This window comes from Sciurus vulgaris, assembly GCF_902686455.1.
Source record: "Sciurus vulgaris genome assembly, chromosome: 10".
Classification (NCBI taxonomy): domain Eukaryota; kingdom Metazoa; phylum Chordata; class Mammalia; order Rodentia; family Sciuridae; genus Sciurus; species Sciurus vulgaris.
This window is the reverse complement of record NC_136470.1, coordinates 84,580,576-85,705,196: the sequence shown is the minus strand read 5'-3', so window position 1 is coordinate 85,705,196 and position 1,124,621 is coordinate 84,580,576. Positions and strand designations below refer to the sequence as shown.

The 1,124,621-nt window shown below is 39.6% G+C and overlaps 1 protein-coding gene and 3 long non-coding RNA genes across 23 annotated transcripts; 3 read left to right on the top strand and 1 right to left on the bottom strand.

The window, feature by feature from the left end:
• Positions 1-347,658: 347,658 nt before the first annotated feature.
• LPP (LIM domain containing preferred translocation partner in lipoma) lies at positions 347,659-1,002,768 on the top strand. 20 transcript variants are annotated; one of them, XM_079155229.1, is made up of 14 exons: positions 347,659-347,824; positions 411,518-411,631; positions 512,479-512,542; positions 525,080-525,113; positions 567,667-567,868; positions 632,451-632,563; positions 660,041-660,166; positions 704,519-704,575; positions 753,418-754,101; positions 836,325-836,451; positions 887,497-887,666; positions 990,134-990,312; positions 995,553-995,673; positions 998,513-1,002,768. In XM_079155229.1, exons 4-14 carry the CDS (start codon positions 525,111-525,113, stop codon positions 998,639-998,641), a joined length of 1,911 nt encoding a protein of 636 aa, XP_079011355.1. In that variant the 5' UTR covers positions 347,659-347,824; positions 411,518-411,631; positions 512,479-512,542; positions 525,080-525,110; the 3' UTR covers positions 998,642-1,002,768. The 20 variants fall into 20 exon arrangements, with proteins under 20 accessions (XP_079011355.1, XP_079011344.1, XP_079011343.1 ...); XM_079155218.1 differs by lacking the exon at positions 525,080-525,113 and adding an exon at positions 505,999-506,129 and having other exon boundaries at positions 347,660-347,824; XM_079155231.1 differs by lacking the exon at positions 347,659-347,824 and adding an exon at positions 347,889-348,024.
• Positions 842,640-854,850, top strand: LOC306670549. The gene is made up of 2 exons (XR_013766450.1): positions 842,640-852,377; positions 854,537-854,850. It is a non-coding gene; the product is annotated as an uncharacterized lncRNA (long non-coding RNA).
• On the top strand, positions 938,593-962,186 carry LOC306638228. The gene is made up of 3 exons (XR_013757439.1): positions 938,593-942,678; positions 942,709-946,776; positions 946,809-962,186. It is a non-coding gene; the product is annotated as an uncharacterized lncRNA (long non-coding RNA).
• Positions 1,002,769-1,028,326: 25,558 nt separating the features above from the next.
• Positions 1,028,327-1,059,523, bottom strand: LOC306637859. Its single transcript, XR_013757297.1, has 6 exons — positions 1,059,437-1,059,523; positions 1,054,223-1,054,277; positions 1,035,049-1,035,209; positions 1,031,940-1,032,023; positions 1,030,916-1,031,114; positions 1,028,327-1,028,539 (listed from the first exon to the last, which is right to left on the bottom strand). It is a non-coding gene; the product is annotated as an uncharacterized lncRNA (long non-coding RNA).
• Positions 1,059,524-1,124,621: the final 65,098 nt, after the last annotated feature.

Sequence of the window (1,124,621 nt, the reverse complement as noted above, 5' to 3'; positions counted from 1 at the left end):
GGAAAGAACACAGGATCTTGAGATGAAGATTGTCCTTTGACTCTGATGCCATATACCAGTGTGACTGTGGACAAGTTACCCTCTCTCAACCTGGTTCTTCTTATCATTAAAGAAGGGAAAATAGCTATCTAACTTGTAAATATAAAAGGAAAAGAAATAATCTCCAAAACCTGGTGCACAAGAAATAAACAGCACATCTTTCTGACTGTAGCCATGTCCCCCGTAAGGTACATCTTCCAGTCCCTCCTCCTATGACACTCCCATATTCAGACACTAGACATAGGGTTTCTTAATTAGTCACTGATGTGGGACTCCTTTACCTCCTTCCCTTACCTTGGAAGTAGATACATGAGTCTGAATAATTATTTCATCCATATACTCGTGCAATGTACTAATCTCCACTACAGTCATCCCACTCTTGGAAAGTGAAGCACTTTCCATTTGTTACCTCACTGGATCCTCACAGCAGCCCCATGAGAATCATAAGCCAGTGCCCTTATCCTTCCTTGATAGATAAGCAAGCGAGGGTTAGAGAGGTTAAGTGGCTTCTTCAGGTCACAATTATACATTCAGGTGTATGACTCTGAGTTCCAACCCTCAGCTTCCTATTCTATCAACAACCTTGGGGTTTTTGTCAAATACTGGATAACAGACAATGGTTTTCTGGTAGAAATAAAATTAGGAAGGTGAATTCTGATGGAGAATGGGTCAATGCGTCCAGCCCTACCATCTCCACTGGGCCCCATCTTGGCCTGTAGGTCAGTGATCCACTCTCTTGAGCACTCCCTTTTTAGTCTCTAAGTTTGTCAGATCCTCTCTGTGGCTTACAGTATAACTTCCCCATGAAACCTCTGGTCAAATACTCATCCGTTTCTGCAATCAATAATTACTAAATGACTGATATTGTGCTCCATTGCTCTTGTGGAGTTGTCCTCCACAAGAAAGAGAGAAATAGGAATAAAATCCATAGTAAATATGCATGATATTCTTATTGGTAATAAATGCTGAAAAAGAAATAAAAAAAAAAACAAGAAAGAGGGATGAGGCATATGTGAGGGAAAAAGTAATTCAAGATAGAATGGTTAAGAAAGTCCTCACTGAGCAGATGACATTTGATTAAGACTGAAAAGAGATGGAGAAGAGAATTATTTGGACATCTGTAGTAAGAGCTTCAGGCAGAGGGAACTACAAGTGCCCAGGCCCTGAGCCAGAGCATGCCTGGCGTGTTTGAGGAGGAGGAAAGAGGCTGCCATGGTTGAACCAGTGAGGAGAGCAAAGTAGTGGGAGGTGAGGACAGAGAGGACCTCATTATATATACTCCGTAGGGCACTGGAAGAGCTTTCTATTATTTTGCATGAGATAGAAAGTCACTGAGGGTTGGTCCAGTATCTAAATTTTGTTTTAGCAGAATCCTTTTGGCTGTTGCATTGAGATGAGCAAGAGGTCATTGAGGAAGCTATTATAATAATTCTGGAAAGAGATGATGAGGGCTTGGAGTAGGAAATGATGAAGGTTACTCAATTTCTGTATAGATTTACAAGGAGGAGCTAAAATTATTACTGGTAGTTTGGACACAGGTTGTAGAGAAGTAGGAGCCAAGTATAGCTCCAAGTTCTTGAACCTGAGCAAATAGTAACAAATGCAAGTACTATTTACTAAGAAAGGAAAGACTGCAAGTAAGGTGGATTTGAAATTTAGGAGTTGGGCATAAGACTTTATTAAAACTGTGACACTAAGTAAGATCCCCAAGGGAGTGAGTACAGAACAAGAAAAGTCCCAATGACTGAGCCCTAGATTCCCTTGCTAGAGGTTTGGGAGAGGAGGAAGCACCAGTCAGAAGGAATGAGGAGTGGCCATGGAGATAGGAGAAACCCTCCATTATGCTGTCTGGGAAATCCTGTGGAAACTTGCAACCCTCTTCAATATTGTTTTACATTTCTGTGACAGAAGCAGACTAGAGGGAGGTCTCTATGGAGTGGGAATCATGCCCCTTCTCTGCTCTCCACAGTGCTCAGTTTCTGGGAGTCCTTCATTCAAGCCCAGTTAACTTGTCATCTACGGCTGAATCATAAAATGATAGAGGGTAAGGGACTCAAGAAATCATCCGGGTTTGTCATGTTCCCACTGTGTTCTTTGGAGTGAAGCAAAGGAGTTGTTTTCTGTATCATTGGGAAATCCATGAAGCTGTGACCCCTCCTTTCCTTGAAGGGTTAACAAAAGCAACAGTATCCTGGGAGGCAAAGACGCAACCTCACCCCTTCCAAGAAATATTTGTGACTTTTGTCAGACCTCAAATACTTCAGAAAGTTCCAAGTTCTTGGCTCTTGTCAAGCTCTCCACAAGGTAGAGGGTCCAAGGGAGAAACACACTATTTTCTGAAGACTCAGCCTTCTTTCAGATGAATCTGAGAAGAAAGATACCATCTGCCATGTTTCTTCCTCTTAAGGCCAATTGAAGACCTAGAATTCTAGAGAGGCTAGCAGAGATTATCTAATTCAGTCACCTCCTGGAAAAGATGAGGGCCTGGGCCTCCAAAGGCCAAAGTAGCTTATTTACAATCACATAATGTGTGTCTTTCATCCAAGGCTAAAAACAAGATCTCAACTTGGAAATTTTTTCTGATTAGATTCGGAATCAAGTAATCTATGAGAGAGCATTTGCCACATGCCTGGAAATGTGCCAAATGCTTCCACTGATACCATTCCCACTCCTTACCACAGTCCTTATCAGTACGGCTCATAGGATTATTCCCCCCATCTTTCAGATGAAAGCTTTGGTGCTCAGACAAGAAAGTGACATGTCCAGGGTCACATGGCTAGCATGGGAGCCCAGGCCTGTTTGACTTTAAAACTTGTGCACACCTCCTGCCTCCCTAGGGGAACTCATAAGCTTACATACTTCCACAGTGCAAGCGACCACCCCAAGACCCTTCCCTCTAACCAACAGCATAGGCCTCTTCAGCCTGGTAGGTTAGTGAGCAACTTAATGTTGAATCCAGTATGAACTCTGGAACCAAACTACCTGTGTTTGAATCATGATTTTGCCATTTATTAGATAGTGACTTTGGCTCAAGTAACTTCCCTAAACCCCAGGTTCCTCATCTGCAGTGGGAGCAAGGATATACTTCTTACCCTGAGGAAGTTAGGATTAAATAATATTAAACATGTAAATCACTTAGCATGATGTCTGACATGTATAGTACATGTTCAATAAATATTAAATATTGTAGTAAAGGGATGAAGTTTTTTAAAACTCTGGAATTGTTTTGGAACACACTGTCTGATGTTTCAAAACCCTTTCCTGGAGGAAAAGTGAAGAAGCCAATATCAAAACTCAGGCCTAGCCTGATAGGTCTAGATATTCAGCAATACTCTGTACCAGGATTTCAATTAGGAAAGCAGGACCACAAGTGATATGTAATTAGGGACTTAGAGGAATTAGATCTCACACAACTGATATAAAATCAAATGTATATAGTAAGTCCTTTAAGAAACCAACAAAAACAATTAATAAACATAATATACATATGTATGTGTGTGTATATATGTGTGTGTGTGCTTATATATGTGTACAAACACACATATACACATACATATATAATATCAGAATGAAACTCACCAAAATGTTCTTAATGGACATCTCAGAATGATAAGATAGTAAGAGGTTTTATTTTGACTTTCATTTTTCAAAATTGTTTTCTAATTTTGTACATTAAACAGGTATTTAAACCAGAAATTATTTGTTAATATTTATTGTTCCCTTATTTCATACTTTATTCCTAGTACTTCTTTACTCTAAAAAACTCAAGATAATGTATTAAAGGCATTACAATTATAAAGTTAATTATGGGAAAGAGATAAGTTAAATGAAATTGAAGAAAATCAGACCCGGAAATGTCAAAGGCTCTGTAGTTCAACTCATTTGATAAGTGGGGATTTGAATGCTCACGAACGCAGGTCACCTACCAAGACCACACAGAAACTGGACAGAATCTGGGACTTGGCACTCCCACTGGAGAAAGCCCCACCACACCTTCTTTCTCTAAGGTCACACTGATGGTTGATTTTAAGATTCAAATAATGATTAAGAAAGGAGAGAAGTGGCCATTTATCTCAGTTTTATTCAGTAGGAACTGGGAAACGTCTCTCACAGGCAGGTTCTCTAAACTGATTTGTTTTCTTTAAGACCCTGGAGTGCCCACAGCAGCATTCTGATCACCAACCATCATTTCTCTTCCCAGGACTCCAGAGGTGATCCAGGTCTACTCTTTTAATAGTCTAACATTCAAACTGTAGACAGTGTCAGTCAGTTGGGCAGTCTCGGGCTATCTCTTGTCACTCTCACTGGTAACAGAGATATGCCTGCCTAAAGTTGCTCCCTGGATCTCAACAGAAACCTCAGAATTGGTCATTACTTCCAGAAAACTTTGTAACCAGTCAAGCTTACACATCACTGGCCACTCAGTTAAGACAAGTAATGAGCCAAGAAATATCAAAAAGTGCATGGTTTTGATATACAGAATTTTACTATGGGCATTAGTCCAATTATTATGGGCCAGTAAATTTTCAAAGCAGTCTACAGGAGGATGAAAATATGACCTTTTCAACACACTATTTTTCATAGGCTTTGTAGTTACTCCATGGTCCCAAATCTAGAAGCTTTTAAGACAACTAAAGATTATTGCATTGGAAGAGGCAACAAGATATAGATAAAAACAAGTTGAGTCAGGAAAGGTAAGACTATATTTTGATGCTTTCGTTGGTCAGTTATAAGACCCTGTACAAGACATTCTGCTTTCTGGCTCCAGTTTCCTCCACAAAAAACTGGGGTAATATTCATTCTCGTTCTCAAATCCCACCGTATTATTTGGAGGTCACTAGAGTGAATACAAAAACATCCTAATATCACTGTTTTAGTGACTATAATTCTAATATTAGTTCTCAATGACATTAGGCTTCTCCCCAAAATAAAATTGGTCTCTAGGTATCCAATGCTTATATTTCTGAATGGCCTGGGTAATAAAGGCAGGAGAGGGGGAAAATAAATAAATAAAAAAGCCATTCTTTTCCTGGAAAGCTCCATTATTGAATCCTCCTTTTGGAATAGAAAGTCCCAGCCACACTGTAGGGAACAGAGTGCAGGATTGTCTTTGATGTCATCACTCAACCAATAGTTGGTATCACTTCTCTTTTTTCACCAACTGATCCAAAGGAAGTATGTTTGGGTTTCTCTGGTAACCATTCAAGTCCTCTGCTTGAACATGTATCACAGCCTAAGCAACCAAAAGAAAGGAACAGGAGAGCGGAACAGGAAAGAGGGAAGAAAGAGAGAGAGGGAGAGAGAGAGAAAGTTGTAGTCTTTGGAAGGATGATGGCTAATAAGACTTTCTTTAGTTTACAGTCAAATAGTTTCTTTAAACAAAGAAAGTCACAGCAACTTTGGACAGGAGCAGGCAGGAGCAGAAACATGAGCCCTGCTCCCTGACTATTCATGTTACCACCCATTCGTGGTTCCTGAGAGAACACTAGAGCACCCTGCCCTGTGTTAACAAGCATAGACCTGGCCTTTCAGGTACAGTCCTTCTAGGGATGGGCCTCTCTTCCCCATCTTGGGTTTAGCCTGAAGCCAGGGTGAGTATTGTAAAAATTCTGAACCCTTCTGGATATGTACGAATTCATCTGCATGCCTACCAGAATTGGACAGTGCTACTCCTTCATCTGACCAGCAAAACAACACAAATCCAGCCTGAGTGGTAGGAATCAGGAAAACCAGCGGGGCATAGGGTTAGAGCAGGAAAACTCTTTAGTAGCTCCTTTACCATACCATTCTTTAACCCCTGAGTCATTCTCCACACCCACAATTCAATCGAGAACCAACAGCCTTACCAGATACAGAAAGATGCTGCAAACACTGCCTTTTGTTCCCCTAAGGCAATTTGACACAATCTTCTCCTTGTTGCCTCTTATGTACACCTGCGCATCTCCTTTTCAAGTCATTCATTCCCAGCTGTACCAAAGAAAGACCATTCTTGTATAATACAAAAACAGAGATCATTACCCAGCGTTGAATCTTGAGCAGTGCAGGAATAATTATACTAATCCGCTGATTGATGCAGGTTCTGTTGGGAAATACTGCATTTTAAGGAAGTGCAACCTTTAAACTTCTGAATTGGGCCAGGCAACATGCCAAGAGGACTTGATTACACTATAGAACAATCCAGTAGGCTGCAGCCATTGTGCTGGGCACAAACCAAGGAGGATGCAGGGATTCGCAGAGGATCCAGAGAGAAGTGAGTATGAAGATAATTGTCAGGTACCACAGAAAATACCAGTAAGGTGATCCTGCCCTCTCCTGTATGCCAAGCCCAGGTTTGGGCATGTCAGTTGCCTCTACTAAACTTTTTGTTCCACAATGTTGCCATCTCTATGTCATCAAATTGCATTATCTAGAACCTCATGGCTCAGAATCCTGAAATATTTGTGTCATTAGTATTAGAAGACTCAGTTAGCCCTTATTCAGAGTTGTTTCAATCTCTTCCCCAACAGGGTTGGACAACTTGATTTTTAAGTTCTAAATATAAAACTTAAACACTGAAAATGTAAGTATAAGACACTCCTCATGTTGGCCTGGGAAGAAGAGTGAATGGCACCAGAGAACCATAAACTTGTTGGGTTCAGAAGGAAGTAGAGTTTATTCCATATTTGAATCTCCAACATAACACCCCTACCAAAGTATTCATTCAGTTTCTCAGATATTGCTTAAGCAGAGAAATTTCTACCTTCCAATGTGGCCTATTCCATGGTTGGCCATATTTTTAAATTGGACAGTTTAAATTTGGACTTTTTTGCTGGATCAATAATAGGAAGGGATTCATCACAAGATGGTATTTACCAACCGTACTTGGGGCTATGTGGGGTTGGTAACTTCAGTGGATGCAAATAGGACCCATAACTACAGTCCCAACCCATATGCAAATCTTTGGTCAAGACTGGAGAAATAGTTACAAATGTCAGATCTAGGTATTGATGATAAAGGCTGGTGTGAAAAGCCTTCCTTGGTCATAGAGAAAGGAGATAGATCTGACTTGCTTTGATTTTAGTCTTTAAAGGATCATGTGAAAATCAGGCCAATATCACATCTTGTTGGACATTAAATGGGGAGCCAGCATCTCCCAGAACTTCAATAATTTGTAGAGGGTTTCTTCTCTGTTGTCATGAACCTGAGTGTAAGTCAGAAAATTATAGAATAAAGTTTCTAGCATAGTTTTGAAACAGGGAGTTTCTCAGAAGAAGTGGTATCTGATTTCCTCATCTTAAAACTAGGAAACTGAGGTTCAGAAAAGGAAGGTAGTTGATTCAAGGTCACAGACCCCTTTAGAGATGAAGCCAGAACTAAAACTTGTCTCCCAACTTCTGCAGTGCTCTCATGTTAATTATCAAGGATAAGATGTTGACAGTGTGCAGGGTGTGATGGTCTTGCTAATGTGCTTTAGAGCAGAAACCACAGCAAGTTTTATAGAATAGACAAATGAGCCAGTTCCTCGACTAGCCAGGTGACAACCTTATGAAGTATGGATTGCTAAATGGCTTTTAAAACATCGATACACAACAAATAATACACAAACATTGCCTAATTGTGTCTCTATACAAGTATATCAAAATTATTTCCATTATTAGAACTGCTAGTTACTGAACATTTACTTTGTTCCAGACACTTCCCATATATTATTAGCTCTCATCTTTCTAATGATTCTGTAAGGTTGTGGAGTCGTTATGATTGTTTTCCAGGTGAATGCGCTCGGGCTCAGAAGACAAACAGCCAATGTGGCAGACCTAAGATTTGGAGCTCACTCTTTCTGGCTCCAAAACCTGTGCTGTTTTTACCACTACAAACTTCTCACTTCACCATCACCCCCCCCACACACACACTCCCCAGTACCAGAGACGGAACCTAGGGCATGTGAGGCAAGCCTTCTGCCATTAAGCTACATCATCACCTCCTCTATACCATCTCAACCCACTCTATACCCTATTCACCAACAATCTCCAAACATTTTATATGGCTGTTGCTGGCAAGGAATAAACTTGAGACTTTAAAAGCATTTCTTGATGATTCATTTGTTATTTCATCAATTTAGGAAGTAACTCTTATATTTATTGGTGTATTCTTCATATTTAATGAATCTTATAGAAAATAAGGCAAACTAAGACCCTAGATCTGGTGGTAAGATAGAATGTATGATATGAAACCATAAATAAATAAATAGAAATAATATTATGAAAATATTTATTCACCAGTCACAAGTTTGAAAATTGTTTGTGCTAAAACATGTTTATATTAGAAGACTACCTGCAGAATTTAAAATCAGAACTTTTTTTTTTTTTTTTTGGTGGTAGAGCTAGATCCAGCATTTACCTATGAAGTCTTCACATACAAATTATTTTTCTTTAATGCATACACTTTAAATAAACATCCTTTGATGTTTTAAATCTGTTTTGAACATGGATTAAATCAGTATTTGCCTTGACAAAAGAAATATATGCTTTTGAGGTCAGAGAAATGTTTTATATGTTGAAAATAGATCATGGGTTCTGATCATTCCAAAGATGTCTAGTTAAGTTAAAGAAAATGTGAGTGTGTGATTTAGCAGAATAAGTCTATTGCTGTCCTCACAGTCTGGGGTGAAAGTTCATAAATATAGAACATAATGGTCCACACTGGTGTTCTGCTGCAGAGGACAATTATATATGACAGTTCAGAGAAGCCAGTCTCTGGCTGATGGAGAACTGTCATCTTGTCAATAAAGTTGTTATAAGACACATGATTTATACCTTTATTTCATACTCACTTTAGCATCCTCTTCAGAATTTGTCTTTCTTCTAAAATTCACTGGGGATACTTTGGTTCAGATATACATAGAAGCACGATAAAGGTAGCTAATTTTAATGAGTGTTTACTATGAACCAGGCACCTTCTATGCACTTTACAGGTATTGAGTCCTTGGTTTTCATAATAACCAAGTGAAAGAGGAACTGGTGTTGTCTCTGCTTTTAGGAATGCCTAAGTTTGTACAGCTGCTACATAAGGAAGCCTTTGTGCAGAGGGAGGCAGAGACTCCAGGACTTGGGGAATCCTAACACAATGTTCCACTGCCTCTCTTCAGTCCTGGCCAGGAGACAGGTCCCCCTTCTACAGACAGCAGCTCTAAAGCAAGAGTGACGTCCACTATGTGGTAAGTATTTGAGCAGGATCTTTGTGGTTTCTGCCACCTCACTGCCACCATCTTCTTTACCAGACAGAGCTTCCTATTTTGATGGGTGAATCATCTAGCTATTCTTCATGATCTTCAGCATCATTTCCTCTCTAAGGGGAAGCTTATTCATGCTCAGAATCTGGCTTACCTTACTGCAACCTCTGATTGTTCTGTTGGTAGTTCCCTGAGCTTGAATAATCTTTACTCTGCCAACAACAACTATTCCTTCCTAGACTTGAAAAACATTGGTTAAGTCTCAGCTTACCAAAAATGTAGTCCCCAAAGAACAGGATTCATATCTGATTTATTTTTTTATTCCTATACCATCTGTCCGGTACGTAGCAACCTCTTAATAAATGTTGCAAGAGTGAGTGAATGACTCCCTTTGGAGGGCTGTCTGGACTCAGCAGTTTCCCAGACATCTGTGATAGTACCAGTCTCTTCAGTCATTAACTCAGCAAATATTCACTGAGTGGCCACTACCTGGAAGGGGACATGAGGTTCTATGAATAGAGCATGAACATTGATACTTGAAGACTCACACTTTCTTCACTCATCCATTTGTTCATTCATTCAGTTAATAAATATTTATTGAGCACTACCTACATTGAACACATGCAGTAAATGGAGGCATGGATTTTAAGAGTCAAGGATTTAGACTGGAAATCCCTGGTTCCCAATTTGACTTTATCACTTAATAGCTACAAACTTTGGCAACTTTCTTGACTTCTCTGAGTCCGTGTTTCAGCTGCTAAGTGAGGAAAATACCAGCATCCATATCCTGAGTTTGCTGTGAGGATTCAAGGAGATCACACATGTAAAGGGCTCACTAAATGTCAACCTTTAGTTGGTAAGTATTATCCATTGCTTGGTGAATGAAACAAAGAGAAATCAGATATAATCTTGCTCTTTACTAATAAATTATTAGTAAATAATTTACTAATCAATTATTAGAAATTATTAGAAAATGAGGTATAGGAGCTAGGAATGTAGCTCAGTGAGGGAGCATTTGCCTAACATGGGTGGGGCCCTGGGTTTGATCCCAGCACCAGAAAAAAAACGTAGAATATGAGATACAAATAAAAATGCCAGGAGGCTCCAATTAAGAAAGAGCTGACCTGCAACAGGGGAAATCAGGGAAGCCTCTCTTTCTGGGGAGGCTGTATATGAGCAGGTTTGAACATATAGACACTCAGGGGAGAGGCATTCTAGGAAGTGGAAATAGCTCAACAAATAAATGGAGGTATTAAAGAGAAAGTCCATATTCTAGACTCCTGAATCACCGGAAAATTAATGTGACAGATATACAAGACACTTAAAGGGGATAGAGTGAGACAATCCTAGAGAAAGGGGTTGACTATATCTTGGGTAATACTTCGAAATCCAGGCAGGGAGTTTCGGTTCCATTCTATGTGGAACAGGGGTGCTTCTGTAGATTTATGTGCTTCACTCACTAGCTTCATTTTTATTTTCAAATGTGGAAGACTGGGAACATCTGAATTAGCACTGAACTTTTCAATTTTAAGTAACCTATTCTTTCATGCTTGGGAAACTTGATCACTTCCCAGTGTGCACTGACACCTATCACTTGAGTGACTAAGTAGAAGATGATCTGCTGGAAATGAAGTCCATTTTACCAATGAAGAAAATCACATGGCAAGGTTGAATGACTTGTCTGTGGTCACTGCTATTACTTGAATGGGTTGAGATGTGAATTTCATGGTTTCTGATTCCAAGAGTCTTTCTGTTTTCTGGGGTTCAGGGGATGCAAGCATTCTGCAAGAGGGATGTTGAAGCCATGTAGCCTGAGTGCCAGAGAAGAGACTTTTCAAAAAGGGCCCTTCAGCTTGGGGTTGCTTCTACTGCCACTGGCCACTCTCCTTTGCAGCAGTTAAGTGCTATGCAAAATGAAATCAGCTGTAGATATTTTCTTACTCTCCTGGCTTGGCCTACTGGGTACCTTTCTTCTGGCTTTATCCCAGGTTTTTAAACAGCTTCAAAAGAAATTGTTATTGACTAAACTCTGGGGTTATTTATAATGGAAATCCAGTCTCTTATTCCTCTTGTCCTCCACAGAAGAGTTGGGCTCTTAATCTGAACCTTGGGGAATCAGAGACCCAGTTTGCTTTATTTAGCTTTTAGGACATTGGATTTTTTTGTGAAGAGCTCAAAGGTCCTCTGAAGATAAAAGTATCCTATGTCCCAAAGTTCTGATCACTTTAAGTAACTCATCTTCTGCTCCAAACCCTATTCTCATATTTCCCCAAATTGCATGTTTTTTATTCCTTTCCTTAAGTAGTTACACAAAAGGGCAGTTGGGATAAGAAAAAACTTTTGAGCACACCCCAGGGACAATTTACTTCAGTGTAAATTATTTACACAAAATAATTTAAGTATATTTGTCTAACAATTTATCCAGCTTGTGAGGTTCAAGAGGGAGGCTCTGCAACTATGTGTTCTATATGGCCTCAATCTGGAACATTTGTCTTTGCACACAATAAGTGATCAGTCATTTTTGTAAAATAATTCAATTAGTTATTATTTTAGTCAGCTTTTTTTGCCGTGTGATCTGACCAGCACAACTGTAGAAGAGGAAGAGCTTATTTGAGAGGTCATGGTTTCAGAAGTCTTAGTCCATAGAAGGCTGGTTCCATTCCTTAGGGCTCGGGGTGAGGCAGAACATCATGGCAGAAGAGTGTGGCTGTGGGAAGTAGAGAGATACTCTACTCTCCAGGTACAAAATAAATACCCAAAAGCCATGCCCCAATTCCCACCTTCTCCAGCCACACCCTACCAACTTCAATTAATCCCACTAGGGATTAATTCACTGATTGGGTTAAGACTCTCACAGCCCAATCATTTCTCCTCTGAACCTTCCTGCACTGTCTCACATGTGAGCTTTTGGGGGACACCTCACATCCAAACCATAACAGTAATCATGCAAGTATGTCTTTATGAAGGGCAGAGCTCCCTTCCGTCATCCATTCCAGGGGTGTTCTTTACCTTAGATTTGCTTATGTATTCCTACTTGTGCTCCAGTCTCTTCCTCTTACACACACACACACACACACACACACACACGCACGCACACACAAGTTCAAGCTCATTGTTCAAGTTTTAACATTTTGCCTGGGTTCTTTTGTGCTGGATATGAGGTGCCCCCCGCAACTCCTCCTGTGTTAATGCAGGAATGTTCAGAGGTAAAGTAATTGGACTGTGAGAGCTGTAACTTCATTAGTTCATCCTCGTTTGAATGGACTGACTGGATGGTAAGGGTAGAAAGATGGGGTGTGACCAGAGGAGGGGCTCACTGGGAACATGCCTTGGAAGGGTGCATCTTCCCTGAGACTCCTCCTGTCCCTCTTTCTCTCACTCTCTCCCCTTCCTGACCCTGCCATGAGGGGAACAGCTTTCCTCCACTGGCCTTGTCCCCTAAGATGCTCTCATCTTGGGCCCAGAACAATGGAGTTGGCTTTCTATGGACTGAAATTTTTGAAATCATGAACCCCAAATAAACCTTCTGTCCTCCAATTTGTATTTTAGTAACAGCAACATAATGTCTAACTAAAAACAATTGAATATCTTGATTGCAAGTCCCTCAAGAAATTTTGCAAGTTTTATTTTGACAGAGATGGTATAAGGCAATATCAAATACATCATATATATACTTCTAAAAACTGGTGTTTTCACTTAACAATCAAATGGTTGTAGTGAAGGTACTCAGACACTGTGGGCTTGAGTTTCTTCATCTATCAAATAAATACCCAGCAATAGAACACTCATCCCAGTCCCTCATGTGCTCAATAAATGTTTGTTAAGATGGTAACAGTGATTTTTTTCTAGGTTAAAGGAATGGTGTGATGACATTGTAAGCTGGAAATCAACTTTCTTTTGGTAAGAGGTCAGATATACAAATTCAATAAAATATTTTATTAGTCATGCATTTATTATATATAGACTACACATTTAGCCAAAGAACAGTGTGTGCAACAAAATAATGTAAACTATCATAATTAACATTTGGATTAAGGAAAGCACCAGTCGTTTCTTGAAACCTGATATTTACACACTCCTTCATGGACAACCTGGCTCATGCTCAAACTTATCTGTCCTAATCTTTAATTTTCACAACTCTGTTAGGAAGGCTTTACCACTTATCTTATCTGAGGGGGAGTAGAGTGACTTGCCCTAGTTCTCACCCTATAGAAGGTGGTTAAGGTTACAGAAATGTTCAGGAGTCTAGGATCACTGTGCCATCTCCCCCAGAAGAAGAGCCAGAGTTATTTACTCCTTGGAATTAATTTAAACCACCAGGTTCCTTTCCCAAGGTCAGGGCTATCTCTATGCTGAAGGGGCAATAAGGCAATGACCTGTTCTGATACTAGACTGATCTGGTTTAGATCTTAGCCTTACTGCTTTCTAACTGTGTGACCTGGGGCAAGTAACACAGTCCTCTGAGCTTAAGATGACCAGTGTTTAAGATAAAACAGTGACACCTCATTGATTTTTGTGAAGATTAAAAGAGACAGACCTTCCAGTGGGGGCAGGGATAGAGAGCACTGGGCACTTGGGTATGCTGGCTCTACACAAGTCTGGCTTTGGCTTTGAAGATCTTGAGGCTGGAGAACTTGGCTGACAGCAACTGTGATTCAGAAAGGTGGTGTGTGTGTTTGGGGAGGGTGGATGCCCAAAGGGGGAAAAACCAAGATAAAGAGAAAGGAGAGCTTGTAGAAATAATGAGTCTGTGGCTATCTGGCCCATTGGACCTGGAGACTAGCCTGTGGAGTGTGGAAAAGAATGATATAAGGATCAGGAGATCTGAGTTCTTGATTTATTGTTTGTTATTGTTCACATGACATGATGTCATGTCCCTCTCCTCTCTGAGCCTCAGTTTATCATCTGAAAAGAAGTGACATCAGGGAATCTGATCTCTAGTTTCCTTTCAGTCTTGATAGTGCACTGCAAGTTCCAGGGAACCAAGCTTTGCCGAGGAACATGGACTTGTGAGTGTGTCTATTTTGGTTATAAATGATAATTAATTTGAAATACTTGGTACTTTATATACTGTATCTAAACAATATATAAACAATGTAATTTTCCTCAGTTATATTCATAACTTAGGAAATAAATGTCATTCCCCCAAATCCATCCTACATCCTTTGTAGCACAACAAACTGGATTAAAATGTCATCTAAATCAGGCAAGAGTTGGCTCTACCAGTAACTCTTGATCATTCTATAATACAATAAGAAAATGTGTTGAATCACAAGATTTCCAATTATGCTCTCACTTTAATGGTGAAAATATTTCAGTGATAGCAGAACTCCCATCAAAGCAGAGAGAAAATAGAGAAAAAGCATGAGGGGATAAAAGAGAAGGAGGCAGAAGAAGAGAAGATGCAGGGAAGAAATGGAAGAAGGAACTCACTGTTATGACAATTCACAGTTTACAAAATCCCTGATTGAAGTAGCATCCTGTCTTGACTCAGGCCAGAGACCTGAAGGGACTGTCAGAGGCCATGTGAATGGATCACATTCTAGACTCTTGCCCTTTCTTTCTCCCATCCCCCTCTCTGTTTGTTAGGTTCAGTGTGTGGTGGTGGTGAGTCTTTCCCACTCTTCTATGGGCACTTTGAGAACAAGACCTGACTAACATTCAGGGTTATTCTCCTCCTCAAAATCTAAGATTCAATATTCTGACCATAGTAAGTCCTCAGCTGATGTGTGGTTGGATTAGTGAACAAATCCCCAAGAATACCTTCTAAAATTGGATGTCATAAGACTGGATTTCTCCCTTCTTTGGTTTCATTCTCTTGGCAATGGGAAGACTCAGGTGACACTGTCTGCCAGACAAGACCACTAATCCTTTCAGGAATCAGTCTAAGGACCTGGATAATGGCTTTTAGTTACATATTGAGCAATTTGCATGGGGTCTTCTATGCTTTGAGACTCTCACACTGCTTATTTTATGCCACGAGGTGGTTAAGCAGGAATTGTTTGTGACTCATATTTTGCAGAAGAGAAGACTGTGGTCTGGGGAAGTTAAGTGGCTTGCTTAACCTCACCAGTGCAGAGTGATTGAGCATGGATTTGAAATCTACTGAGGCTTTGGGCCCAGTTCCCAGAGCTTTACTTTGTATATATCTGACACCTCCTGATGTCTCAGCCAGCTAAACAGGAATGCTACCTGCCTGAGCCCAAGCCATCTGATAATGCAACACTCATAAAATTAAGATAATATGGTATGATGGCTTTGCAATCTAAAGAAAAATCTTCACATGAATATAGTCACCATTTTGGATGACATGGTTACATTACACCTCTGCCTGTGAAATTGTGTAACTTACTCAGCAGGAGAATTTGGTCATTTGGGCTCTACATCTTGTTAGATATAACCCCATGAGGGGAATGACAAATCAGGACTTCTGGGCCCCCAGGTCTCTTAGACACTGTCCAGTTGACCATTCTGCTGACCCTTCAGGAATGCTTTGAAATTTGCCATGCTTGGTGATGATTTCAGAGGGTATGTTGACTTTTTTTTTTTAATGGTCATTGATTTTACATTGGAGAAAAAAATATTTTTATCCTAATTAGAATTATCCCATCAGAGAGCATATACAGACCCTAACAAAGGTACAATAATCATATTTAAAATTTTATCAGTTAACTTTTTTAATTGAACAAAAAATAGACCTCCATAGAAATCAGCTTTTGAAAAAAGTAGCTCACTGCGAATATTCCTTCAGTAAGTATTCGAGTGCTTATTTTCTGCCACGTACACTTTTAAGCACTAGAGGTGGAAGAGTTGAGTGAAGAAAAGAGATTAAATCTCACAGCTTATGGAAGTTATATTTTAGTGGAAGGAAACAAAGGAAAAACACTATTGGAGAACATAACATGGGGTGTATGTTTTATGCATAAGAATACATTAGGGGAAGGCAGACGGAGAGCTACAGGGACTGAGGGTGTGCTCCTTGGTAGAGGTGATATTTGAACAGAGATGTGAAGATGGAGTGCACCTGTGGCCATCTGGGAGAAGAATGTTCCAGACAGAGAGAACATCATTTGGAGAAAGACTTGCCATTGGAGTATGCTTGTCCTGAAGAACAGCAAGGAGACCAGGGTGGCTGGAACAGGGTGTGAAATGAGGCTCAAAATATCAGCAGGGGAACCTGTTGGGCCAGGCAGGGCCTGGATGGCACTGTGGCTGTGAGTGTGAGTGAGCTGACTAGTCACTGAAGGGTGAGGAGCAGAGGTGTCACATGATCTACACATTTTTAAAGAATGACTGTGGCTGCGAAGGGGAGAATAGACTCGGAGGGGAAATGGGGTGTGGTGGGGGGATGGGAGCCGGTTTCACAGGCTTTTCAGAGTTGAAGACTGAAACTGTGTCTGAACCCTAACAGTCTATATGGTTGGGTTCAAATAAACTGGGCGGTTTAGGGATAACTTTTAAAGCCCTGAACTCTGAGAGAGTAAGTTCAAGAAAATTCATACTCTAAACTTACGTGATCATTCCTACCTCTCTAGAGTAGTACAAATACATACCACCTTTGACAAACATCTAGGCAATGTTTTCTTTCAACTGTGGAAAATAAAGTAACGTTCTATATCACTACTCTTAGTTATTATGTGATCTGAATCATGTATGAGCTGAATGATTTATCCAATTCCTAAATGCTGAAGAAACAAGAACAGGAGAGGAACCAACCCCCAGGGCTCTATGGAAAAGACTGGTAGAATACATCACAATCAGAAAGGTTGACATTCTCTCAGAAACCTAAATATTACCATCTTAACATTAGATAGAAGCACAGGTTTCTAGGCTTGGAAGAGATTCCACTTTGTAGATAGAGAAACTGAGGCCCAGAAGGGAGGTATGTGTCCAATTTCCATGAAAATTACTGAGTTCGGGGCCAGAACTTGATTCTCAGTTCATCATTTTGCTTCCTTTGTCAAAAAGTTTTCTCACAAATGAACTTCATTTCATATACACTAGAGAGTTGAAGTCTACCATTTAGAGCTGCTGGCATTAAGAACCCCAGTCTTCTCCACCCAGTTAGCACTTAACGAGAATGGACCCCCATCCATGCCCACCTGGGCCCCTGTTTTGCTTCCTTCCTTTCCCTCTCTGTCCCGCCTCCAGCCCCACACAGTCCATGGGAACTGTAATTCTGCTCTGACTGCTCTTCCACTGGGACTCTGGACTTAGTACCTCCTGGCTCCCGAAAGAGGGAGAAGCTAAGTAGACCCGGATGTTCTGATGGCTCAGGAGAACCTCCAGACTTTAATGCCTTTGTTCCTTCATAAAAAGGATTTGTATTCTCAGGTCTTGGAATTTCAAAAGGGTGGCTTTGTTCCCATTACTTTATATTTTGTCATGCATTTCGTTTTTGAGGCAGGAGCACAGTAGGAATTTGAATGTCAAAAGAGGCATAGGATTCATTCATATTTATAACCTGACTCTAAGAAAAATGAAAACAAGGATTGGCTCACTTGGAAAGGCATGGAGAATGAGAGCCAGCTCTAGAACACAGGGAGGGGCCTTGTCACCATCACCAAGGCCATTTTCCTTCAAGCCTTCACTTCTCACCTATGAAATGAAGGGATGAGGAGGTTGGGGCTCTCTTGCCGGGATCTGATGGGGAACCTCAAAGGTTCATTCACAACCTTCCCTGACTGTTCTCCACAGGCTCAGGCACCTTCATGCAGGCACATCCTGTCCCCCAATCCCAGCCTCATCCCCCACAGTCTCAAAGTCTGTGATTCTGTGGTTTAGACAGAAGGGATGGCTTCTAATGTTCCATAGCACAGTAGAGTAACTATGGCTGACATTTTTGTATTTGAAAATAGCTAGAAGAGAGGATGGTTTTTAATATTCCCAAACCCAAGAAATGGCAAATGTTGGAGGTGATAGATATGCCAGTTACCCTGGTCAGATCATTAAACATTGTATATATGCATTGGAATGTCACATCATACCCCATATGTATGTACAATTAAAAATCTTCTATTCTTGTTCAAACCAATATATACTTACTGAGCATCTGCCATGCTCACTGTCTGCTCTGCTGGGCACTGGGCACTGGGTACTGTGAAGCAAGCAAGCAAGAAACACAAGACACCATTTCTTAACTTACAGAAAACTAATTGGAAGAGAGACCTGTTTGCATTAGTGCAAAGATTGCATTAGAGATGTATTTTTAAAGAATGCAGTTTTGGTGTCCATGCACTTTTTGGAATTCCAAATAAACCCACAAAGCACTGCTTAGGGAAGTACTGAGAGGAATGCTTTAATTAATCCACCAAAATGCTTTGAAATGAACAAATCAAGGGCCTCTTTGTAAATGGGGGGATCAGTGACTTGAAAACAATTGATTCTCTTAAATATTTGAAACATTTTTGTCCTAGTTTCATAATATTAATTTGTCCTATTATACAAGAAGGAAAATGGCCTAAGACTTTCCAAAGGATCACATTTTCAGAATGAATGGAATCTAAAATCTAAATGAAAAGCAGAATTCCCTCTGCCTGAAATGCTTTGTTACTCATTTCATGTCAAAATTTTAGCCACCTTTGAAGGTTGAGTTCAAATATGACCTCACTCATAATAACCATTCCCTCCTTTAAGTCTATGTCTTTAGAGCCCTCGGAACCTCTTTCCTTGCATCATAGATTTGTATACTTGTCATCTTTTGCCCTGGTCTGGGCTCCCTGAGGTCAAGATCATGTCGAATTCACTTGCTCGCTGTGCCCTGTAAGTATCAGAGTTCTGCATGATGTTAAATCAGTGGTCTGATTGCCATTGTGTGATGATGACTCTATCCGTTAGCATACAGGTTCAGTTTTTCTAATAGAGACCCCAAATCATAATGCCCAAAACAAGTTAGAGATTTCTTTCTTGCATGCATTTTTAAAAATACTATCCAGAGACCAAGGTTAGTAGAGTAGCTCTAAAATGTTGGGCTCCTCCTGTCTCAGCTAATGCCAGTATCCTCCACCAGACTGTTAGAGCAGCCACTGTATTGTCTTACTCACCATTGTCTGTCACATCTGTCACACAACTGGACGGAGGATGGATGCTGTGAGCTATCAAACAAGAGTCCTTGTAAACTGCTCCCAGTAATTATTATTTAAAAATAAGATGTGGATATAAAACAGAACAGAAAGCAGGTGAAGGAAGTGGCAGTAAATCCTACCAGTCATCTAGGGGGAACTGAATTTGATTCTAAGCTTCTTGGAAACCAAGCAGAAAAAGAGAACAGTTTGGGTTACTGAAATTCTTTTTCTAAAAAGACAAAACTTATGAAGTCCTTTGCAGAAGCCAACTTTCTTGGGAATTTATTAAAAGAAAATTGTTGTTTGCTCCCAGTTAGTGTTTAAGCATAATCAGATCTCTTGTAACTTGAAAGAGGGAAAAAGAAAGGAGAGAAAAATGCAACCTCTACCTGCCTCTGGCAAGTATCCTAGGAGCCTACCCTATTTCCTTCATAGACCACCTGCCCCTCCTTCCACTTCCTCTCCTCCCATGCATGCTTTGGTTCTCTGGATTCTGGTAACTCCCAGTTTTAGATCTTTCAACAAGATTACTTACCTGAGTTTTAAATCCACATAGTTAAGCTCCACCCTGAATTCTCCATGCCCTCAATATTTTCCCCTCTCCTTATCCTTTTATTCCTGTGTTCCTGGTGTCAGTGAAGGACCCTAACTTCCACCCAGTTTCTCAAGGATGGAACCTTGTCATTTTTAACCCTCCTTTACTCTGTCATCTATCCCGTGAGGCTTGATCACTGAGTCCTATTAACTCCATTTTCTAGATATCTCTAAAATCAATCTACTCCTCCCTATTCTCAATTCTACTACCTGAGTGTGGGCTCCTAGATTTCTGTCACAATTCTTAGCCAAGCCTCCTGCCCCAGGCTGACCTTTCTTTATGATGATTTTTCCACCAAGCAGCCCAAGTGGTTGGTCAGTTGATCTACCTACCTATCTATCCATCTTTCTTCCTCTCTCTCTTTCTCCTTTCCCTTTCCTTCTCTTTCGGTGGTACTGGGCATTGAACCCAGTGCCTTGTGTATACTAGGCAATTGCTCTATCACTGAGCTTTACCCCTAACCCTTTTAATATTGGTCTCCTAAGTTGCCCAAACTGGCCTTAAGCTTGCCATCCTCCTGCCTCAGCCTCCCCAGGAGCTGAGATTACAGGCGTGAGCCTCTGTGCCAGTCCAAGTGGTATTTATGAAGCAACGTTCTGAACTTGTATTTGTCCTACTTAAAATTTAACAGTGTCTCTCTGTAGTCTTCAGAATAAAGTCCTGACTCCATAACGAGACTTAGTGACACTGTCTGACCTAACTCCCTATTTATCTTCCAGCCTTATCTCCTTCATCCTCCTAAACCCTGCTCCTAAACCCTTATACCCTCCCATGAGCTGCTTCTGCTTGGTGGCACTGGCTCTCTCCTACCTCAGCATCATTGCAAGTGCTGTCCTCATCCATCCACACTTCTCCTGGATTACTCTAATGACCTTTTCACTCTCACTTGAGAAATACTACAAATATGTAATTCAACAAATATGTACAGAGAACCTATTCCTCACAGATATTTGTGACACAACAGCAAGCAAAAAATACATGATCTACCCCCATGGACCTAGTCAAAGGGGCCTTCCTTTCATTCTTCCTTTTCAAGAATGGTTGTCTTCTCATGGAACTCCATCCATATCCCACAGGGCACCAGTGTCTCCAGTTTTGTTCGGTGACTTTTAAATCAGGGCCTAAATTGAGGTCAACAGACTTTTTCCATAGAGACAGATGACAGTAAATATTTTGGCTTTCAAAGATATGCAGTCTCTGTCAGAACTACTCAAGTCTGCAGTTGTAGAGAGAAAGCAGACATAGATGATCATCAATGAATGTCATGGCTGTGTGCCAATAAAACTTTATTTACAATAACACCTGGTGAACAAGATTTGGCCTACTGGTCACAGTTTGCTGACCTGAGTCTAAGCAACTACCCTAGGACATTTTTACTTTTGTATTGACAGGACAAGCATTGCATTTGATCTTGAAGCTTGTCAATAAGGATTTGTTGGATAAATAAGTGAATGGTAAAGAAACAAATTAGAATGGAGCGGTCTATTCTTCTCCCTCTGTGGTCCTTTGTCACTGTGTGCTACACATTCATTCTGTGTGGGCATTGACTGCTCCTCCCACCTGGTAGGATGGTTTTCACCTGTTGTCTTGATTTAAGCTTCTGTATCGAGCAAATACTATATCACAAATCTGGGTTCGTTTGGTGGTAGTGGTTGAGTTTTAAATACTTTGTCATTGTCCCCAACCATTCCCTACAGCACAATGTTTGTTCTCTTCCTAAGTAGGACTGCTAAGCTTTTTATTATCTGGATATGCTTCATGTGCTTATTACAAACTTTAGTTATCCATTTGTGTGTGTATAGATGTACAGTAATACCACAGAGATATTGCAGGTTGGGTTCCAGACCAATACAATAAAATAAATATTGTAATAAAGCAAGTCACATGAATTTTTTTGGTTTCCCAGAACATAAAAATTCATTTACACTGTACTATAGTCTATTAAGCGTGCAATAGCATTATGTCTAAAAATGTGCATGCCTTAGTTAAAAATACTTTACTACTAAAAAATGCTAATGATCATCTGCGCCCTTGTAAGTAATAACTGTTTTGGTGGGGAAAGGTCTTGCCCTGATGCTGATGGCCGCTCACCGAGCAACATCAAGGTTGAAGTGACTGGCAATTTCTTAAAATAAGACAAAATCAAGGGACTCCTTCTCTCACAAATGATTTCCCTGCAGCATGCGATGTTGTTTGATAACATTTTACCCACAGTAGAACTTGCTTGAAAATTAGTTCTCTGAAACTCTACCACTGCATTTCAACTAAATTTATATAATATCTTAGTTACTGTTGTATTTCAATAATGTTCACATCATCTTCACCATTTTCTCTGCTCATCCATAAGAAGCAAATCCTTGCCTGTTAAAATGTTTTTATTATTATTATGAGGTCACAGTAATTCAGTCACACCTTCAAGCTCCTCTTCTAGTTCTAATTCTCCTGCTATTTCCACCATACTTGCAGTTGGTTCCTTCACAAAGTCTTAAATTCCTCAAATTCATCCACACAGATAGGAACTGACTTCTTCCAGACTCCAGTTAATGTTTATTTTTTTTAACCTCCTCCTATGAATCACAAGTGTTCTTAATGGAACCAAGAACAGTGAATCCTTTCTAGAAATTTTTCTATTTATTTACCCAGAGGCAACAGAGGTGCATATAGCTTTGGTAGCTATGTAGTCTTATGAAATGCATTTCTTAAATAATAAGACTTGAAAGTCAAAATTACTCCTTGGGCTACAGAATGGATGTTGTTTTAGCAGGCATGAAAACAATATTAATCTCCTTGTACATCACCAACAGAACTCTTGAGTAACCAGGTGAATTATCAATGAGTAGTCATATTTTGAAAGGATTCCCTTTTATTATTATTTTTTTTTGTTTCTGAGCAATTGTTCTCAACAGCAGGTTTCACAAAGTCAGTAAACCATATTGTGAACAAAGGTCCTGTCATCCAGTCTTTATTGTTCTATCTATAGAGCACAGGCAGAGGAGCTTTACTCTAATTCTTAAGGGCTCTAGGTTTTTCAAAATGGTGTAAGAGCCTTGGCTTTAATGTCACATCCCCAGCTGCTCTAGCCCCTAATAAAGGAGTTAGCCTTTGAAGTTTCAAAGCCCGTCATTGACTTTTCTTCTCTAGCTATGGAAGACCAGCCTAAGGCTGGGCTTTAGCAGTCCCCTCCCTCAGTTCTCTCAGCTCAACTTCCGGGTCACGTGCCGTGGCTTCCCCATTGGCACTTGCTGTTTGCCCTTCGCCTTTATGCTGTGGAGTCCATTCCTTTCCTTAAACCTCATGAACCAACCTCTGTTGCTACCTACTTTCTTCCACAGCTTTTCACTTCTGTCAGCCTTCATAGAATTGAGGAGAGTGAGGGCCTTGCTCGGGATTAGGCTTTGGTTTAAGGGAATGTAGTAGCTGTTGTTTTTCTGTGTACACCATGAAAACTTTCTTCAAATCGGCAATCAGGCTGTTTCACATTATCGTCATTCATGAGTTCCCTGGAGTGGCACTTTTCATTTCCTTCAAAAACTTTCCTTTGCCTTTACAACTTGCCTAACTGGCATAAGAAGCCCAGCTTTCAGTCCATCTTGGCTTTAACAGGTCTTCCTCCTAAACATAATCATTTGTAGTTTTTTATTTAAAGTGAGACCTATGCAACTCTTCCCTTTCACTTCAACACTTAGGGGCCATTTTAAGGCTATTAACTGGCCCAATTTATTGTTGTGTTTTAGGGAAAAGGGAGGCCCAAGAAAGGGAGAGAGGTTGGGGTACAGCCAGTGGTTGTGGTTAGAACACACACATTTATCAATTAAGTTTGCACTTTTATGGATGCAGTTTATTGCACTGCAAACATTTACAATAGAATCATCAGAGACGGCTGGTCACAGGTCACCATAACATATATAAAAATAATGAATGAGTTTGAAATATGAAGAGAATAACCAAAATGTGACAGAGGCACAAAGTGAGCAGATACTGTTGGACACAGGGTGCTGATAGACACTTTCAGTGCAGGGTGCCACAGATCTCTAATCTGTAAACAACGCAATATCTGAGGAGCACAATAAAGCGAAGTGTAATAAAACAAGGTATGCCTGCAGTAATTCCTTTATTCCGTAAATATTTATTCAAACTTAACCTTAAAATCTTTCTGAAGCATGTGGGATATTAGAGAAAATCCTCAATTAAATCAATATATAAAGCACTTACCATGCACACGGCACTGGGAGAGGTGCAGTAAGGACAAAGATAACTCAGATAAGGTATTGTCACTAAGGGGCTCAAGGTGTAGAAAAGTGATAACGTGAATAAGTGATTATAATACATTGACGAAAGTTGTAATTTCTTTGGGGAAAGGAATCAGCAAAATGTTCTGGAACTTTCATGGGAAGTAAAATTACCTTCAGCCAAAGAGATCAAAGAAGTCTCTGAGGGAAAAGAATTTGACCTAGAAACTGAAAGGTAGGTATTTGGAATATGGGTAGGACACTAAATGGCCTTGGAGACAGAAAAATGTATAGGCACACCACAAGTTACTAGAAAGCAAGTTTTAATGAAGCTACACCCAGGGACTGGCTGATAAAAGTGAAGCCAAATTCCTTCAAGAAGGTGCCAAGTCCATTCTGGTCTGGAATGCATTGATAATTGGGACATTATGCTCAGAGACTGCAAATTGACATTCTGTCGTCATCCCCCTTGGAATAGAAACTCCAATCCTTTAAAGTAATTAGCACCAATTTGGAGCATGTGTGCAAAAATAAATCACCAGTGTCCAAAAACAGATGCATTAAGTTCAACGGTTACAAAGCAAAAGTTCTTTTTTAGCCCCACCTACGTAAACAAAATCGGAAGTAATTAGCGCTTAAAAATAGAAGAGAGATAAAGAGAGTTCAAGTCTCACTGGGAAACTATTACTTATATAAAAGTTCATAATTATGAGTGTCCACTCACCGCTCCTGGTCTTAGTCATGTAATTTCAATGACTAAAGGAGGAGCTTTCTTTCCTGAAGGTTAAGAGGGAGAACTGTGATTTTGTGCATGTCTAGTGTCCTGGTTGAAATCGAAAGGTGTGTGTCCTCTGCCAAACAAGCAGGCATCTTTGCTCCCTCTCCTCCTCCCTCCCCCATCACTGTGTCTCATTCCTTCCTCTTCGTGGGTCAGAAGATAATTTGCTGCATCTAGGGTTGTCAACAGAAGCTGCCCCTCTAGCCTCTGTGTGAGGTCGTGTTGGTATTTAATAACAAGACACCTCCTGTTGGAAAGTCTCAGCAGCACACACTGAAGAAGGGCGGTGTTGCCATGGTTTGGATGTGGCTTACCCCTAAATGGTTGCTTGTTCTGGAGGTGAGGTCTTCAGTGTGGCAGTGTCCAGGGGTTGGAACCTGCAAGTGGAAGGTTCTTAGTTCACTGGAAGCACTGCCCTTGGAAGGGATTGAGGTTGTTCTCTTGGGATCCTGAGTTAGTTCTTGTGAGAGTGACCTATTATAAAAGCCTGAGTCTGATCCCCAAATCTCTCTGGCTTCCTGTCTGGCCATGAGATCTCTCCTTCTCACATGAGGCTTTCACCAGAGCTGAGCTGATGCTGGCACTCTGCCCTTGAGTCTCCAGGACTATGAGCTAAATAAACTTCTTTTGTTTATAAAGTAACCCGGACTTAGGCATTTTATTATAGTAACAGAATACAGACAAATATAGTCATTTCATGAGCTTGCAGTGCACACTTTGAAGTGGCCCTTGACACCTTTCTAGAACATGTTATATCTCAATCAAGGATTAAGTTCACTGTTGGCGTAAGATGTTAGAATGGGAAGACAAACTACTGTGGAAATGTAGGTGAACATGTGAGAAAGCCTAGTGTCATGAAAAGAGCACTGCCTGATGACTTTACAGGACTGGGTGCCAGCTGTGTCAGTAATTTGCTGTGTAGACTTGGCTAAGCTGCTTGCTCTTTCTGGATCTTAGTTCTCCCATCCTTAAAGTTAGGGATTGAATTGGGTCATATTACTGCTCAAGGATCCCATGTAGCCTTTTTTTTTTTTTTTTTTTTTTTTTTTTAACCATTTTGAAGACATAACACAAGTCTTTGATTTGCTCTTTCCATTCACTGACTTGGAAAAATGGGGTGAGGGAATGTTGGGGGAGAAGCATAGTATAGAACGGAACATTTTTCTATTCCTCATTTATAAAATATGTGAAAAATATACTCCATCCTTTCCCAAAATTTCATGACTTTTAGAAACACAGGATGGACATGGAGAACTCAGAAGGTCTTGATTGCAGTGACATGACAGAACCTACCAGACCACAGCCATTCTGAGAAACACACACGGTGAGAGCTGATGTGATCTTGGAATACAACTGAGGGCTAAACGGGAAGGGATTTGCTCAAAGTGGCATGTTAAAGGCAGAACTATGATTCAAACCTCTTGATTCTAAATCCTCTTTCCACTGTGTCTTTCTTCCCCTGCCTTTAGAATGTCTAATTTTGAATTGGGGCTTTGGGATTCATTAAAATACGTCCACTTTACATAAAGTAATTGGTGGAGTTTTGCAGCAGTGTAGTGGGTTAAGTCCCTGACCATTAGTTTTTGTTAGAACGTCACTCACCTTTCATACTTTTCCCCTAAATTATTTGTTATTGTTGCTGCTTTTCCTAATAATGGATATCAGTTCCTCTAACAGCTACACACACACACACACACACACTCACTCTGTTGGGGTGTGTGTTTGTACAGAATCTTAAGACTCAGCATGATTATCTCCTTCTCTGGGTATCTTCTCACTGGCCACAGTCAGCATATATTCCTGACACTTCATTCATTCTTTCCTTCACAATTACCCCAAGACTTTTTAATTTTCCTACCTATAGATCCATCTCCTCTATTAAGACGTAAACTCATCAGGAACTGGGAACATTTTTTTTCTTAGTACTAGGGATTGAATCAGGGGCACTCGACCACTGAGCCACATTCACAGCCCTATTTTGTATTTTGTTTAGAGACAGGGTCTCAGTGAGTTGCCGAGCACCCGGCTTTTTGCTGAACCTGATTTTGAACTCTCCATCCTTCTGCCTCAGACGCTCGAGGTGCTGGGATTACAGGCATGGGCCACCTCACCCAGCTGGGAACATCTTTATATCCTTGTTATTAAGGCCTTAATGCTGCTCAGGTGTGTTTACTGGATAAATGAATAGATGAAAAATCTCCATCTGTATCCAGTCGTGCCCTCATAGCCCTGAGAGCCATGATAAGCTTAACAGTGACTTCCATTTCATTCTTTATGAAGCAGCAAGATGGGCAAAGAATGGGCCAGGGCTAGAGGTGTAGCTCTGTGGCAGAGCATTTGCCTTGCATGTGCAAGGCCCTAGGTTCAGTCCCCAGTACCCTCTTCCCCCTAAAAGAAGGGCAGATCTGTCTTTGCCCTGTCTGACCTGTCTTCATGGCTATGAATTCATAGCACTATTCGTGACCACTCATGCATGGCCTCAGTACAGACAGTGACCCTGCCCAGGCTTAGGAGATGGGGAAAAGGGCAAGAAGACTACTCATAAACTTTGGGAGCCAGTCTCAGCACGAGGGCATACCTGAGCCGAACCCCCACTGGCTTTGGCCAGGGTCCTAGATCTGTTCTCTGTGCATCAGCATGGGTAACTTGGCCTCTGGGAGGGAAAAGTGGCAAGGGTCAGGCACCAGGGGTGGTTCCTGAGTCAGTTTTGACAAGAATGGGAAACTGTAGCCTCTTTGCTCAGACACTTGGAGGAGGATAGAAGTGGGAGTATGTACAAAGAACCATCAAACTTCTGTCCAATATTGCAGGCAGGAAAGCAAAGGAAAGGGCTCTTAAATGTTGGTAAAAAGAGAAGTTGGCAAGGGGATGGGGAGTGACAGAAAACCCTTGTGGACAGGAAGGGGAGGAAGGTGTGGAATGAGGGCATAGGAATAAGAGAGGCAGAGACAGAAAGATTGAGAACAAATAGCTATGGGAGTGCAGAGGAAGAGGGACAGAAAGGAGAGAGGTTGATTAAAATGAGAAAAGAGCAAAACACAGACATCCAGAGAAAGCATAGCTTAGGGTGGGGGCGAGAGAAAAATCTGGAGAGGAAAGAGAAGCAGTGAGAGAGAGACACAGGGCCACTCAGAGCAGGCCTGGCCTGCTCAGCTCGGGAAACTTTCTTTTGTAAGCCTGGCACAAGGAAGATCTGTGCACAGGGGAAAATGTGCTGACTCCTGCCCAGGGCCCGTCAAAGGACAGAAACAGATCAATTAACCTGGGTGGGGCTCTTGCCTGTGTGCAGTGCCCAGCCAGGCCAGGCCAGGCCAAGCCAAGGACTCTCACATGGTCATTAAGCTATTAAAGGGCCATCAGCTGCAGGTCAGGATCAGCCTCTTACCTTGAGAAAAATCCATTTCCTGTCCCTACATCACCTCCACTGGCCTGGCCACTACCTCTCTTCCAGGCCTGGCTCAGGACCAATTTAGGTATCTCCCCTTGGCCTGGGAAAACAGGCCATTGGAAACTAAACAGGCTGAGGACCCTCTAGAAGCCAGCACAGCCCAGTACACCTAATTGGTGGGATGATCCTGGGCCATACTTGTGGGTGGAGCAGCAGTCTTTTGGAGAAGCATCTTAGACTAGATGCATTTGATAGGGACAAAGGTGTCAGCACTAAGAAGGCCTTTGAAACCAAAACTAGGCAAAAGCTGGCTTTAGAATTCACACATTCAGTATTTTCTTAACATTTTTTGAGCATCTACCATGTGTGGGGCACTGTGCTGAAGGCTGAGGATACAGAAAGAAGTGAACACATTCAGTACCCTCTGGCAACAGCCAGGACAACGCAGCCTCCTCTCCCCAACTTAACAGAAGCACTTCGAGAGCTCAGAAGCCACAGTGACTGATTCTGTTTTGAGGTTAGCAACATATCTGGGAAGGGGACATTCGAACACGGCCTGAGTAGGATCCACCAGGGCAAGCAGAGAGAGCCCAGGCAAAGAGAGGCACAGGTCAAAGCCAACAGGTGTGAAAGTGCACAGTTAGGCTCACCTGAAAGATGAACTGCAGCAGACAGGACAGGGCAGGCCCTGCAAGGCACGTGGGTAAAATGGAAATAGGGACCAGATAAGGACAGGCACATGTAGACCGAGATACCCAAGGTTTTGGTTAGAAGGGAACTTGGGGATGACCTTGACAACTTTGATATTTAGAGAAAAAATAAACATTTGTGTGTAATTGGATGTGTGTGAAGTAGAATTTCCTGCACGTGCCTGGGGCTGCGTGCAGCGGAAGGGGACATTATAATAAGGTTGACATCTCAAACTAATCATATCATTCCTTTTCTCCATAAGAACCTGAATAGGAATGTTTCCCCCGACTGGTCTGCCTTGTGTAGACCCTCCTGCCTCCCCGCTTCTCAGTCCTTTTACTCTGACTTCTCTCCTATCTTCAGTCCTTGCCCACATCCCTCTCAGACTTCCCAGTCCTGACAGAATCTCTGTGCTGCATCTCCTCAGCCCTGACCTTCAGTCTCACGTGGGTAGTGGTAGGTCCTTGAAGGACTAACACCTCCTGTGCAGCCAGATCCATCGTCCTGAGAAGGCGGATGTTAGCTCATTTGCTGTTGAAAAGTTCTAAAGCACTAAGAAGTAAAAATCACCCTTATCCAGTTCTTTTTACAAATTAGATGAAGTGAGAAGTGAAAGTTTTCTCCTCCAGTCTGTTAGCATTTATCAAATCAAGAGACTTTTCTAAGTTAAATCAAATTTATCAATGTATATGTGCATTAGAATCACACACCTATTTATAGTAAATTATGACATACATATTAAACTTTTTTATTTTAAAATGTATTGTGGAAAAATTTTCCAATTCTGTACCTCATTTGCAGTCTAGTATTCCACAGATGAGATATCTTGTCAACTACTTTCCTGTTGACAGACATTTATGATGATTGGACTTGTTTGCTTTTACAAATGATGCTGTCATAAACATCTTAACACACTCTTTCCATTATCTCTATAGAGGTTAAGTTGTTAAATGCACATTTTAAATCTTACTTGAAATCACATCATTCTTTTTTAAAAAAGATTCCACTGGTTTATACTCTAATCAGCAGTTGCATGAGGTTCCTCTTCCACACTCACCCTCCAGCCCTGGTACTGCCTCATCACATGACAGGTGAGAAAATGGCAAAGAGAGAATTCATTAGTTGTCTAATAGCACACACCTACATATTGGCAATACTGGGATCAAGATTCCAGGTCTGCTGTCACTACCCAATCAATAAGGCAATGCACGAATATTAGCACCAAGCAAGTGCTCAATAAATGTTCATCATTGCGACTAAGAAAGTACACTGTTCAAATTGAGGCCTGTTACCAATTTTAGGAACTGGATTAGTGTGGATGATGAATTGGAGAGGAGAGAGAGCAGAGGCAAGGAGGCTTCAGGTAGCTTCTCTCCACTTGAGTAAGGTCCCTTCTTTTTGTTCTCCTGCCACTCTCCCTGACTCCTTGCAACCTCAAATTTCATGCTGATTCATTGTCCACTGCAAGACTTTCTCTGGAGGATGAAAAAGTGAGAGTGTGCTCTTTGTCATCAGAAATTGGTGACTGCAGGCTAAGGAGCTGCAGAAACCCTCAGAAGCCAAATGGGAATTTAAAACGATAAACTTGTGAGGCTGCAGATCACTCACGTTGTTTTATGCCTGAATGATCCCAAGGAAAAAAAAAAGTTAGTTATTTCCCATTAATTATATTGTGATTTTTAAAATGTGATTCTCCTCAATTAGGGTAGAAACTCTTTAAAGGAGGGCCTCTAACTTAATTTTTTTTTATCATCCCCTCCAACATGAACTAGTGTGTTGAGGCACACACAGTAGGAATTCAATATGCACAAAGTAGGACTGGTTTTTGGTGTAATTTGAGGAAATCACTCCCTTTAGAGTTGTGCCTTCTAGAAATTGATTGATTACCACGTGGTGACTTAAGTCAGTTCCACCTTTGCAAAGTGATGAGCTATCCTCAGAGCTGTCGCTTGGCCAGAATAATGCTGGCCTCTGCTGCACAACTTGCCAGAGCATCCCCAAAGTCTTCAGCTGCAAGTTGTGGATCTGGGTAGGCCAGAGAGAAGTGTCTGGGGAAATGGAATTCTAGAAGGTAAGAGCCACTGGAAAAACTTGGCCCCAAAGCCGAGGACTTCTCAATCTATATGCATGACTTTCAGAATTCCTATTTTAATCAGTGAAACGGAAATGAAATTCCCAATGTAGCTTTTAGATTAAAAAAAATAAATTACAAGTGGTATATGATATTCATGCATACCATTTCCTCTGAAATTCTTTTTAAGAATTGAAGAAAATAACCATATAACATACTGGAAAGAACACTAGCCTAGGAGTCCAGAGATTTAGTTTCATGCCCTAAATTTATCACCTGCTAGCTATGTGATCAAAAGCAGTCAGTTTCCTGGTCCTACCTCTCATTTCACTTATATATAAATGAGAGAATTGATGATATGTAAGCTCCTCTCAACCCCAATAAAAGTGAGTGGATAATTCCCTGGTTAGTGTTGAAGCCTCCTGCATTTATCCATCCATCCTCTCCACAAATATTTAGTCAGTTCCTACTTGAACAGTATGCAAGTGATGTGAGCCCTCTTGCTCTGAACTGATAGAGTGACTGTTCATCCTCCTCAATTGTCCCCTCCTTTCTGCTACTAGAATCTCACTCATGACTTCCTTATGAACTTCCCTCTTCACCTGTTTCTCTTTGTGACCAGACTGAGCAACTAGATGGCAGGGATCTGATAAAGTCAAGCCATCCTTACATGTCAGAAGCCTCGAGGGGCTGCCTAGTGCCCTCAGGGGAAAGTTCAAACCTTTGTACTGGGCTTGATGCTATCTTTCCAATAAACTCTGCTAATAAACCCATCTTCAATCTCACCCTCTTCCTCTCAGGCCTACTTATATCTAAAATTCCATCCTTCAGCCACACCACAGTGACCTCACCCAGGGCCTTTGAGGGTCAGCTATTCCTTCTGGGAATGCCAATGCACCGCTTGCCCCTCCTCCCCTGCTTTCAGGGTTTACCTGAAGGGCTTTTCAAGCTCTAGTTTGAATTCTATCCTTCCTAAGAACCTTTGTAGAGAATCAGATCCACCCATTCGGAATTAATTGTCACCTGCTTCCCAGATCCTCCCTATGGTGAAGTTTTAACACATGCTGGGTCTCTAGTGCAGGGGTTTTGTAAGACTTTCTGTCTATTTGCTATCCTATGAGCTTTGGAGAGAACTATCTATGTCACCTGGATTTTTGACTCTCTGCAACCCAGCTATTTTTGTGCTTAACACTAAGGTCATGCTGCACCAACCACTTGCCATAATGCCAGTGACAGAATGGGCTTTATGATACTCCACACTCACTCAGACAATGAAATGCAGACAAGTTAAAACACCCAAGGCAACTTCAGTAATAGGACAAAGGTTTGAACCTCTTAAAACTAGTCTACACTGCTTCCCTACAAGGAGCCACCATATGTGCTGAGTAGTTTGGTAGTTACTTGGAAAAGAGGTTGAAGATGTACTTAACAAAATATTCCTAATTACCTAGGAAGTTTGGAAGGAGTTGGCATCTGATCTCATCCCAGAAGACTAAGTGGGAATTTGACAAAGAAAATAAGGTCAGGATATTCTAGTAAGAGAAATAAATGTGAACTAAGTCCCCCTAATTTCCACCCTACCCCACCCACCCCCTGGCAAGTGAAGAAAGGATATCTCTGAGGAGAAGATGACCATCACTTTTCCAACCAGACTATGAGTAGATGAGGGAAGGAGACATCTTGGTCCTGCTTAGGGCTGTGTATCTCCATTACCCATTGCCATGAAGCATATGTTGGTTAAATATATTGTAGGAATTAATGGACTCAATAAATGCTACCAAAGCGTGTGTGTGTGTGTGTGTGTGTGTGTGTGTGTGTGATTTGAAACTCACTCTTGGCCTAGAATGTTGAATACCCAGCCTTTATGAAGGCTTGAAAGGCCCAAACCAAAACTTTTAAAGCCTGAAAGTGAAACCTCCAGTCCCTAGAAAGTTTCACTGACCAACTCAGTTTCACTGACTGGCTGACTAAAAAAAATAAACCAACAGAACAAGCTAAGAAAAATCAAATAAGAAAAAAACACATCTTTCAGTTCCAAGAAACTTAGTTATTTTCAGTAATGTGCCTCCTGTGAGGAAACTTGAGGGCTCTGGTGAGGTCAGTTTCATTTCCAGTCGAGAGCTTTTACCTTCTATCTCCTTCCAGAGAGAGGAAAGCTCCCTTTGCCCGGAAGCAGTGCCACAGGCGTGGGGCTGAAGACATAAGGGGAACAGGGCCAACAAGGGTCTTCTCATGCCATACTGGGTTGCCCCACGTTTTGTATGAGAATAAGCTATGAGGAGGTCTATGCCACTGAGCATATTCAGATCACAAGGTTTGTTGAACCAGTGAGTCAGAAAACGACTTAAGGCAGAGCTGGACAGTTAAGTATGATGAAGTAGAAAATGGGTTCAGCTTGGGGCAGGAGGATGGGCCTTCTCCTTCTCTACTATGTAGTAGCTGGGTGACCCTGAGCCTCAATCTCTCTTTCCAACTTTGATATATTTGGCAGATTCTGATAGAAGGAGAAAAGAGCTTGCAAAATACTGATAGATATTTTTTTAAAATAGATGCTGTGAAAGGCTTTCTGGAAATGGAATTTTTCTTTACTCCAACCCAGGTTTCCCAACTTTGGCACTCCGGATATTTTGGGCTTTGTTATGGGGACTGTCCATTTCATTGACGGATGCTTTGCAACATCTCTGACAATTACCCACTACTACAAGTGTCTCCAGACATTGCCAGATATTCCCTGGGGACAAAATTGCCCCCAGATGAGAACTGCAGCTCCTCAGTTGCATTCCCACCCGAAACTGATAGATTCCTTAGAAAAGGGAGCCGAGGGTTGTAGCAGGAAGGGATGGAAAGCAGGCACAGAAGCTCCCTCCACTTGTGTGACCTAAGGATGGGGTTCTCAGAGACGTTAGAAGTGCTTGAGGCCTGGAGGCAGGAAACCAGCATCTGAGTCTCTGCATTATCATTAACTGGCTGTGTGAGCTTCATTATCCCACTTAACCTCTCTGATCTTCAGGGTCCTCATGAAGCTAAAAGATGTCATACCTCTCCTCCATGAACTTCCTTCCTTCCATCCTCCCCCGGGTTCACATGCACTCTACCACAAGGTTGTTAGGAGGACTGAAAGAAATGCATGTGAATGATGCTATAAACTAAAAGTGTAGGGCAAATGTATCTATTAGTTATCACTCTGAAGATATTTTGCCCGTGGGACAGCAAAGAAAAGGAACTTCCTTTCCTGGGTATTTTCTTTTTTCTGTCAGCAGTGGTAATGGTGACCTCACAGGTACCACCACAGCTGTAATGAAAACAAGCTGTGGCCACCCTCTGGGAGTACTGCACAGTGCCAGCTGCCAGACGGAATTCTACTGGGCTAGAATTAGTTTGCGTTTCTCTAGTACATGGAGAAGCCCCCTCAAATAAGCTACCACAGTGTTGGGCAAAGGTAGGAATGTCCCATCTTGCTCTTCACACATCTGGAAGAACTTGGGTGCTGCCTCTCTTCCCCAAGGCCACAACCTGGAAGATGTCTCTGTGACTCATGTCTCCAGCAGGGACCTCTGAGACTAAGGGAGGCTGCTGAAGGCCTGGCGGTTTCCTCAGAGTGGGTGTTGTCAGCTCTGGTCACATTCAGGCCAAGGGAGGGTGTCCCTCCAAAGCCCTAGGCCAGGCCCACATCAGGCTGGGTCCTCTGGTGTGAACCTCACTATGGAATCCTGGGGATATTCACACCTACCTAACATCCTAGCAAACAGAAGAGAAACCAGGTCAGCAGCTTGGTGACTGTCCAGGAAGCTCAGTCAGTCCAGAATCAACTGGAATTTTCTTGAAAATTCTAGAACCAGAGGTCAGATTCAGGTTAGAAGACATAACATACCTGACCCTTGTAAATGCTTTCAGTTATGGACCATTTCTTTATCCTTCGAGGACAGTGTCAAATAGTAGTCAAGGGCACTCCTTCTGAACCCTGGGTATGTCCTCTGGTCCTGCTCCTCACTGGCTCCATGTCTGTGGGCAGCCAGTAGGTGCTGTGTAAATGTCAGTGGCTCCGCTCTGTATGCCACTTGGTCCTCACAGCAAGTCCTGAGGTTGGGGGAGGGTCACCCTCACATTATAGGTGTAGAATCTGAAGTTCCTACAAGAGCATCCCCATACAGCACACCCACGTCACTTTGCTCTACCAGTCCTTTTAGGTCACTCTTGCTTCTCTCTCTGTTATCTTAATGCCATCTGTCCCTTGAAGTCTGTTCAAATGCTACCTCCTCAATGAATTCTGCCTCCAGACTAGAATTAATCTCAGCTTCCTCTAAGCCCCATAGCATTTCGTTGGTGTCTCTATTACACATTGGCACTCACTTGGGCCACAGTAGGCAAGAAAAGGTCCAAGATAAAGACATAATACACATCAGAGTGGGATCAAGGCTGAGAGAGAAGCCAGGTACAGTTCAAAGGAAGGAAAGCTTGCTCCCTGTTTCTCCTGACAGTCATAACTTGTCTGAGTACCTTTGAAAGCCCTCACCGCTTCTGGCTCAAATCAAAGCTAACTCCATACACGCTGGCTCCCTTCCGTCACGGAGCATCAGGGGGAAGGTGTTCACCTCCACATCCCCCACAGTACATGGCTCAATAAGGGGCCAGAGGTTGCAAGTGTTTAGAATATGCGTCTGACACTGAGCTGAGAAGAGCTTGCTGCCAGCGGGCCATGGTGATGGATGACGAGGAAGATGATGTTGATAACAAGGAGGTTATCTGAACCGAAACCCAGCCGTCACGAAGGCAATGTGCTCACCACGTTTCACTATGACTGAATGAACGGCAAGAGCGCCGCGAATCAGACCTAGAAATGAAGCCCACTCACTGCAAACTGAAAAGAAACTGGGAAATGGAAAAGGCCTATGGGCGGAGATCACCTCGTCAGCTTGAACCTGATCTGAGATTAACGTGGCAGAGGCACAGAGAAACACTGTCTTCCCCTGACCTTTTAAAGATGTAAGGTATGGTGGCAAACATCAGTAATTCCAGCTACTTGAGAGAATGAGGCAGGAGGATCACAAGTTAGAGGCCAGCCTTGGCAATGGACCTGATCCTGTTTTGAAATTTAAAAATAATTAAATTAAAAGGGCTGGGGATATAGCTCATTGATAGAACACTTTCCTAGCCTGTGTGAAGCTCTGGGTTCAATTCCTAGTACTGAAAAAAAAAAAAAAAAATTGGGACTGGGGTGGGGTGCAAACATGAGGCACTGGGCTTGATTCCCAGTACTGCCCCTCTCCACCTATTAATTTTTAAAATTATTGATCAAGCTCTATTATTATTCTCCATTGATGATGATATAGAAAATATCCAAAAACATAGATGAGAGAGAAGATCTTATTACGGAGAGTTGAATACTATCTGAATTCACTGCATTGTCCTTGTTCTACCTGTCTAATTTTACGTAGCTGAGATTATGCTTCTATATATTGAAAACATTCATTTACTTTTTGTATAGACAACACATGTGTAGGGAGCAACAGCGAATAGGTGCAAAACGACAGGCAGCGAGAACTCAGTCTTCCTCCCACCCCTGACACCCCGACCCAGCTTTCCCCAAGTCTTGAGTAAATCCTTCCAAACGAGTCTTAGGTCTGCCATTGTACATTTCTGGAGAGAGTTAATAGTCCTAATCCTTCAAGGTTCTCATGAAACAAAAATTGCCTACAAGAAGAAAACATCGCTAATGCAATATAGTTGTGCTGATAAAAAGATATGATTATATTGCCTCTATACCGGTTACATAACCACAATTATATAGTGCAACTCTTAATGTTCCCAACAGACAGCAATAGTTGGAGGTACCCAACCAAGACATACTCTCCTGAAAAGCCTCTTGTCTCAAAGATCACTTGGAGAGATCACTAACAGTGGTTCAGAAAGCACCAACACAGAGGTTAGTCTGCAGATCTGCGTTGAAGTCACCTGTGCATCCCCAGCCCAGTCCCCTAAGGCAGGGCTCCCCTTCTCCCAAGAGCAAACCTGGCAACAAGGACTTCTCACCTTGTTCTGCCCTAGTGTGTGTGGGAAGGGTGGGCGGGGGAATTCCAGTTCAAAGGAGGCAGTTTAAAGAAAGTCATTTCCATAAAATCTTGCTTAAAATAGAGAAAGCCATTCTATACATACCCAAACTCTGACCTCTGCAAACTTATCCCCTCCCCCGGCCCCACACACAAGCACAGGCACACACATCGAAGTGGGGAGTGCGACCCAGGCTGCTCCTTGAGATGATCCTGTGCTGCCCATGGACTTAACATTGCCACAGATCCCCCAGCCCACTACCTCAGTGTGGTCTCCTCCCCAGCAGGCAGTTTCAAGAGGTTTTCAGGAATTGCTACAGTTTGGAAGTTTATTTACCAGGGAAGTGAGTTTCCCCCTCGGCTCCCCCTCTCCTCCCAGTATCCATCTGATAACATTACAGAAGGCATCTTGGATTCACAACAACCCCCACCAGCCCCCCACTGAATAACACATCGTCTGGCAACAGGAGGCGTTTGCTTACATTTGGAAGGCATGCCTGCATCAACTCCAGTTGTCCCTGAACTGCAACTGATGGGTCTCACGTGCTGCAGCCAACAGTTTGCCTTCACCCACTCCCCTCTCTGAAAGGAACCTTTCTCTGGGAAAACAAGAAACCTACGTGCCATCCTGAGTGAGAGACTAACAGGAGCCATGTCCCTGGAATCCCATCCCAGGCGTGGCAGGCAAGAGCACACGCTGGGAGATTTTAAACAGCAAATTAAGCTTCAAGCATCTCTGGAGAGAACTTTTCAGCCAAAAGACCCAAGTGTTCAGATCTGAGTATTGTCCCCTCTCTTTGTTTAAGCTCACAGGCGTTGAGTTCTCAATATGTGCCGTAGAAGGCATCGTGCCGCTGTAAACTTCAGCAAACTTCGTAACTCCCCCTCATTCTGACTTATTTACTCAGCACTATTCTGTGGGCAGAATTATGGTTCCTCAAAGATATCTATGTCCTAATCCCCAGAACCTGTGAACTTGTCATTTTGCATGGCAATTAAAGTTGCAGATGGAATTGAGCTTCCTTGCAGTTGATTTTAAGATAGGGAAGTCTGTGGATTATCTACGTGTCCCAGTGTAATTACAAAGGTCCGTAAATAGGGAAGGGAAGAGTCAAAACCAGAGTGGTGGCCTTTGGAGAAAGACTCCACCTGCCATTATTGGCTTTGAAGATGAGGGAAGGGGCCCATAAGCCAAGGAATGCAGGCAGCCTTTACAGTCTGGAAAAGATAAGAACATGAATGGTCCCCCACAACTTCCTGGATTTTAGCAGTGGGAGACCCAGGTCAGACTTCCGACCTCCAGAACTGTAGGATGATAAAGTCATGTTGTTACAGCAGCAGTAGGAAACCCATACATCTACTGTGGATCTGCTCTGTGCCGGACCTCATTCCTAGAGCTGAGGGAGCATCCCCACAGCATATACTTTGTAATTTGCATTCATCCTCAGGGAAACTGAAGCCACTTCAACTGTCTAAACAGTTAGATGCAGGTCATAGGCTACACAGGTGTTTGAAGAGGTTGAGAAGCCAACTTGGACATTAGCAAGAACAGAAGCTGCTACTCCAGTCACTAGACTAGGCGAGATGGACAAACAGAGGAGGTCATGCTATTGGAGTCCAGAGGCCAGGGTCACCTAATGGAAATTGGACCATGGTAGGTCTCTTCAGCAGGAGTTGGATACATAGAGAGAACAGAGCCTGCCTGAAGTACCCTGTTGAGGAAAAAGGAGAAAAAAATACATCTGACTTGATTCCTCCTACCTCCAGAGCCCTACCAGTACTTCCACTAACTGCCCAGCTGGAAGTCAGCTGATGTGGAAGCCAGGGTGTGCAGGGATCACCTCTCTCCAAGGCCCAGCAGAACTTAGGAAGACAGTGAGTAGACTAATGGATCTGAAGATGAAGGCACATGTCTCTTTTTCTGCACTGATCCCCCCACAAATCTTGAAACACAATGGAATGTTTAAAATCCGATCTTTGCCTGGAGTTCTAGAACCCTCCATGGTCTGGCCCTTCCCTGACTCTTCTGCCTTCATCCTATGTTCTTTCCTCATTCACAGCACTACCATGCTGACCTTTTCCTCTGACATCAACACACCAGGCAAGTCCCTTCTCAGGGCCCTGTACCTGTCTTAGCTTCTGCAGAATTCCTCTTTCCCTGCTTCTGCCTTAACTGAAAACTGTTCCTTACTTCCCTCCCAGAACAACTATTACTTGGTCAGATGACCCTTTTCTCCATCTAGACTAGGTCTCCCTCACCAACAGTCAATATCAGCCCCCTTTGTCTTTTCTTCATCGTCTCTGAAATAAGGGTTATGTGCTTACCTATTTAGTTTAATCTTCCCTGGCCATAAGGGATACTGTTTTGTTACTTGCCCGGTCCTTATAAACAGCATCCAATAAATGTTTACCAAAACCTGTTTCTTTTTGAAAACAAAACAGGGCTCATTTCAGATGCTTTTGTAGTTAAGTGTGACTGAGTTCTAGCTAATGGAACATGAGTAGAAATACATGGTGCAGAGGCCAGGTCTGACAGTGGAAACCATCCAAGCACACTCCTGCAAGTTTTCCCCTCCTGCCAGATAATGTCAAAGCCCCAGGGAATGGTGGAGGCACAAGATGAAAGAAACTGGGCTCTAGAATGACTAAGTGCAAGAGAGTTGTCCCAGCAACCTACATACCCGTCCAGGACTGTTATGTGCACAAGAAGGAAGTTCTGGGTTGACTCATTACACTAGCCTACCCTAGCAAAAACAATTCCCAATGCCAAGAATAGTACCGGGTCAGTAATTAGCCCTAAATGAGTAGTGAGTGAACAATTGGATATTAGACACTTAATAATGAGGTGCTCGGTGATGGAGTCTTTTCCCACCCTCAATCCTCATCTCCTAACATCCTAAGGACAGGGAAGAATTCACCTTTATACACTCGATGCCTCCATAGTACCTAAACCTTGGTCGTTGCCCTATGGACATGTACTGCTGGGTTTCTAGGGAAATCGTGACCGACAAAGCAGGGTCTAAAGCCACGTGTCTAAGTTGTTCTTAAGAAGGCCTTCTACACTGTTGAAACTATGCATGTTTGTGCAGCTCTTTAGAGTTTACATAGGGCTCTTTACTTGATTCTGCTTCGTGACAATTCTGAAAGGTAATTATTATTAGGAGTTAGACAATGAATCTGAGCTCAAAGGGGTTAAGTATCTTGCTCAAGAGCTTATTTTTTAAATGATGAACCTGGAATTAATTCATGATTCCAAAATATTTATTGAGTGCCTCCAATGGCCAAGCCCCCTGGCTGAAACTTCTGCACCTAGTGAGGGCTCTGGAAATTTGAGAAGCCCGAGTTGTGGGGGAACTGGAATTGCCTCTCATGCTCCAGTGGAGGAAAGGTGTTGAGCTGGGACCCTGCCGCTGGGGCTGTGTGCCTTAGTGCACAGTTCTGGGTGGTCTGCCAGACGCGCCTGCGGTCAACGGAATCACTGTAACCCCCTAGAAGCTCTCCCACTTGCCCAGGCTAACGGCCGGGTGCTCTAAGCCTGCCCTTTTCCATACATTCTTTTCTCCTCCCCGTGCCAAGATTTCAGTAGACAATTTAGAATGGGTTCCAGGCCATTTAGCTCAGTCAGAGATTTGGGTGAAAGTTTCCTCCCACTCACCCCAGGCCTCAGATAACCCATCAGGGTGTGCCCAGCCTGCTTGAAGGAGGGGCGGGGGGTGCGGGGGGAGTTCGCAGAAACTTTTAGGCATAGGATTGAAACAAAAGTTTCGCAGCTGTTAAAGTTACCCACACTAACCCGACCAGACAAAGTATGTCGGTAATAGGTTGGTTGGAAAACTTAGGACTAAAGCCAGGGGGACGTAACTTGTCTAAACAGATTATGCAAAGGCCCCTGGAGGGTCGCTGGCAGGCTGGACTATTTGTCAGGGCAAAGAGGGCAAGTGCTGGTGTCTGAAGGGGTGGATGGATGAAGAGAAAGGGAAGATGAGATGACCAGGTCTGTGCAGGGACTCAGTCTGTCCCAGCCCAGGGACTCACCTCTACCTGGTGCTTCTCTCTGTAAATAAATCCTGGCTGCTCTCACCGGGCAGGACTTCCCACATTCGGTGCATCTGAGGTGGGGTGAAATACAAATATGCCTTTTCATAATAGCTTTACACCTGGAGCAGCAGAGGACCGGTTTATTACCTTGGTAAACAAAAGTTAGAATTCAAGCAAAGTACAAACTTTGCCCTAGGCACTTCTGACAGTGCACCTTGTGTTTGTGAAGTGAACTTGATATATATATGATGTGAAGCAATGGAAGGCTGGGCCTTTTCTCTCTTTTCCCTTCTCTTTTCTTTTCTCTTCCTTTTTCTTCCCTTGTCTAATTTTCAAAGTTTAAAAGTTCATGGGGGATGGGGAAAGTAGAGAGAGAGAAGGGAGAAAAGGGGGGGAGAGATTGGGGGAATTTACTTTGGCTCTGGCTTTTTCCAACATTTTGAAATCACACCATTTAGTGTGAAAAAAATATATATGTGAGTCGATATATATTCTTTTCCAGCAATAATATACTCCTTGCTGCTCTCAGTGACAATTAGGGTTTGTGAGTGGGAGACAGGGTAAACCAGTTTGGGGAACACACAGAGGAAACAGGGTTTGCATTAAATCTAACTTCAACATTTAAAAAATGATAAATATTTATTCAGTGTCAGCTTTGTGCCAAGCACAGAACTGTGACCTTTTCATAATTATTATTCCATATAGTCTCACAACCACATGAAGCAGAGATTATTGATCCAAATGTCCATTTTGCAAGTAAGGAAACTGAGGCTGTGGCTCCTGAAGAGAATCAGGCCCCAGTTTTCTAATTCCAAATTCAGGCTTTTCTGCACTGACCGCTAACCTCTACTTGGACTCATGGACTTTGTGGGTGTCCGATCACTTTGCTTCACTTTCTTGCAACTCCCACCCAATTTTCTACCTTGCTATTTGCCTGGACTTGAAAAAACAATCCACCTTCTTTGGTACATGTCTGCTCAAAGGATTTCCCTGCTCTTCACAGTCACCTGGCATCTGGGCCACCCTCTCACCAGCCGGCAGCCCTGTGCAAAGGAGTGAAGCACGTGAAACAGATTTCCCTTCAAAACACACGTCATCTTGAAAGCAAAGGCAGCGATAAGGAAGCAAAGGCACATCTCATGTTCGGTTGGCTCAACAAATACCTCTGCGTTCTCCCATCCCCAGCTCCAATAAATCAGATAAACTTTAGCAAAAGCATCTGAACGTTTGGGATTCTTTTCCAAAACAAGCCTTTGAACCTGAAGAACTTTGTCCATTTCTACGTGTTCACTCCTTAAACGTTCAGCTGGGGCTTGCCGGGCTGAATGGCTCAGGTTGGTGAAATTTTAACTCTTTCATCCACAGATGAATTCCCAAGCCTTCTAAAATGAGAGACAGCTCATTAGGCTTATATTTTAAAAGAAATCTTAATGAATGTGTCAGCTTGCGCCTGTCTCCACAGTTGAAGGATTCCTTGAGGGAACATATTAAACTGAGGTTGGACAGCGGTGATGTCATTAAGGCATTGTCAACTCAGCAGTTTCAGAGCACTAGAACTGTGGGTACTTGTGCTTTGCAGGATTTCAAGAGAAAACCCAGTCTCCTTCCTCCAACTCCCCTGCCAACTCCATCCCCTACCTCTTGATGCATCTTTAATGCAGTCCTTGAGGATTGCCTTTGACTTTATTTATTGCAAGCTTTAAAAAATTATTGGAACATTAATACTATTGCAATGGGAAAGATTTCAGTTATAAATGGATTAAACACAATTCTTGTGCCAGAGCTCTGGAGGAAAAAGGCATGGGGATCTCTGAACTGTGAGACCAAGCTTGCTCAGGGATGCTTGCTTTGGAGACTCAGCTCTCAAAACCTGGGAGATCCTATTATGGAATGCTAGTCCTTCAATTAACTGTAACACCTAACTCAACCCTTTTCTTTTACAGAAAAGGAAACGGAGGCTCAGAGTAGAACAAGCAAGACCAAGGCGTGTTCAGCCAGCTAGCAACAGGTCTTTAAAACTCCCTGGCCAGGGCTCATAGCTCTCCCCACGCAGCCTATCAGACCGGGAAACAGCAATTTTAGGTTAAGAAAAAAAAACCAGCCCTCCATTTTGGCCTGAATCCACTTATCCTGACTTTTCATCACCACTTGTTAATAAATCTCCATAGGTTGGTAAACATGAAAAGATGTTTACCCCAAGGAAAAAAGAGGAGAAACCGGGAACACTTCCAGAACATTGACTGGAAAACATATTCAAGGTTCAGAGATCTTAGTATCTTCACATGGTTATGATTCTAGACCAGATAACAATGCTCTAAAGGAAATCCATATTCCTTTCCTACTTTGAATTGTACTCTTATCAACTTCTTAAATTTCCTTGCTGGTGACTCTAAGGTACTATGAATCCCTGTCATTGAGAAGTGCAGTTAGCTCATGACTGAGTTCTACCCTGAAGTAACGGGGAGGAGCCTGGGATACTTATTAGGGCTAGAAGGAAGCTTAGTGAGGCTCTGGATCATACCCCTCAGATTTCAAATGAGCAGGGTAGGGCTGAGAAAAGTTAAGTTGCTCATCTCATTAATGGACTACAAACCATGAATCTGGCCAGTCTTACAGAAGGGTCCTTCAATTCAACAATTATCAAGAATCTCCCTTTGTAGTAAGTACTCCAACAATTTTTACAAGGAATTAATGGATTGTGCCCAACTCCAAGAGCTGAATGTTACTGCTGCCTGGGCCTACTTAATCCACAGGTATTTACATGAGGGATGGATTATGAGTTATCCTCACCATCTTTTGTTTTACGGAAAGACTAGTATATAGAAGTCAGAGGAATTTTCCAAGATTACATGATGAATCAGCAAAGGCTCTGAGGCAACACGCTGCTACTGGATGAGGAATTAGAAGACATAAATTCCAGTCCTTATCCTCTCTAACCATGTGGGAGGTCTTAGGCAAGCCACCTAACCTCTGAGTCTCAGTTTCCCCACCCAGAGAAGAGCTTTACTTGATGACTTCTAAGAATGCTTCAGTTCTAATGGCCTCTAGGTCTAGAGCACAAGGCTCCAGCCTGTTCATGTCTAAAATGTGATTGTGTGAAGCCAGAAGCCAGAAATCAACTGCCACAAGGTTCACCCCTAGAATTCTCAGACCACAAAGGATAAGTGAGTTCTGCTCCCTAAACACAAAGATACAAAATAATAATAATGATAATAAATTTGGTTTTAATTTTTTCCATAGTTCTCAGCCTCTCTATGTCTGCCATCCTATATCTGCATACAGGGGCAAGCATAAAACATAATAAATAAATTAATAACAGACAATAAAAACCTCAGAAATAGGATACCTTCATCATTTTTTACTTTTTGAGATAAAGTAAAAACAATATTTACTGAGCACTTACCACATACCAAGCCGTTTCTATACCCTCACTATCTCAGTTAAGATCTGTAAACAACCAGTGTTGTCATGTCCTTTTAAAAGAAAAAGAAACTGAAGCTCAGAGATGAAATGATTTGCCCAGAACATATGAGACTGTTAAGCACCAAATTCTAGGTTTGAAATCAGCTTTTTCTGACTCCCAAACCCGTTCTTCCTACAATTCCAAATTATATACATAAAACACAGCTATATTTCTGGTTAGGAAAATGGCCTTTTCACATGAGAAAAAAATGAAATATATTGACATTTTATTGGGTACCACAAGAAATAACACCATGGCTTTCCCGGGCTGCAGCATCTGAACATCTTTGATAATAGGTCAAATAATATAAGGCACTAGTATGGCTTTCCCCAATAATTTAGAAAGGATAGAATTTCTTATCTGGAATTTTCCAATCAGAAATATTAACTGTGTCCATAGAATCAAAGATCAGGTAGCTGTTACTTTGTTTGGAATTCATGTTTACTTCACACATATACCAAGTTTGTATCTTGACTCCTCCCTAGTCATTCAATCCTGCAATTTTCCCAGGAATATAGGCCAATATTAGAGTGGACTCCAAGAACCAGTTTCTGTTTAGAGTTATCTCTAGGAAGGGAGTATATTCTGACCCCTCTAAGTTGCCGCTATACCAGTCTCTAAGCCATGGACCAACATGGATTAGATTCCACAAGTTTATTCATCCATTTCTTGACAGATTCAGATGCTTTCAGCACAATGCAAGGCTAGTGCCACCAAGCTGAAGGAGATTTAGCCTTGACGTTGAGCACCTAAGGCAATCCAGGCTTAGACACTAGGAAAAATCCTGAGTCTTCATTGCCCTGTACCAGCATCCAGGGTCTAGGGATGTAACTCAAAGGATTTTCTGTTTTGGTTTCCACCAGTGAAAGTTAGTGAGCCCATCTGTGGCAGAATGTTAGAAAATCATAGAATATCAAAGTTTGAAATGTCTCTGGAGATTTAGGTATGATTTCAATTCTCCCCTTTTAAAAATGAGGCTACTGAGGTTCAGGGAGTGGAAGGCTGTCTAAGGTCACAACAGAGCCTAAGGCCAGGCTAGACTAAAACCCAGGTGTCCCGGTTCCAGACGTAAAACTCCTTTCACAGCTGTTGTCTCATTGCCTGTGTAATGGAAAAGTCATCAGCCTCAAAGGAAAAGAAGTCAGTCTTTGTTAATGGATTCCCAAAGGATAGGTAGATCCTATCCTGATAGGTAGATCAGCACTTCCTTAAACTACAGTGGCTCAGGATTACGTTGGGCTGATACTGTGGTCCAAAGACAAAACACGTACACAATAGCCACTATGGGCATCTTTCTATTCCAAGCCTCTTCATGCTCTGCTCCTTAGCTTCCCTGGGTCTGGAACAGCTTCTCATTTCTCCTCAGGACAAATTATTACTACACTCCCAGACCCAACTCCATTGCTTCCTCTGAGGAGGTACGGTGGACTTCTACTGGGTCAACAGAGGCAAGCTGTGGCTACATTTCCCAGACTCCCCTTCCCTGCATCATTCTGTGTTAGCTTTGTAGGACACTGGGAATACAGAAGCAAAGCTGCCATGCTTTCATATAGAGGAAGCTGACGCATGGCACCGGGTGCTCCGCGTCATACAAATGTTGTCCCTGGTCTGCTGGTTCACCCAGTTGGGGTGGGGCAGCACTTGATCCCTCAGTTCCTCCAGTTCCCATCAGCTCTTCTCTATCAGCTCCCTGAATCACAGACCATCATGGATAGCTCAATGGGGGAAGGGCACCAGATTGTTCTCCAGGTCACCAAAATTATTTCTGGAGTCAGTGAGAGACAAATGGGCTCCAGTTGACCCTTGCAGAGTCCCATTATTGCTTTCTCCCATTCCATTTCCTTTTCCCAGCTGCCTGCCCTTCTGACTTTAAGTCCAGGACCAAACTCAGAGGCAACAACCTTACATAGGCTGATTAGCCAGCACCTACAATTGCGTGGATTAAGCCCCAATGATAAATCTTTGTCGCTTGCAGTAGTTGTGTTTCCCTGATCCCTAACTGTTCAGGAGTCTCTGGTGATCCCACAAAATTAAATTCTTCCCTGCCACATACCTCTGTTAAAGCATGTGACACAACAGGCTGTACCTCCATGAGTGACAAGTCTCTCTTCCACTGTTGAGGCTGGCTGATGACCTTGCACCATGTGATTGCTTTGTTCCTGCTACTTCTCTGAGCTCCATTTAGTCCTCACAACCCAAAGAAGAAAGAGTTGTCATCATTCCCATTTTATAGACCCAGCAACTGAGGCTCTGTAAAGATAAATGATTTGCTCATGCTTCCCCAATGAGGAAAGAAGCTGAGATTCAAAATCAGGCTGCCTGGCTCCAGAGGCAGCACTCTTCCTTCCTTGAGGTAGGCTATTCAAGGAACAAATTTCATCCACAAATGAATGAATGACCTATCTCCTTAACTTGAAAAACAAAATGATTTTTCTGTGAAGTCAAGTTGATGAAAATAGAAGCTTTGGGGCCTAGGATCCAATTGTACCTTGAACGCCATCCTTCCCAGACTGGTAGTTGACACTGTAAATGGTCCATAATCAAGATCTTGTTAGTGAGCAAGAGACCTGCCAGGTATGTATCACCTGAAAGCCATCAGCAAGCTCTCTGGCAGCAGTAAACACTAGCAATGCAACACACCCCTTGACGAGCCTGCTTTTCTCCCCAACCCAGGCAGATGCGCCACCCTGGGTGGAGCTCTCTCTGTTTTGTGGGTCTCCTTGAGTGGAGGGCTGAGCCGCGCTGGAGACAAGGGTTCCCATGCAATTGTTTCCCACTTCACTTTTTATGTGAATGGTGAAATCTGACTTTAAAACTATACTTTTGTATGTAGTAAACATGGACTGGCACGCGTTTCCTTTTCAATGTGGTTGTCAGCTTCTAGAATCAAACTAGAATAAGCTTTCAAATTTGGATTTCAAATCAGTGTCTTGGGCTATTGTTCAATATGCAACTGGACTTGGCCTATTCACAGAAGAAAAAGGGCTACAAGAAATATAAGGGCTCAATCTTATTTGTAACACACCAAAATAAACCACACAAAGGATAAAGAAATAAAAATGGAAAAAATTAAAATATGTGGAAGAAAAAAATGTTAAGAAATAAATGTAGTGCTACATCAGCAAGGTCAAAAGCCTATATTGCTCTTCTAGTACAGAGAAGGGAGACTGAGTCAGGAAGATTTGTACCACTCAAAGTCTTCTACTTACACAATAAGAAAAAGCCCAAAGTGCATTTAATGCATGATTAGTGTTCAGCATTGATGTTACACAGATATTTCATATAACCCCAGCCATGAGAAGGATTCAAATTTAAATTCATGGTTTTTATTTTTGTCCCAACTTGGAATAGACTTCTGAATTGATCTCATCCAGCCTTTCATTTCACAGATGAGAAAACCAAAGCTCTGTGAAGGCAGATCCTCCAGCTGCTAACTGATTATAGCTGACTGGAGAAGAGGCCTAAGGAAGGTTCCCCAGTCAGGAAGCGGCAGGATCAGGCTGGGACTCAGACTCCTGCCCCACACAGACCCACCCTCCTCAACATGGGTTCCTCATCTCAGGGGTTCACCTGATGCCCGGGGCCCATGGCATCCCCACAGCTTCTGTGTCAGATGCTAAAGCAAGAGACTGAGGGACGCCGACCCTGTGAGGCTCTACTAAGCAATGAAATCCTGTCGCCCTCCATGCTGCCTGCTCTGACCTTCCTGAGGCTGTTGCCCAAGCTCTTTCCATTCTTCCCACACTGGCTTTCTCCATCAGCCCCTGCCACATCCTCAAGTCCCCTAGAAGGGAACCTCATAAGAATTCCTTTCTTGTGGCCTATTCAAAGGGGAAAAGGGATCCAGAGATGAGGAAAGAGTAGCCAGGGAGGTGGATTTCCATTCCCTTTCAAATCTTCCTTTTCAGGAATGTTCTCTTTCACTCATTTATTGGATGACACTGAGGCCCAGAGAAATGGGGTGTTTCCCTAAGGACACACAGAGTGGCAGACTGGGGCCAAAGCACCTACTTTTGAGATGTTTGTATACCATGGTTTTGTGAACCATGCTTTCTTTTTGAGTATCTGAGTTGTTTTCAATTTGTTTGAAATTAACAGGTTAGAGAGTATGAAGACATTCATTGTTCCTACTATATGTTAGTGTCACATTTTTGTGCTTCATGTATTGTTGGAAACCAAGACACCACTCATTACCGCTTCCCGAAGACCATTTTTGCGATTTTATTTTAATCTTATAGCAATCGCTTTTTTTTCCCCCCTCAAACCTCAAAATTTGTATTGTTGTCCTTTACTGGGCTAGTCCAAAAGGAAATGAAAAACTGAGGGGGTATTAAAAATATAGTTACATATTTGTGTATACACTTTAAACTTTTTAACTATGAAAATAATATGCATTTTATGTAGAAAGTCACAGAATAGAAATAAAAAAGAAGAAAATTAAAATAACTGGTAGTCACATTGTGTAAAGATAATGTTGTTTATGCAACATTGTTGATGTCTTACCTTGTTTTCCCCCTATGGAAAAATATTTACATTGTCCCCAAAGCTTTTGTAACCCACCAGGATAGATTATAAACATAGGTGATACCATGCTGAAGTGTCAATGGGTACATGTAAATAGCTCAGTGTGTCCCAGGCAGAGTGAGATGCAAGTATAAGCAAAATATGGCCTGGTCCCCAAGGAACTTATAGGTCAAACTAAAGAGGGAAAGAACACAGGCTTCCCCAGCTTTGGTTGAGGGTCCTTCCTGCTGGTTTATTTTTGTTTTGAGGTGTCGCTTGACTCCCTAGGTTTATTTTTTATAGTCCAACAAGTTTAAATCACAGTTTTCTTAAACTTGTCTTTAGGACACAGTGTCCTCCGCATTTGCTTGGAGTCTTAGTCACAGTGCCTTTTCGCAGTCAGTGAGCCCCACATGGCCTGGCAGAGCCCAGTCCTCAGAGGCTGTGAAAGCAAACTTTCCAACAGCATATGCTGCCAATGGCACTACAAGTAGAAGTGGGTCTCGGCTTGGGGATGGAGGTCTTCCTTGGACTGCAATGTCCCTGAAGCAAGAGGGGGACTCTCTCAGTTTACCGAGAGCTTTCTGTTGCTGAACACCTGCCATGGCCTAACCCATGCAGACTCCTGGGGAGCAGATTGAGCTCTACATAAAGAGAAGCCGAGTCAGGCACAGTGATGCACACTTGTAATCCCAGCCACTGGGAAGGCTGAGGCAGGAGGATTGCAAGTTCCAGGCCAGCCTCAGGAATTCAGTGAGGTCCTAAGCCACTTAGCGAGAATCTCTCTTAAAATAAAAAGGGCTGGGGATGTGGCTCAGTTGTAAAGTACCCTGGGTTCAATCCCTAGTACCAAAAAATAAAAAGGAGAGAGAGAGAGAGAGAGAGGGGAGCTGAGACTCAGAGAAGTCAGGTCATGTGACTAGGGGCAGCCAAGCAGAAGCAGAGCCGAGTGGAAGGTAGAAGCCGCATGTGGTGATCCCAGCCCAGCGTTCTCTCTACTTTTCCTTAGGTCCACTGAAGCATGGCTAACTCAACTGAAGAGCCTGAATGAGTCAAAGATTGATCAGTGTAGCTCACTCTCCATACACCACATTGGAAACACACATAGAGAACCCTTATCTAAAAACAGGCAATCTAACACATCTCCCAGGTATCCTAGAAGTGCTCCCACCCTGGAGAATTTGCCTCATCTTGTGGTCCTCGCACCATTGCTGAAGCCTGATTTATTCTTAAAAATCGTTTGGTGTCCGGACCACCCACAGCAGGACACCATCCCCAGACAAGCCAGGATCCTCTCACTGGGACTCTCCAATCCTGTGTCACACAAACCAGGGGCATGCCCTCTCCATAGGTAGGTTCAAGAGGCTCAGTGTGTTGAATTCCAGGCAGCAGATACCCCATGAGCACTAGTGAAGAGTAAGATACTGGGCTGGGCTATGAATGGAATCAGTGAGTTCAGATGATATAGCACTTATATTGTAGAAAACACTTCACAGACATTAGAATAATAGTGTAACACCACATACATATTATGTCTTATGATCTATAGGCATTATTTCACTTGACTCTGGCCACATTTATATAACCCTTATATAATCACATTTATCAGATGAAGATGCTGAGTTTCAGAGAATCTCACTGATGGGGCCCAGATTATACAGTGAACAACACAGCTTAGACCTAAAATCTAGTTCTTCTGACTCTAAAATGAATGTCCCCATCTTTCCAAACATCAACCTCAATATGCTACCTAGTTACATTCCCATTATGACTGCTGAGGGGAGTAATAGACTCCAAGGGGCGAAGAGAGCCAAGGTCACCAGCAGTCTTTCTGGGTCCAAAGCGTGGTAGTCCTCCTTCCTCACCTGGTCCCTGCTGTGGGAAAGCTCCTCAGAGATTGTGAAGAGACCAAGAATAACAACAGGTTCAAAGCAGATTGAGCATGGCAAAAGGGCTTCAGACAAATACTCTGGGTACCTCTATTGAGAAACATTTTTGGGGAGCCCCAAGCCTGGCTCAGCATGAGGGTGTGATGAGTGTTTTGAGGTCATGTCAACCTCCTCTTAGATGTTATTGCCTATGACATCCTTTCTAGTTGAGGCCAGGATACCACATTCTAGTGACCAGGCATGATATCCTACTTTAGAATGTCCAACTTTTTTTTTTTTAACAATGTGATTTCTTTGAAGAAGAATGTGCAAAGAGCAAGATGGTAAAGGAGGCCAGAAATGAACAGCACCTTGACATTGTTTGATATTTGTTCTTGAAAGCTTGTAGAGCATTTACACCAATCCTGGCCTGCTCCTTTTGCCACATACAGAGCAGAGCCTAACGCTACAGTTCTTGCTTTAGAGGCACTGACGGGAAAATGAAAGAAGGAGACCAGCTAGAAACCTACTGCAGAAACCCTGTGAGGTAGAGTGGGGACTTAAAAGTGGCACTTGGGCTGGGCCCTGTGGCACACACCTGTAATCCCAGCAGCTAGGGAGGTTGAGACAGGAGGATCATGAGTTCAAAGCCAGCCTCAGCAACGGTGAGGTGCTAAGCAATTCAGTGAGACTCTGTCTCTAAATAAAATACAAAATAGGGCCGAGAATATGGCTCAGTGGTTAAGTGCCCCTGAGTTCAATCCCCAGTACTGCACCCCACCAAAAGAAAGTGGCACTTGGGGTCAGGAAGTAGACACATACTGAAGAAGTGCTTCAGAGGAAGAATGACTGTCTTAGGGATTAAATGGTAATGAGAAGGAAAGTGAAGGACAGACATTAGGCTGAGTCCTGGGTTACTGACCAAGAAATGGAGGGGGGTGAGCATGCCATGCAGAGATAAGGACCACAGAAAAGAGAGTGCAGAGAGACTAGGATGAGCTTAATTTCTAATATGCTAAAGGAGCATGCCTGAAGGACATTCTCATGAAAGTAATGAGAAGGAAAGGCTCTCAGGAGGGAGATTCTACCCTAAGAACTTGTAGATGTTGGTGTAATCGCCATTGGCCCTACAGGCTGACTCAGGAAGCAGGGAATGGGGAGGAGCAGGCTGTGCTCATGGGACTCATGAGAATAAAAGAAGGATTCCGAGCAGGAGCCAGTAGGCTTCCCTGATTCCCTGAAGCCCATTATTTTCATGGATTGTTGGGTAGACCATGTCACATTGGAAGTGTCACAGTGGAATGACTTGGGAATCTTGAGTTAATTGGCCTGAATTTGATGCAATAAATTATTAACTAGAAATATGGGGAAAGAAGATCCCTCATCTCTTTCTCTCTCTAGAAAATGGTTCTTGAGAAAATGCTGTATAAATTACAACAGGTTATTCACGAGTAAATGATCAACTTCATATGTCATACCAATAAGCAACTAATTTTGTAAATGAAATTAAATACTTACCAATTTGAGACGCTAAAGCTTTAAGGAGGAGGAAGTGCTAACAGATTGGAAAAACCCAGCGAATTCCTTTTCAGACCAAATTATAGGAAACCCTCAGAGCTCCAGCTTCCTGTGGAGATATCTTTAGGGAAAGGGAGAAGCAAGGGTAGAATCAGGGGATGTCCCGCCAGCTCACCCCACCCCAGCCCCCAGAAGCAGTGAGCTCCACTCCCCTGTGGGTGCTGCTGCTGCTATGGCAGGAAAGCTATAGGCAGCACATCGTGGATCTCACAGAGGGCTAAGTTTGTCATCTACCTGGGCATCAGCTTCTTAGGCTCCCTCACAAAACAAGTTCTTTAGCATTAACTTTTGGGGACACCAAAGTGTATAGGTTATGGACTTTAATTCAGTAGCAAATAGCATTTCAGTTCCTTGGACTTTCCAGGTCCCACACTGCAAGGGGGATATAATACTGAAGCAACAGGCAAGGGCTGGACCCTCACGGAGCTTTTATTCTACCGAGCTTTTATTCTACCAAGTCGCACAGCTGGAGGAGATCTTAGAGACTGTCTAGGTGCAGATGATGGGAGGAGAAACATGGAATGGCAAATACAGCCCAGAACTGGGAGCGATGACTCAGAGTCTGTCGTTTACAACCTACACTATCTTAGACAAGTTTATATCACTGCAAAATGGAAACGATAAAAATAATAACCACCTTCCTCAAAGTAAACTCTGTAGGAAGAAAGGGGATGTGCACCATGATTGGCAAGCACTGAACAAATGCAAGTTATTCTCAGTGAGTTATTTAATTTAGTTTTTTGAGACAGGTTTTCATTATGTCTTCCAGTCTGGCCTTGAGCTACTGTGTTCAAACACTCCTCCTGACTCAGTTACTGGGTCTACAGATGTGCACCACCATGCTGGGCAAGATAATTTTTTTTTTTTTTTAAAGGAAAGGGGAGAAAGTACTTATGTGCATATCTTGAAGAAATACCAAATGCCTACAAATTCTTTCCTGATTTGTCTATCTCTCCTTTTCTCTATTCACATTGGTATCTGGTTGCCAGACAATAAATCAGTCAAGATGGTAATATTAATTAGTGCCATATAGACCAACATTGCTTTGAGTTGGGAGGGGATATATTCATGCTGGTGCATATACTATCAAAAAACCCACACACACAAAATAAAAACACATGCATTGGAGCTCATTGCTCTCATTCTTTTTTTTATTAACAGGGTGTCTGAGTAAGTTCTCTACTGTGTGTGTGCTTCATATGGCCTCTGCAAAACCGTCTCCAGTTGAGCGGAGAATTCTGCTGTGAGGAACCTGGAATGATCAAAGTGTGAAGGTGTGTGGAGATAATTAGAGATTACAGAACAAACACTAACATTTGTGTTCACTCAAAATCTGAAGTCAGATGGTAGTAAAATCCTTGTGCAGTCAAGGAGAAGTCATTTCACACAAAAGGAAAAGTCTGTAGACACAAATATATTTATAATAATTTTCTTCCACATATCTGAAAAATGAGATGTCTTTCCAATGAATAAGTATATCTTAGTGACACTATCATAAAAGGAAAAAAAGGTTTTCAATAATCTTAGAACTTTATTACTAAAGTGAATTTTTCCACATAATGCTGATGTCTCTGATCAGGGAAATGAGAAAATAAAATTTATAGGCATGTTATTAAAAGAAAAAGGCAAATGGCATTTACAGAGTGCCTTCTGTGCCTGGCACTATGTGACTTACATCTCATTGTCTCATTAATACCCACCTCCATGCTTTCTTCCATTTAGATCTTTGAACATATAACCCTCAATGCCCAGCATATTTTCACAGTCCCTTTGCCCACCTAACAACACTTGCTCCTTCCCAGTCCACTCCTCACCTGAATGTCCCATTCCGTTCAGAATTCTACCTGGGCCTAAGTTTGCCAAGGTTTTCCTGTTCTGTTTCCCAAGAAGCCAGCATTTCTCTACCAAGCGTTGTCACAGAGGTCTGACTTCCTCATTGAAGGTCCTAGGGCATTGATCATCTCACTTTTTGTGCTATTACAAACCCAGTGCACAGGCAGTTCCTAGCACATTGAATGTCCCCCTCAGTGTTGGCTGAATGAACAAATGAATGAGTTATTCTGTAAGCTAAGTATTCTTAGTAATCAATTTTCAGGTAAGAGTATGAGTGTCAGAATTAGTAAGTGGCCACATTGCTAGTAGATGTTAGATCCCGTACGTCTCAGAGTTGAGACAAATCAATCAATTGTTCTCTTAGTTACTATCAACCAGAGTGATGAGCATCCTGGAGTCCTGAAACGGATCCTATTACTCCTTTGTTGGTATATAGTCAGAGAGTATGACTGAAAAACAAATGCCTCAAAAGAATCTATGGTACAGGCCCAACAATTAATATGGAACTCGCAGCACCCAAAGCTTCTGCTGGAGACAGATCATCGAAGTAGATGCAATCCATGCTGGACTTTCCGAACGTCATCGGCATGGTCTCACCCAGGATGCAAGCTCAAGGGAGTTTGGAGACCAGCACCAGACACATCCTGGCCCTCTGGCTGCTGACAGACTCTTCTAGGGTGTTGAGGTAGCACACAAATAGGAGAAACAGTCCCACAAACCAGAGGAGGCAAGTAAGTGGAACAGGCCCCTGGTCTGGGAATCAGAAGGACCACCTCTGCCTTCCTCTATCCTACCTCTTCTTTGAAGAGCCACTTGCTTCCCTCCTAAAGTTTAAGTTTTCACACGTGCAAAGTTAGGCAAATGGACTAGAATCAGGGCAGTGAGCCAGCCAGAACTGACATTCAGTTTTGTTTTTGTCTTGCCCATATGTTATGCATAGAATGGTGTCCCATCGAAAGTCGCATGTTGAAGTCCTAACCCCTTGTAGATCAGAAAATGACCTTAACTACAGGTCTATAGAGAGCTACTCAAGTTCAAATGAGGTCATGGGGGTGGTTTAATCCAATATGACTGGTGTCCTTATTAAAGGGGTAATTTGGACACAGGGACAGATGTACCTACAGGGAGAATACCACAGAATCTGAAGAAGGAAGATGAAAATCCAGAAGCCAGGAAATGCGACCTGCAGCACATCCTTCCCTCATAGCCCCCAGAAGGAACCAAGGCTGCTAGCACCTAGATTTTGGATCTCTAGCCCCCAGTCCCATGAGACAACAACTTCTGTTGTTCAAATCACTCCCTCTATGATACTTGATGGCAGCCCTAGCAAACTAATACACCAGGACCTTCCACCACTTTTCTAATATTCTCTGGTTTCTTCTGCTCAGCTTCTTGTCCTATTAATCTTTTCAAGCTGGCTTTCCAGGCGTTAAAGTCTGTCATTCCTGTTGAGACCATCCCAAAGGGATATTGTGTGTGTGTGTGTGTGGTACTGGGGATTGAACCCAGGGCCTTGTGCTTGCAAGGCAAGCACTCTACCAAATGAGCTATATCCCAGCCCCCAAAGGGATTTTTGAGCAATTCCTCATAACTATTCCCTGAATGTTGGTTTTTCTTTTTCTTTTCTTTTTTTAATCCTGGGGATTGGATTGAACCCAGGGTCTCATGATGCCAGGCATCCACTCTACTATTGAGTTACATCTCCAGCCCCCTAGTTCCTGAAAGTCTTTGAAATTTAAGAAGCAAAAATCCAATTCCACAGGAGGTTCTACTTCAGATCCTGGTGGACTGGACTGAAGACAGTGTTAAATCAGTAAATGTTTAATCCTTAGCTCTCAAGGGGCTGGAGCGGGAACCCCTGTTTTGTAGTATTTGTCAATTTCCCATTATGGCAGATTTCAAAGCTACTGACATGTCTCAATTCTGTAAACCGCCTGCCCTGAGCATCAGGAAACTAGGGTCCTAATCCAGTCTCTGCTTTGGATTCACGGAGAGAGCTGTGATAAGACTCTGGGTCCCAAGGTGCATCATATGCAAAATGAAAAGGTTTGAACAGGTCAGGGGATTACAGGGTTGATGGCTTGGCCTCCAAACCACTGAGGGTGGTAGGAAAACAAGTAAACTAGAAATTTTCTCACCAAACATACTTAAAATATTGAAGATAAAGCTCAGGTTTATTTCAGGAGGCAGATTGAAGGTTCTATTGCTTATAAAAAAGGAGCGACTTCTGTGATCCCTTCAGCTGAAATGTATTGGATTCTTCCATGATTTCAGACTGGATTCTCAGCCCCACTCATAGATTTTAAAAGGTGGCACAGCAGGGGGCGGGAAGGAGAGCCAGCTGGGTGACCAGTTATCACAATGGAGGAGCACAGGCAGGACCATTGGATGGACCTGAGTGACACTGCACATTTCCTGTACATGTTTCTTTGAAAAATGTCCTCCCACAATTTATGTGAAGGAAGGAATATTTTTACCTACCCTTGGCAAGCATCCAGGTCTGGGGTGGCAGGTGGCAGCTGTTTAACAGCCGACGGTGACGCTGCACAACAATTAGGGCAGGAAGTGTCGAAGGCTGCGTTGCACGGATATGGCTGAGGTGGAATTGAGGTCAAAAGATCGCAGCTCCCCCTAACTGCATCCAGCCCCTGCCCCAGCTAGAGCTCTCCTCCAGGGACAGTGGGACTTGGGAGACCAGGGGCTGGTTTTCTAAAGAAGAGTGAGGCAGATCCTTGTGGCCCAGGACAGGGCTTCATTTCTCCTCTCTGCTCTTCTCTTCCTTTCATTTCTTTGGGTATTGGGGATTGAACCCAGGAAATTATACCACTGAGCTATATCCCCTGTCCCTTTTATTTTTATTTTAAGACTGGGTATTTCTAGACTGCCCAGGCCGACTTTGAACTTGCAACCCTCCTCCTCAGCCTCTCAAGTAGCTGGGATTATAAATGTGTGTCCCGTCCTTGGCTAAGGCATTACTTGAGAGTGCCAGAACAGAGAACACTATTTTCCTGTTCATGGGAACCCTGTGTCTGGTGGCAATGTACAGGGTAGGTAGAAATGGAATTTTAGAGTCCAGGAGACCAGGTAGCAGATAATAGTATCTGAGTGACAGATCATATACCTATAGATCAGGACGACTGACAAGGGTATAGTTTGTTCACGGGGCTCAGGCACTTGCTCTTGCTAGTATAGCTGCTTCCTCACTCTCCTTTTGTTGATAATTCTGCCCTTCCATGGTCCCCAAGCTTGCCAGTTTTCCTGATTAAGGGTAAGACAGCCTTTCCTTGCATGCTATATTTATACTTGGGCACAAAATAGGATCAAGTCATCATCATCCCAGAAACCTTGGGCCACAGAACAGGAGTTACAACTTCCAAGTGGGCTTGATATCCCTGTAGAGAAAAAAGAGATTCAAGAGAATCTGGATCTAAGAATACAGAAGTAGCACAGTGCTTCTCTTGCTCTTTCTACACTTGGGCAGAGAGATTTGAGGAGACAATGATGAGATTCTAGTGCATGCAAAGAATTTTAGGTCTGGAAATAGCCTTGGGATGAACTGTAGGTCAAAGAAATTGTGTTGGTTTCCCTTTAATATATCCAGAATCCAATGGCCTTTCACTACCTTCAGCTGTCCTGATCCAAACTGCCAGCGGCTCTCCCTGGAATGTTACTATTGCCCCTACCTGTTCTCCCTGCTTTACCCTATGTCCCTTAGACTCCGAGCAGTAGTAAAAATAAACCTCTTACAATGTGCATTGAATGTTGCCACTCTTTTGCTCTAATCCTTGCCCTGGTACCCCATTCACTTGGAGTGAAACCCCAAGTCCTCAAAATAGCCTCCAAAACCCTACAGGATAGGCTCCATATTGCCTCTCTGAACTCATTTCCCACCACTCTCCCTGGCCCCTCAATCCTGTAATTGCGCTGCGGCAGATATGCTGGCCTCCTCTTTTTACAAGCTCCTGACCTTTCCTCCACCCCCCATCACACATGTGCTTCCCATAGATATCTGCTGGGTAACTCCCTTCTCTCCCGCAGATTCCCAGAGATCTCACCTTCACCCTGAGGCTTGCCTGGACCACGCTATTTCTAATCAGCTTGTGTGTCCCTCTGCTCCCACTCTGCTCCCCTTAAGCTGCTTTTCTTTTCCTTTCCTTAGGACTTAACACCTCTTAGCACAACAGATATTTATCATGTTTATTGTGCAGATGAGTCTTTGTCTCTGCCTGCTAGGATGAAGCTCTACAAGGGCAGAGATCATCCTCTCTTCTTGCCTGAAGAACTCCTGCCTCATGGTGAAACTGATTGAAGGGAAGATAATGTAATTAAAGAGAATGTAACTTTAAAAAAAAATTATGAAGTAATTTTAAACTCATAGCATGCTTGCAAAAACCCTATGAAGAATTCGAATACACTCCTCGTGGAGCTACAACATTTTGGCACCATTTTTCCTTTGAGAATATTCATTGATATTAATATTAACATTGGTAAGCATAACAGTAATGACATGTATGGAATCTTTAAGGTTGCAAACGTGTTTTTTTTTTTTTTTTTTCCTCATGCATTAACCCACTGGTCACTACTCACACTTCTAAGATAGGAAGGGTGAGGATTAATAAACCCATGAACAGATGAGAAGAGTGAGGCTCATTGGAATCAGTGACATCCTGCCCAAGATCACACAGGTAGGAGCAAGCACAGAGCTAGGGTGGAGCTGGGGCGGAGCTGGGGCTCACTAACCCCTGGTTGGGCTGCTTCTGTGCAGTGCCACAGTTTTACAGCACAGCTCCTGGGTTAAGAGTGTCCCTCTGACGCCTTGAAGATGGCAGCTGCCTCATGTAGCTGGGATGCCCCCTGAACAGCTGCAACCCAGACCACAATGGGCGTGAGTCAGCCTCATTCCTGTCCTCTCTGCAGCACATGTTCCCTTCACTCAGTCCCTCTGTGCCCAGTGCCCACAGTGCCAGCAAGGGAGGCGATGCTGCCAGCAGGGCTGACCGCAAGGTCCTCAGGCGCCCTCCAGCCTGGTGACTGAGATGCCATCCAGCACTCACCACAGCTGCACGGCCTCCATTCTGGCCCCATGAGGCAGGAGCATGGGAGTATGGTGTCAGCAGAGGAAGGACCTGCCACCTCTGGGGGAAACACCATCAGCTCCTAGATGGACCAGTTCCTGATAGTCTCCAGGCTTTGTCTTCCTCAATTGTAAAATCGGGAGAACAAATAGGTCTAAACTGGGTCATGATTCCTTGATCCTGAGTTTTTCAGCCCATGATCCTATGTATTTGAGGACATCTCAGGCCCTGATCCCAAGCAGGAAAAGTACTAGTCATGGGGACCCATCAACAGAGACAAAGACAGGCAAGAAGGGGAATGGGGATGGCGAGATCTGATGTAGAAGCTATTGTGAGGACCAAATGAGGTCAAGTGCATGGTCAGTGGTCAGATAGTGTTCTCAGTAACAGTTGAGAAGCTCATCTGTCTTGATTCTCCTCCCAGGCTTGCCAACCAGTCCCAACCCAGGCCCTTGCTTCTCACTTTCAAATTCTGCAGTAGCCTCCACTGTGGCCTTCTGGCCACCAATGCCCTTTTCCATCCAATGTGCCCACTGTTATCAGAGGAATTTTCCTGAAACACAGCTGTGCCTTATGTCCTTTTTCTGTTTGAAATCCTCCCCTGGCTCCCCAGCAGCTCCAGAGTTAGATTCCAACAATCCACCCTTCAGACTTGAGCCTCTGGACAAACACAGCCCCATACTCTCTGTCTCACTCCTCGCCTCTCCGGTGCTCCAGTAAACCCATCTCCACTGCCCTCCAGACAGGTACTAGCTGTCCATTCCTGGTTAAGAACAATACAATGGAATAAAAGGTCAGAATCATGTTCTGGAGTCAGAAAACTTGAGTTGGAGTAGCTGTGTGGCCTTGAGCAAGTTGTATGCTTTCTCTGTAAACAAGGTTTTGATAATGGCACTGCCTGCAGGGATGCTTGCGAGGAGAACAGAAGGGTGCAAAGCCACTGGTGTATAGTTATCTGTGTCTTCAATAGTGCTTCTCATTATTGAATCACCCATTCCTCATGCTGATAGCCCCGCATGCCCCTACTCTGTGGACAACTTGCTGCCCTCCGAAGGAGACTTCCCTTCCTTGTCCTCACACACCTAAGGCCCTCCTTCTTTTACCTGTACCATGGAGTTCCTTGACAAGGCTCATTTTTCCTGCCCAGATATGAAGTCCCAGAAGGTTGAGAGAAGCCTGTCTCTCACAGGTCTCTGTGTCTTTCCCAGGATCCAAGACAGTACCCAGCATCTAGAAGGCCTCATTTGGAATGTGCTGGATCAGAGAATAAAGGAGTAAGATTGGGGAAGACTCAATACGAAATGAAGGTGTAGAGAAGTGAAGTTGCGGATGCATACTAAAAACCTACAGATAGGATGCCACTTTCCAAAATGGCAGACACAGGCTAGCCATCCATTCATGGGCTCTGAGTTAGAAATAGTCCCTTTATCACAGAATGAGGTCAGCAGAGAGCCCAGGTTGCAGCAGCTTTCTCTGCCCAGGGTCCTGTTGCACTGCAGCAGGCAGGAGGTGACAAGCAAGTCAGGGACAAAATGGGGGGAAGGGGTAGGGCTGTCAGAAAGTGGTGTTTTCTTCTAGTTTACCTCTGGCTTGCTGAGGTACCTTAGAGAAGTCACGTGTTCTGGCCTCTGAAAGGGAAAGTTCAGGCTAGACCAGTGATTCTTAAAGTGGATCTCCAGAAGAGCAACACTGGAGGACCATGATGGCTCCTTAGGACATATTGACTCAGCGGCTCTAGGGAGAGGTCTGCCATCTGTGTCGTATCTGGCCCTCCATGCTATTCTGAGTTGTGTTAGTTTGAGAATCAAGGGACTTCATCCCTGGGGTTTATGAAGTTGTCTCCTTTTTTGTTTGTAATTGCAGTGGGCTTTGATTCTTTTCCTTTTCCTTTTTCCCAGTGAAATCTTAGGCAGATGCCCAGCAGAGAAAGTCGATCCCAGCAAAGCTCCTCTGTTAGCAGAGGGACAAGGGTCCACCCACTGTGACAGTCTCCTTGAGCACAGTCTGCTTAACATGAAGTTTTGGACTCTAAAACCTCAAGGTGGCCAAAGAGCTTGGAGTTGGGCCTTGCCTAGGCCCATGCTGCAGGGGCTGAGCCCCCCAAGAAGGCACCTTGTGTTGGCATTATGCTGGGGATCCCAGCAGACACTGCCGTGTACCTATCCAGGGGCCTGAGGCAGAGTAGGGCCCAGAGGCCTCAGAGGGGGCGATGCTGAGGCCCAGGGGAGCCCTGGCAAGGAGGATGACTGAAGCCCCAGGGTGCAGACAGCGTGGGCCTCCTTACCCCAGACAAGTTGGCCCGTGCCACGTTTGCGGGTGCGAGGCGGGAGCGGCCCTGTGTTTTGGGAAGGCAGCAGTCACACTTCATTTTCACTCTGGCTGCTTTTGGAGACAATATGGCACCACTCAGATTTTTATATCCTCCCTTTCATGAAGCTCAGCAGATCGTGTGAAGCAGTCAAGAGGCCTGCGGAAATATTCATCTGGACCCACACACTCACTCTGTCTGCCTCTCCCGCCTTGCCTGTGCGGACCGGTGAGTCACTTGACTGCCTTTCTCATTTCGTTTTGTGAGGAGAAGATGAGAGTGGGGGGAGCCAGTGGGGAAGGGATGGGAATGTTGGGGAAACCCGTGGTTAGAGAACCTCACATCAGAGGCCACACTGTTGGAGAAGCAGAAGTTAGAATGATTTGGAGACTGTCATATGTGACAGATGATGGCTAAGGGATTCTGTAAGGGTAGAGAACAAGAGAGAGGTCAGATATTCCTTCCCTGGTCTGAGGCAGCATCCAGGGATATACCCTTGCCCCAAAACAGATACCGTATCAACAGCAGAGGATGGATGGGCACTAGAGATGTAAGGGATGCGGCCCTCAAGTCAATGTGAAAGTGCCCATCTTCCTAATTCCAACAGCAGGGCAGAAGGAATCTCCATAGTCTGGGGCACCCCACCCAAGACAGTTCTATAATGGTGTCATTCTCCAAAGGAGAGGAAGTGCCATGCAGGCACTTGTATTTCTCCTTTTGGTTCAGGTACTGTGGAATAGGAATAGGTCTCTTCACATCTGCAAGTAGGAAATAATAATCTTAGCCCTTTCCTCTTGCCCAGGAACATTGAAAAGGTGCAAAAGACAGGGTTGATCATATTAGAAACTCTCTTTTGTCTAATCTTGCCAATTACAATTGCTTTCATCCATGATCTCATCTGATCCCCCAATCAAGCCTGGCCACAGATTGTTATCCTTGGGAGGAAATTGAGATTGAAAGAGGTCAGACTCTCCCAAGGTCAAACAGGAACTCTGTGGCCCACGTTTCTTGATTCTCAGTTCACTGATTTCTCCTAGATCCAACCCCACTCCCCACCCACCTTCTCATCTGTGAAGTGCAAAGTCCTTTCAAGAAAAAGATCAGTCCCAGGGTGTCGTGGTTTCTTATCACTCCACATGTTTGCAACCTCAACAAACAATATATTTTCCCCACTCCTGGAACTCAACCCTTTTTCTCCATAAAGACTCTGTTTCCTCCGGACATGCTGGCAAAAGACTTGGCTGTGCCTTTTGCTCTATTTATCCCTGAGCCCAGACAGAATTCCTTAGGATTCCATGTGGCTTATTCCATTTGCTAGATCTCAGTTGGAGTCAGTGGGAAGCATTGCTTTCCTGTGGATTCCAGAGAGCTTGACTCTGTGAACTTTCAGACTGTTTAAACACTGAGACTGTGTGACTTTATAACCTAGAAGAAAAAAATCCTAAGGCATTCCAGGGGCAGGGGACTTCCCAGGAGAATGGGACTGTGGCATGTGGCTGGAAGTTGCTGAGTTGAGATCCAGTGGAGAAGCGTGTGGGCTCAGGTACAGGGAAACTCTGGAGCCAGGGACCTTTTCCCACCTGCTCACATGGTGGCAGTCCCTCACCTGTCTCTAAATTCCCTTTCCACCACACTTCTGAAATAGGGGTGGTAACAGCTGTCTGTAAAATGCATTGTGACCAGGCAGCCGGCATTGTACGGAGGCCAAGTATTACGGAACAGATGAGCTTTGCCTAAACGCATCCCTCAAGGCAGTCAAGTGTGGAATATTTAGAGAAACAAAATGCTTATGCTACAAGGGGTTTTACTCTCTTAATAAAATGTCCTCTATGCCACTCTGAACAAGGAGTGACCGGCTTGAATCCTTCTAATAACGGCAAGCTCACTCTTCCAGAAGGTGGCTCTTTTCTTTGTTGTACATCTCTGTCAAGAAGCACTGCCCTACCATGAATGGGAAATTAGTTACTTTTAAGTTTCACTGCTCTTCACTAGTCCTATCCTTTAAGGGGCTCCTCAGAGTAAATCCACATTTCTATCAGTAGATTCAAGGTGGCCTTACCATCCTTCATTTTAAGGGAGCTTATAGTTGTTGTACGACCAGGTGTGGCTGCCATGTCTGGTGAAGGTGAGAAAAAATGGCCTGACTTTGTCTCTTCCAGCCCTTAAGAAAGAGGAATGAGGCCTTCTACATCCCCATGTCCGTTTTCAGTGTGTACTCACCAGCCTCTTTCACTATCCAGCTTATCATCAGAGTGTTATTTATTATGCTTCTGTAAAAAACACAATCAAACATTAACAAGAAAAAAAATTTAAAGGGAAGGAAAGATTATCTGAACAGAGGACGGAATGCTTCTATGATGGTTTCAGCACTGAGGCGGAAAAGAAAGATGCTTGCTCTGTTGTGCACACCTGTGGCCCTTGGAAGGGATATTTGTCACAGATGGACTGGGCTTCTGTTTAGTCCTCTAGGGATTATGAGCCCGCCAGTCTCTCCCTTGCCATAAGCAATGCTCAAGGCTACAGATTTAAACAGAACAGCATTTGAAAAACACCAAAAGGGGGCTATTATGCTATGACTGTGGTAAAATTTTTGATAGCTCAAATATCTGACATTCTGGGATACATTTTATGTTTGAGCAACAGAAGAAGGGGAAAGATCAAGGGATTTCAGTCTAAAACCTATGTTTGGATATGGACTCTCATTTCTTGGCTTTGTGATTATTGGCCAATTCACTTTACCCCTGTAAGTCTTCAGATTTTGAATCAGTAAAATAGATGAAGAAAAAAATCCTAAACTGTGGGGTGTCTGTATGTGTTATTTTCAATATCAAATGAGCCAAAGTTTCTTCTGTTGATTGCATTAATTATTGTCAACATCAGAATGGCCTGCCCCAAAATACTCATGGAATCCAAGGCATCAAGTGCTAATTTGTAATGAAGCAGGGAAATAACTTTGGGTACATTCAGTATCTGGGGATGTTAGATTACATAAATACAAGTCTGAGTCTCTATCAACTAGTCATTACAGATTAAAGAGGGGACACAATCCTTAAGTGCTTTTATAAGTTTTGGGAGGTAAAACTCCCACCTTCCATTTTGGTTTGAAATCTTGTAATCTATTATAGATATACACCTACTTGCCTTTGTAGTGAGCACCTCAGGTCACCAGGAAAACATCGAGTTACATTCTAAAGAAATCGTACCCAACCTAGACCTTTGTTTTTCCCCATCCATCCATTCTTCCATCTATTCATTCATTCATTCATTCATTCATTCATTCATTCACCACATTTGCTAGGTTTCTGCTATATGCTGTAAGGGCTCCAATGTGGATTTTTTTTTTTCTTTTTTGTCTGAAAGATTCCCCTCTGTATCGTTGAAAATATGAGACATGTGCCCAAAAAAGAGCAATATATGACAGAGTGAAGTAAATACTACATAATATTTACATACAAGTAGATGTGGGAACTCAAGGGACCAGCAACTAATTCCATCTCCCCACTAGTAAGGAAAACAAGAGGGTGTAATGAGGTGTTACCTATTCAAATAAGTAAAATTAAAGCACAGTCACAGTGACAGAGTGTGGGAATGTGTACTCCTGTTAGGTTTGGTTTCTGACTTTCCACTTCCTAATTGTGTGGCTCCAGACATTTCTCTCCCAACTTTCTCAGAATCCTCCCTATCTCTTAGGATTGTCAAGAGATAATGAGATGATACATGTCCACAGTGTAGTAAGCAATCAGTGCATGTTGGTTGGGACTGCTATAATTCCATGCAGGGGGTGATAACACAAGTGAAACCTCAATGGATGAGTATAAAATTGAGAAAGCAGCAATGAAGAGCCAGGGTGTTCCAAACAGAGGAGCAATCTAAGCAAAGTCCCAGGGGAAGAAAGTTCCAAGAAAGATGACTAGCCCTGTGTGTTTGTGTAGTAGCATGTGTGGGTGATCGCAGGAATGGGGTGGGGCTGGAGTCAGTTGAAGGTATGCTTAAAGAAGCAGGTCGCTGGTCTTAGAAGACTAAAGATAATGATCCTGGTAGATCAGTGTTTCCAAAGAACAATGCATGCTTCTGGATGGGTATGCAAGTCATACTGAAATTTTCATTTATACTTACTTTTATTTTGAAAAAAAAGAAAAAATTGAAAATTACTATTATTTCTTATAGCACTGACTAAGGAATCCTCTTTGGATCCCTATGTCCAATGGTTTCTTGTCACATCTCTAACTAAGGCTGTTCTGAGAGGCCATGCCCTGGAGGGCCCAGGGGTGCCCACACTGGGTGTTCTCATGTATCTAGTTCATGGATTTATGGATTCTTTATCTAGATTTAACCAAATGAACCATCTCAAAATGTTTTTAAGATATTTCTGCAAAAAACCTGTGGATGGAGAATAGTATAATAAACACCAGGGAATAACAAATACATGGTAGAGTCTACTTTCCTCTAAACTGACTTTCTTTAAGATACATTTTGGGGGTTAGAACCAGTCTCATGATATAATCAGATAGAGCAAACAGTGGGCCAAAAATATAAATAGATAAAAAATATCAGGAGAAATGCTTGAAATATAAGTTTTCATGTGCAATTATTAAGGATGAATCCTGCCTACAGTATTGATTTTATCTTTAGATGGTAGAGAGTATAACGTCATTCAGATAAGCATCCATTTCAAAGTATTTTTTCTCATATTAATCTCTTCTTTTATAATTTCTAGTTTTGACTTACATTTTATAACGTGTGAAACAATATTGGTGTGGTTTTATACCTGTGCTTATGCACATACCATAAACCTACTGGATTGTGCAGGTAGTGGGGTTACACAGAGAAAAGGGCAGAGACTGCCCCGCGAGGTCATGGGAAATGGAGGGGTAGGCTTAGAGCTACTGGTTGGGGTGACAGACTTCATATATTCTCTAGGAAAACAAAAATCATTGCACAAGGAATTCAGAAAGATGGAGTCTGGAAGAGATTGTTTAAAAGCTTGGCTCTTCCCATCACCAAGGTTCTCTCTTCCCCACCAAGGTCAACTTTTGACTTCCTCAAGCCACCAGCAAGAACTGCTGCATGTACACATTCACTGCCTGCGTGCTGAGCAAACCTTTCGCAGCTATTTTCCTCTCCTCCAGGTCTCTCTCTCTATGAGAAGCCAATTCTAAGAACAGCCCCTGGCTTTGACTCGTGATTTGAGGCCATTAGGTTTGTCTTGTGATGTGGGAATTCCAGGCTTACCTGTTTGAAGGAGGTAAAATTCCAGAATGGTCTCAGGTATGGGCTCTGGAGTTAGCCTGTTTGACTCAGCTCTCAAAGTCCAGCAAACTACTGTGTAAGCTGTGAGCTACTTACTTTCATCTGTAAAGTAGGGCTAATCAACATATCTATGTGGCAGTATAAAAACTGTAGACTATATCCTGGCATACAGTAAATTCCCAGAGGAATGTGAGTTCATCTCATTACGAAGGAATGTATGGGGCATGAGTTAAGAGCCTGGGGCACAACCAGGAAGGAGGCTTCCAGATGCGGATCCTTTAAACCCTTTAAAGCAATATCCAGACAGAAGTGACCACCTCTGTGGATACTAAGCTCAGAGGTGCCAGTTAAGGGGCAGCAGTGGTCGCTCCTGAGTTACCCTCTCTCCTTGGTTCATCTGGCACCTTGGTCATCTCTGGCTATTGCCATAGTTTCTTGTAAGAAATGACGAAATCCATGTTCTGTGCAGTAACACATAGGTGAACCCTGGCTTTGCCGCCGTGCCCTTTCAACATCCTTATGGATAGTGGATGCTACATGTTTTAATTTCCTGAAAGAGAAAAATGAGCTAATAATCAAACTCAGGAGGACTTAGGAATGTAAAAGAAAGAAGATGTGGTGGTTGGTAGGGTAAGTCCTGCTCATTTGTAGCCATCTGCCTTTGTGGTGTGAGCAGAGCCTGAATCGCGGGGGCAGGTAATTCTGGAAAGATCAAGCCATCAAGCCAACAACAGCTCTTCTATGCTAGGCCGGAGGGCTTTCAGAATGCTTTCATATGCGACAAGAACAATACAACTCTTTTACTTGGTCCTTTATCACCTTCATTCTCTATTGGTCTCCCAAAAGTTGGTGAATTGTTATGATCCCCACTTTACCTATGATATAACTGAGGCCCAGAGACTTGGAGGAACTGGCTCACAATCACACAGCCAGTCAGGTCTTAAGGTGGAGGGGTCCTATTCCCTCCATAGCTGCATCCTCACATTTTGGTTGTGTGATCATCATAAAATACTCCAGCTCCTTCAAGGTCCAGAAAGAAGATTGCTTTTTTGTCCCACCTTTCATTCTTTCTGAACAAATCTAGGCACGGCATTAAGAGTGCTTTGGGAGTTCTTCTGTGATGGCACAAATTGCCCTGTATTGTGACCATCTCCTGCATGTCTCTCCCATGGAAATGTGATCTCCTGAAGACCTGGAAGCTATCCACCCATCTGTGGGTGCCAGGCACCCAGCCCAGGGCCTGGGGTGTGGTAGATGCTAATCGACTGCATGGCGAACACGTTCATGCTACAAACTCAATGTCCTTTGAATGTCTTTTTGTCTCTCCGATTCCTGTCTGTCCTACTATTCCCAGCTTCAGGCCTCTGATGATAACCTTCTCTTGTGAGCTTCTGTGTAATCATAAACTCTCAGCCATATTCCTAGAGCATGTATATATCTTATCTTTCAGCCTACAGAGTTCTTGAGAGGAGAGATTGCATCTGAGTTCCCAATGGGTTCCTCATGGGACCTAGGTCAGTTCCAGGCAGAGTGGGTGCATGGTTAAGTGCCTATGCCCACGCTCACATGGTTGCCTACACTATGGTAAGAGCCGGTGGGACAGGTTGGTGGCAGAGCCCAAGATGCTTGGCAGAGACCCAGCTGGTAAGAGAAAGAAGGAGCTAATAGCCAGAAGCCCAGCCCTCGCCTGGCCCATCAGTCACCTCTATCATGCCCACTGATGCTGCATCTCACGGAGGCTTTTGCAGATGGGGAATTCCTTAATGCCAGACTGAGGATCTCTGAAGTGATCAAGCTCGGGGCAAAAAGTTATCCCTGGAGCTTATTTGTGTAAAGAACTACAAACCAGAGGACCATTGCAAGGAAGGAGCAAAGACAAGAGCTCTGTGAACCAGCGGGATGTGAACAGGACGTCTGGGAACCTGGAACACCAAACTAGTTAATTAGCAAGTTAGTGAGTCACTAAGTTAGTTTGCTTAAACAGGGAAGAAGACTGTGATTAAAAATAAATTAATCAAAGGAGGTAACAATCAACCATTTCATCAACTTTTCAGCTCTTTTCACCTAGTAATTCTACTATTGGAGGTTTATTTTAAGGAAATAATTAAAGATTAGGGAAAGGGATGACAGAAAATAGGTATTATTGATAACAGAAGTGAATTAGAGGCAACTTAAATATCCCACAATTATTTTTGAATGCTGATATAAATTATATCCACTAAGGTAATATTTTGAAGTCATTCAAATATGTTATTATTGAGACATTGGTCTTATTCATTGTGTGATGCTTTATGAGAAAGATCAGAATGCAAACTCTTATTTGTGCTGCATGTTCAACACTGAAAAAAATATTCCTTTTGGGAAGACAGGAAAGAATGAAAATAGATGATTTGTAAAGATAGTAAGCTTGTGGGTGGCTTTTTATTTCCATAATCATGGTATTATGTTTTTGTATAATTTTTTAAAAAACTTATGTTAATCAGAAACTTAGAAGAATAACACCTTAACAAACGATGTATTGTACCCTGCAGTCCTTTCAAAGAAGCTGAACATTAGACAGGCTCCTTCTCATACACTCATTTTCCAACATGAACCCAGCATAGATTTCTGTCTCTGCTAATGAATTTGAAATTATGTATGCAAAAGTCAGGAACACTTTGACCAGATAGCTATAGATATGGATAGAGATATGGATAGTCATCCAGACTGAGGTATAATTTCCCTTGAAAGATGGACCTCTAATACATCAAATGCCTGATGTAAAATTATGCCCATAAATGAAGAGCGGGGAAGTTAATAAATATATGGATTTAAATGCCTTTCCAAATACAGGAGACCTTCCAAATCAAGGGGTCCATGTTTAAGAGACTCATATGGATCAAAATCCTGGTCTTGTTTTCAAATGTTTCTTCTCTAAGAAACATTTCAGACATCACCTGGCTCACCCAGGTCTCTGGATCTCTTGCTTCCATCCAGTTAGTCCTTTCATTTCAGCAACGAGAAAACCCGGACATCTTTCAGCTCGCATTAGATGAGCAGTCTGTGTTCTCTGTGAATACCAGAGTCAACAATGAGAAGGAAATCATCACAACAAAAAAGCCCAAATACTACTACATCTTAAAGACTTCAGTGTCTTTCCTTCAGGAGTCCTGTTTCTTTAGCTCAGAAATTCCAGGTGTTCCCTGGGGGCGGGGGGCGGGGGTCCAACATCAGTTTATCTCCTATATCCACCTACTTGAGAAAACAGCAACTGGAATTGTTAATAAAATTATTATAGCCATACTCATATTTTAAAAGTGAACCAGGAATTTTACATATCACTTTTGAATATTTTTATGGGAAACATAGGATAATATATCACTACCCCCCCAAATATTTATGCATATTTATTACTTATATCTTTACCATTTTCACAGGCTCCAGTGGTCAGTGTTAACGTTTTCCATGTTTTAAAAATGCTACTGTAATTACAAATAAACCAAAACTGAAAATGGCAGTGTGTTGTTCAATTTATTCAATTTTTTCTTTAATAGACACCATATCCTTATCTATAGTAGCTGAAAAATAAATTCTACAATTGAAGATTCTTTATACATGAAACTTCTCTCTTACAGTCACTCAAATATTTTATTTTCTTCTCATTTGCATGCCTTTTATTGGAATATCATTTATATTATATATTTGGCATAGACTTCTAATTCAGAAAAATTGTTAATTTTTTTAAAAACCTTCAAAAGTAAAAAAGGCAAACTTGGAAACTGTTGGTTAGAATAGTCTGCTAGTATATTAATAGCAAGCAGCAATTCACATCCATTCATAGGAATAGTGTAAATTCAAAATTAATTTTACTTTCTACCAAAAATCACAATCCAAAATTTCTTTGAGGATATTCTAGTTTTATTATTTCTTCCAGGGTACCTTGTATCTTATCAGTATTAAATCTAATGGCTTTAACAGCGTTCTCCATCATGGGCCCAACAATGCTTTTTAGGTTAGATACGATGTATGTTATTAAAAGCAGGTCTATCTTTGGGCAGATCTCCTAAACACTGAACATAATCTTTAAAGTGTCCCCAAAGTAGGTGATTTTAGTTACCACAATTGAGGCTCATCTTTCAGTAACAAATGGATTTTATGAACCATATATATCACAGAGTGTTTCTGAATTTTAGGCTAAATTCCAGTCTACATACCTGTTTCCTTATCATTTGCTTTAGTGCCAATTATAGGTTCTCCTTTGGCAATCTTTGAAATAAATGAACAAAACCCAAAAATGCTGTTTTAGTTTTTCATTTAAATGAAAATCTGTACTTTTTGCTTTTTAAAAGACATGTAAAATCAATACAATTAATTTTAAAATTCTTGTTTTCCTCTTTGGTATACTTCATTGATATGCACAAGGGTTGTTAGTTATTCATTGTGACTTTTGCCCCTGGAGTAATCTAGTTAAATTGGATAATGAAAATGTATTTTATTATTTCTTGTCTGTCTTACATATTTGGACCTTTCAATACTATATTCCACAGAAATTCTGGTAGACTCAACTATTTTCCTTTTTTAAATTTCCTGAGAAGATTAATTCATTAGTGCTACAAAAAGCATTATTGTGTTTGGTTAAACAATATCATATTTTTAAAACTTCATGCTAACATTCAAGTATTTGCTTTGTCTTTGGTATACAGACGACCCCCAACTTAGAATGGTTTGACTTACAATGGTTTGGCCTTACATGGTGTAAAAGCAATATGCATTCAGTTGAAATCTTACTTGGAATTTTGAACTTGATTTTTTTTCCCCAACTGGCACACAGATCCCATTTAGCCAGGTGATGTTGAGGGTAAACAGGGATACTCTACAGTGTTCAGTGTTGCTGATCTATAATGTTTGTTAAGTTAGGTATATTAAATGCATTTGCAACATACAATATTTTCAAGTTACAAAGAGTTTATTGGGATGTAACCCCATCATTGGTCAACTTGCTCATTTTCATTCTTTCCATTTTAAGGGATTAGGCAACCTATCTCTTTCTTTTTTTCTTCAAACTTCCTTCTCTTATAAAATCCTCTTGTGGTTTTCTATATCTTTCTTTTCCTTTTTTATTAAGAATAAAGACTTATTTGGGCTCATGCTTTTTTATTTTTATTATCATCTATCTATACTTGTTCTAGATTCAATGATCTAAAAATGTGTTTTCCAATATGATTACCAGTGGACTTTTAAATTGAAATTAAATAAGAGTAAAAGTCCTCAGATCACTAGCTACATTTCATATACTCAATAGATACATGTGTCTAGAGATTATGTGTTTTTTGATAAGAATATTTTTATTGTTCTTAAATACTGTCATTTTTAATCCCCTCACTGCTACTAATTTGTAAACACTACATGAATGATGATACATATTTTATATTCTATGGTTTGCCAGTATGATGTATTCACACATGCAGTTGGTACTGATGTCATGCTGTTTTCTTAAGAGATGCCTATTCATAGGCCTGGAGGGGTGGCATACTCCTATAATCCCAGCAGCTCAGGAGGCTAAGGCAGAAGGATCACAAGTTCAAAGCCAGTCACTACAACTTCATAAGGCTGTGAGCCACCTAGTGAGATCCTGTCTCGAAATAAAAAATAAAAGGGTTGGGGATATGGCTCAGTGGTTAAGTGCCTTTGAATCCAAACCCTGGTAGAGAAAAACAAAACAAAACAAAACAAAACAAAACAAAAACCAGATGCCCATTCAAAACAAAATGTGAGCCATTTATCTACTACAGGAGAATATTTCTGGAGGATGGAATGTCTACATACTTGCACCTGCAAGTCCAGGATTAACAATATTAGACAGACTTCTGTTCTCTTTTCTTTTTTAATAACACACATAATGTGAGCAACATATTTAGGTCAGAAAAGTTTTTTGCTCCTATCTATCACCACCTTTTAGTTACTTAAGAAAGAACACACACATGCCAGGATCTCTCAGCTAAAAAGAGGCCATAATCTCAAAATAGAAACAGCAATTTAACAGTGATACCACTTAAAAAGCAAAATATTAGAAAATCATTTGGAAGCTAAACAGAAATCAAAATTCAGCAATGACATCTAGAGATTGGACATGTCATGAAATCACCTACACAGTCAAGAAACAAGACATTGTCTTGGGAAGAAAAAGTTAATGCTAAAATTACTTCACATAGAATTTGAGATGCTAAATGATCATTCAAGTGTTTTATTTTTGTAACAATATACACGTGTTTATTAACAGATTTGTAAACTTTTGCTGTAACTTTACAAATGCTTAAACTTATTTTACATTTTTAAAAAATTAAACATTTATTGAGCCATAATGCTGCAGTGAAGCACAATAAATAAAGTGAGAGTATTTGTCTAATTATATTTTGGCTCAACATTAATCACGAAATTAAAGGTAAAACTACTTAGTCATAATTACCTAGGAAGATAAAGAGTATAGTATAAAACTCTACCTCCTCGAAGGATAGCAGCTTGGAGTGTAGCGAAAAAACAAATTAGATAAACAGGCCAAATCTAAAATATTAAGTTATGAATTATTTAAGTCCAATGTTTTCTCAAATAAATGTACAGGAAAAAGCACGTATGTTATGGCAGACATGAATTCCTAGAAGGATTAGCACTGTGTTTGTGCTAAGATGGTTACTGCTGATCACTGGCTGCTTGTTTCCTTAAGATTTATTGCCTGAGCCACAGGAACAAGGCAGCTTCATGGACATGCAGATTTTGCTAGTCCAGGAGACATTAAAGAGGCCAGGTCAGCCCCCTCTACCTTTACGGTGCCGGGAGCTTCACTGAGTAGAATCTCTGGTTGGAAAAATAGAATTGATATTTAATGATCAGCGTTAGGTGTAAAATGATGGTAGGGAGCTGGAATAAAGCTTGTGCTGTAAAATCTTCAAATGCGGTTGCTTCTGAATGGTTCTGGACAATATCAGCAAACATTGCAATTTGTATTGCATTTATAACTGTTACTTGAACCATAATGGATAGAACCTTTCCATTCACAATAACACCATTAAGAAGTGGACCAAAGAAGGGAACCTCTGTTTTTTTTTTTTTTTTTTCATTATCTAGATACTGAACATATGATTTTTCACTGGATATATTCCAATAAGGATATCACCAAATTCTGTAGGCATAATCCCTCTCCTGTAGTCTCTAGTACGCTCTGGCCAGACAATATGCACTTCATCATTTCCTAAACGTCTCAACTTGCTGAGAAGCAGTACACCTACTGCTTAAATCCCGAGCCATGGAGAAACTGGGGACACAACCTTCCTCTAATCCACCATCTTGAATCTCCCCGTGGTTATAGTTTTGACAGCACAGATGTAGTAATATTTCTAGGACAACAGAAAGTTCTATCAGACTTAGCTGATCTAAACGATAAGACAAATTGTCATGGCACTCAAAATGTTTAATATTTTAGTGTATTTTCATGAAAGTAAATGAAAACAATTACAAGTTAAATTACTTTCCCTATACATTTTCAAGAATGTTTCCTCAAAAATATTTTAAATATCAAAAATTATTAATTATAATTCAAAAGAAAACTATGAGGTACGATTAATAGAGATCAACATTTTCAGTGAAATTACTTGGATAAAGTCAATTTTTTAAATTTAAGTTTTTAAAATTTTAATTAAGTTTAGTTAATTATTTATTTTAAAATATCCAAGTACTTCCTGTCAGTTTTTATTGGCCAATTAGTTGAAAATACTGTGTATTCGTATCATATTTGTCATGCAGATTATGTCTCAACCCATGAATATACCAAATTAAGAGTAATATAAATTGTTAAATTTTGAAAAATTTCCCTCAGCTGCCTTGTGGAACAGTTGGAAATTCATGCTAATACTGACTACCTTCAGAGTCATGAATTAGAACATAAAGAGAAGTAAGAAAAGGGCGCTCAGGACTACTTTGTTATTGAAAATTGTTACATTTATGCTATCAAAGAGGAAGAATTTAACCAGTTAATTAATTGCTAAGTGCTTTAACTCTTCAAATCCTACCTGTTCTGCAAAGCATTATCCACCTTCAAATCGAGAAGCAGCACAGTCCCCGACCATACCCGGCATCCAAACATTGACAATTGTCTATTGTTCCCAGGACTTAAGATAAATAATCTGAAGATCTGGGGGCCTGAACCACAGAAACAGATGTTTTGGGATATGGATCTGGCCTTACCAGCTCAGAAGTGCCCCACGTCTTTAACTTTGTGTTGTCATGTTTGTGATTCGCAGTGGTGACTATCTTCAGAGGTAAATCAAGTGGCCCAGAGCAAGGGCCCTCTTGCCTGCATTCTAGAGCCACACTCTTAGCAGTCACATGACTGTGTTAAGTAATAGTTCTAGGAAAAGCCATTTGGGCGGGCCTTAAACACACAATTAATGAAGCGATTCCATGTGCTACAGATAGGTCGTGTGTGTGACTTGATTTACCTCACCCAAGAAAACCCAATGAAAAGGCATGCTTATCTCTGATTCTATTTTGGGAGGGGCAGACTGAGCCTTGGAGGAGCTAAGTAAGTTCCTCAAGATAACACAGCTGATAAAAGGCAGAGGCAAGTTTCGAAACCTAGATGCTCTGAAGCCAAGGCTCCTTGGGCAGCCACTGTACATCCTGCCCCATATAAATGGCTGTGCTTATGTAATTGTGAGTGAAACGGTCTCCAGATCCACAGAGAGGGTCAACTGAGGGGGTGCTCTTTCTGGGAAAAAGTCGACTCTGAAAGCTGTATTATTGTATGGCTGAAAGAAGCAGACTAAATGTGGCCCCCTCCACAAAGACCTAGTCACCCCTCTTCTTTGCTCCCAAATCTCCACTGGCACCCTGGTGCTGTCAGGGCAAGCCACATTCCTTGGTATCTTGTTAAGGACAAACTCAGTTTGGCCCAACCACCCATTCAGCCATATCTCTTCATTCCCACCGACCCCCAGTATAGCCCCAAGTTTAGTCTCAATAAAATCTACATTCTCAGAAAACAATCGGCTTTTACATCTCTCCTGCCATTAAATATGTTCTTCCACTACCTAGAAATCCCTCTTTCTTCCTGTCTGAAGAGAATACATAATTCAAATGTCACCCAGTCATCTGTTCTTGGACTCCCCAGGTAGTCAGTCACACCTTCCCCTGAGGCCTCCAAAACGGCCTTCATACCTCAGTTAGAGCCCCAGAACTTTGGAGCCACAAGTACACATTCTCACCGGACAGTGAGCTCCTTCAAGAAAACAGATTCCAACATGATCTCTAAAAATATAGCAGCCCTGCATAAGCGCTGAGCATTGAAAGAGTGAACAAAGAGCCAGGGAAGATGACCTTGAGGGCTGGGTTTCTGGGAGAGGACTTTGCTCTTAGCGCCCACAGCCCGCTTTGAGCAATATCCTATCCATGGCATTGAGCCACTATCTGGGGCCATTGCACCAACAGGAGCTTAGGGTGGGGCTAGTGTGAAAACAAACAGGGAAGACAAAAACAAGGGGTGTGTTGAAACCATGAAAACGTTCTATTCCCTGTGTTGGAGTCTGCCACGCCTTCCAAGTCAGGTGGCTTCTCAGTCCAATGCTCTGAGAGGACTGATCAATCATAGGCACTGGACTTTTGGAGCAGAGCCAAGGAGCACGGGAAAAACAAAAGAGATGTAAACTGATTTCTGTTTGTAGTGTGTGTGTGTGTGTGTGTGTGTGTGTGTGTGTGTGTGTGTGTGCGTGTGTGTGTGTGTTCATGTGTGTGTGTGTGTGTCTTTCTAGACCTAAGAAATGCTGACCTTCCTCTGCCGTAATTACCTAATTATTTTGACACCTTGGGCTATTGCATCACCACAACACTTTGTTTTGTCAAGGACACTGCATTGGGGTGTTTCTAGGCTTAAGGAGAAGCAACTGACAAGAGACAAGTTCTGACAGTCAGGAACTGTCTGGCTGAGGAAGAGATCTGGGGGAGGGAGGAGTGGGGTGGGGCAAGAAAGAAAGGAAAGGAAATGTTTGGTGTGCTGGGAAGGGAATATCTTGGAATAGGTGGCAGCAAGGTTAGCAAAACTGGGTTTGCGCTTGCCAGATTGGGCTTCAGGGAAGATTGTGCCCAAGTGGGAAAGCCTGGGTGTCACGGTCCATGAGAGGCACAAAGTACAAGAGCACAGGTTGTCATTCTAGGGACCACTTGGGGTTGAGGCGTTTTCTTTACTCTGAACCTCTTTAGAAACCAAATCAGACTAGAAGTTTTTCTCCCAAGCACAAAAATGCTATTTAAATACCTGTGAGACCAAAATGGAAGAAATAATCAAAACAATCATAAAACCCTTCATGAATTAGGCTGTTCGGTTAATATTGAGGATTCTGAAAATAAACAAGGGCAAATGAGTATTTGTCAAATTGTGAAATATAGCCCCCGTAGAACACAGAGGGGCCCTCCTGTTTTTACCGTCCAGGGTTGTGTACGGAAGAGCAACAGCAACAACAAAAGATAAATGTCACAGAGAAGCTGAAGGCTTGCAGGTCTTCACACCTAAGAACAAGGCACTGTGGTTCAGTGGTACAGCCTGGGGGGACCCCAGGGCCCTGGGTTTCAGACCAATTCAGTGTTTAATACTCTACATATGTGAGTCTAGATTTCTCATCTGTAGAACAGAAGGAGGAATCTCTGTGGGGTTCATGATCCTAAGAACTGGGGTTGGGTGGCTATCTAGCAGGGAAACTTCTGACTGTGCTTCTCCACTTCTTGCCTCCAACCAAATAGCAGGTATTTGTCTTCCTGTGTCCCGAAGCACATGCCAGTGAACAGAGTACAAGTGGTCTTAGGTCCCCTTCCACTAACTGCAACTTCTACTGTCATGTACACCTAAAATTAAGCAATTCTCGTTGTTGACAACAGGTAGATTTGCATATCTACCAGACAAGTAAGGAAAGGGAAATAACATCGAATATGCACCACTACCTGCCTTTTTGAAGTAATTTCACTCCATCTTCACATCTGCAAAGTCAGTACCGTTGTCCCAACTTGAAAACTCAGGAAGGCAAGCAGAGGCTCAGAGAGGGTTAGTGACTTGTCCACAGTCTCCCTACTAATAAATGAGGGAGATGAGATTTCATGCAGCCTTCATCTGGCTCCAAAGTCAATCTCATTCTGACACCACCCTCCAGAGGGGATGGGAGTGTTGCTGCTTTTTCCCTTGATATGCCTCTCTGTCTCTCAGTGTGGCAGCACAGTCTCAAACTCAGGGGCTAAAGATACACAGTATTAGAGAGAAAATGAACTTGACCCAATCCACAGAAACAGAGAATAGCAAAGCCGGACAGGATTGTAGGTTGTGCAATGCCTTTGTTTGTTTGCAGGGACGAAGCCCGGGGCTAGACTGTCAAGTGAGAATTTGTGGGAAAAGGCTCTGATGTTGACAAGACCTTATCTCAAGGTCCAGCACTGCCATGTACCTCTGAGACCCTGAAGTCTCTTAAACTTCCCAACTCTGCATTTTCCGTCTCTAAAAAATGAGAAGAAATGGTGAGATACTGCTGTGTGAAGAGGGCTGTTGTGAAACAAACATAAAATCATCTCTGCGAAGGATTTTTAAGCTCCAAAGTGCCCCCTACAGATGCTGGAGCTCACCTAAGATCTCCCAGCAGTATCCCACCTTGGCCTCCCTGACTCCCAGTTCAACTTCCTTCCCGCTGCCTCACAGTGCTTGAGACACCTTATTTTGCGACAGGGAAGCCATCATTATAATGCCATGCAGAAGACACACAATAGTTCAACAAGGCATGGAGGAGCACACACTTTCACAAACAGAGAAAATAGAGCACGTGGCCTATGGTCTACTGCTGCCCGACCACTTACCATGTTCTTTGGTAAGTGCTTGTAGTGAGCTGGGCACTGTACAAAGAGCAGCAAAGTCAAGGTCCCTGCCCTCCAGGAGCAAGTCCAGGCCAAGGGAGTTTCTCAGAGAAAGCAAATCACTCAGGGAAGGTCCCTTTGATGTGGCATGAGCCAGGGCTAAATCTATTTTGATTACTATAACGAATAGAGCTAGGAAGATCTCTCTTCTTACTCCTAGATGTGGAAGAAGACCAACTTTCCTTGAATTTCCTGGGATTTTCTCCATGTGGTTAACAATACTAGTTTTTACATGAGAGTTCTTTGAACAGGCCTTAGCCTTTGTCTGCACATGCAGAAATTCGTAGAAACCTGAACATGTTAGAGATCCTGGTCTCCTTTTTCTAATCCCTCTAAACGTGTTTCCCTTCACTTTCTTTTATTGATATTTTAGGTCAGACACCCTGCACGAAAGAAATTAAAGATTCTTTGAACCGAATGAGACCTTAGGGTTTTCCATCTTGGTTCTCTTCTCTCTTGACATATACATGCCCAAGCTCTGCCTAAACAATCCCAGGAGCAAGGGTCTTACTGACTTCCAAGACAACCAGTTCTGTCTGGGTAAGCTCTGATTATTAGAAAGTTTTTCAAAGGAGAGGTGACAACTTCCTTAATTAAAATAAACCCCAGGGCTGGAGGTACACTTTAGTGGTAAAGAACTTCCCTCGTGTGCACAAGACTTTGGGTATGATCCCCAGCACCTCAACAAACAAACAAAAACACTCCTCAGTGCTGTTGGTGGTCAGTTCACCATCTATTTTAGGATCTATTTCCTTCAGAACAGCTGGGATCTCCCCAGCAGTATTAGTTTTCCCAGAGGTCGTAGTGGTCTCTGTAATGTCTCAACAGGTATTCCCACCTCCAATCCTAAATGTTTGCCCTTAGATTTTAGGCCCAGTTTGATCATTCATAAATCCCAAAGTCACTTATTAATTGAAAAATAATGTTTGAGTTTGAGGGGTTTTTCTATTCTAATCAAAGGAATATTACTTAGCTGTTAATTCTATAAGCTGATTCCATACAACTGAACATGTTTAAGTCTCTTGATCCAAGTCCTGGTTTGGGCACACTGAGCAGTATAACCTAAGACAACTTACTTACCCTGAGTCTCAGTTTCCTATTCTTTAAAAATTAATAATATATACCTCATGGGCTATTGAAATAATTTAATAGTGCAAATGGATGGTTTGTCCTGGAAGAAGTAGGATTAACTAGTTTAAAAGACTTATTTTCCTCCCAGTTCATCATTATGCAGAGTCCAAATCCACCTCTTTGTAGCAGTGACCACCTCATTGGTCCCAGTTCTATCCTCTGGGACTATGCAAAATAGGCCTAAATCCCACTTTCACATGGCAACCTTTCAAATATTTCCATTTGACCACAAACCCCTAACATGGCAAAGGGCCTCACCAGAGAAACTGAGGTGGGAAAAAAGTTTATCCAGGGCCTCACCACAATCTTGAAGAAGAACCAAGAAATTCTGACTTCTGCCCCAGAGTGACCACTCCAACATCTGCCTCTAAGAACAGAGGGGTGAGCCAGGGCTCCTGGAAAACTCTCTACTGGCAGCACATGACACTGAAGTGTTGAAACATGCCACTTTGATGTGGCATTAGCTCATGATATTGCTTTATTTCCATAATTTAGAAGAAAAGCACAGCTGTTAAATTTTTTTAATAATAATAAGCATAGTGGTGCACTAAAAATTTTCAGGAATTTTTCCACAAAAGCATTGCACCCAATTGTGCAACTTTTAAAAATTTTTCTTGCAAATCAATTTTTTTCTATTATGCAAGGATCTTCTTTTAAATTGTTTTCTAGCCTTCAATCCCTATACTGTTGAATTCCTAGATAACCATTTTACCCTATCTAATTGAGACAATTTTTGAAACAAGACAAACAAACAAACAAATATATAGACTGAATTCCTCTATTTGTTGAATGGGGGTCCTAAGAAATCTATTGGCTCTCTTTCTACCTCCTGGGGATATGAATATTATTCCTTGTTTTGAAATTAAACCATGAGATAAATAGAAAATATTATTCTCTCCAGTTGGTCCCATAATTTGTTCCATAGGTCGTTTTTCTGTCTCTGGATGATTTTCAAACTTGGGCTGTTAGTGGGTGTGGGTGTCTTATTGGAGAAACTATAACAGGGATGCTTTCACTGGGAAGAAGGGTATTTCAGAAATCTCAAAGATACCTTCAGACCATGAGTTTCTATTATTCTAATCTATGTCCAATCAATTATTGAGACAACTTCTGTTGGGAGAAAGAGAAGAATGCTAACAAAATCTTGCTATTCAAAAAGAGGCATATCTGGCCATACAGATAGTTTTTAGTAAATCATTTCCTATGTAATACTGGAAATTTTTCTATACCATGGTAGACAGTCTAGTGAAAGTAGGAACAATCTGGGACATAATAGTTTTTCCTCCTTTTATTTTTTTTCCTTCTACCAATCTCAGTGCCCAATTCGGTGTATATTTATAATGTGGAATATAACTGTTAACTAATTTCATTAATCATCTTTATTCACCTTTACAATTTCTCATGTGGTGTTTGCCCAGTGAGTACTTAGGGGGCTCAGCTATTGACATTTAACTTTTTGGACCTTTAGCAGGACCTGGAGCAGCTAGGGTTCTGGGCCATTTGCCTCCAGTAGCAAGTAGCCTTGCTGCTTACCCAGAAGAACAAAAAATGCCATGACTTTATTTGCACATCATGTTATGGAAGGATTTGGGAAGCACTGAGCTTCACTGCAAATTGCAGATCTTTCAAAATGCATGTTATTATGACATTAGGGAGATAATTGAAACTGGCCACTTCTTCAGGTTTGTTTTAAAAATCATACTGATATGTAAACTTGCCTCTTCCATGTGAACTGGTGGCCATGGATTGGCCATCACTGTCTGCATTTTCATAATTTAGAAGAAAAGCACAGTTGGAGAAGAGTAGCTGTAACTTAGAAAACCTAATTAAAATCTCAAGGGTTCACATAAAATGAGCAAAAGGTTCTGACAATGCACTTTCCCCACTACCCCAAAATAGTTCCTACCTCAGATCCTATTCACTCAGCTCAGATACAATTTCCTCCTATAAGCCTCCTTTGACTTCACATTCCATCAGTCAAGCTGGAAATAATCTCTCCATTCTCTGAATCCCCACAGCTTTTGTTCTGTCCTTTGCATACAAAACTAAGTAGTTTTTGAATCCTGATCAGTCATATGATAACAGCTCTACTAGAATGTTAAATTTGGAGGGGCGGGGGATACTGTTCATGTGTTGTTTTCAATACCCCTTGAAACAATCCTGGCAAGGAAAGTCACCTACTAAATGAATGACAAATAACTCAGCACTTCTCTTTGCTCTGGCCACAAAGCACTTACATATGATTAATTTGGAAATTTGAGTTCCTTAGGGAATATTTTGGGGGACATTTTCTTGGGAGTTTTCAAAAAATTCTAAAAATTTATGGCAGGTTATTTTTTCAATTTTAACAACACAATCTAGGAAAAAGCAAAAACACGTGGAAAGTATTAAACTTTGCTGTTAAGCAGAGAAGTATTAATGAAAACAAATTTGAAACACATATTAAAGCAGAAAGAAAACTTTGAAGCAGACAGTGAATGTTTGAAAGACTTGTGATTGGCTAGTAGCATTTTGAATTAACACTTCTAATTCTTGAAAACAGTATACAAAAGTCATAAATATGCCTGGGCATATTTCTTCAGTCATCTCATTCAAAGGAATTCTGGAATTCATTCAAAAGTTATAATATAACAATGGTAAAAAGCAAAATGCATAAAGATATTCATGATGCTGTAGAACAGCACAAAAGCAAGTGAACAAAAAAAATTTGAAACTCAAAGTTCTCAAAATAGGAGAATGGTTTTATTAATTGTAAAACATCATCAAAATTATACTATCTAGTCATTACAATGCAAGCTTTAAAAGGAAAATGTTCATTATGTAATGGTAAGTGAAAAGAATTCAGCCACAAAATGAAATATGCATTATGCATGATGATGGAAAGACAAGAAATAGATAAGAATATGCAAAAATACAAATAGTTGGCCATGGTGTAGGATTCTGGCTTGTTTTCTGTCTTAAAGCCATTACATCATTTTTTCAATGACAAATGACATTTTAAGTAATTGAAAACAAAGTCTCATTAGCCTTGTCCTTGTCTAAATTCCCAGAGAACACATTACTCTTATTCATTCCTACCTCTGCTACTTGTCTTTGAACCTGTTCCATCCTCTTCTCCACCCCTTCATTTCCCTACTCGCCTGGACAAAGACCCCTATCAAACCAGGAAACAACAGGCAGCAAGTTTAGCAGGAGCTGTCAATCTAAACTGCAAAGATAGGAGGAGGACTGGCTCTGAGACTGCAACCCCAACATTGCAAAGGCAGACCCAGATTCTTCAATGACCACAAGTGGCCTTGGTTTAATAAGCCTTGCCAGTGAGGCACAATGTTCCCATCCTGTCCTCAGAAATAGACCCCGGCAGAGCTTCCAGGGGCCCATAAAAGTCTGCACTCTTGGAAGAATGTGACAACTCTGGCAACAAATACAGATTCGTCATTCTCTATATTAAGAGAATGTTCAGTTGCATCAGGCTTTTGAGGCAGGCCAACACTTAGTAAAATTTTGAGGTTGGCAAAGTGAATTTTTGTCTAACCCTTGGCTCCAGATGACCAGCAAAAACCTCCCATGCAAAAGTTTACAAAGTCCTTTTGTATCCAGTTTTTTACCTGAAGATTTTATCAGCCCAGTGAGGTCAGGGTTGTTAATCACTTGACTTTTTGAAAGAGTACACTGAGGCTCAAGGGAGTGACTTGCTTAAGTCCACCCAGCAAGTCAATGACATAGTGAGAACAGAAGCCCATCGTGACTTCTGACTGGTGATCCTTCCCCTCCCCATGCACAGAAGGTGGAAATGCTGGGCCAGTCTACCACTCTAGTACTCAGGGTGTTGACTGCCACAAGGGTACCTTGTTTTAAAGAAAGTCAGATTCGAGAAGACAGTGTGTAACCTGTAAGGAGGGAAGTCAAGTGGATTCCTCAGATGCTCCACTAGACTGACCAAGTGGCTCTGAGGAACCATAGAGAAAAAATATTAAGATGCAAAGAAAGCTGTGAGTACCCTAGGGAGACAAAGACTGTTTTAAGATGTCAGACTTGAGCATCTGGAATGATTCTAACCTAAAGCAAAAGGCATCTAGCAGCTCTGGCAGGATGAAAGGAGCCCTTGCTGCTTAGGGTCTTTATCTCCCCTCCATCTCCCCCATTGCCCTGGAACTTGGAGCTCGTGAGCAAGTCCTACTTAGGGGCAAAGCCAGCATAGTGCAGAAGGCTGTGCAGAAGTGGACTGAGGCAAACACCAGACTGTCACTGTCCCATCCTCTCCCTCCAAACCCGCAGGGCTGGTGGATTACAATCTCTTCTTCCTAAAGCAAAGAACTCAGCTGAGGAGCTGTAGGGTGGGATGAGGAGTGGTTAGCTCTGGTTTTGAGATGTCTGGAAGCCTCCATTCTAGGTTCATCCTCCAGTCCATCTCCCACCCTGAACTCCTCAGGGCCTGTGCAGTTGGTCTGTCTTCGGCCCATTGCTGGGCAGAGTAGCCCAATCTTACAGGAATGGAAGTTCATAGGTCAAAAAACAAGCACCAGTGTTTTCAAAGGAAAACATCAAACTAAATTACAGATTCTTAGGAAACCACAGGCATTGGAACTGATGGATCAAGAATATACATTCACAAAAATTTTTTTAAAAAGAATTTACATACACATACTTTTTTAAAAAGGGGTAACATTAGCAATATGAAAGAATAAAAAGGAACCACAAAAGAGTCGAGTTAAAAATGTAAAGTGTGAAAAATGTAATAATAGAGATAAAGATGAGGCCTCATACAGCAGATCCAGCTGAGGAATGAATTAGTGAGCTGGGAGATCAACTTAAGGGATTTTCCTTAGCAGAAAATTACTTTAAAATGAGAAATATAGAAGTCAATCCATAATAGCCAAAAGCATTCTAGCAAGAAAAAAAATTTAAATGGAAAAGAGGAAATATTTGCAGGAATAATGAAAATAATTTCCCCAGAATTAACAAAGGATAAAAGGCCTCAGATCAAAAGAACCCTTAGAGAGGAAAAATATTCATCTGTACATAAATTATACTCCAATTTAAGAATACTGAAGACAAGAGAAAATTGTAAACCTTTCCAGAAATAGAAACAAAGAAAGCAGTGGGGAAAGACATTGACCACAGCAGTTTGAAAAAAAAATATCAAGTACCCAGGGAAATACGAAAGGCACGTAAGACCTCTATGCTAAATGAGAAAAGTTTACTGGGTATAAGAGAAAATTTTTATGGTGTTCTTCATTCCTTTGAGTGAAGTTTTATGCTTTTGGTTGGAATCATTCTTCTTCAGTTTAAAGAATTGTCTTTAATGTTTTTTGAAATGCTATTTGTCTGCAACACATTCTCCCAAATTGTTTTTGTGAAAACATCATTATTTCATCTTCATTTTTTAAGAATATTTTTCTGGGAATTGGATTCTAATTTGTCATTTTTAAAACTTTTTCTGTATTTAAAAGGATGTCATTCTAATGCTTTTTGCGTCCATGGTTTCTGGTGTATGTGTTTGTGTGTGTGTGTGTGTGTGTGTATGTGTGTGTGTGTGTGTTGTTGTTGTTGTAGTTGTTTTCATCCTACTTGGATTTGGTAATCATTTTTTTTTTTTTTTTTTTTTTGGGTGCCGGGGATCGAATCCAGGGCCTTGTGCTTACAAGGCAAGCACTCTACCGACTGAGCTATCTCCCCAGCCCTGGTAATCATTTTTTGAAGCAAAATATTAAATTAGAATTTTTTTAAAATTATGCAGAACAGTGGATTTCATTGCGGCATATTTGTACATTCATATAACATAATTGATCAACTCTACTCCCCAACTGGTGAGCTTCTTGAATCTGTGAATAATATCTTTCATCAGTTTTAGAGTATTCTTGGTCATTGTGTCTTCAATTATGCTCCCATCCTATTCCCTCTTACCTCTTACTGGAATTCTAATCCCATGTACTTGGAACCTTTTGACTATATCTTTCATGATTTTTTTTTCCTGTTAGTCTATTCTTCATTTTCTCTGTGTTCTTTTTTTTCTCTCTCTCTTTTTTTCCTTCTCTATGTTCTTGTTTGAGTGTTTCTTATTGTCCTCCCTTAAGGTTCATTAATATTTTCTTCTAATATGTCATCTCGTGTTATATCCATCCAGTAGGTGTTTATATTCAGCTATTATAAGACACTAGGATGCCTATTTGATTTTTAAAATAGATTTGAATTACCTATAAAACGTTTTACTTAATTTTTTCATCTTATTCTCTATTTTGAACATAAGTCACATGTTGATAGGGTTTTAAGCTCTTATCTGTTAACTCCAGGATTTGATGAGCTTCTCAGTCTGTGATTATTGCCCATTTTTTTTCTTAGTTATGAGTTATTTGTTCATTATTTTTAGCACATCTTTTAAATTTTGGTAGAATGCTGAATATTGGGATGAAAGTTGCAGAAACTTTAGATGACCTATTTTCACCTAAAGAAAATGAAATTTCCTTCTCCCAGAGTACTAACGAATCACCTTGATCCTGCTGAAGTTTGGTTTTAGACTTTGTTAGCCATTGTCTCTTTCTGTTTCCCCTTACTCTTAGGATGAGCAAGGTCTTTAACTCCTTGAGTGTGGACTTCACTCCTAGCTAATGGTCTTTCTCGGATTAAACTGGACACCTGGGTTGTTACCAGCCCTCCACCATGCTAGGACTTGTACTCCTAGTTCTGTGCCTGACCACCTCATGCCTCTGACATCTAGCTCAGCTCTTCAGTCTCCCAGCCACTGTTGCCTGCATTGTAGAAGGTTTCCTCCTACATGTGTGTCTTAGGAACCTGTCACTGACTGAGAAGGAAGCCTCAGGCAGATTTCTGGTTCTTTCACTGTAGATTTTTTCCCTTCCAGTCACCACTGCCTAGTCACCCTGAACCCACACTCTGCTCCTCAGCCCAGGGAGGCTGGTTGTTGTTCTTGAGCTTTGTTCCCCTCCACTACCATTTGGAAAATCTTAGAAAGTAAAAAGCTAAATAGAGTCACCTTGTGAGCTGCTCATAACTCAAGGATCTCAATGCCTCAACTCCTGCCTGATTTGGTTTCTTTTGGGGCTTCCAAGCTCTTACTTCATATAGTTTGACCAGTGGTAGTGGTTGGTCTTCATGAAAGGGTTAGACATGGCTGAAACTAGAAGTTTATAAAACTACTAAGAAAAGCAGCTTGATATTATCTTGTAAAATGGAGTATTTATGGGCCTTGAAAATTCTACTCATATGACTACACTTCAAAGAAATCTTTGTGTGTATGTGTGTGTGTGTGTGTGTGTGTGTGTGTGTGTGTATCAGAAAATGTGGGTAAGAATGTTCATAGCAATTCTGTACATACCAACAAACTTAAAATATCCCATACAAGGTGAGTGTATGAATAAACTGTGATACAGTCACATAACAGTAAAAATTAAATCAACTACAATACGCAACAATACACATGAGTCTTCAAAGCATATTCTTAATTAAGAAGTAAAAATATCAAAGTTAATTTCACATGAGGCCCTTTTTATAATGTTAAGAATAATATTAATTACATATACTTTTAAAGGGATATGTACAGTTGGGCTAAAACTATGTAAAAAAGGGAATGATAAATACAAGATTCACACGGTGGTTACTTTGGGGAGGGAGGAGTAGAAGACCATGGGAAGATGTGGTCCAAGTCCTAGTTTTCACATAAAGAATGGTTCATGAATATTTATTATACTAAAGTACTAAAGTAAATAAGTAAGTAAATAATATAGGGCCATATGCAAACTAAGGATTATAATTAATCCAGTCTTAAATCCCTGATATCTAAAGGAAAGCCAATTTCAAACTGGAGACCTCAGGCGCAGAGTACTTGGGCCCTAGAGGGGAGATTTCTTTGAGTAGTAGAGCTGTCTGAGTCACACCCTCTTAGTGGCCACTTGCTCCATTACCCCTGGAGACCTGCCTAGTTCCTTAAATATCAGTGCCAAACCTGTTTGAAAGATCATGGGTAAAACCCTTAAATTTCCATGCCCAGACACCTTGACATTAACCAGTCAGGCATCTACTTCTCCTACAGCAATAGTGTCCTGACCAGTCTCCTTCCCTCAAGCTCCCTTCTTCACATTGTCTTCAGGAAATCACTGCTAAAATGCAAAGTTGACCAGCTTACAAATTTTCATGCTCTAGAATCAAGAATCAAGTCCCTGGTCATTGTAGGACCCTTGTGATCTGTCCTTGGCAATTATTCATAGCTCTGTACTATACCCCAATTCCTGAACCCATCCTGCACATTCATACCAGCATGCTTTTTGCTCATGCTGGTCAGTTTATCTGAAATTCTCTTACTTTTATCTGTTGACATATTATTCATTTTTAAGTCTCAAATCACCTGTCCATCATTTTTATGAAGATCTGGGGAGAAGAGGCTATGGGGAAAGAGGGTCTGACTATTCAGATGCTCATGAATATCTGCAGTTTCAACACAAAGTTTAGATATGGGGAGCTAAGCCAGTGACAGAGCCTGCAAATCACCTCCAGGTTGCAAACTCAGGCCTGGCTCTGGAGACACCCATGTAGATCAGTGGGGCCAACTTAAGTGAATCTGAAACATTAATCTCTTTCTCAACCTCCCAGAGGTAGTTTCTAGGCAGCAAGTCATATGTGGAAAGAAATTAGACCAATCTGGGTCCAATTTTAGATCCACCATTTGAAATGCATCGAATCTATGGAAATTTACGTATTAGCATTCTGGAAAATGAGAGAACAATTTAAATCATGCATGTAAGTCTGCCCATTATTTCATTAAGTTAACAGATGTAGTAGAGTGAGCACAAAATGATACACAAGATCTTGTTGCTTACACAAAACCACATATACTGCACTTCAGTGAAAAGGATTTCCAAGGTAATTTTGACTATGAACAATGTTTTCTTTACTCACTGACTTTGAAATCCTAATCCCTGCGTGAGACACTTCTCTACTCTGGCAACTACTGTGAATTTGAGGAAGTCTCTCAACCTCCCTAAGCTTTGATTTCCTCGTTCTTAAATACTTTTACCAGTGTGGGAGGCCGTGTTTTCCAAAGATAGTCAGGACATCTCCCATTGTCTTGTTCATTTTCTGATGGTATAACAGAATACCACGGACTGGGGAATTTATAAAGAAAATAAGTTTATTTATAAGTTTATTCTTGGTTCTAGAGACTGGGAATTCAAGGGGCAAGGTGCCTACATCTTGACAGGGGCCTTCATGTCATAATATAACATGGTAAAAGGTAAAAAGGCAAGTGAATCTGTAAAAAAAAAAAAAAGTGACTGTAACTCTTACATAACTCTTATGTAGAGCTTGCTGACTGTGGTGGGACTGGGGAGACTGAGGCAGGAAGATCATAAGTTTCAGATGCCGAACCCCTTAATGAGAACCTGTCTCAAAATACAAAATTAAAAATGCTGAAAATGTGGGGATATAGCTCATTGGTCAACTTCCCTGGGTTCAACCCTCAGTACTGAAAAAAAATATATAGTGAGCCAAGTTCATTTTTATTAGTCTTGAGAAAGTTCACTTGCTTCTGTTAATGGTATTAATCCATTCCTGAGGGCTCCACCCTCATGACCTAATCACCTCTTGAAGACCCTGTTTCATGAAACTGCCACACTGCAATTAAATTTTCACTATGTGAACTTTTAGGGGACACATTCAAACCATAACCCCTCCCTCCATGAGCTCTCTTTCCATCCAAGGGTGGAATTTATATTCCTTCCCCTGGGATATAGATGAAGTCATAACTTGGTTATTATTAATATGCACAGACAAAGGAATGATCTGACCTCAGATCTAGCTGTCTAAAGGCTAACTAGCTTCCATGTTTGTTTTTCAGTGAGGGGGCCACTGAGGACTGATACTCTGTGTAGGGAATATGATTATACTGAGGCTACCATGCTGTAAGGGAGCCCAGGTGATAGAGGAAGGTCACATATTGTTGTTCCAGTCTGAGCAAGCAGACAGCATGAACTTCCAGACATGTGAATGAAGATGCTTCTAGATGATCCTGACAACAGCTGTTGAGCCCCCAACCTTTGCATCTTCCAGCTGAGGCCCCAAACACCAGGAAAAAGAGACATGCTGTCCCTTCTATGATCTCTTTGAAATTCCTGACCCAGAGAATCCATGCTCATAATAAAGTTGTTTTATGCCACTAAGTTTTGTTATAGTTTTTAAAGCATCAAGAGAAACTGAATCAAGGGCTTTCTGAGGACTGAATAAAATAGCATATTTTATGTATCAGGTACAAAGCTTGTGCTCAGAACACAATGCCTGGGATGAACATTGTGTCTGGTGCCAGGCCTAGTAGCCTTAAATCAGCCACTTTATTTTTCTGGGCCTAATAGTTCTCTTCAGAAATATCTGCCTAAGTAACTCAAAGGTTTATTGTGAGGATCAAATAGGATGATGGATGTGAAAGTGCTCTGGAAACTGGAATGCTCTGTGCAAATCAAAGGGTTATTATATTTATATTACATCTGTCTACCAAGGGCTCGGGTAGGGAGGCACTTATCTAAAAATCCTTTAGCTGCTGTTTGTGTCTGAAATCCAAAGACCAAAGGAACTTGGTCTGAGGCCCTACATTTATTTCCTGTTTGAGATAATTAATTTTAGCCACTCATTTAATCAGTCTTTATCATCATGAAATGTTAAATTTGGGTGGTTTCTGAAAAAATTAGAATATTCAGTCCAGCCTTCCAAGCACATCCTGTTATGCTTGGAGAAATGGATCAATGCCGGGAGAATGGAGGCTTAACAGGGGCATGTTTCAGGAGCTACCTGAAAGGAAAGAGGAAGCAGAAAGACAACTGATGTGGTTCCACAACTACTGTGTCAGGTACTATGCCAAGTTCTTTACATAAATTGTCTCACTCAATCCTCGCAGATGCTACCAGATGACATTTATTAGTCACCTTGCAAATGAGGAAACACACTGGAGAGATTAAGCAACTTGCTCAAGGTCATAGCAGTAGTAAGTTCACATCCGAATCCAGGTCTGGAGATACGTTACCACGTTATACCCCTAAATATATTTTTCTGCCTCAAAGAATTATTTCTCCACCTAGACTACCAAAGCAAACAAACAAAAAAATCCCAGTTCAAATATTTGCCTGTGAGATAATAGCATTGCTCTTCAATTAATTTTCTGCTGAAATCTCATGTTAGAATAATTAATAATTCCCATTCATACAGAACTTCAGTGTTTACAAACCATCACATCTTTTTCTTCTTGGATCCTCCGATGATCCTGAGGGCAGGCATCATGTTATATCCAGGGTGGATCAGGTAGGAGGTGGGCGAAGGATTTCACTCTAGTTTGCTGTGACAATGTAAAAGGAATTGTTTCCTTAATGTAATGTACTTTGCCTCCTACTGAGACTCACATGACTTTAAATATCACTGAAAATTTTGTGAAGATATGTTCAGAATATCTTTTCTTTCTTTCCTTCCTTCCTTCCTTCCTTCCTTCCTTCCTTCCTTCCTTCCTTCCTTCCTTCCTTCCTTCCTTTCTTTCTTTCTTTCTTTCTTTCTTTCTTTCTTTCTTTCTTTCTTTCTCTTGGACCAAGTATTGATCCCAGGGATGCTTTTCCACTGAGTCATGTCCCAGCCCATTTTTATATTTTATTTAGAGACAGGGTCTTACTGCTTAGGGCCTTGCTCAGTTGCTGAGGTTGGCTTTGGATCCTTCTGCTTTAGCTTCCTGTGCCGCTGGGATTATAGGTATGGGCCACCATGCCCGGCATGTTCAGAATATCTTTAAATGATGGTTTCACCCCATCATTGACTGTATCTCATCACACAATGTATACTTTTGTGAAAAAAAAAAAAAAGGTAAAAAAAATCCACTTTCAAAATACCTTCTGGATTATTTCTGTTGTTTTCTTGGTTGCTTTCTGTTAATTCAAGTAAAATGGGTATTGCTTTTTCTTGTAATGTGGCTGGCATAGAAGGGGTTGCTCCGCCATTTCTCTGGTATCTGGATGGTCTTGTGGCATAGATACTATCTTCAATCCACTGATTGTAGAAATCTTTTAAGGGATAAATCATTTTAACTCACTGGAGTCCATTTGGAAAAGATTAGTTTAGTGGAAACTGGATAATATAATCCATAGATGCACTCAAAGGGTCTCATGTTAACTGACTAATATCACAGAACACTGAGAGCCTAAAAAAGAATAATTGTGGATGGCCACACTCTTCAATTCTTGTTCTCCCTCCAAGATGTCCCAGGTATGTTATTAAGCATGCAATTATCTTATATACATATGCATATCAATATGGGTAGCAGCACTCATCTGCTTGTTAAGCATTGGCAAAGTTTTCTTCATATTTTAGATTTAAAACATAAATTGAACTTCTTGGTGGACATGAATCTATATGTACAAAAAATTGCATAGAAACACACACACACACACTTGAGTGCATGTAAATACTTGGGAAATCTGAACAAATTCTGTGGTTTGTACCAATGTTGATTTCCTTGTTTTGCTATTTGACTATAGTTATGCAAGATGTTGGGAACAACTAGGTGAAGGATACAGGAAAATGTCTCTCTCTCTCTTTATTTTGTTCTTGTACCTTCTTGTGACTATATAATTATTTCAAAAATTATATAACCAGAATATCTAACATTCTCACATCCCAGCTGATTGCTTCTTAAAGCTCCAGGAGATCAATCCCTTATAGAGAACATGACTCTGGCTCACAGCAAGACCTGGGGAGAGTGGGTTCCTCTTGTTAGGCTCATTTCCCTCATCTGTAAAATGGGTGGTTTGGCCCAAAACCCCTTCAGCTCTAAAATTCTAGGATTATACATGCAGTTTTGGGTAGTGAGATGTAAATCTCTTCCAGGTTATGGTATTGAATGTGTTTAGCTCCTCTCTCCTGGAAAATGGATTTGGAACTGTTCACCTCTCTCCTCAGAATCCTTCAAAGCAAAACCCAGAAAGTTTGAAGATGTTTTTATCAAGCACCTTGAAGAAAGTATTATAGAAATTGAATAAAAGGAAAAGGTAACATTCCCTGCTGAAGATGATGGTATCTGAACTGAACCTTCAGAGTCTAGTTACTGCATGCTAGCTACTCTTTGCTTCCATGACCTGTTCAGATTGCCCAAAATACTAGCTGCACAGGAAAACACCCTTTCAGCCGTAGAGTTGAAACAGATGTGTGGAGATTGTAGTGAGACTCAGAACCTGTAGTCATTCCTAAATATTACCCTGATATTGAAAGGGGAAAGTTGATTGTTTTCCAAGGTATAGCAATTAAAAGCTCATCCCTGGAGAAAGTTGAGGGGTGGGGTTATGTGCCTTTTCACATCTGTCGATAATCCTTTAACCCTGGCAACTGCTCAACTGGGAGTATGCTTATCTAGGATATGGGAACCAAAGAACCGTTCTCACAATGATGATCAGTGTGGCCCGTGTCTTTAGAGAGTTATCAGCTGTGTGCCTTCCTTTGAACCCCCTCTATTTCTTAAGCTGTATCCGCAGAAATAACCACATGCTAAGGAAAAGATCGATATTAAATTTTGTTTACTGCAGTAGTGTTTGAACTTTGAAAAATCTGGAAATAATTTAAATGTTCATCAATAGGGAATTAGTTAAATTATGCCAGTGATTTTAAGCTTGGATAATGAATCAATAAAATTAGGAGAAATGATATAAAGATGACATCTTTTATTTTGTGTAATAAACATTGCCAAACACTAACACCCACTAATACTACTGTCCCACCAAAAAGAAAAGGGAGAAAAAGGCAATGGGGTATGAGAAGAGAACATTGAAAATCTGTCAACAAATGGGAGGTGTTCTTTAGTGGGTAAAATCTGATAAGGCCTGTAGATGAACATTAATATTGTATCAATATTAATTTCCTGACTTTGCTGATTATACTATGGTTAAGAGAATACTCTCATTTTCAGGAAATACACACTGAAGTATTTAGTGGTAAAGGGTGCTTATGTCTACAGTATACTCACAAACAGTTCAGGAAAAAAATATCTTTGCAACTCTTCTGTAAGCTTAAAGTTATTTCATGATACAAAGTTAAAAATGTGTGGATTCGATTTTTATTTACAATACAGAAACTTATGCTATGAAGTGTTGTGAGACGCTATGGTGGTATTTTTCTTGGAATACATTTGTTTTGCAGTACTGTGAAGTTTGGACCATCCAACTAGTTCTGGATTTTTTTTTTTTTTTTTTAATGTTTATACAATCGCTTTCAAAGTTGCATGTTGAAGAAATGGAAGCAATGTTTGAGACTACGTCACTCAAAGTGCAGATTTTAACATGATGTGCAAAACAAAGAGAGGCAGCCCCTGTGGCCAGTGACTGCTCTGCCTTCCTGAGAGGGCGGGGCAAGCCAGATAACTGTCCGAGAGTAGCAGGGGATTCGCTTCTTGGTGCTCTGAGTCCACTCATGTGGAGGGCTGAACCCCTATCTCTTAACAGGAAATAAGAAGTTACTCGAAATGGGGTCACCTGCTGCTTGACAATGAAGTGAAACAGGAGTAAAATGGAATCCTCTTTGACTGAAAGTGGATTGATGACTTGCAAGTTACCTCTGACAATATCTCTTTGCTCCCTTCTAAGTTGCACAAAATGTCCAAATTAATCTTTCTAAAACATTTCTTGGCCCTTACCTACGAAACTCAAGAAACAAAAACAGATTCCTAAACCCAACATCTAAGATCTTGCACAATCTGGACCCACCTCTCTTCCCAAATTATTTGTCTCTTTCTTTATTCCCTGATTGAAACTGCATTCATACAGGTTGCTCATGGTCTTCTGAATTTAGCATATATATATTTCTCTCTCCAGAGTATCACTTGTACTGTGTCCTGAACTTGGAATGTTCTTCCTGCTATCTTTTCCAACTAGAAAAATGCCTGCCAATTTTCATGTTCAGGCAAATTGCTATGGCTTGGATGTGGTTTGAATGTGTCCCCCCTGGGTTCATTTGTTGAAGTTTAATTCCCACTGTGGATATTAAGAGGGTGGAAACTTAGTCTGACTATAGTGTTTAGAGGCGGGGCCTTTGGGAGCTGATTAAGATAAGGTCATCAGAGTGGAGCCCCCATGATTAAATACCAGTGTTTTTGTAATGAAAGGGAGAGAGATCAAAAAGATACACATGTGTTCTGTCTCTCACCACATGATGTCCTATACTGCCTTGGAATTCTGCCAGTAAGAAGGACATCATCAGATGTGGGTCTTTCAACCTTGAGGACATTGAACTATGAGGTAAATAACCTTTTTGTCTCTACAAAGTAATCCTGTTTGGGATATTCTGCTATACTAATGAAAATCAGACTAATACAGTATATATTCAGGACATGTATTAAAACAAAAAAGAAACTAGATTCATATTTCAAACTTGAGGTTAAAACTGGGGCAGAGCTCAGTGGTAGAGAACTTGCCAAGCATGTGTAAGGCCCTGAGTTTAATACCCAGGACTACAAAATGAAGCAAAACAACGGTGACAACAATAAATTTGTGGTTTATAAATTTCGTTGTGCTTTAATAAAACATCAATAGACCCCCCTCCCCAAGAAAAGGAAAATGATGAAAAATAAACCCATTTGATTGGAATTTAGATATATTTTGGAGCAGAAAATAATTACTCCATAGCATCTGAGTACTTTTTGCCTGGTAATTTCATTAACATCAAAACTCCTCCACCCACCTCCGATACCACTTGTCTGTCAACAGTACCTTTGAAATGGAATGAAAAATCAGCCCTTCCTACCTGATAATCCAAATTGCCCAACCCAGAATTTCGAGACAGGTAAATTCAGTTCTCAGTTCTCAGTCTTTTGCCATTCATTTTTGGTTCATCTGCAGAGAGATAGCATGTTTGGACATGTACTCCAGACACTAAGTGAGAGTAAAGACATTATTTTGTTTATGGTGAAACACCTCCTAGAAAAGGGAAGTAACTGCTCAAAACCCCATGGTGACAGTGTTTGATCTGCAAGCTCCTGAAGGATTATGTTTGTCTTGCTTGATAAATATTGAATGAATAAATAGAGCCTACACTGGACCTAGAAGTTTTTCCTCCCCTCACCCTCATGCCTGTCCTGTTTTCCATCCTGTCTTGGTGGCTTCCGTCTCTGTTCCCTGCTTCACTGTACCTACTGGGAACAGGAGACATATTTTATTCATGTTTGTCTTTCTCCCAGTAGTTAATGAATATATGACTTTCAGAAGATTTTCAGGAAGATTGTAGTCAATAAATAAAAGCAAATAAATGCCTGTAATACAGTTAAAAGAGACTGGTTAGCTTTTTTTTCTTTTTTTGCAAGTATCATTGTTTCATTACAAAAACATTCACGACTGTGAAATTTTATGGATACCATATCTACGTAATAATATTTAAATAGGTTCAAATATTATTTCTGATGGTGTCCTTCGTGACTACCTCAGAAGGCATTAAAAGTTCCCTTTCTTAAAATCTCATAGCATCTTATCATCTTGTATGTTTTTCTATTACACATTGTACAAAATCATGTGTTTATACAACAGTGTTGCTCCACGAAGGGAACATCAACTTTTTGAGAACAAAAACTGCATCCCATTCAACTTTATATCCCCAGCATCTACTACTGAACCTAACACGTAGTGGGTACACTAATATTTTGAATTAATAACAAACATTTTTGAAGTGAAGTGTACTAGATGGAGAATATCTTGAAGTGTGTACATAGGAAGATTTTTTGCTAAGAAAGAAGAGCCAGGAAATACAATAGTAATTAGATTTTTATTTTGGTTGAAGTTACTGACCATTTGCTAAAGTGTCCAAATCGCTTGCTGTGTTATCAAAATGAAGTCAACTAATTTCCTTAGGTAATTTGCTTGCTTCTCATCCTGTATTTCAGAAGCCTTAATTTTCAATGGCTATTCTTTATACCAGGAATTAAGTTCCAGGTTCTTATTATCAACTTTTGTGTTCTTAGCGTAGGCCCCAGAGAACTAATATCTAATCCACCAACCTCCTTAAAGTCCGAGATTGTGCATTTTTGATAAAGGAAAATTAAGAAATCATCAGGAAAAAAAGCAATCAATGGGATCAGTTGACATGACTCACAGTTGCTCCCAATTTCAACTTGATATGCAAACTACCATACACTTGATTGCATTTATTTCCAGCAGTGGCTTCTGCTGCCTTAATTTTGTGGATAAAATAAGTCTTAATTCATACAAAGTAAAGGAACAGATAGAATTTAGCATGGACATGAGAAGACTCAAATATGTCATGAGTGATATCTCAAATGCCTGTGAGGTTGAATATGAATGTGGTCCCCTGAGCAGTTGTGTGAGGGTCCCTGAAACTAAAGTCAAGAACAGTGAGTGAAAATTATGGCTTGGCTCCCTATAAGGAAGAACTTTCTACCAGACAGAACAGCTCACCAATGGGATAGGCTGCCTGAGAAGCTAATGAATCATGGCCAGTGACAAGAAAATGACCACTGCTTTCCAAATGAATTGAAGCAATATTTGTTAGATACCTTCTATACCTTCCACCAACCAGATGCTGTTTAAAGCACTGGGAGTAAAAGGAAGGAAGAGTACAGAATTACTGATCTTAAGGGCACTTATAAAGCAATGGAGAAGGACAAGTAAATAAACAAATAATATATTGTGACAAATGATCCAGGAGAGGTGGACATACTATATGATGAAAATATAAAGAGAGGAATAATGTCTGTAATTCCAGCTACTTGGGAGGCAGAAGCAGGAGGCTTCCAAGTTTGAGGCCAGCCTGATTAACCTAGTGGGATCTTGTCACTACAAACGTTTAAAAAGGGCTGGTGATTTAGCCCAGTGGTAGACCATCTGCCTAGTATGTGTGGGGCCCCAGGTTCAATCCTCAGTTCTATAAAGAAAAAAAGAAAAAAGAAAAAAAGGATCTATGTTAGACAGCCCAGTCTTTTGTTGCTGTGACCTGAGGAAAACAACTTAAAGAAGGAAAGGCTCATGGTTTCAGAGGTTTCAGTCCATGATCAACTGGGTTCACTGGTGTTAGACCTGTAGTGAAACAGAAACATCATGGCAGAGGAAACCTGTATACTTTGTGGCACTCAGGAAGCAGAGATAGGAGAGAGAGAAAGAGAGAGAGAGAGAGAGAGAGAGAGAGAGAGAGAGAGAGAGAGAGAGAGAGAGAGAGAGAGAGAGAGAGAGAGAGAAAGGAGGGAGGAGGGGCAAAAGGCAAGAAATACCCTCCCAGTGACCTACTTCCTCCAACTAGGTCTCACCTCTTAAAGTGTCCAACACCTCCCCATAATGCTTTCAACTATGAACCAATAGATATATTAATCCATTGATGAGTTCAGAGCCCTCATAATCCAATCACTTCCCAAGAACCCCCACCTCTGAACACTACTACACTGAGGACCAAGCCTTCAACACATGAACCTTTAGTGGACACACCAGATCCAAACCATAACAGGATCTCATCAGAAAAGGAAATAACTTCAAAAAGTGATTAGGACATTGGAGGATATTAAAAATACTCAAACTTTTGAAAGGGTGGATAAGGAAGAACCACAGAATGGATTATATTGGAGAATAGGACTAGCTAGGCATTCAGTTTCCTTTATTCCAAATATTCTGTCTATTGGTTAAATATTTGTTTAAAAATATCATTTTCTCCCCGCTCCCCAAGAGGCCAGTAGTGTTGAGGAAGGAGATTTGGGGAGGGAGGAGGGAAAAAAGGGAAAGTCCTGGGAAATGAAACTCATCAAATTATGTCATGTGCATGTACAATTACGTCACATCAAATCCCACTATTATGTATAAATATAATGAACCAATGAAAACATATAAATACATTAATTAATTAATTAATTAATTAAAAATAAATAAATATTTGGTAGTATATGTCTTAGCTAGATCTACTCAACAATGGGTTTGTGACACTTGTAATCAGTATAAGAGTTGGCTGGAAAACTTCTTCTGAATGTAGTAAATGTTCCCAGCAAAGTGGTATCAGGGCAAATTTTACCCTGCTGGAATAATCATTTGATATTTGTGGGATTTAAGGCTCCAAATTTTCCTTGCAATATCTTTTGTTCCCCAACCCATAGACAAAGCCTCAACCACAGAGGAGGGCAAGTTTCCTCTGCACAGTTCTTATTACTGAATGACAATTCACTTAAGCCTCATTGAACAGACCCTCAGAACAAATAGTACTTGACCTCTTTGAAGATGCAAAAGGTTCTTAACTTTCAGGATTTTGTTGTTTTGTTTTGTTTTTCACATCAACCCTAATCTTCCTGCTGACCACAAAGAGGGTGGGTGGAGAAGACTGAAGATTTTCCCTGAATTTCTACAGTGCTTTTGTTTATTTGTTTGTTTTGAGTTCTGCCTATTAATTTCTCCTGCTGGTTTTCTGCCTCCTGCAGGGCGGCCCGGACACATAAGCTGGCAAGTTGATCTTAGTTGTTAACTTCATGTCCCTCATTAGCAAAATTGAATTTAAAATAATTGATTTCAGGAATCCCGATGAGACAATCATTAAATCACCCACTTGCAGGATGTAAAAAGGGCAGACGCTGTTCAAGCTGAGACTCTATTAAATTTGTTTTCTTGAACCTTTTTCACCACCTTTCATTTCAACACAATCACTTCTCTACATATGTTCACAAAAAAACCTTAAAATGTGTATAACAATTTTATTCTAATTGCCCCAAACTGGAAATGACTCAGATGTCTATTGATTGGTGAATGGTTCAGTGAACTAGAAAATCCATACAATGGACTTGTCTTCAGCAATAAAAAGAAACAACCTAGTGATATATGTAATAAACCAAATGGATCGCTAATGTTTTCTTAAGAAAAAAGAGATCATACTCAAAAAATTATCTTCTCTACGTTTCCGTTTATATGACGTTTTGGAAAAGGAAAAAAATATTGAGTCTGAGTATAGATCACTGGTTACCAAAGACTGGGGGTGGGAGCAGCATTGATCATAGAGGGAGAGAAGGCAAATTTTTTTAATGATGGAATTGTTCTAAATCTCGAGAGTGGTGTCAGTTACGAGACTACATGCATTTATCAAAACTCATTGAATTTGATGCTAAGAAGGAGTGAAATTTATTGTAGGTAAATTATACCTCAACAAATCTAATTTGAAACAGCAATGATAAAAACAAAACACGTTCTTCCCTTTAACTGGGACGGAGGCCTCCCTCCCTTCCCAATCCTTATCACACACACTCACATACTTTTGACCCATCCAACTTTCTAACTTTATCTTCCATTTTTTTTTTTTTACAAAAACTTTTTTTAAAATGTTTTAAGTTGTTGATGAGTCTTTATTTTTTATTTATTTATTTATATGTGGTGCTGAGAATCAAACCCAGTGTCTCACACATGCCAGGCAAGCTCTCTACCACTGAGCCACAACCCCAGCCCCTATCTTCTATTTTCTATGCCTGCGCTTCAGTCCACCTGTTCACTGCTCACAGTCTTGTCCAGCATCTGTGCACTCTGCTTAAAGTCTTATCACTCCTCAGCAAGCTCCAAGCATCGGCATCCTACCCATCCAATCCAAATGCCACCTCCCCACTGAGCAGGAACCTTCCCCACTTATTCTGACATGTGACAAGGAGTGGCTCTGAATCTTCTGAGTTTTTATGACCCTCAATTATCAGTCAAATCCTCACTTTACCCTGGTATCTCTTGTGTTCTCAGCTCCTGCACAAAGGAGCAAGGATGTCACATTCCTTTTCTAAAAAAATATTTGTTTATTATTTCATCTAAAATAACAATAATAAACTTATTACATTCTAAGATAAATAACTCACTTTTTGAAAAATAGCCATTTTCCAAACCAAAACAGATGCGATGAGAAGAATGATACTGTTTGACATTTTTGCAAAAATTCCCTAAATGTCTGGGCTCCTTGAGGACAACTGAGCTCTCCTAGCTACTGCTGTAGTTCATGTGCTGCAAAAATCACATGTCATGTAGCATCAGGAAACTCCACTGTATATCATGATAAAATAAGCATGAAAGAGACAAATAATGTGTTAGTTATATATTCTTATGGTGCTGAGAATTGAACCCAGGGCCTCCAAGTTATTCAAGCATTCTACCACTGAGCTACATTCCCAGTCTAATGTGGTAGCATTACTAAGACACTATTATTAAGAAATTAGTTAACCCCCGACAGGGTTCCAGAGACCCACAGGGTCCAAAACAATGCTCCAGGACAGATGTTCAAGACCATCTCTACTATTGAGATTACTCATTCTTTTGATTTTTTCCCCTTAAATTTATTTAGCACGCACTGCAGGCTCCATGCGTGTACAACCTCTCCTCCTCTTGAAGGCATGTACCACAGTGGAACAGTTATTGAAATCATGAACCTTACTAAGACATCACCATCACTCAACATTTATAGTTGCATTAGGGTTTGCTCTTAGTCTTGCATGTTCTGTGGGTTTTGACAAAGATACTCATCATTGTAGAGTCACTGCCCCAGAAATCTTCTATGCTTTGTCTCTTCATTCCCCTCCCGGCAAAGCACCGAAAACCGCTGCTCCTTTTTGCTGTTCCCATAGTTTTGCCTTTTCCAGAATGTCATATAATTGAAATCATACAATATGTAGACTTTTTAGAAGGGCTTATTTTACTTAGTGATACGCATTTAGGCTTCCTCCATGTCTTTTCCTGGTTCGACAACTTGTAACTTGTTTCTTCTCTCCTCCTCCTTCTCCTTTCCTCCTTCTTCTCCTTCCTCCTTCTTTTTTGTAGTATTAGGGATGGGACTCAGGAACTTGCACATGCTAGGCAAACACTCTACATCTGAGCTGCATCTTCAGTCCAACTTATTTCTTATTAACACCAAATAATATTCCGTTTTCTGGATGTACCACCATTTATGTATTCATTCCCTTACTGAAGGAAGTCTTGATTCCAAATTTTGGCAATTGTGGATAAAGCTGCTAGAAACATCTTTGTGCTGGGTTTGGTGTGAGCACATGTTTTCAATTTGTTTGGGTAAATACAAATTGTATGATAGAAGTATGCTTGGTTTTGCATGAAACTGCCAAACTAGCTCCTGAAATAGTTGTATCATTTTGCAATCTCACCAGCAATAAGTGAAAGTTTCTGTTGTTCTAGATTCTCTCCATTTTGGTTTCTTCAGTGTTTTGGATTTTGGCTTCTAACTGGCAAGTCATGGTATTTTGTTGTACTTAGTAATTCCCCAATGATATGCGATGTTGAACTTTTCTAATGCTTAATTGCCATCTTTATATATTCTTTAATGAGGTGGCTAGTTAAACCTTTTACCCATTTTTAAATCAGGTTGTTCATTTTCTTATTGAGTTTTAAGAGTTTTTTGTATGTTTGAATAACAGTCCTTTATTAGATGTGCCTTTTGCCAATATTTGCTCTCAATTTGTGATTTTCCTTCTCAATCTCTTTCTCAGAGAAGTTTTTAATTTTAATGAAGTCCCATCTATCAATTATTTCTTTTATGGATCATGCCTTTGGTGTTATATCTAAAAAGTCATCCCCATATCCAAGGGCATCTGCATTTTTCTCCCATTGTTGTCTTCAAGGAGTTTTATAGCTTTGCATTTTACTTTTAGGTCTATGATCCACATTAAGCTAATTTTTGCAAAGGGTGGAAATTCTGTGTCTCCATTCACTGTGTGTGCGCGTGCGTGTGTGGTTGTCCAGTTGTGCCAGCACTGTTTGTTGTAAAAAACTATCTTTGTTCACTGTATTACTTTTGCTTCTTTGTTAAAGATCAGTTGACTGTATTTGTGTGGGTCTATAAAGGGCTTTTCATTCTGTTCCACTGATTTACTTGTCTCCTCTTTTGCCAGTTGTACACTGTCTTGATCACTTCACAGTAAGTTTTGAAGTTTGATAGTGTCAATCCTCTAAGCTTCTTCTTTTAACATTGAGTTGATTATTCTGGGCATTTTTCTGTCTACATAACCTTTAGGATCGGTTTACGAATATCAAAAAAATAACTTGCTTAGACTTGGGTTTGAATTGTGTTGAATCTATAGATCAAGTTGGGAACAACTGTGCTATTCATAATATCAAGTTTTCCTATTATAAACATGGAATCTCTCTCCATTTATTTAGTTATTTATTGATATATTTCATCAGAGTTTTTCAGTATTCCATTTAGATTCCATACATATTTTGTTAAATTTATGCATAAGTATATTGTTTTGGAGGTACTAATGTAAATGTCAGAGTGTTTTTAATTTCAAGTTAGTTCATTGCTGATATATAGAAAAGCAATTGATTTTTATAACCTTATATTCTGCAACCCTGCTATCATTGCTTATTAGTCCCAGGAGATTTTTGGTGATTTTTTTAGATTTTCTACGTACAACATGATTATGTCATCTGTGATCAAAGATGATTTTATTTCTTCCTGTGCAACCTATATACCTTTTATTTACTTTTTCTTATCTTATTGCATTAGCCTTGATCTCCATTACAATGTTGAAAAGCAGTGATGAGAGGGTACATCCTTACCTTGTTCCTGATCTTAGAAGAAAAAAGTTTTGAGTTCTTTGCCATTAAATATAATGATAAGTGTGGGTTTTTTGTAGCTGTTTTTGTAGGTGTTGAGGAATTTCACCTCTATTCCTAGAGTGGGAAAGTATTTCTTTTTCAATCATGAATGGTATTGGGTTTTGTTATATGCTTTTTCTGCATTATTAATACACTTATATGGTTTTATTCTTTAGCCTGTTAATATCACACTAATTGATTTGTGAATCAGTTTGTGAATGTTGAACCAGCTTTTGCATAAATGGGATAAATTCCTCTTGGTCATTCTTTTTAAACATTGTTAGATTCAGTTTGCTAATATTTTACTGAGATTATGTTTATGAGAGATAATGGTCTGTAGAATTCTTTACTTCTTCATTTGTAATGTCTGTCTGATTTGTTATTAGGATAATGTTGGCCTCACAAAATGAGTTAGACAGTATTTCCTCTGCTTCTATCTTCTGGAAGAAATTGGTATAATTTTTCTTTCTTAAAAATTCACCAGTGGACCCATCTGGATCTTTTTTTTTTTTTAAGGAAAATTTTACTTAGATAATTGTAGATACACATGCAGTGTAAGCAATACAGAGAAACTCATGTGTCTTTTATCTAGTTTTCCCCAATAGTAACATTTTGCAATATTGTAGTACAATGCCACAACCATTGTATTTATACATTGATACAATTTATTTTACCTTCTTTGGACTTCCTTATTTTTAGTTGTACCCATTTGTACATGTATATTTGGTTCTATATAATTTTAGAACAAGTATTGGCTTGCTATCCTCCACCACAGTACAGATGCAGAAAAGTCCATATCCCTTTTTATGCTTTCTGTAGCATTCTGGATACACTGCTAAGTGACAGAATCTCAGTAAATATTTATCAACACATTTCCTTAGGGGATTTCATTTGTAGCAAAACAGGAATGATTCCCAGGATTTTCTTTGTTCTGTTGTCCCTAGAACTGGTTCCATAGACTATTACAGAGGATTAAAGCTGATGGTTTATTTTTGCATTAGAGTTGCTGAATTCTGCATCTTGTTCATGTCATATACATGTCACATTTTAACTGTTAGAAGCTGAAGAACATGACACAACTTTCTTCCCCAGGTGAGAAATAACCTATCTACCACTATAGAGCTGAGGGGTGGCATTTCACGCCTATGAGAGTCAACAGGAAAGTATCTTGTTCAACTGACTTCTAAGAGTCCAAGATATGGTTGAGTCTACAGAGTGCATTGATGGTTCTTGGTGGGGGAGAAGCACCTCATAATATAATTTATTTATTCATTAAACAAATTTCAAGAGATGATTATGAGTTATCTTTAGTAGGAAAAAATGAATTGAACAAATATTTGGACAATAAATCTTACACTAACCTGGGAAATATGACAGGTAAATATAATTAATCTTCTTCTCCACTCTTCTTCTTCATATCCCTGTTCCCAAGCCAGGAAAACTACCTGTCTAGTCACTAAGCCTGACCTGGTTTCCCTGCCCGTCTTGTTCATGGTATTTCTTTTGATGGATCTCCTTTACCTCTTAAGACCATTTCTTTTCCCAAAGTCAACCTTCTCTATGAAGATGTCTTAATACCTCCAAACACATCATCTTTCTTAATCATTTTTATTGACTTTAAATTCTCATACTTTGTATTCAGTTATTTATATATATATATATATATATATATATATATATGTCTGAACTTCTTAGCAGATAACTGCTTGGATGGCAGGATCTATGTCTGTGAAACTGAGGATCCAGTCATGCCCCCAGAATGATGAAGTGCAATGACATTCCGATGTGACCTGGTAAATTTCCATAATAAGCATTAAACCTACCTTCCCCATCTATCTCTCTACACATGAAAATTTAGATGCAGTTTTTGTGAACATTTGATATGGACCTTATGAGCCCAAAGTACAGGGCAATGAAATATTCTTCTAATATTTGTTTTATAGTCCAAAAGCCTACAAGCATTCCCAGATTTCCTGTGGTGAAGAACATCCTCCTAGTTTCTGAGTAAAATCCCCCAAGGAATAGAAAGATTGGGAAATATTCTGTAATGGAATGTTAGAGCTGGAAGGTGCCTTAGGGATCATCTAGTCCAACAAACTTGTTTTAAATATGAGGAAACTGAGGCTAGAAGGGGAATGAGGCTTTTTCAAGGTCACAAAGCTACTCTTGTCCCAAGATTTACCAGGAACACAGGTCTTTGGGTGATTACTGGCATGTGGTCAGAAGGCCAAATTGCCAAGTTACCCCGCTATCTTTGCACAATTCCCTCTCTCAAGGTTCTGCCTGAAGCAACTCTGGGTGTTCACAAGCATTACAGCAGGCTCTCCAGAAGCTTTGCTAAGTAGATCATTTGCCCAGGATTCCATGAAATTAATGATCTCTATGAGATAAGTAGCTGGACACAATGCGTCATCATGAGTCCCAAAGGAGTCTATGGTGACCAACACAGGTTCACAGACAGCAGCCAGGGCACTATATCTTTAGAGTAATAGATTCCTGGAGCTGAGGAAAATCTTGGGGATCATCTAGAAGAGAAAGCAGAACTTGAAAATGAGGAGAGGTCTTGTCTTCTAGAAATTATTGCCTGTCTCTGGTGCTCAGATTCCAAGTGTATGGAATAAATAGGTTGTGAGAGACGATACCAAAATATGCTTTTCTATTCTACAAAACATCCCATTTTCTAGTTTCATAGGCAAGAAAACGGAGGATTGATTTTCCTTCAGTGAATTGGTTGTTCTGGTGTAACCAGAGTCCAGGTCAGTATTTATCCACTGCCCCCAGGAGGCTGGAACCATCCTTCCATGTTGCTCTGCTGCCTTGTGGTGAATTGTGCAACCGCTGTCCCCAGGCTGTTGCACTGACCTCCTCTTTCCCCCAAGGGACTCCTGGAAGACTCAGAGGGTCTGAACAGCATTTGCCCCAAAAGTGGAGCATAGGTTAAAGAGCTTTCTTCCCTCTCCCTGTTAAAATGAAACCAAAACAAAATCCCGCATTTGCGGGGCAGAGAGGGTAGAAGGGTCCTGCCCCCCAGCCTCTGCTTAGGTAGGGCTTTGGCACCACTTGTCCTATTCCAGGGGGACGGATGGGTCTCTGCCTCACTTCTGCAGAATGAAGCCAGGTGACAAGTTAGGTCCTGAGCACAGTGACATGGCCTAGGAGAAGCACCTTCATCCAGCACACCTTGGAGACTGACTTTCTGTGGACTTTTGTCACTTCAGATCGCACCACAAAAGGAAAAAGAATCATACTTTAAACCAAATTTTACATTTAAGACTTGCAACCTCTTTGGGGGACAGATACAAAAAGAATTTTTCTCACTTTCCTCCTTTGTAGTACAGTGGGAAAGCTGTTTAAAAGGCAATTGAAATGAACCAGCCCCGAACTATTTTCCAATTATGACTAGACAATCTAGTAAAATCTCATGATGTTCTTTTCATAAAGTCACACACAACCTGGTCCTTCCATTTTCCCCTCAAGAGGAAGTCACATGGATTCCAAAACTTGTAAGCCAAGATAGCCCTACCTAATAATCGTGTTTTTAAGGTGACTTCGCCAGGGTGACACAGAAACAAAAAATTATATGCCAAAATGCCTGTCTCCCAGTTCCTGTTCCCTGTTGTTGGAGGCACATAATGAGAGCAGAAAGAAAGAGTTCTCCAGAGAGATATAATAGCAATGCCTAAGCCATTAAAAAAAATAAGCTTCAGATAATCAGAAGTTCGAGGTCAGGGGATAACTTAAGGCCATCAGAAGCTGGCCAGATTGCACTCAGGTTCTCTCGAGAATTCTGTCCTTTTGGCAGTCAAAAGCAATGATGAGCGCCAAGCCAGGCCTGTGATTTAGGCACAGCTCCAACCTCCAGCCCCTCTAAAGTCAGGCTCCGAGCTGCACGAGAAGCTCTTCAGCAAGCAAGGTCCAGGCCTGGACATACGCTTTTCATCAGAAACACTGGGACCAGGAGGGGACCTTAGGCATAATTTAATTCAGTCTTCTCACTTTGCAGATGTAGAAATTGAAGGCCAGCTTGAAAGACAGAATATGGAATGCTCATACAAGGTCACTTGGCAATTTAGGGAATGTGTGGGAGGGTGAAAAGGGTAACTCTGGTGTGGTAACTGGGCTCCAGATCCTGAATTTGTGACTTATTAGCTAAGACACTCTGGGTAAATCACTTATCCAATGGGAACCATAACTACATTTCCCAAATTACAGAGTTGTTATCATAATAAACAAGTCATTGTAATCAGGAAGTCACTCTTCATACTGTACTTAATACTGATTAATACTATATTTTACATTCACGTGGAGGTGCATGCCTATAGTCCCAGCTACTCGGGAGGCTGAGGCTGAAGGATCGCTTACTTGAACTTACTAGTTAAAACCAGCCTGGACAACATAGTGAGACCTATCTCAAATAATAATGCTAATAATAATAATAATAGTAGTAGTAGGAGTAGTATTAAGAGTAATAATAGCAATAAAACCCAATCTGATAACAATAGTACACTTTTCTGAATGCCTACCACATGCGAAATGCTAACTATATACTCATTTATTTTAATAGCTACGATAATTCAAGGAGAACACATCACTTAACTACTGAGCATTGGGGCAATCTGTGAGGCAGGGACTGGAACCTGTCCCTCCTCTGTCCTGCTACCATATCTGATTATAGCAGCACAGACATATGCCATGGTATCTCTCACGTCAGGGGAAACACTCATACTCCTAACTTCTGCTCTCTGTTAGTAATGCTCCCTGGTTCTATCACCTACTAGAAGAATGCCCTATCAAAGGTCATGACATCTCAGTCCTACTTTCCCTCATCTGCAAAAGAGGAACAAGAATTGCTGGCTAATGGGACAATCTGCAAGGGCTCTACAGATGATGATTATTACATTACACAATGTTTCACATTTTCTCAAGAATATTCACATGCCCTGTCTTGTAATCTTCACAATTTTGTGAGACAGCTGCACAGTTGAGGAAAATGACATACAGGGAGGTGGAATGACTTAGGTAATATGAGGAACACCAATCCAGCTGGAAACTGTGGAGTTTTGCTTTCTGTTGACTGGTTCTGGTCTACAGCATCTCTTGCGGGAGCAGAGTTCCTAGCCCGCTTTAGCTTCCTCTCCACTTCTCTCCCATCTTCCCTATGATCTACTCTAGCTTTGCCTTCTACTTCCAATCAATCTATTCATCTTGAGCTCTACCAATTTGGCAGGGACTCAGTCTATCAAAGTTTTATAGTGTCTTGTTGGATCATCCCTCTGAAGGGAACATAGGGTGCATTCTTTTGGGAAGGGATGTTGGATTGTTCTCAATTCTCTATGAATGAACGAAATCTTAGATGTCAAATACAAAACCAAACCCCATCTAGAATTTCCCTTCACCAACTTCATATATTTGACATTTCACACCCCCATCCTGGCTGGTTGACAATGCATAGCTAAGAAAGAACTAAGCCAGGTCCTAATCTCCAGAGTGGTAGCTTCAAGGACAACACTTGTCTTACTCTGCATTGGGCACAAGAAAGAGTTTGCAAAACTCTGCTCACTACTTCTAGTGGGTACAGGTTCATCATGAAGCAAAACCTGGCAAAGAATCAGGAAAGGACTTCAGTTTCTCATGAAGTCGTGGGCATCAACACACCCAGAACCCTTGGCAAAACTCCCTGGAAGTACCAAATCTGGGAGATAATGAAAGCAGGTTTAGACCCTGTTCAGTTCTTTTGGGTTTGCAAAGACTTTGAACACTTTCAGGGTCATTTCAAAAAAGAGCATCAAAGCAATCATTTAGTAAACCTAAATTTTAGAGATCAAAGGGCATCAAATAAGTGCATGTCCTCAGGACAATCAATCCCTCTCACATTTCTTATTTTGTGAAAGGATGAACTAGCAGTAATGTAGAAAGTCAGCTATACCACATTGGGCTGTGATCTTCTGACAATTACCCAATCTCTCTGACTCCATCTTCCTCACCTCCAAAATAAGGATTACTAGGCAGATAAAGGGGATCATTAGTGAGAAATGAATCAGATAGCATGTTTGGAAAAGGGTAACCTTGCATCTTGAACTAAGTAGTTGATAAACGTTTATCTTTTCCAACACCAGCCCCTTCGTTCTAATGTTTTTTGTTCCTCTGATCGAATTTACAAAATGATTGCTTGGATTTTTTTCTGATCCTAATCAAGTTACAGAAAGTGAGTGAGACTGCAATGTATAACCATTCTGAGGGTGGAGTGTGAATTTTAGGTAAATTCTGGTTTCCATGTTTGAGAAAGAGCCTATAATTAGCAAGGTCCATATTTCAATGACCAGATGCAGCATGGGTACATAGTGATACATGGCTCCTCTGCTCTTGGCTGTCTTGTGGCCAAAAGATATTTTTAAAACCTCTATTTTCATAGGACCTTGTTAACTGATTAACAACATGCCATTTCTACTTTTTGTTCCACAAAGAAAAAGACAAATGAAATTTGTCCCATCTTACCACTTCTAAATGGGTGTTGTTGCTAAGCAATTATGTCATGTCTTCACAGCATCAAGTTTTTATATTTTGGGGTCCATATTCCAAAAGACTTCAAGTTTGTGGACAATCCAGGTATCTAAATTCCAATGCTCCCTAGGATATTCTTCTTATAAAATGTTTCCCTTGTCCAGAATCAAAGTGTCTATCACTTATCAAAACATATTTGTTAGGTTGGGAAGAGATTATTAGAAAATAATAATCAAATAATCCTGATATGATGATAGGAGTTCACATCTGTACAGAATTTTATAAGCGACAAGGAGCTTTCAGCGCTATCGTTTCTCTGAAGTCTCCAGTCTATGAGGCAGGCATAGAAAGAAACTTTATCTTCAAATGACAGATGAGAAAATTGTTTAAATTACTTTCCTAGTGTCTCCAAAGTTGCATTTCCTGAGCTTGAATGCCCCAAGAAGCATTTCCGGTCAACTTGAGGTGTGGAATTGATGAGCTAGCTCCTTGGTTGTAAATTCTGATGATGCATGAGCTGTGCAGAACCAGAAGGTCCAGTTCCATCATGGTCCACCAAGGAAAGGAGCAAGTGGAGGGGACCTGGGCACAGTCCACCAGTCTAGTTAGATACAGGTTGAGAGGGAGAAAACAAGAGCCACAGTATTTGGAGACTGGAAACCTCAAGATAGAGGTGGTGAATGAGTTTCCAATTGTTGCTGTAATGAAGTAAACAAACTTTGTGGCTTAAAACAACATAAATCAATTGTTTCATTGTTTTGGAAGACAAAAGTGCAAAATTGGTTTCTCTGGGCTTTTAGGGTAAGTTGTCGGACTGGAGGGTTCCTGCTAGAGGTTTTAGAGGAGAATTTTTCCTCTGCATTTTTCAGTTTCCAGAGGCACAATATTCTTCCACGTGTGACCCCTTCCTCCTTCTTCGAAGTGCCTCACTCAATCTCTGCTTCCACTATATTATACAACTCTGACTCATTTTTTTATTTTAGTTGTCAAAGGACCTTTATTTTATTTATTTATATGTGGTGCTGAGAAGCAAACTCACATGCTAGGCAAGTGCTCTACCACTGAGCTACAACCCCAGCCCCAAATCTGACTCTTTTTTTTTTTTTTTTTTTTGTCCTACATCCCTCTTATAAAGACCCTGGTGATTACTTGGGTCCATCTGGATAATCCAGGATAATCCCCCACCTCAAGATCCTTAATTTAATCACATCTGCAAAGTCCCTTTATCATATCATATTCACAGATTCCAGGCATTAGGATATGGACAACTTTGGGGGCATCATTCAACCTATCACAGGTGACAAGGTGACAGTGAATGGTGGCAGCTGTTTTTTACTAGCAGATGCCTGTCTAAAAATCATACCCTTCACTGCCACCTGACATGCAGGGTCCAAAACAGAACCCTGTCTTCTGATTCCAAGTAAAGTGTTCTTTCAAGCACATCACACACACCATCTCATAACTAAATTTACATTCATTTTCGCAAATAGCCCATTCTTGTATAGATGGTAATTAATATTTGCATAATGCTTTAGAGTTTATAATGTCCTTTTTATTTACATGAAATCATTTAAACCCCTACAATAACCCTCTGAGACAGTTATTATTAACACAGTTTTACATATGAAGAAGCTAAAGCGCAGATCAGTGAAGTGGTTTGTTCAAGGTCACCCAGCTGGTAAGGGCAAGACCACAATGCAAATCCCAAAAGTTCCACTTTGTTCAGCTCTAAATAATGAATCCACACTTAAGTCTGCTTTACTAGAGGTGGTGGTTAATCTTTTAGGGATACTCCAAATATAACTGGGATCTCCAGTGTGCTATTGAAAGAAAATGAATTTATAAACGTGAAAGTGCTTTGTAGCATTATGACTCACTACTGAAGTAAGTTATTGATGGCAGCAACATCATATCATCATCATCATCACCGTCATTTGCCCTGGACCAAGAGGATTCAACAGTTCAACACTTCTGGATATGTCGTTTGTTGTTTTTTTTTTTTTTTTGCAGTCCTGGGGATGGAACCCAGGGCTTCATGCATGCTATACAAACACTCAATTACTGAGCTACACCCCGATCCCAACAGGTCAGCACCTTCAATTACTGTTTAGAACATTGACCCCTCCACCTTGAGGTCCCTGGGGACAATATCATAATAACATATCTCAGGGTCTGCGGTTTGCTGCCACCACACAGGTGTGACTGGTGGGAGCGGGCCCCTGAATGGATAAGCCAAGCTCTTGTGCCCTTGCAGATAAACAAAGCAGCCCTCTGCCTGGCGAAGCACTGAGTTCCCAGACGATGACTGGAAGCAAAGGCACTGACCCTTCCAGGTGCACCGGGATGTGTAGTCTTACTGTTTGCTCCCTACATCCAGCTTTTTATTTTTTTATTTTTTTCTGAGACCATGTTCTGTTCATTTCAAATATATCTAATTAGGTGGGGAAGAAGAGGTGGGTCTAACAGGATAGAGGAGAGCAAGTCACAGAGCACCACAGGTGGGTCCTGGCTGCTCTCTGGCAGGTGGAGCTCCACTTCATCACCCCTCCTTTTTTAAGAGCAGCACCCACTTCTGAAATTTGCAACTTCAAAACCAGAACAGAGGCCTCTGAGAGGAATAACCAAGCTGTCCTCCACATGTGGCTGAGCAGTCAGCCGGCCCCCACCTCATTTGAGTGAGACCGCCAAAAGCCTTCACGTGGGGCCTAAGCCACAGAAGCATAATTAGGAAGTGCTCCCTGCCCCTGGCAACGGCCACCCTCCTCAGGCAGGGGTGACAAAAGTAAGGCAGGTGCATTCAAATTGTCCTGGTTTGACCAACGGAAATGAGCACTAAAACTCAGTTCAGTCCCCAAATGAGTCAGGATGGGGGTGGGGATGGTACTCAGAGCTCTCTGGCCCTTTTTCTTGGGTACTAGACCTGTCCTGGTTGCCAGTCCTAGGAATCACAACGTTGGGCCTGGATCTCAGTTCTTGCCTCCATCGCTATGAGATAAAGGGCACTAAACTGTCAGAGGCCTCGCCAACAGTTGGTTTGACCTGTAAAAACAATTGCTTATCAAACAAGTTCTCTCCATCTGAAATGTGTCCTCATCCCTAACAAGCCCTACCTCCACCTGCTTAAAATTCTACCTGAGCTTCAGGTTCATATTCAACTTCTAGCAAGCATTCTCTTGTACTACTAGCTGAATCTAGGAAACTCCTAGTTGTCAGAACCATCTTTATCCTTTTGCTCAGTTATTTATGTATATCATTTTAAAATGGAAATAATTTCTCACCTATTAAGCTGGGCACCCTGCAAAGCACTTTCACACTTACAGTTTAATTTGCTGTTTAACTCCCTAATATTAGATGGAAACTCCTTGAAGACAGAGACTGACTCATCACTCCATTCCCTGCCAGGCACTATGATCTCAATAAATAGTTACTGGATTCATAATTTTAGAAAACTATCTAAAACAATTGTAAATTAGTAGAGAATTTGAAGTTAGCAAGGAATGACCTATTTGTTCAAGTATCACCCAAGGAAGTCAAGGTGACATGAGTAAGAACCTGCCCTGAGTGTATCCCTATTTGTAGAAGTGACCAGAAAAGGATGACCAGAGCAGTCTTCACTCAGGAAGGAGCTGGGCAGAAAATGGCAGTACAAGTAGAAAGGATGTAGGTATAAAAAGCAAGTGAGGATGGTGTGGAAAGAACCAGCTGAGATAAGCAGCTCAGAGCAAATGCCAGAAGAGATTCAAGGATCCTGAAGTTCTCATCCATGTGGTTCTTTGTGCAGAGTTCAGGACCGGATACTTAAAGCAGATTCTCAGCATATGCATTATATTTGAATCTATTAACAGGCCTAGAAGAAGTTCTGCAGGCTCTTCTTTCCAGGGCACTAGTGCCTGGTTGTGAGGAAGAAATTGTGTTAGGGATCAATGCTCAACTTCTCTTGTCTCAAGACCTACCTCAGGTCATGAGGATCTGAGAAGCAGCTGGGGAACTAAAAGAGCGCAGAAAGGTGAGTTTGAGACTTCATTCCCAGTCATAGCCCTCACACTAACCTGCATCACACACTGGAACAAGTAACTGCACTTCTCTGTGTCTCCGTTTTCCCATCTACACAATGATGGGATGCAACCAGAATGTCATTGTCTTCACTTGGAGTCCTGTAACAAAATACCAGGAAGCTTGTAAATAAAACGAATCTCTCATTCTGGAGGTTAGAAGTCTAAGATCAGGATGCCAGCATGGTTAGGTTCAGCTGAAGTCATTTTCTAGGTAGCAGATTGTCAACTTCATTCTTTATGCTCAAGAATGAAGTGCCCTAGAGGTCTGTAGGGTCTCCTTTATCAGGCACTGTTCCTATTCATTAGGGTCCCATCCTCCTGACCTAATTACTTCCTAATGATCTCACCTCCAAATACCATCACATTGGGGATTAAGTTTCAACATATGAATTTTGTGGGGACACAATCAGACCATAACAGTCATTAAGTTTTCTTTCAGCTTCTGCTCCTCTTCTAAACACACCACAAAGGCCCCCTTTTCCCTTCTTTCCTGGGTCAGAGTTTGAGGCTTCTCTTCTCAACATGTCTGGTGGACTAAGCTCTCTGTAGCCTTCTTCAAAAACTTGCTTTACACAGTTTACCTCCTTACCTCTTGGATCCTCAGTCTCTCCTGTTTCCTGAACTCCTTTCTTTCAACTTCCCAGTGCCCTTGAATCCCTCTAAATTATTCATAATTTTTATCCAGCAATTGGTAAATCTCTTTCCTCTTCACAGTTAAATTTATCGAGCATGCATCACTACCTCAATCTCGACTACTCCCAACACACTACGACCTGGCTTATAACACTCCGAATACATGTCCCTCACAGGACAGTGAAAATCCTCTTTCCCAGGTCCCTGGTGACTTCCTCGTTGCCAAACCAAATGATCTGATTGCAGCCTTCATTCTTCTCACACTCATAATGATATTTGCACTAAAAACTACTTTCCAGTCATAAAAATCTCTCCTGTTTTCCACTCTCCCTTCTCTGATGTTCACACTTCAATGTTGAGATTCATCAAGTTTCCATAATCTATTGCCCCAACCCCTGAACTCCCTGGGGACAATCATTTGGTTTTGGAACTTTAAGTACATTTAAGTACATTCTGATGTCTTTTGAATCTATGTCTCCAGCACCTACTTCTCTCCCAAATACCTCATTTTTCTTCCCAAATGCCTACTCACAACTCCAGTGGAGTGTTTTCTGCAGAAGCTTCAAACAACATGCTCAAAAGAGAATTCATTTGTCTACACCTCTCACTCTAGTGTTATGAAGTCTGCTGTGTCCTATGTGTTCGGCCCTGATTAATGCATTCACTCCAGCTATAAAACTAGAAGTCACCGTCTTCTGCAAACGCTTTTTTCCCCTTCCCTTCCCATGTCAGTCAACCCCTAGGAATTTAACTTCAGAAGTTAGTATCTTGGTCCTTCTGTGTTTCCAGCCACAATGCCTCAGCTCAAGCCCTCATTGGCTTTCAGCAGAACCACTGCAACATGGGTTGTGCTCCATGTCTCTTTGGGTTATTTCTTAGAAAGCAAATCTAACCAGGACGCACTCTTGCTTAGGAATCCTATTAATAATCTATTGCCTGTAGAACTGAGACAAAATGGCTGTAGATGGGGAATGTAACTCCCTTCCCAAGCTGATCTTGAGCTTCATCTCCAGACCTGCCACACCACGCAGTTACTCTGAACTTCTCACCTCAACGTATCAGTCTCTTCCACACTTTGGGGCTTTGCACATGCTGTTATCTTTTTCTGGGAGTGCTTTTACCCTTTTTTGATGGGCAAATTCAGTCACATTGCAGGACCACATGCACATTTCACCATCTCTGTGAGGTTGCTCCTTATTCCCTTCAGGCAGAACTATTAACTCTGCCCTCACTTCCCACAGCACTTGTTGATGTTTGCATGCCGACCCTTGCCCCATTGGGCCATACTTTTCATTTCCATGTGTCAGTCATTCCATTATACTTTGAGATCCAGGAGGCTAATAATCTGCACTTATTAATATTTTATATCCCTTGATCGACTCATAGTCAGCCCTCAGAAAAATAGATTCCAAATAAATCAGTGAATACATTCAAACATTCTCTGTGTTAAAGGAAGCTTTACACTGTTATTAATGGATAAAAGCAAGATGGATTTTGTAGTCAGAAGTACTAGGGTTCAAATCCCACCTCTCCAACTAATTAGCTGTGTGACTACATGCAAGCAACTCTCAGCTCTATACCTGAGTTTCCTTTTCTCTAACTTGGACAATACCTACTTCATAACATTGTCATGGTTCATATAAGATTTGGATATGTAAAGTGTGTAGCACAGAGTCTGGTGCCTAACAGCCATGATCATTACCATTAAGTAGCTGTATTGACCTGCACCAGCTACTTCCTCTCCTGGAAACCCCTCTCTCTGAAGTCCACAGGCTTCATTAGTATTCCTGAGTTTACCCCAAGCTCCATCATTATAAGATGTTACTACAGCACCACCCATTCAGCTCTGATCCTTACCCTGCCTGCAATTATTAAGTCTAATAGTTTTGTGGGCATAAACCTTATTCACTGTAACCAAAGTCAGATTCATCAATCACAGTGGAGCCCTCCAAGGGTGAGAACTACTCCCTCTGTCCTCCTGTCCTATCTGTCCCAGGGATGGACACAAAGACTGATGTGATCCTATAATACATATGATCAGAAAAATGAGAGATTACACTCCATTTATGTATGATCTATCAAAATGTATAAATGAATTCTACTATCATGCACAACTAATTAGAACAAAAAAAATTTAATTAAAAAAAAAAAAAAAGAAGGTAAAACTGGAAACAATGAGGCGTCCTCTAAGGGGTCAGCTGGGATGACAAGGACAGGGCAGTGTGGATTTCCAATCACAGCGTGTTCCTAATTTAAATGACTTTGTGAACTTATTTTGCAATCCCACATCTATCCCCAGCTCATTCTTATTAATGTCCTGTTAATAGGCTTATTTGAATTGTGTCCACTACTTTTCACACAAAGAGCACATATGAGTCTACTTAAGTTTCTTTGGATTCACTCAGAGAAGAGGTGTCTTTCTCCCACATTTGCACATTTAAAATTTCTTTTTGACATTTTTTAATATGATTATTTTTGTTCTTGTAAAGCAATGAAGCAAAACAGAAAAATAACTGGTTGGGTTTCTTCCCCCAACATTAAAAGCAGGGAAAATAGCCAATTCTTTGGAAGCCAATTTTTTTGGAGTCATATTTGAGGTCTTTCTGAGTAGAATAATTAGTCATTTCTGAAGAATAAAGAGCAGAGGATGGTGGGAAAACCATGCAGTCTGTCCATTCAGTGCACTTGGGCAGCTTTCCCATTCCAGGGCAACAAATATCTATAAAAAGTCACTCAGCATATGACAGAGCACTGGGGTCACTCAGACGTGGTGTCAACTTCGACCCTTTCAGGGCAACTTCTACACTTCTCTGACACTCAGTTTCCCCATTTTTAAAATAAAGAGAATAACAGAATATAACCTGTGGCGATGTTGGGAGAATTAAGAGAAATAATGTATGTAGGCCATCACGTGTATCCAACCAATACTAGTTCTATTCTATCGTGATAGCTCCGCTCAAGAAGAATAAAGCTACTTACATCTTTCTAACTTACCTTATTCCGCCAAGAATTCAAGACCATCTGTAATGATGCTGCTAAATTCCCAACATGACATTAATGCAAAAAAAAAAAAAAAGGAAAAAGATAATCGTGAAAGGAAAATTAGAGGTGATATGGTAAAATGAAGTAAACACAAAAGGTTGGTTTATAAACCCCACTGTCCTGTGGTCATGTCATAGGTGTGTGACAAGGTCTAGCAGTTGGAAGATAACATGCCACCCAAGAAAAGCCCAGCTCTTCCTGATTAAAAATCAAAACAAAATTCTTTTCAGATGGGAAATGATCCCTAGGAGACGAAAGACCTAAATTTCCTTCCCTCCTCAGCTTTTATTTCGGCATTGACCTTCTGTGAATCATGTCATCACTCTGGGCCCCACATCCTTGCCTGTACACATGGAAGATTAGATAAGCTGAACTCCAAAGCCCTTTTGGGCCCCTACATTTCATAACTTGATTCTTTTCTGCAAAATATCTACAGCTTCCTCCTCCAAGTATTTGCAATTCATGTGACATTCTCATTGAAATTCTTCAGTATAATCTAACAAAACTAGTTCTTCATTTGGAAATGTGAGTTTATTCCTTTCCATCCTGCCAGGGGCCTCCAGACAGAACTTGAGGCACTGACATTCTCAGTGTAATAGCCACTCCTTACTTAAACCTTGCAGTGGAACTATTAAAAGCAATTAACGTTGATTTTGGACAGATCTGGATTTATTCAGATAAAGGTATTTTATTCTCAGCATTATCTTCTTCATACTCAATGCCTTATTCTGTTGACCTTTCAATACACACTTGATATGCAACTCTCTCTCAATTTCCTTTGTTCTCACTGGGACCGTCTAAGGGCCTACGTAAGTTGGAGTGTTTGAAGAAGCAGCCGATGAGGCTCCCACCCTCTTCTAAGAGAAGCAGTTGTTCAGAACATGATGCTGATCTGGCTCCATAGCCATGGCTTTCTGATTTGTATTCTAGTTCATAGCAGGAAATCATTGACCTGCCTTTTGTCTGGGTGAGAGGGTTGGATGGAGAGGAGAGATTTTGGACATGTGGAATGTTTATCCTCTACTAGATCCACCTCATCTACCACTTCCTTTCTGTCTCCTCAGAACCTGCTCTTGCAATCCCTTTCACCTTCTCTTAGCAAGAAAACCTCTGTCTCTCTCCCCTTCCCTCGCTTCCCACTCTTTCCTTCATATGCCCTCCTTCTCTCTTCTAGACACTTCGCTCTTCCACATGATTGTTCCTCAGACAGGGCAAGTAACTCACTCAAGAGCACACAACCACGAAGACACAGAGCTGAGGTTCTAATTCCCATCTGTATAATCTCAAAGCCTACAACTTAACCCTCACCAGTAAACTGAATTTGCAGTAGAATTTTACACTAAACACTGCCACGAAAAGTTTTTCAATTTCTCTATTAAAATGTCTTGTTTCATGTTTGTGTTCCCAGTTCTTCTAGTATACCAGTAGTCCCCAAAGTGGTCTACACATTATAGTCATCTGGCAATCTTTTAAAGCTTTCAAAATTCAAGATACACCCCAGATGAACTAACTCAGAATCTCCAGGGATGAGATACAGCCATCAATATTTCCTTAAGTTCCCCCAAAGATTCAATGTGCAGACAAGTTCTGGAACTACTAGTTTATGCCATTATTATAGCTTGACATAACTATACCCTACATTATAATTACTAATATACTTCTGTTTAGAAATTGCAACTTGAGTAGAAATTTTACTTTATTTGAATTTGCATCCCCCAAAGTGCTAAGCAAAGTGAAGAAGCACAGTAAAGAGTGTTAAATTATCACATTTGTTCAATTTATATTCTATCCATTAAATTAACATGGACAAATTATATAATTCAACTGACAGGACTGGAGATGCAGAGTGTTTGAGTGTTGGGGCCTTGAAATGGAAAAGGTCAAAGAATTGTGATCGCTTAAGGTAAAAGCAGAATATGCTAATAAAATCCTTAACAATTTTCTCCAGGGGCTGGGGATGTGGCTTGGTGGTAGAATGTTTTCCTAGCACGACCAAAGCCCCAGGTTCAATCTCCAGCACTGCAAACAAAACAAAAAATTTCTCCAATCATAAGAAAAATAAACCAACAATGGTGAATTTTTGTTTTAATTCTGCTACAAATACGAATCTAGGCTGTCACCAAAGTTCAGTGGGTTAGACTTCAGGAATCAACTCCTGATGATGCAGAATGGAAAATCCTAGAATGGCAACTGAAGTAAGCCACAGAATCATCTTCTCAACAGAAGTTTAAGAAAGGAAAAGAATACATATTGCGTTTAGTTCTTAACTAAGAGGTTGGATAAAACTTCCACTAGGAACTACAAAGAGAATTTTATTTTTTCAAGCTGGCAATGTGGTGAGTTCCTGATTCTTTCTTGGGATTATGAAACAATCCATTGTATTGAGTCCAGGCTATAAATTCCGGCTTTCAGATTGCTCAGAAGATGGTTTGAGAAAGCAGAAGGCAGATTGTCCAATCTGGCTTCTCCATGTGCCAGGAGTTATTAATTATGTCTGTTCTAATAACAAGAGCTGGGAAGCAGCAAACTCAAAACATGCAGGGAAAACAAAACAAAATAAGACGGGGGTTTGTCTTAATGAGAGGAAGTAAGAGGCAGTGACTATAGCACCAGGCTCAGTAAGCTGAGTATGAATCCTGCCAGCAACAGATTTTAGCTGCAACAGGGCATAATCACTGTCGTAGCTACATGGACTCCCGGTAGACTCTCTAATGTCTGCCTAGCAGCCAGTGAGGTCACCCTTTTTTTTTTTTTTTTTTTTTTATCTTTTTTTGGGTGAGCGAGGGAGGATTTTGAGAAGTCAAGAGGGACTTATCAGGATTTCTACGGATCTTAAATTCTAAGAGCTGGATGGTCCAATCCCACCCACTTCTCTACAGGAATACACTGAGTTCTAGAGCAGTTGAGTGACGTAACACAGGTCAGCTAACAATAACAGAGTAGAACCTGAGTTTTTTCTGTTCTTCTCCTCTCAATATAAATACTAGGATCCCTTTCTTCTTATCTTAGACTCCCACCAGTTCCCTAAATAGCCAGAAGCCTCACCTCTGCAGATGTGTAGGAGTTTAAGTCTGCATTTTAGGCATGACCCTGGATTAACTATTCCATGGGTAGTTGCCACTCACCCTTCTTAGAACTCCTTCCCTGGCCTAAGAAAATTCAGTCCCTAGGATACTATGACATTTCTGTCCAATGGTATATGGTAGCTTCTGCTAGTTAGGACAGCCATCATTTCATCAAGCAAGCAAGCATTAGGAGTGTTGGTTAAACAAAGACAACCATCAGATTTACCTGAGAGTGTCTTCCCTCTGCACTACTGAATAGGCTACTGCCTAAGGAGTCTCTAAGGCTAAAACCTTGAAGGGCTATTCTTTTCTCTGACCCACTAGATATTGAGCTTATGGAGGGCAGTAACTGGATTTTACTTATCTTTTTATCCTGATTATCACTTGGATGATGTTCAGTAAATTTTCATAAATGAATGGGCCCAACACTTAAAGGGAGAAATGTATAAACTACAACTCACTCAAACAGAAGCAATCAGGATTGTGAGAAAATGGAAATTTGAATAAGATAAAGGATGACATAAGAAAATCCATCTTGAAGAAATTACTCCCCAGGGAAGTGATCCTCATCTTGCAGTAGCCAAGATAACTCTGGAGAGGAAGACTTTGGATGAACATAAGTAACTTTAGGAAAGAAAGCAAGTACCCCATCTCCAGTAAGGATCTTCCTAATAGAGATATGGAAGGGAGGAAAGTATTCTGAAGACAGAGAGCTTGGGCCAAGACTTCTAAGGCTAAGAGACATTGGCCACCTTAGGATGGAGGAGGATTGGAGGCTCTCTCATAGGGGGCAACATTAAAGGTAAAGGACATTTTGCACTAAACTGACCGGGTAGAAAACACACACACACACACACACACACACACACACACACACACACACAAGTTTAAGGGTGGGACAAGCGCATTTGTCTCTTCTACGTTCCCTCTTCATATAGTAACAATTCCTGAGTGCTTCTGTTTGCCAAGCACTGTATTATAACTTTAGCCTGACTGATGATAATCCCAATGCAGCCTCATTTTATACAAATTCAACTTGGAAAAATAAAGGAAATTGATTTTTTAAAACACGCTGGCAAGATTTCTGTGAAACTGGCATCCTCGTGCATGGAGCACAAATTGAATACAAATTGAAACAATACTTTTGGAGAATCATTTGGCAATACTTTTCAAGAGCCATAAAACTCATCTAGTAATCCCACTCCTAGGGATTTACCCTAAGGAAAATAACTAAAAAAGAAAAAGAAAAAAAAAAAAAAAAACCTGTATGTTCAAAGCTCTTTAAAATAGCAGAACCTGGAAAGAATCCAAATTCCAAACAATTTGGGGATGGTTAAATAATTTATGATATATTAACTCCATGGAAAATTATGTAGCCATTAAAATGATAAATGGGAAGACTTTGTGGCAACATGAAAGGCACATAAGAAATAATGCTCAAGGATAAGACTGGAACGCAGCACTAGACATATGCTCTGATTATGACTCTGTAAAAATACTTATGGCTAGAAATTGAAGCAGACAACAAAGAGATATAAAATAAATTATTTCACAAAGTTTTGCGTACGATCATTATACATCTTTTAAGAACTAAAAACAGAGAAAAACTCACTCAAGCTAGAAAAACATTGAGACTCATAGCATATGAGTAGAAACATCTTATAGGTCTTTGGCTAATACTCCTATTTTATGTTTAACAAACTAAGCCCCTGAAAAAAAATAGTTCATCCCACAACCCATCAATGGTAGAGTTGGACTAGAGCATAGAAGCACAAGGTGAAGGATCTGGCAGATTCCAGAGGCTGATAAGGTGTGGAAACTCATGGAGCACAACAAGAGGGGAACAGTGCTACCTGCCGCAGAATTCCCAGATGTGGATAGCAAACACAACTGGTTAAGAATGCAGCCTGATCCTCTCCTTACTGAAGACAGCCACCAGCCACACACCAGGCACAGAGTAAATCTGGAAAGAAAGGGTCTGGCATTCTGCTGTCACACCGTCTTCTCTCCAGTCCAGGTACCATCTGCCCAGCTGACACCTCATCGGTCATTCTCTAAACACTTGGGCACCACCCCCCAGCTACAACCAGGCACTGTGTTCAGCTGAAGATAATACCTTAATGGTGCTCTCACTTTATGGATGGAGACAGATGATGATCATGAGAACAAATGAATGACTTAATACAGTAATAAGTACTATCTAAAAAGCACACAAAATAAAACAGGATTTCTAACAAAGAGTACCTGGGGAGGGAACAGGAATATAGAGTATAGAAAGGACTTAAACAAGACGGTGGCATGATCTGATTGATGCGTTTGAAAGCTTACTCTGGCTGCCTCTATTTCTAGGACAATTTTAACAGTATTCCCAACCCCCACCCCAGCACGTTTCTGTCTCTTCTTGCTGTGACTGGAGAGGTCTTAACAAAAATGTGAATTTGATGTGACACTGCTCCTTGTAAGCACCAAGCTAAAGCTCAAGTCCTCAGCACAGCTGTGATCTACATAACACCTTTCCACACCACCTTCACCCTAGCCGGAATGCATGTCCCCACCCCACTCACGCCACAGCCCCATCCTCCCACAGCAGTCCCACCTGCTGCTCACTGCTCTTGTGCGATGCTGCATACTTCACGGAGGCTGGGCCTTTGAACAGGCTCTCCTCCTCTGGGATCGCCTTCCTCCCTTTCTGTTTCTGGAACTCTTCCTCTTCCTAGGTTTTGTTTGCATATTACCTCTTCTTACAAGCCTTTCTCATTCTTCCCTGAAGAGTAGGCTAGTCATCATCTTCATGTGCTCATACCATGCTTTGCTCATGCTTGAACTGAACACACCAGATTGAATCATAAGTATTTGTGTGTGTGTGTGTGTGTGTGTGTGTGTGTGTGTGTGTGTGTGTGTGTGTGTAATAAACTCTTGGAGAGTAGGGATCATGTCTTATTCACATTTTTCTATTTAGAGACAAGTATAGGCTGGGTGTTTTGGTTTGGATGTGAGATGTCTCCCAAAAGTTCATGTGTGAGACGATGCAAGAAGATTTAGAGGAGAAATGATTGGGTTATAAGACCTTTAAACCAATCTGTGAATTATCCCCTGGGGGGATTACCTGAGTGGTCACTGAAGGTGGGTAGGGTGTGGCTGGAGGAGACAGGTCATTGAGGGCATGCCTTTTGGGGTTTATATTTTGTATCTGGCAAATGGAGCTTCTTTCTTTGCTTTCTGATCATCATGTGAGCTGCTTCCCTTCACCACTCTTCCGCCATAATGTTGTGCCTCACCTGGAGCCCCCAGGATTGGAGCTGGCTGTCTTTGAATTGAGACCTCTGAAACCGTGAACCCTCAAATAAACTTTCCTCCTCTGAAGTTGTTCTTGTCAAGTCTTGTCGTCACAGCAGTGAAAAAGCTGACTAAAACACTAGGTGCCTAGCATTAATGGATATTTAATGAATGAATCTGTAGATAAGTCACAGGATTCAATTATGGGTAGGTGGATGAATTTATTACTAAATGAATGAAATACAGCCCTCCCCCCATTTTAAAACCAAGGCAACTATGATCTGATTCTTCATGTCTGAAAAGAAGATTCATGATGAGGTGATTTTTAAGGTTACTTTCAGATCTGTTATCTTAGGGTCTGAGAGTCAATAAATCACAATGGGTTATTTCCATTGGAATCTGAGAATCTTCTTGGTTTGACTGCCTGAGATAACTCAAAGGGTCCCCAGGTTCATGATTAAGGATCATAAACTGTGTGGAGCCTTGAACTTGCAGACCTACTGCTCTGGGATAAATAAAACTTGGGCACGGGCTCGGTGTCCTCCTGTTCCAGTTGGCATCATTCACAATACCCCAACATACCTGCTGAGGGAAGGAGCCTCCAGCCAAACAGGTTTTGAGCTGGCTTAGCAACAGCACAGCTATACATTCCTATAAATTTCCAGGTCCATGCGGTGGCCTGGACAAGTGTATATACACCACTATATCACACAGCTCCACTGGCCATCTCTGCCTGCCCCATTGTCCCATGGTGTGATGTTCAGGATAGACTTGTGTAAATTTAGAATGAATCCCTAACTCAGCTTTCAGTGGAGGAAGAAAGAGTAAAGTCTCACCGTTTCCTCTCTATCACACTACTGATGATCACCTGAGACTCAACTTGAGTCAAAAGACCTGGGTGCCAACTATACACTAAGCCCTGTGCTAGGCGTGACAGAGAATCCAAGGAGTAAAATGGTCCCTGTCCTCAGTGAGTCTACATGCTCGTGAGGAGATCAGCTATGTGCCTCAGGTAACATAGGTAAGTAATTCAGGGCACAGAGAAGAAAGTCCGTGTGGATAAAGGATGGAAACTTGAACAAGGAAAGAGAGAATACTTCATAAGAAGGAATGTATCCAATAAACAGGACTAAGAATTGACCATGTCAGTTAGGAAGAATGACTTACAAGTATATTGAGTGGTCAGAGAGCAGGGTAATGGAGGTGGTAAGCAGTGTTGGGCCATAGCAGAGGGTGGTAACAGAAGGGAAGAAGACTTTTCAGCATGTTAAAAATGTAAGACAGCAGGAATCAGTCACATCCAGAAAACTGACTCATTATTTAATTAAAAATATTATCCTATTCCAGTTTTTGCCAGGCCCTCTTTCTACTTCCGAGTGCCAATCTCCACAGTAAGAATGCATCCTGTGGGCAGTGGGGACACTGAAGAGTCTTCAGATGGGGAGGAAGAAGGGATGGAGAGACTTGCTCCTGATTGCTTCTCTTTCTTACCTGGATGGACCCTGACAGAAGTGGCTGGGCAGTGACTAAGCATCAGGCAGGGTTAAAGGCATGATCTCTATTGTTCCCTCCTAGGAGATTCAGTGTTTATTTGTAATCAACACAAGGCATTTGCAGAAAATAGAAAAACATGTGCACACATGCACACACGGATATCCCTGGGGGGGGGGGGGGGGGGGAAGTTTCCTGGAGCTAAAAGGATACAATGTAGAAGCCCAGATATCAAGTGCACTTTTCTGACAATAATTAAACCTGAGTTGGGTTCTTCTGACCCTGTAGGTTCATGCAAGATTTCTGCCTTCTCTCTGGAAGGTGCTGAAGATCTCTCATGCAAACAGTAGGTTTCCAGGACCAGCATCAAAGGAAGGAGTGAGAATTCAAAGAATATAAAAGGAAAAGAGACCTATCAGGATCTGAAGCTAAGAAAGAGAAACTCTTTTTAAAAAACTGAATCCTACCTTTCAAAAATGCACAGCATTCAAATCATTATTTTCCTTCTTCCCCTTCCTTCATAGGAGGAGTTTATAGTCAATTAGCTTGGAAGTTCAGTTAGTACAGAATTAATTTTAAAAGTACCCAAGAAGCAGAGATAGGAATGATTCAAGCTTTAGAACTTTGGTAAAGCAAAGAAAGAAGCTACAAATCTAAACCTGTCTGGGTGGCTTTTTAAAAAGTTTCTCTTGCAGATGTGGGGAGTTGTGTGACTCTTTGCTATTTTTGAAAGATTTTCATTTTGACTGAATCCTGGGGACTTTATTAGTCCTTTACCCTGTGAACTGTTTCAGGGCCAGGGCCAGACCCAGGGCCTTCATACAGAAGAGGACTTTGATGACCTTCAAACAGATTTGATATGGCAAGTTCCCAGAGTCCCTGAGCAAAGGGCCCACCTCCCTATCTCTATCTCTGGCTGTGCAGAAGCAGAAACTCTGTATATGAAGGGTCCCTTCTGCTAAACAACCCTAGGCAGAGCCCCAAAAGATGTAGGTTCTACTATCAACCTGTAACTCTTACCAGCCTTCAGAGTCACATTCATCCCTCTGTGCTCCAGTTTTCTCTTATATGAAATGACGAAATTAAGCATGTCATCTCTGTTGTCCCTGACAGAACAAACGTTCTGTGAATTCAACTACCAAGTGGGTAGTCAAATGAATTGAATTATTTTCTTTGTATTTTGTCTCCTGATGGTCCTGAGGGGGAAATGGTAAAACAACAACCTACTGTCCACCTGACACCATGTTAACACGTCTATGTTTATTATTTCACTTGCCAATGAACAGATAACAGAAACTGATAACAAGGATAAAATGGTTCAACTTCCCAGCAACTCCACAACTCCAATGGCCTGGATGGGGATCACCACAGAGGCAGTCCCATTTCCCACACCTGTATTTCCACCCCAAATCCAAGAAAAAGAGAAGTTATGATCTTAATGACAGCATTAAGTGCTAATAGATCCTGGAACACCTTATGAATCACCAAAGAAAGCCGAAATCACACTCAGTATCATTTTAATGTTTAGCAAAGTATGTTGTAATTTATCTATTTGGAAACCAAGAATCAGTAGATGATATGGACAGTAACCAGCTGAACCAGAATTTTCCATTCCCCAGAATACTCCATTCCCCAGTCATTTTATGTAAACAGGAATTTACTTTGGCATTAGAATAATAATAGCCTACAAGGACTAGGTTCTGATAGTCTCAGGCTTGCCAACTGTCCAGCAATGTGTCAACTGCAGAGATTGCTGTCCACTCCAGCCGGGCATTACAGGGACCCAATCAGACTCCATTTCAGAAATCATGGGCGGTGTTTCCATGGAGCTCTGCCCGAAAAGAGGTGATCTAAATCTTGCATGAGAGATGTACATCAACAGGGAGCTTTGCCTAGAACACTGTGACCTAAAAAATCATATTAAGAAGCTCAGAATGCAGAATCAGTTTCAGAGACACCAAGTGACCTTGTGCCAGGCACCTCGCACACTGCCTTGCTTGCCTGACGCCCCCTGAAGAATGGTGACTGCCTCTGTGCACACCAGCCGTAGCAACGCCCCAGCCCGGAGCAAGGCAAGCATTCTGATTTTTACTGCCCTAATTTTTCTTTCTTTTTTTTTTTTTTTTTTTTTTTTGCTAAGACAGTCAGCCTGCTCCTTCTATTAATCATCTTGCTGTTTGTTTAGCTCTGGGAAGGCACGCACTGATTCACGAAGGGAAATATTACCTAGTGGTTAGACTGGAACAATATCCTTGCTGCATTTCCTTTCAAAGATCCTATCCATTTACTTTTATTTATCAAATTTACTTTTTGATTTCCCTTGAATAAGGAAGCATGTGATACATTTGTGGTTTAGGGCCAGGAAGGATTTGGTTGACCCTGATCCATGACTATCCTCCCTTTACTAGGTGAAGACAGCTACATATTACCATTCATTTTCCTTTTTTAACTAAGCCATTGAGAAGCTCAAAAATCACACTATAACAAACAGAGAAACAACATGTATCCCATTTGTTTACAATTAAAAAAAAAAATCACACTATATGCTTCTTTAAAATTATTCTTACTCTGGGTTTTCCCCTCTAATTATCCTCTTTTTCCATGTTTTATCTGTGTTCTAATGATCCTGTTATATCTATGTTTAACTTTATAAGTTACTTCAAATCCTTTCTGAAAATAAGTGGCATGCAAATAATGTGTAACAATTTGTTTCATAAAAGCTTTCCTGATAGGAAAATTTAGAAGATGAATGATTATTTTATGATGAAGTCTTTAACTTCATTTCTAATACAGATTAATAATATTTAAGAATTTATATGCAATGGTAACCATGAATCTTTGCGTAGTTCTTACCATGTTTTAATACTTTCACATATATGATCTCATTTTGTCATTAGTGCTCACACTTTACAGATGAGGAACGTGAGACCTGGAGATCCTCGGTGGCTTGCCTGAGGTCTAGAATTGAGAAGCTCATCTTTTCAGGTGCTAAGTCAGTTCCCTATTGATTTTCTCCCCCAGCATTGCTTCTTCTCTCACTGACTTTTCATTTCAATGGTAACTCTTTTCATTATTCTTGTCAAGTTGTTTTTTTAAGTATGTTAATAAGAATTAAGCAAAGAGGTCATTTTAGTGTTTATTTCCTTTGCTGAGATGGTCTGCAGAAAGTTGGGAAATCACAGTTCTAAGGTCTAAAGGGTCAAACTTGACATAGTAGTCACTTTAGGAAGATCTGAAACTCCTGGTCATCCTGGGTTTCATACTTCATTTTAACAGGTAAAATTCAGCCTCCAACATGCTTTTGTCTTCTAAACAAATATAAGATACCTCTCCTACCTGAGCGGCACATAGGATACCAAATCAACAGGTTGTCAGGATAGTCAAGGAGAAGAATGGATCATTGCTTCTTAGGACTTGTTGGTGAGAAAACAGAGGATGCCCTTGACATTTAAAACCTCAGGGCCATGTTGTTCTACGAAGCAGGTCAGCTGGTCAACTTCCTTTAATGTGACCCTGAAAGGAAGGTGCTGGAAAGCATGGCATTTGTATTTCTGTTTTTTGCCATTTCAGGTCACCTAGCTATGACCAACTGCAAGTTGAAATGCTTTGAAGATAGTCCAGAAGATTCATTGCTTATAGAATCCTTTGGAAAACAAGCACCCTAAAAGAGATGTGAATCAATGATGTTCTGTCTCATTATCCTTCTCCAGGTTAGGCCAGACCCCATTCTGGTTTCCCACTAGGCCCCTGATCCTGCCCACAGTCTGGGGGCTGGAGAGGCTAATTTCAAATGGCCAGAAATGAGTCAGTTTCCACGCTCAGCATCAGGCGTGTGGCTTCCTGAAGCACAGACAAGGAAGTGCTGAATTTCAAAGAGCAAGGTTTTTTTTTTTTTTTTTCTTTGCATACCATATCCGGAACTGAAACCACCAATTCATTTCACTTAAGATCTCACTCTATACTCTGAGCATCAATAACATTCCAGAGATAAAATACCAAGGCCTCACCAACCCAGTCCTTCCGTCTCCCCACTTTTCTTTCAGTAACATTGCTGGATACTTCTTCTTTTTCAACCTCTTTATTTTTAGCCCTGGCAACAAAATTTGGAAGCCTTCATTTTATTATCAGTGTTTAAGTGTACTAGGAGCCCAATAGCTAGAAATCTGCAAAGGGTATGGCCAAGCTCACTACTTTCTGCTTTTCCTTGCCAGGCACTTTATCCGTGTGAGAAGGCATGGTCACAGATTCATTTCAGGAGGCAACTGGCTTTGCTGAGAGCTTCCACATTGAGGTAACGGATTACCTCACTAACCCGTGAAAGTGGTTAAAAGATGGAGTTTGTGGATCCACTCCTGCAAACTACCCTTATGATCAGAAAAGGGATAGAAAATAGACACATCTTCCTGATGCTGTCTGTAGCATTAGAGGAAGAAGAAGGATTCCTACTACTTACATAGCACAGTACAGTTCATCAGCCACGCTCACATCCTTTCTCTCTCTTGATTCTTACCAGAACTTGTGAGATCAGTCACACCAGCATTATCCTCCCCATTGTAGATATGAGGGAACCCTATGCTAATAAAGTAGAAAGAAAGGCCCTAGGCCCTAGCAGTGCTAGTAAAACTCAGAGACCCCAGATTAGACCCCATTCTTACTGCTTGCAAGCCCAGTATTCTTGCAACGTCTACTTAACTTCATATAGTATATAATATTACATCATAATCCATGACTTCACATTATAGTCATTTGTGCACATTTTTAAGTTTTGCATTCTTGTAGATCAGGGTTAATGTCTGTTGGTCATTACATTGGCAGAACCCTTCCAGGCTGCTGCTTTCTTTATTTAAATAAAATGAAGGAATGGCATTAAATTCAGTGTTGCTTTCAGTTCTAACATTCTGTGGGTCTGCGTGTCTGTTGAGTCAGTTCCCACAATGGCAGTAGCACTAGATAAAAATGGCTACCTGGTTATCATGGTCAAATAAATTAGTGAAAAGTAACTTTATTCACAAGGAAACAGATTGCTTTGCTGCCACCCTTCTCAGAACCTTTGTATACACATCTGCATAGGAGGGGGCTATGGCTATGTGACAGTCCTCCAACTTGGCCCTAGAACGTGGATCTCAGGGGTGAGCATTCCATGGTGCCCATTTTGGTAAATGATCCCATTGGTCTCTCAAAGCAGCAGCACAGATTCCAAGAAAATTTTCATAACTACCCCCAGCACCACAAACCCCCACTTCTTGCCCCCTGCCAAGGCAGCACGTGCTAGGCCATGCAGTGTGGTCCTCCAAGCTGGGTGCCACCTAACATTGAGCAATTCCAGCTGTTCAATCTGGATCCCATCACTTCAACCACAGAAGCCTTTGTGTTTTAAAAATCCCCACAATCCATCTGAAAGCAAGGACTTCCACATGTTGCCTGTATAGGGCTAGAGACAGTACCTTTTATTGCCTTGGAAATTTACTGCCCTCTTATTTTCCCCAGTGTGGAATCCCATCCTTCTCCTATTATGGGAGAGGAGAGGTGAGGCTGCCCAAGGATTTTTCTTCCTGCCTGTTGTCATTCTGTCTCCCCTGACTCTTCAAGCATCCTTCCTTTTTAGAGAAAGGAATTTGAGACTCAGGAGTGTGGCAAACCAAAGGGGCCTTTTCCCAAACTGCAGCCCCTCTTAGCTTATCCTTTTGTATGGTTTCCAATGCCTCTGTGATCAGAAGCTCACTGCTTCCACAGGCAGCCCAATTCCATGTTTTATCAGTTTAGATTATTCGAAAGTTCTTAACCAAACTGTCTCATGGGAACTTCCTCCTATGATTGGCTCCAAACAAGTCTGATCCTGCTACCACAAGCATGAAATACGTCTTCCCCAATCTGACAGGTGACTCTCCTTGTCTTAAATCTGTATCTGGACAATTCCATGAGCTACGTGGACTTTCATTCTCTAGCCTAACATTATCTTCTTTCTGAATTCCTCTTCAGCCATCTTTTCCAATCTCAGTTGCTCTGGAGAGCAAGACTGTGTGGTGTCCTAGGTACTGTTTACTTCTTTCATTGGGGATCCTCCACTTAAAGTTTAGACTTCCTGCCCTGGGTTTAGGTCAACAAATGCCACAGAAAAACTTTTAACCTCAGCCACAACTTGTGCTTGGTTGCAGATTCCTAGCTATATGATAGACCAAGACAAATTATCTTTAGTCCTAGAGTGACATGAAACTTCCTGGTACTGAATTATGCAAAGGAAACTTCAGGATGAAAAAAGGCATATAGCAAACAGACATTTAAAGTGGCCCTGGGAATTCATTTTATTTGCAAGAAGAAAATCATTCTCATTTTTTCCTTGACTTGAGTACATATTCTGCAGTCTTTACCAACTATTTTAATGCTTTAAGATTTTATATGGATATAAAATAAACTAGAGAATCCCTGAGAGCCCAGATCTTGGTCAACCCCGGGCAACTGCTTGTCATTATTCACCAAGCAGAGACAACACACCACCAATCCAGGAGGCCACTTTGTGCCACATTCACACTGTGCGAGAAACACCGTCTCATTATCTTTACATCCAAAAGAACAGCCCATGATCACTCATTACAATCAACACAGTGACAGTTACTTTTTAATGTAGAAACAAACCCTCCTTGGTTCAAGAAAAGAAATTTTTGAGAGAAAGTTCAGGTCCTGAAACTGCTAACATCTTCCTATGATGGTATGTGGGACATTGTGGGGGTGGGGAACAATAAGCCAGACAGTTCATATTAGGGGTAACCTCTCTGGTTTATGTAAAATATGTGACTCAAAGCAAATTTACTCTTGTAGGCTGCCTTGCCTGAAAGAGGACGCAGCCTCACTTAACAGAGTGAGCCTTGCGTACATTTAATCAGTCACATCTCTGTGTTGTGTTGCAATGTCTAATTTCCAGAGGAAAGATCATTTTCAAACCACAGATGTGATTATGCTTTTGGAAAAAAAAAAATAGCAATAAAAAGGAAAACCCACCTCTCCTAAAAGTAAAGATTTCAATAGGAGCTCGCCTATTGTTTGTATTTTACGCCCACATTCTTGATGCCTATTATCTCTGAAATCATTTCAGTTTCCAAAAATCATTTGAAATACTCCTACACCTGGGGCTTTTGATAAACAGTCCAGTGTCTACAAAGGGAAAGAAGTGTGCGTGTGTGTGTGTGTGTGTGTGTGTGTGTGTGAGAGAGAGAGAGAGAGAGAGAGAGAGAGAGAGAGAGAGAGACTAAGACACTACGAGACAGAGAAAGACAAATTGTGCAGGAGGTGGGAGACAGCACACACACTCCTGCCCCACACAGCAGATCCCACCATAATATACAAAGCAATTCCACGCACATGGGTCTCTTTTGAGATTACAAGAAGCTTCGGGTAATTTCACTCAGATGCTAAGAATAAAAATAATGATAAGTGTTTTTGAGCACTTACAATATCCCAGGAATTTTTCTAATTCATACATCACAAAGAATCTGTGAGGTTGACTCTACTTTCTCATTTACAGATGAAAAAACTGAATCCTAGAAAAGTAAACTGCCCAGTTTCTTGGTCGTTTACACTAAATTAAAATTCTACCTGACCATCACCAAGACTCATGATGTCACCCCTTTCAGGAAGCATTTTCAATGAGATGGAATCTCACTCTTCTGAATAGAAGAGCTATAGAAAGAAATCTACACGTGTCTAATTGTCTCTGGAGAATTCTAAGCTCTGCACGTTCGAGGTAGTATTATAGTTACCCCTGATTTCCCACAGCATAGTGAAGGACCAGGTACTGTGTAGGTACTTGGGGAACATCAGTTGAGAGAACAAATGAAGAGTCTTAAGTTTCAGGCCCAAATTCTTAGCTTGTTGAATTTTAAGACTATTATTTATGACATTTAAAATAAAATGTCCCACTTGCTTTTAGCCCCATGGGCTTTCCCCTGAATTTGTCTTTGCCCGTTGGGTGGTTATGTTAATTTCAGGCCTGTCCATCTGGCCTGAAAATGAGTTTTAAGTGGGATAGGGTAACAAAAGAGGAAGCTGTAGTCATGTCAAATACTGAAGTTGGTTGTACTCCCTATTGCTGATCCTTAAAGTTAACTTCACACAGGATAAATTGATATAATTCACCTTAACTTTCAAAGAGTTCTTAGTCTGTTTAGAAACAGCAGAAACCTCTGAGACCACTAGCAAACCTCATCCCCAAAGCACAGCAAGACCATATAGAAAAACAAAGATGTGGCAAATTGCCTCTGAAAAAGGTGTAATCTTATACAGAACCCATCAAACTAAATATTTTCCAAAGGTCATCTATTTTAACCCTCTTATTTGGCAGATGGGGATAATGTGGCTCAGAGGGAGGAAATTAATTGCAAAAAATGACAGACCAATTTAATAAAAGAAGCTGGAATAAACCCAGGGCAGGTAACTTCTAAATGAGACACTGTCCCCAATTGTATTTTGCTAGTCTACACGACTGGATTATAAATCAGTTATTCCTAAAATAAAGTCTATCTGGTTATATTTGGGCCGAAAATTTGATTGGGGCTTGAGTAAGTCGTCGAGCTTAGAGAAAACCCATCCCAAGGTGCTAGATGAGAGGGGGTCTCTATTTTTGATCACATACTAAACGTTTGTGCTTACCAAGCCGTGGCAGGATAAATTAGTTGGTTGGCGTCAGAGGAGCATGAGTCACTGTTCTCACCAGCAATAAATCCAATTGCTGGCACAGAGTAGATTAAATGCAAACTGACAGCTGAGATGGGAACTTGCTGGCGTCCCTCCATCCAGGGTTCTTTAGTCCATGCCCACACTGGTGAAAAGTGTTACATTGTCCTTACGATAATGGCCAAGTGTTTTAAAGTAGTTACAATCTCTTCATTTTGCTGCTGCCTGAGAGAGGGCAAAAGTGAACAGTGTTTGAACAGATGGCAATGACAAGCAGGTGAAGGCAGGAGATGTGTGTCCGAGTCTCAGCGTCCACCCTGACTCTCTGCATGACTTTGAACATGCCATACACCTCTGTGCATTCCATTTCCCGCTTCTGGACATGGAAAGGGCTGGGCTAGGAGATGTGAAGGGTCACTTCCACTTCTAGGATTCATTGAGTCTAATAATTTACCCATTTCTTCTTTCTCGGGTGTGCTTCTGCGGGTTCTCAGGTGAGCAGCAGCTCTGAAACTTTTCATGTCAACTATTGACATCATTAGGTAAAAGTCATCAGGGGCAGGCCAAGTACACCAAGCCCAGAGTCAAAAGAAAAAGGACAGTTCCAGTTTCAGCTCTGCATCTAGATAATTCTGAGCAAGATACTTCAATTCCCTGTCTGTATGTCCAATTCTTTTCTTTGAGACAAACAAGTAACAATACTCATTTCACATGGTCATCTTGTGGATGGAATGAGATTATAGATACCACATTATTTTCTATAATCTGGAAACTGTATGGAGCTGAGTAGATGAGAATGAGGATAAATATTAGATGAGGAGTTAAGGGCACTTTTTAAAATTTTTCCATAAAGATACAAATGAGTTCTAATTTTAAGGTCAACAGGTGAGTCAAGGGTAAGGAAGGAGATACTCTATCTGGGTTGTGATGCTCTGCCAACCACAAGAGCTACTCCACATTGATCCTTTCCTTAGTTACCACAATCACACGTCTGTCCTCTGCTCTAATAGGAAGTGCCACCTGTTCTGTCTCCTTTTCTGTCTTCCCTTTCCCTACCCCTATCACTGAAGACCCAGTTGGGTGTCAAGCTAAAAGCTCCATACAGATTTCACTCTCATTTCTTTCGTCTTCTAGATTGTCTAAAGGGAACAGTAGAGACACTTTTCCCATCCACATACTTTCCTTTGATTTGAGGACTGTAGCTGACTGGACTTGAGGCAGTAGAGCCCTTGGCCAGAAAAGTTGCTCCATTTCCACGTTCTTTCTTGACACCAGAGTTCTGGGTGCTCAGCAGGTTACCTGGTATTTTTCTGGCAGCAAAGCACAATGCTATCTGATAGGAATGACACATTAAGTAGTAAACACCTTTTCACATGGATACACAAGCTTATGGAGCTGTAAAAGACTTCAGGAACTATATCAAGCTCAATGCTCCATTGTTTATAAATGCAGGACCTGAGTTCGAAAGGAGAGGGGAAAAGTGTAGTGTCATTTATAAATAGAAACAGAAGCATATTTAAAGGACATCTAGGTCCAATTCCTCACTGGAAAGATGAGGAAACTGAGGCACAGCAATTCTAATTGAGTTTCTCTTGAGTTGATGAACTAGTACTGAGACCAATAACCTTTGATTCTAAGTTCAAATCTCACTTCATGGGACCACATATAATGTGTGCAGTGTGGAGACTTTGTATGTGAAATCCAGGTTCTGAGGACATTCGAATAAAATATTAGGTTATTACATTTATGTAAATTTGGAGAAATAAATTTATGGTCACATTTTGGAATTCACATTTTACTAAGAGTTGAATCATATATTCTTATATACAGGATATGATAAAGAACATAATTAAATTTGTGGTAGAAGTATAGATATATGGGTATAGACATAAATTAACTAGTAAAAATTACTTTCATTCCAACTTTGAAACCCAAAGGAGTCTTATAAAGGTCAATTTTCTATTATCAGGAAGCAGCTTATCTGTGATGGTCCAAAGTTAGTCCCTACTAATGGTAAAGGTCAAGCCTGGAAATGGATGAGTCTGTATGAGGCTTGGACCCAAAGCCTATTGCTTTCTGAAGTGTAACCTGACCTTGAGTCTGGACCAATGGTAGGCTTACAGATGTTTAACTGGTTCTGAGGTGGGAAGCCCTATTTATTGTGTCTGCCAATATGCTTGGTGCAAAGACTTTCAGCATGGTTAATTTTAAGCTACAAATGTAACATCAATGAATGTCAAATTTGGGAGAGATACACAGTAGTGCAGCATTATTTATTTCTAACATATAATGACAAGAGGTAGAAATAATCTTCAAGAGTATATTTAATAATAAAAACGTCATTAAATAAAAAGTATTTTAAGTATTTTTGAAGTTATTTTTCAAATACTTATGTCTATAAGGTTTAGTGTTTAATAATGCTTTCCAACCAGTTCACAAAATCTCAGAAACTTAACCATCAGCTCTTAAAAACTGGAGCAAACCAGCTCCCAGCATACCCTTGGGCCAGATAGGCCTGGGCTTGAATCCTGACCTATTGTTCTGCTAGCTATGTGACATTGGGTAAGGTTTTTGAACTTCATTGAGCTATAGTTCTTTTAGCTGTTGAAGGTGACAACAATGATAATAACCTCATGGGTTTATTGGTGACAATTAAATGAGTAATAAACACTCAACAAATCACTATTAGTACATTCCCAAGCCAAATTCATTTACTCAATAAACATTTTGCAAGAATGCATTTTATAGGTGCTTCCTATGTTACAAAGTGCCTCAGACTTTACTCTTGTTCTGTCCTCAAAGTTGGCGGCCTATCAGAGTGAAATAGAAGACATGGACACCAAAAGTATAATCCAGAACAAACCATTAAGCAAAGAACATGGAAAGGACAGGGGAGGGAGAGGAGGAAACATTCATGGAGAGGACTGCATTTGAGTCATACATTTCAGAATAGATTGGATGTGCAGAAAGGTCCAAAACAGAGTATCCCAAGAAAAGAGAGCAAGGGAGGCAAAGGCAAGGACAAAGGAATATGCAGGCACGGACAACAGGAGATCTGTGGAACAAAGAATATAAAAAGGTGTGCCGAGGAAGTTGCTGGAAAGTCAGCACCTTCCAGAGCACGCTTGCCTTGAATGATGGGGAATTGGGAAATTGGTTTATGTTCAGTTAGGTAACAGTGACCCTGGGGAAATGCTTGCCCCTGATGAGTGACACAAATAATAGTTCATTACTTTATCATATCACTTTAAATGCTTGACCATTGCATAAATTTTGATGGTAACTTCTTTATGCCTTATATAGGAATAGAATTAACTAAAAAGCAAAATACATTCTTAAACAAAGTAAAATTTCCCCGGGGGTTAGATCCTGTGTTTAGGGATAGAAGGTGGCATTAGAATTCTTGGCCGAAAACAAAGTCATTATTTAAAGATTTGGATGAATATTAGGAAGGTTCAAGCCAGTGGCAGCGTTTCATCAGTTTTGAATTTTCTGTTGCGTCCCTCCTGCACTGTGCTTCACACACAAAAAAGTCAGATGACCTACATCTTTATCTGCTCCAGTCTAAAGCTTCTATATATAGGCTTTGGTTATGAATGTTTTTTCCTATGAAAAGGTCAGACCCTGCACATGTACCATCAGCGCAAACCCTGCTTTATTAAAAAGCAGGCAGACGAGTGTGCAGAAGTCATTGAAACATTACTGATGTGTGAGGAAAATGGGAAAACCTCTGTCTTGTGATTATAGAGCACTTTCCTTCTGGCTAAAGCGGCCTGTAGCCGTCACGCACATTAACAGAAGCAGGCCAGCACGCCCACCCGCCAGCTCTCCCGTGCATGTGGGTGCCTGTACTTGCCCCTAACACAGAGTCACTAGGCTTCGCTAACTCCTCCTCCTCACCTCAAACCCCCGTGGAGCATCTGGAGGTGGAGCTGGGGAAGGTACCTTGGTCAGATAGATGCAAACCCAATTTGGGGTTTCCGGTTGTACACAGGGTGCAGCCGCCACCCTCAGCCAACACTGCTACACCAGCGAGAGTTGAACTCTTACTTTTAAGCCAAAAGTTCACAGGTTCAAATATTCTGATTGTCAGCTTCTTGAGTCCGAATGCCCTAAAAGACTGAGCTGCTTCAGGGAAGAGACCTGTGGATTCTGTTTGGGTTCTTTCTCAACAAGGCCAAGTTCTTTCCCAGAATTAAATTACTGAATAACTAGGTAGGTAGATGTATATTCCCTGTCTTTAACAAAGTAGTTTAAGGAAGTTCAAAGAAGTTCAAGTTCAAAGAAAAGTAACTTGCTCAAGTTCTCTTGACAGTTAGGGAGATGAGCAGGGTTCATGATAACGTCATCTCCCTCCAAAATCAGCCTCCTGCGAGTGTGGTGGCACACACCTGTAATCCCAGAGGCTGAGGCAGGAGGATCATGAGTTCAAAGTCAGCCCTGGCAACTTAACAGGGCCCTAAGCAACTCAGCAAGACCCTTTTATTTATGTTAAATAAAACAAAAAAGGACTGGGGATGCATTTCAATGCATTAAGTACCCCTGGGTTCAATCTAAACACACACACACAGAAACAACAACAACAACAAACAAAACAAACAAACAACAACAGAAAAACAGCCTCCTTTTGACTAGACTAGAGCATTTTTGACATGTGGTCAAGAAGCCAGCAAATGGGGTGGGCAATGTTAGCATATAAAACAGTAGATAACAGTGCAAGTAACCTCAGTGAGCTAATATCTACCTATTAAGACAAACTCTAAACAGGGAATGTTAAAAAATGGGCACCTCCAGGTAATAGTGAGTAAAGCATTAGGTTGAAGATCAGAAGAACATGGTTCTAGTTTTAGATCAGATACTATTTGTCACTTATTCACCCCTTCCCTCATTTACTCATTCAATAAATTTTTATTTAGAATGAGCCAGGCCTCAATCTAGGCTCTAGGGATGTAATGATGTGAACAAAACCAGATTTAGTCCTGATCTCAGAGAACTTAAATAAACTGGTGGCCTCCTATGTATACATCACAGATTACATATATATTATCATAATGCATAATAATTATACATAAACACATGTACACACTGGGAGAGATACTGTTGGCCCCTTTATCTGTCACCTTAGGGTAGGCCCCTCAGAGACAGGACTTGTGCCTAATTCACTTATGCATCTCACTGCCTGGCACCAAGAATGTGTTGGTTGCAGAAATGACTTGTTGCGTCTCCCAGTTATGCATTTAAAAAATTAAATAATGCTTAACAGGAGTTAGAGCTGATCTAGGTTACTTCTATTTCTTGACTAACGAAGTTATTATCAAAGCCTTGTTCTTGGGCTCAGTTGATGAAACCACATATCCAGCCTCTCCTTCATATCTTCCATCTCTCAACACCAGGTGTCACCCACTTGACTGGACTTTCTTCCCCTAATCTAGCTTAGTCTGCCCCCTGAGGGTGTTTGTCTCTCGTCCATGTTCTGAGCATCCCTGACCCAGCCCTTTCTGATCCTTGTTGACAGTTAGGAAAGATTTGGGGCCTGTGAGGGTTACCAAGATGGATTCTGAGATACATACCCCCATACTAGGATAAAAGAAAGACTGAGCACATGCAGTTAAATAAGACAGAAAGAAAATAAAAACCCTGTTCAACAGTAGGAGTTCTCCAAGGATAGTGAGCTGCTCCATGGGATTAAGAATATTACACTGCTAGAGAAGCTCCCCCAAAGTTAGGCCACAACCCAACAATGAAGCAAAGAAGTTAATCATGGGATGGGGAGGGGTCAGTACTCAGATTCCCCTTAACTCATTCATCTATGACTATCCTTCCATTCTTCATCATTTTGAGCATAAATAATGCACCAAATCCATGCAATTTCACATCCCTTTTTCCCGAATGAGAAAAAAACTGAAAAATTAACTTTTATCTACCTCCATCTTTACCAGTCCTCAGATTGTGGCAGTAGTGCTGATTCAAAATAAATGGATTTTTTTTCTAACTCTTAAAATTCTATTGATACACTGTTCACCTGTGTACCTTTCACCTTTCACAATTTTCTACCAACTCCAGGCTAAAGGCCTGGCACTCAAGTCCTTTCACCATCAGATTCCAACACATTACCTTTTCAATCTCACCTTGAACTACTCCTTTGTTTTGCTTTTATTAGTTATACATAATGTGGAGTTCATTGTGACATATTCACACATTCATGGAAGATAATTTCCTCCATTTCAGTCCCCAGTGCTTCCTCTTTCCTTTCCCTCTCCCTCCCCCTGTTCTCCTTCCCCTACTCTCCTGGTCTTCCTTCCATTTATCCACACCATTGTTCCCTAGTCTGTTAAGTACAGAGTCTCTGGAATACTCTTTGACTTTTCCATCTCCAATATCTTCTCTGCATTGTTCCAGTAACAATCTTATTTTTAGTATCTGTTTCCTTATTTCTTGGAGTGTTTCCTTATTTGCTTATGCTCCTTGAGAGTGGGAACTGTATCTTCATCATTATGTACCCTCTGCCCAGTCCAACACTCAAGTCGTGCTTACCGACTGGAATTTAATTGAATTAGCAAATTGTTTTTTCAACCGGTTTCAGTGGGGCATGCCTAGCATCCCAGTGACTCAGGAGGCTGAGGCAGGAACCTGACAACTTAGTGAGACCCTGTCTCAAAATAAAAACTAAAAAGGGCTGGGGATATAACTCAATGGTAGAACACCCCTAGTTTCAATCTCCAGTACCAAAAAAAAAAAAAATTATCCTTTTAGGGTGGCAGAAGAACATATTGGTTAAGAGTACAAATTCTACAGCTAGACTACCTTGGTGTGAGTCTCAGCTTTACCACTTACAAATGGGGTAACTTCAAATTATTTACATGCCCTTAGAACTCCATTTCCTTATCTGTGGAATGGGAGTAATCATGCTCTGAGGCTTCGAGTTGACTTTTTAAAATGCTTATTTCTGGACTGTGTGCACAGTTATGTGTCTATTCATTTTTCAAAGTAACCCTCTGATTTTTCCTCTTCCATGAATATTAATTCTATTTTCCATGTATAAAGCACTTTAGAGTTTAAAAAGACCTATCATATGAGTTTTCACATTTAATCATCACAGTGATATGTGGGGTAAGTGTTGCTATCCCCTGAGAGTTTTGGTGACACAGGTAAAGCATAGGGGCATGGACGGTGACTGGAGCACCAAGATTTCTCTCCAGAGAGTGTCAGTTGTAAATCTTTGTTCCTAGTCTGGAGCAGGGGGATGCAGGGGCCCTGTTCAGCATGTCTCCAGATAAACCTCATCTCTGCCTAAAGGGTGCCCTGTGGGTCTATCCAAACCCAAAGCCTGGCTGCCCTTCCTGTGGAGCATAAGCAAGCTATTTGCATTCTGAACGGGCTTCTTCTCAGCCATCTGGTGAGGAGGGGGACTCACTGGCTCACCCCTCCCCCGAGGCCTCGTGGTTTCATTTCACCTCTGCTGGCAATTTTTCTATGACCTTTGCTCCATCTCTGTTTGCAAACCTTCCTCACTGCAGGACACCCGGTAAAAACAAAACAGAACTCCCATTTTAGAAGGGATCTTGGAGATCACTCAGTTCAAATTCCAGAGAAAGAAATGACTTTTCCAAATACCCCACTAGTGTATGTGCTCCTTAGAGCAGGGTTATATCCAGGGACTGAATAAATAGGAGACACTTGCACACAGTCCAGGAAATTATGTCTGCCCTACTCATGTTATTATCTCAGTGCCCAACACACCTAGAAGGTACTAACAAATGCTTCTTGAATAGAAAAATGCATGAAAGAATGTCACCCAGCCCCACACCAGCCGAGCTGGTTAAAGCCTGAGTTCCAACGCAGATGACCATCTTGGATCCTACCTCCCCATTCAGACTCAAAGTAAGAGTGGAGAAACAGCTTACTTGCAGTGAGGCTGGAAAAATTATCTTTCTCATAGTAAGGTTTGACAGACAGCTAATAAACATGACCAAAAGGCATTAAGTATCCCATGTCTGTTGTGTCTGTGACTATCAAGTGGGTCTTATGGAAGAGCTTCTTCCCTGCCTCTCTCCTGAGGTGACAGAAGCTAAGTAAGAAGCAACACATTCCAAAAAAGGCCAGCACTGATAGATACAGATATAGATACTGTCTATTTAAACACCAGGGCTGTCTGAAATGTTCCTGGTCCTTGCTACACAAAAAGAGACCAGCACATTACGTATATTGACTGCTGATGGATTCATTTGTTTCCAATTTTTCTTGATTTTATCCCATTTCACAGAATGTTCAAGGTGGAAGATGCCCTGGAGATAATTGGTCTTATTAAGCCTTTTGTGGAATTTTTTTTTAAGAGATGAGAAGGGGTCATGGTCACATAGCATGTCAGTGGCTCAGACTGATGGAATCTAGGCTTCCATTCCAATTAAAGGATTTTTTCTGAGCTCCATATTGCTGGACTTCACATTAAGCCAGCGGACTAATCAAATCTAAGTTTCTTGAAAGTGCAGGCTGCACCTTTCTTTCTCACACTGCTAACTCAGTGTTCTTGTACTTCACAGAAATGCTTTCTATGTCTGACACTGGGGACTTTCAGAGGGCTTTCATGTTCACCATGAACCCAATGTTTACAGATCAGGGATCCCCAGGTGCTCAAAGGAGCAAAGGGCTCCTGGCCTCAGGAAAATGGTAGCAGAACTTGAACCCTGATCTTTTGACCCCTAGTGCATGTCCTTCCTTTGCACTGAGTAACCAACCCTGTAACTATGTGGTGAACTAGGGAGTGGATGAAGCTCCGAATGGATGAATAAACAAAAGACTGGAAAAACTCAACAAGCAACTGCTCACTCTTGGGAAATGAATTTTTTAAAATAAATAACTCCAGACACTCACCCCAGGAAAAGTCCTTACTGGGACCCATGAGAATCTGCTTCAGTCCCCTCATCTGTACTTTTTCTTCACTAGATATTCAGACTGTGTTTAGGGAAAAGGAAAAGTTGCAAACACCCAACCTCCATGTTCTTCATCAGTTTCTTTCTGACTATTCATATCCCATTTGGAGGATTAAAAAAAAAAAAAAAAAGGCATTAAAAAAGACATTTAAGTGACCCAAATACCACCATCCTGAGTTTACTAGTAGTTAACATTTTAGTGAACATTCATCCTTTTATAGTTTATTTTTTTTCAAAGCTTATATGTAATTTTTAATGGATGTATTCTAAACAAACTGCTTGGTAATCTGTTTTTGTCATGTAATAATAAGTCACAAATATCTAGTCAGATCATAAGTAGATCAAATGGGAAAATGAGCATCATGTTTTGACAACACTGAATCTGTTGAGCAACACATTTTATCTGTTGAGATTTCCAAGCTGCTTTCCACTGACTGCTTCAGGGGCCCAGTGGGGCCATTTTACTATTCTCTGCCTAATCTGTTCTGTTTCTAAGATGACCATGGTCGTAACATTGCTAAGATATGAGTAATTATTATAGCTGGGAACAACACATTACATTTTGCTAATCTTTCTTAGACACACACTATTACAAGGCAATCTCTGTGCTCAGTAGGTAGAGAAGGAACATCTCACACATTCCTTGCTTCTCCTGGAAGAGAAGCAGCACTCACGTCATTGCTTTAAAGAAGATATGCAGGATCGGGGAGATTGTGTGGCATGCCTGTTTTTATCTGCTTTTTTAAAAATAACATCCTCAGAAATCAAGTAAGTAAACAAAATGAACCAATGTTCGAAGAAGGGCTTCTTATGATGGTAGGTAGGTAGGTTTTATTCATTCATACAGAATGGAAACTGGAACACAGTTTTGGCTTTCATTTTAGACTACTCTTTATATCATGCCACCCCACCTTCCTGACGTAAAACGGGTTGGAAAGTTTGGGTGAGTTCGGCTCATTCCATGGGACAGAACGGCCATGAGCAGGCCAGGTTCTTTCCCTCCCCACTTCTGCAGCCTGAGTGCTGATAGTGCATTCTGTGGCCTCCACAGATGGGCTGACTGCCTGTCACGTCTGTGAACGAGGTTTAATTTGATTAACCTGGGCCACCAGTCAGGACAACCTCCCTACTCAGGGAGGCGAGGGCTGCTGGGCATGGCTGGCTGGAGGGCCAGAGAGAGGTTGTGATTCATTTCTGCCCCAGGCACCCACCTGGCCAGCCTGGTGCAAGTGCTATGGGACCAGGGGAAAGTGAGAGGCTGCAGGCGCCCTGCCTGTGAGCTGGGCCTCAGGAGTAATAGTGAGAAGAGGGGTGAGAGTCGCAGCTGCTAAGGTCGATATTTATATAATGACTCTCTGTGTTTGAGGCAGGAAGTGAAACTGAGGTTGCGCGGAGACACTTTCCTTCCCCCACCCGCTGCCCACGGCAGCTCCAAGGGGAGTCATGGGGACAGTCTCAGTGGCTTATGTGGCAGCCTGAGCAGACACGCCAGCTTCAGCCCCTTGAATAGGGCGTCAGAGCCAAGGCTCCCATTCCGAGAGGCTCCCCTCTCTCAGTGTCCTTGACCTTGAATTTCTCACCTAGTTCCCCTTCTGGTAGAGAGAGCCCCTACTGTTCCCTATAACTTTGCAGGAATGTCTGAAGGGCATATGGGACGATATCTATAAAATGCAGGGTCATCACATGTCCCTGCAGAAGCAGTGTGAAGCTCTCTATTACTTTTCTACAAGCACTTCCACCCCCATCCCCTATGGTTTCTATGGATGGTTCTTCCCTGACTTTCCCACCTACCTCAAGCACACTTTCTGCCTCACTTTCCCTTCTTTCCTTTCAAACATCCATACTTCAAGTCTTCTGCTACTCCTACTCACAGAAAACGTCCCCTTTGGTGCCCACTTCCCTCTTGCTTAAGACCAACTTTAGGAATTCTATTCTTGCCACTCTAAAACGAAAGGGTATTTTAATAAGAGGGTGCACATCAAGAGGTGACTCCCTGCCCTGCTCCCTACCTTAGCATGGTGTAGCTCACAGTTTAAAAGGACCTCTAAAAATAGCGGAGTCCCTGCTTCTCCATGAAGGGAGGACCAGCAACAGCAGTGCAGCAGTGAGGAGCTTGTACTAACTGTGGCATCAGAAACCTCCTGAGTCAGAAGCTGTGTCTTAACAAGACCTCCAATGCTTCCCGTGCTTCTTACACCCTGAGAAGCACTGCCTTACCCCAAGAGGCTCAATAACAGGTGAAGGAAATATAGGACCAAACAGGGAATCAGACACACACCCGCAAGAGGGAGCCACCAAGATGGAGCTGTGCTCCGTGTTGCCGTGCTCTGCCTGAGGCCTTTGTAAAGGTACAGTTCCAGTTCCGATGCTAGCATCATGAAATAAGTCAGTCTTTCTTCTCTTTTTATTTTTACTCTAAATTCCATTAATGGCTATTATTTTTTTCAATTTATTTTACTAATAGAAAATCAATCCCAATGATTTCCCATCATCTCCCTTGAGCTCTTCTCTGGGTTATGCTGCAATGCAACTTGCTGCATTCCAGTCAAGTGTGCTTCATCAGGGGTGCTTTCCCCACAGTTTATTTGAAGAGTCACTTAAGTGTTGACCCAAGAAGGGAGATATGTTATCAAGTGTTTCAGCTACCCCTTAGCCCAAACTTGCCAGGAAGAACTATGAATGATAGCATATTTAAGAATCACAAAATGACAAAATTGGGAGACATAGAACCTTTGTACCTCTCAGATAGAAGATATTAAGTCACCAAAGGAAATAACTTGCTCACACTTGTCCAAGTGAATAGCAAGTTTAGGGAGATAGTTCCAATTGCTGGTCTCTCCAGTCAGGGTTCCATGCTGTATACTCCACTAAATGCAAGAGACCAACTAGATACATCAATCACCTGCCCCAGGTAGAATTTCCATCAGAATTCTGGAGTAAGTCATGAGTAAAGTTGTGGAGCCCTCACCTGGAATGTATACCTGTAATTATAAATGGTCATTGAATCAAAGGGGATATCACACTGCCAGTGGAATTCCACCCATATGAAGGGCTACCTATAATCATAAGTGACTAAATCTCACTTCCATATCTGGAACTCAGAGAATGTAATCATAGAATATGATAAACATAACCTATAATGGGAAAAATGATAGAAGGATTTTAACAAGTGAATATTCTTTAAGAAACTAGGTCTAGGGTCTAAGAAGGGAACTACTGAAACTCAAAGATTTCAATGTTCAGAGATTCAAGTTATCTTTGATTGGATTTTTGAACCAAAGTGCAGCTTGGTTGAAGAATTTGTTCCATGGTACTTCTTTATCTTTTTAAAGGAACAATACAGTAATTGCTGTTGCAACCTCCTTGAATAGAGGTTGTGAACATAAAGGTCTCCAGAAATCAGAAATCCAGAGTCAGTAAGACATTGACATGGGTCTTGCTTCACCTTTTAATGAAAGGCCTGGAAGAAGAAGTACAAAGTTATGAAATACCCACTTTTGCAAATGTCACTGAATACTAGTCATCATAGTGCCTCATGTTCAGATGACATTAACGGTTTTACCACCAATGATGCTCGAGGAACCACCCCCCCCAACACACACCCCATGAGGTAAACAGGGAGATATCTGTCATCCTCAATTGACACAAAGGAACCCAATACGTAAGGAGCAGTGTCTTTCCAAAGTTTACAACACTCGAATCCAGCACTTGGTCCTAAGTCTCCTCTTTCCACTACACAATGTAGACATCCCTTTAGAAGTTATGAAGCATCTGCACAATTCCATGACATGGGAGGTACACAACCAATTGTTTTTGCTAATCCACTCTGTGAGTCCCAAAGAAGCTGTTAGATGCAGTACACAGTTATCAGTTATCCCATTGAATTATGGCAAGAGTCTCTCTCTCTCTCTCTCTCTCTCTCTCTCTCTCTCTCTCTCTCTCTCTCTCTCTCTCTCTCTCTCTCTCTCTCTTTCCTCCTTTCCTCTCTCTCTCTCTCCCTCTCTCTCTCTTTCTCCACATACAAGGAAATGAGAAAGGTCCAGCAATTTGTCTGTGTTCACAAAGCTAGAAATTGATGGAGCTAGGACTTGACTGCTGAGTGGATTTAGGTTCAAAGCCAATGTTCCAGGTCAAGTATTTCTCTTACCTCAATGCTGTAGTTGAGGAAATGGATTTAGAGATGTTAATGAACCAAGCTTGTGGAGGTAATAAATCATAGAGAAGGGGTTCAAACTGGAGTCACCTGATTTTAAATCTCAGGGACATAAAGATCTCACAAGGAATAGGGGGGAAAAAGTAACAAGTGAACTTCAGTTTGGGCAAATATAAAGCTGTTCTCTTAGGCAAAATAGACTCAAATCTCTATTTATAAAATGATCAACTCTAACATATCACAACTCAAGAAATGCATTGAAATTAATTCCCTTCCATAAACAGATACTACAGGCAGTCTCTACATGGGTCCCACATAAAACACAAGGATCATCTTTTTGGTCATTGTTGTTGCCTTTGTATCTTAATTTTTTAAAAGTATTCCTCTTTCCATTATACATGAGAAAATTAAATTAGTGGCTTATACAGCATCCCACAGCTAACAAAGGCAGGGCAGATTCTGAAATCAGTTCTGACAGATCTGGACTCCAGGAGCTGCTGAAGTTGCAGTGCTCACAGGAATGTGGAGTTGCATCAGAAGGAATATTTAAGTCAGATAGAAAAAGCATGATCCCCTATTCACATGAATGCGGTGTGTGGGCTCGGAGGGGTGGGGGAAACTGACAGTTCTATTCATGGACCTTCAAAAAAATTTATAGGAACTGGGGAGGTGGGAGAAGGACAGAGAAACGCTATTCAAATCACCAATATGATGGAAGCTTATTGGTATGAAGGCAAATTTAGCAAAATTAGATTTCCTCAATCAAAAAAGAACAGGGGCTAGGGTGTAGCTCAGTGGTGGAGCACTTGCCTAGCACATGTGAGGTACTGGGTTCGATCCTCAGCACCCCATAAAAATTGATAAATAAATAAAGGCATTGTGAAAAAGAAAAAAAAAAAAAAAAAAAGAACAGGCCGATATGGGATATGGCAATGCTTGGTGGGATGGAACTATGCACTTAATCAGCAAATTTCAGAAAAACAGAACTCTCCCAGCCTTCCCTTACTCCAAAGTTTGCAAAGTTAATTTTAGAGGAAACAAAAGGAAGTTCTACTTTGCATACCAGATAGCAAATTTAATAAGCATGAGAGGCAGTAACTGGTCAGTAGTGCAGATGCACATGAGTTTCATAAGGGATTATTTAAATCTGGGGATCTCATTAATTTCATATGGGTTTGTTAGATATGTGAGACCTTAAGGGTCACCTGTTCTAACTTACTACCTCATAAAGTATCTGGCATCCACTTGGTCACCTCCACTCAAGGGCACAGCATTCCCGTTTCGACAGCTCTACCTGTCAAAAAGTGCTTCCTTAGGTCTCACCAAAACCTACCTCCTTATTACATCCATCTGAATCAATTTCTATATTTGAGATTCCACTCAACAAATATGAAGACTCCATTTTTATAACCCTTTAGGTATTCAATTTAACCTTGTACTCTTATTTGTTGAAAGCAATGTCATGAACAGAAATCAGAATTACACAGTGGTGTTGAGGGGGACTTCCAAAAGAAGAGTATTATGTGGTCTTTCTAGCTTTGGGAGTCTAAAGGAAAAAGCATTGACTGGGATTCCAGAGACCTATGTTGTTCTGGGAGTTAAGGAAGTCCATGTAAGTATGTTGATCATTAATTAGCAAATGTATCTTATAGATCAAGGACTTCACATTCTGGACCACCATTCTGACAACTGTTAAATAAAAGGTTTGAACAAATCAGTCCATGATTTGTTCTGTCCATGATTCTTTGACTTGGACTTTGTTAGGCAGTAGTGGTGCTGAGACTCAGATCCACTTCTTCTGATACCCCCTTAAATATGTCCTCCATGGAGAGAAGTTGTACCAATCACTTTAGGTGAACCCACATCATCAGGGGAAATGTCCTTGACCATGATGGCTGGTCACTGACTTGCCCCCCACCATTTCCTATAAACACAGGTTTATCTAGAGATAGGACAGATTTCATCAGAATTTTTCATTGTTTTCAGCTAATCTGCTTGCTAATAGCCAGAGAAAGGTTAATAAGTAGAAACCAATCAATAAACGGAACAGTCAGAAATTTAGTTTTCGATCTTGTAACTGATCCATGGGACAACGACCATTCCCCAGGTGTGTTGAGGGCCAGTGGCCTTGGTCATATCTCTACATGAATGTGATTTACATGAGCAAAGATGTTTTCTGTCTAGGGAAACCCCATAAAGAATGATGAAGCATGGGAGGGGCCCCTGCCATTTGTGTAGAAGTAGGTGAACTAGCCAAAGTCTCCTGGCTGGTGAACACCCCCTCTGAGACTGGGTCGGCCTTCCAGGGTCCCAGTGCTGTGAGAAGTCTAAACTTCATAATTTATGAAGCAGCTATTACACACCAGGCTCTGTGCCAAACTCTTCTACACATGTGATTCCCTTTAATCTGTGTCAGAAGCTCTCTTAGGGGCAGGGGATTTCACTGTCTTGTTAATGATTTTATTATTAACATCCCCAGTTTTTCCACAGAGGGAGTGGATTTTGTCCTTTATTTTATTTTTTTTTTAATTTGTTAACATCCCCATTTTAAAGATGAAGAAATGGAGGCTCAGAGAAAAAATTGACTTGATCAAAGTAAAGAAAGGCTCAGAAATAGCAGAACTGGCCTTTGAGCCCCACTTTCCTGATATTAGGTTTGATGCTCTTCCCAATAGAGCATAGATGCCTAAGTTTGGCCATCTTACAAACCTAAACTAAAATTGAGATTAATCCTTTCAAAAACACAAAGTAAAATTTGAGGAACAATTTCATAATGCACACCTTTTTATCACTCAAAACCTTCAGAAAGAATTAGACTATGAGTCTCTGCTCACAAACGTAATACTGAAGAGTTTTACAGGATTCTACTAACCATTCAACAATGGCAAAGACAATTTGCAAATTTCATGGGAATCATGAAAGTTTTGCAGAAGACATGATATCCCCAAACTTCCTGTGACCCTGGAGAACAGTGAGTTTGAGTTTGAGAGGAGCGAAAGACAGAAACAAACCTGCAGAGAACAGTTGCTAAGAAGGAGCACCCGCCTGTCTGCTGCGGTGCCCAGGGCTCTTCGCCTCTAGTTCCTGGACCTCTACGTTTCTGTCCCTCTCGTCCTCCCCCTCCTTCATCCCAGCTTTGCAAAGACACAGAACACACCGTTAGCCCTCAAGTCAGGGGACATTGCTTCCAGTCAAAATCCTGACAGTCGCCAACTATAATCGGAGGAGCTCCGCTTGACTTTGATTTCCCTGTGTGTAAAATAGTGGGGATGGCACCTAGGACCCTTCCCCTTGGACACAGTCTCTTCTTCCCTTCCACTGCTATTCACTCCTCTCTTGCAGCCAGTCCCAGTGAGGATGCTGCGGCCCAGTGCTGCCTCGGGGACTCCCCGCCACTGCCATTGTGGCCCTTCCACCGCAGCTGCAAGGCCACAGCTGCCTCACCCTGCACTGCTGAACTCTCCCATTTACCTATGCAGATGAGGCGAAGCCCAAACAAGATTGGCCAAAAGAACAAAGGCCCTCGTTCCTCACGTTCTTTTTAGATTACACGGTTTCCTAACCCAAGGAGAAACCAGGACAGCGCTCCATTTCCAACCCCGTCTCCTCTTAGGAACTCACCCCCTGCATTTCACGTGCACAGCTAGGGCTGAGTTTGAGCGAAGGGTGATTGTTTTCCATTTTCAGTGTGGTTTTCTATTTAATCATTCTGCTTGGCCTTCCTATTAAACACACACACACTCACGTGTGTCATGCTAATAGACAAACACTGGTCACTTGATGCTCAGTGGTCTTGGGAAAGATGAGCTCACCTTGCTGCCTGCCTGGGCATTACAGTCCCCTTTTGACCTGGCCCATTCAGGCAACCTCCCCACTTTAACTTGTCCGTGACTTCTCACAGACCACCTCCCACAGAGACTGGTGGGAGTCAGGTCCACTGTTGAAGCTCTGTTTCTAAAACATGTTCTCCATGAGTGTTCCCTCATTTGTCCTTGATCCAGTACCCCATTTGAAATTCCTGTGGCCTCTTCCATATCACTCATGTTTTATACACCCAGAAGGCACAATTGACAGTGGGGCTTGGTCAGGATTGTTTGGAACAGAGTCATGCAGGTAGCCTGTGAACTTCAGAGGGCAAGAACTGTGCTGTGACCATGTTAACATGCTTCATTGGCCTGGCTCAAGGCAAATACTAAATATGAAAGAAGTCAGCAATTCCTAAGGCCCACCAGGGTGCCAGACACTTTTCTTTCCTCAGTTTCTACCTTGGAGAAGATGCACAAGCTGTTTAAGGGTTAAATTGAAGCTTTATGATTCATTTGGTCCCACCCCAAGAAGCTTCTTGCAGCTTCTGTTGACTTCTCCTGTTACCAAGTATAAAACAAACACCATCATTTCCCTCTTACCTACTTCTCGGTCCCCTGGGTTGCACTCCCTTGCTGGACTCTTTTCTTTCTGCTCCACCATTCTTTGAATGTATTTATTTGCATTTCCCTCAACTGTGCACCTCAGTCAGTTTAATTTGGGATTTATGGTTAACCTTATTTGAAGCTCAGATGCTGGAGCTCTCCTATTTTCTGTCTCAACAAGTATTCCTTTATTTATGTCTTTATTAATTTATCAGAAAACTAATTGGCAATTCAGACAGTGGGGAATACAAACTTGAGAGTGTTCCCTTTCCCAAATGCAAAGCGATCCTGGTGGAGCTAGGGAGGTAAGACGCACAGAGAAATCATTACGATACCAAAGCCCTAAAAGAGACCAAACAATCCCATATTACATATATTCAGTGGGTAGAGGTTATTGCCCTGGGGAGGACAGGGAAGGGAGGGTCAGGAAAGATGTCACAGGGCAGCTGTCATATGAAGTCGGCCTTAAAGAATGGAGTTGGATTTGTATTTGCTGGGCTAGAAGAATTGAACAGAGGAGAAAACATACAAGCAAAGACTGGAGATGGAAAAGTACAGGACCCAGAAGGGTGAGTACTTCACCCAGGCTGTAGCGCTACATGCTCAGACGGGAGCACAGAGGAAAACGGCTGGACAGGAAGGTTGGGCTCCAGGTAGGGCAGAATGGAGCAGGAGGAGACCCGGGAAGGGAGGCCAGTTGGGAGGTTATTTAATCACCTGGGGGAGATTCGAGAGGGGGATGGCAGTAAGAATGGAGAGAAGCAATGAGCGTGAGAACTATTTCAACAGAGAAGCCAAAATTCTTCCAAAACTCCTTCACAAATTCTCGTCAGTGTCTCACCCACCTGTTCTCATCGCAGGCCTCTACTGCCTTTACCTGCCCCCTCTTTGAAAGTTATCTTTATCTCCCAATTACTTTCTGCCCAATTACTTGTCTTCAACCCATTAAAGCAGGTCAACCGTGCAGCTCAGAAGTCTCACTGTGACACTTGGCCTAAGTTGGCCCTGGGCACTGTCTCTGTCCTCAGCTCTCTTCATCTGCATCCCCAGAGAATAATAGTTCTAAGTCTTTCAGGCTCTCACAAGCAGGTTTGCTCAGAAGGTGAAACCCGAACAAGGACTTTAGCACAGGATAGGGGAGGAAGTGGCAGAGGGCATGAAGCAGAGGCCTGGTCAGACTTCACCTAGTCCGTTCATCCTGGTCTCAGCTCCCCCACATCACATTCTTACAGGATGGCCAAGCAAGAAGGACAAAGATGACTGGAGCCTTGGCCAGGGAATGGAAGTCAGGAGGAAGAAGGGCCTCCACTTTGACACAGGGAACCCATCTAGCTTTATAACCACCACCAATCCTGGAAGTCATTGGCCAAAAAACAATCAGAGCAGAGACAGCAAAAAAGCATGCTGTCTCTAGTAAGCAAAAGAACCTTGGGTCTTTCGCCTCTTTGAGCTTTAGTTTTACTTTTTATAAAACAGGCATTATAAGGACATCTACTTTATCTACCTTGCTAAATAAGCTGTTTTTGCAACTAGAAAAAGGTAAGTGAATATGCAAGGCACTACATTACAGGCTTGTTCTCATTCACTTCCAGTCTCACTTACTAGGATAGGTAGCCATGGAGAGAAGCAAGAGAAATGGAGTTTCCTGGAGAGAAGAGGTTGTGCAGGCCCCCATTTTCCACAATAAAGTCTTTGTGAGGCATCTACTCTAGTACCCTCATTTGACAGATAAGGAAGCTGAGGCCCAATCCCCAAGAGGGGATAAATGATCACAAGGTAAGGCAGAATAAACTCAGGTTTTGAGGATCCCATGCCAGTCCTCTTTCCTCTCCCTGTCCTTGCCTTTCCTAACTGAAGTTGTCCAGGGTGGGGACCATGACCCATGGGCCAGACTCCCTTGGCTCCTGAATTATGGGTGAATAATTACATAATTGGAACTAAGCAAGAGTTGGCAGGGAAGTAGATCAGACACCATTTTTAAAAAATCATTGTGTTTAGAATCCTAGATAACCATTTCCAAAGATCCAGAGCATTCATATCCCAAAAAGAAAGTCCCAGTTCTAAATTTGGGCATTCCTATCACCCTTCTCCAATCCTTAGGTGTTATTTAGCTCCAGGACAGAAGAAAGGACGACTCCTCCTAGAAGTGGGTGGATGACACACAGGAAAGGCTTTTAGGTTTCACCTCTCCAGTAAACATGTAGTACGCACCTTCCCTTATTTTCATCTCCATAAAAATTCTAAGAGATTAATTATCTCAGTATTCTCATATTTACAGTTTTAAAAAACAACTAAGACTTGGAGAAAGCAAGTATGTTGAGTCAGAAACTAGTGCCAGGTTGTGCCTCTCAAGAACTCTCTAAATCATGGCAATAAACCAGCAGGACATCATTATTTTTCATGCGGAACTGAAGATTCTACTTCAAATCTTTTTAGAATGGGCCCCTCCACCCTCCAGAGGACCAAAACTGTTGAATGACATGACCCTTTCATCCAGGAGAGTCTATAAATGCAGAATCGCTCTACTTCTTCCACTAGCTCATGTTTAGGTCTTCTGTTGATTCATCATTGCCCAAGAATGTTCCAAGGACTGCACTGAGCTGGGATCTAAGAGGCTGAACTATACCCCGGTGGCAGGGGAGCATACTGTCAGATAATGCCAATCAAAGGAAGACAGTTGTGCCACAGGGGAAAAGGAAGATGTGTATGTGGAGGTGTAGAGGTAGGATAATAGAGAAGGGGACATATCCACACAAGGAGAGGGTTTGAAGTGTCCCAGGCAGGCAGGAGAGAATGATCTGGGTAGAGTAGGATGCAGGGTGAGAAGAAGCTGCAGTTCAGGTCAGAAAGAGTTTGGGGCCAGAGCCCTGAGGCTGTGTCAGGCACTTGATTCTTCCCAGAGCCTTCCAGTCTTGGTTCATCCCAGATGGAGGTGGTACATTTTTGCATAGCTTCTTAGAGCCTCAGTTCCCCCTTCTGTAGAATGGAAGCTATGAATGTTGCCTCTCAGGGAACTTGTGTGAGCTTTGCGCTTCTTCAGGTTAGGATGCAAAGGGAATGCAAATCACAGTTATTTATAATGGCAGAAAACTGAGGCTCTGAAAAGACACTGCTGCTGCCGCCAAGCACTCCCTCTGGAAATCCTGAAAACCTGCTGCCATGGGGCTGTGCCCAGATCCCAGCTGGAAGCAGGCTTATCTCTTCTCAGCTCCTGGCGCTCCTTCCGATCCTGCCAGGATGTTCCTCATACAACAAACACTAAGCTCCCTGCATAATTCCACCTACGGAGAAGGAAGCTCCGCACCCTTCTACCCTCCCCGTTCAGAGAATTGAGCTGAGTCCTGAACTCCCAGGTCGTGGCAGACTCCTTTCATATCGTCAGCATCTCACCAGGTAGCACTGCCAAGGCTGGACCTTCAGAGCTGGGAATGGCACAGTTTAGACACGAATCCAATGTTCCACTAATCTCCTAACATGGCCCTTCATTGATGGAGCAGCCCCTTCCTTGTACCAGGCTTGTGCGGTGCACGAAGGACACAGGACTCTGTCAAGGCAGAATTGGACAGGGCAGGGCAGTGTGACACCTGGCCCCAGAAGGACAGAGAGCATCCTATTGTCAGCAGAATTTCTTTCTGCTTTTAATCTTTTTTTTAAATGCAATAGGAGCCATTTTTTTCAAATGTAATCATTTATGAGACCTTGTATGTACAACTGGAACCCACCCATTGGTGATCCCCTTAGGGACTTCAGAGGGATCCTAAAACAATGCTTCTCAAACTTTAATGTTCACATGAATCCATAGTGGATTGAATTAAATGCAGGTTCCAACTTAGAGATCTAGGATGGGACTCGAAATCTTGCATTTCCACTAAGTTCCTAGTTGATGTCTATGCCACTGATCCATGGACCAAATTTTTGTAGCAAGGGTCTGGAGCTCTAAGTTTGCAAATCACTGGGCTTTATGATAGGAAGACAGTGAGCCTGCCTCTCCCCCATCCCCAGAGAGAGTAAACCCAAGCCCTTGGATTAGATTCTGCTTTCCTGGGCTAAAGTCAACCTGTACAATCAATTCCAAATCAAGATCATAGGATTATGTCCTTCTTACCTCCTTCTGACTCTAGGTGTCTATCATCTCCACAGGCAGGCAGGGAAAATTCCTAAGAGGCCTGGCCATGAGGAAGAGCTGTAAGGCATAGGCTTCACTCCAACAGAAAAGTACAAAAGGTTCAGGTCAGCCTCCTCCCGCCCCACCTGCCACTGCAACGCACAGAAGACAGAAAGTAATCAGCCACTGCTCTAACTGGCACTAGGAAAGGAGGCGCTGGCAGCAGCCACCTTCTCCCTGTCCTCTCCTAACCCCAGCTGATGGAGGTCACTCCCCTCACATACTCTCTGTACCCCAGGCCCACCCCCTTTGGGGACTGAGATGCTCCCACTGAGGTTAAAAGTATTTTTAGCTGTGCCATGTGGGTCCATGCTTAGCCAACCCTCCCTGGACATTAATCTTGGATTCCACAAATGCCAGTTCTCCTGATCCAGGAGGCACAGAGGTGACAGGGACATCTGAGTACATTGGAAAATGCAGTGCATGGCCTTTTGAGGATTTTGTCTGAACGCAAGTACGATAAAAAACAACAACAGTAACACTTAATGCTCAGAAAATGTTTCTGAGTACTTTATCTGGCATTGTCTCATTTGGTCTTCCCAAGAAGCACATTGGAAAGATAAACCATTAACTATTCTTAATTTTGTTTAGTAAAAGGACGAGGTAACTTAGCAAGATGACACTGACAGACAGAGGTCCACCTGAGTCTTCGACATCCAGGTCCAAGTTCAGTGCCCTTTATTATCATCCACTCCCACCCCTGCCATGCAGCTGCAACATTTTGCTTCTCTCTCTGGCTTGGTCTTATTCTTGGTTAAACATTGCAAGGAGAAGTCTCTACACCCTTCATATCCAAAGCACAGAGTCATAAATGTTCTTAAGAACTGGAAGACTGGAAACAAAAAAGAATGAAGCAGCTTATATCAATCTTGGTCCTGGCAAGAAGCAGAGGGCACACTCAATGGGAAGCAAGATTAACGAGATAATTTACAAAGGTGCAGACAGGGATAAGGAAACACAAGAGAAGGTAACACACCCTGAGGCTTACAAATGGGAGTTGTTACAGCCCTTGGCCTGAAAGCATGAAGGAAGTGGCCGTTGCCGGAATTTGAAAAGTGCTGGTAAGCTTAAGAGAGGGCTGCCTAATCGCAGCTATGGACTTTGGCAGAGGAAGCAGCCATTGCCAACCTGCAGCCAGCAGACAGGGTTTTAAGGGAAGAAATAAGCATACCTCTCCTCTCTCACACCTTCTCTCCACCTCCTCAGTGCTGGATTGACTCTACCCAGGAGTCAGAGGACAAGTGAATCTACTGATATCCAAGGTCAGCCTTCTGAATGAGAATAGATTTGGAGGGTCAAACAGAAAATAACCAGCACAGAGTGCTGCCTGTTAAGATAGTCAAGGAGGTGAAGGAGGGAGAGGAGTTCCAAGATCTAAGGACATTCGACCTGTGGGGGATGGGTAAGCCCTGCCCTCCCAGAAGGGAGTCACACCTAGCGCTCAGCTTCAACTCTCTGGGAGTCAATCTGGCCCTGGACCTCAAGGGAGCCCAAAAAAAATCAGACCAAGAACTCCTGAGAAACTCTATGAACCCCACAAGCAGGGCTGGCCATCCAGCATTAAGCGTAAATCCCAATTCCACCATTCTACACAATTACAGGGTATGTCCTTGTATAATTATTTAACCACTCAGAATTTCTTTGTCATTGTCTGTGAAAATAACAACTTCTCGCTGCCCCTCTCAGGACAGATGGACACTCTGCATATACAGCAGATACCTCTTAGGGAAACCACATATGAATGTCGTGGATTCCAAACAGTGTGAACCACCTAAGCCTCATCTGTTCTCTGTAGAATAAAGCCCATCACATGTAGATTTGCAGAAAGTTAAAGCCAGAGAAGCCCTAGAATGATCTGATCAACCTACTCTCATATGGAAAGAAGAAAGTGAGGAAGAGGTTCCACAGGTCTCTTTCCAAACCGCCTCATCAAGTGGTTAAAAGTCCCATTGTTAATGATGTCTTCAAGGACATGGTAAAATGTGACTATTTTACCAGGACAAAGCATATGAGTACCTGAGAGCACACCAGCAGGTGAAGTCATCAGAATAACTAATGGTAAATATCACTGGTTGAGAACAGGATCCTGGGAATATAGGACATGGGACAGGTGAGCTTTGGCAACAGGTGGCAGGAAAGACTGAAGCTTGACAGGCTCCCTGTAAAGGAAGGGAAGTTCTACTGGAGACATAACAGCTGTGGAGCTTAGTCCAAACCCCAACTGGATAGAGGAGGAAACTCCAACCCAGAGAAGTAATGGGCTTACTGAAGCTTCCCCAAATTGGTGATATTGGGCTCAGATCTCAAAGCTCTTCTACAGCAGTCAGACTTTGGAAGGCAACCTTCAGCAGACATTTTCAAATGGAGAGACCAAAATATGTCTTATTTGTTACAAGAAGATCATGTGCCATATATCAGAGTTTAAACTGAAAGCCAAAATTTGACTCTTAGTGAAATTCTTCAGCTTCCGGATTAGACCAGGGCACTGGTCACATTCCACTGAGCTCATTCTGTCTGGTTTCTCTATATTCCCCATCACTTCATTTTGCTCCTCTACTCTGCTGGGTTCAATCATTCTTCCATATGTTTACTCAACAAGTATCCACTGAGGACCTACTGTGCATATCACTAGGAAGACAATGATGGAGCCCTGCAGTCCCAGAGCTGACCATCAAGCGGGATTGATGAAAGCCACCATACCTCATTGAAAAAAGTGCATGATAAAACACTGACTCAATCCAGAGTCAGTGCTTAGCAAAGTTACTAGAACATCCAACTGATCATGGGGGTGGATAAACTCTCTGGAATAAATTCCAACTCCATTTTCATAAGTTACTTATCCTCTCTGAGCCCTATTTCTTTCCTTTGAGTTTCAGCAATGATTAAAGTGTCTATGAAACTTCTACAAAAATTAGATATGTCAAACCCTGAGAACAAAGCCTAGCATGGCAAGTACTCAATAAAAAGTCACTGTCATTACAGGCAAACAGAGACCAACAAGAGATGTGACTCACATTATGCCACTCACCTTGTTAGAAGCAAATCCAGGGTTAGAACCTGAATGCTCTAACACCAGACCAGTGTTCATTCCATTATATCTGCTGCCTTCCCACCAGGGAATCTGTAATGTAAATTTGGCCTTTTCCTATTGAATGATTAAGCAAAGTAGGAAATATGAGACTGTGTTATCATGCAGAGTCTTTTTCATTTGGGGCACTAGAAAAGTTATAGTTCTTCAATTCCAGTAACTCCATTGCTACCAACTAATATTCTGCCTTGCTCAGGAAACTGAAGGCCCTGGGCTTCTCCCATGGCCAGTTCTCAGGGCCAATCCTTTTCTCCCATTCTTATCTCACTGAATCATCACACCCTGAAGCCCAACTCTTCATGATTACTTCCCCATCTCACCTTTCTTTGCTTAGATTGAGCAGTGTTCTCACAATTTAATAAGAGTTTGCAAACTGGTGGAGATTCTGTGAGTCTCCCATGTGAAGGTCTGGGGCCCTGCAATGTGTCACAGACCCACCCGATTCACTGTCAGCATAGTGGAAACTAATACTAGAACTTGGTCTCACACCAAAGCATATTTAACAGCCCACTGAAAACTCACAGCCTACGTCCTAACCACTTACTGATTCCACTGAATTACACAGAGTTCGAGAATCTAAAGTGAGTGCAACTTTAGAAATGAATTGGTCAAATCTTTCTTTGTGTAAGGGTACCAGAGTCTTAGACTGGAAATCATAATAAAGAGTGACAGAGTATAGGAGTTCAAACCTGGGTCTCTGTAGTCAAACTTCTTGGGATCAAATCTGGATTCTCCTAATTATTGTGGGTCCTCGGCCAAATTGCTTCATATCTCTGTGTCTCAGATTCCTCATCTGCAAAAGGAGTTAAGGTACTTGCCTCATAGGATTGTTATGAGAACTGACTACATTATAAAGTGCTTCCAACATGCCTGGCACATGACAAGCACTGTACGTTTGTAAAGTTAATAAACTAAGATGACAGGAGCTGAATGTCAGTTACATGCCACCCTCCTCCCCACCCTGCCCTGGGCATTTGCAGGTTGGGTTATAGTCTCCCTTTCTTTCCCTATCCTGGCAAAGGTCTTCCTTGCTGAGAGAGTTAAGCCTGGAAATACCACTCTGTACTGCTCTCTGATCTCCAAGCAGCCCTCTGGAAATGCCAAGGAAGAATATGATCCTTGACTGAATCAAGAACCTTGGCAGATTTCAATTTGGCTTTGGCCGCCATCTTTGCAGGAAGATCCTCAGGATCTTGGAAATAGAGTTTGTCACAGAACCTCTAAGATTCTGTCACACATCCCTGCACTAAACAGTTTGCTGGACATTCTACCTTTTGCCCTCCCTCCCAGTCTCTCTGATCCACCTTGTGTGTGATCTCCTGAGGGTGGCTGATGACTCAGAGCAGCCTCTCTTTGATTCCACCCAGATATTCTCGTTGAGACTCTGATTCCATTAAAAGAACTCTATGATTCATTTGGTTCCACTTTTGGGGTGGGGGTTGGAGTGGGGAGACAAGAATGAATAAGAAAAGGTATAAATTGGATGGGTACAAAAGGATCTAATTCAGAGGGTGCACTGTATACTGAAAATAAAGCAACAGTGTCATTCACTTCATGACATGAGTCTTGAGTGACAGGAAAGCTCTCCAGACATCTGTGGAGCCTCAACAGAGTAGAGACTTTATTCTCTGCTTGCTATGCCGTTGGCACTAAAGTGGGAGATGAAAGAACAGGTGCTACTTTGACTCTTCCTCCCTCCTAGGCCCCCAGCTTCAGTTCTCATCCCGTATCACCCAGGTTAACACTCTAGTCTCTGAGCCCACGCCCTCATCTTCTGTACTGGCAGCTGAATGACCAGTCCAAGAGCCAGTTTTTGATTACATCACTGTCCTGTTCAAACACTCCCTGTCCCTCTGTACCTTCCAGGACAAAGTTGACCTATTCACTAGCCCTCAAGTTCCTCTGGCCTAATTCTCACCATGAATCAAAATTACACTGGGTTTTTTCACTCCAATCTGTCCTTCTTTATCCTTCAGTAAGAACATCTCTCCTCCAAACCTCTGTAGAAATTATGGGCTCTAACCAGGTACTCTGGGTGGCTTTGGGAAAGATGTTTGACCTCTCAGAGATTCACTTTCTTCATCTACAAAATTATGCTATCTAAGAGGGAAGAATTTCCTCGAAGAGGAACCAAGATTATATATGAAGGAATAGCACAGTGTCCTTCAACATTTTAAGAGCTAAATACAAGTAAGCTTTAATCTAACCATCAAAATAATAATGAAGTTGACAACTGGTCTACCCGTGGTCATCCCGTTCACACAGCCTTCTCTGACCTCCCATCTCAGCCCTGTTCCTCCTTCTTTTGAAATTTCCTTGTATTTGTGAATATGACTATCCCCATATTCTACACAGTATTACAGTGACTTGCCCACTTCTCTTTCTCCTTAGAAGTAAGGACTATGGCTGACCCACCTCTGAACCCGTTGCCTCATCTGAAAATGATGAGTAGTAGTTGCTCAGGAATGCTTTGTTCTGTTTAAATGTTCCTCTGGATCCTGCAGGGAGGGCCAGAGAAATTCAATGGTGATACTGGAGTGCTATGGAGAAATGGGGACTATCTTCAGAAATGGGATAGAGCAGCTCACTGTGGAACCGCTCTGCCGTCATGGACCCACAGCTTGGTCTGGGACAGCAGAGGGACCCACTGGTCAGTTTTGTGAACTTTACCCTCATTCCCCATCACCCTACTTCCCAAAACTGGACCAGTTATGTTCTTGTTCACCAGGAAGAACAAAGACAAGAGAGTCTAAGAGAGAAAGTGCATTTATCACCCCAAGAATCTGCTTGGGAGATGGGAGAAGGGAGGAGGGGGAAAGAAATCCTATTTTCTAAGACTAGAGGATAAAAAATGGTAGTGGAAGGGGAAAGATCTGTAGTTTATGCTCTTCTAGGCTCAAAGGGAAAACCTTGCTGGGGACATGATGTTGATTAGGGGAATTTTCCCACTGGTTGCACGGAGCCCTATAGTGGGTGAGCATGAATTCATAAGGTCCCAGCTTTCTGATTCATCTGATCCACAAGCCTCGGTCAACAGGCACGCAGTTGTCTCTGCCCCAAGATGACCTCATATGAAATTCCCCATGTTACCATCTGGGCCAGGGCTAAAGCCTGGCCACAGAACTCAGCTGCTCTGGGGTGTAGGTCAGTTCACTCACAGTAGCTCTCCTCTCTGCATTCCAGTCTGAAGACAGGCCGGCCTGCCCCACACCTCCCAGGGGTCCAGATCTGAAAGGAGCCCCGGGGGTCATCTAGTCTAGTCTAACCCTGGCCCAGAGAGGAGAGGTCACACCACCAGGCAGCGCTGGAGCCAGGTCTGCAAGGCAGCACTCTGGCTCCAAGTCCCCTGCACTTTCCACTACCCCAAGATACCCTCACTGGTCGTCCAATCCAAGGACATAACCCATGGAGAAAGAAAGTTGTGAAATGCTTCCACTTGAAGCCCAGTGCTGGCTGAAGGCCCAGATGTTTCTCTCCCAACTCTCCTAACCTAGTCTTAGTTCAGCCACTTCCATTCTGCTGGTTTGTGTTAACCCTTCTCCTCCACCCATCCAAGGCAGCTTTCCATTGAGTGGCCCTCACAACAACTGTGCTGGACACCTCCTCTGGCAGGATCTCTCCATTGAGCAATCTCCTTGTGCAAACCAACTCTTCCTTGCCCTTCACAAGTACTCAGCAACTCTGCAAAACAGTAACCCAGCTGTTTATTTTGATTTCAAGCTCAAGGTTGAAGAGATAGCTTTGTATTTTTTCCCCTTCCCTTGAGGAAGTTACTAACAATCCCAGGGATTTCTGGTTGTTGACTCTCGACTACTAGTTTGATAGACCCCTGTCTTCTAGTTTAGTTGGTGCCAGGTGACACTGGAAAGTACTGGGAAGGAAAGAGCTATCCCTCCAGAAAGTTGATGCTCCCCAAACTGAGACTTGGCATTCACTCTACCTTCCCTCCAAACACCCATCCCCAGGGCCACCAACCAATGCCACCATTACATCTTCCAGTTTGCACTGTCATCTTCCATGTTTGTTCTGCAGTTTTATAATTTTCAGGGCATTTTAACATTCCTTGTTGCATGTGACATGCAGGAACTCCCTGAAAGTTAGGCAGGACAGATGTGCACATTAGAGAGGCAATTACCACATATACTTATGCTTATATCTAGAACTACCTGACCAAACTTGACCATGGCCAGAAAGCAGTATTCTTGACCTCCTGACTCCAAGCTCAGTGCTCCTGAGATCTTTTTTCTTCCAGCTATTTCCTTTATTATCCACTTGCACATCAGCTAAAAGGAGCTTCCTAGAACACTGTTCTTCTCAGAGTACTCTCCCATTCAGGTACCTTCAACAACTCCTAAACGCCCACAGGATAAAATTCCAATGATTCAGCTTGTCACATAAGGCCTTCCACAGTGTGACTCCAAAGTGCCTCTCTAATCGTTTTCACTCTCTCAGGCTGGTGGGTCTGTTTGAACTTCCCACAATCTCTTATCCATTTTTAAAACATCAGGACCTTTATTCTACTGCTGTTCTGTGTCTCAACACAAGTTACCCTCAATGTGCTGCTTTATTAAGGACTACCTTCTGCTAGAACTCCCCTGGGTACCCCCAGATCACAATGAACTCAACCTTCAAAAATTTCACAACTTATATCAACCTTATTGCTCTCTGGACTTGGAACACAAACATGCATCAGGCAGGATAAAGTCTGCATTTACCTGCCATCTCCCACCTCAGCCCAAGATTAGACTTTGCATGTTAGAATGATGTTGGTTACACGGATCTATTGCTGGTGATCTATCAAATATCAGGTTCAAGAAGATTTTTGGTGTAGAACTTCCCTTCTCAAGATTAGATAAGAAGAAAAAATGTTGGCTCAAAAGCCTAAAAATTGTGTTCCATCACTAAAGTATTAAATACACTCTTCATCAAGTTCAGAGTAAAACAGCCTCATTTTCATTTCTGGTTCCTTGAGACTTTATAATGAACATACCAAGTGCTATAGGTTACCAGTGGTGACCTTGGCCATTTTGCCTGGGAGTCTTAGTTCTCTTGATTAGAAAATGTCGATTTGTCCCTGCTCAGCCCATCTCACTGGATAATAAGTATGAAAGTGCTTTGTAAGTATAAATGTTAGTCCTATATGAGAGATGATTAATTTCCAAAGCCCCTCTGCTACTACTGCCCATTTTACCCCATCATTTCTTGTTAAATGCCTGCACTCCTTGGGGTCTGTAGAGAGCAAATGCTCTTTTTTGTACCTGTGCTGTTGACTGATGGCCTTCTGATGCTGAAAATGTCCCATGATCCTTGGACTATTATTAGGATTGGTAAAATTGGCAGAGGGAGGCTAAAAACAGACAGCACAGCCATCACTAACCTTTTGGTTTCCCATTTCAGGAACCAGTTTCAAGATAAAACTTTTTCCCTTTAAAGAGAGTACATTTGTGCAGCTCTTCATGACAGACTTTCAGGAAAGGGAATTTCACATTGCAAGATTGGGCAGTTTGTCTTTCCTGAATTTACTCAGCCCCAACACTTAGCCCTGGAACATTTGTTCCAGACTGGAATTTGAGCCTTGAAGTTTAGCCAAGTTGGGTGGACTTCCTGGTGCCTCCACTGCTGGCCTGAGGCTCCATGCCCTGCCCTGGGACAAATGTTCATGACTTCAAATGGAATAGAGTCTTAGAGAACAGCAAGAGGGTTGGGAGGGAGAAGTCTGCACATGAGGGATTCCCAGGCTCTTGCTCCTGAGTCCATATCTGTCTCTGAGCTACGAGGGAGAATTGACACCACCCATATTGGTTTTATTTATTTATTATTTTTAAATTTAAAAATTAAATTTGTATAAATTTATTGACATGATATTATGATATATGCATACATTGTGGCATGATAGAACCAAGCTGATTAACACACACCTTGCTTTATCATTTTATTCATGACAAGAACAGTAAAAATCTACTCTCACAGCAATTTTCAAGAACAGGATATATCGTTATTAATATGGGATTCTTGGATTGTGCAATGGGATTCTTGAATTGATTCCTCCCAACTGAAGTTCTGTATCCTTTTACTAAAGTTTCTCCAACACCCGACAGCCTCTGATAATGACCATTCTACTCTGCTTCTATGAGTTCATCTCTTTGACATTCCACACATAAGTGCCACATTTTCACCTGAAGTACCCTTGGGTGGCAGATTTCCCATGGCTTGGCAGGCCACTGTGAATCATCTGCTCAACTTGTCCCCTCCCCTGACACATTTGCAACCTCGCTTCATTTGCTACCCTCACCTCCTCTAAAGCAGCCAAGATATTTTAAAACCTTTGTTTTGATCTTCTTTGCATATCAGTTACACTATTTCTGAGTGTGTTTATTTTTATTTTTTTTTTCCGGTGGTAAGCACACTGCTTTGAGCCCTGCTCATACGTTTCCACTTCCTCTCACTTTCCTGCATGCTTCTGTGGCCTCCAGGCATGTGGCTCAGAGCAGGCTGGATGGTTCTCATGGGTCAGTGGCATTTGATGAAGCCAGGTGAGGCAGGCTCCCCCACCTTTGTATCCCATTGCTCCTCACATCTGCAGAGGCAAGATGGAATTTCAATTATGCTTCCTTTGCCCCATTTGCCAAGGAAATATCTCCAATAACCACTCTAATGGTGGGAAAAGGGATTTAGTCCTAATACTGATAATGACCTTGCAAAAAACATCACCCTCTTTGGGTTAGATTTAAATTTTCCAAAACTCCAACAACTCTAACTTTTCAGGACATTAACCAATTTAAGAATGCTTCTATCAGTTAGCAAAATAATTTCTATATTAAGCATATGCTTAGGGCCAGGACCTGGGATCAACATGTTAGAGATACAAGGATGATTAATATACACTGCTTTCCTTTCTCTCAGCAAAGGAAAGTATCAGCAATGCAAAGAGAGAGTCTACAGAGTGGGGGAATATCTTTGCCACTCATACTTCAGATAGAGCACTAATTTCCAGAATATATAAAGAACTCAAAAAACTCTACACAAAGAATACAAATAACCCAATCAACAAATGGGCTAAGGATATGAACAGACGCTTCACAGAAGAAGATCTACAAACAATCAACAAACATATGAAAAAATGTTCACCATCTTTAGTAATAAGAGAAATGCAAATCAAAACTACACTAAGATTCCATCTCACCCCAATTAGAATGGTGATTATCAAGAATACAAGCAACAATAAGTGTTGGAGAGGATGTGGGGGAGAAAGGTACACTCATACATTGCTGGTGGTGTTGCAAATTAGTGCAGCCACTCTGGAAAGCAGTGTGGAGATTCCTTAGAGAACTTAGAATGGACCTACCATTTGACCCAGCTATCCCACTCCTTGGCCTATACCCAAAGGACTTAAAATCAGCATACTACAGAGATACAGCCACATCAATGTTCATAGCTGCTCAATTCACAATAGCCAGACTGTGGAACCAACCTAGATGCCCTTCAATTGATGAATGGATAAAGAAACTGTGATATATACACACACACACACACACACACATACACACACACACACTATGGAATATTACTCATCTATAAAGAATAATAAAATTATGGCATTTGCAGGCAAATGGATGAAATTGGAGAGTATCATGCTAAGTGAGATAAGCCAATCTCAAAAATCCAAAAGACGAATGATCTCACTGATAAGCGGATGATGACACATAATGGGGGGTGGGAGGGGGGCAAGAATGGAGGAAGGAGGGACTGTATAGAGGGAAAAGAGAGGTGGGAGGGGTGGGGGGAAGGAAAAAATAACGGAATGAATCAAACATCATTACCATTACCCTATGTAAATGTATGATTATGCAAATGGTATGCTGTTACTCCATGTACAAACAGAAATAACATGTATCCCATTTGTTTACAATAAAAATAAATTTTAAAAAAATTTTTAAAAATATACACTGCTTTCAAAAAGTGATGATTGAGATTTATGGAATAATTTATCCCTTTGTGAAAGGACCCTGTGAAATGTGTGCAATAGGATTTGTGAAAAGTCCAAGCTTACCCTGCTGGTGAATGGGGACCTACGTCTAAACCCATGTGCCTCCCAACATTTTTCATATCATGGTATATGTGGAAAGTGATATTATTTGTACAGCATACTTGCCAAATGAACAAAGTTGCTCTTGCCTGGTGGCAATCTGCCCACTAATTCTGGCTGTACCAAGCACTTCTTGGCCATTCCAAGGATTAAGACAACTTGGGTAACTTTGGTTAAAAGGATTAAGACAAGTCCTCACCTAAACAGAAAAACAACAATGTTCTAGAGAGGGAAGAACAGATAAGAAGGTGGATGTCAAAGTCAAATTATGGGATTGAAATAGAGACTCTGCCATTTACTAACTGTGTGTCTTCGAGAACCACTAAACCTTCACTTTTTCTGTCTTTGAAATGGAAATAAAACTATTCTTAACCTCCATAGGATTAAATAGAGTAGCGCACCTCAGCACATTCTAAGAACTCAATAAATGTTAGCTATTCTATGGCTAATATTAGACAGGAAATTAAAGGTCGTCTGGTCCAATCTGTTAATTTGAAAGAAAAGGAAACTTTGACTTGATCAACGTCACCCAGCTACTGAATAGCTGAGCTGGGACTAGAATTCAATTCTTCTGATTTCAGTGCTATGCTCATTCTATGCTAAAAAGCATTTAAATTCCAAGTGTTCAGGGTAGATTCTCCCTCCCTGAATATGTTTTAAAGATAGGGCTATTGCTATTTGTTTTTAAATTAGTTTACAGTGAACTGGACTTAAAACACAGGCTTAAGTAAGATGACAGCTCTATTTATCTCATACTTTAGCCTCCTAGGCTTCAGAAGGCAAGGCACTGGGAACAGCGGTTGCACATCTGGTATCCCAGATGCCGGAGGCACTGGCTCACCCATTCAGAAGTTCCATTTCATATAGGAGCAGTTCACTCAGAGCCACACACCATGTGCAACAGGAAAATGAACTTGAGTCTCAGACTCGATGTTGGTGCTCCTTACATAAAGTTTAAAAGATAGATAGGACTTAGGATTTATTGTTTGCCTACACTGAATACCCAAACTATAAACATGCTGATGCACCAGCAGTTAATCACTCATTTAAACATGCTTTCTTCCTCCCTTTTCTTTCTCCCTTCAGCCACAAAAGATTGAGGCAACTTATAGAAAATACAATAATGAACAATGAAAAATACATAAAAATGAACACCAATAGAACATTTTTAATATAGACTGTAGGATATCCAAGCTCATGCTGACCAATATGGTAGCCTCCAGGCAGTATCTACTTAAACATAAATTAGTTAAAATTAAATAGAATGGATTATTGAATTAAAATTTAGACACATTTCAAGTACTTAGTAGCCACATGTGACTAGTGTCTACTTATTAAACATTGACAATACTTGGCTTGATAAAAGTATTACCAGGCAATGCTGTCTAGACACACAATCAGGCCATACGATCTTACACATTCACAATAAGTCAGTTAAAAATTTTGGCTCTAAGCCTTGTGTTGGCAAAGCCAAAAATAAAAAATAAAAATAAAAATCAGTGTGTCATTATCAGTTCCTCAAGAGAAGCAAAGCTTTTCTGGCGGAAAAGAATTCCCCATATGGGGCTTCATAGTGAAGGTCACTTGGTGACACAGCAAAGAATGTCTTTAGAAACCACAAGAGACAATTGAGCAACAATTTCAGATTCAGTCTTTGTATTGACTTACTATCAAAGTTAAGGGTATTATTCACTAAAATTCAACTTACAGAAACCACTCCTCTGGTGAGAGAGTTGGATACTTACAGAGAGGGATACTTACTAAAATTGGTCGAGTGAACTTACTCTAAGGGAATGACATTTGTAATGAGGCCTGAATGACAAGATGAGGCAGCCACCATAGAGCTGGAAGACCATTCAAACAGAAGGAAAAGCAAGGGCAGAGGTCCTCAGACTGCAGAGCATCTGGCAAGTGTGAGGCAAAGAAAGGACAGTGAACATTGTGGATGAGTAGGGGGAGATGATGCTGGATGGGTCATCAGGGCTAGATCACATAGGGCTTTAATATCTCATGGTTAGAGGATTCAGGAGAGAGGTGACATAATTTGTGGGTTTATCAAAATCAGTCTGACCACTACTTGAAAAGCTGACTACGGGGGGCAAAATTGTGGACAGGAAGAACATGATGATAGATCGTGATATGACAGTGACCAGTGGCAATGGTGCACAAGTCTAAATTGACAAGTGTTGAAGACATAAAGTCTATGATTTGACAAACGATTAAACATGGGATTTGAGAGAAATCAAGAAAATTAGAATAGCTCTTAGTTATTTGCCCTGCAGAAACAGTTAGGAGGCTGGGTACCACTTACTTGGGAAGAAGGAATTAGGATTGAGGAAGGAGTCAGTCAGTAGTTTGGCTGGGTCGTGGTTTGTTTGAAATGCCTTTTACAATTACAAGTAGAGTTATCAAGTCTGGTGCTCTAGGGGGATGTCAGCTAAAGATAGAGATTTGGAGATATCTACAGATGGATGGCATTTTAAAACCATAAGACTCAGTGGGTTCATCTGGTAGAGTACAGATAGTCTAGAGACAAAACCCTACGGACATTCTAAAATTCAAGGTGGAGGAGGAAGAGCTGGAAAGGAGACTGAAAATCAAGGGCAAGTCATGTTAAGCATGGAATCACAGAAGCCTAGAGAAGAAAGTGTTTAAAGAAGTATGAAGGATCAACCACATTAAATTATGCTGAGTAGTCTGGTTAGTGGAGTACATTTTGACTATTTAATAGAGTGAGGTCTGAAAAAAATTGGAATGAGAATGGGAACTGAAGAAGGAAAAACGGGAACTGTAAAAGTTTTCTGTGAAGGCATCAAAGAAATCTAGAAGGACATGTAGGATTGAGAGAAAGCTGCTATTTTTTTTTTTTATATCCTTTACTATGTTTTTATTTTTTAAGGGTTGTTATAAAGGCATATTTGAATGCTGAGGGGACAGATGCAACATAACAAGAGAAATTGATGTTGCAGGAGAGAGATACAGAAAGGGAGTTAGGATTCAGAAGACAAATGCAAGGGCTGACTTAGGAGCCATGACACATCCTGCACTTTAATAAGAGGGGGCCAGTGTAAGTGCCTAGACAGATGCACCTGGGTTAATGAGTTGGTGGTGGAGAAATGAAATTCTTCTCTGATAATAAGAAAGAAATATCATCATCCTGAGGAAGGGAAAAGGTGCAGCCTGGTGGAAATTTAAGGAGGGTGCCAAAGGTGTACAAGACTTGATTGAGAGACTGAGATGAGAATTTTCTACAAGTTTTATAGGCCCCTCTGGCAGAGTTCATTAGAGGTTTGTGATTAGAAATTTAAAGTAAGCTGGTCAGCCTGGTCTGCAAAGTTCTTCACAACATTCTGCTGCTTAGGTGCAAGCAAAGGAGAAGTGAGAGCCATTACATGTGGCCAGGATTGGGATTTTGCCAGGTACCATAAAGAGGAAAGCTGCAGGGGAGCTTTGGACATTGGAGAGAGTGGTTATGATACAGAGCAGGGGGAGCTAGGGTTCGAGTGGGGGGTTAAACCTAGTCAAACACGCAACATCACTGGGCTGCACGTATATCCAAACTATCTGCCCAGACCCATCAGTGTGCCAAGCCTCTCCTTTCCACGAGGGAGCTCATTACTGATTCTGCCTGGTTCCTGCCACATCTAGAGACCCCCTTCAGAGTCATGTTGCCAATTAGAAACTGAGTATCAGGCACTAAACTGGGTGGATGAGTGGCTTCTGAACACATACCCTCTGTAGCCAAGTCTAACACATTACTTAGACCTAGGTGGCAGTGTGACTGGCAGGAAAGTTCCCCAGACATGCAGAGAGGAGGCCTGGGCTTTGGTCATTTTCTGTGGCACTTAGCAGATGGGAAGGTTCTCTCACACCGTGAGCCTCTGTTCCCTTTCATCGAAACTCTGGCTGGCCTAAATTACAGCTTGTTACACAGATCTGATGTGATGGTAAATGTAAAACCATTTTCAAATATAAGCCATTACAGAAATGTGAAAAATGACATTGTTATTAAGACTGTAAGGGAACACCAAATGTAAATGTAAGGCATTTACCCATCTGAGATTTTGATTTCAAATGTCAGCAAATATAGGTCACTATGGCTTGTAACCAATTTCCCTTAAAATCAGAAAATGATGAAATGCGTACAATGACAGACAATGTGTCAAAACAGTGGCAATAGGAAGCAAGGTTCCCTTGTTTGTGTAACATCACCTGAACCCATGGATCTTATAGGCCCAGTTGTCAGACCTGTACAGTACAGGGTAGTCTCTAATCACTGCAATTCCAAGTGAGTGCCTTTACTTTGAATGCCTCCATCATTGTCTCTGCAAAGTGGGACCAACTGTGTCACTTCCTACTCAATTTACAAGGATATCAGGAAGATTAGTTTTGTTTTGTTTTGTTTTGTTTTGTTTTGTTTTTTTTAAGAAAACAACTATAAAGTACACTTGGTTACTCTGAAGAGAAGTATAAAAGTGAAGTGTCACTATTATTATGCATGAGGCTATCCTTCCCACCCCCATCATGTCTCAGGGCTACTGTGTAAGCTGTGTGACAGGCTATTTTTAAATCCCCATCTCTGGAAGCATATGGTCCTGCACAGTGCCAAAGAGAGAAAAATGACCTGCTTCTGTTTGTTTGCTGGCTTGTTTTATCTCACGGAACATTGTCCTGGTAAAGACCATCTTTTTTATTCTAAACTTTAAGGTGAATGTTGAAGATCTTCTACATCGTCTGAAACAGACTATGGTGACACAGCTTGCTTTAGCAAGGATGCCTTCCATCATAGGGCAACAGTACATTTGAGACCATCTCCTGTTTCCTCTGTGTCAATTAAGGCATTTCAAATATAGTAGGATGATTCCATTTCTCATGATTCTTTCTCTGGTTCAGTGGTGAGTTGATTTGTTCAGTGGCAGCAGATCTAATAATTTTTTTCACAAATACTGGACATTTTACTTCAGGAAATAAAATAGGTTTCCTTGCTTTCCTATTACCTACAAAAAGAAGAGAAAAGTTGTCTTAGGGTTGGTTGGTTTTCCTGGTTGTTCGTTACAGTGATTTCTTTTTTTTTTTTTTTTTTTAATGCTTTATTAATATAAGCTACTATTAACTGAAGCCCTTTCCTGTTCCAAATATACCATACATCTAATACAATCCTCCTATAGGCTGCCTCTTTTAACTGACCTAACTTTACCCCTCACTTTGCTGCTTGGCAAGACAGTTCTGAATCTTGTCAACCTTCCCACTCCCTGGATTTGATTTCTGACACCAATTCCCTGGAAAGATATCCAGCTGATCAGCTGGAAAGGAAAAGAGATGAAAACACTTATTTCACAGGTTTCATGGGACTTGACTTTTGTACAAGAGCAATAAATTCCCCAGTTAAAGTACATGAAGATTTCACAACACTTTCTTTTTTCTTTTCACTGAACATGGGGAAGATTTTCCTCTAGCAGTAGTGAGCACCTTCACTAGATAGGTTCAAGGAGAGGGTGGATGAGTGCTGCTGTTGGAGATATTGGAGCATAAATTCTTAAATGATCCACACATATGACCAGGTGGCCTTGGTCATGTGACAGGTGACAGGTGACCAGGTGAACAGGACATGGTCCTGTCCAGCTCTGATAATCTCTGATTCTACAGATCACCCAGCAACTACACATCCTTTTTGATTAATAGACAAATGTGAGAACATTTTGAGTTTCCAAGTGTTTTCCACTGTCATATTAAAAAGCTCCCTACCTTATTGACTTTAGTTGCCCAATGTAATTCAAGTCCCAAAGTTTAGTCACCAAGCAGAGGAGAAAGAGTTATAACATAACTTTCCCCACAGTGAAATCATACACTTATTTGTGACTCTCCATTTCCATTGGACTGGTCCAGAACCTCATCATCCCCAGCCTGGATTCATACAGCACCCTGTTCACTCCCCTGTCTCTTCACCAGTCACTCCACCCAGACTATCATTTCTACATCACCCACCATTGGTTCTGACTCTCCCTTGCCTGTAACCCTTCAAAACTTCAAATACATAACTCCAGGCCAACTGGGAGCTCTAATTCCAAGTAGATTGGTGTATCCAAAGTCTACCCAGAAGACCCTGCTCCAGTTGACTCAGTTGTGCCACACCAAAAAGACCTTCTTCACCTTCCATCCACTTCATCACCTCCCCCAGGAGGCAGCCCCAACACCTCTACTCTATTGATGATCTCAGCTTCTATGCACTCATAGTGGCTCAGAGTCTTCAGTCACCATCTCATATTAACTATTTGAGATTATATATATTTATCTTGTTTGAATGTAACTTGGCTTCCTAACACTGGGTAGAAAATCCTGGAGGGCTCATCTCTTGATATTTCTTAACATGGTACTGAGCACAGAAGTGCCATGGCACTCCTTTGCACTCATGGACGTTTACAAAGTTCCACATGTCCTGCACCCAGTGTTCCCAACAGCTAGGTGACATCTGCAAGGCAGATAATGTATAGAATCTCTGGGTGAGAATCAGGTTTAAAGAGGATGTTATGGCTCCTAATGCAATAGCTTTCTAATCCAGTGCTCTCCTAACAACCATTAAATGAGTAAACAAAAGAACAAATCTTACAGTTCACTACTCTGCAGGTAACCCAAGGGCAGTGGCCATGTATTTGGGCAATTATGTGGCTGTAGGTAGGTCCATCTTTAATGTGGTCCATCCTTTTTTGTTGGCCCGTGTCCTTTTGATTCTGGTTACGTTCTGGTAATGCAAAGAGATTCCAGTGGGAACCAAGCATGCTTTAGGGTGCATGTGTATGGGAGCCTAGATGCAGAGCAGCAACCTCAGACATTTCTCTGGGAAGCCTCTTGCTCTCCAGGCTTCTGTGACCAAGGCAGACAGAGGGTATAGGAGTCTGGAGGTGGCTTTAGGCACCAATCAGTCCTCCGTGTTCTTCAATTCTTTAATTACTAAATCCACCCCTCACATTTAAATAGATTATAAAAGACTTTGAAAATATGTTTCCTTTCCTCTAGAAATTACCTCTGAATTTTCTAGTAAAAACGTCTGCCAGTTTTGTTCAGCCAAGTTCCTTTCTCCCCTCTTCTTTGACAATGAAAGCAGCTTTGGTGCCAACACTCAGATCTGGCAGGTGTTTGATGACACATGTTCTGTGATAAATGTTTATTATATAAGTTCATTCAAGCTAGCTATCACAGCTTTTGAGGTACCATTGACACATAACATAAAACCGTCCTTGAACACCAGAAGCCCAACATACTCCACGAAGATCAATTTTAACTAAGCCTTCGTCTGGGTCCCTGTGTTCTCTCAACTTCTGGTGTAATGGAGAGAAAGAAGTCAGAGTGAAATCTGCGTCCTGACTCTGCCACAAGTGGGCTGTGTGGCCCTAACTGTGACTGTGCGGCTCTGCCCTGATTCTTAGGTTGCTCATTTGTGAAATGAGCAGGTAAGAGCTGTGCTTTTACTAAGGTCTCTCTGAGTTCTACTGTGTCCTGATGAAAGGACAGATTGGTGATGGTGGGGGAAGCAATTTCAGTGAAGCAGAAACACATGCAAGCCTTTCCTCACCCGGGATGTGCTTTACATAACCGAATTTGCTTCCTTTCTAACTGGCTCATCCTCCAGTGGGGAGTGAGGGGTGCAGCAGAGCCTGCAGCAGCCTGGGGAGACTGGGGGTGCAGGATGCACATGGGGCGGGGCAGACTGACGAAGGCTAGGCAGCCGAACACCCGTTACCTTAACTTCAACCCACTTCCAATTTCTGTGATTATCTTATGTTAGGATGAAATGCCCTTCAAGATATTTAAAGTACAAAAACCAAAGAGGAAACCACTAAGAAACTTCTAGTCCCTTGATTGTTCTAGATAAGACATTTAGAAATTTTAAATCTGTAAATTAGATTATTTTTTAGGGAAAAAAGCTTGCATATGGAGAATCAAAACATGATCTCCTGGCTCTTCTCCCCCATTTGGGCCGCACTCTCCAGGCATTAAGGTTTGCACCCAAAACAGCTAACGCAATTCTATCGTTTAATCTCGGAAATAACCCTGCGAATGAAAGCACCATCGCCATCTTCTGTTCCAAGGTGAGGGACCTGAGATGTTAACAGATCAAGCCACTTGTCAGAAAAGTTGTACTGTAGATGGCAAAGCTGGGCATTAACCAGGATCTCTCGCCCTGGTCCAGAATTCTGTCTACTATTGAGCTGAAGGCATTTTTTTGCTGTTCCGCAGGGAGGTCTTCTTGGCCTGGCACAGAGAGCTGAGTCGTTAGCTACAAGCCTGGATCAGGGGTTACATCCTTGAGCTTCAAGAGCTAATGTAGAATCACAAACTATCAGAACAGCAACGTTCCTCCCTTTCACCTCCACTCTCTCTTCTGCTGAGAGCCTCTCTGACGCTCTGGGATAAGGCCGTGGCCAGATCAGTATTGAAATCCCTTAACTCCCACCTTATACTCTTCAAGAGACTTGGTACTAACATCCAGTGATTCAGCAAGTCAATCACTGCACAGAAGATGAGGAGTTACTTTTTCAAGCCACTTAATAGTCCTGCCAGGAAAGGTTGGGCAGTTAACTTTTACCTAAGTTTTTTCAGTGACTTCCATTAGCCAACTAAGCAATGAAATGTAGAGGGACTGAGGCAGAAAGAAATGTGACTGCCCATGAGTCATTCATTCTTGACCTTCGGCATGTTTTGAAAATGTGTTGTGAAATGCTTACCAATCAATACATCACTGGGCAGCAAGCAAGGTGGGGGGTTGAGCAAGAGGGGAAGCAGAGCATTAATGCTGGGTCATTCAGGAGGCTCCAAGTTCCTGCTGAGAACAGGACCCAAATACACAAGGTCCCCATAAAAGGTTTTAATGGAAGCAAAGAGAGGACCAAGGACAAAGGAGGAATGCTCCAGATCAGTAAAGTGGGGAAGGCAGCAAAATGGATATACCCCCAAGTTAGTGCATCTGTTCTTTGCTGTCAAGGGTGAAGACCATTGCCACCCTGGTTTGCTGTTGGGCCTCTCTTCTCTGCACTCTAGACACTAGACTGATCTAGGTGTTGTGAGTATCATGGGTGAAGGAGGTAACTAGTGCAAGGGGAAGGATCATAGCCTAAGGAGGCTGAAGACCTAGCTCAAGCCTGGTCTGTCACTTAAGGCCTATGCCCCTGGACATGGGTGTTTCACCTATCTGGTCTCTAGGCCCTTCCTTTCTGCCAAGCAGAAACAGCATCTGCCCAGAGATCCTACGGAGCTCAGAAATGATGAGGGATGTCAAAACGCTTTGCAAACTATACAAATGCAAAGGACTATTAGTGGAAACCCATCAATCTGATTTTGCAAGCTCAGATGGAGTCTCCCATTTAAGAAATGGCACTGGGGTATAACTTGTGGTTAGAGGCAAAATCAACACTGAAAATGGTGCCATGCAGATGTCAGAGAACTTTTGAGCTCCAGCTTGTGCCTGCCACAGTTTGCTACAAGCAGTGGTGTGCTGGTAAATGTTTAACAACTGGTTCGATGGTGGTGAAAGAGCCCTGAGTTAAGAGATTTGTTCATTTCTGCTGTGTAGATACCTGTACCCCAGAGGATTGATTTCAAGTTATCAATATGATGTCAATATCTGTGTAGGGAGGAAAAGATGCCCATAACTAGCTCACCCACATAGATGCAAGCCTGCTCCACTTCTAGCCCACCACTGGGCATTTTTCTGAAGGCATGGATTGGAAAAATGAATTTGGGGTGCCTTCTTGATGCCTGGGACTCAAGTTTTGACAAACAGGCACTGTGTCTACTCTAATAATTTAGATATGGGAATTCTTATTTTTATTTAAATCTGTGCTTGGTATTAAAATAGTAAATCACAACTGGTAATTTCTTTGTAAACATCATTAATCCCTAAAATATGTCTCATCATCCTAAAAAATGACCCTCAACTTCTAAATCTGGTAACTTAAGAGATCTGCAAGCAAGGTGAAATGGAACACAGAATGACAATGGAGTCAGAAAGCCTGGGATGAAGTGTTCACTCACCATTCCATCTATGTGATCTTGTACAAGTCACCTGCCTCCTTTTTTTTAAATTTTCTTTTTTTTATACCTTTATTTTAATTATTTATTTTTATATGGTGCTGAGGATCCAACCCAGTGTCTCACAAGTGGTAGAGCAAGCGCTCTACCACTGAGCCACAACCCTAGTCCATCACCTGCCTTCTTTAAGTCTGGGATTCTCCATCTACAAAATGGGAATAGCTTTCCCATTTGGTGAGGATTTGCCTGCCTCACAGGGCTGCTGTGAGATCAAAGGAAATCATGCAAGTACAAGCATTTTGTAAACAGCAAAATCCAATTTGCCTTTGAATTATTATTATAATTTACTTCAAACATTGATCACCAGACTTCATGATTCATAATAATCATCAACCTATACACAGCACTGGCCAAACCCTGCACAGGAACTTGCATCCTCTCTCCAGACTATGAGCCCCCAGGTGTCTCTGCTAAGTATAGCCATGCTCAAGTGGGGCTGTGTGACATGAAGTGAACAACCCTTGGGACCTGTGGGGTAGCTCTATTGTACAGGGCCTAGGGGCATTGGAAACTGCTTTTGCCCACAAACCTTCACACCAATGGTCCGTGGAGGTTAAAAACAAGATCAAGCCCAAGCTGTCGGTGTAGAGCTATAACATTATCACTGGGGAGTCAGTCAATGGAGTCTGCTGAAAAAAAACTCCCCAGTCATCTTCTTCTTCTTCTTCTTCTTCTTTTTTTTTTTTTTTTTAAAGGTACCAGGGATTGAACCCAGGGGTACTTAACAACTGAGTCACATCCCAAGCCCTTTTTATTTTTTATTTTGAGACAGGGTCTTGCCAAGTTTCTTAGGGCCTCGCTAAACTTCTGAGGCTGACCTTCAACTTTTGATCCTCCTACCTCAGCCTCCTGAGTTGCTAGTATTACAGATGTGCACCACCACACCCAGCCCCAGCCAACTTTGAGGCCACATTTGAGGCCAGGATCTGTTGACAGGGGTCACCTGGGGAATATGAGTTTTAAACACAGTCCCCAGTTCCAAGCAGAACTGGACTTAACACTCTGCATGAAACTTGATGGAATGAAATAAGGAAGGGATTCTCTATTGATTCCATGTCAGGTACCTGATAGAAAGCAAGACTTCTTGAGGGGAATTCTGACTGTCCATAAACACACCCTTATACCCCATTTCCTAGTCAGACCTCTTCCTTCCTTTAATGGAATATTACTGCCCCTAGTTCCCCATCCACACACAGGATTGTCAAAATATACAGTTTCAATTGGGTCAGGCATGCAGAACGCTAGTGACTGCGATTTCTGTGAACACCAAAACTACTCATTCTCTGTCACTCAGTCCCTACCAAAGGTCAACACAGACAGATGATTCCAGACAGATTTATCTAAAGTACTGTCTGTCCACTGGCTCTTCCAGATATCCTAAAATAAAGAAAGTTCCATTGATTAACACAACACCTATTGACCTCTAGTCAACATATCCTAAACTTGACTTAACTGTGCCATGTAAAACAGTCTCCTCTTTTATCCACCCATTTAGTCAACAAATACTATCAGGCTCTCACTATGTCGGGCATATGTATGCAGCTGAAATCCTGAATGAGTGAGATTCCATTTCTGTCTTTAAGCAGTTGCTGGTCTTGGAGGATTCAGAAACGAAGCAAACCATCTCACACCATGTGGTAAGTACACCTGAGACATACACAGGTGGAAGGAGAACCGAGTCATGACAGCTCTTCCAAAGGGACCAGAAAAGCTTCCCAGAACAGGACATCAGGCCTGGAAAGGAGGAAGCCTCTGAAGCCTGCTCCCTGATCAAAACACAGAGGGATGAGCACAGGTTCGGGCTGAGGATGCACGTTGCCTGTGTTACTGGATCAGAATTTGTAAGGGATGTGGCAGCAGAAAGGCTGGAACTAAGCTGGTCAAAGTCCTCATCTGCCAGGCCAAGAGTGTAGATTTCACCTTAAAAGCAATGGGCAGCCTTGGAAGATTCTCAGAAAGATTAGCTTTCCGTCTTTTATAATTGAGTTTCTAGAGAGGCAGTGTGGAAACAGGTAGAAATAACAAGAAGGCAAGTTAAGAAGCCATTGCCAGAGATAACAAGAAGGCAAGTTAAGAAACCATTGCCATAGTCGAAGCGAGAGATGACAAAACTCTGAATAAAAGCAGTGGCAATGGGGTTGAGGGCAGAGGGAGGATTTAAAAGAAATCGAGATGCCGGAGTCTCCAGGATGGACTGGAGGTGGGAGTAGAGCTCTCTAATTAACTCGAGATGTTTTTCTGGCAAGGGTACCTTACATATGCAATATGTCAACTGAAATCATGAACACGGGCCGGTGGATGGACCGACCAAAGAAGAACGAGAGCAACTGGAGTATGCTCAGTTTGAGATGATTCTGGAATAGCTAGATGAAGAAATTTAGTCAGAAGCTTACAGATCATTACAGAAAACTAGAGCCATTGACTCAAAAAGAGTAGCCAAAAGGTATGAGGAACAAAACCCCAAACAGATGAGTTCCAGTCCAGCCCTCTCCTGCTTCTCAGTCAAGGGGAACACTTCAGTCCCAAGATGAGGCAGTGCCATGACAAAAATAGTGTTGTAGAAGGGTTAGGTAAATTCCTCTCAGGTTATTTAGGGATACCCTCAGCCTTGGAGAAAAGAGAATGTGCCACAGTAATGGCGATTTTTACAATTTAGAAATGCTTTGCTTCTATTACCTACATTATCTTCTTCAGCATTCTGACAGGTGAGTTAGGATGGGATGGGGATTGCGGTTAGTTCCACGTGATAGGAATACATATTTTCACAAATCGTTTCTAGAGTCACTTTGAGGAGACTAGAGGGCCAGGCTCATTTCCCTCCGCTGAGATGGTAAGAAAAGAGGATGAAAAGAGTGCTACGATGCTCCCCAGTTTCCACACAGCATTGTCCCATTCTGAAGCACAGTCTCCTTTAGCAGTGTACGTGACCCTCATGACCATCCTCTGAGGTAAGCTGGGGAGGATTGATTTGATTGTACTCATTTTTGAGACACAAAAACTAAGTCTCAGAGAGTTGCCCTAGTAAGTGATCCTCCTGCTGCCTTTGGAGTTATGAGGGGGCACTCCCCTATGAGGGACCCCTTAGTGCCAGCCTCTCAGGTTTTCAGAAGGAGGCCCTACTTCAGGCTTCAACAACTCATTTACTGGCATAGTGAAATGCTAATGATAGAAACCACCAAATGCACAGTTTTAACTAATCTGACTTCCCCCTTCACTAATGAATGCAGCCCCTTTGTCCCACAAAATCACTTGTGGGTTAGAACCCCTTTTTCCTTCTAATAGAATTCATCTGCTCCTAACTTCATCAGACCAAAGGTCCAAGAACAGCCAGTTGATAAAGCAGCAGTCTCAATAATTTTTTAAAGAGTCAATAAAATTCAGGACAGAGAATCAAGAGATCTCCTTAGGACTGACTCAGAATGTCTTAGCCATGTGCCTCAGTCAAGTCACTTCAACTCTCTGAGTCTTGGTCCCATTTGCAATATGGGTGGATAATAGCTACTGTCCCACCTCACCTCATAGTCTGGTTATGAAGTTTTAAGATCATAGCTTGGTGCTGTTGGCATCTTGCAAACATGCAGGAGACTCTGTCCTCTCTCTGAAAGAGATTCTAAACCTGTCACTCAAAGAGCAGTGAGATAGCATAGGAAACAGTTCTCAGGAGACAAGCACACCTGGGCATGGCACATGCATCTCGGCCTACAGGGTGTCAAAAAGAGAGATGCTTAAATCAACCTGCACAGCTACACAGTGAGGTCCTTCTACACAGATCCAGGTTGGTGAAGTCATCAGAAAATACAGTCGGAATTTTATTTCTCAGGGAAGATAAGATTCATATGCTTTCCATAATCCATCAATCCCACAAAACTCTCAAAACTTTAGTCAGAGAATTTGTAATCTGTTCATATACACTTTTTTAAAAAGGTGACAGAATGGACATGGGAAGGAAGGTTGAGGCCCTTTAGGAATTTGTAAGTGAAGCATGATCTTGACCTGTACAGAGTTTTGATGAACTGGTTTCCATGAGAAGACAATAAGGCCAGAAAACCTCTCAGAGGCCATTTTTCCAATTTACCCCCACTCTGCCCATTTTACCGAAAGGGAAACGAAAGCACAGAGCCCCACCTTTCTTCCCACCTGGGAGAGTTGGATAATACCCGGAGTTATATCCCTCCCTGCCCTTCACTCAGCACACTTGCACCAAGTACAGGAAAGGCCACAGAATCCACCTTCTGGAATTCAGAGTCCATTCAGGGAGATAGAAACATATGCCCAGGCTTCTAGCACCAAGTGGTATATGCTCCATTAATGACACAACGCCATGGGAATACACGGAACTTAGGAACTGATTCTGCCCTAGGTCATCAGAGATGTCTCCACCCAGGACTAAGCATTCCCACACTGAGCAGACAGAGGGAAAGAATGTTCCATGCAAACGGAACAGAGAGAGCTAAAACCAGGGGATAGGGAAGAACATAGCATATACAGAGAACCCTGCGCAAATAGTTTGAAACAGCTGGAGGGTTTATAGAAAGTGCCGCAGAACAATCTCTGGGGATGTCAATAGGTCTCAGCTGCCATCCTCCACCCCATTTGGCACGCTTCCTGGGGCTATGGCCCGTGTCCACCTAATGGGCCAGTACAACACCTGGCCAAGTGCCGATGGCATGGAGGGGCCTAATGAATTCACTTTGAAGATGAGAGGATTGAGAGGGAGAAAAGAATTTGCCACTCGAGTGAGTCAACTGGAACGGAAGGTGTGCCCTGGCTCCTGAGGCCCAGCACTCTGGCTGGCCAACCAGACAGCTGGGGTCACCTCCCCTGGGGCCATAGAGTTCCACTTGGGAACATCAAGTCTTTTTCCAGCATGTCGTTCCTAAGCCATAACTCTTCTGGTTCATTCCTTGCCTTTGTAGTTTTACCCACATAATTGATCCCAGAGCTCAGTTTCTGCCATCCCCGTTGGTTTCCTAGGGAGTGATGGTACATTCAGGCCCCTTGGAGCACTATACAGCCCCAGGCCCCTGGGGCACAGCTTGGAGGGATGTGCAAGAGGAGACATGAATAGGACTGCCCTGTTGTAGTCATCCTTTCGGGCGCACTGAGCTTCCTGTCCTGAGCTAAGGTTTTCCTCTGGGGTTAGCTGGGGCACTGAGAGGTAAACAAAGCTATAAAGAAACCCTCCCCACTAGAAAGCTGGAAGTCTTTCCAAGTCGCTGCTTTTTCCTACCTTCTAATGAGCATGTTTAGGCTTCCCATCATGACACCTTGTAAAGACGGTGCAAGGTGTGTGTGGGAAGAGGAAGGACCACTTGTATCTGCAACCTCTCTCCGGTGTCTGCCCACATGTGCTAGTCTACAAAATGTCAGCCAGGCAAACAATGCCAGATTCACAGTGGCAGGGGGACCAGTCACCTCTGATATTCACCACTGAGCAGCCCAAACAACCCTCAGTGACTAAGGTTTTTTCCATTTACACCTGGTTCTTTTGCTTTCACTACACAATTGGATTAGCAAATGAGATCCCTGAGTAAGCAAAACAGGTCCTTCACAGGTTCTTTTGTAAGAACACCCTCCTTAACCTGCTACAGATGTTTAGAATTGGGGAACATTTATTCACCTAGGCTTCTGAAAACATATCTCCAAGTAATTGTCACCCTGTAGTTGCTCTGATCTGAAAAATCAACTGGGCGCAGAAGCAGGCAGATGATGGCTCACTAGTAAATAACAACAAAATTAAAAAGAAGTCACAGATGTAGAGATGCATTTACAATTTATGTAACTGACAGAGAACTAATACCCAGAACACAAGAGGGACAATAATCTACCCACCCATAAGAAGGAAAAATTAGAAATAAATCTGCAGGCTGTATCAGCAGGCAAAGCTCAGAAAAAGAAATGATCCTTAAGCAAGGGAAAGATATTCAACTTCACTAATAATCGAAGACATGCAAATTTGAGCATCAAGAGGTATCATTTCATACCCATCAGATTGGCCAAAACGTTAAAAGTTTGACAATGTGAAATGTTTGATGATATAAATCAACAGCAAAATACATACAAACTGATGATGGAACTATAAATGTATTCAATTGTTTTGGAGAGAAATTTGGCAATATCTACTAATTGTAAAGCTAAATGTGCCTTTTATTCCGGCAGCTCTGTCAGATATACAACCAAGAGAGATTCTTGTGTATATACACAAAAAAGCCTTGTACGAGGATGTTCACTGCATCATTATTTCTAAGAGGAAAAAGTAATTTAAAAGTTCATTAGCAGGGAAATGCTTAATAGATGTTGACATGCATACAAAGGGATATTTTACAGAAGCTAAAGTAAATGAACTCAAACTATTGACATACCTATAAAACAATGTTGAATGAAGAAAGAAATGTGCAGAATGAACCAGTATCATATAATTCCTGAAAATTTCAGAAACATGAAACAAAACTATATTCAGTCCTGGACACATGCTTCTGGAATGAATGTACCAAACGTGAGCAATACATGGTTATACCATGTTTGAGATGGTACTTGCTCTAGAGAGGAAGGGAAAGGGCTGAGAAGAAGTGAGCTGCAAAAGGACTCAGTTGTTTTGGAATTTTTTGTTTCTTTAAAAATCTGAAGCAGGTACAAAGTTAACATTCATAAAAAGGGTCTGAGAATATGAACATAAGGGTCAGGATAGGTTGGGTTTTGCTATAGTAACAAAACCCCTGAAACTTGGTGGCTTAAAATAATGAAGATTTCATTTTTGCTCAAATGTTTTATGCTGGCATGGAGGCCCTGCTGGTTGTCGTCACTAAGAGACCAACACTGACAGAGTTGCCACCACCTCCTTGGTGTGCCACTGGAAAAGGAAGAGTAATTACATGTCTGACCTTGGAGTGACACAAGTCACTTCCTTTCACAACTTGGTGGCCATAACTAGTGACATGACTTTATTTACTCTTCAAGAGGCAATTCATCCACATGCCCAGAAGGGAAAGAACTAGATATGTTTGTCAAACAAGAGGAACAAGTGACTGCAACGGGTGCTTGTTAGAGTGTTCAGCTTCCTTCTCTACAGATTTGAATTATGTTTTGTACTTTTAAAGTAGGGGAGAAAGTCCTGGTTTTAGAATTAGGAGGTTTGAGCTTCAGTCCGAGGAATGGAAGGTGACAGAGGCAGGAGTTGGAGGATGCAGGTGATAGGGTTGGGCAGAGGCCATCAGCCCCATAGGTCTCTATCCAGGCCCATCACCATGACTACCATACATACTTGGATGCTGCAATTACCCCTTTTCCAAAAATGAACCTCCATGGGAGCGGCCCCAAGCAGGTTGAGCTTCCTTGCTTTTCCTTATATCTGTGGAGGCTGGGTAGGCAATAGGGAAGCCTGATAAAAAGAGTTGTGTGAAATAGCATGAATGATTAAATCCAACAGTCTGACTAAGTCCCAGGTTACCATGACCTAGGACCTATTTTCCTCATGTGTAAAATGGGCATAACAATAACATCTCTGAGTGGTTGTGATAAACAAATGAAGTATGTAAAGCGCTTTATAATTGTAATGTGCTATATGGATGGTCACCATTATCAATGACCTGAATTTCACTGCAAAGGAAGCCTTAGGCCAGATTTACATTTCTGGCCGACAATGACTCATACAACTTCCCTCACCAGAGCACCTGGTTGACAAAATTGGCCTCGGCATCATCCTGTGGTCCAACCGCTTGAAGAATCTATTGATTTCCCCTAGTGAAAGTGAGTTGAGAGCAGGGATTAAGCATTATTGCAGATTCCTGACGGAAGAATGAAGGAAGAGGGAATGATTCTTAGGAGCAGGTCATGGTGGGAAGATGTTATCAGCCCAGATTGAAGCCCAGGTTCCTGAACCCCATTGACTGGGACTTGGGAGAACATAGACCAGAGGCAGATGCTCTTCCTCTCCTTTTCCAAATCAAGAAACTGAGGCCAGGAGAGGCCAAAGGATAGCCTCTCTCCAGAGGAGAGATCATCAAGAGACCTGGAATTTATCCTGGTGTCTTTAATTATTTCAAGGTGATCGGGAAAAGGCTCTTCCTGCCAAATGCCTCAGTTTCCTTCTGTGCAAAGTTAGAGAATTAAACCTGACCTTCATGGTTATTTCTAATGCTTGTTATCCTAAGGACACCCAGATCTATTAAATATGAAATGCAATAGAATTCCCTGCCAAACTGATCTTCCTGTTCCAGATATTACCTTTACAGTTTTAGATTTTCTGGGTTATCTTTGTCCCTCACCACATCTGGAATGCCATCTATTTGTATGCAATAGATGTTTTCTTTGTGTTTTGCTTATTTTCTGTTAGCCTGGAGCCCTAATTCTTGACTCTACCTCCACCTAGCAAATATTCTTACCTGCCTGTGTTACCTACTTTGGAGGTGTGATCACAGGAATACCTTCTGTGGGCAGCAGAGAACATAGGATATAATTCAGGAAAAGGATCAGGGCATCTGTGTCTAGCCCCCAAAGTCACTCCCAGGGGATGCTCTGCAGGGCAATATTGCTGCTGATAACATTTCCCCAGAGAGCACAGGAAGCTGTAAAACCAGATGCAAGCTTAAGTCTGACCTGCTGGTCACAGGTGCATCCTGCTCTGAGAGAGAAAGCAAATGCCACCGGATCTCTCGTGCCAGATTACCTGAGGCCTTACCCTGAGGTTGTCACATGCCCCAGCCCATAGTTATTAACTCATTCTGCTGGCAATTCCCAGAAGCAGAGAAAAGATTAACGTCACCATCCATTACATCTCAAGACACTTCTTAGTCTATAAAGCACGTTCACACCCATTAGCTCATTTGATTTTTTATGAAAAACTGAGGAGTAGCTGGGGAGAGGATTATTCTCTTGTGTTATAGATGGAAAAGTTCATTTCAGGCCCAGAGTGAGTGAAGGAGTTAAGGTTAGTTCTTCTGATTCTAATTCCAATTCTTTCCCCATGGTACAACTAAAGTATTATCTTATTATAAAATTATATTAGTAATCAATCTAGAGGGCCAGTATTTAAATCCCTCTTGAATGTATCGGAATTCAGCAGCTCACTTCTGACCTTCAATCAACCAGTTCAGGAAGAGAAACCATTGCTGAAACCCAAACATCATTTACGTAGTGGTTTGTTTGTGCTGTGTCTGGTTTCTGGAATCCAGGTCTTCAGTGTCTTTCCACCCCTTTCACCCCCTAACTGGATTATCATTTTGATCAAAACAAGTGGAGAAAGAAGGATGTAAAGCAAATGTTCGCAGAGAACTATTTGCTGTGCCAGGTGTTGCGTGTCCTCAGAAAGTTTCATTTAAGAGATGTGTCAGCTGAAGGGTAACTCTCTCCTACGGCGTAAAACTCTCATTGATTCCCTATTGTTTAGAGGAACAGCAGCGTGAGCTTCACCTGGGAGTTCATTAGAAATGCACAGTCTCGAGCAAACTGATCTCCAACCGCCAGTGGAGCACCAGCTGCCTGCTGTTGCCTGGAAGTTCTCTGTCACAGTACCTGCAGGTTTGATTACACGTGGCTGCTGCCATTTTGAGACAACAGCCAGGCCCTGTAGGAACCCTGGCTGGACTGACTGAGACCCTGTCTCCAGGAGCCCTCAGCCCAATCACTCCCTGCCTCTGGGACCCTCGCAACAACTGACTGCTCCTTGCCGCCAGGACCCCCAGACCAACTGACTGCGCCCTATCACTGAGACCCCAGACCAACTGCACCCAGCCTCCAGGATCCTGCAACCACACCAAACACACATGAACTCCAGGACCCCTGCCTGACCAACCGCACCCCACCTCCAGAACCTCCAGCTGACCACATCCACACCCTGAGCTGCAGCTCCCTGTTTGCCAACACATTTGGAAGCCAGAGTGGCCATCTTGGATAATCCTGGAAGCCAGAGCTCCGATCTTTGGGTGGGGCAAATCCCATCCTGAGACTCCTGCTGGAGACGTGGAGCTCAATGTCAGGTACTTCTCATGCATCAGGCTACTGAACACTGGGAGGTTTCATTACTAGATGACTGTTATACTATAGATTTTCTTTTTTCTCCTTATTGAACAATTTTAAGTTTTTATTTCTTTACTTTTCTTTCTCTCTTTTCCTTTTGTTTACCTGTTCCCTCAGAGTCTCTTTCTCCCTTTTTTGCATGCTAACAACCAATTTCTTTTGATTACACTCTCACCCTTTCTATTATCTAGAGCTTCTGTATATTCTTTTCTTATCCCATTAACAGCCACATTCTACATCCCTCTGCATCCTCTTTGTCCTCCATTAGAAACTACAGACCTTATTGCAAATCTGTTTGTTATACTGAAGATAATATTTGAACTCATTCTGTTTATTATGACAATTTTGTTATTGTCCTCATAGGGGCTATTTGGTCTAGGATTGCATACTGTCTGAATTGGGCACTGCTAATATTGATCTCCCCTTAAAGAAAAGGTTTTCAAAACCTATAGGGCCACTATAAGCCTATAGGGGGAAATCTGCAATACCCCAGATCTGCACTGCTAGAGAGGAAGATACATGAACAACATGAAAAAACAAGGGAAGAAAATGATCCAAACAAATCTAGATTCTATATTAATAGAATCCAATGATGGTATGTTAGAAGAAATGTCAGAAAAGGACTTCAGATTATACATGATTAAGATGATTCACGAAGCAAAATATGAGACAAGAGAGCAAATGCAGGCAATGAATGATAATACCAATAAGCTGAAAGAGCAACTGCAGGAAGCAAAAGATCACTTCAACAAAGAGATAGAGATTCTCCAAAAAAAGCCAAACGGAAATCCTTGAAATGAAGGAAACAATAAACCAAATAAGAAACTCAATGGAAAGCATCACCAAAAGACTAGACCACTTGGAAAACAGAACCTCAGACAATGAAGACAAAATATTTAATCTTGAAATAAAGTTGCCAAACAGAGAAGATGGTAAGAAATCATGAACAGAATCTCCAAGAACTATGGGACATCATGAAAAGGACAAATTTAAGAATTATTGGGATTGAGAAAGGCACAGAGATACAAACCAAAGGGATGAACAACCTATTCAATGAAATAATATCAGAAAATTTCCCAAATCTGAAGAATGAAATGGAAAATCAAATACAAGAGGCTTACAGAACACCAAATGCACAGAATCACAACAGATCCACACCAAGGCACATTATAATGAAAATGCCTAACATTCAAAATAAAGATAGGATTTTGAAGGCAGCGAGAGAAATACATCAGATTACATATAGGGGGAGACCAATATGGCTAGCAGCTGACTTCTCAACCCAGACTCTAAAAGCTAAAAGGGCCTGGAACTACATATTTCAAGCTCTGAAAGAACATGGTTGCCAACCAAGAATCCTATACCCAGCAAAACTAACCTTCAGATTTGAAGATGGAATAAAATCCTTCCATGATAAACAAAAGTTAAAAGAATTTACAAATAGAAAGCCTGCACTACAGAATGTTCTCAACAAAAAATTCCATGAGGAGGAAATGAAAAAAAACAATGGAAGTCAACAAAGGGAGGAACTACCTTAGAGAAAAACCAATCAAAGGAGAAACCAAGCCAACTTAAAAACCAAAAATAAGCCCAAATGACTAGGAATATGAATCATATCTCAATAGTAACCCTGAATGTTAATGGCCTAAACTCATCAATCAAAAGACATAGACTGGCAGAATGGATTAAAAAGAAAGACCCAACAATATGCTGCCTGCAAGAGACTCATCTCATAGAAAAAGACATCCACAGACTAAAGATGAAAGGATGGGAAAAAACCTACCATGCACATGGACTCAGTAAAAAAGCAGGGGTTTCCATCCTTATATCAGATAAAGTGGACTACAAGCCAAAGTTAGTCAGAAGGGATAAAGAAGGACATTCATACTGCTTCAGGGAACCATAAATCAGGAAGACATAATGATAGTAAATATTTATGCCCCAAACAATGGTGCATCCCTGTACATCAAACAAATCCTTCTCAATTTCAGAAATCACATAGACCGCAACACAATAATTCTGGGTGACTTTACCACACCGCTGTCACCACTAGATAGATCTTCCAAACAAAAACCAACCAAAGAAATCATAGAACTCAATAACACAATCAATAACCTAGACTTAATAGACATATATAGAATATTCCATCCATCAACGATCGGATTCACTTTCTTCTCAGCAGCACATGGAATCTTTTCGAAAATAGACCATATGTTATGCCACAAAGCAGCCCTTAGGAAATGCAAAAAAATAGAGATACTGCCTTATCTTCTATCAGATCATAAAGGACTGAGAGTAGAAGTCAATGACAAAATAAAAAAGGAAATTACGCCAACACCTGAAGACTAAATAATATGCTATTGAATGAAACATGGATAACAGAAAACATCAGAGAGTAGATAAAAAATTCTTAGAGGTCAATGAGGACGATGATACAACATATCAAAATCTCTGGAACACTATGAAAGTGGTACTAAGAGGAAAATTCATTGCATGGAGCGCATTCCAGAAAAGAATGAAAGTCAACAGCTAAATGACCTAACATTACAGCTCAAAGCCCTAGAAAAAGAAGAACAGAATAACAGCAAAAGTGGTAGAAGTCAGGAAACAATTAAAATCAGAGCTGAAATCAATGAAATTGAAACAAAAGAAACAATTCAAAAAATTGTCAAAACAAAAAGTTGGTTCTTTGAAAAAGTAAACAAAATAGACAAACCCTTAGCCACACTAACAAAGAGAAGGAGAGAGAAAACTCAAATTACATAAATTCGTGATGAAAAAGGAAATATCATGACAGACACCACTGAGATACATAACATAACGAGAAGCTACTCTGAAAATCTGTATTCCAACAAAATAGAAACTACCAAAGACATTGACAAATTTCTAGAGACATATGCTCCTCCCAAACTGAACCAGGAGGACATACACAATTTAAACAGATCAATATCAAGCAATGAAATAGAAGAAGCCATTAAAAACCTGCCATCCAAGAAAAGCCCAGGACCAGACAGATTCTCAGCCGAGTTCTACAAGACCTTCAAAGAACTCATTCCAATACTTCTCAAAGTATTCCAGGAAATAGAAAAGGAGGGTACCCTACCAAACTCATTCTATGAAGCTAATATCACCCTCATACCCAAACCAGGAAAAGACATATCAAGGAAAGAAAATTTTAGACCAATATCCTTGATGAATATAGATGCAAAGATCCTTAACAAAATATTGGCAAACCGTATCCAAAAACATATTAAGAAAATCATGCACCACGATCAAGTAGGGTTCATCCCTGGAATGCAAGGATGGTTTAACATCTATAAATCAATAAACGTAATCCATCATGTCAATAGACTTAAAGACAAGAATCATATGGTTATATCAATTGACACAGAAAAAGGGTTCAACAAAATACAACACCCTTCATGCTCAAAACACTAGAAAAAAATAGGGATAGTAGTAACATACGTGAACATTGTAAAGGCTATTTATGCTAAGCCCATGGCCAACATCATTCTTAATGGAGAAAAATTGAAACCATTCCCTTTAAAAACAGGAACAAGACAGGGATGTCCTTTTTCACCACTTCTATTCAACATTGTCCTCGAAACTCTAGCCAGAGCAAGTAGGCAGACTAAAGAAATTAAAGGGATTTGAATAGGAAAAGAGGAACTTAAGCTGTCACTATTTGATAATGACATGATTCTATATTTACAGGATCCAAAAACCTCCTCCAGAAAACTTCTAGACCTCATCAATGAGTTCAGCAAAATAGCAGGCTATAAAATCAACACGCATAAATCTAAAGCATTTTTATACGCAAGCAACAAAACATCTGAAAGGGAAATGAGGAAAACAACTCCATTTGCAATAGCCTCAAAAAAAAAAAAAAAAAAAAAAAAAAAAAAAAAAAAACAACTTGGGAATCAATCCAACCAAAGAGGTAAAAGATCCCTACAATGAAAACTACAAAACATTGAAGAAAGAAATTGAGGAAGACCTTAGAAGATGGAAAGATCTCCCATGTTCTTGGATAGGCAGAATTAATATTGTCAAAATGGCCATACTACCAAAAGTGCTATCCAGATTCGATGCAATTCCAATTAAAATCTCAATGATGTACCTTACAGAAACAGAGCAAGCAATCATGAAATTCATCTGGAAGAATAAGAAACTCAGAATAGCTAAAGCAATCCTTAACAGGAAGAATGAAACAGGGGGTATCGCAATACCAGAACTTTAACTATACTACAAAGCAATAGTCACAAAAACGGCATGGTATTGCCACCAAAATAGACAGGTAGATCAATGGTACAGAATAGAGGACAAGGACACAAACCCAAATAAATACAATTTTCTCATACTAGACAAAGGTGCCACAAATATGCAATGGAGAAAAGATAGCCTCTTCAACAAATGGTGCTGGGAAAACTGGAAATCCATATGCAACAGAATGAAACTAAACCCCTATCTCTCACCCTGCACAAAAATCAACTCACAATGGATCAAGGACCTGGAAATCAGACCAGAGACCCTGTATCTTATAGAAGACAAAGTAGGTCCAAATCTTTAACTTGTTGGCTTAGGATCAGACTTCCTTAACAGGACTCCCATAGCACAAGAAATAAAAGCAAGAATCAATAACTGGGACAGATTCAAACTAAATAGCTTTCAGCAAAGGAAACTATTGGTAATGCAAAAAGAGAGCCTATAGAGTGGGAGAATATCTTTGCCACTCATACTTCAGATAGAGCAGTAATTTCCAGAATATATAAAGAACTCAAAAAACTCTACAACCAAGAATACAAATAACCCAATCAACAAATGGGCTAAGGATATGAACAGACAATTCACAGAAGAAGATCTACAAATAATCAACAAACATATGAAAAAATGTTCACCATCTTTAGTAATAAGAGAAATGCAAATCAAAACTACACTAAGATTCCATCTCACCCCAATTAGAATGGCGATTATCAAGAATACAAGCAACAATAGGTGTTGGAGAGGATGTGGGGAAAAAGGTACATTCATACATTGCTGGTGGGGCTGCAAATTAGTGCAGCCACTCTGGAAAGCAGTGTGGAGATTCCTTAGAAAACTTGGAATGAACCTACCATTTGACCCAGCTATCCCACTCGTTGGCCTATACCCAAAGGACTTAAAATCAGCCTACTACAGAGATACAGCCACATCAATGTTCATAGCTGCTCAATTCACAATAGCCAGATTGTGGAACCAACCTAGATGTCCTTCAATTGATGAATGGATAAAGAAACTGTGATATATATATATATATATATATATATATATATATATATAAAATGGAATATTACTCATCTATAAAGAATAATAAAATTATGGCATTTGCAGGCAAATGGATGAAATCGGAGAATATCATGCTAAGTGAGATAAGCCACTCTCAAAAAACCAAAGGTTGAATGATCTTGCTGATAAGCGAATGATGACACATAATGGGGGGTGGGGGGACAAGAATGGAGGAAGGAGGGACTGTATAGAGGGAAAAGAGAGGTGGGAGGGGTAGGGGGGAGGAAAAAATAACAGAATGAATCAAACATCATTACCCTATGTAAATGTATGATTATGCAAATGGTATGCTGTTACTCTATGTACAAACAGAAAAAACATGTATCCCATTTGTTTACAATAAAAATAAATTAAAAATAATTTTTTTTAAAAAGCTAACTGTTTACTATGAAAATCATTGAATGCTCTCCTATTTACATATTCATACAATTTCTTTATGAAAACATGTATTATTCAGGCTTTTAGTGCATCGAACTTTCTTAGACTCCTACCACCTACTTTATGATAGTCACTTCTGTTCTCTTGAGCTAACTTTAGGGGTTTATGCTCCTAGATGCCTTGATGCCTTTTCTTAGTTAGATCTACTTCAACTCTAATTAATGGCTTTAATCATCTCATATTTCAAAGCTTGAGAAAATAATCTTTGTGGTTGACTTGCATGAAAAACTGAGCATTATAATACATATTTTCATCAAAATTAAGTTTGTAAATGTAATAATGAATAGACTATTTAATAAAAAATAAAAGAAAAAATATAACTACTGTGTAAAAAAATCATTGTCCATTCAATTGTGTTATATGGGTCTATATACTTTGAATGCTTATATTCTGTCACTCTTTTGAATAAAGATACTGTAGATATTTAAAAAAAATAAGAAAAATAAAGAAGCAAAGGTGATTAAACATAAAAAAAAGAAATGCACAGTCTCAGGACCCACACAATATACTCCATCAGAACCTATATTTTAATAAGATCCCCAGGGGTCTGAGGTAAAATCCTTTACTGACTGTCTGAAGGCAATATCTACCAGTTCCTCATCCTTACACTTCCTCTCTTGCCTTTGCTTCTGTGATTATTTCTCTTTTTTGTTTTTGTTTGTTTGTTTTGGTCCCTGGACTAAATCCTTACTGTTTTTTGAAGTATATTTCAAAATCCACCTTCTTCACAAGGCCAAGCCAGATTTTCCCAGCAGGAGGTGGTCTTTCCTTCCTCTAACTCCCAGGACCACAGGTCTTGAACTTTCCATCTTGGATTATGATTTTTATGGTCATGATTTATCTTTCTCTTTAAATTATGAGTTCTTCAAGGTTAAGGTCTAGATCTGATTCATTTCTATATTTCCCAAAGTCACACAATACTTTGCAATGTTTCCATCATAAGTTAGTACCTCAATACACTTGTCTAAAATATTTCTTTCTGTCTCTAATCAAGGTACTTGGTGTGATTAAGGAATTCACAATACTATTTTTATTATTTCCTACAATCATTTCCATATATGTTCATGGTCTAGACTTGGAAATATTAACTTAATATATTCAATTACTGTCATCAATCATATACACAGATATCCCCTGCCCCAAACACACACACACACACACACTTCATTTCATTTCATTTCATTTCATTTCATTTGTTCTTCATTGTTAGGAGAGCAATTGGTAAGAATTTATTGAGAGTATCCAAGAAATGATTACTATTTGCATTTTATAATCATACCAAGAGAGAAGAAATAACTTGATTCTATTATAGAATGGAACATAATGATACCCAGATCCCAAAGTCTCTACAGGATCTGCATTTGGGACAAGCAAAGGTCCCCTGGCCCTTGTTCAGTCACTTAATGGAGAAGACTCCAAAGACAGAATGCCACTGGTATTCTTCCAATTATAGAATCATCTGATTAGAATTACAGTAAATGCATAGCTCAGTTTGCATTGTCCTGAGGTGAACCGCGAACCAAGCTGCTCTTATTGGAGCATCTGAGTGTACTGAATTCTGAAGTCCACTGCCTCATCACAGTGAGGACCTCATGCCAGGACTGCCTTGGAAGGGTGGGCAGATGCACCCAGTTAGATACCTCATTTCTGGGGACCCTGGAGCTCTGGGGGCCAGAGCTAAATCAATCATTTAATTAGTGCTTGAGAGAAAAACACAAATAGCACACACTCTAGACATTAAACCCATCCAGACCTTTAGAAGGAAGATTTGTCTTTGGGATAATTTTAGAATTAATAGTTCTAGTTTATTTCTAGCCTGTCAGCATTAAGTCTTGAGAGGTGGTCTGTAGAGCACAAGTTTTTCCAATCATGGGGTAGGATTTGGGTACATGGCCAAATGAGTTTTCTTATTCTGTCCAGCTGTAAAACGAACAGGAATTCTTCAGAAGAATCCCAAACATATTCCTCCCCTTCTATCTATTCTACTTATAGCTTGAGGGTTGGGACCTGTCAGGGTGTTGGGACCAAACTTGACTACTGTGTTATCATTGTTTCTAATTTAACTAGCAGACTGTAACGCATTATTGCCTAAAACTCAGCCAGAGAGTGGGCACTACGCTTTGAAGCCACAGAGTCAAAAGTACTATTAGATGAGACTCTGCCCTACTAGACCATGAAATGGGTTTTCCAAAGGACTGAGAATGACAGAAATGTGAACTTTGAATAAAACTGCCTCACCAGAATGGCAACATTCATAAGGAAGCAAAAAGAAGTACTACCACATCATGGGCATTTGTCCACGTCATCCACAGGCCCAGGCCAAATCACAAACCAGAGGGCAACTTGGAGATTAGCTTGAGAGCTTCTGCCTCCTCATTTCTGAGATCGTATTATTACTGTGTATGATGAGAGAATTATGAAATTACACCTTACAATTTTTTTTTCAGGTAGCAATTGTCTTCTAGTGCTGGAACTTGCTGGCTGGGTTACTTTCTGATTCCTCTTCTGGTCCTATCTACCTCACAGGGTTATCATGGAAATGCTATCTCTTAGGATTGACTTGATTCAAATTGGGAAGGATGAATCTACTTTCTTCTTTTCTGAAAACCCTTAGTATAGAAGAGATCAGAAAGCTCCTCCACAAGTCTTTCTTGCAGATTAAAGCTTTTGCAACTTTCCTTCCCTGGTTTGCACCAACTGCAGTAATCATAAAAGTATCAGAGATTAGATAGACACATTGAAATCAGGGATGTACAGGAGTCAAATCATAGATATAAACTCTACACATACATTGGTATGAATATATAGAAAAGAAGAACTTACCAATTTTCACAAGCAAACTCTTCACTGTCCAGGACATTTATTATTAGAAACCTGAAAGGAGAGCCTTGGGTGGTGGCAATAAAAGGAAAAACTTTAATGATTATTGCTTGGACCAAACCAATCTGCCCATCCCTTCCCTGGCTACTGCTGATCTCGTTATCCATCACCTTTTGCTTGGCCTGCATTGACTGAACACTGTGCTGCCTGTATTATAAATCAAATTTCATTTGGCATCAGTTCAGACCCCACTGAGCCTTCATCAACAGAAAATCTTGAAAGTATGTAAAGATGCCCATGAAACACTAGTACTGAAAGTGTTGTGGAGAAAACCAATTTGCAGTTTAGCTTTAGGTGATAGTATATCAGCAAGAAATAGAAATGGTCCTTTCAGACAATGAACATAGGCAAATGGGTGATCTCAAGCCTGGTTGAATGCTTCCTAGGCGACTGCTGTGAGGGCTTCAAGTCCTAGAAACACAGCACATTAGGGCTGCCAAGATTCAGCAGTCACATACCTACTACCTTATTTTGGAGATGGGGAAACAGGGCCACAGATTGCAGAAGTGGCCGTGTCCAAGGTCATACAGATAATATATGGTAAAATGAAGGCCAAAACTCTGTGCTCCAACTTCAGGACTCTTGTTCCTCCAGCACACTGACTCTCCTAGAGCAGTCAGTCAAGCTCTCAGGGATGGTGACTAATTGAATAACATGGAAATGTTTTCTCATTTGTCTCTGAAGGTCGCAGAGTCTAAGCATTCTTAGGCTCTTATACAACAAAGGAGAAAACTCTGCCAGGGCTTTGGCTTTCAGAAAGTGTCAGTCCAGTGCTGTGGAAATCTGGATTCTTATTCCAGCTCAGACACTAATCCTGTGTGTGATGTGCTTTGGCTCCAAACTGAAGCCCCTTTGTGAGCCTAGGAAGGAAAAGGGTGCTAGAAATTAAGAAAAATGAAGGCAATTTTCTCTTTTCAGGAGTGTTCCAAGGAACACAGTAGAGTGTCAGTGCCCTGCAGCTATTCAAAGGCCACTTCTTCATTTAGAGAGATGTAGATATGGAAATGAAAACCCCCACCTGTCTCCTAGGAGCTGATGGCATTAAGTGTGTATGTATTACACATATGCTTAATAAAAGTTGCGAAACTCTCTTCTGACTTTAATCATCAATCCCACATCGTTAGTTTTTGAGTGAATTCTATAGATAACTTGTGTTTTGTCACTTCTTAGTATCAGTACGGTGAAAGGTACACAGGTTTGTTTTAGCCAACTCCACAGATGAAGACACTGAAGCTAATCTCAGGAGTGGAAGTCGCTAAGGACTCAAGACCAGGGCTCAGCAGCTATTACCTGGGAGGAGCTCTACAGCAGAACCTCCACAACTGAAAGCAGGCAAGGTGCAGCAGCTTCCAGACCACCCTGTCCTGTTATTTTACTAGAAATCTTGTTATATCATCTGATTCCTTTTTGTTCATGCCATTCTTCTGAATCAACGTTCCCTGCCCCGCTTCCCTATCCCTACACACAAATGCATTCACACATATGAAGCAATCACTCAATTCATTTTCAGATTCACCTTAAATGCTATTTCTTCAAAGTCTTTCCAACTTCTTTCCAAAAATAGTTCCCCTTATTCTCTGGTCTCTCCTACTATCTTCATTTTCTTTTTCTTTCCTTTTTTTTTTTTTTTTTTTTTTGTGGGGACCGGGGATTGAACTCAGGGGCACTCGAACACTGAGCCCCATCCCCAGCCCTATTTTGTATTTTATTTAGAGACAGGGTCTCACTGAGTTGCTTAGTGCCTCACTGTTGCTGAAGCTGGCTTTGAACTAGCGATCCTCCCGAGCTGCTGATTACAGGCATGTGCCACCGTGCCCAGCTTTAGTTATTTTTTTCTTGTTTGAGCTTTTTGGACACTTTCCTTGTTTTTCAAACCTTCTATTTGGTTTGTTGCTTCTATTATATTTTTACTTCCCCTGAATCTTCCTCATTCTCTACTACTTTTTAGAAGTGTGAATCCCCTTCTCTTTATTTCTGCTTATGTTTTTTTTTATTTTTATTGTAAACAAATGGGATACATGTTGTTTCTGTTGTACATGGAGTAACAGCATACCATTTGCGTAATCATACATTTACATAGGGCAATGTTGTTTGATTCATTCTGTTATTTTCTCCTTCCCCCCCACCCCTCCCACCCCTCTTTTCCCTCTATACAGTCCCTCCTTCTGCTTATGGTTTTGAAGAAATCACGGGAACGTTTGCTTTTAAGTTTCTTGAGACCCACCAATGCCTCCTTCTCCAGGTTCCCTCTTACTCTCTCACCATTGCACCTGGACTTCCATTCCTTTTTAATATTATCCAAGTTTGCAAATATTCCTCAAATCGTCACCCTCTGATGAGTTTCCTTGATGTTGGGGCCTGTCCCTGCTTTTTAGTATCCCTCAGACCCACAACACCTAGCACAATGCCTAGAACTGTGGAGGCAGGTAATAAATAGCTGATTGGTCAACAGAAGAACAAAGGAGTATTCAAAATTCAGCAGTTCATCTCTTGTTGATAGGACTTTAAAAACATGTTCCAACTACCTGATGACTGCCCATCATGTGTCAGCTCTCCCTGCTCTCCTTATTACCTAGTGTCCCTGTATTTTCCCCCACCAATGTGCTTACAGTTCCTGTACCACTTTCCAGCCTGATTCTTGGTCTGTCAAAAGCCTCCATCTTGAAAGTCTGTCTAAAAAACTGAGATATCGTCCTTGAATTCTCCAGAGACTCTTCAATGCCCCTTCCTCTGTATCCTTAGTGTTTCAGTGTGCCCAAGCTAAAACTCCAGGTCACTTACCTTCTTGTCCCCCATAGAGCTCTGCTCATAGGTGGTACCCAGATAATATTCAATGTGCATATCAAAGGATCAAGAGTCTTTATTAAAGGATGCTGAGCTTCTTGAGAGCATAGACCCTCTATTAACCACTGTTGCACAGTGTGTCATACACAGTAGGTACTCAAACATGAGTTGGCTCAAATGCCATCCTCCCCTAGAGATGAGGCAGGGAGGACAAGCAACGTGGTGGAAATAGGATGAGATTCAAAATCTTCAAATATCCCTCTGTGTGAACTTGAGAAACTGGCTTCACTTGATTGAGCTTCATATTCCCCATCTGAGGACAATACCACTGCCTAAAAGCACCGGGAAAGGGAGGAAATGTTGGTGAGTCTGGCATTTGCCTGGCACATGGGAAGTGCTCAGGCCCTGCCAGCTCCTCTTTCCTAAGAGTCACAAAGACTGGTCAGCTTTGCCCCTCCTTTTGCCTCCTGGGAACCAAATGGTGGTAAAGGGATGGAAACCCAGGGTCTAGGACCCTTTCCCTGGTTCCTATCTGGCCAGCAGATGGCAATGCCTATGCCCAGGGGCTCCTACCCAAACTCCTTCCACCGTGATGGAGGGAAAGGCAACAGGAATAGGCTCAAAGGATGACTCAGTTCCAATGACTAAGGCGAGGAGGTGGTGGTGGGAAGGGGGTGGGGGCTGAAGAGGAAATGAGTGAGCTCTTTATCTGATGAAGGATGGCTCCAAGATTAAGATGATTTGGCCCTGTTGGGTTCCTGGCTCTGTCATGATGCAGACAAACAGGGTCCCAAGTGCTTCCCCTTGTCTCCTTCAACCTCACCTCATGGTGACTTCCCTACGTGCCAGGGAGGCCCTTCAAAGCAAATGTTGAAATGGTGGGGAGCCTCTTTCCTCTGAAGACTTGCAACAAGGTACTGGGACATATGAACACCACTTTTGATGGACTGGCTTTTAAAAAATGCCCTGAATTATCTAAATCTCTGCACATGAGGTTCCTGATGGCTACTTGATTCCCAAACTTGGCCTCTCTCCTGTACTCTAAGTTATCTTCTCCAGCCTCAGCACCAGTTTGATATCCCCACACATCCCATAGGCAGCACAGGATTTTCACCCCACCCACCCCACTCACCTCCTGTCCTGGTTGACGGTACCAATGTCCACCCATCACCCAAACTAGACCTCAAGACATCCTGGGTCCATCCTCTACCTGCATCACTCCAGTATCCGAATGAATTACAGTCTTTGAATCTCTCACTTATGTTTTCTCCTCTTCCTCTCTATGGCAGCTGGCTCTGATCAGGACTTCATCATTCACGGAGACTAATTTCAGAATCTTCTAACTGGTCTCCTTGGCCCAGTCTCTCTCCTGCCCATTTTTCAGTCTGTGCATGGAACAATATATTCAAAACTTGTTTCTAATTTGGTTATGACTCTGTTTATCATCTTTCAAGGCTTCCAGTTTCCACAGGATGGTCCAGACTCTCCGGTCTAGTGTACTAAACCCTTTGTGATCCAGCACCTCCCCACCTTCTGGTTCTGCCTGCTGACCCCACCCCACAAACTCATACATACAGAGACACTCCCTAGATTCCAGCCAGCCCTCAGAGTCCTGTATCACATCACACTCTTCCCACCTCTAGTCTTTAACCTACCACTCCTTCTCCCAGGTATGCACTTCTCTGCCAAAACTGTATTATCTTCCCAGATTTGGCTCAAATGTTATCTCTGTTGTGGCTTCTCAGATGTGATTGACCATCCTATTGACATTGGGATTGCCTGTGCCAATCTCTCTCCCCTGGGACTTTAGATCCTTAAAGACAGGACCTTTTCCAGAATACCTACTCAGCAAATGTCAGTTGAACAAATGAAATATCAATGACAGGCATGAAGTAATAAAGCAGCTTTTTTCATCAGGTCCCCAGTGTTTCCATCTATAAAAGAGTTATCTGACCTAGGTTGTTTATATATATATACACACACACCTCCATTAGCCTCAGATTTTGTACAATATTATTCTTGAAATACACAGGTCATACTCCTGACCCACTAATTAGCAGGAGATATTGCTGAGTTATTTCTCCCAAGGAAGGAGTGGAACTGTGGGTCCACCCACACAGAGAAACAGCTGATCTCAGAAGTTAGAAAACTGTTCTAAACCAGTGCTCTTCATAGGAAGCCCCAAAATCAGGACACAGGCCACCTCTGGCCATGTCACCAGCAAAACTATGGGTACCCTTACCACATGGGTGCTGTTTTGTGGGCACTCATATAAACACTGTCACTGACCTCAGGCAGGCACAGAGGGTGACACATCTGTGCAAAGGAAGCCACCCACACAGTATCACCTCTTCTAGGTCACCTCTTCACGATCCCTTCACCTTCTAGCACCACCCACACACTCTCTGCTGTCACCCACACACTCACACACCCACAGGGTGTCAGGTTGTCTGTTTGCAAGTTCCAAGTTCTACACACCAGACCACAGCATCTTTCAGCAGGGAGGCAGATGCCCCTGTACTCCCAGGGTTCTCCTCCGCCAGCCTCCATCATCGGCATGGCCCCTCATAGCTTCTGCCAATGTGTTGAGTTCGCCCTCCAGCTTCCTCTGGGAAAATTGTTCAACTTTTCATCTATAAGATGGGACTAATGACCTTGCCCACTACCTTTCTTATGCAGGTATTGTCAAAGTGCATCAAACCAATGTTTATGAATGTGCCTCACAGACACAAATCTGCAGATTCATAGCATTAGTAATAGTGGTACACACTGGGTTCTATCTCTAAGGAAGAGCACACTTTTCAAATAAAAAGTAACAATTCTAAACCAAATCAGTCATTAAGAACATATGTGAAAGGGATTATCATCAACCATAACTGTAACTATTTTATAGCTGTGTTTGATAGCACTACTATAGTTTAGTATTTATGTCTGAAGTTAAATGTTTTATGTTTCAAAGTTTTAGTATATACATGTTATTGTGTTTTACATATATGCGAATAGAAACATTTGCATCTATGCAGGTGCAGTTGTGTGTGTGTGTGTGTAAGTATGAAAAAGAGAGAGACGGAGAAAAACACTTGCCTAGGAGTCAGGAATAAAATATAATGAAAAAGATGATTTTTAGAATAAAGCATGCATATCTAGACTCAAATCCTGACCATTACTTATTAGTTTTTTGACTTGGGACAGTGTGTGTTTGTTTGTGTGTTTGGAGATGAACCTAGGGCTTTGTGCGAACTAGGCAAGCATTCTACCTATGAGCTACAGCCCCATCCCTTTTTAAAATTTTATTTTGGGGACAAGGGCTGGCTAAGTTGCTCAGGCTGGCCTCAAATTTGAGATCCTCCTGACTCAGTCCCCTAGGGAGCTGGAATTTTAGGCATATGCCACTGCACCCAGCAACTTGCAACAATTTTTCAATTCACTGAAGTCTCAATTTCCCCATATTAAAAAGGGAAATAATGAAACCTATCTCATATGTCTGCTATGTAAACTGCACAAAACCATATGCACAAAATATTGAGCAGGGCCTAGGACAGAGAAGGCTCAATAAATATTTCCGTCTCCCATTTTATGTTCTCTGTCTCACTAACATGCTATGTGACCTGGGCCAAGTCACTCAACTCCTTGGAGCACGTTTTCTTATCCATAGAATGAGACGGATGGACTTGATGATTCCATGGATTCCTTCCAGCCCCAGGCTGACATAGTATCGTATATCAAATATCTACTTTATGCATGTACGTGGGTTTTAATAATGAACACAGCCAAGGGGAAGCCCCTTCAGCCTGGTGTTTGCTCCACTTCCAAAGCGTTTCCTTTCTCTGAATGTGCCAGTTGCTCGCTCTCATATTTTCAATACAGGGCCCATTGATGACCACAAAAAGGAATGTCCAGTGCAGCTGCGGGTCCACTTGAGCCCTCCAAGCAACACGTCAAGCCTGCTCTGTCTGCGAGCCCTGTGTTTCCAGAGCCTGTCGTTGCAGTGATGCCTGGAATCCTCAACACCTGCACGCCAGCTTCCTGGGCACTTCCATCGCCCTCCTTCCCCTCCCTCATCTCCCATTTGCATCTGAAATGCAGCTGCTCTGGGCCCAAGAGAGGGGAGCCAAATGGACAGGACATCTCCTTGTTTGGTCTTCCTCCCTGAGTCAAACCAAATCTGAAGCTCCTCTGTGCAGGGCCTTTTGTTGCCTTCTCATTATGTTTAAATGAGCCTCATCTGCAAGAGAATTTTTTTTTAATAAAATAAAATAAAACCACCACAAAAGACCAAAGCAGATGACATCTGTTCTTTCGATGAAAGCTTTTTTTTTGTCCTGAATTAGACTTAAAAAAAAAGAATGGGGCTAGGCCTCATTTGTACTGTTCCTCCCTCCAAAAGCAAAACAAGCAAGATAAGCATACACTTGTATGCTGGGGGCAAAGGGGTGTGAAGAAAAAGAAGAAAAAGAAGAGAGGAGAGGAAAAATAAAGGGAACTCTTCCCACTTTTTCGGCTCTGCATCATTCCTGGCCCAGAATACCCAGACACCATTATTTAAATGGTCCTTTGTTTCACAAGAATGTACAAATGTATATTCTCTATGTCCATTTCATAGATAAAATATTCAACCACTGGTAAGCCATTATTCCAGTCTTCCCTGGTAATCTGTTTATAGGACACCACAGGTGCATCAGATGCAGGTGGTACCTGGGAAAATAGTTTGAGAAACAATGATCTACACAATGAAAACCACCAAATTTTTATCTCCACACTGTACTCACCACCTGTCTGCTAACACATGCTTCTTCCCTGCGTTCCTTTCTCAATGAAAGCCACCCAGCACCTGTGCCAAATTCCTGGGTATCATCCCCGACAGCTCCTTCCTCCTCAATTACCCCACTTCCAACCCACTGCAAAGTCTTCTTAATCTTCCACCTAAACATCTCTTAATCCCTTCTCTTCTCTTCTCCTCCATCACTATAGGCTGAATCCAGGCCACTATCTTCTCTTGCTTGACAAGTGTCTAGACAGGCCTATCCAGCAGTCAGCATTGCCCATTATGAACAGCCCTTGATCAAAACACTTAATGGTTCTAGAAGTAAGGCCTGATCCTTACTTCTTCAACCTGTCTTCCCAGATGCTCATGAACTGTCTCCTGACTTCCTCTGACTAACCCCCACCCAGTACCCTCTCTTCCAGCCCAACCAAACTTTCTTCAATCTTCTACATGTCTTTGTGTTCTTTTTTTTTCTGGGGCCTTTGCCCATCCTGGTTTCTCTATCTAGAACGCTCCTCTGATTCTGTCTGGACTTCCTATAATTCAAATCTTACTTCACATGCTACTCCTCCAGAAGCCTTCCTTGACCCTAACTACCTCCTGAGTCTCCCCCCTGGTTTAGGCTCCCATATAAAGTGTTCTTTGGGCAGTATGTGCTACCTCTGTATTTGTTCAATTTATTGTTATTGTTTATTTAATATTCCATCTCCCCCACTTAAAAGTAATTAACAACAGATTGGTCACCTGTCATATTATCTCTAATATTGACATGACCCATTTCCTCAACCAATAAACCTCAATATCCTACTGCTTTACTAAAAAGACCATAGTCAACAAAAAGCAAAAAAAATAAACAATTTTAAAATGAAAAATTTCCCTAGACTTTAAGAAATATTTTCAAATAGCACATAGTCTAGAAAATTCTTCTACAGTTATAACTTCATATCCAATCAAACATTCATGAAAATTTCAAAGATGAAACTCCTTCATGTACAAAATTCCCCTGACAAGCTCCTTCCCTACCTCTTGAAGCCCTGAGCTCATTCCCACTAAAATTGTCTTCCCCTGTCTCTCAATGTCCCTGATATTTGGAAGGCTACTTTATCAGTAAAAACATGGTAGAGAATGGATGGTTACCCAAGGAAGGGAACCAAAGAGTATGGGTTGCTGACCATATCTTAGATCACTCTGGATATCTTAGATCATCTCTTCTAATAACTTTGTGATGCAGACATGATTTTTTTCTTCATTTACCAACGAGGAAACTGTGGAACAGGCCAGAGGAGCGATGGGCGTGCTCACACTCTGTAAACAGTGATGCTGGCACTTGAACTCAGATCCCATAACTTCAACTGGCCAACCCTTTTTTTTCTAGAATGACACACCTTTCAAGGAGCAGAAATCCCATGAGAGGGACCTAGCAGAAAGCTGGAAGTGCTCTCCAGCCTGAGAACTTCAGCAGAATTCTACACGTTCTAAACAAACAAAAAATAAAGACAGCAGCACCAAAATCCTAGTTTGAAAGAAGGCAGTGGAGAAAAAGCAGCTGGAAAACTAGGAGGTTCTCTCACCCCTTTCCAATGGACCCTCCTAGTCATGCCTCCCTGGCAGGCATTGTATTGTCCAAGGCAGATCCCTGATCTTCTGAGAGTGTCCTTCCAGATCTCCCATCCACACATATCCTTGAACATGACGAATACTACCATTGTTTTAAGGAAACTGACTTGAAAAACAACAATGCCAATTAAAAAAAAAAAAAAAATGCCTCTCTGGTTCAGAATCCAACCAGTTTTCTCTGGGTCCATATAAAAATGCTTACATTTCTATTTTGATGGTAAGATTTGCCAGCAGTTTTTCTCTTCTGATCAGCTCACATTCTTCTAAGGATTTGTTTCCTTGGGGAGTGGAGATGGGGCAGGTTTGAAAAAAATAGACTGTGGGGTGTTTCTAACAAAAAACTCTGTCCACTAGATTGCTAGTTTTGAATGCATAAGGGAGATTGCACTTGCTTTCAATTAAAACTTCTGGGCATATTGGCATTCTGAAAAGCATATGTACAGAGCTGAGGCGGAAAATTCAATGTGAGGTCAATCCTCTAACTGATTCAACTTCTAAACTCAACCGACGTCCTGACACCTTGGCAAACTGTCTATAATTAATTCTTTCCTCCCATCCCGGGCTGAATCACATGGATTCTGGAGTGGTCAAAGAGCAAGGGAAAATGACAGTGGTAGATTAAGAATATTTATCAATCTTTGAGTATTGGATATAGTAAGAATACTATTTTATATATAATTTAATTTATTCATAAATGCCCTGTGAGGCTGGTCCTTTAAACCCTCATTTTTATAGATAAATTGAAGTCCACATATAATCATCAGTTTTCCTGAAAACAAATAGCTCCTTTTGTCACTTTCAATTCTTCATTCTCCAACTTCTCTCAGATTTCTGCATCTAGCCTGGAAGAAATTCTTGGCGTAGAAACAAGTCACAGCCATAGGTTCTGAGAGAATACACCTAGAGAAGCTCTAGGCTCTGCATCTCAGGCCCAGGAGGGATGGAGTAAAAGGTAACGACAGAGACAGAAGGCCCAGGTTTTTCTTGAGCCTTTTGAGAAAGGATTGGGAGGACAGTGGCATTTTGCACTTAGTACCATCTCCAATAATTTCTGAACCTCTCTTTTAACCTCTCCATGGTTACTTGAACAAGAAGAAACTCTCAGAGAAGGGTATGGCATGGGGACTCCAACAGCTGACTTGAGTATTCTCTGTAACTTGCCTGGCTGGTTAAAGGCCAGACACTAACTAATGGGCCTAAAGAAGAGGAGAAACAGCCACAGTTTAGCTACTCTTGCCTGACCTAGTTTGAAAAACAGAGGCTGCATGTAATCCCCACTGCATGAGCCAATGAACTTTGAACAGAGGAGAAAAACAAAAAACTCTGTCTCACATCCTTCCATGTCCAGCTGATATCCCAACATCTCAAAGTTCAGTGTAAAGCAAACATCAAAATGAATTCCGTAGCTAGCCACAGAATAAAGCGTGACATGACCATTCTCATTTCATGGCTAAGGAATTTTAAGTGTTATGAAAGCCAATTTGTTGCCCATTTTTACATTCAATAAATATTAAGTTCCTACTATACACCCAGGACTAGATAAAGAAGCAAACAAAGCAGACATAAAGCTTATTGACTAGAGAAAATAACAGATATTAAATTAAAATTAAGCACAGAAACGTACATGAAATTATAAATAATGACAAGGGAGGATGTACAAGGTGGTGTGGGAAAATGCGGCAGAAGGAACGGAAGAGTTCACACTGGTGTGTCTGAGAGGTGCTGTCTGCGGGGAGACCCTGGTGCTCTGAGCCAAGAATGGAGAAGAGGGTTAGTGGGCCGCAGGGACAGCTTGCATGAGGCCTGCAAAGCAAGTGGCCTGTATGGGGGACCAGATTATATAGGCCCTTCTAAGCCATGGCAAAAACTTTGAATTTTATTCTAAGTGCGAAGAGCAGTAGGAAACCATTACAGGTTTTCAAACAGGGAAGCGATGTGATCTGATTAACTTTTTCTTTCCATTTACTACATAAATGACATAAAATAAATTGGATGAGTAGGGAAACAGTTGCCGAATTTCCCTCAAAAAATTAAATGAATAGAGCCCAGGGAAGCTTCAGTAGTTGCCCAGACTCAAACTCACAAGGGCCTGTTTATAAAAAAATTATTAACTCATGATGTATGATTTTTAAAAATGGAGGGTTGCTTCAGGGTGGTGCAATTTCTAGATAATATTTATGGCCAACTTTTCCTACTTCCCTGGTTTTCCCAGAACGGTGGTGGCGAGAAGTAGTCAAAATTGGGAAATAAATATGTAGGTTGTTTGCATCCAACTCTCCAGCATAGCTTCAACCTCATTACACAGCAGCAGCAACAAATGTCAGTGGCAGGAAGTGAACAAGAAGAATCAACCACAGTACATTTTTTGTTCACCCAGACTTACACATAGAATCACACACACGTACAGTTGGTTTGAGGTGGGTAAGGGGAGGTAGCTGGCCTGTTCACATTTTTAACCAATAGGATCTCATGGTCCTCATCAAAACAACAGACTTTCAACAGTTGACCTTTCACAATAGAGGGTTTTGAGGGGAGAAGAGAGAGAAAGGAAAGAGAGAAGAACTTGGGCTTTGTATCATTTGTCATTCTAATTTTTGAACGTGAAATCAGTCTTATGTTGTAGACACATTAATTTGATTAAGATACGATCCATGGGTCATTCAGGCATATAAAGTACTCTTGCTTAATTGCAGAACTAACAAAGGAACAGGATAAATCATTACAAAACTGGAGGTTATTCTGGGACTCACAGATTTTTTTTATTCCCTACTCAATTCATTCTCTCCATCTAAAGTTGTTTTTGACACTTCATTAAAAGGAAAAGTCTGGGCTAACAACAGCGCAGGCAGGCCAGCACCCAACTCTCCAGGCGTTAGTTTAGGGAGCTCACACTCACTCAGAACAGGAAATGCTGGTTGGCCCATCTGACAAACAGGTTCCAAGAGCCCCTGAGCCCCCAAAAGCATTCATGATGATCACATGATTCACGGTGTTCAGGAAACTTTCCATAGCCTCAAGAAATCTATTCTGAAATCTGAAGATTGAAAACCTAGTTTCCATTTTTATTATGTTACTCCCTTGCTTACCACCTTATTTCTTTTTAGGAGTAGCCTAACTTTCAGGTTCTGGGCTTCTTTTAGTCAAATATCTGTGGAAAGGGTACTGTGTGCCAGGCACTGTGTTAAATGATGAACATGTAAAAACAAAGATTTTACCATGCATCTCAACAAGCTTGCCTTCGAATTGGTCATTGGGTTCCCTCCTTCTATGGCCCACCCCCATGAGAAACACCTAGGTATTGGTTGGTACCACAGATGTGCTGTAGCAAAGGCATACCAAGCACTATGGAGACATATGGAAAAGAAATCAATCAGAGAGCAAATGTGATTTGAGTTGGCCTTCAACTGAAGGAGAAGCTGGCTATTTGGAAAAGCATTCCCACTAGAGGGAATTCAGACAGAGAAATACAGGTACGTACAGAGCATCTGGTCATTACTGTGGTGTGGCAAGCAGTAGCCAGGTGTTTTTCCTACCTTGAGAAGACATTATCAGTAACCAAATACATATACTTAAAATCTGGGAGAATTAAAAAATGTATGCAATAAAAAGGAAAGAATTTCTGGACTGAAATTGAGGTGACCTACTGTTCCTGTATCTAGCACACTATGTTTCCTCATGCCGGTCCTTTCATCTGCCTGTTCCTCAGATTCCGCCTCTGCGTAGTGGCAATAAAGATCCCTTTCCCATCTACTACACAGGTTCTTTTGAGGATCAAGTAGAATAAGATACTTGATAATTATCACTCAAATCATTCAGGAAATGTCCAGCTTCAATTCTTTTCTTGGTGAGTGTAAAGCCCTGGTATCAAATTGGAAAAGTTATTAATATTTAGTGGGAATTGGCATGATCTTTCTAGAGACTTGCAAACCATTCGGTGGTAGAAGTGTAGCTTGAATGTGTGTGACTCTTATATTTCATTCAATTTAAAACACAGGCCAACATTAAAACCATTATATAATTCATTTAAAAAAAAAAAAAAAAAAAAAAAAAAAAAGAAACTGGTTCACAAAGAATACTAAAGGTGAAAAGTAGACCTAAGTATCTAAACCACTTACTTTGTGCCCTTGCAAATGACTTTGATCATCACTGCACCAGCTATTGGCACCAGATCTGCTATTTCACTGCCATCAGTATTCCGCCCCGCCCCCTCCACACACACACCATTTTACAACCAGATCGGCAGCCTGCGAACATCCTAGCCAGCCATTGGTCCAGATTGTTATGGTGAACTTCCTAGTGAGCCAATTGTCCATTGTTATTAGCCAGCGAAATTCCACTACTTAAGAATAGCTCCACTGCCATTCTTTCTCTCTCTCCTCCTCTCTCTCTCTCTCTCTCTCTCTCTCTCTCTCTCTACAGACACTCTGCCTGTGCACTTAATAAAATCTCCTGTGTGAGTTCCTGCATCCGGAGTGGTTTTTCCGGGTGCTTCCACCAGCATGTACACCACTTGAGAATTTCTCTGGACCAGTGGTCAAATGAAAAGCAGGTAATGTTTGATTCAGAAAATAGGAGTTTGAAGTAGTCTTCACTATCCCTTTCAACCCTCATGTCTCTTAACCCTCCTGTGCAGGGTTCTGTGGTCAGACCCCAGAACATATAGCCATTTCTGGTTTCTGATATTCCAAGAGTCAAGTCAATCCTGCCCGTGACTAAAAGAGACTACTGTTTATGTCACGGCTGTGAATGTAGACTATACACTCCCTAGAAAGTTGTGAGATAAGACACAGCTGTTTCTAGAGGAGCTTTCCCCTCTACCCCCCAATAGTTTAGGAAGAAATGAGACAGGTAACTTGTCATTATTTTGAAGAGAAGATTTAACACTGACACCAAGATTGCAAGATGATGAAATTCAGAAAATACCAAAACATTTTGCTCTTTTCCTGCAACTTTCTTCTGCAAGGCTTAAGATGTGTCACAGAATAGATGTCCATTTTTATCACTGACAATTTATCTTCAGAAGTTCAAAGCTTCCCCTTCCCTCATTTTTTAGGGATGTTGGACAGACCAAATGAGAAGTCCTTTGAAAACTGCCATGTCTGTAGTAATCTTGCTTAGAGCCAGAGCCAGAGCAGGCCGTGACATTTGTTCCATGCATCCCAGATGGCAGTTTCATCTCTTTGTTCTCCTGTTGTTACATGGAGAGGAAAAAGCGGATCCACATGGAAGGAAAAGCCCAGAGGCCTGGGTGGGTGTGTCAGCTCCACTCTGTGTCCCTGAACAAATTAATTTACATTTCCAGCTTTGGATATCTTTTTACCATTATCCTCAAAAGACAGAAATGACCTCTAGTATCCCTTCCAGTTCTAAAGGTCAGCAAAATTTGGATTCCTCCTACTGCATTCCATTAACTTCACGAGGGCCCAGAGCCGAGAAGAGGATGATGGCTAGAGTTTCTACTTCCGCACCTGTAAAATCAGAATGCTAGCTACACTGCAGGGTCCTTAGAAGCACTGCATATATGCCAAGCTGCCAGCACAGTGCTCGGCACCACAGTGAGCCTTAGAAAGAATTTTCAGTCAAAAGTCAAGGATTTCAGTTTAAGCCTCTGCTGGCCTGATTTTTTGGTGTCACCAATTCTTGGCATCTTCATGACTTGAGCATCTGGCCCCTGACTTACCACTAACCACCGTAAACTCCAAGTTCAAACATTTTAATACGTTAGGATTTTTTTATGCCATCCAGAGACCACGTGGAAAGTCTGTGAAATTTTGTTTCTTTTGACCTGGAACCTTGTGGCCATGAGTTCCAGTGTACTCCAAGTATCTGTGAAGGAGCCCATGGGAACCCTTTCCTAAGAGCAACCACTTGCTCCACCCTCAGTGACTGCAGAAGAGAGTGCAGGATGGGGCATCTGAAGCGCGAGTGAACAGTGTGTGTCCTTCTGCACCGCAGTGCAACGTTGCCAGCCTCCCAGGGTGATACGCACTCAAGAAAGGCAATCTTCACTGGCAACCACAATGTCATTGCAGACTGTTCAGGCTGGGAGCTCTAGAAACATGTCTCACTCTCTTGAAGTCCCCATCCCCGGCAGAAACTGAAGGAAAAAAAAAAAAAAATTCAAAAAATTCCACTTGTTTTTTCCTATTTAATGAGGTCGAACATTCTTAAGGAATGAAAAGTACAGCTCCAGCCTAGCTTTTAATTAGCTTCAGGAGCCCTTGTTTCAAACTAGCCTTGTTCCCAAAGCTATTCTCTCTCTCTGCTCTGAATGGGATGGAAATTCAATGCATTTGCCTTGTCAAGTCACAATAAGATGCTCTCCCCACCCCCAAGGTCACATGGGGAAAGACAATCAGTAGCTAGACAAGCACTGTACTTTTTGACCCCAGCAGAAACCAGAACCTAAGAAGGGTCATTAAAAGAACTCTAATTTAAAACAACTTTGGTACTGGTTTTCCATCACCCCCACCCCCACTCCCTCTATAAGAACCCCCATTCCAGGTACTGGGGATTGAACCAGTGGTGCTCTACCACTAAGCTCAGATCTAATTTTTTTTTTTTTTTTTTTTTTTTTAATCTCGAGACAGGGTTTTGCTAAGTCAGACAGACTGGCCTTAAACTTACTATCCTCCTGCCTCAGCCTTCCAAGCAGACATGATTATAGCTGGTGCTATTTTTTTGATAACCCACTTTGTGAACCTGAGCCAATTTTTCCACATGGCAGGAGAAAAAATATGAACTTTAGAGTCAAACAGACCAGGAATTAAATCCTTCTGTCTCACCTGAGTGCATGTGTAAGTTAAGAAAGCACCCACAGCTCCTGTAATCTTTCTATTGTAATAGAAATATCCAGGTCTACCTTGAAGGGTGACTGGAGACCAGGTACACTATGAGTAAAGAATAAAGTTGATGTCCTGGATATCACACTAAACACTATTCTCCACTTTCCTCTCATTTGTAGGACAGAGCTAATCCCCCCCACTTTGCTTGTTTCACTGGGTTGAATTAATGATGCAAAAGGATAAAGTGATCCAAAGATTAGAGCCTTGGTTTTATAGTACGAGTCCAAGGCTCAAACCCCAGCGCTGCTCCCTTATGCTGTGTGAGCATGGGCAAGTTTCAGAACCTCTCCTTTCTTTGCATCAAAAATGGGAATAACGTGAGTAGCTCCTCCATAGGATTACTGTAAGCCTCAGTGAGACAGTACAAAAAGCCCTTGCCCAGAGCCTGGCACATGGTAAGTACACAATCAATTATTAGCTAATAACAGCAGCATGGCATCTGAGAGTGCGTTGTAAAATTTAAAACTCCTCTTCGATGTCCATCTTAAATCCTTTTTCAAAAGAATGGACCAATATTACCGGTGCTTATGTAAATGTAAGTGGTTATTATTTATGTAGGAGAACATTACAGAGTATTATGCAGGAAGACGGAGAGAACAATGTAGAGGAAGAAAAAAATTTATGATGGGCTTCAAAGGGGAAAGAGGAGAAAATAACTTCTCACCCAGCAGTACAGAAGCAGTCCCATATAAATAGGCTGTTCAGATTGCAGAAGAGTTCTATCAATATAGCCGTTTCTTAAAAAAAAAAAAAAAAAACCTTACTGTTTCTCTAAATTGATCCTAAGGTTGTATTTATCCAACAGACTCCTACTAAACACCCAGCCCATGGGAGCTGCAGGGACATGGCAAGCCCAGGACTGCCCTCAGGGAATTTGCAGTCTAACAAGTACATAAATAACTAATTAAAGGTAGAAAGTGAAGTGTCAGGAATCATTATCATCACCATTATTAGCAGTCATTTTTACGGAGTTCCCTTTCTTTATTATAGCACCCATGTTTTTCCAAAAAGTATTTTAGACAATTTATAATATAAATAAAATTAAATACTGAGTTTTAAAAAAACATAGAACTAGAAACTTATATTAAAGAAAAAAGAAATGTCAAAAGTTAGCATCATTGTTGGACAGAACATGGGATTCAACTCTGAGCCTCCTGGAAGTCGGGGGGGAAATGGAAACAGACTATTACAAGTTAATACTTCCAAAATGTTGATAATCTCTTAAGCAACATACAAAAACCTAGACAAGGCCAAACTTAGCAATCTTGCATTTTGTATTCCACTAAGAAATGCAGAAGGCATGCATAGCTGTGAAATTTTGAGACAGTCAGGTAGGCACTGATGATTGTCAAGATTTAAGACCATATTTTGCAAAACTCATCTGCATGAATTACTGAACTTTTGTTGTTATTGTTACTTTTCATTTCTGTTGGGACTGTTTCTTATGTGGCAGCTTTGCAGAACACAAGCTGTTTCATTTCTTGTGTTTATAAGAAAAAATATATAATTTAAAACTTGAACAATCTTCATATCATTATGCTAGATCTGCTACTTTTATTTTCAATGAGACTTCAGTGCTCCAGAGGGCTTTGATCTGTCACAGGGCTCTCTTGGGTTAATTGCTGCTATTCTCAACTCATCCCCACTTAGACAGGTAGGTGGGAGTGAGTAGAATTAGCCAATTGTACAGAAAATCAAAGATGCTTGCTTGCAAGGGTACCTGCTTCTGAGAATTACCATGAATTTTGCATGCCACTGACTAAGAAAGAAAGGAAGGAAGTGACATGGTTAAGATTCTGGGCTTGGGCAGGCTGTGGTGAAGAAGACCAGCTGTTATTATTCTCCTGGCTCATTTCTGGCCTATTGTGATGTTTTTTACAAATCTGAAAGAACTTCAATTTTAAAGCCCATTTTAAAGACTATTGATTTCGGTCTTTTTAAAATATAATCCTTAAAATGCTCATGATTTGGATTAATGAGGAAGCGTTACAAATAAATAAAAAATAAAGAGAAGCCACCAAAGTCAAGGAAGAGGTGCTGAACTGAAAGAAATAGAATTGCAAGCTAAGAAGGAGGGAGACTGTCAGGCCTTGGCATCTGACAGTGCCCCTGAAAGGGGGTTCCCGGCCTTTGGTCAGTTGAGAGAGAGAGCCCTCCTCTGGCAGGGGCTGCATAGGGAGCCTGAGAGCACGTGCCGGCCAGTATTGTGCACATCTGTTTGATTTGGCACTACTCACTGGCCAGCTGCTGGCATAGAACCAGAAGGGGCAGGTGGGAGTGTCGGGAACGGGGAAGGAAGGGGAGAGGGGATTATGCACAGTTGTTCCAAAAAGGAGAAAGAGGAGGAGGCCAGGAGGAATGAGGAGAGAGAGGCCCCAAGGGCAGGCAGGGCAGGAAGACCACAGGTCGCCAGCCTTGGTACAAGTGCCCTCTGCAGCAGGTGAAGGCCCTGAGTCAGTGCAGAGGCAGCAGGAGGTGGCTTCAGAGATATAGGCACTGAGCCAGGTTGGGCAAAGAGTCAGGGGGCTTCCTCTCCCTTTGGACCCCCGACCATCTCCTCACACAGAGCCTCTGAAGAATTACCAACTAGCCACGGTGTCGCTTCCCTCTTCTTTCTACAAGATTTACCATCTTATTTCCCACCTTAAGCAATGGTTTTTCTCTTTCTAAGCTCACAAAGATCTCTAAGCTATTCAGCTTCTCCCAACTTTCTAGAGAGAATACTGGAAAGAATACTCCTGCCCACCTCACAGAGGCCCTGGGGGGAATAAGCAATATTCCTAAAGTCACCTGGCTTGGCCAGTGGAAGAACAATTTGAGCAAGTGCTGACTCTTCCACCCAGCACCATTTGCTTTGCCAAAATTTGCTCTGGTCCAAAATTTCAATCACGGGTCAACACATTGTGAATATACTCACCAGGGAGAGCATGATTTTGATGTCTCCTGAGTCTGAAAACTTACGTGGCTCGTGGTCACCATTTACTCAACAGAAACCACGCTTGGTCTTCAGGTAGCCCACTATCTAGGTGGGTGGTCACTTTCTAGGTCTCTGTCCTGTTGTCTGTTCCCTGAGGGAATCTGCTTGCTTGACAGTCTCACAAGTTCATGGTCTTCTCAAAAAGCTCTTTTCCCACTGTTGGCATCACATGTGACAGAACAGGGAAGACTCCACCTTGAAGCCGAGATTGGTTCTAGTTCTGCCCATGTAACAGCAAGATCTGTTTACTTCTAGGACTCTCTCAATAACCATAGGGTCAATATGGAATGAGGATTCAATGGAATGATTGACATTTGATCTCCAAAATCTAAAAAAAAGACAATTACATACTGTGTGCCCTGATGATACAAGTTCAGGTTCTGAAGAGTGTCTGAGGTTTAAATCTTACCTCTGCATGTACCAGTAGGGTGATCTTCCACCTCTAAGTTGAGGATACTAACACCCACATTATAATGCTGCAGCAAATGAAATCCTCAGTTGATATATCGGCACCAATTTTGATGCCTAGCATCAAATAAAAAGGGAGATTTGTCTTTCTTAGACCAGGCATCTACAATCACCACATCTGGACTTTAATCTTCCTCTCATCTTTCTTTTAATAACATCCTAATTTTTCCCTTTGTGACAATGCAATTTGACACACAAAATATTAAAAATTAAGAAATATAATTAAATTCTTCTGATTAGGAAAAGAACTATAGAACATGAACTGTCTCCAGATAAGAAAAACCAGAGAGGTTAAACTTGATGTCCTAGCAACTTGTTACCATCCAGCTTCCCTCGGTAGCCAGCCTCACACTAAGTCCTGGAGGGGGAGGGTTTCCCATTTCTTCACAGCACTGGATCTGCTTGATCAACCACCACCTGGAAAGTAGTCTTCCTCTGATTTTCTTTAACATGATCTCCAGCCTTCCCTCTTCCCCTTCTTGTTCTCATTCTTTGGCTTTTAGCTCTCTCCAGTTTCTGAGCACTTTGGTGCATTACTCTTCCAGAACCTAAGGCAGCTTGGTCTTCTGCCCAACTCTACTTTCATTCAGCCCGCATACCTTACTGTGACTCCAGCTGCCACTAGCCTCAGTTCTGCCTCAGAATGATGTTCGGTTGTAAGCAATGTATTAATTAGTTACGCAGGTGCATTTTCAAAGTAGCTTTCATGGACCATGTGTTTTAAATTACTATGCACACAATATTGATATAAAGTACAGATAGCCAGGCTTGGTGGCACACACCTGTAATCCCAGCAGCTTAGGAGGTTTAGGCAGGAGGATCAAGAGTTCAAAGTCAGCCTCAGCAACTCAGTGAGGCCTTAGGCAATTCAGCAAAACCCTGTCTCTAAATAAAATACAAAAAAGGGCTAAGGATGTTTCTCAGTGGTTATGCACCCGTGGGCTTAATCCCCCCACAAAAATTAATTAATTAATTAAACACAGATAACCACAGTCATCCTACCTAGTTCCTTCCTGAGACGTCCCAACTGCCTCAACATAAGGTTAATCATTGATACCCCAACTGACTAACATCTAGGGAGATCCCAACTTCATGCTCCACTCTAGGCATAGTGGCTGTGACTTTGTCTTCAGTTGGAGGGCAAAGAGTCAGGGGAACCAGCATCAAATTCATCATTTTCTGACTTAAACTCTGCATCCAGTACCTTGTCTCATCCCTGGTCCAGAATCCCTGATTTCATAATCTATCCAATGACCTCATTCCTACAAAGCTGCTGGTCCTCCCAGGAATGAGAATTCGCTACCAGTCTGGCCCGTCTAGGAAGATGACTCACTCCAGCCTCCCACTGGCCTGACCGTAGAATGGATCAGACTCCAGGTCTGAATTCTCACTATGCAATTTCTTATATGATCAATTCCTTTTTCTTTCTGAGCCTTAATTTTGTCATCTGTAAAACTGGAATAAAAGTGCCTGTGTAGAGATGCTCTGAGAATCACTGGCGGACGCAGTGTTCAGTCACATCATGCTCAGTGAACAGTAGCTGTTTTTCTAAGGGTGACCATTAATTACAGCAAGCTTGATGCCAGTTTCCACCTGCCCTATCCTTGTGTGCTGTTGACACTTCTCACACCCACACGCACACCTACCTGACTCCTAATCTGAGTTCCAACTCCTTCTGCTCATCCAAGTGAGTGCCAGTGTGTCTGCCTGTTTTAACCGCTGGCTGGTGGTGTGCTGGGCTTGTGTCCTCGTGAGAACTGATCCTGGGCACCTTTTCCCAGTTCATTCAGTGCCATCAGGTTGGTAGCTTGCAAACAGCCACAGTGGGAGTATTTTCACCACGGAACTCAGCAAACACTAAGAATCGGGGTTCTCTGTCCAGTGAATGGTTTGCTAAGTACTTACAGGCACACCAGCAAGGACCCTTCATTTTTGTTCTGTATCTCTTCTGGGCCTGATCATCTGACCTGAATTCTCAGCAAAGCCCTTTCCAGGGGAGACCTCAGATTAGGTGCATACACTGGCCCTGCTTTTCAATGGGAATACAGCTAAATCCATGCCCAATCTACAGAGCAGCATTCAGTTTAAGAATGAGAAGAGGGGCCAGGGATGAAGCTCAGTAGAAAAGCAAATGCTTAACATTCATGAGTCCCTGTGTTCAAACTCCAGCAATGGGGGGGGGGGGGGGGGGGGGGGGGGGAAGGAAGGAAGGAAGGAAGGAAGAAAGAAAGAAAAAGAAAGAAAGAAAGAAAGAAAGAAAGAAAGAAAGAAAGAAAGAAAGAAAGAAAGAAAGAAAGAAAGAAAGAAAGAAAGAAAGAAAGAAAAGAAAGAAACGCCAGGAAACATAAAAGTCTCATGAATATACATTAACCTCAGGATTAACCTAGCACTAATCAGATCAGTTCAGCCAAGCCCGGGGTTCCCTCCCTGTGACTCCCTCCTGGTAATGTAATCTCCAAGGCCAAGTCCCTCACCTGAGTTTTGGATGAAAATCTCACAGGCAGTCAAGGACACATCCCCCTTCCACTCCCAGAATGCCTCTGCTCTGGCTTAGAAACATCCTAAAGCAGAAGGTATAGAAGAATGAAACCTTCACAGCAAGAAAAAGAAACCCTGGCTTTCCCTCTCTGTTGGGAAGACTCAGAACACAATGCCACACCTCTGCTGAGGTGTAAGTATTGTGAGAGTCTGCACCCTGTTTGTGACCCAGGGTGGCCTGCGTCAGTGCTTGCTATGCAGAGAACACATGGAGTGGGTAATGATTACTTAGTGCCGCCACGCTTGCCTTTCTAATCCCCTTGAAGAAAGACTTCAGTAAGCAAATAAATAGGTGTGCGTGGTGGGTGGAAGGAGGGATGTTCTTCCTCAGGAGGAAATTTATTCTCAGAGATTTTAGAGAGCAAACCATCATCTGCTGGGATAGAAAACTGTCTGCAGTATATGTCTCACATATCCTTTTACCACTATTTTGTTCCTGCTTATGCTTGAAAGGACTCCCCACAGCCCAGTCCAGGAATATACCCCATCTTTCTGCCCCTTAAGCCTTAAATCCTGCTCCCCACAAATTCTACTCATTTTCCTCTTTTCATAACTGCAGACCACCTCAGAATGCAAAACACTTCTCTCCATCCCAATCCTCCCACATGCCCACCCTTTGACAAGACTCCCCTAAAACTGGCACATGGGGAAAGTTTCCCCTCCAATTCCTTTTGTTGCTAATCTTCACAACAGAAGGTGATGGATGTGAGGAAGGGACAAAAGTTCCAGGCGTCTCCCCAGCTTTCTTTCTCCTTGCCCAGGTCTCTGGCTCACACTAAAATGTGAACCGCAAACCCCTCTTGCTAACAATTCTTCCTTGCCTCCCTTCTTGTTCTCTCCTCCTGTCATCAGGTTCGATTAGTGTGCTCCTAATAATAACGACAGAGGTAAAGCAAACTGGATTTAAGGAGGCACTTCACAGGTTACAAATCACCTTCCCGTCCATCACTTTGGTGACACTCAGACCCTCCCTGTGACTGGGTGTTGAGTGGCCACCATTCTGTAAACGAGATGAGGAGCAGGGGCTGGCAGAGTGCCTGGCTGAGGCCTGCTCACAGCCCACTCCTTTTTTTCTGAAATTGTGCTTTCACTCCAATTTAAGAGGAAAAACCACATATGCCTTCCAGCCTCCCCACCCCCACTTCAGACTGGCAACGGCTTCAGTTTGTGGCTGATGACCAGACCCCTCCTCCCACAGTGACAGTGTAAGGTGAAGGCCCCTCAGACTACCTGCAGATGACCCTGGCTGTGCCTTTAGGGTCTAGGATTGAGCTGGATCTGGGTAGAGATGAAAACCTGCCATTCTCCCAGGACAGGTTTTTTATTTCTTGCTTTGTCTTTCCAACCTCCCTTACTTTCCTCCTTCCCAAGCCATCGAATGCACAGTCTTTTCAAGATACAGAACTTCAGGCGCCCTTACTTTCTCTTCTTACCTTCTAGTAAAAATTAACTCCAGAGCATTTAGATTCGTGGACTCAGAATGCCTACCTTCTACTCCTTATTAGTATAAATAACATAGAAATTATTTTAGAATGTTTATCAATTTAAACTTTTTATGAACTCATACTGACCTTTGTAATGAGATGACTTTTCTCTCCATATAAATCTCCATATAAATCTCCATATAAATCAGATGTCTTCTTCAGCATGTGGATGTCAGAGACCAGCAAACTGCTCGGTGCCAAGCTGACGGAGTCCTCTTACTAACCAATTGGATAGAAGATTAATTTATTCATTCAACACCACTTTCTAACCATTTAACCTAATTCCTGGAGTACTTGACATCCAGCAGCACATTCTTGTTATGATTATATTATCTGCCCTTTCCCATTGGACTGGGAGGCCCTTCAGAAAAATCTGACCTCAGTTTGCCACTGTCCTGTGAAATTGGACTGCTGGCTGCACTTCTCTGAGTCTCAGTTTCCTCATTGTAGGAGGAGGATAGAGAGAGCACACTAAATCCACTGATTACATTCTTCCCGTTGAATTCAGCAAAAATGGCTTAAGCACGAACGAATGAGTTAGCAGAGGAGCTCAAAGGAGGGATCGAGGACTAATGAAGGATCATTGTAGAAGTTAGATGAGGATCCATGGAAGTTTATCAGATAATTTGGCCTACTTCTATAAATATTAGAAAATACCCCTACTGAAAAGAATATGAAGAAATAGAAGGAAGCTTAGCAGGTTTCACATAGCAAGTAGCAGCTGTGCAAAACTGAAGCACGGGTAGGATTTCAACGACCCGACACTGGGTCAGGGGCCAGGCCAGGCAGGGAACATCACCAGCCAAGGCACAGAGACTGGAAAATACAAGGTGTTCATCAAGAACTGGGAGTAGTCATGTGTGACTACAGAACAGGGGGCTAGAAGGGGACAAGGGAGAGACGCTGGAAAGGTACCTTGGGGTCAGAGCTGGGGCCTAGAGCCACACTATGAAGAGCTGAGCTTATTCAGTCCATCAGGGAAAGTGACCTCATTGGTTAAGCTTGAGCTGGCCCTACCCCTTCAGTCAGTCTGAGTGCAGGCCCAGAAGCAGGGCATGTGGCAGAACCTGGCAGAGGAGGATGCTGGCAGCACTGGCAGGCTTGTTTCTTCACCAGGAAACAAGGTTTCCTGTAACTCAGACCCATGAATCAGCATTTCCTCTGTCAATAATACACAGCAAGAAATGCACCAGCACAGAGCTTGGGCGAATGGAAGAAAGGAAGGAATATTCCATGACATAGCTGGCCTCTGCTCTCCTTTCCCCTCATGAAACACTCCTGATAAGCTCCAAATAGCACTCAGGTTTCATAAGATAAGTTTCTCAGAGAACCTCATAGTACCTCGCGGAGATTAAACCCTGCAGAATACTGGCCTCTCGTATACTGTGTATTTCTGTCACCATGAGGAAAGTAGGATCGCTTTCCCAATTTTTTCACCATGTGAGAATCAAACATTAATAACAGTGTTCCATCCTGGCAGAGATTTGAGTGATTCGCCTTTGAGTTTTCACACTTCCACGTCTAATGTTTTATTTAATTCTCATGATAATCCTGTGAGGAACACAGGGAACATTATATCCATTTCATAAACACACATTCCAAAACAAGAAGATGAAATGTTCTCCCCTCAGAGGTGTTTCGAAGAAGCCAGAACTGACCCCAGCTCTTCCAACTGCAGGCCAGGATTCTTTTTGAAGCTATGGACTTTGAAAGTTATAGACATTTAATATATTTATCTTCAAATATATTTAACAACATTAATTTAATCAATAGAACATTTAAGGTATTTAACTTATAGTACTCCAATATATATTATATGTGCATACAACTTATCTAACCCCAGAAAAATTTCATTCACTCTCCTAGTTCATTCATTCAACAAAAATGTATAAACTGCCTACTATGTGCCTGGCTTTGTTCTAGACACATGCAGTGGTGAATGAAACAGATTAAAAGCTCTGCCTTCATGAAGTTCATATTCTAGTTGAGGAGCTCAGATAATAAACAGCGGAAAAGAGTAAAACAGGGATTGTGTTAGAGAGTTGCACGTGCTTTGAAGAATAAAGTAGAGAAGAGGTTAAAAGTGTTAAAGGGGTGCTCAGGACAACCTGATTTAAAATGTGACATATAAGGTAAGATAGCAAGAGACAAACTCTGTGGCTATGTGGGGTAGGGGTAGTCTGCAGAAGAAACAGTGTGTGCAAAGGACTTGAGATGGAAACTTCTAGTGAGAAGTTGCTGGAAAGAGAAAGAAATGAAGTAGTCATATTCTCATATTCTCTCTCTCTCTCTCTCTCTCTCTCTCTCTCTCTCTCTTTCTCCTCTCTTATCCCTCCTCCCCATTTCTCCCTCTTTCTCTCATCTAATGATCCACAATTAAAACCCTCAATCCAACTGCCACAGCCACTGGTTGCAGAAGCTACACAGGTTAAAGTCAGGCAGAGGAGTGACTTGGTGCCTGGGCTTGAGCCGTGGCCCCAGACCTCCATCAAGTTCTTGTTTAGCTGGACTGCAAGAACACATCAAGCCTCCTCTTGCTCGGGCCACAGGCTGAAAGCAGAATGAACCCTTCTTGATTCCCCCTGTGCCAGGCCTTCCCATTGATGCTCATCTTCCAAGCCCACTCCTGAGCAGCGGGACAAGAAACCCCAGGAGGAGGAGTGAAAGGGTGACATCAAAGCTGTCATCTCTGTCCTGCAAAACCTCACTCCCCAAGTCAGGAGACCAAAATATCCTGTGTCAGACTCTGACTCACCTTTGAGGAGGGAATGTGGGTGTGGGTATAGACGTGGACACGAAGGAGAGAGAAAAGGAAAAGAGCCAACCTGCCTCCCTCTAGAAGCTGGCATTGCCTCCCTCGCTTCTTATTCCTTCTCTTTATTAATCCTATGGGCTTAACCGGAAAACTCATATTTAATTCATGCCTCCCCCCTACCTCCCTCCCATCTTGGAGAGTTTTTGAAAATTCTTTGTGTGGCTTCAACAAACTTCGACACTAGCCCCAATGAGAAGGCAGTTCAGTCCCTCAGAGTCTTTTATGAATGTCTCTTTGCTTTGCCTGCAGAGTCACTGAAATAGATCAGAACAGCAGAGTGCTCCAGGTTGACAGTACACACTAGTTGGAGAAGTCCCTCGCCATTCTTTTTATCAGGCAAATGAGCAAAGAAGAGATATGCTGTCATCCAGAGCATGTTAACAACTCCAGTCAGCCACAGTATCCTGACCCAGGTGGAGGAGTAAGAGCCACCCAAATAGCCCTTTTCCTTATTTGTCTCCTCTAAGCCTTTCTCCATCACTGCCTCCTCGGGAGCACTTGCCCAGACCTGCTGTCGCCATCCTAGTTTGAATCTCCTCTGAACTACTACTTAAAACTTTTTATTTTGAGGTCTTTGTAGATTTATATGTGGTTGCAAGAAATAATACAAAGAGATCCCTTGTAACCTTTACCAAATTTCCCCCAATGTTAACAGCTTGCAAAACTGCAGTACAAAACCGTAATTAATATATTGACAATAACATAGTCAGGATAAGAAGATCTCCATCACCAGGAGCCTCCAGTGTTGTCCCACATCCACTTATCTCCTGCCCCTACCCTCCTTTATCCTTTCAATCATGATTATGCACTTTCTATGATTTTATCAATTCAAAAATATAATATAAATGGAATCATACCTTTTGGAAATAACCTTTTGGAATTGGCTGTTCACTATCAGGATAAGCTTCATCCAGGATGTGTATCAACAGATGGTTCCTTTTTATTGCTGAGTACTATTCCATGAATGAATGTACCACAGTTTATTCACCTCTTGAAGACACTGAGTTGTTTCCAGTTTGGGGCTGTTGGGAATTTCCTGATACAGTATGCGGCTGCTATAAACATTCATGTTCTCTGGAATAAATGCTCAGGAGTACATGTTTGCATGTAAGGTAGGTGCGTGTTTCCTTCTTCTACTTTTTTTTTTAAGACACTGACAAACTGTGTTCTAGGGAAGCTGTACCACTTACATCTCATCAGCAATGTAAAACTGACCATTTTCTCTGTACCTGTAGCAGCTACTTTTTTTTTTATCCATTCTGATAGGCGTGTATAGATGTGATCTATCGCATTTTTTATTTACATTTCTCCAACCACTGATGATGTTGAACATTTCCATATGTGTTTATCTACCATCCATACATACTTTTGGTGGAATTTTTCTTCCATGTCTTTTGTTGATTTCAGATTGGATTGTTTGGTTTTTAACTGTTGAGTTTTGAAAGTTCTGTATATATGATAGATATGAGTTCTTTGTTAGATATGTAGGTTGTAAATGTTTTCTCCCCAGTCCATAGCTTGTCTTTTCAGCTTGACTTTCACAAAGAAAATATTTTTAAATTTTAAAATCGTGTTGAAGTTTGTATTTATCATTTTTCCCTGGATTATGCTTTTGGTGGCAAGTCTAAGGACTATTTGCTTAATCTTAGTTCTAGGAGATTTCTATATTTTTTCTAGAAGTTTTTTCTTTTTCTTTTATTTTACATTTAAACTCTTAGTCTATTTTGGTTAATTGTGTATAAGATATAAAACTTACATGGAGGTTGGTGTACTTATGTGTTTGGATTTTGCCTATGAATGTCCATTTGCCCCAGATCCAAAGGCTATCTTTATCTTGTTGAATTGTTTTTGCTATGTTGTAAAGAGTAGACAGGCATATGTGTTTGCGTTTATTTCTGTGCTCTTTGTTCCATTAATTTACATGTCTATCTCTCTACAAATACTATACAGTCTTGATTATTGTGGCCATATTATAAGCTTTGAAAAATCAGGTGGACGGATTCCTCCTACTTCGTTCTTCTTTTTCAAAATCATTCTAGCTATTCAAGTTCTTTTGTGTTTCCATACAAATTTTAGAATCATTTTGTTCAATACTTACCAAAAATAATTGCTTTGATCCTGAGAGAATTCATGAAAAATTTATATATCAATTTGGGGAAAATTGACATCTTTAATACAGTGGTGGGCAGAATAATGGCCCCTCGAAGGTTTTCACAGCCTTTTCCCTGGAACCAGGACTATGTTGATTTATATGGCAAAAGAGACAGTAGATGGGTAATTTTGTTCTTTTTCTCAGAGCAATCAGAAAAAAATCCTGACCTGCCAATACCTTGATTTTAGCCGTCATACTCAATACCACACTTAAAAAATCCCAGAACAGTAAACACGTGTTATTTTAAGCCACTAAATTTGTGGTAATTTATTACAGTGCCAATAGAAATAATCAATTAATAGAAATGTATGTTGCTCTATTTAGATTTTCTTTGATTTCCTTATTTAGAATTCTGTAGTTTTTAACATACAAGTCCTGTTTTTTGTTAGATTCATACCTGATTATTTTTGATCAATGGTCAGTGGCACTACATTTCTCATTTCAACATCCATAGGTCCATTACTTTTACATAGAAATTAAATTGATTTGTGTGTGATTATTGTGCATCCTGTAACCTTGCTGGACTCAATTATTAGTTTTAAGAGGTTATTTGATAGATTACTTGTAATTTTCTGTTGCAAGCATATTACCTACAATCAAGGCAATTTGATTTCTCTCTTTTGATCTTTTTGCCTTGTATTTTCCTTTTCTTCCCTAATTGCACTGGCTGGAACTCCTATGAACTTGCATGTCAACAAGAATGGTGGCGGTGAATATTCCTGCAGCATTCCTGATCTTAGGAAGAAAGGATTCAGTCTTTCACCACTAAACGTAATCTTAGCTGTAGGGTTTTTGGAGAATTGCTGTTTATCAACTTGAGAGTTCTATTAAAGCCCTAGGTTTCCTGAGTTTTTTAAATCATGAATGAGTGTTGAATTTTGTCCAATGCTTTTTCTACATTCACTGGTGTGTGTGTGTGTGTGTGTGTGTGTGTGTGTGTGTGTGTGTGTGTGTTATTATTCTTCCTTATACTGTTACTATAGTGGATTAGCACTGATTTTTTTAAAATCAGTACATGAATATTAAACTAGCCTTACATCCTTAAAATAAAATCTATTTGGTCATTGTGTAGAATTTCGTTTATAATTGCTGAATTCTATCTGATAATTTCTTCTATTTGGTTACATTCTATTTTTTAAAGGTTTTGCTTCTATCTCCATGAGGAATGTTTGTCTATAGTTTTCTTTATTTCTACTCTCTTTATCTGGTTTCAGAATCAGGTTAATATTCCTTTTGTAAAATGAACTGGGTATTGTTCCCACCTCTTCTACTTTCTAGGACATATACAGTTTTTTTTATATATATATTTTTTAGTTGTCGATGGACCTTTATTTTATTTATTTATATGTGGTGCTGAGAATTGAACCCAGTGCCTCACACATGCTAGGCAAGTACACTACCACTGAGCCACAACCCCAGCCTAGATACATAGTCTTTTTTTTTTTTTTTTTTTATTGTAAACAAATGGGATACATGTTGTTTCTCTGTTTGTACATGGCGTGAAAGCATACCATTTGTGTAATCATAAATTTACATAGAGTAATGTTGTTTGATTCATTCTGTTATTTTTTCCCTTCCCCCCACCCCTCCCACCCCTCTTTACCCTCTATACAGTACTTCCTTCCTCCATACTTGCCCCCCTCCCTAACCCTAACTCTAACCCTAACGCTAACCCTTCCCTCCCCCCCATTATGTGTCATCCTCCACTTATTAGCGATATCATTCGTCCTTTGGCTTTTTGAGATTGGCTTATCTCACTTAGCATGATATTCTCCAATTTCATCCATTTGCCTGCAAATGCCATAATTTTATCATTCTTTATGGCTAAGTAATATTCCATTGTATATATATATACCACAGTTTCTTTATCCACTCATCAATTGAAGGGCATCTAGGTTGGTTCCACAGTCTGGCTATTGTGAATTGAGCAGCTATGAACATTGATGTGGCTGTGTCTCTGTAGTATGCTGATTTTAAGTCCTTTGGGTATAGGCCAAGGAGTGGGATAGCTGGGTCAAATGGCGGGTCCATTCCAAGTTTTCTAAGGAATCTCCACACTGCTTTCCAGAGTGGCTGCACTAATTTGCAGCCCCACCAGCAATGTATGAGTGTACCTTTCTCCCCACATCCTCGCCAACACCTGTTGTTGCTCGTATTCTTGATAATCGCCATTCTAATTGGGGTGAGATGGAATCTTAGGGTGGTTTTGATTTGCATTTCTCTTATTACTAGAGATGTTGAACATTTTTCCATATGTTTGTTGATTGCTTGTAGATCTTCTTCTGTGAAGTGTCTATTCATTTCCTTAGCCCATTTGTCGACTGGATTATTTGAATTCTTGGAGTAAAGTTTTTTGAGTTCTTTATAGATTCTGGAGATTAGTGCTCTATCTGAAGTATGATTGGCAAAGATATTCTCCCATTCTGTAGGCTCTTTCTTCGCATTGCTGATAGTTTCCTTTGCTGAGAGAAAGCTTTTTAGTTTGAATCTATCCCAGTGGTTGATTCTAGCTTTTATTTCTTGTGCTATGGGAGTCCTGTTAAGGAAGTCTGATCCTAGACCAACAAGGTGAAGATTTGGACCTACTTTTTTTTCTATAATCTGCAGGGTCTCTGGTCTGATTCCGAGGTCCTTAATCCATTTTGAGTTTAGTTTCGTGCATGGTGAGAGATATGGGTTTAGTTTCATTCTGTTGCATATGGATTTCCAATTCTCCCAGCACCATTTGTTGAAGAGGCTATCTTTTCTCCATTGCATATTTTTGGCACCTTTGTCTAGTATGAGAAAATTGTATTTATTTGGGTTTGTGTCCGTGTCCTCTATTCTATACCATTGATCTACCTTTCTATTTTGGTACCAATACCATGCCGTTTTTGTTACTATTGCTTTGTAGTAGAGTTGAAGATCTGGTATTGCAATACCCCCTGTTTCACTCTTCCTGCTAAGTATTGCTTTAGTTATTCTGGGTTTCTTATTCTTCCAGATGAATTTCATAATTGCTTGCTCTATTTCTGTAAGGTACATCATTGGGATTTTAATTGGAATTGCATTGAATTTGTATAGCACTTTAGGTAGTATGGCCATTTTGACAATATTAATTCTTCCTATCCAAGAACATGGAAGATCTTCGAAAAAATAAACAAAATTGATAAACCTTTAGCCACACTAACAAAGAGAAGACGAGAGAAAACCCAAATCACTAAAATTCAGAATGAACAAGGAAATATCACAACAGACAGGATTGAAATACAAAACATAATTAGAAGCTATTTTGAAAATCTATACTCCAACAAAATAGAAAATTTTGAAGGCATCAACAGGTTTCTAGAGACATATGAATTGCCTAAACTGAACGAGGAGGACATAAACAATTTAAATAGACCAATTTCAAGTACTGAAATAGAAGAAGTCATCAAAAGCCTACCAACAAAGAAAAGTCCGGGACCAGATGGGTTCTCAGCCGAGTTCTACAAAACCTTTAAAGAAGAGCTCATTCCAATACTTCTCAAAGTATTCCATAAAATAGAAGAGGAGGGAACCCTCCCAAACTCATTCTATGAAGCCAATATCACCCTGATACCTAAACCAGACAGAGACTCATCAAGGAAAGAAAATTTCAGACCAATATCCTTAATGAACATCGATGCAAAAATTCTCAACAAAATTTTAGCAAATCGCATACAAAAACATATTAAAAAGATAGTGCACCATGATCAAGTTGGTTTCATCCCAGGGATGCAAGGTTGGTTCAACATCAGGAAATCAATAAACGTAATTCACCACATTAATAGACTTAAAGTCAAGAATCACATGATTATTTCAATAGATGCAGAAAAAGCATTTGATAAAATACAGCACCCCTTCATGCTCAAAACACTAGAAAAAATAGGGATAGTGGGAACATTCCTTAACATTGTAAAGGCCATTTATGCTAAGCCCATGGCTAATATCATTCTAAATGGTGAAAAACTGAAAGCATTCTCCCTAAAAACTGGAACAAGGCAGGGATGCCCTCTTTCACGAAACACTTCTATTCAACATTGTTCTGGAGACTCTGGCCAGAGCAATTAGACAAACCAAAGAAATTAAAGGGATACGAATTGGGAAAGAAGAACTCAAACTATCCCTGTTCGCTGATGACATGATTATATATTTAGAGGAACCTGGAAATTCCACCAGAAAACTCTTAGAACTCATAAGTGAATTCAGTAAAGTAGCAGGTTACAAGATCAATGCCCATAAATCCAACGCATTTTTATACATAAGTGATGAATCTTCAGAAAGAGAAATTAGGAAAACTACCCCATTCACAATAGCCTCGAAAAAAATAAAATACTTGGGAATCAATCTCACAAAAGAGGTGAAAGACCTCTACAATGAGAACTATACAACACTAAAGAAAGAAATTAAAGAACACCTTAGAAGATGGAAAGATACATAGTCTTGATGTTAATTCTTCTTTAAATGTTTGGTAGAATTCTTCAGTGAATTCTTTTGGGGGAGATTTTAAATTATGAATTCAATTTCCTTAATGATTATAGAGCTCTTCAAATTTCCTATTTTACATTGGGTCAGTTCCTGTATTATGTTTTTGAGGGATTGATTCATTTCATCCAACTTGTCAAATTTTTGTGTTTACAGTTATACAGAGTGTCCCTTTATTATCCTCTTAATAATGGAGGGTCTGTAGTGATATTGTTGGCTTCATTCTTGATATTTATAAGTTGTTTGTCCATCTCCTTTCACCATCTTGATGGAGATTTGTCAATTTTATTGATCTTTTTAAAGAAGCAGATTTTGTTTCATTGATTTTTTTTCTATTGTGCTTTTTTTGGTTTTCTTTGTAACTGCTTTCTGTTATCTTTATTATTTCTTTCTTTTAGCTTACTTTGTTTTATTTGCTATGGTTAGTTTTCTGAGGTAGGAACTTACAAGAGTAGCATGAGACTTTTTACTAATGTAAGCATTCAGTACTGTAACTACCCACCCCTGTCTTGCTATGTCCCACAAGATTGAAATGTTTACTCAATTTCATGCAGTTCACTGCATTTCACTCACTTCAATATATTTTTCATTAACTTTGGTTTGATCTCCCTTTAGACTTATTCCTTGACCCATGGGTTATTTAAATTATATTGTCTAGTTTCCTAGTGTTTAAAGATTTTCCTATTGTCCTTCTCTTATTAATTTCTAGTTTGATTTCATTGTGATCAGAGAATATAACCTATACAATTTCAACTTTTTAATTTTTTTTTTATACTAGGGAATGAACCAGGGCACATAACCACTGAACCACATCCCCAGCCCTTTTTACTCTTTATTTTGAGATAGGGTCTCACCAAGTTGCTTAGAGCCTCACCAAGCTGCTGAAGCTGACTTCCAACTTGCAATTTTCCTGCTTCAGCCTTCAAACTGCTAGGATTACCATGCGCCTCAGCCAACAATTTTATTTTGAGGCTAGTTTTATGGCCCAGGATATGATCAATTTTGACTTATATTCTGTGGTGCTTGAAGAGAATATTATGTAGTTTTCATTGGGTACAGTATTCTTTAAAAGTAAATTGAATCTGATTGATTAATGATGGTATTGTGTCCTTCTATACTTTGATTATTTTCTGTCTAGTTGTTCTATTGGGAATGGGCTCTTTAAATTGTTTGTAAAAAATATATTCATAAATATAAACATAGATTTTCTATTTCTTCTGTCACTTCTATCAGTTCTTATTCAACATAATTTGCATCATTGTTTTATGGTAAATTCACATTTTGAATTGCTTTATCTTCCTGATAGTCACCCCTTGTTATGGTTTTGATGTGAAATGTCACCCGAAAGTCATGTGTGAGACAATGCAAAAAGACTTAGAGGACAAATGATTGGGTTATGAGAGCCTTAACAAAATCAGTGAATTAATCCCCTGATGAGATTAATTCTTTTTCTATCTTTTTACTTTCAAATTCTTATATTTGAGATGAATTTCTTTCAGACAAATAGAGTCATATTTTTAATGAAGTCATATTTTAAATCTACTTTGTCAATCCCTTTTAATTGGTATATTTAGACTATTAATATTTAATGTAATTATTTATATGCTAGGATATGTCTGATATTTCTTTTTCTCCTGTTTCTTTTTGGTTTTTTGTTACTCTGGTTGTTTTTCTACCTTTCGAAAATACTACTTGAACATTTTGCAGAATTCCATTTAAATTTATCTATAGTGTTCTTGACTGTATCACTTTGAAAGCTTTTTAATTGGTCGTTTTAGGAATTTTATTACATATACCTATCACAACTGACTGGTATCATCAAACTACCAGTTTGTGGGAAAGACAGAAAATTTACCTACTTTTTCTTTCCTTTATCCTCCTCCATTTTATAATTTTATAATTGCCTTAAATGTTTTCTCTACATATGATCAGGATCATATTAGAAAGTGTTGTTCTTTGTTATAACCATCAAGCACAATCTAGAAGACTCAAAAGTAAAAGGAAAGTCATTTTTTTTTTTTTTTCGTATTTTGCTTCCTTTTGCTTTTCTCTTCCTTCACCATTGTGAATTTCTTCATATATCCTTCCTTTCTGTTTACAGAATACCTCTTGGACATTCTTCTAAGGGCAGACTGGCCTTCTAGTGACAATACCTCTTAGTTTCCTGCATCTGAGAATGTTCCAATCTCCCTTCACTCCTGAAGTATAGTTTCCTGGAAATAGGATTCTAGATTGATGATTAGTTCTTTGCTTAAAGAATCTGAAAAACATTGTGCCACTTTCTTCTGGCCTACATGGTTTCTGATGATAAATCTGCTGTCTTTTATATTGTTTTTCTTCTATAGGTAGGATATCATTTTCTTTCTGGTTGCTTTTGATCTATTTTGTCTCTGGTTGTCAGAAATTTGACTATTATGTATCATGGTATGAATTTCAAGAAATTTGGCCATTGGGTGTCATGGTAGGAATTTCTTTGAGTTTATCCTGTGTGAGGTTTACTCAAATTTGTGACTTGGTCTTTTACCAAATTTGGGAAGTTTTCAGCTGGAAGTTTTTGACATTGTTCTATTAGAGAAAAGAGTGAACCTCATTATTTCCAGATGGAAGTAGAAATCCAGGTTCTACATTCAGTTTTTGTTGACAGTTGAAGGTTGACTCCTCAGTATTGCTGGGCAGGAGTGGGAGTTCTTACTCCCCAGTAGGCCTACACAAATACCTCCTGGCTAGTAGGATGGGAAAGTCTCATTTCTCTTTCCCATTGATAATACAGAAAATATGGCCTTATTACCACCTAATGAGAAAATTCTGACACTCCTATGGGGATGGGTATAGGTGCCTTCTTACTACAAGGTACAAATGGAATTCCAAACTGTCCACATGGTCTCCACTTATATATCATGGAGGTAGGGGAATGTTCTTCACTATGACCATGCAGGAATAAAAATACCAGTGCCCTGCTCAACTTTCTCTGACACCACCCCAGTGAATGGAGAGGTTTGGGGGCACATAATGGTATCGTGCAGAGGCTAGAAATCTCAACTCTGTAGTTGACTTTTGCTGGCATGTGAAGAGAGAGAGTCATGTATTTTGTAGTGTTTAGCTGAGATAGAATGGTTATCACCTAAAGCTTTCTGTCTGGACTTACTACCTCTTTCCTAACTTTCTGGTAAGATTTTTTGTTGTTGTTGTTGTTATTGTTTTCTGTTTGTTTTGTGTTTGTTTGTCCGTCTGTACCCATAAGCATTTCCAGTTGTTCCCATTCTTCTCAGGGAGGGCTACTAAGAGGAAATTGAGAGAACTCTTAATTATGTTGTTAGTTGGGTCTTGAGGTGCCTAGCTGATCTTCCCCCTTCCCTCTATCTATCAAAATATCCTTATATTTGTCTTATACCTGATATGCAGGGGTTTTAGTTGTACTCAGCAAGAGGAATAGAGAAAATTGTGTATACTCTATCTTTATAGAAGCATAAGTTTCTACTGAACTTTTGAAATGGTATTATAACTAAACTTCTTACCCCACTGACCTCTGTTTGCAGATAAAGTGGTATTCCACTTTAAAATACTGAAAGACCACATAATTTTCTTTTCTGCAAGATTCTTGTGAAGTTCACTGACTCTGGAATAATATGAAATGTATCTGCCTGGTATTTAATGTCTCCACTATCAAACTATAACCCTCCTCTTCACTTTCTTTCTCCTCCTTTCCACAGACTCTGGAGTCTCAGTGAACTGGATTTGTTCCTTTCTAGGATCCTCTGGAAACTCTCTGGGTTTTCCTGCTGCCTCATTTTGTTTTTGTTATTTTCATACCTGGAACACCCCCAAAAGTTCAATTTTTTTTTCTTTCCATCCAAAAACCACTCAAAAACTGCAACCTATCTTTCCTACTTGTCCTTGAACTCTCATGACCTGTATTATCTGTGGTACTTCTGGGGTGTGGCCTGCATACTGTCTGTGTAGTAGTTATTTGTGAACATGAATTTATTTCCACCACTAGAGTGTGAGCTCCTTGAGGGATAAGGCCCTGGATGACTTTTCTCAGCCTCCTCAGTAGACCCTGGTGCAGGAAATGACACACAATATTTGCATAAAAATCATGCAAAGAATTAATTCATATGATTCCTACATGGTAGTCCATCCAAGAAGTCTCTTTGACTTCCCATCTTTAGGTATTTCAGGAGGTATTTTCCAGGACTTTCTTCAAATGGAATTTGACTTAGCATCTAAAGAGATCTGGATCCTTGAGTAGTTGAAGGGAGAATACTACTCTCAGCACTAAGCCAGATCTCAAGGGAAAGTCTTTCTTGGGCTTTCAAAGTCATGAAGACTGTCTGAGAAAACTACAGATTAATTATGCAGAGATGGGACACAGCCAGAGAAACAAAAATCTACTGATCTACAGAAATAACACCTTTTCTCACCATCTAAATTAGTAGTTCAGAGACTCCTAAATGGAGATATATTAAAGAAGCAGAAATGGAAAAGTGATCTCCATCTATTCCCAGCTCAGCAGGCATCCGTATCTAACAACATCATTAAGGTTGGCTTTGCAGAGACAGGCCCAGGCAGGGAATGACCACTCTCCAGGGATTCCTTTCACCATTATAGAACAGGACAAAGTGAAGTGGCTAGCAAAGGGGGCAGAGGTGGAGATGAGAAACAGCAGGGAGGAAGGGAAGGTTTTCTATTTTGTCAACAGCCACTTCTGGTGATTCCAATGTCCTCTCCCAAGCTGAGTCTCTTTTCTTCCCACCATAACTGCTTCCGTACCCTTTTATAAGATCTCCCAACCTGCTTACTACTCTGAATCAACTCATATTAAACACACACAGCAAATGATTTCTCTAAAACTCCATTGTGATTATACCATCTTCATTTTCAAATAAACTTCATTCATTTTGATCTCACAGCAGTAGTGTCCAAATCCTTTCACCAGGTGTTCAAGAACCTCAGGGTGTTATAACTTTACCTTACACCCACCCAGTTATACCCAAGCAGGTAAAAGCAGAGTAGAAAGAATGCAGATTATAAATCAGACCTGAAGTCAAATCTAGCTTACTCTCATAATAGCTTCATGATTTCAGGTAACATACTCAACCTTGCCTTAGCTCAGGTTCCTTTAAAAAAGGTTGAAAAATAATAATAACTCAAAGGATTGATGTGAGGAATAAATGATGTGGTAAGTAAATCATGTAGCACACTATAGGTGCTCGATAAATGGTAGCTATTTTTACTATGCTGGATCACATTGAACAATTTCTCTATTCCCAAAGCACCACTGAGCCTTTTCTCAGGCTCAGTGACCCTGGCAAGGTTGCAATGTGCCTTTGCAAAAGGAACAGATTATATCAAGGGGAGAGGGGACTACCTCAGGATGAAGGGTGGTGGTGAGGGAGCATGCACATAAGGATGAAGTGAACGGAGCTCTGAGAAACACGGGTGTGAGCAGAGTTCCACAATCTCGGAGTGGCCAGGCAGGATGTGGTAGTTTCAGTGTCAGATATTCTTTCCTGAGCCTCAGAGCAAGCCCAGGTCTGTCTCCACAACTGAGAAGATCATGTCTCCCATCTCTTCATGCAGATGAACTGTCTGCTTCTCTAGTAGAGAGATGTATTCAAATGCTGTAGCCTGCGTAGAGGAGAGGTTGACAGTGGTCAGCTCAGTCTTGGGTTTAAATCTGACGTGTAGTCACTATGGTTTGCACAGCTATCATACCTGGTGTGCATGTGTGTTATTAGAAGGGGCTCACAGAAATTGTGTCAGGAGACTCACTTCATAAGTACATTTATTATCATCTCCGCTGTTCAAACCACACAAAATAAATGTCTGGCATTTCCAGAAATTGCTATCGATTCAGCAGCAGATTTTACAAGGCCAATCAATAACAGTTTCCTCCTTCCTCTTCTCCCCAAGTGTATATTTATTTGTGATCAAGCTTTCTGTTCCTCCTGTGCTTTCTAGTGCTTATAATTGGTCCAAAATAAATGGATGATTTCATCTTTTTCCAGGAAAAAAGAGAGAGTAGACAACCTGCTATTAAAAATATCTCCCTCCCCCATGAAAAAGCAAAGCTTGTGTGTGTGTGTGTGTGTGTGTGTGTGTGTGTGTGTGTGTAAGAGAAAGAGACAGATGATGGTAGATGAGAGATAGATAGATAGATAGATAGATAGATAGATAGATAGATAGATAATAGAAAGAAGATGTACAGAGAGAGATTGAAGTCAAGCTGTCTTCCAGAGCCAGACCTCAGTTCATATAGGACCATAAGCTGTACCCTTGTTTCCCTGCACCAACATCATGCTGCAGTAGATTAGGGACCTGAAAAGTCACATAGATCAAACCACCTAACAGAGACTCAAACTAGAATAAAATTTCAAACTAGAATAACATTCACCAGCCCAGCCTCCTGAGAAACTCAAAAAGGAAACACAGGTCTAAACCCAGGTCTCTTGACTCCCTGTTCAAGACATTCCCTTGATGTCCCATACACCCACCAAGGTACCTGACTACACGTCTGTTGCCAGAGAGAACAGATCCTCATAAGAAATTGTCATGAGTAAATCCACAGTGGCAGGCAATGGGGATGTGGGACTTTTTCCCATGGCAACTCACCATACAAACAGCTAGTCCCTTGTTCCCTGGCCTTTGGAGTAAGAACAGGGGCCGGACTTCCTTGCCTCTTAGGGTCTATTGACTGCCTGCCTCACCAACTCTGCCCTCAGCTCACTGACTAGTCATGGCCCTGATCCACAATCAGAGCAGAATGTCACTGGCCAGCAAGTGGTGTGGCAGCATTTGGGAGTTATGCCCAGTCTGAGCTTCTGGTTGTTGTAGGTTGAATTGTGTTCGCCCAAAAAAAGATACTGAAATCTAACCCTCAGTGCCTCGGAATGTGGCTTTATTTGGGGATAGGGTCATTACTGAGTAATCAAGTTAATTAGTGTGGTCTCTCATCTGATATATGGTGTCCTTATAAAAAGGAAAAAATTCTAATACTGAGAGAGAAACTCACAGAAAAAAATTTCACATGAACATAAAGGTGGTGATTCTTTGAAGCCAAGAGACACAAAAGATTGTCATCAAACCATTACAAGCTAGAGAACAAGCCTGGGACAGATTATCCCCTTAGAGCTCTTTGAAGGAAGCAACCATGCTAACACCTCAATTTCAGAATTCTGGCCTCCAGAAATATGGGATGACACATGTATGGTACTTAGTAGCAACAGCCCTAGATAACCAATATTCAGGGGACCCAGGACTAAGGAATCTAGAGCTGAAAATCAGAAAAATGTTATAACTAAACTCAGGGCTTAGAAATCACCTTTATTAACCCTGCTCCCCTGCCCACAAAAAAAAAAAAATATATATATATATAATATATATATGATATATAATATATATATATGATATATAATATATATATATATGATATATAAATGATATATATATGATATATAATATATATATATGATATATAAATGATATATATATGATATATATATGATATATATATGATATATGATATATATCATATATATATCATCAAGAGGCAGAGTATAGAGGCACAAGGAAACACATGCCCTGACAAAGCGAACTTTTTGCAACTGTGGAGAAGTAAATTATGCCCCAAATTACATAAAATCAGTTGTCTTTGTGATAACACATAAATTATGGTACAATTTGTCCTATGATAGGGTAGAAAACCCATGAGCACCTGGGCAAAAATAATGCTCTGGGTTCATAAGACCTACTTCACCTTTCTCTTCCTGGGAAGACTAGTTCTAGCCAGTAGGCATAGATAGAAGTGGCACAAGTGGAAGAATAGAAAAGCAGATATGAATTTTCCAAATTCTGTCTTCTCTAGTCATGGAGATCCTACAAGTCCTATTGCAACAGTAAGGTGCAAATTAAAGTACACTGGATCCTTAAGTCACTGATCGAAAGGAAGCTGTCCTGGGGGAAATTTCTGGCTCCCAATGAAGTTTTTATAAGAAAAAAATAGATATCTATGAGATTTGGGGAGACCAATCTAACCTGACAGTTTATCCTAACTCAACCAATAAGGATCTCTCACTCCTGTGATCCATATTTGACAATTTTAACATTCAGAAGCAAATAAGCCATAACTTAGGATTTCCTATGGTTCTTGATTGCTTCACAGCCATTGGTGATGCATCCCATCACAACTCTGTCCATGTGATCACCTGTGAAATCAGACTCTGGACCCTGGAATAAAGGAAATGTCTCCTCAGCATTCCTGAGTCTCCAGGAATAGCTTGAATAAGTTTTCTACCTCAAAAGGCAGCCGTTCTTGACACAATTATGATTATTAGAAATGTATTCCTTTAAACCATCTAAAATCAGACTTCGTGCTACATCCACCCACTAACCTTCTCAATTCTACACTCCAGAGTTCTGGAACAACAAAAACAAGTGCATTCGTCTCCCAAACTTCTTTCCTCTTGGCTGCTCTTTTACTCAAAGGAGATTTCTTTCTGGTAGCCCTGTTAATCAAGCTATCACTAATAAGTCAAATCTCAACAGAATGTATGTCAAAGCATTATACCAATTATTTTGTTTGGTTAGGATTTTATAATTTTTTTTTTTTTTAAATTGTTTCTCCAAATAAATGTAAGTCCACCAGGGGCCTACCATTCTTTCAGTCACAGAAAGATTTGCATGATAGCAATATTTGTGTTATTGAGATTTAACCTCTCCATTGAGCTGCTAAGTGCCTGAGTATGAATGTGGGAAATAGCTTTCAATCACCATAACCTCAGAAAAAAATGTCAGAGAAATGCAGGCAAATAGATTATGATTGCATCGACAGCCCTTTTCATAAGCTAATGGGCTGCCTAACCTTTTCATGACTGCTGTCCCCCATAGGGTCTTGTAAGCAGATTGCCAAGGAGTTTGTTGAATTGAGCAAATTGATACACTGGGCTTGTTTGACTTTCCATCTTTATGAATGATTGTTAGGTACTTTAACAACACACGAATGTGCTTAGAACACCTAATAGGGCATTAGTTAAGGTAAATAAGTGATTCCATTGAGAATTGCAGTGTTCACACAGACAAAATCTATTCTCTTCCCTTTTAATAGTGGATTTCCTTCATGTTGTAAGTGGAAAATTGTAAACATATGCACACATGTGGGGCTTCTACACCCTCCAACTCATGTTTGAATCATGAAGAGTCCTGTAGGAGAGATAATATACAATTTTGCTTGAAGGACTAAAGGAATTAAACAAACACAAGAGCTAAAAAAAATCTGTAATATTTTATATTGAAATTAGAATATCTCATATTGGCATGACTGGGGAAACACTTGAATATAATTCTTTGTGGAAACAGAAATTGAGACAATCTCTCCGAAAGACAATTTGACAAATATTATCAAATCTTTACAGTCTACATATCCTTTGACACAGATCCAATGATTTGGCTTCTAGGAATTTATTCAAAGGAAATAATAATGGGTATTCATAGAGATTTATTTACAAAGATGCTTATAATAGCAGCATCGAGGAAAAAGAAAAACAGCCAACAAAAGGAAATCGAATTTTCAAAAAAAAGATACATGTTATATGCACCTTATGAAGTGTGTTATGAAGGATTAATGTTAAGTTTAAAAAGTAAGTTTCAAAACAGTATTTTCAGAATGTCAAATTTTGTAAATATCCATAAAACATAAATTAAAGACATCAAAATGTTACAGTATTTATCCCTGAAAGTTAAGATTATGAGTGATTTTATTTCTTTATCTCTTTGAAATTTTAAAAAATGTTTTACAGTGAACACAATATATTTGGTGTGCAAAAATATTATAAAGGAATTTCATCTTACATCTAAAAGATTCTAATTTCTCAAGGTGCTACTGTTGCTAGAAAATCAGCAACATCTTTCCCACTGGCTTAAATGACAATGCTACGTAAATCCAGCCTTTTTTTTTTTCTAACTACTACAGAACCATTTTTTAAGCAAGCTTAAAAACTATCAGACAATTCCATAATTAGTCAAGATAACCAATTCCTTTCCACTTGAAATAAAGACATAGATATAGTTTTTAAAGCTGAGAAGGAAATATTGGTATCACCAACTCAAGAGCTTTTGATATGGAGTCAGAACAGCTACTGCCAAGTTCTGACATTAACCAGCAGGTGTGTCAAGCAAGTCTCTTTGTTATTTCAGACTGGAATTACTTAGGTACATAGATCTCTTTAAAAATAAGTGATATGAAAAATCAATGCATAATTATCTACAATACTACCAAAGAAGTCACAAATATTGTATTGCATAGCTTTGAGTCACCTCTACCCTAGAATTGTAATGACTAATAACCAATACTAGTTGGAATAACATAAAGTAACTTAATTCCATTTTTTGGCTCTTTGTTTTGTGTATGAAATGAAACATGCACTCATATACAAAATTAACATAATGTACAGCTTATTGCAAATGAAACCCAGGTAAGCCCACTGACACTAAGAAACAGAACACAGCTAGACCCCAGAAGGCCTGCATGTGCCCTTTTCAAATGAGACCTCCTTTCTGTCTTACCATCTTTCTTGTTATCCAAGTAATATTGGTGCATTATAGCTGTACATAATATCGTGGGACGTGTTGTTACGTATTTGTGCACGCGCAAAATATGATAATAGAATTTGGTCAGCATCACCCCCCCGCATGCCCCATCCCTCCGCTCCTCCCGGTCCCTGTCCCTGTCCTCTAGGCGTCGTCATTCTCTTGACATCATTGTGATCACTTCCTTGACTTGCTTTACAGTTACGCATACCACCTAAGTATGCGTTTCTGAACAATACAGCTGACTTATATTTATGTTTGAGTCTCACATAAATGGAATCATACAGAAAAAAAATGGTCATTTTAATGGACGTTAGAGAAGATTTTGAGATTCTAAACAACACTATAATCTCAGTGACTTAGGAGACTGAGACAGGAGGATCACAAGTTTCAGACTAGTCTGGACAATTTAGCAAGATCCTGTATCAAAATAAAAAATAAATAAATAAATAAAAAAGCTCTGGGGATAGTGTTCAGTGTTAGTGTGTCCCAGTATTGCCATACCCACAAAACAAAACAAAATTCCATAAATTGTAAACACAAGTAAATATCATTTTTTATAGTAATCCTTTTATAGGGGGATGTAGAATTTCGGCCCTTCAAAGCAAGTAGCTGATTTCACAGTCTTGATGCTGAGTTAATTTCCACTCAGGTCTAGACCATCCCATGCTTCTAGGGGTCCTCTGGAGATCTGTGTTTGACACTTCTTGTGCCACCTGGATGGAAAAATACTTACCTGAGGCTGAGGGGGTCCAGAAATACCTGCTTTATTCAACTAGCAGGCTTCTCTCTGTTGAGTGAATTCCTTAGCTATTTAGAACCTTATCAAGGTTCTAAAGTCATGTCTGGTTAATCATTGGCTAGAAATCAATACACAGAGAGTGATGGCTTCTGATAAGAAATTATAATAAGCAAATTCAAGTTCAAAAGACTGGTTGTCATCTTGCTCATTTTTTCTGAAAAAAAAAAGGTGCTAACCCTCTCTTGTTGGAAAAAACAACCCCACTCATGCTAACTAAATCCACAATTACTTTTTTTTTTTTTTTTAAATAGGTCTCCTTTCCCCTCTCTGGTCAATTCACCATGTTCCTAGACTCTGCTTTTCAAATGCCACCTGGAACTTTTTTCAATTCTAAGAAAACGTATAAATTTTATTCTGGTTTCAAAAGGCCTTGAGGTTACAGATACCCTTTGTCCCAGTTCTGGAACAATTCTGCTAGTCTTTGATGTTAGCGGCTACCATGTGAACCTGTCCATGGGGCTCCTAGTGCCCAAGGCTCAGTGTCACTGTGGGTTTCCCAGCTGGCACTTGGCCAGTGCTTACCATTCCTCCAGTGCAACCAACCATGCTTATGCACATGAGCACATGCGTGTGTGAATGGTGGGTGTGTTCAAGCGTGTGTCAGCATACTCCCTGGCTCATTTGGGGACTGTAGCATAATAGGAAGAATGCCTTTCATGTGTAAATGTTGGGTAAATAAATGAACAAACGAGCAATGCTTCACCAAGTTCCATACCCTGACATTCCTCCTCTTCTCACAACTGTGCCATTTGGATTCCACCTTCAGTCTCAACATTGTGCCATTCCTAGGACCAATACCTGACTTAGTTAAGTAGAATTTCAGAGGTTTTTCATCTATATTCCCAAAAGAACCAGAACTCAGTGTACCTAGATCATCCCTCCAGGATGATGATGAGTCCAGATTGGATCACTGCCTTGTTCCTCTCCCATAGCACCCATGTGTATTCTGGTTTGAGTATCTGAAGTGCTTGCTCTCCATTATGAGGGTCTTGTTAACTATCTGTACTACCACTGAGACTGGACATATCCCTCTGTGTTAATCAGCTTTTCATTGCTATGACCAAAAGACCTAACCAGAACAACTTAGAGGAGGAAAAATTTATTTTGGGAAAAATTATTATGGAATTCATCTATAGTCAGTCAACTCCATCACTCTGGGTCCAAGGTGAGGCAGAACATCATGGTGGAAGAGCATGATTGAGGAATGCTGCTCACCTCATGATAGCCAGGAAGTAGAGAGATCAAGGTGCCAGGGATAAAATATAAAGCCCAAGGTATGCCTGCAGTGACCCAATTCCTCCAGCCATGCCCCATCTGCATATAGTTACAAAACAGTAATCCATGCAAATTATTAATTCTTCAAGTGGATTAATCCACCAATAGGTCACAGTTATCATAATCTAATTATTTTTACCTCCTCCTGCATTAACACAGGAGCTTTTAGGGAATAACTCATTCAAACCATAATGTTTAATCCTCATTGTTAGGACCCTGCTTATTGACTGTATGATACTCAGAACTTGCCTAAATCAACATGTGACATTATCTCATCAGTGAAAGATTTTCCACTGGAACTACTACCTTTCCCTGGTCCTCCCTGATACTGACCATCAGTCCTCACTGATTATTATACTCTCCACATGCACCATCTAGATTTCTTCACCCCGCTTGCATCTGAGTCTGCCCCTAGATCATCAAAATCTCCAGTTCCATTCTTCAACTCTACTCTTCCCACAACCATTGCCTACTTCAACTTTTAAAGGAAAGACAGCAAAATATTTTTAAAATAGGAAACATTCAAAATGAGAAAATAACAAAAAAAAATACATTTTGTTAAAATTAGTACAACTGGAGAGACATACCATATTCATAGATTAGAAGATGGCATAGTTAATGGCAATTCTTTACAAATTGACATGTAGAATTAATGAGATTCTAATCAAAATCCTCAAACAATATGAAGAAGCAGATTATAATGTTTACATGGAAAGACAAAGGGACTAGAATAACCAAAAAAATTTGTAGGAGAATAAAGGTTAAGTATTCACCCAGACTTGTCTCAAGATCTACTCTTAAATATGAAGACTGTAGTATTGGCAAACACCAAAATCACTGGAACTGAAGAGAGAACCCAAAAGTAGATTCACATATACAGGGCCAACTGATTTTTTTTTTTTTTTTTTTTTTTTTTTTTTTTAGAGATACAAAACCAATTCTTCATTTTCAAAGAAATGTGGTGGAACCATTGGATAACTATATGAAAATATATGAACCACTTCGACCTAAACCTCACACTAAAAAATTAACTTAAAATGGTTCATTGAGCCAGGTGCAGTGGTGCATACCTGTAATCTCAGCAGCTTGAGAGGCTGAGCCAGAGGCAGGAGGATTTCAAGCTCAAAGCCAACCTCAGCAACTTAGTGAGACCCTAAGCAATCTAGCAAGAAGACCCTGTCTCTCTCTCTCTCTCTCTCTCTCTCTCTCTCTCTCTCTCTCTCTATATATATATATATATATATATATATATATTTAAAGGACTGGGGATGTGGCTCAGTGGTTAATTGACCCTGGGTTCAATCATCCCCAAAAGAAAAAAAAAATGTGTCATTAATTTAAATTTAAAATGTCAAGTTTTAAAACTTTTGGATGAAGAAATAAGATAAATCTATATAACCTAGGTTTAGGCAAAAATTTTTTAGATATAATACATAAAAGACAAGCATAATAAATCAAATTTCATCAAAATTAAAAATCTTTTCTCTTTGAAAGATAATGTTAAGAGAATGAAAAAGATAAGTTAAAGATCAGGAGAATATAGTGGCAAATCAGACAAAATTCTTGCTAGAATATATAAAGAACTCTCAAAACTCAACAGTTTAGAAAAATACAATCTAATTTTTAAAAACATACAAAAACATGAATGAACACTTCATCATAGAAGATCTACAGATGGCAAAAATAACAGTGGATGTTAAACATCATTAATTTTAGGAAATGAAATTGAAAAGCAAAATGAGGTATCACTACATACATATTTGAATAGCTAAAATAAAATTAATTTTAAAAAATTAAAATGTTCACCTTCTCTAGAAATTAGAGAAATGCAAATCAAAACTAAGATTTCATCTCACTCCAATCAGAATGGCAATTATCAAGAATACAAGCAATAATAAGTGTTGGCAAGGATGTGGGGAAAAGGTACACTCACACATTGCTGGTGGGATTGCAGATTGATGCAGCCACTCAGAAAGCAGTGTGGAGATTCCTCAGAAAACTTGGAATGGAACCAATATTTGACCCAGCTATCCTGCTCCTCAGTTTTTACCCAAAGGACTTAAACTCACCATACTACAATGATGCAGCCACGTCAATGTTTATAGCAGCTCAATTCACAATAGCTAAACTATGGAACCAACCTAGATGCCCTTCAACAGATTAGTGGATAAAGAAAAGTAGAATGTTACTCAGCCTTAAAGAAGAATGAAAATATGGCATTTGTAGATAAATGGATGGAACTGGAGAATATCATACTAAGTGAAATAAGCCAATCCCAAAAAACTAAAGGCAGAATGTTTTCTCTGCTAAGCAGATGCTGATTCATAGTGGGCAGTGGATAAGAAAGAAAAAAGGAATTTTGGATTATGCAGAGGGGAGTGAGGGGAGGGATGGGATGGTGGGGATGGGAAGAAAAATGAGACAGACATTATTACCCTATATTACATGTATGAAAAAAATAAAAAATTAAGAAAGAAAGAAAAAAATGAACCTACCAAACTGTTTTGCAAAATACTTTTCCTTCTTGCTTTCCTGCTAGCAATGCAAGATAGAATGCCAGTTGGTCTGTATTCTTGTTCGCTTTTGCTATTGTCAATGTTTTAAAATATTTATTTTAGCCATTCAAATATATATGTAGTGGTATCTCACTGTACTTTTCAATTTCATTTCCTAAAGATTAATGATGTTTAACATCCATTGTTATACTTTTTGCCATCTGCAAATCCTCTATGATGAAGTGTTCAATCATTTCTTTGTACATTTTAATTTTTTTATTTTTAAATTTGTTCTAATTATTTACACATGGCAGTAGAATGCATTTTTGACCCATTGTACACAAATGGAGCACAACATTTTCCTCTGTCCGAACATGGTGTAGAGTCACACCAGTAGTGTAATCATACATGTATATAGGGTAATAGTGCCCATCTCATTCCATCATCCTTTCCATCACCACATTCCCTCCCCTCCCCTCCCCTCACTCCCCTCTGCACAATCCCAAGTTCCTTGTATGGATCCGAGGCATTCCCAGAAGACACTAAAAGTATCCATTTCATGCAAATTAAAACTACACTGAGATTTCACCTCATTTCAACCAGAATGGCAATTATCAAAAATACAAGTAACAATAAATGTTGGTAAGGATGAGGGGAAAGGGTACACTCATACATTGTTGAGAGGACTGCAAATTAGTACAATTACTCTGGAAAGCAGTATGGAGATTTCTCAAAAAATCTAGGAATGGAACCACCATTAGACCCAGTTATTCTACTCCTCAGTATATATCCAAAGGAGTTAAAATCAGCACACCACCACCATCAATGTTTATAGCAGCACAATTCAAAATAACTAAGCTATGGAACCAACCAAGATGCCCATCAACAGATGAATGGATAAAGAAATTGTGGTATGTATACACAATGGAATATTACTCAACCATAAAGAAGAATGACTTTATGACAGTCACCAGTAAATGGATGGATCTGAGGACTATCATGCTAACTGAAATAAGGCAATCCCAGAAAATCAAAGGTCAAAGGTTTTCTCTGATATGTGGATACTAACCCACAATAAGGTGGAGAGGCGTAGAATAGAAATTCAGTGGATTAGACAAAGGGGAATAAAGGGAAGGGAGGGGGAGAGAAGAATAGGAAACACAGTGGGAATGAATCTGAGATAACTTTCCTATATACATAAATGAAAACACCACCATGAATCTCACCATCAGGTTCCGTCACAAGACTGGGATCCTAATTAGAATAAGATATGTTCTATACTTGTATAAATATATCAAAATAGATTCTACTGTCATGTATAATTAAGAAGACAAATTTTTAAATTTGCATAATAAAAAAGAGTATCCATTTTACCATATGCTCCTGCTCAAATTCTGCATGTGATTGCATGGGGCTAAAACTTTTTGGGAGTCCTATATCAATACACATGGAATCATCTCTGACCAACAAAACAACCCAAGGCCTCACACGCTGCCTGGCACATAGAAGGTAATGTTTGGTATTTGTATTTGTTTGCTGCTAAATTTTTCTTAGGCAATTCATTTTCCTATTTAAAGTTAAACTCTTTAGAGCTACTTAGCTTTTTAAGCAATGATCTTTAATTCAACTCCAGAGCAGTGGTCCCCAAATATTTTCTTATCAAATCCCACCAATGAAAGAATTTTGAGCATTCATTTAGTACACTTATTTATATTTTTGTATTTCCTAAGTATAGGAATCACCTGTTAATCAATACTTTAAAGAATAGCAAAGTTTAATTTCTTTTATATTCTGGGTTAAAAGTAAGCATAAATTGAAGTTCTAATATTTTTTTCATATTCTCAAACTATTGTTCTTTCCATTCGTACATTTTGCAGATCACTGCCCTAAGTAACTAGACACCCAAGTTCCACGCTGGGCAGTGTGAAAAGAACCATAAAAGGTAGCATAGCCTCTGCCCTTGGGATTTCACAGGCCGCCTGGAGAAGACCATGAGCCATGAGAAGTCCAGATATTCGAGTTGTGACACCAAGGGAGGAAGTGATGGTTTCCAACCAGGGAAGAGAAGAGTCTTCAGGAAAGAGGGGACCCTGGAACAGGTCATGAAGTACAGAAGGAATTTTGAATTCTGTGCCCTGAGGAAACCCTGCACTCTGTGTTCTAGTCCAACTTCAGCAGTGTTACAGGAAGTGGGGCTGGGGAGGCCTTTCGAGTAGGCCAAGGCTATACACCTGCCATATGACTGTTGGTGGGTTTTACTTTGTGTTTTTTTCCCCGTTTGTTTAATGTATATATTTTTTCCTTCTGTTTCAGGACATGGAGACATACGTTTCAGTTTTAGCAAAGGATAGTGGCAGAAGGGTGTGGAGAAAAAGACCCCTCTGTAGAGATGGCTGAACTTTGGCAGGTTAGTGCCCAGTGTGGCTTCATAATTTCCTTATTTTTAAACATTAGAATCACATCTTCCATATAGGTGATCTCCTAAGGACAGTTCTCCACATGCAGGCACTAGGCACCTAGGACTCTTGAGTGTTCCTAAAATATGACTTGCACCCTGTCAGTACCCTGATTTATAGCTCCACAGAGTTTTTCCTGTCTACAGAATAAATCTCAAATTCCCCCTGGTGACATTTAAGACACTTCAAATTCTGGCCTCCACCTCAACACCTGTTATTTTCCTCTTATCTCCCCACCAGACATGCCAAACCATGTGCTCCTGCCTGCACAGTGACTCTACCCCCCCCATAACAGTTCAGCCAACTCCCTAACACCCTACCCCACTTTTTAAAGTCCTACTCACCTTCCTGCAGCAGTTAGAGGTCAAGATCTCTGTGAAGACTCCACACTCCCATTTGCTCCCTTCCCTGGCAGAATCAAACTCATCCCCTTGAATTTCCATTTCCCCTCCCTTCCCTCCCCTCTCCTTTTTCCTCCCTTCCCCTCCTCCCTTCTCCTCTCCTCTCCTCTCCTCTTTCTCTCTTTCATTGCATTTTTTTCAACCCACCTTGGAATATATTCAGCTGTGTCCAGTTTTATCGCTTGCTAAATAATAAAAGCTCTCTGAGGGTGAGGTAAAATGCTGAGTTATCATTTTCTACTACTCTGCATCTTATTTCAATGAAAAGACAGAACTACCAACCTTTCTTAATAAGTTGAGGCAATTGTCATCTCATATAGGAAGCCGTTTATATTTTTCTAAGTTTCAAATATTTGCATCAAGCTGGAGGAAGAACCAACTTGGCAGGATAAGGAACTTCAAAGTGTTGTTTTGACATCTTGTATTTGAGAAGCCTAAGGGATTTTCAAGTAGTCATGGCCAGGAAGTGGTTGGATATACCTAGCTGGATATGATGAAAGGTAACAAATTAGTACTCCTCAGCATGCAGGTGGTAGTAAAAACTGTGAGAGACCTTGGGCCCAAACCACATAGAATATGAGAAACACACCAAAGACAGAATCTTACAGGACACCAGTATTTGACAGTAAAGTAAAGAACATCCTTAAACAAGAACAGCAAACTATAACCAAAAGAATATAAAGAAAACTAGAGATTTGAACTGTTTCATAGAGGAAGGAAGTGGTAGACTAGCATGCTACAAAAGGCCAATAAAGAAAGAGCTAAAAACCGTCTATGGACTTTGGAGTTGGAAAGTCCTTGGGATATCAGCCAAAGTGGCTTCCACGTCTTAAGTGATTAATTGATATTAGGGTAAAAAGAGGGTAAACCTTTCCAAAGTTTAAATAAAAATGGAAGAAGAGAGAGAAATTGCTTGGTCCAAGTTGTTTCTCTGGCATTTGAGCATGTTTACAAGCTAAAAAAAAAAAAATTAATCAAGAAAGGGGGGATTCCAAAAACATACAGAAAAGATTATACATCAGGATCAAATGGAATTTGTTCCAGGGATGCAAGATGGTTTCAACATTTGAAAATCATATTAATAGAATAAAGGGAAAGTGATCATTTCCATATACACAGAAAAGATTTTTACAAAATTCAACTCTATTTCATGATTATAAAAATCCAAAAATGAAACCACTCAAAAAACTACGAATAGGGCTGGGGTTGTGGCCCAGTGGTACAGTGTTTGCCTAGCACACGTAAGGCCCCATGTTCAATGCTCAGCACCACATAAAAATAAGTGAATAAAATAAAGGCATTGTGTCCATCTACAACCAAAAAGAATTTTTTAAAAAAAGTTGTCAATAGAAGAGAACTTCCTTACTCTGATAAAAGGCATCTATGAAAAGGAACAGCTAACATCATTCTTAATGGTCAAGTCTTAAATCTTTTTCCCTAAAAGAAGGAGCAAATCAAGGAGCTCTTCTCACCACTTTTAGTCAATGTTTACTAGAACTTTCAGCTGGGATAATTAGGCAAAATAATAATAATAATAATGCACATTAAAATTGCAAAAGAAGAAATAAAAGTATATCTACTTACAGATGACATGATCTAATATATAGAAACTATCTTAAGTAATTCACTAAAGAAACTGTTAGAATTAATAATAAATTCAGCAAGTTTGCTAGATAAAAAAAATCAGCATAAAAATCAATTGTATTTCTATACACTAACAAAAAACAATCTGAAAATATAATTAAGGAAATAATTTTGTTTATGATGACATTGAAAAGAGTAAAATACTTAGGAATACATTTTTTAAAAAGAAGTACAAGACATACACAGAAAACGATAAACATTGTTAAATCAAAAAAATGGAAAGACATGCCTTGTGCATAGATTGAAAGACTAAGTATTAAAATGGCAATATTCCCCAAACTGATGTACAGATCCCATGCAATCTCCAAATCTCAGTCAACTTTTTCACAGAAATTGGCATTTAATCATCAAATTCATTCAAAGGGCCCAGAATAAGCAAAACTATCTTGAAAACCAAAGTTGGAAGACTCACAATGTGCTGACCTCAAAACTTGCTTCAAACTCACAATAATTGAGACACTATGTACTGGCATAAATAGACAAATAGATCAATGGAGTAAAATTGAAAATCCAGAAATAAATCTCTACCCTTATGGCCAGTGGACTTTTGACCAGGATGTCAGGACAACTCAACAGAAGAAAGAGTAGATTTTTCAACAGTTGACATTGGGACAACTTGATAACCACACATGAAGAAAACAAATTAATTTGGACTCCTCATTTATCATAGGCCTAAATTTAAGAGCAAAACTCTAGGAAGGAAACATAGAGTGATCTTCATGATCTCAGATTAGGCACTGGTTTTTATTGATAAGATCCCAAAAGCATAAGCGACAAGAAAATAAAAAAGTAAATTGAACTTTATCAAAACTGAAAAACCTCTGTGCTTTTAGAAGCACAAGAAAATTGAAATGAAAGTACAGTAAACTGAAATGATAATCATGAAAGTGAAAAAGACAGTCCATAGACTGGGAGAAAACATTTGCAAATTATAAATCTAGTAAGACACTAGAATCTGGAATATGTATTCTTTAAAATACAACTCAATAATAAAAAGACAAATGAACTAATTTTTAAATGGGCAAAGTACCTGAATAGATATTTCTCCTAAAAAAGACATACTGATAGCTAACAATCACACGAAAAGATGTTCAGCATCATTGGTCATTAGGAAAATGCAAATCAGAAACACAGTGGCATATCATCTCAAACCCGCCAGAATGGGTATAATAAAAAAGACAGGTAATAACAAATATTCATAAGAATGTAGAGAAATTGGAACCCTCATGGATTGCTGGTAGGTACACAAAATGATGAAAACCCTTGGGAAACAGTTTGATGGTGTTTCAAAATCACTAATATACTAAAAATCCTATTTTACATCTCAAGGGGTGAGTTTTATGTCTGTCACTGATATCTCAGCAGAACTACTATGAAAAGGGGGGATAACTGATAATGAAGAAGCAGAGGACATGAGAAGGGCTAACCTTCATGCCAACAAAGACTTAGGTTTGAATAAGATAATAAGAGCCAAGAGGGAAAGGGGGGTTATGGAAGCAGGTAGACAGGGAAGGAGTAGGAGTGGGGTGAGGCTGGACTGAGTGGATTTCTAAAGTACCTCAATTGTCGAGAAATTAAAAGCGATATTAACTGCTGGAAGCAAGAGGTTGGGAATTGGGTAGGGAATTTGAGGAAAAAGATGATAATTAATATAAGTAAGTGTAGCCCCTGAGGAAATGCAGAAGCAGCAGCCTAAGAATAAATAAAAGAAGGAAGCTGGTCTTTGCTAAGACTTTCTTTGCGTGGCATCTGGCCCTCAGGCACATCTTGTTCTCTTTTCTCTTTCAGCACCTCAGTAATCTCCACAAGAGGCCTAGAAGACAGTACTGCCGGTGAACTGTTCAAACAGGCCTGACAACAGGGGACCTCAGGGCCGCACGTGACTGTTTTCAACATCATTGGCCAAAGTGCAACAAGGTCAAGTACTGCAAATATTTGTGATTAGAAGGATTCTTTCCTCTAAAACTTGCCATGAGATAGTTCTGCAAAATATAAATACTGGATCAGGGTGATTGACGAGAGCAGAACAGCCTGGGATCCTCCGTGGCCCAGAAGTAGGGGAATCATGTCACCCCCTAAGACAACATCAGAGATATCCTCTCCCTACCTGGGGCTGGAGGTTGAGGCAAGATCAGTTCTGCTCATGTGCCCCTGTTAGCTCATGGCTGCCTAAGCAGAAAGTTGACTTCAGCTGTCTCGGCACACAGGCTGCTCCTCCGCTGCACCAGGGAGTAAGACAAATGATGTAACATCAAGGAACACTGTTAAGCATGCCGAAGGACACAATAATATCTCCAGGCAAAATGGCCCTTATTATAGTGTAGGAGGTTGTATAATAGTCACCCAAATATACCCAGTCCCAGTGCCTGGACTTTATATGTTACCTTTCTGGAGAAAAAGACTTGTGTAGCTGTCATTAAGCTATGCATCTTGATATGGGGAGGCCACCTTAGATTAAATGAGGAGGCCCTAATGCCATTACAAGTATCCCTATGGGAGAAAAGCAAGGAGAGATAATCCCCCCAGAGGAGGAGGCCATGCAAAATCTGCGCAGAGAGAGGTCAATCAAGGGTCACCCACAACCACTGAAAGCTGGGAAAGACAAGGAAGAGAGCCTCCCCTAGGGCCTCCAGGGGGATCATGGCCCCCACAACTTGATGTAAGACTTCTAACCCCCAGAACTGTGAGAAAGCACACTTCTGTTGTTTTAAGCTACCCTGTTTGCGGTGATTTGTTATAGCTGACCTCAGAAACCACGGCATACATCAGCCTTCCCTTTACTTTCGCCGAGTCTCAAAACACGTTTGATTATGTACGTATGGAAAGTGAATTAGGGAAAAGAGGGTTCCAGAAGAGTCAATGGCACTGACATCTCAATTCCTCTTCCTCTTTTCAGGAGATTTTTCAGTTTCCTTTCTAGTAATTACTGTGCACCACCCTTACCCCCAAGTGCTACCTTTACAGGGAGAGAGTTCATTAGTTCTTGCTATAACTCTCTATGGAAACATACATTTAAGTGTAAGGAAAATATACAATTTGGAGCAGAACACATGGACTGAGCCCTGATCTACCACTTAACTATGCAGCTTTTACCTTGGGTAGTTTATTTTTTCCTCAGGTTGAATTAATTAAAAAATGGCAGTAGTAATTCTTGCCTCCACCCCCCACCCCTGCCTACATACACACCTAGTAAAATGATATTTTGTGAATGTTTTGTAAAAGCCAATCAAATAAGTTAATGTCTCTGTCCTTACCTGGGTTATGTAGGGGAGATTTTTATGAAGAAAAGCTTCCATGCCAATGCTTTCTTTCTGGAGTCATAAGCCCAGGACAGCAGGAGTTAGGTTAAAGGAAAGAGAAGCAAAAAGGAAGAGAACAAATGCAGGAGGTGAATGTCATACTGTCCACAGCACCACTAGAACACATGACTGGTTGCAGAAGCCTGCTGGAGCCTCTGCTGTATAGAGCAGCCCATTATTGGGAACAGAATGGGCCAGAGAGAAAGTGAGCTAAAACATCACCTCCTGTCTCCCATTGTTCAGTCTACATCCCATGAAGAATTAACTTTCCTAAACTTCTCAGGGTGACTACTAGGAAAGTAAGATGTGAGTCATTACCTAGTGATAGGAGAAAAGCTGACATGTCCTACCAGTCAGTCATAGGCACTGAAGTGGGTATGGTGAAGGTCAATGCCACACCTTGCCCTTTTGTGTGTGTGTGTGTGGGGGGGGGTATCTAGTAGTAGTAGGAGATACCTAAAAGGCAGCAGCTGCCAGCACTTGGTTCTGAGCAAGCTGAAGGCCAAGAAAACAGGTGGGGCAAATGGAGCCACATGTACACAGGGTTCCACACTTTATGTGAAACAGATTGGGGAGATATCAACTACTTTCCAAAAATTACTTTAGCTATTTGTATTGCCTTCTTTTAATTTTTAACCTTTATTTTCTTGAGTAGTTTTGGTTTCGGTTTTGTTTCAATAGGGTCTATGTTGCCCTGAACTCCTGGTCTCAGGCAATCCTCCTGCCTCAGCCTCCTGAGTAGCAGGGACTAGAGGCACAAGTCACTGTGCACAACTATCTATCTTGAATAGTTTTAAGGGAATGATCCACCCTACTTTCAGAAGCACCAACAATCATTTCATTGAATATGGTTGGTCTCAACTTCAAGTAGAAGAAGCAAATCTGATAAAATGCTTTCATGAGATATTGACTCTCACTCAGGCGATGTGTCCATAGAGGCCACAACCAACTGGGGTTCAACATGTGTTATCTTAGGGCCTCCCGGGAAATAGACCCTGGGATGGTGCTTTGTGAACAGGGGGAAAGCTGACATGTCCTACAGTCAGTCCCAGGCACAAGAGCTATTCCAGTGCACCCCAATGCAGTGGGTATGGTGAAGGCCAATACCACACCTTGCCCTCTTGTGAGGGGGAAAAGGGTGTCTGAGAAAGCTAGCAGTAGTAGGAGACACATAAAAGGTAGCAGCTGCCAGCACTCTGTTCTGAGCAAGTTGAAGGCCAAGGAGACAGGTGGAGACCAGGAAATGAAGCCACATGGAAGCAGATAGGGGCAACACGAGAGGATGATGCATTGTAGGTGGTCTGGAGCTGGTTTCAGAATTGTTCTGGACAGAGGTAGAAGGATCAAGCCTTTGCACCCCCATCCTGTAATCATCTAATGTGAACTGTCCCCAGAGTGAGTGTGGCAGCCTAGGACAATTTCTGGGAAGAATCTAACTTAGTTATAAGTGGCAGGAATGAACTCCTTGGTTCTGAAGGAGGTCAGGAGGTGTATCACAGAATCCATGACATGTATCTCTGGAGAGAGGGAGAACTGGGCGTGCTGGCTCCTTCCATCACCTTAAATTTCTTTAGTGGACAGATATTTATAAAAGAAAAACCTATGTCTACCCCTCTTCATAGATCCATAAGTAAGAGGACTTTCAATTTCCATACAACTTCCCATTTTCAACTCTGGATTGAATACTCCCAGGATTTTCAATATCTTTTGATTTCATTTCATCCCCAAGGAGGAAAAGCAGGGACCAACCTGACTGGTGGCGACTGATGGTCTCCGGCCCTCATGCTCCCTTTGGGTGGGCTCTTTGGACTTCTGAGGCTATTTGTGGCCCCCATGCTGGATGAGTGGGTCCTTGGTCTCTGCTCTTCCCTCTCACCTCCTTGCTGTAAGTGGGCCCAATGTCTGTCTTCTGCAGGTAAGTCTTGCCTGTCATTTTATCTTGCTCAACTGTTGCTTTGGTGGATGGGTATGTAAGTCAGGAAACCCCTGTGTTGCAGGACCAGAGGCTAATAATTCAGGAGTGAAATTGAGGCTTCAGAGTAGTCTGGCCTCCAAGTTGCCTTCTCCAAAGCATATTAATATGCTTCTCGAAAGCATATTAAAAATTACCAAACAGCTGATAAAATTTTATTTTAATCCTTGTTTGACTAGTAACTTATGTGTCTTTAAAAAATTTTATTTTTTTATTTTAGTTTTATTCATTTAGATATATTTATGGAGGTTGGATTATGTGCCAGGCCCTGTGCTAAGCACTGGGTCAATGGAGGTAAATAGGATAGGTAAGATCCCTATTTTTAGGGAATTTATGTTTTACTAGGGGTAGAGGAACCATGGATAATGATGGATAAATCAATAAATAAACATTTATCAGATGTTAAATCTTATGAATTGCTTGAAGAGGCTAAAACAAGGATTGACTGCAGAGAGAAGGGTGGAGTGGGGATGAGACAGCTATTTAGACCAATTGGTTCCCTTAGGAGGAAACGTGTGAGACTCTAATGTCCAGAAAGTCAGATGTGAAGATTTGGGGGAAGTGTTCCTGGCAGAGGTGACAACCAGAGCAAAGTCCTTGAGGTAAGAATGAGATTGGCAGGTTTGAGAACCAAAAACAAAAAACAAAAAAAAACAAAAAAAAAAAAAAACAAAAAAAAAATCAATGATTAATGAACCTGGGGAATCATGTTCCAGGGTCAGAACAGGAGCTCAGAGTAAAGGTGGGGGCAGGAGTATACAGGGATTGCTTTACTTACTTAATCAGTATTTCCCCAAATATGCAGAGTACACCACCAGTGGTGACTTATAAATATTTGGGGTGGTAAGTATGCAAATATTTTTATTGAAATAGCTATATGTTTATTTTAGAGTACATTAGGAAAAACATAATTATCATATCAAAACCATGATTTCCCAGAAATTATTATTCAGGTAAAACTAAATTAAAAAGTGAATCAATTTAAAGAGAATATTATATCAATTACAGTCCAGGTGTTAGGCAGATCCAGCAAAGATCTCAAAAGTAGTGTTTTCAGAATTGAAGTTTAAGGAGACATTGCTCACCAACTAGAAATAAGATGGGAGGAAGGTGGTCATCTGCCCCTAAGACACTAGCCCAGTGGGCAGGGAGATACCCACCAAGCTGGGTCCTACTGAGGATCCTGGCTTCACAGGTCACAGGTCATGGGTCCTGAAGCCATTTCTTCCAGAAAGAGTATGATCAGATTATGTGTTAGCCCAGCAGACACAGGAGCCCCTAATTTATCCTTGAAAACCCAGCTTTAGTGTCCCCTTCCTTGACCTTCCTCCCTGACCCTTACTGTCCCTCCCTGGGGGTAATGGTTCTCCACTGAACTGACTACCCATTTTCCTACCTTATCCTTTCATTTCACTGCCTTGTAATACTACCTTTCGCTCCTGAGCTGCCTCTTCTAGTGGAAAGTGAATTCCTCTATTATATGTCTTCCTAAAGCTTAGCACAGTACCTGAGATCTAACAATATGAGAATGATGTAATAAATGAATGAATGAGCACACGTTGAACTCCTTTGAACATCGATTTAGGCGTGATGGGCTTCCAAGTCACAACCCGATTAAAAGCTGCAATGTTTAAAATGTTGCTTCAGGTCAAGTCATAGTGATCTGGCAGGAGCTTCTCTCCTCGCAGGGATACCACAGGAAGGTCCGGGTGGTATTGAAATGACTCACTGCCCCAAGAGCTTAACAGGATTACCAAGGGGCTTACTTTGCTCAATGAAGCATGGTGGGAGCCCCAGCGGTGCCAGCCAGGTCAGGAGCTGAAGCTGTTATCTGTGTGACTGTTTCCCTGGTGCCTGGGGACAGAAAATTAAGTCACTGTGACCGTTAGCTGAGAAGAAAAAGTTTTAAAAGAAGCAAAAAGAGTGCCTCCTTTCCCTCATTGGATTCATCCCTCTTTCTGCTCTCGAGATCACAAAAGGCTTCCTAAAAGGGACTTTGGACAAAATCGGGACAATCTCCTCTTCTCGCAGATCAGGAGGCTGAGTCCACAGAGAAGCATAAGTGGTCCAAGGTCACATAGCTAGCAGTGACAGAACAAAGAACACATGTTCATTCCCTGTCCAATGAGGGAGCATCATGACTTGTAGTCATGCAAGCCAGTATATAGCAGAGGGTAGCAAGAGTAAAGTCACACCTGTTTGTTTCTTTTCCTTTAAATTAAAATGAAATTCACATAATATATAGAGAGAGAGGAAGAAAGGGAGAGAGATATACAGAGGATTGAACTCAGGGTTGCTTTACCCCTAAGTTATATTCCCAGCCTTTTCTATTTTTTGAGACAGTGTCTTGTTGAGTTCCCCAGGCTGGCCTCAAACTTATAATCCTCCTGCCTCAGCCTCAGGAGTCTCTGGAATTACAGGTATGCACCATCACACACAGGGGAGGAAAGAGAAAGGGATAAAAATATGGAGTGAATTTAACAATAGCATATTATGCACGTATTTAAATGTACCAAAATTAATTTCATCTGTATGTATATCTAGAAAACACTAATCAAAAATAAATAGTTGGGCACAGTGGCACACGCGACTCAGGAGGCTGAGGAAGGAGGGTCACAAGTTTAAGACCAGCCTCAGCAATTTAGTTGAGGCATTAAGCAACTTAGCAAGACTCTGTCTCAAAATAAAAAATAAAAAAGGGTAAAAAGGGGCTGGGGACATGGAGCAGTGGTCAATCACCCCAGTAGGAAGAAGGAAGGAAGGAAGGGAGGGAGGAAGGAAGGAGGAAGGACTGAAAGGAAGATCAATAGAAGAGAGAATAGGGGGAGGGATAAGGTAAGGGAAAGGAGGATGGGGATTGAAATCAAATCCCTTGCATGAGTTATTACAAGTCAAAATGAGCCCAAATACATAATGCATAATTATAATGCTCTAATAAAAAATTACTAATTAAAAAAAGGAAAGGGAAATTCTTTTCAAGGGATGATCTGTATTTACCTGGGACAAATATCTAGATGGGCCCAGAAGAGGCCTGAGGAAGATGAGGAAAATCGGTTGCGTGTTGCTAAGGGAACAAGGTTGAGAGATGGAAGCGGGTGAAAAAACAGGAGAAGGCTGCCCGGTCTACAGTGAGACTCCTGCTTGTGCCCCCCGGTTTTCAGCAAAGTTACCAAATTCACAAAGGTCCACATATCTGGGGAATTTTTGTGAAGACCAGGAAAGCAATTGGGCTTTGTCCTTTGAATGGGTGTTGGACAGAAGAGTGAGACCGTGAGGACACGTGGTGTGGTGTTCATGGTATCTGTGCTGTGGATTCAAGGCTCTCGCAAGGCTTGGCACTGGGGTTTGGGTCAAGTTTAATCAGATCTCCAAGGGCCATGCTGACATCTGTGCTGCACATAATTAGACATCCGCACAAAGATTGTGCCCATGTGTGGTGTCACTGATGAAGGCCTCGGCACTCCACACCGAGAACACATGACTCACACCATTCCACCCCATGCAGTCTTCACCCCTGGTACAGTCACAGCACAAAAAATGGGACCTCAGCCTGGGTCTGCTTTTTGCTCCCAGTTTTCGGTTCAGAAGCCCTTATATGCAGTCACAAATGAAATAATCTCTGCAAACAGGGCAGATCCCTAGATGCCTCCTTGTCATTCTACTGTCACCAGCAGAGAACTTGTACAAGAACAGCTTCCCTCAGGACCTAGGAAACCTCTGCTTTTCTGCTCAGTTGCCAGGTGACATTCTAGTTACTGGCTTAGAGTCACCAAGCCAATAAGATCAGTACAAGGCTTGAGCTCTGCCCAATACAGTTGGCTTTATACCAGAGAAAATGTAGCTCCCCATAAAGAGGTCCATACCCTTGGGCCAAGGTGGTTCCCTCCTTGAATTTGATCCTAAAGAAATCAACAAATGCATGAAGTTAAATATCCTAAGATGTTCTTTACAAAATTATCCATAATGCTAAGCAGCTGGGAGACATAAAATTCCAGCAATAGGTAGAAAGCAAAAAAACTTATTGTGAATCACCACAATGGCATTTCTGCAGTTATAAAATAAAGATTGGAGCAATATGGCAAATACATATAATATTAAGTGAAAACACAGAACCCTAAATAATATTTGCATTATGATCACAGCTATGTAAAAATGTGCATTGTATGTGGACAAATGTGTATGGACAAGAAAATAGAAGGAACGATGGGAAATTTTTACAAATGTTAAAGATAAAAGATCCACAGATAACTTTCTCTTACTTTAATCTTTTTGGGTACTAAGGATTGAACTCAGAGTTGCTTTAACCCTGAGTTATATCCCCTGCCATTTTTATTTTTTGAGACAGAGTCTTGCTAAGTTGCTGAGGGTCTTGCTCAGTTGCCCAGGCTGACCTCAAATTTGCAATGCTCCTGCCTCAGGCTCCAGAGTTGCTGGGATTACAGGCGTGAGCCACCATGTCCAGCTACTATATAATCTTTTATATCATCCTTTCAGTATTTCGGTAAGTTTGAACCTGTATTCTTGTCCAACTGTTTATCTGTATTTTTCTTCCCCACCCAACTAAATTTCATACAATTGTCACTATTGAGATGTCTGTGGTTCTGTTTGTACTGAGTTATTCCTCTCTCACCATGTAGATTCTTCTGTAAGTGAAACCCACACAATACTAGGCAAGAGGAGATTAAACAATAATGTTCCAAGCTGCTGTTACTTGTGAGATATTTGATGATGATACCATGCTGGATCTGTCATGGTGCTCACAAATGGAAGATAGCTTTTCAGTTTGGATGCTAATCAGAAAGAGACTCTTCCCACCAAGGAAGTTTTCAAATACTTCTCAGCAACCAGCATGTGGAGACCAGAGCTGCCAGAACTGATAAATCCTGATACTCACTGAGAAAATGCAGCTTCTGCATGATCAGTGAGCAGAAGTCCATCAGTGAGCAAGGCAGAAGTCCAGCACTGTCAGTGAGGGAGGAGGGCATCGTGAGAAGTGGCTGCAGCATTCATGGGACTGCCCATCCCAGGATGAGCAAGCACAGACTGAATATCTCCCTGGTCAGTAAGTTAGATTCCAGAACAACAAAGGGACAGTACAGTCCAAATCAGCCCATAAGCAACCAAAGAAATCTGACTGGAAGGACAGGGTGCCAATACCTCTAGGAATCTCCCTCTAGCTAGATGCATACATTCCCCCCCCCCCCCCCCCCCCCCCACACACACACACACACAAAATCCTTCATAACTGTCACTGGAACTCACAGTACAGTCCCTGTTTGATTCTTTTTCTATGAGATTATGCAAGATGTACTATTCAAGTCTCATTCCAAAGAGTGAGCTCAGGCATCCTCAAGCAAACTTCAGAAAGGGTCAGGTTAAAGAGGCCACATACTGCTTTATGGACACCTGGACCAAGTGAGGTCTTTCTGACATCTAGAATCAGATTCAACAACTTGAGTAGGTAAACTGGGAGAACAACTGCCCCTAGACAATTCTGTTTTAACAGGTCTTCTTATTTCTGTATGAGCTCTTTCTGCTAAATGAGAAAAGTCCATGATAATTGTTTCCATAAAATCATCACAAAGAAGCATACACAAGGAAACACCAATGTGGGAGGACATCAAGCTGATTGGGGAAGGGGTAAGTGGAAGACATACTGTATTCTCTTTATACTTTTTGAGTTTTAAGTTACTCACTACCAAATTGAATAAATGGGAGAATAATAAATGAAAGGTGAAATTAATAAAATGAAAAACTGTAGAGGACATTTATCAATAACATTCCCTGAGTAGAAGACTACTTGACAGTCTAGATGGTAGTGATAAAAAATAAAGGGTACCACCAAGACATTCGCTCCACATAACAGTCATCATGTATGTTGGTTGTTTAAAATTTATTCTTAAGAGTTAAGATAATATCTCATTCTAAAATGCTCACATATTCCCTTAAAATAAATTCATTGTCATTAACACAAACTCAAATTAAACTATAATCATAACCTAGTAAACTGAAACTATCTCTGTGGCCCAAAAGTCCATATCTGCATTGTGAAGGAAGAAAAGATGAGTGGCAAGTAATATTTGCCACTAAGATTCACACCATCACCTTCTCAAGTGCAGCCCTCCGTGGCCATGAGGCAGGGGCCAGATGTGAGGATCAAGCTCAGGTTCTTCACAATCCTCCTGCTAAGCTGACCACTCTGGGAGGTGGGAGAGGTCCAGAACATTGAGGGCACCTCACTGCTGTACTCTGGAACATCTTAAATTTTCCTTGAGGGCAAGAAGTTAATCCTGCCTTCCTTTTGAAAGGGGTGAAAGCACTCTGCAAGGTCCCCATGACTTCTAGGCATACTGGTGCCATGACGGGGCAGGTATCCAAAAGGAAATGAAGGAAGTCACAGAGGGGAAAGGAGGGGAGCTGGCCACTGCTGTGTTATCAGTGGGTGTGAGACAGGTGCAGCCGTATGATCGGAAGACATCTTACAAAGCTCAGGCTCTCTGAGATGAGAAGACATCAAAGTGTCTTTTCCTTTTAGTCCTAGGTGCTTTTTGAGAACCTCCCATCAAAAAAGACAAAAATCAGTTTCTTAACCACTTTTGAACAAAATCACATGTTTAACAACAGCAACAACAACAACAAAAGCCTCAAAATAAAAAGAGAAATGAACCCAAGTGGTCAGTCCTTTCCTCTCCAGCAGTGCCTCTGGTGGTTCAATAGTACCTTAGAGACCCAGCAGTGCTTGACACCTGGGTTCTTGATGACCAGCTGGAGAGCCAGACCTCCAGACCTGGAGCAGAAAAGAAGAAGATATCATTCCTTACGATTCTTCCTGCTACCAGATCACACTGTCCCAGTCCCAACACTGGTCACACCTTTCTCATACTCAAAAGCTTTTAGTGGTTCCCAGCTATTGAATCTTCTCTCTCTTCAGGCGTTCAGCACCTCCAAAATATGGACTCACCCATTTTCCATCCCCGACTCCTTGGATTCCTCATCTTTTCTCCCAGTTGCACACACCTAACCATGCCCCCATCTCCCTGCAGGAACCAAGCAAGCCCCCATTTTTTTTCACCAGCACAACTTGCTCATTCTACTCCTTCCCTCTGGAAACCATCTCCCACTCTCTTTTTCTCTCAACTTTTCTTCACCCCAAAAGTCATTTCTTCTATGAAAACTCTGGACACCTAGTCAAGAAGACTTTCCCCCTCCTCTCAGCTCAGAGAATATTTCCTCTGTTTTTCTCAGGGCTCATAACCTTCTTTGCATTTTGATCACTGCATGCTTCTCATATCTTTGCTCTGAATGATGAACTACTTTGCCAACAGGAGTTTCCTTCTGTTCCCATGATGACCTCCTTTTTCGTACCCTCTATATGCTCCATAATGACTGGCACACTGGGGTGACCTGTTGATATGGGATGAACTGACTTAAGGAACTGAGATCACAGTCACTGGAGTTGCACAGGTTGGCTGAGGTTCTGCCAAGCTCATTGGAAGGAGATGTCAGCTTTAGGTGGAGAGCTACACAGGTTGTCCTGTTTCCTTGCAGCTCCAGGGTTTCATGTGTCTTGAGTCGATGAACAATCAAGCAAAAGTTCGCACTAAGTATCTTTTCTGCTTCTCTCCCTATCTCAAGTTCAGTCTCAAGTTCAGAGAGACCCCTTAGGTGTCAATGCTTGAAATGACCCCTCATTGTACACTGCAGAAAGGCAGTGTGCAATGAGGGGAGCTGACTAATGCTTTCTGTTCTTTCCCAACGAGCTCAGCTGCTTTCTGGGCAGGCGGTGTTTTTCCTCTGCATGCTCCTCAGTCTCACAGACCCTCTGGCCTGCCTGGCACAGGTGAGGAATCTGAGGAGAGTCACCCTTCTCCTGTGAGTGTTCCAATGTCTCCTGCTCTTCCCCTGGGAGGTGGAAAAGGCACGGGCACAAGGCCTCTCCTTTCTACTCCTGTCTCAGCATCCTGCCTTTGTACTCTAGACAGGACCAGGGGCTGAGAGTCCAGGAGGAGAGACAAGGGTACAGTATAGGGAAGAAGTCCAGAGGAATCCCCTTACTCATGCATCCTCCAGGGAAAAGAGAGAGAATTTGATTGAATCTGTTTTCTGGATAATTCAGCATTAGACAGCAATGAGGCCTGGGACCTGACCAAGTTTTGTTTTGTTTTCTTTTCTTTTCCTCCAATCACCCTAGGGCACTGGGGAGTGGGCAGGCATGGAGGGAGTAGGGGCTGCATGCACAGGGGCTGAGAGGGAATGCTGAGCCTGCAGAAGTGGCCCATTGAGAGCTCCTGCTCACAGCGGAGGGGCGGGTGGCACCCCCAAGCCTACCGCCACAAGGGCAGCTCTGTCCTGTGGGCACAGGGCTCCATCCCAGCCCCACTGGCTGGGAGAGAACAACATTTCCTTATAAGGCCCCGGATGACTTGCCAAGGCTGGAAGGCTCCAACAGACTGTAGCTTTCCATTCTCCTCGCCCGGCTCCAGTGCAGGCCTTGAATGTAGCCCTTGTTGTCAGGCCCCTCCTCCCCTCCACAGCCCCCACCCCACCCACTTCCACTCCCTGCCAGAGCCAGCCCCACTGGAGCAGGATAAACAGCCCAGAGGCCTTTCCCACACAGGGCCTGCTGCAGTTCAGGCCTGCTGGAGGCAGCACAGGGTAGCAAAAAGACACCCATCTCTGGGTTCTTGCTGGCCCTGTGGTTATCTTATTCCTGCGAGTGGCTTCCGCAAAGGTCTGGACTTCTGTGAGCCTGTTTCCTCATCTGGAAGATAGAGATCTAATTGCCTGAGGTCCAGATTCTTTTCACTGTATCCAAAGCCTTTCCCAGTTAGGCCATACCTCCTCCCCTCTCTCCCAAAATGTTCCAAGCCCACTTAGGCCTCCTATGGGTTCCTCCTCCTAGATAGTTCCCATTCTTGTGCAAGGAAACTCTTCCTGCAGGGCCCCACCCTAAGTACGCTTTCCTCCCCTCCTTGAAGGAAAATGAATCACCATTTCTTCCTGCTCTCCACATTTGTATGCTCCTCTCTTACAGCTTTCCTATTTTGCAATTTCAATGATTTGTTTACCTGCCTGCTTCCCCAGCAGATGATGAGCTCCTTGAGATGCACATGGTCTTCCCTTCCTCTCTATATCCCTGAGTTCTACCATAGTATAATCAGTGCTTCCTGAAAGATCCTTGCATAAATGCCTGAATGTACAATGTTGAGTGAGTTCAAAGGAGACAACTGTCCTGCAAATATTTTGTACACTGTAAACTAAACTTCTTAAACTGTAAAGCGCTATGTGCCTATGAAGGGTACAACTGCATCACGATGCCCTCTGCCCCCAAATTCCACTCTTTGTTATGCCATCAAAAGCCCTTTTCCCCATCTATCCAGTTCTACATCCTGAGTTCCAGGCTCTCTGCAACTCTCAGGTGGCTATCTATCACTAAGCCATGGCTGGTTCTTGAAATCCAGTGTTTGAGGCTAAGAGGAATTTACCCAATCCTTTCCTCACTGCAGAGCACATAGTGGCCCTATTGGCCACACAATGGATAAAGACAGGGACTGAGTCTCCAGACTCATTTCGTTTAGTGTGTATATGTGCTAGATTCCCATCGCATTCTCAGAAAGGAAAACAAGTCAACCACTTTAGAAGTTTAATGCAATTTGAACATTTGACAATTGAAAATGTCAAACCCCCTAAAAAGAAAAGTGGCTTTTCTATCATGACGGGAGCCAGTTACAGACTTGGGACCCCACCCAGGGTTCCCAGCCTCTTGACCATGAAGGCTTTGCCCTTCACAGTTGCACTGCTGAGGGCACACTGATGGTGGATGTAACTGTGTGTCCTGTTGAACTCAGTTCTTATGGGTCTGGGATGCCTCAAATTCCAAATAAAGAATTTCAATCTCTGACAGTGCAAATCTTTCAGAAATAGAGATTCTGCAAATGATCGGGCTGGCAATTTCTAAGTACAGCAGAGTCAAATACTATAGTGAAACTGTCCCTTGCTCCCCAGAACCTCAGCAACAATTTTAAAGGAAAAGCTCTTTATTTCCTGATGAGATATATACCCTATTCTCTATTCACATATTCATTCACTGAGGGATGATGTTTGTAGAACAAAGCCCACAGTTGATCATGAACTGTGTTCTAACCCTACTTGCCACAGAGCCAAATTCAGGATATAAGGTGGACCCACCTTGGAGTCCTTCCAAGAGGATTTAGTTACTTAAATACCAAAAATAGCTCATGATAATGAGGTTTCTGCCCTGAGGATGCCTAAGGGCAGATCCTGTAGGAAGCAAGAAGTCTAAGGAGTGCTGGGTAAGAAGCCCTCAGATGAATCTCTAGCCCCACCCTGGGCACTTGGTGAGAAGCCTAAAGCAAGCCAGCTGCCTGGACACCTCGGACTTCTCACCTCTGTAGTGGAAATGATGGGGCCTCCACAGTCATCTCCAAAAGCAGGAAGAGTTCATGACTGTGAAGACACTTTATGAACAGCAACAAAAAACTATGTCTCTAAATAAGGACTAGTTATTAATAGGCAGTGTTTCTCCCTCTGGGCTTGTTCTTCTGGGTACAGAAGAGAAAAATGCTTCCTTTTCTAGGTTCCTGTAATGCTTGCCATCCCCAGATCTCTCATGGTCACTGGCATCCACACGATTGCTGATCACTTTCCAGGAAATGCAGAGGGAGGTGGGTAGGGGGCTCCTTCAAGAAGCTGGAGAGCAAACAAAGGCAGCCATTTGCTGCCTCCTTAATTCCCTCCCCTTCCTTCCCAGGTACAAAGAGAGTTCGCCAGTCCAGACTCTGGGATGATTGAGAGGATTTGGAAAGTCATTTCTCTTCCCTGAGCCTTCAATCCCCAATATGTAAAATGAAAAGTTTGGACAGAATGATAATTAAGCTTAGAGTAGCAATATAATTTATTGCCAAACAGAGACACTTTAAAGAACAAAAGCATGTATTATTAACAATCACACAAGATGGCCATTGCAGATAGGGCTGTCCCAGGCAGACGAGTACCCATGAACCTCCGAGTAAGCCCCCTTTCAGCACGGGTTATTATGGGGAAAATAAAATAATCTTGCAAAAACGAAATTTCTGTTCCCTCAGTGTCATCTTAGTCTCTTTTGACAGATTCTATAGACTGTTTTGACAATGATCTTGGTCACTAAGGACAAACTCAATATTAAGTTACACATACAAAAGAGTTTGCATATCACAAAGCATTTCTATGCCTTTAGACTTCTGCAACAGCCCTAGGGGCAAACATGGGTAAGTGTTAATCTCATTTTAGGCGCATTTTTTAAAAGACTTGTGGAAAGGGAGATTTGCCCAATGTCATGGTACAAAAGGAAACATAAGAACATCTTGACTCTTAGGTCCATTCTCGTTCCCTTGGACCTCGTAAGTAAGGGGAGTACTTAATTTGCAAATGCATGTAGGCTTTAAGCAGGCCACCTTCTGTGTTCTTTCTCCTTACATGGCAATAATATTCTAAGTATAGATACTTTTTAAAGATCCCCCAGCCTTAGAAACCTAAGGCTGACCAAGTCCTTAAGTATCAACTAAATTTATAAATGAGGAGCTCAAAGTCCAGAGAGAATATTTTGTCTAAGATTATCCATCAAGACCCAGATCCAAGTAGAATCTAGATCACCAAATGCCTCCTTTAGCACTCATTTAGTGTTAACTAAATGTAAGTATACTCAGGAAAGTGAACATAATTTATATTTCCTCATCCTTTTTAAGGACTCATAAATTACCTTTTGATTTTCTAATGCGGAGCCACCTCAGGCTAATCCTCTTTTTAGCCTTGAGAAATGAGAGTTGCAGGGTACTTAAGTCTAAGGTATTACAACAGTCACATCTTGTTTCTCTGCCCTATGCTTCTAGCAAAGATTAAATTAAATGCAGTTTCCTAATGGGCAAAGCTTCCATGATTCAAAACTGTTACTAGAGTCCTAAAGGAAAAACCAATGGGAGCTTGCCACACAAGGATGAGAACTTGGAAAGTGAGCCATGGGTTTGGGGTCTGGTTCAGCACAAACTTAACCAAGTTCTTTGCCCTCTCTGGGTCTCAGTTTCTTATCTGCGGACTAAAAGAATGGATTAGGTAATGTCTAATAATTCTTTCATCTCTAACAACCTGTGAGTATCTAAACTGTAAATGTAGACACTTTTGAGTGGGGATGCTTTCCAGTCCTTTAATTACATAGGAATCACAGCTCAGGACAGGTCTCCACATTGCAACTTACTGGTGGATATTTCATGACCCTTTGCCTTCTGTTCCTTTTCCCTACTGCTGAATAGCATCTGTAACTTCTTGTGCCAGCTACAGGGACTGGGCACCCTCTCCTGTACAAGCCAGAGATGTTGAGTTCAATCAAAAGTATTAACCCACTTGTTTAATTGGTTGTTTCCTCATAAATTAACACATCTTGGGCAAACTTTTCTCAAATCCTACTCATTTTTTCTTTTACTTATTACGTGTGCTGCAATCACTACTGTAAAGATCTGTAATCATATGGGTAAAATAATGATTCCATGCCGTTCAGCAATGCCATTGCTGGAGTCCAGTGTCCCTGAAGGTGGAACAAAACTTTCCAAAAGGCATATGTAGACACGACTTGTTTGTACTACTGAGGACCAACAACCCAGCTTGTGAGTCTGAGCTCTAGATTCAGACCCTAGGCACTCATTCTGCCAGTCTTCCTTTCAAGTAAAAGATAAAGCTGGTTGGGATTGGCTTCCATTGTCCTGCCTCATCCCCTTTCTGTCATCCAGAAAGCTGCTCTTCTGTGGAAAGCCCATTCCTATGTTTTACACAAGACAGACCCTTCCCACATTCCCAAAGAGGCAAACAGATTGGCCCATGATTGTACTACTGGCCTTAAAGAAGAGCTCAGGGTGAATATGTTACCAGAGTTGGACCAATCCAATTAAGATGATTCTTTTTCCTCATCAAGTTTACTTGGTTGGTGGAATATGAGTCACATAGGCAACTGTGCTGCTGACACAGAAGGAAACCTGGTGATATTGTTTGAGCCTTTAAATATAGTCAAACCTAAAGCAAGACTCTTAGATTTTTCTTTTACTAAGCTACAAAATACGCTCTTTAGTACAGATTAGTTTGAGTTAGGTGGCTGTCATTTGCAAACAAAAGGAATCCTGAGGCAAGTTAGATTCTTAAGTGTTCTACAGAACATTGGAATATCAGAACAGAACACTTCCAAGATGTTCTAGCTCATTGTACATACGGAAAGCTTTCAAGGATCCGCTCGAGGGTATCCAAGGAAGTTATGGGATTAGAAGCTAGGTCTAGGGATTAATCTATAAGGTCCCTCAGATGTCACTTAATCTAACTCTCATGTAGATTATAATGTCGATTCTATGTTGTGAAACACAGAAAAAAATGCCTTAACTCAGAGCATCGTTCTTTTCAAGAGCCCTAGGAATGCCACACCCCTGAGCCCCCAAAAGTGTCCTGATAATATAACTATTTCCTCCTTTTATTTTTCAAAGCACTTACACTACTGTTATAATTTTAGAGTAAAATGCCTACAATTCAAATTCCATATATTATTTACAAACAAGTTGGATAAAGTTGGATAAGTGAGTTACATTATTGTACATGAGTTTCTTCATCTTTGAAATGGAGGTGATACAACCAGTATACACTTCTTAGAATTACTTAAAAGCATTAGTGACAAAATCCATGTAAAGCATTTAGCCTAATGCCTGACACACAGCACTCAATAATTTTGACTCTTGCTATAGTTTATGTTATCTGAAACTCCACCAAGAGACAAGATATTTATAGATAAGAAAACCAAGGACCAGAGTGAATAAGGCACATGCTTAAGGAAACACGGTAGTCAGCAGAAGAAACCTCTTTATGGGGTACAATGCAGTCATTTGATACATGTCTACAATATGTAATGATCAAATCAGGATAATAAGCACATCCATCTCCTAAAACATTAATCACTTTTATGTGTTGGGAACCTTCAAACTCTTCTAATTATTTTGGAATATATCATAGATTACCGTGACTAATAGTTAACCTATTGTTCTATGGAAACCAGAATTAATTCCTCCTATCTAACTGTGCTTTGTTGCCCCTTATGAGGCTTCTTTCTGTGCACTTGCCCTCCCATCCCAGTCTCCAGTGACCACTCTTCCATTCCATTCTTCTGTGGGATTGACTTTTTAGTTTCCACAAATGAGGGAGAACATGGCAGCTCATAGGAGTCTTACTTTAAAATGTACTCCATAAACCAAGTGGTCATTTCAGGTTGTGTTCACTTGTTTATACATTCATTGATTCTTCTACCAGTCTTTTATATACTTATTAATTCAGCAAATATTTCCTGAGCATCATAGATCTCTTCCAGCCCTCAGTTCCATCAGTTAAAGATCCCAGTTCTAGTCCTAATTCTGCACTGATTCCATGGAGCCCAAAGGTAAATGATTTCTCTTTCACCATCAGTTTCTCAAGAGACTGGACAAGATGTCTCTAAGGCTCCTTTCATACAAGGTTCTACTTGCTGTCCTCTTTACTACATGCCAGGACACTTAGATGCATAGAGATGGTCCCTGCCTTAGCAGAGCCCATAGTCAAGTGAGGAAAACAGAATAACTGGTGTGTATTACTCCCCAATGCTGGACTACATCATATGTCACCTAAAAAGTGTTTTATTTATCAAATAAATTTCATGTGACTCCCACGTGCCAGGATTGGCAGGAAAGTAGTTTTCCAGCACATTCTGTGGGCCTGACCCTCTCCCAAATGGACAATCACTCACAAGAACCTTTTAGTAGAGTTGGAAAACCGTGGCCCTTGGGCCCAATGAAGACTGTACAAGTGTTTTGTTTGGCCCATTATGTTTTTTCAATTTTTAAAGTCAACATTTAAGAGCTGGAAATTCTCTCATTAAAATTCAATTTTCTGGTTTCCCTTGACAAAGCATAAGACCTAGCAATACTGGGCTGTAATATGGACAATGGCAGCTGACATCTTAGAGTTCTGCTCTTCTAGAGGGGTGGGGATATACTTCCCTAATTAGATGTAAATGTTTGGCTTATCCTGAGGCAGACTATCTGAATTCAGGAGAAATCTCCCTCATGGCGTTCTTGCCCCCCAGGACTGGGGATTAAACCCAGGGACACTTTACCTCTGAACTACATCCCCAGTCCTTTTTATGTTTTTATTTTGAGACTGCATTCTCCAGGATGGCCTGCAACTTGCAATCCTCCTGCCTCAGCCTCCCAAGTACCTGGAATTACAGGTGTGCACCATTGTACCTGGCTCCATCGTCACTTTTCAATCAAAAAAACTTAAAAATTTGGTTGGGGGAACTGAAGATTTTGTAATATATCATATTACAAAGTATAGACTCTCTCTCTCTCTCTCTCTCTCTCTCTCTATATATATATATATATATATATATATGATATATATTGAGAAATTTAAAGTATCTGAAATGCAAATTTAGGTACTTTAACTTAGCTAGGACCTAGCATGCTTTGATATTTCTGGACCTGGGCAAATCACTTCTAAATGCTATTTTCATTTCCCCTAAAGGCATTTGAGTTAGTGACTCTAGGCCTTCCTCAAATATTCTGGTAACCTGGCTCTCTGAATAAAAAAAAAAAAAAAAAAAAAAACTCTGATTTTCATAGTTTGATAAATTCTACAGATAAGTATTTCAAATTCTAGGATGGTATAACAATCAGCTCACAGCCTTTCTGGAAGTTTAACCATTAGCTCTTGTGAGCCAGTACAGCACCCTCGACAGCCCAACCTAGGTAGTTCTGGAAGATGAGAATATAAGAAACTGTGTTACACGCCTCCCACCCAGAGCGATAGGAAGAAGACTAGATGTGTGAAACAAGCCCCACCTGCCCTCAGGAAAATTATGGGCTAATTGAGGAGACAAAGCTAACACCTTTGCAACCATCAGGGTGGTCTTTCAAGAAGAATCAGTGTCCTATCAAAATCTTCACCTGAAAACACACAAAAAATGATGAAACTACTACATCCAAGTTTCTTAGATCTCCTCCCAAATTGTGCTGTATTCCCCCAACCTTCCCCTCTTAATAAGTAACCTTCCACCCAGTTACTGAGCGGAAACATAAGGAACTGCCCTTGATTCCTTCCTCAATCTCAACCTCCTTGTCCAATCCATGAACAAGTGTTGTATGTCCCTTTTATAAAATTTATCATGAACTGCTTCCCTTTATTCCACTGCAACAACCCACCTGCCTTCCGGTCTAATTCAGGAGACAAAGCTAGCACCTTTACAACAAAACTGTGTAAAATAGTCACATTAACTCTTACCTAGAGCATTGTTTTGGTTTGGTTTGGTTTGGTTTTTTCTGCTTTCCTGCTTATTTGCTCATCTTCATTTTCCCCCCAAACAGCCAAAGGGTTTTTCTCGAAGATCACTTACTCCCGTTTCCTACCATTCAGTGGCTTCCCTCTGAGCTCAGAATGAAATTCCCATCCACATCAGGGGCCCACGGCCCCTCCTGACTTGTCCCTTGCCCTCCCTTCTGTCTTAACACCTGCACCTCCCCTCTCCCTTCCTGTCATCTTTAAAGTATCCCCGCTCTTCCACACCACTGTCTCCACCAGATATTTGTTCTTGTCACCCCTAAACACTTGCCATGACTAGCTCCTTCTCATTCTTCAGATACCACTTTATATGTCATCTCCTCACAGAAACCTTTTCAGTTCACCTTAGTTTTTCCTTCCTGACCAGCATTTCCCCATTCTGTCAGTCTAATAATCATCACATACTTCTGTATGTTCTGCCATGTAAAATGCAAATTCCATCAGGGCAGGAACATTTTATGCCTTGTTTTCCCTCTAGGTCTCTGTCCAGTGCAATGCTTAATGTGTCTCCTTAACTAAACAGTTATTAATGAATGGATGAATAATCAAATGAATGACAAAATTAAAGGTGACATGAAGAGCTTTGACATTTCAAAGTTCTCTTCTGAGCTTAACATTTTGCAAGTCTGTGGCCTTGACTGTATTTTAAACGTACTCTTATGGATCTGTCTCTGAAAGTTGGGCACAATTCAAAAGGGAGGGTGATGAACAAAGGTGCCAGCATCCAGCAGCAGTCAGGGGCGGCTTCCTGGAGAAAGGGGAATTTTGATGCTGAAATTTTTAAGCCCTCAAAAATTACTTAGCAAAAGGCTTTTGTCATCTTAGCAGAATCTAATCTTGATTACCATTACCAACTACTCTGGTGTGTTCAAAATGTCATTGTGTTTATGAAAACTTTGTGGACACACTTTTTATGAAACATCAAAGCCCGTAAATGGCCCTAGCCCTTAAATGATTCTGTGTGTGTGTGTGTGTGTGTGTGTGTGTGTGTGTGCGCGCGCGCGCGCGCGCGCGCATGCAAGTGTGTGTGTGTGCGCGCGCGCGCGCATGCAAATGTGTGTGCATGAGCATTTATTACCAGGTTTAATTGAGGGCGAGAATATTAGGGATTGAACCCAGGGGCACTTTACCACTGAGCCACATCCCCAGTCCTTTTCATTTTTTAATTTTGAGTCAGGGTCTCATGAAGTTGCTGAGGGCTTCATTAAGCACTGAGACCAACCTCGAACTTGCAATCCTCTTGCCTCAGCCTTCCAAGTGGCTGGACTCACAGTTGTGCACCACAGCACCTAGTTTACCGGGTTAATTTGACACAGATAAAAGAACACGAGGAATTTGCCCCGAGGCCCATGGACTTGACCCCTTTTGTTAGCTCCATATCTGAAGGAAGGATCTGTTCCACACCTCACAGAAGACACACTTAGGACAGGAAGTGAGTCATCTGCGTTCCACAGAGGACCTATCACAGGTTGGACTATACTAAATATGAAACAGATTAAACTGGAACAAAATCATGACATATATGTTCCCTCCCACACTATGGGACATTTCATAACCCCTTGATGCTATACCTGGAAACTTTCAGAGTGGAGAGGTCTACAGCAATCACCTGTCTTACCCTTTTGTTGTACAGAGGGAGAAACTGAGGCCCAGAGAAGGCAGATGTCTTGTTCAAGTCACACAACATGTGAACAATAGAGCCAGCACTAGATCCCTCTTCTGAACCTCATCAAATGTCCTAGATAATCATATATGTGCAATCAATCTGATTGTTTAAAATATATTGCATTCATTTATTTAATCTTTATAAGTAATTTGGAAAACTGTTGACCATTTATAAACAAAAAGTAAAGTTTTAGAAAATAACCTCTGATGATAATGCAGTCTTAGAACATTTTAAAGGAATCAACTTAAAATATTAAAAGAAGTTACCACATAATGAAATACGACAATATATACCACCTTATAATGAGATAAATGTTATCTGAACTATCAGTAAAGCACTGTCTTATTTTAAAAACAAGCAGAAGAACCGATTCTTCTCATTTTAATATCTGTAGTAGGGATCACTGTGGTTCTTAGCAACCTAAAGTTTATTTGAGATGGGAAAACCATGGAAGAAAGCTCACAATCTGTTGAACACTTAAATGAAGTTCTGGTGACTAGAGGAGAGCTATTTTAAAAGAGGGAAAGGACTTGATGGGAGCACTTTCAACTGTCCAGTGATCAGGGAATTGAGAGAGTAACGTTGTTTCAAGGCAGATAAATTCAAGCATCATGGTGCTTGACAGGCCAGCAAGAATCATTTGCCCAGTTCCTTTACATCCAGTCTCAAAAGAGGCAACAGGGCCCCCCAAATTGCAGGAAGAACTAAAAACAAAACCTTACTCCTTGTAGCTCCCCGACTCATTCTCCTGGATCTCCTGGAACATCACAAGTTCCCATAGTCCCTGGTGTCAGGGACAGTGCTGAGCCTATGGTCAGGGGCCCTTCTGCAGAGTTTATCGTGATGTAGCTTTGGAACCGTTGATCAGCCATCCTCAAACTTGGAGTATCTAGGAATCACCTGGGGGCATTTGCTAAAAGGCAGATTCCTGGGCCCACTTCCAGAATATCTAACTGCCCAAGTCTGGAGAGAATTTCGAGGAAAGAATAAGTGTTTTAAGAAGCTCTCCCAGCTCATCCTGACACAACTAGATGGTGGAGTAAAGGTAGCCAACCCTGCCCACTGCAGTCCTTTTGTGGCACCTCCCAACCTACTATCTGTCCCCAGGCAGGTATGTCTAGGGAGAGAATTACCTTGGCCTCTGGACCCCCGTTCTTATCTAGATCTAGAGCCCATCACACAGGATGTTGCTGCAGATTAATCAGAATGAACAGAAGAAACAAAACCTGAAAACATAGCAAACTCCTTAAAGGTTAGGGACTCAAAGCAAAGGAGCTGTTCATTTTTCCCTCCTTAAGCCTTTTTAGTGTTTACATAAAGTAGTTACAAAATTTCTCTTTAACATTTATAAATCCTCAAAATTGGAGAGCCAACTGTTGTAGCTCATCCTAAGATGGAGTTATTCCCAAACTGTTGTAGCTCATCCTAAGATGGAGTTATTCCCAAACTCTGGTTCTTCTCAGCAATGGACCTTCTGGATCCTTCCAAAGCCCTAAAACTATTAGTAGCCTTGACCAAGGCTTCTCCTACCTGTAATTACCCATCTACCCAGCTGGTTTATGTGTGCTCACCTAGAACTTTCTAAGGTCCATGACTTTCACAAATACTTCTACATCTTGACTTTGGCTCTTTCTTTGAAGGCACCTTTTTGTTTTAAGTTCAAAGAAGTTACTCAACTTTCTTGTTTATAATTCTATACCTTGTGTGAGGTACAGAGGGTAAAGTTGAAGGCCAGAACACAAAATATATAAAGAAAAAGAGGGCCCACAGATGGAGAAAAAAAAAAAAAAAAAGTTGCCAAATTCTCCAAGGTCAGTAGAGAGCTCATTGGCTGAGAGCCCCTTGCCGTGAGGACAGTAATGATCATTTGCTGACAGAGATATAGTCACATTTATTCAGCTTTCATTGGCTAGAACATACACTACTGCTCTCATCCCAGGGGGTCTATTTATGATATAATGATACAATAGATAATATAACATATGTTGCAAGAAAAATTTATAGAAATTAAAGATTGTAATGAATCAATATAGTTAAATAATGTGGGAAATTAATTTCCCTTTCCATGTTTTTAGGAGGCAAACAGCTCCTGGCCAGCTAGTCCGCATAATTTCAGACAAAAGAAAGGAACCTGGTATATTCATTAGCCTTCGGAGTTTCTGCATTGGTAAATGGGCTATTTCTGTTAAATGTTGTTGCTGTTGTTGTTGTTTTGTTTGATTTGGTTTGGTACTGGAAATTGAATTAAACCCCTGAGCCACATCCCCAGCCCCTTTTTATTTCGAGACAGGGTCTCACTAAGTTGCTGAGGCTGACTTTGAACTTGCAATCCTCCTGCCTCATCCTCCTGAATCACTGGGATTATAGTCCTATGCCACCCCTCCCAGCCTTCTGTTAAGCTTTTTGAAACACTAAATATTTTGCAGACATGTCCTCTTGGTTTTGCCATGAGTAAACTCCCCTTTCCCTGGTAAGTGTGCTCCCTTGTCTGGTAAGGAATGTCACCCCTTCCCTCCAGTCCCTTGACCTCACCCAGCTTTGGAAAAGAGCCTGAGGCCAAGGCCAATAGGAACAGACTTCCCTTTTGGCTATAAGGACTATTAACTAATAATAACCTTTCAGAGATAAGCCTAGCACTCTTTTGAAAAAGTTAGAGAAGATGTGATTTTTTTCACTTTCCCTGGGATTGTTGCTGCCACTGTAATGGGGTGGGGGGCAGCAAGGGACCCACTTAGAAGGAAACAGAAGTAAGAACTGGAGAGCAGAGACTGACAAGAACTCCAGACCCTAGACTGGCAATCCCCAAACCAAGTCTGCCCCAATAATACCCTCCTCTTGTTTCTTTTCTCCTATTTCAGTTGGGCTTTTGCCACTTATGACCAAAGTCATTGTGTCTAATCCCTCCTTCACCCATTACTACCTGAACAGATTCCTAATCTCCAGGGATCCCGGGTTAGGCATTGTTAATCAAGCATAAGGAGATCAAAGAAACGTATTTGTTAGATCTGTACAATCTAAATCCATATCTAGTTTAAATCTGAATCTCAAATTCCTCAGGTCACTGATTCATATTTATTGAGTGACTGCCATGGGAAAAACCTTTCCCAGGATCTGTGAGTAGCCAAAATTTTTGGCCTGCCCCACTCACCTCAAAGATGGATAAAGAACTGAAAAGACGATATGATGAATTGCAAGAGAGTGGGGCCATTAGAAAGTGACAGGAAAGTGCCAGGAGAGTCCAGGGGAAAATAGAATCTTCTGGAAGGGATTCTGAGATGAAGGCTTCATAAAAGAGGGTTCATTGGAGTTGGCATTGGAAGATCAGTGAATCATGCTGAGCTGCACAACAATGTTCTGCCTAAATCCAGCAGGGGCAGAAGCCCACACAGGGCAGGAGTAGGAGAGCCGTGTAGATTGACTGCTGTTGACTCCCCAGGCACTGTGAACGCCCTTAGGGAGCCCCTTGTGGAGACAAGGCTCAGGCCATCCCGTAATACACTAGGGGCGTCATGAGGCAAGGGCTACCTGCTTCTAAATGCACCTTAGAGCATTCAAGGGTCATAAAAACAGCAGGATACCATAGAATCCAAAAATATCAAAGCTGGAAGAGACCTTGGTAATCAACTGTCCTGCTCATTTGATGGACAAGTGCCTGAAAACCTGAAGAGGTCAATGACTTGTGGAAGGTCAGTCCTACAGAGTCATTCCAGGATTCCAGCTCCGGGGCCCTGACCCACAGCAGCTGAAATGAGACACCATCATCACTTCAGTTCCATCCCAAGCAGGAGTCAGAAGATTCTGCAGTTGTGTTTTGACAGTGTGGTCTTCTCTCTGAATAGTTTCCTGTAGTTACCTTGCTTTCATTCATCCTTGATTTAAAAATGGGAATGAACTTCTCCTGGGGCTGAGTCAAGCAGGCCTGGAGGAGGACTTTCATTGACTCTTTATCACTAGTCATCAAATCACCCCCAAGAAAGCCTGGGCTGGGGTGCATGTTTTCTTGGACTGCTCCTGGGCCCTAGTGAAATGTGGATGCTGCATGGTGATCACAGTTTGGGAAGCAGGTAGAATTGCCTCCCAGTCTCTCCTCCAGAGTCTCTGCAACATAGGCAGTATAGACTTATTCCTGGTACACAGGAAGGCAGGGCATACCAGGGTTGAAGCCCTTTCTCAAAGTACATGAAGGGGCCTGGGTAGGATAAAGAGGGAGCGTCCCTATTTCCTAACACTATTCTTCTCTTTTCTTTGGGCAGTTGTACCATTCACAACCATTTTCATTTAATTATCTCAACAACCTTGTGAAACATGTTAAGAGTTGTATTATGCCCATTTCCCAGAGGAAGTAACTGAGGCTCAGAGATGGGAAGTAACTGTAGAAATGGGGCATTCAGAACCTGTCTCACAGGTGGTCAGCACTCACTTCACCATATCAAAGGGGTCTTTCTTGGCCCACAGCCAGTCCTGATCCACCATGTGTGCAGAGGAAGGACATGGAGCCCATGGCCTTGTATGCGTGACAAAAGCGCTGAGGCAGAAGCTTCCTTTGTCCTGTTTCATGAGGCATGCCCCACACTCACAGCAAAGCTTATTCCTTTTTTAAACCTCTGAAATCAGCAGCAGGCCTGAGTAGAGTAGTGTTCTACAGCAAAAATGCACAGACACAGGGTGACAAATGAGGGAACGAATGAATTTACTTACAAATTAATGTACTTCACAAATATTGATTGTGTTTCAGCTGTGGTGAAGACGGATGGGAGACCACATCTAAGAACTCATCTCTGCCTAAGAGGTACGCATGCCAATAAGGGGGACAGTTTCACAGACAGATAAATGACCACCTGCCATGACAAGATGCAGGCCAGCGTACAGATAGGCACAATGTGCTGTGGAAGCCCAAAGGAGGAGGATGTGACTAAGCCTCCTTCCCTTGTGATCAAGCCTGCAGCCCTCTCAGCTATGAGCTTCCCAAGGGCAACAGGGACTGGCATGAGTCATCTTTCCCTCTATCAAACACAACACGAGGAACATCGAGATCACCAGCTAGTGCTTGCCAAATAAACTTTCCTGGAGGAGCCATGAAAGGTTCTGCAGTGCAGGTGACCTGGGCCATGTGACTGAATCTACAAAGCTCCCCAGGGTACCTGTCTTGGGACCAGGACCCCAGCCATCAAACCCTTTGCTTGCATCTGAGTTCAGGATCAGCTGGCCCTAGAGGCCTCTCTCACCAACCCTGGTTATCTTGAAGGGTGGAGTGAGATCAAGGCTCATGGAACATCACAGTCCCGGTAGCCCAGCTCATCCGTCAGGGCTCCAACAACTAACCTTGAACAAGGAAGATAAGAGAATAAAATAACGCCTGACACAGCCTTATCACCTGATAATAGGACTTCGGTTTTTCCATTAAAATAACTGAGAGCCATAGCCCTGTACTTTGGCTGATAAAGAGATCACAGGAAACAAAGCTATTAATTTTTATCTCTACTGTGCAATAGCACATTTGAGTGAATACAATATATCCAAGGGGGGAAAATACTTTTGCTAACAGTGAAAGTCAGATATAATTTTTTTCTCCTCACTTTCATTTCCCACACCTTGTTCATCACTAACCTCTAGGAATTTCTAACTGAAGATATATTAAACCCAGTGGATCCAACTACACCATCAAGTTGTAAATCTCACTCTTCTTATTCTAACCCCATCCTTGGAGGGTTTTGTAGAGATATTCAGAGTATAATTTAAGGGACTTGGACAAGTTAATTGCCTCCCTAGTCCTTGATATTTCCATCTTTAAAACAAGAAGTTGAATGGGTGGTCTCTATGACTATCTCCAGCTTCGATACTGCAGGATAGTCCATGGCAGAAGGGGACACAGGTCAGGACAGTTCTGATAACAAGGGCAGTCTTTCTAGGCACAAGTGTTACCAGATAAAAATAAAATCAGGCAACTATCTCCTTCCCTGCTCTAGAGCCTGTGCCTCAGGGAGCCTAGATCTGGCCTCTCCCTTCAGGTGAGACATCAGTGGGGCCACACGAACATGCACATCTGGAATCCACATCCCCCTTGCAAATTAAAATCTGCTTACCTGAGAAATTAAAATTCCCTGTGCACATAGCACAATACCTGCTTCTAGACCCGGCTGTTTCCCCCTGGTTCCTCATCCTCAGAGCAGATCACAGCCCCAGATTACACCCCTTAGCTCTGGGGGGTTGGTGCCAGGGTGGGAGAAGAAAAGATGCTTTTATGGTTTGGATCTCAAAAGTGCTTCAAAGGCCATGTGTTAGCGACTTGGTCCTTATGGTGGTTGTTAGGATTTGGATATGAGGTGTCCCAAGAGCTCATGTGGAGGATAATACAAGAATGCTCAGATTGAAATGATTAGATTATGAGATCTGTGACCTAATCAGGGGATTGGTCCACTGATGTGAATTAACTGGGTGGAAACTGAAGGTAGGTAGCATGTAGCTGGAGGAAGTAGATCACTGGGGGGACATACCTTTGGTGGTTATAGTTTGTGTCTTATGAACAGACCTCTCTCTCTCTCTCTCTCTCTCTCTCTCTCTCTCTCTCTCTCTCTCTCTCTCTCTCTCTCTCTCTCTCTCTCTCTCTCTCTCTCTCTCTCTCTCTCCCTCTCTCTCTCCTTCCTGGCTGTCACATCTTGAGCTGCTTTTCTCTACCATGCCCTTCTGCCATGATGTTCTGCTTCATCTCAGGCCCAGAACAATGGTTGACCATGGACTGAACCTCTGAAACCGTGACCCAAAATAAGCTTTTGGTCACAATAACACAAAGGTGACTAAGATATTGGTGCTATTGGGAGGTGATGAAATTTTTAGGAAATGAGATCTATTGGAAAGAAATTAGATCACTGGGGGTGTGCCCTTTAGGGGTGTATTGAAATTCCTACCCCTTCCTCCCTCGTTTTACTCACCCCCTACCAGCCAACATGAGGTGAGTGAGTGGTTTTATTTCACCATGCACTCTATACCATGATGTTCTGCCTCACCACAGGCCCAAAATGACAGGGTCAAGTGACCATAGATTTAAACCTCCATAACTGTAAGAAAAAAATAAATGTTTCCACCTTATAAGTTGATTAGCTCAGGTATTTTATCACAGCAGCAGAGAGCTGACTAATACAATGCTCTCTCTACCTCCAAATCCCATACTTTCCTGGCATCAGGAATATTTAAGTGAAAATATTTGACAAGTATTTGTCTTTGGAAAGTGCCCTATTCATCAGTGTTAGGTCACCAATTATGTATAGCAGAGGTGGTGATGGGAAGAGAGTGAGGATATGACCTACAGCCTCCATGTATATCCTTACCAGGTCTGCAAATGCCAAGATAGAGGTATGGATGCCACGGAACAATAGACTGGGAAAGATCTTTGTTGGGGGATGCAGTGGGAAGAACAGAGGAACCCTAAGTGGCTGTGATCTTCTTAAGCAGGAGATATTTAATATGTAGCTCAAAAGCCCAAAGCAAATCCAGGATCCTTTCCAAGCTCACCTCAGGCCTCACCTTAGTAGGAGCTTAAATTTTTATTTAATTTTATTTTTTGTTGATTCAATTTAAATTGTGGTGCTGGGGTTTGAACCCAGGGCCTCTCACGTAGTACCCACTGAGCTTCATACCAAGTCATTTTTATTTTATTTTGACACAGCGTCTTGCTAAATTGCCCAGGCTGGCTTCAGGCTTGCCTCCTTTGTTTCCTTATAAATGATATCTTATTTATTTCTAAAAATAAACAAACAAATCTGGAGAAGACTGATTGTAAAAGCACTAAAGTATTGAATATACAAATCTGTCATTGTATACATAAGGTCCAGATTTCAACAGTGGTTTTTCAGGTGGTGCGGTATTATCCTCCATATTTATTTATAGACACTCTATAATCTATAGATATGTTATCAAAAAAATTATGAAGTCATTGCTACAGGAATCTGAGCTAATACCATGTGAGTGACCAAAACTGATGCAAGAGTATAACTTAAAAAAAAAAAAAAATCAAAGTAATGGACTTTGTGTGTGTATGTTGTAGTGGAGAGGGGTTACTAGTGATTAAACCCAGGGGTGTTCTGTCACTGATCTACACCCTATTTTTTTTTTTTTTTTTTTTTTTTTTAAGACAGGATCTTTCCTAATTGACCAGACTAGCCTCAAACTTGGAATCCTCCTGCCTCAGCCTCATAAGTGGCTGAGATCCCAGGCATGCACCACCACCATGCCCCACAAGGAATGGACTATTAGACAAACACTTCTCACAGATTTCTACTTAGCACTTCCAATGGTATCTGAAGGTGGGGAAATGTGAAATTCTACCCTGTGAGATTTGGAAGCAGAGGATGAATCAAGCTCCCAACCCCTGGGGTAAGGTAAACCTTGTCTTTTAAAAGTTTTATCTTTAAAAATTATTCAATTTTAGCATAATAAATATAATGAATCTGTATTTATTTTAATATAAAGTTTATTTCTGCAAAATCTTTGCTAAAGTTGATCTCTCAGAAATACTATGGCTTTGGGTATGCCCTGGCTCTATCAAGAGTCCCAAATATTTGTAAACACATGGTATAAATAGTCTCTTATTTGTTCCACATAACTAACTGATGAGGCTGGAATTGCCCATTTTCATGAATGGGGAAAGTGAAAAAAGGAGATTAGGTAATTTTTCTAATAGCCCATGGGACCAGAATACGTAATGCTTGAATGAAACCCAGGTTTCCTAACTGCAAGTCCAGTCATCGTCCTGGCTTTCATGATGTTAATTTTTTCATTTAGGAAATAATCAAGGAGTGAATTGGATGGCCCAAGTGAAGTCTCAGATGTTGCATTAGTGAGGCACAATGCCCACTGAGCCCATGACGGACCAGATTAATTAAGGTCACTGCACTAGGCTTCCAGTGTCCCCAACACATTGCGCCCTGACATCCATAAATGTCCCTTGATTCATTGCCCGGATCCTCTATAGAATGAGTCATCTCAAGCTCAAAATTTTCTCCCTAATCAGTTCATACATCAGCAACTTCATGAGCCTGGGGTAGGAGACAGAGTCTCCTTTCCCAGAGCTCCCCAGCAAATGGTCTCCAGCCATTATACCAACAGTAAATCTTCTCATCCTCATGTGACAGATAATCGATCCTGAAAGCTGCATGAGGCAATGAGCAAGCTGGAAGGCCAGAAGTCTGGTGGCCTGGGTCCTGGTCCCGACTCTGCCACCAGATGGTTGTGGGAAAACCACTTAACCCATTGTTGTGGGGTGTGCCAGGGAATAATGAGAGCTGTCCTCAGCCACCCTCCACAGAAGATGGTGAGAAACAGTGAGATAATGTCTGGGAAGTCCTTTGAGCTCCTCAGAAGCAAGAGGCTACACAAGCACAAGGTGTTATTACTTCCAAGCCCACATCAGCCAAGGACATCATAGTCAAGGTTCCTACAAAAACCTCTTCATTCCCCCCACATGAAAGGACTGGCTGATCCCAGCTTCTCATCCACTTGAATTTCCCAAGCTTTGGTGGATTAGGGGGAGTAGCTCCTCTGGTTAGAGATGATGAGTGCTGTTGAAGCAAAGACTTAGATCTTAAAATCACAGACTCTTGGAAGCTAAAAAGCAATCTAATTTGTGTTCTTCATCTAGAGAAGGGGCAGCGGAGGCCAGGAAGTTTCATAAATAGTTCACATTCCCTGAAGACCTGCTAGATTTACATAGGACAGGGTGGAAGACAGCTAGGGTCTGGCCTCTGTCCACAGAACTCTGCCTACCAGGGGAAATAGGCATGTCCACAAAATGTGAACCATATGATATGGACCTTATTGCAAAGTGCTGCCACAACTAGACTGAGCCTACAATGTCTTGTGGCTGTTTGTCCTTGGGCAAATCACTTCAATATTGCAAGGCTCAGAAAAAGGGAAACGAGAACAATGACATCACCCTATCATTTTTATCATGTTTGATAGCTCCCTGGTAATTTTATAATCACTGCCAAATTTGATTCTTGTAAGAAAGCAGGAAAGGAAATATCAGGACTACCTCCCCACATAACAGAGACAAAACCTGGAGCACGAGAATGGAGTGCCAGGTACGAAGTCCTGATCTGACTCTCCGATGGATCACCTGGAAAAGAGTCAGGACAGTAACCGGACCCTGGTCCTCTATGGCCTGCTTCTCCATGGGTGGATGCTGATGACATCTAGATTCCCTTTGGCATTAAAGTTCTAAGGATCTATGAATTTATCAAAGTGTCAAAGGCTCCCTGGTACTGAGTGGGGTTTGTAGATATTTGTTAAGATCAGAAAATTCTGAAAGAAGTCAGAATTTTTCCCCCTAAACTCAGCTTCTAATAAAAAAAATCTTTATCTTATTTTGATAGCAGGGATTGAACCCAGGCAGGGAAAGGAGGCCTTAACCAATTAGCCACAACCCAGCCTTTCTTGTGTGTGTGTGTGTGTGTGTGTGTGTGTGTGTGTATTTTATTTAGAGACAAAGTCTTACAGAGATGCTTAGAGCCACACTAAGTTACTGAGGGTGGCTCTGAACTCAATCCTCCTGCTTCAGCCTCCTGAGCTGCTGGGATTACAGGCATGCACCACTGCTTCCAGACTTTTCTTTCTTTCTTTTTTTTTTTTTTTTTTTTGTACAGGGGATTGAACACAGGGGAGTGTAACCACTGAGCTACATCCCTGTTTTTTCTTTCTTTCTTTCTTTCTTTCTTTCTTTCTTTCTTTCTTTCTTTCTTTCTTTCTTTCTTTCTTTCTTTCACAGTGCTGGGGATTGAAACTAGGGCCTTGTGCTTGTGAGGCAAGCACTCTACCAACTGAGCAATATTCCCAGCCCTACATTCCTGTTTTAGTCAGCTTTTTTGCTGCTATGAATAAAAGACCCGACAAGAACGATTTTAGAGGAGGAAAAGTTTATTTGGAGGCTCACAGTTTCAGAGGTCTCAGGTCATGGACAGCCAGCTCCATTCCTCAGGACTTGAAGTGAGGCAGAACATCATGGTAGAAGAGTGTAGCAGAGCAAAGCAGCTCACATGATGGTCAGAAAACAGAGAGAGGCATTCCACTTGACAGATACAAAATATATACCCCCAATACCCACCTTCTCCAGTCATACCCTACTGGCCTTCTGTTACCACTCAGTTAATCCCAGCAAGGGATTAATTCACTGGTTGGATTAAGGCTCTCATAACCCAATCCTATCTCCTCTAAACCTTCTCACATTGTCTCACACATGAGCTTTTGTGGGACATCTCACATCTGACCTGTAACAGTTTCCAAGTCTTTTTATTTTTTGTTTTGAGGCAGGGTCTCACTAGGTTACTTAGGGCCTCCTTAAATTTCAGAGGCTGGCCTTGTACTTGAGTTCACCTGGAACATAGCCAACACATCCGGCTCCCATAAAAAATTCTTTATTGGTTTAAAATTATTTAAAATGTTTTAGGAAAAGCATTGTATCATTTTATATTCTAATATTTAAATTACATGAATGTGACATGAATACATTCTAATAAATTGAAATGTCTGAAAGCAAACATTTGTCAGGTGTGGTGGAGCACACCTGTAATCCCAGCAACTTGGGAAGCTGAAGCAGGATGATCTCAAGTTCAAGGTCAGTTTCAGCATGATCCTCAGCAAGTTGGTGAGACCCTGTCTCAAAACAAAAAACATAAAAAGGGCCAGGGATGTAGCATAGGGGTAAAGCACCACTGGGTTCAATCCCTAGTACCAAAGGGGTGGGGGGAGAAGCAAACATGCAAATATCCCCTTGACTGTCCCATTTTTTATCCTATTCCTTACTAACTCCTCCCAACTAACTCCCAACCCTCTCATTTTTCTCCCACTCACCTTCAGTATTATTAGTTTGAGGGTCATTATATACATTTACTCTACACAATTAACTCACATTCATACAGAAATATTGCAGTTTGGAGTTTGGAATATTATTTTGATCTATAAATGAATGACATTCTATCATTGCAGCAAAATGGATAGAACTAAAAGACATTGTTATTATTTTAATTGCTCTTCTGTCTGAGCTGCACTTTCCTGTCTGTGGAATGGTGATAGGCAATACTCTGCCTTCATCCAAATTGTAAAGTAGCTGCCATGAAAGTGCTCTAGAAATGGTTAGTTCTGTGCAAGTATTATAGATATTTTCTAATTTTTAGAAGATGACAAACAGGCTCATGGGAGTCACCTATTCCCAAGTACCAAGCAATCTCCCCATATCTCTACAGTACCTCCTGTCTTACATTAGAATGTGCTTAGTCAGATTTAGCAATCTGGAAGATTAGGCCACTGTGTTTTTTACTTGTTTATTCCAATTTAAAAAGAAATAGAAGCACATGCAGAACAAGGCCTGGGTCAGCTGAGTAGCAGTGGGGAGTCACGATCCCCAAACCCAGGATCTCTTTTCACTTCTCAGTGACTTCTCTGTGCCGGGTACTGTCACAGTTGCACTATTTACTAGAATGCAAAGCACTTCCTAATTTGAGGAGATGGAAGATGTGACACAAAGAAATTTCCTGTCAAATATAGAAGTCCTGGGAGAGTACAGAGGACATTTTTTAAGTTTTTGCCCAAAAAGCTCCATTTCCCTTACCTAGAAACACCCACATTCAGTCCACAGGGTCTGAAGGGCTCCAGCCCCAGGCCTGAGATGGAGCACATGGCCCAGGCCTACACCTATCAGCATGGTATCATCTCCAGCCTGTGATTGGCTCAAAGAGGGTACATGACACCATAACCCTAAGGAGAGTGGGCCTTGGGGTTTCCGCAGAGAAGGTTGAAACAAAGAGAACTTTCCTACTGCCCCACTGGACGTGATCCTGAAAGGGATGAGCCCTAGAAACTTCTGGAGGCCATTATGAGAGAGAAAAAAAAGTCTTACAATAGAGAAGATAATATTAAGAGGGACTAAAGAGACAGAAGGAGCAAAACCAAATTCCAAGAACACTGCCAAAGCCAAATGTCCTCCAGAGGACTCAGTTACACAGCTAGTGTTTCACACTCCCCACACACATTTACTTTTTTCTGGCTTAGTCTGATGTTCTATCACTTGTCAAAATGCACACTCGTGGAACCCCACACACACACGCACATGTTTGTGCTCAATGTCTCTTTCCATACACAAAAGGCAGGATGGTGTCAAGGCAGAAGCCCAGACCAGGAAGGCAGAAGATCTAGTTCTCTTGCTAGCTTTGTCTCTTGGAGACTCCGTTTCTGCAGCTTTAACATGAGGGAGTTGGACAAATAAGCTCCTGATGCCTTCCTGTTCTGGTACTCTCAGAATCTGTAAACCTGCCACTCTTGCGACCTATGAGATTGCTGAATGCTGACTCTTTGAAGCATTTCATTCATTATGACAAAGAAGCGTTTAAGTGGTCACCAATAGGGGGGACCTGAAGAACATAAAACAATTAGGTTCTCTGTATCTGCAGCAAAATTGGCTCCAGAAGAGGGTCAGGCTTTGCAAAGACACAGAATATTCTCCCCACTGAGCTCTTTGGGAAAAGGTCTCACCATTATGGAGGGTGTCTCTTGCTATTCATGGCTTGCCAGTGGGAACAGCCAAGAAGGAGATGAGGTCACATGGCCAGGCCTACTGCCGGCACAGAATGTTCTGTGCAACTGATGGTCAGGCAGGGATGAGAACTGCCCCATTCCCTACTCACACTTCCTATGAAAGGTGGACCAAAGCTTTCTGCAACAGTCCCTACAGAGGCCTCTATAACACAAGATTTGGATTCAGCATCAATTGGTGGCCTCTTCTAAATGAAGCATTTCGCTAAGCGCATTCCTCATGACAACTCTATTTCCCCCTAACATTACCTCCAGTCCACAGTTGTAGAAGCTGAAATTCAAAGAGGTGACGTTGCAGTAATCTGCCGAGGGTCATACAGCACCAAGTCACAGTTAATTTCACAAGGGAGGACCAGCTGAGGGTTTGCATGGCCGATTTTGCCTCACCTTCTCCCATTCCTCCTCTGGGCTGTGAACGTGAGCCACAGACATGGGAGTCAGAGCACGTACGTGCTGCAATCCCTTCTCACAGCTGCTCTGTAAACTCCCTGGGACAGAGTCTTCTGGCCATTTATGTACATGTCACTTCATTGACTGCACTGTGAGTTCTTGGACAGTAGGGCCCTGTAGGATCCAACCATGTGATTCCCACAGTTCCTTGCACAGAACACAGATTTTAAAAGCAGTCCCTATCTCTGGCCAGCTACTGACCCCAGGGGAGAACTGGACCCAACCCAAGATCAGAAACTGGATGCACTTAGGGACCAGGCAGGCAGTGGAAGCACAAGAAATTCCAAACCAGGTATGAGACAGTAGGGAGTGGTAGGAGACTGAGGGAACAAACTGTGCGGGAGCCGCCTAAGCCTTCAGGTCAAGACGTTTCAGAATAACCACACAGACAAAACAAAAAACAAGAACTGGCAGACTGGATTGGGCCCTGAGCCAACAGTTTATAGCCCCCACTGTGACTCCACCCCGGACCATTCAGTTTGGTGTGAAATAGATAAGCAGCCTTCCCACACTCAATGCCTGTCTTCCCGGATGGAGCCTATGGCTGAGGTTATTGAACACAATGTGTGGCACACCATAGACGTTGAATAAATGTTTGCTAAATCAACTTTTAAAATTAAATTAATGTTTACCCAAACTGCTATAAGCCTCACTAAGACAGACTCTGTAAATGAAGCCGCAGACTCCATTTCCAGAGTTGTGGAAGAGACTGAGGCTTCCAGAGTAGTGGAAACGGAATCCATGACTTCCTTTAGGGATAAGGGATAGTCAACCTATATTATTGTAAGGCCCCCCAAAAAGGAAACCCCAACTCTGTCCCATGGATGGACGGCAACCCCAATCAACCGCAGGAGGCGTCACTTGATGCAAACCGCAAGAGGTGTTTATTCCAGCGCGCTGGGACCCAACTCCAGGAGTCGAGTCCCTAGCAGAAAATCTTGTAGGTTTATAAAGGCAGAAACCACACATCGGGAGGGGTCACACATGAAAGGGGGAAAAGGGGGAACAAAGCTGCCAGGAAATTTCAAAGGGGGTCTGGGTTTGCTGACAAAATGTTTCACAATGTTTTACAACAGGCTGTAGATTCTGGTCAATAGTTTCTGGTAATCCTACTGTTTGAGCACTATCTGGCTATCAGGCTCAATTTACTCTTTTACTCTCTGTTTGGGAACAGAGAACAGCTTTAAGGGCTTTGTTCCCATTACTGGGAGGGAAACCTTAGGGAGTTGAGATAAAACAGACAGCTTAAAAAAATGTCCATTCTTTCAATTATGAAATATATAGATATTCGGTATGGGTGCATCCTCACCCGACAGTATTGTCTCACTCATACCAAGTAGAAAGGGGAATGAAACAGCATATGCAAAGGACCCATGGAAGAAATGCAGCAACGAAGATGTCTAAAGCCAGTGTGCGGAGCAGAGGAGAGAGCCGGCATATGACTTCAGAGACTGATAAAGGCAGAGCCTGCCAGGGTTGTAGGCACATGTGTAGAATTCTTGTCTTTATCCCAAGAGCAATGTGAGTTACTTCTTCTACAGAAGAATGGCTGGATGATGCTGTAGCTCTCCCTTTCTTTAGCCTGTGCTCTCTACAGGCTGTTACCTTGTGCACCTTCTGTCTGTGGCAGGTGAGGCATGGAGAAATTTAAAACCTTTTGGGCTGGGAAAAGTTATTTCCCTCTTAAAGTCTGATCTGGAAATGGCGTTTCTCCTTTCAGTGTTCCATGGCATTGCCACAATAACACCACTAGACGACTCCTGGCAATAGGAGCTCAGAACCCTACCACTAGTTACTCATGTCCAGCACCATGTGAGCTAGCTGGGTCTCATTTCTTGGGTTATATGAACTACAGTTTAACCCGAAAAATATCACAGACCTTCCACTTTCTACTATTCGTAATTCTAATGATCACTTACCTACATTAGTACCAAAAAAACCCCACAAAAAACCTTAACTATAAATCTAACAAAATGTATGCCCCCCGACCTCTATGAGGAAAACTGTAGAACTGATAAAAGAAGGCAAAGTATACCTAAATAAATGGAGAGATATTCTATGTACATAGATAGGAAGACTCAATATTGTCAAGATATCAGCTCTTCCAGCTCAATCTGTAGATTCTACAAAATCAAAATCAAAATCCCAGCAATTTACTTTGTGGGTATCAACAAACTGATTTTAAAAATTAAAAAGGAATAAAAATTAATAAAGGAAAATTTAAAAATTAATAAAGGAAACAAAACAAAGCCCAGAAACAGGACCACACTAGTGTAGGAAGAGAAGTGAAGGCAACTCATTGGAGAAAGAATTGTCTTTTAATAAATGGTGCCAAAAATGGGTATCTGTGTGAGAAAAAGTGAATCTAGGCACAGATCCTGCACCTACCACAAAAAATCAACCCAAAGTGGGCCACAGACCTAACACAAAACAGAAAACTAAAACTCCTACATGATAACATAGGAGAAAAATCTTGAAGACTTTAGATTTGATAGAAACAATTTCTTAGAAACAATGCCCAAAGCATAATCCATGAATTGATAAGTTGGACTTCATTAAAATGTGAAAGACACTGTTAAAAGAAATAAAAGGCAAACCTGCAGATTGAAAGAAAATGTTCACAAAACCTATGTTCGATAAAGAACTGGCATCAAATATATAAAGAACTCTTAATAAAAGTCAAAAACAAGAAAATAAAAACTCCCAATTTTTAAAGGAGGGAAAGATCTAAACAGACATCTCACAAAAGAAGATACATGGTTAGCAAGTAAGCACAGAAAAGAATGAAGGATAGCACGTCACCGGGGAATTGCAAATTAAAAGAACAATGAGCTATCACTACCCACCTGTTAGGAGAGAGAAAACTCAAAACACCAACAGCAGCAAATGCTGATGAAGATGTAAACCAACAGGAATTCTCATTGGTGGGAACACAAAGTGCAACAGACCTTTGGAAGGCAGTTTGGTAATTTCTTACAAACCAGAATAACTCTTACCATACTGTCCAACAAAGACACTCCGTGGTATTTACTCCCTTGAAAACTTGGATTCACATAAAACCTGCATATAGATGTTTATAGCAGCCTTATTCATACTTGCTAAAACTCAACGTAACCAAGATGTCCTTCAAGAGGAGAACGGATTTAAAAATCATGATACATCCATACTGTGCAACAATAAAAAGAAACGGAGGGCTGGGTTGTGGCCAAGTAGAAGAGCGCTTGCCTTGCGCACGTGAGGCACTGTGTTCGATCCTCAGCACCACATAAAATTAATTAATTAATTAATTAAAGGTATTTAAAAAAAAGAGAAAGAAATGGACTACTAATCCATGAAGGAACTCAAGGGTACATTAAATACATATTGCTAAATGGAAATTAAAAAGTCCAACCTGGAGATCCTACATGCTGCATTATTGCATGATTCTGATTATATGACATTGTGGAAAAGGCAAACTTTGGATATAGTAAAAAGATCAGTGATTCAGGAGAAAAGAGGGAGGAATGAATTAGTGGAGCACACATTTTTAGGGCAGTGAAAGTGGACAAAGTGGTGCACACCTGTAAACCCAGTGACTGCGGAGGCTGAGGCAGGAAGATCTCAAGCTTGAGGTCAGGCTCTGCGACTTAATAAGACCGTGTCTTCAAAAATAAAGGGCTGGAGCTGGAGCTCAGTGATAGAGAGCCCCTGGGTTCAATCCCTGGTACTGAAATAAATAAATAAATAGATAAATAAATAAATAAGACTGAAATTATTCTGAATGACACTGTAATACTGGATAGAAGTCATCCCACATTCATTAAAACACAAAGAGTAAACCCTAATGTAGACCCTAGAATAATCATGTGTTGGGGGCTGTGCCATGTTGGTGGCGCCAGGATGGCTCCTGATCACATCCGCAGCGAGGAGGTTAATAGACATAAGCACACTCAGGTGATTTTCTCGAATGTATGCGCATGTGTTCTCCAGCACTAATTGCCTGCTCAGAGCGTCTTGCCTAATCTTTGCGTAAGAGGCGTGGCCCTGCTCTCCACGTCCTGGAGGTGATATAAGCGTAGGCGGAGCAAGACAGAGACACAGCAGCCATTAGAAGAAAAGCAGGAGAAGGACACAGGCGTGATAGCAGCCATTACCAGAAAAGTAGTAGCAGAAGACACGCAGCACGGCAGTAGCCAGAGAAGACACACCACAGCAGCCATTAGCAAAAAAGCCAGAAGAAAGAACACAGCAGCGAGTAGGGGCAGCGGCCGAAGACAGATCGCGGAACGGAGAAAAGCCTGTCTTTCTTTCAAAGTTTCTCTTTTAAGCAAAGTTTCTTTCTCTCTGATAAGCGGGGTCTCTCTCTCTCTCCTCTCAAAGCAAGTAAACCTCATTTCCTCTATCCTCTATAAACAAGCAAGAAAGCAGTGCACTAAAGAGAAAGATAGAAGTGCCTCAGTTTCCACTCCACCACCCATAAGACCCGTGCAAGTTGTTGCTGCAGGCGGTGACAAATATCCATGGATTTTGGAACCGCAAAAAGCCAGCAACGATCATGTATCAATACGGACTCATCATCCATAACAAATATACCACATCAAAGCAAGAAGTTAACAATAGGGTCATCAAAAAGAGGAGGGCAAGAAGGTGCATGGAAACTCTGTACACTTCCTGCCCAACTTTTCTCTAAACCTAAAACTACTCAAAAAGTGAAGCACATAATTTAAAAAGTCTAATGATTAATAAAATATTTGGTGACAAAAAATCACCATGGTTTTAGAGCATGGTATTTAAAATTATATTGGATTAATCACAACAGCATTCACATACACTTGAGAAGTAAAAGTACACAGGAATAAAATGTACCTATTTTGTGCCATTCCCAGACACTCCTGAGCATACAGATTGATACAGAACTCTCCTGCAATAATCCCACAGATTCAGAGGAAGAAGTTTAGGGTTTATTGATGTGAGTTTCATAGACATTAATAAATCAAATGTGGCTCCATAGCCAGGCCCTGTAGCCCACACCTATAATCCCAGCAGACTGAGAAGCTGAGGCAGGAGGATTGCAAGTTCAAAGCCAGCCTCAGTAATTTAGTGAGACCCTAAGCAACTCAGCGAGACCCTGTCTCTAAATATAAAATATAAAAAAGAACTGGGAATGTGGCTCAGTGGTTAAGTGCCCCTGAGTTCAAGTCCCAGTACCAAAAAAAAAAAAAAAAAGTGAGTCCTTGGTAGATGAGGAGAACATTAATTGCAGATCAGTTTTATGGATGTCGAGTCTCTACCCCTCGACTCTGGGGAACTATCATACCTTTTCCACTGTGTAGAAGAGAAGAGGAGTAAGTGAGAGATTCTATGTGAAATCATCTAGTAAAGTGCCTGGCACATTGTAGCTGCCAAAGAAATATTAAGTAATCAGAATCTGGTGCTGAAATGATCCATTATCAGGTGCTGTGTTGGACTAGATGACGTCCCAAGTCTCTTCCACTTGATCTGTAACTCAGTCTCATTTTTTAGTTCTTTGGGACTTCATTTTTATTTCAAACCAAAAGTTTGTGACCAGGAGACTGGGTATGAGACAGCATTGCAAATAGCAGTGGGAGAGACCTTAGGTGACATACCATCTTACACACATTCCAATCTGCCCTCATAGGCCACTTTGTCATGTCCACTGAAAAAGGTAAAACTTCAGAGGAATTCAACTCATCTCAGGGTTGAAGAAGGCGCTAAAGTCTCTCCTGTTCCTCCAGAATAATATGGTAGCTGAAAAATTGTTAAAAGATGTCTTCAAAATTACAATGTACTGGAAGAACAAAAATATCTAATAGACATATACATATATGTCTATTTTAGGCAGCAAAGCTTTTGCTATACTTATTTGTTCACAATATTTATTTAACCTGTAGCTCCAACTGTGTGAAGGCACAGTTTGCGCTAGACTTTGGGCTGACTCATCTGTCTGATAAAAATGACCTTTCCATGCTGTGCTTTGTAACCTGAAGTACACAGGAGTACACAGGAATCCAGTCTTTGCTACTTGCTCTGCTGCTGGACCTGAAACCTTTGCTTCCCTGGTTTGTTAGTCAAATCACTGGTTCTACTTCTGGAATCATGAAAGATCTGGAAACAGAGGGCATGAGAACCTAGGAAAGACATGATCCTTGATTTCATAAATCCAAAGAAGCATTATAGGGAAAGTTTCATAGTTTTTTGATGTGGAGCCAGGGATAAGAATTGCAGACTAATTCTGGAAGCTACAGAGGGACTGATATTGTCTCAGCAATAGGAAGGATTTTTTTTTTTTTTTTTTAACAAAGAGAAGCTTCATAAGATGAAACCACCTGCATCAATGGCAGTGAGTTCCTCTCTGCTGCAGGTGTTCAGGGGCCAGACAATGGACAGACAAAAAGTTTGCAAATGAGATTCTTTCAGCAACCTTGGAAATGGGGGTGGGGGCTGATGTTATGATGCTACCTCTCATTCCAAATCCGTCTATGAGCATAGGCTAAATTCATTGATTTTTGCATCATGGATCAGATAATCTTCTACCTCACACCTGTGTCTATGTATCATTTAGAGTTTACGAAGTATTTTATTGACAATCTCATTAAATCCTCAGGAAAACTTTTTGAGAAAATTAATTCAAGGATTGCTATCCCTGTTTTATAGTCTGAGGAATCTAAAGAAAGAAAATGTCATGGAATCTTAATCAATGATAGAACCAAAGGAAACAATCAGACATAATGGTGTTCCCCACTTCCCACCAGAGAACCACAGACTAAAACCTTCTTTCTCACTTTCAGATTGAAGAACTGAAGAGTGTTGGATTCCAGGCAAGGCAGATATGTTTTCTAGGATGCTGAAAAGCTGCTGTCATCCAAGGTAACCATGACATTTCTTCCATAGTTCAAAGAGTAGGAGGCATTAGACTATGAAGTCAACAGACTTCTTACTGCTGGACCAGCTTCTTCTCTCTCACAAAATGCTCCAGGGTACAATCAGGTTGGACACTGACCAGGTGTGAAAAAAGACAAGTCCTTTTCCTTAAAAGTGGGAAAAAAGAAAAAGAAAAAAGGAGAGAGAAGAGGGTGTAGGGATGATGTTGAGTTGAGAAAGTTCAGGAGCTTGACCAGGAGAAAAAGAACCACTTGTTTCTTACTGTGAGAATGTTTTGCACCTGGAAATGCAGTCCAGTGACCCCCAAAGAGGGTACAGGTTGAACAAACAGAGTTTCCAAAGGCTGATGAAGGCCTTACCTTCTCTCTAATAATCATGTTGTGTTCTTCTCCAAGGTCTTTCATCTGTAGATCTCAGAAGGTTTTGCAAACATCAATTAAATGTTACAAAATTCCTTTGAAGTAAGTATTATTGCATCCATTTCCCAGATGAGAAAACAGAGTCTAAGGGGACTGCCTAGGGGCTACCCAGGAAGATTCTAGGAGGGCAACAGGCTCAAATATCCCCTCCAAGAGAGGAAGACAAAGGCCATCTGGCAGTGCTGTTCACAGGCCCTGGGAGGAAAGATTGCTGAAGAACTATTCTCTGCTCTAGCCCATAAGGTCTGGAAGATTGGGGAGGCCCGTTCCCTTATCAAAGGGACCAGATCCAAAAACCACAAGACCCAGAGATAGATAGATTTCAAGAGTCATTCCTCAGCCTCCTAGGCAGATGTCATCTCTCCTCTCAAGCGCTGTCAAAGACTACAGTTGTCACTGCTTTGTGGTTTGCCTTGGTTTATAATTATTTGTGTTGACACCTGATTTTTCCCATAAGACCAGACACTTCAGTGCCCTTTGTGCCTTGTATGTAGCATGAGGGAGGTCAGGAATTTAAAGTGGGCGAGGTGTGGAAAAGTTAGAGCAGTAGACAACTTCCAAAAGATGGAGAAACCAATGTTGATCACTCCCCCCTTTTCCCAGAGACAACAATAAAGCCTGCTTACAACTCATATTTTCATTTCAATGAAGGCACTTCTGATGTTCATGATTGCCCAAACCTATTTTTACCTGAGATATCAATAGTTTATTGGGATATTCAAGCTTGGCCAAAATTCAGTGAACAAGTCTCATGGAAAGTCAGGTATGCAATAGATACATGTAGTAATAACAGACCTTCTATATGAGCATCGTATGTTATAATTTTACAAAGCAGTTTTATAAGTGCTTTCAAATTTGATCTTATTAAGATACCATGAGATGGACAATAGAGATATCATCACCTTAAGCTGCATGAATTTCATCCAGGTTAATTGACCTTCCCTGGGTCCCACCACCATGTAGCAGAATTGAGGCAGAAACCTGAAAGAAGAGGATGACCACTTTCTCTACTCCATAAATTCCTTTCCCTTTCTGGCCTTCCCAAACTGTAATTTCCCTGTACCTTCTTGCTCACTCAGTTCTGCTGCTTGCAATCTATGTACTAGTGGTCACTTCAGAGGTAAACTTCTTTTAGTCTTGTTGAGCCCTCACCACCCTATGGATAGTACCTGTCCAGCTGGAAACCCAGAACTCACCTGAACCGAATTAGATTCTGAAGGAAGACTTGAGCAGCAGTGCAATTTTGCTGGTTTATACACCCCTTTTAAGAGAAAAAGAAAAGAAGATCCCTGTAAGAGCTATTATTTGAAAACCCATTTTTATACCTTGGGGGAATTGTTTAAGCCCAAGATGGAGAGAGAGGAGACTTTGATTTCAGCCCCAGAACCACCAACCCAGCACCTTTATTTTTAGTCCACAGGTATTTAGTAAGCACCTACTATATGATGAATACCACACTAGGTACCAGGAACACAGAAATGATTCAGATTTGCTTCTAGTTTAAGGAGCTAACAATGTATTAGACAAGACAGAGATATAAGGCAATGTAAATATCACAAAGGAATGCATGCTTTTATGGAGGCATAACACTGTTGCCAGGTTCCGTGATGACAGTATGGAGACTGAGACATTTTCCCAGAAGAGAAGAATAAACCAAGTGCAGGGCTCTGTCTGACTGCAGTCTGCTCACTCCTGAAACGGGTCCTGCCCGCAGACATCCATGTGTTGCACAGCTTCTTTTTGAAGGGAACAGGAACACGAGTAGGGGCAATAAAGTGGTGCAGAAATGGAGGTGCTCAGGCCTGTCGTTGAGCTGAAGACACCAGACAGGAGAAGCCATAGTTAAGAAAGAACCAGAGCAAGGATGGGAGAAGCTACTTTAGGAAGACGTACCAAGGACAGGACACACTGAGGCTCAGGGATGCCAGAGTGACTGGAGGAGAAGCAGTGGAGCTTCACATGAGGTTATGGCCAGAGGTCGTGGCATCTGTTTCCAGACAGCAGCAAATTTCCCTGATAGCCTGAGGTCCAATTGCATAGCAAAAAGAGGCTTTGCCTGCTCCCCATTTCTTCATTACACTCAGGCCCCCTATCTTGAGGTTAGCAGCATTTCTGTCTCTTACAAACTGATCAAAATCCAAATACATCAAGGTTTCTTACATATTTATAAAAACATTGCACTTTATGCCAGACTGGCTTTCAGCCCACGGATGCCAATAACAGCAAAACCAGAAAAATCAGTCCCACGAGTGGGTGAGGATGTGGGCATGGGCCACTCTTGATGGTGCTGTCTGCGTCTATAAGTGACCCCTCCCAAAACAATCATGCACCCTCAGACCTCTGCCTGCCTAACCCTCAAACATCACCTCTACTAAAACAGGGAGCAATGGCTACTTGAAAATGGTGAAGCAGTGACTCAGGGTCCAATCAACCCACCCTCTGTTATTGCATATACAGTGGGTTTTGCATGCTAAACCTTTGGGCCAATCAGCCTTATTTTCCTCAACTGATTAGCATGCCATCAACAATCACAGACCAACCATTAGCAGTCTCCCTTCCCCCCAAAACCCTAACATTCTAGCTGTCTATATAAATAAATAACCTTCTTAAAGAGAAGTACCCCAGGAAGCTTTCCCTGACCCTGCAGACAATCATCTTTGCTTAATCACTCTTTTCTTTATTCTGGGAGTATTAATGTTCAGGTTCAGTCAGCTTGGATAGGACAATGATGGCTGCTCCCTATGACACTCTCCCCAACCTCAAATCTCATATGATAGTCATTATTATCCCTGCATGATTTCAGGAAGTTGCTTTATTTTTGTGACTTGGCAGTCAATTCCAGAGACCTCCCAGGTGGCAGGCTGCTCATAAGCCTCTAAGGTAGATCAGATTTGTCTGACTAGTGTTGCGACGAGGAAAGAAGGTAAATGACCTGACCCCATGGTCTTAGAGAAGGTGGACACCCTCTCTTTATTCTAGAGTATGATCAACTCAGCCACACTTCAAAACAAACTACTAAATTACTTTGCTTACTAGTTTCCTCCAGGACACTTGCTGAGCACCCACCATGTACTGGTCCTCTGCTTTACATTGAGCTTCAGACCTGAGGAAGGAAGTCTCAGCCAGGGCCTGATTCAACCAACCATGTTGCTGAAGGTGATTCTTCTAGGAGATACCTAGCAGACACTAGTATCTGACTCTTAAGGACCTGCTTAAGTCCTGCTTCTCTAGGAGCATCCCTCCAGCCACCTTGAAATGGGAATTAAGCTCCCCAACAGAGAGTCTCTCTGCATTCTGCCTTTAATTAAAATTACTTGGGTGCTCTAAGAACCCTTCTTATCTAATTTCGTTTCCTATGTAACAGTGCATGGTGCAAAGTGGGTGCTTAATCAGTGCTTGTCTAATTAAATATATATAAGATAGGTGAGGTGCCTAATAGGGGCTGACTACAGTCAAATATAGGACAATAATGACAATGACTGAAATAATAACAGCAAAATTAACTTTTCCCACTAGCTCTTGGTTTCTATACTTCTGCCTGGACACAAAACAGTTGTACCCCTTATTCTCTTGGGTTCTTTGAAACAGTCATCTTCATATCTTCATGTTCGAAAAGTCTCATCTATTCCATCATCAAGCCTCTCTGCAAACCAGTAAGCCAGGCCCAGAAAGGATGCATATCCCAATTTTACCAAGGCCAAGGTCACTGTTCCAGATCCAAGAATGATTCAGGGGTAAAGCTGGATTCAAATTCTGCATTCCTAGTTTGTAGATCTTGACACTGAACACATCAACACACGGTTACAAAGCATAATAATTATAGAAAGGTTAAATTAACAGAACTACAATTAAAGATGGCCTTGTTTTTACCTTCAAAAAATTTTCATAACTCCCCAAATGTAGTTGATTTGTATAAGTCTAAACTGGGCTGTGTATTTGTTAATAGTCTTTTATAAACAGATGCAGTGGTACAGCATGCAAAGGACACAGGTGGGAAGGGTTTATTGAGTCTCATTTGCATTCAGTTATCAAAATAAAATATGAAAAGTACCTCACAGGAGAAATCAGAACTTTTGAACAGTGATATTTTACAGTTCAATGACTCTTAATAATTCTCTCTAGAATTAAGGCACCAATGCCTTTCCATATCCATAACCATTTTTCACACATGCTTATATTTAGTTGGAGAGGATGCTGATGGATAAATAAAAGAAAATTGCAACTGACACTCGATATCAGTTCATGTTTATGCTCTAACAACTTGAGGGCACTTTGTGGTCAAGTTTCTTATATTGATCATTTCAAGGCTGCAATCTATTTCAGTTTAGAGGAACTTTGTTGCTCCATTTTACAATATGCAAAAAAAAAAAAAAGAACTAGCCATGCAGAGATAAGTTATTATATTTTAAATGAAATTAATAAATAGGATTTATACTTTTTTATAACCTGAAACCAGATATATAACAGAGTGATTTTTTAATCAGAATTTGATCATTCCTTTCTCAGTAGAATATACTGAGACTGAGATGCATGCTTCACTAACTCTCATTTTCTAGCCACTTCAGAGAAATGTTATCCCAGGGGAACTGGGAAAACAATTGTGAGATAGAATCAATTTTCCTACCATATGTCTATGAGGAGGTGAGGACCTCTTCCTTACTCTCCTTTCTGACAATTCCTTCAGTGTAAGATATTACAAAGGTAAGATACCCCTGACTTCTCTGCATCCCTACCTGGTGCAGCAAACTGGCATGAGACCTTTAATGGGCCATTTGGAAGCGAGCCCATGGCCTGTGCACCTTCCAGTTTCCTTTCCTTTTCCTTCCTGAGCTAATATGCCCTCGAAGAATATGCATTCTCAATTGGTCCAGTGTAAAATTAGCAAGACCTGGAAAGAGGGTGGGGATGTAAGTCAGTGGTAGGGTATCTGTTTAGTACGGGTAGGACTCTGGGTCGGATCCCCAGACTAGGAAGAAAGGACAGAAGAAAGGAAGGGAAAAAAAAGGAGGAAGAGGCCTTGAACATGTGGGGGGCCTTTATGGTCCAGCACCACTGGTGATAGAGTAGGTAAGTCAACATAATCCCTGCTTCAGTGTTAGGAAACCCTTTTGCTGTGAGACACTGCACTTTCCAGAGAGGATAAACAAAACAAGCATGGGACACAGCAGGTTGACCTAAAGATAAGATTAGATCTAAAGATTCATGAGCACCTGGCCTGACATGTAGCAGACAGTGATTACACAGTCAACTGAAGCAAAAGTCAAGACAAGAACATAAGATGGCTCAACTTCTGGCCTCTTACACCGTGCTGCTGCTATGACTACCAAAAAACACCCATCTGTCAAATAGTTTCACATACCTTTGGCACACAAGACTTCTGATTCACCCTCTGATAGAGACCAAAATGGCTGGCCCCGGGGCCATCTTTCACACAAGCCTTTGTCCCCCTTGAGGGATCTTGCAGGAACCATAACCTTCCTCCTTCCCCTTTCTCTCACCACCTACCACTAAGTAACTCCCCTCCAGCAATTTCTCTTTTCCATGTACAAACACATCCTCTTTAGCTCTCCTCCTCCTCTCTGACCCAACTCTTTTCCATTCTCTGCAGGAAAATCTCTCATCTCCTCTCTTTCTCTCTCATCAATTCTGACATGAGCCCTCAACCACTCTCTCAGATTGACAACCCTAGGAGTGGTGCTAATGATACCTCAAGTGAAAAGCAAAGGAAGACTTCCATTTTCTAGTGAAATTAGACATTACAAAGAACTCGTTTCATCAGCCATGAAAAATCCTTGAAAATACTCATAAGTTACTATGAGAAATTCTACAAAGGTCTCTACCAATATCATCTTCTGTTTTCCTCAAGCACCAATGTGCCATCTAAACACTCAAACAAAAGTACCACCCTATATTTTAAATTATTAGAGTGTTTTGTTATTTTTAACACAAACGTACCATGCTGCAGTTATAGTATGGGGAAAAGAGCCTTTAGGGAAATGAACAGGGGCTCCAGTTGCCATTTAAAAAATTATCTAGCAAGTATGCCCTAAACCCCAGAGAACCCACTCAAAAACCCCTAGACCCAACATACAGGTAAGCTGTGTATGTCCTGTGATCCTTAGAGAAATCTTCAAGGATCTCAGTGGCTGGAAATGTGCAGATAAGTCGTTTTGAACAAATGTTCAAAAATGGTAATTTATTGAATTCTATCTGTTTCTTTAAGGGTGGAGTGCTAGTCCTAGAGTATGGTATGTTCTCATGGTAGGCACTGTTATACTGATTCTGGGAGTTCTTTGCCTTCCTGTTTGACCCTGGATCCAGGGTTCACCTGTCAACCTCTGCATGCCTGTTCTCCAATCTCAGTAGTAGGAAAGGAAGGAAGGAAGGAAGGGAGGGAGGGAGGGAGGGAGGGAGGAAGGAAAGATGATTTGGGGTGCAACTTCTACTTCTGGGAAAAGAGGCAGTCTGTGGTCCCGCAAGAGGCAATTGTCCTGGTGTCCTGACAACCAGGAATGACTTCCCGGAGACATTTTTAGGCAATCGTGCTTTGAACCAAAGTGAGACTCTGAAAGTAGCGGAAAGTGTGTCTGCAGATCATCCTAATTGTTTTCCAGGTCCCATATTGCCTCCTTTTCCAAAGTACCTTTGGAAGTCACTGCATTTATATCTCCGACTCTTATCTTCCTGGCCACTGCCCTCTCTCATTTACTTGTTATCTCTTGGCTGGCCTTTTTCTAACTGTTCTTTCTACCTCTAACTGTTCCTAAAGAAACCTATCTTTGCATACCAATGCAATCTTAACACCCCTAAAGTATAACCTTGACCTTGTTTCTTTAATCAGTCAGAATAGGTTAGGCTATGCGGCAATAACAGACAAATCCAATGTTACAGTACTTCTGTACTGTAACAGAGGCTTACTTCTAATTCACTACACAAGTTCTGTTTGGCAGTTGGGAATTCAACTTTATATCATTATTGCCATCAGTTTGAGATTTGGGCTGATGGACAATCCACAAGCTGAAACACTACTGAGGATGAGAAAAGAGAGCTCCAGAGGATTTTACAATGATAATGAAATGTTCACCTGGAAGTGGCAGATGTCACTTCTGCTCACAGTTCATTGGCCACGGGTGGCCAGGAAATGCACTTGTATCATGTGTCCGGGAGATGCAGACCCAGAATATTCTATGAATAGAATTAATGCCTATTCTGTAACACCTTTGTATTAAAAAGTACACAAGTTTACAAACAAGCAGATAACTTCCCATGTTTTCCAAGGTAAAGATTCAAGTGTCATTCCTCCCATGAAGATATCTATAATCCCCCAATCAGAAGCAACTTCTCTATTCCATATCTTTAGGGTGGAAAAAACACACAACTTATCTACTCAACACATTTGTCTTCTTTTTACTGAAGAATATTTATAATTTAGTCACAAGACTAAAATGTACTTAAGAGATCATCTAATTCTTAAATCTTCCATATATTCTGCCAAGTCTTTCGTCATCTGTTTAAAAATCCACAGTTTGGGGGAGCTCGCTACCTCCCAGGTAACACATTCTATCCTTCCAACCTTGAACAGCTCTCATTGTTTAAAAAGCATTACTAATAACACACTTAAAAAGTCGTCATCAGATGAAGTTAGTACCTCATGCCTTTTTTCCAAACAAGGAAACCAAGGCCCAATTTAGAGTGTAAGAAACTTTAGCAAGGAAATTAACGAAGAAGAGTTCTGGCTTAATTTATCTCCCTGTGTTGCTTGGAGGCTTCTCAGCTCTGGACTGTGATAATCTCCTAAGAGACTGAGAGGGATGGAAAGACACCAAGGCAACCATCCTGCCTTGTTTACCAGAGAACTCAAGGGTGCCTTTTGCACAGCTGTGCTGAGTGGAAGTGTTTAGACAGAAGGCTGTGTGGTCCCGGACAGATGTGGCTGTGCCGTGACTCATTGTCAGACTGTCAACCTGCACTGCTGTGAACACCATACAATATACGTGTTCTGGGTGGCCATTGAGCAGAGCAATGAAGTCTGCAGAAGACGCTCCCATGTTACAGCAAACAGAAGAAAAGCCTACTACTGCACATGCTGTGTGACTTGACCTACTGTCAAGGGCAAGTAGCACCACCTCTGGGCAGAAGCATCCTTGGCATTTGCTGGTGATTTCTTCAGTTGTCCTGAAGAAGAACAGCTTTTGCAAAGAATACAAACTTTAGAATCACTGCCAGTTACTCATTCTGCAACAGGTCACTTCAATTTTATGAGTCTCCCCTGTAAAATGGGGCAAGTAATACTTTCGCAGACTGTAATCAGGATTAGATGGTAAACAAACAGTGCCCTGAAATGACCTGGCACAGTAAACCACAGCTCTTTCTAGTTGCTTTTTTTTTTTTTTTTTTTCCAGACTAGAACAACTCAGGCCCTTGCACACTGGAGGCCCCACAGCCTTCTCCAGGTATTGCCTTCTCCATAGGGCAAGGAGTCCACTGGACCCAGGGGGAGCACATCCATGAAGAGCCAAGTTCAGCTTCAAGGTCACATCGCCCAGAATTCCAGAATGACCTGCCCACATGGTCCTGGATCCACTCCTAGGACCTTTCTTTCCCAAGTCTGTCCTGTAGAATACAAAACACAATGCCAGTGTGTGCACAAATGGGTCAAGGGGCAGCTATGTGCACGAAGCCGTGAGGACTGGGCTGTAGTTGGATCATGATCAGGAGGCTGGTGCCCACAGGTGTTTTTGTGAGGCCCTTATAAGGCAGGAGCAATCAGGAGTGGGAAGAATGGGTGAGCTCCAGGCCAAGGGACCTCATTTTATATACTTACCCTGGACTTCAACTGCATTAGGAACAGAACTTGTTCTTATTTCCAATCATCTAATTTAATACATGATTCTGAAGGAAAAGGACTTCTTTCATTTTTATGACTGAATAATTTTTTTTATTATATGTGCATACCACAATTTACCTATTCATTCATTGATGGACATTGGGTTTTTTTTTCCAACTTTTAACTTGTGAATACTGTTGCTATGAGTATTGGTATACAATTAGCTGTTTGATTCCTTGTTTTCAGTTCTTCGGGGTATCCATTCAGGGGTGGGGTTGCCAGGTCATACAGTGATTCTATGCTTAACCTTTTGAGTAACCACCAAACTCTTTTCTGCATGGCTTAATAATTTTACATTCCTACTACCAATGGATGAAGTTCCATTTTCTCCACATCCTTGCCAACACTTGGTATTTTCTGGTGTTTGTTTATTTGTTGTTTTTCATTATACTGATTCTAGTGAGTGGAATGTGGAATCACATTATGGTTTTGATTTGTATTTCCCTAGTGACTAGTAAGCATCTTTTCACATGCTTACTGGCCATTGGTGTATCTTCCGTGGGGCAATGTCAGGGATAACTCTAAATAAAGTAACCAACATGTTGAGAAAATGAAAAGGAAATAAAGCAAAAATAGCTTAAAACTATCACTAACCCTCAAAGTATTCCTAGGATCTCTAACAGAGTCCGTCCCTCATCTTTCTTTCAGCCTGCCTCCATGAAGCCACATTAGCAGGGTCACTCCAGCATCTCTCTGGCCTAAAGCTTAGGCCCATTATACACCACTTGCCACATACGACCCCTGCACACCCCTCCTCCCACACCCGCATAAATACCCATTCTCATTTTCAGCTCCAGGATTACATAGCAGCGGGAACTTGGATTTCTCTGTGGAAGAACCCCAACTCCTGGCATTTATTCTGGTCAAGAGTCCCAACAAAACTATCACTTAAAGGTGCACAAGTGCTCACTCCCAAAGCCTGAAGTACAGTGTTAAGGAAATGATGGCAACTGACTGCGATAGGCTGCTCCATGCTCAGCCATGCTCCTTTCAATCTTGTCACCCATCGTTTCCAGTACAGAGAAAGGAGCCGTAGCAATAAAATGACCTAGCACCCCTCCTCTATTTACCATGTGGGGAAACTGAGTCTTGGAGGATGAAACACTTACCCAAGGGTGCAGATCTAGAGCTTCTGTTCTCGACTTCCTAGGTCATGCTCCTGAAGCAAAATGTAATGCAAAAACTCTAAGGCCAGTACCACTACATCAGGACATGACTTGAGTCAAGATGAGTTTATTCTGTGCCTTGATTTTCTCATACCAAATGAGGCTGACAATAATGACTCTTTCCACCTAAGAGGACTAACGAAATTTTAAATATATATATATGCTTTGAGCTCACTGGAAGGCAGTAAGCTGTATAAATACCTGTGTATGTTTGTACTTACACTTTTTTTCATGACCTAGTTGAGGTGGAGAACTGTTTTGGGACTAGGTGAAAATGGCACGTACTAATTCCACTCATTTCTTTCTGCATGGTCTAGTCAAATGTTTCCACATAATATGAGTACCTTAACTCTAAAAAGCAAAGCTACTCTGTCCTTCCAGGTGTTTTACAGTTCCCCTGGCCCACGGCATGAGCCCATTGCTGTGTGTCTGTCTTTAGGACTTACATTGTAAAAGTGACATCTAAGAGAACCCAGTGGTTGCTGAGACCCCTGGACTGGCACCCAGAGTCCAATGTTCAAAAAGAGGTGGGCCACCCAAAAGCAGGGTAAGACCTTAAGGTACCTCCTTACTCTAAGTCTCTGTTTTTCCACCAATCAAATGAAAGGGCTGGACTGGACTACCAGATTTCAATTAAACTCATGCCAAGTTGGACACAGTGGTGCACACCTATACCCCCAGCAATTAGAAGACTGAGGCAGGCAGAAAGATCACAAGTTCAAGGTTAGGCTCAGCAACTTAGGGAAACCCTGTCTCAAAATAAAGAATAAAAAGGGCTGGGGATATAGCTCAGAAGTAAAGTCCCCCTGGGTTCAACCCTCAGTACAAAAACAAAAAAACAAAAACAAAGTAACAACAACAACAAAAAACCCATCAAATTAAACTCATGTCAATTCTTAGTGTACAGGAGCAGACAGGAATGAAGCCACTCTGACCAAAGGGCCCTCCCCTCTCCCCATCTGGAACTATTTGTTCAGAGTCCAGCTCAACAATATGAAACTCTTCTAATTAAAAAAAAAAAAAATATATATATATATATATACATACACACACACACACACATATATGGGTGTATGGGTGTGATGGGTGTGTGTGTATATGTATGTGTGTGTGTGTATTCATTCTGTGGTTCTATATCATGAGACTAACCAGTTATATCTATAAAAAAATAAGAGGTTAAGTAGGATAGCAGCTGACAGTGGCAGGAATGTGGCGGGGGGTGGAGTAGGAAAGTTGTCTGGACCCACAGAGATCCTACCTACATTGTCTTCCGCCACCAATTCCCAAAGAGGAAACCGAGGCCAGACTGTTAAGATCTAAACTTTGTAACTTTTTGACCCAGGAAGTTTTGAGAATCATAATAAGGAAATGATTATAGAGTGCTTTGAGCTCTTCAAAGACAAGCAGTATTTAAAATACAAGGCATTATTACCTCCATAGAGTTCTCTTTTGATTACCACTGTGCTTGAAAATGTGGGCAGACCACTTTTATTTTTCAAAACTCAGGTGTTTAAAAAAAATATTCACATGTACAATACCTACACTCAACCCTTATAAGCTAATTCTCAGCTTCCTTGTCACTGGATAAATTAAATGTTCAAAAAGATATTGTATTAGCTTTATCTGCTAACTTGGCAGAACTCCCATTAAAGACATCTATCCCCTCCAGCTCACTCTCTGCTCCTGTTATTTGAAGGACTGAAAGATTAACAGTGAAAACAATATTATATTTGGGGTTTTAAGTGCAAGTACCAAATATTATTCCATAGATGTACAAGGTAGGAACTCGTCTCTGAAAGACCCTGAATAAATCAGGGTAGCCCTGGGGCTAGTTGGTTCCTTGATTCAAGGTCTGCTGTTGAATCCCAGAAATCAATTTAGAAAAAAAAACAGCATGTTCTTTCACAACTCAGCTGCCTCGGCTCGCAGCTGATCCTGCAAGAGCACAGCACTGAAAGTCAGAAGACTCAGTTCAAGTCCATTTCTACTGTTCATGGACTGGTAGAACTTGGAGAATCATTGCAGTTCTCTGGTCCTCAGTTTTCTCATCTATAAACTGGAGTAGCCTCCCTGTCTGGTGTCCTTCACTGGGTCACTCTGAGGGTTATAATGCTGCAGAAAACGCTGTGTGACCTTGCATGAATGGAGGCTAAGAGCACAGATGCTCCAGGGAATCAGACAGACCTTGGTTCAAATCCCTGGGCTGCTACTTACTAGCTATGTGACATCAAAGAAGTTGCTTATCTGCTCTGAATCTTTATAGTTCCTCACCAGAGGTATAAAGTTATTAATAGTATTTTTCTTACAGGGTTGTTTTGAGAATTTAAAGCACAGGGGCTGGCCCATAGTAAAGGCCCATGGTGTTAGCATTTATTGAAGAGCTGTAACACTCCATGTGCCCAAGGGGTTACTGATGTTTCCTCCCAGTTCTGCTTTTAGTGCACAACAGAGCTAAAGATAACTGAATATCTATTGTCTCTGAAGCGCCTGGGTGCTCTTGCTAGAATGAAGGGAAAAAGGAAATACATTGTGCCCCAGAATGGGGCTCCAGAGAAATCCAAAATGAGCTGCGGTCTAAAAGTGACTTCTCTCCAAGCCTATTTTTAACTGGCTGTGAACTTCTCTAATACGCAAAGAGTGATGCTGGGCTCCCTGAATAGCTCCACTGACGAGCAACTGCCCGCGTCTGCTACTATGTGAATTTATGGAGCTCTAGTCTCACACTTCATTAAAGAAATATATGGTGGTGCTGAGACAGGGGGCCAGACACCTATAATTCTTGTCCTAGCCTCCCCGTTATAAATCTTAGTGCCTCATTCATTGAGTGAAGAGGAGTGAAGAAATTTTATCACCTGTTCCTTTGTAGTGAGTTTTTCTTTTTTAAGTTATTTGAAATGGACGACTTTATTAAGAGATCACCAAACAAAAGCCCTGGTCAAAAGCACACTTCCAAATTTGTTAGGCATTCTTTCAGTTGCAAGTAACAGAAAACTGCACCAGAGTAGCTTAATAAATGAAATTTTATTTTTTTCACATAAAATATTCAGAAGTGGATGATTGCTGATGCTAGTTCAGAGGCTCCATATAACCACTGGAAATCTATTGTCAAAATTATCTGTTTCTTTTTTTTTTCTTCACGGTTACATTCTGGCTGCTCCAGCTCCAGCCATCATATGCACAAATCTAGTGAAAAGGAAAATGGTGGCATCTATGTCAGAAAATCAAAATGTTTCTGAGGATCCCAGATTGGTCTTACCTTTTATCTTCTCAGATTTAGTTCAGATGACCACCCATGTTTCGAAAGCGAGTAGGAATAAAAGTGTTGGTATGAAAGTTGGATCAACCAAAAATGTTCACTGTAGTTCTTAGTAAAAATCTGCTATGTGAAGAAACAGCAGTGAGTGGTTAAATAATGGGTCGAGAAACAGATGCGTGGATATTTGGCATGAGAATTCTCTTTGACTCAGCCCACCTGTCAGTCTTTTCTAAGCCCCTCCCCAGGTGTGACTCCCTATTCCCTTGCTGGCCCAACTGCATAGTCCTGTGGTACACTTTACCTCCTACATTTGACTTTCTACTCAGGAATCTGTTTTCCTGGCTAATGTCACCCACTGGTGACAAACCATGCACCTTATTCATTGCTCTCTGAGCTACACAGTGCCTATAGCAGCCTGGTTAATACTAAAAAAAATTGTTGCTCTATTTGTTGAAGATACTCTCAAGAAAACTTGCAGGAAATATAAGTCACTTATTTCCCAGAACATACACGTATGTATGTGTAGTCTTTCAAATCTATCTTTTGAGTTGGTCTATCTAAAAAACTAGCACCAAAGTTGTTTAGATGACAAAACCTACCAAATACAAAAACATATTGATGTGGTTTCCTTCATGTAAATCAAAGAATTCACAGGAATTAGTCTGAAATATACAAATTAATTTCTAACATATTAAATCTGTTCTTAGTTCTGAAGTCTTTGACCTAAACAAAGAGTGAAAAACAAGACCAGGGAAGTGTGTTAAAAATTAAAAAATGAGGGGGAAGATTAGGGGCTGGGTGGGATCAGAAGCATGCTACTAGATAACAGGGAAGGGGATTCATGAAGTGGCTATTGACTGACGTCTCTATCTGCCTTGGGATGGCCCCAATTCCCTCTCTTGGATTTCCTATTGACTCTGCCTCCCAAGCTCCAGTTGAGCATGTTCATTGTGCTCTGCCTTGTAAGATGACCAAGGTTTTGATATGCACACCTGTGACAGGCAGGGCACGAGAGAAGTCCCGACATCAGAAATGCCTAGAACACTGGGACCAAGTGCGTGAGATTGCAGGAGTGTGCAGAAGGGTCTGATGCTGGGAAATCAGGTAGGGATTCCATCACAGCTAACAAGGCCTTAAACTTGAGGCTAAGCAGTTTTGAAGTCATTGCACAAGTGGTACAAGACCATTTTTGTGTGGAGAATCACAGACACCAAGCTGTTGTCTTACCAATTCCCTCTGGTAACAGCCACTAGGATGGAACAGAGAGAGGAAGGCACAGAACCAGAGCGTCTGTTAAGAGGCTACTGTCTATCCAGACACGAGATAGACCTGTGCGAAGGCGGCAGTAGCATGTGGTGGAGGCCACTGGTAAAGAGCACTTCTCGACACTGAAGTCAGATACTAGACTGAAGTCAGATACTAGAAATCAGTATCACTCAACAAGGACCAGCTCAGTAACCATTTTTAGACTGACTTTCCCTCCTTCGCTGCTTTGCTTACTCCAATTGCCTGAAATGGGATTCTCCAGAAAAATAAAATAATGCATTCCTGCACCTCCGCTCAGACCTCTGGGAAACTGAGGCTAAGCTAATGGACACCAGTAAAAGTACCATTCACATAGTCCATCGCAGGGACAGACAAGGATATTTGCTACAGGAGTAGTAGTAGTCAAAGATAAAAGGGAGGGAAAGGAGATCACTTAAATGACCAACAATTTAAATAACTTCACATCCGTGCAATGGAATATACCATTCAACTGTTAAGAACAACTAGATGTGTCTGTATGGGCAAGGTAGTTTGGCAAGAATGCAAAGGATCTAGCAGGTGATCTCATTTGTTTGAATAAAACAAGTACCTTGTACTTTAAACAAATATGGCCCTGGTTATGTATTTCTTGTGATTATGGTTGATTACACGATACATTTGGCCAGGAGAGTGAAAGCAGAAGTGTGTGCAACAGCTCCTGGTAACCCTGCTGAAAGATAATGCACGTTGCTGAGCACAGTGGCATGCACCTCTAATCCCAGGGATTCGGGAGGCTGATGCAGGAGGATCCCAACTTCGAGGCCAGCCTGGGCAATTTGGTGAAACTGTCTCAAAAGAAAAAAGAAAAAGAGCCAGAGATGTAGTTCAGTGGTAAAGCACCCCTGGGTTCAATCCCCAGTAGCAAGGGAAAAAAAAGAGATGAGTGTGCTCATTTGTCTCTTCTGTCACCGTCCTCTCTAGAATGCTAATGTGATGGTGAGAAGTTCTGTCACCATCTTGGACAAGAGGGTAAGGCCCACACAGCAGGGATAGCAGAGAAACAAGATTTACAGGAATCTGGTTCTTGAGCATTGTAGAATAGGATACCACAATAACTAAACTACTCCTCTGGATAATTTCAAAAAAACAGAAAAATGCTTCTATCTTTGTTCAAACATGCTTTATTTGGGGTCTCTGATCAGTAATCTAATACTAACTGACACAGTATTATGTACTTTTCAGAAAAGGAACTGGGGGAAAGAAATTCCTTTTTCTCTTTTTCCCTTTGTACACTGCTTTAATTTTTTTAAACTTGGCACAATTGTTACTTTTATTTATTTTTTGACATTTTTATTTTGCTTTTTCACATTGGGGATTGAACCCAGGGGAGATTTTGCCAATAAGATGCATTACCAGTCTGTCTGTTTGTTTTTGTTTTTGTTTTGAGTTAGGGTCTCTATCAGTTGCTGAGGCTGGCCTTGAACTTGTTACCCTCCTTCTGCAACCTCCAAAGTCGCTGGGATTTCAGGTGTGCACCACTATGCCCATCTATACTTTATTTAATAGGATTTTGCACTTGATTAAAATTAATAAAGATTGGGAAGGCAGAGGGAAAGCGTTTGAAGACTACATTGAGGTGAGGTGTGGCAAAGGCCAACAGAGTGGCAATCACAGAAACTGTATTCTGAGGACGAAAAGACTTGGAAGAAAGCAGAAGAACACGTTTATGATTAAGTTTTCCTGAGCTTCCCCTTCTGTGGTAGGCAAAACAATGGTGCTCATCGATGTCTGTTCCCATCTCCAAAATCTGTGCCTATGTTATCTTTAGCAAAAGAAGCTGCAGATGTAACTCAGCTAAGAATCTTGAGATGGGGAGGTCATCCTGAATTGGGCCCAGTGGAATCACAGTGTTCCTACAAAAAGAAGGGAAGCAGAAAGGTCAATGCCAGAAAAGTCGATGTGACTATAGCAGTAGAGATCTGACTAAGGTGGGGCCAGAAGCCAGGGAATGTGGACAGTTTTCAGAAGTTGTAGGCAAGCAGACACTTCCTTCCCACTTTCAGAAGAAACATAGCCCTGCCAACCCACTGTAGACTTCTGTACTATAATAAATAATTTTTTTGTTGTTTTAAGCCACCAACTTTGTGGTAATGTGTTACCACAGCAATGGGATACAGATATGCCTACCTGATGTAAGGAGACCAAGGATCTCCATTCAAATGGATCCTCGGGTTCTAGAAAAAAGGAGTACCTGTAGGTACAATTCAATTCTTTCTTGCAGAAAGGTCTGAGTGTCCCTTCCCTTTTTTCCCTTAAAGTCTAGGCATTTCGTGGAGTGGGTGCTGCGCAGACATAGTCCACAGAGCCTTCTCCAGACCACAGAATGATACCACCAGGGCTCCAGGTACTGCTTTAGACTTAATTGCACACAAAAAAGTCTTGGAAACAATTCAACTTCCTTTATGTTACCAAACCACTATTCTGATTTAAATAACAAAAAAAAAAAAAAAAAAAAAAATCCAGGTTATAAGTTTCAATGAGAGAAATCATGCCACTACTGACTTCTTGAAAATAAAATTACACTTTTAAATGATACAAGTATCCCCTGCGAGCAACACCCAATTAAGAGGTGGTATGTGCACTTTCTGTATGTGCATGAGTGTGTGTGCCCACCATTCAATGGTCTATAAAGACCAAATGAGGTTAGTTCCAAAATATTTTAAGTCCCTCAAAGGAAACCCTATGCCCACCAAGTTCTCCCCATGAGCCCACCCTGCAGCCCCTGGTAATCACCAATCTGTTATCCATCTCTGTGGATTTAACTTGGCTATTTCTTATGTATGGAATCATTCAATATGTGACCAGTATCTGGCTTCTTCACATAGATTTTTCAAGATTTTCTCATGTTCTAGTAAGTATCAGCACTTCATTCCCTTTTATAGCTGAAAAACATTCATCTGTACACAAGTACCACACTTTGTTTAGACAGTATCTATTGATGGACATTCAAGTTGTTTTCCACCTTTTAGCTACTGTGAAAAGTGTGAGTGTTAGTGTAGTTTCAAGGTGTGTTAAGGGGGAAAAAAAGGACCAGCAACTTTTATATCAGACTGACGATCAGAAATATCCAGCAAAGTTTAAAAAGCATATGGATTCTGGAGCCCACCACACACATCCTGACTCAAATCCCAACAGTGGCACCTGGTATTCAAGCTTCCTAGGCAGAGGTGCACACCAAAATCTGATGACAACACTTATAAAACCAATGAACAAAGGGATCATTCTTTTATGTGCTATTATCTAAGTAGGCAACTACATCCTATGGTGTGAGGCCCAAGTTAGCATATGAAGCCTAGTGATGAACACCCTAATCCCTTTAAAAAGAGTCTTTCACTCCAATTGAATGCTGAGTCTGAGTGGGTAAATTCTCTGAGAGAGGGTCAACAATGAAAATTTATATAGTTTTAAATAACTGATATCAGTTGGGAGTGGACTTAAAACAGAGGCTGAAACAGCAGATTTGAAGTGGGAAGGACATTTGCTCCTGATAAACATGGAGGGGAAATGGTTGCATGGTGCTCAGCTCCTTGTACCTGAAGCATGTCTGGCACCTGAATCTATCCCACTGGGTGAAGGTCAAGTGCTCAGAGAGCTGGCTCTTGTTCAGTGAAAGCAGCCTGCATCCCACTGTACCTCATGCAATTTACCTGTACAGGAGATGGCTCCAGGTACCACAGCTATGTGGAAAATAACTGAACACCATGAATGTTTACAGACCTGGGCTCACCAATAATCCTTTTCCAAGAATATGTCTTCTCTGCATCTTGAATGCAGTGTATTCTCTCTTCTAAAAAACAAAATGATTTTTTTAAAAAGTCTGTGTCCAGTTCTTTTCTCTTTTCCTCATCAACATGGATATCCATCATAGAGAATCTAGGTTCTTCTGAGAGTCGTTTGTTTCCTTTAGAGTTCCTGAGACTTCCTCTGCTGGAGGGGTGCTCTGTCTGGGTGGTACGTACATGTGTGATATGTATATATCTCCCTGGCCCAGCATCTGCTGTTAGAAGTCATTTCAGGGGTGGTGCAAGATTGTGGGGAGAGGGAATTATGGTTTATTGAGCCAGAAACATAGCAGAAAGATTAACCATTATGTTTTGTCCAAGTGAATGGGATAAATTCTCACTTGTCCATTTTGAGGAAAATCAGTAACAGTGTTTCTTCCCAAACCTCAAGTTGGCACTGCACCATGGCTTCCAGAAATGTTTCTCTACACCGGTTTGGGAAGATCTACTCTGGGTTGCACTTTTTACAGTTTTCCACCCTCTCTCTACCATCTCTCGGAGTGTAAAATGGTAGTTTAACTACAATGTGATTTCTACCTCTTTTCTGCACCCCCACAACACCAGCTTCAGACTGCCACTGCGAGCCAGAACCAGACTCTGATGCCAGAAGGCAAGGCTCAGAACTCTCTCTGTGATGCTAATTTGGGCAAAGCACTCCCCCACTCCCGCTGTAAGGCAGGTCACCTGCCGGCTCCTCCTCGGAGCAGCAGGAGGGAGAGAGGTCACGCCCTGCTCAGCTAGTCCTAACTAAAGAGATCAAAATGCCTTTGGAAGCTGAAGGGAGGGGGAAAAAAAGAGCAAGTTCTTTCTTTGGAAGGATCCTAATAGGAAATGAAGCTTGATGCTTGACATTGGAGCATAGAGTAGTAATAAAGAGATGAAAGGTGATACGGATCAGTCCAGTCTCCAACTACATTCATCTTTAGACACAGTTTCCCTCCAGTGGCAACCTAGCAGCTGTCTTTTTTTTTTTTTTTTCCCTCCCCCTCATTTCTCTTTCTTCTTTCCCTGAAACACATCTTAGAAAGAGAAAGACTTTCTAATGAGGCAAGACAAGCAAGACATTAGCCCCTAGCACCAATTTTAGCTAGGACACTTGAAAGCATCCTAGTTAGTCAGTGAATGCTACCTGCAGGGCCCATCTGCTTGCCTTTTGAAATGTTTGGCCCGTACTTTGAAACTTTTTTTTTTTTTAATCACTAAGCATTCTCTTTATCAAAAGAGCTTTTTTCTATTAGGCAAAGGGTGGGACTGCCTAAATATTCCAAAGCCAAGTTTGCTCTAAGCAAAGGAAGACAGAATGTTTCCTAAATTTATAATGTATAATTCTCCATAACATTTAGTTCATTTGTTGTTCACTTCCTGAATGCATGCTACGTCTAGGGTGGGGGTGTCGGGGTAGGGGTACAAGATGAATTAGATACAGTCCAGACCTTTAAGAGTTGAGTCTGTATGGACAGAGAAATACATGCCCACTAATAACTTTAATACAAGATAGAAAGTGAATGTTGTATCACTCACCAGGGACAGGGACAGAAGAGGTGGGATAAGAAGGCGTTACTATTGGAATCCCTTCGACAGATTTTTCAAAAAGTGGAGTCCCTCCCACATGAACTTCTTATACAGAATGACTTTGCTTATTTGTTGTTTGGTTATTTGTTGGGAGATAGGAGATGGGATATGAGGAGACTTGTTCTCATTTTCTTTCTCTCTCCATATGGTATATATTAATATTAGATAGATAGATATAAATATATTTCACTAGATGTATTTCTGGCTAGAGTTTGATACCCTGGGCATATCCTGCATTCAGGAAGTGAACAACAAGTGAACTAAATGTTATGGAGAATTACACATTATAAATTTAGGAAACACTTGTCTTCCTTTGACTACAGGAAACTTAGCTTTGGAATATTTAGATACCTCTGCTAGAGTGAGCTCTTTTGATATAGAGAATGCTCAGTTATTTAAGTTTTTTTTTTTTTTTAAAAACAACTAAAATATTTAATTATTACTGAAATAACGAAGCAACCAAAGAAAGTAACCAATTGATGGATTCATTAATTTATTCAGCAAATATTTACTAAATGCCTATAATGTGCCAGGTACTCTGTCCTGCTTACTCAATGGTGAACAAAAAGACAATATCTTTGTAGAACTTACACAAGAATTGGTGGCAGCAGATTTTACCCAGTGATTACGCAAACATTCCATTACAACATGAATAGTAAAATTCTAGGAGATCTGGGGGACAAGGGAGATTTGGTTCAGCTTAGATACATAGGGAAGGTTATCGAAGAAGGTTTGGTGGATAAGAACCACTGTGCTCAATACTAAAGGTTGTGGATGATTGAGGTCTTGCATGATGGGAGCTGCATTTAAAGGACAGCATGTACACAGGGGCAGTAGGCTGAAAGGAAAGGCCATGGGCTGTGTTTCCAAGTAGTGCAGGAGCCACTGAAGCTTGCTGGGTGGTGGGACATCAGCTGCCTTTTAGAGAGATGTGATAGGCAACATAATAGGAATAAGGAAGGAGGGACAGACAGAAGAAAGGTAGACCCTTGGACAGATATAAAAATAACAAACAGAGAAAAGCTATCACTGGCAGTGGGAATGGTAAGAATGAAATGGAATAAGAGGCATTACTGATCTATAAATCATAGGATTTGGCAATACCTAGATGGTGAGAGACCAAGTTTAAAAACTGGTGAAAGAGCCAGGCACGGTGGCACACGCCTGTAAGCCCAGCAGCTCAGGAGGCTGAGGCGGGAGAATCGTGAGTTTAAAAACCAGCCTCAGCAAAAGCAAGGTGCTAAGCAACTCAGTGAGACCCTGTCTCTAAACAAATTACAAAATAGAGCTGGGGATGTGGCTCAGTGGTCGAGTATCTGAGTTCAATCCCCAGTACTCCTTCCCCCACCAAAAAAAAAAAAAAATGGTGAGAGAAGGAAAAGTAAAAGACAGTTCTGACTTTTCTACCCTGGGACCATAGAAATGGAAAACTTGGTGATGGTATTGGATAGGAGAGAGGCTGGATTTAATGGAAAATTCCATTTGTAAATACCAACAAATTAACCCAGATACTGAGATGAAGATATTCTCCTTATAGGGAGCCTTATCCTTGTTTTCTCTCTCTTCTTCACCACCCCATCCTCTGTACTTAGCACTCTAGATTACAGATAGCAGATTATAAATCACCACAGTTTTTGGTAAGTTAGAAAACAAATCCCAGAATATAATAAGAAAATTCATTTTCCATCCAAAGGCCTGGTGATGGGCAAGGACTTAGTGAAATCGTGGAGCCAACACTCAGCCAAGCACCTTTTGCTATCTTGCCATTTACCATCTATGACCTTGGGCAAGTCATCTCACTTCCCTAAGCTCCATTTTCCTTATCTGAAGGAAACTAGGGATAATTATTACCTCTGACTACCTCAACAGAGCACCAAATGTCTCAGACAGAATCCAGACACGAGGGGATGAGCTTCTGCCTGAGGAAGACAACAAATAAAGGTGGAGAACATGAGCTCCAGAAGGCAGCTAAGTGGAGAGGGGGCCCAGAGTGTGTGTGAGGCCAGGAAGGATGGGCTGGCTGATGAGTACGTGACAAAGGGACTTTACTTACTTTTCACTGCATCAAGAGCACACTCTAAGGCTATAACTCAGATCCTTAAGAATCTGTTTGAGAGAAAGGAAAAGAGGAGTCTGTCCTCATTGTACCAGAGTGTGCGGGTTGCTATCCATTATCCAGTCTCCCGTCTTCTGAAACAGCCCTGGTTCAGGGCTGTGCACAAAATCAGTCAACAACACATGCACTTCCTGTCCTTCCCTGCAGCTTGATATGCCCATGTGAGTAAGTCGTGGCAGTCTGAAATCAGCAGGTATGTGTGTGTGGCTTTCAGAAACTCTCTTCAGAAGGAAATCTCCTTTTCCTTTCTTTGACTCACACTGCAGAGGTAATGACTGAAGCCCCAACAGCCGTCTTTGTCCTTGAGATGACCTTGTGAATGGAAACCACACCATAGATCCACAAAGGAGGAAAAGCCTGGGCCCCTGATCTGTGGGGCTACCTCAGACTGTCTGCCTGTCTCCGATGTCTTTCAAGTGTTTATATTAGTTTCTTGTTGCTGCTCTGACAAATTACCATGAACACAGAGGCTTCACACAACACAATGAGCTTTTAATCTTAACAGTTCTGTACAACACAAGTCTGACAGGGATCTCACTGGGCTAAGACCAACGTTTCAGCAGGGTGCATTCTTTTCTGGAGGATGATGGGGAAAATCTGTTTCCTTGTTTTCTCCCAGCTTCTAGAAGACGGCTGCCCACATTCCTGGAATCTTGGCCACCTTCTTCCATCATCAAAGCCAATAGTGTAAGCCAATCCTCCTTACACAATAGTGTAAGCTGCTACCACTTTAGTTCTCTTTTCTGATTCTGTTCCACTTTTAAGGACCCTTGGGATTATATTATGCCTACTCAATAATTTAGGATCATATCCCTATTTTTAAAGTCAGTTTATTAGCAATTTTAATTCCATCTTCCTCCTTAATTTCACTTTCCCATATATACTTACATATCATAGGTCTTGGGGTTTAAAACAAAGAGATCTTTTTGAGACCACAGTAATAGACAGAGAAACTTCTATCTTACCTAAGCTATTATTTTTAGATCTTTGTTGCTTACAGCTGAGCTTAATCTTAGCTGGTATAAGAATGCATTTCTGTAACAGACGTCTGCTGAATACCCGCTGCTGTGCTGTGGTAGTCCTGGTCATGGCCTAATTATTCTGAAGATACAAATACCTGCAGTCCTTCAGATGTTATGAGACTCACCTTGCACAGCATCTGCTCCTGTGTCCACATGTCCACAGTTGCCTGATGTCAGTCTCTGACACACAGCAGAAAGAGGCTGTCCACCATGAACCCAACTCAATCCCTTCTCCCCAACACCTGCAGACTTGCTTCAGCACAGAGGAGGAAACCTAGGCCCTGAGCCAGGAAGGCTTCTGCCCAAGATCCCATAGCAAGCTTGTGGTATTGCCAGAATTAGAACCTAAGTCTCTGAATACCACTACAGAATCACATTTTTCTTCTTCAAGTCATTCTAGATTTTTCAAGGAAGGATGTGATGGACATCCTGCTACAGCTCCATTATCCCAAGCACCCAGTTCATGAACCTTGACAGAGGCTACAGATCATGTTCATGTCTATCACAATTATTCAAATGATATCAAATGTTTAAAGCATCACCTGGACTTTCTATGTTCTTCTTCTAGCTCTGGAATATTCACAGTAAAATTCTCAAGTGTGTAGAATACTGTTTTCCCTGCCTCTCACACCCTCTTGCACACTCATTTCTCATATTTGTTAAGTGAAGATACTTTAGGACTGAATACTACTTACTTGGTAACATGGAAGAAAAAGATATAGTGCCATCTCTGACTTTGCTTTTATCTGTCTGGGTGTTAGCATTTCCATTTTAGAAATGGAGCAACAGCAAATACGCCTCAAAATAATTGCAAGGAGCAGTTAATAAAATGCATTCTACAGCATATTATCGTGTAAAGTGTCATCTAATTACTAATAATAAAACATTGAGCAACTAGGAATCTTGCTTGCCCATTTGGCTCTGAGTCACACTCCCTAGTAATATTGAGTGAAAGTGAGAGGAAGTAGAAGCAGGCCGGCATATGGAGCCCAGAAGTGTCTGATAACCCACCTAGCAGAGTGTGCTAGAGAGCCAGTGGGCTAGGAAGACCTTCACCAAGACATCTCCCAAGCACTTACTCTGTTCTTAAAGATCTGATTTCCCAAGCTCTCTTTAGCAACTGTTTACGGAATACACATTTCAGTTTATTGCAAAGAACTTCTTATGCATTTAAGGTTAGTTTGCTTTGGCTCTGCTTTCAGTGGAAGTGGTAAAAGGTTATTCACACACCCCCAAACACCCATGTACCTCCATACTCCCACTCATACCATAACATCCTTCCTTAGGCCTGACGGCCAGTTTTGAGAAGGATTGCCCATGGCATTTTCCAATGCACATTGCATTTCTTCATAAGTGTCGTGGGTTTGTTGTTGTTGCTTTGATGCAAGAGTGTTTTATGGAGGGGGCTTTACAGTAAAACCATGCAAAACTGACTAAAACACCAAAGTTACCACCCTCCTCTTAATTGCTCACCATCAAGATTTCCATGGCTTTTGATAATGTCCCTAGGCTTGAACTCACCTCTTCCTACCACAAATAAAGTCTCCTTAGAGAGAGAGAGAGTTTTATAGTGAAATAAAATAAAATGCTATAGATCCTACTGGGCACAGTGGTTCAATCTGTAATCCCAATTACTCAGGAGGCTGAGGCAGGAGGATTGCAAGTTCCAGACCAGCCTCAGCAACTTAGCAAGCCTGTCTCAAAATAGAATTAAAAAAAAAAAAAAAAAAGGCTGTTGCTATAGATCAGAACTATATAGCTGGATGGGATCTTTGAGATCACATCTTCCAAATTTCTGTATTTTGCACATGAGAACCTAGACTCCAATATATACAGTCTTGCTAATGTTACAGTTAGAGTGTAGAGACAGAGAACTGTAAACAAGGCCTGAGGAATTTTGATGAAAGTGTATCACTGAATACTATTGAATTGAAGGTAATTTCTAATTTTTGCATTCTCCACCTAATACTTTCTGATGTTTGTATGGTACTCTGATATTTATTTTGAGCATAAGTAGTCATCCCCTTCTTGTATAATAGTTATTTACTATTCTTCTGTCAGATAACTCATTTTTTCCTCAATTAAGCATAATCCCATGCATTCATGTCAACTTCTCTAGTTAAGGGGTCATGCTGAATTCTAATTCTGCTTCGCTTGGTTTTGTCTCACAGTTATGGAGCAGGCTCTGTGAGCCACGTACTAACACATCAGTATTTCATTTGACCCTCACAACAACCCTGTTAGGGGAATATTATTATTCTCTGTTAAGAAGTGAAGCAAAATGAGGTGCACAGAAGTTAAACAAAACTCAAAATGGTCCATCTGCTGAACTCAAAAAGTCTTATAATTTGTGCTCATGACTGCAAATGACCCCTCACATGATATCTGCCATCCTGCCTAATTGTCTTATAGCACTAAGTCAGGGAATAATGTTTCTTTTCCAATATCCCAATCATGGGTATAACTATAAAGTAGAATAATTAGCCAAGGCTGGAACATTGAGAATATCATAAATTCTCCAAATCAAAAGTGAGTGATAATTTTACTATTCCCCAAAATGTAAGTCAATGAGAAGAAAATGTGGTTTCCCTTTGATGTATGGGTACAGATACATAGGCAGGGCAGAAAATCCTGAGGGTGGAGAGTGGAAGCCAGAGTCTGAGCAAAGAAGGACTGATGATTTCTAAGTGGGATCAGGCAAAGTGTCTCGAGAAGGGACAAGTCTTCTAGGTTTCCATGAATGGTACATTCAAATAGAATAATGTCAGGAAAGAGGCGTTTTAGCTAGATGTTATAACCAGGGTCCCATGGGGGGAAGGATCAAGGAAAAGGATTGAACTGAGGAATGTCTGAAGAAACTGGAAACAATTATCTGAAAAAAGAGAGAATTCTGCATTTCTGTGTATCCGAAGGGTAAACAAATCAAAAGTAGATAAGACTTGCTCTGTGAAAGTAAGATTCCAAGAGGTCAGTTAATTGGACCCAAGATCATGGAAGGAGCCAGAAGCACAGGACTAGGACACAGCAGAGAAAAAGGCACATTGACAATGAGACCTTCTCAATAATTGCATAGGCTTTCCCTTGGAGAGCTGGCAAATCCATCAGAGACATATTCAGGGAGAGGATGGGAGACCCCTACACTGGATTGTGGGAGGTACTTCTGCACTCTCTGGGCTGGGCTCAGATTGAACGCCAAGGACTCTTCTATTCTGAATTTCTAAGATTCCAAAGCTAAGCAAAAAGAATGTGAGCAAACTTTCAAACTTGTTAGCTGCCACAAGGGAGATTAGATCTCCTAGGGGGACTGACTAGCCTGGCCAATGATATTCCCTGCTACAAGAAAGGGAAAATTTCAAGACATTTTTCAACCTGAGATTTTAGTGATTTGTGTTAAACTACACCTGGACAGGATGAAAAGTGTGGACCACGGTGCCCAACTTGTGTCTTACAATTTTTATTCTCCAAAAAATCCTTTGAGAATACATTCCATGTGTATGTTCAGTAAACATTGCACACAGTGCTAGTTTTTAAACAATGACACATAATCACATTTTTGTAGCCTTGTGAAAGCTGTATGACTTTGTTTACTTCTTGTGCAAGCCCGTGATGCAGATGGTCCTATCATGAGTTTAAGAATGAGGACGGCAGGCCTACAGGAAGACCACGGTCAGTCTGAGGTCTGCCTCACACTCCAACTGTGACACTTCCACCCCCAGTGACTCAGGGCACTGTAGCATTGCCACACTTTTCTGAGGAGGAAGCCTAGACATTAGAAGATCAGCAGATTGGTCCTAAGATCACAGAATCCTATTTGTAACAGGGTCTGATTAGCTTTGAATTAGTGGCCACAGAATTTTTTTGTTTTGTTTTTTGGTTTTTGTTTTTGCATTTTGGGCATTAAACCTAGGACTTTGTACTTGCTAGACAACTATTTTACACACTCACACACTGAAAATCACCTGTCAGCTGCACCAGATCACTCATTATGTAACCTTAACAGCATCAGATGACTTGTCTGAGTTTCTCACCATGCTCCTTGAGTCCCCAGTTGATTACCCTGGTGGCTACAATAGATTTCTTACAATTAATAAGCAAAAGAATGAAAATGAAGATCCATTTCTTGGCAGTATTATTATTCCCATTTGACCCTCCTGACCAGCAAATCATACCTTGCTGGATTATTAAATACTGGTATCATTTTCCCAAATATATTATTCATGGTTCTTTGTCCCTCAAATTAACATTGGGTTAAATTCTTTAGTAAGAATGATAAGGAAATTGAATTATTATTAAAATGCCTGAAGAACAAGCAAATCCTACCTTATGGTCACTTCTCTGAGATCTCCCATGTTCCTGTGTTTCAGTTACAAGGCTTACCTTTGTCCCCTAAAAATACACTGGCTTTCCCACTTACAATCCTTCATTCACCCCATTATCTTGGCCTGGAATGCCCCCTTTTCCCATTCTCCATCTGTCAAATCCTTACTCATCTTTTAAGGGCAGCTCACATCACCCTGTATGAAATCCTGCCTAATTTGCCCAGTTGGGATGAACCCGTCCTTTCTCCAGTTTTTATTTCATTAAGTCTTGCAAAGCAGGGTGTTTTTAAATCACATGCCTTTCTCCTACACTAGACTGTGACTTTTTGAGGGCCCAAATCAAGTGGGATTCACATGGGCCAGGTGCACAGAGTGTTTACAATATGCACTTGACATATATTTACTGAATGAATAAAATTAACTTCAAATGCCATTTCTCCTTTTTCCTTTTCTTATTAGACATTCAAAGATTTTCACCATCTTCCTGACAGATCATTCTGTCAGGGAGACAGGAAGATTGTGTCTTCCTGCTTACAATCTGTACCCCTTTTCTGCAAATATTCCATAAAGGGTAAGCAAGCTGCTTCTGCTAGAAAACATTTGCCAGGAATTACTAGAAATGGTGTGTATAGCTCACCAGTTCTATTAAATCATAAGGCTTCCCTTTCTCTCTTTCTCTCTATTTTAAATAAAAATTCAGCATAATTTTACTTTCCTGTTAAACACTAAGGAGAATACTCATGAACCAGAAATCACTGAATATTATAGCCAGAGGAGGAAATCTACCAATCTAACCCCACTCCTTTTGGTAAGCATTAGGGCAGATGAACTTTAAAGTGAGTAAGTTACATGCTCACAAAAAGAAGGTTGGGTTCCCCTATCTTTCAGTCTGATGCTCTTTCCAGTCCTGGTAATTTGTTATATGGTTTAATTTCTAAAACAATGTTGGATACCCCTCCACACTTCCAGCTGTGAATTCCATGTCTTCATTTGACAATTGAAAATCTCAACTATATGATGATCCCCAGCTAGCCTGATGTTCCTCAGGCCCTCAGTGAGCAGATCAGGCAAACCTTGGCCTCCTGCTGCCCTCTTGCTCTCTACCATAGCCATACCCAGATCAGATGTCCTGTCTTCTAATTGTCCCAACACCCACAACTCTGACCTTACTCCAGCCTCCAGACCTATGTTTCAACTCCTCTGTTACTAGGGAAGACATCCTACCATGCTTCAGATCCAGTAATTAATTTATTCTTTACAATCAATTTAAGGAGTATGTAGCAACATTCTCTCCCAATGTGAGGGCACTTGCCTGTAAATAGTAGGTCCCGGAGCCTTGTGCAGTAAGGACAGGAAATAGGAATGTCGGGCCTTTGGTCTCCAGGAGGACTCTGCTTTCACATTCATTCTTTTTTTTTCTAGGGAAGTGACATCACTAGTTTCCAAACTTTTTTTTTTTTCCTTGAGTACATTTGGAAAAATTGGTTTGTAACCCTAAAGAGTCACTTCCTAAGGCAATTAAATGTGGAAAGTTGAGTCTTCTGGTTTGGGAAATTTTTTTCCTGCTAAAAATGGCATGCAGAGTCATGATATATATATTTTTTTAAATCGATAAATGGGATATTTGTATTTCCTCACTAGAAAAATCCACCTTTGGGGTAGAGTACTCTGTGGAAAATTCCAGTGGAGAAAGGAAAATTTTTCAAAGAGTGATGAGCAATCACAAAGAAGAATTTTGAAACAGTCAGGACAGGTCTTTGGTAACCTCTGGTGTTTGTTACTGCAAACACTAGGCCTTGCAGAGATAATAACTCAGAACAAATGAGTGTTAGTCAGACTTAAGAAAGGTTTAGCACTGGCTTTGAGTGTTGACTTTCACAAAGAAACAGTGTCTGATGGCCCAGTTATGTTCTGAGATTGTCAAAGAGCTGAAAGGCAAGAAAGGAACATCCTTGAGTTAGAGCTATATATCTGAGTGCTTAAAGCAAGGACGTTTATTCTTCCGTTGATGAACACGGGCATTCTTGAGTTGGAAAATTCAAGAGAAAAGGAAAGAAGATAAGGAGGTAGGGAAGGAAGGATGGGGGAAGGAAAAGAGAAAGAAAGAGAGGAGAGAGAGAAGAAGAAAACCACCAAATACCATTCGTCTTCATGGCATTAAAATTTTTTTTTCCACTACTATATGGATAAATCTTATTCTACTCTATATTTTTCACCCATAAAACTAACTCTGGTCTCAAGCACACAATACATACATGAATATAACCCAGAGTGGGATTAACATGCAGAACCACCCCCCAAATAATCTTTATTGTGCTCACTTGAAAATTTCAGTGATTGTGAGCACCAGCTTATCAGACACCTACACCGTGCTGGAGCCCAGACCATTCTTTACACCAAGCCATGGCCCAGCTGCCTCCCTACTGAGACTCTGCTCCCAGAGAAGATGGCACTGAGTCTGACAGCTGGCCCTCTATGAGCTCCCAAAACAAAGGATACTTTCCCTAGGGGAAGAGACAGAGACAAACAGATCCTCAGTGGAAAACAGGAGGTGAAAGGTGTAATCCCTGGGACAGCACTCTGAGAGACCAGGGGCGGAGAACTCCCTCACTCTGTGATTTTAGCCAATCACTCATCAGGAAAATGTAGACACATGCCAGATGGACTAGGGCTTCAGATTCCCTCCAACTCCAATATTTAATGACATTTGTCATCAAAGTCACATAGTTCACTGTCTCTCAATCTGTAATGTAGCCAGGTGGACCAAATGGCCTTTAAGTGCCCTAAACTCTGGAAATCTGTGGTTCTACGATGAAATCAGGCTCACAAAATAAATGTAAAATGAGCGAGGCTGTGGTTCCCCAAAGCATAAAGGGCATCAGGTTGCTCCCAATGTTCTAGCTCGGGTAGGGTATGAGGTTCTCCCAGAACAGTCAGCCTGCCAAAGGGTGAGGCTCTTGCCTAGTTGGGTACAGAGATTGAGCTTCCCACACCTAAGACTTCCATGTTCCTCCACATTCCCTGCCTCCAGACCTGCAGTTTCAACAACACTGACCACTGGAATATGACAGGCCATGTTTCACAACTCAATCCCTTGTAGGACCTCTGAGGCAACCAACCCCAAATTTCTTTGTAATGCATTCCTGGTAAATAGTTTTCCAGACTCTGTCTGAAGGCAGCCTACTTTGTAGAGAACTTTGATTGTTAAGAAATATCTTGTTTCAAGGTGTAGGCCAAGGTCTGTTTCCCTGTGACTTTCACCATTGGTCATGTTCTGCCTTCTGAGGCCTCCCATAACAAGTCTGTCTTCTCTTACCACAGAAAAACCACCAGGCCTTTGGAGACAATAGGTAAGGTCTTATTAATTCTGCTCTAGGGTAAGTGACTAGTTCTTCTGATGACCCAGATTTCAAGTATCTTACTTTCCTAGCCTACAGATTCTCCAAACTACCAGACAGGACATGGGATGTGAAAGATAGAAGACCTACTTTTAAGTTGTGGTACCGGACAGTCTATATATATAGCTCATCAACACAGTTAAATTGAAGTTTTTATTTAGGGAAAATAAATGTTGAACATAAAGAACTTATAAATGATGAAGTGCTGCATAAAAAAATATTACTACTGCCGCAGGTACTAGCTATAACTACTAAAAATAATAATTGCTACTATTAAAGCAAAAACAAAAACCAGTTGTCTCCTGAGAGTACAGAGTAGGACAGGAAGTTCTTTCTTGCTCTGGAAATTGCACCCCTATGCATTCAACCTAATACCACTGTAGCTGTTTTGAGAAGCTGTGTCTGTCAAACTCATCATGAGTTTATAGTTAACTACATAACTGCAGTTTTATTACACATACTTCTGTCAGCCTAGGTTTTGCCAAATTCTTGAGGAATTTACATTTGTTTCTGGCCTTTTATCTTGTTTGTTTCACCCTTTTCAAACACTTTTGGACTATGATTCAGCCATCAAAAACAGTGCTTTCCAATCCTGGCTTCATGTCAGAATCATCTTGGAAAATTTTTGAACATTAGTATTTCTCCCCAAGCTCCAGTTTCAAGATTATGAATCATCTATTTCAGGGTGGGACTCAGAAAACAGTATCTAAAACAAGCAAGTTGGTCATTCTTATCAGTCAGTGCATCAGGTTCTATCAGCCTGCCTTTGACAGTCCAGTTATACAGCAACCTCCTCTGCTCAGCTCTATCTGCACACCTGATAAACATGATTTTTCCAGGGAACTGCCTGGAGGGTAAGTCTATATCTACATGCAAGGACAGGTAACGACTCACACCTTTTGCTTTCTGTTAATGCTGTTCTTTCACAATTTCTTTCTCCTTCATTTTATAAAACAATATAGAGACAGTGATCTATAGGTGAGTGGGGCACATGGATTTTCAGATGCTGAGAAACTTCAAAATGCCTGCTTTCTTTTCCACCAGGTAGAATCCTTCCTGTTCATACCTGAGGTATACAATCTGGCCAAAGAGAGCATCTACACATACAGCCCAGAAAAGTCAACCAAGTAGGTATGTGAATTGAAACCTAGTTAGCATCCCTATCCAGCCAATGCCCTTCCCTTCATCTTACAAGGAAGTCCTGAGAGATGAATTTATTTGCCAAGTTTACACAGCCTTGTCTAAAGTGACCTGCAAAAATTATTCCTGGACTAGAAGGGGCCCTATGTCTTCCTTATTCTGTTTCACGAGTCATTCATTCAGTCTGCACACACTGAAAATATTCTATGCTAGAGTTCTAGGTGAGTATTATGGGGTGTATGGGGAAAGGGGAATGAAACAGTCCTTTCCCTCATGCCTGAAGTCCAATAAAATAAGACGTACATACAAGTAACTACACAATGTGGGTAGAGATAGATACCAAAGAAGGTCAGGAAATGAGTCATGTAATCCTCATTCTAAGGAAAAAAATGTTCTTTTCATCTTTCAGATAAGAAAACAATAATGACAAAATTGAAAGAATTTATGCTTTATTAAATCTGTGCCTGCATCCATGTGATCCCTTCAAATGTCATCTCCTACAGGATAAGAACCAGTCTTTACCATTTTCATAATACTTAGTGTAATACCATAATACTTAGTGTATTACCATGCACACTATGAAATACGGCTCTATTCTCAGTCCAAATCTGGGCAACTAAGAGCACAATTGCGTTACTGAAGACCTTTTTAAAAAGTCTTATCTCTGTGACTACTGGATTTCTTCATATGCATCCATGTTGAAAAGATTTTCCCTACACATTCAAGGCTGTGGTCTAGTTCTTAGGTATACTTAGATGGGAGTCCTTTGTTACCTAACTTCAGAGATCACTTCTCTGGTCTTCTCCGACCCTCAGAGCCCTGCTCTCACTCCCTGATTTCATTGTTCTCAGAACTAGGCATTTTTGAAAATAAGATGTGATGCCTTCTTGTTTCTGGGGTCAGAACTCAAATCTTCATTGCTTCTGGTGGGATGATAGTTTGCTCGCTTTCTTCCATGTAAATACATAACATGCCCTAAAGTATGTGCTAATTAATACATCTGTTTGTCTTATGGAGCAACTGAAAAGCATCTATTTAAACTGTGATTCACATTTTCTCTTTCAGCCTGTCTGGAGATTTTTGTGCATGAATCAAATGAGGAGCCTGATTGCACTACTATTTTAAAGAGCCAATTAAAAAGTTCATTAAGTGATCCTGGTATGTTTTAGTGCAGGTTATAGAAGCATAAAACTATACGTGGCATTAATAGGCTGGAAGGTACAATTGGATTTGATGATAGAATTTGTTTGTGCACCTTTACATAACAGTCTTCTGGAGGATACTGATTTGTTCTGGAGGCAGAGAGTGGACACAGACTGAGCAAGGTACTATTATAGCATAAAACAGCAAGCCCCAGATTTGTATTCAGGGTGTTCATTGACGAAGTCTTTATGGTCATCCTTCTAGAAAAAGAAGGACTTGTACTGTGAGTTCTCTTAGTCTAGCGCTCACAGCCCACTGAGCTTGCCCATTCCCATCCTTGCTCCCAGGACTCTTTTTCGTAAACGAGGCATAGACCAAGAAAACATTTGCAGCTCAGAGCATGCGCCAGACTGTTGGTGACACATGACCTTAAACATGGATCTTGTATCTTGTCAAAACTCATTCTTTCAGTCTCCAAAGTAAGCTCCAATATCACTTTGATATAGTCTCCATTCATATGAAATAACCAGTCTGTTTTTGTTGCTGTGCCAGCAATCCTGAAAAGAGATGCTCTCTCCCTAAGAAAGTTTGACACAAGAAAGTGATCAAAAGACAGTCTTTGCTCAGTTATGGAGGACAACAATCATTCTAACTAATTGCTGTCCAAGAATTAGTTTGTTGCATCAAAGCAGTACATTTCCAGTTGCTGGGAAAGTTGAAACAAAGAGGAAGCAATCGTTTGTCAGGGATGATGTGGAAGGAATTCCTGGTCCTGGCAATGAGTTTAATAAAAATGCTTTCCAAGTACGGGAGACCAATAGTCTTTATCCGGCTTTCTCTCGGCTGACTGTGACTCACCAAAGTCTCGGGTTAGGAGTCTCAGGTTGCAACCAGTGGGAATTTTGAACCTAGCATTTCCTCAGCTCTCCTTGAGACTGAGTTCTGAAATCTATATCTATTTTAGATTGTTTGTGAGGAGTAGTGAATCCCATTCTCAGTGATGAGTGGATAATCTCTCCATAGTCCTTTTTTTCCCTAATTCAGATTTTTTTCCCCAATTCATTCTTTGAAAAGTCTCAAGAAATATACTTTTGCATAAAGAGCCAAATATGTCCCTTTTCTGGAGTTGCTCAACTAGATCATCTACAAGGTAGCTAATTCATTAGTGCATAGTCCCCAAAGTGGGCCAGACTAGTCCAAGATGATCTATGGGGTAGGAAAAGGTCCCAAAGGCATGTTTTCACACTCAACTTCACACCAAAGAGTGAATGCAGTTCTATGATTATGCACAGGCCAACTTATGAGATCCCTTAGCCATTTGTCAACTGAAGAGCGTTTTTCTAGAGTGGGGACACCAGTGGCTGGGGAGGACCATGTGTGCCTGCCATCACACCCTGAGCTGGGATTTGAGCTAGAAAGGCATCTCAGGATGCCTAACACTGTGCTTCTCCCAGCTGTCTCCCATCACCTTTCTGGTCACCTCTAGCCCCACCTTGCAGGCTGCTATCTTCTCAGCAAAGGTTGAGTGGGTCTCTACTTGCACCCTGGAGAGGTGTCTGTGACACTCATGTGTGAGGGAAGCTCTCACAGCAGTTCCTGCTTATGCCCAAAACACCCTAGGAATAAATAAAGGTCTGCATTCTGACACCTTATACTCCTACCAAGTATGCATGTGAAAAGAAAATAAAAACTTTAAGAATACAACTCACAGAGATAGGGATTCTCTGCTATTGAAAGAAATTCCTTAACACACATTACTCAGGTACTAATTTCTTTGATTCCATGGAAATTTTTTAGAGTGAGAAATGGAACCTGAGAAAGCAAGGAGTCCTAATCCCTTTATTGGCAAGTGGGCAGATAGGATCTTATCCAAACGGAGAAGTGCATTTGTCAGCCTGGTGAGTTTTGTGAATTAGACATCATCTTCCCTTCCTTGGGGACTTCCTGAGGGATGAGAGTTTGCATGGATGACACAGATTAAGTAGTTAAAGAACATTAAGTCATTATCCTGAGCTCTTTTTCCTCCAGTCTTCTGGGGAATCATACAAGAATATCAACATATAGGCCATTTTCACTTTAACCATTTCAGTTAATGGCGATGATGACAATAAGGGAGCAATCGTGTGTACAGTGAGGAATCTATCTATGGCCAAGCCTTAACAAAGTTACAAGTTTCCAAACATCCTTGGCAAGGAGGGAAGATCTGGAATCAGTAAGCCTGTGTGAGAGCTTTTCCAGACCAAGTGCTCTCCAGCAACTGAGCCCAGGTTCCTCATACATGAGAAATGGAGATTATAATGGAGCTGTAGAACCAGTTTTAAGTCTGGAGAACTAATTTTGTGTGGAGGGGATGGTGCATTAACTTATTTAAGTTTCTGTCTGTGTCATTTCACACATCTGTAGTCACTGAACAATTTCTTCAAATAAAATCTTAATTGGGTCTTCAGTATTTAAAAAGAGATAACGTGGAAGATTGAGGGTCATTTTTAATTCTATGATGCTGAGTTGGAAAACCTCAGAATTTATGACCCTGGTCAACTCTAACAATTTTTTATTCCAAACCATAAGAGATTTTATAGCTCAAAGTATTTGGTAAAGTAGAAATGGGCTCTAAATGTAAAGATTATAATGAATTATATTGAAAAGCAGATTCATTATGACTCTTGAATATATAGTTGCCTCTTCTCCACAAAAACTCAGTGTCTATTCAGAGAAAACTGTCTCTTAGACTCACCTGTTACATATTTTTTTTCTGAGTGAGCTTGTGCTCACAATCTTATGGTGACCACTTTCATTTCAAACCCCCTTTAAAACGGCCAGAAAGCTCGTTAATAGCTCAAATATCTTCACTAAACTAAAGGACTTTCAATGGCATATACTATTTGTATCGTTTAGCCTTGGCTATGTAACAAACTGGTCCAAAATTCAGTGACCAAAAAAAAATAACTTTTTAGCTCACGATTCTCTAGTTTAATAATTTGGTATACCCAAAGGACTTAAAATCAGCATACTACAGAGATACAGCCACATCAATGCTCATAGCTGCTCAATTCACAATAGCCAAATTGTGGAACCAACCTAGATGTCCTTCAATTGATGAATGGATAAAGAAACTGTGGTATATATATATATACAATGGAATATTACTCAGCCATAAAGAATGATAAAATTATGGCATTTGCAGGCAAATGGATGAAATTGGAGAATATCATGCTAAGTGAGATAAGCCAATCTCAAAAAACCAAAGGACAAATGATATCGCTAATAAGTGGATGATGACACATAATGGGGGGTGGGAGGGGTTAGTGTTAGGGTGAGAGTTAGGGTTAGGGAGGGGGGCAAGAATGGAGGAAGGAAGGACTGTATAGAGGGAAAAGAGGGGTGGGAGGGGTGGGGGAAGGGAAAAAATAACAGAATGAATCTAACAACATTACCCTATGTAAATTTATGATTACACAAATGGTATGCCTTTACGCCATGTACAAACAGAGAAACAACATGTATCCCATTTGTTTACAATAAAAAAATAAAAATAAATAAAAATAAAAAGATGCTAAACAGAAAAAAAATAATAATTTGGGCTGGGCTTCACTGGGTGGTCATTCTAATGAACTTAACTTGCTTTGGGGCATTCATAGACTGGTCAATTAGGAACTGATTGGTGATGTCATGTGTCTCCAGCAAAGAACAGGCTAGTTCAGGTTTTTTCCCATGGTAGTTGGATTATATACAAAGCAAGAGAGCTTAAGAGTAGAAGCTGCAAGCTGCAAGGTTTCTTAAAACCTACACTCAGAAGTGGAAAAATGTCAGTTTCACCATATTCTTTTGTTGTTCAAAGCAAGTCATAAGGATGACTCAGATTCAAAAGGTGGATATGCAGATTCTACATCTTTATGGAAAGAATAGCAAAATCATATTGCAAAAGTGTGTGCATGCAGGAATAGGTGAGATTATTGTGACCATTTTTCGAATGCACTATTGCCCTCACTAATGCCAGTTAATGTTTAAAGATAACATTTGCCTTTTTTATTCTCTGATATTTAAATAGGGTGTAGTATGTGAAAAATGCATTTTGGGACTCAAAATATATGCAAGCCATAAGGAAAGAGAAAATAAATCCAAGATCTCCACTCATCTTTGCCCCCATAAAGCCTAATCTCAGGCTCAGTACTTCCTCATATGTTGCCTATACACTTGAGTGGCCTCAGTCTCTGGGGATTCCAGTTGTCCATGTCACTGGAACCCATGACAGTTCTAGGGGATGTTGAACTCAGGTCATGACATAATTGGGACAATGAATTCTTTAGAAATGCACTGGCTTTGCTGGGCACAGTGGAATATGCCTGAAATCCCAATGACTGTGAAGACTGAGGCAGGAGTCCAAGACTCCTGGGCAATATAAGAAGACCTGGTCTCAAAAAACAAAGCAAACGAACAAAAAATACTTTGAAAAGCTTGTCACTAGGAAAGAAAGCGGCCAGGTTTTATAAATAAATAAAAATAGCATGATGCATGTACTAGTATGAAAGCTTTGTAAAGACCACAGAGGGCTTTGATTTACTAACTTAAATCCATTAGCTTCCCTAAACCCCCTTTCCATTTGTGATACAAGTATATGCTTATGGTTGTGTTTCATATCAATAGGGTTATGTGTACATGGTTTTACACATTCAGTTGAGCAGTTCCTGAGCACGAGGTGCCACAGGGAACAATAACAGATAATACACAGCACATACCAAGTGCGAGGCACTCCTAGCACTTATATAGGTTGTCTCATTTAAGCTCACAATAAGCCTACGAGGCAGGTTCTATTACATCCCCAGTTACACATTAAGTTCACAGTGGTAAGTGACTTGCCAAAGGTCTAATTTATGAGTGACAGAGCTAGGGTGTGACCAGAACCTAAACCTAACCACTGTGCTTTACTGTCTCTCAAGGGACTTGTAACTTAATCATATTGTTCTTTCATTTGCATAGATGCTTTCTATGCCCTGGTTTCACATATGAGGGACAAGTGTTTTTTTTATAATTCTAGTCTTCCCTTGATATCCACAGAGGATTGGTTTGAAAATTTCCCCTAGATATCAGAATTCATGGATGCTTAATCTCTCATTTAGATGTCATAAGCATATTACCTGCCTATACCTCCTATATACTGTAAATCCTCTCTAAGTTACTTATAAGGCTAATATGATGTAAATGCCATGTAAATAGCTCTTATTTACTGCATTGTTTAGGAACTAATGACAAGAAAAAGTTTGTACAAGTTCAGTATAGACACAATTTTTTTATTCAAATAACTTTAATTGATTGAATCTGGAGGTGCAGAGCACCAACTTCATGGATGCTCCTTAGATTCAGATTCAGTCTGCCCTGGGTTGAGATACATTCAATAGAAGAAGTAAAACATGAAAAGGATGAAAAAAATGTAATACAATTTTTAAAATAAAATAACATAATAAATTAGGTTTAGGAAAAGTGCTGTGGGCAGTTGGGGGAAAGACATTTTTAACTGAAGGGTTAGAGATCTAGAAAGGCATCACAAAGAAAAAATAAATTTGTACTTGGGCAATTGAGAAAACACATAAATATGCAAAGTAATTGCCTAAAGTTAAATGAAAAAAGTCGAATGACCATTCACTAGTGCTAGTGATTGGACTCACTGGTTGCTGTGGTTAGATCTGGAATGTTCCTCAAAGGTTCATGTGTCAAAGGTTTGGTCCCCAAGCAGCAGTGTTCAAAGGCAGGGCTTTTGGGAAGTGATTGGGTCATGAGAGCCAACCTCATCCGTGGATTAACCCACTGAAAGATCCATAATTTGATGGCATTATTATGAGGTGGTAGAAACTGTGGGAGGTGGGGCCTACTTAGAGGAAGCAGGTCACTGGGGGTGTGCCCTGGAAGAGTATATCTTGTCCCAGGTCCCTTCCTCCCTCTCTTACTCTCTGCTTTTCAGTTGTCGTGAGCTGAGCATCTTTTCTCCTCCACACCCTTCTGCTATAATATTCTGCCTCATCTCAGGCCCAAAACAATGGAGGTGGCAGACCTTGAACTGAAACCTGAAACCGTGAGCCCAAATAAATCTTTCCACCTCTAAATTGTTGTGCACAGAAATTTTGTCCCAGCAACTAAAAGCTGACTAACACAGTGGTATTGACCTCAACAAAATGTCAGGAGTAAGTCTCTTTTGATAGTTTTTAACTGTAACACATTAGAAAGTCAACTCAACAATCATTGATATGAATTATATATATATATATATATATATATATAAATCACCCATATACATATATATATATATATAAATCACCCATAAATTACAAAATTGGAAATAAATGTTAGTCATCTGTGCTATGGTAGTTATATGCTATGCATTATAAACAGTTTATAATACAATGTATCTAATAGATAACTGATAAAATTTCCACTGAATATATGTATTAAAAGTTGGTTGTTTAGCCAGTTGTGGTGCACACCCATAATCCCAGAGGCTCAGGAGACTAAGACGGGAGGAACACGAGTTCAAGGCCAGCCTCAGCAATTTAGCATGGCTGTAAGCAACACAGCAAGACCCTGTCTCTAAATAAAATATGAAAAAGGGCTGGAGATGTGGCTCAGTGGTTAAGTGCCCCTGGATTCAATCCCTCCACCAAAAGAGTTGTTTGTTTAATTGGAGCTGGAGATATTCATTATTAAGAAAGTTGTACCTGCCTAACTTAGAACTAGTGCATGAGAAAATTTAATTATTGATAGTCTGCCATGAGGATGGGCTTCTTCAGAAGCTCAGATTGCCAAATCATGAGGACCCAGGTACCAATAGCTAAGAGAAAGGTTAATTAGGGACAGTAGTGACTATAGAAAGCAGGCCTCAATTTGAGAAGGCAAACAGATCACAATGGAAGTCCTTGGCTTGAAGTTGTTCTAAGAATTAAAAATAACATGATAGGAGATGGAGGATATGAGAACCAAGAATCAGATTGAGCTCTCTGTAAATAATTAAGCTTTGACAATAATTATGGTTCTTTGACATAATATTTCAAACACAACAACTCAAGTCCCTGAAAGCCAAACTTGGCTTTATTGTCATTTTTCAATTAGAGAGGACTAGTTTTGGAAACCTTTAACATTCACTTAACAATTCCTTATTGATGCTTACTCTAACCTAGGCATTTGCAAAATGTCAAAAAGCCTTGAGGTGCTTGGGGTATAGTAAAGACATTAAAACAGTGAAGTATCACTGTTACTACTATTGCTAATGTGGCTACTATTAGTAATAGTATATTAAAGACTTGAAGAGACCTACAGGGAGTTGGACAGGGTTAGAAAAGCAGTGGTTCTAGCTTTCAGGGGAGTCCTCATGGAGAACATGTCACCTGAGCTGGATTTGCATCCACAGACCTTTCCAGTGGCCCAGGAGGTGGATATTCTTGTAAACAAAAACTCTGAGTGGGAAAGCCTGAGGTAGATTTCTCAGCACACAGGGTGCAGGAAGGGAGATGGTGAGGGATAATCCTGGAAGGAAGGCTTAGGAAACACAGCACAAGCAGGTTATGGTTTGCATGCTTGTTTAGGTATTCTCATCATGAGAGAAAACTTTTGTAAAATTTAAGTTTATCTTTATAATCTACAACAATCTGCTCATTCTAGAAAACTTGAAAAATGGATGTCAAAAGAAATAACTTTCTTCCTTTAATAATTTTTTAATTTCTTTGCAGTATTTTTCTCCACACAGATATCTTAATTTTCTAAAAAACATTCCAACCACACTTAATTGTGTTTTTTTTTTTTAACCCTATCTTAACCCTTATGTTTGAGACAGATCCTTCAGGAGAACTTTATGTCCAGTTATGGGATTATTCTCATAAGCAATAAAAAGAGACAATGGAAGAAATGAAGGGACACTTTTTCCAGCTGCTGCTGTGGGGCCCAGGTTCTTCTGTTCTTCCAGAAGCATCTCCTGCCTGTGTCCTCACTCTTGCCTAGTGAACATGTATTTTTATGGACCTCCTGACAGGCAGAGAGTCTTTGACAGTTCACAGAGCAATTTGCCAATCATCTATATCATCACTTCTGGGTTCCTGAGTTCTTAATTTTTATTCCAGTTTTGGTTCATAGAGCATGTCTTAAACCAGTAGCCCTCACACTGCAAGGTATACAGAAATCATATGGGATTCTGGCTAACAGGCAGTTCTGGTCTGGAGAACTAAGGTGGGATGGAGGTTTTGCCTAAGAAACTGAGGTGCTGATACTACTAATCCACAGACCACAATGAGGAGCAACACCTAAGGGTACTGTTTTTCATACCTAAATGATGCTTTTGTGACTTTCAAATGTGTAGAACAAATTAACTTATAAACAACCTTTCTCCCAAAAATCAATATAGATATTGCTTTATTTACTTTTGCTGCTTTTTCAGTGCTGAAAATACTGAGGCCATAGACACAGATATCTTGATTTGTTTTAGGGTCAACTAGTTTTACCACTGATGCTGGAAGGATTTGTTGCTGTTTTTGTTTTGCTTCACTCCTCTGCTTCATACATTTCAACCTGCAGTGTCTCAGAGTGAATCACTTGTCTTTGATTTTGCCTTGAATGCAGCAGAACTTTCTGCTTGTGCATTCAGGTAAACTCTGCAGCTCTGGAATGTTTTTCCATCATATCCTCAAACATCACATTTCTGAGCAATTGCTTTCTTCCCAATGTCCTTCAATAATTCTGAGGTTGAACCTCTGGCCCTGTCTTACATAAATCATTTTCCCTTTTTATTTAATCTCTTTGGACTTTACGATCTAGAAGAGATTCTCAATCTTCAACATTCTAGATAGAAGTTTTCTAGATCTTTTCTGCTTATGGTTCTTACTACCAAAGTGGATATTAAGTCTCCAATTGCACATTTAATTTCCTAAAATACTTGTCTATTTTATCCATTTCCTATTTAGTTATCCTATTGTCTTTTCATGATAGACTTTCTTTTTATTATTTATGTTCTTATTTCTAAAAGGTAGTGCCTTTAAGCTTTTTGAGAATACCCAAAACTCCTTTATCCAGAAAAATCCTTTAGATGGTTGCTCTCCCTTGGTATCTCTAGGATAATGTTCTCTTTTCCCTTGCTCTGTAGTGTAATGGGCACTTATCATTCTTTTTTATCTCAATGTCTGAATTCCCTGCCCCCACTCCATTACTGTGTTTGGAAAATGTCCCATTTTTCTGAGGCAAAGTTTACCTGACACATGTAGTCTGTGAATGTCAGAGATTCAATTTCTCAACCTTCCTTGCAATTAGGGCACATGGAGCAGTCACTGCCAGCCAGATGTACCTGCTCCAGGCATCCACAAAAAGAAGTTCAGGGAAGCAGAGCAGAACTGGCCACCTCCAGCTTCCAAAAGCATCATGGCAGCAGTTGTAGAGACAACACTCAGTGTCAGAGATGTTGGAAGAACAACACTGTCACCACGGGACCAGTTAAATAGCTTCATTCCTAGTAAACAGTTTCTGAACCTATTTTCAGTCTCCAAGTGGACTTTACTAGCTACTCAACATTGTTTTAATATATTTGTTTCTGGCTTAGCAAATTTGTTTTCTGTTTATATTGTCAGAGTCCAATTGACTTCTTAAAACTGAGAACCCTGCCTTATACATTAGACCTTATGGTGGTGATTTTCTTTGCTTACTTTTCCTCAAGTGAGTGATTATCTGCTACTCTGATGTGGGAGACCTTTGATTCCACCCTGTCCACTTGGGTCCTCATCAAATCCATTCCCTGAGGCAAGCTAGATGCCATATTCCATTTCTAGCTTAATTCGTGGTCTTTTTAGGCTTCCATCCTGTGTAAGTCTGTTGGCTGAAACTGGAATTTTCTAGTTCTGAGAAAGTGGAAATAGAAGTCAATGGGGAAAGAGATGATTACGCAGTACTCTGTTGGGCATAAGCCTTGTCCAGAGACCCAGAGTTTCTTCCATCAAATCAGATCAGAGAATCAGATTCAGTAGATTTCTAAAAGTTACAAACTATATATACATGCAGGTTGATCAGCAGGTGATGAGGCAGGTTAGGATGAACCAGTTGTGGAACCCAAATGCACTGCCAGTATCATTGCTTAGAACAAATATATCCTGAGAACAGCTCTGGGAAGCCCACCCTTGCTCAAGAGTCCTTCATGGACTTTGGATAAGGTCCTTGTCAGGACAGATTATCTGATACCTGCCACCCCCTAATGTTTTTCTTTGTTCCTTTCTCTAAATAATCTTCTCCTCACTACCTCGATTCAAATTTCGCCAGTTCTATTTCCTCCTCCCTCATGAGCTCATCTTATTTTCTACACATTCTGTGCTGAAGCCACAATGAACTATTTTTAATTTCCTGATCCTACCAGCACATCACAATTCTGTCTTTGCATGTGATGCAGCCTTTGCCTGGAGCACGCCTCATCGCCCTACATTTCCTTACCTAACACACACCTACTCTTCCTTTAGGTCTCATTTTACCTATTGCTTCTTTCAGCAAATCTTGTCTGCTCTCCCACTCCCTAAAACCTGAGTGCGCCTCCCATGGGCTCCCAGTATGCTCTGACTCATCCCTACCGTAACAGATAACGCTCTCTATAGTATTGAATATACATTTGTCTATATCCTCAACTAGTCTGTGGTAAAACCCTAGGCCATGTCTTAGTCCCTGAGGCATCTCTGGTCTTTAGTCAATTACCTGCTTTATGGTAGGTACTTGAAATATCTGAGAAAGAATAAAAGAACAATTAAATGCCAATGCTTCCCCACTCTAGACACTCATAGGACTTTCTAATACAATAACTTTATACTCTGTAAATTATATGTGGTTTAATGGGCCCTTCATTCTTTTAGAGTAGGATTCAGGATACTTTAAGTGCCCTGTTTGGGAGGCGCCTTCATTTATAGGAACACAAAAAGGGTCCACTTGAGGAGGTCCTGTGTCATTGGACTTCCTAAACAAAAAAGCTGACCACTTATACTGGGCCACTTTTGAGGGTGGAAGGCAATGCTATTCATAGTTAGCCTGAGGCAAAAGGCATAAGTTGAGATCTTCAAGACAATTTGAACGTATAGTTACCCTATTTAACTCATAAAAAGTCTATCACCAGATTATTAATAGTGACTTTAACTCTGAAGGTACTGGGCCTGGAAGGTTTTCTGACATCATACCCACTCTCTAGAAGGACAAACTGAGTTTGAAAGATTCTCACCTCATAGTCAACTAGGAAACCATACATTAGTGGCAACGACAAATTACTAACTGCCCAAGGGTCTTGATTCTCTTTATTATTTTCCCCAGTGAGTGTGGCTTGCCTTTTGATTAAGCAGGGAATGTAATGGGAGACATTGCAATCTAGATAATTTTTTGAACTGTAATAATTAGTCATCATAAAATAGAAAGAAACAAAATCAAATCTGTTTCTTCTTACATCTGCCACGGTGATCAAGTGGAATCCTTTAAATGTAATCAGAGACAGGAATGAAATGTCAAAGCCACGTGCTTTAAAGAATTTAATTGGGAATTCAGTCATCATCCCAAAGCAGCAACCACTTTTCTTTATTAAGGAAAAGCACTCAGGGCATTTAGACAGTTCGGCAATTTTTATTTTAAGAGCTTGATGCTGGAAATGGATCCACATTCTATTTGGGGAAATTGAGGCTTATAAATATTGAATTTGGGTCAGTTTGTGATTTAGTTGGTCCATTTTTTTTTTTTTTTTGGTACTGGGGGTTGTACCCCCCTGGGGCACTTTACCACTGAGCTACACCCCCAACTCCTTTTGTATTTTATTTCAAGACAAGTTCTCACTAGGTTGCTAAGGCTGGTCCTCTTGCCTCAGCCAACAGAGTCACTGGGATTACAGGTGTGCACAACCGTGACTGACAGTAGGTGCATTCTTATCAATAGATTGACAGATTAAAGGTCAAATAGACCAAGAGAGAATACTAGAGGTTGACTGTGAGATGAGTGGAAGGTTGAATAGAGATTATAGAATAGAAAAGCAGCATTGCAGTTGTGAACTTCAGTACCAACTGTTCCATGCATGTGCATAGTGTGACAGTTTTCAATACACTTTTATATACATCATTATCATCATCATAACCTCATCCACCATCAGCATCATCAAATTGCTATGCTATACTAGGGACTGAACCTGGAGCCTCATGCTTGTTAGGCAAGGACTCTACCACTGAGCTACATCCCCAATCCACCACTCATCATTTGATCCCATCCATGCTCTAAGGAGACAGAGGAAGGTGGGACAGGGATTAGGATCTCCGGGTAGAAGAACGAATGAATGAAAGGGTGACAGAGTAACAAATGCTCAGGAAGAAGAAATGACTTATCCAGGATCACACCTTTATCAGCAGAATCATGTTGTCCCCTGCCTCTTAGCCTGAGCACCCTGCCTGTGCCAGGCAGTACCACATCTCCATAAGAAACATAAAGAAAGGTGACCAGACCTGTTTGAAATGTATGAATACTACCATACTGCTTATATTTCTGTTTAGGAAATCCTGAAAGTTTCCTGTTCTTTCTCTGTTTTGTTGCTGCACTGCGTGTCATAGGCAAAGAAGCACTTAATAAACCATCTTGCTGAGGGGAAGCTAGATTTTGTGCCCAGCTCCTTCTTAGTCCTCATGTTATAGACTGCAGCCACTCTAGGGATCTGGGACTGGAGGGGATCTGAATGGAAAGGTAAGATAGTAAGGTGATGTAGTGCTCCATGACTCAACATGACAAGTGACGTAGTATACATGCCTGACTGGGACGTCACAGGCTTCAAGTGGAAGGTGAAAATACTAGCCCTTTCAGTTTACAAAACCGTTTTAAGGATGCAAACATGTGTTGCTGCCCTACTTTTAATAATATATAAATATTTTAATTCAAGTTTGTTTATTTTAGCTTTATGTATACATGAACCACATTTGAATTTCCCTGTTGAATATACAGTGCAGTGTGAGTGATTGAAATGAAAGCATACAATAGAAATTTGTGCTTGGAATTATCCTGGAAAAACACTTTGGAAGGTGTTATTTTGGAAGTTGTGGTTTGGATCTGGAATGTCCCCCGGCTCACTCATGTATTGAAGGCTTGGTCTCTTATGCAATAGTGTTCAGAGGTGGGGTTTTGGGGAAGTGATTGGATCATGAGGACTCTGATCTCATCAATGGATTAATCTGGGGTTTTTTTGGGGGAGGTTGTACCAGGGATTGAACTCAGGGACACGTGATCACTCAGTCACATCCCCAGTCCTATTTTGTATTTTATTTATACTGAGTTGCTTAATGCCTCACTTTTTGCTGAGGCTGGCTCTGAACTTGTGATCCTCCTGCTTCAGCCTCCGGAGTTGCTGGGATTACAGGTGTTCACCTCTGCGCCTGACTGGATTAATCTATTGATGGGTCCATTGCTGATGGCATTAGTGGAACATGGGGAAACTTTAGGAAGTGGGGCCTTATTGAAGGAAGCAGGTCACTAGGAGCAAGCTCTGGAAGGGTATATCTTGACTCTGCCACCTCACTCCCTGCTTCCTATTTGCCATGAGCTGAGCCTTGCCTCAGGTCAAAATTGACTATAGACTGAAACCTCTGAAACCATGAGCCAAAATGAATCTTTCCTCCTTTATATTAATTTTCTCAGGCATTTTGTCACAGAAATGAAAAACTGACTAACACAGAGATCAACATAACCCCATTTTCCTTCTGTTTGGGGACTAGTCAATGTTCACTGGATGAGCACTGGAAGCATCAGTTGGCTTTTAACTGGAAGCATGCCAAATAAAATATGGGAGTACCCTTAAACAATGACATCACTGTGTGAGAGGACATACTGCGAACAGAGACAAAGATTGTGAGAATTAAAGTAGCACTCTATTCTTAACAGCCTTGGTGGAAACTGGATGTAGTGGTACATACAGCAACTTGGAAGGTCAACATAGGAGGATTGCTAGTTCAATGTCAACCTGGGCAAATGAGCTTAGTGGTAGAGTGCTGCCGAGTTCAACCCGCGGTATTGCAAAAATAAAAAATAAAGATAAATAAACAAATAAATAAATGAACCTTAGTAGAGAGGACCACCTGATGCATTTAAATTGTAACCTCTCTTCTCTCTGCTCACAATTTAAATGTGAATATTAAACACAAAAATGCTGGGACTCTACTGTACTGAGAACCTACCCTCAAAGAAGCAGACAGAGGGGAGAGAGGCTTTTAGGGTAGCTTTTAGCTGCCAGCTTTGACGACTGATTGGAGAGAGGAGCTAGGAAGAGAGAGAAGTCAAAGAGTAGTCCCGTGGTGACTGCACAGACTGGTGTCCCATGAATAGAAACAGAGGTGTGGACAAAGAACTTCGGTGAGTTCAACTTTGAGCCACACTCTCACTGATGATTCTTAAATAAAGGCTTCTCTGCAGAAAAGAAAGAAATGAAAAATTTAAAAATTACCTGTAATCAGGAGCTTGCAAGTAAAATTAAGTGTATTCTGCAAAGTAAAAGAAAGTAGTATCATTCAATTTGAGGCCTTACTCCATCACTTCTGGGAACACATTAACACAAACCGTCTTAGCTAGCTCAGTGAATGCAGGGCCAGAGTTAGAAAAATGGGTAAAAATATCATTAAATACTTCAAGATAATATCCCACTCCAACCATCTATCATGGATTACCAAGAAAATTCAGGTAGCAAGTGAGAGATTATAACTTCCAAATATTTGGGGAATTTTTTTGTTTTAATTTATTGTCTTAGTCTTATTATAGATGTATAATAAACTTAAAAATGATGCATTTATTATAAAATTTTGAAACTTAGATTCACAAAAATAAATATGTAAATGCATTCTGCTGTCTTATACAACTAATTAGAACAAACAAAATAAAGAAAAAAAATCTTACCATTTAAAGGCAACTCCATTTAAATCTCCCAAATTCAGCTACAATTTTTTTTTTTTTTTTTTTTTTTTTTTTACCAGGGATTGAACCCAGGGGTGCTTAATCGCTGAGCCACTTCCCCAGCCCTTTTTATGTTTTATTTTGAGTCAGGGTCTCACTAAGTTGCTTAGGGCCTCAGTAAATTGCTGAAGCTGGATTTGAACTTGTGATCCTCCTCTGTCAACCTCCCAAGACTCTGGGATTGCAGGCATGAGCCACTGTACCCTGTTTCAGATTCACTTTTATACAGCTATTTTTTCTACTTTAAAATATCATATAATCAGAAAACAATATATGAATGTTCATAGCAATATCATTCATAATAATCCCCAAATGAAAATAATACAAATGTCCAGTAGTTGATGAATTCATGAACAGAATGGCATATTAACACACTGGAATATTATTTGATCATAAAAAGTAAAAAACAAAAAAAACAAAAAATCGCTTAATACGTCATGCTCCAACATAGATGAACCTTAAAAACCTGCTAAGTGAAAGAAAGCAGGCATGAAAATCCACACATTGAATGGTTTATTTATATGAAATGTCGAGGATTGACATATCTACGGAAACAAAGTAAATTTGTAGTTGTTTGACTTTGCAGTTGGGAATGGGAATGACTATAAATTGTTCTAAGTTTTCTTTTTCGGTTGAAGAACTGCACTAGTATTAGAATACAGTGATGATTACACAATTCCATAATCATACTAAATTTCCTAAAACCACGTATGTGCTTAAAATGAATGAATTTTATGTTACGTAAATTATATTTAACTAGGCTAGTAGCACACAGTTGTAATCCCAGCCATTTGGGAAGCAGAGGCCAGATGATTGTAAATTCAAGGCTAGCCTTAGACTTTCAGTAAGGATGTAAGCAACTCAGCAAGACCCAGCCTTGAAATAAAAAATGAAAAGGACTGGGGATGTGACTCAGGGGTAAAGCAACTCTAGGGTTTTTTTGATACCAAAAAAAAAAAAAAAAAACACCTAAAATAATTATACTTCAGTTAAACTGTATATGTGTGTGTAGTGTATCTATATGATGGGTAGAATAGATAATATATATTTACAGCTTAATTTTAATTTATATGTATATATGTATATATATATGTGTGTGTGTGTTAATAACGAGATCTATCTATCTATCTATCTATCTATCTATCTATCTATCTATCTATCTATCTATCACGAACCTCTTTTCATTCATCTAAAACTGCCCTTAGGTCTGCTGTGATGCCTACTGAGTAGGTGACACTGGATTACAGCCATGAATGAGGCAGAGTGCATCCTAAGCCTATTTACAGATCCCCAAGAACCAGCAGACCTTCTTCCGCAATAACACAGTTCTGTGCAGCTTCCTAAAGGGACCAGTGAGGCCAGGAAGTGAGGTCTTGGCTGCATCCATCAAATCCTTGGACATCATTCTTCTAATGTTGTGTGAAACAAAACTGTGAGCTCCAGGTTTGTGTTCTCCAATGGGCCTAGGGTGCATGTATCTCCCGGCTCATCACCATCAAAGAAGGCTTGTGGCCGAAGCAGTGGAATCAGTTCACACAACGGTCCATTGGTAAGTCTCAGCTAACTTACCTCAACAGACCCCACCCTCCCAAGCTGGTGTTCTGTTTTCTTGTGTTAAGCATGTAATGTGAGGACTACATCTATTTTTCTCAACACTATACACAAGCCTAATACAGTTCGTAGGTTCATGATAGATACTTGTTAGAACAAAAAGGTGATATAAACTGTCTGCTTTTACCATCATGATCCAAGAAAGATTAAAGTTCTTCTAGCATCCTTGCTACACAGACTGGACTCCACTGTCACCCTGCACTGTGTGACCTCTAAAAGTTAATTAGTTCCCAGGGACAGTTGTATTTCTTCTAGGTCCTCTCCTGACTTGAACTTACAAGTCAGCAGACTGGTAGCAGGGATGGAGTTGGAATGAGCCAGAATATTTGTGCGAATCTGATCCCACAAAATTTGCAAAATGCAAATACTGATATCTGAGTAGCCAGTCAGTGGAAACTTGGTAAAATTGTGCAAAACCCATGGGGCAGATAAAAGTAATCATTTGTGCACATTGGCCTAAATCTGCTACACCAATAACAACAGTAGGTTGTGATAATTTTTTTCCCTCCAGAAAAGATCTAGTGCCAATAAAGGAAGAAAACATTTACTTAGGAAGTCTGATGATGTATTCCGTTTTTACATTGAGATTATTGTACTGTGAGGTATGAAGAATAGAGAGTAAACAAAAATTTATAAACTTCATTATATTTAATGCTGCATTTACAAAAAGCCTACCACTGCTATGTATCATATCAAGTTTTTACCTCCTTTTGAAGGGCTGATGCTTATCCAGTTGGGCTAGAGTCAGCATCATCCATGTCTGTGGTGCTATTATCTTGGGAAGAGAACTACACTCAACTATATAACAGAATATATAAAATACTAAAATTGTCATGTGTGCTTAGTTCTTCCTGGAAAAAAAAAAATGACTGTACTGGTCATTCAACACTATAATAAAATACCTGAGTTAGGCTACTAGGTTCGGAAATTCAAACTTGGATGGAACCCACTAGTTCAGCTTCTGGTGTGGGTGGCAAATGCCGTCTGATTATGGACGAAGCACATGTGGGAGCAGTGGGTAAGCAAGGAACCAGGCTACCTGGGCTCAGGGTGGAATCTCGGCTCACTCAAGTATTAGCTTTGTATGAACAGCAAGTTACTTAGCCTCACTGTGCTTTAGTTTCCTGATGGATTTGACAGAGAAATAATGCCAATTTATGAAGGGTTTTGTGAGGGTTAAGTCCCTCACAAAAAAAAAAAAAAAAAATCCCTATAATACCCTGGCATATTGTAAGTACTCCAAAAGAAAAAAAAAAAAAAAAAAAAAAAAAAAAAAAAAAAAAAAAAAAAAAAAGGAACTGCATTATTAGGTAGGTTAGTTAGCCATGAACAGAGGGTAAAGAGAGGAAGGACAAAAAAGGGCAGACGACAGACATTAAACTTATGCACCAAGAAAAATCCAGGAGTTATAAAATTGAAACAGTAGGGAATCTTATCTAAAATGGGAAGCATTTGGGCATGAGAGCTAGAATGCCCAACCTTCCCCAAACTGTAGATAAATATAATCCTTTGAGGAGACAATTACTTAAAATCCTGGGGACCCCTAACTGAAACTGATGAGCATCAGAAAAGTGGAGTCTGGTATTTCAAGACCGCCCCCAGCTCAAGTTAGTGATAACCCTCAAGGGGCACAATTCTTTCCAGACCATGTCCTCATTATCTCTTGGAACCAAGTCACCAGAATCCTCCCTATCACCCAAACTGTGCCACAACCATCAAATCACTCTGACAACCAGAACATTGAGACCCTTAAAAAGGAAGTTTGCTGATGGGTATCTAAATGGTAAGAAACCAGTTAAGGGGACAGGAACATTGAGGCAAGAACAGGAAATTCAATTTCTTTAAAAACTTCAACTCTATGGCACCATACATCCTCTCTTCAGGAGGTCCTTGCACTTCCTATGCTGTATATTACTCTCACTTTTCACTCTATTACACTTTTTGCTGACTACTGTATTTCCCTCAAATTCTTTTGGGCGGATTCACAAGAACCAGCACCCAAAGCTACAGTGACTGCCCTGGCTCAGGCTGGCCAGCCTCCAGCCCCGTAACTGCATGAACTACTCAAAGATTGTTGTGTGTAGAAACTGTTAGTGGCAGCAATAGAATCGTGGGAATACAGCCCAGCCTGCCTAAAAATATTTTGTGCCATCAATGGACCAATGAAATTGCCACTTTTGGCCTTGAGAACACCAGTATTTCATCCTTAGACATGGGACCCCTGTTCCCCCTGAAATGATGCTTCTTCTATTTTCTGAATAGGTAAACTAGTATTCCTCTAGTACTGGCTTTGCAAATTTACAGTTTCCTTCTGGTCCAAACCCCTGCATACAGCAAGTGTTAATAGGATGTTGAAAAAAAGTGACAGTACAAAAGAAACCAGAATAGCAAACAAAAATGAGATGTTGGTTTGGGTTACTACTGCATGCGGTTCACCAAGCATCCAACTGATGATGTTGTCACTTATACTCCTGGTGAGGGCTTTATGAATGGAAATTATTTCTTGTGACTAACATTATGTAATATGCATGCTAACACCATGCCCACCTGAGCAATTCATAAATATTTCAGAAGGAGAAGCACAGTGATGTTTTCCACCACACCCATGCAACAGTTTCAACATAATTAGTAGCATTTCTGGGTCCAAAAGAGCACTCTTATAATGCACATGATGGAGGAAATGAATGAGTAATTATACCTTATTAAATTTTATTAATCTTCATTAGAACTCTATTATTCTTTATAAGTGGGAGAAAGAGGGGTGGGTGGTTGAGAAATGCCGGTCAAATCCCGTCATAGCTGATGAGAACTGAGTGAATCCATTCTCAATCTCGTGTGATACTGGGATTTTTTCATACTAAATAGTAATACTCAGGATGTGGGTTTTCTGAAATGTTTGATAGAATAAGTGAATTGTGTTGTGATAGGATTTGGTATTTTTAAAGTCTCAGAACAAAATCTCTTTAAGAGCTCATATTCCCCATTTTTTAAAACCAGGTTAGATGTAAGAATAGTTCATTATTATGTGGAATGGGTGGGTATCCCCGCCCCCCAATATAGACAGAATTTTATTTAGGAAAGTAGGTACATATTTAAGGAAACAATAGGGCAATCTCAAGAGAGATCCTCTGGGAGTAAAGCAGGGTATATGCATTCAAGAGAGCACATGGGTCATCTCAGGAGTGAGAGGCACTGATTCTCAGAGAATCTCAGCCAGATTCTCAGAGAATCTCTCTCTGCCTTCAGATTCACATAATGGATGTGTAGATGAGAAAATGGAGAGGAACAAAGACTTCACAAAGAAATGCTAAATAAATGAGTCCAATAGCATGTGTTTTTACATTTATTTCTTTAATTCCTGGTTAAAGGAATTCCATTAAAATCTAACCTCAAAAGAACCATGGATAGCAGTTTTCCTGCAGTCAACTCAAAGTGTATTCTCACCATGTATGATTGGAATTAGGACCTGTTGGAGGTAAAGGTCAGGTAGATGGCATGGAAAGAGCATGGAATCCATCAGGTGACCTGGAGCGGGATAAGTGAATTCAGGTCTTGCTCAGTTATTTTGTGTTTGGCAAATCCTACAGCTGAGTTATTGCCTTAAAGGTAGAAGATGGACTACAACTAATCCTATCCAACTAGCTTGATGATGTAATAAGACAGATGAAAAAGTGTTTTAATGATGTGCTGCAGGGAGGGATTTTTCTTTTAGATATGAACAGGATAGAAACACAAGGAAAGGAAGTCACCGGTTTGGAGTGCCTTCCAGGAAATAACCCCTGGATACAGTAAAAGGTAGTTCTCACCTTTGCTCACATTTCCTGAGGAAAAAAAAAAACTCCAACTAGAACCTTCCAAGAACAGGTCTATCTTTATTCAAACTAGTCCACCCAGTTCCCATACTTTTTTTGAAGCTATAAGTACAGAGCAAGCTGTAGACGTTTAACTCCTGGGGTTCACCTCTTTGAGCACTGGACAGAGGAAGTTAAATGAAGCAACTGATTGCCACTGTTCCTCGGGGCTCACTGTCAACTAGAACCTTTCAGGAATTGGTTCTGGGGTCAAGGAAGTATGAAATCACTTCACTGGGTGGTCGTCCTACTTAGTCCGGTATCTAACCCGGTTCACAGCTCAGGGGTTAGGAGGGAGTCGGGGCCTGTCTGCGGGCTGGAATCAGTCCGGAGAGGAGGCAGGGAACCTGGGTCCCGCTCCTGGATCTGTTGAGCTTATGCGTGCAAGTCATTTCTTTTCTGCAAGTTTCAGCGTTCTGACGGGTGAAGTGAATGGGTTGAAAGTTTGTCTCTGCCAGCTCTAACATCCTGTAAGTTTTGAGTCTTTCTGGGAATCCGGGGCGGGGCTCACGAGGAGGATCTTCGAAGGGGATTCTTTAGCCCAGGATCAGTCCCCTAATTTGGCGCCATAGTAGCAGACTCAAGTCCCCCATTTCTCTAGGAGCCCCTCAACTCGGGCGCTTCCTCCTACGTCTCCTTCCTCTTCCTCCAGTGAAGGCAAGCCTCCACACCTCCCTCTTTCCCTTCCTCCTTTGCAAGTTCCCTACATTCCCGCGTCTCCTCCTCTTCCTCCCAGGAAATGCAATGCCCTCTGTGCGCCCACCTTTTGGCAAAGTCACTGCCCGCTGCGGGCGCCCCCTCCCCCGCGAGGCGAGCGCTGCGCTGCGGCCCGCGGGCACACGCCTTCCCATACCTTACATGGACAAATGCGTGCAGGCAAAGTCAGGAATTCAGGCCCCTGACGTCAGCCTCCAGCGCTCAGGGCACCGCACGGGAGACCGAGGGGAGGGGGTGGGGACGGTGGGGAGGAAGGAGGGGGAAAGGCACCAACCAGCAGCCGCTCCAGCCTGCCGAAGTTTCACTTTTTGTCTGTGGGTTCGCTCCCGGGCCCCGCGCGAGCTTTCCCGGGATAAGTAGCTTAAGCGATCGGGGAGAGCCGAGCGCTGCAAGGTAAGGGCTGGCTGCGCGGCCCGGGACGCGGGGCGCTGGGCGCGGGCGGCGCGCTCGCCGGGACCCGTGCGGGGCGTGGGGCCGGGCCTGTCCGGGACTGGGGACAATGGGAGGGGGAGTGCCCGGGCACCTCCTCCTCCGCCTCTGCCTCCGCCTCCAGCCGCCGCCACTGCCGCTGCCCCGTCTGCCTCCTCCCTGAGGTATTGTTGCAAATCCTCCTTCCTTCCCCCCACCCTCCGCCCGCGGGCGCTTCAGGAACCCCCAGCCCGCCCCAGGCGCGATCACCTCTGGGGTGGCAGGAGCGCGGGGTGCAGAGCGCCCTGCCCCGGCCGCCAGGCCCGCGGTGCGGAAGTGCAGACCGCGGCCCAATCACCGGGTGCACGCCGTGGGGGAGGGGGACCCAGAGTTTTGGGGGAAGCGTCGATGCGGGGCTGGGCGGGGTTGGAGTCTTCGCGCGCCCCCTGCCCGGGCTTTCTGGGCGCCCAGGGGGCGGGGCCACGCCTAGCCGCTTCTAGCTTTCGCGGAATTTCAGTTGTCACAGTGGAAAGGGCCTAGAGATCCAGTCATTCAAGTCCTCCCATTTTAGAGTTAGGGCAACGGAGACCAAGAGAGGAGGGTCTTTCCCGAAGTCATTCATTGGAGGCCGAGCCATAAATAAAGGTGGCTCAGGACTCCTACTTCCTTTTCTGTAAGCATTTCTAGAATCCCCACTGTGTGTCAGGCACTGTGCTGGTGTGTTGGGCCCAGCTCTTACCCTCAGGGAGCGCTCAGCTGACCCAATAGGAAATACTAAGTGCTGGGGGGAAATGCAAGGATAGAATTTTTAAGGAAATGGACTTTGGAGGGGGCTGTGCTTGACTGTTGCTTTTGAAGGATGAGGAGTTTTCAGAAGCCAGCCAGCCAGGGAGGAAGAGCATCTCAGCGAGGCAAGCGCAGATCAGAGAAGACTGAATGAAGGGTGGGGAGTAGAGATGAACTGTAAATGGGGGCGTGAAGTTGGGGATAGGGAGGGGTATGACCTGAGGAGAGCTCATCCGTGGAATGGTACTTGGGTTCTTGGCCAGAGTCAAGTCTTTGGACCCAGGATCCCCCCAAAATTCTAGTTTCCTTTCCTTAGGAGGGTTCTGCTACTTTCCCTCCAATAGGAAAGGATTAGCAAGAACTCAGGGTTATTTCTGAGCTACTTTCCTTAACCAGACTCATTTAAAATTGTTTCCATCCCCTTACTCTTTTGATCCACCTACTCCCTTTTCTAGATGTCTTGCCTGTTCAATAAAATTAATTGTCACAAAGGTGTTAGTGATTTACTGCTTTTCCTCTCCCTGCTCGTGTGCATTTTAAGAAAATCTTTAGAGGAAGGAAGGGAAGTGGATAGGTGTGTCTCTAAAAGGAGCCAGCCTGAGCCCTCTTTCCCATTATCACTTTGCCTCACACTTACAGGTAGGAAAACATGTAGTGTTGACTGTCAGCTCTAGAGCTGAGTAAGGGTGGACCAAGGTGTGGGTATAGAATACCCAGTAAGGTTCTCTCCGTCCCATCAAGGGCCTCCTTGCAGAACTTATGCTGGCACCAGAGCCAGTTAAGAGGAGATTATGTGTCTTGCGTCTAATCCTTGCAAGGCAGTCCACAGCTTCAACGCCCAATCCTCCCTAGTCTAGAATGTGGAGTCTATAAGTGGGATTAGCTGTTTGAATGGTAGGGGTACAAATTTGGGGTCTGTGGATCAGACAATCCTCTAAGGTCGGACTCCTTGTAAATAGAATGGGCTTAGCGTTGACCTTGGGGGTAGATAGAGGAAGGAGAAGTGGAGCAGCTGAGCTGATTATTATGGTGGGAATGAGTAAAATTGTTCTTGGAGTCAGATTCAGGTTGAGAGGTGATCCCTCTGAGGGAGGGAGATGTTTCCAGGAAGTAACGGGTGGGAGAGAAGACTTGATTATGAAGGACTTTACAAATGCCAGGCTATTGAGTTTGGATATGACTGGAAGCCATCATTTGAGGGTTTTGAGCAGGCTGGAACATGATGTAGAGGGGATTTCTGGCATTGAGAAGCCTCCTGCTGCCCAGTTTCAGTGAGAAGTGATAATTTGGTTAAGAATATTATCATTTAATGTTTTTTCACTTAATTGACATGTTACTGAGTACCTATTATATGCCACTGACAAATATGAAAAATTTATAGCAGGATTCTATTTTCATTAAGGTAAATTATATTAAATTAATCCTGAGACATACTTTTTCACATTTTAATATCACTAAATCTGGTTGTCTTATAATCATGGATGTGTCATAGTTGAAGTTTGTTTTTTCATTTTAAGTTGATAATGACACATCTTACAGTCAATGATTTAAATTTGATAAAATGTGTTAGTCATGTCCTTTATGAATGTATAATACTTTACACACACTTTATGTAACACTTCAACATCATCTATTCCATTTGAATCGCCAGTATTCTCTGAGAATTAAGCCTGGTGACATAACCACCTCCATTTTAACTCTTATCCAAGGTTATCCAACTAATTAGGGATGTGCTGAAAATTGCAGTCTCTAACTTGAGATTCTTGGTGGTAACGTGGCTTTATCCTGCTGGGAAATTAACATGGGTTAATTGAGAATGGGGAAAGAATCTGATTTGGTTTGATTTCAGAGCTAGGACTCAGGGTGCTGGAATGTTGAGGGGGTTTTGACCAAGGGCGATGTATAACTCGTAAGGGTGGGGAACACCCCTTCACCCATAGATTTGCTGTTTTAAGTAGGAGGACAGTGAAATGGAAACTGGTAGGTAACATGGTAAAAACAAGGGCTGGACATGCAGATTTTACCCACAAAGAAGAATAGTGCACAAAGCACACACTTCTTGAGTCTGCTTCCTCTGTGCCAGAGCTGGGTAGGCCTTGGGTATACAGAGACGAGGAGGGCATGGTCCCTGTCCCTTGAGGAGCACAGGGGCAGGTGAATGTGGTGGAGTGGGGGTCGTGAGTGTATCAAGTGCTGTCAGTGTGCGTTCTGGCTGCTCTGTACCAAGGATGGCCAAACTCAGGGAAGCCTTCATAGAGGCGGAGCTGTCTGAATCAAATCTCTAGGACGGTGGTAGTCAGCTTTTTCACAGCTGTGACTGAAGGACCCGACCAGAACAACTATAGTAGAGGGAAATTTATTTGAGGGTTCACGGATTCAGAGGTCTTAGTCCATAGAAGGCAGGCTCCATTCCCCAGGACTTAAGGCAAAGCAGAACATCATGGTGGGAGAGTGTGGAGAAGGAAGCAGCTCATATTATGGTGGTCAGGAAGCAGAGAGAGCCCATATATGCTCAAAGCCACGCCCCCAGGTCCCACTTCCTCCAGCCATACCCTGCCACTTCAGTTACCACTCAGTTAATCCCTATCAGGGGATTAATTCATTGATTGATTTAAGACCCTTACAACCCAATCATTTCTCCTCTGAATCTTCCTGCATCGTCTCACACGTGAGGTTTTGGCGGACACCTCCCATCTAAACCATAACAAGGACTAAGTAGGAATTGTCAAAGGGTAAGAATGGAAGGTGAGAGACATGTGAGGCAGAGGGTAACATGGTTGATTTTCAAGGCTGTGTTTTAATGGCCAGCATGAAGAAGACTGTGGGAAATGGAGAAAGGGGAGGACTCTTAATTTTTGGTAGAAGAAATGTTTATATTTAGCTCATAGGCTATAGGAGCCATTAGCTGGTTTCTAAAGGTTTGTGATTCACAGAACAAGGCTAGTCAGGGGCTCTGAAACTATTGCTGTGGAATTAAGTATTTGATGGTAATGTGGGAGGCATAGTAACACTTACTGGTTCCAGTAACATAGATGGATGATTGAACGTGAGACTTTGACCCAGGATAGTAATTAGACTCTCAGTCAGGCATGTGCATTGGTGGGTGGGGACTTTTCCTGGAATATAGTTTTGGAATGCTACGCTTTGCTGGAAGAAACTTGCTACAAGGAACTTGCTAGAGGCGAGGAAGAGGGAGGAAATATGGTGCTGCTGCAAGCAGTAAGCTAGGACCTGGGTAGAAATCCATTGATATGCAGGTGCATACGAGGCAGAGAATGTGAGGGGATGGGAAGCGTGGAGGAAGGGACGTGTGTAGTGGGAGTTGCCCAGAGGACATGACTCTTGCATTACTAATGCGGGTCACTGAGATGAGATTGGAGGGTGGATGGGTGGTGGAGGCATTAATGTGTTGAAGCAGGTAAACTGTAAAATTGAAGCTGGAAAATGTTTATCTTTTTCTCATTTGTAATGATAGTATATAACTTTAGGCAGTTTGAGTGCTGCTGTATGATTATTAGCTACCATATTGATTCTTTGAAGTAGATTTTATGAGTGTTATACTTTGGATGGGGTTTGTTCTCCAAGGGTTCATGTGATAGAGGTGGGAACTTTAGGGGATGGACCTAGTGGGAGGTTCTGAGGTCATTAAGGATGTGCCTTGGGAGAGATTAAGGTGGTGCTTTGGAAGAGCCAGCCTGATTTGAATTGCTCTTTGGCTCCCTGTTTGGCAATGTGGTCTCTGTCCCCTGATATGCTCCCACTATTCTGGTACCATTTGCCATGAGACCTTCACCAGAGCTGACCTGATGCTGGTGCCATGCCCTTGAGTTTCCAAAACTGGGAGCTAAGTAAACCTGTTTTCTTTATCAACTCCCCAAGCTTCAGGTATTAAGTTATAGTAACAAAAAATGGACTTCTATGATTATTGGTATCATTTTGCTGGAAAGAAAATGAGTTTGGTGAGTTAAGGTTGAACAACTAAGTAACGTGACCAAGTTTCCAACTCTTGCTTGATTGCTAGCCTCTTCACCACTCCTTTCTGTGCCCACAGCAGAAACAATTCAAACTGATATTGTTCCTCAGTGTTCTCCTCTGGAATTTAATTCAGTACACACTCATTGGGGCTTGGTGGGATCACAGTTGAGGATTTCCCTGGAAGAGTGGCTTCTCAGTTACACATTAGTACCATCCTACCTCCTTCTTTCTTAAGCTGCCACCATGCCCTCTATCTTTGGGTGTCTTCTTTCTTCAAACCTAATTGGGAGGACTGAGCCTCTGCACCAAATGATCTGCTCCTCTCAATAATGCCTATTTCCCCAATCGATTGTAGGAAATCAGGATTTGATGTACCCACAGAGAAGCAGTTTGGGCTGTAAAAAAAGTGGTGGGGATTCTCCATCTCTGTAATTACCCTTGGTTTATGGCTCCTGGAACAACTCTGGAGTTGAACCAAATCCCTCCTGTTGGACCGTGCCCTTCTGTGGGTCATGTTGATCTTTTCCTTCAAGAAAACTTTCTGGTTCTGGACTCAAGGAATCAGCTCCAGTCCTTGCTATTACTTACCTGCCTCAGGTTGGTCATTTGCATTTTGATGATTCATTGATAAATGTATGAATGAGTTGCTTGTTCTCTGGGGAGAGGAGGTAGACCCCAGGAATGGCACCTGGTGATATGTATAAGACCTTGTCTTTCGTATGTTTGAATTCCTCTCATCTCTGATGCCCTGAATATGTTTAGTAGCTGTTTGTTAAGTGAATGAACGATGTCTGTTGATATTATATAAACACTTTGCCTTAAATATTTGCTTTTCTACCTCCCCTCTACTGTTAAATAAGTTTCTTGATACTTACAAAGATGTTACTTTATTAAGGGCTATATCCCAATGCCCAGAATAGTGCCTGTCACATGATAAGTGCTCTGGAAATATTTGCTACTCGAAGAGAGGGAATGGCATAATGGTTCATTGCCACCACAGGATAGCACTCGTGGCAAAGGGGACCGTGATTTTACTGCCTAGAACCTTGGGCCTACAGAGATCCTGGACTGGGTGGAGAATCACCTGTGCTGTAGCTGCCACAGATGGCACTGGGCAGTGCTTTCAGTAGTGTGAAGACTGGGGAACTGGGAATGTGGGGTTGAGAGTGCCAGATTAGCTAAGTGAGGGTGCAGCTGGCCTTTCACTTTTCCTTCCTACAGCCAGGCAGTTTTATTTGTCTGTTTTCTTAATCCAGGTGTTCCCTTCTGCTATTCTCCCTTCCTATATCTCCAGCCTCTTGTCTCCACCTGTTGTAAACCTATGCTCCTTTGATATCAAGATCAAAATCCACCCTGTGCCATGAAGCAATTTCCAGAGTCCTTGCCTCTTCTACTCCACCTATGTGTGATCACATGCAACTCCATTTCTTGTATTAAGTTCATTACATTTGTACTGAGTGACTACCATATGTCAGGCAGAGGTGCTGGATACTGGCTTAAAAGGGAAACAAAGACAGGCTATGTTTTTAAAGATCTTTATTCTAATGTAGAAGAGAGACTGAAATACACTGTGCTAAGGCCCTAACAAAGTAATGAGCAAAGGGCTAATGGGGACATTTAAGAAAGGAGTGACTCATCACCTAGAGGAACTGATGAAGACTTTTGAAAAATACTTAAGAGTTTTGAGGAGTGAGTAGGAGTTCTCATGGTAGACAGGGGTGGAAGAGCTTTCCAGGGAGAGGGACATTGATATACATGTACCTGAGAACTAGAATTGTTTAGGGATAAAAAACTGTATTTGGAGAACACTGTGAGGGTCTAGGAAGGTTAGATGATCAAGGGTTAGTAGGCTAAGGATCATGACAGAGGTGAGAAAGAGAGGAAATATTATTTTTTGAGCAAAGAAAGACATTGTTTGATCTGTGTTTCAGACAGCTCTGGTGACAGAGGGATAGTAGGTCAAGGGCAGAGGCAGTTTAGAGGTTACTGAAATGTTCAGGACAGGGAGATAGGCCCGTACCATATCGGCATAGTAGAGAGAAGGAATAACAGATTCTAGAAACTGTTTGCTATTAGAATAATATGAGGTAGTTTAGTTCTAGTATCCCCCCCCCCCCCCCCCCCCCCAGTTTATCAGACTTGGCTGCAAAAAAGTATTTTATGAACAACGAAGCTTGTAGTCAGTAGGAGAAGCCCCAAACAGGTGACCAGTTCCTGCTTTATAAGTATGGGCTGGGGCCTTGGTAGTCACAATGACCTAATCCCTTATTATACAGAGAAGGAAATTGAGACCTAAAGAAAGAAACAGACTTTGTTAGTCACATGTGATCCTCATTCCCAGACCAGCCCTCTTTCCAAGGTGTTTTTCATTCTCAGTTACTGCTGTACTTGACACCTCCCCTCCCCCCATCTCCCAAGAGCTTTGCTTTGGAGAATTTGGGGAGGGGATATAACTGGGAGATCATTGCATCTCAGTTTTGGATCTTTTGCTTTGCACTTTGAAAACAATGTGATTAATGTGGTTCTGGTTATTTGTGTTATTGTCTGGTTATTGTGTCATTGACATTGTGATGTCTGCCACTTGCTTGCAGGAACCAAGCTGCTGGATCTGTGCTAGTTTCAACATTTCTTATAGGTGACAGCTTCCTGCCCCCTTCCCACCATTCTCCCTTTATTTTTGCTGGCCTGAAAGTTTTTAGGCTGACAGTCTTAGAAGCATTACAAGGCAGATCCTCTTACCTTTTCCTTCCCTCTTAAACCTGCTCATCACAACCCATCTTGCAGAATCCATTAGTATTTCATAGCCTTCATAGCACTTTTTATGTGGCAAATGCATTTTACGATCATTTTTATTACTTAATTCTCAATTGCAACTCATTTGGTTGGCAAGATCAGTCTTGCTTCACAGAGAGTGGGCAAGTGTTCAGGGGTGAAGAAACTTTCCCACTGGGCCTTCCCTGGCAGAATGAGACGCAGACTCCTGTCTCTAAAACTCCTGTCCTGCTTCTTAACTTCTCCAAATGAACAGGAGATAATTGATATGCACATCTTGAGTAAGCCCTATGCACAGGTGTGACAAATGTGGGTCTTTTTTGTTTTTTGTTTTTGTTTTGTTTTATTTTGGTACTGGGGATTGAACCAAGGGGTGCTTTACCAGTGAGCTATATCGCTAGCCCTTTTTAGTTTTTATTTTGAGGCAGGGTCTCTTGGGTTTTATTTGTGTTTCTGAGGCTGGTTTTGAACTTGTGATTTTCCTGCCTCAGCCTCCTAAGTGACTGAGATCACAGGTGTGTGCCACCATACCCTTCAAGAAACAGTTATTGGGGCTGGGGATATAGCTCAGTTGGTAGAGTGCTTGCCTTACAAGCAACATAGGCCCTGGGTTCAAATCCCCAGCACCGCAAAAAAAAAAAAAAAAAAAGAAACAGTTATTATTTCATTAGCACTAATTAGTAGCACTGGCTGCCTGTGTCCAAGGCATTGGAGGGTGTTTTAGTCAGTTTTTTTTGCTACTGTGATTAAAAGATCTGACCAGAACAATTGTAGAGCAGGAAAAGTTTATTTTGGGTCTCACGGTTTCAGATGTCTCAGTTCATAATGGCTGGCTCTATTCCTTGAGGCTCAAGGTGAGGCTGAACATCATGGCAGAAGAGTGTAGCGGAGGGACGCAGATCACATGATGATTGGAAAGCAAAGAGGAAGGCTCCAATTTGCCAGATACAAAATATATGCCCCCAAGGCACACCTCCAATGACCCACCTCCTCCAGCCACACCCTACCTGCCTTCAGTCACCATTCAGTTAATCCTATCCGGGGGATTAATTCACTAAGATTATGAGAGCCTTAACTCAACCATTTGTCCTCTAAATCTTCTTGCCTGGTCTCACACATGAGCTTTTTGGGGACACCTAATATCTAAACCATAATGGAAGGCGAAACTAGAACCAGGTGTGTGACGCAGAATCTGAAGGTCTCGGTTTCACCTTTCTGTCATTTCAGCAGCACAAGATAGTTTTTGGTCCATGGAGAACAAAGTCCTGTGTTTGAGCCACTCATGAGCTCTGTGTTCTTAAGTTCTGGAACATCCCTAAGCCTCAGTTACCTTCAAAGAGGGATCATATGATGTATCACAATGCACTTGTAAAAACCAGAGAAATTCCCCATGATGGTGCTTTATAAATGGTAGTATAGTGTATACTTGGGCCCCTTCTGGGTGCCCTGAATAGCATCTGTCACACAGTGATGACTCCTTTTTCTACTGGTGGGGGTCATGGGATTTAAGTCTGGATAACTCCAAGTTCAAGTCTTAGCTGTGCAGTGTAGTAGAGGGGACACTATTTGGTTTTCTGACTTACTCCTTTTTTTTTTTTTATTGTAAACAAATGGGATACATGTTGTTTCTCTGTTTATACATGGAGTAAAGGCATACCATTTGTGTAATCATAAATTTACATAGGGTAATGTTGTTTGATTCATTCTGTTATTTTTTTTTCCTTTCCCCCCACCCTTCCCACCCCTCTTTTCCCTCTATACAGTCCTTCCTTCCTCCCTTCTTGCCCCCCTCCTTAACCCTAACCCTAAACTTAACCCTAACCCTAACACTAACCCCTCCCACCCCCCATTATATGTCATCATCTGCTTATCAGCGAGATCATTTGTCCTTTAGTTTTTTGAGATTGGCTTCTCTCACTTAGCATGATATTCTCCAATTTCATCCATTTGCCTGCAAATGCCATAATTTTACCATTCTTTATGGCGGAGTAATATTACATTGTATATACATATGCCACAGTTTCTTTATCCATATTCCTTTTAAGGCCTCATTAAAGAGTGCACCATCATTGAAAATAGTTTGCTCCAAAAAGTGGGATGAAAGCCACAGACATTCACAGGCATTTCCAGGCTGTGCAAGAGTTTATTTGTCCCTAGTGAGCAACAGTGCAGCGTCCTTCTTTCCACCATGACTATTCCATTCTCTCTTAAGTTTTGTTTGTGTTGTACTTGCATTTTTTAGTCCTACAGGATGTCCTTCTACTTTCTTCTGCTGTAGTAGTTGCTTGTTCAGTAGACTCACATCATGGTAGGGAAACCCCCAGTAGTTCAAATGTAAAGCTAGTGCTGAGGGCTGAGCCAGGTCTTCCACAGAAATGTGTGTGGAAACTTTTCATGGGGCAGGTAAGAAAGGGGATTGGGATCACTGACCTTACAGACCTCTGGCCTTTGGCTTCTACCACTCTCCGTGTGGACACTTCTGCTATAGCTGTTGTCAGTACTGCTGGGGATTGAAACCAGGGGCACTCTGCCACTGAAGTACATCTCCTGCCCCTTTTATTTTTTATTTTATTTTATTTTATTTATTTATTTATTTATTTTGCGGTGCTGGGGATCGAACCCAGGGCTTTGTGCTTGCAAGGCAAGCACTCTATCGACTGAGCTATCTCCCCAGCCCTATTTTTTATTTTGAGAGAGGGTGTTGCTGAGATGCTGAGGCTGTCCTTGAACTTGTGATCCTCTTATCTCAGCATCCTGAGTCAGGATTACAGGCCTATACCAGTATACATGTGGTTCCTTGACATTTTTAAGAGAACATATAGTATGTTAAAAGATTTTTTATCCTCAATTTCCTTACTAATAAAAATGTCTGAAGCAACAATACTTGCTTCCTGGGTGGAGTGGCCATACTTCCTGGTCGACCCAGTGTAGCCCTTGTTCATGCCTGTATTCTAGCTGATTCTACTAGTATCCATAGTGTCCTCTTCCCCTCTCAGAGGTGTTCTGATTGTTCTGATTTGGAGGATAAACTATATGGTTACCTATTTATTTGTGAATTTCTTTTCTTTTCTTTTTTTTGGATATTGGGGATGGAACTCAGGGCACTTTGCTGCTGAGCCACATCCCCAGCCCTATTTTGTATTTTATTTAGTTAGAGACAGGGTCTTGCTGAGTTGCTTAGCACCTCAGTTTTGCTGAGGCTGACTTTGAACTCGTGATCCTCCCGCCGTAGCCTCCCAAGCCGCTGGGGTTGCAGGCATTCGCCACCATGCCTGGCTATTTGTGAATGTTGAGTGAGACATTTTAAATAAGCCCAAGGCCAGACCTAAATTAAGAACTTCAAAAAAAAGTCTACTGTTCTAGGTGCTCAAGTAACGTCTATTGAATGAACTACATTATAATGTTTTAGGATGTTTGAAGGCAAGGCTAAGATTGTAGGCACTTATTAGGGGTGATAAAACATGTTAATATTTATCTAGAATGTAATGAAATACAGTGAGAGAGGTTCAGATGAAGCCCTGGTGGCCTGTGTATGCCTGCTAGATCATGTGCAGAGGCTCGCTGGAAGTGCTGGGTCTCAGCTGAGACATCGAAGGTCGGGAGGCTTAGACCAAGATGCCGTAGGGCATCTCTGTCTACTAACAGATAAGAAATGAGATTGAGTCTCTGTCCATGTGTGTATTGTAGCTGGGTTCCTGAATCTATTATTTTCCATGCACTGTTGCATCTTGATAACAACTTTTTAACAATAACTGTGGAAGTTCAATGCTATTCTACATTCGGTGCCAAGATGTCTCCAGAGTCACCTGCACTTATTCTTTCTAATGAATTTTCACTGAAGACGGGTTTTGTTTAGTTCCCAGGAAGAACAACTCAGTTGCCATCTGGAGCTTCTGTTTTGTTTGGTATGAAAACTAATCATTTTCAGGAACTGTAGTAAGGAGTTGCCACCCAGAGGGTGGGTGTTCCCTCACTCATGGGAAAGGTAAACTTTGCTGTGACCAGGCAGGTAAGTGGAACCTTTTCTTAGACTAAGGTGAAAGGTAGGTCAGCATTCCAGTAGCTGCTCATTTCTACCCTGGAAATCTTTCTCCTTGGCCATAGCTTAGCAGCCTCACTTGGAGAATTATTAGTATTGACAGTTGGACAGAACCCTAAGGATACATTTGCCCATCAGTGTGACACATTTTTGTATTCATTCATTGGAGAGCATATCCCTGGTATACCTGTGAATGAATGAGTAAAAACTCCAGTGTGGATTTTGGGAATGGAAACTTGGATGCAGTATGGCCCCTGGCTCTGGGAGATCACATAAGTCATCAAGCCAGTGTGTACAAGTATGTTGCAAAAATGTCTGATGGCTTTGAATGGATGGTGACTGACTCTAGGGACCTGGGGAAACTTCACAGATAAAGCAATTTTTACTTGATTGGGCACTGAAGGATGAGTGGGCATTTGATGAGCTAGGGGAGGAGAGTGTATTTAGGTGGGGGAGATAACTTGGACAGAGACTTGGAGGTGAGAAGTGCATGGTGCCTTGGAAAATTGGAGTTATGCGGTTGGATGGCAGAACAGAAAGGTTCTGGAGATGGGTGGAGAAAGGCCTTGATTGCTCCCCCAGTTTGAGGCTTCACACTCAAAGTAGCATCACTAGGGCAGTGAGAGGATTGAATCTGAGCTTTGGTTATCGTGTGCTGGGTGGATTGAACCCACCAATATAGTCTGGCATTTTTTTCCAGTCCCCTATTTTGAGGGACAGTAAAAAAAAAAAAAAAAAAAAAAAAAAAACCCAGGCCTCAGATAAAACAAAGCTGAATTAGGACTGAGACAATGGATCTGAGAGATAATGCATAGATAGAAGTCACTCATTATTCTCATTTTATATAAGAGGAACCCAGATCCTGAGAAGGTGACATATGCAGAGTCCACAGCCTAGTCCTGGCATAACCCTGAGGTGATCCCATTCTCTGCTCAGAGTCTTAGAGGGGTGACAGAAGGCGTGGCTGTTGAGAGAACTGATATCCACACTTTGGATCTTACACGGATTTCAGGAAACCTCTTATTCTGCATGGGATGGGTTCTTTTTGGAGATATGGAACCTCTAATCACTAGGGATAGTCAAACAGTGACTGATTGGAATGTTTCAGTGAAAATTTAGACTTTTGTTGAAGACTGATCTAGAAGGTCTGTGAGGCCTATTAACCCTGACCTTTTATTTCAAATTTGTTTTTAATTCCTGTGAAAATATATTAATAGCAGTCTTATTTGGGGCCACCTGTTCATTTGGCTTGTCAAGGTTATTTGAGCCAAACTGGACTAAAGACAAAGTGGATGTTGGGCTCTGGGATTGGTGGGCTGTGTCATGCAGTAGTGGGAGGGAGCAACTGTTTGGTGACAATGCATTAACACTCACCAGGGAGATCTCTGACCTAGAACAGCCTCCATGATCCTGATCAAAATGGAACCCACCATTATAATATGGTACTTTCTTCCAGTCACCATTTTTAATAGTTAACTTTGTGTTTTCCTAATTACAGGTACATCACCCCACTGGTGCTGTTCTACAGTAGTTACTATTATCAGCTAAGTATGACTGATCAGGACCTTGAGGCTGAGGGAGGGTGAAAGGCTTGATTGGGACCCAAGGTGGATGTTGAGCCAGGGCTTAAGTTTTCTGTTAGTGCAATGCCAGATTCTTCCTGTTCCTGGCCTGTGAAGGTCTCCAACTCTCTCTAGCTTTTTGTTCATATTCATACCTTCAGCCTCCATTGTAATTCCTGACATGTGGTGAGAATTTAATGGATGTTTATTGAGTAGACATATGAATGAGTGAATAATATAAATGTAATAAATGACAACTCAGGTTCGAAGAACATATTTAGTAATAAAAAGATCAAGCATTTCCAAACATTAATTAGACTGTTACCAAAAGACAGTGAAAAAGAATTCATTTAGAATACATTTATTCAACTTCATTAAAAAAAAAAAAACAAACCCTTTTACCCAAATACCTATTCTGATCTTTTATATGGCCATTACTTTAATCTTTTTTCCATATTTTTTATGGGTGAATTATTGTACATAATGGTGGGATTTGTTGTCACATATTCTTTTTTTAAATATATATTTTTAGATGTTGACAGACCTTTATTTTATTCATTTATTTACATGTGAATTGAACCCAGTGCCTCACACATGCTAGGTAAGCACTCTACCACTGAGCCACAACCCCAGCTGTTGTTCCATATTCTTACATGCACAAAATATAATTTGGCCATTATCATTCCCCAGTATTTCCCACCTCCCTCCCCTTCTGTCTTCCCCTCCTTCCCCTACTCTACTTATCAATTTTCATGAGATCCCCACACCTTTCTTTTCCTTTTTCCTCTAACTTCCACATATGAGAGAAAACATATGACCCTTGACCTTCTGAGTTTGGCTTATTTTTGCTTAGTATAATGTTCTCAAGTTCCATCTATTTTCCTACAAATGACATAATTTCATATTTTTAATGACTGAATAAAACTCTATTGTGCACATATACCACATTTTCTTTATCTGTTCATCTATTGATGGGCAAGATAAAATAAGGCATAACCCTGATCTTAACTCCCCAAAAATGTATGTCCACTTTTTGGCGTGTGAATGATGCTTGTTTTTAATATTGTTTTAAAATTATTACGAAAAGTTCTTCCCTGTTTTTGTCTTATATTTGTATTTTATGCGACCAAAGATTTGTTAAAATCAATAGTCCTAGTGTAAGCATTATCCATGTAGGCACTAGGATAGTTTCACATTTAAAAAAATTAAATGCAATTCAATATGTTTAAAAATGCAGTAATAAACATCAGTGGGCCATAACTTTTATTCCCTTCTAAATTATTTCCTACAGGCAGTTATTTCTTTGGCACTTCGCTCTCCCCCTACCATTTTGTCTCTTGTATTATGTGTTCATCTCCCAGGGCTGCAGTAGAACTGCATGGATGCTTTGGGATTCAGGTTTGGATTCAAACCACAGCTTTGCCACACATTGGCTATATAACCTTGTACCGGTGACTTAGTCCTTGTGAACTTCTGGTTCTTCATCCGTACAGGGGGAGTAGTGTGCCTTTCATGTGACATGACTATGGGAGGAATTCTGCAGTCAGTGTAGTAAAGCACCAGAGTCAGCCATGGAGTGCCACTGAAATATGTTACTCCTGTCCTTTTTGATGGGTTCTCTGCCTCAACCCACCACTTAGACAGACGCCTGAGCTCTTTTAACTTTCATTTCTCTATTGAGTGTGATCCATAGTACACCTTATGTAAGTACTGATTGACTGGCTAACTATGCTTGCAGTTTTTTTTTTTTTAAGAGGAGAATTATATGCACATATTCTAAGTCCCACATATTTCTGTTACTTTTCATGTCAGTTGTCACTCAGCCTCCATAAACTAGACTTCTAATTAGCAGTCACTTGCAGTATATGAATCAACTTGTTTCTGTATATCTTCACCATGATTTAATTTTATAACTTGCATTTGTCTTAGCAAGTAAATTAAATTAATATGTAAGAAATGATATTTCATTATTGCTTTAATTTGCATTTCTTTAGAAAATGAAAAAAATTCCAACCAGTGGCTTAGGGCTTGTATTTCTCTTTATGTCATTTATTAAATGACAGTATTTAAAAAGTTCTAGACTGGAGAAGCTTGATTAGAAAGGGCTAAAAATGTTGAGTGTTTTGAGTTGCCTAAATGTTATTTATGGCATTCATCAGTTCACTCACTGGTTATTAAGCACCTACTATATGCTGGCAGTTCTCTAGGGGCTGTACACACTATGAGGAACAGTATAAATGAATGGTGTCAAGATCTCTAGTCCAATCCCATTTACACTGGAGGCCTAGAAAAGTCAGGTTGATTACCCAGGGTCATATAGTTTGTTCAGTAGCAGAGCTGTTTATTCCAATAGTAATGATTTCATGGAGACATCCTGGAAATTTCAGTGTTGTGATGTTAAACAAATCCTCAGACTGTGTCCATGTTGAGTCCTGATTTTTGGTTTAGAAAATATGGTCATGGGGGTCCTCAGTGAAGTGTGTCCTTTCCTAGATCTCTCTGGTGCTTTCATTTACATTCATTCTTAAGTAAATAAACAATACTAAAACAGGACCAGAAAACACAAGAACCCCAATCCAAGTAGCTTGGACCAGTTGTGAACCTTTTTGAACATGTTTTGGTAGATGGGAGGGACAGATGACATATTTCCCTACAAAATAAAATAGTCAATTTAGATTTAATAAGGCAGTTATCTTCAGGTAATAAAAATCCAACTAACTTGCCATAACTATCTTGTTTAAAGTCAATTAAGAGCCTCATATTCCTCACTTGCTGGGTAAAATTTAATAGAACTTCAGTTAAGCATTTATTGCTTATTTAATTCAAAATTAAGTTAATCACCACAGTTAGTAACAACCACTGAGTATTTAATTAACATTCAGCAAACTATCTTATTAAGTCTAAATTAGATACAGACAGGTCTTGTTTGTCCCCATCCGTTTGTGCACACTTCCCCCATCTTACCCCAAAGGGCCTTTGGTTTTCACATGACTTTCCTTTTCTGACTTGTTTCCTTTTCTTCTTCTTGTCACCCAATTTGTATGAAGAAAGAGGAAAAGAGGGAGGAGTTGCCATGCTATGGGAACTTTAGGCTTGAGGTAGACCTGTGAAACTTTTCCATTTGGTTCCATTTGGTTCCGTTCCATTCTATTCCATTTTTCAAAATAAACGAGTACCTTCTCTGTGTGAGACTGTCTTTTAAGCATTGAGGAAGAAGTGCAGGTCGTCTTGACATGTTTGGTTTCATTTATTTGTCTAAAGATTGGCTTTAGTTCATTCATGTAACACGTATGACCCACAGTGTGCAGGCCCCTTTGCTGGGTGTGGTGGAGGCCAGGGATTCTGACAAGACCCCTGCTCTTAAGTAGACTCAGGGTTAGCATGGGAGGTGCTGCTTGGGAATGTAGTGTTCCTTTAGAATACTGTGATTCCATGAGACAGTGTTTCCTAGAGTTTAAGGCTTTCCTTTAGTCATCAAATATACTTAGGGAAAAGTTGGTATGGGCCTTGAATTCTGCCTACCAGCCTCTCACTGTGGAGGAAGGGTGTGTGAATATTCACCCTTGTAACAGTGATACAGGGTCAGAAGTTCTACTTTGCTTGAAAGGCAGGCAAAGTGGGAGATTTTGGACACAAGGACATGATGTGGCTGTGCAGCTAGGAAGGCTGGGCAGGCCTTCCCCCTGGAGAAGAGGTGGCCTGTGGAGTTAGACTTTGTGTGACAGAGCAGACTGGAGGGCGACCCACAGAGTCACTGGGAGGGAACGACAGTGAAATTCCGATGTGTCTGATTGGGCAGATGCACCCTTACATGCTGATGTAATTTAAACCCATTTTGTTACAGCCTGACTCTGAAGAGGTGGGAGGCAGCAGACTTTTTGGTGTGAACGCGAGGCTTTAGGTTTTGTTCCACCTGAGCGACTGCCCATCTACAGAAGCCATCATTGATATTCTTCCACAGGGCCTTCTGAGGACTCTGCTTTGTGAACCACAAAATCTTTTAGGCATCTTGGTTCCTTTGCGGACAACTTCTTCCATGTACCCTACCACGTACCATGTATTCTGCCTTTTCTTCCCCGCGACCCTATTGTCTTGAATCACCTGTGTCTTTGTTTTTCATTCTTATCCATCTGTATCATCATTTTCACCCAAGCCAAGCTACTCTTTTATATTCTCATTTTTATGCTGTATTTAAAATAATGTGGCTAGTATTCTCTCCAGTAGCAAGAAGATGGGACATGTTAGATGAAATGGAGGATAATTTATAAATCTGGCCTACTAGAGTCTCTTGGCAATACGTGCTTATTTCCCATGTCTATATGAAAAGGGGCACAGGCAAAGGAGCAAGGAGAACTGGTTTTACTTCTAATTCCATTTTGGACATGAGTTTTCCCATCTGAATCGCAGTTTATCCATCGAAATCTTAGTATTAGGCTAGGTGTACTCTCAGGGCCTTTCAAGTAGAAATTGTTGAGTTTAAATATTTACTAAGTCAACAGAAGCTGAAGAGAACCTGGCTTGTTGAACAGACATATATTTTAGCGCCTAACAACATGAGGAGCATTGAGTTTAGTTCCAGGCCCACCCACTGTGGGCAGGCATTCGGTGAACGCTGATTCTCCGACAGCTTGACTCCTTCTGGGTTCATGTTCTTCATGGTGCCTCTTGCTTTTTAGTCATATCTTCTATTCTGCCACCCAAGCTTATCTCTTCTTTATCTCTACTCTCACTTCTGTCCCACTTCCCAGCTGGATAACTCCTTATTCCTCACCTCCTGTCCCTTTCTGGCTCTGCTCATAGATGGTGTCCACTTGGGCACCTTCTCCAAACAAATGACTGCCATGGTGGGCAGATGGTGGGGTTACTGATCTGTCCAGCAGCAGATCTTTCCAAGGGACTATCTTCATTTTTTATTGAATAAATATTCAAAATATTTGTTGTTCACTGAGCGAGACCCAGTCTTGCCTTCAGTGTGCCCCATAGTGGAGGCAAAAAGCTTACTGAAGTGCTTTCTTATTGACATTTGGTGAAACCATAGTCCACGAGGTACTTTATAGTTCAGAGAGGAACACTTTTCTTTTCTGCAATAAGATAGGACACTGTTGGGTTCTTGGTATGGATTTTTGAGTGTCTAGCACAACTGGTCCAGTGCACAGTATAAGCTTATTTCGCCAGCCTTGAAAAATCAGCCTCCATGTTTAATTTCACCATCCATCCGAACCGATACTTCAGGGATGAAGAGATGTCACTGGACAGTTGTCCAGGGGCAGACCAGGAGACATGAGGTAGGCGAGTAGTGCAAGCCTTCAGGAATGGTGTGCTGGAGAGGCAGAGAGAAGACAAGTCCAGGGATGTGTTCAGAGGCAGACAGGCTATTGGCAATGGCAGTGAGGTTTTTGTTCTACAGAAGGGATTTTCAGAATTTAGGAATTTGCCTTAGAATTCTTTTGCTTTCTCTTTGTAGAAAATTATGTATCTCTTTGTGAGGAATAAATGAATTCACACATACAAAGCCTCACACATGATACATGCTCCTAAAATATTGGAACTGTTGTCATGGGTTATCCACATTGAGTCATAGAGTGGTGTTTTTTTGTTTTGTTTTGTCTTTTCTAATAAACTTTCATTTCTGGCATAATTTTAAGTGTGCAGAAAATTTGTAGAGATTTTTCAGAGAATTTTCATATACCCCTCATCCAGTGTCCCTCATTTCGGATGTCTCATGTTATCACGACACACTTATCAACTAAGAAACTGACGTTGGAACATTCCTATGAATTCCCTCTAGACTCTAGATTCCACCAGTTTTTCCATCAGCTTCCTCTTTCTCTTCCAGGATCCAGTACAGGGTCCCACATTGCATTTAGTCCTTGTGGCTCCCCACTCTAGAGTGGTTCTAGTACTTTCATTTTCCTTACTGTTCAGAGAAGGATTCTCTGTAGGAAAGTCTGTTACGACCTGTGATGCAGAATGAGTAAACGAGAGGCTGCCATATACAGTGGGATGGGACCCACTTTTCTTTCTGTCCCTGCTTTTCCGCCCCAAAGGGCCTTTAACAAAGCAGGGCTTAAAAATCGCTACAATACAGTCCTTGCTTACAAGGGAGGAGACTGTCTACTCCCCTGCCCCTTGCAAAGTGTAATGACAATGATAGAGAAAGCTAAAGTCCTAGAGAAGTCTTGCAACGGATCTTGGAGATCCCTGATATTGTTCCTGTTGTTGGATGAGCAAGAGCTTCTAGAAATCTTGGTTTGGACCCCAGATCTTCCACATGTCCCTCAATTTTCCTTATCTATAAAGTGAGTTCATTGATCAGCAATACCTTATAGGATTAACCCTCACACAGTGCCACAGTTTTACCTCATGAAATTTAAGTGAGCCGAAATGTTCATGTTGAAAGCAGTCTGGAACACAGTAGGTTCTCAATAAATGTTTAAAAGAGAAACCTTGAAAATTAGGAAAATTTCCTTAGGACTTACTTCAGGAAGTCTAGGACATGTCATTGTAAAACTAAGAAGAGACATTCATGAGAAAATCTGATCTTTAGAAGGGTAAGCGGTGTCTGAGTTTCTGATAAGCAGGATATACTATCTGTTTGTGTTCTTGAAGGCTTTTATCATACAATACAACATTATGTTGTATTCTGACTTTCATACAAATTGGATCCTGAAACTTACAGGAATTAAAAATACAAACTCGTGGGCAGCATGTGTTTTATAAATTACAGAAAACAGAAGTGTAAAGACATGGCACAGTAAGTACAGTGAAGCCTGTGACAGACACCGGTACCCAGAGCAATGCATGGATGAAGGAGCCTAGATGGCACGGGAGCCAGGAGCCAGATGAGCCACAGGTGCCCAGCTTGATTCTCAGTCTGAGGATCGAGGTGGATGGGACGTCCCCATCAGGGAGCCTGCGTGAAGGAGCTGAGGGCCAAGGCAGAGGCCGAAAGTCCTCTGCATGGCTTTCTTATCCTCACTTCTAGTCCTGTCCAACAGGACCAACTGGTTTTTGGAAACTTATCTCCATCACTTTCCTTCACTGTCCCCTTTGTTCCAGCATCTTCTCAGTTTGGATTCCTGTCCTGGATGCTGTCTCTGACATCATCACCTGCTGGAATCCAAACCGACTTTCAAGGCGCAGCATTGCAATGCCATCCCCTCCAGGAAGCGAGCTTTCTTTCTGCCCACCTGTGCTCAGCAGGGAGCAGGTGCTTGCTCTTTTGGTGCCTCCCTGCCCTTTATCTGTACTGCATGCTCGACCCTGAGCACTCTGCTTATTCTTTTGAAGTTACCAATTTGCCTGTCTTATTTTTGGCTCTTGATTTTTTAGAATGTTCATTCCCCTGGAATCTGGCAGACATTGAGTGTACAGTGGTTGACTGGATTGATGGACAGGTTGGATATACCTACACTCAACCTTCGATCCTTTAGAGGGGATTTGAACTTGTTCATCTCTGCATCTCCCAGCGTCAGCTCTGCATGCATTCACTCATCCATTCACTCCACAGTGGCGTCTCCGGCACGATGTCAAGAGTTGCAGCAGTGAACAGTCCATTTGTTGATACTCTGCACAAAGAAAATAGTACCTTTGGGATGTGTTTTCATACTTACAAGGTTTATCTTTTTTTTTTTTTTTTTTTTTTTAAAAACACAAGAGGACCAAGCAAGGAAGGTTTGTTTTGTCTCCAAGCTTCTCTGTCTGGCATACAAAGCAAATGTTCTCTTATTCACCCAGATGGGTTTGTACTATAAAGAGATCGCTGGGCTTAGAAAGACTGTTTCTTAGATCTTAGGGCAGTTCTTCACTGACTTGCCTCAGGGAGAAATGACCTTCCCAATTTTTAAAAAAAATACTGCCAGCATGTTAAATAACTACCCTCTCTGCTACCAGAAACTCTGTAGTCCCTCAAATCTTGTTTAAGACAGAGTGTGTGTTTTCTAGCTTGAAAGTAAGAAAGTTTACCAAAAAGTTAATGTTTATTTAAGATTTGTAAAACAACTTCTCATAAAATTAATCAAAAGTCTAAAATTTTTAAAATGATTGTGCTAGTATCATGTTCATGTTTGAGCATCCTTGCTCATGTTTTTACTTTTTTTTTTTTTTTTTTTTTAATACAGTGACAAAATGTGTCCCGCTGAGGTGGTAAATGGAGAACTGCCTCTGTCTAGGGCCCTCTGTATTAGTCACAGGAGGAAGCATCAGACATGAGCACACGAGCTGGCCAGATGACTTAGGTTCATGCCAGATCAAAGTCAGAGTACCAAGGTTGGGAGAGGTCCCATGATGCTGAATTAAAGACACTTAAGGTGCTCAGAGTGGTAGAGCCAGAAGGATCAGAGATGGACCAGTCTAGTGGTTCTCAAACTTGAAGGAGCATCAGGATCATCCTGGCAGGGTTGCTGGGCTCCATCCTGGAGGCTCTGGTATGGTGGGGCCTATGGATTTGCATGTCTGACAAGCTCACAAGTGCTGCCATTGCTGAGAGCCACTGATCTAGTCTAACTTTTGTTTGTTTGTTTTTTTCCCTCTTCTTTCACTTTTTTTTTTTTTTTTTTTTTTTTTAAAGAAACAAATAGATGGGAAGGTGAGACTCCAGCAGATTGGTGGAAAGTCACAGAGCCTGTCAGGTCAGCCAGAGTCCAAGTTGCTGACTTCCAGATTGCTCCACACTGCTGCCCACATCCACTCAGAATGATACTTTTTAATTCTACTTCAGAGTGTAACACGGTTTTACCAGTTTGGCCTGATCTGGTCATAGTCTTATTTTTCAGGGTCATTTGTATCATTTTGCTTAAAATAACCCACATTTATTGACCACTGCTGTGCACTCGGATTGTGTTTGGACCAGAGGTGGCCTAGCATTGTGGTGGTCTGAGAGCATGGGCTCCAACTAGTCAGAGCTGGACGCATTACTTTCTCAGTTTCTCATCTGAGAGCAAATATGATCTCACCTCCTAGGGCCACAGGTGAAAAACTCTGGGCAGATACCTTCCTTCGGTGTGCATTCAGTGAAATCAGCTCTTCTCACGATCACTGTTAAAGGAGTGGTTCCACCTTCTTACGTGTGAGCGACTTCCAGGGTGATGGAACAGAAGAAGGCTGGGGTTGAGTGGAGCAAACACAAGGTTTGGGGAATTTGTGTGGAAAATAAACAAACAAACAAACAAAGAGCTTGGACTGGAAAGGCACTGGATATGATTGCTATGTCTTCCATCATGGGCTTATGAGCCAGGGAAGGCCTGGCTAGAAGTTGGAGGCTCTGTGGAAAATAAAGATGAGATCTTATTTGAGTCTGTGCTTCCTCTGCTATAAAATGGGATGATGATATGTGATTATGCTGATGTTATTTACCCTGTCTGGATTGAGGATTAAAGAAAGTGGCTATGGGAAGGTACTTCATGGTATAAAAAGTACTAGAGAAATTCACAGTGTTCATACTACAGGAATGTGCTGAAGACCTGGAGAGGAATGAGGAATGGAGAGAGGGAGCTGCCCAGAGAACTGTGGAAAGCCTTCATTCGGGAGGACTTAGATGGCTGCTGCCACGGTTGGGACAGGGGCACTAGTAGTATGTGACTTTGTGCACCAGTGTGTGGTGTGCTGCTATGTACTTTCCCAAGGTCTTGGAATTCCCCTTTCTTCAGATGACAACTGAAGACAATACCATCTCATTTTTCCAGTATCTGTCTTCTGCCCACTGTATCCAACTCTGTCCTCAGTTGAAATTAAACCCCTAGCAATCATTTTCCTCCATGGTTCTCTTAACTTTGGGTCACGTTGTTGGTTAGTCAGAATGAGACTCTAAGAGATGTTCTGCTTTTTGCAAAAGCAGATCCACAGCCAACTTGTGGAGCACTGGAGAACACTTGTGACTCCATACTTGTTCTCTGCCATTCCAGGGAATGGAGACAGATGAAGAAAGCACTGTTTGGGCTGTCTAGGAGGTTGTGGTCAGCACCAGAAGCAGACATACAAACCAAACTGGGTCAGGGGAAGGGGGCGAAGTACTGTAGGATGGTATCCATGTATAACGTGGAGGTTTCCCATAGCAGGGCATTTAGAGAGTCCATCAACATTGCAGACCAGTGGTGCTGTGGACATGTGGGCATGATAGGAGAGAGAGGCGGGAGAGGAGGGAGGGAGAGGGAGAGGGAGGGAGAGAAAGATATTGAAGGCATAGAGGAGGGGGGTCTCCATAGCCACCATACTCCCCATTTTCTATTAGTCATAGAAGCATGCTACCCTCAAGGGGTTTTGGATTTGCCGCTCCTGAAGACCAAGCCCTGGATTTTTCCTGGTGGTCTCTTTCGAGTAGAACCCATCTTTTTAGTGCAGCATCTCTGCCTGCCTCCTGTGCACACCTCCGACAGGCAGCACTCCACCACAGCTCTGTGGCCTCCTCCCAGACCCCTGCACTCAGCTATGCAGTCATTTCCTGCCTTGGATCCACTTAGGGGACATGGAAGGCTGACCAGACCCTCTCTCCCTTGGTTTCCTGTGATTCTGAAGCCCCTCCCCTTCAGGGTGCCCGTATCTGGGACACGCTTTTTTGGCCAGTACATTTTCTGCACTTAGAGTTCCTTCTCTTGCTCTCATATTTCCATTTAAAGCCCTCATGAGAGATCTGAGTATCTCCTGCCAACAGCATTCCTTGTAGTTTACTGGAACCCCTTTTCTTGTCCTGCTAGGAATTCAGCCAGAGTGGACTTCAGCATGGTCTCTCTGCAGCCTCCTATCTCCTTCAAGATTGTGACCACCGGCTGTGAGAAGTGATAGCATGTCCCCTTCTCACCTCACAGCCAGTGAGACTACACTAGTTTTCAGCATCTTGCACCTGCTCCCTTGAGTGACATTTTCTTCTTCCTCCTCCTCTTCCACTCAGCGTCATCTTGCCTGGGGTCCGCGAGTGACAGTGGCACCTTTGGTCTTGACTTTGCCTGCCATCTGGGCTTCACAGTCAGAAGTTACTTGTGAAGTAACATAGAGGATTGGTTGGGTCTGCTTTTAGGAGGAAGTCAGAATGATTTGTTAGCGATACTTGGACAATAAGAATATGTTGATTTGATTTATCAAATAATTTTATTTCCAGTCACAAAATATACATTCAGCCTTGTCAGAAGAAAATGTAGAAATGGATAAAAGTCACTTAATTACCATTTCTTTTCCTGCTCTGCCGCACGGGGCTTCTGTGTCCCTGTCTACATCTGGGGAAGCACTTCTTAGCTTCTCAGCTTCTCAGCTGGTCTCCTGCCTTCATATTCCATCTCCTGCAGGCTCAAGGTCTGGTGCTTCACTGTGCACACCTTGGCCCTGCCATTGTCTGACCTTGACCTTGCCCCTCTGCCCCTGCCAGTCACACCCTTGCTTCAGCTCCCTTGAGTGTGTTGCTGGTCCCACTCTGCTGCATGACTGTGTGTCTTAGCACATGCTCCCCTGCCTTTCCCAGGACCATCTCCTTCGTTCTTGTCAAAGTGCAGCGCAGATGTCTTCCCTGTCTTGAGTCTCCTCTGACTTCCTCAGGAAGAGGTGCAGGCAAAGCACAACCCTAGTTTTATGATATGTGCTGTTTTCTGTAATAAGAGTATTACATGCTTATAAGCGTGTAATCCAGTGGCTTGGGAGGCTGAGGCAGGAGGATCGTGAGTTCAAAACCATCCTCAGCAACTTAGCAAGACCCCGTCTCTAAATAAAATACAAAAAAGGGCTGGGGATGTGACTCAATAGTTAAGAACCCCTGGATTCACTCCCCAGTACCCCCCCCGCAAAAGAGTATTATATACTTATAATAGAAAAATTTCAAAAATACAGAACCATATAAAGAAGAAAATGAGTGACTCATAAATTCACTTTTCAGAGACAAGCACTGTTATGTTTTTAATACTCTTGTGAGTAGTTCCTCTCTTCATTTTTTATGTGTTTATATTGTACTGACTTGAAATCTTACTGTTTGAATAGTTTTAGATCATGTCATGGTACTAAGAAGTCTTCAAACATGTAATTTTTGATGATTGTATATTATTCCTTCTTAAGAATACACCGTGATTCTATATTTCATCACTTTAAATAGCACTGTGTTGATCATGTGTTTTATAAATTTCTTTATCAATGACTCATAGAGTATGAGGATTTAAATTGCTTGCACAAAGGGCAAGAACTATTTTTACCCTAAATTTCAAGAGTAGCTTGTGGTCACAGGAGAAAGTTGGGAACATCTGGAAATACACAAGGAAGAAAATAAAAACCACCTGTAGCTACTTGCAATAACCAATGTGAAATTTAGAGTTAATTGTATGTGTATCTCTCTGTTTTTCTCCCCCAGAGGTTGGCAAACGTTAAGGACTGATTAGTAAATATTTTAGGCATCGAAAGTTCCAAAGTCTCTGTTTCTTCTTCTTCCTCTTCCTCCTCCTCCTCCTTCTCCTATTCTTGATTCTTTTTATAATATAAAAACTTCTTTTGGCTAGTAGATTGTACAAATAGAGTTTTGCTGACCTGGTTCTAGCCTCGAAAGTGGAGCCAGCTTGCACATACTATTTTGTAATTGTTGTCAGCAATTTAACTACCTCATCACATTTCCTCATGATTTTCTGTTTCAGGCTACTGAAATATAATAAATAGCTTCCTTCTGGGATGGCTGCGGCACCTTGGCTATGTTTTTGATATTGACTCTAAAGCATGTTTTATTGTGACTATTTGCTGAGACTTTTCTTCCTTCTTCCCTCCTTCCCTCCCTCCCTCCCTCCCTTCCTTCCTTCCTAGGGATGCTTACTTAGAAGGTTCTCAGCAAATTTGGGTGGAATGGTTGCCTCTGGCTGCCGTTTTACTCCTTTACTGCTTTCAGAATTGAGGGACTCTAGGTTTGTCTCTTCAGCCAGCAACGGTAGTATCACTTGAGACTTGTAAAAATGCAGAATCATAGCCTCACACCACAATCTGCATCTTAACACATTCCTCACCTGGTTTTCATGCACATTATAGTTTGGGAAGCAGAATCCTAGAGCTCACCTCTCTACTGGGCATATATTTATATATGGGTATCCTGACTCTCCATTGCTAGGAGCTTCCTGTGAATGGACTGGGTATTTACTCATTCAGGAATCGATCTTGGAAGCCAGCACTGCATGTTTCACTTGTGGTATCAGCTGCCATCTTGCCTAGTGGAACCTGTTTGGCTACCATTGCTTTTGTCTGGGGATGGATGTGCTGGTTGAAGGAGCAAACATTTAATTAGCACCTGCTCTGTGTTAGGTCCTCTGCCAAGCTCTTTGTACGTGTACTCCCATATGAGGCATGATGATGTCAACTGAAAGGGACATAGGAATCTATAAGGCCATGAATTGTTGACCTCCAAAGTTAGAGAAATTTTTTAAAAAAGTATGTATATATGTTACGGTTTGGATGTGAGGGTCCCCCAAAAGCTCATGTGTGGAAGAATGCAAGAGGGTTCAGAGGAGAAATGATTGGGTTGTGAGAGTCTTTACCGAATTAGTGAATTAATTTCCCGATAGGGATTAACTGAGGGGTAACTGAAGTGGTAGGATGAGGCTAGAGGAGGTGGGAATCGGGGTATAGATTGGGTGTATACTTGTATCTGGTAAGTGGAGGCCCCTCTTTCTTCTTCCTGATCACCATGTGAGCTGCTTCTCGGTGCCACACTCCTCCACCATGATGTTCATTCAGCCTCACCTCTGGCCCTGAGGAATGGAGCCAGCTTCTTATGGACCAAGAGCTCTGAAACCGTGAGCCCTCAAATAAACTTTTCCTCCTAAAACTGTTCTGGTCAGATTTTTCAGTCATAGCAGTGAAAAAGCTGACTAAAAGTGTATATGTTCATATATATATATGAACATATACATATACTGGCCCAATTCCAACCCTTGTTCTGAATCAGAATCTCTGAGAAATAGGGTTGGTCACAAATATTTAGAAAAATGTCCCTCAGTGTTTCTGTTGGATCAGGACTGGTTAAAGAACCAACAGTCTAGGCTGGTATCCTGTTGTACAGATGATAAAAAATGAGGACCAAAGACATCAGTGAACCTCCCAAAGTCACATTGATTTAAATGGCAAAGTCAGGTCTAGGTCATGTGTCATCTGCCTGAGGATATGGTTCACAGCACCTGAGCTGCTGCCAGCCTGCATCGTCAGATTAGAGGTAGAACTGGGTGATGAGGTGGCACCCTTGTCTTTGGAACTTTGAGCCTGACATCAGAATGCTTAAGTGACCTAGTAGCTGGGGCCGTAGAGAACAGACACCAAGTCTCAAGGAGTTGTGGCATCTGGTGTCCTCCTTCACCTTTGCAAAGTGGTAGACTGTACCCTTAGAGACAGGAGCAAAAGAAGCTGTGTTTTCCTTATTTTTTCATTGTCCCCTCAGTGTTAGGAATCCTCTTGCTTCCACTTGTGCCCTACCAGTGACATGAGAATGAGATGTTGACTGAGGCTTTGCAAAGACATCATGTGGATGGGCCTACAGATCTTACAGAGAGGCCAAGGATGTGATTAGCGCTCTAGTTACAAGGCAGGCTGGGATGGGAAACAGGAATTGAATTCATTATCATGATGTCTGCCATTTATTGAGTGCCAGGCATTCTGCCTGCATCATTTCCCTTAATCCTATAGTAGCCCCAAGGAAGGAAGTTGGGGAGGTTTAGTGACTTCTCCCAAGGGGTGAGCTGTGATGTAAACCCAGTTTTGCTTGTTTCCAGTAGTCATGGGACCATGCTTCCCTAGCAGGTTATGTGCTTATCCCTCTCACCCGCCTCACCTGCCACTTCCAGGTATTTAACCAGAAGGCTCATGGAGACAGATTGAACCTCATATGTAAGGACACGTGGTGAGAGATGCCCAAAAATGGAGTGGACTGCATCGAGTGCTAAAAGATGGCCAATCACTGGAGGTTTTCAGGCAGAACTGTGGCACCACTTGGTGGGAAACTCAGGTGGCAGATGTGACTGGCCATTGCAATTCCTCTGGGATTCCAGTACATCAGGATGTCGTGAATCTAATTGGATGATCCAGACATGGAGCAATAAAATGTATGTTAAGTAAAAATGTATTGGTAGGGCATTTGTAAGGCACTGGAGTATTTGATTTTGTTTGACCCCCAAGAGCTGAGCTGCTACAGTTTCTTAGTGCCTGCTGTGCACTGTGCTGTTCTCTGGTGGGTGTCCCAGATGTGAAAACTTTCCCACAGGGAAAGGCTGTTAGGGGAAGGAGGACATGCTCCTGATGAAAAAGGATAAACTATCCAGTGCTGGAGAGAATCAGGAAAAGGGGACCAGTGTGTGCTTTGGAGGTTGCAAGAGGGCTATGTTCTGTGAGCAAAGAAATTATTATTTTTTTAATATTAGATTTGAACTGGGTTTTGAAGGCTGTGTGGCACTCCTTTAAGTTGTAGGAGAGTGTCACCATTTTTCATTTAAATTTTTTTTGTTTTTTTTTGTTTATGGTTATAGAAAGAGCAGGAGTGCCTTTTCTAATTCAGTAAACATTTTCAATGTGGTCACTGTGGTTGGAGGGAGAAGAGTTGACCTCCAAGTATCAGTAGGAGTTAGACTGAGGAGAGGTTGGACAGGGCTATCTGGAAAGTGGATCCATATAGATGAAGGGGAATGCAGCATCAGCACCTGGGTCTAAAAGCCTTTACATGTTAACATGGTGACAACTAGGGTGTTGGAGGTTATGAGAGAGAGAGCTATTAAACATGGGTATACACATAGTGGGAAACTTTGGAAATCCCTAAAAATGAAGTCCTTGAGAGTGTGGCTCTAAACTTTCTTTAGAAATGTTTGCACATGGCCTTTGCCTTTTCTGTTTAGCTCTGTTTGAAAAGACACCTGCCTTTCCCCACTCCTGGTGGTAAAGGGAGTAAAATGACTTAGGTTTTAGAGCCAAAGGGGCCTGGTTTTGAATTTGTGCTGTTCTTTTACAGTTCTTGGCCTTCAGAAAGTTGTCTGTTCTCCCTTATAGATTTTTTGTCTGTAAAATGGAGGGAAAATAGTCTTACCCCGTAGAATAAGGGTTTTAGGATGGGCGAATGTGTTTAAAGAATCCACGCAGGGGCTGGGTATGGTGGTGCATGCCTATAATCCAGGGACTCCAGAGGCTGAGGCAGAAGGATCACAAATTAAGGTCAGCCTGGGCAACTTAGGGCGACTCTGCCTCATAATAAAAGACTGGGAATAGGCCTCAGTGGTAAAGTACCCTTGAGTTCACTCCCCAGTACAAAAAACCAAAAAAAAAAAAAAAAAAAAAAAAACCCAAAAAACCTCCGTGCTTCGACTTGGAAGGCACTCACTGAGCCAGAGACCTGAACATGGATCTTCTCTGCCTGCCTCTATTCCATCCACAGTGGGTACTCCCCTTTCCTCTGGTTGGCTGACTTTGTGCCTTTGCTCACATAATTTCCACCTTCTAGAAAGCCGCCTTCCTTCACATCTTCAGATCATTTCTGTTGGTTCGAATCAAGTCTCTGCGTGATTTCTGGGATGCTCTGCCAGGGATCCCAGCCGGCAGCTATTCCCCGCCCAGCCATGATGCACATCACGTTTTATCTGGTGCTGTGTGTTAGTTCTGTTTACACCCATCCTCACCACCGGCTCCCTGAGCTCAGGGTTCGGGTCTGATTTACCTCTTCCCTTCCAACAGCACTGAGCACAGTGCCTGACACATTGTGGGTGCCTGTACGTGGATCTTAAGTGACGGGAAAAAAGAAGGGATCAGGCTGATGACTGGCGTTCACCTGTCTTTAGAAAGCTGACAGGAGAAGGGAGGGTGGCTTAGGAACCGATGTCAGGCTGTGGCTGCCTCTCTCCTCATTCAGGTGCAGTTTGGGATGGCTGGAGCCCCAGATCCTGGAGACTTACCACCTCAGGCCTGAATCTGCCTCCTGTAATTACCTCCTTTCCAGGGAACAGGAGTCCTTGTTGTCTGCTAAATATAGCTCCAACCCCTAGGCCTTGGTGCTTCTGGGCCACAGCCCTGTGCGGACTGTGTTGTCTGTTGATTTTGGGCTTTCTCTGGGATTCTTTACATTTTCAAGTTTTTATTAGGGACAGCTTGTTGTTTTGAAACCAGCAAAGGAAGTTGAAGAGCAGTGTTTTCAAAATTTTATAGGAGGATGTATGGAGAGAGTTAAAGAGCTTGGGAAGAGAGGAAGGGGGAAGTTCTTAAACCAGGGCCAAGTGACTTAAAAGGGGACTTTGATGTCATTTGGTTATCTCCAAGAGAGTGACATTTTGTAATGGTTTTCCCAAGAAAACCCCTTCACATTTGACTTTTCTGGGTCATGCCGTTTGTGTTATTCCTGTAGCTTGAAATAATTACTCTTTTTTAAAATTTTAGACTATACAACAATACTGCTCATAATAGAAAATAAAATAGTATGACATTATTTAAAATAGTGTTTATAATAAAATAAGGATTTTGTGTCCTATCTCTTCCCACTGTGTTTCCATGCTTAACAATCATTTGCACCATTTTTTTTTCCATTCTTCTGGTGTTTACTGTCATATCTCTAAATAATATGCTCCTATCTTTACTTCTTGAGTTACTCGTTTTAGAAGTGCATGTCGACTTAGTTTTATGATAGGCGAGGAATAGTTTATTTATATTCCATTTGTACTTCCCATCCCCCTTCCCAATTTTTGAGTGTTGGTTAAATCACTATTTTTTATCCTCTTTGTCAGTTTCCTTTTTAAGTGTATTAATTAAATAAATTTCACTTTATTGCCTAATCAACTTTTGAAAGTATCTTCTCCCCTTTGTGGTGTTTGCTTCCACTTTTCCCCCCTCCACTTTACCCTTCAACTTGTCAGCCAGGTTTTAAGTTTCCTTTGGCATCTCCAGGGTTTACAATGGACACATGCACACGTGCATGTGTAGGTAGTTTTATAATTCTAGCTCAATCATCTCTGCTCTGTCTGTGGTTTGATTGCAAAAGTTGGAAACAATCAATAACATTTACACTATGATTTCTAGGTAAATATTGCCCAATACAGGGCCCAGAACAGGGCTAAGTCATGTGCTGTGGTTTCATTTCCTTTTCTAGGGTCTGAGGTCACTATCTTTAAGCCACTTACAGGGGACTGAGCTTTCCCTTCACATGGAGGTCTAATAGATCCTTCTGCATTTTCCTTTAGCTCTTCAGGATCATTGCAAATTTTTATTTGTTTTATTTTTGCAATGAGCTTCTTGCTTACTGCTATTTATTTTCATTTTTGGTGGGGGAGTTTGAGGTTGTATTTCTTTTGTTGGAAGAAGAAGATAAAACCTTTTCTACCATGTCCCTTCTGTCTTTTATTCTCTTGTCGTCTTGGAGTCGATTGTGTTTCTTCTTCAAGTTCTATCCACCTTTTCTTTTGTTTTGAACTAGTTTCTTCATATTTGGGCCATGATTTCTTGTGCAGCCTTTCCCCATGGAGTTTTGGATTATCTTCTTTTATTTAACCCTTTATGTCTCTAGCATAACTTCAGATATTTTCAGGCTCTCAGGGAAGAGAACTTCTGGAGCTCCTGATATTGCTGCCATTAATATTATTCCAAGGAAGACAATAATATATTATTAAAATATTATCCACCAATTTTTTTTTACCCTTGTTCTTACTAGGCTATTTTGTTTGCTCTTTTTTTCTTCCACTGAATATTCATAAACATTTCTAAATTATTTTATAATTCTCATGTATCTAATGGCCACTCTTCTATTCCACTGAGTTTACGTACTGTTTTTAAAAGTTTAGCCACTCATACATTGTTGGTAGGGGTTGTTGTGAGTTGTTGGGTCTTAACACTGCTGTGAACATCTTCATGCATAAAGCCTTTGTCATTACTGTATTTATTGTGAGTACTTAGTAGGGGAACAAAACTTGGATGCCAGTTTCATCATCTTTGAGGAAGTAGTTCACTGAATATACTTGGGTTGGGTTCTAGTAGGAATCATCTGGCGTTTCTAATTTAAACACATTTTCTCAGAGGCTCAGGGTGTATCTTAGTGATAGAGCACTTGCCCAGCATGAGCAAGACTCTGGGTTCCATCTCTAGGACCATAAAAGGAAAAAAAAAAAAAATTTTTTTTTTTTTTGAAGGAAGCAGCAGGAATGGGAGGAGAGTACCACCTCTGAGTCAGCACATTGAGTTTACTGCAAACCTGGGTCTGCCTAGAAATCCACCTCTGCTTTAAAGTGGTCCTCTGGGTTCAGCTGAGGCTCTGTGACTTAGGCCTAGAATGCTCTTATCACTACAAACTTTACTAAGTAATGATTTTTTTTCCCACATATTATTCAATATGATGGTCTCCACCTGAATCACCATCGTTATTCACTGGAATTGTTTTCAGTGACTTTTTGAAAAATCAAATTCATACTTAAAAAGCAAAGAGGTATTCCCATTGAGAATATTCTACAAGATCTACAACTGCTTCTACACATGGTATATCAGGAGGGGATTTAGGGAATGGAAGGCTATTAGAATAAATGGACTGCTGTGAAGAAATCTATAGTCATGGGAAGCATAAGTTTTGATGTACTGAAAAGGCTGTACTAGAGGTTTATTGACACCCTACAGCATTGCGTTATGAAACTTTATCAGTCTGCAACACTTACTGTATGGCTGCTTGTGATATCTACATGACATAATTATGGAAAAATGGGATATTTGTCTTTGAAAAGGTTAACCATTCATTGATGAACACTGGTCACAATAAGGTATACCTTGTTGCACTATGGAAAGATTCTGAGCTTATTCATTCACTGTCTAATTATTTTGGATAATGGGTTATAATATTATATTGGAAGTGACGATTAGATACACAGATCTAGAATATAGCAGCTCAGAGGTGATGTGGTTCAGTAGTCCAATTTTAACATGAGAAGCAGTGTCCTGGATGGAGAAGGGCTCACTCAGGGTGATAGAATTAGTTAACAGCAGAACAAACTCTGGAATCTATACCTACCTGCTTCTTGTCCATTATTCTCTGCTTACATCGTTTCTTACAATTTAAAGTGTGCAATTTTATTTCACTGTAAACTGAACCTCATGAAGATGGAAATTAGAGAAAATTTTCATCGTATGAGAGATGTGTGGTACATTTAATGATGGAGAGAAAACATTTGCCTGAAATGGGGTCAGGAAAAGTTTAAATTCTGAAACATAAGGAACAATTTCCGAGATGAGGGAGAGTGGTTGGAAGGGTATAATTGGGGCCATGCTGTTGTTTCTGATGTTTGGGGAGTTTGGGAGTTAATTTTTGCCTAAGATGTTTCCATCATCTGGAACACAGATTCCATATCTATAAAATAAAAGGGCTACATCTGATGGGCTGGGCTTTGTAGACACTTTTGCTCTGAGTTTCACAACTCTAAGATTAGGTGTTATGTCCCATGTCCAAGATGACTTGGGGGAAAAAAAAAAAAACACACACACAGCAACAAAAAAAGGACCTTGCTGAATCAGTACTGGCATCACCTGCTTCAGTCTGCTGGGAAGTAGGTCAGAGCTTGGCAGACATGAGGATGTGGTTGACTCCAGTTGTTTCTCTGCCCTTTGTAGATACCTGCCTCAGAAAGGTGGGAGGGACTGACACACAGAGGTAGAGAAGGGCATATTCGTGGCCCTAGGTGCTGCAGACAAGGATAGATGATTGATAGCAGAAGGAGCCATTTGAGGGTGGCGGGCAATAAAGGAAACCCAGCTGGGGACTGAGGGAGAGAGGGAAAACCAGGTGTATATTGAGGGCTGATTGTGTGAACCACTGATTTATACTCACTCCTCCAAAATTCACCAGGAAGTGGGTATCGTACTTTGGGTTTTAAGGATGGGGAGATTGAGGCTTGGAAAGGTTTAATTACTTGTCTGTGGTTAGGCTGCTGGGAACTGAGAGAGGAGGGAGTCAATGTTGGCTTGGGTCAATGGTGCCATGCTCTGTTCTATGTGCTGGGAATAGTGAGGAAAGAGACAGGCAGGTCTGTGACCTCATACTTCTTCAAGTCTTAGGAGGCAAGATAGACAAGAAAAAAGTTAACCAATACTTATTTCAGAGAGCGAAACATGTTAAGAAAGAGAACACAGCAGTTTTGGAGATGGAGAGTGTTGCACATTGTGTCTTTACACTCTAGTCCATAAGAATGCGCGCTGAACTGAGCTGAAACTAAACAGCTCTAAATTGAGTTCTTGGGGTTAGAATTTAGCCCTGGCCATAATATGAACCAAGTGTGTGACTTGGGCAAGTCACCTCCCTGTCATTATTAACTTTGAGGAAAATAATCCCTGTTCTTTCCACTTCACTAGATGATAAGGGAAGATGAAATGAATCCATTTGATGTGAAACCACTTTTAAACCTCAGTTATGAAAATACGGTTTTTACAGGTTTGATTAACTTTTGAAGAGGTAGCTTTTTATATTTACCTGCTGTCTTTTGTGCTTTGAGGAAACAACTGTTGTCTCTGGTTTTCCTTATTCTTTGAATGAGGTCAAGAACAAAGATCCCTGATGCCAGTCATGGGAGAGCCTGCCCTTGACTGTGGGCATCAGAGGAGCTTTGGCATTGTGGAGCAGAGAGCTGGCCTTTAGGTTGTGGCTTCAGGGGTGAGGGTGGGCTTGGGAGGAGCAATCAGGGATCAGGGAGATGAATGGAGTGACTGGAAGGCGCAGGAATCAAACTGGATCTGATGCAATTTTACCCAATGGGGCAGCCAGGTCAGTTGGTGAGCAGACGCTTTTGAAGGCCCATGGTGTGCCAGGCTGTGTCTAAAGAGAGGCAGGCAGAGGTGGCACCGAATCTATTTTGTATTTGCTAGGACCTTGTGTGTGCTGAGTGTTCTGGAACTGGGCAGTCATGTGCTTCTGGACATCAAGGAGCATCCTGCCCAGTAATTAATCAACATTTAGTTTAGTAGATGAGTTATCTCTCTAGGCAGAGATGATATTTAAATGTTTATAACACCCTGGACAGAAAGGGCACTAGCTTTGTCGGGGGAATCTTTTTATTCCTGGATTATGGGGAGGCTCACGGGGTCCTACGGGAGGGGCTGAGAAAGTTGTGATGGTGTTAGGACACTTGGGTGTCCCAAAACAGAAACTGTTTACCAATGGGCAAGGAAATACTTAACTATCTTGCTGACCAGTGTTGCCATCTTTGTGTTCTGGTGAGTGTCAGTCTTGCCTGTGGTTATTCAGCTGTCTTGTCATGTCATCAGTGCAATAATTGATGTGCACATAAAGCATGGAAAGGACATGTTTGGAAAGGTTTCATAGGGCTGGTGATACTGGAGTTAGGTTTTGTAATATGAATAAGAGGTTGGTAAAAAAAATAACTTTCTAGGAAGCAGGGGAGTTATAGGCAAGAGTACCAATGTGTGAAATAGCACAGGACTCATGGCTGAGAGGTTGGGCCTTACAGGATTTTGTACTCAAGTGATTTTAAGTGCAGTGGTAACCCTTAACAGAGCAGGGGAAAAGGAGGAGGAGCAGTGCATCCATTTTATACCTTCTCATGGGGTAGGGAAAAGATCCAATGAGGAGCATGAGGCCATTTTATTTTCATTTCAAATAGTGGCTTCCATGCACCAGGTGTTGGAAGTTTGCAAAAATTTTCTCTAATCTTCCAGCAAGTGCATGAGGTAGGAATATTTAATCTTCATTTATTTTACAGGTTAGAAAAGCAGAACTCTGTATGTTTAAGTGACTTGCATGAACTCATACAAATGACAGGAATAGGATTTGAGCTCAGGTGCCAGACTCTAAAGACTGAATGTTCCACTCCTAAAACCATGTTGCCTTTTTATCCCATACATTTGCATGGGACCCAAGAGGAACAGTCTTTTCCCTGCATAGCAGTTCAACTGGTAACCCACACTGCAGGTGTCAGTAGACTTTTCTGCAAAGTGGGTTCAGAATTTCTTGCTCCAAGCATTGTCAGGATTCGGGGAAGAGGAGACCTTGGTTCCAGGGCTTTCCAGCACTTTGTGCAAGACTCTTCTTGGGAAGATGGATGTTTCAGTCTCTCCTCTCTGCCCCTGAGACTTGACTTTCATTCTCTTGATACAGCCTCCTGGTATTGACAGAGACAATCTGCTGATCACATGGATCTGCATCTTGCTGGTCTTGTGACAGGGCATTCTCAGAGTAAATCAGTAACATGGTTCCTGGTTAAGATTTGGCCTATCCTGTGACTATTTTAGGGAGAGAATGTGCTGATGATGCTGGGGATAGTTGTTGGTCTGTGTGCCCTTCATATTTCTTACTGTATATTAATACTTTGGTGTTCTGCTCACCCTGCCTCCCCACAAATATAATCCAGGAAAACAAAACCAGCTGAGAGGCAGCAGAGTGTGGCGATGAAGAACCCAGATCTTGAGCCACATTGCCTGGATTCCATTCCCCATGCTGCCCTGTTTAGCTGAAACCAGAGTTTTGAGATGAAACCCGATTCAGTGCTTCTGCTGACAGGTGGGGTCTGCGTAACCGTCAGGTCTCTGCAGCCAAGAAGTGTTGTGGCTGTTAATGGTGGGCTGTGCCCTCCAGGGTTGCTGTAGACCTCAGCAGTTCACCATCAATTTCTTCTTTCTGGGTTCTTGTGAATTCAAAGAACGAAATCCAGAGACCAGAATGAGTGAGAGTAGGAGTAGGATTTATTCAAGTGTGCATAGAGAAAGAACTCCCAGAGGGCAAGAGGGAAACCAATAGATTGTGCTAGTCTAGGGGGGCTGTATAGCTCTTGGGTCAAGGCTATTGGTCCAAACTTACGCTAATTAGGGTTTGAAAAAGTACTAATGCTATTGGTTAGCGCTGAATCCCTTTCAAGTTTGCCTTACTTCCATTTCCTTCCTGCTTCTGGAGAAGCCAGAGTTTGAAGTTAGTGAATGCTCGGTGGGGGGTTCTGAAGTTGCAGCACTGTGTGGAGCCGGTGTTTGCACCTTGACTGGCCCTACTAGCACTTTCCACCTCAGGCCCACCATGCCTCAGGCCTGTGCTGGCACGTACACTCCGTTCAACCTGCTGCTCCTCTGCCCCTTCTTAGCAGGGCTCAATAGGCTGGCCGCAGGGCTTGGCAGTTGGGGAGCTATGTTATAGCTCTCTGTCTACCTCTGCCTTGGTTTCCTTATCTATAAAATGGAAACATTGATAATAGTAGCTACTTCATAGGGTTCTTGGGAAGGTGAAATGAATTAATATTTGTAAAGTTTGTAGAAAATTGCCCGTCATGTAACCTGTGTCATGACATGTTTGTTAAACATCAGCAAAGTTTGGTAAACTGGCCCAACCTGCCACTGCCCCTACATGACATGATAGGTCAGTGCATTTGGTTTTTCTTACAGACGTGGCAGTTAAGAGCTCCGACCTCTGTCCTGTGTGATCAGGCACAGAAGGGTGATGTAAGCATATGAGTGGCCTGGTAGAGACTGGATGTGAATGACTGCTTTGCCAAGAGACTCACTGGCTGTGGAAAGTATGTAACAGGAATACCAAGTGGAACGATTGTCTTTCTTTTGCGAGTCGAACAGAACTTGAGTTAAATGGCACTTGCAGCTGAGTTTATTTTTAAAGTTTTCCTGGCATTATACTCTGTAACCTATGTATCCATAGTTTTATCTGACTGGATTGGTCAGTGGATAGTTTTTAAGAAAAACTGGAGTCACAAACAAGGGAATAGAAAGAGATTTGGATTCTGACCAGCTTTGCAGACCTGATTGAAGTTAGAATATTATAAGGTATATGGCATATAATTATAATAAGGGAATACTTCTGGATCCTTATTTCTGCAAAGTGCTTTGTGTTTTCACTATTTCATTTGAGTTTTGCAGTGAGCCTATGATATATGCAGAGTTGGAGTTGTATACCATTTTTTTTTTTTTTTGCAAAAAGAGCATCTTTTTTTTTTTTTAATTTTTTCCTCCCCTCAGAGGGCCCGGGAATTCAAACCGGGGTCCTTGCGCATGCTAGGCGAGCGCTCTCTATCAAGAGCCTTTTCTTCAGCTCCTGTATACCATTTTATGGAAGGAGAACTGAGGCTCACTCAGAAGTAGAGCTTCCAATTTGAGATCTGTTTGAGTGGTAGATCTTCTGATTAGTATTTGACAAAATTATTTTGCCCTAAAGTAATTTAGAGATTGAGAAATTTTGTGATTTTTGAAGGGGAAGAATGGAAGTTATGCTATTAATATTGAGCTACATCAAGGTTGCTTATAATATAACTCAACATTGGAAGCTTAAAATATAGTTGATAGAGGGAAAGAAGCTACAGAGAATTCAGCAAGTTTCTCAGTGAAGTAACAGTGCATCCATCCAGTCTTGCACTCATTCATCAGTCCATCATTTTATCATATTTAAAAAGAAACACACACACAGCATGCCAGGTACCATGCTGAGCCCTGATTCATTAGTGTTAAATCAGAATGACATGGGACAGTTGACAATTTAAAGTGTGTTTAGTTTAAGCTGATGTGTGCTTTCATTGTAAAATTCTCACATTTCAAAAAGGCATAGTGCAAAAACGATGTCATTAATTTTCTTATGTTAATAACTGATTGACATGCTATTTTAGATATATTGGGTTAAATAAAACATGCTATTAGAACTAATTTCTACTCTTTCTTCCTTTTTAAAAATATGACTCCTTGGAAGTTAATAGCTATGGACATGACTTGCATTGTCCCTTTCGTGGACAGACTGGTGAAGGAGCTTTCTGGTGACAGAGAAAGTAAGAGCCAGGTGGATTTGCCCTTCTCTTTCACATTTGTCCCTATGTCCTCTGTCCTTATTTTCTTTTGGCTGCTTCTTTTTTTTTTTTTTTTCATACTGGAGATTGAAACCAGGGGTCCTTTACCACTTACCCACATCCCCAACCCCTTTTATATTTTATTTAGAGACAGGGTCTCTCTGAGTTACTTAGGGCCTCGCTAAGTTGCTGAGGCTGGCTTTGAACTCATGATCTCCTGCCTCAGCCTCCTGAGCCACTGGGATTACAGGTGTGCGCCACCACACCCTGCTCTTTTGACTTCTTAACCCCTTTCAGCGGGACAGAAGCTGTTCTCACGCAGGTCTGTGAGGCCACAGCTTTTGTCTTTAGCGCCGTCCCTCTCTGGCCTGTGTGGTACTGTTGTTCTTCACCACTGACTTCTTGGGCAGCCTTCATTTGTCCCTCTCCGTTTGGCCTCTCCTTGAGATCTCTTTGCTGGCTCTTGCTCATCATGTCATCCCGTGGATAAAGGAAGGCAGAGCTGTGTCTTCGGTCATCTTTATGTCTTTGTGCTCTTCTCATGGTTTCTGATGACCTGGTTTGGAGCTCCAGATGCTATTTTTGTAAGTGCCTTTTAGACACTTCTGCTTACCTGAGACCAGCATGTCTCTGGGCATTGTCATGTGCCCAGTCACTGAAGCCTAGAAATGGAATCTTCTGGATTCCTTCTCCCTTTCCCTCACCTTTGCATCTAGTGCTCCTCAGATCTTACTGAGCCAACCAAGGCAGCAGCTCCTGCTCCTCCTTCCTCTACCTTCACTGCCCCTCCTCAGTTCAGGCCCTTGGCATCTCTTTCCTGAAAAGCCCCTGCACTTCTCAGCCACCTTCTTTCTCTAGTCTTTCCCTGTCTTTTGCATTCTCTGTTCTTCCAGAGTGAGATTCCAAATGTGCAAATCTGTTTATGCCATGATGTTCCTATCTTTGAAACCCTTCAGTGATTTCTTCATTAAGGGTAAAATCCCAAATCTTTTGCACAAGCTAAAAGACAGGGATGGCATGAGGCAGGGGGTGCTCCGGCCCCTTTCCATTGTCCCATCCTTGTCTCACTAATGCATGTATCCAGGAATGTGTCTGGATTCTCCGTAGCCTCCATGACTTCATACTTACACTGTTTACTTGTCTGAAGCACCGCTCCCTGCCCACCCAGTCAGGGTCCCACATACCTTTCCAGACTGCTCTCATTTCTGACCCCTGTGACCTCCATTGCTTCCATGTTAGGCTGTTTGTTGAACTTGGCTACCTTTCCTGGAGGGCAGGAGTTACTCTTTTTATTTCTATATCCTCAAGTGAAAAATAGGTGTTGGAGAGTTATTTGTTGAACAAATAAATGTGAAACAATAAAGAGTAAAGGGAAGGCATTGTGGGAGCTGTGATGGAAATTCCGGCCTAGCAAGGGGGGAGCAGGGAGTGTCCTGGGAGAGGTGGCCCTTAAGCCTGGCCCTCTAGTGTGTGGTTTTGAGGTAGGAAAGAACGAAGAAGTCTCTAGTGGCCGTCCTCAGTGTGCTGCGTTCTCCAGGATACGTGGATATCAAGTAGGCCTGCCCTGTGCTCAATGCCATCATTACCAACGTAAAATAAGGAGGGTAATGTCACATGTCCCTTTGGGCTAGTGTCTTTTGTCCCTTAGCTGGGTTATATAACTCAGGAAAGCCTCATTCCCCCTACATACAGCTGGCACAGCAGGCAGGCACCCCAGTCCCTGCTTGAGCCACCTTGGAGGAAAGGACTGCAGAAAGGTTGCTTATGTTTGCTTCTTTCCTTCTCCTTCAGAGCTGGAGCAACCTTTCTGGATAACAGAGAGGTGACCTCGGCAGCCTGAGAAGGAAGGAGCAAAATGAGTCATCTCAGGCCCTAACGAGGTGCATGAGGGACCCTTCCTGAGAATGAGGGTCAAGTAAGGTCCTGCTTTGCCTGGGGTGAGTTTTGCCTTGGGGCTTCGGGCAGCACTGAAGCAGAGCTGAGCTAATTTTACCCACAGGAGCTGACTGTGCTGAAAGGCAGGGCTTATGACATTGGCCTTATCATCCTGTGATACCCAGAAAGCTCCCAAGGTACAACCCTGTTATGTCTGGGCTGCTTTTTTTCCTCTTCCAGTTAAATACATTTTTCCCTTAGATGTGCATACGGGGAGGAAGGATGCTGAAGTGCAAAGAGTTCCAGTTTTGGGGAGAAGGCCGTGGAATTGGATTTGGATCCTACCTTTTCCCCTTCCTTAAGAGATGCTTGACTGTGGGCCAGTTTTGTAATCTCTCTCTGTTTCCTCATTTGCAAAATAGGACTTAAACCTATGTCCTAAGATTGCTCCCAGGTTGACACACTTGGTGACACTTAGCAAGCTATTACTGCATGCAGTCACTGTCCTGGCTGTCTTATTTGTAGTATTTCCTATGAGGAAGGTGTTACTGCTGTCCCTATTCTACATATAAGGGCACATGAACAAGGAGATTAGGTAATTTGCCTCAGGCCACCAGCAAGCACTGAGAGTTGGGAATTGGACCCGGACCAGAGGTTCCAGGGACCACACTCTTTTTTTTTTTTTTCTTTTGCAGTGCTGGGGATTGAACACAGAGTCTTGTGCTTGCAAGGCAAGCACTCTATCAACTGAGCTATCTCCCCAGCCCCACACTCTTAACCTCTGTATCGCATACCCTGAGATGATAAAGCTTTGTGCCTCTGCATAGTATTTTCTAACTCTCCCCTGTGTATGAGGCCTTGGGCTCCATGCTGAGTAAGAAAAGCAGAGAAATTGTGCTTCACTACAGACTTGATAGGGGCAGATAAAAGTCCAGGGGTTTTATGGAGGATATATTTCAGCATCAGATGTTGCAGGCATTGGGTCAAGTGACCCTCAGCCATTCTCTCATCTCATCTTCACAACCCCTTCAATAATCAGGCATTTTCATACCCATCTTACAGATGTGCAAACAGAGGCCTAGAGACATAGCATTGCTCCTCATGTTTTCTGAGTAGGCACAGAACAGACCAAGACTGATTGGTCTGTGCTTATACTTAGTTCTTTGTTTTCTCTATTAAATGTGCTGCCTCCCAGAGTTATTATTGTCACAGAATACACAACCACTTTCTTTCTGTCCTAACAACCTGAATCTAATGTCTATAAAGAACATGGTCATCATGTGTAGTACCAGAAAGGTAAAAAGGAAGGGCTGGGCTTGTTCCAGTTCTTCTTTGCTGTAACAAATTACCCCAAAACTTCCTAGCGTATAACAATCGTTTATTATGCTCATGCATTTTCTGGGTCAGAAATTTGAACAGAGCAAAGCGGGAAAGGCTTCTCTCTACAAGGCTGGAAGGCTTGAAGGTGGGTGCTAGAGGCATCTGAATGTTCACTTTCAAGCCAGCTGAGATGTTATCCACGTCGGAACATCTCTATATGGTCTCTCCATGTGGCTCAGAGTTCCACCTAACTTTCTCATAGCTTGGTGGCTGGTTTCCAAGAGCGAAGCTTAAAAGGGTGGGAGAGAGGGAGAGAGATAGATAGACAGAGACAGAGAGATACAGAGAAAGAGATGGAGAGAGAGAGAGGGAGAGAGAGAGAGGGAGAGAGAGAGAGAGAGAGAGAAAGCGAGTGAGAGTGAGTACTGGCAGGTGACAGGTGGAAGCTGGATCTCTGCGTTATACTCCATTTGTTCCAGGGAAGTGGAAATAGAGTTCACCTCTCAATGCAGTGGCAGAGTGAGTTCTGGAAGAGCTTGTCAGTCTGGACATACTCCTGGGGTCACATGATTGAAATCACAGCGTGCCAACGCCTCTTTTGGCCAAGCAGAAGAGAAAGAGAGGAATAGACGTTTCTGGAGTCCTATGTTGTAGGCTGTGCAGAGTGAGATGGGTCAGACACGAAGCAAGCATGTCTGTGAGGTACAAATCTCGAAAAGAAAGAGGCCAAGCTAGGAATTCTCAGGAAAAAGTCAGTCATTAGGCTAGGAGGTGCTTCATTATACATGGATTAGAGTTTGCACTGACCATAAACTAGTTTGTGCAATTATGATTAGCTTAGTAACCTATTACTTATGTCACTTTGAGAGTTCTAGGTCTATCTGTCTCATTATGATGAAGTGAGATTTTTTTCTTTCCTTCACAGAGGCAAGTGAGAAGGTCTTAAATATGTACAGACAGACATCGGTTTGGGGCAGATGAGAAATAAGAGGAAGGGATGAATGATCTGTTAATTGATCCATGTTTTTTTTCTCCTCCTGCATCTCAGGAACAAGTCTAGGAAAGACAGTCCATACAATTTAAGTGGAAAGGGAATGAATGATTCAGGGAAAGAGATGCTAACAAAATTGTTGGAGAGGCTGGAGCAGTGCAAGTCAGAAAGCTACACGTGGAGCTATGGAGCGTAAGGATTGAGTCCATAGCCTTGATCCAGGCAGAGGAAGATGGGATTAGGAAGCCCCTGCTGAAACCTCTGCAGCTTGCCTCATCATCCTGAGTTGGTGACTGGCACTGGACTGCCACATGGAGTGACTTTTTGACTCTTACTACTCCATGCTGTAGGTTGCTAGTAGAAATAGTAGGAGGACAATTTAGCTTCATTTCCATCTTCTGAATTGCACACTGATACATCTCAGTGTTGGAACTTTGTTTACTAACTTTGAGGGAATGTGGAAAATGTAGATTTAAAAGTGCAAATAGGCTGTCTCTGGAGTGGAGATGGACTCTGTCTGAGCCAATGAAGAGAATATGTGTGCCCCCCCCAACACATTCATTCAAAATTCCCAAGGGTTATTGTCCTGAAATACAACTTTTTATAAGTAATCATAGTATGGCAATAAAATTAAGTATAATATCTGGTATTTATCTTTTTATATAAAATATATAAGTTAATATACTTACTATGCGAAAAGAGTGGACTGTATGCTCACTTTCAATTTCTTAAATGAATCTTTCTTACTTTTGACAATGGTGGTTGATTATAATCTTCCAGTTAGTTTAATCTCTTCCTAGGAGTCATGCCATAGGACAGTTATTCTGTTTACATGCAAACATCTGTAATGCTTTGTGAATGAATGGATGCTCCAGTCAACTTATGGTTTACACAAGTTGGGCTACTTGGTACCTAGGTTTTGCAAGATCTAGGATCCTGTGATCCTGGGAGAGCTGGGCAGTTAGCATTTGGATGTTCGAAGAATACTCAACTTTTATTAAGCACTTACTGTGAGCCTAATCCTATGCTAAAATTTGGTAATGTGGGGAGAGAAAAGTCACGGATTCTTCTCTAGGAAGCTCACACTGAGAAAAGAAATAAGTCAAGTTCGTAGTAAGAATGGTACAGAAAAGGTCATGATTAATGTCACATTAGGTTGAGCAAATTCAGGGAAAAGAGATTTTTCTGACCAGGCTGAGAATAAGGGCATTTCCTGTGGAGTGAATGTGTTCCAGTGAATCTCAGTTGGTGGCAGTACCATCTCTTTAAGGGCATTTGAAAATGTGGCAGATTATTTTTTGTTGTCTCAGTCTCTGGAGGCCAGGCCACTGTTGGCATTTTAGAGGTCATGACCAGGGATACATGAGACATGCAGATACATTACTTTTTCTCCAAAGGGCAATTTCTTTCCACTAAGAACTACCAATATGCCTTGGAGGATGTTTGCAATATGGATATTTGTTTTGGGGAGTAGAGGAGTAGCCAGTCAAACACAGAGGATAGCATGAACCAAGAGTTCAGTCTGAGTAAAGCAGAGAATGTGTGCTGAGGGGTGGTGAGGGTGTTTATGATGGGAATACATTGAGTTTGGGTTGTGGAAACACCTGAGCTATTAAATAAAGTCCCTGGACTTACTTTGTTGCTATTGATAAGCCACTTAAGATATTGGAGCAGGGTCCTTGAGAGCACAGACCTTGCATTATCTAATGGCCACGTATCATGTAGACATCAGTAATGTTTTTGAATTAATGAATACCCCAATCTATGGTTTACAGGATTGAACTATGTGGTATGTGGGTTTTACAAGATCTGGGATCCTGTGGTCCTGAGGAGTCCTGGCAGTCAGCATTTGGACTTTTGAAGAATACGCAGAGAGGGCATGGTGGCTGAGACTGTCTCCACATTCCATTGAGATTATTGTGGTTTGGTGGCAACTGTAGAGAAGCATTGTCTTAAGAATCTTGAAGGACAGAGGATTCTTCCATGGACCTTCCTTGTGGAGCCCCTAGGCCAGGAGGCATGCAAGGAGCAAACTGTGTGTTCACATTAGTGCTTTTGCTTCTTGAGCTTATTATTAATTACCAATCAAACAAGCAATTTGCTGACAAGGTTCATGCGCTGTGACCATGACTGCAGTTGTTCTTGGGAGCAGCTTGCTGGTCTGCATGGAGATGGCTGCTGCACAGTGTTCCTGGTGCTGGTCATGGTGGCTTTTGAACATTTGGGTCAGTCCTTCTTCTTTCTTTACAGATGGGCTTTGGAGGTTGGAATGGGAAGCTCATTGCTGAATTGAGCAATCGTATACTGCATGTGAGACACCTCCTTGTTAGTTTCTCTCTACTGTATTTCTAAAGTCTTTGAGGTGAGAGAGAAAGGGTGTGTGAATGTGTAGGGAACTTACTTTGTTGGATGGAGAAACTGTGGTTCAAAGAAGGAAAGTGATTTGCCCAGGGTCATGTGGTGAGCTTGCCTCTGGGCCAGCACTGCACCTTTATAGCAGGGCTTAAATTGCACCCTGCTATGGGAGAGAGAGTGCAGCATGCAGAGGCTCTGGAGCCAAAGGCTGGCTTGTGGCTTCCAGCTCAGCCACTTACTATACAATTTGTAAAATGATGGTTATATCTGATAATAAACATTCAAATAGGTGAGGCATGTGAAAAGCATCATCAACCACGAAGAAATGTGCGAATATTTCTTATGGTGAAGTGGATGTTCAGGACTGGTAATTGGTGGGACCATCTTTAGAGAAAGGGTAGGTCAGTGAGGACTCCCACTGACCACACCCCAATCATAGAGTACCCCCAAGGGGTGCAGAGCTCATGTACAAGGAAGAGATTTTGCACCTCTGAATTCTGTTGTGTACAATATTGTGGCGAGGTGGAAGATGGGATTGTTCTCATCCTGGCTTTACAGATGAGGAAATTGAAACTCAGAGAACAGAAGGGATTTCTGAAGCCACGCAGCTAGTTGTGTGGAAGCTGGGCGTGGTAATGCTGAGATGAGCACTTCCGTGGATGTGGATGACCCAGAGCAGTGGTTTTCTCATACTCCTTTTTCTTCTTCCTCTATTCCTCTATTTGTTGTCATTCCAGAGATTTCCAGATACAAACCATAAGACTTTGGGATGCAAAATATATTGCTCCCAGTAATTCTTGTGCCTGTCATGCTGTTTGTTCAGGTTGAACATGTCCATGAGAGCAAGGGAACAAAGAAATGGGCCCCTGTTGCTAGCTGAGCATCTTTGTTCTCCCTGACTTTCCATCTGCAGGCTAAGATACATTTATAGATGGGTGATCATAATACAGCATTTATTGTAGCAATCTGCTGACTAGTTTACTAAACTGATTAATTCCCTTTTTTGGGGTAGATAACTAATAATGTTTTCTCTTTTACAAGTGAGAAAACAGGGTTAGAGAGATTAATAAATTGCTTGAGAGAAGATAGGTCATAAATAGGCTGTAATCCAGAGTTTCTAATTGGAGATCTTCCTCTTCTCTGCTACAACCCGTCCACATTGCCTGTCTCCCTAGTAATAGTGTCGAGCTGCTGTTAAGCAAGTACATTGCAGACTTTGGGAGTTAATGGACTTGGAGCCTGAAGAACTTAGAAGGCTGATGATTTTCAAGTCATGCTCCCTGGAGCCTGAGAGACTCCATGAGTAGCCTTGGAGTTGCGGTGACAATAGAGGGGAGAAGTGGAGGGGAGAAGGGGAGCTCTAAACCAGCTGAGAAAGAAAATTTTTGCTAGTAGGAATTAAAAGTTTGAAAACCATGGTAGTAGCCCAACATCTCTTTTTATTAAGACAGAGTCACTTGGTACCAGCCACAAGCTGTGACTGGTCCTAAGGCTGAGACCCTTCAACTTAGAACTCCTCCTTTAACTCTGCAGCACTTTTGTTAGAAGCATCTCCTTTATCTCAAGTTCCCATCTTTCCAAGGAAATGTTTGTTCTGTCCAGTTCTCTCTGAGACCTTGGGTGTACCAGCTGGAGGTTCAGGTTCTGAGTAGCTGCAGAACCTGCAGGCTACCCCATGTGCAGTGTCATTGACCTGCATCTATCAACCTAGCTATGTCTTCCTTTTGAACCCTGGTAACCTTGCTGATATTGGATCATTTTCTGTGCAAAGATGAGTTGAAATTACAGCTGATATTGTGTTATTTTACTGGCCCAACTTTCAAAGACATTGTCTATGTAAATATGTGCAACTATTGAGTGTCCACTGTGTGCATGTTGCTGAGAACCAAGTCAGAGTTCCTGATGCAGAGGACCTGGAGGGAAGACATAAATAAATCTTGTCAATTATTTTTGGAGACAGTTATGTTTGTTATATGTGATTATCATACATGTTAGTTATGTGAAGAGGATTTCGTCTCATACAAATAAAATGGGCAGATTCTGAGCAAGGGGTAAAAAGAGTACAGTCTAGAATTTTGTATGGGATTGAGTTTGCATTATGGGTTACTTAGTTCCGGGTTCTTGCACTTACTTACTGTTTTTGAGACATATGTACTTTTCCTTTTCTTTAAGCCTTCATTTCCTCATCTGTGATATGGGAATCAGACTGCCCAGCTCAGAGGGGTATTGCTGGGATTAAATGAGATAGTATATGTCAAGTAAACATTCATTAAATTATAGTTATTACTGCTATTATTTGGCAGTGAGGAGTTCATTATTTTTTAACTTCATTAGTGATGTGATTTGTTTTGCTTCTCAGTACTCTGCTTTTAGAAATAGAGTGGAGTCACCTCAGCCTACAACATTTGACTTTAGTTTATGTTTCTAGCAGCCTGTGTTTCTCTCCAGCTGTCTGCACTTCTCACTAGTGGCCCACCATCTTCTGAACTTGACTTAGCTTATTTTTTCCTGGACATATCTTTTCATTGCCTGGGTTCAAATCTTTCCTTTTGCCTGGATTCCCTCTGATCCTTCCCCTCTGCCCCCTGCCCTGCCCTCTTGTAATACCTATCCCCACAGTAATCGGCCACTGGGAGGGAAGACATGGAACTCAAGGCGTTGGCCACATCCTGTCCTCCATCATAGTCAGCCTTGGTCTTGCGGTAGGCCAGTGAGCTCTTTGAAGCATCTGCCTCTCACAGATCTTTGTGCTGTAGTCTCCCTGGGGATTCAAGCACATATACATAGTAGGCACATGTCTCTGCAATAAATTAATGTAGTGCCTTTCTCACATGTTCAGCACACGGAAGCAAATGATAAAATGAAAACCAGAAAACGGTCATCATTGAGCTGTGTGCTCCTCAGCCTTGGGAATGAATTTCTGGGCAAGATTCAGTCCACAATAAATGACAGCGATGACTTGGCTCTTTGCAGGAATTGAAGAAATTCTCAACAACTAGTGCTTTGGGGGAGGCCTGAAGGAAGCCAGAACAGCCTTTGCGTACTCTCAGGGCTCCTTGGGACCACCCCCTCCGGCCCAGGTGATCTCCCACAAGACCTCTGCTATGTAAATGACCTCTGCTGCCCTGAGCATCCCCGCTGCCCACTGCCTGGGATGCCAGAATTCCAGGTTGAGCTGGACTGGGAAGCTAATGGATGGGAGTTTACTATCGTTTTGATATCTGCAGTCTGAAATATCTTGTGCCCTTGATTAATTCATGCTTGGGCGCTTCCTGATGTTCTCTGGTAAATAGCTATTTACTATACATTTATTTCCCCACGGGCTTATTTCAGAGAGACTGGAGCCTGTGTTTCTAACAACTTTTCCAAGGAAAACATGGAAGGCCACATTTCCCGAGTTGAGAATCTCAGGGGGTATTCCAAATGTCCATCTCTGTTACCTCTCTTTGGCCCAGTGTTTGCTTTTAGCTGAAAGGGGAGATTTTGTCTCGAGCTGTCCCGTGGCCATGTGTGACTTGGAGTTTGAAAATCTGACAGCTGCTGCTGAGCTTTGAACTGCAAGAGTGAGCAGCATGTAGACATAGCCCTGCAGAACTTCAGATCATTCTCCTTTAATTCCCAGAGCCTTAGTGTTTCTTTGTCTTGTGAATGACCTCACTGTTTTTTGTGTTTGTAATGGAATGCACAGTCATTTACAAGTAATCGCACAATAATCCCTTACACTTTTATAATGCCTTACCCTTTTCCACAGGGCTTTCTCTCTCATTATCTCATTTGATCCCTATAACCACTCCAAGGGGGAGGCAGAGTCTCTCTTTTAATCTCTAATTTTCAGGTGTACAAACTGAGGTTGAGAAAAGTTAAACAGTTAACCAGAGGTCAAACAGCATGGAGCACAACTGGAACTTGAATCTCAAGTAGTCCAACTCCACCTGAGTTCTTTTGTGTTCTTTTCACCTCTTCCTGTTGGTGTGACCTTGTGAGTATACTTAACTTGTCTGAACCTCTGTTTTCTCATACTATCCCTAAAGGTAGTTGTCAGTAGGAATTAGATGAGACTGTGTGGGAAAGCATTTGATGCAAGGGAAAGCACACTATTAGTGTCAGGCATCATTGTTTTTACTACATGAACGTTGAAATCAAATTCTGTGTTAGAACTGTAGATGAAAGGAACATTTTCCTCCTTTTGTTAAAAAAAAATACTGAGGTCCAGAAGTGTGATAGAGTCATAGAGATTACAGGCTTCCAACCCTGTGATTAGCAAACTGACCCTGCTTCCTTACTTTCTAATCCTGAGAATCGTGTTGGCAAGACTCTCTTTTCCTATAGAATAGATCTCTCCTCTCTCTCTCTCTCTCTCTCTCTCTCTCTCTTCCCCTCCTTCCCTCCCTCTCCCCCTCCTTCCCTCCCTCTCTCTCTCTCTCTCTCCCTCCCTCCCTCCCTCTCTCTCTCTCCCTCTCATTGTTCTGTCTTTGGAACAGCCTTGTATCCTGTGGACAGTTTTTGGTCTGGCAGCCCTGGAGTGCAATGGTGGGGAGCTGGGAATGGGATTTGCATCCCTGAGCTGCAGCCACTAAGGGAAGGAACATGGCACCATAGATGCCATGGTAGAGGTAGATGAAGAACTGGTCTCCAAGGTCAATCTGACTTAGTTTCTCACTAGTACAGGTGACTGGATTTTACAGAATATATCTCATGAGCACATATGGCTAGCAGGACAAATGCTGAATGGGTTGCTTAGCAGTAACACATTGGAAAATCCCAGAAAGACTGGATTTCAAGTTGGCAGCAAATGCAGGAGGAGTCAGCAGTGTGGTGTGGTCAGGAGAACAGCGGGAGTGATTGAGGGCTGAAATCTGGGAGAGCTTTGTTTCTGTATATGTATTCACCTACGAAAATTCCAAACCAATGAGACAAGCATTGCTTGACATATGGTCCTAAGAGGCAGAACGAGGAGCAGGAGGTTGAAGGCCAGAGAACCAGATTTTGGCTCCATATAAGGAAGAACTTTCTGGTGGAAAGATGGAATTAGCAGCTGCAGGAGATAATGATCTCTGCCTCACAGAGACCTCAGGGATACCATGGGGGGATTCATAAACAGCCAGGCATTGGGCCAGAGGTTCTTAGTGGCCAGGAGGAAGAGAGGCACACATATCTGAAGGAAAATGAAGGGTCCCTTTGTAGATATGGAAATTGAACTCCAAATGTTTGCAAAATGGAGGGTAAATATAGAGTCTTTCATTTTGGCTTTTATATCCATCCCTGTGACTCACCTCTTGGATCTTGGTTTTTAGAGCTCTCAGGCTCCATGCAGCTATTTTCTGTGAAATATGCTCCTTGGGATACTGGGAGGAACTCAGGATTCCTGAGAGAATGGAGACCATTCCTTTACTGTCTTCCATCTACCTCCTAGCCCCTCTGGGAGGGCTGCAGTGTGTAGTATTTCTATATTGAATTCAGATTCTGGCATGTGGCAGAAGGTCTTTTGACCCTGTTTCCTTACCTATCTTACTGGTCACTTATATTTATTAATTTGTTAAACATGCAATAAGTGAGATATATTTGCATGTGGCATACTTGTTAAAATATAAAACAAGTGATCAAGTTAGTGTGTGATGACTATTTAGAACAACTAGAAACTGCTTTAAGAGCACATATTTGGATAATTTGGGGATATCTACTCAATTTGTGGATGAGAAGATGTTAGCTGCAAGAGGAGAGCTGCCTAGGACAACACCGCAATGAATGACTTACTGGGGTTTAGGACTTGGGTCCTCTCACTCCCTGCCCAGTGCTATTTGCAGATTGAAAACTCCCTGGGGTGAGATTCCCTGTAGGTCCAAGAGCCAGGGAATGGGAAATGATATTGAAAAATGACCCATCTTAGCCCCAGGAAGCCTTTACAACCAAGAGTAGAGCAAGATCACACTCAGGCATAGAGCCACTGGGAGCCAAGAAATGGAGTTGGGTTTCCTTCTTCATTTGGGTAGACCCTTGCTTCCTCACACCTCCACACCCCCTCCTCTCAAACCATCTCTCTCTCTCTCTCTCTCTCTCTCTCTCTCTCTCTCTCATATTCTTTCTCTTTCTGTAATTCAGTCTGGAGTCATTTTAGACCAGATTCATTCCTGACTGGCTTCACTGGCCCAACTTCCTCCTAGAACACTCCATGGGACTCCAGGATCAGAATTAACTGTACGAATTAAACTGGGTGACTTGTGGTCTTCTCTCTAAGAGCAACAAAGTTCTGTTGATAGTCTGGTTTGATTCTGCAATCTCAAGCCTGCTGTCTGCCCCGTGTAGAACTCATACTCTACCACGCTCCTAAGGAGGACCCCTCCTGACCAAGGGAGTCAGGGATAGGGAACTGAAAGGAGTAGTTATAGGACCTGGGTACCATGGACTAGTTCCTGGCAACCAGCTCAAGGGCATCATTGAAAATGCTGCCCCTGTTCCGAATTAATAAATTTATTTCATATTGTTGCATTTTGGATGGTTCGGTTCCTAAGGCGAATTTAAAGCCTTCAAACCAGTCGCTTCCTTGGAGACTTTCTCCTGTAGCAGGACAGCTATGGAATCATTGAGACTCCGCTTCTGTGGGGTTAATAATTTACTCTAAGTAAGGAATTCTGTCTTCAGTGGGGCATGTTCTTCAACTGCCAGAGCAGAGAAGGGTGATTTTTCTGACATCCTCCAGCCTGCTTCTCCATATTTGGAAATGTTTACCCACCACACTGATCTATTGGAAGAGAAGGTGGTGACTCAGGGTTTAGGAGAAGCAGGATTTGAATTCTTGTTTCCAGAAACAAAGTCGCCCCCCTCCCCCTGTCCTACTCTGCCCTGCCCCCTCCATTCCTCTGCCCCTTGTTCTGGAGGTTGAGGAGAGAATGTCTCAGTTCTGCTCCCCTCAGGCTTCGGGACCACCTCCTGGCTGTGTCCTGTTCTGGGACTGAGGGCCTGTGAGAGGGAGTGAGGGAGAGCTGAAGGCAGCTGCCTGTGGGGCCTGACCTCGCGTGAGTACATCATTATTGCCAGAGGGAATGGCATTTCTGCCTGCGACCCAGGGCTCCCTTGCATGGTGATGGGAGATACTGCTGGGAATGCTGGCTCTTTTAATTTGGGGTGTGGACAGCTGCTTTCCCAGGAGACTACTTCTCACAGTGAGACTTAGAAATGGGATCTGCCTGAGGAAAGATTCTATTCCTATTTCAAAAACACAAGACAGATATTTCTTCCCACCTGAGGCCTTGCTTGAGTTGGGTAGAAAGGTAACTTGGAAGTATTGTTTGGCCACCAGGGCGAGAGCATCAAGACAAAAGAGATGTTTGTGGATACATCAGAAGGAGTGGTTTTATGTTGAAAAACAGTGATGGTTGGAATTAGGAGAATTCAAAATGCTGGCCGATAGCATTTGCATGGCATCCCAGATCTGGAATGAATACCTTGCATGCGAGACATTGTGTAGATTTGATGGGTTGTCAGAGGAGGAAGGAGGCTGAGAGGTTATTGGCCCATCTGTCTTATTTTATAGTGTGATAAGGGGCGGGGCAGCCGAGGGAGCCTGGTGAATTTGCCCAGAGACCCATGGCTAATTAGGTGGGAATTGAAATCCAGACCTCCCAATTCATTCTTCTTCCACCAGACTAAGCTGCTGTGCAGACAAGGCAGAGGAGGATGCCCATTTGCAGATGAGGAAATTGGGAGATGCTGAACTAACTTATCCACACTTACTTATCTAGTTGGTGAGAAAGTGAGGACTAGAGTCTACTTCTCCCAGTTCAAACCTCTTTTTACTGGTGACATGGGCTTAGATGCCTGAATTTGTTTCTGCCTTTGCTTTTTAAATTATACTCTTCTTGCTTGGCTTCTGTTTAACTTTTTCTTCTTTTGTCAATGTTGTTTAATGTGACCTTCTCATCTCCTTTGCTGCCTATATCTTTTCTTTCCCCAAAGGAGATGACAGCTTATCCAAAAGGCAGAAATGAATAGTGTAGACTTTTATTTCTGTTTCATTTGTGGCAGCGAAAATTATGCATAAGCCTTGAAAGACATCGAGCAGGACTTTCCATCTAAGTCCCTACCGCGAATAATTTGAGAATTCTGGAGTATCATTCCGTTTTGAAGATGACCCCTGATTTAGATTAGATTTTAAACACACTTGCGCATACACACTCACACACACACACAGACCACACATGCACTAACTCAGCCCGCTTTGATGTGACCAAAGGAGGACCAAGACCAAGAGGGCACTGCCCTATTATATCCCCTCTCATCCTGATTTTGCATGATGAGCAGCTCTTTGTGGTCAGCTCAGTTTCTGATCAACTTGGTTCTCCTTTCTCCAAGGCTGAGAAGGAGGTAGATCTGTGTTTGGGGAAAGCACTTTAATGCCAGTGGCACTATGTGGCAGGGGTCATGGAACGGTGGAAGTGTGCTGATTCCTGCGTTAGTTCTGGCCAGTGTTGAGAGGAGGGGAAGCTGCTCTCTAGGCTGCTCTGCAGCACCTGGAAGAACTTGCAAGGGACTCCCAGGGACCTGTGCACAACCCGTCTCCTCCTCTGCCCATCTGAGGCTGGCAGAGATGGAGGCTCTGCTCATGAAGTGGAATGAGACTGCCTTGAAGATGGAGGTTTGGGGGTACTTCCTGCTGTGGTGCTGAGGACAGGGGCACTAGGAAGTCAGGGTTGATTATACCAACATGTGTATTGTTAATAGGGTCAACTGACACAATTGCTTACCAACCACTGGGCTAAATACTAAATACTTATTAAATCACCACCATAGCTGACTGAGAATGAGTACTATTTTTATTTTATTTTATTTTAAATTTTGGTGACATAGACATAAAGTAAAATTGAGCATCCTGACTGTTTCTAAGTGTACTGTTGTGTGGTGTTAGGCCCATTGATTGTTTGTGTAATCAATCTCCAGAACCCTTTATCCTATAAAACTAAAACTGTGTACACATAGTCAATTAGCCCCATATCCCTGAGCCCCTGGCAAGTAGCATTCTGTATTCTGTCTCTGTGTGACTCTGCTAGGGACAGTATCTAAGTGGAATCATACAACATTTTGTGTGTGTGTGTGTGTGTGTGTGTGTGTGTGTGTGTGAGTGTATGCATGTGCACCTTTGCCTGGCTTACTTTACTAAACATGATGTCTTCAAAGTCCATCTGTGTTATGGCATGTGTTGGCATTTCTCCTTTTAATAAGGTTGAATAAATATTCACTAACATTCATGCCACACTTTGTCCATTTATGTATTATTTTTTTACCTGCATTTTATAAAAGGATGAACTATGGCTTTGAGGAGAGAAGTTGCCCACAGTCACAGTCAGTAGTGACTTGGCATTTGAGCCCAAGCAATTTGACTTCTGAATACATGTGCTCAGGAGCAAGCAGATATTGGACCCTTGCTAGCAATCAAGTGTCAAAACAGGGTGCTGCTCAACTGGATAGTGACAACTCCTCACACATTGCTGTGACATTTCAATAAACTCAGTGTTCCTAAGGGCTCGATACAGGTATTTTGCTTGGTTTTGTGTTGGTCTCCGGAATGCTCAGAGCCAGACTTGAAGCCTGCTTTTCGCAAACGGTATGAGACTTAAGGTCTCATAAGGTCTTGTAATCATCTTCCTTTACCTTATTTTACTATCTCCATTTTTTTACTTTAAGAAAAATTATGAACAAGATGCATCTTTTGTCAGGTGCTTTGAATCCTTTTTGGAAGAAGGCAGACTATATAAATAAATGGCATGGTATGCAATACTTTTTCTTTATCCAGTCTGTAGCATGGTGGGCAGAAGCAGACTGGGACATGTTTCCTTTGGGAAGTGTCCTGCTCCTTTCTTTTATTTTTATTTTTAATTGTAGATGGGCACAATAACTTTATTTTGTTTATTTATTGTTTTTATGTGGTACTAAGGATCGAACCCAGTGCCTCACACGTGCGAGGCAAGCGCTCTATCACTGTGCCCCAGCCCCAGCCCTGGCCTGCTCCTCCCTGAGGTTCACTGGTCTCACCCAGAAGATGAGGTCGCTTTTGATGACCATGAACACTTAGACTGTGCAGAGCCCTCCAGTCAGTGCCCCTCATGTTGACCTCTGGTTCTCCCAACACTCGTGTAAAGCAGGTGGGGCCAGTTCCATTTCACCTGTGATTAAACCAAGGCCCAGAGAAGTGGGAGAACTTTCCTGAGATTCTGTTCCTGCTTAGTGATCCTATTCTGCTTAACTCTGAAGCCCAGGATGTCAGCTACAGCTCGGGCTACTTTCCTTGAGGTAATCTGTCAGGTTACTCCTGTCTGTGCCATGTATTTGTCTAATTTCATTAAATCTTTATTGTGTCCCACTTCTGTGCCTCATACCATTCTAGGCAGTGTCCCAGAACAGGCTTTAGAGTGAAAAATTAAACCCACAAAACAATGATCCCTTGGAACTTACACTTTAGAAAGGATGTGCTGGGGGGAGGCAGATATGAAATGAAGAGAGAATTAAGAAGTTTTGATTAGCAATCCCGAGAATTCACAAAGGGCACAGGACGGTGAGTGTGGAGTGCTGCAGGTGGTGTTCAAGCTGAGATCTGAGTGACAAGGAGTCTGACCTGCAAGCACCGGGGAGGACATTTCTGTGGTGGACAGTTAGCCAGTACAGAGCTGTGAAGTGGGAGTCAGTTTGTGTTTGGCTGTGGCAGCAGGTCAAGGGCTATAGCGGGGAAATCAGGGGAGCAGAGCCACCTGGAGCTACTGGGCGTTAATCAGGTAGAGACCTGAACTCACTAAGATCTGAGTCCAGGTGTGATGGGGACCATCTGTGTTATGTTTCACAAGGCAGGTACATTGTAAGGAAAGGGCAAAAGCAGAAGCAGGAAGGCTAGGAGGGGACTGGTCCTTCATCCTGGTGAGAGGTGGTTTATTTCGAGATGCCGAAAGGTTCAGGACATGTTTGGAGTGATTGTCTAGTAAGCGGAAGTGGAAACATGTTCAGTGGGGGGTTGCACAGATGGGTGACTGTAATTCTGGGACCCAAGAGTGTGTGTGTGCTCCCCGCTTTGGTTTCTAACCCTGAGCTTCTGGCCTAGGAATGGAGGGCAGTGGCCTCCTGCTTTGACTTCCTGTCTGAGAGCTGTTGGAATGCCCCAAAATGAGCCCTGCAGAATGTGCAGCTTCCTTTGCTCTCCCTGGGTATTTTTATAAAGCATTTTTTCCCACCAAGAATGTGGAACTTTCTGAGTGATGTTGACTTTATGGGACATATTTAACATATTCCTCTTTCTTTTTTTTGCGCTGCTGGGGATTGAACACGGGGACTATCCAGAGCTACATCCCCAGAACTTATTTGTTACTTGGTGTGTCCTCTGTTATACAGCCCTTCTCAAAATCTCTGTAGAGGCCATATTCCATATGGCCTCCCAGGATGGGCCAGGGAGGCTTGGTGGGAGGCTTGGTGGGAGGCTTGGTAGGGCCAGGGAGGCTTGGTGGGTCCTCTGCCATGGCTAGAGGACTGTGCCTGGGTAGGGCACCTCCTACCTCTCAACTCTCTTCCTTCATTTACATGAATTTCTACCTGCTGGTCCTTATCAGCTTCCTTAATTCCTTTTCTTTTGCAGTGCTGGGCCTTAGCTTACTAGGTGAGGGCTCTATCACTGAGACACATTCCCAGCCCTTTTTAAAAATTTAATTTTGAGATAGAGCTTTTTGGCCAAGTTGTCCAGCTTGGCCTCCAACTTGTGATCCTCCTGTCTGCTGGGGTTGCTGGCAGGTGTCCCATACCTGGCTTATAATTCCTTTTAATGGGCTGGGCTTTCTTGAAAATACTCCATTTTTCAGTGTAGAAACGGTCTCAGAGAAGTTAGGCAAATTAGTCAGTGTCCCACAGCAAGGTAATGGCTGAGTCAGGTTAGAATTCAGGACTCCTAAGGAGCCCTGCACAGCAGCTGCCTGAATGTGACCTCATGACCCTGGGTATCCCATGGTCGTCTTATACTACAATTGGCTTAAGCCTGCAGATCCTCAGAGATCATCAACAAAATAATCTAAAAATCATTCCCAAGGCTTCTTTCACACAGTCTTTTTCAAATAGTTTACAGTCCTGAGTTACATGTTTTTTAAAAAAAATCAATCGAGCTTCATTTCTCAAAAATGGTGTTTTGTTTGTGCTCACTTGAGTTTTTTTTTAAAAACTTCCTTCATATTACCCATTCAGTCAACAAACATTTATTGAGTTCTTACTGTATGCCAGGCATTGTGCTAGGTGCTGGGGATTGATTCAAAGATAATTTGGAGGCGTATGGAAGGGGAGTGGATAATTACAGCACAGTGAGATAAGTGCTATAATAGAGGGATATATAAAGAGCTAGAAATAGCACTATGAATAACATCTCTGAACAAATTGCCTTCTTTTTTCCTTTTGGATTATTCCCTTATGTATATTGCCCAAAGTGGGATTACTGGGTCATTTAAAAGATGAAAACAATTTGGCACAAAAAGATGTAATGACTTGCCTGGGGAATACAGCTCAATTTTCAACAGGGGAAAAAATTGTTGACAACTCCAGATTTAGACCACTTCTCCGGGAGAATTGGACAGTTGTTATAGTACCTCTATCAACAGGACAGCTTTCAGGAGGGGGGGCATTTATTCTAAACATGCCGTCCCACATGTGGAAATACACGTCCTCATATTCAGTCTCACAGCTGAGTCGTTCTCACAAGAATCTAGCGCTGTAAGTATTATTGTTTCCATTTTACAAATGAGCAAACGGTGCCCATGTTAAAAGGAAGCAGTTCACTCAAGATTCCATAGTTAATAAGCGGAAAATCCAAGAGTGGAATGCGGTTCCTTTGATTCTGTGATTCCCATCCCATTCTCCATGCTGCGTTCACCAACTGGAGTAACTTGTGCCCCAACTGGGGCCTGGAATTTACTTAATGAGCCCCAACAACTTTCAAGGTCAGGGTCCATGAAATAGGTGTAGACTTTCTTACTCCAAAAGTCAAAGACAGGGAACAGTTTCCCTCTGTCCCGTGACCCAAAATAATCCCAGGGCCCATTATTCCTGATCTTGGTCTGGACCTGTGAGGCTGTTTGCTTAGCCCTAGCACTGGAGCAGAGATCCTAGGTAGAACTTAATATGCCACAGATCTGCTTTGAAATGTATTGTTTTTCTAGTATTTAATGGCCTTAAGCAAAGATTCCTTGTTCCTAGTATTAAGGACCTTTTGTAACTGAACACAAATATGCGTCTACTATGAACTTCATTGAAGGGCCTCCTCACTCATCCTTACATCAAATACATTCCCTGCCTCTCCTTAGAGAAGAACCTACATTTTCATACCTCCACGTTTTTAGCTCATAGTGTTCCTTTAGTCTGAGATGACCTCTCCCATCTTCACCTGCAGAACTCTTGTTCCTCCTATAGACTTCTGCACAGATGCCATCTTCTGAAGAGAGTCAGCCCAATCCCCATCTGCTCCCACACCAACCACTCCCTTGCACTACAGGTGATCTCCCTGTTCTACTAACTCATACCACAGTTAGTTAGGAAATAAATGTCTGGTGCATATGGGCATGGGATCCAGATTTAGATCTGGCTGTGATGCTTTCTGGCTGTTGGTTAACCTATTTGAGCTGGAATTTCTTCAACAATCAAATGTGTGTAAGTGATTACCACATATCACAATGTCTTATGAGAATTGCATTTTTATCTGTTCTTTTTCTTTGTCATTTGTCCGCTTCTGCATTATGTCTCCTTTCTCCTAAATGGGGAGCTGTTTAAGGGAACGAGGGTATCACATTTTCCTGGGGCCTTGGACATATGGGAACTGCTACCAGGCACCTTTAAAGGACAGAGAGATTCCATACAACCTAACCGTTGGCATCAGGGCAGGCTCACTCCTAGGAGGGGACTCCAGTCACATGGTGCTAGGTCTGACCAGGAACTCTGTAATTTGGAGCTTTAGGCACACGCAGGACAAGATGTACAGGCACTGGCTCTTGCTTCTTGGGAGATAGGAAAGAGTCTAGAGCCTGCCTCCAGCCTACCCTCTGATTCAAGGAGTTGGCTAGTGCTGGCAGATCCCTGAAAGCACAGTGGTGGTCTTAGTTGAAACCCAAGACTTGATTTCTTTCCAGAGTCTTCCACTTATCTGTTCTGCGGGTGAGTGTTCCAGACTTAAAGGTGAGGCAGTGGCAGAGTGAGTTAGGGGCAGCTCTGAGAGTCACCTTCCCTTCTGGGAAGGTGGTCCCTTCAGATGTTCTCCCCAGACACTCCCACCCTTGCTTTGCTTGGAGGCTGGCTGGAAAGGGGGTTCCTTTCTTAAAGTGATGACTCTTTCATTTAACCTTCTCTTGCATCACTTCCCAAAATGCGGTCCCTATGATTCTCATAGTCCAAATGCTTTATCCCAGGACAAAAAGTCCTCCATGTCCTGGCTACTGCATCCCTTTCCAGCCTCACACCCTGCTGCATCCCTTCGATCTTCTTCCATTGGCCTCCCCAGATTAGTCACTGGCCCTGAGAACACCCTGAACTCATCCTCCTCAAGGCTCTTGTACATTGTGTCCCCTGGCCTATTTTCTTCCTCTTCATACATGGAGATCGTCTCGAGTGTTTGGGCTTAGTTTAGAAGTCACATCATCTGCTGAGAACTTCTAGACCCTCCATAAGACATTGGGTGGACTTGTACTTTTGCCATCTTTTCATTCTGTCTCATGTATCCCAGCACCTCCCAGTGATGCTGTGAAGTCTTGGAGAGTTCTAGCATGTGAAGCTCAGCAGCTCTACCTGCTGTGTCCACACACTGCTTAATCAAGGACAGGAGGTGCTAGCACACATCTGCTGATGAGTACAGGGAGCTTGCCATCATGTCAGCTAGCAGTTACCTCAGAGGGGTTTCAGGGCCCATACTAGGCATACTTACCATGATTTGTTTGATCATGAGCCCAGTCATTTGAATTCTGTTTTTGAATTGGCCTGATATTAGCTCATTGCTAACCTTTCCCCAGTCTGTTTCCCACATACCAGTAGATAACTGCTTAGTGCCAAGTCTCTGAGCTCTTTAATTCACTTAAGAACATAACAGCAAGGTGGAATTCAGGGTGGATTTGCATGCCTCTAATGTGAAACCTTTTCTTTAGTTGGAAAATGTGGCCAATATTTTTATCCCAAAGCTCTTGAAATGTGAAAATGGCAGGAGTTTTTTAGGTATGTTTTTGTTCTGAGCAGAATAACAGTCCATATAACTGTAACTGCAATTAATAAAACCTGTGTCATGGAGCTTGATTTTGAAGACCTGTGTCCAGATTCCAGCTTTATCACTAACTAGCCCCCAAACCTTGAGCAGGTACCTACCTTCCTGATCTTCAGTTTCTTCAGTGTGCAGTTGGGCGATGTTTCTCATAAAGTTGATGGAAAGTTTAAATGAAATATTGAACATGAAGTTGAAACTTTACTAGTGTGTGTTTAAAAAACTGGATTTGGAGGCCATTTCTAAATAGCATTTTCAAAAAAGGTTTCATTTGAAGGAAAATACTAAGATAGAAGTATGTCTTCATGTACTATATTGTTTTTTGAACAACAACATAAATGAATTTACTTTCAGGGGACATATGGTGTCTAATAAAACATAAATGGCTTGTAATACTCAGTTGGAGAACAAATAAATTAGAACCATAGGCTTTGAGAAATTATAGAAACCTTTGAAGGAGGTGAACATGAATTAGGGTGTCCTGTATGCAGCCTCTGTGCTGTACATGCTGGATATGGAATTATAGGAAATGAGTGCTGCACTAGTACTGGGAGGTGTTATTAGCCCTGTACTACAGGTAGGGAGGCTTGATCTCCCAGAGGTTAAAAAGCATTTACATAAGTCCAGCATCAAAGCCTTGAACTTCAGAGTGCATTCCTGATGGCTTCTAGAAACCCCTTCTATTTACAGATGTGACAAGGCCTGCCTTCACTCCACAGATCTTTATTCTCTTCCTCTAGGATTACCATTAATTCAGGGCAGATAAGGCAGTGGAAACCTGCAGTCACCATGACCCATTACCTGCTTAATAAATCTGGATGAGCATCTTGACTTTTCCTGCCAGGTGACTCTACTTATGACATGGCTGGGTCTGTATTCTTTTTGACTGTACTCACTCAACAGTCTTTACTCCTTTTTCAGAGAGAGATTTGCCATTGCCCATCTCTACCTTAGTGGTCAAGAGTATATTTAAAGAGGGTTTCAGTTTTCTTTAAAAAAAAAAAAAATAGAAGTGGAAAAAGAAATCCATTGGCTGTTTCTCTTCATTTTCTGCTATTTATGGACCACTATGTGAAGAGGTGGCGGGGGGATGGGGGCTGAAAGTTAGTAGCCATGGGTCTCATCTTGAATCTGTCACTGGCTAGGGAGAAGACATGAGGCCAGCTTCTCCTTTCGCTTTCAGGACCTCGGTGTCTTCATCCGTAAAGAGTGAGAGCCCTACTAGGTGATTCCTAAGATTTAAAAATTCTGCATGTTTTCTGGTGTCAAAACCATCAATTTCTGAAGAGCTGCGTAATCCTGCAGCTGTTTCTCTGATACTTTTCAATCTTTAGATTTAATCTATTCAACAATGTATAATTTTTTAAAGGAAAGCTTTTATAGACACTTCTGAAATATGAGGGTGGGGGGGAATAAATGGATGTTAAAAAATAGAAAACAACCAATTAAATAGTATATAGCATGTAATTCTCCTTGGAAACTTACCGCGAAATTGAGGAGCACTTTAACAACTGGTAATTTAAATTGCATTTGAACTCTGCTAATGGTTTGTTTGCATGGGAACTTCAATCATTTCACAGCGGTTCTTTAGCAAAGCTGCTTGTTCTCTTTATGGAAAAGAAGAAAAAAAAATATTAAAAGAGAAGTTGACTATGGCAAAGGGAGACCACTTTCACTAGTGCATGAAGGGAAGGTGGGGAGTGTGTGAATGGGACTTCCCTAGGGCCAAGGGTGGAGAGCTGTTCCGGTCTGTGAAGTTTAGAAATCTGGGAAGTCAGATGTCCTTTGCTGTGATTGTAGAAACTGTTCTGATTTTACTCTCTTTCTCTGCAAGAAACTTTGGTTTCATGGGGCTTGGGGGATGGGGGCTATCTTTTTTTTTTTTTTTTTGTCTATGAGATCGCACTAAGGTTGGCTTCCTGAAAATCCATTCCCCAGCAAATTCAAAATTGTGCCTCTCAATGAAAACAACCTTGAGAGTTCTGATGTTCTTGAAGACCACCAGCTTTGAGGAAAGTCATTGCTTGACTAAACTCATCTTGATTAAGCTTCATTTTCCTTATTTTATTTCTTTCTGCTCTTGTTTGGTGCAGGTGTTCAGAGGCCTGGGTATGTAAGTTCATCATATGGTCAAAGACCTTATTAGTCCATGTCCTTTGTCAAAGCCAGTGGGCAGTAACTAGATCCAGTGGATCCAGCCCTGAACTTCTTGACGCCCTGGTGGCTCCTAGGTTTTCTTCTTAGTAGTTGGAAGAGTTGAGGTGGGCCATTTTAAAGCTCTTTTCCAACTTGAATGTATAATAGGAATTTGAAGACTGAATGAGATGATATACATGAAGCAGTTGTATGATGGGTTGGATGTTTATAATCAGAGAAATAAGAATGGGGGGATCGATTTTCAAGTATTTGACTTTCTCTTGTGTACTCAAAGGAAAAGTTTTATAGCAGGCCACTGACATGGAGTACTTTTGTGCTGGAATATACATTGCATAGTCCTCAGAAAAGAGTAATAGTTCTTAATGAAAGAAACCTGTAATGAGAACTTACAAAGAGGTTTTGAGATTTTCCAGCTCTGTGTGGCTCGCTGGCTCTCATTTTTCAGGCAGGAAAACTGAAGTTCAGAGATGTCACAAAGTCCCGGAGTTAGAAATTTGTTTCCAGCTCATATTCCTTTCTTCTTTTTATTTGGTGTAGTTCAGATTTATCTTTTTTTTTTTTTTCCCCTTGTCTAAAATGCTTCCAAGAGTTCTGTCTCTATCATTGCCATTATGAAGATGAAACTGTTTTCCCAGGCGATTTGAGAGATAAAGACTGAGGAACCACCATTCTCCTTCCTCAACATTCTGAGAGAAAACAGTGAACTGGAAAGTGCTAGAAACTGATCTGGGTTTAGGAGGCATAGAGGTAGGCTACTAGAGTTGTGGGTTTCAAGCCTAGTGTTGTCTCTGTGGTCAATCAGGTTTCATATACCTGGCGAGTTCAGAAGCTGGTAACATCCTGGAGATGTTTAGACACTCTTCTCTCACTTTTCGCAGGTGGGGACACAGAGACTCAGAGTTGGAAGTGAAACCAGAGTCCAGTTAGCCAAATCCAGTCCAGTGCTTTGTCCACCGTGCACTCATTGGAGGGAAGATATTTTTCCTCAGTTGGTGAGTCCTACACAGAAAACAAGATGTTTCTCTTTTAAAATCAGTGTACGTGATTTAATGAATTTTAAAAGTCAGTGGTTTTCATGTAAAGCATGGGTACCAGTAACTAGGATTCGGAAGCAGAGAAGACCAAAATGCCCTTCTTTTAAAAAATTGATTTTGTTGGCAATAGACAAGATATATTAGTGCTAATAAAATGTGTGGCAAAGCAAAGACTGGACTCAGCTCTTGGAAGGTGGCATGCAGAAAATTTGGAGGAAAATTTGGAGTAACGGTGATTTCAGGTTGCCAGTAATTGTACTGCTTTTTTCTTTCTCCTTTGGCATGAAGGGGAGTGCTCTTGAAATTGAGAGACCAAAAATGAAAATGTCAGGCAACAGTGATATGCGCATTTGTGAAGGAAGAAAGCAATATTATTGAGTGTCTCTGTTTATTTCTTTATTCCTGTGCAAGATGTGCTTTCTTTTGTGACCTCATTTTAATATTGCAACAAGCCTTTGAGGTAGAGGAGCCTAGCTTTGCTTAGGCAGAGGGGTTGAGCCTCTGTGCTAATGAACCTGCTTTGTGTTAGTGAACCATTGCAATAACTTGAATCTTGGTGCTCCCTTAGGATGGAAAAGGGCCACCAGGTATGGTAAGCTTTCCCTTGTGACTTGGAACACTGTGTTTAGCGGGTAGAGTAGAATATCACATTCTAAAAAAATATGAACATGGTGAAAAGAATCCATCACCTGAGCTGTGGCAAAAGCTGAGGGAAATAGTTGGGGAATTCTGGCTAAGGCTTCCGCTTAGAAATCTAGTTCTGTGGTTTCCATGTTGAGGGCCAAACCCTCTGTGCCCAAGCATTGGCATTATACTGCGTAAATAATATGCTTCACCATGTTTGTGGTGTAGTTTTTCAAAACAGAGCAGATGCTATTATGATTGATAAAATGTAATTTCATTTAAAAGTGTGGCTGAATTTGTAGTTGGCATTTTGTCACCCTGTCTTTTTAATGAACATGCAACTGACTTTCCATGGGCCTGTTGATCTACATAACATAAAAGGCTGGAGCTCTTTGACGTTGACTCTTTAACACTGTAGTCTGTTAAAAATCTCAAATGTGGTCCCACTAGCATTGGTTTAAGCATGAAATGGGCATCTTTGTTAGCTTCTCCACCTGTTAAATTTTCTCAGTGTTTAAAATTAAATTGTTATGCCCTTAGATTTAAAGAACTCAAGTGTGTAATGACAGAATAGGAGAAATTGCTTTAACAGGAGCAAGCCAGAAAAGACCCAGAGGGATTTTTGTTGTTGTTTGTTTTTTTGGTTGGTAAGCTAGTTTTGAGCCTTTTGTCTTCTAATGTGCTAGTGTAGCCCCAGACTATTTTAAAGGGAATATGGTATCTAGATTATGGTAGATAGATGATCCTGCAAACTAGAACTTCTGGAAACTGGCTAATCCAGAGCAAAGGTGGGCTTCAGGCTCAGCTTGAGCAGGGCTGCTGCTGTTTCTCTGCAGTGTTCCTCTTCTGCTGGCTTTTCTATGTTGGTTTCATACTTAGGAATGTTGTATCTCATGGTCATGAGTTATTTGCTTTCTTCACACAGTTTATCGGCATCCTCCTTCCTCCTGAGGGAAAGAGAGCCTTGTGTACCATATTCTCATAGGATTACTGTACAGTGACAATCCCACCTGAACCTTGTGGCCACTAAACAATGGAGAGCAAGTGGCTCTAAGGAATATCCGGGTACTATTAGGAGGAAGAGGTTGTATGTGGACAACCAGGGATGTTCTGGATCTCTCTTTACCCACTTCAGGGCCCTCCAAAGAGTATTAGGATGTAGTTCATGCCTCACCTTCTGAAAGGGACATTAGCCAGCTGAACTCTATATGGGATGCTGAGAGGACCAGAAGTGGTGTCCCACCAAGTACAGGAATGATACTGTGAGAAGGCAGGACACTGGGGTACACATGATCATGGCGTTGAAGAATGTGAAACGGTGGAGGGACAGTAAAAAGCAGTCAAGGGACAGAATGTTGTGTTCACATGTGTATCCTCATAGTCAAGTGGGGTGCTTGGTACATAACAGATGCACAGCATCTTCATGGATAGAAGGAATAGATCCAAAGGTAATGAGCCGCTTTCTCTGAGGGTGTTCTGCCAAGCACTGGCTGAGTCTCTGTTGATCAGTTATAGAAATTCTAGCACAAATGAGGCTGTGAGAATGAAATGAATGACCGAACAGGAAGAGACTTTTGGGACCAGTGTGGCTTAAGAAGTTTGAGTGCCTACAAAGGCAGAGACTGGTGGGGTGGGGTAATAGAAGGCCCACCAAGTATTAGATTTGCAACCCTAGAAAAATAGTATCTCTCTGCCCTCATTTTTATAGTCTGGAATCAGAGGTAATAATCATTGCCTTGCCTGCTTCTTGTGTCTGTTTAGAGCAAGTGTGTTCATAGATGCCCAGCAGTTGACTACATGATGAAGTGTGGTCTAGACATGATATGTTATCACAGTTTTTTCTTCAAAGATTCATCTAAGAAGACAGTAACTCAGCTGCCCAGCACTGCTCCTGGTGCAAAGCCACATGCTCATTATACCTCCTTCCCCAACCCAGTACCCTGTCCTCCCCAAGATTGGATGGGCACTAACCTTGTCCTTAGTCTTTGAAAGAAACTAGATCTGGAGCCTTGTTTAATAATGATAATTAAAGTTGAAATAGAATTATATATTGTTAAGACTTTCACATTCCTTTTTGCCTGAGGCAGTGGGAGCTAGATAAGGAGGTAGATGGAGAGACCAAGGAGTCTCCTGACCAAGGAGACCAAGGAGTCTCCTGCTGGGGAGACTCCAGAGAAACCATGCCTCCTTGTTTGACTCTTGCTTCATTTGGTTAGATAATCACACCTTCTGCTCCAGGCATGACTGGCCCAGGGGGCGTCAGGAAGGAAATTATTTTCCTCTGTTGATACCCATGTACAATTGTTGACTGTTGCCAAGGGCTTTCAGGTTTTTTTTTTTTTTGCGGTGCTGGGGATTGAACCCAGGGCCTTACGCTTGCAAGGCAAGCACTCTACCCACTGAGCTATGTCCCCAGCCCTGGCTTTCAGCTTTAATATTTCCTCTTTAGTTCTAAGAAGTATCAGGCATTACTTTCTGCTGGAAGCAAAATATCGGTCACTTCTGACAGAGGTGAATGTCTTGGCTCTCTACAAATACTTGGTCAGGCACTTGTGACCATCTGCTTAGTGAGATTTTATTGATTTTTTTGCTCTTTGCTTCCAAATTTACAACAAGACTCACTGGATCTCAGCAGTGACCCGTCTAGCCTCCTGGAATATGTGACTCTTCATATAACTTCTTATAGGAGGCATATTCACCATTTATGAAAGTAAATAGTACAGCTAGCTCTCTTTTTGGTCCTTCTTCTTACTTCCATATTCTTCTGTTTTGGGGCAGATACCTCTGTTCTCCCTTGGGAATGGTCATAGGAGATCAGAGGAATTCTTGAGGTTTCCCTTGTTGTTGCTTACTTGTGCTAAGACTGGCTTTGAACTCGAGATCCTTCTGCCTCAGCCTCCTGAGCTGCTGGGATTACAGGCATGTGCCACTGCACCCTGCCACAACACACATTTATTAATCACTAGATGTGTTTTAGGTCATATGCTAGGTGCTTGGGAAGATCTAGGGAAGTGGGTCATAGCCTCAGATCTCACAGAGCCTAGATATAGGACTGGGAGAGTAGAAAGGACTGGGGACAATTTGGAAAGTTTTCACAGAATGAGGGGATCTGATCTCAGAACTGGAGCTTTATGGCTGCAGCTCAGGTTGCAGGGAGGTCCTGAGACCATAGTTTGGCCCACTGAGGCTGGATAGGTTCCAAACATGTTGGTTTTGTCAGAGTACGGCTAGGAAGATAAGGAGGGCCACACCTACCATGTATGGTTTAGTCTTCAGTTCATTGCCCACCAATGTGCTGTTCTAGAAAATGTCTTACAGACTTTTTGGTGCAGTGAACTTATAACCATGGTCATGTCTATAGGGGCAGAGTATGACTGAGTATATGTCACAAAGCTAGAAAGTGTCTACATTCTTGGCGACAAGGTTTCTTTGAAGAGTTCCTGATGTTGAATCTCTTATGTCTACTACCTAGGTCTCATGAAAGATGGTGGAGTTGGTAGGAGCTATTAAAGGATCCCAGGACTGGACATTTCAAACTTTGATACTATATTAGTTATTTATTGTTGTGTAAAGAATTTGCCACACTTAACTCCTTGAAACAAGAAACATTTATTGTCTCATAGTTTCTATAGGCCAGGAATGTGGGAGCATCTTAGATGGGTGCCTAAAGATTTCTCATGAGGTTGCAGTCCAGGTATTGTTGGACCTGCAGTCTCATTTTAAGGCTCAGATGTGGGAACATCCACTACTAAGCTTGCTTACATGATTTTTGGCAAGATTAGGTCCCTGCACATTGTTGGATTAAGGGCTTCAGTTCCTTGCCATGTCTGTAGGGCAACTCACATGGCAGCTGGCTTCCCTCCAATTAATGAGCAAGAAAAGTCTGAAGCTGCTAGTCACAGACTTTTTATAACCTAATCTTGAAAGTGATGCTCCATTCTCTCTTCCTTGTTCTCTTCGATACGTGTGTGTCACTAAATCCAGTGCATAGTTAAGGGGAGAGGTTGCAGAAGGGCATGACTACATGGAGGTAGATTTAGAGAGGGCTATCTTAGGGGCTTCCTGCCACAGATACTCCATGCTGCTTGGAATGTGGTAAGGTGAGAGGGGAAGTTACCTGGAGCTACTGAATAAACTTGACAAACCTCTGTGGGTCAATGTTACTTGAAAACTTTTTGTGGGGAAAATTCCATTTAAAAATGATAATAGAGAGATGAAAATACAGAATGCAATGTTGGCATGATTTTTCAGAGGGAAAACACAAGTTTTCACTTAATGATGTGCTCCCCTACCTGTATGTTTTTGCTTTCCTTGGCAGTTAGAGTTGTTTGGTGGAAATACCTGAAAGTTATGCTTGAGCCCTTTGCCGTATAAGTGAGACACTAAGAACTGGAGAGGGGAGGACTAGCTGGGGCCACAGAGCCAGTGGGTAGCAAAGGGAGAATTCATAAAATCTCTCTCAGAGTTTCCCCTTCCACCTCACCACACTGCCTCAGAATGAGTCCACCCAACCTTTAGGCATGAGTCCTTTCTCAATCCGTTTCCTGACCCAGAAACAGATTAGGGAAAAATAGGTCAAAATCTGCCATCTTGAGCCTTGATGTCCCTTTCATTACACCTTGGGGATCTGCTTCTCCTGTTGGGTCATGCTGTGTCCTGAAAAGTTGCATAAATCAGTGTTACTTGGCTCAGACAGGATGTCTCCACAGCTATGAATAACATTTGTATTAAGATAGACAACTGATATACGGCATTGCTGTGAGGCTGACGGGATCAGACATAAAACCTTAGCCAATACCTTCTGTCGGCACAAAGTTTCTTTTTCAGGGCATGTGTCTCTTCCTCCTACCAAAATAGTGTTTTTATAAAACCAGCCTCAGGAGTTCATTTTATAGAAGATGACAGGTTCCCTAAGAGTCCCCCTTCATATTCTTAAAAAAATAATAGAAAGGGGAGACTTAAAATCATGGTCAAGCTATTAGTAGCCCTACAGACAAAATGAAGAAAGTGCAACTTTGGTCATTAAAAAAATCTTATACTGTCCAGAATAGAATACTACTCGCCACTCCTTGGTGTCTTTCAACTCTATATATATTTTTTTAAATTTTTTAATTTTTGGTGTATTCAAAGTGTTTCTTATCAATTGTTTCTTTTCTTTCTTTCTTTTTTTTTTTGAGACTGGAGCTTGAATGCAGGGGTGCTTAACAACTAAGCCACATCCCCAGTCCTTTTTATATTTTATTTTGAGACTGGGTCTTCCTAAGTTGCTTAGGGCCTTGCTAAGTTGTGTTGAGACCAACTTTGAACTTGCAATCTTCCTGCCTCAGCCTCCTGAGCCCCTGGGATTTTAGGCATGTGTCAGTCACTATGCTGAGCTCCATTATTTCATTTTTATTGAAAGTCTGTAGCAAGAAATGAAATTTTTGTTGGATGAAGGCAGTATGACAAGCAGCATTTAGAGCAGGGAGTCTGCATATTAGCTGCCTAATCTTAAGTCACTTAATCAGTTTTTGAACCTGTTTCCACATCTAAAAAAACTTGGCAAAAAGTGGCCAGCTCAGAGTCTTTTGTGCTCACAAAGCAGCAAAACATGTAGGGAGTGCCTGTTGAGCATGGTACTTCGTTACGTGGTAGGTACACGAGTGGTTTCCCATCTTCTTGATAGTCTGTAACTAACTTTGCTGAAATCACCCTTTGTTCTTTCCTGTGTCAGCCTGTTGTCTCAGTATCTTCACTTTGCACTGTCCCCTTGGCTGGGAAGAGACTTGAGTCATTTGCGTATCATTCACCCCAGATTTCATGTTTTCCTGCATAACCGAAAGCCTTAACATTTGTAATTCAGCTCGATGACTCCCAAGACATAAATTCAAACATCATAAGATGCTCATGTTTTCTGATATTTGGAAATAAAGCAGCTCTGGGGAAAAAAAATTCACAAACTGTGTTTCACGAAGGTCTTTTGGGCATCACACTAAAAGGAAGTGTTGGTGTTCGTGGTAAGACAGTTTTGTCCAGGGGTCCAGCTCTACACAGGTGTTGCCAGCGACTTTTCCATCTGTAGGTGACGTGTTTCAGAACCTGCCTAGCTCTGACCCTCCTTGGTTTCTCCTTGGACTTCTTGAGGATGACATCACCTCTCTCTGCTTCAGTGGAGACTGGCTTGAATTATATCAGTTATTAAAAATGATCTAATATTTTCCTTTTAAATCTGGGGCCTTGGCTTGTTCTATGATGAAGCTAGTGATTTATTTATAATAAGGTATGAGACAGCTATAGCCACTCTATGATGTCATCTAAGAATGACATGAAAACAAAATAGGCTTTTACATAATGAAAGTGTTCCTGTAATAGGTTTAAAGCAAGTCTTTTTTCCACATGGAGAATGGAGATATATTCTCTACTTATCCTTCCACTCCTTTCTTACCTTCTTTTCCCACTTTTAGTCTTACGCTCTTTAAGTTAACTTTTAAAATAGTACCATTTGAAACTCCATGTAGTCCTGGGTTACTTCTTGTCTTCTCCACCCCCCTCTCCCACTGCCATTTTCCATGGCTAGCTCACCACTTCTACTCAGCCCACAACTCTTCCTTGTCCTTGGAATGCACCTCTGACATTTTTTTTCCCCCTGGTGAAGACAGGTGTACCACTCTGGCTCCTCTAGGTAGCATCTTTCTACAGGCCATTGTAGATGAACCTCTTCCCCACAGCCTTCTGTGAAGCTCTGCCCTGTGTTGGAAACATTTTATCTGTTCTCCCAATTTAAAATGATAACAAGCCACCACTTCATACTCCAAGGAATATTCACAGAAAATCAGAGTTAGAGGAGGAAAAGTGATTTAGGGGAATAGGGGAAGGAGCCTATGTAGTTCTAGATTTGCTTCTAAAACTAAAGTGTGGACAGGTCAAGGCCCATCCTTGGACTTTCCTCAGCTGAGGAATAAATGCTTTGAATTTCACTTCACACGGCTCAATGTTGTACTGGCAGTAGCTCCTTGTGGTACAGTGTTGAGAAGAATTCTGAGGCTCCACGCTAATTGAGTCATGATCGCTTAGAGTGGTGTCTAAGTTTGTGGGCAGAGAATTGAGATAAGGAGATTTTTTAGACCAGGTGATAAAAAGTTCTCTTTTTCTTCTGGGACATTTTGATTTACTGATTTTCAATGTCTTGCCCATGGTTACTTGGCAAGTCAGAGTCTAAAACCCAATTCTTAGGTACAGAGATTGGTTAAAAACTACATATTCTAAATAGGATGTCTGTGGGAGGTGAGAAGCTGGGATAAGAAGGATTAGAAGGCTCATGACTTACTGTACTTCCTTAAATCTGTGTGTCTTTGAGGTGCAGTGGGGTCAGGGGATGACTCTCACTTCTTTGACATCCAAGGAGCTATCCACCCTGTTCTAGTTTATGGCAATGATGGCAGTTGAAGGTCAAGATCAGAAAGGCATAAAACCTTTGAAGAGTCTTACTTGGATCACTCTTATCCCATGAATCCATTAGACCCCTTGCACCCTTCCTTCCAACCCGATACAGGATGCTTGGCTCTCAGTAGTCAGGTTGCCTGAGTAGAAAGTCAGCTTGAGATCAGGTCATGGGAAAGTGGGAGAAAGAGAGAGGAGGGAAGGCAAGAAGTAATTTAGGATGGGTGCAGGCATTGGAAACCACAGCCCTGGAGGGGTGAAGAAGGAACTGGAAGTTGTTGGTGTGGAAAAGTTGGAGGAGGGAGTAGAGGAGGTCCTGTGCTCCTGTGGACATGGGAAGGACAAAACTCAGCTCTTTGTGACCTCAGAATGAATTCTGGAAGGAGTAGGTGGAAGCAACAGAAAGACAGTATGAGAAACAATTTTTAAAATGAAGCAAGTCACAGATGGAATGTGCTTTTTAGGGAATCAAAGTTCTCAATCATTGCGGGTATTTAGGTAGAAGGAATATGAAGTTGGACTCCAAAGTCAGCTTTTTGTTGCTGTGTCCAAAATACCCAACAAAACAACTTAGAGGAAGAAAAATTTAATTTTGGGTTCACTGTTTGAAAGGTTCAGTCTGTGGTTGGCTGACTCTGTTGCTCTGGGCTGAGGAGAGGCAGAATTCTCATCATGGTGGAAGGGTGTGATGAGGAAAAACTATGCAGCTCATGGTAGCCTGAAGCAGAGGGGGAGAGGGAGGAGCCAGAGGGACAAGATAAAAACTCCAAAGGCATGCCCACAGTGACCTGCTTTCTTTAGCCATGCCCCACCTGCCTACTGTTATCACCCAGTACAGCAGTTCTTTCAAATTATTAATCCAGCAAATGGATTAATCCACTGATTTGGTTACAGCTCTCATAGTCTAATCATGAACTTTGAGGGGACATCTCATATCTAAACCATAACAGAAACCTTTATAATGTGTTCCCCGTCTTGAGAATCTAGAATATTCTGAAGAGAAATTTTGTATGAATTTACAAATTTCCTTTTAAAATGAAGGCTTGATGAAGGAAAGTGATTTGTTCCTTTTTCCTTAGACTTGGACACAGGTATGCTGACTTATCTGGGGTGATCTTCTATTGCTGTTAGCATTATTAATGAAGGAAAGAATGGAGGCTAACTTAGGATGTCTTAGTATTTTTTCATATGAATATATTTTTGAAGATGATTTCTGTGTTTCTTTTCAATAAAGTTCCATAGAATTCTGTTCTTCATTTTTTTAATTTTTTTTTTATTTTTTATGTTTTTAGGCACAGGAGATTGAACCCAGGGACACTTAACCACCGAGCCACATGCCCAATCCTTTTTATTTTGTGACAAGGTCTCGCTAAATTGCTTCAGGCCTTGCTAAGTTTCTTCAGGTCCCCCTAAGTTGCTGAGTAACTTATGATCTTCCTGACTCAGCTTCCTGAACCACTGGGATTACAGATGTGCACCACCATGCTTGGTCAGAATTCTGTTCTTTAGGCTGTCTCTGCCCCCTGCCCCCACTGATTTGCTTTTTTCTGTTCTATCAGAGTGCTTTGCTTCTGCATCCTCTAGAGCATTCAGGCCACTTTGCTCTGCCATATAAGCAGATTTCTCTACTGGATCATAAAAACTTATCAAGGTTTGACAGGTATGAATCCTGTCCTATTCCATAAGAGATTTCTGGTGTAGTGGTTTGCAAATAATGATAACTCATTAATTTATTAACTCTTTATTGAATATCTACTATGTATGAGATACTGTTTTAGATTCTGGGAATAGATGTAACTGTAAGCAAAATCTGACAAATTGATGATTAAATATAAGATTTTATTAAGAAGAAAAAGAAAAATGAAGCAGGTTAAAGACACAAAGAGTTAAGAGGACACAAATTTTGATTTGTTGTTGGTTTGAAAAGGTCTTGTTGATAAGAGTACTTGTGATCCAAGACCTGAATGAAGCAAGGCAGCAACCAGAGTCCTGGGGGTGGGGTGGGAGGAAAAGTGCTTTGGGCTGGGTGAAAGCGGGTTGCAAAGACCTTGAAACTGAAGTGTGCTTGATTCAGACCAGGAAGAGGAGTCTGGTGGAGCTGAAGTGAAGATGGTAGGAGTGGTCACACATGCCAATAAAACAGTTGCAGCAACAAATATTGGTTAAGCAAACGTCAAGGATGCTCAGGGGGGAGATTGCCTTCAGGATTTAAAAAATTTACAAAAACCTAACCAAAAAAATGCTAAAAGGTGTTCCTGTTTTTCAGCTTTAAGATGCAAGGGGTGGCGGATCAAGAGCTGAAACCATAGCTCTAGGTGGCACAGAACAAGTCCAGTGGCTAAGGATTTTGGCTTCCTGTAACCCTCTGTGCTGGAGGCACCGAGGGCTGCTGTGCGGATGCTCTGTCTGCTCCTGCATGGCGTGCACCTGCAGGGACACTCGGCCCGTGCAGATGGGCAATTGCATGCCTAATCACCCATTCAGGCACCCACTTATTTGTTTTCCACATGCAAATGTGGGTTTTTTTTGCAGACGAATTTAATATATTTGTTGCTTCCCCATTTTATTTAAAACAAAACAAACGATCAACCATGTCAGTCGAGGGTAGCAAATAGAAGCATGAATATTATGGGTCTTTGCTGTCTGTGTCGATGACACGGCTGAAAGGGATTCCAGGCAAATGAGTCTTTTTCTGGGCTTAATTTTACTTTTGTTTTATATTATCCTTTCTTACTATCATTATTGGTTTTAAAGAAAGGTTTAATGAGCGATATGGTATTTCCCTAAATCATTTTCTCAGTACTTCGGTCTCCCCATTTTTATTGTGTGATTTCTATTTTTACCTTTTTAGTTTCTGAACTTGGGGCCTATTGTCAAAAAAAGGGCATCATGGAATCTCCAAAGGCCAGTGGCAGGTGATACCGGCAACTTCCTTAGCCTGGAAATAAACAAATAAACAAAACAAATTAGAAGTATTAGCTCCTATTGATGTGCTATTATTATTGATTATGCAACATCATGCAAAAAGTCACTTTCACTTATCTGGTTGTCAGTAGGCAAATGCCAATATCAGCTAGAGGTCTTGGGTGAGGGTTTATGTTTATATTTAATGCAATTCCAGAGCTCTTGGGTGGAATATCAAAATCGGGTAGTTATTTTGGATTCATTGCACTCCAAACATCTCACCTTAAAGTTAGGGAAACTGAGGCCCAGAGAAGCAAAATGAGGTGTTTGGGGCCCCAGAGAGTAAGCAGTAGAGACTGGACTTGAAGTGTAGTAACTCTGGTTAACCTTCCCCCTGGACCATGGAGATGGCAGATGGTTGCTTCTGTGACCTGGAACAATGAAGAGCCTGCTGGACCCCACAGATCTCATCTCAAGGTGGGGTTTATTTGTCAATGTATGTGTGTCTCATTTTTCTTTCATTTAAAAATATTTTGGGTATCAAATTTAAAGCAAAGATACAGTAAGGGGAGAGGTGGAAAGGAATTGCTTGCAAATTGCCTAACAAGATTGTTTACTGGATAATAGTTGCGGGGGGGCGGTGGAAGAGAGAGGGAGAGAATGTGTGTGTGTGTGTGTGTGTGTGAGATTCAGTGCATAAAGGATAGAAGGTGGGATGGAAGTGTGTGTGTTTGTGTGTGTGTGAGATTCAGTGCATAAGAGATAGAAGGTGGGATGGAAGCAAACAAACTAAAAGGGAGACATCAGACCATTTGGCAACAGCAACTTCATGTTAGGCACAGCATTTCCGAGATAGAAGGACTCAAACTTGGTTTGACTGCTTTATTTTGTAGAAAAGGAAACTGATGTCCACTGTGGTGGAGAGAGTCTTGCCCAAGATCATCCAACTTTAATTATGTGGTTAGCATATTTAGACCAACAACATTCTTTGATAGAACTTATTTGATAAAGTACATTCTTAACTATCAAATTGTGTTTAGTAGCTAGTAAGTAGGGCTGCTCAGGTTTGATGAAACATCTGCATTCTTTGGGCTTCTTCCCTCAAACAGTTTTGGCAGGAGAAGCAAGGCAAGGATTGAGAACTCCACGTGTAGGCCATCTCACCTTTGCAGACATAAGTGGCCAAATAATCAGAGATCATGTGAACACTTAGTGAATGGACCTCCCAGTGGCTGTATGAAAGAGCGTCCTCTGAAGAAGTTAGGTTTGTAGATCGAGGCCATTTAAGTAACAATGAGTGAATCTTTTCTATGTTAAGTATAGGGCCCTTTTTGCTTTTCAATGTAGAATATTAGGACAGTGGATTATGAGGCATGTTTGCAAAGTCCAAAGTGATATTTTTGGAAATAATATGACAGAAAGAACATCCATGTGTGTGAAAAGGGCCACATTTCATCCAGGAAGTGTTAAGAAAGAGTGAATGTTCCTTGTAGTTCCTGTAAGACCAATGAGGGACCATGGGAAGCCCAATGCTCTCGGAGAGGGTGGTGGTGCAGAAAGGACCACTAATCTAGTGAGAATTCAGTCTGCTGTGTCTGTTCTCTGTGTGGGCCTCTCTGCAGCTGTCTGCCCTGGTGTACATACTGTACATTTTTCCAGCTGCTACTGCATGGCCTGGTATAAATGCTTTGCGGTGTGCTGGACCATCCTGTGCGCCGATGGCAGTCCCCTGTGTCCATGTCTGACACACTGTCTTAAGATTTAAGCTCTAATGCACTTGTTTTTCTCTTCTTCCTTTTACTGTTCCCACCTTCCTCTCCCCTTGGGAAAAAATTTCAGAATTGTTTGAAGATTCATTTATGTCGATTATATTTGTATTTTGAAACTAATTTGTTTCCTACTCGTATGTAACTGATCCACCTGACATGAAACCAAATTATAACTTGCTTGTAATATTTTTGTGTTTTCTTTTACTTAAAAGAAAGTGATTTTGGGTTTTGGGTGTGTGTGTGGCTCAGTGGCGAAGTTCCTACTAGTATGCTTGAGGTCCTGGGTTTGATCCTGAGTACCAAAAATTGATAATAAAAAAGTGATCTTTCTCTCCTAGGACCTCCAGCTTCTTATCTACATGGACAGCTTATTTTTGAAGAATCTTTAGAGAGTTATTGACTTTGTTAGAATTACTACTAAAGAAGCAATTCAGATGTCAGAATCTCAAATTTAACTTGCTCTTTTAGAACCATTAATTTTCCTGATACGTCAAGGATTAGCTGTAGGGAATAGGACATTCTGAAAATAAGAAAAAGTTGCCAAATGAGCTGCTGATTTCCAGCTAGGCACATGGAAAAAAGGTCTTGATTTCAGTGACCTCTCTGCTCATTGGAAAACTTTGGGCTGGTGGATTTCATGATCCTGACGCTGTGAGGCCTCTCAAGTTACAGTGAGTGATGAGGTTAAACGGCAGGGTAGAGGATGCACTCTTATTGGGCTAATGGGTGTTACAGAGACATGCTGTCCTTTGGCATTCAGACAGATCGTTTTTTCTAGCAGGATAATGTTTAAGGAACAGCTCCTCCAAATCTCCCAATAGATGGAGCACATGAAGAACGCAGAGCTTTTGGAGAGTCAGCCTTCACAGGGGTTAAGTTTAAGCATTGCCAATGGCCTAACTTGAGGATTCCTATTGAATTTCGTCAGCGAATTTTTTTATTTATAGGTGGGGCCTGTTTCTCATTGCCTCCACCTCAACTCCTTTCTGATGGTGTCTCTATTTGATTCTTTGTGCATTCAGGTAAACATGATACCTAAAAAATAATAAAATAAAATAAAACAAAATACCAACACACTGAATAGGAGGGCAGAATTGAGCTCTGATTCCAGCTTGGCTATAGCTACCTGTGTAACTAACTGTGCACAAATATTTTTGTTCATTCAATAAACGTTGAACTGAGCACTTTTACACATGAGGTACCAGAGATTTTATATGTGCAAGATGCAGTTCATACCCTTCTGCTTACAGTCAGGAATAGAGAGCTAAGTACACAAATAGAACCTAAAATCACTTCTCCTTTCTGAGTCTCCGACATACATAGGAGCCAGAATTGGGGTAGGAGGCCGCCCAGGTCCCGTCCGAGGCTAACATGCAATCATTCATACAAAATTCATTAAATATCCAGTGATTATTTATTAAACTGAAAATTGACAAATAGTTTCCCTTTCTCCCCAGTTTATAGGGGATAATGTTGAAGATGAATGAGGCACTATCTACAAAATCCTTTAATAAGCAAGTTGGAGAATGATATTATATAAGTTTGAGGCATTATTATTAATGGAGAAACGAAAACAAGGGCTGGTGTTTTTAGAGACAGAACAGATGGTTCCTTTGTTTAGAATGTGAGTATAAAGGAGAGAGGGAAGAAAGAAACTTGCCATATTGTTTAGGCCCTGAATGTGAGTGACTTTAAAATGCCAAAACAATCTGGTTAGGAAAGTCCCATAGATTCAAAATAGCTCCTTCACTGATCAAACTATAATTAATATAACAAAAAAAATGACAGTAAGAAAAATCCTAATAAGAAACACCACAGTGACAATTGACACAACCTAAAAAATCTACCCCCCTGCTTCTTTTGCATCAGCTCTAAAAACTTAATTTTTCCTATCTTCAGGAGTTGTACCACATTATGGAACAAATCGGTGAAAACTGATTTAAAACTGAGGCTTTTTTTCTAAAGCTAACCCCCCTCCCCGCACCCCACTCCCCACATTATTTCAGTTTCTCATTACACATAAAGGAATCTTTGGAACTTGCTAGAAATCGGCCCTCTTCTCCTACCTTTGTTGTTGGGTACTGATAGGAAAATAGCATGGTAGGGTCAGTTTAATTAGAGAGTGAACTTCCAGAGTTTTGGGGGTGGCCTGGCAGAAAGTCGGATCTAAGAAGGACCTTTACAAGGCTTGTGTGAAGTTGTGAAATGGTTTCTTTCTCTCTCTTCCTTTACGTCTGGATGTCTTACGCGCGGTCTCTGCAATACACGTGATCCTTGCTGTTTTGGGGTCTATCACTGTTGAGTTTGCAAATACTGTGGGCTGTGCTAAATGAGACCACAGGCACCAAGCTGGCAGCACTGAGGCGGAGGAACTAGACCTTGACTTCAGGTGCTGTTGAATGTGACCAGACGGGGCATGACCCAACGCGGTGACCTCAGTCTCTCCAGCCCTCAGCTTACGCTCATGTGAGTTCAGGACCACATCTTTTTACCTACAGTCCTAGGAAGGCTGAGACTGTCTTTTGACTTGGGAGTGTTTAAAAGCACCTCAAGCCAATAATGAAAAAAGCCCGCTCTGAGGAGGTGGGAACTTCCTCCACCTTATCTGCTGAACTGGCTTAGGCAATGTGGGTTAGCTGCAGCTGTTGAGCACATTGACCGGCCAGGGAGAGGCAGAGGTCTAGTCCTCTGAATTCCGGTTCCAGTTCAACTTCTGCTACTCATCACATGTGCAGCCTTCGAGTATCCATCTCTAAGATTTCTCTCAAATCCCATTGACTGGTTGATCTGTGATTCATCACAGCAATTAGAGGGTATTGTATAATTCCCTCCAGTCCCAGGCTTTGCTCAGAATCCTCCCTATGGACTCTCATCATGTGTAGCACATGTCTCTATTAAATGCTTACTTCATTCTCCTTGAGTCAGAAACGTAGTCATTAGTTGTGCAGGTGCCCCTTGTGTGCCATCCCTGGTGACCAACCCTGTCTCCTCTGAGTTACCCACTCTTTTGAAGCACCTGTCCTTTGACTTAACCTCACTGGGCAGCATGTGTGCCATATTGTATTTGTCTTCTGGCCTGGACTCTGTCCTGTTCCTTTCTGAAGTCAGCATGTGCATCAGTACCTGGAATGTAGGAAATTCTCAGGACATGTCAGCTGAGTGAATGCAAGGTGAACAAATGACTGTACTTCCTCACTAGGCCCTGAGTGCTTTCAAGGCATGGATCCTGTCTCATGAGTTTCTTTCTTCCTCAGAAGTTCTCACCGGGGATTTATTTATTCTGTGAATAAAATAGTACAAAATGATGTGAGGGATTTCCAATGGAGAAATGACTTAGAATGTCCCTTGAACGTTCTACTTGCTTCTTAATAGTTTTGTTGTCATGGGCAGTTTCTTTATCCCTGTCTCTTCCTTTTTCTATGAAATAAGATTATTGAACAAGATGATCACCATCATTTCTTTTTCATTAACATTAAATCCATGGTCCCTGAGGGCTTTGGGAACAGAGAGATATTTCTAGGTGTCTTTTTCATTTTTCTGCCCTTTTAGTAGAAATGGTGACCCATCAGCCCCTGTAATCATTGGCCTCGATAACTTTCAGAAGCCTTTAGGAAGCAAACAGCCTGCAATTTATTTCACTAATTTGTTTGTGATTAACATCCTCTGCCCTTTCTCCTATCCCTAGCTCAGTGTTTTGAAATTTAATTATAGGGATTCTTTTCCTCTTCACAGATTATATCCCAATTGTGTGCCATTTCTATTGCCAGAACTGTGCTGATTTTCCACATCTTCTTCATTTAAGTCGTCTCTAAATAGGGGATCTTAAAAATTCTTTTTACTTCTGACATTTGCTACTCAGGACCTAAGTTTTCCCTGGAAGTAGGTAAAGCCTGGGAGCCCCAGGGAGCAGGAGTCTTGAATCTACCTGCTGTGTCCCAGCATCTGATGTAGACAAGACATAAAGTAGGGGTGCATACTTATTTAAAAGCATCAACTGAATTCCTCAAATTATTCTTTGTAGATAGGGAAATAGAAACTTGGTCATACTAAATATTTTGCTCCAAGTTACTAATCAATTAAGTGACTTAGTGAATTACTGATGTCTAAAGCTTTTCTTTCATTCTACAGCCTGTGACTCGAAGTAATAGGAACTCATCCTCCTTTGCTAGAGATTGGTGAACTCAGGCCTGGAGAGAGGACTCTGGTTGTATCGAGGCACTCAGAGGAAACAGAACAGGAAATTTACTCAGTCTAGCCTTCAAAGCCTAAGATATTGGAGTGTGGAGGCCTGAGTATGACTGAACACAAATCACTTGACTTTTTTGAGCCTCATTTAGTTCATCTGTGAAATGGGGAGAGGAACTTTTTGTGCCTGAAGTTTGCGAGCATGCTGGTGGCCTCTGGATAAGTCTTCCTGTCTGAGATCTATGCTGTGAATAATACAACCAAGATACTAGTTCCTGGCTACTTTGGCAGAAAACAAGGTTGAGGCTAATTTTAGAGCTTTAACCTATTGCAGATTAGTTTGAAGAAGAAGAATACCATTGAAAAGTCAAGGAATGGTTTTATATGCTATAAAGAAGTTGATGTGACTAATATTCATGTATAAAAAGTACTTTACAATGTATTAATACTTTTTTCCCCATAGATTAGTTTGTTATCTTTGCTATTGTATTATTTTGGAGATTGAGCCATGGCAACAAATGAAATGATGCTCTCAGCGTCATCCTTAGGAGACTGTAAAGCAGCAGAGGGTAGAAGCTTTACCTAGAACTTAGGGATTGCAAAGGAATTTAGAGTCTCTTTGTCCAATGTTTTGCAAACGTGGACTAAATCTCTAGAAGAAAATTTTAAAAATGCTTGGTCCCTAAATTTCTCATTTGACTCACAAATACAATGGCTGGGACCTGTGATTGAGTCTTAATATAAGACTCCTCAGAATGAAGAACCATAGATCTAGTCTTGATTTTTGATGCATTTCTTTGATAGTATATTAGTCAGTATCTTACTTGGTGGGTCATCCCCTCCCTGGCACCCAAGTGTCTGGATAATGTCATAGAAAGTCACCCAAACAACATGAATGCCGTGGAAACTCTATCGGAAAGGCTTTTGAGCCTTGAAATAAATGAGCAAAGGAAGAGAAGGAGTTAACATTTTTTACATTGGACTCTGCCTTCTTTTTTGTGCTTCTAAGAATGTTTAAAAATGATAGCAGGGAATATATTTCATTGCTTTAATTGTTCAAGGTCTTTTAAAAGTATGTGCAATAAAATACCATTTAAGCTAACTGACCTTTATATTTTAATGCTTTTTGGAAGGGAACAATACCTGGTATTCAGCTGCAGTAGAACTTTTAATTATATATGTATTCAGTCAGCACAGCCTGTTATGGAATCAGAAGACTGAGGGCTTTGCTGCCTTCCCTGATATTTTACCTGTTTCTGTTTAAACTTCAGGTTCCATTCATTTGATGGTTCTTGACCTCATAATGTCTAACCTTCATATATATTTATTTTTTGCCTCTCCAAATTTATCCAAGAAGGAGACTTCAGGCCTGATTCATTAAGTTTTTTCTTCTGCAGGAAGTTCAGGTGTGTAGCAGGAGGCAGCACACGTGACCTGAGCCATATTTTGACAAGGGAGAGAGCTCCCTGCTCCCCCTTCAATCTGTTTGGTAATATAGTATTTAATTCCAAAGGCCACTGCTAATAGATTTTTAAAAATTGATGCTAGCTATTACGTTGTTAGATATAGCTCATCTTCCAACTCTAAACTTGCTCTTTCTAGCTGGGAAACAGTACTCAGGTTACAAATATCATGAACTGAAATTTCAGAGGCTAGAATTGACCTACAAATCTTGTAATTGTAGCTCTAGTTACTGTGGTCTTGGGCATGTGAGGTGTTGTCTACCCCCAGGAGTTTTAGAAAAAGAAATTAGAAAATCTTTCTTCATGCTAAGAAATTAAAATGTACAAAATTCTTTATGTAGTTCTGAAAAATGTTTTTTCTTGAATGTATGTGTGTGTGTGTTTGTGTGTGTGTACACATAGATAGTATATATAAGAAAATAGACTGGGCTAAATTTACTGTCTTCAAATCCTGCTAGAAAATGAGCTAATTCCCCATTGCTACATTTTTCCTTCTTTCTTGGTGGCTATTTTTTCTCTAACCTTAATTGTAAGTGATTAAAATCACTTATATGAAAGTTTTCAAGTAAGCATAGTCCAAATAACACCCATATCTTTTATTCAGATTCATCTGTTGTTAACAGTTTATTCCATTAGCTTTATCATTCTCTTCTCTCCCTCCCCATCCCCCGCTGTAATTTCTTGAGTAGGTATGTATGTAGTTTTTTTTTTTTTTTTTTTAGATTTAGGAGTAGGTTGCAATGGTCACAGCACTCTACCCCTCCATGCAGTGTGTCTTTCCTAAGAATAAGGAAAATATGCATGGTCTCTTTATTTCCTCAGTTTTTTTGTTTGCTGTCTGTGCTCTTCCTTTGTCGGTTGTCCCAGGTATGATCTTGACAGCATTTTCCCCTCTTCAGTATATAATCCAGTCTAGCATCAGGTTGTCATGTAGTTGTCATGTCTCTTTTGTCTCCTTTAATCTGGAGTATTTCCACAGCATTCTTTATCTTCTCTGGCATTGACAGTTTGTAGAACACACTATCTCACTCTTTAAACAATGTGATCTTCCTCATTTTGTATCAGTCTGTCGTTTCTTCATGCTTAGATTCAATTACGCATTCCCCAAGGGAACACTATGTAGATAATGTACGTCCTCCTCGAGTGTCACATCAGGAAGCTCTTGATGTCCATCTGCTCCTCCTCTTTGATGTTAGTTTTGAGCGCCCTGTCAAGATGTCCCGTTTCTCCACTGTATAGTTATTCTTCTTTCCTTTGCAATTATTTAGCAATCCCTGGGGAGATAGTTTATTTTTTTTTCTCATCAAAATTTTCCTCTAAATTCTTGCTTGAAATAATCAATATTATGATGGTTGCAAATTTAGAAATTTCCATCTTTATCACTCCTTTCACATTTATCATTCAGGATTCTACTCCAAGCAGGACTTCTCTTCTCTCTCTCTCTCTCTCTCTCTCTGTCATATGATATGGACTTTTAGATTTCTATTTCAAACGTTCATAATTTATTACCGCATTGTAATAGTTTGTATGGCTTAAAATGTTTCTGATTTGGCCAGTGAGAATTCCTTTAAGCTGGTCCTTGTGGCTTGGGACATGCCCCATAATTGTTGTTATTACTTTTAGAGCTTATTTAACTGCTTGGATAAATATTTGTTTTAGTTTCATCTTTTTCTGTTACCAGGATTTGAACCCAGGGCCACTCAACCACTGAACCACACTCCTAGTTCCTTTTCTTCTTCTTTTTCTTTTGAGACAGGGTTTCACTAAGTTGTTCAGGGACTTGCTAAGTTGCCGAGGCTGGCTGTGAACTTGTGATCCTCCTGCCTCAGCTTCCTGAGCTGCTGGAATTACAGGTGTCCGCCACTGCGCCCAGCTTAGTTTCATCTTTTTTTGTGTTGTCTTTCCTTTGAAAGGAACCATCTTTCACTATATTCTCATATTTGTTAGTAGAGAGGGTATTGGAGACCAGGGTCTGCATGCTAGCTATGTACATTGCTACCATGTGGACTTTATAAACTTGCCTTTTCTTTTTTTTCTTTTTTTAAAATATTTTTATTATGTTTGAGTTCACTGTTTCTACGTTTTTTTAAAATTTATTTTTATTGTAAACAAATGGGATACATGTTGTTTCTCTGTTTGTACATGGAGTAACAGCATACCATTTGCGTAATCATACGTTTACATAGGGTAATGATGTTTGATTCATTCCATTATTTTTTCATTCCCCCAGCCCCTCCCACCTCTCTTTTCCCTCTATACAGTCCCTCCTTCCTCCATTCTTGCCCCTCTCCCACCCTCCATTATGTGTCATCATCCGCTTATCAGTGAGAACATTCGTCTTTTGGATTTTTGAGATTGGCTTATCTCACTTAGCATGATATTCTCCAATTCCATCCATTTGCCTGCAAATGCCATAATTTTATCATTCTTTATAGATGAGTAATATTCCATTGTGTGTGTGTGTGTGTGTGTGTGTGTGTGTGTGTGAGTGTGTGTGTATATATATATATATATATATCTCACAGTTTCTTTATCCATTTATCAATTGAAGGACATCTAGTTTGGTTCCACAGTCTGGCTATTGTGAATTGAGAAGCTATGAACATTGATGTGGCTATATCTCTGTAGTATGCTGATTTTAAGTCCTTTGGGTATAGGCCGAGGAGTGGGATAGCTGGGTCAAATGGTGGGTCCATTCCAAGCTTTCTAAGGAATCTCCACACTGCTTTCCAGAGTGGCTGCACTAATTTGCATCCCCACCAGCAATGTATGAGAGTACCTTTTTCCCCACATCCTCTCCAACACCTATTATTGCTTGTGTTCTTGATAATCGCCATTCTAATTGGGGTGAGATGGAATCTTAGGGTAGTTTTGATTTGCATTTCTCCATCTTTCTTAACTAAAGATGGGGAACATTTTTTCATATGACAAACTTGCCTTTTCAATGGCAAGAGCCAGGAAATTTTACATATATATATATATATGAAATCAAGGAGAAATATTTTGTCAGTTTTTCATTCCTGCCAGTTACTCTCCATGGGGATATCTCACCAGCATTTTTGCTCACAGTGTCTATCAAGTTTATGAGTTGTTACCAATCTGATGGAGGAGACATGAAATTTCCATGTAATTTGGATTTGTCTCTCATACCCTATGATGAATAAAATTGAACACCTCTGTGTTGAAAGCTCATGTTTATTAATTTTATTATATCTTTTTTTGTGAATTGTTTGTTCATGTCTTTTACCCATTTTGTTTTTCCTATTGGATTTTTCTCCCTCATTTAAAAAAGTGCCCAGAAATTAGGTATATTAACCTTTAATTGATAAAATATGTAAAAAATGTTTCCTCCAGTTCATTATTTATCTTTTGATTTTGTCCACAGTGATTTCTTTCTATTTTTTGACATGTAAAATTTTTATATTTTTATAGACAAATTTAAGATTTATTTAATGGTTTTGGACTCTGGTCAGGATTAGCATTTACCAACACCTTTGTTCATGCCTGTTATCTTCCAGTGCCGGTGTAGGTTCATCTTTCCCAATTAGATCTGCCTCACTGGCAGTCTCTCCTGTGTTTGAGGAGATGAATGGACTCATTTGCTATGGAACCATCACTGCCCCTGTTGTGGAGATCCAGGTTAGCTTTCTACCTGCACCATGACTCCGTGTGAAGGAGGTTGAATGAAGGGTACACAGGGGAACAGGAAGTGAGAGGAAAATGAGGTACTGACTAGAGAATGTCTGACATCAGATTAAAACAGAAAAGGGATTTCAGACAACCCATGTTTCCCCTCTTCTCAGACCTGTGGCCGCCCTCCTTTCCATGTGGAACTTGGCTGCACACACTTTGATGAGCGCCAGTGACCTTATGGTTGTCTAACTGCTGCTTGCTGCTGCCTCCCTGGGCCCACTTCTGCATGCTGCCTATTTGGGGAAGTGTGCCACTCACAGGTGGGTGAGATGCAGCCTTAGGAAGTTTTCAGGTTTGGTAGCATCTTGTGGGGTGGGTATTGGCTTAACACATCTGCCATTCTCTGGCAAGTTGGAAAACAGACCAAAGTCTTTTTCTCCCAGATAATGGAGAATGGGAAATCCCAAAATAAGTAATCTTCCACATATTTCAGAGTCAAAGTTGAAAGTTCAAGTTTTTATAGAAAGCATAATAACCTTTCCTGTTTTAAAAGAGCTCCCCTGATGATAATTCAATATCAATGACACAGCCATATTAATCTTCACTGAGCTCTGTTGGTAAGAAATCCATGAAAAGGGGGATTTAAAAAAAAAAAAAACAAAAAAAACATTTTGTGGTCAAACATAGTTGGAAAATGGCCACGTAACGCAAATTTAGATATGTTTATTTTCTGTAGCACTCCTCAGAGCTCTTAGTGTGAATTTCTCAAATTTATTTGATTAGGAATAAAAGTCTCTTACTCATCCCCTATACCCATTAGCAGCTTTAATGCATTGGTGTGCTGAATCAAGTTAGTTAAGGCTATATTACTGTAACCTCTTGTACCAAGACTGCACATCTACTTTTTGATGTTATTTTTTCCTTATAAATTCTTCCAAAGTTAAGCTCTGTGAAGGCAGAGACTGAGCCTGCTTTTCTCTTTCTGTTTATACCATGTTAATTATGTACAAATACCTACCACAGTGCCTGACCTGTAGTAGGTATTTACAAAGTGTTTCTAAGCTGGAAGTTGTCAGCTCTCCTTTAGCTTATTGCAGTGTTTGTGGTTTGCGTCCCACCTCCAAATGGAGATTTTTTTAACAACAGATTCTTCCTTTTAGTCTAAAAAATTAGATAAACATGTTTGCAAAGAATTGCATGTGTAACTTCCTGGCATTCTTAGAGTTGTACAGCTTAATTGTGAATCATTATTAAATAGATGGTTTAATCTTTGCTGCTTGTCACCCAGGAATAGGCACAAAGAATTGTCCCTGAGAGAAACAGTTGATTCCTGAACTGGTGCCTGCTGTTGAGAGTGCTGCTTTCTGCTTTTTCAGTTTAGAACTTTTGTTGGATTCCACTGGTGGTCTTCAACCTCCTCTAACTCTTTTAGGCTTGGAGAGCTTTCCTGACCAGTATCCATTCTGAGGTTCTCCATTTTTAGCTGTACTTAGAGATGATAACCTAATTCCTGGAAACTGGTCTTCCCTGCACACACTCCCATCCCAACCAGGGCTCTGTAAATGATCCTATATTTTAGGATAGCTTCTCTCACTGTGCATATGTGCTCAACTTGCATGTGCACACTTGCACACACACATGCCCACACACACCCCTTCTAGCGAAGGACCGGAGTGTCAAGTGTCTTGGTTGAATACAGGAGTTCTTTGGGAGCTCAAAATTCTGAAACTGTTTTTTTCCTCTTTCTTTTCCTCTGAATTTCCAAATCTGGAATATTATTTGCTTTATGTTCAAATTGTTTTTATTGATGTAATTTTTAGAATATACATGCAATTAATTTTTGTTGTAAAAAATTTGGAAAACACAAATATAAAAGAAACAAAATCAAGATTGCCCCTAATCCTCTTATCCAAAATCACATGAAATTGTGTGAGTGTATACTATGGACTGCTCTTCTGGTGCTTTTTTTGTTTGCTTTGGAGGTGGAGTCTCACCTTGCTCAGTCTCCCAAATAGCAGAAATTATAAGCACATGCCACTGCACCCAACTGGAATTTGCTTTTTAAGGACCTCTTGCTCTTTTAACAACAAAAGTAATATTTATAATATTTATGTAATGCAACACTTGATAGTTATCTTTACTTAATGCCTACATTGTGTTATGTAAAGTTGACTTAGGCCAGTCAATGATTCTATCTCAATTCACCTTTGTACTGTCAGGGTCTTGCTAAGGGTCATCCATGCACATGGTGTTTTCTGAAATGCCTGATAAATTTCAGTGACTAGACATCAAACTGGAAAGGGATCTGCCCACTTTTTCTCAAGCAGTTCTACTGTACGTATGATATATTCCAAAACTACAGGAGAAAGGTGAGAACCAAAACAGATGAAGCTGCCCTTATATGGGCAGAAAGAATTCAGTAGGGGTTGCTTATGGCGATTTGGAACTGTCTGTGATTTGGTTCTACTTTATTGTGTGATCAGCATAATTTGCATCTGGTCCTCATTACTTTAGGCCTGGAAACCCCCAACTCCTTTATAAAACAGCAATTCAGAGTTTCATTGGTGGGCCGGGGAGGAAACTGACTTGTATTCATCTGACACATAAGGCAGCCCATGATTAACTCAGTGCCACTCTCATGCACATCTGAGAGCAAGAGGTTTTCATTAATTGGCTTGTTGGTATCATTGCTCTGCTGCAGATGCTGTTGAAATGGCACTGGTGGTCAGAGTCATTGCATGGTGAAGGAAGAAACCGGAAAAGAATTTGAAGGATCCAAAAAACATTCCCTATTTTATAGGCATCTTCCTCTTTAGGCACCTGCAACTCCATGCTTGGCAGATACAGGGGGCAGAATGCCTTTAGGGCCTCCCCTCAGGTCCTCCAGAGAAACTCCCCCAGGGCAATCGTTCACAAAGTATGGCCAAGGAACTGATACCTGGATACTTGGACCCCTAGAAGCCTTCTCTGTTTTGTACTTGCTGTTACCACAGTATCTCTCTCTCCTCTGTGTAGTACTGGATAAACACAGATAAATCCTTATACCCAGATTTCTCCTACCTTAAGCCAAGGGAGTACTTAAATGGTAGTGTAGCTTGCCTCAGTACGATTCCTGTCATGGCTTCTTGACATGCTTTGATGGTGATATAGAAAGCGTCTTGTTGGCTTCAACACAAGGTGGTGAACTTTTCATAGGGCAGGTGCTGCTCTAGTTGGCTGAGCTCCTCTTCTGTGCGGATTCATCCAGGAGCAGAGAGGATACCAAATATCCCTCTGCTGAAGATTAGGTGGAGTGCCTGGTACATTGTTTCAATACCCACTCAAAGTATAGGTGCTGCTATAGAAGAGGAGACTTAGGCTCGGAGACTTCTGTTACCCTTCAGGTCAAAGAGCTAGTGACCATAGAACTCAGAGCAAGGACTGGATAGCCTTGACATCTGTACGTTCCTTGTACCCCCTGCACCTGCCATATCATACCAGAACATTACCCTTTCTCTAATCTGTTCATAGGTTCTGGGCAGGTGGCCTCCGTGTTGGGCATGAGTGTCCTGTGAAGCTTTTCTAACTTCCCTACACCCTCACTACATCCTCTGTACAGACCTTTCTAAACACTGTGAAGGTTAGGTGTGTACGTGTTTGTCTCCATGCTAGACTGAATTTTTTAGATGTCTTACTTGTTCATAGCAGGCTTTTGTTACATATGCATTGAAAATTCTAGTTTTTGCCCCATTTTGTGTTTTCCGTGCTGACATAAAAAAATCCAGACATGTCTTATTAGAATTAGGAACCCACATTTTAAGATGCACTGATTTTTTTTTTTTTTTTTTTTTTTGGTTTTAATATTTGGTCAAAAGACTTAGACCTCTGCTTTATCTTTTGGAAGGGTAAAGTACAATACCTATCTCATTAATATTTTGGGCATTTCTGAATTTGTATACAGTAATCATTGTGTGTGTGTGTGATCAATGATCTAATAATCACATTGGCTACTTTCATATTAATGTAAAACAATACTATGAGCACACATGTTCCAGGCTTGTTGTTAATATCAAGATATATACTTTTAAATATAGGTGAGCATTTGACATGTGACTTGGAGTGAATAGTTTTCATAAAGTGCTTTTTGCTCTGAGATTCCACTAATCAGTTGAAATATTAAGGCAAATATTATAAATAAAATGTTATAGCATTTAATGGTAATTAAGAGATTTGTTAATTTCATGGGTAGAAAAATTTGTTAATAACTTTCAATAGCTAAACAATTAGAGAAATAGTTAAATAATTAGAAATTAATTGAGAATTCATATAAATATTAGAGTAGTTAAATCTTAGGCAATAGAGTACATTAGTGTTATGGTTTGGATGTGAGGTGTCCCCCAAAAGCTCATGTGTAAGACAATGTAAGAAGGTTCAGAGGAGAAACGATTACGTTTTTAGAGTCTTAACCTAATCAGTGAATTAATCCCTGATGGAATTAACTGAGTGGTAACTGGAGGCAGGTAGGATGTGACTGGATGAGGTGGGAATTGTGTGTGGCTTTGGGATATATATATATGTATATGTATATATATATATTTGTATGTGGCGAGTGGAGTCTCTCTCTCTCTGCTTCCTGATGATGTCAGCTGCTTTCCTGGGCCACACTCTTCCACCATGATGTTCTACCTCACCTTGAGCCCTGAGGAATGGAGCCGGCCTTCTATGGAGTAGGACCTCTGAAACCATGAGCCCTCACACTTTTCCTCTTATAAAATTGTTCTGGTCACTTAATTTAGTTACAGCAGCAAGCAAAATAGCTGACTAAAACAATTAGCTAGGTGACTTTTGGGAAGAACATCATATCCTTTCTTAGTTAACAAATGTTTTAAAAATATAGATTGAAATCAGAGCATTATTATTAGATTAGACTGTATCATAATTATAATTATTATGTGATTGTTCAATGAATGCATTTATAACATTAAACAAAATGCTCATTTGGAACTGTTTTTAATTTTTAGTTGTTTGATTTTACTTATGGCCATGAATCTTTCCAGAAAGACTTGCTGAAGAATGGTACATTTTCTGCTAGGGACAGTAGTGAACAGTGTAATCCCACCTACCCAGGAAGCTGAGGTAGGAGGGTCACAAGTTTGAGGCCAGTCTTGGCAATTTAGTGAGACCCTGCCTCAAAATCAAATGAAATAAGGGCTGGGAATGTGGCTTAAGTGGCAGAGCACTTGCCTAACATGCATGAGTCCTTGGGTTTAATCTTCAGTACTATGGAAGATAAAGAAGAAAAGAATTCCACATTTTCTAAAGATAAATTAAAAATAGAATGTCTTGCATTGTCTCCTTCATATTTCCTGATCAGAAAACTACCAAAATCATATACAGCAACATCAATGATAAGTTAGCTTTAAAAATGAAGAAATTTCACATTTATTAATTTATCATAAAAGATCAGATGATGATAGATTCTTGCCACAGCTTTGGCTTAATGTTAATTGTAACATCCAGTCGTTTGGTCTAAATAGGTAACAGGTACAAGTCTTCTATCTGTGCATTTTTATACCTTTGTGTAGGTAGGTACGAGTGCATAATGGTGTTGCAGGGTCACACAGGAACAGAGTCTCTCACACTTACCTACCATTAACGTGTTTACAAATTGTTTCCATGGTCACCACCCACTAATTCTCTTGTAATTTTTGATGAGGTCAGGTAGTATCAAGCCCTTAGAATGAGGGAACAGGCGGCTTAGAGAAGTGATGGGCATTAGTCATCCAAGGTTATGAGGTAGGGATAGAGACAGACCATCTGACCCCATTTCCAAACTCCATGCTTAGTGCTCCACATCACACAGACCTGGCTTGCAGTCCTGGCTCTGGAACTGCCCCCAGTACTCATATAGCAAGGCACTTAAGTTCCATACCGCCTATCTTATAAGAAGAAGTGGTGTTAAACTCACTAATTAGCGTTGTGTTTCTAGTTTTATTCTGACAGCTAATGACTTCTAGGTTTAATTAATATTGATTGCCTTCTTGAGGGTGGAGCTAGGTAAGCCTTTGTGTTCTCTTTCACCTGCACAGTGAGGAGATGGCCCTGTCATCTCCTGGGACCACCTTTCAGCCTTACTTGATATTCTGTTGTTTGATAATCAGGACTGAGGAAAGGAAATGCAAGACTCCTTGACTTTTGAAGGCCAAGCCAGATTGTATTCACTGAGAGACATGACTGAGGGAAATACATTGGCATACAGGTTTAAGAAGCGTGGCTACTAGTTGGTATTAGAAGTGTCAGCAATACTTCTTCCTGGTTTGTGGGCAATGAAATTGGTTTTCAAACACCATTTTTGTTTTTGGGTTCATGGGTTGGTCATGGAATGCAATCCGAAGACCTTCAAATTGGTTTATTTGCTCAAAAACAACAAATTCACTGTTGTTTGTTGAACTCCTAGACTATGGCACATGCATCTTCCTAATTTTAGAAGAAAACCAAGCAAGATATATATTCTAATTCCCACTTTGCAAATAGGGAAATGGCCTCAGAGAGGTTAAAGGACCTACTTAGGTTCACTTAGAAAGTAGCAAAGCCATGATTTCAGCGGCTGGTTTGCCTCCTTGCAAAGCTTGTGTCTTGATGATCCCCATATACTCCCACAGCACCAAAGCCTGCAAATGGAATTACAGGTGCTCTTCTTGCTTCCTGTCCCATTACAATGGTGAATAGACCTTGGCACAGGCCGGGGCTGGCGCTTATTAGCAACAGGTCCTCTACTTGTATCTGACATTCATGATGTTCCTGTGTCATCTGCTGACAGGCTTCCGGGGCTCAGATGTCCTTATTACAAAAATCCCACCCTGGCCTCCCCAACAGGCAGAGACCTTGAAAAGAGCTGGTTTGTGATTCAGGTCACTGTGATGTTTGAACTGCACAGTTAGTTCTTTGATAAAATCTCACTTCCCTGTGCGCATCCAAGCTTCTAAGAGTGACTCTCAACCCTGACTGCATGTTAAAACCACCTGGGGAGCTTTTTATTCTTAACCATGCCTAGGCTGCCCCACTACAGATTCTGGTTTGAATGAACTGGAGTGGGGCCCTGGGTACGAGCATTTAAAAATATTCTACAGGGATGCTACTGTTCTTTAAGGTAGAAAACACCTACTTTAGGGTCAGAAAGCTCTCTTTTCCCTCGTTTGTTGTTTTGCTGTGGTATGGTTTTCTTTGACTCCTTTGGGCCCTCAATCTTATGATGTCATTTTGTTGAAGGATAAGATTTACTTATGAAGAGTATTCATGGTGCTTTTGAGATGGCTGAGACTGTGAAGAGGGTGTTGAAGGAATGGATACAGTTGTTGAATTTAGTGGCCCCAGAGGAAGGGAATGAGCCACCTTGAATTGAGTCACCAAAGGCCACCAAAGGAAAGATTACTGGCTTTTGTCATCTTCCCTCCTAATCCATTATCTTTCTCCTTCCACCAAATTTTTGACTCCGAAGGGGTTTATTTTCCACTATCACTATCACTAATTTTACTCCAGAACATATGCTAGCTTGATTACCCTAGCTTGGTTATTAGTTTATAGTCTCTTTTTGTTTACAACTTTAATTCACTTGTACGTGGAAATGAATGTCTTACTCAGAGATCATCACTGGGGTGCACAGTACACAGGCATCTGCTTGGTTTTTGGAAATACCCCCAGGTCTCCTGTCTGCTTCCAGTAGGCCTTTGCACAGCAGACACTAGTCTTATCCTCCAGAATTCAGGCGACTCTTGGCTGTCCCTGGGCTCCAGCCAGCTGAACTGTGCTCTGGCCTGGGATCTGCCCTATCCTTCCTTTGTTCTGGGTTCTCATCCTGCCGCAGCATTAACTCTGTCCTGAAGCCTTCCATCATTCCAGCAGCCAGAAATAATCGTCCCCTTCCTAGAACTGCCACTCCACTTTGAGCGGGAACGCTTTTAGAACTCATCACATTGTACCTCGAGCTATTCTTATTTATGCATGTGTCTGATTCCTCCCCTTCTACTACTGTAAGCTTCTGGAGGGTGCGGCTGCCTCCTCTTAATTTTGGCAGTTCTTACTGTGCCAAGAATATGGGAAACATTCCATAAATGTTTTTTGAATAAATGTGTTACTTTTAGTTCAACTCAGCAGTTGTGCAGAGTTAACCTCCTGAGCTCTTGGTGGCTTTGGTGAACATTTGGAAAGGTCCACTGTGAGGGAGTGAAATCCGGTGACCTAGTTACAGCACATCCCCTGCAGGCTCACCGGTGACGAAGGCTCAGGTCTAAACTCTGCCAAGGGAGAGCCTGCCTTATTTATGGTGCTGGTCACGTCTTTTTAAAAATGACCCTCTTTTTCTTTTTTAAGTTTAAAAGCAATAAATTCTCATACAGAAAATTTGGAAAATGTAGACCAGTGTTAAAAAAAAAAAAAATTGTCTCTAGTATGTCTACTTATTATTACTTAAACCTGGCCCAGTTTAGCAATACAGGGTAATATGGGGTGTCCTGTGCTTGGAGAAAGGAATTTGCTTCTTTGTAATAACTGTGGAAAGACCATTGTGTCCTGTAGATGGGTTGTTTTTAATGTTATCTTATGATTATTATTTCTACCACTGAAGCTACCCAAAATAGATATTGTCATCGTTGCTACAGCACTAGGAAGGAACTTGTGGCTGCACTAGGATTAAGCACCTAATATTTACAAGGTGCTTCGCTGTCTTTTTTTAGTGACTGTGCCTCAACAACAGCTGTGTCAGGACAGTGACATTGCTGTCAAAATTGGTGGAACCGGGGATTTAAAAGGCAATGTTAATGGAAGAGTGTTCTGGTGCCAGGCTGGGACAGACCAGGCCACAGGCCTCAGGAGGGGTGTGAGAGGGCAGGGCACACTGTTTCTGGTGGGATTTGTTCTCCCAAGAGTACCCCAGGACTCCTCTTTATGGGAAAGGCCCCAATGCCCTCACCATCTTCAGACCCTGGTGTCTATGGACCTTACACACAGTGAGGATCTCAGCTAAATGAGGAAAAAAGGAGAAGGGGTGATTTTAAGGAATGGGGGATATCCTTCCATAGCGCATGCCATTTAAACCAGCCATGACCAGGGTGAGCGGGCAGTAAAACCTGCATCTATAAAACACATTTGGCCAAGTGCATGGGACTGGTGGGTGCTCTTGTTTTCTTTCTCCCCTCCCTCCTTATTTCTTGTTTTTAGGTTTTATCTTGTTCTTTATTTTTAAATGGTTTTATTATTTAAAAAAGTGTGTTCTAAGTACTAAAGAGAATTTGAACAGGACTGATAAATACAAAGCAGAAAATAAAAAGTGCCTCAAATCCATTTTATAGTAATAATTATTGTTAAAGTTTTAAAAAATACCTTTTAGACTCTCTCTCTAGCTCTCGTTCTCTTTATACTGTATGTATACATAAAAGCCCACACACCTCAGTGTGTATGTGAATGACTACATTTGTTATGCTTTATGTGAATAACTGCAGGTTTTTCTATGATGTACATTTTCACCCAGCATCATGACTTGAAACAAATTTTATGTCAATATATATAGATCTATGTCATCTTTTTAATAACTGCAGATATTATCTGACTCATAAAATGTTATTTTCTTAAGAACTGGTAATATTTAAAATCTCATGTATATTTATATCTTCATGATTAAAACTGATTTTTTAAGGTACAGTTGGTTATTTGCATTTGCCACTGTAGTGATTCTTAGAAAGATTGTTTCTTGATTTAGGAAACATCATCTAAGTATTAAAAATGTGGTGGGTACTGTGCTAGGTGTTGGGGTTGACAAGTGGCATAAGATGTTGCTTTTGCTTGCCCCTTGGCTCCCTGTCCGGGAGGTGGATACATCAAGGAGGAGGCAGATGCCCTCAGGGATCAGAGGCAGCATAGCAGCACTGCCGATGTTGGTTTCCATGCTGTTCTTTGTTTACAAAAATGAGAAGACTGCATCTGACATGCTAGTGAGCTGCTTGCCTCTCTTGATATTTTTTGCAATCATGATTCAGAGTATAAATAAATTAATAATCAAATTTTTCTTAACAGCAAAAGTAATAGGTGCTCATGTATAAGATTAGAACCTGTGGGCATTATCCAAAGTAAATGAACTTCACCTATAATTCTACCACTCACAGGTAACTACTGTGACATTTCATTTGTGGAAGTCGATTTTGCTGTATGACCCCAGGTTTTTAAGTCTTAACTCACCCTCCATAACCTAGTTCTCAACTCTACTTTATATAACATTTTTAAAGGATTCCAGATTTAAAAAAACCCTGTCTCAATCAAAATGCACTTGTATATATTTTTTTGAGCTTTATGGTTAAGCATAGTAGTTGGGTTCATCCCAACAAATTCACACGTGAATGAAAATCCATGTCAGTTCCTGTATACATTGTTTAATACCCTCCCATCTCAAACATACACACACACTGGAAAAATCACTCCAGGTGAGAATCAGCTTCTCATTTTACAGACAGGAAAACTGAGGTCTAGAACTTGTGAAAGATCACATTAAAATAAAAAGTGACAGTCTCCACTGAACCCAGGTCCCCCAAAGCCCCTCAGAGGTGCCGCTCGCCTTCCGCAGTGATAGCTCCTTACTAGGTCATAGAAGCAGAGGCAAAGGGAGAAAGGGAAAAACACGTCAGTTCTAAAGAGTGCAGGTTTTTTCTGTGTCCTTTAGCGGAGCTATTTTTGTGACTATTCAGTACGTGTACAATGCTGCCTCTTGGAGCGTTCCAGCCAGACTAAGAGGCCATTCACTGCCGACTGCAACCATGCCATCCCCCCATGGCGGATTCCATGGAATCCTTGGCCTGGAAGCCAGATGGGAACAAACTATTCCAATAAAAAATTCAAATTTCAGAGTCTTGAGTGTACACAGAAAAAAAAAAATGACTGCATATCCTGTTGGACTACGTATATAACAATGAAGTGGTGACTTATGAGTGTGTGACGAGGCAGAGGGTAGGGGTGACGTTGGAGTTGATTCATCACTCAGTCTGTAATCCATTCGCCAGCCACAGTTGGTCTTAAACACAAATGCCAAATTATTCATTCTCCTTCAGTTTGACCCTGTGACTCTCTCAGCACCTTCAGTTGGTTTCTTTTGCATGTAGGACAAAGCATGGACTCCTCCATCTGGTGTTTAAAGTTCTCTGAGCTGTTTTCCAAGACAGATGTAAACTACAGGGATGTACTTAGGTAGAAGTTAAGAGCCACACTGCACCCAGACTGTCCTACCACTGACTTGGACCTCACCTGAGTGTCTTGCTGTACCCCCCTGTGTTCTGGTTTTCTCATCTGTGCAATGAAAATAAGATTTTTAATTGGGATTGAACCCAGGGGCACTCTACCACTGACCTGCATCTCCAACCTTTTTTGAGACAGGATCTTGCTAAGTTGCCCGGGCTGGCCTCTAACTTGAGATCCTCCTGCCTTAGCCTCCTGTTGCTGGGATTACAGGCAAGTGGCACTACATCCAACATGGAATAGGGTTATGGGGACTAAACAAGTTAATATTTGTAAAGGGCTTACACAGTGACTAGCTCAACAATCCTTCACATATAAAGTGCTCTATTAATTTGTTTAAAGAAATATTTTTCTAACCCATCTCTGACAGACTTTCCTTCTTGCACTAGACGTCTGGTCAGTCCTAAGAAGTTTCATTTGCCTGCCTCCATGCAGCTCTGACCCTCACTTCTCTGAGCTGTTGGTGACAACACATTTCTGCTTCCCCAAATCTTATTTGTCCTTTAATTGTGCTCAAATCATCTTTGTCCATTTCTTCTTCATTGATCTACATATTTATTCATTCCTTTAATAGAATGGCTTATGGGAGGGGCTGTGTGTGCCAGGTGTCTTACTTGGCAAATCTTTTCCAAGCCAGGTCAGGCCTGTCTGTAGCCTGTCTTGTGCTTATCACCATGGACATTGCTATACGGTTTGTGATGGGGTTGTTTGATCTCCCTTCCTAGAATATAAGCTAAGAGAGAGTAGGGTGTCAAATAATAGGTGCTTATTATGCCTAATTTTAAAAAGATTAAATGAATGAACAAATGAAGGAGCTACTCCTTGTAGGTATTAATTACCTTCCAAGAAATGCAAAGATAAAGGGAACAAGCATTAATTGTGTGTGTGTGAGAGAGATGGAGACAGAGAACAAACCTTAGGGTGTGCATGTGTGTGTTGGTGTAATGGGGTGCAGGGGAAGGCTGTGTCTGAGGGCAAAGGACCACTTTCAGGTTGAAGAAGGGCAGAGAGAAGTCAGAAGAGGGAGAGCTGCAGAAGTTGAGGGAAATGATTTCCTTAAGTGGTATAAAATGCCAAGTGAATTGGGTCTCAGTTTTCCTTTTCCTCTTTAGGAGGTTGGAGCTGATTTTTAAATGAGGTGGGAGAGGGGAGGTGGGGTTTGGAAAAAGAAAGTGAAAACTGTTTTCTGAAACCATCTTTGCCAAATAACCCTGAACAGAAAGTTCAGATGGGAGTGCTGCCTCAGCTGGCCAGCAATAGCAGGCCCACTCACTATTTCCCAGTCTTGGTCACCCCCACCAGTCTACCTGCTTGCCTCCCTTCCTTCCTCCCTTCCTTCCTTCCTTCCTTCCTTCCTTCCTTCCTTCCTTCCTTCCTTCCTTCCTTCCTCCCTCCCTCCCTCCCTCCCTCCCTCCCTCCCTCCCTCCCCCCTCCCTCTCTCTTACAAGTAATTGACTAGGGACAAATTAAAAAAAAGTAAAATAAAACACAAGTAAGCAGATGATTTCAACCTGCAGTTATTTGCCAGATTGTAAGCACGACGTGTTTTAGACATATGTACCTGACCACCTCATCAGTTTCCCAGTGGCCGCCTTCTGCTCCTGCCATCCTCCTTTTTGGTCCCCTGCCTTCCACTTGCTTTCTGACTCAAAGCAGGAGAAGAGAACTGAATAGCACAGCCAGATTTGGAGAAGAGACCAGGGCAGGTTTTGTGAACTGACTCCAGAGGGTTAGCATGAACCCAATTTCTGGCCTTTTCATTCTGCAGATTTTCCAGCTATTTCAGTGGTTCTTGTTTTGACTGCTGTTCATGCTTTGCTGTGGAGGGCACACACGTTCACCTCGGGGCATGCGTTTGTTGAGTGCCCTTCTGTGCAGGCCTCAGAGTAGCTTTGGGGGATGCTGAGATTGTAAAGAGCTCCTGCTTGTGTGTGTGCTCACAAGGTGGGTGGCGAGGGAAGACTGGTTTCTGGGGAGGAGAGAGAGTACCCACAGAGGTGGGTAAATAGGTGGGCTGGCAATACCTGCAGACAGGTTGTAAAGTGATCAATGCTGGATAGAGTTAGAGCTTTATGGGAGACACAGTGTTCTGTTTGACCTACCAGGAGGGCTTTGCTGGGGGGTGGTGTCCTTCTAGGCTTTCTAGGGGTTAAGACTTTTTCATATGCAAGACAGAGAGAGATGCCTCTTCAAGCCAAAGGGAACAGCAGAGGCATGAAAATATGTACAGAAATTGGGATTGGCAAGCTGTGTTCGGAAGGTGCGAGGAGGTGAGACATCTGTCTCCAATCTTAGAAGTCTCCAGGGCCCTCTGTAACATTTGGGCTTTTATTTTTCCCCCTACAGCAGTGTGGAGCTGTTACAGTAGGGTTTTGGAGAAGGACTGTGATAGGATTACTCTGGGGTGTGTGTGTTTTGTTTTGCTTTTACTTTTTACATTTCGGAGTCTTTTTAGGAACTGTTAGGCAACCTTAACTCCCGGGAGCGTGCACCGCCTGTCTTTATATGTCTTTTCTTCTCCATTCTTCCCTGGATCAGCTCCTTCTCAAGCTTCTGATAATGAAGCATGGCAGTAAGGTTCCTGGGAGCCGACCATGTGCGTGTTCTTCCCGTCCTTTCTCCCCTCCCTTTCTCTATCACCACCCCCACCACCAGCAGCAGCACTCCCCTCCCTAAAATAAATAAACCAGTCGCTCCAAAAGGTTCCAAGCACATTAGTCACATATCCCAGAAGTTTAATACAGAATTATTTTGACAGCGAGAACAAGAAGTGTTTTCTAGTTGAACGCACAGAACTTGCTTATTCCAACTGGGCTTTCTGCCGCACAGACAGATGATATGTTTTTTAGATGGATCGGCTGTGCAGCGCGGAGACTGCGACGCTTCCCTTGGATACATAACAAACTGCTCACTACCAAAAGCGGTTGGGGAGAAGATGTGAACCGGCAGAGAGAGAGAGAGAGAGAGAGAGAGAGAGAGAGAGAGAGGAGAGAGAGAGAATATGAAATCAAGTTCTTATTGCGAACATAACTTTCTCACTAATAGCTTCCATGACTCACAGAGAGATTTCTGTGTGTTTATTTATTTATTTGGCTGCCTCTGGAGCCATGGAGTCCTTTTTTAAAACCCTGGCTTATGCGCGTTCTAGAAGACGGAGGGCAGATTGAGTTGTTGCCACGCGGGTGGCTGTCCAAGCATTCCAGCCGAGTGGCTCTTCCAGAAATATTTCTTGACTCACTTATTTAGCACTTTCTATTGTTGTTACTGGGCAGATTAAAGAATCCCCCCACTGCCCTTTGGCCATGCTAGCTCAGAGCTGATACGGTCCACTTGTCCCTGTTTGGCAGATAGGCAGAATGAGGAATGAAAGCTGAAGCACATCGTTGCTCAAGAGAGAGCGTTGCCTGAGGTGCCACCAGGGCAACAGAAGCGCCAGAGACTTGGCGCAAGCTCTCCTTCCTGCTTTGCCCCTTATCCTTCAGGGTCCTGCCACTGAGCAGGAGGACCTTTCCTCAGCAAGTAGTGTGTCTGGGTGGAGACCCAGAGGTGAGCATGGTGGAGAGGAGCCAAAGACCTCGATCCGTCCTGCAGTACCTGCTTCTTCTAGGGATTCCCAGCCTCTGGGGCCTGGGCTGACTCTAACTGCCACATGTGCTCCCTCTAGCTTTCTTATTGTCTTCTGCCTGTTTCTGACAAGCCCCTTATTCTCCGGCTCTTCTCTGAAAGCACTTACTGGCTGTGTGATCTTGGATGGCAAATACTTTGAACCTCAGTATTTTTAGATGCTTTTCTTTTGTGAAATCTTTTTTTAAATCCCTCATGAAGATGGAGTAGGCTTCTATCCAGGGCCAAGTTGTCTCTTGAGAATGTTCTGTCCATGGAATCCACTTTGAAAACCACAATATGGAAGGTGCTTCAAGGTCTCTGGAAACCCTGATGATATGTAGCTACCTTCTTTAAGCCTCAGGCCTCTGTCCATCTTTGAAGGCTAAGAAAGTGGCACCTGTACAGATCAGGAAGATGGGCTCTGTAGGAGGTTTGGCCTTTGCTGGTGACAGGACATGGGCTTTGAAGAAGGCCTTTGTTTGCTCGCTTTGGGTGATTCTTCTCAGCAGGGTGCCTTGGTGCCCAGGACCCATCCTGTGCTCATGTGTCTGGTCATCCTCTGGGCAGCTGGATGTAGCCCAGAGGATGTCATTACTATGTGCTGCATTGTGCTGAGCAGGGGAGCTGCAGTCTTAAGAAAGTCTTGCCCTCTTTCGGGGCTCCAGGAAAAGGCCTGTGCTTAGGAATATCGATTAAAGGAGAACATGCTTCAAACTATTTTTAAGGAAAGTTTTTTAAGTGCTGAGTTTGCTCTGTAAAAGGAAGGTGGAGCCCATGCTCCTCTGGAATTCATTCAGTACAGCATTCACCTGTAACTCTGCTCTTCCCCAGTGAAGGTTCTGACCTTTATGATCATACCGTATATGTTTACATTGCAGGACAGTTCTCCGAAGACTTTTTCCCAAGTGACCTCTCATTTGAGCCTCACAATTCTGAGGCTAAAGAGAATCAAAGAGATTGTTACGTAAATGCCCAAGTTCATAGCTCGGTTGAGGAGAACTATGGAAATTGGAAGCTTAGGCTCACTGGCTCCTGCCATTGCACCAAACTGTTTATTCTCCTTCAGCAGAAATTATGAATGCTATTAACAGGTACAACTTACCAAGTGTTTACTTATATATGAAACATTACTAGGTCGGTACTTTGCAAAAAGCCCATTTAATCATTTCAATCTCCCTATAAAGTAGAAATGAATATGCCCAGTTTGCAAAAGAATGACTAAAGATGTAGAGCAGATAAATAACTTGCTCAGGGTTCTACTTCACAGACTTGATGGACCTAAGACTAATTTGAACTCCCTGCTCCCAGGGACTTTTCAAACATAGGATGTAATCCTTGCCTATCCTCAGTCCCCATAAGAACCATAAGAAGACAAAAAGTACACTCTTGAAATAGCAAAGCTAGCTTGTAGGTGACCACATGCTACAGTGAGTTCCACACACTGTTAAGGATTAGCAGGTAGCTAATAACTCTTTTTGCTTGTAGGGGCCACAATATATCTACACTAGTCCTTCTGCTTTCTTTTTAGATTTTGTGTTCCCTGTTGAAATTACGAATCCTCCACTCTCCTGAAACTATGTGCTATTGGGCAAGTCATTTATATTCCTGGGGACTTATTTTCCCCCTTTAGCAAAATTGCTGACCCTTTCTGCTCAGATCATTCTGTTACACATCTGGGGAATGTGTATACTGAATTCTGTTTGTCTGATTCCTTTCAAAAATGTCATTTAGAGTCATAGGTACTTAATACATTTTTGTTTTAACTTAGAATGACAATTGCAGGGATAGTTTAAAGAGATTTTCTGCTGCTGAAATGCAATTTCCAAAAGTTTGAAAGTCAGACACCATATGAAGAAATAATCACATCATATCAAAAAAGACAAATGCCCAATCTGTGTTCTAATAGGCTTACTGCTTGCTTCTTGTATTTTTGGTCTCAGTTTTTTTCTTTCTTATACTTATGTTAGAACAACCCTTGCCCCCAAATACACTTGAGCACGCATGTGTGCGCACACACACATACACACACACACACAAAAAAAAAAAAAAAAAAAAAAATTCTAGAGAAAGAAAGTTTTCTACAGTCATTAAACTTGCCATCTTCCCAGAATCTGGTTCACATACCTTTGGGTGAGCAACAGAAATCTGTCTTTACTTTCCAAGTTGTGAATCAATTTCTCCCTGCCTTTTGCATTTTAGTAAATGTTTCCTAGATGGATTCAGCGGGTTTCCAGTAAAGACAAACAGCTCAGAAAGCAGATTGCATTCATACCCAGGCCTGAATTATGTGACCCAGACATCAGAGCTCAGTGCCATATATGGGAAAAAGAGGAACAGGAGAGGCAGTTGGGGGAGAATGCCAGACATACAATGCATTCCTCAGAAATGTGCATACGCAACTGACAAAACAGGACCCTCATTGATTTCCATGTTATGCAGAACATGAACTGTGAAGTTTCCAGAAAGAAGCCAGTGTTCCAAGCGTCTGCCACAAGGAACAGTTTATTTTCCTTTTTTCTTTTTAGTCACATGTCGGTTTAATTTGGAGTAAGTGTTCAAGTCAATGCTAGCATGGGATGTGGACTAAAAAATTATTCTTACAGTCAGCAGACGTGGGTTCTCTGCCCAATTCGACCGCTACCCAACTGTGAAACTCCTCTCTCTCTCCCGCTCTCCCTGGCCTGTATTTTTCAATGGCATAGCAGGGTTGGATTTGATGATCTCCAAGATCTCTTCTGTTTCTGTTTTCTTTGGTTCTAATTTTGCCCGAGATTTTCCAGTTCCTGTGGAATTCCCTGAAGAAAGTATTTTCTGATTCTTCCCAATACATTCTCTGGCTTGAACTTTTAAAGACATATCCTGATCTTAAATTTTTCTTTGTGATTTTCTTAAATATGTTTTTGACACCTTATTACCTTTTACTTGGCAGGTGATTTCTTGCTCAGGGTAGCTAGGAATGCACTTCCTGCATCTTCATGCTCCTCCACCTCCTCCTCTGCTTGTCCTTCCTGTTCCTGAAGAAACAGTGAGGATATGTCCAACACATAGTTGCAGGAACAGGTGTCCACTCAGCAAATGCAGCCTTTTAGTGGCCTTGTTAGTTGTCTGCTTCCATGACACATTCAACCTTCTCTGTGGGAGAAGTGGGACCAACAGGAGGCAGATCCCACAGCTTCCTCACACCTGTAGATACAGGAGGAGGGATGCAAAATGGAGGTGTTGGTTTCCCAGTCAGTAATTGGATGAGTCACAGATGTTAAAAGGATTAAAAAGAAAGAGAATTGCAAAACTCTGGCTCTGGAGTGGACTGCAGTTCTTTCTACTACAGGACCAAGGCATGATTTTAAACACTCCTCTTTGTCTGGGTTCTGCAGACTATTGTCAATAGACTACAATAGTCTTGTTAACAAATGTTTGTAATTTTCCTCTCCTTTTGAAGAAAGCTCTAGCCAAAGTCCACCTCTTCTTTTTCCCTTCTCATCTGAGATAAAGGGAGTTTCCTTGTTCCTTAACAGAGTTCCTTAACAGAGTCCTTGGACTTGAATGTATTGATGGCAGCTTGTGTCCCTAGCTGTGCACAGTGAGTGACTGGAAAGTCACTGCTCTGAGGAAGCCATGGTGGTGTAGCAGCCACCATGAGTCCCCTTCCTACAGGCTGAGGATGAAGGTCCAGCGAGACTCTCAAGCTCTGGCTTAACTTGCTTCAGATTTCCCTTTGCTGGAAGCTGACCACAGCACAACCACAAGTCCTGTGAGGAGAAGAAGGGGATCGTGTCATTGTAAGCAGAAGGGTTCGTTTAGAGAGAATGGGAACTAGGAGATGTGTGTTCCATGGCAGCTGTGCCACATGCTTGTCCTGTGACTGAGGGAAGAGGCTTTGTGTTTGGGGGCCTCAGTTTCTCTGTTTGGCAAGTGGAGGTGCTAGTGGGCCTTCAAGGCCTGTTCTAGCTCTTAAAGCATGAATTTATTGTATTTCCAGCTTGTTTTTTCAAGTTCATGTTGCTTCTTGACATCGTGAGAGATACTGAGCTAGTCATCTTACACAAAATTCTGAGCACACTATTACCCTCTTTATAACACAAGATTCCCCCCTTGTGGGTACCTGCATACCATAATATTAGAAATAGATTCTTTAGTGTGGCATTCAGCTCCTTTTCCAGCCTAGTTCCAGCTGATCATTCTAGCCTTGGCCAAGTATTTGCTTCTATGTGTGGCATTCACCTTCACTTTGAACTCTCTGTGAGCCCTTTGTACTACAGAGGTACATGTGTGTATAAGAATAGGAAATTTCACACTGTGACATGGCAGAGTCAATGGGTCAGGAGTGGAACTGAAAATAAACCAGGATTCAGGGGTTCTGTAGCAGACTCTACAAATGGTTCCACGGAGATTTAGGGACACTGAAAGCAATGTATCTTCTGCTTCAGTGAAAAACATAAATTTTAATGGTTACAAATGCTTGATGCTATTATGAGAAAAACCACAGGAAAGACCAATCGTATAAACAGTAATAATTTATTGACCATGACTAATCCTTTGGGGAGTAAGATACGTGACATAGGCTTCGGAGGGCTTTACAGTGGACTAACCCCTTTCACACTCATTAACTCATCGGATCCTTATAACAGGCCCAGGAGGGTGGCAGGCTAGGGCACATTACCCTCATTTTACTAACCAGCAGAGTGATACTCAAATAAGTGAAGAGACCGCCCAGTGTTACGTGGTGAAGAGGTGGTGCAGCAGAGATTGTCCAGTGCTTTTATGCCTGTGTCCTATTTTTTGAAGCTACAACTTAGCTGGTAAATTGGGACCAAGACACACTCAACCCCCACCCCATACACACAGCCAGGGCATGGTCGAGGGTGGTATTTAATGAGTTGGGAGTCTTGTGAGCTACAGTATTTGGTGAATCAGTCCTGGAGATTAGTGGGGCAATATTAGTCAGTCTTTCACAGCTGAGTTGTCAAGTAGGGTACCCTGACAGGTAACAGAATTGAAGATTTCTAGTTGCTGACTGCTCAAACACGCACGTGTACTTTCACTTATTTAAGACAACAAAGAACTCATATTTCTTGAACATTTAATATATGATCTGTAGAAGTGAATGATGAACTAAAGACTGGAAAGAACTTCAAAACTTAAATAAATGCCCATCTCCCCTCTCGGCCTTCAGTATCTGTTCTTATATTCATTTAGTGGTAGGTTCTCATCTATCACATGAGAAATTCTTTAGTAAAGAATCATAGCTCTAGAGGCTGTAATCTTCAATATTTAGAGATATTTATAGACTATTTGTGACTTCCATCAGTAGTTGTTAATAAAGTCATTTAAGTGGCATTATGAAAACTAAACCTTTCTCTGAAATGTATGTTTTCTTCTTAGAGCAAGTTTCTTGGGTTGGCTGCCTATGCATGCTTTCTTTTTCAATTATTGACTCTCATTTGCCTTAAAATTTCTCCTTCTGTGATTTAGGGCTTGGTAACTTAATTCTGGAAATTATAAATTGGGGAAGTAAGCTCATTCTGTATTCTTTCCCTTTGATTCTGTTTTTGGTCCCGGAATTACATCTACATAATTCCTCAAGTTTTGAGTCATGTAGGAACATGTTCTGTGTTCCTGCACATGATTCTTAAAACCTATTTATACTTTCTTAGAACCATGGAGGGGACCACAAAGGTCTTCTCAAATAGTCCAAGACTCTAAATTCTGTGAGGTCGAGAGCTGTGTCAAATTTATTTCTGTACATCCTCTTGCTATAACTCCAGACACTTAGCCCAGTGCCAGGTGGCCTCAGAAAAAGAGAGTTCAGTTGAATTGGATTTCTCATCTTCCTGCTCTGTCTGCTCCTATTCCATTTGTCCAGTCCTTGGGGGAAGAATGTGGACCCATCAAGTGTGATGAGTAAGTGAGTCATGGGCTTTGCAGCCCTCCACCAGGGCTTTAGCTGTGTTTAGATTTAAGAATGCTGAGTAACTAATAAAAACCTATTCCAAAGCACTCTGCAGATAGAAAGTGCTTTATATGTAATAAATAATAATGGCCTCTCAAGATTAGGCACAGCCACAGAAAGAAGTGCCGACCTTGCAGGCTATAAGAACTTCTGAGAGAGCTTATGGTAGAGGAGTGAATTGGTTGAGACTGATTCCTATCATCATTTTGTAAAGAATACTTTTACCTCCAAGTCACCATGTATTTCTGAGTATGGGAAAAGTTTACTCTCTGAACGCTCTCGGAGTTAATCCTTGCAATTTATTATTAGGAGTCGACCGTAGGAACACCATGGAAAGTGACAGGCAAGCCTAGAAGAGCTTAAATTCAGTCCTTCCCAGATCCTGACCTCTTTCCTAACTGCTGTGTCTTTAAAGAAGTTGTTAGTCACCTGTTTGAGTTCCAGGGCACGTGGTAGTTTAAGAGGTAGACATTGGCACCTTTTCCCAAAGGACACAGTGGACTGGCCAGGGCCCTTTTGGCTTCGTTTATTGGTTTTGGAGTAGAAAACCAATCATTCTCAGGACGTAGATCTCTAACTTCACGCCTTTCCTGCTGTACAGGGTGCCTCTCCCCAGATTCCCTGACTGTTTCCCCAGAGAGGCCCTGCTGTTTTGGAACTTTATCAAGGGAATTGCCTGCCTTTCCTTTGTCCTGGGTTTCAGGTTGGTTTGATTCAAGTTTGGTGAAAAATGACAGCTGGCCATTGGGAGTCATCAGCTATGTTTTCACCCACATTATCAACCTTGTTAAAGCAAGTAAGTAGAAGCATACACAGAATCTTGCTATTCTCATTAGGAACTTTAAAAGCCTTTTTCTTCTCAGTCATGAGATTCTACTCTAACTAGCCATTATTCATTCAATCAGTAAATATTTATTGGACGTCTATTGTATTCCAGGAACTTTTATAGGTGCTGTTCAGTGAATGGAACAAAGTCTGCTAGAATTAATATTTGAAGGATTTAACAGAAGTATGATTTCAAAAAATATGACAGAAGTATGCTTTAAAGAAATAAACATGACAGCACAATAGCTCTTTCATTCAGACCTTTCCTCCTACTGTGTCTCTAGTCTTTCTATTTTCCTCTGATTAACCTGACTCAATACTCCTTTCTCTCCTGCTTTACCAAGACACCCATGTTTTCCTCTCGTCCTCTTCTGTGCTCCTCTCACGTCTGCTGGTGCTTCTCACATGGTAATGCAGCAGATGAAGATGTTGCTGGTGGGGCCCACCTTCGTACTTAGGCCCTCCCTGCTTCCTGCATGGTGTGCTACTCAGGTGCCTATGTTGTGAATCAGAGAACCTGAGGGGAAGAGTGTAGTGACCCTGAATCCAGCATCACTACCTTATCAGGATCCTTCAGAAGAAATGGATGTGACCCCAAAGACCAGGCCTGGCTACCCAGATGCCTCAGCATATTGAACTCAAAGGGGCTTCTCTTTTTTTCTCTAGTCTTATGTATCTTTATCTGGGCTAGACTTAATAGGATTTCCTTAACAATAATTAATAATAAATAATAATTTAATAATGGACTTAATGAACTTTTTCTTTAATTTCATAGTAATTTTATCAATTTCTTAATTTTCTTAGGTGACATGGACCATGTCTGTGTGTATTGAAGTTATGAATGGGGAATGAGAGAGCATTTTCCTCCTCTGTAAGCTAGATTCTTATTTTGAGAAGAGAAATGAGCCACATTTGACACTGAGTCTAGATTTCAGTGGCTCAAATGCAGAGACCTGACCTCTGTATGGACCCAGTGGTCAGGATGATCCTTGCCTTGGATTTTCACTGAAGCCTACGGTTTGCAGGTGCCTGACCATCCATGGGCTATTGTGATTCACCTCAAGTTAGGGCCAGTGATTACTCCTTAGCAAAGCAAGGCAGAGCTTGTGGCCGAAAATACTTCCTTTTTCTTTCTCAGGACGTAGATCTCTAACTTCACGCCTTTCCTCCTGCCTTTGTTTTTGTGCTGAATTCTAGCTCTCTGCCTTTCTTTGGATTCATGCATCATTAGAATGATAATTTGCAATTATTTCACACACATTCTGTGTGTCAGGCCCTAAACCTGTACCTTCAATATCTCATATCCTGTAATCCTCAAAGCCAGCCTATGCAGTAGCTACTAGTTATTCATACTGGATAGGTGAGTTATAGATGGATTAGAGAGGTTGAAGTCACATAGCTTGTAAGGGCAGGATCAGGTTGGAAGTGAGGTCTCTCTGACATCAGCCTTTGACTTTGTTCATGCTCTCTTCACCCCTGGTTTTTGCTTATCTGTGCACGGCTGAGGACGGAGGTCCATGCGTGGGACTGGAGGGAGAGCTGTGTCCTCACTTCTTCCTGCTGAAGTGCCTGTAGCCAGCACCCTCCCAGGTGTGTCATATGCTTCTGACTTCTCAGTTTCTGAATTGGTTCTCAAGACTGAATTCACTGACAAATACCTTCTAACAGGTTCATTGTTTTTCAAGGCTTACTTGGTTTATCAGTCTAGGAACAGGTTGACATTGTTTTTATGTCCATGGTCTGGGGATGCACACAGAGCTATTCAATTCAGATCTCCTCTCTCTCTCTCTCTCTTTTTTTTTTTTTTTTTTCATGTCCATCATAATACAATATGTTATAACAAGATCTAGAGACTTGAGACTTTCTTGAGGATTTGGGAGCAACCTGAGAAAGGAGAGTGAGGTTGGAGAGACCCATGGTCTTTTTGTCTTCCAGTGGACCACAGCGGAGGCCTTGTGATACAGCCTGGACCACGTGAGATCATCATACTCTCCAGGGAACTGCCTCAGCCTGGGGCACTTATAGTATTGGTGCTTAGCATTTTTGTATTACTTTACATTTGCAAAGTGCTTTCCAGTGATTTATGAGCTGTTCTTGTTTTTAATAGCCCCTGGAGATAAGTTGATATTCAGTCTTCCGAGAATGTAAATGCATAGAGAAGGCTCATCTCACTAGATATTATTGGATCTAGGTTCAGGATTCTGACCTCTTGGGAGAAGGTCATTTGAGGTCACTCTCTCATGTGGGTTAGTAGGAAATCAAGTGGACTTAACTTCAGCTTTCAGAGTCTCTAAGGCAGAGGTGAAATGATGGTGGCTATTTGGGAAAATGACAGAGAAGCTATTATCTACAGAGCTGAATTCCAGTCCTGACTACTGCTGCCTGGTTTTACTGACCTTCACGAAGTTGCTTACCTATGTTTCAGATTTGCCCTCTAGTTCAAAAAGAGTTGTCTCCAAAGTCACTTTATTGTGTTAAATACAATTGAATTACTTTGGACTTGTAAGAACCCCATGTGTAACCAGTGATTTATATGACAGAGGACATGGGTATAGATCTAAACCATTAGGGAACTTGTATTAAAAGGTGCTCACCTTCCTTTTTCTCAGACTCAAGGACTAACTGACAATGATGTGCCTTCAGCTTCGTTTTAGAAAGCACACAGTCTCATTCACTATAAAACGGAGATGGTGAGTAGAGTTGTTAGAGGAAAATCAGACCGGAGCCAAGACCATCAATTCTCTATCTTATGGGTGTTGTAGAAAGTAATTAGCAGGCTTGATTATCTCACTGGTTCAACACACGTTTTAGGGATGTGATGTAATGCGAGGAAACATTTAGTTGTCAGATTTTAGGGCTGTATCAAATTTATTCTTGCAGGAAAAGTCTAGTTGTCCTGGCAACCTGAAATTGATTTTCTTCTTGCTCTTGTCAGCTGAAACCGGTCCCCTTTGAATCATTCCTCTAATTTAATATAGAGAACTGTATGTCCCCACCTGGTGACTGGATCGTTCTTAATGACAGGTAACTCCAGCAAATGGTTTTTCTCTTCTACCTGAGCCAGAAGCTATGCTTTATTGCTACCTTCACCCTTTGTTGTTTCTCTTTATGGTTATTTGTCTGTGGAGTTAGGCGTAGAGGTATAGTGGCATTCAATTAATTAAGAGTTTAATCAGGCCTATAGAGCAGTGATGTCATTGGTAGCCAATCACAGCCTTCTATTTTCAGTTACCTCCTGGGCGTGGGTGGGATTAGAGTGCTCTCCAGAAGAGGGAGTCCTTTTGTGGGGATGCCTACCATTTTTGTAACCTGGGGAGGGTGATGTAATGACCCAGAAAACAGAGAAAGCAGAACTGCATGACTGCTTTTTGCTATCAGTTATCTCTGTCTAGGGGAGGAGGGTGGTCTACAAAAGGTGAACTTGACATCACTGGAAGGAATTGATGCCCTTGACATGTGAGGAGGTGGTGGGGGAGCCCTTCCCTTTGCTGAGATGATTGCAGAGCTTGTGTGCCATGTGTACTGCATCTCAGGATTCAGAACTTCGGACGCGGAACTGCTGCCAGTAATTTTGAGGAAACCTGGAAATCAGCAGAAATGCCAGAAGTGAGGAGATGAGGAAATAGATATCAGTTATCCAAAAAAACAGGTATCCGGAGTTTAGAATCTGCTGACTTCGTTGTGATTCCTGGTACAGATCTAAGATGGCTTAGTAGACAGATGATTTATGAGTCTAGGAAAGGAAGTAGTGTTCACCAGGAGCCAGGACAGGTCACTTAGCCATTTCCCTTTTCGTTTGGGTTAACGAGCTATTGGATTGAAATATCACAGACATAGTGTAGAGGGTGCAGGCTTTGGAAATGGGTCATCTGGATTTAAATCCAGGGTCCTCAGTTTTGTAGCCACATGACCTTTGCTAAGTTTAATTTTTGTGACTCAGCTTCCTCCTCTGGCTAATAATGGGACTCACAAAGGATTCCGTGAAGCCTGAATGAAATAACGTATGGGAAGTGCTTAAAGCAAAAACCTGCATATAATAAATATTTAATAAATGTTGCCATAATTATTGTTAGTAGGAAGAAATTTAGTAAAGCATTTAAAAATCTTTTACATGATTTGGATCAGGTGAAAACGTGTAAACTGGATGGATTTATGGGTACATGAATAAACGTGCACTTATTAGTAATGTGGATGGAGAAAGAGTGTGCATCTTGGTGGCACAAAAACCCCAAAGCCATGTTGCAAAGAGAAAGTTGCAGGGAGGGGGAGAATTTGTGAGAATTTCGCAACTTCTAAACCCCACCCTGTCCCCCATTATTTTTTCTCCCATGAATTAGTAGTCATCATGAATAATTTTGGTATGTGTCTACTTTTTCCCTAATACTTACATATCTATAAGTGGATATTTATTTTTTGGTTAAAAAAAACCTCAAAAGTAATTTATATAAAATTTATTTATTTTGTTATTTTATAAAATGTCATGACCACCAATGCTGAAACAGTTCCTCAGAGCTTCAGTACCCTGCTGACCTGTGTGTTGTCATTATAGCCACAGGCGGAGTGGTACTGCTTTCTCCTCTTCTTACCACGGTCTTAACACTTTTCTTCCTTCCTTCCTTTGTTTCTTTTCATTGTTGCCTCCCTCCCCTTCCCATTTGCACCTTCCTTCCCATTTCTTCCTTTCCTTTGTCTTCTATTCCCTTCCCATCTATTCTCTTCCCTTCTACCCTCCCTCCCTTACTGTCTACCTTCTCACCTTTTCTTCTTCTTCGTCATTCTCCTCTTCCTCCTGCTCCTCCTCCTTTTTTATTTATTATATTTTAAAGCTCTTGTCCTTAGCTTAGTCTCAGTGACCAGGCATTTCATGATGCTAGGGACCCTTGGAAAAGCAGACTTTGGACACCACCTAGTCCTGTCTAGAACCCCATCAATAACATTTATTGGGCCTCTGCTTCCTAGTGTTTAACACGGGAGGTTGTGATGTCCTTGTCCAGCCTCACAAGGCTGACACGGCATATGAGTGACCCATGTCTTGTGTAGTTTCTTGTCCTGTATGCAGGTGTGATAGGAAGTTGGCTTGCATGTGCGTTTTCCTCTTTGGACTGCTGGAAGGATGGGCTTCATTGTGGAGGTGGAGGGGGGTGTCCCTGAGAGCAGTGAGCTCAGAATTTGTGTCATGAGACCTGTAGTGTGTTTTCTTGACCTCCCTGTGGTGTCCCTGACATAGGCCATGTCCCTTCCTAGAGGCCTGCCCCTGTGACTTCAGGTAGCCTTCACGCCTCCTCCCCCACTCCTTCCTGTCTACCCCATGTTTCACCCCACCGGAGGGCCATCCTTCTTGTATGACCCTCTCTGACAGGCAGCTTCCTTCATGCCCAGTTCAGATTCCACCTTCTCAGAAACATCAGCTGTTCCATTTGGAATGAGCCTCTCTCTGTCCTGTTTAGTCCCCACCTTGCAGTTGGTACTTTGAGAAGCACTTTCACACATACCGTGAGTGTTTTGATGGCTGGTGTCTCTCTCTGGGCTCTGATCAGAGGGTACCTCTGAGCTTTTGCAGCCTGGCTCAGTGGCTGACCTTTCAGGCCCTCTGTGACTGTTAAATTGAATTACTGAGAAGGCCTGTGCTATGGAAGGTTAAGTGCAACTAACCCAGGGAACCAGAAGGGCCTCTGGGAACTAGCTCAGCTTGTGTATGTAGCTATCAGTTTCTTCCCAGCTCCTCCTGTTTCTCTCTAGACAGAAGGAGAGGTGCTATCTGCTTAAGATGCTGGTGGCATTCCTGGAGAAGTTAGGTCAGAATGTGCCCTCTCTTCTCCAGTTCTCAAGTTCCTAGAGTATCAACACTTCTCCTATTGGAAAAGCTTAGCCATTAGGGGAAGTTATATGACGACTCTGAATTTCGGGTTTTGATTATTCATCTTCTTGAAGAAGACTTTGCTGTTGCCCCTGTTATAAGGAAGGCCGAGATACCAAGGTGCTGCATTTGTGAGACTGAGTGAATATTCAGCTTTGTTTATGACTCTGACCTTTGGGAACAGTCCATGGTCAGTCTGTTCACCTGATGTACTCCATAAATCCACTGCCCACCAGTACTCTTGGGCTCTTAACTTGATGGCTGCTTGTGAAACACCTTTTCTTGACTTGTGGATGACCGTTGCTTCCAGTGACTCACACAGATAGAAATCCTTTATATTTAAATTGTTCAGAGAACTTAGGTTAAAAAGAGGATGCATGCAGCAGAGGAAAGAGAAAAAGCAGTCCAAGGACACTTGGGACCCAGTTCTAAATCTAACAGACACATGTATGACATGGAACATTAATTTCCAGATTTGTAAAATGGTAACACTGATAATTATTAGGGAGGGTTGTTACAAAAATCAACTTAGTTCATTTAGGAAAAACATCTGGCAGAGGACCTGATACTTTTCAACAATGGAGTATTCCAGAGAAGTTATAGGTACTTGCTATGAACCCAGCTCCAATAGCTAGCTGCTTGAATTTGAATGATTTGTTACTTCAGTAAGAATGAGTTTCTAAAGCTATCTGAACCTCAGTTTAAATGCTTTAATTTGGGTTAAGCATACTTTGCATGCCAAGGTGTAAAGATCAGAGAATGTAAAGGCCTCATGCACATCAGCACTGCTCCAAAGAGCCAGCTCCTCTGAAGTGGTGGGTCTGCTTATTGGAGCGGTGGGCCTCTGCAGTATTGACAGAAGTTATCCTCTGTGGCCAGTTTGCTTTCTTGTATCCTGTTTTCTCTTTGGAAACCAGACACATGGAAGAGACCCTGGTATGGAGATGCTGATTTTATGATGGCATGAACCACTGCATGTGTAAGAAAGTGCAGTTGAGGGTGTTCTCAGAGCTGGCAGATGAGGAGCCATTGAAGCGCAGGCAGTATTTTACCCAGAAAATGATGTGGTAGGAAGAGAAAGGTTGAGGCTGGTGATAGAGAGATGAATTAATGCTTACCCTTGGTGGTAGTGACCACGTCTGATCTAGGGCAGTGGCATGTGGGGCTGGGGACAAGAAGACTGCAGGAAGAATGGGCAGAAGAAATAGAATGAGACCCAGGAAGCCCAAGGCAGAGGTGGGTGGGTCAAGTCAAAGTGTGAGACAGAGTCTTAGACACTGCCCACTCCTGGGATTCAGCTGTGGTGTTCTGCAAGGTGAGAAGGGTGAATGCTCTCTGTAATCACCATCCCATTAGGCAGAAGGAAGGGATGATTGGAGGTGTGCGTACATGTGTATATGTGCATCTACATATGCACCTGTGCATGTGTACACGAGTATATTGGTAACAGGACCAAGGAGTCTGAGGACTTCACAGCTAGGAAACATTTTTCATTTGATTACATTGCTAAGTTTGGTAATGACTGCAAGTGACAGAAATGGTCAGGGGGAACATGTAGGGAAAGGGCCTCAGCCCCATTTCCTGCCCTCCCAAGCAGGTAGTGAGTAGGAGTTTTAAGTTTCACTGTTTGATAGCATCACCTCCTCTGCTTTCCCAGAAATCATTCCTCGAAGTATGACTTGAATTGTTCCTCTGTTGGGAGATGTCTCACTTCAGAGCTGACTTTCTGCTTTGGTTGTTTACTAAAAAATGGTAACACTGGCAACTCATAAGTGGCACAATCAGGTGAGAAAACAAATCTGGAAGGTCAGAGGGCCTGGGTGTGGGTTCTGACCTTGCTTCTAGACACCTGTATGAAATGGGCAAGTGAACCTACTTCTTAGTGTCTCAGTTTATCCCCTCTAATTGGAAGATCATGATTTCCGTGTGATAAATTTGTTCTGACAGTGCCTTACAAATTGCAGTGTTGGTCATAGTATAATAAAGATAAAGGATTTGGATTCCATTTCCACATTTGCAAAACAGTAGGCAGGTGGTGAATTGGTCAGCTTGTGTGAGTTGTACATATGTTGAACATTGTGGCAAGGCCAGCATCTTCTCCTTTTGTGGGTGTGTGTGTGGGTGTGTGGGTCTTAGAATGTTGTGGTTGGTGATTCTAGAATCTACTGACTGCTTGATTCTGTCCTGCCCTGTGCAAAGCACCAGAACCCCTGCCCCACCCTTGATGGCTCTGGAATATGTGTCACTTTAATAAAGGGCTGAGATTTCCTAGTTCACTGTATCGTACCGGGAGGATATTTGAATTTCTAGGCCTTTGTTTTTCTATGATAGTAAGAAGCTTAACTTTGGCTGTGTGTGATGAGGGTCAGCCAGACCAAGGCTTGCAAAATCCCTCTGTAAGTTGTCCCGAGCTCTGTGTATTTCTGGAGCATTTTTTTCTCCTTATTAATAGTGGCACAGGGACTTCTTAGGTTTAGACAAGACCCACTGGTTCAGAAGATGAAATGGAGCAGGGGAAGCCCATAGAGGGAAGTGACTTTCCAGGGGTCTTGGAGTGAGATCTGTGTCACAATATGTCCCATTCCATGCTTCAGTGTGAGCCTGATTTTCCCAGACCTAGGACTGGCAGAGGGAGTCAAAAATCTCCTCAGAAGGATGTCAACTCTCTGAATCCTTGAAGGGGTAGGAGAAGTCTCTTTGGTAAGTGTTCCTGCAGGTGCAGAGGCACCACTGCCTTCCTGTCCATGTCCAGCTGTACCTTGTTCCTTGGGTATTTGGGTTTTGAATGAGTCAACACACTTGTGACCTAGAGGACCCTGTGATATGCTGGAATTAGTCAGAAGGCAAAACTGCTCATCCTGCCCCTGGAACCTATTTACTCTGCCCAGACGAAAAACAACTTCTGTTCCTCAGTTTTCCTATTCATGGCAGTTATTTTCTCTTTTACTACTTCATGGCATTGGCATAGAAATCAAAAGAGAGAACATTTTTATTTTTGTAAATAATACTGCAGTATTTAGATTCCATGACTTTCTGTCATTTAAAATGGGCAACTGACTTCTTTGTCCCTCCCAAGTAAATGTATTGATATTAAAAAAAAAATGCAGTTGAGAACAGTTAGCAAGTGGGCCATTCTGTTTTTGCCTGCTGTCCGAGGTCCCTAATTTCAGCCTGCACAATTTCAAATAAATATTGAGGATAATTAGTGAGAGGGAGCTCAGGCAAATCAAAGCACTGGTTCAAGTATCTCAGGTTCCCACCAGCCTCACATCTACCTTGGCTTCCAATATTCACTTCTTCATAGACCTGGGGTTGGACCCTCCTTTTTTAATGCAACCCATGAAGACATGATTCTCCTAGAGACTTAACCACTGGTTCTAGAAGGTCACGATTTAAGAAACTGAGGTCTAGCAAGGTCGCACATTGAGGAAATGGCAAAAATCAAGACTAGAAGCCAACTCTTTGGATTCTCAATTCCCTGCTCTTTCTGACACATCACTCTTCCCTCCTGTCAGGTGAAGAGAGAAGCCAGATGGTTTGACAAATGGTTCTTGTTGCTGTCAAATCTGCCTTCTCTTTCTGCTCTGACAGACAGTTCTTACCTTCCCCTCCTTTTTTTTAAGCAGGGAGGAAGGGGTGTTGGATGGTAAGAGAGGGAGGGAGGTGGATAAAGGCAAAAAAAAAAAAAATCATCTTAGTGCCTGACTCTTTATGTGGTAGGGATGGCCAATAAGCTCTTGTTTCTCTGGCAAGAAGCAAAGCGAAGGCAATGAGTAATCGTCATCTTGAATTTAAAGCACATAGGGGCCTAGAAATGGCAGGTTGTATTAGGAGACAACATTGATTTCATATATATTCATCTTAAAAAAACATGTTTAAGATGCCATATCCATAAATACTAATAAGGCTGTCTGATTCCAATTTTCAGGTGAGATTAGCATTTTATTGAGTATTTTATCTGTCAGATTCAATACTCGATGTACCATCCTCCCAGGCTTATTAGCATAATTGCTGTGCTTAAGCAACAATAAAAAATTCAGCAGTAAAATAGCAGTTAGTACAGGCAATTTGTTATCAAAAGCTTTTACTTAAGGACAGCTCCAGCCTGCATTTATTAGCAAGTTAGGGTTATAATTTATTTTTATTTGGAAAAACAAAAGGAGGGAAAAAGATTTTGCTTTTTTTGTTTTGGAAATAATAGAGAAATTAGAAAGCATTGCCTCTCTGGAAAAACGTCCGCATCCCTTCTTCCTCTGCTGAAAGCGGACTGTGATGGGAATAGATTCCACTTGAGGCACGTTGGCTCAGACAAAAAGTCGCTTTCCTAGGCATTAGAATAAATGAGTGGTAATGTCCCTTTGTGTTTGTACAGACATTTCCAAAACAATTTCAGATCTCTCTTGTTGCTTAAATCTCACATCAGTTCTGTGAGTTCTCGTTTCTTAGAAATAGAAAAAAATGAGTTGAAATGACTTGTTCACGTGAGGCAGTTTAATGGCAGAGCTAGGCTGTAAGAACCAGTCTTCCTGTCTCCAGCCCCATCACCACATGGGGACCCTTAACACCTTTGTCCTCAACTCCTGGCGTGGGTACTTTCTCTTGCCCTGTGGTAGAGGGGTTTCATCCTGGTCTTTTCCCAGCAGCTCAAATACATACACCCATACCTACACCCACACATCTGTACACATGTATACGCTTATACACACACACACACATCTGTAGCCCACACGTTTATGCATGTATATATGTATATCCCCCCCCCCCCAACTTCATTATGTATCCTTGTATTTGTTTTTTTCCTTTAGTTTCTGGGTTGAAGCAGTTCTGCCACCGAATTTTCTCTTGACACCAAATGTCCTCTATCCTTTTGTCTTTAAAATCTCTTTCTCCCTAGTGACTGACTCAGAAAGTACTTGTGATTACCATCTGTGAAGGACCTGGTGCAATATAAATGATTTTATAAGTAATGTGTCAGTCTTTGTAGAGAAAACAGAGATAAGATTTTAAAATGTGGATAGTGGGAAGTCATTTTCCTTGAGAAATATATCAGAAATAAATAAGAACATTAAATGGAGACTTTTTAGTGTGTTTTAGACTTCAATTATGGGCAATAATTTTCAAATTGAAGATAAAAATTTGTGTGAAAATGGACAATTGAAGCTCCTAAAGTCTCAGAAGTTATTTTAGAATCAAATTTTTATTCTAAGGTAAGTTCAGTGAAAATTTTTGTAAACATTGACTCTGATCATCTCTGATATGCGAGTCTGTGTAGACCACTGAGAGATTTATAGGTTAAACTGGATTGGGTCCTAAGACTCAATTCACATTTAGACTGTTAGAGAGGATATTAATAATAAATTAATAATATGTTTTGCTTTTTGAGTGGCTATTATAGGATAGGAATTTTTCTTATGTAATTTAATTTCCATGTTTCACTCAATTATTCATTGAATAAACATTTGCACACCATTTGTTATATGCCAGTCACTGTTTGTTGTGTCTTAGATGCATTATCTCATTTAATTTTTATAAAACTCCTATGAATTAGCAGCAGTACCATTCTCATTGTTTAGATGAGGAAACTCAGGCACAGAGTAACTTGCCCAACTACAAAACTGGTAAGTAGTACAACTGCTCTGATACCCCCACTACCAGGCAAGACAAATGAGGGAACGGCTGGGTAAGTAGACAGATGGCGTAACGATGACTGGAGGAGGCCAGAACCTGTGCAGAACCTGGATGTTAAAGAGCACTGAGCTTGCAACTGTACAGATTTTCAAACCCCAGCATGCTCTTCTTAGTGTTTGTAAAAACCTCAGTAAATCACCTCTTAGAATTCCAGTGTCTTCCTTTGAACTGGGGATAATAAAATCTTTCTCTCAATGTCATTGTGAGAATAAATTTGAAAATGTGTGTGAGATCCTCCAAAAGGGCCTGATTTTGTGGGTGTCCAACCCATCTTGGAAATGCCTATGAATAGGCAGCTTATGTGTAGGTTAGGATCAGCCACCAAAGCACATTGCCTGTGTTTGGTATCCATGATACCAAATAATATCATATGACATTGACCAAACAACCTTTTCTCTTTGTGCCTCAATTTCCTCATCTGTAAGGTGGACTTACCTCATAGGATTATGGGAGAATTTAATAAGTTAAAATGTAGAAAGCATGCAGAATAGCACGAACCCTGGCCAGTGTTGTGTTGGCTCTTATTGTTCTATTCTACTCTAATGATGAGGAAGGACAGATGCAAAGTGAAGTTTAGGACCATGTAAGATCTCTGTCCATTCACTCAAGGACAGAGAACAAGAGGAGTTTTTGGTTTCTTTGCCTTTGGCCTGTCTTTATCTGCAGAAGGTAGTTGGGAGAGTAAACTTCAGCGGCTTAGAGTATGCAAGGGGAATGGATTGCACCTGCATTCTTGATTAACTCCCTGGGGAGAGGTGCCAGGTGGCTACCAAGGGTCAGTTTGCTGGTCAAAGATAGCCTTAGAGTGGTATTTTTTCTGTATCTTCCTAGCATGTTCTGTCTTTCCTCAGTCTGCATATGCCTGGTTCCTCTCTTCAAAGCCGTCTTCTATTTTTATCCTCTCAAGGAAGCATTTATATATTGGAGTTGCCTCTTCTTTGGACCCTTTCTGTAGCACCAGGAGGTGGGGGGGAGTTTTGGTATTCCACTTCTTCAAAGGTAATACACTTTAATTTATGTACTTCGCCCACTTTCAAAGAGTAGGAATACACTGAAGATACTTAGTTTTAAAGACATATTTACTGAGGTGAGTTCTAAAATGGAGAGATGCCACAGGATCTTGTGCTTTATTGGACTTACTGTCCTAAAACAGCTATTATCTTTACAAAGTATATGTGTGTGTGTGTGTGTGTGTGTGTGTGTGTATGGCTTTGTGGATTTTATTTTGGGGCATTTCTTTGGCCTATTTAAAATAGAAAGACAAAGGTAATCGTTTATGTCATTAAAAAAATGTCTTTATAGGGAAAGACATTAAGATGATTCCTTACATTGTGTATGGGGCTTTGTGGTTTTCAAAGCACTTGAATACATATTTTCTTCTGGGTGCCTTATAGCATCCCTGTGAGGTGAGCAAGGCAGGGCTGATCATTATTTCTCTTCCAGGGTTGTAAGTGTAGCAGACTGAGAGAGGTTCATTTCCGTAAAGTAATGATGGATGCAAACCTAGAACATTTGACTCTGGGGTGTTTTCTGCTTCGCCACCCTGATTTGAGTGTTATGAAGTTATTCTTAGCAATTGCTACCCAGGTTACACAGAATTGCAACTTATTTTTAAAATGCTTCCTTATATTTTCCTTCTTCAAGTAGATTGGTTAAAAACAGCTATAATTTGATGTTAACTTGTTTCTCCTAAAGTATAAACAGCAATGAATCTCTAGGCCTTTCTGTTAAATCAGCATGTGATTTTCAAAAATCACATGTCAAAGTATTTCCTGAAACTTGCTCTAATGAACAAGAGAGGTGAAGGCAAATTCCTTTTTTATTTTTTTTCATGAGGTAATTAGGAAACAGGATATGCAAACGTGCTATATGAATTTAAAGAGGAGCACTTGTACTGATGTAAAAACTGGATGGGCACATTGCAGAGGGTTTCATGCTGGTAGATTTTAAGTGAAAGAAGTTCTTATTAAGCATATTGATTATTTTTGGTTTGCATGAAAGACTAATGTGTTTCATAAGTTGGATCCAAGGGGGTCTATATCTCTACACACCAAAAAACAGAAACGCGACTCATATATCTAGTTCTTATTGCAATGTGCCTGTATCTGTGAGCCTGGGTGTGTCCTCAGAATACAGAACAGAGGAATGGAAGATGCTTTTGAACTCCTTAATGATGCGGAGTCTGCACTATGCTTGCTCGGGAGGTGGAAAGGATTGCATTTTCTTTGGTAAATGACTTTGAGTCCCTTGGACACATGGCACCAAATAAACCCAGTGCTGTGTTATTAGTGTCATATGCCAGAGTGTGGGTTAGATGACATGTGTTTTGGAAACCAATTTCCTTCCTTCTTTCTACATGGTCTCTTTGGTGGCAATGTCACAAAAAGCCTGCTTTAGAAGGAGGCAGCATGTGTTTCTGTACATGACCGTAGATGACCTTCTTGAGCCCTTGACTTTTCATCTTTCAAGTTTTCTTTTAAGTTCTACATCATCTGATGATGATGTTTGTGTGATCAATGCTGAAGATATTGATCAACTTGTATTTTTTCAGGACATTTTAGCAGTGGATTCTCTGTGCTCATTGGGAGTCTATGTACTGAGTACCTTTACCATGTAATATTTAGCTTCACCTTTAAAACAATGTTTAGAAACTGGTTTAATCAGTTTTTTTTTTTTTTTTCACTGTGATGAAAAGACCTGACAAGAAAAATTAAAGGAGGAAAAGCTTATTTGGCTTATGGTTTCAGAGGTCTTAGTCCATAGACAGCCAACTCTGTTGCATTGCTCTGGGTCTGTGGTGAGAAAGAACATCATAGTGGAAGGGTGTGGAGGAGGAAAGCAGCTCAGGACATGGTGATCAGGAAGCAGAGAGAACTCTGCTCACCACAGACAAAATATAAACCCAAAGTCAAGCCCCAGTGACCTACCTTCTCCATCCACACTCTATCTGCCTAGAGTTACTGCCCAGTTAATCCATATCAGTGGATTAATGCACTGATTTGGTTAAGGCTCTTATAACCCAATCATTTCACCTCTAAACTTTTTTTCATTGTCTCACAAATGAGCTTCTGGGGGACACCTCATATCTAAACCACACAGAAATGAAATCACTAATGTGGCAGGTGAGGTGCAGCAAATGGGTGATTCTCTTCTTTGAGTTTTCTAACACCCTCAATTGTGTTTAATAAACATTGACTTGATCCATGTGTCACTTGTGCTAGATTTTGAGGTCCTAGAGGGCACATGTATGTCATGTATTAATCACCAAGGTGGTACATGACACATAGTAGATGCTTATTGCTAAGTACTTGGGTTTCATGTCTTAAGAAGCTGAGAAGGTGGGTTTCCTGTACAGAGAGATGGCTGTGAATGATGCTCCTTCAGCACATGCTAAACTTGCCCACTCAGAGCTCTGTGGCCAAGGCTTGTCCCTGAGGGAGCCCACAATCTCTGTATACTACGTCAGTGAGAGATCTTTGTAAACTGAAACGATGTCCTTGTGGACCATCCTGATGAGCTTCAGGGGTGGAACGATTCTGCCATCTCCCACATTTGAGAAGTCCCGAGCACAGCCCTCCCCTCCCTCACATTTGTATGGGATAATCACGAATGGATCCTGGAATGGATAAGCCAAGGAAAGAGCTAAGTAACCTACTATGTTTTTGGTAGATGGGAAGTTGTTTTATTTTTTTAAAAGACTGCTTAATGGATGGGAAAAATGAGGTATATCCTTAAAATGGAATATTGTTCAGTAATAGGAAGGAGTAAAGTACTGATACAAGGTACAATATAGACAAACCTTGAAAACATTATGCTAAGTGAAAGAAGCTGGTCACAAAAGACCACATATTATGTGATTCCATTTATATGAAAAGTCCACAATAGGCCATTCTGTAAAGTCTATAGAGACAGAAAATAGATCGGTGGTTGCTGGGAGGGTTGGGGGGATGGGGAGTGATTGCTAATGGGTATGGGTTTCTTTTTGGGATGCTGAAAATGGTCTTAAATTAGATTGTGGTGATAGTTGTACAGCTTTGTGAATATATGAAAAAATGAACTTAGATTTTAAATTGGTGAATTGTATTGCATATCAATTATATCTTAACAAAACTGTTAGAAAAAAGCAGATTGCCCTTCAATTTACAGTTTTTGAAGGTTGCTTGAGGAAATCAAAATAGTATATGTTGCCAAGTTTTTAACTCATCTTGATTTGTTTTTGTCAAAGAAGTCATGTAGAGTTAACAATGATGAGCATGATTAAAGAAAAATTGATAATACAACCTGAACCACCAAACTTGAAATATATTTCCCCCTCACTTTATGCACAACCTTTTTAAGGAGCTTTAAAAATTTATACTTCCTGAAATGTTGATTGGTGAGATATCCGATAAGAAATAACAGGGTACTGACAGTCCTGATTGTATAAATAGGCGTTTGGGATTGTGTTCATGGTTTGCTTGTCAGCACAAGAGAAATGTGTGATTATGTTGAATGATGGTTAATTTCCTTATCCACCCATTTTAAAAATAAAGATATACGGCTGCAAGACAGGTGCCCAGAGAAAAAAGGAGATCTGCTTTGATAAGGAACTCTAGAGAGGAACTAGAAGGAACAAGCTCCTGTTTAGGAGGTGGCATTTGAGTCCTGGCCCAGTGGCTGGTGCCCCACAAAAGGTTTGTCATTTACTCTTGTTTTGGGTTTTAGTGTGGACAGCCTCTGCTCCCTTCCTTCAAGGTCATTGTTCTACCCTCTCTGACTAACTTATTGTGTCAACAGAGTTAAAAGACCAGCCAGTAGATGTGCATTGAGGCAGGAGGGGAGCTGTGCTTTCTAGCTTTGCATGTGAACAGTTCATACACAAACAGTTCGCTTTGATTAAGTATCCGGTGAAACCAATTCACATGAACTCCAATTAAACTTTAATGAACAAGTGGGTGTATTAATATCAGCTGAGTAATGTAGGCAGCACAGATTCCAGTAAGTGACTCACTTCTCTGAGCAGCTCATTCCCCATGCACGGTTAGAGTTACTAGAAAGCTTCCAGCTATATTTGAGTGGATCTGGTCTGGGCCTTGTAATTCTAGCAATCCTCGGGACTTGTTATTCATCTGGTGACAAAACCACAGTCATCCGGACCTCTGTTTTCAGAGCAAGGACTGGGGATGGGGAGACTTGTTTACATTGAACAATTGGGCCCTTTGTGGAACAGTGACCATTGGGACTTGCATTTTCTCCATCTTCCTGCTATCATTATTATTATTATTTTTAAGTGAGAATTCCTTTTTCTCTTTAAACCTAGAAGCAGTGCAGGTGAAGGTGGAATACTCAGTTTTGAAATGAACTCAGCCTCTCTGAGCCTCCCTTCCATCTTCTTCTGCTCACCTGCCTCAAGTGTCCAAGTCTCCATAACTACACCCCAAAACAGCAAGGTGTGCTTGGATTGATGGGCCTTTTTGGGCATGGACCCTGTTCTGTCTAGAGATTGATGTCTGTGCTTACTTCCTAGGAAAACATTTAACAACAGATAAGAAGTGTAATACTGTGAGTTTCAGATCTGGTATATAAGTTCTCATATTAACTTGGGCCAATGTGGGATGGATGGGAGGGAGGATTTGGAGATGAATGGGGCTCAGAGTCTCATAGACATTGACTTAAAAAGATCTGTGTAATTATATTGATAAAGACCAAAAGCTTGAAAGAGATAATGAGCTGTGAGGATTTCAGGAATGGAGAGATTCCAGAGGTTGGCTGCATATGAGAAGGCAGAGGTTAGGGTGGGCACAGGTAAGGGTTTGGAAATGTAGTTTCAGACCAATCCATGAGCATGAGTGAAAGTAGAATAGCACGGAGGTACCAGGGACAAGGGAGTAAATCTGCAGTGTGGTTAGAGCACAGGATACATGGGGCTTGAGAGCCTAATTGAAACTGAATTCAGCCTGTGCCTTGGCCACCAAGCCTCATTCCCAGTTCCATTTGCTGTTTTGATGCCTTGTCTTTTGCACTCATCTAGAAGCCAGTTGAAACAAATGCAGGAGCCAGTCAGATGGAGAGAATGTCTTGGTTGTTAATGGGCTTTGGGTCTCTTAGCTCAGCGGGCTTGCTAACAGAGCATCCTGAATCAGTTTACCCTCTTCCTCTTTAATAACTCCTCTCCCAGAAAGGGACTGTGCCTGTAAAATTCCCAGCTCGGAGGATCAGGGAGTATGGCTTCCAACAGGTAAATCCCAAAGCCTGGAAAGAAGGGATTGAATTGCACATACCCAGTTCCTTCTTTAAACTCAGTAATTGGGTAGCTCACTACCTCCTCTCCTGCAGTCAGGGGAGTAGAGGGAGGCCCACAGAAAGGGAAAAAGCAAGGGATGAAGGGGATCTTCTGCTAGTGCCAGGCCTCTCCTCAGCTCTCTCCAAATCTCAACATAGCTTCTTCAGGGGAAAAAGTGGAAGGCTGGAAGGGTAGAATAGGGCCAGCTTGTGGAAGTGAGGACAGTTTTTCGAGCAGGGAATGATGCAATTTAGTCTGCAATTCAGTCTGGTTAATCTACTTATGCAACTCCAATTGAAGGACGCACTTAGATAACTCAGACTTGAGTAAACAGATCTTGTGTAAGGCCATCAAGGCCCATGGTGCAAGAATCAGCTGCTCTCAGAAGTAACAACCACCCATCAGTGCCAAGCGTTCAACACAACTCATGAATATAAGGCTTTGTCTCCTTTGAAGATATCTCTTTAGAGAATGTTACAGGATAAAGAAATCCAAGGGAAAAAGGCATAATTTCCACAACAATACCATAGGTAGGAGTATCTAACTGAATAGATAAATTGATTTTGGGATTTTGGAGAAAGCAGAAGGAATTCTTGCAAATTGGAAGTTAAATAGATTAATGGTGCAAATTACAAACTATATGTTGCTTATGGAAAACAAAGGAATGCCTATTAGATTTTGAAAAATACGAATCAGTGATTTAATTAGCAATTAGTGATAAGTATCTCATTATTGAAGTTAACTTTATTGAACATGTGCCTAGGTCATTAATTAAATCTGTTGTTCCATTTTACAGATGAGAAAACAGTAAACAAGCTTAAAGATCATTATCCAAGGACACTTGAGTTAGCTTTCATTGGCCAGCTTAATCCTTAGTTTCATATTGGGGATTTCATATCCAAGTGAAACAGTAGAATTTATTTATAGAGATTCACAAGGCAACTGAATTAACTTAGTACTTAGTTAAACTAAGTACTAAGTTAAACTTAGTACTTAGTTAAACTCTCTACTTGATTTTGGCTGTAGAGATTAGGAATTTAGTAGCCTAAATGATGGATCATACACTGTTGACAAATTTTCTCTAATTCAGGATTTCTTTGGAGCTGTAACATTGTTTGAACAATATTTAAAATAAATTATAGAGGATAGGTCATCTGCTCTGACCTGCCTATTATCTTTTCTTCAGAATAATATGTTATATGGATTGATTGATGATTAGTCTTCCTGGGCTGAATCTCTCCCTTCAAACCCAAATCCTATCCAAATTTCCCAGTGTGCCTTACCCCAGGGCTCTTTCGTGGATCCTCTTTTCTAGAGATCTTCAACAGATCACACTGTTCTTCTCTGGGGGGCAGTTTTCTGTTTTCTAGTCCAGAGTGGACACTACTTCGCCATGCTGGGGCCACTCTGGTTCCCTCCCCTCATCTACCAAGAACACAGGCCACTGGCCACTTGGGACGCTGGCCTTGTCTCTCATGACTTTTTTTTACCTTTGTTTCTCTAAGTATCCATGCTGGTGATCGCCCTGTTGATCACTAGTTCTCACTTAAGTTCGTGGATACGATTCAGTTAGGGAGGTGTTACTGGAATTCAGTTGTATCCCTAAATCTTTGTTATGGACCTGTACGGTTACATATTGAAATCCTTCTCAGGATTTTGATGGGCACCCTTTCTCAAAATCTACCGATATCAATTTAGTTATGGTGTACAGTGCTTAGAGTGAAAGCTTTTTAAAAAATATAAAATCACTCCTAATGCATCCGTATCTGAAGGAGAAAGACGCTCAGGCCCCGGAAAGAGTGAGAAGGTCAAAAAACGGGTGTGGTCTCAGCTGGAGAGGAAGCTAGATGAGGTTGCAGGGAACTAAAGCTCAAATTCTGGCCATCTGCTTCTTTTATAACCCAGGCTAATTCCTATAATTATTATTTATTCCGCCCAGCAACACTTTCGTTGTTCTTACACGTATGTGCTGGGGTTCTGGTCTAGAAGTTTCCATGGGAGGAGGAGACCAAGGGCAGGAGTTCTTAGCCCAGCACACTGAAGGTGAGGATCATGAAGCCTTATCTTATTCTCTACACTTCTGTGTTTCCATAAAGACTCAACTTCTCTTTTTGCCCTCCAGGCTGTAAGTGTAGGCAGCCCTTTTCTGTATGGATTCTCTGTACAATTATTCTGATTCCCGCTTTAGTAATGCACCGGAGTTTGTTAAAATCAGTTAACTCTTTAGTAAAAATTCCAGAACAGACAGATGGTCAGGTTTACTCACTGACTGAAGAGGAAAGGGGCCAGTTTTCCTTCCCACAGTGTTGGGCCCACCCTGGGCTTTTTTGTGCTTACCGTGTAGAGACCTTGTTACAACTTTGCAGTCATATCTTCCTTATTTTAAAACTACAGAATTGATCTTACCCTCTTGCCGGGGAGCACAGCCTTAGTAAATTCTAATGGAAAAACCTGTCTGGTGAAGGGGACAGGAAAGCGTCACAGCAGTCCTGGTGAGTCATCCTGAGAGCAGCTCGATCTGAGCAGCGTGGCTTCCTCGATGCTGACTCTAACTCTCCTTCAGCGTGCGGTTGTCTCAAGCAGCTTTTGAATCTTTGTCTCTGATTCCCTTTCTAGGTCAGACTATGTCTTTTTAAAACACTGAGCCTGGACTTCCACTTGGTAGGTTGAACTGATCCTGTTAGGATAATAGACCTTAGGAATTCATGCAAATAGCAACACTAAGAATTTTTGAACTTCTTGAGCAGAGATGAGGTGCTAAGGGGTCCTGGAGAGCACCATGTGCAGGTTTGGCTTTTGAATAGGGTGTCAGAACTTAGGGTGGGAGGGAAGTGAAACAGTTTTGGTGCCCTTTGAGAAAAACCAAAGAATGAAACTCTTTCTCTGAGCAAAGTGAATGGACATTGTAAACAAGACAATAGGGAACTAGGAAACCTTGAGTCAGGCCTGCCTCTGTCACACTGTGTGTATGAGCTTGACTGCTCAGCCATTGATGGTAAGCATCATCAAACCCGTCACTCCGAACTGTTGAGTGGATCAATGAATTAATGCACATGGAAAACGCTTAGCAGACAGAAAAATATTTATTTATTATCTGAACCAGGGACTTATCTTTTCCCTAAAATAATAATAAAAAAAATTCTATCTTTTTCAACGACAAGCTATATTGAGTCATTGGAAAATAAAAATGCTCAAAAGTATGAAGAAAATTAAAACAGTCATGTTTAGGGAGGTGTTATTGTATTGGTATAGACCAGTACAGTTACAGGTCAGAGACACTGTGGTTCAAGTTAAAATATGCAACTATCTTTTTAAAGGAGAGTCATGTTTCATATATATATTTGGTTTTATTGTTTTCCTTATACATTGTCATATTTTAAACATCTTTCCATGTCATTGGACATTTTTAAAAATATAAATTGTAATCATCGTGCAATATTGCATTTTATATTTACATGCATTATAATATATTTGATTGCTGTTTCTATTATCAATTGATAACTGCTTACAAGAAGGGAATTGCTTTTTTTTTCTTTTTTACAGTAGAGGAATTTGAAGTATTTTATTTCATCCTAAATTACTATGTATTAGGCTGGAGTATAGGTCTTTAGTTAAGATCTCAGTCAGGTAAGTTACATGTATAGAGTAGTTAACTTAGAGACAGTTTTGACCATAGCAAAGCATTAACTCCAATCATTTTAATTAATATGATATTACTTAGTGAACTACTGAAAAATTATTTAGTCTCAAGAATATGCTATATTAGATGAGTTGCCTTATGCTTTCAGGAAGAATTTTTATTTTCTCTTTTTGGAAAGATGACTAGATTTGTTTTGCCCAATGGGTTCATTTTCTGTTGCTGGGCATATATATGTAATTCTATACAGTTACACATTTTTGAATGTGATGATAAAATGTTGAAGAGAGACCTTCAAGTATTTTTTAAAAATGAAAATTTAAGGGGATATAGGGAGGATTTTCTAGTATTTTGGTCTTTAGATTGATCTGTCCTATCTTTCTGCATTTCAGTATATTTGCTTAGCATATTGTCTTGTACACATGGCTGAGTTCTCTCTTCTGTTTGTCCGTACCTGCCTGTCTGTACAGCTATCCATCCTCTGGCCTGTCCGTCCAGGCAGGCATCTAACCATCTCTGGCCAGCCTTACTTACCCCCTCATCTCTGTCTGTCCTTACCTACCTCTCTTGTTCATATCTTTGCATCTTCATTTGTGTTCATTCACCTGTCCTTATCTACACAAGCCTGTGTTAATCATCTATCTTTAGAGTGAATGGAGATGATTTTGTTGAGAGCTTATGAATTTCCTTGTTGCATTTTACTTTGAGGATAACAGGGGCCTAAGGTCATGAGAACTAAAAGGTGAAAGTGAATGAAACTCAGCCATTTTTATTCCATTTCAAAATCAGGAGGAATGTTCAAAACTGACCTGATTACCCTTTTTATGGTGCTTACCTGCATTTTCTTAATGTAATGCCTTTTGGTGAATATTATTTCAGCTAACAATTTGCTAGCCACCAGTCTCCAGAACACAGAATAAAGAAAAGAATTATTTTTAGGTCAACCTAAGAAAAAGTCAAAGATGTACAAATGGCATGTCCCCAAATTTGTTGAGTTAAGAGAAACACTGTGACATTTTCAGAGAGGTTAAATACATGAGAAAGAAGGTATTTTTGTGATGTGGGGGAACTGTGTAGAACTTGGTATTGGACACAATAGAAGGAAAGGCACCAACTATTACAGAAAGCCCATTTTCTTCTAAGTCCGAGAAAGGTGCTTTGCACTTTATCTATTTTAATTCTTCTGTCAGCCTTGCGATGTAATTCTTATTCCCTTTTTGTACATAAGAAGCAGAGACCCAGAGACAGTAAATGCTTTGCCCAACTTTACATGGAAGTTGGTTAGTAGGTGGCACAACTTTTGTGGAAAAGAGACTCGTTTGACTCTAAAACATATATTCTCCATAGTAAATCCCACAGGAATCATTCAGACTCTTAAGACTTTAGCTGTGCATCAGCTCTCCACCTGAAATTATATAGTAACCCACCATCCAACGTGGAACCTGCAAATAGCATAGTTTTCATCCTTTTCTTTGAAGAGGAGAGAGTTTTCATATGGATGTGATAAAGAAGAGAACTTTCTGGACACGGAGAGAAGTTTGAATTTATAAACACCACTTTGGCATTTGGCAGAATGGGACTTTCCTTGTATGCTGCTGTCTTTGTCTTTAATGACAGTCTCATGAGTCAACCTGACCCAAGACACAAAGGTCTCCTCTACAAGGTACATTTTAGGAAGGTAAACAATTCCATGAGATACAGCAGTCACCCTCCCAAACATAAATACTCTCCAGAAAGCCAGGAAAGACAGCTATTGTAATATATTGTGCCAGGCCAGCTGTTATAATCACAAATGAGCCTGAAATAGTAATGACTTTTGAAATCACAGCAAATTTCTTTAGTTCTTAACTTTTCCAAAGGTTTGAAAGCTTGCTCCCTCCTTTTTTATCATGCTAAACTGTAGCTTTGCTAACAACATTCTATTCTGGGTGGGAATCATTCTGGCATAATTAAGAATGAAGAGGGAAATGGATAAAAGAGGCTCTGCCATAGGACTTACGTGATTGTATTCTTACTTTCAATCTTTATTTTGTTCTTTTAAGCATCTAACAGCCTTACTGTGTACCCTGCACTCTGCTATGTGGGAAGGGCATATTAGAGCAGGGATCAGCAAACTTTTTCTGTGAAAGACCAGATGGGTAAGTATTTTAGCCTTTATTGTCCATGTGATCTCTGTCGCAGCTACTTGCTCTGCTCTCAGACAATATTTAAAATGCTCAACTTTGCCAAAGACAGTATGTAATTAATTGAGTGTGGATATGTTCCAATAAAATTCCATTTACAAAAACATGCAGTGAGGTGGATTTGGCTGGTGTGTTGCACTTTGCAGCACTTGTATAGGAATGTCCATGATAATAGTGGTCTTCCTCTTGTTCTTTGCAGTCCTTGGCATGTGATAGATGCCTGATAAATATGTTGAATGCATGAACTAAAACTGAGTGAATGAATCAGACCCCTTCTCTAAGAACTTATAGTCTATTAGGAAATCTAGAAAATTCATGCATATAATTTATATATTATAAGAAAGTATAAAGGACTGAGGGTTATAGTAGGACTGGAGTGGGATAGGGGAATCTAGTGGTATTTGAATTGGATCCTGAAAGATAGGTAAGTATATGTTACCAGCAAGAGATAAAAGAAGCACATTTCACACAGAAGAAATACACAAAAGGGACCAAAGGCGTGGCATTTGTGGTGAATAATGAATAGATCAGATATTCTCTAATAGGAGTTCCCTGGCTCGCCCGATCTTCAAAATCACCAGCTATTAAAAATACATTCCCAGTGCTCTCCCTGGAGATAAGAGATTTTGTAAGACAAGTTTGGCCAATAATAATTTACAAAATAAATATTTGAAATGGAGTATGACTTCAGATATACTGGAACCATTTGTAATGGGAAATAGGGTTCTCACTTTTCTCATGAATAGGACCAAATCAACTAATGGTAGCAGGACCTATAGTTACCCCTTTCCTTCAGTGCCAGAGAAAGAAAGGGGAACCCTGGTAGAAATCCACCCTTACCTGTCCTCTGTTGATATTATAGCAGTAATACAGCCTTTGTGATGAAATGGCATGTAATTTAGTCCATAAATTATAGTTGTGCAGATCATAATGAAAATATCCAATTCTGAGTCTCTACTAGGTTTATTGCTTTTGAATCTCTTGGTTGGCAAAGATCTAAGAAGGCAAATGGATTCAAAGGACACAATAGATAATCTGCTTTTTTTTTTTTTTTTTGCTATAACTCCATTTCAGAGGGAAGCTTAATGCCTGTGTTTGTAAGCAGTGGCCATTGGGAGGGTTGTATAATCTAAGTCTCCTTTTTAGTGATGGGGGTTTATTAAAGCCTAGTAGGTAGACTGGCAGTTACTCGAGTTTTGTCACCAAATTATTGGCAGAACTAGGAGTATAATGCAAGTGCTAAATTATTCAATTCAGTGTTTTTTTTTAGAGTACTATGTCACATTTACTAATGAGGTCCCTAGTTTACCTAATCTCTCTCTCCTTTGGGTCTTATAACCATTTGACTGTGCCATCTCTAACTGCATATCATTAAGTTGTATCCCCATGTCTTCTCCTAGACCAGTAACCCACTGTTACCCCAAATAAAGGCTGAGCTCTGTTTCCCTGGAGAGCTTAACATACTTCCTGGCACTTAGCATGTGTTCAGCAAATAATTGTAGACTTGAAATATCTCAAACATCTTTTTTTTCTCATGTGTTTTGACTCAAGTTCCTTTGCAGTTATATTGTCAAAAAAGTCAAGCTCTTCCAAACTGCTGAAATACAAAGATGCTTTCTCTTAAACTTCCTTTAAAAAAAAGTAGTTGAATTCCCCATTTTGACTGAGACCTTTCTTAACAGCTCTTCTGATAGTTAAATGTCAGCAACTTCAAAAGAAGAAATGTCAGTAAATTATCTGAGAAAGAAATTGTGTATTTATTTGAAGAGAAATATTTTAATTGACCACTTAAAGATTATAGCAAAATACCAAGAAATTTCATAGCTAGCACATTTCTCTCCGTTGCCAGAACTTTTTTTTTTTTTTTTTTTTCCCTCCCTCAGGAGACTTAGCTTTTATTTCTCTTCCATTAGGGTTATTTATGTGCCTTTGTCTCTCCCAGTAGATCAGTAGATGTTGAGTTCTTTGAAGTTCAAGTACTAAAAAGAAAAAAAAATCCAAAAAAACTCTGCATTCCCACAATGCCTAACTCTGAAATTACTTCATACTAACTATACATTTATGTGAAGAAGTATTATCAAAAGATGGTCGGTCTTACCTTGAACTCATCCTTATTTTGCAGCCCTCCACTCTCAGCAAACCTTTTCTGAGCACCTGAGTTTTTTTTTTTTTTTTTTTTTTTTTTTTTTTTGAGCACCTGAGTTTGTGCCGTTCTTTGTGCTCAGCATGGCAGGTGGTGGTGGCTTAGAGTGGGGATGTAAAGGTAACTGGAACATAGTTGTTACTCTCAGTGAATGTTGCAGTTTGGTGGAAATAGTGACATGCAACACATAAAAATAATTTGATCTAGAAATCTGAACTGGGAACCAACAGCCTATATTAGAACATAGAGGCAATTAATTCTGACAGATGAGGGAGGCTTCACCTAGGAGTTAGTATTTGAGATAAGCCTTACTGTGCCCCATCTTTCATTTCAGCACCTGGTTTTGATCTTTCCCAATGTAATACAAACAATCACACACACACACACACACACACACACACACACACACAGTGATGCTTTTTCCTTCTGTAATCAGTTCATCTGTAGATGTAAGAGTAGAGCCATCTTTATGCAAGATAAAAGAAGCAAGGAGCAGGTTTTATGGTGTAATCTGCTGGTTTATCAAAGTCTGAAAGGCACAGGTACATGATATTATTGGGATAGAGGTCTTCAACAGTGGCATGAACAGAGAGTTTCTTGGCCAGTGAGAGACATATAATATTTTAAACGAATACTAGTCTTTGCTAAGCATTTCCCCACCTGTTGTTCTCCACTGTGGTGCAATTCCATTATATAGTTCTCTGCGGGGCAGGAGTAAGACATTGTGGAAGAGTTTCAGCTTTGGAGTCAGGCAGTTCTGTTTCTGCATCTGACTTCATTGTTCATTGTGTGTGTGATTGAAGGCTGTTGCTTATCCATTTCAAGGTTCAGTTTCCTTATCCTTGAGAATGGTGATAATGACAAGTGCCTCACAGAATTGTGGGATTGAGAGAGCTGGGTGTTTGCAAAGCTCCTCATTCATATCCAGGACATGTTTGGTCATTCGTCTACAGAGCCAGGAAGGTCTTCTTGAAACACAAAGCCCTTTATCCAGCTTAACCTTTTCTCATTTGAGAACCTTGGGTACAGGAAATATTTTCTCTCCACTCTTTTCTCTTTAGGTAATAGTGCAAGAGTTCAGATAAAATTCAGCTGGCCTTTGGCTATAGTCAGCTCGTGTTTGGGGAAAGAGCTGCAGGGCATGGTGAGGAACCTGAGGAGCTAGAAAGGGCATCTTCTCCAAGAGAGGCAAATGCCACCTGGGCATGCCAGTTATAGCCACATGGGATGCCTTGTGGCCAGATTATGTGTAAAATCTTTGGTTTTAAAAATTTTGGCAGACCATTCAAGTATTTAAAAAATGCTATGAGAGATACTTACGCATGAAAGGGAAAAAGGCAACTTATATTCTCATTTAGTAGCATTACCTTTGGTTTAGATATATAGTTAAAAGTCCACACTGCTTGGCAAACAGAACCCACCTGAGGCCGAGACTTGACTTTCAGCCCTTCCCTTTGCATCTTCTATGCATATTGTGAACCTCGAACATTAACTGTGGCCTGGCACTATGAAAATAACACTAAACTGAATGACTAAGCATTGACATTATACTCCTGGTTTGCCATGAATGATGGCAAACTCTGAGTTCTTTCTGTATGCGAGGCTCTCTTCTGCACTTTACATATGTCATTTAATTCTTACAATAACCCAAACAGGTCTCCATCACTGTTATTATCCCATTTTACAGGTAAGAACACTGAGGCTCAGACAGAGTATCTGGAGAACATCAAGTTTGGAACACAAGCATGGGTATTTTTTCAGTTCCAAATGTATGGTTAGAGTTGGAATCATGCAGAAAACATCTGTTTCCCTTCTACACACATACTGTCTTTTATTTTCTTTAAAGCAGTTATTGTTTCCTGCAAATTCTGCATGTACTTCCCCGCTTGTGAATTTTCTACCTTCAGCCCTGGGAAGGAAGCTCCATGAGTATAGGGGCTTAATCGTTTGTAGTTTTTTGCTAAATTCTTACCTTCTAAATCAGTAGCTGGTACATACAGTTCTCAGTAAACATTCATTTGAATGAGTAATAGGTTTTTCACTATTGGGAGCTTACCATCTAGTGAGGGAGACACAGTACACACCTGATTCCGTGAGATAGCTGTTAACTGTGACGTTTGAGATGACTCTATTAACTATGGAGGGCTGCTGATAATCTTTTGGATGTTGTTAGGATAAATTGTCTGGACATGCATTGAATGGTCTGTGGGCTATTTTTGGTCGCCTGCAGGATTAGACTGGATTCATTTTGTGCCTCTGTGTGTGTGTAATTTTTGGTCATAGTTGCCATATTCATTCCCTCTGTTTAGCCACAGGTTTTCAGTGAGACTGCTAGGGATGACAGGTAGGGCATTTTAAGTTTTGTTACTCAAATATCAATCCACAGAACAAATTCAGGACTCAGGTAGAGGTTTAGCCAGTCTACAGAGAACTCATATATTCTCTCCTCTTTCTAGGAAAGCCGCCTTGTCAGTCACTTTGACCCCACCATCTACAGAAGTAGTCCTCAACCCTTATTCATCTAAGACACTTAGGATGGATCACTTTCGTGTGAACAGTGCTCTGTGGGCTGTAAGTGGGGGAAGGCAGGCTGCCATCAGGTGGAAGAATTACCTGTGACTCTGCCTCTTGCTCCCATACTTGAGAAAATGGGAGTGCAAGTGACAATGTTGCAGCAATAGCTTTGAAAGAGCACTGGTTTCTAAAGAAAAGCAAATCATTTGGTGCTTGAGGACTTTAACTATTACTGGTAACAAATTGCTTGCAACACATCTGACAATTGATGTGCCTTGGTGATAATGAAAATAGTTCGCTACTGATAGGGCCCTGGCACCGAACAACTGAAAGCCACCCTTGATAAAAACAGTGGTGCCACTGAGTATGTGCTGACTGTCTCCATTGCCAGGGGAGTCACGGGGTGTCATGATGAAGCAGCTAAGAGCCGTCCGGTAGGAAACCAACAGGAATCCAGGCTGCTCTCTGTAGGCAAAGTGGAGAGAGAAAGGAGCCCTTGCTGAGGAGTGATAAAGCCAGGATGGAGGATCTGCCATGTGCTTATTGTTGAGGGTGCCTGAGCAAATCCCTTGCTCTTTCTGAGCCTTAGTGTCTTCTGATACATGGCGAAGCAGAGTATATTTTGTCACATCTACTTCAAAACCTTGATAGGATGATTCAGTGCCTATGAAAGAGCTTTCAAGATGAGCCCCGTAACCAAGGTGAAGATCATGGCGAAGGCGATGCTGATGGTGATGCTTTTTCTCTTGTGAACTGATCACTGATTTTTCTGTTTCAATTTAACCAAAAAGGAAGGTTGAGGGGTCACTGGTGGGAAGGGGCAATAAACGAAAGCAGGACTTGGCTTTCTTCTGTGCTTGTCCAGAAAAATTATGTCCTGTGGATTCCAAAGATAAAATTTGTGCAATCTCTTTCATGGTTGAGATTGTGTAACCCTATAAATTGGGTCTAAATAGCCACATGCCTATATGATTTTTTGTGAAGCATACCATGTGTGAGATAGCCTGGTTGTTTTGAAAATGGACTGATTTTGACAAAGGGGAAAAATTGGGATTCGTTTACTGTAAATTGCAAGTAAGAAACAACAGAAAGTTAAATATTAGAAGAACTTGGCTATTGCAAAACCACACACTTTCACATCAGTAAGACATGGAGTTCTGATCTGAGTGAAATGTGAAACTTCTTGTAGACCACAGAGAGTAAAAAGGAGTACTGTTGTTTCATTATTAATACCATTGTCCTTATTTCTTTAAATGAGAATTGATAGCAACCATAACAGAATCTTTCTCAGGGACCAAAAACAGAAAGAAAAATAAAACAAAACAAACAAACACACAAAACCCTCACCACACCACCAAGCCAGCACTCTGAGGATGCGTTGCCTTTAACCTTCTCTTGTAAGTCACCAGGTTCTAGAAGAAGGGGCTCAATGTGTTTGGTAGAGAGGTTTTTGTTAATGTTTTCTTCCCTCCTCTTCTGGAAGATGGGAGAGGAGGCCTTTCTATATACTGCAAGAAGAACATTTTGTCCTCTAATGTCAGTGAAAATGTACAGCAGGTGATGTGTATTCTGTGATTCTCCATGTTCATAGGGAAAGACAGGTGTTGGGCATGGTGGCACACACCTGTAATCCCAGCAGCTCAGGAGGCTGAAGGAGGAGGATTGCAAGTTCAAAGCCAGCTTCAGCAATTTAGTGAGGTCTTAAGCAACTCAGTGAGACCCTCTCTCTCAATGAAATACAAAAAAGGCCTGGGGATGTGGCTCAGTGGTTGAGTGCCCCTGGATTCAATCCTTGGTATCAAAAAATTAAAAATAAAAAGACAGGAGAGACAGGGATGAGTGTGCTGTATGTATGTACTTTGGAGGTAAAAGAAGGTAAATTTAAAAAATAAGTAGCCAGGTAAGATGGCATACAACAGTAATCCCAGCAACTCTGGAGGCTGCTAGGATGGAGGCCAACCTCAACAACTTCATGAGATCCTGTCTCAAGAATTTTTAAAAAGGGCTTGGGATGTTGCTCAATGGTAGAACACCCCTGGGTTCTATCTGCAGTACGAGAGAGAGAGAGAGAGAGGGAGAGAGAGAGAGAGAGAGAGTGAGAGAGAGAGAGAGAAGGAGGGGAGAAAGAGAGGGGGAGGGAGGGTGGGAGGGAGGGAGGGAGGGAAAGAAAGAAAGAAAGAAAGAAAGAAAGAAAGAAAGAAAGAAAGAAAGAAAGAAAGAAAGAAAGAAAGAAAGAAAGAAAGAAAAAAAAAAAAAAGAGTATCCAGTTAGGGAAAGGTACCCTTTCCTTGCTGATACATGAAATGTGGTGAAGAGTTGTTGGGATGGAAGTCTATGGATTTGAATATCCATCCCTTCATCCAGCCACTTAACTGCATGGGGCCTCTGCTGATTTCTGTAGCATAGATGCTTGCCAGTCATCTTTGGCATGAATTTAGAAAGTGTGACTAGTTAGCTGGCTTTTGCTTCAGGGGGCCTTGAGGTGCTATGGCAATGGGATGGGAAGCTGAGGCTGGAGTGGTGGGTGGGCGTTGGGTGGAATAGGTGTGGCTGAGCGGAGTGCCATCTTATCATCACCGTCACCATTGTCCTGGGTGTCTTTGAGGTTGAGGGAGTTAAGGTTCACTGAACACTGATTCCTTGCTGGGTGCTCTCTTGTCTGCTTGTTTAGCTAATTTTCACGGCAATCTCTCAAGTTTTAGCTTTCTGTAGAAACTAATGTGCTGAAGGAATAAAGAATTTCCAAAAAGTCAAGTTGATAAAGGAACCGGAGTAGGTGTCAGCCCTGGCATCTTGGTTATGCTCATTCTGATACCTTGTTAAATGGTAGAGTTGGAAGGTCACGAGCCAAGACCTGGCTGCCCTGCTCTGAGTCTCTCATTCTCATTGATGTATTATTGTCTAGCCTTTCTTTTTCCTTTTGCTTTCAGTACCAGGGATTGAACCCAGGAGTCCCTAACTACTGAGTCACTTCCCCACTCCAATCCCCCCTATAAATTTTTAAAAATTTAAGACAGGGTCTCAGTAAGTTGCCTAGGGCCTTGCTAAGTTGCTGAGGCTGGTTTTAAATTTGCAATTTTCTGCCTCAGCCATCCAAGTCACTGGGATTATGTGTATGCTACTATAGTTGGCTTGTCTAGCCTTTCTTTAAAGAAAACAAAGTTAGTTTGAATAAGCCACACAAAATTATTATACAAAATTCAGAAGAATACAAAGACCATAAAACTGTCCCTTATGTCTCTGATTCTTTCACCTGTTGGCAAACACCATTATCAGTTCCTTACATACCCTTTCAGAAATAAGTGGAGTATAATATATATATGTGTATGCTAATATGACATATTCCTTTAAATTTAGTATATATGAAATATATGCACAAAGAGAAGAATATTACATCACTTTGAATCTTATTTTTTCACACAATCATATATCTATATGATTATTTCAGTATCACTCTATGTTATGTCTGATGTCTTATAGTCCTGTCTCCTTCTGCCCCATACTGGGAATTGAACTCAGGGACACTCTGCCACCGAGTTATATCCCCAGTCTTATTTATTTATTTATTTTTAAAATTTTGAGGCAGATCTCACAATGTTGCTGAGACTGAGCTAGAACTTGCAATTCTCCTGCCTCAGCCTTGTGAGTCTCTGTGGGATTACAGGCTCCCATTAAGGGTGTTTTGTAGTTTTAATTTGAATTTCTGTTACTATAAGTGATTTTTAAAGTTATTTGAATTCCATTTGTAATTCCTTTTGCAAATCGCCTTTTCCTTCTTTTTCTACTGTGTTGTTGGAATTTTGCTTATTGATTTATTATGGTTAAGAAATTTAGGGGTTGGGGTGAGACTCAGTGATAGAACACTGGCCTAGCACGTACAAGGCTCTGTATTTAACTTTAATCTGTGATAAGGGTTGTAATATCTCACCTTTTTGCATTTGCCTTTTTTAAAAAAAGTTTTATATATTCACCTTTTTTAAAATTTGTAAGATCATTATATATGATTAATTTTTTATTAGCTCACTTTAGTTCTACATAATATTAGGCTTCATTTTGACATAATTATACAAGCTTGGAATATAATTTTCTCCCTTTTCCCTTCCCTTCTCCCTCCCCTGTTCCCTCTACCCTACCAATATTTCTTCTATTTATTTATAATTTTTTTAAAATTAGTGCCTTCTGGATATACATAAAGGTTAGCTTCACTGTGGCATATTCATGTATGTGCGTAGGAAAATTTGTTCAAATTCATTCCATTGTTCTTCCCTTTTCCTGGCCCTCCTCCCTCCCCTTCAAACCTCTTTCTCTATTCCACTGATCTCTCTTATACTTCCATGGAACCCCCCTTTCCTTGCCCCCCCCCCCCCCCGCGCCTTTCTTTCTTTTTTGATATTGTGGCTTTGGTGTATTATGTGACACTTAGGAATGCTTTTCCTACTTTTTTGATTATTTAAAAAAAAAACTTTCAAATTTACTTCTAGTAATTTCATCCTTTCTCCTCTCTCCCTCTCTCCCTCCTGTGGTTCACTGAAATTTTACAATTTTATTTTGATAAAAAATGTGGGGTAGGAATCTCTTTTGATATTTTTTCATATCTACCTTTGCAAATATTCTATATTGAGGAGTTCATCCTTTCCATCTTGATTCCAGAAGTCACCTTTATTGTATGTTGGATTCATCAGTACTTAAATATTTAATACTTGGGGGTTTGCACCTATTTTTGAACTTTCTTTTCCATTCATCTGTCATTTCATGTACCATTATCTAGTCCTTATTCAGAAAATTTTTGGCTTTTAGTGCTTGTAGATTTTTCCATGAACTTCAGAATGAACTTGTTAATTTTTTTAAGTTGATGCCTTAAAATTATACATAATAGTGGGATTCATTATGCCATTTCATATATGCACATAAGTTGATCAATCTCATTAGAACTTGTCTATTTCTAAAACCAATGTTCTGTTGGCATTTTTATGGGAATTGCTCTAATTTTATTCATTAATATTATGCACTATGCATTGTAACAGGTTAATTATTTTTCCATTTGTTGAAGTCTTTTTTTTTTGGCATGGTTGTGGGGATGGAACCTGGGACCTTGCATGTGCCACTCAAGAGCTTTACCACTGAACTACCTTCCTTGCCCTAAAGCCATCTTATTTTATTTTTTTGTCCACAAGAACATATATATAGTCCATGCATGTTTCTTACATGTTTATCTTTCTAAATATTTTCTGCCTCCTCTACTTGAAATTTTTTCTTACACCATTCAATTGTATGTGTGTGTGTATGTAGTGTCTTGAATTTAGTATGTAGATTTTGTACTCATCCACTTTATTGAATTCTCTCATTATTTGGATAAATTTTAGATAGACTCCCTTAGGTTTCTAGTTAAACCATCATATCATTTGCCAATGTCTTTAATTTACATTTTTCTTTTTCATTTTTATAACAGCTTTCTTCTAAAGGTATTACTTTCCTCATAAGAGTAAATATTAAATAATAGTGAGTATCTTCTTTTTTCTGACTTTGGTGGGAATGCTTATTAATTGTGATGTTGGCTTTTGGTTTGAAATATATGTTGTGTTAATAAATATCCATACTTACTTTGAGAAAGTTTTACATTTTTAAAAATTGAGACCAAGTGATTTTCTGTCTTTTTTAGAAACTATCATCTATTCTAAGAAATATATATACTTTTTTTTGTTCTATAAATTTTGTGTAATAGGTAAATAAATATTTCAAATATGGCATCATGTCAGTGAAATATATTATGTAAATCAACACTACCCTAAGATTCCATTTCACCCCTGTCAGAATGTAATTATCAAGAATATAAGCAACAAAAAATGTGGGTGAGGATATGGGGGAAAAGTTTCACTTATATATTGCTGATGGGAATGCAAATTGGTGCAATTACTATGGAAAGGAGTATGGAGATTCCTTAGAAAACTTGAAATGGAACCACCATTTGACCCTGTTATCCCACTCCTTGGTTTATACCCAAAGGACTTAAAATTAGCATACTACAGTGAGGTAATCACTTCAATGTTTATTGCAGCTCAGTTCACAATAGCCAAGCTACCGAACCAACCTAGGTGCCTTACAACAAACAGATGAATGAATGAAGAAAATACACACACACACACACACACACACACACACACACACAATGGATATTATTCAGCTATAAAGAAGAATGAAATTATGGAATTATCTGATAAATGGATGGAACTGGAAAATAGCATGCTAAGTAAAATAAGTCAGTCCCCCCAAAACAAAAGCAGAATGTTCTCTCTGTTATGTGGATGCTTAACTCACAACAAGAGAGGGGAATATTAGAAGTTCACTGGAATAGGGAAGGGAGTATGGGGGTAGGAATGATAGTAGAATGAACTGGACGTTATTACCCTATGTGTATATATGATTACATGACCTGTGTAACTTAAGATGTGTCATAATGCTACTGTCATGTATAACTAATTAGAACAAATTAAAAGAAAAAGTTCATTGAACTAGAAAGAGAGAAATTAAGGGAAGGGAGGGAGGATCGGAATAGGAGACAGTAGAATGAATTGGACATAACTTTCCTATCCACATATGTGAATACATGACACATGTAGCTCCACATCATGTACGTCCACAATAATGGGATCCTAATTGGGATGAGTTATACTTATTCTATGTATGTATAATACTTCAAAATATGCCTTACAGTCATTTAAAAAATTAAAAAAAATATAAAAACAGTTTCTGTATTATATTTTTCATTTTGCTGGAAACTAGAGGTCAATAATTTATTAATGATTTTCACATCAACTCTCATAAATGAATGGATGTGACGATTCTCTCTCTCTGAATAGTATGTATTTATTGGCAGTATCAAGTTTAGTATCAATGTTATGCTTAAATCATTACTGAAATAATGAGGGACCTCTTCTGTTTACTTAATTTTGGAAATAGTTTGATTGTCATTTATGCAATCTATTCCTTAAAAATAAGACAGGATTTCCCTGTGAAACTGCCTTGACCTGGTGCCTTTTTTGGAGGGCTAGAGATCTTTGCTCTTTAAAAACTTTGTACATTTCTTCTATAGTAACTGCACTGATTCATTTTATGCCTCTCTTTGGTTACCTTTGATAAAATTTTTAAGAAAGTCACCCATTTCAAATTAATTTGCATAGAGTTAAATACTTTCCTTTGATTATTTTAGTTTCCTCTGCATTTATGGTTATTTTCACCTTATATGCAATTTTGTGGTTTTGTGCTGTGTTTCTGTGATTGATTTAGCAAAAGTTTATTATTTTAAAAAAGGAGATATTCAGTTTATTAGTTGACTCTTCCATTTTCTCTTTAAATCTTCAGTAATACTGTTTGCTTTGCCTGGGTTTGTTTTGTTGTGTTTCTTATTGTTTGAGCTTGACTCCCAATGCACAGAATTTGATTTCTACTTTAATTAAAAGCCTATAAATAGGCGTTGTGGAGTGGTACGCTGGAGAGGGCCTAGAAACTTTTTGCCCTTTCCCCTACTTCATCCTGTGCATTTCTTCCCCTGTACCCCTTGCAATATAAACATAAAAAAAGAAAAATGTTTTTGTACAAATAAATAAACTCCGTGGACTATTATGGAACCTGAGGCCAGTTTCCTCCCATCACTCTCCTTCATCCCTGCCTTCTTTGAATGTTCTCTCTAGGTATCTGTGAACGTGGAGGCATAAGATAATATTAGACATGCTTCACATTACACTTTCAGGGCATGGTATGAACAGATTTATTTTTAAATTCCACTAATACAGTTTTTGTGAAGTCAAATAAACCTGGCTGATCTTCCCAAGAGAATAAATCATGAGAAAACAATTTTCCGTAGGATCATAATGTTAGAACTGACAGCATAGTAGGCTTATCTGATGCTCATGATTTTGATGACCTTGAACACATTGTTTAACTAAATTTTGTTTAGAGGCCCAAGTCCAGCATGGAAAATGATAAAGACAGCTCTGTGCATGTGGAGGGGACCATGCAGAGCCAGGAGGAGCCTAAAATTCTGCTGCTGGCCACTTTCCCTCTTGACCTCCTCTCATGTCTCATTGGAAAACAGTTTTAGTTCAAAAACTAAATTTTCAGAGCAAAAGCAAAAATGCAAAGAAGGCAAATGAATCATTCAAAGACACTGATGAGTTAGAGATGTAACGTGGGACTACCATTCCAGCCTTCTGTGTCTGTAGCCAGTGCTATTTCCGGGTTCCCAGGGAGCCTCCTGTACCTTGCTCTAGAGTGCATTTTTAGATGGACTTGATATTTGATTACCTCCTTTGGCAGCCCCAACAATCCTTGCAAAGGCACAGACTGTGTATTTGCTGATCCCTGAGGAGAAAACTGTGATTTAGGCTTTGAGGTCTAAGAATTGCAGACTTCCTTTCTAGTCTCCCGATGAAACTGCTAATCTGGGTGCCAATGGTGTTTCTTCCACACGGACACCTGCCCACACAGCATGATTAGAAATTATAATGATGATGACGATGAGTCTTCCAGGACACCCACGTTCTTTGCAAGATATTTCTGCTAATCGTCTCTACCAGAATCAGTTGGAGAACTCTGTCTTTCTGAATGTTTCTCTCCCTTTCTAAGTCTACTAAAAATGCAGGTATAATTCAAATGTTGATTAAAGATTTGTCTTGCCATTATGGATGTGTCATTTTTCCTGCAAGGGATTCTAGAGCTTTGGATACAAGGTGTTATGAAAGGCATGTTGTACCAGGTATGAGGAGATGTGGTTCCGGCAGTGCCAAAAGTTTCCTGTGAGACCTTGACAAAGATTACTTCCCATCTCTGCAACTTGGCTTCTCCTTCTGTTAAATGGGCATCATTTCTCTTGGTCCTAATTTATTTGGCTTGTGGGAATCAAAATGAGGTAATGCATAAGGAATGCTTCATTAACTCTACACTGTAAATTAAAAAGATTGTTATTAAAGTTATTTCTGCATTAGTGTTATCTTCGCTCATTAAAGTGATATTTAGTATGGTATAATCCAGCAGTCAGGGAAGGAATGAGGGTTAGGAAAGCATATTGTGTGAATCCAATGTCAGGGAAGATCAGGGCAGAGAAAGTACCAAAGTCATACCACAAATGCTATCTGAATGTGCTCTTCATGGGATTACTACCTTGAACTTGGAAAAAAGTGAAGCCGTGAGATGCTGGTGCACAGGGAGTAAAGAGGGCCGCAGGGACTGAAAGTCTCAATGGAGAAGTGAAGGAGGTAGGAGAACAGGAGGCTCCAGTGAGGGCATGTGCTAGTGGAGTAATGATCTGTAGGCAACAAGCGGCAATTAGAAAAATGCCAGCACTGTCTTTGGACTTGCGTATCTGGAGTGTGGGAGGACAGGCAGACATACACAGGGAGGCTGTAGGGAAAACAGCATCCTCAGGGTAGAGCCTTCTCCAAGAAAACTCTCCCAGTGCCCTCCAAGAAGGGTGGAGCTGGTTCCTAAACTGCTTTTGGCCAGGAAGATCCGTCTCATTTATCTGTCTTTACATCCCTGCTATTTACATAGTACTTTGCTCACAGTACTATTTTTTGAAATTATTTTGGACCTGACTTTTTAATTTAAGGTCTGAGTACCTCAAGGAATGTTCAGGAGGGTTTCTGATAGGAAGGAGCTAACTTGGATGATTCCATTTCTTTTTTTGGTTCACCATTTCCTCATCTGAAAAGTTGGGCTCCCTGACATGGTTTCTATGACACTCAGCACCTTCACTAAAGGGAAAGCATTTTTCTAAAACTAGTATTTGAAAAAAAAAAAAAAAAAGATGTGGTGAATATGTAGATATTTTTGTTGTAGTGCTGTGGGTTCAGGAATGAAGTAGAATGTTCCCTGATGTTTAGTAGAAGACTTCAGCTTGTAGACTCAGCTGGGATGGTTTTAGTTCTTATTCTACCTACCCACCTCGCTATGTGTGGAAAATGGTTGGAATTTGCTTCTGCTTATTCTGTGGTCTTCGGTTGATTTGGTGAGTCAGATAAACTGAGTTGAGGAAAAACTGAATTCTGATGGAAAAAAATCTGAAAAAATAAAACTACCATGAGTCTTTGAAAAGGATTTCTCCCAGGTTAGGTTACATAGCTTCACAAACTCTCAGGATGGGTGCTAAGAAGTCCAGGCACACTGGACCTCCACACACCCATCACTCTGTCTTCCCTTCTCAGGAGCACAGGTGGAGGCCCCCTTTGGTTCAGTAAAACAGGGCCAGTGTCATCTTTGAAACCTTCAAATGAGGTTTGGGAAGATGATTCTTTATATAATGCCCATCCAAATATAAAATTAAAAATTTCAATGATTAGTGAAATGATGATTTTTTTTTTTCAGTTACCAATTTCTCTTTTGTCAAAGTTGGCCTTTTGCATGATTTTGTTTTATTTTATCCTATTAAAAAAGACTATTTAATTCAGCTAATTTCTTGTTTCCAGTGAGTCTTTTTTTATTAAAAAAAAAAAAAACCTAATCAAGTACATTTGAAATGCTTTCAATTTATCAGAAGAGCAACAAAACCTTCCATGTTACTTTATATAATGTCTTCTGTTGTAGTTCCATGTCATCAGCTCTTTTCGGGATGGAGTTTTGGTTTGGCTGGAAGTAGCGTGAGGGTGTTCATTGCCCCTGTAATGTTCACCTCTTGTTGCTGGGCGTTACAAACATAGTCCAGAGATTTCCTTTCTACCCTCACCTAGCTTCCACAAATCCTACCTAACCAAAGTATGCTTATCAAAACTAAGAAAAGGGCACTGGTATAACACGACTGATGAAACTCTTCAAATTCCCTCACTTTTTCACTCTACCTTTTGTCTGTTCCAGGATCCAATTCAGGATACTACTTTGCATTCAGTAATCACGTCTTCTTAGCATCCCCCTGACGGTGACTTTCCTCCTATTTTTCATGACCTTGACACTTCTGAAGTGTCATGATGAGGTATTTTGCAGCATGTTTCTCAGTTGGAGTGTGTGTAATGCTTTCTCATGATTAGGCTGGGGTTGTAGCTTTCTGGGAATGCTACCACAGAGGTGAAGTGAAGTGCCTTCCTCAAGAATTCATATCAGAGAGTGCCTGAGTACAACATGAATTATGTTAACTTTGATGGTGGCCAGTTTTTTTTTTTTTTTTTTTAATTTTAGAGGAAGACCAGTTATGTGGGACTATTACTACTCTGACACCTTTGCAACTTACTGAATAGTATTCAAATTTCTAGCTTTACTATGAGGGAAAGCCAAAACTCCCAAAGTGCAAGGGCCTCACAAGGGTCCCTTGTGGTGCAAGGGTCCATTACCTCAACTGGGAAATAAGGTTAGGATCTGAGGACTGTGTTGGGACTTGCTATACCCTGCCCTCCATTCTTAGTCCTGGCCCACCTGAGGGATGAGTTGCACTGCAGTGCTGGGTTTGTGCATTCTTACCCAGCACACAGCATAGGAATTGGCACGTGCCTCAGAAACCAAATATTCAAAGGAAAGGGGGACACTAGGAAAAGTAGGAAGGAGTGAGAGGTGGACCCCACCCATCCTTCACACTAACTTCTGGCAATGATCCTAATGAATGTCAACCATTTACCCATCAGGCAAAATTCTCTAGACAGGACCAAGTGATGGAGTGTAGTGGAGAGTGGTCTCCTTTTTATCTGACAAGGGCACAGCACTTTCTTTACCCATGCACCCAAACTAGAAGGTTGGAAAGGAGAGGGTTTCTCAGCTTTTTTTTTTTTTTTTTTTTTTTTTCAGTAGCTTCATGCATTGATGCATTGTGCATTTGTTGAGTTTTTCCCATTCTGTGCTATTCTCAGAGGATGCACAGAAGGGTTGGCAAGAGGAAGTTTTGGTGACTAGGGCTAGAAAAAGAACCTTGTTTCAAGCCACAAAAGGTTTGAGGGTAGAATCTCAAGTCCTAAATGAGATGGTATCAATGAAAGGGTATTCCAGTGGGTACAGTGGGCAGGCTGCTACTGTGTTGACAGTGATTCTTGGTTTTGCTCATCCTTACCTATGGGATGGGGCCATTTGCCCGCTCTGGCATTTGCCTTCATAGTGTCCTATAATTTCTTGGTCCCAAGGTATAGCATTAGGAAAAACTGTGCAATATTGGGAGCAGTGAGTCTGCCTTGAGGGGGCTACCTGCATTTTGCTAACTATTGAAAAATTTGTCTCCAGCAAATGTTTTGCTCCATTCACAGCCTGGATGATGAAGGTGGAGGAGTGGTTGGTGATGTGCTGCTGTTCAATATGATACTACCAGCCATAAATAGCTATTAAGCGCTTGAAATATGGCTAGTGCCACGTGTTGAAAGGATAATATTTTGGATATATTTATAAAATAAATTTCTTTTTACTATATTTTAAAGTGTGGCTACTAGAAAATTTAAAATTGCATATGTGGTTCGTATTATATTTCTATTGGATGGCACTGAGTTAGAGTCTGGGAAGAATATGGAACATAGTAAATTGACCTTGTGTTCTCCTCTGAGTTCTAATAATATTGGCATTAAAAGGAAAAGCTTCAACAGTCATAATTTTCATTAAAAAATAGTCTGATTCAGAAGAATTGGCTCATTTCATATTATTGCTTGGACTGGAGAAGAATCTGACATTTGGTATTTTTGTAATTGAGAACATAACTTGCTGACTTTAAAAAAAAAATCACAACATTTTGTGCTTGGCCTTAGGTACTAGACTTTGAGCTCTTTGAAAATAAGGATTGTGTCTTTTTCTCTTTCTATCATCCATTTTCTCCCAGACACATACGTATAGAAAATGGTTAACTAGCACTTGTTGAAAAGTGAGAAACTTTTAAAAAAGAAAAAAAATTGAGAAGCTACCCTTTATTGTTTATTGTTGGAAGAGAGAAATCCACCCTTATGAGGCAACTCATTTTCTTAAGGCAACCACCAAAAATAGAGAACATTGAGCTAAGTGTTTATTTACTTCTTGATTTAATTACCATTCTCATCAGGTGTGCCTGTCAGCTCAGCTTATGATAAAGAATCTTTGGAAATGCTTAACCTCACGCCCCCTCTGGGTAAGGGAGACAGGAAAGGATGCTGCTTATACATATTAATCTTCACCTCTGCCTACTTATATCTTAAAGCCTCAAGACTGGATTCTTCTTCTTTTTCCTGTTATTTGATCCTTTTCAACATCTACCTATATGAGGATGTGGGAATAATAATGAAAGGGCAAGTTTAATCTTGGACTAAATTAACTTTTCCTTTAATTATTTTATTTTATTAAACTTTATTATGAGCCAAGCACTCTGTGAACACATGGCTTATAGGTTCTCAATCATCTTTGTGTACACTGTCTTGGTTCTTCCCTCTTCAATGCCTGACCGGGGCTGGGTGTGAGTGCAGGCTTTGTGTGATGTTATTTTGTCAGAGCAAATTGAAGAGCTTCTGTGATTCCAGAATAATCATGGTGCAGATTAGCAGTGATCTCTGAGACCACCTACAGTGCATGTCATCTTGGTTAGGGGCAACCATCAGATAATCTACCCCCACCTTATTGCTGTCTTCCTATTCATATGCAACCTTACTTCCAGGTAAGATGGAAGATGGTGGGTGCTCCTGGAAGTGTACAGGGCAGCCATGGAATGGCAAAAGACTGTGTTGGCCTTGGAGTTAGAAGACCTGTGTTCACTTCCTGGCTGTGCTGTTTTCTACTTGTATGACTCTAGACAAGGACCCCCCTCCTCTGAGCATTCATTTCTTTATCTGTCCAATGTGGACAAGATCTGCCTTAAAGAGTTGTCATCTGTTAATGAATGTAGGGTACCTACCTTAGGGCCCAGTACTTGGTCTTTATAAATACTAAATGAATAGTGGTAGGGGAGAAGGACATTGGAGAGTTTGTGTGGTAAAATCCACTTTAATTCTAGCTGTGAGAAAAAGAACAGTGAAAATGTGGTAAGCAATTGCTTCTAAAAAGCTTGGGCTAAAAGCACTTGATGGATTTGTGCTTGCTTCCCGGTAGACTCATCTCTGTACTGCCCACGTAGCACAATTAATAGTTATTACTAGAGGAGGAACAAATAAAAAAAAAAGAAGAAGAAGAAGAAGAAGAAGAAGAAGAAGAGAGCAGGCATAAAAACATCCTTTCATCTTCCTGAGATGGTCCCCTTTGTCAGGTCCGTGGAGCCATACCTGTGAATCATCTTGGGAAAGCACACTGTGGGTGACTAGAAGGAAGATCTTGTGGCTCATTTCTTACCCACTTCCTGGGCTGGGGAAATGTCTGAGCTCATCTTTCTTATCTGCTGATGCCTTGTCAATATATATTACCGTTCCCCATGTATCTTCACAATGAGGGCCTCTTTCTCACATTCTCACACCAAACACATTGCTAGTGTAGAGAACTGGTTACTTTTCTGGGCTAAAAACTTGCAAAGGAGAAGCAGAGTGAAATGAAAGGTAAACATGGCACTGTGGAGAAGCACTGTACTAGGATTACAGAGATGTGAGTCTGAGTGTGAGCACAGTGAATGGCCATGAAGCACTCAAGCCAGGTTTGCTTTCTGTGGATACAAAATGAGCCATGATTCTGCTGTAGACTGGCCTCCTCACCTTGACCACCTCACTCCCATGTTCCTAGACTGTAGATAGGCTTTGATAGTTGTAGACTTGAAGCCTAAATTAGAAGAGGACCCTGACATTAAGGCAGAGTGCTCCAAGTGAACATCTTATTCTCCTACAACTTCTTCAACAGCGTGTTAGAGAAGATCATGGAATTTGGGGATCATCCCTGGGTTTGAATCCAGCTGAAGCAGAAGTGCTTCTGGGTGAGCTCCATAAAGTCTCTGAGCATCAGCTTGTCATTTGTTAAATGAAGTAAAATAAGGTTATTGTCAGATTTTAAGATGGCACATGTTGTAATGTGTCCTGGCAAAGAACAAGCTCTCCAATAAATGACTACTGTCATTCTTGTTGTTAGTATCTGTAACCATAATTATTTTCGCTGGTCCTATGGGTAGACAGTGACTACATGAAATATTGGCTAATATTAGGTAGATAGAAACTATGAAGTTCTATGTATGTAGTGAACAATGTCATTAAAGAGAGCTCAGAATCAATACCACCATCTTTTTTATTTCCACTTACAGATTACTTGTCTTCAAGTATTGGGTAGTTTCTTTTTTGCTATATCTCTTGAATTTTTCCTTTCTCAGGTATTCTACTTATTGCCTTAAGCCAAACTCTCCCCTCTGGCTCTAATTGTGTTCATGCCTCCAGACTCTGCTGGAGTTCTGGTTCTCAAGGTGTGGTCCACAGAGTAGCAGCATCACCTGGGTGCTTGCTAGAAACACCATATCCTACACCCTGCCTAGACCTGCTGAGTCATGCGTCTGTTCGCTGTGGTTTTATGGAGCCTCTGTCCACTGATTTTGCCACCTTTATGCTCAAGCCACCATGCTTGGCCAGGGGTGTGTGTGTGTGTGTGTGTGTGTGTGTGTGTGTGTGTGTGTGTATGTGTGTTCGTTCGTTCTCCTTCCAGAATATTCCCTAATTCTGATTGCTCTCACTCCTCTTTTGCATCTACCTCAATCCAAATTGCAGTTCATTACCTTGATTCTGGTCTCCATATTTTTATGTTTTCCCATTGTGACCTGCTCTACTACACCATGTGCTAAGGTCTAAAATTGTTGACTGGATCACATGAAACACCCCTCCCCACCAAATCACACAGAGGCTTCTGTGGTGTCTCAAAACATTGAAAAGATCTTTCTGTGGCCTGCAAAACTCTATGAGATGGGTTATCTCACACTCTCATCACTTTACTTACTCGGTAAACTGTAGACACACTGGACTACCTTTGGCCCAGGGTGTGAACCAATTTTGTCTGCACCTGACCTACCTGTGATTTGATACTAAACTGGCTGGAAGTCATGATGTAAGAATTAGCTTAAATGTCGTATTGTTAGATGTCTTTCTAATCTTTGACTAAAGTAGCACATCCTCCTTCAGTATTTCCCCCCAATGATCTTGTTTTATATTCTGTCTAGTTTAATAAAGTTTCATGGATGCATGATTATTCCATTGCAAACTGTTTTCGTGAGAGATAATCTTAGTTTTAACAATAATGGTGAACATTTTCTGAGTGCTTGCTATGTGCTGAGCACTGTGTATAGTAAATGAAATGATTTGCTAGATCATTTCATTTTGATTATTTCTTTCTCTTCAATGGGTTATTTGTTTATTTTTTGTTTTCCTCTTGTCTTAGGATGCTAGCTCCTTGAGGGATGACTTTTGCATCTCCATCACTAACCTGTGTAAGATCTTTGCTCAGGAAGTGTTTGTTAAGGAAATGATTGGCTCCTAGAAGGTTACCATGTGGAAGCGTGACTGCGTAAAAAGAAAGAACAAAGAGTTCTCTCTCATGTTCTATTCCAGATATGTTTCTGGAGAAAATACCCTTGAGTTTTTCTTATCTTTCGTCTAGGAGATGGAATCAGGTGCTGGAATCTGATTTAGTATTTGCTCTAATGGCCCGGAGTGTAGATGTAGATCCTGGGATTCATCCGACCCTGCTGGGAGAGAGGTTTTTGAGTGGCAACACTCAAAATTTAATGAGAACAAATCTTTTCTAAAGCCTTAAGTTTGGTGTTTGGCGTGGTTGGAAATACCAGGTCTTCCGACTTTTACGTTCTTTGTGCGCACGCTGGTAATGTGCGTATGTGAACCTTTTATTATTATGGACTCAGCTGGCAGTAACCATGGTGAGTAGACCTATCACACAGCATTTTTCTGAGTCAGTTTAAAATGCTGACAATTAAATATACCGTACTCTTTTAAGCAATCCATCAGTCTCCCTTGTTGTCATGGTGACCGGAGTATATTTAGAAATGTGACAAGTACACTGAGTTCAATTGCACTTTTGCCAAAACATAGTTTTGCAGCTAAAATTGAATTTCCTGATTGAAGATCCAAGTGCTGTTAAGGGGGCATGATGGTTTCTATACATTATGCTGGAAGTATAACTTACCTCATTCTATTAAATCAGCCATTAAAGTCTTATCATACTAGAAGGGTATTGCACTTGAAGTTGTTATACTTAAAGTTGATGAAATAGAGTGAAATAAAGGGGCATTCTGCTTTTTCCATTAAAAGTGAAATTGGGCCTCACCAATATAATTAATGATTAACTCAATATATTTATAAAGAAATTGTAGGTAAATGTGCCTATGTCTGCTCCTCAGGATGTATTTTTAATTCAAAGGAAATTTTCAAGGGGCTTCTTTCCTCTGTCTTGCTTGTAATCTATTCTTAGTAATATGAAAACATCCTTTTTTCCTTTTCTCTGACCTCAGATTGACAAGTATCCTTTTTTTCCCCCAACCTCATCTTTTTTAGATTTTTTTTGTTGTTGTTGTTGTTGTTATTTTTGTTTGAGACAGGGCCTTGCATAGTTACCAAAACTGGCCTTGAACTTGAGATCCTCCTGCCTCAACTTCCTGAGTTGCTGGGATTACAGGCATGCACCAGCTCACTCGACTTTTTTTCTTTCTAGAATTTAAGTGAGGTAAAAAGATACAGCAGGGCTGGGGACATAGGTCAATTGGTAGAGTGCTTTCCTCCTAAGCACAAGACCCTGGCTTCAATCCCTAGTAACCATAAAAAAAACCCAAATATGACTTTTTGCCCAAAGGAAAAAGTCTTCTCTTTTGTCTAATCAAGAACTCAGTTTGAATCCTCACTTCCTTGTTGTCCTCTGTCTTGTTGACACAGCGCAGAGAATGATGTTGGGTCTGAACTGCTTGCCCATTTGGTCACATGAAGTTTAGGAACTTGGATAGTCGCTGGGTCATGTGTATAGCCCTGATTCCATTCCTGGCCGTAAACTGATTCCTCTGATCTTGAGGTGGGAAGGCAACACTCCTGGGTAATTTTCCTTGTCTTTTGTCATCAAACTAAATGAATTGGCAACTGAGATAGATTTTTGAGCTTCTGAGAATATACAGTTAGACTGCCTTTGTTTTGCCTTGAACGTTGCAAGTACACTTTTTTGGGGGTAAGAAACATAGTTACAATAACAATGGTTAAGATTGACTGAGTGCTTACAATATTAAACTCTTTAATAAATTATTTCATGGGATCTGTACAACTTCTTATGAAGTAGTCTCACTGTCATTCTAATTTTACATTAAAGAAACAGGCTCAGAGATTTTGCATCTTCATCAAGAGTATATCCTAAGTAGTAATTCTGATCCAGGTGCCATATTAACCATTGCCTAGCCTGTGGAAGGCACCAGTAAAAAAAGAAATTTTTTTAAACTAACCTGTGGTTTACTCATGGTGAAGTCATACAGATATTTCAGTGTTTCCAGGGGCTCCCTGGAGGTTCCATAATGATGAACAGGTAGCAGGATCTGAAAGTAGAGCTGAGCCACTTTATCTTTCCTATTAGTTTTAGAACTGAAAGAGGTTAGTGATGGGCAGGGAGGGAGCAGAAATCCCATCTAACCCAATGGTTGCATCTCTAGATTACTTTAGTTATCCAAAAAAAGTTTTATTTATGGTTATGACTAATGATAGATGCCATATTAGAACTTTAAGTAGAAATCAAAGACATTTTAATGAAAAACATCTGTATATGAAAATATATGTACATTTTAAAAACGAAATCAGTGAGAAAAGTGGTATCTGGATTCCACATTTAATGAGCCTGGGATACATATTTTTGATCCAAGTTTACAAAGTAATCCGGCTATCTGGTTGGAAAAAAAAAGGAAAAAGGGAGGTAATTGTGAATTTTCTTTTTAAATGGTTTTGACAACTACTAAAAAAATTCATAGCTTATAAAGGTTAATTTCAGTGTGGAATCTGAAGTCACATTGAATCTCTGCTCTGTTCAATCCAGTGTTCTAATTTTCACTTTGATGGGCTCTCCTCTTTCGATTTTGTGGAATTATACATTGGTCATTTGGAAAATAAGGGTTCACTAAATTCTACAGATCTTCCATACATTGACATATTTCTATAATGAAAAAAAGTTAATTTTTATTAATTTTACCTTCAATTTCATCAAGAAAATATTTGAGGTATTAGGAAGATGTTAAGTACGCCTACATTTTTATGAAGTTTTCAAAATTATAATTTTCACTTTAAAACTTGAATTTTATTATTGGCAACAAATCCTGTTAGTTGTTTTCCTCTAAATGATAGGCTTTCGTGGTTTATTTTTAAGAAAATGTCTGGCAAAACCCAAGTTTAAACAACTATAATTTGTCAGTCATTGTTTCAAGTAAAACGATGTTCCCTGGAAAGATCTGTTAGTTAGCAGCGATCAAATCCAGCATTTCTTGGAACTAACGTTTGTAGTTTGGTATTTAGCAGAGGTACTTCATGAATACTTCCCATTTCCTCATAGAGAATATTAAGATTTGCATTCAAAGGTAGAGATTTAAGACTGTTAATATTTTTTTATTTCATATTTGTTCTTTTTAGTTAGAATGTATTTTGACATACATACATGGAGTATAACTGTTAATATTTTTTTAATGCATTAGGGACAGTTTAAGTGAAACCCAGCTCTCTGTCCAGTTTTACTGTATGTGTCCTGTTGTGAGAAATACAATGACTATCACTTTAGTTTGGTGCTGCTGCCTTGATTCATATCAAAACTCCAGCAGTTTTAACCACATTGTCTTTGCATCATTGGCAAAAATATCAGTCAATACAGTGTGAAAACTTCATTGCATCTTAGCATTATGATAAAAATAGTTTTGAACTTGTAGATTTCTGGAAAAGTCTTGGGGACCCTTCATATTTGTGGATCGCACATTAGAAGCCACTGATAGAATCCAGGCCCTTTTGGGTTTTTTTTTTTTTTTTTTTTTTTTTTTTTTTTTTTTAAATTGATACATAAGGCTTGTATGAGTCTAGGGGGCACATTATGGTATTTTGACATATGTAATGATTGAATCAAGATGATTAGCATTTCTGTCACATCAAACATTTATCTTCTCTTTGGAGTGAAGCATTCAAAATCCTCTCTTCTATCTTCTTTAAAATATACAACACATCATTATCTACTATACTCACCCTACTGGACAAGAGTGTACCAGCACTTATTTCTCCTAACTATAACTTTGTACCTATTGAGTGAACTCTCCCCAGCTTCTCCCCTCTCTATTGTCTCCAGCCTCTGGAAACCACTGTTCTACTCACTATGTTTATGAAATCTACTTTTTAAAATTCTATCAAAGAATGAGTGAGATAATGTCTTTCTGTGCCTGACTTATTTTACTTAACATAAGTAACCTCCAGGTTGTCATCAATGACAAGAATTTATGGCTGCATACTATTTCATTGTGTATATGTACCATATTTTCTTTATTCACATGTTGTAGTGGTACATGCTTATGCACACAGTCACATGCATACACAAACACACATTCAGATATTATTCAACTTTTAAAAAAGACGAAGATTCTGACATTTGCCACAACATGTTTGGAGCTGGAGGACATTATGCTAAGTGACATAAGTGTGAAATAAGCATGCAGAAATACTGCACAATTTCACTTGTATGTGGAGTTTAAATAGTTAATCTTTTAGAAGCAAGGAGTAGGAGAGTAGTGTTCAGGAGCTGGAGGGAAGGGCAGTGGGTAGATGTACAGCATGGAATAAGTGATAGTTAAACTATTGAATATGTGAAGTTTGATAACATCTTAAATCTCCCCACTACATACACACACACACACACACACACACACACACATGAAATTATGTTATGTGTATGTATGAATAAGGCATAATGAATCCCACTTATGTATGATTATAATGCATCAATAAAAAACAAACAAAAATATGGTAATTTTGTAGAAGGTAGAAGTGATCAATTCATAGTATACCTATATCAAAACATCATGTCATATAATTATGTGTAACTTTTGAATGCCAATGATATCTCAATAAAGATGTTAAAATTGATAAAAAGAATCTAGTCTTTTTATTTTTCAGGAGAGGAGAGTGGAAAGAGACCTGCTTAGGGTGGCAGCATGAGTTAATGACAAAGCTGGGCAAGAACCCAGTTGTTAGTGAATTCCTTTTTTAAAAAATTTTATTTTTGAATCATTTTCATTCCTGGTTCAGTTCAGGAATTTCAAGGTAAATATTTCCAAACTTGTTTGTTTGTTTCTTTTTTTGTACTGGGGACTGAACCCAAGGGTGCTTAACCACTGAGCCACATCCCCAACCCTTTTTTACATTTTATTTTGAGACAGGGTCTAAGTTGCTGAGGCTGACTTTGAACTTGCAGTCCTCCTGCCTCAGCCTCCTGAGCTGCTGGGATTACAGGTGTGCTCTACCATACCTAGCTTCCAAACTTCTTTCTTGAGGATGGTGATGACAAATATACATACATATTGACTGATTTAGGATTAATTCTGTTTTCTCAAACTATTACACACTTTGCCCAATTTCCCTACTTTTCACTCCCCACTCTGTTCTGCTTTGCAGTAGTAACCATTGTGGTCTCTAAACACAACAGGTATTTTCTTTGTCAAGACGGAGAGGAAAGTGACAGGATCCAGTGACTGACTTCTTGTTCATTTTCTGGATAAAACTCAGGTTTTTATCTGTGGGGAGGAACGAATCCATGAGTTTGGGTTGAAGGAATCATTTTTCATCTAGATTAAATTAGTGAAATCACAGGAAAGAAAATCACACACACAGGCATTATTTCTTATTCTTATATGTCCTTTCACTGGACACCCTCTCCATTGTTCTCTTCCCCCTTCCCCTTTCTCACTCCTTCTTCCCCTATCCTTCAGGAGGAAGTTTACCCAATAAACATTTCTCTTACCTTTGCTTTTGATTATGCTTAATATTGGGAGGGGGGGGTGGAATCTGTCTTCTTTAGTAAAACTATTCAGACTGTGAAATTGTAATGAAGAAGGCTGAGAAAGGCAATAGAATTGGACCCAGATGTCATATGTTCCCTTTAACACCTCTCTTCCATTTTAGAGTGGCATTTTGGGGGAGCTGGGGATTGTGGGGGCCTCTGTGTGTGAACATTTATGAGTAAATCTGGTAAAATGTGAAAGGAGGCTTGCAGAGCCTCAACTGTATTGTTCTCTTATTTTCAAACATATTGGATGTTCTTAGACCCTCTCTTTTCCTCCTTCTCAGCCACCTTTCTCTTATCTTTTCCACGTGTGACCTTTCTGAGTCAGACTTTATTAGCTTCTTCCTGATTCTTCATCCATGTCTTTCTTGCCTCCCTCGAGGAACGATCCCCTTTAATCTTTAGTTTACCCTTGTGAATTTGCAGCTCTAGTCCTAGAACTCTAGTGACTTTTTCTTTCCACAAAAATAATGTTTCCTGTCCTTGTTGGTTTCTGCCAATCATTTTGTCTTCTTATTCATTCTCTGTTAGGTGCCGTCTGTTCCAGTCATTGTATGAGTCTACTGGTAGCTGACTGAACTCTTCCAGTGTGTTTCCTGTCCTCTTGTCGGGCTTCCGAAGGTTGGGACTGTCTCACGCTTAGTGAATCATAAAAGCCTCGAAGAAGTGTTGAATGGATTTCACCCAGCCTTCTTTCCTTTGGAGGGCATCCTTCAGATTTTTATCTAGAGATCTGAGCTGTTGTCTCTCTCCCACTACTGCACTGCTAAACTCTGAAACACAGAATACCAATGCCCATCTTTTTCTGCAGACTCCCTCCCACTGGTAGATAGCACATGTGCCTTGTCTGACAGATGGCTGTTTGGCCTCAACATGAACACTTCCAGCTCTTTGTGAGGCAGTTTGTTTTACTGCTGGACAGCTTCATTTTAAAACTTTTTCTTTGGATGGCCCTGAAACTGAATTTCCCATCATTTGAACTTCCTTATTTCTAGTATTGCATATCTTGGAAGAGTACAGTATGGCTCACATGTGAGATGTCCTCAGTTACTTGAAGAGAGCATGAATTCTCTTCTCCTTCAGGCTTGACCTTGCTCCCTACGTCTTATGAAAAACCATGGATGGTCATAAACGTTGTGTTTTCTCCATTTCTACCTTATTTTCTGGATTTTCTTCATGCCGTCTAACTTTTTGGGCCTCCTTCAAGACCATTTCCCTTTTCTGATGACAGAGGAAACAGTAAGAAGGTTTGGATCTAAAATTGGGTCGTGATTTTTAGTACCACATTTATTAGATGAGTGCGAATATGATTAGGTTAGTTCATCTTTCTAAGCCTCAGTTTCCCCAGATTCAAAATGGAAAAGATAATGACTTCGAAGAGTATTTTAAAGGATAAATGTGTGTAGATTGCTTAACCCATTTGCTGAAACATAATATGGATAGTAAAATGACTTTTAAAAATTTATTTTTGATTTTTTGAATGTAGTTTTCCTTTTTAGAAAACGTTTCTTGTGTATATTTAAGATATACAACATGATGAGATGCATGTATAGTAAGATGGTTACTATAGTGGGACAAATTAACATATCCATCATCTCACAGTCATCTAATTTTTCCTCTTGTGACAAAATGATTACAAACTACCTGTTTAACAAAACTCCCATATTGCACTATTATTGACTATAGTCCAGGTTTTATATTACATTTCAACTTGTTTGTCCTATGATTTGCTGCTTTGAATCTTTTAAGCTATTTCTGCCTATTTCCTATCTGTACGCCCCCCCCCCCTTTCCAAACCTGGTAATCACTATACATATTACTTATCTGGATGAACACTTTTTTCTTTGATATATCCAATGATTCCTTCTCTCTCTCTCTCTCTCTTTCTTCCTTTCTTCTTTTATATTCATGTAGTTGGTGCTTAATATTCATTATTTCAAGAGTTGTTCCCCTCCTTTCCCTCCCTTTCTGGATTTTATCAACACTTATACTCCTATAAAAATCCCCATCATCTCTAAATTTGTTTCCCTTAAACATGACTTTCTTGATAGATACTGTTTTCCTCTACATGAATTTTCTAAACTCTTCAGGTCTTTCTCATTGCAGGTTGCTTTGTTCCTCACTGAATATCTCACCTAATACCTTTTGGAATAATTTAGCTGTACATTTTTAAAAAATTAAATGTTCAGTTAATTTCAGTTCAACAAGCATTTACTAAGCACATCTCATCAGGTCTGCATTAGTCTAGGTGTCATAGGAGGTACATGGAATGCCTTGTTCATGTCTCTCATTCAATCAACTTTTTTAAAAAGTATCCTACTAAAGGACTAATTCTGAACTTGGGGTTGTGATTGAAGAAACTGTTAGTCAAGGTACCTCTCTTAAAGATGCATGATCAACTAGAAGTGGTAAAGCAATGTGGTAATTTTAGTGGTCTGTAGGTACAACTGAATATTACGACGGCCTTAAGAAAGCTGCTTCATTACACATTTTTGGATCTGGGAAAACTTCACATCAGGGGAGACCCTGAAGGTTGAGTAGGGCTCAAAGTCTACAAGAAAGACAAGAAACACACTGGGGTTTGCTTATGTTTTGTCACAAGCTGTTTTTGTGAGAAACAACCTCTAAATTGCATTTGTTGCTTTCGGCCAACCCCACCCGTTGCATGCAGCCAAAATCACCCATTCTTCTGCTCAATTTAGAAAGAAGCCTTAGGATCAGCAGAATAACTCAAAGATAGGTGTGTTGTTAGTATGGGCTCACTTCTGGGACCCAGTTATTACATTAATGAATATTTCTCTATTTCCAAGTAGGAATACAAACATAAATGCATAAAAATAATCTTAGGATGCTAGGACTCATTACAGTGTATTTCTCTATCATATATTTCTTTTAAAAAAGTGTAGCATTTGAGGGTTTTCTGAGTATCTTAAATGCTGTTTCTGATAGATACTAGCACAAGAATTAACACTGAATAATTCTCTGTGGGGGATTTGCAGTGTATTTATTCCTCTATCCCAAAATGTTCATGCTGTATTGTTTGGCTTTATTTCTTTTATAAGACCAGGTCTACACTTAATCAGGTGTCTAGGAAATGGTCCCTTTACTTCTCTGTTCCTCAACATTGTCTTTCATCAAACATGAGAATTCTTATTACTAGTCATAACACTAATTGCACCTCACTGGGTTGCAGTGAAGAATTACATCATTTTTCTGTTAAAGAACATATATATATATGTAGCTGGTAACTGTTGTTAATATAAGATGTAACTTTTGAGTGGACCAGATTGGAAGCTACTTTGTCAGGTGAGTTCAACTTAATTAATTCTTATCTAGTTGTCCAAACTTTTTGGGTTTAAAACCTTTTTAGTTTTATGTCTTACTCTTCTCTGATTACCCCAAACTGTGTATTAGCAGGCACTATAATATTGCTCAGTGAGCACTCGGTGATTGAGAAAAATACATATATGTATTTATATACCCAACACACACACACACACACACACACACACACACACACTCAGATCTTTTAAGGTTCAGTGTTGATGGTTGGCAAAGAACTTATCTTTCCACTTAGGATCCCTGAAGTCTCTCATTTGATTTCTAGATTCTAAGTTCCATTGATAGACCCTTATAAATATCACATTAAGAAGTTGAGCATTACCTTTAGGCCAAAGCAATTTACGTGTTAAAAAATCTGATTAATTTTAACACAATCAGCCAGTATGTCAGATGATTTCAGTGCCTCTGATCGATGCTGACAGGTGAGGAAATTAAAATCAGGGAGGGAAGCAATTAAATACTGACAAACATTACTTTAATGAGACAACCAAATCATTCATAAGCCATGGAATATGTTGTATTCTCGATTAGTATCTTAGGGTGGCAGATGAGAGAGTACATTTAAAAATGTTCTTCAGGTGGGATTTGAGGACTGGAGTGGAGGACATTCCATATTTGTCTCACAGTGCCTGTCTCCTAACATTTTGGTTGTTTCTGGGGTCAGACTTCCATGTTTAAAATTATGCCATTATATAATTTAACCAAATCTTAGAATAAATAATATTTTACCATTATCTTGGCTGTCATGTGAAACAGGAAAATGCACAATATATAGACAAAAGAATTCTTTCTCTTTCCATAGTGGTTTAGGGATAACCATGGTCAAGACCTTTGGCAAGATAAACACAAAAATGTACATTTTCTACAACTTAGAGTCAAAATATTTGAGAATTTTAGGGCTAAAACCAGAAACTAGGCCCTCCATTTTCCATTTCACTGTTGTTTTTGTATTAATACCTTGTCAAGAAAGAACAACTGAGACAACAGAGTTAGAAAGTTGCCAGTTTATTTACTGTAATGGAAATTTTCACAAGGTTCTGTCTTATTGCTCAACTGTATTATAGCACTTAAAAATGTCACATATTATGAGTTATCTTTATGCTGTTCTAATGCCACTTAGACCTTCTGTTCATTATATCAGAATCATCATGTTAAGGGTTATGCTGCAGAAAACTTGTCTTTCATGGGGTGTGGTGATCGATTCAAAGTACCATGGTGTGTGAAAAAGCTGTTGAAACAGGTCTCTCTGCTCTCTCCACTTCCCATGTCCTTCATTTCCATTCTCCTTTTTCTTTACTCTCTGTCATTTTTCTTGCTTCTCTCTTTCTCTCAATTGTCTCAGCTTCACATATTATGTCCTTTGTTTTATAAAATACAACAGAAATCATTAATAATCCTCTAACAGTCTCAACTAGGTTTCATGAGTTTTGCTTTGCATAGATTCTAACTAATAGGCTGAACTTTTGTAAGTTTGAGCTTGATTGTACAGATTTTTTTTGGCTGAAATCACTTCTGGAGGTGAGGACATTTTTTTTTTGGAGGGGAAGGTGATTTAACAAGGTCTGCAGCCATGCCACGTCTGGTTAGCAGTCCTGTAGTGAACAGAGGCAGCTGAGGATATCTGACTTCATTACTGAGAGGGTAGGGTGGGATTTGCCAATTGTCCCAGATTTCTTTATGGGTTGTGGAGAATTTCATCACATTATGAAATACCCGGGAGCTACTGAGGACACATGGGACTCCAACCCTGTGAAGAGGACTGGAGAAGTTCCTTGCTGGAAGACTTAAGCATTTCCACCACTTAAGATGTGATTTATCGGTGGAGGCTTCTTTACAAAAACTCTTTGGTGCAGGCTCTTGTTATTTTATGACTTGTGTTTCAACACTTTGCCTAAGGATGTTGCATCTGTGAAACTTCACTGGGGAGATCTGAGAAAGTGTTTATGGTAACCCTGCAATGATCCCTCCTTCTGTCTCCTCTTAGTAATGTGTCACCTTCTGGTTAGACCACAGTTGTGAAGTCTTTTCCTTCTTCTCTTGCTTGCTAGTGAAACAGAACCCAAAATGAAATGTACTTCAGTGCTTTGACAACTGAATTTTATATATTTACCTTCCATTTCCTGAAGTGAAGTTACTGTCTCCAAGTAGATTGCTTCCACTTGGGAGGTTACACCATGTAGTAGAGGGATACTAATAGGTTTTGGTATGCAACGTCCAAAGTTGAATTTTTATCTGTTCCGTGTTCATTTCATGATCTTTGAAGTTTGGTTTCTATATTTGTAAAATTGGGGTAATAAGGTCTCATTGATGTTATATAGTAAGGATGATTTGAGATACAATGCCTATACGCTATATTTACCAAACTATAAAATAAAGTATAATGTTAAAAGATGATTAATGTTTAGCTTCTGGTGGCAGATTATGAGTTTCTTACAGGGCATCTTATCAAACATGTTCTTTTCTTAATCATTAGGAAATTTGGACATATTAATAAAACTTCCCAGAGGTCTTATGCTTTTCAATAAATTGATCTATTCGACTTTGTTCTTGCTATTCTGTTGGAGGCGCCATCTCTCTGAACCTAAGGCATGAATATAGGCACAAATATTAAAATTAAAATGATGTATGATTCATAAGTGGGTCTTTCACTGAATCTGTGACATTTGCTTGGGGGTTCAGGGAACATTTGTGTTTTGTTTTTGTTTTTTTCTTTTTTTTAGTTTTGATGTTTTGTCTTTCAGAACAAAAAAAAACTTTGTGCTTTTTGTTGTTAGTTGAAGTCATGTGAAATTGATATAGATAAATATTGTGTGTTTTAAAAATAGAGAGCATGAATCCAAGAAATATCCAACCCAGAGATAATTTCCAGCGTCATGTGCTTATAACATCATCTTTTGATCATCTAAACATTGGAAAAAAAGTTATCATTTTGCATACTACCTTTATAGATAAGGAATAATGGAGCAGAACTTTCTAGATAAAGTTTAACTGAGGACAGTTTAGTCAGTGAATTACATAGTATAAACCTAATTTACTTAAGAGGACATTTATATTCAGTGCTTTTAATAACTGGTCCAAGGCCAATAGCAAGAGGGCAAGTCTGACTGCCTCAAAATCCCATGTGCTTGTCCCATTTCCTCGTGTCAGTCCGACAGCTGATTTTCATTTATTATTTGTCCTGTACCAAGCCTTATGGACCAATCAATCAGCTGTTTGGGTTTTCCCATCCCAATAACCTGTAGAAGTTAAGATTTTTGGAAAAGATAGATCAATGAACCAGCAAGCAGAGCCCCTGGTTTCAAACTCCCACTCTGTCAAGCACTAAGTACTGTGCAATCTTGGGCAAGTTAACTCACATTTTCTGAACTTCACTTTCACCATCTGTAAACTGAGTGCAGTAATGGCCATTTCACATAGTATTTGTGAAGTTAATCATGTGAGAAATGTTAGTTCTGTCTCATCCCTTCTGTCCCTTCTTGTTCTCTCATCTAGGATAGACTAATCCCTTCCTGTTTCTTCATCAGTTGCTGTGAGGTGAAATGAGAAAATGAATGTGGAAATGTTTGCACAACAATAAAATGTTGTGCAGTTATAAGAGATTATGATTATCGATGAAGAGACACAGGCTTAGTGCCCAAGAGTAACTTCTGCCTACTTTTCCATTTACAGGTGCTAACATTTCATTTGCCTGAACCCTGTGTCTGCTACCTGCTCTAAGAGTCAGCTGCTTGAGGTAAGAGAAGACTGGTGACTTACAAATGCTCAGAAACCTCAGGGCCAATAATGCACAAGGTTGATTTTACCCTCATTTGAAGAAATATAAAGGTATTTCATGAGCAACAGAACCTGAAAAGTGAACAAGACAGAGACCTGTCCTCCATTTATGTATTAATTTAATTTTCTTTTAAAATTCCTACCTCTTAAAGTTAATACTAAAAGCATGATTTTCTGGGCAGTACAAAAGATTCAGATTTAATGAATATTTAATTATGTGTAATATGCTGTGTACTAGAATGTTCTTATTGTTTTATTGCATCTGCAGTTAGTATGTGGTGAAAGGGCTTTTCAACTTAGTCTTCTCACCCTTGATCAAATGCATTTTTCACTATATTATACTGTCAGAGTTACCTGTCTCTGAAGGGATCAAAGAATATTAGTAGTATCAATCACTATTTTCATCTGCCCAACAAGTCATCTCAAAAAATATAATCCAATGTTGCAATAACAACAGCAACAAAATCCCAAGAACACAGATTATGAGTTAGAGTCTTTTGAAGCCCAGGACCCATTAAATTGCATATCACTCTACTGGGGACCAGTGCAAGAAGGAAGACCTTTGGCAGATGAATACATTGATCCTGAGTTTGCCAAGAAATGGAGGTCAATGGCAGGAAAACATTTTTAAAGAAGTGCCATATTTGTAAGATTTACAGTGTGATTTTCTCTTGTAACTAACCTGCTGATAACTGCACCTCTAAGTAAGCTCTACTATGTAATTTTTTACAAGTCTTAGCCAAAGAAAAGGAGAAGCAATCACCAGGATGTTCCTCACTGTAGTTGTTTTAGAATGTAACTTGGTGGAAGCTGTGATAGCATCATTTAAAATACTGTAAAGTTTAATTCTCCTGAATATGTTATTTATATCTTGGGTATATCATTTTTTTGATCTTGAACTGCAAACATAAGTTTAGTTGCACAGACCTTTGGAAATCCTGAGATTGGTTGGTTTTGCCCCATATGGTAGGACTTAGCAATTTGGAATTGAGTGGAAATTATGGTGTTAAGTTAATGCAATTTTCAAAGCTAACTTCCATCACATATTTTAAAGAGAACATACCATATACAAACAGGTGGATGATGTACGGACTGGGAAACTTATATAATTAAATCAGAAATAGTACCCCCTTGAGTTTTTTAGATTTTTTCCTTCATGCCTACAGAAGAGAGCATTATTAAGAAAAAGGTATAGACAAAAATCTAAGAATGTTACCTGGCCAATATTTTATTTCCAGTATAGTCCAAAAATTGTCCCTGCAAAAACTCTTTTTCAATGTATTATTTTCACGGACAAATATATCTGGTCACAGTTTTGATAGCTCTTGCAGGCAGAGCTTGTTCATTTAGAAACTGCAGAACCTTCAGCTAGATGTTAGTTGTTAAATGTGAACAGAACAAACTTTGAAAAATGGTTAACTGTGTCCCCTTTCCCACTGAAATCCATCTTGAAGTTACCAAAAGGTGTTTTGAGCAAATCATGAAATGTTCCAAAATCTGCTTGAAAAAGAGGAATTTTATCTGTCTGGCCAGCACTACCTGCCCCCTCAACAACTCGCCCATTTATCTATCTACCCATGAATCTAATCTGTATCTTTTGGAGGTAGGGACTGGTCAGGAAGAAAGGATAGAAACTTCTCAAATAAAGTTAGGAAGGAGGAGAGGTAAATATTCTGGGGGCATGCTGTGGAAATATAGAATAATCTGTGGTAATTAATGGCATCAGTGGCAGTAATGAAGAAAGAATAACAGTTTAAATAAATCATTAGACTTGACAGTAGAAGTGTCAACAGGTAACCACTTAATGAGTATAATCATTGTTTTTCTCTGTTTTCAACGTTGATCTACTAACTGCGGTGTGTTCCTTGTCCCATTTCCAAACCAAATCTATTTAAAGCCTTACTCCATGGAATCTGAAATGGTATACTCTGTTTACTATTTAGAGTTGATACCTCATGTTCTTTAATAGGCAAGATCTGTTCTAGAACAAGGACAGGCTTCTGGCCTCTTCTAGACTGTTGATTTTCCCTTGTTTCCATAGGGTGATTCATTAACAAGGATGAATAATAGCCAATTAATTCTCATGTGTTTCTCTAGATTGCCAGAGTGAATTGTTTATTATAATTTTGGGGAAAATAGCCCTAGTTTTCCTTAAATACAATTCTTTCTTTCTTTATTTATTTTGAAGGGAAGGCAGAGGCAGTAGTTAGAAATGAACTTCCCTCCTTGGTTACCTGGATAGAATCTCATTGTTTTTGAGATTGAAGCAATTTTTTTATATGTCATGTAAGCCAGAAATCATGAGAATCTGCTTCTAATTCAAGCCTTGTTGTCAGTGAGTGTCTCCTTGGGCAAGTCATCTCCCTGGGGTCTATTTCAGAACTTAACAGTGTACAGAGCTGTACTGGTTGATCATGGCATTTCTTCCAGTTAAACGTTCTATTCTCTATTATTTTATTTCCTTGCCAGTCTCTTCTCCTCTCTGCTGCCACATTTCAAAAATCCAATGACTATTACAGAGCTCTGTGTGAAAATGTTCTTCTATTTAGCTTTGACTTCTGTTAGGTACTGGAGAAGGAGCTAGAGATTTGAAGTGTCTATGCCCATTCATTCGTCATTTTTATCCTGGCTGTCCTCTGGTTCCAGCGTCATCCATTTTCAAGGTAGAAAGGGGAATAAGCCCACCTCTCCCTCTCTATGTCATCATTCTAGGCCTTGTTTTTAGGGAACCTAGTACCCTCACCACTGTTAACACCATTCAGAGGTAGGGGGTTCTTCTTCTGTTGTTTGACTTTTCTTGGGTGAGTAATTGGACCCATAAAGAAGAATCAAAACACCAAAGTCAGAGGGAACTTTAAGACTCAATCTTCCAATGAAATTTTCCATGTCAGAGGAGGAGATTTTGGGCTCAGGGTGGGAATCCAATTTGTTTAAGGGGTGGTAGCTAGTCCTGGGCTGTGGTTTCTTCTTTTCACTTTATAATTGTATCTTTGCTTTGGTTGAGAAATCTCTTCTTTTAAATTGTTCTTTCTGTTCCTAATATTTAAAGGGTCATGTCTTTCAGACAAAACTGATCTCAAAGTTAATGTGAGATGTCCTTTGAAGTATAAATGGACCTGAAGCATCTTCATTTGTTCCATACAGCAGAGGCACAGAAGGTTAGGCTGGCTTCTCTGTGTTGATTAGGAGAATGTGGGTCCCCTCGTAGGCCTTCCTCTAAGAGGTTATTTGGCTCTGACCTCACCACTGTCTCCACCACATGCCTCCTGCCCTTTTCTGATCCAATATATTATAAGAAGCTGAGAATGAACTCCTAGATGGCAATGAACTGCACATCTTTGGAAACATTCATAAAAAGAAGACAGATGAGAGACTGATATACAAGAGGACAGGAGAGTAATAGCCCACACACTGATATCTAGTTCAGTGCTGTCTATTGCCAGTTGCTGGGACCACACAGGATTTATAGTGGTGCATCTCACTTTTTCAGACCTTCTTGCTATCTTGATGCTGGGACTGAGAAGCAGCTGGTAAATTGTTGTGAAAACCACACTCTTATTTTCATGAGACTTTAAGGTTCAGAGAAAAGTGTAATAATTTATTCATAAGATAGAAGATAATTTAGCGATTACTGAATCTGAATACTTAAAACCACATAGTACAGAGATTCAAAGAGTAGCAATGATTTTGCTAAGTCTGTGGTTCAAATCTTGACTCTTAATTTATTTGCTGTGACTTTGGTGAAGGCCTGGCCTTTCTCTGAGCCTTGCTTTCTCCATCTGTGAGATGGACATTGGTGGGTGGAGGAGAGGATATCAAAGGTCACCCAAGCTCTGATTGTCACAAGTCTTAGATGTTTCTAAGCCCTCATAGCAAGTTTGTAACCATGCCATGTCTTAAATTAGGAGACCCTCTCTCTGGTTTGGTGTGGTCATCATTGTAGCTTCTGTTGCCCATGTTTGCATCCCTCAGACTTGTGTTAGTAAATAAACTGTTGTCCTTCGAGCTGACAAGTTCCTTCCTGCTTGCTTAAGGCAGTAGTTTCTCTCTCTCTCTCTCTCTCTCTCTCTCTCTCTCTCTCTCTCTCTCTCTCTCTCTGTCTCTCTCTGTGTATATGTGTGTGTATGTGTGTGTGTAGACGTACACATGCCTATACACACTTGTGTTTGGGGTAAGGAGAAGGTTATGGAAGTGTAGGAAACTCAGATGAACCTGTGAACTCTCTTAAAAAAAAAAAAAAGTACATCTGCGGAGAATACTAACCACAATTCCAGGAGTTTTATAGCCACTCTGAAGGCCATATATGAGTTCTAGGGTAGGCAAAAAATGTTTTTCTGCGTGGGAAGTCTGAGATGACATGTGGTTGGCACTCATTTCCTTTAGCTGTTAGATTTTTCCCACAGTTCACCTATTGTTCCACTCTGGTTCTCAGTTTGGCTTAGAATGGCTCTGGACATTTACTGTCGTCAACTGTTAAGTGATTTTCATACTGAAAATCTTACTACTTTAATTAATTCATTTTTTCACTTACGTGCACTTTGAACCCAGAATGTGCTAAGTGCAAGTTACTTTTAATACCTTACATTATTTTATTTAATCTTATAAAATGGAAAGTTATTTTTCCCCAGTTTTTTTTTTTTTTGTGTGTGTGAAAGGAAACCAAACTCAGGTTGAATAATTTGCTCAGAGTTGTACAGTTAATAAAGAGCAAAGTTTGAGTTTAAATCCAGATCTGCTCCAAAATATGTGACTCTCTTCAGAGATAACACTGAATATGAATAAGGACGACAAAGCAAATTTATAAACCATGGAAATCTCTGGTAGAAAATGGTAAATGGGCCCCAGAGGAATATAGCGATTGTGTGCTGTGGGAGTTTGGTGAAGGACAAGATCACACTTTCTGAATCACTTATATGATAATTCACTAATTAAATTCTTATCCAAACCTTAAGGCCAAAAAAAAAAAAAAAAAAAAAATCCAAGAGTTATATAAATGCACTATAAACAACTCATAGTTTCTCATTGTTTTTCCTACTTCCATCAGGTTAGTTGCCTCAATAAGTGAGATGAGGAGACAGAGGGTAATTGGGATCATGGTGCCCTGATCATGCTTCAAGTTATTGACCAATTTGGAATTTCAGTGCTCTGGGGAATCCGTTGTTGTTTTTTCCCTGTTATATTGAGCGTGGGACTTTAACAGAGATAGATTACCGACCATGCCTAGATCAGCACAAATGCAGATGTAAGCAGCTAGAGTTTGGATTCTGCCAAGTTGTAATGACTGCCACATGTGAGAAGTGAAAACTTAGTGCTGGTGACCCTCTGCAAGCACACGTGGGAGCCAGGAGAGTGAAAACCAGTGTTGGAATGGCAGAGGCCTCAGAGGTTGTCAGGGGCAACACCTCACCTTACAGAGAAGCAAGTGGAGACTAATAGGGCATAACCAAAATTCAGGCAGCAGTTTAATGACTCCCTGGGAATAATGGCAGAACAAGAACCAGACTTCATGTCAACACTCTATAAAAATACTGACTTATAGTTTCTGTCTTCCTTTGGCTCACCCTGATAGACTGATATACCTGGATTTGGAACCCACTATTATGACCTACATGGCCTAAAATAAGTTACATGATTGCTTGGGGTCTCTGCTTTGTTGTTTGTAAAATGAAAATCATACCCTACTGACAAGTGATTGTGAGGATAAATTAAATACCTTTGTGCTGTTCTGTACACAGAGGTATTATTATTTGTCATGGTGTGGTTCTAGACTGTCCACCAAAGTCTCATGTGTTCTCAGGTCCAATTTCTGGGAAGCAATTGGATTATGAAAGTTCTGATCCTAAGTGGATTAATCCATTGATGGCTGAATGGGAGTTGGGACCTGGTTGGAGGAGGGTCACTGGGGGTGTGCCTTGGACGGGTTTATCTTCTTCCCCACCCCAGTCCTTTCTCTCTGCTTCCTGACTGCCAGGTTGCTATGAGATAAAATCAGCTTTGCTCTGCCATGTCCTTCCACCATGATGTTCTGTTTCACCTCAGGCCCAGATCAATGTAACTGGCTGACCCTGGATTGAATCTGAAACCATGAGCCAACATAAATCTTTCCTCCTCTAAGTTGTTCTTCTCAGATACTTTGGTCACAAAACAAAAAACTGACTTAACACATTGTCCGTGTTATTAGTAATCCTTATCAAAGCTTAATGAGATAGACATACTTATCTTATTTTCACAGAATCTATTTCCTAACTTCATCATGACAGTTCTTAGGTTCTTGTTTCTCAAAGTTGTCTTAGGATGATGGGCTCAATAGCACTTTGGAACTTGTTAGAAATGCAGATCTCAGGCCATACTCCAGACATCTTGAGTTAGAATCTGTGTTTTGACAAGATCCCCAGGTAGTTCACATGCTCATTAGAGTTTAAGAAGCATTCCTGTAGGCCTGAGACCAATTTCAAGGATCTTGGCCATGACCTGCTGACAATGACTGGCACTCTGCCTGCATTCTTGGGGCATGCAGTACCCAGGCCTTCAGATAGCAGCAGGGAACCCTGGGAATCACTCCCGGGGAATAACGGAGGATCAGCTTGAAGGGATCCAGCAGGCTTTATCTTTTCAGCACCCTTCATTTCCTCAGAAGTACTATTCACAAGGGGTCAAACCTGATTGGATTCCAAGTCTTTCCTATCCCAAAGTCCATGTTCTTTTTATTAAATCACAATGTCTCAGTCAAGAGGAATGCTGGGCTGTGTGTATGATAACTCTTCCTTCCCCATAGTGTGAATATTTCAACACTGGCTCTTTTACTCTGTTACTCAATTCCTAGAGGGGAAGAATTAAAAAAAAAAAAAAAAAATTAAAAGAAGCTTGAGCTGAAAGCCAGGATCCTGCAGCTTAATCAGTTATTTTCGTTTTTTAATGAGGGTGACTATTGTGAAATAAGTAATTATTAATTACTCAAAACTAATGAAATATTTTAGTTTCCTTGCTAAAAAAGCATATGGAAGCTAAAAGAAAGCATATGGGTGTTTTTTGGGAAACATATTGGTGGATGGACAAATTACAGTGGTGCCAATATGCCTTTGCTGTCTGGCTAGGGCCATCGCTACGTGTGCTGGCATCTAGTCCTTATGTGTTTGAAGACATTTTAAAAAATTTCCCATCTGATATGTGCCTTGGGTTGCCTCTAGAGTTCCACAGTTCTGTCTCATAAATCTTTCTACCATGCTTGCACTCAGACATTCCCAGGTGAGTGTCTACTCAGTATACAACTTTTGCTGTAAGTAACTATGGTGCTCCTTCCTTCCAAATGTCTCTTTTCTTCTGTAATGGACAAAATGGGCCTGTCCAGCTGAGGACCAGGTTTTGAGAGTCTGTCTATCCAATGGTAAAAGCAGAACCCTAAGAGGCAGAAGAACTAGGACCCTGTTGCTCCATTAAGGTACTCTGTGTTAGCTTGATGGATTTGAAGACATTTGAAATTATTGTTGCTCCATTAGGAACTCTTGTGTAAAAAGCTTGATTGATTTGAAGACGGTTGAAATTATTTTGGCTGTTTTTTGCAATGATCAGAGGCAACATGATATATTTGAGAAGGTACCTGGCTGAGTGTCAGAAAACCAAGCTTCTTTACTGACTTCATAAGCATTTACTTAGGGCCTACAAGCAATTTAGCTTGCTGAGAAGTTGAAGGAGGGAGCTGGCAGGCATGTGGCGGTGAGTCTGATCTAGGGCCAGACAGGACCCAGTGTAGTGTGTGAGTTAGTAATGCACTTGGGGAGCAAGAGAATTTGGAGAACTCTTTCTTCCTGGAGGTTTCTTATAGAACCAGTGACTGCAGTTGACTGTGAAACATAATTACATGGGCTTTGATGAGACATTACATGGAGTTGAAGAATAAATCTATAGAAGGTAAAAGAGAATCTATTTGAGGCAGGACCTAGAAGCAGGTGAATATCAGTCATGACCAGAGAAGTAGGCATAGATCATTGAACTGTGTACTTGAGAAAAACCACTTCTTTTCTGGTGAACTTCAGTCTCTTCATCTGTAATATGTGAGCTATGGACAGATGATTCTCAAGAAGCCTCAAGAAATCCTGCTAGAATTCTACAAGATCTCTTGTCTTCAGGCAGATAAGTCACTTAGCTAAACCCTGACAACTTAATAGTGGCAACAGTGCAAGGCCCAGAACCCACCTGCCTGTTCCTATGTCAGTGCTCCTCTTACTGCCCACCGGTCATGCCAATGGTGGGTGGGTGGGGTGGGCATTGCCCTAATCTTAACTGTATGAATCATGGAATGTTAAAGATTTCAAGGTATGGAATTTGTAAGAGACTCGTCTATTCCAGGAGTGAGGACCCTTCTGCTGCAGAGAGCCAGCTTGTATGTGATACATTTCCTCTTTTATGTCTGTATGATCCTTGATTCCTTGTCTGAAAGACCAGCACTACCCTCCTCCAAGGGAAATCGTCCCTGCCAAACTTGGCTCTGGAATCCAGTCTTGGCTTGCTTTCTTCTTCTTCCTCTTTTCCTTTTCTTAAAATTTTATTTATTTATTTATTTAAATTGTTCTAATTAGTTATCCATGACAGTAGAATGCATTTGTGCATTTTGATACATAATACAAAAATAGAATATAATTTCTCATTTTTCTGATTGTACATGCTGCTGTTCCTTTTTTTTTTTTTTTTTTTTTCTTTTTAATGTACTCTTACTATGTTGCCCAGACTGTCCTCCAACTCCTGGGCTCAAATGTTCTTCCATCTTAGTGTCCCCTGTAGCTGGGACTATAGGTGTTTCCTCTGCACCTGACTCAAATTTGTTTTGTGATTAAACTTTATTTTATATTGCCATCTTTTCATTGTCTGCTGCTCTGGTTTCTCTGGCATGATGCTGTGGGCACAGTGTTCAATAAAGGAGCACATGACCATGTTCTTCAGTTTATTCCTCTGCTTATTGCTTGTTTCTGAAGTAGTTATACAGCTTATAGGCTTGTAGATCTTCAGAACTGGAAAGGGACTTGAAAACACTGTGTAGTCCAGCCCTGCTCCTAGAGAAGAAATGACTTACCCTACTTACCTGCCTAATTAGTGGCAGGTCTGAAAATGGTGCCCACATCTGACCAAACGTTAGAGAGAGATTGGTGCTTGAATCTCTTATCAGCAAATCTTGGATGAACTCTGCTTTTCATGAAGACCATTAGTAATAATGTGGTCCATGTGGCAGCTGCTGTATTAAACAGATGGAAGTCAGCAGACACTCACTGGCTGTCTACTACGTGACAGGCCCTGTGCTGGGTGTTTTCCCAGAGCTTAGCTTGGGCAGTTGTCAAAAGATAGAATTCTCATTCCTATATGAGGGAGACAGGTTGTTTGTAAAGAGGACATTTAATAAAACCCTTACTTATAAGCTTTTCTATATAGAGGTAGATACTTCCCTCTTAGAATCTGAGCTCAGGGCTCTGCAGAGTGGCATGTATGAGTATTCTGAGAGGCTTAAATGGTGGAGACTAGTGAAAACAGGCAGAGATTATGATACACACTGAGGAGAAAGGTCTGTGGTTGCCTGGGTAAATAGGGGACCCTCTTCTCCATACATGCATATCTGAGTCTCTGGAGAGCTGGGGCTTGGGTCCCTATTAGATCTTCTTATATCTTACTCTCCCCCTCTTCCTAGCTAGGCTTGATCCCAATGAGAATCTTTTTCTCCCTCCTATTCATTTTTCTTTTATTTCTTTTGCTATTCCCCCTTCTTCCTTCTCCTAAGTTAACCCTGGATGGCCCAGGGTCTTGAAGGCTTTCCCATAGCACAGTCCTCTGGGTTGAGCTGTGAAAGAGCTGGCAGAGAAGATGATCCACAAATCTGTTAAACGCACAGTAAAAATAGCTTATGATCTATGGGACTCGTATTAAGCGAGTTGATATTAACGAGGTTTGAGTGCTGCTCTGAAATGTGGCAGCTGCACACACGTACTGGCTGCTTCTCCTTCCTACCTCTGGCAGCTTGCGAGCAGTGTTGCCATGACACTCCCTGGGCTCTGTTTAGATCAGCTATTTTCTGAAGGAGTCCCTGACCTTCCCCACAATAGAAACCGTTGATGTGGTCATGTCAGAGGCTCTTCAGGATCTCTGTGACTGGTGAGCCCTTAGTGGTTACTTGGAAGCTGCTGGAAACTGTAGGATGCAGACATTGAACATTTAGGAGCAAGAAGGACTGTTCTATATCCTTACTCTAACTGGATGTGTGAGGATATTGTGGTCCACTGAGGGGAATACCTTGCTCAAGGTCACAGACTAAAATAGAGACAAGGCTGGGACAGGAGCTCAGCTCTCCTGATTCTTAGCCTGGTGAGGTTCCTACTGTGTCATCCTGACCCCTGCCTGAGTGCCCTCTTTAACCATGAAGGCTGTGTCTGGATTGGGCCCAGGGATATTACTGTCCCCAGGAATAGAAGATGAGAAAAGGGAGAGGAACCCAGCATAGAGGAAGGAATGAGGAAATGAGGGGGGAATGGTGTGTGCCCCTCAAAGTTCATGGTTTGGAAGCTTAATCCCCAATGCAAAAATTGGGAGGCAGAGTGTGATCAGAGGGGATTGTGTTGTGAGGGTTCTGCCCTCAGGATTGTACCGTGCTGTTGTTGGGGGAGTGTGTTAGTTATCTCAAGAACAGGCTTGTTATAAAGACCAGTTTGGCCCCCTCTTGCTTTCTTTCTCTCTTACCTTGCACCTTCCACCATGGGATGATGCCACACAGGGGCCCTGGCCAGATGCCAGTGCTGTGCTCTTAGAGTTCATGGATTTTTTTTATAAATGACCCAGTCTCATGAATTCTGTCAGAACAACACAAAACAGCTAAGACAAGGAGTAAGACACTCAGTAAGTGCCCAAGGTGCCAGTCCGCAATTGATGCCCCTTCGCAATGCCCTTCCAGGCAGAACTCTTCCATCAGATCCACAGGTCCAGTGGATGCTTACAGGGCAGGAAAGAAATAATGGCATGTACTCTGTTGCTCCGAACCCTTTCTTACCATCACATTGGATCTCACTTGAAACTCCCACTATAGCCATTCATTGTCAGTACCATACTGTATCATTATTATTTTTATACTTTTTTATATAATGATAAGTATTATTGTTGGGAGTTCATACGTGAAATGCTGACTTCTTCACATGTCCTAGGGGATGGAAGTCATGACTTAGAAGACCCTTCTTTCATTCTCTTCCTTCCTTCCTTCCTTCCTTCCTTCCTTCCTTCCTTCTTCCTTCCTTCCTTCCTTCCTTCCTTCCTTCCTTCCTTCCTTCCTCCCTCCCTTCCCTCCTTCCTTCCTTCCTCCTTCTTTCTTTCCTTCCTTCTTGCCTTTCAATCATGGCACATGGCAGAGACCTAAACACAAAGATTAAGCATCTAGTAAATTTTATCTGAGTTGAACTTAGTTGGATACAGATGACCTCTTAACAATTGTTATTAATTGCTGGTGAAAGTTGTCTAAGTGATCTCACCAATGCAAATTCTGTTAAGATTTTGTATGTTCTTATTTAATTTCCATAAAACTCAGTATGCTTTTATTATTCTCATTTTATAGTGAAATCATGGAAGTCAGGTGACCTGCTCAAATTCATCTCAAGTAATAAGTGCTGGAGAATTGATTTGTATCTAGATTTTCTGTCTTCAAATATTGTAATTTTACTTTTGTTCCTCCCCAGGATGTACCAAAGAGACCTTATTCCTTGCAAGTGGTTCAGGCTCCTAGTGACAAGACTCCAGCCTTTTTAGGTCATAACTTACCCCTTAAGTGTTTGGGAAAATAATTACAAGGCCTTGGGTTCAAACAGTAATTTATTATGCTTTGGGCAAAACTTGAACTGATTTATTTTCCCAGTAAGCCAGGGGAAAAATACTGGATTTCTATCTTTTAAAATTTGAAATAAGCTTTGAAATAGTTTGTAAGAGTCCTTTAACATTTAATAAACAGACAGACTACAGGGTTTTAGGCTGTCTAGCCTAGATGACTTGATTGGATGAATAACAAAACTGACCATTTTTTTTTTTTTTTTTTAAATTACGAAAAAGGATGCAGGATCTTTCCTCCCACATTTTTTCCCATATTTTATTCCCCATATTCATACATGCATGCAGTATAATGTATAATTTGGCCAGTTTCTTTCCCCAGTATTTCCCCTTTCAGAAGAAAGAATTTTTGAATGCTACCACTAAAATCCAATTTTTGGTGATTATTTTTGTTTTTATAGGTTTTCCTCAATATTTTCCATATTGATTAGATAATACCCATGATGCTTTCCTAAATTCTATAGGATTAAGTGAGTTTGATAACATTTGTATCAAACACCACAAGTGTGGACCAGTCTTCTTTTTCTATGTATGTACTCAGAAAGAATACCATGACTTCATTTAAATTTCAGTGCAGAGGCAAAGCTGATTTGTAGTAAGTATAATATCTTGTTATATATAGATCTCGTGTTTCCTTTTTGTATCTTTCCAGGTGTTTAAGGAGGAGAATGAGTTGAATAATAATGGTATGGTGCCCAGATAGAAAGTTGAATACCAAAGACAAATATGCATGTGGATCTATTTTTGTATTTTGTGTGTGACATTTGCATGTATGTGTTGAGATGATGGTCTTTTCATAAATTTTTCAAAATTTGGAAGTACATGATAACTTTGAAATTAACAAAGTGAAAATTTTAATTGATTTTTGAGATAGGGAGGGATATTTTGTATTTTATTTTAGATTTGCAGGTAAAGCCAAAAGCTAGAAAATTGTATCAGTCGGTAGCAGATGAGAGTCAAACACTATATGCTTTCCTTGAGAAGAAAGTTTGTCTTGGGAATTGGAGCATCTCAAACACTTTCTAAGTTTCTTCAGCCCTCATTGATATCAATAGTTTGCTTAATTCAACTGAAATATTTTGGTGTGTGACAATGATTCTGGGAATATGTTATTTACTATAATAAGTTCAAAAGAAAGAAAGAAAGAGAAACAAGGGAAAACAGAAGTAAAAGGCAAAAAAGCCTCACTTGGCACCTTTCTTGCTTGTGACATACCTACTTTATTTTAGAATTTCTTAATGTGTGTATCTGAGTCCAAGGTAGTTTTGGAGCACCTTGAAGACAAAAGGTGCATTTTATGTATGTTTGTGACAATGATTTTAGGAACTCAAGTGCAGTAAGCTAAAATGATCTTGATAAAATCCCTTGCTGGGAGTTTACAAACATTCTGAACCTCTTTAGAACTCATCCCACTATTCTTTAAATCCTGCATCATAGACTTTCTGTGGAATGAGGTCCATCTGCCTTTTTTCAAAAGAAAGGGGTACTTCAGGAGTGAAATAGCCTGTTTACATACTGGCCCAAACTGTTAGTGCTGGAAAAGGTTTCATACATTATAAAATGTTACAGAGCTAGAAAAAATATACACATATAATATATAGAGTGCATATATATGTACATATATATATATATATATATATATATATGATCTGTTCCTTGTCACAATATTTAACCCAAAGTACTATTTACAGTAATGAATCAAAATGTCAGTTTTAAAAATATGAAGTGTCAAAGTGTTCCCACGTTGCAGAAAAGTTTGATGTGACAGTTTGTTAATCATATGACTATTATATCAAATGTGTCTCACAATGTTTTTTGCTCAGTGCTCTCTCTGGTAGGCTCCTCACACTTTTTTGTTGAATTCTTAGTTCAAGTTACTAACCCAAGGAGCACATTTGGGTTACGTGTCTCCCACACCTCACACAAATGCTGCTATGTTTTTCTGTGCTTAAAACTGAATGGATTTCACATCATTTTAGAGTGGTTTGATTTTGTGCCTGACACATTTATGTATAGTAGCTTAAAAAAAAGTCTCTACTGTAATTTTGCTGTTTTCACTGAAGAACCATCACATAAAACTTCAACTTATAGAATGAATGTTTTGTGTTTCTCTGAGCTGGGTTTCTCAGGGTATCATTTAGCTGTCTGTATTTGTTAGTGCCCACTCTGACCTTGGACGTGTTTTTTGAATTTTGCTTGGCACATTTATTGTAACAACTCCTTCATCCTTCTCAAAGGACTGAATTTTAGGACACAAATATTATATATTTGGGAAAAGGCAGCACAGTTTCTTTTAAGAAAATTTATAGCTGTTCTATTTACTAGCTCTCTGTCCATGGACCACACTTAATCTCCATGCCTCAGTTTCTTCTGAAGAATTATTAAGTGTGAAATTAGATTAGATCAGAGAATTCATAAACTTGTGCTTTCAGGAGCTCTAGGCTTAGAGCAGCAGAGAAGCCTCCGATGATGGGCTGTGAACAGGGCAGTGAGGGCCTCAGCCCTGCAAGTCCAGCGATTCTGCTGTTGATTTGTTAAAAGTTAGAGTATTTTATACTATTTCTTTTAAACAAAAGGTTCCACTGCTTGGCCTGATGGCGGTTGGTCGCCACCCTCCTAGTTGAACCAGCATCTGCATCCTCTCACTCCATGGCTGATTTCCTGCAACTTTTCCATGGGTGACAGTACTGATGGTCCTGGCTATTCTGGCCTCTGTGGGAGTTCTTCTAGTGGTCAGGATTCTCCATGCTGAGATTTGAGCCAAGAGTTACTGGGACCTCGTTTGAATTTTATATTAATCCATCCTTCCTATCATTTCAGTTTTCATAGACTTTATAACTTAGCAGATTTTTCAGTTCATTAAAGACCATTATTTAGAACAAATAGAGACAGAGGAAAGTATAGAAGCTTTAGCAGGTCTTTCATCTGCTTCTGTTCAAATATATGAACTTTACTCCTTAAAGCTAATGAGTTTCAACCAGTTTGGAGAGGAGGGTGAACACCCACAACTTGAAATCTTAATTCATTCTTGAATTTCCACTCTCCATTCTCTCCCTTCTTCCCCATAAACACACTATCATGAGATCAACTTTGCATGGTGTATCCCTGTATATATCCCCAAGATATGGTAGATACTCACAAAGGACAAAGTTGTGCATTATAAATCAAGGCAGAGATTGTAAGGATGACAGATGATCAAGGGGAATGAATAGTAATACTCCCCCAAAACTGGTATCAATATAACAAATAAACTTGCAGAAAATATTTTACATGGATAAAAAACTGGAATAGAGACTGACTTGTTGTTTTACTAGATGCCAAAGGGTCATTTCTAAAGTTCCTGAGTAATCAAACTGTGGAATTGGTTTAAGTCTTTCTTTTCTTTTTCAGTGACTGCCTTTTAATTGTTAAATGACAGCATGGTAGTTCAAAGAATGCATATATCTTAATAAAATCACTGCCTTGAAAACAAACATTACAATGACTTCAACTTTTCACTGCTACAATGCTATAAAAACCATCTTTACTTTTTATTAGATCTAAGTAGAAATGTTAAGTTAAAGGGCAAAGTTGGTAAGTCAAGTTATGCTTCTCACCACCAAGCACATTATTAATTTATAATTCCTTCAATAATATGTAAGTATGTCTATGTTCTTGTACCCTTAAAAGCACCAGAGAGTTTCATTAATTTTTGCCAAATAGGTGCCCCCAAATCTGATTCACACTTCTCTTTAGTTGGCCATCTCTTTTTAGCTTAACCATTTATATTTATTTCCTGATAACTGCATAATCATTTATGAGACCACATCCCCACTGGGATTTTGCAGAAGAGAATGCTGTACTTTTGTGAATGACACTGAACACTTTCTTGGAGTGAAATTCTCTCATAACAAATCTCATAAAATCTGTGTGATTTCAAAATAGCAGCTGAGTGCCAAGTCAGCAGTATTCTTTCCCTAAGTTATATATCAGCCACTAGGGATGTACCTGAGTTTATGGGAGGGGGCTGAACCAAAATCCATGAACTGAATATTTATACAAAACCCAGGAGTGATTCCTTGTTTACTGCCTGAGGAAACTGGTGAAATAAGGCAAAATATTTTAAACAAATGTTGAACTCTAAAAACATAGTTACAAATGAAATAGAAAACATTCTGTGTATAATTTTGTCCAAAGTGAACAGGATTGTTTGGCTAGAGGTATCACAGTCAGAACAAACCAAAAACCAGCATGTTTACTTAATTGTTTGGTTTCTTTCTGCCTTTTTTCCTTCCCCTTTAGAATGTAAAGACCTTGAATTCAGGACCTGATCTGTCTTGTTGTCTGTTTCCTGGGACCAGGAGTCAGTCACATCTGGGTCATCTATGAGTTTGATAAATATTCAGAGAATGGAAAAATAATTTTTGGTAGATAGCATATTGAAGGAAAAAATGACAATTGTTCTGGAAAATTCTGGTAAGGCCACTTCTGTACTTCCTGGGACATTTACTACGTGCTTACTGAGTTAGACACTATTCCAAGTGTTTGCATCATTAACTCAATTCTTACAACCAACCTTTGAGGAAGGTACTATAATTATTACTATTTCACAGGTGAAAAATTGAGAACCAGAGATTTTATATAGTTAACTCAAGATCACGTGGTTCATGATAGATAAAGCCAGGATTTGAACTCAGACACTTTGTCTCCAACAACTACTCTCTGAACTACTAAGCAATATTGTCTCTGCACAATCATTATAATTAATAGCATCTTTTGTTCTGCCTTCTAGTACGTTGGAAGACTAAAACAAGATGGTAGGTGTGAAAGCTTTAGGGAGAGTACAAATCAACTGGTGAAGTTAAGTCAACACACAAATAACTATAATTTAAGTAGGAAAGTAGAAACTTACAGATAAAGTTCAGAGAAGGAAAAAGAGCAGTTACTTCTAACTGGGATGGAAGACAGGCACTTAAGAAGGAAAGCTTCACAGGGCAGGGGTTGGGTGACAGTTGGGTTGGCCTTATGAGATTTTGAGAAAAGGAGACACTTTCTAAGGGAAGGGAGTAAACAGTGGGAGAAGTACCAATCTAGTGCTGTTTAGTTTAGCAAACCTTATCCAAAACGGTGTAATGATGAATGGGAAAGGGGAGCTGTTTGTGGCGGAAGGAGAGGAAACCATGAGGGAGGTCCTGAATGGGAAGATGAAAGCATAGCAGAAGCCTTTTCATATCTTTCAGGAGCTCAACTCTGGGCAAATAGAAGAGCCCTTTCTTAGCCTCACCATGCTTGAGCTCATCTGTTTTTAATGCATTGTCTATAAATATTAGTCCATGAGGGTTCCACTCTGGATAGAGCAACCACATAGGCTGGAAAATGCTGCATCCTTTGGCGCCCTCTTAGTGCTGACAGTGTGCATTAGCAAGCTCAGTCTCTTAGGAAGTCCTGTGGGATAGCAGTCATCTTGTTTACTCTGAGTCTGACCTTGAGAGTATTTTCCTTTGAGCAACTCTGGTCAACATCCCCTAGAAAACACTCTAGGAGTCTGGCACCATGATGCATGAACGTAATCTCAGTGACTCCGGAGGTTGAGGCAGGAGGAGTGCAAGTTCAAAGCCAGCCTCAACAACTTAGGAAGAACTGTCTTGAAATAAAAGATTTTAAAAAAAGGCTAGTGATGTAGCTCAGTGGTTGAGTGCCCCTGGGTTTAACCCCTAGTATCAAAACAAAACACAAAACAACAACAACAACAACAACAACAACAACAACAAAAAAAAAAAAAGAAAGAAAGAAAACCCTTTAGGAGAACCCTTCAGCCAACCAGCTGGGCTGATTTTGTGTTCACTTTCCAACACATTGTGCTTCTGCTGAACACAGGTCACCTTAGGGCAGAACTAGATTCATTCTCAGGGCAGCCAAAAGTCCCATTCTGAAAAGTTAGAGCACATTTGCCTATTGAAATTGTTATGTGTCATTTAGAAAGAAAGCTGTGCCTAAGATTACAAACCTGAGGACCTGCAGCCCCTTTGACAAAGTAAAAGTGAGAAGCAGGAAGTGAAGGAGCCTCAGGTTTTGAAATGGAATGTGCCTAAGAATGATAGTCACCAACCACAAGAAGTCCCCTAGCTGGCGGCCCTGAGAACATATTAGAAGGAAACATGTTTAAGAGCAACAGTTTACCTGTGAGCTCCAGAGAGGACTCAGTGTCTTTGGCATTCTTTCATCTTGTGTTGGCCCAACAGGGAAGGAAAGGCAATGGACCCTTTGAAGTGCCTACTCCGGGCAGGGTAGGGCGTGAGCAACTGCCATCTTGGGTTATCCCATTTAATCCCTCAACGATCCTCCTGGGTCAGGATTATTCATCTCTCTTATGGATAAGGACAGTGAATCTCAGGTGCCTCACTCATGATGTCTGACATCTTGGACATTTGCCTTGTGCCTTTCCTTACACTTGATTGTCTGCTGAACTTGCATTCCTCTAGGAGGTAAATGAAGCTCCCTGGAAGACCTGTGAAGGTGCCTGTGATGCTAGGCCTAAATCTAAGATGATACTCAGTTCCTTCTGTTTCTGCTTCCTTCTGCCCTCACACCCAGTGCTGAGTGTGGGTGGCTCCAGAGTCCATCCATGTGCTTATGTTGCTGAACTGTCTGCAGTCTGTTCTTCGCCATGTGACTTCACTGAACTGTTTAGACCAGGTCCCTCACAGGAGACTTCCTCTTGAGCACATCTTCTATCCCTTCTTTGCTGATATGAGTTCAGTTTCCTGCATCCTGATCCTCCTTAGTTTTAATGTCACTCTCCTCCCTCTTGGTATACACCGGTTACCTTCTTGCTAGTTGCCTAGTCTTGTTTAAATTTTCCACCCACACTTTTTGAACTTGGCATGCTTTGGAACCACCTGGGGAATCCCACCCTCAGAGGCTATGGTTCAGTAGGTCTGGGGCAGCGTGGGAGGATTCACATTTCTATTTTGCTCCCAGGTGATGCAGAAACTCTCAGTTTGTGGGCTCACTGTGATTAGTGCTCCTGTAAAGTACAGGTCAAGACCCCTGTTTTCCAGGAAATTTAACTAACTGTTTTAACCCAAAGTGAAACTTCCTTACTTCCCCTTCCTCCCTCCCTCCTTCTTTCCTTTCTTTCTTCCCCTTTCCTTTCCCCCTTCTTTCCTTCCTTCCCTCCCTCTCTTTTGGCCAGCCAGCTGGACTGCCTGCCTTAGCCTTCTCTTCCCTTTTGCTGTTCATTCACCACCTTCCTTTCTTCTTGTGCCTGGTAATCACTTAGATAAGAAAGTCAGCTTTGTAAAAATGAGCAAAAATCTCAAATCCTGCATCACATCCTGTCCTAGCTCTGTGTTCTTGAGCAAACCGTATCTTAGGGACTTTGAGTTACCTCATCTCTGAAATACTCCATTTTTTCCTACTGCCAAAACTCATGGAAAAGATTAAATGAATTAGCAGATATGTAAAGCCCTATACAGATGCAGTGGTATTCATAGTAAATTATTGTTGGTGTTTTGTTTGTTTTGATGCACTTGACTCACTTTATCATTAGTGATGAGGCTTGAAAGAAATGCTGTTAGTTTTCATTGACATGTGGAGTGGTGGGTGGGGATGCTGAGATTTCAGGAAATCTTTTTTAGGTTCCTGGAAATGATCCTCACACCAATGCTTGTGAGCTCAGGTCAGAACAGCATTACATTTACACTGGAAATTTTCTCCTGCAGAACACGATAATGATTTTGAGTATTATTATTTTATTCTGAACTTCTCATGAGAACCTGAGAAGAGTAATGAAACATGAAGAGAGGTTACCATTTACAAGGATTTGTAGGGTGATTGTTATGGGCAAATTTATAAATCCTTAAAATTTAGTTTTTTACAACCAGGATATCATAAAAAGAAAGTATTTTCTAGATTTCAAGAAAGCACATTTATTCTTCAAGTACCTACTCTGCAAAGCCCAGTCTCACACCAAGGAATAAAATAGGACTGTGGGTACTTCCTTTCCTCTTGGAGGCCCAGATTCATTGGGGGACATGAAAATAACTAGTGGTAGTACAAAGAAAAATGTACAAGGTGACAAAGGAGAGTTGAGGATAGCAGGGTATGGTAACCTGCAGGTGGGAGGGGCTTACTGAAGGAGTTGGTAGTCGAACACACTTTTAAAACTGATGAGTTTCAGCAGATGAACTTGGGTAGGACCTTGCCAGTGAAGGTAAAGTATTAATACTGGAGATATTTCCTACTGTTTTAGAACTGAGGTTATGGGGAAAGTGATACATAGAAATATAAGAATATCTCCTTTGAAGATCCTCTTCTGATATTCTGATCCATATGCTTATTTTTTTCCTTTGCACATTTGCTCAGTTCTTTGCAGGATGTTCCTTTAGCCATTTCTTGCCTGGAGTTTGCTTTACTGCTCCTCAGATACTTTCACTACCATCCTCCTTTGGACTTTATCTTTCTCTGGCCTCCCAATGTTTTAAAATCTCCCACTTTACTTCCCGGCTCTTGTTTTGATTTGGGGCATCAATGATAGCCTCTTTTTTATTCGCCCATATTGGTTAGGTTTATGTGTGTGCAGCACCAACCCTGGATATTCCTAGTGGTGGAAGGGTCTGGGTCCTCAACTCCTTAGGACCAAGTGCAGCAGTGCTTCTATGTGTACAGTGCCTTTTCTGAATGAGGGCAGAGAGGGTCACAGTGAAGGAAAGTAGTTGTTAAAATCTGTTGGAATGAAACATCAGGTGCTAGGCTTGTCTGAGAATGCAATGTGGGCTACATTCTGTGACTGGCTCCTCAGAAGCTTTTGAAGTTCAGAGACTTACATTTTGATACTTATAATAACGTAAGATAAGTTTACATCAACTGAATCCAGGCAATTTCACCATCTACTACATTATTAATTCCAGATGGGAAAATTCATTAGGGCTCAAATTTTGTTTGAGGCCCAACTGTTTCTGAAATTATTATTACAATTATTATCTATTTATTTTTTTACAACTGATGGGAAGGGAAATCTAACAGCTGTGTGATTAGCAGGGCATGAAATTAAAAATGTTTTGCACAGAATCAAGAGGTTGTTTACTACAGAATTCCTCATCTGAGAATTAAGTGTCATTAAGATTGGCCACAAGATGCTCTTTCACCATTCAAGTTCGATTTTTGTACCCAGTCCTTTGCTAAGAGGTCTTTAACCTTTTCTGGAAGGAAAATGCCTGCGGGCACTTCATGGAGCAGGATCAGCATTTCTAATGCCAACAGTCAAGGTAACAACTACATTTCTCTCACTCACAAATTAGCAGTACAAATAGAAGTTCAACCTTACTGCTTCAGTGAAGAATGTGTAGGATCCAATTTGAAGAAGGGAGGTAAGTTAGAGAAGGTGCAGCCTCATCAGTGGATTATGTCTGTCCCTCTCCTACTCCAGAACTTTTATGTGTCTGTGAAGGCTGGCTCAGATCCCAGGCTCTGAGGTTGATTCTTACTGGTATAGACCCTTTACTTTTTGGGCCCTTTTACAAATGCCCTTCTTCAACGGAGTATGAGGACTCTATCATTCTTTGGGCAGGAGAAGTCTTCTGCAGAAACAGTAGAATGTGATGGTCAAGCAAACTTCTCCAGAGTGGCTCTGGTTCAGTTTGAAGCCAGTTCTATTTGCTTGAACACTGTGCAGTTCCTTTTCCTCATTGTCCTCTTATCTAATGGAGGGAACAACCAAGGGTTCCTCTGATGATTCAGTTAGTCCTGGAAAAAGTTCAATATTCTGCCTTATAGTCTGTGCCCACTTAATGTCACCCATCTCCATTCTTTCCTATATCCAATATATTTTTCTGCATTTGAAGGTCTGTATTTTACATTTGACCTTGACTTGCATTACTTCCAGCCTGGAATCCTTCTCTTGTCTTTGTCTTATTGTCTTTAGTAGAGCCTCTGCAATATTTATTTATATAATTGTCTTAACTTTGATCTGGTACCTGCACAAGGGATAGACTTGAACAGAAATTTTGCACTGAAGGGGAAAAGACAACCCAGGCTGTGAAGTGTGTGAGTTGCACTGACTTTCTTCATGTTTCCCTCTGGAGAGCTGCTACTGTAGTTGAGGCCAGGTTCTAACACCAGGAGGGAGCAAGCAAGCCCTTATTGTCTCCGTGTCCTGTATCTAAAGTGAATAAAGGAGCAAGCCTTCTGGCACATTTCAAAATATCTCTTAACAGGGATGTACTTTTCTGTCCAGGTCAGAGGGAGGAAGAATAGGAAGACAAAGGCAGGAAATGATGGATGTTTGTAGGATTGGAATCCCAGGGACTCAGGAGGCTCAGGCAGGAAGATTACAAGTTTGAGACCAACCTCAGCAACTTAACAAGGTCCTGTCTCAAAATGAAAAATAAAAGGGGCTGGGGATGTACCTCAGTGGTATAAGTAACACTTGCTCCAGGTTCAATCCCCAGTACCCAAAAAGAAAAGGAAAAAAAAAAAAAAAAAAGTTCTTTTTAGAGGATTATGTGGAGGGCTAAGAGAGAGCTCTGAGTTATTTTTTTCTCTCTCACTTATGAGTTTTCAGGGTATGTAATTATGTTTGGTGTTTAAAAAATATCTGAATCTCACTTTTCTCTCCTTATCTCTTCATTTTCCAAGGAACCAGTATTAAAGCATTCTTATCCTCTGCCATTAAAAATAAATCTGGGCAGGAGTAGGCAGGAATTTCCTGGAATAAATTACATGCTGGGTAGTAGATTGGGATGTGTTGAAAGTCATCGTGACAAGGAGGATGCCACCAGCAACCCAGTGGTGCATGGCAAGTGTGTTTCAACACCGGTTGCCCCACTTCAGCTCTCTGCTGTGTCTAGGTGGTTTGAAATTTACTGTCACTTTTAGAAAGTGATCTGATTAGGCACCATAATGTACACATTGCTGGCCAAATATTAGATGTCATGGTTGCAAAATAGCAAGACTGAAGAGTTGGCCAACACCCTAGAACATGTATGTGCAAGTGGTGGAGGTATTCAGGCTGTAGTCTGCAGGGGTGGGGTACAAACACAGGCAGTGCTTGCTCTGAAGTTCCTGCCGTTGCTCAAAACATGCTTGAAAATGTCTTTTTTTTTTTTTGGTCTGCAAAAAGTTATTTAAATTTTTTAAATTTAAATTTTATTTAAAAAATTTTCAACTTTATTATGTTATATCTGGAAAATCAGAGTTGTATATATTTAAGGAGTGCAACATATTTTGATATACATTTGCAGTGTGAAATGATTATGACAGTCAAGCTCATTACCATATCCATCACCTTACAAAGTTACGTTCTTTGTGTGGTTGAGATCTACTCTCTTGGCACAATTTCAAGTGTACTATACAGTGTTAACTATAATTACCATACTATACATCAGTTCTCCAGAACTTACTCATCTTGCCTCATTCCATCTTTTACCCTTTGATCAACATCTCCCTGTTCTTGTACCCCCAACCTCTGATAACCTCCATTCTACTCTCTGCTTCCATAAGTTCAACTCTTGCAGACCCCACATATAAGTGAAGTCGATCACATGGCATTTGTCTTTCTGTGCCTGGCTTATTTCACTGAATGTAATATCTTTTAAGTTTATCCCTGGTGTCCAAAATGAGAGAATTTTCTTCTTTTTTAAGACTGAACAATATTCCATTGCATATACATTGCATTTCCTCGAGCTGGTCATCTGTTGGGTTGACTCTGTATATTGACTATTGTGAATAGTGCTTCAATGAACATAGCAGTGCAAATGTCTCTTCCAGATACTGGTTTTGCTTTCAGGATTGATCTGGTGCTGGGGTCCACAGAGAAGTGGACGCTCACTTTCTCTCTCCTTCCCTCATCTGGGGATCACCTCTGTCAGTACTGTGCTGCCTGGGCTATGGAGAGGGGTGACCCAGGTAATGTAAAATATCCTTCCCACCCTCTTCAAAACATCTTTTCTTATTCTGTACTCCACCCAGCTGCTGTGATCTTTCACCTGGAATCCTTAGCTCTTGCGCAGGTATTTTCACATGTGGAATAGTTGTTCAAATTTATATTTTCCTGAGGTTAAGCATTGGAAACTCCTTTTTTGTCATCTTCCATGTAACTCTATCTTGAAATTGACTTTAGAGATAATGGTGAACCACCCCCAGAAGTCATGGAATCATGACATGTAAAAGCATGAAATCTAATTATCTCATTATGTATTTGAGAAAACTGAGGCCTCAAGACAAACATGAACCTGTATTGCAGGGTCTTTCAGTTACATAGGGCAGCATGATTTCTCCTGCCTTTTCTAGCTTTCTGCCTGGTATTGCCTTGTTGTCTTTTGCCGTAAAGAAAAATTGATACTGAGTAAATCTAAAAAATAATTAGAGGCAGCGGGAGAGAGAGAGGGAGAAAGGGAGAAGAAATTCCTGTTGGCATTGCCTAATATCACAGGGTATATCAGTAGCAGAGGGAGAGCCCAGCCCTTCTAGAGTGAGGTTCCTTTTACATTCCAGAAAATCTCAAGAAATAGAAATCCCTTTGACTGTCAAAGCTTTTAGTTGGTTATTGTCACATCTATTAAAAGACAGACCTGGTGTAGATAAAAATAGTGTTAAACATACTAGTTAATATATAAATCTGATGTAGATAAAAATAGAGTCAAACATGCAAGTTTCTAATTGGATTGTAGAACTTAACTTTCGTGGGGAGGGATGGTGTCAGGTATAAAGCTATGTCTTTTTCATAAGCAGTTGTCATATTCCTGGCAGCATTTGCAGAAATATGCATTGTGGAACACCAGCTCTACAGACCATCAGATCACTTTGGGACTCTCTTAGTATTGTGTCCACCCATTTTCTAGAGTCTCAATGCATGCTTGGAAAGTTTAACTCTGAGAAGTCTTAGAGGTAAAAACAGTAACCACAACTTTCATTTCTGTTCTGTTAAATTCTGGTTTTGTCAAATTTATCTTATAATGGAACCATTTTGTGGATGATTTCCCAGATTCATGCTCTGTGAACATTCTTTGCATAGCATGATTTTATTGTTAAAATTTGTAAGGTTCACATCTGTCATCTTGTAATGATCTTGTGTGAAATATGCAGTCATTTGAACTAAATCATAGACCTCCATCTGCCCTCCGTTTTCCACAGGAGAAATTATAGGTTTACTTAAGGATCAAACAATTTTCAAATGAAATGTTGATGGGGGAGGGGAACTTTTAAAGCCTAATCATTGCAGGGGAAAAAAAAAAAAAAAGACAGTGTTATACCAGCCAAGCCGATTTTGTGAATTAGAGCTTTAACTTAGAGAGTCGTTCCTGAAAATAGCTTGTTTTTAAGCAAAATTTTGTTGGCTTTTGGTGGTAGGCTTTTTCACCCTTGAAGGTGCAAGAATGAGTGTTTTTAAACTGTGACATCTTCTTGCATTTGAAACCAGAGCTTGTGGAGGAAACAACCTTATAACTTTTTGGAAACAGTTGGCTTGGCCGTCACAGCATTTTTTTTCCTGCTTATTTAGAATTTCACCTTTTTATGAAGCTGAGAGAGTCCCTGGAGATCTTTTCCAGTACCTCACTCGGTGGATGAGGAAACTGAGGGGTAGAAGTCTTTAGTAACCTTTCCAATTTGCTCTCATAGTTAGTGACAAGACCACAGCTAAAATCAAGTCTTCACTTACCTACCCTTTGCCTGTTATGCACTGTGATGAAGAAAGGAGTTAACTATTTTGTTAAGATAGTAGATACATGAGTGTCTGGCTGGCTGGCTGGCTGGATGAATGAATGAATAGATGGATAAGAGATAAAAACCTATGATTGGGAGCTCTTTACCCTCAAGATGAGAAGATCCTCTAAAGCAACTTGGCTGTCCCCTTGACCTTATGTACTTCAGGCTCTTCCTTCCATTCTGGTCACTTGAAAAATGGATCTACTGTAAAGGAAAAGATGTGTGAAATAGAGGATCGTGTTTCACATTTTATCTGTATTATCACAGATTCTGTCACTTTATCAAAGTAATATCTAAAATTTTTTACCATAAGAAGAAATGGCTCATTGCCTAGCCATTGAGGAACATTGCTTAGTTATCTGTCATCATGTGATTACTCCCCACCCTAGTGCCTGTCTCTTCTTTCTCCATTGCAACTGTCTAAGCAAGTGGTGGTCTGTCTCTCTGTGGACAGAAGTTTAGGTCCAAGGACTCTATCCTTTTTGCTAGATATCATCCAGTTGTATAAAAGCAAAGTTGTCATGCCTCTGAGTTTCTTTCTACAGGTAGAAGGATTTGACAGGCCCATCATATGACAGGACCATTACTTAAATTCCCCGTGAAAAGGTTAGTCTGTTGCTAGGCATATCTGTGGTGTCATATCACATGAATGGAGGTACACTAAATTTAGGGATAGACAATATGGATTTTGGGCTGCACTTCTTTGGAAATAGCAGTGGAACTCTTGGAACATCAAGGAATTTTGTGGAGAGCCACACTTAACCCAGTTTCTTCATTTGGGCTTCAGGAGTTATGATTGCTGTCTTGTCAGCCCCTGGTGGTAGTGTACTAAATGTGACAGTGGATATGAAAAGGCTTTGTGAACTACAAGGCACCCTATGCATAAGGTTTTATTGTCAATAATGGCAAACATACACTGCTGCCTTTGACCAGGTATTATTTTAAGCCCTTTATATCTATTAGTTTGCTGAATTCTGACAGCAGCTCTGGTGTGTCAATTCATAGCTGTGAGCATGGTGAATCAGCAGATCTGGAGCTCGCCTGGATCTACAGGTGATTTACTCTGTTCGTAGGCACATCCCCTCTCTTATCTAGGCCCAAGTTTTACTCTTTATAAAAGAATCAGATGCAGGTGGTATGTAAAGTCCTTCTGTTGTGGCATTTGTGATTTTTGTCAGGCAGTGTTTTGGTCCTTACAGACTCTGTCACTGATTAGTCATCATTTCACACACATGGACACACACAAGCACAGGGAATTCGTGTCAGTTTCCCAGGGCTGTAGAGCCAATTGGTGGTGGGGCTGGAATTCCAACCTTGCTCTTGCCCTCTGCCCCAACGCTGGCAACTAGGTAGACGTGGGTAGCAATCCAAGTGTGTTATGTTACTAATAACATAAAATCAGGATCATGATGATTAATTTACTCTTTAGATTTTCAGTTGGTGCTGTTATTTCTCTCCATTACTAGATTCCCAGCATTTTGAATGCAGCTTTTCTGTAGTGAAATGTGTCCTCCAGTGTCTAGCTCAGGGTGTGGCAGGCAGTAGTGTCTTGCTGTGCAGTTTGTTTTCTGCCCAGCTTTCTGATTCTTTGAACTACTCAGGGAGGCCTGCCATTGGAATCTACCAAAACTGGGTTTGGCAGAATGGCTTTTCACATTGCCCCATGCAGGGCTGGGTAGGGCATTTGAGGAGGCTGCTCTGGCATGAATCTGGACAAGTCTCTCCCCAGGGGAATCATGTTTCAAGTTGTGGCCTGTTTGTTTTCTACATGGCATGAGGACCCTGATTTTTCTCATGACTGTATAACTCTGCTGGTGTCTTCTGGCTGCCTCTGCCTCATTTCGCTTTGCTGTTTTTTAATTGCATTTTTTTAAAGACTTGGTTTTCTTGGGCTGTGATGGGATACAACACAAGATTTGCAGACCAGTTGCATCTGGGAAAGAGTCACACCTGTTGAAATTGGGAGAAAATGAACTCTTGGAGCTCTGGGAAACTGACAAAAATCAGACCGCAGATATCTTATAAATCTGACACTGACTTTCTTCTCTGCTTGATGATATCATGAGGTCTCTATGGGGGACTGATTTTTCTCAGAGGGTTGCCTTTAACTGTTAACTCACTCAGTGTCCTTATTTTACCATGAATGGACCATAGATAGCTTTTCTAATCCTCATTAAATAACCTTGCAATTTTTTCAGTCCTGGAATTTATTCAGTCATTTCTGTGTGAATTATATGTACATGTTAGATACTGAACCAGGTACCATAGAGAATACCAAAGTGGATTAGGCCCAGTCCTTGCTTTTGGGGAGCTAATTCTGTGAAGGAGGTATTCATTATCAATCAGAGTTGCCTCATGACCAGATATCAGGGACTTCATTGGATGTGTGAATACTATAACTGTGAAAGTTTGAAAATGATTGTGCTCTCCCCTAGACATTTGCAAATGGTTTTGTGGCTGTGATTGTGACTGGTGCCAAAAAGGAAGGGCACCAAGTGTTGTAGGAATGCTAGACACTGTTTTCTTCTGACCTCACTTGTGGTGGAGAGGTATGATTTCCCAGGGGAGTGGAGGGAGCCAGGTAAAAGGTATGCACAGGAGAGCTGGCTTAGTTGTAGGTACTCTCATCTAGGTAGAAAGTGGGCAGTGCCAGCTCATGGAACTTGAGAGGAAGAAGCTTTTTGTAAAAATTGGCTTGATGACAAAACTCCTTTCTGTGTATTTTCTTCTCCCCCTGATAAATGGTGGGCATTAGTGGCACCATGAACTTTTTTACTTGTTGTAAATTGATATAAGAAAAATGTCTCTTGTTTTTCCTTGTTACCTAAATATGTTAAAATAATTCACTATATTTTATATGTACACACAAGCTCCTTGAATCCAATTAGTAAGAAAAACACAATGTCATTGTTAACTAGCATGAAAATAAACAACTGGTTTATAAAAAAAAAGTATGTTTGTGTGTGTGTGTGAATGCCTTGAATTTCCTGCTAGAACCTGAGAGTGTCTTGTAAGAAATGATTTCAGTCCTATCATTTTCATCCCGCATACATTTCTTATTTATGGTGCACATTCCATGTAATACTTCCTTGAACTGTTAGGGGAGAGAAGGGAATGGGCATAGGCAGGGCTGCTGCTTACTGCTTTTAAAGTTATATCTTGGCTTGAGGGAAAGTAGGCAAAGATTTTGCTTTCCATTTGCCAGGCCAAAATAAGGTCTATTTTTTTTTTTTCTAATTTGCACAAAGGAACTTAATGGTTGTAGGAGGCCTGGGTATGGAAATGTATGACAAGCTTGTTTTGCTCTTAAAAACACACATAGTGTAGTTGGGGAGGTGGGCAAGGGAATAAGAAATTATACTGCCAATCATTTTAACCAGAGGTACAAATACCATTCTGGGGGGGACTTGGTTGAAGTATTTAATTCTGATAGGATGAGAGAATTGATTTATATAACATTTAAAAAGCCTCATTGGTAGGGAAAGATTTTTTCATTAATGACAGCTTTATTGAGATAGAATTTGATTAATTAACTCAATTAGAGCATACAGTTCTGTGGTTTAATATTCATAGAATTGTGTAGTTACCACCAAAATCACTTTAGAATTATGTATTTATCACATCAAAGTAAGCCCCACACTCATGGGCAGTTAGTAGCTCTTTACTTTTCCCAGCCCTCCTTTCATCTGTCCTAATCTGCTTTTTATTTTGTGAAGTCACTTATTCTGGACAATTTTATGTAAATGAAGTCATATGATATGTTGTCTGAGGCCACTGATTCTTTTATTTAGTATAATATTTTCAAGGTGCATCCATGTTGTAGCACAATGAATGAGTTTTTGATTGGTGGTAAATGGAAAGAAGTTGTATTAAGCAGCTTTTTGGTGCTATAATGAAATATCTAAGGCAGGTTAACGTGAAGAAAAAAAGTTTATGTAGCTCACAATTTGGGGGAGTTCAAGGGAGTGCATCTTCTGGCCTTTATTGCTGGCAGAATCCCAGGACAGCCCATGGTGTTATATGGCAGGAGACAGGGAACATACTTGTCTGTGTCTCCTTCTTATCCGGATGGTCTCTCTCTCTTTTTTCAAGCCACCAGGATTCAAACATGAGGGTTTCACTCTAATGACCTCATCTAATTTCTACCACTTCCTGGAGTCAGTGCCTCTAAAATACTGTCATTGGATTAAATTTCCACTCCTTAATACCTCATAATGGAGATTAAATTTCAGCACATGAAGTCTTGGGGCACATTTAAGCCATGTTCAAACCATAGCAAAGGTTCACCCCAGAATAAATGATACACTGAATGATCTTAGAGAATGAATTTGTAAGAAGCCATAACTATGTTTGAAAGGTTGCAGTAGGCCTATACCCAAAGGACTTAAAATCAGCATATTACAGAGATACAGCCACATCAATGTTCATAGCTGCTCAATTCACAATAGCCAGACTGTGGAACCAACCTAGATGCCCTTCAATTGATGAGTGGATAAAGAAGCTGTGGTATATATATATACAATGGAATATTACTCAGCCATAAAGAATGATAAAATTATGGCATTTGCAGGCAAATGGATGAAATTGGAGAATATCATGCTAAGTGAGATAGGCCCATCTCAAAAAGCCAAAGGACGAATGATATCGCTGATAAGTGGAGGATGACACATAATGGGGGGGAGGGAAGGGTTAGTGTTAGGGTTAGAGTTAGGGTTAGGGAGGGGGGCAAGTATGGAGGAAGGAAGTACTGTATAGAGGGTAAAGAGGGGTGGGAGGGGTGGGGGATGGGAAAAAATAACAGAATGAATCAAACAACATTACTCTATGTAAATTTATGATTACACAAATGGTATGCCTTCACGCCATGTACAAACAGAGAAACAACATGTATCCCATTTGTTTACAATAAAAAAAAAAAAAAAAAAAGAAAGGTTGCAGTAGAATATTGGGTCTGCAGAGAAGGGCTTCTGAGGGATATTTTGGGAAATGAATTTAGAAATACAATTTGGGAGCAGATTATGGAGATTATGCATTTATTTGTACTTTTTCAGAGATGCTGCTGTTTTTGAAAGGTGAGTGACATAACTTTGAGAAAAAATGATAATTAATGCTATAAGCTCACCCAGGTTGGGAATGCAGGGCCAGGTGTACAGTCAAGAACACCTAATTCCCAAGTACTTTCTCCTCACACTCCTCTACCTCTTACTCTTCGTCTTTGTTAACTGAGACGTATAGAAAAAGCACAGATGATTTTTTTTCCTGCTATAGTTTTATTATTATTATTATTATAAGCATGGAAAAAATAAGCCTGTGTAGGTTGTACTTACACATACTGTTCCTTGGGTACTTGGTATGAGTTGACATTTTCATGGTAAAGCCCACTCTGTGTCTTATCACATTGAAGAAACAGGACCTGTTCTGGCCCATTTGTTTGCCTCTGCAGGACCCTGTGCACTGCTGTTCTGGAGACCATTTTTCTTTGTTTTGTTTCTTTTGGTCTTGTGGGCTTTGTATGTTCCTTATATTCTACTGACGGATTCCTGCCAGTCAAAAGGAAGCCGAAGGTATCCCGAGGGTAGTTGGCCTGTGTTTACATCTCTTGTAGCCAAGAGAAATTCCTCATTGCTCTTTCGATGCAGCGCACGTCATAGGCTTTTGCAAGAGGAAGGATTTTAGAGATTACATGGTTTAAGGGTTATTAAGTTAAGGGTTAGTGGTCCATGAGTCTCCTGAAATTGTTTGCACAGTTCTCTATATTTAGGTTCAGATATTTTTTCCTTCCCATAAGATTGTATTCTTTCGTGGGAAATGAATCATTTATCTAGTGATAATATTGATGACTTATTGAGTGATTACATGATGCCACATACAGAACTCTTGTAGGTACCTTACTTACGTCATTTCATTCAATGTTTACATCTCAGTCTCATGAATTAGGAAACTGAGTCATAACTGCAGTGAAGTTGAATTGCCCAAGGTCAGTGAGTTCATAAAATCTAGACTCACACTTTGCACTCTGACTCGAAGCCTCATTTTAACCTGCGTACCCTTTGAACTACTCCAGGCTGTACTTTTCAGGCTCTGGGATTTCGTGATTCTCCTTTCATAATTGGGAAGTGGAGGCCCAGTGAGAAATGACATTGGCTGAAGATGGTCCTATGATTAAAGGCATGTAGCTGTTATCATGTGACTGTAATGCAAATAAACCCAAATCAGGCATAAAGCTTTAACACATAATTTCTAAATTAAATTAAAAATGCACCTTTCTGGCCTTTGCTTCTGCCACTGACTCTCATTTTTTCTCTTCCCTTCCTGTCTTCATGTCTCCTTTTCTTTTTCCTTCTCCCACTCCCTTTCCATTCCTCCTTCCCCTTTCTCTGTTCTGAGTGCTCACCTCCTTCATAACTAAGATAGAATGATTTGTAATATAATGTTTTAATGTTCAAAAGTAGTGTTTTGGTCAGGAAGCGTGGGGAGCATTCCACTCCTCTGTGGCCAGCACCTCTTTGCCTTAGAAGGTTCTCAATGGAGATGTCAGACCTGAATCAATGTAGGGGGAGAGAAAGGACCTGAAGCCCATGCCTCACCCAGGCACAGAGGAGTCAGCAGCCACCTTTCTGATTTTGGGGTGATTTTTGCTGGTGCTCTTTATTGAACTAGGTTAATACTGAAGGAAGCCCCACTTTTAATGTGGGTAGGGGGTAGGTTGAGAGTTTGGGGAGCTTTTCAGTTTTTAGAGTTTCGCAAATGAGTTGAAGAGCCTTGAGATGTTCAAGGCTGGAGTTTGGAGGAAAGGTCAAGATGGGAACTTGACCGGAGTATACTGAAAGTATAGTAGTGGATGAGATGGCTCAGGGAACTTATGAAGAGAGAGAAAAATGCCCTTCTTACTCCGTTCCTTCAAGAGTCTGTCATCTTTAGCAAGTTCCATTTGCCCAGATAGTCTTTTTAATTGTTCCAATCATGTGCTCATCTAGGTCACCTGGATGAAAGGAGGAGCCACAGTAGAGTGCAAATCCCATTTGTGTAGCAATCAGTAGATCTGTGCTTTGAGTCCAGGCTTTGTTATTTGCTATTTGTGTGACTGATTGATTGATTGAGTGATTTTCTCTTAGCATCAAATTCCAAGTCTATACAATGAGATTAATAATAACGTCTCTCCTGTCTATCTCACAAAAATTGGTGTTCACTCTTTAACTATGAATAATGGATGAGAAAGCTCTTTAAAAGGAGTCTTTGTTTGATTCTTCTCTCTGGGTAAACTCTAAGCTCTTTTGATTTATATACACTCTTTTATAGCCTCCTCAGTACCTAAAACAATGCTGCGTGTGTTAGGTGTTCACCTGCATGATTCTAATTACAATCTCATTTCTTTTCTGTGTCTTCATCTTTATTTTTATTTTTTAATTTTTTTCTTAGCATTTTTGGGAAGGTTTTTCCTGGAGGTCATTGGGATGTTAACTCTTCCATCAGAGAGCGCTGGCTTTGGCCTTCCTGGGCCCCTCCCTGAGTCTCTCCCTTTGTAAGCTCTGCCCTCTGCCCAGGATGCCTCCTGGGACACTCAGTCTGCCAACAGTGATGACCTTGGTGTGTCTACTGACACTTAAAACCCTGTAGGGACATAGGGTCCCAGTGCCTTTCAGAGAATGAGGGTCAGAGGGGGTCCTCCTGTCTGTTTGAGTCTGCAAGGGTACCAGGTTGTAAACAGCACCTGCATGGTGCTTTCTATAAGGCTTGGTGGCATTTAGCTTCTACTTTTTGCCTTATTTTTTTTTTTTTCCTTTTCAGTTTTTGGGATGAAATTACTAATTTTTGTCACTCATCAAAATTTTATGAGAATTCTATTTTTGAAATCCAGTTCCATTCTATTCTAGCTTGAATTACACTGTTTTTACCCTGTTGTGGTACATTTGTCCCTAGACATAACCAAAGATGACACCAGTCACTGAAGACATTTTGCTGTGTACTATGGAAAATTTAGTAAGTTCATTTTATCCTGTTGAATGTAGGTACTAGGAATACCTATAATCCTTTTCAATGGATTTTATTTTGTTAATATTGTTCTCAGTGTTCTCTGCTTTCTTGATATGCTATGCCACAAATATGGTCACAGTTCTTGTGAACCTTTTGATTATATAATATTAATGCAGCAGTCGTGTATATTTTCAAAAAAGAGAGGGGAACATTGTCACCCAGAATCTCAGTTTCTGAACTCAACACATCATCTGATACTTCCTTTTCGCCCTTTAGCCAGTCCTTGATCAAATATGGATGTATTTTTACATTGTTTCAGTCATAATATACTTTACTACTTACACTTAACTCCATCTTTAAATTTCAATGTTGAACCAAAAAAATAACCCAGTTAATAAATGGGCAAATGAATTAAACACTCAAAAGAAGAAATACAAATGGCCAACAAATATATGAAAAAATTTCAACATTGTTAGCCAGTAGGGAAGTGCAAATCAAAACTACTCTTGAGATTTTATCTTATGTCAGTCAGAATGGCAGTCATCAAGAATACAAAGAATAATAAATCTGTAGAGGATGTGGAGAAAAAGGAACACTTTTACACAGTTGGTGAGATTATAAATTAGTACAGCCACTAATGGAAATCATTATGGAGGTTCCTCAAAAGAGTAGGCATGGAAACTCCATATGACCCAGCTATTCTTCTCTTCAGTATTTATCTTAAAGAATTAAAGTCATCATACTACAGTGATGCTTGCGTACCCATATTTATAGCAGTACAATTCAAAATAGCCAAACTATTGAACTAGCCTGCTTGTCCATCAACAGATGAATGCATAAAGAAAATGTGGCACATACACACAATGGAGTTTTACTCAGTCATTAAGAAAAATAAGATTATGTCATTTGCAGGAAAATTGATGGAACTTGAGACCATTATATTAAGTGAAATAAACCAAACTCAGAATGTCAAGGGTCATATGTTTTCTCTCACATGTGAAAACTAGAGAGGAAAAAGGGAAAGAAAGGTGTGGGAATCTCATGAAAACTGAAGGGAGGTCAGTAGAGGAAAGGGAATGGGGGTAGGGAGAAGGACAGGGAAAGAGGAATATTGGCCAAATTATATTGTTCTATTGTGTGCCTGTACCAATATGTAACAGAAAATGGTACCACTAGGTGCAACTATAATGTACCCATAAAAAATGTGAAAAATTCAGTGTTGCCATATATTCTAACTTTAAAATTTATTGTAGAACACTTTTGAAATTGTATTTCCACTAGATTTATACTTAATATAAATTCTTAGGAGTGGGATGTTTGGGTCAAAGGACATTTACATTTGACTATTGAAATAATTACCAGCATTGCATTTCCAAAGAATCATTAGTCGTTTACACCATCACTAGTAGAGTGTTCTCACTTAGCAGAGCATTTTTCTTGTACCTTCCTACCCACAGAAAGGAATAACTGTATTATTATAAGTTTAATTTTTGCTAATATGATATTTAACATGTTCAAAATGTACACTTTGTTTTAATTCTTATTTCTATGAACTTCAGAAAGATTCTTTTATCCAGTTTGTTTTTTCCATGAAAGAAGATCATAGCCTTGTCCCTTTAATCTATATGGTTCATGACTTGTATCTTATTTGGTATCAGAAATATGTATCATCCTTCTGACGTATTTTTTGCAAATGTATTTTCAAAGTCTGTTTATCTTCTTGGTTATGGTATGTGCACGTGTAACACGTACACCAACCCACACACGTTATAGGAATTGTATCACAGCAAATAAACTTGCTTTGATGATTCAGTTACTTAGTAAGGGACCCAAACTATCTTAAGTCATTAAGATATTGAGAAGATGAAGTTTCAGAAGCCCCAGGATCTTTCCCATGGGTACAGCCGTGGGGACAGAGATGGAAGCATGCCCTACCTGGCACACCTTGATGCTCTCCCTTTGGGTTTACCCTGTAGGTCAATGTTTTGGAATAACTGAAAGATAACCTCAGAACAGTACCAAGTCTTTCTGGCCAATGCTTTGCCTCTCCCTGGGGTGGTCACACATACCTATTCCTGTTTGCTTTGAGAATCTAGCTGCTTACTTATTTTGGATGGTACATGTCCTATGGCCTTATTTAATTATGATTCCTTCTCAGAATCTTCTCTCATTTCTTCTTCTCCATCCATCTCAAGTGAGAAGGAATTTTTTTCCCTGTGACCCCTCACTTTCCTCTAGAACATTAGATGTATCCCTTTATGAAAACTTTATCTTCTACTAGGGTTATTTATGAATTCTAAAAATCTATTTTGGGACAAAATCTTTGTGGTAACACAGGACTTGCGGAGTGATTGCATAAGCAAGGGAGAGCGTGTTGGAGGAAGACTTGGTGTAGTCACACCCTCCCTGTGACAGAACTGAGAGGGGAAGGGCCAGCAGCATTGGCAGTGCATGGACCCCAAGGGCTGAAGGGTTGAGTGTGGCCACACAGTGGAAGGGCTTCCTGTGCTTTCCAAACTTACGTAAGAAACAGACACTAATAAATTCCACAAATAATAAATAAAGTGATAAGGATGGTTCTTAGGTTGCCATACTTGTGGTATGGAAAGCTGAGATAAAATAAGCAGTCTATCTATGCCGACTTTCTCTCTCTCTCTCTCTCTCTCTCTCTCTCTCTCTCTCTCCTCCTTTCCCCCTCCCTCTTGTCTCCCTCTCTCCAAAGAGCATGTGTTTAATTTAGCAAATATTTGAGTCCCTCCCCACCCCCTGCACCCACTCTCTCTCTTTAGCCAGGCACTGTTTAAGATGCTTTGCGACTGAGAAAGATGGTTAAGGTACTGTTCTGGTCTTGAGCTGTCATCTTGTGCAGGAGACTCACACTTTTCTAGGAGCATTCCAGTACTAGCTAGGCTGAGACACTTCCAGCAGGAGCAGAGGAGAAGGAAAGATTAACCCGAGTGAGATTCATGAGGTTGCCAGTGTACTTATCTTTCATTATGTATTTAACCCCAAATTCTTTTTGTCTGCTCAGGTGATTCTTTTGTATTTCAAATTTTACTTGCTTTATGCCTCATCCCAACTCCCAGTCTTCCATTTATGTTATTGTGATTTGAACAATATTTTAGGGGAGTAAAGATTTATTCTTGTTTTCAAAAGGTGAACCAAGAAAAAAAAAAAAAGGCGTAAGGGATGATTGCTGTTTCAGTATTGAAAAATTCTAGGAATTAGGAAGCAAAGTTTGTAGCATATTAGGCAACAGGAAACTATCTCACCAGTTGTTGTAGGTGATTTCTCAGACTCTTGAAAAGTGTGTCTTTGATACAAAATGCTTAAATTACTCACACATGCTGTGTGCACCCACACGTGTGTGGGTGCACACACAATTTTTCTGCCTTACTGGCCATTTATTCTTGACTATCTTTTATTTGATGATATTTTTTACCTTGTTCCTTTCTAAATATTACCTCTTCTGGGACCTAATTACAACTGCTCAGAATTCATAGAACATCAGAATAGATATGGGTTCCCAATATTATTTTTAGGTATCACAGAATATTAGACACTAATTATAGTTATCCATTGTATATACAGGTACATACACCTTTTCTACTACTTTTGTTGTCAAATTGCAGTGAAAAAGTCAGGTACTATTTCTCATTAGCTTTTGACTTTCATATGGATTTTTCCCTAAGAGTGATAATACTGTAGGTTGAGACTTTTTCAAGTATTAAAGTAAATACCCAAAGCTGGTTATTTTAAGTTAATATTCAATGTAACACTGAAATTATGAGGAAAGAACTGTTTCTAAAATCCAAATAGACTAAGCCAAAACAAAAGGGCTTTTGTAGAAAAGACACACTTTGATGCCCATTCCTCTGTTGAGCAACTATATTTAAAGAGCAGTTTAATTCAGATTCTGGCACATCAAAGCATTTGTGAGATTTTAAAACTAGTTGCTATCTTAGAGAGGTAATGGAGCATTGCTATTTTTAATTACTTATTTATCATACATGAAAACATTTTAATGACCCCACAGTTAATTTGCCCTTAGAAAAATGAGGATATAAAATGCTCTATAAGAAAGAATAAATGCAATGTCTCAAGTCTAGAGACCTGGTTGGTAGTCCCAGGTCTGTCTGTGACCTGTTCTGCAGGTCTTAGAAAAGAAATTTCACATCTCTTCATTTCATTTTCCCACCCTTGTTAACAAAAAAATTACAAATTTTCAATCTGGTAGGCACCTAGGAATAGATGCCCTCTTATTTGTGATTTTACAAATAAACTTGCAACATTGTATCATATTCAGAACATTTAGATGAAAAACTGTCACCCATAAATCTATCACCCAGATGCATCTACAGTCTATCATTTTTTGTATGCCTTTCCAGTCTTTAGGTGTTAGCATCAGTTACCCATAGTACTGGTGTCAATATTATACACTAACATTTTCTGCATTGCTGCCTTTTCTTGAATGCTTACAATTTTAATCTGTGATATTTCATTTAATGGTTTTGCATGTCTTCTTTAGTTATTCAATTATTCCATTATTTGAAAATTTTGCTGTGATAAACATTTTTGTTCATAAAAATCCTGTAGTTCAGAAATCTTAAAGATGATGCCTGAGTGTTGAGATGTCTGGGATGTTATTGACATTTACTGATGACTTGTTTTCTTTTCTTTCTTTCTTTCTTTCTTTCTTTCTTTCTTTTCTTTCTTTCTTTCTTTCTTTGCTTCCTGTCTTTCTTCTTCTTTCTTGTCTTGTTCTTTTTCTTTTCTTTCTTCTATTTTTTTCATCTGCTTTCTCTTTCTTTCCATTTCGTTTCTTTTTTTCTTTATTCCTTCTTTTCGTTATTTCTTTCCCTTTTCTTTTCTTTTTTCCTTTCTTCTTCTTTCTTCATCTCTTTCTTTCTCTTTCTCGTATCTCTCTCCTGTTCTCTTCTCTCTCGTATTTCATCTCTCTCTCTTATTCTCTCGTCATCTCTCTACTCCTCTTCCTTCTCTCTGTTCTTCTCTCTCTTCTCTTTTTGTATTATCTGGGATGAACCAGGGCCTTGTTCATGCTGTGTAAGTGCTACTGTTGACCTATACCCCCAGTCCTGATGACTTGTTTTCTTTATGGAATGTTTCTATCACTTTTTCAGCAATATGTGAGTCAGTACATCCCCAGTTATGCCAGGATTAGATTTTTTTTTTTGTATTAACTTTTCTCTGGTTATTTTAAGGTTAAACACATGTGTCCACATGTCTAGTTATATTTTTAATATCTCATTTGAAAACGAATATTTTGCAATTTTCAGTCAAAGGAAAAGTAAGCATTTTAATGAGAATTTTGCATGGCTTGTAACAGTGGTTCTTGAACTTTTTTGACTCCTATGAAGGACCCTTTGAATAAATTAAGAGACATACATTATTCCTAAATGGAGACATAGAGGTTGTTAAGTGGCCATTTACTCCTACATTTTACATAATCTTGGCACAACTCTCAAGTCAATTGCTCTTGAATTTGAACAACAACACAAAATTTCAAGTTTTCTTGATGATAAACAGGCCAACTAGCTAAGAGAAATTTGAACAAAAATAATGAGGAACATTACTGGCCAGATGCTAAGGCACATCATAAGGTGACTCTAATAGAAGTGGGAAAGCCTTGGTGTTGGGATAGATCGAAACCATAGCTCTAACAGATCTCACTCCCGAACAAAGCTGCACACAGAGTGAAAGTGCAATAAAGGAACCACAGGATGCTGGGGGTGATGGTGCATGCCTGTAATCCCAGCAGCTCAGTAGACTGAGGCTGGAGGATGGCAAGTCTGAGGCCAGCCTTAACAATTTAGTGGGGGCCTAAGCAACTTAGTAAGACCCTGTCTCAAAATAAAAAGGGCTGGGGGTGTAGCTCAGTGGTTAAGTGCCCCTGGATTAATCCCTGGTTTAAAAAAATAATCTGAAAAGGAGGAATTATTCTCCTGGCATTGGGATAATCATAGGCATTAATGAAATGGTTGCATCATGAAATGCAAAAATGAAATACAAAATGGCAAAAGACTAAGGAGGAGAGATTCATTATACTTCTAGTAACTGGAACAGTAACTTTTTTTGGTAGTTTAGACCTGGAGTCCTGAAGCTTTTTCTGTAGGGTCCAAGCAGTGAGTGTTTTTTAGGCTTTGTGGTCCAGATGGCCTCTGCCACAAGTTCTCAGCTCTAATACTGTAGACAAAAACATCAGTAGAAAGTATGTGATATGTCTAATAAATAGAGGAGAATTATGTCATTGTGTCAGTTTGCCCACATATCCATTCCCAATGAGAGTTTTATGAATCTTTTTTTTTTGGTAGACTCTGTGAAAAAGTAGAAACGTAGGGTGGTTTTAACTTGCATTTTCCTAACTACAACTGAAGTTGATTGTGTGTGTGTGTGTGTATGTGTGTATGTGTGTGTGTGTTTGGTTCATGTGTTTGCTACTGCAGTCTCCCTTTTGGATGGATTACAGGCAGGGTTAACTTATACCTCTTATTTGATCTCCCTGTCCCTGGCATCCCAGTGCCCTGGAGACCTCTGTGGTATCTTTAGCCTGATGCAGACCAAGAAGTTGCCATTTTGATTCATAAATTAGTGCTCTTCATTCACCTTTGTGCCCGAGGTCCTGGGACTTGACATTCAGTTCATTTTGTTTCACTTTGTACCTGTCTCCCAGACTGGCCGCTTGGTGGGGACTCTTTGCCTTTGTCAGCATGAGCAGTTTTGTTTGTGCTTAGTACCTCTCTTCTTCCTCTTGGAAATTTTTAAGGTAGTGATTACATGAATATTATGTGAACCTGCCTGAGTCCTTTGGGTCCTGAAATGTAGCTGTTGGTGACATCTGCCTTTGCATTTCTGTCTATCCAGAAGAGCATACCCAGAGCTTGCCTGCTTTAAACAACCAGCAATATTATGTTTCCCTCCTGAATTATGATGGCTATTTAAGAGATAGATCTGAGAAACTTGTATAAGCCACATAAAATTTCTTAGAGAACACGTGCCGTGGAGTTATTATTATGAGGTAGAAGTGCAATTCCCTTGGGGTTGTGTCCCCATGTCCTTGGTGTGCCACAGTTGAAATGTCTGCTTCTGCCCCTCCCTACAATCTTTCCATTCTTGTGTGTGCTACAGGAACCGATACAGTTACGACAGAGCCAAGCTGGTTTCTCTTCTCTTTTGGACATCATTGTTTGTCACAATTCTGATCATCATTTCTTTTCCCAGGTTACAAAATTGTAAAATAACTTGTTATATTTACATTTCCTGTTGTCTTCCAGGCTTAAAAAGTGCCATTTATAGTGTGCCTTTGAAATTCCTTTATTAATAATTATCCTTTGCTTTTGTGTCACCTTGCTATTTATAAGATGCCCTCATATCTATCATTTCTCTCGGTTGTCATATCCCTGTGTGGCAAACAGGGCAGGGATTATTATCCCCATTTTACAGATGAGGAAATCAAGGCCCCTGAGATCTGGCAGGCCCTTCCCTCTGGCCACTGTTGGAGCTAGTGTCGGAGTTGTGATTAGAAACATTACTAGGTCTATTATATGCATTTCAGGGATTTTTTTAAAAATCTGAGACATGAATAAATTAGTGATTTGTTTTCTTGTGAGATCTCAGCATGACTGTGTTTTCCTAATATTTTTTCCCCTCTATCAATTGATCTGAGCACTTTAAGAGAGGCCAGTACCTTAAATGTTGCAGTCTGCTCAAACATTGAGGCAAATATTTTCAAAGAAGACACAGACCCTGAAGACACTGATCCTTCTCTGGTGTCCTTAACCACTATAGCCATGATGTTAGAGTTTCTTCCCTGAGACTTTCATAAAAGCATAGCATTTATGGGTTACTGAGTCCTGTTCCTTTTTTAACGATCACAGGTCTCTGTGTTGTGTGACCTTTGTGTTTTGACCTTTGGTTTTAGGGAACAGAAAATTTTAGGAAGTTTTTTTAGGACTTGAATCCAAGTAAATTCCCTCATGAGCACAAAGACTCAGAATTGTGGAATGTCAGAGATAAAGGGACTTTCATCTATACAACCACTTCTTGATTAGAAGTCATGGCCAGTGAATGACAGAGCTGAGGGAAGAATACTGAGATTAGATTTCTCAGGCTGCCACCATCTTCCTCTGCACCACTGAGTCTGTTCTGAGTTAGCCTACCTCTTCCCCCTGCACTGGGAAGTCTGAGAAGGTTGGCTCTGTGCCTGCTCTGGTGTGGCTCTTCTCCACAGTGATGGCTGAAGAACCCAGGCAGTCCTGATGGCACATGCGTTCAGGACTTATTTGCACAATGAATGATTTTGAATATATTTTATGTTGATAAAATATCACCATTCCCATTGGAAAACTAAAGTGTAAGGATCCTGAGTAGTTTTTTTTTAAAGGTTTACTTTAGGAAATAAACTACTAGATATTTTAAGCAGAAGGTATTTAATACAGGGTATTAGTTGCTTTTGAAGGACTACATGGAGCAGACTGTAGACTGAGTGGTTAATAACGAATCCCAGAACTACCCAGAATTACTCCATTTTATTTGCTTAGGAAGGAGAAAGTCATGAGGCCTCTTTCAAGAACATACCATTGTATTTGTGAACCAGAAACCAGGAAGCCATGATCAGGAAGGGGGTAACTGGACCCTGAGACATGGAGTCCGATTTCCCCCCATCATAGCTGCTTCTTAACAACCACAAAGCTGATGATTGAATATGAGAACATGGATGCAGAAACCCCAGGTCTCCTCTACCATGCAGCCATGCTTTCAAATAGGCCAGAGCAGCAGAAAGATGGCCTCCATCTTACCTTTGCCTCCCAAATCTCAAGGCAGTGCATATGTTTTGAAAAATATCTTTTTGCAGTTGAACACTGTGTGCAAGGCAGCCTCTGAGTTGATAGGGCAAGTTTGAGTGCTGATTCATCATACCCTACACAGTAAATGTTACAACTTTCACACATGGGAGTGTCCTCCATACAGCTGAGTATCTAATAGTAACTCCCATGAATCTGGAGAAACAATTGTCTTATGTTAGGTCTCTACTAGTTGGTGTAATTAATTATATAACAGAACAATTTCCCCTGTGGGGAATTCCTATTTATCAGAAAAATGCCATAAGGAGGGAAGACCCTGAGCTGACCTGGGAGTGTATTCTAAGCTGTTTTGGTTTCAAACATCTTGGAAAGTACTAGAGGGATATGTGGAATATTATAGCAATGCTTCCCATGTCTGGGGGGAGTTCTTTTGTCAACTTTCCATGCTATAGCTCCCTCCCTCCACTTCTTCTCCCTTTCCCTAAATGCACATGTAGAATTTGCAATGGGACTCAATGTAAAATAGTTTATTTAAAATATATTAAATGGAGATGTGACCTATGAGCCTGCATTAAATTTTTCGAACTTCTTTAACTCTTATGTAACCGTTATTTAGAAATATGAAATAATTGTTAGTAATCCCCTCCGTCTTTACCCTTTCATCCTACTGGATAAATTTGGGCACACTTTTTTTTTCCCTATTCCAAATCAAGAAGCAGGCCAACTTATTGTCCTTTTACTCTGTAACAAAATAGATACTGTGAAGTCACCAGTAATATTCAAACATGGGGACAGAGGAGGACAGGTGGTGGAGATGTAATTGAAGTATATAATCTGATTTTATCATCAAAGGTGACATTCCTTTCTTCAGGAAAATGTTGATGAATAGGTGAGTGGATAACAGCTTCTGTTAGATTTCTGCCAAGTCTTGCTTTCTTTGGCTTCAGCAGAATCTTTTCATCCATTCTTTCTTCCTTACTGGGTGCACATGCTTCTAAAGTAGCGAAACCCCTAAAGCCTTTTCCACTTGTCCCTGCTCTGTACTCTCTGCTCTGAGCAACTGCTGTCACAGATTCAAAACCTGGAAGTTCCTGAGCCATTTGGAACCTTTGGAGGAGGTACTGACTCATTCAGGATTCACTTGAAGCAAAGAACCAGAACTCCATTATCAAGGTGTTGTAAACATGTGACTATGGATGCTATCACCTAAAGATATACTCATGGACAGGGACATTGGTAGCAATTACACCAAAACAGCATGGATAAATTGGATGTATGGGCACCCTAGTGCCCATACATCCATGGAAAGCAGTGTTAGAAATGTGTACTAAAATGATTTGCTTTGCTCCTTATTTAGATATGTGAAATAATCATCAGTAATCCCTTGTACCTTTATCCTTGAGCCCTAATGGGTCCATTTGGACACTTTCCTGCCCCCATTCCAACTTAGGAATCACAGTTTGTCTCAGTTTCAGCTCTTCATAACTTTATCAAAATCTTTAAGTTTACTTTCTTTTTTTTTTTGTAATAATCACTTGCTGCACACTGATGATAGGATAGACCCTGTATTAAGGGACTGAGGAAAATAAATCTGAGAAAAATGTCATCTTTGTCCTTTGTTCACTCACAATCAGTGCTGTTATATTGTTTTAGGACACTGGGTTTTTCTACCTGGCTCACAGGGGAATTCATTTTACGCTCCTCCCCAGTTGAAATGTATTCTGCCAATGTAAAAAGATTTCAATGTCCAAGTAATGGTTTTTATCAATGTGTTTATTTTATACTTGGGATATTGCTATGGATTTGACATGAAGAAAATTTTTTTAGTCAAAGGAAACTTTGAAAGCTACTGGTTTGGGATTTAAAATATTGTTTTTATTTTATAACTAAAAGGATAGTTGGGAAGATACAAAGGGAAGAACCGAACTGATGATACTTGAAACACAGAAGGACATAAACTGAATAGGAAAAAAAATAAATTGCTTTAAATATCTGAAGGGTGGTCGTGTATTGAGGTTTGTCCAGATAGGTGGACCCTGGGAAAACAGATTTCAGCTACATTGAACTCTCCAGCACTTATCATTTTCCTGCCATGGAAAGGGCTGTCTTATGAGGGTTGCCTTATATCCTTGTCATTGAACATGTACAAGGGAACACTCAGGTGGTGAACGTCAGCCTGAAGGCCACATTAGAAGAAATACCTTCATTAACAATTTCACAACTCATGGATGTGGAGTTTCTGTTTGGGTGAATGTTGAATAACTAGCTCCTATTTTAAAAATGTCTTAAGTGTGTGTGTGTGTGTGTATTTCCTCCAGAATATTAGCAAATTTAATACATTTTTCATGCAGTTTGGGTTTTTTTGTAATTGCATAGAGGTCAATCGTTGATAAAAATGCAGAAGTCACAACACTATACTCTCATCAAGAGAAATTTAAAAGGGAATAACATCCACTGTGTATGATTCTGAAAGTGATCTGAAACAGCCTGGTTCATTTTTACTCAGCTGCCATTGGTTAGTGCCTCACCAAAATTTGTCAACATCTTGAAATTAAAGTGGAACAACTTCCAACATGATTTAAGAAAAAGGTCACCAGTTGAAAATGGTTCCTATTGTTTTTTTCTGTTAAATGTGAAATTGCAAAACTAGCCTTCCTTATATAATTCAAATTTATAGTACATTCTAAGAAACTTGTCTTTTTTTTCATACCATTTCAAACACTGAGAAATAATTTAGGCTTTTAGATTGGTGTTAAACAAAAGTTATTATTTTAAAGCATATAATGTGTGAAGTTGATTGTCTTTATTTTCTAAAACTAACTTGTGGTTCTTGAAGGTTGAGAATTTATAGCTCCCTCTGCCCTGCTTTATTTTTCCATTATCTGAGCACTTAAAAAATTTAACTTAGCAATATTCTTATATTTTGACAACAGGATGAAGACGATTTCATTTTTTAGCAGGTGACAAATTTACTAGCACTTACTAGTAATTAAAGGTGACAAGTAATCAGAGACACAGATTAAACTTGAAACTTTAATTTATAATAATAATATCTGAATTCAATAAGAGCAATTCAAATTATAATGTTCAAACTCAATGCAAAAGCTCTGAGATGGTTTCCATCCAATGGTTATGTCATAGGGTTGACAGGTGACAGTTTTCTGAACAGTGTCATGTTCAAAGACTCATGTATAGTGGTTCATACCATGTCTTGTATCTGTGAACACTCTTAGTTGACTCCATGTAATTGTATGGGCTGAATAAACACAGCATCACAGAAAAACATGTTATGGTCAGAGGTAAACATGGCCTAAGATTCATCTGTAGTGGCCTCATCTTCCCTGAAAAACAAATTAAGTGTTTCTACTTTTCCCAGTTACATGTAAGATAGAAAATTTTCTGTTATCCTGTTTATTTTTATTGGGATATCAAAGTGAATTTGCAATAAAGGAAAAATACAAACAAAATTATTAAAAAATTAAGAGCAATTAAAACATCCCACAAGTGCTAGTAAACTTCTATGGCTTGGCTAATGGGCACAGCAGACATGTAAACAGATAACTAAAACACAGTGTTTATATGTTTAATACATGTTTGAACAAGCTCTCAGGGGAACCAGATGAGTGAGCAGCAATTAACTTGCAGACCTACCCACTTATTGGTAGGGTTAGGAAAAGAAGATTCCAGATAACCACTAAGTCTTCCTTTGAGATTAGATTGTTGATTTTTCCCATCATCACTTTCTCATCCTTTTGGAGGGGCAAAATCCTTATGTGTTAGGTACCCAACATGTCATCTTTATAAATCCAGATTTCCACTTTCAAAAGTAGATTTATTGAGCTCAGAAGAGCTTAAGCCATTGTTTGCTCCTCTGTCCTGGCCTTGTACAGAAAAGCAGTCTGTTGCTCGAATTAGAGAATTCGAGAAACCTCTGTAAGAGCAGTTTTCCCTGCTAGTACAGGGTATTCAAGAGAGAAGCCATAACATTACAGAATATAAATTGTTGTCGTGGGAGGAGATTTTGGAGATCATCTTGCTAATTGTTTATTATTTTAGAGCTGGAGAAACTGAGGTCCAGAGAGAGTTTATGATTCCTTGCTCACTTGGCCAGTAGAACCGTTGCCATTACTGTGACCTAGGATATAAGACAGGGGTCACTCATCTTCCACTCTGATTTTCAATGATATGGGTGCTGACTTTCTTGGCAGAGAGACTCTTTACTCCTCTGTCCATTTGAATGCCTTTCATCTACTTCATCCTGTCCATGCAGCCATCAGGAGGGTTTTTACTTGCTTAGAACAACTTACCCACTGCAAAAGCTACTAGTAGGCAGAAAAACCTAAGTTTGAATTCAGCATCTGATATGTTTTCACTGCTCTGACACATTTGATAAGCCTCTCTCCATGTTGTTTTGAACACTGTGCCCAAAGTAGAAAAAAATGCATCAGTTCCTAAGGTTTCTCCTCCCTGGGACTCTCAGTGACCTCTTGCCTCCTGAATAACCTATCTGGGCGCTTGTCAACCATGTCTGTTTTTTTCCATGACTAATAGAAATTGTGGCAAACAAAAGACCAGTTAGTGAGTATTCGTTCCACTCTCTCCTTAACCTTCTCTGGAGAGTCCTGGTCTTCCAGTGCTATTGTTTCCCTGTCAAGGTTGATTGTTTCCTTCTCCAGTGACATTGTGAATCTGACGTGAAAGGGCAGTGTAGGGGCATGTCTCCATTCTGTCGCACTTCTTCATTGAAAACGACTACTTGTCTGGACCTGGTACTTCTCTTTGCTGCTTTTTGGTTCATTTGGGATCATCATATGTATTTGGTCTTTTCTTGTCATCCACAGTGTTGCCAGGAACAGGGAGTACACTGTTAGCATTCATTTCTGTGGGTACTAACTGTGCAAGACAGGTCTAATGTGTCAATTCCTGCTATCCTTTCCTTCATTGCACACTCTCCAGTCTGTGGGGCTCCTAGGAGCTAATGCATTGTTTGATAAGAAACCTCAGCCTACTTAATTTGTGGACTTGTAGGGGAATTGTGGGGCATGAGCATTGGAATGAATGGTAAGAGGTGCCTAATTTTTAGTTTACAAATGGAGAAAGGCACTGAGGTACAAGGAGATCAGGGAACTAAAGTCATTGAGCCCATTAGTGACTGAGCAAGAAATTATGCCCAAGCCCTCTGTCTCTAAGTCTAGAGCTGTTTCCAGTATTTCCGAGTGTCTCTCAGTGCCTATATAAAGGCTTGGCATTTCTGTAGAGTCGTTCTCTCGTTACCCCTTCTGAGCAATGCCAGCTGTCCATGCAGAGAGTGGGGCATTTAGCCAGTGTTGGGCCAAAGCTGTCTGTAAAGACAAGTTGAGTGAATACATTGACATTTTCAGCCCATGGCAGATCCTGTTTTGCCCTTCCGGCTCTATCTGACCCGATGCTTCAGAGGAAGGGTGATTACATTTGCTGTTCAACTAACAATTGTGTGTAATTTTCAGCCTGCCTTATTCTTCAGCGCTCTCTTCCCACGCTTCCATCACATGCCACGGCATATCTGCTTGGTAATTACACTGGTAGGGACTTACCTACGCCGTTTGGAAAAGGTTTGCCTAAAGTGCTTATTTACTTGTGAATAATAAATCTTGATTGATACCTTGGTAATCTCTGAGATCAATCCAAGACTCCCTCTCACAGTGGGGAGGGTTGAAGAGTCAGGGAAAACAGTGACAAAAAAAGAAAAAGAAAAAAAAAAAGAAGAGTTGTTCTTCCTCACTGATGAGTTAAAAGAGTTACAGATGATTTGAAATCTTCAGGCCTGAGTTTTGCTTGGTGTTAGCTAGTTCTACAGTCAGAATCTTCTCTACAGTCCTAAAAGCTTGTGAGCAGGTCTGTAATTAGTGCTTATCTAATCTAATCACCACATTTCTAAAGAACCCCACATCTCAGAGAGAGTGGAAGTTGTACTATATGTTCATGGCTGAGCTGAGACTGGAAGATGGGTCTGAGTTCTCAAGGTCCGGCCTCCTCCAGCCAAATACCAGAAAGCAGAAAAGGATAAATAGCTGTACCCCAGAGAGGGAAGCACATTGGACTATTTTAATAGATGATTTAGAAAGAAGTTTTGAAATTGCAGGAAGGTACTGATTTTATATACAGAGAAAAGTTAAAGAAAAACCTTCAAAGATTTAGCAAAGTGTTATTTAAAATATACCTGCTTGTTTAAATTAAGAAAAAGTGCCTGAGGGACGTGAATGTTAAATCTGCCCCCAGCAGCTCCTGATATTTAAGTCACAGCACCTCGCCCTCCCAATTCTTCTGCTGCCAAAATGGTGGTGTTAATTTCAGCTACTTCCCTCAATATCATTGATTTGTATAGCCAATACTGACCAAGAGCCAGGCCTTGAGTTAGTTACCAAGGGAGATCTAGAGACTAATGTATTTTAATTAGAGATTAATATAAATGCTTTAAGTCAATCATTCTCAACCCTTGAATCAGAATGTATCCATAAAGGCTCTAGGGATGGAGCTCAGTGGTAGAGTGCTTGCCTACCATGCACAAGGCCTTGGGTTCACTTCTTGGCACCACAAATAAATAAGTATGTGTACAGATCCCATATGAGTTTAGTGTGCAGCTTTTAAAAATGACTATTTGGGGACTGGGGCTGTAGCTCAGTGGTAGAGCAGTTGCCTAGCATGTGTGAGGCACTGAGTTTGATCCTCAGGACCACATATAAATAAATAAAATAAAAGTATTGTGTCCATCTATAACCAAAAAAGTGTTTTTAAAAAAATGACTATTTGAAGCTTGTAGAATGAGATGCTAGACCATATAATGGTTTGTGCTTTAAAAATTTTGATGGCCTATATAAATGTTTATAGAATAGAATATTGACTTTGAAGAGAAAAGAGAAAAAAAATATGACCAAGCCCTAGAGAGTTCTGCTTTTGTGAATGACAGCAAGCTAGGACTCACATGATACCCTTGAGAGGCACAATAGCTTTGCTAGTATTAACTATCACTTTACCTGTGGCCCTAAGTTTTTCTGCCTCTAGAGAAGGGGCTTGATTATTCTTTGGTCTTCTTTTAGTCATTTTTCATTCTGTGGTGCCTTGATTAATTGGGTCTATTGACTTTTGGCTTCATTGTTTTTTTCCTATGTGGCTTACTGTGGTTAGGTTTGAGGACACAGAACAGGGAAGAGGTAGGAGTTGGAGATAATAAAGCAAATCTACTACTGCTAGAGACCATGGATTTGGGTTAAAAAAAAAATCTAAGTGTTAGTTGCATTTGTTAGTTGTTTCCTTGAACAAGACATTTAATCACTTAGAGCTTTACAACCTTAAGTGTGTGTGTGTGTGTACACACGCATACACACATGCGTGCAGTACTGGGAATTGAACCCAAGGCCTTCTGCATGCTAGGTAAGCATTACTGCTTAGCAACATCCCTAGCTCCCAGCTTCACTTTTTTTTGCCTTGCTAACTGTGGATAATCATAATGCTACCTCATATGGCAGTGGAATGACTGTGTGGCCATTGGAAGATACTTCATAGATAGCAAGTCTTAAATGCATAGTTTCTATTTATTGTCAGCCTGTGGCTTTTGTGTACCCCCTACATAGTTAGAAGGACGTGACAGAGGAGCAACAGAGAAGGTAATAGGCAAATTTATTAATTACTTTTCATTAACACAGTTCCTGGAAGATCAGTGCTCAGAGTGCCTGGGCTCTGAGCCTCCCTCCACAGCAGGCACCTTACTTAGAGGAGGGCCATTGCTCTTATTTTCCTCTTTTATGATGGGGCTGTGTATTTTTAGAGCCTCTATGGGGATCTTCCGTTTCACTTCTTGCTTTCATGATGATTATAAGCCTAGAGTGAAACCTATCTAGAACCAGAGGAAGTAAGAACAGGGTAAGTTTTGGTCTAGCAGAACCAGCTCTTACCACTGTTTTTCTTTGTGTTTACATTGAGTCTCTGAGATGCTGAGAAGCTCCAGCTGACTTGCTAGTTCATCCACTCATTAAACTTTTTAGGTTTCCTCAAATCCATTTATCAAATGGAAGGACCATATTAAAGACTTCAGAGAAGAAAAAGAATGAGTCATTTGGAACTTTCCAGGTGACCAGTTTTCCTATGAGTGTCTTACCTTGCTAAACATCACTCTGGAATAATTGAGACTAGAACTGGGGCCAGAGGAACTCTTCATCTATGTGACTGTATTTATTAACTTCCTTGGGTCTATCCCACATGGACTAATTTTTCTTACATGCATTAGATTCCTATTCAATGATAAAAATGCTAGCTCCCTCTGTCTTCACTGAAGAAAAAGAAAACTTGTTTTCTCTTTTAGACCATTCCCCAACTCTTATTTCCCTACATTCTTCATTTCAGGACAGCTGATCTGTCTCTGTCCCTCAGATCTGCCCTGGTTTGTTTCTGTGTTGTTATTGCCAGTCATTGTCCTCATTGCTCCAGTTACCTTTCGGATTCTCTCAGTTTTAAAGTTCTGGCTAAGGGCTACCCCTGGCACACCTGTGCTAGCTCCTATAACAAACACCAGCATTTCCCATGTTTTCTATGTTACTATCTTCCTCATTACAGACATACAAATATATCTTCCTTAGACAGACATTAAGTTACTCAAGTAGAGGATGAAATTCTGATTCATCTGGAGCTCTGGTGATAAATACGTAAACTTATTTATTTAGTAAATTAGTAGCTATTTTTATTGAGTGCCTATCATGGACCAGACTCCAGGTTTGGAAACCAATAAGCACTTCTGCTCTTAGGGATTCAAGAGTTCACTTGAGGATACAGGTACACAATCAGAGTACCATATGATGATGTGGATGCAGGTACACAATCAGAGTACCATATGATGCTGTGTGACAGTAGGGTGCCAGGAGCTGTCTACCTGTAGGGACAGGGCACAGGGTGTGAACTGAAGGACAGAGTGCATGACTTATGTCTTTAAGGACATGGAGGAAGTAATTCTCAGAAGTTAAGTGATGTATAGTCAGTGAGAAATCATTTTTAACTGAGAGGTAACTTGTTTGAAAGAGAGCAGAGTTAAAACCTAGAGGAAATGGTTGAATTTCCTGCAACCTAAAAGTCCTGAAAAATCACCTTAAAAGAAGTATAAAACTGCTGCCACTGTTATAGAAGTTATTAGAAATATTATTAGTATCTGTTATTAAAAAGATGTCATATTATTATGTCTAAATGACTTTACACTGAATCTTGATAAACCTTTAAAGATCAGGTCATTATTAAACTATTCTAGACAGTGGACTAGGATACCATGGCCCCATATCAAAACCTAATAATAATAAGTAAAATGACCACAGATAAAAATACTACAGAATAATTTTACTTATAAGTATATGTACAAAAATTCTAGATTAAACACATAGATAATTCATCATTGTATCAAAACACCACAAATGTGACTTTGTAGGATTTATTCTAGGAATGCAAAGATGGTTCAGTATCTGGAAATCTATCAACATGCTCCGTTACACTACCAAATTAAGAGAAGCAGAAAAGAGATAATTGTATCCCCTTTGGAGGAGAGCCAGAAGTTCTAGACAGGTGTACGTGACTGAGAGAGAACTGTAATCATCCCTTCAGTCTTTTATGCATAAGATATTCTTCTAATGGCTTGTTGACCAGACATTGAGCTGGTGCAGTAAGACTATGCAAGTTCCCAGCTTATTAGGGCAGATAGGCTAGTAAATGAATTGCTTTCTTGTGAACTGTTACAAGTTAAAAAAAAAAAAAAAAAAAGTACTAGAAGAGTCCAGGAAAGGGATTAAGTTACCCTTATTGGGGCAAGTGAGGGAAGAAATCACAGAGTAAGAGATATCTGACCTGGGGCAAAGTAAAGGGGGAGAGATGGTATTGACAAAGGTGGGCATACCTTGAACAAAGTGTTCAGAGTCATGAAAGTTCATTATGAATTTTGGGAATGGTGTTTCTGGGTCACTGTTGATGTGGAGAAGAATGGCAAGAGAAGATGCTTGTAAAGGGCATCTGCAAACACCTGCCACCCCCTCAGGAGGGGGAGTCACAAGTGCCTCCACAGGAGGGCAGGGTCAGTGTAATTCTTGGCGCTGGGCTAATTGAAGCAAGTATGGAAGTAATGGTTTGCATACTGATTCCTAAGGTTTTACTTTTTTCTTTTAATATATTCTCCTGGAAGCTGCTTTTTCTTTGTGTCTATAGTAGATCTGAGAAGACCAACATGCCACAGTCAATAAGTTACCTAGGATTGCTTGGGATAAGTGTGTCTTTATTTTAGAAACTAGTACATTTTGTATTAACCCATTTCTAAATGTTTCTATTTTGATATAACTTCAGATATACAGAGAAGTTACAAGTATGGTATTAACTTGTTTTAAAAATGTACAATTAAAATGTGTACTGTAGATTAACATGGTGCATTAAAACTTAAACATTTTTGAACTGATTTATTCCTCACTTATATTCACAATTAGACATGTGGCAAGCAAAATAGTTATTTTTGTCCCCACTTGATAGAAGACTGAGACTCAGTTAAAAACAAAAGCAAAATTGGTGTTCCTTGGGGTGGGGGATATACAGTGGTAGAACGCTTGCCTGCCATGCACAAGGCCCTGGGCTCAATCCCTAGTGCGTGCACACACACTCACATAATGTTTCTCAACCTTGACACATGCACTTGGTTTGGTACTTAATTTTTTCCCCTTCAAATGATTGCAAATGTGCAGATTTAAGAACTAAGTATATAACTAACAGACATTTATTGATTGTTTCTCTATTTTGTGCCACACTTTAGTGGTGGTTTAGTAATTGTATAAAATATGTGGTCCCTGCCTTTCAAGGAACTTGCAATGTTTCAAGTGTGCACATATATATGCTTGTAAAAAAGAGTATAGGGGAAGAAAGGGGAAAGAAGGGCCCTGTAACCCGAGGAAAAGATCAGTGTGGTCACTGGCTTCAGTGACATGTGTCACGATTCCCAATCAGAGTATTCTTCCTTGAGTCATGTTATCCTATTCTTGTGACAAAATTCTACCTCCAGATGTTTTCCTCCTTGTAAGATGGTCATGTAATTCTCAGTGACTTTCTATGAGAACAGAAGTATTCCTTTCCCCTCACTTTGCATAGAACTTAACAGCATGTAAAACACTTTGGTATTGTTTTACTGGTTGGCATGGAAGATCTTTTAAATCTTAGCTTTTCTGTAGTGGAGGTTGTCTGGAGCACTGGAGTGGGACCAGGGTCATGCCATTCATCCTCAGTGTGTGCTGATGTTAATTCCTGGGCTGTGCTGCATCCCATCTCTCCTCTTCTACCCCGTCTCTCTACTGCTATGCCATGTGCTGAGGCCTTTTCTTTTTTTTTTTTTTCCTTCCTGCATTTCCTTTGCTCTTTGTCTTTACAGACATCTGGAGGTAATCATGTAGTCCTCTTAATTAATTCAGTTCAATTAATAAATTACTAGGTGGGTCGGGGCTGGGAGTGGGTACATGGTACCTTCCGGGCCTCCCATGCTGGAGAGCTCTTGCAATCAGACTTGGAGAGCCCTCCTTGGCAGGCTGCATGGAGGAGTGGTTGGCTTATCCCTGCCGAGTAGACTTTGCTTTCTTCTCTTCACATAGTGCCTATAATCTGATCAGAACAGCATCCAGACTGGGCTGATTATTTCCCACATAAAGTTAAGTTTTTCCTAAATTTCCAACATAGTGTCTGCTCAGCGTAGCTCTTGGTGGACATCTCTTTGTTGTTCAGGGCTGACCTGTGCATTACAGTTGTGGAATATTCTATCCTTTGCCACTAAATGCCAGTAATTGTTCCAGGCATTGTGGCAACCAGTGTCCCCTGCCTCCCCATCTCCAAGTGCTCCTTGGTAGGAAGCGGAGCTGCTCTTTGAGGGGACTCATTTTAAAGTGTTCTGCCAGGCACCTGTTAAGGCCCTCTTACCAAAATAAACTTTTATTGTTTACTTAATGCCTGCAGGATAATCATAAACTCCTCAGGTGCACATGCAAAGCCGGCTCACTTTGGTTCTATCACATGTTGCAGTTCTTCTGCTAGTTACTTTCATTTCTTTTCCTTGCAGCCACATGAAACCTAAGTGCTGGGTTTTTTCTGCCTGTGTGACTTTCCTGCCTCTGGTCAGTATTCAGGGCCCAGCTGGATGGCTCTCCTCAGTGAGGCCTTGCTGGTTCTGCTCCAGGCAAAAAGGATCTTATCCTTTTCTGCCTCCTAGCAACACATTTTAAAACCTCACTGAGGTAACATCGCTTCACTTAGGTATCACAATTTAATTGGTATAGTCATTGTTTTAATAGATCATTAATAATATTGAGACTTTCCCCCAAGTTTCCTACATAGAAACTTCTTCATGTTAGGAAACTTTTTTCTTTTCCCCCATCTGCTTTTCCAAGAGTGTGGGATAATGAAACTAGTAATTATTGGAGGGGAGAGATTCAAGTATGAGGGACTGTCTTCTTCAGCCTCCTCCTTTTCCTCCACCCTTGCTCCCCCTTCCTACCCACCTTCTCCCCATCTTCCTTCTTCTCTTTCTGATGATCTCTTCTTCCCTTCTTTTTCCTTTTTCCATAGTCCTTCACCCTTCTTATCTCTTCCTTCATTTTTCTTCTTTCTAGAGAGCTTTATAAAATGCCGTTAGGCATGGATTAAGATGGAATAACCATGAAGTGACGTATACCACCTTCACTTTCATGTTTCTTTAAAAACAGTGTTTTATTTCTTTTTATTGCAGGTTCCAACAATGTCTCATCCATCTTGGCTGCCACCCAAGAGCACTGGTGAGCCCCTTGGCCACGTGCCTGCGCGGATGGAGACCACCCATTCTTTTGGGACCCCCAGTATTTCAGTGTCTACACAACAGCCACCCAAGAAGTTTGCACCAGTAGTTGCTCCAAAACCCAAGTACAACCCATACAAGCAACCTGGAGGTGAGGGTAAGTGCCAGCATTTCAGATTTCAGTGTCCACCATGGGAAAATTTCGTGTAATGGAAGTGATTTGTAGTGTACTGTTGTGTGGGCAAAATGTAGTTCATGAATTAATTCACAATGTATTTAGTATAGTTTTTTGGACTATCAAAGGTTAATGAACCTCTAGTAATTACCTCGACCAATCGCTTTTTGAGAACAAAGAGATCAAGACCTCATAAGGGTTATGTGTCTACTGTTAAATAGCTATAAATATGATTCGAGTCCAAACTGGAAATATGGCTTCTTCATTCAAAGCTTACTGTCCTTGTGCTACCTTATCCTCCATCCTCAGCCCTGTCTCTTGTGGGGATGTGTCTACCTTCCAGTGGTTCCTAGTACCATTGAGCATTTGCTCCACATTGTTGCCAAGCAATAGTCTGATGAGAAACTCATAGAAAGTGAATCTAGTTGAGTACCTGGAATTATTTTCCTTTCACTGGCTCTTTCTGCTGCCTTAGGCTGCCAGAGGATGAAGTTACCTTCTGTGAGGTCTTCACTTGTGGAAGCTTACAGGCAATTTTGAATGAAGCCTTAGATTCAGGGGATTTTAATAATAATGCATTCAGTTTACACTGGGTGGGGCATGAAGGTCTGCCTGAACTGAGCATTCACATGGGTGGATACACAGACGCTCGTGTTAAACTGTACAGGCAGAGCAAATGCTGCCATACTTCTTGGTTGGAGTAGTACTACATTTTTGCTAGTCAGTATCAGCAGCTCATTCCAACCCATGAAACTATAACTTAACACTAACACACAGAAGAATGCTATGCTTCTAGAAACCAAGAAAGAAGAGGTGGCGGAAGGAGAGTCAGCTGATCTCTCCCTATTTTCCACCTCCTCTCACTTTTTAAAAAGATGATCTTACCCTTTCCATGATTTTTTCCATTGCTTCTTGGATGGTATTTGCATGTTTGTTTTAGGAATATTTCACAAGACTTTTCCATGTTCTGTGTTAACGTTTAGTCTTTTTCTCTTTTCTTCCCATTCCTCTCCTGCTCCCAGTAAATACTTTGCTAGTCTGTTAGTGTTTTAGGACTGATGTCAGAAGCGGGATGAGATGTCTAGACGTCTAGCTTGTGTGAGGTGGCTGAATGCCTAGAAAGGGTGTAGGGAGGGTCAGGCACCAGCATGCCGGAAGCTGTGGCTATGGATCTTTGGGTGTCCTTTCCCCAGAAAAGGTGACAAGACCTTTAGAGAGTTGCTCCGGAAAAAACAACAAATGAAGCCCATAGTACTCTCCTGTTCTCCACAGCAGTGCTTGAAGCTTTATGGCCCTTGAAGTAGACTGCATCTTTGCAACTAATCAGGGTCTTAGTGGAATTGGTTTTCTTTGACTCATCATTCTTTAGTGATTGTGAGGCATCGGAATGGGATCTGGAAGGGGACTGTGCTCATGGGGACAGGAGGAGCCCTGTGTTGGCTTCCTCATTAGTTTTCTCAACATTTCCCGATTCTAATTACTCCCCGACATTGCTACTTTTTCTCCTAACTTTGCAGATAGCTCAAAAGGACTTCCTTCTGATAGGAAGGGACTAAAACTTGGTCAGTTATAGAGTAAGCTGGAGGCAATGTGCAAGAAGTCTTAGCAGGTATGATAGTTAATGTTGTGTCTGAGGGTTAGGCTATGTACTACTGCAGGTTCTCTATTAAGTAGGCTAATAAATAGACATATGTGGTATTGAGACGAGAGACACACGCCATGCCCTTTTAGATTTTATTCTGAATGCCATGACTTGCAGTGAACTAGCCCGTTGGATGACTCCCCTGCTTTATATGCTGTGATTGTCCAGACACACTGGAGTAAACTGATTTGTTTGTGTACTCTGTAGTTCATCACTCTTTGCCCCTTCTCGCTAGGCCACCTGACATGCGATTGCTGCCAGTTGAAATCCTGTATGTATCACTTCCCCCCCACATGTCTGGTATGGTCTAAATCTGAAGTAGTCACTCCTTTCCCTGGGTTTCCAACAGCATCTTATTCTGTGACTATCACATTTCGTGGACTTTTGTTATCACACCTGCTCTTATTCTGTCACCTTTTCCACATGTAGTATATGCCAGGCCCTAGGCTTTTCCATAATTGCATCATTGCCTTTTCATTATAGCGCTATGAAATGTGCTTTTCCCGTAAAGAAGTGGAAGCTTAGCGAGGGGAGGTGACGTCTCTGTAATTGGTGGCTGGTACGTTTCTGAACTGGAGCTATTGTCTGTGTCCTGCGAGCAGCTTCAACCTCCTCTTGCAGTTCCCTTTACCTTGACCAGCCCATTCCTGGAGCTTTGCCGCCCAGCAGCTGTTTAACCACCGCTCCCTTCACAGTACCAATTGTGTTTCTCACCTTGATATTATGTCTGTAACCTCTAGGGTCTGCTTTCTCCTTCTCGAATTCTAACTGTGAAAGTATAAGTACCCACATTTTCCACATCAACTTATATTTATGTGATACCCATATGTTGTAATTTTCTTTTATAAGAGATTCTGTTAATAACCTTTTTCTAAAAGGCTTTGGCACACTTAAAAGTGGGGTATGCTTTTTCCCAGTTAGTAGCTTTTTATACCTTAGGTTTTTTTATTTTATTCCCATTGTTCTCCTACTTTTCATTAATTTTCGTAAAGGTTTGTGTTTCCTTAGCTGTCTTCAACTGCTCCTACATTTCCAAACACCCTCTGTGTTTCATACTGTGAGCTTGTCCACCTACCTGTCTATCTGTATCTGTGGCTATTGTTTTATCTTATAGATTTTATGGCATCATTTTCTGTGGAATTATTTTGGTATGTGTTTATGATTTTGTTTCATCAAGTCCTCTATTCTATACTGATGAGGAAACCATGATATTGCAATATTCTTCTGCTCTTTAAAGCACCACTATTTAATGATTTATTCTGTAATCTGGGTTCCTTCTTTGCTTTTAAAAAAGAACAACATAGAAGCAACAAGACAAAACAAAAACAAAGTCTTAAACTTTGATGGCACAATATATATTTCTTCTGTTCTTGGTAGATAGTAAAGCTTGTGAGTTTTCCTATACTTTATTCACTCTAGGAATTAGAATCTCTATTACTCTCTCTCTTCCCACTCTTTCTTGCTGTTTCTTTTAATAGTTTGGCTGATTGAATGTTGGTGATTTTTAAAAATCCATCATTGTAATAGATACTAATCTAGAATGATTTGTAATGTTTGCAAGTTTGTAAACTTGGAGTTGTCTTGTGGCCTATAATGGACAAATTTCTTTCTTATTATCTTTTGTTCCTTCCTCCCTCCCTCCCTCCCTCCCTCCCTCCCTCCCTCCCTCCCTCCTTCCTTCCTTCCTTCCTTCCTTCCTTCCTTCCTTCCTTCCTTCCTTCCTTCCTTCCTTCCTCTCTCTCACATACACACACACACCACACACACCTCTCTTTTTTTTTTTTTTTTTGTACTGGGAGTTGGACCTAGGGTCACTGTACCATTGAGCTACATCCCTAGTCTTTTTCTTTTCATTTTGAGACGGGGCCTCACTAAGTTGTCGAGGTCCTCGCTAAGCTTCCAAGACTGGTCTTGAGCTTGTGGTCCTCCAGCCTCAGCCTTCTGAGTTATTGGAATTATAGACATGAGCCACCACACCCAGCTAGAATTGATTTTATTCTGAATTTCTGAAATAACTTAAAAATATCTGTGTTAGAGTTTTGAAAAGTGAATCTATCAGGGCCCAAGTGAGGATGATGCTTTCAGTTGAATCCCTTTATATTGGTATAGTTCTTTCTAGTTTATTCGGCACTTTCATTTCATTCTTTCAGTTTTCAGAAGAGAATTTTTACTCTAGCTCTCTGGTACATAGAACAAATATTATTGCCATTTCACTGAATGGTAGACTATCAGAAGTAAAATAGCTTATTAAAGTATGATGGAGCCAGGATGAGTATCTAGAGCTCTGAGCTGATTTTCAAGGACTCTCTTTGGTTGGGCTAGTCAACCTCACATCCTTTTATACTCTGGTGTTTCATTATTCTATGATTCTTCCTTGAAATTAATTTCAATGGTGACTTTTCATAAACTATTCCTATGTATTACCTTGCACACTTCTATATGACAGAAATGAGGCCTGTTTCCAGCTTTGCTTACGTTGTTCTACCTAAGCTTTTGAAGATAGAACAGGAGAGGGGAGATATATTTTATTAAACAAGAGTCCTAAGCTGTCATTTATATTACTAGATCTTTCTGTGTTTTCTGCTACCCTGAGGTTATTACTCCATTCCATGGGGAAAAAAATCTTTATAGGTCACTACTATTATGGGGCACAGTACCTATAACAAAATGTCTCCATGACAGAGCTGACATCTGAGCTTGTTTTCTTTACACTTTGGATCTTGGGGCAATGTTCCTGTGCTAATCATGACATCTTTGAATAGTTGAACCTGAAAGAGCTTGCAGGTTGTTCAGTCTAGTTGTTCCCTTTGTCAGATGTGAAGACGTACACTGAGATGGCAGAGAAAGGCTTTCCTTAGGTTACCCAAAAGATTGGAGCTGAACTGGGTCCAGAACCCATGTTTCCTAAGTGCACTTTTTCCACTGTAGCACCACTGGCTACCAGATAAGGCAAGATTGGCACTTGGATCCTTGGATTGACTATTGCTGGGTAACCAGTACTTGGTGGAGAGTTATCCATTAGTGATTTGGAAGTCATGTGTTCTGGTTTGGCAGTACACCTTTGTTTTGTCAGCAGAAAAGTAGCATGTGAGGGAGAGGGATGTCCACTTTGGCAATACATTTAAAGCAATCATTTAGAATGAACTTTACTTACTATTTCTGTCTCATAGGCCAGTTTGGTACTGTTTCTTATCTTCCTGTTAAGGAGATCTCTTTCCATTTAAATCTGAAGTCATCAGTGGAAGAACATGGTGATATCTAAATATTTAGACTCACCAGGTGCTCTGTGTTCTCTGGAGTCTTGTAATCTTTGTTCCCATTCAAGGTGACACTTGCCTGTGACTTCGGAGGTCCAAATGGGAGCCATCTTATTTTTGTAGTCCTGACAGTCCTGTTAAATTGTGAAGAGTCACAAATGAGTGGTTTCAGTGTCTCTGATGCTAGTTATAATTATGCACAGTGTACCAGGAGGACAGTCACAATGAGACTCTAATGAGACTTGGGTTTGACTGGCATGCCCCTTTTCTGGATCAAAGTAAGCATCTTGGGCCTCATCTATCACTGTGGAGTGTAGTATATGAGTTTTAATTTTCATGCCCTCAGGGGGTAAAAAAGGACAAGCTGTTCATTTATTAAAAGATCAGATATTAATTGTATTAATTTGATCTTTACATTGCATCTTCTTGCAGAGAAAATAACTTGTACTACTGGGAATGCCATTAGATCATGCCAGATTGTCATAAGCCTTTTCAGATTCAGAAGCTCTATGGTGCAGCACTGGCTTGATGGTCTGGGCATTTATATTAGCCTCAGTTGTAGCACTTGACCTTGGGTATGACACATTTCTACTCCACCACTATCTCCTTAATTTATAAATTAACTGGCAATATTAATTACCTTTAAGATTGTTTTGAAAATCAAATATAATGATACACTAATCAGTATTCTAAATTATAAAACAAATTCTACAATACTAATAAAGATATACTAGTATAAATATATTATTACTAATACTGGTATCTATAAATAATGATAAATATTATTACTAATAATAGTGATAGGAATCATAATGCCAGAATATCATAAACTATAGAATTCTGAAACTGGCAGGCTAAATCTTTGCTTCCTAAATGAGAGTAGTTAATTCACTGATATATTTCTAGGAGGTGCTGGAACTTTGTCTAGGAATGCTGGTCAACAAAAGAGAATCATTGAATGCAGACGGGGTTATTGTTCCAGTTTAGAGACTCAGTAAGGCCAGGTGGCTTGTTTGGTATTTCCGAACAGTAAGTGGTAAAGCCAAGCCTTGATCCTGTGGATTCCTTCTATGATTGCCAACCGTCCTGTGTCATGGATGCATTTTGGGTAACTTGTTTGGAGATTGCAGTGGTAGAACACACACACATACCTGCACAGAGTGGATGAGATGTGTTAGAAAAAGAAGTTCATGTACTTATTGACAGAAATAGCATTCATTTTGTTGCCTGTGAGCCTAATTAACTTTTGAAGTGAATTCTTAATAAGGTGATAGATTCTTAATCCCTGTATGATTTCAAAAATGGTGAGTGATTAATATTGATTTGTGTGGTGAGATCCTCTTTATTTGTCTTTATTTGTTAAGTATATATAAAGGTACAATACTAGTTCTTGTGTATTTTAATTCTGGATAGAGCTTAGTTTAATTTTTTCTTTATAAGAATATAGAGAGCCACAATGAAATACCACCACAGCTATTAGGATAGGTAAAATAAAAGTACCATATGATGGGTGGATGTGGAGGAACCATCTCTCACATTGCTGATAGAAGTGTGTAATTGATATTGCTACTCTGGAAAACTTCGCCAATTTTTTACAAAAGTAAACATGTATTATCCCTATGATTCAGCAGTTGTACCCTTTGGCATTTAACCCAGAGCAGTGAAAAAATATGTTTCCATGAAAAACCTGTACATGTGTTTATATCAACTATTTTTCTATAATGACAAAACACTGGAAACAAATCAAATGTCTACCAGTGGGAAAGTGTTTAAGCAAAGTCTGGTGGTGTGTTCACAGAATGGAATGATAGTGTTCACCAATAAAGAAGGAAATAGCTATTGGCACATATGCAAACCTGGAATGATCTTGATAGCATTCAGCTGAATGGAAGAGAGTCAGTCTTGAATCATATTGTATAATTCTGTGTGTAGGACTTTCTCGAGATGACAAAACTTTAGAGATAGAGAACAGGTGAGTGACTGCTAAAGGACAGAGATGGAGGAGTGGGGCAGTGAATGAGTGTTTGCACCAAGAGAAAGTAACAGGAGACTTTTGTGGTGTTCGAACAGGTATGTATCTCTACTGGGGTGATAATTACATGAAACTATATATGGTATGAAATTGCATAGAGCAATACACATGCACACACACACATACATCAATGCCAGTCAGAAATGGTGAAAACAGCATGAAGTCCAGCTCACAGTAATGTAACAGGGTCAGTTTTCTGATTTTGCTGACACATTATAGCTGTATAGCATGTTACCATTGGCAGTACCTGAGTAAAGTGTACATGAGATTCTGTACTATTTTTGGAACTATCTGTGAGTCTATATTAAAAAATAAAAGTTTTATTAAACAGCAATTTAATGAAATACATGTAGATTTCCTAAAGTATCATCTTCTGTGCAACCTAATTTGCCTGTACATTTGAAGATAATTGCCACAATGTACAGCTTCACTCAGTGGTTTTCCAAGTTCAGAAAAACTTGGGAAACATTAAAAAAAAAAAAAAAAATTCAGGTCCTAAGAATCATCTCAGTCCTTCAGAATTAGAATCTGAGTTCATGGACTTAACGAATATGCATTAAAACAAAACAGAACAAAACAACACTCCCAGGTCCTTTGATTAAAGCTTAACCAAAATTTGGTAACTACTAGTTTATTTCATTAACTCCAAGGATCAGTGCTTAGTGCTCTTTGAACCTTCTCTAGGTCCTCTGGGTGCTCTCTCTCTCTTAGTTCAGGACAGTGACTTTTGATAGTTCTACAAGTGTACAATGTAGAGATTAAGGGACCCCAAACAGTCTCACATTGCTATACTTTTCCCTCTGAGCTTTGATCTCAGACATCATTTGTTTACATATGTTGTCCCAAAGACTTTTATTTAGGATCTAAGAAACAGAAGAAAGAATATTTAAAACAAGAACAACAAAAGATTAATTCTTCTAGAATGTCCCAGAAGATGCTCAGGTTTCTGTATTATAAAGCAAGTACTTGCTTTTGTGTTACTTCAGGTAGTGATGCCTGAAATCTCAGTCAATTTGGGTCATGGCAGTTCTATGTAAATCATCTATAAATGGATTCATTATGGATATTATAAAAATAAATCTGACACCTGAGCCTGTGGGCAAATATATCATATAAAGAAATTATAGCCTAGAACAGCAATTGACCTAAGGAGGGAGCTGTTAAAAAAAAAAATCAGAGTATGATTTTTTTTTTTTTTTATCATCCTTAAAATTACTTCAGTCAGAGACTGGACAGTTGAGGACAGACCTGGGGTGGAGGAGTGCGGGCCCCTGAGATGTGGTTCCCTGGGGCTCCCAGCACTTTGCCCTTCTGTCACTCTCCCTTACAACTTGTTTTCTGCATCATTCTGTATGTTGCTGTCTTTAGGCAGAATAGCTGGTCTGCTAGTCAAGATAGACACATAACAGGCACTGCTCACCCATAAGGTTGCATCATGTAAATTTAGCACCATAAAAGAATATGAAGGATATAGTATAGGAAGAACTGGGGAGAATTTTGCAGAGAAGAAGATGTCTGATTTGAGTCTTGAGAATGAGCTAGTTGTTTACCAAACAGGAAAGGGTAGTGGACAGCTTGACATACCAAGCAACAGGAACGGCATGCACAAAAGCCAAGAACAGAGTCCATTGTGACCCTTGTGATTTTGGCAGCTCTCTGCTAATGTCAAGGAGCGCATATGTACTCCTGGGGGTAGTTCTTCAGTGGGAGTAGGGTGGCTTCACTCTGGGCAGATCCAAACATTCTCATGTGCATCTCTAGGAATAGCTCCAGGAAGTTGGTAGCTACAGAGAGGAAGGACCCACAAACGAGGTCACTTTGAGGATAGACAAGAAACACTGTCCTGGTAGTCCTGGCCCGAAGTATCATTGCCACCTCTCCTCAGTTGTCTCTTATGCTTTAGAAATGAAATATTTCTGTCCATACAAATGATAAGGCAAAAAAGGAGAGGAGTAAAGTGTTTTCCTTCTTGATTCTTCTGAAATTATTTCAGGGCATCCTTTTTACCTAATCAAACACACACCCTCAAGAATGTGAGATGTGAGCCAACTTAAACATTTTTTTTTTTTTTTTTTTTTTTTTTTTTTGTTCTGGTTTGCTTTCTTACTTATCCACACTTTGGGGTGATCCCAAGAAAACAGGAAGTAATGAAATAAGGATTTTATTATGAAATATTCATCACAACTTTAAATATGTGCATGTGCATGTGCGTACATGCAAGTAATTTCAGAACACTTTCTCACATATCTAGTTCAATAACCAATGTGTCCTGTAATTTCATTATAGTTCCTACATTATCATGGTTGCAAGACACAAATAAAAATCTGAGATTCAGAGGACCCACCATGAGGTTAATAAACAGAGAAGCCACTTTTGACCAACTCTTAGTATTTTCCCTTAAATTTTGATAATGTATACTAAACACTATATAACAATCGGAAACTTTTTTTTTCAGTGCTAGGGATCAAATCCACAACCTCACACATGCCAGGCAAGTGCTCTGTCCATGAGCTATACCCCCATCCTCTAGTCATTGATTTTGAGTTTAAACTAAACAATTTCTCTGATGCAACAGTGTCTGAAGGATCTGAAAAACTTTTTCGTGGATTTATTAGTCTCTCTTGCATCTGAAGTCCACTTTGCTGTACTGTTTACCTAATCTTTCCAGTCACACTATAAAAGATGTCATCACCCTTTCATCTGCAGAGGGTTTAATGTACATAGCGTGGAAATCTAGCACAGAGGAAAGCTGTAATTTGAGCTTTTCTCCTGCTCCAAGTGTATAGTTTTATCTCAGCATTACACTGAATCTCATGTTAATGTTGTTATTTATTTTTTTTTAAACAAAAGAAAGAAAATTTCTCACTGGCATTTCTCCCAATGATTACCATTCAGGGCTCTTTGAAAATTGACATCATCTAAGTAATATCTGAAAATTATTTAGGATCACCTGTTCATGGATGCATATGATGTATGAAAATATAAATCAGCCATTGTAATCTCAAGAAGTCATTACCAAGGGAACATTATTTCAGGAAACCTGTGGAATAAGCTCTTGAAATCTCCATCAATGAAAGTCAATTACATCTTCTTGCTTAATCTTGCTAGATATCACTGACAAGTTTATTGACATTAAAATAACATTTTAATTTGGAGTTATTTTTGTTATTGATCCACTCATGTATAATGATTTGAGTTTTATTTAATGCTTCCTTTATAACAGTTGCTGGAAGAGAAATATTTAAGTTATATTATGTATACCTAAAAATATCACCATTCAAAGTGACAAAGAAGTACCATTCATGCCCACCCAATAGGCATGATGGATCCTTATAGACAGATTTTGGTTTTCTATATCTCAACCTCTGCACTTAACTTCAGTTACTTTACTGGGGCCAATTCAGATGCATCTCATGACATTTTATTAAACAAGGCTATCTAGTAGTTAACAAAAATTAGAAGCATATTTTAGTGCTGAAGAAATTTACATTTTCATTAGAAACTTGGCATATGAAGATAACCATTTAACTCACAGTATAGGGTTTTAATTATAGCCCTATAAGGGTTAACTCTATCAGAGGAGTCAGAAGGAAGTGTTTCCTTGGGGCCAAGATAATATTGGAAGACTGCAAAGAGGAGAGAATCAGGGGAGGCAGCAGTTGAGTGTGCAGACTCTGGCACCAGAGAATTCTGCCTTAAAGTTTTGATTGATTTCACCCTTTAACTTCTCTGGGAGCCTTACCCTGCCAGATTGAGTGCCTCCCTAAGCTCTCTCCACTTTTACATACTTTAAATTAAGAGATATATGTATCTCAAAGAGTTGTTTTGAATGTTAAATGAAGTCATAAAAGTGACATATCACCTGGCCCAAAATAATGAGTAAATCACTGGATGCTGCCATGATTATTGTTGCTGTTGTTATTAAAATTAAAATACCAACTTATCTCTGGGAGTCATAATCTGTAGTTGTTTTTATTTATTTATTTTATTTTATTTTATTTTATTTTATTTGTTCTGATTAGATGTAATTTTATCCACACATTTTAAAATCATAAATGCCAAAATATAGTTCATATTGCCAATTTAAAAGATTTTCTGTTTTATGCTTCAGCTGTACTATGGTAATGTATTTGTTGCTTGACTTTTTAGGACTAGTTTGCCTGATGTTTGTTCTTGCTAGAATTATGACATGTTTATCTGTCCAGTTTTTGAATTTTCATAACATCTTTCCTGTAAAGAGCTCTACTTTACTTCAGCTGTGTCAATGTGGAAATATGAAAGATTTGAGCTTATAGTATCTTTTTTTTAAAGAAAGTAAAAGCAGACTTCTCCCGGGTGGAGGAAGGAACCCAAAGGTGGAATCCCTAGTATCTTTTTGAGAAGTATTATTTTTATTATTGAACTTAAATTGCAATTAACAATATAGATCAACATTATATAAAGTAGGCTAATAATTAGTCATTAATTTTTTAAATCTTTAATTTTCCTAAACACCAAATGACAAAAGGAGACTTTAGGGATGTTATTAACTACATAATAGCAGAAAATTTAGTTAAGTTAGGAATTTTATCTTGAGTCCTCTTCATCTCTGGGATTCATACTTGAAATTCAGCCCATATCCTGAAATTGTATTCAGACTTGGCCTACATGTATATCTTTTCCAGTAAAAGGATTCATATGTCACCAAACCCTCAAAAAGATTCTTAAGTCACTCATTAAGAATGATAGCACCCCCTGCCTAAGGGGACACTAGTCTCCTAAGCCAGTTATATTGGTACTGCTTAAAGAACAGATTTCTATTTTTTTTTTTTTTAACTAAATTTAGTAGACAGAATTGGAAGAGAGAACTGAATATTTGGTTGTGGCAATAGGGAAGATTCTAATAATTACATCAGAAAATACCATGTACTTACAATATAATGTATAATGTCTACGCAAGATTATATCATGCTATATGGCTTATAACACATGCATATATTTTTCCCTGCTTTTTCATACAACAAATATTTGCACATCTCTGCACATGTGCAAGGTAGGACATGGAGATAGATAGGGCATGGATTCTCCCTGCTGCAAGAGAGGCCAGGCAGGGATATTTATCCCCATTTTACAGTTGAGGGGATTGAGCCTTGGTAATGAGGTTACTTGTACCTAGTCCTACAGGTAGAAAGTAGTCAAGAGGAGATCCAAGCATAACTCTTCTGAATCAAAATTGAGTTCTTGAGACTGAAGCATTTTCTGTTGCTTAGCATATAACTATTACCTGTACATTTTAATTTATTTCTCTTATATGTGAATTTAAAATGTCATATTTGTTCTGCTTCCATTATTGCAGTTTTGAATGATGATTCATCAGTGCAGTGGCCTATTTTAGTGAACCACAATAGCTTGGGTAGAAAGAAAAAAAGATCCAACATACTCAGGAATGGAAAGCAGCCATCTTTTTATAGCTAAAATTGCAAACATCTGGCAATTACTCTGTTCTACCTCCCTTCAAAAAAGAAGAATTGTCCCTTCAACTGGAGCCTGCCGCTGTGTTTAATCAAGGCAGCTATGCAAGCTTTAAGGAGCAATAGGTTTTGATTCAAGGAGGCCATTGCCTTGCCCAGTTGGCCAGAAACTCTTTGGAAAATACACCACTTAATGCTCCCCGTATGCTAATGTGTTATATAATGATAAAAATGATAATATGGTGATTAAAAAAATCTAGAAAACCCCCTTTTGCTTTTCTACCCAGCTCATTTGTTGGCTATTTTGGCAGACTATGTATTATGAAAGTTAACTCTTCAGGTCAAGTTTACCTCTCTCCATCCTCTTAAGCTTTTTGTATTTCTGAATGAAAGATTCAACTACATTGATGCAGCCAATAATTGTCAACTTGATTTTAGTATGAATTGGTCTAGTACATTGTGGAAGGGACAAATCCATTGATCTCGTAGTTGAAATGCAGTCCACCATGGTTTTGGTTGCCTAGCACCCCACCCTTATTTCTTATTCTGATAATTGTTTATGAAACTAGTTCTTCCCTCACTGGCAAAAGTCACCTCTGTTGGCAGGGGAAGTGAGAATGGCTGGTGGTTTACAATAAGTGCTGAGAGTTACAAGTTCTGCATTTTTCTCTTTGGGCTAATACCAGTTTTCACTCTGGTCTTGACCAATGTATTTACCTTTTTATTCCCCATTTATCTGTCTCTTCCTCTGTCTGCCCGAAGGGTAGAGGTGGACCTTTCCCAAAACAAGTTGTCTACCACTGTTCCCTTTGGTTGAGCGTATCTTGGTCAATCATTATCCGTAATTGCTGAGGAATGGAAAAAAACATAATAGTAAAACATTGGTTTGATGACATGGGGATTCTCAAAAACAACCTCATATACTAAAAATAGTTTGTTTTCTAGTGTTAGCATATCCTGGTTCTTGGAAATCTTTGATATTCAGTGGGGCCTTTGCGTATTTTGTATAGTTACTTTTGCTTTTGTGTCTTTGGTGGAACTGTTTAACACCCTATGTCACAGCTTTTTCCTTGATATAATGATTTTCTTAGACTCTCCCTCCTGTCAGTTTTCCCAACATTCAAGCGAATCTTGCAAACATCTCATTGAACTAAATGCAGGTGGGGAGAGGTAAGATTGTGACTACTGAATTTTCTGGTAAGAAAGAAAGAGAGAGCAAGCACTACTCATAACCCCAAATGCATGCCTTTTCCAATACAGCTATTCCTTACAGAGCTAGATGGAATCTCTGGAAACTCAAAATGAGAGTGTTCTATTTTATCTGTCTTCATCTAGTAGTTTTGAACTTTCTCCTGCATGTGTACATCTGAGAACTTGAACTCTTATTACAGCCAGCATCGTAACCCATAGACTTTTTTCCCTGAAGACCCTGCTAACATGGGAGAGGTTGTGCAGTGTCCCTTACTGTATTTTTTACTGTATTTTCCTTCTGTTCCCGGGTTGACGATTTGTACACTTCCTAGAATACAGCCAGTTTTGTGTTGCTGGGGGCTTTAACTGTCAATGGTGATCCTCTGCCCTTACTGCTGTAAAGAATCACCTGGTGATCTACAGAAATTATTAACATCAGGAGTGTTACTCAGTGGCAGAGTTCTAAAAAATGACATTTAGGTAGGCCCAGCCCACTCCCGATGCATGAATCCTACCATCTCTAAGAAGTTGTTTTTCAGGTTGATCTTCAGTGTTTGTAGTGTAGTGAACAGAAATTGTACTTTTTGGCTCTGGACAGTTGTGATTTTTGGAGTTTGTCTTTAATCTGATTTGAATTCTGCCTTTTAGTCTCATCAATTTATAATTTCTACGTGTAATTTAGTTAGTACTTAAATTGCAAGCACCTGCCCTCTAAAAAGGAAACAAAATAAAACCAGAACCTTTGACTATCTGATCACATTTTGGTGATTGTCACCCAGTCCTCATCAGATGGGACTTCTCCTATCTCTGCTTCTGTGTTATAAACCTCTGGGCAAGGAACAATGAAGAGCAAACAGGCAAACATGAGGCAGGTACTCATTACAATGAGACCACACTGGAGTGACCTTGTCAAGTAGACTATTTGACTTTGAGAGCTGTGACTCTTGTGCTGTTCACCAGTGAGTTTACCACATGGTCAAGACAAGAGGAAATATTCCATGATTATTTGTTGGGTAAATCATGATTAGGAGTTTTATTAAGGTGGTGTAGTTCAAATTAAATTTGTAAAAACTGATATTCATAAATGTAACAATACTTCAGAAAATACAGTAGCAGAAAGTCCCTTTTGCTGAGAAAATACACCTTAAAATACCTAGGCACAAAGTTAATAAAACATGTGGGCTTTATATTCTAATAGTAACAACAATAAAAGCGAAATAATGACTCTCAAACTCTCCGAAAGAACAAAAGACTGAATAGTAGTAGTCCTCCAGGTGCAGATATATCCTCTTCAGCAATCTTAGATTTACTTTGGCTTGACTGGGTGGTAGAAGTGAGGCATGTTTTATTTAAAGCATCACACTTGTTACTTTTAGATACAAAGTAGTTTCCCATTTTTAGGTGAAACGTGCTGCAGATCTATCCTTTGGTCCAGTTCTGCCATTGCAGGTGGCAAAGAACATGTCTAATTCCTTTTCCTTATATTACCCCTTAAGCCTTTCAAAATCTTTATGCCCCCACATGGACTCCTCTTTCCTTTAAGCTGGACGATTCCATTGTGGGATCTCTAAAACTTTAATCCAACTTGTCCTGGAAACCCTCATTTTGAGGACCCAGAATGACACAGAATGCTCTGGAATGCAGATGAAGAAAGGCAGACTCAGAAAATCCCTTTGCTGAATATGCAGGTGCCAAGATGCACCTCTGCATCCTGCATGTGGCTTGTTGGGCTCACCTAGAGGACTGCTCTGTGGGTGTCACTGTGGTTGACTATTTTTATGATGTATCTTTTAAAAAATACTATTTCCTTTATTATTTATGGAAAATAATGCATATTCTTTTAGGGCAAGAAGGTCAAGAAATGAATTTAAGCGATTCAAGAAATGAATTTAAACTGTTCCTATGATTATATTAGGTAGCTCCATTAGGACAGATAGGATTTATAACTGAATAAATAAGTTGAAGTTCTTAAAACCCTAGTCCACATTTTAAGAAAACAATTGGGAAAGCTGGAGTTCAGAATGTGTAATAATAAGGTGAAATAGATTATTAAGAAAATTGTCAGAATTACCTATGTGATTATTTTTTGTTGTTGTTTGAACAACTTGTCCTGGCTTATCTTGTTCATGAAATTCAATAGTCTTCCAGCTTTTCAATTTTTATTCTTTGTTTTTAAGAAAGTAGAATAATCTGTACCTTCCCTCTGATTATACCAATGATTTGTTGTATAGGTTCCACAGTTTCATGCCACCACTGTCTGGTTGTAGCATGCAGGAAGGATAGGATAATCGGAAAAATGAGCAAAGCTCTCAAAACTCAACCTACACAATTGAGGTGATGAAGTGGCAGCAGTCATTGTACTCTTAAACTTATTTTCCTGATTTATTATATGATATGTTTGCTCAGAATGTAAAGAACATGCAGTTAGAGTAATGGTTGCAGGTGATTCAATATCCATAGGCATTGGAGCAGAAACACTGGCAGGATCATCACTTTAAAGTTCTGAAAATCTCTCTATGGCAACCTGAGAAGGCACAGGCATAACCCAAAGTCTGGGAGATAAGGCCAACTTCAAAATAGTCAGAAATACTTCTACACCTTCATTGATGACTTTGAGACTCTGTCCAAACCCCCAACACTCTTAGCCTGAATTCACACTTTTTTTTTTATGTAGATTTTTATTTGTTCCAAAATTTTCCTTTCATTTCATCGAACCATTTCATAATTAAGGGTTTCTTTATCTCTTCCTCAGGTTCCTTACTTTTGGAAAAAAAAAATTATTTTCAGAGAGCTACAGCCATAGTGTCCTTAAATACCTATACTTAATAATTTTTTAAGTACCTAGGACTTTTTGAGACACCATATTTTGATAATGGTGAATTCAGTTTCCTGAGCAGCTGATCACATGCCATTTTCTTATGTTGAATGTAGCCCAGATGAAATTAACCTGTATGGGACAGTTGTCAGTTTTAGATGGAATTTCCATCTATAATTATTGCCTCTCACTGGTAAATACGGTGAGCTCTAGGTTGAATATATCTTAGACAGAACCTGAACTCCTTTTGGGGACAGCCCAAAAATAGGTAATAGATCAGTGGTAATAGATCAGTGTGTTAGTTTGTCATTTTGTTGGTAGTGGAGGAAGAACAAGACTGGAGTTACACAAGAAGGGCCAGAGGTTTGTAGTTAGAAGCTGAGTACCTTGTGAGCTGGAAGGATAAACCCCACTCAAATGTCACCTGTTATTTCTTTCCCAGGCAGAGTATAAAGAGCTGTGATTCCTGGTTAATAGCTAGCATCTGATCCTAGAGTTTGACTTTGTTCAGATAGTCAATTTAAAGGGGAATGAAAAAAGGCTTATCAGGATAAAGCTAATTTTACCTTAACAGCACTAGGAAGGAGGTGGCAGCCAATCAAAAAGGCCACCAGGAAGATGTCAAGAGCTACCAGAAAGAAGTGTGGCTGAATGGAAAGGTTGCTTCTCTGCGCCCTTTGGGCCTACGTAAGTCATGGAACTAGTGGAGTTAATTTCCCCAAGTGTAAAGCGATCTGATGGAACAGAATCTCTTTACTTCCTTCCTCTAAAATCGTATGAAACGATGATTCAGCTACAGAAATTGTGCAAAATTGGTTACTCCTGGAAGGCATGGAGTAAACTTGTTCCCATGAAGAATGGTGAATTGGGGTTGTGAAATGGGTCACAAGCTCCCCATTCTGTGTGGCCTCAGTTATTCCTCTGATGACTCTGTGCTCTTTCAACTATCCCATTGTAGACTGATATTCTCACATGTTCTTTTGCCTTCACTCAAGCAGTATATGTCCATGTTCTGAAGTACATCAAGTTCATGAGGGAACTAGCACTCATTTTGTTCCTCCCATTTGCCAGGCATCTCATATCTCATTTTCATAGCAATATTTGAAATATGGTACTAACATTTCTTTTCAAATAATGAAATTGGACACAGAGAAATAATGAATAAGTTGTCCAAGATATTGTGGCTAATAAATAATGAATCTTTCACGGCAGCCAGCTCTGTAACCAGATTCGACGATTATCATGTTTATGGACTGACTTCCAAAGTTTATACAAGAAATATTTTTAAATGTGCACATACTGAAATGCAGATATCTATCAATATCTATATGTATCTATTTAGCCATCAGAAGGAGAGCGGCCTGAATCTTTTATAAAAGTATGTCAAAGTGAAACCTTGCCAGGAGGACATTATTTTTTAATAGAAATCAGAACCTTAAGCTGAAAGAATGAATTCTAATAATAAGAGGGTAGATATCCATCAGAAGTGGAATAGGGAAGCGTGATGTCTTTGTGTATGATCATATGTGAACCTGCCTTATGGTCAGAAGAGTTTTGAAAGAAAAGTTCTTTCAGGCTGACCTTGTGATGGGGTAAATGATAGAATAAATAAATAAATGTCTGAATGCCTCTTCCGAGTAACATGAGGAAAATATCAATCAGGAATGATACCAGAAATCAAGATCCAGAATCTTTGTTACTTTCTTGTACATTTATTTGTGTCATTTTGCTGATTAAATTTCTAGTTTCTTTTGAGGCCATTAGAACTTTTTACAAAAGAACCTGTAAACTTTTATCTTTGCTTTTCCACAAGTGTGAGTGGGAGGGTTGGATAGGAGCCTTAAAGGATGGAGGGAAAGCTGACATGGAAGACCCATTCATAACTTCATTCATTAAGCACCATTGGGCACTCAGGTTGTTTAAGGTGCTCTGTCCAGAGCTCCATAGGGTTAGAGAAAGACAGAATGTTATCTGTATGCCAGGGAAGAGACAGCAGACTGGGGTGCGTAGCCACAAAGGAACTTAAGGTTTCCCTCACTAGCTTGTCATTTTCCAGGATGGAGATTAATTTGAAATAAGCTTGGATCTGCTTATTTATCTGTGGAAATTAAAAAAAAAATATTAAGAATAAGGAGGAGACAATTCTTATTGAAACGATTTCAGCATGCACATCAGCTTAGCTATAATGGTATGGTTGATCCATCATAGTCACCATTTTAAAGGAAGATGTGGGAATCCTTTGACCCTTTGTGAAAAACAGCTTAGGAAATCTTGGTCTGATGGTTTTGAGAGGGTTAAAAAAGTCCATCATTTTGTAACTGGGCCCAGCGATCTCGTCTGAGCCATGTCAGGATGTTGTCTGCATGCCGTCTTTGCTGATCACAGTAATCGGGTCATAAGAGAAAGAGAAGTAATAGAGTGTCTCTTAGCAACCAACCCCAGGAGGAAGAAAATTACTCCAACCCAGCCATTCAGCCAGGGAAGTAGAAAGAAAAATATTCTGAAAGTCTGCTGAAAGTGCTCAGGAACAGGACTCTCATATATGCCAGCTCCTCTAGGTTGGTCTGGGTCTCAACCTTTAGGAGAAAGAAAAAGAGAGAAAGAACAAAAAATCTATGTGCAGCCTTTCTTTTGACTTCCTTCCTTCCTCTCTCTCTCTCTCTCTTTCTCTTTTTAAACTTATCTCAGAAAGATGGGGAAAGAAGCAAAGGGTAAGAGCCTTAGCAGGGACAAAAGAAATCTTGTTTCCTAAAACAGGAACTGGGATTCTAGAGTGTGGGAAGAGGGGCGGGGTGAGGCTGATGGTGCCTCATTGTGTCCTGACTTTCCAGGGGGATCTGGATTGCTCTTTGGAGAAATAGGACTGTGTAGTACAGAGCTAGTGCTACAGCCTGCTTTGCTTTCCCTGCTTGTTAATCTGCTTGCGAAGTGTGTAACCGCCAGTTCTGTAGCTATTAATATTTATTGCTGCAGACTTTGATTTATGGTAGTGACTTTCAAACTTTTTTAAATACAAATGAAAGTAAGAATTTTTACTTTGACATTTGCATATATATACACACATATGTACATTTATATGACGTATGAAAGAAAATCTTAACCACCCTAGTATTTTCTGATGTATTTTATTTATAAAAATTCTTTTGAAGATCAACTAAATTGATTTTATGACCCATTAAAGAGTTGCTTTCTACCACTAGAGAAACACGAGTCTATAGTCAGCACTTGCCTTCCATTTTGACTTTATTGAAATGATGCTGAGCCTTCAATCTACTCATGGAGAAGAGTCCTTGGTCAGTGCCACGATGTCAGAGTAGAGGTTATTGTAGCTAAATGTTTTCTTGTCATCTAGCAGATGTATCCTAACATCCTGTCCTGGCTTAGAATTTAGAGAAGTAAGCTAGAGGCAATTCTTCCTGGACTGTTAGTTTACAAAGGTGGTCAGAAAGCATGGCCTGGACTCTAGAGACTTGGAGGCATTTTTTCTCACTATGGTCTGTGATGGGATTGAATTAGATGATGTCATAAATTCCTTCTGGCTCTTCCCTCTTGGATTTTAAAGCTTCAAGGGACTCTGAAAATCATCTAATCTCTTTATTACTAAGATTTAGTTTTAGAAAAAGAACATTGATGAAGTTCTTCCTTCCTTTAGGGGCTGTGTCGGGAACAAGTGTTCTCAAAAGACTGAGGAAAAGGTAGTTAGTTCCCAACTTTGGATACATTCATTTGATAGAGGAAATTACCACATAGATATGTAAAATTACTTTCAAGAAAAGACAGAATTTTTGAGACACTACATTTAGGGTTGAATCTTTTTTAAAAACTCAGGAAAGGATGATTTAATGTGACTAAGAGACTTAGGCTGACGTCCACCCTGGTTTAGCGGGAGGAAGCATTTTCACTGAAGTTTGAGGGATGGGAAGATTCAAATATGGAGCAGTTCATGACCTGGGATGCTGTAGGGAGACTAACTGTTTTAAGTAGTCGAAAAATATAGTCATAATTGTCTCTTTTGAGTATGTGTTTGACCCTATTGAGTTTATCAGATTTGACTTTTTTTTCTCTCTTTTCCTGTTTTATTTTCTTCCCAACTAATCTAACTCCTTAATAATGACCCATTGCCTACTGCCCAGTGATAAGGTGAGGTTTCATTAAATAATATCATAGAGTGTGACCTGCTGCTGGGAGACACATGCTTGTATCAATATAAAGTGTTATTACAATTTTTTCCTTGCCTGGGATAGGGGAGAAAGGCATTATATAACGATCTCACTTGTAAACCATGGACATTCTGTATATTATTAGGGACGTTGGGTATGTTCTGTGAGATGCCACTTTCTGAAACTGACTGAATTTTGAATAATAAGTCGGAAAAGGTAAATCAGCACAATGATCAGAATCAATCTAAGGACACCGTGTCTGTGATTTTTCTTCCATTTTTCGCCTTTCCTTGAGGAGACTCTGGGCATTCATATAGCCCACTCAGTTGTCCAGTTGTCTACAGCTTTCCTGTTGTAATGAGACAGAAAGGTTTATTGTTCTCCCAAGTTCATTCACTGCCCAGCTTCCTTGTAACAGGTCTCTTCTAGAGTGACATTCCCACAGATTGAATGGTCATTCTTCCTCTGTCCCAAACCTAATATTAACAGGGACAGGAGCCTATAAAATCCTTAAATAGTACATGGCATGTTGTGTTCACAGCACACATCTACAGTCATTATTTTATTGGATCCTCAGGACTCTTCGATATGTAAATCGCAGGAGTTATTCTTGCCATTTAACAGATGATTAAGCTGAAGTATCCAGAGGTGACATCACCTAGTATCATTGACTATAAAGTGGTTGTCCCAGGACTAGAATAACAGGGCTCCTGCTGCTGGCTCATGGATGGATAGGTGCTTCATTGAACGTCATGAGCAATGTACCAGTCCATCTTCTGTTTTAAAACATTTCACTCAGAAAAAGAAACTGAGACTGAGAGAAAAGTTGTACTAGTGATTGGGAGGTCAGTATGTAGAACCAGATCCTTGATTCCCAGTCTCAACATTCCTTAGAGCCTCCTTTCTGTTCCCAGTAATGGACCAAAGAGATATTCCTTGAGAAATATGCGTGCATTTATTTCATAAATAACTTGTTTAATTTTGGTATCTTCTACATACAATTAATTTTCCTTCAAACATGTGTCTACTTAGGAAACACTATATTTCTAGTAATGTTAATTTTCTTAGGGAAAAAACCAGTACCTTAAAATCTGAAATTGTTGTTTGAAGAGCTCAAAATGTTTTTATTGAGATTTTAAAAATAAAGAACCAATCTGAAAATAATTAAGTGCTTAATGCAAGGCACAGTCTTTCAGTTTAGAAGGAATTTTGAGAAAGAATATGTGTTATAGACTCAAATAGGCAAAAATAGGTGAGTTTTGAAGTTAGGTATAGACTGTCTGGGGCGAGGATGTGGAGGGTCTTGTGTGGTAAGCAGCCGAGTGGGGTGGGTCATGGGGTGGATCAGTCAGTTAGAATAGAGCATGTGACTGTGATGGGATTGTGTCACTAGGAACATAGGGCCACAAGCACTGCTATGTCTCCTAGGTACAGTAGGCATGATCAGAGGGATCACAGAGGGAAAGAGAAAAGTCTGCCAGCCTGGAAACTGGAACCAGAGTGAGAGTTAAGGACACAAACTGCTTAAAATTGAGGACCACACCTCATTGAGCCATTTATACATCTGTTTGCATGATGATGATGATTGCAAATTAAGATGATGATCTTTGATCTGAGCAACTTGAAGTTGCTGCTGAATGAACCTTAGGGCGCATGCTTCTGTGGGCTTCAGGTCTGAGGGTCTGGGAGAGTCTTGGAGCTTCTGTTCCAAAGTGAATCATGCCTGTTTGTCCTTCAAGAGCAAAAGCTCTTGTCATGAGGATCGTTTGCTATGCCCTTTAAGTTTTGTAATGTTTCAATTATATAAATCTTGAGTTTTTTTTCTTCATGGATTTTAGGTAAACTTGAAGGTTTTTCATATATTTAAATATGGGTAGAGACAACTGTACAAGTTTAAAACACACAGAGACACACACACATACATACATTTACTAAATAAAAGCAAAGGGGCTGGGGTTGTGGCTCAGTGGTGAAGCACTTGCCTAGAATGTGTGAGGTACTGGGTTCCATCCTCAGCACCGCATAAAAATAAATAAATAAAATAAAGGTATTATGTATATCTACAACTAAAAATATTTAAAATAAAACCACAATCCTGTCTCTCTTAACACATCAACCTTCATTTTCTCTATATTGTTTCAGTCTTTATGTGTCTGTACTTTTTATAATATGCAGCCAGGGATAAACATAGTTTTGCAGTTTTTTCATTTAATGTTATAGAATAATTTAGCCATTTTTAGTTGTTGAAGTGAACATTACAGAATTTATTTAACTATTGCCATATCACTGACCACAGTGACTTTCTATTAAAGAACATAGTGCAGGTCTTCCTGGCTATAGCTTTGTGAGACAGACATATTGAGGAAGATTGGCAGCATGTTTATTATCAGAGTCCATGAACGGGTACTTGCCATAATTTTGTTTTAATTAGATTCCATTCTGCAGTAAATGTGATAGTTGTGGTGCAGAACTCGGGTGCCAGGAAAGATGTTTGGAACTGGTTAGGTTAGAAGATTTTTGTGTAGGAAGGTAGGTGGAGATGGGATGCACAGTCTATGTTCTCAGACACACCCATTGGATTTAAGTAGGCACTGGAGGCAGATCTGCCAGGATCCAGCTATATTGCCTAGATGTAACATTCTTGTGGGTGTATTATGTAGTGTCCCTGTGGCCAGGGCAGCAGAGCATGACAATGGATTGTAAGTGAGCAAACAGGCAGAGATTGGTTGGCGTTCTTGACCAGAGTCACAGCCGTCCAACTGGGGAAATTTTGTCTAATGAAAAACCTTAATCTTGGGTTAACTGAGGTAATAATAAAGAAAATAATAGTAATGATCTTTAAAATGTGCACCATGCTTCAGAGACTATTCCAAACATTTTATACAGTATACATACACTCTCGTTTAATCTTGGTGATAATCATATGAAATAGTACTATTATTAATTTTCACTGGACAGATGGGGAAACTGAGGCATAAGGAGTGAAATAACTCTTTCTACAAAGTATGGGAACTTGGCTTTGGACCCAGACAACCTAGTCCAAGAGCTTGCACACATTGCAACTTCTCTGCTTTGCATTTGTGAAGTCATGTGCTATGTTGGCAAACATGGGATATATTTACAGCAGAACTAAAATCTCTTAGGTTTTTAGATTTATTGGATCTAAAGTTTTCATACTTCCTGAGTCCCTGTTCCTACAACAGAACAAATATATAAGCCCTAATATCAGCATAATTCACAGACAAGGTGAAAAGAATTAGCTTCAACAGTGACACAGAGTTGTTACTTTCTTATCTGGTTTGCTGCTTCTTAGGGTGTGTGAATGTGGCACACAGTAGGTACCCACCAAATTATCTATTAATTTAAGATTTGAAGTAATGAATGGAGGAATCAATCACTTAATGATTATGCTATTTCTGAGAGGACTCATTTTATTGTCAGATCTCTGGATCAACTATAATTAGCCCAGGATAGTAGGGTCATTGTGTTACAATAAAAAGGTATTTCTGCAAACTCTGCAAGGATACTGTTAACTTGTTTCTAAATGTATTAGTTTGATTTATTGTTTTCTTTTTCTGATGAAGGTAGTGGAGTAGCCCTCCCTTTTTGAAGATTAAGTCACCAGCTACCTTTTCTATTTTGGTAGTTGTGGTAATTGATGTTTCCTGGAAATTTTCCCCCTGTTCTATTAATACAGTCAAAGGGGGTTACAGCCATGACTCACTCCAGGAAGTCAACCATCATTTGCTTCCTCAATCTCACAAAACAGTCCCCATGTACAAAATCAACAACTTCTGCAAATGAGTTACTTTATAGTTCTTCAGAAAGTTCTAGAAAATACAGTGTTTGTGGTTTACTGTGTTTCCTGTCATGGAGGGGAATAAAACAAAAGTTCATGTTTTGCCTCTTGGTATTCTTGAAATCATTGCCCAGCTAGGTTGCCAGTGTGGTCTCGGTTAACAGAACTTCCACCTGCTGTCTAGCAAAAATCCTTTGGAACCCATGTTTGCAAAGTTACACCTGAGGACAAGGGCTTCAGCAGCAGAACTACTGTATAGTCTGTACTTCTTATCAATGTAAACCTCGTTTAACGTTTCTGTATTCATTCTTTTTGCTTACTTTTCAATTAATAAGCACATTCACTCATTCAATAGCTAACTGCTTGTGTCTTGGCACCTCTGTGTACCAGACCCCATTCAAGGCATTGAGGATACACCACAGATACAGTACCTGCCCTCTGGAAGCATCCTGTGAGGTTACTCTGGATTTTGTTACTGAGTTAACCAGAGGGAAAACAAAGTCAGAGAATGCACAGACAGTGGGCTTATCCTAAAGGAATAAAGTTCCAACCAGCTTGTGTTAAGTTGGCAGAATGGAGTTATTCATCTTTAATCTATAATTTATTCTGCCCAGAATTCATCTTATCTTCACCCTCCCACCCCCGCTGCCATACACAGAGATGGAACTTAATTGTGCATTTTTGGTGGCACTTAAAAATTTCTACCTTGAATTATAGTAATTTATGTTCATGTCTTAGTTTCTCTTCAAGTTTTTTGGATCAAACCTGTGTATAGCTCATCTCTGGCTCAGGGATGTGTTCCTTTTGACATTTCCCCTTCTCCACCTCTCCTTGCCTCAGAGCATAGTGCTGGATAAATGGCAGTTATTCAGTATGTTTGGAAAATGCTATCTGTGTGATATTAATTAAGTTAGTAAATGCCTTTGGTCCTCAGAGTGCTTCTGTCAAAAAGAGGATAACAGCAATTTCTACTTCCTTGGTTGTTGTGAAGGTTAGGTATTATATTTAAAATTCTTTTAATAGTGCCTAGTACTTAGTAAGCACTTACTAAATGTTATCATTAATAAATGATCTTACTGCTACTTACAAAGTAGTAGCATTTCCTTCTAGGATTTTCTTATAGTCCTCTGTGATTGATAGAGAAGAGACACGCAGTCTAGGATTTTGCATCAACTTTCTTTATATAGGAAACAAGATGTAAATATGCTGTTTCAGTTGCATAAGTCTCATATTCTTGTATGATTGCTGACAAAACATTAAGTAAAAATTATGCTACCATTTCTCTTAGATGTCAATTCATGGCCTCATTAAAGCCATGGAACTTTTCCTGGTACTCACTGCTGACACCCGTTTTACCAGAGGTTATGTTAATCGGTGTCCTCATCTAGTGGGCCCACTTGACTTTTGGGTTGAACTTCAGTCTTTCGTTTATTATGGTGGTGAGAAAGAGTCCAGCAGAACAACTTCTGTATTTCCTTACCTCCCTGTCCCCTAGTCTTCTACTAGTCTTCTACTTTTAAGTATTGAGAAACTCAGCTACACTCTCTCTTTCTGTATGTGTATGTGTGTGTACATGAATGTGTGTACATGCCTATATCTATATATAATCTGTAAATGCTTACATTTGAGTTGATGCAGTTCTGTGTACAAATACTATGAACTTTTTGAAGTCTGTTTGTACTTCACTGTCATTGAAATCTTACATGCTGACCCTGTGTGGTTAACACCACAGAGGTCATGGCCAGTCTTTCACACATGGGCAAGTTCAGAGTCAACCATTAGTATGCTCTAGACCAGGTATGGAATCCAGATGGAGAATAGCTCCAGTCTTTCATCATCATAGGTGTGTGTGTATCAGAATATATCAGGAGATAATTTGGAAGCCTGATGGAGGTTAGAATTGAGCATTTACTTCTTTTGTAATGTTGCTTGAATTTCTAATAAAAAAGAAGCTACAGTGGATCTGCACTTACGGCCATTCAGCAGCCTTCGAGCTCCTTTCCATCACAGCTGTCTGTGATCTGACGTTTGGTCCCTGGAAGGTGCCGTGTTATAGTTGAGTGGAGTGTGCTCTCATCCCCCTGAGCTTCGGGCTGCAGTCCTCATTGTGTTTTCTAACTGCATATGTGTGTAATTGTTTGATCACTGCCTAACTCCCGACCCAGCTGTAAACTTCCTGGGAGACTATTATGTGTCAGGGGTCTAGCACAATGCCTGGCAGGCACTAGGTGCTTAGTAATAGCTATTTATTGAATTAATGAACAAATGACTAATTGAGTTGAACACAGAAAAATCCACAATGTCCATACTAGAAGGAGTCTTTTAAGTATTTGAATTCAACTTAATGGAATGTTACTGAAAATCTCTTTGTTCCAGCCACTGATACAGTTGATTTGGAGTTTATAGAGACAAACAAGACATGGTATCCATTATCGGAAAAACTAATAATTTTATGGGGACATTGAAAATATGGGAAATGACTTAAAACAGAGCTCTAGGCAATCCCTTTTGGGAACAGTCTAGAGAGATAAGATATTACTTTTCTGATCAGGGACATTAGGCAAGGCTTCCTGGAGATGCATTCTAACTGGATCTTCAATGAAGCAGACTTTTTACGGATGGTAACAATGTTAGGGAAGAACAGTTTACAGTTTCCGTAGTGAATGGATCAATGGGGATGAATCATTGGACTCTAATGTAAGGACAGTGGGAGGTGTGAGGGCTGATGTTTAGGCCTCAGGGACTGTGCAAAGTTACGTTTGTCACTTTTTCCTTGTTCATCCATGATCATGCCTCTCAATCCCTGCTTGCAACTGTCTACAACACCCTTCTCCCTTGCTCTTTTCTCACTTGTCTCTCTTGCTGGAATCAGATACTTAGGTAGTAGTACTTAGCTAGTGGATGACTTGTTACAAAAACTAACATTGTGAACATATAATTGGGACAGATGCGCAGCCTGGGCAAAAACATACTTTCTGAAGTCTGTTGTTTCAGGTCAAGTGAGGTGTGACCCCTGTTCCTCCTGAAGTGGGTTTCTTTGGCTTTTCTTATTGGATTGTTATGTGGCTGTATGTTCAACCTTCCCTGTGAAGAATTTCTAAACTTAAGAAGCAAACTGTCTATACATTTTTTCATATAAGCCCATCATTTTGGTAATCTGCCAACATGTGTAATGTCTTGCCTGTGAATGTCCCCTGGGTTTGTAAAGTAGGAGGATAGACTGGATAAGTCAGAGCAGCTGATTGGGTTCAGTGTTAGTTTACTTAAGAAGTTTGTGTTTATTTGTAAAAGGATTTTGAAAAGGTGATACAAAGAACTCTACACAGTATAAATTTTTATTCTCTTTCAAAAGACAGGATAGAGGCAGATAGATAAGTCCTATTAGTGAAGGCATATTTGTGATCGTTCCTCTCAGAACTTGATTTTCATTACTTAAATGTTCTTGTAGTTTTATGACTGACATCTATACACAACTAAACACATAGTACTTGCAAAAACCAGAAAAGTCCACCTGGATAGGTCAGCTTCATGTGATGGTTCATTCATTTGCTGCTCTCCACAACAGCAAAATGACAATTATTGTTTGAGATAGGAAAATAATGCAGGCCAGGGGAACTTGCCTGCATGTTGGAACTGCAAAGTACTGCCACCGTGTATTGTGAAAAAGGACAGTGCTGGCATGGTTTTAAGGCCTGACTTCATCAGTTGCCTGGTGACATGAGAGAGGTCCCTTATCTTACTGAACCTCAGTTTCTCCATTTATCAAATGGGGATGGAAAACATTGACCTGCAGGTATGTCATTTCAAATGGCATATTAGGTAAAAGAGTATTGGAAATTTGAAGTGCCAAACAAGTAAGTAGGGCTGTGATGATCTCACCCTCTGGCTAAGAGAAAATGGGAGGATGAGTCGCATGTACCTTTCTTTGCTATTTTGACTCCAGAAGCTTCAGAACTTCTTTTGCTGACATTCCTAATTAGCAATGCCAAATCTCAGCGTTGTATCAATCCTTACAAATCCTTAAGATGGAAACAAGTGTTCCTGTTATAGCTCTACCATGTGCATGACAGGAAAGAACTGTGTTGCCATCCGAACCTGAATTTATCAATCTTCCTGACTTAAAATTTTAAATTTGCAGGCTTAATATGATTCATTAACAAAGTATTTTTCATGCCTTAGCTTTTCTCCAGGGAACAAAAGGAAATGGCTCACACTAGCACTTTTAATAAGCTCTCATTCAGCAAAGGATGGTGTGCCCTTAATTTTGTCAGCATGTGTATAAAGAATGTACTTTAAGTAGAGATGCTTCACTCTGCAAATACAGTGCATAATTTTCGAATACGCCTTTGAATCTGCCTCAAACCTGCTCAGAATCTGTGTTTTTCCTTCCTTCATTAAAATGTTCCAACCTGGAAATTTCTTCTTTGGAATTCAGGCATTTTTTTATTTCCTGTGAATAGAATTACTAAATAATTTCAATGCTTCAAACTACAAGGATGACATATTTTTGTTCTGCAAAGCATTGTTGTGGTGGAGCTGTATTCTTATTTCGAAAATACAAATAATCTTTTAGTGTATGGCCTTGTATCTATTCATATATGCAGTCAAAGGACTAAGAAATATTGTGGTAAAGTTTGAGAAATTAAGATTTATAGACAGTTATGAACCCAACAGTTTTATAACTTGAGCTATGCATTGAAATTATAAATTGGAAAACAAAAAGTTACATCTGCCTCTTTGATTATAGATTAATTAGGAAGATATAAAGGGACTAGAGTGTCCTCAGGATTTTATGAAAGGAAAGATACTTGCATACATTCAGTGAGGAAATATCATATACATTCATTCATTCATTCATGCATCCATTCATTAATTAAAGCAATATTTCAGAAGCTATCATGCACAATGCACTATTTAAGGGCTGAAAATAAACAAGAATCAAAGTTCTTAACGTCCTGGTTTTGGCCCTATACCAGGAAAGGAAGATAAACTATGAAGAAATAAATGTATACAAGTGTAAGTGGTGAAAGACACCACACACACACACACACACACACACACACACACACACACACACACACACGTGCACGCACACACTTACTACATGACAGGGTAAGGAGATGATAATTCCCTGTCCTTTGAACATATAGCAGATATCATGATTTGCTATGAGTTCCGTCTTCCTTAAAGGCTCCTCTCCTAATAAACTATTTGACTTACTTCTTCCATGTCCCATTTGGCAAGGAGGGGGAATTGTCTGCCTCTTTTGCATCTCATGCTCTTATTTTTCACTAAGAACAGCTTTCTTATCATCTGCTCCAAGGCAGTGACCTTGCACATGTGCTTTTAGCTTAATAATTTCAGAAAAGTCTTGTCCACAATTCTTAGCTAAAGGCTCATGGGGCACCACCAAAATGAGTGGAAACAGTGCTCTTCAGTACATATGGTGGTGTTGCCCATCATTTGAATGGAGCCTGCAGGTTTGGCCTCATTTCCTAACTCACATCTCACATGACCTTTATGAACTAGTGAAAGTAGCAGGTGGCTTTCAGTTTTTCTTATGTGTGTCTCTTTCTGCTGTTCTCCAGTCTCTGTGCCAATGGGCCTGTTGGGGTCAGAACATCAACCATAGTCCATCTCAGCCTTTTGCATTGAAGAGCATCCTTATGGCCTGTTGGTTACTTCATGCGATATTTAACTTTTCTATCTTTATCTTCTGAAGTGATAGGTTTTACAATGCCATCTAAAAGCTTCCATAGGTTTTCATTTTTTGTTGTTGATTCTCATTTTTACTTATCTTCATTTATTTTTAGAAAAACATAAGCCCCCTTGGCTCTTCTAACTTCATTTCTTGAGTTTCCTAAATTTCTCCCTGACTGATTGAAATGTTGTGTTCATTCCAAGACTTGTCATCTGCCTTGGTGCCCTGCCTTCCTTCCTGTTCTCCAAGCCCCACCTCAGCTTCTGCCTTCTTCAAAAGCTCGTTTGTTGCTTCTTTTCAATATGGCAGTAGGGCAAAGTTGTCTAGTGTATAATAGGACAATGAATGTTTTTGTGGCTACGTTGGTTTTTCTCCATGTCCTACTTAGCCCCAATTTTTATTTCTAAGCTTTCTAGAAATGTTGCTATTACTATAGAACTGCTATCTTTTCTCATTTTCACAGCTGTTTTCTTAAAGCAGGTGCTGGTGACCACAGGGAACAGTGGAAGAGGAAATGGTGTCTCTTCATTGATGATTGTTTTAATTAAAGATGTTTTCTCAAGCATTGGGAATTTTATAAGTCTGACATGGGTCTACAGCCATACCATCTTGAATGTGGCACTTGATCTTGTCAGAAAGTCTAATATGGTAATTATGGCCTGAGTGGCCTAATTCATTGATTCTTTCAGGCGGAAAATCCTTATATTTTCTTGAGAAAAACCTCAGAGTTCATACATACATTGACTCTATGTGGACAAAGATTTTATAAAATGTAAATGCTAAGCTTCACCAATTGAAGCCTCCAATTTCATTGTTCTGCAGTGGGTTTGCATGCCATATGATTCTGTGAAACCAGAGTTAAAAACTACTAGGTTTTACAGAGAGGAAATAAGTTGCAAAGCAAAAGTGAACTTCTCAGGTCTCCATAGCAGTATGGCCATAGAGTAGGGATAAGAACATGTGTCTCCTAGTTTGGAATCAAGACTTTCTCTACAATTTTACTCCCATTGACTCTCATTTGATTGTGTTAAGTTCTCACTACTGGTACTAGATAGTAGACTGAATTCCTGAACCTGGACCACATAGGAGAGCACACTGGAGATGGTTCAATCCTCAAACCATTCAATATCATAAACAGGTTGAGTTTGTAAGTGGTTGACTCAAGATTAAAAAAGGAGTCTAGTTGTTGGAGACTATATATATAGAGTCCCAAGGAGAGTGTCATAACATTTGGTTTAGTATTCTTCCTTTACAATGTGGGGTGTGTTCTTCAGAGTCATTTGTGGTATGTTGTGTATAGATTATAACATTTCTAAGCAGGTGTCTTGAGTGCAAGTTGTGATCCTGTCTTTATGAAGTTTGGGAATTTGAACAAACTCTTTCCTCTTTGAGCTTTCCTTTTCTTGTTTTTATAATGGAGGTTGTATTCTCATTTTGCTGCAGTGGAAGGAGGGTTACTTGAGATGGCTTATGTGAAAGCTGATATATGATAGATACTCTGTAAATATTAATTATGTTTTGAAGTAAGGCAGGTCTATCAATATTTGCTAAGGCAACTGAGGTAGTCCTGAATATGAGATCACATCAGAAGGGTGATTTCTGTCAGTTTGGCCTAATACATTCAGTAGATGTGGGTGGTAGACTGTGGGAAAATCTTACCTCCTGAAATTTCTGTTGCATGTGTCACAACTGGGAAGAGGTAAGTGTCTGTGTGGCAGTGCTGGAGTTCCCCTCCAACATTCATGTCAAAAATGCATTTTGCACTATTTCCTGGGCTTTTCATGTTCACAAAAATCCTAGTGAATCCTCGCAGCTTGAATTCCTAAAAAACCTTGGATCTTAACTAGTTCAGCTTCCCCTCTAGAGCTTGCATCCCAGATACATGGCTGTATAAACTCAGCTTCACATTCACAGTGATGAGTGACTCATGACTCCTGAAGCCATTTGTTTATTGGGCAGAACCAAGTGTTGAAAACATGTCTCTTTACACTGGATTCTGTCTTCTTAAATATTTTGCCTTCTGAGGCAACACAGAGCAAGTCTGATTTTTTCCCCCTCCCATGGGAGGGCCTTTCTCAGTCAAAATTATAAGGTAGCAAAAAATTAAAAATTAACTAACACCCGTCAAATGAAAGTTCATTAGTGCACTTTGGAAATTCTGAAAGAGGTTGAAAGCATGGAAGATGGGAGTCACAACAGATCAGGAGTCTTCAGAACCAGGCGCTTGAGCCTTTTATTCTACTGCACTTCATCCGAGGACACCATGTGCATCTCTGCTCTTTCCTCTTATACCTCAGATCCACTGGACTGAGTTAACTATCTGACTTCAAGCGTGGTAGATTTTTATTATTGGTTCTTGAGGATCCTCTTTCTTGTTTTGGTTTTTATTTTCTTTCATTATTTTTCTTTGCCTCATTCTTACTCCTTATTCCAATTTCTTTTCCACCCCGTAGGTTCCTGCTAAGATGTATTTAGAATAGTCTGTAGATATACAGGAATCTTTTGAAATATTTAATATTGTTTTAATTTACATAATAGTCATACCTAACATTTATCAGCCACATCCCACGTGTTACACTCTGTTCCAAGTTCCTTAAATGTATTCAGATATAGTAATCTTCACAATAAACTCCATGAGGCAGGGACTAGAATCTTCTGTGTTTTATAGATTGGAAAATTAAAGCACAGAGAATCTGAGTGAGATGGTGAGCTAGAAGCTGGGCCAGAATTCAAAATCAGGCAGTTTGTCTACATCTCATTCTTGGCCTCTTTGCTCTTTTATTTAAAGATTATTGTAGTGTGCTGTAGATCTGGTCCTATGACCCTTTTTTCCCTTTTGTTGCTTAGAATAGTCTTGTCTTGTTGTCTCAATTAAAGTAAAATTTGTATCACTTAATTGTAGTATATAGATCACATTTACAGAGGATTTATGTTGTATCAGTTATTATGTGTGTTTGATTGTCTAATTTGAAAGTTCTAAGCCATTAGTATTAACTAGCGTGTGTGTGTGTGTGTGTGTGTGTGTGTGTGTTTTAACAGGTGAGAAAATAATTATATGCCCTTATACACTGGTCAAACATCAGTAAGATATATTTAATCACACACACAAATAATATTCAATGAAAGGTCACAGGACCCCTGATCACAGAATGGGAACCCCTGCCTTACTATTACTAAGGAGATTAAACAGTTTAATGCTCATTTTCTCTTGTGTGTATGATCAGCATAGTCCTTTAAACATCCATTCACCTTGCAGCTCCTCCAGAAGTTACTGCTTCTAACATAGCAGAGTGTTCCAGTGTGTCCATTTTGTCTTTTGATTTATTTGCTTAGTGATACACCTCCAATTCCCTGCTTTTGTAAACACAGCTGTGTTGAACATCTTCCTATGAGAGTTGTTAAGGACTGGGAGGGTTTGTGACTAGGAGTCGTGTGTTAGGTCATGGCACATTTTTATACTTGATCTCACTAGGTTTTGGAAAATTATTTACATAAAGGCTGTATTAGGGTGCATTTTTTCTAGGAAAGCTTTAGGGTCCTAGTCTTGTCCAGGCCACCCCTGTACATGATATCATATGACTTAATTCTTGCTAATGTGGAGGTAGAGGTGCAACTCCTGGTTTTTGCTGTTTCTTACATAAGCTGACAGTTTCTGAAAATTGCTGGGAAGAAAGTCTCATAAGAGCAAAGGGTCCCTTTCTGGCCAAATGGCTCCCTGGGATTGTAGTTATAGTAAGTCAGTCCTACAACCTGCTCAGCGGATTTTGTGGGTGAAAACAAGACAGGTGTTTTGATGATGTTACTTTCTTTTGTTATTTTTTCTGTATTTATTGTGTGACAGCCCTATCCTAGGAACCTTTCCAGGCTCTTAGGAACACAATTGTGAGCAAAATAAGCATGGTCTTTCGTTTCTTGGAGCCTCTAATTTAGTCAGGAACATAGGCGTTGTTCAAATACTCAAGCAAATATGTAGTTATAAACCTTGGCAAGTGCTGTGAAGGCAAAGTGGTATTTAATAATGGTAGCTAGCTGATCTGTCTGTGCTTTTTGATACAGGTGTATGTTGAGGATTCTGTAGGTCAGAAAGGTTAATGGACAAGGTAAACTGGTAGGAATATTTAGAGAATAATCTATGCAGGAATCAGAGGCAAGAGGGAAACATGACATGGTTGATGAATGGAAAGTCTGGAGTTGTGTTGAGGACTATCATTCATTTATGTAATGCATTTTTATTGGGTGCTTGGCATGATCCAGAGTGTGACAGTGAAGAAGGTGTAGCACTGAGTGAGTGGGGTGAGTGAGATGAGGCTGGGAGGATGGGGAAAGAGCTCGGTCACACAGTTATCACCCTTGAGTTTTCTCTTTGACAAGCAGCATGTGTTCTGGGATTATTCTTCTTATCTGGTTTCAGATCTCTCTGAGCCTTCCATCTACCTTTCTCTAAATTTGATGCCATTTGTCAGTGACCCTCTTCAAGAGGGATGGGGAGTACTACGTGCAAGATTTTTAAGCCTTGCCATCAAGAAGAGATTTTTTTTAGCATTAGTTAAGTTTCTCTGCTGTTATCAGTGACTATCACTCCCTATTCTTCTGCTGCTGTAAGCCAAGCAATATATCATGTATTGTTCAAGGGCAGATCATCTGATTGTGTAGAATTGCTTTAAAAATAGATAGCATTTGGGCTCTGAGCTGCTTGTTTGGCTGAGTGAACCCTACCACCTCCTGCTTCTTCTCTTCCCCAGAAAGACCTCACTTGCTACATGATAAATCAGGCTATTGTCTGCTCACTCAACATCCTCAGCTAAGATGCTTGACAATTCTTTAAGAATTTATTATTTATTTTTGTTGTTGTTGAGGGGAAATAGAGTTCTTTTCTTTCCCATATGACATGTATTGGAAAGGAAAAACAAATAAGAAAAGAACCTTGGACAATTTCCACCCACTCCTGACTTCTGGATATTGTAAGTTATTTAATTTTTTTTTAATTTTTTTTTTTTTTTTTTTAGTTTTAGATGAACACAATACCTTTATTTTTTATTTTATGTGGTGCTGAGGATCAAACCCAGTGCTGCACACATGCTAGGCAGGTGCCCTACCACTGAGCTACAACCCCACCCTGTAAGTTAATATTTTATATCTGCTTCTTTCTTGCCCCTCACCTTCTAGGTCTTGAGTGGAGAATGGCTGATATTGAGGGGTTTGTTAATTGACTCTATTTTACTTTCTGAAGGATGGAGTGGCCATATTGTGTATGCAAATGGTTCATGTTGTGGGACTGAGACCACAGCCTGGACTTTCTTGTCTTGTCCAGATGGAGGTGTTCTGTGTCCTGGGATGGATACCTGTTTTGTCATTTCTTATTCGCTCTTCAAATATCTTAGGGAAAGGACCAGAGGATGATTGGAGGGGAGGAAGAGGAGATGTATTGGGGAGCAATATGGGCCAAATTATATTATTCTATTAAAAACAAATATTATTCCTTTGTGTATATGTACCACATTTTCTTTTTCTATTCATTGTTTGATGGACACTTAGGTGGTTTCCATATTTTGGCTACCGTGAACAGGGTTAAACATATGAGTGCAGATGTCTCTTCAACATATGATTTCAGTGTAGAATTACTAGATTATTTGGTGGTTCTATTTTTGGTGTTCTTAGGTAATTCCATATTGTTTTCCATGATGACTGTATGAGTTTACATATGCACCAATAGTGCAGGAGAATTCCTCTGTCTCCATATCCTTACCAGAATTTTTCATCTTTTATCCTTTTGATAATAGTCATTCTAAGGAGAGATGATAGCTCATTGTGGTTTTGCTTTTCAATTCTGTGATAATTAGTGCAAATGAGTATTTTTTCATTTACTTGTTGGCCATTTATACAAAATCTTCTGAGAAATGTCTACTCAGGTCATTCACCCATTTTTTTTATTAGATTTTTTTTTCCTGTTGAGTTCTGGAAATTAATGCCTTGTCAGATGAAGAGTTTGCAAATACTTTCTCCTATTCCTTATATTGTCTCTTTACTCTATTCATTGCTAACTTTTCTGTATAAAAGTTTTTTTGTTTGGCATAGTTCTGTTTCTCATTTTTTTTCCCTATGCTTTTGGGGGTCATATCTTCAATCTTTCTTGAAACCAATGTTCTGAAGCATTTCCCCTATTTTTTTTCTAGTGGCTTCACAATTTCTAGTTTTACATTTAATACTTTTTTTTTTATACATTGGTAGTGTTTTTTGTATATAATGAGAAATAAGGGTGTGGTTTCTTTTGTGTGTAGATATCTAATTTCCCAGCTGCTTTTATTGAGGAGATGTTTCTTTCTCTAGTGAATTTCTGATACTGTCCAGTCACATTATTTGTCTTTGACTCTTCCTTCTTCCTTAGATGTTGACATCCAACCTCTTCTGCATCATCTCTGTTTTTCATGGCATTGTGCCTCCTCTGTCCCTTTGGCTTTTGCCTAGTTTAGATTCTTAATGGACTCTGAAACTCCTTATCTTCGGGCCATGGCTCTTCAAATGCACACCACTCTGTTTCTTCTGTAATATTTACCTGATTCTGGTAATGCTCTACTGTAATCTTGAATGTATCCATAATGCCTGTGGGAAAAGATGCAGTCTAGTAAGGAATCTGTGACCTTTTGCTGATTGGATCTGCTTGATTTCATCAGCTTTACTTCACATCCTTTATGCTACCCAGATCAGATCATATATTGCTTTCTGAGGACACACCATCTTTTCCTTCCTTGTATTTTTACTGAAATGGTTACCTCTGCCTAGAAGAAAATCCCAACATTTCTAATTTTACATATCCATCCTAGTATTTATCAAACTTATAACTTCTCTCCTAAGCCTCCCGATTCCTTTGCTGAAAGTCGTTTTGATTCTCTCTGCAATTCTGCCACAATTAACAGGTACTTCTGTTATGTTTTTCATGTTCTATAGATGAGGAGATGGAAATGTTTAAATAACTTTGGGTCACAAATATAGCAAGAAGTACTGCAGAGATTCTCACTCACATCTTAGCCTGAAACACCATCGTCCTTCCACTATATCAGGTTCTTCCCATTCCATACATTTCTACCTTAGGTAGTATGAAGCCAGGGTTTTGGAATAAGGTCTCCCTTTTCCTCATGCTTAGTATATTTCAAGCACTGTTTTATATACTTTGCATTCATTTGATTTGGTTGTCATACAAGTTTTGTAAGGCAGGTGATCTTATTATCCCCACTTTACATATGAGGCAGTGAGTCACAGAAATGTTGCCTGACTTGTCCAAGATTATGTAGCTAACAGGTGACCATCAGGATACCAGCCCAGGAATTTGCCCTTTTAGCCTCTGCTGTCACCTGCTCAGCGATGCTGTAGGTAAGCATGAGCTAACAATGTAAGCCCAAAGCCATGACATTCTTGGCTGATGGCATTATAGGCTATTATAGTCCTCGGTAACTTCTCTCAATTGAATACTGATGCATCTCTTTGATATATGTGTTAGGACTTAATTTTTAAGGATTTCTCTGTTGTGGAATTTTGAAATTTACATTTTAAGATAAACTAATTGTTAAAACCTTCCTGTTCATACATAAAATCTTTATATGTATTATTTGGAAACAACTCCAGTTTTTTTAAAAAATAATTCATTTATTTTTTAATTTTTACAGACTTCATTTTGATTCATTGTATACAAACAGGGTACATCATTTCATTTCTATGGTTGTACACGGTGTAGATTCATACCACTTGTGCAATCATACTTGTAAAAAGGGTAGACAACTCCAGTTTTATGCATCATACACAAGGATGAGGTAACTGCTTGATCTATGTTCTTGGAAATATTAATGGTAGTTATTGGAAAATGAGCTTCCCTTAGTTGTGAGCATTTGGATAAACATTTTTACAAGTGAGATGACAAAAACTGCTGATACCTGTTTTTATGTTTGTCTTTCCAAGATCTAATCAAGGATAGAATCAAGGTTTTAGGGACACTTCTAGTAGAAGTCAGTTTAATAAATAGCATATGTGCTACTTTGTCAGGATAGATTGTTTCCTGGCAGGTGATAGAGATAAACTTTTTAGTTGGGTACCTAATAGTATCTTAAGACCATTATTAATAACATTAATACATTATTAATAACATTTGTGGAGTAGCAAAGTGCAAACATGACAAGCACAGACAAAGAGGGAAAAAAAGTATGTGCTAAGAAAATACAATGCCTTCTCTTCCTATAAATGATTCTTAAAATTTAATTTAAAATGGAATATACACACACCATAGAGAATGATTTTCTTGAAATTACAGACTAGACTTTACACACATCCCTGGTAATAGCAGTTAACTGATGTTTAGAATGAATATAATGTACTCAGAAGAAGAGTGATCAAATCTTTGTTTTCCTTCATTGGTGAAGTAATTGATACAATATGTGAGATTTGAGTCAATGGAATTTTATCCATCACTTGCTCTATGCAAAACAGAATGTGGCAGAGAAGAGTAAGAGTGGGCCTCTGATTTAAAAATTAACTCTTTATCCTGATATATTGCCTGGAGAATGAGGGGGACAATGCTGGTGAAAATTTAGGGTAACAAATGATTATGACCTATTCTGGACATGAAGATCATCTCGTGATTAACCTTTAAAGGGGATAATCATTTTGTCTCGGATTTTTCAAGATGTCTTTTTACTTAGGGAACAAAGAGAGTATACCTGGGAAATATGCTTATGAAAAAGTAAATGTAATTCTGTTTTTATTGGATGGCTCATTCATTCATTTATACATTCCTTCATTTGACATTTCTTCACACTGTGTAAGAGACCCTGTACATACTTCAGGAAATGTTACCAAGATGAATCACAGCCAATGAATATGTTAAGCATCAAATTAGTGGGTTATGATGCAACAGGCAATAAATGAACAGTTCTCATGTAGTTTGGTTAGTATTATTTGGAAAACTTTCCTACTTGTGTGTGTGTGTGTGTGTGTGCACATGCACTGCACACAATTGTGTTTGTTCATGTGTTGGCTCTCAGTGTAAAATTCATTTCTTATTCTACACATGGTCAAAAAAGTCTGAGTAACTGTTTTAGGGTCATAAGGGAGCTTACATTTAAGTAGGTATGAGTATAACGTAAGATAGAAAGTGACTCTGCTTTAAGAGAGAAACATATCTTACTTTGTGAGTGCAATAAAATAAAAGGAAATAATTCAATTGAAGAAATTGGCAAGGATTTACTGGAAGAAATTTTTGTGTTGACTTGAGAGATTTGTTAATTCTGAGTGGCATTGGTGTAAGGTAGTCAGGATGAGGATTGATATCTGTAGATATGCTTAAAAGCACAAAGTATTGCGTGATTTTTCAAAGAAACATTGTGTTTCTTCGGACAATGATGGTGGAACCAACCTTGCTTTCTGAGTTGGAATGTGAGTGCATTGAGCAAATAAGTAAGCTCACCAGAGGAAGCTGGGGCATTAGGAAGTTCTTGTTGAGTTTTGTGAAAAGGAGGGAATCTCTAAGAGTCCAAGGAAGACAAGTGTATGGTATAACATGATAATAGTCTGCCATTAACATTAAAATTGCTATACAGAGGATGTGGATTTAACTTAAATCCTGAATCTTTTGAGGAAAGAGCTAGAGGTTACTAGTCAGTATTGGAGTTAGTCCTTGTATTAGACTAGGTGGCTTTAGTAATTGCATTAACTTTTCATAAACTCTGGGATTGCTCTTTGTTATCCAGAGTGGGAATTTATTTAAGAATCACAGAATTTTACACGTAGAAGGGAATGATTTGAAAACCATTAGAATTTGATTTTGTCAGGGAATATTCAGAGTGCACACTGATGGTAGACTTGGAGTTGTGGAATCATCTCAGAATTTGGTTCTGCTGAAAAAATGCAGCAGGCTTCTTTAGAAGCCTGAATGCTGAAGTCTTTGCATTGAGCCAGGACAATATTGTCGCTGGGATTTCTGACAAAGGAGATACTTGAATAATGCCAGAGGTGGGTCCCATGGCATTAGGGTCTTTGCCTACTCTGCATCCTGCCTTTTCTAGACTTACCATCTTGGTGTACAGTTAGCCACGATAATTTTCCAGAGTTTCTTGTGCAAAGGCAAAAAGCATACTGACATACAGGGACATTTGAGTGCAAATCTAATTCTAATTATAGCTTGCCTTATAAAGAGAAGAAAAGCCACTTAAAAATGCTAGAATTTGTCTAGGTGTGGCTTCCCTACTGAAAATAGAGTACTATATGTTCACACTATGATGGATCTAAACCTGTGCAATGCTCCCATGTTGGAAATTACATTGCTTAAGTATCAATTCTCCCAACACTAGTACTCCTCAGGGGTATGAGTTGAGAATTAAAATCTGGACAGTATGATCCTTTATCCTTTGAAGTCCAGGAACTTATGCTGTACAAATAGTGATGGTCTTATTAATGATAGTAATATGCAGCATACTGATATTATACAAAGAACTGATAATATGGACCAGCAGATAAGGTATTTTGGTTTATTTCCTTAGGCAAATGTAAATATTGTACTTGCACAGTTACCTCAGGCATTCACAAGTTATATTTCCAGTGAAGTTTCCAGTATGAACCACAGTGGAACTATTAGATATGTATCTACTAGGCACTTTTTAAGTATCTGAAGAGATAATTGAAAGAAAAATTGGATATGAGGTGAGCTGTGTATGTGTATAAAAGATTCAACAGGGATTTAAGGTGCTTCCAACCCACATGAAACATTAAACATATTGACTGAAACTAGCATGAAGATGGACTTTTTCTTCTTTCTGAAGAATTGGCTACTTTTTTATTTTATGAAGTAAGATGAGTGCAGCGCATTCTAACTGAGAAATGAGGTGAACCCAGTGAAGCAATGACATATGTATATGATATACATGTAAATATATAAAATATATATATGTTATATATGTAAATGCATATATTTTTCAATTTTTTAAAGTCTTTAAAGTTTGCTGTGAAAATTTTCCAATACATACAAAAGTAACAAGGACCTTATAATACACTTTCATGAATATTACCAGCTTTAGCAATGATTGACTCATGGTCAGTTTTGTTTCATCTATACGTTTGTTTCTTTCCTTCATCTTGGATTATTTTGAAGATAATCCCAGATATATTATTATTTAATTGCAAGTGTAAATATTAAATCTTTGAGAGGTGAACCTAAAACATTTCTCTCAACCACAAATACCAAGTTAGGAGATATCTGTTTTGAAAGGTATTTATTGGTCTTGTGGTTTTGGCTGCCATTTTATTTTTTGTCTCTTTATTTTATTTATTTATTTATGCTTGGTTTTGTAATGTGGTATGAGACTATTATTGGATAAAAGTGTAAACTGTAAGTGGCTTCTTTGCTTGGAAGAGACCCCATGTTGGTTTTGAATTTATTGTCATTATGAATAATGTCAGATTAAGTTGATAACATTAGTGATCTTTTTGTACTGAAACCCAAATAAACTGGCATTCTTAAATTCTTCAGAATATCACCTAATGCTCTATTTATAACAGAATTGTGGAACTAATTTTAAAAATATTTTAAGATACTGATAGATGCCTAGGTTTACCCAGCCATTCCTTCATTGCCGTGACTTCTGTCATCCCCTCAGTCTATGGACTAGTTCTTTGTGGACCAAGCATAGTACATGTTTGTTTTTAATCTGATAATATAGAAAATGGAGCTTGAGACCAAAGTTTACATATTTTCTTAAAATGAAAAGGAGAAAGAAATGTAAGACAAGGAAGGCAGAGGGCAAATGTAGTAGTGGTGGTCTATCCCCAGGTCACCTGTGACTTCCTTGCAGATGCTACTGATGACTTGTTGTCACAGCATAGCTTCACAAAGCCTTCCTGAACTAGTGTGTCTCAAAAGACTCCACAAATATGATGGATGGAAGGAGAAGAATTCATGCACTGGTTCCTGATTTCAGTGCTCAATACATGTATCCTCCTCTGTGTTGACTTTTCAGGAAACCTGCTTTGTTAGCACTACCATTTTTCAAAATGATTCTCTTGAACATGCTTTCACTTTTTAAAATTAAAGCCATGGAAAAGAAATTGAAACCTTTATCATGAGGACTTATCTAGACTAAGTGGGACCTTGAAGAAGAGCTTGGGTTTCACATGGTTTAATACCTAACTTAGTTCTGGCCCTTAATATCTGATTCTTACTAATAGAATCAGACTCAAGGCATACTTATTTTCCTCTTAGTAATAATATATTGGTTAATGCATTTGAGATCACTCATTTCGAGATCAATAAAATGTCATGGGTATACGTCCACGTTTTGTCTCAGTAAACAGTGTCTCATATTTCATAAGTTTGTGCAGTTTTTGTTTGACATTGTAATGTCTTCTTTAAGGAAATGGTGCTGATTGTCAATTTCATAGCATCTCTGATGAAATCATTACCTGCACATTGAGAAAACTTGTCCATATACGTAAAAATTCTACCTTTAGCTTTGTTTACCTTTATGATAAAATTTTTTAAAGATATACATTTTTTAAGTTGTAGATGAACATAATACCTTTATTTTATTTATTTATTTATTTTTTTTATGTGGCGCTGAGGATCGAACCCAATGCCTCACACATGCCAGGCAAGTGCTCCACCACTGAGCCACAACCCAAGCCCAGATAAAATTTTTTAAGAAAATAGTTGCCTCTTTAATTTGCTGACATCTTTCTAGTCATTAAAACCAACACCAACTTTTGGATATGTCAGCCTTTCTTTCTTTTTAAGTCTGGATAAAATCCATAAGAAAAGGATGCAAAAATCTAAGGCTTGCTGAGGCTGAAGTGCAAACATCAAGACTGTTCAGAGGTCTTCTCACAAATTGTGAACCCTTTAGAACGTCATGTCCACTTTAAATTCAGTTTTATTCATATGCTATGAAAATATTGAATAACATACTCCTTAAATATTCTCTCTGCTTTGCCCTTCGATTATTTATTAATTTAGCAGTGCTGAGGATTCAATCCAGGGCCTCACACATGCTAGCCAAATACTTACCCACTGAGCTATACCTTTAGCCCTTGATGACTTTAAATGATGGATCATGTGCTTAAATGTTTCCTCCTGGAGAGGGTAGAACTTGAAAACTAAATTTTGTTTCTTGCAAAAGCCTTGACATATTCCAGGTCTAGTTACTGTTACAATAGCATTTTCCTTATTCCTTTGTCCCCGTGATCAACATTAATTTTATTCCTAGGGCAGGAGAGTTAAAAGTTTCAACTTCTTCACTTAGGGCTTATAAAACTTGGTAAATTTTCAGGAAATATGTGCTTAGTTTCTGAAGCCACATATATAGGTTTAATTCTTCACATGTAAACTTTACTTTGAAAGAACACTGCTAAAGTGTTGCAAACAAGTACATGATTAAGATGATAAAGAGTTGGTGATGTTCAAATTGTTTAATTAGTTATATTTTCTTTGGATAACTTGATATGAGCAATATAGAACAAGGAGAGCTCATTATGGAATGACATTTAGCCTCATGTCTAAGTTTCCTTTCTCCCAGTCACACTTTGAGTAGGAGACATGGTATTCAATTCTCTTCACTCAACTCTAAAAGAGATATAGCCATCCAGGGAAGGCCAGGCAAGATGGAAAGAATGATTGACACTGTGTCTTACAAGGAACTGTTGAAGGAAGTTATGATGTGACTTTATGAAAATGCTAACCAGGGGTCCCAGAGTAAACTTTGCAGGACTCCAGAGAACAGAAGTAAACCGGAACTCAAGAAAAGACCAGCTTCCGTTCAATATATGAAAATAGTTTGTGACAATGTGACACAAGGACAGAATGGGTTACCTTAGGAAATGTGAGCTTGTTTCCATTAGAGGATTAAAAAAAAAAACAAAAAAACTCTTATTAGTGCATTCTAGTTGTAGATGATAGTGGGATTCATTTTGACATATTCACAAATGTGTATATAGCATAGGTTGCTCCATTGCAATCCCCACTGCTTCCTCTTTCTCTCCCCTGTTCCCTTCCCCTGATCACCTTCCTGTGTTCTATTGGTCTTCCTTGTATTCGTTTATTTTTTAATTGGTGCATTATAGTTATACATAAAATTGGAATGAATTGTGGTAGATTCATACAGGCCCATAGCATAATTTGAACAACTTGATCCTCCAGTTTTCCCCTTTCCTTCCCCTCCTCTCTCACATTTGATCCTCACTTCCATTAGAGGATTTTTTAGCTTTAGCCTAGTGACTTCTGAGAATGCCAAGATGTCCAAGGGTCAGTTTGTGGTTTCACTAGATGACCTTCCTTCCAATCCAAGGCATTTTGACCAGCTGCCACTCATGCCTTACTTTCCATAGTCCTTTTAGAACAATTATAAAAGGGGAATTACTGGAGATTCAAATGGAACAGATTATGTTCTCTGCATCTATGAAGATCACTATTAGGTTCAACTATAATGCATTAATAAAAGCACAAAAATATAGAAGTATAAAGCAAAACATGACATTTGATTAAAGAAAAATAGGACATACCCTCATCACTCAATAATTATTATGATTTCAATATTTTAAAAACTTTTATGAAATAAACACATAGAAAAATGCACATTATAACTGTACAGTTAAGTCTTCTTTTCCCTATTAGCACTTATATGTAAAACACATTCAGATTAAGAAACATACATTCATCATTCACCCAGACTCTCCCCTTTTCCCCCAAAAGCCTTAATTTCTGACAGCTTAGATTAGTTTTGCCTGTTTTGTACTTTATATAAAAGGATCCATGTAATATTATCAATTTTTGTTGTACTGAGGATGGAACACAGGGGCACTTTACCACTGAGTTACATCCCCAGGCTTTTTAATTTTTAATTTTGAGACAGAATCTTGCTAAGTTGCTGAGGCTGGCCTTGAACTTGTGATCCTCCTGCCTCTGCCTTCTGAGCCACTGAAATACAGACTTGTACCCAAGTGTCTAACAAATAAGTGCAAATTTTATAAGAATGTATTTTTCTTGAATTTTTAATGTGACAACATTTTTTTTCATGTATTCATAAAACAGTTACATATTTGGTACATATTAGTCAGCTACTATGCTAAATTCTCTAAATATTTCATTTTTTAACTTTTTAAAACTAACTTTTAAAATATATTATTGTTATTATTATTTTTATTGTCATTGTCATCATTATGTTTCAGATGAGGAAACTGATGAACAGAGATGAGGTACTATTATTTGGCCTAATGTACAGTAGCTGTTTACAGTCATGTGTGGGTTTTCTCCCAGTTCCATACCCTTCAATCTGACCCTCTCTTGCTTCTCACAGGCATATACTTTTTTTTTCAGTCTTTTCTTTTTAATTCTTCACATAATGTTGTGTTCGCATGTTTGGACAATTTATATGTATATCATGTGTATGTGTGTGAGTATTATTTTTTGGAGTATTTATTTTTAAGTTTGTTTTAATTTAAAAGCATATACAAGTTAGTTTCTGTTTTTAAATTATTCAACTTTTAATCAAACTGGAACTTATTTTGTCAAAGGTGATGATCTAAATTGATTTTTAAATGAGTAATCAGTTTTTCCAATTCCATTTAATGAATATACTTACATTTGTTCATTAATTTGTGCTATCTCTATTGCTTTCTGTTTAGTAAGTGTGCGTGTATGTTTTGTTCCATTAATGTTTGCTACTTCCTGTATAAGTTTCTTTTTACTTAATATTTTCTTAGGTATCTTTGCAATATCTTTAAAAAGGAAGAGGATGCACAGGGGTCCAATTATGCCTTATTTAATTGTATTAAATGCTCTCCTCTGTCAAAGGACATGAATAATCTGCTTGCTGTCAAGGTGAGGCCAGGACTTGAGAACTAGTCCCATCTCTACCAGCCCCTTTGCTGGTCTCCCTTTTGGTTAGATGGAGAAATGGGATTTAGATAGCTTTGTTCATTGCCTGTTCTGTACCAGACTCTCCTGAGCCACCTTTTCATCCTTCAGGTAATTTGGTTCTCAGGGCATCCATACAGGGCCAACACTGGTACTTTGAACTTTTACTGTGTTACTTTTTTCCTTATATTATTCCACTGTATACCAAGAAAACTGCCCTAATTACAGCTGCTTGTGTGTGAGTATGTTCTACAACAGTATCAGACTTGGGACTTTGAGAGTAAGTAGGCCTGGTTCTTTACCCCAAAGATATTACTCTATTTAAGTAAAAGGAAATATACATATGTAGACATGTTTTCAGTATTTAATCTAAAATCTTTATTAAGTTTATTTGTTATTCAATTCTTTAAAAAGACATGAAGTTGGATCTCTGGCTTTTATAGCAGAATTATTCAGGGGATTGGGGGAGATGAATTATCACATATATATAAATATATAATATGACTAAATCAGTGAGGTCTGATATGGTAGTAGCCATGTACAACTACTTGAATTTGTACCTAAATCAATTAAAATTCAATAAAATAATAGAAGTTAGGCTGTTACCCACTGCCTAGCCTACATTTCAATTGATCAATAGCCATACATGGTAAATTTTGGGACAGCACAGAACATTTCCAAAGTTGCAAATTTTCTATCTACATTGTTGGTCTAAATGATTCTGAAAGTGGATGATTTCTAAAAAAGAAGATGAAGTATTGAAGTGTGCCTTATTGGTTTCTGTAAGTTGGAGTCAAAGAATCTTTCCTTTAAAATGTTGATAATTGATGAAACATTGAGGTACCAAAGTTTTAAACGATTTCATGGACATTAATCAACATACAGTCATTGACTAGAAGGATATTTCAATACTTATTATACCTATTTCATAAATGAGAGGATTAAGAGGCACTACCTCTTAAATAGTCCAATACCTTAAATATCAGAGAAACAAAGGCTGCAAGTACTTGCATGAGTTGTTGTGGCATTCTCTTTCTAGAAACATGTGGTCTTACCATGTTTATGCCCCTGTTGGTTTGGAATAAACTGAGATAGTGAGTCTTTAAAACTTAGGGAACCTTAAGATGAGACTGAGTTTCACCCACTGGTCTAATTTCAGATCCAATTTGAGGTTTAAAAGTCTTACTATGCAAAAAAAAAAAAAAAAAAAAAAAAAAAAAAAAAAAAAAAAAAAAAAGAAAAGGAAAGAAAGAAAGAAAGAAAGAAAGAAAGAAAGAAAACAAATCAGAAAACTAGTACCCAAGTAGATGTGGTAATCTTTTACTGAATTAGTACTGAATTAGTATAATATGGAATCAAAAGACATGGTGTAATATGCTTTGGGAATGTATTATTTTAAGAATGTCCCTGACCAAGATTTAAGTGAAATAAAGCCAGGAGAATGCTTCCCTCTTTAAGTGACTGATAGAAGTGAAACCTAGTTGAAGTCCATTTCTAAAGTACCCAATTTCATTTTCATCCATTCGCACCCAGGATCTGATATTTGGCATGTGACTAAGATGAGTGGGTGGGGGTTAATATGAGAAATCCCACAATGAATAAGTTGGGACCATTTGGTATGTACAGAAAAGCTCACATGTCCTAGCTCAGTCTGTGTGAAATAAACTGGACCCTTCTAATGAGGTGGCCCCAAAGATTGGGTTTAATCCTCCTGTGTGGCTGCTTTCACAAGTCTTTTCAAGAGCCTAAGTACCATAAAATACTATCACAAAAGCCTTCATTCCAAAGAATGTGTGTGTCGGCTCATGTCAAGAGCTCTTAGTTTAGAACAATATGCCTAAAGCCATAAGCTAATAAACAAACAGATAATCTAGTTCAGGTTTGTCTAAGTAGTATAATGTCTCTATCAAACTATTTCCTGCACCTTTAGCTCTATTCAGAAGGAAAGGGTTCTGCGTGGGAATGTGTGTATATTTTCTCTTAATAGGAGGGCTTGGAGCTCCTGTGACTGGATGTCTTGTTTTTCTCTTCTATGTAGCTCTGGTTGTTTACAGTGGGAATTTTCCGTCTTGGTAATTTGGTATTTTACTTGGTTCTTATTGTAAAGGGTGGAAATGTGTACACCTTTCCTTTCAGAAATATCATTGCATCATGTCCATCTCAGTTAACAATGGCGGGCCAGACAATTCTTCCTTGTTTTCATACCTTCCTACAAGACCTTTTCACAAACTCTAAGTCAACTTCCATGCAGCATGTTTAGGGATTCCTGGGGGAATTTGCAAGGACTCAAATCCTGGGTTCTCCCCTTTAGACAGTTGTATGAACACCCATAGTAGTTAGAATGTCATTCTTTTAGAATCTATGAATATTAAAAGCCCAATTTTCAATGTGGTAGCAAGATGTGGGAGTCAGGGTCAGATATTGATACTGTCTATGTTTCAGTGGGCTCTTTGCCTGATCTTGCCTAGAGAGTTATTTACATAAAAATCCAGTAAGTGCCTGTTGCAGTTAGTGTAACTGCCCTGTCATGGCATCTGGGGGTATTTTCTGACTACTCCTATTAAAAATAATTCTGAGTCTCTTATTGCCATTAATTGGCTCTTGCACTTTGAGTCACAGAATCATAAACCATTGGTGTTGAAAGGGCCTTTTAAGGCCATTAAATGGGTTCCTTGCATTTATGAAGCTTGAATCTCCTTTATAATATTCATGTCAAGTAATCTTCTTGCCTCTACTTGAATACTTCCAGTTACTTGGCACTCTCAGATTTTCAAATCAGGTAATTCCTATTTCATTTTCACTATTAAGCCTGAGGATTACGTTTCTGTGAAACTCTTATGGTTTTCCAAACAAACTTTAATTTTTCTTTGCATATCATAATAACAGTAGAGGCTCATATCCTTCTTTTAGTATCTGTTATATTTTTGTTTGAAGAGCTAAATAAACTTCAAATGATTTCTGTCATCTCAGGAATATGCTGTGTAGAGTGCTACCCTTTTTGCTAAATTTTGATATTCATGTTTTTCAACATAATAGATTATATCACCTTTCTTTTTAAGGTCTCGCTATGTAAATCATCACAAGAACCCTGAGCTAGTATTTGTCATTCTCTTTATAAGGTTCAGAGACGTGAAGTAACTTTCTCTAGGCCTTAGCTCTGGTGTGGGCCACCACAGACAGCCTCCTAATCTTTTTGAATCTTATTTTCTTTATCCATAAAATGGAACTAAGAAAAGCAATCCCACCAGGAGAGTTTGTAACTAGCTCAGCTGAAATACTAAGTCAAAACTTGCTTGCTTAAATTCCTCAGCCTAATATCTAATAGAGATTTTTTTCCCTCCCTAAATGTGGTAGCAAGATGATAGTTACAAAAAAGAAAAGAACAATATGTTTAGAACAAAATAAACTATTTTCAAGAATATGCTTAAATTTAGATAAATATGCTGAAGTATGAAGAGTTTCTCAGATAATTATGTGGCGCTCCAGACACAACAGACCATGAATAAAGAGCTATTTGCTCTTGTCTGCACTTGCCCCACACTGATGAAGCCTTCCTTCTCTGAACTTTCCAGCATTTTGTGCAGACTTCCTTCCTTTACGGCACTTTGTAGTGGGCATAATAATGACCTGCAGAGATGCTGTGCCATAATCTCTGCAGCCTGTAAACATGTTGGGTTTCATGTTAGGGAGAGATTCATGGAACAGGTGCAATTAAGGCTGTGAGTTAGCCAACCAAGTATAGGGAGATTATCCTGGAGTATGAGGGGTGAGCAATGTTATCACAAGGGTCTTAGAAGTAAAAGCAGGAGACTGGGAGGGAGTCGGGGAGGAATATTGCATGAGAACTCAGTGAGGCTTTGGCTGCTTTGAAAATGTGGGATGGGGCTACAAGCCAAGGAATGAGGACCACCTCTAGAAGCTGAGAATGGTAAGGAAAGAGACTTTTGCAGAAACTCCAGAAAGGAACTCATCCCTGTAGACTTGATTTTATCCACTCATACTCATGACAGACTTCTGAATTACAGAATTGTAAGATAATAAATTTGCATTGTTTTAAACAATGACATTTGTGGCAATTTGCTGCAATAACGATAGAAAACTAACACACATGATGTTATGTTGAAAGTATTTGTTTATATGTCTCTTCTCCATTTTAGAAAATGAATTCCTCAAGGGTGACAGTGTTGTCTTAAAAAAAAAAAATATCTCAGCACAGTTCCACATGACAGAAACATAACATTTCCTGTCAAATGCTAGAGATAACTAGTATTCACTCTGTAGCACTGAATACTCAACATTACTCAAGGTATTTTTGTTTAAAATTTTTTCTTACTCCCTTGGAACAATGTACAACCTTACTGAATCTAATTTTCTTATATGAAAAATGATTTTGTGCATTATATCAGGTTCAGCAGACTTTTTGATAAGTCCTAAAAGAGATTATTTTAGGCTTTGAAGACCATGTATTTGTCACAACCACTCATTTCTGTCATTGGAACATAAAAATAGACATAGACATAAGTAAATAAATGACCATGAAAATGCTTTAATTAAACTTTAATTACAAAAGCAGAAGTTGGATGCAATTTGGCCATTGGTCAGTGTTTACTGCCCCTTGGACTGGTGAGCCTTCCTCTTCTGTTCTAGTTTCCTTCTGATCTGATTATTCTGTGAATTTATGAAGTTGTATTATTAGTGTCATTTAAACCAAGGAAGTGCCAGTAGACTTGGAGAGATAGTTCCACTGCTAGGATGGGTCTCTTTATAGGAAGAAGCAAAATATCACAGACTCAAGTGCCAGGAAGGAAACTGCCACCATGTCCTTGGCAAATGGACCTGGGACAAATGCTCTTAAGGATGAGACAAGGAAATCCTGAATGCCAAGGCTGAGCTCACTGAACTTGAAACTCAGAGAACTGGATCTACCATTGGAGGACTACAAGGGGGCAATAAATCCATTGTGCTCAGAAATGAAAGACCTTCGGAGGCGACTGGCCAAATGAAGCAGGAGGAGGGAATGGGTTCCTCACTCAGCTAAATTATGACTCTGGGCAGGCAGACCAGGTCTACTAAAATAGCAAGGTGCCTGAACTTCTGCCCAGAACATGTCACCAGTCTTTGCAATTTGGGTTTGTCTTCCATCACAGCCTCCTAATCTGAGGGAATGAAGGAAGTAAAGTGAGTGAAATACAAGCAATGACATTTTTCTTGGAGAGCTTCCTTAGGGACAAAACCTGATTTTTCAAGAAAACTCTTACTTTTTGAACTCTTTATTTTAACTTGAATACTTGAGTTCTGTGTTGACAGAACATCCAGTGGATTTTTGAGGTCTCTTAAATTTGTCTATTGATATGAAACTTAACTCTTTATAGATGTGGGGATATGGGGCAAAGAAAAACCCTTGCAAACTAAGCAAAGGGCACTTGGGTATGTTTGCTTATGTGATGGCCTTGTGCTTGTTTTTACTTGGCGATATCACTGGATTTTGAGGACAAAACTAGTCTCTTTAATTTGTATGTCACAATAGCTTGTTTATGTCTTGTAAATTGTTCAAGAACAGTTTGTCCAATAAGGAAAAAAAGTGACCTAGTCATCCTTCTGACCTAGGGAAAGGCTGGGTGAATCAGTTTCTGAAGCTTGATGTGGCAAGTCAGAGCCACTTCAGGATTCTGTACGTGGTTCCTCTCCAAGATCTCTAAACATTCTGGGAGAACACACTGTTTATTTGGCTGCTAGGACTTCATTTGGCTATTGTGTTATTTATTCTGTTTTGCTTTTTCTCTTTTTGCCTTGACCCTCAACTCTTTGAAACCATAGTGGTTTAAGAACTGTATTGAGTAGCTGAACTCAGAAACTCAAAGGTCGCATATTTTCTCCCATATGGAGCTAGAATAGAATAAAGGAAAGGGGGGGAGCATGAACTGAAATCAGTTTCTATGCATCTGTGAGTTTGTTGGGATGAGCCCAACTACTATGTGTAACTGTAAAGCTCTAATAAAATAAATAAATGAATAAAGAAAGATCCATATTGACTATATCATGTGCTCAGTAAATACGTACTACATTTTGTATTTGCATTTCTAAATGTTTATGAAGAAAGGGTTTACCATGAAGTTACATAGACAGAGGATCAACTTACAGTAGAAAATAATTTATATTTATGTAGTATATTATAGCTTTAAAAGCATTTAATGAAGTATCTATCTTGGTCTGTGCAACCCTGGGTGGATAAAAGATAAGTGTTATTATTCTCATTTTACAAAGAAATTGAGACTCACAAATTCCATGATTTGCTCAAATTCACAAAGTTAGTAAATGGTTCAGGTGTGACTAGGAGTGATACTTTTTAATACCATCAGGCTGTTTGTTTTATATATCTAAGTCATTTGACTGTGACTTGGATTTATAAAAAGGTACTCCTTTTGTAGAGATCATCCTATGGGGTCTCAATTATTTCAGTCTTTTAGTCTCTTTCACTTACCTCCTTCACAGATACACATTTTGTGATTGGTAGCCACACAGTTTCTCTAGTTCTTCCTTTAAAGACTAATTTATTTGGCTAGGATTCAGAATGTTTTATTGTCAAGAACCCATGTGTCCACTCACTCAGCAAATAGTTTTCTCAACTTCTTCGTCTCAATTTGATGACATTACTTGTAAGAGCTGCTGTTGGGTTTGAATGACAAATTATACATGATGCATGATGCTCTTGAGGGGTACACAGTACAACAAAGTCAGTGGTTCATGTGTTTTCCACACTATATACCATGATAAATGCTTTCAAAATGCTATGTAGGGCTAGAAGTAAGAAAAAAATTTTGTCTGGGGATAGCCACGAGCTGTTGTGTAGAGTGACAGAGAACCTGGACCTCCCAGAAAAACTTGGGTTCAGATATGAAAAATTGGTGGAGAGTAAAGTCCAGATGGACAGAAAGACAAGAGAACATTCCTGGGGTAGGAAATGAGGGTAAGTAGTTTGGCAGATCACTGGTTTTATGACTTAGCAAAAGTGAGTATTCATGAAAAAGAAATCAAACAAAAAGCAATCCTATTCACAATGGTACAGAAACATATCTAGGGATAAAGTTAAGTAAGGAAGTGAAAGATATCTACAATGAAAATTATAAAACTCCAATGAAAGAATATTCAAGGGGACACACAGGAAGGGGAAGATATTCATGTCCACAGATTGGAAGAATTTATATTGTTAAAATGACCATACTATCCTAAAGCGATCTATAGATTCAATAGAACTCCCATCCAAATGCCAATGTCTTTCTTCATGGAAGTAGAAAGCAAAAATCCTAAACATTCACATGGACCCACAAAAGACCCAGAATAGCCAAAGCATTCTGAGGAAAAACAACAGCTGGAGGCATGAAAACATACCTCAGAGCTGTAGTAACTAAAACACCATGGTAAAACCATAAAAAACAACACATAGACCAATGGAATAGAATGCAGAGCTCAGAAATTACTCCACGCACACACAGCCAAGTGATTTTTAACTAAGATGCAAAGAACATATATTGGAGAAAAGACAGGCTTTTCAATAAGTGGTGCTGGGAAAACTGGATACACATTTGCAGAAGAAAGACAATAGATTCTTAATCTCTTACCTGATGAAAATATCAATTCAGACTGGATTAAAAACCTGCACATAAGGCCTGAAACATTAAACTACTAGAGAAAACTTAGGGATAACACTAGATTACATGTAAGCAAGGATTTTTTTTTATTATTATTTTTTTTTTTTGGACGAGACCTCAAAAGCTCAAGTAACAAAAGCAAAAATAAACAAAAGGGATTATACCAAACTAAAAAGCTGCACAGCAAAGGAAACAACAGAGTGAACAGACAACAAGGAGGATGAGAGAAAATATTTGCAAATTACTTATCTGGAAGTGATTAATATCCAGAATATACAACGAACTTGAACAACAAAAATATAAAGAATGCAATTTAAATGGAAGTTAGAAAATGATATGAATATACATTTTTTGAAAGAATACATGCAAATGACCAACAAGTACATGGAAAAATACACAATATCACTAGTCATCAGGGAAATGCAAATCAAAACCAAAACGAAGTATCAACTCACCCTAGTTAAAATAACTATAAAAAAGTCAAAAAAAAAAAAAAAAAAGAACAAAATGGTGATAAATATTTAGAGAAAAGGGGAATTCTTACATATTGTCACTAGGAATGTTAATCAATACAGTCATTATGGAAAGCAGTATGGAGAGTCCTCAACTAAAAAGAAAACTACCATATGATTCAACAATTGCACTACTAAGTATATACCCATAGGAAATAAAGCAATTATATCAAAGAGATACCTGTACTCCCATGTTTATTACATCACTATTCACAATTACTGAGATAGAATCAATCAAGTTGTCCATCAGTGGATAAATAGACAAAGAAAATGTAATATATGCACAAAAAGGGATAATATTCTGTCATAGAAAAGACTAAAATATTGCCATTTGCAGCAACATGGGTAGAATTCTATCTGTTCTGTTTGTATTCAGAGTAGATGGTTGGGACAAAATAGAAAGGCGTTTTTAATCTTTTTGATTGTGAGAAATGTGAAAATAATACGTAGAAAAGCAGAAGGTGCAGGAGGTCAGCGGATCTGTGAGTTAGCATATCTGAATTAAGTGAAATAAATGAGTCACAGAAAGACAAATACTACATTTTCACTCATCTGTGGAAGCCAAGAAAAAAGAATAAGAGTCTTGTAGAAGAATAGAGTGGAATGGCAGTCCATAGACTGAAGGGTCATAGGAGTGGAACTCTTCAGAGGGTCAATAAAGAACACCAAAGCACAGCTAGAGGAGAAATTAGTCCTAGCATTTCATAGTACAGTAGGGTAACTATAGTTTACAACAATCCATGATATATTTCAAAATCAAGCTTCTGAGCACATAGAAATTATTAATGTTTGAGAATATGGAAGTGTTTACTACCCTGTTTTGACCATTGTATACTGTATATGTTTATCAAATTATTATGCTGTAACCCATAAATATGTACTAATATTATGTGTGAAGAAAAAGTGAACATTATGAAATTTAAAACTTTGAGAGCTACTGTTTGCAGCAGTAATCTTGAAAGATGCATACTGATAAGTTAATTCCAGGGGATGGAGAGTAAATAGAACTTGTTAGGCTTCTCCTTCCTCATAGCAAAAGCTCATCCAGTATAGGATTCCTTCCATCCAAAGTAAGATCCCGTCAAATCTCAGGGTACCAAATGGGTCCTTTATAGACCTCCAATAGTCTCCAACCATAATTCTCTAAAACTTCAGTAGAATTTCCCTAGAACAAGTTGCCCACATATGGGAGGGTTTATTTCTGTGTGCTCTATTGTATTCCAGTGGTCTGTGTAATCTGTCTTTATGCCAGTACCACATTGTATTGATTACTGGGGCTTTGTGATAAGTTGTGAAATCAGGAAACGATATTCCTCCAATTCTGTTCTTCATTTTCAAGATTATTTTGGCTATTTAGGAGGTGGTAGGTGGAGAGTCATTGAAGTTTTCCATTTGGCAACAGCGTATAAGGGGCTTGGAAAAAGATTAGGAAGATTTTTGGAAATTAGGAATAACAGAGACACACTTTAGCTATTTCTTTAGTCTAGATATGAGGAACCTATGCATAAAGTATTTTAGTGGCAGTGGAGATGAAGAAAAGTAAATGAATTGGAAAAATTTTGTTCAATTTACTATGACCTGTTTGTATTCAGAGTAGATGGTTGGGACAAAACAGAAAGGCGTTTTTAATCTTTTTGATTGTGAGAAATATGATAAAATACATAGAAAAGCAGAAGGTGCAGGAGGTCAGCGGATCTGTGAGTTAGCATATCTGAATTCAGTTTTGAGCAGAGGGTATACTTCAGTTGGTGATGCTTAGCCAGCAATCAGAAATACAGACGTGGAATCAATAAGCTCCGTGATAACTCTGGGTCTTATGTTGCTTTTAAATGGTATATCCATTTAGAATTGCTTTTTTGATGTAACACATTTACGGTTACCATGGTGGCAGGAGCCAAATAGAGGAAAGTGGCTGGGGACAGCAGCAAAAATGAAGATCTGGTTAAAGACAGTGGAATCTAGAAGCTTCTGTGACTTGCCTTAGCTCAGAGTAAACAGAGTGCTAGATGGCTGTTGACATGTGTTTTATTTTGAAGTGACTATTATCACTAGGGTCTGAAATCCTTAGCCTTGATCTCTTGGAGCCTAATGTTCCTGTTCTCCAGCTGAGAGAGACTAATTCACCATCTTGTGTTGTAAACACTCAGTCATTTTAACTGATTACACCTCCAATGATTCTCAAATCACTAAAATTACTAATTGCTATTCCTTACACATCAAAGAGTGAATCCTGAATAATTAACCCCAAATAAAATTAGATGAATTGGCCCTTTTAATTAGAGTCCCTGCTGCTGTTTGTTCTGAGCTTCCTTTTCTTACTGTTAAGAGACTTTTAGAATGATTAAAACTGTTTAAGACTTAAACAGCCAGTGACCTTTTAATACAATATAAATCCATGAAAGCAATATTTCAGCTAGCAGGTGGTGAAGTAAATTTTTAGAGCAAGTACCTGTCAGCTCCAGTATTCCTGTGGGGGAAAAAATACATGCCAAAAAACAACCACCTTGAAATGAAATGAGTGTCTCTATTTGATTATTTTTAAAGCATTTATGCATTTGCTAAGCTTCAGACTTGATGAAATAAATGGCAGGGTTGAAGGAGAGTGAGTAATGGTTGGCATCATTTTATATAAATAGTAACAAGAATTTCGCAGTAAGAAGAATTCAAAGTGCAGAAAAGATGAAGACTGGAGAAGGTCCCTAGACTCAGGTAGCTATTCTAGCCTTGGGAAATTTTCTGGAAGCAGGGGAATAGGCCCCAACACTAGGAAAATAGGAAGTTTTGTGGGATCGTAATGCTGCTGATCATTGAGCTCTGATTTCTGGCCTACTCATGCCGCATTCACCTTAGATGTTGTCGAAGATGTGAGTTCCTGCTCATCAACGGCAAGACTCCTAAAGAGTAAGAATCTCTTCTCCTCAATCTTCTAAAGTTATAGAGGTAGAGCAGGTTTCCTCACCATTCCCAAGAGGTCTTGGTGTCTCACACTAAATTTGCCACATACGGAGATAAATGTGTCTTTAGTTACAAGCGAGAAGATTTTGGGGTCCCAGTGGGTTTCTGGGTGATTCTACATGATTTTCCAGTTTACTTCACTGGTGAAATTTTCCCTATCTATAAAATTAAGTGACTGAACTAGTTCAATTACTTATTTTTCCTTAATATTTTGAAGTAAATTTTGACTTTACATTCTGAAATTATTTCAGATTTTACAGAAACATTAAATTCTCTTTTCAATTTTACCCAGTTTCCCAAAATGTTGACCTTTTGTATATCCACAGTTGAGTTACCAACTGTATTAACATCGATGCAATATTATTTACTAATGTATAAAATTGATCCACATTTTATCAATTGTCCTACTAATACTTCTTTTTTGGCCTAGAATCCTGTCCAGAATCTCAGTATGCATTTAGTTGCCAAACCTCCTTAGTTATTTGTAGTCTCGGATAATTGTTCAGTCTTTGTTTATCATAGCAGTCAGTGGTGCTTAACCAGACTGCACATCAGAAGCATCCAGGGAGTTTTACAAGATACTGTGTCTAAGTCACAACTGCAAATCCTCCGACTGAGGAATTTTAGAGTGGGGCCTGTGTATACGTGGTAGAAGACAATGCCCCAGAAAGTTCTGCTGCATACCTTCTGTCCGGTGTCGAATGGTTTCAACCCCTCAAGCACTAACATTTTGAGATTCTGTTCACGTATCTTCCCTTCTTCCCTTCCTTGTGTCCCTACGCCATCTTCATTCCCATCCCTACTTCATAGGGTGAGAACTAATTCAAAAATTTCTGGAGAATTTGGAAGAGTTTCAGATACCCTATGGGATCTAGATACTATTAAATGTATCAGGTCTTCCATTGCCGAAGAAAGATCTAGTACAGTGGAAGTGACTGCCATGTTTCTGGAGACTGGGTGTCCCCTCCCCTCTCACCACCACTTCCACCCAGTAACCTAGGGATGAAGCCTCAGTTACTGTACTTTGAAGACATGCTCTCTGTAAGATAATTTGCAAACTCACAAACAACAAAAGTCAACTAGACAGACACTTTAAGACTGATATTACCTGTCCAGCTTTTAGCTTCGTGAAACACCTATGACCTATATTAGCTTCATGGAATATCTATGACCCACCAATGATTTAGTATTGATGGGTTTTAAGTACTACTGTACTTTATGTCAATAATAGGAAAGGGGAACAATTGACTATAAAAAAAGTGCATGTGTTCATTCTATCAGAGTTTAATTCATGGATTTATATTTATATACATTTGTGTTACTAATGATTTATAATCATAATATTATTACTGTATGCTGAACATCTCCTATGTGTTCTGTGTGCTCTAGGTAGGGATCAACCCAAAAAGGTGCCTGACCTCAAGGACCATACATAGTTTTGCAGGAGAAACCAACAAATAAACACTTCAACTAAGAGCAGAATATCTGGTATACTAGAGCTAAATCGGGGAGGAACAATGTGTTGTTGGAGATGAGGGATGAAATAAGTTAAATTACCTATTTACAGTGCTTTGTTGTGAAACCACACTCCCTCCATCTCCTGTCCATCTTTGGAGAGATGTAAGCTTCTATCCTCAATGGACACCACCAGGTGATATCCTGTCTCTAAAGGGAAGGAATATTTTTGGAAGATTCTGTCAGCACACTGGTATTTCTTTGGCAACTTCTTTTTTGAGTGGTAAATTATTTTTCGTTTGTGTTTGTGTCTCTGGGATCTTGCCTTTTGTTCTGTCCACAACATGAATTTTCAATTTTTATTGCTCTTTGCTTAAATGAGGAGAGTTTCACTTTTTAGTATGGGAGCTGATGGTATCTCAGTAGCTGTTAAAAGACTGATGTATCAGGCTCAACTCACTGCCTTGTACATTTTGATTGCTCATTTTGGGAAGTCCAAATATATGATGTGATTTATTGTTTGAATAGCACTTTACTATGTTTTGCTACTTGGTTCTAGTCCATTTTCAGAACCAGACTTGTTTCCTTTTTTTCCCCCTTTGTGTTATTTGAAAAACATTCAATGTTTTTGACTGAGAAATTGAATCCAATAAATGGAAGCCACTGTGTGATAGGGAAATATGGTATACTTAGATGTGATACACTAAGGTGTTTCCCCTTTGTACAGTTCAATTCCTTTCTGTAATCAAGAGGACTGTTGAACTCAGTGAAGTCCCAGAGATTTTGTGTTAGCTAAATATGGAGTGAAACTGTCCAATTTAAAATCAGAGACGTCATCCACTTTAAAGATAATAATTCTTGCTTTTAATTTGAGAATCTCAAAGAGCATTTCAAGCTAAGTTATTTAGAAAGATGACAGCACATTAAATTTTGGCTTGGGTAAATATAGTGATGCATTAAAATTAAACACTGGGTTTGCCTAGATTCTGCAATTCATTTCAAAGTATTTTCCTTTTGATTCTTAAAAAAATGTATGACTGTAATTTACATTTATTGTATAGTAATTAAGTCAAAGGAAAGGAAATTCAAAACAACACTTACTATACCATAAGTGATAGACAACCTCTGTTATTATAAAGGTTTTTAAAAATTTGAGGCCTTATTATAAGCTGTTCAGTAGCCCACTTTTTTCCTCACTTGATAATACATCAGTTTTTCATGTTCTTCCCCCAGTTACTCCATGACTCACTCTCTCACTAGATTTAAGTCTTTGCCCAAATACCACCTTGGTGAGGCATTTCTCAACACTTTTCTTTAAAATTGCAACATCCTACCACCACCCTGGCAGTTCTGTCTCCCTTCCTTGTTTTGAATTCTTTATGTTGCTCATCACCATTTGATATTCAATATGTTTTATTTATTTTTTAATCAGCTTTTCCCTCCTGCTACAGTGAAGTTGGGGGCAACACTTTATTTTATTGATTAGTTGAATAATTTTGTTATTTGTTGTTCCCTCCCCCAGTGTCTTAAATTGTACCTGTAACATGAAAGGTACTCAATGAATAAATAGGTGACAGGGGTAGATGAACCTCATTCTTTTGATGGCTACAAAATTCTCCAGTGTGTAATGGACTACAGTTTATTTTTTAACAAATACCATGTTGATGAGCATTCTGATTTTCCTATTATATTGTATTGTGATGAAGATTTTGTAACATGCTTCTATGCAAACTTTTCAGTTACTTCTTTACATAATTTATTAAAAGTGCTGTCATTGAGTTAAACTTTGTAAGTACTTTTGGAGAATTTGGTACCTTCTGGCAAGTTTTCTTATAGAAAGGTCTATCTAATATTTCTTGGGCTCCAGCTAGAAATAAATGAGTGCTGGTTTCCCTGTACCATCATCAATTCTGTATTTCATCACTATTTTAAAAATTATTTATTGTATTTAATTGACACATAATAATGGTACAGATTTATAGTAACGTACAGTGCAATGTTTTGTACATGTTCGTGTGTGTGAAAGAGCAAAAAATTAGCTTATCTATCACTATTTCTTTGACATCACTATTTTTAATCTTAGTCCTTTTTAAATGGCATTGTCAGAAAATTAAGTACTATTGGAATCAACTATTTTTTAGTTAAACAGGAAATAAAATGGAAAAATGATAGAAAGGTTAATTATTCTAATACATAGTCATGTGTATTAAAAGGTTGTAATCTAAAAATGTCTACATGAAAACTAAAAAGTCAAGATCGCAGAGCTTCTAGTTTACTGGGAGGGTGTATTGCTTAAGGGGTATGACCTGCTGTTTTGGTGGCAGTAAGGACAAGTAACCAGGAATGCCCAGCCTTGCCCTAATAATGAGCATTTCTCCTAGAGGAGATACACACTCAAAGAGCAGCAGTAGAAGGGGAATCTAGGCACTGCTTTATTAATAGCTCCATGAGTGTCAATCTCCCTCTGGGACAGAGGTCTGTGGTTGCACTGAGATGGTATGCAGGTTTTGGCTTTAGGAAGAGATTTTTTTATCCCATTTTCTCCTCTCACCACCATATCTTAGAAGCCTCCATGCTCAGTGAGCTGCATCCCTGAAGGATCTGGCTTGAAGTTCTGATCTACCTCTTTGAGGGCAACAAAAATATTTCCCACAATTGCTGGCTTGGCTTTCCTGGTAACCAGATGCCACATAGGTCTGAAGAAGTATAAGAAAGAGACCCTTCTGGGTGCTTCTTAAACAGACCTGCTGGCACAGTGCTGCATGCCTGTAATTACAGCTACTGGGGAGGCTGAGGCAAGAGGATCATAAGTTCAAGGCCAAGTTGGGCAACATAGTGGGACCCTGTCTCAAAATAAAAAATAAAAATGAAATACAATTGAGATCCTTACAGTAGTATCTGGATCAGTTGCATTAGCAAACCTCTCCCTTGTCAGAGAAAAGAGCAGAAGTGGGAAGGTGAAATAGCATGAAAGGGCTTTGTCTCTTAATAGAAATAACACACTGGATAAATCAGAGCAATTTATTCATATTTTTAGTTATAGCCAATGGAGTCAATAGGTTGAGAAGGCTGAGAAGTGATGGATTAAATGATACTTATCCTCAATTGTTCTCTTGACCTTTGTCATATTATAGTATTTCCTGGTGGTTTTTTGAAACTTTACTAGCTGAACATTTGGAAATAACACATTTCTAGGTACTGAAAATTTCAGTTTTGTATATTTGTATTGTTTGAAAAATGCAAAGGAGAGTTGAGTTGTACCAAGGAACTCAGGGCTGTGTCTTATCCCTCTAAGAATAGTGGGGGCCAAACTTGAAATGCAAGTTTATGATTCCTTCAGGGCAAAGGATAAGGTGCTGAGCTCCCCTTTGGTCCAGTAGGAAACAAAAGTACAAATGAATAAAATCATGACAAGTTAAAAGTTTGTGTTTTCCTTCCACTGGTATTCCTCAGTTGCAAAATTCAGCTTCTTAGAGGCAAGTTGCCATTGTCAGTTTCTTGGGAATCCATTCCAAAGTTTCTTCATGATAGTACATACATATATCTATAGACATCATTACTTACACAAATAACACTTGTCTATTAAAATAGTGAGCTAGAAGTTAGAATTCTCATAACAGTTTGATTTAAGATAGTTAAGAGTTTTTCACACACATACATATGTGTGTGAAAGATCGAAATAGGATAATTAGCATTTCTATCACCTCCAACATTTTTCATTGCTTTGTCATCACTAATTTTAATCTTAGTTCTTCTTTTAAATGACATTGTTGGTTAGGAAATTAAGTACTGTCAAAATCAACAATTTATTATTTAGTTAATCAGCAGGAAATAAAAATGGAAATAAAAATAGAAAAGTATCATTGATAAAAAGGTTCAAGCTCTCCCCAATCATTCATATTTTCCTCCAAAGAACCCATTTTTCTCTCCCTCTCTCATCTTCTATCTGTTTTCTAGATATTTACCCTTTCTTCTATATTTCTTAAAAATGTGCACTCCCTAAGGAATGTGATAAGAAGTCTTTGGCAGTTAGCTTGATGAGGTAAAAACTTTGGACTGCCTTAATAATTGATACAAGTAAAGAAGAGAATTATTATGAGGTAATCCTTATGAGGTTATCATTAGGGATATTAAAAAATCTACCTTTATTGCCTAGAATTATGATCACTTGAATATTTTCAAATTATTTCTTTTTGAAAAATACATTCTATTTTCTTTCTCTGTTCCTTTTCACCCTCCCAAGACTATCATCAGTCTGTGCTTCATGATATTTATGTCCTATTACAAAAATAGGGCAAAGAAGAATACAGTTGGAAGGGACCTCAGAGACAGGCAGTTGTACTTTTCATTCCAAAACTTAATTTGTTGAACTATTCATGTGACTTTTGTTGACCTTTGTTTTTCTTTTTATAATATGATTACCAAGATCTTTGTTTTACTTTTGATATTATCTGATGCTATAATAATTCCGTATAACATAACAGAACCATTATAAGAGGATATTCAGCAACCTGATGCATTATAAGAGGGTATTCAGCAATCTGTATTTTAACAAGATCTTTCAGAGATCCTAATGAGTTCTGAAGTTTGGGAACCATTCTTGTGAAGGGTTGTCCTGTGAATGAGAGGTAGAACATGAAAATTTGAGTACATTGCCTGGTACATTACTCTGAAGATGACCAAATTTCACTGGGGGCTAGACTTGGCAGCTCTTCGCTACTCTTCAAATTCTAACAGCGATGTTTATAAAGCCAATGAAGGCCAAGTGAACAAATTCCCAACGTTGTCAGAACAACTAGACTCACCATCTTTCCATGGTGTCCCTCTTTCCATTCTTAGACACTTTCTCCAAATACCTAAGTTGAGATACTTTGCTACTATACAAAAAACAACTCATTTTAATGATGGAGACTGCTGCCCTACGGCTAAATGTTGAACAGCTGAAATGCAAGGATCTGCTACTCATCTATAAATAGAGGAGAATACTTCCCCAACGCATCAAAAACATTATTTTTAAAAGGAAGAGAAAAAAATAGAAAAACTGTTTAAAAAAGAAATTTCTCTTTTCCCAGTACAATTTTTTGCAAAAATCTATTTTGAGATTTTATACTATGAGCCATACAGCTCTTGGATATGTGTTTATACCTCAGATTTTAGAGATTAGACATGGTGTCTGAACCCCCATTCTTGTTGGTCAAAGATGGGTTTTCTTGGTCTCCTGAGCCTCATTACTTCCTGCCTGGATTGTATTTTCTAAATCAGATGTTTCTTATTTCAGTTTCTCCTCATCTATTCTGCATGTACTTTAAACTTTAGTAAATCATATTATAACCAAGTGTTCCTGCCTCAGAATTCCTTGTGTGCATGATAAAATTAACACTCAGCTCTGTGTACATCCCACTTAGTTATTCATCACTTTTATAATTTTTATCACCCAGTAACACTATTTTATATGCCTGGGTTTTTGGTACATTATGCCTTACTTTTTATTCTCTATGCCCTGAGTTTTTGTTATTGTTGTTGTTTCTGTCCCTCTTTTTGCCTAGAGTGGACTTGCTGTCTACACCACAATGGCAAGGGCAATTATAGGATCCAGTCAGCCTCCCTTGTTCCTCCACTTGGGCATAAGTTTTATTTTTTATGTGATTTTCCTGAAGTTGTCCTCTTCATAAATTGTATCTTGTATCATCATTACTTGTATACATGTTTTTTTCCCCCTCTTCTACTTGATTAAAAATTGATTGAGGGCAAGCTCCATGTCTTACATAATTTGGTAACCCCATCCCCCAAACCAAGCGCATTCCCTGCTCTTGCTAAATTCACTTGACCCCTCTAGACTAGCTTTTATGCTGCTTCTAAATATCAAATCTTTTCTTCCCTCTGAAAGTTAAGGCTATTAATTAAACTGAGGAGAGCTAAGATGGGGAATAATTGCTATAGAAGGCAAAAAATTATGTGTCAAAGCCAATTATGAAAGAGTAAAGTGTCAGCAAATATATATTTTTAAAGAGTATTATGAAATTGCATCCCTATTAACTTTGTGTGTGTGTTTCCTTTCTGCAGGTGATTTTCTTCCACCGCCCCCTCCACCTCTGGATGATCCTGGTGCCCTTCCATCTGGCTCTGGAAACTTTCCTCCTCCACCCCCACTTGATGACAGTGCTTTCAAAGTGCAGGTAGGAGCTGAGGGACACTCATGTACTAGGAGGAAGCTCATGAATTCAGTAATTGTTTCTGTGGTAGGTAAACATTTATCCAGAGCCTATAGAGGGCTTTGCGACTTACAAGGAACCAAGGCACTTTAATGCAAAATGCCCAGCTCAAGCTTCTAGGAGTTCTGCTGGCTTACACTCTGAAGCCCTAGAAATCCTTTTAACTGCTAATTTTGTTTCAAAACCCAAAGCAATTTTTTAGGAATGCTGTTTGAGAAGTCCACATTTTCTTGTTATCCCCAGAACACACAGCCAGGTCTTTTTTATTGCCTTTTCCCCTGTGTATCCACAAACATTGCATTTAAATGAGTAAGTCTGATATTTTAAGGCTCTCGTTGGTCACTGCGCATCCCTGTTGGACAGTGACATCTTTCTAGCAAAAGAACTACAACAAAAATCCTTAGGTTTTTCTCTTCTGGGTAAGTTTAAGGATGCATATTATTGATAGGTGTTATACTCCAGAGAGTGTAAATTGCAAAGGAACTCAGGGCTGGACATAGAAGTTATAAAAGTAGGTTGCAGACTGTGTTCATAAGTGACAGGTGAGTGACATATCATTTAGTCCAAAGATATCATTTATGTAAAGACAGGCAGTTAACAAAATCATAGAATTACTGTTTTGTTCTTAAGTATGGTGATATTAGTCTAGATATATTGAAGAAAAAATTAAGAGTCCTTGTCTTTTAGAGAAAGATCTGAAATAATGGCATATGCAATGCAAGAGTGTCTGATACTTGCTTCAAAATAAGAAGAGTAGAAAACTTCTGAATGAAAACATGGGTGAGAATAAGATTAGCTGTGAATTGATAACTGTTGGGTACATGATTATTTCTGGTATTTAGTCTACATTGCCATATATCTAAATTTCCCTGTAAGAAGTATAAAGGAGGAAAAGAATTGTTTAAATGATTCAGTCTATGGTCTTGTTTCCTTTCTCCCAAATTTTGGGTTGGGGGAGATAAAGGAAGAAATGATTCATTCATTTGGGCATTATTTAAGTACTAGAAAATCTATAATTTAAAAAGACAGCTTGCCTCCTAGAACTTACAAGTTGGTACATTAGTGAAAATGAACAAAATATATGCCTTATGAAATACATTGAATGAACTACCTGCCAGGGGAAATAGGGATGGGAATGTGGCTTTCTATAATATGCATGGTCAATAAGGACCTAATCTGAAGGTGACACTTAGACAAAGACTTGAAGGAGAAGAGCAGGGAATAGACCATAGGGATTTCTTGGGGAGTATATTTTCATGTATAATGTTAATAGAAGAAACTTTTAATGGTATTGATCCATTGAAATTAGTAAGTTCCAAATCAGTTTTGATTCTAAACCTTTTAAATACTATTTCAAGTTTTGTGTCTTGCATGTATGTGCATATATATACATGTGTATACATGTGTCATATATGTGTGTGCGTGTGTGTGTGTTTGTGTGTGTATATATATATATATTTTGCATTTTTTGTAACCTAACACAAAGATCAGAAGTCAGTAATGACAAGAGTTCTATAGAGTTTACATTTAGTTTATGAAGCAGAACCCTTTGTAAATAAAAATATGATTGAGTTTCCTTACATAACCATCTTTAATAAAAAATTGTAAAAACCTGAGTTTGCTTTTATGTATCTTTGTTCTTATTTTGTTGGTGATGGTTCTTTGAATGTTGTTTAATATTCATAATTTAAAATTCACTTATTTGTTTTTCTTTTCTGGATTGTTATGAATACTATTCTGTTGCATTTTCAATCTTTACTTCTTTAAAGATTGCTTGACTTAGTGACAGAGACTTGCTTTTGAAAATTAGTTGAGCATCTTATCCTAGCTGTGTGATTTTTAAGCAGGTCACACATGGATCCAGTTTCCTCACAATTACAAACAGGTAAATATACCTATAAATACACCTACTTTTCACAATGAAATGACACAGTTGTATTTGAAATTGTTAAACTGAAATAGATAAAAAGATATTTTGATGTCATAGTAAATATTACTATGTGAAACTAATAATAGCAAGAATAATATTAAGGCTTTGCCAGTGGGTTCACAAAAAAAAAAAAAAAATCATTCAATTCATAAACACAGGATGACTTGCCATTTATTTCTGTCCTCCTTAATTTCTTTCATCAATATTTCATAGTTTTCATTGTAGAACTCTTTTATCTCCTGGGTTAAAGTTTATTCCTAGGTATTTTATTTTATTTTTAACTTTTATAAGTGGGATATCTTTTTCAGATAGTTTTCTTTTGCCATATTAAAAAAAAATTACTGTTTTTGTATGTTGATTTTTACATTCTGTGATGTGACTGAATTTTTAAGTTAATTCTAATAGTTTTTGTGGAGTCTTTAGGACTTTCTATATATGTGATCATATTGTCTGCAAACAGGGACAATTTGACTTCCTTTTTTTCCAATTTGGATGTTTTTGAATTCTTTCTCTTGCCTAATTGCTCTGGCTAGGACTTTCAGTTCTGTGTTGAATAGAAGTGGTGAAAGTGGGCATCCTTGTCCTGTTCATGGGGCTTTCATAAAATGACAAAAAGTCTCTTTCTGTGTGGACTTTGTTCTGAGGAATGTACTCAAGCCATGGCTTTGTTTTTGAAGAGGAAGGAAATAAACAAAAAGCCCGTTGCCATGTTGGCTTATGTTCTGTGTAAAACAGAAGGGAGGAAGATAAAAAATAGTGTAAGGTTTGCCAAATGGAAAGGACAAATCTGGTAGGGAGAGTGTTATTTTTGAGACTCTTTGTATGGAAAATTGTTGGAGAGTTAAAAAAGAAAAATGGACCTGCCCTTCCTTGGTGTAGTAGTGACTCGGATGTGCCAGTGGCTTGGGGCATGCCCACCCCACCTTTCGATATGAGCTGTGATAGTTGAAGCACATTTTTTTTCTCTCCGTTCTGGTGAAACCTCCTGTTGCCAAGTCCAGATTATAGCTGGTGGATGTGTGTTTTTATGTGCAACACTGTTTATGTTTCCAACCATATTTTCAGCTCAGAGCCAAAAGAATGTCTACTAAGTGTGACTATGAGAATTATAAGAGATTCAGGGCTGAAAGGGACCTTTAGATCATTTAGTCCTCCCCTGGCACCAGGCATCTAGATACGGATGGCCCTTTTAAGTATTAGCTGAATGAATTAATTTCCTTTTTTTGGCAATGAGAAAACTGAGAACCAAGGAAGTGAAGATCCTGTAGTTTCTGACAGAGCTTTTACTGGATTTGGCCTTGACCTTTGTACCAGATGGCCCATGCACTTGGTTTTGCTTTAGTTCCCTGTCAAGCTGTTAGACTCTGAGATGCAGAATAGGGGATACATGCTTTTATCTGGAAAGACTACTTACTGCTGGAGTTTTGCTTGGCATTCTGAATTTTTTTATTTTTAATTTAACCCAGGGGTGCTTTACCACTGAGCTACATCCCCAGCACACTCCTCCCCCTTTTAAATTTTGACACAGGATCTCATGAAGTTGCTTAGGGCCTTGCTAAATTCCTGAGACCGGCCTTGAACTTGTGATCTTCCTGCCTCAGCCTCCTGAGCCTATGGGATTATAGGTGTGTGCCACTGCTTCTGGCAACACTATATTTTTTATATATGCTATACACTTTTTTTTTTCTTTTGCAAAGGCCAAATAAGCAATTATTTTCAAGAATTCTTGGAGAGTTCTTGTTTCCATGGGAAAAGATGAATCTTGGAAAACAAACGAGGAATTTGGTTTGCTTTTCTGTCAGGACTAATTTGTCCTCTATGCCTGTGAGGTTTGGGTGATCCTTTAGCAGTTACATTATTCATTCATTTGTTCTTAATGCTTTTAGTGTAAATTAAGTAACTTCTTTACGTAGATCCCTATGCTAGGGATCCTAGCCTTTAAACTTGTCCTCAAAAGTCAGGGCCCCTACATCTCCAGTTGGTGGACTGAGTTAGCAGTGGTTGGTTGGCAATTTCATGTTATTTTTAGCTAGAGCATGGGCAGGTATTGCTTAGGGCAGTTACACAGGAGGAGGATTGTTTTAGTCAGCTATTTTGCTGCTATGATTAAAAGGACCCAACCAGAACAACTGAAGAGGAGGAAAAGTTTATTTGAGGGTTCACGGTTTCAGAGGTCTCAGTCCATAGAAGGCTGGCTCCATTCCTTGGGGCTCGAGGTGAGGCTGAACATCATGGTGGGAGAGGGTGACAGAGGGAAGCAGCTCACATTATGATGATCAGGAAGCAGAGTCCACTTGCCAGATACAAATATATACCCAAAGCCTCACCCCAATTCCTACCTCCTCCTGCCACACCCTACCACTTCAGTTGCCACCCAGTTAATCCTATTAGGGATTGAGCCACTCATTAGCGTAAGACTCTAACCCAGTCATTTCTCCTCCAAACTTTCTTGCATTGTCTCACATGTGAGCTTTTGGGGGACACCACATCTAAACCATAACTAGGATGTCTCAAACAATTTCAGGTTTGTGAGAGAATCAGAGATCACACATTCAAGTCCCTTTCTATTGTTACCTTTTTTTTTCTATATAAACAAAATATTTATGGATGTCCTGTAAGTATGACAATGTGAGGTGTAAGGAGATGGATTAGGTATAGTGCTTAGAATCAAGACTTGAAGATCTCTCTCTCCAGGCTTGAAGATCTCTCTCTCTCTCTCTCACACACACACACACACACACACACACATTTAAATGAAGACATTTCATGGCAAATTGTGCCTCAGTCATGATGCTTTGATCAGAAGCACAATCTAAGTTCTGTATTCGTGATAGGGGAAATAAATTAACTATGATTGGAGATATGCAAGTAGGATTTTTAGAAACAATTTCAGATGAACTAAACTTTGATGATTAGGTAGGGCCAAAATTTTCAGATGGAGGAATGGATTTTTTTTTTTAAGCAATGAAGTAAGAATAATAAAAACACAGAAAAAGGAAATCACAAAGTCAGTGTGAGAGGCATTGAACTTCCAGCTGTGGAATTTACTTTTGTCTAAAAGTACTTGCATTTTAATGCAGGTGTTTGTTATTATTTTAAATATAAAGGTGACACCTTCAGTCTGTTGTTAGGTGCCGAGCAATGCTATTAACATACCATAAAACAAGATGTGTCATACTGGCAGGAAGACCCATGCAAACAGTTCTGAGTTACCTGCTTGACTTCTATGAGATCCTTGGGAACTTACCTACTGAACATGATGGCTTCACTTTCAGGTGTCAAATATTTAACCTCCTCTTTCTATGATAATTTTGCTGTACTTTCTCCATGGTGTCCAGTTAATGACTCACAGCGATGCCTCTCTTGCTGTGGCCTGCCCTGCTGTCTCTATCTCAGAAAACCAGCTATTTTTGTCCTTTGCTGGTTATTTGAAATGTTAAATTTTCTTCTTATGGGATCGAAATTTGTCCTTTTAAGGTTTCCTTATACTGATTTTCTTCCCATCTTCTTAAATAATGATGCACAGTCAAAGGAAGTGTCCAACCAGGACAGAGAGAGGTGGGTACTACGTTCCTCAAGGAATTGGTCAATAAAGGTACAAGAAGAAGGTGATTTTTCTAAGAACAAGGTGAGAACAGAGTAACATAAGTTATGCCTAGAATTAGTGAAAAAAAAAAAAAAGTAAGTGAATTCTCTGACATAATTTATTTTTAAAGTTATACTCCCCAAATTTAAAGGCAGTTCAGTCCCATTCTTGTGGAAACAGTCTGAAGTTCATATATGTGTATGGTGAAGGGTGGCTCATAATCATATTTCTACTTACCCATTTTACACATTTTTTTTTTTTTACGCATTTCTGAACATTAAGAACTCAAGTCTGCTGCCCTGACTGCTTTTATTCAGAAATGCACAGAAAGAGGCAAGCTGAATTGGCTTTATATGGTTTGGACAAGTCTTATCATAAAGGGCGTTTCTTCTATTGGCTGGCAGTGAGGTGTGGAAGGAAGAGGCTGGGTATAAAAGGAGATCCAGGCGACTGTGACTAGGAGTGAAGGCAGTGGTCTGTTGCCAAAGCAAGAACAAAGTGGTCAACAAATGATTGAATGCACTCTGAGATACTTGTCCTTTCTTGCACTGAGAATGCAAGTATATCTTGACCTGTGAGAACATACCTAAGGAATGATTAAGATGCTTATTTCTCCATGGCCCTTCACTTGGTTCCTTTTGGATGAGCAAGCTCTAGTTGATTTGTAGTTTGCCATCCTGGCAGCAACAGTAGCAGCAGCAGTGGTAGCAGCAGCTTGCATTGCCATGATCTTCTACTTTTATGGTTCTTGTATGTAGGTCAGCGTTTGTTTAGCAAGACTGGACTGGTCTGCTGGTATGCTGCTGGCTCTGGCAGTGTGACTTCCTCGAAGTGAATATCAAAGTTTTCCTGTTTGCTTTTTACTCTGAATCATCCTCTGGGTATTCAGATGAAAAGAGAGGGAAATTTTGGTGTCTGTACTTGTCAAAATGTCTTTCTCTGACAATAGCACGTCTAGAGTCAATAAGGGGGTGTTCCAGTGTTCATTTAGAATGTTGAACTGTTTTCATGGAATGGGTATTTTACTTCTTCCCCTCTTTCTCCTCTTCATCTTCCCCCTGCTCCAATTTTTTTCTCTGCTTCTCCTTCTCTTCTTCCTCCTTTTGCAGTGTTGGGAATTGAATCCAGGGCCTTGTGTATACTAGGCAAGCTCTCTACGACTGAGCTATGCTCCCACCCCTTTGCCTTCTATTTTTTAAAAAATTTATTGAAAGTGGTAAAGCTTTCCTGTGATCGATAGCGGAATATGTGTGTACATACACACCCAACCTTATCAACCCAATTACCATAAAGTAATTCTAGGACACATTCTTTCTTTCTGTGTGAAAGATTAATCATTGTACAAAGAATGTCTCATGGGGAAATCCTGTCGTACACTGGGATAACAATGAGGTTAGCTCTGCTTTAGCTCCTCAGTTTCTGGGTAGGAAGTAATTTCCTACACTTGCATATTACAGAAACTTTCCTTTGCCCAACTTAAGCAAAACTGCAGATGTTTATTTTTGAATCCTTGGAAGTTTTTATGCCATTTTGTCTGTCTGATTAAATCTAAGTGGTTACATCAAGGATGAAATATGTTTATTTCATTGTTGTTTTTTTCTTTACTGATGAAAAAGTGATGCATGTTTTCAACTTGTAAAAAGTAATATAAGTGAATAAATAATATAGATTCAATGTTTTCAAATGTTTCTTTATGAAGGAAAAATTATGATCTGCATATATGCCCCCATCTCCACTACTCAACAGATGATGTTGAGTGGTATTCTTCTCTCTTCCTCATCCCAAGTGTTATTAAAACAACAGAGTAACTCACCAGCAGTTTAAAAGTGTGCCTTTCCCCCCTGGAAAGCAGTGTGGAGAATCCTCAGAAAACGTGGAATGGACCCAACTTTTGACCCAGTTATCCCACTCCTTGGTTTATACCCAAAGGACTTAAAATCAGCATACTACAGTAACACAGCCACATCAATGTTTATAGCAGCTCAATTCACAATAGCTAGATTGTGGAACCAACCTAGATGCCCTTCACCAGATGAATGGATAAAGAAATGGTGGTATATATACACAATGGAATATTACTTAGTCATAAAGAAGAATAATATTATGGCATTTGCAGATAAATTGATGGAATTGGAGAATATCATCCTAAGTGAAATAAGCCAATTCCAAAAAACCAATGGCTGAATGTTTTCCCTGAGAAGTGGATGATGATATATAATGGGGGTGTGGGGTGGGGGATGAGAGAAGAATGGAGGACTATGTAGAGGAAAATAAGAGGGAGGGGGTATAGAAAATGATGGAATGAGATAGACATCATTACCGTATGTACATGTATGATTACACGAATGGTTGAATCTACAATGTGTACAACCATGGAAACAAAATGATGTACCCCATTTGTGTACAGTGAATCAAAATGCAGTCTAAAAAAACAAAACAAAACAAACAAACAAACAAAAAAATGAGTAGTGGGACAAGAATGGGAGAGGGGAGGGGAAAGGGGGAATCATGAACTGAAATTGATTTCCATGCATGTCTGAGTTAGTTGGGATGAACCCAACTACTATGTATAACTATAAAGCTCCAATAACAATTTTTGTTGAGTATGTTGTAATATTTTCAACTTTGTAGGAACCTATTTTGGGGGATGGGGCAGTATTGGGGATTGACCCCAGAGCACTTTACCACTGTGTTATAATCCTTGGTTCTTGTTATTTTTTTTTTCATTTTAAGACAGGGCCTAAGTTGCAGAGCCCGGCCTCAAACTTATGATCCTCCTGTGTCAATCTCCCAAGTAGCTGGGATTACAGGTGTGCGCCACCTTGTCTGCTTTGAACACCTTTATTTTAAGAATCATTTCGCATGCTAAATTGTACAACTACATTAGTAATTGTTGAATCATAACTTTTACTTATTATACTTTTTTGTTTTTCTTTTTCTTGTATTCATCATCCAGATTTTTTCCTTTTATGTTCAGCTTTTTTCAACTATAGTACTTTTATTGAATTTTACTTAATGTATTTTCTGAGTCTTTGAATATCACAAAATGACATATTTTCTTCCATATTGTTTGGCTTCAAGTAGAATTGTAGGACCAAATTTGCCTTGCCTTAATATTCTATAATGATTTTGAACTATCTTTTATTATAATTTACTAATAAGTACTTGTAGGTGAGAGATCTGATGCCATTCTCATTCCTTTTGCAATTTAGTAATCTTTTCCTTTTGATCTTTAAGCTGTATTTGTGGGACTCAGTAGTTCTATGCTGTGTCTACCCCACTATTCCCACTCAGCATTCAGTGACTGGTTGATCTGAGAGCCATGATCAACTATCTTTAGCTAAGGGAAAATATTCTTGTGTTGTTTGGGAAAAGCATTTTACTCCTTCATTTGCCGCAATAATTAGCTTTTAGACTGTTTATTTATGTATTTATGTATGTATTTATTTATCTTCTCTTTTCATATTCTTTATTGGTGCATTATAGCTGTACATAACGTTGGATTTGTTGTTACATAGTTGTACATGCACACAATATTAATTTTTAAAAAGGTATTAATTCTATAAATGATGTAAAAAACAAAAAAGCTACACACCATTGTTTCAGTAATACTTTTATAATTTTTCATATACTTACCTTTAATAAAATATACCTCTCCCCCCTTTTTTTCTTTCTTCCTTTCTTTCCTTCCTTCCTTCCTTTTTTTGTAGTATTAGGATTGAGGGTCTCACATGTGCTAGACAAGCACTCTGCCACTGAGCTACATCCCTTTTTAAAGTTTTTTTTGGAGTTAAGTTCTTCCTAGTTGCAAGGTCAGGCTGTCCTTGAACTTACCATCATCCTGCCTTGGCCTCTTGAGTAGCTGAGGAAGGTGTGCACCACCGCAAGCTGTCTGACAAGTCTATTTCTTGGCTTTCAGTTATTGTCTAGTGACCTTTCATTTCATCCCTCAGAACTCATATTACCGTTTCTTGCTGGAAACATCTAGAGGGAACAAACTCTCTGATCTTGTTTTTCTGGGAATGTCATAATTCCTTCCTGACCTTTGAAGGACATTTTTATTTATTTATTTATTTGGTCCCAGAGATTGAACCCAGGGGTGCTTAACCACTGAGCCACATCCCCAGCCCTTTTTATTTTTATTTTGAGACAAGGTTTCACTAAGTTGCTCAGGGTCTCGCGAAGTTGCTGAGGCTGGCCTCAAATTTGTGATCCTCAGCCTTCTGAGTTGCTGGGTTTACAGACATCCCTTTGCAACCAACTGAGGGACTTTTTTTTTTTTTTTTAATCTGGTATAGGATTCTTTGTTGACAGTTTCTTTCTTTTAGCACTTTGACTATATCAGCCTCTTAAATTTCTGATGAAAAATCTGCAGATAATATTATTAAAGCTCCCTGTATGTGATGAATAAGCACCCTCTCTTGCTGCTTTCAAAATTTTTTGACTTTTTCTTTCTTCCAACAGTTTCTTAGGTGTCTCAGTGTTTGCCTTGTATTGTCTCAGCTTCAAGCTTCTTGGGAAGGCTTTGTCCATTTTTTTTTTCCCCTCAAATATTCTTTCTATTCGTCTTTCTCTCATTTTTCTGAAATCCCACAGTACATGTATTAGTCAGTTTCAGGTACTTCCAGTGTCCCATAGGTACCTTTGACACTATTTGGTTGTTTTCAGTTTTTTCTTTCTATTTCTGAGACTTGATATTTTGCATTGACTAATTTTCAAGTACCCCAACTGTTTCTTCCGTGTTCAAATTTATTTTGAATTTCTCTTGTGAATTTTTCTTTCAGTAACTATAATCTTCACTCCCAGAATTATTAGGGTTTCTTTTTCTTTCTCTTTGTTGATATTTTCATTTTGTTGATACTTAAACAAAAGTTTTCCCTTTCTTTAGTTCTTTGAGCCTCTTTAGGATAGTAGTTTTAAAGTCTTTGTCAAGTTGAACACCATCAGGTCTTTCTTGGGGACAGGTTCTATTGGGTTTATTTTTATTTTTTGCTCTGAATGGGCTATACTTTCTTTTATTATTTGTGTTTAGTGATTATTGTTATTGTTGTCATTGAAAAAAATGTATATTTATATCCAATCAGGTGGTAAATCTGGAAATTAGATTTTTCCTTTTTCATAGGCTGTGCTGCTTTTTATCTCTGTTTCTCTCACTTTCTGCCCCCTTCCCCTCTATGCCTAGAATCAACCTTAGGTGGAAAGTTAATATTTTAGGTGTTTTTTGATCCTCTACCTTTCCCTGGACACGTGTGGTAACTGTCATTTCCTCCATATATGCAATTTTGAATGTCTTAGTCATCAGTGTTTGGCTCCCAAAACAGGAAAAAGTGAAAGATACAGGGAAAAAGAAAGGGGATGACTACTTATGTCCCCTAGAAATCATGTCAGTCAAGTGAGACGGGCAACAACATTGGCAACTGCCTCCTTTTCTTCGTGTTCTTGATTAGAAGCAATGACCAATGATCAGAGCACAGATCCCTGATATTCAGAAGACAAGGTTTTTTTTTTTTTTGCCCACCCTGGCTCCTGTGGGATATATGCAGGCTGCTTCAGGAACACAGACACGGTTGCCTGCTAAGGGATTGAGGGATGGGGGGTGGATTGCTGCTCCTGTTCCAAGAGCTGAAATTGACCTAAATCAACCAGTTTACCATCTAAGAATTTCCCCTGTATGGTGGAAGCTTTCAATTAACTCCAGCGTTCCAAAATAGTTACATCACAGAGACTCTGCTAGTGCATTGGAATGCAGTGGTTGTCTGGGTGGGGAGACAGATTTCTGTTCCTTCCTCTGTCGCCATATTCCCAGAATCTCTTTGTCCTCTTTTGATTTTCACTGAACAGAGCTTCCTTGATTCCTCTCCTGCATCTGATTATGTCCCCCACCCTTTCTCTTTAACTAGATTTCCCTTTTCCCTTCCTGTCCCTATATTTAGGTGTCCACTCTAGATCTCCCTTTGCCCTTCTGTCTTCTCTCAGGAGAAGTCAGAATTCTAACCTTGGCTGATCTGATAACTGGAATTAGCTTTGACTCTTGGCATGGTTTTGTCCTTTGATAGCAGTTATATTCCCTATCCATAGGTTAGTTCCACAAGGAAAGCCAGTTCAGAGTGTCTTAGACACTATTCATCATCTTCTTCAGTTAGAAGTACCAGCATATTTTCTTGTGTCCTGAAGTGCAAATTCTGTGCTCATTGTTGATAGGATTTTCTTTTTAAGTATATTCACCACCAAGGACTTTTTGACTTGAAAATCCCTCATAGGTTTGCTCCAATTTGTTCTTGCGCATCATCTTAACTCCTTCCTGCCCCAGATCACAGATGACTCATTGTCTTAATTCTGTCTTTTTCACATTCCAGCTGCATATCTCTAACAATAATTCAAAATTGTTATTTTTTCTTATGGATGTTTATTGCCTAACACATTAAATTTCTTCTCTTGGTTGAGCTTTCAGACCTCCATGACCTATCTCACCCTGCACAACTTATCTCCCAGTCTTCTCCCTATATAATCTTGCTCTTTTGAGGAGGTCTTCTTTGTTAGTTTCATATGCAGAGTTAATTTTCCTGTGTCTTTCTTACTGCCTGAAGCATCTTCTCTTAAGTGGTCAGTAATCATTCATTTTTAAACGGTCCTAAGTCAGTTGCCACTGTCTTCCTCATGTGTGCCTGGCACTTTTGGCTCATTCTGGCACTTCTGGCTCATCCTGATCCTTTTCTTCTCTGCATTCCTTACTCTTTTGACTGAGTAGTGTGGTATAGCAACATGAGAGCAAGGTTTAGTGCCAAGAAGTTCTGTTCTGTTCTTTGCCAATGTGTTTCCCACCTTCACATGCTAAATGGGAATGTTAATAGCAGTTTCATAGAAATTTATTTTGAGAATTAATTAAGATAATGAATATAGTGTATCTAGTAATATCTGGTTCATAGTGAAGTCTGCTATGAATGAATCAGTTGATAGATAAATCAGTTAATGCTGTTTGATTTTCCTGCCATTTAATATATGCCTCTTTGTAGAGTGATGAAATTATTTCATGTACATTAATCTTCCCACCAGATTGATTTTCATAAAACAAGAAGCACAAAATAACATGGCAGAGACCTGTGAAGATCATTTAATTTCACAAATCATAGAGATTGAGATTCGAATAGTCCTTATCCAGGCAAAAATTCTTGTGGTAAAGAAACTGGAACCCAAATTTCATGAGTAAACTATTCAAGGTGACATAGTTACTAGGAGAGCTGTACCCCAACCACAATTAGAGGTTTCTAGACTTCTAAACGTGTACTCTTTCCATTACCTTCTTGTTAATTTTCCTGTTATCAATTGCCTAAAGTTTGTATCACACTCATATTCCTGCATCACTGATAGTCCTTATCGATGTAGAGCAGCTATTAGGTTGATATTTGTGCACTGATTGATTGCATCATTTTTTTACCTTGGCGACAGGCATTCTCTGGGAATAAACTGTGGTGAACTTAGCATATGTATCACCTTTTTGGATGCTCTTGACATTGTCGTAAGCATGCAGAGGGTTCAACATGTACCATTTCTGTTCTCTGTGTCAGGGTGTTGGGGAAAGGAAATGGGAGAGGAAGTTATATACATCTTGAGCAAATCAGGCTTTTCTATTTTTAGTCCTTGCTACTGTTTGGAAAGTACAGCCCTGTTCATGGCAGTCTGGCATGTGTTTCCTTAGTGCCATTTCAGAAAAGGGGAAAAATAAATATGGGAATTTTTTTTTTTTTTTTTGTAGTGAAAATAGTTACTCAGTGAAATCACACGTTTCCCCCTTTTCTCTTGATGAAACCTCAAACCAACTAAGCACAGATTCCTCAACCTCAGCTATGCATGTCACAGCCTCATGTCGAACAGGACACTGGAGTCAGCAAAATGTAGTCTAGCAAGATATGCTCTGGTGCTTCAGCAAAACAGTGGGTAGGGAAGGCAGGGCTAGGAGTGGCGATGTGGTTGGCTTGACCAGCACCAGATTGATGCCCTGTGGAGAAACTGAAGCCAGAGCTAGGTAGTCCGACATGTAGCATTGGTACCCTTTTCTTTAGCTGTTCCTTTGCCCGACTCTCTCTCCTTGGTGAAATTCTCCCTGTCTTATATCCACTCCACCAATTACAATAAATGCATGACTTCTCTTAAGTAGTTATGATGACACTTGGGGGAATTTTTCTAATCTAGGACTATATTAACTACTATTAGGGAACAACAGAGGGACTTATCCTGGTGAACACAATCTGATCTACATTTAGGATTGCTTTACTAGAGTAGGACATGACCAAGCAGAAGAGGGAATGATAGCAGGGATTGGGGTCAACCTCAAAGTCCATGGGGGCAGATGAGGCCTGAACTGAGGTACTGCCCATGAACATGGGGAAGGGTCATTCAGAAAGGAGGGGCTTTAGGAAAGGGAGGGGTCCAGGATGCTTTGCAGGATTTTGACTTTATTCAGGGGAGATGATTTTTCTTCCTGTCTTGGTGTTTATCAAATGGGAAGATCCTCTGAAAAATCAGGAACTCTGAGGCAAGTATGATGTGAACATTATTAGAGGAAATATTGATTATAACAAATATTGCCCTCATTAAGGAGAGAGAATATACATACAGTCAACCTACATAAGCAGCTCTGCTTTGATAAAATTGTGGGAGTAGGGTAAGAATAATGCATTGCTCTAATTAATGCTAATTTGTGGATACTGCTGTATTGTTGTCATTGTTTTTTAATTGAATATGTATTAAGCTCCAACAGGGTGCTATGAATAATACCAACTTATAGTTGATTTATTAGAACACTCAGTAGACTTTATAAATACCAATAAATGGAAACTCACAGCACCCCTTGTAGGTGGTAAACATCTTTGCCATTTCTACAAATGAGGAGAAGTGAAGTCGATTGCGTTTGCTCTTCTGGCACTGTGGGTGAGAACACAGAACTGTTGAATGAGAGAAGTATTTTCCCTGTTCCTGGGAACTAGGTTAGAACACATTACTGAAGAATTCTTAAATGTGTTCAGAGTTGTGGGATTGTAATTAAATTGTTCCAGTTGTTGTTAGCACTTGAATTAACAATAGGCAGATGGATTTTAGGCCCGCAGATTTCAAATTTATTGTAGAAAAGAACTGGGGATGGGACAGAAGGTTTATTAAATGCAGATGACTAGGCCCCACCTTCATGTGTTTTAATTGTTAAATCAGGAGGGTGGAAAGCTAAGACTGGCCCCTTTTAATGGACATCTCAGATGCTTCTGTCTGCAGAGGATGCTCAGCTTCCCTTTGATACCCCAACTTTGCCTTATTATAGGAACTTCCTTTGACCACTGAAATCTAGAGTAACCTTGAGATCAAAACTTTTCATTTCATAGTTGGAGGGTCTCCTAGAAATCACCTGGTGTGATCTTGTCATCCTCTCTTTTAGGGAACTACCATCAGTGAACATTTGCAGAAGACCTGCTGCCTGCTTAACATTCTAATGGATATTTAAATACCAGTCCTTGCCTTCACCTGGTCTTAAAGATACCTTTGTGGGGTTGGTATTATATTCCCGTTTCATAAACAGAAACTGAAACTAAGAGTTTACGACTTGGTCAAACGTCATGCTTGTTTAAATCCTTTCTGTTTAAATCTAGTAGGCCCTACATTTCACTTTAAGTTTGAACCACAGATGGAAAGATTTGCAGCACCAAAAAAGTTTGAATATGGCTGTAAATCCTGCAGAACTGGTTTAAGTATGACATATTTTAAAAAAGGCATTCATGTAAAAATGGTGGAGAGGTGGGGAGAAAAGTGGAATGGACAGTTTAGCTTTTTGTTATGCCTTTATTGTGTGTCTTGTTTCTTTTTATATGGACTGGGGACTGACGTGACCGTAGGTGAAGAACAGACCTTTAGTTATCACTTGACTCTGCACAGCCAATGCAAAAGGAAACGTTTGTCAGAAGAGACTAGAATGGGGCATGAGCAGAATTGTGGAGGAGAGAAAGAATTTTTAAGTTAGAACAAGAATAGTGAGGTTGAGACGACATCATTCCTTGCAGCCTTTAGACTTTTTTCAGCCTCCGTCTAGTGAAGCGACAGTCTTGTTACAGCAGTCTGTTAATCTGCAATCCTGTGTTCGAAGGTGGGGATGTTTGTGAGATCTAGCCCTGCTTGTTTCTGGTGTTGTGGAATCACATTCATTCCTGATCACAGTGAGATCAATAATTTCCCGATATGCTTCTATACTCACTTTTTTATCAATGGCAACCTTTGTCATAAAAATAGGAATTCCTGCTGAGTGTGTTAATGTAAATTGTCTGTGCACTGCTTAAAATATATGTGATTCATACCCAGTGTTTGTTCCCACATCAACACTAAGTCCCAAGATACAATTACCCCTGCCCACTCTCTCCTTCGTCATGGTGACTGTGTTTATCCTTTAGATATCTGTACCTTGGACCAGAGCCGAGCTCATTCTATGCCTAGGGTCTATACACCTGAATGATCTGATTGCAGCTGACCCTCTGAGTCTGCACTTACTCTGTTTGTACCTCAAAGAACACTTGTATTTGCCAAGTGCTCTCCGGCGTTGCAGAAATCCTCTTGTGTCTTTATGCTCATGTAGTAAATTTCTTAAATATGTTTTCTCCATCCAAGGTCTTCTCAACTGTCACTGCACCCTTGTAGCTCACTCTCCCCAATTTCTCCATTTAGCTGCTCTTTCTTCTTCCTCTCTTTTTTTTCTCTAACATCTTATGCTTCATATATTTACCCACATGTACTCTGCCTTCTAATGTGGCTATTTTTGGATAAACTAGCCTCTCTAATGCAGCCTTTTGCACTTGGAGGGCAGAGAATCACTGATTTTCCTTCCCTTCCTGTGTCCGTCCTTCCTTCCTTCCTTCCTTCCTTCCTTCCTTCCTTCCTTCCTTCCTTCCTTCCTTCCTTCCTTCCTCCCTCCCTCCCTCCCTCCCTCCCTTCCTCCCTCCCTCCCTCCCTCCTTCCTTCCTTTTCTTCTTTCCTTTTTCCCTTTCTTCTTTTCCTGATCTTCTGGTTCTTCTATTCTTAATATTTGATAAATATTTATGGAAAAGTGAATAAAAACTATCCTAAATGGGGAAGTAGAAGATGAAAGAGAATGTTGGCTCTTGCCTTTTTAATTATAGTTACAACCATGACCTAGTTCTTAGTAACCTAAAGTGCTCGTATGATCTCGGTTTGAAGCTTACAGGCAGGTCTGTTCCCCTTCTTCATTTTCAGCCTGATTATCAAGCAAAATGCTAGAGCTTTGGAACAAAATGTTTGGGTCCTAAATTCTAATTCTTCTGTTTCCTACATGAGTGTCCCTAGAACGTCATCTTTTCCTTTCTGATCTTTGTTTTCCTCTTTTGTTAAACAAGGTGAATAACACCTTCCAATCTCTAGGAATGCTGGGCAAATGCAGTGAGATGTTCGTAAAGTGCTTTTCTAAACTTAGACATTCCTCTACTAACAGTGGCAGTGCAGAAGGAGACAAGGGCCCCTTCCAGGTTCCCAGTGTGACTGTGCCCCAGGCTGAGTGTGGAGAACTGTTTAGCTGGCGACACATGCTGCTGGCTTGTAGGATCTTTACCAGAACTGCCTTGAAACAGGAAATTTGGCCAAGGGATAATGATGATTGGATTGAGGATGTTCATAATGGAACTGATGCATCTTTTCTCATTAGAAAATATGATTCCTGAGAGTTCAGATAATTTCCCCATATCTTTTCCATTCTAAGGTGTAGCGTGTATTTTGAAGATTCCTCTCCTGTTTGCCCAAATGCTGTCACTCTCACCTTTCTTTCCATTTCCACTAATCAGCCAGTGACTTTCAAAACAGTACCTGTTTCCTTTCTATAATTGTTATCAATAGCTCTATTTTTGAAAGGAGTATGTCAGATTCTATCTTATTAGTTTCTGTTCAATAGGTTTTGTCTTTTCGATGATCAAAATAATGTCTAAACTAAATAGAAATAGAGTAATTTGGTTCCAGTAAGGGGTGAGAAGTGAAGAAAAAAATACCAAAAATGTAAATACTTCAAGGCCTTGTAATATCAGATAGGTTGCATTTATGTGAATGTGTTAGAATAACAGTACTTTTTTTATGGGAAGAAAACGGAGAGAGCAAGTCCAAACCTCTCATTTTACTATTGAGAGGCTCAGAGAAGGAGACTCATTTGCTCAGGGTTACCCTATGCATCCATGGCAGAACCAGAGCAAAATACTGAGTTTAGTGCTCCTCTGCTCCCTCTGCTTACACATCCACTTCCCTGTCCACCACAGAGGATGCTGAGATTATACTGGGTAGATCACACATCCACCATCACGTCTCTGCATCAGCACTCCTAAATATTTGTTTATATTATTCTGACTTTGACCCACGTTTCTTAGGAGAAAATTCCTATACTAAGTTCTTACACTGACAACACATTTTGAGTTGGATGACTGGGTCTAGGAAAACTTGATCCAGGTCTTCATGTCCCATGGTTATCACTTGACTGTTCGATCTTTATTAAATCATTTAGGCTTTCTGGTCCTTCATTTCCTTTTGGTATAGATGGAAGCAGAGGCCCTTCCTGACTCCAGTGTCTTTGTATCTAAGTCATTCTGATTTCGCCCTTCTTGTAATTTCTCTACTACTTATTTATATTGCATTTTGAAGAGGCTTAAAGATGGACTCTTCTCCTTCTGGAATTTTGTTGGTTTGTCTCACCAGTGAGACTGAAAATCTGTGGACAATGCCATGTTTCCTGACTTCCATGGGTTATCTTATCTGGAAGATGGAGTGAGAGTAACTTTCCTATTTATTTCATGGATTCTTAAGACAGCCAGTTAAAGTAGTGTACAAGGTATTACTATAAGAAGATGTTTCAGGGTAGAAGGTATCAAGGTTTTGCTCCTCTTTCAGAATCTTCACTCAACTATTATCTCAGACAAGGTATATCATGTCTTTAGTTCTATTACCTCACGAACCTGATTTCCTTTTTCTGTGCTAATCATTATAATCACTTTCCCAGCATCCTTCATCTGCATATCCTGATCGATGGTGCTTGGTACACAGAAGCAGAGCCACAGATGTTTACAGGAATTTCTCACCCGGACATCCATTTGGAAGGCCTCCCCTTTGTTTTACAGCTCTGGCTATATAACATGGAATGTTTGGCATCGGAACTCAACACTTGTTCTTGGTTTACTACTTTGGTAACATTTTGAAGGGTCATTGAAAGGGTTCAAAGGAGAAAAGGTTTGAGAATGATGTGCTAATATATAAAGTTAATGTCAAACTTCTAAGTATCCAAATGTTGGGAAATATGTGAAATGGCTTTTAAAATGTATCATACTCCAACTCATTAGACCCGTGTTACCAAAATGCAAAACAAGAAAACTATCTTCCTTGAAGTTTTAAAATAAAGTCAATAGCAAAATTACCTGTCATGTTTTATTTTCTACTGCACTCTGCCATAAGGATGAAAAATATTTTAGTAACACTGTTTAATTTATAGGTTCAAAAAATTATTGTGCATCCTCCTCATTCTCCCAGCTATGAAAGTTTCCTTAATGAAAAAGCCAAGGTATCTTTTCTCTTTTAAAACTCATATCTACTAATTGTATTCTTTCATGTTAACTGTGTTATGTAAAGGATTCTTGGGAAAACATTGATGATTACTGGTGATTTTATGGGTCTCTCTCTCTCTCTCTCTCTTTCTGTGTGTGTGTGTGTTTCTCTCCCTGTGTGTGTGGATTGAGTAGCTAGGTGACTGTCAGAGACCAATTTCTTCATGTGATCTTGGTGTGAGTCATCCACAGCTGTGGTCCTCAAGCTCTCTTTCATAGGCATATGTCAAGGTACATCACTGGCAAAGGTAGGAAGGACCCTGTCTGTGGAAGCCTAGGCTCCCTCTACTTGTGCTTGACTCAAAGCAACTTTTTATGTTTCAAATAATGAAGTTCCATGTATGATTTCACTTTCAAGAGATGGCTCTGCTGCTTAAAAAGGGGGTGCTAAGTACGTATTCTGTTGTCAAATAATGTCTTGAGTGTTCTATTTATGGTCCTTATTGATGGAGAGATTGATAAATATGTATTGTTATGTGTTATTATATAGCTATTCTCATGCAACTTGGCCTGTGTTTTAATAGTAAGAGGGCTTTAAGAATATAGTTTAATGTTATTTTTATTTTACAAGGTTTTTCAATATGGTAGAAATTATACATGGGTAGGTAAAGTGAAAAGTGAAGTTTTTCTTTCTTGCTTTTTGTTTATTTAGTTTTTACTTTCTTTTCTGAATAGAGTAGTGAGCAATGGGACTGCAAGTGTCTACATACTCAATACAAACCCAGTTTAACCAATTTGACTTAAATGCTGAGGTGTCCTCACTCTGGTGGGTTTGGTCCTGTTGACAGTGAGCACCAAAGATAACGGCAGGCAAATTATAGAATGTCATTATAGATTTGAATATCATTGGAGGTAAATAAAAGAGGACCTGTAAGGTTCCTATCCCTCCTTTTACAGAGGTAATAGATGAGTTTCCCGAAGGGAAAGTAACAAACAGTTTGATGGTGTCACAGATAAACTTGGCTTCCTACTGTCTTCACTGTGAAGGAGTGGCCATGTGCTGGTTGCTCCAGTAGGTTGATTTTGTAAAAGAAAGGCACATGGAGCATCTCTGAATAATGGAGTGAAACTTAAGGATTCTGTAGATGACATTTGACATCAGGGTCAGAGACACATGTGTGACTGGATTCTTGGCCATCTTTCTTTCTTCTCTTTTTTTCTCTCTCCCTTCCTCTTCATCCTCTTCTCATTGTCAATTCTTTTTTTTTAAATTATTTGCATACCCACTCTTCTCCCCTCTCTAATGATAGAATTTCTATTTCCTTGTATGTTTTGATTCTTAATAATTAGCCATGCACATCATCCATTTAGTTGTTCATGGCCAAAGCTCATCCCTGTGGCAGTTTTGTTACGTGTTTCTCAGTTCAGATTTATAAGAGGAGGATTATTTGCCTATCTATCTTCTTGTCACAGACTAAAGATTAGGTTCACTAGCCTGATTATGGACCTTTGGTCAGATGTCCAGCCTTGGTTGTGTGGGCCTCAGTGTTTTGAATTGGAGTCAATGGTCCAAAATATTAATCTTTCAGCAGCAAGGGGAGGATGTAAGGCGGTTTCCTTTAAAGGGGATGTGAGTGGGCCATGTATTATCAACTCTGTAAATGTTGGGCCTGAGAAGGATGATGTGATAGGGAATATAAAGGGAAACAAACAAACAAAAAAAGAATTGAAGCTTTCCCAAACCCGGTGATCAGGTTCTATTTGATGATTTTTGCTTTAAGTATACTAGGTCTATGAAAAATTCTGTCTTCTGATGTTACCTTCTTTTTTTTTTTTTTAATTCAGTGCTATGTTCTCAGTTGTCAAGCTGTGATTTCACATTGAATCTTAAAAATGCTTTCTTTATTATGAATTCTACTGTGTTTGCTCCAAAGATGGCTTTTTGAGACACCTTTTACCAGTGCCCTTAACCTGTGCAGTTGATGAACTTGAATTGTAAAGAGATTTAAGTTTAGTGTTGCTTGTACATGAAAAATGTTGAATTGTATTTCTGTTAGCTTCTTAGGAAAGGGAATTATTTTTATTTTTAAATTTCTTTCTCCTCGACATGTAATGACAACAAATCTCAAAACATAGGGTATTTGATATTGCTAGTCACAAAAGGTAAGTAATGTCAGCCACTATCTGTAATCTCTATCAGGCTGAGGAGCAGGCATTTTTTAGACTGCATACTACTTAGCACAGACAAAGAGCAGTGTGAGAGAAGAGCCATTCAGACAAGTGAACGGTGAGTGTTAGGCTATGATCATTGGTATCATAGAAGAATAGAAAAAAATTAGGTGATCAAATCCGTAGGATTATCAGTAATGTCCTCAAAGAGACATTTGATGAGACATAATAAGCAGGTTTTTGGAAAGGTGAGCACTTAAACTAAATAAGTGGGAAAAGGATACACATTCTAACATGAACTAAGGCATTTCTCCCTCACCAATTTCCAACATTTTGAGTCTTATTCAATAAAGTGGTATTTCTATTAGGTAAGTAGATCATATTTGTTATAATCCTCATTTATGTTTGCCACCTGTCTCAATAGTACCAGAGATAATGTGAGAAGGCTGGTCATATTATATATCATGGCAATTATAATAAGTAGTAATATTACTGTCCAGATCTCTCTTACCCATTATTTGGATTATCTATTGGAATTTTTGTAACATAATTAATAATCTGATATAACATGGACTGTTTCTAAGACAAAATTATATATTCACTTTATACACTCTCTATCTCTTTCTCAAAGTTTCATTTTATTAGAAATCCACTGAGAATAGTTATTCACAAAGTTTGGTCCTCAAATCAGTATCATCAGTATCATCTGTAAACTTGGTGGAAACCAAAGTTCTGGGAACTTACCCCAGATGCACAGAATCAGAAACTCTGGTGAGTAGAGACTGATGAATCAAGCCTTGCAGATTCTTCAGCATACTCTACTGCTTGAAAACGACTAATCAAGGTGTATGCTACTCAAAGTCAGTTCCTGGCACCACTGCACATGTTAGAATGCATAGGAACCCGGTCTACTGAAGCCACTCAGCAGCTGACTTTTGACCAAAAGATGTATAATATAATTATATACTCAATTGACTATCAGCGAAAGCATTTATTTTGAGATTATGTAGCTAACATTTATCAAATACTTATTTTGTGAAAAACAAAAATAGGCTAGGAGCCTGTGCTAAATTAGACTATGAAGATATGTCACTTCAGTGTGTGATCTTTGGTTCAATTTTGAATGGAAGTTACTGTTATTAGATGAAAAAGATTACTGGGACCAATGGTGAAATTTGACAATGCATACATGTTAGATATTACTATACCCACATTAAATTTCTAGGATGGGATAAAGGTATTGAAAAATTAGAAATCTTAATATTTATAAGCTGAGATGTGCATGGGCAGAGAGGGGAGATTTCAGAACATTTTACAAATGTTTTAATTGTAACAACAAAAATAATTTATATAGATACAGAGCAAGTGTGGGAAATTGTTTGTTATTGGTGAATCCGGGCAAAGGGTATGTGAGTGAAGCTTATTTTCTGCTCAATCAACTTTTTTTGTGAGATTATTTTGTTAACAACATGTCTGAATATGAAGAATAAAGAAGTAAATACAAATATTCTTCCATGCCTCATTACTGGTACCCAATGTATATTACCTTGAGTTAGTGGGTTAGCAATATTCTGGCTAAAATATGATCCATCTGAATTCAGACTTTTGGAAATAGCCTACATATAATATAGACTATTGAAATATTTTGCTTTTGTACTGTACATTTTGGTTTGGGGCCTTTGTTTTATATTCTATTGTTATGTAATTATAGTAGAATCACCTTATAGCTCTGAGTGGCTGAGAATTATGACTTTTTCCAAATCATAATAAGCCCCAGATATAGTTTGGTGAACTTTTATCTTACATACACACACATACACACGAATATATATATGTGTATATATATATGTATATAAATACACAGTATATATATGAATATATATACATATATAAATATATTTATATGTATACATTTATATGAATATATATATTCATTTCTTCCAGGAATACACATACATATGTGTATATATATACATATATATGTGTATTTATATATTCATATACATTTATTATGTATGTATTTATATATGTGTACGTATACACACACGCACACACACGTGTGTGTGTATTCTGGAATGAATAAAAATATGTATCCTATCAAATAACATTTTATGAATGGCTTATTCATGGGGATTTGTGATTGGTAGTGGAAACATAGTCATTGCCTATCTCTTTTGACCCACCTTTCATTCAACATCCATCGTTATATACCAGCATGGCCACAATGACGAGCTCTGCACAGGTATGACCTGGTATCACCTGTCCTCAACTGTAGTACTTTTCAGTCACTTTCCATTGTGGGCTTTTTCTGCCAGCCTTCTATGTTTTAGAACAAGTATGAGAGAGTTTAAAACTTGGTAGTAACTCTAAACCAATAGAGAACTATAGCTTAAGAATAAATATCTATTCCTTCACCCGTCTCAGGAGAGAATCTGAGGAACATTTGACAGGACCTGACCTCAGAGGGTGGCAAGGAGGATAGAGCCCTAAGTGCCCACATTGCTGACCAGCTCAACACTACACACTTCAGTTGGCTTTTTCCCTTCTCTGCTTAACTCTGTATTCCCTTAGTACTACTTGGAATTGATCTTCAAAATAAATATCCTATGTGCTAGCTTTTGATACAGGCATTTTGTTTGTTTTTTTAATAGAACCCTGACTTAGACAATGGACTATTTCTAGTTATGTTTGAAGAGGGTGGGAATTGTTAGACTCAAATAAGGTGGTCAATGTAATACTGTGTGATTACCTAGAGAAAACAGTAGACAAAGAGACAGGAGAGTCTTCTTTGTTCTTATCTGGTCTCCTTCAGGTCATTTATCTATCAGGTGACTGGCAGAGCTGCAGAGATGGTGAGTTAAGGGGAAGATGTTGGTACATATGTAGGATTCTGCTAGTTGGTTATAGGACTGTGGTTCTTGAATAAAAGCATAAAGTGTTAAGAATAGCAATACAGCCCATAAATCTAAAGGTACTTAGAGAGTAGATGAGAGTTTGAAGAGAAGGGTTGGTGCTGGAACTTGGGCAGGACTTCAGTTATTTGAACTAAGACATGAAGTAGAGACTTGAACATGAGAAGAGTCCTATTCTTATTCATACTGGGGATTAAAATGTAGGAGCAAAGCTATTTTTATAAAGTCAGATAGGGCAGCTGTGGGTGGGGGAGGTTTGTTCAAAATTCCACAGCACTCAGCTTAAACTTGTTAATAAATTGCATCAACCTAATCTGAGAAACTGCAAATGTGCAGCAAGCAGGTAGTATAAGGAGGCTGGAAACCAGTTGAAGTCTTACAAGCGTGGGCTGGTTGCATGCCATAATTACTTGTTTCATTGTATAGCTCAGAGACTTTTGAGTCTCTGTGGTTAGATATCCAATAGACTTAGGGCAAGAGCAGTTGATGTACTTTCTACTGCAGTCAAGAACAGATGTTGAAGTCCTGATTATACCCTGTCTCTTGGCTGATACCCCTAGGGAACACTTAATGGATGATGCTTCCCTTAAGAAGAAGAATAATTAACAATAGCTATATTATTTCTATTAATTTATAGTTACTGGTTGCTACAATTAATGCCATTTATGAAAATCATCATAATTATGGCACTTTACAATTTACAGAGTATTTTCCCATCCATTTTCTTATCTGAATCTTGTAATATCCCTCTGGCATGGGCAGGGCAGGTGATGTTCTCTTCATTTTGCAGATGAAGAAACTGTGGTCCAGAGAAGACCTTAGCCAGACTCCAATCCAACTGTCCTGGCCAACATATTATGCTACCGATGGGTATTCAGAAATTCACTTATTGAATTCATGTTTCTGATAAAATTTTATGTCTACACACAAGAAAATAAAGTTCACCTGATTCTCATTTGTCTTCCATTTTTCTTCCCAGTGTCTTGCCTTTCTTGGACCCAGTGACTAAAGTGTTCATTTGCATTTTTAATGTTAAAGGGGACTTTATTTTTATAATTCCATGATGTTTCATAGTTATTAATGCCCTTTGGGATAAAGATGGAATTTTCTTGGATATAGGGATTAGCAACTTGAAAACATCTATTTCTGGGACAGAGATCCACTGGCCTTAAATTAGTCAGACTAGAATCTCAGGCTCTGAAAAAAACACAACCAATCTATTACACCACTATTTTTTTTTTTTTTTTTTTTTTTCATTTTTGGCTGAGGCAAGGGAGGTGAGTCTCCTCAATGTCACAAGCCCAACTTGAAATCTGTGTTATCCAGGCTCACACACACACACACACACACACACACACACACACACACACACACACACACACACTGGCATGCACACACAAATGTGCATACACACTAAGACTTTTTGTCTCCTTTTTTATGTAATACACTTGAGCCTCCACTGCTTCCTGTTATATCTTGAGCTGCATTTAGTCCAATGATGTAGATAGGAGAAAGGTTTCTGGCTGGACCTATGGCAAAATCATTATTCATTACATTATTGATACCCCAATACTCACTAAACACTTACTTGGGTCAGGCCACTGAGCAAGATTCTGGGGAAGCAGTGAGGAGAAAACCAGACAAAGTCCTTGCCCTCAAGAAACTTTCTTTATCTTCCTTGGAAGAGATTAATCATCAACAGAGAAGTGCACAAAAAACATAGTGCTTAGATGGTGCCACATATTAATAGAATAGTTAATTTACCAGGGCAAGGCCATAGAGTGACGTAGCAGCTCATAATGATATATGCAGAGTGAGAAAATCGCAAAATGGCTACTTAAGCCCTATGATAAGAGGCACTCTGTTTGAAGAAGTCTCAGAAACAGGGATAGCAGATTGCCTTAGGAGGCAGATGTCCATCCAGGTTTGGCTACCACTTCACAGGAAGCTGAGGCTGTCTGCCTGCCTTGGATGGCCAGGTCCAGGAGGGTTTCACTCCTGCTGGCTGAATTCACAACAGGCTTACAGGTGCACCAGATCCCATTAAGTACAAAGACAAACAAATTCCAGGACTCAGGGAGGCTGGCTTGGTAAGATGTAGTAGGAAAAAAGGAGCTAGTGTTCTTAATAAGCAATGCCATTATGCATTGTGCCTAATGTCACATATTCTCTCAAACAACTGATTTACTTCAAGCATTGTAGGTTTAATGGTAGCCTGTCAGGGCACCAAACTTTAGTTGTTGTTACTAAGGATATTCTAGATGGTTGGCTAATGCCTTTTCTAGACTCTTGCTGGCATGAGACACTATCCTGACATTTGTGCTCCTTTGAGAAGTCCTTTTTGGTTCACTGGATGATAATAGCTGCCCATTGTTTCATTTCTCCTGGGATGCTAAAGGTGAATTTTGAGTGATGAACTCTTAGACATGCATCAGGCATGATCATTATCTCATTGTCAACTTAAAAGATTATTTTACCTCATCCTGCTTCCAAATTCTGTATTCACCTCACTTCATATCTCCTTGCCTTGAAATTTAGGCATATCCTTTACTTGTTTTACCCAGTCCTGATCACAATTCTTGGCAACATCCTTTGGTGCTGTTATTGCCCCAACTCTCGTCCTATTGATACTGAGTGTGGTGTCTGGGGACACCAACTCATAAAATCCATAAATCCCTGACCATCCTCACTGCTCATTGTGCCTGCTTCTTCTTCAGCCTGTCACCAGAGCCTGCATAACCTCTTTTAGTTCATGTTGTAGGTGCATTGCTTGGGCCTTGCTGTCTGTCTCTCTCACATACACACCAAGTAGCCACTGAACCCTGATACCCAAACTCTTTCCTGCTTTCATGTCTTCAAGTGCTGATTTTTCTTCTGGACTGTGATTCTCCTTTCCTTGCCCATTACTACTCCAATAAAATATTATTCTGTGCCCTAGTTTATGAATGCAAAGAGCTTGAGATAGAAATTGGCCTGTTTCTGAAGTGCAAGGATGAGGACATTAATTTCCATTACTTTTATACTTATTATGTCTAAAATAATCATATGACCTTAGAAAAAAAGCACCTCATTTTTGTTTTAGTTTTATGTCAAAAGGGATAATTCCACCCCAGCCCACCTCAATGATTTAATGAAAAACTTAAAAAAAAAAATTAAAAATTCATCATGGTGTCGGAAAAAAAAAAAAAAAAACTTGGAAAAACACACAGTGCAAGCTTGATTGATTTGAACCCATAAGGCTATCCATGGAAATTTATTTATTTTTAATGTGCATGTTGTTTTTAGCAGGGAAATCCTGGAGGCAAGACCCTTGAGGAGAGGCGTTCCAGCCTGGATGCAGAGATCGATTCCTTGACCAGCATCCTAGCTGATCTCGAGTGCAGTTCCCCCTACAAGCCTCGGCCTCCACAGGTGAGTGCTGCCCATGTCGTCTGTCCACATGGCCAGCCACAGGTGTTCCCTCTGCTCCATCATTCTTCTTTAATCTTCTTAGAGTCAGTGGTCTAAGTTGTCTTTTTACTTAATACCAATGTGTGCTAGTTAACTGACAGAAACTTCTGATTTTTATTAGTAATTTCCTTTAAAATAACACCCCTAATTTTATACAAAAGTATTACTGAAAAGTAAGAGTCTCTGTATGCCATTGCTTTGTTTTCTAGCTTTACCAGTCTGGATATGGGGTTCTATGTTACAGTCTGTACAAATCTGACTTATCATGCCTAGATAAGGTGAAGATGAGGAGCTCTCTCTTTTGTAAGGCATTCCTTATGGGAGACATTGAGGTGGTTTCCAGTTTTGTTGTTATGAGCAAAGTTACAAGGGACTTCTTCATGTGTATTTTTGGTTTTTTGAGGGCAGGAGTTATTTCTCTACATTAGAGTTCTAACACTAAGATTTCTACATGGAAGACAATGACTAGATTCTTTAGTTTCCTTTTTTGTGTGGTGCTGGGGATTTGAACCCATGGCCTTGTGCTTTGGAGGCAAGCACTCTACCAACTGAGCTATATCCCAACTGAGCCTTTTAGTTTCCTTCTGAAGCCTGGAACTAGTTTATCCTGGCCCAGCCATTTGAATGTATCAGTTTCTACTCAGATTCACCAGAATTAGATAGTAATTATTCTGTTTTTTTTTTTTTTTTTTTTTTTTTTTAAGTGCAAATGATGCCTTGTTAACAGTTTTTTCTTTGCAATTTTTGCTTACTTTGGAATTGGGTTATTCTTCTACACCTTAGTTTATTATCTGCATTTTGGAAGCTGCTCTTCCATCACTACTGATCATGGCAAATCTGTTTTGTGGCTTCTAAGTCCTCAGAAAACAGATGTCAAAACTCTACTTGCAAATGATTGGACAAGTATTTTTGTCACTGTGTTGTTGGACTCTTGGGTGACATGTGCTCCACTAAGTGACAGTGTGTACACCACTCTGAGTCCCACTCCAATTCTTGAGCAGCAGCTGCTGTATTAACAATGATTCCTTTCATGAATTAAAAGCAGTCCTGCTTCTCTGCTGTCAGACATGCCAACACTTAACTGCACATAAGGTTGCAGTGCTGTTCTCTTTAGACACATTCCCATTACCTTTTCTATACAGACAATGGGATTGGCAGGTATGTGGGGCACAAGGCAAAACATACTAGAGATTAGCTCTTCCTTACCTGTCTCTGCTCTTGGCTTCTCCAGTCCTGTTAGTAGTAGATATCCTTCTTTCCTATAAACATGGATTGAGTGGCTGGTATACAGCAGGCATTGTGATCTTTTGAAGGAACTCACAGGAGCAGGAAAGTTGATGATCGAAAGGGAGAGACATACAACTCTGTTGTCAACTTCCAATAGCCCCTGATATTATGTAAGGTAAACTATGGTTCCTACTCTAAAGCACAAGGAAGAGAATAATATATGCTGTCGAAGGTGGAGGAATCTGAAAACTCTCATCAAAAACTGTGCATGTTACTGGAAGGAGGGATGCATTGTTTTTTGAAACAAGAAGGGAGGAGAACCTAAGACCCAGGGTGGGATGGCCAAGGCTGCATTCAGATAAGGACAAGCATCTGGAGCTGTGAAAGGTAACGCTGGAGGCTTGAAGTGCAGTAGGGCTGGATGGCTTCCTACAGCAGTCTGTGGACTAGTTTGGAGATCAGATTAAGATTTCAACCTGTCTTTTGTAGGTGATAGGGGACACTTGAAGATGATCAACCAGGTGAAAGCTCAAATTCATTAAGAAAAAGAAATATAAGAAACAAGGCCAACTCTGCAAGATGTTAGCCATCTCTGCAAGATAGGCCTAGGTCTGAGAATTTTTTTCCAGTAGGTCATGCTTTATGAGTTGATGTTCATCAGTTTTCAATTTCCACCTGGTGAAATACCTTTAGTCTAGTTTGTTTTGGCAGTAAGACTGTCTTTGCCACTGAACTCAGTCACATTTTGCCCAAATGTTTCTGTGCATTCCTATTCTATTATTTTAGGAGGATTTTGTGTTAGTCTCATCCCCCCAAAGTCTTAAAACCTAATATATATGGATAAGATTATTCTGTGAGGTTTTTACTTGGTAAAGCTTTCATTCTTTAAGGTGATGTCTACACACGCCTCCCATAAACCACTACATTTTAATGGGTTTATTCAGCAGTGATGTTATTGTTTGAGCAATCTTGCTGTGCACACAAACTCAGAATCACTGTTATTTGAACAGCAGTTGACTGACTATGAAGCACTTTCACATAGACTCTCACTTGAATGAGGTACAGATAACTCTGAGATATAGATGGTGTGCTTATTTCATGGATGAAGAAGGCCTGGGAGATAAGTGGCTTGTCTTTGACCACATTGTATAAGCACAACTGGACCTTGAATTTAAGCCTGTGTTTGGTTTTAGATACTAAAACCAGATTGAAGATGTCAGGCTTATTTATTTATTTCACATTTTACCATGGAAATCAGTCATGTGTGTGACAATGTCCCTTGAGTATGGCTTTTCTATAAAGAGAAAAACATTCAGAGGATTTAACAAAATAATTATGATGACCTTTAAGTTGACTGTATCCATAATTAGGGCAAAATTTACTTACAATATCCCTGTTTCATTCAGAATTTAAAGGGTGATCCATTCTATTATTTTAAATTATTCTAATATAGGGAAGAAAGAGTTAATTAGAAGATATAGCTCATCCTTCTGAATTATATTCACTTCGATGGAACTGAATTAGGTGTGTTAGTATTTATTGGTGAACATAATTATACACTGTGAGAATAATAATCACACACTTAAAATATTAAAAATATGTGACAAAGGGAGATGATGACTATAGTAGACTGTGCTGTTGTAATTAAAAGGTATTTGAAAAATCCTAGAAACATAGACTGTTAATATCTGACTTTGATGGTTCTGTTTTTGAGCCAAAGCAAATTTCAAATTCAAAACCTGGTGAGTCACCTGACCACCTCAAGTAGGCTAGTAAGTCTCTGATTTCTCATGAGTCAATCATGTGTTATATGTTTTCCCAACTCTGCCTCTGAATCACCTTTGTAAAGCTGCTTTGACTCATGGATCTGGGGGGAGATGGCATATATGTGGAATATTTGTTCAATTAGAAGTCTCAGGGAACTCACACACATAGCAACTGTGAAAATGTGCCTGAGCTTTTGAAAATAGATTTTCACTGAAACATTTCCCTCCATTTTCCAAAGGGACATTTCCCACCCTCGGATTTTCCATATTTAGTTCTGTTCACTTACTTATCCAAATGTTTATTGGGGCAATGTGGCCTAATTCTACATATTCATCTATCCATCCATGAATTTGCTTAAGGAACATTGGGATCCTACATGGGTTATGTAATGGAGATATAAGGGTTAGTGTCAACATGTCCTTAGTCTAGAGTAACTCCTCATCTTATAGAAGAGAGAAACACATAAGTAATCCAGAGTGACACAAAATGACCTCAGTGTGCACTTATGTTATCGTGTGACTCAGCACAAAACTGTTCAGAGATAAAAAATGGGAATGTCAACATTGTACTTTCTATGTTTTAGTTTCAGGAGGGTTGCATAGAGCAGGAAGCCTTTGTGTTCACATGACTATGTGTGTTACAGGAACCACATTGAAATCAATGTACTAGAAAAATAGGAATAAGAAAGTACAGGAATATTGAAAATGCATGTTTTTTTGAATAAGTTAGTATAATAGCAATATAGATTATAAGGAGTGTAAAGGAAAATATCAGATGAAAAATTAATCAAGTATACTTAGTACCTATTAGCCCTCTTGATACCTGAGTGCACTCACATTAAGAAGGAGAAATTTATTGGGGATCCTAACTGTGTTTGTGGACACTGGTTTTGGGGATAACACTTTTAGCAAAGTTTGCATGATTTCTATAAATACAGATTCACCATGAAAATGTTATACAATTAATGTACCTTAGTAATAGAAACTAAAATTTTTAAGCATTTGAAAAAATGTGCATATTAGGGAGTAGTTTTAGAAGAAGAGATTTGAGAAATTTGGACATGGTTGTGTTTGATCCTGTTTTCTAACCCAGTGCTCCTAACTCCCTTCCTGGGTGATAGAAATATCCTTTTTCATAATGAGGTGAATCTTGAGGGGTCCTAGATGGGAAGATAAAGCTTTGATTAGAAGCCTGGTATTTTAGCTCACCCCCTTCATCCTCTGGGCAGGAGACACTAGGAAGTTGATTAATGATTGAATAAGCCTGTGTGATGAAGATTCTTTAAGATTCCCTTAAGAGAGAGTTCAGATAGGTCCCCCATCAGTGAACATATCCACTGGCATCCTTCAACTCCACCAGGGCATCCTTCAACTCCACCAGGGCAGAAGCTGCTGTACTCAGGACCCTTCCAGATCTAGCTCTGTGCACTCTTCATCCACCCATTCATGTGGATCCTTTTTAATACACAGATAAGTATAAGGAAGTGTTTCCCTCAGCCATTCTAGCAAATTATCAACCCTGATTTTGCAAATACCTCCAGTTTGTTGCCAAGATCCACAGAAACTTGGTGGATCACTATTTGGATTGATGTCTTAAGTGGGGGCAGTGTGTGAGGCTGAGCCCTTAACCCATGGTATCTGCAGTAACTCCAGGTTCCTAGTGACATAATTGGATTGAGTTGTAGGATATTCACCTGGTGTCAGAGAATTGGTTGATGTAGGAAAATAACCCAAATGTATACTGTCAAAAGTGAAAGCTTTAGCTGGGCACAGTGATGCATACCTGTAATCGCAGCAGCTCTGGAGGCTGAGGCAGGAGGACTGTGAGTTCAAAGTCAGCCTCAGCAACTTAGCAAGACCCTAAGGAACTTAGCAAGACCCTGTCTCTAAATAAAATATGAAAAGGACTCGGGGATGTGGCTCAGTGTTTAAGTGTCCCTGGGTTCAATCCCAGGTACCAATAAAAAAATAAATAAAAAAAAAAAGTGAAGGCTTCTCTGAGTAGTACAGAGAAAACAACCAAGTTTTCCCTCTTCAACTATTTTGAAGAGACTATAAGGATAGGGTGGGCATAGTTTGGTAGCTTTGACTGAAAATTTGCCAACATAACACTGTCTTCTCAATTTCATGGGGTCACCTCTCTAGAAAGAGCTCCATGTGAACTTGGCCACACCTAGCAATCTGAGATTCTTTTTCATAACTTTATTTCTAAAATGGTCATGGTTAGTATCATTCATCCCTCTTCCACAGAGATACAGTGTTGTTCTGGGGCTAGAAGAAGTTGTTGGCTCATAGGAAGTCCATGCAATCCTTCTCATTTCATTTTGGGGTTATTTGCATGTGTCTGGAGTTTGCTTTCAAGATGCAGGTCTTTGAAGTTCTGAGCTGATCATTTCAGATGCTGTTTATCCTGTAAGTGATATATTTAACCTCATCATTTAAAGCATGTGAAAATGATTGTAACTTCTTGGTCTGTTTGGAAACTGAGTACTTAAAATGCTGTGTGGTCATGTGGAAGCATAGGCAATTGCAATCCCAGTTCTCCCACACTAGGTTCCTTTCACAGAGCCGTAATCTATGGGGCAGCCTGAGAAACTTCTTCAGGGGTTATGTGTCTTATTGAAAGTTTTTTATTAGGAACCATGTGGCCTGCGGGCTTGGACACAGTGTAATCAGGGTGGAGACTTGTGGTGCCATGGATCTTCTACTCTCTTGTGCTCTGTGTTCTAGCTTGCAAAAGTCATGAACGGCTGCAGGGGAGATTAATTAGTAATTAAAATTTTTAAATTTTACGTCATTCAATGCAACCCGAACACGTTGGCTACTGAGGGATGAAAGCTGCAAAATGTTCTGTGACAGGACAGAAGCTGTCTCTGCAGACAAGGGATTTTGCTATTTTTTGATCAGCTTTTTTGAGAATTGAGAGAGGAACTAGGTGTTTCTGTGTTGAAGAAGAGAATAGAAGAATACACATGGTGTGTTGAGAAATGGGTTCATGTGTATATCTACTTACTATAACTTTCTTTGAGAGCTTTATTAAAGGTCAAAAAATGGCAGGAACCCTTTGTGTAAGATGTTAACTGGAATACAGTAAAATAATATGTGAAGAATACCACGTTAAAAGAAAAGGGGATCTAATTCTTTGCATTGCCTGTGCTTGTGGCATCCACATTATCTTGAGTTAGTCTATACCTGTCAGGAGACCTCCACAGTTAAATAACAATGAGGCAGGGGTGGAGGAATGGTTAGCTGACTCAGAGTTGCGTGCCATGGGTTTGATGATTGATAGTTAATTTTTAGACTGCAAATAATTGTATCACAGTACTATTTATTCCTCTTCTTTCTTTTTAGAAAGATGATGTTTGTGTTTATGTCTTATGTGACCAGCATAGTCAAAGCTAGTTTTTAAACTTTTTGTTTGTTTTTTTTTTCTTGGTGTCGGGAATTGAACCCAGGGCCTCACTCATGCTAGGCAAGTGCTTTCCCACTGAGCTGTATCCCCAGCCCCTAAACTTTGTTTTGAGTGCCATGAAATGTAATGTATTCAATGGAAATTTAATCCCCCCAAATCTACCTTTCATTGCATTCCAATAAAACTATTGCATAAAAGTGTCCATTTCACACATCCTAGTTTAAGAGTCTGCTTTGAGTAGGTATGAGCTCCTAGCAGCGACTGGAGAGGAAACTGAGCAAGTAGCTACTGAAAAGTGCTATGGAGTCCTTGCTGCTAAAACCGAGGAGGTGGGTACCTTCTGTGGTACCTTAGCCGTGGTCCCCTTGGTAGCCTTTCACTGTGGTTTGTTTACTGAACTTTGATGGGTCCTTGGCTCAGAGATGATTGTGTTATATTACACTGAATCACTCAATCCAGGCATTGGTTTAAAAAGAAATGCACAAAGCTGCCTCTTGAGTGTTTCTATTTTATAGCAACATCTTAGTGGAAATAATTAGCCCTATGTCCATGCAGAAGCACACATCACATTCGCAAAATTAAAGAGCGTTCTTGTCAGGACTGTTTTCCCTATTTCTTTTTTCCTTTCCCACTGTTTAAATATCTATTTTGGTAGTAGCCTTGCCCTGAAAACCCCATGGTCCTTTTTTCTTTTTCTTTTCTAATTTAAAAAGCAAATAAGCAACAAAATACAAATACAGCTATGTTTCTTTTTCTCAAGATGATGAAACTCAACTGTGGAAAATACACAAGATTATTGTGTTTTAAGAGAAAAGCCATGTCTTTGATAATCTGTAGTCATAGGGTTGTCCATTTTGATACCTGTTTCTTCATATGTTTTATAACCAAACTGAAGCATAAGTTTGAAAATGATGGTCTCTGCAGACTTAAGGTCCCAGGTGTTTAATAACCAATTCTACTTATCAGCATTTGGCACAGGGAATAACTGGTCCACCCTCCATGCAAAACATCACACTGGGGTTTAACTGTTCAACTTCTGTTCACATCATGAAAAAATTACTTGGAAAACTAAACATTGTCTTTCAGTGGATATATTAATTACAGAACTGAAAATTCAGTTTGCTATATGTCATAATTGGAACATAGCTATTTTCTTTTGAAACCATAGACTGGACTGTATTGAAATAAAAGATATAAGTTGGGCCTGGACTGCTGTTGATCTAACAGTTATAATTTTCATGTGGAAATGTAACTGACTCACCTTGTGCATTTTGGAATTTATAGTCTAATATGTACCTAAGCCGTGTTGACTTGTTGAGGGCCAGGACCACAGAGGGGGATTGCATTGTGTTTCGTCATACTGAATCATAAAATACTCCAATGTAAAATAAAATCTCTAGACATTTTATCTCACAAAATATACCCGGTAGAGACAAAATGAATTGTGAAATCCCTTAAGTCTGAACACTGAAGAAATAATTGTAATAAATACCAGACTATGAGATCCCTGAGGCAAGATTATCATTTGTTTCCTGGCACATAAGAAGCACACAAATTTATGTTTGCCGAATAAATAAATTAAAGTTGTCATCAATTCTGGACATTTCTGCTTTAGAAATATGCTAGAAATTCAATCTGGAATTGACATGGAGTTAAAGCACATGACAAAATTACATCTAATGTCTGACATTTCTTTACTAAAGATGTATTTGCATGAAGAAAAAATTAAGGACAGCTGAGGTGGATGATTTTTTGCAAGGACAACTTAATGAAAGCACCTAAAGTGTCTAGCTTAACCCCTACATTGCTTTTAACACTTGAAGGCAATGTACTTTGTTGAGGAGATGATGTTGACATGGTCAGAATTCAATACTATCCTCATTCTCTGTTATTGGGATGACATAGATATAAGCATCAAGTTTTTATTTTCTGTATCTTCTAAAGAGGAACATTATTTTACTATTCCTAAACAGTGATCAATATGATAAATTTCTTGGATTCAATGACAGGAGACAAAAAGAAAACTGGAAGATGTGCTGATATATTCTTACTTTAAAAAAAAATAAAGTAACTTGTAGAATTATCATATGCTTCTTTTGCTTTGACTTTAAGGAAGCTCTGCTTGATTAAAGGAAGTCTCTAAGATCTATCTCTTCCCTTCTTTACTGAACTTTTTCTAGTACCTCCTGACCCAGTATTTTAAATGAGACCACTATATATCAATTGTAAGTTATTTCAAATCTAATTAATTTCTTAAATCTAAATCATGCTTTTTGAATGAAAATTAACTTTATTTACATTTATGTGCCTGAGAACATCTTTTAAAATATGTAAACCTCTGACTTTTTATAAGAAGCAGAATGGAATTCTAAATGGATTCTTTGCATATATTGATGGTAAACAATGGATCCACTAAAACAACCCATTCTACTGGTATAAATAAAATATAAGAGTTAAAGTGGGCTAAAGAATAGAATATTTTGATCCTTTGAGGAAGTGGGTTATTTTATAGATGAATTGTTTATGGTCAGATGTGTGAGCCCATAACCCAATTCATTTGTGAAGTGTCTTGAATATTTCTAATTCCATATAGATGATGTACTACTCTGAAAAATATTATAAATGTTACTTCTTGGATGCAGCTAGGGGTGCTAAGCTTCTTAGTAATACCCAGTATCTTCTGGGCTCGCTCTACCACCCAGCTGACACAAGGTGATATTTTATTTCCCAAATAGTTACCTTATGCTAACTTGATCCTTAGAAGGTAGTCAAAGCCAGCATCCTGGATGACTTAATATTCTGTGTAATACTAATATTGAAGCTTCTTTTCTCATCATCTGGTCTAATTACTAAAATTATGTTGTTCAACTTTGATTATGGGAAAGCCTATTTTACAGTCACTTGTGGATCAGATCTATCTCACAACAGTTAAGGGTGGGGCAGACGGGGAATCAGGGTGGTATGTGCAGATCTGCTAAAACAAGCTTTCTGGAGTACCTTCCGAAGGAAAAGTGTGGGTAGAGATGTGTCATTCATGACCATCACCTTTCTACCACTATTGATCTTGGGAAAAGGGAAAGAAACAAGAGAATTTGTGGGTGAACAAAAGAGGCTGAACTCTATCTTGAAAACTGTGATTTGTAAAAGGTGGCTTGTTGAGAAGGGAAATGGGATTCAAGAAGTTGGACATTGTGTAAGTATTTTAAAAGTAGTTTTATTCACTCATTTATTCTTTTATCCACTGACTATTAAAGGATAAAACCTGTGTTGATTTGTTGAACTATATTAAAGCTGACTTCATGAAAGTACATACTGTGTTCATTGCTTGGAAGACATAATAGATTAAGTGGCATACATCCTATTTAGATTAATAGATTCTAAGAAATCCCTATCAGAATCCCAGCTGACTTTGTAGGAATTGACAATTAGATCTGTAATTCAGATGGACATTCAAGGTACCCAAATTAATCTGAAAAAAAGATGAGGAAAAGTAAAAGAATCACACTGCCCAATTTAAGAAATTTATTCAAAAGTTACAGGAATCAAGCAATGTGCTATTGGAATGAGATACACATATGGATTGGTAGAATAGAATTGAGAAGCCAGAGTAAACCATTATGTTTATGGTCAACTGATTTCAATAGGGTGTCAAGACACTTAAAGGAGGAAAGACTAGTTTTTTAACAAATATTGCTGGGACAGCTGGGTATCTGCATGCAAGATAGCGAAGTTGGACCTCTTCTGCATATCACATTTGAAAATTAATTTGAAACGGGTCAATGACACAAATACAAAAGTTATAACTACAAAACTCTTAGACAAAAACATAGGAGCAATGTCCATAATCTTGTATTAATCAGTGGTTTCATCGACATGATATCAAAAACACAAAGAAAGATAGATAAATTGGACTTCTTCAAAATTAAACAGAGCTGACACCATCAAGAAAGTGAATAAGAACCTTATGGAATGTGAGAATATATTTTGAATTTATATATCCAATATAGGAATTATATCTAGAATATATTAAGATGGTTGTGATAAAAAAGGCAATTAACCTTATTAAAAATGGACAACATTTCTGAACGGGTATTTCTTAAAACAAATTCAAGTGTTTAATAGCCTAGGAAAAGATACTTGACACCTTAATCATCAGGGAAGTGCAAATCAAAACCACAATGAGATACCACTTTGCCTCCACTAAAATACCTATAATAATAACAAAAAACCAGATAATAACGTGTTGGCAATGAGGTAGAGAAACTAACATGGTCATACACTGCTGGTAAATTATAAAATGGTGTAACACTTTGGCTACAGGTTGGTAGCTCTACAGAACATCAAATATAGTTAATACATGATCAAACAATTCTATTGTTATGTTATATCCAAGAGAATTAAAACATGGCCACAAAAATCTCATTACATGATTGTGTATAGCAAAATTATTCATAATAGCCAAAAAGTGGTAACCTAAATATCCACCCAATGATTGATGAACAAACAATGCATATTCATAAAGTTTAATATTATCAATCCTTAAAAAGAAATGAAGCACTGGTATATGCTTTAACATGGACAATACCTCGATAACATGTTATATGAAAGAAATCAAACACAAGGAGCCACATATTTTATTACTCCATTTATATGAATAGGCAAATCTATAGACAGATTATTGTTCACCATTGGCAGTAGAGAGGGGAGAATGGAGCCACTAGTTTTGGTTACCAGATTTCTTTTGGAAATGATAAAAATATTCTGGAATCAGGTAGTGATATTAGCTGCATGATTATTGAATATACTATGAATCAAATCATGGAAGTACACATTTATAATGGGTGGAACTTATGGTATGTGAATTATATCTCAACTAAAATATTAAAGAAATAAATAGAAAAGCTATGTGTTAAGCAGCGTGTCTATCATATGCAGATTACATTGGGAACGACCCCTAGCTAAAAGAGGTTTTTAGTCTATTGGGGAAAAAATGTAAACTAACAATTCTAATACTGAGTGTAGATCCTAGTGAGGAAGTTTTTATAGGATGTTGCTTAAACAGGAAAAAAATGTTAATATTTATCTAACAGTAATGGCAGTTGGAGTTCAGTGAGGCTGCCTTGGGATGTGGCAAGTTTTCCTTCTTTGGGGGCACGTTAAATACATTCTGGCATTTACAAAGTGAGTTATTTAAACTCTTTAAAATCTCAGTGTTCTGAGTTAATAACACATTATAGAGTTGACTTGACATAAGCCCCACATGGAATAATGGATATGTGTTTAATGTATGAATGTGCATTATCCTGTGCATAATAACTGTATTAATACTGTTGCTCTCACTTCTGTCATCTTGATCAAATGAATTTTGGAAATAATGCTAGAAAGGAATTCAGGCAACAGATGGTAGAATTGGTGTAAATGATGCTAAGAATTTCATGATATTCTCATTGTTGGTTCCAGAATTCTAAGATCACTTGTTTTGGAGTTTTCTGTACCCTGCTATAAATCTTGGAAGGAAAAACTGAAGACCTTGATATGTTCAAGGCCCCCACTTGACCATTTCTATGCTTAAGGCAAATGACTTTGTCTCATTCATGGCTTTGCAGTTTACCATATTGCTGGTGTAGATGGTTCATTCAAGGACCCTCAGATACCTTGGAATATGGTCCTTATGAGTATTAATAAAACTCTGATGAACATGGGAAGGATTATTGATCAAATACTGAGCATCAACAGAGATTTGGCTTCCTTAACCTTTCAAAGAAAATGCCATTGCTTAAAAGCAAACAAGAGTAGCAACTTCATTAGATATATATACAATTTGTTAAGAAGTCTTAAGAGGTCCAGAGCTTCCATAGTTGGTCAAGATATCTAGAGATGGTTTCAATATTGTGTAAATTAAACTTTCGTAATTAAATAAATTTTCATGTTCATGATAGCTTTGAGTTGGTACGACTTCTGCCTTATGTGAAAGAAAGACTGTATTGATACTCCTTTTGTGCTTTTGTTATTTCACTATAGAAAACTAGTTGGAGTTGATAGGAATCCTTATAAATAACCAGAGGGAAATATCTGAAAATTGAAGGACCAAGTTCATGATGTTCAAAATACTTTAAACCCAAATTCATCATGTTGAGGATGTTTTGCAACTAACTTCAGAGTTTAAGATTATTGAAGAGTCAGTGAATTGTAGTAATTGAAATAATGGATTCTAGGACCAGACTCCTTTGGATTCAAATGTCACCTAGGATAAGTCTCAAAAAGTCTTTGTGCCTCAGCTCTCTTGTTTCTGTGATGAAGATAATTATAGTATCTATTCTCCTAGGGTTGGAATGAGTGCAATAGTAGTCTAAATAGTCATTCATAATGAGTTACTATGTACAAAACACTTAAAACAGTGTTTGATGTATAGTTAGCACTATATGTATTAGAAGATCTTATTGGGACCAGGATACTTAGTTTTAAATTCTCTGAGTTATTGCTTTTATTAAAAAGATTGATTTATAAATTTGGTTTGTGGTATCCTTTCCAGTGTCTGAAATTGATTATCTCATTTAACTGGCCATGACTTATAGTTTCCAAGGGCAATCTAGCTGTCCTTAATCTTTTCCCAGTCCCTTTGCTTATATCCGTGGTTTCTAATATTTGAACTCAAAAGGCAGAGCTAGAAACATAACCAGTCTCATCCTATCATCTGACAGATGGACGAATCATCATCATCTATTTCTGTGGATTACGAGGTAGTCCTGACAAGTGAACACACAGTTCACTGAAAAACAAAACTTGTGACTCATAGTTTATGAATTTGTCATAATTTAATAAGTCTACCACTGACCTATTGATAGAAATTGTTCTGATTCCTCACCTGCCCAGAGACTAAAGCAGTAAAGCAATAAAGTTGCTTTTCTTCAGAATGCCCTAGAGGTGTGTTTAACTGGATTGCTGGGCCCCACACCATTGTTGATACAGTAGGTCTGGAGTGGGGTTCAGTATTTTCTATTTCAAAGAAATTTCCAAATGGTGCTATTATGTAGACTACACTTTAAGAATCCTTCAGAACTGCTTGACCATCAAGCACCCCTTTCCTCCATTCTCTCGTTACTATAGCTATATACCCCTAAGCCTTGCTCTAGAGTTAACAGCAGACACTAGTTTTATGTCTTTATTTTCTATATGAGGACATTAACTAAGAGAAGTTGCTTTCGTTGACTACATGGAACATTGACAGAATCTGGAAGATGCATTTATTTTTTTTAATAGGAAATAATTTTCACCAGTACTTTTTTATAGTTTTTAATTAATTTTTGATATTTATTAATTGACCAAGAAATATTATATATATTTATGGTGTAGATTTTTTTTTGCATGGGAGGAGGAATACTCCATATCTCTTTTAGCAATTATATAGTATATTATCATCTATAGTTCTTGTCTAAGCATTTAGATTCAGAAAGCTAGAATTCCAATTGCAGGCCCGAGTCTATTTGGAAATATGAATGTCAGTTGTTTTATCTCTCTGAATCTTATTTTCCTTATCCATGAAATTAATGTCTCCTTTGATTACCATATATGGTGTTACAAGAAATAAATGACATAGTTTACATTAAAGTGCTTTGTAAATGATGAGGTGCTGTACAAATATTATTTTTCATACTCATCCCAGTTATCAGATGAAAATATCATGTTAAACATAATCTGTTTTATGATGGGCACATCTTTCCCCTGCTTAGCTACAGTAAATATTGTCTTTTCTCTTTTCAATGAGGAAATAGTACATTATAAACTACTTGCCTGTTGCACAGAATCCTTTCATTTCCTTTCTAAGTTGCTTTCTCTCCTAATCTCCTGCTTTTTAAAGTAAACAATCTGAATCTTATCATTTAGTCATTTATGCATCTAAGCTCTTTCATATAGTGACATGTACTCATACAAATATGCATGTATTATTAATTTTTTTCCTAAACTCCTTTTATGTAAGATACCCTATAAATGAAATTTTATTAAGAATGAAATGCCTCCCTCTTCTTCTTCTTCCTTTTTTTTTTTTTTTTTTTGGTCTTTAGACATTAGAAAGAGAATTAAATTGATTGAATTGAGCCAAGAGCAATGGATTCTCTTCCTAGCTATGAAACCAACAGGTTGTCAGTCAGTCAGGTCATCTCTAGGCCTCAAGACCCCATTTGCAAATGGTGCTAGTTCTTTCTCATTCCTTTCATCCTCAAGGCCTATGATCTTAGAATTATAGAGCAACTTCTGCACACTGTTCCTTACCTTGTGGAGGAGATCTGAACCAAGTAATGTCACTGACCTGACTTTATTCTAGTAAGGTGTTTTCCCTTTCTTGCCTCAAGTCTTATTGCTGTTTGCATTTCACCCTGACACAGCAAAGTTCCTCTATGACATTCCTCTGGACATGGCTGGTCTTCACTGGACCTTTGGGTTTCTCAGGGCTTGTGTTTCTGTTCATGTGAATACTATTCTATCATTTATCCCCTAGAATAGAGACATTGAGAAGTTCAGCAGTTGTGTGTTGGAGAGGCTTTTGTATTTTTGGTGAGTTACTCTCTTCGGTGATTTTCAGAGTCTCTCCTTTATAGTTCATGTGAAGAACTCCTAGTTCTCTTTTTCAATACAAGAAATTCCTTAAAAACCTTACAGCTTAAAATGACATTTCCTCATAGTCAGTTGTTAAGTCAAGAATCTGGGCACAGCTTAGTAGCACCTTCCACTTCATATCTACAAGATTGCAATCTGCCTATTGGCCCAGAGCTAACTCTCATCTGGATGCTAGACCAGAGAAGAATCTCCTTCCATGCCCAGCTGACTGTTTTCGGGTTTTGGTTTTCAGGCTGTTCTATTAAGGGCCTCTCTGACTCTTTGTCATATGAACCTCTCCAGCCCTGTCGCTCATTACATCAAAGCATGGAAGCAGAGAAGGCAGTAGGTAGAATCCATTCACAGGGTTGAAGCCATAATCGTTTGTAACCTAAATATTGCAATGGCACCCATTCTATTTCGCACGTTATTTTAGTTAGTAGTAAGTAATCAAGATTGTTAGCCCATGCTTGAGGAGAGGGTATTACGCAAAGGTGGGCAGGCCAGAAAGGGGCATCTTAGAAATCTGCCTATCCCAGAAGAGAATGAGGTCAGACTCACTGTCTATAGGGATGTGGTCTAAATATGAGTCTTCTTGTAGAACCAGGTAGTTGTATCAAGTCAGGGAGCAGATCAAGAGGCAGGGGCAGTATCATGAGAAGAATGGAATCTAAAGGGAACAAGCAGTAAACCAGTTTGCATAAATGTAATTTTAAATATAATTGCATCCGTTTCTACATCTGTATCAGTCATTTATTATTGTATGACAAACTACCCCTAAACTTCCTATTGTTTACTTTAGTCACAAATCTGCAATTTTTTGTTTTAGAGTATTCCATCAGGCTAGCTTATTTCCACTCTGTGAAATCAGCTTAGGTGGCTAATTTAGTTGCAGAGGATTCATTTTCAAAATGTATGACTCATGATTGGCAGGTTGGTGCTACGAACTTGACCAGAGACATCCCACCTTTAGGGACCTTGGTTTTCTCTATGTGAGTCTTTCTACAGACTAGGGTTACCTGATTGTATGGAGGCTTAGTTCTAAGACCAAGGATCACAAGAGAGCAAGGTGGTCATGCATACATTTTTATGATCTAGTTTTAGATATAATTTATAAAGTTACTTCACCATACAATGTTGGTTGAGATAGTAACAAAGGCAACCCACGTTTAAGATTCAATGACTAGATTCTACCTTTTGGTGGTGAAATAGCAAGATTCTACATGCAAGATTCAAGCATGCTTGCAAAAAATACTCTTCTGGCCATTGTTGAAAAGCACAACCTGCTTATTGTATTGTATCATCTTATATTGTGTCACTTTTTTATATCATAATGGTTTATTTATTGAGTACTTATTATTGCTAAACATGTAAGTTCACCTTATTCTCATAATTATACTATGAGATAGTCATTCACATTTTGGCAGATGAGAAAACCAAGGCACAAAAAAAAAAAAAAAAAAAGTCACTTTTGTGCCCGTTCAATAACTTGCCCAAGGTCAAACTAGTTCAGAAGTGTCAAAATTAAGATTAAGTTCAAGTGATCTATTTCTGGAACCCATCCTTTAACCCCTCTGCCAGCTAGTGTCTGTCACATCCATGTTCTCTCAAGTCCTATCCATGCCATTCTCTTAGCCATCAATATTCACATCCCTCTTTCCATAACTCTATTAAAGTGAGTGGGTAGGCTAGTACTAGATAGCAACCTAAACAGAGAGGAATCATATGTAGGTATAGTACTGCCTTTTAGAGTGATGGGTCTGTACCATAGGTATCCCATGACCAATTCTGGAGAGCCTTAAGAAAATAAACAACTTAAAATTTCACTGGTTATCTATAGGTTTAGAGTGATCACAATGATTTTGCCTTTAATTTAATAAAACTTGTGGGAATCTAGAGAAATTCAGGGAGGCAGCTGAGTAAGAAAAGATAGGTTAAAAAAAAAAAGAAAATGGGAGATTAGAGCAGATATTTGAAAACTAATGAAATTGAGAGGGTATTGATTCTTGTTTTGCAGTTCAGCTATCTAGTATTCCTTTTGGTGCCCTATGCAATCAGCTAATTATTTTGTGTTAGGATTTTTTTTAGAAAAGAGGCAGCACATTTTTAAAAAAATTTTTTAGTTGTAGGTGGACACAATACCTTTATTTTATTTATTTATTTTTAGGTGGTACTGACGATCCAACCAGGTGCCTCACATGTGCTAGGCAAGTGCTCTACCACTGAGCTACAACTCAACCCCTATATTGGGATTTTTATCAGAGTCCAGTCCACCAGTTAAAGAAACCCAGTATATTGTGTACATGCTTGTATCAATTATTGGAAGTTATTTATTCTTTTAATGATACACATCTTATTGGAGTAGTAATTGTTAATTCCTTCCTGTATACAGGACAGTGCAGATTTAAATAAAAAAGATCAAAGTTCCTACCCTTTCTGATTCCATAATAGACTTCTAATATAGGAAACACATGTGTGGACCCATGATATATGATGAACGTTCACATGTGTGGACCCATGATATATGATAAATGTGATAAGAATATATGAATAAGGCTCTATGGAGTCATAGAATAAGGTGCCAATATCCTCTGGGAGAGGTCATATGAGGTTTTTCCAAGATGGCATTTAAGCAGATATATTAGAGGAACTGGAAGTGTTCAGCCTGGTTGAAACTCAGGAAATGTAGGGCAAGTGTCATGAGATAAGCCTGGAAAGGAAGGCAGGTAGTTATGTTTCTGCTAATTCATTCCCTCCTCTGCCTTCCTGTCTGCTTTATATACACAGTGGTGACTCAGTACCAGAAATCTCAGGCAACAAACAGCAAACATGCACAATATTAAATTTCTCTGTAATCCTGCTGTCTGTCTGTCCTCAGTGCAAATACCTCAGTGCCAGTAACTCATCTGAAACTTGTCGAGATGGGGACTACAAACTCCTGAATATCCTTGGGGTAAAATCACACCAATCACACATGTCCAGGCCCTATAGAATGATTCTTCTTTTTCCTGGCATTGCTTTTTAATAAAGCTGCTGGTCATGTCCACAACAGTATCATGGGCTAATATTCATGATTTGTAAGAGTTTTACTGCTTGCAAAGCTCAGTATACTCTTTTTATTACTTAGTATGTGTGAATTCATTGTTAATTCATCTGATATTTGATGAAATTGTAGCTTAGACATGTGGAATAACATGCCTTCATTCTCACTAAACAAGTACTATAGAATTCATTCCATTCTCCAAACCTCAACATACTTTTAGTGCTTTAGTGATCTTCCATAGCTGTGAACTCTGTCTGCATGAACTTGCAGTGGGAAGTTTATTGTATAAGATGGCTAAGGGTGAGCAGTTCTGGTTGAAATGTGGCGTTAGGACTCTGGAGCAAGACTGATCATCTTCTTGTTCAACCCAAAGTCTACCCTGATGCTTCTCCTCTCTACGTTGTGAGGACTACTTCTTTGTAGTGCACTAAATCTCATGCCTTATTTTGGGACACTCAGGAAAGAAAGGTCTAATGATTATTTTCTGCCTGTGGTGGGAAGGAAGCTGCTGTTATGTGAAATCAGCCACAGTACTCTCCCATTGATCCTATGCCCTATTCCTGTGGGTCAAAGCCTAGCATAAAAGAAAATAGGAGAGTAAAAGAACCAGAAGATTATAAAGACGATGTGGTAGAAAGCAGGCAAATTCTTGTTCTGTTCCTAACTTACTACTTGGTTTTAAGAAGGCAAGCTACTTATTTCTTTTGTGCCAGGATTTCCATTCCAAAACCAAAGATGTGGATTCCAGAACCTCTCAAGCTTTTATAGAAAATATTCCATGAAAATTTCATTCCTTGAGGAAGACATACCTTGGTCCACCTCACAGCTCAAAAAGTGGATCAATCCCAGAGTGTTCCATTCCCTTTCATGATCTCTTGCATCCTATGCTTTGAGGATATCACAGTTCATGGATTCAGGGACTTGAGCAAATGATCATTATGTAGGAATTTAAGTTCTTTCTCTCTTTTTATCCATGAATTGGTTAAAACTTTTAATTAGACTTCCTGCTTTATTTTTCTGCATTGAATATAAGGATAATAAATTTGGAAATCCTTGGAATGAAGAAGAGGAAAGGCAAGACAGAAAAGGAAGAAGACCATGAGCGTAAAATTTGTCAGTCACTGTGTCTTCTGTTCCAGAAGAATCAGCATAGATTTGATTTGGATCTAAAATGTAAAAAGGGATAGAAGGCAGAAACTGAAAGAGGACTTAGATGGTAGTGATGGAAGAGACCTTTTTGGAAAGCTATACATTTCTACTTTCTTCTGTTCCAATACTCCAAAGGTCTAGAGAGTCCTTGGATGTCATCTGGATCTAGTTCTTCAGTTTTACAGAGGACATCGGTTGGAGATTGATGGACTTCACATTGCTACTGCACACCCCTCTTGTAGCATAGGTCATGGATAGTGAATCCCACCAGGAAGCAGCAGGTGTAGGCACCAGGCAGCCCTAAGGCGCTGTAGTTTTAGTTTGACTTTTTCCTTGATCCAGGTGAATAGTTACCAGTATAGTTGCTTGGCACAAGGGTTCAGACTCAATTGAGAAGTAATAAGAAGAAATTATTTGATCCAGTGATTTGATAACAATAGGTACCACTGTTATTGTGGAATTATATTTAATATTTCAAAGAGATTTCAAATTTATGAGAATAACTGTGAGATCTCCCAATAAAAAGCAGTTTGCCATGTAAGCCAGATGTTTGTAGGTAGTTTAAGAAAAGCTCATACTGCTTTCTTCTTTTTTAATTTTTTTGTTATTTTGTTTTACTTATTATCAATTCCTTTTTTTTATTTTTTTGCCAGTGACATATTAAGTATGATTTCAGTTCTAGAATACATCATCTCTGCTGTATATTGAAGTTCCATAATATTTTTTAAAAATAAGGTCCAAGATAAATGAATTGATAGTGTCTAACACCATGGGGTTTCCACCTTTATATATCTTTTTTCCCGGTGCCAAAGAGCCTCTGTCTAATGGAATAAATGGATATTGGCTTGACTGTTAGCTCACAGAGCAGAAAACAGTGTTTTGTTTTGTTTTTAATATAATTTTATCTATTTTGGGTAGCTTAGAGCCTGACTACCAGTGACTTCTGACTTTAGTCTAAAAGTTGTAGCATTGTGTTTCATTGCATCTCAGATGCAGAAAGAGAGTGATAAACCCAGTAAGTACAGACTCAGTTTACCTGAGACTAAGCAACACCGAGTCCTCTACACTACCTGTTTCCCTCTCTTCACAAGTGAATGGAGCTTTCTCATTACAAATAAAGATTCCAGTCTTATGCATGCCTCATAGTTCTTTTTCAAAGTGGGTAAGAAATAATAAATGGCTGCAACTTCACACGTCTATTCTTTGTCCTTTTTCTTCAATTTCTGGCAAGAAGGCTTTAGTTGGTGTGTGTTAAAATATTAATGCCTGAGTTAGTCAGCTTCTCATTGTTGTGACACAATATCTGAGAAAATAACATGGTGAAGAGGAAGGATTTATTTTGGTTTATGGTCTCAAAGGTTTCAGCCCATAGTCAGTTGACTCCATTATTTATGGGAATGTGGTGAGAGAGAATATGGGGGAACAAAACTGTTAACCAATGGTGACAAGGAAACAGAGGATGGGGATGAGAACAAGAAACACCCTTCCAGGGCACAACCCTAGGGATGTGCTTCCTCCAACTAGTTTTCACCACTGTCTTCCAATAATCCCTTCAGCTGTGAATCCCTCAATCATGGACAATACATTGATGAGGTTAAATCTCGCACAGTCCTATCACTTCTTCAAAAATTCCACTTCTAAACATCGCTGCACTGGGGATTCAATTTTCCAAGTATCAGCCTCTGCGAGACATTCCAGATCCAAACCACCAGATTGGTGAACATTAAATTTCTACTATTTTTTTTTTTTAGAAAATAGAGTCTGCAATTCCCTATTATTATATTAACACCATCGATTTGAACACTAGTCAGAATATCCATTCCTCTAGTTTTCAGATGATGCAGTAATTTGAAAAGGTATATTTATGGTAAGAAAAGAATGTTGCTCTTTTACTATTACTGCAACCAGCAAACTTCAGTGGCAAAACTTTTATCAGAATCTTATCGGAACCCACTATTTGACATGCTCCATGATTTTCTTAAACAAAATCCCTCTTAGAAACAGCTGTTTGTGCTAATTTTAAAAAAAGTATAATTCATGATAGAACAGAATAATAAATAATGCATTTGATAGCCATGTAATGCTCTTTGGAAAATCAAACAAGTATTTGGATATTAATCATAGTTGTCATGGCCTTAGCACTCATTCATCTTTTAGTAATTGAAGTTTTAGTAAAGCAAGCATTAACTGGTCTGTTGTACTTATAAGCTTCAGTTTACCGGTGTATTGACTAGACAGGCTTTTGGTTGGAGGTGGTAAGGCATACAGATCATGATAAGACTGTCTCTCTTATTTCTAGAATGGAGACAGGTTTTCTCTGCTGCCCAACTCATAATGTTGTGTTTTATATTAGATGCTATAAATGAAAGGGTTTATTATATCTCCAAACATTAGTGGGTGTTGAAGTATCTCTTGGCCTTATGAGTCTCAGGGTTCTTGTTGCTTTACAGAAGGAAATTGGGTCATAGTATATTTTCACTAAAATCTGCATATATTTCTACAAAGGGAAATAATGCCTGAAGTATGAACCCATAAAGAGTGGTGAAATGATCTTTTTTAAATGAAGCTTAATAATAAACTAAGCTGCTTATACAATAGCAAACATACACATACTTTTTAATATTTTAGTCTTTTTCCAACTAATAGGCGTATGTGCAATGTATGCTATATTAATCCTAAGGCTATAAAAATTAACCTTCATTTAGGGACCTTATATTTTTGTAGGGAAAAATGTAACATACACTAATAGAAAGTATAGAAAAGAATAATTCATGTGTAAGAAGAGAATGGAGTTGTACTGGCTGGAGTACATTGGTATTAGTGCACAATGTGGTGAATGTTTGTGTTACTCAGCTTTTTATCACTGTGAAAAAAAAAAAACTGAAAAAAAATGAACATAGAAGAGGAAAGTTTTATTTTATTGAACAGTTACAAGTTGACTGCTTCCATGACAGAAACACAATGGCAAAAGGGAAAAGCTGCGTAGTCATGGCAGTTGTGAAATCGAAACACCATGGAGGAGCCAGGGACAAGATATAGTCCCCAAGGGCACACCTCCACTGACCCACTTGTTCACCTAGATTCATATACTCCAGTTTCTACCACTTCCCTATAGTCCATTGGGATTATTAATTCATCAATGGCCTAATCCACTGATGAGGCTAGTGCCCTCATGATGCAATCAATTACTTCCCAAAAGCCCCATTTCTGAACATTGCTGCATTGGGAAATAAGCCTTCAACATGTAAGCTTTGGGGGACATTTTAGATTCAAAGAATAATATTGCGAAGAGTCATTTTTGGACAGAGAGGTGATTTTCCATTCAGACTGTCCTTTATTTCCTGGTCAACTTCAGGCATGTAATAGTGTGGATTATAGTGATCTGGGGACAGAGATGGCCAGCATAAATCACTTCAGGAAACCACTAGCAGTTAAGTTTGTCATGGAAATAGGGTATGAGAAGGGAGGAATTGTAAAGTCCAAGTTGGAAAGATTGGATACTATCTTGAAGATCCTTGCAAATCAGGTAGAGAAGCTAGAGCAAACAATTTGAATATTAACCAGTAAAATGAATGAATATTATATTGTGTCCATGGGACTTTCACATCTCTGGGCTTCTGTTTCCCTGTCTCACAAATGAAGGGTTTTACTTGATAATTTCTAAAGCTGTTTCTAGCTCTAATGTTTTATATTTCTCTGAATTATTATATATTAATATTTTCTGATAATCATTTACTGAACATAAATTTATAGAAATGCTGCATTGATTCCTGCAGTCGGTTTATTACCCCAGTGAAAGGGAGCTGGCAACCCAGAATTGACTAAACTCAAGGAGTGAGTGCATTCTGGTGGAAACTGGCATTGCGAGAACAGTCACTTATTGCTGATTTAAATATTGTCTGGAAAGCTTTATGGCAGGTAAGTAAAGGATTGTATCAGGAACATTAGATGCTAATAAAACATGAGTAAAACCTGGAGACTGGGAGTGAACTTGGTCAACAGATTAGTATTCTATTATTGCTCTAACCAAATACTACAAACTTAGTCACTTAGAACAATACTAATTTTTTTACTTTATAGTTCTGTAGGTCTGAAGTTTATTCCAGGTGTCATTGGGTCAAAACAAAGGACTGAGCAGAGCTGCATTCTTTTCTGGAAGATCTAGAGCAGAATCACTGTCCTAACCTTTTCCAGCTTCCTCTATTTCTTGGCTCATGGACTCTTCTGTCTTTAAAACCAGCAACATACATCTGATTGTCCTTTGTTCCCTAGTCCTGTCTCCATCTGACTACAGCTAGGAATAATCCTCTGATTTTAAGGACTTGTATGATTAGATGAGCTCCATCTGGATAATTCACACTATGGCAGAAGCATTTTCAAAGAGAAAGCATGTGGTGAGTTAAGAAACCCAAGCATATCTGGAATCCTAGCAGAACTACCTTAATCTCTTCCAAGAGCATTTCCCTAATAATCTAATGACATTCCACTTAAGTTGCCATCACCTTTCACCATTACCTCACTGGGGACCAGACTTCCAATTCTGTGAACCCTTGGGGTATACACCAAACCATATCTAAACCATAGAGCCTTCATATGGAAGAGTTGTCTCAGATTTTGAAACCTGAATCCTGGCAGCAGTTGGGGGAGGACAAAGAGATACCTGTTCCTTAGAATGGTAGCACGTTGAGCTTGTGTTTCTTGAAGCTGAAATAACACAAATGAGCATGTTGATGAACTCTTGTATATTCAGCCTAAGAGCAATACCCAGTTTTCTTTGGGGTTCCCAAGAAATAGATTTATGAAGTCTAGTGAAAGGATTGGCTCTGCTTCCTGTGCCTTTAATGTAAGAGTGGGCCATTAACTTGTAATGCAGAGGAGCTGGCGAATAGATGGAGCCTAGTAAATTGAAAGATTCTTCTGATGGAACAGGGAAATAGAGATTTATTGTTCAGTCAATTCCAATTACACAGTTGTGTTGCAGAGGAAAGCAGCTAAACAGGATGTTCGCTTATAACACTACCAAGGTGGAATCAACCCAAAGGAGATGGTGTCAGAGTGGTATTCAATGCCCGAGCTTCTACCCAGTGAGTCATTTGTGTGAAATATCTTGACACAGATAGAATTGTGGTGCCCACACTGTATCTGATCACAGAAATGTTAATGCAGAAAAGCAAGCTGGCTTTGATCTTCATGGGATTACAGACTGGGGAATAAAACAAGGGGGTGTATTTTTAAAGGTCATCTCTACTACTTATGAGAAAACAGAATTTCACATCCCATGCATCTGTGAGACTGTATATCAAGAATGGAGAATGAGTACATTCTGAGGAAAACTGCAAGTTGTTTTTCATGTGTGAAAATTTGATGCTTAAAAAAATATTTTTCTGAAAGAGTGTAGCATCCTCATTACTTGTTCCTTCTATGTGTAGTTGATAATATCTAACACCCACTGTGGTGCATGAAGAGGAAGAACCTTCTACCCCCTACTTTATGTGTTAATGATGTGGCATAATTTTTCAGAAATGCCACAGAATTTCAAATGTGACTTCTTTCTTAACTTGCAAATAGAGTTGACAACAGTGGAATATGTCCTATAAACAAACCTAGGAAGATTATCTTTTGAATGAATGTCCCTAGAATTCACAGCAAAACACAGAAGTAGGAGAACCCACAGGCAAGAGGCTGGTTCTCTGAAGTCACACAGCAGATTGGTGGCACTGCTAGGACTACAGCCATCGTCACCTGACTCCCAGTTACTCTCTTTCCAGTCCAGCACAGCTGTCTCCTAAGTTTAATAGTCTATGACTCACAGTCCAAATCTATGGTGACATATAATATTTTACTTTGATTCTAAATCAACAAACCACTTTTAGAAGTGCTTACACTGCTACATTACTTTTTATGCTATTAAATTCTTCAAGTAGAGTCTTATTTCTAGAACTTCAATAAGATTAACCAGAGGAGTCATTTATTTGTTATTATGACATATTTATTGGGTACTTTCTGAGTGGCAAGCTGTTTTCTAGAGGGTGAGGGTGCAGGTATTAATCAAACAGAATATTTCCTTAAAGAGTTCATATTCCTGTAGGGGAGAGATAACAAGTAAATAAATAGGTAAACAAGTTTAACAGGTAATTTGAATCCAATTAAATTGTACAGAGAGAATTGAGGCATGATAAAAGGTAGAGAGAAAGAGAGGTCTGGTTGGAGTGGAGCGTTGGTTGCTGTTTTACATCCAATAGTTTGGGAGAGTCTTCTAAGAGGATGATATTTGATCAAAGACATCAAGAACGGGAGGGAATGAGCTGGGTGTGGTAGAACAGGCCTTTAATCCCAGCTACTTGGGTGCTTGAGGCAGGAGGATCACAAGCACAAGGCCAGTCCCTACAACTTAGCAAGATCTTGTCTCAAAATGAAAAATAAAAAGGATTGAGGATATAGGGAGGGTGGAGAGAGAGAGTGAGGGGGGAGAATAGAGAGAGAGAGAGAGAGCACCTAAGTTCAATTCACAGTACCACCCAAAAAAACCAAACAAATAAATAGATAAATAAAAATTGAGGGAATGATGAGCATTTTAGATGGAGGGCAACACAAGTTTTAGAATCCCAAAAGAGAAGACCATGCCTGCCAACATGCCAACCAGTATTTGTAAGAAAGAGTAACTTAGCCAAGGTGGGCTGCAGCCCTGCTGGTCAATTCTAAGGAAAATGAGAAAAGGAAATGGCAGGGAAATGACAGGGGTCCTGATCATCACATGGGACTCAGACACATACCTGGAAGGAGACAAAAAGCAATGTGTTATATAATCAGATTTACATTAAGGGTCACTCTGGCAGCTTGGTGCAGAATAGACCATATAGACTGTGGCAGTAATCTTGACTAACTGGAAATGAGAATTGTTTGGACTCAGTAAGTATAGTTGGTATTGGAGAAGGTAGAAGGAAGTATGGGATTCTACGTATATTTTCATGGTAACATCATTAAGTTGTGTAAATAGATTAGATGAGGAACAAGTAGACTCAAAGATGACTCATATTTTTAGCTTGAACAATGTAAAGAATGGACACATCTTTTTTACTGAGATACCAGGAGACACGGAGAAAAGTAATTTTGTTTCCATTTCTGTTATTCTGAGGGAAAAGGAGAAAAGATCATCAAGAATTTGGTTTTGGGTCTGTTATATTTGAACCATCCAGGAAGTTAACTGTGTAAATAATTGTGTATTTGAGTCTGGGGTCATGGACAGTGTCTAGACTTGATGTAGATTTAGGAGTCAGCAGATACAACTTTAAATCTTTGAGATGATGTGACATCACCTAAGGTGATGCCTTAAACCTGGAACCAATATTTTGATGCCACGGAGAGAAACAGGAACTTTTAAAAGATTTCTTGCACAAAGTGGAGAGAGGAAGCTAGGAGGAGAACCAAAGGAGAATTCTTGAGATAGAAAGAGGACCAAAGTAGAAAGATGTCTGGAAACGAAGTAGAAAATGTACTTGAGGAGAGAGTGAGTGATCCAGTTATCTGTACTGTTGGGTCAACTACCATAAGAACTAAAAATTGGACCACTGGATTTAGTCTTTGAAAGAAGTGAACTTGACAGAAACGGTTCTCATCAGTCTTCTAAGCTGTTAGTTCCCATTTGCTTCACTTTGCTTTTGTCAAAGTGTAGAGGTCACAAATGTAATGATCCAGGGCTCTGGAGTTTTACTGTCCACAGTTAAATCCTACTTCCATATTTGCTAGTGTTTTGAGCTTGGACAATTTAACTTTATTTGCTTTGGTTTCTTCTTTTGAAAGGAAGGAAGTGATGTTTTCTGCCTCATAGGGTTTGGGGAAGATTGGATAAGTTAAGCACTTAGCACAGTGTCTGTCACATAGTAAATGGCCAATAATTGTTTAATGATCAAAAATGCTCCAGCCTTACATGTTATTCTAGCCATAAAATATTACATCATTTTAAAGATGTGTTTGAGTTGGACGTGTTATTTTCTGACTTTTGTATTGTTGTTGTTCTTTTTCTTTTCCTCCTCCCCCTCCCCCTCCCCCTCCTCCTCCTCCTCTTCCTCCTCCTTCTCCTTCTCCTTCTTCTTTTTTTGGTCAGTTTGCATCCTTATATGAACTGACTACACTGTGATTGATTTACTTCCACCTAGTTTTCCCAAGATCACAGGTTTCTAAGAAACCATATCTTACTCATATCTTAGAAACTATGCAAAGTTAGGCACTTTTGACATTTGGGCTTGAGATATCTGTATTCCCATGCTTATTGGAGTACTATTCACAATAACTAAAATAGGAACTCATACTAAATGACCACAATGAAGAATGGATAAAGAAAATGTGGTGTATGTACAAGAAGTACTATTCAACTATAAAACGAATGAAATGCTGTAATTTGTGAAAATATGGATGCACCTGGAGGACATTATTTTATATGAAATAAACCAGGCACAGAAAGACGCATATTCATATTATGCATGATCTCACTCACATGTGGAATATAAAGAACTGATATCATAGCCATAAAGAGTAGAATAGGTGTTGCCAGAGGCTGGGGAGGGGCTGGTGCCTGGAGATGGGATGGGGACAGATTTGCTTAACAGGTACAAAATTACAGTTAGATAGAAAGAATACGTTTTGGTATTCCATCGCGCAGTCAGGCAAATATGGTTAACATTATTGTATGGATTATTTCAAAATAGCTGAAAGTAAGGATTATCAACATTCTTGCCACAAAAAAGTGATATAAATATATGTGGTGAGGAATGTGCTCAGTTTCACAATTTGGTTAGTATACAATGTATACATTTCAAAATATTACACTGTGCCCCACAAATATGTACACTTATTGCATCTCAAGTAAAATCAAAATAAAATGATAAGATGAATAAATTAAAAAGTAAGTAAACAAAGTCATTTCTGAATACTCTGATTGGTGAGTGATTGGCATGGCACCTATAGTCATTCTAATAATGTAATGAAGATGAGATAGAATCTTAATTACTGGAATTTCCTATAAATTTATTTTAATCTCCTAATGTTCTTTATTCATTCTTACATTCCCCTCCTCTATGGAGTATTGCACATGTATAAACCCTTGTAATTTTCATACCTGTGTATGAACTAGCTGTCATCCTGGACAAATGGGTTTAAGGTCTGCCTTGCCTATGGTGGCATTTCTGTGGACAATACCTCCTTTTGTATTTCTGGGACAGAAAACTTCAAATGATATCTTACGTTTAGTTGTTTCCATACTTAGTTCATGAAGTTCAAATAATAGTGCCTTTATCACTTTCAGAAGTACCTTCATGAATTAGGGGGAAAATCAATTAGATACTTGTTTCCTTTATCTTCCTTGAAATATATGAATAAAAGTAACCATGTACAAAGCTGAAATAGAGCAAAACTGTGTTTATTAGATTCTTAAAATACAGGATTGCAAATCCAAATCAGGCCCTGGACTGGAAGGATTGTGTTAAGCACCAACTCCATTAGCAAGCAGTGTATTGCAAAAGCTGTGTCCATGGGCAGAATGAGCTCTGAGCAAATATCAGTTCCATTCATAAATGGCAGTACCTGAATCTCACATTTCTCATGTGGTTGTTGTCTAAGTGATAAAGGAATACCTTCAGCCCTTTAGTGGGCTTTGTGGGGTTTAGCAGGTTTCTCGTGAAGAGTCTATGTCCAGACTTCCCACCTAGCTTGTCTCCTTGGAACTCTCTGTGTGTGTAGCCTGTGCCACACCGCAGTCCATTGAGTAACACATTTTCCTGAGTAGGGGTAAGAGATAGGACAAACAACAATGGAAACCAGATGTTGCAAAAGTCCAGTTCTATTGTTGTCATACAATAATTTATTCAGACATTACCAAGTCTGCAGAATGTGTGCTATCACACATCACGGTACTCAGTTCTCCATGCTTGTAATTATGCAAATAAACAAGATACCAAAGGATAGAGAGTTGAGAGGGTCTAACTTTGAGTATTTCATGTTATAAATCCTCAAACAGGTACAGAAAAGTGAGCTGACTTTTATAGGATCCCACAAAACAGAGAATGGATATTACCAATATTCTAGAGCAGAAAGCATGCAAGTCCATCTATGCACGTGTATGTTTACTCCTACATAGACATTTAGATAACATATTATTTTCAGCCCTTACCAGTAAGGTCCTTGTCTCTCTCTGAACTCTTTTGCCTATCTACAAATACAAGAGTCTTTTCCTTAATCTGACTCCTTAATTCTGGACAAACTGATGCATAACAAAATCACCAGGATGAATTCTCATGTCTTCACACATAATCCTCTCACTTCACTGTGCTGTTTACTTACAGCTCTTTTTGCAGACCTGTACAGTGGGCACTATAACTTCCCACTTCCCCAGTCTTTTCTCTCTCAATATCATTTACTTCTGATTCCCTCCTCACTATCTAACTGTAGCATCACCCTTCCCCTTTAACCTTGGAATCTACCTCCCATCTCATTTGAGTTGATGCACACATTTTTTTTTTTTTTCCTGGCACTTGTCACATTCAATACTCTATAGCAATTATGGTGAACTGTGTAAATTCCATTTCCTGTGCTAGACTGGAAACTTGTTAATTGTAGAGAGCATGTTTGCATGTGCTTCCATTTCTGGATTTCCCGTTGCATCAAACACTTGATACTTGATATAGGTTATGCACTCAGCAGATGATTGCTGAACAAATGAAGACAAATGAGAAAAAGTCAAACCTTCTACATTCTTCTGAAAAATTTAGTGACTATAGTTACCAGGACTACCAGACCATAGTTATTTTGCCATTTTTACCTTCCACTTTCTGTCCTAAATAAAATCAGAACCAAACCTCATATTTCTAAAGATCAAAGGAATGAGTATAAAGGACAATGGGTTACATTAATTATGTTCGATTTTATTTCTGACTGCTGTGTGCATGACTCTGCTGTTGTCTGAGCAGCAATACCCTTTGTTCTTTTATGAGTTCTGGGAAAAAATGAGTTTTCCACAATACAAAGATCTTGAAATTTGTTTCAAATGAAGGATTGGAAGGTATTGTAGAGATTAATAAACAAAATATCTGGATTCTAATATCTTTCTGTACCCCTCTCTACTTATGTGACTTTGAACATGTTCTTGCCTCAGTTTGTGCTCTAGTCTCCCTAGCTGTGGCACACAGGAGCTTAACTAGTTTATTTCTAGTGCCTATTCCCACCAAGCATACTAGACTGGGATTTTAGGTAGCAGGGTGATAATCCCTTTTGATGACATGTTGCCCAGCATTCAGCTCTTCATTGCCCTACTATCATGATCTCGAGCACCTGATTATTCATACATTTTTGAGTATATGAATTGCATAAAACTGTTCAATGATGGTGAAAATTGAATCCTAAATACTCTATCAGATGTATATGTAATGAAACCTGTTCAGGATCTCATTAGAGTGTCAAATGATATGTGAAATATGCACTAAGTGAAAAAGACTTGGGACATTATGATAAGTCAGTAATATAATTTGATTTTTATGGGTTAAAGATGATGGTATAGTAAGAGCTCTGGGTACATGAGACCTGGAGCTAGAGTATATAGCACCGTGTCTAGGAAAGGGAGCCACTGAGGATGTGTTGTTGCTCACTCCCGTGTTTCCAAGGTCACGAAATCGTCTGTTCACTCACCACTGGAAACAAGGCCTCACTTTAGCCCCTCTATTCAAGTCATCCTGACTCCTCACCCACTCTGTTATGTTTATATTGATGCAAATATTATTATTCTTTTACCACAAAGAGAAATATGTTTACTTTAGGAAAGGTAACCAGAATCCTCCAGTTTCTCATTAGAGAAAATAAAAAACACTTACCTCACATAAACTCACTTCAGAAAATGTGAATGTTACACTGTTCCCCAAACCACTTTCTTCTTTGAATGCCAGCTGACCACAGCAGCTTTCCTCACCTCCTACTTCCAGGGCCCCAGACCCTTCCATCTGTTGGGCTGGAACATGGAATGGGGCTGACCATCAGCAAACAGAGAGAGCCTTGTTCTCATGCTGGTGTCTGAATCTAGATTCTGGTTCTACCACTCAGTAGCTCTGTGAGTGCTGGAGGATATTTCATTTCTCTAGATCCAAATCTTCTTTTGGGTAAGACAGAAATAAGCATTTTTACTTTTTAACATGACTAGAATTACAAGAAAGAACACATCTGGAACATCTAGCACTGAGCAGCCACCTATTAGGTGCAGGTTTTCTTTCTTTCCTGTCCATGTCCAGGGTCCCTGAAGCACTGCTTTATCTCTGCCATGCAACCACTAAGAGGTCTTTCACTGCACAAGTGAGAAGGGGAAATGGTCTTTAGCATTCACTCCATACTACACCAAACTTAGTGATACATCAGGTCATTGTGTAGTGATCTGCAGCATTGCCATGTCAGTGTATTTACATGTTTCTCCTGCTTCTATTGTTCCAAAGCTTCCTGCATAATATAGAATAGAAGAAAGAATCCTTAAGTGGGATCCTGCAGACATGGTTTCCAATTTTGACTCTCAGAATCTACTCTTTGATCCATGCGTGGTCATTTTCTCTACATATTTAAGTTACATTCCTTTTCCCATGGTCTCTCTGGAGCTGTATAGATTGTTTCGGTCTATTCACTTATGCTTTAGATACTGAATATTCAGAAACTGAAGACCATCTTCTTCTGTGTCTCCTTCTTTTCCAGAATTGGAAGTGCATGTATTCTCATCATTACCACTGAAACAGGAACCATGAAACATTTCTGAGTCTGGCTGACCTAGAGGTCCTTTAAGTGCCAGTCTCTTTCTTGGTAATAATTCAGTACATTCACCTACTATCATGCAGTTCACAAAGTATCTTCATTTGTCACTTAGTCCTGAAGTTCCACCATAAACCCTGAAGATGGGGATTCTTGTACACATCTTAGAAGTGAAGAAACAGGCTGAGAGATGATTTGTTCAAGTCCTGCAATTAGAGCTACATAGGCTAGATTTCAAGCAGCATCCTTCTCCAAACCAAAGTCCAGGTTTGAAGATGTAAATCCCAAGTTAGAATCATGGTGCACTCATTAGTCACTGATTTTTTTTTTTTTTTTTTTTTTTTTTAGTGCATGACAATGAAATGGAAATTTCAAACGTTTTCTTAAGCCTGTAGAATCTACTTTTCTACTATTTTCTAAAATATACCCTTTGTGTTCATGGGTTCTGTATGTGTGGATTCAACTAACTGCACATTGAAAATATTTTCTTTAAAAAAATACATGTTATTTAACATTTACAGACTTGTATTTTGTCATTATTCCCTAAACAATACAGAATAAAAACTATTTACACAGCATTTATATCTTAGATGTTATAAATAACCTAGAAATTATTTAAAGTATATGAGAGGATGTACCTAGTTTATATGTAAATACTATGCCATTTTAAATAATGACTGAGCATCCACAGGGTTTGGAATCTGTGGGGGTCCTGGACCGATCCCCTGTTGATCCCAAGGCATGACTATTTATAACTTTAATTCATGGTAAAGCTCAAAGTACATTTCACTTCAGTATAGAAATTCTCTGTTGCCATTGACTTTTATAGAGTTTCAGAGTAAATTTTTTCTTCATTGTGAATAGCAAAAGAGATCCACTTGCAATCTCAGTATACATTCTTCTGAGCTTTATCTTGGTAGGCAGTCAATGGCAAAGAAAGTACATTCATTTTAATAAGCAGCCTTTACTTTTTACCACTTTCTTTAATGAAATTCCATCCCATGCTTACTAATCTACTGAGTTTGTCAGTGCACGTCCCTGCCGTTACTCAAAAATGTAAGGAAACAGCATGGTGTAGAAAGAACACTGGACTAGATGTCAAAAGAGCATTCCTCAACCTCCTCTTCCAACAATTATTTGGCTTTGGCAAATCACTCACTTTGCTTCTATGAACATCTGGTTCACCTTCTATATGGCATTACATTAGATCATTTCTAAGATTCTTTTCCATCATGGTAAATTCTCCAGGATGTTATACTTACAAATTTATTTTACTACTTTCCTTCATTTTTTTAAAAAAACAGGAAAATACCTACTGCAGATAAGGTTAGGAGGCTGTACTTACCCCACAGATTTTTGTTAAGCACTGCCTTTCTGAAATGTAATGAAAGCATGATAAATTATGAGGGATACATTCCAGAAGTGAAAACTGTTACTGAGTAAAGACATGGCATTTTGAAAGTGCAGGTTCTAATGAGAAAGGGGAGCCACAGAATCTGTTGTGCACGGAGCTGATAGCAGTAGGAATTAAATTGAGTAGGAATTAAATTGTGATTTGGGTTGAGTGTGGAGGTCTCCACAGTATGTGCACAGATCCATGCACAGATGTAACATGCACTCACCCCTTTGCAGGGTATCCTGACTAAGTGTTGCTCTTTCTACTTCAGCCAACAAGATAAAAACATCAAAATTAAGAAGATTTGTACATTTGAGAAGGAACTCCATAAAACAGATAGGAAAATCATATATACCAATATTGTTGATTCAATATGAGTATAATTCTGAGTAAGAAGCTTCTCTCTCCTGTTGTGTGTGACTTCCTGCTGCACAGCATTTGGAATATTTTCATTCTTGAATTTCCACCAAAGAGAATTCCACCATAGTTGGAGCTCAGTAATTGATGCATGAACTGAGTTGCCACATGCTTACCTAAGACCTAAGAAAGAAGGAAGACAGTTTTCTTACATAGAATCACTAGCAGATTTTTTAAAATGAGCTACCAAGGACAATATAGAACCTCCAGGAAAGAATTGACAGCCTGGATCTGCAATTTGCCTGACCTGACAATTAAAAGAACTCTTTGCTGTGTCAGCCCGCCAGATGGATCTTCTCCTCGAAATGTAACGTGCAGCTCTTCTGAATGCAATTCAAGTGCAAGCTTCCTTTTCCCCACTTCATGTTTGTTGAGTTTGGGAAAGAAGCAGTTTTATTTGAACTAAACCCACTCATTTCAAGTGTGTTTAATGACAGCAGTATGTGACAGATAAAATAAAATCCTACGGCCTCAATTTGATGTTTGTTTTCATTTCAGACCTTAGTAAAAGGAGACAGAGAAGATATAATAGCATGGCTCAAATGGAGGGATTGAAAAGAAATGATCGATTATCATAAACTTAGCAGTTTTTCTCCAGGGAAATTTGGGAAGTCAAATAACATGAGCAATAGTTTTAGTAGTAGTTGAGATTTCTGTACAGCACAGCAGTTTGCAGAGTCATTTTATGTTCATTGTCACATCAAGTCTGTGAGTTTTTCTGGCCAGAAATTATTGGCCTAGTGTTATACACAGGTTGAGTGAGTTGTACCAAGCCCTGCCTTTGAAGTCCTGCCTTAGAGCTGGGCCTCATGCCTGGTCCTGTTGATTTTGAACTCAATGGTTATTTCACTGCTCTGTGCAGCCTCTCCAGTCCAGTGTGGTACACTGGAGCATATCACAGGCACTCTGTCCTTTAGCTTTATTAATGCATATGTATACATGGAGTATGTGAATAAATTATCTTCCCAACTGATTCCAGCAGTCAGAAGTATATGGAGTGAACTGGGCACAGCAGTGCACATCTATAATTTGGGCGGCTCTGGAGGCAGAGGCAGGAGGATCATGAATTCAAAGCCAGCCTCAGCAACTTAGTGAGACCTTGCCTAAAAATAAAAAAATTTTAAAAAGAACTGGGGAGGTAGCTCAGTGGCTAAGTGTCCCTGGGTTCAATCCCTGGTATTAAAACAAACAAACAAAAAATAACGCATATGGAAGTAAAATATGAAAGTTTTCCCTCATCACCACCTCAGTTCCTCCCACTCAAAAAGACAGTCTAATTCTCTGTTGTACATCTTCCCAATCACTGTATATTACATACTGAATGTATATTACATACTGGATGTATCTATAAAGGGATCAATATTTTTCTTATTCACTCTTTTCCTTTGTTTTCATATTCATAAAAAAGAATTTGACATGTAGTTTTTAAACACTCGTAAGCATTCCTTCTATAAGTGTACCATTACTTATCCTTTTGTACTGCTGGATTCATCTCTTCCTTATTATGAACAGTGTTAAGATGAGCTTCCTAGCTTGTCTTGGTGTAGGTGTGTGAGTGGAATTACACAATCTCAAATGTTAGAATCTTCACATTGGCTCATGGTATCAATCTGGGCGTACAGGCTTCCACTTAGTTGCTTGGGGATGTGTTGTTTAGACCAACTCAGACACTTCTCTAAACATACACTTGTGGCCAGGAGAGTAAATGTTGGGGAGGTTATTTTCCATGGCACTGTGGTTTGGATAGAGGCACTTACTATGAAAGAAGGTAGGGAGGGTTATTCTTATAATAGTTTTGTTTATCTTAAAACAACCACCACTCTTCAGTGAGATAGAACAAGGCACTTAATGCAATAAAAATATCTACCATAATTAAAAATGCAAATGTAGAATGCCTAAAAATACCTTTTGCTATTCTTTGTTAAGAATAATGTTCTACCTAATTAGGCTTTGAATATATAACTGAATCTCAGTAGTGATTATATGATATAAAGGTCCTGAGAAGAGTCCACTCTCAAGCCATCCTGACTGTTTCTGCCTTTCCCAGATGGTCATATTGAAGGCAATTATGAGGTGCCAAAAATCTGAAAACTTGGGTACATGAGGGAACAGAGCTAGTCTGAATAGTTTATGAAGTATAGATCACAGCAGACCATTGTCAAGATAGTTCCAAAATCACAGATAATATGGTATGCTTTGCAAGCAAGAGACACAAGCTCTCACCCCTATCCTTCTACTTTATTTTTTATTTGTCCTGTTAATAGGTGTAGTCATTTTTAAAACCATAATATACCAGTGTGGTTCAGAATCATGTTTGTCTTCGTTCTTTTAGAATAAAGAAATTGTTTCTCAGGTCTCTTTTAGTTAGGTCCTTTCAGGTTGCAGGAAGCCAAGATGGGCTTAAAGTCACCTTAGATGACTTTGGATGATGAGAATTTATGGGAAGCAGACAAAGAGGAAAAGAGAGTACAGAAACCATGTCAGCATCTGGACAACCTGGTTTCAGGAAGACTTGGAATATTGTGGAAGACAACAGTAGCTAATTTTGTCAAAACTTAATAAATAAACATACAGTGTTTCCTTGTCTAGTGCTGGACAAGGATGGAATTTCCCTCAGTTTTTTCTTCTGTTTACTCTTGCTGCTCCTTGGTGATTCTTTCTCTTTATTCTTCTTCTGGACATTAGGATGTTCATGATCTTCTATCCTCTGCTACCTCAAGGCTTCTTCCTACCTCGCAGTGACCTTTGCTCCAGTCCCTCGCTGCTCCCAGTTATTCTTTCTCTTGCACTCAAATGCCCAAAGCAGTGGGTCTGTATTTTAGCTGGTTCTTCTCCAGTACAAATTGGGAAGGAATTCTTCCTCCAGCACAACTTGTGGGCATCTGGTCAGGTTTTGGTTCAATCTCTGATCCAATTAGTTGTGGCTGAAGTTCAGAATTACCTGTTACAGCACTGTGGCAATGTATTTATTAAAACAAACAAGGTTTCGAGGCTCTTTGCTTAAATAGTGCTGTGAGTATGGGAGAGAGTCAACATTTTAAGTGCTCCTCTATTATTGTGTATTTCTTAAATTCAGCTAAGCAGAAGATTTTGAAGATGTAGTCTTCAACTCAACATGGTCAAGATGCCTTCAGTGGAATTAGATACAGTTTTTGACATTACTTTCACCAGCAGTGGAGCTTCATATAAGTTTAGCTTTTATCTCTAAGTTCAGTTTTTCGATCTTGTGAATACATTTTTTTTTCTAAACAAAAGAAGAAGATAGATTAAGATAAGAGGAGAACCAAAGTTAATTTCTCACTACATTTATCCCCAAGGAAAAGTGAGACATGCTCAGGAGAAGGCGTTTGTGGACTGATAGATTCTAGTGAGTATGGAGAAGGACGTGAAGTAGAGAACAAAGCTCTGGAGGAGGTAGCTGGGACTGTTGTCAAGAACATGAGTGGAAACATTTGCTCAGCATGGAGATTAGGTATGTCTTCCTTGATTCCTGGAAAAAGGGCGAGTACATCTGTAGAAAAAAAAGGTAGGTAGAAGATACTAACCAGAGGAAAACAATCATCCCACATAGCCTCATTTTCCTCAAAAGAGGAAGGGATGTTGTGTGTGGATAAAGGACATGGAGGAGGAGGATCCAGCAGCATTCAGGTGGACCCCTGGTATGTGATACATTGATGTAGGAAGAGATTGTGGTGTATCTCCAAGACTCAGCGAGAAACCAGTTGATGAGTTCTGCATTGCATTTCTTGACTTTCTCTAAATCTGTATAAATCCACTCCTACAAACAAACAAAGATCAAAAAGCAAGAACACTGCAAGTTACTTCCAGTTAAAGGTTAGCAGAGAGTCTGTGTAAAACAAGGGAACAAGGTTACCTTAGTTTTAAGTACTGTGACTTCTTTGCTCACGTGCAGGAGCCAGTGTGAAACGCAGGATGCATCAGACAGATGAGCTTAAAGTGTCAGCCGTGTGACTGACAAAAGCACGTAGATGTCAGCTTTGGGCCAAGGGAATGGATGACTGCTTTACTTCTATTGACAGAGGCCAGCGCTGTCACTTACAGTCCTTTCCTAGCATGAGGCTGCCCCATATGAATTGGGAGTTCGCAGAAACAGAGAAAAGCATGATCTTGCAGGCAGCAGGTTCAAGCAGAACTGTGAAGGGGTCTGAGGCAGACCTGCCCTGAGGTTTTTCCCAGTTTCTCTAATCAGTTAAATCTCTGAGAAATGATGGGGAGGCACAGACAGATGTCACCACTGTTTCTCCATGGATCACCCTTCTGGATGCAGCAACTGAGAAGCAGGAAATGAACTTCCCCTCTTCATTTAATGATGGCAGATTCAAGGTCTATATCTAGGGGTCTAGCCTCCTTTCTCGAATAGCCATTAGGTTTCATGGTTGGCATGATGGTGGAATAACTAGATTTCTCATGAAGGCAAGTAGATTCCAGAAGCATAAGCATACATGATTAAAATAGGACCATAGTGTGCAGGGTGTGCCAATAGATGTGGAGGTGGGGCGAGTAGTGCTGCTAAGTAGTGAGTATTTCTGAGCAGATGTGAATGGCCACAGTGATAGGGAAGATGGAGGGTTTATGATGTCAGGGTAGACAGCTACCAGATAGCTCAGGCTTCCCGGAAGTTTCCCCAGATGTTTGCCATAGCTTAGAGATCATTCTTCTCGATTTCCTACTGCCTCTCTTGACCTCTAGAACCTTGTTCCACTAGTTTGCTTTCTGGTTTTAAGACTGTTTATCTGTAAAACCATTGAGTAGCTGTCTTGCATTTTTTATTTGTGTAAGGCAGTGTGTACCTCATCTTAAGATTTATACAAAGTTCACTCGAGCCTGCTTGGACAGCAGTAGCACATCACAGTCTTGTTCCCTGGCCTGCAGTGTTTTGTGTCTACTTAAGAAATTTTAAAGTGAGTTGTAATATAGTTGTTTTGGCTGATCCCAACACTGAAAGGGATGCTTCAATCTCTTGGCATAGTTAGTTAACATTGTAAAGTGAGCATCTTCCCATAGGACCATGATTAATAAAGGTCATTACTAAACGTTTGCATTTCAAGCAATGTTCACCTGAGTGACTCTTTGAGGAGTATCACAGCAAGTTTTGTGTTTTCCCTTTATGAATGATAAAATCATTCTCTAGAGTGGTTTATTGGAAGCTTGTGTACTGAAGTTCTCTTGACTCTTCTTCACTGTGGGTACACATGGATGAACACACCTCTTCATACACAACACACCTCAAAGAGATGAGCATACCCCTTCATAAATAAACACACTACAAAGACATGATGAGCAGACTCCTGTTCAAAACACAAACATTCTTTCAAAGTGTCAATATATATTAAAAGGTATGAATTAGCAGTATATATTCGGCTAACACGTTCTCTACAAATTTGTGGTAAGTAGGATTAACACAGCAATGAGCACATTACAAAACATTTGTGAGATATTATTAGGGCTTTGATTCCTTGTGAGCCCCTTTATTCTATTTCTGTCCCTTTCAAGCTGGTATTTCTAACAGTTTTAAAAAATCCCAAATAGGATTTTTGATGGTTCATAAACATATTCTTCAATGCATATTGTATTTTACTGTGGTACAGAAATTTAGAGAACCAAATAGAATAAATAATAATAAAATTAATGAAAATAATGAAATAATGAAAAAAATTGACTATTTTATGACTCAAATAGAACTTCTACTAGGCCTCAAAGTTGTTTTTATGAACATTTACCCTTAGAAAATATATGAAAGTTTTTCATTCCAAAACTTTCAAACTCTTATGGATGGTGGCAGGACATACATTTGTTCTCCATCCACCTCCAGGTGATGGTGTGGTTAGCTGTGGAGCATGACCCAGGCCTTGGAGTGAAGGGATTTGGGAACAGTGTTCAGTTCTTAGCACATAGGTGGGGAAGCATGGTTTTCTAATGAAATTAATAAGAATTTTCATTTGATGAGAACATGGATTAATAAGCTTTAACTTTATATTTTCAGTAGCTCTCAACTATCTAATGTTTTTGATGAGGAAAAATTAGAAAATTACACAATTATGTTTCTTTTCACTCCTCCCTTGCAAGATTGTAAGACAATATAACAAGGCTTACACCATGATTCTTTTTCCTAATAAGTATGTGAGAATTTCCCAGGTGATTCAATATGTCACAGGACTTGATTTTCACATGTGAGAGCAGGGCTCAGCAAACCACTTTTCTGAGATTAGATGTGATTTTATACATAAGGTTATGGTTTTTGAAAATTCTCGTGAATGAGGACTGTGTTATCTTTTGAACTGTGTCATCCTCTAGCTTTATTAGCTATTTCATATCACCTCACTATGTAACTCAGATTTTTAAATAAAATCTCCACTCTGATCAGCCCAAGCTCTGTTGAATGATCCTGTCTTGGAGAAATCTCAGTCTCATCTCCAAAATGTGCTGTGCATGTTGCTTTTGATTCCTCTCACCTCCCTACCTGCACTGTCACCCACACTGGATGTTTCTGCTCAGTGGAAGAAGCCACACTCTCTCACTACACAAATTACACCAAGATTGCTACTAACCATATTTGAAAAACTCACAATAATGGTATGCCTGAGTCATGTCTTTTTAAATATGGTGCTGTGGGGTGTGATTAGTCAGCAACATTTATTTAATGCCCATAAGCTCAGAGCAAGTCTTAGATGGTAAAGAAGGGGAGGAAGGAGTTTGAAAAACAAATAGACTGTCATCTCCAGAAGAGCTTATAGTATCTTTATGAGTACAGAGAACAGATAAAAAGGGATTAGGAAAACTTAAAAGCAAAATCCCAATGAGTGCAAATTGGCCTGGTACAAACAGAGCTATATAAATGCAAAGAGGATGCAAATTATAAAAACTTGAAGTTCATTGTTTAAAACTGCTATCTTTGATTTTCATAATACTTTTGCTGTAAGAATTGTTAGAGCTCAGAACTCCATACAATTCAGCGAGGAAAATTTCCTGGTTAAATTGTATCATTTAGAGATGCAAACCTAACTCTTAGCATTATATGGGCTTTTGAAAGTTGATGCTGTAAAGCTTTATGAGATCCTATTAAATTTTTTTCATCATCATTATAGCTTGTTATATAACCTTGAACAAACTAATCTCACTATACCTCAGTTTCCACATCTTTAAAATGGACTTGGTAATAATACCTATCTCATGGGATCATTAGGAGCATTAAAGATATCATACTGTATTATTTCTATTCTATGAAGCATCTCTGTTTTTGCAGTTCAGTTTATTTGAGATTGGAGTGCATCCTATAATTGAAAATAAATCACTGTGTCAAAGATTAGCACCACTTCTTTCTTAGTGGTGAACAAACAAACAAAAAAACCAATTGTGCATCTCATGATCAAAGACATCACATAAATGTATAAAGTCCTTCAAACAGTGTCTGTTACATAGTAGGTGCTATGAAGTTATTGTTACCATCATTGACTGAATTCCATGTTTATAGTTTGTAAGGCATCTGCTTCTAATATCATTGATTTCTGTACTATGAGGCAGAATGTATTTATGATTTCTGGTCTTTGAGAAAGTAGATCCTGAATGACTTGCCAGAGATCACAGAAACAGAACACCTAGGTTATGAACTCAACTTGGGTTTTTTTTTTTTTTTTTTTTTTTTTTTTTGTTTTTTTTTTTTTTTTTTTTTTTTTTTTTTTTTTTTTTGTTCCAGGGATTAAAACTGGGGCACTTAGGCATTGAGCTACATCTCCATTTTTTAGTTTGAAACAGGGTCTCACCAAGTTGCTTAGGGCCTCACTATGTTTCTGAAGCTAGCCTTGAACTTGAGATTCTCCTGCCTTACCCTCCCAAGTTATTGGAATTATAGGCATGCACCACTATGCCCAGCTCAGCTTGCTTTTTCTCTTCATTTTGACACCACTAATTGAGTTCTACTTTGTTATGTTGAACTCTGGGTCCTAGTAATAAGACGGTAATTCAAGCATACAAGGTTCTTTATCTGACTTACCTTAAACAGAGTAGAGGTTGAGGAAATGTGAAGATATAATCCATCAAATAAACTCAGAGTGAAACAGGATAGACTGAGCCTCAGAGGGTGTCATGCCAGGTCATGCCAGACTCCTCTGAGGAGTTCACTTCTGAAGTGACATCTCAAGGTCAAGTTGAGAACTTGCAGTATAATAGTGCATGTCTTGCAATGCAGGAAGGAGCTCCAGTCTTTAAAGGCATTGGAATGAGCTGAGGTAAGCCAGGGAAATACACGTTTCTGGTTCTAGAAGAGGGAGTAGATACCATTTACTTTAGGATTCAGAGAGCAGATGCTAGATTTTTTGAGTTCTCCCCCACCCCTGCCCCATCCTCCTATCACGGATTGAACCCAGGAGTGCTTAACATCTGAGCAACATCCCTAATCCTTTTTTTTATTTTGAGACAGGGTCTCGCCAAGTTGCTTAGGGTCTCCCTAAATTGCTGAGGCTGGTCTCGAACTTGCAATCCTCTTGCCTCAACCTCCTGAGCCACTGGAATTACAGGCATGCCCAAGCTCGTGAGTCCAGCAATTTGAGCATTCTTTACCACAATGTAGAAGCTTGTTTTTTAGGTACTATAGAGAAATTCATGTATCCAGGAAGGAGATGTCAGCCATGGATTGTTTCATCCTCCTTTCCAGATGAGTACCCTGAAGATTGAGGATGTGAAAAAATTGCTCCCTTGTTTTCCAATGTCATATAGTGCTAGTAATATCTAGTTGAGGCACATACCTACTCCTAGGTGTCAGTTTTAGAGGGATTTTTAAATCTTAAAACCTTCTAAGGGGAAATTTCCAATACTACAAATCCTTAAGTGGTAACTCTTCATACTTGTTTGAATTGTTCCAGAAAAGAAATCATTAGTGATTTATTTCCACTTCTGTGGTTCTTTGGTATTGACTGTCTTGACATCAACTGTTTAGAAATATCAATTCTGTCTTGAAATAGCCCATCAAATAGTGATGCATACAAAGCCAAGAGTTTACATATTCTCCTTCTCATACATATCAACACCTATTTAATCTGAACATGTAAAAAACTGGTGATCTCTTTATTTCCAATGAGGACTTTCAGCAGCAGAAATTAGTGTATGGCCTAGCCCTTACCTATAACCCCACACCTGGCTTCAGTGATGACAAGAATCTGCATTAGATGTCATTAAATGATATTGACTAGGGAGAGGGCATGCTTTCGGCAGGCTATCTTCATGATCTTATTCACTTCTTTTACTGGACTCCATTCTTTTTTGTAAAATGTTGATGTTAAAATAGATGAATTTCTAAACTATGATTTATGATAACGTTATCAGTTTACCTACTAAGGAGCTTCCTGTTAATTGGTCATTTTCAGCAAGTAGTTCAGCTTCACTGAGAATTTTGAATAAGATTTCATTTTCATTAGGCTTCAGCAAGCATCATTGAACATCTTGTAGTTACTAGGTTCCACTATAGAACTATAAGCATCTGAGAGGTTAAGCTACAGTGAAAAAGATAGTTGGGTAACTTGGATTTTTTTTTTTTTACATTAACTTTTTTGACATATAATTAGCTTATCTTTCAATGCACCAACTCTAATTATTTTTAAAAGTGCTGTTCAATACATTCACTTAACAAATATTTATACAGCATTTGCCATGTGCAGGGACATACTAGGTGCTAGGGTTATAGAAATTGACAACAGCTTTTCAAAACCTAACCTGTCAAAAGAGGTCCATTAACAGGCAGTTTTCCATGTGATGTTATAGACCAATATTCAGGGTCATCAGTTTCCCTGGAAACACATGGGTAGGACAAAGCATACTTAGTCTTGGGAGACCTGGGAGGTTTCTAAAAAGGGTTCATCTCTAAATGGTTTTTGGAGACACTTGTAGGTATTTGAAAGGTTGATGGAATGGGGCTGGGGTTGTGGCTCAGTGGTGGAGTACTTGCCTAGCATGTGTGAGACACTGGGTTCAATTCTCAGTACTACATATAAATAAATGAATAAAATAAAGGTCCATCAACAACTAAAAAAACAATATATGTATATAAATAATTTTTTTTTAAAAAGGTTGATGGAATGGAGAAAATAGAGAAGGGAGAGTTTTTTGGTGAGATCCGGGCTACACACAGCACTCACTCTTCTCTGACCACGTGGCACAATGTGGGAAGGATAGTTACTGAGGAGCCTGCAGGGAGGAGTCTATCCAAGCTTGCTTCAGCAGAGATGGATATGTCCTGCTATGAGGTCACAAAGAAGGATGAGGCCAGCAAGAGAATGTGACATTGCAGTTGGGTCACTCAAGAGGCCAAAGTTAGTCTAGGCAGAAGAACTGCAATTTGAAGAGTAAGATGTGCATGAAAGAGTGTTATTTTCAGCTGCATGAGGAATTTGAAATCCTTGAAGAAGGGAGTAAGTAGAACAGAGAAAGAATATATTTGAGCAAATACCTTGGCAACAGTGGGAGGGGCAGCTTATAAATGGATTCACTACAATACAGTGACTTCGTTGTATACCTTATTCTGTAGGCACCTGGGGGAAGGAGGGACAGCAGTCTGAAGGAGGAAGACAGGAGCACTCGTAAGGTTTGTGAGAGGAAATTAGAGGGGTGTTTTAGAAAGATAACTCGGGATATTCTTAGGTGAGGCCCTGGATTCTGAAGAAAAGCTGGAAGGGTGTCATCTCTATTGTTCCAGATAGTCCTGATCTAGCCAGGATTTTTGGTCAAATTGTGTCTCCTGTTTAAAAAGTCTAATACACAAAGGATACTAAATGAATATGAAAGAATTACCCTTTCTCTGAGAACTTACTATATCACTCCTCTGTGTTAATTCACTTGATTCTCATGACAACTCAGTGACAAAGCTGTCATTTTACAGATGGGGGAATTGTGGCCCAGAGAGGTTTAACTCACCGAGGTAGTAATGTGCAGATCTAGTCTTTGAACCAAGGCAGTGTGACTCTAAAGGCTAAATGTATGAATTGATAATTCAAGGCACAATTGAAAATACTGACAAGTGGTTTACTGAACAGGGATATTAGGCAAACAAATCTTTGCTTTGCTTTTTTTCCAGTTCAGTGATTTGTAATGTATTTATAGAATTGTACAATCGTTAGCTTAGTCTCACTTTAAAATGTTTAGAAATCTCACGCTCCTTTGCTTCCCATTTTTATTCCAACCCTAGGTAACTTTGAGTCCACCTTAGTGGTAATTAGTTTTCAGATGAATGTGACTTCTGTTTCATGGCAGTTTTTGAGTGGTAGCAATCTTGACATCCTTACTAATTCAGGAATATAACATAGTTTGTTTGAACTTGTAATTTCTAACTTCTGTGTGAAGTTAGTACTTCACTTTGTTCATAATTTGGGGCAGAGAAGAGTAAAAGTTCCAGGGTTCCAGTCACTGTGTCTGTCTTTGGTCACACATATGAGATTGCCCCTGACCTACCCTAAAGTTCTCAATTTTAAATGAGGCAGACACTAGACTATTGAACAAACTTGGAGATGAGAACTCCTCTAGAAACCTGATGTATTAAGACTTGTGTTAAACTTATTTGTGCTGGAAGCCATTGATTTTTTTTTAAGTTAGTGAATATGAAGAAATTTTTGGAGCTCTTGGCATTTAAAGAATAAAATCCACATCAAGTTAAAATAAAGCTCCCCATCCAAACTAGGTTAGTAATTGCCAAGAATAAAATATCTGAGCTATGGAATGGCTTAAAGGACAGCTGCTGTTAGGCAGAGGGTACCAGGTACAACTCTGCTGCATAGGTAACTGCTGTATCTATTGGTAGCACATCTATCTGAGATGCCTTAAAATAAAAATTGCAAGTACAACAGATTCGATCAATCCTAGTATTTCTTTCTCCTATTCTCTAATTCCCAAGTTAAAAATAAAATTCGCCTGCCTCATTCTCCAGTGTGCTAGTTAGTAGGATTAGCTGGAGTTCTCAACAGGAAAGCAATAGATACAGTAGACACCATTGTATGGTGGGTGAAAGCCCGGTAGAGATAATTATACAGTCACTCCCACTATATTACCCTTCAAAGAAACTGAGCCTAATATTCTCCTCCTAAGCAATTTAAACAACTTCTAAAAAAAAGTACAAGATATTATTTAGGGAATGAAATAGCTACTGTATATAATCAAGAGAGAGAATTATAGCAAATTATTATACTCATTTGATAAGTGAATAAAGAGCTATGCTCAAAGCTTTGTATTGTACCTCCTAAGTAATTGTTCAGTTGTGCTAACTGTCCTTTAAAAAAGAGAAGAGATAAAGAACTGCTAAAAAAAAAAAAAAAAAAATCAATTGTTACACTTATTCAGTGAGGTTTCCCCCTCTGGGCACAGATTAAGTCTAATTTCATGCTCCATGAGGATCAAGCACATTTTGGCCTTCAAATGTTTTATAGTGTGTTTTTTTTTTTTTTTTTTTTTTTTTTTTGGTCTTCCAAAGATAATATCCATGTATAAACATAGGCATCAATATGGAAAAAAAAGCAATAAAACCTTTGTAAAGATTTGCATGCATGTGCTGGTAGGAATATATGTTATATATTTATGTTCCCTGCACATACCCTCCAATATTTTCAAAAGATAGAACTGTATGGCAGTCTTTCTAATACTTCTTTATAAGTTTACATATACACATGGCACTCAAAATCTATTAACTTGTTCATGTATTTAAAAAATGGGCTGGTAGTAGTTTTGGAGTCCACCTTCCCTTTGGTTTGTTTTAAACAAAGTAAATATACAGTGTATAAAACTGAAGACTTAAATGATGGAGCACTTTCTTTAGTTAGAAATTCTTTTGTCCTCACTCTCCCCTGCTATAAAAGGATAAAAAGCAGAACTAATTGCTGTTAGGAGAAGCCTTGCAGCATAGTTGCTAAGAGCAGCTACACTAAAGATGCCAGACCCCTTAGCTGGGATACTCTGTATCCTCCACTTGCTAGCTGCATAACATGCAGCAAGTGTCTTAATCTCCTCATGCCTCAGTTCCTGACTTCAAAGAAGTCATGAGAATGCTGATCATAACAACACAATGCCTACCTCAGGCAGTTGTGAGGAGTAATCAGAGATAGACATGGATCAGTAGAGTACTTTGTCTGTCTCTTACTTATAGTTCATGAATTCCAAAACACATATTGATTTACAGACTTAACATTTCTGACTAATTATTGTCAGTCAGGTGGCAGTCAGGTTGTAGTTGTCATTGTCTGCACATGTTCATCAAAACTTGCTGACTGTGGGGACCAGTGACATGGAAGAAAATCCTGGTGACAATAGCAGACCTCACTTATGTTATTGTTCTTGCTGGTACAGAGGACAGTATATTATGGAAGAACAGATACAGATAGATGTCATGACTTTCAGGTGAAAATTGATTCAAAGGGCTGAAGTCTAAATGTGAGAAAACTTTAGGAATGCTAGGAATCCTTCAATTATCTTCACTTATAAATTTGTCAGCCCTGCAAGAGGGCTGACACATGAGTGTAAATAACACTACATGTAATTAATTTTAAGCCATTCCTTCAGCAAGTGTATAATGAAAATTTTAATAAAAAAGAACTATGTCATCATTTAAATGGCAGTAATTTTTGTTTCCAGTGGTATAACAGCTAATGGTACATTTTATAATCAGTGGCATCTTGAATTCAAATGGCTATTGTAGTAAGCACTCAGAAAATGTTAGTGTTCTCATTAATATTTAGGTAGATGTAACTGTTGGCCAGTGTACATTATCAGAGTTAGGAGGCTGTCTGTAAGGTCTTTGAATATGAGTAAAGTACACTGAAAACAATAATTTGGATTTATCAAAAGTCTGAAGAACTCAAGAATTGTGAAGATGAAATTGAATAATAGAAGGGAAAGCGTGTTGTAAAATAAATAGGAAGCATCCATCAGGATAGTATAGGTAACGCTATAGTAACAAGTAATTCCCAAATCTCAGTGCTTAAAGCAAGAGTTTTTTTCTTGCTTGTGCTGCTTGTCCATCATAGATTCAAATCAGGCCTTTGCAGGTTGATGGAAGAGACACGATCTCAAACACTGCTATTCCTATCCCAGAGTGAAAGAGCACTGAGGATCTGGAACTGGTAGTTATTTACCTTGGTCTGAATGTAATGCTTATCACTCCTGCTCACAGCCCATTAGACACCATTATTCACATGGCTCCCCTTAGCCCTACTGGTGCCAGAAAGCAGAGAGCTGGAAATATTTGGATGATAGCATCAGTGACTGCAGCAAACTTTGTAATATTACTAATAATGGTTAGCAGTCATGGAATATTTACTGTATACCAGGCACTGATATGCATGCTTTTAAGGGGCAGGGTCCCTTAGTCCTCATGAAGTGGGTATGATCACGATCATCATTACACAGCTGAGAAACTAAGGCCAAAGAGGTAAATAAAGAAGGCAGGGTAGGGGACTCTGCTTCTTTTGCATTCACGTGTCTCTCAAACTATATGGATTGAATGCATTCAGTCCCAGGGCATTGTTGATTCTAGGCAATGATCTACCACTGTGCTCTATTCCATGCCCTGGAATGCTTTTTTCTTTTTTTAATTGTAAAAGGAAGAAACAAATATAGTTGGGAATCTGTTCCCAAAAATAAAAGAATGGTATAGGTGATCCTTAAGTCTTTCTCACCTGGAGCAGCCTTGAAGGACCTGCAGAAAAAGGTGTGCTTCTATTGCTGCCTCATCTGCAGAACCTAGGGGCCCTCTCCCAGCCAGATGACTTACCCTGTAACTCAGTTAGAGGGGGATTGTCCCCGTAGAGAGGGCTGCTGGGGTTTCCATGAATCTGCCCCTCTTTGACTTATTTAAATTTCTGAATTTGGAAAATTTCTAACATTTATAAAAGTAGAAGCGCCCAATGACCACAGTCATCAATGACCAATACACAATCATCAGTGCATGCTCAGTCCTATTTGATTGACTTTTTGAATTAACCTGACTGCTTGTAAAACATATAGCCTTGAACGCTGCCTGTACTCCTTGGGTTTGTAGGACGCAGGAGTAACAAGGTACAAGGCCAGTGTTTAGCTGGTGGCATTCTGCTGAGAAGGAGTCAAGAGTACAAGTGGAGGATAAATTTGAAGATCTTCTGGAAAAGAGGGCAATACTAATCATATGTTAGACAAGCTGTCAACCTGAGGTTAAATGATGTGACGGTATTCAATCATTCATGGGACACTTTTGCAACCTAGGAGAGGAAAGGAGAAATATGTTCTTAATGTGCTCAACATTATTGCCCTTCTCCCCAGGGAAAATCATAGCCTTGTGTGCCACTGTGGTAGTTAATGAACAGAGATGTCTGAGGTCTGCTATGTGGCAGCACAGGAGAGCTGTCTCTAGGCCCTACAGCCAGGCAGAGAAAGTGCCAGAACTAGCTAGAAAGCACATCTTCAGTACCCTGGGCGTCCTCTTCAGCTACATCCAGAAGACCCTGAATTCCTTAACCTCCCTGTCTCTTTTTGAAAAACGCATATAATAACCGTCTGGGTCCCTCACAAATCTATTATAGCGTTTAATTAACAAATGTTCCTCAAGTGCTTTGAACTCCCTGTCTGGATAGATGTGACTGAAATGTAAAATACCTTTCACTGCCTTATTTATTGCTCCAGCGAACACGCTATATGCTGGCAGCGTTTATCTTCATTTTAATTTTATCTCCCACAAATATAGGCATTAATTTAAATCACATACAGAACATAACAGTTTTTATAGAGGCAAACTTATTCCAGTGTGCTGCATTTTAATATCGCACTTTACCATCTTTTCTCACTTGATTCAAGAATAGTATCTCTTCCTGCCTCAGCATTTAATCTTAGGACAACAGAAACTTTTTTTGTGCGTGTGTGTTCTTGCTCTCAAACTTTTATCTTCCTCCCTGCTTTGCTCTTGGGTGCCTAAAAGTTGTTCTGTGAGTGTGAGCATGGGTCTGTATTAGTTCTCCTCCTTTGCCAGCTTAATTGCTGGTGGTGGGGGGCTGGGTGGAGGAAGAAAGATTTTGCAGTGGAAGGGAATGCTTATTCGACTTCAGATAACTTTTCTAATAGTAACAGATATTACAAAAGACATCCCCTTTCCTAAAATTCAACCATCACATGATCTTTTAAGGACCTCATTTGTTTTCTAATACTCTTTTTTTTTTTTCCTAAGGGAACATTCCCCTTTTCTTCATAAAGGCTACTTTTGCAGCAGATGAGTCTTTTCCCCCTAAGGGAAAAATTGCTAAATGGGCCTGCTGTATTTATGGCTTTGAAACATTCCGGTTAGCTGTTACACCCTAAGCAAGGACACTTTCCCCATCCTTAATTTGTGGCCTGAAAAGCCGTGGCCCTCCTCAATTAGGACTTGCTGAATTGCCTCTGACATGGCAGCATGTTCCCAGAAGTCAGGGCTGTGAAGTCAGTAATAACAAGCGCACCGCTGTAAGACAACATGGTTTTAAAAGTCATTTCAGGCTCTTTTCAAAAGCTTTCAGGGTTATAAATTAAAAAGAAACAAAACTTATTTTTCTGGTTTTGCAGGCCTCTGAATATCTCGATTTAAGGACATCTGTCATAGTTGGGCTTTTATTGTTGTCCTTGTTCTTTACATTTTGTTGGGGTTTAAAATGTACCAATTACTGTTTAAGTTCCCTGTTTCACTCTTGCAACAACCCTGCGAGACAGGTACCTTATTATGTTCATTTTATAGTTGAAGAAGCAAGGTCTGGAGAAGTTAAATGGTTTTTCTGAAATCACACTGCTTCTGCGTGGCAGGGCTATGATTTTGAATCCTGTCCACCGTAACTAATATGCTTTTGGAATAGCTCTCCTCATCCTAAATTCTTGACCTCTCATTTGATGCTGACTCTTCCCAAACCCTTAGTCTTTTTGCTACTAGGTGGATTTTATTTGTGGTGAGAACATGGTTACCCTGGAAACCCACTAGCTAGAATGGCAATCCAATTATAGCACCGTCACTCAGTTTTATTAAATTAGTATTGCTGATGATGTGGACTTCTTGATTGAAAGATGCTGAGAAATGGGTTCTTACCAGTTGTTTGTCGCCGTAAGACCATTCAGGATCATTCTCATCTATTTCACCCCACAAAAGAAAAAGAAAACAAAAAGCAAAATCCATGAGGCTTAGGCTACTTGAGTGATTTCTATTTCCCTTCAGGTCATTCATTTCAGTCCATTCCTGGTTCAGGAATGGTCTCAGCTCTTCCATAGGTTTTGGTTCATCACAGACTTCTGATAGGTCAAGAATTTGCTTTGGTTCAAACTGATTTGTGAGTTTCTTTTAAATACACAAAAGTTACACAGAACTGAATTGGTGTAGCCAGGGCTCAGAGTTCTTTCAGAAAGAACTCTGAAAATGGGTCCTCAGCTCCCTTCTGTGAAGACAAATGGCAGATTGGTAGAGTGTTGGAGTTACTTCCTTCCACGTAAGGCATGTATCGGGAACATCACACATCACCTCTGTTCCTTTCTTCGCCTTCATTATTATCCATTTTATGGAAGTGATAAAGGGAAAGCTAGAGGAAATGACTGGCTAACTTGCAGGGTTCTTCAGTGATGATGAGTCTTGGGGACAGAATTCCACACTTGCTGGTCAGCGTGTATTGTTTTGTTTTTGGATATCACAGGGTCTCAAGGTCTGACTTCTGCATCTCAGAAAAAAAAAAATACTGAATCTTAATTTGAAGTTCTAACATCAACCCTATGATCATTTTGAAAGAATAAAAAATTACTGTAGGCATGTCCTGTCTGAAATGATGGGGATCAGGGAAGGGACGGGGGCTGCACTTATCTGGTGCTTGATGGTTCCATGACTATCTCCATCACCATCGAGCAGATTTCCAGAAGCATTAGTTCAAAATGGGGAAGAGGGGCACGTCTTCAGAAAATATTACACATGCCATGTTAGCTTTTCTACCTGTGAAATAATTTAAGATATTCATTCAGGGGTGCGGTTCAGCAGAGGCTCTGCATTAAATCCCCAGAACTCCCCCAACCCTAATGAATAAACATAAGATAGTCATTCAAGTACCAGCTCCAACATTTACTGGTTTGGAGTCTTTAATCAGTGTAGTTTTCTTGGAGCTTCATTTCCCCTTGGGAAAGATGAAACAACAGTAATATTGGCTATAATGCTGAGTTGTGAAGTAATAAAGTAATCTCACATAAGACAGTACTGTTATTCTTGTGATCAGCTATCTCTCTCATATTCCTTCTCTCTGATTCGAGCTATGTAAGACTTAATCTGGGACTATCTTTGCTATTCCATATATATAGTTTTAGGGTCTTGAATTTTAAAATCCTAATTCTGTTTTTATTTCCCTGAGAGTTCCAAATTACTCTCATCTGATTTTCTCTTAAATGAAATGAGAAATAACACCCTAGTTTCTTCACATCTAATATATTTTTCTCTTAGCTGTAAATCTATATATTATCTCAATTGCGTATATATTTTCATACCCACATAAGAACTCATGCATATTTTTGAAAATCTAAAGGGAAATACACATTGATAGTAGTTATTTCTGAGATTTGAGGAGATGGGCTTCTTTCTATACTTCTCTACATAACTCTAAAGTTTCCATAATGTGCTTCCTTGGCTTTTGCTTTACATATATATTGTAATTTATATATTTTTATAAATGTATATATAATATTCTGTGTATTGTTTTAGCTGTCACTGTGACAAAAGGCCCAAAATGAATAGAGAAGACTTATTTTGACTCAGAGTTTTGATAATTTCAGTCCAAGGTCTGTTGGCCTTGTGCTTTGGACCTGTGGCTAGGATTCTAGGTCATGTAGGGAGCACATGGTGGAGGAAGCTGCTCACCTCATGGCAGCTGGGAAGCCAAAGAGATGGAAAGGGACCAAGGTCCCAATATCTCCTCCCAGGGTAGCCTCCAGTGACCTAACTTCCTCCTACTAGCCCCAGCTCCTAAGGGTGCTTCCGCCTCCTAATAGCCCATGGGCATTTGGGAGACTTTCCAGATCAAAACTATGGCATGTATATTTTAATACATTTATATGATTATGTGTAGTCACACACGTGCAGTCTATTCAACAAAGGAAAACATCCTCTAGCAATAAATATTTACAAAGGCAGATTAACAACTGTTGTTAACATTTTTCCTCCCTCCCTTCCCCGCTCTGCTCTTTCTCCTTCCTCCCTACATCTCGTGTTCCCGCTCTCTTTCCTGCTCCTTTCCTCATTCCCTCCTTCCTTCTGTCTTGTTATCACCCAGTATCTACCACAGCAGAAACTGTTAAACCTGAATCTTAGAGTATGTTAGAAAAATAAGGTGAGATTTTCTTAAAGGATTTGATTTCTCCTTGCATCATTTATCATTGATCCATTTCTTGAAACTATCTCAAAATAAAGCTATAACCATGCTTTCTCACATGAATTTCAGTGTTTAATGAATAGTGGCTTCTCCTTCCCACTACCCTGCTGAGAGTGGTGGCCACCAGTCTGGTTCAAGTTGAGTGGCTCCTATGTTTCCCTTCCTCCCTTCTCCTCCCTTCCGCTGTCACTGTCCTCCTCTTCCCTTCCCGTCCCTTTGTTGTTTTAATTCACTTGGAAGATCTTCCTGGATTGGATTCCTCCAGCAGAGCTATTGGTTTCTAAAATATTGATTTAATCCAGAGAGAAGGGGGCAGGTTTTTTGAATCAATAATCTTTCAAGTGGAAGTATTATTTCTCTCATTACAGAGACTAAAATTATCAGCTCATCCTCTGACCTCCCCCGCTTTTTTTTTTCTTTTTAATTTGATATGCCCAAGTGAGGAGACCACAATTAGGACTTATGCCACAGAGTCCTACATTCTGGGTTGGTTCCTCTTCGGTCCTCTGGTGCATGGAATCACAACACGATTGCCAGCTGCCTCTGCCATGACTGCAGGCAGCACTGTCGTGCAGGGTCGCCAAGATTCAGCCTCGGAAGTATTTTCAGGAAAAGGTGGAGGTCCTTTCCCCACTCTGAGCGTCTTTCAGTGTCTTAGTAAAGCTGGTATTAATGTTATAAATGATTATTCCTAAACCTGTCTCTGTTCCAGCCCAGATGGAGTTTTGATTTTAGAAAATCATTCAGTGAAATGTATTTCCTGTGCCTGGTAGTCAGTGATCACTGACCAAAAAAGGGGGTGATGGAGAGTAAAAATAAACTTATAATAATTCACATACACTTAACCTTTATGGAGTGAGTAATACCAAAAAGGGAATGAAGCAGGCTCTGCTGACCAGCATTTGCACATGGATTCCAGGAATGTGCTTAGGGTTGCCAAAGCAGCCTCTGAATCCTGCCAAAAGCATCCCTGGGGTTTTTGCTAAGGGTGGGGAGAGCAAGGAAGATGGAGGTGTGCATGTGACTGTGTGTGTTTAAAAACTCTGTTACCCAGCAGGGTGTAGTGGAAAAAATACTGGAAAAAAGATGGCAAACCTGCATTCTAGAACCAACCCTATCCAATCTCTGTGACCTTATAAAACTTACCAGACCACCATGGAACTTTAATTATCATGTAGAATAAGGATGTCATGCTGAGCTATTGAATCCTTTGTTTTGTCCTAAGTATCTTAGCACAGAAAGATCATATATGCTCATCATATCTCCAGGTCAATGAGGAAAAATTAAACTAAAAAAACAAAATCACCACATTAAAAATGGAAAAACAGTACTTTTGGTTAATCAAGATCTAACTTTGTTAATATTTCTCAGTTTCATTATATTTTTGAAGAAAGGAAGATGTGTATGATCAAGGCATGATGTATGCATGTATGGAAATGTTATAGTGAATCCCATTAATTTGTACAAAAATATTAATAATTATAATAAAAATAAATAAACAAAACAACAACAAGCAAAACAAAAACACAATGAGTTAGGAGCGCAGGTTTAAACCCTTCTTTATGTAAACCATACTATTGTGCCACAACTAAATTAGCCAGGCCCAAGAACGATTTTACCAAAAGATTGTTACCAAAAGGTCGACACCCTCTTGTCATACTTTCCACCAGGATGATGCTACTGAAATTAAGTATTTTTCTCAATACATAACTTGTTTCCAAATTTTGTAAAATATAACCCAAAACATCTTTCCTTTAATTACCTCATTGTCTATATAGATATTTTTGGTAGCTTTCTATGTTGTGTAACTGCCTCCCGTCTCCTTGTGGGATGGCAGAAATCTTTGAAGGGGTGAAGGAAGTCCCCATCTTGTTGAAAGACTGGTAGTGACATGGAGTCCTAGTGTCCTCTGCTCATGGGAGAAGGCGTGTCTCTTCACAAGCAACCTTCCACTGTTGTCAGGGTAGAAATCACTGTGCAGCAAGAGCGATCCACATGCTACTCTTGCAATGATATGGGCATGCGTTATGGATAGTCTGTTTTCTACTCTGAGTCAAAGGTCAGCCTGTTTGTTGATGCCATGGAAGGTTTTGCAGAGAAAAAGAACCAGCAGATCTATTTTAAGAGATAAGTTGCAATATTTTAAGAGATTAATTGGAAGGAAATAATAGCTGACATGGTTGTGCAGACTGACTAGGTGATGTGACTTTCACTGGGAAGGACAGGCAGGGGCTGAGGCTGCTATCCACAAGCAGAATTTCTTCCCTCTTAAAGAATCCTCAGCCCTTTTCTGAAGGCCTTTCAAGTGAGTCAGTTCCACCCCAGGAAATCTGGAATAATCTCCCTTCTCTAAAGTCAACTGATTGGTTTCAGGCTTTAACCACATTTAGAGACTGTCTTTGCAACCACACCTAAATTAGTGTTTGCAGGGCCAGTAAATGTGGACAAAGAGGCAGTCCACCTCTGGCATGCTGGGGCCCCAGAGGCTTGGCCCACCTGCTCTGTACACCAAACTGTCCTTTGTCAAATTGTCTTTTGTGATACTACTAAGTTGCAAACTGAGTTGACGGTCATCCTCCTGTGCGGTCAACCTGAGTTGCTATTGTTTACATTCTCCTTCGTGGTTGAAAGCATTTGACCAAAATGCTCTTGCCTCCACATTGCTGACATCTGTTAATCTTCTAGTTCCCGCCTTTATGCCTTTATTTATTAACCACAGGGCAAAGGCCTCCCTCTCTACTGTCAAAATCCAGTCTTTAGTTTTTGGTAGGAGAGTTCAGGGCCCAGCTCATTGGCCTCTCAATCTTTTGCCCTCTCATTTTCTGTGACTCTCATTTCCAGTCATCTGCACTCTCCAGACCCCTGGATCTTGTCATTACTTGTCTATATTTTAATTCCTTAATCATAAAATTAGCCTCCACCCCAGTCACGACCACCTATATTTCTAGCTTGCTCTCTCTCTCATGCAACTCCTGCCCTATGAACATTTGCCTTCTCTTACCTTTGTTCCTGTTTCCCGTCAGTCCTTGTAATTCTTTTCCACCTTGAAGTCTGGGATTCAGTTGTTTTTTTTTTTTTTGTTTTTTTTTTTTTTTTTTTTTTTTTGGTGCTGGGGGTCGAACCCAGGGCCTTGTGCTTGCAAGGCAAGCACTCTACCGACTGAGCTATCTCCCCAGCCCTGGGATTCAGTTCTTCAGGCCATTCATCTCTCATCTGAATAAATCTAGGCTTTATTCAGAGTTTCACGAGAATACCTGCCTCTGTGCAGACCTGGGGCTCCCTCAGACCACCTTGCCAAAGGTTCAGGATTACTACACACCATGCTATCTTGGTTTTCTGCCCACTTTTCTGAACATTTCCATTTTAGGGATCTCCTTAGTTCCTCTTTGCCTCTCCTTAAATGTTCTTTTTCTCTGGTGAAGGTACAGGATATCTCCCTAGGGCCTGTTCGTGTTCAACTTCTTGCATTTGGTTTATAGACTTGGACTCCTGTGACCGTAACTCTCAGTATTGTCATGTTATATGTAGATTGTTCTACCAAACTTTCCTGCACTTTAGGATTCAGATGTTTTTAACTGCTTATTGGCTGGATGCATTTGGATATGTCACAGAAACCATAGCCTCCACGTGTCCAAATTAAATTCATCAGATTTTCCCCCAGAATTTGTTCTTCTCCTGTGTTGTTTCATTTAATGGTGCCACTATATAACCAGTTTCTCATGCCAGAAGTTTGGACAGGATTTCTAGACTCCTCTATCCCTTATTATCAATCGTATCTCCTAAATGTTTGACAAATCTTTCTACTTCTTTCCCTCTCCTACTGATAGTGGATGATTTCAGATCGCCATGGCCTCTCATGTACAGTGGGAAATACTCTCCGAACCCGATCCCTCATAGCCATTCACTCACCCCCACCCCAATCTGTCCATCAATCTGTTCCTAAAATGCAAATCTGACTCTCTTACCCCCTGTCTAACACCTGATCTCCTTAGCCCAGTCTTCTAACTGTGATTAAGGAAACAGACTCTCAAATCAAATAGAAATAGGTTTGAATCTCCCTTGCAAGCTATGTGGGTTTGGACAAATAACCTGTTTATTTCCACATGTAAAATAGGAAGTCTTAGTGCTTTCTTTCAAATGTGTGCATCTTTGGCTTCTTCTCTTACCCTGCTCCTTTGATGCTCCATGCTCAGGCCAAAGACTGCCACTTCTCAGCTTCCCAAAGGCACATTGCTGCCCCCAGCCACAAATGAGTCTCTCTGCCAAGGTCATTGTTCGTGACCCCATGCCTTTTTTGCCATGTCTCAACATAGATGTCATTTCCCTTAAGAATGTTCAACAGCCTCTTCTGGTCTAATTTAGTTTAGATGTCCTTGCTGTGTTCCCGTGTCTTTGTCCTTGCACGTCCTGAGCCTTACACTTTGCACCCTATAAATGCTCCCTCACTCACTGTCTGCTTCTCCCAAATGATCATCCTCGTTCTACCCATTGTAAGTGCCTTGAGGACACTGACTGACCTTGAACATCTTGTGAAGCTACCAGTCCATGCTGCCTCACATTTATTAGCACAGTCTAGCAAAGACTAAGCTTAGTAAGTATGTTTATAATGTGACTGTCTCACTGGTGTGCATACATTTTTCCAACAGAGTGACCACAACTTTCCTTTTGGAGGAGAAAACATCATAAAATATAATTCTCCTGCTTCTGTAATGCCTTCCTAGGATACTGACTGCCTCTAGATAGCTGTTTACACAATCAGATCAAGCAGTGTTGTACAAGGAGGGAAAGCCCCAGGACAAGTCCCTTCTCTTGACCACAAAGTTTTGTTTCTTTTCCTCTTAAACTCTTAGTTTCAGCAAAGCAATATTTCTGTCCCTCCCCCCTCCTCCCTAGTCCTGCAAATATAAAATAGAAATATTTATACTAACCTAGTTGATTACAGTGTTAAGCCTTGAGTTGGGGGGCAGACAACAGTCCTATTTTTAGCATTGCTTAGAAGAAATTTCTAGGTAAATAAGTAATGAGCATTCATGGAGAGCTGCTTCACTTTTCTGTCAAGCTTTTAGGGGAATTTTTTTTCTAACAGTTCTACATGCTGAAAGAAAAGTTCACAATTTTTAAAAGGAAACGTGGCCCTTTTCATTAGCTCCTTTTACCTCATGCTGAGTCATGGATGAGAGAGAATTTGTAGGCGGCTGAGCTGCAGGAAAAGTAATACTGTCATTTACACTTGCCGGCTGCTATGCTTTCCAGAAAACTTCTCCCGTGGGTTGCGAAAGTGATTAATCTGCTGTTAAAACTGACAAAGAGGTTCTCTGATAAGAAAAAAAAAGAAAAAATTAGAGGGTTTTTCTTTAAAAAGTAAGCTACTCTTCCCAGTTTTAAATTAGGGGAAGAAAGTAAATCTAGATGTCATTTAAAAACATTTTTTTGTGTGTATGAGAGAGAGAGAGAAAGAGAGAGAAAGGAGGAGGAGGAGGGAGACTGGTCATGACTTTACACAATCAAAGGGCATTTTCTGTTTAAATTATGCTTTCTTATTTATTGGCACGGCTCATTCCTCATGTTATATCTAATTTATTCATTTCTACATCCTGTTCCCTTGCTTTTTAAAATATTTTTCTATATTTGGGTCTTGATTTTCAACACTTTCCATACCACTTTACTTCTCAGCCCCAGATGTCTTCAACCAACCTCTTTTTTAATATTTGAACTGATGAACTTAGCTAGTTCCTTCTATGGTATCAATTTCCCCCTCCCTGAAAAATTTTATTTATGTAACATTTCTATAACACTTTAAAACACTTGGACCAAAGTTGTTAATATAGTTGAAATGAAGCATCACTTCTTCAAGAATTTAGAATTGTCTTTTCCTTTTCTCCCTTTCTTCTTTTTTAAAAATCACTTTTCCACTGAGGACTAGAAATAACATGGAGTTTGATCTCCTCCCAGGACCTGCGATTCACTAGGCAACTTAAAGGAACAAATGAAGAATAAAATCACATGGCATAATCTAATTGTTTTATAATTGTGCAGAGAATAGTAAGTCACTGAGTGTTTAGATCCCTCAATAAGAGTGCTAAAGCTTATTGAACTACTTCCCTTTAGGTTTAAATTTTTTAAAATTATTATTATTATTATTATTTTTGAAATGGGGTTCTCCCTTCGCTGCCCAGGCTAGCCTCAAACTCCTGTGCTCCCGCAATCCTCTTGCCTCAGCCTTCTGAGTAAAGGTGTGCCCCACTTTGCCTGCCTTTTGCCTTTAGTATTTTAAGGCCTTTAGTTTTTGGGTCATGTCAGGTTATTCTGCTTGTTTTTCTCCTCCCACCTCATTTTAAAGCTGACCTGTGAGCTGAGCCACTTCCTTGGCATGTGAATGAGAACACTCTCAGGACTCTGACAGCACTGCCCTCCAGTGAGGAAGAGAAGACACAGAAAGTCCCTTTCTCTCACTGAATGGACTCCTGTGGCAGACTTGGGTTCTTCTTTTAGTCCTAAAGTTTGGATATACACACCGATTTGCCCCTAGGCTACAAATCCAGGTTTTAAAATTCTAAGTTGAAAATGTCAAAACCATTTACAATTGAAATCCTGGCTAGAGATCAGCATATATTTCTATGGGTATTTCATGGGGAAGGGGGGAATAGAAAACACATAAATAAATGTACTTGTTTTATATCAGACTGCCAAATTATTTGTTTTATTAAATGTATATAAAATATATATAAAAAACACAGGTATGCACATGTGTATGGATATATATGTGTGTGTATCTGTTGTGCAGGCAAAATGCAATTGATCACATTTGCAAAGACTGGAAGAATAGCACTGCCAAGAAATACAAACACACACACACACACACACACACACACACACACACACACAGAGCAGCATTTTAGATAACAATGTGTTCATCCATCTTCAGTGTATTTTAAAGTATAGTCTTTGGCAGCATCTTGAGATGAAAGATTAGTATTTTTTGGAGAGGGTCTCCTTGGGGCAGGTTGATGAGTAAAGTTCTTTGCAGTCTACTTTTAAGTGGACCAAGGTAATTGCTACCTAACAGAATGACTGTATGCAGGTCTGCTTCAGTTTCATACCAGCATGAAATTACTTACATCAGAGAGGGGAGACAAACCCTCTCTGGTATCATTTTTATTGTTGTTTTTGAGTTTAGCTCTCTTAATGTAAGTTACCTGCAATATTTTTACTTTGTAGACATTCTAATTTGATATATTTGAGAAGTAAGGGTTCTATTCATATTATGGAGAGTATTTTTCTTAACTAAATGCCAGCAACAAAATTTAAACTAAAAAATAGTCATGAAGCAATGGTAATGAGATATGATTATAGTTTAGTGGGAGAAAAAAAGCCCTGCAGGGAACAGTAGGAGTGCAGTAAATTATGAATTGCTCCTAAATAGGTCTCATTAGTCCACATTGACTGTGTTTAATTGACATTAGACAGGAATCTGGAAAGTTTGGGGAAGTATATGGAAGACAGCTTGGTGTTGAATTAATAAAAGTCATTAGAGTGTTTTGGAAATTACCAACAGTTGATTGTGTGTGAAGGGTCCACAAAGCAGCACATATTTCACTATGCATGCTTATGGAAAAGCCCGTTAAAGAGAAATGGACCTGCAGAACACTGGGAAATATAGCTCGTGACAGTTACCTTTGAGTCTCTCCTTTCACCCTAGATATTTCCAACAAAATATGTTGTCGGAAGGAAAGTTGACTCTCCTACAGCCTGCAGCATAAAAGGGCATTTATCCTGATAGTTTATTTCCATGTTGATACCATACATGATCTGCAAAACCGGAGTGCCAGATGCTAAATTCTATCAACATAATGCATCTTTAATTAAATATTATATTTGCAATACAATTAATAATGTGGTCTGTTTCCATAACTTTATTAAGAAATTACCATAATTTTTGTATAATAGGCTAATTAAAAGGCAGTGTGTTTTGAAACAGTCTTTCCTAAAGTGGTTATGTACTTTGTGTCTGTGGAATTTTGAATTTAGATTAAGAGATCATGGGCCAGATGCAACATACTCGTAACTCGGTATCAGTAAGGAGTCTTCTAGGATCTAGTATTATTATTTTTTCCTTTAAAATGAAATAGGTTTCTCGTCTTTCAGTGATCACAATCTTTAAGAGGTTTAGGGAATAATGAACCCACTTGTTTTGTGCCTCCGCCTGCCTCTAACTTAAAAAGCCTGAAAGCAGCACAAACAATGCTAATTCCAAGCATACAGTACACTGGGCCAGGATGTTTCTTAATGAATGGAAGGTCATGCTTCTGTTTCTGTGGCATCCTTGATGTTGTTTTAATTTTCACAATGTGTTAACATGATAATTAAATTCGCCTAGCTGTCCTGTGAGGAAAGAATTTTAAATTACATTACAATGAAGAAAAAAAAAAAAAAACTTTGAGGTTTAAAAATATTATCTCTTAAACTGAGATCATCTATGGGTACAGAATAGTGTATACAACTCTGACAACAGGACTTTGGTAAAATAACATTTTGCAAGCTGCCTTTTAAGACTGTTTGAAAATGTTACCGCCCTCCCCCAGCTAAACAGAAGTAATTTGCATCTGAGATGTGTATGTCCTTACTCTTAATGAAACAGTGGTCCCCTCTCTTCAGAAAGTAATTGCTCTCCCCATAATGTATTTTTATTTTCAGCACTGTGTGTCCCTCCCTGCCCTTCTTTTGCTCTAATATTTGTCCCTTAATTGTATCAGATTAATTGTCACCTAAAATTAAAGGCAGATGTTACCCTTCACCGTTTGTCCTGGTCTAATTTTGAAGTCTTGTATCAGGTACTTACCTTTACATAGCGCAGAGAGATGTCTCACACAACAACTTGGGAGCCAGAGTCTAGATTCAGACATCAACATTCACTGTGACTTGGGAAAAGTTTGTTATGCCCACTAGATCTCAATTTCCTTATTTTTAAAATGGGGACGAAAATAGGTCCTTCATCACTTAAAAATAAGCATTTTGATAAGAACATTTAATTGTACTTCATCCATACCCTAGCCTTTTTACTATGTCACATTCTTTGTTGGAAATTAGATTCAATCTCTTCTCCAAAGCAGGTGTTTGTGTGCACAGACAGGCAGCCACCTTTGTCTAAGAATTCTTACCCGCCTCGTAAGATGTAGCTCAGAGAGCCACTCTCTGCCTGCCAGATTGGAAATAGTCCATCTGAAACTTTAGTATATTTCTCTGTTCCTTTGCATTCTCCAGGTATTTACAGGAACACCTGTCTCTTTGGTTGCCATGTAAACTTTTTGAGTCTAGGGATCTTTTATGATAAATTTCTTTCAGCTCTGTAGAACCCAGTGTCTTGTGATGATGTGCTATGCTTATTCAATGAGTGGGGGTAGGGGCAATTTTATACACACTGACAAACACAGATGTTTTATTTGGTATACTTTTGATTGTGCATGATGTGGTGTGGTCCCTTAGTTTTGCACTAAGACTACCGTTTCTTGCCTGATGTGGTGGAATATGCCTATAATCCCCAAAACTCAAGAAACAGAGGCAGGAAGATTGTATGTTCAAGGCCAGCCTGGGCAATTTAGTGAGACCCTGTCTTCAAGTTAATAATTAAATTAATAAAAAGAGTTGGGGATGAAGCTCAGTGGTAAAAGTCTTGTGGGTTCAATCCTTAGTAGCAACCCCCACAAAAAAAGGACTGCCACTTCTAGAAATTGCCAAAGAACTGGAAATTAGAAGGAACCAAAGAAAGAAACACAAGAAATTCTGATTTTCGCAATGTGTGTGTTCCTCTCGTGTTTTATCCCTCATTTAACTGTACATTTTGCAGAAGAATGACAAATTACTTATTTAAAGGAAAATGAAAGCAGATCCATTATTTTTGTCATATGAATAACATTCTTTATCATGGATAATTATATAAATAGAATATTTAAAAGCATATGGCTTGTGCATTTGGATACTACCTTTATGATAAACCATGGAAGATATTCAGTGCCTGCATGATTTTGTTTATAATGTTCCTGTAGGTTATAAACCAATAGTTACATTATGAAAAACTGGAAAGATGGCATGTGTTCAAAAAGGTGATATCCTGAAATAAAGTTTTAGCACTCTGTTCCATGATAAAGTTCTGTTGCGTTCTTTACCACTGAAAAGTTATGAGGTTCAATGAAGTTTAATTTTTATACATTGAAGCTACTTACCTAACCATACTTTAAGAACAAATCATAACCAATGATAGTTTCACAATTTCCATTGGGGAATATTTCATTATTGAATTTTTTAAAACTATGAATTTATTTTAAAAGCAAATTTTTGCATTAAAGTTATGAAATAGAGCTTGTCTAGCTACAATTGAAAAGACAAAGATTTTGCTGTTTTTTTTTTTTTATTTTGTTTTGATACTTTTCACAGCATTGTTTCTTGATTGTTTTTTAGTTATTGTAGTTGGTTTTTGTTGTTTTGTAATATGGCTGTCATGTCTGATTTTCCTTTCTATTGTATTACACAGTACCATTTTGCATAGATTTAAATATCCTCTCTGGTTCTTCAAAACTGAATGCCAATTCATACATTCAAGGGTGATAACTGCAATATCATAGACCTGGTTACACAACATTAAAAAAAAAAAAAAAAGCAGACCAAGAGTATGGTTTGTTTTCTGGTGATGTTGCCAGATATATCATCATTTGATAAATGCTTTTTAGTGTACATATAGAAAGAACATCTAGAAACTAACATTTTCTTACATATTTCTGAAAGCAAATATTCTTTGATTTTAACCATCACTGTAGGACAAACCACAATTGCAAGCAACAAGACTACTGGTTAACTGGCACCTGGCCTCAGATTAGGGACATTAGGGAATGGTGAGGAGTGTGGCAAGCTGGGGGGCTCATCCCACACCCAGGCTGTGGGTAGCAATGCAGACTCAGCATGACTAGATCCCTGAAATTGAGTTCTATTAAATGGACCATGATTTCAATGACTTTCATTTATGAAGTTCAGGACCACTGGAAAACTGTTTAATGCCTTACGTAACAAATCCAAGTTCATGTTCTCTTCTAAGATCAAATCCCCAGTTTTAGATAAACTAAAAGTCTAGTCAGTATATGTACTAAAATACATTATAATTGTGAGCATTTGTTAATAGTGTTCTTTGATGTTTCTCCTTCCCACTGAAAGTTAATATGGGAATTTCCACAGTTAGATGATAGGTATATCTTTGAAACCAGAAGTAAAATTATTCGGGTCACATGAAAACATATGTTAATGCTTCTCCACAAAATTGTCTAGGCCCTTTGTTCAGATATATGCATGAACACTGTGGTGATTGTGTTTCCTAAATGAAAGAAACAAATGACCCTCTCAAAGGATCTATAGACTACTAAATGTGTAGAACATCACCTGATTTAACTACCAGATTCTAGGTTTTAGTTTTAACATGGAATTGTCCCGTGATTTCTTCTAGTTGTCTTTGTTGTGGCAGCCCAGTTTAGGATATTTCTGAAGAAGACCATTTCACATTTATTTTCTTGGTTTCCATCAGTTCAGCCACACTAGTAGAATTCATTTGCTCCATACCATTCATATTAGGTAAAACTGTATCTAGAAAATATATTAGAAAAAGACCTGCTGGAACATTTCTGCAAATGTGAGCTCTATGGTTAACTATCCTAGAGTGTCTTCCTTCCAAGCTCTGTGACCCGAGAGGGCCTCCTCATTTCTTGCCTGGATTTAAGTTCTATACTGTCTCCTTTTACACTCTAAATAAGCATATGGCTCCACAATAAAATTCTATAATACAACCTAATCCTGTAAATTTTGATAATAATAATATTATTATTATTTCTATAATAATAACACCAACAATACCAACTACAATGAATGACTGCTCTTCACTGCTGTCTCAAATATCAACCTTCCTGAGACAACAAGGCTTTTAGTATTCAATATCAGAGCATTTGACAGGGGGATATGTGGCTGGGTCTGATTTAATGTATTTGATATGGCCGATTAAAAGATTACCTGACATGCATGAGAAGTGAGCAGGTGGAAGTTTGCATTTTGTTAGAAGTGCGTACATGGCATTTTTATGTGCTGTTGTACCTTCTCAAATTCTCCTTATCAGAAACAAAGTTTTTGTGACGAGAGCATAGCATAATTTGTGTCAGTGCAAAAATCTACATGTGTTGCATTCTGGTCTTAGTTTTTAAATTTAATATGTACAACACATAAGACATGATTGCCCTGGAGTGTTCATATTTATTAAAGCAGATTGACTACTTGGGCACCACACTCTACTATTTTTAGAAGAATTTTAAGTTTTTTGGATCTGTGATATAATGTTAAAGTAAAAATAAGATCTAAAACTATATGTAAAGAGGGTGCATATTTAAACACTGACACCCATACCAACTACATACACATATGGTGCACACATACTCCATACACACAAATATACATGTAAGTAAATAGAAAAAATAGATTGGAAATAAACTTACTAAAATTTACAGTTGGTATCAGTGAAGTTTTTAATTAAGAGTTTTATTTAAAAAATAGCCTTGTTAGTATTTCCTATATTTTCTACAATGAACATCACTGTTTTAAGGAAAAATATGTGTCTTACATGAAAGCTTGCCTAGTTCTCATTCATGGCTATTTTTTGGCATTTCTTTCCTGGCAGTACTAGGGATTAAACTCACTGACTTACATTCCTAGATTTGTGTTTACTTTATTTCCTTATTTATTGTTACCAAGAATTTCACTCAGGGGGGCTTAGCCACTGAACCACATCCCCACCCCTTTGTTTAGTTTTTATTTTGAGTCAGAGTCTCACTAAGTTGCTTTGGGTCTCAATTGCTGAGGCTGCCCTAGAGCTTGCAATCCTCCTGCCTCAGCCTCCTGAACTGATGGTATTATAGGTGTGCACTCCTGCATCTGCTTATTTATTTTATTTGGAGACAGGGTCTTCTTCAGTTGCTGTGATTGGCCTCAAACTTGCCATCCTCCTGCCTCAGTCTTCAGAGTAGTTGAGATTATAGGTGTGTTTCACTGCACCTGGCCTCAGTTACAGTTCTTAACAGTGAATGACGTTGTTAAAATATCATGAGTCACAGGATTAAAACAGTCAAAATTGAAATATCTTTTTATTGTAAAAATATTTTGAATAGTTTAGTTTCTTCTGTCTTTGGATGCAACTCCTAGGAAATTGTATGTTTTGCTATTTTTATTATTATGATGATGATGACTTTTACTGCTAAGTCAGGAAATTTAGAATGAATAAGATACAGCTCTGATGTCTAGGATCATTGGTAGTGATTGTTTCATCTTTTTCTTTTGTGATGCTTTCCACTTTCTCACCAAATAATGCTATGACTGATGCCACGTAGCACCTTCTTGTATTTCTGTAATGTCAGTCATCCTAGAACCAAAAGAGACTCATATACAACACACACACACACACACACACACACACACAAATTATAAAGGAAATTAAGAAAATAGGGAATAACTTTGTACTTGAATATAGTCAGTCATTCATTGAATTCATTCATCCATTCATTGCTCAGTAATGTTTCTGTGTCCTACTCTGGCTTAGTTTATGAGCTCTCAGCTTGTAAAGGTTATATAAAGCTGAAAAAGAAGAATATCAGAACATGGTCCCTATATTTGAGTTATTTAGTCTAGAACAGTGGTGCTCAGACTTGAAAATGTGTAAGAATATCCTAGGTGATTACATTTATCTGAGATTCATGGAAGGGCAGACTGGGGGGAGATGCTTGAACTCAGCTGTCCAGGTGAAGTATGAAAAGCACCTTTAGCCAGCATCTTGAAGGGGAGAGTTTTGAGTCACAAAAATAGGAAGCTGCCTAAAATCCTTCACTAATACAGAGTGGAGTGAAAGACTCTGGTCTTCTACCTCCTAAGCCAGTGTTTTTCGATTGGTTGGAACTCAGCTCGGTGTTTAAAAAATAAATGGGTTGCAGGGGAATCAGTGTGTTCCAAGTAGGGATTGTCAGACTTCTGGGAATCTGAGTAGTTTCCACTGGTTTCCTGCCTGTTTCCCTGACTACACTTGAAGTCACTGAGGCCAGGAATGGTAACTTTTCACCCTATAACTGACAAAATTCCTGGTATTTAGAAAATGGTCAGTAAATTGCACATGACTATATGAATGACACTGTTTTCAGAAAGAAATTCTGAAGTCATACATTTAGAGCCAACTAAATATCACATTTCTTTGGGGTAGTTAGGAGAAATGCAGTGTGCTGCAAAGGGAAAGGCATTTGAAAATGTGATTGGTTTTCCTTGCAAATAAACCTATTTTGTTTTAAATGTAAGAATATGTGCTCATATTGTAAAAGAAAATGAAGGAAGAAAAAAGCAAAATACCAGTATTCCTGCTCATGTCACCACCCACAAGTTTGGTTTTGCTCTTCTTATTGACATATTGGTTTTAATCATGCCCTTATGTGCAATTTTAGATCATTTGATTTTCTTGTGACATTATAGCATTAAGGTTAAGCATACCATAACATATATAGATCATGGGATTCTTAAAGATAAATTGTGAAAACAGTGTCAGAATGAGAAGGGTCTCAGTTCACGCCATTCTAAAGAACCTCAGGCATCGAAATTTATCTGAGCTCAAAGGCACCCTTAGATACCTTCAGTTACCAGGAATCTTTGAATTGGTTCAATCAAATCCTTTCATTATATAAGGAGGAAATTGAGACCCAAACAGCAATAAAAGTGAATTTGTTCAGGCCCAGTATTTTCAGGCCTTGTTCCAATTTGAAATTATGTCCCAAAGAGTATCTGTGTTTGAATTTGCTGTTGATTGCTATTCTACAAAGAAACGGAAAAAGATAAGCTAATTCTTCGGTTCACTCCTTCCCCGTTAAAAGATTGGCCTTTACCTACCCGGTAAAGTGATGCTGCTCCCTCGCTCCTGGCCAAGCCCTATTCTCTTGCTCTCCAGTAGTTAGCTTGGTCACTCGCACCCTGGTCAGAACCTCAAACCATCCTCAAACTTTCAGGCTCCCACTGGCTAACTCAAAGAGAAAGTGTAAGATCCCTTAACACTCCCAAGTTCTAGGACATTTTCTCCACTGCATGATCAAAAATATCAAACAGGTTCTAATCAGAAAAGTTTCAAAAATATAAACAGACAAAACAGCAAAGGGTGTTTTGGGAGCATTCAAACAAGGACTGTCAGGTTGCTCCTGCCACTGCTGTTTTTAAGAAGGCTGTTTGTGTACCGGAAAATACGCAGCAGTCGCCATTCCCCTCTGAGGCCACAAACGCAATCCTGTTTTTTAAATAGTTGCCCGGAATATAGAGAAGGGAGCTAGCTACCTTAACTACACACTCAAGAGACTGAGTGACAAGACAGGCCGGAGAGCAGCCCTGGCTTCCAGATCACTACTCCTTCCCTCACCCTTTCAGGCCACAGCTACTAGAGAAATCAATCTACCCCGTGTGGTCATTGTGGGATTTATCCGGGCATTTGCTGAACCTGCTCGCAATTTATTTTTATTTCTTCCGATAGACGTGGATTTGGCACAGGAGAGTGAATTCTTTCTGGAACAGCAGATGTGCCTGGTACACTCGTTTGCTATAACCATTTGTGCTGTGGTTGAAAAAAAAAAAAATTTAAGAGTGCGGAATTGTTGAGGGGGGAGGGCTAAAAAACCAGAACCATTTTAGCGATTATGCAAAGTTAGAATGTGAGTAATTTTGCCGCAGTTAGTCATTATGTGCTTTCATAGCTTGTTTTACAAGGATAAAGGGATGTGTACAGGTTTGGTGAATAGAGCTCTTATTTGTCCCTAATAGTCACTCTTTATGAAAACATTTTCTACCCTTCCTCCCACTCTGTGGCAAAGTACTCTCTCCTTAGAAATTATACCCTTCTATGATTCAGTCCTTTTATCCATCTACAATAAGTGGACAAACAGCCTCCATTTCTGAGAACAAATATGTTAGCAGAAAAACTTTTTCCCCTTATATATAATGTGGTTGACATGTATTCAAATCATAATAATACAGTGATCATTTTAAAATGAGCATGTTCCTGCAAAGGAAAAAACTGAGCAAGCATCTAGTGACTCTGCTATGAGCCCAATGAGCTCTAAATATGGTGTCCTTTCAGTAGTTTATATGAAATGTTTAACAGGTTTTAGCAAGCTTTGCATGTGAAATTCTCTGAGGACTGTAACATATAGCCTATTCCTCTTTTATTTGCTTTCCATCACCCAAATTCCTTTGGAAATATGCGAACTGGGGTCTGTTTGTTTCCACTGAAGCAAATATAGCCACTTACTCATACACGTGGCTCCCCTTACTGAATTCCACTACTATTTTGAAAACTGTATGAAAACACAACCCAACCTGTCCCATTGAGCCTGGTTGGTGATATCCATCACGGCTTCCTGGGATCTATGCACTGAGATCCACTTTTGTTGAAAAACAAAACAGGGTCTGTTGCCTTCTTGTGACTTATTAGTAAATCTGGTCATTCTGTTGGATAGGTTGGAACAACGTCTAGAAAGGTCAGCTCTAATCCTCACTTTTTCAAGGCCTGATGACTTTGAACAAATCTTTTCCGAGCCTTGTTTCCTTGAGAGGGTGGAAATGTACAAACTTCATGATGCTTTCAGCTCTGTTACTCCATGATTCTGTAAGAATGTTGTATGTTTTAATTATGCACAAGTAAGTCTCCTTTTTTCTTCTTTAAAATTCCTTTGACTCCAACTAACTCTTTCTCAGACTCTTGTCTCCAAGATATCAACATTTTAATTTTCACCATTGATATACATTTCCAAGAGAGACCCCTACAGGATGTGGAGGTTTCCAGTGAGAAGGAATTGTGCTGTTTTATTTGTCTGTCTTTTAATGTCTTCAGAGTAGCAGTGAGACACTGAAAGGGTTGGTTCTACAAGAGCAGTTGCTTATAAACCAAAACTGCTTACCAGACTCACCACATTTCCTGTTACCTACAACTAAGAAACCCAGAATGTATAAACTCAGTATTTTTTTTATATTAGATTGGATTACAGAACCCTCTATTAAACCTCAACACTTCTTAGATTCATGGTTTAGGGTTCAACTTCACCAAGCCGGTAGCAGATAAAGAAGAGTGTGGGATATTTATAGTTTAGCCAACTCCTGCCATTATTTGCTAAATGTTTTTTCTCCCATGGAGTTTGACCATAATATATTATTGAAGTAACTTTCATCTGTTAAACAATAGGTTAAGGAGTATCTGTGTCCTGGGCCTGTGAAAGGTAGAATATTGAACTAGAAAGTCAAAGCCCTTACCCACATGGAGCATAGCAGGGAAGAGAACAGTAAAGGAGTAATTGTAGAGAATGAACAGGCCTGTCATAATGGGTGGTACTGCCTGTTGGTGGTGGGGCCCTTACCTATCTTGGAGGATCGGGGCTGGCTTCCCTGAAGAGGTGTCATTTCATTTGACATCCGAAGGATGAATTCTAGGTAGGAGGTGGGAGATAGAAGCAGATTGGAAAGGATTCAGTCAGAGTTAAGCACAGGAGGGCTGGAGCTCTGACTCCCACAGAGGGAAGTAAGAGAGGAGGCTGGTGAACTGAACGGAAGTTCTATTACGAAGGAATTTGAACTTCATCTGAAGAGCAATGAGGGGCTCGAGAGATTTTAATAAAGAAAGGCAAGAATCTGGTTTGAGTTTTAGAAATCTTCTGGTTACAGCCTGGAGCATGTGCTGGAGGACAATAAGAGATCAGTTTCTTTAGCAAATGTGCGTATAAGTATGTGTTGTTGTTTATTTCAACAAATTAGGTCAGCAATGAGGGTGAACTGGACTAGAACCCTAGTAAGTGAAGAGTAAGAACTGGAACCACTGAAGGTAATTAGTAGATGGAATCACCAAAGTCAAGTAGAAAAAAAACAGTATAACCATTTTGTACCATTCACATTGCTAAATCTTGGAGGTATCTACCAACCTTAAAACATAACTGGTTTGCCATTTTTGTCTGTATACATATGCAGTCCTATTTTATTTTTCTTCCTAGACCATTATTTGGAATACATGCTCCCATTCTTTTCAACTGCATGACATTCCACTAGATCAGTACGTCACAATTTCCTCAATCATCTTGTAGTTTTTTTCTTTAAGGTCAATAACATAATTTGTGAACATTTTAATAACCCGTCATTGAAAACTTGCCCACCAAAATAATTATTCGACTGCTACTGGTCATGCCAAAGTGCACACCTATACTCTTCCCACAGGGATTGGGTTTTATTTTGTCTTGGCAAACTGGTTCAGTTCTCAGTGTTTTTCACTAAACCTTGGGCCTGATTGGAGAAAAGTGCTGGGCCCTTCAGGGGATGATTCAGGGAATGTGATTGCTTGCCATGGAAATAGGTCCTTTCTCACTACATTCCTAGCCTACAGAATAAGCTCAGATTGAATTAACCCTCATCACAATGGCATTTTATCCAGTGCCAGACACATGCATGCTAGGAACTCAGTGTACTATACTATATGTATTTATATAAACAAGAGCCTTGGAGATCTCTCAGGTTCAAAACTGATGACATACCAACTCATTTGAAAGTTATCTGGGGGGTGGGGGAGGCACTCCTTAAAATGCTAGGTCTCTTGACTCAGCAAGATGACAGGCTAGTTTTATGAACATGTAAGTGCAGGGCCTCACCTGGATTATTGCTTCTCTGTTTAATAGTTGGGGGATAGGAAGTGAAGAATTTCAAGGTAGCATCTAAGTGCTCCCACTTGACTTGATTTTATTTCTGAGAAAACAACTTGACATACTGGCATTGGTGTCTTCAGTTGTCCAGGGAACCGCTTGTCTTCACAGTATTTTATACCCCTTCAGAAGTGTTGTGAGAATTAATTAAATGGAAAGGCTTCTAAGACAAAAACCGCTCTGGAGTGCCACATCAGACCATACTGTTTCTGCTATTTCTGCCTCAGAAGTTATTAAGAATAGCCCATCACTAGCAGTGGTATGTGTTTGCAGAGCACAGCACTGTGAAATGAACAAGTGCGGATGCTATGCACAGAAGTAAGATGTTGAGGCCTGTGACTGTCTGACAAGAGCCCTGTGGAAGACGCAGCTCTGTGTGTGTGTGTGTGTGTGTGTGTGTGTGTGTGTGTGTGTGTGTGTGTGTTCCATGTGCCCATCAAGCATACCTGTGCTGGCAGCAATGTTTTGAGCTCAGTGGCACCGATTAAAATTGTGTGTTTTGATTTTGAGAGTAATATATGAGATTCTTTTCACTCATCATCAATTTCCAGTTACCATTTTTTATTCGACTTTTTTCTTTAATATGGAAAATACAAAAAAAAAAGATGTAAATGGATTTTTTTCTTAAGTGCATCGCCCAGTGCAAAATTTTAACCTTTTAACAATACTTTTTAAAACACTTTTAATTTTTTGCTGTTCCTTTGTTTTGTTTTTCTGTGTGAGTACCCATAGAAATTGGAATACTAAGCCAGGCATAGTGGTGGATTCGCCTATAATCCCAGTGGCTGGGGAGGCTGAGACAGAAGGATCAAGAGTTCAAAGCCAACCTCAGCAAAAGCAGGTCTCTAAGCAACTCAGTGATACCCTGTCTGTAAATAAAGTACAAAATTTGGCTGGGGATGTGGCTCAGTGGTCAAGTGTCTCTGAGTTCAATCCCCAGTATTCCCCACCCCCCCCCCCAGAAAAAGGAAAATTGGAATACTATAAATTTTTGATGTTTGGTTTTTAAAATAGTGTAAATGTTTCTTAAACTTTATTTTAAATATATATCATTTATATATTTATGTATGAGAAATGTGTGATATATAGAATATATAATATGCATTTATATATGTCATTTATATTTCTTATACTTAAGAAATAGATATGACATATTATTTATTTTTCCCTTTGACTTAAAAGGAATATGTGATTATGGTAGGAAATTTAGGAAACAGGGAACTATACAGAATACCCCCAAAATACCCCCTTGACAAAACCACTGTGACCAATCCAGGAATAAATCCTTCCAACTACATATGTATGCATATGTTGTGTGAGAGACAGATGGTGCATTTGTTGATGAACAGACCTGAAACAGTGTTTCCTAACCTGATTTTAAGACATGAGATGGTTGACATGTTACTTATTTTTAATTTCATGGGATAAAATATATATAAATCCTAGAATTTCCCTTTTTAATTGCTCTTAGCATATAGTTCAGTGTTGTTGAGTACGTTTACACTGTTGTGCATCTGTCATCATGATCTTTTCCAAAGCTTTATCTTCACAACTGGAAATGCCACACCTGTTACACATTACTCCCTATTCTTCCTTTTCAGCCCTGGCAGCCCGCATTCTACTTTCTGTCTTTACCAATTTGACAATTCTTGGTACCTTATGTATTTGTATTCATACAGTTTTGAACCTTTGTTGCTGGGTCTTTTCATTTTGCTTGTCTTCAAGGTTCATCCTTCTTGTAATTGGGTCTGAATTCACTTCTTTTTTGATTCTGAATAATATTCTGTTGCATGTATGCACAGAACTGGTTTTATTTATCCACTCATTCATCAGTGGACACTGTAGCTTCTGCTTTTTGCTATTACAAATAATGCTGCTGTGTACATGTGAATATGACTATACAAATATCTGTGTCCCTGCTTTCAGTTGTTTTAGTGGTATGCCCAGAAGTGGAATCCCGGGATTATTGATGTTTTTAAATATTTCCACAGAATGCTTTTTAATGGCTCCATAGATTTTCATCATGTAATTGTACCAGAATTTATTTAAATAACACTCATTTATTGAACTATGTAAATTCCCATAATCATTCACTTCTACAAATTACATTACAATGAATGATCCTTGAAATTGAACATTTTTGCTATCTGTGATCATTTCCTTAAATTCTTAGAAATGAGATGATTAATTTAAAAGGTATAGAATCTCTCAGTCTTCTGAATACATGTCACTAAATTAACCCCTAGTCAGATTTACCATATATATTTTACAGACAGTAATAATAACTTAGTCTCTAAATTATATGAAATTGTCCTTTGCAAGCCACTCCTTTTGCTCAAAGCCCACTGCTCCAGGTAAGATTCCCTGTTCTGCTTTAACAACAGAACCAAAATGTGGTTCTGAACTCTGCTGTTGATGAGAGTCATTTTCTCCTCTCCTTTCACATTTCCAGATTTTAATCTCTTGAGTGGGTATGTCTATAATAATTTGTATTTTAAAAGCTTAAACTGTGCTGTTGTGAAGTCAGATTTGAGAAGTGCACAAACTGTACTCTTAAATCTATTAGGTTGTTTTCCAGCTCATGGGGTCGTCTGTCAAATGGATAGCGTGAATGGTCAAGGTGGGTGAGGAATGGAGTTCTGGTACTGAACCCAGGGTATGCGAGATGATTAGCAAAGGGTTTCAAGGAAGCAAAATTAAGTCATTCTCCTGTTCCAGGCTAAAAAGAAATGATGAATTAATGTATGTATTGAGCCAAAAGCAAATAGCAAATGAGGTGTTTCATTATAACTGAAATAGATAAGCTATGCTTGCACTTGTCTTTATTGTACAAATTCTGAAACCAAGTCTATTCATTCACTTATGTGACCATTATTTATTTTCTAGCTGGTATGAATCTTTAGTAATGAGATCAAGCTCATATTGATTGTAACTATTCAAAATTTTACCATTGGAATTGCTGTATTTTGGAGTATCAGTGTATCTGCTTTTATTAGAGGCTCTGTATTGGAAGAACAGAAGATGCACAGGTTCACCTGAAGCCTTTGCCTCAACCAGTGATGCTCACTTTTTATCTCATTTATGTAAGAAGATTATTATCTGAAGAAAAAGTAGACTGCTTATTTAAAAAGCAAAAGGAGAAAATATCATTCTTCAATCTCCTTTACTGTGCAGATGAAGAGTCTGTCTGGAGAAGCAGAGTGACTTTTCCAGAGTCACTCTAAACAGTAGTAAAGCTGGAATTCATTTCTCTGGGTCTCTTATATTCATTGTTTACTGATTTATATTAGTTATACATAACATTAGGATTTGTTTCAACATAATTATAAATGCATTGAATATAATTTGCTCTGAGTCAGTCCCCCAGTATTCCCCCTGCCCTTCCCTCTATTCTACTGATCTCTCTACTTGCTACTTAGTTTCAGGTAGTGTCTTGTGAATATACATAATGGTGAGATTCACTGTAGTATATTCATATATGTACATAGGAAAGTTAGGTCAGATTCATCCCACTGACTTTTCCTTAACTCATTCCTCCTTCCTCCCTCTCCAACCCCCTTTTTTTACTCTGCTGATCTTTCTTGTATTTTAATGGATTTCCTCCCCAGCCTCCATTTCTCTTTTAATTCTTTTAGACTAGTTTCCACATATCATAGAAAGCATTAGACCTTTGACTTTCTGAGTCCAGCTTATTTCCCTTAGGATGATAGTTTCCAGTTGCATTCATTTACCAGCAAATGACACAATTTCATTCTTTTTTATGGCTGAATATTACTCCATTCTGTGTATATGCTACATTTTCTTAAAGTTTGGTTCAGTATCATGAATTATAATGCTTAAACATTGATGTGACTGCTGATTTTGGATCTTTTAGATAAATACTGAGAAGTGGGATAGCTGGGTCCAATGATTGTTCCATTACTAGTTTTTTTGAGAACTCTCCATACTGCCTTTGAAAGTGTTTGCACTGATTTGCAGCCTCAAAAACAATGTGTGAGTGTACCTTTTTCTTCCCGTCGTCACCACCACTTGTTATTTGTATTCTCAATAACTGCCTTTCTGACTGAAATATAATAGAAAAGGAGGGAACATAACCCAATTCATTCTATGAAGCCAGTATCACTCTGGGGACAAAACCAGACAAAGATCCATAGATCCATCAAGGAAAGAAAACTTCAGGCCAATACCCTTGATGAACATGGGTGCAGACATTCTTTATTTTTTTTTTTTTTTTATTGTAAACAAATGGGATACATGTTGTTTCTCTGTTTGTACATGGCGTAAAAGCATACCATTTGTGTAATCATAAATTTACATAGAGCAATGTTGTTTGATTCATTCTGTTATTTTTTCCCTTCCCCCCACCCCTCCCACCCCTCTTTACCCTCTATACAGTAGTTCCTTCCTCCATACTTGCCCCCCTCCCTAACCCTAACTCTAACCCTTCCCTCCCCCCCATTATGTGTCATCCTCCACTTATCAGCGATATCATTCGTCCTTTGGCTTTTTGAGATCGGCCTATCTCACTTAGCATGATATTCTCCAATTTCATCCATTTGCCTGCAAATGTCATAATTTTATCATTCTTTATGGCTGAGTAATATTCCATTGTATATATATACCACAGTTTCTTTATCCACTCATCAATTGAAGGGCATCTAGGTTGGTTCCACAGTCTGGCTATTGTGAATTGAGCAGCTATGAACATTGATGTGGCTGTATTTCTGTAGTATGCAGATTTTAAGTCCTTTGGGTATAGGCCAAGGAGTGGGATAGCTGGGTCAAATGGTGGTTCCATTCCAAGTTTTCTAAGGAATCTCCACACTGCTTTCCAGAGTGGCTGCACTAATTTGCAGCCCCACCAGCAGTGTATGAGTGTACCTCTCTCCCCACATCCTCGCCAACACCTGTTGTTGCTCGTATTCTTGATAATCGCCATTCTAATTGGGGTGAGATGGAATCTTAGGGTAGTTTTGATTTGCATTTCTCTTATTACTAGAGATGTTGAACATTTTTCCATATGTTTGTTGATTGCTTGTAGATCTTCTTCTGTGAAGTGTCTATTCATTTCCTTAGCCCATTTGTTGACTGGACTATTTGAATTCTTGGAGTAGAGTTTTTTGAGTTCTTTATAGATTCTGGAGATTAGTGCTCTATCTGAAGTATGATTGGCAAAGATATTCTCCCACTCTGTAGGCTCTTTCTTCGCATTGCTGATAGTTTCCTTTGCTGAGAGAAAGCGTTTTAGTTTGAATCTATCCCAGTGGTTGATTCTAGCTTTTATTTCTTGTGCTATGGGAGTCCTGTTAAGGAAGTCTGGTCCTAGACCAACAAGGTGAAGATTTGGACCTACTTTTTCTTCTATAATCTGCAGGGTCTCTGGTCTGATTCCGAGGTCCTTAATCCATTTTGAGTTTAGTTTCGTGCATGGTGAGAGATATGGGTTTAGTTTCATTCTGTTGCATATGGATTTCCAATTCTCCCAGCACCATTTGTTGAAGAGGCTATCTTTTCTCCATTGCATATTTTTGGCCCCTTTGTCTAGTATGAGAAAATTGTATTTATTTGGGTTTGTGTCCGTGTCCTCTATTCTGTACCATTGATCTACCTTTCTATTTTGGTACCAATACCATGCCGTTTTTGTTACTATTGCTTTGTAGTAGAGTTGAAGATCTGGTATTGCAATACCCCTGTTTCACTCTTCCTGCTAAGGATTGCTTTAGCTATTCTGGGTTTCTTATTCTTCCAGATGAATTTCATAATTGCTTGCTCTATTTCTGTAAGGTACGTCATTGGGATTTTAATTGGAATTGCATTGAATCTGTATAGCACTTTAGGTAGTATGGCCATTTTGACAATATTAATTCTTTCTATCCAAGAACATGGAAGATCTTTCCATCTTCTAAGGTGTTCTTTAATTTCTTTCTTCAGTGTTGTATAGTTCTCATTGTAGAGGTCTTTCACCTCTTTTGTGAGATTGATTCCCAAGTATTTTATTTTTTTCGAGGCTATTGTGAATGGGGTAGTTTTCCTAATTTCTCTTTCTGAAGATTCATCACTTATGTATAAAAATGCGTTGGATTTATGGGCATTGATCTTGTAACCTGCTACTTTACTGAAATCACTTATGAGTTCTAAGAGTTTTCTGGTGGAATTTCCTGGTTCCTCTAAATATATAATCATGTCATCAGCGAACAGGGATAGTTTGAGTTCTTCTTTTCCAATTCGTATCCCTTTAATTTCTTTGGTTTGTCTAATTGCTCTGGCCAGAGTCTCAAGAACGATGTTGAATAGAAGTGGTGAAAGAGGGCATCCCTGCCTTGTTCCAGTTTTTAGGGGGAATGCTTTCAGTTTTTCACCATTTAGAATGATATTAGCCATGGGCTTAGCATAAATGGCCTTTACAATGTTAAGGAATGTTCCCACTATCCCTATTTTTTCTAGTGTTTTGAGCATGAAGGGGTGCTGTATTTTATCAAATGCTTTTTCTGCATCTATTGAAATAATCATGTGATTCTTGACTTTAAGTCTATTAATATGGTGAATTACGTTTATTGATTTCCTGATGTTGAACCAACCTTGCATCCCTGGGATGAAACCCACTTGATCATGGTGCACTATCTTTTTAATATGTTTTTGTATGCGAATTGCTAAAATTTTGTTGAGAATTTTTGCGTCGATGTTCATTAAGGATGTTGGTCTGAAATTTTCTTTCCTTGATGAGTCTCTGTCTGGTTTAGGTATCAGTGTGATATTGGCTTCATAGAATGAGTTTGGGAGGGTTCCCTCCTCTTCTATTTATGGAATACTTTGAGAAGTATTGGAATGAGCTCTTCCTTAAAGGTTTTGTAGAACTCGGCTGAGAACCCATCTGGTCCTGGACTTTTCTTTGTTGGTAAGCTTTTGATGACTTCTTCTATTTCAGTACTTGAAATTGGTCTATTTAAATTGTTTATGTCCTCCTCATTCAGTTTAGGCAATTCATATGTCTCTAGAAACCTGTTGATGTCTTCGAAATTTTCTGTTTTGTTGGAGTATAGATTTTCAAAATAGCTTCTAATTATGTTTTGTATTTCCATCCTGTCTGTTGTGATATTTCCTTGTTCATTCCGAATTTTAGTGATTTGGGTTTTCTCTCGTCTTCTCTTTGTTAGTGTGACTAAAGGTTTATCAATTTTGTTTATTTTTTCGAAGAACCAACTATTTATTTTGTCAATTTTTTGTATTGTTTCTTTTGTTTCAATTTCATTGATTTCAGCTCTGAGTTTAACTATTTCCTGTCTTCTACTACTTTTGGTGCTGTTCTGTTCTTCTTTTTCTAGGGCTTTGAGCTGTAGTGTTAGGTTGTTTATTTGTTGAGTTTTACTTCTTTTATGAAATGCGCTCCATGAAATAAATTTCCCTCTAAGTACTGCTTTCATAGTGTCCCAGAGATTTTGATATGATGTTTCTTTGTTCTCATTTACCTCTAAGAATTTTTTAATTTCCTTCCTAATATCTTCTGTTATCCATTCATCATATAATAGCATATTGTTTAATCTCCAGATGTTGGAATAGTTTCTGTGTTTTACTCTTTCATTTATTTCTAACTTCAATCCATTATGATCTGATAGAATACATCCTAGTGTCTCTATCTTCTTGTATTTGCTAACATTAGCTTTGTGGCATAATATATGGTCTATTTTAGAGAAGGATCCATGTGCTGCTGAGAAGAAAGTGTATTCACTCTTGGTTGGATGGTATATTCTATAAATGTCCGTTAAGTCTAAATTATTGATTGTGTTGTTGAGATCTATGGTTTCTTTGTTCAATTTTTGTCTGGAAGATCTGTCCAGTGGTGAGAGCGGCGTGTTAAAATCACCTAGTATTATTGTGTTGTGGTCTATTTGGTTTCTGAAATTGAGAAGGATTTGTTTGACATACATAGATGAGCCACTGTTTGGGGCATAGATGTTTATGATTGTTATATCTTGCTGATTTATGCTTCCCTTAAGCAGTATGAAATGACCTTCTTTATCCCTTCTGACTAACTTTGGCCTTGAAGTCCACATTATCTGAAATGAGGATGGATACTCCAGCTTTTTTGCCTGAGTCCATGTGCATGGTATGTTTTTCCCCATCCTTTCACCTTTAATCTATGGGTATCTTTTCTATGAGGTGAGTCTCTTGCAGGCAACATATTGTTGGATCTTTCTTTTTAATCCAGTCTGCCAGTCTATGTCTTTTGATTGATGAATTCAGGCCATTAACATTCAGGAGTTATTATAGGACAAATGATTTGGTTTCCCGGTCATTTGGTTCATTTTTAAAATTTTGTTTATTTATTTGTTTGACACAACTTGTTCCTCCTTTATTTGACAATGCCTTTAGGATAATTCCTCCTTTGCTGATTTGCTTCTTTGTTTTTCATCTCTTCCTCATGGAATATTTTGTTTGAGAATGTTCTGTAATGCTGGCTTTCTTTTTTGTAAATTCTTTTAGCTTTTGTTTATCATGGAAGGATTTTATTTCATCGTCAAATTTGAAGGTAAGTTTTGCTGGGTATAAGATTCTTGGTTGGCATCCATTTCTTTCAGGGCTTGAAAAATGTTGTTCCAGGCCCTTCTAGCTTTTAGGGTCTGGATTGAAAATCTGCTGATATTCATATTGGTTTCCCCCTGAATGTAATTTGGTTCTTTTCTCTCACAGCCTTTAAAATTCTGTCTTTATTTTGTATGTTCGGTATTTTCATTATAATGTGCCTTGGTGTGGGTCTGTTGTAATTTTGTGTATTTGGAGTCCTATAAGCCTCTTGAACTTGATTTTCCATTTCATTCTTCAGATTTGGGAAATTTTCTGATATTATTTCATTGAATAGGTTGTTCATTCCTTTGGCTTGTTTCTCTAGACCTTCCTCAATCCCAATAATTCTTAAATTTGGCCTTTTCATGAAATCCCATAGTTCTTGTAGATTGTGTTCATGATTTCTTACCATCTTCTCTGTTTGTTCAACTTTGTTTTCAAGGTTAAATATTTTGTCTTCAATGTCTGAGGTTCTGTCTTCCAGGTGTTCTATCCTATTGGATATGCGTTCTATGGAGTTCTTAATTTGGTTTATTGTTTCCTTCATGTCAAGGATTTCTGTTTGGTTTTTTTTCAATATCTCTAACTCTTTATTGAAATGATCTTTTGCTTCCTGTATTTGCTCTTTTAACTGTCGATTGGTGCGATCATTCAATGCTTGCATTTGCTCTTTCATCTCATCGTTTGCTTCTCTGATCATTTTAATTATGTACATTCTGAACTCCTTTTCTGTCATTTCTTTCTGCCATGCTGTCATTGGGTTTTATGATGTAACATCTAGATTTGTTGCAGCATTTTCTTTCCTTGTTTTCTCATATTGTTCAGATATCAGTGGACCGCTGAGATATTGCAGATTTCCTCTGTTGATTTACAATGTCCCTGAAGATTTCTATATATATCCCCTCTTAGCCTTCAGTAGGCTGAAGTCTTGGAGGAAGTTGATAATGCAGTGCTCCACAAGGAAGCTGCCTCTCTAGGAGTGGTGGCCTTCAGGTGGGGTATAATCCCTGCTAGTGTGCAGAGGTGCCTCCACTTGTTGACCAATGGTCATCCAAAGGGGACCTAGGCTGTGGGCTGAGGCAAGGCCTGTTTGGGCCTGTGTCTCTGGTTTTACCGTCCTTGTGGAGAAACCTCACCAGGCAGGGAAGACTCACCCAGTGGGGAGGTCTCGCTGCTCAGTTTCCTCCTAGAGGTTCCCCTCAATTTACAGCTACTGCCTGGGCTGGGCTGCCTTCCTCTGCAAAGTTTCCAGGGGCCCGGCCCTACCTCCTGGGCCTGAGAGCCTCACCCTTCGCAGATGAATCTCCTTAGGCTGCCTCTCCTCAGAGAATTTGCCCACAGGCCTGGAACCTTCGCTCCGCCCTAAGCCTATCTCTGTGCGGCTCTTCCACCCAGAAGCCTCCTAGATCCTGGGACCCTGCTCTGCACCTAATCGCCTGGCTGCGTGGCCCCTCCTCTGAGCAGCCACCTGTGGCCCCGAACAATCGCTGTGAGTCCCAGAGACCCGCCACAGGCCTCTTCCTCCAGACAGCCGCCCAGTATGCCGGTGCGGTCACTAGGAGTCCAAGAAACTCACTTCGTGCCTCCTCCTCCCACCAACCACCCGTAGCCCGGGGCAATCAATCACTCCGAGTCGAAGTGACCCTCCCCATTACTCCTCCTTCTCCAGATAACCCCCCGGGTGTTCAGGAGCAGTCCCTCTGAGTGGCTCTGAATCCACGTGACCTGCTGCACGGGTCCTCTGGGCACCGCCCGGAGCTCAGGTGCGGCCACTCAAGACCAAGCGTCCCACCACGCTTCTCCTCCAGGTAGCCCCCCTGTGTTCAGGAGCTGTCACTTTAAGACCAAACAACTCACCACTCGCCTTCTCCTCTGAGCAGCCGCCTGGAGCGCTAATGCAGTCACTGCGAGTCCAAAGGACCCGCCGGCTCCTTCTCCTCCTTCTCCTACTCCTCCGGGCAGGCCCCGGGGTTCAGAAGTGGTCAGAGTCCAAACAGCTCTCCACGCAGCCCCTTCTCTGGCAACCGCCTGTAGCTCTGGTGTAGTCACCCGAATCCAAGCGGCCGCTCCTCTTCCTCCTAGTCCTCAGGGCAGGCCCCGGTGTTCTGAAGCGTCGTTCTGATTCCAAACAGCTCGCCCCGCAGCTTCTCCTCTGGCAACCGCCTGTAGCTCTGGTGCAGTCTCTCCGAATCCAAGTGGCCACGCTCCTCTCCTCCTCAGGGCAGGCCCCGGTGTCCTGAGTCCACACAGTTCTCCTCGCCACTCTTCCCCTGGGCAGCCGCCGGAGCCCCAGTGGCTGCTCCGAGTCCCAGCGCTGTGCCGAGCGGCCTCCTTTACGGCGCTCCCAGCTATCTGAGTTCACTGCTCCAGCGGGGGGAGGGGCGTCTCGCCGGCAGTTCTACTTCACAAAGTTTCCTGCGTTCCGGGACCCCCGTCCCATCCGGGATGCCCCCCCAGGGGGTGAGAGTCACCCGGCTGCTTTGAGTTGGTCCCAAGCGTCTCAATATCTCCTCTTTTGAATCCTGAGTCCTGGAGCAACATGAAGTGCAGCCACCCTCTAGGCCGCCATCTTGAAAACCTCCAGATATTCTTAATAAAATATTGGTAAAATGCATACAAAAACATATTAAAAAGATAGTGCTCATCCTGGAAATACTAGCCAGAGCAATTAGACAGACTAAAGAAATTAAAGGAACACGAATAGGAAAAGAGGAACTCAAGCTGTCACTATTTGCTGATGACATGATTCTCTATTTAGAGGATCCAAAAACCTCCTCCAGAAAACTTCTAGACGTCATCAATGAATTCAGCAAAATAGCAGGCTATAAAATCAACATGCAACATCTAAAGCATTTTTATTCATAAGCAATGAAACATCTGAAAGGGAAATGAGGAAAACAACTCCATTCACAATAGCCTTAAAAAAATAAAATACTTGGGAATCAATCTAACCAAAGAGGCAAAAGATCTCTACAATGAAAACTACAAAACACTGAAGAAGGTAATTGAGGAAGACCTTAGAGGATGGAAAGATCTCCCATGTTCTTGGATAGGCAGAATTAATATTATCAAAATGGCCATACTTCCAAAGGTGCTATACAGATTTAACACAATTCCAACTAAAATCCCTATGACATTTCTCATAGAAACAGAAAAAGCAATCATGAAATTCATCTGGAAGTACAAAAGACCCAGAATAGCCAAAGCAATCCTGGGCAGGAAGAGTGATGCAGGAGATATCACTATACCAGACCTTAAACTCTACTATAGAGCAATAGTAACAAAAACGGCATGGTACTGGCACCAAATAGACAGGTAGATCAATGGTACAGGATAGAAGACATGGAGACATACCCACATAAGTACAGTAACCTCATACTAGACAAAGGTGCCAAAAACTTACAATGGAGAAAAGATAGCAATAGCCTCTTCAACAAATAGTGCTGGCAAAACTGGAAATCCATATGCAGTAAAATGAAATTAAACCCCTATCTCTCACCCTGTATAAAACTCAACTCAAGATGGATCAAGGATTTTGGAATTAGACCTGATACCCTCACCAAATAGAAGAAAAAGTAGGCCCAAATCTCCATCATGTTGGCTTAGGACCAGACTTCCTTAACAAGACCCCCATAGCACAAGAAATAAAAGCAAGAATCAATAAATGGGATAGATTCAAACTAAAAAGTTTTTTCTCAGAAAAGGAAACAATTAATACTGTGAAAAGAGAGCCTACAGAGTGGGAGAAAATCTTTTCTACACACACTTCACACAGAGCACTCATCTCCAAAGTTTATAAAGAACTTAAAAAACTTTACACCCCAAATACAAAGAACCTAATCAATAAATGGGCTAAGGAAATGGGCAGACACTTCACAGAAGAAGATATACAGGTGATCAACAAATACATGAAAAAGTGCTCTCATCCCTAGTAATTAGAGAAATGCAAATTAAAACCACCCTAAGATTTCATCTAACTCCAATTAGAACGGTTATTAGCAAGAACACAGGCAATAATAAGTGTTGGCATGGATGTGGGGAAAAAGGCACATTCATACATTGCTGGTGGAGTTGCAAATTGGTGCAGCCACTCTGGAAAGCAGTATGGAGATTCCTCAGAAAACTTGGAATGGATCCACCATTTGACCCAGCTATCCCACTCTTCCATTTTTCCCACTCTTCCATTTCAGTTCCAAAGGACTTAAAATCAGCATACTACAGTGATGCAACCACATCAATGTTCATAGCAGCTCAATTCACAATAGCTAGATGCCCTTCAATTGACGAATGGATAAAGAAACTGTGGTATATATACACAGTGGTACAGTGGAATATTACTCAGTCATGAAGAATAGTAAAATTATGGCATTTGCTGGTTAATGGATGAAGTCAGAAAATATCATGCTAAGTGAAATAGGTCAAGTCAAAAAACTAAAGGCCAAATGTTTTCTCTGATAAGTGCATGACAATATATAACAATGGGGGGTAGAGGGGGAAGAGAAGAATGTAGGAACTTTGGATGGTGTAGAGCAAAAAGGGGTGGGAGGGGGGCAGGAATGGAAAAACAGTAGAATGAAACAGACAGTATTACCCTATATATGTATGATTACATGAATGGCATGAATATACATTGTGTAAAAGAATGGAAATGAAAAGCTGTACCCCATTTGCGTACAATGAATCAAAATGTGTCTGTAAAAATAAAAAATATTTTAATTTAAAAAAAAGATAGTGCGCCATGATCAAATGGATTTCATCCTATGGATACAAGGTTGGTTCAACATATGGAAATCAATAAATGTGATTCACTACATAAATAGAATTAAGGACATGATTATATCAATAGATGCAGGAAAAGCATTTGGCTAAGTATACCACCCATTCATGTTTCAAACACTAGAGAAACTGGGGATAGATGGAACTTAACATTGTAAAGGCTACATATGACAAATCCAAAGCCATCATCATACTGACCAGAGAAAAACTGACAGCATTTCCTCTAAAAACAACAGCAAGACAAAGCTGTCTACTCTCACCATTCCTTTCAGCATAGTCTTTGAAACTCTAGCCAGGGCGATCAGGCCAGAGAAGGAAATTAAAGGAATACAAATAGGAAAAGGAGAGGTCAAAGTATCCTTTCTTGTCAATGACATGATCGTATATTTAGAAGACCCAAAAACTCAACAGAAGACTTCTGGAACTGATAAACAAATTTAGTTAAGTAGCAGGACACAAGCTGAAAATACCTATATAAGTTGAGTTCCTATACTCTCTGGGTCTCTGGAATTCCAGTGCACAGCAGTCCTTTATTCCACTGATTATCCTCACTGGTGACATTTCCACTTGCCAGCATCTGTAACTTACAGAAGTGGTAAAGTGCACCTCATGCATTACATTTGACCCTGCTTAAATGCTTTGTCTTCCCAGTGTTCTCACAAAATAAAAAATATTCAGAAAAATCTTGAAATCAGAAGAGGAATATTGGATCCACGTTCCGTGGGGCAACGTTCAGCTGACACAGTACAGCAGCTACGGTTGAGCAGGTGTGAGCTTTGTAGGTTTCACAGTCCACGTCACTCCATTGTTTCTCAGATAGTGACACTGACTACTGTTGTCTGTAGCCCCATTTATTTGCTTGTTATTTCTTCTAGGAAGTAAGTGGTTTTCTATATCCATATCTTGATCTATCTTGATCATATACCTCTTAACAATAGGAATCATAGACAGACCGAAAAGGCCTTTTATGCTTTTATATATTTGATTTGTTTGACTTTTATTAAAGATAGAATGATCTTTAAAACTCTAACATGGGGTCAGACCACCTGGGTTTGGATCCTGGATTTGCAACCTGCAGTTGGTAACCCTAGGCAATTCATCTCTCTGGACTTCACCATCTTCCTCTGGAAAATAGGGACAGTAATAGTTTCTGATTCAAGAGTAATTGTGAGGCTAAAAAATATTTAACACAAAGTGTTTACATAAAGTAAATGCTATATGAATATTTGTTGCTATTATTATATATTTTTATATTTAACCAATATGGGTGTTTTAGTTTGCTTCCTGCTATAGTGATAACCAAAGTGGATAACGCCAATGCAAAAACTATTCAGCAAGTCCTCTTCAAATAACCTGAAATGATTGTCCTGGAAATGTAATTGAAACTGAAATACTTATAACCTTCTAACAAGTCAATCATATTTTGCCTAGTCTTCATTCACTGGACAAATCTAGGTAGCTCTGCTTGTATTGTATAAGCAGTTGAATCCACATTCTGTGTTTTTTCTTTAATATTTATAGTATGATTTAACATCTTACGCATTTTTCAGTGTCATTAGATAATTGGAATCAATATATGATGTAGGAGTTTTGAGCTTTTATCTACTCTCACTTGCTGTTGCTTTAGAAAACTTCCTAAGATGAAATCATTTTTGCTCTTCATATGAAATTTTTTCATAAAATATTAAATAAGTAATCATTTTCTAAGTGCATTAACTCTGATTTTCTTTATCTTCTTGTGGCTGTAGTAACTAATTCTGTACTTGACACAAAGCAGACTTTCAATAAATTTTTACTTAATAAATAGTTTGGATTGAATTTCTGAGATTCCAGAAATGGATTACTTCTTTGTTCATTCAGTGGGTATTTTGCTTCAGGCACTACTTGTAGTAAAAAAAAGTATACATAGTTTTAAATGCATTAGTTCCTTTGCTTTCTTGATAAGTGTATTTAAAATATGTCCCCTCAGCTCTTGCCTGAGGGGAATTGAATGATCATCAAGAACTTTTCTGTTGACCATTAAAATGAAAATAAACATCTCCAATGCTTCTTGGAAAGTTAATAGTATTAATAAATCCCAAAAGTAAAATCACTAAACTATTTAGAGAAGGGAGGAAACTAATGACATTACTGTAATTACACTTGCATCAAATTTATCGTGGAGTTCTTAATTATCAAGTCAATAAGGGAAATTAGGTAGTTCTTATTTTTCATCATTGTTATAATCTGTCAAGAAGAATGCATTTTTCTTGGGAGACTATCTTTCATTCATTCATCAAATGTTTCTGAAATGCCTACTGTGTGCTGTGATATGACAAAGCCATTGAGGAAGCACTGAATTAAAGAGATCAGTCCCTATCGCTAAATAATTATCTCTGAGAAGTGAGAGAGTTTGGCAAACTGAATAGGAATGAAGATCAGTGCAAGACAACATAACATTTCAAAGAGAGACAGCAGAGGTAGATTTGAATCTGTCATTCCACCCAAATGTTGAAGACTTTTTAATGGGAAAGTAATGTGATTAATTGTACATTGCGGAGACATCACTCTGGCTAAAGAAGGAAGAATTCACCAAAAGGAAACAAGAGTAGGCACTCTAGTTTGGATGCTATTAGAAAATTCCCAGTGAAAAATGGAGTTATCTTGGAACTGAGTTGCAGTAGTGGGAGTGGTAACATATAGACATATTTAAGATTTATGATTTAGTGCTAGAATGGGAAGGGAAGGAGAGACACGGGAATGACTCCCTTTGTTATCATTTGAGCAGCAACCGAGTGGATGAGAAAACCAGACAAAAGCAGATTCAGGGAAGATGATCATAATTTAATTTGTTGAGTCTGAAAAGCATATGAGACATCCAACCAGACACATGGAATAGACAATTGAATATTTCTGCCTATGATTCAGAACACAGATGAAGTCTAGAGATAGAAAATTGAGAGCTTCATAATATAGTGTGTGTTTCAAGTTGTGAACTTGATCATTTAGAAGGGGTCCTGAGTCAGATGAAAGGGATTTTTAGTCACAAGATATGGGATGACAAGTTGACCATTGTCATTAGTAGCAATTTCACAGAAAGATTAGAAAATTGCCTTGTCATTATATAAAATTCAATTTGATATAGATATATAGCTTTCTGGTGATCAGGTTTATCCAAAGATAAAGTTGAAAAAATTCTCAGGGATACAGCGAACATTTCATTTTCCAGTGGTTCTGGAGTGGAGAGGAAACTATCTACTGACCATAGGGAGTTTGGAATGAATGGGGACTTTTTATTATCATAACGGTTAAAAGAGATATCATCAGCATTAAATATAGGGGGCAAAACACATTTTTTACTGAACCCATGATGAAAATAGTGCCCCTTGAGAGATACCAAGAGACTCTTGTGCCACCTGTCCTCCTGTGGCTGTCTGATTATCACCTTTCCACCTGCCTGCCAAGGCAGGTCATTGGTCCTCCCTGGATTCTCTCCTCTCCAGAATTCTCTCCTTTCCAGTTGAAATAACTGCTGTTCCCCTTGGTCTTCTTGAGGAGATGACAGATCTGGCTCTGCCATCCACATTTTAGTGCCCTGCCCCTCCCAGCTGTTCTGGACCTAAATGGGCATGTATAAACAAACTCCTTGAGAAGATCTACTTCCAGCGCGTCGTCATTTTTTGGGGGATCCTGAGTCTTAACAGCTATCTTTTCCACAAATCATGTGTCTCATCGCTAGTTTCCTGGTGATCATGTAATTCTAGATTTAGTTGCCAGTTAAGTTTGAGGCTGCTGAATTGTTATCCTCCTTTGTATTTTTTATATTACCCTTTCATGGTGCAAACATGTCATTGATTTATTTATAATTCAAGCAACCCGGATATTGTTAGCTTGGTGGATTATTCTCTCCCTTCTGCCTGAAGGTGTATTCAACAGAACCCAATAGACGGGTGTAGTTTTTCCTTAGTAAGCAGTTCATTATTTTATATATATATATTTCATATATATTTATAAATTATCTATAAACATTTTGTAAGCAGTTCATTTTACATGTATAGATATAGATATAGAAATGCTGAAGACATTCCTAAAGAATTACCCAGTTAGGACTCTGACCTTCTGTAACAGAGGGAATGGAAAAGTCAATTTGAACCTAGGAAAAAAATTGAAGGTTAGATTTTTCTAGTCAATCACGTAAGTTATAACAATTTCAGCAGAGAGAGAATTGAATGAAAGAGGGAATAAATTTTGCTTTCTTGGATGACTCAAGATCAGCAAAAGCCCAGAGTTCTTATCTCAAAAACCCCGTCATAAATGGAGACCGTGACTAAGCGACTGGACTGTTGCAGGCCTCCTCTCTGCCTCAGCTCTGAGTCTGCCGCACGATGAGTATTCAGAGTCACACAGTTTGGAAAGTAAAGCCAGTCATGTTTGCAAGTACACAGAAAAGAATTAATGTACACCTTACTCCTCAAGAGTAACTTTTTTGACAGTTTCTCTCTCTCCTGTTGAACACCACACACACACACACACACACACACACACGCACAGGTGCTCCATTCCTAAAGTGAAGGCACATAGGGCACTGTTTCAGGAGCTATTGCTTGCTTCTAGGAATATCTGCCGAGTAAAGTTCTTTTGCGAGGATGAGATATTCCTCAGCTCTGTTATAAATTCTGTTGTATCTATTCTGGCATGTTTTTGAGTATTTCACATATCGTAACTATGTGTTTAAAATTATGTATTTTGATATATATATATATATATAAATATCTGTATTTATATCTATTTCTCACCTTTAACTTTTACATTTTTACCTCATTGGAGGTGGAAGGGGTAAAGAACAGGAATGGTCTCATAGTGTATTTATATTCCTTATGGTCAAAGAAAACTGGCAAAAACTCATCTGGTCCTCATATTCATTTAATTGAATTGAAGATTCACATAGTGAACCTTTTTTACTTGGATTATTTGGTGTTTCCAAGCATATATTTCTGACATTTAATTTTATTTTTGTAAGAATTCTTGAATTTTTATCATGATGTAACGTTTTCATTTTGAAAATCACGCACATTTAAATATTACTCTCATCTATAAATACCCATGTATGTAATTTTCTGAGACTCACATCTCTGTAATAGTTTTTTTAATATGACATTTTTCTATTAGTCATTTTCCAAGTATCTTCAACATGTATAACTGTGAGGTTAGTGGGAGAAAGGTAGCATCCTTGGATGAATAGTGGACGTCTTCCTGTCCTGAAGGTCTTTATAGTGTGGTAGAGGAACTGATGCGTTGTGACTGTTAAATGCAGGTCTGCGTCACAAATGAGAATGAGCTGTGACCATGATACAAGCACAGGCCAGATGCACCTCCTGTGGCTCTTCTTTCTCTGTTGCAGGTATTCAGCTTTGCTTTTGGTCATGCTGGATAATATCTTTCATTCTTGTCCCACTACTTGAGCAAAGTTTGAAGTACATGATATAGTATTGTTGACCAGAGGTGAAATATCAAACAGCAGACCTCTAGAGCTAATTCATATTGCTTGAATAAAATTTTATGTCCATTGGTTAGTAACTCCTCTTTCATCCTTTCCCCAGCACAGTCAACCACCCTCTACCCCTTGATTCTGAGGTTGACTGGGTTTTTTTGATACCTCATATTTGTCTTTCTGTGAATGACATAGTCCCCTTACAGCAATGCCCTGAAAGTAAATCCATATTCTTGAGTATTGTAGAATTCCCGACTTCTTGAAGGCTGAATAGTATTCCATTTTCTGTGTATGCCGCATTTTCTTTATCTGTTTAACTGTTAATGAACATGTTGTTTGTTTTGTCCATTGTGACTAGTACTTCAGTGAAGAAGGAGTGCTAGTATCTCCTAGAGATTCTGATTTCAACCATATTGGATAAATATCCCCATAGGAAATTTCTATATTAATTTTTTGAGGAGCTTCCAAAATATTTTCTGTTAGTGGCTGTATTCCCACCAATAGTGTGTAAGAATTCCAACATCTTGACCAGTACTCCTTCTCTTTTGTTTTGTTTTAATTAATAGGTATCTTGACTGCTATGGGGTGATATTTCATTGGTTCTTTTCAGTTATATATGATAGTAGAATCCACTTTGACATAATTATAAAAGCATGGAACATATCTTGTTCTAATTCAGTCTCCAGTACCTCTTTGACATAATTATAAAAGCGTAGAATATATTTGGTCTAATTCAGTCTCCAGTACCTCTCCTTTCCCTCCCCTCCTCAAACACCCACTGCTTGCTACCCTCTACTGATCTTTCTGCCATTTACCCATAGTTATTTTTCTAATTAATTTCTTGCAGATGAACTATTGATGAATGTAGTTTGAATATTAACCCCTTATTGGATATATGATTTGCACATATTCTCTACCATTTTGTAGTTTGCCTTTTCAACCCTGTGGGTTGTTTTTTTTTTGCTGCCAGAGAGCTTTTTGGTTTGACTAAGTCCTGTTGGTTTATTTCTGTTTCTGTTGTCTGTGTTATCATATTCATTGATGTCATATCAATGAAATTGTCGCCAAGATCAATGGAGCTTTATGCCTCTTGTGTTTTCCTTTAGATGTTTTAGTTTCAGGTCACACGTCTTTTGCATCTTTAAGACTTTAATTCATTTCTAGTTGATGGTGTAAGATGAATCCTCTTTGATTTCTTTGCTGGTGGATATCCAGTTTCCTCGACACCTGTTGAAGAGATTGTACCTTCCCCAGGGTGTATTCCTGCTACCCTGGTAGAAAATCAGTCAACCTTAAATGTTTGTATTTATGTCTGGACTCTCCATTGCATTCAGTCTGTCTTTTTTTTTTTTTTTATTGTAAACAAATGGGATACATGTTGTTTCTCTGTTTGTACATGGCGTAAAGGCATACCATTTGTGTAATCATAAATTTACATAGAGTAATGTTGTTTGATACATTCTGTTATTTTTTCCCTTCCCCCCACCCCTCCCACCCGTCTTTACCCTCTATACAGTACTTCCTTCCTCCATACTTGCCCCCCTCCCTAACCCTAACTCTAACCCTAACACTAACCCTTCCCTCCCCCCCATTATGTGTCATCCTCCACTTATTAGCGATATCATTCGTCCTTTGGCTTTTTGAGATTGGCTTATCTCACTTAGCATGATATTCTCCAATTTCATCCATTTGCCTGCAAATGCCATAATTTTATCATTCTTTATGGCTGAGTAATATTCCATTGTATATATATACCACAGTTTCTTTATCCACTCATCAATTGAAGGGCATCTAGGTTGGTTCCACAGTCTGGCTATTGTGAATTGAGCAGCTATGAACATTGATGTGGCTGTATCTCTGTAGTATGCTGATTTTAAGTCCTTCTTTATGTCAGTATCACAATGTTTAGATTCCTGTAGCTTTGTGCTGTATTTTGAAACAAGGAATTGTGGTTCTTCTAGCTACATTCTTGATTTTGAGTATTGGTTAGGCAATTCATGGTCTTTTATGGCTCCATATGAATTTTAGAATTTTTTCCTATTCCTGTAAAAATGTTATTGGGATTTTGATAGTGATTATCCTGAATCTCTATATAATTTTGGTTAGTATGGATATTTTCACCACTGTAAATCTTTCAGTTCATGAACACAGAATTTCAATGGTGTTTTATAGTTTATAGTATACACATATTTAACTTACCTTCTTAAGTTTATTTCTGTGTGTTTTATTGTTTTCGATGCTATTGCAAATGGACTCATCTCCTTAATTTTGGTAGTGCAGAGAATCACAGCAGATCTTTGCGTTATTTTGTGCGCTCTTTGAGGGCAGGACCATGCCTTATCTGTACACATATTAATGTATAAATAACAATAAACAGTTGTTAATATTTGTTCATTTCCATATTTTTATTGTTTCATTGGTGATCGTCTTTGTCATTTTTTCTTCTCTCTCCCTCTCCCCTTCTCTCCCTCTCCTGCTTTAGGGCTCCACTAGTACAACAGCCTCTCCTCCAGTCTCCACCCCTGTCACAGGACACAAGAGAATGGTCATCCCAAACCAGCCCCCTCTTACGGCAACCAAGAAGTCTGCAGTGAAGTCACAGCCTGCGCCTCAAGCAGGTCCCATTCCTGTGACTCCAATTGGAACACTCAAACCCCAGCCTCAGCCAGTCCCAGCCTCCTACACCACGGCGTCGACCCCGTCAAGACCAACCTTCAATGTGCAAGTGAAGTCAGCCCAGCCGAGCCCTCATTACATGGCTGGCCCTTCATCTGGACAGATTTACGGCCCAGGGTCCCATGGTTACAATGCTCAGCCTGTCTCTGTCTCTGGACAGTGTCCACCTTCATCAACCCGGGGTGGCGCAGATTATGCCTATGTCCCGCCACCAGGACCTCAGCCGGAGCCTGGGTATGGCTATGCCCCCAACCAAGGTCGCTATTATGAGCCCTATTATGTAGGGGGGTCTGCCTATGGGGGCAGAAATGACTCTGATCCTGCCTATGGTCTGCAAGGTCACCCAAATACCTGGAAGCGGGAACAAGGGTACACTCCCCCTGTGGTGGGGAACCAGAATCCTGCTGGGATGTATCCAGTCCCTGGTTCCAAGAAGACCTATATCACAGATCCTGTGCCAGCCCCCTGTGCACCACCACTGCAGCCAAAGGTAAGAAATCAGGAACACAGTGATGGGGACAAGGCGGGCCCCACTCAGAACGTCTTCCCCAGAAAGTGACGCTGAAGGCCCCAGTTCACTGGCTGCTCTTTTGTTTGATCAGGGAATATAATCCCAGGGAAGAAAGAGGGAAGCAGGAAGGAGGGAGATTTTATTTGCAAATATGTCATCAACGGAGCTCCTGTATAGTATCGGAGGTGACTAACTGCTCATTCTTAAAGGATTGTCTTCCAAAAAGCTATGTGAACCAAAGTATCTCAGGAAAATCTGTTTTGGTGGGGAAATGGAAAATTATCTTCCAACTCTTGCATCCTATCAAAGGATCCCTCTATGGAGCAGGAACTTCCTCGCACAAGTTTCATTTGCTTGCATATTAAGTATGTGTCATTTCTCATTTTAGCAGAGAACAATCCCAGATCTACAGTTGGGAAGTGTGCAGGGCAGACTTGAGGTGAGCTACTGTTAGGCAGTACCCATGCAGAGGTGGTCAGAATACAATGAATGTTGTCACCACAGTAGCTACTGGGGTAGAACAAGTGGCCAAGGACTCAGGAGACTGCCGAGACCAAGTGGGTCTCAGCAATGTAGGCACCTCAGAGAGTTTCCTTGGAGATGCAGTAGCACAACGGGACTAGTCCGTTGCCCCTTATTTATTCACATTACTGGTCCTCCAGGAAGAATCTCACATTTGACCCTTTAACCCACCAAGCAATGCTGAAAAATCCTTTATGAGTACTTGTTGTCTTCTGTTTGATCTTTTTAGTCAACACATTTACTTTCTTCCTCTTTCTACATAAGATATAATACTAAACATCCCACTGACAACAACTGGGATTTTCCATTAGTACTAAACCAACACATATTGTTTCTCCCACCATGACAGAGGAACCAATGAGGGTTACTGGAAGGAGCGAAGTGACTGAGCTGGCTTCCAGCCTTTAGGTTGGAGCAGAGCCCTCCTGTCTTTTCAGTTAGAACTGTGAGGTATCAGGAGTTTGAAAGCCCTTCATTAATCTGAAGCTGAATGGTATCTGAAGGGATGCATTGGATGGAAAGTTGGACTATTTATCCGTTTTTAATTCCTTCCATATTTTTGACAAGATTGTCAATTTCCAGACAGATCCATTCTCATATTCAAACATTGTAACAAATTCCTTTAGGATGTCTACTAAGCCATTATTCTCACATGTAAGTTTCTGCTGCATTAATAGTGCTCCAGGTGAATATCAGGTTCCTTAGAGGACTAGAGATCTTCCCAGATGGGGCCTATGAAGGGCTCGGGGAAATCCATCAACATCATGCATAACTATTACACAAAGTGGGCCAGCCATGATTATTTTTCAGTATCAAGATTCCAAGTTAAAATGTTATGTGATTTTGAAACATTGTCTCTTTATGAAGATAAATGTTATTAAATGGGTTTTGTGTTTGTTTTTTAAAGAAGGCTCATCCAAAATAGGCAAACTGCACAACCTGCCTTTGTTAACATCACGGCAGATTTACATTAGTCCCACCTGACCCATAAAGAAACCAGTTTAGATACGTTAAGATGATTGAACTTTACCTCATTTTTTTCCAACTACAAGAAGTTAAGATTGCAATAAAATAAAATTATAGGTTGGAACATTTGCTAGCAACATTTCAGTTCTAACAGGTAAGCAATTTTGCCTTGGCCAAGACAAACTGACTCAAAGGATGGCTAAGTGATGTCTGTAAGGAAGAGATGGTCTCTGATTTGTTTGAGGTTGCCGTTGTCCCACTTGGGGAACCCGATATGGGGGAAAGCAAAAATGTGCTGTTCACTTGGAGGGCATCATTTGGTGAGAAATACTGAGCCAGTCTTTAAGTGCTCTGTTTTCCAGTTACCACATTGAATCTTCTGGCCACTGTTCAACATTGAGAAACAACCTGATGATGGAGGAAAAAGAATCAGTGTTCATTGCAAAGCCTGGACCTAAGATGTTAGGTCCAGCCACATCATTAACATTGAATCTGTCTCCTCAGCCTGCTTTGGATGATAGAATGAATTTTTATTAACTGCTCACTAGAAATCATGCAATTTCATTTTGTTTAATATGTTTAATATATGAGTAAAGTAATTATTCAAGATGATCTATTACACTATTACAGATTTTGAATATCAGCGGGTTTCATGTCACTTTTTAAATTTTTGAAATATTTGTTTTTCAACAGTGTCTTGTTTTCACATATTCAATTGAGCATTTTAAAAAATGAAAATCAACTCATGTACTTTTCACTGTGATTATTAAGGGGAGTGGCTAGAGGTTGACATTTAGCCATCTGTCTGTGCTTTAGGAAAGGGAGAAGTGACTGATACAGCTACAAGACATATTCTGTGCATGTTTGTTGTGCATGGGCTGATGGAGGAGTGGGCTCTTTTATAGTTGTCTTTGTGGAGAACACCCCTGTGTTTGGCTGTGCCTGGGCACTGTTGACCTTATTATCTACATATTGACTCTATTTGGCTTAATAATGTGAGTACTTGCTTGAAAAATGAGCTCCTAATTCTTATCCTAGTTCTTCCTTGACATTCCACTTTCAATTTGAGGAAAACCTCTAGACCTCTTTGTTTGCTTCCAACCTCAGTCAAGTGGAACGTCATCTTCACTAATTAATTAATGATTGCAAAAGGGCTTGGAAATTTCCAAGGGCTAAATAATTGCCAAGTTAGGGGTATTAGCTTTTCCATTGGCTTTTATTTATTTCTAATTTTTTAGTCACTGATGGAAAAGTTACCTTTATATCTGAAAACAGTGATACTTTATTACACTGCAAATTTCTGGGGAATTTGCACTAAACCCACTGGAGAAAAATTAAAGACAATATAGTGGAGATTAGATGCTTTACTGTTCTTACATTGTGGTGCATAGAAAAGAAGACGGGAAGGAGAGAGGGGGAAGAGAGAAAAAGGAAGAAAGATAAAATCAGAGCCTACAAGGCTTAGGGGACCAGGATTATATCTGTGTTTCCATAATGTGCTGAGCAGTGAATTTGCATGGTGCAGTAGGCCATAATGTGTTTCCTGTGCCATCTGAGCTGAGTTCCTTGAAAAATGTTGTTATAAGCAAGTCTTTATAAGGGAAAAATGTTGCCTTCTGGCTGGAAATCCTCTTAAAGATATAGTGAAATCTTTTCTCTCTGCTGAGTTAGAAAAGCTAATATATTATCTCCATGCTTCTGTATTGTTCCCTGGACTTTTGTCCTGTGCATTATTTTCACATCCCTTTGAGGTGGGTTGTGTAGTTTCTTCGATATTCAGAGAAGATGGCTCAGCTTAAAAGTGCCAGAGCCAGAATCTGGAGGCCAGTCATGATTTCAAGTCCACAGTAGCAAAGCACCTTTAGACCCTTTTCCTTATCTTAAAACTAAATCTAGGTCAGCCTCAACTGTGTTACAGGAACAGATATTTGCCACATAGTGCATGAAAGCAGTGTGCTGCCCACCCTACGGAAGTTGGTGAATTCATCCCCCCATGGAGGTTATGTTAAATTCTAAAATCACCTATTATTGAAATTTCTTTGAAGTATCCTACAGGACAGTGAGACCTTAGGTCCTCAAACCATCTCTCAGTCTAACATAAAGTGTTTCTCCTCAAGAGTGAGAACAGATCCTTTTTCTCATTTAGATTTGAGATTTGAGGGATATTTAATAGTTCAGAGAAGAGGCACTGAGGGGTCAGTATTGAAGAGATGCCTTAAGTTTCTTATAATGACTTGTACATTGGGTGCACTAAAAAGTCATTGCAGGCATTTTAAAGAGAACCCTCTTGATAGTAATCCCTGTGCTAAATATCTTGCAAGAGGGATGAAGACACACACACACACACACACACACACACACACACCCCTCAGATCAATTGCCAATATTTGATCACGTGTGAAGATGAGAATGAAAAAAGAGGCTCAAGGAGGCCGGTGGCAATATTTTGTCATTCCTTTTTAGACAGAACTTTTCAGTTTCCAAAGCACTTACTTAGTGGACCTCCCAAATGTCCATGAATATTAAACACAGGTAGAAGCTTTTATCTCTCTTACTGATGAAGATTCAAAAGCTCAAGGATGAGATTCATCATCTAAGGTCATAAGTTAAATTCCTGGGAGAGCCACAAGTCCACATCAGAACTTCTAAGGATGGTCTCTTATGTTTTTTCCTGTGCAAACCACTGGATCTTAGTATCTTTGAGTAGGTGGCAGGAGCTCCACATCAACACCATGGGACATAGCCCTGGAGTGGCCATGACACATGTAGACATGGAAGTGGTCTTAGGCCAGTGCCATGGAGATGAGATTTAGTTTGGAGGGAAGCACCCATTAAATCCCTGGATCTGGACGTCCTCTTCCCCATTATACACACAAGACTGTCTCCAGGTTCTTTTTACTTCCACAATGTCTAAAATCTAATTTTCTTTTCTATTGCCAATTCCTATTGAATTCTGTTCTCATTTCTCACCCATGTTTTTGGGATGGCTTCTTAAGTAGTACCTCTTCCTCTAACCACTCTTCACTCTCATTCATTTTATACCTACTACCAGATTAATTACTTGTACTACTAGTGGTGCCCTTAGCATTAATTGCCCTTTTCAAAAACCTCAAGAAACCATCTCCAGTTATGGAATACATCAAAACCCCTACTGGCTTTCTAGTTCTATCTCCCCCTTTGAGTATCCAGGCTGCCAGTTGATAAATTATGTTTTTAGTTAGTTCTTTTCTCTATAGCTTTGTACACTAAGTTCTTTCTTAGTATGCTTTTCCACTTCCCCCACAAATTAAGAAAATATTTGCACATTCAAGTGTGACCCATGAAGTCCCAGGTAAAGTGTTAATCTTTTTCATGAAGACTTCGCCTTGTCTTAAAAATCAAATTGCCCATTATTTCTTGTTCTCTTTTTGCAGTTTTTATACTCTTACCTAGCATCATTTATATAACCATTTTCCATCAATGTATGCCCCAGAGTATATTAAACTTCAAGTTTTAGGTGATGCAGATAGTATCTGAAACTCTTGTGTTCCTCAGAGTAACTAGTACAGAGCATTATTACTATTATTTAAGCTTAAATAATGCTTAATATTATTATTATTTAAAGCTTAAATTTCTTTAAGCACATTCACTGAACATGAATGTTATTATTAAAACATTATTATTAATGTATTATTAATACATTCTTATTTAATGAGTATGCTTAAAGGAATTTCCTTTGCCATCCTAAAATAAGAAATACTAGGTTGTTCAGCAAAACACAAAAACACAAATCTGCTCAATATTCAGGGTAGCTAGATAAGTTTTAGAATATGTATGTATATATATGTATACATATATATACACATGTAATACATACATGCACACATATATATATATATTCACTGTTATATACACAGAATCTTTTTCACTTTCCACCCCTTGCCTTCTATGTTCATAGAATTTGTTGATTCATATTATTGAGATTTGATTTACATTCAATAAAAGGTGCCTATTTTAATTGAATAACGTGAGACAAATGTGTGCATCTGTGTAACTATCATTGCCATCAAGACATGGAGGATTTAAACTACCACACAAAGTTCTCTTGTCCCTTATTGCGGTAAGTTCCCTCTACCTGTAACCCCAGGCAACCATTCTTGTTTTCCAACAGTGTAGATAATTTTTTCCTGTTCTAGAATTTCATTTAAATGGAATCCTATAACATGTATCCTACATCTGGAGTTTTTTTACTCATTGTAGTTGAGATGTGTCCACATGGTGTGTGTCAAGAGTTCATTCATTTTTATTGCTAAGCAGTGTTCCATTGTATGGATATACTACCCTTTTTAGACATTTACCTCTCTGAGGGTATTTTTTCCCATTTTGAGTCATAAGTAAAACTTTTATTAACATTCATGTACAAGTCTTTGTGTATACATAGCTTTCATTTTTCCTGAATTAAATAGTTGTAGTCAGCTTTTTCTCTATTATGAGCAGAAAACCTGACAATAAACATTTAGAGGAGGAAAAGTTTACTTGGGGTCTCATAATTTTAGAAGTCTCAGTCCATATGTGACCAACACCATTACTCTGGGTCTGAGGTGAGGCAGGGCATCATGGCAGAAGAGTGTGGTAGAAGAAAGGAGCTCAGGACATGCACCAGGCAGCAATAAGAGAGAAAAAAAGAGAGACTGTAGACCAGGAACAAAATATATACCTCTTCTTCTCCAGTTACACTATAGTTACCACTAGTTACCTATAGTTACCACTCAGTCAATCCCTATCAGTCGATTAATGCACTGATCAGGTTAAGGCTCACATGACCCAATCAGTTCACTTCTAAAATTTCCTGCACTGTCTCACACATGACTTTTTGGGAATACCACATATCCGAATCATAGCATAAATATAGGGATGGAGGACTAGGGATATAGCTCAGTGGTAGAATACTTGCCTAGCAGGCTCAGGGCCCTGGGTTCAATCCACAGCACCACAAAAACAAAGAGGAAGGAAAACGAAACAAGCAAACAAATGAACATACAAAAAAGGCCAATGTACCATTTTATGTATTTATATAAAATGTATGAGAGGAGGCTGGGATCAGGTTCCGTTAGTCTCTCCCCAATCCTGACAGTGCCTGGTATTATCAGCCTTTTTAATTTGAGACATTTTCATGACATATAATTGTACCTCATTGTGGGATACATTTACTTTTTCCTTTTCAGTAATTATGCAGAACATTCATATTTTCCCATTTTTAAAATAATTTTTTCTTATGAGATTTATAGGAATACTTTATATATTCTAAATAAGAGTCCTTATACATATGCATTGGCAATATTTTTTCTTCATCTGTAACTTTATTTTTCATTGTCTTAATTTTGGTTTCGGAAGAGCAAACACTTTTAATTTTGGTGAAGGTCAATTTACCACTTTGTCTTCCGATAGTTTGTATTTTCTGTTTCCTTAGAGGATTTGCTGGTCTGGACTACCAAAATTATATGCTATCCTTTTCTTAGATGCTTTAAAATGTAAATTTAAGTTTTTGATTCACTTCAAGTTAATTGAGTGCCTGATTTGGAGTATGTATCAAAGTTCATTTTTTCCCAATAGTTATTTCTTTTCTGACACAATTGGGTAAAATACCTCTATTCTCCTTTTGATTACCTAGATACCTTTGACAAAAGTTAATTGTGTGGGTCTGTGTGAACTCTCCCAGTTTGATATATATCCTTATCACTCACTCTTCTGTACATTTTGAAATCAGGCATCATAAATACATCATCTTTTTTCTCTTTCAGAAGAGAACTTTGTTCTAAGTCCTTTTCATTTCCACATACATTTTATCATTAGCTTATCTTTTTCCACAAAATAACCTGTGGAGATTTTGATTGAGTTTGTGTTGAATCTAGATCAAATTGAAAACAGCTTATATTTTAGCAATATTGTTTTCCAACTCACGGACATGGTATATCTTGTAGTTTACTTATGTCTTCATTAATTGCTCTCAAAAATGTATTAGAATTTTGTAATTTTTTAAAATTCGTCTTAAGCGTTTCATGTTTTGCATGCTATTGTGAATGGTATCTTAAAATTTTACTTTTTAATTATTATTATTATAGATGAATACAGATGATTTTTTGCATATTGATCTGTATCATGTGCCCTTGTTGAACTTAGTAGTTCTATTAGCTACTTTATGATTCCTTAGGCTCTTATTCTACCTGATCATTTCATCTGGAAACAAATTATCTTTATTTCCTTTATGGATAACATTCTTTCCATCAACTAACTTCCTATATGTGAAAGATTTGCTTACTAACTGAAGAATTTATATTCTTTAAAGTTGTTAACTAGAAAAAATCAGATCCTCTATTCTCCATAGAATAGCCTACAGAAATCGCAGACATAGAAACAACCTTCGGTGTCATTAGGTAAGATCCCCTTTGATGGAAAAAAACGAGGCCTGAATAGCTGTGAGTACTAAAAGATATAGAATTGGTAAGTCGAACATTTGAGTAGGAAACTAACTTTTCTTTCTATACCACCCAGTTCTTCTCAGCATCCTTAAGACAAGTTTAAGACAGGTGAGGAGAACAGTAAATGACCTTTAAATGTTATAATATTAATATTGCCAAAATGATCTTTTCTCCTAGCTTTCTACCTAACTCCTCATTCATTTTTGTAAGAACTCTTGATAGTAGAAAATGGCTCCTGTTCTAATGTCCTCCATTCTGTTTCACAGTGACTCCAATGAAAAGACTTGTTCTGTTCTCAGAGATTTTGACTCATTCCATAATCTCTCTTTCCTGGTTTTAGTTGTTATCATCAGAATGGATATCCCAGTATACTAAGAAATGTCTGTACATAGTATTTATTTGTCTTATCTCCTTCATATTTGGAGATTTATAAATATCCCAGTTTCCTCATGTAATTGAAAAATTAAATAAATAATTTTAACAGAAGATTTTGGGAATTTTTTTATGTTTACAGAGAGAACTTACTTCAATTTATCAGTTTGGTCTTTGTTTTATTTCAATTTCATAACAAAACTAACTACCTTACTTACTGATAGCTTCCTTGGGGAATCTTAATTCCTCATTGGCCAACTGCAGACATTCATACTGTCCTATTTCAGATGACAGAATATAGTTGTTCTCATCTCCAGTAAACAAAAATTTGACTATTATTAATATACAGTGATCAGTGATGAACAGAAAAGCTTTTGACATACTTTGCATGCAAGTCTTAGAAAGTTTCCTGTGGCAGACATCAAATGTTTTCAACTAGTACAAGTCCAAAAGTGTCATTGTCCCAGAAACAAAGATTTGATTGTCATTTTAGCTCTTTGGTTTTGTGAAAAATGAAAAATCCAACTTTTACTAATAGTCTTAGCAAATAATATGGTATTTATTCAAGTTCATCTTGGAATTCAAGGAATGTTCTTTAGAAAATATGGCTTAGTCTGTTTCAGAAGATTGCTTACTTAAAATAACATTTTGAAATTTACAACAACAACACAAAACATTTTTACAATCCTGTACAAAATTCACCAAGGACTTTCATGTATGGTGAAAACTCTACCATGTGTACAAGAGGCAACTTTTCTAGATACCCAGTGCCAGAGGGAGGATGAGAACTCGGGTTCTTCTCACTAAGAGACCACCCCAATGTTCCTCTGCTCTGCGACTTGCCTCTGTTCCTGTCTGTGTTTATATGTGTTCACTCATTTTACAGTTGGCCAGACATAAACTATTCCTTTGGCCCAGCAATTTGGAGAATAAAAATTTAGAGTTATATTTCTGGAACAAAATTTTTATTTAACATTATTCAAAATCAAAGATTTAGTAAACATTATGTTAAGAATTAAGGAGTTGAAACTATACCCCAAATCTAAATTCAAATCAATAGTCACCATTTTATTCAGTCTTTATAATTATTTGGCATCTTTATAACTTTTCAAATGCAGATACCTTCTTTATGTTTTAGTGTGTGTGTGTATATATATATATATATATACACACATATATATATATGAATTACTATGAAATGAAAAAACAAGATTTAAGTACACTGTTGTGCTTTTTATGTATCTATTAGCTATTGTTTGTTTTTCATGGTACATACATAGTCTTTAAGCTGAGTTTGGATATAGGTACTACAGATAGTGTGGTAGTTAGCTTTTTGTTATTATAACAAATACCTGTGGTAATCAACTTGTAGAATCAAGGCCCATTTCTTTTGGACCTGTGGTCAGGAAGCACATTATGTTGGGGAGCATATGGAGGAGCAATGTTGATCACCTCAGGAATAAGAGATGAAAGAGAGAGGAGGAAGAGACTGAGGTACCACAATCTCCCTTGAAGGCAAGCCCCCTGCCCAGGACCTAATGACCTCTCACTAGACCACTTCTTAAATGTTCCATCACTTGCCAACAGTATTGGGGAACTAGCATTTAATGCATGGGCCTTTGTGGAACATACCAGATCCAAACTAGAGCAGATGGTATTTGGAAACCCTATTTTTAATCCTGTAATCCATCCCATCCAAAGAACACAAATATTAATAAAGTAGTCTATCCAGAAGGCACTGATACTTGTGGTGTCTGCAAGGACAGGAAAATGAGAATTGGAGAGGATTTCAGGAAGGCAATCTAGAAATATGGAACTGAATCAGGCAAACTGTATTCCAGTGGCTGAATCTCACCTGCTACTTGGTCTTATAAATGATGCTTGGTGGGAGACAGCCATAGTCAGTGATCTAGGCATTATCTTTGTCTGCTCTAATTTTGTAGCAAGAGAGCTAAGAAGGCACCACAGAAACCATGTGACCTACAAAGCTCAAAACATCCTACATACCCTTCCACAGAAAAAGTTTTCTGGCCCTACATCTAAAATATAGAAAGAATTTTGCAAAATTTAAATTCTCTTTAAAATTATTTGGACATCCCTCAACTATTCTTTCTTGTCCAGTAGATTTTGGGCTGGAGTGTATAACAATAACCAGTGGAATTTTCAGTGAGGAAAGAAGTAACTATCAAAATTAAAAAACAACCTGCTAATTGAAGAATAGTTTCTGTATCCCTCCTGTTTCTCCAAGCCTGATAAACTCCTATTTAAGTTTTGTATGAACCTCTTGGAGAAGCTTAGCTGTTTGCCTAATCCCTTTATTATTAGTATATCATTTCTCTGGATTTCTAGTAACATTTTGATTCTTTGATGATAATGTGTACAATATTAAATACTTTTAATTAATAATATCTTTATTTAGATCATGGAACATCATCGAATTTACCCTTTTAAAATGTACAATTAAATTTTATTTTACGATAATAGATAGTTGTGTGACCACCATCACAGTTTCCTCACTCCAAAAAAAGACCCCATATTCATTGGCAATCATTTTCCATTTTCCCCAAACCCTCCAACTGTAGGTAATCACTAATCAACTACTTTCTTTCCCTTTATGTTTATCAATTTTAGGCATTTCAAATTAGACAGTATATATTCTTATGTGACTGGACTCTTTACTGCCTCATTTTTTTTTCCAAATTTTGTCCATCTTGTAGTAGGTATGAGTACTTCATTTCTTTTTATTTTTGAATAATACTTTGTTGTATGGAACTCTTAGACTGCTTTCTGAAGGAGCAAGATAGTTGACAACACTACCTCACATCCCCTGTCAGAATGGTATGAGAGTCCTAATTCTGCTACATGTTCATACCCCACTTGATTTTAATCCTGTTGTATGTCTGTGTATCCAAGTGAAAATATGTGTTCTTCAAGCTTAGAAACCAAGTTCATTTCCATTTCAATTTTGTGTGCCTCACATAATGTCTTTTGTATATTAGGCATTCCCAGAATGAATGAATGAATTAATTAATTAATCAATCAATCATTATGTGAAATAGCATTTATTGAATTGACATGAATCCACAAGTTTTTTGTGTGAACTTTAAATAGACATGTTTAATAGATTTTTTTCCGGTAAGTTCTTGATCTCTCCAACCCTTCTGATCCTAGTTCATATTACCAACAGATTTTTGTCTTTATTTGGATGCTGTCTGTTTCAGCCACTGAAGTTAATTTTTCTGCCTGCATCACTGTAGTCCTCCTTTCTTTTGCTGTGATCAGTTTGAGATGCTTTGTCTCTACCTTGTCCAACACGGTGAAGTGTGTCTCATCATCCATGGTCAGTAATGGAAATGTCACCTCCCAGTCTCCCCACACTTTTCCTCTTGCATATAGTTATTGTCCTTTCCAAAAAGGGTGACTCTGTTCTTCCCTGAGCTCCAGCCTACATCCTGAACTCATTCTTGACTCTTGTCTTCCACACAGCAAATGCTTCCATCTTTCCTTTAAAGTAGATCTGAAGTCTCTCTCCTTCTACCGATTCTACCCCTCCTGCTCTGGCCAAGCCCCACCCCATCTTGCCTAGGTTATCTAGACATCTTCTCTTGCTCTGCTGCTGCCACCCTAGTCTCTCTTCATCTTGTTCTCATTACAGAGCGGCCTGTATATGTCATATTATTTCACATTCCTACTCAAAATCCTCCTGTGAGAAAATGCCAGAGCTGTGCTCACGGGGCCTGGCTCTCTGTCTACCCATTCACTCTCTGAACTCGCTTTCCCCATCTCCCTTCACTCTGCTCCAGCCACTCTGCATTCAGGCATTCCCCTGTTTCAGGGCCTTTGCTCTAGTGTACCCGCTGTGTGGAATGACCAGATATCCACGTGGCTCCTTTTCTCCCTTATAAGACTTCACTTACATGTTGTTTAGTTGGAGAAAGCTTCCTGACCACTCTCCTTTTGGTGCTTCCCCACCTCAAAGTCCCTATTTACCTCTACTCTTTGATTTCCCTCTAAAATTTTTGACCACCTAACATGTTATATATTTGAATCACTTGTTTTTTGTTCCTTGCCCCTAGAATATGTCACAAGAGTAGGGATTTTTGCCTGGATGATCATGTATGAATGAGCAAGTGCTGCTCTCACAATCTCCCTCTGAAAACAGCTTATCCAGACAGCCTGGTGGAGCTATGGCAGTGGCTTTGGCTATATGGGAAAGGATACGAAGCCTGGTGTGTTACCATATATGACATTCACTTTACGTGTGATGTCCTCAAATTTTATGTCCCATACCTCACCAGTCTTCTGCCACCCAAGCTTCTCAGCCCTCCCTTTAGCCCCCATGTGTTGTCTACTTTAGTTTGAGTTCTAAACTATAAGAAAAACTGTGGCCTCAAGGGTGATGGCAGGTGTAGAGGTCATTTCTGATGATAAAATGTCACATCTACATGAAGGGTTATCCTTATACTTTGCAGGATTTAGTCCAAAGACCAGGACTAAAAATTTAAATGATAGAGGGTCTTCTTAAATGTTTTCGAGCCCTATTGGTTAATAGGCTGCCTATACTGGGTATTTTTGTCAGGTACTATGCTAAGCACTTTCCATGGTTTGGTGCTGTCTTCTCATTAACACTTTCAACTAGATACTGTTATGATTTTCATCTATCAGGTAAAGAAACTGATACTTGGAGAGATGAAGTAGTTTGCCTGATCCCGTAATTCTTTGTATTCTCAACTTTTATAAATATAAAGTGTTAAAAGAAGTCAAGTATGAGTCTTAGAGAACATCCAGGATAAGTTATGTTTTCTCTTTGTGATAACTTCACATGCATTGCCTCATGTAGTCCCTCCCGCCCCTCCAAAAAAAAAATTATATATATATATATATATATATATAATTTTTTTTTTTTAAATATATACAGGTTCTATCTCAATCATGATTGTTCACCTTGGTGGAAAAGACAGAAGTATTAGGTTACTTGCCCCAGACAACTTGCCCCCGTTTTTACCTATGAAGATGCCTCTTCATATGAGGATGTTAACAAAAATCCTCACTGATGTGCAGCAAACCAGCTTTAAACCTTAAGTCTCCTTGTCTGCCGATCTTGACCAGGTCCTAGATGCTAAGCCGCTAAGGAACTCCCATAGTAACGTGAGGTTATTGTGTTACCGTGTCTGCCAGGAAATCTTCCTAGACATTTTTCTCATAGAACATTTCAGACCATCTCTTCATTTTTCACCTTCCAGTGTGTCCTTGCCAGGCAGGTATGAATCAATTGGCAGACTAAGTATGTGATTGATGGGCAATGGAATGGAATTAAGAGTGAGAGAGAAAATAGTCCATAACATTGAACCTCAGAGAGGAAAGTACCCCTTAGCTCAGAGATGCAGGAAAGCTGTAGTCCTCTTCAATCCAGTGTACCATATCAGCACAAGATCTCCAACCCAGAAGGGAAGACTTGAAGCAAAACCAGCAATGATCAGTTTTTCAAGAACAATATGATTTTATTCAATCATGTGAACCTCTTGCCAGATACGAGGATTATAACACTGTTTTGTACACTTCTGTGAAAATTTTATATCATGGAAGAGATTATAAAAGGGTAAGGGAGAAGGAAATGTTAAAATATGCTGTAACATCCAGGCCATTTACATCTGAAATTTAGAATGAGTCGAACAAAATGAATGTTCCATTTACTAATCACATTTCCCATTGATGCAAAACAAATCTGGCTTGAGAGAGAATTAAACAAATTAATAAATATCCAAAAACTGTCATTTCTGAAACCTTTGGACAGAACATTGAGTTCCATTCCTATAGGGGAAATTCCATATGAGTAAGCCTGGGCCATGTTTGTTTGGGGAACCTTATTTGGGGAAACAAAGGAAGCATGAACCTGGTCACATGAAAAATTCCAGACTGTTGAGCCTTCTGTGGTAGTACTGGGACTCTAGGAACAGGTTATTCACAGATGCAAACACAAGCATGTTGATATTTCTTTATATGCTTGCTTTCTTCCTTTCTTCCCCCCCCCCCCACCTCCCTCAGTTGGTTTTTATTGCAAGGGCCTCTCTGTTAGCAAGAGGTTGTTAGTTGAGGAGGGAGTCATTGATCTCTATATCCCCTTATTCTTAGTGTTAGCATTTTCTATTAACAAAAGTTTAGTTTTCTATTAGATGATAACAAAGTCCTACTGACCTATAACCTTCTTAATCTTCTATAACATCATTACCCCTAAATACTTGCTCAATGATAAGAAATTCCTAGGTTTATGGACTGTCAGAGGAAATAAATGTGTTGCCTCCACTTGAGCCGTCCTGCCCATTCACAAGAAATTTAAGGCTCAGAGAATGACCATCTAAGGTCTCACAACATAGACTAGACTTTAAAACAACTCTGAAACCTCTAATTTGAGGAGATTGAAAATAATTATATGTCCATGTCTATGGGTATTGCCTTTAATCAAATAACACAAATATTTTAAAGTAACATATTTTTGTATCCAGCATTTCATTTGATCCTCAAAAAGAACACATGGAAATGATCAGAGAAAGAACAATTGTCCCATGTTCAGATGATGACACATTTCAGAAGGCAAGTTTTTGCCTCATTTTGCACACCCTATTGATCATGGCATCCTCGCCCCTTGCCTATAAAACAAAACAATATGGGATAAATGGACCATGTGAGAAATCACAGTTCCCAAACTTTTGCTTATGGCTCACCCCCTTAGAGTTGCTGCACATGTGGGTTTAAGGATAGGAAAGTCATGAAACAGGAAACCGAATGAAAGGCTCAAGTTGATATTTAGGAATTCTTTAATATTCCATATGACAGGAATCTGCAGACAGTGACTCTTTGATGATACAGTTGCATGTAACTCAGAAGCCAAATAAATATTTTTATTAAGTGAGTCAGTTCTATGAAGCATTTGGTAGTTAGTAATGTATAAATGGCTGTGGAAAGGGAGAACATTTACAAAGAAGAACATGTAAAAAGTAAGGATTTCCAACAAAGCCACGTTGACTTTAGCTACTATAGTTGATACACTAAATACAGAACTGCAATTAATTCATGAGTGTGTGTGTGTGTTATGTGCAGATTTTGTGACACCTATAACTTTGAAGTTTATAATTTTGAGAACTTTTTAAAATGCCAGATTATAAACAATTATTATAGCCATTTGCTAGGGTTTCTATAGCAAAGTACTATGGACCCATCTATTTATTTTCTCACAGTTCTGGAAGCTGGGAAATCTGAGATCATATTGCTGGCAGGGCTGGTTTCTGCTAAGGACTCTGTGTCTCCTTGGCTCATAGGTGGCTGCCTTCTTCCTGTATCTTCCTATGGTCTTTCTTCTATGCTTGTCCATGTCCTGATCTCTGTTTATAAGCACACCTATCATAGTGAATTAAGGTCTACCCTAGTGATTTCATTTTAACTTAATTACCTATGAAAGACCCTTTCTCCAAATAGTCACATTCTTAGTACTAGGGGTTAGGGCTTCAACATTTCAACTTGCCAGGGGCAGTAGCGGGTGCATAATTCAGCCCACAGCAATTATAAAAGAAAATGAGTAATCATTTCTAATGAGAAGCAAATGCAACACACTCTAAATTAATAAAAGTCATAAAATTCTTAAAAAAATTTAAAAAATGAATTTTTATTAATTCAGTGCGTGATGAGTTTTTTAAAAAATTTTGTGGCTGTGTATTTACTGATCACCTCTCCATACAACCTAATTTTTAATATTTTCTATAGAGAGAATAGAAAGATGATTCTAGTCTTTCCTCCAGCACGGTTGATAGAAATTTATTAAATTAAGTAGTGGTATTAAAAGTTTGGGAAACTTCCTTCATTTTTGCACAACTTTTTATTGGCAATGTCATATAAAATATAAGATGATTTTTAAACTTGGGGAAACGTCCATCAAGATTCCTTTATTTGTGAACTGTTAAAAAACTTGTACTATTAGTGCAGGTTCATAAGCTGATAAATTCTACTTTGTGTAATTCATATCAAAAAAAGAAATTAAATCAGTGATGCATTTGTAATTGTTTCCAGTACATTATCAAGCACATTCCTGATAGGAGACAATGTCTCATTTTGCACCAAGTAGTTCTCCGTGTGCATACATTTACACATCTGACTGTTGGTAGAATTTTCAGCAGACTGCACTTCTGTATCCATACCCTTTGCCCCTGCTTCTCTCCTCTGCCAGCATCATTTCCCTGCTGGGTGTTGTAGGACATGTTCGTGTCATGACTTCTGGCTCCACACACCATTGAGCTAGGAGCGTAGTGGACACAGGGCCTTCAGAGGTATTTAAGAAGTTCATTGCTATGCAGTGACCACTGGCAATGACATCAGTATATACCATGGTGACTGCAAACCTTGTAAAAGTATTCCATTAAACTCAGCCAAATGTATCCTGAACTTAACTTCCCCTAACCAAATTTCTAAATTCCCTTGACATTCCAACAGTGCCCCACGCAAACATGTGACAAAGGGGCTGTTAGATTAGAAAGTGAGAAGTGACTTACTGCTTGGGCCACTCTTTGGACCTTAGAAGATACAGATGCAAGTAGGGCCTCTGAAGCTTCTTTTCCTTCTTTCTCAACCCACTTTTAAAAGAATTTCTTCTCTGCTCAATGTACTTGTTTAGAAATAATCATTCCTTTACTTATTTCCTCCCTCCCTCCTTGCCTTTCTCCCTTGTTCAAGTATGTATTTAGTGTTTACTGTTTTCCAGAACCCATGTGAGAATGACGTGTGATAATGTTGACAGTATTAGGGAGAAAGGATGGGTAGCCAAAGTAGCTAATAATGAAATCTACTGGCTAGCCAGATGATTTCTGGTTCACCTTCTGCTGATCATTCAGGGACTATGTTAGGAGGAAGTGGCATTTGATCTGACCTAGACTGGCTGGGATGGGATTAAGGAAACAAGGTAGAGGGAAGGACATTCCATGGGGCTGGTGCTGACTATGGTGGCACTATACTAGGCATATCTTGCACTGGTAACATGTATGGTGTTATTTGGTTACTTGACCAAGGTGGTGGCAAAGCAAATGAAATACAATAAACCCATAGTTTGGTGATCACCTCAGTGGTGTAGCCCTATGGCTCTCAGAGTTTTCTGCCTTCTTTTTTCAGGGTAACATCTCAGAACATCCAGTTATTCTGCTGTTCTGGCAAGCCACAAGTAGTTTCTTTACAACATCTAAATGAAATTATCTTTTCCCCATTCACTAGAAATGGGCTCCAGGTAACTTTTCCACTGAGACCTCATGCTTTAGTGCTCCCACTCATGGATGAGTGCATGGATGTCTGATAGCTCCTTTGAAGCTCTGCTTTGACGTGCTCCTCTTCTCTCTCCCTAACCCTCAGTCCCCCTCCACATTTGTTTTTGCTTTATCCCTAATCCCATTTGCTTGTCTATTTCGTCTGCTTATTTTTATGACTCTTCTTTTTTCTCTACCAGTCTATGCTTAGCCTTTTTTTCTGAGCTCTCCTTAGCACAGAAAAAGTGTCTAACAAAGTGTCTCATTTACACAGAATTCGAGGCAAGTGGTTGCGCCATCATCCAGTGTGCCCTGCAATAGAACTAATAGGGATATTTAAATGCTATCGTTGCATAAGTCTTCCTGGTCATAAAGATCTGTTGGTTCTTTTAATCTTTGTGAATAAGCTATGTTGTCACTGACATACTGGATTGTGAGCCACATTAGTGAAATACCCATGAACTTGTTGCTGATACATAGGCACCAACAATCTAAACAGAACCCAGCTAGGTCACCTGCCACTGCACTGCTAAAACACAGTTCTTTGCTCATCCCATGAAAATTTTCTTGTACTGATTTTGTTGTGGCTTCTATGACTGTTCTTACTATAATTTGAAGAGAAAAGATAATGATGAATGGTAGCTGACATAACTGTCATCATCAGGTTTAATGGTGGCATATAACAGCCCTGTAAGCAGTATTAACATAACTCTCTAGTAGGAATGGCTACCTGTACACTGAGTTATTAAAAGTATTAATAGGGAAGACTATTCAAAAATCACTCCTCTATTTACAGTGAATGAATACTCTCATTTGAAACACTTTAGATTTCACATAATTTTGCTTCCCATAGTGATGTTTTCCAGATAGCTTATTGTAATGGCATGGATATATTAAAATAAAATCAGATGGGGTGAAGAGTCACATGCAAACAAAAAGAATCCATCATTCTTGACAAATGCAGGTAATACAGTCACAGAATTTACAAGTAAAATAGCAGGGATATAATTGAAAAATGCGTTGGTATATCATTCATATAGTTATTTGTCAAGTTATTTTTCACAGGTTTCTCTTCAACAGATAGCTCTTCTGTATGTTATATAATGTAGAACTCTTCCTTTTGCTCTTTTGTGTTGGGTCATGGAAGTTAATTTGAAGACTTTTAACTTTCTGATCTCATTGTTTTTGTCTTGTTCCTGACATGGCTTATTCTGTCTACCATTGAATTATCAGATCAACTGTGTAGTTTGCTTAGACCATAACTGCACTATCTACTTTGATCCGACTAGTTAGGCACAAGACATGTACTTTAAGAGGATCTGTACAAAAGATGGAATGAAAATATTCTCCACAGAGTGCAATTACATAAACCTTAATAAAAGCAAAGTAGCACTTAGTGTCTCAGACTCAGGAATCAACACTTTCTCCCTTTCATTCCCTTTCTCAACCACTCAAGTGACCATGCTAGTCTTTTCTTGGCCAAATTAAATTTTAGCATTGGAGGGGAGTTTATATAGTATATGATTCAAAGCCCTGTTTTTCTCCTTTCTTCCACATACCTATTGAGCACATGCTGTGTACTTAGCCCTGTCTCAGGTGTTGCTCATGTAGATGTGGGGAAGACACAGTCCCTGCCCTCAAAGGTTTCAGTGAGAAAAGAGACATGTGAGGAAACAAAGGACTGCAGGCATTTCCTCCAAGTCTGCTAGGTGTAGAGGATAAGAACAGGAATGAGACCAGAAGACATCTCCCAACCCACCATCTGGTCCTGGTTCTCCTCAGTCCCTCCATCATCCCACTCCAAGACGTATCAGAAAAGTCGTGGGACTGGAATAGTTCTTATTCCCGGTTGAAAACATCATGGATTCCATGTTTAAACCCCATATTTAAAATTTGGGTATATTGTGTTCAGTAGACATCTGGAAGGAGAAGTATCTTTTTAAACTTCCTTAAGCTGTCCGAAGCTTTCGATCTCATATTCAAGTTTTGGGGAAGGTTCTGTTTTGTGATAGTGCTTTCTGGGCATCATTGGAAGATGTTGAGGAAGTTTGTGTTTACATCCAATACTAAAACTTTTATTATCTAAATACTAAAAGTTTGGATGCATTTCTAAACTACTTTCATTTGAATTGTGGAACATAACTCTCAAAAGACAGCTTATTCTCAAGAAGTTACCAGTACGTTTGGTTCTTCTGTCCCTACAAACACGGTGAGAACGGGCTATTCAGATTATTTTGATATGCTCAGACAGGGCATTCTGAACCAGACAAGACCTGTATGTTCATGTATGAGGGAAATATAGACAATGTTAATTGAGTCTGTAAGGGGGCATATGTTGAGGGGAGAAATTGCCTCAACCAATCAGCATCTCATATAATATTTCCAATACATCGGAATCCAGAAGGTTCCATGTTTTGTAATTTGATTCAGTGAGAAATGAGATGTCCTAGGGTGTGGGGAATGATGTGTTCTTCAGCTGAAATAGTGAACATTTATTTCTTAACTTAGCATCTACCAAATGGCACAGTAAGCATTCAGTAAACATTTGTCAAAGTAAATTCTAATTCCTGATATGAGTTCAATATTGGAGGGATGTCATTTACCAGTGTGACAAAAAAATGAGCTTGGGTGACATACAGGAAAGAGATCTAGGCTGGGTCAAGAATTCTGTGTTGAGAAGTTACTTATGAATAAAGGACCCCGGCTTGTTTATTGGCACAGTATGCCTACAGCATTACCTGTTCTACCCAGTGTCTGGCCTAGACTTAGAAGTGCAAGTTGAATAATTTATAGATTGAGGACTAGAACCCTAATGACATCCCAGAAAAGACATCTTAAAGAATGAAAATCTATCCTGTACAATATGGATATGTTGCATATAACAGAAATTATTTACATGGAACACACTTCTGTTGTCAGAATTCTCATTGATTACCATGTTTTTCTTTTGGATGATTTCATTTTTTTTTATTAATTTTTTTGTTTGTTTTAATTTGTTGTACATGATAGTGGAAATCATGTATACATTTTGATAGATCATACATAAATGGAGTAATCTCTCGTTTTTCTGATTATACATATTATAGGAACACATTGGTCATGCAGTCATATATGTACATGAGGTAATAATGTCTGTTTCATTGCATTTTTTAAAATGAATCACTTAAAAGGAAAGTAGCCGGCAGAAGATGGCAGTAAAAGTTTGACCTCAAGTCAAAGACCAGTCTTCTTTTCCATACTATGACAGTTGACAACACATATTTTCTTTTCCATCACACTCCACATAGGAATACTTACTATCCACTTTTATTCTTTCTGAGAAAATGAAATCTAATTCCATAACATGCTCCTCTAGAAATAGTAGAACATGCTGTTAAAATGATGTAAACACACACTTGTTCTCATGCCAGTTCATTCTAAATGAGTAATCTGGGGTGAGTTTCCCAAATCGCCACAATCTCCAGGGATGAGGGCACATTTGCAATGGATTTTTCTCAGCAGGTTAAAATCTAAAGAAGTAATTAAGACTCCACGTTTCTGATTTGTGGGAAACAGTACTATGCATTTTCTTTGGATGAGAATAAGTAAGAGGATAAAGGAAGACTCTCAAATTGCAGTCGGTGTGACCTGTTTTTGAATAAACATCATCATATTCCACAGTCAATTATCTCCAAAGTACAGTGTGTTCTCCAGCCAGAGAGAGTGAGAGAGAAGGCGGGGGGCAGGGAATCTGCTAGAAGTGGTTAGAGAAAAAGATGCATGCATTGGAGTGTACATTATTCTATTGTCCTCTGAATAATTTTATACAATTTGGGAAGGGGTAATGGGGAGGATTATACAGTATTTTTATGTGATTTCATAAATATCGAATTGCAGTCATCAGAAAGAGAGACAAGCGTAGTTAGGAAAACAAAATGAGGTATGTTATGCTCAGCACAGTAATAGGGCTCCTAATACCAAAGGAAAAACAAGTCATTAGTTACCACTATTGAATGGAAGTGGTCTAATCACAGCAACAGGATAAGTATCCCATTTTATTATGGCTTCGTTATGTGTTTTGCAAGACTCTTTGGCTCACCATTAAAATTATTTTCTGTAGCAGCACTGTGAAGGTTCAGAATCTGGGAGCATAACTATTATTTTTGTTTACACCATGCTGCTCTGCTGGGAGAGTAAATAGTGTTTTGGGTTTGGTTTCTTTTATCCTTTCCTTTCTCTTCACCTATGAAAAGTTCAAAATTGTAGAGAAATGTTTGTTGGAGAATGATCTTAAAAGAAGCTTAGGTTTGATCAAACCTGTGTTGGCCACAATGAAGACAGGTATATTACCATTGCCTCTGTAAACATTTTGGGTGTTTTGTTTTTATTTGTCCTCCCCCAACACACACACTTTGAGGTAAAGCTGGCAGCAAAGAAAGGTTTCAGATGGAGGAAGTACAGACACAACACTTCTGTTAATTCACATGAGGACCAGGCAGCCTCCCCCAGTAGCAGTGACATTTGGCCCATTTTGGTGAAAATCCCTTTCCGTGTGGCCTGGGATTTGAACCCAGAGGCCTTTGGTCCTCAGCCTCTCTCCTAGCTGAGTGGAATGACCCCAATCATTCTTCCTCCAAAGAGGCCCTGTTCCCATCAGAAGCAAACCGCATTCTTGCTTTTTACAGCAGTTCAGCTTGATAATTATTGATGATACTGGCATCTGCCCATTCTTACTTCCTTATTCATAAGCCAAAGTAGTATTTAAAATAAAGCTAACATTCCCCACTTTCTTAGGGCATCAAGCATTTCCCCCAGTGTTAAACCCTGAGGGTTACTACAGAACACCCACAGTAGAGTGCCCTCCTTCTCATTGTGCCAACAAATCCTCACAAATTATTTATTTCCCATTTTAGACACTTTAGAGTGACTCACTGTGCCCTGGAAATATTATCGCTGTAGTAATTTTCTTGTGTGGCTCAACTTAATGTTAGAGAAATGGGTAGTTACAAGTCCAGACACTATAAAGATGGAGCTAAATATTCTTCTAAAAATAGGATGTTTGGTTAACGTTTAGTAGTCAACAACTTTCCTGCAGCCACACACAGTGCGGACTAAGAAATGGAATAAATGTCCTCATGCGGTGTTTGGTAAAGTCGCCCTTCAGCAGACTGACCTTTCAGTGTTAAGGATTCAGAGTGTGCTGGCTTCGTTCTTCAGGCTGGCCGTGTGGCAGAATAGAAGCTTCGGCTCAGGGTCAACAGCTGGAGGGAAATGTGTGCTTGGGGTGCTAGATGGCATAAAATCAACCTTCAAACTCTTTGTCTCTAGCTTGGGTATGAAAAGAAGGAAGTTGGACAGTTAAGAATGGATAGAAGTGATATTTTGGAAATGACTGCACTGGTTCCTTTAGAATTTTCAGTGAATATAGCCCATACATTTTACAGAGGAGGAAATTAAGTTTCAAAGATCGAAGGTGGACACAGGGCCAGTGCAACAAGTTTGTAGCAAATATTAGACAACTGACTTCACTGGCGTCAGTACATTTTTACTCTTCATTTATCCTGAGACAGGATCATTTTAGGCTCCAAGACTGACATTTTTCCACCTTTTTTATGCTACAATATTCGAATAAATAGGTACTGAACCCAGGGATTCTTCAGTTGGGAACAACATCCAGGATGATATAGAAAGTTAATACCACATGGCTTAGTACATACTGTTAAAAAAAAAAAAAATGAGAATGAACTTCTATGAAACTCTGAAATCCTTTTTTTAAAAAATGATGTATCAAAACTCCAATTAAAAAAGAAACAGAAAACAAACAAACAAACAAAAAGATATATCACTTAGTTGTGGATTCCTGCAAAAGAAACCTAATGCCCTAACCTCAAATGCATTTTTGGATGGAGTGTATAAGAGCTTGGGAATTTAGACATAATGCCTCCTGCCCTGTACTCGTACAGCTTGGGGTTCTGGCAGACCATGGGATGCTTTGAAACCATCTCTTTAAAGTAATTCATGTTTTTGCAGTTAGTGGATGCAATATTTTTTTTACTAAGTGACTTATGTTTGCCAGACTTTGTATTGGAATATATAGAAAGCAATCAAATTATTTTCCTTTAGTAATGCAGTCTATTGGGAAGAAATCAGTGAAAAACCCAAATAATAATATCTCAAAATAGAAAATAATACCAATGTAGAAATAGATAAAGTCCATACTATTTAAAGAAAGAATACCTGACTGGTTATGTTAGAGGGATTTGTATAACAATTTAACATCATCATTCAATAGCTATGAAATACTTAACTGTCAGGCAATATTCGTATTGGGAAAGAGAAATTAGACCATGTCTTCTCTTAAATATCCCATAGTCTTCATATTTTATGAAAGGATAAAGAAATAAGCTTATTCTGTGTTTCAAAGGAATTCTGAAAGGAGGAAGAATCCAAGCTAGTTTTTAATAAATAGAATTCAGGTAGAAGAAAAGTTTCAACATTATGGTTTGGAGGAATGAAAAGAGCCAAGGAAGGAGAAGTAAAAATATGCTTTATAAGATTGGAATCCAGGCATACCAGGGACAGCTGGAATGAAGGGTTCTAGAGGAAGTACTAAAGAAACTTCAATGAGTAGGTTCCATCTTATGGAAAGCATTATATTCATATAAGGACTTTGAGCGCCTTAGTAGAGCTCAGAAGAACTGTGTATCACAGATGGAAATAACTCCAGTTGCGAAGTATTGCCCTCCTCATATTAGAAGAACCCCTGAATTTGGAGATTCTCAGCATAACAAAGAAAAGTATTCTCAACGTTGCTATTATGTACCCTAGCAATACATCTCTCTTCTCCCTGCAATTATTTTACTTTTCCTTCACATTTTAAAAGGGGGGCGGTTAAAATAGGATTTGTAACTGAGCACTTCAAGAAGATGTTTGTATAATATGGAATCCAAGAGGTTTTTTGTTATGAGAAAGGAAGATCAGAAAAAGGAATCTCCACTAAGAAGAATGACCAAGTGTTGAACAGATCCATTAACTCAACAAAAGGACAACTAGTTCTTCTGAACCTTGCGTTTATAGGAAGCATCCATTGAAAGGCAGCTACAGCTTGGTGCAGATTGCAGAGAAGAAAGGGAACAGAAAAAAAAGGAATTTCTCCCTGCATAGTTTAAAATTGGGTAGGACTGAGTTTGACTCTGTTTTCTGTTATCTCTGTGACCTTGAGTTTACCAAATCTCTCCAAACTTCAACTTTCTAATTAGCAAAATGGTATAAGGTAAATGAGGAAAGAATGGTAAAGAACAAATGAGAAAATATATACAAACACAGCCCACTTCTGGCAAATACTATGTACTCAATCAGGGGTTATCTTTAATGTTACAAATATCACTGTTTCCAGCAGTGTGACTTCTACTGTGTTTGTCCCATCAATGAACAGCTGAAAGTTTTTTGCCATTACCTCTGAACCCTGATTCTACTTCCAAGTTCTAGAACTCTGTTTCTACCTACAATGCAATGAAGAAAAGGATGAAAGGAGGGCATCAGGCAGGCGGAAGGAAGGGGGCAGCCTTTCTTATTTGGCTTTCTTTAGGTACCTTGAAGTCAATACCCACAAATTCCTTCCATTTCCTCTTCACCTGTGTACCCCATCGCCAGTCCTTTAACGATTCTTCATTAATACAGTTTTGAGAGCTCTGTATTCAAAGTATTGTCCTGAGCCCTAGTAGGAAATGCAAGGCTGAAAAATCAGATGTAGTTTCACCAATGGAGTACACTGTCACTCTTCATTAGAGGACAGGTGCCTAACAGGACCTGCAGCGTGGAACATGGGTTCTTTCTAACACCAGTTTTGCCTGTGTTTCTGTGTGTCCATGAGTAAATCCAAAGAAATATTCTTAACCTTTTCTTCTTTTTTTCTTATTTAGAGGAAATTATTTATAAAAGAAAATTTTGGTATGCTCTGTTACTGTGAAAGAATTATACAATTTATCTTGTCCTGTTTGCCATATACCAGTCCTTAGGGGAAAAAAAAAGAAAGAAGAAATGTTTAAATGGTGCTTTAAGTAATTTATATCAGAAGAATGAATGTAAATATTAGTAAAATTTGCAGGAAAATGCAAATTTCTAACTATTACATCTTATTCTCCTGTGCCCATGTCTCCCAAGACTACTTGTTTTGCCAATAAATGGATGGATCTGGAGACTATCATGCTAAGTGAAATAAACTAGTCCCAAAACACCAAAGGTCAAAAGTTTTTGCTGATATGATTTAAACCACAATAAAAAGGGAGAGGGAAAGAAGAGAATTTCAGTAGATTAGACAAAGAGGAATGAAAGGAAGGGAGGGGGAAAAGGTATAGGAAAGACAGCAGAATAAATAACATAATTTTCCTATGGACACATGAAAATACCTAAGTGAATCCCATATTGTGCCCACTCACAAGAATGGGGTCCTAATTAGAATAAGATATATCCTATGCTTGTATAATTTTATCAAAATGGTTCCTATTGTCATATGTAACTAAGAAGAACCAATAAAAAAGAATAATCATACAAAACTATGCATATAAATAATGGAATACATTGATCTATGATAAGAAAAGAAATAAATATAAAAATTTTTCAAATTTGAATATAAAGACTTTAGTTACTCTAAATTTAAACAAAAAAGTAAAACTAAATCATGTCTAAGATTTTCTTTTGACTTTGACATTGTGTATGTGCCCTTCCCTATAAATTAGAGAAAATATCCTTTCCCTATATCAAGGTTTGTTGGCAGGAATAAATATCATACAGTGTTATGAATATCATATGGTGTTATGCTGGGGAAATAGATTCTCATAGCCTTAGTCATTCACCCTGGTGGCCTACCATCACATCAGTCTTCCTCCCATTTTTATCCAAGAAAGAGACCAAGGATAATCAGTCATAACCTTGGTTGGTCACCTGGAGCAGTTAAACTATATACAGAATCATACCCAAAGTTCTGTTTATTGACACAATTCTGGCTGCTAGTCAATGATCAAGAATAGTACAAGACAGTCTTTTGTGAAACAAGAGCACTAATAACATTTGCAAAATAAGTGTTTAAAATGTACTATAAACACATTTGATCCTGCCTGAAAACTTGTGAATAAATTGTCTAGACAGCATTTTTGGTGTCCCCTTTTTATGAATGAGGCAACCAAGGCCTATGGAAGTAAGATTACCTGCAAAATGTTGTCCATGTAGGTTTATCCTTAGTAAGCTAGTATGTTGTGGTTAACATCCTCAACAACTGTTACCTTGCTGCATTTAGATAGCAGTTCCTAGAGTTTCACAGAACTGGAGCATTAACCAGATCTGAGGTCTTGCTTAGAATTACCTTATCTAGCCTGACCCAGTGGTGCACACCTGTAATCCCAGCTACTTCAGAGACTGAGGCAGGAGAATCACAAGTTCAAGGCCAGCCCCAGCAATTTAATGAGACCCTGTCTTAAAATAAAATATTTAAATAGTCGTGAGTGGAGCTCTGTGTTAAAGCACTCCTGGGTGGTTAATTCCCAATAAATCAGGAATATAGTTCTCTTTATATCACATCATACTCAGGCTTAGATGCATAAACCCAACAAATCCTTAGGAAGCCATAAAAGAGCCAGCACTGTTTTTGAAATCAGTACAACCTCAGTGCAAGGTTCTTTGGCCCTTCCTGCACATTTGTGTTTAACGTTGTCACTTACCCTCCTTGAACCTCCTTATGAATAACATGTGCCAAGCAGAATGCTGGCAATTATTAAATGAGATAAAATGTCAGCGCCTGACCTAATGCTGGACTCATATGGATGTTCAACCAATATTTACTTCCTTTCATTCAGTCACCCTTCGTTTTACACAGTTGGGACTCCTATTTCAGACCGTTCACTTCTATTCTGAATCACCCTCACTGGCAGAAGAGAGCGGAGGTGAGCACAGTGGATTCCCGCACTCCAGCCCCCACCTCAACGTGCTGGGGCCAGACCTTTGCAGGACATTGCCTACCTGGAGACACCAGCAGTGGTCCTCACACAGTGTATTTACTGAATCAAGGGACCTGGCTTGATGTGCTAAGGGCTTCTTCTGTGCTCTGGGGTGGAAAGGGCTTGCTGATTGGGAGATAGTGCCTCATGAAAGGATCTTTCATTCGTAACAAAATATTTGCCTGGAACAACGGTAAACAGAAGTCTTGATTCACTTGCTCCTTTCTCTTACCTCTCTTGGGTTTTGTTTGATTTAGGATGTTTACACCTTAGGACACAGCTGGTACTGATGCCCTTCCAAGGTTAAGAGAAACTTTTCCCTGCCATCCACCACTGTCTCCCTGGGGCACCCTTAAATGACAACAAAAAGGGTGGGGCTCTGAGACAGGAAAGGCATTCACATTAGTTCTGGTTCTAATGGGTATACCTCAGAACAGGCATCACACCCACTCTGTCACATGGGCTTAACAAAGACCATCTGAGCACCAGAACTTTCCTCCAGCACATTCCTTTAAGAAAACGGTCACTACCGGTCATTCCCCTAATATATCACTGTTGTCCTGGCCTGATCCTTCTCTTCTTTGCCTTGAATACCCGAGCATATTTTTCCCTCCTCAAAAAGTGTTACTCTTTCATAATTAAAGATGAGGCAGCACTAGGTGAAGGCAGCTGTATAATGTGACCACAGGTAAAGCTTGCGGTTAAAGATGGAACTTCAGTTAAGTCATTTGGCATTACTGAGCCTCAGCATTTTGATGTTTATGTCTGGAATAATTATACTAGACCCTCTTTACTCTGCTGTAGTGAGGGTCAAAGGTTGGGCACAATGAGAAAGGGCTTTCTTTGTAGACAACAGGACTATATACATAGGAAATCATTTTCTTCATATCCCATTAATAAATTGGTGCTCTGCAGTACAGTAGTAGTTAACCTGAGTACATGATGTAACTAAATTGAGGTTAGGCTTTACCTGAAAAAATTGAGCTCTCAGTGTGTCTCCAGGCTTTGCAGGCTACAGAAAGGATGGTGAGCTTTTTCCACCTCCAACGAGGATCACCAAGGCTGGTGCCTTCCTCCCACACTAGAGTTAAAGAATGCATGCTCCTGAGCATCCAGTGCAGCTCATGGGGGTTTACCTGATGCCAAATCATGCTGGGAATGTAGGTCCTGCTTAGTGCTCATGACCAGTTTATATGAGGCTCTCCTTTTAGATAACAATCACCAAGAGGAATCAAGAGCTCTTGAGTTGCAGTCCTGAACTCTACTCCCATTGAGACAACTCCTCTAGCCATTGCTGCCCTTGCCCTCCTTCCTTCCATCTATTGCTCTCTTCAGCTCTTTCAACTCTTGAATCATTTTTTACATGGTACCCTTATTTTAAATATATTGTAGTCTCATTTGGGTATTTGTTTCCAGTATTCCTGAGGCTGGGGAATTTCTCCAGAGTTTCATGTTGACTCTGGTGCTCAAGCATCAAGAAAATTTCCACTTGAGGTGGATCTGGCACTGAGGGTTTATTTTTTCCCCTTTCTATTTTATTGTTGGCCACTTTGGGCCAGCATGTTGCTAGGTTGTGTTGGTTTCTTAGCTCTTGTAACCAAGCTAAGATGCACATATCAAAAAAAATTTTTTTTCTTTCTCTCTGAAAAGGTCTTTCCTCTTTTCTCTAATGCTTCAGAAGAGGAAAAGAGTGTTTTCTTGATTCTAATTCCGGTATATGAAGTGTTTGCTACAAAATGTTTTTATCACTGTGTAATCTGGTCAAAATGTTACTGTCCTTATTTTCAGTTTAATGGCACAAATGTTCTATTTGTACCAAGGTTATTCCAAATCTATGTCAATACAACAAAGGAAATTTCAGATTAAAAAAAATCAATAGCAAGAGACTAATTAATTTTACATTTCTCAAAACCCTAAAGTTAAAATAGCTTTAAGTTTCCAGTCATCTTGCTCTGATAGCACCATTATAGGTAAAGGATGATGCTTAACCTAGACTGTTGTTACATTGTAAATGCTTAAATAAATACATGTGTCCATATATTTGCTTGTTTGTTTATAAATATAAATTTGTATATAAAGATAGATAGATTTCCTTGGAGGAAGGGGCTTGAACTATTTGCCAGAGTGGAGTCCAGCAAGGTGGCAGCCATAGCCCTGTGATCTAATGCTTCTTTAGTTCCAGGCCTCATCTCAGCCTCCCCAGAGAAGACTGAACAGACCATAATAGAACTCATGGCTCCTACAGTAAAACCCCGTGCCCTGGGAAGTGATAAGCATAGCAGAAATTGTGAGCTAGATAAACATCATCTTTGTAGTCCTGAGGTGATAGCAAAGTACATATATTCCTTTGTCAGGCATCCCAAATCCTTTCATCCTCAAATAGTTTCCTTCACTATATCAAGACTTGCAATTAGCCACAGAAGAAATTAAGTGGAATCTGAGAGACAGAGAGATGAATCAACTATAATCCCTGAGTTGACTAATTCCTGTCTTCAAGAGGTTCATAATCAAGGGATGCAGATAGACGTGTAGCAAATGAAATCTAGTTTCCTAATTAAATCACATAATAAATGAGGAACCATTGAAACATACTGGAAGCTTTGATGAAGTCCATCCAAGGGAACTTGCCGTAGCCATAGGTCACATTTGTTAACTAGCACCATTTATAGGTAAAGGTAACCCAGATTGTTCCTTTTCAATAGTGCTAAAGCTATTTAATATTCATATCTGTGTATCTCTCTCTGGAATCTCCCCTCATGGTATGATTCAGACTAGGATAGATTTCTCACTCAATGGCACAATCTGTCTGGTGCATGGCACCCATCTGTCCAGTCATTCTACAGACGTTTATGCTCTGTACATTGCAGGCATTTTGCTACATCCTCAGTACAGAATCATTCAGACATTAACAGTTTAATAATGGAGACAAAAACAATAGAGAAAATGTTGTGGGTCCTTAGTAGAGTTAAGCAAAAGCCTGGAGAACTGCTTGATGGGGTGTCATTATCATAAAATCTGTCCATAGTGAGAAAGATGTCATGAACTGTAATTACATCTGCTCATCAGCTCTTCCATGCATATTTACTGCACGTTCATTCTGTGTCAGACACTACAAGTATGACGCAAGAACATCATCTCCTGATATCATGAGACATTGCTGCTAATCCTGAATGCTTCTCTTTGCGTAAGACCTAGGCTTCTGCCTATCACAGCCCAAGGATGCACACATTAGGGCTACTGCTTGCCTTTTCCATTATCTTCTGTCCTTGTCATTGGCTTTTAATGGATGGATAGCAAGTACTATTGGAAATAAGAAGGCACAAGCATTTTCAGAGGTGTTGAGTGTTTGCAACTTGAGATTAGTCATTAAGCTATAGGGCATTTGACGCTTAACATTTCACTTATCTAAGCAACTTAAAACTATTAGAAATGGAAGAAAAGGGGCTTCACATTATATATCTAGAACTAAGATTAGGAAATGATGGCTCTGGGCCAAATTTAATCTGCTAATGTGTTTACGAATAACATTTATTAGAACTCAGTTATGCTCATTTGTTTATGTTTTCTGTAGTTGATCTCTCTATGTAGCAGAGTTGAGTATTTTCAGGAAGATTGAATGGCTCACAAACTCTGCAACACTTGTTATTTGTCTCTTTATGGCAAACGATTGCTTGACTATGAAAACTTATTAATCCCTAAAGGAGAACTAATAAAAAAATTCTATTGTTCCCAATCATATTTTTCATTTTATACAGCAGGTAGTTCTGGAACTCATACTCTATAAAATTCAGACCAATTTAAAAGAAATACACATATGCAAATATGTTGGCTAAGAGACGTTGGATAAGATATTCGCATAATTACCCCTCTTCCTCAATCAGTTCTTTCTCAGGATATATTGCGCTTCACTAATTTGTCAGATGCCAGGATAATGAGACAATGACAGCACAACCTGCTTTCCTGGAGTTCCTAGTCTTTTAATGGAGGTGGATATGAGGTGGACATGCGCATCAGCAAATTCTGCTCCCAGTGACAGAGGCTGCAGAGAAGAGACCTTAGGGAGGGGTTGCCTGTCTTCTGGGTCCTATAGAGTTGAAATAGCTAATCCATTCAGACAATTCTGATAGACGGTCAAGGTTAGAAACAAATGTTTATTTCTAGAAACACCAACTCTATCAGAAAATAAAATTCTGTCAAAATGTATTAAATATTAAAATGCTAGATTAAAATGTATTAAAATGTTAAAATGTATATTAATGGTGTCACAGTTTGTGAAATATATTACATCCTTTGTATCTTTGGCCTGTACAGTGGAGATTGGTTGTAACCATTATCCCCGTTTTATTAAGAAAAAAAAAAAAAAAAGTCTTGTTCCGGGTTCTCCTGTTTGTAAACAATAAAACTGATCTGACCCTACTTCTCACTCCAAAGCTGCAGAACTATCTCCTGGAGTCAAACCTCCCTGGCCTAAGTGTACACATATTCCTTGGAACGTATAATTGGTCTGAAATACAGGAGAAAAGGACCTTTGAATTTGCCTGCTCGAGTAATCTACCTTGTTTCAGACATTGCCTGACATTTGTCATTGCACCTGACATTCTTGCCCATGCTGCTAGCTAAAGCACCAGTGGGCTAGACTCTTCCTTCACAGACGTATGGCTGCCCTCACTAGGCTGTCGGAGGACTCTTACTCTCAACTTTCCTTGGCTTTTTCTCTTATTTCTGTCCTCTTTTACCCCTTCTCCATTGCCTGTAGCCCCCTCTACAACTGCTTGTGTCTCCTCATAACACAGTTCCTTTCTGCACTTGCAGAATCTTGGCTAGAATGAGGAGAAACAGTTCAAATGTTCCCTGCTACTGAAGGAGAACAGTGAGGCCCCATTATTCACAGTGCTGATAACCATAGGCCTCCATCTTGCACCTCTTACAGATCAATATCCACGTTCCTCTTCTACATATGCATGCTCAGTCTTCTTTCTAAATCCCTAGCCCCTAATAGTCAAGATTTTTGCCCCTTAAAACCTCCTATTGGCCTCAGTCTTGGGCCATGGAGCTTCTAACACTGGTGTAAAAATGTCCCCTTTTCCTTCTGCCCTCCCAGCAGAGGTACTGATTCTATTGCCTACTCTTGCCTTAGCAAGTGTGGTCTTGAGAAGGTAAACTTTCAGTATATTTTTTTCTTAGCAAGAAGAAATAAAGCACAGGGGTTATGAGATGGGCTTTGAAATCCAGCTGTTATAATTGCAATCTTGCTGCTTCGTTTATTAGCTCTGGACCTCAAGCACCTCTTCTAACCTCTCTGGGCATCATCTGTGAAAAAGGATTATAAATCAGACTTTTGTTTTAAGGACTAAATGAGCACATGGAAAACTCTTAGAGCAGTTCTTGTCTCTGTAATTTTTAGTTATTATTTTTATTATCATCACTTTTTCTCTTGAACTTGTCATTTATTATCATCACTTTTCTCTTGAACTTGTCATACCATGTCTCTATTTTGGGTTCTGAAAATATGTTTGACATAATTATGGATTTAATAGAATATTTGGATTAGCCTGTGAACCTAACATCCAATTATAGCACTGTTTTTATGAGAGGATGAATTCCTGAGTTCCAAACAGATGAGTTACAAAGAAACTCGTGGACTGAAATCATTCATCCCTAAGAGATAGTCCAAATTAAAGCAAAAGACTGATGGTAGAAGGCAAGTAAAAGTTTGCAAAACACACACACACACAGAAGTTGTTCTTGCTGTTTGTTTGTTTGTTTGGTTGGTTGGTTGGTTGGTTGGGTGGTTGGTTTATTGCTGTGTGGGGGATCTAACCCAGGGTCTCCTGCAAGCTAGATGAGTGCTCTACCAGTGGGCTACACTCCCAGCCCAATGCATACATACTTTTACTAAGTGCACTTTGCTCTTGAGTTTGCATTCATGGGCATTTCTCATTCAACTTCTCTAATGTACCCAATCAAGGTTATGTGTACAGCCCTCAGTCACTAGGTTTGTGAGGTAAATTTATTTGCCTTTTTGGTTTTTACTTCTTTGCATTTTGACCTTCCATTTCATTATTCATTAAATAAAAAAGACAGACTCTGATCAGTAGATCAGATAATATTTGTTCGTGGGCCTTAGCCCTGTTAACTGGAACTCAGGGAATGATCTACAACCTTTGCCATTGCTTGTTGATGGAATGGAGGGAGGGCTTACCATGCCAGCATCCCCTGACCTCTGAGAGCTGTTTGCTTTATAAAATGTCCATGACCCCAGTTTTAAACTTCATAAATAAAAATCACAAAAGAGTTCCTGAGGATACCTTTATACCTGGAACTAGGAAAAACTCTATGATTCATGCAAAAATTGATTTTCACTAAATGCAAAAATAGGTATAGAAGGCAAAGTGTATTAAGTGCCATGAAGAGGAAAGATGTCTATTAGGAGTTGTGAGGAGGTTCCAAAGGAAAATGGTGTTGATTGGGTCTTGCCAGCTGGGCTTGGGCAGATTATGCCCCTAATAAGGAGTATAAAGGAAAGAACATTTCTGTAGAGTAAAATGAGCCAACAGGGAGGTAGGGGGTGTTGGAGATTGTTTGTCTATGTTTGTTAGCATGCCTTAAAAATGATACAGCTTAATAATTTAACCGCATTTTACTTCAAGATCCCACATACTTTTGGGTGAAAATCAACAATGCCCTTAAAATGCAGATGATTAAACTCTTTCTGGCTGAGTTGTATGTGTACACACATATACTCCACCGTCTCCACAAATCAATGGCAATACCAAATGGAACAATTTTCCGTAATTTTCTCCAAATAATGTGTGCTTAGGCACTGCACTCAGCAAAATGAAGTCCATCAATATTTCTCAGTCCTGCTGAGTTTCTGCACAGTTCCCACTAGCTTTGCCAGTCTCCTCCTGGATGTGTAGTTGAAGATTACAGATTCTGCATCTTCAAGTATAAGAATCCCTTCAAAAATAAATTCCCAATCACTCTAACCTGCTGTACTTCAGTGAGTCAGGAATTAGGAAGATAGATCCAACTTGGTTACATCCAGCAGAGAGCGAAGAGACAATTCTGATCACACTCAAATGATGAACCAAAAGAGTATTTAGTCCAGGAACTTCATGAGGTTGGGCCAACATCCTGTAAAAGGGTAATTATATAAATTACATGATTTATATGGTAAAAGCACATACATGTAAAAGAAAATGCTATAAATTATTAATCATCCACAGGCATGCATATCATTGGGAAGTTAGCTATCAACAGAAGATGCACAAAGAACTACTCACAGGCTCATGGTTTCTTTGTAATGAAGGATATGAGGCACTTCTTTAGATTTAACTGATCTTTTGCATATTCTATCAATTGAATATCAGTGGGTCTAAAACATGCCCCTCTTCATTCTAACTACAAAATAAGAAGATGCCTAGTAAAGAAGGTTCCTTTCCTAGCAGCACCTAGAAAAGAGCCCTGAGTTTGGCTGCTAAGTACTATCAGAAGAAACAGCAAAGGGTAGAATGATCCTTGTCTGCTTTGAAAAAGAAATGAAACATAAAGTGGGTTTTATAGAATGAATTAAAGTCACAGGCACAATTAAGATTATTTAATAAATGTCACAGTAGAATAATGATATGAATGAGGTACATGGAAAAAGCATAGATTAACTCAATGGTGAAAAATACAAACTGAGTTTCCGAAGGAAGATGCTATTGCTTTTAAAAATAGTTTGGTTACCATCCCTGGAGAGGCTGGAACATCTCAGTGTGAGGATCTATCCTTAAATGGAACAAAGTTGTCATTGACTAGATCACCATAGAGGTTTAGCCTTGAGTTTCTAAAATTCCAGTAGTTCTAATGAATTCTTCTCAAAGGATAGGAGATGATATCTACTAGGCAGTAAGGAAAACTAGTTCATCTGCAAGTTTATATAAATTGGATTATTGTTGACATTGTTTTGAAATTTTCAGTGAAATCGCTTTCATTCAACTTTTTCTTTTCCCCTTGTGGTATTTGGGATTGAATCCAGAGGCTTGCACATGCTAGGCAAGCACTCTACCATTGAGTTACATTTAGAGCCCATTTAAAATTTTTGTTATTTTGACACATGGTCTTGCCAAGTTTCCCAGGTTTACCTTGAACTTGCAATCCTCCTGCCTCAGCCTCCTGAGTAGCTGGGATTATAGGTATATACTACCATGCCCAGCTTGTATTCAACTTTTAACAATGACTTCACTGTTTCCTAGTGCAAATTGCAAGCAATGAAAATCTTCTTAGAAAGCACTTTGAATTTTAAGAGAAAGCTTCCTGCCCTCTGCCCAGGAGCACACAGGCTCTGCCAGGCCTCAAAGTAAGGGTCCTGAAGACAGGCTGGAGACCTCCTTCCACTTGCTATGCCTGCAAATTTTGGCTGCTGTTGAGCTCACAGTCTGTGACAGCAAGTTGGTTTCATTTTTTAAAGTTGGTCTTCAAAACCGTGAAGCAATAGCAAACTGTTTGAGATCCCAAATCAAAGAACAGATTGTGTAGACTCAAAAAAAGCAAACAAACAATTACACTTAAAAACAAAGTGCTGGAAAAAACAGCAACAACCTTTTTGCTCACCTGCCAAGGCCTTGAGACGAAGCTTCAGTTTTTCCCAAATTATAGCAAATGACATCAGACAGTGTCCTTGTTGTACTAGTGATAGGTGAACCATTTCTGGTGTTTAAATCTGGAGTGGTTCTGGAGTCCTTAGTCTTAACATTCCTACTGTCTAGACGTGTGATCATGAGCAGTCACACTCACTTTCTCCATATGGAATGAAGGTCCTATGAAATCTCCCCTCTTGCCAAAATAAATGGCATTGCTCATTCACCTGAAGTCACCCCTGGGGGTTCGCAACACTCGGTGGGATAGATGAGGAGATAGTGTCACCTGACCAGTAGGCTGGAAAGTGAGAATTCCAGCCCAAGATTTCCAGTATCACTCTTTCTGCTACATAATCCTGCTCGTAGCCAACCACTCTTTCTATAGCTCTCAATAAAGGAGATTCTGTTACCTGCTTTGAAAATAATACTGAATTCCTACTTTCTCACAGACCATGTTGGCCTGTGACCATGAATATTTTGCAAGTCGTTAGGTATTTTATTAATTGCTGAATTGTTTGGAGGTTTAAGTTGTCTGAGGATATCATATCTAAATCCAATTATATCTTCCTTTTCCCTCTCCAGTGTGCACCTTCTCCCTAATACTGTAGTGATTCGTAAGTGCCCAAGAACTGCCAACGTGTGGATATTCAAAAGCACAGAGTAAAAGGAATTTATTACAGTCTCTTTACTTTGATCTGGATGAGAAACAATATTAGAAAGGCAAGGAATTGTGTGACTATCATTACAACTTTAATTTCTTTTTTTTTTTTTTTTGCCTTTACATTATTTGCTATACTTCACTTTCCTCGATATTATAAATCATTGATCACAGGCTGGTGTAAATTTAGCTTTACCACTAGTTTCCTTACATTTTATATGCTCTTTTCACTTTGGGTTTGTCACTTTGTTACTCATTAATTTATCTTGGAACAGCTTCCCACGACTATGGGAGGAGGTCTGTACTCCAGAGCCTGATACCCGGGGACTTTTTTTTTTTTTTTTTTTAACCTTTCCAGTATTTTCTCCCAGTATTCCTTCATGATCCCTACTGTTTATTGACTCCAATTGGAGAGCTGATCCCCACACATAATGACACACTGCATTCATTCCTCTGCTTCTAATAAAGTTGTTATCTGTTAAAAAGAATACCTTACAAAACAAATCCAAGTTGGCTAAACTAAAAAACGCTACATGTATGATACCTTCACAGATTCCTCCAGATGGAAGTACAAGTTCTTCTGCGCAGGCCCATGGTACTTGATGGGCCCATTCTTACATCCTTTTGAGACTGGCTTCTACAATGTGAAAAGTGACACATAAAAAATGTCTAACAGTGCAACTTAGATGTGTGCAATCCTGGTGTCCCCATTAACCTTTGCACTCCTTGATTGCCTCAGGGTTATCTGAAGTATTTGTTTATTAATCAACACAGTGACAGTGGTGATAAATGAGGAACCAATGTTCTTGTCATTTAAACATGGATAAATGTTTCATACTTCTCCACTTATTTTCTAATTAAAGTAATACATGCCACCAACTTAACAAGCTAATAGAACTAATCAGTGTAAAACAAACACCATCCCTCCCGTGCCCCTCCCCTCTCCAGTCCTGCGTCACACAGGACACTCTTAGCTGTATTTTCCTGGCCTTTGCACAGCTTCTTGTTTTGTGGGAGAAATGCATGTTCTCTGTCTTTGTATTCAGGAACCTCAGACATTATCTATGGACTAATGATAGAAAAGACATGGGTATGCCATCCATATATATTTTTTTGCCTTCTTAGAGCCGCCTATTTGGGGGAGCATTTCCCCATTTCCCTCTAACATCAGGAAACTGAGCATTCATTGGGGATTAACCTATCATCCCCACAGGACTGCAGGTGCCACAGCATGGTCCTTTCTGTTGGCTTCATTGCTGGCCTGGCAGCCTGGTGTTTTAGGTTAATTATGTTTGCCTTGAAGGCAGACGAGTTGTTTGATGATCCTCTGGGGCCCCATTTCCACGCAACACTTAGGTTTGAAAGTTGTAAGAGTGGATTTAGTGAAATAATGATGGAGTGACTTAGAGATTTTTAATGTCTTTTCAGGAAATACAAGGTGCTCTTAGTAACCACAGACCTGGCAGCCTATCCTGCATCTTCAACTTGATGTTTCCAAATACAGTCTAGATACAAAGTAAATGTTAACAAATAGTAGTGTATCTCTTTTTTTGTTTTGTTTTGTTTTTGTTTGTGTTTTTGTTTTGTTTTGTTTTTTTGCGGGTACTGGGGATCAAACTCAGGGCCTTGTGCTTGGGAGGCAAGCACTCTACCAGCTGAGCTACCTCCCCAGCCCAAGTAGTGTATCTTGATGGGTCTTTTAATGGTATAAGAGAACCTCATTTGTATGGTGTGTAGTTTTTTCTTTAGCATTGGATTGGGTTATGTATGATGTATTTCTCTGTCTCATGGGGACTTTATTACAACATGACACAGTGGATGCAGCATTAGAATCAAAGTCAGGAGCCCTAGACTGAGTGGATTCCAAGTCTTCACATGTTACATCTTCCTTCAGAACCCCAGTTTGGGATCTGTGAAACAGGATTACTAATCTTTGCCTTTGAATCTGTGTAATCATCAAGTAAGCTATCATATGTGGTTATTGTGTAGCTCACAGGTTGCTAACAAAGGGCCTTGGGTGCTTTTTTATATATTCCTTTGCCGTTCATTTATTAACAAACATTTCTACAGTTGTTTTCCAAAGTTAGATCAATACAAAACAGGAGCCTGGCAGGCAAGTAGGCAAGTTGGTAGCTTGGGGCTAAGCCTCAGTGGAACACAGAAGTGCTGCCAGAGTCCCGTTCTTCATTTCCCATGGATTGCTACGAGTTCTTGCTTCATCTCACGGCCTGGCAATAGTTCTTACCATCAGCCTTCCCACATGGAACCCATTGCACAGATAAATGTTTGATTATGAACTAGAAAAGATTTTGCAATCCATTTGCCTCTTGACTTTTAATCCTTATCGTTCCAATTTATTTTCCCTTTATTCTTTGCTAATCCATAGGTTTTCGCTTTACTATAATAGAATCAAGTTTATTCTGGCCAACATTGGTTGCATCTTTTAAAACAGTCAAATGAGGGATGGAGATGTGGATCAGAGGCAGAGCACTTGTGTACTAGGTGCAAGGGCCTGGGTTCAATCAACAGCACAACAACAACAACAAAATATTAGGATGTAAGAAGAAATGAAATGGAATGGTACATAGCTCAGTCAAGTTTGCGCATTTGTCTACCTGGTTTTTTGTTTGTTTGTTTACATTCTCAACCTTCCTACCTGCTTCTGTTCTCTGGTAGTGTAAAATGCTTCTAAGGCCACCAATCACAGGCTTGTCACCTCTTACCCCAATTTTATTTCTCACAGTGAATGTAGCAGCATGCTATCTTTTCTGTTTTTGCAGATGAAAATAGAAAACCTAGCCTGTTGGGCACCATCTCTTGAAGGACACTACTTCGGTCCTCTCGATAGCAGGACCTTTCAATGATGTGTACACGTTTTAAAGTGTGGGGAGCATTTGTGTGTCTTCTTGTGCTCTTTCAAATGTTTTTGTTTCTAATAGTACACAACATAGGACCTCTTCTTCTGGTGCAAAGTGGGCTTCCCGAGGTACACGTGTAAATAAACTTTATTTTTAAGACAGTTTAAGGTTCACAGTGAAACTCAGCAGAGAGTACCAGAGAATTCCCTTATATCATCTGCTCCTACAAATACATAGCCCACCACTGTCAATGTCCCCCACCAGAATGGCACATTTGTTGTATATAACTAATGAACCTACATTGTCTGTTCATTATCATCCAAAATTCACAGTATACATTATAATTCACTTTTGGTGTTGTACATTTTATGGGTTTTGACCAATGTTTGTTGACATTTATCCACCATTACAATATCATAGAGGTATTTTTACTGCCCTAAGAATCCTAACCTCTATCAACCACTGAACGTACTGTGCCTATAGCTTTCTTTTCCCCAGAATGTCATAAAGTTGGAATTGTATATCATGTGGCCCTTTCAGATTGGCTTTTCTCACTGAATAATGGATATCTGAGGTTCTTCCATGTCTTTTCATGACTTGATGGCTCATTTCTTTTTAACTTTGAGTAATAGTCCATTGAATGGATGTAACACAGTTTATCCATTCACTTACTGAAGGACATCTTGTTGCTTCCAAGTTGTGGCAATTATCAATAATGATGTAATAAATATTCATGTGCAGGATCTTGTGTGGTCTTAAATTTTCAATTCATTTAGGTAAACACCAAGCAAGAAATGTGATTGCTGGATCATATGGTAAAAGTAGGAAACTGCCAAACTCTCTTCTAAAGGGACTCTGCCATTTTTCATTGCCAGCTGCCATGGAGGAGAGCTCCTGTTGCTTCAGTATCCTGGTCAGCATTTGGTGGTCAGGGTCCATGCTGCCATTGTTTGGATTTAGTCATTCTCATTGGCTTATACTGGTGTGCTATTTTTATTCTGATTTGTAATTCCCTGATGACATATGACGTTGAACATCTTTTCATATTCTTATGCCACCTCTATATTTTCTTGAGTGAAATGTCTGTTTACATCTTTTAATGTTTTTTTTTTTTTTTTTTTTTTTTTTTACTAAGTTTTAAGAGTTCTTGGTATAATTTGAACAATGGTCCTTTATCAGATGTATCTTTGGCAAATATTTTCTCCCAAAGTGTAGTCTATCCTCTTGTCTTCTTGACAAATATGAATTTTTAACCAATAATATTCTCTCCATTGTGCCCTCTCTCGTGTACAGCATGCCCTAAAATAGGTTTAAAAGACTAACTTAAAGACAGCTCATTTTTGTTAAAGAACTCTTTATATCTTTTTCATTCACATTATAGACAGCAGTCTTGGGGGGATAAAAAGAACATTTGAATGCTAAGTGAGTGCTTAAACTTTTTTATAAATCCTAAGTAAACATTTTGACTATTTTTGCAATGAACATGCACAAGCACTGACATTTCAACACCTGTTATTAGTGTGGCTAGAAAGAGAGAGAAGGAAGAGAAAGGGAAATTGTTCACTCTATTCTCTGAGACAATAAAAATATTTGAATCATATCTCTCAGGTATGCAGACATCTTGCTTGTTTATTTCTTCCTAAACCATAAGCTTCAGAAGAGAAAAGGAGGCATTTCATCAAGATTTCTGGAATTTGCTAGCCCTTTTATTCCTGAAGTTCTGTAGTATTGTTGAGCTGATTGTTATCTGAATGGACTCAATTGACACAAACAATTGTTGAGATTCCAGAAGCCAGGGTGGGGGGGTGTCCTGGGCAACATGAACTTCTTTTTCAGTTCTTCCATTATGTACCCGTGAAAATCCTTCCTGTTGACCGGGCTATCTGAGTGACAGAAGCCAGGTAGATAGTATTTGTTTAGTCTATGTTTGTTTGTATTCCTCAGAAAAGCGTTGTAGAAAAAAGCCAGCTTAATGAGATAACAAATAGAGGAAAGTGCTTTGAAAACTGCACTTACTATTTAAATGTAAAGGTTAATATTATTGTCATTGTTAATAAACTCAAGCATCTTATCTAATACCTAAAGCTTAATTATATAAAGATCTTCTGGTTGCCTCTCCTCTGCCCCTTTTCTTCTCCATTCCCCCACAATGCAGGCATAAAAATTACAGCTTTTTAGGGATGAGTGAATCAGCACATTGCCTATATGTGATTTATCTTTGTGCAGTGCACACATTCCTGAATTTCTCAAAGGCATGTGACTTTCAAGAAATCTTTAAATATGTAAATAATATTATAAGCCCCTGATGAATTGCAGATGAACTGTATTATTCTAGATGTCTGAGTGATGCAAAGGAAAGCTCAGATTCCCTGCTGTATTATTTGTGTCGCATGTTACATTAATAAACATCAGTCAGCTTACAAGAATGGGGTGTTGTGGACTGGGGATATAGCTCAGTTGGTAGAGTGCTTGCCTTGCAAGCACAAGGCCCTGAGTTCAATCCCCAGCACCGGAAAAAAAAAAAAAGAATGGGGGTGTTATCTGAATTTAATGAACTTCTGAACTGAATGGAATGCATCTCATTGACAAACTGTTAACAGAACAGAGTCAGTACAAGTCCCCTGAAAAAAGGAAAAAAAAGAAACCAGAGGGCAGGTGAAAACCGTGTAAACTGGAGGGGGAATGAAAAATCAGGTTGCACTTGACCTGCACTTCACCCTTCTGTGGATGGGTGTCTCAGGATCACTTCCTGTGCAGTGTCTTGGATCGCATTAAAGGGCTCTGGTACCCCTGGCATTTAGTTCCCTTTACTTGCAGTACACGAACTCAAGATAATCTATCAGATAATCTATCGTAAAGATTTCAAGCTGTTAGTAAATGAAAATTTTCCATAGGAGGTTTCATCTTTTGCCTTCAAAATCTCCTTGTACCAATAAATAAGAGATAAACTGTTGCAAACATGGTTTTGTTCTTCTACACCTCAGTTTTGTATCAAGCACATTGCCACTTGAAACCTGCAGCAGGCAGGGCAGCTTTTATATTTGATAAGTATACACATGATATATGTCCTGTGTGTTTTCAGACCACAAGGCCATGATAAGGAGCCCCAGTGAGGGTAGAGCAGGAGCATTTTGGTTTCAGGTGTTACCTCACCTGTGAGCCTTTTCAGATCCTTGAAATAAAAATGTTTGCCTCTCTCTGAATTGCTCTTGTCCTTTGTCATACACCCTAAACAGAAGTTTTCTATATTAAATTTATTTGTCTGTATATCATAGCACCCCTGTTAGAGATGAAGCTCTGTGAAGATTTATCTGTTACTCATTTTGGTTTGCTGCTCTTGCATAAAAACTAGAAGCCGTCCCATAGCCTTGTTTGAAGAAACAAAATCACACATGGCATTTCATTTGACCTGTTTCTGTAGCAAAAGACCTCTGCCTTTACTGTTACAACTCTGAAGATTAAGTCTTGTGTATTCTAACACTGTCACTCAGTGGCCTGATAAAAAATAATTTGTAAAAATTATACTTACCTTGACCATGTTTGTTAGCTATTAGGTGTGTGTGTGTGACAGAGAGAGAGACAGAGAGAATCTGAAACAGAGACTGAGAGATAGAGGTGATACATTGGCACCTTGGCTCAAACCTCAAGTGAAACAATAAAAATACCTCAATGATTTTGAAAACTCCATTATCTTCTGTTTTATGTTCTATGTTTGTTATCTTTGTGACCAAAGTTTTTTTTTCATGCCGTTGGTATAGTAATGTTGCGAGGTATCAAAATTAGAGAAAATTGGGGAGTAAGCATGCAGTCTGTCATTTATTGACAGGTGTTGCTGGCAATTAGGGCAAGAGAGTGCCTCATTGTGTTGCGGTACCGCTGTATGGCAGGACATGACTGCGCTTGGTGTCCACCCAGCAGATGCTCTTGACACCCTATACACACCCGGTACCTTAAGTCCCTGAGAGGCTTGTGTGCCCTCCCTCCCCACACCTATAAGGAACCACTATCTAGGTTTTTAGTATACCATGGTGGATTGTGAATAAGGCTTGTTGCATACTGTTTTTTATCTTCTGAACTCATCCTTTGCAAATTTGGATTTTGCTGCCTTGTGTCCTTTTTGACCTCTCTTTCATTTTACTGGAATTAAATGTAGATGATTATTTAAAATATAGTACATGCCCCTTTTCTGTCCATGCTACAGACATTCATTGCTACATAGCATGTAAAACATGGTTAACTTTTAGAAAATGTAAAACTTTCGTACAATCTAAAGGGTGGAATTTCAGGATAAAGGAAAAGATGGGCTCTGGCAAATGACTTTGCATTTTTTAATTCCTCTCTGAATAGTTATTGCTTTATTAGAAAATTGGAAATTTCCTCTCTAAACATAGCTTGCATATTCCTTTTTTCCTAAATAGATTTTAAAAAGTATGTCTTAAAGCCAATTTGTCTTTTCTTCTGCAACATGGATCATTTTTGTTGAAGATGTGGGGAACTATAAATTTGCATTTTAGGAAATTTTGCCTTTAGGACATGATTTTAGATTAGCCTCTGTCTTTATTTGGCCGAATATGACCTATCCTGTCTACAATTAAAGTTCTAGAAGAAATGCAGTCATTTGCATTTATCCCTTTTAAGATTTTGAATTTTATTCATCTATCCAGCCATTTAATCTCTGAATGCCAACTATGCCAGACACTATTATCAAGTACTGGCCAATTCATTCATAATTAGATGAATAAGTTAATTGTGCTGACTCAAGAAGCCTATAACCTAAGAATTATGATGTTAGTAACTATTAATATTTCTGTAGTATTTTATAACTTAGCAAGTCAATCGCATGTTCATATTTATAGTCAAGAGACCTGAGAACAAGTTCTTACTTCTCTGTTTCCTAAGTTATGACTTGATCTTGTTTGATCCAATGACTCTCCAAAGTATTCTATTATCATTCCACTCTTAAAAGTGTGGTACTTGAAGGACCAGAAATGTTCACACGGGTCCTTTAAAGAAGAGACCAGGTCACTGGACTTGTAACTTTGATTGAGGCAGAGTGGCTTAGTGGAAAGAAAAGGGGACTGTGGACCTGGATGGAATCTGTTGCAGCCACTGCCTGGCATGTAAACTTACATGATGCCTAATTCTGAATGTGATATATCCTTATATGGGAAACAGAGGATACCCTATAGGTCTCTTTAGAACAACAAGTTTTTAGTAGGGAAGAGCAAAGTGATGTGTTCAAATGGGCTTGTCATTTGCTAGTCATTCATCAAATATTTCTTGAGTACATACTATGTGCTGTGCACTCTTCTAGACCCTGGGATTCAGTACTGAACACAATAATAAAATCCCTGAACTCTGCATGCTCACATTCTGATTGTGTTAGATTGGAGGAAGGCAGAGGAAATTCACAAAGGAAACAGTACTAATACCACGCTGGAATCTCAAAACCTGTTCCTGCTCTCTTCTAATACATCCCTCCCGCTGGGAGACACCTAGAGAAGTCACTGTTTCTAGGGGTTGGGGGCTCTACCACTAGAATATGCCTGCACAGTAAAAGGCACTGATATGAGTGATCATCTCTCAAGGCTTCCATAATATTTTCTTAAGATGATGTGTATTTTTCTTTGTGAATGAACTAAAAGGAAATTGTGCTATGATTACAACCCATGCAGTCTTTTGAATTTGGAGTTAGAGGTTATCAAGACCTGTCCATTTTAACAGCAAGCAAAATAGGCTGTGCCACAAGAGGGGAAAGACCAGAACCCTCAAGTGTTTTACAGGAGTTCCCTTTTGACATCTTCCAGATGTGGAAACAGCAGCTCAGAGATACTCTGGAGCCACTTAGAAGAGCTGAGATTAGGATAAAAGAGTCCCAGCCTCAGCACCTAGCACTTTTTTCCCCCTTTTGGGATACATACTATTTGTGACCTATTGGCAGAGACTTAGTCCACTGTGTTAATAAGAGTAGTTTTGATATTTACTTTCTTCCCTGTTTTTTTTTAATGTCAATGTAAAATGTGTGCAAGAATCTGAAAAGAGAAGATCATAGAAATTTGTGCAGCTCCTATTTCAAAGAAAAGATAGACTTCTTTTGACGAAGCCTTGACGGCAACAAATTGAGACAAGAACCGAAAGCAAAACAGCCTACTCAAGGTTAGACAGTGACTCGAGTCATTTCATGCACTTAAACAATATTTAGGATGACCCTATGTAAACTCACATTATCACTTAAAGCCGGTATAAAAATACGCCCCATCTGCTGTGCTAGTCCTGCTGTTGCTTGCCACATTTCTCTGACAAGCTGTTACCTCAGTATAGAGAGAGAGTATACATTTTGGAATCCGGAGTTTAAGTTTGAAAAAAAAAAAAAAAATGGTATCTGGTGCATATGGACTAGATTCTGTTCTTCCAAATGTAGATTTGTAACCTCATTTATTCTTAAAGATGATGTGTTAAATTAGATTTTTTTTCCTGTTTCCTGGTGGGTTTTTTTTTTTTTTTTACTCTGAAGATTGAAGTTCTTATAATTTTATATCTGTGACATGAACAATGTTCAATAGGAAATCATTTAGTTCACACCCACCCTACGACATGCAGGATGAGGGTTGGTAGGTTTGTACAGCAAATTCCATAAGTAAGTACTAAGCCACCTCTGCAGAGTGGTTTCTCCAGGAACTCTTAAACTTTTCAGGTAGTAAAGATTTGTAAGCTTAAGAAGTGCAGTATGTGTAATTGCTTTCAAACAAGTAAGTTTTAGTGCTAAAGGGCTCTAATTCCAGACTTCACAGTAGCATTCAAACAGCCAAGATGCTGTCTGGTTCTTAATAGGTATTTGAGCATAAAAGGCAAGATTGGAAGTTAGGTCCTCAGGCTTCATACTTCTCTCTCTGATGCATGAATCTGTGAATAAAGCCTTTAGCTAGAAATTACAATCTGGCACAGTGCAAGATTACTGAATGATTTGCTGTTTTTTTCCATGGGACAATCATTTCTTTTATTTTTTTTTTTCTGCAAATATCCTTGGAAATATCCAAATGTAAAAATAACAGGAGCAGCAGTGTTCTTCCTTGATATTTATTGTTACTACTTCCTCCAAGATTTTTCTGGAAAATTTTTTTTTGGTGAATAAAACCTAGACCTCAGTCAAAAACTGACATTTTATTCATTCTTTCATTCCACAAATATTTATTGAGTGACCACTGTTCATAAGATTTGGGCTAGGAACTCTGTCAAGTACAAACATGAGTCCAACAGAATCTTAAAGTAGTTTATAGACCCATGGAGAAAGGAGCACATGGAAGTTTACTTTTAGGAAAATTGCAAAGGGAAACAGTAGGGGATGACAACCTTTTGACCCTGAGCAGAAACAACAGGATCATGACCGTGAAGAGGTCATTTAGAATGGCATGTCCACCCTGAGACTGGTTATGTGAATCTTTACCTACTCGGAGCATACGACACTTACAGTCAGATCACTAAAGTTGAAAGACAGGCCCTCAATCTTCAACCTTTCTTGTTTACAGATGGGAGTAAGGAAAAGCTGTCCAATGGTCACAGAGATGTGAAACATTAAGATATTCAGGATGAAAACCTAGGTGTTTATCCCCAAAGCCAACAGACTGTTCACCCTTTCGATTCTGTGCATTCACCATTACTCAAGGCTACTTGGGGCCAGTGGTTGGGGTTTGAACCAATTCCAGATAGGGGCATTTTTGAGACGGGATTTCATGTTGAACTAAACTCACCTCCTTGTTGGCACGCATGTTACTTCCACTTCCCCTTTATAATTTTGCTGTTGGATTCATCACATGTGGTTGGTGCTAAGCTTTGACCACAAGCATATTTGAAGATTATTCTTATTTTTAGACATAGCCTCCTCTGCCTTCAAACTGGATAGCTGGAAAGTGGTGGGGGTACGACGAAATAAAGTCGAGAGATTCTGAACTGTCACATTGCATTGGCCACAGGATTTTTATTTTGCTCAGTACCATGATTAATGCTGTCCCCATTGCCATCCTAAGGTTTCTGTCATTTTCTTCCATTACCTTTTTAGCCTTGGCTCTCATTGCTGCTTCTTGTTAGTTACAGGTTTCTAACCTAATAGACCAATTTCAGTTCCTCCCACATACTCCACATAAATTGTACCTTCTCCACATATTTGTTTATGCAGTTTAGCTCTTTCTGGCTCATTCTCTATGCCTCTTAAAGTCATTCCAATTTTTAACTCTTCAGTCAAGTGCCACACAGACTAAGATGCCTCTGCCTCCTTTACAGCAATTATCAAAGTCTATCTTGGATGATAGTTATTATCCCAACACTACACATTGAAAACCTGAGAGAAACAGTTTGTAGTCATGCAAACTACCTCCATTGATCCTTCAGTTGCCACTGTCTCTTAGTAAATTGATGAGGAATAAGTTATTTTGTCCTAGTACTCTTTATCCCTTAAAAGTTTCACGAGTTCCTTTGCAATCAAGTTAAAATCTAGAAAGAGTTTGTGACATGTAGATATGTGAGCAGAATCATCAGCATTTCCCTTCAGTTTATTCCATTTCAGTATTTAATAAACGTTTTAAAATCAACCATGTTCTCTGTAAAAAGCACAAATCTATTTGGCTAAGCCCTTTCATCCCCCTTTCCTCGTTGTAGCAATAGGAATATTAAGTCTGAACATGATTTAAAAAAAGACCCATTTTTATTGGTATTTAGTGTCTGTCCCATGCTTCCCCCTTTGCTCACAAAATCATGACTTATAAGAATCAAGGGGCAGTTGCATGTCTTTTTTTTTTTTTTTTTTTTTTTGGTAAGGAGTTCTATTTAATTGTTTGCTGTTCGTTACTTGCATTTTGGAACATAACTGGTGTAGAGAGGTTGTACCATTCTGTCCTGAATGCAGCAAGTCTGCTTTAGACAAATTATTGATAGGCCACTGATTTCATAGAAGTGCAGAAGCCATCAGGCCCCAAATGGCTAACACCAGAGGTAGCACTCTAATGCAATGTTGACTAAGTGTTTACCTGAAAATAATAGCTCTGAACCTTGTGCTCCTTTTGCATCATTTACTGCATTTATAGGATATCTAACTATGAAGAAAATAAGTATTTCAGTGGTCTCCAGTAACACTGCTACTGAAGAGTGAGAAGATATTCTCTACCAATCATTGTTTAGATACAGGTGCTTGAAAATCCTCCCTTAATCTTCATTTTTGCATTTTGAATGCTTTTCTGATCACACATTAAGTATCAAAGGACTGAGCGAGTCTGAACTGACTGTACAAGAATCTAAAAACTGGGAGGTGCAAAATTAAAGAAGCTATTTGCATTCCTGGAAGGCAGGACTCCGGTTTATAATCTTGCATAGTACTAATAAAAGGCAATCCTTGTCCAAATGCTATTGATGGTGAGCAGTATGTCTTTAATTTTTGGATTGTTAAAAAGGTTGTTTTAGAAAATCACCAAATGCAGACATATGTGGAACAAAAACGTGGAGGTGGATGAGGATGCATACCTCCACTCATTCCCTGGACTCGCCCACTTAAGTTCCGTTCATTGTTCTCTAGGCTCTAGTTTTCTTTTGCTTAAGGAACATTTTTTTATTAATTTTTAATTTGTTATTGAGTGGAGATAGCAAGGGTTAAAGGACCTGATTAGGAATGCTCTTTATGTTTACTCCTTTCTCACAAGTGGGGTGGGAGAGGGCGATGTTACCTCACCAGTTTGTGTCCATTTGCTGCTTTTGCTGGCGTCTGGGGGAGGGGCCCTGCAGGCAGGAATGGAATGACTGTCCTTGCCCCTCCCAGCCCCGCCTCTGAAGACTGGCACCTTTGCTTTTCTTGACTTGCCTGTTTCCACAAGTTTGTTCCCTTCTCTCCACTATTTTGACAACACGTTCTAGAGTTGCTCCTGGAGCCGCTGCTAAAACAATAGCATATTTTCAAAAGATCTGGACCCTGCAGGATAGGAACTGGAATCAACAAAATATATGAATCACTTTCTACTTTATTATGTAAAATTGAACTTCAAAATTCTATATCTGTGGAATGAAACTAATGTTTTTTAAAATATTTTGTTTTGTTTTGCTCTGCTTCCATTCGGTACTTACATACCAAGAATCCCCAAGTTGTCTGAAGTCCCATTTGGCACACTAATGTGGATGCAATGTGGCCTATCTGTTCAAGTAAAGGAAATAACTTATAAATAACATCCTTGGAAATGATGAATATGCTTCCAAGGGATACAAATTAAAAAAAAAAAAATGTTGTGGAAGTTCAAGTAGAACCAAGTTTATTTCTAGCCAGGAGAAATTTAACATGAGCCAGGCAAGTTTTCGATAAAGAATTGCCCTCTCTTCATTCAAAGGGCCTCTGTGAGCTTGGCAACTTACACCATCCTGTGAGTGCTCTCCATGGGGCCGAATAAACAAGCAAACAAAACAAAACAAAACTGTATAAAAATAGTGTTAAAGGAAGATGTAGACTCTGTTCACCCACTTCAACACTAGTGCACATTACTAAATATTTATAATGTTTTTTGCCATTTTGAAGTCTGTAATTAATGGACAGAGCATTCTCTCTTTACTTGCTTATTTAAAATTAGTATCAACTATATCAACAATACTTAGACTCATTTTTTGTCTCTCTGGTTGCTTTGAAAACATCAAGGGTTTGGGGAACACTTAGCAGGATTCATAGATCATTAACCCATAGATCATGGCCATTCTTTCTCACCTTAGAAGAGATTCTGGATTCTGTGGGCTTTCCTGAGCCTCCTGGCATAGGGGATATGGACCAAATTGCTTCTTCTTCATTTTAAGGACAGGAAGTGAAAACTTAGCAGGCCTTGCTGAAACTGGAAGAGGATGGGTTCTTGGTGGAATGACTAAAAAACAGCAGATTAGATGTAAATAGGACCAACACAGAACCTTTTGAGGAAAGTTAGCGAATTTTATTTTACTTTCATGTTAACCAGTTATATATTTATTTTTTTCTCTGCCTTCAAAGAAAATTAACTAATATACAGTCTCTGCAGAAGATGATTGATAAAATGTACCCCTTGGGTTATCTGCTTCTCATTCTGGACAGTGTAGGAAAGAGCATTCCCAATCCATTATAGCCACATTGTGTTTAATGGGCATGTCGAAACACAACAATTACCTGGAATATATTACTGAGCTCTTGGTTTGCTGATAAAAGCCCTCCCACATATCAAATGGCCCCTTTTTATAACTAGTGATACTTGGTTAGTGGTCATATAGTATACCTGTGTTATGGTTTGGATCTTTAATGTCCCCTAAAAAGCTCATGTGTTAGGTAATGCAGGAATATTCAGAGCTGAAATGATAGAGATTCTGAACAGTAAATTAATACATTTAGTGCATTCACAGTTTGAATGGACTACTGGGTGGTAACTATAGGCAGGTGGGACATGACTGGAGGAAGTAGGTCACTGAGGACATGACCTTGTAGATTATATCTTGTCCCTGGCTCTCTCTCTCTCTCTCTCTGGCTGTCATGAACTGAGCAGATGAGCACCTTTTCTTTATCACACCCTTCTGCCATAACATTCTGCCTCTTCTCAGACCTAAAACAATAAAGTCAGCTGACCAGTGATTGAACCTCCAAAACTGTGAGCCCAAAGAAACTTTCCCTCCTTTAAGTTGCTCTTGTCAGGTATTTCAATCACAGGAATGCAAAGCTGACTAACAGAGCCTGGTGCACTTAGGAGTATAGCAGTTTTACAAAGAGTATGACTAGAAACTTTACAACTCAAGTTTTTGCACAAAGGAGTCCTATATTTGAAGTACCTAATAATATTTCCTCCTCATTATTCTTCAACTCAGTATTTTCAACTTCATTTTTGAAAACACTTAAGTAAATGTTCACTTTGTGTTTTTGTTGTTTGCTTGTTGCAGAGCCTGGGGACCAGAGCTCCACACATAGGAGACAAATACTGTACAGTGAACCCAGAACATACCCCGTGCAGATTTCACCATTTTATGCTTGATTCCTTCCCTTCTCTCCTCTTACTTTTCATTCATAGCAAGAATGACTTGGCTTTCCTCCCTTCTCTAGCCTGCCTTGGGTACACAATCATGCATTTAAATCTTTGAACATACCACAGTATAATTTAGATTAGGAAACTTTTCATTTGTAAACCTCAGTTGGTTTTGTTAACACTATTGTGCCCTAACTAACTGAATTAACTAAATCCTATGCTATTAGTGAAAGTAAGGAAGGTACATATAATAAGTACCTACTTTCAACAAATACTGGGCCAGGTTTCTTACACAATTTCTCATTTAATCTTTATAACAACCCTGCTAGGTGAACAGTACCATCTCATTTTGTAATGTTGAATTTTAAACCTAGAAGTATTTCATACCTTGCATGAGATGGGTTGCAGAGCGAGGCTTTGAACTGTGGGCATCTCTGACTTCAAAGTCTGTGCTCTTTCAGGTTCATGGAAAGACCATACAGAAGAACAAGTAATGGAACCTTCAGAGACTGCAAAGAATTTATTACTTCAAAGTTTGTAATCCCTGATCATGCATGCTGACTTTGAAATTAGAAGCATGTGAATGAAGTATTAATATTGTGTTTATTGTCTAAGTCATTGGAAAAAATGACTTTTAGATGCCATTCTGATCCTGGGCTGTTTAGAATAATCATGGTATGGGTCTATAGGAATAATTGAGAAATATATTTTAAACCAATTTCTATATACCAGCTTTAGGCTTAGTTATTTATATCACATAAAAGAGGAGGAAGAGTCTTATTCTATGGTAGATGGAAAGATGGAAGAATTGAACAATTCAAAAATAAATCATTTCAGACTTCCAGTACTGATTAGACTCATTTGTAGAGATGAGGTAATGTGTCAAAGCTTTGCGGGCTGTGATGTACCAAAAAACCCTCATTGAAGGAGTGGAATGGGTGGCTGTGGCAAGATCTGGACAGGCGTGGGTCTCCATTCTCATTAATTGACTTCCTTATCTGTTCAAACTATAACCAATAAAAAATAAGCAAAGGAAGGAAGAAAAGGAAGAGACAGAAAGAGAAACAAACGACTATGAATAGAGCCTAGAAAATGGGAAAAAACGGCTTCAAGTTTGTCCCTTCTGAATGATTTATATCCTCCATGTGTGAATGGCAAAATATAAACTGGTGGTGATAGCCAGGAGTTCTGTTTCCACCATCTAGTGTACAGTGTCCTACTGGAATTGTAGTGATGGGGCTAGGTGACCAGCAAGCATTATTTCAGGTATAATATTTAAGATTCTAAAGTTCTCAGCAAGCTCTGATGACCTATTTCACTACCAAGGCACATATTAACCACTTTTATATACGTTGGAAGAGACATAGTCTCTCTCCTCAAAAGTGTTGAAGCCTGACCTTGTTACGGAAAACATTCTGGAATCATGTATTCTGAATTCTTAATTTTCAATTTTTCTTTCTTCTTATTTTTTTAAGTATGTGTATGGCTATGATTCTTTTTCCTTATTTCGAAAGCCAGTTTTAAGTTTGAATCTTCAGAACCTTACTTTTGAGAGCTGGATGTAAAAGATTACTAGGCTCCAAATCAGAATTTGCCCATGACTATAATACAGAAAACTATAATATTTTAAAGAGGAATCCAATCCCTGAAGAGTTATCTGTTCATAGAATGATCTGGACAGAATTCTGCTTTTGCCTTACTGCAAGGAAACACCAAGTTATCAAAACAGCTACTTTGTTAGCTAGCTAAGTACACCTAAAAAGAATAGGTTGTACCAACTTTCATGCATTTTCACTTGTCTACTCTGGGTGTCTCCAACTCTTAGGCAGATAGGTGGACAGGTAGGTAGGTAGATCGAGGACACACATGGCCATTAACACTGAAGTTGAGGACAGGGTTCAACTTCAGAACAAGATGGATACATCTGACAAAAACCAAAACCTGTTTTCTAACCCTGTGCATAGGTTATATTTTTAGGGCCTTAAAAACCAAAACAAAAGAAATAAAAGGGTTTTCTCTGTTCTTTATTATATGTCTTTGTCCTTGACAAATGTAAAATTTCACATTCTGTTTTAAACAAACCAGTAGGGCAAAAATCTGTATAAACATTCAAAGTCCCTTATCATTCAGAAAACGAAAGCTTCTCTGCTCCTTTTGCATTTAAGACCAATGTGTCCTCATAAATGCTTAATCAGAAGGCAGAAAATGATATTTAAAGCCAATAGACTCCAAGGTGTCCCCCATTTAGGCCCAGGTTATCCAGGTCTATATGTAAGCCCTCTCCTGGAGTGCAGGAAGGGCCTGTGACTTATTCTAACAGAAAAAGCAAGGGTAACCAGGGTACTTTATTACTCATGTGATTATGTAACATAAGATTGTAACATATATCTGAAGGGATTTGTCTCCTTGTTCCCTTCAAGAAACGGGCTGCTTGTTGTAAGCTGACCTGTAGAGATGGCCATGGGGTAAGTTGCTGAGGACAGCTAGTTGCAAGCAAGAGACCAAAGCCCTAGGTCTAAGAGTCTGCAAGAACCAAATGTTGGAACAGGTTTGTAAACTACAGTGCAGATCCTTCCCCAGTCAAAACTCAGGCTGAGGCTGCAGCCCTTGGTCAATACCCCTCTTACAGTCCATGATGCCCTGAAACAGAGGACCTGGCTAATTTTACTGACAATATGATGCTATTTTTAAAATCTACCATTTTCTTCATCTTTCATTCTCTATATAATAGATACTAAGTGAAAGTGACCTGATATCCTCATCTTCAAACTCATTAAGGGTCTTTTATTTAAGATCAGATTCATCAGCTTTATGTACATCATAAATCTGCTCCTCAATTTCTGATTATCCGTTCCAGATAGACAATCCCTTACTCTATAAAGGAGTTGAATAAGGTTGAAAACTGTTGATATACACTTGTTGAATCCAGTTGAGTCTCATGAAGATGAGTTGCTCTAAGAGCTGTTTTTCAGTTTTCCTGTGGCTATGTCGTAGATGGTTTATCAGAGCTTCTGCTGGGCAATGGGAGATGGGGAAGACATCATTCTGTGAGCTGCTCTGTCATTTGGGTGCTAGTCAAATTCAGTTTACTAAGGCACATCAAAAAGAAGTTTTTGAATGAAGCAGTTTTCATACAGGGTCTCTCTTCAGCCTGAAGAATGTCATGGAAGTACACCAGGAGCCAAATGACAGCTGTGTCCAGGGTGCTTATGTCAGTGCTACCTCTTTGCCCTTGCACACATCTAGGTGGTATGTTTCACTAAAGCACAAATAATCTGGAAATGAGGAGTGACTTTTGAAGGTAGCAGAGGATTCTGCTGTGCTGAAATAAGTTGTAACACTGGAATATCCTAAATATGGTCAGAGTGGTCTGACTTATGTAAGAAATTGCCAACCTTTCATCTGCATTCTCACCCAAACAAATTGAAGATTAATTGCTACTTGAAAAGGTCCAAGAAACAGCCCTATTTCTTTCTTTATAACTCTTAACCCATAGTTTTGTAGCTCATGTTCTAATATCAACAAAATGCCTCTTCTCAGAAGCCTCAGTTTCCTTCACTTACCACAGACCTTCTTCAACACCAAAGGAAGGGAGGAAGGGAGGAAGGGAGGAAGGGAGGAAGGGAGGAAGGGAGGAAGGGAAGGGAAGGGAAGAAAGGAAGGAAGGAAGGAAGCAAGAGTTAGAAATGCTCAAGGGTTAGTGTGATAAACCAAGCTCTTCTTTCCTTGGGGGGGACATTACATTTGGTGTGGATACCTGTATAGATAGATACATACATACATACACAGAGATAGACATATATATCTATATATGAGTCTATACATGAATGTCTACATATATATATATAAAACTCAAATTTATTTTTATAGGATAAGCATTGTGTTAAACTCTTTCTAAAGCATTCTGAATGGGTCACCAAAGTAATGCGAAAAAAATCAATTGGATTGTAACCTAACCAGGAAGTATCAATTATTTCCTAGGCCTACAATATGTTATATATACTTCTGCCTTCCTAGTAAGCACAGAAATCATGAAGGTTATGAGGAATTGCTCAAAGATTCATAACTGAGAAGTGGCAGGAAAGAGACATGATCCTTACCTTTCTCATTCTAAACTTTATGCTCTTTACATTTTATGTTTACCTATGCATATAAACACACACACACACATCTATGTCTACATACATTTAGCTGTGAATATTTTCTGTGCACCCACTATGTCCCATGCACTATTTTAGACATGATGAGGGATATGCAGATGAATAAGACCTAGAATCTGCACTTACAGGTAAAAAGAGAATTAAGTAGGTTAGGCTGAGTCTTTGGGGAAAAAAAGAAAAAGATGCACAAAAAGGCTAGACACAATGATAGAAATTAAGTTTTAAATCTGCTGATGTAGCTAGGCAATTTAACCTTTCTGGAAACGATTTCTTCATGGGAAGAATGGGGGTAGTAACCTCTTGGCCTTGGAGATTGGTTGGGATGATCCAATGAGAAAATATGGAAAGTTGCTGGCAAGCTTGTGGGTATCTTGAGGCCTTGGTGGAGGAGCCTCTGATGAAGGATGAGGTAACCAGTGTGAAGGAATGTGGCCTCCGTTGGAATCTGGATTCCCATCGCCAACAACCCTTGTTACTGTGGGCCAACTCCTGACCTTGGAGGCACCATGGAGAGCCCACTCCACAGGATGTTCACTCGTTTGTTTTTTTTTTTTACTGTAAAGAATGTGATAGGAGTCACCTTGTTACTTTCTCTGTGCCCTTTCATCTATTTTAATAATCATGGCATTTCTTTTGTCATTGTTTTTTAACCATGCAAATGAGCATTTTAATTTTAGTCTTTGTCATGATTTTGCTTTAGTTTGCCAACACTTTGAATATTCTCTCTTTCTCTATGTACAAGCACACGTGTGTGTGTGTGTGTGTGTGTGAGAGAGAGAGAGTGAGAGAGAGAGAGAGAGATTGTTGAAAATATTTACTTGCTCTGGGAACCTGGGCAATTTGCATGTACTCTCAAAGGTGTCTCCTGGATGCTCTGTATAATCATAACTTTGCACCTTATACCTGACTTTCTCACAAAGCTCAAAGCTTTCTCCTCCATCAGAGATAAAATTAATAATAATAATTGTAATGGCTTTGAGTGAGAATCTTAATCAAATGCATTGCATATTTCTGTTCTTTCTAAAGGGCACATTGTGAGCACTCCAAGGCTTTTGATGACTCAAGGTCATCGCCATGACCATCTATTATTATGCTATGCTGAAATTCAGTAATTTTTCTCTTATTTCCCCTCAGGCTGTCAGCTGTCATCTCTGCTGTCACTAAGCTGCCTCTCACAACAGTCTTCCCCACCACCTTCTAATGTTTATTGGTTCCAATCTCCTCTGGTATGCAGAAGAAATGGCAAATCAATCATTAGCATTATTGGTGAATAGGAGTCAATAGCATGAAAAGGGGCCCAAAGGAACAGGCATCAGAGGAAAAACATTCTTTATCCTGGCTTTTGTTTTCAATTACTGTTTTGCATACAAAGAGCTGTGCTAAAGCTGTGACTGGACAGCCCCCTCCTCCCCTTCCTCCTCCTTCATCATCTTTCTTTTCTTTCTTAACTCAGGAAATCTGGAAATGTGGGCTTTGAGTGTATGCTCTTACTTACCCCTCACCCTCTGCTAGGATTTTGTTCTTAAATTGTAACAATTAGAGGAATGTTTCTAAATTGGATTGCTTCAGATTGTCTCAGTTCTCTGTGACTTTAAGAACAAGCTGATTTGAAGCCACATACGGTTGGCAGCTTTCATCCATTTATTTGGACTATCAAGCAAGAATGCTCACAATCTTTCAAATGAAAGAAGACATCTTTATTTCCAGTTCACACCCTTCATAATAAGAAGGGTATTTGAAATAAAGCCAAAAAGCATAACTTACTTCTCTAACTTCATATTTCAGATTCCTGCAGTAGTAGGAGAACATTTCCTGACTTACCCCACCTTACCCCCAAGTCAGCAGCAGAAAATGACAATGTTGTGTTCAGACTCTAACAGCAAAAAGTAATAATAATTTGCTGACTTTGTTTGAAAGGCCTCGGCTCTGCTAAACTTCTCTTATTTCCCAAGTGACTAGCTGTACATGCAAAAGATGAAGTGCTTTTACGTATTTTACTTAATTTCTTTGAAAGGACCAGCATGCATTGTTACTCAGTAGCAGCTTCTATGAGAGTTACCAAATTCTTCAAACTTGGGTAAAGTCTCATCACGATGCACAAATCTTGTTTCACTCTAGTTAAGACCAGATTGGAGGATAAAAGCACTGAGTGTCCCCTTGAGGGAGGACATCCTTTTGCAATCTGTGTAGCTGAGACACCAGGAAGAATGTAGCTCCACCTTGGGGCATCTGGCAGATCTCCTGCTCCATATCCATAGGTGCATTTCCCTTTTGTACCCTGGGAACCACTCCATGTCACCAGTCCTCCTTAGGGCATGCTGTCTGTGCTTTCGCCTTCTTTTCTACCTGGGTCAGCCCTCTCCCCACCAGGCCCTGCGTTTCCACTTCCCTCTGGGTTCCCTCCACAGGCCTTCCCCTCTCAAGTGGAAAACGGTGTCTTTGTCCAAGAAGTCACATAGTATTGATGTCTTTTGTCACATTGTACATGGGCAATGGTAATGTATTTGATGCCTTACTTTTTTGACATCTGTGAGCCCCGATGTAGGATCTAAGCTCCCTAAGCAGGGTCTGTTTCTGATTTATCTGATTCCATTATGGAACTGCACACCAATGCAGTTTTCAAAGCATGCTCTTAACTGATATTCACGGAAGGAAAGAAGGAAGGGAGGGAGGGAGGGGAGCATGAAGGGAGGAAGGAAGTGGACTTTTTAACTATAAAAATTTTATTTCTCAAACCCTAACATGATGATATTAACATGCTTTCAACTTATATGTTCTTTTGCTGTTTACAAAGTTTTTTGGCATCCATTTCTGAATTAGTCATCACTATCCTGATACTGTGTACCCAGGAATGTAAGATGTGTGAGTGTATACATTTATGTAGTGTGTATGTGTTGCTTGTCTCAAACACACATATATACACACGTGCATGCACACACATATACACACACATACACTTATGCACAAATCTAATTTCTATAAGGGGCGAGACTTCATTGTGTTCACTGCTGTATCCTCAGTTCCTTGAACAGTGCCTGGCAAGGAGGAAAAACTCAATTAAAAAATGTGTTCAATGACTAAATCTGACTTAGGCTTTACCATACTCACCAGAGTTAATAAAATAAGTGAATTTTATATCTTCCTTTTTTTTTGCAGATAGTAAAACTGAGACCTGGGTACCAACCCAAGGTTACATAGCTAGTTACTAGCCAGTCCAAGGCATGAATCCAGGTTTTCTATTTCTATCTTCTTTCTTTCCTGTCTTCTGGGAATTTGCTGTATTAATAGCAAAGCAAGAAATGTCACACAAGGAAAAAATTGTTTCCAAATTTAAATTCATGATGCATACTCAAGAAATCACTGACTTCTGAATCCAATGGTAATGCAGATTGTGTGATTTTGAGGAGAAGCCTTGCTTTCCATCCTCTTGCCTTTATTAGCATTATGTGTCAGTGCACACACACGCACACCATACACCTCTAACTTCGTACTTTTCCAGTCTCTTGTTAATTCCTGCGTAGGCTGTCCCTGTCCTGACTGTCCAGGTGCTCATCAGGACTGCTGCTTGGCCAGGCAAGCAACATGCAGTGACATTTGTTTTGGGTACTTTGGCAATACACAGGGCTTGAGGGAAGAAAGAACAGGCACTTCAGGAGTAAGAGTAGGCTGGGTTGTTGTAAAAAAGTTTATATTCTCCCTAATTGTAGCTCACTTTGCAAGCAGAATAAACACCCATGCAAATTACTAAGTTGTACTAAATACTCAAAGATGTCGATAATCACTTTGAAATCCAAATGAAATGCCATGTATTTCACTGCAATAGGAGCCCTGTCACCACATGCAGTCTTTGTCCATCATCGGAGACAGATTTGGCATATACACATCAGCCAGGAAAGGGCAGCCCTTAAGGCCCTAATGCCTAAAGAAATGGGAGCCCTAATGCCAAGTTTGCCATGTATGTCAAACTTGGCAGCAGAATACAGGTGTGGCTGGCAACAGTCACTTTCTATTCTCTGACCCCTCTCTGTTTTCCTTTATCTTAAAACAGAATGTCTACAAATGCAGATAAGGTATACAGTGACATGGGATGATAAAGTAACGTACAAAGGAAAGCTAACATTCGTTTTTAATCTAAAACCCATGTGGGTAGGAGTGAGTCAGTGAAAAGCTGTACAAAGGGGATCTTAAGTCATGATGATGTTACAGACGCTGTAGCCCAGGAACTCTCCAAGGCCTATTTTTATATTACTTAGACATACGGTAATGAGATAAAGGGATGTCTAGTCTATGCAAATTCACAAGTCGGGTTCTCCATTTGACCATGAGTCAGACTGCAGGCCTTGGACTTGGCTTCTCAGTGTTGTGAGACTCGTTTCTTTCCCTTTCCCTTTCTCATAAATGACTCAGGAGACTCACAGAAAAACTATGTACTTCTTTTCCTGGAATTATCATTTGAGGAAATGCACGTCCTCTAAGGCTTACTGGATTCACCCCGTGAAACGTGCCTAAACTCTGATTTCGCCTCCTGTATGTGGTTTGCAGGGATGGACTATTGGGGTGTCCCACCCATCCACAACTCAAGTTTCTATTTCCACATTTTGACTGCCAGTTCTATATTTGGGTAAGATCCTGCTTTTTGCCTGGTTTCCTAGGGAAACAGTTTGTAAGAGCTGCTGTGTCCATCTGCCTCGCCTGCCTGGGTTTTTGACTGTAAACCCTGATTTTTTCCTCCTCTGACAGAAAGACTCAGGGCCTCAAATGTGGGAAACCCCTTGAAATTTGTTTAAAATGAGTGTAGGAAAATGAGTGGTAACTTAGAAAACCAGAGTTGTGCTGGGTGGGGGTGGGGGTATTGTGTGTGTGACTGTGGTTTTCTAGTTGTCCATATATTTACAGCTTATGTTAACAGAAAAACCAGTGTCAGTGCACAGTGGGAGGGACCGACATCTCACTCCTCAGATGCAAAGCTTGCACTTACCATGTGAATCTTGACACAAAAACATCCCTGCACTGACCTTTCAGTCAGCTAGAATAGAATTGGAGAGACACTAGACTTGAAGTCAGGGTACCTGTGCCATTTCAATCTCAGTCTGGGTCATTCCATCAATAAAAGAACACCATCATTTTTGGAATTTGGACCCCTTGTGCTGAAGTTTCTGCAGCCAAGCTGGATTTATTAAGTAAATGTGCATTTCTTTTTTTAGAGAGGTATTAGCCAGTCAGATCTATGTAAAGCAACATAACCCATCCCAGGGTACTGATTGGACATTCTATCAATGAACAGTTGAATTCCAGGTGAATGTTGGTACATTTTTAGGTTTCTGAAAGTTTAAAAACAACTCCTAAAATTTTATTAGACAGATATCACGGACACACCAGGGTCCATGAGCAGCAAGTTGAGAAATACTAACTTAACTGACATGATTTCTAAAATTTTCTCCCGGGTCCTTTCTTGCTAAGTTCCCTACAGAATACTTTTGGTGGGTAGAAAGCAGACTAAGAAGGATATATGCTTTTTCACATCATGAAACACTTCTGCTCACCCTGCCCTTGGAGTTATGTCAGGGTTTCTAATGCAGATTGGGTTCTTCCATGTTCTGAGGATGTCTCTATACCCTTGAAACTGGAGGTGAGCCAGGGCTTTCACTGGTGTCTCAGGATGAAGACTGTCCAGGTCTCATATCACAACGTTGTCATCCACCTAGTGTTATAAAAAACAGAGCCCTCAGCAAATGGAATCTGTTTCATTTAATTGCTTTTTCAAGATGCCATTACCAGAAATTTTTATGTAAATACATATTTTATTCCCTGAGGCATGTTAATATGAAATCAAAATTATACAACACTGAAATGAAAACAAAATTTCCTTTTTACTAGTTCCCTCTAATGTGTTACTGGGAGCATGATATAGGATATCAAAGGTACTCAAACTTAGCCAAAGGCGCTTTCTTTGGTGTTCACTCTGAGGAATCACAGGAATGTTATCATATTGATAGTTCAGCACAGTTCAGTTTGGTGAGCATTTGTGGGTTGCCTTCTATGGCTAGGTATTGGGTGCATACTACGGGAAGTATGAAGCCTTTAATGAAACAAAGCCCTAAGTGCTCCCATAATGTAATAAAAGAGTGTAACTACATTGCTGGCTAGTCAGTAACTGAAGCCTTGGAGATAAGTATCTACTTATTTATCAAGTACTTATATGTCAAGCATTGTTCCATGTGCTTTATTAATCCACATCATCCTCAATAGCCCTTCGAAGTATGGTTCCTACAATAATCTCCATTTCTCAGTGAGAAGCACAGAAAGTGTAGGTAATCTGCCCAAGGTAACAAAGTAATAGTAGTGAGAACAGGCATTGAGCTCTGGTGTATGTGCTCTTGACCACTCTGCTATGGTTTGAGGGAGCAAGAGAAAAAAAAAGAAGTTTCACTGGGCTCAAAGTATTAAGGAACAGGACATTTCGGATAGGACTTGAAGACTAGTAGGACTGACACTACCAAGGATGTCTGGGGATGTCTCTTAATGTTCAGAGCATTGAGCACAGTATGAGAAATGACCTAGAAGTGAGAAATGGTTCCCAAGTTAGTGTTGAGACTAAGTGGACTGGTTTGGAATAGCAAGGTGGTGCAATGAAAGATAAGATTGAAACAAAGTTTAGTGCCCGAGTCTGGTCAAAGGAGGAGTTCAGGCCCTTCATCTCAATTATATAAGTGGGGCCAGTAGGCGATTTTGGGTCTGAGAACAGTGCGGCCAGAAGATCACACCTTATGTCCACACAGCACTCCCTTCAAGGTCAGGAAACTAATGCTTAAACTTACCATCCTGAGAGAACAACCTCGAATGCATGAAAGCAATTGAGCAAGCCAGACCATACCCCTGAGGCTGTCCAGCCATCTGCTTTAGTACAACCTTGTGCCCCAGTTGAAGCAATGAATCCCAGGTTGTTCATGTTCTTCTTGCATGTTTGGATTATCTTCTCTGCTTTTCTTAAGGAAAATAATGTCTGGTTTATCCCTTCCTAGAAAGGGACATCCATCCACATATTGAGAACCTTGTGTTCCCTCCACATGATGAAATCCAGAAGTCACAGTGTCTCATGTGTTTGAGTCCAGAGTTAGGGGTCTGGCAGCCTTGGACCAGAATGCTGTCACACATGGTTCCCCTCCCTAATAAAAAAAATTTCCTCATCTCTATGAAATGGGGACATTTACCGAATTTGCCTCACCTCACAGGGATTTTGTATTATTAAATGGAATAATCTACATGAAATATTTAGCCCATTGCCCAACATATAAGTGACCCATAAATGTAACCTATTATTGCCATTAACATGCAATATGAAAATAAATTCTGCCAAAGTACCCTGCAGCTTCCCTTGGCTTGTTTCGTTTGATGTAGCTACAGGCTTATATCAAGACAGTGGCAACAAATAGAAGACACAGAAAAGTCTGGGCTCTGTTAAACTCAGGTTGGTTTCTGCAACTCATCCCTACACCTTCTCTTGAAAATGTTGTGCTTATGTTTCTTGGGAGAAATCTAATGAGTAGCATGGACACTGGGTAGAAGAACCATTCTCCAAATAAATGCCAGACAGTAAAAAAGAAAGTCAACACAGCCTATGACTTCCGTTGTTGAACTAGCAGTTGTTCTTGTCCCCATTTGCCCTTCAGACTTATCTGAGGAGCCTTCTAACCAACTCATTTCCTGAGCCTCACCTCAAAGACACTGAACTAATTGGTCTTGTTGAGGAGGCACTATTATGTGTTCAGCATCCCAAGTGATTCTGATGGGCAGCCTGGATCAAATACCTGTGGTATAGATGGAGGACAGGCCAGCTGAGGAAGAACACGGAGAGAGACCTGGTGGTGACCATGGGAAGAATCATCATAAAGCAGAGGCTCAACAAGCATACAACTACTTAAGGCTTTGCCTCTGCTGTTTTTATCTGTGTGGCACTTGCAGGAAGTACCAAAAAATTGAAGAAGAAAGAAAAGAAAAGGGGGAGGGGCAATTAAGTATATATTTGAGAGCTCTTTTTATACTTCAAAAAGATATTCAGCAGAGGCTTAAAAGAGACTTGGGAAAAAGGGAGGGAACCTGGCATATGTGTGGTTAGCAAAAATACAGGTACTGATTGAGAACTTCAGTGTCAGGTTCTGAGTTTTCAAGCTCATGTACTTAGTTACAGCTCATCTTTTTCCTTCATGCTTTCTCATTTCCCAGTTCCAAGTTGAGGGAGATTATCTAGTTCATTTCACACATGAGCAAACTGAGCAATGCCTGAGTTCTCACAGTACAAAAGATCTCCTATCACGCCCTCCCCATACACCCGCCACTCTTGCTGGATTCAAGGGTGGAAACCTTTGGAGTGTCCTAACACTCTTACTAACCCTTTCTGATTTCTCCACCAAAACTCTGAATACTTCCATGCCATCCCGGCCAACCACAGCTCTCTTATCCTCAAGGATGGCAGATGTCTTACCTTAACTGCCCCAGGCACCACTGCAGAAGAACTCATGACCTTGCTGAGAGCCACTGCATGCCAAGGAAGACTTAATTTCCCTAAGTACTTGGGAGGAGAAAAACAATAATCTATATGATGGACTTTTGGCTGAAACCCATATCCTTTATGAGCAGATAGAATTTGGCATAGCTTATACGCTGATTTAAAGAACAATGTTTTGTTCTGATGTCATTTGTCTAATTAATGCAAAAGAGGATTGAATTTTTCCTATGCAATGTCATCTAGCCTTTGAGATTTTAGAGTTAATCAGCTCAAATCAATTGCCTTGTCTTCTGTGAAGCCTTCTAGATGCCTTCAGCTTTAGATCTACCCTTCGTGTTCACAGGCCTTATAGTCGTGCCTCAGAGAGAGCAGAAATTGTTCCCTCCTCAGATTTGTTTGTTCCCTCGGTAAACGTTTGTTGAACATATCAAGGTATTCAACAAGGTGTGCTGGAAGATGCCAAGGTATTTGGAGGATTGAGGTGATGCACAGAGAATTTGGAGGCAGGACTCTAAGCCCTTTCTAAGTCATGCTCAGGGTGCCGATAAAGAGGAGCCAGAAAAGATATGTGAGGACAGAGAAGCAATACTTATATTTCCTAGAGGAAAACATCCTATTATGTCTCATCTATTCATCATCATCTATTCTTAATAAGCACCTTTTGCATGGCCTATATCACACTTGGTGAAGATACAAGACGTAATAACAAATGGTCCTTGCCCTCAAGGAGCTCACAGTCTATTGAGTTGCCTTTCTGCCTTCCCCACTAGATTGTGAGCTCCTGGAGGGCAGGCACTTGTGTTCATCTGAGAAAGAGCATAAATTTCAGAGCTAAACCTAGATTACAATCCTAGCTCTTTATTGCACATCAGTTAACTGATCTCTAAACTGAGGCTAAGATTGCCAGCCTCACCAGAGGTGAGCAGGGACCTAACGGGAGGAAGAGATGTGGTTACCACAGCAGGAACTCTGGAGACACTCTTTCTCTAACACAATGCCTGGCGCATGGTATGCATGCAGAGCACTTTCTCTGCCTAGCTGAAGGGCTTGTCTTTGGTACCTCAGGGTTGGGAGGATTTCAACAGGAGGTCTGCCTGACTCCTAGTTTTGATGGCCAACAGATCCTTTCTCAGCTCAGACTGTGGTCAAGTCACATGCTCCAGTCTGTGAACTGGTGATCAAGGCCAAGGGTTTGGTTCTGGACTCTGAATCTCAGACATGCATCTTGCAAAAGTCAGAACCAAAGTCAAAAGACAATGATGAAATTTCCCTTCTGGCCCAAATGTTGTTATTTCACCAAGGGCAACAAATCTTGGCAGGAGAAGTTGATTTGCTTGTCCTTATGTAATCAATTGTATTTGCAAGTGACAGAGTCCTTCTCACAGTGGCTTAAAGGGGAGGTGTTGGCTTTCCCTGGACTTTGACATTTTATTGTTTTCAGAGCATTTTTACAATTCATTACTCACTCCTTCCCTAAAAAGTCTCTCTCAGGTCCTCAGGGTAGGATTTAATACCCTTCACTGAGGGGATAGTAAGACTCAGGAGAAGTGAAGTGGCTTGCCAAAGTCATATAGCTCATTGTAGTAGCTGTTGGTGAGACGTTTGCTATTTTACCCAAGGAACCCTGAGAAAAATATTAGAACTCTTGATCTGGTTAATACATGATGGTGCACCAAGAGTTCTGAGCTCATTTTTTGGCTCAGTGAGTGACCATAGGAATGCCGAATAGGGTTTTATCACAAGGTAAACGTATTCCATCATGGACAGTGTCTTCCATTAAAGTTATTGTCAATATGTACATTTAACAAACTCTTAAAGATTTGCATAATGATCCCAAGGGCCAGTCATCTTCAAACCTGCCCTGTGAAGTTCAGGCAGAACCTATCTGGTCCAAAATAAGTCAGTGAGATACAGATTATGCAGCATGTGCGGAGGCATACAATTAGAATAGGGGGCAATGGGAGCTTTAATCCCCAGTTCTTTGATTTCTGAGTCCAGTGCTTTGCTCAAATGCATGACATCTGAATCTTATGATCTGATCCTTCTTGCTGTTTGTTCTTCGAAAGTTAAAACTGGTAAACTTAAGTCTATAAACTTTTAAGTCTGCCTTAATAAAGGCTAGCATGAAGTATCTGTTGAAGTGAAAACCAATATGCAGTTTCATTTGTTTGAGGGGTTTTCTTTTACTTCCCAGTTTTACCTCTGATTTTTCTAATATTCCAAAAATTTTTTTAAAAAAATGTTCAATGTTTCTTTAATCTACAAGTTAGAATGGAGAGGTTGGCCTAATTTCTGTGTTCCCTTCAAGCACAAACAATAACACATTCTAAAGGATGATAAATAGCTGTGTAAAATTTAGATGCATTCTATAAATACTTATCCAAACCCCTATAGTCAGAACCAGGTAGAATGAGAGAATAGTGGAGGTGATCTCCCCTTCCACGTTATTCTCCCTCTTCTAGAGGTAGCTGCTGATTATGAATACAAAGGCCAGAGCCAGGCAGACCCAGATTTGAATCTTGCTCTACCTGTATTACCTGTTACGACTTTAGCTGACTACTTAACTTCCGGAGACTCCTTTTCTACTTTGTAGGAGGTCAACAAAATATAGTTCTTAGAACATTTATTTAGAACAAAGCCTGTGTGTTTTAAATAGGCAATTATAGTTACCTTGTATCACTATTTTTATCTTCATCTAAGATTCTGTGTCCACCTTTGAGACACTTGAATCCATATATATATATATATATTTTTTTTTTTTTTTTTAATTTCCTGGAGAGAAGCAACATCAGCTGCACCCTGATGTCAATTTAAACTGTGTGTCATGAGGTATTTTGCATTTCTAAGTTTGTCCTTACCTTTATAATCAAAGTGCTGACTAATGCAGTATCTGCTACCATGTGCCTGCTTGGTAAATATAATTTGGATCAACAGATTTTCATTTTTAGTTATGAGGGCAATATACCAACATAACCCAAAATTTGGAAAGTAGAGAAAACAGAAAAAGGCAATGTCACACTTGTCATCCTCCATGTGGCACAGTGGTTAAGGTTGTGGACTGTGGGAATTATGTTTGAATCTGGCCCAGTGCCCTGAGTGTTCTGCTTACACCTCTGTGACAGAGGGAGGTAAGAGTAACCACCTCATCAGGATGCAGGGCGATCAGGTACATTTGAATTATGTGGAATAGGACCTGTCTCAGTAAATTTTAGCTGTAATGAAGATAAAGATGATGAAGAAGAGGATGTTGTGGATTTGTGGGTCCCCTTTATGGATACTTGCTATTCCCCAAATTCTTGAGTATTATTACTTCTCCTGCTTCTGAGTTTTTTGTAAGACATATGTTCACGAGGAGGTTGGAGATTATTAAACACATTTGAGGACACTGAACCCAGAGAGATGATATGATTGTCTATCTAGCATTCAGTTCAGAGGAATCTAGAACTCACTAATGGCCAGACAGCTCTGTCCTCAGGTTCTATGTATTTTTCTTGTTGAAAAGAAGAAATTCTTGACTTCTAATTTCTCTCTATAATTTTTAAATCACGGAGACAGTAAAGCACATTGAGTTCATTCAGTCTGGCTTTTGTGATAATGCGGGCCCTGCATTGTACCCCCTAAGGTGAGTGCCTAAGGAGTGAACGGGGAGTACTCCTGGAAGCTCACAGCTAAGCTCTTATGTAAAGACAGCACATGAAAAACACTTTTCATAACTCTGTGGAATACACAGAAGACTAGAAAAGAAACCCAGCTCCCATTGTTCTTCTTACCCCTCATGTGGCAAAATAGCCCTTGCAGCAAACCTGGCCTTCCTCTGAGTTGTTGCTATCAGAAACCACTACAATCACTCTGAGCCTCGTTTTCTTCAGCCTGTCATGAAACTAATCACTTTTTAAGATCAGTAACAAGAAGCAAACATTTCAGTCCATAATGTTCCGAGTCTGGAGTAGCTGATCGGCTATGCCAGGCTCCTGGGTAATCGCCGGCCATGGCCCTGGGCAGTCTCATGTCTATGATAACTGTACCGCCCAGAATTCCCTCACTTTAACTGATATATCATGGACATCTTCATTCATAGAGCAATGAATCAAAAGAAAAGGAATGTAGAGGCATCTAAGAGCTGGGAGCCTGAAAGGAAAATTACCCCCAACTTGATGCTCTTGATGTGCCTTTGCTCGTCTTCATCTAGGATGTCATTTGGCTACTTTTCTAGATGTCCAAATTCTACCTTTGTCCAAGATCTAGTTCAAATACCACCTTCTCTTGTGAGTATCCTTTCCTGTCCACAATTATAACATCCCCTCTTTGTGTGAGAACACACAATTCAACATTTTGCTTTGCCTTGTTAGACATTTTTATTCTCTATGTCTAGTATTTCCTACTGTATCTCCCAGAGATCAGGACTATGTCTCATTAATTTCTTCAGCATAGCACTCACTAGGCACTCAGTGAAAGCACTTGGGATGAATGTGTTCTTGACAACCATCACCTTGGTTATATTTAGTTTAGTGTTGATTAGAGGCTTGCTGGGTTGCATCTTATAAGTGAAACAATGTGATCCTTCACATGCTTGATAACATCAGTTACTTGCCTTTCTCCAAAAGACTCTCTTATATTCAAGAAGGATTCAGGTCTGAGTCCCTGACATTAAGCATTGTCAGGAGGTTTGAAGTGCTGCTGAGTGACCTGGGTCACTACATTATATTTCTTGATTAGTAAAAGAATAAAACCCAGTAATAACTTGCTTTCACCTGTTACTAAGATAGTTAGAATGATAGAGATGGTGAAACAAAGTTTTTGATGCTCTTCATGGTGGTGTTATAATAATTCTGCATCTTGGATCCTGTCCTTCGCACCCATGGTCTCCATGAAATTGGGAAGCAGTTTCTAGAATCAGTGTGGTTGGGGATAAAGCCCAGCTCCTTCTCATACCAGCTCTGTGACCTTGAGCAAATTATTTAGCTTCCCTGCAATCACAATGTCCTCATCTGCAAAGTGAGGTAGTGAAAGTACTCATCTTTTTTTGACTTACTTCAAAGGTTAAAGGAGATTAGTGCATGAACAGAGTAGTAGCTCTATAAATATAATTATTGCAACCCCAGGCATTGCATAAGGCCCCTGATGAAGAGAATTCTCTCCATATAACAGGTATTTTTCTATCAAAGTCATGTCATTAGGAAATAGTCATTGAAAGAAAAGGGGAGAGGACAGATTGAAGCCAGTCTGATTAGAGCTTTGAACTCACCTGTAGCAACAGGAAGCCCATGGGGCTGCATAGTCTGAAGAGAAACATGCGTTGTTAGTCGAGGAAAAGGGTACTTGAACGGGGATGGCATCAGCACTGCCTGAAGAATGCTCTGTGGGCCACATCTGTTTGTGCCAGCTGTTGTCAGTCTGTGTAGGCTTGCTGAGAATAACAGCAGTGATTTTCACTTTATAGCAACTTCCTTCTCAGGATCTCAGAAGCCTGCATAAATGTAGATGCGGGCTCCCAACGTTTTTGCCAAGAATGAGCATACTTTACAGAGCATCCAGAATGCATCCCTGTTTTGAGTGAGCTTCCATGGTGGAAACAGGATTAAACTAGTTTTGATTTAGACTTGCTTTCTTGATCTGAACTTTCTTCTTGATTTTACCCATCATTTTCTAGATGACCTTGAATAACTCAATTCCTCTTCTTGCCTTTCAGTTTTCTCACTCTGAGTGAAGGAATTCATTTACCCCGAAATGATCTCCAGCGGTTTCTGTTTTTGAAAATCCACACAGTAGAAGGGATCTGGAGCTGCCTCTGCATTTTAGAGAGGCCTAGGTTCTTAGAGAATATGTTCTTAGTCTTTTATTCAGGGTTAGACCAGAACTCAGAAAAAATGTATCACTTTGATCACTAGTAAACTGCACCATCTTTTAGTGTTTTGTATGGAAGAATATTAATTTCTGTTACTTGTTTTCCACCTCCAGAGACAGTACTCTTCATTATTTTACTTTACTATTTCAAGAACCAGACTTAACCCTCCAGATTGTGTCTGAGATTGATAAAGGAAATAGGCTTTTGAAGAACAGTTCTACCTGTGATGCTGAGTCATGAGTGGAGACATCAAAAACGTCATCTCTCAAAAGTTTTGTCTCATACCATCTGCATTGGGGTGACTAGGGGTACTCCTTACATCTTGGTTACCATCTTTGAGCATAGAGTACATATATCATAAAAATGCTACTTGTCCATAAGAAATTTTTGTTTCATGTTCAAGATTTGTAGAATATGTTTAAATTCTCTAAAAATAAATAGATGGACTATGAAATTCTACTAGAAAAAATGTGGATGAGTTGTGGTCAAGCATCATGTTTTGGATTCAAATTCAAATTCTCCATTTATTCTCAAGATGATCTTCATACATCTGTTTTCCCATTTGTAAAATCAGTACAGTAACTACCTGATGAGGCCACTCAGGTGATTAAATGAGTTAATTAATGTAAAATGTTTTGAACATTGCTTGACACCTGATAAACACTCAGTGTACCTTTATTATTTTTAGTCTCATAAAGTATAAATCAATAAATATATAAACGAAACACTAATGCATTTCTGCCAGTCAGAATTTGTGAAAAAGTGTAAAAAAGTCCTTTAACAGAATTAGTATGATTTTAATTGTGTTTATGATTGATTAGAAATAGTAAATGCTGCTAGTCCTTAGATTGAGATTTGGAGAATGATTTTTCTTCCCCTCTGCTTCAGTGCTGATGAAAGATACTAAGTCATTCATGTTCTCTCATCCATCTTCCTGCCACATTTGAAAGACATCCACAACTCAGATCCAACAGACCGTGTGTGAGCATTTAACACAAGTAATCATGAGCCACTGTTAAATACCTGCACATGCCATGTACCATCTTAGGTGTTACTCACAATGGCTCTGAGGCAAACACATCATCCTGTCTCCCCTGCCTGATCCCCCTACTCCTTATGTGACAGATTTAATACTAAGATACGTTTTTTTAAACTTGTAAAATGTTAAACCAGGGTTTTCTGCCTCCAAAGCCCACACTTTCTCCATTGCACCACAATCAATGTTTGTGAAAGTAAAAGGGCCACATTAGTCTCCAACCTCTGATATAATTAGCATCATGCTTTAATCAGTGAGGTTGACTGCCTTGATTAACCTTTATGATAGATCATGTAAGTTTCATATTTCTAAATGAATATATAGAGGCATCTGTAAATTAGTAGAAAAACATTGAGCTTGGATCAGAAGACTCATGTTTAACTCCTGGCTCTGCCACTTCACTTTTGGCTAAGTCATTTGACATAGTTGCTTAACAAGCCACTAACGTGGTTTGTTTCTTCATACCAAAAGAGAGAGAAAGAGAGAGATAAAGAAAAGAAAGAAAAATAAACAATGATATCGTGCTTTGGAGCTAACACTGTAAATAATCTAGTGTTTGTGAATGTTGCGTTGGACTCTCCTTGTAGACTGTAAAGGAGCAAAGGAATGTGAAATTTTTTAAATCCTGTGATAGACTAGAAAGCTGCTTCAGCTCCACTGAATTTTTTTTTTTTTTTTGTACGAGGGGATTAAACCCAAGGTACTTAACCACCAAACCACATCCCCAGCCCTTTTGTTTTTGTTCTTATTTTTTTTATTCTGGGACAAGGTCTTGCTAAGTTACTTAGGGCCTCATTAAGTTGCTGAGGCTGGTCTTGAACTTGCAATCCTCCTTCCTCAGCCTCCCGAGCAAGAGAGATTACAGGCATGCACCACCATGCCCAGTGGCTCCTCTGAATTCTATCCCTCCTCCAAGTCCTAATTCAAGTCCCTTGTCGTCTTGGCAGGTTTTTTGGTACACTTGAGTCCAACAGGACCCCTCTCTCCTCTGAATTCGTGTCATCTGATGTTATACTTGCATAACATTCATACAGCAGGATATATCTTTAAGGATAAAGTTAATTTCTAAATTAGTACAAGAAATAGTTTACATGGACCATCCCCACATAACTCATGAAATAAATCCTATTGATCCCATTTAGTTGATTGAAGCAACTAACACTTAGTGAAATAAACATCTTGCCCTGGGTCACACAATTGATGAGTACTGGATGTGGGATTTGAACACAAGCAAAGAGAACCCAGAACCTGGACACAAGCGTCTCTGAGTCATTCTGATTATTATTAACATTTAGTTTTTTTGCTTTGTTCCTTTATTTTTCCCTCATATGCCTTGATTTCCTGACTGGATTACAAATTTTTTAAACTAGATGCATCTCATTCATTTTGATGAGTGCTTAACACCCAATTAATTACTAGTATTTGTGGATGATTTAATCTAGGTTTAACTAAAGGCCCTAGTTTACTGCACTGCTTGAATAAAGAAGAACTTTTGACTGCTTCCTCTTTGTCTCTAGCTGGATACTGAACTTCCCACTATGTCACTCTACTTTGATGTGATTTTCACAGGTCAAACAAAAAGTCCCTTTTTTGTATTCTCCACTTAGGCCCCTTCCCTGCCTCCTAGCCAGGTCCAGAAATCCAGTGTGATCAGTGTGTCTGTCAGAGGGTGGACTTGTTAGCTGAAAGTGGCATTGTTATTGAAAAAAACACATGCCCTTTCTTTGCATTTCAGGTGTCTTGGATCTCTGAGTAAGAACCCCTTTGACTCAAATGAAAACCACCTTGTGTTAGGTGAAATATGGGGAGTTAACCATTTGTTTGCTGGTGTGCATTTCCCATGAAAATCTCAAAAACAGAAATTTACCTCAGCCATGGAAAGTGATGTGCCAAGCATCATATTTGCATATTAAAACTGAAAATTGATTTGCATATTATTTCAGTGTCTTGTGTCACATTCAGGCATCTGTCAATCCCACTAGATAGAAACAGCTTGTACAGTAGGAAAGTACTTCTGCGCATATAGACTGAAAATCTAGGTGCCTTCATTTTTTTTTTTTTTTTCAATTCATTTGCACTTTGGGTTCTCCATTCTCTCCTGGCATCATGCTAGAAATACTAAAGAAAAGACTGGAAGCCTGTGTTTTAAAAAGTGTGCTGGTTATTTTCTGAGTGCATCCACTTTTTACTATGTTCTATTTAAATCATTTAAAAATTATAAAGAAAAAAAATTACTCATAATCCCACCATCCTGACATAAGCTTCATTAACATTTTGGTATATTTTCTTCTAGTATCTGCTTTTTTATACTTACACAGGCACTCTTACAGATCCATTTTTCTACATTTGAAATTATCAGATGTACTATTTTAATATCCTCCCAGTTTCTTAACATGGTATTAGCAAGAACTATGAGACAATCTAAATATTTAGCAATAAGGGACTGGGAAACCGCCATTTTTAACAGACAGTGGATTTGAACCATGGTCCAGCCTGGAAAGCCTACAGGGAAGCACTATAGTATCTTTTTTAGAACCCATTGTTAATGGTGTAGCTTCTGGATGCAGAGCTTTTCTATGGAACAATGCATAGGAAGCTGTGCATTGTGGTAACATCTTTCTTCCCAACATTGGCACAGCTAGCCCTTGCATTGCTCCAGGCCACCAAATAAAGATGAAGCATCGTCCCAGGGAAAGTCAATGCCAGGTACTAGTGGGGCAGAGCAAACACTTAGAGATGACTAAGTTTGAAAGCAACCTTGGATAAATAGATCATTGCACTTGTCAAAAATTTATGTCATTGCTCTGGTTCAGATGAAGCCAACCAATGAGAGTAGCATCTTGTAACTCTACTGCCTTTGTTAATGTTGAATCCCTTATACATAACATGCATAAAGCCTAATTAATGGCTTTAGCCACGGTCTTCTGAAAACAGCTTCTTTTAACCTCCCATAGAGCCAGTTGAGAGAAATCTTCTAACCTCACAAAAGCAATCTTACTTTCTCTTTAAGGAGGACCCCTTGGAGGTACAGAGCAGAGGGCAGGGCAGTGACTACTGTGAATCAGGTCAGCAAGAGGATATTCTATGACCTTGAGGAACTGGAGCAGCTCCTGTTGCTCTCCTTTCCTGCTTCTTGTCTACCAGGACAGGTAGCATCAATTCTTGTGCCTTGTCTGCCTGGAGCTCACCCAGACAAGGAAGCATGAGGGAAGCTGCTCTGTTCTGAATGACCGTGAGGCTTACATCATAGACTTATGTTTTGGTGCCAAAGGCCAGGATGTAGAAAGGTGAACAATTTGGAGGGCCAGCAAAGAATACATTCACCGAATGTCATAGATTTCAAGATTTATAATTAAAAGTACTCAGAGTGATTACATCACTTGCTAGAGCACGGATTAATGTGAATTTCGGGCATGCTACACTGAAGTACTTGATCAGCAAATAGGAAATTGGAGAGTAACTGGGGAGAACTATTCTGCAAATATTCCGCTTTCAAAAAGAAAATCACCTTTGTTAGTGGTCTCCACCAGTCCTTCCTGGTAATTACAATCACCATTTATTTGATGTTTATGTTTTACAATGCTTCTTAATATGAATCAGATATTATCATTTTTCAGCTTATATATGAGAAAATCAGGAATAGAAAAGCAGATCCCTGGTAATAACTTTAATAGTATCTAGACATGAGGACTAAGAGCTGGCATATTCTAAGCCCAGCGCTCTCAAGCTACCTTGACAACTGGAGATGGAGAGGTAAGTGTGGCGAGTCTACCTCCTCTCAGCCCAGTCTAGAGCACCATAAGGCCTTGGTGTGCAGACATGAAGCCTCCTCAGTAAACAGTCAGTAACTTCTTAGCAACTCCGTCTTGCTGAAATTCAGAGTCCTCGGGCTTTGCCCATGACAGCAAATTTGGCCTAAGAAAGAAGATTTAAAACCATCAAGCATGATGTTAGAAAAGAAAGATGAGACCCTTAGACGTTGTAAGAAAACCAAACTTTTGAAAGTCGAAGACTGACTGGAATGTGTTTCAAAGCTAGAATTGAACTTTTAATGTCTGATTCTTCCTCTTCATGTGCATACCATTCCTCTTTGAGGATAATGGAATTTATGAATAGAAGAACCAAAAGCATGCTTTCCTATTGTATGCACATGAGGTGTGGAAAATATGCATCTATGGGCTGTTAGCAAACAGGCAGTTCTCACTTTTTCCTACCTGCTGTCTTCTCTGTGGCTCATGCCTTTTAACCGAAAACAGAAAAGGTGTCCCCCAGAATCATCTGCCTTGGCCAGAAGGGATGCTTTTTCCATTTACACAGTGAGACACTGAGATTAGTGTATGATGTTCAGTGAGAGTCAGAAAGTAGAAGCAGCCCCAGAAAATTGCAAACTGCAAACTTGACACAGCTAAATGGGTGGTGGGGAGAACGAAAATATCAGAAATATATATTTTTTTCTGGCAGGCTTTCAGCTTTAAAATGGGGCTAATTCTACCTTTTGAAAAGAAGATAATTTCAATGCTTCTTTTTTTCAAGAACACGTAATTGAAGTCATTTTCCCTCTGAGAGAAGGAACCTCTTGTACATCATTACAAATGGACAAGAAAAATGAGCATCTCTGGTACCCAGAGTGGTAGAGTATTCATTATCATGTAATCTTTCGGAATATTTTGGCTGCCTTTTCTTCATGTTATCTGTTTGGTGGTACGTTTCTGCTAAGGTTCAGACTTGCAGTAAGTTCAAGTTATCTAGCACTAGGGAACTAAGAAATCAACAACAAGAAAAAAATGACACCCAGCAAGCCCACCGACAGGGAAACTCAGGAGGCTGACCTGGCAGCAGGTGTGGAGTAGCCATTTTATAATGGATCCTTAGCACATACGTGGAAAGAGTTGAATTACGGCAACAGATTCGAGGTGGTGAGGTATTGTGGGAGTCTTTGCTGTTTGACTGTTAGTGCAGACTGTTTACCAGACTTCTTTTTTTTTTTTTTTTTTTTTTTCTTTAGAAAGGTTGATGGAATTTTTGCTTCTCTACCAAAGGAAGAGCATGGTAGCATCAGGTGGCTAACCTTTATATGTTCTTGATTTCGTAACACAAGTGTAGCGAAAGTTCAGTAGGCTGCAGAAACCCTGTGAACTGCCTGCGGCTTACTCAGATTCAGAATGCTGAATGAAGTTCTGGGTGTTTCAGGAGATGCTGACAAGTGATTTACGTCCCCTTACAAATGGAAATCTCTGTAATAATGAGGTTTCCACTTACTCAGTGTGTGTCTGTTTTTATAGACTACAAAGTATCCATGAATATAAATATCTGTGATTTCACTCTAAAGATCAGTAATGACATGTGCCTTGCAGATTATGGGCACACAAATATGATAGAGTAGAATCAAAGTGTTCTTTGAAAATAGCATTTTACACAGTGAAGAAACTGAGGCACAGGAAATGGAAGTGATTTATCAAAGTCGCTGGGCACGCTAAAGGCAAAAGTCAAATGAAAGTGATTCTCAATAGTCGGGTCTTCTGTAACCAGGCAAATACACAAATCACTTACATCGTATGTAAGAATATATAAAACACTTCAAACACTACAAAGTGTTATAGACATATGATGGCTATGCTATTCACATTATTTTTAATCTGGTAGAATTTCCTTGTCCACCAAGGATTCCATTCATGTGTACTTTACTTGCAGAAACTATTTCCCATTACTACAATCTCACCTATAGCAAGGACATGGACCCACATGTGACTGCAAATTGGGCATCATATTAAGTCTTCCCTTGAATGACAATCTCCTGGGTCCGTAGCAGGAAAATGCAATGGCAAAGAACTGGTTACAGATAGCTGGATATTTCATACCTGAGGAAAAAAAAACAGCTTTATTGTAGAAAAGAAAGTACAGAAACATAAATAGAATAAAAACCACTCACTTCTCCATGTCTTTCACTCATTAGCTTTTGAGCATGTTTATTTTGCAGTCTTCCCCCTGAAATAGTTAAAGGCAGGTCACCTGGTGAGTGGATTGCTTCCCTCCTTGTGGTAACTCAGGGTCCAAGCTCCTCCTCCTCGGTCCTCACATGGCCACCTCTATCTGCAATAGAGAAGATCTGTAGTCTAGTTGCATGCCCAGAAAGGGAAAGAAAGAAGTTCTGTTCAGTTCAGAAGTGTCTGCCATACTAAGTAAATATTCAGAGACCTTTTTAAGTCTATTAGCCATTAAATTGCTGAGGAATACTACAATGTCTGGTTGCATTTTTAAATGGCCTTGGTGTTTGAAGATATTTGCCAGGATGCTTATTTAAGAAGTATAACTTTAGTAAAGGCAACCACCATTTCAAAATCTCCTAATGACCTCTCACCTAAAATGAAGTCTTGGCATTGACCACAATCCGCATCCCTTGCCCTATCCTCGCTCTGTTTCTCCTGTTTCCTAACAGCTTTGCTGATATACATGATCCTTTACACAGACTGTTATGGATGTGTCTCTTTCTTCCCTTTTTCTTTCCTTTCCCCTCCCTTTGCTTTTCCCATCTCTTAGCACTGAATGCATTCCTGTGTCTTAATGCTTACATGTTTTGGCAATTCTCCGTTTTCATGTTTTGTTTTTTTTTTTTTTTTTTCTTCTTAAACTGTGTGTTGTTAGAGGCAGAAACTCTTACTAATTTAACTTTATATGAACAGTTCTTGGCTTCTGGAAATCTTTTAGGAAGAAAATGTTAAGAAAATTTTGAAGGTGTCCTTAGCAATCTATTACTTGATAACTCACCTGTGGGTCATATAATGTTATTTTGCTTTTACTAAGAGGTTCATATATTTCAAAGAACATGCATATTAGTGATTAATATTGGTACTTGAACATCTGTTTCTTAGAAAAATGAAAGGTCTTGTTTATATTTTTTCACAATATCTATCGAGCAGCAGCCCTTCAAGATCTAGAAGGCTCTGGAAATAATGGCGACTGAACCCTGAACCCTGAGGCCTTGCAGAGCTGCAGAAATATGCCCCCCTTGGCACACCCCAGCTTCATTCAGGGTTCTGCCACTCCTTAGCAGTGGTACCTCACACAGGGTGGCTCATTTATCTTTTGGGGCCTCAATTTCCTGGTTCTTAACACAGGATTTCCTACATACAAGGCTGCCATTTATGCATTTGATGGTGTATACATATGAAAGTATTTACCTTGAAAAGGGCTGTGCGCACGTGAATATTCTCTATGCCACAGAGAATATTTTGCTGCTACCAATCACACTTTGGCTCTTGAGGGAATATAGAAGAAAATAATGCAAACCACCCCGTTCCAGGACCCCTCCACAGTTTTCAAGTGTGCTTTACTGCTTATCCACAACACTAAAAGTTGTTTCTTAATAGATGAGCAGGGCAGAGGTGTTGATTTTTCTTAGGACAGGATGAGTCCTATGCACTAGTAGGGGAGAGAAGTTGGAGGGGAGTCTGTTTATCCAAGTTAGGCAAGGGCTGGAGGCCTAGGCAATCTTCGTTGGTGTGAGAAGCAACTCCTGTACAATGTAAGAATCTTGTATTTTTCCCAATATTTATCCCCCAGGTGTTAAGTATTAAGTGCTGGGTAAAGGGGGAAGGGAATCCTATAGACAAAGTTCAAAAGCACTAAGAAATGATCTTTTGAGGCCTTTTAGAAATACCAGTAATACATGATTAATATTACAGGTGGTCTCCAACCTCCCCTGGGTCTACTTAGGAGTTTTCTGCTTTTTGTGGTATCGGAGTGGTATGTGTTCAGTAGAAACCACAGCCTCATACTTGGAATTTTGATCTTTTTTCGGGGCTGCTGATAAGCAGTGGGATGCTCTCTGAAGATGTTGGGCAACAATGGCAAGCTACCACTCCCACTCAACCATCGGTCACAGGGTTCAACGCCAGCACTCTGCAGTTCCCTGTGTAGCTAAGCTTTGAGGCTGTTAGCAGCATTAAAGGTATCTTTGACTTCCAGTATTTTCAACTTACAGTGGGTTTTTCAGGACATTCCATATCAAAGTCAGAATGGCATCTGTATATACCAGAGTACAATCTAAAAAAAAGCCTTTTCAAGTTTATTATTTCAGAAAAAGGACAGCAAGGAAATAAGAAGGAATATTCTAAGAATAAAAAGAATGATGCATTTTTCTTTTTAATCTGTAAAATACTGACAAAGAAAGTACTTTAAAATTTGACTTCCACTTGAAATGTAAGTGCTAAAGGTAGAATCTGAGTTTCTGGCTTCAATTTATAGATATTTCAGCCTTCCTGTTACCATTGAAAGAGAATGTATGTGTTAGTCTTAGACAATAATAAACAGAATATTACTCAGCCATTAAGAAGAATAAAATTATGACATTTGCAGGCAAATGGATGAAGTTGGATAATACCATGCTAAGTGAGATAAGCCAATCCCAAAAAACCAAAGGATGAATGATCTTGCTAATAAGCAAATGATGATACAAAATGGGGGTGGGAGGGAGGCAAGAATGGAGGAAGGAGGGACTGTATAGAGGGAAAAGGGGTGGGAGGGATGGGGGGAAGGAAAAATAACAGAATGAATCAAATACCATTACCCTATGTAAATGCATGATTACACAAATGGTATGCCTCTACTTCATGTAAAACCAGAAAAACAAGTTGTATCCCCATTTGTTTACAATTAAAAAAAAAAAGAAAAAAGAAAGAAAATAAATTATGTCGATTCCTTGTGAATCCCCCCTAAGTCTGGAAGCAGGAATTATGAGATGCTCTGTAATAATCATTGACTTAATTAAAACAATCAGCACCATTGTTATTAGAGGTAAGATTTTGTACTTTTCCAGGATTGTTCTATAGGAAGCAATGTTTGGTTGGGGAAAAAAAAAAAACTCTTTGTGCAGAAGGGAATCTGGAATCATAAAAGGTTCATAAGACCACCTGAGGACTTCAAGTTGTGTCATAGCTAAGTCTCTTTCTAGCTATGATACAGCCATGTAACATACCCTTTACTCTTTCTGACTGTGAATCCCCATCTGGATCTGGTCTCCTAGCCCTCCTATTCACCCTCCACCCAAGAAAGAACTTTCTAAATCTAATTAGATCATTCCCCTAATAAAAATCTTTATCAGAGTTTCTAGTGTTCTGGATGTTCCTGAGATCTGTTTCTTGCAGTCTATGAACTTCTTAAAATTTTAAGAAAGTTCTCTGTGTTTTTATGGATGCCATTTTTTCCAAAAGGGAGTGTGGCTCAGCATATTTTGAGAATTGTCTCTGGTCTCACCCATGGGTTCACAGTCATAGAGAAACCCTAAACACCTCAATGTGGCAAGGCAGCAGTGAGCCCTCCTTTCCTCTTCCCAGCCTTTCAGACTGAAACACTGAACCACTTGTACTTTTTTGCACTCACACCAGACTGCTTCTAATTCTGACCCTTTGCTCCTTGGAATCCCCCACTTGACCTGGAATAGGAGCATGTTGCATGATTTTGGTATCCAGCATATCCTATTACTTCAAGCCATCTTGGTAATAAAACAAAAGTCCTATTTCATGAATTGCAAATGAACTGCATACTGTAAAATAAACAAATGTAGAAACTAAAACTCCCCTAAGATTTCACACACCTTTTAAAAAAAAAAGAAACCTTTAACACTATGTCCTTCCAGATTTTTTCATGTCTCTGTACAGATCTGCAATTAAACAAACTACATTTGCTTTACAAAAATGGGGTCATCACTTTAGCCATTCTGTTCTGCAACTGAATTTGTTAACATGCTTGCTGTGGTCACCTTCATAGACTTGTACATAGAATTTGCAATACTTGGGCTGGGGATATAGCTCGTGTGGTAGAGTGCTTGCCTTGCAAGCACAAGGCCCAGGGTTCAAATCCCCAGCACGGGAAAAAAAAAAAAAAAAAAAAGAATTTGCAATGCTTGTATCTAAAATGACACTTTATGTGATCCAGTGGATGTTCAGTTATATCCTTACTGTTTGTTCCTCTCTCAAATATAGCTCCTGTCACCAATCTTGGTCATATAATTTTATATACTTATCTGAGTATTTCTAAATAATTTTCCTAAGAGTAGATAGCACATGCACAATTTAAAGTTTGTTAATACTGACGAGTCATTCATTCAATGTTCGTGTGTACATATGTGCCCACCAAAATACTCTGCTTCTTATATTTAGTCATTCGTGCTGTTTCTCATTCCCACTTGATCATCTCAAGGCAAGCACTATGCCTAGTACATCTTGGGTCCTTCCCTACTGCTTCCAGAGGTGACTGACGCAAAATAGACATTGTAAGAGTAAGTGATCAAACAAATAAGCAAAATAATTCAGTAACAACTTTAACCTGCACACTTAGTGTATTGGACAGGTAATATTTGCATTTCAGAGGGTGCCTAGGTCTGCCATTTAATGTTTATTGAGTAAAATAATGAGTCTGGGGATGAGCTCTTGTGCTGACTTTACCATAACTAGTCCTGTCCTGTTCTTCTTAAGACTCAATTTCCTATCTCACAATGAGGAGATTGATATTATTCTTCAGTTCGTCCATCATCCAGTTGAATTTTTTTGTCTCTGTCACCTGATTCAGGCTATAGTTTCTTCCATTCTTTCCAATTTCCAATCCAAATATTCCACAGTGAAATAAAGTCCAGGGTCATATTGGGACCAAGATCAAAGACTCCTGGCCTTTTCAGCATTTTGCATGCCTGTACTCCAACTCTGTACATTTCAGAAAATGGAAAATTATTATAAAGAAAAGGCCATAAAGGCAGCAGTGAGTATTCTCACAAATGTTGAACAAGAATTTCCTGCCTTCGACATCACAAAAATAATTAATTTCTAAACTCCAGGTCTCCCAACAAAGCAAGCTAGTATGTTTTCCTCCCCTGTGCACACACCTGTTGTTCAGGCTGATTGCCTTGGTTGATTCTAGACTTCATCTAAAGGGGCTATATCCTTTCTTCCTTTCAGGGTGGACATGCAGGGCCTATGGGACCTCCATCTATTCCCCCTTCGTTCCGCCCGGAAGATGAGCTGGAGCACCTTACCAAAAAGATGCTGTATGACATGGAAAATCCACCTGCTGATGAGTACTTTGGTGAGTGGGGTTCAGCACTGACTGTTGAAGTAAATATCCTGTTCCCCTTTCCTTACTGAGTAATGAGTGTCATTTCCTCTGCTGGTAAAGTATTTGAGTCTGGATGCATGAGAGTTGGTGTGCACACACTGAATAATTGTGGTGATTGTTTTGGAGACCACTGTAAATGGGAAATTTACTTAGTTCAAACTATAATTGCCATGGTTCTTAGTTTCTTGAGACACACTTTATTTCTTTATTGTAGTACTAGGGATTGAACTCAAGGTCTTGTGCATGCTAGACAAGTGCTCTACCACTGATCTACATCCCAAGCCCATACATATGATTTTATACTTCAGGTCCATTAGGAGAATGCAAAATTATGAATTATATGCAAATATAATAGACACATAATTTGTCAGGTAGGTTGTAATAGTTAAAAAGCCATAAGAAAGACCCATAGATAATTACTGTAGTCTAGTTAAGAAGTAGTAAGAGCCATTAGAAGGCCATGATCAGATGTTAGAAATGTTAAAAGTTCTGTGAGGAATGTTTCATTAAAGAATGGGTGGCACTTGAACTGGGACCCTTTAAACCAATGCCTCTCAAAGTGGTAAAGACTGTTTTCCCCCTCATCTATCAGAGACCAATGTTTTTGCAGCATGTAATTAAAATTAATTACTAGAAAAATAAATTTAAAATATAAAATACCAAAAAATATGGAGTAGAAAAGCAAGTTTTATTAAATTTGAGAGATTCAAAAAATTACTCAAATTGTTATAATGGGTTGTACACAGTCAATCTCTGTGACTTCACTTGTCTCATCCCAGGGTGTCTACCATCTCTTAGTCAGACGCCCATCTGAGGACCACTTTTTGAGTAGTTGTTTAAGAACCTGTGGAGAAAGACCATTCGGGGAGCAGTTTGAGTAAAGCCTCAGAGGTGGAAAAATTGCACAGGGCTTTTGCTTCTTCAAATATTTCCTATTTTCCTGTCTTCCCCCTTGCTTCCTATTTGGGAATATGTAATGAAAGGGAAACTAAGGGCACCAGCCCAAAGCCGCATAGTGGCTGAAGGGGGAGGGACTGGGATGTGAAAAACATGGCCTTTATTTGTATGCAGGTGGCAGCGGAGCTTAGCTGAAGAGCACATGAGTTGCAGTACAGAAGTCTGCTTATGGTCACTGTGCCCACGGCTGGCTAATCACTATGAGCATGCCCCTCATTGGCCTGCGCCTCATTTCCCACCCTGGTAAATCAAAGATGTACAGCAAATATTCTCTAGCTTTTCTTTCAACACTAGTAAATAGAAACGGTACTAATCCAAAGAAGCATAGCAATAAAGATGAACATTAAGTTGATGGAGATTGGCACAAATGCACAACAAAAAACCAAAGGAGGTCTCCAGTTATATAAAAACATACTAAAAGTCTATCACGCTCTTGTCCTTGCAGTGGGAGGAAGGTTTATATCGGAGTGGAATATAAACTTTACAAAAAGCAAAGCATGTTAAAAATGAAAATAAGGTCTCTGAATTTGAAGAGATTAAAAATGAAAAACTGACTTCAAATATGTACTTCAAATATCTTAGCAACAAAATAAATAGCAATGAAGAAAATTGAACATGGACAACGACTTTATTAATGAAGACATTGAGAATTCTGGGTAACATAAAAATCATTACCTCTGCAATCAGTAACTGTCACAGCTCTACTGCATACAAGCTTAGTAACTTGAGCAAATTATGTACTCTCTAAAGGTTTATTTTTGTTTTATCTATAATATGGAAATAATATCTATCTTATACTGTTATTGTAATTAATGAAATATTTATAGAAAGCACTTAGCCAAGTTCTTGGCATGTAGAACATGCTCAATAGTCAGAGTTCTCCAATGCTCTTGAGGCTTGCAGTTTATTTAAGAAAATAAGATATGCCCATTAAAAACCCATCAATAATAGTTGATTTAAATTTAAGTTCTTAGTAACAATAGAACATGTGTCACCAGTTGGTAAATAATCGTTGCCAAATGGAGATTACTAACCATGAGGGAAAATTTGAAAGAAAAAAAAAAGAAAGATGGCTAGCTTTTATTGAGTGTTTGTGGTGTAGCAGCACTATTTTATGTACTTCACAGAAATTAACTTATTTCATCTTCATAGAAAAACAACCCTGGAAAGTAGATGCTAATATCATTTCCAGATTAGAAAATTAAGGTACAAAAATCTTAAGTATTTTGCAGCTAATAAGTTGCAGGCTCAAGGCCTACATCTTTAAATCCCACAGTGTAGAAGAGAGGAGAATTAGCCAAGCTGCACATTTAGGAAAGGGTTTATTAAGCTAGTGCCATGGCACATGCTTATAAACCCAGTGGCTCGAGAGGCTGAGGCAGGAGGATCACAAGTTCAAAGCCTGCCTCAGCAACTTAGTGAGATCCTGTCTCAAAATAAAAAATAAAAAAGGGCTGGGGATGTGACTCAGTGGTTAAAGGGTTCCTGGGTTCAATCCCTGGTACCCAAAAACAAAACAAAGCTAAAATACACACAAAAGGGAAGTGTTTATGGAAGAGCTTAGGTTCAGATAGATAGAAAATAAGGGGTGGATGCTGTCTCCTAAGAACATAAACAAAATATTGTTTGTTGAGTCAAGATTTCTAAAGGAGAATGTACTTTTGTGGAAGACATCCTAAAGCAGACACCCTCCTGGGTAATGCCGGGAGCAGACATGAGTCTTAACCTTTAAAACGTGCTAAGACAATTCACAATAGCCAAACTATAGAACCAGCCTAGGTGTCCATCAACAGATGAATGGATAAGGAAAATGTGGTTTGTATACACAATAGAATTTTATTCAGCCATGAAGAAAAATGAAATTATGTCATTTGCAGGAAAATGAATAGAACTAGAGATCATAATGTTAAGTCAAATAAGTCAGACTCAGAAGGTCAAGGGTCATACATTTTCTCTCATATTCAGAAGCTAGAGAGAGTAGAGGAAAAGCAAGGAGTGGGTTGATCTCATAAAAGTCAAAGGGAGATCAGCAGAGAAAAAAGACCAAGAGGTGGGAGGTGGGAAGGAAAGGGGAAGTACTAGGGAGTGATATTGGCCAAATTATACTGTTCTTTTGTATGCATGTATGAATATTTAACAACAAATCCCATAATTATGTACATCTATAGTGCACCAATTTAAAAAGGTGGGGGGAAAAAAGTTTAAAAATTAAGTAAAAGGTACTTCGAGCCTTACAGGGTCTGTGCAGAGTTGTGGTGTTTTATTACAACACAAGATAGAAAAAGGCAGTTGGTTCAATTAAAATGCAGCCAGTGTTCTTGGAGAATTCAGAAAAAGAAGAGGAAACGTCCAGAAGCAGGAATGGAAAGGTCTTAGAAAAGCCTCTAAGTCAGTCTTCAAAATTAAGCCAGTTGTGATTTGGAAGTAGGAAGATAGGATAGGAGTGAGACCATTTTCAATGGGGGGACTTTTGACATGCTAAGGAAGAAAACCACTGGAGTGAAGTGCCTATGTGAGAAGTAGCAAATTTGGGGGGAAACGTTGAAATAGATCAGGACCAATCTGTAAAAGGCTTTTAAACCCTGGCTTGAGGGTTAAGGACTTTATTTTCTCTAACAAGTCCTTGAACATTGCTGAGATCCATGCCAGGGAATCTGTCCCATGGATAATGGTTAAGACTCTGGCCTCCCAGCCAGAGTGCCTTGAGTCGATTGCCATCTCTACCTTTTACTGGCAACATAAATTCAGAAGGCAAAGGCTGTTTTAGCAGAGCTGTTGTTTACTATCCCATTCTTTAAACACTGCCCATGCAAAGTCTCTGTGCCTGCCTCTTTGCTGGGCCATAGGGTAACACACACACATGCCCTCAGGGGACTCAGACTCCTGGGACAGGTAGGAAAGACACAGGAAGAAAGGACGTCAGTGTGAATGTCAGCTCTGGTGAGTGTGACTTAGGCTTTGCATGAAGATGGAAGAGAAGTTCTCTATGTCTGTCTGATACAACGGTCTAAAAACAAGAAGGAAGATTACTTAGCATTGTGTTCGGGAGGGCTTGACCCAGCAGACATGGATAAACTCCTTCTTTGCTCTCTATCTGAATTTCACATTAGGTATGTTTACAGCTGGAAACCATTGCCAAGTACCACCCTAAAAGTGCTTCTCTCCCATCCTCAGCCCCCATCAAGTCCCATGTATTTTTTTTTTCTCTATCTCTTTTCCTATTTAATACTGGAGTTTTCATTGAAACAAGAGCTGATTTGTTGAAGCTCATCGTGTGCTTTCAGTTCAAAGATCTCTAGCTAGACACTTTATAGTAGTTAGTTATATCTCTATCTATACTAGCTGCATCAGAGGGTCAGCAGGAACAACTCGTAAATAAGTAGTGTCAGTAGAGTAGGTTCCCTTGTGGTCATGTCCCTTTCTTTCTATGACAGCCTTTTTTCCCCTCCTTAAGAAGAATGATTTGTAAACATATTATTTTTTTCCTTGAGCCTCTTATTACTTGTAATTTTTATTTATATATAAAGAATATTTGCAATATTTGTAATTATGATATGACTAATAGAATTGGGACGGGTATCAAAAAAAAAAAAAAATCTGACAGATGACTTAAGTACAAGGGTGAAAAGGTACCTTTTTAGAAGAGAGGACTGCTGGAAACCATCTGAATCCAAGTGATGAAAGTTAGCATCACCAGCATGGAGCAGAGTGTCATGTGCCAGATGATAGGATGCAACAAGTTCACATCACCTGTGTAGTTGTCTTGCTGAAGTATGTAACTGCCATCCAGCCATGAGGAAGTTTTAAAAACCCAGATGATGGAACATTGTTTAAGAAAGCTGTCCTGAGTTCTTCAAAGTTGTCATTGTTGGCTGGGATTGTGGCTCAGTGGTGGAGCACTTGCCTAGCATGTGTGAGGCATTGGGTTCAATCCTCAGCACCACATAAAAATAAATAAATAAAGGTATCTTGTCCATCTACAATTAAAAAAAGTTGTCAATGTAGTAAAAGACTATTCTAGATTAAACCAGACCAAAAGAACATGCCATTCAAATGTAAGCATGAGTCTTGATGGATTCTGTATGAACAAAAACAACAAAAATCTATACAGGATTTGGGGCAAAGTTAGAGCATTTTTAATATAAACTTTATTTTGGAAAATATATCAATGCTTATTTCTTGAGTATGCAACCAAAATTGTACTGTGGTTATGGAAGGAAATATCCTTGTTTTTAGGAGTTATGTGTTGTAGTATAGGGTGGAGTATCAGTCATGATGTCTGCAACTAACTTTGAAATAATAAGAGACAGAGAAAGAGGGATTTGTAGGTAGAAGTGGAGGTAAAAACACAAAATTACAAGGACACTCCTCTTCCCCAAAAATGTATTGAAACCTGTTACATATGAATTATCTTAAAAATTTGTCCTTGGGTGGGTAGAGTGTCATTCCTACCATCTTTTGAACTTGGCTTTCTTAATGACTACAGTGGGTCTTTGAAATCCCCCTTTTCCATATGTCTGTTTCTTTACCAGACACATGTGTCCCTGTTCTTGGTGAGATGAGGATCACTGCAGGGTGATGACACAAACTGGTATTTACCTAAAACTCCACAGCTTAAAAGCCCGGTCTCAGCTGCACTATGACTAACAGATCTGACAATTTTATCTTCATTTTGCTGATGGAGAAACAGATTCAGAGAGGCTCAATGAATTGTTCAAGGTTACATAGCTGATGATTTCAGGATCTGAACTCACTCATGATTTCTTCTCCATTGTGATTCTTTACCATTACAGGAAGGCTGAAGCCGTCAGCACAGGCTGTCAGCAGTTGACTTAGGATTTCATGTCCCCTTTTCCTTCTGAAGTCATGATCTTCAAGAGAGAGTCAGAAGGACTACTTATGCGCTAGGCTGTATGTTTCGTGGTCTGGACTTCAATGTCTCTGATGATTATTTTACCTATCTTTAACATCCTGAGTTAACTGATAGTGCACTTAACATAGAGTTTTTGCCATACTCTGATAAGTACCTTAGGGAGATAGCGCCCATAAAACTATCTCATCAACCTTGTTAGCTGACTGTAGTTGTTTGGGGGAAGGTGAGTCACTGAGGATCATAAGTCATCCTTTTTTCTCAAATCAGTGCTTATTAAAATATCACAAGCAAGAACCCTCAACTGCATCTCAGCCAGGTCTATGAGAAGAGGGAGAATTTTTTAATTAGCTATTAAAGTGAATGGGTATCATTGCTAGAAATTTGGGAAGACTACATGGCTAGTTACCAGCTTCGAAGCTCATTTTTTCCAGACAGTTTTGAGGGGAAAATATAGAGGAAAGCTGTGATCATCTCTCAATAACCTTGAGACATCTCTTTGAAATTACCCAAGAGTTTTCCCTGTTGACACAGAGCCTCTAACTTCTGTGCTTTCATTCATCTTTAACAAGAAAGCATGTTTGTATGTAAAAAATCCCATATGTATATGCCTGTGACCATGATTCTTTAACAGTGTTCTGGCTGAGAAGAAACTAGGTTTGAATAACCCACGGCTGAAAACAACACTATTGGAATACAGTATCTCTGGAAGTGGATGTTATAATAATCTGAGAATGGACTGAAAATATCTGACAGCGTATTTTTAAGCATGAAGCCATAATTATCTTGGCATTGTTTATATGGTGTTGTCTTGTTCCTTCTTGTTAAAAAAAAATTGAGTGTGTGAGTCTTAAAATTGTTTAGTGAGCTATTTGAAGAATCACTATGCCTTCAGAGCAGCACTAGGTAAATTCTTTTCACAGAACTTGGCATTTATCTAAGAGAATTTGTTTATCTCTGAGCATTGTTACTGGGGATATGGAGAATTTTTGCATAAAGCCAGGAGTTTGTTCTAGTGGCACTAGGTTTTACCATTTCAAAAGACAGCTGGACAGAAGAGGAAGACATGAGGCAGCACAGATATTAACACATGCAAAGGTTCAAGAGCAGAAAGGAGTGAATAGGAATGTGCTATCATTACTTTAATGGAAATCTCAACTCAGTATACTTGGTGCTAGTTATCTTCTTAATGGAGAGGAAAATGGGAGCTCAAAGAATGTTCATGAATAGAAACTGTGTTCCCAGAACAAGAGGGACAGTGGTCCATTTCCTCCATATACTAGTTGAACCAGTTGATAAGTAGGAATGTGCAGAACACTTTGAATAAGATAATGAATAGGAGCTATCATTTGAGGTACAGTTGAAGATATTAAGAAAAGGAAGCTTCAAGCCCTGCCTGATTATTATTGGAAGATTGCCATATGCAAAAGGAATTTGACTTAATATTTGTGTTTCCAAAATTAGCAACAAAGGCATGCGAGAGGGAGCTGGCAAATTCCCATTTAGTATCGTGAAAGGACTTTTTTTTTTAACAGACAAAACAAAGTCCTTGGAAAAATCTGGCCCAAAACCCAATAACCCTTTCTTGGGGACTATAGTGACAGATACTGAAGCAACCAATGGATAATAAGATGATATTTCACAGCTACTATATAACTCTGATGTTCTGTGACTTACACATCTGAAGTTGCTCAGGAGTCAGCCTCTGTATCTCATTTTTAGCCCTACCCTCTACCCCAGCTATCGTTAGTACAGCTAACATAGAATGTTTTTCAAAGTACTTTTATGTTTGCCATGTCATTTGAGCTAGATGGCAGTCCTGCAAAACAAGCCATTTGGCATATGAAGAAACCCAAGATCTGAGTGACTAAGAGGCTCTCTGCTCCCCAGGACCCCTGCAACGCCCCCATAAGTCACAGAGCCAATAAGTAGCAGAATTATACTGCAGCTCAGGCCTACTGACTCTGAATTCTGTTCTCTTTCCACCATGTTGCTGGATTGATCATAGACCATAAGATAGATCTGTTAACATACTCTGTAATTTAGCTTTTTCTTCTGTACAAGGAACAATGTGATTGCTTTGAAAAGTGCTTGGAGGGTCTTAACTGAGAGGTGCTAAGTAATTTGTACCTCATTGTTTTTATTGTTATGTGACAAGAAAATGATTTCCAACGTGTTTCTGTCAATTACAAACTGGGAAATGACTCCAGGTGGGGAGCTGCCTTCAGTACAGATTGAATCTGAGGCCTTAAGAATCGTGTTTTCACAGATAAATGACCTAATTAATTAAAGCCCCCAAAGCCACAATGGAAGAAAAATTAGAAAATGAGTGGTTTAAAGAAAAGGTTGTATTGATTTTGGGAAAAAAAAAAAAAAATGGATTTCCTGGTTTTGTTTCTCTCCAACTTTTTTAGTTATCTGTCAGTCATAGGAATAGAGTGTTTTATAGTTAATGAGATTTATTGGGTGTATTTCCTTTTGCGGTGGTAACTTCTGGTAAAATGTTTGCTTAGAGTAGTATATGTTTACAGTACTAAATAAATAATAATCCTAACCATTTTATGTGCTCCATCCTCACACCCATAAATTTTTAATTAATTTGGCTAGTATGTTTTTAAGCATTGATAGAATCTTAAACTTACTAGTAAAGAAGAATTTAGAAGTTATCTCAAATAACTTTTTTATTTTCCAGAAAATTAAAGCCCAAATGAGTCATTCAAGGTCATATACCTGTGGGAGTATTTTGAAAACTACAGCTATAATTTTCTTTCTGAATAAAGAATAGAAATTAGTCTGATGGTAGAAAGGATGAGAGGACTATTTACAAAGGTGAAGAAGTAGGCTGGGTCTGCTATTTTTGTGAACTCAGACCTGAATACACTGTATTGAAACTTGGGTAAGCGCACATTGCCCTTAAAAATAATAAAAAAAATCAATAACTTTTAGTGCCTATGTATATGTATTTCCCCAAACTCCATAATTTTCAAATACAAATAAAATAGATTCCAATATCATTTTTTTATTGTCTCAATCAAGTATATGTACTTTTAATACTTACCATCACCTTCTCCACTAGAATGTAAGTCTGAGTGAGAGAGAAACCATTTTGTTTAGCCCATCTCTGTTCCGTGAACAACACCTGGCCACAGAGGACATTTCTTAGGGTTAATGGATTCATGAACTACAAAGTGAAAATTGTGAGCAAACATTCCCATTCCCTGTGATAGGACATGGTATATAGTACACTGTAGAGAGGAAGTACTTCATTTATTTAACAGGAATTTATTTATTACTTTATATATCAAACTGTTAGAGATGGTGGGGATCTTAGAGACTAGAAAAAATTCGTGAGAAAATGAAAATAAGTTTTTATAAAAAATATTTTTAAGTTGTTGATGTACCTTTATTTTACTTATTTATTTGTATGCAGTGCTGAGAATCAAACCCAGTGCCTCACACTTGCTAGACAAGCGCTCTACCACTGAGCCCACAACCCTGGCCCCAAAAATAAGTTTTAAAGGATCACAAGTTACTAGTTAGTGACAGAGTCATGAATTTAACCCTAGGTTCTCATTCTTTTTTTTTTTTTTTTTGGAGTATTGGAGATTGAACCCAGAATTTCGTGCCCAATAATCTTATTCCTATTTTTAATCACTTAAGAGGGAGCACTGGAGAATATATACAACAGAGCAGAATATAGTTGCTACATTCATTGAACTTAGTTAAAATTGGAGTAACACACTTAGACTGGATCTCTTTTGCATGTGTCTACTGAATCAATTGATGGAAGGGTCGTGTGATTTAGATTTTATTTTTTAAGTACTAGATCACATTTTTTCTTACTTTGAGTTTCCTCTGTAATTCTTGAGTCCCAGAACAGTCTCAACCCTGCAGTTTTTTCCCATTCTAATAGATTTGGGTCAAATGAACACGGTATCACACCGAAAGAAACACCATTTCCCCATGTTTATGTGAGTTGTTCATAGCAACCAGTCCTGAAAGGTCACCTACTTGAACTTGGCCTCTTCTAGGCCATGAATCACCACCCACAACTGGTGTTTTATACAGTCTTGATACAAACAGGAGCCACCCACTCATTCAGTAACATTTGATCACCATGTCTTTATCAGAAGAATGAAAAGTAGAAATGAGACTCCTACTACATAATTGAACATTCTTTCACTGTTAACTGTGGAAACAAATTTCAAATTCTGGGACAGAAAGCACTGGTGGTGTATGTGTTGTATTAGGCGAAAAGGTTTCAGTTAGTATGTTATGTAGGATTGTGTACCAAGACGTGGACAGAGCCGAGACCTGAGCCTACAAGTGCTAATTATGCATTTTCTGATCTTAACACACTTAACTGAGAACTTAACTCCAAACCACCCTTCCTTCCCACAACCTGCACTTTCCCCACCACTTTCTCTAAAGCACACAGATGATTATCTCCTTCCAGACTTTGAAGTGACATTAGAATTGTCAGAAGACATAATTAATTGACTGTCAGCAAAGCCATTGTTTGAACATCTGTGGAGTTCTACTTGGTAGGCATCTGTTGTACTTTTAATTGAGCAGATTCATTCATCTACAAATATTTACTGAGTGCCTACTATACACCAATCACTGTAGTGTGTACATTGGGAGATGATGGACATGAAGTAGCGCAGTGGCCAAGGAGAGAAGCCGTTTGTTAAGTCCTTTTGTGTCAAGGGTTTTGATGGGGAACAAATTTCACAATTGGCAGTAGAAAAATCCATTTCTTTCCATCCAGGTTTAGGGGCTTCTGCCACAGCACTGGCTGGCCTGTGCCACGGGAAATGCTAAAGGATTCCTCTGAATCCTACAATGTAGACAGAATATTTACACACTGCCTGTAGTTCCATTCCCAGAAAGACAGTTCAATGCTTTGAAAGAAAAACAAGCAAAAGGTAGCCAAAGTCGTCCACAAAACAGGAATTCCCAGAAGCTTCTCCCTATTCACGATTGTATCCCGATTCTCTCCCTGATGGTGATTCTGATGTCTATCGTGCTACATTAAATTTTTTCAGATTCACTACAGTACTGAATGTTTTTATTCTCAGTCCTCATTTGTTCTCTGTTGACCTTCACTTTGTATGAGTTCTGGACATGAATCCACTCCTACTTGGCAATGGACATCATTTGCTAAAGAGGGTACAGCAACCCTGCACAGGGGTGACTTGCTGAAGGAGAAGACGACGACGCAGGAGTGATGGAAATGAGCTTTTAACCTCTATTGAGTCTCCCTTACTCTCCTTCCTGTCCAGGCTTAGAATCATGGCAAAGTCAGAGGCACCTAGAAATCATCTACATCAAGAGCGCCCCATTCTTCCGTCCTTAAGGCACTTTCATAATTCTTACAATGTGTATAAACTATCCATACTATTATTTGCCAGATATTTTATTTAAATCAATTACTTTCTTAAATCTACTTTGTCTTCATACATGTAAATAAATATATAATTTGATTTTGTGGATTAAAGTAGTAATTGCATTCTTCCCTGAAAGATTCTGAATTAAATACTTTTTTTAAATTTAAAAAATATTCATTCATGAACCAGCTAATGTTCAAAATATTGAGAAATGTGAATATCATTCAACAAAACAGAATGATGGAATACCATGGTGGAACAAGGTCCCCAATATGACTTGTTGAGAATGTGGTACAAAATAGATATTTTTCTGGCACATGTAGTCCTCACAACATCATTGTAGGCATTAAGATTGTATAAAGATCCTGTGTCCAGCCTTCAGAGGCCCTCAGGGCCTCAGACTGTCCCACTGATTCACTGTTAGATCTTAAGCCAATCCCTTTTTCCTGGGTCTTATATCTCATATTAGAGATTAACCTATATGATCTATTGTGATCCTTTTGCTCCTAAATTCCTTTGCCTCAAACACTTTGGTATTTTGTCCTCTATGTATGCTATAATATAGATGGATTGGAAAAACAGCTACTCTGTGTAAAATTACAATCCTGCTAGCTTCAGAGTCTCAAAGAAGAATTGGGGGAAGAAAAAGAATTATATTTCCTGGACCATTTTATGTTCTGCTTGGTATTGTTCCCTGCTTCCTGAGGTTTATGAGGAAGTTCACTGCATTGAAAGCAACTTTGAGTGCCAGTTAATAAAAATAAAATAGGACTGTAGAATATGATAAAGAATGCCAGGCACTAGTGTTGGAGCCATAGCATCACTCTATTTAAGGATTTCCTGGGTCAATAATGTTGTTCACTAATGGTACTTGGCATAGCTAAGTGATATTAATATTGGTACCCATTAATGTGGCAATGGTGTTTAGTGCAGATGTTACAACCCTATCATAAAAATGAATAATTCATCTTTTGGAAGGTGGCATAGTGAAATGAGCACTTGACTTGGAGTCAGGAAGCCTATCAGTCCTGTATCTTCTCCCTCTGACATTGGCGACATTTGATCTTGGGGGTATTCTTGGGCCTTTTTTTTTTTTTTTTTTTTTCCCACATATTATTGAAAACCATTCTTTTAGCAATCTTCATATTAGGATTCTTTTTCCAGAAAAACTAACTATCCAAAGGCAGGTTAAGAGATAGATCCAAGGCTGGGGATGTAGCCTAGTAGAAGAGCATTTGACTAGCAAATGTGAACTCCTGACTTTGATCCTTATTATGAGTAAGAGAGAGAGAGAGAGAGAGAGAGAGAGAGAGAAAGAGAGAGATGCGTAAATCTTTTCTAAACCATATACAGAAGACCAAAAGTGTAAGAGATGTTAGTATTTCCTCCCAAGGCAACAGCTGATTTGATTTATGCCATTTATAATTAGTATGTAATAAACATTTCTCTGAATTCTTAATGGTTGTGTTTGCTCAATTTGAACTGTGTTTTCTTATGATGTTCTCTTGTTATTGCAATATCATTAGAGAATATAAAAAGTATTTTTCAGTCATTGTGTGTGAGAAAGCAACACACCAAGATATACCACAATGTTCTCATTTGCTGAGCAAACTACTCTTGCTTTTTAATGTGGAATGCAAAGGAACTAATTGAAAAAAGACAAAATGAATTTTGACTCAGATTGTACTGGATGAATCATAACCTACTTTCTCATCAGAGATGTAAAGAAAATAAGCCACCACACAACTTTACTGTCAGCGTCAGCATAATCAATAAAGACTGTTTTTCAATAGAACAAAGTCCATTTCTACTAAGCTAAGAATTGCAAGTAGTACAAAAATGTAATTAATTTTTTTATTTGTCAATAGTCATCTGAAATTGTCTTTTTCTGCCTTTGTTAAAGCATTCCATTCATAGAGTTTTGGACCCATCAGTCATCATTGCCCCAATCATTCAGAAAGCTACCTTGATCTTCATTGAACAATTAAAGGCCAATCAGAAATTGACCCTTCTCAAATGAACATCTGGTCTCAGTGTTACTTTGTCAGGTGGTAAGGATCAGAGGAACAGAAAACCAACATAAACCTGGAGCCAGGGTGGAATTGCTGCTTCCCTGAACCTTGCTGACCTGGGTGTCCTGATGTGATTTATGTAAACAAAACTTAAGACTTTACCCTGCTGGATTCTAGAACCAAATATATGATCTATTTGACTTGTGAATGTTGCTTTAAAAAAAATAAGAAGATTTTGTACTAATAAAAGGACACTATAACCTACCCTTTGGAGAACCCAGTTTCCATTTTTTTTTCTAATTCATATCACTGTTATATTTTATGCATGACTTTTATGGCCTTTATTACTCTCATACATGTTTCCATATCTATATCTTTCACTTTACTGTAAGATCACCAGGAAAAAAAAAGACGACCTCTTCCTTATCTTGCATTTTCTTGCTTCTCCAAAGAGCAAAATAAGGAGGTAGAATTTGAAGATTTTAAAACTTCTCTAAATGACATTCCATCAAGACCTTTATTTGCAATAAATTTCTCTATTATGATCTTATGCTAAAAATTGACGCTACTAGTTTTATTTCAAATAAAACTAGCATGCATTGAGCATTTACAAACTACCATGAATTTCGCTTGCCTTACATTTGTGTCTTGACCATAACCCTATGAGGTAGATACAGATGAAAAAACTAATGCACAGAGAAGTTAAGTAATTTTCCAAAGGTGTAGCAATTGGAATTACAATTTGAACCCAGAGCCTGGCCCTTAACCCCTACATATAGGATAACTATATCTATAGTTTACAGAAGGTGAGATAACTGAGGCTCAGCAAAAAATTAGATTCATATGCTCTTTACTTAACACATGTCTTTTCTGCCAAATTCTATTCCATTGCTCCCTCTACTTCTCCTTGGGGAATTTTTTTTTTTTTTAAGGAATGATTTGATTTCCTGTGAGTGAAGGGTCCCACCATTGATCAGGCAGCCTACAGAAATCCAGATATGCCATTGCTCTGTTTGTACTATGCTGGATACCTGCAGGGTCAGGGTGTTGGCTCTCCTACAAGGGTAATAGTGCCTATCTGGTCCACTTATTCCAGGTGATATGAAACAATTGCTAATGGCAATACTTGTTTTGTTAATAGCATTTGAGATATGTATTTCCATTCCTTGGTTCCTTCTTGGACTTGATTGGACCTGATTATTGCAATTTTAGCAATGTGTTCGTCCAGAAAGTCCCTTCTCCTCACATTTTGTCCCAATCCAGGGATGCCTTCTTTAACATATGGAAATAGTTACTCTTGATTTTTAACCATCTCTCATAGTGCTTTCTTCTAATCTGATGAGCCTTGGAAAAATCAGGTCTAGTCCTACTACCAAGATGGAAATGAAAGAGGACAAGGAAAAAGGAACTCAACTTGAAAATAAGGTCAGCCTATTGACATATCATCAGGCAGAAGAGTTCATGGCAATAGCTAGCAATTGGCTCGCTCAGTCGGAAGTTGATGCTATTTTAGGCCATCAGCAGGAGTGTCAATGTATCTGTGAATTCTGGCATTTTATTTCATTAAGGTGGTTCAGGAAGCCAGACACTGATTAACTGATTCTTCGACTTAGTTCCCACTCCTAATTTTGGATGTGTGGTGTCTTCAGGCAGCTGTTGTGACACCCTACTTCTAAAGAAAACTTTCCTTGTGTCTCTGAAGCAATCCTAGGAACAGTTTATCCCACATCCTACTGTTCTGGATCCTCCAGTGCTCAGCATCTCTGATAACAGGTGACATAGGGGTGCTGTTGCTTCTGATCTCTCTGACACCTCAAGGAAAATACAATTCAAGTGTGTGCATCTAATTGTGATCCAAATTTGCCTGCAATGGCTGCATTCTCACTGATGACCTCGGTTCAAGGTGGACTTTCATTTGGAGATCACATAAGAAGATATCAATGGAAAGAATGAGCTCAGCATTGCATTCACTTTTGAGGTCAAGAGAAACCAAGAAAAGTCACAAGATTTATTTAGGTAAGACTAGAAGAATTCTAGACTTTAGGTCATCGGTAAGGATTTGGGATCTGATTTTATGTGTAAATGTTTTTTAAATGAGAAGGATAAGGATTTCTAGATGGGAACTCTGTGGTGTTTCTTGTTCCTTCATTCATTTATATATCCAATAGTTATTGAAGGCCTACTGTGTGCCAAGCACTGTTAGGTTCTTCCTTTAAACACTAGTCTACAAAATAGAGAAATGCTTAAAAATAATTCAACTGTAGTATGTAAATGTATTATTGAAATTTAGTGATATCATGGGATGAAAAAAGTTACAATGACCTACTAGGATTGGAAAAGTAGAGAAGCTTTTTGTAATATAGATTATGTTGGGGCTGAATGTTAATAGACTTTTCCTGGTAAACCATGAAGGCAAGAGCATTTCAAACAAACAGTTCAGTAGAAATAGGACCAGTAGAGAATCAGAAAAAGTGTAGCACAACTAAAGAAAAGGATATGGGAAGGAGAAAGGAGAGTAAGAGGAAGATCAGTGACCAGATCAAAAGCACTTTTTGTTTTCTGCTAGAGTCTCAAGTTTTTCTGAAGACCCCGAGCAACCATGAAGGGTTTAAACAAGAAAAGGACAAGATATCGACTAAAGATCATTCTGGGTCTTATAGGGAGAAAGTGTAGAGGGAGCAGAGAGGATGTGGGAGACTGGAGATCAGGCTGCGTGTCCTTGGCACTGATCTAAAAGAACCATGGCCTGAAACAAGACAGTCATATTGATTGGAGGGACTGGAGAGGGAGCACCAGGGAAGAGTGGGGAGGGATGGTCAAGGCTTATCCCTGAGTTTCTATCTTGGGTGAATAAACAAAAGTTCAGTAGTGATAATTCTATCAGTCTGAGATCCTCCCTGTGGGAAGCAGTTTTAGTTCTCTTCATCAATACGTATTAAGAGTCTGCTGTGTGCGTGTGCTGCTCTAGGCATTGGTGCCACAGTAGTGAAAAAAGCAGACAAAAACCTCCATTTGAGGACTGACATTCTAGAAATGAGAAGAAGACAACACATAAATAAGTAAAATATTTAGTGGTGTGTCACAGGGAAAAATGCAGCAGCAAAAGAGGATTGTGAGTGATGCAGTAGGGGTCAGTGGAAGTAGCCTGGTAAATAGTGCCTTGGTTGTGATTAGGAGGTCCCTCTTGGTGAAACCTGGTCTGCCTAATTTTGTTTCCATTGCATTCTTTTGTTTGGTAAATTATTTCTAAAAAACAAATATGAAATAAACAGTTATAGTGACATAAACATTTATAAACACATGGATCCATACACAATAGTTTGTGTTGCCAACATAACACATGCCAGGAAAAACAAAAGAAAACAGCAGCTAAAATAGTAAAAATCAAGAGAGAGGTGGGGGAGGGGAGTTCCCACAGACACCAATCCTTGTCATTCGAAAAGCTAGTTTGAATTAGAAATTCACAGAAAAAGACCTTAGATTGAATCCCAATTCCTTAGTTTGGACATGAAACCTTCGACCAACAAGGAAATCATATTTTCAAAGACACCCAGGTCTAGCATGAAGATTTCCTAACACCTTGGCTAGGATCCTACTCTTGTCCACCCAGTAGGTAGTTATTCTTATCTGGATCTTACAGATGAGAAAACTGAGCCCTTGGACAGCTGAGACTTTGTCCAAGGTCACACAGATTTTTAAGAGGCACAACCTCCATCTTTTTTAAACCAAGTCTCTATTCCTGAACAATTGCTAAACAATGAAATATTTGTAATGAGGATATTTCTCTGAAGTAACTACTACGTTCTGCAGTCTACATCTTATGCTACTACCTGTTCTGTGTCATTGCCTCTACTGATACATGGAATTATGACATCATAGATTGTTGGGTCTGGGTTCTCAACATGAAGACTGAATCACCCAGAGGAACTTTATTGCTAAACAAACCCACACACCTACACACAAATACTTGTGCATACACTGGGACTCTGAGTACCGACACCACCTTAGACCCACCACCACTGAGAAAATACCATCAGTCTGAGAAAATTAGCTGAGTGTGGCATATTTCCCAGTTGTGATGGAAGGGAAAAATGGGTTGAGAATTACTCATCAAGTTTAATCTTCTCATGGCACAGACAAGAAAATAATACCAGGGAGTGGCAATAACTTCCACAAGATAACAGCTCCTTTAAGACATATCTTTACGTAGAATTTGCATCTTCTGACTTTCAATGTTAGGCAGTTTTCTTGTTTATTCCACAAATATAGTGAAATGTACTATGAATATACTGTGTTCTCTGGTTGCAGAGGAGTAGAAGGTAAAGGGAAAAGAGCAATTAATTTGCCTGTGATCCCATAGCACATCCTTTGGTCAAGAGAAGACAAGTTCATTATATTTTGTCAGTCTTCACCTATTCATTTTGGTCTAGTTAAGTAGCAACTCATTATTTTCATGATAGTAGTCCTGTGGGTTACATAGCTTTTTGTATGTCTGTTTTCAATTTCTGTTCCTTTGATAACAGAACAAATAACAGAGATGGTGAAACCTTGCAAAAGAATTATCTCCTAGATTTTGTGCTCTCTCTCTCTTCTGTAGTGAGTCAGTATGTCTGGTAATGACACAGTAGCACCACTGAAGAATAGGATATGGGAAGGAGAAAGGAGAGTAAGAGGAAGATCAGTGACCAGATCAAAAGCACTTTTTGTTTTCTACTAGAGTCTCGAGTTTTTCTGAACACTCTGAGCATCCATGGAGGGTTTAAACAAGAAAAGGACAAGATATCCACTAAAGCTCATTCTGGGTCTTATAGGGAGAAGGGGAGAAGATGTATTCTTTGGTGTGTTTGTTAAGTGAATATTATGAAGAACTTCTACTCTATATCCATCATAAACCTGGGTGAGGTGAATCAGAATTGTTACAAATCCTTTCTGGAAAAAATATGAGCTTTAAATAAATTTGAAGGTCTTTACCCCAAAGAAATTACAGACTGATAGAGGATAGAGAATTAAAAATATAAAATAATCCTTTTCTAGGTTGTAAATATAATAAAGGAACTGTGTGCGTATGGCTATAAGAGAGAATGTCTGGGAGTCCATGGGGAAAATGGGTAGATTAAAGGGTGACAGTAGAGAGAGAGAGGGGGGAAAAAAAGATGTTGTATTTAGAAGAATCAACATTTGCAAAAGATGGAGGGAGCAGGAAAGCATGGTATGTTGGGCACAGTAAGACACTGTTGCAGACTTTATAACAAATCCAAACAAGGATGAGTGGAGGGAAAAGTGGTGGACATGCAAGGAGAGAGAAACTGAGACCCAGGGATGCACAATCTTATGTGATATGTCCTAGGAAGAATTTTTGTGGATGTTTTCTTATTCAATGGGAAATTCTTGACCGTTGTTAAACAATCACTATTGTAGTGGGCAATGTTATATTATGGATTATAAAAAAATAGGTAATCACTCCTGTTGCCATTTAACTCTACTAATGGCCTAAATAATCTTATAAAGTCACTTCGCTAAGGATAGTGTGGCTAGAAATTTCATGATAACAGATGCAGAGGGATTTGTGGGGTGAGAAAGATGGTATTGCTGTCTTTTTCTCATGGTTCAAAACAGGAAGTGTCTAGGTATGCAGAAATTCATTTCAAGTCAACTGTGTTTTGAGTGTGTTTTTTGTGCATTTAGACTTTTGCCCATCAGCAGTTCTATGGGAATACTACTACGTGAAGAATCCACCAGATTCACCTGAAGGAGAACCATCAGATTTAAAAGTGCAGATGTATATGCACATAGATTTAAAGATTACTTTCAAGTTTCAAAATATAAGCAGATTCTCAGAAAATCTTTGTGTATGAATACATCTGTTGTTTCTGCTGCTTGCAACTTCAAGCAGAAAATGATTTAAGGTCCTGGTGCCTACTTAAGAATTCATAAGTGTTTAAAGTGGAAAGTACCTTGGAAGTCATCTCGTGACTTTGTCATTTTTTCTGATGAAGAAAGTGATATCCAGAGACAAACAGGAATTTAAGACACAGCCACCATGTGGTAGTGCACAGGCTAGCATTTCGTTCTTTCCATTTACCTTAAACACCTTATTTCCTTTTTGCATTGCTTATTTACCAAGTGTTTGGTAGTTATGAATTGAGTAAATTATCCCAAGATCAGGTGTCTTAGTATAGTAGTCCCCTCTTATCCATGATGTTGTTTCAGTTACACAGTTTCAGTTACTTTCAGTCAATTGTGATCCAAAAACATTACATGGAAAATTCTAGAAATAAGCAAATTTTAAGTATCAAATTACACATTGTTCTGAGGAGTGAGATGAAATTTCATGCTGCCATGCCCCATCCCACTCAGGACATGCGTCTTCCCTTGGTCTGGTGTACGCACCCCCATGTGGTACCTGCTGGTTAGCCACTTTGGCAGCAATCTTATTACCAGATCTACTGTAGCACTAGTAAAATGCCTAAGCTTGGTTAACCCTATTTTTCTCAGTGGCCTCCAAACACAAAACTAATGATATTGGAAATTCAGACATGTTAAAGGGAAGTTGTAAAGTGAAAAGTGCTTCCTTTAAATGAAAAGGTAGAAGTTCTTGACTTACGGAAAGAAAAAAAATTATATGCTGATGTTGCTAAAAATTCTCTTGTAAGAACAAATCTGGTATCCATGAAAATGTAAAGAAAGAAGAATTCATCTTTAAACTGCAAAAATTATGCCCACCATGAGTAATAAGTGCTTAGTCAAGATGTAAAAGGCATTAAGTGATAGAACTTGGTACTATCCCTGTGTTCAGGTATCCCCTGGAGTTTTTGGAATATATTTCCCACAAAAAGGGGGGTGGGGAGCACTGTACTCACTTATAACTGGGAAACCATCAAAGGAGAATATTCAGGCAATTAGTAAGGAACTATGGTTGAATTTATCATCTGTAACTTAGTTCAAATCATCTTTCAAAATGGGACAGAGCAGGGGTTGTGTGGGCAAGAAGTCAGAATACCTTAGGCCTTCTCCTCCGTCAGGCTCAAATTGGTTTGATATAATGCATGATGGAATTTTATCACTGTAAAGTATTGTATCCATATTGATTTATAATATCTGTATTAGTTTTCTATTTCTGCTATTCCAAATGACCACAAACCTGGGACTTAAAGCAACACACATTTATTATCTTGCTGTGTTATAAATCAGAAGTCCATTATAGGTCTTCTTGGGCAAAAATCAAGGTGTCAGCAATTGCATTCCTTTCTACAGGTTCTAGGATGGGGTCCTCCTCACCTTTTCCTTTTAATAAAGGTTTCCTGCATTCCTTGCCTTATAGTATCTTTGTTTCTACAAAGCCCCCAACTTAGCATCTCTGATCATTTTTCCACAGTAACAATTTCCTCTGACCAAAGTTGGGAAAAATTCTCTAGTTCTTAAGGAAAAATAAGGTGATTCATTTGGCCTACCTGGATTATTTCAGATAATCTCCACATCTCAAGATCTGTATTTTTATCTGTCAATTCTCTCCTGTCATCTATAGTAACTTATTCACAGGTGTCAAGACATGGTCATCTTTTGGAGTTATGATGCCTTCCACAGTGCAGATCTGAAAAATTTTCCAGTGATCTATTAGAGATCACATTGCCTGTGTGGTCCTAGGGACACATGTGTGAGGGCCCCAATCATCTTTTGTTAAAAGGCCAAACTTATGCTATGAATTCTAATCTTCGACTAAAGGTAAATTTCAGATTTGACTGCAAGTTTTTAATGTTGCTAATATTTCATTATGGGTCATTATGATTTGACTAACATTGAAGGTGCTGGGTTAGCTAGAGCAAATTGGTTCATTCTCAAATGATCTGGGTTTTGTTTTTGTTTCTGTTTTTGATAGTGCATTGAAGGCCGTACATTATTAGAAACCCAGCCATAGTTTTTCTTGACCATGGTCACTTCCATCCAGTGCATGCAGGCTTCCTTCTTCTTTACTCTGTTATAGTCTTTTTTTTTTTTTCTTCCCTCCCTTTCTTCCTTCTTTCCTTCTTTTCATTTACAGAGAATTGCTGGAAGAAATAAAAGAGTGAGGGAAAGAAGAGGGGAAAGTAAATGTGTTAAAGCATAAATGGGTGAAGAAAAAAGTTCAGCAGGAAAAATTGTCCACCTGCTTCCTCACCCTAATGTTAGTCTGGTGAGAGTATTTAAATCAGGAATCCCAGAACTAAGGAGTAGAAAGCACCACCAAAGACTAAAAGAAATTAAGAGATTTTATGACTGATGCTATCTACAGAAAAGAATATGCTCATCAAAATATAGGGTCTTTCTGAATTGGAAAACATACATGGTCCACAAATGGAAATGTTTATCTCCAACAATGAGAACCAGGTCAGATGCAATTTAGAAATGAATACTCTAAGATCTAACTAAGAAGAATATGAAGGGATGTGCTTTTATAGTCTTAAAGATACACTCTCAGTTGTAGCCCAGAGCTCCCTCTTCCATGAACTGCTTTGCATCTGCACTGCTATATTAATGTCGACTATGAAAATTAGATCAACTAATATTTATTATAAAAGAAAATCCTACAAAGAGAGAAAAAGTAAATTTTTCTTAAGTTTCCTATTCGTATTTCTTCATAAAATGAAAGTGAAAGAGCCCCTCATAGTGTCAGAGTTTTGATCAAGATGAATAACAGCTGCAAAATGCTCTTTAAACTATAAACTGCAAGAGTTATAAAAGTGTTTTCTTATCTTCTTCATTCTGTTCTCTTACCATAGTGGTAATTCATTTTCTCTTACTTGGGACAGAAAGAAAAGTTGGATTTGCACTACTTTGGCAATAGGGAGTAAAGTGAGAATCGCACAAGAAAGTCCAACAAGGAAGGTGCTGGAACTGTTTTTGAGCTTTTCCTGTGCCAGTCATGTCCGTGGAGGGTTTGACTTTTGTTGCTGTCGGGTAAATATTTGAACAGTAGTCTACGCTTTCATCCAAGTGTATGACTGTGTATGGGTACAGACTAAAAGCAACTTCCTGACTTTCTGACTTACAGAATGACTGTGTTTGGAATTAAGAATTCTCCATCTCAAGAATTTTGTTTTCCTTCATCAAAACTGTGTAGATGTGTGTTCATATGTACATGCACATGCTTCAGTAAAGACACAAAAGCTTCTATAAAAAGCAATTTACTAGCTCATGTTACCTTATGTATCTGTGCTAAAATCCATTTATAAAAATTAAGTTTCTCCTCTTTAACATACTATTTGCATCTGCATTACTGAATTTTCTAGAAACTTTTTTCCAAGACATTCAAATTATTTCATACCCTTTAACAGTTATGGTTTTTCCTTTTTTGATAGTTCATCCCACTTTAATAGCATGTTTTGTTGCTGTTGTTCAGTGCTTCTGTTTGTTTTCATCTCTCAGTGGTTATATTTTTGGTTTCTTCAGCAATTATTAGGTCATTTTTTGTTGTTTCTTTTAAGGGGGAGTACTTCTATTGGAATTCATTTGTTTACATTTTGCTAGAATAAAAGCATGCATTTCATCAAGATTTTCAGCTCTTAGCATGTTGTAGGCATATTACCTCACTTGTAATTTTTAAAATGTCTTTGTAGCTCCCTTTTTACTTTAACTTTCCCCCATTTCCTTCTTAAAATTTCCATGTGTGTGTGTGTGTGTATACAAATCTTGCAGTTTCTAACTCATAATTTTTAACGTTTAACCTTACTAATCTGTACTACCTACTTTGATTTAGGCTATTCATTCATTTTTGTAGGATCTTAATCTGTAGGTTACTTCATTTATTCTATTTTGTTAACGCATTTTAGTTTGTAGATACTCCTTTGTGAATAAATCTGTATCACATAGTTTCTGGTGTTATTTTTAATTTGTTAAAATGTTTTACAATTCATTTATTATTCCATCCAAGAATTATCTAGAAAATTATTTCCAAGGCATTGTCGTCTTTCTGTTGTTTTCAATTTTTTTTAATCAAATGAATGAGTTTAGGCCTTGAAACTTATTACCTACATGCAAATTCTTGACTGAACATTATGAAACTAGTCCAGCTCATTGCTGAATTTGGTATTTTGTCAGCTGGGAACACTAAATACCCCCACTTAACTTGATATTTGTAAAGCTCAGAGCAGCGTTGGGGTTCCTGTACACTTTGGCAATTGCCCCATGGCTAAATTGGCCAACTTCCAATTCCTCAGGGAGAGACAAAGAGTTGTCTCATTGCCACCTGCTATTAACTAAATGCTTAGGATTCAGTGTCCTAGGGGTGACTGGGAGACATAGGAATGAATTATTGTAGCAGCCTGTGGAAGCTTCTTCCCTGGGGAATTTTCAGAACAGCAAAGAACCATCTGTCTGGGTGGTTTTAAGAGCAGGCCTGACTGAAGGCAGGTGCATGGATTAGATGACCTGTGAAGATTGTCATCTATCCCAAAGACTTCAATGGAAAGGATACATTTGCTAAGTTTGAAAGGAGTCCAGGAGGAACACTGATCAGTGTGGGGAGCATATGGTCAAGAGCCTAAGGGTATTGAGCCTTCTTGAAATTGGAGCCACTCAGTGTCACCCCATGCCCTGAATTCCAGAGTCATTCTCTACACATGAACCTAGCAGTCAGTTATTTCACCCTTGAAAATTATATACACATGTTGTTCAATTTAGAGTAGTTCAAATCTTTTTGGATCATAAATAGAATTATTTTTAAGCAGATAGCTTAACTTATTCATATTCACATGTTATACTACTGAGTCTGATTCTTCTCATTGCCATATCTACCTACTTCATGCAGCGTGCACTAACCCACTAGCCTTGAGTTTTCCTATTCTTGTTCCTCAAAGGTTGCTCTATGTTTGTTTTAGGCAACTAATTAGTTTGATTAATCCTTCAGAAGAGCAGTCCTAATTATATGAACAATAGCTCTTTTATAAATACAAATGGCAAAATACTTAAATGAATTAACCAGATCAAGTCACCTTTATTGTGATCCAGTTCCCAGAATATGAAATGCAATAATATATTTTAAAGATATGAAGAAAAGGCAATGCCACCAAATTATTTCCACAACATACCAGACCTAGTTACACACCAACAGCATGAAGTGATTGCATGTTTAAACAGGTATTAAATTCTCCAGGCAGCAAAGGTAGATATGGAAGTGGCTAGCTGATTCATCAAACAATCACAAAAAGTTAAAGGTATTTGATGGAGGGAAAGCCCATTTGGAAGAGGTAGTTTGTATAAGCAGAATGGAGAGAGTGTATCACTTAGGAGAGGTAAACAGGACCAACCACAAACCTCTCCTGAATGTTTAAACTATTTAGAAAATGATACCTGTGGATCATCAAAAAAGTAATGCTTTCAGAAAAAGATATTAGACATGAACAGTATGTAAAACCCAAGCAGATTAAAGAATGCAGTATTTTAAAACTAACAACTTAAAAACACAAGGTGAAATATAAATAATTATCCAATATTGAGGAAAGATTCTCTTTATGCTTTATAAGGCAATAAGAAAAAATCACAAAGGATATTATCAAAAGATTTGACAAAAAAATTAACCATCTGTGACTGATGCAAAATTAAGAAACAAATGAGAATTATATTTGCAATAAACCTGATATGCAAAGGATTGATATTCATATGAAAATTTTCATGCAAATGCAGAAAGGACAAGAGATATAAGCCATTTCTAAAGAGAAAAGTAAAAATGCATAATTAAGTGAAAGGAAATTTCATATTAGTATAAAATGAAAATTAAGACAACTGAGATCTAGGTTTTACCTAGCACAGATTGAAGAAAAGAAACTACTCTCATTTGCAGCTACTTGGAGTGCAAATCAGCCCAGCACTTCTAGAAAACTATATGGGAATATTTTTTAACTTTAAATGATACCTTTCAATCCAGTGAAATGGGTGAATGAATGGATATTGACTAGATGGATGAATGGATGAATGGATAGATACATTCATAGAGATAGAAGTATTTAAATATAAATTTTCAACAATAGTAAGACCCTACCTATCAACAATTACCTTAAATGTAAATCGGTTAAATTCTTCACTTCAGAGTAACTGAATGGATAAAAATTTGAACCTAACTATACATTGCTTATAAGAAATTCACTTCACCTCTAAGGACATATGTAGATGGAAAGTGAAGGGATAAGTTAAGATATTCCATGAAAATGGAGTCCAAAAGAAAGCAAGAGTAGACATACTTTTATCAGCTATAATAGACTTTAAACCAAAATCAGTAAAAAGAAATAAAGAAGGTTATTATATTAGATAGGTCATAATGATAAAAAGGGGTCAATTCAGCAAGAGGAAATTTTAAATCCATATATAAATATGGAGGTATGGCTCAGTGGCACAGCACTTGCTTAGCATGCATAAGGCCCTGAGTTTGATTGAATGTAGGATATATAATACATAAACCCAGTATTGGAGTACCTAAATATGTAAAGTGAATATTAATAGACCTAATGGGAAAGACAGATTCCACTACAATAATTGTAGAGGATTTTAACACCCACTTTTGGCTATGGACAGATCATTCAAATAAAAAAATCAACGAAGAAATAGCACAGTTGAACTGCACCATACACCAAATGGACCTAACAGACATTTGCAGAACATTCCATCCAACAGCTGCAGAATATGCATTCTTCTTAACACCACATGGAACATTCTCCAGGATGGATCATATGGGTAGGCCACAATGAGTCTCAACAAATATTTTTAAAATATTGAAATGGTACCAATTTTCTTTTGACCACAATGCAAAAAAAACTAGAAATCAATAACAAGAAAAACTTTGGAAACTATACAAACACGTGGAAATTAAACAATTTGCTTCTGAACAATCAATGGATCAAGGAAGAAATTAAGAAGGAAATTTAAGAATTCCACGAAGACATTGAAAATGTATACAACATTACCCAAACCTATGGAATACAGCAAAAGCAGCACTAAGAGAGACGTTTACAGCTATCAATATCCATGTCAAGAAAGTAGAAAGATCTCAGATAAACAATTTATCACCATTCATTTAAAGAACTAGAAAAACAAGAACAAACCAAACTAAAATTAGTAGAAGGGAAAAATTAATATAGATTAAAAATGAAATAAATGTACTAGAGACTATAAACAAGCATTACAAAAGATCAATGTCTGGTTCATCAAAAACAAACAAAATAGACAAACCCTTGAAAATAAGAGTACTCAGACTCAGAAATGAAAATCAGGTGGTAAAACTGACCCCATATACAGACAAATGATCATTAAAGATTATTATGATAACCTAATAAATAGAAAAACTCCTGGACACCTACATCCTGTCAAGGTTGAATCATGCCCAGGGCAGTGGGGCACACTTGTAATCCCAGCAGCTCAGGAGGCTAAGGCAGGAGGATCATGATTTCAAAGCCAACCTCAGCAAAAGCACAGCACTAAGCAACTCCGTAAATAAAATATAAAACAGGGCTAGGGATGTGGCTCATTGGTCGAGCGTCCTTGAGTTCAATCCCCAGCACTGCCCCACCAAAAAACAATTGAATCATGATGTAATGGAAAAACCTTAACAGACAAATAACTAGTAATGAGACTGAATAAATAACAAACATTTCCATTCAAAGAAAATCCCAGAAGCAGATGAGCTCACTACAAAATTCTACCAAACTTTTAAAGAAGAACTAATACCAATTCTTCTTAAATTATTCCAAAATATTCAAGAAGAGAAATGCTTCCAAACTCATTCTACAGGGCAAGAATTACTGGAATACCAAAACCAGATAGGGACACAAGTATAGTCCAATATCCTTGGTAAATGCAGACGCAAAAATCCTCACCAAAATACTAGCACCAGAATCCAACAGCACATTGAAAAGACTATCCACCTTGATCAAATATGGCTCCTTACAGGTGTGCAAGGATATGTCATCATACAAAAATCAACAAGTGTGAGTCGCCAAATCAGCAGAATGATGAATAAAATTCACATCCTATCAGCAAATGCAGGAAAAGCATTTGATAAAATTCAACATTTCTTCATGACAATAAAAAATCTGAACAAATTTGGTACAGAAGGAATATACCAAAACATGATAAAGTCCTCACATAACTAGACAACAGCTAACATCATGCTGAAGGAGGAAAAGCTGAAGGCTTTTTCTTTCTGATCTGGAACAAGATAAAGCTGTCCACTTTCACCACTTTTATTCAACATAGTACTGAAAGCCTTAGCCAGAGCAATTAGGTGAGAGCAGGAAGGAAACATCATCCAAATTGGAAAGGAGGAAGCCAAATTGTCACTCTTTGAAGATGACATGATCTTATATAGAGAAAACGCAAAGATATCAAAAACCTATTAAACTAATAAACAAATTCAGCAAAGTTACAGAATACCAGATCAGCATATAAAAATGTATAGCATTTCTAAATGCCAATAATGAATTATCCAAAAAAGAAAATCAAGAAAGCAATCCCTTTCTAATAAGTCATTAATTAATTAATTAATTAGCTATAGATACATTTAAATAAGGAGGTAAAAGATATCTACAACTAAAAACTGAAACATTGATGAAAAAAGAAATTGAAGACTCAGTAAAAAATGGGAAAACATCCCATGTTCATGAATTAGAAGAATCATTATATATGCTCCTTTGAGAAATGCCTTTTTAGGTCTATTGTTCATAATTACAAATTTGGTTATTTGTACTTTACTAATGAACTGAGTTCTTTACATACTCTGATTATTAACCCCTTGTCAGACATACAGTTTGAAAATATTTTCTCCCATTCTGTAGATCTTATTTTCATTCTATTGATTATTTCCTTTGCTGTGATGACACTTTTTTTGACATTAACACTATTGTCTGTTTTTTGCTTTTTGCTTCTGTGCTTTTTGGAGTCATATCTGAAATGTCTTTGTCCTTTCCAATATGCTGAAGTCTTTCCCTGATGTTTTCTTCTAGAAGCTTCATATTTTCTCATTTTACATTTAAGTCTTGGTTTTTAGTTAATTTCATAACTGATGATAGTTAGGGATCTAGTTTCTTCTCCATGTGGATATCCAGTTTTGCCAGCACCACTTATTGAAAAGATAGTCATTTTTTTTTCAATGTATGTTCTTTGCATTTTCATTAAAGATCAGTTAACTATAGATGTGTAGTTTTACTTCTAGGATTTCTATTCTTTTCAATTGGTCCATGTGTCTGTTTTTATGCCAATAGTACGTTGCTTGGTCACTTCAGTTTTATAGTAAATTTTGTAGTTAGACCTTATAATGTCTGTTGCTTTGTTCCCCTGAAAGGAGGGTATATAAATGGCCAATAGTACATGAATAATGCTCAACATTAGTAATCATTAGGGAAAAACATATCAAAACCACAACGAGATATCACATCTGCAGTGAGAATGTCTATTATAAAAAGGACAAAAGGTAAAAAATGATGGTGTGGATGTGAATAAAAGGATCGAACACCTTGGTGAGGATGTAAACTAATATAACCATTATGGAAATATTATGAACTTTTCCCTCCAGAAATAGTGTGCCAAGCACTCCCACTACTGGGTATATACCCATAGAATATGCAATTAATATGTCAATGAGACAGTGATGGTTCCAAGGTAATTGCAGCACTATCACAATAGCCAACAAATGGAAACAATTTAAGTGTCTGTCAACTGGTGAATAAAGAATGATAATGTGGAACATACTCTACTATAAATAAACATATATATTTATAGTGGAGTATAATTTTAATACATGTACATAGTGGAATACTATTCAGCCATATTGCTACAACACGAATGGACCTAGATGTCATTATTTAAGTGAAGTATGTGGGTAAGAAATATGAGTACCACCTGATCTCACTCATATTTGGAATCTATAAAAGTTGATCTTATGCAAATTAAGAGAAGAATGGTGGTTTGCCAGAACCTAAGGAGAGTAAAGGGAAAGAAAGGATTGCAGAAAGGTTAGGTGAAGGGTATTAGTTATAGTTAGACAGGAAAAGGAATTTCTGGGTTTCTATTGCATAGTGACTACAGATAATGATGATGTATTATATATTTCAGAAATGTCAGAAGAAAGGATTTTGAAAAAAAAAGAGAAAAAAAGGATTTTGATTGTTTTCATCTAAATGAAAGATGGTCTGTGAGATAGTTTACCCTGATTTAAACACTGCACACTGTGTACATCTATCCAAACATCACATGGTGTTCCCCATAAGATGTACAAGTTCTATGCTATCATTTAAAAGTACTGTTGTATATCTTTAAAGAATACGAATTTTAAAAATCTATTTATGAAACTATTCACTCAAGTATAATGGTATAACAGACGGAAAGTCCAAATGACTAAAATTAGGAGATGTGTTGAATAAAATAGGCCCCAAATGATGAGATAACATTAAAAGACAATATTTGATGAACTTAAGCTTTTGGGGAAAATATATTCTATTGTGGGGGAAAATAGATTGAATTTGTGTTTTCAATATGATCAAACTTATGTAAAAATATTTCTAGAAATTCTAAGAAAACATTAAAATATAAACAGATTCAATGATCAGATGGTATGTGATTTAATTTTCGTTAATTGTGAAAGATTTTTTAAATAAACAATAGAATTAACAAAAATAAATGGATGAGAGAACAAGGAGGGGAAGTTTTGAGGGGGACGGTGAAGAGGTCCCTGCATCTCATGAGAGCTGGGAGATGGATTCCAGTCCTGGCGCATCACTAAGAAACAACGAGTCTTGCTGATGTTGCCTCTTCTGGTCCAAGGATTCTATGAGCCTGTATTTTAGCCAAGAGCCCTTCCTGGTATACCCATGGCCTTCCAAACGTGGCGCCCAACCTAGCAGACCACATTTTATTTCTCGAGGATCAATTTCAGAACTCCTCCTCACTGATCACCCTTTTGCCCTCTTCTGAAAGAGCCTAGAAACTGCTGAGGTCATGTCCCCTTCCCCACTTGTCCTCAGGCTTTGGTGAGGTGGTTAGAGATGACTATTTGGGTCTTAAGCAGCTCTAATCTCAGACACCTCACTTCTATGTCAGATTGCAGTGTAGCTCTGACTTAGGCTAGGGTTGATTGATGAATGTACCAAGCATGGACTTCCTAAATGTTTAGAAGCCTTAGGGAATGGGGGCAGAGTGTCGCTGAGTAGGGCACCATGGAAACCTTAGTCTACTTCTTCTAGTTTCCCAGACTTTCATCTAATCATCATATTTGGATGCCCCCCTTAGTTGACAAAAATCTGTGCGCTTAAATGAGCTACAGTGTTGCCTTTCTTTTTACTTTTTCTCAGCTTCATCCTACCTTATTGTAGGACTAGGGCTTATCCCACCTGTTTCTCATCTACTTCCTATATTACAAACATATATTGAAATATCTGGTTGTCATAAACCCCTTTCCTTCATATGTTCTCTTTCTTCCTGCTACATGCTTTTTGCCATTCTTTATTATATATGTTATGTATTTACTTCACGCCCCCCCATAGTTCTAGAATGCATTTGTTGTTTAGTCCAGTATCTTTAACCAGAAGACTGGTTGTCATTATTTGGGAAATAAAATTTTATAGCAAATGAGTTCCCAGAAGTGTGATTTCCAGATGTTGAGGACTGACCATATAGTGAATCTGTAGGTTCCTTAGCAATAACAATAACAGTAAATACAGCACTTATGGATGTGCTAGTTCTTAGCCCATCCACAATATGTGCATTTTATGTTTTGATCTATATGCTTTGTATGCTAATTTATGTATGAACTTGTGTAATTCCCACAATATATGGAAATATTTTACACATATCAATTTGTGTAATTCCCAGTGTCTCTAATTTAGAAGATACTATTATAACCTTGTTTTACTGGTGAAGCAACTTATGCACAGATAGATTAGGTGACTTGCTCAAAGTCACAAACTGGAAAGAGCCAAGCTATAAAAGCAAAGAAGATGACTTTAGAAACCTTACTCCCCAGTTGTTCTTTAAACAGAGTATATGATTTAGAAGACTATATGGAGAATCTTATTCTACCCCAGTGTAAAGATAAAGCCCTTTAATTTATGGGGTGATACTTATATAGTTGCAGTGGATCCCTATTTCAGATATAATCACTTGATAGAGTATAGTCTGCTTTTCATCCCTGAGTGTAAATAATCTCTTCCTTGCTACAGCCAAGCTTTCCAGTATCCCCTAATTCTTCATTTTGAACATTTAATTGGGTCCCTGGTGCTATATATATTTGACTTTTGTTGTGACTTTATTCCATCATTTGACATCCACAAGGCATCATTCCCATAAACCAATTAACAACGTACCTTTCAATGCATGCTAGAGAACATTAGGCGAAATAATTATCAAACTTCTTTCTTGCAAAATCTTCTGTCTTGATGTGTTTTTTTTAAATTCCTTTCAAAATCAATGACTTGCTACCATGTGTTCTGATTTGCAATATCAGGCATTGATTGGGATTTCCGTAAAGTACATAAATGAATATTTTCTACTATATATGTTCCTCAAAATCTTGCAGATAGGATTAGAGAATTTTTTGAATGTCTTTAACATAAACTGAATTAGTATAAATGCCTGAACAGAGTGAAAAATCTCTACAATAACTTGAAGAGAAGTTACACATGCTTTGGGGCATGTAAAGGAAGGCTTCATGAACAAACCAGCAGAAAAAGAAGTCAAAGTTGTAAATAGGCAATTCATAGAGGGGCAATATTACAGTGTTCATTAGAAAAAAAAAAGAAAACAAAGGGAGGGACTGAAGGAGGAAAGAAAGGAAAGGGCTAATTTCTTTTGTCTGGCTTCTTGGAGAAGACAGCTCCTGAGACAGGCTCCTGAGACAGGCAAAAATGAATTGTAGAGCATTAAGAATGTAGGGACAACTAAGACAGAGGGTGGAAAACATGGGGTAGGTGGGAAACCAGTCCACAGTCTCTGCTGGTTCTTAGAAGATGTAGAGGATCACATTCTATAGTTCTTAAGCAAAGGGACTTTTGATTTCATGTGGTAAGTCAATCCATAATTTCTTGGGTGATAAAATTCTGGGAAAACTAAGGAAGGGGTGGTAAGAAAATCTTAAAAGTTGGTTTATTTAGGGAGAAGAAGCTGTGTAAATGAAGATGGGATTTATTACCTTAGAAACATCCTTGATAAGCCAGCACTATGTGGATGTAGCAGTTACCTGTGAACCTGCTAAACCCCAGAATCCAATGACTCTTTTGGTTGTAGTGGGCCTATACTTTGTCTTCTGCTAAAGCCCAGATTTGGAATGAGCCCTTATGCTCTCATGAAAATAACAGTTTGATTGACAGCAGCACCATTTTACAATAATCTCTGAATGTTGTTTCTTAGGTCTTATGAGTTCTACATTTCTTAAGGGTAAATGTTCTCTATTTTTCTATGGCCATCATTGTCTTGAATTTGTTGATACTAAAGAGTTATAAAAAATTGTTTTTTTATTCTCAATCTGAGTATCTATAGAAACCTATAGAAGTATTATCTGTGTTTATCCAAGGCAAAAATGTATCCCCATATGTACTAATAGACTCAGTATGTCTGCAAGAGTCCAGGTTCTCAGTGTGACAGCTAAAGTGGGTATTAACACAGACATCATCAAGTCAATCATTCTGGGGTTCTAGTTTGCCAAATGTTACTTTTGCAGTAGGGGCTATGTTTCCTAATGGGTTCTGAACTTTAATTTGCTCATAATAACACCAATGAGTAAATGCATCCACCTGTGGACTTCAGAGTGTACTCTTTTCTACATTTTAGGCCTGCAAGATAGCAGTATGTTTTATGCTCTGCTGTATTCATATTTTCTATTAGAGCATGCCTAGCCAAGTCCAATATTCTACATCAATTTTAATAAAGAGAAATTACATTTAATTGTGTCTCTATCCTTTCACATTAATCCATTATGAATATTTTATTCAGCAGTGCTAGAAAAATTATATTCACTTGTTAGTGGAGAACACTGTTTTATAAGGAGTGCTTATAATTTAGGACCTCATAACTTATTTTAAATATTTTAGGCACAATAAATGGTAAGAAATGAAAAATAAGCCTGAACTCAGAGAAAAGTTCATTTAGAAGTCTTGTCTTCAGGTTATGATCACAGTTAAATTTACTGGATGTGCTCAGCAGGTTGTAAAATCCATATCCAGTGATCCAGGAATGATGACTTCATCATAATGAAATACTTTTCAATTTAAGTCTTGTAAGTTGCAAAATGATTGTCATCTTTCTCCCACCAAGAAAAATAATGTGGGTTTTTTGTGTATTTTTTGCTTAACACTGATTTCTTGATGAAACCTGTCTGCTGATCCTCTGCCTATTCCTAGTTTTCATGACCAGGCACAATTATTATCTTTAGCAAAGAAACAAACTTGAAGCAAAACAGTCATTTCCTAAAATATAACCAAATGCTCTTCTGGGGAAAATAAATTAAAAGGCATCAGGATAGTTCACCCTTAAAAAAAAAAAAATCAAAGCACTGGTTTTTAATATCTTCAGAGAGAAAATAATTAAAGGAAGCATGATGTTTTCCCAAACATGTTATTTAAATTAAAACCATGTAGTTTATGAAATTAATGTGGAATAGAATCTTCTTCAATGTACTTGAGTCCACTGAACTAATCAAAAGTTATTTTGAATTTGGGAATCTCAGGGAGGGTAGCTGTTACAAAATTTGATTTAAAAATTTTACCTTTTTATCCTGTTCTGGTAGCAATCAATAACCAACTTTTTTGATTACTGTTGCCTTACAGCAAACCTTGACATCAGTTAGGTTAACTCCTTCGACTTTATTCTTTTTCAAAATCATTGGACTATGCTATGTCTTTTTGCATTTTCACATAGATTTTAGAATAAGCTTGTCAATTTCTGCCCATAAAACATACCATGATCATATTGCTCAAATGATCAAATTGGGGAGAATTAACACTTTAACAATATTGACTTTCAACATATGAACATGGTATATCCCTCCCTTGATTATGTTTTCCTTAATTTCTCTCAACAAAATTTTATAGTTTTCATTGTAAAGACCTTGCTTATATATTGGATCAAAAAGCCAAATATAAAAGCTAAAACTATAAAATGTCTACATAAAATAGAAAATACTTATGACTTCAGGTAGGCAAAAGTTTCTTAAAGATATACAAGAAAATCCATTTAAAAATTATAGATTTCATTAAGATTATAAAACTTGTTTTTCAAAAGATACAATTATAAATGAAGTATCCAGCCACATATGGGGAGAAGGTTTGAGTAACATGTATGTATCTAACAAAAATCTTATGTCCAGAATACAGAAATAATTCTTATGACTCAAGAAGAGGACCAAGAAGACAATTTAAATGGAGGCAAAAGATTTGAACAAACCCCTCTCTAAAAAATAGCCAATGAGCAAATAAAAAGCACTCAATATCTTTAGTTCTTCAGAGGACCCCATGAGGTACCTCCACATTGGATACAATGGCTAAGAATAAACCCTGATAATGGCAACTGTTAACTAGAAGGTGGAGCACCTGGAATTCTCATACACTGCAGGTAAGGATGTAAAATGATATAGTCACTCTGGGAGACTGTTCCATAGCATCTTCAAAAATTAATCACACATGCAACATATGAAACAGGAGTTCTCTTCCTAAGTTGACCCAAAGCAAGTGAAAATTTTTCTCTTACAAACTTATACACAGAAATTCATAACAGCTTTATTTGTAGTGGCCAAATACTGGCAACAACCCCAATATCCAACAATAGGGGAAAGGATGAATTGTGCCCTATTTATACAATAAAATGTGAGTCACCAGTGATAAGGAAAGGAACCACTAAAATGCACAGCAACATAACCTTTAGGACATGAGGCTCAGTCAAAGGAACCAGAGGCACCCCTCTTCCCTCAAAAGAGTACATATTATAAAATTTCGTTTTTACAAAATCCTAGAAAAGAAAAAAAAAAAAAAAAAAAAAAACAAACTAATCCATACTGACAGAAAACAGGCAGTGGTTTTCTGAGGCTGGGGGCTAGATAGGGGAGGAATGAGTATACTGGAGCACAAGGGAACTTTTTAGGATGATGGAAATGTTCTAGAACTTGATCATGGCAATAGTTATAAAGACTATACATTTATTTCAATTGTTCAAAATGGCCAGGTGCAGTGACACGTGCCTATATTCCAGCAGCTCTGGAGGCTAAAGCAGGAGGATTGAAAGTTCACAGCCAGCCTCAGAAAAAGCGAGGGTGCTAAGCAACCCAGTGAGACCCTGTCTCTACATAAAATACAAAATTGGGCTGGGGATGTGGCTCAGTGGTTGAGTGCCCTTGAATTCAATCCCTGGTACAAAAAAAAAAAAAAAAAGAAGTTTAAAATATATAGTTAAATTGGTCTCATTTATTGTGTGTAGATTACACTTCAATAAAGTTAGTTTTACTAGATAACAAAAAGTATATTTCACCAATTGTTTTCAGGTATCACCCAGGCATACTTGGGTGAGGGCTTTAAACCTCATATTTGGCATGTGTCATAGTGCAAACTGTGGCTCCTCTGCAAGTTTCAGTTTGAGCCTCTTTAAAGAATAAACTTAAAGACATTTATGAAACAATGTGAATACAAAACACTTTGGGAGTTTATGCTTTTTTTCTGCTAATATTTTATAGTTTGCTTTTCTGTACCTCATTGAACAATTTATGTTTTTTCATAGGTGAAAAAATCTTTATGGAACTTTTTCAAAGCATTCTATTTAGATTTTGTTTTAAGAAAATTAAACATTTTAACTCTTTTTTTTTTTTTTGAGGTGTTGGATCCTTAAACATGTTAGATTCTCTCTTTTTAATTAATCTACACAAGAAATGGTTAAATAGCAAGTTCAAATGGGCATGAGCAGGTTTGGAAATAACTACAGCTGACTGTGAGCAGGTGAGACAGGATTCAGACTCTGGGTGTTGATTGCTTGTGTCTTGCACAAAGACAAACACCTAAGAGGCATTTGGAATGAAAATGGAGGCCAGTTCCATGGCACATTCCATCATGGTCGGGTTGAGGAGGTAGACAGGCATACTTGAGAATAGCAGAGTAAGGACAAGCAGTCAAGCCATCCAACAGTCAAGCTCCAGGCTGTGTGTATTACAGATGAGTGGAGCGGTGATCCAAGGATGCCATTGCTAAATTCAGAGCATATTAACTCTCAACTGCATCACTATGATCAGTCAATCCACCTGCCCCTAGGTTGTCCTGAGCCATGCAATTCTACTCCTCTTTGTTTTCACCCTTGCCTTAGCTAAGAGAGTTTTACCCTTTCCTGCTTCTCTACTTGTATAAAATGTTCTTATTTTTCAGAGTTTGATTCCACCATCTCTCTTCTAAAGTTGTGATCTGATTAGCATCCTTCCCCAACCTGAACCCATTTCTAAAAATAATTCATTTGTATATGACTCCCATGGCATTTTTTTTTTGTTTTCTTTTTTTTCAGTTTTTATATGATCTATCCACAGCCTTCTTTATGTCATGTATAATTATATGTGTGCACATATTCAGGGGAGGCAGATGCCAGGTCTCACTCATCTTCATATTCCTACTTCAATTCACAGTGCTTGATGCATAGTAGGAATTTGATATTTGTTTAATATGTATATTTGCCCTCTTATTATCATGAGTCTTTAAGACTAATAGGTGTTCATTAAATGTTAAATTGAAGTAATTATGTTTAGCCTTACTAGGAATGACATGAGTTATTCCTCTGTTTGTGAATTTGGGGCAATCCTGTAGTAGAATTGCATGTAGAATGTGATTTCTGGGCAGGCAACAGGAACTTTCATCTCACTACTCTGTCTGCTTTGTTGGCACTTCATAGCTACTCAGTAAATATTCTGTGAACACATACCTTTAGTGACTATTCTGTCTTGTCAGGAATCTTTTGAATAGAGGGATTTAAAACCAATCTTTACTATACTTCTCAAATTTTTAAATCAGTAAATTTCTTCCACACACTGAGTTGGTAAATTCCTCCGGAGTTATTCTGAGGAAGCTAATGATATAGAGATGAGACTGATGAAGGGGTTTTCTGCTCTTCTCCATTCTTCCTTCTATTCCCTGGCAGTTTAGCAGGATTTTCAAAGTCCTGAGGTTTCATCGCAGCACACTGAAAAATCTCCAAATCTCCTTTGGCCCACACATTAATTTATGAAAGAGGGAACGGAGGCCCATGGTGGTGAAAGTGACCTTCCCAAGGTTACACAGCTAAATATGTGTAGCCAACCCATGTCTTCCAACTCTCATTCCATTCCTCTTGCAACTGCCCTTCATGCTCCATTTTGCTGTATCCCACATATAGCATCTTAAACATTTCAATTTTTCTTTAGATCTTCCCTTTTCTTTAAGATATACCATCACTCCCAGTTGTACCACCTGCACCAAGCTAAATTATTCCTCAGTGTTTACACCTTTCAAATATTTATAGGCCGTCATCATGACACTCCTTAGTCATCCTTCAGCCTTGTTATATGCATATATATAGCTCCTTTAATCTTTCTGTACAAGTCAGTCTCTCCAGTCCCTTAATCATTTGTACCATTCTCTCTCTAGTGTCTATAAGAGAACAGTTTGAGTATATTCCAGATGGCAAAAAATAACCCCAACATGTTGTAACCAGAGGGAGAAAAACATACTGAATAGATGAAAGGAACAATCTACAGGTTAATTAGTGGTATGGCCACAAATATGTGCAGTTTTGTTTCAGAATAAAGCAAGCTGTATTTGTTGTAACTGTCTCTTCTTTGAACTTAACAGAATGCTGATAATGCCAAGCTGTGTTTACAGTCCAAATTTTTGCTAAAGACCTTCAACTTTGCACTCCCCCTGTGTGGTATCTCTTGCCTAAGAAAATCAAATAAAATCACATAGCAGGAGTGAATGCAAAAGCCCATTACAAGCTTTTCTGTTTTTGTGCAGCTTCTGGAGGGTCACATCATTCCTGGGAGCCCCCTTATAAGGCATTAGAAGAGAGGGACCTTGACTTTTCTCACTATAGTTATTAGGCACTTGGGCATTGGTCATCTTGTAAAAATTATGTGTGTTTACTAAGCATGATTACCTAAATATGGAAACTACTTTAGTGTAAGGGGAATCACCCAGAAATACTCCAATAACATAAATATGTATATCTCCAAAAGTTTTATAACATTTCAATGAATCTGGGATCTTGAAGGGCTGCTCAGAAATCCCTATTGAATAGGTCCCCCTTACCCTTAGTCACCTATATTTAGTCCATGTGTTTATCTTATAAAATCTATCTCACAATGAAGAACTGAATTCTGGATTTTTGGAAATAGTCCTGATTCTAGGTATTCATTTTATGGAAGGGAAGCTACAGAAGGGAGTATGTGGTCAGCCCAAGTACATGACTCCCCAGTCAATGTTCCAATTATTTCAATTTCATGTGGTGCAGAAAGTGTTCCTTCAGTCCTGGTCAAATTATTCCTGTGGAATTCCCTGTGCCTTTCCTCTGCCACTGTCTCTGATGATCTTTCAGGACTCTGCGTAGAAAGGAGATTTCTTACTATATTCTTATTGCAAAGCATTGCTCTGCAACTCAGAAATTATGGAGTTCATTAGAACAGAATTCATACTTTTCTACTTAAAAGCCCAGTGATTCCGTTAATCTGGAGGTGGCAAAGAAGGGTGACTATTTTCTCTCTCACACAAAGCAAGATTGTGAAGGGACTTATTCTCTGAATGAAAGAGGAGAGGGGAAAAGTAGAAACCTCATGTTTTATTCAAATGTTAACAAAGAAAATTGAGAAGTGTGTTTCCTTAAAATTGACACCGTTTTTATCCCAAACATTCTGGTAAGTGATAGCAGATGACTATGCAAGCTTCTATAGAGGGAGAGGAATTTTTCCAGGAGCATAGTCCCGGTGGGAAGTATTACCTAAAAGTAATACACTAATAGCTTTCAATCTTGCATATTTTCACATACTGTGTGCATACATACGTATATTAATAACTGTTCCCTAGACGTCACTTCAGCACTCAGAAAGCTCGGTGTTGCTATGCGAGTGCTTGAAATGGAATGAGATGCAGACAGCAGTTTAGCAATGAGAACTTTACTAAGATGCACAGTGGAATGGCCTAAGACCCCTCACCCATGGGTCTTCCTCTGAGCTCCATTGTCACACTATGTGTGACATGGCTTTCATCTACCCACTCCACTCAGAATATAATGGCCTTGCCAGTATTTCTAAGACGCTCATCTCCTCAAAGTCTATGTACTTATATTTGGAATAGAAATTCATTAGAAATGTGGTTACTGAATGGTAACTCCAGATATATATTTTGCTATATTTTACGTGTGACATATATTGATATTTATAACAAAGAACATATATCTTAAAGGAATGTCTTATATTTTGTAGTAATATGTATGTGTATATAAGTGTGTATGATTTATATAGTTGTATTCTTCACAGTAATATTTTGAGGTACCTAGGACTGAGATTATTATTTCTGTTCCACATATGGCTCCAACAGATGAAATAGTTTATCCAAAGTCAGAGGTCATTTATATTGTGCAGAGAGGATCAAAACCCAATTCTTTTGTTTACAAATTTATCACTTATCCCACTTAAGAGATGTGTATTTATTTAAACAAATACATAATAAAGCAAAAGTGGAAAGCTTCCATCAACTGAATATAATGCATAACACCAAAGTGTAAAACAATTGGTTTTTACCAGATTCGGTTACACAGAGACTAGAGTTAGGTCTTCTTTGTCCCAGGTGTTCCTCTATAGAACCTCACCTCTTTCTGTCATTCCTTAGATTTTCAAAAACAACAGATACACCAAATCTAGAGCACACCAAAGGGTTTCAGAGGGAAATGAAATGATTTTCTTGGCTCAGATGATAACAGAGTTAACCTTGTTCTGAAGTCATGTGGGAGTCATCCTTGCACACTTGACAGTGTCCCTCACAATACTTCCATTTACAATGAAATTTTCCCATTATTTGGAGGAAGAAAATCCATATCCTCCGGCAACACCACCTACTAAGGGAAAGAAACTAATAGTTGAGGTAGCACACCTGGAAGATGGTTTTATGCAGCTTGAAAGACTGCTGTACTGAACCCCCAAAAGCCTGCGTTCAGATGTTGTCACTGCTGTTGGCTTGCTATTGGGTCTTAGCCAAGGCCTAGTCTCTCTCTTAGCCTTGGTTTTTGCATCTGTGAATAAGGACGTGCGACTACATCCTTTCTAAATTTTCTACACATTCTAAGATTATTTAAATTCTCTTCACAGTGTATTATGAGCATACTGGCACTAAATGGAGAAGGAAAAAACCCAAGGGAGACTAATTCGCTTCCCAAGAAAGCAGTATCAGTTGAACCTATTTCCTATCTATGGGTCCAGAACCATGAGTGCAAGTAATATGGTCTAGTTCAAAGATCACTCACCAGATCAGGCTTGAATTACAAGGTCTGCTCCCTACTTCTCAAGTCATACATAAGGTCACTATCCTATTTAAATTTTAGTTATTGTAAGATTCAAATGAGGATAGAAGAATTATGAAGTTCTATTTGAATTTGCTGGATTACTCTCACTCTTCATATATCTGAAATAATGTTAGTTATAAATTGTATGTTCCCCTTTTTACTTTATGTTGTAAATTTGTGTCCCCCAAGGAGGCAGGTTACTACAAGGTAGACCTCTAAATAGTCATACATTGCCTTAATTTTTCTATGAAGTGTAAAAGAATACCCAAGACTCTGTAGTTTATAAAGAAAAAAAGTTTATTTTCTTACAGTCTTTGAGGCTGGAACTTCTGAGAGTAAGCATCAACAAGGTTCTGATGTCTAGTTGAAGATACTGTCTGTTTCTAGGATGGTGCCTTGTTGCGGCATTCTCACATGACAGAAGGCAGAAAGGCAAGCTAGCAGGTTGTAGCATGGATCCTCTGTGTAAGGACTTCATCCATTCAGGAGGGAGAAGCCACTCACTTCTTCAAGCCCCCACCTCCTAATACCACCACATTGCACACCTGAATTTTAGAGAGGACACATTCAATCCATAGCACACATCTTGTCTAAAACAGAAAGGGTAATATGATCATTAGTGAGCTACTGATTTTTTTACATAAAAAGGTGTGTCTGTGTGTGTTTGTGTGTCGGGGTGTGTGTGTGAGTGTGTGTGTGTAATATTACTGTTATCCAAAGGATCATTTTAGCATCTGCATTCTTCTTTTATGACACAAGAAGATAAGAGGGACACCTGAGAAAATCCTAAACCCCTTTATAAGATGAGTCATATATTTTCATCTGTAAACCATTTTCTTACAGTCCTTGAAGCTGGGGATTTAAGTTTTTGTATTGCCATGCTTATTGTACATTATGTACATGGATTCCACCTCATTTTGAGCATATTCTTTTTTCTGAATTTGTTGAATAAAATTCTTTTATCACATATTGAACTCTTCACTAGTTCTATTGGCCATTAAACCTTTTTAACTTGCAGTTTTTTTATTGCTAAAATGAAGATGGTCATAAGGTTTGCTTTTCTACCTCCAAGGATCATTGAAGTGTCAAATCAATTGATGAATAAGAATGGATGTCTAGTGGTATGAAGAACTATGTGAATGCAAGGGGCTCTTGTTAAGAATCATGGTGAAGATCATACTGTCACTGGGTGCTAAAAACAGTAACTTTAGAAAAACCACCATGGATTACCTCGTTGTTAGGTTGTTCAAAAATAAGCAGAATAAATTTGGAGACTTTCTACCACAAAAGCTAAAAGTAAGTGGACACATTTAATCTTTCAGTAGACCTGAGGGTAATACAAATTTCCATGAAACAGACCATGGAGCAAATTCAAATCACAAGTCAAAAATAATTGTTCTATAGCTGTTATAACTCTACAAGTAATTACTGATTTTTTTACAGGTCAATCATGAAATTAATGTTAAATGTAGAAGAAAGGATTAAGAATTAAGAGCAGGAATATGAGAAGCCAGGATCAGTAGTGCACACCTATAATTCCAGTGACTTAGCAGGCTAAGGCAGGAGGATAGCAAATTCTAGTTCTGCATCAGCAACTTAGTGAGGCCTTGTCTCAAAAACTAAGAGGGACTGGGGATGTAGCTCAGTGATAAAGTGTCCACAAGTTCAGTCCCAGTTCCCCTTCCCTCAAAAAACAGATTGGGAATACGAGAGAGAGAGAGAGAGAGAGAGAGAGAGAGAGAGAGAGAGAGAGAGAATGTGTGTGTGTGTGTGTGTGTGTGTGTGTGTGTGTGAATAAACTTGAAGAGAAATCATGCTTTTGCAAAAAGAGATATTAATGTTCCTATCAGGGATGTCCTAAGCTTTATTTAAGTTTTCTACCAGGCCAGATGTTTTATGAAATTTTGGATTTCTAAAGTTAATAAGCAGACTTTTCAGGAGGTAGGCTCAAAAATCAGACTACCTAGGCACAAATTGCAACTTCAGTAGTGAACTCTGAGGCCTTGGGCAAGGCTCTTAATCCCTCTATGCCACCTTTTCTTCAGCTATAATAAGCTAATGATAGAATCTAGTCATAGGGTTGTTGGTTTACATGAGGGAATACATTTAAATCCTTAAAACAGCACCCAGCAAATAACAAGTGCTGAATAAATGTTGATTATCATCATCTCTAGAGTCCACAAATTTTGGTAGGATTGGAACTGGACTCCTAGCACAAAATTTCATTAATAATATATTGATAAATATAAGTCTTACATAATGGTCTCAGAGATGTGACTCCCACAGTCATTGGCACATTGACTGTTGTCTTTAGGGAGTGGTTCAGGATGAGTATCTTTCTGGTTCTATGTATTATGGGCTCTTGGTTTTGAACATTATCCTCTACCTCCTGGAGGCAATACTGGGCTTCTGCTGGGCACTTTGTATAGTGACCTTCACAGCCAGGCTTAAGGCAGCTGTTTACATCTCCTTTCTCCAGAGATTTTAAAAGATGACTACCATAGTTGACACAGAATGAAGACTCAGTACATTTATAGAGGGGTGGATAGGTAGCTGGATAGATGAATTGATTTCAGCCTCCTGGCTAGAGAGAAAACCTACTCAGCTGCTTGATTTGGAAACAAGGAACTTCAGTGTTTTAAATTCAGAAAACTCATTTAGGCTGCTCATGGTCAGTAGGCAGTAACAGCAAGTCTCACAGTTCCAGTTCTTCTCCACAGTGACGGATCTGACTCTGTTTAAAAAGAGCACAATGTAATATTCCAAACTGAAAAGCAGCATTGCCATCTGCTTTGTTTATTGGTGGTGCCTGCGGAATTTTTATTTTGTTTTTTGTTTTGTTTCTGATGCTCTTCCTGAGAATGGAAGTCCTCCAAAGGTTATTGTCATGACTACTGTCTGTGTGTTATTAGTTTAGTGAAGGTCAAAACCAGGGTCAGTGGTGCCCAAATCTCTGCCTCTGTCAAACTGATGTTAAGTTAGGTTGCTGGTAGGGCTTTTGGCACTAGCCCCCACTGCCTTTTGACACTGCAGGAAAAACTACTCCTTGTGGGACACACAACCACAGAGTCCTCACTACAGCAGTGGTTCTCTAATTCACCACATGAGAATGACCCAAGAACCTCCAAAAATCGTTATCTCAGGGCTCCAGCTAGATCAGTTAAATCAGTTTCTGAAAGTAGGGTGTGAGCATCAGTGTTTTTGCCAAAACTTCCCTGATGGGAAGCCAGTACTAAGCGTCAACACTTAAGATGAATGTGAAAGCCCCTCACAGAATGTGGTGGTCACTAAAATCTCCAAGATTGGGGGATTGGAGATGCTGGACTGGTCTTTCTTCTTTCCCTGGGGGTAGAAATGGGCCCTATTCCTAAACAAAGCTGATAACGGAGTTGTGACTGACTTAATAAAATGTGTTGGCAGTAAAACATATGCTGCTCAAGCAAATGGGCTTTAGAGTGAGTTGGACCTGGCTCCTTTCACAGCCACACTGCATTCTCCCCTGGAGACCTTAGCCAGGTAACTCACACATGGTTTCTTATCTACCAGATAAGAATAATAGATAGCATTGGTAGGACTGAGAGACAGGTAGGCTTAGAGACTGACCCAGAGGAAAACATAGCAATTTTCTGGGTTTGTTTTCTTTTATGCTTCTTCACAATGTGAATATTTAAATCAAAAAATAATTGTGCTTGCTTTGGCCATCCTACATGGGATTTCCCCTTTCAGTGTATGTCCTCACCTTAAAATCTAAAGTAAGTAAATATGTCTATAAATGAATCATGTTGTGGTCAGATTTCATAATCTCTTCCCTTTATCAGGAGGTCACTCAGCCTTCACTTCATCTGGTTTGTCACCCAGGCCTTTACCACCATTCCAGAACTAATCTTCCTGACAATTTCTGGGGTTTGGTTTTCATGTGAATGTGTTGGGTTTGTTTGTATGTTTGTTTGTTTGACCTTATCTTAGTAACTTTTTCTGAATTAAAGTGTTCCATAACCTGTCTCTAACAGTCTCTTGTCTATCACGGATCCATAGCAGTCTTGCAGTCTTTGCCCCTTCTCCCCCCCACCCCCGTCTCTCTCCTGTGTGTGTGTATTTGTGTGTGGGTCAAGGAGAGAGGGAAACAGCCATTTGCAGCCTCCTCTGTCCTCCTCTCCATGTACCAGTTGAATCTGCAGGTATAGCTGCAAGGATCATCTAAGAAGTAACTTAATGAAGTAGATGTGTCCTAAAGTCTAATTTTTAAGAAATGATCAGGACTTCAGTATCCACAGATCCAAATGACACCATGGGAGTCTGGATATTGCTACATTATTTAAAGACAGAGTCCAAGAAAATAGTAAAAACTCGGTTTGTTAGGTAATGTAATAATACATGATTTCTTACCTTAAACGACCAAAAGCTGACATTCTTTGTAGAGTTTGTGTTGTGAAAAGTCACACAGTAGTGCCATTGATTGATCATATTGATAAATATACTGAAAACATAAGAAGCATGTTCTGCAGGAATGTTCTAATTAATATAAATGAGCTACTTTCTCTGACTAAATACTAGCAAAATATCTTAAAAGAAAATTTAGCTGATTCAATTCATGTATTTTCAATGGATGGAGACCCTTTGAAAACTTCAGACTAACATACTCTTGTTGGGAAAAAATGTATATATTATAATGCTATAAAAATTTCTATTTTTTTCAACTCATAATTGAACAGTTCATCTGTTTTGCATACAGATGAAACCTGTTTGCACAGTCTTGTCAATTTTTATTCTGAAAAGTAGTACAAATAGGTACCCCTTAAACTAGTGGTTCAATTTGGCTGAACATTAGAATCATCTGAAATGCTTATACTATTTTCACTCCTATGCTATCCTAGATCTGGGAAATCAGAATCTCTGGATCCAGGACCCAGGGTTCAGTATTTTTTTAAGTTCCCCAGATGATTGCAATATACAGTCAAGGTTTAGGATCCCTGTCCTAGAAAATAAGCAGTTTAAGGATCAGGTTGTCTATTATTGCATCCATTAGTGTTGCAGTGACCCATGAAATAAAAACTTGGTGATTAGAAAATGCCATCATTCTTAAAACCCTCAGAGAATATGGGCCTGATCATAAAGGAAGCAAATTTGTTCCTATATCTTCCCAGAAAATCAGTGGGAGATAATTTGTTTGTTTGTTTTTAATTTTTACCGACTGCATTTTGATTCATTGTACCCAAATGAGGTACAACTTTTTGTTACTATAGTTGTACACAATGTAGATTCACACCATTCGTGAAATCATACATGTACATAGGGTAATGATGTCTGTCTCATTCCATCATCTTTCATACCCCTGCTCCCTGCCCCCCTCATTTCCCTCTACACAATCCAAAGTTTCTCCATTCTTCTTTTACCCCCCACACTCCACCCCCATTATGTATCATCACCCACTTATCAGAGAAACATTTGACTTTTGGGTTTTTGGGGATTGACATATTTCACTTAGCATGATATTCTCCAATTTCATCCATTTACCCGCAAATGCTATAATTTTATTCTTCTGTATGGCTGAATAATATTCTATTGTGTATATATACCACAGTTTCTTTATCTGTTCATCTATTGATGGGCATCTAGGTCAGTTCCACAATCTAGCTATTGTGAATTTAGCTACCTACCCAAGACCACCTGCCACTTGCAGACCCTGGGTTGCCTGCACCCTGCTTATAGATTCAGGGGCCCGTGCTTTGTCTCCCCATTTACCAACTGTTCAGAAGCTGGTGCAGCCATCGTGGATTGTCCCTGAATGGGAGGCTGCCATCTTTGTGTGGGGCAACACCTATCCTGAGACCCCTGCTAGAGACTGGAAGATAATTTCTAATCTGTTTAATTGAGGCTGTGCTCCATGAAGATAACTTCTTGACCATATGTACAGTTAATTGGAACCCTTCTTATTTCTAGGACTGCTTTTCCAACTTTTCAAACTACCTTTATATAGTCTGGTTGATACAAATTTTTAAAAAGAACTTTTTCAGGATGTGTTAAAGAAGGTTCTTAATGAGAAAGTAGATATATCATATATATTGGCATACAGAGTTTCAATTTATTATAATATTTAGAGATACAGTATTAATTTTCCTCATAACAAAATTTTCTATAAGTCTAATAGCAAGGAGAATATGAAAACAAAAGTGACTAGGCTTTGTATTGGCATAAATTTACCACTTTATGTTAATGTTGAATAATGGGCACATTTGGGAGTATGTCATCTCTATATGAACTCTAAAAATGACTATGGATGTTTTGGTCCCATCTCAAAAGAACCAACATTTGCAAAGGAGGACCTATGCCCAATTGTATAAACCCTGTGGTGATTATTGAGAAAACATTTTTAAATTAAAAAAAAAAGTGAAGAAAGTGAATGTAAACCACAAAAAAAAAAGAAAGAAAAAGAAGAAACATGAAAACTCACACTCACATCCCCCTACTCTACCTCCCTTGCTCAATCTGATGATTTTCTTAGAATGTTCCTCTCTACTTTCCTAAAAATCATTTGTTCAAATTCTGTGTAATCTCCCAGATTCAGTTATTAAAACTTCCATAAAGCCTTTCCATTTGTAACAGGAAGTAACCACAGATATCAGAATAATGCAATGGCACATAAAAAAATGAGCCTGGATTTAGGTAGTAGGCACAGTGACAGAAAGCAGGTGCTTCAGAGACAATGGCAGGTTGTTATAGATGGCAGAGAGGAGAATAGGGTAGGAAGGATACCTGGCTGGCACTCCATATCAGACCGTATAAAGCCATAGACATGTAATTTTGGTGCATGTGGTTTGTGGGACTTTATTCATGGACAAATTTGCAAGTTATCTGTGCTCTGCCACTCATTATTTTGATTTGTTGCACTACACATTCACAGGAAGCTCCCCAAAGAAGCCTGGAGTCCGAGCTACAGGTCCGAGCTATTAGGTTCCTATTGCTTCCTAAACAACCATAATTCTTCTCATGCTCTGATGCCTTGAAGTTTGGTACCATTTTTCTGTTTTTCTTTGTTTAAAAGTGCAGAGATATTTGTCTAAGGTGGTCATTCAAGTTGTCGTGTGCTTTTAATAATGTGTAGCGTAAGTCCCTCTAGAGGCAAGAATACATTTTGCTTGAGTATCTTTCTTTCCATTCTGAATGCCTCTCTAAAAGGCATAGTTTGTAAACTCTTGTTAATGTGAAAAGGGAACATTGGGCACCTTCTCTGTGTTGCTGATGTGTACAGCTATTTTTAAATTTTTATTCTTCACTCTTTTTTCTGTGCTTGTGAATTTTAAGGTGCCAGACTGACTGCCCTCTAGGCTAGTGTCCCCAATTTATGCCCAAAATAGGAAAAATATGAGAGGCAGCAAAATCCAGAGTCATGTCTGGGTCTGGCATATACCCTGACCCACTCTGGAAAGATATTCAACCAAACGTAAAGGAAAAGTTTGTTTGTTTTTGTTTAGTTTAGTTTTGTTTTTTCTAAATGAATATAGTCCATCTGCCTTTAGAGTTGAGAAGACTAGAGCCTGTTCTGTCATCACTAAAGCAATTTTGCCTCTTGTAAGCCACCAACACTCAGGCTCTCTTTGGAAAATCTAGAATATTTTTCTCTTTTCATGTCCACCTGTCAAAATTCATTCCTTTAAGGTTGAATTCAAATGTCTGTTTCTCCACAAAACCTTTACTAAGCCCGCTCAATGTGATTTTTCCTTATATATTTCTGTAACACTTTCTTCTACAACATACATCCAATGAGCATATTTTGTCATGTGCATGTTGGATGTAGGTAGCTCTCAAAGTGACTATAAAAGATGCTAACAGCATCTGTTGTATTTCTGCATGTCACATAAAAGTTGACTATAGTCCTGGACAAAGAGTTGACATTTGGTGTCTCTTTAATTCATGGAAAATCCCAAAGTTTATCTGTTCAGCTGGACCTTTCGCCCTAAATCAGTGATTGACATTTGCTACCAGATCCTCATAGATGGCTGTCAAACTCTCCATCAACCATGCAGACTCGAGCTCTTGAATTTCAGGTATTATACTATGGGAATTAATGGTCTTGACCAAAACTACCACCTCTAGCTACTTAGCAGACCTCTTATGACCAAGAGTCATTACCATTCCACCCAAACTGTTTTTACAAAGGGTGGTCCATAGATCCCTGGTGGTTCCTGATATTCTATTACATGATCTTTTTAATAATAATATAGAAAAATAATTTTACCAACCAGCACTTAACAAATACATAATGTAACATTAGAGTTTTCCTAGGAATCCAGTGTTTTCAGTAGTTAAATGGATTGTTGATCTTCTGGTCCTTAATTCCCAGTATGTTTTCTGGAATGAAAAGTTGTCAATTGGTGGCATGAAGCTCTTAGAATTTTAGCCTCATTTTCAAACATAGTATAGTTAACTTTCCAGTAAACCAATTAAGTTGTTGGTTTTCTGTTTTCAGTATAACCATGAAAATAGTGCCATATGAAATAACATAATTTTCTTGTTATTAACAGAGTACAAAAATTTAAAGGTATCTTTCTTAGTTATGCCTTATAATAAAACAGGTACAAGCCTTAATAAATACACAAAAATGTCTAAGTTACATCTTATAATAAAAACAGGTACAAGTGAACTCTTGGAAAGAGGCTTGTAAAACCAAGCACAGTGCTTATTACAAATATTACACAAAATTGTTATCAAATATGAAGAATATAATATTGAAATTTTGTAAGAATATCACCTGTAGTAGAGACAGCTCAGTTTCTAAGAGCATAACTTTTACCAGCATTTGATAGTTCTTACTTCTTAGATAGTTTGAGCTTTATGTCAAAGACATTCTTTCCTGCAACAGAATGTAAAGAAATACTTTCCAGAGCCAAATACAACCAGAGAGAACTAGAAATATATTTACTCTTCTCTCAAGTCGAAACATTTAGCTTTCCCATTTTTGAGTGTGAAATGATTGTCAGGCCAATGTGATGTAGTGTTCAGAGCAGTTTTCTCTGACAAATCCTCCCCATAATGGTCCATAGTGTTGGATCTGTGTTAATCCTGATGTGCAGAACTGGGTAGGGGCAATTTTCTAGAGCAGTGAAGAGCATAGACACTGAAGCGAGACAGGGTGGACTTGATGTTAGTTGAAGATTCTCCCACACCTTATTTTCCTCATCTGTAAAGTAGGAATAATAATAGTGTCTACATATGTATTATAAATGTCTGGCATAAAAAGCACTAGGTTTGCTACAAGTATTGTGGAAAAGACTGCAAATTTTTGACATTCCCAGTGGCCTATAATCACCTGTTACCCATTAGGATTGTTTGTAATTTAGTAAAGACAAAGATAAAGAAGGCAAACCAGATGTGGACTCAACCTCTTGCTCAAGAGCCCCATGACAGCCGGATAGAGATGAACATTAAACAAAGCACAGTGCTTCTTGCTGACGAAAATTTTTATTTCAAATTATATTTTGTTGTTATTATTGAAAACTTAATATGTTTTTTTTAAAAACCTAACTCTGTGTCCATGTGTAGACAGGTGCCCCTTTAATCAACTTAAGAATGTTGTACCTTTGCAGACCACTGAATGGACAATGGCAACCATGGCCACAAGGGACTCAAAACCTCACAGTACATGGAACCACTACAGGAGTTAGGGATAGTCACACGAAGAGCAGACTCTGAGGCCATGCTAGCTGAATTATACATGTTTACATGGTCAAGTCCAAGAGATGAGACTGGTTTCATGAAGTTCCAGGAAACAGACCTAGAACAATTGGTTAGCAGTATCTGATTCAGTGTGAGAGAGAACTTTTTAGCAGTTGGAGTAGTGTGCCCATCACTGGGGACTAGACCACCAGGACTTTTGTGAAAAGAATTGAAGTTTAAGTTTGGATTCAGATCCCTCATGTTCTACCTGAATGTATAGACTCTCCAAAGAAAAGCTTTCCTGGACTGTTTTATAGATTGTGCCTTTCAGTCCAATCATCCTGAGTCATGTCCCTTTTAACATCAGGAAGTGAGACTGGAGTCAGACGTTGGCCTCAAAATCAGAGACCTGAGTTCTATTCTGTCACTTTCTCTGGGACCTTAGGTCAGTTTCGTCAATTAACTCATGTAAAATCCCCAACATGCTGGCCTTTCAAAGGATAGAAAGGTGGTAGTGGTGGTTCTTTTGCTGCTGCTAACAATACAAATCCACTGTCTCTCTGACACTGACTTCTTTAGAAGGATCAAAGTACTTCTTTGTCCTTAACAATTCTTCTCCATTTTCTTTCAGGCCGCTGTGCTCGCTGTGGGGAAAATGTAGTTGGGGAAGGTACAGGATGCACTGCCATGGATCAGGTCTTCCATGTGGATTGTTTTACCTGCATCATCTGCAACAACAAGCTCCGAGGGCAGCCCTTCTATGCAGTTGAAAAGAAAGCCTACTGTGAGCCCTGCTACATTGTAAGTTCTTTCACATTTGCTCTTCAGGTGCTTTGGCCTGATGCCAATCACTTCAGACAGAATGTAGCCATGTAAGCTTTATTTCTCACCCAACTTCAAAATTGTGTGTGTGTGTGTGTGTGTGTGTGTGTGTATAAATCGGCATATTGTCCAGATATTGCCCTATATTCTCCATTTATTTGAGGTCAGAAAAGTGCATTGGGGCCAGGCTCCTTTTCAATTAGTGAGTCAGCTGAGAAGATCACCAGCCTGTGGCCTTTTAGGCATTTATATCCAAACTAGTAGTTTCCTCCTCTAAGCATCAAAAGGCTTCCCAGTAGCACAGTATACCTCTTGATGGTAAATCGCACCCTGCATTTGAAAGCTGGTATTCTTAGGGAATCTTTGCAGACTTTGGGATTTGTCAGTGCTCTCCTAAATTCCTGAACTTCATTTCTACCCAGAATGTTTCTTACCCCGCTAATCCAGCAAATTTACAATGATACAGAGAAACCCTGAATTACAGAGCACCTTAAAGAGAAAGGAATAGTAATACTGACTGAGCTAATAATTGTTTTCTTTTTTAAAAGAAAAAATAAAACTATTTTAATAACATAGCTGAAATACTGAAAAATAGTCACATTATCTTGGTTTTTTTTACAGGGCCACTTAATCTATTACGTTATTCTCTAATAGAGCAAACTTTAATAAACGCAAACTTTAAAAAAATCTAAAGTACCTTTCTTTGCTATCTTTCTGCATGATTTTGATCTGTTTAACACATATTTGTGAAAAAAAAGTAGTATATTTTTTGCAATCTCACAAAAGAGTAATGATTTGGCCCGCCATACTGAGGTATTCCAGCATCAAAAAAACCAGTACAAGGTGTTGGGAGTCACAACTTTGCAAATTTCCAAAATTCATTCATTGGAGTTTCATTGGAGTTTCTGGCCTGGATGTTATCTTGCCATAACCTGGTAACTTTAATTCATTGTAATGCTGGGGTTTGTAGCACAGATCTGAAAGTTCAAGATTAAGACTACGTAGGATTATATGTTATTTTGCATCTTTTAGGTTCAATTTTATTTCATTTTTCTCCCAGAGGCAATTTGAATACATTTAGGATCATTAAAAAGCCATACATTTTTAGAGGTGGGGGAAAAAAAATCTTAAGACCATTTGCCTAATTTTTCTCTTTCGAAGTGAGAATGCAGAGAGATGAGGAGAGTAACTTTTTATATTCTGTCATAGTGTCAGAGCCAGGAGTATATTCAGTTACTCACAGCATCCTATCTTGTGCAAATACCACATGGTTTTAGTTTGTTCAAAACATAAAGATGGACAAAATAATATCCTGTTGATATGGAAGGAACGATGACATATAAGAGAAAGTCTGGTAAATGAATGCTTACCACTTTAGGACATTTGAATATTTCAAATATCCCCCTTTGAGATCTTCATTGAAAAGAGAAAAGCATTGCATAGTTCTCAGCTTTTTTGCATGAACTTTATGAACTGTCATTCACAATAAGACAACCACCACTATGAAACTACTTATTGCTACAAGCGCTTTGACAGGGATTTCAGCAGAACCTACAGAGGCACCCCAGGCCCATTTGGTTTTTTATTGTTGTTATTGTTTTTTTTTTTTGTTGTTGTTGTTTTAATTTTTTTAGGTGTTGATAAATCTTTATTTTATTCATTTATTTATATGTAGTGCCGAGAATCAAACCCAGTGCCTCATACATGCTAGGCAAGTGCTCTACCATGAAGCCACAACCCCAGCCCCTCTTTGTTCTTACTCTAAGAAATTACATATTGCTGGGTTTTTTTTTTTTTTTTAATACATTGTCTATTTCATCCCTTTTATCTACATTCCTGACTCTTGCTACTTTAATAACTTTCTTGTGGAAGCTCTCTTCAGCCATTCTTTTTATCCCTCTTAAGCCAAAAATCTTACTTTATATTAGGTAGAGTGAAGGGAGGGGAAGGGGGGGTATGGGGTAAGGAATGATAGTGGAGTGAAACAGACATTATTACCTCATGTACATGTATGACTACATGACTACTGTGATCTTGCAATGTGAATAATCAGAAACATGAGATCATAGTCAATTTATGTATGATCTATCAAAATGTGCAAATGCATTTTATTGTCATGTGCAACTAATTAGAGCAAATAAAATATTTTTTTAAATTTTAAAAAATAAAAAAATAAAAAATCTTAAATACATTATCAGAAAACAATTTAGCAGTATGAGGAGACATGAGTGTGAATTCAGTTCTAAGGCTTAATACTTTGACTCCCTGTGTAAGTTATTTGATCTTTCTAAGGCTTCAATTTCCTCATCTCTTTAAAAGGGATGATTTCAGTATTTCCCTCAAAGACTACAGAAGATGAAATGAAATAGTCTTAGTAAAAAGCACACTTTGCCTTCTCAAGAAACAGTTGTGGAATAAATGGTGTTCTGAGATTAATTTTATTAAGATATTTGGACCTAATCACTCTTTCTGAATGTGAGAACCTTACATGTGCGGTGAGATTCACCGGGAAGTTGTTTTAGCTCTAATATATACACTTCTCCCCCTTTTTCAAAGCTTTGCTTGCTTTCCTGAGTGTGTAATAAGACCAAAGAAAGTTGAACATGACAAAAGGAAGAGGGTTTCCACAGTGTGTGGGCCCAGATTTCAATATCTATTCCAGCATAGGGTCTTCAGTATGCTAACCCCCTCTGCTTTGGTTGCTTGTTACTATTCTCTGTTTATAGCAAGGAAAACTGGGAGATATTTAATCACAGACATGGAAGAACTGTGTGAATTCAAACAATGGAGATCCTTACAATCCTTTTGACATCCCTCCTTCATAAGAACATTTAATCAAGAATTTTCTTTAATGAAATCTATACATAATGACTCTAAAATGTAATTGAATTGTTACCATAATTCAGTTAAGCTTTACCCAGAGACCCTTGTTCAGCCTATATTGCCGAGTTCAACGCAGGCTTCATGCCCTCAAAAGGGTATACTAGCACTTTAATTTCTTCTAAACTTACATAAGCCCAATAAGTTGCACATTAGAACTATAAAGATGTTGGAGAAACAGAAAAAGTGAAATAGAACAAGTTTTTTTTTTTCTTTTTTGAAGATAGACTGTGTGTTAAGGACAGTCTTAGACATGTCTATGTTTCAAAGAACCAAAGGCCTTAGAACAGGAAGAACTTTCTGTGTGATCCAGCAAAATGACCTCTTTTACAACTGCAAAAAACCAGTAGCTAAAAGACATTCTTTTTAAAAATTTTTAATTGTTCTGTTTACTTATACATGACAGCAAAATGCATTTCACTTCATTGTACACAAATGGGGTACAACTTTTCATTTCTCTGGTTATATGCCACATAGAGTCACACCATTTGTACAATCATACATGTACATAGGGTAATGATGTCCATCTCATTCCACCATCTTTCATTTGGCCTTTGGTTTTGGGGATTGGCTTATATCACTTAGCATGTTATTCTCCAACTCCATCAATTTACCTGCAAATATCATAGTATCATTCTTTTTTAAGGATGAGTAATATAGTCCATTGTATACATATACCACAGTTTCTTTATCCACTCATCTATTGAAGGGCATCTAAGATGGTTCCACAGTTTAGATATTGTGAATTGAGATGTTATAAACATTGATGTGGCTGCATCACTGTAAGTATGCTGATTTTTTTAATTAAAAATCATAAATTTACATAGGGCAATGTTGTTTGATTCATTATTATTTTTCCCTCCCCCCCCCACCCTTCTCACCCCTCTTTTCCCTCTATACAGTCCTTCCTTCCTCCATTCTTACCACCCTCATTATCCCTAACCCTCAACCTAGCCCTAACCCTAATGCTAACCCCTCCTACCCCCCATTATATGTCCTTATCCGCTTATCACTGAGATCATTCGTCCTTTAGGTTTTTGAGATTGGCTTATCTCACTTAGCATGATATTCTCCAATTTCATCCATTTGCCTGCAAATGCCATGATTTTATCATTCTTTATGGCAGAGTAATATTCCATTGTATATATATATATGCCACAGTTTCTTTATCCATTCATCAACTGAAGGGCATCTAGATTGATTCCACAATCTGGCTATGGTTAATTGAGCAACTGTGAACATTGATGTGGCTGTATCTCTGTAGTATGCTGATTTTAAGTCCTTTGGGTATAGGCCAAGGAGTGGGATAGCTGGGTCAAATGGAGGGTCCATTCCAAGTTTTCTAAGTAATCTCCACACTGCTTTCCAGAGTGGCTGCACTAATTTGCAGCCCCACCAGCAATGTATGAGTGTACCTTTCTCGCCACATCCTCACCAACACCTGTTGTTGCTCGTATTCTTGATAATCACCATTCTAATTGGGGTGAGATGGAATCTTAGGGTGGTTTTGATTTGCATTTCTCTTATTACTTGAGATGTTGAACATTTTTCCATATGTTTGTTGATTGCTTGTAGATCTTCTTCTGTGAAGTGTCTATTCATTTCCTTAGCCCATTTGTTGACTGGATTATTTGAATTCTTGGAGTAGAGTTTTTTGAGTTCTTTATAGATTCTGGAGATTAGTGCTCTCTCTGAAGTATGAGTGGCAAAGATTTTCTCCCAATCAGTAGGCTCTTTCTTCGCATTGCTGATAGTTTCCTTTGCTGACAGAAAGCTTTTTAGTTTGAATCTATCCCAGTTGTTGATTCTTGCTTTTATTTCTTATGCTATGGGAGTCCTGTTAAGGAAGTCTGATCCTAAGCCAACAAGCTGAAGGTTTGGACCTACTTTTTCTCCTATAAGATGCAGGGTCTCTGGTCTGATTCTGAGGTCCTTGATCCATTTTGAGTTGAGTTTTGTGCAGGGTGAGAGATAGGGGTTTAATTTCATTCCGTTGCATATTTTTTTCCACTTTTCCCAGAACCATTTATTGAAGAGGCTATCTTTTCTCCATTACATATTTTTGGCACCATTGTCTAGTATGAGAAAATTGTATTCATTTGGGTTTGTGTCCATGTCCTCTATTCTGTACCATTGATCTACCTGTCTATTTTGGTACCAATACCATGCTGTTTTTGTTACTATTGATTTATAGTAGAGTTGAAGATCTGGTATTGTGATACCCCCTACTTTGCTCTTTCTACTGAGGATTGCTTTAGCTATACTGGGTTTCTTATTCTTTCCGATGAATTTCATGATTGCTTGCTCTATTTCTTCAAGGTACATCATTGGGATTTTAATTGGAATCTGTGTAGCACTTTAGGTAGTATGGCCATTTTGACAATATTAATTCTGCCTATCCAAGAACATGGGAGATCTTTCCATCTTCTGAGGTTTTCTTTAATTTCTTTCTTTAGTGTTCTGTAGTTCTCATTGTAGAGGTCTTTCACCTCTTTTGTGAGATTGATTCCCAAGTATTTTATTTTTTTCGAGGCTATTGTGAATGGGGTAGTTTTCCTAATTTCTCTTTCTGAAGATTCATCACTTATGTATAAAAATGCATTGGATTTATGAGCATTGATCTTGTAACCTGCTACTTTACTGAATTCATTTATGAGTTCTAAGAGTTTTCTGGTGGAATTTCCAGGTTCCTCTAAATATATAATCATGTCATCAGCAAACAGGGATAGTTTGAGTTCTTCTTTTCCTATTTGTATCCCTTTAATTTCCTTGGTCTGTTTAATTGCTCTGGCTAGAGTCTCAAGGACAATGTTGAAGAAAAGTGGTGAAAGAGGGCATCCCTGCCTTGTTCCAGTTTTTAGGGGGAATGCTTTCAGTTTTTCACCATTTAGAATGATATTGGCCATGGGCTTAGCATAGATGGCCTTTACAATGTTAAGGAATGTTCCCACTACCCCAATTTTTTCTAGTGTTTTGAGCATGAAGAGATGCTGTATTTTATTGAATGCTTTTTCTGCATCTATTGAAATAATCATGTGATTCTTAACTTTTAGTCTGTTGATATGATGAATGACATTTATTGATTTCTGGATGTTGAACCAACCTTGCATCCCTGGGATAAAACCCACTTGATCGTGGTGCACTATCTTTTTAATATATTTTTGTATGCGATTTGCTAAAATTTTGTTGAGAATTTTTGCGTCGATGTTCATTAAGGATATTGGTCTGAAATTTTCTTTCCTCAAAGTGTCTGTGTCTGGTTTAGGTATCAGGGTGATATTAGCTTCATAGAATGAGTTTGGAAGCGTTCCATCCTCTTCTATTTCATGGAATACTTTGAGGAGTATTGGAATGAGCTCTTCTTTAAAGGTTTTGTAGAACTCAGCTGAGAACCCATCTGGTCCCGAACTTTTCTCTGTTGGTAGGCTTTTGATGACCTCTTCTATTTCACTGCTTGAAATTGATTTATTTAAGTTGTGTATGTCCTCCTCGTTCAGTTTAAGTAATTCATATGTCTCTAGAAACTTGTTGGTGTCTTCCAGGTTTTCTGTTTTGTTGGAGTATAGATTTTCAAAATAGCTTCTAATTATGTTTTGTATTTCACTCGTGTCTGTTGTGATATTTCCTTGTTCATTCCGAATTTCAGTAATTTGAGTTTTCTCCCTCTTTCTCTTTGTTAGTGTGGCCAAGGGTTTATCAATTTTGTTTATTTTTTTTCAAAGAACCAACTATTTTATTTGTTAATTTTTCCGATTGTTTCTTTTGTTTCCATTTCGTTGATTTTGGCTCTGATTTTAACTATTTCCTGTCTTCTACTACTTTTGGTGTTGGTCTGCTCTTCTTTTTCTAGGGCTTTGAGCAGTAGTGTTAAGTCGTTTATTTGTTGATTTCTACTTCTTTTGTTGAATGCACCCCATGAAATAAATCTTCCTCTAAGTACTGCTTTCATAGTGTCCCAGAGATTTTGATGTGATGTGTCTTTGTTCTCGTTTACTTCTAAGAATTTTTTTATTTCCCTCCTGATGTCTTCCGTTATCCATTCATCATATAATAGTATATTATTTAATCTCCAAGTATTGGAGAAGTTTCTGTTTTTTATTCTGTCATTTATTTCTAATTTCAATCCATTATGATCTGATAGATTACAAGGTAGTATCTCTATCTTCTTGTATTTGCTAACAGTAGCTTTGTGGCATAAAACATGTTCTATTTTAGAGAAGGGTCCATGTGCTGCTGAGAAGAAAGTGTATTTGTTCTTTGTTGGATGGTATATTCTATATAAGTCAGTTCAGTCTAAATTGTTGATTGTGTTATTGAGATCTATGGTTTCTTTATTCAATTTTTGTTTGGACAATCTATCCAGCGGTGAGAGGTGTGTTAAAATCGCCTAGTATTATTGTGTTGTGGTCTATTTGATTTCTGGAATTGAGAAGGATTTGTTTGACGTACATGGATGAGCCAATGTTTGGGGCATAGATATTTATGATTGTTATGTCTTGCTGATTTATGCTTCCCTTAAGCATTATGTAATGTCCTTCTTTATCCCTTCTGACTAGTTTTGGCTTGAAGTCCACATTATCTGAAATGAGGATGGATACTCCAGTTTTTTTGCTGTGTCCGTGTGTATGGTATGTTTTTTCCCATCCTTTCACCTTTAGTCTATGGGTATCTCTTTCTATGAGATGAGTCTCTTGCAGGCAGCAAGTTGTTGGATTTTTCTTTTTAACCCATTCTTCCAGCCTATGTCTTTTGATTGATGAGTTCAGGCCTTTAACATTCAGGGTTATTATTGTGATATGATTTGTATTGCTAGTCATTTGACTCATTTTTGTTTTTTGGCATGATTTGATTTCCCCTTTATTTGGCTATTCCTTTAGGCTAGTTCCTCCCATTGCTGATTTGCATCGTTGTTTTTCATCTCTTCCTCGTGGAATATTTTGCTGAGAATGTTCTGTAATGCTGGCTTTCTTTTTGTAAATTCCTTTAGCTTTTGTTTACCATGGAAAGGTCTTAGTTCATCGTCAAATCTGAAAGTAAGTTTTGCTGGGTATAAGATTCCTGGTTGGCATCCATTTTCTTTCAGGGCTTGGTAAATGTTGTCCCTTCTAGCTTTTAGGGTCTGGATTGAAAAATCTGCTGATACTCTTATTGGTTTCCCCCTGAATGTAATTTGATTCTTTTCTCTCGTGACCTTTAAAATTCTGTCTTTATTTTCTAATTTAGGTATTTTTATAATAATGTGCCTTGGTGTGGGTCTGTTGTAATTTTCACCAGGTGGGGAAGACTCACCCCTTCTTGAATCCTGGGTTCTGGAGCGACAGGAGATGCAGTCACCCTCTAGTCTGCCATCTTGGATTGCCCCGTGGAAAAAACCTGCGGCCAGAGGGGGCAGTCTGCCTGGAGAGGTCTCTGGCTGCCCTGCCCTGGTCCCAGAGGCTGCTTGCGGGTCGGAGGTCTCCGTTGGCCTGGGGACTTGTGGCTGGCTCTGTGTAGAAAGGCTCTCACTGGGTGGTCTGCTCCAAGAAGCTAGCCTAGAAAGGCGCTACCCGCCGGAGGGAGCCGGGCTGCTTGGGGAAGTCCCTGGCTGCCCTGTCCTGGTCCCTGAAGCAACCTATGGGCCTGAGCTCACCGCGCTGGCTCAGGGACTTGAAGCTGGTTGTGTGCAGAAAGGCTCTCACTGGGGGGCCTGCTCTGAGAAGCTGGAGAATCTGGCCCTGTGGGAGGAGCCCACCACTGGAGTGCTCAGGGCTACCTGGGGAAGACTCTAGCTGCCCTGCCCTACTCTAATAAGCTGCCCGTATCTGGGCCTGCTGCCCGGGCCGAGCTTCACTGGGTGGGAGAGAGACTCACCCCGTGGCTCTATTTTAGTCCGAGTCTCTCAATGCCTCCCCTTCTTGAATCCTGGGTTCTGGAGCAACTGGAGATGCAGTCACCCTCTAGTCCGCCATCTTGGATCGCCAGTATGCTGATTTTAAGTCCTTTGGATATAGACCAAGAAGTGCAATAGTGGGCCAAATGGTAGTTCCATTCCAGTTTTTCTGAGGAATCTCCATACTGCTTTCCATCCTGGTTACACCAGTTTGTAGTCCCACCAGCAATGTATGAGTATACCTTTTCCCCACATCCTCACCAACACTTATTGTTGCTTATATTCTTGATAATTGCCATTTTGACTGGAGTGAGATGAACTCTTAGAGTAGTTTTGATTTGCATTTCTCTAATTACTAGAGATGTTGAACATTTTTTTCATATTTGTTGATCTGCTAAAAGACATTCTTTATAAAACAGAGAAAACTGAGTCCCTGAACATTAGTTAGGATTCCTTTCTTTTGTTTAATTTTTTTCATTGATGGAATAAGTATGTTGGAGTAACTTAGTTAATTATTTCTTGGTGACACTAAGACCAGGAATGAGACCCATCTAATATAAATATATTTCTGTCCAAATTAGTTATTGATAAATCTAAGATCATATTTAAATTAGACATTTACATTATTTTAAGGTAAAATGCACAAGTGATGTCTTCAGATTCAGTTCGTTAATTACAGATATATTTCTAAGGTCTCTTGAACTCTTCATCCTTATGCACAAGTAGCTGTGATTAAACAAATTTCATTCAGTATGGCATTTTAATTCTCTACACTTATTTGATTTTCTATTTCCTATTTGTTAACCTAATATAAATATGTACACCACTTTCTATTTTCATTTTTAGCTTTTTATCTTTTTAGATTTACATGCTATATTTTAAAATCATGTCTCACCCAAAAGATATTAGGTATTTTCTAATATTTTAGCATTGTAACTAATAACATGCTTATGGAAAACTGAGTAAAATTTTTTTATATTTTGTAAATTACTTCCATAGAATAATTTTAAATTTATGTTGCCAAGAACAGTGCAATTCAGAATACTTTGCTTTATTTTGCTACCTTTCTTTAGAAAGATTTTTTTCCAGTTTACAGGACCATCCACAATAATGAGACCACTTATTAAATGTATACTATTCTCTATTGGAGAGGTTTGACTATATTTGTTTTGAACCAGTTTAATACATACATTGTCATAGTTATTTACATTCTTATTAGCAAATTTGAGATGTTTTTCTACTTTGGTGTCACTGTCTTTCTCTTTTGCTCTCTTTTTAAAAGCTTAGTTTTAACTAGTCATAAAATTTTGAATAAATGAACAAATTAAAATTAAGAGCGCAAAAACTTCCTTGGGAAGTAAGGTGATATAAATAGCATCTCTTTATGTAGTGCTGACTTTCCTGGTATGACCTTGGGTAAATCATTCATCTTTTGAGTACTAGTGCTCACATTCATTAAAAGAAGACATTAATTTCTTATCTTCAAAGAGAGAGAAAGAACAAGTATGATATTTTGTATGTCATTAAACCATTTACCAATATAAGGGCTTAATATGATTAATAATATAACTATCATTGCTTTTTCCCCTTAGCATTATGTGATCCAATTTAGAAACCCTCTAAGTTTGGAGAAGTATCCTGGCTGTAGTTACGATAGAAATCCCAAAATAAATTGATGTCGTAGGAGGAATTCGAGAACATGTATGTGAAGAAGAGCTTTGTGCTTTGCTTACGTCTCTTTCTATGCTGCTGTCAGGATGAGACCACAGGGGTGACTCTCCTTGTGTGTCCTCTGCCCTCCCTGAGACCAGGTTACTCATGGGCGTAGATGTAGCACAATCATCGCTGTTTTCCTCTTTGCACTGACAGGGATTTGGGGCCTTCGACACAGCAGCTCAGAAGTTTTCACCAAAGTGTTTACCAAATGGCAGCTGAGGATCCTCCCCTAGATCAGGGCTCCTACACAGAGTGGTTGGAGTCCAGCTTCTGACTCTGATGGTGGAAGTTGTTAAGACATTTTTATTTTTAGAGTTGAAATCCTAGTGACTAAAGGGCCTCTAGAAACAAGAGGTCAGCTCCAAAGGATGCGAAGCTCTGAGGGCCCTGAACTTGGCACATTAGTGGCCAGCCCACCAGCAGCTTTTCACTCTCTTCTGTCACTAAATGGCCACAGTTAAAACAGTCTAACTTTTCAACCTCCAGTGAAAGATTGGGTTTTGTACCTCTGCAGGAAAGCTGTCCTTTGTAAATTCAAGTTCTCCTAATAAAATGTTTTAAAAGCACTCCTAGCCAGTGCCTTATATGGGTGTTGGAAAAGAAACTGGGAGTTTGGACTAAATCTTTAAAATCCACATGAATTTCCCTTCTTTTTTCTTAACCTCCAGCCTTTGGTCTCTCATCTCCAAGATGTGTTTTTCTGTCTTATCTTCTCACTCACACACATCAACATGCAAACTAAACACCACACTACACACATACCACACACTACACGGATACCACACACATTACACACACCACACACATCACACACACCGCACACACTACATGCACTACACATGACATACACACAGCACACACGCCACACACTTGACACACACCACACATGCCATACACATATAACATACATGCACCATACACAGCACACACATATACACCACATACCACATGCACTTTCTTCTTGATGTTTTATCCTCATCCCAGGAAGAAGAAAAATGGCTCAAAAAAGAGAAAAAATTGTCAAGTACTCCTTTGAGGGATTTAACCACACTAACTTCTGAAACATCATCCCTTTCATTCATATGGTTGAGCATTTTCCAGTGCTCCTGAGCATCTTTTATAGAATGTTATCATGGATATTAGAGCCACATGAAAGAGATGAGGAGAAGATTGTTATCTCATCCTACAGATGTTTTAAAGTAAAAGATGAAATGAAGACTAGGAAGAGTGCTTCCAACTTGCTCTTTATTGCCTGGTCATGCTCCCAGCCTGCAGCTAATGTTCAACTTCCTGAATGCATGAAGACCTTGCCACCACCCCCTCCACACGCACACCCCTACAGTTAGCTGTAATCAGCACCTTCCATTTCCAGGATTTTAATTGATAGTCACTTGCAGCATGCCTTCCAGTACTGCAGAATGGCAGGTGAAAAATGGTCTTCGTTAGTGTTTACATATTACTCTTCCTGAAATGCCTCAAGATATGAGGCAAAAACTCCCTTTAGAGTTAAAAATAATGCTAACAACAATGAACATTTGTTTAGCACTTTAACTTTTACAAAGTACTTTTAAAAAGAAATATTACGTTGTTTTAGTCAGCTTTATTCGCTGCTATGACTAAAAGACCTGACAAGGACAATTTTAGAGGAGGAAGAGTCTATTTGGGAGCTCATGGTTTCAGTGGTCTCAGTCCACAGACAGCCAGCTCCATTCTTCAGGGCTCAAGATGAGGCCAAGCATCATGGCAGAAGAGCGTGGTAGAGGAAGGCAGTTCAAGACATCACACCAGGAAACAGAGGGACTCCACTCAAAATATATACCCCAAAGACTTGTCTCTAATGACCTACCTCCTCCAGCTATACCCTACCTGCCTTCAGTTACCACTCAGTTAATCTTTACCAGAGAATTAATTGTATGATTGAGTGAAGGCTCTCATAACCCAATTATTCACCTCTAGGCCTTCTTGCATTACCTTACACATAAGTTTTTGGGGATACCACATATCTAAACCATAAACCATTCTCAAGTGATCCTAAAAAATAGGTACAATTATTTTTGCTTCCATTTCCAATGTCAAGAAATGAAATCTCAAAAAAAAAAAAAAAATCTCAGTTTATGCAGTTCCAGAGAGTATGTGTATCAGATCTAGGACTTCACCCTGGCCTTGCTTCCCAAGTCCAACTCTTTCTACTTGCCCAATAAAAATTACTGGAAATCTTACTTATTGTTGCTAAATTTCCATTTTCCTAATTATTTTTCTTTATTACCATGTCTTCATAATTTCTTTAAATAGTTAATCCAAAGTTTGAATTTTTAGACATGTGCCTTCACCTTAATTTTAAGTATTTTAGAGATATATTAAGATCAGAATAATTTTTGGTAGTAATTATTTGAAAGATGTTTTAGTATTATATGCTTATTAGAGAAATATAGTATTTTACACTCATTAGAAACTAAAAGAAAAAGGGTATGTTATTCTTTCATCTAAATATAATAGTTTGTATGTTGCTGCATATTCCTTTCCTATATCTACATACCTGCATTTATGGAGACAGATAGATACAGATAGATACAGATACAGATGCAGAGATATATCTCCACATTCATCTTCATGTCCTACAGATCATACCATACATACTAGTTAGTAATTTATTTTTGTTGCGGTGTATCAGACTTTGCTCAAAAATATTAAATATTCCATGGACATCCAAAAAGAACATGTATTACCTACATACCCTTCTTGAAAAGTCACTCAAAGAAATATTCCATCAAAATAAGTCAATCAAAATATACTGTGCAAGAGATCTAGATCAAATAAGAACCCTCTTAATTGACAAGCCCTGAGCCAATAAAACTACTTGTTAAAAATATAGAAACTAACAAAGATAATAGAACTTAATTATTAATTAATGTTATCTTACTTTTTTCTTTTTCTTTTTTTAAATTTTTTTTGGTACCCAGGATTGAACTCAGGGGCACTTGACCACTGAGCCACGTCCCCCGCCCTATATTGTTTTTTATTTAGAGACAGAGTCTCACTGAGTTGCTTAGCGCCTGACTTTTGCTGAGGCTGGCTTTAAACTCTCAATTCTCCTGCCTCAGCCTCCCAAGGCACTAGGATTACAGGTGTGTATCACTGCAACTGGCTAATATTATCTTTAAAATAATATTTTTCAATATAAAATGTCAAATATCTATAATATTAAAAACAGACACAATACCATTTAGAACATAACTATCAAATTTACCAAGTAGACCAAAGAACCCGATTTTATTAATGAAGGTAATGATTCCAGTGAGGACCAGCCCAGAATTAAATATTATTACATTGAAATTATGCTACAAAATTTTGATAAAATATGAAATGAAAATGCTAAAGGCATATCTTTATAAAACTTTGACATACCTCTTTCAGTCTTGGACCAATCAATTCTAGGAATTGAATGATATCATTAATAATATCATTAATAAGATTGATGTGATCAAGGTAAACTGATCTAAAGAAATTGTATCTTCTTTACAAAAACTCCACAGAAGAATTAGAAAAAACTATTCATCCCATAAAAATATAAGAGAAAATTGTAGATATAGCTCCTACATTTGCTGGCAGAATTACAGATCAGTGCAATAAAACAAGAAATATATAAAAGGACAAATAGATAAACACCCTCTCAGGTTAAGGAGTTGTTGACAAGGGGAGATGAGGGCAGCCCTGCCTGGCAAATAGGGAATACAGCCAAGCAAAAGGAGTATGTATAAATTAACTTAAGCAATAAAATTACAAGAAATCAACCTAAAGAATGAAGGAATTTGCTAAAGTGAAATTATTCATAATTGAAAAATAACTAGAATTGTTTAGGTCTAGATAATTTTTGAAAAGAGTAATAAAATAAATTATGGGGAAAATAAAAAAGGGACAAAGCAAACGTTACAGAAAATTACCAATGAAAAAGGAAAACTCTTAGCATATGTCTAAAACATTTTAAAATCATTACATTTAAAATTTTATAGAAAAACTATTTTTTCCTGCAAATCTAAAATATGCAGGGATAAAAACTCATATAACCTCATAAACATAGATGAAAGTCAGAGCTGCTACCTGAGAAAGACCCAGGAAATTTCACTAACAGGATTTTTCATATCTTCAAAGAACAAATGATTCCTGTTCTATTTCAGCTTTCAGAGCCTAGCAAGAGAGAAGTTTCCCAAATCATTTTATAAAACCAGCCTGATCCTGGTAGTAATACCTAACTTAGTTCACCCCCAAAAGAAAACACTATACTAATCTAGTTTTCACAAAAAAAAGAGATCCTAGATGAAATGTTAGTCAAGTGGATATCACATAATAAAACATTCCAAGGCATTCCATAATTGGCATGTCAGAACAATATTAGGAACCTTTAACATAGTTATACTGATATATAAAATTGGAAGACAAAAACTTCATCTCTATAGATGCTTTTTATTGAAGTACATTTTATAAAATTTATTACCTATTTTTACTTAAAACAAAAAACGCTACAATGGCACAAAACAAGCTCTGTGTAAAATAGAAGGGAAAAGGAGATATGTGTTTCATAGAATAAAACAAACCAAAGCTGTGGCCAACCTTCCTTCTCCCTAGGTCTAGGTATGCACAGGATCTCCCCTGTTTATTGATGTTCTTCATGTTCTAGCCTCCAAAGGAAATTGGGAACAAAGGAAAAAGTTAAAAACATATGTGTGTGTATTTCCATTTATTAAGTAATTTTTTTTTAGTTTTACAGACTGCATTTTGATTCATCGTACACAAATGGAGTACAACTTTTTATTTCTATGGTTGTACAAGTAATATTTCTGACATAAAAATACAGAGAATAATATGATAAAGGTCATATTGTACCTGTCATCTAATTTAAGAAATAAAACAGTAAGGAATTCAGATGAAGTTCTTTGGGTTCTGTTTTATGATCACATTCCCAAAACTTCTATATAATATACCCATTATTCTAAATTTGTTTTTTAATTTAAAGTTATTATCCATGCATTTATTTATATTTTTGATACATATCTCTAAACCTTATATAGTATTGTTTGTATATAGTGTTTCTTAATTTTAAACAAATGTCATTTTATCTCATTCATATTTTTCTGATACTTTCCTTTCAACATTTTAATAGTAGGATATATAAATATACATAATGTGATTATTTTCCTAGAAAGCCTGAAAAATCTAAAGAGTAAAAATAAGGGAAGTTTAATAAACTGGCAAAATAAAAAATACAAGTTTAGGTTTAGAAAATATAACAGGAAAGATATCCTTATATAGAAGCAACAAAAATTACAAAATACCTAGGTAAAACTTTAAAGATGTAAATGATCTAAGTGAAGAATATTATAAAACTTTGAAAAAGTAATTAACTCATGCACAGAACGATCTGGGGATCGAACATGCTTTGGAACTTTGTCTCATTTTTTGTCATTCATGTATTACCCTGTTATTTCACAAGAGCAACAGTTTCAGTGGGGGAATGAATATTTACTGCACTGTCCTTTGCTAATGGTATTATTTAGCCCTTTTCCCTGAATAACCTCCAGCCTTGGCTGATCTTGGTGACTGCTCACTACATCCCTGTGGGCTTCAAGGCAGCACTTACTGGTACAGAAAGGAAGCACAGACCTGTAAGTAGATTGTCCAGAACAATCAAGAGGCCTCACTGAACATAGCATTTTCCTCCTCATTCCTATCCCTAACTATATTCACTTCTGTTGCCATAGAATTAGAATGCTTTTTAAAGACCAGAAGGAACCTTAGAAATTCAATAACGTCATTTTATAACTGAGAAAGCTAAAGCCCAAGAAAGCTGACTGATCTGCCTGAGGTTATATGGTTTATTAATGGCAGAGGCAGGAATAGAAACCATGAGCCTTGATGATGTCTTCAAAGAACTGCTTTCTTTGGGACCTACACAAGGAATTTTAACCATATGTGGCCAGAGGTCCTGAGAGACACCCCTAGAAAATGTTGGATTTAGTGGATTTGGGTTGGGAAGTGTAGAAGTAGGACATGTTTGCTTCAGTCCTAGCCAGAGTGAAGGGTCTCAGATTTCCAGGTTAAATGCCTCTGAAACTTTATGCTAGAACCTTCCTACTGCCCCAGTTTGTTTATTTTTAAATCAAGCATGAACTCACCACTCGATGTTTGCAGAGTTTGGATGAATGTCAGAATCAAGCCACTGTAATAATGGTTTAAGATTATTTAATCCCATTACTTATACACTTCATTAGGCTGAGTGAATTGTTGGCAGTGGTTCAGTACACTTCCTACTTTAGAGATAAAAGGATGGAAAGAAAATAGGGAAGGAGCCTATTCCTTGTTTTCTTTCATATTTATCTTAAGTCTCTTAATGGATAAAGGAATGATAATTAGCCAGCTATATAGCTTGGAAGCTGTGTTGGGGGATCTTCTGATTCCCCCCATCCCTCAGAAATGTCTAGAGCTGTATATGTCCTTTAGAGTAAAAAGTAGGAGGGCAGAGGGTGTGTGTGTGTGTGTGTGTGTGTGTGTGTGTGTGTGTGTTTATGCTATAAAAATCAATCATACAAATAAACTTGAAAATAAGCTCAAGGATTCTAGCTAGGTAGGATATTCAGGGGTTTGGTGTAAAAGAGCAGATGATTTTAAAACTATAAACTGTGAAAAGTAAAACTACACCCAGCTTGACCAATTACTATTCTGTTTCTACCCATTTCTCTTAGCTTGAGTTTCCCTACACATAAAATGGAAGTACTGTTTCTTATGGTTATACAGTTACATGAAGATTGAGAGAGGACAGGGATGAGCAAAAATCATGGCGAGGGCTTTGAGCAGTAAGTAAATGCACCAGGACCTATCCTGGAGGACACACACAAAATCTACAAGGGAGAATTTTCCCTGACTTGAATCACCAAAGATTGTGCTGCTGGTTTCAGAGCTCATGGAGTCTGAGAGATGGCAATTCACGAGACTCTGGAAGCTTGGTTTTCTTAAAACGTGTCAGAGGTCACATGCTTTGAAATCACCCTGAAATTCTCATTAAAAAATAGAAGTCTGAACCTTTCCCTAGAATGGCTGCACAAGAGGACAGAAACTGTGCCTTTCACAAGTCTCTAGGGTAGAAGTAGAGTGGGAGTCTTTTTCTCTTTCAAATTTGAGACCTATGTGTGTATACGTCCAGCTTAGCTCATACAAGAAGCAACCCCAAAACTCCTCTCCACTCTTATCTCCCATCTCTTTCCTCTGCATTCCTTTTACAGTGCTTGCCCATGATGGATTCTCTTCTCCTGAGCATGGATGTCTGAGGCTTCTCTGTCCATGTCCAGGCTATTGTCTGCCCCTTGTCTTCTCCCCTCCCAACCTTAAAAACTCTTTAAAAATCCCAGCTTTCAAAATCTTTCCTGGAACTTCCCCAACTAGAAGGGACCTTTCCTGAACCTGCAAAGCTTTTATTTCCTCTTCTTTCCTAGTGTTTAACCTGTCTACAACTGGTATTAGAAAGTCTTTGGAGTCCTGAACACATTCCTTTACTGCTCTGAACTCCTCAAAAAGTGGGGTTGGGGTCACATCTGATTCATCATTGTCTTTTCTACAGTGCTTCATGGTAGGTGAGCCTGTCATTGCTTTCACAGTCATGGGAGCATGAAGGTGACCTGGTTCTACTGTCCATGCCAGTGTCTCCTCACAGTGTTTGGCTAGCATGCCCTTTGCTTGCCCTTTGGTGCACCTTGGACTTGAAATTCTATGTGAGAGTAAGAAGGAAAGAGAAAAACTTGGCTCCCAGAGCCTATGAGCAAAGTCATTGCTAAAATGTAAATATAAAAGATTGAGGGGAAAGATGTGAGAATGAAGCCAGCTGTCTAGCTTCCAGCCATAGAATTATCATAAGAGCTGCTGCACTCAAGGTCAAACCCACACTCCTTGCACATGAAAGTTCCCAAGGAGTTTGAGAGAAAGTTTTCTGATGTCCTGATGACTTTGAAAGTGACATGCTAATTCCCTCCCACAGCCACTTAAATTACAAGTAAGTAAATAAATAAATAAAGTCTGTTTCCCAGATCTCCTCTTTAGCCCACCTCCCTGCAGAATAGGGTATGCCAGCCAAGGCTGATGTCACCATTACAGTAAGGCAGGTTCCCTTTTCGAGCACCTCACAGGGACAACGGCCTATTATACTGAACGTCTTCAAAGAATTCTATTTTAGAGATTTTTTTTAATAATTCAGCCTCCTACTTTTACAGTAGAGAAAATAAGATGCCAAAGGAAGGGAAAACTTGCTTAGAATGTCACAATTGGATGGATACATTGAGGACTTTTTAAGCAACCTAAAAATCACAAACACCCAAATGTGATGAGATTTTAAATTGTATCAGCTACTTTTGAAAGATAAGAAACCTCTTCCAGAGAAGTTATTTTTACTTTATGAGCTTTTGGATAATACTGAAAGACATTTAAGGCAATTTAAATTAATATAGCTCATGAGACATGAACCTTCTAAAATGTATTCCTTAAAAAGGGAGCATTTATTATTTTTACTCTGGTTAGTCAAAGAATCTAAATAAATTCTATTATAAAGCATAACACACATACAAATAGTTTTTCCACAAAGTGCAAAGTACTACATATGTTGGGCCTCAGAGGGAAATACTATATGGGAAGGGAATTCAGGATCCCAACCAGGAAGTCCTCATGGAGGGAGAAACCAATGCCATGGCCCATCTTATTTTTTCCTAATGCCACATGTTCATTTTTTAACCACCCCCAGAGACAAATAAGAACATTATTATTATTATTTATAAATTAATAGAATCAAGGTTTAGAAAGCTGCAGACTTTGGACAATAAAGATTAAGGCAGAACTTTGAACTCCTGGATGCTAAACCTTAGCTTTTACCTTGCTTTTAAATGAACTCATGCTAAAAGATGGCATTTTCCCAGATAGAGCTTTTAACTGTTGCTCTTGTAATCAGCAGACCTCCTCTTTACAGCTTTGAGGTTCAGTTTGGTTACCTCGATTTTAAGAATCCATCTATACCTCCTTCTAGTTGAATGCATGCACCACTTCTTTGTATTTCCATGACTTTTATCTATACCTTTTATGTTAATATTTCCCTTCTTTTTTACTCTCATACTGTCTCTTCTTAATATACTGATAGATAATCTCACCCTATTATGGACCAACTGTGAGCTCCTTAGGAAAAAAGCTCATTTTTAAATTTTTTCTTCATTTCTCTTTTCCCTATCTACCTCCAAAGCTTACTTTGCATTTCCCAAAATAGTACCCAAAGCAACACCTCTCAGCATGAGGAGTATTTAATACACTTTTTTTTTTAATAAATGTATTTGTCAGTTTTAACTATCATAACAAAATACCATAGACTGTTTGACTTAAACACCACATTTATTTTCTAATAGTGCCAGAGGCTGGAAGTCCAAGAGTAGTAGGGAGCCAGTATGATAGGGTTCTGGTGAGTGCTATTTCTGTTTTGCAGAAGACCACCTTCTCACTGTCCTCACATGGTGGGGTGGGTGGGATGGGTGGGGTGGAGCACACTGTTTGGATCTCTTCTTATAAGGACACTACTAACTACCATGACCTCATTTAAACCTAATTATCTCCCAAAGACTGCATTTCCAAAAGCTATCAGATTAAGGGTTAGGGTTTAGGAGACATATATAACAATTAGTTAAATCTTTTTTTTTTTTTTCTCTTTGTGGTGCTGGGGATTGAACCCAGGGCCTTGTGCATGCGAGGCACGTGCTCTACCAACTGGGCTACATCCCCAGCTCAACAATTAATTAAATTGGTCTGTAAGTACATTATCATTGGTTGGTGGAGTATTAATTAGAATATCCCCTTTGTCTAGGTATAGAAACCATACACTTATTTATTTAATAAATGCCTATTGAGTATCCTATTGCCTTTCAAGAATTTTGCTGATCACTCAGTAAGGCCCTATCAGTGTTTAAGACATTGTACATTTTCCTTTAATTATACATTTACCTGCTAGATCTCATCTTGTTTTTAAGAAAAAGAGAGAGACTTGTTTTTACAGAGAGTTATCGCACATTCCTATTAAATCATTAGGAAATTGGCACAAGTGGCAGGGAGCCAAACTGGCCTAGTCTGGCTGGACAGCATCTGCAGGTCATTCCAGCAAAGCTGCTGGAATAACGATGTGTTCTCCCAGAAAGTGCTTTCTGTCAAGTCTCTTTTGGAATTAACTCCTCATGCATGGGATCAATAAACCTCACCAACTTGCCAATGTAATTAAGACATGGCAGGTTAAGCATTACTATTAATTAAGTTCAAAGTAAAATAAATGAAGAAGGTTGTTTTTGTGAAATTGTGCTGTCAGACTTCCCTCAAGGGCGACTCAGTTCTTATGGAGGAGGATCCAGGAAAAGGTAGGGATTGCTATCTCCGCCACCTTGGGAAAGTGAGCAGCTAAGCATATGCCTTTTGCATATTTTTAACTGAAGAATGAACTATCTGCCAATTGTAAGAGATTGAATGAGCACATTCTGATTGCACAATACTGTGCTCAGTGCTGTGGGGGTTACAGAGCAGCATGAAACTTGGGCTATGCTCTCACAGAACCCTTGCATAGCTGGGAAGGTTCCAACATGCAGACAAATACAATACAAGCCAAAGTCACCTGACTTATTTGTCAAGAGACTCAGACAAGTGGTCAGAGCTCAGAGAATAGGACATGTTCTTTCACAGAATCACTATCGGAGAAAGACCTCTGAGAGAAGACAGTATTTCAGCAGGACTCCCTAGGTGAAGTTGGATTTGTTATGGGGAAAGAAGGGAATGAGACAAATTTCAATTTCTAAATGATTATTTTCATGTTGAACTTCATTAAAACTCCCAGGACCAGAGGAAAATAAATCAGCCTGGCCAATAAGAATTTATCAAGCATTCATTACATGTGTTATTCTACAGGAAAATTGAGAGTAGACAGAGGTAAAGATATCCTCTTCGCAGAGTTTTGACTTTAATGAGAATCATTTTAGATGGTATTGGATTTATATGAAGACCAGTTTCCTTTTTCCTAAAACCTCAAGGAAAACAAGAGCCCATTGATCTTGTCATTCCTTTGCTGATTAGGTGGATACTTAAAACCTATGGGGGTTAAAAAAAAAATACTAGGCATCCCTAGACATTCAAGATCATTTGTTGGTAGAATTTAGTGGAAGCCAAACATCATGCCATTGAAGCTAGAAAGAAACCTGGAAGATCCTCTAATCCAAGATCCTCTTTGTAGATTAGTAATCCAGATCCAGTGAGGGTGCAGTATTTCCAAGTAAAAGAACTATGTGAATTTTCTGGATCCTTTAACAACCAGTTTATTTGATATTTTCGGGAAAAAAAATAACTTGACTTCCAATAGCTGTTGCATAATATTAAGTGTATAGGAGGAAACCCTCTGAAGGATTGCTAATTGAGTCTACAAAGTAAACTGACAGTAGACAGATTGACAGGAAAAAGGCTCACAAATTTATTAAGTGCATGGAAAGAAAGAAAAGTGAGTATCCAAAAGCTCAGTGAATCCAGAAGCATACATACCCTTCTTTAAGGGAAAATAGAGGGGGATGTAGGCAATTTACAGGAGAGTAAGTGATCTGGGGGCCAATGAATGGGCCTTCAGAAGAAAAGGGGGTAGCCCTGTGGTAAAGTCTGGGGGACAGTTGTTGACTTTCAGTCTCCTCTCCTGCAGTACTATTAATCTTCCCTTGTTGATGAGATTCTCTGGGAGGGACTCCTGACAGTTGTTTTTCTTCTGTGTTTAGTGAGATAAGGGAAAGCGGAGAAAGCCCTTCCCTGTGGGGAAGAGGGGCTAGAGACAGGAGGGCAGGAGAAGGTCAGACAGATGTTGGTTCTGAGGCCTTCAGTCTTTTTGAATTCAAAGTACTCAGAGTGCCAGAAGGCACCTTACTATGGATATCATTTTCTGAGCCCCAACATTGGCAACTTTATTTAATAACCTACATGTTTTCCAGCATATTAATTATACATCCTTCAGCAGTCAGCACCTGTACCAATCACTTAATATAATGATATCTTACATGCATGTGCCCAGAGTACTTTTATAGTTATTTTTCATTTGATGTTCATAACAATCCTGCAAGGCAGGTGTTATTTCTAAGTTAGATACGAGGCCAACTGAGTCTCAGCTAAAACACTGATGAAACAGGGCTCTGACATGCATTTTCTGACCATGAGTTTAGTTTTCTGAACTTGGCACATCAGTTGCCTGCCTAAATGGTACAGTCCAATGAACTCTATCTAAGGAGTATTTACTAAGCATCTAGTCTTACTTCAAGCATTTTAATGGGCACAGGGGTGGGGGTGGGGACAAGTTTTTTAAAGAATCACCAATCTTTGGGAAACTCAAAGATTGAATGATATCCACGGCCGAACAGATAAATGGAAATCCAGAATAAATGTCATAATGGGAATTTTCAATTTTGGGAAGTTGGTGGATTGGGGTAAGATTGTTCTTACCATGTTCTGTGCCCCCATGCAGTCCCTGGGGCTCCATGCACAGACCTTAAACTCCACTAGCATTATGCTAATATTTGTTGATGATACTGCTTATTTTCCCCTCTGACTTCCAGAACACTGGAGAGATTTTATGTTGGCCCTTAGGCATAATAGACATTAAGTCATGGATTGAATTAGCCCTTTAAAATCATTTTTAAAAGAAAATAAATACTTAGTGCTAAGTCAATTTCTAATATTAAGTTACTCAACATAAGGACATTATCTTTTTTTTAATTTTTTTATTATTTTTTTTATTTGTAAACAAATGGGATACATGTTGTTTCTCTGTTTGTACATGGCGTAAAGGCATACCATTTGTGTAATCAGAAATTTACTAGGAGCAATGTTGTTTGATTCATTCTGTATTTTTTCCCTTCCCCCACCCCTCCCACCCCTCTTTACCCTCTATACAGTATTCCTTCCTCCATACTTGCCCCCCTCCCTAACCCTAACCTCTAACCCTTCCTCCCCCCCATTATGTGATCATCCTCCACTTATCAGCGATATCATTCGTCCTTTGGCTTTATTGAGAGCAACCTATCTCACTTAGCATGATATTCTCCAATTTCATCCATTTGCCTGCAAATTGTCATAATTTATCATTCTTTAATGGCTGATAATAAATTCCATTGTATATATATAACCACAGTTGTTCTTATCCACGCATCAATTGAAGGCATCTAGGTTGGGTTACCACAGTCCTGGCTATTGTGGAATTGAGCAGCGTAGGAACATTGATGTGGCTGTATCTCTGTAGTATGCAGATTTTAAGTCCTATTGGGATAGGCCAAGGATTGGGGAATAGCTTGGTCAAATGGTGGTGTCCAGTCCAAGTTTTCTAAGGAATCGCCACACGGGGGGGGGGGGGGGGGAGGGGGGGGGGGGGGGGTGCCTTTCCAGAGTGGCTGCACTAAGTTGCAGCCCCCACCAGCAGTGTATGAGTGTACCTTTCTCCCACATCCTCGCCAACACCTGTTGTTGCTCGTATTCTTGATAATCGCCATTCTAATTGGGGTGAGATGGAATCTTAGGGTGGTTTTTTGATTTGCATTTCTCTTATTACTAGAGATGTTGAACATTTTTCCATATGTTTGTTGATTGCTTGTAGATCTTCTTCTGTGAAGTGTCTATTCATTTCCTTAGCCCATTTGTTGACTGGACTATTTGAATTCTTGGAGTAGAGTTTTTTGAGGTTCTTTATAGATTCTGGAGATTAGTGCTCTATCTGAAGTATGATTGGCAAAGATATTCTCCCACTCTGTAGGCTCTTTCTTCGCATTGCTGATAGTTTCCTTTGCTGAGAGAAAGCTTTTTAGTTTGAATCTATCCCAGTGGTTGATTCTAGCTTTTATTTCTTGTGCTATGGGAGTCCTGTTAAGGAAGTCTGGTCCTAGACCAACAAGGTGAAGATTTGGACCTACTTTTTCTTCTATAATCTGCAGGGTCTCTGGTCTGATTCCGAGGTCCTTAATCCATTTTGAGTTTAGTTTCGTGCATGGTGAGAGATATGGGTTTAGTTTCATTCTGTTGCATATGGATTTCCAATTCTCCCAGCACCATTTGTTGAAGAGGCTATCTTTTCCTCCATTGCATATTTTTGGCCCCTTTGTCTAGTATGAGAAAATTGTATTTATTTGGGGTTTGTGTCCGTGTCCTCTATTCTGTACCATTGATCTACCTTTCTATTTGGTACCAATACCATGCCGTTTTTGTTACTATTGCTTTGTAGTAGAGTTGAAGATCTGGTATTGGCAATACCCCCTGTTTCACTCTTCCTGCTAAGGATTGCTTTAGCTATTCTGGGTTTCTTATTCTTCCAGATGAATTTCATAATTGCTTGCTCTATTTCTGTAAGGTACATCATTGGGATTTTAATTGGAATTGCATTGAATCTGTATAGCACTTTAGGTAGTATGGCCATTTTGGGCAATATTAATTCTTCCTATCCAAGAACATGGAAGATCTTTCCATCTTCTAAGGTGTTCTTTAATTTCTTTCTTCAGTGTTGTATAGTTCCTCATTGTAGAGGTCTTTCACCTCTTTTGTGAGATTGATTCCCAAGTATTTTATTTTTTTCGAGGCTATTGTGAATGGGGTAGTTTTCCTAATTTCTCTTTCTGAAGATTCATCACTTATGTATAAAAATGCGTTGGATTTATGGGCATTGATCTTGTAACCTGCTACTTTACTGAAATCACTTATGAGTTCTAAGAGTTTTCTGGTGAATTTCCAGGTTCCTCTAAATATATAATCATGTCATCAGCGAACAGGGATAGTTTGAGTTCTTCTTTTCCAATTCGTATCCCTTTAATTTCTTTGGTTTGTCTAATTGCTCTGGCCAGAGTCTCAAGAACGATGTTGAATAGAAGTGGTGAAAGAGGGCATCCCTGCCTTGTTCCAGTTTTTAGGGGGAATGCTTTCAGTTTTTCACCATTAGAATGATATTAGCCATGGGCTTAGCATAAATGGCCTTTACAATGTTAAGGAATGTTCCCACTATCCCTATTTTTTCTAGTGTTTTGAGCATGAAGGGGTGCTGTGACATTATCTTTTAACCAGCTGATGTCCAACCAGAATTTGCAGTTTAATAGATTATATTTCTTAAGTCAGCGAATTGTTATATTCAGTAGGAGCTGTTAACATCATCAAAAAAGTCTTTTATCAGTCTCAAAAATTCTAATTATTTTCAAGTATCAAATCATTACTATTTCATTGATGTTCTAAGTGGTATCAAACATTGCAGCAGTTTTCCATCAAAGAGGGATGGGTGTCAGTACAATTCAAAGGCAAAGAACATCCCTATGTCAAGTTCATGGAGGAGTTTTTCCTTGGTGAAGTTATGATTAGGTTTGTGAGTTGGACAGGATTGCAGTTCTACTGCAGGAAGCCTCCATTCTGTATTGCCTTTTTGAGGGTCCTATATTACAAGTGGAATATGTCAGAGCTCATTTATATGCATTTCCCAATTTCTGAAATCTTACTGACAAGCTTGGTGAACAAATACTATTTCTCACAGACACTAGAAATAAAGTGAAAATGGGATCTTTTATGCCCAAGAGGATTTTCATTCCTTTAACTATTAAGTTTATGAGTTGTAATCAATCCAATTCTGCTGTGGATCAGAGCTTGTCATTAAGACCCTAGGGAGAGGTCTTGCTGGTTAGGTGTCAACTTTTGATTCAGCCTCCTATTGTTTCCTCAAAGTGCTAGTGTATACTGTGAATCAAAAGGTAAATGAGTAGATCAGACTTGAACAATAAGACACACATCCGTAAGTACATACTCATGCCCAAGCCAGAAATCCTACCACAAAGCAGAGCTCCATTTACCATGAGAGGATCAAAAAATTTATGTCCACCAAAAAATTATTTTTCTTAGAAAAATTATACAGGAATTTATAAACAGACACTACAGCACTAATATACCAACCAAGTAAAAATTTAAGTGAGACAAGAAAAAGAAACTGTAATTTAAAGATTTTTGAGTATGGTTCTTATGATAGTGTGTGTGTGTGTGTATGTGTGTGTGTGTGTGTGTGTGTGTGTGTGCGCGCGCGCATGTGCGCACACGCTCGTGCGTGTGTGTGCCTAGGGATGTATTGAATTTGAGAGTAATTTATGGAAAGTGCTGCCAGTATGGTATTTCAAATGCTACACAATTTGAATTTAAACTACTCAATGGGATCATTAAGATTATTATGCATGTTTTCCAAAGAGTTTGAATTCAAATGACAACTTAAAAAAAAAAAAAAGGATTGCCCTTTAAAAACTGAGGGATGTTACTGCACTTTTAGAAATTCATCCAGTTTGAAGTAATTTACTGCCTCCCCTTCTGAAAGGTACATGATGATAATGTGATCAAGAGATAGGGATGTTGGAGAAACTGCGTGTTGCCGACAAATTCTTTTAATAAGTAAAAATAAACTGCAAAGCAGACTTTATGAACAATGAGTTATTTCATTAAGCGCAATTGACAAAGGAGAACCAGGAAGGGACCAGACATAGTGGAACACACCTATAAACCTAGCGACTCAGGAGGCCGAGGCAGGAAGATCACAAGTTCAGGGCCAGACTCAGCAACTTTGTGAGACCCTGTTTCAAAATAAAAAATGAAAAGGTGTGGGGATGTAGCTCAGTCATATAATGCCCCCAGGTTCATTTCCCAGTGCCAAAAAGAAAAGAAAGAAAAAGTGAAAAGATAACCAAGGAAGGGATGAGGGAACCAGGGTCATCGTTGATCAGTGTGGAGCTGCAGCATGGATTAGGTGATGCAGAAGCTAGAATATGAAAAGCTCCTTCAAGCTCATTACTTGTGCTATTTGGTTTTCTTTCTATGGGTGGGTCTTGGAATAGGCAGTTTGCCTTTCATTTTGTGCCATGTAACCAAGTAAACAATGTACAAAAGAAACAGAGGGCTGCTTACTCATTTTCAAGTCTTTTTGCAACAGATTTTGCAAAGCAATTTTGCAATGGATTTACCATTATAGTTTAAAAAAAAAAAAAAAAAAAAAAAAAAAAAAAAAAAAAAAAAAAAAAAAAACTTCATGGAGTTCCAGTGATGGGAAATTTGCTAGCTCTCAAAGCAAGGTTTCCTTTGTTGGATTCTCTAAAAGTTATGAAGTTATTTCTTATTTTGGACAGAAGTCTGTTTCCTTACAACATCCACTCATGATTCTGAGAAAATAGCTAACACATCTTCCACTTGACAACCTTAAGTTCTCAAGTCCATCTGAATCTTCTCCTGTTCCAGTAAATTCTAGATCATTCATCCATTTGTTGTCTGTCCTGGTATCAAAGCCTCTCAGGATCCTGACTACTTACTTCTGGATTGATCCAGCATGCCTGTATTATTCTAGTCTGGGCAGTAGAATCTCCATTGCCTTAAATGAAGAAGTGGATTTAAGGGGGCATGTAGAACTTCATTTTAAAAACAAACAGGAACAGAAACAAAACAAGAAGAGTCGGATATCTGATGTGCTTTAAAGTTGAAGGAGAATTTTAGAACACATCTAATTGAAGTAAAATAAGTTTGTGTACTAGGCCTTGTTCTCTCAATTTTAAGTAGAAGTGAAATGAAATGTAAGATGTTCATCATTTTGTAATGTTTTTAAACTATATGTTTCATCTCCTTCAATGAGTAACTTATTCATTATATCTTTAGCACTCTTGGTGCAGGTGGTGTTTATTAATTGTTGAGTTAAGAATGATAATAGCTATTTAGAGCTTCCTAGTTCATTAAACATTTCCATTCTAAATTTGTGTTCATATATATATATATATATATGAATATATATATATTTAGAATCAAAGGATCTGAATGCAAGGTGTTGTTTCTCCATATCTTGTCACTTAGAGCATCTGTAAGTCAATTTTGTCACTTCTTAGTTTTTTCCTAGATAGGACATATTTGTAATGGTCTGGGAGGATAGAGAGTTCTGATTAATTCACCCATATCAGATGTGTTGACCACTTCAAGGACTTTTTTGGTAGATTTGAAATCAAACCTGTGGATTTCCAGGAGCTGTGAGCAGCATTTCTTCAGTTTCTCTGCTAAGCAAAGTGAATCTGCAATAACATGTGAGAACGAGCAGCCTACCAGGGTCAGAACTGAGGCAGCCAATGGAACCCCTTGAAGGACTTTCAACAGAAGGCTCACTTTGTATCCAAATCCATCTTCAGGAGTGAGAGCAGTGGGGCTTCAGTAGAGGATGACATTCCCAAGTGAATAGCAGTGCAGTGAGGGAATAAACTCAAGCTCAGGCTCCTAGTCTCCATCAGGCTGTGCAGCCAGTGGCATGATCCTGTGGAAGTCCAAGCTTACTTTCAGGCTGGACTTGTTCCTCCCTTCAAACAACAACAACAACAAAAATAAATCCTTCCTTTCCACCTTCTTGATCTCACCAACATCACTCCTTTCATGGTGTAGATATTATGTCTCCCTCAAAAGTTTATATGTGAGACAATGCAAGAAAGTTCCAAGGTGAAATGATTAGATGATGAAAGCTGTACCCAATCAGTGGATTAATCCACTGATAGGGATTAACTGGGTGGCAACTAAAGGCAGATAGGGTGTGATTAGAGGAAGTGGGTCACTGGGGGCATGCCTCTAGGGTTTAGATTTTGTCCCTGGTGAGTAGAGCTCTCTCTGCTTCCTGGTGCCACATCCTCAGCTGCTTTCCTCCACCAGACACTTTTGCCATGATGTTCTTCCTTACCACAGGCCCAGAGCTATGGGGTCAGTCATTTATATAGTGAGACTTCTGGTACCATGAGCCAAGATAAACTTTTTCCTTTTCTAATTGTGCTTGTCAGATCTTTTGGTCACAGCAACAAAAAAAAGCTGACTAAAATAACTCCCCAGCCATCCCACCTCAAAACCACATTCTACCTTCCCCATCATACATGTTTCTGATTTCATGTCTTCATCAGATGGAGCCCAAGTCCCTTTCAGAAGACTCCAGGAAACCTACATATTTAATCAAGAGTCCAATCGCAACAGCTCTTTCCAGTAACTCCAGTACTGGGCAGCTGATTCCAGTAATGGAGGAGATGCATTCCTCTGTTAGGCAATGGATCACACTCTCAGAGGAAATTGAGCAATCTCCTTGTCCAGTTACATTTAGAGCCTGGATCTAGATGCTGAAAGGCCCTTCTGGACCCAGACTGCAAGCATTGGAGAGTTTGTGGGCGAGAAGGTAGTTAGAAGGGTCTTGTATATATCTGTTGCACAGAACCGATGGAGAGAAATAAAAAGGGTTTTCAATTTCTTCCTTATGTGAAACAGGAAGGTAGGCATGTGAAGGATACCCAGCACCCTGCAACTAGAAGGAAAGGAGCAGAGACTGACAGGTACTCCTCAGAGACACTATGCAAAACCCATTTGTCATTGACTGTGGGAGAAAGTGACCTGGACTGGTCTTTCCAGCATGAAAGTGAAATGTAGGGAAAGGACCTCTTTGTTACATGCATCCATGACATACTTTGCACCAACCCCCCACAACGTCTTATCTTCTTGGGAAAGGATCATAGTTATTCATTTGTGCTGAATAGAAATTATCTGGTGATACCAGTCTATCCCTTTTGTAGATAAACGCAACTTGACTTTATTGGCATCTGCAAATTTGTATTAGAAACATCAAAATCCAAAAATCCAAACTCAGTGTCTCTTGATATTTGGGACCATCCTTGCCATTTGGCTCAGTTTCCACATACAGAAAGCCACAAAATGTTATATAAAGCTCAACATTTAAATTGAAGAGACATCTGTTTGAATCTAGACCCTGCTGCTTTCTACTTGATAAAATGAAATGGCAGGGATCAAGATTCTTTGATTCTCTAAAGCAAGGATTTCTTGTCCATTAAAGTAGACTGATAAAAGGAGGTACTTATCATGTTGGATTATCAGAAAGACTGACTGAGTTCATTTGGGTTAAATGCCTAACAAAGTGCTTGCCTCCTAATGGATATCTGAGATCATACTTTCTCTGGCAAATAGATATAAATGTACCAGAAGAATTTTTATTACAATGTCTTCCCTCAATCTTTGTCCCCTCTCTCCTGTACACTTCCCTGGCAATATTTCAGTCTGAATGAACCCAACAACTTGTCTTTTGCTTGCCAAAGCAGTTGAATGTTGCTAGAGAAAACACATAGCCAAACACATTACTATCATTAAACATTGTGACCAAATAGGATTTAGGCCTTGACTTCACTTTGCATCCCCCCATTCAGCCCTCAAGTATTTTATAAATACATATTCTACCCTGATTTGTAATTACCCCCATCCTCACTATCTCTTTCTCAAGAGATATCCTTGCCTCATTCTTCATAGTAGAAATGGAAACTGCCAGATTCTGTTATCAAATTTGATCTGTTAGATTACCAAATGCCAGTTGGTCTAAATACATGTTCTGATCTCATTCTCTCATCATCTTCTCAAGACCATTACTTCATGGACTATCCATTCTTTATCTTACATCTTCTGCCTTTCCCTCCAAATTGGATTCTTCTCAACAGCATCCAGTTGCATTTTAGCAGGGATCCTTATTTTCCTCTAGTGGTTCCACAGCTGCCTCTAGCTATTAATTTCTCCATTCCACTTTCTAAGTCTAGAAAATCGGTTATTAGAAATGCTGCCTCATTTTCTTATCCTGCCTGGCCCCTGTCTCCTCTACTCCTATGCTGACCACATTGGCATCAGTGACTTCCATATTACAGAAACTGCCAATCTAGATCAATTTTCATTCAATGTGGTATCTCAGTGAGGGATGGTCATTTCATCCTAAAAAGCTTTTCTCCCAACTTTCTTGGCACCTGCAGACTCCTGATTTTATGTTTAATCTACTTCTCATTTTCCTTTGCTGTCTTGTACTCTTTTCATGACCCCTAAAGTGTCCAGCTTTCTGGTTCCTTAAATTCCTCAATTCCTCTTTAGTCACTCTTATTTCCTCCCAACCTTTCAAATACATTGGGCATGCTGATACATCTCAATAGAAACTTTGCTGGTATTGTTACTATTTTTTATGTTATCCATTTTGGTAGGTATGTATTGGTGTCTCATTATAGTTTTTATTTGCATTTCCCTAATAGCTAATGATGCTAAACATCGATTCCGGAGAAGATGTGGAGATACTGGATCACTCATACTTTGCTGGAGGAATATAAAGTAATACAATCACTCTGGATAAGAGTTTGGGAGTTTCCTTTAAAGCTAAACCTACAAGTAGCACATGACTCACCAATTGCACTGCTAGGCTTTTATCCCAGAAAGATGGAGGCTCATGTTCACTCAGATATCTGTTCATAATGGCTATATTTGTAATAGCTGGAAACAACCCAAATGTCCTTGAACAAGTGAATGATTAAACTGTGTTACATTCTTACCCTACAATACTGTTGAGCAATAAAAAGGAGGGGATTATTGATACTGCAACAACTTCTCCAAAGACTACTATGCTGAGGGGAAAGATCAATCCCCAAAGGTTATATACCATTTGAGTCTCCATATAATGTTCTTGAATGACATTATAGTAATGGTGAATAGATTAGTGATTGTCCAGCGATAGGGATGGGGAGCAGGGAACTCTGCTACAGGCAGGGGTGAGAAGTAGATGCAGTTACAAAAGGGAAATAGAAGGGATCATTGTGTGATGTGCCCGCTCTGTATCTTAGCTGTGGTGACAGACATCCATCAATACAGGTAGTAAAATTACAGAAAGTTAAATACCCACATGTACATACACGAACACATAGACATATGGACAAATAAGTAGAAGTAAAACTGGAAAATCTGAATAAGATCAGTGGATTGTATCAATATAATATCCTGGCCATAATCTCATACTATACATTTGTAGTTTTATCATTGGGGGAAAATGGATAAAGGTTCTTAGATCTCTGCATGATTTCTTTCAACTTCAGGTGAATCTACAGTTTATCAGAAAGTTGATGTTTAATTCATAAAGAATGACATTTGTGTATTTAAAATAAAAATGCTGTTTTAGCTGCTAAAAAGTCAATTTAATCAGTAATATAGAAATGAAAACAAAAATGAAAAGCCCTTAAACATACACAATTCCACAACTCTGCTCTCACTGGCACTTTTATACACACACACACACACACACACACACACACACACACCTGAGCACACACCTGTTCTCATTGCCTGTCTCACCTCCAACTCACAGTTCAGCTTCCTATGATCTGGTTTGTCCCTATGGCTCCACTTAACACCCAACTCCTCATTTCCAGTGACTTCTTTTGGTTCTTAATCACTGAAGCCTTTTCAGTCCTTCCCATTCTTCAGCCCTCTGAAGCCTTTGAAGATGTTGGCACTATCTTGAAACATTTTCTTCATTTGGCTTCTGCAGTACCATACACTCTAGGTTTTCTTTCTACCACCATATTCACAACTTCCCACTCTTTTTAATAGATTTCCCTTCCTCTCTTCATTCCTTAAATTCAGTGTTTTTCTGAGTTCTGCCCTAATCCCTTATCTGGTCTCATTCTGTGCTGCTGAGTGATTTCATCTGCTCCCATGACTACAAATATCATCTGTGTGCTGAAAACCCTGGCCAAGATCTGCAGCCCAGATCTCTCTCTGGACTCCAGACTATGAATATCAGCTTCCCAGACAGTCTTCCTAAATAAGCATGTAGGTTCACAGTGTGACACTTCACTCCAAAGCCAGGATTTCCCCCTTTTAAACCTTTCCGCTCTGTGTTCCTGTTCAGTAAATGGCACTTCCTAGGGTACCCTAATTAGAGGCATGGGAAGTGTTCTGGACTCTTGCCCTCTTTCAGTCCCTCCTCTCATCCACTCATTAATCAACTTCGGATGTTATACTTTTGCTTCCTTCATTTGTGTGGCAAGTTCCTTCAGAGTTCTTGGATGACTGCATTACCTTGAAGAAAAAGTTCATACTCCTCCAACTAGACGTAAAAAGGCTGCAATCACAGTCACATGTGTGCGCACATATGCACTCAGGCACACACTTCTGAAATGGGGAGACTATCTCTTCCTTCTGGCACTGGGCAAATATTTTCCCTTCACAGAATACCTAACTTTCTCACTTCCATCCCCATCACTAGTCAAGAATTATTCTCCCTCCGGCCTCAGATATCAGTGTTTCTCAAGAATGAAAATGATTCTTATAGGGTACCCAGCATTCTGTGACAGTCTCCTGCTTTACCCCATCACAGCATTTAGAAATTATATTTAAATTATCTCTTTCTCACGCACCCCAGTAGCCACTAGTTCTCCCAAAGGTCAGGGATGGTATCTTGTTCCCCCTTGCATTCTACATAGGAAGCACTCGATATGTTTCTTGACAGAGGGGTTGAATTAAACAAAAATGACTTCATTGACTCTGAAGCCCTACACTTAAGCTAAAGGGGTGTCTGTGGGGCAAAGGATCATGTACTGGCTAAACAATTCCACAACCCTTCTGCACAGCCCCACATTTCCAAACCTTTTAGTCATTTCCTCTGAATCTTGCCAACAATCTTCTATTTTCTTCTAGGTTCTCTCTGTCTTTCCTACATTGTGTAGACTGGAATGAATCAGGGTCTGGCCACTGCTGACTTTTAAGTGTTGCATCATCAGCTCTCCGAGCCCCTTCTCAGTTTCTGTGGCTGCTGTCATCCTTGCTGGCTCCATTCCAGGAGACTTTGATGATCCTCCCATCCCTGGCCATTCTAACCCCAGTTGCTTTTTTTTTGCCTAATATGTTCCTTATCCATAGTGAGTAGGGTTTTTGTTTTGTAACCAGTTACTATAACATGTCTGATATGTCATGTTATATATGAAAGTATCTCAAACTACAAATCAGGAAAGCTGGGCCCACCTGGCTGAGCTGGTTGCCTAGAGACTGGTCCTAAGCTAGGGAACCACGCCTTCAGGGCACCTATCATTTTTAAGTATGAATTTGGTGTTTGCTTGACTACATCCCACTCCTTGAGGACAGGGAAAACTTCTGTCCCCCTGTAGTACTGAGAAGGCTACTAACCCCCTCCCTGCCATAACTCGACACCTAGTTGCTCTTTAGTGTGTACTGAATGAATAAGCTCTGGTGATGTTGGGGCAAAGCCAAGGCAAACCCTACAGTCTTCTATACCAATCAAATGCCCTCTTTTTGCTCCTATTCCAGGCTCCCTTCCCACTGTCTTCTTCCCCTCTCTGTTTCCTCACCCCTCTCTAAGCACCCAAATCATGCCTAACCTCTTCTCAAAGTTTTTCAGACAATAACAATCAGATAACAATCTTATGCCCTTTCCTTACGTAAGAAAATGCCTGCGTGATGCCCCCTTCAAGAGTTGTTTTCCATCTTTCCTAGTGTCAGACACAATCAGGTGGATTCAGCATGAGAAGGGAGCTGTGATGTCCTAATCCTTTTCCCTCCTGATGAAACTCACTCTCTTCACCTCACAGTGTTCTGGGCATTACAGTTTGGTTACTGGTGAGAAATGGGGACCGAATCCTACCTTTCTACCTAAGGTTCCCATGAACCCCATGTTAAAGTTATGAGGCAAGAAGTCAAGCCTGCAATGACTACATTTTAGAATTGCTCCTTCCCTTTGCTTTACAAGAGCTGCTCTTAGCTGGCAGAACTACCTTATCCATGTAGTGCATCCAAAAGCCCAGCGATACCTTTGAGTTGTAAGTATACCTGGCTGACTGTGAAGCAAAGGAGAAACAGCAAAAAGCAAGCAAGAATAGGTGAGGTGAATTGGTCCCTTTTCATCCCCACTCACTTATAATACATATTGAACTCTGAAGGAAAGAAAATAAAGTCCAAGTGGGTTCCTGTACTTGGCCACCCACCCCGATAATTAGACCTTTGGGATTCCCTGAGGAACTGCATCCAGGTATCATTTGTATGGATAGTGTTAGGTAAGGATGATGCTAAATATAGTCTTAAGCTTCCTCTCTATTTGGTGTGAGGGAAGATTCTTATGAAGAAAAATAGAAGTGGCAGAGTCTTGAAACTTCCATAGAGGAGAAGTCAGGGCCAGAGACTGCAAGTGAGTGTGCCTCTAGTCCCTCTGGTGGGCACTGGTCCGCATCACAAGAAGTCCAGCTGTGGTGTCTGTTAGCTTTAGAGCAACTTTGAGCAGCTGGCAGACAGCCTTAGAGGCACAGAGAAGTTTCTTTTGATGGAACAAAGAGATTTTAAAGATACCCGAGTGGAACCTTCCCTTCTCGTTGTGCTGATGATGAAACTGCAGCCCACATCAGGAATCTAACCAATCATTTCACTGATGTTCTGAAAAGAGTAGCTGCCAGCCTCCCCGTGAAGTGAAGCCTACTCATTTGGGGCATACATGCTTTATTAATTAGCAAAGGGGTATTCAAGTCCTCTTGAGGGGCATCCCCTTCACATATGAAGATGTGAGCAGCTTTTCTAGCCTCCTATTCAATTGGGTTTACTCTCTGAGTCAGCTTTTTCACTGTTGTGGTCAAAAGACCTGCCAGGAACAATTTTAGAGGAGGAAAAGTTTATTTTGGTTCTCTTGGTTACAGAGGTCTCAGTCCATAGATGGTTAACTCCATTGCTCTGGGCCAGAGATGAGGCAGAACATCATGGCAGAAGAGGGTGGAGGAGGATATCAGCTCAGGACATTTCAGTCAGGAATCAGAGAGAGAGAGAGAGATTGAGACCAGGGACAAAATATGCACAACCCCAATGAGCCACCTTTTCTAGCCACCCTGCAATGACCCATCTATTCCAGTTACACCCTACCTGCCTACAGTGAACCACCCAGATAATCCCTATCAATGGATTAACACACTGATAAGGTTAAGGCTCTCCTAACCCAGTCATTTTACCTCCAAATTTTCTTGCATTTTCTCACACATGAGATTTTGGGGGACACCTCGTATCTAAACCATAACACTTTAGGTTATGGGGCCAGGCCTCCGGTCCTGGGGCCAGTATTGTCAGTGTTGAGATAGAGCTGGAAACTATATGGTTGCCCCAGCCCTCACATCCCTGTGCCTACAAGGGGCTTTGGTCTTCTGTGTAATAAAGTAACTTGTGTATGTGTGACCTCCAGCCAGCCCTTTCTCACCGGGACTCTTCATGAGCCTCCAACTTTATAGATTTGAATGGCAGAAATCAGGACAAGAAAAGGTAGTTCAGGCAATTAATTCTGCCTGATTTTTTAGGTGCTGTCTTTGTAAGCAAATTATAGTTTATTCCCTGTATTATATTATTCATACATATGTAATTTGTATTTATAGTTGGTAGGTACATAAAGGTGTCTCATTATTTCTTTTCTGTGTCTACACCAGTTTTTCTCTTTTTTTTTTTTTTTTTAATTCTGATGGCCAGATCTCAACCTATAACAATAAAATCAGAATCTCTAAAAGTGAAGCACAGACATTGACAGTTTATTATTACTTCAAATAATTTAATAATCAAATATGACATAAAAGGCTGACTTTTAATGGCTCATTTAGGAGGAAGATAACTCCCCAGTTCCCAATTATCACTAGCATAAAAGGTGAGTTCTCTCAAATTTTCTGGCATTTTCTGCAACTGCAGATTAAGTAACTTTGTCATCATGTCCTACCACTCTCTCAATCCCAATTTATTTTTAGCTGAACTCATATTAGAGGACAAGGAGGGGCAATAAAGAAAGTGACCTTTTTCAAAAATCATTTCTTTGTGTTAAAAAAATGATTCATTGAAAAAGCCATGGCTTTGGAATTCTACTCAACAAAGCAGTTGATAACAGTTAAGATATGCTCAGAAGGGGACCTAAGGGAATCCGCCTGTATTTTCACTAATGAAGGTCTTGGACTGAGGCCGTTGACCACCTGGCCATGACAAGGATTGCCTTCCACTTTGGAAAAGAGCTAGACAAAGTAGAAATGAGATCCAGTCCTGACCTGAGCTCCTAAGACCAAAGCAGCAATGGAGCAGCAGAACTGGGTGAACAGCTATGCTCGAAGTAGATTTGATTCCTCAGATCTACCCCTATACTTTCACTAAAAGTATTAAGAGGAAAGGTAGCTCAAATACATATTTACATATGCACATATGCTTGTGTATGTGTGATTTCCTTAATGTCTTACATATTATTTGAGCAAATAATGTTAACTATGATAGCAAACAAACCCCCAAAACTCAGTGCTTTAACACAATAGAAGTTGATTTGGTCTGATAACATGCCATTGAGTGTTTAGCAGCTGCTTTCTACTTGGAGATGCAGGAACATGGACTTTTTCCACCACTGACTCCACAGTTCTTCAGAGCCCAGGTGTCCTGTGCTACATTCTCTGTATCTGGCAGATAAGGGAAGAGAGAGCATCCAGGATCTAGTGAGGTGGTGGTGGTAATGACTGCTGGCCAGGATTGGAAGTGTAATGCAGTTCCTTTAGTGATACTTCATTGACTGGGACTGGTCACTTGGCTGTAGTTGCAGGGAAGACTTGGAAATATGTCCACACTCTGTGTCCAAAAAGAAGAGGAAGTGGTTTGATGCACATGTAACTGCTGTTCCCCCTCCTCCTTCTCCTCCTCCTCTTCTCCTTTTCTTCTTCCTCTCTCTCTTGCCCTCTCTCCTCTCCTTCTCCACCACCGCCATCATCAGAGCTCAATTTGAATTGGTATACCTTCCTGGAATTTTCCCAATCAGATTTTGTGACTTATTTATCTTTATAATTACTTTGCCTCTATATATTTTCTATAATGATTTGATTTGAATTCATGACCAATAAATAGATTCCATTTCCCCCAACTGGATAATTCAACCTCTAATTTCTCCACCTTGACTATTGGGTATTACTTTGTTTGTGAGGGACAAAAATATATATTCAGTTATTCAACAAAGCTCCGATGAAAGCTGGGTGTTCAGTGGTCAGCAAAAGCAGACTAGTGACTGATCTCTGGAAGTTTCTCTTCTAATAAGGAAATGGACAGAATCTTTAGAAGAAAGGGGCATTGTCCCAGGAGAAGTAGAACAAAGGAACTTGACCTAGACGGAGGGGTCAGGGCAGACGCTGCTGAGGAAGTGGCACTCGGCTGAACTGTGGGGGTGAGCACGTAGGAGTTTAGACATCTCAGACTGGTGGCCTGCTGACCTAGGAACTGAAAGAAGGCCCATGTGGTTAGAGCTGAGATTGAGGGAGAAGCTAATGCCAGATGTGTGTGAGAGGTGGACCATGAAGAACGTAGGCCTTGCTAAGCATGTTGGCCTTTCTCCCAAAAGTAAAAGAAAATTCAGCCATTTTATTACTTCTTACACCACTCATCCATCACAGGCTTTTCCTGAAAGGTCTCTGGCAATAGCGGGGATAGGGAAGCAGCTTCTTGAGTAGTGGATGGCAGAACCTTTTCCCTGAGCGTTGTGGTTTTTAGCCACACACCATGTGTTCAACATCTCTCCAACTCTCCTCATTGTTTCCTAGAGCTAAAAGTAAGAAGAGCCTGAGCTAAACACAGCTGAGCTAAAAACCCAACCTGAGGAGGAAAGGTTTTTGCTGTCCCAGATGTGAGCCCAGCTGTGTATGTCACCACACCACTTAGTGAAAGACACCTTGGATTTGGAGCTCTATTTCCAGGCCTTTCTTCTGCTCACCAATTCCAGCTTAGCAACAAATTTCTGACAAAGTTTTCAAGAATAGGTCTAGATGACATCCTTCCAGTTCCTAGGTCAGGGTACCTTCCACCTTTCTACATGGATCTCATTATAGTTCTCTCATCTTTATAATGTTGAAAATATCCCTTCTGATTGAACCAGATCTCTTAGCCTTCCTTTTCTTTTCTCCCCACTGAAATGGCCTTTTTTCTCCTTCTAAAACTTGAACTAATTTTAAAATTGGAGCTCAAAACTCCTACCTCCAATAATGAATATGTTGATGTTATTTTCTCCCAAGGAATAGAATAACTGTTAGATGGATTATCTTTAACTAGCTGTCTTAGAAACACAAACAACCCAGAGCCCTGGACTAGTGACTGCGGGCTTTGGTGACTCGACAAGCCAGGGGGGACAGAAATCCACAGGACATGCAATCTGTCTTGGTCCTGGGTTTGCTAGAAAGCTGAGGTCAGGTCATCAGAATGTTCTTCCTCAGTGTAGTTTCCAGGTCGAGGGTAGCAGTGCATCCCATACAAAAGGATGTGATTGATAATTGAGGGGGTGGTAAAGCATTTTGAAGTTATTTCAATCCAATCTGTCTCTGAGGCTTTAAAGAGTGAGTGTTCCTAGAGATTAAATGTTGCCCACAAAATTAAAATCATTGAATCTTCTAGACACCAACATATTGGAGAGATCAAAGTCTTACCTCTGACCCAGATCATCCATTCTTACCTCATTTCACACATCCTACACTGCAACCATCTTGACCTGCTTTGTGTTCCCCCAGAAGTCCCATCTGTTCCTGACCTCCGCTTTTCCTCATCCTCTGCCAGGTATTAAAATGCCCTTTCACATCTTTTTGTCTGAATTTTGCAAGATCAATTCCATTTCCATCTTGTCCCTAAAGTTCCCCTTTATCTCCCAAGTTGGAAGTCATCGCTTTCTTCTGCTCCTTTTATGACATAGGTTATCTTAATTTATATGCTTATGCATTCATGTGTGTCTTATATTTCCTATAAGAGTAGCTTGAGAGAAGGGACTATAACTGATCTTCATTTCAGTTTCCTAGAGCTCCTTCTAGTGGGAAAAAAATGCATTGAGGTCAGGAAGTATTAAGCTCAAGCTGAACTCAATGATGAAAACATCTGTTTGTGAACTTGGACAAGTTTATTAACTTCCCTAAACCATCTACCACCTTCACTAGGAGAGTGGGAATATCTCATTCTTAAGGAGACTCCAGGGTAGGGCTTGACCCAGGTACTCAGAGCATTTTAGACCATTCATACATTGTATATCTGTGGTTAGCGTTTAATGTTTGCATGACACGTGAACTGCGAGTAACAGTGATCATTTTAGGTAGTCAGTGAATACTTATGAGGTGCATTTCATCCTTTGGTATGGATTTTCTGATCCGTTCTATTCAATAAAGGGGAAAACTGAGACCTAGAGAGACTGGGCAGCCTATCCAATTAGAACAGATATTAGAGAACTCAAACTTGAGTTTAATCAGTCTTTAGGAGTGACTCTCTTGATGCTGCTCTCTCATGCTTTCTCATACAGTAGACAGTGTGACTCATAAATATAGCTCACTCCAGGAACAAAATAATGTCCGCTCACTGTCCTGGACATTTGAAGATAAATCTGAGTTCTCCTGTCAACTGTTTTCTCTACAGGCTAAACGTCCAAGTCCATTTTCTCTCCCCTCACAGGTCAGCTTTGCAGCTCTCTCCCTGCATTCATCTTCATTGCTTTGTCCTGGACAGGATCCAGTTCTTTTATGTACATCTAAAGTGTACATAAAACATTTGGCCGTGTGGTTGCTTTGAGATACTACTCAAAGTGTGCTTGCTTTGCGATACTACTCAGGGAGGTGGGAGAAATTGATGATACATAATACCTAGTGTCAGGGAACACTTTAGTAAGACCTTAATGTGGCCACATGTTGACGCGATCAAGGACTAATGACAAATTGGGGAGCCTGAGCTGGGAAGATGTTGAATAGAAATAAGGGAATGAATGCCTACGCAAAAGGAGGTTTCGAATTCTGTGTGAAGCGTCTGTCTAGATTTTATGTTTAGATTTTATGAACTCTGTCACTTGCTAGTGAATTTTCATGCTCGGTATCTTAAAATACAGCTGCAGTTTGGGTTCCACCCTCTTCACTTAAAAGGGTGATTAACTATTTGTAATGAATAATTATTTAATTGCCAGTTCAGCTACATGTGTGTGGTTGTTTTGCTTCTTTCCTCTTCAGTGCAAGCCAAGTCTTTGCAATAATAAAAATAATCCAGAATTAGTCAACTGCCTTTTAACAGGTTTTCATTCAGTCTGCTGCAGCAATAAGGTTCCAATTTTACAACATCACCTCTTGCTTAAATAAATAAATAAATAAAAGCTCCTGCTCAGCCAGGTCGATTTTAACTCTCACAGCATCTTCAGTATCTGTTGACAGAGTCTATACTTCCCTTTGAACATTTTACTCTATCTTTGGATAAAAATTTAATCAGAAAGAATTATTGCTCTTGTAATACCCATTTAACCTTTATACTCACAGTAGATACAAAACCACTTAAAATTTAAAGCTCTCTTTTTATGGACTTGTATGCTGATCCACTTTTTTACAGAGACATTTTTTGCATGAGTTGCTGAGGCATGACATGTGGGCTATTGCAAACTTCCAGGCTTCACCATTGACTGCTTTCCATTTCCATGTACTCTTTGCTCAATTAATTATTTTAACAGTGACTTGCTGTTTTAAGGAAGTTCTTTATTAATGCCACTAAATCCTTTTTTATAGTTGAAATCCTTCTGTCCATTATTAGAACTATTTCATGTTTTCTGTCTTCAGAATGTATAAGTACTTAGCTTCCCATAAAGTGTGCCTGGCTATCTTAATTTTATAGGCTTTACAAGCAAAAAGGTATGCAAGTAGGGAACAGACCCAGGGTCTTGAGCTTAATGTGTAACAGAGGATTAAGTTTCCTCATTCAAACCACTTATATGTAGAAAGACACATGATACCCTACAGTGTTCTTCTCTTTAATTTTCTTATTGCAAAAGTAATTCATCTTCCATTTGAAATCAAATTTTATAGAAGTATCTAAAATAAAGAGTGAAATTCTTCTCAAGACCTCTTCCTAGACGAAGCCACTGTTAATGGTCTGTGTATCTGCTTCTGGAAGTTTCTGTACACCATAAAAATATGCAGATTATATCCACACAGTGGGATACATATTGTTCTGCATCTTATTTTTATTTTTTGCTCAACAATGTATATGTTTGGTGTCTTTCTCAGAACCACAGTGTATATGGGTCTTAGTCTTTTTAATTATGTCATAGAATTCTATAGGATGCATGATCCATGACTCTCTCAGTCACTTCCCTATTGAAAAGAATTTGCATGTTTTCATTTTTTTTTTATTTTTGCCAAAAAGGCAAATGTCTTTGTGTAATTATCTTCATGAAATTTTAACACTTACCACAGGATAGATTTCAAAGATGGACTTGTGGAGTCAAAAATGTGTGTACATTTCCTTTTGATACCTACTGAAATAGCCCTCTCAAAAGAGGGCCTCAATTCATTCTTCTCAATAATGTGTAAGAATATCTGAGTCCCTATACTTTCACTAACTTTGAGCATGTTCCATCTTTTCAAAAAGGTTGCCTAAAAAAAGAGGATTTCAATGTTTTAATTTGCATATTTAGGATTTTTAGTGAGTTTAGCATCATTTCCTATGTTTAGTAGCTACTTTCCTAATTCACATTATTTGTCCATTTGAAGGGGATTGGATTTTTCATGATTTTCTAATTAGCATATTAGAAGTTATATGACTTTTCACCCATTGTCAGTGGTTATTTTGAAACTGCTCCACAGTGTCCTATGAGTTCCTTGGAGAATAGTGTGGGTGGGGAGAAGCAGCCTGACTGGCAGGGCTCTCTAATGTCCTAAGTCTCCTTCCTCTGTGCCAATCACAAATGTTGATCAAGCAGAGTAGCTCAGTCTTTACCTGCATTTCATGTTAGGCTTTGAGCTTGAGATGAAGCAATAGCTCCTGAGGCTAAAAAGACATATAATTATAAAAACTTCTGGGGGAGACAGAATTCTAGATTTGTCATAAAGAGATCTGTCTCAGACTCTGCAGCTTTGACTTTTCAAATTGGAAGAGTCTTTAGAGATGAAGGTCTTATTTTATTACAAATACCCATGTAATATAAACTATATGGTTAATATCTGTTGATATGCCTAAAGTATTGACAGTATTGTCATGAATTCCACCATACCTTCATAGTAATATGAATTATATTCTTTTTTAATCACTTTTTTATTTTTACAGACTGCATTTTGATTCATTGTACACAAATGGGGTACATCATTTCGTTTCTATGTAGATTCATACCATTCGTGTAATCATACATATACATAGGGTAATGATGTCTGTCTTATCCCACCATTTTTCATACCCCCCATTTCCTTCTACATAATCTAAAGTTCCTCCATTCTTCTCTTACCCATCACCTCCCCACCCCCATTATATGTCATCATTCACTTATCAGGGAAAACATTCAGTCTTTGGTTTTTTGGGATTGGCTTTTTTCACTTAGCCTGATATTCTCCAATTCCATTCCCTTCATGCTTAAAACACTAGAAAAAATAGGGATAGTAGAAACATACCTCAACATTATAAAGGCTATCTATGTTAAGCCCACAGCCAACATCATTCTTTTTTTTCTATTGTAAACAAATGGGATACATGTTGTTTCTCTGTTTGTACATGGAGTAAAGGCATACCATTTGTGTACAATGAATCAAAGTGCAACCTGTAAAAATTTTTTAAAAAATTTAATAATTAAAAAAAACCTGGAACAAGACAGGGTTGCCCTCTTTCACCACTTCTATTCAACATTGTCCTTGAAACACTAGCCAGAGCAATTAGAGAGACCAAAGAAATTAAAAGGATATGAATAGGAAAAGAAGAACTCAAGCTGTCACTATTTGCCAATGCCATGATTCTATATTTAGAGGATCCAAAAAACTCCACTAGAAAACTTCTAGAACTAATAAATGAATTCAGCAAAGTAGCAGGATATAAAATCAATATGCAGAAATCTAATACATTTCTATTCATAAGTGATTAATCCTCTGAAAGAGAAATTAGGAAAACCATTCCATTCTCTATAGCTTCAAAAAATAAAATAAAATACTTGGAAATCAATCTAACAAAGAGGTGAAAAACCTCTACAATGAAAACTACAGAACACTAAAGAAAGAAACTGAACAAAAACCTTCGAAGATGGAAAGATCTCCCATGTTCTTGAATATGCAGAATTAATATTGTCAAAATGGCCATTCTACCAAAGGCCCTATACAGATTCAATTTAATTCCAATTAAAATCCCAATGACATTCCTCATAGTAATAGAGAAAACAATCATGAACTTCATCTGGAAGAATAAGAAACCTTGATTAGCCAAAACAATCCTGAGCAGGAAAAGTGAAGCAGGAGGTATCACAATACCAGACCTTAAACTATACTATAGAGCATAGTAACAAAATGGCATGGTATTGGCCCAAAATAGACAGGCAGACCAATGGTACAGAATAGAAGACACAGGGACGAACCCACATAATATAGGTACCTTCATACTAGACAAAGGAGCCAAAAACATACAATGGAGAAAAGATAGCCTGTTCAACAAATGGTGCTGGGAAAACTGGAAATCCATATAAATTATATTCTTGATGATAACTTCAACATATATTTTGAAATTAATGATACTTATATCATCTATAAGCAATGCTCAGAGCTTTTTTGCTTATTATTATGGTGCAGATTTATTTATTTATTTTCTGCTACTTTATTGAATTTATAAATGATGTGTTCATCTGAGAACTTTGCTAAATCAAGGCTCAGCAAGAATATGCTACTTACAGTTGTGAGGACTGATTCGATCCAAGCTTTCAATTCCGTTAGTGGAGAGAGCATCTATGTGGACGTTCAGCCAGCTAATACTGGATCCTTAGTGTTTTGCAGCCTAGTGTGAATATTTTTTTCCAACTTTGCCATTCCTTGCTGGTTACCTTGCTTGGTAACCTTCAGTTACTTCTTTTTTTTTTTTCAATGAGATTAATAATGCTCACATTGACATCCTGACTAGGATGGAGATGGATGGAAATTTGTGAATAGAATAATGTCATACAAAACTGTAAGGAATTTTCAGAGTATCTATTGACCTTCATTTTTGTATTAATCAACTTTTCCACTGCTGTGACTAAAAGACTGGACCAGAACAATCTTAGAGGAGGAAGAGTTTATTTGAGGGCTCAAGCTTTCAGAGGTCTCAATCTAATAGATAGCCAGCTCCATTCCCCAGAGCTCAAGGTAAGGCAGAACATCATGGTGTAAGAGTGTGGCAAAGAGAAATGGCTTGCAATGATGATCAGGAAGAAGAGAGAGACTCCATTTGCTGGATACAAAATATATACCCAAAGCCACACTTCAATTCCCACCTCCTCCAGCCACACCCTAGCACTTCAGTTATCACTCAGTTAATCCCCATTAGGGGATTAAATCACTAATTGGGTTAAGATTCCTACAACCCAATCATTTTTCCTCCGAACCTTCTTACATTGTCTCACATGTGAGCTTTTGGGGGACACCTCACATCCAAACCATGACAGTTATGGTGTTAAAAGTACAATTACTAATTTCAACTGCAGTAATTAAATATGTTTTGATTTTAGCATATTACAGAATCAGGTAGAAGAGTATTGATATTTTATCTCCAGGCTCTTCTGAAATGAGCTTTCTTTCCTCCAGTTTCATATTTTGGATCTGAAAAGGGAAAAATAAAAGATATAGATGTGCGGTGCTAGTTCTTTCATTCTCTCTGAAATAAGAGCAAAGTAATGATTCTAAATGGTCAAGGTGGTAGCCTGAGGGCTTTCTTTTCAATGCTTCTTTCTGTGTTCCTTTTAAGAAGGACCTAGTTTCTGCATTTATCTACAGAACTCTTTTATACCAGTTTAATCATTAAATAAGACAATATGATAGATTTTTTCAAAGACTTATTCAAAACAGATTTTTTTTAAGTTGGGAAAGCAGTGGATATTTATATAATAAGAATATACCCTGGTGTACTTAGAAATCTATATTTTCTTTAAAATTTTTATTTTTATTATTATCTAGATCCTTGTCACAATTATTCATTCAGTTCATTCTGCAGCTACTCTACTCTTTGGATGTAGTAGAGAACAACACAGGTGGAAACCCCTTTGAGATCCTCTCACTTCTAATGGGAGAAGGTATAAAATACCATCAAAAATCAACATAATACAAAAGCAAATGGTATAACTTCTTAGATGGTGATGCATGCTATAGAAAATATGTAAGCATGGTAGAGATGAAGGTTGCACTTTGCAACAGAACCATCAAGGTAGACTTTCTGTGAGAAGACCATCTTTGTGCAATGACTTAAAAGCCATAAGGGAATGGACTTTCAGTGATAGAGGATCTTAAAGGGTCCCCAGTAGCTGTAGAGAAGGGAGCAAACTGGAGAGTAGAAGGAAATGAGGTCAGAGATAACCTGGGGAGAAGATCACTGATCTCATAGAAGCTCAAAGGCCCTGCTTTAAGGACCCACTTAGGGAGCATATTGCTTATACGAAGTTTAATTCTTCATTCTAACTTGAAAAATCAGTGATGGAAGTACAAATTATTCTATCAATCCAAAATATGTAACTGTAGGCCCACAAAAGGACACGCTAAGAAATATTCAATAGGCTCCCCCTTTTCTCAAAGCAAGGAACTAGGATGCTCTAGTTGAATCTCCTTATATGTAAAGAACCAAAACTCAAAAGTTAATGGAGACTATTGGATAACATCCATTGTGTATCTGTTAAAATAATGATCTTTATATATCATACAAATATAGGCACATTTGCATATCAATGTATACTCGGCTAAATCATCACGAAGTGAGTGCTCTTGGAACTGCTACCCTGAGGAGAGAAGTGACATTTGCAGTACCTCAGTAAGAAGCCTCCTTCACCCCAACCCAACCTTGGGCCTCTTCTGTCCCCAAGAAGCCCACCATCCTGACTTTTAACACAGTAGTTTTACATATTTGTTGTAGATGTTTTTAGCAGTTTTCTTTTTTTTTCTTTCTTTCTTTTTTTTTTTGTTATATTTGTGAGGATCTTCTAAGATTTTAGGTATAGTCAGAGTTCATTAATTTTCTTCTAGAGTTTTCTGTTTTGGTGTTTGCTCATTTCAAGTTAATCTTTGTATAAAGTGAACAAAGTATGGATCAAGGATGCACTTTTGTTTTTTTGTTTTTTTGACTATTTGGCTACTCAAATGCTTCAGCACCATTCATTGTAAATTAATGTAACTTATATGGATTATCAGTCATATAAATTATCTAGATCATGTTATACAGGTCCACTTCTGGATTCTCTGCCCTGTTCCTTCAATTTATATGTCTGTATGCTCTCCAGTTTCCTCCCTGTGTAGATGACTACAGTTTTGTAGAAAATCTGAAAAACAGGCTGTATGGTGTGTCCCTTTTTCAAGATTATTTTGACTGTTCTAATTACTTTGTTTTTCGTATGAATTTTTTTAATCAGTTTTTGAAAAAAATCCTGCTGGGATTTTGATTGGAATTGTGCTGAGTCTATGGATCACTCTGAGGAGAAATGACGTATTAATAATACCGAGTCTTTAAATGATTTCCCCATTCTCCCAAAAAAAAAAAATAATAATATTGAGCCTTCCAATTCACTAATATATTATTTGTCTCCATTTACTTAGATTTTTAATTTCTGTGATCATTGTTTCGTGGCTGTCCACAAAGAAATCTTGTGCCCGTTTTCCAAGATGTTTAATGAATTATTTCATAGTTGGGGTGCTTTTGTCAAGGCTACTTTAAAAAATATTTTCTATTTCCTGTTTATTGCTACTGTATAGAGAAAAGCTTGATCTTTATACATTGATCCGTGTCCTGTGGCCTTAATAAAGGAATTTATTAATTCCAGTATCTTGTAAAAACAATTTAACAATGTTTAATGAAAACAAGTTTGTTTCTGTGACTAGAGGCGGTTTTCCCTTCCCTTCTTTTCTTCCCTTGTCTACACTTTCTCTCTTCCGTGTCCTAATGCACTAATCAGTACCCCCAGTTAGGTGCTGTGTACAGGAGGTGAGTGGACACTATTGCTTCATTCCCAATCTTAGGGAATGAGTCTGTTACTGTTATTTGTAATGTTAGGTGTCAGGGTATTGCCAATGTTCTTTATAGAGTTGAGCAAGCTTCTCATATATCTATTTCTCTGAGAGTTTGAATCCTGAAAGGTGATTGAGTTTTGTCAAACATTTTTCAGCATCAATTGATATACTAATGACATTTTCTTTGATAGATGGTTAATATGATACAGGGCATTCATTACTTTTTCTTTTTTGAAATTCAAAGTTCTTAATGTTAGCTATTTTTTTTTTTACTCTTTTTAAAACATTTTTTACAGACTACGTTTTGATTCACTGTACACAAATGGGATACGTCATTTCGTTTCTGTGGTTGTACTCAATGTAGATTCATACCATTTGTGTAATCACACATGTACATAGGGTAATGATGTCTGTCTTATTCCACCATTTTTCATACTCCCTCTCCCTCTCATTTCCTTCTACATAATCCAAAGTTCCTCCATTTTTGTCTCACTCCTCACACATATCATTCTCCACTTATCAGGGAAAACATTTGGCCTTTGGTTTTTTGGAATTGACTTATTTCACTTAGCAGTCATGCTCCAATTCCATCCACTTATTTGCAAATCATTACTTTTTAATATGACATCAGCCTTGCATTCCCAAGATAAACTCCAATTTGTTTTTGTTGTACTAACTGTTTTCAACATTGTTGGATCTGATTTGCTGGCAGTTTGTTAAGAAGTTTTGCATCTGTGACATTAGGGCTACTGGTCTGTAGTTTTCTCTTTTGGCAATGTGTGTGGCTAGATTTGGTGTCAGGGAAATGCTGGCCTCCTAAAGGAGTTGACCTGTGATCTCTCTTCTTTCACTGTGCTGGCAGAGTTGAGATGGAATCAGCATTATTCTTTCAATGTTTTGTGGAATTTGCCTGTGAAGTCACCTGGACCTGGTGTTATCTTCACCAGAGTCCTTTTATGGACAAATTTAATTTAGTCTTAAGAACACTTTGACACTTCACATTCCTCAAGAAATTAATCCATTTCATCCCAGAGACTGAAATTTGCAGGCAAGGTGGTTGTTTGCAGTATTCCCTTATTATCATTTTAATGTCTGTAAGTATTGTGACAGTGTTTCCTCTCTCATTCATGACATTTGCCATTTCTGTCTTATTTTTCTTTTTCCCCCTTGGTCAGTCTGGATGTAGTATTTCCATTTTGTGGATGTTTTGCCTTAAGAATCAACTTTCAGTTCCATTGATTTTTCTGTCCTGTTTTCAGCTCTCAACTATAGATTTCTGTGTTTTATTATTTCATTCCTTTTGCTTGCCACGGGTTTAGTTTCTTTCTTCTCTTTATATTTCCTTAAGGTTAAAGTTCCAATTGTTGGTTTGAGATCTTTTGTCTTTTCTAATATAAACAGTCAATAAGCTCTGATTAAGCGATAACCTATACATTTTTTCATTTTATTGTTTCATTTTATTTATAATATTTCCCTGCAGATCCATGAGTTATTTAGAAATACATTGCTTAGTTTCCAAATGTTTGGATATTTTCTATGCCTTTCTGATACTGACTTCTAGCATATTTCTTTGTGGCCAGTGAACATGCTTTGTATAACTTCAATTCATTCAAATTTGTTATGATTTGTCTTATGTCCAAGAATGTCATTTATGTTGGTGAATACTCTGTGCTTTTCAAATGGATGTGTATTCTCCTGTTGTTGGATAGGGTGTTCTACACATATCAATTAGGTTAAATTGGATGATAGCATTGTGCACATCTTCTCTATCTTTATTGATTTTCTCTCTCCTTTTCCTGTCAGTTACTGAGCAAAGAGGACTGAACCCCCAGTGTAATTTTAGATTCACTATTTGCTGCTCAGTTGTATGGTTGGCTTTGTTTATGTTAATGTATTTGGTTATGTTAATGAAGCCTTATTGTTAAGTGCACACACATTAGGATTTTTGTGTTTTCCTGACCCTAGAGTTGTTCATCTTTATAAAATGAGCCTCTTTAACCATAATATTCTTTTTCTGAATTCTAAATGATATTAAAACAGCTTTCTTTCCAAACCTTTTGTTTACATTCTATAATGTCTATATATTTTAAATGGGTTACTTTTAGTGAGAAAATAGCTAGGTCTTGTAGTTTTATTTAATCAGACAATCTCTGTATTTTAATTTTTGTGTTTATACTATTTATATTTGATGTAATTTTTTTATATGATTGGGTTAAAATTCACCACCTTTGTGACTTTTGTTACTTTTCCATCTGTTCTGTTTTTCTCTTTCATCCTTTCTTTAGATTTTGTGTTTTTCATTTCTCCATTTTATTCTCACTATTTGTTTCTTATTTATGCTCAGAATTTTAATGTTAGTGTTGTTCTTTGATTCACAATGTACATTATTTACTAATTAGAATATATTCTCAAATCATATTATCCCACTTTCTGAGTAGTCTCAGGACATTACAATAGTATGCTCCAAATCTTCTTGCCATCCTTTGTACTCTACTTGCCTTTCTTTTTACTTGTAGATATGATATAAACACATAGCAAATTGTTGTTAATTTTGCTTTGAACTGCTTTGAGATCAATTATTTCAAAATTATAAAAGCATAGAATATAATTTGTTCCAATTCAGTCCCCAGTATTTTCCCTTCCCTCCTCTCCTCCCTCCCCCTTTTCCCTTCCCTCTACTTTACTGATCTTTTTGCTATTTATGTATAGTTTTGTTTTTGTAATTAGTGTCTTGTGGGTATGCATGATGCTTGATATTGTCCCACAGTTCTTGGATGCTCTGTTGTAGTCTTTAACCCCTTCCCCACTTCTTTTCTTTTATATTCTTCTCTCTCTCTCTCTCTCTCTCTCTCTCTCTCTCTCTCTCTCTCTCTCTCTCTCTCTCATGTGTGTGTGTGTGTGTGTTTTCTTATGTTCAAGTTTACTTGATACCTATAGGCCCACCTTCAAGTTTACTAATTCTTTCCACTGTCTGTTCATGAGGCTATTTAAAGTATCTTCTTCTCTGTTACTATGTTTTTCATTTCTAGCATTTCCATTTTATTCTCCTCAGAGAGAATGAGACATACTCTCATATGAAGTAGTCTCTGTGTCTCTGCTGATCACAAATGTTCTCTTTCTTCTCCCCTAGAGCCTTTAACATTAATCATAGTATTTTAAATTTCCTACCCAATACTTCCAACATCTGTCTTTTGGAATAAGTTTCTGTTGGTTGCTTTGTCTGTCCGTTGTTTTCACTTCTTTGTGTAACTTGTAATTTTTATTTTGTATAGTAGAGAGAGATACCTATATCTTACACTTGGAAGTGGACAAGCCTTTTCTTCTGTTAGGCCTTTAGTGTGGGGTGTTGGTCTCATTCTGGTTGGAAACTGACCTTGGTTTGAGGTGGGTTTTTATGTCATCCATCTACCACAGATTTCAATTACTTCTAATGCTACCTTGTCCTTGCAGGAGGGAATAATTTGCCAAAAGGGTTTCCACAGTATTTGCTCCCCTCTCAGTCTTATACTCTATCTGTACCTCATGAACAACCCTTCTCTCTCTGTCTCTCTCTCTCTCTCTCACCCCTCTCCTAACACTATGCTGCCATTACTTTTTACTTGATGATTGTGGGCTTAGGGCATGTCCTCTGCTCTGTTGCAGCCTCAGTTTTAGTGGTCACTGTGTCTCTGTTTTAATCTGGCATTCCCCAAGAACTAATATCAGGTTTTTCTCCCTCTCTCTGGCCATAATATCTCTCCACTGGTCCCCTAAAGGGAACAGGATTAACCGCCTTCTCAAGGCTTAAGACTTTTATTTTATTTGGAGAAGTCCCTGTGTGTGTCAGTAAGCATCCCCGACATCTGCTGCTGTCCAGCTCTCCAGGCCCCACCACAACAGACACTTCATCAGGTGTCCCCCTCCCCAAGTGTTTCTTGTGAGAACTGGTGAGTCCTGGGAGATCAAATGTATGTATTGAACTTCCCTCCTATCTGCACTGCCCAGGGCTTCTATGTTCTTCCTCTCATGCACAACCAAACTTTTGAAATTTGTTAATGATTCTAGGTGATGTTTTCTTACCGATAGTACGAATTCATGCTTCCTATGATCAAGTTCTCACTTCCTCTCTCTTGGAGGCATTGATTTTTCCTTAGACTTCAGGTTAGTTAACTGCTCTGCAGCCTCTGACTTCAGCTGTATTTGGATAAAGTGGTGGTTTTGCAGGACTGCCAGGCGTGTTTTTTGTTCTAGGGGTGGGAGCAGTCCTCTGTCCAGCTTTCTCCATCTTGTGCAGAAGCCATATTCATTTTCACTTCTGTATAGTTTTTCATTGCATGGCAAATACTGTACCCTTTCCATTCTCTTGCTGAGACACACTTGGTTTATTTAGGGTTGGGTCCATTACTATAAGGATTTTTTCTATGACCATATGTCCTTTAATACACACATATAAAATATTTCTCAAGGAATAGATAAAGAGGTTGAATTGAGGAGTTATAGAAGGATATATACACTGCATTATGTGTGCACACATATATGAATGATAGAGTATATATACATACAATTATGGTAATTTTTAAATTTTTCCAATGAAATATAACATCAAAAAGAACACCCATCTCAAGTGACCATAGGATACTTTTTTTTAACATTTTTTTAACATTTTAATTATTCACAATAGTGGAATTTGTTGTTCCATATTTTTAGATGCACACAATGTAATAATATAGCAATATAATTTGGTCGGTTTCATTCTTCAGTACCTCCCCTTTCCCTCTACCTCATCCCTCCACCTGGTCCCCTTCTATTCAATTGATCTCCCTTCTATTTCCATCTTTTTCACCCCTCTTTTCTAAATTCCAAATATGAGAAAAAATAGTATCCTTGACCACCCAAGTTTGGCTTTTTTAATTTAATATGATGCTCTCAAGTTCCATTCATTTTCCTGCAAATGAAATAATTTCATTTTTCTTTATGACTAAATAAAACTCCATTATATATATATATATACTACATTTTGTTTATCCATTCATCTATGGATGCACCTCTAGGCTAGTTCCATAGTTTGGTTATTGTGAATTGTGATGCTATAAATATGGCTAGGCATGTGTCGCTATAACATGCTGACTTTAATTCTTTAGGATAAATACTGAGGAGTGGTAGAGCTGAGTCATATGATGATTCCATGTCTAGTCTTTTGAGGAAATACCATACTGATTTTCACAGTGATTGTGCTAATTTACAGTCCCACCAACAGTCTAAAAGTGTTTCCTTTCTCTCACATTCTCACCAGCATTTATTATTGTTTGCATTCTTAATGGCTATCATTCTTAATGGAGCGAGATAAATCTCCATGTAGCTTTGATTTACATTTCCTTAATTGATAAAGATGGTGAACACTTTTTTCAAGCATTTGTTGTTTACTTAATATTTATTCTGTTGAGAAGTATATGTTTAGTTTATTTGCCTATTAATTATTTGATTTTTGCGGGGGAGGGGAGTAGTGAGTGTTTTCAGTTCTTTACGTCCTGGATATTGATCTTCTGTTGGAAGAGTAGCTAATAAAGATTTTCTTTATGGTCTTGTTTCCTTTGCTATGCAGAAGCTTTTAAATTTGATGACATCCCATTTATTAATCCTTGTTAATATTTTCTGAACTTCAGGAGTCCTGTTGAAGAAGTTGTCTCTGACTCTGGTGGAGTGTTGACCCTCCATTTTCTACTAACAGTCGCAAAGTGTCTGGCCTAATTCCTTGGTTTTTGATCCATTTTGAGTTGACTTTTGGGCAAGGTGAGAGATAAGTGGTCTAGTTTCATTCTTCTGCAGTTGGATATTTAGTCTTGCCAGCACCATTTTTTCAAATGATCTTTTTCTCCGACATGTTTTTAGTGCCCTTGTCAAGGATCAGATGGCCGTTTCTGTGTGGGTTTATCCATACAACGTCTTTCAAGTTGTGTCATGAAAGAGCTGAGGATTTTCACATCTCTAAACATTAGTTGATAACTTGTTATAATAATAGGCACTTAGAAACTGAAAGGCAAAGAAGAAATCACTTACATTAAGGAGCTTGAAAGACAGACTATGATCAAGTGCTTTACTAAAAAAGAGAGAGAGAGAGAATAGGGAAAGAAATCATAATTGGAAAAATCAATAAAAGCATATTGGAGAAGATATCTTTTGATATGGACCTTTAGTCACAGTGTAAATAGTGACTAAGAATCAGGATCGAAGATTTGGGCTTAAATCATGGCTCTGTACTTCCTAGCTGTATAAACCTCTTTTCCTTTCTCTAAAAGGTGAATAAGAATAACCACCCCCCCCAAAAAAAAAGAATAACCCCAACATAAATTAAATAATGCAGCATCATGCACCTTTTAAGTGCTCAATAAATATTATTTACCATCATCATCAACACAGTTTTCATTATTTAACATCAATGTTATCTTACGGCCATGTTCAATGAGAACTCTTTATATTAGGAGAGAAACCTATGACCTTGCTTTATGGCAATTGCTGCTGATATCTGGTTCTTTTGCCCTAGAAGAAATAGTCTTAGTCTGATGCTAAGGAATGGTGGACTGGGCTTTCTGGGTCCAAAATTTTACTCATGGATGAGAAAACTGAGGCCCAGGAGGGTCTGCCCATGGTTGAACTCTGGTTATATGTGAAATTTGATTTTGTTTTTCAAAATCAAATGCAATTTATACAGATATGATCTAGGCAACAGGGAATAAAGTACACTCTAAAGAATCCTGGCTATTCTGTTTTTTCCTCTGTGTGGTGCTTGTAGTGCCAGTGGGCAAATAGCAGTCTGCATGCAACCAGAGATTTCTGAAAGCATACTTCTTGCAACTAGCATAAACCTCCAATTCCACAATGGTAGCTGTGGTAGATTTTACCCAATGTTTTAATGATGAATGTAATCAGGACATAAAAAGATCTAAATGCATACTTTGAAGGCATTTGCAAAAATGACTAGGAGGACCCAAAAAAAGCACAATTCAGTTTGTTTCTTTCGCATGTGTGTTTATTTTTCCCCTCCTCTTGTGCATATTGAGGATTTTCTAAAGATTATATTTTAAAAACCAAATAAATACTTTCCAAAATCTTCACTGATGAGGTAGATTACTGTGCTCTTTGTAGATGTGATTATTAAATAATTCAAAAGGACTAATCCTAGAGTGACACTTTTACCCTTATTCATGGGTAATTTTTTTAAAGCTTTTTTTCACCCATACACAAAAACTAATTATATTTTCTCTACTTTTTTGGTATATTGCACCTAATATATTTTACTCATATATTTAGCATAGGAGGTACAGGATTGATTAGAGAAAAATAGTTTTTATTTTGTATGTGTACATGTGATACTGGGGATTGAACACCCCCACCACCACTACCACTACCAACCAGGGCCTTGTACTTGATAGTGCACTGATTACATCCTCAGCTCCTTTTTTAGTTTTAGACAGGGTCTCACTAAGTTTCTGAGGCTAGCCCCCAACTTGTGATCCTCCTGCCTTGGTCTCCCAAGTAACTGGGATTACATGTGTGCACCACTGTGCCCAGCTTCTAGCTTCCTTTTTGCATCCTTTATTTTCTGTCTTTATAAAGTGTCCATTAATGAAAGCAGGGAAAGGGGAGGAGAGTGAACCTAAAGTAGTAAGGGAATTATAGGTAATTGTGAACAGAATGTAGCTTCTGAAGCTACCAGTCATTTAGTGTGAAGCTTTCTATTGTTTTCCCCAATTTCTGGAGCCAGAACTAGCAATACCTGTAGCACTTATAGCTTATAGACTCATGCCACACAGATCAATACAGAATTCACAGAGTTAGAAAATGATCTTTGGTGTATCTCAGTGGTTGAGTGCTTTCCTAGCATGCACTAAGACCCTAAATTCAACCCCCAACACTGCATACAAAAGAAAGGTATCAGAATAATCAAAATTATAACCTACACATATTCTCATATGCATGAACATAGTAGCCTCCAGTGTGATCCACAAGTACATTGGCTATTTAATTCCACTAACATCTATCCATGTAGTCAATCTCACATGTCCATCTAGATTTCCCAGTAATATCACTTTATTCTATGCTGTGATTGTGCTAAGAATTTTACATGTATAATCTTATTTAATCATATGATAAATCAGTACCATTACCATTCTTTTTTATGAAAAGCTATTTAATGTCATAATAATCAGAGAAATAATGACATGTTTCTCACATTGGGGGAGTTGAATATAATGAATAGAGAAAATGATTTTTTATTCTTAAATGTATTTTATGTCAGAATCTTCCAATTGTACTCTTTGCATTAATCAAATTAAACCTGGCCATGATTGCATAAGTAATGGTCAACCATGTTCTTTATTTCTTTTGTTTGTTTTTTTTTTTTTTCTTTTCTTATCAGTACATAATAATTATACAGAACAGTGGGTTTCATTGTGGCACATTCATACATGACATAGCATAATTAAATCTTTTGAATCCCCAGGACCATTATTCTTGTCTAATTGATATCAGAATCAAAAAGCTGGTTACAATAAATCAAAAAGCTAATAAGTGATAATAAAATTTCCCTCCAAGTAGGATCTCTAGAGCACAAAATTTTGATCAATACTCAAGTGTTTACTCATTCATGCTGAGTGAATCTCCAAACAAATGTCCACTATGTGGCAGGTAGAGTTCTAGGCCCTCTTATATGCATTATTAAATTCTTGCCTTGATAACTCTAGAGATTCACACAAAGTCTTTACTCTGGCCTTTCAGAATTCTCAGACTTTACAAAGGTTAATACTGTTGCTGAATTCAGGGACCCACTCAAACAAATACAGCATATTTTAAGGGATTTGGTTAACAAAGCATTCATGTAATATCCATCCTGGACAGTTCATCCCAATGATCTGTTAGGAGATGCTCCAGGGGCCTTTGGCTAAGGGGTTATCTGGTCCACCTCTCTCATTTGGTTGTTGAAAGGTTTGCCCTCAAATCTACTCCAAGATAGCTTCTGAGATAAAATAGCTATAATAAAGATGCCAGCCAAGAAATTATTTACTTCACCACTATCATTTACTAGCACTAGTTCAATTCAGAAGTAGAGGGTGAAGATCATTAGAATCTTAGGAGAAAATTTAAAATCCCCTCTCTCCTTTTCTTTTTTACTTCCTTGAAGTTGTTATAGCCCCCTCACCTGTGGAAGTTGATCTGGGTTAGAGCATTAAGTCTTTCTGTTTACTAATAATAATTAAAATTCGACCCAACTTCCCCTTCGCTTGGATTCCATGTATTCCCTCCCAAATAAATGAAATGGCTTCCTCCAGGTGAAGTAGGATTAGAATTTCTCTGTTGTTCCCCACAGCATTCTCGTAGCAGATCCATTCGGGCATGGGTGAGTTGTCTGTCTATTCTTCACTTCTTACTCTCACGCATAGATACCCATGTTTAAATGCAGACTACTGCATCATCGCCAAGAAGACAGAAACAGTGTGCTTCATCTATTGTCCAAGTGGGATCCTGCATTATTTCTTTCTCAGCCATGAGAGGCAATATCTCAGAGTGGTTAGAAGGAGGTACCAAAAGATATCTCTACCTGTGAGCTGGGGGACATGAGACAAGTTACTTACCCTCTCCTAGACTTCAGTGTTCTATCTATAAAATGGGGACAATGACAACCTGTCCTCCTTCCTGTGAATAATTGATGATTAAGTGAGAAAACACATGTCAAGTAGTCAACTCAGTTCCTTACACAGACTAACAACTTCATAAACACTCATTATTCTCTTCAGCTAACATGCAATGAACATCTGTTAGGATCCAAGCACTAAATAAGTACTTACTCGTTGGACTGACAAAAATTTAGTGCCCCTCACACTTCACTGATATTTACCATATGGATAACAAAGCTTTATTATGCTGTTTGGATTTTGTTCCAAAGTCAGTCCTATCTCCTATATCAAAGACAGCTCCTAGACCACCTGGATAACTTTCTGCCACTGCAAGGAACATAGTGATACAATACAGGCTCAATTAGCTGTTTCAGATTTTGTATCTATCCCCCAGAGTATTCTGCAAAGAGAGCCAAGATGATTAAGAACCAGGTATACATTTGCTTTTAAAGCACTTCAACTTAAACTCATTTCCTTTCTGGCTGATGTTAGTTAACATAAAATAAGTCTGGCTTGAGATTATATATCTGAATGAGACAAAATAACAGGGGAATCTTACTGTCTATTAAAGAAAAGAAGAAGAAGAAGAAGAAGAAGAAGAAGCAGCAATAATTGACTTTTATGCCTAGGTCAGAACTGCACAGTGGAAGTGTTGGAGAAAAGCAATTGTTTTCATGGTTGTATACGTTCATTTGGATTTTCTGTTGTTGTGTGTGTTTTGAAAAAAGAAGTCTTTGGATAATCATTGTGATTTTCCAAGCAGCTGGCTTCTCCTGGCGTTGTTACAGGGTCAGTCCGCTTCCCCCTCATCTGACCATAATGTCATAAAGCACTGGCTGTTCCCTTGGCAACTATTCAGAGTAGACTAACTGCTCTCTCTACCTCAAGCAGTGTTGGGCTGCAGGCAGGATCCTGTAGGACACAGGGAAACAGATTTCATTACTGAGGGTGTTTGCATCAACAAATCTTTTGTTTTATTTTCATTCTATTCAGAGAAAATCCACGGTAAATTTTATAGGGAAAAAATGAAATACATCATATTTTTGTTTTTGTTTTTGTTTTTTCTTAGTCTAGGTTTGTGTGTGTGTGTGTGTGTGTGTGTGTGTGTGTGTGTGTGTGTGCGCATGTGTGCGCACAGGTAGGTTGTTTTTGTAGTGCTAGGGATTGAACCCAGGGCTGCACACACATGCTAGGCAAGTAGACTACCAGGGAGCTACATTCCAAGCCTTTTTTAAAGTTTAGTTTTGTTTTTCTCTACTGAGTAAATTTTCTTGCTATTTTGGACCTTTTTTTCCAAATGAAATAATTGTTATGAAGTCATAAACTACAAGTAATAAAGTATATAATGCTCTTTAGGTACTTTTCTATATCATGATAATTTATTTTATTCCTAAGCCTGAACTGTGAGATACCTCCTTCAGATCTCCAGGAGGTTTTTCTGACTTCTTCCATTTCCACTTCTTAAGTAGGGCAGAGTTAGTACCTCCCTCCATATATACTGCAATCGAATTCATCCTCTTAATGAAATATTTCCTGAGATCTCGCTTAGTTGCTTTCCCTGTTTTTTGAAATCCTCTGTCATTTAGATTCAGTGTCAAACTAATGTTTTTATTTACTTGCCAGGAAGTGAACAGAACTTGAAAGTATTTGGGAAGCCAAGACCAAGTTGCATGAAATAACTAACCTTGTCGTTCTAAATGCTGTAAAAATTTTGTATAATCCCAACATTTATCACAGGGCTAAGTACCTAATAGAATATAGCTGTATTGCAACCTGAATTACTTATAAAACACTGGTAAGAATTGGTAAAGGAAAAACTACTTTTATTCTTTTTATTTCTTTTTTCTTTTTTCTTCTCAAGACTAAGCAATATGTGCTGTTGTTCCTTTGTCTTTTTGAATGTTGCATGGAAACCATTATTTGTAAATAATAAAGAGGAGAAACTTGGCTTCTTGAAAAGAGAGGACTGTTTTCACAAATAAGTTTCAAATGAACTTACATAGAAGTCAATACAAAATTTTCAGAGCAAATGGGTCCTTTTCCCATCATTTTTTCCTGATAGCTTATAAGAATGCCTGTGTTATGGGCACTGGCAGCCAGATCAGTGGGTTGGAGTAGAATGTGAGGCAGTTCTACAGGTCTTTAGCAGCACTTGCTGTGTTTTTGCAGAGCCTTATCAAAGTTTGATGCAGACTCCTATGTACAATGGGCAATGACCTACTAGATGACCTCTCTGAACAAGAGCTAGTTTGAGCCAATGCATAGTTCTGGATGAATGGAAAATCCATTTTCAGATTTCAAAAGGGCTGTGAAGGCACTTAGCTCTGTAGTATGGAGATGTACAAATTAATACAACACACTGGATGCCTCTTCTGCAGCTGTTTCCATTAGGCTGCCAAGTCTTCTCATCCTTCCTGCTTCTGGCAGTTGGTCCCTTTTCTAAAGCATATCACACCTTCTTCCATTTTACAAGTATTTTTGCTGCTACTGCTCCTCTCCACCCCAAAATAAAACCCAGCCCTGGAAGAATTCTTGTGGTCTGTGGTATGGCGAGCAGCTCTGCTTGAATTTAAAATAGTTGCAACTTCACTTTGTATACAAAACAGAAATGGAAAACCAGACCCTGTGTTTGTCTCAGAAACCAAAATTCCAAAATCTGTTCTGAAGAGAAGAAACTTACTACAACATAAGGCAATGTCTGAGCTCACCTCAAAGGAAAACAGGGAGGGAGTCACCTTAGACACCCATTGAACAATTTCTACTCTTGTTCTTTTTGGGTTTTAACTAAGCATCTCCAATGGACTGTTAGTGTTTTTTTTAGGAAAAACATTTTTTTGGAAAATGGTATGAATTTCCATTTGATGCACATCAAATAATGTCCAGAGTGCAGGCCTGAGCAGAATCTTTATTCTTCACTAGTGAGAGACTGATTGTAAGTCAACCAATCAGCCCTGGACTTAAAGTTAGAACTAAAGGGTGCATTGGAAATTCTGTATAATAACCCCTATTATGAGCAAACAAACCCAACCACCACCCAGTGAGAGAAATGACTTGCCCAAGACACCACAGCAAGTTCATGGTTTTCCAAACTGAAATGCAGGTTCCATAACTTCTTATCAATGCTCTTTTTGTTTTTGTAGTATAGCTATTAATGCTTTTTTTTGTGAATCATATACAGTATGTGTAATTAGTCTATTGGAAATATTGAATTGTGGATAGTTGTGTCTCCTCATATTAATAATTTCAAGCTCTTGTGTATGCTGTAATAGTTTCCACTGGTATTTTCTCTCAAGTTATTTCCTCCCTGGAGTCTCCTAGCAATTGCCAGGGTTTCATGGTTGCATGTCAACTGAACAGGGCTTCCTCTAAAGCCCTGCAAAAGTACAGCGTACTATAAGAATCAAGATTTCATTAATCTCCAGCCAAATTCTTAACTATGTATATGTGAGAGGCAGATTAGGAAGGTGGGAGAGTTTAGGTTTTATAGTTCTACAGCCCAGGATTTAAATCCCACTTTATTGTTTCGAGCAATGCAGTCTTGTACAAATAAATTGTTTTAACCTCTTTGAGGCTCAGTTTCTTCAAATAAAAAAGTGGGGGTGTGTCTTTCCCTTGTATAATTATTCCTATTGGATTATACTTGAAGCACCTGACTCCTTATAAACACATAATATTGTGCCAGCTTTCCTTCCAGCCTTTTATGGTTAGATCTGTTTTCAATTCAGTTGAGGTTGTCAGAAGGGGAGAGAATAACTAGTCATAAAGAGAAGGGTCTGATATTTGTCATGAGAATTCAGTTGACATTAGTAAGAGTTGTAATTGTGTGTGTGTTTTGTGTGTGTGTGTGTGTGTGTTGCACATGTGTGTGTATAACTTATGAAGTTTTGCGGTCTCTGTTGTTCCTGTATGACTCTGTTTGATTGTCAGGCCTTACAAGTCCAAGGACTTTTAAATAATACCTGAATACCTTCTGTGCCTTGTTGTAGGAACTATAGCATCCACACAACATGACCCTGACCTCTGGAAGTTTACAAAAGAAAGGAAAAAAATTCATATAGGTTTCAAATAAAAGAAAAGAAAATTAAAGTTGACTTCGAAAGGAGTTACAATAGAAATATAAATTGGATAAGGAAGGAATTTCTTCCAACTAGGTAATCAAAGAGTATTTGTGGAAGAAGTGGAAGCCAGCTTTTAAAAAACGAGTAGGTTCTTTAGCAGGTGTCATTAGATGAGAAGGGAGAGGGAGAAGGAAAAGTCTGAATCAAGTTAAGAGGCAGGGAAGTCTGGTAGTCAAGAAAAGGTTTGTGAGCATGACCTTGGTGTGGTTTGATCATACTCGCACAGGAAACAGCTTCTGTGCCTGCCAGTCATCAGTTTGCAAGCCCAGAGAGTTCATCCTGGGGGAAAAAATCTTTGGTCTGTCATCTTAAAGGGAAGCTTAGTGTCCCACTTGACACAGGTCAGAGGTTTCAGAAGTTACACAGCATCTGTGATTTTAGCTACACACAAATGGTCCACTCGGCTCTGGAGCTATTTTCACTATTGTGTAATAGGGTTAGTTTTGTTTTGACCAGATTCTTCCAAGGAAGTGTGGTAATCACATTTCTAAATTCATCACATTAAGTGCTGTTAGCAATAAATCATTACTTTATGTGTTAAAAGTCAAAAAAAATTCCCCCTTGCTGTTTGTGTGTTTGTGCTGTAACATGCGAGTGGGGGGTCAGTGAGTAAAGACCAGAGGAAACACGACATAAATATTTCATGTCAAATATTTATAAATAACTTCAAAAGTTATTGCTAAAAAGCTAAGTGTGCATATCTTTTTGTTTGTGTCTATCTGTGAGCATACTTTGGTATAACAGGAGGAAAACAGTTCCCAAAAGTTCACATCAAGTATTCTTCCCCAAACACCTACTTTCATATTGGCAGATAAGAATTACTCCATTTATGTTTGTGTTTGTTGCTCCTCACTAAGGAGCACTAATTAAGTCAGCGTACCCCTGACTTAATTTCCTAAATCTTTCCTATCTATATATCAAAAAGTGCACAACTCAGAATTTAAATTCTGTGTTCCAGATCCATGAATGTTCAATGAAAAAAAGTGTATGTTTTTGTTTTCAGCATTCTTGAATAATCCTCTTTGTTGTAAACTAATATATATTATCACCTAGAATAAGCCCACTTAGTTGAATTCACCCCAAAATACTTTAACAAGATCAAAATTTATTATTTCCTTTGACTTTTATAAGAAGTCAACATGAGAAACTTATGCAAGAAAATGTGTCTCTAGGGATTGGAGCTTTAGCTTAGTGGTATTGTGCATGCCTAGGGTTCAATCCTCAGCCCCAAAAGAAAAGAAACCAAAAAAAAAAAAAAAGAGCAAAGGTTTCTCTGTATTTTTTATGAAACTGAAGCTGTTTTTTAACCATGTCAATGTAATCTTCTAAACATGCAAGATAATTTCCTACTCGAATTTAGTTCTAGGCTTTTTTTTAGCAGAAAAAATTTCATATTATTTCCATCTTTGTCCTGGCTACCAGAAAGCACAAGCCTAAATTTAATGCTCAGTTATAATAACCATGTTTTTCTTCTATTCATCTCAGTAGACTGACTTCTTTTTTTCTTTCAGAGTTTAGTGGCAATAATTCTAATGAATGTGACTCTCAGTTACAATGCAAGTCACATTCTCTTGCAAGTATACATTTAAGTTAAAGAAGGCACTTAGTTAAAAAGAAATATGTTTTAAAAATAGCAGTTGTTAGTTGTAGCTAGACAGAATTATCTGGGTGGGTTTTAAAACTCTGATACTCTGGCAGCATCTCTGACCACTTAAATCATAGTATCTGGGGTGGGACCAGGCATTAGTACTTTTGAAATTCCCCAAGTAATTCCAACACGGAAGTTCATTGTTTTAAATATTTTTATTAATTTTACAGAAAACACATCCCTAAAAATGATAAAGAAATTTCAGATCACTTGTAATCTTATTCATCATGTACTATAAATCTCTATAAACATTTAAAATAAGTAACCTGCTAATCTTTGTAGACATATATTTACATACTTAGGGCACAACTTGATTATACTATGTGTGTGTGTTTTTATTTCATATTTATTTAATTCCAGATACAATTGCCCATGTGCTTTTTATCAATATTCTCCCAGAAACTGACTTTTTAATATTTACATAACATTTCTACTCATGTTAACTCCACTTTTTACCCATTTCTCTATCTTTACACATTGAGGTTGCAGAAAACACCTTTAAGAAACTTTAGGGCATTCATCAATTTCATATCTTGAGAATAAGTTGTGATCTATTGGATCCTTTTAATGTGAAATGAATTTTGGAAGGAGAGTATCAGCCCCCTAACAATGCTGTCTGCTCCCTGGTATCTCATTTCTCTGTGGCACATGGAGAAATGACTGTTTTCTACTCTTCCTAAACTCTCAGAATATAATAAAGAACTCTCATAGATTTTATAAGCATTGACTTTGTGATATTGAAAAGGTCATTAATAGTTGACTAATTTATCTTAGATGTGATTGAGTTCACTTCCTCTTCTGAGGCAGAAGGAACATGCAGGTCATGACATGGTGATAAAAGGACTATTTGAGGTGAAGTAGAAAAATACTGAGCAATGTGGCATATGAACACTGTCTTCTCAGATGCAAAAATCTGAGGCCATCTACTTTGGCTAGGAGAAGTAAGCTTAGATTTGGAGACTAGACACCCCACAAAGATCTGAGTTAAACTCCTAGAAAAAAAGGATGAAGAGGGATAGTGGGAGCAATAGATTGATGAGAGCACTGACTGAAATAATTCTGTAGGGATATGGGTTGCCTCCATGTGACATGGCACTCGTTGACAGGATGCATAGAGTCTGCTTGGAAAGTATATTAGTCACTGTAACAAAATGCTTGAAATGTTCACTCATAAAGGAAAGAGGTTTATATTGGATCACAATTTTGGAGGTTCCAGTCCATGATGACTTGGCTCTGTTGCTTTTGGGTCTTTGGCAAGGCAGCATTTCATGGGAGTGGAACTAGCTCACCTTGTAACTAGGAAGCAAGAGAGGCCGTGGAAGGGGTCAGAAGTCCCACACTCCTATTTGGGGGCACACCTCCAATGACTTGTAAGCCTCCCACTAGACCCCACCTCTGCAAAATTCCACCACCTCTCACTAGCACCACCAAGATTTTAACACAGAGTTTTTTTTTGTTTGTTTGTTTGTTTTTTTATGGACTTTCAAAATTCAAACCTTAGCAGAAAGTAAGGCAGAAATATGGCATCTCTGTCACCATTTGGGGTAGTGTATGATTCCACTCTTGTCTATTGTGTAGGACTGTTCATTTGACAAAGCCTCATAAACTCTGATTTCTGTTCTTGTGACCTTAACTATTCAGGGGCATGGATCATTTTTTAGGCCCTTTTATAGGAACTGGGCAGAACTTGTCATTGTGCCTGGGACACAGTGGGCATTCAGTAGATGTTTGTTGAATGAAAGAAGCAGGCAAAATCACAGCTTTCCCTTCTGGTGATCTGCTTTATGATACAATTTCCAGGAATGCATTGTGTCTAAAATTGGGGACCATATGTACAGGAAATTCTTTCTTATGTCAGCATGAAATCCCTCCAAAGTAAATCCCCCTTCATAGTTTTTGTTTTGTGTTTGTTTATCTTTTTTTATACAGAAAACTGTAAACTTGATAGGAGGGTAGCTTTTTGGGGAGGGGAGCAGTCACTCACAGAAGGCTGGTCATGGGATACATGACATTGCTTTTTCTTTGGAGATACTTGCACATTTCTTGATTCAATTACTTCCTTCCAAGAACCCTATTTAGAATTCCTGCCAATCTGTGAGCCAGAGAGGAAGGAGCCAAGATAGCAGTCAAGGTAATAGGGCAAAGAGGTGTGAAACTTCTCAGCCTTCCTCTTTCTTTTTTAAATCTTTTCTTTTTTTATCATTCCTTTTTCTTTGTTTCTAGTGCTGGGGGCTCAAACCCAGGACCACATGCTAGTCAAGTGCTTTGCCACTGAGCCTTATCCCCAGCCTCACCTCAGCTTTTCTCAAAGGAATGAGTGAAAATAAATGTTTTCAGGATCAGAAAGCAACTTTTCCCTATTGAGAGAGAGAGAGAGAGAGAGAGAGAGAGAGATGTCACTGACAGTGCAGAATTGGGCCTTTTTCCTCTGAAGGATCCCTTCCTAATGCTGTCTAGGCTTGGGGGCTCAGAGGTCTGCAGTTGGTTTATCTCACTGTTTCAAAAGCAAGTACATCCAAGCTTCAGTGCAAATCTTTGTTTTAGGGAGGGTTCACCCAGGGATATTAAACAAAATGGTATTTGGATGGAAACTTGGCATCCCAGTTTGGAAACATTTTTTATTGGGTACAGATTTGGGGGGGGTAGGAAAAAACAAACACAACTTCTATGTTGTAAATGTTAATAAAAAAAGAACAAGTAAAACAAATTAAAATGTTTTGTTTTGCTGAGGCTTTTTTACATTCCCATGACTCTAGAATACTTTTGGATTTTATGACAATCTATAACTGCTTTAGAATAGAAAGACAAAAAACAAATGAAGTTAAATAAATTTGGAGAATAACAGAAGGAAGATGTGGAATTATAGTGGTCAGTTAAAGATTCTAGTGGGATTTTTTAGCATGATTTTTATTAGTCCAAAAAGATTGTGCTATTAATAGTCATCTTAAACATGTGATTCTCAAAGTATGTCTTCGTCTTTCCAATCCTGTTATTTGTCAGTGAGTCCTAAACTTTTGTATTCTTGCCGGTGTGTATCTATCTGATCTCTATGACTGACTTTTCTTGTTGCTACCGTTGCTGGTTCTCAAATCCATTCCATCTTAAGCATACTCCAGTACCAAAGTCATTAATTTTAAGGTGAAAATAGGAGGTTAATGGTCATGATTTGACTCACAGCAATCTATTTGTGTCACACTTTGATCTCAGAAATGTGTCTTTAAGTGGAAGGAGGACCAGAATAACAATCACAAGAGTGAGAATGGATGTGGGATTTTCAGCAGTAAGTTATCTTCTATAGCCCTGTGCTGTCCTCTGAGAAGTACATTCACTTCTTTGCTGACAGGTTTAAAGGAGTTGGCATCTGGTGGCAATAAAATGAGGATACTGGTCTAGATGATCTAGAAACTTCTGTCCAATATGGTAGTTGCTAGTCACTAATTAAAACTAAATAAAATTTAAAATTCAGCTCTTCACACATTCCCATCCACATTTCATTCACGTGTGCTTGTGGCTACCACACTGGACAGTAAATCATAGTGGATGATGCTGACCTAGAGTGACAGCCCCTTCTAGGGGTCTGGAAATTGCTGTTGGAGTTTAGAAGGTGTCTCTTTGAGTTGGGCTCTGAGCTGCTAGGCTTAGTACAATTCTCAAAAACCTCTAGCTTTCCGTTAGCCACATGCAAGATTGTGAACCTGGTATGCAAGAGAGAGTGGCTATTTTCTGCTGAATAGCATGTCAGCTGCATCACCACAGATGTGGAATCTGTGGACATGCTTATTCTGAATTCTGTCAGAATCATTTTTAAAGACCATATGTCCGGCGTCATCATTAACACATTTATCTGGCTTCATCTGTGTTCCAAAAGTGAAACCTCCCAGTCTCCATAAATTTAGCCATCAAAGGCAAAGGTGATGATGACCTACTAGGCTTCAGAAGCCTAAAGTAGGGTAGAGTAGTGGTTGGGGAGTGAGGGAAGAGGGGATATCTGAGAACTGAGTTGCTATTATGGATTGGCAGAAATTTATCTAAGTAGCCAGGAGCCCCTGCATCCTTAACAGAAAACATTAATCACTTCTGCTTATGGTTTGCTATTCCATAAACAGAATTCTGTGTGCACATTCTATGTGCATGTCTGATTTTAGAAGTTCTTTGTGAACTACAAAAGCACTTTACAAAGTTAGCAGTATTAGTGATATCCTAATGTTTGTCATGGTAAAGTCATAAGTGATGGCCACTTATGCCACCTTTGTGGTCTGAGTCTCTTCTCTGTACAGATGCAGTACCCCAGCCTTTCTCTTGAGTGTGTTCATATGCGTGTGCTCGTGCACATGTATGCATGCTCATAGTTGAGCTCACCTGTGTGTGAAAGTACGTTTTTTCTTCATGCATGGCAATTTCTCCTGCTTGTTTCCAGCCTAAACAGAGTTATTTCAAACTGCAGTTCTACCACAGCCTAGAAGTGTGGTCTTGGCAAATCACTTCCATTTTTTGTGCTTTAGTATTCTTATCTAAAAGAAGGATACCAAAAGTTCCTATAACAGAGTCAGTGTAAGGATTAAATTAGAATTCTAGTATGAGAGTATACAAATATATACATATTCTTATATACTCATTAACACATATGCATGTATACACACATCCGTGAATATATACATATGTGTATACATATATCCCACTTCGAATGGTTCCCAGTACACTATAAATGCCATTCAAGTATCAGCCATAAATTAGTAGTAACCATTTGGCCACTGGCCTGCTGAGTAGTGGACATTCAAACATGATCATTGTTTTTGGGTTTTCCAAATTCCTCAGCAGTGAAGAAAAGACTCGCATGTCTTTTTCTGGGTATCTATAGCAAAGACATGCAAAGGAGGCAGTCAGATAAAGCTGCTCTAGGCCCCAGGCTAGACAGGCAAGTTCTCTGGATGCCCTTTGCATCTTTTGGAGCAAGGACGCATGAACTTCATTGGTTTTTATCTCCCAGAATCCTGCGGCCTACTAAGCAGAGTATGATAGCAAGGTGTGTTCATTAGATTCACACTACAAATACATGTGTCCTGAGCCTAGAGAGTGTGAGCTATTTGGGTTGAGCCTTTTCCTTGCAAGATATCCACCCAACCCTTGAGTTGATTGGGTACTACCTTCAGAAATATTTCACCTCAAAGTCTCACAATACCATTTCTGAACTTCTGTACCATGGACGTTTCCTTTACCACCACACTGCAGTATCCTTCCCCATACACACACAAACACACACACACACACACACACACACACACACACACACACTCCAACTTATGTGTGCCTGTTTATTTATTTATTTATTTTTTTTTTTGCCAAATGCTTAAGATTTAGGGACCTTAGAAATCTCTGCTCCCACCCAGACTAAAGCTCGGAGGTGTCCTGTTCCCATGCTCTTGAGGTTGATAGAAAGAAGTAGGGCACGTTTTCCTTCCATGTGCTGCTGAACTCTCAAGCAGAATGTACAAGATGTTTTCTGGTTGCCAAGGATACCCGGTGACAAAATCATACCTAGCCTTTCTTTCCTCTCTCCGCCCCCTCAGCCTCTCCTCTCACCCTCCCCTCCCCTGGGTCTTTATGTGCCGCTCTATGTAGAGTACAGCTTGTACTCTATAGCCTCTCACTTATTTTGAATCAGGAGCAGCTGCCAGAGGACTGCCTGGTGAGAACTGTACACTTGCAAACACTTCCAGACTCTCCACTAGACAGGTTACCTCTGGAGAGAGAACAGCTCATGTGTTCTTATACACTGAAGGTTTTTACCTTTTGCAAATGGATCCAATTTATGTTTGGTTTGGATAGGGGAGCTAACAAAATATTCCTTGGTCTCTGCAAGTTTACTTATAAGCAATCATGCCATCCTCACTGTGGATTCTTGCCCCATTATCTTCTAGCAGTGATTAAGCCAAGGTTTCATCTGGAAAGTTCTACCCTATCTTTAGTACTGCATGGTCAGTTGTCTTAGGATAGACATTTTACCAAGCAGAAGAGTGTAGCCAAAGTGGAATGTGGCTTAGTGTGCAAAACACACAGTGTCATCTATCAAGCACTATCTAGGTAGGTAGGGTAGAGTACACTCTAGTCCCACTGTGACCTGACAGCAGACTCTTTCCCCACACTCCCTACTCCCCTTACCTTAGCAATAGGTGTTTCATCATCCTGTCTTGACTCACTTTTTCTGGAATTCCCAGAATTCCATCCTCTTTGCACCAGCTGTGTGTTTTTTAGATCCACTTCAAATTCCCCTTCCTCTGAAAAGGCTTTGCCCTAATGGTCTTCGAGGAAAGGAAGAGTCTTCTCCTATGGACTCCCTTTCTCATTGACATCCCTTTCTTATGTCTTCCTCAATCCCTTTACCTCAGTCTCCATTACTGGGGATCACACCCAGACATGTGCTTTTCTACTGAGCTTTTTTTAAATATTATTTTGAGACAGGGTCTTGCCAAGTTGCACAGGGTAGTCTTAAACTCTCAATTCTTCCTCCACAGGAACCTTGGAGGTGCCCCTCCAGTTTTGCACCACCACACCCAGTCTCAATTGCTGTCTGACTTATGTTGTTATTTTGTTCAACAATTCTTGTCTTTGATACTAGATACTAAATTGCTTAATAATAATAATTGGTAGGGTCCTGTCTTATCTCATCTCACCCCTCCCTGATCAGAGTTAGGGCAGTTCCTCGGCTAGTGTAGCTGTTCAAAGAATGCCTATTGAGTAGATGAATGAATGAACAGCAGAAACATATGTTGAAGGCTGGTGCAGGCAGTTCCGATGACTGAGACTGTTGAAATGAAACTGATTATATAGGAGATCTGAAGAATTTAAATATTAACAGAATGAAATATTAAAATTGACATGAATTTTAGAACAATCTGGTCACTACTACATCCAGATCATCTTCATTTTTAAATGAGTAAACCAAAATTTTGACACAACTCTCTTGGATCATAGGAGTGAGTGATAACAGGGCAAAGACAGGCACATGAGATCTGGAATCCAGCCTAGCATTGTTTCCCCCCACACACACTTACCTTGTATTTTATTCATTTAACATTTTTAGATAACTTCAGTTACACTTATTCAAAAATGTAGAATATTCCATTGATACTGTAAATGAAATTTTTTCAACTTGATTTTAATTGTAAATATTAACTCATGTGAGTTGTACAAATTAGTGGGTTTTACTGTGATATTTCCATGCAGGCATGTATCACATTTTAATCATACCCACCTTCACTACTATCCTCTTTCTTCTTATCCTCCCTCCCTCCTCCTCCCAGTTCTCTTCCTCTTCCCTGGGTGTTCTTTTTCTAATTTTGGGTTATTTTTATTTATTTATTTTTGTTCCCACATAAGAGAGAAAACATGAGATACTTATCTTTCTATGTCTTGCTTATTTGGCTTAACCTGATGACCTCTAGTTCTGTCTTCTTTCTAGCAAATGACATTATTTCACTCGTTCTTGTTTTTGAATAGTATTTCATTGTGTATATATGTACGTATACACACACACATATATATGCACATCTGTGCATATGCATGTATATATGTGTACACATGTATGCACATATGGACATGCATATACACATACACATACGTATTATCCACATTTTCTCTACACGTTCATCTGTTGACAGGCACCTAGACCTATTCATAGCTTCACTCTTGTGAATAATGCCACCATAAAGTACGCAGGTATAGCCTTTGTATGCTGACATCATATCCTTTGGGTGTTCACCCAGCAGTGTTGTCGCTGGATCAGATGGTGGGTCTATACTTAGTTTCTTGAGGAACTTCCATACTGTTTTCCATAGTGGACATGCTGGTTTACACTTCCACCCACCTTCTGTGACAGTCCCTCTCTCCCTGTATCTTCTCCAACAGTTGTTACTTTATTTTCTTGATGATAGTCTTCTACTGGAATGAGATGGAGTCTCAGTGAAGTTTTCCTTGATGGATGAAGTTGTCGAGCATTTTTTTTTTCATATACTTATTGGCCACTTGTGCTTCTTTTAGAAATATCTGTTCAGATCATTTGTCCATTTATTTAATGCATTTCTTGTTCCTTTGGTGTTCCATTTTTTGGTTCTTTATATATTCCAGATATTAATCCTCTGTCAGATGAAGAGCTAGCAAAGATTTTCTCCCATTCTGTGGACTTTCAATTGTTTCCTTGGATGTGCAGAAACTTTTTAATTAATGCCATCCCATTTGTTGATTCTTACTATTTTTTTCCTGAGCTATTGAAGTTCTGTTCAGGAAATCATTGCCTGTACCTCTATCACGTAGTGTTTTCCACTAACAGTTTGGAAGTTTCAGGTTGTTTGTTAAGGTCTTTGATCCATTTAGAGTTGGGTTTTGTACAGGGTAAGATAGATATCCAGTTTTCCCTGCACCATTTGTTGAAAAAACTGTCAGTTCTTTTGAAGCAAGGCTAGAGGAGTTGTGACATTCACATTACTGTTACCCAGACACATTTCAGGAAGACAGTTTCCCATTGCACAGCATATGACCCCATACATTTATATATCTGCTTATATAAATAGTTCAGACAAAATATCAGCGATTTAAGAAGGAAACATGATGATTTCTATCATATGGTGATTCTGCACAGCAGGAGTAGAAGGAAGGAAGTCCTACTCAGTCTGTACTTGGTAGAAGACTTCATGACTGAAGTTCAGACTGGCAAGCCATTGGCAGTGCAAAAGGAAGTAGGATTTGAAGCTGGCTGGCATTTCTACAGCATACAGAGGAGGGAGATGCTGTGATTCCTGCAACTCAGCAATAGGAGACCATGTCAGGAGCTAAGTGGTGGGCAAGGGAGATTCCTTTCCTCAACTATGTAACTGGGCATCACATGAGTGAATTCAGAGCTTTCCGGGTGTTTGCGCTGGGTGCCTACTGGAATGTAGACTGTAAATCTCTCATCATTCCCTTCACTGACCCAAAAACAACCCTTGTTACTCCCATCTGCTGCCCAGCCACCTGCTTTTCAGTCTTTCTTTATCTGGCTAACTTTTTCTATTCTCCTACTTTCTTTCTGTCTACCTTTTCATAGTGCATCTCATCCCTCTCCTAAATATTTCCATCTCACCCAGTTTTTCCCTAATGATGAGACAGCTGGAAAAAATGATCTCTCAGCATTTATTCATTTATCTACCCATCAAATATTATTGAGCACATACTATGTCCCAGGCACCACTCTAGTTGTTGAGGATGCTTCAGTGAACAAAACAAATGCCCCTGCTCCAGCAGAGCTTACATTATAGCCAGCAAATGATAAAGAAAATACTTTGTATCATAGCATATTGGAAGATAATCAGTGCTGTAGAAAAATAAGCCAGAAAGTAAAAGAAAGCGCTGGATGTTAAGGGGTTGAGGGTCTCAACTCCAGAGCCAGACAGCACGAGCTGGAACTAGAATCCCAGCTCCATCCTTTCCAGTCATGTGACCTGTACAGGTTCTCAGGACTCATTCGTCCTCAGAAAATAAGGGAAAATCAGTGTCTTCTTGGGTTTCTGTGGGGATTAAATGAGATGGAGCATGTAACAAACTCAACACAGGGCTCGTCCCCTGTTAACACTTGATGATTATCAGTTCTTACTGTTATTAATATTGTTTTTCATATATAAATATATACATTTGTACTGTGTATATATTATTATCTAACATTCCATTTTCCTCAAAGTATCTAAGTTTCATCTTTTTCTCCTAATATTCCATGAACTTTTGAAGAAGAGGACCACATCCTGTTTGCCTCTATGTCCTCCATACTGCCCATGATGTAGAATAGTCTAATATAGAAACCAATGGGATCCCCCTTTTCTAGGCATAATAATCATATGTTAGTGCCAGTTTTTAGAACCTTCCCTGAATTCCCTCATCCTTGTGTCACATGGAAACAGGGCTGTATTCCCTTCACCTTCTCCCCCTACCTCCTAATCATCCTACCCTCCCATCTCTGACAGAATGCCAAACTAACTCATGGTCCTCATCTCACTGACTCATCCACAGAAGCTTTTCATGGATCCACTTACTGTAGATCCAGTTAGCCCCTGGAGCTTCATCCCACTTGCACACTATCTTCACCCTTTCTGTCTGGTAGGAACCACCTATTTCCCTCCCAAAACCTCTATGCAGGCCCCCATACCACCAGTGATAACTGTCTACAGTTAACAAATTCTATTTGAAGACTGAATATCATGCCTTTTTCCTGTTGGTATCTGGAACCACCACGTTAGTTACAAACTTCCAGTATTCCCAGCTGCTTATTACTACTAAGAAAACAGAAGCTCAAAGAGGGGGAATGAAAAATCCAAGTACATGTGACTAAAAGTGGCAGCACTGACACCGGGGTCTGCTGTCTGAACCAGTATTGTGGCTTGAAAAAGTTCATGCTTGGCAGATGGGTGACCTGAATTCTCACCCTAGATGTGCCAGTTACTCACCATGTGACCCTGAGAAGTGCCTTAAAGCCTCAGTCATCACTTCTGTAAATTAAAATAACTCTTGCCTTCCCTGACTTCTGGGAATAGTTTGATGATTAAAAGACATGTTAAGAAATTTCAGAAAGTATAAATCATCAAGTTTAAATGTAAAAAAATATGAGTAAGTTCTGTGAAAATATAATGACTGCTGCCTTCTGTGTCTGGAGGATAGAAATGGACATTTCATGAGATTTCACATCAGACCACAAAAACAAAGGTTCTTTAGAATTTTCAGGGACAAGTAAGGGCAAATATCTGTGCCCTGAATTATAAAAGTAATCTGTAGGTAGATACTAAGATTTCTCTATTATTCTGTTATGCTCCCCAGAATCTACCAGGAGATATTTTCAGGCAAGAGTTCCATATTTTAATAGATTATGATCCAAATCATCAGAGTTGGAAGACATTGCAACATCACTGTAGCTGTGAGACCAGAAATCTGCAAGACTCAGAGGATCACGGTCATAGTTAGACACCTATCTGAAGGCAAAATCAAGGAGTAGTACTCAAAACACTCAGTTCCAACCATAGATACAAAAGGGCGATCCCTACTAAAACTCTCAACAATTGCTGAGATTCCTGAATCTTTTAAGCCTGAGTAGCCAGGTCTTATTCCAGTCCCACCTGCCTGAATTTAAAGCATTCTTTTTGGTCTCTATATAGGTACATGGGTACAGTCCCCTTCTCCACCATCTGACCAGGGCACACTTTCCAAATAGGGAATTCCACAGAAGACAACCCTGAAAGCCTGGCCACCCAGCCGCTGCCTTCTCAGTATTAGACATATACTAACTGATAGAATGAAGACCCAGATCAGATAGATCTCTCAGTAGTCATAGTTTTTTTCTTCAACTTAATTTGAGAACTGGAAATTCTGGATGTGACTTGCTTAAGATCACACAGTGAATCCATAGAAGAACCAGATGAGAACCCAAGTCTTCTGACTGTTAGTCCAGACTCTCCCTCCATGATAAATTATCTGTGCTTTCTTTAAACACGCTACTGGGACCTTAACATGTGTCATAAAGATGACTACTGCAGGCCAGCAAGGCTAGTAAGCCCCCACTACCTAGATATGCATTACTACCACTTCCCCTCAGAAAAATAAATGAAGGTCTCAGTAATAGGGTGCTAAATATGTTTCTCCTGCTGGAAAGGTATAATATTTATTCTAAAACACCAGAAAGGTAAGGGGGAAAGGACCTTAAGTTTCCTATATTGATAGTCATGGAGGACAGGCTTTTGGGCATCCCCAAATGATTTCTATCTCCTGGTGTTTATATCTTAGTGTAATCCCCCCTCCTTGAGTACCAGGTGGGCCTGTCGTTTGCTTCAAATCAACAGAAGAAGGGAAAGGTATCAGGATATGACCTAATCATGATTACATCACATAAGGGTCCATTCAACAAACTGGAAAAAGAGAATATCTGGGAGTCTGGTGGGAGAAGCCCATGAGGTGAGAAAGGTTAACTGGCCTTTAGGATCAAAGATGTCTATGCTGACAGCCAGCCAAAAGCCTGGACCCTGAATTAAATGCACATAAGGAAAAAAATTCTGCTAACAGTCTGAATGAGTTTGGGAACGGATTCTTCCCAGTGGATCCTCAGACAACAGTGACTCTGAGCAGCACCTTGACTTCTGCCTGTGAGACTGATCACAGGACCCAGGGAAGCCACGCCTGGACCCTCAGGAATGCGGGATAGTAGATGTGTGTTATCTTAAGCCACTAAGATTGATAGGCAGCAATCAAAAGTTAATGCAGTGTACCCTTTACTATTTTCTAGTATTTTGAAAAGACTCCCACCTGATGAAGGAGTTCCTTTTACAGTTTTCCAATGATGTGGGCAATGATTCAAGGTCTGCCTAACCACCTTCAGGGGCAGGGGACTACCATTTCACAGGACAGTCATTTCTGTATTAAACATGTTCGTGAGATGTCAAGTGCAGCTCCCCTGTGGGTAAAACACCCTTCAGAGGCAGCCCAGGGCGTACCCTGGATTCCTAGGTAGACTCGGGAGGGGCTCCTCATTCTTTTGTCTCAGAACTGTCCAAGTGGCTTTCTAACTGTTGAGTCTGCCTCCTTCATGGCAGACTGGAGGACAGTGCATGTGACAGGTTGGTAACCTTCCCTCTCTTGCTCCCATTTTTTCCACTTGCCAGCAATGTAAATTTTACCCCATTTAAATCAGTTAATGAGCCTTGCTCTATGTATTTTCCCTACAGAGTTGTGGCCATCCAGTGAGATAGTGTCTAGGAACATGTTCATTGGCTGTAAATCAACAAATAATAGCAAATGATTATAATTATTAAAATAATAGTCATTTGTCAGTAAATATTTGTCAAAACTGGTCCACCTGATGGAGACAGGCTCTTCAGGGAAGCTGCTGATGAAAAGATAAGGAGGAGACCAGCCCCAGTTTGGAATTGCATCACTGGTTCTGTATTCCCAGTGGCACATTTCAGGTCTTGCTTCAGGAATTTGTTTTTTGTTTTGTTTGGTAGGAACAAGCAGCCCCTGGAGCCAGTTATGTTGTCATCAAACTTAGTTGGTAATTAGGCTCCAAAGCAAACCTGTGGCAATGAGACAGAGTTGAAACATGAATCCCTTCCCACAGGTGGAGGGTTGGATCCTAGAGGCAGTGTACACAGCTTGGCTATTTTTATGCTTCTACATGCAAGAAGGTTCAAGAGAATCTGGGTAAAGCAATTAGCATCCCTCTGTCCGCAGGCAATACTGGTTTGAACATGTTTCCCTGTTCTTGAAGGACTGCTATAGCTTGGCAATTTATCTGATGAAAGATTTCACTGAGCAAAATGTCTTCACTTACAAATCCAGCCACTTTGCCCCCTCAGTCATCCCCAAAGTCGTTTATTTTCTCTAGAGCCCTTCCTATGACCACGAACCACCAAGAATTAAATGAATCCCCAAGAGCCCAAGAAAGTATGAGGCTGTTTCATCTATCCATTCAAGGATGTCCCAGCAAGCACTGTTAGTTCTTTTAACATAGACTATTTATATGTCTTCATTCTCCTCTGTTAGAAGAGAGAAATATGTTTTTACATGTATCTTTCAAGGCATATTTCAAATATCTGTTTATGTAACACTGGTCACATTATTATTGAAAGTATACTTATTTTGTTGGAAGTTTCTTTTGCCTCTTTCAGGAAGAGCATGACCACGTTTCCATTATTAAAACCAAAATCCTGCACAAATCCCTCCTTTTAAAAATTTAGATTAGAATTTTTTTCACAATCAATCAACTGTTGTAACCTTTTATATTTGATCTCACTCTCAAATGTTTCCTACACTTGGTCTGGGTTTTTATCTTTCTCCAGGCATAGTTTATTCTCTTGCCAGTCTGATAATACATATTTTTGTGATATCAAATGGCAGGAACATATAATATAGAAAGGTGTTGTCCTGTTGCAATTCCTGTCTTCATCCTTCATCAAACTTAGGTTTTGTCCATGATTTCAGGAATTTGGTTTTTGCTTCTTTGGAAGATTTTGGTTTCATTTGATTTGGTTTTGAATTACATTTTCCAGTCTAGGTCTGAGGTCTGGTGCTAACTTGAATGTTAGTGTGAACTATTTGAGCCCTGTTCCTCGGAGTTCAAATGGATGATTTTTCTCAGTGATTCAGATTTGGTCCTATTAATCTTTACCAATCAAGGAATTTACCTGCGTTCTTGTCTGTAATCCTAGGAGATCTTTCACCAACTAACCATAACACAACACTGAAAATTTTAATTTACTCATTTAGTCCCTCAGTTTCCTCCAACAAGGGGGTGAGCTTTCACAGTGGCGGAAACCAGTTTGTCTTGCTTGTTATAAACCCAGTGTCTAACACAGGACTTACAGAAGGCCTATGTTCCACTTTTTTAATTCCCCAGTGAATGAACATCCTTAGGTTTCATTTTTCCCATAAACTGGATAATAAAATCCTAGATCTTGCAATAGCATCCAGGACACCCAGTAAGAGTATTTGGGTTATCAGCGAAAAGCCATACTAACAGCTTCCAAATTATAGATGGGAATGTGTCCCCACAACTCAGAGATGAATGAGTATTATTGTTCATAAAGAATGACAACTCATTTCATCCTTCCCTGCTTACAGATGAGGAGACCGAGCCCTGAGAGAGGAATTGCCTTGTCAAGAGTTCTGGGAAGAACATGAGGGAAAGCTACCTCCTAACAACTTCATTATGTTTTCTTTACTGCCTATTCTCATTTGATTGCAGACATATATCAATTATTCTCGTTCTCAACCTAGCCCACAAGAAGGCAAATTTAATCCAGTGTTAGATGTAATAATTCACAGGGTCCTGACATTATTAAAGAATAGACTATTAGGCCAGTGATAAATAGGACAAGAAACATCCAGTGGCTACTGGCAGTAACAACATCAAAGGACCCCTGGTAAGGTGAGGAAAAGTGCCACTTTGGTATCAATGGAGGCACATCCTGTGGACAGGATGGCTGTGCTCACTCACCTGACAGAGGTGTCCACCAATAATGTAGCAATTCTGTAATCATATACAAACCTTCTGTCCAGTGTTCACATGCAAAGGCACAATAGTTTATGTTGAAGGGAAACCACTATAAATCTCCTCACACATGCACCTTGTTACTATGAATTTCTTTGTGTTTTCCATGAGTAGGCAAGGGCTTTATTGCATATCTTGGGTACATCTGTCTTCCAGGATTTACGACAAGTACTCGCAAGCAATACTGCCTTTTATTTCACATAAATTTCATATACTGTTTATGTTCAGAACTGTAGGGTCATGCTAGATTTTTCAAAACTCTACAAATGTTTATTTTCATTTTCTTTAAAGGAGAAGAAGAAGGTAAAGAAAGATGTATCTACTGCCAACCTACTGTTTTGATTTCTTTTTTGTATGAGCTTTGACTTCCTCACATCTTGGGCCTTAAACTCTTTGATGTTGTCTCTTTAAGCATAAAATAAAAGATTATTATCTTTAGTCTATAGGCTTGTAAGAGGGCAAACAGGGAACATTCCTGTGTGTTTGTATATCTATGGCAATAATTGATGCCAGTGTTAAAGCTGTCATATTTGCCCAAGATTTATACAATAAGTGCTTGGTGTCACATGAGTTTTCAATTTTGTCAGCTTTCCAATCCTGTATGGAGTTCCCTTTTGTTGTTTCTATGTGAGCAACTTGGCAAGGGCAGTATCCATGATCTTGATCTTCACTCTGTCCCTGCAGGGCTTATAATTATGCTTTGCACACAATAGAGACTCAATGCATGAATGAACTCATGTAGGAATTTTCTAGTTTGATTCTATGAGCTGCTTAATTCCATTAGATGCACCACCTAGGTTTTCAAAAGACACTTAATTGGTCCCTATTCCTTATTGCTTTCTAATACTCCATAAATGTTTTGTGTTACTTTCAGTGGAACCCAAGTGAATAGAAATTAAAATATTTCTAATTACAGAGTTAGATTTCAGTATCTTCCCACAAATGACATTGGGTTCATGAGACTCAATTCCTAGGCATTGTGGCCATCCTTGATTGCCTAACTTTTTATTCCTGTGACATAAAATCATGAACCCTCATAACTCTACAGGCTACTCAGGATCCTTTCTAAATCCTAATCATTTACATGAGGAGGCCAACATTTGTCTTATTTGTGGTCAGTAAAGGAATTAAGGGTGTGAAGTACCCTTAACGAAGGAACTTTGTGTATCATCACATTTTTTTTTTTCATATTTTAAAAAACATGGTATTATTTCATCCTGTGACAATTCCTAGACTGGCTGGCTTGAGGGACACCTGCTTCATTTCCCGTGCTGCTGCTCTCACTGCCAGGCCAGAGCTCTGTGCCTTATGTTCATGGCTAAGTAGGGATTGCTTTGGGTCAGGGGTTGTGGGTGGGGAGAATAGCAGTCATCCTCACAAGCAACAGAGGAACTCCACAAACGTTCTGCTGACCTTGTTTACATCTTTTGTTATAAATCTTGAAATTGCCCCTATTTCAAGTTTGATGGCAAGTGAATAAGTATCAGAGCTGTCATTTCCTTTTTCTTAGCCTGCAGCCCTGCTTACTAATGTTTTCCCCCCTTTGAGGTCTTTCTAAATATCATCAGTACTTTGGGAAAGAGAAACTTAACAAAGATAAGTTGGGAAATATAAAGGGATCATTGCCTAAGAGTCCAGAAAGGGAGGCAGAATGGTAATGAACCGAGGAGGGCCCCTGCCTTGGTTTTACAAGATCTGGATCTGAATCCTGGCAGTGTGTCCTTTCAGCCTTAGGCAATTCAGGAGCCCTGGAAAGCTGTTTCCCTGGGTGTCTGGTGTGGGAAAGTATGGAAGAGCTTGAGGCCATAGATTGCCCTATGCAAAGTCCACATATGCAGACTGACGTTATTAAAAACACTATCCCTGTGTATTCCCAGTCTTGTTTTTTCAACTAGCTTCTTATTAATAATAATCTCAAATGATGGCCAGTATTTGCTTAGCATTTTATGGCTTACAAAATACTTCATTGTATTGTAATTCTATTATTGAAAAATATCATTTAATATGTTCTATTATAACAATGTGTTCCATTTTTTACTTTAGTATTCTAACTCTATTACCAGTTCTCAGATGTATTGTGATCTACATTTTATAGATGAAAAAAGAGATCCTAGGAGGATAAAGGACTTGGTGACATAAATTAATTTCTGGATAATGGGGAGATTTCTGATATATATATTATGAAACTCCTCAATGCCTGTTCTTTCCCCTAAGGCCATGGTGGTCCTAACAATTTGACATAACTGGAGTTGTATAGAAAGGCTTGATTTATCTTGCCTCTAGTCCTTTGCTGTTTCTTTCTCTCAAAATAATCTAGAAAGAACTTTGGTCCCTGAAAATGTACAGCCTTAGGATGGAAGTGGTTCCATTTCATACAGTAGTTCTCATTTCCCATTTGCAAATCTGAAGTGTAAATTCTAAGACTCTGGAAGTGGAAGTCAGGAGAGGAGTCACAACTTCCTATGATAACTTTCGCACTTCTCTCTCCTTGTAACTTGGTGAGAATCACCAAAGGGCATTTCCTCTTTTGCCTAAAATTCTTTTGGAAAAAAGAGAACACGACTGCACCTACCAGTGGGGGAAAAGCATTTGGGCTACTCAAAACCTCTTTAAACTCTGAAGCTGGCTGACATTCTGGTATATGAACAGGGAAATGTTTTTTATGGGTGCTTTAATAGAGTCTTATCTAAATATCTAAGAGTTCACTGCAAGCATCAATTGTTACTCTAGGTTAGATTTCAAGACCCCCAGCTCCCTTATGATGCAAACAAGAATAACTGGTGTTTATTCTATAGTTAAAACCCGCAAGCATTTTGCACATCACTCCTAGTACTAGCAGCAAATGTGGTAATCATTGCAAGACTAAGAAACACATCTGCTGAAGGGATTATTTATTTGAATAAACAGAAAGGCGGGGGTGGGGAGAGGGTGTGGACCAGAGCATTGAGTCAGACAGGCCTGAGTACAAAAAGCAGCTTCACCACTTAAATGTCATACAGCCCATCAAAAGTTACTTAATTTTTCTGAACTTTAGTTTTACTATCCACATATAGAAAATTATAAATTGCTGCTTTACATATAAGATATAAAAATCTGCCCATCAAATTAATGTAGGGTGAATGTTATTACTCCAGTTCTACTTCCTAGAAAACTCAGAGACAGGTTTAGCAGTAGAATGAAATGGATATTTTTTTCTCGACCCCTGTTTCTCTATTCATTTGTATTCTAAAAACTCCAAGGTATGGCTGGGTGTGGTGGTGCACGCCTGTAATCCCAGCAATTCCAGAGGCTAAGGCAGGAGGATCTCGAGAGCAAGGGCAACCTCAGCAACTTAGTGAGACCTTGTCTAAAAAAAAAAAAAAAAAAAAAAAAAAAACCCACTGGAGATATAGTTCAGTGGTTAAGCATCTCTGGGTTTAATCCCTGGTACCAAAACAAAATACTTGAAGATCAGTCATTTGATGATATGTTCAGATCTTGTCATACTCCTTATCTATTCAGAAATTAGTATTTGTGAATTCAAGTGAAATTTAGGAAGACCGGAAGCCGTGATTTACATACTTGCAACTGCATCTTGTTAGCCCTAGAGGACCAGATATTGAAAATGCAAAATATAGTCATGTAGTGATTTCCAAAGCTTCAGGAATCTATGATGCCATCTCTTGTCACAATGAATCCTTGTACTTGTGGAGGACTGGACTTCAGCTTAGACCCTCCCCTTTATTTGTCTCACTGCACAGAGGACATTACTATCTACTATCCTCACTTTATAGACAGGAAGCTTCCAGTGAAGCAGTGTGTGCATGCTTTGAAATTGCACGGGCCAGTGCTTGTATCTGAGCCTGCTCTGAAATCCAGCAGCATTCTTCTCCACCTTCAGCCTTGTTTCTGGCTCCCTCCAGCCTCCAGAGCAAGCTCAGGCTTGGTCTGCACTAACGGTGGAGTGACCTGCTGTGGCAGGCATCTAAACCACTTAGGAAAACGGTGCTGTCTGTGAGACTTGCTCTTCTTCCTCTCTGGTCCCAGGACAAAGGTTGCTAAGGGTTGTGTGGGTCATCAGACTGGCCCTGGCTTGGCAGAAAAGTTGGGAGAACACCAGGCCTGTGGTAATGCTGTAAGCTCTTCAATGAAATGAGTCTGTTAGTAAGAGTCACAATCTTTGTGAAGTCTTTTGTTGGCCACGTGAAAGATACCTTAGAAAAACACTCCACATCACTTAAACCTTTCTGCTGTTGATATTTTCAGTCACAGTGCTTTGTGAAGTGGGATGTCTGAAGGACTAGGTAGAAGGCATCTCCCAAGCCAAGGGACAGGTGTGGTGCAGTGAGAAGATCTCATACTGAAAACCTAGACAGCCATATTCTACTCCTGTCTCTTTCAATAATAAACCTGCCTCCTCTGAATCTGTTTTCTTAACTATCCAGTGTAAGGCATTGATTGAAAGGGTACAATTCTATTATATTAAAAAATAACTTATGAATAGTTATTTAAAGAGGAAAGGAGAGGACTGGGAATGTAACTCAGTGTGGTAAAGCACTTGCTTAGCATGTGTGAGTCCTCAGATTCAGTCTGCAATACCTCAAAAAAACAAAACTGGAAGTATTTAACGTGGCAAGGAAAAAAGATCAGACTCTTTCTAATGATCTCTCTCTTTTTTCTTTAAAAAAAAACCAAAATTTTCATTTTTTTGTCTGTAGTCTTAAACCCTTTCCTATCTAAGACATGTATCTATGTTAAATGAGTTATATAATTGATTTTTAAATATTGTTTGTTTTATTCTTGCATTTTTCTCCTTTTTAATTAAGGCATAATTTACATGTACTAAAATACTTAGACTATGAATGGTCAGTTTGATGAGATTGGACAATTGTATATATCATTCCAGAAAGTTCCTTTATAAGTCTTTCCAGTCCAGTCCCACCTGCCACCCTTATAGGCAACTACTTCCTGACTTCTTTTACCATAGTTCTTTTAATTCAGATAATGGTGGAATTATACCATATTTATATTTTGAATCTGGCTTCTTTCAATGTGCAGACTTTGAGATTCATCCATTCCTCCTTGTTTTTGTATCAGCCATCTGTTTCTTTTTGTTGTCGAGTATTCCATGAATATACCACATTACACAAATGTACTATAATTAGTTTATCCATTCTTCTCCTTTTTATTTTGTCATGAATTTATGTAAGTGAGAAACATGGGAATACAAGTACTGAATATTTGGGTCAAATTCAAATGTTGTTACTTGTCGGTAACAAGGACCTCAGGCTATTTTCCACCCAGGTCCCTGACTTACCCTGGAGTGTCGGGCATGACCCTTTGCTTTTTTAATAGTTATTTATTCCTCCACAATTTCATGTGGAAGTAGGAAGAGCCTTGGCCTGAGAATCAAGAGATTCATACTCATTCATATGGCAGCTCTGCTCTGTCTTGGTAGTGTAACTAGCCACTTTGTCACCAGGTCTCAGTTTCTCCCATCAATACCATTACCTGGTTGAACCAAATGGCCCCCACAAGCCTTTTCAACTTCAACATCTTGTGATTCTTCAGGAAATTGCTCCTCTGGGCTTCAAATGCCTCATCTTCCTCAGCTGCTCCTGTAGTCCCTGTCTTTTGTATCTCTGTGGCGAAGTACCCAAAGCATCAGATTATTTCATATAATGTCTCTGATTCCTCTTCCTCTCCCACCTCAACACTTCCTTATATAGACTTGGAACTTAAGGAAAGAATGGTGTCTGAAGAGTACGCTGTAAGAAAGACTTCCCTAAAAAGTGTTGGGTTTTAAAATGTGTGTTTTACAAGTTTGTGGAATACATTTAATCGATGAAGCTAGTCATGGATAGCATACTTTGTCATACTTTTTATCATACTTGAGAACTACATTATGAATTTATTATTTCTCACTCCACCCCTTATTTAACTGTTGTCTTTGGTGGTATATTCTAAATGATCAACTTAATTTTTATTTCCTTCTACTTGGTGATAGAAGTTCCATAATCTGAATTTAGGTACCAGGTAGTCAAAAGTTCTGCCCTACCTATATTTTAACTAGTCCTTAGCTAATATTATTCACTTGGCAAATTCTATTTTAATGTTAGAACTCAATTTATTTAATACCTCTGCTCCTCACAATTCATAGAAAAGAGGTATATAATACATAATCCTTCCTCCTATGGGAAATGCTTTCTGCAATCTTTTTTAACTTAGTGTCACTTTAAGAAGTAGTATCTGTCCCTGCCTTAAAAAATACTGGAGAGGCCTGGGGATATAACTCAGTTGGTAGCGTATTTGCCTCGTAAGCACAAGGCCCTGGGTTCAATCCCTAGCACCGCAAAAAAAAAAAAAAAAAAAAAATACTGGAGAGAATTCAACAATAAAGGATATGTTTTATAGTTTCTCTTAAGTCCATAATATTATCATTTTAGATAACAAGGAAATTTAGAGATTAGCATATTTATCATATATAGTGGTAAATTCAAAATTCCAACTCTAAGCAAAATTGAATTTCAAAAGTACTACCATTTTTACCGTCCATCTCTTTGTAGTACAGTGGAGTGGAAAAACCATGGACTTAAAAATGACAAAGACTAGTTATTTAATATCCACCCAACTACATGCCAATTTGGACAACTTTGAAAAATATCACTTAACCCCTTTATAATTAGGAGTAGTCATTTTAGTTTTAAGATTGTTTTGAAGATATTAGATAATACATGTAAACTTCATGGTACAGAAGGTATGACCCCAATATAGATAATAATGCAATTACATAGGCATTTTCATTTTGGCTACTTCTCATTATAACATCAAAATTAGTTCCGCTAATATTTACTGAAGTGCAAAACTTCAAACATGAACTTAAGCATTTCTGAAATAAAGTGTGAACTTCATTTTCACATTCACAAGTCCTAAGACTTTTCACTATTACCTTACATTTTATCAAATTGTGATTAGATCTAGAAAATTTTATTTTAAAGGCTTGGTACCTACCATTTTCCAGTGAAGAATCAGGATAGGCATACTAAGAATGTCTATTAAGTGATGACACTCTGTACTGCATTGGGAGAAAGAACCTCTGAATGGGGAAATGTCTCATTATGCAGCAGTCGAGGTCCAGTCAGCCCAGAATCTGGAAATCATAGGGTAGCCATTGCCCTGTCAGTAGAAGCCAGTGAAACAGCTTGAAAGAGATTAAAAAGTCAGTGGACATGAAGGAGGATTACTGAGTTACCAAAACAAACAAACAAAAAACAGTAAATTTTCACATGCAAGGGACATTTGTCTAGAAATTTAGAATGGGCCCCTCATCAGATACTGTTTAATATCTGTGATTTGCTCTCCTTGATCAAACCTGACTGTGTGAGAAGCATTACAAAACAGGCTTTGCAGCCAATTTATTTCACAATTCTTCTCCAGTGTATACACCTTGTGCCCTTGACAAGGAGAACACTATTCACAGACAGTGTGCTCTGGAACTTGGGGCACTAACAAGAGAATTGGGAACTCTTGAGTCTGTTGCTTCTATCAAAGGCGGACTCTGACCTTGCAATAAGCTGATTCACATACAAGGTGAAGGAGATGATATCTATGATGGACTGAGAGCTCACCTGAGAGGGATGCTACCTGACTACAAAGTACTTATTATTGTTGCTTGTTTGGTTCAGATAAGAAAAATGGCTATAATTACTGCCCCTAACTTCCAGACAATTCCTTTGTCTTCTAAACCTACTTTCCTCCATGAAGTCCAGCCTCACCCATCTGTGGTTTCTTTTCGTCACTCCTTAGTCAAGGAACACTTATTGAATGCCTACTGTTCATGCCAGATACTGTGTTATAGGAGATAATAGGAGATTCAGAAGAGGGAGTAAATTTTCTTCCCATCCCAAAGAGCTTAAAATACAGTGGAGATAGCATGTACACAAAACTGAAACACAGTGTAACGAAAGCCACAAGACTGTACCTGCAAAAGTTTTGTGGATGCAGAGCAAATGGTGTCTGCAAGGTTTCAGAGAAGAGGGTACATGTGTCTGGAGTGCTTAGTCAGAGATCCAAATGAGATGAGTAATGTGAAGAGAAGCTTCCAGGATGAAAAAGTATAGGATATGTTCAGAGAACTGCAAGTAATCTGATTTGGCTAGAACATACATATATGGGAAGATGGCTGGCTATCTAGCAGCCTTAAATTGTGAAAAGTTGTTCACACTGTAGAGAGCTGGCTTCCTGGTGTAGACATAGGGAGATTCGTTTGTAGGTTCTAGACAGGGAAGATATATGATCTTGTCTGTTTTCCTTGCAGCATTGTCATTCAGTCATGGGGAATGTGAAATCTGAAATGGATCTTTAGGTACCACTTTGTCCAAACTGTTACACAAGAAAAACAAGGCACAGAGAATAATCTGACTCAAATCATAAAGTGAGTGAGGTAGTCAGGATTAGGTCAACTGGAGTGACAGAAAACAGACCATAAACAAGACAGTGTCCATTTCTTACTCACTGAAGGAAGTGGGTGATCCAGGATACTAGGGGACAAGGACCAGCCTCCTGCTGGGCTCCTCTGCCATGCTCAGCATGTGGCTTCCATTGAGCGGAGCTGGATGTCTGCTTCTGCATTCCAGAGGGCTGGAGGTCCTTCTCCTTGCCTCTGAGGACACTTCATTCTGTCCTCATCAGAGTCACATATCTGCAAGGAAGGCTGAGGATTTTATATTACTCCTTGCAGCTGCATCCTTAGCTACAATTCAGAGGTTCCTCAGAAAGAAAGGAAACAATTATCAAGGTATACTCCAGGAAACTGGTGATGTTTCAAGGATTAATATCCCATTTTTCTGACACCAAGTCCAATGTTCTTATGACTACACCATAGCTCTTTAATTCTTAGCCATGCAACCCTTAATTAAGAAGCCTGTAAGAACACTTTAAATATGTATAAATTAATCCTTTTATATGTCCATAATGGGTGCTGTGTTTTCCCTTTGTTTAAGAAATTCTTGTTTTTGTTAATCCCAAGGTACTAGGAGTCAGGAAAGCCTTTGTTTGATTCCTTCCTACCAACTTGTGAATCTGGGTACATACAATCTTTTAAAATTTTCTATGCTTCAGTTTGTCTTAAAAATAGTAGCAATATTGTCATCTTGGTTCTGTTTTAAGAATTAAGTGGGGTAGTTTCATGAAGGAGCTAAGCCAAGCTTAGTATTGAATAGGCATCTAGTGCTACAAATATCAGTTTCCTTCTTCATTTCTCCAGCAGGAGATAATATAAGTTTCCCAGAAGATAATTAAAAGGAGTCTAACTTCTCAACAAAATTGTCTTTCAGATAGCCATAGCAAATTTGTCAATATTCATAGTCTGTCAGCCAATCTTGAGTTTTCAGCGGCTCTGACACAGAGAACTTTTTTAAAGTTACAGATGCCTGAACTCCAACCCCAGAGCTATTGACTGAACAGGTCTAGGAGTCATTAATTCTTCAACTAAAGTTTGATTCTTGCAGATGTTTCCATGTATCTAATGTGCTGCTGTGTCAAAGCAGGTCAATATGAAGTAAGGAGAAATGGAGAGGCTGAAAGACCAGTTGGGGAGTGGTTGTGATCATCTTAAGTGAGAGATGATAGACTCAAATGGTAAAGAGAAGGTAATGAATGGAATCACAATACTTAGTGAGCAAAATTAATAGTACATGGTACTTGATATGGAATCTAGGAAAAAGAAAGTTGGTGCTGACTCTGATGTAAGACATATTTTAACAACGGCAAAACTCTAGCTCTGAAAGTTTATCTCACCTGAACTTACTGGTTTGAGGTAAAAGACAAGGGAGATTATAATATGTAAAGTATCATTGTTTAACTTTATGGAACCATGAGCCAAATCCAACAAAATAATCTAAGAGGTAAAAAGTCAAATCTCGTTCTTATTTTTTTCTAAATAACTATTAGAACATGATACTTGGGTCGTTTAATTTGATAGCTACTTATTTTTTAAAGGACTTTTAGAGGAGACAATTTGATCTCATGATCAATAAAAACAATAATATCTGGGACCACAGAAAAGTAAATGGCATCTTATCCTGCACTCCCATAGGAAAGAGTGCAAGGACACACACTACCCTGGGCCCCACATATAGAGGGGCACCTGGACAAATTAGAACATGCACAGAGGAGAGTGGTTGCAGGGTAAGAGGACAGAAATATCCCAGAAGGAATAATGGAAAGAGTCCAGGTGGCTACCCAGTAAAGAAAAAACCTAAAACAGTCTCTAGGGTTGTTGAAAAAAAAAAGGCAACTGACTTGTTGAGAGAGGGCAGAAACTGGGGCAAGTTATAGTGCTCTAACAATTAAGTTTACCAGTAGAATTGACATCTTCCAAGAAAGAACACTGTCCCCAGGCCTGCTACAAGCAATCTCAAGAACTGGACAAGCACTGAGTGGCTAAGGATATTCAAGAGAATTTATGGATCAGATAACTGTGACAGATAACACCTAAGATCCTACGCACAGTGACATTTCTCTGTGATTCTGTGTGACACTCTAGCTCCTTCGTAATTTCTTTGACTATACAATTAAAGAAATAATTTGCCCTTATTGCCAACCACACCAAAAGAAGCTGTTGTCACATTGCATCTATGGATGGGAATAATAGTGGTGGATACTCCTAAAGAAAATTTATATACATATATTCTGTACCATTGAATTCTCATGTTATTACTAAGAATAAACAATACTTTGCACTATTTGAAAGCATCACTGCCCGCCCCCATCCCCTCGCCCCCAATGAAGGAGGAAGCTCTCTTTTGAGTCTTTCCTCTACGATTTAGTCATATTGTTGGTCAATATGTCCTAGAATTTTGAGTATACCTAACTAGTTTCATGAAGTTGCTTTAATTTCATGTGACTGTGTTCAAACTTTAATAGTCATTCAAGCATCCATTCAAACATTTATTCAATAGACAACTTCTACCATGAAGATGTATCTATGTTTTTATTACTATGGCCATATAACAAATCACTTTAAAACTTAGTGGCTGAAAGGAACAATCATCATTTATTATCTTTCACATTTCAGGAATGTGATAGCATCCCAACTAGGCAACTCCAGCTTGAGGTCTCTCATGACCTTTCTGGACAGAGGTCTCTCAAAGGCTTGTTCAACCATACATGGCCAGAAGTACTTATATAGCTGGTGTGGAGCAAGTGGGGCTTTTCAGGCATTTTCCCCTATCTGCATGTGGTCTGTGCAACATGACAGCTTGGGAATAGCCCAAATACTCACATGGCAACTCGGGGCTCCAAAGTTACGTTTTTCAGGAGAAAACCATACGTTTTGTGAGTTGCAGAACATCACTGACAGCATCTCATTGGTCAGGCAGCGATCTTAGGACCCCAGCTGTTGCTGGTGGACTGCTTTTAGCCCTTATTTAGTGGACCAAGGATACATTTCAGTGTGGTCATCTTTGGACTTTGCAGTATGTCATAGCATATAAGTAATTATCACTCTGTGCAGGTCCCTGCCATAAAGATGGCCTGAATAGTGCTGTGGAAGAACACAGTGGGACAATGATTAATAAAGGAGGTAATTTTCACAAACACTGGGCCCTAAAAGTTGAACCATTTAATTTATCAAGAACAAAAGTATTCAAGTAGCAAAGAGTGGATGGAAAGTCTTCCAAGAAAAGGAGCACAGAGTGTCACAAAGCTTGGATCCACAGCAACGAAGATTGAGTTGAGCATGGGATGGTGAGAGGTGCCTGGAAAGGGAAGGGGAGAGGATATCCTGAAGGGCCGTGAATGTCAAGCTAAAACATCTGATATTAGGAGACAGTCACTGAGTTTAGAGCACAGGCAATAGAATGATCCTCTTGAGTAATCTCTGCCATCCACATCCTTTCCTGCCTTTGATAGTAAACATATCATCTCTGTGAAAGTTTTCTTCCTAGCTTAAACTGAACACAGACTCCAAATCATCGAATCACGTTCGTTTTTTTTTTTTTTTTTTTTTTTTTCCCACCACAAACAACTCTAGCATGGCATGCATTTGAACAAACCAAAAGTGATTTCACTCTTCTAATTTTCAGAGCTTTTTGGCTGAATGCAGAGTGAGAAATTCATACCTTTTTCAAGCAGTGTGGGTTCTTTTTCCCAATTCCTCTCATCCATCTGGTTCTCTGGAGGTCTTGGAATCCAGGAAAGTGTTAGTTCACTGTGCTGAAATCCAAAAAAGACTGCTAAACTGTGAAAGAAAATTTGCATTCCAGAGACACTGAGTTAGTCCACCACATTTCTGCAGCAGCAAGGCGCAAACAGCTGTATTTTCTGTCTCCTTTGTTCGCAGCAGTTAGAGAATAGAAAAGCTCATACCCGTTGTCTGTACCTTCCACACCTAGTTCATCTAAACCACCCTTGGTGCGGTGGCAGTGGGGTGTGGAAAGAGGAACCAAAACATGGAGCTACTTTAATTCTAGTGTCAAAAAATATTGCAACCAAGATTCAACTTAAGGGAAGAAGCAAACCACTTCTCCAGATCCCTTTGGAGCTCTTCATGAGATTCCTTTCTCATAAATGGGCTCCAGGGTGAGTATATGACAAACGCATCTATAGCGCCCTACTCAGAAGGATACTACAAGGCCACAGCCATGATGTTAGCATGTCATCATGACCTTTCTGAGCTGCGGTACTGTCTTTTGTCTTCCATTGGCAGAAGTATAATTAGAAGGCCTTGTTTTCAACAGAAGCCAAATGATTGCCAAATCTGTTCAACTGATCTCTAGAGAATTGAAGTTAGCTCATGGCCCTCTGGCTCTTCTCTTTGCCACTCCCAGGAGTTACAGGCTTAAACTTCTCCCTTTCTTCTGAAAGAAGATCAAGTTTGATTCTTCTGTCATGCCCAGGAGTACAAGGAGAAACCTTCTGTGACCCTCGTCGTTTGGCTCATACCACTTGTGGCTTGCTATAATTTAGGAAGTAATTGCAATTCATAAACCAGGTAGAAAATAAACATCTTGGCAGGGCTGAGTTTCAGACAACTCTGAAGAGAACTGACACGTGAGCGGAATGGTATTGGGAACATTTCTAGTCTCTGCTTGCAGATCTTGAATCTAATGGATGATTCATAATGGTTTAATTCTGATCCGAAATGTGCAGGCAGGCAGTCATTACTATGTATACACATAGCTGAAAACACCATCACTTAAGCTCAGCTTTTCAATTTTCTCCTGGATACGTCTGGTATACACGGTAGACAAATGCTAAAAGTAAAAGGAGCATTATCCTGCTTGCTGTGTGGTGAGAGATCTCACATCACATATTCGTAAGAAAATTTGTAGCACCAATTTTTTTTGAAAAATATACTAATGCTGAGGTGAAGTCAAAGAACCCTAGAATTGGAATACACCTTTTGTGTTAGTTTATTTCATGCCATTTGTTTTTTTGTTTGCTTTTTCCTGCAAAAATACTTATTGAGTGCCTATTCTGTCTGAGTGCTGCTCCAAAGGCATTCAATGGGGTGGTGTCTTGAGAGATAAACAGAATCAAGGCAGCAGCTAAGTGCTATGAAGTGATAATACATAGTGATAAGGACTCTGAGCAACAAACAGGGTAAGGAGATCGAGTCTGGCTCAAAAGAGGAGACTCTTAAATAGGGCAATGATAGAAGGCTGAAGATGGTGACGAAATGTAGGGTTTTTCTATGGGAATAAGTGGGAATAAGCCCAATAGGTCAGATGAATCTTTGGAGGATTCCCAAATGATCATCCATTCATTTACTTAATAAAGTATTTATGGAGATCCTTCTATATGGCAGGCATTGTTCTGGGAACTGGGGATGAAGTTGTGAACAAGACAAAGAATGCTGTGCCATTGAGGCTTTTGTTCAGTCTTCAGTTTCAAGAGAGGAAGAGGTCTATTCACTTCAGTTCCTTCTTTTATAGGCAAGGAACCTAGGCCCAGAGGGGAGTGCTGTGCATGGCCTCACGCTGGTGGCTGGCCTTGGAAAGGCTAGAGTACCGCCTCTAGCTTCTGGTTCATTTCTTTTTGTCATGTAACCATGCAGGGTCTCCATAAGCATCTATTTCAACAATGTTAGTTTCAAATAGTGTTGGGCAGCACTGTGATCCAAAGGTACGTCTCTCTCCCATCAAGGCCTCCTGCCTACTCTAAACTTAAGATGACTTGACTGAGGGCTGTCAGGATGGTATTTCATAGGCACAGGCAAGATATGAGTTAAATTTAAAAAGGACTGGGATTTAAAAGAAAAAGGACTCTGCCAAGTGCATCTACCAGAAACTGCACATTCTGTGACACATTCTGAGCCCTGTATGCACTCTAAATGTGTCCTATATAATTGCCCATCACTTATTAAGTGATACAGGTTTATAAACCAAGAATAATATAACAAGAAAAAAAATTGTTGAAAACAAAATGACAAAATAAAAATTAAAAATCTATCATTTCCCAAACTCAATAGGAGAAGGATTATGTGTACCTACATGTGTGTCTGATAATTGCTTCTTTCCAGTACTGAAAGTATTAGAAAATAGGTTCAGTTGATTATTCCCAAGGCTGGTGATCCAAGAGAGCCCTCATTTTCTTCCAACAGTGCATTCTTACCAGAGAAAGAAGCTTTTTAACAATGTTTATGTCTCTTTGCATTCTTAAAGAATGTTTCTCCTATTTCTTATCATACGTAACTCTTAGTCTGGGAGGTAGAGAAGGCTCAGTATCCGGTTCTATAGATGAGAACACTGGTACTCACATAGTCATGACTTTAAGGGGCTTTGAAATTTCAGTTTCTCTGGAAAGTGACTGCATCAGTGGAACTGGTCTGGGTGCCTATTAACAACTTCTATTTACAGATTTTCAATAGAAAGAATTATGAGAGCTAAACCCGAGACATCATCCAGTGCAGTTTGAGGTTAGGATTAACTCCTCTCAGTTTTGCCCAGAGGGCCTGCATATTTTCAGTGCTCAAGAATCTTATTTTGATGGTATCAAAAGTCTACGTGATGCAGTATACTCAACCTTATGATTTTTCATTAGTGATATAAATAATTATGTTAACTTTCTCATATTCTTGTTGCTAGCAGAGGCCAGATATCAAAGAGAAGCTTTGGTTCTACAAAAAGAATCCAGTCACGAGGTTGGGAAAAGAGTACTGGATAAACTGTGACTTCCCAGTCCTGGGCTTAAATTTTTACTAAATTTGGATTCATTGGGCAAATTCACTTCCCTGAAATCAATGTCCTAGTATAAAGGTTGAGAACTGTAAAAGATGATTTAAGCCATTTTTTCAAGCTCAGTCAACTTAGTATTATGAAAAGCTGTAGAACTCCAACAAACTAAAGATTAATAACTGCATTTAGTGTTTTGCATTATATGGAAATGGGGGAAAACATTATTTTAATGACAGTAGAAGCAAAAACAAACAAAAAACACTCGTTTTTAGACTTAGAAGACATAGGTTCAAATCCTGACCATGATTATAGATATGTGGCATATACCAGGGTAAAAATTCTGCCATTCTACACATACAGCAGATTGATGTGGAGACTGAGGTCCTGTTTGGGTACAATTAGTAAACTTTGACTCTATCCAGTCATTTTTTGTTTTGCATATATAAAGGATTATAAGTTATTTTTCTGAAGAAATTTATGATTTTGGGGTATAATAATGTTTACATGGAATAGCTTTTCCGAAAGTGTCTTTGGAGAGAAGCCCATTTGTTGCTACATTGTCTAGTCATCCCAGAGCATCACATACAAAATTCCTCAATCTATGTTTTAAAGCAGAGGGAGAGATAAAACAAAAGAAAATTAATCATAAAGGAAAAAGATGGAGGAATATGCTTAGATATCCTAATACCATTCAATGTCAAAAAAATGCCAAGTTAACTAAATACATTTTCTAGCCACTTAGAATTTGTAAGGAGAATTACATAAAAAATAACATTATATAGCCAAGCACTGGGAACTTGCTTCCATATATGTGATCTCATTTAATTCTTACAACACTGTGATGTAGATATTTCCTATCTTAGTGAGGAGATGAGAAAACTGAAGTCCAGAAAGTCAAGACTTTCAAACCCAGATCTCCTGAATTCATCATTAGTTCACTTATTGTTTATGATAGATCTTGTGCTGTATTCTCAAGTGAATAAGCCCTAACAAGATTATACCTGGAAGATGTTGTAAAGGCATTTCTCTGACTCGACTTGGCTTGAAAGGAAAGGAATTCTATTCTTTCTTTTTTTCTTTTTTTCCTCTCACAATAGTCTCAATGGAATTCTGTGATCTTTTAATTTGCCCCTGGCATGAAGGTCTGGTGCATAATCATCAAGTCTCACCTCCCTTCATTTTTCAAGGATTATGAGACATTAAAAAAAAAGTGCTTTGGAAGACTTAGCCTACCACCTGGCGTATACATTTTAAGGTAAAATGTCACTCTTTAAACTTTAAGAATAGATAAACTAATGTCCTTCATTTGAGACTTTTTTTCTGAATTACTGAAGTTCAGATTGCAATCCCATCCTTAGGGTTTAAGAAAACAACAGGCATAATTTACTTTGTGAAGAATGTGATTTGTGGCTCATGGCAAAATTGAATAAAATGGCCTAATTGTTCTAATCTTTTTGTCCTATCCTTTGTCCCATCCCACCCCCTTTATGATTTTAGGGCATATTTCTTATTTTTAAAGCTAGTTTATGTAGTCACATAATTATGTGTATTTTTTTCCTGAAGTCTGTGTTAATACTTCTACCTTCATCTTGTCAGTGCTAGTTTGACACAGATGTTCATGTCTGGCAGTGTTGAGTTCCCCTTTACCAATGCTGCCAATACACAGATTTTGTTACAATGTCCTACCTGTGAAAGGAATTTAGTTTCAGTGCAGGATTAGCTATGACTTTGCTGGAGGAAGGTTAGATAATAAAGGCTCTTGTGATAGCCACGTTAATTCCAAAGAATGTTAAAATAAGTTTGTTTCAAGCGCCCACTCAATCTCACCTAGAAAGATTCCTAGAGTCATAAACCACCACCACACTGCCGGCTGCTTCACCATTCTTAAGTCATGCTCTCTTCTATGGGTTACCATCACACATAACACATGCCTATATAATAGCCATTTATTAGGCCCTTTACCTGGAATCAGTTATTTATAGATGTGTCTTCCTCTCCCATTACTTCAGAAACCTCTAAGATCAGGCATGGTGTGTTTGTCTTCTCTTTCTCTGTACCTACCAGGATCTTGAACACTTTGCTCCATTCTCCTGGTTTTCTGCAATGTTAGAATAAGTGGGGAATCAATTAGCTCTGCTCCCAGAGAATCATATGAAAAGTCTGTCAAAAGAATTTTAGGCATTGAATGCAAAAAAGTTATGCTCCAAAAGAAAAGTATTAAGAAATGAAGAAAGGATGGAAAGAAAGAAAAAAAGAAAATTGAAATTCTTTTCCTGAATTTTCAGGTGTTTCATAGCTATCATTATTTTTGTGAGGAAGGGGATATCATAATGTCAAAATAACTTTCCTATTAAGGATTTGAATTTTTTTTTTTTTACATTTTTCTAACTAGTAAACTTAGAAAATCAGTCATAGAGATGGGATGATGTTAAATTTGCTGTTTTTTCATTCTGTTTTGAAACACGTATTAGACACAGATACCATACCAATATAGATTTTGATTAAGATATAGATATAGGTGGAGATCATTTCCAAAGAGCAGAAAATGTTGTTACAAGAAATACACACTTCACAGGGAAATAGAAGTATGGAGGGTGTTGTACTCTAGGCTCACTAGGAGAAACACTGAGATAAAATGATGTCTTCATCTGCAATGGAAACCCAAAAGTACTGCCATCATTTGAGAGGTCTTCTTGATGTTCAGAAAAAAATACAGAATAAATTTATATTCCATAATTAAGTGAGGTAATATAATTATCAGAGTGTAAGTAATTATACTAGCACATCAAGAGAAAGTTGCTGAGTCATAGCCCTATTCTTTCTGTATTAAACCACACTGCCAGTCTATTGGGAATACTGGCACTTGATATGCACTTCCCAGGTTTTTTTGCACCTCCTGGTTCATGTGGAAAATGATGGTATTCATTCAGCACACAGGAGTAAATGAATGAAGCTTTTCCTGATCAAAGGCATCCACATAGGAGTTCTGGAGACCTCTGGCCCCTTCTAACCCTTCTAAATATGCTACCCCTGGAAACCACTTGAATCATACTGTATCTTAGCTTGCCAGCTGGAAATTTGTTTTTTTATGGTTACTCAGAATAATTATATTGTATGTAAAGTACTCATCCAGAGTTTATTACTTCATGATTTAACCAAAATATAGGGAGCATCAATTTTATGCAGCACACTATTGAAGATGCTGGGGATCACATAATGAGTTTTCTATCTCATACTGTAGGCATTCGGGAGACAAACTCAAGACCTTGTATTACCTTCTGTCTTTACTTTGTATGTAACTTGCAAGTGGTATGCCAGAGTGCCTTCTATTTGCAATGTGGGATGTGTCTACTGAAATATAGAATAGATATAGTGTGATCTAACAGTAGTATTCGTCACTGGACAGAGAATTAGGAGACATGTGTTCTAACTCCCAATCTACACCAGGTGTATTTGGTATCTTTGTCTTATTTTCTGAGTCTGGTAGTGAGACGAGAATCATGGTTTTCAAACTGTGCCATGTAAATCCTTCAGGCTGCATCCTTTCGCACTCTTCAGCCAGAAGTGAGTTTCATCTCCTTTAGATGTGCTTCCTTGATAAACTGTTTCTCTAAGCAAAAGATTAAGAAGAAATCATGAAGAGAGTTGAAAATTCCTGGACTAGAACAATCTTAAAGGACTCTTCAAGATCTAATATTTTCAAACTCTCCCTCTTTTTTTTCTCTTTCTTTTTATCCAAAAACCTAAACTTTATCTGAGATGTTACCCCTTATTATCCCAAGATCCTATTTCACAATATTGCTTTTTCACCAAAAAAAAAAAAAAACCCTGAATATAAGATAAACTTTTAGTTTTATAAAATAAAAATTTAGCATATCTAAATGGCAATAATTAATTTATAGTCTTTTGAATCTTCAGATACTATGTTTCCTGATTGAAAATATTCAATATTGGATATATATATATATGCTTATGTAATATATAAATTATAGTAATAGTCCTATTTTCTTTATCATCTTGCTAGTAGTTAATGTTTATGTTGCCTATATGCTTCATTTATATTCATATGATTCTTTCACTTCTTCTGCCTGTGAATTAGGGAAGTTATTTATACAATATCCAAGGATAGAAAAGCTACAACCAGATTGTATCTCTAATTTAAAAGCGGTTGCATTTGGGAGTTTTGTGTACAAGGTTTGTATGTGATCTTCTTTTTTTTTCCTTCAATTTTTTTAATTAACAATTGCATTGCCATCATTTCAGAAAAGTTTATAAGTTTTGCCTTTTAGCAACTCATTTCTTGCTTCTTCTCTGTTACTCTTAAATCATTTCACTTTAACCTTACCTTCACTGGAGTAACTGCCTAAAATATTTTCTATTAAAAAAAATTCCAAACATTACCTATTGCAAAAAGAACAAAATATAAATTCTTTATTCAACTTAGGTAATAAGGCCTCACACAGCTGATTACCATTTCCTTCCTGTGTGCCATGGACTTTGTAGGCTCTGGACAAGGATGGTTACTGTTATGGATGATGTAGTGTGCTACCCAGATGCTTCTTTACAACCAAAATTCTCATGCTCTCAGCTGCTGGCAGCATTGACAGGTGTTCATTCATAGCTGGGTCTCTCGATGATAATTATCCCCAACTGAAGGGAACCACATTACCCAACATCACACTTCCTTGTTGGGAATAGCCTGTATGCTCTAATTAGTAGATGCAGGAATATAAAGGCCCTACCCTCTAGCTCCATTGAAGGACATTTCTTCAGGGCAATCCCAGCTGTCAAGTTCTTTCTTCTCCACCCAGGTACTTCTGTACTTTCTCACAGATATTGATTACAAGGACACTCCTCAATAACTTCTGTGTGCAAATCTCTTTTAGAATCTATTTCCTAGGAAACACAACTTCAGAATGTGGTTTCATGGGGGGAGAGAATCACCATTTGGTTATGGAGGTGTCATAGGAGAAGCACCATAGAATCAATCGTAATTGCAGAAAGTGACTTGTTTTACTTGTAATATAACAGAAAGTGAATCAGAAAAGATTTTTTTATTAGAGGTAACATTTGAGCTTCATGTTTGAGGAATGAGAAGACATTCCCTAGCCAAAGGGAATGAGCTAGTCTTAGCTTATAAAGAATTTTATTTATTAAAAATGTGCCAAACGACTCAATGTGGCAGCTGGAAGGAAGGTGGGGTTCATGAGGGAGAGGAGCAATGGAGGTGCATGCAGGTCCAAGTCACAAAGTACTCTGCTGATTTTGAAGGTCATTAAGCTGGAGTGGCAGATCCATCCTAGCTCCCCATCTATCAAACATGGCACCCTGTTCCACATACAAGATGTGATTTGAATAGGCATACTTAAGAAACATCCTTCTAATTGTTCTATTAAAGTTTTTCCGTTTTCTTCAAAGCTATTTGTATTAACAATTTCACTTTAATCTACTTCAGAAAAGTTTATAAGAAGAGTTTATCTTTTTGTCTGTCTAGAAAACAACCATGTAGATACAAAATTTCTTTTGTGGTGCTAGAAATTCTATTATTATCAATTTCTGAAATTACCAGTGGGAAGGTATTGTAAAGGTAATATAACCCAGGTTTCTAACAGATGACATGCCCTGCAAAACCTCTATTAAGGAATTATACAGTTGTTTCTAGTCCATCCCTAGTAACAGAAACATTTACTTTTCCTGTGTTGTTAATATTGATAAATAATAGTAATAAAATTGCAGAGTTGGAATTGATTATCATTTTACCATTGAGAAAACTAAGATCTAAGAAAAAAAATTTAATACCCAAGAGATCATACAATGCCTGTTGACAAAATCAGGACAATTTATATTTTTCATATACCAACTCTCTTCCTCTGTGGTGCCTCATGAATTTGTCAGACCCTCTGAATTATTGGAAGTCAGAAAATTAGGGTACCACTCCCACCTACAGCTCATGAGCTCCATGACTCACTCAGGTCTAGCCGATCAGCTCTACAGGTGTGTTTGCTCACCTGTGAGATGGCAGCCTGGCCTAGGAAAACTCCTGGCACCTTCCTTCCTGACACTGTGAGAAGAGTCTACCTTTTCTCTTAGAAAAGTTGCCTAAGGGTACTAGTGGGCAGCTGGAGACCAAAAAAGAGAAACAGAGTAAAGAAGGTGGATAATGAAGGTTAGTGTGTCCTCCTCCATTATTTATGAGCCCAATCTGCTACTAAGACTACTGCTTTCCTAGAACTTTCATTTTCTGCAATAGGCAAATTTTAGGCATATTGTAGACTTATTTTGCTTTGTAGCAGAAATGTTCACTTTACCTGCCCTTTGAGCAGAGCTTCCATACACCATAAAGTTTTTCCTTAGAAACCCACTAAACCTTATATATTGCCACTGGTTTTGAGTAAATGAGCTGAATCTTGCAGCCAAGCCTCAATGCAAACAAAAACATTCTCTGGTCAAGCATTTTCTGGTTTGTTCAACTCCATTATAGAGCTAGATTAAAAAAGAAAAAGTTAAAACCCACAGAGAAGCAAAACACAAGCCCTGGGAAGACAATTTCCAGCCACATTAACTCAGATCTCCAGGGTAGAAAAGAAGCAGAACCTCCTTCTCCAGACCATCATCAGCTCCAGATTCTCATCCTATGCTCTTCTGCTATTTTAATTTCACCACTTCAAAATGGGGAAAAAAATAGGTTAATAGTTTCCATGAGTTTAGACTGTGACCAGAGGCATACTAGGCAATTTCAGAAGCTCACACAACCGCAGCTCTGAAGGGAGGATGATGATGGATTTACCAATTCATCTTGGGATAGATCCCAGAGTTGGGAGAGTTAGGGCAGCATTGTGCTGCCAGGGTAGAATGAAACAATATTCCTCATTCATTCTTTCTGCACGTGTTCATCCTGGCTTATCTTAATTCCAGGCAGTTCGAGTCCATGTGCAATATGGGACAGATAAATATTTTTAAAACATAGTCCCTTTCCTTAATGAAAGTACAGTCTAATAGAGGATGTAGACATGTGCACGAATAACATTTTTAAAAGCTCATACAATAAATACTGAAACAAAATGGATAAGGTATGCAGGAAAGGAAGAGAAAGAAGAAATTTATTCCAAGTGGGTCCTTTGGAGGAAAGCCTCTGGCCTGTAACTTGAAAGGTCAAAATGGCAAATTCCAATTCATCTAGACTTTAGCCAGCATGGAAAAGTGTGGAAGTTCCTCATAGGTTTAAACAATAGTGAGTCATCTGGGATGTTATGAGAAGCTGGGTCTGGAAAGAAAGCTTGAACACCATGTAAGGAACCAGCTCCTTGTACATTATGGAGCCATTAACTTTTTGTTTTCAGGAAAAGTGCTTGGTTACTATGATGTTTCAGAAAAGAAGTTGGGAATCATTTTGAAGGCAAAGGAAGACAGTTCAGAGGTCATTGCCATAGGTCTGTTATCAGAACACTAGTTATCTTCATAACAGTCATGTCTTGCCTCACAGTCATTTAAATATTCTCATGGTAAGAGGGTCAGTTCCTCAATTTCCACATCCCATCCAGGTTGGCACATTTCCAATGGGATTCACACCCTCAGTGTATTCCAGATTCCATTGATTCAGTCCAGATAGTTCCATTAGAATAATTTCACACTACATGTGAAATGATTATTTAACGGAAGCGTGGGGATTCTAGGGGAAGATGGAAAATTTACAGTTGATCTTCTGAGTGCTGACTCACTAAATGGGATCTTTTAAGGGTGGTGTGTATTTTTAAAGCTCAGTATATTTTTAAACCTAGATTAATTGAATGTGTTAATTCCCACCCACTACTTTCAACATTTCTAACAAGAGTTCATGAACCCTAAACTTGGAGGTGGTATTTGCCTGGAAGCTTCATTGATTATTGTGAGTGCTAATTTGGGTTTTGTAGCCAGTGTGCATTCTCATTCATCAACAGACCACACTAAAAAGTTAGGGGCCCTGATGCTCCTCCCCAGTCTTTGATAATGAACCAAGTTTTAGAAGTAACAGTAAAGCATTTTGCAAGTGGAGAACCCATGTGTTGTAGTTCAATGATCCAGCTACAACCATGGGCCACATCTAGCCCACCATCTGTTTTTGTAAATAAAGTTTTATTAGAACACAACCATGCTCACTTGTTTAGGTGCTGTCTCTGGTGCCTTTGAGCTACAAAATTGTGTTGTTATGACAAAACCAGAAATATGTAGTTCACAGAAAAGTTTGCTATCACCCTTGCCATAGTGGAAAGGAATAAGGTAGAAGTCAGAAAGCCTGTGTTCTAAATGTGGGTCTGCTGCCCATTACCTGGGTAACCTTAGAAAAGCCACTGATGCATCTAACTGTTTTCTTCTCTCTGTAATAAAGATGTACTCTGCCTTCTTCAGAGTATAATGATAAGCAAGTGAGTTAATGCATTTTTTAAAAACACTCATACAGAGCTCTTCCAGTCCCAGCCTAATGTCACCATTTCTTTCCCTCCTCAGAATACTCTGGAGCAGTGCAACGTGTGTTCCAAGCCCATCATGGAGAGGATTCTCCGTGCCACCGGGAAGGCCTATCATCCTCACTGCTTCACCTGTGTGATGTGCCACCGCAGCCTAGATGGCATCCCGTTCACCGTGGATGCTGGTGGACTCATTCACTGCATTGAGGACTTCCACAAGTAGGCACCCCACTCCCTCCCTCAGCTTGCCAGTCCTCTTGGAATCTGTTAGTACTGCCTGCCATCTGGGCCACAAATTCTTCTCTCTCAGAGCTGTAGACTCTCAGGATTTAGTGAGACCTTAAGGAGCATATTTCCCTACTCGCTCCAATTCAAGAGTGAATATCAGGTAACCCATGCAGTCAGCCAGCCAGGCCTCTGTTTCAAGACTTCTCTGGGGCCTCTCCATGGTAACTTTATGTGACTCTGTTTGCAAAAAAGTAGACTCTGCCACAAAGTATGCATCTTAGAAAGAGGCGGGATCCTGGCCTCAACATATAATATTTGGCATTATATCTCTGAGATATTCAATCGGTCTTTAAAGTAACTCTTGTCCTAAAGCTCTCTCAGTTGTGACAACATCTACAACCCCACCACTCTACAGGTGGGAGGTTATTGTGGCCAGACAGAGGACAGGCATCCCCCTTACTAATGCAAGCCTCTCGCAAACTCAGAGACAACTTCATGCCACTGCCAGCATATTGGTGGCCTTCCATAACCTTTTCCCCCACCCAGCTCTTCTCTTCCTGGGATGTTTTCTAATGAAATTGATCAATGTTGTCTTGTGTGGCATTTTGCGGAGGATTAAAAAGTGGAGCCTCAAGTTCAGGGTCACTAAATCATGGGCCTGGAAAAATAAGTTCCCCTTCCTCGTTTCTCTCATTTGTAGGTCCCTCTTCCCTCAATGATAATTGGGGTATCAGGGAAAATTATACTGTTTAAAATTTTGCTTACATTTAATTGACCAGTTTGTTAGGGGGTTAATTGATCATGTGTGTTTATATGTCTTTGAGGACCATATAAAAGCTATTGGTGCCTTTGGCTGATTGTAGACATGGACTTTTCTGACTTATGCTTGACTCTGAAGATCTGGGCATGGCATTGAGGAGGGTTTGTGAGGCTGTAAGAGAGATAAGCTCACACTGCTTACCACTCTGTGTGTCTGTTCTGTGGCCTGCAAATGTTCAGTCTTGTGGGTTCATTTTCACCACTGTTGATTGTCAACAGCCAGGAGGTACTTTCCACAAGCAGTTTGGGGACCTTTGCCTCATATTTTAAAAATGAGTTTCCCGACCGCTTTCCAAGCAGCAGAGAAAGTGAAAACCTCACCAAAAGATGTGAGGCTGAATGAATTAAAAAAAAAAAAAAAAAAGAACCCAGAGGCAGAAATTCTCAACCTGAATTAGACAAGGAAGGGCTTACTTTTAAAGGGCAGTCACAGCATAAATTGTACTTCACGTTATTGATATTTTTAGCTTGTAATTACACTGAAAAAAAAAAAAAAAACCTGCATCTATTTAAGGGAAGTGAAAAGATACCAATGGGGAGTGTATTTCTGTCACTGTTTCATTCCTTTTTAAACTTACCCTAATCCAAGAAAGACTGATAGATATAATCAGCGCACACATGTTTCTGTTGCTGGGAAAGACTGATGTATTATACCCCTCAATTAAAACAGGAAATCAATTCTGACAAATGTAAGTTTATATCTATGCCATTTATCTTTCATTTCCAGTGGTGGGGAGCATAATTAGAGACTTGGGACTGGTGGCATAAGTGTGTGGGTCTGAAAGCTCCAGAAAAGCAGACTTGATCAGCTAAAGAAAAACTCAAACCACAGCTACCCCCCTCTACACTAGTTTGGTATATTAAAATATAATTTTTTTCTTTAAGTGTTGTCTGAATAATTGCAGGTATGTAAGGGGGCAGAAGGTCTTTTTGATATTTTCCTCATTCACAGGAGGAAAATGAGAGAACATTTTCCACAACACTTTCTTCTGAACCTTGAAAGTATTAGCTCACAAAGCAGCTAGAATTCCAGCACCAGGCTAGCACTGCAAGGCCAAGGAGAGGGTGGACCAAGGGGCATAGCTGCTTCCTTCAGAGAGTTTTTTGTGGGGGGATTATTTTTGATCCTTCTAATGGATCTCCCTTTGTGGACTTTTAGAAAACATACTTCAATTCAATTCAAATTGCACCTACAGAGAACCCTGTGTGTGCCAAGTACCGTGCTAAGTGCTGAAGGAAAGAGTTATGAGGAGAGAAATCGCACAGACATATACAGAGAGAGAGAAGTCCCTGTGGGCCAGGAGCTTGCCAGGGGACGGCAGAGGGGGTGTGCCCACATAACAGTACTTCAGGGCAGAAAGGCAGCACCATGAAACAGATACAGGGAGACAGAAGAGAGGGCGTAGCTTTGGGACCAGCAGGCTTCAGGGAAGCGGGATTAAAGAGTGAATTCAACAGGAAGCAAGGAATTTCCTGACAGGGAATGCAGGGGATGCCTAGTAGCAAGACCTCAAGGAGTATTTCAGAAGCTTGTCACTCAAAGTACAGAATCCTGAGGCCTTGCCAATAGGCTGCTCTCTATACAACCACCTTTGGTCAAAGCTGGTTTATGTCCCCAGCTCTTTGTGCATGACCTCTTTCACAGATGTCAATTCAGATGACTGGTGTGAACTCAGTACCCTGGCAGACCAACTCGACACATACACATACGCTTTCCCATTTCACCTAAATGGCCATTCTTAAAGCCCAAACCCAATTACCATTAACTCTAATTAGAGTTCTCTGATCTCCCCATCTTAGAATTCACATCTTCCTCTCTGTATTAGGACAAATTCCTAAATCTGCACTAGATAGTACCTATCACAGCCTGATTTATAGTGTTTTATATATATATATATGTGTGTGTGTGTGTGTGTATGTGTGTGTGTGTTATACACACACATATGTTAAGTTCAGCACCCACCTTAAATTATTTTTACAATATGAGAGATTATATGTATGTATGCATTCACACACACACACACACACACACACACACACACACATACACATTAATAGTACAAATGCAGGAATATTTCAGGGTGCACTGGAATCCCTTTTTTCCCTATACGTCCCAGTGAGGAAGCCCAGAAAAGCAGATTCACCTGCTCTTTTCAGTGCATTTGAGGCTTCATTTTACTTCCTTTGCTTTCTTAGTAGGAACAGCACCCTGACCCATTTGTTTGTTTAATCAGCATCCACTTGGTGATAGCCAGTGGATGAATATGAGAAGATGGTAATCATTATTGCTCCCTTGACTATAGAGTAGAAGTGATAAAAGTTCTATCTCATAATGTTGCTGTCAATAGAAAGTAATATCAAGTGGATGAAGTATGGAACGGAACCTGGCACATGATAGCACTCAATAAATGTAAATGGCAGCTGTGACCATCAAAAGTGTTCTCATCAAATTTATTTCTATTATTATTATTGTTGTTCATTGAGTGAACTCAGCCTTGAGAGAGACCACCTGAGACTTTGAGCCCTTCTCAAATTGCCAGCCCAGGAACACAATGGAATGTCTCCTCTCTCTTCACTTTATTATTGCCCATCATGGAAATGAGACCAAGTGGTAGAAAAGAATTGTTACTGAGCAAGAAAGAGTTCAGTTTATGTCTTTACAAAGAAAAACTTTGAGGTTGAACATAAAAGCCAAATAACATCTTTTTTTATAGAGAAATAGGGCAGATACTTCATTAAATAGTGTTGAGATTTCTTCTTTTTGTACTAGTCAGAGATGGAGCAAAGTCACATTCTTTGGAACTCCAAGTTGAGTGACCCCCAAAGATGTGTACATAATTTCCACAAGAAATAAATAAATTGGATGAAAAAAAAGTATCCTGGAAGAGTAAGTAATTCTGCTTATGAAGTTGGGGAAATCTTATGGATAACGATAATAAGCAAAACACATTTCTGCCCTCACAGGGTTTATAGTCCCAGTGGTTTTTGGGAAAAGAAATTCTGCAGTTGATATCAGAAGTTTGCTTTTTTTTTCACTACTGATGACCCAGATTCAAAAATAATCAGGTAGTCCAAAGCAATTTTTTTGCCACTGTATAAGCTTCTTACATAAAATACCAATTATAATAACTCTGATTACTACTGCAGTTCTACCATGATCCTTTTAATTTTTCTTTCATAGCAATCAATTGATCTACTGCTTAATTCATATTTATTTAGATTGCAGCCATACAGACGCCTTTTGGGTGCTGCCAGGAAAATTAATATGTACATATAGAGTATAATGTATGTAAAAATGCCTTGACAACCATAAAGTGCTCTGCAAAGTATTAGATTACTATCATTATTTCCTTTTTAAGTCTCACTACAAATAGATAAATTTTAACATCATTAATCTTAAACCCATTACCATGAAGAAATTGAGTTGCACAGTCTCTTTTTCTTTTTAAAAAATCTCTTTAGTTCTTAACCAAGTCCATTTCAAATCATGTCTCATTTCACACCTTATAAATGCCACACCTAATTTCCAGAGGATACAGATGGGTGAGTGGCCTATATTTACAGCCTGTTAATCTGTTATGAGAGGGGAGAATAATGTTAGGGACAATAGGTCATATTAAGAAATGGTAAGAAATTAAGAAATATTGAAATTATTTCACCAACAGCCTCAAAAATATATTCAAATGTATATGTGTGTGTGTTTATTCAAATGTATGTTTATATATGCATAGTCTTTAATTGTGCTAAAATCCTTTAAAGCACAATGAACCGGACAGTTCTTTAGCTTTTCAAACAAAAGGGAATACAGGGAATGCAGATTTGGCCATTTTACATTTGGTGCAATGTGTATTTCAATTCACTATTGAACTGCCATTTTGAAGAGCTCTCTATTTGAGGCTTCTTGTGTTGGTTCTTGGAATTCAAGACCCATTTCCAAGAAAAAGGCTCTAATGAGTGGGAAGGAGGCAAATATACCAACTTCAGAATATTTGTCCAGAGCTTGAAGAATGCATTAAAAGGTCTAGAAACTAAAGTCAAAGCCAAGACTGGGCCTTTTGGGACTGTTTCCTTTCTTTAGCCTAGGACTTGTCAGAAGTCTGCATGTGGGTATATTCCATGCCACATGCTGTGTGGAAAAGAAATGTCCTTCTACCAAAGTGATCCCACACTCACTCCTCTACCTCGGCATATACCACAGTATGTACTGTCCAGAGGGACCTCAACAGTCTAACTCCCTCATTTTACAGTTGAGCAAGCAGACCCAGAGAAGTAGAGTGACTTGCTCAGGTCACAGGAAAAGGAGAGCAAGTATCCTGAATCTGGACTTTCATCTTCTCTTTTTCCTTGTATGTCTTACCTCTTTGTCAGAGTCTGTGCTTAGTATCTAACCAGAATGATCTTTCTGTTTTTAGGAAGTTTGCCCCCCGATGTTCCGTGTGCAAGGAGCCTATCATGCCAGCCCCTGGCCAGGAGGAAACTGTCCGTATTGTGGCTCTGGATCGTGATTTCCACGTGCACTGCTACCGCTGTGAGGTCTGTGGTGGGCACTGCGCACCCTGCCAGTGCGTGGCAGGCTTTGAAGGCCTATCAGAGCTGGATGTTCATAAATGTAGCAATTATTAAATTTGAAAATACTTTGGTGCCTGTGTTAGCAGACTTGGGTTTTAGATCTGATACTGGCATATAATGCAAATGACATTGGCTAAGTCACCTTACCTCTCTCAGTCTCAATTTTTCTACTTATACAAGGGCTCAAATTCATAACTCCCCCAGATATGATTGTGAGACTGAAATACAAACTTGTATATTAAAGGCCATTGTCAATTGCTAATTATTAAATTAGTGAGAAATGGAGTTATTATTATTATTATTATTATTATTATTATTATTATGACTGTTCAACTTTGGCTCTGATGGCTTTGGTTAACTACTTCTATAGGGTAGAGATGCCACTAAATCTGTCACCCACTGAAAAGGATAACAGGTCATTTATTTCAGAGGGGTGGAGCTTCTTGTTCAACGTCATGGAGATTCATTTATTGAACCACAAGCATTGACTGGGCACTAAAGCATTGCTAAGGGTGACAGGTAGTATGGGACTACATAAAGCTGACCTGGCTGAAGTGACAAGAGAAACTTCTCAGAGGAGGTGGGCTGAAGTGTCCAGTAGCCAGTAATAAAGCAATACAGTAATACAGCAAAGTGCAGCAAGTTCTATAATTTGAGTGTTGAAAGGTTACCACATTCAGATAGTGATTTTAAAACATTTCTTATCTTAGTTCTACCCGGACCCCCTTCTTTGCCACAGTTTTCTTATTTACTAGTAGCTCTGCAGATTTCAGAACATAGCACCTTCTTCTATCTGGGAGAGGTAATAATGGACTTCCTTATTCCCACATCCGCATGAGATTAGTCATCTAGTCCAGCTAGGAGATCTCTCGGGACACCAGCTGGCAGGGCTGTGAGGGCCACCCTGGCTCTCTGGGACTGCATTCATTCCATTCACTGCCCGAGCAGAAACTGACCATCTGTTTTCTGCAGTGTGCTTTGTTTTGCCCTTGAGCCCAAGTTGCATGCCTCTCTCCAGCCTTAATATGAGAAAAGATAATAAAAAGCTAACAACCTCTACACAAGGTTTTATGATTGGGGAAGTAAAGAGAATAGCAGTGTCCATCCGTTATCTTTAACGTGGCCTGAATTACGACTGCATAAGAACTGATAGATACTTTAGAGATCACTTTACAGATGGAGATACTGAGGCTCAGAGAAGGGCTTCCCAACATTCCTCCTGTACTTGATGTACATACCAACAGACTTTGACTTTTAAATGTTCTTGGCTTTTGCATTAAGAGTTGCATCAAATGTACCTTCCTCCTCAGAAAAATGGCAGCTGTACAAATTAGATTTGCTTTAAAATTCTGAGAAATTTTTAGAAGCAAAACCATAAAACAGAAAGAACACTGAACTAGAAGAGAGCCAGCCATGGTCCTAGTCCTGCCAGGAACTCTGCCTCACACTGGACAGGTCACTTCCCTCTCCTTCCCCTTCCCAGTGTGTATAGCACAGAGGCTACACCGGCTGCTCTGCCAGTCTCCTTTTGGTTCGAAGATTCTAGGTATCGATGGTTCTGATGCTGTGGTCGACTCTGGGTTCTTTAAGGTATCCAGATGATTGTAGACCATAGCTCATTAGAATCTTAAAAACGTGCCATCCATTAAAAAATCCTTCTCTCTTTTTACTGTGATAAAGAGGTTTTATTTCCTTTATCCGGTTTCCTAAAGGCCTCTTGAACAGCAGTATGTCCACTTGTTCTTTTTGGTAAAGCCCCACTTCCTGCAGAGCATAACTGTGGCTGCTATTGTATTCTGGGCCATGCCCTACTTGAACTTGAATTTCATTATTCATCACATGTAGACATGAGCTGCATTAGCCTCCTTGCCACTGTGGTGTACAGCAGAGGCGAGGTATGCAGCAGCTGTGGCCTGTTAGAGCTTCTCCCAAAGTTAGCAAGGGCATACACCACTAGGTGAACTTCTCTATATTTATTTTCCAAAGAAATTTCCAGATCCTCCAAAGTCAAGGCTAACATTTAACTGCTATATAACACTTTCCAAAGCAAACTCTCAGAGGGTCTGTCAACAGTAACATAATAGTGTGTAGCTCTTTAACTTTTTTCAAAATACATACACAACCATTCCTCACTTTGACCCTACTAGCACCTTGGTAATGTAGAAAATGCAGAAATTATTGTCCTTGTGCAGGGAGCAGGCAGTAATAGGACTGTATTCCAGGCTAGCATCCATTACTCTCTACCCTGCTCTCTGCTTTAGAAAATTCAACAAACTATTGCTCCAGTATTTTATTTTCTTACTACAATTGAATATACAGAAACTGTTGGTGGCCCTTCTGCTTGGCAGGAATCTCACACTTGGCTTTTGCCCAGAATTAGCCAAAAACATCCATGCCTGCAGCTATATATTCCTTTTGAGAGTCTTAAACTGATGAAAAGGGTAAAGATGAATTAAGGCTCTAATTTTATTTAATCTTCTTGTTGTTTGGGGAGCAAACTTCTAGCTGGGAGCTGAAATCCATAGCTCTTCTCTTCTTGTACTTGAATTTCATAGTCAGTGACTTTAAGAAGGTCATTTCACTCCATCTGTATTCATGTTCCCCATCTATAATCCAGATTGATTTTAAGGTACACTGTATTATAAACTGAGGGAAGGGACAGAGTGGGCTAGCATATGTGAGGCTGAAGAGGGAGTGAGTGACCAAGTCTTGGAGGCCTTGAATAGAAATCTTAAGAAATTGGGTTTCCTGAATGTATTTACATTTTCATTTACAGTTTTCCAACTGTCTTCCTTTTCCCTAGGATTGTGGTGGTCTCTTATCTGAAGGAGACAACCAAGGCTGCTACCCCTTGGATGGACACATCCTCTGCAAGACCTGCAACTCTACGCGCATCAGGGTGTTGACCGCCAAGGCGAGCACTGACCTTTAGATTCAGTGGTCTGTTTAGCAGCTTAGTGTATGGCGCTGAGAAGAATGAGACACAAGAAAGAAATAAGAAAAAACTAGGAAAATATTGACAAGGCAATCAAATTATGGGATGGTCTCTGTGCTTCATTTGCTGTTAAATTTTATGTAGAAACACATAGTTTATGAGTTTTGTTTTGTTTTGTTTTTATATTCTTACCAAGTACACATTTCACATTTAATCATGTAGGGCCTCGATGGGCCTTTGTTCCAAGTACTTCAACATTTTTGCACGGATTATGCCCCATCCCATTCACTTCTGCATTCCTGTAACTTTTAATCCCTATGTTTGTCTCACTTTTCATCTGGTTGAATGACTTTTTTTAGTGTGGTATTTGCTGTCACACAGTTTTTCCTGGGTCACTCTGCCAACTCACAGGTGCTTTTAGAAGTCTCCGTCCTATCACTTCCACGTTGCCTGTGACTCTGAAGGTTAGCCATTATTTTGCTATGTTTTGGAAAGTACATTTTTCTGTTCTGCACACCACTCGTGTCCCTTGGAGAAAAAATACACAATATCTATGTTAGGCTATAAACAATTTAAGTTGTAAAATATGTCGATTAAAACAAACCCAAATTTAATTCACAACCATCCAAATTTAAAATCTGCAGCGACCAGTGGTCAAACCTCCTTTGAAAACAGTTATCGACCAATAGCTAATGAATAGGGAAACAGAACCAAGCTTTAGTCCTTTTCTGAAGGAAGTACAGGAAGGACATGCCACACACAGAATTTGGGGGGTACATTTGAAAAGTCCATTATTTTCCCACAATACTACCTTAAGATTTTCCTTTTTCACACTACCTGGACACAATACAGACAAACTTGCATTTGTGGCATTTCCAATATTATCCTGCTTTTCATCTAAGACATTGTGATTTTTTTTCCTAATAGCCAAACACATCACCAAAATTGACATTTTCTCTAGAGAAAGATACCCATAAAAAAATGTTCAGATACCTTCTTTCTCTCTCTCTCTCTCTCTCTCTCTCTTTAAACTCCTAGGTCTAGGTCTTTTTTTTTGTTTTGTTTTGTTTTTTGCCACCAATTGCAAATCAGAACACACAAAAAGTTGTGTGGCTTTATGTAGTTTACATTAAAAAAAAAAAAAAGAGGAAAGCTTGAAAAGATTTTGAAAGCAGAGTTTTATTATTCTCATAATCCTTCTGCAACTCAAATTACATGCTGCAGGAGACATTTTCATATCATCAATGTGACATTTACACCACACTTGCAAAGACAATCACTGAAAAAAATTGTCTTTTTGAGCTAAAAATATGCAGAATCTCTGCCTAGAATCTTTATTCAAACTCTTATTAGCCAGTGAAACATTTGCTTGCCAACTGCAGAAACATATTTATTAAGTTCTAGCATGTTTCATTTAAGGAGAGACACCTAGCTTAGCAATGGCAAGTTGCCAGCTTATATAAACTAATCACATATTTTGGGATGAGATTTCTTAAACTGTTTTTCATATCCCCCTTAAGTATATACTTTTAAATTATGGAATATTTTAAATATACAAGAAGGTATAAATAATAATAATAATATAATGAATCCCTGCATACCCTTCCCTTATTCCACAAATATCTTTTTCATAATCATAAAAGTGAAGGTTTTCTACCTTGAATTTAATTTTTTTTTTTTTAATTTTAACATCTAGAATATTTTGTGCATGTTTTAAATTACAACCCATGCCTCAGGAATTCTCGTTAAATTTGCTTTACTTGAATAGGAATTATCATAAAAGTGATTTTTTTAAATAAGATATTGTTCACCTTGTGGTCACTACAGCTCATCTAAATTAATCTGTGTCTTATTTGCTTTTATCAGTGAATTGTTTTGTGTTAGAACTACCAAAGTTATAAATTGTAAGAGCTTCCTTTGACCACTGTCCTGTTCTTACCTTGCTTCTCTTATCTTGGATCTTATATTTCTCATAATGTGAAATATAATGAGATTCACTTAGGGCCAGCATGTGAGTTTAGGATAAAATGGCACCATGTCTCAGAGTTCCTGTGCTCTAAATTAAAGGCCAGACTGTGCTGATGCCCTTAGCACTGACTATTAGACAATTGCGGTGCTAATATAGCCTACTTAAGTTGATTCATTCACATGTTTACTCTGAAATATTTTGGGGAAATTGTCTTTAGGCCAAAAGCAAAGAGTCCAGTTTATTGAGGGAAAGGTTTTATCTCTGGAAATGCAGTCATATTATTAGAAATTTTGCCAAAAGAGGAGGAATTTATGAAATATTTAAACTATAAAAATGCAATAACGCCCTGCTTGTTACATTTAAGTCCTTATGTAACCAAATGTTTACATGCCGAAAGAAAGTTATGAGACTGTCACAGGCCCACCACTGTGGCACTGCCAGCAGAGATCTGCTTGCTTACGATCTTTATAGTACATTCTTATCACATAACCTCAGAATGTCTTTACCAAAGATTTTTTAAAGTAAATCTCTTTTTAATATAGACTGATACTTTTATAATAAAGAATGTGCACACATACATATACAGAAGTATTTAGATTTAGATTTTTTCTTCTTTCACAATGCCTAATAAGGAAAGGATCCTATCATATTTTATTTTAGGACTTCTTAAATATATGATTTCTATTACTTGTCTTTTTCTATTAATCATTTGGTTTAAACAATGTCAAGTCACTCTTTACTGTTTTAGTTATATGAAATCTTGCCTATTAACAGAGATTTAAAGATCATATTACCTTAATGAGTATACTAATATTGTCTTTTGATGTATTGCATAATATCATTTAAATATATAAGTAATAGAAAAAAATCATAGTCTGTAGGAAAAAGTTTGTAAAATTATACCAGTTTTTAAAAATTATCAAAAGCACTATTTGGTATTTCTGTGTAACACGGACACGTGGAAAAGGAAGAAAATTCCACTACGCCATGGCCTTTATACACCATTTCAAAAAATAAGACATTTGTTTTCATTTTTTGCAATTCTGGGGCTTGAACCCAGGGCTTTGTGCATGCTAGTCAGGCACTCTGCCTCTGACCTTTACCCCAAGACCAAAATAAGATTATTAATTTTTTGGATCCCCAGCCCAAATTGAATTAATGAATAGTCTGTTGGTAAGTAGATCACCTTTAAAACCCAAAAATAAGTCATGTGTTCCAATGTAAGGTCAAGGTTGTGAGATGTGGGGTTTTTTTCCTTATCATTAATGTATTGTAACTGCTGTGATCAAAATTACTTCATGGGGAATATGCTGATTAATGAGGTGGACTTGTCAACACTAACTGTTTCCTGTGAAAGATTCTACAAAGATGTTTATTGTGATGTTTAAAGAATATGAAACTCTATATTAAACAACTATGTTCTATTTGGGTCCAGAGGAAGAAGAGAGTGCTTTTTCAATGAGGATACAGTAGAGAGTTAATAGAATATAGACAGAACTCTGAAAACAGAACTTCTAACCATTTTCCGAGTTAGTAAAAATCCTATTAATGTGAACCAGTCAGGAACAACAGTGTTATTTCTATTTGATATGGTTTGGGCTTCTCTTGTCAAATCTGTGTCGGCTGCCCCTGATCCTTCCATTATCAAGTTTTGAAGGGTGTTGGGAAAATTATGGCAGCTGCTAGGGAGATCAGGGAAACACTGATGTAACCTCACAGCCTCTCACCATTCCTCTTGGCTTGGAAAGGCATTTTTTTTTCATATACATTTCTAGAAATATTGCTATTCTACCTTAGTATTTCACATTTGTAGTTTAAACAAGCGATTGTCCATCTGTTGCCGAGAGCTACAGTACATGTGTGTTATGAATGAAATATGACAGCATATCCCATACCCCTGCTTTAGCCATCTGTAGGAAACCAGCAAACTGAAAAAGATACCTCTGCAAAATGTGCCTCAAGTCCATTTCCTGGGATGGCTCTTTTGGTACACTTTCATGGGAGACAATCCAAAAGCAACCTATAATTGTGCCTTACTTTTAAATAACCTATTTACACTACTACAGATAATGCACGGAAGAGTAAATAATAATAATAATAATAATCTCCAAATCTCAAAGATCTATACTTACCAAAAAAAGTGAAAAAAATTTTTTTTTAAATTCTAAAAAATTTAAAAAGTCTGAACTTTCATCTTAATGTAGTCTAATAGTACTTCTTTTCTCCTTTTAGAAGAACCTCGTGGGTTTCTAAATTTTGAAAATATTCTGACATATTGGATGCTGTTAGTGTTCATGATTTGACTTAATTCTAGTTGTAGTCAAATACTGAAGACAAGAGACTTGAAACTGAGCCTTTCCCACCCATTCAGCATATCCACTTATAAAAATTGACTTAGCTTTGTCTATTGTTTTACTTAATAGTAAACTGAACAAGTTGGGAATCCTGGTCCTGAGAAAATCATGAACGTGGTGCTACAACCATGAACATTTCAGGTGAAGTTAGGTACTGAACAGATGATCAGAAGGGAACTCTTCTCATGAGGCCGGTGTTGGTTTGGCAGAGCTTTGTCAAAACCTTTAAAAGCTAATCTACCCCAACTGCTGTGATTGGTGAGAATTCTTAATCCCTCCCTCCCTCCCTCCCTCCTTCTTCCTTTCTTCTCTCCTTCCCACCTTCCCACCTTCTCTACATTCCTCGCCCCTTCCTTCTTTTCATTCTACCTACTAATGCTGCCCTATTTGAGCTTTTCACAAATGAAGCTTGATATATTCTGATCCTTATGGAATCATGATTAGATTAAGGGAGGAAGGCTACCAGAAAATATATATGTCATCCAGAAAAATCTTCCTTTACAGGGACATACATTTCAGGATTTGTTTATTCATAGAGTGAAATGAGATAATCCTAGGCTTTTAGCTGTATTTTAAGGAATTGTATAAGGGACTCAGGTAACAGAGTCTCAGCAAATTCATTTATGACTGATCTAGTTTTCTCAATCATATGCCAGGTAATCTTTCTAAGTCTAGGTTAAGATAATTGTTTTTAAATCCAAAACATTTTGACCACAAAATAATTATGTTTTTGCTGGTACTATATAATTGTATTCTATTTTGACACATATCAGCACTTAGCCCATAAAGATACTATTAAATCTTAATAATTTAATCACAATATTTTCAGGGGATGGGTCAGTACCACAGTTTTTCTTGGAATATGGATCAAAGGCCTATTTTCCCTTCATTACAGAAAAAAACAGGTCCTAATTCCTTTGTCTATTTAACTTTCCTGTTCCATGCGCAAAAAGTTGTAGGCTCTATTTTAGTTAGCCAGCATGCATATGGTTTATTTTGTGAAGGGCTGTGTGAAAGATAGATTTTTATTTAAGTGATTGAAGTTCTAAAGAAATTACTAAAACCTTTGCTCTTTATTTTCTGGTTGTTATCTAATTTATAGCAGTTTCCAACCACAGTAATAAATAACTCTCCTTCTACCCTTTCTTAAAAGCAAAAGTTAATATTCTACAAATACTTATATATAGTACAGATAAAAGAATACCCTACAGCTAATTCCTTTGTAATACTTAACTTTCAGTAAGTCTTTCCTACTATATGACTTGGTTAAGTTTTTCAAGATATTCATCCATTTGAAGAGTAACAAGAGAAAACCTTATTCATCTAACTGTAATAGCCATTCCCTAACAACAGCCACAAGTGCATTCAGTCATCATATCGCCAAATGTAGCTTCGAAATTCAGTTCTCAACCCTAAAAGTAGTATACTGTACTAAGAATGAGGCAAATGTGACCATGTTATCTTGTGTTCCGCACTAGTGTAGAGAGTTCTAGACAACCCCAGACACCAATGTTGTCCCTAAGTAAAAAGAATCATGGACTTTGTTAATATCTGAATCTCCTCTGCTATTTTTCCTAATTACTATCCTAAATCTTCTTAGATTGTCTGGTATGTAATAGCTCTGGAGCTACACAAAACCAATCTACAGTCCAAAATCTAATGTCCGAATCTTTGCCTCTTTAGGTCTCATATCACCAATTCCCAACTATTCCTTGTTTATTAATACAGCATCAACTCCCACTACTCTTCTGCTCCTTTTTTTATCAGCAGGACCCCAAAATATTTCCTAATTCTCTTTCAGTCTACTTAGTGAAACTTAGCAATCACCCTGGGTCAGACTGGATGAAAACACTTTGTTTGGGGTTAAAAGTAAATGGAATTGGAATCACCCAAAAGGTCCAGTTTTTGATGCTGATAAAATCAGAGTTGTTTGGAAAGTAGGAAGTAAGCTAATATGCCCATGTCATCCCTGAGATCCCCACTTGGTTGATTCGTAAAGTCTCTTCAGCCTATTCCCTTCAGCCTTTTCCCTGTCTTCTCAAGAACAGGACATTTTTACGTATGCTCCTATACTGAATGAGAAGTTTTGGGCACTTTTAAGTTCTGTACAACTACTTTCTGGCTTTTTGACTTTGAGATTCAGACCAAGGCAACACCTTCCCTCCATGATCAATTATACACTATCCTCAGAAGTCCATAGTTCCTCTCAAGTTTTGTCTTTATCCCTTATTCATCTTCATCCCTTAATAATCTTTGCCTAATCACTGTAAGAGAATCGGCCCCTGAGTGACTTCAATTCAGGTCAACTGCAATAAGATCAAACAGGTTCAATCTGTACCCACCCCATAGGAGGGGATGTGGCAGTGGCATCTGTAAGGCTTCATGGATGACATGAAATTTGATAAGAAATCTTGAGTCGATTCCATCAATTTGATTTGCAGTTGAAGGAAGAGTATTTAAGGCACAGCAGGAGAATCCTGGTGCTAATCCAGTCTCTGCTTAATCAGCACCTGTGTCAAGGAACTCATTACCCTTGGGGTCTTCCATTTCTGTCTTCCTTCCAGGCACCACCTGACTTTGAACAGAACTAACCTTTGAGTCTTATGTTCTTGGTGCCACAAATCAAGCCTGCATCATTAGGTAATAAAATGTTGCTGCTCCCTCCATTTTCCTTACATTGTTTTGTTTTTAAAGGAAGCATTACTTTTATAAAAATCCTTTGATTTTTAGCTGAAGATTATAAAAATCTTTAAACATCTCTAAAATAGTTCAAAGGATTATCAGAGGGTCAGATATTAGCATTTATGAGTTTTTTGCTGGTTGTGCTTTCTTATTCAAATGACAAACTGTTCTGAGAGCTGTTATATAGCTTCATGCCTTCCCCCAGTAACTAACCCATGAACAATACATTCCATTTATCTGATCTCCTGCTGATGACCTTAAAAATGTTGGGAAATGTCAGTGTGTAATCTTTAGCTCTAACAAGGAAAAAGTCAAAAGCAAAAGATAATGAAACTGTAGAAAACTCATTACTTCTGATAAGGGAAGGAAAGGGGTTATGTTATGCTGTAGTTTTATGTAGAAACATACATTCTTTCTTATTTCCTGAATTACTGTTTAATTGAATTAATATTCCTTAGACTCTGGGAGAACAAGGACTGTGCCTTCTTCTACCCCAACTTTGCATTAGAGAGCCCTATAAGGATCCTGCCCTCAGCCTTCCTGGCCAGCACCTGGGAGTGGCTTTCTGAGCTTTAAAAATACTAATTCTTAGGAATTCGTATTAATTAGTATTAAAAACTGCCTTCATACATGAAATAGCCCTAAGAGGAAGATTATTACTACCCTTATCCTAGAGGAGAAAGCTGAAGTTCAGAATCCTTATGTGACTTGCCAGAAGCTAGATAGCTGATAAGTGGCGAATTTGGGGCGGTACTTAGGTCTTGCACGGTCAGTACTCTTTCAGGGGACAGCATATACTGCTCATAGGCTGCTGCTCTCCCTTTTTGAAATCATTCAGGGAAGTTCACAGAGGCCAGGTGGCTATCAGTGGCAAATCCACCTGAGTGCTGTGCTGTTTGGGGTCACTTAGAGCACCCTCACACATCCTCTGTGTCATCTTGTGTTCTGTGTGATTGGCACTGTGATGAAGATGGGGGTGGGGGGAAGATCACTGACAGACCAGACAACTGGCAGAGAAGCTCATGGAGGCATATTTCCCCAGAGAGAGTTAGTTTACATCACATTAACTGAAAACCTCTCTGGAACTGCCGGGTCCAAAACATCAGCTGAGACGATATCATTTAGAATTCAATGGCGTGCAGAGGTGACTTCATCCTTAAGACAAGCCACTCTGCTGTAGGTCAGGTATATGAACTGCACAGGCAGAAACTGCTGTAACTAAACAGTGCGTATTCATTTCTAAGTCCACATTTATTGAGAACCCATCAAGTGTATGGTGTCATAAGAGACACTTCCTATCCAGCCAACCCATGGCCTTGAAATGTCTGAACAAAGGCTATGGGACCAATGGCATTTCTGAGACTTGGCCCTTGCCATTTGAAAGACTGAATTTCCCAGGCTGTTGTAGGTTTGTGATTGATATATCCTCATCACAAGGAGCTTGGTACTATGTTGTTTCTGAATAACCCACTTGGAGGCCTTCACCATGCATTCCATAAGTTGCTCTAATAACCGTTCAACAAATGGACCTCCTTCCTCTTGAGCTGCATCCCTTAGGAAGATGTGCCTCTGGGGTATGCTCTTGACTTTTTGACTTCCTCTCTTTTCTCTCTTGCAGTGGCTTGCCCTAAGTTGTAATCTGTGAACTGATTGAAAGAAAAATATTCTTTCTCCACATTAGATCTCCAGGAAGGCTGCAGGCAGGATCCTTATAGGGCTCTCTAATCAAAGTTGTGGTAGAAGAAGGCACAGTCCTTGTTTAGGAAACCTTTGATTTTTTTTCTAGGCATTTCCCTCCCTAGAGTCTAGTACCATCTGTCAAAGCAATCTCACCATTCATGTGCTTATTCCCTGGAATTAAGGAGAGCCAAGTTAAGCAACAAATGGCCTTTCCCCACTGCCCAGTCTTTCCACCTGAGAAGTACAGGAGACATCAGCAGCACCGTAGAGTGGCGGCCTGGGCTGAGAAGGCACATTCAGAGGCACTGTCTTCCTGTGAGGTTTGATGGGTGTTATGGCTGATGGAGCGGAAGTGTTGCGGCGTAGGTGAAATACCCCGCCCTAAGAATGGATTAATAGAAGCAGAATTTTGAGCACCCTTCACAATTATCTAGATGAGTACACCTGAGCAAAGACTCAGCAGAACTGTGACATCTTATTATAGGGAATAAAAGGACAACAAGCAGCCAAATATGAAAAAGCAGTCCTTTATTTAATCCGCCCCACACTCCTTTTTTTTTTTTTCAAATATCTTTACAAATCAGCCACAATGTTTATCTTTACATAATGTAAAGAAATAAAAAACTAATGAAAAATTTTCTCCCATTCCCTATAGTCCTCCAGATTTAGGGAATATATAATCATGTTGTTTTTAAAATACGCATACACACACACACACACACACACACACACACACACACACCTTCCAAGAAGGCTGATCCCCCAAAAGAGGAATCTTATTTTAAAACACTTGGCTTTTTAGGCCAGAAAATTAATAATTCCAACTCCTGACCCATTTTTGTAGCTGATGAAAAAAAAAAAAAGGAAAAAAAGAAAAGAAAAGCTATTTAAATTTGTATGGATCCATTTATCTCTTAAAATATGCCAAAGCAATTTGTGGTGGGGTGGAAACTAAGGTATTTATCTCTCTTGCTTGATTCCCTCTTTATATTTCTATCTGTCAAGAAAAGGGTAAAGAACTATTCTCGGGCCATTATTCTCTATGCATTGTGTTGCCATTTTGTATGGTGCCTGCTTTGCTTCATACTGAGGCATAGGAAGAATGGTTGCTTTCCCAAATCCGCTTCCTCCATCATAAGGGAGTAAATATTCATTCTGAATATCTTTCCTCACCAAATTATTTAACTCTATTTCTGAACTAGTTTAGAAAATGCAAAATGTGAAAAGCTAGCTTTTCCTAGACATATTTCTCCTTTTTTTTTTTCTTTCTTGGGGGGGATGTAAACATAAAAGGGAAAAAATCCATTTTTTCTCCTCTCTCTCTCTCTCTTTAGGTGATAGTGATGCTCCCTTAGTAATTATAAAACAGAAATGGGAGAATAGCTTAGTCAGGTTACAATGTATCTACCCAACATGTTCCATTCCTTCAAACACAGGAGAAGAGGATTTTCATAAGTTAAATGCAAACAATAGGAATGGCCTTATATTTTAATCATCAAATAATAAAAGGGAGTTGTTGGGCAGCATGTGCATTTCAGTAACCACCTGTGTCCTTTCTGCTGCGTTTCTAGAAGGATGTCAGCAGCATCAACAACTCAGTGCCTAAAAAGTCTCAGTACTTCAGACCTCCCACTATGTAACCAATTGAGCCAGCATGGATCATGCCATCCGTCTCGCTCAAGTGAAAAGACTGAACTGCAATGAATCCTTGATGAAAGAGATTTAGGACGCCAGAAACTAAATCTTATCAATATTTTACAGTGAAGTAGTAGCAAAATCATTTTTAAATGACTTTCTTCCTTTTACTACCCATTTATTCCCTTGGGAAAGCTGATGAGCAAATTATCCAAGAATTATTTCCTCATTAAACACAGTTAGAATATTTCCCCTCTAAAAATCTGAATTATGTCTTCATTCTTTTTCAGGAAACACATCAAAGAGCAAATAGAATTAAAGATGACACATGATTGTCTGATTCTTTAGCATGAATAAGATGATCATGTGGTATAATGTGCCTTAAGTAAAAATTTAAACTTAGATGTAAAACTTTGACAGCTGGATGTAGCATTGAATTTTTGCATGTTCTTTATGCAGGGAGTTATTTTGTTGTTTTTTTTTTTTTTTTTTTTTTTTTTTTTGCTTTGTCTTTTGCCCTACACCTTTATCATTACTCAACAGATTTGGGGCTTCTCTCTACTGCCTGCTAATCATGGGAATATGTGCAATTATGAGATGTATTTTTTAAAAAAGGAAAAGAAAGGAAAGGGAAAGAACTTTCTAAGTAGTGCATCTATGGCATAAAGTAGATGTGACAGGGAGTTGCTGAGCCTGAGGACAGTAGCTTTTCCCTTGCCATACACCCAAGCTTTTATTTCATGGCTTTGTCACAGGCTTTTCTCCTTCTGTGCCATCACCTTTGAGAAAATGACTGCACCTTCTCCAAGTCTGCCTCTTAACAGCTACAGTAGAGTTGGCAAGACTTCCCCAGCTCTGAATATAGCCACTTGCCAACTCCGGCCTCTTTGCGAGACTGACTCAAATCTGTGATCTTCTGTTCAGCATACACATCAGCAAAGTGAGAAGATGAGCACTAAATATAGGCTCTATTAACTTTACTTTTAGATTTACTGCCTTCAAAAAGTGCCTATTCTGAGAAACATAAACGTTATTCCTACATATGTATGTACACACGGTACCCAGAGTCGTACTGCTCAGCCTTCAAAAGCATACCATCAGAAGGAGTAGGTGCTGAGAAGGGAAACCACGCCAAATGGGAGAAAGTCACTCATATCCAATATCCCCTTGAGTGGCTACCATAGAATGGGCTGCAAGCACATTCCCAGAGCCTTCCTTGCTGATACAGCCACTTTTTATTTATATCCCAAGAATGGTGGCATATTGCTGAGGTTTCCTATATTTTGCTTTGTGGAATTGAAACATTTAACCAGGAAAATTAAAGACATGTAAGGAATTAATAGAGCCAGGTTTGTATTAGGATGTGTGCTATATGTGTGTTTTATAAACTAAGCATTGGTGATTTAGAGTGTCAGCTTGTTTCTTCTTTTATCTCTCAGGCTACCAGAGAAAACTAAAGAAAAGTCTTGGCTTTGGAGATTGGAGGCTCAGGGGTCCAAATGTCTCTGCCAGATTCTTAGAGCATTTTTACTCTGACTCCTAAAGATAGTAGTAGTACATGCTATTTGATGACTTTTGTTTCCATAGTTCTGTCAGTGACTAAAGAACTATCGATATTGTTGATAAAGCAGCAACATAGCCTAGAAGAACGAATTCTTACCAGTGGTGGCAGTAGGAGAGGGTCCAGGTAGATAGGACGAGGCAGACAGAGCATGACTGTAGAAGGGTTGAAGGGAGGACATGATTCCAAAAAAGATTGTTCTCAATGTGTCGTCTGACTCAACCAGCTGGCAGATTACACTTGCCAAGCCTCTCCCTTTCCTTCTAAATCAGATGGCTCCATATACACTTGAATATGCCTCTGTTTGAGGCAAGTGTGATATGTCCACTTCTTAGTCTTTCTCCAAGGAGGCTATTGATGTCCTGTTGGTTCCAAAGTTTTTTCCCACCCCACCCAGTTTCACTAAATGGAAGTAAAGGGGAACAAGCGACAGAAGACAGATCCAGTGTCACTGCAGTGAAACACCATTCTGTTTTCCACATAAGGAGCCCCTTACATAACCAGAAGTGTACAACAGAGCACTGTTTAATAATTTCAGGAGCATGGCAACCTTTTTTAGTACCCACCGTTTCATGAGACTGGTCAGTTCTTTGGAGAAGGGTGGTACTCTTCACTAAAAATGCTAACCTTCCTGTTGATGTTCCTTTTCTGTTTTTACCTTATCTGATTTCAACCCTAGTCAATAGTAATCTGTTTGAGAATCAGATTTGAGTACTAGAAGAGTTCAGAAATCTCTGTGTAATGTCATAAAGGCATTGGGTTGCAGAGGCTTTTTTCCTCCTTGGAAAGAAACAAATGAACTGGAAAAGAGCACAGCATGGCCTTGCTCTGAGCCTCACTCTGATGATCCTGCCCTCACCCCTGTTTATGTAAGAGGCGCCTTATGTGGAAAACAGAATGTGTCTGACTGCAATGGCATGGATCTCTGTTCCATAGCTAGTCCCCTTTTATTTCCATTTGGTGAAACTCAGTTGAGGGGGAAGGAGAGATAGTTTTATATAAAGGTTAAATGATGCTTATAAGTGGACAGATCAAGTACAAGAAGGAGTCAGGAAGAAGCCAGGCTTTCTGCATGCTGAATGTATCTACCCAAGGCAGGTTCTGAGCAGACATTGAATAGCATCCCCGGCTTCAGAGAAAGCCACACAAAAAAATAGAGAATATGACTTTTATTTTCACATATGAGATATTGACAGAGCCATGATATTCCTAAAATGTAGGTTTCTGTTTGTTACTTTATTTTGAGAAAATTGCATTTTTATTCACTACGTCATGAACCATCACTAACACATCCAAAATAGCACACATGACTCCTTATGAAAATAAGAGAATAAAGCCTGTTGTAAGCAAGTGATTTGGGTATTTTCTTCTGTATTTATACGTTATTCAACTCTATTAAAACATGATTTTATTTACCTTCTATCAGTTTTTTCTACCAATTATGTTTTTCCAGTGCTCTATAAGAATAAATATGAAATCATATTTTTTTCTGTAAAAGAACTGCAACAACTTGATTATATTTAGAAATCCAATAAACTTCTTATTACATTCACTTGCCTATGTGTGGAATTCTTTTTGAGTCAGATAATCTCTGTTTCTTTTTCTTGTAACCCCTTACTGTGATTCATTTTTTACATCATTTGCTTTTCCATATGGTCCTCAGAGAACCAGAATGTCTCTTCAAGCAAGCATGGTGCCACGGAGTGTGAAAGCCCCACTCTTCCCTGGAAGCACAGCTGAGCTGAGGTCTGACGTGTTCTAAAATCACTTCACCACCCTCTGTCTGAACCCTGCAAATAAATAACTTTTCCTTTCTAAAGCTGGATCCAAGTGAATGGTCTCCGGAGGTGGGGCTGAGGGGTTTCCATCCTCACCAGCAATTGGCTGACTTCTTACACTCGTATTCCCTCTGTACTAGGAATACTTGTCAGACACTGAGAACCTACTGTGCACTAGGCACCTTGAGGGATACAGACATAAAACAGAGTTTCTGCTTTCAAGGAGTCTAGATTCTGAGTGACCTGATAGAGGTAAGTACAAATCCTTACCTGGAAAGGAAAATAAGAATCAGATCAGAGGAGAGTAACTTCACCTTTTCAAAACTTTGCCTTTACACCATTTTCAATAGCTCTGTGATTATTTTACCTTTATTTTGTAGATGAAGATTGTGCTAATGAGAGAAATAATGTTAATAACCCAAGATTTCCATTCATTTAATAAAACGTTTATTTTACTTTTTCAAGTAGCAGGTCTTTAGGAGAATCAAGACACACCATCTGTTAAACTCCAGGATGAACTCGAACAAAAGCATATGTGAATCTCCTCTTATGAATGTCAGAAAATAGTACCCCTTTCTTTTTTCCACCTAGGCCTCAAGCTTTATCTTTTTAGTACTGTGTCTCAGTATACAAATGCTAGGACATCTGAGAACTTCAGGTGGGAAGACTCTTCAAAAAACAGCCAGATACAAGATATATTTTTGAACAAACAAATAGCAGGTAAGTCACTGAGACTCAGGATATTCATAATTTCTTGCCAGAAAGTTGTAAACAAAAGGGGACATTTAAGATGTAATTTTATCTTCCCTTCCCCTGTTTTTCTCCATCACTAACCTTATGTTCTTATGCCATCTCCCCTTCAGCTCTCTGCAGTCTGACATCACACATTCATTCATTTGTTCTTATTTATGGAATGTGAGCAGTAGAAGGGTCTTAAGACAATTTACTCAAACTTGTGAAGGAGCACCAAGTTTCAGAGATAAAAAGTTGCTTTCCAAAGGTCACAATTTAATGGCAAGGCTGGATCTTGAACACTGGCCCCTGACTTCCAGCCCAGTGCTAGCATGTGACTTCCCAATTGAACATTTGGAAGTCTATGTAAGTCACCATATTCACAGAAAGGGGAAAAAAAAACCAGAAAAGTCTTGTCCTGGGGATAACTTAGTAATGGAATACAGGCTTAGCATACACTAAGTCCTACATTTGATCCTTAGCACCAGGGGGGGAAAAAGGCAAAAAAAATCTTGTAATGGTGGTATCTCAGTAGATTCAGGATAAAAAGAATATTAAAATAAGGCATTTATGTCTTAAACAACAACCAAACTAAGAATAGATACTTTAACTGAATAGATTCTCTATGTAAATCACCCCAAATGGTCACATATTAGAAATAACTATTGCAAATCATAAACAAGATGTTTTCCACACTCATCATAAACAACTGGCTAACTTTACACTTCAATTCTATTGTAATTACTTCTATTCAACTTTACAGCAAAGACTCCAGTAAGTGTAGCTATAATAACATAAGCAAAACATAAAGTGGAATGCAAGAAAACAAATATCCATTCATTATAGATGATACAATTATAGAGAACTTTACACAAACTCAAAGCAATATACAACACACTATCAAAGAGTTTAGCAAGTTTGCTAGACATAACCTATACACCACACAATCCACTGGGTATGTTAATGTGTAGGCAACAACCACAATTTGAAATTATTTTGTTTTGTTCTGTTTAGTTTTTGTTTTTAGTACTGCAGATTGAAATCAGGGGCACTTAGCCACTGAGCCACATCCCAAGTACTTTTTTGTATTTTATTTAGAGATAGGTTCTCACCGAGTTGCTTAAGGCCTCACCAATTTGCTGAGGCTGGTCTTCAACTTTTGATCCTCCTGCTTCAGCCTCCCAAACTGCTAAGATTACTGGCATGCATCACCAAGTCCTGCTGAAGTTATGTTTTTTAATACATATATAATAGCAACCAAAAATGTAGATTGCCTAAAACATTTCTTAAAATGGATAAGACCTTAATGGAGAAAATCATAAACTTTACTGAAGGGCAGTAAAGGAGATCTAAATAAATGGAAATATGTATCATGTTCAAAGAAAGGAAAATGATGTCACACTAATGTAAATTTTCCCTAAATTTAACCAGAGATTTAACAGAATTCTCATATGACTCATCAGAATTTTTCATAAATTTTGACAAGCTAATTCTAAATGGACGTGGCAAAGAAAACACAAAAATACTCAAGAGGTTTTTGAAGAACAAGGAAGAATAATTTTATCAAATAAGACTTTCTATGAAGTTGTGGTCATTAAAACGGTATCTTATTTATATTTTAAAAAGATAAACATACACATGGACTATGACAGAAAATCCTTAAACAAAACCATTCATTTATGATAATTTGATAAATGATATCATTGTGGAAAGAGTAGATGCTGAGATAATTTTTTAATATGGAAAAAATAATTCCTAATGCTTACCTCATGTAAACAAAACTTTAAGGCCTATTTTTAAAATCTTTATGACTTTAAGGTTACAAACTATTTCTTGAAGAAAATATAAACCAAAAAAGCTATAAGTAAACAAATAGACAATTTAAGCCTCATTAAGAGTAATCAATTTAGTTAATGAAAAGACTCATAATCACTTCAAGCTGCGAAAAGATATTTGCCAGACAATAATGACAAAGGATTGCTATCCAGAATATATAAAAAAAGAAATTCCTAAGGAAAAGAAAATTCAGTAGAAAAATGGTCACAAGAGCAGGCCTTTCATGGAAGAAGTAATATACATGGCTGACACATGAAAGAATTAAATTGGTCATTATGGTAATGGAAATTAAAACTAAAGTGAGTTAGCATTTGATACCAATCAGATCAGCAAACTCTAAAAGTCTGATAATGCCAAGTATTGGAGATGATGTGGAGCAATAGGAATTTACATACAGAAAAAGAGTGTGAAATCACTTTGAAAAATAATATTATCTAATAAAGATAATGATGTCCTAGTCTTATTACCACAGTGTATTAGCTTTCTGTTAATACAACAAATACCTGAGATAAACAACTTATAAAGAGAAACTTATTTAGGATAGCACTTTTGGGGGTTCCAATCTATGATTGATTGTCCCTGTTACTTTTGGGCCTGTGGCAAGGCAGCATATCATAATGGGGAGCACATAGTGGAGCAAGCTCTTCATTTAGTGAAGTCCAGGAAGAAAAGAAGGAGAGAGAAAATAAGAGAACAGGATCATGTAGTCTCCTTTGAGGGAATACACCCTATGACCTAAAAACCTCTCACTAGGCCCCACCTGTTAAAGGTTCTACCATTTCCCAATAGTGCCACCATGGGGAGCCAGTCTTTAGGGAACCTTAAGGAAACATTCCAAATCCAAACTATAGGAACTAGTAACTCTGCTCTTGTCTACATACAGAGGCATGTACTAAGATGTACAGAGGTGTATTGTTTATAAAAGTGCAAAACTGAAGTTTTCCCAAAGAGAATTGATGAATAAACTGTAGAATATTTCCACCAGAGAACAATGTATAATAGTGAAAATTAATAAACTATAGTTAAATAAATCAATATGCCAGGTGTGGTAATACCTATAGTCTAGCTCCTCAGGAGACTGGGGCAGGAGGATCATTTGAGCCCAAAAGTTCAAAACCCACCTGGGCAATATAAGGAGACCCCCCAATATAAAAAACTATTTACTATATATAAATATTTATACATATATATGTAAATATATATAAAAAATTCTCAGAAACATACATACCAAATAGAAAAAAAATCAGAAAAATATAGTCATATGATATCATTTATAGAAAATTTTAAAAAATAAAATTACATTGTTTCTCTCTCTCTCTCTCTCACACACACACACACACACACACACATCCTAGGGAAGTCATATGGGAGCTTCAGTGATACTATGAACACTCTTACCTCTTTAGTTGTACTATGGTTTCCTAGCCAGTCATTTTATTATTATACATTGTAATAAGTGCTATAAGTCCATCAAAAAATTGACAACTAACAGTTAAAATAAAGCAACAGATGAAATTCCCCCTTGTACCTCCATTTCACACTCCATACAGAGTTAAGGACTTGATACATCCTTAATGATCAGTATAAGAGAAGACCTATGACTACATCTTGGCATTTATTTATTTATTTTGTACAAAATCCTAAAAGATGAGAATGACTAGAAAATGGAGAGAAATGGTCTTAATGTGGATCATGATCATGTAAATTATAGAGTGCTTTGCTATCTCTACCCACACTTCTTTGCCTCTGGAATCTCTTATAAGGACCTTTCTTTGTGAAGTTTTCACTTTTCTTTCTTTCTTGAAATTGATCACTCCTTCTTGCATTTTCCAACTACAGAGCAAATGATAACCCTATCATTCCTTGGCTGTGTACATCTGCCTACCCAAACTATTACCAAGGTTCCTCTGGAAAGAAAATTATTTTAATAATTTAGGTAACCTTTTCCCCAGAGTATGTAGTGCAGTCAGGCACAACACAGATCCTAAATGAGTGATTATCCAATGGAATTAAATTGATTCTCCTTCAATTTCTCCCAAGATTCATCTCTTTCTGCCTGGTTATTTTTCTCAGAAAGTCAATAAAATTCTCACTACTTCCTTATGATTATGTAAAACTAACAATGGTAGAGAATTTTGCATGAAGTCCCACAAGCAAAATCCTTCAATTGAGATCAAAGAGCCTTCTTCCATCTCAATTCTCTAATAAAGGGAATCAGCCCAATAAATATGAAGAAAGAAGCAGACACAAGACGGTCATGTCAAAGAAGTCTGTATTTATTGGGTCACCCAGGACTAAAACCTTAATTTTACCCCATATCCCCCTCTCTCATCCCTGCATCCTATTCTTCTTTCTCTTTCATACTCATCTCCCTCACTTGATCCACCCTGCCCTTGTCCATTCTTTTACTCCTCTAGGAAAACATTCCAGAGTCTCACTTATCTTCCTGTCTCAGTCTTTCTGAAATCATCCTTCACCACCACCTCTAAACCATCCTTCAGTATAACCAGTCTGGCATTCCCAGCCATGAATTGGCCTCACTATCCTCCTGATCCAAACCTTTACTGTGTCTCTGCTATCCCTAGACACAGTAAAAATACCTTAGCATGAATTTACTGTCTTCAGGTTACCTTTCTGGCTTTTTCTATTCCCACTTCTCCCCAATACACCCACCATGAAACCACATACCACTTCCAAACAGAGTGCACCTTTGTATTTACTTCCCTCTGTTTAGTCTGTTCCTTCTCATTCCTGATTGGCACTGCTTGAGAACACTACAAGAACTATTGCCACATAATGACTCTGTCTGAACCCCTGCACTGAAGACTTGACTAACCTTCACGTGGCTTCTGGTAGCCTAAGGCAGCATCCCTGGGACAATGTAGCTCACATTTGAGCTCCTGAGAGAAAAGTTCATGGCAATGAAATGAATTTACCATTGGTTCCAGCCAAGAACTGACAATAGGTCCCTGATTCCCTCTTCAAGCATTTACATACATCTATGTATGTAAATCCTACAACTGTAAATCTTTTCTCTGACATCTATCTATCATCATCATCATCATCATCATCATCATCATCATCATCATCTATCTTCTTTTCTAAAACTTAGTCGTATTTCCCAAACACTCAAAAGCCATTCCTTATAAGTGTAATCATTAGGAAGGAGGAAGAACAGGATCTTGGTCTCCATTCTCCATGGAAGAAGAGTATCCCAACATTGATTCTAGCAGTTAGCAAACACAGTTGGCCACTTATTGGAATTTTTCACTTTTCTGACCATGCCTAAGTCCTCACTCACTCCCCATCTCTACTTCCTCAATATGACTCTAAAATGCCAGATCATCTCTGCACAAATGGGAAAAATGCTTACCTCCTTTTTCCTAATATCAGTAGTTTCTGGGGTGGAGTTGGGGGTCTGTTTTTGCCCCTTGAGATAATGTCTGATTTGTCCATCTTTGACACTACTTAGTCAAAGACCCACAAGTTACCTCTTCCAGGAAATCTCTTTTCTCTGACCTCTGGTGTTTGTCACTCTGATGTATTACTATGCAACTTTGAATTGCATATATGCTAGTATGGTTATATGAAACTATAACTGACTTTTCCTCTACTCAGCTTCCATTTAGGTGAGTTGGTTTACCCTCCCCTGTATGCATTGTACCAGGCATATAACAGGCCTATGTAAATATGCACTAAGGCCTGTTACATGGGACAACTGGATGAATGAGGGCTTCTGTATGGGATGGTAAGGGGCTAGATGTCCTCTCTTTCTGGAGCTCTCCCTAAAGGAAATAGACAGAAGTGTTGTTGCAGAGCAAAGGGAAGTCAATGACAACTCTCCAGGAGGAGAGGAAGAGTGGCCAGTTTGGACTTGTTCTTTGTGGTTGCTGAGATATTTTCCACTCTATTGTTTTCCCTTCCTAACTCTTATTAGTTTATATGCAAAATCTTTTTCCCTTGTGGACTGTGAAGAACTATTTTATATTCTGTACTGTAATGGTGGAAGTTAGAAGGGGTCTTGAATCCCTTCAAACACTGGATGAAATTTCCCAACTAAAAGGATTTCATCTCAGTCATAATGAGATAAAAGCGTGTGATGTCAAGCCAACCCAAACTATCCCATTGTTCTCAAGTGTGACTAAATACTGACTAATATTACTTCCTCTGGCTTTTTTTTTTTTTCCTTGCCTCAGTACAGTGGAAAAGTTCCAGGCTCTTGTTATACTTCATAGTCTGGACAGAATGACTTCCTCACATCATAACCACTTAAGACAGAGAAAAGTGGAAGAGAGGAAAAAAAAAAAACAAAACAACAACCCAAACTCCCAAGAGTGCCCTTAAGTTTAACAAAAGGTTTTTTGTTCTTGGATTTTGTCGTTTTTGTTGTTCTGAGTTATTCATAAGAGCAATAAATAATACTGAAATCCAAGTCAGAAAGGACCTTGCCCAGATCTACTAGTGAGGAGCCAATGCTTTTCCTGCCTGTGCTGAGATCTGCAGCGTCACCAGGATGCCCCCCATCACAGGGTTGAGACTGCATGTGAATGCTCCACTTCTTCAGGTGTTCTGGTCCTTCAAAAACAAGTCCTCATATCTATGAGCTATCAACAGTTTCTTCTGCCTCCCTAGAGACTATTCTTAGCTCTGTCCTTGGGGAAATGAGTAGTGTTTGTATAGAGTAGAGATTTAGAACCTTGTTCTGTGTGCACTAGATGATTAAAGACATGACTGGGAATGACTTCCCTTAGAAAGAAAATTGAGAAATGAGCAGAATCAAAGCCCTGGGAATGTCTTCAAGAGATAGAAATGGAGGGGTACTGTTCAAAAGTGCCTCTGGAAGATAAGATGGGTCTCTTCTCTCACACCATCCATGGCAGATGATTGATAACCAAAACTGTCTGGTCTGAGTCTTTTGGACTGAATAGAGTCTCAATATTTTCTGTACTCTCTCCTTCCAGAACTTTAGAAAGTGTCAGTCCCTGTCTTACCTGACTCCTTCTAGCTTTAATCTCTTTTAGTTTCTACCATTAGGCTTTGTTTTGAACATTAAGCAATGTCTGTTTCTCCTTTCTCCCAGTCAATCTGGTGGCAGCAGGGATCAATGGTCTCATGCTACTTTGAGAGAAATACTATTATCCTGGACAAAGGGGAAAAATTTCCCTCTCTGAAAGCAATAGCTCCTTTAATTGTTGGAAGCTAGAGTATTCACAAGGTGGCCCAGACCCCATTGGAAAATCAACCAAATCCCCTAACAACTGTGGGATTCACTTTTCTCATGGTGTGAGTCATTTTTCTAACTTCTGAGTTTCCAGTAGTTTTAGGGTCTATGGAAAAGTCACCCTCCACAAGACTTTTCAGCTCCCTGGGAATTAGGAAAAATAATCCATTACATGGCAGAAATGGTCTCCATTTCTTTTCAACTGTGATTGGTAGCTCAGAAGCCACAGTCACCAAATGCAGAGGCTCTGCTAAATCATCACTGTTTTCAGCTACTAATTAGGGCTAAAGTTCATAGCTTATGAGTCTGTGGGGGCTATAAACTACTTCTTCAAGTGATTAAGCTTCCTAGTAAACACATTTTGATGACCACAAGAACCATTCTCTTGCAAAGATTTTCTGAGACAATGAACAAGATCGCCATGAATGGAGGATCAGTAGCTCGGAACTCTCGATGTGACAGGTACCCTGTTTTCTCTAACTAGACACCTCCTCTACCTCTTTGGTTCTGATAAGATGCCTCAGGGGACCACATAAGTGACAAAATCAAAGATTTTTCAGTTAACAGAAGATTCACTGAGTTTATGAGAGGACAGCAAGGCCCAAAAATCTTGGACCGTGTTAGGCAGCATAAGTTGTAGCATAGTCAGTGAGAGAGTCATATGCCACTTCTGGGGTACTGGATCCTCAATTTAAAGGAGTGTGTTTAGAGAAAGGGAATGTGTTGGCAAGGGAACCAGAGGCCTGTGCTTAAGTACTTTTACATGAGTTATTTCATGGCAAATATACAGGCATTTTCTCCAGATCTTTTTCAGAAGTGCTCTCTTAGTATGTCTTTTTACAAAGATTACACAAAATCTATATGCTCATTGTGGAAAAATTAGAAAGTACAAATACCACAGAGAAAGTTTTAGTCTTCCATGAACCCATCATCAAGAACAGGGTTTCTCAACCTTGACACTACTGACATTTTGAGTTGGCTAATGCTTTGTTGTTTGGGCTATACTGTGCCTGATCAGATAGTTAGCAGATCCCTGGCCTCTACCCACTAGATATCGTTAATACATCTGCCCTCATTTGGAGCAATCAAATATGGGTCACCAGACATTGCCAGATTTCCCCTAGAGGGACAGAATCACTCTTATCTACAGCCATTGCTTTAGACATAGGCCAGTGGCACCATTTTTCTGGCATTTTTCCTGCATGCATATAAGTGAATATACATTTTTAAATGGTTAAAGTGGTGATGCATGCTAGGGATGTAGCTCTGTGGTAGAGCACTTGGCTTAGCCTGTGGAGAGCCTACGTTTGATCCTCAGCACTGCTGCTGCAGCAAAAAACAACCTAAACTGGCATTGTGGTATTCTGTTTTCTATTTTTACTTTCCACTTATTCATATGTGCTGAACATTCTCCTTCAAACATATTCTGAATATATCAATACTTGTTCTACAACATCATCTTATTGGCTTCATTGTGCTCTATTGCATAGCTGTACATGGTTCATTTTGTGCCCAATTTATGGACATTGAGATTATTTTCAAGGGGAGTATGAGCATTATTATTCCTTTTTTATCTTCAAAAATGATAGGAGATTGGCATGAATAAGGAAATAAAATCTTCTACTACTTCCTTCCAATTACAGAGACCATTGGGGGAGCAAGGGAAGAAGTGGAATCTTAAGACCTATTGACTTTTTTGTGCTGTTAACAGTTAAGACTCTGATTAGAAGCTGCTCACGAGTCTCTGGTTAGGCTTGAGTGGGTACTGAGAAGTAGTGAACCAGATAAATTTGTGAAAATATGAAGGAAAGTAAACAGCTTAGGGATGGCTGGCCAAAGAGGATACTACAAATAAGAAATCAGTGGTAGAGTGCTTGCCTAGCATTCATGAAGTCCTGGGTTTGATCCCTAGAACCTCAAAGGGGAAAGAAAGAAAGAAAGAAAGAAAGAAAGAAAGAAAGAAAGAAAGAAAGAAAGAAAGAAAGGAAGGAAGGAAGGAAGGAAGGAAGGAAGGAAGGAAGGAAGGAAGGAAGGAAGGAAGGAAGGAAGGAAGGAAGGAAGGAAGAAATAAATCCTGGAAAATAAGAGCAAAATAGATGGAAAGAGAGAAGTAAGGAGATACAAAGTAAGATGTTTGTCTGCTGGGATGTCAACTTCTCCATTATCCAAACCCTCAGGAAAAGGTGACCATATTCTCTGCCTATGTCCCACATACCTGGGGGACTGAAAGGTATTTGGACTAGGCAGTATTTAGGATAGATCACTGCAATAAAAAGGATGGCCAAAGAAAGGGACAGAATATGGACAGAGAATTAAAAAGAATTTGCAGACAGAGGCAACTAGGAGAACAAGAATCACTGGAGATATTGGGATTTCGGCCACAAGGTTTTCACTGTACATAAACTGTACATAAATTGTACATAAACTGACTCAATCTTACTTAAATATTATAGGTCAAAATGACCTCAGCAGGATAAAAACTGAGTATATCTAACTGGCCGAGACTTAAATCCTGACCCCACTTCTTTTTGGTTCTTATAAACAATACTACATTGAACAGTGACATAGCTAAATATTAGCACATATTCTTCACTTTTTCCTTAGGCTGAATATTATAAATGTAATTGCAGGGTACAAGGGAATGCATGTTCTTAAGACTTCTAATACAATAGTGTCAAAAGCCCTGACAAGAAGGTTTAAATGATAATTTACTGTTTTCCCAGACAATCAGCAGGAATGACAGTTACCTTTCCCCTGGTAGTTCACCAATACTCATATACATTCTTCCCATTTTATAGGCAAATGAGGCCTGCCCATGTTCACAGAGACATGCAGCTAGATCTAGAGCCCATGGCTTTCTGACTTCAAGTCCTGCACTCTTCCTTATTTACCATGTTGTCTCCCGTATCAGCACTGGCATATATAACCTTTAGAGGACACCTCCAGCATCAGTCCTGAACTTGTCACCCCTCTGCTTAACCTCATTGATCTAGGCTGAAGTTCAAAGTCTTTTGGTGGCTTAAAAAACCCTTTGGGGTCTAGTCCTTGCTTACCTCTCCATCCTTTCCCTACCCTGAAATCTAAGTTTCTTCCATTAAAATTTCCTTACGTTCTCAAATGACTTTGTTCTCTCTTGCCTCGGAGCCTTTGTTCTGGATCTTCCCTTTCTCTTCATCCATCTTTTCTTGAGTAACCTCTGCTCATGCTTCAGGTTGAACTGAAATCTCAGTTCCTTTGTGCCTCTTAGATTCTGGGTTACATGCCCCTATTGCTTCCATGTGCTTCTATAGTGCTTTTTACTTCCCTGTGACAGTACTTACAAACTGTGTTGTCAACCTTGTTTAATGTCTGTCTATCCCATTCATTTTCAAGCAACTTCAGACACGATCCATATTTCTAAAACCCAAGCTCAGTTCTTGCTGAGTAGCCAGTTACCCCTTTAGGCTAGACAGGTACCTTCCAGGTTACCACAATCCCACCACTTCTGAGGATTTTATAAACAGCCCACTTCACTCATTCATGTTCCCTGCTTGGCATCTGAAGGCATGTGATTGCACAATCTGCTCAAGAAAATGTGCTTCCTCTTTGCGTGAGGAAGAATCTTCCAATGGTAAGACTTGTCTGACCATGGACAAGGCCCTCTCTTCATATTGTAGCATGGTCTTCTGCACATGCTTCTTAGGAACACCTGGTCCTGCCAACATGCCTGGGAGGTGCCAGAGGGCAGGAATTAGCCATACTCCCAACCAGAGTACCACGTGCCAGGTGGTCTCTGAGTGTGCATGGAGCCAAATTGAACTAAACGACTGTCTTGGCAACAGCTAACTTTCCAAGACTCAACAACTTGCTTCCAGCCCAGCCAAAGGCTTGCCACTCTGAGGCAAATGTCACTGTGGTGGAGCTGTCTTAATGAGAAGGCATGCTTGCTTCTCTTCTGGGGGAGTTTCCTAGAGCGATGCTCTTAGAAACTCCTTGGCAGGAATCCTGAGCCAGGCTTGGCATTGACAGCGTCCTCCTGCTGGCATTAACAAGCCTCTTATTTAAATGTAAATGAGCTCTCAGTGCCAGTTTGTGAGTGAAACACATCGCTTGTGTTAAACCAGAGCTGGGAATGCTACAACACACCAAATGTCGGCTTGGTTTCCTCTTCCCCACCACAGCCGTAGTTCTCAGTGTAGCTCTCTTTGCCTGCCTTCTCTCTCGGCATCACTGGGAGTCCTCAGACAACAGGGACAATTGTTGGAGTCCAGGGATCTGCTCATAATAGCCTTCAACAAATTACTAAGATATGCAATATAACCAAATAAATCAGGCATTATAAAACTAGCACCACATCAAATCCCAGTCAGCAAAGAGGTCTTCAAGGCCCATCAGAGGTCTGAGCTGCTTCCACTGGTTTGCTGACTATGCCAGTCCACCTGTCTCTAGGAGTCCGCTTGTGCTGTACATGCTCCAATCTTCATGTACAATCTTAACTCTTCTCCTGGATTGCTTCTAATTTTAACCAAATACACATTGGTGATTTTGCCCAACGTCTGGTCCTACGTAGCCATCTGTTTGCCCACTCCCAGTTTTCCAGCTCCTATTGTCCATATTTTATCTAAAAATCTTGCTTTGGTATTTCCCTCTCAATCTCAGGTATTTTTGGAGTTGAGTTGTGCTCCCCCAACATGTGGTTTCCACCTGCTTCTCTGCCTGACACTCTAATGGCCAACATATTTGCAGGTTGTAATATGCTAGATGCTAGAAGGTTTCCGTTGTCATGTGTTCAATGTAACTGGGCTATGTGTACATCTTGAGGCCAAGGTTGGGTTTTTGTAGCCTCAGATCCTAGCCCAAATCCTAATGAATGAGTAAATAAAACAATGAATGACAAGGTGAAAAAAAGAGAAGAGAAACTCCATTTAGCCACCAGGATCTTACTAAAAGAGACCAAGTAGGGCTTTGTTCCACTTCAACATCCTTCAGTCTGGCATGTGATTTCTAGCCAAGCATATTACTCAGGGTTCTCCAGAGAACAGAACCAACACACACACACACACACACACACACACACACACACACACACACACACACATTAATTCACAAAATTGTGGAGGCCAAGAAGTCCTACCATCTGCTGTCTGCAAGTTAGAGAACCAGAAAAATCCTGTAGTATCCTTGAGTTTGCATCCAAAGGCTCAAGAATCAGAAGCTCTGGTGTCTAAGGGCAGAAGATAGATATCCCAGTTCAAGAAGATAGAGAATTTGCCCTTATTCTGCCTTTTCATTCTATTTCTATTCAAACCCTCAACAGATTGGATGATGTCCAACCACAATGGGTAAGGTAGATAGACTTTAGTTAGTCTACTGATTCAAATACTACTTTCTTCCAGAAACATCCTGAATTCATTTTGTGAAACAGAATGCCATAGACTGGGTAAATTATAAAGGACAGAAATTTGTTGCTTACTGTTCTGGAGACTAGAAAGTTGAAGATCAAGTTTCAGTGTCTGACTGTTATCTGCTTCCCAAATGGCACCTTGAGTGCTGTGTCTTCCAGAGGGTAGGATGCTGTATACTCACGTGAAAGAAGGCATCAGGATACAAAGGGGATGAACTCCTTTCACTTAGTTCTTTTTTGAGAGCACCTAATTCCAATGAGGAGGGCAGAGCCCTCATGGCCTAATCATTCCTAAAGGCCCTACCTCTTGATACTACCACACTGGCCACAACTGAACTTTGGAGGGGACACACCCAAACCATAGCATGCACTCATAGACACACCCAGAAAGAATTTTTTAGCCACTAACTGGGCATTTCTTAGCCCAGTCAACTTGACACATAAAATTAACTATCCCTCCAGGTGTTCATTTTGATGTCAAGGTGATGTCAACTTGAGTTAACCCACAGAATGTACTATAAACATGAAACATGTACTGTGGAAGCCCTCCGTGACAAGGGTGCCTCCATGACTTGGTGCAAGATGCAAAATGATAAAAAGGAAGCCCTGCAAGATAAGAGGTTACTTCACCTGGGTCACTTTGAATCCAGTAAAATGTTTTTGTTGTAAGGCAGAACACTGGTGTCAGTTTTATTGTCTAAGCTCCTGAATTTTCTAGCTGTCTCAGCCCAGTAACTGATAAAAAATAGATGTTCCTGATGGCTGAGTCTAGTCTAAAACCATATAAACAGCAGTCCTTACTCCCCAAGCTCCATCCCCAATAATGCTTATACATAGACTTTAGTTGATGACTTGAACCGGGAAAGATGATTTCCGAGTATCAGTGGTGTCTACTGTCCCTAATAGTTCTCATTTATCTGGGGCTTCTGTGTAAAGAAGGGTTTAAGGCTGATAAGATCCGTTGGGTTTGCACAAGTCTCTGATACTAAGCACAGATAACATATAGGACATGGAGGAAGGAGGAGAGGCTTCCAGTCATTCTTCAGGAATCCAGAGACAGCCCTGCATTCTTCAGACAGGAAACTTTGAAGAGAGAAACCTTGACTCCATCCTGATGTTCTCATGGTGTTGAGGAGAAACAGGCAGATGAGTTGTGGCTTTTACTGACGCTCTCCTTTGTGAGTCCACATCAATCTTCTATTTGGGGACTCCCAACTATAAATGGGAGAAGTTTTGGGGAAAGCTATCTCTAGAAACTGAGTGAGTATAGGGTTACTTTGTCAAAATTTTAATTAAAAAAACTCTCCCCCAGTTGTTTTTGGTTGTCACAGATTGGTACTGCCTGAAGTATTTCAACTACATTTCAATTATACTCTAAATGGAAAATAAAGGCAAGAAAGAGCCCTGGGTTCTTTCCTGGAGGCAGGTACCCTGGTGTTTAGTTATCCCTCAGCTAACATAGAGGATGTCCTGAATGAACTTTTTCCTTTGGGAGCTAAAAGGAGGCAATTGGGCTCAATAAGTTCTAGGAAAAAATACATTGAAAAACAGCAGAGTACAAACTTAACACTTATCAATCCATTCACATAACAAATATTAAGTGTCTACTGTATATATCAGGCAGCATGCTAAACTCTGCAGATAGATTGTGGAGAGAGCAGACATGAGCTTTTCCCATGGAGAAATTTTAGTCAAGCAGGCAAGACAGTTGTTAGTGAAACAATAAAGATAAAAGTAAAATAACTGTGATAGCTCTATGAAGATGAGATGAATGATTCTTTGGGGAGATAAATAAAAATGTTCAGGGACTCTAAGAAGTATGTGTACTTTGTGGCTCTGTATAATGAGAACATAGAAGGTGACGTGAGAAGCTGAGTGCATGAATATGCTTTTGTGTGTACAGTGTAAGATGAAACTGGGGATGGGGTTAGGCAGGGCCTGGTCACAAGAAGGAAAATGATACCATATAAGCTAAGAGATAGAGACCAAGCAAGAGGATTTTTAAGAATTAAGTAGTCTACTGAGAGATAGATTGATGGAAAAAACCATATTTTGTTTATCTTTGTTTATCTCTTTCCCTTCCCCAAGGCAACTAGCATGGACAGCATCTGAGTGGGTGCTCTATGTGTCTTTGTGGACTAAATATATTTTTCTCAACTATACAAGAAAGGGAGTCTTAGATGTGTTTCATTGATTGGGCAAGGTCAGTTAGCCTGTTGATGGGTAGAAACAAGATTGAAATCCAACATTAAAATAAACAGCATTCTGAAACAATATTGTTTTATAACTGATTCCTAAGTCACAATTTTTGTGATGGTAGAGGCACCAAGAAGAAAGTATCACTATACACACAGAGCTCCAAGAGGTATGCACATCCACACCTGTTCACGAGCCCACCCATACCCTTCCTTCCTCCATCATTTCAATTTCCAATCAATCCAGGCTGCAACCATTACTTTGGTCAGAGACAGAGGAGGACATGAACTTTGCCTGGGATAGTCAGTCTGTCAGCGTTTCTCTCTCTCTCTCTCTCTCTCTCTCTCTCTCTCTCTCTCTCTCTCTCTCTCTCTCTCTCTCTCTCTCTCTCTCTCTCCTGTGTGCATTTTTTCTCTTCCTAGAGGGATACTAGAGTGAAATGCTATCTGGGAAGCTGACAGCTGGGTAGTCATCAGATTTACAGTAACAGTAGGTAAGAGGCTAAGTGGAAACCGTGTAGATGTAAAACATCTACCTCCTTGAAATATTGCCTTCCCCTGAGAAATGGACACAGGAAATGATCTATTGCTCCTTGGTTCTCTTTATTTAGGGAGTTTCTACATTACTTTTCAAGAGCACAAACTCTACACAGTTCATTACAGTCATTTTGCTGGGCATGGCTGGGCTGATAGCAGTTGGTCTGGTAAGGGACCTGTGAGTACTTCTACAAATGAGAGCAAGAAGAGTCTGGAATCTTACTCTGAGAAGTTTGAGTTCAGCTAGGTCTCAGGTCATCTCCTTTGCCTTTGGCCTGAGCATCTGAATATGGTAATGGATCCCACATCCATGGCATTCATACATTTCATACCTGGAAAATACAACACAGCCTGATGCCTACTCCATGTCCTTGGAACAGTTCAGTCTTCTTGTACTTTTTAAGATCAGAAAGGAAGCACTCTTGACAGCCTAAAATTGGGCCCCACAGTTCATTCGTATTTTAGTTGTATTCTCCAGTCTCCTGGCAGCACAATTTAACAATTTCACAATTTATTACCTGTGCAGCAGATTGTTTTATTCTCTCTCTCCGTCTCTGTGTGTGTGTCACCTTATGTAACTCACAGTTTTGGTGGTTCCAAGTGCATTGGTTTGGCCTGTAGTAAGTGCCTAATGGTAGATGGCATCATATCCAGGTAGGAGTGTATGTAGGGTTGAACTACACTTCAAACCAGGAAGTGGAGAGAGAAAGAATCAGATTTGCTCCTTTTATAATCACAAAAGAACTACCTTAATCCTTCAAGGGCATGCTATCAATGGCTCAAGGAATTCTCACTGAGCCTCACCTCTTAAAAGTGCTACCATGTCCCAGCACCACCACCCCAGGGACCAGGCTCCCAACACATGGACTCTGGAGAGACTCCATACATATCCAAATTATAGCACTTCCTACATTGGTTGACTCAGGTTCCTCCACTGCAAATTTCAGGCCTTCCACTCACATGCACCAGAGCAATTCCACATCTATCTGTTATACAGAGAGTTGGCTTTACATAAAAACTTCACAAAAAAAGTAACAATACTAATTTCCTTAAACCATTTGGGTTAAATTCTTTTCCCTGAAACCTGAGACTATGTGTGATACTCTTGTTTCTTACATGTGGATTCTATGATTCCTTTGTGACAAATTCATGTAACCAACTATAAAATTGCACATTGTACATTTTTAATTAGCAGAATTATAAAGCAATGCCTAAGTACCCGTGAGATTTTTTTTCTCAATGATTTTCACATCATATGCTTAGAGTGACTTTAGTCTGACTGAATCTTGCCAAGAATTCATAGGAAAACCTCTGCTTTCCTTGCAAATATTAAGATACATCAACCTCAAAGGGTTGGCTTAGCTTTATATTTTAATGCCTGGTATCAAATCCATTTAATTATGTGGTGCTTACCCATTAAAGACGGTTGGCAGATTCTACTAGCCAGTATGGCAAAGGCATAGTCCATCCCAGAATATGCAGAATTTGGGATAAGTAGTGACCTCCTACTGGTGCCCACACTGAGACAACCAAGAAAATCAAACTCTGGCAAAAATGTTACCCCACTGTGAGGAGTTTCAGGACAATTTAAGATTTTATTTTGCATGAGAAGATCTGGGGGGCCGTGAGACTCACTCCTTTTCATTTAATCTAAACTTGACCTACGATTTTCTCTAACAATCCCCTAGAACACACAGCTTAGGGGCAGAGTAAAATGCTATTTGTGTTTATGTAATAATGTAATACATAGTATCTCTGAGGGAAGAAGGTCAGTTTCTTAAAAGTTAGTACATCTTGGCTCATTTCCCTTTAGTCAGAGACAGCTCTTTGCAAATAAAGTAATAGTTGTTGGGTTTTCCTTCTTTCTACCAAAGGAAAGGGAGCACATACAGAAGAGTGAAATTTCACCTTGGGAAAAGACCTAAGAGATTTAATTGATTTGCTTTTGTAGACATGTGGAATTTCCCCTACAGTAACAAGGAACTCACCTTCTGTTAGCTCTACAGTTACAGTTCTCTCTTTCTTTCTCTCTGTTTCTCTCTCTCACTCTCTCTCTCTTCTCTCTCTCCAAACATATGTGTGTGTGTTTTCTTTTTTTTTTTTTCCTGAGCTATAGTAGACTTGTCATATCTACCCACTGAATCTAGTTACATCCTCTGATACCACACAGAAGAGGTAAGTTCAACAAATCTTCCTCCTTCTCTTCATGACAACTCTTTCTCCATTAGACACTACAAACTGTCCTTCTTAGATAAAGGAACTAATCTTTCATTTACCTCCTATAGTATGCTAAACAGTTTAAATCATTACCTCCAATAATTCACTATTATTCCTTGGAGTGAGATTACTCAATGTTCCTTAGCCCACTAAGGATCAGAGAAGGGAAGTCTGCATGTTATCCACCTTGGAGGTGCTGTGTCAGGAATTTAGGACCAGCCCTGGAAATCCTGATTACTTTTCCCCTCATTTTCTGTTGCTTTCCAGCAGAAAGGAGCCTGGATAAAACTCTTTAGGTAATACCTACTAGGTGCTGTGAACTTTATCCAAGACTGAAACTGAGTCAGGATCTTCATGGGTCCAGTCGGCCCTTTGACTTTAGTCTTCTAAGTTGTCCTCTAACTAACTGCTATATCCAAATACAATAACAAGCCCATTCCCATCATGCTGTTGGAGATCTTGTATTTTGAAGGACTTTAGGGAAAGATGACCTTTTTTGCTTTCCAGTTGTCATTTCACTCTTTAAAGATCTGTTCCAGTTTCTCTTCAAGTCACCCTGGTCTTCCGTGTCCCCGATTCTGGTGAAGAATGTCATCTTTGCACATTTCTTCATCAGGGTCACAGAATCAACACCTTATCCTGATCTGCTCACTTCCTCTTCTCTACTGACATAGGCTGTTGTACAATACTCTAAGATTTGGATAATGAAGGGACATAGAATAGGAAATGAATTAAACGACATATATCAGACTTCACTGACATTGTAGCTCATGAGCATCCCCCATCCAAGGAAGTACCTTGCTGGAGACTCCCTCCCCCAAATTCTTCCCTCTCTAAAAATAGTTCCTTCTCCAATCCTATCACCGAAGCACTTATCCTTTCAACCTTCCCAGGACACTAGAAATCTCTTCAAGTGCAAATAGAAATCTCAGTGTGAGGAAGAGACCAGTGCATGTTATTATATAAAGTAATTTATCTTTTCATTGGCTTAATTCACACTTCCAGAATGATCCTTGGCCCTGTCCTTGCATAGTAGCCAAAATGCTGATTAAAGCATTTTCCTAATAAAAGGGCAGCAGTTTTATCAAGGAAGTTCTACCTATGTACCCTGGAAGAGAAAATATTTGCAGCCAGCATGAGGGAGAAAGAGAAGTAGAAGGGGGAGGGGAGGAGGAGAAAAAGAAAGAAGGAAGAAAACTGGGGAGGGAGGAAAGGAGGGGGAAAGGAGGGAAGAAGGAGAAAAAGGGCAAGAGAAAGAGGAAGGAAGGAAGGAGGGAGGGAGGAAAAAAGGAAGCAAGCATACTTATTCTTATTCAGGAGTTTCCAGTACTGTTCATCTTCAGAAGAGCAAACCCTACTATTGCAATCAAAAGCCCTTTCTGAAACAGTTTGAGTAGAATTAATTTGACTTTTAAAATACAGACGACTTGAGTCCAGTAAAAAAGAAAAAAAAAATCACACTCTCTTTGTCACATTTCCCATCTTAAAATAAACAAAGAAAACTAGAGAAGATACCTGGAAATAAAGCAGTTGTCTTTGCTGCCAACCTTGCTGATAGAGATCCTACAATGGGAGGCTGCCTTTGAAATCTAAAGGTCTCTGTAGGAGAAAAGTATAATATGTGTGTTTAATCAAAGTTTTTCATGGCATGGGAGCCTTCAGAAATGAAGACCCAAACACCCCAGGAGAAACTGTCTACTTCTATGATTATGAAGAATGGCTACCGCGCCCGTGGAAAAGCAACTGAACAAAAGGACGTGACCTAATGGTAACAGACGGAGGCAGAAACAGAAAGAAAAGCCTGCCTGTCCAATTCTTGGTTTATGTGGCATTCCTTCTTCCTGGGTGTGGGGCAGGATACTAGTCACATGAGGGTCTTCAAAGGAGAAGGGAGACCAGAGAGTATTTCTAGGCTTCATGGCTCGCTATAGAGAAGAGGGGTTCTAAATTCTATGATCCACTAGGAGATAAAATTACAGTTTTCATGAATCACTTTGGTGGAAGAAAGAAGGATAAGAAACAGAAGAACAGGAGAAGATCTGAAAGACCTTGCTCCTGAGACCCTTCCAGCCTCCTTCAGTTCAAAATACACAGTATACCAAGGCACCATACTTGGGGGCATCAGGTTCTGAGCCCCAACATCTAAAACTAGGCAGAAAACTAAGATGCAGAGTAGCATTTCAAGACCTGCCCAGAGTTCCAATTCCAAGCTGTGTTGCTTCTTTCCCAGGCCACAATCATTTTATGGCAATATATTCAAGAGACAGTTAAAAAAATATCTCTTCCCCATTTACTGCTTTAGAAACAGAATCTACTGCCTAATTGAGACTCCTTTCTGCCTAATTACTCCATTCCCAATTTTTTTTAAGCAGCAGAGTTGCTGTGGAATTATGTACTGTATAATTTCATCATTTAGCAATATGTAAATCACGAGAAGAAAAGAAGAGGGAGAGGGAGGCAGGAGAGGGGGTGACCATCCCTTTGAATTCCTATGCGGAGAGAAGGGTGTTGAGGCGTGGAGAGATGAGGAAAGAGCTGGAAACCACATGGCAGAACTGGGTTTGAGTTCCAATTTCTCCACTTAAGAAATTCCTGCCTCTTGGAAAATTATATCATAGTCCTGAGCTTCCATCTTCCCTCTGTCCAAAATTTCACATGTCCAGCATCTGGCACAGCTCCTAGCTTCAAGGTGGGTCTTGATCATTAATTGGTAGATGAACAAACAAACATTCAGAAGGGAATGAACACACAATTCCCTTCTTAATTGTTTGCAGGGTGAAGTGATAAGGTGACATAAAAATATTAAAGAAACCATAAAGTGCTGATTATGTGCAGAGTATCTTAATTCCTACTAGAGAAAGTACAGTTTAATGTCAAATTTTCAGAAAACACCTTTTCATTGCTTTGTTTGCTGATAAAGCTGTCTGCTTGTACAGAAGCAGAGATAAAACAATAGGGTTCCAAAGGACTAGTGTCTGTCACACATGAAATCACTTTTAATTTCCCTGGCTATCCTGCCTATTATGTAGATGAAAGTACAGTGGACAAGAGTTAATGTCTGCCATTATTTTCAATGAGTCCAGGGAAAACATCCTGCACCTGGTATCTTCTAGGAGCTGTTTGAATCTGGGGCTGTTGAGATGATTCCCCACAAGGGTGCACCTCTCAGGTTTCCCTGTAGGTGTTCTTCAGACTCTACCTGATGGTACAGGTGACAAAGGTCTGGCCTACCTGCAGCTCACTCGATCATGGCTAGGAGCATACACCTCTAGGTGTCACACTGACGCCTTAAGGAGTGACAGTTGGTTCCCAGGCTCCTGAGAGCATCTTTGTCATGGAGTTTACTCTAAAGGACATAGAATCACACTCTACCTACTGTGCAAGCACAGGGGCTCTTCTTTCTATTGCCTCTCAATTCAGGCTTTAACTCTGGATGGTCGGAAATGCAATCGTGCCTCAATCCTTCCAAAGAAGGCTGACTTCTGATCGCCCGTGTCTTCAAGAGATGCTGAATATGACTGAATGACCTAGAGTCGGGAGAACTGGGATGTTACTTCCTCTTCTGGACCTCTGTTTTCTCTCTTGGGGTTAAAAAAAAAAGTAGGTGATATCTGGTTTCTGTTCCATCTTATACTATAGCACTCCCTCCTTCTGAGATCAGAGTCCCTTGACCTCTTGGTTAATATTTTGATGTAGTTGGACTAATTTTGCATCGGAAGAGAAAAAATTTAAATGACCCAATGAACCCATCTGCTTATGTCAGTATGGAAGACTTAGATTGGAAAACTGGCTTCACAAACACTGTTTCTCATACAATACAGAGATTTGCCTTTTTCATGGATAGGGTGCAGTGTATGAATTATAGTGGGAAAGCACAGGACTTGGGATCCCTAGACCTGGAACTGGACACTGCTTCTGTCAAGTCCACTCATGTGATTCTGGGCAAATCCCTTCAACACTCTGAGCTTACACATTTCCTCCCCTATGAAATAAAAATACTACTACTTTCCCCCATAGGTAGTTGTAGGATTAAGCTGGAAAATAAACTGACAAAAACAAGGGATATGATTGATACTACTTTAAAAAGCATGAGAACTGATTAGGTCAACCACTATAGAGTACTAAAGAGCACTCCATTATAGTAATGATGGGGCCTTAAATTTATATTTCATTTCAGACTTTCCAAGGGCATCAGAGATATACAGAATGATATGTACAGTTAGGAGAGACAGAACTTTTTAAAATACCATCTCTTCTTATTCTCCAATCTCAACAATATTGAGTACCTATCATATAGCAAACACAAATTGTGGACCTTCTGATAGGAACCAGGCAAGACAGGCAGTTAGAGTTCTTGCCCCTAATCTGTCTGTACTCTGGAAGGGAATTCAGCAAGTAAGCTTGTAAACAAACATGGAAATGATTTCATGTACTCAATTAATGTCATGACAAATCAAATATGGAATGATGGGTGGTCACTGAAGGCCTCTATGAGCAGGTGACATTTGGACTGAAACTTGAAGGATAATAATGAGGCAGTTAGGGGAAATTTTGGTAACAGAGCTAATCAGAAATCAATCCAGGTCCTGCATCCAGGTCTGGGGACTTCCTCCACTGTACCCACCGGCCCATGTTGGTTTTCTCCTTAATCAGAATTCACATCTGTTCAGTTAACCAAGATTTTCCTGCTGTGGCCCAGATCCTCTTCTCTCCAGGGTCCAAGGTGACATCACTTCTCCTACCTCTGGGTCAAAGTTGAGCTGTCCTTAAGCTCCCATGGCATATCTGTTCACCATAAGCATAACCCAAGCCTCATTATTCTAAGTCTCTGTGCTCTAAGTCACAAGTCATATGACTGAGTCCAAAAAAGATTTGAATTTTGGTTATTCAGAAGGTATCTATGAGACACACTTTGGGAGTTTTCCAAGAGCTAATCCCGCTTTTTAAAAAATCACACTAATTCTATTTAAGGGTAGGAGAGAAAGAAGAGGATACCATAAGTGCACCCTGAGCATTTGTACCCATTCATTCTGGACCTGTGGAACATTGACAGTGTTAAAAGGCATTATGTAAGGTGCTTCCAGGCTCACAGAAATAAATCACGCAGTCAGGGCTCTCAAGAAGTCTGAGTTTGGTGAGGAAAGAACGTTAAATATACAGATGATTATAATGCAAAGTAGTAAATACTCCATGCAGAGAATCATAAGAAAAATATAAACAATAGTAGGGAGAGAGTTATTCATTGGAGGTGAATTATGGAATGCTTTCCAGAGGTGGCAACATTTGAGCTGAGCCATGATAGAAAGAGAAAAGAACAATCTAAGTGGAAGGAGAGACAATAAATCATGGAGGCAGGAAAGTTCAGGGAGAGTTTGGCTGAACATACACATAGAAAAGGGGGCAAGGCCAGCTCCTATTGAGCTTTGTTTTCTTGCTAACTCTTGCTGAATCACAGGCCTGAGCCCCACACAGGCTGTCTCTGATCTCAGGGATTCTGCTCTTGTTTCTTTGAATGTAGCACGGTACTAGCTCCCTCATTTTACATGTCGAAATGTCAGGTCTGAGGGGTGGGAGAGAGTTGTGGGTCCTCTCATAACATGTCTTTTCAGTCCCAAGAACTGGAATTTCTACTATGGGATAACAGTTCTTAGCAACTCGTTTGAAGAAACTTATGTGAGTTCTGACCCTCATACCAAACAAAACAAAACAAAACCCAGGTGGCGATCAGGTAAAAGGGGTTCTGATTTCTCCGTTAAGCTTCATCTGTAAGTTGGTCCTCCAAAGCCCTAAAATTCGATCTATGTGTTGGCATGTCCACCTGGATGCCCCAGAGATAGCTAGGACCCAACCAGTATCCTAAAGTAAACTCATTCACTCTCTTCCCAAACCTGTCCTTTTCCCATACATATTTTTGCTAATTGTTCATCTAATTAGCAATTGATGTCAGAGCATCAATTCAAGTTATTACATTTATTTCTCTAGCTTCTCACTTCTTTTTCAGGTTTCTCACCTATATAAAATTACTTAACAAAGTCTGCCAAATTTACATCTTCAGTTTCTAAATCTTTCTTTCTTCCAGCCTTTTTGCCAGTGGTTTGGATCCTTATCTACTGCTCTGACTTCTATAACAACTTCAAACTGGCTATCTTGCCCTAATCTTCTCTCTTGTATATCAGGTACACTGTTGCTGAAATGGTTTTTCAGAAGGGGATTAGCCCTCAATATGTTTGGGTTCTCTCTCTGCATAGGAAACAGTTTCACACAACACTCCTGATCTTCCCCAGTGTGGACAATATCATTAGCCTCTTCTCCTGATGCCTCCTTTCCACACACCCACAAATATCTTATATTACCCTCACACCATATTATCTCTTCCTGTTCCCTCTGCCTTTTCATCAGTCAAAATATCACCTATTATTCAAGATCAGTTCAAATGCTGCCTTCTTGTGACACCTTTCTTGGTTCCCATGCCTCGTTCTTGAATTCACTCTGACATTTTTGGTGTTCCCAAAGCTCCTAATTTGTCCCTTGTGTGGTAATCAGAATAATAATAACACCCAGTGTTGCCCATATCCTAATACCCTGAACCTGCAAATATGTTACCTTACATAGCAAAAGGTTGGTTCTACAGATGCAATTAGGTTAAGGACCTTGAAATGAGAAAATAATCTTGCATTACCCAGATGGGCCCAGGCAATCGCGAATGTCCTTAACAGAGGGAGGTAGGTCAGAGAGGAGAGAAGATGCTACACTGCTGGTTTTGAAGACAGAGGAAGGAGAAGGAGGTCAAGGTCTAGCTTGAGGAGTTGAGAAAGACAAGGAAAGAGATTCTGAGAACCTTTGGAAGGGACATATCCCTGCAGACCCTGCTGTTGACTCCTCTCCTCCAGAATAGTGTGGTGATCATTTTGTGTTGTTTTAAGTCATTAACTTTGTGGTAATTTGTTAAAGCTGCAATAGCAAATGAATACATGCTAACAGCATTGATTTATTTATTTGCCTGATATGAGGAACTGAGGATTGAGCTTAGTGGTGGAGGGCTTACCTAGCAAATGTGATTCACAGCACCACACACACAAAAGAATTTAAATAAAATGGTTCTTAGAGTCTGTTTTTATTTGCCTGATACTATAGTATCCTGAATATTATTAAGTCCTTGACAACAAGGACCAATCAAATTAATTATGTTACCCCCTTGATACCTAACATAGGGCTCTACACATGTAGATGCCTAAAGTGCCTTTGAATTTAAAACGAATGCTTTCTTTTGAATATCTGAATTAAATCGCATGGTCTTTTGAGTGAGGTTGCCAGAACTAGAAGGAATCTGTTGTGAATGTGAGTCCAGGTGGGCTGGAACAGGTGTGTGGGCATCATTCTGGGGGGCTGGTGTCCATCAGGTTAGTAATGCTGCCAGCTTAATTCAAACTTGGGCAGTGGTGGTGGGGATTTATTAAGCAGGTCCTTGCAGGGGTGTTTGGGGGGCTTATGCTATTATTTAACCTCTTGTCATCTACACTTCATATTTTTTAGGTTCTTACTAAACTTTCCAAGAGAGTAAACATGAGCATCCTGGTAAGGAAAGATACATGGAGGCCAAGTTCTTAGCATGGGGAAGCAGATTACTTCAGTTAGGAGTGATACTCAATGTATTTCCAATCAATTACCTCCCAATGCACTCACCTATTCACTTACTCATACATTAATTCAACAAATATGGGACAACTACTATGTGGCTGGGATCAAGGATACACAGTACTGGACATCAAGGAGCTCACATCAGAGGAAGAGCAGGGGACAGACATGGCAGAGATGCAGGTATGGCCTGAAGAGCTATGTAAGAGGTGTGTTGTGCAAGACCACTTATTACTTCTTTATCAGTTCTGTAGCTTCTATCATGTAGCCATGACCAGGGCAATCATGAGTTTTCTACCTCCTATTCAAGGCCCAGGAACTTCCCTTCTTCAGAGTGTCCTTCTTAAGTTACACTGCACATTCACAGCTGGATCTCTTGGGTTTTGACTCCAATCAAGTAGGGTGGCCTTTCAATTTTATAGTTCAGAAGGATGACCTATCATTCATGTTTTCCAAAGAAAACTCAGTATCCTTCCTCATTGGGACTTAGCGGGTTTAAATTATTAAACTTTCCTCCTCCACTCTCCCATCTCCAATTCCTAGCTGCTCAACCACTAATTTACCATGTAATTTAGACAATCCACTTGTAGTCTCTGGGTGTCAGTTTCTTCTTCTATAAATTGGGTATAACTGTCATTCCTGCCCTGCCTACCTCCTTTAAGTTTTCTGAAAAGCAAATGTGATAATAATCAGTAAAGGATGTTGCAGACCAAAAGCTGTTTTTATGTGTTAGCCTTCTTTAAAGTAATAATGGTGATTTTAAAATAATATTGATGCTAATAATCATTGCTGCTATTCTTATTATTTTTATCACTATTATTATCATAGGAAAGTTGTTCATTGTTTCCAAGAATCAGGCAGCTGTCCTTGTCAAGTGACTTGATCCACATAATCAAAAACAGGCAACATTAGAATGCCCTTGAAGCCTTCCTCCATGAAAAACCATGCTTATCACAGCTGCATTACCCATGGAACATCTTTCCCTCTTAGGACCCCTATTATGAAAGTGCTCATTGGAAGGAACAGCTAGTCCTGAGTCTCCCCTAGGCATGGGCCTCTCTCTCATCTAGATAGAGGCTCTGGCTCGGGCCTTCAGATGACCAGGTTCTTCTAGGAACTGCTGTCTGGTTGCCTGGTATCCAATCTGCAAAACCTTGTTGACTTTATTGCCTGTGTCCTTTTAGCACGGCTGGTCCAGACACATTTACCTTTTAAGAATCTGCGTTAAGTAGAGGAACAAAAGTTGGGGCTGTCTGGGGTTGTCTGACTGTCAGAAGGCTGGTTCTCCTCTTTAGCTGCTAGTTCTTTGTGGTGCTTTTGCTCTTAGTTAATTAGAGTCCCAGAATGGTCTCTTTAATGACTTCCATCTCCCTTGATGCACTATGATCAAGAAAGTGTCCATGTTATTTGTAAATGTTGCAGCTTAGCAACAAGGTTTCTTTGTTATTCATCACTGGAATTCAGTCCACAAAAGTGAGCTGACCCTGCATTGAGACTTCCAGGATAAACAATTACGATAGGATCCAGTGGTCTTTGATCCAAAATGGGCATCCAAACATTGAGACAGCGCCTCTGGGTCCTGACACTCATTGACTGTGTGGCAATCTATTTCTCTTTTCTCTAATTCTTCTGTAAAATAGGTACACAAGACCATCTTCAAACTGAACATGGGATTTTATATGTGGTGTACTAATAATTAGAACATGTCATACCAAGATCAGGTAATTTTAAGAGTCTACTGAAAGATTTTAAGCTTTCAAACGAGAGATATATATCCATTGCTAATTTGTTATGGATCTATGAGCTAGCCCCTACTCAACAGTGTCCCTACCAATCAGAGACAGGGAGCATGTAGCAGCAGGAATTGTTGTGAGGAACAAGATAAAATGTGCATGTGGAATTTAGAGAGTTTTGTTCTAGTCATACTTTGGCACTTAATCATTATGCCATGAATGTCCAAGTGCTGCCTTTTCCAAGACTCAGTTTCATTATCTGACAAAGGCAAAACAAAATAAAACAAATAAGCAAATACCAACGAGGAAAGCACTGGACTGGATGATTTCCAAAGTCCCTTCTGCTACATAATAGGGCAGGAGAAATGGTTAAAATGGACAGGCAGGAAACTTGGACAGGTTTGAGGACAGGTTTCTCTGTGTAGCAGGGTTGAGCAACTACAGACACAAGCCAGGCCTCATCAAGGTCAAGCCAACTCCTGTGTAAGCAGAGCAGAAAAAAAGAACGGATAGTGAGACCTCTACTGCCTGGTACCCAGAACCTCACTAAAAACAGCACTGTAAACTGATTGAACCAAAGAGCACATGAAGAGTTGTGGACAAAAGTGCCTTACCCAGGACTGGGTGAGGGGCTAGCTCCCTTAACCCTATAGATCTATATAAACCCCTAGACAATAACCACTATGGGGTGTTCCTCTCTTGAGAACCCTCCCCTTTGGGAGCTGTTTTCTTTCTTTCTATTACTCTAATAAATGATGTTGCCTTGCTCTCATCCTTGTGTCTGTGATTCCATTCTTTGAATTTGAAAGACAAAGAACTCAACCCCATGCTTCGTGCTATAATAATACAATAAATTAAATTAAAATTTTCCAAAAAATTGACAGGCTCAATGAAAAATGTTATCCTAAAGTGAAGTCGTAGCCACTTCGTAGTTAGCAGACAGTTTGAGAAAATCTGTGTAGGAAACTTTATTGGTGTCCTCCCAGCTTTACATCTAATCCATCTGCCAAGGGCAGAGGACTAGGTCAGGAGGCCTGGCTATGATCTTTGAGTTTAACCCTGGGCTAGACTTGGCCTTATTTTCATCCTCATCAAACCAGAGGGTGTGGACTCAGTGTTCTCTGAGGCAGTTTTCTGTTTAAAAGCCTATGAATCTAACTTCTTTGAGTCTAACTTCTAACAAGTCCTGGGCACAAGGAATCAGGCCGGGCTCGTGTGTGCTGAAAAGCGCCTGCTTGGAGCAGATGGAGTGTGTCTATCATGGCGGCAGCGTAACCAGTCTGGTCACTTCAGATGTCTCTCCAATTAACACTCATGGCGGCGGCCAACTGCTCAGGCAGCAGAACGTGCTGGTGGAGAAGATGGCGGGAATGCCTGGGCCTGCTGCCACACCTATTATCTAAGACTCACAGGAGCAGCGGAGGAGTGGGAGGGGCCAGCCAGACTTCACAGTGTGTGGGAGGAGGGTGGGTAAAAATGGGAGGTGAGATGCGTGCTGAAGATTTCTTTAGCTGCAGAGTCCTAGAAAGTTAGAAATGGAAAATGCTCATTCAGTAACAGCCCTTACTATGTCCTTTGATTTCACTTCCCTTTTCTTCACAGCCATTGTGCTTGACGCAGTTTAGGACACTGTCACCTCTTGCTTTTTGGTTCCTGAGTGATCTCCCTGCTTCTACTTTTTTTTTTTTTTTCCTTTTCCTCTTGAAACCATGCCCTGCAAGACAACCAGAGTGAGGTTTCTAAAATATAAATGATTTATGTGATTATGTTATTCCCCTGCATTTCAGTGGTTCCTCATTTTGTTCAGGAAAGAATAAATCTAAACTCCATAGCCTGATGTACACAGGCCCCTAGAGACATGATTTACCTAATCTCTCACTTCCCCTTCCCTTCTTATCCCACAGCCTCTAGTCATTGGGGAGTTTCTTGAAATTCCTCCAACTCTCACCTCTCCATAGTCTTCCTTCCCCATTTTGTCTGTCAAAGAAGCCTCGGCTTTTAAAACTCAACTTATATATCACCTCTCCTGGGATTCACTCCAGGATGTTTCTCTCTGCGACCCCCTAAGGGCTGGGTCATCATAGAGCACTTGCCACCTCCTAAGGTGGTCGCCCTTGGCTTCACTCTCCCTCATGACACTGAGATTTCAGAGGGATGAGGATGTGTCTGGTTTATTTCTTCAGATACGGCCACCAGAGGCAAAACTGATGTTGACATCAGATACCATAGTGATCTCCAGAGCAATTTGTGCAATGCTGCCTTCCTGTGTTGCTTTGAGCTGTGACCTTGGTTCTGGACAAGCCATGTCACCAGAGAGTGGCCCTGTGACACACATGGATTCATTGGATGGAAGAAAGTGCTCATTTTTACAGAAGAGGAACAAGCCTGGAAAGAGGAAGTGACTCCTTCAAGCCCACATGGAGGAGGGTCTAGGGAATTCACTCCTGACTCCTTGTCCAGTGTTCTTCTGCTACCCTGTGCTCTTAGGTGGTTTCAACAAATCTTCCTCTTGTGTGAGGGAAGAACACATTGCCTGGTCCTTGTGTGTGTACAGAGGAAATCCTCAGTTCTACTGGACTTGTAGTGTCTCCCAGCTCTTGTGGAATTCCTGGGCTTGAAGGCTTAGTATGGAGAGATGGGCCACACAGGGAGGGCCATAGTAGAGCAAGGCTGTCTCAAATATTTTAGGCCCAGAGGCTGGAAAGGGTGGGGGGAGGTTTAGAAGAAAAACAAAGAAAATTATGAACCATGTGTACATTTCAGGTGTGGATTATCTGTGGGTCTTCCTGGCCTGGCCATGGCAAAAGGCTTCTCAGAGTCTTCATCCTCCAAGCACGTAGAAAATCCCTGCCTGTGTTGTTCTTGGGAGGGACATTTTGGCTGAGAGCGGTTTTTCCTGAAAAATCAAAACAGCTTTCCTAGTGGGCCTAGCTTCCAGGGGCAGCCTGAGAGCTGGGCATGTTTCCCTATGCCTGGGAGTGAGTGTGAAGGTTTCTGGAGGCTAGGGGCCATCTGAAGGTCAAACTGCAGGGAATCCAAACCTCTGAGCCTGATTTACAGCTCAAGGCTTCAGGTCTCCTCCTGCTCAGCCCACAAAACCCCCCAATTTCCTCCTCTGCAAGCCAGCACTCCTCAGAGCTGGGAAATGAGATCTAAGCGGTGGCTTTTTCTGGGCTTATGTATGGATTCTTCCCTAATAGGATGGCAGAGAGAAACCGAAGTGGCTCTTGAGAATGTGGCAGGGGGGTGTCAGGGTGAGCCAGGAAGCAGCAGCCTGGAACAGAGTGTAGGTATCTAGTTCAACACTCCTGTCTTTTCTTCTTCCTTTCCTTTTTTCTCTCTTGTGTCCTCCCCCATTCCTTTCCTTTTCATTTCTTTTCTTGTTGTGCTTCCAAATAAAATCTTATATAGAAACCCAACACATTTAACCTAAAATAGAACTGCTCCAGGCGGTTGTGGGTCGGGGTTCTGCTCTCCCTTTCTTGGCTTCTCTCCCATCTGCCTCCAGTAGGGTCTGTGAGGCCTCTTCTTGGAACCCTGGGCTTCACACTGCAGAGTGGATGACTGTGCTGTGATCCAAAACTCTTATTCCACACACAAGTGACTAAGGCACGGGGAGGTGGCAGGGTTTTATTAAAAGTCAAAGAGGGAATAGAGAAGGAGTTGAGTCTCTACAGGGACCTTCTTGGCTTGCTATGCTTCCTTCTGGTAACTCATATTAGATTCTCTGTAAGCCCTGGAAAGGCTTAGCCTTGCCAATGGCTCTGCAGTGGGTACACCTTATTTTTATTTTTAAAAAAAAATGTTAGTTAGAATTTAAAAAGTTATAGGTCAGTAACTCCAGGTAATTAGCACCAAGTCAACCTGGCTGCTGACCTGCTTTTTGGATTAGGTGTTGTGGTCAAAATGCAGTGCTAGGTCTCTGAGAACCAGGGACCAATCCCATTCCTGCTTTCCTTGAGGACTTGCCTTTAAAAATTCTCTTGAAATGGGGTCCTGCCTTCTTGCTAATACAAAGTCAACCAAGAACTGTTTTTCTTCTTTCTTTGCATACTCACCAGGACCTGGCCTGCTTTTGAGCCTGACCCAGTTGTGGAAATGTGTACCTGCTTCTGGACCCTTACCCCTGATCACTTCCTGCATCTACCCACTAGCTCTCCAACATGCTGCCCATGCCCTACTTGCTGCCCACGACCCTACTAGGAGGTTTCTGACATCACTTGGCTGGCAGCCTTCTCCCGTTGCCTAGACTTCTGTTCTCCTGACCAGCCACAGTATTTCAGGGAAAGTGGCATGGAGGTGGAAAGAGTTTATGAAAGTTGAATGTTCTAGGCTTCCTAATCTGGCTAGTCTAGCTGTTCTAAAGCACACTCCACAACCTGGCCTTTCTACTTGTGATTCCTAGATTTTATGAGAAGAACTTGACAGGACTGTCCTCTTCTACCTGACTCAGTAAAACTCAGAGCAAGAGACTCGTGGACTGATTTTGAGACACTTTGGCCATCCAACCAAGCCCAGTTATGTTGCAGGGATTACCCAGACCTTTCCCTCTTCCTGGGTGCTACAAGAGCCACAAATTTTCTCTGAGCTATCTGCAAGCCAGGTTTGTGCCCCAATCCCCTTATCTAGGGCACCTTGGACCCTGAGATCTAAAATTCTATAACTGTTCCTCTTTCTTCTCCAACCCTGTGGCCTTGACCCTGCTGAGGGGCTGATAGAGCCCATTTACAGACCCAGAGAGCCCTGGCATGGTCTGTGTGTAGAGGCCCAGTGAGGATCCCTGCCTGCCCTGGCTGTATCCAGTTGCCCCTTCAGAATACAGGTATTAGAACTTGATCCTTCCAGCTTGCTGTCAGAGGCCAGAAGAGAACCTGCTCCTTTCCTCAAAGACACCACCACAAAAGGGGTTAAGCAGTAGTTTCTCTTCCTTAGGCAGCCCTGATCTGGCTACCTCTTACTTCCAGGTTCCTAGAGACTCTCCCCAACAGTGCCTGACCCCAGGAGATGGGCCTAGACTTTCAGAATCAGCCTGGCCTGTGGTCCTGAGGCTCCTAAAGCCACAGTGCCTGACTTGCCAGAACTCAGACCAAGAAGACCCAGGCCATGGTCAGAGGCCAGAGGAGGCTGTGAGCTATGAGGAACCCTGAAGCCCAGAGCTGGAAATGGAGAGCCTATGGGTTGTTCTCATGCATGGCTGTCTGTGAGGTAGGTACACCTGGGTTGAGTAGGAGCCAAGCCACTGATTAGGCATATGGGAAGCATCCACCTCCATCACTGGCAGAGAAAAGCATGTCCCATCTGGAATCCTAGCCTTTGCTCCAGCTTCCAGAGACACAGTGCAATTCCTGGATTAAGGGACCCCTACACCCAGTGTCATCTGTTCTGAACTAGAGGGTCTTAGAGAATGCAGTGGCTTCCCTACTCCTAGTATGCCAGCCCTTTCTTTTGAGTCCACCCTGACCACAGATTAAGAGGTGATCACTTTTAGAACCACTTATGCCCCTAGATGTCTGTAGGGAACCTAGATGCCCTTGGAAGAGCCATGGTTGACTGGGAACCTGCTCAGGTGTGCCCACTGAGCTTGAAAGAGACTGAGCTGGGTATGCCACCTGGAGAGGGTTCTTTACAAGGAGAAGTCTTGGAGATTTGTCATGGGTATAGCAGTCCCATGTAAAAGGGCCTGGAGTGGAGAAGCCAGGAAACTGAGAAGGCAAAGTCTGTCAAATTCACCTTCCAAGCTGCCAGCACTATTGTTACTGTGTTATGAACACCCCTCCCAGAAGCCTCTGGAATGTCCCTGGAGAGTAAGTGCTTTATGGAGAGTGAGGATTTTGGTCTGTCAATTCCCACTGGCCCAGCCTAGCCTGGTACTTTGTCCTGTCACTTATGAGGGTTTCCTTCCTCATATCCAGTGACCCATGAGGCCCAGGAGACCAGGCAGAGATCTGGGCCTTGGACTCCTGTAGACTTGAGCAATTTACTCATTTCTCCCTACCTCAGGTCTCATCTTGAACTTGTGTAATAGGGCCTGCCTCACAGGGCTGCTGGGATTCAGCTAAATGCCATGAACTTCCCAGACACTGTGGACCCTGAAAGTTTATTTTCTGTCTGACTTTGAAAGTCAGACATGGGAGAAGGGCTGGGTTTCATAGTTAGCACACTTGTCTAACGTGTCCATGGAGCAGGGAGGAGTCCACAGAGCAGCAGTGGGCCCCTCTGGGCTTGCTTTTACAGTTGACATGTATATGATGCAGTCTATTCTAGAGCAATGTGCTGGATTTTAACAACTGGGACAGGAGGCAGGAGGCCAGGGTTTCTCCCTAAAGTTGCAGAGTTAGCTATTTTATGACTCAAAGTTCCAGACCAGGTAGAAAAGTCAATTTCTCCTTCTCTTTCTAACCCAACATATGATAATAAAAGTCTTTCAAGATGTATAGAACTTTGGAGTTTCTAAAGCTTGTCACACTGAGGATCTCCTTCGATCCTCATGACAACACCGTGAAGTTGGCCAGGTAGGGTTTTGTCTTCTTCTTATGGGGTAATAGCCTATGGTATAGAGACCCACAGGGACCCACAACCACCTGGCAGCAGAAGCACTCAGAGCACAGTCCTCCTTACTTCCACCCACCGTATTTTGTCTTCTTTTTCTGTCAGTTCACACTCAGACATTGATGCTGAACTTTTTCTGAAATCATCTCATTTCCAGTGTGGCATGACATCCACATCAGCATTAGTGGTCAGACCAGTCAGTGTCACATGTGATGCCCTGTTTGGCCATCCTGAAGGGACTCTCCCTGCACCCTTTGCAGAGGATAGTGCTGCCCAGGGCTCAGGACACCTGAGGCTCAACTTAGATAAGAGAACACAGGTAGTGGTCTGGGACTGCTTTGTACTCTGGGAATAGGTTAGGGAGAGGGTCCAGGAAATCACCTGAAGGAAACAGTGTTGAGCATGTGAAAGGGGAATGTAATTCTCTGCTAACAATTGCTTATTTCTTCCATTTTTTGCTGCCTTCATTCTAGGATATAGGACGAATGGAAGGAAGGGCTCTTGCAAGAGGCACGTGGTCCTTTGCTTATGCAACCCAGATTCCACAAGTACAAAGAACTTAAACTGACTAATTAACAAAACATTAAGTGCTTGAATTTTTATTAAGGTGATGCATATGTGGTTAAAAAAGGTGCAGACATGGTGCCTTTGTACTTCCCAGTGGGGAGGTTATCAGTTTTCAGGTGTAATGGGGACAATATTCAGGTAGGAAGGCTGAGCTAAACCTTAGGTTGGGTTAGGTTGGGTTAGGCTGACTTGACCCAAAGTCAGATACTGCAGAAGGCATGCAACAGAGGCAGCAGCCTTCTGATTTCTGCCCTTCCTGCCACATTTAAGGCAACAACTCTCAACAATTCTTGCTCTGGTTTTTATTGTTTTTGCTTATTATTATTATTTCTGGTTTTATGGCTTATCTCAATGGTAATTATGTACTGAGCAACTTCCCTGTGCCAAGCTCTGTTCTAGGCACTGGAGAGTTTACAGTATCAGTTAATGCTCTCCAATAGTAGAAGAGATTCAGCTCACAACAGTCCCGTCTCTGAGTACCGTGATATCCCTGATTTCATTTTATAAGAATAAGGCAGTTTATTGAGCAGGATGAAGGGAAAAGAAAAAGGAGAGATTTAGAGAGTCAAGATGAAAGTTATTTCTTGAAAGCAGGGAACATATGATTCCACAGCACTGAGACACATAAAGAACATCAAGTGTGTTGGGGCATCACAGATATACATGCAGGACTCTGACAAGAACCCCCAGGGGTATGGAGAAGAAGCTGCTCACCTGGAAAACTTACCTTCAGTAGACTCCAGAAACCCTTGGTAATGCTGGGAGAGGAGAACCCAGGATACAGTCAGGGATCTTGGTTTGGGACTCTTCTCTAGCACTTAATAGTTTCTTGTCTCTTTGCCTGCCTAGACCTCAGTCAGTTCTTTTATCTTTAAATTGGTAATGAGCTTCTCTGTATTGATATAAAGATGAAATCACATATTGATTTACCAACTATAAAGTGCCATAAAGTTAATTACAATTAGGGAGTATGTGTAAAGAATGCTTGAATGAAGTTCTATAAATAAAATTTCATTATGCCTTATTAATTTTCCCTTCTAAAAATAAATGACTCCTGCCACTAATTTATCTTTATGATAATTCTTATTCATACTCTGGATAATAAGAGAAATCAGAGTCATGCTTTCTGGTGGAATGACTCCTTTAGTTAAATGAATCTTCAAACACTTAAGGTTGAGTTGTCCCTCTGGCTCTCGGAGATTGATGTGTGCACTCTCTTAAGATTGCTTTGAGAAAAGTTTATTGGCTGGTTTAGTTGTTAGGGGTAGGCTTGTAGGTCAAAGCAGAGTCACAAAAATTGAATTCTGCTATTTAAGAAGCTCAATCCACATAAACCAAAATTTATTGAAAGCTTTCTCTTGCTAGGAATTGGGTTAATGAAGGACTGCTCAGAGATGAATGTGACCTTCCCCATGCCAGTTGGGAGTGCACTCTGGTGGAAGAGACAGACACCTATCTAAATTTAATGCAAGATAATCAGGGATCAGTTTTAAAGTAGAAATTATATTTTGTGCAATGGGAAACATAAGGAAGAAAAAATCAAATCTGAACTGGTGGAATCTAGGACATTCACAGAGGGAAGGTACAGTTTAAATAGAAGCCTGAAAACTCACTAGACCTGAGGCAGGATCACAGGGGGAGGGGCCCACCTGAGCAATGGAGAGCTCGAAGTTTTGGGGGAAGAGCAAGAGACTGAGTCTGGTGGAAGAGAGTCATGGGGAAATGGTCTGGAGCCAGACAAGGGTGGAGGATTCCTAGGTCTAGCCAATGTTGTTTTAATTCTGTAGACAATAGCATCTTTTGAAGTGTCAGGGTAGATCAGATCAGAACTTTGGTCATAAACAAATGTAGACCTGGTGCTCTCCTTTCCTGCTCCATAGTGGGGTGGTTTAGGGAGAGGAAAGGCTGAATAAAGACTTCTGGAATGAACCTGACTGAGCCCCCCTCAGAAATTGCATCTGAACTTCTGTCATAAATACCCAATTACTTATTCATTTCCCTCATCACCTAATCAGTTAAATCCATTCAATCATTGTGATTCTAGCCTCAGTTTACACATATGATACTCTTCCTCAAATCATAAATAACTGCCTGCTGTGTGGGAATATTCCAAGGACTGTTTAAGTGGAAGAAAAAAAAAAATCCCTAACATTTAATTAATAAGCTCGTCAGAAGCTGAATCATTGCAAGAGACAGGAAAAGTACTTTGTGATATTAAAAACTGAATTAGAGTATGTATGTACTAGGAAACCATTTCATAGTAATAAGGGAAGAAAAGCCTATGCACTAAGCCTCTGAATATGAAGTTGACGGTCCTTGTGGTTTAGGACCCATACTCACAGGCCACACTGCAGCCTGGTGGGTGAGCACCCTGCTTTGGAGTCAGACTGCCTGGGTTGTCCTTGTTCTGGCCCTGTGAGTACATGGCTTCAGGTGGGTCCTTAATGTCACTGAGCTTCAGCTCACCCACCTGTCATGTGGGAATGACAACATTATTCTTTCTCATAGAGTTATCATGAAGCTAAATGAGTCAATGTAAGTAAAGCTCTTAGAACAGTGACTATATTATAAATGCTACATAAGCCTTAGATATTATGTTATTTCTCTGCCCCTAGGGAAAGGAGGAAACCCAAATATACTTGGGGACCCTTCAAGTGACAATTCTAAAGTTATTACCTCACTCACTTAATATTGATAAGTCTTTTCATAGGTTGTTATTGTTATCTTAGTTATCATTGTTAGGACATTGTGGAAAGTAAGGTGACCGAGCAGGTGTCACCTAAGAGAAATAGACTGAGCCCCACAACATCTGGTCCCAAGTTCCTGTGCACCATAATGAACTCTCTTATATGGAAAATATTCAGGGCAAGGGTGGTTAATACAACTGTCTATATCTATTTGGCTATGCTTTGTTATGATGGAAATAAATCTACTTTCTATTCTTGTTTATTCGCTCTAATATAAACAGCACAAGCAGCTTTCACATATTGAAGGCTTTGATAGTCCCGTGCTCCACAGATGTGTTTCCTTGTTAGTTCCATGGTAGATTGAGACAGGGATGGAAAGCAGCCCAGGAGGGAAGTAACAGTCTCTTGCAGATACTTCATGACCCTAAAGGAAAATGGTGTGCATTGGAGGTTGAAGAAGATCACCCAACAGGTTTAATCATCTATTCCTCAAAACAACTTGAGATTGCTCAGCCAAGAATCACCCCCTGGTTTTAACATGTGAAACCAAGGCCCTGAGAGACCTGTTAAGTGTCAGAGCAAGTTTTGAACTCAGACCTTTTCTCATCAAATTTTGCTGCCTCCTATGCGAGGGAGAAGAATATCAACATCAAAGACAAGGAAGATCACTTTGAAATGGAGAAGAGAACGGTGAGCATCTTTTAGAGATAAAGGAGAGTACCATGGTCTTAGTCTAGAACTAACTGCCTCACAGTAACATATGTGCTCAAGCTAAACACTTTGGGGTATTTAAAGAACAGAAGATTCATCCTGATTGTTAGTTTTAGGGCAGGATCCACCCTTACCTCCTGAGGTTGTCAAGTATTGCAAGGGGATTAAGTGTGTGGGTCAGAGCTAAAAATTGCTTTGTATTTCACATCAGACACTGTTCTACCCCTGTGCTTCTTGGACTCAAGTAGGAAGTAATTCTAGGAACTTCTGACCCTGTGTTCTTGTTGGTAGCAATTTAAAAGCTTCATTCTTGGCATATCTGAGAGAGGCCATTCTGCTGCAGCAGGGTTCCTGAAGGAAACAGCTGGTTGTGTTGTTATCCTGCCTTTGTTTTTCTCTTTCAAGGAAAAACTGAGAGCTGAGTATGGCTCTTTCACACTGGACTCACCCATTCCCACTCCTGACTCTAAATGACTGGTGAGAAACAATGTTCTATGGATCACCCATGGCCAACTGACCCTGGGGTACCCTGCACGTTGAGAAATCTTTCATACTTGTCTGGCACTTGTGGCTCCCTCATTATTTAAGTTCCATGTAATCTTTCTATCAGTCAAATCTGAGTTTTCTAGGAGAATTCTTTTCTAGCTCTGAATGGGATATGTTTTCTCTCATTTCCTTAATGGGGACTCAAGAGTCAGTATATCCAGGAGGACTTAGCTTTGGCCACTTTGGGTAGGAGTGGGAGATAGTTAAAGGGGGCAAGCTTAAAATTCTCATATGGCTGGGAGCACAGCAGGAGGAGACATAGTCTTCAAAGTGGAGAGGTATTTTTCTGGGAACCAAAGTCGTGCTTATGTGTGTGACAGATAATCAGTGACAGGCAGAGCATGCCTCTACCACCCATATTCAGCAAAGGAGTCAGGTAGAGGGTCCCAGAAACTGGAGCATTCTGAAATCTTCCTTCTGACACCCTTGTTTGAGGCTTAGTCTGAGTCACAATGTGGGAAAAAAGGAGGATGTTGGTCCCAGGGCATTGTTGGGACTCTGAGTTGGCTCACCAACTCCAGATGCCTACTCTGAGCAGACACTACCTAAATCTATCATAGTCCTAATCTTTTTCTGGCAAATCTTTCCACTGGTGCTCTTCAACACTTCAAACACCAGATGTCCTCACCAGCCTCTCTCACTTCCACGTTAAGGTCCCCCTCCTTTGGCTCATGGCTCCACCCTCCCAGGTATAAACTGGAGGTTTATAGCCTTCTCCCATAACTCTCATTCAAAATCCTGTTCAAATTTCTTTGTTAAATTCTTGTTCAGATTCTGTTCAGTTTGCCCTTCCTGGGTAAAGAGTTATTCATTTACTTTATAAGCAACTTAAAAATACTACACAGGCCAGGTATCACACGCAGACCCTCATCATCTTTGGAACATCATTTCCAGAGCAGCCTTCCTTCCATAACTCCACAGATGTAAATGAACATCCTCTCCTCCTCACCCTTGCGTCCGTCTGCCTTATAGTCTACTCTTTTCCCCCCAAATACATAGCACTATTCACTATTAGTATTTATGTGTTTTATTTAAAGTCTACTCTGGCAATGGACTATGGACAGTCTGATTCAGGGCTATTTTTGCCAGTACCAAACATGAACAGGATTTAGGCAGCGAGTGGGAATGGAGAAATACATGTGCAGGAAGAAAAGATACTTGCCAGTCCTGAAGGTCAGAATTAACTATTCTGTCCCCTCTGTGCTCACAGAGCCCTCGGTACCTCAGAGATGGTGCAGAGTGACTCCTTCTCTGTACTAGAATAAACTTAGCAGTTTTATATCCTTCTTTAGGCTAAGGATTCTATTTGGATGAGGACTGTTTGTTATTCATAATTAAATGAATTATTAACAATAATTATTAACAATAAGTCATTGGCCCAACGAGAATTTTTTGTACTTCATTGTAGACACCAGAGGCAGAGTCAGTGTGGAAATATACCAGTGGTCAGTATGGTACCCCCATGTGACCTACAGTGATCTACTCTCTGTCTCTCAGGCATGACATGATATTGATGACACAGTAGAGACCCAGGAAAAGTGCAGAATTAGTGTTCAGGAGTCTGCACTTGTGTGATAACAGGTGAGCTGGAATTCCTATTGAAACCCTGATTATAAATGCTCCTGAATTGTCTCTGCTTATTTTTTGTAGGTTCTCGTGGGAAACAAGGGACCACTTGCAAACATGCAGTAGATAGCACAGAAACACATGTCAAAGCCCCCATTCCATTTCCCTGGATGCCTGGACATAAACCATTCTCCCGGGGTAGCAGACTTTCTGCCAGATTCAAGTTGTTTGACCATGTTCTAGTCTGAGCTAATTTTGTAAGTCAAATTGCTTAAGAGTGAATATGAAATCTTTGACTGAAGCCCAAATATATAAATACCCATCACATTTCCTTCCTCCCCAATTTTGCAATCATCCAAAAAAGCTGTTCATGTTGTCCAGCATAATTAGTTATTTATACACCCTCATGTGGTCTATTGTTCAGAATTAAATTGTCTGGTATACAGAATTTCTCTTGCAAGGCTTATTTTGCTATTTGACTGCTTTTTGGAAGCTGTTTGTAAATATGTCCTTGTGGAACCCTTCGGGATAAGTCTGAGCATGTCCAGCATTGTGGGGAAAATATTCCAGTCCGTGTAAGCAAATATGCCCTCTGAGGTCTCACACCAGCCCCTGCCTTCTCACACAAATATTACCAAGAATTAATCCTTTCCTTGAAGACCCAGGGGAATTAGAGTGGACATAAAAATAGTATCAGAAAGGTAGAAGTGGAAATCATCTTGATGATCTAGTCACTAGAGTCTAAGAGGAAGCTAGTTCCCAGAAAGGGGAAATGAAAGGGACCGGTCCACAGTCTCTTGTGGGGTTAGTGGCAGAGACAGGCCAAATCCTTTTCAGCTGACTCTGTGTTCTTTCTACTGTCACTGCATATATGAGTACAGGACAGTCCTTGGACTCTCTGGATTTGTAATCATTTACCTGTGAACTAGAAGGTCCCAGACTGCTGTGCCCTGGGACCTGGGAACTCTATAGCTTTTCTGTATCTTCCCAAATGGTTTGGCCCCATCTATTATTGATGGATTTTGCCATCATGTGACAATTCTGTCTTCTCTCCTGTCATGTTGTGGTCAGAGCCTCAAGATAGTGTCCAAATTTCATGTAAAATGAAACCTGTTTCTGAGTGAGGTTCTAAAGGACTCTGCTTGATGAGAAACATCCATAACTTTTATGGCCCAGAATATGGTTTATCTTGGTGAATGGTCCATATGCACTTGAAAAGAATGAGTGTCCTGCTATCGTTGGACAGTGTACTATAAATGTCAGTGACATCCAGTGGTTGAGCGTGCTGTTCTATATCCTTGCTGGTATTCCATCCACATATTTTAGACTCAGGAACTTGTGACTTAGCTTGGATTGTTCAGAAGTCTTCTTAGGTTTTCTTTCCATACAAGAATTCCAGACCCTCCTGTTTCTTAACTTAAAATGGAACTTTCTGGCAAGCCAGGTCATCATTTGAAATGGTTTGGCTAAATGTCGTGATTTGAAGAATCCATAAATTCTCCCAATACACACATATGGGCTGTCAGCATGCAAATCTACTGTAAATGCCCTTTATGAATTCTCATTGGAGTAAGACCTGTTGCTATAATTAAGAACTATCACATCAGCAAGCCAAACATCACACCATTTAAAAATCATCATCTTCCTATGTTGTTATTCATGAAATCCCCAGATATTCCAAACCAACACATATTAATACTAACAAAATGTATTAGATTTTAAATCTATTTACCACTTTGTTTTTATTTTAGATTATTAAATATGTAATCATACAAAAAGGATATAACAGATGTCATGTACTCACCATCAGAATTAACAGATGCTGACATTTTTCCTTATTTGCCTTAGATCTCTGTTTTCTTAATAGAAATTAAACATAACACACAAAGTTAAGCCCCCACCTTACATTTCCTCTTCCTCTCCCTTTTGTTTCCTCCCACCTTCTACATAGGAAACCACTATCCTGAATTTGGTGGGATCATTTCCATGAATGCTTTTGTATTTTCACTCCAAGTGAATGTATCCATCAGCAACTTTTCCATGGTGTTATTGGCTTTTATAATCATAGTAGGAGAAAAGACTCATTTGTCATGTTCAGAAATCCTAGATCCATTGTAAATCTCTATTCCTTCCAACTGGATTTTGCTATAATACTGGTTTTTATGTTCTCCTTCTGGTAATCTACCTACCCCACTTGTTTCTTCCTAGCTAAAGCCTGGTCTTTCATTTGCCAGAGATGGTAGCCTGGACTCTGCTTCTGTGATTAGGTCTTTCAGAAGTTGTGGGCTGCCTGCCTTAGGCATCGTCAGCTTCAAATCTCTGTACTCTGGCCCCTAGTTAGGGCAATTCATCAGGCTCCTGTACCTGGATTTGTGAGTGGATGGAGGTACTCTTGTCAGATCTAACTGGTCTGGCTCAGCTTTCCAGCACTAGTGGGTAGGTTCAGTCCCCATCCTGCCTTACCTGTTCTGCTTGGATATTCCATGTTTGGAACCCAACCCCTTGAGCCTGGAAGGGTGGGCTGAAGAGTGTGGTATCACATGATAAATTTAATAGCTGATATTCTTGAGTAATATAATCAATGTTAAGATCTAAGGAATGTCACAATATACTCAAAGTAATATTAGCTACTGTTTATGGAGCATCTATTGTATGTTGAATGCTTTGTAGATATTTTATATCTCATTCTTAAAAATAACCCTATATTTTTGTAGATGAGAAAGCTGAGGAGTACAGAAACAGTGCACTATGATGGAAAATTTATGGAATTTAGAATAAGATAAACTTGGGTTCAAACTTTGGCTCTGCCACTTGCAACTTCTACTGCCTTGGGCCAATTTCTTAACTTTCTTGAGCTTGGCACAAGATAGGTGCTCAGTAAAAATGGCTATGACTTCTATAGTTATAGAAGACCTGAGTTCTGGCTCAAGGTTAAAAGGTAGCATACAGTAGAATTGGGATTCAAATCCAGGTTAATTCCTCTCAAAGCTACCACCCTTTCAGGGAAATGTGACTTTTCCATTAAAGTAATTGTCATCATATATAAAAAGAGCACTAAACTGGAAATTAGAAATCTTGGGTCCTGCCCTTCATCACTAATGAGCAGGGTGACCTTGGACAAATCATTTCTTTTTCTCTTTCCCCTTTCTTTTCTAGTTAATAACACAAAAGAGTTGAGCTGAATCACCTGTAGGTTCTGTTTCTCTCACTCCCTACTTTCTGTGCCTGTGTTCTACAAGCAGCACCAAATTGCCTTCCCAAGTAAAATGAAGAAAAGCAATGACGCTGATATTTTTTAAAAGGTCAGGACAGGACAGTGGGCAATACTTCTATTAGCTGCTTGCCCTAAGTCCTCAACAACTGAAACCAGTTGGATTTCTTTTCTGCATCCCAACTGGAGCAGACCCGGAGGGATTCCAGGTCAGAGAGGCCTTTAGAAGACAATAAAACTAGTTGCCTAAATTCATAGCTCTCTTGGGCAAGTTTCTTTTCTTCTCTTGCTTCCTTTTTTTCTATCGCATTTTTTAGAAGAGGAAGAGTAAAACTGGAAAATGGCTAATTAAAATAACTAAGAGATGAAGAGTTGTAGGAGGAATTTTATTTCAGCTCTAGGTTTCATTTTTTTTCCTCCCCAATTCTTTCTGATTTTTAAAAAATAGATATAGTTGAGGGGTCATGAAACAAGTCTTGGTCTCCTGTTTAGTGAATTTTCAACTGCTTCTCTACTACGCTGGAGCTATCTGTTTGCTGAAGTTAAAGGTAGGAGAAACCTTCTGGAGAGTCCTCTGGTGGTCCTTTTGGTCCTGAGATCAAGGCAGGTTTCGTTGGCTCACTGCGTGTATACTGTGCTCCTACTAAGTGCCAGTCACTGCAGTATGCCATGAGATGTATAAGGAATGAGAAACTTCCATTTCCACCTTGCTTGAGCTTACAAGACAATGGCAAGGATAAAACATGAAAGTAAATAACAGTCATGAACTCTGAGAGGTGCTGGTGGGCCACCTAGTTCCTGTAGCCTCAGCGCTGGCTTCAGGGAGCTGTTCTGCCACTCTCTCTCCCCACCTCCACCACGTGAGATTCTTCAGTCTGAACCCTGAGGCTGTGAGCACAGCTGCACTCCCTGTCTTCAGAGGGAACCAAGCGGCCTTCCTGGGCTGGCCCTGGCTCCTGGGGTACCTGGGCTCTTTGCCCACCTCTCCCATCCGCAGTCTCACTCTACTTCTGTCCCTTTTCTGCTGCGGTTGTTCTCCGAATGCTGGAAACTTGCACTTTTCTGAATACTCCCTTTCCATTCACAGGTACACGCTTGTTGATTTCTTTACCAGGAATTTCTCTCACCTTTATTTCCACGTGTCTAAGTCCTGCTAATTCTTCCAGGCTCTGTTCACGCTCCTTTACCCTCAGTACAGTCACTCCTGAACATTTTTCCCCAGTTGGGGGTATCTGCCTACTCCTCTCCGATGCTGGTGGCTTTTTGTGTATTGTGCTAACCACTGTTCATTATCCTCCTCCTGGTGTTACATAGTTTTTGGGTATTCATCTTATACCTACTTAACCCCACCTTGAAGGCATGGACACATCTGTATCTCAAATAGGACCAGGTACTGTGAACACACGATATTCATTGAATCAGTAACAGTAAAGTTGATAGCAAAGTTTTTGAACAGATCTTATATAGCTCTATAAAATATTCATATATAGTTTCTAATTTAATTCTAGAACAATCCTGTGTGAGAGGAATTATTATCAACCTATCCTGCAAATAAGAAAATAATAATACAAAGACTATTTTACCAAGTGCTGACTATGTTAGATATAGTCTACATATTACATGGTTTGATTTTCATTCCCTTCTAATAAAGATGGCCTTTTATATTTATTAACTCTTAATTCATACACTAATACTATAACATATGTACTATTATCACCTTCATTTTATAATTAAGAAATTGAGGACTATGGAGTTTTAACAGCATATGTAAGTCAAAAGATTGAATTTAGATTCTAAGGTCGGTAGTCTGATTGAGGGACAGCCATTCATTCACATATGAGGATTCTTCTTCTTCCCTGACTCAATACTGCTCAGGACTATCTCAATGAGTTATAATTATGCCCATTTTGCAGATGAGAAAACTGTAATTTGAGAGATTAAGTAACGTGTCACTATTATACAATCATCAGTGCTGAGGCTGGGCTGGTAGATGCAAACTGGTGTTCTTAATCACTCATTTTTGTCATCAGAGAGACTGACAATTGCCAGCCAAGGCATATACACCTTTCTGCAGCATGTGAGAGTTTTGTGATTATTTCATATTTTTCTATGTCTGTTATGTTTAGTGGATTGGGATGAACCTTGTGCTGGCAGGGTGGGCAATTATAAAGATTGAGACATGGTCCTTGCCTCAAAGAAGAAAAAAAAAAATATCCTTTATAATGATTTCCTTTCCCTTCTCTTTCATCGAGGTACTTAATACTGCTTCTTTACCCATCTGCCCAGGTAGAAATCTTGAGGTGACAGTGATAGTCACTGGAGACACAGGCAAAGCACTGATTGCAGAGTGATAAGCAAAGGTGAGGTGATGAGGATTGGTCCAGGTGTGAGTAGGACTGACTTCGTTATGTAAAATCTGACTCAATGACTGAGTTTGGAACCTTCTGTCCCGATAAGAAGGAAGCTCTCTATGCCCAGTTCATACTATTGACTAAGAGATCAGTGGTAGAGTGGAGATATCTGGATTCTTACAAAGATCCCTCTTTATGACTAAGCAGATTCATGCTTTGCAAACCAAAGTATGAGGGTTGAACTCTGCTCATTATGGGGTAGGAGCTCTGGTTTTTACCAACTTCAATACTCATCAGCAAAGGATTATAAACAAGCCACATCCTCCCTCCAAGACTCCATTTCTAGAAGGACTCAGTAAAATGGGCATAGGGTTTTTTCACTGTGCCTTTGCAGACTGGATTAGGTCAACATGTTCATGAAAGCTTTTTAGCTAACTGTGAGCACAAGGTGCATGAAGATGCTAACAGGGAAGAAAAGTCTGGGTTTTGCTCCTACTGTAGTTTCTCCTAAAAGGATTGGGCTGACAAAAGGCACAGCAGATTACTTACACATAACTGAAGACTTAACATTAAGAAGTCTTAACACATAATGCATAGTCTTCAACATTAGGCCTGGAATATTAAACTTATCAATGAGAATCTGCCAAGCATTAGCAAGTTCTCTGTGTGGGAATAGTAGGGAGGGAGTAGGAGCAGGCAGGTGCTGAACCATGAGAGAAAGGGGATCCTCATTTGCCGAAGGTCCATGCCTGGAAACTCATGGTGTTGAAGCCCAGTCTTGCTTCAAGATCCGACCTCATAATGTTACTAGAGAGGCAGAGACCCGTGCTTCATTTTAGCTCTGCACTGACTCACAGGCATGTCCAGGACATTTTCCAGCCTTAGTTTCTCCACCTGTATAACAAGATACTACTTTCCAACAGCAAGAAAAGGCCTGGGGCTCCTCTCATTCAGTGGGAGATTTCTAAGGATGGCGGGGAAAGAGGTGGATAAGTTCATCTTGTCTCTGTCCTGGGTTCTCAGGCTCAAGGCCTCTTAAACCAATTCTAGAATCCATCACAGGTGGTAGGACAGAGCGAGAGGATTCGTGTATATCAGCAAGAGTGCGTTCGTGACAGAGGGCTTTTAAATGAATCACTGTATCTAGCGGGATAGCGCACCTGCTCCTAAGACTCCAACGGCAGCTCGAGCAACGCGATCATTCAAAAGCCGCTGCTTTCCATTCACATCTATAATTAGCGCGCAGGCAGCAGCGCCACTGGAGTTGGAGCTGGAGCTGGGGCTAGGGACGGGCTGGGGGCGGGGCCTAACACTAGCCCCGCCCCTTTCCAATTCCACCTCCCTGTCCTTCCAGCCTATAGTCTCCAGCCGTCTCCTCCCCATCCCCCTGCATCCCCGCCCGCGTCCCGGGCACAGCTCTCAGCACCGCAGGATTCCTGGACAGGGCCCGCCATACCTTCACTTGGGATCACTCTTGTGCAGTAAATAAGCACCTTGAGGGATGCATTTCCAGGAGGGCAGCTATATTTAGAGTGGTATCCCCTTCCCCGCCCTAAGACTCCTGCGTCCCGCCCTCTCCCCTCCCGCCTGCTCACCCCGCCCCTCTCTCCGCCGCCCCTCCCAGCCACCTCTCCCTCTTTGTCGCATTACATAGTAATCTGAGATGCATTGGATGAGCTCCAGGGAACAGAATGTACTTGGCAGAGACGCGGGGCTTGATGTCTGCAAAATGTCGGAAACGCAGCCAAGAGCTGCTAACTGGGTCATTAACCTCCAAAAGCAAAGCGAGGACTGTAGGCCCGCTCTGCCTCCCTTCATCTCACCAATAAAAGTGCCTCAGTGTGAAGGGAAGAAAAAGCCCAAGGTTGGCTGCTTTGATTTCTAGTCACCAAAGGCAGGCCATCCCCTCCTCCTGGCCCGGGCCCCAGCTCCTCCCGGCCGCCTCTGCGCCGCATCACAGTTTACAAGTGGCCTTTGAAAGGCCCAGCAACCCCGCAGGGCCACGCTCGCGCCTCTGTAGAGACGTTACCCGGCAGCCCTTCCCTACCGCACAGTCTCAGATCCATTTTCTTGGGTCAGGGAGGAAATAAGGGAGTGGGTTTGAGGGAAAAATTCTCTGTACAGTCCTTCACCCAGGGTGAAGGGCTTCGCCTTTCCTCCTAATCCACCCCTCCCTCTCCTCTCCCCTGCTAGCTCTACGTCCTCCCCCTCCTCTTCCCTTCCTTCTTCTCCTCCTACTCCTTTCGAAAGCAAGCTGGGAGGTTGGTGTATGACTACAAGGCCTGGCTCGCGCAGATTTGAGTTCAAGTCACAGCTGTCACTTGTTATGTGACCTTGCATGAGTCACTCATTTCTCTGCTCTTCCATTATTCCTTAATTGTTCACCATAATAACACCTTCCTGACCTACTTCAAAAATAATGAGGCCTTCCCTAAGTAGAAAGTTTTTCCCTGACCACCTTGACCTTCATCTCTGAAAGCTCCAAGGTCCAAAGTGACTCTGGACTTGTGTGTAGTCCTGAAACGGAGTTCAGGAGTGGTCTCACCAGGAAGCTTCAAAGGATGACTGTTGACCAAGGGGAGAGCCCCTACAATCCACCCGCCTCAGTTTGCTAGCCCTGTTGGAGTGCCAAAAAGACACTTCCCCCTCATGTCCAAATCCACTTCTCCAGTGGCCAGAGAAAGTGCTGGGTCTTGAAACCAGAAGCAGTAGGTGGTGCAGTTCCTCAAATGGGACTCATGGTACTCCCTTGCTCAAGGGAGGGAAGGCAGTGGCCTGGTGGGGCTAGCAAAGTCCTCTGAGATGTGAGTTCCAGGACAGGAAAAACCCACTGTGCAATCACAGTTATAAATGGAGGGCAACTTGCCCCTTGTGATTTCTAGCCAATTAAAACCAAGCCCAGCCTGTCTTGAGCTCCCTTCTTGCCCACCTCTCCTGGCTCCACAATGCCTTCAGTTGTAGCCTCATCAGACCAATCCCACCTCCTCTCTGTACCCCACCAAGGCCCTTACTAACACAAAATGGGCCTGGGCTGAGCTATCTTTAAATGAATCTTAAAATGATCCGGATCCAATGGCCTCTACTTGGATCACATTCAAATCGTTTGTGTCCCTTAAAGCTCAACTCCTCTTTCTCACTGTGATCTCTTTCTTCTTCAATTCTTTCTAAGGATTTTTTCATAATGTCTCTATATAACCAACCAGTCTTAGGTTTGCCATCTTTGTGCCTGTTATGGCCCTTCTATATGATGGGTACTTCTCTGTGGATAAAGAATCCTTGATGATCTCAACTTTGGTGGCAAAGGCCACTATCATCATCTATCCTGATTGACCTTCCCAGTTTATGCCTTTTGTCCTATTGTAACTATTAACTGCTCCCTCTTTTACCCTGAAGTGTCTGGTTTAAATGATGTAGCATATGGTCACCTTACTGAGGACATTCATCCAAGGACATGGGAACTTGGTAGGGACTTGGTGAGTGTGTGAACGCCCTTGAAGAGCATTGAAGACCTTTCTTACCCAGTTCCCTGGGGCTTGGCCCTACCCCTCTCAGCAGTCTTCTGGAGGCACTGCTCCCATTTGTTCCTCTTCCTCTTCTTTGGGGAAGGACTGCAGAAGGACCTATTACCACTTTCTTTTTGACACGTCTTTCCAGGATTTCAAAATGCCCTGACTCAACGAGAAGTAGCTTATAACAGCACCTCTCATTCTTCCAGCTCCCAACTACTAGGATTGTCTCTGAACATCCGAAATAGGCATCTAACACCAAAGAGGTCAGAACCTGGCCTACGGGATAAAGTCCTCACTTTCAACTTCAACAGGAATGTTAGCCTTGGTCAATTGTTTTAACTGTTCAACTTTCCAGGATTACCTGTGTTTACATAGTTGCCTAAGGAGGAGGCCACAACTTGGAAAGCTTACAGTTCCTTTACATAAAATATGTGGTTAACATTCTACATTCTGATCAGAGGTTGGGAAAGACAAGGACCGTTGCTCTTTTATATCATAATAAAAAAAATTGACTCAAAAGTAAGCCTGTTGCTATGAGTATGGTCTTTTAAAAGAAGATGCCCGGCATTTGGAAATGACAGTAGGCAAGATGCCTAGCCTTGTGAATGGGGCACCAGCGCCAGGGTCAGGAAGCCTGGGTTGTCTTCCCCTCTGACTCACTGCTTGCTGGGGATGAATCATGGGCCCTTTCTTGGCATTGGGTCTCACTTCCTTCATCTCCCCTATAAAATGGGCGTATTTGCCATTCCTATCCCTCAGGAGGGGGCCGAGAGGCTTTAAGACTTGTTAATTGCACAAAAATATTATTAAGAGTAAAAACAAGCTGTACGTGTGCTTTTGACTTTGTGGACAGGCACACATGGATGGTGTGGGAGACAATTTTACATTCTGCTTTAGTTTCTGGACACCCCAGTTTACTGAGAACAGTTCTCAGAAACTATAAGTGGGCAGGGGATTCTGTCTCCAGATGGAGGTGGGAATGATTCTGGTCTGTCTGAGGGGGAGCAAAAGTCGCCTGAGAAGGTCAGTGGCTAGTAGTCAAGGGATGGGGGACATGGAAGCAGAGATATTCTGTGAAGGGCTTTGATGCCAAGCTAGGCTATGGGAACTCCCTCGAGGGCCATGGGAGACTGATGGAACCCCTGAGACAGGGGGACAGGGGTGAGGAAGGATACACAGTGTTTCAGTGAGACATGTCTGATTGAGGGACAGAAATCAGCTGGGTCTATCACCTGCTAAGCAAATAGCTTTCCTCTGAGGTTTGGTTTCCATCTCTGTTAAGTACCTGGGTTAATCCACTAACAGCTCTAATATGTTCTAATTCTGGAGTAAAGAGCACAAGGAAATGATTTGTGCATGTGTGTGGGCACTGTGTGTGTGTGTGTGTGTGTGTGTGTGTGTGTGTGTACATGCACATGAGTGGTGGGGAAAGAGGTGGGAATGAGGTTACTGCTTTGTTAGATGGAAAGACATCCAGCAAATTTGCTCTTCAGGGAGGAAGCCTGACCTGTCTCAAGATCTCAGGCAGGTCTGAAGGACTCCTTGGGTTTTCAGAGTACAAAGATTTTTGTTTAGGCCACAGCACAGCTCATCTGCATCTTAGGGCCTGGCCAGCAACCTCTGTCTAGACTTGTCTGCTATCCACTTCCTAGTTCAACTGAGAGCTTGTATTTGAAAAGACTGTGTTGGAGGTTCATGCTAATCCACGGCTCCTCAAGATTTTCAGATCCTCCCCTTATCTTACATTGGATCTCCAGGAGGCCTTATACCAACCAGCGCTAGTGGCTTGGATGCCTCAGAACTATGCTTTAGAAGTACAACTTGGAAGTATACTTTCAGTGTGCATTAAGGTTGCTGTGAGATTGGCACGGAGAAGTTTCTTCGATATAATGGTGTTGTCAGGATAGCATCTACTAAAGTACTTGATGGTCTTTAAGTAAAGACTCACATAGAGAATTCCCCACTGAATTCACATAGTAAAAAGAAAACATCATTAAATTTTTTTATTTGGTTACCTTTTGGTTTGTACTGATTTCCTAAAGTTTGAGGACATTGGTATCTATGCTCCTGTTTTATAGTTGGGTTTTAAAATATGCAATTTTTGTTATAAAATTCAAATGTTTTTCAAGTAGGCTTACATATATAAGTAAATGAATAAACAAAGAATCAGTTGAACCTAAGTCAGAGCAGGAAGTGCAGCAATGAACCTACTTACGAATAGTGAGCAAATTGACAGAAGCCCTCCCCAAAACCTCAGCAGAAACAAAAGATCTACATTTCAGGGCATCACAGGTGAAAGCAGCTTCCTTTGAAATTACTGACTTCATGCTCCTATATTTGAGGTGCAGTTTTGCGTGAACAGGTTTGAAGGGATTGTGATTATCTCTAAGCAGCACAAGGACCCAAAGATAATTGGGAGAAGAAAATTTAAATACTCCTGTTAAGGTTATGGGGATTAGTGAGTAAGGAGGTTATGGGGTAGGAGTTACATTTAGCCTGTAAAGACACCATAATCCAAGTTTATTCTACCAATTACTGTGTGGCCTTGAGATCTGTGTATCAGCATTCACTAAATAATAGGGGAGAGTAGTTGAGTTTTGAAGTTTCTCTTTAGCGCTTTTCTTCTATTTGCAGAAAAGGCGAAGTTTACATCGATTGACTGATCACTCCATCATTCCATATTGGAAGCATAAACCAGCTAAAAAATGAACACCCCTCCCCATGCTGTTGACTGAATGACAGATATAGATTGGAGAGGGATGTGGCTAGAAGTCTCTGAGGAATGCTCTTCTTTCCTCTGAAGTTCATGTCTGTTCACTGAATAATGACTGAAGGATCAGCTACCCTCAATCTGCCTTACATGGATTCCCTAAGGAAACATTAAATTATAATTTCTATGATGCTAGAAACTCATAACTCTGAATATAAAATTTGAAACAAATCTGACAGATTCTGTAGTTCAGTTCCCTCAACCAATAGATGCAGAAACCAAGGCTAAAAGATTCAACAACTGAGGGACCTGACCAAAGACAGTGCAAGAAGCCTTGGAGTTAGGGTTGGGGCTCAGATCTCCACTGTCATTGGTGCTCATTCAAAATCAATTTTCCTTCCTTCCTTCCTTCCTTCCTTCCTTCCTTCCTTCCTTCCTTCCTTCCTTCCTTCCTTCCTTCCTTCCTTCCTTCCTTCCCTCCCTCCCTCCGATCTCCACTGTCATTGGTGCTCATTCAAAATCAGTCTTCCTTCCTTCCTTCCTTCCTTCCTTCCTTCCTTCCTTCTTTCCTTCCTTCCTTCCTTCCTTCCTTCCTTCCTTCCTTCCTTCCTTCCTTCCTTCCTTCCCCTTCCTTCCTTCCTTCCCTCCCTCCCTGTTCGCTCTTCCTTCCTTCCCTTCTTTCCTTCCCTCCCCCCTCTCCCTCCCTCCCTCCCTCCCTCTCTCTCTCTCTCTCTCTCTCTCTCTTTCTTTCTTTCTTTCTTTTTTTCCTACAAGTCAGAGCTTGGTCCCTGGATTGCAATGGATAAATCTTTGGCTAAGCAACTCAGTTGCTAAGCTTTGATTACATCATTCTTGGGCTCAAACTTTTGTGACTCTGTGCTATCCATTCCTAGCACAATGTCCATTTTGTGTTTGTATCTGGGTTCTGCCCGTAATATTTGCCATCACATTAAAATATAAAATTATGAATTCCCTTGTGGATGAGGAGGTAAGGAGAGATAGATAGTGACCTTGCTTAAGCAGATTTGGCTCTCTCTGACACACACCTACTTTGGTTAACCTTTTCCTGATTTCTCAATTCTCATTAGCTCTACTTGCAGTTGCCTGGGTATCACATTTCTTAATTTATTTCCTATTTTTTGAGGATCAGTCATTTTCTTTCTCAATAGAGGGCAAAGAAGGTAGAGCTGAAAAACAGGGTTTGCAGCAGAGTTTAACTGAACCATCAGCAAAATTTTAGAAGGCAATGCAAGAAAGACCAACTAGCTGTCTTTTAGGTCAGCATAGGACTCAGGTAACACCCAGGCAGCCCTCTGGTGAAGCAGGCAGATTGTCCTCCCAGAGTTTACCACAATCAGCACCAAATCTTCTCCAAGAGCGCCCTCTGCTGGATTGGAGCAGGACCCAACATCCTCAGCCATCTTGGAAAAGGGGTCAACTGGAACTCCAAAAGGATGAAAAGTGTGGGGTTTTCTTGAGAAAAATGTTCCCACTCTGGGAACTCTTAGAGACCTCTCTCTAAATACCAGCCCCAAATAAGGTGGATTCAGACCATGAGGTCTTCTTTCCTCTACATTTCTCATCCCCTCTATATTAATTTATTTCATAACTTCAACCTAAAACATCATGTGGTAAAGAAACAGGAGTTAAAGAGGGGAAATGCAGTCCAGGAAAATAGGCATAAAATTAAGAATTTTACCTATTTATTGAGACCTACTTGATGGTTTACAAAGCATAATTTCTTGAAATAACACAATTTCTAATGTCATCCATTGCCTACCAAATTGAGCCAACATTCTTTCTTTATTTTTCAAGTTATATTTGTAAATTCGTGACACATTATTTTATTTGAATTCTATTTATCAAGGATAATAGTATATTTATTTCAAACAAGGCCTGTATTTACCTTGAACCACTTTTTTGGGAAATGAAAGTAAATTTTAAAAAATTAAAGTATATTTGCATATCAAAGTCATATGCTTTACTTTAAAAATCTGGCTCATCAAACACCTAGATCTCTGTATAACTTTGAATAAGGAGAAGACTCTGCTTCACTAATTAGCTATTTGAACAGAAGCAATAGTGGATAGATGGAATTCTGTCTTTAACAATAATCTTAGTCTTAACATGTTCTTTGGGAGGGAGACAAGGTGAAATTTATCTGGCATAAAATATTTGGGGGTACTGAAATCTTTGAAGTATCATGTAGATAAAGGGAAAGGCAGTGGCTAAGAATATCATATCAATATTAATATCATATATCATATCAATATCAATACTATTGTTGAATAAATATAATAATATGGTAAGTACTAGAATTATGCTCCAAAACTGAAGAGTAAAGATTGATGAAACCTTAGAGAAGGCTCTGCCATCTTACAACCCAAATGATGAAATGAGACTTAGAAAGAATAGTTTTCCAAAAGCCTGATCAGCTGTTGATGGAGCCCAAAGTGGAATCTGACTCTTCCAATCCTCAATTCAGAGATCTTACCATTACCTAACCTTACTTTAGTTCACTGCCTTCTCTACAATGGCATGGGGAGTCATAGGTAAATGCTAAGGTCTTGATGTTTGCTGCCTTTAAAATTCATATTGAAACAATCCTCAAAGTCATGTGTTAATGGTATTTGGAGGTGGGATACTTGGGAGATAAATAGGGTTAGATGAAGTTGTGAGAATGAGACCCACATGATTCCTTTAGTGGATTCATAAGAAGAGGAAGAGAGACCCAAGCTAGCAGCCTGCTTTGTCTCATTGTGTAATGGCCTGTGCTACCTTGGAACTCTGTAGAGTCCTCACCAGCAAGAAGACTCTCACTACGTGTGGCTCTTTGATCCTGGACTTTGTAAGAAATAAGTATTTTCTTTATAAATTAACCAGCCTGTGATATTCACTTAAAGCAACAGAGAATGAACTGACTTTGGAAACTGCTATCTAAATCTCCATGAAATTAAAAAGAATTTCCTAACCCAGACTCTGTCCCAGTTCACTGCCTCCTTAAGAGGCTGAGAAATGGGGCATTCGGAGCCTTTTCCCCACACTGACCCTTCATTTTGTTTACACATGGACCGGCCAGATGTTAGAGAACTAAAATAAACATTTGCAGCTGTTATCAGGATTAGGGTGGAGCTCATGAGATTCCCAAATTTTGATCCAGTACATCACAACACATTTGACTTGCTACTTTGGAGTTCATTGTCTCCTGCTTCCTCTACAAAGCCTCAACTTTTGCCTCTTCAAGTCGAAGCCTTCACTGAGAGATACCAAGGGCTTCATGAGGTGACTTTAACCCATCACCACAGTGGTCCAGGTGACCAAGGCAGCTATTAATCCATTGCATCTCAGAAGCCCGACACTCCTCATCCCCAGCTCCCATTCCTTGACGAAAGGCTGCTAGTTCTCCCTAGCAGTCAGAGGCTGGAAGGGTGTCTTTGTGGTAAGCACATGGGCTTTGGGATTATGTAAGATCTAGTTTTGATTCTAGATCAAGGCCTAGCCTTTCACAGATTATGTGATTTTGAATTAGTTACTTAAGTTGGAGACTTATTTTCTTTGCTTATTTATTGAAAGGGTGAATCTAGTCCTGGGCTCTTAGTTTACAGATATAGAAACTGAAACATCAGCTGATTCTTGCTCAGAAGAATGTGTATCTTACTAGAGGACAATTGTGATTAACAGCTTCTGCAGAGACACTGTGGTAAGAGATAGATTGAAATTACTTTGGAGGAATCTAGGTTAGGAACCTCCCAGAAGAGAGGCTTATGAAACCTCTTTTTTTCTTAGAAATCTTTAAGAATTATAACAGAATCACACATGTCGAAAGAGTTTAGATGTGGCACTACTTGCCTGGCTGGAAGACCTCTCAAGTTTCCTCCCAGTTAACAAAAAAAAAAAAAAAAAAAAAAAAAAAAAAATCCAAGACTTGAGTTCCTAAGAAGAGTAATGTAAAAAGCCTGACCCCTAGTGGTCAACCCCTGTGGTGGACGGAAGGGGAAAAGGCCAAGAAAATGAGAACAATCCGGACTCTGTTTTTGAAATTGGAAACAAACCTTAGACATTTCCTAGTCAAATTGTCTCATTTTACAAACAAGGAACCCAGGCCAAGTGAATAGAAGTGTTTCCCTAACATCAGTGAGTTTGAAGTAAAGTTTGGAGTGAAAGTCGAGACCTTTTTGCTGGTGCTCTGAGTTCAAGATCCCCTAATCTTCTAGCATCTTTCATCCAGAAGGAACCCCTTATTGACATAGAGACAACAGATAAACACTGGGTGCATTTCAGAGTGCAGGGATTTAGCACTCAGTGTCTCCTTTTCCATGTTGAGGAGCACCCAATCTGTTCAGTAGATTTAACATCACTTAACCAATTGAAGTCCTCGATTCCCTTTGTAAAACATTTGATCATCATATGCTAAGCGTTCACAGGCAGCAGGCTGCTCTTTGGTGTCCTGCTGCTTGTTTGTCCCATGAGTTGAATTGTGTTCCTACCAAGGAGGACAAGTTGAGTTCCCTCCAAACATATCCATGCCACTTATATTAGTTCTTGTAATTATATAATTTAAACACTGTGCAAGCGTATGAAATATGAATGTGAAAATAAAGAGTGCTATTTCTATAAAAACTAAGTTGATTTCTTTGGAAAGGCTCAAGGGGATGAGTTGATGAAAAGATGCTCTAAAATTAGTTTGTGGATTAGACAACTGCAAAAGAATAATACAAAGATTGAACTCTAGACAAATTCTACAAGTTTGGAAAAATTTCTTCCCTAATATAAACAAAAGAAAAGTGAACAAACAATCAAAGAAACCCCAAACCACCTGAAAGTAGAAATAATAGAAGATGCATTGTGGAGTATTTTATTCAAGAAAAACAAGATGAAATTCTGGAAGCAGAAACCATACTTAAAGGTGTTGACCCTGCTGACTGGTAAATGAATGTCTTAAGTTAAAATACAAGTATTTATATGATTCTCAGCTTTCATCAAATTTTCTGATTAGCTGACAATGAAGTGTGATAAGTGAGTGTTTCCTTAATATTAAGATTAAGATGTCAAAGTGAGATCCAAGACTACCACTTTACTTGAAGTCTCCTGAGTTCTAATCTGAGGGTTTGGTCTTTTTAATATTCTTGTAAGGTCTTTATTCCTGTAGTCTGTTTTGCAGGCATTTCTCATCAGCTTTGCTTAAGAGCCAGGTGCCCACCATTCAGTTTCCAAGTCCTCTAGAAATTAATGCTTGTTCACTTTGGCAAACCAGACATATCCACTCAAAATCTAGAATCCAACACAGTATTCAATATCCTAAGATTTTAACAGTGCAGGGCCATGTGTATACTCTTTACAAAGTGCAAGAGCCACAAGCATACACGCATCCTGTCCTGGCCTGGTCTTCTACAGAAGGCATGCAATGGAAACCATTTGACTATGCAGAGATGTTCATTGCAGCGTTGAATATAGTAGAAAGCACACTAAAAACTTCTTAACTACTTAGCAACCATGTATTCATTTTATTGCAATGTTTTGGCCCAGTATCATTTGTTAGTTATTATTGGCTGTTTATACAGTCAAGAAGGAGAATAATTATGAATAATAGAACTAAGGAATAATGTTCATGGTAGTATATTAAGTGAAGAAAAAATACAAAATGGAATGAGCCTTCTAATTATAAATGTAGCAAACGAATGCAATAAATTGATGAACTTAGGAAGATTTGGGGTTTTTATCTTTTGTCAACTTTTCATTTGTTTAATTCTTTTAATGATTATAAACCACACATTGTATGACAGCTTATGAGGTTTTCAACCTTGGTGTCCTTGGAGACTGAAATGACTGGGGTTTCACTTAGTGTTGCCTGGAACTGCAGAATCACACTTCAGAGTAGTGAGGATTTGGCAAGAGCTCTTTGGACTCTAGATGTATGGAGTTAGTGTCTGTGAGTTAGGATATAACACCTGCCAGCAATCTGACTCTTAATAAGCTTAATAAGCTACTTATTCACACCATGCCTCAGTTTCCTTATGTGCAAAATATGATAATAAAGAATTTATGCCTAAGGTTTGTTTTGAGGTTGAAATGATATAAATATAGCATATGACAGTGTAAGCTCTCAATAATTTTTTTTCTGCTATTGTTTTGGTACAGGGAATTGAATCTAGGGTATTTTACCACTGAGCTACATCCCCAGTTCTTTCCATTTTTTATTTTGGGACAGGGTCTCTCAAAGTTGCTGAGGGTCTCATTAAGTTGCTGAGGCTGGCCTGGAACTTGCCATCTTCCTGCCTTGATCTCCTGAGTTGCTAGGATTAAAGACATGCTTAAATATTTATTGATAATACCAATAAATGTTAGAGTTTGAGCCAGGGTCAGAATTCAGGCTTTCTAACTTCCCTACTCAGGTGAATTTGACCAGCACACCTCACAGATCTTTTGTATTAATCCAGGCTAGAATCCTTTGCTTTCATGAGTCCTGGTAAGAACAAAATAGTCCAATAATACCAAGTATACACCAACTTTACATAACTCTTGCCTCACAACAGCTAATAGCATACAATGTTGGCAGAACCACATTTTAAGATCTCCAGGGATGTCATAAGGAAAAGGCACCCCAGAACTGAAGCATTCTTTGAAAAGACAAAAACTCAGCCCAAATCTTACCACCATGTATGTTCATGTCTGCTTGAGTTCTTCTTCACATGTTTTTATGATCCTGTTTTCTTATTGAATAAATGGATCTAGTCCTTATGCAGATGTGATCTGAGTTGTCACATGTAAAAAGAAGACTATTCAAAGTGGTCATTTCAATCCTTAAATATTATTTTAAAACCACTTACGTAGTATGTTGTATGTGCCAGACACTATTCCAATGGGCTCTATAAAAGTTAATTCGCTGAATGGACTATTCGGCGCAATCCTATGGAGCGGGTGCTGTATCTCCTTGCCTTACTCAGGGAAGTATAGGAAGCATGAGCAGTTTACCCAAATCGCAGAGCTGGAAGTGGTGGAGCAGAGGTTTGAACCTGGGCAGTCTGGATACAGAATCCGTGAATAACCTTAGTGCTGCGTCACTATCACTGAAAATGTGTTGACTTAAAAGCAAAGAAATGTAAGTTTTATCATCTGTTTTTTTCTCCTTACAAGGTCCAGTTCAATCTGGTTCTGTTCAACTCAGTCCAATCGGATTCAATCCACCTATTCAATTTAATTCTTAACTGAAGAAATGAGTTTTGAAATGTTTATTTTGTGCTGGCAGCTGTGGTACTCAGCGCTGTGAGAGCCAGCAGAGAGGAACAGGGTCTGAAGAACTTGAATTTTGGTGAAAAAGTGTAAGTCATATAAAAATGAGTATAGAATATGTGGAGTGGATAAGACTATCTCAAGAAAAAGTGTCAGATCTGAAATGATCAAATCTCTGAATTTCATTCAGTTTTCTGAATGAAAACTGGCCTATCCCAGAAGACAGATAAGGAATTTCGTGGAACCACATAGTCTGGTGGGTGAAAAGCTGAAACACAGGTATGCTGGACCCCTAGAAAGCAGAGATTGCTTCCCTCTGTCTTGCTCTAGCCAGTGTGGCCAGCAGCTGTCAGCTACCATTCTAAGCTCAGATGAAGGACCTCAGTGGTCTGGTATGTGCAATTTCTCATTCTCCCTCTTTCAGTAAGCATTTCAAGGAGAACCTGCATGTGAGTGTGGATTATTTATCTTTGACTCTTCAAAGAGATAGTCTATACAATGCACCTTGCACAGTGTTTGGCCCATAATTAGTGCACATGAGATGGCAAATATTATCCTAAATCTATATGGTCTGGCTATGTCTCATGGTTACCTCTGAAAAAGGTAGGTTGAATAGTCCACAATCTGGAATCATTTTTCTTGTTATTGGAGCTCCATCTTCCTGTTCCACCATGAAAAGTGGGACAAACCAGGCTATGGTCATGCTCCTGCTTGTCCAGTGGTCACACCGTAAGGAGCCTGCGTATTCTCCGTGAGTAAACTATTCGCTTACACAACACCTTTGACGCTTCACTATTAAAAAGACTTGCATATTAAAATTTGAGGCATGTGTAAGTACCTCATAATTAACTGCTGTCTATTTAACCAGACAGCTCTAGCAAGTTAATTGGATGTCTGTTACGAGACTTAATAATTGTCAGTGATTTTTTAAAACAATTTACTGGTATAATCATTAACTACTCCTAGATTATCTTGTCAAATTGATAATTAAATGCCTCAAAAATTCATTACAGAGTCAGTATATTAATAGGAAAGTAATTAAGTAATGTTTGCTTATGTAATCTAGACTTTATTACCTGTACACTTATTTACCTTTTCTACATTTATTAAATCTTCTTAGGGGTCTCTTCAGAATCAATAGAAAACCAAAATTCAATAAATGTCTTATTAGACACAAATAAGTAACTTAACTGAAAGACTTTGAAATAAATATGGATTCTTTATACATGTGAAGTGGGGGGAGATTATTCCTGTTTCATATGGGGTGATTAATTGGAAAAATCTCCTTCCCTTTCTTCTTCCATACCTTCTGGATCACTTCCTTCCTTCCCTCCCTTCCTCCCTCTCTCCCTCCCATCTTCTGTTTCTTTTTCTCCCTTCCTGTTTTTTCTTCTTTCTTTCCTTTTTCCTCTATTTTTTTTCAGTCAAATATTTAACTGCCTGCTATGTGCCGATCATTGTGTAAGACTTTGAGTCTCTATCAGCATAATTCCAGTCTAATTAGTGGAGGAGAAGCTATTAATCGGCTTTCCATTACAGTAACAAATATCTGAAATAATCGACTTGAAAAAGGAAAGATTTATTGGCTCAAGGTTTCAGTCCATGGTCAGTTGGTCTATAGATTTTAGGTCTATGGCAAGGCATTGTGTCACAGTGGGGGGTGCATGACAAGGAAGCCACTCTTCTCTTGGTGACTGGGAAGCAGAGAGAGAAAGAGAAGAAGACTGGCTTTCTGCAGTCTCATTCAAGGACACCACCCAGTGACCTGAGAACTCCCACTAGACCTCACCTCTTAAAGGTTCCAGGGTTTTCCAATAGTGTCAGGCTGAGAACCAAGCCTTTAACACACAGGCCTTTGGGAGAAATTCCAGATCTGAACCATAGCAGAGAAAGACTTGGAAAAATATTGTAATGCAGCATGCTTAATGTTACCCTAGAGGTATGTAAAAAGTGCTAAGGGAACACAGGCAGAAACAACTCACCAAACCTGCAGTCAGGGAAGATTTCTCAGAGGAGGTAATATTTGTACTTGTCAGAGAATAGGAGGTAGGAGTTCACCAGGGGAAAAAAGCCAGAGGAGCATTCCAGGTAGAGGGCCTAGCACATGCAACAGCCTGGAGACAGGGAAGAGCATGGACTCTGCAGGAGTGAGACAGAAAGGTGAATTTCAAGCTTCAGAGTGTCATGATCAGAGCTGTATTTTTGAAAGGATAACTTCAGAGGATGGTTTAGGGATTTAGTAGCTTGCACTGTAGTGATGTCCAGTGACTTGAATTCTCAGTATCTCCTGTTCTCACTCTAGTCCTGGTTCAACCTGCCCTATTCCTTTTCCCGGTGGCCATCACATGCCCAGGGCTTTACAGGTTAAACTGGATTTCAGCTTGGCTGCTACTGTAAAGATATTCACATTTGTCCGATTACATTTTCAAATGTTGAGTTTGATAAAGAAAGATCACAGTGTATTTCACGAAGAGGTGTATATAGTTCAGTTTAGTTATTTCTAGAAATCCTCCAGTGTACTTAGGTGCAACAGAAATCAAATTTGAAGATATTTGGTTTTATGAACAACCCTTGATAAAAGTTAGAAGGACTGGGACTTAAATTAATGCCTTTGTGAGTTCTCAAGCCTTTGTGTAGAATCCAGCCATTCATAACCTTCTTATCCCTCATGACCACTAAGACAAACACATGTCTGTTACAATTTTTGTCTCTTCCCAAGTGCCAATTACCATAAAAGTCACTGCCTGCCTGGAGTTGCCCCTAGGTAGATGGCTGGGTGCCTTTTGGTGAAGAAGGGAAAGGAGAGAAGGTAGAAATAAAAACACATTCTAATATTTAAAACCATATTGGCTACAGTCTGCAAGTAAAATGTGTTCAAAGTCTCTGAGGACTCTTTTTCATGATGCTTGAAAATCAATTTCATATCCTAATGCTTGTCTTAAGCTTGGGCCCATGGAAGAATCAGCTTGGAGGGCTCTCTTTGCCCCAGGAAATAAGTATGGTATGTTTCTGATACTGAAGGGCTTTGCCTGTGCCAGGTCTCCAAAATGATATGAACTGTGACCAGAAATGTTTAAAAGGACCAAAATGATCACATTAGATGATCACATTAGACAAGGTCAGGGGCGATCAAAGTCAATGGCTAAGAAATCCCGAAGGCACAAACTTCTCAAAACTCTGAACTGAAAGTGCTTGGATATAAGTGACAAAAGCCACAACTATAAATACAAAGTTCTTGTATTTGAAAGAGAAAAAAGTATACATTTGTGGAAATCAGAACTTTCAAACCCTATTCTGAGGTGTTTTATGAAACATCGGTAGGTTTGACAGAGAAGTAATTCAATTTCTCAGAGCTTTCAACGAAGAAGCTAGATGCCATGTTTTTGAACTTAGACATTAGTGATGCCTGGGCAACAGTCTGAGCTGTCATTCTCCAAGTGGGTTCATCAGGGCCAGTGGCCCTCTCTGTCAGGACCTCAGTTATCTCCTGTGTAAAATGGGGATAATTGTTCCAGACCCACCCATTTCAGATCACTGCTGGGAGGATCAAATGAGACCATGGATGTTAAATATCTGGCAAACAGATCATCAAGTCTTACATAAATATGAGGGAGTAGTGCTATGATTAGATCTAAATAGCTATAAATATTTCAGAGGTAAATACTCAAGTATTTAAGGCATATGGTTAGAATTAGGGACTGTTTTATAAATCAGATCCTGACTCCCAGGTGTGAATCAAACGGATTCCAGGTTTTTACTCTCTGAAAGGAGTTGCTATTCCCAGGGCCTTCCCATGGCTGGTTCTTCTAGTAGTCTGTTGCTCTGCCTGCATCCTTGGTTAGTCTATAAGCTCTGCTAGAGCAATGACCATGTCTTTTGTGGCAACAGAGCTAAATGGTCAAGTGTGCAAGATTAGGGACAGGCAACATGACCAGTCCTAGTCTCTGCTTTTACTACTAAACTGCTGTGTGATTTTTGGGCAAGTTATCAAAACTTTTCAAGTTCTACTGTTCTCATCTGTGACATGAGATAATACATATGCCTATCTTACTGTAATGTTAAAAGATTAAATGAACAAATAAAAATTTTAAAAAAGATCAAATGAGTTAATTCATGTCAAACATAGAACATAGGAATGTCAGGTCACTAATATTACTGCTGCTGTTGTTCCCTTCATATCTCTAGTGCTGAGAAGAGCATTTAATATACTTATTCAATAAATAGAAAACGAAAGAATATAAAAGAAAGTCCCTATACTTGGAGATACTTATGCTGAGATAATGAATCCTAAGAATCAGAAAAACAGTGAAAATGGATTGGATTATGTGGACTGGGGTTACAAACATGGGGCCTATGTTGGTGATTTGTCTTTACTGATAACAAGAGGACATCAACCATACGGGCAATTTGCAATATTGGTATAGAGTTTACGAAGAATTTTTCAAACCAATATCTTATTAGATTCCCACACCAACCTGTGGGGAAAATACTATTATACTACCCACTTCACAGATAAGGACCATGAAGTTCCCTGAGGGGAAAATATTTTGTCCATCCACCACACATCTGGTAAACAGAGGTGCTGAAATGAAAACTTTGGTCTTCTGATCTCTGTTCCTCCCTCCCTCTGGAGACAGAGCCCAGACCAATGGTATCCAAGTCTGGGTCTCTGATAGTGGCATTAGGATGCATTCTATAGAACCACCTGGTTTTTCTCCCTGACTACAGAACCAAAATTGGGGGTATAGTCCCTCATTAATGTCTTAAAGCATTCCATTAAGAAACTCTTAACTATGAGTTCAAGCCTTTACAAACCTTCTTTATTCGTTCAGCCTGTGCTTTGATTTTGGATCCTAATGTCCTTGGCAGATGAAATGTGCTTCATCGTCACTGTGCTGGGTTTCCCCCCATGACAGCTAAGTTCCTATGACCAGTTTCTGCTCTGAAGATGGAAACTAGAAGTTATGCAGGTCTTTCAACCTAGATCATTTAGTCAAACTAGACACAGAAGTATAATTGTACCATTGCTCAACTTCATAGAGCCTGCAGAGAAAAGCATTTCTCTCAATAATTCTGAACCCTCTGAGAATTTCTTCTGAGAATTTCTAGCAGATTGCAAAACCAATATGTTTATCCATTACCAAAACTTTTCTCCAGTGTGATTCTCTTGCAACCCTCTGCAGCATTGTCTGTCTTGTGACCCAAGATGCCTCTCATTCTCCTACACCTCCTCTTGGCCTTTTGTTCTTTCAGAGCCTCTTCTTTCTCTGCCTTATATTGCCCTAAGTCTCAGCCTGTGGCCCTCCATATTTTCTTCTCTTTTTCTCCCTCTCCTCTCATCTGCTTTGGGGCCGATTTTTCTTTTTTGATAGGCACTGGGTATACAAAGTCTAATAAAACACAATATCTAACCTCAAGGCACCCACAGTTTGAGGGGAAGAATGTAGAAATAAGAATTTTGGACTTCTGTGCTTTGATAGGAGTTGTTGGACTTGGCTGGAGAGAGAGGGTGAAGGGCGAAGGGCCAACAAGTCTGTAAAAGGGATCACAGGGATGTTTTATGAATAAGTAGGTGCACCTCATTTACATAAGGAAAGAAAGACATTTGAAAAAAGACCCTGCCTTATACAAAGGAACCAAGGGAAGAAACTTTGAGTTTTATTTTCCAAATCTAAAAATTAGAGATAATAATATTTATCTTGCAATGTGGACACGAGCATTGGCAATGGTATACATATACAGAATTTGGCACTTAGTAGATAACCAATGAATGGCCAATAATTATAACAAGCTCCTTTCTCTTACCAGTCTTATTTCTTTTCCTTGCAAAAAGATGGAATTGAACTAGAAAAAATTTAAAAGACTTTTCAGCTCTAACATGCCAAGATGCCTTAAAAATCCTCTAGGAAACTTAACAACACATGCTTTCCTAATGCTGGCTAAGCCTCAGTATGTTTTTCCCTCTGAATGCACAAATCATTTACTCTAAAGGGCCATCAATTTCACTGGCAAACTAATGCTGCCTCATTAGGTATATCTCATCATTGTATGAACTGCCTGGTTTCGTTTTGTTTAACTTTATACTTGGACTCAGCTTGTCTCCTGAACTTGATTGTAAAATCCCTGAAATAAGAATGAGAGCCACTGAATTCAAAACAGGACTGCAGGATTTGAGTTCTGTCTCAGGTACCTACTCACTACCAGAGCTTGAGTAAATCTGTTAACCTCCATTATCTCATATAGTAAAAAGGGAGCATGATAATGGCCACTTTTTAGAATCTTTATGATGTTTAAAAGAGATAATGCATATGATGGTGCTTTGCAACCTATAAAACACCACGAAAACAGGAATTTTAAATTGTGTTTATTTTCTGTTTCTGTATTAAATCGGGCTCTGGGTTGCAACTCTGAGAAATTCAACTCAAATAAACTAAGTAAAAAAACACATTTTGGGCTCATAATTGAACAATTGCAACAGGTATGAAGTAAGACAATCAGAACAATTCTTTTTTATCAATTACGATTTCTCCCACATGAGCTTCTTTATTAGGCATCTCTTCTTCTTGGTGTCTCTCAGCAGCTCCAGGTTTATCCTATCAGTTCATACAAAGTTTTTTTTTTTTTTTTTTTTTTTTCGTTGTTTGCTTTTTGCCTTAAGTAATTTTGGCAGAAACTCATTATCGGCTATGGACCAAAGTGGGCATGTGCCTGTCTATTATTCAACCTGAGACTATATATGCCCACAGGCCCAGCATGGGTCTACTGCACTGTTGATGCTTAGAAGAGACAGCGCAGTTGCTCACAAGCCTTATGGATTGAGAAGGAGCAGGGTAGTTCCCTAAAGGAAAAGTGACATGCTGTTGCCTGAATATGAGAAATAGGTACTGGAAAGGCTCAACCTACAGCACCCACCCTGGGAACTTCATCAGTCAAAACCTTAAGAGCTTAATAAGGTGGACACTATAGGTGACTCTCCCATGCGGCACACATTGACACGATGCTCTGATGTTTCACAATCTGTGTCCTGCGGGGCATGTCAAGGTACTCAAAAACAAATCAGAAAGAAGACAAATTGTGGAAAGTTCCAAAACAGGGATATTCATAGGGCATATATTGGGAGTCCAACCAACGTTTAATTGCTTTGACGGTGTTGATTTCGAACTGGTCTACAGTCTTCTCATACTGGCATTGGTGAGCGTGAGAGTGAGAGAAACAGAGAATGTTCTGAGACCATATTTTTAAACAAAGTATTTTAAAATAAAACTTTCATTCATTTGAATACCTGTCTAAAAGCGGGAGGGCCTTGGACGGGTTCACCCCAGGACAAGCTCAGCGCCATGGAGCCAGGCTGCCGGGAGCAGGAAAGGGCAGAGCCCACAACCACAGGAGAGCATTGTCTCCTGCCAGCTGGGCTGCTCCCTCCTCCCTGCAGCCTCCAGGCAGTGGCTTCTTGCCTTTTGGTGTCTTTTCTGGTGGGCATGGTGCGAGGTGGGGGCCCATATACTAACCTGTATGCCTTGTTTGGTCTGGTCCCTCTGTCCTGGCCTGGTCCCTCTGTCCTAGTTCTGGTGGCAGCTGGCTACATTAGATTCTGGACAGAATCTAGCAAGAGACTCAGGAAATGCTGGAAATGGACTTTGACTTTGTGCTGCAGTTACTTTGGGAAAATGAACTAGGCTAATGGACAAATGTATCTTCTCTTCTTTCTCCTCTTCCCCTACCGCACCTTCCTACCTAACTTTATTTCCCAACAACTTTTTCTCCTTTCTCTTTCTCCCATTTGCTCCTTCTCCTAGGTGAATTTCATCTGAGGATAACATTTGTACTGATATTATTGACACAGCCCTGGTTGGGGAACAGATCAGATAACAAAACAACATTCATCTGTCTTTAAAGTTTCATTTCAAGAAACCCAAGGAAGACCGTCCCCTCTCTGCCCTCAGCTTCTGCTGGAAGTTCATAGGTGTTTCCCCAGGGAGGTTTTATTTAAGTTAGATCCTAAAGGCTATCCACCAAAAAAAAAAAAAAAAAAAAAAAAAAAAAAAAGCACAAGTCAAACTGGCAGGTAAGCAAAGGATACAAGAAGGGTGCCAGCTTCATGCACCAAAGTTTGCATCACTTGCCAATGGACTGTGGTCCTATACTCAGCTTAATTAATTTTAGTTTACACAAACTGCCAGTAAGAGTGGCTACCTATAGGTGAATATGGGACCCACAGTAGCATTTTAAGAGTGGGAGAAGGTGCTACCATAGGCAGGTCTACTGAAAATGGAAAGAAACACAGGTTGGTGGCTTGGGGAGAAGAGAGGAGGTAGAAAAGAAAACAAAACCCTACCACGAACCCCCCACAACTGAAAAATCACAGCCATCTGAGCTGAGTGTGGAGTTAAGTTGTCCTTTAGATTTAGAGTCCTCTAGAATGTCATCATACATTATAATTCAGTGAAGAAAGTGACAGCCTATAGTTCCCCCCCAAAAGGTCAAATTGTATTCTTTATGCTTTGTTTTAGAAGTTAGACAAATGCAGAGCTGATTTTAGAAAGAGTCCCATGCCAATTGAATTAAATAAAGTTTGTATTAAAACCATAGACTTTCAACATTTGGAATGCTGTGTCCTAGAGAAGGAATAACTTGGTTTGACTTTCAATAAAGTCCAAAGTTGTGTGCATGGCTTTATGTACTGCACTCCTCCTCCAGTCTTCTCCTCATCTCTATAGCTCCCACATTTCTCAGGCTTCTTTTCCTTCTCCCCTGACTGTGGCTTTCCACTGCTCCCTCTCGTGTCTGCCACATGGCACCTCTGCGGCTGCCTCTTCTACAGCACTTCCAGCGTGGCAGTCAGGGGCAGGGGCAGAGTTCTGAGGTGAAAGTGAGGAACTTGGGCATTGGCCTTGGCTTTCTACCTAAGAGAACAGGAGATTTTAGAAATGCCAGGTCCTTCCCCTGAACCTCTTGTCTCCCCATTTGGAAAATGGACATAATGACCTTTTCAGCTGAGGCGTCGTGGAAGCCAAAGACATAAATGAATGTGAGCATACTTGATAAACTGAGCAGTGGTTTTATTCTAGTCTATGTATGGCACTTACAACCACTCTCCTGGCTAGTTACCCTTTGCTGTGCATCTGTCCTTCTCACTTGGTTGGTAAGTCGAGGCCATTTTGTTTTTCTAGTTGATTTTCTTGTACTTCCCTAAAGAGAGGCTGTCTGTCCTGAAGGACTCTGCAGTTTATGTACACTATGCAATCCTGGGGAAGAAGCACTATCTAGACAGATGATGTAGTGAATATGGTCTCTAGGGCTATGTGACACCGGACGCTGACCAAAGGGCCATTATGCTCTGTACCTATTAAATGTTAGTGGCTTTTTCCATTTTTAATCTTTTAGCCCTATCCTGGGGTGTAAAATATTGTTGAATACTGGCCCTGAATTGAAAAATTTGCACTCTTTTATTCAGCTCCATGCCCAGCTATTCAACTTCTCATTTTGTTTTGGATTGGCCTGCACTAGCTGTGCCTTAGGGAAAATTCTACCAGCCACAGCAGTCGTCTGGTAAAGAGAAGTTTGGGACTGTTAGGATTTTAAAGAATAATAAGTGAAACAACCAGCAAGTTTGGCATTTGGGCTTTGGTGTTTTAATTCCCAAACCTTAAGAAATGGGAACATCTCAACAGCCAGGCTTGAAAGAAGCAGCCTGGGAAGGGGGAATCACGGCGTCTCTCTCCCGCACTCATTCTCCCCACTCCAATCATTATGGAGGTTTCATAGCATCTGGGAAGTGCTGTAGTGCTTCTGCTGTTTATTTTTTGATGGGGTTCAGTTTCTTCATCTGCACACTGGGACTAATCATGCCCACTTCCCAGGATTGCCAAGGAGGGAGATGAGATGGCCCGTGTATGCAGGCAGGCACAGAGCCTGCCTCTGTTAAGTGCTCACAAACCATGGAAGACTCTGAAACCACGGTGGCAAGATGCCTATCCCACCCATGACACTATTTGGCAACACTTTTCATTGTTCAATAACTCCAACACAGAACTTTCAGCCTCAGAATGAAAGAAAGATGGTTTCTTTGGAACTCTCACTGGTGAGACCCCTGGGCAAGGAAGAGGTATCTTCCTGCTTCTCAGCCTCCTCACTCATTTCCCTGTGAGGACAGACAGCAAAGGGCCGCTGTGGTCAGAGAGCCAAGGAGCCAGACAAGGCTCTGTGGTTACACACTTATTTATTTCCTTATTTATTACTGTTGCAGCTAACATTTTTACAATCATGTTATTTTGTGGTTTATTTGCAAAATGCATTGGAAGCCAAGTTTGCATCCAGTGTGCTCTGGGTGGGTAAAGGTTTGCATAGGGGAGCCAGTGAGAGGGGAAGGGAAGGCAGGAGATCAATTGAAAACTTTGTATAATAGATATACCCATCAAAACTCTTTTCTTTGTTAGTATTCTACTCAAAGCTGATGGAGAAACAGAAACCTGTTCATATAGGCTCCTGTGTAGCAATACAGACTCTGCAACCTCAGAAATGAAACTTGAAAGGCCAGCCAGGGGGTCTGGGGAAGACAACCCAGGAGAAGACTTCTTTACCACTAAATTACCTCCAAGTGCCCAAATTGCATCTTTCGAAAAGACTTTGGAAGAGAGAAGAGGTTGACTGGAAAGAGAGAGAGAGGGAAAGAGAGATGGGGTGATGGATTAATGGATAATTAATTAACTCATAAATATTATTAAGGAGTTAATTGCAAATTAGTTTTTGAAGATTTAACAAAAACAAAAATCCAGTTTTTAGAGATTAGCTGGAATGAATCCCCAGAGAAGCTTGGCGAGAAGCTGCTTGTCTTTTAACTCCATATTCTTTCTTTTTCACCCCAGGCACTGGGAGATTCTTCTTTGCCTGTTGTTGGAGAAGCCCATTTTGACTGTGTTCAAGTTTGTTCTTGTATTATTCCATCTGGTGGCTCCCCAAACCACTTTCCTTTTTTACTCTCCCTGTAAATATTTATATAAGAAGGTTCTTGCAAAGGCAGGATCCTATATTGGTGGATTGGCGCAAAGCAGTCTTGATGTGTTTTATTCCTTTTACGAACAATTTGGTTAAGTGGATTCCCTCCCAGCTCTTTAAAAAAAATCCTTTCATTTTAATAACATCATCAGAAACTAAATGGCATCAGTGGGAAACATAAGTTTGCAATATGCAGCCTCAAGTGGCAATCTACAAGCCACTCAGAAGCTGTTAGTGGTTGATGCAAGAACTGGTGATTGTAGTTAGTGGCTGACATGAGGCATGCTTTAAAGACCTCATGTCCCTAGGCAGGACAAGGATCTGCATTGTTTCTTGGGTCATCTGGATGCATGAGAGATCAGATAACTGGATGAGAAGAACAAGAGTTGGTTCCCAAACTTCAGATACTTTCTTAAGGCCCTGCCTTGTTGATTTTTCTACTCTGCCTTCCTTCTGGACAAGCTCAACCTTGCCCAGTGCTTTAACTGACACCTCTTCACAGGTAACAGTCAAACTTCTCTCTTTTAATTTGTTCTGAGCCCCAGATTTGTATTCTCAGATCTTCTGGACCTTTTTTTTTTTTTTTTTTTAATATTTTCTTCTGGATCTTTCAAACAAGATTGCCATTGTAGTCCTAACTTAATAAAACCTTAACCAGCTTCATTTCCTTCTAGACCTGAACCTATTTTTGCTCCTGTGAAGGTGGTCTCCCATCCCAACGCAAACCTGCATCATTCTCCTAGACACATTAATTACTAAAGCTGTTACCTTTGCTCACTTCCCCATGCCTCAAATCTAACCTGGTGCCAAATGATGTTGATTTTAACATTTTGTGATGACCGGTGTGGGTACATCCCTGATGTCCCTGCTATCATTGCTCTAGGCTTCTTTCTGGGTTACACATTCACTGTCCATATGCTCATTCATCAACACCTGCACGGCACTGACTGAATATCTCCTGCATGTCAGGCATCCAGGTGCTGGGGATACATAAGTGGGCAAGACAGAAGAATTTGTATCTATTCTCATGGGGGAAAATGTCCATCAAGGGAAAAAAAAAAAAAAAAAAAAAAAAGATAAAACAATGCTTTAAGTGAGACCATAGGGCAAAAACAGGGGAAATCCCAGTCCTATCTGTCTTCTGGACATTCCCCAAATTCTGCATGATGTTGCCATATTCATTTATCTGTTTGTCACTTCTTAAATTCCATCCATGTGCCTCATTATTACCTACCCATTTCATGCCATCTATTTTCATAGAAAAATAGATGTGCCATATAGTGACATTTTGGTCAATGATGGGCTGTATATGCGATCTTGGGTCCATAGGATTCTATTGCCTACCAGAGTATTACAAGATTCCGTATCTTATGTTACATATGATTATATCATAGCCATCTTAGTTCAGGAAACTGTGCTCGCTGATGTCCATGTAGAGATAAAATGACCTAACGTTGCATTTCTCAGAATGCTTCCCTATCATTAAGTAAAGTTTGACTATCTTCACTCATCTATCATTCACATAGTTTTGTGCTTGTCTTTCATACCAGGCTGTGGAGGAGACCTGCAGTGAGGTTTATCTCCTGACCTCACTACACCCAGCTATTCTTCACTTGGCTAATTGAAGAGACATCTGGATTAATACAGATGTTAACACATCTAGGAAGAACCCCCTCCCCACGAAACTTTTCATAGCAGGCTTACTCCCGGTCCCCTTATCACTCCCATCAGGTGGCTATTTGCTGGGAGAATATAGAATTTGACACTGATTAATTTGACTGTGACACTTGTTCTGTGACACTAGCCTTGACCTAAACCTAGCGATTACAGCAATCGTCCTTGAGGTAAAGTCCTGTTTTCCCTAACACTCAGTCCTTGTTGCTCTTGCCTGGGACAGAAACTGCCTCCCTAAAGCCACAGTCCTCAGAAGCTAATATTAACCTGGAATCCTGTGTCCTTCCTGGATTATGCTGGATTTAGAATATGCAGAAGAGACATTTTCCATGTGGGCATTTATTATGTGACCCAGTACAGAAAGCAACGCATCGTAACACTGGGCAGCAGCTGTCTTCATAGCATTACTCTTCACTATTCCTTCATTCTTTTGTCTAGTTTTCAGGTGGGAAAAGTTAAGGAACTGAATCTTGTCCATGTTATAGTGAGTAAGAAGAGAATATAATGATTTTAGAAATCACGTTATAAATGCAAATTTCAATATTTGATTTCTAGTATTTGCATGAAGAGTCAGAAATGGCTAGTTGTGGGATGTTTTGTTCTGTTCATCTACTGTGTTTTGATTCCTTCATATTTACTGTCCTCTCAGCTCACCCTTTTAAAAAGAAAACCCCAGCATTCCTGAGAATGCAGTACTTGCTGTAGAGATACCGTGCAGCATCAGAGAGCGGCCCAAACTGTTGAGCAACACCTGACTGCTGTTGGACCCAAGACGGGTCTGAGTTCTGAGAAAGACTGCGCATTCTCCCTGCTGGAAAGACAGACATCATTTCGGGAAATATTCAATAAAAAGTTTTTGAGACACAGAATCCCATTCATGGCAGGAGGGATGGAAGGGAGCTGTTTTTCCTCTTAAGGCTTGGCTCAGTCTGGAAGGATGCTATTTAATGTAATCCAGAACTGATTATTTTGTTGATCATGTTTCAAAACCCCTGCCCTTTAAACAAGTTCCCAGAGTAAATTGAGTGCAATTGTGGGAAGCCTGACTTTTTAAAGAAAAGTCTTGTTATATTTTGAGATTTGAGGGAGCAGATGACAGGAGAGGGTGAATGGAAACCTGCCTGAGGACAGAAAAGTCAAAGGGGGTGGGGGTGGGGTGGTATGAATAGAGCAAAGAAAGGCTAGAATTCTGGGTCGGAAACTCTTGCTGAATGAGTCATCCCCCAGGACAAATAAAACCTCACTCATCACTCTGTCTTCCTTCTCTGTAGCAAGAGAAGCAAATAGTGGGGCCCTGGAAAAACATCAGCAGCTTCTTGTAGCATCTGTAGTTGAGGAAGGTTTCCAAGCCACAGAGAGGGCTGTGAACGCAGTTAGTTACCGGGGCTCCAGTTTTTCTCAGCCAAATAGGAAGAACCTCCAAACTGACCTTGGAAAAACATACCTATTGAAGGAAAAAATATTGTAAGCGCCCCCCTCCCCCGGCCCTGTGTATTTGTATTGAGATTTTTTTTTTTTAAAAAGAAACAAATACATTGCTTTCCAGTTTTCCATAAAGAGTTTGAAAGCTCTCAGAGGCACAGTGGTAGAAACCTCAGAGTGGGGTTTGCGAAGCTGTGAGGGGACTTAACTTTGTCCCTCTTTAATGAATACAAGGTCATCTACATAGTACAACCGTATTCACATTAAAAAGCCGAAGGGGGAGAGCATTCTCACCACTCCTTTCAGCAAAGATTGCAATTAGCATTTTTATGAAGGACATAAACTCTGTGTATCAAAGATGCACTTTTATTACTTTGAAACTGGCTCAAATAAACATCCCACAAACGTTTGGCTCTTTCGCTTCCAGGAGGAGGCCAATTAAAACAGGGTCTGTCTAACTGCCAGTCCCTACCCACCCTTCGGTGAGGCAACAACAATACTGAGATGGCAGTGTTGGCGCCCTCAAAAGTGGCTTTTCAGTTATTGGGCACCTGGAAGGAAAATAATGATTTCTTGGCTGTCTTCAGAAAAACAAAAATATAAAAGACCAAAAAAAAAAAAAAAAAAAAAAAAAAAAGGTTTATTTTCCTTGTTCCACCTCGCTTTGGTTATGAATTGCACAGTTCAGAGAGATGACTTAACTTGCCACCAATTGTGTCAGCTCTTGTTCCTGTTCTCCTACCTCTGGAGCAACAAGACTGAAGGGAGAGGGGCAGGCAACAGTGCCTCACTGGCGCCACCTGTGACTACCCTCCAGAGCATGGCCTGTGCCAGTGGGGTGCTCTCTGGAGCAGCATCTCCTAGTGGCACAGGCCCCCTGTGCTGTTTCTTGAGGCATTGTCAGGTATTATAAGCACAATACTCTCTACCCAGGTGTGAGGGCAGAAAACGGAAGGGAACGTGTATGGCTGCTCTTGGAGGATTTACCTTCTTCATGTGTCTCCACTCCTCTGCTGAATGAGTCTTGCTAAAATACTCACTCCCCATGTACACAATAAATGATCTCAAACTGGATTCAGTTCAAGGCTCAATTTCCCTTTCAGTGGAAATGGCAGCAATGGCAAGTGCATAGGTGATGTCATAAATGTTTCTTGGATGAAGAAATTGGTGTGCCCAGATTCAGCATGGGGAGGGTACTTCCACCCGATGACTTTAGAAAACTTGCAATACATTTTTCTAGTGCAACTCATTTCATTACCCTCTTCCTTTCTGATGGAATGACATTCATTCTTTTGATTGCTATACTCATATGGTATTTTAAAGTGAGTCTTCCAGATTCCAGGCAAAGAAGTGGACTGACTTCATATCAAAACTGAATGCAGTGCTTGGAGATGTAACATTTTCTGAGGTTCTTGCTTGCATATAAAAGACTACCTGTGAGAACCAACTCAAAAAATTGAGATTTATTAAAAAGACTTCCAAAGTAAGATGTCTAGAGATTGGCAGTTTTGGGATTGGATCCATAAACTATCAGTAGCAAAAGATTAAAATCAATGACTGTGAACTTTTCTTTTTCTTTACTTTGTGTTTTCAAGATGGTTGCTGCGGTTCCAAAGGTCGTATCTTTATAAAATAATATTTAAGGGAAAATAGAGGACTTTTTATAGTCTAGAAAGACCTTCCCTTATAACCCATTTTCCTTAACTGGGTCATATGCAAAGAAAATACAAATTACCATGGTTGACTGGACCCACTGTATTAATTTGTGAGAATTACCATAGCAAAGTATCACAAATTAGTTGGTTTTAAGAACAAAAAGTTTTCTCTCATAATCCTGGGGTCTAGAGGGATGTTGGCAAGGTTGGCTTCTTCTGCAATCTCTTCTTGACTTGAAAATGGCTGACTTCTTTCTGTCTCCTCACATGGTCTGTCCTTTATGTGTGTCTGTGTCCTCATCTCCTTTTACAAGGATTCTAGTTACACTGGATAATAGCCTAACCAAATGGCTCTATTCTAACTCGACTACTTTTTAAAAATTCTGTCTTCAAATACGGTCACATTCTGAAGTATTGGGACTTAAGACCTGACATGTGTATTCTGGGTGGGACACAATTCAGACCATAATTGCTACCATGATCAATCCTTGGAGATTGGTCTAATACTGCTAGTCAATGCTGGGGTTTAGTTAACAAGAGAGAAGGAGGAATTATAGTCACATATATCCTTACTTATTATATTTGTCATGTAATGATTGTTGAGATGCCCTCTCTTCCCAAAATGAGATCAGTTTTGAAGAAACTAGTATTGGAAATGTTTCAGAAAAACCAAAGATCAGGATATCTCTATCTCCAGATATGTCTCTGTGACACATGACCAGCCACATCCACAGAGGACATGTACTTTTGTAGCAAGTGTATAGTAAGAGAAACAAGTGGGTTTTCCTAACAAATGACACAACAACTTCTTTTAAGGAAGAAAATGTCTTGGTTTAGAAAAATTCTTGACACCTCTTAGTGGAAGAGTGTTGCTCAGAGGTCATGGGCTTCTAGAAACCAAGATAACAAGAAAGATGGCAACACTTCTTTGAATAAATTATGATAAAAAATTTGGTAGTGTGAGGAAGCATGGGAGGAATAGGAAAGCATGAGAAATTAAAAGACCAAAGCCATTAGGAGAAAAGCAGACAGTAAGAATACCCAGTTGTGGAAGAATCCAAAGGTTTCCAAGGATGAAGAAGTCTGGTGTTCAATTTGAATGTATTTTTTTTTGGGGGTGCTGGGGATCGAACCCAGGGCCTTGTGCTTACAAAGCAAGCAATCTACCAACTGAGCTATCTCCCCAGCCCCAGAATATATTTTTGTTGGTGTGATACAGTGCTCTCCTCAGCCACTTTACTCCTCAGCCACTTTACTTTGATGATTTGTAAAACATACATGCACACACACATCTCAAGAGAATAGAGGAGCTGCCATGTCACTGGATATGCTGTGGGAAGAACTGATAAATGATCCATTAATGGAATTGATGCAATGGCTGGAGGATTTTAGAAACAGAGTAATCATGGCTGCAAGCACTCCCTACTCCTACCTCCAGATATGGGAAGAGAGCTGGAGGAGACTGAATTTTCACAGCATATGGAAAGAGAGATGGAAGTGGGAGTATGTTTGACTCAACTTCACCTACTTTTAAGGTGATCTCAGATATGGTCTATGCTACATATTTATTGTTACTTCATTGATGTTTAGGAATAAAAGTCCGACCTTAGTTTAAAATGATTTTAAAATATTTCTCTGTATATTATTCTGTTTTCTAAGTCTTCCACTTTCATCATATAAGACTATTAAATCTGGGAAAAACAGAATGAACTTTTAAAATCATTGTATTTATTTAAATTTTTATCTTCAGATAATTTTAAATTGACATGCAGTTGAAAGAAATAAGATAGAGAGATCCTGGGTACTTTTTATACAGTTTTTACTTATGGTAGCATCTTGGAAAACTGTAGTATAATATTACAATCAAGTTACTGAGTTTGATCCCATGAAGGTACAGAGCACTTCACCACCACCAGGGCCCCTAGTATTTCCCTTTTAGTTACATCGATTTCCCTCACATCCCACTCCTCCCTACCCCTGTGACCACTATTTGTATGCTGTTTTTACAAGTATGTCTTGTCAAGAATGTTTATATAAATGGAATCACGCAATATATAACTTTTGGGATTGAAGTTTGACAATCAGTGTAAATTCCTGAAGATTCATCCAGGTATTTGCATATATCAATAATTTTTCCTTCTTATTGTTGAGTAATATTCCATGATATTTATGTACCATAGCCTGCTTAAGCATTAACCTATTGAGAGACATCTGGGTTGCTTCCAGTTATGGGATACTACAAATAAAATTTCTTTTAATGGATTAAATCATGCTTCCTAAAAATTCGTAAGTTGAGGTCTGAACCTCCAGTTACCTTCTTTGAAGATGGGGTCTTTATAAGCTAAGAGTGAGCCCTAATGCAACATGACTGGTGTTCTTATAAAAAGGCCAAATTTGAAGACAGACATAAACGCAGAGAGCACACCATGTAAAAATGAAGACAGAGGTAGGGGTGTTGTTTCTATAAGCCAAGGAGGTTTGTTAGTAAACCACCAGAAGTGAGAGACACAGAGCAGACTTTTTCTCATAACCCTCAGAAGGAAGCAACCTACTGAAATCTTGATCTTAGATTCACAGCTTCCAAAACTGAGACAATAAATTTTTGTTGTTTAAACCACACAGCCTGTGGTCCATTGTAAGTGGTAGCACCAGGAAAATAATATAGTGCCATAAACATTTGTATACAGCTTTTGTATGAATGCAAGCCCTCATTTCTTGGGATAATTGCCCAGGAAAGCACTTAATGGGTTGTAGAGTAGGTGCATGCTTTGTTTTTTATTTTTTAACTTGCCAAATGGTTTTTCAGAATGGCTGTACTCTTTACATTCCCAGGGCTATGTATGAATGATTCAGTCTCTCAGCATCATCATTAACATTTGATGCTGTCATTATTCTTTATTTTAACAATTCTGATAGGTGTGTAGTAATAACTCATTATGGCATCAATTTGCTTTTCTCTGATGGTCAATGATGTTGGACATTTTCATTGGTTTTATTTTGATGTTGGTTTATTTTTACTGGAGTTTTGAGAGTTTTTATATATTCCAGATAATACTCCTTTCTTATTTATGCAGATGCAATTTTTTCCATAGTTTGTAACTTGTTCTATCTTCCCCTTAATAGGGTCTTTTGTGGAGGAAAAGTTGTCATTTTGATTGTCACTTGTATCATTTTTATAGATTATGCCTTTGGATTCAATTCTAAGAACTCTTAGCTAATGCAGGATACTCAAGACTTACTCTTAGTTTCATTTGTAAAAGTTTTATAGTTTTGAATTTGGTATTAAGTCCATTATTCGTTTTGAGTTAACTTTTATATAAGATTTAAAAATGAAGTTGAGATTTGTTTGTTGTCTAGGAATGTCCAATTACTCCAGCAATATTTGTTGAAAAGGATACATTCCTTCATCTGATTGCCTTGGCATTTTTGTCCAAAACCACTTAGGATATTTGTGGGTCTGTTTAATATTGTCTAACCATTGATCATTGTGTCATCTCTCCAATATCACATTGCCTTGATTACTGTAGACAGATGGTAAAACAATTTCAGGTAATATCAGGTACTTTATTCTTCTTTTCTCTGTCAATCTCTGTTTTCTAAAATCAATGTATTTAGACCATTTATATTTAATGTAACTATTAAAATGTCAAGATTAAATTTGCCATTTTTGCATTTCAGTTTATTCTGCTTTTGTTTATATTTCATTCCTGCCATTTATGGGTTTCTTGAATTTTTATAGTGTTTTATTTTGACATTTCTTAAGCTTTTTAAGTGTTAACTCTTTATATAACTGTTTTAGTGGTTGCTATAGGTTTGATATTATATATACATAATTTATCATTGTTATACTCATGATCATTTTACCATTTCAAGTTAGGTATATAAGTCTTACCTCCATTTACATTTATTCACCCTTCCCTATTTGTGATATAATTTTCTTAAATAGTTCTTTTATATACATTTAGATCTACATTAATGTTGCAATATTTTCTTTAAGCATCTAACACAGTTTAGAAAACTTTAGGTGAAAAATCTATTACATTTATCCATAGTTTTCCTTACCATGTGTTTTCTTCCTTTCTGATTTCTGAAATTCTCTCTTCAATCATCTGTTTTCTGTTTAGACAAGTTATTTAGCCATTCTGCTATGATTAGTTTTCTGTGATTTCCTGCATTTGAGAAAGTTTTATTTCTTTTCATTTCTGAAAGATATTTTCATTGGTGTTAAATTCTGGATTGGAAGCTCTTCTTTTAAGCATTTGAAAAATATTGTGCCACTTCCTTCTGGCCTTCATGATTTCTGATGAGAAACCCACTGCTGTTTGAATATTCCCCTACTATATAGGTAGTGCTTTGTTGCTTTTCACTGCTTCTGAGATCTTTTTCTTTATATTTAGTTTATAAAAATTTTACTAGTATGTTTCTTTGTGTGAATATGAGTTTTTCTCATTGAAATTTGTTCAGTTTCTTGAATATGTTTATATATTTTCCATATTTGGGGACTTTTCAGGTAGTATTTCTTCAAATTTTTTTTGGTCCCACTTTTTTCTTCCTTTTCTTCTAGCATTCCAGTTGCACACATATTAGATCTTTTTCTCATATTCTCAGTCCTTTTTATTTGTTGTTTAGCTTGGATAATTTCTAAAGTTCTTAAGGTTCACCAATGCATATGTATCCTCTATTATACTAATGAGCCCATCATTGTTTTTTTAGTTTTAGTTATTATATTTTTAAGTTCTAGTAAGTTTAATTTTTAAAAATATTTTCTATTTCTTGCTGAGAAATTTTATTCCTATGCTGGGTCTTTATCTTTTTTCATTTGCTTCAACTCTGTTCATAAATGTTCAAATTGAAACACATTATGGATACGTTACAATATTTGTCAGATGATTCTAATACTACAATCATTTTCATGTGTGTATTGATTGTCTTTTTTCATTCAGTATGATATCTCATACTTAGTTCAAAGTATATTTTTTGGTTTGTTTTTCATCATTGAAATCTGGACATTTTTGGGTTTAGGTTATGAGAAACTGGATCTTACACAAAGTTTCTGTTTTAACTTGCTTTTCCTGACATCACTTTGTGGGGGGAATGGTGGGGCACTACTTTGATCCACAGTGGGCCTCCATTGACACACTAAATGGTTGGTTCCTCCCAATTGCTGGGTTGATTCAAGAGATCCAGAGCCACCTCTCTTTTTCTGGGGGGAGGTGGGAGGCCTTGGTGGATATCTGTTTGACTGGGAGAAGCAAGAATGCAATGGTACTGATTAGGATGTGGCCTCTACTTACCCCATTGAGCAGTGGTGATAAGGTGATAAGTGGCCCATTAAGCAATGGGCCATGGCAAAAGTTCTCTCAAGTTTTCCCCTAGCAATATGACTCTTGAGAAGAGTAAGAGTGGTATTTCATTTATTTTTAGTGGGTGTGGGAGACATTCTCCCCTGTAGTTTTGGCAGACACTAAGGAGATAGAAGACATTTTTACTGCCCTGTAGGGAATAAATTTCCAGCTCCTGAGTTGGCCTTCTCAGCAACTACTCATGCAGGGAAATTGAGGCACCTTATTTAGCCAGATAAGATTGGAAATCTAAGTTTTACACTTGGCCTATTGTGGGAGGAATGGAGCAGTATAGTTTTTATTTATTTATTTTTAATGTGAAATTAGGCAGTTTAGATTTGTTATTGTGAAGGTGTTCTGTCTTACTAAGGTCCCCTGTTCCAGACACTGTGGCTGGCTATAGGAAACTTTAGTGGGGCTTTATCTATTTATTTATTTTTGTCTGTGACCTTTGGCATTTCTGAGTTTTCACCTTCTACACTGCAATAGCTGAATTATGTGAGACAGAAAGAAAACCTAGAGAACTCGCCACTGTATTGTCTCTTGGGTCCTAAGTTCTTTCTATCATCTTCTGTCAGAAAAGGTGTTTGTTTTATGCCTAATATCTAGATGTTTTAGTTGTACTTGGCAGGCAGAATAAGGAGAAGAACATTGATTCTATCTTCCTGGAAACAGAAGTTTCTAAAATATACTTTGAAATATTATTAGACTTATTAAAATGTTGCAAAAATAATACTACTAATTTCTGACTATTCTTTATTCATGTTTCTCTAAGTAGTTAACATTAACTTCTTTTACTTTCCTTTCTTCTTCCTTCTGTCCCTCCTTCCTTCCTTCCATCTTTCTTCCCTTCCTCCTTCCCTCTCTCCCTTCCTGCCTTCTTTTTTAACTACCCTTCCTCTCTCCCTCCCTCCTTCTTCTTGCCCTTTTTTCCCCCATTCAGTCTCTTTTAGTCATCTCAGGGTAAGTTGTAAATTCTAACAACTTCAGTGTATGCATTCTAAAAACAAGAATATCCTTTTTACATAACCAAGGTATGATGATCAAAATCAGGAACTTAACTTGGATGTAATGTTATTTAATCTGAAAAATATTATTCAAATTTCACCAATTGTCCTGCTTACATTCTTTATAACAAAGGGAAACACATCTCAAACATTTTATAGGAAAATATGCCCTCTCTTGTAGGACCTTGAGTGCTGCATTACCTAGGGATTCAGTCAATCCTCTGATGTAGTCTCCTCCTCCTCCTCCTTCTTCTCTCTCTCTTTTCCAGCCCTACCTGGAATCATATCTTTAGAAAGTACTTTATAGTTAACCAGGGTAGCATCTCTGTACCTGCATCTAACTGAATATCTACGACACCAGTATTTGTTAGAACAGGAATAATGGAGTTTAACTTAGATGTTAGGGATTACCTAGGAAAGGAAAGAATAGGAAGGGTACATAGAAATATCAGAAAACAGCCTGAGACCCTGTAATGAGTATGGAATTCACCAGGAAATTGCTAATGTTTGTCTCAGGGAAATCTCCCAACTAACTCTCTTCGTATGTTATGTAACTTGCCTCTGGCCACCTATGTGACTGCCTCGATCATTCAATCATTTTTGCCTTCTTAAATCTCACGTGAGTTCTTATTGGAAGATTGAAACCTGGATACATACAACAAAAGGGATTCTGAGAAATCTAGTTTGAAGGTTTATAGTTTATCTAGGTGTCCCTATAAATGAGTGAAACGAGTGGTGCCCTATAATAGGAGAGATAATGAAGAGGAAAACATCCAGTTGATCCAGGCAGTCTGTCTTTCTGGAAAATCATTCAAATAATAAAAAGTACAGGGGCAATAGGTGTAGCTACTGGTTTAGCACTTGCCTAGCATGTGTGAGGCCCTGGGTTTGATACTCAGCACTACATAAAAATAAATAAATAAAATCAAGGCATATTTTTCATCTACAACTGAAAAATTAAAAAAAAATTAAAAAGCTATGTCGCTAAATTTTATCATTGGACTTGTGATAAAGATAGCATGTGCTCCCTCTCCTACCAGAGTGCAGAATTTGTTTTCATTATTAATGCTTTCCTCAAAGGATTCACTATAAGTTACCACCTAATGAGGACATCTATCTATTGTCTAACGTTTACACTTCTTATCGTTTTTTTCTCCAATTCCAACCAGCTGGTTTTAGTTAGAGTTACCATGATTTTTGTAGGATGTGGATCCCATCCTTGTTCAAAGTTTATTGTTCCATTGATGACATTTTATTCAAATTAGATCAATCAGAGTGTTCTTTTTTCCCTTGGAGAAATAGTTTATTGGTCTAAAGGTAAGTCCCTGAATGGGTACTCAGAATTCTTAGGACTCCTTGAAATTCAATTTGGTGGAAAAATTTAAGAATATTTGGCAGCAATCTTTCCCATTATTGGGAAGAAGCTAATGTGCAGTGAGAGGAAAAGAAAGAATGCATAGAGAACAAAACAGCATAAAAGGCAAAGATACAGGTAGAGAGGGGCGTGCTCCTTTTCCAGTCCCTAATTCTGTTTCAGTCTAGCATTCTCCCTCTTCTCTCAGGGCTTGCCAGCTCAACTCTTGTTTTGTTTGGTAGAACCAATTACCATTATTTTTCAACCTCTGCCTCTCTTTCACTAACTAGTTCAAATTAACTTTCTGTTGCTTGAAAATATAAATCATATATGTATATCTAGTTTATTACTCTGGAACATGTACAATATAACTCACCTTTGTGAACCTCCGCAAAACATTATTTTGAAAAGAGGTCATTTGTGCTGCTCTCAAGCATGACCTGCATACTTCCTGGTGGGATCGTTCAACTGTCAAGTTTAATTCTTCATGTTTGAATGCTATTGGTCTCTGTTGTGAGCACTGTGTATGTATTTCTATGTAGCTTGTGAAAATAGATCTCTTAATGACCAATCTAGTCAAGAATTTTGTTCGCATTTTAAAAAAGATGAAAAAAGAAGTGTTTAGTGAAGTGACATGTCACAGGCCATCAAAAGGTGAGATTTAAATTCAAAGGATTTGACCTTCTCATCAAGTAATTTTGTGTAAATTACGAAGAGGCACTCTGATGTTGGGCACAATACTGAACCAGGATGCATGTCTTGATGAGCAAAGTATGAATTTATTGCAGAATATACTGTTTTCACCAAATGGTTTTCTTTGTGTGTAACAGACCTTGGCAACCACTACTTGGCACCTGACAGAACTCATATCTTTGAGTGGATTTGGACTTTTGACTTTAAGTTCAGCAATTTACTTTTTCATCCAGCCAGCCTGCATCTACAAATCATTTCTAAAAGAAGGATAATATTTGTGAGATATCTAGAGCAAACAGACTACATCAATCAGAATACACTAGGTTATGCTCTGGTAATAACACCAAAATCTCAATAATTTTTTATATAAAATTTTATATAGAATTTTATTCTGTACTCATCCTAATTCTGAAAATATAGGTGTTTTCCCAGGGCAACTGTACTGCATGTGCTGACTCACTGTCTTGGGTTGCTTGGACACATTGGCTTCTCCATATAAATACATGCTGTCTACCTGTCAGGGGTAGAACCAAACCTAGATATTTGTGCATCTGCAGTCAGAGTTTCCACTCACACTTCATGGTTGAATCAAATCACAGACTTGCCCAACTTTGAGAGGTAGATAAATGCAATTATCCATGTACTCAGAAGCAGAGGGAATCTACATATTGGTGAACAACTGTAATGGTTACCATAAGGATTTTAAAGTGTCAGAACTTAAAACTATGTAGTTGGAGGTAAAGATCAAGACAACTCAGGCAACTAAGTATAGTGCATGCCTCTGCAGCCTTAGATCAGAATATGAGTCATTACTAAGGGAAAGATTTATTCTCTCTGTCTCTTTTTCCTGAGTCTCTGTATGTCTCTCCATCTCTGTTTCTGCTACTTCAGTTACTAAGTTTGAGAATGCCAAACATAAATAATACTATTCCTTTATATTTTGCCCAGCATTGTAGAAAAGCTATTTGTCTTTTATGATACTTCCTCTGAGGTATGATTTAGTGTCGAAGCTAACAGTTGAGTACTATTTATGCAACCTACCACACAGGGTTACTATGAACCTCAAGTGAAATAATGGTTATATCTGGCAAACATTTCAAGGTGTTATTTTTATTGTTTTCCTCTTTGAACTTCTACTAGGAGTATTTCTGAATGACTTTTTAGATGAAAGCTGATTGACAGATCTGTGTGAGACCATAAAACCCCATTTTTATATAATCTAAAGGTCTCTCTTAGGAACAGACTTTCATAAACATTTATCAAGTGAAATACTTGCTAAGTGTGGTAGGGTGGAATCGGTCTGGGGTAGAAAATAAGGGTGCTCAGGAGGAGTCAGCCTATGAGTGTGGCTCTGATGGAAAAGTAGAACAGCCTGTAGTATAAATGTGAGCTGCTGAGGTCTGCTCTGTGATTCTCTTTAATAACAGAGTCGAGATGTGTTAATGAGCATGACACAGGGCACACAGCCATCAAGTGAATTAGTCATAGCTTGATTCTTTTATGTGCCTTGTCTAATGGCAAACATTACCCAGCAATCACAGCAGCAGCACTCTCAGATGGAGCAGAAGGTGTGGAAGGAAGTAAAGAGGCTGCCTAAAAACTGTTTTACAGAGCCCTGCACCAATTCACAACAGATAATAGAACTCAGAGCCAGACAGATAATAGAAGCGACAGCCATTTATTGCTAAGAGACTGTCTGAATATTTGTGCATAAAATAGCCCGCTCCAAGTTCTTTAATCACATTTCCTGAGAAAGAGTGGCAAAAAAGGAAAGCCACGTGGCAGGCTACTTCCATTAGTGTGTTCTAAATGAGTACAAAGAACAGAAATGAGTAGACATGAAGGAAAAGAACACTGAGAGAAACTGCAGATCAGGAAGAGCTCCTGGCTGTTTGAATCCAGCAAATTGGGACATCTTCTCCTTGTGATGAGGACAGGGTATGGGAAAGTGATTTCATCCTGGAGTTATTTGATAGTCACTATGGTCATAAAGTATCTTTGTTTATAATTCTTTTTTGACTCCTGAAAAAGAAGATGGCTGATTCAGACCCTGTTCTTTCCAATTTTAAGTCTACACTTTGGCATTTTTAAAGTATTATGGTGAATGGATGGGGACATGTGCTTGGCAGTTTATAGGGTGGAATGCATAGTTCTTATAAAGGTCAACAATTTTATATCATCAGAAAGGTCCACCAAAGGACCCACAAGGAAGCATTCATATCATAGGGTGGCTCCTAATATAATGTGAAACCTTGTTTTTCATATTTTCACTCCATTCAGCAATGTGTTCTTTTACGGTGTCACATTTAAGAGGGCCATTAACCAGATGAGATACATTCAAAATAAATGTATACTAGAGTATAAAATCATCTCATTTGACAATAGTCATAGAGCTTAGAGAATTTAAAATGGAGAGGATGGTAAGTTGGTATGTTAACATGAGTATTAGATAATTCATTACTATTCCTTAAGAGGAAGGAAATGTGTTCTATAGAACTTTAGGAAGTAGAAAGTAATGAATAAATTGAAGTAGGCCAACTTTAAACTGATTAAAGAATTATTTGGCAGTGATCAGAGAGGTCTAGGAATTGAATGAACTGTCAGCATCAAGTGTGGTGAGTTTCCAGTCAGTGGATATGTTCAAGGAGAAGTCAAGAAACCACTTTCCAGGGATATTTCAGGGAAAAGTTAAGCTAGAGAGTCATCCTAATTGACATGATGTCCACTTGAATCCAGAGTGTCAATATTCTTACTTCTAGTCTTCTCAGGGAAGTTGAAGCATTGTAACCTGGAATCCTAGAAGAAGACCAAGAATGGAAAAGTGAAACCTTTAATGGCCAAATTTGAAATTATGATTTTATCTTGTAAAATTAGAAAAATTTCATTTTTTTACATTATGACTATAAAAGGAAGACATTATTATTATTGTTATATTGAGACAAAACATAAATTATTATTACCTGAATTTTTGTACAGTCCTTTGTTTTCCCTGGAGTTGATGGTTGCCTTGTTAATTTCTCTTCTTTTTTAAGTACATATAATTAGTTAGCTCTCACATGCTCTCTTGGTTTTATGAAATATTTTGAATTACAAATTCATTCACAATTGAATGCACTAGGGCATCCATCACATACATGTGTAACAATTTAGTACCCTTCTGTAAGCTGTGTATCTAAAAATCCATTCTTTCTTTTTTATTAATGGAACTATGATGTTCGTTTGTGTTATCAATATGTTTAGCTTAAAAATTTTCTTGTAGTAAATATAGTCCATAAAATAAAAACTTCCACAAAGATGTAACTTGCTGTCTACTGGGAATATTGGAGTAAAGATTGTTATTAAATGCACTGAATATGCATCTTTGTTACCACTGACACCAAATTTTCCTTTTTCTTTTCCTTTACGGTCCAACATCTTCTTGTCTGTATACAAGATTTTAGGTAAGGTGTCAGAAATCTTTCATACACATGAGGAAATCAAAAGAATATGTAAGGAGCAGAAGATTAGAAAGAGACTGGGATGTTAATGTGATGTACACTTGAACTTAGAGTGAATATTAACCCAGTCAAGGAATTTTAATCTTCAAATCCTGTTTAAATGTAGAGTGCAATCTATTTGATTCACTGACTTGGATAAGGCTTCTAAGATATCCAATCCAATATAACCTTAACTAATACCAGTGATATTACAAATGTGAATTTTTCTTTTTCTTTTTTTTTATTGTAAAAAAATGGGATACATGTTGTGTAACTTAACACTACAGCTCAAAGCCCTAGAAAAGAAGAGCAGACCAACACCAAAAGTAGTAGAAGACAGGAAATACTTAAAATCAGAGCCGAAATCAATGAAATTGAAACAAAAGACACAATCGGAAAAATTAACAAAATAAATAGTAGGTTCCTTGAAAAAATAAACAAGATTGATAAACCCTTAGCCACACTAACAAAGAGAAAGAGGGAGAAAACTCAAATTACTAAAATTCGGAATGAACAAGGAAATATCACAACAGACACAATTGAAATACAAAACACAATTAGAGGCTATTTTGAAAATCTATATACCAACAAAACAAAACCTCGAAGACATCAACAAGTTTCAAGAGATATATATAATTACCTAAACTGAACTAGGAGGATATACACAACTTAAATAAATCAATTTCAAGCAATGAAATAGAAGAAGTCATCAAAAGCCTACCAACAAAGCAAAGTCCGGGACCAGATGGGTTCTCAGCCGAGTTCTACAAAACCTTTAAAGAAGAGCTCATTCCAATACTCCTCAAAGTATTCCATAAAATAGAAGAGGAGGGAACCCTCCAAAACTCATTCTATGAAGCCAATATCACACTGATACCTAAACCAGACAGAGACTCATCAAGGAAAGAAAATTTCAGACCAATATCCTTCATGAACATCGATGCAAAAATTCTCAACAAAATTTTGGCAAATCGCATACAAAAATATATTAAAAAGATAGTGCACCATGATCAAGTGGGTTTCATCCCAGGGATGCAAGGTTGGTTCAACATCAGGAAATCAATAAATGTAATTCACCATATCAACAGACTTAAAGTTAAGAATCACATGATTATTTCAATAGATGCAGAAAAAGCATTCGATAAAATACAGCACCCCTTCATGCTCAAAACACTAGAAAAAATTGGGGTAGTGGGAACATTCCTTAACATTGTAAAGGCCATCTATGCTAAGCCCATGGCCAATATCATTGTAAATGGTGAAAAACTGAAAGCATTCCCCCTAAAAAACTGGAACAAGGCAGAGATGCCCTCTTTCACCACTTCTATTCAACATCATCCTTGAAACTGTAGCCAGAGCAATTAGACAAACCAAAGAAATTAAAGGGATATGAATAGGAAAAGAAGAACTCAAACTATCCATGTTCACTGATGACATGATTACATATTTAGAGGAACCTGGAAATTCCACCAGAAAACTTTTAGAACTCATAAGTGAATTCAGTAAAGTAGCAGGTTACAAGATCAATGCTCAAAAATCCAATGCATTTTTATACATAAGTGATGAATCTTCAGAAAAAGAATTTAGGAAAACTACCCCATTCACAATAGCTTTGAAAAAAATAAAATACTTGAGAATCAATCTCACAAAAGCGGTAAAAGACCTCTACAATGAGAACTACAGAACACTAAATAAAGAAATTAAAGAAACCTTAGAAGATGGAAATATCTCCCATGTTCTTGGATAGGTAGAATTAATATTGTCAAAATGGCCATACTACCAAAAGTGGTATACAGATTCAATGCAATTCCAGTTAAAATCCCAATGATGTACCTTACAGAAATAGAGCAAGCAATCATGAAATTCATCTGGAAGAATAAGAAACCCAGAATAGCTAAAGCAATCCTCAGTAGAAAGAGCAAAGCAGGGAGTATTGCAATACCAGATCTTCAACTCTACTACAAAGAAATAGTAACAAAAACGGCATGGTATTGGTACCAAAATAGACAGGTAGAACAATGGTACAGAATAGAGGACATGGACACAAACCCAAGTAAATACAATTTTCTCATACTAGACAAAGGGGCCAAAAATATGCAATGGAGAAAAGATAGCCTCTTCAACAAATGGTGTTGGGAGAATTGGAAATCCATATGCAACAGAATGAAACTAAACCCATATCTCTCATCATGCACGAAACTAAACTCAAAATGGATCAAGGACCTCAGAATCAGACCGCAGACCCCACATCTTATAGAAGAAAAAGTAGGTCCAAACCTTCAACTTGTTGGCTTAGGAGCAGACTTCCTTAACAGGACTCCCATAGCACAAGAAATAAAAGCAAGAATCAACAACTGGGATAGATTCAAACTAAAAAGCTTTCTCTCAGCAAAGGAAACTATCAGCAATGTGAAGAGAGAACTACAGAGTGGGAGAAAATCTTTGCCACTCATACTTCAGATAGAGCGCTAATTTCCAGAATCTATAAAGAACTCAAAAAACTCTACACCAAGAATACAAATAATCCAATCAACAAATGGGCTAAGGAAATGACAGACACTTCACAGAAGAAGATGTACAAGCAATCAAAAGTTGTATGAAAAAATGTTCAACATCTCTAGTAATAAGAGAAAAGCAAATCAAAACCACCCTAAGATTCCATCTCACCCCAATTAGAATGGCAATTATCAAGAATACAAGCAACAACAGGTGTTGGCGAGGATGTGGGGAGAAAGGTACACTCATACATTGCTGGTGGTGTTGCAAATTAGTGCAGCCACTCTGGAAAGCAGTATGGAGATTCCTCAGAAAGCTTGGAATGGAACCACCATTTGACCCAGCTATCCCACTCCTTGGCCTATACCCAAAGGACTTAAAATCAGCATACTGCAGAGATACAGCCACATCAATGTTCATAGCTGCTCAATTCACAATAGCCAGACTGTGGAACCAACCTAGATGTCCTTGTTTTTAATCCAATCTGCCAGTCTATGTCTTTTGATGGATGAGTTCAGGCCATTAACATTCAGCGTTATTATTTTGATATGATTTGTATTCCCAGTCATTTGACTCATTTTTGTTTTTTGACATGATTTGTTCTCTCCTTTATTTGGCTATTCCTTTAGGCTAGTTCCTCCCGTTGCTGATTTGCATCGTTGTTTTTTATCTCTTCCTCATGGAATATTTTGCCGAGAATGCTCTGTAATGCCGGCTTTCTTTTTGTAAATTCCTTTAGCTTTTGTTCATCATGGAAGAATCTTATTTCCTCATCAAATCTGAAAGTAAGTTTTGCTGGGTATAAGATTGTTGGTTGGCATCCATTTCTTTCAGGTCTTTTTTTTTTAATTCAAATTTTATAAACTGATTGGCTTTGGGCTCATTAAGTCTTTTTTTTATTGTAAACAAATGGGATACATGTTGTTTCTCTGTACATGGCGTAAGGCATACCATTTGTGTAATCATAAATTTACATAGAGCAATGTTGTTTGATTCATTCTGTTATTTTTTCCCTTCCCCCCACTCCTCCCACCCTTCTTTACCCTCTATACAGTGCTTCCTTCCTCCATACGTGCCCCCCTCTCTAACCCTAACTCTAACCCTAACACTAACCCTTCCCTCCCCCCCATTATGTGTCATCAGCCAGTTATTAGCGATATCATTCATCCTTTGGCTTTTTGAGATTGGCTTATCTCACTTAGCATGATATCCTCCAATTTCATCCATTTGCCTACAAATGCCATAATTTTATCATTCTTTATGGCTGAGTAATATTCCATTGCATATATATATATATATACCACAGTTTCTTTATCCACTCATCAATTGAAGGGCATCTAGGTTGGTTCCACAGTCTGGCTATTGTGAATTGAGCAGCTATGAACATTGATGTGGCTGTATCTCTGTAGTATGCTGATTTTAAGTCCTTTGGGTATAGGCCAAGGAGTGGGATAGCTGGGTCAAATGGAGGGTCCATTCCAAGTTTTCTAAGTAATCTCCACACTGCTTTCCAGAGTGGCTGCTCTAATTTGCAGCCCCACCAGCAATGTATGAGTGTACCTTTTTCCCCACATCCTCGCCAACACCTGTTGTTGCTCGTATTCTTGATAATCACCATTCTAATTGGGGTGAGATGGAATCTTAGGGTGGTTTTGATTTGCATTTCTCTTATTACTAGAGATGTTGAACGTTTTTCCATATGTTTGTTGATTGCTTGTACATCTTCTTCTGTGAAGTGTCTATTCATTTCCTTAGCCCATTTGTCGACTGGATTATTTGAATTCTTGGAGTAGAGTTTTTTGAGTTCTTTATAGATTCTGGAGATTAGTGCTCTATCTGAAGTATGAGTGGCAAAGATATTCTCCCACTCTGTAGGCTCTTTCTTCACATTGCTGATAGTTTCCTTTGCTGAGAGAAAGCTTTTTAGTTTGAATCTATCCCAGTTATTGATTCTTGCTTTTATTTCTTGTGCTATGGGAGTCCTGTTAAGGAAGTCTGATCCTAGACCAACAAGATAAAGATTTGGACCTACTTTTTCTTCTATAATCTGCAGGGTCTCTGGTCTGATTCCGAGGTCCTTGATCCATTTTGAGTTTAGTTTCGTGCATGGTGAGAGATATGGGTTTATTTTCTTTCTGTTGCATATGGATTTCCAATTCTCCCAGCACCATTTGTTGAAGAGGCTATCTTTTCTCCATTGCATATTTTTGGCCCCTTTGTCTAGTATGAGAAAATTGTATTTACTTGGGTTTGTGTCCATGTCCTCTATTCTGTACCATTGATCTACCTTTCTATTTTGGTACCAATACCATGCTGTTTTTGTTACTATTGCTTTGTAGTAGAGTTGAAGATCTGGTATTGCAATACCCCCTGTTTCACTCTTCCTGCTAAGGATTCCTTTAGCTATTCTGGGTTTCTTATTCTTCCAGATGAATTTCATAATTGCTTGCTCTATTTCTGTAAGGTACACAATTGGGATTTTAATTGGAATTGCATTGAATTTGTATAGCACGTTAGGTAGTATGGCCATTTTGACAATATTAATTCTTCCTATCCAAGAACATGGAAGATCTTTCCATCTTCTAAGGTGTTCTTTAATTTCTTTCTTTAGTGTTGTATAGTTCTCATTGTAGAGGTCTTTCACCTCTTTTGTGAGATTGATTCCCAAGTATTTTATTTTTTTTCGAGGCTATTGTGAATGGGGTGGTTTTCCTAATTTCTCTTTCTGAAGATTCATCACTGATGTATAAAAATGTGTTGGATTTATGAGCACTGATCTTGTAACCTGCTACTTTACTGAATTCACTTATGGGTTTTAAGAGTTTTCTAGTGGATTTTCCAGGTTCCTCTAAATATATAATCATGTCATCAGCGAACAGGAATAGTTTGAGTTCTTCTTTTTCCAATTCGTATCCCTTTAATTTCTTTGGTTTGTCTAATTGCTCTGGCTAGAGTCTCAAGAACGATGTTGAATAGAAGTGGTGAAAGAGGGCATCTCTGCCTTGTTCCAGTTTTTAGGTAGAATGCTTTCAGGTTTTCACCATTTCGAATGATATTAGCCATGGGCTTAGCATAAATGGCCTTTACAATGTTAAGGAATGTTCCCACTATCCCTATTTTTTCTAGTGTTTTGAGCATGAAGGGGTGCTGTATTTTATCAAATGCTTTTTCTGCATCTATTGAAATAATCATGTGATTCTTGGCTTTAAGTCTATTGATATGGTGAATTACGTTTATTGATTTCCTGATGTTGAACCAACCTTGCATCCCTGGGATGAAACCCACTTGATCATGGTGCACTATCTTTTTAATATGTTTTTGTATGCGATTTGCCAAAATTTTGTTGAGAATTTTTGCATCGATGTTCATTAAGGATATTGGTCTGAAATTTTCTTTCCTTGATGAGTCTCTGTCTGGTTTAGGTATCAGTGTGATATTGGCTTCATAGAATGAGTTTTGGAGGGTTCCCTCCTCTTCTATTTTATGGAATACTTCGAGAAGTATTGGAATGAGCTCTTCTTTAAAGGTTTTGTAGAACTCGGCTGAGAACCCATCTGGTCCCGGACTTTTCTTTGTTGGTAGGCTTTTGATGACTTCTTCTATTTCATTACTTGAAATTGGTCTATTTAAATTGTGTATGTCCTCCTCATTCAGTTTAGGCAATTCATACGTCTCTAGTAACCTGTTAATGTCTTCAAAATTTTCTATTTTGTTGGAGTATAGATTTTCAAAATAGCTTCTAATTATGTTTTGTATTTCAATCCTGTCTGTTGTGATATTTCCTTGTTCATTCCGAATTTTAGTGATTTGGGTTTTCTCTCGTCTTCTCTTTGTTAGTGTAGCTAAAGGTTTATCAATTTTGTTTATTTTTTCGAAGAACCAACTATTTATTTTGTCAATTTTTTGTATTGTTTCTTTTGTTTCAATTTCATTGATTTCAGCTCTGAGTTTAACTATTTCCTGTCTTCTACTACTTTTGGTGCTGGTCTGTTCTTCTTTTTCTAGGGCTTTGAGCTGTAGTGTTAGGTTGTTTATTTGTTGAGTTTTACTTCTTTTATTAAATGCGCTCCATGAAATAAATTTCCCTCTAAGTACTGCTTTCATAGTGTCCCAGAGATTTTGATATGATGTTTCTTTGTTCTCATTTACCTCTAAGAATTTTTAAATTTCATTCCTAATATCTTCTGTTATCCATTCATCATATAATAGCATATTGTTTAATCTCCAGATGTTGGAATAGTTTCTGTGTTTTACTCTTTCATTTATTTCTAACTTCAATCCATTATGATCTGATAGAATACATGCTAGTGTCTCTATCTTCTTGTATTTGCTAACATTAGCTTTGTGGCATAATATATGGTCTATTTTAGAGAAGGATCCATGTGCTGCTGAGAAGAAAGTGTATTCACTCTTGGTTGGATGGAATATTCTATAAATGTCCGTTAAGTCTAAATTATTGATTGTGTTGTTGAGATCTATGGTTTCTTTGCTCAATTTTTGTCTGGAAGATCTGTCCAGTGGTGAGAGCGGCGTGTTAAAATCACCTAGTATTATTGTGTTGTGGTCTATTTGGTTTCTGAAATTGAGAAGGATTTGTTTGACATACATAGATGAGCCACTGTTTGGGGCATAGATGTTTATGATTGTTATATCTTGCTGATTTATGCTTCCCTTAAGCAGTATGAAATGACCTTCTTTATCCCTTCTGACTAACTTTGGCTTGAAGTCCACATTATCGGAAATGAGGATGGATACTCCAGCTTTTTTGCTGAGTCCATGTGCGTGGTATGATTTTCCTCATCCTTTCACCTTTAGTCTATGGGTATCTTTTTCTGTGAGGTGAGTCTCTTGTAGGCAACATATTGTTGGATCTTTCTTTTTAATCCAATCTGCCAGTCTATGTCTTTTGATTGATGAATTCAGGTCATTAACATTCAGGGTTATTATAGAGAAATGATTTGGTTTCCCAGGTCATTTGGTTCATTTTTTAAATTTTATTTATTTATTTGTTTGACACAACTTGTTTCCTCCTTTATTTGACAATTCCTTTAGGATAATTCCTCCCTTTGCTAATTTGCTTCTTTGTTTTTCATCTCTTCCTCATGGAATATTTTGTTGAGAATGTTCTGTAATGCTGGCTTTCTTTTTGTAAATTCTTTTAGCTTTTGTTTATCATGGAAGGATTTTATTTCATCATCAAATTTGAAGGTAAGTTTTGCTGTGTATAAGATTCTTGGTTGGCATCCATTTTCTTTCAGGGCTTGAAAAATGTTGTTCCAGGCCCTTCTAGATTTTAGGGTCTGGATTGAAAAATCTGCTGAAATCCGTATTGGTTTCCCCCAGAATGTAATTTGGTTCTTTTCTCTCACGGCCTTTAAAATTCTGTCTTTATTTTGTATGTTAGGTATTTTCATTATAATGTGCCTTGGTGTGGGTCTGTTGTAATTTTGTGTGTTTGGAGTCCTATAAGCCTCTTGAACTTGATTTTCCATTTCATTCTTCAGATTTGGGAAATTTTCTGATATTATTTCATTGAATAAGTTGTTCATTCCTTTGGTTTGTTTCTCTAGGCCTTCCTCAATCCCAATAATTCTTAAATTTGGCCTTTTCATGATATCCTATAGTTCTTGTAGATTCTGTTCATGATTTCTTACCACCTTCTCTGTTTGTTCAACTTTGTTTTCAAGGTTAAATATTTTGTCTTCAATGTCTGAGGTTCTGTCTTCCAGGTGTTCTATCCTACTGGATATGCTTTCTATGGAGTTCTTAATTTGGTTTATTGTTTCCTTCATGTCAAGGATTTCTGTTTGGTTTTTTTTCAATATCTCTAACTCTTTATTGAAATGATCTTTTGCTTCCTGTATTTGCTCTTTTAATTGTCGATTGTTGCGATCATTCAATGCCTGCATTTGCTCTTTCATCTCATCATTCAGTGCGTGCATTTGCTCTTTCATCTCATCATTTGCTTCTCTGATCATTTTAATTATGTACATTCTGAAGTCCTTTTCTGTCATTTCTTCTGCCATGCTGTCATTGGGTTTTATTGATGTAACATCTAGATTTGTTTGCAGCATTTTCTTTCCTTGTTTTCTCATATTGTTCAGGTATCAGAGGACCGCTGAGATATTGCAGATTTCCTCTATTGACTTACAATGTCCCTGAAGATGTCTATATATATCCCCTCTTAGCCGTCAGTAGGCTGAAGTCTTGGTTGAAGTTGATAATGCAGTGCTCCACAAGGAAGCTGCCTCTCTAGGAGTGGTGGCCTTCAGGTGGGATATATTCCCTGCTAGTGGGCAGAGGTGCCTCCACTTGTTGACCAATGGTCATCCAAAGGGGAACTAGGCTGCGGGCTGAGGCAAGTGGGCCTGTGTCTCTGGTTTTACCATCCTTGTGGGGAAACCTCACCCAGCAGGGAAGACTCACCCGGTGGGGAGGTCTCGCTGGTCAGTTCCCTCCTAGAGGTTCCCCTCAATTTACAGCTACCGCCTGGGCTGGGCTGCCTTCCTCTGCAAAGTTCGCAGGGGCCTGGCCCTACCTCCTGAGCCTGGGAGCTTCAACCTTCGCAGATGAATCTCCTTAGGCTGCCCCTCCTCAGAGAATCTGCCCACAGTCCTGGAACCTTTGCTCCGCCCCTAAGCCTGTCTCTGTGCGGCTCTTCCACCAAGAAGCCTCCTAGATCTGGGACCCTGCTCTGCACCTACTCGCCTGGCTATGCGGCCCCTCCTCTGAGCAGCCACCTGGGGCCCCATACAATTGCTCTGAGTCCCAGAGACCCGCCACACGCCTCTTACTCCAGACAGCCGCCCAGTATTCCAGTGCAGTCACTAGGAGTCTAAGATACTCACCGTGTGCCTCCTCCTCCCACAAACCACCCGTAGCCCTGGGCAGTCAATCACTCCGAGTCGAAGTGACCCTCCCCGTTCCTCCTCCTCCTCCTGGTAACCCCCTGGGTGTTCAGGAGCGGTCGCTCTGAGTGGCTCTGAATCCACGTGACCCACTGCATGCGTCCTCTGGGCAACCCCCCAGAGCTCTGGTGCGGCCACTCGAGACCAAACGACCCACCGTGCTTCTCCTCCAGGCAGCCCCCCTGTGTTCAGGAGCTGTCACTTTAAGTCCAAACAACTCACCACTCGCCTTCTCCTCTGAGCAGCCGCCTGGAGCTCTAATGCAGTCACTGCGAGTCCAAACGACCCACCGCGCTCCTCCTCCTCCTCCTCCTCCTCCTACTCCTCCGGGCAGGCCCCGATGTTCAGAAGCGGTCTGAGTTCAAACAGCTCGCCACGCAGCTCCTCCTCTGGCAACCGCCTGTAGCTCTGGTATAGCCACTCCGAATCCAAGTGGCCGCACTCCTCCTCCTCCTCCTCGTCCTCAGGGCAGGCCCCGGGGTTCAGAAGCGTCGCTCTAAGTCCAAACAGCTCGCCGCGCAGCTCCCCCTCTGGCAACCGCCTGTAGCTCTGGTATAGTCACACTGAATCCAAGCGGCCACGCTCCTCCTCCTTCTCCTCCTCAGGGCAGGCTCCGGTGTTCTGTGTCCACACAGCTCTCCTCGCCACTCTTCCCCTGGGCAGCTGCCGGAGCCCCAGTGGTTGCTCCGAGTCCCAGCGCTGTGCTAAGCGGCCTCCTCTCCGACGCTCCCAGTTGTCCGAGTTCACTGCTCCAGCGGGGGAAGGGGTGTCTCACCGGCAGCTCTACGTCACAAAGTTCCCTGCGTTCCGGGACTACCGCCCCATCCGGGACGCCTCCCCTATGGGAGAGACTCACCCGGCTGATTTGAATTGGTCCCAAGTCTCTCAATATCTCCTCTTTTGAATCCTGAGTCCTGGAGCAACATGAAATGCAGCCACCCTCTAGGCCGCCATCTTGAAACCTCTTCTTTCAGGTCTTGGTAAATGTTGTTCCAGGCTCTTCTAGCTTTTAGGGTCTGTATTGAAAAATCTGCTGATAGTCTTATTGGTTTCCCCGTGAATGTAATTTGATTCTTTTCTCTTGCAGCCTTTAAAATTCTGTCTTTATTTTGTATGTTAGGTATTTTCATAATAATGTGCCTTGGTGTGGGTCAGTTGTAACTTTGTATATTTGGAGTCCTATAAGCCTCTTGTACTTGCTTTTCCATTTCATTCTTCAGATTTGGGAAATTTTCTGATATTATTTTATTGAATAGATTGTTCATTTCTTTGGTTTGTTTCTCTAAGCCTTTCTCAATCCCAATAATTGTTTTTTTTTAATTGTAAACAAATGGGATACATGTTGTTTCTCTGTTTGTACACGGAGTCAAGGTATACCATTTGTGTAATCATAAATTTACATAGGGTAATGTTGTTTGATTCATTCTGTTATTTTTTCCCTTCCACCAACCCCTCTCATCCCTCTTTTCCCTCTATACAGTCCTTCCTTCCTCCATTGTTGCCCCCCTCCCTAACCCTAATTCTAACCCTAACACTAACACTTCCCTCCCCCCATTATGTGTCCTCATCCACTTATTAGCGATATCATTCGACCTTTGGTTTTTTTGAGATTGGCTTATCTCACTTAGCATGATATCCTCCAATTTCATCCATTTGCCTGCAAATACCATAATTTTATCATTCATTATGGCTGAGTAATATTCCATTGTATATATATACCACAGTTTCTTTATCCACTCATCAATTGAAGGGCATCTAGGTTGGTTCCACAGTCTGGCTATTGTGAATTGAGCAGCTATGAACATTGATGTGGCTGTATCTCTGTAGTATGCTGATTTTAAGTCCTTTGGGTATAGGCCAAGGAGTGGGATAGCTGGGTCAAATGGTGGTTCCATTCCAAGTTTTCTAAGTAATCTCCACACTGCTTTCCAGAGTGGCTGCACCAATTTGCAGCCCCACCAGCAATGTATGAGTGTACCTTTCTCCCCACATCCTCGCCAACACCTGTTGTTGCTTGTATTCTTGATAATCGCCATTCTAATTGGGGTGGGATGGAATCTTAGGGTGGTTTTGATTTGCATTTCTCTTATTACTAGAGATGTTGAACATTTTTCCATATGATTGTTGATTACTTGTAGATCTTCTTCTGTGAAGTGTCTATTCATTTCCTTAGCCCATTTGTCGACTGGATTATTTGAATTCTTGGAGTAGAGTTTTTTGAGTTCTTTATAGATTCTGGAGATTAGTGCTCTATCTGAAGTATGATTTGCGAAGATTTTCTCCCACTGTGTAGGCTCTCTCTTCACATTACTGATAGTTTCCTTTGCTGAGAGAAAGCTTTTTAGTTTGAATCTATTCCAGTTGTTGATTCCTGCTTTTATTTCTCGTGCTATGGGAGTCCTGTTAAGGAAGTCTGGTCCTAAGTCGACATGTTGAAGATCTGGACCTACTTTTTCTTCTATAATCTGCAGAGTCTCTGGTCTGATTCCAAGGTCCTTAATCCATTTTGAGTTTAGTTTCGTGCATGGTGAGAGATATGGGTTTAGTTTTATTTTGTTGAATATGGATTTCCAATTCTGCCAGCACCATTTGTTGAAGAGGCTATCTTTTCTCCATTGCATATTTTTGGCCCCTTTGTCTAGTATGAGAAAATTGTATTTACTTGGGTTTGTGTCCATGTCCTCTATTCTGTACCATTGATCTACCTTTCTATTTTGGTACCAATACCATGCTGTTTTTGTTACTATTGCTTTGTAGTAGAGTTGAAGATCTGGTATTGCAATATTTCACTCTTCCTGCTAAGGATTCCTTTAGCTATTCTGGGTTTCTTATTCTTCCAGAAGAATTTCATAATTGCTTGCTCTATTTCTGTGAGGTACGTCATTGGGATTTTAATTGGAATTGCATTGAATTTGTATAGCACGTTAGGTAGTATGACCATTTTGACAATATTAATTCTTCCTATCCATGAACATGGAAGATCTTTCCATCTTCTAAGGTGTTCTTTAATTTCTTCCTTTAGTGTTCTCTAGTTCCATTGTAGAGGTCTTTCTCCTCTTTTGTGAGATTGATTCCCAAGTATTTTATTTTTTTCGAGGCTATTGTGAATGGGGTAGTTTTCCTGATTGTTCTTTCCAAAGATTCATCACTTATGTATAAAAATGCATTAGATTTATGTGCATTGATCTTACATCCCGCTACTTTACTGAATTCACTTATGAGTTCTAAAAGTTTTCTGGTGGAATTTCCAGGTTCCTCTAAGTATTCAATCATATCATCAGCAAATAGGGATAGTTTGAGTTCTTCTTTTCCTATTCGTATCCCTTTAATTTCTTTGGTCTGTCTAATTGCTCTGCCTAGGGTTTCAAGGATGATATTGAATAGAATTGGTGAAAGAGGGCATCTGTGACTTGTTCCAGTTTTTAGGTGGAATGCTTTCAGTTTTTCACCATTTAGAATGATATTAGCCAGGCTTAGCATAAATGGCCTTTATAATGTTAAGGAACGTTCCCACTATCCCTATTTTTTCTAGTGTTTTGAGCATGAAGGGGTGCTGTATTTTATCGAATGCTTTTTCTGCATCTATTGAAATAATCATGTGATTCTTGACTTTAAGTCTGTTGATATGGTGAATTACATTTATTGATTTCCTGATGTTGAACCAACCTTGCATCCCTGGGATGAAACCCACTTGATCATGGTGCACTATCTTTTTAATATGTTTTTGTATGCGATTTTCTAAAATTTTGTTGAGAATTTTTGCGTCAATGTTCATGAAGGATATTGGTCTGAAATTTTCTTTCCTTGATGAGTCTCTGTCTGGTTTAGTTATCAGTGTGATATTGGCTTCATAGAATGAGTTTTGGAGGGTTCCCTCCTCTTCTATTTTATGGAATACTTCAAGAAGTATTGGAATGAGCTTTTCTTTAAAGGTTTTGTAGAACTCGGCTGAGAACCCATCTGCCAATAATTCTTAAATTTGGCGTTTCATGATATCCCATAGTTCTTGTAGATTCTGTTCATGATTTCTTACCATCTTCTCTGTTTGGTCAACTTTGTTTTCAAGATAAGTATTTTTTCTTCAATATCTGAGGTTCTGTCTTCCATGTGTTCTATCCTATTGGTTATGCTTTCAATGGAGTTTTTAACTTGGTTTATTGTTTCCTTCATTTCAAGGATTTCTGTTTTTTTTTTTTTTTCAGTATCTCTAACTCTTTATTGAAATGATCTCTTGCTTCCTGTATTTGCTCTTTTAACTGTTGATTGGTGCGATCATTTAATGCCTGCATTTGCTCTTTCTTCTCCTCCTTCATTGCCTGCATTTGCTCTTTCATCTCCTCATTTGCTTCCCTGATTGTTTTAATTATGTACATTCTGAACTCCTTTTCTCACATTTCTTCTGCTGTGCTGTCATTGGGTTTTATTGATATAGTATCTAGGTTTGTTTGGGACATTTTCTTCCCTTGTTTTTTCATATTGGTCAGATATCAGTGGGACTCTGAGATATTGCAGATTTCCTCTATTGGCTTATAGTGTCCCTGTAGATTTCCAATATATCACCTCCCAGCCTTTAGTAGCCTGAAGTCTTGGAGGAACATGATAATGCAGTGCTTCCAAAGAAAGCTGCCCCTGTCCGCTATTGGTTCCAGGGTTTCGAGCTGGCTCTGTGGGGAAAGGCTCTCAGTCAGCGGCCTGCTCCAAAAAGCTGGCCCTGAAAGGATCCTGCCACTGGAGGGACCAGGGCTGCTTGGGGAAGTCCCTGGCTGCCCTTCCCTGGTCCCTGAATCTGCCTGTGGGCCTGGGCCCATCACTGGGTCCGGGGCTTGGAGCTGGCTCTGTGCGGAAAGGCTCCGAGAAGCTGGCTGTGGAAGGAGCCTGCCGCCGGAGGGAGCAGGGCCACTTGGAGAAGTCTTTAGCTTCCCTGCTCTGGTCCTAGAGGCTGCCTGTGGGCTGGAGCTCACCGCTGGCTCCGGGACTTGGAGCTGGTTCTGTGCAGAAAGGCTCTCACTGGGTGGCCTGCTCCAAGAAGCTGGTCGTGGAAGGAGCCCGCCGCTTGAGGGAGCAGGGCTGCGTAGGGAAGACTCTAGCTGCCTGCCTTGCTCTGAGAAGCCCGCCCGGTCCAGGCCTGCTGCCCAGTCTGAGCTTCACCCGATGGGGGAGACTCACCCCATGGCTCTCAATGCCTCTCCTTCTTGAATGCTGGGTTCTGGAGCGATAGGAGATGCAGTCATCCTCTATTCCGCCATCTTGGATTGCCCCCAAATGTGAATTTTTCAAGAAATTATATGAGGGCATGTGCATAGCCATTTGAGAAATAAGTGAAGCAGAATATCTTTCTGCTTCACTTATTGATAAGTAATAAAGAATATCACTCTTTACACCAAAATTAATTCCAGGTAGACTAATAATATAAATGTAAAAAAACAAGAGAGAGAGAGAGAGAGAGAGAGAGAGAAAGAGAGAGAGAGAGAGCGAGCTGGATATGGTGGTGCACACCTGTAAACCCAGTGACTCGAAAGCTAAGGCAGGAGGATGGCTAGTTCAAAGCTAGCCTTAGCCAAAATGAGGCACTAAGCAACTTAGTGAGACCCTCTAAATAAAATGCAAAAAGGGATTGGGGATGTGGCTCAGTGGTCAAGTACCCCTGAGTTCAATCCACGGTACCAAAAAAAAAAAAAACAAAAAAAAAAGAAGAAACCATTAAAGTTTTATAAAACATACATTTTATAAAATGCAATCACACATTATAGAAGATTTGCCTAAGTCTTACCAAAATCTCCAAAATAAAATGATTACTATGTTTAAACACATATTAATTAAAAATGTCTATGCAGATATTCAAATTAAGAAATATTATTTAGGGGAAAAATGATTTCCTAAAGCAGAGAGATAATCTCCTTTATTTAAACAGCAACAAGAAAAAAATTCTCAGCCTAATCAAAAAAATTAGAAAAGGAAACAAATGGACAATTCCAAGAAAAAGGGAAAACATCTGAGAAAACCTGTCACAAAAAGGCCTAAATAAATACAATAAAATAACAAACAAAAAGGAACTTGAGAAAAACAATGAAAAAAGTCCATTTAAAAGTTAAAATAATATCTTCAGAGAGATAAGAGAAAATAGATCATCTCAGTAATAAGAATATGGTGTTTCATGGATTTAAAAACAAAACAAACAGAGGACAGAAGAACTTTTGAAAAATTGAAAATGTGGTAATAAAAATATCTAAAGAATAGTTGGTCTATTAAATTAAGAAATTACAGGAAATTAGAATGAAAGCATAATAAGATTATCAATAAGAGAGAAAAGAGAAGAAAATGGAAAAGACCTAATGATAAGCTCCCACAACTAGGAGTTCCAGAAAGAAAGAACACACCAACCAGGGAGAAACAAATGAAAAACAATACATATTTTTAAATTGTCAAGATGGAAAGAACTTGACTTTTTGTATTGAAAGTGGTTATCACAATGAGTAGAAAAAGACCCAGAATATCATGGAAAAACAGAGTTTTCTACGTCCTGCTGAGAGAGAGAGGAAATGCCACAATACAAAGGATCAGAAATCAAAATGGTGTATCCTCATCTATTCCTATTTCCTATTTTTATTATAAAATTTGATGAAGAAGCAATGTAGACATTTATCAAGTATGTTTTCTCCTGAAATTGGTGAAGTATGAGAAGGCAGTCTTGCTGATAGCTCTTAGCTAGAGTGACTTGACCACAAGAGGGACTTAGTGCTGGAGGGTAGGTGAACAGGCATAATTACCTTTCATTGCTGAAGAACAATTCAAAGCAATAGATGTTTATCAGTGCCAGTTTGAAGTGCTTTGTAACTCAAATCATTTATATTTTCCTCTCTCTCGCCCTTCTATTTATTTTTTCTCTTTGGACAACATCTTTGACTTCACACTCTAGCACAGGAAGGAGAATTTCTAGGTTGGGAAGTGCCAGTTCTGTTCCCTTATGTGTCACTTTTCTCCTGGGGCTCCCATTGTAATCACACTGACTCCATCAGCTGGTCTTCTTCAAATCAGCTTTTACTTTGCGTGCAGTTCAGAAAATTGTTCTTGGGATTTTTAAGTACATCAGATTATGAGGAAAGCCTTAGGGAAATAAGTCAGAGAAGAATAATAAAAATGTTTGCTTATAAAGTATAGTGTCAAATCGAATCCAGAGTGACAGCTGTTCCAGTTTGTGAGAAGCTGAGGGAATGACCAAGACACAGAAATTTCACTTTTAAATCCAAGACAATCTCAGGTAACCTGGGAGAAGTTGTTCACCCTCAATCTTACCCAACAAACTCATTGTCTAAGAAGTCTATCCATCAGTCTCAAAGAACAACCACAACTTCTGAGGTAGTTTGAAAGAGCTGTCAACTCTATAGCTCCTGGAAAAATCTACCTGGAAGGAATATCTGGATAATTATTAGCCAGGAGCTATCTTCTGTGCATCTTCATGGCCATGCCACCAAATGTGAAGAGGGAGAGATCCTCTGCAGCTCTTCTGTGCTTCCTACCCTGCATTTTTGAGTCTAGTTCAAGACATATGATTCTTCTTTGATTGGATTTACCCTGCAGAAAGACCCTACTTCTGCACACCAAGATTTAATTTAATCCTTAAGGATGTTATGGTTTAGATGTGAGGTGTCCACCAAAAGCTCACATGTGAGATAGTGCAAGAAGGTTTAGAGGAGAAATGATCAGGTTATAAGAGCCTTATCCAATCAATGATTTAATCCCCTGATGAGATTAACTGAGTGGTAAACTGAAGTCTGGTAGAATGTGGCTGGAGGAGGTGGATCATAGTGGGGGTGTGGCTTTGGGGTATATATATTTTATCTGGTGAGTGGAGTCTCTCTCTGCTGCCTGATCTTTATGTGGGTTGCTTCCTTCTGCCACACTCTTCTGCCATGATGTTCACCCTCACCTCCAAGCCCCAAGGAATTTTGCCAGCTGCCTATGGACTGAGAACTCTGAAGCCATGAGCCTCCAAATAAACTTTCCTCCTCTGCAGTTGTTCTGGTTGGGTCTTCTAGTCACAGCAGTGAAAAAGCTGACTAAAACAGGGGGATATAAGAATATTCTCATTCATTCATTCATTCACTCATTTGTTCAATTAATAATCTATGGCATTCTTACTATGGGCCAGGCACTATTTTGGGTGCTGGGGCTTTGTGGTAAAAAAAGAAATTTTCTTGGTGTGATGGAACTTACATTCTTATGGGAGTAGACCATTATAAAACAAACACAGCCATGAGAGTAACATAATTTAGATGGGAATAAAATTGAATAGTATAATGTGGTGAAGAATCGGAGTACATTTAAAATTGGGTGTTAAGGAAAGAGCTTTGTAAGGAGATAGAATGTAAACTGCAGCTAGAAATACCAGTCTTCAGGAGGCTAGAAGGAGCCAGCTAGAAGGAGCCAGCTAGAAGGAGCCAGCTAGAAGGAGCCAGTCTTGAGGAGGCTAGGGCAAGGAAGAATGGTTACTTACATAAAGGCCCAAAGTGGGAAGGAGGTTGGAGTTTTTGGGAAATATATATCAGGCTAGTTTAGCTGGAACATAGGAAACAAGTATAATAAGTATTTTATGAGTTAGAAAGATAGGAAGAGCCCAGAGCATTCTAGAGTTTTATAGGCCATGGTAAAGGGCTCGGGTGATGACACTAGATGGTTTTGAGAAGAGAGTAATATGGTCCAAATTACTTTAAAATACAAATCTATTTGGCTGCTGCATGGAAAAAACATAGAAGCCAAGGAAGAGGTAGTGAGACTGGTTACAGTTGTGGTTGTTCAGGTGAATATAAGAACTGGCTGGTTCTTGGATAGGAATAGGGGAAGAGGAAAAATTTAGGGCATACTTTGAAAGTGGAGATCACTGACTGACTTTTGGACTGGATGGGGTGGAGGTGAGGGAAAGATAAGTATTTTGGATTTCTGTGAGTGAAGGGCAGTTGCTGGAATCTGAGCCATATTCATTGATTAGAGAGCTCATGGCATGCCTGAGATAAATGGCACAGAAAGAGACCATTCTGAAGTGAGCAAAGTACTTCCTCGTGGTATAGTTCTCTCTCCACTATGACGTGGACTTCCATAGGGGTTAGGACCACGTCTGGGAGCCAGATTGCTTGACTTTGTACTTTATCCATCCTGCCACATGTAAGAACACAGGTCAAATTTACTTCTTTGCTCCAGTTTCCTCATGGAGAATGATAAGTGATACATAGTTCATAGGATTTTGTGAGTTAGCACATGAAAAGCAGTTAGAAAAATGTCTGGCAAGAAATGATAGCATTTATATTTATTAAACACTTTAAACATCTATAAAATTCCATTTTATGGATGTATTAGAACTAGATTGAAGGGCTTACACATTATTTCTCCAGATTGTCTTTTATTTTCTTGACTATTTAGATTATTTCTAATTCCATTAGTTATCATTCTTCAATGAACAATTTTTCACATATGTGTTTTCCACTGTCATGCTTATTTGTTTAGGATAAATTTCTACAGGTTGGATTTGCACCTCAAATAATCTGGAAGATACAAGAACTAAGGCTTTTGGTTATACCAATGTATTCTGCTACCAGCTATATATTTCCTGTTACCCAAACCAAATTCAAATATTACAATGAAAAAAGAAAAATAGCAAATTTATCTCTTTGATAAAACAATGGGTTATTAATTAAAATGACTTTAAAAATTGTTGAATAGAATAAATGTGATGTATAAAAGTTAGCCATGGGACATTTTTCTACTGGCATATTTGTCTTTTTTCTTTTGATAAGTAGTAGCTATTTATCTGCTACAACTTATGCTTCAATCTGATTTAGTTTATCAATTGATTTTGTTGTTGGATTTAATATTTACATTTTTTACTACATAGTCTCTGTCTTCCTTATCCTAATAACATATATATAAATCAACTATATTTTAAGGCCTAATTAACATAATCTATGTTACTATTTAGGAGAAGTTTAATATTCAGGTTTTTATTTTCCAAGACTGTTAAATAATTGCTCTATAGTATTTATTTAATTTTGAATCCTTTGTTTCTCCTCTAAATTAAAATGCCTATACTGAAATTATTGAGATATGCCTACAGATATTTATATATAAGTGTGCAGGTGGGTGAATCTTAAAAATGAAACTCACCTCATTTTTAGTGTATAAAATTATTACATGTACTTGGTTCGTCTTTGAACTTTCTGTTTTATTCATCCTTGTCTGTATTCCTACCCCAGCACCTTGAATTTAAATAATTGTACCTCTCTAATTCGATTTAGTATCTGAATACATAAGTCCTCAAATTATTTCTCAATGCAAAATGACATTGGAGTTTTAACTGACATCACATTAAAATTAAAAATTAATTTTGAGGAATATTAATAATATAATACACCAAATCAGCCCAACAAGGAACATTTATTCATTCCCTTAGGTATTCTTCAAGAACAGCCACATTTGAGCTGAAATATTTATGCTAGACAGACAAACAACCAATTCACAACAAATATAAAATACAGACCTCTACTCCACCCAAAGAACTTTTTCCTGTGGAAATTTGGTTTTTTATCTTATTCTGCTCGAGCTGCTATAATAAAATACCATAAACTGGTAATAAATAATAAACACTTATTTCTGGAGGCTGGGAAGTCCCAGATGAAGGCACTGGAAGACTCACTGCCTGGGGAGGCCCCATTCCTCATAGATTCTGCCTTCAGTCACTATATGATGGTGTCCTGTCTTAGTGGAAGGAGATAATAGTCTCCCCTGGGCATTTTTCATAAGGTTTTTAATCCTATTCATGAGGACTCCATCCTCAGAATCTGATTACTTCTCAAAGGTCCCATGTATTAATACTGTCACTTAGGGTGCTAGGACTCAGCATATGAATTTAGTGGATGGGGGTGAGGTAAAAACAAAGACCATAACACCTTCATTTTGAATAATACTGAAGATAAGATAAACTTAAGCACTTGGAATCTTCTGATTGTGTGTTGCCGCCTGCAGCAACGAGACCGCGGGAAGGAATCGGAGGCGGACTGGGAATAAACAACTTCTTTATTTTTCTCTGAATGTGCTTTCTTGCTTCTTAGAGGAAGGTGCTTCTTCTCAGAGGTGCTTGCTTTTCAGGGGTGCTTCGCTTTTTAGAGGAAGAGAATGTCTTATATCCACTAAGGCAGACAATCAGTTTAGGATTAAGTAGCACAATAGAAAAGAAAGAATGAGGAACATGTGTTGACCACGAACGCGGAAGAGACATCAACCAATCAGGCAAAAAGGTCATGAGAGATCACACCATGTTAACACTAATTTTGCACCACCTGTTAGCCCAATGCCAGCCGCCATCTTGGAGCTACTTCCTCAAACAGCTGTAAACATGTCTCTACAATTGTGAAGATTGAAAATATAGAAATGACATGTTGCATTACATGTATGTGCTGCTGTTTTTCTTATCAAAGTGTTTTCATATTTGCTTGATCTTTCCAGTACTCCTTGGAGCAAAGCTGGGAAATTGCTAAAATGTCTATTTTTCAGAAGAGGAATTCAGCTAGTTCAGCTTGCTGTGCACAAGTTCCCTTGTGTGGCACAGCTGGTTGATGACAGGGTTAAGACTAGGTCTTCTAAATTCTAGAACTGACTCTGCAGCACTCCTCAGCCCACAGGGTTCTGGTTTAAGAAAAGGATGGGTCTAGACTGAAGAGTACTAAACATGCGGCACCCTTCCTCATGTACACAGGCTGCCCTAATACAGATACCTGACTCAGGATATGGTTTCCCACATTTCCAGGCCGCACCACCAGTCCCTTTTTTCCCTCGACAGAGGCCAATGTAATATGTTTTTTCTTTTTCCTTTTCTTTTCTTCAAAGACAGTTTTTGTGAATAAAAGTGGATATGTCTGTAAATTTCACAGCGACTTTATTATATACTTGCTGTTGATAGATGGGAAGTCTAAATCATGGGGCAGAAGTAGGAGACCAGAGAACTGAACTTGAGTGGTAATATTTTAACCAGGGTGAAATTTTCCAGTTCCTGGATTCACACTGTGTGGGAAGGGGGTGCCTGTCCTGCCAGGCTACTGGACAGATTCTATATAACATGTAGATTTACAGAAAGGGAAGAGTACTTGACGCTGTGTCCCCATTTTGTAGATGGGGAACTGAGACCTGAGTAGGTAAACTGCTTTGTTTGAAGTCCCTCTGTACACACTTAAACTTGTTTTATTGAAAGTTAGTACAGGTAAGTCCTAGCTCGGAGATCCATGACACATGGAAGGCTGGTTTCTTTAGAACAGAAACTGATACAGAAATCACCTGGCAGGATGATTCTACAAAGGGATTTTACTATCAGCACCATGCCTATGGAAAGCAGGAGGCAGGCAAAGAGAAGTGTGCAAAGAGAAATGTGAAAATGCAATGTGGGAATACACTTTGCTAGTAGCTTTGACCAACAACACAAGGAACTCTGGAGAGATAAAAGGGTCCATCAGAACTTTCCCACTTTGTAATAGCCAGGTCTGTACAGCCCTGCAGCTCTGCCTCCATCAGTTCTTGGATGTGTGTCACACCAGGAGAAAAGTTTCCTTAGACCAGGCAGTTCTGCATTTGAGGCCATCCCTGCATGGCTGGAAGCTAAAGGCTGCTTGTGACAGGAATCCCAGCAGCTGGAGCATCAAGACCTTCCTTGAAGAGAGATAAAGACTGTGCCTTTGCAGACTGATCACAATAGCCTTGCTGAATGTGAGGACTGGAGATTGTGTCCAAGAGCTGTCAACACACATTTGGCCAAGCTTAGACATGGAACCAGGATGTCCTGACTTCTATCCTCTGTCTTTATCTTTGCTCTTAGTGTCTAAACTCTTCCTTAGGAGTTTGTGATTTGAAGTTATTTGAAATTCTTAGTTATGAATTCTTGAACTGTGAAGAGTTTTTCCAAACTAATGGGCTCAGTCAATTTATCTTTATGCTCAACAATCACAACTGAAGTTTCTAAGTTTATCCCTGAAGGTTTAACCATGTAGCTGTAGAACAGAATACTTAATACCAAGCTCTCCCAATGCCTCTGTAAACTTCCTAACTTTATATAAAAAAAAAAAATCTGCTCACTCCACTCCCCCTGGAACTGCATGTTGATAAATGACTACCCCAAGGAGTTTTATGAATCTCTATATTTCATGTCTGTAAATATGACTCTTCATATGAGGAATATTTCTACCAGATTTCTCCTCAACAATAGAGATTTGAGGACATTATTGGGACCTTTCTCTGAACCAATGCTGGCTTTACCCAGGACCTAAACTCAGGCATTATTTTCTACTTGCTCACTTTATTGAACTGCCAGTGTCTTGTTTACTTTTTAAGGAATTGTTCAAAGGCCACCTCTTTCAAGAGAATTGAATGATGTAATATATAAAAAACACTTAACTGCACCTAGAAATATATCAAAATATCTCAATAAATATTAGCTATTAATATTTATTATGGTTTTGATCTGGAATATCTCCCAAAGTCTCATGTGTTCAGAGATAGGAATTTTAAGCACTGATTGGATCCTGAGAGTTCTGACCTCATTACTGTATTAATCCATCTGATGGATTAACTTGTTGATGGCTAAATGGACTACTGGGATGTGTGACCTAATTGGAGGAAGTAGGTCACTGGGGGCATGCCCTGAAAGGCTTTGTGTTCTCTCCAGCCCCTTCCTCTCATTATCTCTGTGTCTCTGCTTCTTAGCTTCAGAGATGAGCAGTTTTCTCTGCTGTGCCTTTCTGCCATGATATTCTTGTGTCACCTCAGTCCCAGAGCAGCAGAGCTGACTGCTCATGGACTAAGACCTCTGAAACTATAAGCCCACATACTCTTTTCCTATTCGAACTTGTTCTTGTCAGGTATCTTGTTTACAGTGACTCAAAGCCAGCAAACACAATATTTCTTATGGTTTTTGAATCTTCATATTGAAGACTGAAATATGGTTCTATAGTTTGTCCCCTTAGGTATGTTAAAAGCATAACAACATTTCTTTCCCCCATATGCCACTGTCCCTTGCAACTGTGGTTTTAGAGATAATGCTTGTTTATATACCACTTACTATTTGGTCCACACCATGCTCTGTAGACTGGTATTCAAGTAGAGGCACAGAAAGGAGGGGAAGTGGGGAAAGAGGACCAGTGTCACCCACAGCATGAGTCACAGGGCCTCAGAGTTGGAATGTACTTCACAACCATGTAGTTACAATGGCTCCGACAGTACCTCCAACTAGTGGATTTTCATGCCTCTATGTTACTCCCTCCTCAAAATGGAAAAGCAGTCCATTACATCCATGGACAATTATGTTAAAACCTTAACTTGGGACAAAATTTATCTTTGGAACTTTCACCCAGAGTTCTAGTTCTGTTTTCTGGAACCATGAAGAACAAGTTGAGTCTCTCTTTTTAAGACTCTGCTTTGAAATTCTTGGAGTTCTACTATAGATGATCAGCCTGAAATCTAATGTTAGATTCTACTTTATATTGATGAACTTAAAAGGACAAATTGTGTTATGTAGTCTTTTGGTGCATCTTGGTGGCCAACTATGAACTAGAGATTTAGTCTGATCTTTATCAGGGTTGGAATCATAGTGGCATAATGATCTAATAAGTCCTTCCCTGTTCCTTCTACTTATGCAGACACTACCTTTTAAAAACCTTTTTGTATGCCAGGGGGTACTATTACTCACTCTTTATATTCAGTTCCTCCTCAAAGTTGTCCCTGCTGTAATAACCTTTTCAGGTACCCAACCTGAAACCCTCACCCAGGAGCACAGAAGGGTTACACCTTTAGGGTGCAGATCCAGAAATGAATATTTCCATATGGCTCTTGACCTTGGTTAAATCTGCTTACACTTTCACTGGGCTAAAATTTGGTGAAAATAAACATTGAAAGTGAAGTCCTACAAAAAGAATTGATGTTGCTAAGAGCCAAAGGAAGATAGGATATCTGGATACATGTGAGTACCAGGTTTTCTTTAGGTTCATTTTAGTGGTTGTTAATCTTTGGAAATGGTAATTAATATATTTATGTGGTTCAAAAATTCAGACATTATTAACAGGTATAAACTGAAAATCTCGCTCCCACTTCTGTCCCTATTCACTCTCTTTTCCCTTGTTCTCCGAATTTATGTTTCTCTTGTTCACTTTTGAATGCAAATATACATATTTATATACAAATATAAGTGCATATTTATATTAATTCTCATTTTTACTTAATGGGTAGTTCAGCAGAAACACTCACTGATGCTCAAGTTGATTTTCATCTAAGAAGGACTGTGTGGTGAGTACTTGCTTGAGGAACTGAAAAGAACAAATTGATTACAAACATACCAATTTTCTAGGGCATTTTATTGTCAAAGGAATCATGATCCAGTATTAAAATGATATTCTATTTCTTTTGGACCCTTATATTGCATTACAGGAAGTTGGGAGGAAATTTGGACTGCACCATTTTGATAGTAGTTATTTCTATTTTTATTCCACCATCATATATTACATGTAGCTCATAGATCACTGGCTCATAAGAAGACACTTCCAGATGGGATGGAGAAGACTGACTTAGATGTCCTGGACTTTGAGTTTGTTGCAGTAACTGGATAGAACTTTGTGTTGTGTCCTTATCAATATATTAAAAAAAAAGAGTTACCCAAAGTTTGTGAATTATCAAAATTGTTCACTATAGTAAAGGTTGCTAATGTTTTCTTAATGTCAAGTTATTTTCTCATTCCTGAGTATATAAACTAAATTTTAAGTTTTCCTTGTGGTTAAAGGTGAGCACACGACTAAGTTATGACCAATGAAATAAGAATAGAAGTGATATGCCTGCTTCCTGGCAGAGCCCATAAAACCCTTTCTCCTGTGATCCTTTCTCTCTTAGCACTCATCCTCTGGTTGTATTCTGAAGAAGGCAGGAACTTAGAGAGGAGAGTTATAACACAGGGTGAATCCCTACATGACTGCATGGAGCAGAACCTCTCACAAACTTGAACTTCAGATCTCCTTTTGAGCCATTTGGTGAAGCTTTATTTTCTTTTATCAATTACCTACCTCCCCTTCCAATGCCTGCTCAACCTCTGGTTCTCAGTATAAGTACATTGGCCACTAGAAGTCTGGATCTGGCCATTTACCCTCCAGAGCT

What these genes read in the sequence shown, in the direction of transcription:
- LPP (XM_079155229.1), top strand. An exon ending in ACAGTGCTTTCAAAGTGCAG is followed by an intron (nt 632,564 to 660,040) that starts GTAGGAGCTGAG and finishes TGTTGTTTTTAG; the next exon opens with CAGGGAAATCCTGGAGGCAA. An exon ending in AAGACAGGAGCACTCGTAAG is followed by an intron (nt 704,576 to 753,417) that starts GTTTGTGAGAGG and finishes CTCCTGCTTTAG; the next exon opens with GGCTCCACTAGTACAACAGC.